At 43.1% G+C, this 1,153,433-nt stretch overlaps 2 protein-coding genes across 4 annotated transcripts; one reads left to right on the top strand and one right to left on the bottom strand.

Annotated features, from left to right (window-relative positions):
* Positions 1-24,427: 24,427 nt before the first annotated feature.
* On the top strand, positions 24,428-25,849 carry LOC120995600 (E3 SUMO-protein ligase ZBED1-like). The gene is made up of 2 exons (XM_040424892.1): positions 24,428-25,064; positions 25,271-25,849. Exons 1-2 carry the CDS (start codon positions 24,618-24,620, stop codon positions 25,751-25,753), a joined length of 930 nt encoding a protein of 309 aa, XP_040280826.1. The 5' UTR covers positions 24,428-24,617; the 3' UTR covers positions 25,754-25,849.
* Positions 25,850-271,756: 245,907 nt separating this feature from the next.
* MSI2 (musashi RNA binding protein 2) lies at positions 271,757-963,751 on the bottom strand. 3 transcript variants are annotated; one of them, XM_040424888.1, is made up of 15 exons: positions 963,381-963,751; positions 963,078-963,118; positions 962,764-962,845; positions 962,106-962,190; positions 959,289-959,330; positions 774,560-774,652; positions 616,947-616,995; positions 506,189-506,271; positions 446,939-447,053; positions 411,923-411,997; positions 362,980-363,045; positions 302,772-302,948; positions 291,434-291,642; positions 286,029-286,106; positions 271,757-272,216 (listed from the first exon to the last, which is right to left on the bottom strand). In XM_040424888.1, the coding sequence occupies exons 1-14, from the start codon at positions 963,440-963,442 to the stop codon at positions 286,065-286,067; spliced, it is 1,221 nt and encodes a 406-aa protein (XP_040280822.1). In that variant the 5' UTR covers positions 963,443-963,751; the 3' UTR covers positions 271,757-272,216; positions 286,029-286,064. The 3 variants fall into 3 exon arrangements, with proteins under 3 accessions (XP_040280822.1, XP_040280823.1, XP_040280824.1); XM_040424889.1 differs by lacking the exon at positions 302,772-302,948; XM_040424890.1 differs by lacking the exons at positions 286,029-286,106; positions 291,434-291,642; positions 302,772-302,948.
* Between the last annotated feature and the right edge of the window lie 189,682 nt (positions 963,752-1,153,433).

The following is a 1,153,433-nucleotide window of genomic DNA, read 5'->3' as shown; positions in this document are numbered from 1 at the left end:
TGAAATGGCGGTGTTATCCAAGGGACTTTCATTTGTCCCCACTCGCCAACATGATACGTTCACATGGGTTAAAGATCTACACCTGTTTATACGCAAGCTTCGTTGGCACAAACAATTTAAAACAATAGATAGGAAGAAAAGTCAACTTTTAGGAATACCTACAGACCTACTTCAAGATGTAGAACTACTGCATAGTTTGTCAACAGATGCACATACTTTTGAGGGACTTGGCCCATTCACCCCTTTACGTAATAAAAGTAATAAAATGCCACCAGCAGGAGACATATCATGTCTGGACGTCTTTTTACAATTAGTCACTGCAGATATTATGAAACTTCAGAAAACACACAGACCCAACAACTGCTCCTTAGAAGAACAGAGTGCTATCAAATCGCTGAGAGAGGACGTCACTATTGTTATAAAACCGTCTGATAAAGGCGGCAATACTGTAATCATGAATAGACATAGTTACCAGTCCATGTGTCAACAGATTCTGAAAGATAAGACTAGTTATCAGACATTGACTTCTAATCCCACTGCCCCGTATTTGGTAGAACTAAGGGATATCCTGTCTGCAGCCAAAACCAATAAGCTCATTTCTCTGGAAGAATTTGAGTTTATGTATCCTCGACACCCAGTGGCGGCCACGTTAGACAGCCTCCCTAAAGTCCATAAAGGACTAACTCCACTTAAGGGGAGGCCGATCGTGGCCGGCATTGGGAGTATAGGACAAAACATAGGAGTCTATATTGATCAGATATTGATGCCTTTTGTTACTGCCCTCCCGTCCTTCACCCGCGATACTATGGACCTACTGAAGCGGGTGGATGGAGTATGTATCGATGACCACTCTTGCCTTGCCAGTGTGGATGTTGAGGCCTTATACTCCTCAATACCACACGAGGCAGGTTTGAGGGCAGTAGGTTACTACTTGAGTATGCGAGGACAGCAGTTTGCGGCTCACAATGAGCTGGTCCTTGAGCTGCTCAGGTTTTTACTAACTCATAATTTCTTCATGTTTGACGGCCGCCTCTACCACCAGCTCAGGGGCACGGCGATGGGTTGTTCCTGTGCGCCGTCTTACGCCAATCTGCTCCTGGGCTGGTGGGAGGCTACAACCGTCTTTGGAGAGGGGGAGTCGATGACCGGGCCCATTACCCTGTGGGCCCGGTACATCGACGATATCCTCATAATCTGGGGTGCTAGCCACACAGCCTTTAAGCTTTTTGTGGAATTTCTTAACAACAATTCCATCGGTCTCCGTTTTACGTACGAGATTAGCAATGAAACACTACCCTTCTTAGATGTATGCATTTCCAAAAAATGTGGGAGGGAGCTGTCAACAAGAATCTACCGCAAAACTACAGCGACCAACTCAGTCCTCCATTGGCAGAGTAGCCATCCGATGCCTTTGAAGCGAGGTATTCCCTATGGGCAATACCTGCGCCTGCGGAGGAACTGCTCAGAGGAACAGGAATTCAAAATACAGGCGGCTGATCTCAGACAGAGATTTCTGGCTAGGGGCTATCCCGACTGTGTTTTGAAAAAGGCTTTTCAGAGAGCAGCCCACATTCACAGAGACACACTTCTAGTCCCTAAAAAGAAGCAGGAGATGGACAAAAAGATAAGGTTTATAACCACATTTGATGGCTCAGCTAACAAGTCAAGAGAGATCCTTGACCACCATTGGCCCATTCTCCTGATGGACCCTGACGTGAGTGATGTCCTGTATGATTACCCACAGGTGACATATAGGGGAGGCAAGAGCCTCAAGGATTTGCTGGTACACAGTCACCTTTTACCACCCGCGGCCCCAGACACTTGGCTTAGCCGTCGGCCTGTGGACAGTTTCAGGTGTAGCGGCTGTGTGGCCTGTAAAAGCATTGCCACTGGGAAGACCTTTTATAGTAGCAACCTCAGGCGTACATTTGACATTAGGGATTTCATTTCTTGCAGAACGGTGGGCGTAATATATAAAATCACGTGCATTTGTGATAAAGAGTATATTGGAAAAACCAAACGTGAGTTACGTAGGCGGATAGGAGAACATCTCCTTGACATAGACAAGAAACGAGATACGGCTGTGGCTCGTCACGTGTGTGATTTCCACCAAGGTGATCCGCGTGCCATTAAAGTTAATGGTATTGAAGCGGTTGCCCCCCCTAAACGTGGAGGTGATTGGGATAAGATCCTTTTACAGCGTGAAGCCCGTTGGATCTTTCTTTTGCGAACGGTCACACCAACGGGCTTAAATGAACAGTTGAATTATAGCTGCTTTCTGTGAAGGATTCAGCTATGCCCCCACCTACGTATAGGTAGAGATCCTGTCTATGGTTTTTCCATTATACTGCGACCTTTCTTTCACTATTGGAAACATGACCTTTTCTATTTTATTGTGTCAAGAATATATTCATTAGCCATAACATCATTGTGTCTATTTTTGTCACAATCCAGAGATCTTATCTGTCTTTATCTGACTAATAGCCCAAATACTGAATCTTGCTGATGGTCCGATTGTGGGCTAATGTGCTGAGATGGCGGGGCGAGTTCCGATCGCCCTGCCACCTTGCAGCGTCAGTGGACGGTTGTTATTGACCTTTGTCTACAGTGCCGCTGTCAATACAGCTGGCAGCCGCGGCGTCGCGAGAACAAGCGATGCCGCGCATGCGCAGGAAGGAGCCGGCATCCTGGGCACTCCCGTGCGCTCCATGCCTCGCCCCTGTCTCCGCTATGGGCGCATGCGCGGTGCTGACGTGCGAGCACACGAATGCGCTCATTGGCCTTGTCACATTGTGGGCGGCGGAGGCGGCAGCCAGGTACCTATTTAAATATGTTGGGAATGCCATACAGGTTGGCGTCCCATGTGCAGTTTTCTCTGTATCGTACTTCTGCATGTTACATAGTCTCTCTATCTATAGAGACCGCCCTAGGAGGTATCCATCATCTGGTTATACCCCCATTACTGGCTGACGTATCTAGTCAGGCCGGTCTCTAGGGATTAAGGGCCTATTTTATACTTATCCCTAGTATATTTTCCCTCATCTCCCCTGATGAATTGCCTTCAATTTCGGTTTTTAGGCAGTGAAACATGCGTGTAGGGAGTTCTTTTTAGATCCTTTAGGGACATATAGTTTATTTTTGTAAGGGACAGGTTCCGGACGGGGTCGTCCTTGTAAGGACGAGTGCCCTGTGGTGAGGCTGCTACCTATTCTAAGTAATAGGGATACTCACATCAGTCAGCCGTAGGGCCTTAACAGGGACCCTGCACACATGTGCATCACTGCCTGACATTATTTTTTCATCTTTTATCCAAATGGAGAAACCTCAATCAAAGGCTTGTCGGTGGTGAACGATCCGTATCCTGTTCCGCGGTACTGGTAGGACAAACGGTTACTGGTGCCGCCGTGCACTAATTTAGTGTATTTTTTGTATTCTTGTTATTTTTCATTTGGGATAGATACCCAGGTGAATTCTAGGGTTTACATTGAATTTCTATCCCAAGGTCTGTCTTGTGCACACTTTACTTAGGAAATATTTTTATCCGCATTATTAATAAATGTAAAATTTTAGATTACCCACCTTCTGAATAATGGCCACAATAGTGATGGAAAAGTTGTTTCAAGGGGACTAACACCTGGACTGTGGCATGCCAGAGGGGGATCCATGGCAAAACTCCCATGGAAAATTACGTAGTTGACGCAGAGTCGGGTTTTAATCCATAAAGAGCATAAATCACCTAACATTCCTAAATTGTTTGGAATAACGTGCTTTAAAACATCCAGTGTGTGTATACGATCAGGTATGATGTTGTATCGATCAGGTAGTGTAAGGGTTACGCCCGCGCCACAGTGACAGACCAAACTCCCCATTTAACGAACCGCAAACAACCGCAAAGAGTTGTCAGTAGTTGACACACTCATGACATAAATTTAATTCCTCTATGAGTCAATCTTAGTGTAGTGATGACTGTGCTCGTGCGCACGTTCGGGAGATTGCAGGCGATGGTGGTTTTTCAAAGCCTATGATCGTGCTGAGGTAGTTCAGTGACAGTTAAGTGACCCAGAAAACAATGATTCTGCAGTGTGGGCCCATTGTTGGCCTAGTAGGCTTTAATAATCACCTTAGATGATCACAAAGAAAATTAATGTTTTTTCTATGAAAAATTATCCAGTCGATCGCTTTTGGTCTGTTCACAATGAAGCAACGACCTTATCATCTGGGGTGTGCCAACATTGCCAACACACTCATAGAGGTGATCGCTTCATTGTGATACGCAAGCCCCTTCGCCACAACAAGGTAACGATCACGAAGGGGAATTGACACATGTATGTGCCTTTTTTTGTTTTGTTTTTTTGCAGCCACAGTGCAGCACCAGAGGCCAGAAAAATTAGGCACGTACACATGCCTGAAAAACTAGGTATTGTAGCAGCGGCTGGAAAAATTGATGTTTTCCAGGCAGAAAGTGTACTAAAACATTGCGGCTTGAACCCTAGTTGGTGGCTGAGAAGTCACGCAAGTCATCCGGCATGCAGAATTAAATACAGCAGCATGGGGACCATTTTTAGCCCAAGGCATCTTATCAGGCCTTTTTTAGTCAAATGCATCCCCCACTGTCAGTCCCTTCGGGATCCATGCCTTATTCATCTTAATAAAGGTGAGGTAATCTAGACTTTTTTGACCTAGGCGACTACTCTTCTCAGTGACAATACCTCCTGCTGCGCTGAAGGTCCTTTCTGACAGGACACTTGAAGCGGGGCAGGCCAGAAGTTCTATCGCAAATTGGGATAGCTCAGGCCACAGGTCAAGCCTGCACACCCAGTAGTCAAGGGGTTCATTGCTCCTCAGAGTGTCGATATCTACAGTTAAGGCGAGGTAGTCTGCTACCTGTCGGTCGAGTCGTTCTCTGAGCGTGGACCCTGAAGGGCTGTGGCGATGCGTAGGACTTAAAAAACTCTGCATGTCCTCCATCAACAACACGTCTGTAAAGCGTCCTGTCCTTGCTGGCGTGGTCGTGGTAGGAGGAGGATTACTTTCACCTCTTCCCCTGTTAGATTCCCGTTGTGCTGGGACATCACCCTTATACGCTGTGTAAAGCATAGTTTTTAACTTGTTTTGGAACTGCTGCATCCTTTTCGACTTCCGGTAATTCGGTAACATTTCAGACACTTTCTGCTTATACCGGGGGTCTAGTAGCGTGGCCACCCAGTACAGGTCATTCTCCTTCAGCCTTTTTATATGAGGGTCCCTCAACAGGCATGACAGCATGAAAGACCCCATTTGCACAAGGTTGGATGCCGAGCTACTCATGTCCCGTTCCTCGTCCTCACTGATCTCATTGAAGGTCTGTTCTTCCCCCCAGCTACCTACAACACCACGGGTCCCAGATAGGTGACAACGAGCACCCTGGGATGCTTGCTGTGGTTGGTCTTCCTCCTCCTCAAAGCCACATTCCTCCTCTGACTCCTCTTCCTCAGACTCCTCTTTAAGCGTTGCCGCAGGTCCAGCAAGCGATGATAAGGCTGTTTCTGGTGGTGATGGTGTGCACGACTCTTCCTCTTCCTCTTCACGCTCATCTACGGCCTGATCCAGCACTCTTCGCAGGGCACGCTCCAGGAAGAAAACAAATGGGATGAGGTCGCTGATGGTGCCTTCGGTGCGACTGACTAGGTTTGTCACCTCCTCAAAAGGACGCATGAGCCTACAGGCATTGCGCATGAGCGTCCAGTAACGTGGCAAAAAAATACCCAGCTCCGCAGAGGCTGTCCTAGCACTCCGGTCATACAAATACTTGTTGACGGCTTTTTCTTGTTGGAGCAGGCGGTCGAACATTAGGAGTGTTGAATTCCAACGTGTCGGGCTGTCGCAAATCAAGCGCCTCACTGGCATGTTTCACCGCTGAATATCGGAAAAGTGCGCCATGGCCGTGTAGGAACGCCTGAAATGGCCACACACCTTCCTGGCCAGCTTGAGGACGTCTTGTAAGCCTGGGTACTTATACACAAAGCGTTGTACAATCAGATTCAACACATGTGCCATGCACGGAACATGTGTCAACTTGCCCAAATTCAATGCCGCCAACAGATGGCTTCCGTTGTCACACACCACTTTGCCGATCTCCAGTTGGTGCGGGGTCAGCCACTGATCCACCTGTGCGTTCAGGGCGGACAGGAGTGCTGGTCCGGTGTGACTTTCTGCTTTCAGGCAATTCAACCCCAAGACGGCGTGACACTGTCGTATCCGGGATGTGGAATAGCCCCTGGGGAGCTGGGGGGGTGCAGTTGATGTGGAGCAAGACGCAGCAGCAGAAGAGGACTCAGCCGAGGAGGTTATGGAAGAGGATGGAGAAGGAGAAGTAGAGGAGGTGGCAGTAGGCCTGCCTGCAAGTCGTGGCGGTGTCAGTGGTGCAGACCAGGTATCAGTGGTCAGATGGACCCTTGCCCCAACACTGTGTGCCAGACATGCCATGACTTCCTTTTCCACAATAGAGTACAGGTTGGGCATTGCCTTTTGTGGAAAAAAAATTCGGCTGGGTACCTTCCACTGCGGTGTCCCAATAGCTACAAATTTTTTGAAGGCCTCAGACTCCACCAGCTTGTATGGTAAAAGCTGGCGGGCTAAGAGTTCCGACAAGCCAGCTGTCAGACGCCGGGCAAGGGGGTGACTCTGTGACATTGGCTTCTTACGCTCAAACATTTCCTTGACAGACACCGGACTGTGGGCAGATGAGCAGGAACTGCTGAAGGTGAGAGACGGAGTGGCGGGTGGTTGAGAGGGGGCAAGGAGGACAGCAGTGGTTGACGTGGCTGAAGATGCTGGACAAGGAGGAGGATGGTGGCTTTGAGTTTGTGTGCTGCTTGTACTCATCATGTGTTGATCCCATAGGCGTTTGTGATGTGAGATCATGTGCCTTCGCAAAGCAGTTGTACCTAGGTGGGTGTTGGACTTCCCACGACTCAGTTTCTTTTGGCACAGGTTGCAAATGGCATCGCTGTTATCAGAGGCAGACACACACAAAAAATGCCACACTGCTGAGCTTTGCAATGACGGCATTCTGGTGGTGGCAGCAGCATGCATTGATCGGCACATGTGTCAACTTGCACAAATTCAATGCCGCCAACAAATTGCTTCCGTTGTCACACACCACTTTGCCGATCTCCAGTTGGTGCGGAGTCAGCCACTGATTCACCTGTGCGTTCAGGGCGGACAGGAGTGCTAGTCCGGTGTGACTCTCTGCTTTCAGGCAAGTCAACCCTAAGACGACGTGACACTGTCGTATCCGGGATGTGGAATAGCCCCTGGGGAGCTGGGGGGGTGCAGTTGATGTGGAGCAAGACGCAGCAGAAGAGGACTCAGCCGAGGAGGTTATGGAAGAGGATGGCGTAGGAGGAGTAGAGGAGGTGGCAGTAGGCCTGCCTGCAAGTCGTGGCAGTGTTACCAACTCCTCTGCAGAGCCACGCATTACATGCTTGGCAGCCGTCAGCAGGTTTACCCAATGCACAGTGTAGGTGATATACCTGCCCTGACTGTGCTTTGCAGACCAGGTATCAGTGGTCAGATGGACCCTTGCCCTAACACTGTGTCAGACATGCCATCACTTCCTTTTTCACAATCGAGTACAGGTTGGGGATTGCCTTTTGTGCAAAGAAATTTCGGCCGGGTACCTTCCACTGCAGTGTCCCAATAGCTACAAATTTTTGGAAGGCCTCAGACTCCACCAGCTTGTATGGTAAAAGCTGGCGGGCTAAGAGTTCCGAAAAGCCAGCTGTCAGACGCCGGGCAAGGGGGTGACTTTGTGACATTGGCTTCTTACGCTCAAACATGTCCTTGACAGACACCTGACTGTGGGCAGATGAGCAGGAACTGCTCAAGGCAAGAGACGGAGTTGCGGATGGTTGAGAGGGGGCAAGGAGGACAGCAGTGGTTGACGTGGCTGAAGATGCTGGACCAGGAGGAGGATGGCGGCTTTGAGTTTGTGTGCTGCTTGTACTCATGTGTTGATCCCATAGGCGTTTGTGATTTGAGATCATGTGCCTTCGCAAAGCAGTTGTACCTAGGTGGGTGTTGGACTCAGTTTCTTTTGGCACAGGTTGCAAATGGCATCGCTGTTGTCAGAGGCAGACACACCACAGAAAAAATGCCACACTGATGATCTCTGCAATGACGGCATTCTAGTGGTAGCAACAGCATGCGTTGATTGGCGTGCTGTCTGGCTGACCCTGGGTGCCGATGCATGCTGTCTGACTGTGCCACTAGCTCCTTGCGATGACCTCCCCCTGCTTCCAACTCGTCTCCTCCTCCTCTTTGTCTCCCCATCTGAACTTTCCCCTGTTCTTCTTCTCTTCGAGCGGGCACCCACGTGACATCCACGGACTTATCGTCATCATCAACCGCTTCACTTGTATCTGACAACTCAGCAAAGGAAGCAGCAGCGGGTACAACATCATCATCATCACACCGTACGTCCATGTGTGTAATGCTGCCTGACTGAGACATATCCCTGTTATCTACATCCTCTGGCAATAATGGTTGCGCATCACTCATTTCTTCCAACTGATGTGTAAATAACTCCTCTGACAGATCAAGTGAAGCAGCTGTGGTGCTAGTGTTGGTGGTGGCGGCAGGCGGGCGAGTGGTAACTTGAGAGGTGCCCGAAGCTGAGCTGGAGGAGCATGGTGCGTCAAGGTTCTGAGCGGAAGCTGTAGAAGATTGGGTGTCCTGTGTTAGCCAGTCAACTATGTCCTCAGAACTTTTCGAGTTCAGGGTACATGGCCTCTGAACACTGGGCATTATTCTAGGGCCAAAGGGAATCACAGCACCACGACCACGACTGCCCCTGCGGGGTGGCCTGCCTCTGCCTGTCATTTTTTTTAGATTAGTTTAGTTGTACTATGCGTGCAAGCTACTGTGACACCAGATATGAGTGGCACTGTGCACTGGCAGAAGTTGGCAGAGTAGACGCCGTAGGCCTGACACACACGCTTGCAGACAACTAACTGCTATTCAATCTATTACAGTCAAAATTGCTGTTTTTTTTTAAATGTAATCTACTGTGACACCAGACATGAGTTGCGCTGATGACACTATGCACTTGCAGGGCCTGAAACACACACACACGTGCAGGCAACTGACTGCTATTATTTCACAGTCAAAATTGTATTTTTTTTTTTTGTTTAAAAATGTAATCTACTGTGACACAAGATTTGAGTTGCGCTGGTGACACTATGCACTTGCAGGGCACGAAACACACACACACACACGTGCAGGCAACGGACTGCTATTATTTCACAGTCAAAATTGTTTTGTTTTTTTAAATGTAATCTACTGTGACACCAGATATGAGTTGCGCTGGTGACACTATGCACTTGCAGGGCCTAAAAACACACACGCGTGCAGGCAACTGACTGCTATTATTTCACAGTCAAAATTGTTGTTTTTTTAAAAATGTAATTATACTGTGACACCAGATATGAGTTGGGCTGGTGACACTGTGCACTTGCAGGGCCTGTAAAAAAAAAAAACGCGTGCAGGCAACTGACTGCTATTATTTTACAGTCAAAATTACTGGGTTTTTTTTAAAATGTAATCTACTGTGACACCAGATATGAGTTGCACTGGTGACACTGTGCACTTGCAGGGCCTGAAACACACACACGCATGCAGGAAACTGACTGCTATTATCTAAAATTGCTAAGTAACCATGGCAGCCAGGACTGCAGTAGCGTCCTGGTTGCCATGGTTACCGATCGGAGTCCCAGCGATTAAACTGGGACTCCGATCGGAACTCTCCGCTGCCACCAATGATGGGGGGACGGTCATTTTAATGAGGGGGGAGGGGGGGCAACCGCACTGGCCACCAATGAGTTAAAAACAGGGGGGGGGGGGCGGTCGCACTGGCCACCCATGAGTTAAAAACAGGGGGGGAAGGGAGAGGGGGGTCTGCACCTGCCAGGCAGCAGGGGGCAGTCATGTACACACTTATTTTAGTATATTCTAACTTGAAGCGTCCCCATCACCGTGGGAACGCCTCTGTGTTAGAATATACTGTCAGATCTGAGTTTCACGATCTAAATCAAATCCGATGGTATATTCTAACATAGATGCGTTCCCATGGTGATGGGGACGCTTCAAGTTAAAATATACCATCGGATTGGAGAAAACTCCGATCTGATGGTATATTAATAGGGACTCCTGACTTTACATTGAAAGTCAATGGGGGACGGATCCGTTTGCAATTGCACCATATTGTGTCAACGTCAAACGGATCCGTCCCCATTGACTTGCATTGTAAGTCTGGACGGATCCGTTTGGCTCCGCACAGCCAGGCGGACACGAAAACGCTGCAAGCTGCGTTCGGGTGTCCGCCTGCTGAGCGGAACGGAGGCCAAACGGTGCCAAACTGATGCATTCTGAGCGGATCCGCATCCACTCAGAATGCATTGGGGCAGTACGGATCCGTTCAGGGCCGCTTGTGAGGGCCTTCAAACGGAACTCACAAGCGGAACCCCGAACGCAAGTGTGAAAGTAGCCTTATGCAGTTATACAGGTAAAACTCGAAAAATAGAATATTGTGCAAAGTTCATTTATTTCAGTAATGCAACTTAAAAGGTGAAACTAACATATGTGATAGACTCATTACATGCAAAGTTAGATATTCCAAGCCTTTATTTGTTATAATTTGGATGACTTACAGCTTATGAAACCCCAAAGTCACAATTTGAGGTACCCTTTGCTCAGGGGGTATGGATTAATTAGCTGACTAGAGTGTGACACTTTGAGCCTAGAATATTAAACCTTTTCACAAAATTCTAATTTTAAGCTGCATTAATGCAATTGCTTTTAATTTGCATTGCTGAAATAAATGGACTTTTGCATGATATTCAAATTTTTCGAGTTTCAGCTGTACGTGGTAAAAGCATTTATTGCCGTATTTCAGTACAAGAAGAAAAATATATTCTCAATTCACTTCTGCAGTTATATGTGGTAAAAGCGTTTAGTGGCCTATTTCAGTACAAGAAGAAAAATATTTTCTCAGTTCACTTCTGCAGTTATCTGTGGTGAAAGCGTCTAGTGGCGTATTTCGGGGAAAAAAAATGTATATGCAGTTAACTTCTGTAGCTATATGTGGTGAAAATGTCTAGTGACGTATTTCAGTACAAAAAGAAAAATATATACACGGTTCACTGTTGCAGTTATTTGCGGCAAAAGTGTTAAGTTCTGTATTTTAGTACTAAAAAATATATATATACGCAGTTCACTTATGAAGCTATATGTGGTGAAACCGTTTAGTGGTGTATTTCATTACAAAAAGAAAAATATATACGCAGTTCACTTCTGCAGTTATATGTGGTAAAAGAGTTTATTGGCGTATTTCAGTACAAGAAGAAAAATATATTCTCAGTTCACTTCTGCAGTTATATGTGGTGAAAGTGTTTAGTGGCGTATTTCATTACAAAAAAATATATATATACCCAGGTTGCTTCTGCAGTTTTATGTGGTGAAAGCATTTAGTGGTGTATTTCAGTAAAAGAAGAAAAATATATTCTTAGTTCATTTCTGCAGTTATATGTGGTGAAATCGTTTAGTGGCGAATTTCAGTACAAAATATATATATATATATATATATATATATATATATATATATATATATATATATATATATGCAGTTCACTTCTGCAGCTATATATGGTGAAAGCATTTAGTGGCGTATTTCATTACAAAATATATATATATATATATATATATACGCAGTTCACTGTTGCAGTTATATGTGGTGAAAGCATTTAGTGACATATTTCAGTACAAAAAGAAAAATATATACGCAGTTCACTGTTGCAGTTATTTGCGGTAAACACACCAAAAATTAGCACCAAACACATGTGTATATATAAACATGAAAGAGTCTTTATTTAATATACATTAATTTAACATGTATAAAAAATATATACTTTTTAAAAACAGCAGCAAGGAAGGGGGAAACCTTCAGTGAGGAAAAAACAACCCTAGAGGAGGCTGAGGGGTCAACACACAAGGGTATATAGATTGCAGAGAGAAGCCACACACAAGCAGGCCAATAAGACAATAGAAGCCATTAGACATAAAAATCCTAAGTAAGGCATAAACAGACCTATGTGTGGAAAGGATAAGCAAATAACTACCCAAGAATGCGTGTGGAACCCTCAGCCGCCTCCTCCCGATGGGTAGTTATTTGCTTATCCTTTCCACACATAGGTCTGTTTATGCCTTACTTGGGATTTTTATGTCTGATGGCTTCTATTGTCTTATTAGCCTGCTTGTGTGTGGCTTCTCTCTGCAATCTATAAACCCTTGTGTGTTGACCCCCAGCCTCCTCTAGGGTTGTTTTTTCCTCACTGAAGGTTTCCCCCTTCCTTGCTGCTGTTTTTACAAAGTATATTTTTTTATATATGTTAAATTAATGTATGTTAAATAAAGACTCTTTCATGTTTATATATACATGTGTTTGGTGCTAATTTTTGGTGTGTTTAGTACATTGAATTGTTTGGGCTGCTCTCAGCACTATATATTCATTATAACCCGGTGATCAATCTAGTGGGTATAGTTATTTGCGGTAAAAGCGTTTAGTGACATATTTCAGTACTAAAAGAAAAATATATACTGCTGCCAACTCCAGACTGTGTCATTGTGCCACTTGGTGGCCTCCTCATACTGCTTACACCTCCAGACCCTGTCATTGGGCCACTCTGTGGTCTCCTCATGCTGCTTCCACCTCACCACTATGTCATAGGTCCACTCTGTGTTCTTCTCATGCTGTTCCCACCCTCACCAGTTCATGACTGTTCCACTATTTTGGCTTTCGGCCTGGCTGACATCATCATTTATTTGACCTTTCTTCTGATCTGTCAGAAGGAAGGAAAAATGAGACGCACAACGGATCCTATCTGTGTAGAAGCTGTAAGGCTTGTATGGTCCCATCAGAATCGGCTTATGATTTGGTAGCCAAAAGCAGGAGTGGGTACAAAACACAGAAGACATGCAAATATTCCATTCACGTGTCATCTCTGTTTTAGATCCACTCGTGTTTATTTTGGCATTTGCAATACTGATGGATTATGGATAACATTGACCTGTAAGGCTGAGTTGATACTTCAGTTATTTGGTTAGTTTTGGCCCCGTGACTGCCCAAATAAGTGAAGTATGCAGTGATTCTAAGAGCGACCGCTGTCATCTGCATGTCATACTGACTCACAGTATTATTTCACTACCACAGCAGACTCCCTATGCGTCTTACTGCAAGGCACAGTGTTCTACACCCCTATAAAGGCTCTCTGCAGCCCAGAAATAGCAGTCTTTTTAACATAATTTGCCACAAATAAATTCGGATCTAAGAGAATCTTTTCAAAAAATTCTGCGAACCGGCCAAATAGAATTTTTGAGAAATTTGCTCATCTCTACTAAGTGGCCAAACGGCAAACCAAAACATACTTATTCATCGCAAAGTGCCAACCTGGCAATTTAACCTAAATACTACAGTCCAATTCGGTATATCTTCCATGTACATTTAGCTATAATAGCCTGTCTACATTCAGTATGCTGCCTGTACTGTTCATAATGCGCCCTGTGCTGATGAATGGCAGGTCAAAGGCATATTGGTACACCATAAACTTTTTCCAGGGTGCGGGTGCTCACAGAGAGGGCTCTGAGTGCCGCCTCTAGCACCCATGCCATAGGTTCGCCACCACTGGTCTAGTACATTGTAGAAAGGTTGACTTTGTCACCAAGTCATGAAAATATTAAATTACCACATATTTTAGAAGAAAATTTAGAAATTGTCATTATAAAGTGAACAGACAGAGCAGACAGAACATCAGGATTAGAGATGAGTGAAGTTTTGAAAAATTTTATTTAGCTGCTTCATCGAACTTCGTCAAGAAATTTGATTTGTTACCAATTACTTCATGACAAATTGCATTCAATTGTATGGAGCAGGCACAGTGACGGGGAAAGGTGATGACATCACCGAGCACGGCTTTTGGCGGGTTTTCTTCAATCAAGATGGGAGCGGACAGCCTCTCCGCGATCAAGTGGATACAGTGAGTATAATTATTATTTTTTTACTTTTAGCCACCATTTTAGTAAAAATGTATTATTTACTATGAAATGCGAGGAAATTCGGCTTTGTGGAGAATCTAATATTTCCTGAAAGTCAGATCGAAGTCTACTTCTTATATTTCGATTCGCTCAACACTAATCAGAATAAATAAATTCCGACAAGTAAATAGTCCAAATATGATCCATAAGTTGAATGCTGAAGGCAGAAAAGAGAAAAACGTTATCTGCAGGGTGTTACCTGTGATCTGAAAATGGGTATCTAAAACATAAACAGCAACAAATAGCAAATACACATGCTATAAAGACAACCAATACAGTATCATTATTACCAATGTTTAATAGTAAAAATGAGAAAAGGGATAAGAGGGAAAAAAGAAGATAGCACTAGGCCAGGGATCAGAAACCTTCTGCACTCCAGCTGTTGTGAAACTACAACTCCTAGCCTGCACACTTGCTCAGCTGTACTTATAGCTCCCACAGAAGTGAATGTGGCATTCTGGCCATTGTAGTTTCAGAACAACTGGAGTGCCAGAGGTTGCTGATCCCTGCACTAGGCACTGCTACTTGGTAAGTGAATTACTTAGGCGTGGCTTCAATGTTTATTTCAATCCAGTAAATATCCATTAGAAATTATGTTAACATGGGTTATAAATCTGTAAAGTTTTCAATAGTGCAAATATCTAATCTCTTTATAGAAGTCCATTAGGGAGGGTGGAGCAATGTGATTGAAAAAAATAAAATATATGAATAAAAAGCTTAGGGAGATTGTAAAATCCAGTCTCCCTAGATTTTAGGCTCCCATCTTAGCTTTCTTAACCCTTAGGATACCGGAGGTTTTTTCATTTTTGCGTTTTAATATTTCTTCTATATCTTCCTTGAGCCATAACTTATTTTTCATTCACATATCCATATGAAGGCTTATTTTTTGCGGGACAAGTTTTATGTTCTAATGCCACCATTGAATATGGCATACAATGTAGTGGGAAGAAGAAAAAAAAATCTAAATGAGGTGGAATTGGAAAAAAAAAACAAAATTCCTTCACCATTTTAGGGGTTTTGTTCCTACGGCGTTCCCTTTGCAGCAAAACGGACATGTGCCTTTCATTTTCTGGGTCAGTATGATTACAATGATACCACATATGTATAGGCTTTTTCGTCTAAATAGTGTAAAAATAAATTAAAAACATTCTGAAAAAAAAAAAAAAAAGGGCGGTGAGAGACTGAGGAGAGAATAAAAAGGAGAGTTTAAGAAGAGGGGAAGAATATAAAAAAAAAAAAAAGGAGAGTGAGAGGTAAAGAAGAAAAGAAGAGAAGAAAAGAAGAAAAAGAGAAATAAAAAAAATAAAAAATAAAAATAAAAAAAGGAAAAGAAGAAGAAGGGAAAGAAAAAAAAAGGGGAAAAATAAAATAAAAAAAAGATGGCCCCTAAACAGAATAGATGCTCAACGGACTTGACCTCGGTTAAGGCAGGACAGAAACAAATAGAGTCTTCTAGAATTGATTAATATTTGAGATCTCAAAATTCAAGTACAGTACCAGGTCGGGATTAAAAGGGAGGCAGGATACTAATACAAGAAAAAATACCTCTGAATTTAGATCGGAGGAGGCACTCGAGGGAGACCCCCATACTGGAGATGGGGAGATGCCTATGGATAACTCCTCTCCACTAGAGGAGATTTTATCCATTGTTAAAAACAATGGAAAAGCGATACAAAATATTGCTGTTCAATTGGGGTCAGTACAGACAGATGTCCTCATTATAAAAGATGAATTGACAAGTATTCGTGATAGAATTAAAGAATTAGAAAATACAGTGATTAATTTAGAGCAAGAAGTGAAAGCATTAAAAGTGGAAAACACTACAGTAAAAAAAGATTATAACTATCTGAAGAAAAAAAACGGTGGATCTAGAAGACAGGTCAAAAAGATGCAATGTACAAATTATTGGCTTAATAGAAACCTCTGACGACAAAAATCTAGCAGAAACGATACGATCTATTATTTTTGATAACTTTGGAAAGGAATATTTTTCACCATTGTTCCTAATTGAAAGGGCCTATCGAATTCCTGGGGGTAAATCGACTCCGGGGAGGTTGCCAAGGACGGTAATAATTAAGATGCTAGCCGCTTCTGATAGAGATATGATTTTGAGGCGAGCACGAGAATCCCCTCCGATTATGTATAATGGATGTAAACTTTCCCTTTTTCCCGATTTTTCAAAGGAAGTTCAAGATAAGAGGCGTACTTTTTTGGATGTTAAAAAACGCCTTCAGAGTAAGGACATTAAGTACTCCTTTCTGTATCCAGCCAAGTTAAGGATTGTGTTCAATGATATGGTGCTCTTTTTTGACACTCCAGATGCAGCCACTGACTGGTTAGATCGGAATAATGTTTAAAATTAGTTTTTGCCTTTTTTTCTCTGGTTGAGGGAGTGGGGGAGGGATGGTCCTAGTTGAGAGGTCTGTTACTGTTAGTGATGGATCAAGAGGGATATGGGGTTCGTGGAGGGGTTGTGGGTGGAGGAGAGGGAGGGTGGGGGGGTTTAGAGGGGAGGGTATGATGAGTCTTTTTTTGAGGTGAGGAATGGAGTGAAGCCTAAGGACTCTATTAGTTGGATGCTTTAGGATTAATTGATGATTACAAGAATACTAACTTGAAATGTGCGGGGCCTTGGGGAAAAGATAAAAAGGCAGGCGGTTTCAGATTTGATACGGAGACATCTACCGGCTATTGTTAGCTTGGTAGGAACCCATTTCACACAGGATCAGATTTTTCAACTTGGGGGGAGGTGGGCTACACAGGTCTACAATCAGGGGCGTAACTAGAAATGACTGGGCCCCACAGAAAATTTTTGTATGGGGCCCCCTCCCCCCGAAGAAAACTACTGATCGTTACACAAAAACAAGCCCTCACATAGACCGAAATATAGAAAAGTTATTTTTTTAAGAAATTAAACCAAATAAAAACTATACAAGTTTTGTATCGTATTGAGCCGCAGAATAAAGACATCATTTTTAGTGAACGCCGTGATGTCAAAACCTCAAAAACCTTGGCGGAATTGTGTGTTTTTTGTTTTATTTTTTTGAACCCACAAAGAATTTAACCCACCAAGACATGGTAAATTAAGTGGCGACATTTAAAAAATGCATCTTGTCCCACACAAAAAAAGCCCTTATATGACTATGTGAATGGAAAAATAAAAAGGTTATGGCTAATGTAAAAATGAAAATGGGCCCGGTCTTTAAGGGGTAAAAGGTATCAAACTACAATGTTTTATATTGCTTGCCCTTTTTAAGAGCAACAGGGTTTTTGCACATTTTACATACACAGCTCTGCTACACACACAGCTCTGAGTGGCACATTATATATCACTGTGTTGCACATTTTACATACACAGCTCTGCTACACACACAGCTCTGAGTGGCACATTCTATATCACTGTGTTACACATTTTACATACACAGCTCTGCGTGGCACATTATATATCACTGTGTTACACATTTTACATACACAGCTCTACTACACACACAGCTCTGAGTGGCACATTATAGATCACTGTGTTGCACATTTTACATACACAGCTCTGCTACACACACAGCTCTGAGTGGCACATTATATATCACTGTGTTGCACATTTTACATACACAGCTCTGCTGTGCACATTATACATCCGTGTCGCATACAGCTCTGCTACATATACCACACACACTACTGTGCTGGATTCACACTATACACCTATCCAGGGCTGGTAGTGAATCTACATTTGGGCAAATTTAACATTTCTGCCCCTCATGATTCGTCCATTTCTTGCCCCCCCCATGTGCCAATATCATAGTGCCATCCTCTCCCCCTGCCCCCTAATGTGCCAGTATCAAGTGCCTCTCTCCTCCCCATGTGCCAATATCATAGTGCCATCCTCTCCCCCTGCCCCCTAATGTGCCAGTATCAAGTGCCTCTCTCCTCCCCCCTCCATGTGCCAGTATCATGGCGCAAATAGCCCCCCCTCCCCATGGGCAGTAAAGTAACAGTCCGGTATTTAAAAAAAAATAATATAAACACTTTTCTACTTACCTCCATGTCAGCGATGCGATGCAGGCCTCTTCCTATTCCTAATAAGTAATATAACAGGGCACTCAAGAAACCGTGACCATGTGGTTCATATGGTTAAACACTTTATTTGCAGTTATAATCAAAATGCTGGTATTGGATGGTATTATCATAAAGATGATTGATATTAGGCAGCAAAAATAAAAATAATTCGATTATCACAATGGATACATCAATTTGTGCAATATACCAATAATGATAAATATAATAATATGACTTGCAACTATGGATCAATAGTCCCAAAAATATCTTGAATGGGTTGGTCAATCAATAGATCAAAACATAATTGTTACACCTGAGTGTCGATGTATAAAATCAGATGTATAGTTGCAAATGTATAAAAATCAAGTCTCTGTGTCCACCCTCAGTATCAGCAGCGTCCCACCGATACGAGGCAAGTAGCGGCGTCCCGCTACGTAATTACTTGCAAGTTTTAAGCTGGTTACCTTGTCTCTGACCACAGATTGTTAGACTTCCTCTCCCTTGATGTGCGCAGCACAATGTATCAGGAGGCTTTTCCTCGACGGCTCTGTCGTTGTATTTCACGTCACTGCCTGGATTTCCGGCTTACGGCCTCTAAGTAAAGGATTCCGTGATGGTATTATACCGGAGGTTTTTGCAGCAGTGTTAGATCAGAGGTTTCTCGTCGGGAACGATGTCCAGTGGTCGATTTAAGGTGCTTGGATCTTTCAGTATAAATAAGCAGGGGGTGTAGCACCAGACGCGTTTCGGGGTCTAACGTATTGCCCCTTCCTCAGTGGTATGCTTCACCCCTACCATTGCCCCTCTTATATACAGCCTCTTCTATGGTTTCATTGGTCACTCAATTAAACATCCGAACCTGTTTGTTAATTAGCCCAGGTGTTGAAATTACTAATCAAACTTCGTCTCAAAAAATAACTTGTCTTAAAAGGATATTTGTACCTCTTAGCAATGTAATATAGTTGTGTAATTTCACCCACTGGTATAACTAGGAGTTATGTTTCTCCTGAGGAAAAAACGCATGGTTACCCCATGCGTTTTTGATGCGGTTTCCATGCGTTTTTTCATTTTTCTTTCTTTTCATGTCTCTTTCCCTCCACACAAACCATTACTCACTTACAGGCATTCTCATATAGTTGTGCTTCATATTAATCAACACAAGTGAGGAACATTACCTAAAATATAAATGTATATATATGTATATATATAAAACTTTACAATATTAAGTAGCATATAAAATATTAAAATGGGAAATATACGAATATAAAATTTTGACAAATATAAATATTGACAAATATAAATAGTTATAAATAGTTATAAAAAATTATAAAATAGATGTATAAAGATGGAGACCCCTGTGTAGAGGACAAACCGCATGCAATATATCAACATGCGGTTTGTCGTCGACACATGGATCCCCATCTGACTCATAAAAATCCAAAGAGTTCAAATTCTGCGTTAAGACCCTTCGGTATCAGGGAATCAAATTCAAATATTCTCTTTGTTTCAAGTCTAGACATTCTCTCTATATGATTGCCTCCTCTCCATTCTTTTTCTACTTTGTCTATGGCAAAAAACTTCATACCTGAGGGATCTCTTCCTATTCCTGTGTTCCCAGCAGCCTCTAGTGTTGAAGATTTGGTGCTCGTGTTCCTATTTAGCCTGTCTTTCAGAAAAGTTTAAGATGGGATTTGAACCCATGACCTTCTGTATCAGAGGCAAAGCACCTAACCACACAGCTATGACAGCTGTACAGCTAGGTACTTAAAAAAAAATAATATATATAAGACTTCTACTGTAGATAAATTTGATACCTAGTGTACAACCATACACATGACAGTTGCCCCAACACACCCAGCTCTGCTACATCCATACACAGTGTGCTGGGGCAGCTGTCATGTGTATGTACACTAGGTATCATAGTTACCTACAGTAGAAGTCTTATTTTATTTTTTATTTTTAAGTAACTGGTAATACAGCTGTCATAGCTGTGTGGGTAAATGCCTTGCCTCTGATATGAAAGGTCGACAGGACACGCTGTCGGGTGCCGGGCCCCCTGTCAGCCCGGGCCCCAAAGCAGTCGCTTCCCCTGCTACCCCAGTAGTTACGCCACTGTCTACAATTCTACATATAATAGTTATTCTAGAGGAGTCACAGTTTTAATCCCCAAACAGATACATTTTTTGTGTTTTGCATCCTCTGTTGATAGACAGGGAAGATATGTCTTTCTCCATGGCAGGCTTGATGGGAAGTTATGAATTCTGGACTTTATTTATATTCCCCCTCCTTTCTCTATGCAAGTATTGACCTGTTTGATGGAGTTTGTCAATCAGTGGCCTGAATGTCTGGTGATAGTAAATGGGGATTTTAACTGTGTGATGAACCCAGAGGTAGATAGGATCTCCATGGGATGGAATGGCTATTCCCCGGCCCAGGGGTCCCCTTGACTCATTTTTGCCGAGAGGTGGGCCTCGTGGATGTTTGGGAATATCTATTCAAAGGAAAAAGAGCTTATTCCTGTGGTAGTAAATCTGGAAGCTCCATGTCTAGAATTGATCTGGCCTTGATAAATAAAGGATATTTAAATTGTATTAGACGGATGAAATGTGAGACCAGATCTGTTTCAGACCATGTTCCTTTAATAGAGCTATGTATGGTCAGGAATAATTTTAGACTGAAACCCCCATTTAGATTGAATCCCCACTGGCTATTATTAATTGACAACCATAACCAGATAGAAAATGAGATTATTTCCTTTTGGGATAAAAACATTGGTTCAGCTAAATCCCAATACGTTTGGGATGCATTTAAAGCAGTTGTTATGAGAGGGATTTTCATCAGTACAATTGCTAATTTGACTAAACGCTATGCAAAAAAGGAGAAAGAACTAGAGAAAGCAGCTGCGGTGGGAATGGCAAGGTATGTTAACTTAAAAATAGAGGAAGATAGAGAGAGTATGCAGAGGACAAGTCAGGCCTTTTCTGACTTTCTTCTGGATAAAGCTCAGAGGTTATTCTTTAAAGGACAAAAAAAAATTTCTGAGGCAGGATGCCCTGGGAAGATGCTGGCTAGGGTAATAGCTAGCCAGGATCTAAAGAAAGAGATTTGTAGTATTTGCGCCTCCGATTGGACCATTCTGGAAGACCAGGAGGAAATAATGGAAATATTCATAAACAATTTCTGTGAATTATATGAGTGTGTTCTCCCAGAGGAAAAGATTGACTCATATTTGGAATCTATTTCCCTTCCAGTTCTTACAGATAATCAAAAAGAACGTTTGGAGATGGACTTAAGTCTTCAAGAGGTTGAGGATGCAATTAAAGCTTGTTCAGATAATTCCTCCCCTGGATTGGATGGATTTCCATATGAGTTTTATCATAAATCTAGGGAGGTTATTCTTCAGCATCTGTGGAGAACACTCTCTGATTCAATAAAGGAGGGAACCCTTCCAGAAACAATGACAGAGGCCATAATTACAGTTATATTAAAGAAGGGTAAAGACTAGGGCTGTCGAATATAATCGATGCATCGATGCATCGCGATTCGACCCCCGGCGATTCTGCATCGATGCGGTTGCTTTAAATAATCGATGCATGTTGATGACGTCAGCGTCGCGTCCGCCGTGCAGCCGAGTTGGAAAAAAGTTTTTGGGCGCCTTCTTTCCCGCCTCCCGCCTCCCGCTGACGTGTCAGAGGGGGTGGCCACAACATTGAGTGAGCCAGGTCTGACTGAGTGAGGAGGAGCCGGAGGCGTGGTTTCCGCGCATCTCCGGCTCCCAGTCAGACACTCAGAAGCAGGCGGCAGTGCGGACGTGCGGTGGCTAGCGGCGAGGTAAGTTCTGTCACCTATGAGTATGTAATATCTACCTCCAAAGCGCCTGCCACCTACACAGCATATACACCCACCTACCGCCTGCCACCTACACAGCTCATATTGCCGCTTCTCATACCTTTGCCGCCCGCGCCATGTTTCTTCTTTATTTTTTTCGGTTGTGTCTCTTCTTATTCTTCCCCTCCGTCTACTACAGTGGACGGAACTTTAGGTTCCGGGTCTATGAAAGGCGGTCAAACAGCGGCCCCTAGTGGCCAGTCTGGGAATGTCTACATTTATCTCACACTATTGGAGATTGCTCCCAGCAGGAGGTGATCCACACTGACAACTCTCAGCTAAGGGCAGGGATCTGAAACTGCTGGGGTGTCAGATTTACTGACAGTTACTGATCCTGCACCATCAGAGCCCCTTCACACGTGTATCAGTCCCTACTGAGAGGATGGTTATTGTGGATACAATGTAGCATACACAGGATCTATCAACCTGAAACCTCCAGGACTAACATACTGATGGTCTCTCAGGTTCTTTCACACTTGCGTTTTTCTTTTCCGGCATAGAGTTCCGTCCTAGGGGCTCAATACCGGAAAAGAACTGACCAGTTTTATCCTAATGCATTCTGAATGGAGAGCAATCCGTTCAGGAGGCATCAGTTCAGTCCCTCTTACGTTTTTTGACCGGAGAGAATACCGCAGCATGCTACAGTTTTCTCTCCTGCCAAAAATCCTGAACACTTGCCGGATCCAGCTTTAAACTTATATTGAAATGTATTAGTGCCAGATCCGGCATTAAAATTGCTGCATTGACGGATCCGTTCTTCCGATCTGCGCAGACCTTTAAATCTGTGAAAAAAATAAACACCGGATCCGTTTTTCCAGATGACACCGGAGAGACAGATCCGGTATTTCAATGCATTTGTCAGACGGATCCGCCTGACAAATGCATCCGTTTGCGTCCAGATTGCCGGAATCCTCTGACGCAAGTGTGAAAGTAGCATTAAGCACAGCCTCGAGCACCAATGTAAACTCTCTACCGCCGCCTACCATGTGCCATTTATAATGCTGGAGCCTTTGGGCCCCTCGGGGACCGGAGTCAGATGTAACTGCTACAGAAAGCTATGTCCCGTGTCCCCATTGTCTTGGTTTCTTTACAAGGTTCATAGAGGTCACCACCGGGGGGCCCATAAATTTTTTTTGCTATGGGGCCCAGTCATTTCTAGCTACGCCCCTGCGCCTGCGCAGGTGCCACGTGCCAGCCAGACTCTGCCACCTTGTTGTGACAGGTAGGTGACCATCACACAGATACACCACTCACAGAGACTGCAGCTGGTCACTGCCTGTTATTAACTTATTACCGTACCTAAAAAAAAAAATTGTGTCACCTCAGTCACCACCTGTCCGTTTTTCCTCACTCCTCAGGCTCAGTCCAGTCCACCACAGGCAGGAGGAGAATCGCTCCACCCGACCACCACCAGCAGCCAGCAGTGTTACTTTTTCTGTTGATCTCGTGGCAGGCTTTAGGCTTAGTCACTCAAATTCAAGACTTGTGTCATCCCTACTCACAAATTCACATAGATGCCTGGCATGCATTGCATTTGCTAGTAAATAAAAATGGCAGAAGTAGAACAAAAGGAACGAGAGATAAAAAATGCACCTAGCTTTTTAAAAGCAAACATCTGGGAACATTTTGGCTTTTATGAAAAAAGTAGGAAGCACGAATTGGACAAGTCATACGCTGTGTGTAAAATCTGTCACACAAAAATTAAATATCTAGGGAATACTACTAATCTGAGAAACCACGTCAGCCGTTTTCACCCAGAAATGCTAAAACCTACCACCACCACCACCAAGGAAATGAACCCAGATCAGCCAAGAATTGATGCAATGTTACAGTCAACTTTGCCGCCCAACTCTGAAAAGGTAAAGAGAATAACAAAAGCTGTGGCAGCTTTCATAGCGAAGGACCTGCGCCCTTACTCTGTTGTGGAAAACAGTGGGTTTCGCTACCTTTTGAAGACGATAGAGCCGCGTTACAAGATCCCGTCACGAAGTCACTTTACAGAAAACGTCATACCTGCACTCTACCACGAAACCAAAGCTAAGATAATTGCATCAATGAGCCAAGCAAGTCGAGTCGCAATAACGTGTGATTCCTGGACTTCAGTCACGACAGAGTCTTATGTTACAATAACAGCACATTACGTTAGTAAGGACTGGCAGATTTTGTCGCATGTACTGCAAACGAGAGCCATTTATGAGTCTCACACGGGTGCTCATCTGGCAGAGCTACTTTCTCATGTTGTGGAAGAATGGCAGCTGTCCGATAAATCTGTAGTGCTTGTGACCGACAACGCGTCAAACATGATAGTTGCAGCTCAAGTTGGAAAATTCCCCCATGTGAAATGCTTTGCCCATACACTGAATCTTGCATCCCAGCGAGCGTTGAAAGTGGCCACTCTCTCTAGGCTTCTTGGCAGAGTACGTCGGATATCCACATTCTTTCACCGCAGCACTAGAGCAAGCCACTGTCTAAAAGAGAAACAGAAATGTCTTGGCCTGAAGAATCATAAGCTGATAACTGATGTGGCAACAAGATGGAACAGTGCATACGACATGGTCGAGAGGTTCTTGGAACAACAACCTGCAGTCTGTGCCACCTTGCTGTCTCCAGAAGTCAGAAGAGGAGAGTCCGATCTCTGCACTCTAAACGAAACAGATGTGTCAAATGCAGAGGACGCCGTGAGTGCATTAAAGCCAATGAAGGATGCAACCATGCTGATGTCAGAAGAGCGCAATCCAACAGTTTCTCTCATTGCCCCTATAAATGCACAACTTCTCCAGAGCATGACAGACACGATGGGAGACACACCCATGATCCATGAGATCAAGAATTCTATTAGAACAGATCTCCAGAAGAGGTACAGCAGTGAGGCCGAGAAGAAGATCCTTCATACAGCCTCTGCACTGGATCCTCGCTTTAAGGGACTGCCTTTCATCCTCACAGATGAAGAAAGATTGGAGATATTTAAAGGAGTCACTGAGGAAGCTGCATCCTTGGAGGTAATTAAATTAATTTGAAGAATTCCATCATGTTTCTTCTTGAAACGACAGTAGCACAAGCACTACCACGCTTCTGAATCTGATGCGGTGCGGGAACTGTACTGTCCGTTTCCTGTGCTTTTTCATCACCCCATCAGAATCAAAGGCATTGACATTTGTGTTTTTACTTATTGTTTTTTTTCCGTTTCTTTTTTGTTCAAACACAGATTACATCAGATGAGAGTGAGAGGACACAAGAGGATCATCAAGTGCCTAGAAGAAAACAAACTCTGGAAGAAGAGGACAGTTCACCCATCGAAGACAACCATTCTCCACCATCTCCTCCCAAAAAGGCCAGATCGCTGCTCGTGAGTTTGCTGGGACAGTCTTTCACTGACACTGAAGGTACAATAGAACCCAAAAAGACCCCCTATGCCAAGGCTGAAGAGGAAATGGAAAACTATTGTAAAGCCCCACCTCTGCCTCTCACTGAGGACCCTTTGAACTGGTGGCGTGAGCATGAGGTCATATTTCCCCTCCTTTCTCGGCTGTCAAAGCAATACTTGTGTATCCCAGGTACAAGCGTGTCTGCAGAGCGGGTTTTCTCCACTGCAGGAGATGTGGTAACTGCAAAAAGAAGCGCCCTCAAACCAGACCATGTAGATCAATTGGTGTTCCTACAGAAAAATCTACATGTTCCCAAATGCTGAGCAGTGTTTTTAATTTTATAGATTTTGTTTATAGCATTGTCTCTGCCACTGAAATTTTTTATTTCTCTGTCTCCCCTGCCAGACTCCCCTTTTCCCTTCCCCTCCCCTTTTCCCTTCCCCTTCTCTTTTCCCTTCCCCTTTTCCCTTCCCCTTCTCTTTTCCCTTCCCCTCCCCTTTTCCCTTTCCCTCCCCTGATTATTCTGATTAATCAGAATATATTATATTATTCTAGCTTTTAGCAGCACTGGAGTGGAGAGGAGATGGAGAATGGTTTTCTATTATGCGACTGTCCGTCCGATCCATTTTGTATTTTTACACTGACGTGTTTTTTGGTGTTTTCCCAATGTGTCTGTCATGCTCTGTGAATTTCTGACTCTGTTTAGGGGTTTAACCTTCAACCAAAAGAATTCTGTATTTAATTCCAGACAACTGACGCCCGCCAAGCCACCAGAGGAAGGCAAATCCTTGAAAGAATAAATTGAAACTTAAAACCTGGAGTAAATCTTTATTGGATCACACAAATACACATTCACACAAACCAAAAAAACACACACCGACCTTCTGACATCATGTCTGACTATGGTGGCTGTGCCACATTGCCCGTCCTGTGGCCTGCCCTTTACCATTATGATTCAGTGAGGAGGATGTGTGTTTATTTTTTTTCTGGTATTCTGTGGTGTGTGTTTGTGATCCCATAAAGATTTGTCCAAGGTTTTCAGATTCAGTTGAAAATGTATTCTGTCAAGGATTTTCCAGCTTCCTCTAATGGTGGCATGGCTTGGCTTCAGTTGATGTATCGTGGTAGAGTGCTTGCTGAGTGCTCAGTGCAGGTAACGTTTTCTGTAAAGTGACAACTCTGAGAGCTTATAGCACTGATCTAGACGTACTACCCATCTGGTGCTGGTGGTGGTGCTGGTGGTGGTGGTGGTGGTGCTGGTGGTGCTGGTGCTGGTGCTGGTGGTGGTGCTGGTGGTGCTGGTGGTGGTGCTGCTCCTGCTGCCAAAACAATCACGGTGAACCAGGAAGTTCTGCAACACAGACAACTTGAACACACTGTGTGACAGACAGTTCCTGACTGGCAAACATCACAGTGAGTGAACCTATAACACAGTCACTGAGTCACTGTGATGTTTTACAGTCAGGAACTGAAGTGCTCCTTTTTTTGTAGGTACTGTTTAATATTATATAATATATAATATATATTATATGGTAAAACTATTGTAAAACTTATAAACTAACTGCACCAGCCAGGCCAGCACAACAGTTTAATGTTACAGAGACACTGACAGTACTGTTTTAAATAAATACTGTTGTCTGCTGCACTGTTTTGTTCATTCAGACTTTGCTATATGATATGCAGGGAACTTGGTATGATTTGTTTAAATAGCAGATACAAATAAATATTTTTGTGCAATTTCTGACTGATTGAATTAATTTTTTGATGTAAAATTGAAAAACAAGGGGACTTGGGTAATAATCTTGATGCATCGTGATGCATCGCCGAATCGAATCGAATCGAATCGTGGACTTGATAATCGTAATCGCATCGAATCGTGAGACGAGTGAAGATGCGCAGCCCTAGTAAAGACCCTAATGATTTGGGGTCATATAGACCTATTTCTCTTCTCAATGCAGATGTCAAACTTCTGTCTACAATTTTAGCTACGAGGCTATCTAGTGTTATGACATCAATTATACATCCAGATCAAAATGGATTTATGCCTAATAAAGGGACCCACTATAATATACACCGTCTTTTTGCTAATTTACAGACATCTGGAGGGGCCTCACGATCCATTTTATCTATAGATGCCTCTAAGGCCTTTGATAGAGTTGAGTGGGGGTTCCTTTGGAGAGTGCTTCATAAGATGGGCTTTGGCCCGAGGTTCAGTAATATGATTAAACTTCTTTATAGATCTCCTACTGCAAGAGTGAATATAAATGGTCAACTTACAAGAAGTTTCTCTATGACCAGAGGCACTCGCCAGCGATGTCCACTTTCTCCTCTCTTTTTTGACATCTACAGTATATTGAACCTTTGGCCGCTAGAGTTAGACAAGACCCTAGGATTCTAGGGTTTGGGGTATTAGGAACGGAAGATCAAATCTCTTTATATGCAGATGATATTTTATTTTATATCCAACAGACACAGTTTACTCTACCGAATATTATCTAAATGATAAATCATTTTGGTGAAGTTTCAGGTCTAGATGTAAACTGGGAAAAAACTACCCTCATGCCATTGGATAATAAGACTATGCCCTTAGATAAATTTGTATTCCCTGATGATGCCCCGTTGAACATTTTGAATACTTTGTAAATTTCTGAGTCTTTTGAGTATTTAGGCATTACAATCTCTCCTAGGGTGGAAGATTTTATTCCACTTAATCTGATGCCATTGATAAATAAGTTAAGGTCAAAAATGATAACATGGCTGTGTTTACCTCTAAGGCGGATAGAATATATCTCTAGTCAAGATGGTGATTCTCCCCCAGCTACTCTATGTCTTTAGGAATTCCCCAGTTTGGATTGGGGATAGGTTTTTTAAAACTAATAGAAAGAATTATTTATGACTTACTTTGGAGGAGGAAACGTGTAAGACTTAAATTAGAGCATTGGTATAAGCCTTTGGAGAGGGGAGGAGTTAATCTCCCTTGCTTCAAGGGCTATTTTTTAGCTATACAGTTTAGCTTTTTTCGGGAGTGGAAAGACAGCCCACTCTGTAAGCACTTGGTGAATAGATCTCCATATGATCATTTTTTTACGTTATTGGAGTCTGATCAACTGAACGACTCAAACATGGAATTCAAATCCGCTAGGAATCTTTTTATGAAGGCATCGTATTCTATTAGACTTTGGTGTGGAGTGAAGGGTTCAATGGGATGTACTCCTTTGTGGCATAATAGGCACTTTCAAACTCTACTTAAACTAAGTAGAGATTCATATTGGCAAAAAGGTAATATTCTATACGTGGCACAGGTAGTAATTAATGGGGATATAGTTCCTTTCACTGTATTGTCACAAAGAGAAAACTCACAGAAACTACTATGGTTTCGGTATTTGCAGTTAAGATCGGCACTTTTAAGCATTAAAAAAAAAGATAGGCTTAAAATACACATTTCTACACAATTTAATGATTTGATAGGGAATTTGGGGCATAGGACTAAGATTTTCCCAACTTTATAAAAATTGAATTATAGCACGATTTGGAGATACCGTCTCTCCTGGACAGAGGGCCTGGCAAAATGAATGCTCAACTATATACTCGGATGATCAGGAGAAGGTAGTTCAGTATTTAAAATTGGTTTCACATCATTTTAATCACGTTGTGGTGCAGTTTAATATTTTACATAGACTTTATGTTACACCCCTTTGGCTTAAGAGATGTGGTATTAGGACTGATTCGAATTGCCCTAGGTGTGATGCCTCAGATGCGGATTATCTCCATATGTTTTGGTTTTGTGCAGAGCTAAAACAATATTGGGGGACTATTCACAAATACTTGGAGGGAAAACTGAACGTGCGGATCCCTTTTACTGCTGAATGTTGGGTATTGGGTGATCTTGCTAAGGTGGGTTGTCAACAATATAAGAAAGATCTTTTGTTTAAGATAATGTTCTTGGCAAGACTCCTAATAGCACATTCTTGGTTTGCGCGAGATGCTCCCAGTATGAGTACATGGCTAAATTTGGTGGATACTAATAAGAGATATGAATATATTTTGTATAAGCAAAGAAATATTGAGATAAAATGGCTTAGAACTTGGGGAGATTGGAGTCCCTAGAACTTCCTCCTTCCTCCATCCTTCTCCACCTCTCCTCTGTCTTTTACGGAGGGGTGGTGGTGAAGGGAAGACGCATCATAGGCGGGTAGGCGGAGGGATTGTGTTGTTTTTTTTGGTGGGAAAAAAGATGTTAAATATAAAAAAAAAGAAAAGAATACCATTTTGGAGTGTGTGACTTTGTGATCACATTTCCTGAAAAAAAATTCAGTAAGAGAGGTAGTGAAAAAATGGCAAATTGACCATTTTGACCTTTTTTTCCATTACGCCATTCGCCATATTGGAAAAATATTTTTATAATTTTAATAGTACATGAATTTTCGGTTGCTTTATATTTTTTGTTATTTATGTGTTTTTTTTTATTCTACCAGGGTGATTTAAACTTCATATTTTTTAAATTTTGTATATATTTTTAACAGTTTTTTTAAACTTTTTTTTATGGTTTTGAAACTCGTATTTGAGCCTATAAAATGAGAAAGTAAAGCCTTTAGGTGTAACAGCAATGACGTGGTTTCTCCTAGAGACTTATTTGTATATATTAAAACTCATTTTTCTCAGCAATGTGGTATGCGGGCATATATGAACATAGGACCAACACAGATTCCTTCAGCTGCCAAGATCACATTTAACAGGTCAGCCAGTTTCATAGGTACAAACCTGCTGAAAGAAGTCCTTTAAATTTAAACCAGAAGCCAAAACTAGGGATCCCAATCCCAAAAATCCTGGATTCCGAACCAGTCCTTTTGACATACTTGATCCACTATATAAAAGAGGAACACAAGTAGGGGGAAATTAACCATTGAGGAAGGGGTCATTTCTGTAAATCCCCGAAACGCTTCTGGTACTATCCCCCCAATAAGCGGAGAGACCCTGCAAGTCCGAGGAAGCCTGGACAAATTGCCTTTTAACCAGCGAGGTGCCGAAGTGAGCCACTGCTATTATACGAGAGGTAACTACACCACGTGGAGCAAACAAACCTCACTGGCGCCAAAGTTCAAATCTGGTTACTAGCTCTTGAGACCGGAGAAAGACCGGAGACAGCACGGACTTACCGAGTCGAGAGCCTACGATCCAGCACCTAAAGACCCTCGGGTAAGCACTTGCATATCTCCAACAAGCGATCGCTCCTTATTCCAAATACAGCGGGACGCCGCTGTGCGTATGAACAGCCTGACTGCTGTATAATCAAACAGTTAAGCTGCATATGCCTGACACTTTGGGACTTTGATCATTGATATATAGTGGTGATAGAGGACTGTCTACGGGAGAGGATAACCCATATTATTGCCCAAATCCTATATGGAATATAAAATACAACCAGTGAACTATCTATTATATTGAATATTTGAATCCAACGCACATATTCGTATAATTATTATTGGGATCTATATTTATTAAATATATTGTCTGATTTAATGTATTTTATATAGCTGTAGTGTATATTCTTTTATAACCATCTTATTTCACTACCCATTTTATTGTCGGTACCATTTTTATCTGCTGCTTCACATCCAATTTTATACTTGCTGATATTGTAATGTATTGTTATTATTTATATTGTCATTAAAGATCCCTATACTTTTAGAGTGTGCCCCACTTCCATTATTTATATTTTTCACTATTTTCAGACTGGGTGTTGTCTGATTAGTGGGTGCACCTCTACGCGGTTCTCCACCCCATTCTAGTGCGACATTACTCAATTGTTTCATTTTTTAAATTTTGTATATATTTTTAACAGTTTTTTTATGGTTTTGAAACTCGTATTTGAGCCTATAAAATGAGAAAGTAAAGCCTATAGGTGTAACAGCAATGACGTGGTTTCTCCTAGAGACTTATTTGTATATATTAAAACTCATTTTTCTCAGCAATGTGGTATGCGGGCATATATGAACATAGGACCAACACAGATTCCTTCAGCTGCCAAGATCACATTTAACAGGTCAGCCAGTTTCATAGGTACAAACCTGCTGAAAGAAGTCCTTTAAATTTATATTAAAATGTGAGCGACTATGAGTAGATGTTTTATTAGTATGTTTATTTGCTTGCATCATATGCATTATACATTTTAAAATGGACAAAGGAGCATATCAGTTTGCTCACACACTCAAAAACATCATTAAAAAATGCAATTTAACATTATAAGTCATGTTCAATGTTTCACCATTAATATGCAGTGACTTTAGACTTTCATTATCCTGTTTATGGTTATTAATACCAGCTATCACTTACCTTACCTAGGATTAATCTGATGAGATGTTTCCTCAGCAATTATATAAATGGTTAGCAGAATACAGGGGTACTGCATACCCACTCAGGTTTCAAGATTCCATTTTTTCTTTGGATTTTTTTTCCCCCCTTCTTCCCTCAATTTTGAAATTTTGGTCTACATTTAACTGTTCTCCCATGCAAAGTTTAATGGCTTGAACCACCTTTAGGGGCAATTTTTTATGACTGCATTTGACTCATTTTAGGCTAAAAAAAAATATATTTTTCAAATGGTCTTTACTAAAAAATTGTCAACACCAAAGGTCTGTGACTCCTTTTTGGGTATTTTGGCAGAACAATGGCAGCGGAAATGCAGCAATGGTACATTAGGACACATCTTATTAGGAGAATTATTTTTGGAAAAGTTCCTCTTCATTATACTGAACTGTTATCAGTTCTCAGTCACATACCTCCAGTCTCCAATGATGGCTCCCCAACCCCCCAAGACAATATCTCGCACATACTCTTCCGCTTCAAGTTATTATTGGGCGAATTTCTCCCATGAACTCCAGTTGGATTTGAATTTTTCATGTTTATTTAGTTGCATCGCTATAATTTTTTCCATTGTGTAATTATAAGAGTTTATGTTTTTAATCTCCTCCATTGTTTGGGGTATTGGATTTTTCCAATTTCTAGCAATAGAAGTACGAACAGCTAGTATAAAATGCCCAGCAACTGTACGAATATCATTAGACACTTGATTTAGGCCAATGAAACAAAGTACCAACTGGAGGGTTCTTGTGAGAGTCACACCTGCAATCCTTTATTCAAGGTTAAATACATCACTCCAAAAAGATTGCATTAGCAGACACTTCCCCCATACATGAAAGTTTGTTCCTACGTTACAGCACATATTCCAGCATTTATTAGGATAGGAATGGTACATTTTGGCAAGTCTAACTGGTGATATATACCATTTTAGAACAATGTTCATTGCACAATTTGAGACTGGTTGACCTCTGGAGTACCCTACACACCCTCTCCAAAGATTATTATTACCACTTCTCTAGATAAAGCAGAATCACTTATTTGTTTCTCATACTTTCTTAATGCTATGTCTCATTGTGCCCTAGTGCTGCTCATTTGGTCAAAGACCCAGTACTCGGCATACTAGAACCAGAGGGACAGTCTCAGCAGAGATGGACTTGAAGGCTAAACAATAATTTGCTTAACAAAGCTCTCTGTGTAACACATGAAAAAAAAGCTGTTGCTGATTTACCGAAGCACAACAGGTCTGATCCTACCAACCCTGTTATATAGTGGGAAGAACTCAAAAGTGTCTTACATGGAATATTTATACTGTACCACATGGCACTTGGTTGAAAAAAGAGAATTCCATACAACTGTTCTCACTCTTAAAAACTTTACCAGTTCTGGAGCCCAGTAACAAGTGAGCCCCTTCTGACCACCCTGCTGGGGAGATTTCCAGCACTGGAGAACAAATTTTACATAGTTGATCAATCTTATCTTTGCCAGCAAGACAAAATGGGTTGGGAGTTTTTGAATACTTTTTTCCCCCAGGTATACATGGAAAGACTCTACATTTATAGGCCTCGGTTCTTCTTCCACAACTTTGTCATATACTAGACAACAAAGATCTCAAACTATTGGGACTTTTTCTGGGGAATTTCAGTCTCTAGAAGTGCATGGTATGCCTATGGTCAATTACATAGTTTCCTCTATTCTTTGAGTGCTTATTGAATGCAACGTGCATCCCAATTGATTTGTTCCTCAACTGAGTTACTGCCACACGTAGATTCTCTTCTATACAGATTGCTGTGAAGTGAAATTCAGGAAACCAGTTTTAAGATCATGGCCTGCTACTACCAGGACTCCGACTCTTACATATCTCTCTGGATGTATCTGGTAACACTATAACTACTGGTGGCACTACAGGGGACATTATAAGTACTGGGGCAATACAGGGGCATTAGAACTACTGGGGCACTACAGGAGGACATTAGAAGATTATAACTACTAGGGGCACTATAGGGAGAAGCTATAACTACTGGGGGCACTTTATGGGGCCTTATTATTGCTGGGGGCACATTGGGGAACTTTATCACTACTGAGGGCATTATGGGCCACTATAAATAATGAGTTTTCTGTGGGGGCATTATTATTATTGGGCCCAATATAGAGGGCACCACTACTAATGGGGTCATTCTCAGTGAGAGAATAATAATTGGTGGGACTTTTGGAAACACTATTAGTACATGGGGGACTATGAAGGCTCAATTTATATAGCTTTTTTATGTTGATGAACTGTAAGAAGGCTACTTGTGATTCTTTTGCTAAATAAACTTTTATTTGACCATAAAAAGTCCTACAGAGATAAAGCCATGCAAAATGTGAGACTGTATCAGGTTATTTTGTGATCACTAAAAAATATTTTGTTGATCTATAATGGCTAACATTTTGTTCAGTTTATGATGAATAAATATTAGACTATTTTATTCTAACGTTTTCGCTGTCAAAACAATTTTTCTATTTTTAACTGACACACAATCATATTAACGAAGGAAAGAAAGCAGTTTTTCATTAGACCTATTTAGACAGTTCTTTGCAATGCACTATTACTTGCTATTTTCATATATATATATTGCGGTTCCCATTAAAATTCATGACGAAATAAATTTGTATAACATAATCAAAACTGCAGTTCAAGAGAGAGTAACAAGATGTAAACCACTCTTGATAATATCAATGCTTATTTTACTTATCCGCATGCTGTTTGGGGTAATGAACTATGGACAGATGTTTCAGAAGTGGTATTTATCTTTTATAAAAACAGATAAAGTATGTGGTAGTGTGATATTTCAAATTCTTTACAGCTCTATTACCTGGACAACCTTGTCAAAATTGAAAGGAAATGTGTCATCAAAACATTTTCTGCCAGTTAAAACCAGATAGTAGCACATATCCTTTTTAGTTTTTATTTTCATATTGCAGATTTTATATTCTTTTTCCTGAACATGATTAGGGGTTGTCATCTTGTCTGAGCTGTTCTTAACAGCATTTAGAGATATGCCTTACAGCAATCACCATGGGCCATATACACAGTATACTGGAAAGAACCTTATTGACTTCTATTGGAGAGTTTTGTTGGCATGCTTTGTGACCTGAGGAAGCGATCACACGCGAAACGCGCGTCGAGGAGCGCCACCACCCGATTTTCATCCCCTTGTTTTATCGGTATGTCGCCATGTATGCTTCATGAATTATATAGCTAGTATACTTGTATGTCTTTTTGCTATGTTCGCTATGCACTGGTCACTTTCTGGCATACCTTTCATTGCATTCGCACTTTATATCTATATGACCATCTTTACCCTGCCCGGGATATGTTATTTACACCTGTTGAGGTCATCTTTATATTGCTGCTAATTGTTACAGTTTTGGGGTTATTAGTAAGGTGGTGTGCTACTGTGTTTTGTCCCCGCTTGTTCACAAATATGTATTGTGAATCATTTTTAATATTGATATTAATAAACTTAATATTTTATTATTTATATATGGTGTTTTTTCGCACTCCTTTTTGTTGCGATTTATCTTGAGTTCGGGAGTGTACCGTTTAATTGAGACCGTTGGTGATTTATGCTTTGTGACCTGTGCAGACATCAGGAGGAAGTAGAAAAGCTCTGACCATCACATACTGTCAATGGTGGATCCTGAATTATCTATACATATAGGTGATATCTGTAATTAAACCTGTCTGTGATGATAAGCAAATAACTGCAGTAAAGTGATATGTACAGACCAAGAAGTGGCGCCTGTTAGGCTTTGTCATCAGTGCAAAAATTTTAGGATTTAATATTTTTTTTTTGTTTGTTTTTAGATAGATAACACCATGGAAAACTAAAAATAACCACCAAAAAGGTTTTTAAAATATTTTAATATTTAAAAAACATGATTAAATAATAGTTCATTAGTGTCTTTCCTTCTCTTATGGTATCAGTACTTCTCCCATTCGGCTCAGGTGATTTTAATTAGCAGGAAACTGCATAAGGGTTAATAAATTCCTACCAGTTCTCAGTTTGAGTTCCTGATAGCACATGGAAAGGTGAGCTTTTGACATCTGTTCACATGGTGCAGTACTGCATGGTTGCCATTATTGCTGTGCTGCCGTGCTGGTGGGTTGGTGGGGCCCAGTGCCAGGGTAGCGTTGTTCACCGCCTTCTGGTGCTGTGCTGTAGCGTCAGTGGTCGCCGTGTGGTGCCCCACCAAATTAGAGTAGGTCTCACTCGAGGAGGCACCTTGGCATGGTGAGAGGGCTTATGCATTTTGAACAAAAAGTATACCAATGCTTCTCATACAGTACGTATATCAGGGTGCTGTATACTACTTATTACACTGAGAAGCTATGTTAGGCTACTTTCACACTTGCATTCAGAGCGGGTCCGTCTGGTGTCTGCACAGACGGATCCGCTTCTGAACGGATCCAAACGTCTGCATTATAGAACGGATCCGTCTGCATTATAGTTTAGAAAAAATTCTAAGTGTGAAAGTTGTCTGAGCGGATCCGTCCAGACTTTACATTGAAAGTCAATGGGGGACGGATCCGTTTGAAAATTGAGCCATATTGTGTCATCTTCAAACGGATCCGTCCCCATTGACTTACATTGTAAGTCTGGACGGATCCGTTTGCCTCTGCACGGCCAGGCGGAAACCCGAACGCTCCGAGCAGCGTTCGGGTGTCCGCCTGCTGAGCGGAGCGGAGGCTGAACGCTGCCAGACTGATGCATTCTGAGCGAATCTGCATCCACTCAGAATGCATTGGGGCAGTACGGATTCGTCCGGCGCCGCTTGTGAGAGTCTTCAAACGGAGCTCACAAGCGGAGCCCCGAACGCAAGTGTGAAAGTAGCCTTAATTGTGCTGGGAATCTATTAACCAGTACAATAAATTTCTTTAAAAAATCCCACCACCTGTCTTTTGGGAAACACAATTACAATTTTGAATTGGCTTCGTTCTAATTTTAATCCAGCAGATATGCTGTGGCAGGACCTAAAAGAAGCAAAATCACACACAAACATACCAAAACATCTGAATGAATGCAGTCCAGTACCATATATCACATTTAATGCCCATAGTGATGTCAGTGCATAGAAATAATGCCCATGGGATAATGAAAGTCGTGATGTAACACAAATGTACAGTGATGACATAGCACAAAGATAATGCACACATTAAAGTCACAGTACATGCATATTACAAAGTGCTAGCACAATACCGGGATAGTATATCTAATGATGTCAGTCTTGACATATAATTCATATACTGATGTCCCAGTGCTAGAATTGCACACAAGTTTATGTCACAGTTTATAGATAATGCTCTCACTCTTCTCCATGCAGAGAAACAACATAGGGATAATTAGGGGCAGATTTGGCATTTCTGGGGCCCGTGTCACACCACTAAGCTCCACCCTGTAGCACCACTAACCTCTGCCCACAGCACTTCTAAGTTCTACCCCATCATGCTGCTAATATGGTCACCTCTTATGTGACCCCCCACATTGCATAATACTCCCTTATGTGCCCCCAAAACAGAACAATGCTCCCTTATGTGCCCTCAACACAGAACAATGCTCCCTTATGTGTCCCACAACAAAATATAGTGAATCCTTTAGGTGTTCCCAACACAATTTGGTCTCCCTCTACTGGGCGAATACTTACCTGGACTACATTCCCATGTTGAATGGAGTAAATCTCACACTGCAGCAGGCTCAGTGACGTCACTTCATCAAGTCTTCCACCATTATTTCATCAATCGCAATCGCTTCCCTGCTTCATCGTAGTATTTAACTGTATCCGCATCCTGAGAACATGGATAGAGCTGAAATATACAGTATGCCGCTGGCAAGGGGAAACCAGCTGCCAAGGGACAGCATTGGGCCTGACCTCTTGGGCAGTATGCAATTGTGTGGTTTGTGTAGTGGCCAAATCTGCCCTAGGAGATAATGTACAAACCGATGCCAAAGTACCATAGAAATGCACATGGTACAGTAAAATCACAGCACAGGAATTAAACACATAGGGACAATCCTGTACAGGTATAAAAGCATAGTGTTTTTATAGCCCAGGAATAATGCACAAAATTATTTCACAGTAAAGGGATAATGCATATAATGAAACCATTGAACAGCAATATTCCAGAGTGGTCGCAGTACCATACATATTATAAAATATACAGTTTATAAAACACAGCAATAAAGTACTTTATGCAAAGTGATAATGAGCAAAGTGATGAAAAGCACAAAGAAATGCACACAGTGACATCTATGGTTCATAACACAGGGCCGGCGCCACCAGTAAGGCGACTTAGGCAGTCGCCTAGGGTGCCATTTAGCAGGGGGCACCCGTTGCGGTGTAAAAAAAAAAAAAGTTGGTTATATAAGTTCGGCCGGCGGCGCCCCTCATGCTGCGCCTCCTGAGTCTCCGACTCAGGACTCTGTCCTGAGCGCTTGCCGCTCTAATTTGAATCTCCGGCCGCCTGCTCATTGCTGCGCAGCCTGCGCCTGCTGTGTGTCTGCTCTGTGCTTTTGTTAATGTAGCGTGGCCAAGCTCTCTTCGGTCCGCGGTACTGGAGCTTTTGTTTCCTGTACCCGGCTGGACTGACAGGAAGTGCTCACTTAGTGTGCACTTCCTGTCAGTCCGGCCGGGTACAGGAAACAAATGCTCCTGTACCGCGGACCGAAGAGAGCTCGGCCACGCTACATTAGAGGTGTGTGTGTGGGGGGAATAATGACATTGACAAGGGAGGGGGGGGAATAATGACATTGACAAGGGAGGGGGGTGCCGGGGTGGAATAATGACATTGACAAGGGAGGGGGGTGCCGGGGTGGAATAATGAGAGTGACAAGGGAGGGGGGGGGTGGAATAATGAGAGTGACAAGGGAGGGGGGGGTGGAATAATGAGAGTGACAAGGGAGGGGGGGGTGGAATAATGAGAGTGACAAGGGAGGGGGGGGTGGAATAATGAGAGTGACAAGGGAGGGGGGGGTGGAATAATGAGAGTGACAAGGGAGGGGGGGTAGAATAATGAGAGTGACAAGGGAGGGGGGTGCCGGGGTGGAATAATGAGAGTGACAAGGGAGGGGGGTGCCGGGGTGGAATAATGAGAGTGACAAGGGAGGGGGGGTAGAATAATGAGAGTGACAAGGGAGGGGGGTGCCGGGGTGGAATAATGAGAGTGACAAGGGAGGGGGGTGCCGGGGTGGAATAATGAGAGTGACAAGGGAGGGGGGGGTGGAATAATGAGAGTGACAAGGGAGGGGGGGGTGGAATAATGAGAGTGACAAGGGAGGGGGGGTAGAATAATGAGAGTGACAAGGGAGGGGGGTGCCGGGGTGGAATAATGAGAGTGACAAGGGAGGGGGGTGCCGGGGTGGAATAATGAGAGTGACAAGGGAGGGGGAGGGGGGGAATAATGAGATTGACAAGGGAGGGGGGGGAATAATGAGAGTGACAAGGGAGGGGGGTATAATGAGAGTGACAAGGGAGGGGGGGGAATAATGAGAGTGACAAGGGAGGGGGGGGGAATAATGAGAGTGACAAGGGAGGGGGGGGAATAATGAGAGTGACAAGGGAGGGGGGAAAATAATGAGAGTGACAAGGGAGGGGGGGGGAATAATGAGAGTGACAAGGGAGGGGGGGGGGGAATAATGAGAGTGACAAGGGAGGGGGGGGGAATAATGAGAGTGACAAGGGAGGGGGGGGGGAATAATGAGAGTGACAAGGGAGGGGGGGGGGAATAATGAGAGTGACAAGGGAGGGGGGGGGAATAATGAGAGTGACAAGGGAGGGGGGGAATAATGAGAGTGACAAGGGAGGGGGGGAATAATGAGAGTGACAAGGGAGGGGGGGGAATAATGAGAGTGACAAGGGAGGGGGGGAATAATGAGAGTGACAAGGGAGGGGGGAGAAGAGAGTGACAAGGGAGTCCCCAGAGCCAGACCAAGAGCCAGACTGCAGCCAGAGTCCAGATCATCTTATTGTCCTGCTGATAAGTAGACAATGCAATATGTTTATTATGTAATTGTTTAGTTATTAATACTACATTGGAGACTAATTTACCTCACATTTAGGGTCCATTCACACATCCATGTATGTTTTGCGAATCCACGGATCCGCAAAACACGGACAGCAGCAATGTGCGTTCCGCATTTTGCGGACCACACATTGCCGGCACTAACAGAATATGCCTATTCTTGTCCGCTATTGCAGACAAGAATAGGACATGTTCTATTTTTTTCCAGATCGGAATTGCGGATCCGCAATTCCGGATCGGGGCCGCACGTCATGCTGCCCCATGGAAATGTATGGGTCCGCAATTCCGTTCCGCAAAAAAAAGACAGCTACAAGAAGCTGGATTAACCCTAAGGGAAACCTAGCAGTTCTTTTTATTTAAAAGCTGAGAAAGGGGTGGAACATATGTGATGTCATGATATGGGCAGATCATCTGATAAGGGGGGGCGGCAATTTTTATCTTGCCTAGGGCGGCAAAAATCCTTGCACCGGCCCCGTCATAACACATACAATAATGTCACGGCAGAGGGTTAATGCACAGAATTTTGACACAGAAAAGGCATAATGTGCACAATCTGGGAATGAAATAGTATGTCACATGCTGTAGTGTCACTGCACAGGCATAATGTACACAGTACAGCAGCTATGCCAAAGTACTGAGATAATATACAGTACAAAGTGATGTAACAGTGCAGACATAATCAAAGCTGACGAAGTGGAATCCGATCAGAATTTCAGGAGAAATGTGTATATACTCGTGCTTCGTGGTAGCGAATCGCAATTTTCCTAAAATGGCGGCTACAAGTGTGAGGACTGAGGACATGGGGCAAGGAACTCTGGGAAGATGGTATCACCCAGATTGACACGCCTGCATGCAGCCGATCAGCAGCCAGCCAGCCCTGTGATGTCACAGCCAGAGGCGTAACTAACATAGCGGCAGAACATGCGACTGTTATGGGGCCCAGGGCAAGAGGGGGCCTCATGCACACGGCAATTGCGGTCCCCAATGCACGGGCAACATCCGTGCAGCGAGCCGGACCCATTCAACTTGTCATATTGGTTTGTGGTGCGGAACAACGGAAAGAAACACCACGGAAGCACTTCGTAGTGCTTCCAGTGTTCCGTTCCGTGACTCCATTCCGCATCTCCAGAATTGCGGCCGTGGATTGCAGACCCGCCGTTTGCGGGCCGCAATACGGCCACGACCGCCCAACGGCCGTGTGCATGAGGCCGTAGCTGGGATTATCTCCTATTCTATTGGAGGTGAAAACTTAATCAGGACTCTACCCTCTAAAAGGAACAACTTTTAGCAAATGAAGCAGTTGAAAAATGAAATTGAAAAGGGTTTAGGTGGAAACTTTTCTGTCCTGTGTGTGTGTGTGTGTGGGGGGGGGGGGGGGGGGTTGATCCTTGCTATAGGGCCCTTATTTCTCTATGTACGCTACTGGTCACAGCCCTATAAATGCGTCGGCCATCTTACAGTCAGACATTTTCCAGCGTTTAGAGTGCAGGGACAGACGTGTGAAGGCGCTAAAGACAGCAAGTGGAAACCACATCCTCTGTTTGCAGGGTGGCAGGTGCCACTGTCACACCAGAGGGGGAGGAAGAGGCCGAGACCGCAGCAGAATAGGGATCAAGAGGATCTTGAGATCTTTTGTGGTTTTTGAGATGTGTACTCCACTGCAGCTCGTGCTTTGCATTTAGATGCCTGGTCATGCAGGTGGTGCTCAAGTTTAGAACATTCATGCCTCACTTCAGGCTCTGATTGCACAGTGTGCAAAACACTCGCGTCTTGTCATCAGCACATTGTCTGAAGAATTGCCACGCCAGGGAACTCCTTGGAGCTGGTTTTGGTGTGCTCAGTCCCTGGGTGCAGGGGGCAGTAGCAGGCATACTGGCTAGGGGACTGCCACTCTGCTTTTGCACCCTGCACCCTATTTTGCTGTGCGACTACCATCTCTTCCTCCAAACTGCACACGTCACTCCCATGACCTTGATTTCATGTGGGGTCTAGGACCTGTGGGAATTCGCTCTGGTCGACAGGGTGTGCGGACGCAGTACAAAGGCAAATTACCAGCTCTTAAATCAAACTTCCGTGTTTATTCACACACAATGGAAAATCCACATAGCAAAAATCACCTTTTGGCAGTTCTGCCTCCAGCAGTCCATAGCAGGCTTTTAGGGGGCCCATTTACCTTACAGACGGGTCTCAGCCCTCCAGCATGGCACAAGCCTCAGATCCCAGCACACACTCCTCCTGAGCTCCACTGTCAGACTGAGGTAATCCACCTCACCTGGCAGCGCTGGCTGGTTTTTAGGCCTGGCAAAACCCGGCTTGGAACATGGGGAGTAGTCATCCACCCACCCTTACTCCCAGTAAGAGCCTTCCCGGATCAGCTATACAGCCATACTAAGTATTAAAGGTATCAAACAGCAACTGCTGCTGACACATAAAAACTGGCTCTTACTCTACCGAGGCCAGGAACCTCGGTGACACGTACCTATCATCCACGATGATTCCTTGTACCTTCTTCTATACCTCCCCCCTTTGTTCAACCCTGAGGGGGTGAACACATGCCATATACTCAGGACAGGACATCCGCATTTCCCTGCAACCAGCCTGCCCTGTGTTCTACTGAGAGCTTAAAGTTTTGTAAGGAAAGGAACCACCTGGTGACTCGGGCATTTCTCTCTTTGGCCTGGCTCATCCACTTGAGAGGGGAGTGGTCAGTCATCAGCCAGAATGTTCTCCTCAACAAATAATAGCGGAGAGACTCGAGTGCCCACTTGATAGCCAGGCACTCTCTCTCCACTATACTGTACCTGGTCTCAGCTGGGGTGAGCTTGCAGCTTAGGAAGACTCTGCGTTGACTTCCTGAGACAGTACAGCACCGAGGCCTACTTCGGAGGCGTCTGCCTGCACTATGAATTCCCGCTTGAAGTCGGGTGTCATCAAAAACAGGGCCAACTTCAAAGCGGAGAAAGCCTCTTCCACCTGGTCATTCCAGTGAACCATCACTGACCTGCGTCCCTTCAATAACCCTGTCAATGGTGCAGCTACAGTAGCAAAGTGGGGAATAAATCTCATGTAATAACCTATCATTCCTAGGAATGACTTTACTTGTTAAGTGATGACAGGTCGGGCCAATTTCTTATCGCCTTTATTTTGTTTACCTGGGGTTTGATCACTCTGCGCCCAATGACATACCCCAGGTATTTATTTAGTTTCCTCTAACCCTATTGCACATTTTGTTCGGTTATCGGTTAGTCCCGCCTTCCAAAGAGAGTCCACTACAGCCTACACTTTGGGTAGATGACTTTCCCAATCGGTACTGTGGATGACAATATCGTCCAGGTAAGCCAAAGCGTACCGACGATGTGCACGCAACACAATGTCCAGTTGAAAAAAGTTGAAAAAATAAAGTTTTCCCCCCCCCCAAAAATTAAAAGCTTCAAGTAAAAAAAAAATAAAAAAAGTCATTTCCCCTGAATAAAGTAAAAAAAAATAGGAAAAAAAAAAAAGTAGACATTTTAGGTATCGCCGCGTCCGGATTGACCGGCTCTATAAACATATCACATTACCTAACCCCTCAGATGAACACCGTAAAAAATAAAAACTGTGCTAATTAAACCATTTTTTTTTTCATCTTACATCACAAAAAGTACAACAGCAAGTGATCAAAAAGGCGTATGCCCACCAAAATAGTACCAATCTAACTGTCACCTCATCCTGCAAAAAATGAGCCCCTACCTAAGACAATCGCCCAAAAAATAAAAAAAAACTATGGCTCAGAATATGGAGACACTAAAACATAATTTTTTTTGTTTTAAAAAAGCTGTTATTGTGTAAAACTTAAAGGGGTTGTCCGAGTTATTTTTTTGTTCTTTCTATGTTCCTAACTAGGAAAATGTAACAGCTTTCCAATTAACTCCCTTTATCTCCAGTGGCTGGTTTCTCAGATTTCACTGAGGGTCACATGACCTGTGATGTCAGCTTCTCTCCCTGCTCTGATAAAGTTTGTTTACAAGCCTGTAAACAAGACATCACTGTGCTGGCCACGCCCCCTTCACTGGCTGTCTGCTCTCTCCTAGGATTCTTAACCCCTTCAGCTGCACAGACTGGGTAGCTGCAGCAGTGACAATTCTGGGCACAGGAGCTGACAGACTAGAGAGAGCATTGCACAAGAAGGTAGGGGGAAGATCCTGTGCTTATTAGCAGTGTCATTATACAGGTGGGACTTGTAGTTCTACACTTACAAGTTGCTGTTTATTCTCCCAGCACTCAGGGCAGCTCTTGTATCCACTCCCTTAGCAGTGTCATACAGCTGGGACTTGAAGTTCTACACTTACAAGTTGCTGTTGATTCTCCCAGCACTCAGGGCAGCTTTTGTATCCACTCCCTTAACAGTGTGATTATACAGCTGGGACTTATAGTCCTACACATGCAACATGCTGCTGATTCTCCCAGGACTCAGGGCAGCTCTTGTATCCACTCCCTTAGCAGTGTCATTATACAGCTGGGACTTTTAGTCATACACATACAACATGTTGCTGATTCTCCCAGCAGGCAGACATGTCACTCAGGGCAGCTCTTGTAGCCACTCCATTAGCAGAGCAGGTAGGAGGGGCAGAGATTGTTTTTATTGCATGTAAACAAAGGGCCATAAAAGAACCAGGGAAATTAGGAAATATATATATTTTTTTGGCATAAAACTTGCTTAGCTTAGTTATATATTGCTGCCCATCAGATTTTCAGTGCTATATATTTTTTTTTTCATGACTCGGACAACTCCTTTAAGTAAATTTAAAAAAGGTATCGCCGCGTCCGTAATAACCTGCTCTATAAAAATATCACATGACCTAACCCCTTAGGTGAATACCGTAAAAAAAAAAAAAATAAACGGTGTAAAAAAAGCCATTTTTGTCACCTTAAATCACAAAAAGTGTAATAGCAAGCGATCAAAAAGTCATACGCACCCCAAAATAGTGCCAATCAAACCGTCATCTCATCCCGCAAAAATCATACCCTACCCAAGATAATCGCCCAAAAACTTAAAAAATTATGGCTCTCAGACTATGGAAACACAAATATGATTTTTTTGTTTCAAAAAAGAAAGTGTAAAACTTACATAAATAAAAAAAAACAGTATACATATTAGATATCGCCGTGTCCGTGACAACTTGCTCTATAAAAATACCACATGATCTAACCTGTCAGATTAATGTTGTAAATAACAAAAAAATAAAAACGGTGCCAAAACAGCTATTTCTTGTTACCTTGCCTCACAAAAAGTGTAATATATAGCAACCAAAAATCATATGTACCCTAAACTAGTACCAACAAAACTGTCACCCTATACTGTATTTTCTAATATGGGGTCACTTTTTTGGAGTTTCTACTTTAGGGGTGCATCAGGGGGCTTCAAATGGGACATGGTGTCAAAAAACCAGTCCAGCAAAATCTGCATCCCAAAAACTGTATGGCATTACTTTCCTTCTGCGGCCTGCCATGTGCCCGTACAGCAGTTTACGACCATATATGGGGTGTTTCTATAAATTACAGAATCAGAGCCATAAATATTGAGTTTTGTTTGGCTGTTAACCCTTGCTTTGTAACTGGAAAAAAAATTATTAAAATGGAAACTCTGCCAAAAAAGTGAAATTTAGAAATTGTATCTCTATTTTCCATTAATTCTTGTGGAACACCTAAAGAGTTAATAAAGTTTGTCAAATCAGTTTTGAATACCTTGAGGGGTGTAGTTTCTAGAATGGGGTCATTTTTGGGTGGTTTCTATTATGTAAGCCCCACAAAGTGACTTCAGACCTGAACTGGTCCTTTAAAAAGTGGGTTTTTGAAATTTTCTGAAAAATTTCAAGATTTGCTTCTAAACTTCTAAGCCTTGTAACATCCCCAAAAAATAAAATGTCATTCCCAAAATGATCCAAACATGAAGTAGACATATGGGGAATGTAAAGTAATAACTATTTTTGTAGGTATCACTATGTATAATAGAAGTAGAGAAATTGAAACTTAAAAATTTGCTAATTTTTCCCAATTTTTGCTAAATTTTTTATTTTTTTTATAGAAATGAATTCTTTTAACTCCATTTTACCAGTGTCATGAAGTACAATATGGGTAAAGAAAAAAACAAATGGCGGCTCTCTCACTGTACCACTTCTGGATTGGTGCACAACCCCTCAGCACTCCCAATTGCTGATACGTAAGACTTTGGAAAAAACTTGGATAGGGGGTCACTCAAAATATCAGGCAGACACTTGGAGATGTATCCACACTCACTTTATAATACATAAATTACACAATAATAAATGCTACATAAAACATATCGTAAAATACAATATAAAAAACCGCTGGTATCCCAAATGTCTGTTGAGATTATAACCACAATTGGGGGACCTGTTTCAATCTAGCTGGAGGCTGACTGTGGGTCCCAAATAGCCACAATAGGGATAAGAGTTCCTCAGGTTGCCATTTAGAAGAAAGTCACTCTTGCATTTGTGGGTATAAAAATACTAGAAAAGTGGATCAATTGTACGTTACCATACCGGACCTTCGGTGAAGTCTCCCGCTTCCAAATGTGAGGCTGTGTGAAGCTCAGCAGGCTAGTACCGCACTATGGTAGTCGCTTCCTGCTGTGACCTTCCAGGACCTTACGTGGCGTCCCACGTGGTTCACTGTTTGGTCATGTGCTGGTGACGTCTTCTGCGCGGAGATTTCAAATCACCTGTGTCCGGTTTGTTGGTATATTTTGTAGATGCTGCTTGGATAATCCCTCACTGTTTCCCAAACGCGTTTCGGGGATGAGCCCCTTCTTCAGTGAAGAAGGGGCTCATCCCCGAAACGCGTTTGGGAAACAGTGAGGGATTATCCAAGCAGCATCTACGAAATATACCAACAAACCGGACACAGGTGATTTGAAATCTCCGCGCAGAAGACGTCACCAGCACATGACCAAACAGTGAACCACGTGGGACGCCACGTAAGGTCCTGGAAGGTCACAGCAGGAAGCGACTACCATAGTGCGGTACTAGCCTGCTGAGCTTCACACAGCCTCACATTTGGAAGCGGGAGACTTCACCGAAGGTCCGGTATGGCAACGTACAATTGATCCACTTTTCTAGTATTTTTATACCCACAAATGCAAGAGTGACTTTCTTCTAAACGGCAACCTGAGGAACTCTTATCCCTATTGTGGCTATTTGGGACCCACAGTCAGCCTCCAGCTAGATTGAAACAGGTCCCCCAATTGTGGTTATAATCTCAACAGACATTTGGGATACCAGCGGTTTTTTATATTGTATTTTACGATATGTTTTATGTAGCATTTATTATTGTGTAATTTATGTATTATAAAGTGAGTGTGGATACATCTCCAAGTGTCTGCCTGATATTTTGAGTGACCCCCTATCCAAGTTTTTTCATGAAGTACAATATGTGACGAGAAAACACTCTCAGAATGGCCTGGATAAGGCAAAGAGTTTTAAAATTATCACCACATAAAGTGACACTGATCAGATTTGCAAAAAATGGCCTGGTCCTTAAGGTGAAAATGAGCCTGGTCCCTAAGGGATTAAGGACCCGTGACATAGCTGTACGTCATGGGTCCGATCCCTAAACATGGCGCCCGCTCGCATGTGCAGTGGGCGGCTTAGCCGCAGAGTTTCTGCTATTTTAAATAGCAGAGACCCGCGGCACATGTATGCAATCAGCCATAAGGCTTGACCGCATATATCTTACCCTTCAGATGCCGTGGTCAAATGTTACCACGGCATCTGTGCAGACCGGAAGTCGCACGCTTCCAGTCCGGTAACAGGTTTCCCCGGCTGAGATCGGGGAATCTGTTACCTTGCGCTAATTGACCGAAGCCTCAAACAGGCTTCAGAGTTAATTAGATGTATATATCAATACAGGCCACTAGGTGGCAGCCTTGAATTGATATAGTGAAAATGAAGTCTTCAATGATGGCTATTTAGCCATCACTGAATACTATGGGCATTCGAATGATTGCAAGTTATTGTCACCCAAGGTGACTTAAAAAAAAAGTTTACAAATATAACAAAAAATTATAAAAACCTAAAAGTTTTAATCACCCCCCTTTCCTTGAAATAAAAATACTTAACCAATAAAAAAAATAAACATCATGGCCATCGCCGCATGCGAAAATGCCCATACTATTAAAATATAGCAGTATTAATGGCATATGGCAAATGGCTTAGCGGTAAAAAAAAAAAAAGTCAATTTGTCATTTTTTGTCACTTCAACTACCCAATAATAAAAAAAAAGTGATCAAAAAGTCGCACACACTTCAAATTGGTATCACTGAAAAGAACAGATCGTCCCACAAAAAATGAGCACTCACACAGCCTCGTACACAAGGCTACAAAAAAGTTATAAGGGTCAGAATATAGTTATGAAAAATAAAATTTCCTCAAAGGTTTACATTTTTTTTCAGTATTAAAACAAAAGAAAATTTATACAAGTGTGGTATCGTTGGAACCGTACTGACCTGGAGAATGAAGATAACAGGTCAATTTTATCGCATAGTGTAAAAAAAGAATAAAAACCTTTATCAGAATTGCGTTTTTTCCCAATTCTACCCCATTTGGAATTTTTTTCCAGCTCCCTACTACATGGTATGCAACTGTAAATGGTGCCATTAGAAAGTACAACTTGTCCCGGAAAAAATAAGCCCTCATAAAGCTATGTGAATGGAAAAATAAAAAAGTTAGGACTATGGGATTGCGGGGAGTGAAAAATGAAAACACAAAAATGGAAAATCCCAGGGTCCTTAAGGGGTTAATGTTTTATTAAACCTTTCAAACAGACCGTCCATTTGCGGATGGTAAACAGACGTCCATAACTGTTTGATATGCAGCAACTTACAGAGCTCCCTCATGACCTTAGACATAAAAGGGGTCCCCTGGTCAGTGAGAACCTCTTTAGGTAGCCCCACTCGGGAGAACATTCCCATTAGCTCCTTAGCTACCAGTTTAGATGATGTATGTCGCAGTGGTACTGCCTCCGGGTACCAAGTGGCGTAATCTAAGATGACCAGGATGTGTTGGTGTCGTCTAGTGGACTTCGGTACTGGGCCTACGAGGTCCATCGTGACTCATTCAAACGGTACCTCGATGATCAGGAAAGGTACCAAGGTACTGCGGAAAAGGTGCTGGGGGCTAGCTACTTGGCAGTTCGGGCAAGACTTACAGAATTCGTCCATCTCTCTAAACACACTGGGCCAGTAAAACCGTTGTAGTATCCAGTCCTGTGTTTTATGCATTCCCAGATGCCCCCCAAAAACATGTTGGTGGGCTAACTTTAACACGAGTTTGCGATAAGCCTGGGGCACCACTGACTGTTCAATATGTTCACCCCTCAGTTGGTTTACCCAATACAACATATCCTGATGAATCGCAAAGCGGGAAAACACCAACTCTGCCCCTGGTTGTTGTGGTTCACCATCCACTATTAATACATTTCCCAAAGCTCGGGACAGGGTTGGGTCTTGGTGTTGTGCAGTACCAAAATTATCCCTAGAGACATTAAGGTCGGCCAGCTTAGGCCCCGGCGGCAAGTCCTCTACATCTCCCACCATTACATTCAGTGGGGTTGTCCCCCCCCCCTCTTGCACCAAAGTGGCGGTCACCCCTACCCCTGGCCCTTTGGCCTCGGGTTCCCAGGGTTCTAGCTTCCCCCTGGAGCCAGGCCACTCTGCTGGGGTACCCCTGTCTCACAGGTATCAGTCACTCTCGTAGCAGGCCACAGTACCGGGAAGGCCGGGAAGTCTCTCCCTATTATAAGTTCGTAGTGTAGATTTGTGGCAACTGCCACTTCATGAGACCACCTGCCGGCCCCTGTGGTTAGAGAAACCAGGGCGGTGGGATATCTTTTGAGTCTCCATGGATGCACATGACCCCAGTATACTCTGTGGACCGTACCAGGGGAGCCCTTACTAGAGACACAAGGCTCCCTGAGTCCAGCAGAGCCTCTGCTGGAGTGTCTCCCACTTCCACAAGTCGTTTAGAATTTCTGAGGTACCTGATGCACACAGCTTCCTGGCATATAACGACTGATGGTAGCCATAGTTAGTATCCATGGCTCCTGACACCACCAGCAGACTATCGGAGCCAGGTTCGTAGGAGGTACATCCCAGGTGGGTTTGGTTGGTACAAGTAGCCGGGTCTGGGATAGAGATGGGGGTTTGACTGCCCCCTCCCAAAAGAACCCCCCATAAGATTCTTAGTAGCCTCGTAGCGCTCCATCAGGTCCACCATTTCCAGGGCACTGCTAGGAGACACCTGGCCGATCCAGTGCTGGAGAGGGGGTGGCAGAGCCCTCCAGAACATATCAGCCAATAGTCTATACAGCATAGCCGTGGAACTCAGCACATCAGGCTGTATCAACTTTTGCAAGAGGTGGAAAAAGTCATATTACTGGGGTCTCGCAGGCTCCGCCGGCTTAAACCCCCACTGATGTACCCACTGAGCCCGGACCAACACATTCACCCCCATTCTTGCCAAAATCTCACCCTTTACTTTTTGGTAGTCAGCCGCTTGATCGTCCGATAAGTCGAAATACACTCGCTGGGAATCGGATGCCAGGAACGGAGCTACGACCTCATCCCACTGGTCTCAGGGTAGCTTCTTCCTGATGGCCACTTTCTCGTACATTGCCAGGTAGGTTTCGATGTCGTCTGCAGGGGTCATCTTAGGAATCGCAGCACGGACTGCTTTCTGGGCATTGTGGACGTTCTGGGTTGCTCCTGCTGTCTGCAAAGCCATCACATGTTGTAGCAGCAACTGGTTAGTTTCCTGCTGCTGCTTATTTCTCTCGCGTTGGTGCATATTTGTCTCGCTGCTGCAGATTAGACTCTATGAGGGCTTTCACAACAGCCTCCATTTTGTTGTGGGGCACTGGTTGCAATACAGCTGGTTTAATGTACAACCTATAACCATGCCTGGAAAAATGCAGAACCCAAAAATATTGGCGTTCACGCCAGCCTCACTGCTCTTGCCCGCATCTTCCACCAATTGTGGGAATTCGCTCTTGTAGACAGGGTGTGCGGATGCAGTAGAGGCAAAATTACCAGTTCTTAAATCAAACTTCCATGTTTATTCACACATAAAACAAAAACGTCACTTTGCAGTCTTGGTGTTAGTTCACACACAATGGAAAGTCCACATAGCAAAAATCACTTTGTTGGCAGTTCTGCCTCCAGCAGTCCATAGCAGGCTTTTAGGGGGCACGTTTCCCTTACAGATGGGTCTCAGGCCTCCAGCACGGCATAAGGATCAGATCCCAGCACACACACCTCCTGAGCTCCACTGTCAGACTGAGGTAATCCACCTCACCTGGCAGTGCAGGCTGGTTTTTAAGCCTGGCAAAACACGGCCTGGAACATGGGGAGTAGTCACCCACCCAGCACTTTGACTACTCCCAGTAAGAGTCGTCCCGGATCAACTATACAGCCAAACTAAGTATTAAGGTGTCAAACAGCATCTGCTGCTGACAAATAAAAAACAGCTCTTATTCCACCGAGGCCAGGAACCTCTGTGACACTTACTTATCATCCACAATGATTCCTTGTACCTTTTTACAGACCTCATCATCCTCCACATCATCTTCTACCCACTCTTCACCCTTGCCGGTCTGCAGTTGGCACCTGTGTTTAGTCATCATCAGAGACGTGCTGCTGTGGTCCTCCCATGTCCACATCCTGAAACATAAGTGGTTGGGCATCAGTGCACTCAATCTCTTTCACTTCTGGGGCAGGGCTAGGTGGATGACCCACGGAAACCCCACCAACAGAGTCATCAAAAATCATAAGATACTGCTGCATGACTTGGGGCTCAGACTGGTTGGCTGATTTGCAAGGGAGTGAGGTAAAAGACAGATGCCCATGGGCTGCAGGTGCCAACTCTGCGCTTTCAGCAGGGGACCAAGTGGGAGACAATGTGAAGGAACTGGAGGCACAGTCAGCCATCCAATCTACTACCACTTCTACTTGTTGTGGCCTCACCATTCGTACACCAGTACTCAGGCCTTTCAAAATGACGCTGAACGTCCTGTCGCCTATGTGCAACTGAGGAAGGTGTTTCATTTAAGCGTGTAGCTGGCAAAGATCGACCACGTCCTCTCCCTGCAGCAGGAGCTCCACCAGCAACACAATTATTTGATGCTCTCCTCATTCTTTGAGGTCACCCACTGAACTAACAGACAGATTAAAGGGCTTCTGTCAACCCACTAAACTCTTTTTTTTTTTGTGTACTTATAGTCCCTATCCTGCAATATATCTATACATTATGTTATTCATCATTTTCGTTCAGTAGATATGTAAAAAAACATACTTTTATAATATGCTAATTACATGTCTACCAGCAAGTAGGGCGTCTACTTGCTGGTAGCAGCCGCAAAAAACCGCCCCCTCCTCCTGTTGATTGACAGGGCCAGCCGCGATCTCCTCCTCCAACTGGCCCTGTCAGGATTTCAAAAATCGCGTGCCTGTGTTGATTCGGCGCAGGTGCTCTGAGATAAGGAGGCTCGCCTCCTCAGCACTCCCTCAGTGCGCCTGCGTCGATGATGTCACCGAAAGAGAAGACGTCATCGGCGCAGGCGCACTGAGAGAGTGCTGAGGAGGCGAGCCTCCTTATCTCAGAGCGCCTGCGTCGAATCAACACAGGCGCGCGATTTTTGAAATGCCGACAGGGACAGTCTGAGGAGGAGATCGCGGCTGGCCCTGTCAATCAACAGGAGGAGGGGGCGGTTTTTTGCGGCTGCTACCAGCAAGTAGACGCCCTACTAATTAGCATATTATAAAAGTAAGTTTTTTGACATCTCTACTGAACGAAAATGATTAATAACATAATGTATAGATATATTGCAGGATACGGATAAGTACACAAAAAAAAAAAAAAAGAAGTTTAGTGGAGTGACAGAAGCCCTTTAACTATATTAATTTCCCTGTCACATATGCAGTGCACGTGTATCTCACATCAAAAATGGGTATGTCACCCACCAAACTAACAGTCAGATTAACTATATTAATTTCCCTGTCATATATGCAGTGCAGGTGTACCTCACACCAAAAATGGGAATGTGTCAAACACCGAACTAACAGACGGATTAACTATATTAATTTCCCTGTCACATATAAAGTGCACGTGTATCTCACACCAAAAATGGGCATATATCACCCATCGAACTAACAGACGGATTAACTATTATATTTGTGTGTCAGGGGTACAAAAAAATCACTATAGGTCACCCACAGAATTAACAGCCAGATTTATTATTATATTTCTGTGTCAGGGGTGCAAAGCTGGTGTATTGCACCCACATAAAAATTATAGGTCACCCACAAAACAAATAGCCAGATTCCTAACACTCTCCCTCACTTCAGCTGCCTGCTTCCTGTCCCTGCACTACTCAGAGCTGATGGGCGGTGCTACACGTGATCCAGCTTGTATAGAGGCTGGGTGCACAGGCCAATCACAGCCATGCCATTACTAGGCATGGCTGTAATGGCTTCTAAGTGCCCACAGCTTAAAAGCCTGTTGATTGGCTGCCCTGCAGCCTTTCAAAAGCTTTATTAAATCCCCAAACACCGAACTCAAACTTTTCCGGCAAAGTTCGGGTACCAATACTAGCAAAGTTCGGTACGGATGTGACTATATTTGTACTTTCTACAAAAAAACATTAGTCTTTGCCCAATCCAGTTTTGCAGCTTCACATACAAGGTATCCTAACATTTCAGTTATATAGGGAGTTCTAGTTCTCATGAAAACAGTCCTTCTATTCTCTAATTATAAATTACTTATTTTGCATTTGCAATAAACATTCTACTTAGCAAATGAAGATGCAGGTAATGGTTCAGCACCTTTATATGAACAGAGCCAAGGCCAATGGAACTTCTACAACTGCACCATATCTTTCAGGAAAGTAATCTACCTTCATTCTTGACTTTTAAATTTTAATCAGATCCAAGAAATATTTTTTAACCATAATCTGAAATAAAAAAAGCCTCTCATTTCGTCAGCTTGACAGTAACCTTCTGTAACTCCAATTCTCTTGTATCCTCTGCAGCTGAAAGACGGATAGGAACAAAGAGTACATTTGTAGAAGGTTCATTATACATCAATAATACATAGTTGGATTTTAAATTCCTTGTTACACTTTAGACATAAATGTTTATGACTTGAGGAAACGGAAGTAAATCACATTTAGATGACTTTTCTTTTTTATCAGATAACTAATTTGACAGGCAACCAAGGGAACGGAAAGTTTTGCTTATTTCACAACACCGCTTGGACTGTGATTTGATTTTGGTTGCTGGGAGGCAAAACACAAACGTTTATATTTTATTTCCTTCAGTTTATATGAAAAATTTGATATTTTCACAGGGACACTTGATAATATCACAGTAAAGACGCCTGCAGCCATTCACAAAGACAAATCAGCCATTTAACCAACAAGTCATACGTCACTAATGTTGGCTGGTGACTGGGGTTAAAGCAATAATGCTCCTGTGTCAACATAATACCAATGGACTATATAGCTTATTTTTCTCTGTACTCTAAGGCTGGATGAGTCCATAAGTTTTTTATATGATTTCAAATGTAAACTAATTTGAATGTTTAGTCAGTACATTCAAAATAATTAAAGGGGTTATCCAATGATTAAAGGGGTTGTCTGAGTTATTTTTTTGTTCTTTCTATATTTCTAGCTAGGCAAACGTAAGGACTTTACAATTCACTTACTTTATCTCCGGTTGCTGCTTTCCCTAATTTTCACTGAGGGTCACGTGACCTGTGATGTCAGCTTCTCTCCATGCTCTGATGATGTTTGTTGCACAAGCCTGAGAGATCAGACACAGGTCCTACTGTCTGCCGCCTCTTCACAGTTACAGACTAGGCTGCACTAAGGACTTGCAGCTGCCCAGTACTCCTGCTCCTGTTTGCATGCTTGTGTGTGACAGCTGCTAAAGTACAGGCATGTTGTCATGGTCTTACCTGCTTGCTGCTCTCCTTCGTTTGACATGTGCTGGCGGCCATCTTGGGTCCTGGGTTTCTTGTAGCCTTCCACCCTGCGGCTCCTCCTTCCCCTGGGAGGAGCTGGATGCCTAGCTCATATATATAGGAGGTCTGTGGCTTCAGTTCCTTGCTTGGTCCTCTTGTGTTCACATGCTTCTAAGACTGCTGCTGCTTCTGGTTCCTGATCCTGGCTTCGTCTGACTACCCTGCTGGTTCCTGACCTCTGGCTTCGCAAAGACTCTGCTCGGTTTCACCATCCGTTTGGACTTTTGCTTTACAGCTTTATTTTCAATAAAGCCTTCTTATTTTCATTTATCTCTTGTTGTACGTCTGGTTCATGGTTCCGTGACATTAGGACCAAGCCATGAATTCTGACGGTACAGGGCCATCCTCGCTACCCACGCTGGTTGCCAGACTTGATCAGCAGGATCACCTGTTGGGTCGGTTCGCTGTGGCGTTGCAAACCCTGCTTGAACGCACGGCTCATTTCGCTCCGTTGCCGATGGGTCGGTTGTCGCTCCTGGGCTCGCTCCTACTGCCGCTCCGGTTGTTGCGCCAGAGTCTACCCCGACACCTGTTGTTGCGCCTGCGGTGTTTCGGGGTATGACCGGTTCTGCCCCTCTTCCACAGCGCTTTGGGGGAGAGCCAACTCAGTGCCGAGGTTTCCTTAACCAGGTGGGCATTTATTTCGAGTTGCTGCCACATGCCTTTCCTACTGAGAGATCAAAGGTGGGCTTCTTGATCTCGCTGCTCTCGGACAAGGCCTTGGCCTGGGCCAGCCCTTTATGGGAGAACAACAATCCGGTGGTTGCCGAGTTTTCCGGTTTTGTTGCTTCTCTTCGGAAGGTATTCGATGTGCCGGCTCGTGCTGCCTCTGCTGCGAAGCTCCTTATGTCCATCAGACAGGGTTCACGATCCGTAGCTGAATACGCCATTGAGTTTCGTACCCTGGCAGCAGAGGTGGGCTGGAATAATGAGGCTCTGGTCGCTGCTTTCTCTCATGGTCTCTCGGATGCCTTGAAGGATGAGGTTGCAGCTAAGGACCTACCAGTTGAGCTCGAGTCTCTTATTTCTTTCCTGATTTTGATTGACACCAGACTCAGGGAGAGACCTTCCTTTAAGGAGAACCTGCGGAGGTCTTCTAACAGATTGGTGCCTACGTTTGCTGTCCCACCCGTGCCTCCCTCTCCTCCCACGCCTCCTGGGGATGACTTGTCTGGGGGTGAACCCATGCAGCTGGGGTTTGCTCGCCTGTCAGAGGGGGAGAGGGCACTCCGGAGACGCGAGGGCCGATGCATGTACTGTGGTCTCGGTGGGCATTTTCGGTTGGCATGTCCGAACCGTCCGGGAAACGCTCGTACCCTGAGATCCTGTCGGGGGCAGATCTTGGGTGGAGTCTCCTCGTCCCCGGTTTCCCGTGTTGACAAACCACTGATCACTGTTGTCCTCTCCTGGGTCGGGGGCTCGGTGACGACCCAGGCGTTGGTGGACTCTGGTGCTGGTGGTTTGTTCATTGATAGTGTGTTCGCTGCCGCCAATTCCATTCCTCTGCAGGCTCGAGGTTCCCCACTGGCTCTTGAGGCGATAGACGGCAGACCCCTTCTGCCGCCACACGTGACTCATGAGACCCTTCCAGTGGGGATAGCCATTGGTGCCGTTCACAGAGAGTCGGTCTGCCTCCAGGTTATTTCGTCTCCACACTACTCGGTGGTCTTGGGGTACCCCTGGCTCCAGAAGCATAATCCGACTTTCGATTGGAGATCGGTCGAGATCCTCTCGTGGTCACCGCAGTGTGGGGCTAGTTGCATCCATGGGTCTGTCAAGTTGCTGTGTACTTCCTCTGACTCTCTGTTGCCTCCTGAATACGAGGAGTACCGGGATGTATTCGATAAGGTGCGCGCGGTTGCCCTACCTCCGCACCGCCCATACGATTGTGCCATAGAGTTACAATCTGGTGCCGTTCCTCCTCGTGGCAAAGTCTATCCACTGTCGGTAGCGGAGAATGAGGCCATGGAGGAGTACGTGAGGGAGGCGCTTTCACGCGGACACATTCACAAATCTTCGTCCCCGGCAGGGGCTGGATTTTTCTTTGTGAAAAAGAAGGGCGGTGAGTTGAGGCCTTGCATCGATTACAGGGGTCTCAATCGCATCACGATCAAGAACGCTTACCCGATACCCTTGATTTCCGAGCTGTTCGATCGCCTTAAAGGGGCCACGGTCTTTACTAAACTCGACCTGAGGGCGGCATATAACCTGGTAAGGATCAAGGCGGGCGATGAGTGGAAGACCGCGTTTAACACCAGGACCGGTCATTACGAATCCTTGGTTATGCCCTTTGGGTTGTGCAATGCGCCCGCAGTCTTTCAGGAATTCATCAACGATGTTTTCCGTGACCTGTTGCAGCAGTGTGTGGTAGTCTATTTGGATGACATCTTGGTATATTCTGAATCCATGGAGGCCCACATTCTGGATGTCAGACGAGTGTTGCAACGGTTACGAGAGAACAAGCTGTTCGGTAAGCTTGAGAAATGCGAATTTCACCGATCCCAGGTAACCTTCTTAGGTTACATCATTTCCGCTGAGGGGTTCTCCATGGATCCTGAGAAGGTTTCGGCTGTCTTACAGTGGCCCCAGCCCAGTGGTCTTCGTTCCCTGCAGCGCTTTTTGGGCTTCGCCAATTATTATCGGAAGTTCATCAGGGACTTTTCCATGCTGGCCAAGCCTCTCACGGATCTGACCAGGAAGGGCAGTAATTCCCAGGTCTGGCCGCTCGAGGCCATCCGAGCTTTTGAGGCCCTAAAGTCCGCCTTTGTGTCGGCTCCGATTCTGTCGCATCCCAACCCTGGGTTGCCCTTTGTCCTCGAGGTGGACGCGTCTGAGACGGGAGTAGGCGCCCTTCTGTCTCAGCGTAGAACACCAGAGGGTCCTCTGCTTCCTTGTGGGTTTTACTCCCGGAAACTGTCTTCCGCGGAGTGCAACTATCAGATTGGTGACAGGGAGTTATTGGCCATCGTGCAGGCCCTTAAAGAATGGAGGCACTTGCTCGAGGGTTCGGTGGTTCCGGTTCTCATCCTGACGGACCACAAGAATCTGACCTACCTTTCTGAGGCCAAGAGATTGACACCACGTCAGGCCAGATGGGCTCTGTTCTTGTCACGTTTTAATTACGTGGTCTCCTACCTACCCGGTTCCAAGAACATCAGGGCGGATGCCTTATCACGGCAGTACTCCGAGCTGTCCAGGGAGGAGTCGATTCCGACTTCGGTCATACCTCCGAATCAGATCCTGGCCGCCATTCGCACCAGCCTGACCTCTCCCCTGGGTGAGCAGATTTTGGCGGCTCAATCTGGTGCTCCCTCTGGGAGACCCAACGGCAGATGTTTTGTGCCTGAGGAGTTGCGCACTCGGTTGTTGCGAACCTACCATAACTCCAAGACCGCGGGGCATCCTGGAAAGAATCAGCTGTCCTGGGCTGTTTCACGTCTGTTCTGGTGGCCTTCCCTACGTTCCGACATCGCCGCATATGTAGCGGCATGCTCCGTTTGTGCCCAGAGTAAGTCCCCTCGGCACCTTCCGTTGGGCCTTCTGCAACCCATAGCCACCGGGGAGCGCCCATGGTCACACCTGGGGATGGATTTCATTGTGGACCTCCCTGCATCCCGAGGCCATACGGTCATTCTCATGATTGTGGATCGGTTTTCCAAAATGTGCCACTGTGTTCCTCTCAAGAAGTTACCCTCTGCACAAGAGTTGGCCACGATTTTTGCCAGGGAGGTCTTCCGGTTGCACGGTTTGCCTAAGGAGATTGTGTCGGATCGGGGGAGTCAGTTTGTGTCCAGGTTCTGGCGCGCCTTTTGCTCCCAGTTGGGGATTCATCTCTCCTTCTCCTCGGCCTACCACCCTCAGTCCAATGGGGCCGCAGAACGATCCAATCAGGCCTTGGAGCAATTCCTTCGTTGCTATGTCTCCGATCACCAAGACAATTGGGTTGACCTCCTGCCTTGGGCTGAGTTTGCCAGGAACACGGCGGTGAACTCTTCCTCTGGGACGTCTCCCTTCATGGCCAATTATGGGTTCCAACCTGCCGTGTTACCGGAGGTATTCTCTCGCCAGGATATTCCGGCTGTGGAGGATCACCTTTCCGTCCTACGTGCTTCTTGGGTACAGATCCAGAAGTCCCTTGAGGTCTCTGCGCAGCGCCAGAGATTCCAGGCTGATCGCAGACGAGCGCCTGCTCCTTCCTACCAGGTCGGAGACCGTGTATGGTTGTCCACCCGCAACCTCAACCTTCGAGTGCCCACTCCCAAGCTGGCGCCTCGCTTTGTTGGTCCCTTCCGAGTGCTTCGCAGGGTAAACCCGGTAGCCTATGCCCTTGCGCTTCCTCCTGGCATGCGGATCTCCAACGTGTTTCATGTCTCCCTGTTGAAGCCACTGGTGTGTAATCGTTTCACTTCCTCGGTTCCTCGGCCTCGTCCGGTCCAAGTGGGCAATCGTGAGGAATATGAGGTGAGCAATATCCTGGACTCACGCCTGGTCCGCGGTCGGTTGCAGTTTTTGGTCCATTGGCGTGGTTATGGTCCAGAGGAGCGTTCCTGGGTTCCCTCCGCAGATGTCCATGCTCCTGCCTTGCTCCGAGCCTTCCACGCACGCTTCCCTCAGAAACCGTTTTGTGCTCCGCGGAGGAGGGGCCCTTGAGGGGGAGGTACTGTCATGGTCTTACCTGCTTGCTGCTCTCCTTCGTTTGACATGTGCTGGCGGCCATCTTGGGTCCTGGGTTTCTTGTAGCCTTCCACCCTGCGGCTCCTCCTTCCCCTGGGAGGAGCTGGATGCCTAGCTCATATATATAGGAGGTCTGTGGCTTCAGTTCCTTGCTTGGTCCTCTTGTGTTCACATGCTTCTAAGACTGCTGCTGCTTCTGGTTCCTGATCCTGGCTTCGTCTGACTACCCTGCTGGTTCCTGATCCTGGCTTCGTCTGACTACCCTGCTGGTTCCTGACCTCTGGCTTCGCAAAGACTCTGCTCGGTTTCACCATCCGTTTGGACTTTTGCTTTACAGCTTTATTTTCAATAAAGCCTTCTTATTTTCATTTATCTCTTGTTGTACGTCTGGTTCATGGTTCCGTGACACATGTACACTGATAGTAGTGCCCAGCAGCACTGCACATCAGGCTGCTTTCTCTGCAACTTGCTGAGTGCCACTAACTGGTAGAGTGAGGCTCCCTGTGTAAACGCACAGATCGCACAGCCCTAAGGCCGGCCATGTGGTCATGGTGGGGTGAGTTTGGTGTTGAAGAACTTGGCTGGTCTGCACAGAGCTCTGACCTCCACTCTGTCGAACATCATTGGGGTGAACTAAGATGGAGATGGCAGGCCAGGTCCTCTTATCTGACATCAGTGTCTGACCTTACAAATGCTTTTCTGGATGAACGGGCAATCCCCACAGACACACTCCAAAATCTTGTAAGAGTAGAAGCTGGCTTAGCTCCAAAGGGGGAAGGATGAATGCCATGTTAATCAGGGCCGTCTTTGCCGCAGGGCAAAAGGGGCAGCTGCCCCGGGCCCAGTTGCTCCTGGGGGCCCAAGGGAGCTCCATTTCCCGACTCCCATTCACTAGTCACTAGGTTAAAACATTCGGGGCCTGGGCCCCTGATGTTTTGTCCCAGGCCCCGAATGTCCTGCCTGCCTGCTAGATACAACTGTATTGCTGTACACAGAACGGCAATACAATTGAATCTAATATACACTGTCTGGGAAGAGGTGAAGGACCTGTAGTGACATCACAGGTCATGTGATCAGCAAAACAGGCTGTGATAGGATGACCTGGATGATGTCACCATCATGTGACCAGTGCAGGATTGGACCGGAGTGCAGAGGAGAAGGAGCCTAATGCTGATGTCTGTACATGAGGAGAGGTAAGTTAAGGGAGAGGCAGAGCAATGCTGGGAGTTGTAGTTATTTAACTGGGATGTATGTTAGGGCTGAAGGGAGTGATGTTATTTACATGGGACTGTATGTTGAAAGTGGATGATGGGGGGGAATGATGTTTATGTACATGGGACTTAATGTTTAGGCCACGTTCACACTTGGGTTTGGGGATCCGCTTGTAAGATCCGTTTCAAGGCTCTCACAAGCAGCCCCAAATGCATCAGTTTAACCCCAATGCATTCTGAATGGATGCGGATCCATTCAGAATGCATTCGTTCGGCTCCGTACGCCCCCCCGTTCCGTTTTGGAGGTGGACCCCAAAATGCTGCAAGCAGCGTTTTTGAGTCCGCATGGCCTTGGAGCCAAACGGATCCGTCCTGACTTACAATGTAAGTCAATGGGGACCGATCCCTTTGCATTGACACAAAATGGTGCAATTGTAAACGGATCCGTCCCCCATTGACTTTCAATGTAAGTCAGGACGGATCCGTATTGGGACTTAGAAATTCAAATCTAATACAAAAGAATCGGTCCTGAACAGATGATTAGTTTGTATTATCGGTGCAGATCCGTCCTGTACAAGTACAGGACAGATCCGCACGAACGCAAGTGTGAAAGTAGCCTTAGGGGTGAGGTTTACATGGGATTGTGCGTTGGAGGCGGCTGGGGAGGAGGTGATGTTATTTACATGGGACTGTATGGTGGAGGGAGGATTATAACTGCAGGGGGCACTGCAGATACAGGGGACATTATAGGCGGTCTTATTACTACTGGGGGCTCTATAGGAGGGTCTTATAGATCCGCCTTTTTTCTACTAAGCGCACTATGGGGGCCTTATTACTATTGAGGGGTCTGTAGGGAGCTTTATTACCACTGGGGGAACAATAGGGGGCCTTATTTCTACTGGGGACTCTGTGAGGGTATTATTCATATGGGAGGGCTCTTCTAATAATGGGGGCATTGTTGAGGAGCATTATCACGGTTGGGGCAGTGTTACTAATGAGGGCATTCTAGAAGGGAATTACTATTGGTGGGACTATGAGGAGCACTATTACTATGGGGGGCAGTAATGTTTCTTCAGGATTGTATTTGGGGGTATTGGGGGGGGGGGCAGGGGCATAACTAAAGGCTCGTGGGCTCCGGTGCAACAGTTCAGCTTGGGCCTTCCTTCAGTGCTTTGTGTGTCTTCTTATGCGGCACAAGTGTCTTTGGGCCCCTTCAGGCTCCTGGGCCCGGTAGCGACTGCTACCTCTGCACCCCCTATAGCTACACCCCGGGGGGGGGGGGGGGGGGGGGGGGTACAGAAAGCAGCAGGATAACACTGTGGGGACTCCAGTTGGGGGATAATGATAGAATGTGAGGAAGCTAAGATGTCTGTGTGTCACACTCTGCAGAGACGAGGCGGCTGAGAGAAGTTGTCCAGACCGAGTGGAGAAGATGATGAGAGAGAAGATCTACAGAGAAGATGATGACAGAGAGGAGACGTCACCTGGAGGCCCTGGACGTGACAGGTAAGTGCTGCTGTATAGCAAGTACCGCAAAGTGCAGGGGGGGGGGGATCCAGGGGGCCCAAGTAAATTCTTGCCCAGGGTCCAATCAATATTAAAGACGGCCCTGATGTTAATGTGTATGGATTTAAAATGGGGTGTCATAATAAAAGCATCTGTAATGTGTAGGTGTCCCAATACTTTTGTCCATATAGTGTGTATATATATATATATATATATATATATATATATATATATATATATATATATATATTATATATACACACACATTTCCATAGGACATCCTAAGAAAAAGTTACAGTAAAAAAAAGTTATGCCAACCACTCATACTGGCCCTGAATCTACTAAAAGGAAACTCTTTTAGTATACCTCAGGTAAATACAGTAAGAGCCTATGGGTACATTCTGGGTATGCACCAGAAGCATACATCCAACACAATACAATGATGATGCATGCCTCGTCATAAATTAGGCGCATCCTCCAGCAGTTCATGCGCTGAATAAGCTGACATAAATTTATGATAAATATGTTGGGGGCCAATGGTCCCAACCCACCATGCCCCCTTTTAGGAAGGTAGCTAAGGCAGCTTAAAAACACCAGTTGCGCGTAGATTTAGACACAATGGTATTTAAAAAGTTGCAAACCCATGATTTGCAACTTTTTGTTTATGCCAGAAAAGAGGAGTAGGGGGATGATAAATCTCCCCCTTAGTGTTTTCTTCTGTTTTTGTTAGTATGAGACTTTGTAGTGTGCACTTTGTATTTACTTGTATTGCTTGAAACATACTCATACTACTTGCATTTATTTAGAGCATTTCTGCTATTATAAGGCAAAAAAATAGCTGTGCATATTATGAGATCCCAAAGCTTGCCGGAAAGTACCAAAAGCAATTATTTTCATGAACTAAACGATTGTAGCATCAAATAATATTCTCAAACAATCCAAAGGTTTAGCTCATCTTTTTCCCTTGTCTCTTTGCCAGTCTACTACTGTCCCCTAATTACTGTCTTTTGTTAGTAATTTTCCACTGATTATCACTTTAGTCTCCATGTTCTCAAGTACCATTTGGGATAATATGGAAAAATAATAGTGTTTCGAGTTGTAAAACAAAGACCTTTTGGATTAACAGTGAGCCCTCAACAGTTTGCTTGGCTCCACAGACTGGATTTTATACGTGTGTACAATATTCATGCAAATTTACAGATTTACTGAGAATTGTATATAAACCACAGCACAAATTATACTATTTTATACTGCAACACTCCCAGGGAAAATATGTCCCTGTATTACAAACATTTGTAATACGCTTTTCTCAAGGGGGCTAGTTGCGTGGCTGTGTTATTGTCAATCACATACAATAGCCCTGAGTGTCTGCTGTTTAACACTGCAGGAACCAGGTGACTATGGCGCCTGCTGCGTTTGCGAGCGGGCTCTATCTTTAAATACCCCACCGCCGACGTATATTTATGTTGGGAAGGAGTTAATGGCAGTGACTGGATGGTGTCATGTTGCACAGGAGCACAAATGGACATGGATGTAAATGTTTTCATACATTTCCAGGAGGAATGTCAAAGGACATCACAATGCACGGTTGTAAGAATAGGTTCTCCAGAAGTGTTAATTTTAAACAGAACCTGTCATCACAAAATGCAATACAATCTGACAGCGCCATGTTATAGAGCAGGAGAAGCTGAGCAGATTGATATATATACATTTATATCTTTGCTTTTTTTCAGCCCTGTGAACAGCTATAGGTGCAGGAGAGAGGTTTTATCAGTGACTGACAGCTATCTCTCTATGGACACTTTTACACACTGCCATCAATCACTGATATCGCCTCCCTCCTGTACCAATAGCTGTTCACAGGAGGTAGTAAAAGCAAAGATATAAATGTAGAAATTACAGGTATTACAGCTCCCACTCATCATCACTACTTGCCCGACTACCAGAGGAATCAGCGGATGTCTCCTCCAGATCTTGGCTTGGCAGTAGCTGCTGACTGTCCTCTATTAGCTCATCCTCACAGAAAAGTGGAGCTGAGCCTACGGCATATAGTGCTTCTCACGCTGAGGGAACAGGGCCTGAGGCAGGCTGAGGACAGTTGGGGATACAGGGCCTGCTCCCGAGCCATGCCAACTAAGTGTCGTGTCAGAGGAACCCATCGACTCTTGGCTGGGGGTGTCTGATGTCACTTGCGGCGAAGTCGAAGACATCTAAAAATTCACATTGTAGGTGCATTCCCACTCAGAGACAGAATAAGAAAAAAAATCCAGTAAATGCCACTGTTCAGGGGGTGGGTAGTGATGGACGAACATATGCTAGGACGGTTCGCGAACGCGATCAAATGTTCGCGATCCGTAGGTTCGCAGCGGGTCTCATTCATTTTAATAGCAAGCGAACCTGAAAAACCTCCAGGTCATATTTGCAGCCACAAAATACTTACTAGATGTGCACACATAGTCCCACAACATGGACACTGACATACCGGAAGTATTAAGCGAATCTGCGATCTACAAGCATTATTTTTTTATATGCGAAATTTCGGCAAAGTATTAATTGCAAGAGCACATGCGCTAGGAAGGCGTGGCCTACAGCAACTGGTTTGCACCGACTAGAAATTAAGTGGATGCGATGGTTCGAACCAAGTTCAGCGACGAAGAGGAAGAACTCCTGGTGACTGTAAGTAATCTAACATTAAAGTAGTGTATTTGATTACATTTCACCTGCATGTCTGAACAATTGCTTTATATGCATAAAGAGTGTTCTAAAAAAATAGTCAGTGCGAACTTCTGCGATTCAAATTTTTCTTAAGTGCACTCAACTTCACATTTTATATGGTCTCACTAGATATTAGTGATTGTTGCAGTAAGCATTCCTGTAACATCACACCCACTATGTTAGTAGCATATTTGTATGGAAAGCAGAGAAATACTGTATATTTCACATGCACATTCATTGTCATGCCGCACACTATATACACCGCACACACACAGACACACACTATATACCACACAAACACACAGTTTATAGATTATAATTTGTGTCCTGTTGGTCAGGACTCAGGAGAAGCTTTCTTTGTCAGACCGCCAGTATTTGCTGGTTCATTTAGAGTTACCCAGGGTGCACCACGGGGAGGCGAACCAGCTGTACACCCCATACCGTACCGTCACTTCACTAGACAGGTACATCTCTGCTTAGCTGGACAATAACTGATAGCTCAGACCCCACCCACATACAGTCGTAATACAATTCCATCTTCTAACTGTAACAGTAAGGCCACATGCACACGCGCGTGTTTTTTTCACAACTACGGACCGTAAAAACCCAGGCTGCTGTCCTGCAGAGTGGACGAGCGCACTGCGTCATTGGTTGCTAACTCGCTATGATGCCCTGCGCTTCTTGCCACCACCGCTGTACATTAATACACTTGTATAGATCATACAAGTGTATCACAGTACAGCGGTGGTGGCCGGAAGCGCACGGCGTCATAGCAACCAATGACGCCATGCGCTTGTCCACTCAGGACGGCAGGCCATGTTTGTATGGTCCGTAGTTGTGAAAAAACAAGCCCGTGTGCAGGCGGCCTAAATCTAATATTTCCACTTCAAAGACTTAAATACTTTTTGCAGTTTACTTAGGTAAATTATCTTCGATACTATTATTGTCAAAAATTGGGATTATATGCTTGCATTTTTATCCTGCAACGGATGTCGGTCCCACGCCGAGAAGCAGCGGATTGTGCAGGAGCTGGCATTTGAGATCTGGCGCAAAACGGGTCTCAAACACCGACGTCTGGCCATCATTAAAAAATGGTCAGACATGAAGCGCAGACACCCCCGGATTATAAAAAGAATCCGGGACGAAAAATGCCCAGGTAGATGCGTAAATAACTTTTGTATGTTTTGCCAACACTCTGATGTATACAGTGCTAAGCAAAAGTATTCACCCCCTTGACTTCGTTCTTTTTTTTGTTGTCTCACATCCTGGTATTAACATGGATTGTGTTAGGATTTGCATCATTTAATTTGTAGAACATGCCCACATCTTAGAGCTTTTTTTAAATTGGTTAATTGTAAAACATACAACAAATAGGACAAAATAACAGAAAAGGTCAATGTGCATAACTATTCACCCCCTAAAGTCAATACTTTGTAGAGCCACCTTTTGCGGCAATCACAGCTCCAAGTCGCTTTGGATAAGTCTCTGAGCTTGCCACATCCTACCACTGGGGTTTTTGCCCATTCCTCCTTGCAAAACTGATCCAGCTCCTTCAAGTTAGATGTTTTGCACTTGTGAACAGCAATCTTAAGTCTGACCACAGATTTTTTATTGGATGGAGATCTGGGCTTTGACTAGGCCATTCCAACACATTTACATGTTTCCCCTTAAACCACTCAAGTGTTGCTTTAGCAGTGTGTTTGGGGGCATTGTCCTGCTGGAAGGTGAACCTCCGTCCTAGCCTCTAATCACGAACAGAGTGGTACAGGTTTTTCTCAAGAATATCCCTGTCCATCTTTCCCTCAACTCTGACCAGTTTCCCAGTCCCGGCTGCTGAAAAACATCCCCACAGCATGATGATGCTGCCACCACCATGGGGATGGTGTTCTTTGGGTGATGTGATGTGTTGGCTTTGTGCCAGACATAGCGTTTACTTTGAGTGTCGAAAAGTAAAATTTTAGTCTCATCAGACCAGAGCACCTTCCTCCCTACATTTTGGGAGTCTCCAACAGGCCTTTTCGCAAACTCACAATGTGCCTTTTTGTTTTTAGCTGAAAGTAATGGCTTTCTTCTGGCCACTCTGCCATAAAGCCCAACTATATGGAGCGTACGGCTTATTGTCCTCCTCTGTATAGATCCTCCAGTCTCTGCTGTGGAACTCTGCAGCTCCTCCAGGGTTACCTTAGGTCTCTGTGCTGCCTCACTGATTAATGCCCTCCTTGCCCTGTTTTGGTGGGCGGCCGTCTCTTGGCAGGTTTGCTGTTGTGCCATATTCTTTCCATTTGGTTATGATAGATTTCATGGTGCTCCTGGTGATCAAAGATTTGGGCATTTTTTATAACCTAACCATGAGTTGTACTTCTCAACAACATTGTACCTTACTTGTTTGGAGAGTTCCTTGGTCTTCATGGCAGTGTTTGGTTAGTGATGCCTCTTGCTTACTTGTTGCAGCCTTTGGGGCCTCTCAAAATAGGTGTGTATATATATATATATATATATATATATATATATATATATAATGACAGATCATGTGACACTTAGATTGCACACAGGTGGACATCATTTTACTAATTATGTGACTTCTGAAAGTAATAGGTAGCACCAGAGCTTTTTATGGGCTTCCGAACAAAGGGGTTGAATACATATGCACATGGCAATTTTCGGTTTTCTATTTCTAAACAATAATTTTATTTTGATATTTTTCTAATTTCACTTCACCGACTTAGCCTATTGTGTTCTGATCCATCACATAAAATTCAGATTAACAAAACCTTTAACAGAAGGCTGTAATGTACCAAAATAAGCAAAAAGTCAAGGGGGGTGAATACATGTGGAAGGTACTGTATATACAGTATTGCAAAGTATTTCATCCCTTTACAACTGATTAATTCGTACCTGGTGGGACACGCCCCAAATTAACCAAATTACATCCAACATCTCAACCTAGCTGTGGTTGTATTGTATATATATATATATATATTTAAACACACAGCGCGATAGAGAAGCCTGCATTTTGCCAGATAAACGTGAGGACGGCACGATGAAAGGTGGAGTGGAGGACAATTGGGAGGAGAGAGGAGAAGGAGAAGAGGCTGGATGGTGAGAGCCTGGAGTGTGGCTTTGTGGGTTCTGACGGCGTTGCTTCCACTGGGCTTGGTGATGGGAGGCCAGGTGCCTTCTTAAGGCGGTCGTCCCTAGGTGAGAGTTGGGCTTACCGCGACTTATGCGTTGACAGCAAAGGCTGCAGATGGCAACATTATTGTCAGCAGCGGACACGTTAAAAAAAGCCCACACACAGGGCCGGTACAAGGCAGGGGCCGAAGGAGCGGGTGCCCTGGGCGCTACAAGGAGGGGGGCGCAGCAGGGCCGGACTGGCCTGCCGGGATACCGGGAAATTTCCCGGTGGGCCGGCAAGCCTGAGTGCCGCAAGGCCGCGGCCCTGGTGACAAGTGGGGGCGGCCGCGGCCGGCTGCAGGGCAGAGCAGGAGATGAGCGCTTCCATTGCGGAAGCGCTCATCTCCATAGTCATCTGTATTGCCGTCCTCAGGACGGCAATACAGATGCCTGCGCTGCGGCAGAGGAGGGAGAGGTGTGTCCCCTCCTGTTCCTCTGATAGGCTGCCGGCCTAGTGCTGGCAGCCTATCAGAGGCCGGTGCAGGCGGCGCGATGACGTCATCGCGTCGCCTGACTGCCGTATAGCGAGGGACACAGACGGAAGAGGCGGCCTGCATCGCATCACATTGCTGGAGGTAAGTATAAGTTTTTTTTATTATTTTTTTTATTTATATAGGTACAATACTGGGCTGGGCTGGCACATAAGGGGGGACTACTGGGCTGGCACATGATAAGGGGGGACTACTGGGCTGGGCTGGCACATGATAAGGGGGGCTACTGGGCTGGCACATGATAAGGGGGGACTACTGGGCTGGGCTGGCACATAAGGGGGGCTACTGGGCTGGCACATGATAAGGGGGGGCTACTGGGCTGGCACATGATAAGGGGGGACTACTGGGCTGGCACATGATAAGGGGGGCTACTGGCACATGATAAGGGGGGCTACTGGCACATGATAAGGGGGGCTACTGGCACATGATAAGGGGGGCTACTGGCACATGATAAGGGGGGCTACTGGCACATGATAAGGGGGGCTACTGGCCCATAAGGGGGCTACTGGCACATAATGGGGGCTATTGGCACATAAGGGGGGCTACTGGCCCATAAGGGGGGCTACTGGCAATAAGGGGGGCTACTGGCACATGATATGGGGGGCTACTGGCACATGATAAGGGGGGCTACTGGCCCATAAGGGGGCTACTGGCACATAAGGGGGGCTATTGGCACATAAGGGGGGCTATTGGCACATAAGGGGGGCTACTGGCACATGATATGGGGGGCTACTGGCACATGATATGGGGGGCTACTGGCACATGATATGGGGGGCTACTGGCACATGATATGGGGGCACTCTGGCTACTGGCACATGATATGGGGGCACTCTGGCTACTGGCACATGATATGGGGGGGGCTCTGGCTACTGGCACATGATATGGGGGCATCTATGGGGGCACATCTTACTGCAGATTATTTAGGGGCATCTACTGAGGCTAAAAAGAAGATATTTTATATGGGGGGCTCTGTATAGGGGCATTTTATACTGGGACACATTATGGTGGGTACTATGGGGAAGGGGGGAGCACTATGGGGGTCATCTACGGGGGCACTGAGAAGGGGGGTATTTTATGTTGGCACATTATGGGAACATTAGCTCAACTGGGGGCATTACAAAGGGGTATGTTTTGCATATTATAAGGAGAATTATTACTACTGGGGGGGGCATTATGGTGGGTTTTATTACTCCCCCATGGTATGACCCCCTAGTAGCAGCACCAGCCTCTCCCTGCTCTGCTATTCCTCTGCCCCTTCTCCAAATCCTTATTATGAAATCTTTCTCATTAGGATAAAGCACAACATCAGCTCCGCCGAGCCCCCGGCCAAGTGTTGAAGTGGCGTCCGAGATCCCCAAGGGCCAAGTCAAGTAACTGTAAGTTTTTATGGGGGTTCTACAAAAGAGCTATCGTGGGGCAAAGTTCATATTCGTGTTTACACACGTGTTTTAAAATGAATACTTTCAAAGTCCCACAGTCCTTTGTTCTATTGCTTTAAGTATATTCTTGTTTTGAAACAACATTGATTCTTTCTTAAAAACGGGGGGGGGGGGGGGCGCAGTTTGCCATCTTCGCCCTGGGCACCAAATGGCCTTGTCCCAGCCCTGCCCACACATGTGCCAGCGTCCTGGGAGCGCCATATGTGACCATGCATGGTAGATAGCTCGCTCCTGATACATTAGCAGTCTGCTTTTTGCCTCCTGTGCAATGCAAGTTCTGCCTGCTTCTCCTCCCTCTCTGCTGGTTCATCTCTCCCTCTGAACTCCCCTCCTCTTCCTCTCTTGTAGGCACCCACGTGACAGCCATAGACACGTCATCATCGACGTCACCTTCCCCACCACTAACATTAGAGATCTCGGAGTAGGCGGGGACCAACCTCCTTGAGCTGATCTGGGTACTATCGTCAGACTGCTGAGTGGCGGCCATTGCTACCTCCTCTTCCTGATCTGATGCCAAGAATGGCTGCGCATCGGAAATGTCTTGTAATGGATTGGAAAATAATTCCTGTGACTCAAGCGGAGGGTATATGTTGGTGGTGTCTTTGGGGGTGCACACAGCAGAGAGTGAAGAGGGTGCAGATAGAGAGGATGAGGACGGTGCAGAAGCGGAAGGCTTAATGAGCCACTCAACCAAGTCTGGTGCGTCCTTTGACGTAATTGCACGCACCTTCTGCAACTTCCCACTTAGGCTCCCGCCTGGTGCTCCTGCCTGACCCCTTCCACCCCTGCGAAAGGGCCTGCCTCTTCCTCTGCCTATCATTTTTTAAATGACCCTGTGACAAAAGTCTCCAGAAAAGCGCAGTGTTTGTGGAAGAAGGTATATAACACCCTGCTTCAATCAGTCGTTTTGGGAGGGCGACTGGTATGTCACAACAGTTATTATAATATTTTTTCCAGTACAGTTTGTCACTGTGTGTAGCAGAGGGAACGCAGCAAAACCGCAAACAAATGCTGCAGTACCCAAATACACTATTATGAAAGTATATTTATATATAACACCCCGCTTCAATCTGTCATTTTGGGGAGAGACTGGTATATCACACCAGTTATAAAAAAAAATTCCAGTACCGTTTGTCACTTTGTGTAGCAGAGGGAACGCAGCAAAACAGCAAACAAATACTGCAGTACCCAAATACACTATAAAGAAAGTGTATTGGTATATAACACTCCACTTCAATCTGTTGTTTTGGGGGGCCACTGGTATATCACACCAGTTATAATCATTTTTTCTAATTGCGTTTGTCACTCTGTGTAGCTGCAGTACCGCTCACCAGTCACAATACAAATCAACTATAATATGCTTTCTATGTTAGAAAGTATATTATAAGTGTATTACACCCCTATGTACTGCACACCTATCAATACTACACCTATAAAAGGACTTTTGTGGTCCTATTAGCTAGCGTTTGGTGTCCCTAACAGTCTGTCCCTGCTCCACACAGCAACCTCTCCCTACACTGGCAAAAGACTGAATGTAAAATGGCAGCCAGATCAGGTCTATTTATAAGGTAGGGGGTATGTCCATGTGCTGAAACTTTTCATTTTGCTGTCCTGTACCACCTGATGGATGTGTCATGAGTCAAAGTTCTTCACAATGTAAAAGAATATGGCGGGCCCGAATATTGCCATATGTTCGCATGTTCGGCGAACACGCGAAGTTAGCCACGAACCGACCGCCGGGCGAACTGCAAGGCCATCTCTAGGGGCGGGCCCCTGTGGAGGTCACTGTCAAGGGGTTGGTATGCTGTGAAAGTCAATGTTAACCCCTTACGGACACATGACGTACCGGTACGGCATGTTTCCTGAGTCCTTAAGGACACATGACGTACCGGTGATCGGAACAAGGTGCCTGCTCAAATCATTGAGCAGGCACCTCGGCTAAATGCGCGGGGGGGTGTCCCGTGACCCCCCTGTGTCGGCGATCGCCGCAAACTGCAGGTCAATTCAGACATGCGGTTTGCGGCTTTTACCTGGTGCGGCTGTGGGGGGGGACCAGATGGCATGGAAGGCAGCGCGATGCCTTCCTGAGGCATCTGTGCTGCCTTCCGGTGAAGAGCCTGTGAGACCCAGCCCCCTGGATCTCACAGGCCCCGGAAGCTGTATGAGTAATGAACACAGTATTACTCATACAGCCAATGCATTCCAATAAAGAAATATTGGAATGCATTGTAAAGGAATATACCCACAAAAGTTCAAGTCTCAAAGTGGGACAAAAAAGAAAGTGAAAAAGTTTAAAAAATAACGTTTTCTCAAAAAAAATTTAAAGTTTCAAGTAAAAATAAACGAAAGTCATTTTCCCCAAATAAAGTTAAAAAAAATTGGTAAAAAATATAAAAAAAAAAGTATACATATTAGGTATCGCCGCGTCCGTATCGACCGGCTCTATAAACATATCACATAACCCAACCCCTCAGATGAACACCATAAAAAATAAAAACTGTGCTAAATAAACCATATTTGTCATCTTACATCACAAAAAGTACAACAGCAAGCGATCAAAAAGGCGTTTGCCCACCAAAATAGTACGAATCTAACAATCACCTCATCCCGCAAAAAAATAGCCCCTACCTGAGACAATCGCCCAAAAAATAAAAAAACTATGGCTCAGAATATGGAGACACTAAAACATCATTTTTTTTTTTTGAAAAAAGCTGTTATTGTGTAAAACTTGCATAAATAAAAAAAAAGTATACATATTTGGTATCGTCGCGTTTGTATCGACCGGCTCTTTAAAAACATGACCTAACCTCTCAGATGAACACCGTAAAAAATAAAAAACTGTGCTAAATAAACCATTTTTTGTCACCTTACATCACAAAAAGTGTAATAGCAAGCGATCAAAAAGTCATATGCACCCCAAAATAGTGCCAATAAAACAGTCATCTCATCCTGCAAAAATCATACCCTACCCAAGGTAATCGCCCAAAAACTGAATAAAATTATGTCTCTCAGACTATGGAAACACTAAAACATGATTTTTCTTTTTGCTTCAAAAATGAAATCATTGTGTAAAACTTACATAAATAAAAAAAAAGTATACATATTAGGTATCGCCGCATCCGTGACAACCTGGTCTATAAAAATAATCACATGATCTAACCTGTCAGATGAATGTTGTAAATAACAAAAAATAAAAACGGTGCCAAAACAGCTATTTTTTGTTATCTTGCCTCACAAAAAGTGTAATATAGAGCAACCAAAAATCATATGTACCCTAAACTAGTACCAACAATACTGCCACCTTATCCCGTAGTTTCTAAGATGGGGCCACTTTTTTGGAGTTTCTACTCTAGGGGTGCATCAGGGGGGGCTTCAAATGGGACATGGTGTCAAAAAAACCAGTCCAGCAAAACCTGCCTTCTAAAAACCGTATGGCATTCCTTTCCTTCTGCGCCGTGTGCCCATACAGCGGTTTACGACCACATATGGGGTGTTTCTGTAAACGACAGAATCAGGGCCATAAATATTGAGTTTGGTTTGGCTGTTAACCCTTGCTTTGAACTGGAAAAAATATATAAAAATGGAAAATCTGCCAAAAGTGAAATTTTGAAATTGTATCTCTATTTTCCATTAATTCTTGTGGAACACCTAAAGGGTTAACAAAGTTTGTAAAATCAGTTTTGAATACCTTGAGGGGTGTAGTTTATAGAATGGGGTCATTTTGGGGTGGTTTCTATTATGTAAGCCTCGCAAAGTGACTTCAGACCTGAACTGGTCCCTAAAAATTGGGTTTTTTAAAATTTCTGAAAAATTTCCAGATTTGCTTCTAAACTTCTAAGCCTTGTAACATCCCCAAAAAATGAAATATCATTCCCAAAATGATCCAAACATGAAGTAGACATATGGGGAATGTAAAGTAATACCTATTTTTGGAGGTATTACTATGTATTATAGAAGTAGAGAAATTGAAACTTGGAAATTTGCAATTGTTTAAAAATTTTTGGTAAATTTTTTATAAATATTTTTTTTTTACTTCATTTTACCATGGTCATGAAGTACAATATGTGACAAAAAAATCAATCTTAGAATGGCCTGGATAAGTCAAAGCGTTTTAAAGTTATCAGTACTTAAAGTGACACTGGTCAGATTTGCAAAAAATGGCCTGGTTCTTTAGGTGAAATAGGACTGAGTCCTTAACCCCTTAAGGACCGGGCTCATTTTCACCTTAAGGACCAGGCCATTTTTTGCAAATCTGACCAGTGTCACTTTAAGTGCTGATAACTTTAAAACGCTTTGACTTATCCAGGCCGTTCTGATATTGTTTTTTTCATCACATATTGTACTTCATGACACTGGTAAAATGAAGTCAAAAAAATTATTTTTTTTGCACAAAAAAATACCTAATTTACCAAAAATTGGGAAAAATTTGCAAATTTCAAAGTTAGTTTCCTCTACTTCTGTAATACATAGTAATACCCCAAAAAATTGTGATGACTTTACATTCCCCATATGTCTACTTCATGTTTGAATTGTTTTGGGAATGATATTTTATTTTTTGGGGATGTTACAAGGCTTAGAAGTTTAGAAGCAAATCTTGAAATTTTTCAGAAATTTACAAAAACTCAATTTTTAGGGACCAGTTCAGGTCTGAAGTCACTTTGCGAGGCTTACATAATAGAAACCACCCAAAAATGACCCCATCTAAGAAACTACACCCCTCAAGGTATTCAAAACTGATTTTGCATACATTGTTAACCCTTTAGGTGTTGCACAAGAGTTATTGGCAAATGGGGAGGAAATTTGAGAATTTGATTTTTTTGTCTAATTTTTTATTTTAACCTATTTTTCCACTAACAAAGCAAGGGTTAACAGCCAAACAAGATTGTATCTTTATTGCCCTGACTCTGCCGTTTACAGAAACACCCAATATGTGGCCGTAAACTACTGTACGGCCACACAGCGGGGCGTAGAGTGAAAGGTGCGCCGTATGGTTTTTGGAAGGCTGGTTTTTATGGACTGGTTTTTTGACACCATGTCCCATTTGAAGCCCCCTGATGCACCCCTAGAGTCGAAACTCCCTAAAAGTGACCCCATCTAAGAAACTACACCCCTCAAGGTATTCAAAACTGATTTTACATACGTCGTTAACCCTTTAGGTGTTGCACAAGAGTTATTGGCAAATGGGGATGAAATTTGAGAATTTCGTTTTTTTGCCCAATTTTCAATTTTAACCCATTTTTTCCACTAACAAAGCAAGGGTTAACAGCCAAACAAGACTGTATCTTTATTGCCCTGACTCTGCTGTTTACAGAAACACCCCATATGTGGCTGTAAACTACTGTATGTCCACACAGCGGGGCGTAGAGTGAAAGGTGCGCCGTTTGGTTTTTGGAAGGCAGGTTTTGCTGGACTGGTTTTTTGACACCTTGTCCCATTTGAAGCCCCCCTGATGCACCCCTAAATTAGAAATTCCATAAAAGTGACCCCATCTAAGAAACTACACCCCTCAAGCTATTCAAAACTGATTTTACAAACTTTGTTAACCCTTTAGGTGTTGCACAAGATTTAATGGAAAATAGAGACACAATTTCAAAATTTTACATTTTTGGCAGATTTTCCATTTTAATATTTTTTTTCCAGTTACAAAGCAAGGGTTAACAGCCAAACAAAACTCATTATTTATGGCCCTTATTCTGTAGTTTACAGAAACACCCCATATGTGGTCGTAAACCGCTGTACGGGCACACGGCAGGGCGCAGAAGGAAAGGAATGCCATACGGTTTTTGGAAGGCAGATTTTGCTGGACTGGTTTTTTGACACCATGTCCCATTTGAAGCCCCCCTGATGCACCCCTAGAGTAGAAACTCCAAAAAAGTGACTCCATTTTAGAAACTACGGGATAGGGTGGCAGTTTTGTTGGTACTAGTTTAGGGTACATATGATTTTTGGTTGCTCTATATTACACTTTTTGTGCAGCAAGGTAACAAGAAATAGCTTTTTTGGCACGTTTTTTTTTTTTTGTTATTTACAACATTCATCTGACAGGTTTTATCATGTGGTAATTTTATAGAGCAGGTTGTCACGGACGCGGCGATACCTAATATGTATACAATTTTTTTTATTTATGTAAGTTTTATACAATAACTTCATTTTTAAAACCAAAAAAATGTTTTAGTGTTTCCATAGTCTAAGAGCCATAGTTTTTTCAGTTTTTGGGCGATTATCTTGAGTAGGGTCTCATTTTTTGCGGGATGAGATGACGGTTTGATTGGCACTATTTTGGGGTGCATATGACTTTTTGATCGCTTGCTATTACACTTTTTGTGACGTAAGATGGCAAAAAATGGCTTTTTTTTACACCGTTTTTGTTTTTATTTTTTTACGGTTGTCACCTGAGGGGTTAGGTCATGTGATATTTTTATAGAGCCGGTCGATACCTAATATGTATACTTTTTTTTTATTTATGTAAGTTTTACACAATGATTTCATTTTTGAAACAAAAAAAATCATGTTTTAGTGTTTCCATAGTCTAAGAGCCATATTTTTTTCAGTTTTTGGGCGATTATCTTGGGTAGGGTCTCATTTTTTGCGGGATGAGATGACGGTTTGATTGGTACTATTTTGGCGTACATGCAACTTTTTTGATCACTTTTATTACCTTTTTTGGGAAGTAAGGTGGGCAAAATTTCAATTTTCTCATAGTTTTTATTTATTTTTATGGCGTTCACCGTGCGGGGAAAGTAACATGACCGTTTTATAGATCAGGTCGTTACGGACGCGTCGATACCTAATATGTGTAGTGTATTTTATTTTTTTAATTTTTATTCAGTGATAAGTTTTTTTTTTTATCTTAACTTTTTTCACTTTTTTTTACATTTTTGTGACCCAGACCCACTTGGTTCTTGAAGATCCAGTGGGTCTGATGTCTGTATAATACAGTACAATATATATTGTTCTGTACTGTATTTTACTTACACTGAACAGATCTATGCTTTTAGCACAGATCTGTTCAGCACCATGGACAGCAGGACGCCTGAGCAGGCGTCCTGTTGCCATGGGAACCTTCCCCGTCTGCTCAGAACTTCACAGACGGGGAAGGGTAAGCACGAGCTGAGGGGGGCTCTCTGGGGGCTGTCGGGGGGCTCTCTCCCTCTCCATCGGGGGGCTGCAAAGGCACAGCAGCCCCCCGATGGATAGGGAGGGAGCTCCCTGACCGATGACAGTTAACTTTTTCCATTCAGCGGTCCGTACGGACCGCGGTATGGAAAGGGTTAAACGGCTGACATCTGCACAGGTGTCAGCCGTTTATACCAGGGTGCCAGCAATGTGCTGGCACCCTGGTATAACCCACTAGAAGCCAACGATCGTTCATGGGGAGGCGGGCGGGGGATAGCGATCCCGCATGCTGCACCGCCCGCCTCCCGCAACGCCCCCACCACCTGCGATACCCCCCCCCGCACCACCCGCTGGCATAAAATCGTGCAGGGGTGCAGGGGGGGGTGAAAAATATAGATTTTAGCCACTCTAAAGTTTCTGATCCCCGCGGTCAGGGCCCGCGGGGATCAGAAACTGCAAAAAGCGCAGCAAACCGCAGGTCTGAATTGACCTGCGGTTTGCTGCGATCGCCGATACGGAGGGTCAAATGACCCCCCCCTGCATTGTTACGGGATGCCGGCTGAATGATTTCAGCCGAAATCCCGTTCCGATTAACCCCTGGGGTGCCGGAATATAGATTTTAAGTCAGGACGTACCGGTACGTCCTTGGTCCTTAAGGACTCGGGAAATAGGGCGTACCGGTACGTCCTATGTCCTTAAGGGGTTAAAGGGGAAAGCTGCTGTAAAGGTCAAAGTTAAGGGGGTGGGCTGCTGTGGAGGTTCAATTTTAAAGAACAGGCACTGTGGGGGGGGAGGGCTGTGGAGGTCACTGTTTTGGGGGCGGGGTGCTGTAGATGTCACTGTTATAGTGGATAGTGACGACACACACAAACATTAAATTAAATAGATTAAATATACCTGAGCGAAGCCAGGTCATTCAGATAGTATATACAGTTGCAAGAAAAAAAAAACTTTGGAATTATATGGATTTCTCCACAAATTGGTCATAAAATGTGATCTGATCTATCTAAGTCACAGCAATAGACAATCACAGTCTGCTTAAACTAACAACACACAAATAATTAAATGTTACCATGTTTTTATTGAACACACCATGTGAACATTCACAGTACAGGTGGAAAAAGTATGTGAACCCCTAGACTAATGACATCTCCAAGAGCTAATTGGAGTGAGGTGTCAGCCAACTGGAGTCCAATCAATGAGATGAGATTGGAGGTGTTGGTTACATCTGCCCTGCCCTATAAAAAAAACACACACCAGTTCTGGGTTTGCTTTTCACAAGAAGCATTGCCTGATGTGAATGATGCCTCGCACAAAAGAGCTCTCAGAAGACTTATGATTAAGAATTGTTGACTTGCATAAATCTGGAAAGGGTTATAAAAGTATCTCCAAAAGCCTTGCTGTTCATCAGTCCACGGTAAGACAAATGGTCTATGAATGGAGAAAGTTCAGCACTGCTGCTACTCTCCCTAGGAGTGGCCGTCCTGTAAAGATGACTGCAAGAGCACAGCGCAGACTGCTCAATGAGGTGAAGAAGAATCCTAGAGTGTCAGCTAAAGACTTACAAAAGTCTCTGGCATATGCTAACATCCCTGTTAGCGAATCTACGATACGTAAAACACTAAACAAGAATGGATTTCATGGGAGGATACCACAGAGGAAGCCACTGCTGTCCAAAAAAACCCATTGCTGCACGTTTACAGTTTGCACAAGAGCACGTGGATGTTCCACAGCAGTACTGGCAAAATATTCTGTGGACAGATGAAACCAAAGTTGAGTTGTTTGGAAGAAACACACAACACTATGTGTGGAGAAAAAGAGGCACAGCAGCACTCCAACATCAAAACCTCATCCCAACTGTGAAGTATGGTGGTGGGGGCATCATGATTTGGGGCTGCTTTGCTGCGTCAGGGCCTGGATGGATTTCTATCATTGAAGGAAAAATGAATTCCCAAGTTTATCAAGACATTTTGCAGGAGAACTTAAGGCCATCTGTCCACCAGCTGAAGCTCAACAGAAGATGGGTCTTGCAACAGGACAACGACCCAAAGCATAGAAGTAAATCAACAACAGAATGGCTTAAACAGAAGAAAATACGCCTTCTGGAGTGGCCCAGTCAAAGTCCTGACCTGAACCCGATTGAGATGCCGTGGTATGACCTCAAGAAAGCGATTCACACCAGATATCCCAAGATTATTGCTGAACTGAAACAGTGTACGTCTGATCTGCAACTACAGGAAACGTTTGGTTGAAGTATTTGCTGCTAAAGGAGGTTCAACCAGTTATTAAATCCAAGGGTTCACATTCTTTTTCCACCTGCACTGTGAATGTTTACATGGTGTGTTCAATAAAAACATTTTAACAATTAATTCTTTGTGTGTTATTAGTTTAAGCAGACTGTGATTATCTATTGTTGTGACTTAGATGAAGATCAGATCACATTTTATGACCAATTTGTGCAGAAATCCATATCATTCCAAAGGGTTCACATACTTTTTCTTGCAACTATATATATATATATATATACACACACATACACACACACATACATACATACATACACTGCTCAAAAAAATAAAGGGAACACTTAAACAACACAATGTAACTCCAAGTCAATCACACTTCTGTGAAATCAAACTGTCCACTTAGGAAGCAACACTGAGTGACAATCAATTTCACATGCTGTTGTGCAAATGGGATAGACAACAGGTGGAAATTATAGGCAATTAGCAAGACACCCCCAATAAAGGAGTGGTTCTGCAGGTGGTGACCACAGACCGCTTCTCAGTTCCTATGCTTCCTGGCTGATGTTTTGGTCACTTTTGAATGCTGGCGGTGCTTTCACTCTAGTGGTAGCATGAGACGGAGTCTACAACCCACACAAGTGGCTCAGGTAGTGCAGCTTATCCAGGATGGCACATCAATGTGAGCTGTGGCAAGAAGGTTTGCTGTGTCTGTCAGCGTAGTGTCCAGAGCATGGAGGTGCTACCAGGAGAAAGACCAGTACATCAGGAGACGTGGAGGAGGCCGTAGGAGAGCAACAACCCAGCAGCAGGACCGCTACCTCCGCCTTTGTGCAAGGAGGAACAGGAGGAGCACTGCCAGAGCCCTGCAAAATGACCTCTAGCAGGCCACAAATGTGCATGTGTCTGCTCAAACGGTCAGAAACAGACTCCATGAGGGTGATATGAGGGCCCGACGTCCACAGGTGGGGGTTGTGCTTACAGCCCAACACCGTGCAGGACGTTTGGCATTTGCCAGAGAACACCAAGATTGGCAAATTCGCCACTGGCGCCCTGTGCTCTTCACAGATGAAAGCAGGTTCACACTGAGCACGTGTGACAGATGTGACAGTGTCTTGAGACGCCGTGGAGAACGTTCTGCTGCCTGCAACATCCTCCAGCATGACGGGTTTGGCATTGGGTCAGTAATGGTGTGCGGTGGCATTTCTTTGGAGGGCCGCACAGCCCTCCATGTGCTCGCCAGAGGTAGCTTGACTGCCATTAGGTACCGAGATGAGATCCTCAGACCCCTTGTGAGACCATATGCTGGTGCGGTTGGCCCTGGGTTCCTCCTAATGCAAGACAATGCTAGACCTCATGTGGCTGGAGTGTGTCAGCAGTTCCTGCAAGAAGAAGGCATTGATGCTATGGACTGGCCCGCCCGTTTCCCAGACCTGAATCCAATTGAGCACATCTGGGACATCATCTCTCGCTCTATCCACCAACATCACGTTGCACCACAGACTGTCCAGGAGTTGGCAGATGCTTTAGTCCAGGTCTGGGAGGAGATCCTTCAGGAGACCGTCCGCCACCTCATTAGGAGCATGCACAGGCGTTGTAGGGAGGTCATACAGGCACGTGGAGGCCACACACACACTGAGCCTCATTTGACTTGTTTTAAGGACATTACATCAAAGTTGGATCAGCCTGTAGTGTGTTTTTCCACTTTAATTTTGAGTGTGACTCCAAATCCAGACCTCCATGGGTTGAAAAATTTGATTTCCATTTTTTTATTTTTGTGTGATTTTGTTGTCAGCACATTCAACTATGTAAAGAACAAAGTATTTCAGAAGAATATATAATAAACTCAGATCTAGGATGTGTTATTTTTGTGTTCCCTTTATTTTTTTGAGCAGTGTATATAATCTCAATCCATGGCACTCACCCTGGCTGAAATCCTTATATTCTTTCGTCTATTGCCTGGTGTCATTGAACATGTATGGCAAATATAAATGACTTTAAAGTGGTTCCCCAGGAATAATGAGTTTTTAGCAATTGCCTGCTGCTTGCCTCTCTCCTGAAGTAGAGCATGTGATATGCAAATACTTCTCTCTCCTCTTTCTAGCAATTGGTGGGGGTCTCAGCTCTGAGACCCCCACCAACCAAAACTTTGATATGTCACTAAGACATATCAAAAGTATTCTGAAAATGCAGTGACCCTTCAGTCAATAGTGACTAAAATGTGCATGGCTGTGAATGGAAAAGGATTGTTCAGTCATTTGTTCCGCAGCTGTTCAACCATCAACCTTCTTCTATCTAATATCTATGGCCACCTTAAGTAAGGCCAGTTTCACACAAGCATGTTCAGTTTAGGAAACATGCTCCAAAACTGAACACTACTCCTGTGACCAGAACTCACAGCATCATAATGACAGTGCTGTATGATGCTGTATGTTCTGGTCAGCTGAGCAGGGTTTGGTCTGGGAAATGCAGCTATCACACGGAGCGTGTTTCCCGAACTAAACACGCTCATGTGAAATTAGCCTAAATGTTTAGATAGAACAGCATTCAGATCCTGAAAATAATGAAAAAAAATCAGTGTATACTGTCACCTGAATAAGAATATGTGCTAGATGCTATAATTCCGCAGGAAACACTTAAAAAAAAAAAAAAGCACAGGGCAAATCACTTTTTGTAGCGTGAGATGGAGAACATTTCAGGCTGCCCCCATCCATGTCTCACTCAGGTAAGTGTAGGTTTTTGTGATAAATACTGTGGAGTAGAGATGGCCTTGCGGTTCACCCGGCGGTCGTTTCGCGGCGAACTTTGCGTGTTCGCCGAACATGAGAACATATGGAGAAATTTGCGCCCGCCATATTCTTTTACATTGTGAAGAACTTTGACCCATGACACATCCATCAGGTGGTACAGGACAGCCAATTGAGACATTTCAGCACATGGACATACCCCCTACCTTATAAATAAACCTGATCTGGCTGCCATTTTACATTCAGTGTTTTGCCAGTGTAGGTAGAGGTTGCTGTGTGGAGCAGGGACAGCAAACGCTAGCTAATAGGGCCACAAAAGTCATTTTAAGCACTAGTATAGGTGTGCTATCGATATGTGTGATACACAGAGGGGTGTGATATACTTATAATATACTTTTATAATGAGTCAAAAACACAGATTTATATAGTGATCACCTGGAAGTCAGGGGCCTAGGGGCTAGGGGCCTACTAGGGCCATTTTTATATAGGCTAAGGTTCCGGACAGGGTCACTCTTATCAGGGCGGGTGGTCTGTGGCTAGGCTATCAGGGCGAGAATAGCACCCCCCTGTAGGGCAATATCAGGGACAGTTCTTTGCCCACCCTGTCCTTCAATACCACATCATCATCTAGCCCAGGGATGGATGTTTTTTGCTTTCCCTCCTGGATTCATCGATGTGCATTGGAACCCCCCGGATTGTGGTAGGACATATGGTTTCTGATTTGGTGCCGCCGAGCACCTGATTTAGTGCCACCGAGCACTTGTTATTGCCTACCACCTCTATGCTTTTTGGTTAACTTTAATAATTTCATTTATTTTCATTTTGAGGGATATCTTTTCCATTCACACGTCCGCCAAATGGGTCCGCATTTTCAATGGGGCCGGAATGTGCTGTCCGCATCCGCGGATCCGCACTTCCGCAAAAAAATAGAACATGTCCTATTCTTGTCCGCAATTGCAGACAAGATTAGGCATTTTCTATTATAGTGCCGGTGATGTGCGGTCCACAAATTGCGAAATGTACATTGCCGGTGTCCGTGTTTTGCGGATCCGCAAAACACTTACGGACATGTGAATGGACCCTCATAGTAACATTATTAAAGGTTACGTTTTATATTTATGTATATTCTAATGGATTGCCTTCCTTGTACAATGTTATAATATGCTGTCTATGTTAGAAAATATATTATAGTGCATTTGTATCGTGCGGCAGTTGTGTGCGGTTCTGCAGGTATATAGAGGGACAAGCGTTATTGGAACAAATAATTTCTACTGCTGTGATATACCAGTCGCCCCCCAAAAAAACAGATTGAAGTGGTGTGTTATATACCAATATACTTTCTTTATAGTGCATTTGGGTACTGTATAGTGCATTTGCGCATGCGAAAATTATATTGCCGATATTTCGCATTGAAAACAAAAATGAAGGGAGATCGCAAATTCGAATAATACATCTGGTACGTCACTGTCCATATTGTGGGACTATTTGTGCACTTCTAGTAATTATTTCTTGGCTGCAAATATGAGCTGAAGGTTTTTCAGGTTCGCCTGCCATTAAGGCCTCTTTCACACTTGCGTTGTCCGGATCCGGCGTGTACTCCACTTGCCGGAATTACACGCCGGATCCGGAAAAACGCAAGTGTACTGAAAGCATTTGAAGACGGAACCGTCTTCCAAATGCGTTCAGTGTTACTATGGCACCCAGGACGCTATTAAAGTCCTGGTTGCCATAGTAGTAGTGGGGAGCGGGGGAGCAGCATACTTACCGTCCGTGCGGCTCCCCGGGCGCTCCAGAATGACGTCAGAGCGCCCCATGCGCATGGATGACGTGATCCATGTGATCACATGATCCATGCGCTTGGGGCGCCCTGACGTCACTCTGGAGCGCCCGGGGAGCCGCACGGACGGTAAGTATGCTGCTCCCCCGCTCCCCGCTACACTTTACCATGGCTGCCAGGACTTTAGCGTCCCGGCAGCCATGGTAACCACTCTGAAAAAGCTAAATGTCGGCTCCGGCAATGCGCCGAAACGACGTTTAGCTTAAGGCCGGATCCGGATCAATGCCTTTCAATGGGCATTAATTCCGGATCCGGCCTTGCGGCAAGTGTTCCGGATTTTTGGCCGGAGCAAAAAGCGCAGCATGCTGCGGTATTTTCTCCGGCCAAAAAACGTTCCGTTCCGGAACTGAAGACATCCTGATGCATCCTGAACGGATTTCTCTCCATTCAGAATGCATTAGGATAATCCTGATCAGGATTCTTCCGGCATAGAGCCCCGACGACGGAACTCTATGCCGGAAGACAAGAACGCAAGTGTGAAAGAGCCCTAAAATGAATGGGACCCACCGCAAACTTGCGGTTCACGAACATTTGATCGCGTTCGCGCACCGCCCCGGCAGATGTTCGTCCATCACTACTGTGGAGATGCATACACATCGCGCTTACTTTGTGTAGCTGATACAATTTATGTGTAGCTGATTCTAATTAATGGTGTCTAGCACATTCTTATTCAGCAGTGTCAATATACACTGATTTTTGCACTATACATTTCGTTTTTGAATCCTCTCTAATTATGGCTTGACTTACTCTGTACTGTCTGTACAGTATATTCATGTATCCGTATTGAGTGCACCGAATCATGCCTGTTATGCTCTGCATCCACCATTTTAAATGTCTTTTTGTCATATTTGTTTTATGGTATAGCTTGTATATTGAAAAAGATCAATTTTGATACAGTACTTTGTGGTTAGTGCAGTGTATTTTCTTGGTTGATTATCTCAGTTTCAGTCGTTCCATTCCTCTGCCTATTATGCCAGCTCATTGAACGTGGCTGATTTAATACAAAGTACATGATCTTTTGCCATATTGTATGTATCTCCTATCTATCTATCCATCTATCTCATGTCTATTTATCTATATCTATCTACCTATCTAATTCTGATTTTGTGATATGTTTTGCAAAATCCTGTGAACAGATTGGTGTGCTGAAAATACAGCATTAGTATTAATAGATTCCTGAAGGAGTATTTTGCAGCACTTGAGGCTTTACCTACAAATATTTGTTACATTATGACAACTATGACTTAAAATTGGTGTCTTGACAAAAATGGTGCCAAAAGAAGTACAATGAAAATTAAACCTTTTGCATCAGTTACGCCTCAAAATAGCCTTGAAACATTATTGCCGTGAAACAATGAATACAGAAATGTATTGCTTAAAATAGCACACATTTAGGCTTCCATTATAAAACTGACAAGAAGAAAGCCAATTATGAACACATTTTCATGTCTAAGGGAAATAAAAAAAAAGCATTTCTGAAAAGAAAACATTGTTTCAAGTGCATGCCGTGATTATGGGTAGTAATGTGAAAAATCACAATGCAACACCAGTCAAATTGATATCAGAAAAATTATTAGAAAATGGCCAGGAAAATATAAAAACTAGCGATTTCTAATGATTACAGTTGTAATAATTTTATATTATGAGAGTCTGTACACAATATTGATAGCTGTCACAGATTGGACTAGAAGCACATGTAAACTCTGCTACAGTACTGTATCCCGGTTCTCAAACATTAGTCCTGTGTCTGAACTTAGTAGCTCAAATGCTTATATTTAGAGTTGAGCAAATCAAATCCAATGAAGTGGAATTCGATCCAAATTTCAGGATAAATTAAAATTTGCCACAAAGCCGAATTTCCTTGTGCTTCATGGCAGCGAATCGATTTAACCTGAAATAGTGTAAATAAAAAAATCATACTTATCTCCTCCATTTGCTCGTGACAGGCTGGCCGCCACCATCTTAATTGAAGACCTCGGCCAAAATCTCATGAATGGTGATGTATGATGTCACCACGTCAGCCGGCGTGAAGACCTCATCTCGGGCCGCGTTAGATTTTGCACCACATTTTCAAGCAAGATAACAGTGGCCGGCCCATCCCAAGCAAATGGAGGCGTTAAGTATGATTTTATTTTTTTTATGTTAGTTTTACACAGTTTTTACTTTCACAACGCGGCATCTGAGGGGTACAATGATGGGGAGTGGCGTTATCGCAGCTCCCTGTGATTGCACCTACTACTTACAAAAAAATGTGCTTCCTAATGAAGCAATTTTTTTGTCAAATTTGGCGAAGCAGCGAATTTTCCAAAACTTTGCTCATCTCTACTTATTTGGTAAGGCTAGGCAAAAACAATGAATTTCCTTTTGATCATATACAGTAGCATGAACACATTTAGTAGCTCTGTACAGAATTTATCTTATTCTCTCTTGTTTCTCTTATTCACAACTTAAATTTCCCTATCACAAACAGACCAGGGCCAGTATCATAGCAACCCAATTAACCCATTTTTTTGTGTAAAATGAAGCTGGAGAGCCTGGTGGAAACCAATGTAAACATGAGGAGAACATGCCATCACATATTTTTTATCATAAATTAACAGCCAATATGTGACTATACTATGTAATTTCTTTTTATAAAACACGGGTGGATGGTTTCTAGATATAATTTTTTGAAGTCACTCCATGAATTCTGCTTCCTGTCCTGCCTCTTCAACTTCCTCTTTGTTTAGACTTTTAGTACTGCAAAAAGCCTTGCTTAACTGTCTTAAGGTGGCCATACAAGGGTTGATCAACTGATGACAAGAACTGATGACTTCAACCAAAATTAACGTTTGTCGGTTGAAATTTAACAACGAACGATTGTTTTAGTCAATTGATTACAGAGCATTATAATTTGAAAAAAAGTCAGCCATGGTTATTATTTATAATAAGATCTCTTGTTCAAATAAATATTGTTTGTGATTGAATGACCTTTCTTGAAAGAACCTTCCGAAAAAGATCTTTTGTCCATCGCCCAGTTTCATTGAACATGTATTTGAACAACTGTAACGGCTAATATGGACTAAAATGTGTATGGCTGTGTCTGCAAACAGATTGAATGTTTGATCAAACATCAAAACAGCTGAATTTTTGTTCAACTGATGTTTGACCATCAACCAACTTCTGTCTAATGTGTATGATCACTTTTAGTCTGATCATCACTGAAACCAGTAAGAGCCCACCTACAGTGACTCAATTAGAGCATCAGACACTGCACTTACAGTAGTGTTGAGCGAAGAAAGCATCCAAAGCAGAATTTGTTCTGAAGTTGAGGAAAACTAATTCTAAACTAATCCAAATTTCCTCACGCTTGGTGGTAACAAATCAGTTTTTCATAAAACGGCAGCTACACTTTATACAAAGTGAAAGTAAGAAGCCCGGCAATGCGAGATCACCAAAAATGCAGTGCAGCCAGCCAGTACGAAGATTGACATCACAGGCAATGGCTAAGCCCTATAAAACCCTCATCCTGCGCTGTCTCCACCATTGCCCTGTGAGCTGAGCATAGGGAGAGATGTGGCAAGCACTCATGTGCTAGGGACAGTGTTGCTGAAAGTGATTAATAGAATATTGGAGAGGAAGAGCAGGTCTCAATGATGACCATCCTCATCTTCTGCTGGCTTTACTTCTTCCAAATCATCCCCCCCCCCATGCCAATTTATTAACCTAACCCCTTCCCTTCAACCCTACAGTTAAATACATACTTGGGAAACATTACATACAGAGCTACAAAACATACATGGTAATACACCGACACATACCTCTTACATCCAGTGATGTGTCCTCTGATGTAAACGGTCTCTTTCTTTATCTACTCCATTCAGACCAGACTGCCATGATTATTTCTTTCAGCCATCTCTTGTCTCTGCAATTTGACAACTACTTTTCCATCCTCCTCCCCACCTTCTGAACACCTCATCCTGCCACCTCTAATACTATGCCCACTGTGCTTCCCAATACTATACTGCAGAATGGCATAATCCCCCTATAAATACTATTCCCACACAGATAGTTCCCCTTCAATAATTATTGGCACACAGTGCCCTAAAAAGTAACTGTGCCCAGCAAATATTGTCCCTGAAACTTAGTGCCGTAAACTAATTATGCTAAGCTGATACTGTGCCAGGGTGCCTCCCAACATAACAGTCCTCCCAAAAATCCCACCAATCATATAAATTCTTTGCCAGAGTGCCCCAGTAGTAAAAATTCTTCCTATAACGTGTGTCAGTACAAAAAACTATCCCCTTTTAGTGCCCCTAGTAAAACAAATGTCCCCATAGTGGCTCCCTTATAATGTGTGCCAGTACAAAAATGTTCAGTTTTACAACTGCAATTTCCCCATAGTGCTTTCTCCAATTACAAAATAATGACCCTCATACCATTGTGGCACAACAGCATGCTGCCAAATAATAAACTCAATTACTTACCTTCATTCTGCTGTCAGCGATGCAGTGCAAGACACAGACCTCTACTTGTCTGTGCCCTGAGCTCTATGCAGCGCTATAATTATGACACCAGCCTAGAACTAGGAATAAAGCCTATAAGAGGAAACAGTGGGCCAGGGAGACATCATTTCCGTGCCCCATTGCGGCATTCAGCTGTATTGCTGTCCTGAGTACAGTGATGCAGTTGAACATGTAGAGATGAGCGTTTCCACAATGGAAGTACTTATTGCCCATAGTCCTTCCGCTTTCAGCCCCCTCCTTGCGCCTACCTGGTGCTGCCTGAGGCAATTTCCTTACCTTGCCTCATTGGTGGTGAACCGCTGCGCCCACCACCTGTAGAGCAGGAGAGCACTGGGGTTGGACAATTGGGTGTGACAGAGATGATTAATATTCTTTGTTTATCATCCAATAACCTGCAGGAGATTACAGGCAAGAACAGCAATAATATGCATATTGTGCCCCTACTTAACCAGCCAATGCCCATACCAGCAACAGCCCCTATTTAAAGGTGCTGCATGGCCATTAACAATGAAGACTGAAGACTGATTATACAGTGCTGTCTTCATCATTAAATGAAAGACAGCTGCACCTAATTGGCCGAGTGGTTCTTCACCACAGCATGTCTGCAACCAGCCCGCAGCACAACCGCTCTGTGTGGCTGTACCCTAAGGCAGAGTGGCCTGGGTATACCCGATTTATAGCGACTCATGACAAATTAATTCAGAAAAAAATCAAATTTCTTCGGGAACTTCGGCGAAGTTGCCTAATCGAGCTTTTCAAAACTTTGTTAATCTCTAAATTGCACTAATTAATACAATGCTCTTCTGTGGGCATCTTTATCTCTAGGCCTATCAAGTTAACAACAGATCTGTGATACTTTTATTCCAATTTTACATCTACTTTTATCATGGTGTACAGTGACACCAATGCAGGCTCAAGCAAAATTACTCTCATGATAAACTTCCCCATTAGATTTAAAAAAAAATAAAAAAAAATTCTGATAGAAGTGTCCCTTTACCCATAAACCCAATGGAGCAAACAACAGTGTAATTCACTGAGCCACCGTGCTGCCCGCAGTGGCAGATTGCCTGAACAGTGCCATTTCTGATTTGCCCCACTAATCTGGTTAGAGTGGCAGCTAAATCCTTTGCTTACCATAAGAATATGAAAAACAAGCAGGGGCCCAATGAAAACTACTTGGTGTATGAGTACACCAACATATTGTCAGGCTGGTATGGAACTGATTCTGAAGCTGATGGGTTATCAGTGCTGGTTGGGGCCTTCTTTTCTGTTTGTCTTTTCTAGAGTGGGAGGCTCAGCTGGGGACTTAGCAGACGATACTGAGAAGTTAGCAGTTTTCAAATGTCTATAGGAACCAGCAAAATAACTAGCTAATTATCTTACAATAAAATTGCTTAATTTTTCATCAGCTGGATTAGAAAAAGCAATTTCTGTTATACTGTACTTTAACTTTCTGTTATTTACCACAGAAAAATGTATCCTTCGTTGCTGATGCTGCAGACTCATACATATTTATTTTGGTAATGCTCACAGATTATTAGTTCTGTAATTATGAATTTATTTCTATTTTTTTACTTATTTGCAGACTTTTTTTGTCTTATTTTGCAGCTCTCTACAAACTCATAAGTAAACAGCACCATTAAGGACATGAGACCCCAGAAGAAGCTGAATCAGGGTGTCTATTAAAGGGGAATTCCAGTCACAAACATTCATTACCTACCCACTGGACAGGAGATAAAGGTTACACTGAGGGAGTTTGACTGCAGGGGCAAGGTTAGATCAGTAACCCCACCAATCCAACATTTATAAATATTGATAAATATTTTAGGTTGGAATAGCCCTTTAATGTGTCATACTGCCTATGTTTTTACCCGTGTGAATATAATAAAGTATACAACCAATTGGCAGCTAGTGAGGTGTTGCAAGATTCTTTCTGCAGTGTAAGATTGTCCTACATGTCACATGGAAGACTCTTAAGCATGTTGTCTTCAATATACATTGCATATACACAGGGGTGCACCTAGCCTTTCTGCTGTCTGAGGCGAAAACTGAAATAGCACCCCCCACCCAATTTCTTAACCTAACCCCTTCCCTCCAACCCTACTGTAAAAGACATACTTGGAAAACATTACATACAGAGCTACAAAACATACAGTGTAATATAGCGCCACATCTCTTACATCCAGTGAAATCTCCTCTGATGTAGACGTTCTCTTTGTCTTTTCCATTCACACCAGACCACCATATTATTTCAGCCTTCTCTTGTCTCTGCAGACTTTGACAACTACTTTTTCCTCTTTAATGTTTGCCAGTAAAATAATCCCCCCTTGAAATGTGTGCCAGTACAAAAATGCTCCCTTATGACGTGTACCAGTACAAAAATAAATCCCCTTTTAGTGCGCCATGTAGAAGAAATGTCCCCCATAGTGGCCAACTTAGAATGTATGCCAGTACAAAAATGATCCCTTATAATGCGTGCCAGTGCAAAAAATTATCCCGTAACATGTAAGCGAAGTACAAAAAATACCTCTTATGGGTCAGTACAAAAATGCTTCCTTATAAAGTGTGTCAGTACAAAAAAACTACCCCCTTTTTAGTGCCCCCAGTACAATAAATGTCCCCATAGTGGCCCCCTTATAATGTGTGCCAGTACTAAAATACTCCTTTTTACAGCTGCAATGTCCCGATAGTGCTTTCTCCAATTACAAAATAATGACCCCCACCCCATTGTGGCCGAACACCAGGCTGCCAAATAAAAATAATAAACTCAAATACCACCATTCTGCTGTCAGCGATGCAGTGCAAGACACAGACCTCTTGTAGTCTATGTCCTGAGCTCTGCGCAGCCTAACTCAGGGACCGCGATAATGATGAAACTGGCCTCTGATAGGCTACAGGATCTAGGACTTAAGCCTATTAGAGGAAGCAGTGGGCGAGGGATACATCGGTCTCATGCCCTGTCGCAGTGTTCAACTGTTTTGCTGTCCTGAGTACAGCGATGCAGTTGAATATGTAGAGATGAGCCTTTCTTCCCTCTTGCCCCTATCTGGTGCTGTCTGAGGCGATCACCTCACCTGGTCTCATTGGTGGTGCACCCCTGCATATACAGTACTCTGCGGAGCAAAGGGGTCAATAAGTATTATAAAACCCACACGATCTTGGCAATTATTGGTTGAGTAAAAACTTCAAATATTTATATTGACTTTTTGTGAGACTTGGGAGCATTTTAAGTATTTTCTACTCATAAGTGTAAATATCTATGCATTTCTCTGCAATTTCATAAAATTTTCATTTTATATAGTATTTGGAGAACTTTTACAATATTGGTGGAAAGCAGGTACTATATTAGGAACCGCCTCAGGCACAGTATTGAGGATACTGGGTACTGTATTGGGTCAGCAAGACAGGGAAATTATTTGTTGCCAGATAAGAAAACAGAGAGATAGAGAGATTCTACTAGAGAGGTTAGTAATGTGCTGCAAAGACAAAAATCCAAAGTAGTTTTGGTTTTATCAGGAAACAGTCGTGGACAGATTAGGGCTGATAATATACAGCATGTCATACTCCAGGGAGACAATTAAATTCATTTGCAAGTAGCCACTAAGGGCCCAGCTTACCTGGAGGTTACAAAGAAAATACATATGAAACCACACTAAAAGACTCCAGTGACACGTCATATGGATAACTATATGGAACCCAGATAATATAATACTTCAAAACCATCCCTCAGAACCCATGTTTTATAATAACCCATTTATACATTTATGATTGGGGAACTCAGGCACTTCCCTGGGTTTTTCGGCCTTAGGTAACCCACTGAATTACATATTGGTGGAAATATTTGGTAAAAATACACTGTAAAACTTGCACATCATGTTATCTCTTCAGGAGATACCTACAAGGGGTTTGGCACAAATTAGAATTATGTCATACAGATTTTCCCTTTTTGCATGTAATTAGTTAGACTCCTGTCAAGTGACAGACAGGAGAGTTAGTAGAAACCTAAGACCTTTTCAGACCTGCACTGAACACTGTACAAAGCTGCCAGCAGGGAGATCCGGACTCGGGTTGTACATTTATGGTGCATTGATAGGGCGGGCACAGGAGCTATGCTTGCCCAATTAGGGACAGGGGCCTGGTTGTAACTAACAGTGAGGCCCCTGCTTTATCCACTGACATCACTGAAAACTCTGATGCCCGCAGATTAACCCCTTGGTGCTGTGGCCAATGCTGACGACTGCATCAAAGGGTTTTACAGATGGAGGAGGGGCTCTTTCAACCCATCAGCTCCCTGCAACTGCAGGGTGCCAATGGTTGCCATGGCATCCAGAAGACTTACAAAAGCCGTCTGCCCTGCCATATACAGAAGCCTATGAGGCCCAGCGCCCAAACTGAGTCTTATAGGGAACTGTCAAACTCAAAAGGTGAAGGCCCATTGTGGGATTAAAATAAAAAGTTAAGAAAATAAGAAGTGTTTCATAAAAATAAATTTTCCAAGTGTAAAAAGGCTCTTTCCCTCACGAAGACATTTACTATTGTAAAAAACTACAAAACTAAAATCTGACCCTATAAAAATATCACCCCGTCAGGTGAATACTGTAAAAAAAAACTAATAAAAACTATGTCAGAACAGCAATTTTTGGTCACCTTGCCTCCCAGAAATCATATTATCAACGGATCGAAAAGTAGTATGTTCCCAAAAAGGGTACCAATGAACATCACCTAATCCCTCAAAAAGAAAGCTCTTACACAAGACCATCACCAGAAAAATAAAAGGAATTTTTTTTTTTTCAAAAATGCTTTTATTGTGGAATACTGAAATAATTTGGTGTGACCACATCCGTAACTATATTCTCTCTATAAAATTATCACATGATCTACCCCATCAGATGAATGCTATAAAAAAAACATTTTTGGTAACCCCACCTTCCAAAAAGCATAATTTAAAGTGATCAACAAATCTTATGTACCTCAGAATGCTACCAATGAAAACCTCAACCCATTGAGCCCTCACTGTGAAAATCAAGCCCTCACACAAGACCATTGGCAGAAAAAAAAAAAAAAATGTGGTTCTCGGAAAATGACATAAAAACAATTTTCTCAAAAATGCTTTAATTGTGTAAAAGTAGCAAAACAAAAGAATAAATAAAATCAAAATTTATATCTCTGTAATCGTACTGACCTGCAGAATAAAATTAGCTTGTCTTTTTTCTCGCACAGTGTATAACAAAACCCAAAAAGTATTTACAGAATTGCTGCCTTTTCTTTATCCTGCTTCCTAAAAAGCTAAATTTAAAGTGATCAAACAGTCATATGCACCCCAAAATAGTACCAAGAATAATAGAAAAAAATAGGCCCTCACAAAGCTCTGTCAAGAGAAAAATAAAAAAAGACATATGGTTGTCAGACAATAGCTGTGCTGGTCCCCCAGAGGCTGATCGAAAACATGGCACCCGTAAACCAATCCCTCAAAATCTGCATTGCAAAAGCCAAAAGGTGGTCTTTCCCTTTTGAATCCTGCAGTGTACCTGAACAGCAGTTTATATCCACATTTATGGCATTTTCTTACCCATAGAACCCACTTAACAATTTAAAGGGAACCTGTCATGTGGATATTTGATTATAATCTAACTAATTATATACAATCATTAACTACTAAAAAGTGCCTTAGATGTATTCACTTACTGGTGTGACAGATGGTTACCTCATAATATACACACAAAGATGCTGCATGCTAATGAGCTGATTTGAGTCCGGCGTGATGTCATTGAGTCCAGCGTATATTTAATTCAGAGCTATAGCCACTCCCCTGCCCACCTGCTGCTGATTCCTATGGAAACAAACTGTCATTCAGCAGCAGGTGGGCGGAGAGAGTCAGGAGCTCATGAATATTCATGACTCATCATTATCAGCTGGAGCTTTTCAATACAAGATGTTGGCAGATTGACTGGGTCAATTAAAGAAAGTGACCCAGCATTGTGCTAAGAGAATCAGTCACTTATTTATGTTGCCCTTAGTTAGGACACCATAAAACTGGTGACAGGTTCCCTTTAAGGGCTGTGATGTGTCTCAGATGGCACAAACTGGACACAGCAGCTTGAGGACTGAAATGTAGAGATGGCCTTGTGGTTTGTCTGGCGGTTGTTTCACAGCGAAGTTTGCACGTTTGAGATTCGCTGAAAATGTGTCCACCGGTGTCATATTCTTTTGCATTAAGTCGAACTTTTACACATCCATCAGGTGGGACAGGACAGCCAATTTAGACGTTTCAGCACATGGACACACCCCCAACCTGTAAGAGAACCTGATCTGGCAGCCATTTTACATTCTGTATTTTGCCAGTGTAGGGAGAGGTTGCTTTGTGGAGCAGGGACAGTCTGTTAGGGACACCAAACGCTAGCTAATAGGGCCACAAACGTCCTTTTAAGGACTGGTATAGGAGTGCTATCAATAGGTGTGATATACTGAGGGGTGTGATATAAATATAACATACTTTCTAACATAGAAAGTATATTATAGTGCATTTGTATTGTACAGCAGTTGTGTGAGGTTCTGCTGCGATACCGCAGCTATATAGAGGGTGAAGTGCTATTGGAACAACTATTTGCAACGGGTGTGATATACCTGTTGCCCCAAAAAACACTGATTGAGGGGTGTGATATACCTGCTTCCACAAAATACTGATTGATGGCTGCGATATACCTGTTGCCCCAAATAAACTGGGTGGTGTGATATAACTGTTGTGGCAAAAAATTATAATTGATGGGTGTGATATACCTACTTCCACAAAATACTGATTAAGGGGTTTGATATACCTGCTTCCACCAAATAGTGATTAAGGGGATTGATATACCTGCTTTCATCAAATATTGATTGAGGGCTGCGATATACCTGCTTTCACAAAATACTAATTAAGGGGCTTGATATTAAACTTAGTTAACATGGTAAAAAATTATGAACAGATTCTGTATAGGCAGAGAGATGTAGATGAGAAGTGGATTAAGATATGGGATGGCTGGAAGATCTGATTGTTTGTAATATTTTATAATTTTTTATTATTTTTTTCTCTCTCCCCCCCTGTTTTCCGCATCACAGGGCCGGGTGGGGGGGAGGGGGGTTGGGTTGGGGTAAGAGGGAGAAGGAAAAAAAAAAAAAAAAAGGTATTAACTATGCTGAGTGTTTACTCAAAATTCTCTTTGTGTAATTCTTATATATTAATAAAGATATGAAAAAAAAAAAAAGGGCTTGATATACCAGTTTTCACCAAATATTGATTGAGGCCTGCAATATACCTGCTTCCACCAAATATTAATTGAGGCCTGCAAGATATCTGCTTCCACACAATACTGATTAAGGGGTTTGATATACCTGTTTCCACAAAATATTGATTGAGACCTGCGATATACCTGCTTCCACAAAATACTGATTAAGGGGATTGATATACCTGCTTCCACCAAATATTGATTGAGGCATGTGATATACCTGTCATGGTCCCTCAGGTGACTGATGTCAGGAAATCAAGGCAATTGGCTGAGCATGGAGGAATCTAACAGCCTTCTTAATTTCTCTTGATTAAGTGTTGATAGGGTTAATGACTAGAGTTGAGCGGACACCTGGATGTTCAGGTTCGGCCGAACTTCAGAAAAAAGTTCGAGTTCGGGACCCTAACTTCACCCGAACTTGACCCCAAACCCGAACCCCATTGAAGTCAATGGGGACCCAAACTTTTGAGCACTAAAATGGCTGTAAAAATGTCATGGGAAGGGCTAGAGGGCTGCAAATGGCATCATTTGTGGTTAAGAGCATGGCACGTGCTCTGCAATCAAATGTGGATAGGGAAATGACTTTAAATAACATAAAATACGTAAAAAAATAAAATAAATTTGATCTAGGACGAGGTCCATATGGAGTAGGAGGTGGAGAAGACGGTTGATGTGGCGGTGTAGGTGGAAGCGGCGGTGGAGGAGGAGGTAGCCTACACTGGTTTTTGGTTTTAAATTAAATTTTTTAAATTAGGGTACACCCCAAAACATTGGGAAATATAACCTGTGATAACCCCCTGCAGTCGTGCTAAACACACGTTCAGACAATACACTGGCTGCAAGGCAGGCCAGCACCTCCAAGGGGTAAAGGGCAAGCTCAGGCCATGTGCCCAATTTGGAGACCCAGAAGTTGAAGGTGGTGGACGAGGTAGCCAACACAGGTTTTTGGTTTTAATAAAAAAAAATTAAATTAGGGTACACTCTAAAAGAGTGTGAAATATCCAAAATACAAGAATGAGCAATTGCGCTGCAGTATAACAATGGCTGGTTAGTGCCGGTATACATGTCTATTCTGCACAAGGTACGGACAAGTCCTGAGGGATCCATGCCTGGTTCATTTTAATGAATGTGAGCTTGTCCACATTGGCTGTGGACAGGCGGCTGCGCTTGTCTCTGATGGCGCCCCTCTGCAGTGTTAAACACACGTTCAGATAATACACTGGCTGCAGGGCAGGCCAGCACCTCCAAGGCGTAAAGGGCAAGCTCAGGCCATGTGCCCAATTTGGAGACCCAGAAGTTGAAGGGGGCAGACCCGTCATGCCGTACGTGTAGGCGTGTGCACACATACTTCTCCACCATGTTGGTGAAATGCTGCCTCCTGCTAAGACGTTCCATATCACCTGGTGGTGCTGGCAAAGCTTTTCCACATTTCGGCCATGCTAACCCTGCCTTCTGAGGTGCTGGCGGTGCCCCAGCTGAGTTGACTACCTCTTCCTCTGCCTTCGCCTTGTGCTTCCACTGTGCCCCCGCTGTCAGGTGGGAATGCCACCAGCAGCGCGTCTACCAGCATGCGCTTGTACTCGCGCATCTTACGATCACGCTCCAGTGACAGAATTAAGGACAGTACGTTGTCCTTGTAACGGGTATCCAGTAGCGTGGCCACCCAGTAATCAGCACAAGTTAGAATGTGGGCAACTCGGCAGTCGTTGCGGAGACACTGCTGCATGTAATCGCTCATATGTGCCAGGCTGCCCAGAGGCAACGAAAAGCTGTCCTCTGTGGGAGGTGTATCGTCTGTGTCCTCTGTATCCCCCCAGCCACGCACCAGTGATGGCCATGAGCTGGTCTGGGTGCCACCCTGCTGTGAACATGGTTCCTCCTCCTCCATCTCCTTCTCCTCATCCTCCACCTCGTCATCCTCCAGAACTGTGCCCTGGCTGGACAATTGTGTACCTGGCGTTTGTGGGTGCAGGAACCCACCCTCGGAACCACTTGGGAATGACTGGCCGGAAACCCTACGAAATGATCCCTCTTCCTCCTCCTGTGCCACATCCTGGAGGCCCAGTCATTGGTGGTGCTGTTCCGCCGAGCGACTCACCCGTGCGTGCTGCAGCTGAAACTCCACTATCGCCTGATGCTGCTCGCACAGTCTGGCCAGCATGTGCAAGGTGGAGTTCCACCTTGTGGGCACGTTGCATATGAGGCGGTGAGCAGGAAGGCCGAAGTTACGCTGCAGCGCTGACAGGCGAGCAGCAGCAGGGTGAGAACGCCAAGAGCGAGCACAGATGGCCCGCACTTTATGCAGCAGCTCTGACATATCTGGGTAATTTTTAAGGAATCTCTGCACCACCAAATTCAGCAATGCGCCAGGCAATGGATGTGCGTCAAACCGGCTAGTCCCAGAGCAGATACGAGATTTCGCCCATTATCGCACATCACCAGGCCGGGCTTGAGGCTCACTGGCACCAACCACTCATTGTCTGTTGTTCAAGGCCCGTCTACAGCTCCTGCGCGGTGTGGGGTTTGTCCCCCAAACAGATAAAGTTTAAAACTGCCTGCTGTCGTTTACCCCTGGCTGTGCTGAAGTTGGTGGTGAAGGTGTTACGCTGACCAGATGAGGATCTGGTAGAGGATGAGGAAGCAACAGGAGGCAAACTGAAGCGCCCTGCAATCCTCGGTGGTGGAAGGACATGCGCCAAACTGCTATCCGCCTCAGGCCCAGCCGCCACTGCATTTGCCCAGTGTGCGGTTATGGAGATATAACGTCCCTGACCGTGCTTACTGGTCTACGTATCCGTAGTGAGGTGCACCTTGCCACAGATGGCGTTGCACAGTGCACACCTGATTTTGTCCCCTACTTGGTTGTGCAGGGAAGGGATGGCTCTCCTGGAAAAGTAATGGTGGCTGGGAACGATGTACTTTGGGACAGCCACCGCCATAAGGCCTTTAAAACTATCCGTCTCCACCAGACGGAATGACAGCATTTCAAAGGCCAGTAATTTAGAAATGCTGGCATTCAGGGCTAGGGATCGCGGGTGGGTAGGGGGTACTTCCTCTCCAGCGTTTGGGAGATGGAGAGCTGAACGCTTCCGTGGGACATTGTGGAGATGCTTGGTGACCCAGGTGTTGGTCTTGCTGGCAGATCCTCTGTTTGCAGGGTGGCAGGTGGCACTGTCACTCCAGAGGTGGATGAAGAGGACGAGACTGCAGCAGAAGAGGAAGCAGGAGGAGCCAGAGACCTTTCTTGGTTTCTGAGGTGTCTACTCCACTGCAGCTGGTGCTTTGCACTTAAATGCCTGGTCATACAGGCAGGGCCGGACTGGGGATAAAAACCAGCCCTGGAAAAAGTTGCTCACCAGCCCCACAGCATTGCGTCATTATTTACTTGTTTATAATAGGAGAAAGCATTCATTTTAAAACACGTGTGTAAACACGAATATGAACTTTGCCCCACGATAGCTCTTTTGTAGAACCCCCATAAAAACTTACAATTACTTGACTTGGCCCTTGGGGATCTCGGACGCCACTTCAACACTTTGGCCGGGGGCTCGGCGGAGCTGATGTTGTATTTTATCCTAATGAGAAAGATTTCATAATAAGGATTTGGAGAAGGGGCAGAGGGATAGCAGAGCAGGGAAAGGCTGGTGCTGCTACTAGGGGGTCATACCATAGGGGAGTAATAAAGCCCACCATAATGCCCCCCAGTAGTAATAATTCTCCTTATAATATGCAAAACATACCCCTTTGTAATGCCCCCAGTTGAGCTAATGTTCCCATAATGTGCCAATATAAAATACCCCTTCTCAGTGCCCCCGTAGATGACCCCCATAGTGCTCCCCCCTTCCCCATAGTACCCACCATAATGTGTCCCAGTATAAAATGCCCCTATACATAACCCCATATAAAATACCCCTTCTTTTTAGCCTCAGTAGATGCCCCTATAGTGCCCCCCAATAATCGGCAGTAAGATGTGCCCCCAATCATGTGCCAGTAATAAGAGCCCCCTTATGTGCCAGTAGCCCCCCCTTATGTGCCAGTAGCCCCCCTTATGTGCCAGTAGCCCCCCTTATGTGCCAGTAGCCCCCCTTATGTGCCAGTAGCCCCCCTTATGTGCCAGTAGCCCCCCTTATGTGCCAGTAGCCCCCCTTATGTGCCAGTAGCCCCCCTTATGTGCCAGTAGCCCCCCTTATGTGCCAGTAGCCCCCCTTATGTGCCAGTAGCCAGAGCCCCCCCATATCATGTGCCAGGAGCCCCCCATATCATGTGCCAATAGCCCCCCATATGTGCCAATAGCCCCCCATATCATGTGCCAGTAGCCCCCCATATCATGTGCCAATAGCCCCCCCATATCATGTGCCAATAGCCCCCCCATATCATGTGCCAATAGCCCCCCCATATCATGTGCCAATAGCCCCCCCATATCATGTGCCAATAGCCCCCCCATATCATGTGCCAATAGCCCCCCCATATCATTTGCCAGTAGCCCCCCCCAATGTGCCAATAGCCCCCCATATCATGTGCCAGTAGCCAGAGCCCCCCATATCATGTGCCAGTAGCCCCCCCATATCATGTGCCAGTAGCCCCCCCATATCATGTGCCAGTAGCCCCCCCATATCATGTGCCAGTAGCCCCCCCATATCATGTGCCAGTAGCCCCCCCATATCATGTGCCAGTAGCCCCCCCATATCATGTGCCAGTAGCCCCCCCATATCATGTGCCAGCCCAGCAGTCCCCCCCATATCATGTGCCTGCCCAGTATTGTACCTATATAAAAAAAAACAAAAAAAAAAAAAACACTTATACTTACCTCCAGCGATGTGATGCGATGCAGGCCGCCTCTTCCGGCCTGTGTCCCTCGCTATATGGCTCAGGCGACGCGATGACGTCATCGCACCGCCTGCATCGGCCTCTGATAGGCTGCCGGCCTAGTGCTGGCAGCCTATCAGAGGAACAGGAGGGGACACACCTCTCCCTCCACTTCCGCAGCACAGGCATCTGTATTGCCGTCCAGAGGACTACAATACAGATGACTATAGAGATGAGCGCTTCCACAATGGAGGCGCTCATCTCCTGCTCTGCCCTGCCGCCGGCCCCACTTGTCACCAGGGCCGCGGCCTTGCGGCACTCAGGCCTGCCGGCCTACCGAGAAATTTCCCGGTATCCCGGCAGGCCAGTCCGGCCCTGCATGCAGGTTGTGTTCAGGTTGAGAACGTTTATGCCTCGCTTCAGGCTCTTATTGCACAGCGTGCAAACCACTTGTGTCTTGTCATCAGCACATTGTCTGAAGAACTGCCACGCCAGGGAACTCCTTGGAGCTGGCTTTGGTGTGCTCGCTCCCTTGCTGCGGTGGGCAGTAGCAGGCGTACTGTTTAGAGGACTGCCGCGCCACTTTTGCACCCTGCTCCCTCTTCTGCTGTGCTGGTGGATCATCTTCCACCCAGTCTTCACCCCTGCCTTCCTTGTCAGTCTGCACACTTTTGAAAGCCCCAGCAGTTGGCACCTGTGTTTTGTCATCATCTGAGACGTGCTGCGATGGTCCACCCATGTACTCATCTTGAAAGATAAGTGTTTGGGCATCGGTGCACTCAATCCCTTCCACTTTTGGGGCAGGGCTAGGTGGATGGCCCTGGGTAAACCTGCTAAGGCTAGTTTCACACTTGCAGCAGGACGGATCCGACATGCTGTTCACCATGTCGGATCCGTCCTGCTGCTGTTTCGCCGTGCCCCCGGGCCGCCGCTCTGTCTCCATTGACTATAATGGGGACGGGAGCGGAGCTCCGGCGCAGCACGACGGTGCACAGCTTAAGGCCGCCGGACTAAAATTACTGCATGTCAGGTTTTTTAGTCCGGCGGCTTTCTCCGTGCACCGCCGTGCTGTGCCAGAGCTCCGCCCCCATTATAGTCAATGGAGACGGAGCGGCTGCCCGGCGAAACAGCCGCAGGACGGATCCGACATGTTGAACAGCATGTCGGATCCGTCCTGCCGCAAGTGTGAAAGTACCTTAACAGAGTCATCAAAAAGCAGAAGAGACTGCTGCATAACTTGGGGCTCAGACTGTTCGGCTGATTTGCAAGGGGGTGAGGTGAAAGACTGATGGACATTGGCTGCAGGTGCCAACTGTGGTCTTTCAGCAGGAGACTGGGTGGGAGACAATGTGAAGGAACTGGATCCACTGTCAGCAACCCAATCTACTATAACCTGTACTTGTTCAGGCCTCACCATTCGTAGAGCCGCATTAGGCCTGACCAAATACCGCTGCAGGTTCTGTCGCTTACTCGCACCTGAGGAAGGGTTTTTACTTGTGCGTGTAGCTGGCACAGATCGACCACGTCCTCTCCCTGCAACAGGAGCTCCACCAGCAGCACCACGACCTGGGCCACGTCCCTTATTTGACGCTCTCCTCATATTTCTTGAATTTCGGATCTTGCCCTAAATGGGTGTTTAATTAATAGTAGAATAGAACGACAGTATGTACAGGGTGTATATCACACACCCTGAACCAGACTAGGCCTCAATTAAATTTGTTTGTGCAAAATGGCTGTATTTCAAATACCTGAATCAAACCCTTGTATTTAAAGGGTGTATCTCACACGGCCTGAACCAGACTAGGCCTCAATTAAAGATTTGTGCACTAAATGGCAGAACTTAAAATATCTGAAGAGAACCCAAATATATAATGGGTGTATCTCACAATGACATATGCAGCAAAGGCTGCCAAATAAACTTTTGTTGCCCAAACGTTTTTTTTTTAAATAACTGAATATGGCAGCAGTATATAGCCCTGGATTTTTAAACGTGCTGATGCTGCAAGGTCTGAAAAATTGTGTATTTTGCCCCAAAAAGGGTGTTTTATTAATAGAAGAATATAAGCCCTGTATATACAGAGTGTATCTCACGCAGCCTGACCCACACTAGGCCTCAATTAAAGATTTGTGCACCAAATGGCGGTATTTCAAATACCTGAATAGAACCACACTATGTAAAGGCTGTATCTCACAATGACATATGCAGCAAAGGCTGCAAAATAAACTTTTTTTTTGCACAAACTGGTGTTAGTTTAATAACTGAATATGACAGCAGTATTGTCACGGTGGGGAGTGGGGGAAACTCCCCACCGTACAATGTCACAAGGTACTAGGCCGTAGGCAGGGAAAAGGGAGCTGGTCACCTCCTAAAGATTCCCTAAAATTGCCCTAGACTCCTGGCTGTATGAGCCGCCTTCAAAGGTAAGGGGGCTCATACCCACGAACCTAAAGGTCTATGAATCCCTGCATTGCGCTCAACATAGTGACAGGGCAGAGACCTCCTGTTCATCCATCACCACGGATGAAAGGCGTCTCCAGCGGCCCAGTAGCAGACAGGGAAAAAGACAATGCAGCAACTGCACGGCAGGTAAGAACACAATGTAACAACGGAACATCAAACACTTACCTGCCACAGCAAAGATGGAATAACCACACAACATCAACCTGGACCCCCATGCGGACACCGCAGCAAGGTGGCTCCAGGCAAGGCTGCTAATGTTTTTAGGTTCAGAAGACGAACAGGGGAAATGTCTAGCAGACATGCTGGACACAACATCAACAGACCAGACATGTAACAACGCACAAGACATAACAACCAAATCCCAAATCAAACCCACACCAAACATAGACACATAAGGATGGGTGGAGACATGGAGAAGACATAGGGATGACATTGCTAAAAGACCTTGATGTCCAACAAGGTGTCCCTCAATGACTGGGCAGATGGAATAGCCACAGAAAGGAGCATAGCTTCCAGCCCAAAGCAAGGCTAGAGCACCACTAACATCCATGCAACAAGCCGCCTAGGCTAAATAGCTCCAAGAGACCACACCCTGATCCACACCTAGTCAGGAATTTAACCCCACACTCACCAAACAGCAGGAAGAATCACCTAAGGGGAAGTGCATGTGCAAACCGAAAACTACTCGTTGCCCCTGGCAACCAGTCTGCACGGCAACCGCGTCATGGTCAAACAATACAACCGTGACAAGTATATAACCCTGGAATTTCAAACGTGCTGATGCTGCAAGGCCTGAAAAATTGTGTATTTTGCCCCAAAAAGGGTGTTTTATTAATAGAACAATGTAAGCCCTGTATATACAGGGTGTATCTCACACGGTCTGACCCACACTAGGCCTCAATTAAATTAGTTTGCCCAAAATGGCTGTATTTCAAATGCCTGAATAGAAGCCCTGTATTTAAAGGGTGTATCTCACACGCCCTGAACCAGACTAGGCCTCAATTAATGATTTGTGCACCAAATGGCGGTATTTCAAATATCTGAATATAACCCAAATATATAAAGGGTGTATCTCACAATGACATATGCAGCAAAGGCTGCCAAATAAACTTTTTTTGCCCAAACGGGTGTTTGTTTAATAACTGAATATGGCAGCAGTACATAACCCTGGAATTTCAAACGTCAAGATGCTGCAAGGCCTGAAAAATTATGTATTTTGCCCCAAAAAGGGTGTTTTATTAATAGAACAATATAAGCCCTGTATATACAGAGTGTATCTCACACAGCCTGACCCACACTAGGCCTCAATTAAAGATTTGTGCACCAAATGGCGGCATTTCAAATACCTAAATAGAACCACACTATGTAAAGGCTGTATCTCACAATGACATCTGCAGCAAAGGCTGCCAGCTAATTTATTTTTTGCCGAAACGGGTGTTTGTTGAATAACTGAATTTGACAGCAGTATATAACCCTGGAATTTCACACGTGCTGATGCTGCAAGGCCAGAAAAATTGTGGAATCTGGCAAAAAAGTGTGTTTTTAAAAACACAGAAAATGATGGCTGTATTTCTAGCTTAAATTGCACACTGACTAATCCAGATGTTGTATATTGCCAAAAAAGTGTTTTTTTTGGTAACAGAATATGAAAGCTGTATATATTAAACATGAATTTAACACTTGCAGATCTGGAAAATAGTGTTTTTTGGCAAAAAAGTGTGTTTTTAAAAACCCAGAAAATGATGGCTGTATTTCTAGTTTAAATTGCACACTTACTAAGCCTGCAAATGCACCAGATGTAAATTGCCCAAAAAATGTAGATTTTTTTACAAACAGATTTGTGCTGTTTTTAAAGCTTGGATTTCAATGTCCCAAAAGCTCAGATGCAGTGCTGGTGCACTGAGCTTGCATAAAATGGCCGCCGCCTCCCACCTAACTGACTTAAAAAAGTTATTTTTTTCGGTCACTGGGCTCAGGGCAGGATAAAAAAAATTGTGCCCTGCACCCACACAACACAATGTATGTAGATCGCTGAGTTAGATTAACGTTTTGAGCAAAGGTTCTTTCCTATTCTCTCCCTGAAATCACCAGCAGCATCCTCTCCCTACACTAAGCACAGCAGAGTGACGTGCAGTGCTACGTGACTCCAGCTTATATAGAGGCTGGGTCACATGCTACACTGGCCAATCAAAGCCATGCCATTAGTAGGCATGGCTGTGATGGCTTCGAAGGGCACAGAGTTAAACGCTTTGTGATTGGCTGCTCTGCAGCCTTTCAAAAAGCGCCAAGAAAGCGCCGAACACCAAACCCGAACTTTTACTGAAATGTTCGGGGTCCAAAAATCCTAAAGTTCGGTACGAACCCGAACTTTACAGTTCGGGTTCGCTCAACCCTATTAATGACCACTTCCCTTTTCTCAGCTGTTGCTCAGTGGTCATCACTTCTACCCTTTATAGTCTGACCCCACCCTTCTGACTATGCGGTAGATATCTTCATTTGGGTTTGGCTAAGCTAGTGTGAGTTTGTCTCTGGTTTTCCTGCTTGTACGTCTCTACAGAAGTCAAGTGTCGTGTTTGTTTGTGTTTGTTATATTCCCTGTTGTTTGTATCTGGGTCTGAGACAGAGACTTCCATATGTCCATCTAGGGAGGAATGGGTTGTCTCTGATCCTAACCTTTTCCAGGGCATTTTACGGATATAAAGGCCTAGGTATGCTGCATATAAATATTCCTACCTTCAAGGTCTATTCATATTGATAGATAGTTAGGGCCTGGATTAGGGTTGTCACGGAGGTGACCTGTTTCTTCCCTAGTTTCCAGGCCCAGTCACTGTTCCCCTTCCCTTTTGTGTTTCCCCCCACACTGATCGTGACAATACCTACTTCTACAAAATACTGATTAGGGATTTGATATACCTGTTTCTACCAAATATTGATTGAGACCTGCGATATACCTCCTTCCACAAATACTGCTCTTCTCTAGGGACTTAGGAACAGGGTCATTTTGAAAATGACAAGCAGAGGAAGAGGCAGGCCGTTATGCAGGGGTGGTAGGGGTCGGGCAGGACGACAGTACCCAGATCAGCCCAAGGAGGGAGGTCCCCGCTGTTGCTGCCTACTCCAATAACTCTAATGTCAGTGGTGATGAAGGTGACGATGATGACGTGTCTATGGATGTCATGTGGGTGCCCACAAGAGAGGAAGAGGAGGGGAGTTCAGAGGGAGACATGGAGCAGCAGAGAGGGAGGAGAAGAAGGAGAAGCAGGCAAAGCTCGCAGGGCACAGGAGTCAAAAAGCAGACTGCAAATGTATCTGGAGCGAGCCATCCACCATGCACGGTCACTTCTGGCGCTCCCAGGATGTCGGCACATGGCTCCGCAGTGTGGGCTTTTTTTAACATGTCAGCTGCTGACAATAGTGTTGCCATCTGCAGCCTGTGCCGTCAACGCGTAAGTCGCGGTGAGCCCAACACCCATCTAGGGACAACCGCCTTAAGAAGGCACCTGGCCTCCCGTCACCGAGCCCAGTGGGAGCAACACTGTCAGAACCCACAAAGCCACACTACCGGTGCTCCACATCTTGCCTCTTCTCCTTCTCCACTTTTCTCCGATTTGTCCTCCACTCCAACCTTTCACCGCGCCGTCGTCGCGGTCATCTGGCAGATGGCAGGCTTCCATGGCCCAAATGTTTGAGCGTAAAAAGTTTATGACGCCAGATAACCCTCTTTCCCAACGGCTGACCGCTGCCTTGTCGGAACTGCTAGCCCGCCAACTACTGCCATATAAACTGGTGGACTCGGAGGCCTTTCAAAAATTTGTGACCATTGGCACACCGCAATGGAAGATCTCCGGAAGGAAATATTTCTCCTAGAATGGCATCCCAGAGCTACATGGCCACGTTTAGCGGCAAGTGAATATATCTCTGGTACACAGTGTCGGTGTCAAGATACATCTGACCACAGGCACGTGGTCTAGCAAACATGGGCAGGGAAGGTACATAACTTTTACTGCCCACTGGGTAACCTTTCTGACGGCCATCAAGCATGTAACCCGTGGCACCCGTGTACATTTGGTTTTACCGCCATGGATAGCATGCAGGCCTGCCTCTTCTTCTCCTGCTCCTACTCCATCCTCCGTCTCCTCCTCGGCTGACTCCTCCTTTTCCGCTGCTACCGTCTCTTCCATTGCGCCGGCCAAGATACCCAGAACCTATTCGACATGCCAGGTGAGACGTTGCCATGCTGTGCTGCGTCTGTTGTGCCTGGAAGCCAAGAGCCACACCGGTCCTGCACTCCTTTCAGCTTTGCGTTCCCAGGCAGATCAGTGGCTAACACCGCTCTATTTGACAGTTGGTAAAGTGGTGTGCGACAATGGTGCCAATCTGCTGAGAGTGCTGAAACAGGGCAAAATGACACACGTGTCGTGAATGGCACATGTCCTGAACCTGGTCGTGCAGCGATTCGTTGTCAAATACCCCAGGGTCCAGGACGTCTTGCGGCAGGCCAGGAAAATCTCGGGCCATTTCAGAAAATCTTACACGGCCATGGCTCACCTTGCTGACGTTCAGCGGCAACCCCACCGGCCAGTCAGGCGTCTGATTTGTGATAGCCCAACGCATTGGAAATCCATCTTGTATATGCTTGATAGGCTGCTCCAGCAGCAATGTGCTATTAACAACTACCTGTACTAACTCTGCAGCAGGACAGGTTCTGGGAGCTTGGTTTCTTTTCACCGTGCCAGTGGCTGCTCATGTGCGACGCATGCAGACTTCTGAGGCCATTTGATGAGATCACCAAACTGGTCAGTCGTAGACAGGGCACCATCAGTGACATTGTACCTTACGCTTTCTTTCTGGAGCGTGCATTGCGTCGTGTCATTGATCAAACCATCGAGGAGCAGGAGCTGGAAGATGAGAAGTCACAATGCTGAATGAATTCCCAGGGGGGCTACTCCATTTCTCCATTTGAGACAAGTCAACAGGAGTCTGAAGAGGAGTCAGAGGAGGATGGTGGCTGGGGGGAGGAGGAGGAGCAAGAAGAGCAGGCTTTGAGGGGGACTTTAAACTTTTCGGGGATCCCTGATGTTGTCTGTGGCTGGGGGGAGTAGACCGAGGAAGACATTCTCCTGGGCGATGAGCAGGAGCCAGGGCGCTCCACCGCTATCAATTTAGTGCAAAAGGGGACCTTCATGCTAGAAGTTTTTATCCATATCTGCTTGGCCATTCAGTTGCGCCAACGAAGTGTCTCAACTGAGGGTGTGGACTTACACGTGGGTCCCATCCTCTTCAAATACGTCACTTTCCTCCCAGGGGTTGGAAAACCCCCAAGTGAGGACCAGACAACACTGGCAGCACCGACCTCCGATATATAACAAATCCCCATGCACACTAGGGTTGTGCCTATGTTTGCACAACCACACAAGGTGAGCCTAATTGTCGTAAGTAACTGCTCCCTAACCTCTCCCCCTTTTGTTGCCCTTCTATGCGACATTCTCCTGGGCGATGAGCAGGAGCCAGGGCGCTCCACCACTTTCAATTTAGTGCAAATGGGGGCCTTCATGCTCCAGTGTTTGAAGAGGGACCCACGTATAGTGATGGACGACATCTGATGGGACGGTTCGCGAACGCGATCATTCGAACTCGCTCAAATGTTCGCGGCGGGTCCCATTCATTTTAATGGCATGCGAACATGAGAAACCTCAGGTCATATTTGCAGCCACAAAATACTTAGTAAATGCGCACACATAGTTCCACAACATGGACACTGACATACCAGAAGTATTAAGCGATTTTATGATCGACAGTGCACCAAACTTCACATTTTATAAGGTCTCACTAGATATTATTGATTTTTGCACTAAGTATTCCTGTGACATTACACCCACTATGTTAGGTTACCCTGCAGAGTGGCCGAGCCAACGGCGTCATCGGTTGCTAATGCAAACTCGCTATGACGCCGTGCGCTTCTTCCCGCCACCACTGTACAGTAATACACTTGTATAGATTATACAAGTGTATCACAGTACAGCGGTGGTGGCCTGGAAGCGCACGTCGTCATAGCAACCAATGACGCCGTGCGCATGTCCACTCTGCAGGATGGCAGGACGGGTTTGTACAGTCTGTAGTTTTGAAAAAAAAAGGCCTTACTGTTACGGTTAGAAGATGGGATTGTATTACGACTGTATGTGGGTGGGGTCTGAGCTATCAGATACTGTCCAGCTAAACATAGATGTACCTGTCTAGTGAAGTGACGGTACGGTATGGGGTGTGGAGCTGGTTCGTCTCCCCGTGGTGCACCCTGGGTAACTCTAAATGAACCAGCAAATACTGGCGGTGCAGGCGGCCTAAATCTAATATTTCCACCTCAAAGCATTAAATACTTTTAGCAGTTTACTTTAGTAAATTATTTTCAATACTATTATTGTTAAAAATTGGGATTATATGCTTGCATTTTTCTCTTGCAGCGGATGTTGGGTCGGGGCTACGACTGCACCCGGTCCCACGCCGAGAAACAGAGGATAGTGCGGGAGTTGGCCTATGAAATGTGGCGCCAAATGGGTCGCAAACACCGCCGTCTGGCCATTTTAAAGAAATGGTCAGACATGAAGTGAAGACAGCCACGTTTCATAAAAAGAATCCGGGAGGAAAAAAATGCCCAGGTACATACATAAAAAACATTTGTATGTTTTGCCAACACTCTGTAATGTATACAGCGCTAAGCAAAAGTATTCACCCCCCTTGACTTCGTTCTTTTTTTTGTTGCCTCACCCCCTGGAATTAACATGGATTGTTTGAGGATTTCCATCATGTAATTTGTAGAACATGCCCACAACTTAGACCTTCTTTTAAATTGGTTAATTGTAAAGCATACAACTTATAGGACAAAATAACAGAAAAGGTCAATGTGCATAACTATTCACCCCGCTAAAGTCAATACTAGAGCCACCTTTTGCGGCAATCACAGCTCCAAGTCGCTTTGGATAAGTCTCTATGAGCAGTTGCCACATCTTACCAGAGGCGTTTTTGCCCATTCCCTTGCAATACTGAGTCTGCTCCTTCTAATTTGATGGTTTGCGCTTGTGAACAGCAATCTTAAGTCTGACCACAGATTTTCTATTGGATTGAGATCTGGGCTTTGACTAGGCCATTCCAACACATTTACATGTTTCCCCTTAAACCACTCAAATGTTGCTGTAGCAGTGTGTTTGGGGTCATTTTCCTGCTGGAAGGTGAACCTCTGTCCTAGCCTCAGATCACGCAGAGTGGTACAGGTTTTTCTCAAGAATATCCCTGTCCATCTTTCCCTCATGCTGCCACCACCATGTTTCATTGTGGGGATGGTGTTCTTTGGGTGATGTGATGTGTTGGCTTTGTGCCAGACAGGTGACGGACTGAACCATCACTGTATCTACAGTAGAAGCCTGAGGCCTAGCCTCCTTCCTACGGACTATGGACCCAGGACTATGGAGACCCCCACTCTGACCTATTTGGTTTAGAGGGAACTATAAACCATGAATTTTTGGTTGAGTTTATAGGCCACATCTTTCCTATTCCACATTAAAGTAGAATGGTGTGAATCCATAAACGCAATAAGGGTTAACTCTGCTCTGAGACTCCCAATAAATGTGTTGGTTTATTTCTCCCTTTGTTCTATTGTGTTAGTGATGGGATTAAGAAGTCGCCGACTCTGGTGTAGAGAGAAGTAGATCATCCTATGATACACAGAGGAGATAATCCCATCACATGGGTCTCCTCTCGCCCTATTGTTCCATCAAGACACTGTGAAGGGGATGTCTTTTTTTTCATACTGTTAATTTTTTATTGAGTTATGCGTCATAAAGCTGGCAGCCACTGCAATTATATATAGATCCCTCCATATTGGAATTTCTTTATATCAAATGTTCTTAAGATTTTGGAGTTGTTTTTCTAAAATCTGAACATTCTGTAATCACAGAAGTTCCTATTCCCTCCATTCGGAGAAGGCGATCGGCGGAGGCCGTGGAGATAGAGGTGGAAGAGGAGGAGGAGGAGGCCGGACCCTCCCAGCCTATTGAGCAACCCCCACCAGATGTGGGAGAAGTGAAGGAGGTGGAAAGTGCTGTACCCTCCAGCACCACCCCATCTCAGGAGGAAGAGGAGGTGATCACCAGCCCCCGCCAGGAGGGTAAATAAATATGATTATGTATCCATAACATGTACATAAAGATTAAAAGGACCAATGAGGCGACAACATACACTATAGTAATACAAAAAAGAACACTGGACAATAACTCTTTAATCTACATTAACACCATTAACTTAACAAATAAATAATATTAAACTCAATAGAACTATCACTAACTAACAAATAAAATTCAATTATACTGTACTGAAATATCACTAACTAATAAACTATATAAAGATCATAAATATCACTAACTAACGTATTGAGATTTAAATCGTTAATGTGTATAAAGACTTAAAAAAATAAAATAAAAATGTAAACAATAGAAAAACAGACATATTTTGAACCGCCATGTACATATCGACCGTCTCTATAAAAATATCCGATGATCTAACCCCTCCGGTTAACACTTTAAACATAAAAAAATGTAAACAATTTAAAGAAAATATTAACTTATTCAACCTAACATCACTAAGGCTACTTTCACACTTGCGTTCAGAGAGGATCCGTCTGGTGTCTGCACAGACGGATTCTCTCCTATAATGCAGACGTTTGGATCCGTTCAGAACGGATCCGTCTGCATTATAGTTCAGAAAAAATTCTAAGTCTGAAAGTTGTTCAGACGGATCCGTCCAGACATTACATTGAAAGTCAATGAGGGACGGATCCGTTTGAAAATTGAGCCATATTGTGTCAACTTCAAACGGATCCGTCCCCATTGACTTACATTGTAAGTCTGGACGGATCCGTTTGCCTCCGCACGGCCAGGCGGACACCCGAACGCTGCTTCCACCTGCTGAGCGGAGGCTGAACGCTGCCAGACTGATGCATTCTGAGCGGATCCGCATCCACTCATAATGCATTGGTAGCTGGACGGATGCGTTCGGGGCCGCTTGTGAGACCCTTCAAACGGAGCTCACAAGCGGAGCCCCGACACTAGTGTGAAAGTAGCCTAAAAGTGCAACACCGAGCTATCAAAAAAGGCATATGCCCCCCAAAATAGTAATAATCGGTCAGTTCATTCTGCAAAAAATTAGACCCTACCATTAGACAATAGTCAAATAAAAATAATAATATTTCTCTCAAAATATGGAGACAGTAAAACATGAATAGTTTTTGGTTCAACAATGCTTTTAGTGTCTAAAATAGAAATAACAAAAAAATAAGGAAAAATATTCAGTCTGGCCGCATCTGTAATAACCAGCTGTGTAAAACTATCATACCAAATAACCCTTCAGGTGGACACCTTTTTAAACTAAAATTTAAAACTCACGAAAAAGTCAATTTTTTGGACAACTTTAATCACAAAAAGGTGGAATCGCAATCGATCATAAATAAAGGTTTAAAGGTTTAATAAGAGTTGCAAATAATGTTCATATTTTTCTTTTCAAACAGGAATGAAGACATTGAAGGCCAAATTGGCCAAAATGCAAAAGGAGCAGCGCAATGATATGCGGCCATTCAAGAGCGCTTGAAGGCCATGGAGGAGAGGCAACGCCAGGCCATGAAGGGGGTGCAGGAGATGTTTATCCTTTTGGAAAAGTTGCTATCATTTTATTTATTTTTTCTACTAAGTTATATAAATCGTTTATACAGTTATAACGTGTATTTAGTTTTTTGTAATATTGCTCGGTTTTAGTGTAATAGATCAGCCTAAATCAGCCAGAACTGACAGCAGTCGGTAAATACATGTCAAATACATATAGGGTCCATTCACACGTCTGTAAAATGTGTCCGCATCCGTTACACAATTGAAAGGAACGTTGATTTTCAATTCTAGTCTGAAAAATTAGGCATTCACAGGATACTGAAGTAAGTGTGGGCTTTTACAGACCCCAAAAATTAGCCGACAGGCGTTCACCTGACAGCAAATACAGTTGTATTCTGTGGCTGGTGGAACATTAGGCATTCACAGGATACTGAAGTAAGTGTGGGCCTTTACAGGCCCCAAAAATTGGCCAACAGGCGTTCACCTGACAGCAAATACAGTTGTATTCTGTGGCTGGTGGAACATTAGGCATTCACAGGATACTGAAGTAAGTGTCGGCCTTTACAGGCCCAATAAATTAGCCGACAGGCGTTCACCTTACAGGAAATACAGTTGTATTCTGTGGCTGGTGGAACATTAGGCATTCACAGGATACTGAAGTAAGTGTCGGCCTTTACAGGCCCAATAAATTAGCCGACAGGCGTTCACCTTACAGGAAATACAGTTGTATTCTGTGGCTGGTGGAACATTAGGCATTCACAGGATACTGAAGTAAGTGTCGGCCTTTACAGGCCTCAAAAATTAGCCGACAGGCGTTCACCTGACAGCAAATACAGTTGCATTCTGTGGCTGGTGGAACATTAGGCATTCACAAGATACTGAAGTAAGTGTCGGCCTTTACATTCCCCAAAAATTAGCCGACAGGCGTTCACCTGACAGCAAATACAGTTGTATTCTGTGGCTGGTGGAACATTAGGCAATCACAGGATACTGAAGTAAGTGTCAGCCTTTACAGGCCCCAAAAATTAGGCATTCAACGGACATAAAAGGCCTTTTATGCCGCTGTATTTACCGAAGACATGGACCATAAATTGTTATGGGTGGTTGTAGATATGGGCTGTCATGAGGAATTTGAATCAAACATGGTCTACTGGTCACATGTGTTAAATTCCTCCGAGATCCATGCCTCATTCATTTTTAGAAATGTGAGGTAGTCAACACTGTCGTGAGCTAGGCGAGTGCGCTTATCAGTCACGATCCCCCCTGCTGCGCTGAACGTCCTTTCGAACAGGACACTTGACGAGGGGCAAGCCAACAGTTCCATTCTAAATTGTGCAAGCTCTGGCCAGAGGTCAAGCCTGCCCAGCCAGTAGTTTAGGGGTTAGGGGTTCATCACTTCTCAGAGCGTCCAAATCGGCCGTTAACTCGATGTAGTCGGACACCTGCCGGTCTAGACATTCCCTGAGGCTGGACAGCTATCAATGGGTCAGCTGAACAAGTGTTCTCATATCAGAAGTGACCAACACATCTTCAAACCGCCCTCTTCTTGCAGGCGCAGTTGGATTGGTAGCCGCAACTGTTTCTCTGTGTGTGGAAATTCCTCTGCCAGCGCCCAAAAAAAGCAGAATGCAGCATTTCTCTAAGCAAGGCCTGGAAGTGCTGCATTCTGACAGCCCTCTGTGATGGTGGTAACATTTCCGCCATTTTTTGTTTGTACCAGGGGTCTAAGTACGTTGCCACCCAGTACTAGTCCTTGCCCTTGATGCTTTTTATACGGGGGTCCCTCTTAAAACACTGGAGCATGAAGGCCCCCATTTGCACTAAACTGGAAGCGGTATAGTGGCCTGGCTCCTGCTCATCATCCAGGATAATGTCGTCCTCGTTCTCCTCCCACCATCCACGGACAACATCAGGGATCCCAGAAAGGTTTAAAGCATGCTCTTCTTGCTCCTCCTCCTCCCCGTCACCATCCTCCTCTGACTCCTCTCCAGACTCCTGTTGTTCACTTGTCTCAGATGGAGTAGTCCCCCCTGGGAAATCATCCAGCATTGCGACTTCCTCATCTTCCTGCTCCTGCTCCTCAACAGCTTGATCAATGACACGACGCAATGCACGCTCCAGAAAGAAGGCAAAGGGTACGATGTCACTGAGAGCTCCCTGGCTGCGACTGACCAGTTTGGTGATCTCATCAAATGGCCACAGAAGTCTGAGCAGCCACTGGCACAGTGGAAAAAAAACAAGCTCCCAGAACCTCTCCTGCCGCAGAGTTCGTACAGGTAGTCGTTAACTGCACGTTTCTGCTGGAGCAGCCTATCGAGCATATACAAGGTTGAATTCCATCGCATCTAGCAGTCACAAATAAGACGTCTTACAGGCAGGTTGTGTCGCCTCTGAATGTCAGCAAGGCGAGCCATGGCCGTGTAAGATCTTCTGAAATGGCCCGATATTTTCCTGGCCTGCCGCAAGACGTCCTAAACCCGGGGGTATTTGACACGAATCGCTGCACGACCAGGTTCAGGACGTGTGCCATTCACAGCACGTGTGTCATTTTGCCCTGTTTCAGTGTGCTCAGCAGATTGGCACCGTTGTCGCACACCACTTTACCAACTGTCAAATTGAACGGTGTTAGCCACTGATTTGCCTGTGAACGCAAAGCTGAAAGGAGTGCAGGACCGGTGTGGCTCTTGGCTTCCAGGCACAACAGACGCAGCACAGCATGGCAACGTCTCACCTGGCATGTCGAATAGGTTCTGGGGATCCTGGCCGGCGCAGCGGAAGAGACGGTAGCAGCGGAAAAGGAGGAGTCAGCCGAGGAGGAGAGGGAGGATGGAGTAGGAGGAGGAGAAGAAGAGGCAGGCCTGCATGCAATCCGTGGCGGTAAAACCAAATCTACACGGGTGCCATGGGTTACATGCTTGACGGCCGTCAGAAGGTCCACCCAGTGGGCAGTAAAAGTTATATACCTTCCCTGCCCGTGTTTGCTAGACCACGTGTCTGTGGTCAGATGTATCTTGGCACTGACACTGTGTGCCAGAGATACATTCACTTGGCGCTGAACGTGGCCATATAGCTCTGGGATGCCCTTCTGGGAGAAATATTATCTTCCTGGGACCTTCCATTGTGGTGTTCCAATGGCCACAAATTTTCGAAAGGCCTCCGAGTCCTCAAGTTTATATGTCAGTAGTTGGCGGGCTATCAGTTCCGACAAGCCAGCGGTCAACCGTTGGGCAAGAGGGTTATCCGGCGTCATCATTTTTTTTACGCTCGAACATTTGGGACACAGAAGCCTGCCTTTTTCCTGACAAACGTGAGGATGGCATGATGGAAGGTGGAGTGGAGGACAATTGTGAGAAGAGAGGAGAAGGAGAAGAGGCTGGACGGTGAGAGCCTGGAGTGTGGCTTTGTGGGTTCTGACGGCGTTGCTCCCTCCTGTGCAATGTAAGTTCGGCCTGCTTCTCCTCCCTATCTGCTGGTCCATCCCTCCCTTTGAAATCCCCTCTTCTTCCTCTCTTGTGGGCATCCACGTTACGTCCATAGACACGTCATCAACGACGTCACCTTCCCCACCACTAACGTTAGAGATCTCGGAGTAGGCAGCAACAGCGGGGACCAACCTCCTTGGACTGATCTGGGTACTGTCGTCAGACTGCTGAGTGGTGGCCGTTGCTACCTCCTCTTCCTGATCCGATGCCAAGAATGGCTGTGCATCGGAAATGTCTTGTGATGGATCGGAAAATAATTCCTGTGACTCAAGTGGAGGGTATATGGTGGTGGTGGTATTGTTGGTGGTGGTGTCTTTGGGGGTGAAGAGAGTGAAGAGGGTGCAGATAGAGAGGATGAGGAGGGTACAGAAGCGGAAGGCTGAGTGAGCCACTCAACCAAGTCTGGTGCCTTCTTTGACGTAATTGAACGCACCTTCTGCAACTTCCCACTTTGGCTCCGGCCTGGTGCTCCTGCCCTACCCCTACCACCCCTGCGGAAGGGCCTGCCTCTTCCTCTGCCTGTCATTTTTTAAATGACCCGGTGACGAAAGTCTCTAGAGAAGCACAGTGTATGTGGAAGAAGGTATATAATACTCTGCTTCAATATGTCTTTTTGGTGGCAACTGGTCTACAGGGAGTGCAGAACTATTAGGCAAGTTGTATTTTTGAGGATTAATTTTATTATTGAACAACAACCATGTTCTCAATGAACCCAAAAAACTCATTAATATCAAAGCTGAATATTTTTGGAAGTAGTTTTTAGTTTTAGCTATTTTAGGGGGATAGCTGTGTGTGCAGGTGACTATTACTGTGCATAATTATTAGGTAACTTAACAAAAAACAAATATATACCCATTTCAATTATTTATTTTTACCAGTGAAACCAATATAACATCTCAACATTCACAAATATACATTTCTGACATTCAAAAACAAAACAAAAACAAATCAGTGACCAATATAGCCACCTTTCTTTGCAAGGACACTCAAAAGCCTGCCATCCATGGATTCTGTCAGTGTTTTGATCTGTTCACCATCAACATTGCGTGCAGCAGCAATCACAGCCTCCCAGACACTGTTCAGAGAGGTGTACTGTTTTCTCTCCTTGTAAATCTCACATTTGATGATGGACCACAGGTTCTCAATGGGGTTCAGATCAGGTGAACAAGGAGGCCATGTCATTAGATTTTCTTCTTTTATACCCTTTCTTGCCAGCCACGCTGTGGAGTACTTGGACGCGTGTGATGGAGCATTGTCCTGCATGAAAATCATGTTTTTCTTGAAGGATGCAGACTTCTTCCTGTACCACTGCTTGAAGAAGGTGTCTTCCAGAAACTGGCAGTAGGACTGGGAGTTGAGCTTGACTCCATCCTCAACCCGAAAAGGCCCCACAAGCTCATCTTTGATGATACCAGCCCAAACCAGTACTCCACCTCCACCTTGCTGGCGTCTGAGTCGGACTGGAGCTCTCTGCCCTTTACCAATCCAGCCACGGCCCATCCATCTGGCCCATCAAGACTCACTCTCATTTCATCAGTCCATAAAACCTTAGAAAAATCAGTCTTGAGATATTTCTTGGCCCAGTTTTGACGTTTCAGCTTGTGTGTCTTGTTCAGTGGTGGTCGTCTTTCAGCCTTTCTTACCTTGGGCATGTCTCTGAGTATTGCACACCTTGTGCTTTTGGGCACTCCAGTGATGTTGCAGCTCTGAAATATGGCCAAACTGGTGGCAAGTGGCATCTTGGCAGCTGCACGCTTGACTTTTCTCAGTTCATGGGCAGTTATTTTGCACCTTGGTTTTTCCACACGCTTCTTGCGACCCTGTTGACTATTTTGAATAAAACGCTTGATTGTTCGATGATCACGTTTCAGAAGCTTTGCAATTTTAAGAGTGCTGCATCCCTCTGCAAGATATCTCACTATTTTAGACTTTTCTGAGCCTGTCAAGTCCTTCCTTTGACCCATTTTGCCAAAGGAAAGGAAGTTGCCTAATAATTATGCACACCTAATATAGGGTGTTGATGTCATTAGACCACACCCCTTCTCATTACAGAGATGCACATCACCTAATATGCTTAATTGGTAGTAGGCTTTCGAGCCTATACAGCTTGGAGTAAGACAACATGCATAAAGAGGATGATGTGGTCAAAATACTCATTTGCCTAATAATTCTGCACACAGTGTATAATAACACCAGTTTTAATAAAAAAAAATTGTTTACATTTTATCACTGTGTGTAGCAGAGGTAACGCAGTGAAAGCGGATACATTTCTTTAGTAGTGTATTCTTAGATAACACCCTGCTTCAATATGTCGTTTTGGTGGCAACTGGTCTATAATCACACCAGTGTTAAAAAAATAAATAAAAATTGTTTAAATTTTATCACTGTGTGTAGCAGAGGTAACGCAGTGAAAGCGGGTACATTTCTTCAGTAGTGTATTCTTAGATAACACCTCACTTCAATATGTGGTTTTGGAGGCCACTGGTCTAGAATCACACCAGTTATAAAAAAAAATTCCTTTAAATTTTCTCACTGTGTGTAGCAGAGGTGACGCAGTAAAAGCGGATAAATTTCTGCAGCACCCAAATACACTATTTGAGTAGTATATTCTTAGATAACACCCCGATTCAATATGTCGTTTTGGGGACCACTGGTCTAGACTCACACCAGTTATAAAAATGTTTTGCTTTAAATTTTCTCACTGTGTGTTCAGCAGAGGTAACACAGTGAAAGCGGATACATTTCTGCAGCACCCAAATACACTATTTGAGTAGTATATTCTTAGATAACACCCCGATTCAATATGTGGTTTTGAGGACCACTGGTCTAGAATCACACCAGTTATAAAAATGTTTTCCTTAAATTTTCTCACTGTGTGTAGCAGAGGTAACGCAGTGAAAGCGGATACATTTCTGCAGATCCCAAATACACTATTTGAGTAGTATATTCTTAGATAACACCCCGCTTCAATATGTGGTTTTGGGGGCCACTGGTCTATCACACCAGTTATAATACTTTTTTCTAATTGCGTTTGTCACTCTTTGTAGTTGTAGTATCGCTGCAGAACCGATCACCAGTCACAATGCTGCACTATACAAATCCACTATAATATGCTTTCTATATTAGAAAGTATATTATAAGTGTATTACACCCCTATATACTGCACACCAATCAATAGCACACCTATACCAGTCCTTAAAAGGACTTTTGTGGACCTATTAGCTAGCGATTTGTGTCACTATTAACACTCTAACAGTCTGTCCCTGCTCCACACAGCAACCTCTCCCTACACTGACAAAAGACAGAATGAAAAATGGCAGCCAGATAAGGTCTATTTATAAGGTAGGGGGTATGTCCATGTGCTGAAATGTCTCAATTGGCTGTCCTGTACCACCTGATGGATGTGTCATGGGTCAAAGTTCTCACAATGTAAAAAAATATGGCGTCGGCAAATATCGCTGTATGTTTGCATGTTCGGCGAACCGCGAATGTGTAAAGTTCGCCGCGAACTGACCGCCGGGCGAACTGCAAGGCCATCTCTACCCCCGTATAAAAAGCACAAAGGGCAAGGACCACTACTGGGTGGCAACGTACTTGGCAGACATGTTACCAGCATCACAGAAGGCTGGCAGAATGCAGCATTTCCAGGCCTTGCTGCGAGAGATGCTGCATTCTGCTGTTGCGGACGCTGGCAAAGAAATTTCCACCGACAGCAAAACAGGTGAGATTACCAATCCAACCGTGCCTGCAAGAAGTGGGCGGTTTTAAATATGTGTTGGTCACTTCGGATATGAGATCATTCTTGCAGCCAACCCATCGACAGCTGCCCTCCGTATTCAGCCTCAGGGAACGCCTAGACAGACAGGTGTCCGACTACATCGGGTTAATGGCCGATGTTGGCGCTCTGTGAAGCGAGGAACCCCTGGACTACTGGGTGTGCAGGCTTGACCTGTGGCCAGAGCTGGCACAATTTGCCATGGAACTGTTGGCTTGCCCCTCGTCGAGTGTCCTGTCCGAAAGGACGTTCACCGCAGCAGTTGGGGATCGTGATCGATAAGCGCACTCGTCTAGCTCACGACAGTGTGGACTACCTCACGTTTCTAAAAATGAATGAGGCATGGATCTCTGAGGAATTCAACACCTGTGACGACCACGTGTAATTGAATTTCCTCATGCCAGCCCACACATATCCGCCACCACCCAGCATAAAGAATGGTCCTTGTTTTATGTATATACAGCAGCATTAAAGGCCTTTTCTGTCAGGTGAATGCCTAATTTTTGGGGCCTGTACTGGTCTACAGTAAAAATTTTAGTTCTTTTATGTCAGGTGAATGCCTAATTTTTGCGGCCTGTACTGGCCTACAGTAACATTTTTATCCATTGACCGCCTAATGTACCTCCAGCCACATAATCACAAGTTCTTTTCTGTCAGGTAAATGCCTAATTTTTGGGGGCTGTACTGGCCTACAGTAAAATTTGTGACCGGTGACCTCCAGCCACATAATCACAAGTTCTTTTCTGTCAGATGAATGCCTAATTTTTGGGTCCTGTACTGGCGTACAGTAAAATTTGTGTCCGGTGACCGGTGACCTCCAGCAACATAATCACAAGTTCTTTTCTGTCAGGTGAATGCCTAATTTTTGGGACCTGTACTGGCCTACATTAAATAATTTTATCCGGTGACTGCCTAATGTACCTCCAGCCAAATAATCACAAGTTCTTTTCTGTCAGGTGAATGCCTAATTTTTGGGGCCTGTACTGGCCTACAGTAACATTTTTAGCCAGGCGCCTTCTAATGTACCTCCAGCCACATAATCACAAGTTCTTTTCTGTCAGGTGAATGCCTAATTTTTGGGGCCTGTACTCCCGTGGCCTAAAATAAAAAATTTCTAGGCTCCAGCAGGGCACATTTTTGAGAGTTTCCCTTTAAGACACATAAAAATGGCCTCTGATTAAAATACATATTTTTTGTGTGAATTTTTGTCAAGGATCCCTCTCTGGTATGTCACTGTCCATGTTGTGGGACTATTTGTGCACATCTAGTAAGTATTTGGTGGCTGCAAATATGACCCGAAGGTTTTTCAGGTTCGCCTGCCATTAATTTCAATGGGGCCTGCCGCGAACACGCGGTTTGTGAACATTTGATCGCGAACGCGCTTTCACGAACCGTCCCGGCAGATGTTCGCCCAACACTACTGAAATGCCATATATGTGGAAAACTTGCAATTTTTATTTTGCACAGTCACCTGCTCATTAATTTCTGCTAAATACCTGTGGTGTCAAAATGCTCATGCCACCACTTGGTAAATAACTCGAGTGGTGTAGTTTCCATAATGGGGTCACTTTTTGGGGGATTTCACTGTATAGTTACCTCGGGGGCTCTGCAAATGTGATGAAGTGCCAAAAAACCATTCCAGTAAAATCTGTGCTCCAAAAGCCAAATGGTGCTCCTTTCTTTCTGAGCCCAGCTGTACACCCATACAGCAGCTCACATCCACATTTATGGCATTTCCTTACCCAGTAGAACCAGTCTATGAATTCAAGAAGTGTGGTGTAAGTTTCAGATGGTACCAGCTGGGCACAACATATTGGGCATTGAAATGCCATATCTGTGGAAAAGTTGCAGTTTTTATTTTGAACGATCTGCTGCACATTCATTTCTGCAAAATACCTGTGGTGTCAAAATATTCACTCCACCTCTTAATACCTTGAGGTGCAGAGTTTCCAAAACCTCTCAGGGGTTCCATTTATTATTTTACCCCAAAGCCTCTACAATTTTCAGCACAAGTAGTGTAAATTAGCACATTGGGCATCAAAATGCACATGGTGCTGTTATACTACTGAGCCCTCTCATGCGTTGAGGCAAAATAATGCGGTCACATGAGTTCTTTTCTAAAACCAGGAAACACGGTATAATAATAAAAGGGCTTACCTTTCACACTGGCATATGATGGGCATAACATATTGGACACTAAAATGCCATATCTGTGGGGAAAAAATTCAATTTTCACTTTGCATCATCTGCTGTGCATTTTTGTAAAATACCTGTGAGGTAAAAATGCTCAGTCCCACCCCTTAATAAATACCTTGAGGCATGTAGTTTCTAAAATGAGGTACCGTCTCGGGGATTTCATTTTTGTTTTCACCCCAAAACCTCTACAGTTTTAAGCACAAGCTGCATAAATAACCACATTGGGCCTCAAATGCACATAGTGTTATTTTACTCCTAAACCCTGTGGTATGTCCAGGCAAAAAAATAGGGCCACGTGTAGGGTGTTTCTAAAACCAAAAAACACAGCATAATAATAAAAGGGCTTGCTTTTCACACTGGCACATCCTGGATATTGAATTCTCACTTTGCACTGCTGTAAATAAATTTCTCTAAAACACCTGTGGGGTCAAAATGCTCACTACACCAACTGATAAATACTTTGAGTTATTTTTATAATATTTTTATCCAAAAATGTGCATACTATTCCTATTTCATCACTTTGTAACCCTCTTAAGCACTGTACTATTGTGCATTAGCCCATTCCCGACATGCGGCATATATGTACGCCGCATTTACAGTCTTTAACCCCTTAAGGACATAGCCTTATTTCACCTTAAGGACCAGGCCTTTTTTTGTAAATCTGACCAGTGTCACTTTAAGTGGTGATAACTTTAAAACACTTTGACTTATCCAGGCCATTCTGAGATAATTTATTCGTCACATATTGTACTTCATGACACTGGTAAAATGAAGTAAAAAAAAAAATCATTTTTATTTATAAAAAAATACCAAATTTACCAAAAATTTGTAAAAAATTGCAAATTTCCAAGTTTCAATTTCTCTACTTCTATAATACATAGTAATACCAAATAGTTATTACTTTACATTCCCCATATGTCTACTTCATGTTTGGATAAATTTGGGAATGATATTTTATTTTTGGGGGATGTTACAAGGCTTAGAAGTTTAGAAGCAAATCTTGAAATTTTTCAGAAATTTTCAAAACCCACTTTTTAGGGACCAGTTCAGGTCTGAAGTCACTTTGTGAGGCTTACATAATAGAAAACACCCAAAAATGACCCCATTCCAGAAACTACACCCATCAAGGTATTCAAAACTGATTTTACAAATGTCGTTAACTCTTTAGGTGTTCCACAAGAGTTAATGGCAAATGGTGATAAAATTTCAGAATTTTTGGCAAATTTTCCATTTTAATCAATTTTTTCCAGTAACAAAGCAAGGGTTAACAGCCAAACAAAATGCTATATTTATTGCCCCGATTCTGTAGTACTGCAGAAACACCCCATATGTGGCCGTAAACTACTGTACAGGCACACAGTAGGGCGTAGAGGGAAAGGTGCCCCGTATGGTTTTTGGAAGGCAGATTTTGCTGGACTGTTTTTTTTTACACCATGTCCCATTAGAATCCCCCCGATGCACCCGTAGAGTAGAAACTCCATAAAAGTGACCCCATCTAAGAAACTACACCCCTCAAGGTATTTAAAACTGATTTTACAAACTTTGTTAACCCTTTAGGTGTTGCACAAGATTTAATGGAAAATAGAGATACAATTTCAAAATTTAACTTTTTTGGCAGATTTTCCATTTTAATATTTCTTTCCCAGTTACAAAGCAAGGGTTAACAGCCAAACAAAACTCATTATTTATGGCCCTGATTCTGTAGTTTAGTTTAAGGAAAGGAATGCCATACGGTTTTTGGTAGGCAGATTTTGCTGGACTGTTTTTTTTTACACCATGTCCCATTTGAAGCCCCCCTGATGCCCCCCCTGAGTAGAAACTCCAAAAAAGTGACCCCATTTTAGAAACTACGGGATAGGGTGGCAGTTTTGTTGGTACTAGTTTAGGGTACATATGATTTTTGGTTGCTCTATATTACACTTTTTGTGAGGCAAGGTAACAAGAAATAGCTTTTTTGGCACCGTTTTATTTTTGTTATTTACAACATTCATCTGACAGGTTAGATCATGTGGTATTTTTATAGAGCAGGTTGTCACGGACGCGGCGGTACCTAATATGTATAAAAAAAAATATTTATGTAAGTTTTACAAAATGATTTCATTTTTGAAACAAAAAAAATCATGTTTTAGTGTCTCCATAGTCTGAGAGCCATATTTTTTTTCAGTTTTTGGGCGATAATCTTAGGTAGGGTCTAATTTTTTGTGGAATGAGATGACGGTTTGATTGGCACTATTTTGGGGTGCATATGACTTTTTGATCGCTTGCTATTACACTTTTTGTGACGTAAGATGACAAAAAATAGCTTTTTTACACCGTTTTTTTTTTTTTTTTTACGGTGGTCATCTTAATAGAGCCGGTCGATACGGATGCGGCGATACCTAATATGTATACTTTTTTTTTATTTATGTAAGTTTTACACAATGATTTCATTTTTGAAACAAAAAAAATCATGTTTTAGTGTTTCCATAGTGTAAGAGCCATAGTTTTTTTGGGGATTATCTTGGGTAGGGAATGATTTTTGCGGGATGAGATGACGGTTTGATTCTTACTATTGTGGCATACATGCAACTTTTTTGATCACTTTTATTACCTTTTTTGGGAAGTAAGGTGGGCAAAATTTAAATTTCCTCATAGTTTTTATTTTTATGGCGTTCACCGTGCGGGGAAAATAACATGACCGTTTTATAGATCAGGTCGTTACGGACGCGGCGATACCTAATATGTGTAGTGTATTTTATTTTTATTTTTTTATTCAGTGATAAATGTGTTTTTTTTTATCTTTACTTTTTTCACATTTTTTAAAAAATTTTTGGACCCAGACCCACTTGGTTCTTGAAGATCCAGTGGGTCTGATGTCTGTATAATACAGTACACTATATAGTGTATTGTACTGTATTTTACTTACACTTTGTCTGAACAGATCTATGCCTTTAGCACAGATCTGTTCAGCACCATGGACAGCAGGATGCCTGAGAAGGCGTCCTGTTGCCATGGGAACCTTCCCGGTCTGCCACAACTGAGCAGAAGGGGAAGGAGGGGGACTCCCTCCCTCTGTGACCCCATCCTGTCTGGGGGCTGCAAAGGCACAGCAGCCCCCTGATGGGAGAGGGAGGAAGCTCCCTGACTGTTAACCTTTTCCATACAGCGGTCCATACGGGCCACGGTATGGAAAGGGTTAAACGGCAGACATCACAGCACAGATGTCAGCCGTTTATACCAGAGTGTCAGCAATGTGCACTGCCCGCACCGCCTGCAACCCCCTCCTGCACCACCCGCGTGCATGGGGGGTGAAAAAATCTTAATTTTGGGCATTTTAAAGTTTCTGATCCCTGCGGTCCCTAGAAACTTCAGAAAGCGCTGCAAACCGCAGGTCTGAATTGACCTGCGGTTTGCTGCGATCGCCAACATGGGGGGGTCACGGGACCCAACCGTGCATTTAGCCGAAGTGCCTGCTCAAAGATTTAAACAGGCACCTTGTTTTGATCACCGCCCACCGAGCGGCGGTGATCGGAAGAACACATGACGTATGTGTCCTTAAGGACTCGGGAAACATGCCGTACCGGTACGTCATGTGTCCTTAAGGGGTTAAAGATGACACCTGCTCCAGAGTGGAGCAAGTGCCATGGCCACCAGGTGCCAGCTGTTTTACACAGCAGACAACCGGACGCAATGTCTGTGATTGGTGATAACACCTATCAAGGATATTTAACCCCTCAGATGTTAAGGTCAACCTTCTGAGATGTCTTTCTTAAGGAGTGCTGTGCTCTCAGGGTGCAAACGGCTCCACTGCGTGGTGATCGAGGGAGCCATTCAGTTGCTATGACAGCCTTGGGTCCTCTGAATCCGAGACCTGCCACAGTTATGTGTCATGAACCAGCGGGTGTGAACTCACTGTGCTACGTGTACTACCTCCTCTAAGGACGTTGTCTAAGTGAACCCCTCGATCTTCACAGTACCCCTGATGTTGGGGATAGACTTTCCCAAAGGGGAACACCAGGTCACTACCTCTTAAGGAGTATTGGCACACCAGGCAGCTGGTCCAGGCGGACCAGGAGGTACCTGAGCGAGGTACCAGAGGTACAGGCGTTGTCAGCAGGCTGAGTCGTAACCAGGAGCAACAGTGCAGGACCGAATGATGAGGCAGAGGCAAAGTCAAACAGGCAAAAGGTCAGGGCAGGCAGCACAGGTACAGATCAGCCAATCCGGCTCGGCAACAGGAGAGTCAAGGCAAGCAGGCAGGGATCAAACAGAGTCCAGTTATACGAGCACAAGTCAGGAGTCCAGGAATACAAGCACACAGGAATACAAGCAGATATCAGACACCTTAACAGGACACAAGGACCTTGACACTGAGGCATCTGGGAAGGGGGCTGAGCCACTTATATATTTGCAGGGGGCTAGGATTGGTCATGGTCAGCGAGGTCACATGATGCAATCCATAAAGCACAAGAAGTGACGCTCTCCGGCCTTTAAGGAAATGCTGCAGGAAACAAGCAGCAAGCATGCTGTGGCCAGGGCCGAAAGGAAACACTGGCAGCAGATCACCACTGAACACGGCGCCCTGGACCGCGGCAGAAAGTAGAGGGACAGCGGCGCACAGCATCTGCTGTTACACTATGTTCTTATGGAGCGTCAGCGATTCTCCTATTGGCTGCAATGTTAAATCATTATATGGGAGATGCATTCTTAAGTCCCCGGGAGTGCAATTTTATTTTGCTGCACCCCTGGGTGGTAATATTTGGACATGATATAGTAATTGTATTTACTCATGGTATGGCAATATTATTTGGTCACAGTAATATTTGGTCACTGTGAGGTAGGACTATATACTGGAAATAATTGGTGGTAATATTCATAAGCTATATGGTGGTAATATTTGATCACTGCAGGACTGTATTTAAGGTATTCTATTATAGATGTTGTCTGTGATCCAGCAGTTCATTTCATCAAGGCTAATGTGTGATCAAAAAAGTTTTGTCATCGTTCACAAGTGTCTTCACAATCTAGCAATATCTTTATCTATCTCAATACCTTTAGAATGATCTTATTTCACCTGTGCCCGGCTATTACAAGGCTGCTAACTCTACCAACCTTTGCAATTCGATAAATAAGTTCCTTGGTGACCATTATCACATCGTTTTCCACAAATCTCCCAACTGGCCATGCTCAGTAAAAGATAACATCTGCATGAGCAATCCCTAAGAATTTTCTAACCCTTTGCTAATCTAGTTAAGTCATAAAATGATATTGCTCTACAGGAATAAATGAAGAAAAGTCAGTCATCTCTCCTGTATTTGAGCTATAAATCACTTTAGACACTCATCTCATGCCAACGTGTGATGAAGGAGGGGTGACTGATCTGTACGCAGACCACAGACTCATGACTTTTATGGATATTTCTCTCTACTTCAGAATGAAATTGGTTTCACAATTTGAAAACCACTTCTAGAATAAAAAGATAAATAATGTTCTATTCTCCTCATGCGGAAGGAGGGATATTTTACCGGTGATTGGCTTTAAAACCCAGATGGTATCCGTTCCTTTATCCCTCTCATTTCAATATTATCTGATTGCTTGCAATTTCATACTGATTACATAGTTAACCTCTGTATTATTTTTTGGAGAGAAAAACTTATACACTAAAACAAATCCTTCATTGTGAAGGGAATTTGAAAGAATGGGCCACACTCAGGCCTAGCAGGCAAGTTCCGAAATATGGCAGAAAAGATACAAAAAACTGATGTGTCCTGCATACATACTGTTATATATTCAGAATGCTTCAAGTTTTATGATATTTTATTAAAATTCAGGAAGGGCAATATTTCTTTTGAACTGTTCCATAAATATTGTTACAAATCGGATTATTAACATTCTGCCTAAACGCTATTTTAATTGTAATCGTTCCCCCCCCCCCCCAGTTTTTGGAATGGATTCTGGTCCAGGTTTTCCTGCTTAGGTTTGCGATCCTTTTTGTCCTATTTAGGGATTTTCAGCTTTTCCTTTCAGCTGTTCTCTGTCAGCCACTCCCAGCTACAATATATTCTCCTGTTCTGCTTCCCTTGTTGCCAGATATAGACCTTCCTCCCAGATCTTCTATTTTGACCTCAGGTGGACAACTGTTGCTGTGTAGCCGTTGGATCTCCGGTTCACTCCTGTTGTCTCCTGTTGTTGCTGTCTCCCTTTGGGGATTGTTGCTTGTGTTTGCGTTGTTTGTCCTTTCCCTGTTGTTTCCCTAGGTGTCAGTGGTGAGAACTAGTGCTCCCACCGCCCTATTCACTAGGGTAAGCCAGGGACGAGACACGTGATCGGCGTACGGGTTAGCATCCCATCTAGGGACATCAGGGCAGCCAGGTGCCAGTGCCAGGTGAGCTAGGTGTCTCCACTCTTCCCTCTCCCTAATGGAAAGGTAATCTTTCCTCCGCTCTGCACGGCACGTATGTTACCTGCCATCTCAGACGTGATAGTTGGTCACTGCATTTTGAATAAGGGACAACATTTGGGCTATTATATTAAAGGGATTTTTTATCACGATCAGTTAGGAAGTACACACAGTTTCTAGAACCATGCAACATTTCTTATGAAAGATCAAGGTTGAAATTAGAGACATCATAGACATCAGTCAATGTGCCCATTATCAAAGCATTAAATTGCCAGCTTCTGTGACACTTTGTCAGCAACAGTACTCCCTACAGTGCCTGTAACATTGGCAGTCATCATAACCCCATGTGATCCAGTTCCACATGACCATGCCTGACACAATGGGACAGATTTACTAAACAAAATGCGTCTTAATTCTGGATCAAATTGAGCCAGATTTGTTGGTCAGTATAAATAAAAAAAAATTAAATAATGGATGGAAAGGCTGAAAAAAAGAACACTCGCCTTGTGAAAGTCCTGCCAATCCAGCCACCACAGCTATTTCCCCACAAGATTGTGATGACATCCTGTCCATAATCAGGTGACCACAGAGTCTCCATGTTCATTTTCCATTCCTGCATCAATGGTTGCCTGTAGCAATCACATGCCTATGGGAGGAATGTCGTCACTTCCATTCCAGTGGGGATGGGAGCTTCGATGCTGGAACAGTGGGAGTTTCAAAATTATTTTTACACTTTTTCAGCCTTTTATTTACTTTGTTTTTTATATGTCCAACAATTTAAGTTTTTCAGATGCTTTTTTCACTTACATGGTGGGGTGGTTTAGCAGGGAAAGGTTCATGTCTTAAGAACTCCAAGGTGCATCAAAATTTAGCTGCAAAGTAGGCCAATGATTACATGGTGCACAGTAAGACTAAAGTGTCTAACTTCTAACAAGATGCCCCATCCGGTAAAGCCAAGACTTCTCCCTGGCTCCAAGACTTGTCCTGAGCTGCACCAGTTCTCTAGAACCCAGAAGCACTACAGATATTGGATGGTGACTGGCTCATGCAGCTTTACACTGCGTGCAGAATTATTAGGCAAATGAGTATTTTGACCACATCATCCTCTTTATGCATGTTGTCTTACTCCAAGCTGTATAGGCTCGAAAGCCTACTACCAATTAAGCATATTAGGTGATGTGCATCTCTGTAATGAGAAGGGGTGTGGTCTAATGACATCAACACCCTATATTAGGTGTGCAAAATTATTAGGCAACTTCCTTTCCTTTGGCAAAATGGGTCAAAAGAAGGACTTGACAGGCTCAGAAAAGTCAAAAATAGTGAGATATCTTGCAGAGGGTGTCACGGAACCATGAACCAGACGTACAACAAGAGATAAGTGAAAATAAGAAGGCTTTATTGAAAATAAAGCTGTAAAGCAAAAGTCCAAACGGATGGTGAAACCGAGCAGAGTCTTTGCGAAGCCAGAGGTCAGGAACCAGAAGGGTAGTCAGACGAAGCCAGGATCAGGAACCAGCAGGGTAGTCAGACGAAGCCAGGATCAGGAACCAGCAGGGTAGTCAGACGAAGCCAGGATCAGGAACCAGCAGGGTAGTCAGACGAAGCCAGGATCAGGAACCAGAAGCAGCAGCAGTCTTAGAAGCATGTGAACACAAGAGGACCAAGCAAGGAACTGAAGCCACAGACCTCCTATATATATGAGCTAGGCATCCAGCTCCTCCCAGGGGAAGGAGGAGCCGCAGGGTGGAAGGCTACAAGAAACCCAGAAACCAAGATGGCCGCCAGCACATGTCAAACGAAGGAGAGCAGCAAGCAGGTAAGACCATGACAGTACCTCCCCCTCAAGGGCCCCTCCTCCGCGGAGCACAAAACGGTTTCTGAGGGAAGCGTGCGTGGAAGGCTCGGAGCAAGGCAGGAGCATGGACATCTGCAGAGGGAACCCAGGAACGCTCCTCTGGACCATAACCACGCCAATGGACCAAAAACTGCAACCGACCGCGGACCAGGCGTGAGTCCAGGATATTGCTCACCTCATATTCCTCACGATTGCCCACTTGGACCGGACGAGGCCGAGGAACCGAGGAAGTGAAACGATTACACACCAGTGGCTTCAACAGGGAGACATGAAACACGTTGGAGATCCGCATGCCAGGAGGAAGCGCAAGGGCATAGGCTACCGGGTTTACCCTGCGAAGCACTCGGAAGGGACCAACAAAGCGAGGCGCCAGCTTGGGAGTGGGCACTCGAAGGTTGAGGTTGCGGGTGGACAACCATACACGGTCTCCAACCTGGTAGGAAGGAGCAGGCGCTCGTCTGCGATCAGCCTGGAGTCTCTGGCGCTGCGCAGAGACCTCAAGGGACTTCTGGATCTGTACCCAAGAAGCACGTAGGACGGAAAGGTGATCCTCCACAGCCGGAATATCCTGGGGAGAGAATACCTCCGGTAACACGGCAGGTTGGAACCCATAATTGGCCATGAAGGGAGACGTCCCAGAGGAAGAGTTCACCGCCGTGTTCCTGGCAAACTCAGCCCAAGGCAGGAGGTCAACCCAATTGTCTTGGTGATCGGAGACATAGCAACGAAGGAATTGCTCCAAGGCCTGATTGGATCGTTCTGCGGCCCCATTGGACTGAGGGTGGTAGGCCGAGGAGAAGGAGAGATGAATCCCCAACTGGGAGCAAAAGGCGCGCCAGAACCTGGACACAAACTGACTCCCCCGATCCGACACAATCTCCTTAGGCAAACCGTGCAACCGGAAGACCTCCCTGGCAAAAATCGTGGCCAACTCTTGTGCAGAGGGTAACTTCTTGAGGGGAACACAGTGGCACATTTTGGAAAACCGATCCACAATCATGAGAATGACCGTATGGCCTCGGGATGCAGGGAGGTCCACAATGAAATCCATCCCCAGGTGTGACCATGGGCGCTCCCCGGTGGCTATGGGTTGCAGAAGGCCCAACGGAAGGTGCCGAGGGGACTTACTCTGGGCACAAACGGAGCATGCCGCTACATATGCGGCGATGTCGGAACGTAGGGAAGGCCACCAGAACAGACGTGAAACAGCCCAGGACAGCTGATTCTTTCCAGGATGCCCCGCGGTCTTGGAGTTATGGTAGGTTCGCAACAACCGAGTGCGCAACTCCTCAGGCACAAAACATCTGCCGTTGGGTCTCCCAGAGGGAGCACCAGATTGAGCCGCCAAAATCTGCTCACCCAGGGGAGAGGTCAGGCTGGTGCGAATGGCGGCCAGGATCTGATTCGGAGGTATGACCGAAGTCGGAATCGACTCCTCCCTGGACAGCTCGGAGTACTGCCGTGATAAGGCATCCGCCCTGATGTTCTTGGAACCGGGTAGGTAGGAGACCACGTAATTAAAACGAGACAAGAACAGAGCCCATCTGGCCTGACGTGGTGTCAATCTCTTGGCCTCAGAAAGGTAGGTCAGATTCTTGTGGTCCGTCAGGATGAGAACCGGAACCACCGAACCCTCGAGCAAGTGCCTCCATTCTTTAAGGGCCTGCACGATGGCCAATAACTCCCTGTCACCAATCTGATAGTTGCACTCCGCGGAAGACAGTTTCCGGGAGTAAAACCCACAAGGAAGCAGAGGACCCTCTGGTGTTCTACGCTGAGACAGAAGGGCGCCTACTCCCGTCTCAGACGCGTCCACCTCGAGGACAAAGGGCAACCCAGGGTTGGGATGCGACAGAATCGGAGCCGACACAAAGGCGGACTTTAGGGCCTCAAAAGCTCGGATGGCCTCGAGCGGCCAGACCTGGGAATTACTGCCCTTCCTGGTCAGATCCGTGAGAGGCTTGGCCAGCATGGAAAAGTCCCTGATGAACTTCCGATAATAATTGGCGAAGCCCAAAAAGCGCTGCAGGGAACGAAGACCACTGGGCTGGGGCCACTGTAAGACAGCCGAAACCTTCTCAGGATCCATGGAGAACCCCTCAGCGGAAATGATGTAACCTAAGAAGGTTACCTGGGATCGGTGAAATTCGCATTTCTCAAGCTTACCGAACAGCTTGTTCTCTCGTAACCGTTGCAACACTCGTCTGACATCCAGAATGTGGGCCTCCATGGATTCAGAATATACCAAGATGTCATCCAAATAGACTACCACACACTGCTGCAACAGGTCACGGAAAACATCGTTGATGAATTCCTGAAAGACTGCGGGCGCATTGCACAACCCAAAGGGCATAACCAAGGATTCGTAATGACCGGTCCTGGTGTTAAACGCGGTCTTCCACTCATCGCCCGCCTTGATCTTTACCATGTTATATGCTGCCCTCAGGTCGAGTTTGGTAAAGACCGTGGCCCCTTTAAGGCGATCGAACAGCTCGGAAATCAAGGGTATCGGGTAAGCGTTCTTGATCGTGATGCGATTGAGACCCCTGTAATCGATGCAAGGCCTCAACTCACCGCCCTTCTTTTTCACAAAGAAAAATCCAGCCCCTGCCGGGGACGAAGATTTGCGAATGTGTCCGCGTGAAAGCGCCTCCCTCACGTACTCCTCCATGGCCTCATTCTCCGCTACCGACAGTGGATAGACTTTGCCACGAGGAGGAACGGCACCAGATTGTAACTCTATGGCACAATCGTATGGGCGGTGCGGAGGTAGGGCAACCGCGCGCACCTTATCGAATACATCCCGGTACTCCTCGTATTCAGGAGGCAACAGAGAGTCCGAGGAAGTATACAGCAACTTGACAGACCCATGGATGCAACTAGCCCCACACTGCGGTGACCACGAGAGGATCTCGACCGATCTCCAATCGAAAGTCGGATTATGCTTCTGGAGCCAGGGGTACCCCAAGACCACCGAGTAGTGTGGAGACGAAATAACCTGGAGGCAGACCGACTCTCTGTGAACGGCACCAATGGCTATCCCCACTGGAAGGGTCTCATGAGTCACGTGTGGCGGCAGAAGGGGTCTGCCGTCTATCGCCTCAAGAGCCAGTGGGGAACCTCGAGCCTGCAGAGGAATGGAATTGGCGGCAGCGAACACACTATCAATGAACAAACCACCAGCACCAGAGTCCACCAACGCCTGGGTCGTCACCGAGCCCCCGACCCAGGAGAGGACAACAGTGATCAGTGGTTTGTCAACACGGGAAACCGGGGACGAGGAGACTCCACCCAAGATCTGCCCCCGACAGGATCTCAGGGTACGAGCGTCTCCCGGACGGTTCGGACATGCCAACCGAAAATGCCCACCGAGACCACAGTACATGCATCGGCCCTCGCGTCTCCGGAGTGCCCTCTCCCCCTCGGACAGGCGAGCAAACCCCAGCTGCATGGGTTCACCCCCAGACAAGTCATCCCCAGGAGGCATGGGAGGAGAGGGAGGCACGGGTGGGACAGCAAACGTAGGCACCAATCTGTTAGAAGACCTCCGCAGGTTCTCCTTAAAGGAAGGTCTCTCCCTGAGTCTGGTGTCAATCAAAATCAGGAAAGAAATAAGAGACTCGAGCTCAACTGGTAGGTCCTTAGCTGCAACCTCATCCTTCAAGGCATCCGAGAGACCATGAGAGAAAGCAGCGACCAGAGCCTCATTATTCCAGCCCACCTCTGCTGCCAGGGTACGAAACTCAATGGCGTATTCAGCTACGGATCGTGAACCCTGTCTGATGGACATAAGGAGCTTCGCAGCAGAGGCATCACGAGCCGGCACATCGAATACCTTCCGAAGAGAAGCAACAAAACCGGAAAACTCGGCAACCACCGGATTGTTGTTCTCCCATAAAGGGCTGGCCCAGGCCAAGGCCTTGTCCGAGAGCAGCGAGATCAAGAAGCCCACCTTTGATCTCTCAGTAGGAAAGGCATGTGGCAGCAACTCGAAATAAATGCCCACCTGGTTAAGGAAACTTCGGCACTGAGTTGGCTCTCCCCCAAAGCGCTGTGGAAGAGGGGCAGAACCGGTCATACCCCGAAACACCGCAGGCGCAACAACAGGTGTCGGGGTAGACTCTGGCGCAACAACCGGAGCGGCAGTAGGAGCGAGCCCAGGAGCGACAACCGACCCATCGGCAACGGGAGCGAAATGAGCCGTGCGTTCAAGCAGGGTTTGCAACGCCACAGCGAACCGACCCAACAGGTGATCCTGCTGATCAAGTCTGGCAACCAGCGTGGGTAGCGAGGATGGCCCTGTACCGTCAGAATTCATGGCTTGGTCTTAATGTCACGGAACCATGAACCAGACGTACAACAAGAGATAAGTGAAAATAAGAAGGCTTTATTGAAAATAAAGCTGTAAAGCAAAAGTCCAAACGGATGGTGAAACCGAGCAGAGTCTTTGCGAAGCCAGAGGTCAGGAACCAGAAGGGTAGTCAGACGAAGCCAGGATCAGGAACCAGCAGGGTAGTCAGACGAAGCCAGGATCAGGAACCAGCAGGGTAGTCAGACGAAGCCAGGATCAGGAACCAGCAGGGTAGTCAGACGAAGCCAGGATCAGGAACCAGAAGCAGCAGCAGTCTTAGAAGCATGTGAACACAAGAGGACCAAGCAAGGAACTGAAGCCACAGACCTCCTATATATATGAGCTAGGCATCCAGCTCCTCCCAGGGGAAGGAGGAGCCGCAGGGTGGAAGGCTACAAGAAACCCAGAAACCAAGATGGCCGCCAGCACATGTCAAACGAAGGAGAGCAGCAAGCAGGTAAGACCATGACAGAGGGATGCAGCACTCTTAAAATTGCAAAGCTTCTGAAGCGTGATCATCGAACAATCAAGCGTTTCATTCAAAATAGTCAACACGGTCGCAAGAAGCGTGTGGAAAAACCAAGGCGCAAAATAACTGCCCATGAACTGAGAAAAGTCAAGCGTGCAGCTGCCAAGATGCCACTTGCCACCAGTTTAGCCATATTTCAGAGCTGCAACATCACTGGAGTGCCCAAAAGCACAAGGTGTGCAATACTCAGAGACATGGCCAAGGTAAGAAAGGCTGAAAGACGACCACCACTGAACAAGACACACAAGCTGAAACGTCAAGACTGATTTTTCTAAGGTTTTATGGACTGATGAAATGAGAGTGAGTCTTGATGGGCCAGATGGATGGGCCCGTTGCTGGATTGGTAAAGGGCAGAGAGCTCCAGTCCGACTCAGACGCCAGCAAGGTGGAGGTGGAGTACTGGTTTGGGCTGGTATCATCAAAGATGAGCTTGTGGGGCCTTTTCGGGTTGAGGATGGAGTCAAGCTCAACTCCCAGTCCTACTGCCAGTTTCTGGAACACACCTTCTTCAAGCAGTGGTACAGGAAGAAGTCTGCATCCTTCAAGAAAAACATGATTTTCATGCAGGACAATGCTCCATCACACGCGTCCAAGTACTCCACAGCGTGGCTGGCAAGAAAGGGTATAAAAGAAGAAAATCTAATAACATGGCCTCCTTGTTCACCTGATCTGAACCCCATTGAGAACCTGTGGTCCATCATCAAATGTGAGATTTACAAGGAGGGAAAACAGTACACCTCTCTGAACAGTGTCTGGGAGGCTGTGGTTGCTGCTGCACGCAATGTTGATGGTGAACAGATCAAAACACTGACAAAATCCATGGATGGCAGGCTTTTGAGTGTCCTTGCAAAGAAAGGTGGCTATATTGGTCACTGATTTGTTTTTGTTTTGTTTTTGAATGTCAGAAATGTATATTTGTGAATGTTGAGATGTTATATTGGTTTCACTGGTAAAAATAAATAATTGAAATGGGTATATATTTGTTTTTTGTTAAGTTGCCTAATAATTATGCACAGTAATAGTCACCTGCACAAACAGATATCCCCCTAAAATAGCTAAAACTAAAAACAAACTAAAAACTACTTCCAAAAATATTCAGCTTTGATATTAATGAGTTTTTTGGGTTCATTGAGAACATGGTTGTTGTTCAATAATAAAATTAATCCTCAAAAATACAACTTGCCTAATAATTCTGCACTCCCTGTATATCTACTCTACTATTTTCCCAAGATGGCTATACCATTGTACGAAACAACCACTTTTATCTTTTGTGTCACCCCTTTCCCCTCATAGATTGTAAGCTTGCTCGCCCACAGGCTGCCAGCTTCCTCACTGCGCATGCACAGAATACCGAATGGCGCGAGGGCACAGGGCAGGCAGAAGGATGCGAACAATGCCTGGCCCTGTCAATCAACAATTGGAAGGTGTGACTTGAGGTGGGAGACGGGAGCCTCTAGATGCAGGAGTAATGCCGCCCCTGCTCCTAGAGGCTCATTTACATATGATAAAAGTAAGAATTCTACAGTAACGGGGGCACAGATAATCATTAGAGTAGCAGAGTAAGGTGCAGCTGACATTAGCACATAGCTAATGTCAGCCAGTTTAATACTGAAAATTCTAGTGACAGAAACCCTTTAATAAATTACCACTCTATATTATATACTGTGTATAATGGTATTAAAAACAGGCTTCACTTTTGCCCTCTTGACCAAGGACATCTTATTATTCTGGTGCGAGTGTCCCAGGTGCCGAACTCAATCTTTGTAATAAGACATAATTATGGTATATTGGTAGGAATCTCTCATTAATCTGAATTATATACAGACCTGCCATCATCAATATTTATTCCAATAAAATAATTATACTTATAGCATACCTCTTCAGTTTATACAATACAAATATACTGTAGATTGAAATGTAAAGTCTTCATTAATTTACAGTGGACTGTGCATTATCCATTAAAAATAAAAATCAATAACTTTGCCCTAGAGCTTGTAATAGGCTAAGAAGAACAAAATAATTGTATGGTTTGGACAGAAAGCAAATATTTGATGATCACACAGTAGCAGGCTGTGTAGTATCCCTATCTGTCCCACAGGTTAGATGTAGCACAGCATTCTACATTTCTATAGTGACTACTAGAGATGAGCGAATTTTTCAAAAATTCGATTTGGTCGGTAAGCCGAATCTTTCCGAAAAATTCACTTCAATCCCAATTTATTCACGGCAATTCGCATAAAAAAACTGCTATTTCCTGGCTGCTGAGAGACTTTATAGTGGTGTAGAACACTGTGCCTTGCAGTAACACGCATAGGGAGTCTGCTTTGGTAGTGAAATAATACTATGAGTCAGAATGACATGCAGATGACAGGTGTCGCTCTTAGATTCACTGCACACCTCACTTATTTGGGCAGTCACGGGGCCAAAACTGCCCAAATAACTCAAGTACGAACTCAGCCTTACAGCGTCAAGAAGAACCGTACTCCTTTTACACCGTCGTCAGCTGATTCCACATAGATGTCTACAGAACATGTTCTATTAAACGCTTATACAAGTAGAGTGGAGAGGGTGTCAGCAGTAAGTTTGTGTTGACGTCACTGATTAATTTTCCCCATTTTCTGATCCGTCAGAACAATTACCCATAAAAAACAGATCTGTCTGTGGAGCATCTGCCTTTACTCGGTCAGTATTTGCTCAATAAATCCATCAGTCTTGCTAAAGTAAAAAAACAGAGTGGATCTAAAACAGAGATGACACGTGAATGGAATATTTGCATGTTTTCTGTGTTTTGTTCCCACTCCTGCTTTTGGCTACCAAATCATAAGACAATTCTGATGGGACCATACAGGCCTTAAAGCTGCTACACAGACAGGATCCGTTGTGCGTCTCATTTTTCCTTCCTTCTGACAAATCAGAAGAAGTGTCAAATAAATGATGAAGTTAGCCAGGCCGAAAGCCAAAATAGTGGACCAGTCATGAAGTGATGAGGGTGGGAACAGTATGAGAAGTCCACAGAGTGGACCTATGACATAGTGGTGAGGTGAAAGCAGAATGAGGAGACCACAGAGTGGCCCAATGACAGGGTCTGGAGGTGGAAACCGTATGAGTAGGCCATCGAGTGGCACAATGACCGAGTCTGAAGATGGCGGCAGCATGAGGAGACCACAGAGCGGCACAATGACAGAATCTGGAGGTAGCGGCAGCAGCAGCATCAGGAGGAGGCCACAGAGTGGCAAAATGACAGAGTCTGGAGGTGGCGGCAGCATGAGTAGGCCACAGAGTGGCACAATGACAGTCTGGAGGTGGCGGCAGCAGCATCAGGAGGAGGCCACAGAGTGGCACAATGACAGAGTATGGAGGTGGCAACAGCATGAGGAGACCCCAGAGCGGCACAAAGACAGAGTCTGGAGGTGGAGGCAGCATCAGGAGGCCACAGAGTGGCAAGGTGACATACTGTAGAGGTGGGTGGCAATACCAGTACCCGCTGAAGATGGTAGGTGAAAGAAGGAGCACTTGGCATCAGATGTGTGGCATCAGGCGGGTAACAGCATCAGAATAGTAGCTGAGGCAGGTAGCAAGAAGAAACCGGTCTCTTTTGTCAAATTGTTGATGTGGCACCATTGATGATCTAGTCTGATGCATCAGGCATTGATGTTTGGAAATCCTGGCTGATTCACGCTTGAATTATCTTGATGCAGTGTCCCACTATGTGCTATATGTGGGCACTTTAAACTCTTGCTAAATGTCATATCAAAGGTATTGTGGTATCATGCTATAATTCCCTTTGACAGGCTGGCAGTGTCATTTACCTTTATTTGCCCCTAGGTGGTGCTGGCACCACTTATTTATATATATATATATATATATATATATAGCTGGGGGGGGTCAAGCCAGTGTGTTTGTTGAGGATGAGAATGAAAAGAGGAAGAAGTTAATGGAGGAGGTGGAAATTTGTTTTTCCACTGAAAAAATTCACAAAAGATTTTACCGCATATAAGTTCAGCGCCTAATGCTGAATGAAATTTATTTTTCCACCAAAATATTTTTACCACTAATAACGGAGCACAGAGATGGAAATGACTGCTATCGCCTCTACTTCCGTGAACCCCTGCCCCACTACTTCCTGGGTTGGTAGGCTGCTGCGAAACAGGTGCTCTACCCCAGGCACATTTGGCTCCTGACCTCCCACTGCTGCCACCCTGCTGACTCCCAGCCATGCTTTCAACACATATAACCAGCCGACGTGAACGGAGAATATATTTGCTGCTGCCGCCACCTCCAGACTTTCATTGTACAACTCTGTGGCCTACTCATGCTGCCGCCACCTCCAGACTTTGTCATTTTGCCACTCTGTGGCCTCCTCCTGATGCTGCTGCTGCTGCTGCCGCTACCTCCAGATTCTGTTATTGTGCTGCTCTGTGGTCTCCTCATGCTGCCGCCACCTTCAGACTCATCATTGTGCCACTCGATGGCCTCCTCATACGGCTTCCACCTCCAGACCCTGTCATTGGGCCACTCTGTGGTCTCCTCATGCTGCTTTCACCTCACCAATATGTCATAGGTCCACTCTGTGGACTTCTCATGCTGTTCCCACCCTCATAACAATTGCTGTCCCTAGTTCCTTCACACGTCTGTCTCTGTACTCTGAACCCTGGAAAATGGCAGACTCTAAAATGGCTGCGTATTTATAGGGTTGTGACATCACAGGGCTGGCTGCTGATTGGCTGCATGCAGGCATGTCAATCTGGGTGATCCCGCCTTCCCAGAGTTCATTGCCTCATGTCCTCACACGTGTAGCTGCTATTTTAGGAAAATTGTGATTCCTTACCACGAAGCACGAGGAAATTCGCATTCGTTGCAAATCAAATTTTTCCAAAATTTCGGATCGAATTCCACTTCGTCAGGTTTGATTCGATCATCTCTAGTAACTACTTTAAAGAACTATTATCAATTATTACAGCAATACACAGGGTAGGACAGCAATCTACCTGTGAGTGTTAACGTGCAATTGAGCGTAAAGCCTCAATCGTCTGTTTTCATGAATTACATTTCCACACGGCTGGAATAATTTTTTTTGGGGATTGTTAAATTTAATTAAACAAGCATATATATGTGATTACTATAATACAAAGGGTAGAACAGAAATCCATAGCTGAGTATTAATGTGAAATTGAGCGTTAAGCCACACGGTTGGAACTTTTTTTTTTTTTGGGCAGGGGGTCATTTTTTGAGTTTAATTAAACCAGCTAGGGTTACAATTTACCTGTCAGTGTTAACACAATGTTAAGGGTCAGGCCTCAATCGTCTGTTTCTGTATATTCAGTTTCCACATGGTTGGAAAGACCCTAGACATAGCCGTGTTGGTAGTGGTAGTAGTGACCCCCATAGCCACAGTATTGGCATTAGGAGCAGCAACAGTGGCAGTCAGGGCACCATGATATCCCACAGCCTGATAGAAGTGAAAAGGAGGGTGAGGACTCCAATAACGATTGTGTGCTGGATAGGACCTGGAAGCCAGATTGGGGTGCTGAGGAGGAGGCAACATCAGAGTAGGGGAGGTAATGGGGACAGCAATAAAGAGCAAAGGCCATGTACCTCCCAAAGACTAGCCAGGGCAATGTCTGCTTCAGGATCTGGTGATGCCGCTGATGACGTGGGTGAGTTATACCCAAAACGTGCCAGAGCTAAGCCGAGCTCAGCTGCCTTTATGCCTGCTGCACTAGTATCTCCCGTAAGGCATTTTTTGACAACACTGCCAAAAATCAGAAGCATTGCCATGTGCAAGCTGTGCAAGAGATAAATAAGATGTGGGCAGGTAAACACAAATGTAGGCACCACAGCTCTATTGAACCACATGAAGCAGCATCACCCCAATCCATGGGCAAACACAGGTGGCAGCCAGCCAGCACAGCAGGGCTTCCCTCCTTCTACCGGTCCCCCTTGTGCCAGCAAGTCCACATCCATGGGCAGTAAGGTGTCTTTCACATCAACATCATCCCTTTCCATTGCTCCCTCTTAGACTTCTCCTCTGCTCCATCGTCAGCCATCGATAATGCTTTATATTCACTTGGCCAAATTGCTAGTGGTGCAGTTGCTTCCTTTATGGAGTTAATGATGTGCGCTCGGTCTCGCTGGAAGATTCCAAGGCAGCATTATTTCTCCCCAAAAGCCATCCCTGCCTTGTATGCTCACGTGGCGGACAACGTGGAACACACCCTGTGATTCTTGTGTGGCAAGGTGGACACCTGGAGTAGACAGTACATGCTCTCTGTGTGGCGCACATCATCAACCTAGTGGTGCAGCACTTTCTAAATTAGTACACTGGCTTGTGCAAGGTGCTGGCAAAGTCATGGAGACTGACCAAGCACTTCAGCTACTCTTACGTGACGAGGAACACTCTCCTAGACCTGCAGCGACAGAACAGCCCGCTGCTACACTGCTTAATCTGCGACATGCCAACTCGCACATGCTCGAGCGTCTGTATGAGTAGCAGAAAGCCGTGAATGATTTTGTCATGCACCAGATAGCCTCAGCAGCAGGGAGCATGTGTTGCTTCGAGGTCAGGCAGTGGCAGCTCATTGGATACACCTGTCTGGAGCTAAAGAACTTTAAAGAAGCCGCACAATCTTAGAACAGAAGCTGACACTCATTCAGCAGGGGACCACAGTGGAAAAAAAACAGCTGATGTATCTTGCTGTCCACCCTATAGTAGTTGGGGACACACAGTGAGAATCTGTCATGGAGGAGGATAATGAAGATGAGGAGCTTCCACCTCAAGCGGAGTCGGAGAAGCAAGAGGATGATGATGAGGATGGCACTGACCAAGACACCCAATTGTGTGGGGGCGGAGCCGGAAAGAACTGGCTCCTCAGGCACTTGGGCCAGAATGTCCACCAGTATGCTCTCCTGCTTACGCAGTGACAGGCGTATCGTTGACATCAAGCAGTCTGATTACTGGATAGCCGTGATTGTAGACCCTCGCTACCAAGGCAAAACGGGGGAATGCTTTCCTCTCGCAGAAAGGGAAGACAAATTACAATATTACCAGGAAACGCTGTGTACACAGCTTGCCTTAGCTTATGGCAAGCAGACGCCTGCCACAAGCGTGTCTGAAAGGGAGGCCCCTCTACGCCCAACACAGAGTCACCCCCCCTCCTGCCGCCAATAGCAGCAGCAGCAGCCATTTCAGTCTCTTCACCATGATGAAGCAGTTTTTCCACAAGCTACGCCAGTCTGAGGCCAGTCAGCAAGCCGACAGCTCCCGCCTCAACGCCTAGGTTCAGACCTACCTAAACTCTGGCCACTGGAGCATACCCTGTTCCCTGACCACATGGATTTGTGGGCAGGCAGACTGGAGTAGTGGCCTGAACTGGCACAGCAAGTTTTCTTTCTTCTTTCTTGCCCAACCTCCAGTTTCATTTCAGCACTGTGTGGGCACTACTGCTGCTGCTTCCGCCTCCATCACACCACTACTGTGACTTGTCTACCATCACTCTATGTACATCTGCTGCTGCCGCCTCCATCATGTCACTGCTGCAAACTGCCTACATTCACATTCCTTACAGCTGCTGCTGCCTCCAGACTACTACTGCGACCTGCCTACCATCACGTTCTGTACGGCTGCTGCTGCCGCCTCCATTATGCCACGGTTGTGACCAGCCTACATTCACATTCCTTACAGCTGCTGCCACCGCTGTCATCATGTCACTGCTGCAGCCTGCCAACCATCATCTTTGTACATAGCTAAAACACCCATTAAATAGCTCTGCCTTTTCCTAATCCTAATTGACCATTTACCTTATACCATTATTGGGACCATTCTTGTTATTTTTAGCATATACTGTATATATTTAAAAAAAAATGTTGGCATTTGTTTTACACTCTTTGGTCAAATGCTGTTCAATTAGTTTAGTTTTTTTTACTGATTTCAGCTCTTTTTTTTTACTGATTTTATTAAGTTCTTTGTAAATTTCAAAGGCTACAGCTGACTTCTCAAATTTATAGTGTATTTTTAAATGCCATTTTTGGTCGTTTGTTGCCCTTTTTACAGGAGTTTTAAGCTATGTGGGGTGCATTTATGTTTTGTTTTTTTTTGCCTATTTTTTTTCTCATTCTTACAACCTTGTCAGTCATATTTGTGGAGGTCTCGTTTCCAAGATCCTGTCCCATTAATAAATGAGAGTTAAAGCTTGGTTAAAGCTTTTCAAGATAATAATATGAAATAATTAACTAAAATTAGCTGTTCATAAGATTCACATACTTTTATAATGCATCATAATCTGCCAGATCAGTGCTTTTAAATAATTACATCCAGGTCTCACACATGTAAAAATAGGCTTGCAAAGATGTTCCTTTTACAATACCAACCACAGAAAATAAAATGTATTATATAATTCATGTTCTCCTTAAATGGAATCATTCCCATTCAGGATAAAGTGAAATGCACTTAACATGATATTGATTTCCATATATTCCAACTTGTTCCAGAATCTTAAAATATATATGCAGTCATAGAAGTGGTATTGATTGCTCCTAGGGCATGACACTTTAAACACTCATGAGAGGTTTATAGTCCCATTACAAATGACCTATGTATAGACAACATAGCACTGACAGGTAGATTACTTCATTCATTTTAAAATGCCGTATTAATGTCAGAGTAACATATTGAGATTTGCCACTATCAGGAATGGTGGATAGAGTCATAACGGTTAATCATATTTAAGTAAGCAGAACAAATTGGGCTGTGTTGTGTTCTTTATCTATACTTAACATAGTTTTTTCAGTTTATGTCATATTTCTTATAGAAGGTTTGCCTGGATGCAAATAAGTGGGGGAATTTAAAATTCATGGCTCCTAAAGGGTTGTATTGAACTATGAGGATGACACAGTGCCACTCTCCGCCGTGGGATGTGTTACATATTCCTCAGCCCTGGTCAATTGATGAAAGATATTTTATTTAGGAACTATACATCTATTGATCTGGTGAGCAGATTATTTTGAGTAGCATCATTCAGATATCTACTGCCTAAAATGAATATCCAACCTTAAACAACATTCTGTTCTATTAATCTAAATAGGACAATAATTTTGAGCTGATTTGCTTTACAGTATATTTGTATAGTGGTTGGATCATTGTTTCTCTGATTAAAAGTTCAAAATCCCCTGTATAGACATGTAAAACATAAAATTCTGGCTTTCTGCGGCCACCAGTAGAGGGAGCTTAAAAGCCTAAAACCTGCTGTCTTATTCTGTTCAATATGCAATAAACTCCTACTCAGTCTAGTGGCGGTGGCAGGCAAATATGCGTTTATGGATGTGATCTGTAGCTTTGTATTAGAAAAACAAATTCCCAACTAGTATAAAGATATATAATTAAATTACACAGTATAGAATTTTGTACCTAAAAATTATATCATATTAAATGGTAGACAGTAATGTTAAGTAAACTAAAGTATGAGGCTAAAGCACTCTGTCCTAATGCCACATAAAGTGTGTATATATATATATCAACATACACTTTCCACTTACAGGGGTTATCTGAGATCTATAATGTCCCGCCATATGCCCGGGCCCCTAACACAGATTGTACTGACCTCACTCCCAGGCACCCGTGTCCCTTCTGATGCCGCCACGGGAGGTTAGCAAGTGGCTCAAGAACTGGTGTAGGAAGGAGGGGTTTGGGTTCCTGGAGAACTGATCCAACTTCTCTGTCAGCTACAGGCTCTATCGTAGGGATGGGCTGCACCTCAATGGGGAAGGGGCAGATGTGTTGGGGGAGAAGATGGCTAGAAGGTTGGAGGAGTACTTAAACTAGGGACTGAGGGGGAGGGTAAGTATGTAATAGGATGGGAAGATAGGGCAGATAGAGACCGGGGGCAAGGTAGGGGGACTGGGGGAGGAATGGAAGGAGGGACTAGAACAGTTCAGAAGAAAGGTGTAGGGTAAAAAATATACATAAACCTCTCAATTGTATATATACTAATGACAGAAGCCTGACTAATAAAACTGGGGAGCTGGAATTAGTGATGTGTGAGGAGGAATATGAAATAGTGGGAATGAATGAGACATGGCTGGATGATAGCTATGACTGGGCGGTTAACATACAGGGTTACAGTCTGTTTAGAAAGGATCGCCAAAACCGGAGAGGGGGAGGGGTCTGCCTTTATATAAAGTCCTGTCTAAAGCCCACAGTCCGAGAAGATATAAGTGACGGACATGAACATGTGGAGTCACTGTGGGTAGAAATATATGGAGGCAAAAACAATAATAAAATACTAATAGGAATTTATTATAAACCACCTAATATACTAGAGTCCACAGAAAATCTACTACTAAATGAGATAGACGAGGCGGCAGATCATAATGAGGTCGTTATTATGGGGGACTTCAACTACCCAGATATAGACTGGGAAACTGAAACCTGTACATCTCATAAAGGAAACAGGTTCTTGGCGATAACGAAAGACAATTACCTTTCCCAACTGGTTCAGGACCCACTAGAGAGACGCCCATACTGAACTTAGTATTAACCAATAGACCTGACAGAACAACAGATGTGCAGGTCAGGAGACACCTGGGAAATAGTGACCATAACGTAATAACCTTCCAATTGTCATTCAAACGAGTGTTTCTTCTGGGAGGAACAAAAATAACAAACTTCAAAAAAGCTAAATTTAGCCAACTAAGAGAGGCCATAGGCCTAACTAACTGGGACAAATTCCTCAAAAATACAGCTTCAAAATTGGATATTTTTTAAAGCATCCTAAAATCTAATTGTGAGAGGTACATACCTTATAGGAATAAAAGATTAAGGAACAGGAAAAAAATCAATGTGGATAAAAAGAAATGTAAAGAAAGCAATAAATGACAAAAAGAAAGCATTTAAATCACTAAAACAGGAGAGTAGTGAGGAAGCACTGAAAAACTGTAAGAAAAAAATATATGTAAAAAACAAATAAAAGCAGCCAAACTAGAGACCGAGAGGTTAATTGCCAAAGAGAGCAAAACTAACCCTAAAATGTTCTTAAATTATATACTGTAAATGGTAAAAAGTATAAACCTGAAGGTGTCGGCTCTTTACAGAATAAGGCTACTTTCACACTACCGTTCAGAGCGGGTCCGTCTGATGTCTGTACAGACGGATCCGCTCCTATAATGCAGACGTTTGGATCCGTTCAGAACGGATCCGTCTGCATTATAGTTTAAAAAAAATTCGAAGTGTGAAAGTAGCCTGAACAGATCCGTCCAGACTTTACATTGAAAGTCAATGGGGGACGGATCCGTTTGAAGATTGAGCCATATTGTGTCATCTACAAACAGATCCGTCCCCATTGACTTACATTGTAAGTCTGGACGGATCCGCTTGCCTCCGCACGGCCAGGCGGACACCCGAACGCTGCAAGCAGCGTTCAGGTGTCCGCTTGCTGAGTGGAGCGGAGGCTGAACGCTGCCAGACTGATGCATTCTGAGCGGATCAGCGTCCACTCAGAATGCATTAGGGCAGTACGGATGCGTTCGGGGCCGCTTGTGAACCCCTTCAAACGGAGCTCACAAGCGGACACCCGAACGCTAGTGTGAAAGTAGCCTAATGAGGGGGAGTTGCAGAGAGCGATGAGGAGAAAGCAAAGCTATTAAATATTTTTTTCTCCACTGTATTCACTAAGGAAAATAAACTGTCAGATGATATGCAGAATGTAAAAATAAATTCCCCATTGAAAGTGTCCTGTCTGACCCAGGAAGAAATACAGCGGCATCTAAAAAAGATTAAAATAGACAAATTGCCAGGACCGGATGGCATACAGCCCTGTATCCTAAGAGAATTAAGTAATGTCATAGCCAGACCCTTATTTCTGATATTTGCGGACTCTATACTGACAGGAAGTGTTTCACAGGATTTGCGCATAGCAAATTTGATGCCAATATTCAAAAAGGGTCCAAAAACATTGCCCGGAAACTTTAGGCCGGTAAGTTTAACAACTGTTGTGGGTAAACTGTTTGAAGGTTTTCTAAGAGATGCTATCTTGGAGTACCTCAATGAAAATAAGCAAATAACGCCATATCAGCATGGCTTCATGAGGGATCCATCATGTCAAACTAATTTAATCAGTTTCTATGAGGAGGTAAGTTCTAGACTTGACAGTGGTGAATCAATGGATGTCGTATATCTGGACTTCTCCAAAGCATTTGACACTGTACCACATAAAAGGTTAGTATATAAAATGAGAATGCTTGGACTGGGAGAAAATATCTGTATGTGGGTAAGTAACTGGCTCAGTGATAGAAAACAGAGGGTGGTTATTAACGGTACACACTCAGATTGGGTCACTGTCACTAGTGGGGTACCACAGGGGTCAGTATTGGGCCCTATTCTCTTCAATATATTTTCTAATGATCATGTAGAAGGCTTGCACAGTAAAATATACATTTTTGCAAATGACACTAAAATGTGTAAAGTAATTGACACGGAAGAGGACAGTGTACTGCTACAGATGGATCTGGATAGATTAGAGGGTTGGGCAGAGAAGTGGAAGATGCGGTTTAACACTGACAAATGTAAGGTTATGCACATGGGAAGGAATAAAGCAAGTCACCAGTACATACTAAATGGTAAAACACTGGGTAACACTGACATGGAAAAGGACCTAGGAATTTTGGCGAACAGCAAAATAAGCTGTAGAAACCAGTGTCGGGCAGCTGCTGCCAAGGCCAATAAGATAATGGGCTGCATTAAAAGGGGCATAGATGCCCGTGATGAGAACATAGTGCTACCACTTTACAAATCATTAGTCAGACCACACATGGAGCACTGTGTACAGTTCTGGGCTCCGGTGAACAAGGCAGACATAGCATAGCTGGAGAGCGTTCAGAGGAGGGCAACTGAAGTAATAACTGGAATGGATGGACCATTAATTATGGCATAAAATGTAGTGGAAAGAGGTAAAAAAAAATCCAAATGGAGTGGAATTGGAAAAAAAACGCAATTCCTCCACCGTTTTGCGGGTTTTGTTCCCACAGCATTTTGTTTATGGCAAAACTGGCCCATGCCATTCATTTTCTGGGTCAGTACGATTGCAATGATACCCCATATGTATAGGTTCTTAAAGTCTAAATAATGGAAAAATAAATGTAAACTTATAAAAAAAATAATTACATATTTTTTTTGTGATGATTTTATGGCTCATACAAGCCTATAAATTATGTTTTTTAATTTGAAATTTTGGTCTATAAGGGATTTTTAAAATGCCATTTAAACTTGATTTTGCTTATTTCTTATCCTGGCCTGCCATTTGGTGGCCAAAATAAGAATTGCAGCATGAACACTTTCAGACTGATCAGCGAGGCTGAAAGTGTTCAGCGCAAATACTGATGCCCCATTTGGCCACATGGGGCTTCGGTAGGAAGCCAGAAGCACAAGCTTCTGGGTTTTTGCGCATTTAGATGCTGTGATCTCGCTTGATCACGGCATCTAAAGCCTTTAATTACTGCGATTGGCATTATTGTCGGTCGCGGTGATTAGCCACAGGTCTCTGCTGTATGAAACAGCAGAGGCCTGCCGGCCATGTCGCCCACTGCACGTGCGAGTGGGCGCTGTTTTTGCAGTTCGCTCCAGCGCCGTACATGTACGGCACTGTTAGCGAACAGGTTACATTTGGAAAAAAGTGCCAAAAATGTAACTTTTTTATTGTAGATTTTTTATGTGTGTCTGCACTAAATATTGTTGGCGCGCAACCCAGGGGACACTATTGCATTTTTAACCCCTTAGTGACATAATTAATTTTAGCCTTAAGAACCAATAATATTTTCCCCTTTAACAGAAGCTGCTTGATTGGCTTAGCGCTGCAGTCCTGGGTTCTGTCAGGATTCTGCTATTGTTTCTGAGGATTCCACTCCACAGCTTCCACTAAGCTCTGATCACAGCCTGTGTTCAGCTGGTTTCATGTTTCACTGTTCCCTGGGCTGTGTGGGTTAGGTGAGGTGACCTCGCTGACTAACCCTGGCTCTCCTGCAGGTACTAAAGTGGCTTAGCCCTACTCCCAGATGCTTCAATGTCAAGGTCCTTGCATTTGTTAGTTCCTGATACTCACGTGTGCTCCTGACCTATACTTCGTTCCTGGATTCTGCTTATCGTCTGATCCCTGCCTGCTTGCTTTGACTCTTCTGTTGCTGATCCGGATTGCCTGACCTGTTTCTGTGCCACTTTCCCTGACTTATTGCCTGTCTGACCATGTCTCTGCCACATGCTTCGGACCTGCTGCGTTGCTCCTGGTAACGTCTCTGCTCGCCTGACTACGCCTATTCTTCAGGTACCTACTCAGGTACCTCCTGGTTCGCCCGGTCCAGCTGCCACTGACTCAGGGATTGCTCTGGAGTAGCCCCTGGCAACTACCCTAGCGACTCAAGTCTATCCTCACTATCCGAGGCTCTAGTGAAAACCAGGTAGTTGCTTAGACACACCCCTCCAGATTATAGCCAGTCAGTGGCACAGTGGGTTCACATCTGCTGTTCAGCGACACCCCCTTTGTGTTCTGGCAGTCATAACTTTTTAACTTTTTCTTAAATTTTTTATTTTGAGGGATTAGTTGTAGGTTTTTAAGGAACCATTTTAGGGTCTATATTGTGTATGAAAAAACGTTTATAATTTTATTTTTAGGGGAAAAAATTAAAACATTTTTTTCATTATTAGTGGAATTATTTTACGCCATTCACCATGTGGTAAAAATAACATAATTTTATTATCTGTTTCACTACAATGATGATAATGTCACATTTCTATATATTTTTACTGTCTTTTTCTCTCCTCCTGCAGTCTGTCAGCTCTGTAACTGCTCTCTCTTTCTCCTTCTCTACACTGAAGGGGATAGGGGGGTTCTCTAACTGGTCATATCTCAGGTTTGGTACCAGGTAGAGGTAGCTTTATATTGTTTGAAAGCTGACATTCCAAGCTATCAAACAATACCAGAATGACAGCAATATGTTCAGTACAGGGGAAGATATCACTGTTAGAAATTGGGATGCAGTGAATGCAGCTTTAAGTGAAAGTAAAAGCAGGTTTTACCCACGATTATTCCCAACTCGATTTCTAACAGTGATTTATCCTCTGTTGATTGGACTTTAGTTGTCTTGTAAGAAAGCCTGGAATGTCAAAACAGCTACTTTTCCCACTGACCGAGCTGGACTCCGTCAAAATAGTTAGGTGGTTAAGACAGAAGGCATCACTGTAACTCAATTAGACCTTTTCTTTTTTAAACCTATTGTAAAAGGCATGAATACTTGCTTCATGCTGTCTGTGTAGCAACAATCTAAAATTACAATATGGTCAATTTTAAAGAGGTTGTCCTATGAAAAATATTTTGTTTTTCAAACCAGGTCTTGAATCTGAATACTTTTGTAATTATATGTTATAAAAAATGTAGCATAGCTGTCACGGGGCGCCAAAGGCGCACTCGGTCTCCCATCAGCTGCAGACCTGCTGCTTAGCTTCGGGAGCGAGGATCTGTGTTTGGCCTCATTCCCAGGGCGGCTTTGCTAGCTGGGAGGCTCCCTGCTCGTAGGTCTGCCTTGAGAGCCGAGCTGATCACTCGGTGCTCGACTTGTCTGTCTGTCGGTCATGTGACGCTGGCCATGTCACATGACCCTCGGACCCCAATATAAATACAGGCAGCCTGCTGGCCACAGGTTGCCTGTTAATTCTAGGTTCCTGGCTATTTGTTGGACTACTTATTACTCACCTGATCCTGTTCCCTGACGATCCTTTGCCTGCTCCTCCTGTACTGCGCATCCCTCCTGGTATTGTGACCTCGGCTCCACCTGACTACTCTTTGCGGACTCCTCTGGTACTTCTCTACTCTCCTGGTATTTGACCCCGGCTTCTCCTGACTATTCTTTTCTTAACCCTTTGTACTGCGTAGCTCTCTTGGTTCTGACCCGGTCCGTTCACATTCCGTTATTTGTCTTGTCTGTCTTCCCACCACATATCCTAAGTTAGGGACTGTCGTCTAGTTGTCCCCTGTCATTAGGACTTGCGAGGCAAGTGGGCAGGGCCAGGGGTGACGGTGGAGCACAGTGGTCACTATCCTCCCCCCTGTGTGTAGTGTATGTGACCGTCACAGATTAACAGGCCATAACCTAACCATTGTATCATGAATCCTCTGGTGACCCTGACTGACCATGTATCTAACCTGACGCAGATGGTGCAGGAGCTAGGGGAGAAACTCTGTTCTTTTGAGCTAGGACAAGGTACTTCCATCCCTCAGGCCTCCAGTCCACATTTAGAGCCCCAGATTAAGCTTCCTGAGCCCTTTTCTGGAGATCGGAAGAAGTTTCTTTCCTTTAAAGAAAATTGTAAACTTTTTTTCCGTTTGCGCCCCGTATCCTCTGGCCCCGAGAGTCAATGCGTGGGCATTGTCATTTTCCGGTTACAGGGTGATCCCCAGGACTGGGCATTTTCTTTACCTGCTGAGGCCTGTTGTTTAACATCAGTGGAGGTTTTTTTTAAGGCCCTGGGTACCCTGTATGATGAACCCGACAGGACACTGGTAGCCGAGACTGCTCTAAAGGTTCTGGTTCAGGGCGATCTACCTGCAGAGGAGTATTGCACCCAATTCAGAAGGTGGTGTGTTCCCTCAGGATGGAATGAACCAGTACTTAAGAGTCAGTTCAGGTCAGGTCTGTCTGATAACTTAAAGGATCTTCTAGTGAGTTATCAGCTTCCAGAGACTCTAGAGGAGATGATGACCCTTGTAGTCCGACTTCACCGACGGGTTAGAGAGAGACGACAGGAACGACAGTTCTCTTCTCCGATGATGGTCCAGCCTGAGGTCTATCCCATAAACAACGCTGAGGTCTCTACCGAGGAACCCATGCAGGTCGGCATGACTCAAGGGAATCTGCGCCGCAGACGTGGAGTGTGTTTTTTACTGCGAAGATCCTGACCATTGGATCAACCAGTGTCCTAAGAAGGCCCTCTCCGTTAAGTCTCCCAAGACAAGGCAACCCAAAGACCAGGTTCTCTTCTGGCTTTGTTTACCTGCAATAACAACAATCTCTTCCCCTCCCCCTGCTCTGCAAAGGGAGTGAATACAAGTGCTACCCTGAGTGACATGTCTGCCTGCTAGAGACTCAGCAGTATGTTGTATGTGTAGGACTACAAGTCCCAGAGCTGTATAATGACACTGCTGATACACACAGGATCTTCCCCCTACCTGTTCTCGCGCAATGCTCTACAGAACCCCTATGTCAGCTCCTGTACCCAGCATTTCTCTCCTCACTGCCTGCAGCTACTCAGTAGAGCCTTCAGTCCTGAGTCTGTGCAGCTGAAGGGGTTAAGAATCCAGTGAGAGAGCAGACAGCAGCAGACAGCAGTGCAGGGGGGCGTGGCCACCACAGTGACATCTCTTGTACAGACATATATCTGATCCAGGGGCGTAACTAGAAGTGACTGGGCCCCACAGCAAATATTTGTAAGGGCCCCCCCAGTGTGCTTCGCACCTCCCTACTCCTGTGTAAACCCCACTCCTTTGGCACAGTGTAGTGGTATACTGTATATTGTGGGGCACAGTGTATGCTATATGTGTATAACAAACATATTTTATATGAAAACTTACAGTTACTTGGCTTGGCCCTTGGGATCTCGGACGCCACTTCAACACTTTGGCCGCGGGCTCGGTGGAGCTGATGTTGTGCTTTATCCTAATGAGAAAGATTTCATAATAAGGATTTGGAGAAGGGGCAGAGGGATAGCAGAGCAGGGAGAGGCTGGTGCTGCTACTAGGGGGTCATACCATGGGGGGAGTAATAAAGCCCACCATAATGCCCCCCCCAGTAGAAATAATTCTCCTTATAATGTGACAGTGCAAAAATACCCCCTTGTAATGCCCCCAGTTGAGCTAATGTCCCCATAGTGCCCCCATAATGTCCCAGTACAAAATACCCCTATATAGTGCCCCCAGTAAATTCCCCCATAGTGCTCCTCTCCCCCTTCCTCCTAGTGCCCCCCATAATGTACCAGTATAAAATGCCCCATATATAGTGCCCCAGTGTCCGGCCTCTGATAGGCTGCTGGCCTAGTGTCCCCCATAATGCCCCCCAATAATGTGCCAGTAAGTGTCCCCATAGATGCCCCCCCATCATGTGCCAGTATCAAGTGCCTCTCTCCTCATGTCCCAGTATCATAGTGCCATCTCCCTCCCCAATGTGCCATTATCAAGTGCCTCTCTCCTTCCCACCCCCCATGTGCCAGTATCATAGTGCCAAACCCCCCCATGCGCCAGTATCAAGTGCCTCTCTCTTTCCCCCCCCCCCCATGTCCCAGTATCATAGTGCCATCTCCCCCCCCCTCAAAAAAAGTGCCAGTATCAAGTGCCTCTCCCCCATGTGCCAGTATCATAGTGCCAAACCCACCCATGTGCCAGTATCAAGTGCCTCTCTCCTCCCCCCCATGTGCCAGTATCAAGTGCCTCTCTCTCCCCCCCCATGTCCCAGTATCATAGTGTCATCCCCCCCACAAAAAAAAGTGCCAGTATCAAGTGCCTCTCCCCCCATGTGCCAGTATCATAGTGCCAAACCCACCCATGTGCCAGTATCAAGTGCCAAACCCCCCCCCCACGTGCCAGTATCAAGTGCCTCTCTCCTCCCCCCCATGTGCCAGTATCAAGTGCCTCTCTCTTCCCCCCATGTCCCAGTATCATAGTGTCATCTCCCCCCCAAAAAAAAGTGCCAGTATCAAGTGCCTCTCTCCCCCCATGTGGCAGTATCATAGTGCCAAACCCCCCCCCCCCCTCCCACGTGCCAGTATCAAGTGCCTCTCTCCAGGGGCGTAGCTAGAAATGCATGGGCCCCATAGCAAAAAAAAATTATGGGCCCCCCCGTGCCATCCACAGATCCCCCTCCCCTAAATAGTGCCATCCACAGATCCCCCTCCCCTTAAATAGTGCCATCAACAGATCCCCCTCCCCTAAATAGTGCCATCCACAGATCCCCCTCCCCTAAATAGTGCCATCCACAGATCCCCCTCCCCTAAATAGTGCCATCCACAGATCCCCCTCCCCTAAACAGTGCCATCCACAGATCCCTCTCCCCTAAACAGTGCCGTCCACAGATCCCCCTCCCCTAAACAGTGCCGTCCACAGATCCCCCTCCCCTAAACAGTGCCGTCCACAGATCCCCCTCCCCTAAATAGTGCCGTCCACAGATCCCCCTCCCCTAAATAGTGCCATCAACAGATCCCCCTCCCCTAAATAGTGCCATCCACAGATCCCCCTCCCCTAAATAGTGCCATCCACAGATCCCCCTCCCATAAATAGTGCCATCCACAGATCCCCCTCCCCTAAACAGTGCCATCCACAGATCCCCCTCCCCTAAATAGTGCCATCAACAGACCCCCCCTCCCCTAAATAGTGCCATACACAGATCCCCCTCCCCTAAACAGTGCCATCCACAGTATCAGGTGCCTCCCCCCCTCCCCATGTGCCAGTCAGTATCAGGTGCCAAACCCCCCCCCCCAGGTGCCAGTATCAGGTCAGGTACCAACCCCCCTCCCCCCATGTGCCAGTATCAAGTGCCACCCGCTCCCCCCATGGCAGTAACAGTCGGGTATTAAAAAAAAAAAAAAACACTTCTACTTACCTCCATGTCAGCGATGCGATGCAGCCTCTTCCTGTGTCCCTCCCTGTATGTCCATATATGGAGTCAGTGCTTGTATTTCAGAAAAGGTTTCTGCTGGGATTCGAACCCACGACCTTCTGTATCAGAGGCAAAGCATCTAACCACAAGACCATAAAAGCTGCCTTGCTGCTGACTGAAAAATTATGAGACTTCTACTGTCATAAGTGTACATCTATACACATGACAGCTGCTCATATATAGAGATATAGCAGAGCTGAGTGTGCTGGGATAGCTGTCATATAGAGATATAGCAGTGCTGGGTGTGTTGGGGCAGCTGTCATATGTATAGATGTACACTTAGCCAGCTATAACAGTAGAAGTGTCAAATTTTTTCAATCAGTTGTATTGCAGCCTTTATGGTTGTGAGGGTTCGAATCCCAGACACATCAGGAGACTTTAGAATACAGTAAGATTAGATCACATTAGCGAGGGGGCCTGAACATTAAGACTGCTGCTGTGAAGAGGGCCCTGAACATTAAGACATCAATATTTAACTAGCTTGAAAATAAACTGTCGGGCCCCGAAGCAGCTGCTTCCCCGGTAGTTACGCCACCTCCTGGCTGCCTGTGTGTAGTGTCTGTGTGTGTTAATAAAATTTAAAAAAAAAAAAAAAAAACCTGAATGCGGTCGGACGGGCCCCCAGTGGCGTAGGGCCCCATAGCCACTGCTATGGTTGCTATGGCGATCCCTACGCCACTGCCTCTCTCCCCCCCACCCATGTGCCAGTATCAAGTGCCAAACCCCCCCTCCCACGGGCCAGTATCAAGTGCCTCTCCCCCCCCATGTGCCAGTATCAGGTGCCTCCCGCTCTCCCATGGCAGTAACAGTCGGGTATTAAAAAAATAAAAAATAAAACACTTATACTTACCTCCATGTCAGCGATGCGATGCGATGCAGCCTCTTCCTGTGTCCTGCCCTGTATGTCCATATATGGAGTCAGTGCTTGTATTTCAGAAAAGTTTCTGCTGGGATTCGAACCCACAACCTTCTGTATCAGAGGTAAGGCACTTACCCACACAGCCATAGGAGCTGCCTTGCCAATGACTGAAAAAATATGAGACTTCTACTGTTATACACTGCGTGCAGAATTATTAGGCAAATGAGTATTTTGACCACATCATCCTCTTTATGCATGTTGTCTTACTCCAAGCTGTATAGGCTCTAAAGCCTACTACCAATTAAGCATATTAGGTGATGTGCATCTCTGTAATGAGAAGGGGTGTGGTCTAATGACATCAACACCCTATATCAGGTGTGCATAATTATTTGGCAACTTCCTTTCCTTTGGCAAAATGGGTCAAAAGAAGGACTTGACAGGCTCAGAAAAGTCAAAAATAGTGAGATATCTTGCAGAGGGATGCAGCACTCTTAAAATTGCAAAGCTTCTGAAGCGTGATCATCGAACAATCAAGCGTTTCATTCAAAATAGTCAACAGGGTCGCAAGAAGCGTGTGGAAAAACCAAGGCGCAAAATAACTGCCCATGAACTGAGAAAAGTCAAGCGTGCAGCTGCCAAGATGCCACTTGCCACCAGTTTGGCCATATTTCAGAGCTGCAACATCACTGGAGTGCCCAAAAGCACAAGGTGTGCAATACTCAGAGACATGGCCAAGGTAAGAAAGGCTGAAAGACGACCACCACTGAACAAGACACACAAGCTGAAACGTCAAGACTGGGCCAAGAAATATCTCAAGACTGATTTTTCTAAGGTTTTATGGACTGATGAAATGAGAGTGAGTCTTGATGGGCCCGTGGCTGGATTGGTAAAGGGCAGAGAGCTCCAGTCCGACTCAGACGCCAGCAAGGTGGAGGTGGAGTACTGGTTTGGGCTGGTATCATCAAAGATGAGCTTGTGGGGCCTTTTCGGGTTGAGGATGGAGTCAAGCTCAACTCCCAGTCCTACTGCCAGTTTCTGGAAGACACCTTCTTCAAGCAGTGGTACAGGAAGAAGTCTGCATCCTTCAAGAAAAACATGATTTTCATGCAGGACAATGCTCCATCACACGCGTCCAAGTACTCCACAGCGTGGCTGGCAAGAAAGGGTATAAAAGAAGAAAATCTAATGACATGGCCTCCTTGTTCACCTGATCTGAACCCCATTGAGAACCTGTGGTCCATCATCAAATGTGAGATTTACAAGGAGGGAAAACAGTACACCTCTCTGAACAGTGTCTGGGAGGCTGTGGTTGCTGCTGCACGCAATGTTGATGGTGAACAGATCAAAACACTGACAGAATCCATGGATGGCAGGCTTTTGAGTGTCCTTGCAAAGAAAGGTGGCTATATTGGTCACTGATTTGTTTTTGTTTTGTTTTTGAATGTCAGAAATGTATATTTGTGAATGTTGAGATGTTATATTGGTTTCACTGGTAAAAATAAATAATTTAAATGGGTATATATTTGTTTTTTGTTAAGTTGCCTAATAATTATGCACAGTAATAGTCACCTGCACACACAGATATCCCCCTAAAATAGCTAAAACTAAAAACAAACTAAAAACTACTTCCAAAAATATTCAGCTTTGATATTAATGAGTTTTTTGGGTACATTGAGAACATGGTTGTTGTTCAATAATAAAATGAATCCTCAAAAATACAACTTGCCTAATAATTCTGCACTCCCTGTAGCTGGCTAAGTGTACACCTATACACATGACAGATGCCCCAGCACACTCAGCTCTGCTATATCTCTATATATGATAGCTGCCCCAGCACACCCAGCTCTGCTACATCTAATACACATGACAGCTGCACCAGCTCACTCAGCTCTACTATATCTCTATATATGACAGCTGCCCCAGCACACCCAGCTCTGCTACATCTATATATCTCTAAGTATTGCTATACAGTAGATAGATGTATAGAGATATAGCAAAGCTGAGTGTGCTGGGGCAGCTGTCATGTGTATAGATGTAGCAGAGCTGGGTGTGTTTGGGCAGCTGTCATGTGTATATATTTTTTCAATCAGTGGCAATGCAGCCCTTATGGCTGTGTGGGTAAATGCTTTGCCTCTGATACATGAAGTTTGTAGGTTCGAATCCCAGACACATCCGGAGACTTCAGGAGACAGTAAGATTAAGATCACATTAGCGAGGGGGCCCGGTCCACTGCTGCTGTGAAGGGGCCCTGAACATTAAGACAAGAATTGATCATATTTAACTAACTTGAAAATAAACTGTCACACACGTTGCCGGGGCGCCGGGCCCCTTGGCAGCCCGGGCCCCGATGAAGCCGCTTCCCCTGCTTCCCCGGTAGTTACGCCACTGTGGATAGGTCCTCAATATTATTTCCTAAATAACCCCTTTAAGCAACCCTTTACTGCTTCCATAGGAATTAAGAGAGTAAGGAGCAGCCAGGTGCTGCTAAATAAATACCCTTGATTATCTGATCATCAGCAAGTGTGACGACCTCTATAAAAGCAGAGGTTTTGGCAGTTTGGTAGTCTGGTACATTCAGGTATTTTTTTTTTTTTTAACACAATGGCAAGGAGGAAAGACAAGATTTTAGAGAAGCAAATGTTGCTGCCCATTAATCTGGGAAGGGTTATAAGGCCATTTCCAAACAACCTGAAGTCCATCTTATTACAGTGAGAAAGATTATTCAAGTGGAAAACATTCAAGACAGTGGACGTCCCAGCTAATTCACCGTGCAATGATTAGACAAAAATGCAAAAATCCCAAGTGCTACATCTAAGGCCCCATTCATACATCCGCAATTTCGTTCCACATTTTGCAGAACAGAATTGCGGATCCATTCATTTCTATGATGCCGCACTTCCAGGTTCGCATTTCCGTTCCCGAAAAAAATAGAACATGTCCTATTCTTGTCCTCAATTGCGGACAAAAATAGGCATATTCTATTAGTGCCGGCGATGTGCAGTCCGGAAAATGCGGAACGCACATTGCCGTGTCCGTGTTTTGCGGATCCGTGGATCTGCAAAACACATTACGGACGTGTGAATGGACCCTAAGACTCTACAGGTCTCAGTTAGCATGTTAAATGTTCAAGTTCATGACAGTACAGTTAGAAAATACTGAACAAGTATGGTTTTGTTTGGAAGGGTTGTCAGCAGAAAGTCTCTTCTTTCGAAAAAGAACATGGCAGTGCAGTTTACATTTGCAAATTTGTATCTGAACAAATCACAAGAATTCTGAAAAAATTATGCACAGCTCCAAGTTTGGTGAAAACCAAACACAGCATATCAGCACCTCATACCAACTGTCACTACCAGAGCTTTGGGACGTTCTCACAGCTCTGTTTCTCCACCCCTGTGATGATGTCACTACTAGAGCTGGGAGGAGTTCTCACTGCTCTGTTTACTTTTGGTTTCCTTCCTCCCAGCTGTTCCTCATGCGTTTGATTTCCCTCTCTTTATATCACCCCTCCTCCTATTGTAGGGCGTGGATTATAGTTCTCATTTCAGTTGTAGCTCTTGCTTTAGTATCTTCACTTGTAGCTATCAGTTCACTGGACCTGTGTTCTGCTGCAGCAAGCACTCCGGATATTGCCAGCTGTCCTTGGATCCGTCTTCTCTGCGGCTGCAACACCTTCAGCTAAGTGTACAGACATTGTTGTGTACCTGATTATTTTCTGACTGGATCTGAGGTGGCCACGGTTCCCTCCATATACTGAGTAGGGCACCGGTGGCCGTGCCCCTTCCACTATTGTAGGGGTTACAGTGGTCATCAGTCTTAGGCACGTGGGCATGCCTCGTTCCGCCATTTGGATCCGGGCCTGTGCTTTAGCAGAATAGGGAGAGCTTTGAGGGTCTGACAGGGGTCACCCTTTATCCTCCCTAGTTTGGGTCCGGTCAGTAGCTCTTTTACTGTGTATACTATTGTTGCTCACATACAGCCGTGACGTTATAATCCACCAAAACCGTCCTTTTTTGACATGGATCCGCTTTCTGGCCTGGTTGACCGCATGCAGGGTCTTTCTTTGGAAGTAGCGGATCTCCGTCAATCTATGACTCAGCTTCAAGCATTGGGCTCTGCTCCGGCTCATGGAGTCTGTTGCGAGCCAAAGGTCTCACTTCCGGAAACGTTCTCCGGGGGCAGTGAGAATTTTGTTCGCTTCAGAGAGGCATGCAAACTCCATTTTTGCTTGTGTCCCCACTCCTCTGGTAAGGAGGAGCAGAGGGTGAGGATTGTCATCTCCCTGCTCAGGGGTAATGCTCAGACTTGGGCTTTTTCGCTGCCATCAGGGGATCCCTCCCTTCGATCTGTGGAAAGATTTTTTGTGGCCCTGGGGCAGATTTATGATGACCCGGATCGTGTTGCTCTGGCCGAATCTAACTTACGTGTTTTATGCCAGAACAAACTGTCTGCGGAGCTTTATTGTTCTGAATTTCGGAGATGGGCAGCTGATTCGGGTTGGAATGATGCTGCACTCCGGAGTCAGTTCTGTCATGGTCTCTCAGAGAGATTGAAAGATGCGTTTGCTTTCCATGAGAGACCAATGTCCTTAGAGTCTGCCATGTCATTGGCGGTACGCCTTGACAGGCGTCTAAGAGAAAGAAACGAGACCTCTCTGTCCAGCCATTGTCAGTCTAGGGGCAGTGGTGCGGACTCATTCAGTGTGCAGGGGCCTCATCCTGTCTCGCTCCCCTCTGAGGAGGAGCCCATGCAGCTAGGTCGACTTGCCCCTGATAAAAGAGGATTTAGTCCTCAGAGTATGGTGTGTTTTTGTTGTGGGGGCATAGGTCATTTGGCAAATGTTTGTCCCTCTAGGAGATTCTTGAACTGTACTAAGAGCGATAATAAGAGAAAAACCTCAAAAGGTAAATCATCAAATTCTGCTTCATCTGCTACTTTGGGCAAAGTTGATGTAGGAATTGATGCTTTTCCTCTGACCTGCAGTTCCCTTTTTCTCCTGTCTGCCAGGGTGGCGCTAGAGAGCAAAGTCATTTCTTGTGAGATTTTTGTTGATAGTGGAGCGGCCGTCAATCTTATTGACACTCAATTTGTAGCCATGCATGGTTTTCAGGTTTGCACATTAGAAAAGGATATACCTGTTTTTGCTATTGACTCTGCTCCACTCTCACAGAGATCTCTGAAGGGCATTGTTCACAATATCCGGCTAGCTGTAGGTGACACTCATGTGGAGGATATATCTTGTTTTGTCCTTAACGGATTGCCTTCTCCTCTAGTTTTGGGGTTACCCTGGCTCACTAGACATAACCCCACTATTGATTGGCAAGGAAGGCAAATAAATGATTGGAGTGACTTTTGTAGAGAGAATTGTCTCACAGCGACTTTTGCAGAGGTGTCTACTAAAACTGTGCCATCATTTCTCTCTGATTTCTCGGACGTGTTTTCCGAGAGCGGTGTTCAGGAGCTACCTCCTCACCGGGAGTTTGACTGTCCCATTAACCTCATTCCTGGCGCCAAGCTGCCAAAAGCACGCCTCTACAATCTCTCACAACCGGAAAGAATCGCAATGCGAACTTATATCTCCGAGAGTCTCGAGAAGGGGCATATTCGTCCCTCAAAGTCACCTGTGGCCGCGGGTTTTTTTTTTGTTAAAAAAAAAGATGGCTCTCTGAGACCTTGCCTAGATTTTAGGGAGCTGAACAGTATCACGATTCGCGATCCCTATCCCCTTCCTCTGATCCCGGACCTCTTCAACCAAATTGTTGGGGCCAAGGTGTTTTCCAAATTGGATTTGAGAGGCGCGTACAACCTGGTCAGGGTCAGAGAGGGGGATGAATGGAAAACGGCCTTTAATACCCCTAACGGGCATTTCGAGAATCTCGTTATGCCTTTCGGCCTGATGAATGCTCCGGCCGTCTTTCAGCATTTTGTTAATAGTATTTTCTACCATTTAATGGGGAAATTTGTATTGGTGTATCTTGATGATATTTTGATTTTTTCCCCTGATGTTCAGACCCATCAGGATCATCTTTTTCAGGTTCTGCAGATTCTGCGGGAAAATAAATTGTACGCCAAGCTGGAGAAATGTCTTTTTATGGTATCGGAGATTCAATTTCTGGGTTTTCTCCTCTCTGCTTCTGGTTTTCGCATGGATCCGGAGAAGGTCCGTGCTGTACTTGAGTGGGAGCTTCCTGAGAATCAGAAGGCATTGATGCGCTTTCTGGGTTTTGCGAACTATTACAGAAAGTTCATTTTGAATTATTCCTCTGTTGTCAAACCCCTTACTGACATGACAAAAAAGGGGGCAGATTTTTCCTCTTGGTCGGAGGAGGCGCTTGCAGCCTTTTCTAAGATTAAAGAGAGTTTTGCGTCTGCTCCCGTCTTGGTGCATCCCGATGTTTCCTTACCTTTTATTGTTGAGGTGGATGCTTCCGAGGTGGGTGTGGGTGCGGTTTTGTCCCAGGGCCCTTCTCCTGCCAAATGGCGACCCTGTGCCTTTTTCTCTAAAAAACTCTCCCCGGCAGAGAGAAACTATGATGTGGGAGATAGGGAGTTGTTGGCCATCAAGTTGGCTTTCGAGGAATGGCGCCATTGGTTGGAGGGGGCCAGGCACCCTATCACCGTTTTTACCGTTCATAAGAATCTGGCATACTTGGAGTCGGCCAGGCGTATGAATCCGAGACAGGCCAGATGGTCTCTGTTCTTCTCCAGATTCAATTTTGTTGTTACATTCCGACCTGGGATAAAAAATGTGAAGGCTGATGCTCTCTCTCGCTGTTTTCCGGGAGGAGGAAACTCTGAGGACCCGGGTCCCATTTTGGCGGAGGGGGTAGTTGTTTCTGCTCTATATTCCGATTTGGAGGCCGAGGTCCAGGCTGCCCAGACTGAGGCACCTGCCCGTTGTCCTTCTGGGAAGTTGTTCGTGCCTCCTGAGCTACGTCACAAACTCTTTAAGGAGCATCATGATACGGTTCTTGCTGGTCACCCCGGGAGTAGAGCCACGGTAGATCTCATTGCTCGGAGATTTTGGTGGCCGGCTCTTCGTAAGTCGGTGGAGGGTTTTGTGGCTGCTTGTGAGACGTGCGCTCGCGCTAAGGTCCCTCGTTCACGGCCTTCAGGTTCCCTTCTCCCGTTACCCATACCTTCCCGTCCTTGGACACACCTGTCCATGGACTTTATCACGGATCTTCCTCGTTCCTCGGGGAAGTCGGTGATCCTGGTGGTGGTGGACCGTTTTAGCAAGATGGCTCATTTCGTACCTTTCCCTGGTTTACCCAATGCTAAAACGTTGGCGCAAGCTTTTGTCGACCATATTGTTAAATTGCACGGCATTCCCTCTGATATTGTTTCCGATAGAGGCACGCAGTTTGTGTCCAGGTTCTGGAAGGCTTTCTGTTCTCGCCTGGGGGTTCGGCTGTCCTTCTCTTCTGCTTTTCACCCGCAGTCGAATGGTCAGACTGAGTGCCTCAATCAGAATCTGGAGACATATTTGCGCTGTTTTGTGGCAGAGAACCAGGAGGATTGGTGTTCATTTCTCCCTCTTGCTGAGTTTGCTCTGAACAACCGTCGTCAGGAATCTTCTGATAAGTCACCATTCTTTGGTGCATATGGGTTCCATCCGCAGTTTGGGACATTCTCGGGAGGGGCTCTTTCTGGTTTACCTGAGGAGGAGAGATTTTCCTCGTCTTTGTCTACCATTTGGCAAAAGATTCAGAGTAATCTTAAAAAGATGAGTGAGAGGTATAGGCGTGTGGCTGATAAGAGACGTGTGCCTGGTCCGGACCTGAATGTGGGTGATCTGGTGTGGTTGTCTACAAGAAATATTAAAACTGAAGGTTCCCTCCTGGAAATTGGGTCCCAAGTTTATTGGGCCTTATAAAATCTTGTCAGTCATCAATCCTGTTGCCTTCAGTCTTGATCTTCCACGGGTTTGGAAGATACATAATGTATTTCACAGATCTCTCTTAAAACCATATGTCCAGCCCACGGTACCCTCCTCTTTGCCTCCTCCTCCGATTTTGGTTGATGGCAATCTGGAGTTTGAGGTTTCCAGAATTGTGGACTCTCGCATTGTCCGCGGTTCTCTTCAGTACCTCGTTCATTGGAAGGGTTATGGTCCTGAGGAGAGGATGTGGGTTCCGGTGTCGGACATTAAAGCCACTCGCCTCATCAGGGCATTTCATAGGGCTCATCCTGAGAAGGTGGGTCCTGGGTGTCCGGAGTCCACCCGTAGAGGGGGGGGTACTGTCACTACCAGAGCTTTGGGACGTTCTCACAGCTCTGTTTCTCCACCCCTGTGATGATGTCACTACTAGAGCTGGGAGGAGTTCTCACTGCTCTGTTTACTTTTGGTTTCCTTCCTCCCAGCTGTTCCTCATGCGTTTGATTTCCCTCTCTTTATATCACCCCTCCTCCTATTGTAGGGCGTGGATTATAGTTCTCATTTCAGTTGTAGCTCTTGCTTTAGTATCTTCACTTGTAGCTATCAGTTCACTGGACCTGTGTTCTGCTGCAGCAAGCACTCCGGATATTGCCAGCTGTCCTTGGATCCGTCTTCTCTGCGGCTGCAACACCTTCAGCTAAGTGTACAGACATTGTTGTGTACCTGATTATTTTCTGACTGGATCTGAGGTGGCCACGGTTCCCTCCATATACTGAGTAGGGCACCGGTGGCCGTGCCCCTTCCACTATTGTAGGGGTTACAGTGGTCATCAGTCTTAGGCACGTGGGCATGCCTCGTTCCGCCATTTGGATCCGGGCATGTGCTTTAGCAGAATAGGGAGAGCTTTGAGGGTCTGACAGGGGTCACCCTTTATCCTCCCTAGTTTGGGTCCGGTCAGTAGCTCTTTTACTGTGTATACTATTGTTGCTCACATACAGCCGTGACACCAACTGGCAAGGTTCCAAATGGATTCACCGTTATCAGGGCTGGTGCTCTGTTAGATAGGTAGGGTTTTAAATGGTCCCATTCCCTTCATCTTGTAGGGTGTAAAAGGCACAGCAACATCACGATACCATTCATTTTACAGCAGCAGCATCAGGCATCCAATCTCATTCTGGACTGCTGTTCTATACGATGCATCCAACCGGTCAGACACCTGCATTTACACTTTGCCATCAGGACTGATAAGACCAACTCTGGTTGGACTCTTTTTCTTATATTACTCATAGAAGAGACATTGTATTTGGTATCTCTTCTTTATATATCAGCAGAATTCTAATTGTCGTGGGTTTTATCAGCCCCTTGTTTTTTACTGATACCAATATAAGTTACATTATAGTATTTTATCCCCCCCCCCCTTTGTTTTGCAATGATTACAACATACTATGACATCATAGTGTTTAATGTTCCTGCAGTGGGATATCACTGTGCACAACTTTCAGGTCCTATGTGTCACGGCTGTATGTGAGCAACAAGAGCATGCACAGAAAATAGAGCTACTGACCGGACCCAAACTAGGGAGGATAAAGGGTGACCCCTGTCAGACCCTCAAAAGCTCTCCCTATGCTGCTAAGCCCATGCCCGGATCCAAATGGTGGAAGGAGGCATGCCCGCGTACCTAAGACTGATGACCACTGTAACCCCTACAATAGTGGAAGGGGCACGTCCACCGGTGCCCTGCTCAGTATATGGAGGGAACCGTGGTCGCCTCGGATCCAGTCAGAAAACACACAGATACACAGCAATGTCTGCACACTTAGCTGAAGGGCTGCAGCCGCAGTGAAGACGGATCCAAAGACAGGCTGGCAATATCCGGAGTACTTGCTGCAGCAGAACACAGGTCCAGTGAAAGGATAGCATACAAGGGAAGATACTCAAGCAAGAGCTACAACCCAAATGAGAAATATAATCCACACCTACAATAGGAGGAGGGGGAATATAAAGGCAGGGAAATCAAACGGAGGAGGAACAGCTGGGAGGAAGGAAACAGAAAACTCCTCCCAGCTCTAGTAGTGACATCATCACAGGGGTGGAGAAACAGAGCTGTGAGAACGTCCCAAAGCTCTGGTAGTGACACTATGGCTTAACTTAATATTTCTGTTTTGTCACAAGAACATTTGCATTTTCAGGGTTGTCAGTGTAGACACAGGTTTACAGATGTTCCAGTTGCATCTGTAAACCAGAGTCTGGTTTAGCCCAGAAATGGATTGTTACCTGTTATATTATCAGCATTCTCAGGCAATAATAAAGTGACAATTTACTATCAAGCTAATTCAAAGGTGACAACCAATACAGATACAGATTTTTGTCATGCAAAAATGGCCACCGCAACTAAATAGAAAAAATAAGTACAGTTTTTTTCCCCCAATTCCCCCCCATTATGGAACCGCTTATTAGTACCGGAGGACCAGGAAGTGGTGAAGGCTCTGTACTCACCGCTTCCTGGTCCTCGGCTGTTGGCTGTACATAGTGTGAGGGAGCTCTATGACCTCACGCTGTGCGCGTCGGTTCACAGCACAGCCAATGGAGGAAGAAGAGCACTAGAGTAGAGGAGCGGCAGCGTCCGGAGGAGGAGAGGCTTATTTATTTTATAAAAAATTAGGCAATAGGAGGTGCTGGGGGTGATCTGAGGCAATATGGGGCTGCTGGGAGCTAATCTGAGAGGCAATGGGGGCTACTGGGGGCTCATATGAGGCAATGGGGGCTGATACGAGGCAATGGAGGTTTCTGGGGGATGATATGAGACTTCTGGGGGCTCTTGAGAGGCATATAGGGGCTCATGAATGGCAATGGGGGCTCATGAGAGGCATGGGGCTCTAATCTGAGGTCTGATTGAGGGTCATTCACATTGGGGTCTGACATGAGGTCTGATTGGGGGTCTGATCTGAGGTCTTGTTGGGGTCTTATTAACATTGGGGGTCTAATTGGAGCTGTTAGCTGAGGTCTGATTAACATTGGGGGTCTGATTGGGGCTGTTAGCTGAGGTCTAATTAACATTGGGGGTCTGATTAGTGGTCTGACCTGAGGTCTAATAAAAATATTTTTTTCTTATTGTCCTCCTTTTAAAACCTTCTTAAGCGTCTTATGGGCTGGTGCTTCTTATAGGGCGACAAAATATGGTAATTACAAAACTTTGCTGCTTTAACTTTAATTTACCAATAAACTATATCGCAAATTTTACATTGGGTGGTCATTTTCTTTTTTGTTTATATAAAGCACATATATAACACAACTTCACATGATTACGGTAATTTCTTATAGGGACAATATTGTCAAATGTATCCCCTACCATAAAACACTGAAGAATGTTTATGCCATTAGTGAAATTACAAATAATGGCCGTTTTGTCATCTACAAGTTAAAGTCAAGTTATTGATGTGAAGACTTTCCTAGGAAAATGCAGCACATCAGATGTCAATGAGTGGAGAAAACAATACAGTCACATTTCTATTTCTTAAAAAGGTTTGTCTATTTTTGTTGATTTAAAGCCAAGGATATGTATCCCTGACATAATACTCCACAGTAACAGAGACAAGTACTAATACCATGCCTATGTGCCACAGAGAATACAGTTTTCTAGCAAAGAACAGATATTAAAAGATATTGACAATCCGCTAGCAAAAATATAGATCCACATCTTTGTATTGGCACCATATCCGCTGAGTGAATGGAAGTTATTTTCAGTGGACTACTATTACTTCTAATAGCTTCTAAAAATGTAGATACAAAATGTAGACTAAATGGTCACTTTATTAGTGACACACATGTAATAGCATGTTGGGCCTCCTTTTGCTTTCAGAACCGCACCAATCCTTCGTGACATCACAATAGGTCTTGAAAGCATTCTGCAGGAATATTGGCCTATGCGGACAGGATAGCTTCTCACAGTTGTCATAAATAAGATAGAGATACTGACATGCTCTGTACAGACAGTTCTACCACATTCCAAACATGTCTCTTAGAAATAAGATCTGGAGACTGTGAAAGCCAGAGAAGCAAGAACAAAACTTGTGGTTGTTGGAATATTTATGCTGTCTACGATTAACAGTCTATATTATTTATGTGAATAAATTAGAATCTGTAAAGGAGGAGATTCTAACGTATCATAAATATCAAGCTAAAGAGAACTTGTGATCTACGCTAAGACGACAAAAAGAAAGCAATGGTAAATCAAAATATATATTTATTAAATAATACAGTGCAAACTAATATATAAGAAAATTGGTGACAAATGAAATTCAATCAATGATATGCAAATTTTTAAGAAAGCCCAGGTAATCTAGAGTATACAGTCAGGTCCATAAATATTGGGACATCGACACAATTCTAACATTTTTGGCTCTATACACCACCACAATGGATTTGAAATTAAACAAACACTATGTACTTTAACTGCAGACTGTCAGCTTTAATTTGAGAGTATTTACATCCAAATCAGGTGAACGGTGTAGGAATTACAACAGTTTGCATATGTGCCTCCCACTTGTTAACCCCTTAAGGACACATCCCTATTTCACCTTAAGGACCAGGCCATTTTTTGCAAATCTGACCAGTGTCACTTTAAGTGCTGATAACTTTAAAATGCTTTGCTTACCCAGACCGTTCTGATATTGTTTTTTCTTCACATATTGTACTTCATGACACTGCAAAAATTGGGTCAAAAAAGTTAATTTTTTTGCATAAAACAATACCAAATTTACCAAAAATTTGGAAAAATTTGCAAATTTCAAAGTTTCAGTTTCTCTACTTCTGTAATACATAGTAATACCCCCAAAAATTGTGATGACTTTACATTCCCCATATGTCTACTTCATGTTTGTATCATTTTGGGAATGATATTTTATTTTTTGGGGATGTTACATAGCTTAGAAGTTTAGAAGCAAATTTTTCAGAAATTTTCTAAATCCCACGTTTTATGGACCAATTCAGGTCTGAAGTCACTTTGTGAGGCTTACGTAATAGAAACCATCCACAAATGACCCCATTTTAGAAACTACACCCCTCAAGGTATTCAAACCTGATTTTTTACAAACTTTGTTAACCCTTTAATTCTTCCACAAGACTTCATGGCAAATGGACATAAAATGTAAGAATTTCGATTTTTTTTAAAATTTTCCAATATAATACATTTTTTCCAGGAACAAAGCAAGGGTTAACTGCCAAACAAAACTTAATATGGGTTTGCCCTGATTCTGTAGTTTGCAAAAACACCCCATATGTGGTCCTAAACTACTTTTTGGCCAAACAGGAGGACATAGAAGGAGGGGAACGCCATATGGGTTTTGGAAGGCAGATTTTGCAGGACTGGTTTTGTTTATACCATGTCCCATTTCAAGCCCCCCGTTGCACCCCTAGAATAGAAATTCCAAAAAAGTGACTCCATCTAAGAAAGTACACCCCTCAAGGTATTCAAAACTGTGTTTACAAACTTTGTTAACCCTTTAGGAGTTCCACAAAAGTTAATGGCAGATGGAAAAACAATTTTGGAATTTCAATTTTTTGGAAAATTTTCCATTTTAACCCATTTTTTCCAGTAATGAAGTAAGGGTTAACTGCCAAACAAAACTCGATATGGGTTGCCCTGATTCTGTAGTTTGCAAAAACACCCCATATGTGGTCGTAAACTACTGTTTGGCCAAACGGGAGGACATAGAAGGAGGGGAACGCCTAAAGGGTTAACAAAGTTTGTAAAGTAACTTTTGAATACCTTGAGGGGTGTAATTTCTTAGATGGGGTCACTTTTTTGGAGTTTCTATTCTAGGCTACATCAGGGGGGCTTGAAATGGAACATGGTGTCAAAAAAAACAGTCCATCAAAATCTGCCTTCCAGAAACCATATGGCGTTCCCTTCGTTCTATGCCCTGCCGTGTGGCTATATAGCCATTTACGACCACATATGGGGTGTTTCTGCAAACTACAGAATCAGGGCAATAAATATTTAGTTTTGTTTGACTGTTAACCCTTGCTTTATTACCGGAAAAAAAGGATTCAAATGGATCAAGTTTTTGCAACGTTTTTATTTTATATTTTAACGCTGTTCATCCGAGGGGATTGGTCAAATGTTATTTTTATAGGGCAGATTCTTACGGACGCGGCGATACCTAATATGTCTACATTTTAAAATTTATTTTGATTTTACACTATATTATCATTTTAGGAACAAAAAAAATTATTTTAGTATCTCCGTAGCCTGGGAGCTACATTTTATTGTTTATTTTTTTGTTGGGCTCATTTTTTGCGGGATGAGATGGCGGTTTTATTGGCACTAATTGGGGTGCATATGACATTTTGATCACTCGCTATTACACTTTTTGTGATGTTAGGTGACTTAAAATGGCTTTTTTTTTTACACTTTTTTTTTTTTTAACGCTGTTCATCCAGGGGGGTTGGGTTAAATGTTATTTTTATAGAGAAGATTTTTACGGACGCGGTGATGCCCAATATGTATGGCTCTCAGACTTTGGAGACACTAAGCAGGACCCCCCTCAAACTGCGGCCCTCCAGATGTTGTAAAACTACAATTCCCACCATGCCCTGCTGATGGCTGTAGGTTGTCTGGGCATGCTGGGAGTTATAGTTTTACAACATCTGGAGGGCCGCAGTTTGAGGATGCCTTCACTAAAACTAATATTTTTTTGGGGAAAAAAATTGTTTCCATGTCTCCAAAGTCTGGGAGCCATAGTTTTTTATGTTCCCTAGGGGACTGTTGGGGATTATAAAAATGTTGTACTCCATGGAAGTGTGATACTCCCTGAAGCAATCGATAACGCAGAGGCCCGGATGATCGGGGCAGGTGTCACATTGAGTGGGGGTGTCCTTCCGTATCCCCCTCTTGTGACACACACTGCATCTTTTTTGGGTTCGTCCCTTCTTTCCAGTATGGGGGACCACACCTGGAAAATGTTGGCCAGGGACGATCCGGGCGCCTCCAATTCCCAAGGTACTCCGGCCTGCTCTTTCCCGGTCTGAAAAAATCAGGTCCTTGAGGACTGCCTCATAGAATTGGAGGAATGTCCCTGTGCTGCCAGCGCTTCGGAATAGTACAAAAGAGTTGTACAAGGCAACCTGTACCAAGTAGACCGCAACTTTTTTGTACTATGCCCGGGTTTTGCGCATGGCATTATATGGCTTGAGGACTTCATCAGAGAGATCAACTCCTCCCATATACTGATTGTAGTCGACGATACAATCGGGCTTGAGGACCGTTGCCGCGGTACCTCGCACAGGGACAGGGGTGATGCCGTTACCGTGGATTGTGGGCAGTACAAGGACATCCCTCTTGTCCTTATACCTGACCAGCAACAGGTTTCCACAGGTAAGGGCACGGGTCTCACCCCTGGGGATAGGTACCTGGAGGGGGTGGGCAGGGAGGCCGCGCTGATTTTTCCGCATGGTCCCACAAGCGAACAAGGATCTGGTGGCAAGGGACCTGAACAAGAGAATGCTAGTATAAAAGTTATCCACGTACAAGTGGTAACCCTTATCTAGCAGTGGGTACATAAGGTCCCACACGAGTTTCCCGCTAACACCCAGAGTGAAGGGACATTCTGGGGGTTGAATAGAGGAATCTCGCCCCTCGTACACACAAAATTTGTAAGTGTACCCTGAGGCACTCTAACAAATTTTGTACAGCTTCACACCATACCTCGCCCGCTTAGTGGGAATGTATTGGCGGAAACTGAGTCTCCCCTTGAACGCAACGAGAGACTCATCAACCGCGACCTCCCTTCCAGGTACGTAGGCCTGCACAAATTTGGCCCCGAAGTGATCGATGACCGGCCGTATCTTATACAGACGGTCATAGGCAGGATCACCTCGGGGGGGGGAACATGCTGCATTATCTGAATAATGCAGACATTTCCGGATGGCCTCAAACCGGGAGCGTGTCATGGCCATACTGTAGAGTGGGGTCTGGTAGAGGACATCCCACTCCAGTATTGCCTGACATTGGGTTTTTGCACTAGACCCATGTGCAGCACGAGGCCCCAAAACGTCCTCATCTCGGCTGCACTGACCGGCGTCCAGCCACCGGGTCTAGCCAAAAAGGAGCCCAGGTGCTGAGCAATGAACTGTTGGGCGTACAGGTTCGTCTGCTCCACCATCAGATTCACAAATGGGACACTGAAAAAAAAAAAAAAATATTAATTTCAGTAAACCCCACTGTGGGAATCTGGATTCCTGGATTGCCAACAAAATCCGGAATCTCGGGCTCAAAATCCACTGGGGGACACCAGCTAAGTTCCCCGGCAGGGGGCTCTGGTGGGCTTATTTGGTGGGCCGGGAAACCAGTAGGAGCCCCAGGGCGGCTTGTACTAGGGTGGGCCACAGGGTCCCTAGCATGCAGGGCCCCTGGCTCCGCCTGGCGGCGTCTCTGCCGCCTTGGAAGCTCATTGTCATCAGATGATGATGAGGAGGACGAGGATGACAAGAGGAACGTGGGGTCATCCTCATCCTCACTGGGGCTCTCGGAGTCGGAGGCAATCTGGGCGTATGCCTCATCCACCGAGAACATTCGGCGGGCCATGGGTATGTGTGTGAGTGTATGTGCGTGTAAAACTAAACAGTAAAAAAAAGTAAAAAAATAAATGGACAAGTGTTAGGGAAAAAAAATGTTCAAACTTGCTGATTAGCAGTACAACGCTGATCAGCGGTGGGGCGGGCGATGCGCTAACAGTGGCCGGACGCTAAAAGTGACGGCCAGTCAGCGCACGCAAAAAAAAAAAAAAAAAAGTGGTGGGGGGGCTGGTGATGGTGGTGGGGGGGATTGCTGGTGGTGGGGGGGATGGCTGGTGGTAGGGGGGCTGGGGGGGGCAAGTGGCAGGGGGGTCTAGGGTCTCAAATCTAAAAAACAATAAGTTTAGATAAAGTTTGGTTTGTTTGTTTTTTTCCTAACTAACTTTTCCCTTCTATCCCTGCCTAACGGTGCCTCTCTCTCACTGATCCTAACCTACCTGGAGCGTGATGGGTGCAGGAGGGTGATAGGTGCCGATGGGGGGGATCGCAGGAGCCTGGTGAAGACGGTGCTGGACAGTGCAGGTGCTGAACAGGAAGAGGAGGGGAGAGGGGAGTGCTGGAAGTTTGAATCTCGCGCCTCTCTCCCTCCACCAATCAGCACCCTGGACAGCGGAATTCAGCACCATGGCCAGCACCGCCTCTCCCAAATGTTTGTACTGTGATTGGTGGTGTGTAATCACACCACCGATCAGTCTTTTTCCGGTTCATCGGGTCACCGAAAAGCGCAGCAAACCACAGGTCTGAATTGACCTGCGGTTTTATGCGATCGCCGATACGGGGGGGGTCACATGACCACCCCCCCCCCCCCGGCGTTTTGACAGGATGCCCGCTGAATGATTTCCGCGGGCATCCTGTTCCGATTCACCCCCGCCGCAATCGCGTTTTAAAGCCATGACGTACCGGTACGTCATGTGTCCTTAAGGACTCGGGAAACATGCTGTACCGGTACATCATGTGTAAGGGGTTAAGGGACCAAAAGTAATGGGACAATTGGCTTCTCAGCTGTTCCATGGCCAGGTGTGTGTTATTCCCTCATTATCACAATTACAATGAGCAGATAAAAGGTCCAGAGTTCATTTCAAGTGTGCTATTTGCATTTGGAATCTGTTGCTGTCAACTCTCAAGATGGGATCCAAAGAGATGTCACTATCAGTGAAGCACGCCATCATTAGGCTGAAAAAACAAAGCAAACCCATCAAAGAGATAGCCAAAACATTAGGCGTGGCCAAAACAACTGTTTGGAACAATCTTAAAAAGAAGGAACGCAGCGGTGAGCTCAACAACACCAAAAGACCCGGCAGACCATGGAAAACAACTGTGGTGGATGACCAAAAAATTCTTTCCCTGGTGAAGAAAACACCCTTCACAACAGTTGGCCAGATCAAGAACAGTCTCCAGGAGGTAGGTGTATGTGTGTCAAAGTCAACAATCAAGAGAAAACTTCACCAGAGTGAATACAGAGGGTTCACCACAAGATGTAAATCATTGTTGAGCCTCAAAAACAGGAAGGCACGAGAAGAGTATGGAGAAGGAAAGGAACTGCTCATGATCCTAAGCATACCACCTCATCAGTGAAGCATGGTGGTGGTAGTGTCATGGCGTGGGCATGTATGGCTGCCAATGGAACTGGTTCTCTTGTATTTTCTTGATGATGTGACTGCTGACAAAAGCAGCAGGATGAATTCTGAAGTATTTCGGGCAATATTATCTGCTTCTATTCAGCCAAATGCTTCAGAACTCCTTGGACGGCGCTTCACAGTGCAGATGGACAATGACCCAAAGCAAACTGCAAAAGCAACCAAAGAGTTTTTTAAAGGAAAGAAGTGGAATGTTATGCAATGGCCAAGTCAATCACCTGACCTGAATCCGATTGAGCATGCATTTCACTTGCTGAAGACAAAACTGAAGGAAACATGCAGGAACTGAAGACCGTTGCAGTAGAGGCCTGGCACAGCATCACCAGGGATGAAACCCAGCGTCTGGTGATGTCTATGCGTTCCAGACTTCAGGCTGTAATTGACTGCAAAGGATTTGCAACCAAGTATTAAAAAGTGAAAGTTTGATTTATGATTATTCTGTCCCATTACTTTTGGTCCCTTAACAAGTGTGAGGCACATATGCAAATGTTGTAATTCCTACACCGTTCACCTGATTTGGATGTAAATACCTTCAAATTAACCACTTGCCGTCATGGTAATGCAGATAGGCATCCGGACGGCAGCGCTCTCAGGTCTCAGTGACGCCTATTGGCGTCATCTCGTGAGACCTGAGATTTCCTGTGAACGCGCGCTCAGAGGACCGCGCGTTCACAGGATTGCGCAGAAGACAAGTTTAACTACAGCCTGCCAGCGCTGATCATTGGCTGGCAGGCTGTAGATTTTTAAAATATCCAATCAAATAGGTATATCAGACACTATTTTGTAAATAGCGTCTGATATACCTGCTACCTGCTTCTCTGGTGATCCCTTTTGCTTGGATCGACCACCAGAGGACACAGGCAGCTCTGTAAGTAGCACCAAGCACCACACACACATTACACTCCCCCCCCGTCACTTATTAACCCCTTATTAACCCCTGATCACCCCATATAGACTCCCTGATCACTCCCCTGTCATTGATCACCCCCCTGTAAGGGTCCCTTATCACCGCCAGTTAGTTAGCTACTTGTTAGGTAGTTAGCGCCCAGCCCACCGCACGGCGCTGATTAGCGTCATCGCTGTCGCTAATCAGCACTAGTACTATATAGTATCTGTAAGTGATCAAGACTGATCGCAATCAGATCTATATCAGTACATTAGGGTCACCTTAGGCTCTACAAAAAATGCAGTGTTCGCCCAATCAGGCCTGATCTTGTGCCCACACTTGCGTTCAGTCCGCCCCACCGCAGTGACAAAAATAATTTTTTTCTGATCACTGCAAAAATCGCTGCGGCGCTATAAAGATCACTTTTGAGCTTTTTGGATCTTTATTAGCGATCGCAGCTTTACTTCGCAAGCACTCCTTTTTACTAGGCGATACCACATGTGTGACACTTTTTTGCAGCCTAGGTGCGCAAAGTGGCCCAAATTCCAATGAGTACCTTTAGAATTTCACAGGGCATTTTTACGCATTTGAATTCCAAACTACGTCTCACGCTTTAGGGCCCCTAAAATGCCAGGGCAGTATAAATACCCCACAAGTGACCCCATTTTGGAAAGAAGACACCCCTAGGTATTCTGTGAGGGGCATGATGAGTTCATAGAAGCTTTTTTTTTTTGGGCACAAGTTAGCGGAAATTTTTTTCTTACAAAGTCTCATATTCCACTAACTTGTGACTAAAAATAAATCTTACATGAACTCACAATACCCCTCACGGAATACCTTGGGGTGTCTTCTTTCCAAAATGGGGTCACTTGTGGGGTATATATACTGCCCTGGCATTTTAGGGGCCCTAAAGCGTGAGAAGTCGATTGGAATCCAAATGCGTAAAAATTAAAATTAAAAAGAAAAAGCCTGCCTATGAGAACGGCCGAATTACGATCACGTGATGTGTCACATGTATCTGCGTCATACTGGCGGCGCATGACCAATCAGTACCCGCCATGTCATGCAGCTTCCGCCAGTATGCGGAAGCCACCATCACGTCCGCCGTCGCCACCATCACGTCCGGGCGGAGAATGGGCGGAAGCAGCCACACGGGCCGGACAGTCATGCACACAAGTGGGGCGCTTATGTGAATAACAATAATGGACATTATAGCACAGGATGGCCATAGCCCGTACCCTATATAGTATACCGCCATATGTTACAGGTGAAGCCTATCTTTAGACAGTTAAAACCAGTTAGCCTAGTACAGTGAACACTTGACTACTGAAAAATGTCAGAGAGCAATAAAACAAAAGAAAGGATGGCAAAAAAATGCATCACATCCTATTATACATAGTCCCTAAATTGTATGTATAATAGGATGTAATGCATTTTTTTGCCATCCTTTCTTTCTTTTGCCATCCTTTCTAACTGTCTAAAGATAGGCTTCACCTGTAACATATGGCGGTATACTATATAGGGTACGGGCTATGGCCATCCTGTGCTATAATGTCCATTGTTGTTATTCACATAAGCGCCCCACTTGTGCGCATGACTGTCCGGCCCGCGTGGCTGCTTCCGCCCATTCTCCGCCCGGACGTGATGGTGGCGACGGCTGTCCGCATCTAGTATGTGCGACCGCCCTCTCTTCCATCGGCCTCAGGGGAAGGGCGGAAGCTGCATGACATGGCGGGTACTGATTGGTCATGCGCCGCCAATATGACGCAGATACATGTGACACATCACGTGATCGGAATTTGGCCGTTCTCATAGGCAGGCTTTTTCTTTTTAAACCCGTCATTTTTCCCCGACCTGTCACTCCTCCTGAGGAAGCGATCACACGCGAAACGCGCGTCGAGGATCACCACCACCAGGTTTTTCTTCCCCTGCTCTATTGGTATGTCGCCATTTCTGTTATAGGAACTTTATAGCTAATATACCTGTTTGGCTTTCTTGCTATGTTCCCCATGCACTGGTCACTTTTATGGCATACTTGTCATTCCATTTGCACTTTATATGTATATGACCTTCTTCACCCAGTTTGGGATTTGCGATTTTCATCTGCTGAGGTCATTGTTATATTTCTGCTTATTATTATAGCTTCAGGGGATATCAACTAGGTGGTGTGCTACTGTGCTTTGTCCCCGCTTATTCACAAGTATGTACTGTGATTTATCTTTTTTAAACTGATATCAATAAACTTTATATATTTTATTATTAAAATATGGTGTTTTTTCGCACTCCTTATTGTTGCTATTGTAATGGATTTCGGGAGTGTACCGTTTAACTGAGACCGCCGGAGATTCAGAATTCATCCTGCTGCTTTTGTCAGCAGTCACATCATCAATAAATACAAGAGAACCAGTTCCATTGGCAGCCATACATGCCCACGCCATGACACTACCACCACCATGCTTCACTTATGAGGTGGTATGCTTAGGATCATGAGCAGTTCCTTTCCTTCTCCATACTCTTCTCTTCCCATCACTCTGGTACAAGTTGATCTTGGTCTCATCTGTCCATAGGATGTTGTTCAAGAACTGTGAAGGCTTTTTTAGATGTCATTTGGCAAACTCGAATCTGGCCTTCCTGTTTTTGAGGCTCACCAATGGTTTACATCTTGTGGTGAACCCTCTGTATTCACTCTGGTGAAGTCTTCCCTTGATTGTTGACTTTGACACACATACAGCTACCTCCTGGAGAGTGTTCTTGATCTGGCCAACTGTTGCGAAGGGTGTTTTCTTCACAAGGGAAAGAGTTCTTGGTCATCCACCACAGTTGTTTTCCGTGGTCTTCCGGATCTTTTGGTGTTGCTGAGCTCACCGGTGCATTCCTTCTTTTTAATTATGTTCCAAGCGGTTGTTTTGGTCATGCTTAATGTTTTTGCTATCTCTCTGATGGGTTTGTTTTGTTTTTTCAGCCTAATGATGGCTTGCTTCACTGATAGTGACAGCTCTTTGGATCTCATCATGAGAGTTGACAGCAACAGATTCCAAATGCAAATCGCACACTTGGAATGAACTCTGGACCTTTTATCTGCTCATTGTAATTGGGACAATAAGGGAATAACCCACACCTGGCCATGGAACAGCTGAGAAGCCAATTGTCCCAATACTTTTGGTCTTTTAACAAGTGGGAGGCACATATGCAAACTGTTGTAATTCCTACACCGTTCACCTGATTTGGATGTAAATACCCTCGAATTAAAGCTGACAGTCTGCAGTTAAAGCACATCTTGCTCATTTCATTTCAAATCCATTGTGGTGGTGTATAGAGCCAAAAATGTTAGAATAGTGTCGATGTCCTAATATTTATGGACCTGACTGTATATATATACATAATCAACCATACTGGCCTAGAACTGAACTCAGTTCCTTGGAGATGATACCGTGTTCTCACCAGTATATTTACAATCTCCCTGGATTGGAGCAAGGTTTAAAATGATACTGCAGTTACACCCCAGCCTTATTTAAAAACAGATACTATAAACAAAGTATGGTTAATTGAATATACAGTTGCAAGAAAAAGTATGTGAACCTTTTGGAATGATATGGATTTCTGCACAAATTGGTCATAAAATGTGATCTGATCTTCATCTAAGTCACAACAATAGACAATCACAGTCTGCCTAAACTAATAACACACAAAGAATTAAATGTTACCATGTTTTTATTGAACACACCATGTAAACATTCACAGTGCAGGTGGAAAAAGTACGTGAACCCCTAGACTAATGACATCTCCAAGAGCTAATTGGAGTGAGGTGTCAGCCAACTAGAGTCCAATCAATAAGATGAGATTGGAGGTGTTGGTTACAGCTGCCCTGCCCTATAAAAAAAACACACACCAGTTCTGGGTTTTCTTTTCACAAGAAGCATTGCCTGATGTGAATGATGTCTCACACAGAAGACCTACGATTAAGAATTGTTGACTTGCATAAAGCTGGAAAGGGTTATAAAAGTATCTCCAAAAGCCTTGCTGTTCATCAGTCCACAGTAAGACAAATTGTCTATAAATGTAGAAAGTTTAGCGCTGCTGCTACTCTCCCTAGGAGTGGCCATCCTGTAAAGATGACTGCAAGAGCACAGCGCAGACTGCTCAATGAGGTGAAGAAGAATCCTAGAGTGTCAGCTAAAGACTTACAAAAGTCTCTGGCATATGCTAACATCCCTGTTAGCGAATCTACGATACGTAAAACACTAAACAAGAATGGATTTCATGGGAGGATACCACAGAGGAAGCCACTGCTGTCCAAAAAAAAAATTGCTGCATGTTTACAGTTTGCACAAGAGCCCCTTCATGTTCCACAGCAGTACTGGCAAAATATTCTGGACAAATGAAACCAAAGTTGAGTTGTTTGGAATAAACACACAACACTATGTGTGGAGAAAAAGAGGCACAGCACACCAACATCAAAACCTCATCCCAACTGTGAAGTATGGTGGTGGGGGCATCATAGTTTGGGGCTGCTTTGCTGCGTCAGGGCCTGGACGGATTGCTATCATTGAAGGAAAAATGAATTCCCAAGTTTATCAAGACATTTTGCAGGAGAACGTAAGGCCATCTGTCCACCAGCTGAAGCTCAACAGAAGATGGGTGTTGCAACAGGACAACGACCCAAAGCATAGAAGTAAATCAACAACAAAATGGCTTAAACAGAAGAAAATATGCCTTCTGGATTGGCCCAGTCAGAGTCCTGACCTCAACCCGATTGAGATGCTGTGGCACGACCTCAAGAAAGTGATTCACACCAGACATCCCAAGAATATTGCTGAAAGGAAACTGTTCTGTAAAGAGGAATGGTCAAGAATTACTCCTGACCGTTGTGCACCTCTGATCTGCAACTACAGGAAACGTTTGGTTAAAGTTATTGCTGCCAAAGAAGGTTCAACCAGTTATTAAATCCAAGGGTTCACATACTTTTTCCTCCTGCACTGTGAATGTTTACATGGTGTGTTCAATAAAAACATGGTAACATTTAATGGATGGCCTCAGCTCATGCCGCCCTTTTTATCCCATTCAAAATGGGACTGGTCAGGTTTTATAATTAACTAGTGACATCAACTTATAACTCCACCCACCTATTTTGTAATTCATATCTAAATTTTACTCTACTACTAGATGGCATGGGAGATCTATAAGTACATTTTACCAGTACAGGGAATTCTTATATTTTCCTAAAAAGAGAGAAAAATAAAATTGACTTTTGACCAAATCTTTGGGACAACATTTCCTAACAATAGAAGCATATAAGAATGTGTATCAAGAATTAGCCCTCTATTCACACAGACACCTTAGTATACAACTCTACCAGACATCCATTCTATTTCTAAATCCAGTACTAAACCCATCTAATTAAGACAAATACTATAAAGTCCCTTTTCTATTCATTGGGATAGACAAATTTCTAGTGATACTTTGGTCTATTGTGTTAAAGTGAAGATACACTATTTGTTCATGATCTCTCTCTACAATTCTCCTGAAATAACACCTGAGACTAAAATGATTAACTCCCCAAAGTGACATACATATTTAGACTATACAAGAAATTCAGCTATTTCTATAATAGATACCATGAATATACTTATATAAAATGCACTTATATGATTATACTTTACTTTCTATATCTTAACATAATAACATGTAGGATATAACATCTAATGATGTGAATCACTCTCTCTCTATTCACTGAAGATAAACTAAAACTTAGCCTATTTCTACTACATTGTCTTATCTGATTAAATGCATTTTATTGTATCTGTCTAAACCTCTTTCACACAATAGTAGACTATACAAACAATTCTACATAGATACATAATCTGGGAGTTAGCTTTTTGAAATCCAAAGAGTTTGAACTCATCCTTCCCTTTCAAAAACCAGACAAAATGGCTCCCATACAGCACATATATATCAGTCCATATTGTAATCTGTATAGACCTTTATAAGATGGATTCCTTTTATGTCCAATAGTTCTGACAAATCCCCCTTCCCCTTATTCCAGTCTGTACTGTACATAACCGTGAAAAAGGTAAAAAAAAAAATTATGTCCATCAAAATATATATTTTTATTGGGCAGAGAATTCTACCCTCTCCGTTCATTCTGATAAGAAAGGTATTGTTTTTCCTTTGAATTCTGTCCATCAATTTTCATCTTAGTCTTTTCTTCGTTTCCCAGGTTAGATTCTTGAAAGGTACATCACACGGATTTTGTGTCCAATGGCTTTGGCATATAAGATAAAGCTAAACTTGGCACCAATCATGCCATTATTGCTGTGACTTTGTTCCCATGCACAATGTACCTTTCCCAGGCTTTAAACTCTTCTCCTCTGTCAATACGAATCCTGGAACATTGGTAGTATGATTCCTGCTGAAGGATCCGGTTCGCTGACAGGTTCCGTCTTGAACGGGATATCACAGATCAACACCATCCATACAACGACTGCATCTTTGGTTGTCATCATCATCTTGGTGGATCACGTCTTGGTTCAGACAGTCATTTTTCTATTAAAGAAAATGAGAGTATAAATACATATTCTTAATAATTTGATATATACAGTTTCCCTAGCTTTGCTATGTATTAATAGTTTGCAAGGAGACACAAAATCGGAACATCTGCAAACTGAGAGAAATCAGATTAATGCTATCCTTATTCATTCTCTGTTTCAGCATCACCTTCCAATATTCTCAATTGTGACCTACGATGACATACTCGCAATTGATTTACATGGGACCATTTCTCTATGAACCCATCTTTCGAATCAATTTTCACCTTGTATACTACAGGTGATATTTTATCAATAATGTCATACGGACCTTTCCAAGATGGAAGGAACTTCCTCTCTTTTACCTGATCCCGGGCAAAATTGGAGAAATACACACTATCTCCTACCTCATACTCTTTCTTGGTAGTTTTCAAATCGTAATAAGTTTTACTTAAGGCGGCTTTCTCAAGGTTCTGTGCGAAAGCAAACGCATGTTGAAGATACTTACAAAGGTCCTCCACATACTGATGTGTCGTAGCTGCATCAATCAGGTTATGATCTGATGTGCGATTCAACAGATATTGCGGAACTATCATTCTCCTTCCCGTCATCAACTCAAAGGTGATATCTTGGTTGCAGCACTTGGAGTGGCTCTAATAGCCATGAGCACTAACGGCAGCTTTATATCCCAGTCTTTACCTGACGCCTTAACATATTTCTTAAGGATGTTGACAATTGAATGGTTATATCGCTCAACAGATCAGCTAGATGCTGGATGATAGGCAATATGTAATCTTCTCTTCACACCCCAAGATCTTTCACATCTTCGCCATTACCACACTTGCAAAGTGTGATCCACGGTCTGAATCAATCCTTAACGGTAACCCATATCTGCAAAATACATGGTTAATCAACAAAAAGGCACAGGTCTTGGCTGTGTTATTGCGGTCCGGTAAGCACTCTACCCATTTGGTAAACACACAAGCTACGGTTAACATGTATTTGTTCCCTCGGGATGACCGGGTAACAGGACCTATAAAATCAATTTGGAGATCGGACCATGGTAATGAAAAACCCTTTTTCTGAAGAGGAGCACGATGTTTAGGACCTTGAGGTTGAAATTGCGCACATACCAAACAACCTTGACAGTAAATTTGTACATCTTTTAACATATGAGGCCAGTAAGAATAATCACGTAGTGACTCATATGTACTCTTTTCTCCATGATGACCAGCTGTAGGCGCATCATGGGCATGCTGTAACATGAGGCCTCTAAAGGTAGTAGGAACTACCCACATTGTTCAATTCCATTTTTAGAAGTCCTCATCAACAATCCCTCTTGAATACTAAATTGAGATTTGGTATTCATTAGATCTTCCTTTTGGCATAATCATCCTCCGATATGGGATCAGGATCCTCAATATGTCTCTAGAAGATTCCAAGTATAGGATCTTCCTTCTAGCTTTTAATCAGAGCCTCACTAGTAGATTCTTGGCACAATTGAGATACACTTTTTTCAGTTTGTACCCTAGCTTGTTGTCTAGTGATAGAGTCAATGGGAATCATCTCTTGTAAATGATCTACAGTCAGGTCCATAAATATTGGGACATCGACACAATTCTAACATTTTTGGCTCTATACACCACCACAATGGATTCGAAATGAAAAGAAAAAAAATGTGCTTTAACTGTAGACTGTCAGCTTTAATTTGAGGTTATTTACATCCAAATAAGGTGAACGGTGTAGGAATTAAAACAGTTTACATATGTGCCTCCCACTTGTTAAGGGACCAAAAGTAATGGGACAATTGGCTTCACAGCTGTTCCATGGCCAGGTGTGTATTTCCTTATTATCCCAATTACAATGAGCAGATAAAAGGTCCAGAGTTCATTTCAAGTGCGCTATTTGCATTTGGAATCTGTTGCTGTCAACTCTTAAGATGAGATCCAAAGAGCTGTCACTATCAATGAAGCACGCCATCATTAGGCTGAAAAACACAACAAACCCATCAGAGAGATAGCAAAAACATTAGGCGTGGCCAAAACAACTGTTTGGAACATTCTTAAAAAGAAGGAACGCATCGGTGAGCTCAGCAACACCAAAAGACCCGGAAGACCACGGAAAACAACTGTGGTGGATGACCGAAGAATTCTTTCCCTGGTGAAGAAAACACCCTTCACAACAGTTGGCCAGATCAAGAACACTCTCAAGGAGGTAGGTGTATGTGTGCCAAAGTCAACAATCAAGAGAAGACTTCAGAGTGAATGCAGAGGGTTCACCACAACATGTAAACCATTGGTGAGCCTCAAAAACAGAAAGGCCAGATTCAAGTTTGCCAAACGACATCTAAAAAAGCCTTCACAGTTCTTGAACAACATCCTATGGACAGATGAGACCAAGATCAACTTGTACCAGAGTGATGGGAAGAGAAGAGTATGGAGAAGGAAAGGAACTGCTCATGATCCTAAGCATACCACCTCATCAGTGAAGCATGGTGGTGGTAGTGTCATGGCGTGGGCATGTATGGCTGCCAATGGAACTGGTTTTCTTGTATTTATTGATGATGTGACTGCTGACAAAAGCAGTAGGATGAATTCTGAAGTGTTTCGGGCAATATTATCTGCTCATATTCAGCCAAATTCTTCAAAATTCATTGGACGGGCGCTGCACAGTGCAGATGGACAATGACCCAAAGCATACTGCAAAAGCAACCAAAGAGTTTTTTAAAGGAAAGAAGTGGAATGTTATGCAATGGCCAAGTCAATCACCTGACCTGAATCCGATTGAGCATGCATTTCACTTGCTGAAGACAAAACTGAAGGGAAAATGCCCCAAGAACATGCAGGAACTGAAGACCGTTGCAGTAGAGGCCTGGCACAGCATCACCAGGGATGAAACCCAGCATCTGGTGATGTCTATGCGTTCCAGACTTCAGGCTGTAATTGACTGCAAAGGATTTGCAACCAAGTATTAAAAAGTGAAAGTTTGATTTATGATTATTATTCTGTCCCATTACTTTTGGTCCCTTAACAAGTGGGAGGCACATATGCAAACTTGTAATTCCTACACTGTTCACCTGATTTGGATGTAAATACCCTCAAATTAAAGCTGACAGTCTGCAGTTAAAGCACATCTTGTTAGTTTCATTTCAAATCCATTGTGGTGGTGTATAGAGCCAAAAAATTTTGACTTGTGTCGATGTCCCAATATTTATGGACCTGACTATATCCACGTGGTCACTATTTATGGCTCCTTGTTTGCCAAGTTTATCAGCTAGATCATTACCCTCTTTGTCTATATTCTGGGTTTTGGAATCACCCTTGGTTTTCTTCCAATAAATGGTTAGACCATTACAGTCAGATCCATAAATATTGGGACAACTTCACAATTCTAACATGTTTGGCTCTATACACCTCCACAATGGATTTGAAATGAAACGAACAAGATGTGCTTTACCTGCAGACTGTCAGCTTTAATTTGTGGGTATTTACATCCAAATCAGGTGAACGGTGTAGGAATTACAACAGTTTGCATATGTGCCTCCCACTTGTTAAGGGACCACAAGTAATGGGACAGAATAATAATCATAAATCAAACTTTCACTTTTTAATACTTGGTTGCAAATCCTTTGCAGTCAATTACAGCTTGAAGTCTGGAACGCATAAACATCACCAGACGCTGGGTTTCATCCCTGGTGATGCTATCCAGGCCTCTACTGCAACTGTCTTCAGTTCCTGCTTGTTCTTGGGGCATTTTCCCTTCAGTTTTGTCTTCAGCAAGGGAAATGCATGCTCAATCGGATTCAGGTCAGGTGATTGACTTGACCATTGCATAACATTCCATTTCTTTCCCTTAAAAAACTCTTTGGTTACTTTTGCAGTATGCTTTGGGTCATTGTCCATCTGCACTGTGAAGCACCGTCCAATGAGTTCTGAAGCATTTGGCTGAATATGAGCAGATAATATTGCCTGAAACACTTCAGAATTCATTCTGCTGCTTTTGTCAGCAGTCACATCATCAATAAATACAAGAGAACTAGTTCCATTGGCGGCCGTACATGCCCATGCCATGACACTACCACCACCATGCTTCACTGATGAGGTGGTTTTCTTAGGATCATGAGCAGTTCCTTTCCTTCTCCATATTCTTCTCTTCCCATCACTCTGGTACAAGTTGATCTTGGTCTCATCTGTCCATAGGATGTTGTTCCAGAACTGTGAAGGCTTTTTTAGATGTCGTTTGGCAAACTCTAATCTTGCCTTCCTGTTTTTGAGGCTCACCAATGGTTTACATCTTATGGTGAACCCTCTGTATGCACTCTGATGAAGTATTCTCTTGATTGTTGACTTTGACACACATACACCTACCTCCTGAAGAGTGTTCTTGATCTGGCCAACTGTTGTGAAGGGTGATTTCTTCACCAGGGAAAGAATTCTTCGGTCATCCACCAAAGTTGTTTGCTGTGGTCTTCTGGGTCTTTTGGTGTTGCTGAGCTAACCGGTGCTTTCCTTTTTTTTAAGAATGTTCCAAACAGTTGTTTTGGCCACGCCTAATGTTTTTGCTATCTCTCTGATGGGTTTGTTGTGACAGCTCTTTGGATCTCATCTTGAGAGTTGACAACAGATTCCAAATGCAAATAGCACACTTGAAATGAACTCTGGACCTTTTATCTGCTCAGTGTAATTGGGATAATGAGGGAATAACACACACCTGGCCATGGAACAGCTGAGAAGCCAATTGTCCCATTACTTTTGGTCCCTTAACAAGTGGGAGGCACATATGCAAACTGTTTTGGATGTAAATACCCTCAAATTAAAGCTGGCAGTCTGAAGTTAAAGCACATCTTCAAACAGAAAATGCAAATGTGATCGCACTCTACATCCAGCACTCTGCCCTGCCTCCATGCTGGATGAGACATTGGTGTGCATTTTGGCCAAAGCGTAATAAGCCACTCACCGCGTCAAGGTCGTCTCATTTGAGTGGTCCCTAACACTAGTTCCTACCTGTTTATGGGCCATGACAGCCACACAAAGTCCAGGAAATGCAGGTCAGCATGCAAGCCAAGCACACTCTGCTTTTAACCCCGTCCGGTGCCATTACAGCTTTTATCGGATCCAGGGATGCAAGTACCAACATGCATGCTGAGCCCACCAGGCCAAAATGTACACCAATGTCTCATCCAGCATGGAGGCAGGGCAGAGTGCTGGATGTAGAGTGCGATCACATTTGCATTTTCCGTTTGTATATGTATTTCGCCATAGTGATATGCACCTACATACGGGTAGTGCTGACCCAATCCCCCACATTTTTTCTTTGTAGTATATATTGGAGGCGTGGTGATCTCCTTTGAGTCATGCACACCTGACCAGTCAATCTGTCCTGGAGGCTGGTTTTAAAGTCAGTATAAAACTGAGTCTGCTTATATAGAACCTACCAGTAGCCATTTGGCTCCAGGAGAAGTATATGGTGGGCTCAGCATGCATGTTGGTACTTGCATCGATGGATCCGATGAAAGCTGTAATGGCACCGGACGGGGTTAAAAGCAGAGTGTGCTTGGCTTGCATGCTGACCTGCATTCCCTGGACTTTGTGTGGCTGTCATGGCCCATAAACAGGTAGGAACTAGTGTTAGGGACCACTCAAATGAGACGACCTTGACGCGGTGAGTGGCTTATTACGCTTTGGCCAAAATGTACACCAATGTCTCATCCAGCATGGAGGCAGGGCAGAGTGCTGGATGTAGAGTGCGATCACATTTGCATTTTCCGTTTGTATATGTATTTCGCCATAGTGATATGCACCTACATACGGGTTGTGCTGACCCAATCCCCCACATTTTTTCTTTAAAGCACATCTTGTTCATTTCATTTCAAATCCATTGTGGTGGTGTATAGAGCCAAAAATGTAAGAATTGTGTCGATGTCCCAATATTTATGGACCTAACTGTATGTTTAACTAATTCATCTATGGCATAAAATAATTTAGCATGTTTCACCGGTTTATTATTGGACCGTAACATGTGATTCCTTTCTCCATGTGGGCATATATTCAACAAAACTGTTCCGTACATAATTTGAATCCGTAACTATGACTAATTCTTTGATATTGTGCTCTATAGCAATCTTAACAGTTTGGTATACAGCAGCTAATTCTGCTACCTGGCTACTTCTAGCAACAATACTGTATCCTACTGAAATATTAGGGCATTCATCTGTCCAAGTAATGTAAATTCCTGCCACTAATTTTCTCCTACAATGGTGTGATAAGCACAACCATCAATATAGACACAGGGAAGTAAAGGATAATAATCTTCATCATATGCTTTGTAAGGGGAAGATTTTTGTTCCTCTAGGAAATCATCTACTCATCCTTCAGAGAATGAGCGGCACAGTCATGAAGTTCGGCAAGTCCTTGGGCTACGGGACACTTTTTATTTTGCTTATACCAGACTTCCAACGACCATCCTTGTAAAGACAAGGTCCAAGCAGTGATTCGGCTATTAGAAAAGTTACCATCCATAATTTTCTCACTCTAAGTATTGTAGGGGTTGGTGTGCCGTTTCAAAAATGATTTTCTCACCATGAATAAAACTTCTAAAGTTTTGAAGTGCCCAGACTGTGGCTAATAAAGCTTTTTCATAGTCGTTAAACTTTACTTCTACCGGTGACAGAGACTTACTTGCATAAGCAATAACTTTCTGCAGTTTATCCTGTTTTTGACATAAGACAGCACTGATACTAAGATCCGTAAAACCAGTTTCCAGATAAAAGGGTTTACCCCCCTCTGGATAAGCTAGACATGGGGCTTGAGTGAGTTTTCTTTTAAGTTCACTAATGGCTTGTTCCTGATCCTCCCCCCATGTCCCCGGTACACCTTTCTTTAACAATGTTAATAACGGTTTACTAATCCCTGCATAGTTATCAATGAACTTACGTGAGTAATTCATCATACCCAGAAATGACCTTAGTTCACTAATATTGGTAGGTGTTATAGATTTCATCATAGCTTCCAACTTTTTCTTCTGGGGATTCAGGCCTTCAGAGGTAACCTCATGTCCAAGGAAATTGACCTTGGTCCGACATCACTGGGCTTTCTGTAAAGAGATTTTTACACCTGCCTCTCTCTGATTAACCACATGCCTAATCTCTTGGATATGCTGGTCAAATGAGGTACTTTTCATCAAAATGTCATCTACATAAGTTAAGTTTCCTCTTTCCGTGGCACCAGGCATAGCCTTATGTAAAAATACGGCAAATTCATGACCTGAGTTTATGTAACCAAATGGTAGTCTGGTCCAGGCAAATTGCTCTTTACCAAAGGTAAATGCCAATTTATGTTGGTCTTCAGGACTTGAATTCTAAGAGAACTTCTTTTACTTGTTGGCGCTCTAGGTCATTGGAGCATTCATGAGCCAAAGATATTTGTTGCTGTACCATTTCTAGGAACCATGGAAAAACTTCAGGCTGACCTATTTCGTAAACGTCCTCCAGCCTGTCAGTGAGGTCATGATTCGACTTACCAACCTTTTCAGCAAACTCATGATATTCCTTAACTTCCTGATCAATAATTGTATAATTAAAGGTAAAGGGAGGATTCCTCTACCCTACAAGTACCTTCTTCAAGATTAAAAGGATATACTGAACTATTAGTGAACAATCCTTTAGGAGAAGAATAAAACATTTGTTCTCTGTTAGATACAATTCAGGTATTAGGCCAATAATTACATTCTGAAACCCAAAGGTATAATAATCTGAATCTAATGCCATACCAATGATTGTGTCTTTAGACAAATGGACTTCATTTGGCATACCATTATTCACAATTATTTGGGTTTTAAAGGTTTGTAAATTCACCATAGGGGTAGGATTTACTGAAATACCTAATTGTTGCATTCCATTTGATAGGCATATCAATGCATGAGAATTCTTTAATTTTTGGCCTTTTGCTACCTGAATGGGTAACAGGAAATTATTAGTACCTGGAGGGATGATTACATCTCATGGTACTAATACATTGACTGCTATGGCAGTATCTGGGATGACTTGAGAGCTTCATGTTCATTCATAAAACTATCAGGATTTCCTTTTAATCTTGTCCACAATGTGGAATTCACCATATCCACATGTATGGCAAAACAATGTAATATACTGTTGCCTATGTAAATGGGATATTGGGGCTCATTCAGTACCAGGAATAAATGAGTAGCCAATTTACCTGCAATAGAAATGGTTAACATACATTTTGCAATCACATTATGATTATCACAGTCATCATCCAAGTCATGGACCCAATTATCCTGAGGGTTTGGATACCTAATTAACTTGGGATTGGCCAATTGATGTAAAAGATCCCTACTAATATAGCTATTTTCATGGCGTAAATCTAATTTAGCCCTTTTAGTTCTTCCTAGGTCATTAACCTGTACTGGTAAGAACACCTCATCATCTACCTTTTCAATCCCCATTAAGAATTGTTCATGACCATTGAACCCAGTAGGGTCAGTATTTTCTGGATGTAGGTGGATTGTAAGAACATCCCCTTCCAAACAGACATCTTTAACTTGTTCACACATATGGTGTTATCCTCCTGTCCACCTACAGTGGCGTTAGGGGTTGCGTCCAGGAAAGAGACATCAGGGACTTGGATATTTCTGAAATGTATTTCAATAGAATACGGCCTTTCCTCGATCACATGGCAGCTACGCCGACTGTGATAGGATTGTGACTGCTCATAATTTATGGGCATCCTCACTTGAGACCATATAACCTTGTTAACAATATCAATAATGGGGCATAATCTTTTGAGGAAATCAATGTCAAATTGATCAATGGGCATATCCACGATCAATGTGGGATGGCTGATTACTTTATTTCCCACTTTAAAATCCAGCCAAGCTCTACCTAATACCTTGAGGGCATTACCTGAGACACTTACCAGGTTAGCATAAACATTTTTTTACTTATACCTCTCAGAAGATATATCCTGTAGTTGTTGGAAATACTTTTGAGATAATAAGGTTGCTTGGCTACCAGTATCTATTAGAGCCATTATTTGTGGGAAATTATCGAACAATTCCACTTTCATATAATATTGTTCTATTTCTGTAAAAAACAAAGATATTTGGAATGATAAGTGAAGTTGCAGTCCTTTTCAGCAATCATCCTTACCCTTGACCCCCCTCTTTCTTGGTTGTACCAGCAGGATCGCATGTCATTCTTGGTAGGCTGTAAGATAGAACAAACATGTCGCCACTCCCCCTTGCCATGTTGCTTTGGAGGGTTTAAATTCTTTTCATGGAGACAGGCCTTTATGTTAGTTTCCCCATTATTACATACACTTAAATCTTCAGCATTTGCAACCTTGGACATACCCGCTTCCTCCCATTTATAATTGGGGAGGACTCTCTACAGGAGTAACTGCTCCTAAAAAAGGATTTTGGGGTTTAACAGAAAATGCCTTGGACAATTCTTCCATTCATTGCATCATCACTCCAATCATATAAATTAACTCTCTTTTTCCCATAACTAGGGATGAGCGAACCCGAACTGTATAGTTGGGGTGTCCGTGACACGGACCCGAACCCGAACATTTTCGTAAAAGTCCGGGTTCGGGTTCGGTGTTCGGCGCTTTCTTGGCGCTTTTTGAAAGGCTGCAAAGCAGCCAATCAACAAGCGTCATACTACTTGCCCCAAGAGGCCATCACAGCCATGCCTACCATTGGCATGGCTGTGATTGGCCAGTGCAGCATGTGACCCAGCCTCTATAAAAGCTTGGGTCACGTAGCGCTGCACGTCACTCTGCTGATACAAGCATAGGGAGAGGTTGCAGCTGCGACGTTAGGGCGAGATTAGGCAGATTAACTCCTCCAAAAGACTTCATTTAGTGATCGATCTACAGCTGTGGATCATTGAACTGCTTCTATTCAATTGCTCAGTGTTTTTAGGCTGCCCAGAGCGTTTTTCAGTCACTTTTTTCTGGGGTGATCGGCGGCCATTTTGTGGCTTGTGGTGCGCCAGCACAAGCTACCACCAAGTGCATTTAACCATCAATAGTGTGGTTATTTTTTGCTATATCCTACATCAGGGTCAAGCTTTCATCAAGTGAATTTAACCATCAATAGTGTGGTTATTTTTTGGCCATATACTACATCAGGTGCAGGCTGAGCCTGTGTCACCCAAGTGCATTTAACCATGAATAGTGTGGTTATTTTTTGCTATATCCTACATCAGGGTCAAGCTGTCATCAAGTGCATTTAATCATCAATAGTGTGGTTATTTTTTGGCCATATACTACATCAGGTGCAGGCTGAGCCTGTGTCACCCAAGTGCATTTAACCATGAATAGTGTGGTTATTTTTTGCTATATCCTACATCAGGGTCAAGCTGTCATCAAGTGCATTTAATCATCAATAGTGTGGTTATTTTTTGGCCATATACTACATCAGGTGCAGGCTGAGCCTGTGTCACCCAAGTGCATTTAACCATCAATAGTGTGGTTATTTTTTGCTATATCCTACATCAGGGTCAAGCTTTCATCAAGTGCATTTAACCATCAATAGTGTGGTTATTTTTTGGCCATATACTACATCAGGTGCAGGCTGAGCCTGTGTCACCCAAGTGCATTTAACCATCAATAGTGTGGTTATTTTTTGCTATATCCTACATCAGGGTCAAGTTTTCATCAAGTGCATTTAACCATCAATAGTGTGGTTATTTTTTGGCCATATACTACATCAGGTGCAGGCTGAGCCTGTGTCACCCAAGTGCATTTAACCATCAATAGTGTGGTTATTTTTTGCTATATCCTACATCAGGGTCAAGCTGTCATCAAGTGCATTTAACCATCAATAGTGTGGTTATTTTTTGGCCATATACTACATCAGGTGCAGGCTGAGCCTGTGTCACCCAAGTGCATTTAACCATCAATAGTGTGGTTATTTTTTGGCCATATACTACATCAGGGGCAAGTTGAGCCTGTCACCCAGCGCCTAAAAAATAGTCCTGACATTTATATTCTCCAAATCAGTACTGTTTTAGCTGGTCAAGTTATTTTTAGTGAGCGTAAAAGCCCAGTTTCTGTTCTAGGTTGAAAAACAATTCCCAAATTAGTGGTTTCTGCTGTATCAGACCTACTTTAAATCTATCCATAAAAGGGTATATTAGATTCAAGGTGCTGATAGGGTCATTCTGAAAAACTTAACACACACGCTACAGTGCAGATACAAGTCTAATTCTGTGATTAAACGTATAACTGTCACACAGCGCCTAAAAAATAGACCTCACATTTATATTCAGCTTAATCTGTCATTACTGGTGTGCCAGTATTAGTGTAATACGGTACCTAAATAGATAGCCAGACAGTGTTAGGTGTCTGTTAAAAAAGGCCTGAATTTTAATTCAATACATTGGCCCGAATAATATTTTTCCTTTTTGTGGTGAACGGTAACAATGAGGAAAATATCTAGTAAGGGACGCGGACGTGGACATGGTCGTGGTGGTGTTAGTGGACCCTCTGGTGCTGGGAGAGGACGTGGCCGTTCTGCCACAGCCACACGTCCTAGTGTACCAACTACCTCAGGTCCCAGTAGCCGCCAGAATTTACAGGGATATTTAGTGGGGCCCAATGCCGTTCTAAGGATGGTAAGGCTGAGCAGGTACAGGCATTAGTCAATTGGGTGGCCGACAGTGCATCCAGCACGTTCACATTATCTCCCACCCAGTCCTTTGCAGAAAGCGCACAGATGGCGCATGAAAACCAAGCCCATCAGTCTGTCACATCCCCCCCATGCATATCAGGGAAACTGTCTGAGCCTCAAGTTATGCAGCAGTCTCTTATGCTATTTGAAGACTCTGCTGCCAGGGTTTCCCAAGGGCATCCACCTAGCCATTCCCCAGGGGTGGAAGAGATAGAATGCACTAACGCACAACCACTTATGTTTCCTGATGATGAGGGCAAGGGAATACCACCTCAGCACGTCTCTGATGATGACGAAGCACAGGTGCCAACTGCTGCGTCTTTCTGCAGTGTGCAGACTGAACAGGAGGTCAGGGATCAAGACTGGGTGGAAGACGATGCAGGGGACGATGAGGTCCTAGACCCCACATGGAATGAAGGTCGTGCCACTGACTTTCACAGTTCGGAGGAAGAGGCAGTGGTGAGACCGAGCCAACAGCGTAGCAAAAGACAAAGAGGGAGCAGTGGGCAAAATCAGAACACCCGCCGCCAAGAGACTCCGCCTGCTACTGACCTCCGCCATCTGGGACCGAGCACCCCAAAGGCAGCTTCAAGGTGTTCCCTGGCATGGCACTTCTTCAAACAATGTGCTGACGACAAGACCAGAGTGGTTTGCACGCTGTGCCATCAGAGCCTGAAGCGAGGCATTAACGTTCTGAACCTTAGCACAACCTGCATGACCAGGCACCTGCATGCAAAGCATGAACTGCAGTGGAGTAAACACCTTAAAAACAAGGAAGTCACTCAGGCTCCCCCTGCTACCTCTTCTGCTGCTGCCGCCTCGGCCTCTTCTGCTGCTGCCGCCTCGGCCTCTTCCTCCTCCGCTGGAGGGACGTTGGCACTTGCCGCCCAGCAAACATGGGATGTACCACCAACACCACCACCTGCGTCACCAAGCATCTCAACCATGTCACACGGCAGCGTTCAGCTCTCCATCTCACAAACATTTGAGAGAAAGCGTAAATTCCCACCTAGCCACCCTCGATCCCTGGCCCTGAATGCCAGCATTTCTAAACTACTGGCCTATGAAATGCTGTCATTTAGGCTGGTGGAGACAGACAGCTTCAAACAGCTCACGTCGCTTGCTATCCCACAGTATGTTGTTCCCAGCCGGCACTACTTCTCCAAGAGAGCCGTGCCTTCCCTGCACAACCAAGTATCCGATAAAATCAAGTGTGCACTGCTCAACGCCATCTGTGGCAAGGTCCACCTAACCACAGATACGTGGACCAGTAAGCACGGCCAGGGACGCTATATCTCCCTAACTGCACACTGGGTAAATGTAGTGGCGGCTGGGCCCCAGGCGGAGAGCTGTTTGGCGCACGTCCTTCCGCCGCCAAGGATCGCAGGGCAACATTCTTTGCCTCCTGTCTCCTCCTCCTCCTACTCAGCTTCCTCATTTTTAGCACTTTCAGGCCAGTCTCTTCGAAGTGACTCAGAGGGAGGTTTTTTGCAACAGCAGAGGCCAGGTACAAATGTGGCCAGACAGGGCCCACTACTGGAGGACGAGGAGGACAAGGATGAGGAGGAGGTGGAGGAGGATGAGGATGAAGCAGGTTCACAGCGGGCTGGCACCCAACGCAGCTCGGGCCCATCACTGGTGCGTGGCTGGGGGGAAACGCAGGACGATGAAGATACGCCTCCCACAGAGGACAGCTTGTCCTTACCTCCGGGCAGCCTAGCACATGAGCGACTACATGCTGCAGTGCCTGCGCAACGACAGCAGAGTTGCCCACATTTTAACGTGTGCGGACTACTGGGTTGCCACCCTGCTGGATCCCCGGTACAAAGACAATGTGCCCACCTTACTTCCTACACTGGAGCGTGATAGGAAGATGCGCGAGTACAAGCGCACGTTGGTAGACGCGCTACTGAGAGCATTCCCAAATGTCACAGGGGAACCAGTGGAAGTCCAAGGCGAAGGCAGAGGTGGAGCAAGAGGTCGCCAACGCAGCTGTGTCACGGCCAGCTCCTCTGAGGGCAGGGTTAGCATGGCAGAGATGTGGAAAAATTTTGTCACCACGCCACAGCTAACTGCACCACCACCTGATACGGAACGTGTTAGCAGGAGGCAACATTTCAATAAGATGGTGGAACAGTACCTGTGCACACCCCTCCACGTACTGACTGATGGTTCGGCCCCATTCAACTTCTGGGTCTCCAAATTGTCCACGTGGCCAGAGCTAGCCTTTTATGCCTTGGAGGTGCTGGCCTGCCCGGCGGCCAGCGTTTTGTCTGAACGTTTATTCAGCATGGCAGGGGGCGTCATTACAGACAAACGCAGTCGCCTGTCTACAGCCAATGTGGACAAGCTGACGTTCATAAAAATGAACCAGGCATGGATCTCACAGGACCTGTCCATCCCTTGTGCAGATTAGACATTAACTACCTCCCCTTAACAATATATTATTGTACTCCAGGGCACTTCCTCATTCAATCCTATTTTTATTTTCATTTTACCATTATATTGCGGGGCAACCCAAAGTTGAATGAACCTCTCCTCTGTCTGGGGGCCGGGCTTAAATATGTGACAGTGGCCTGTTCCAGTGGTGGGTGACGTGAAGCCTGATTCTCTGCTATAACATGAAGACTGATTCTGTGCTGACATGAAGCCAGATTCTCTGTTACGGGACCTCTCTCCTCTGCCTGGGTGCCTGGGCCTAAATATGTGACAGTGGCCTGTTCCAGTGGTGGGTGACGTGAAGCCTGATTCTCTGCTATGACATGAAGACTGATTCTGTGCTGACATGAAGCCAGATTCTCTGTTACGGGACCTCTCTCCTCTGCCTGGGTGCCTGGGCCTAAATATGTGACAGTGGCCTGTTCCAGTGGTGGGTGACGTGAAGCCTGATTCTCTGCTATGACATGAAGACTGATTCTGTGCTGACATGAAGCCAGATTCTCTGTTACGGGACCTCTCTCCTCTGCCTGGGTGCCTGGGCCTAAATATGTGACAGTGGCCTGTTCCAGTGGTGGGTGACGTGAAGCCTGATTCTCTGCTATGACATGAAGACTGATTCTCTGCTGACATGAAGCCAGATTCTCTGTTACGGGACCTCTCTCCTCTGTCTGGGTGCCGGGGCCTAAATATGTGACAGTGGCCTGTTCCAGTGGTGGGTGACGTGAAGCCTGATTCTCTGCTATGACATAAAGACTGATTCTCTGCTGACATGAAGCCAGATTCTCTGTTACGGGACCTCTCTCCTCTGTCTGGGTGCCTGGGCCTAAATATGTGACAGTGGCCTGTTCCAGTGGTGGGTGACATGAAGCCTGATTCTCTGCTATGACATGAAGACTGATTCTCTGCTGACATGAAGCCAGATTCTCTGTTACGGGACCTCTCTCCTCTGTCTGGGTGCCTGGGCCTAAATATGTGACAGTGACCTGTTCCAGTGGTGGGTGACGTGAAGCCTGATTCTCTGCTATGACATGAAGACTGATTCTGTGCTGACATGAAGCCAGATTCTCTGTTACGGGACCTCTCTCCTCTGCCTGGGTGCCGGGGCCTAAATATGTGACAGTGGCCTGTTCCAGTGGTGGGTGACGTGAAGCCTGATTCTCTGCTATGACATGAAGACTGATTCTGTGCTGACATGAAGCCAGATTCTCTGTTACAGGACCTCTCTCCTTTGCCTGGGTGCCTGAGCCTAAATATGTGACAGTGGCCTGTTCCAGTGGTGGGTGACGTGAAGCCTGATTCTCTGCTATGACATGAAGACTGATTCTGTGCTGACATGAAGCCAGATTCTCTGTTACGGGACCTCTCTCCTCTGCCTGGGCCTAAATATGTGACAGTGGCCTGTTCCAGTGGTGGGTGACGTGAAGCCTGATTCTCTGCTATGACATGAAGACTGATTCTCTGCTGACATGAAGCCAGATTCTCTGCTATGGCATGAAGAGACTGATTCTCTGCTATGGGACCTCTGTCCAATTGATATTGGTTAATTTTTATTTTTTTTATTTTTATTTTAATTCATTTCCCTATCCACATTTGTTTGCAGGGGATTTACCTACATGTTGCTGCCTTTTGCAGCCCTCTAGCTCTTTCCTGGGCTGTTTTACAGCCTTTTTAGTGCCGAAAAGTTCGGGTCCCCATTGACTTCAATGGGGTTCGGGACGAAGTTCGGGTCGGGTTCGGATCCCGAACCCTAACATTTCCGGGAAGTTCGGCCGAACTTCTCGAACCCGAACATCCAGGTGTTCGCTCAACTCTACCCATAACCTTTTGGATGTGGATTTTGAAATTTAGATGATTGAGATTTACCAGAACCATCTGACTCAGAACCATCTGGAATCCATCCCGGCCCATGTTGGAATCTTCTGTAATAATTTCTCTGGTATCTTTGGAAAGGAGGGAACCTATTTCTAAACTGATCCTTTTCATATGGGCTTTCTCCAACACTAGCCCTCTTATTACCCTCTTGCCTAGACTGAATTTTATTTGGCTGGGAAGGCCTAGAGCTTTTTACCACCTCAGCATACCTCCTTTTGGGGCTCTCAAATTTTCCCTGATCTGTTTTTACCCGAGTTTTGAGCTATCTCCTCATTGGATTTTTTAAAATCTCTGGAGACTCATCGCTATTTTGTAGCGCCGCATACAAAGTTGTACTCTCTGTTAACATCCAATCCAGAGTTTTTCTGGGATGGTAATCCCTAGCCAAAATAAATTTTATTTTATAAGGCAAAGCGTTATAGAATAATTGGATGAAATCATGGCTTTCAAAATTACCGTATATACCGGCGTATAAGACGACTTTTGAGGCCTTTGGGGTGTGCGGGCTGTGCGGCCAACAGCTCACAATGTAATATGCGGCAGGCGAGGCGGCACTTGTGTTCTCCCTCGGGGCGGGCCCCCCGCCCCCTCCATCTCCCCCTCCCCTGTATTTAGCAGGGGGCGCCCGGCGCCCGTTGCGGTTTAAAAAAAAAAAGTTGCTTACCGTATATAAGTTTGGGCAGCCGGCGGCGCCCCTCATGCTGCGCCACCTGAGCGGCTGAGGCTGAGCGCTTGCCGCTCTAAAGAATCCTGCCTGCGCCAAGCTGTGTTCGATCCGCTGTACAGGAGCTTTTGTTTCCTGTACCCGGCTGGACTGACAGGAAGTGCTCACTTAGTGTGCACTTCCTGTCAGTCCGGCCGGGTACAGGAAACAAATGCTCCTGTACCGCGGATCGAACAGAGCTCGGCCACGCTACACTAGAGGTGAAGGTGGGAGTAGAATGAGAGTGACAAGGGGGGAGGGGGGAGGAAATAATGAGAGTGACAAGGGGGGAGGGGGGGAAATAATCAGAGTGACAAGGGGGGAGGGAAGGGAAATAATGAGAGGGACAAGGGAGGGGGGTGGAATAATAAGAGTGACAAGGGAGGGGGGGGAATAATAAGAGTGACAAGGTAGGGGGGGTGGAATAATGAGAGTGACAAGGGAGAGGGGGGGGATAATGAGAGTGACAAGGGAAGGGGGGGAGAAGAGAGTGACAATGGAGTCCCCAGAGCCAGACTGCAGCCAGAGTCCAGATCATCTTATTGTCCTGGTGGTAAGTAGACAATGCAATATGTTTATTATTTAATTGTTTAGTTATTAATACTACATTGGAAACTAATTTTCTCAGCTGGACACCGGCCGACACTGCGCATGCGCTGGGAGCCTCACCAGCGGTTAGGGTAGGGAAAAAGCACTGGCCCGTACGTAATTTTTCCCTTCCCTAACCGCTGGTGAGGCTCCCGGTGCATGCGCAGTGTCGGCCGGTGTTCAGCTGAGAACATCCATCCGATCACTGCGCCTGCACATTGGCCCATAGTTTTTCCCTACCCTAACCGCCGGCGAGGCTCCTGGCGCATGCGCACTCTGCTGTGAAATTTCCCTAACCTGTCGTTGTGCGCCTGCGCGGCGCTGCACACCTCCTCACGTCATGTCCGGTGCGACCGGAAGTGACGAGGGTAGGGAAATCTCACGAAGTAGGGAAGTATAACATTACACCGGCCTTTGGGGTGTGTGGGCTGGTAACTACTTGGTTGGATAGTCAGCCAGCCTATGCCATGATGCCAGCAACAAGCAGTGTTTTTTTTTTTTTGGGGGGGGGCGCCACAAGGTTAGCTCGCACAGGGCGCCTGAACACCTAAGGCCGGCCTTGGCCCGAATTATCAACAGAGAGAGCCCGGGCTATTGCCTTGTATCCCCAGCAGCTGAGAGCTGCGATGTAACCCACGGCATATGCCCCCCCTGCGCTGTACCTTGTATACCGCCCCCTGCTCTGTACCTTGTATGCCTCCCCCCTGCTCTGTACCTTGTATGCTCCTTGTACCGCCATCCTCCCGGCCGCTCGCATCTCGCTCCTACGCATGTGCGAGATTTCATGCGGCGAGCGTGGATACACAGGAACCTCACGGCCGCTCACATCTCGCTCCTGCGCATGTGCGAGATCTCCGTGCGGCGTAGCTAAGTGCGGCGCAGATGTGCATATGTGAATGTGAATATGAAGAATAACATAACAAAAAGGAGGGAACCGCCTATTTCTAAACTGATCCTTTTTATATGGGCTTTCTCCAACACTAGCCCTCTTATTACCCTCTTGCCTAGGCTGAATTTTATTTGGCTGGGAAGGCCTATAGCTTTTTACCACCTCAGCATACCTCCTTTTGGGGCTCTCAAATTTTCCCTGATCTGTTTTTACCTGAGTTTTGAGCTATCTCCTCATTGGAGGAGCTCCAACACCAAGCAAGGCTGTAGTAAAACTGCACCCAGCCAGCAAGCCACAGGTTTATATCAAGCTTGCGGTCACACCCAGGAAACACCTTAATCCTCACTAGCCAGAAGATTAACCCCTTGCTCACCAGACAGCAGGGAGGCACACCTTAAAAGGGGAAGTGCACGTGCAAACTAAAAACTACACGTTGCCCCTGGCAACCAGTCTGCACGGCAACCCCATCACGGTCAAACACCAATATGACCATGACAAGATGATACCGTGTTCTCACCAGTATATTTACAATCTCCCTGGATTGGAGCAAGGTTTAGAATAATACTGCAGTTACCCCCCAGCCTTATTCCAAAACAGATACTATAAACAAAGTATGGTTAATTGAATATGAATATATATATATATATATATATATATATATATATAGATCCATAAGAAAACTGTGGCAGCACTCCCTTAGAAGCTGTATAAGATGTAGGGTGCCCGCGGTGGTCCCTCGATTCAGGACGGAAGACAACAAAGAAAGTTCGCAGCACTCCTTGAAAGATAAAATGTGCTCTTTTATTCCCACATATCAAGTGACAACGTTTCGGTTCTCTCACAGAACCTTTCTCAAGTCAGGTGAAACATAAAGTGCAGTAGTGCCAGTATAAATACATGATAAGGTTGTTACCAATCAGTTCATCAACCAATGCAAAAGTAGTGCACTCCCCTTTGTGGATGTATTACAATTCATTAATTTGCCCCACATGTCAATATAGACAGACTAACAAACATCTTCTATACATACTGTGATGTTGTAATCATACTATGCTTTCACCTTTTTCATAATCATAGTGCATATATAAAGTGCCAATAAATGTGCATAGTGCTATTAAAACATATTAACATATATATATATATATATGCAAAGTTCATTTATTTCAGTAATGCAACTTAAAAGGTGAAACTAACATATGAAATAGACTCATTACATGCAAAGCGAGATATTTCAAGCCTTTTTTTGTTATAATGTGGATGATTATGGCTTACAGCTTATGAAACCCCAAAGTCAGAATTTTGAGGTACCCTTTGCTCAGGGGATAAGGATTAATTAGCTGACTAGAGTGTGACACTTTGAGCCTAGAATATTGAACCTTTTCACAAAATTCTAATTTTAAGCTGCATTAATGCAATTCCTTTTAATTTGCATTACTGAAATAAATGGACTTTTGCAAGATATTCAAATTTTTCGAGTTTCACCTGTATCCCTTCTCAAGGTGTGGTAATTGGCTGAAAAGAATTTTCAAGATGGCTGCCTCTACTAGCTGTATTTCTAGTCAGATGGCTTCCTCAGGTAGGTGGATCAGATAGGATAGATTGAATGGATGGCCTCAGTGAGATGCCACCCTTTTTATCCCATTCAAAATGGGACTGGTCAGGTTTTATCATTAACTAGTGACATCAACTTATAACTCCACCCACCAATTTCGTAATTCATATCCTAATTTTACTCTACCACTAGATGGCATGTTAGATCTATAAGTACATTTTACCAGTACAGCGAATTCTTATATTTTCCTAAAAAGAGAGAAAAACAAGATTGACTTTTGACCTAATCTTTAGGACAACATTTCCTAACAATAGAAGCATATAAGAATGTGTATCAAGAATTGGCCCTTTATTCACACAGACACCTTAGTATACAACTCCACCAGACAGCCATTCTATTTCTAAATCCAGTACTAAACCCATTTAATTAAGACAAATACTATAAAGTCCCTTTTCAATTTATTGGGATATACCAATTTCTGGTGATACTTTGGTCTATTGTCTTAAAGTGAAGATACACTATTTGTTCTCTCTCTACAATTCTCCTGAAATAACACCTGAGACTGAAATGATTAACTCCCCAAAGTGTCAGAGTAACATACATATTTAGACTATACAAGAAATTCAGCTATTTCTATAATAGATACCATGAATATACTAATAATATATAATATAATGCACTTATATGATTATACTTTACTTTCTATATCTTAACATAATAACATGTAGGATATAACTAGAGTTGAGCGAACACCTGGATGTTCGGGTTCGAGAAGTTCGGCCGAACTTCCCGGAAATGTTCGGGGTCGGGATCCGAACCCGATCCGAACTTCGTCCCGAACCCGAACCCCATTGAAGTCAATGGGGACCCGAACTTTTGGGCACTAAAAAGGCTGTAAAACAGCCCAGGAAAGAGCTAGAGGGCTGCAAAAGGCAGCAACATGTAGGTAAATCACCTGCAAACAAATATGGATAGGGAAATGAATTAAAATAAAAATAAAAAAAATAAAAATGAACCAATATCAATTGGACAGAGGTCCCATAGCAGATAATCTGGCTTCACGTCAGCAGAGAATCAGTCTCTTCATGCCATAGCAAAGAATCTGGCTTCATGTCAGCAGAGAATCAGTCTCTTCATGCCATAGCAGAGAATCTGGCTTCATGTCAGCGCAGAATCAGTCTTCATGTCATAGCAGAGAATCAGGCTTCACGTCACCCACCACTGGAACAGGCCACTGTCACACATTTAGGCCCCGGCACCCAGGCAGAGGAGAGAGGTCCCGTAACAGAGAATCTGGCCTGATGTCAGCACAGAATCTGTCTTCATGTCATAGCAGAGAATCAGGCTTCACGTCACCCACCACTGGAACAGGCCACTGTCACACATTTAGGCCCCGACACCCAGACAGAGGAGAGCGGTCCCGTAACAGAGAATCTGGCCTTATGTCAGCGCAGAATCTGTCTTCATGTCATAGCAGAGAATCAGGCTTCACGTCACCCACCACTGGAACAGGCCACTGTCACACATTTAGGCCCAGGCACCCAGGCAGAGGAGAGAGGTCCCGTAACAGAGAATCTGGCCTTATGTCAGCGCAGAATCTGTATTCATGTCATAGCAGAGAATCAGGCTTCACGTCACCCACCACTGGAACAGGCCACTGTCACACATTTAGGCCCAGGCACCCAGGCAGAGGAGAGAGGTCCCGTAACAGAGAATCTGGCCTTATGTCAGCGCAGAATCTGTCTTCATGTCATAGCAGAGAATCAGGCTTCACGTCACCCACCACTGGAACAGGCCACTGTCACACATTTAGGCCCAGGCAGAGGAGAGAGGTCCCGTAACAGAGAATCTGGCCTTATGTCAGCGCAGAATCTGTATTCATGTCATAGCAGAGAATCAGGCTTCACGTCACCCACCACTGGAACAGGCCACTGTCACACATTTAGGCCCCGGCACCCAGACAGAGGAGAGCGGTCCCGTAACAGAGAATCTGGCCTTATGTCAGCGCAGAATCTGTCTTCATGTCATAGCAGAGAATCAGGCTTCACGTCACCCACCACTGGAACAGGCCACTGTCACACATTTAGGCCCAGGCACCCAGGCAGAGGAGAGAGGTCCCGTAACAGAGAATCTGGCCTTATGTCAGCGCAGAATCTGTATTCATGTCATAGCAGAGAATCAGGCTTCACGTCACCCACCACTGGAACAGGCCACTGTCACACATTTAGGCCCAGGCACCCAGGCAGAGGAGAGAGGTCCCGTAACAGAGAATCTGGCCTTATGTCAGCGCAGAATCTGTCTTCATGTCATAGCAGAGAATCAGGCTTCACGTCACCCACCACTGGAACAGGCCACTGTCACACATTTAGGCCCAGGCAGAGGAGAGAGGTCCCGTAACAGAGAATCTGGCCTTATGTCAGCGCAGAATCTGTATTCATGTCATAGCAGAGAATCAGGCTTCACGTCACCCACCACTGGAACAGGCCACTGTCACACATTTAGGCCCCGGCACCCAGACAGAGGAGAGCGGTCCCGTAACAGAGAATCTGGCCTTATGTCAGCGCAGAATCTGTCTTCATGTCATAGCAGAGAATCAGGCTTCACGTCACCCACCACTGGAACAGGCCACTGTCACACATTTAGGCCCAGGCACCCAGGCAGAGGAGAGAGGTCCCGTAACAGAGAATCTGGCCTTATGTCAGCGCAGAATCTGTCTTCATGTCATAGCAGAGAATCAGGCTTCACGTCACCCACCACTGGAACAGGCCACTGTCACACATTTAGGCCCAGGCAGAGGAGAGAGGTCCCGTAACAGAGAATCTGGCCTTATGTCAGCGCAGAATCTGTATTCATGTCATAGCAGAGAATCAGGCTTCACGTCACCCACCACTGGAACAGGCCACTGTCACACATTTAGGCCCCGGCACCCAGACAGAGGAGAGCGGTCCCGTAACAGAGAATCTGGCCTTATGTCAGCGCAGAATCTGTCTTCATGTCATAGCAGAGAATCAGGCTTCACGTCACCCACCACTGGAACAGGCCACTGTCACACATTTAGGCCCAGGCACCCAGGCAGAGGAGAGAGGTCCCGTAACAGAGAATCTGGCCTTATGTCAGCGCAGAATCTGTATTCATGCCATAGCAGAGAATCAGGCTTCACGTCACCCACCACTGGAACAGGCCACTGTCACACATTTAGGCCCAGGCACCCAGGCAGAGGAGAGAGGTCCCGTAACAGAGAATCTGGCCTTATGTCAGCGCAGAATCTGTATTCATGCCATAGCAGAGAATCAGGCTTCACGTCACCCACCACTGGAACAGGCCACTGTCACACATTTAGGCCCCGGCACCCAGACAGAGGAGAGGTTCATTCAACTTTGGGTTGCCCCGCAATATAATGGTAAAATGAAATTAAAAATAGTATTGAATGAGGAAGTGCCCTGGAGTAGAATAATATATTATTAAGGGGAGGTAGTTAATATCTAATCTGCACAAGGGATGGACAGGTCCTGTTGGATCCATGCCTGGTTCATTTTTATGAATGTCAGCTTGTCCGCATTGGCTGTAGACAGGCGGCTGCGTTTGTCTGTAATGACGCCCCCTGCCGTGCTGAATACACGTTCAGACAAAACGCTGGCCGCCGGGCAGGCCAGCACCTCCAAGGCATAAAAGGCTAGCTCTGGCCACGTGGACAATTTGGAGACCCAGAAGTTGAATGGGGCCGAACCATCAGTCAGTACGTGGAGGGGTGTGCACAGGTACTGTTCCACCATGTTAGTGAAATGTTGCCTCCTGCTAACACGTTCCGTATCAGGTGGTGGTGCAGTTAGCTGTGGCGTGGTGACAAAACTTTTCCACATCTCTGCCATGCTAACCCTGCCCTCAGATGAGCTGGCCGTGACACAGCTGCGTTGGCGACCTCTTGCTCCTCCTCTGCCTTCGCCTTGGGCTTCCACTGGTTCCCCTGTGACATTTGGGAATGCTCTCAGTAGCGCGTCTACCAACGTGCGCTTGTACTCGCGCATCTTCCTATCACGCTCCAGTGTAGGAAGCAAGGTGGGCACATTGTCTTTGTACCGGGGATCCAGCAGGGTGGCAACCCAGTATTCTGCACACGTTAAAATGTGGGCAACTCTTCTGTCATTGCGCAGGCACTGCAGCATGTAGTCGCTCATGTGTGCCAGGCTGCCCAGAGGTAAGGACAAGCTGTCCTCTGTGGGAGGCGTATCGTCATCGTCCTGTGTTTCCCCCCAGCCACGCACCAGTGATGGGCCCGAGCTGCTTTGGGTGCCACCCCGCTGTGAACATGCTTCATCCTCATCCTCCTCCTCATCCTCGTCCTCCAGTAGTGGGCCCTGTCTGGCCACATTTGTACCTGGCCTCTGGTGTTGCAAAAAACCTCCCTCTGAGTCACTTTGAAGAGACTGGCCTGAAAGTGCTAAAAATGACCCCTCTTCCTCCTGGGACACCTCCTCTTCCATCATCGCCCTAAGTGTTTTCTCAAGGAGACATAGAAGTGGTATTGTAACGCTGATAACGGCGTCATCGCCACTGGCCATGTTGGTGGAGTACTCGAAACAGCGCAACAGGGCACACAGGTCTCGCATGGATGCCCAGTCATTGGTGGTGAAGTGTGTCTGATCCGCAGTGCGACTGACCCGTGCATGCTGCAGCTGGAACTCCACTATGGCCTGCTGCTGCTCGCACAGTCTGTCCACCATATGCAAGGTGGAGTTCCACCTGGTGGGTACGTCGCATATGAGGCGGTGAGCGGGAATGCCGAAGTTACGCTGTAGCGCAGACAGGCGAGCAGCGGCAGGGTGTGAACGCCGGAAGCGCGAACAGTCGGCCCGCACTTTATGCAGCAGCTCTGACATGTCGGGGTAGTTGCGAATGAACTTCTGCACCACCAAATTCAGCACATGCGCCAGGCAAGGGATGTGCGTCAAACCGGCTAGTCCCAGAGCTGCAACGAGATTTCGCCCATTATCGCACACCACCAGGCCGGGCTTGAGGCTCACCGGCAGCAACCACTCGTCGGTCTGTTGTTCTATACCCCGCCACAACTCCTGTGTGGTGTGGGGCCTGTCCCCCAAACATATGAGTTTCAGAATGGCCTGCTGACGTTTACCCCGTGCTGTGCTGAAGTTGGTGGTGAAGGTGTGTGGCTGACTGGATGAGCAGGTGGAAGAAGAGGAGGAGGAAGCTGAGTAGGAGGAGACAGGAAGCAAAGAATGTTGCCCTGCGATCCTTGGCGGCGGAAGGACGTGCGCCAAACAGCTCTCCGCCTGGGGCCCAGCCGCTACTATATTTACCCAGTGTGCAGTTAGGGAGATATAGCGTCCCTGGCCGTGCTTACTGGTCCACGTATCTGTGGTTAGGTGGACCTTGCCACAGATGGCGTTGCGCAGTGCACACTTGATTTTATCGGACACTTGTTTGTGCAGGGAAGGCACGGCTCTCTTGGAGAAGTAGTGGCGGCTGGGAACAACATACTGTGGGACAGCAAGCGACATGAGCTGTTTGAAGCTGTGTGTGTCCACCAGCCTAAATGACAGCATTTCATAGGCCAGTAGTTTAGAAATGCTGGCATTCAGGGCCAGGGATCGAGGGTGGCTAGGTGGGAATTTACGCTTTCTCTCAAATGTTTGTGAGATGGAGAGCTGAACGCTGCCGTGTGACATGGTTGAGATGCTTGGTGACGCAGGTGGTGGTGTTGGTGGTACATCCCATGTTTGCTGGGCGGCAGATGCCAACGTTCCTCCAGAGGCGGAGGAAGAGGCCGAGGCGGCGGCAGCAGCAGAAGAGGACGAGGCAGCAGCAGCAGAAGAGGTAGCAGGGGGAGCCTGAGTGACTTCTTTGTTTTTAAGGTGTTTACTCCACTGCAGTTCATGCTTTGCATGCAGGTGCCTGGTCATGCAGGTTGTGCTAAGGTTCAGAACGTTAATGCCTCGCTTCAGGCTCTGATGGCACACCGTGCAAACCACTCGGGTCTTGTCGTCAGCACATTGTTTGAAGAAGTGCCATGCCAGGGAACTCCTTGAAGCTGCCTTTGGGGTGCTCGGTCCCAGATGGCGGCGGTCAGTAGCAGGCAGAGTCTCTTGGCGGCGGGTGTTCTGATTTTGCCCACTGCTCCCTCTTTGTCTTTTGCTACGCTGTTGGCTCGGTCTCACCACTGCCTCTTCCTCCGAACTGTGACAGTCAGTGGCACGACCTTCATTCCATGTGGGGTCTAGGACCTCATCGTCCCCTGCATCGTCTTCCACCCAGTCTTGATCCCTGACCTCCTGTTCAGTCTGCACACTGCAGAAAGACGCAGCAGTTGGCACCTGTGTTTCGTCATCATCAGAGACGTGCTGAGGTGGTATTCCCATGTCCTCATCATCAGGAAAAATAAGTGGTTGTGCGTTAGTGCATTCTATCTCTTCCACCCCTGGGGAAGGGCTAGGTGGATGCCCTTGGGAAACCCTGGCAGCAGAGTCTTCAAACAGCATAAGAGACTGCTGCATAACTTGAGGCTCAGACAGTTTCCTTGATATGCATGGGGGTGATGCGACAGACCGATGGGCTTGGTTTTCATGCGCCATCTGTGCGCTTTCTGCAGAAGACTGGGTGGGAGATAATGTGAACGTGCTGGATCCACTGTCGGCCACCCAATTGACTAATGCCTGCACCTGCTCAGGCCTTACCATCCTTAGAACGGCATTGGGCCCCACCAAATATCGCTGTAAATTCTGCTGGCTACTGGGCCCTGAGGTAGTTGGTTCACTAGGACGTGTGGCTGTGGCAGAACGGCCACGTCCTCTCCCAGCACCAGAGGGTCCACTAACACCACCACGACCATGTCCACGTCCGCGTCCCTTATTAGATGTTTTCCTCATTGTTCCCGTTCACCACAATTTTGAGAATGGCAAATTTGGGAATGGTTTTTCAACCCAGGAAAAAAAAGTGTGCTTTTACGGTCACTACAAATAACTTGACCAGCTAAAACAGTAGAGATTTGGTTAAATAGAGATGTGAGGCCTGTTTTTTTTTGCGCTGTGTGACAGGTATAGGTTTAATCACAGAATCAAATTTCTATCAGCACGCTAGCGTGTGTCTTAGGTTTTTCTGAATGACACTATCACTAGCTTCAATGTAAGATATTCTGTTTGGGATAGATTTCAAGTAGGCCTCAAATACCAGAAACTAGTTATTTTGAGAATGACAAATTTGGGAATCACAGCCAAGGCCCCTTTACACTGATCAATTGAGCAGACAATTGTCGGGAAAGAAGCATTCCTTCCTGACAATCATCTGCTCATTAGTGAAGAAGACCTCTGCATTTGCAGCAATCTCCTCCATAGAAGGGGCAGGAGAGATCACTAATGCCATCGCTCGTCCCTATACAGAATCATTGTTTGCTGCTTGCAGACTGCTGTTTAGATGGCACGTTCTGCTGCTGGCAAATGATGATTTAGGTGACTGCACAAACTTCTGCATCTTATTACCTGCGAACGGGCATTTTGCTCATTCATCTGGTAATCGGCGGCCCCTTTACACCATCAGATCATCGCTAATAAGTGTATAAACTCTGGTTAACGATTATCTGACCGATACTTGGGCAGTGTAAAGAGGCTTTTAGATAGCAACAGTAGTGGAACTTGTCATCTACGGTTTGACAATTCTGGCGTAAAAGTAAGCCAATCAATTAAAATAAAGTCAAAGAAAAATGTCTATCCCTGCACCAGATTTATCATTTAGCCTGAGCCACTGTGATAAATCTGGTAAGAGTTTACACAGGCTGTCTAAGCTTACACCATCTTTAGAATTACACATCTGGGCCAATAACTTGTGCATTTGTTCATGTTAGTTAGCAACAGGACTGTATTCAGCTGCAATTTGCTTGACTCTGCACCACTTGTCAAATGATACCTGAAATCCTCTTTTGATGAGTTATTTACATCCACAGGATCCCTTTTCACTGGAGGCTCTTCTTCAATCTCACCACTCTCGGTATAGTGTCAAGACCATAGCACTTAAAAACTCTTGACATTGGCAGTTTTTAAAGCACTGACCCAACTAGTGTAGAGTAAACAACCATGCTTGTCTTGAAGTTGTTCAGATTGTTAAATTTTACACAAACTAATCCACAGAAAACTTGCTTACTTGATTTTATGGTTCACTCCGGGGTCACATATTTAATTTCATACAGGAAGCTTCAATCCTGGAAAAGTAGATGTCTCTAAGGCCTCATGCACACGACCGTTGTGTGTTTTGCGGTCCTCAAATTGCGGATCCGAAAAACACGGATGGCATCTGTGTGCGTTCCGCAATTTGTGGAACGCCGCGGACAGCCATTAATATAACTGCCTATTCTTGTCCGCAAAACGGACAACAATAGGACAGGTTATTTTTTTTGCGGACCATGAAACGGAGCAACGGATGCGGGCAGCATACGGAGTGCTGTCCGCATCTTTTGCGGCCCAATTGAAGTGAATGGGTCTGCATCCAAGCCGCAAATACTGCGGCTCAGATGTGGACCAAAACAACGGTCGTGTATATGAGGCCTAATAAAGTGGCATTCAGTATATATCATCTAATAGAAACGGTTAATGAATTTAACATTAAAAATAAATTATAATCAGTCATACTCAGACTAATACTAAAAATATACTGAAGAATAAATCCACCTTAAAAAAAAAAAAAACACAACAGTATTGAAATACATTTTTTAACAAACCGGATTCCAAAAAAGTTGGGACACTAAACAAATTGTGAATAAAAACTGAATGCAATGATGTGGAGATGGCAAATGTCAATATTTTATTTGTAATAGAACGTAGATGACAGATCAAACATTTAATCCGAGTAAATGTATCATTTTAAAGGAAAAATACGTTGATTCCAATTTTCACGGTGTCAACAAATCCCAAAAAAGTTGGGACAAGTAGCAATAAGAGGCTGGAAAAAGTAAATTTGAGCATAAGGAAGAGCTGGAAGACCAATTAACACTAATTAGGTCAATTGGCAACATGATTGGGTATAAAAAGAGCTTCTCAGAGTGGCAGTGTCTCTCAGAAGCCAAGATGGGTAGAGGATCACCAATTCCCACAATGTTGCGCAGAAAGATAGTGGAGCAATATCAGAAAGGTGTTACCCAGCGAAAAATTGCAAAGACTTTGCATCTATCATCATCAACTGTGCATAACATCATCCGAAGATTCAGAGAATCTGGAACAATCTCTGTGCGTAAGGGTCAAGGCCGTAAAACCATACTGGATGCCCGTGATCTCCGGGCCATTAAACGACACTGCACCACAAACAGGAATGCTACTGTAAAGGAAATCACAGAATGGGCTCAGGAATACTTCCAGAAACCATTGTCAGTGAACACAATCCACCGTGCCATCCGCCGTTGCCAGCTGAAACTTTACAGTGCAAAGAAGAAGCCATTTCTAAGCAAGATCCACAAGCTCAGGCGTTTTCACTGGGCCAGGGATCATTTAAAATGGAGTGTGGCAAAATGGAAGACTGTTCTGTGGTCAGACGAGTCACGATTCGAAGTTCTTTTTGGAAATCTGGGACGCTATGTCATCCGGACCAAAGAGGACAAGGACAACCCAAGTTGTTATCAACGCTCAGTTCAGAAGCCTGCATCTCTGATGGTATGGGGTTGCATGAGTGCGTGTGGCATGGGCAGCTTGCATGTCTGGAAAGGCACCATCAATGCAGAAAAATATATTCAGGTTCTAGAACAACATATGCTCCCATCCAGACGTCATCTCTTTCAGGGAAAACCTGCATTTTTCAACAAGATAATGCCAGACCACATTCTGCATTAATCACAACATCATGGCTGCGTAGGAGAAGGATCCGGGTACTGAAATGGCCAGTCTGCAGTCCAGATCTTTCACCTATAGAGAACATTTGGCGCATCATAAAGAGGAAGGTGCAACAAAGAAGGCCCAAGACGATTGAACAGTTAGAGGCCTGTATTAGACAAGAATGGGAGAGCATTCCTATTTCTAAACTTGAGAAACTGGTCTCCTCGGTCCCCAGACGTCTGTTGAGTGTTGTAAGAAGAAGGGGAGATGCCACACAGTGGTGAAAATGGCCTTGTCCCAACTTTTTGGGGATTTGTTGACACCATGAAATTCTGATTCAACATATTTTTCCCTTAAAATTGTACATTTTCTCAGTTTAAACTTTTGTTCCGTGATTTATGTTCTATTCTGAATAAAATATTAGAAGTTGGCACCTCCACATCATTGCATTCAGTTTTTATTCACGATTTGTATAGTGTCCCAACTTTTTTGGAATCCGGTTTGTAATTCCTTTACAGGGTTGGTTGTTCATCTTCGTTGAGCCTTTCTGACAAACACCCGTTATGTGGCCAGACCTGCCGAGGAAAGCATAAATAACTGCTCTTTCAGTCCTTTGCCTCTGCTGCCTCACTCGGGATACCGCATGTCAACATCCTGATTGACATGCGTCACGTGGCTGCTGTAGCTAATGATGTGTCCTCCATGTGTCATGTATTTTGGCCAGCTCTAAGTAAGGGCTGGGAACAGCAATACAAGAATACATTTGTGGACCTTTTCTCATCAGGAGTAGTGAGAATATGATGATTTATTCTGCCAAATTCTGCTCTATCAAGTGCATTGGAGATAGATCTTCACCGTGAAGAGTAGAGTTGAGCGGACACCTGGATGTTCGGGTTCGCCGGGTTTGGCCGAACTTCAGGTCAAAGTTCGGGATCGGCACCTGAACTTGACCCCGAACCCCATTAAAGTCTATGGGGACCCGAACTTCACTTTATTATTTTCGGTTATAACATGGTTATAACGGAAAATAATACTATTAGCTTTTTCAGATCTTAGTTTCCACGATCGTGAAATGGTGGCGTAGCAATGCGCCACACAGACCTGTGAGTTACAAGAAGGAGCGCCGGGCGGCAACAATGCATGTAAGTATAATGCTGCTGAATAACTGAACATGGCAGACAGGACTTCAGTAGCGTCCTGGCTGCCATGGTAACCGATCGGAGCCCCAGCATTACACTGCTGGGACTCCGATCGGAACTACCGCTGCCACCAATGATGGGGGGGAGGGCGCGCTGCCCACCAATGATTTTAATACTGGGGGGGGGAGGGCGCACTGCCCACCAATGCAAACATTGTAGAAACATTCTTGGCACCAAACCTCTGACAGGGGGCTGCCACCCGCGCAATTAACCCCTCGGGTGCCGCGGATGGCAACGCTCTGTCAGAAGTGCATCCCTATCACCATGGGAATGCCTCGGGTTTAGAATAAAATAACCCTAACACCGAACCCAACCCGGACTTCAGTGAAAAAGTCTGGGTTCGGGTCCGTGTACCAAAAAACTTAAAGTTTTTTACGTTCGGGTTTTTACAGTTCCGGTTCGCTCAACTCTAGTGAAGAGCTCGCTGCATTGACATGGTTCACAAACCCTTCCATATGCTTTGAGTGACAACTGTAGCATCCATCCAGGAGACCAGTACAGCAGTCACTCAGAGAAGGCTGTGAAGCAGCTCAATGCAGAGAGCACTTCACCATGAAGCTCCACATTGGGCACTTGCAAGAGCATAATCTGGCATAATAAAACTTTATATTCACACTACTCCTTATGAGAAAAGCTCCTAAAAGGAAGTTTATACTCTTCTCTCCAGCCCCTACCTAGTGCTGTCAGAAATTTAGCATGGTCAAAAGTGCTGACAGACTCCCTTTTAATGGTTACTTTCACAATAAAATTTTAACAACCCAGTCAATTATTGGAAATCTATATACTTAATTAGGATCTATGAAACTCCTGCACCTCAAATATACCATAAGTCTTATCCACCACTGAGGAAAAGGAGACCAGAGTCAAGTTTGAAGAAAAACTTCACCTGGTCAGATTTACTAATCCTGTAGACAGTGTGAACCTAGATAGGCTGTCTAGACATCTGTAAAATTTATTACAGTGCTGGATGATAAATTTGGTGCAGTGATTGGCACGTTTATCTGATTTCCACCTGTTGGTTGACTTATAGTAACTTACTTGGTTGACTTACAGGACATACCTTTTCATTCAACGATTTTTTTTCTTTATTTACTTTCTACATTGTAAATTCTTATTGAAGACTTTAAAAAGATGAAGGAACACATATGGAATTAAGTGGTAAACCAAAAAGTGTTAAAAAATAAAAAACTAGAATAGGTTTTATATTTTAATTTCAAGTCCCCTTTTGTTTTGATGACCGCTTTGCACACTCTTAGCATTCTTTCAATCTCATTCATGGGGTTGTCATCTGAAATAGTTTTCAAATAACATGCATGCCTTGTCAAGAGTTAGTTTTCTGGAATTTCTTGCCTTTATAATATGTTTGAGACCGTCAGTTGTGTTTTGCAGAGTTAGGATTTGTATACAGTTCCATACAGTGTTTAGCCCTATTCTACTACTATTATAATCTCCATTAGAGCAAGAAACACTGAACTAAGCAATAACAGTCCATCATTACTTTAAACATGAAGGTCAGTAAATCTGTAAAATTTCCAGAACTTTAAAAATATCCTCAAGTGCAGTTAAAAAACCATTAAAGGCTATGATGAAAATCTCTTGAGGCCGGCCCTAGGAAAGGAAGACCAAGTGTTACCACTTCTGCAGAAGATAAGTTCATTAGAGTTACCAGCCTCAGAAACCACAAATTAACACACCTTCCAATTAGAGCATACATAAATACTAAAATGTAAATGCTCTAACAAACAAGTACCAGACATGTCATCGTGAACTGTTCAAAGGACGCTTTGAGTATCAGGCCTTAATAGTGGAATTGCTGCAAAGAAGTCATTACTGAGGAACAAGAAGAGTAGAATTTTTTGGACCAAGAAGCACAAGGAATAGATATTAACCCATTAGTGACCGCTAATGCACATTTTAACAACAGTCAATAATGGGCCTTAGGCTAGGCTGCCACCTTTTTACGGTGGCATAGTCTAAGAGACTAAGGAGAGCAGGAGCCCAGTTCTCATATGAAAGCTGCTGATGATCCAGGCCATTTAATCCCTTGTATTCCACTATTGCCTGCGGCATCTAAGTGGTTTAGAGCTGTGTTCCTCAACTCCAGTCCACAGGGCCCACCTGCCAGTCATGTTTCCATGATTTCCTTAGTATTGAGTAGGTGATATAATGAGTGTCAATGAATGATGACTTACCACAGGTATTAATTCTGTAGGATACTCTCAATTCATGACCGGAAAATCGGTTCTGAGGACTGGAGTTGAGGGACAATAGTTTGGAGGGAGGGAGCTTACTCCCTCATGCATCAGCACCACCACGAAAAAGAATGTAGGGTGCTGATGTCTAACTATGACAGCCAATTGAGAGAATGCAAGAGTGTAAAAAGTGTCATCAAAGCAAAGGGGGCTACTTTGAAGAATCTAAAATATCAAATATATTCTGGTTTGTTCAACACTCTTGTTCACTACTACAAGCAAAACCATCGAATGAAAAGTTGTGTCCAAACTTTTGACCAGTACTGTCATGTGCAAATTATGCATCCCACACAACCCATGGAGAGCTAGATGCAGTGGACTTAATTAAAACTAGACCAATGTGCCCAGCTGCTCCAAAAGCTAAGGTCCAGGTGCAATCACAATAGGAAATGTAGATACTGTGTTATGTTTTGTGCAGAGTCTGAGGCAGGGGCATAGCAGTGTATGACTTCCAAATTTAGAAGTCATGCACAGCACCTCAGGCATAACAGGGTGTTTCACCTGGAGTGTTCACAGGCATTCCTCTCAAGGGTGAAGCAGTTTCATGGGATATTGCAGACATACACTACATGGGTCATAGATAAATAAACCATTGTTTTTTCCTTGAGTGTTTTTATAATTACCTACTAATACCAGATAGGGAATATTTTGTTGGATATTGGATTAGCAAAAAATTCCAGGAGTATTAGGAGTAGGATTAACAGTGTTTCACTACAATTAAGTAAAATTCTGATATAATAGAACACAAACTAATGCTGACCTAGGCACAGAGTACGATTGATACATTGTACATTCGACTCTATATTTTAAAAGCTATATCTTTTTAATTGAATGTGTCTCTCCACAATGTTAGCTAATGTCTATCATCAGGATTATCTTCCTGCTGCAACACGGCCTCTCCCTAATGTGTGATTTTAACACCATGACAAAACATTTCATTACAGCATTTCCATTACGACAGAGACTGATTACACTGCCAACTTACCAAGATCTTTTCAACACTCACAGGTATTTTTTCCCACCTAGGATCCTCTCCTTGCTTATCTGTTGTTATGTCGCTCATGGCATTTCAATTGCTCTCAATGAGGATTCTCTTTATATGCTACCTTTGAATTAATTCTTGACACAACCAGCAGTGCTGGATGAAATAAATCATAGTATTGTTTTTTACAGAAAAAAAAATCTTTCCATTTAATAATCTTTGAGTGGCACTGAAGGAGAACTGATGTTGCTATATTATACCCAGGGAGAAATTATCCTAAAAGAACCAGTTAACCAGTGGCAGAGTATGCTCACAAATTGAAAAATGCCGTTTTCTATTACACAATTACAGTAAAGTAGTATTTCACATTTCACATAATTAATGATTGATTAGAGGCCGTAAAAGAAAGAATAATTCTGCTTGGGCATTTGGTTAAATGTAATTTCACATGAAGCATGAGCCACATCATCATAATATAAAATGAGCTTTGAAGTGTGTTATAAATAGGGTTTTTCGGCACTATTGAGCGTTAAAACAGTTGTCAATTTCCATTTTAGCTTCAACAATGCTTTGTGGTGATTCACTTAGCCTGCAAAAATGGCAATCTACCCAGCTACACTAAAATACATCATGCTAGGTCTTAGAGTAACAGAACAACTTGTTTAAAGTTGTAAAAGACATTTCTAGAGATGTATAAATTCGTCAAACATGTCAGTCTTGTAACATTAGGCTTATTTTGCCAGAATGCTTTCCTCTAGAGATGGCATTGTGAGGAAGTGTGGATCCATGTTGAAAACTCTGTTCCATGTTTTTACTGTATGTTCTCATCAGTTTTGCGGAGCACATTACGGGTCGCTACCTACAGTAAATGCATTTATATGGTTAAAGTAAGAGATAGAAAAAAATATTTTTTGAATCTTGTCAAGCATCTTTGACCCTTTTTTGGCCTCACTTAAAGATTTTTACATTAATCAATAGTACCTGGAAATACACTGCTCAAAAAAATAAAGGGAACACAAAAATAACACATCTTAGATCTGAGTTAATTAAATATTCTTCTGAAATACTTTGTTCTTTACATAGTTGAATCTGCTGACAACAAAATCACACAAAAATAAAAAAATGGAAATCAAATTTTTAACCCATGGAGGTCTGGATTTGGAGTCACACTCAAAATTAAAGTGGAAAAACACACTACAGGCTGATCCAACTTTGATGTAATGTCCTTAAAACAAGTCAAAATGAGGCTCAGTAGTGTGTGTGGCCTCCACGTGCCTGTATGACCTCCCTACAACACCTGTGCATGCTCCTGATGAGGTGGCGGACGGTCTCCTGAGGGATCTCCTCCCAGACCTGGACTAAAGCATCTGGCAACTCCTGGACAGTCTGTGGTGCAACCTGACGTTGGTGGATAGAGCGAGACATGATGTCCCAGATGTGCTCAATTGGATTCAGGTCTGGGAAACGGGCGGGCCAGTCCATAGCATCAATGCCTTCGTCTTGCAGGAACTGCTGACACACTCCAGCCACATGAGGTTTAGCATTGTCTTGCATTAGGAGGAACCCAGGGCCAACCGCACCAGCATATGGTCTCACAAGGGGTCTGAGGATCTCATCTCGGTACCTAATGGCAGTCAGGCTACCTCTGGCGAGCACATGGAGGGCTGTGCGGCCCTCCAAAGAAATGCCACCCCACACCATTACTGACCCAATGCCAAACCGGTCATGCTGGAGGATGTTGCAGGCAGCAGAACGTTCTCCACGGCGTCTCCAGACTCTGTCACGTCTGTCACATGTGCTCAGTGTGAACCTGCTTTCATCTGTGAAGAGCACAGGGCGCCAGTGGCGAATTTGCCAATCTTGGTGTTCTCTGGCAAATGCCAAACGTCCTGCACGGTGTTGGGCTGTAAGCACAACCCCCACCTGTGGACGTCGGGCCCTCATATCGCCCCCATTGAATGGAGTCTGTTTCTGACCGTTTGAGCAGACACATGCACATTTGTGGCCTGCTGGAGGTCATTTTGCAGGGCTCTGGCAGTGCTCCTCCTGTTCCTCCTTGCACAAAGGCGGAGGTAGCGGTCCTGCTGCTGGGTTGTTGCCCTCCTACGGCCTCCTCCAGGTCTCCTGATGTACTGGCCTGTCTCCTGGTAGCGCCTCCATGCTCTGGACACTACGCTGACAGACACAGCAAACCTTCTTGCCACAGCTCGCATTGATGTGCCATCCTGGATAAGCTGCACTACCTGAGCCACTTGTGTGGGTTGTAGACTCCGTCTTATGCTACCACTAGAGTGAAAGCACCGCCAGCATTCAAAAGTGACCAAAACATCAGCCAGGAAGCATAGGAACTGAGAAGCGGTCTGTGGTCACCACCTGCAGAACCACTCCTTTATTGGGGGGTGTCTTGCTAATTGCCTATAATTTCCACCTGTTGTCTATCCCATTTGCACAACAGCATGTGAAATTGATTGTCACTCAGTGTTGCTTCCTAAGTGGACAGTTTGATTTCACAGAAGTGTGATTGACTTGGAGTTACATTGTGTTGTTTAAGTATTCCCTTTATTTTTTTGAGCACTGTATAATAAATATATATACTCACAGGGAAAATTGGTATCTTCTTCATGTTTCAGTAGGCTGTGGCTGCCCTATCCTTTTCTACAGGCTCTCAAATCTTCAGAAACCTCCTCATTCCCCTAACATTTTGTCTACTGGAAAGCGGTAAATAAAAGACAGGGAGGAGGGGGTGCAGCAGGAGGTTCTCAGTGTTTCAAGGAAACAGAATGAGGGGGAGAGTTGGCAGTAGGGGGGAAATATCTAAGGTTAAAAACATATAGCACAGCTGTGACATCACACCATGATTAGTCTATTGTCTCGTACTATGGTCACCGACTTTGACTGTCACCCCTGCTCTTAAGTTCTGATTTGACCAGGTTTTCAGCATCACTGCTGATACCTAGCTCTTGCTCTACCTGCAGGCTGAATGGAGACTGCATCACATCTCCAGTGTATGACTCGTACTGTCTCTCCACGTCTATTCTTTAATTTTCATCTAGACGTGATATCTTGTTGCTGACTTCTGTCTTTATGACACCCTGCTCTTTTCAATCTATCCTCTGCTGCAGCCTCAACTACAAAATACCATCAATACTTCTTCTGCTGAATATTGAAATGGAGACACACTGTGAATCTTGGGGAAAGCCTAAAAACTCAACTTTTTGCATGGATATTAGGTGCCCTAATTACCACCAAAGTTCCCAGAGGCGGATTGGATATAGAACCTACAGGGAAATTTCCAGGTGGGCCAATGCCCAGAGGGCCACTTAAGCCTCCTTGATGCCCTCCTGAACTCAACTATATTACCGTTCTCATGATGGTGATACAGTTGAATACTGTGGTTGAGGCGGCAGGATTTTGTGCTGCCCTGTGGTATTTGGTTATGCTGGGGTGGTTATTCTGTGCTGAACTGCAGTATTATAGGCCCCGACTACTTTTGTTTCCCTGCCTACTTGTTTTGGCCCGTCTTCTGTGTCAATTTGGATTCACCTACAACATGGGGACACTTTTCGGTTCTTTTCCTGGGCCACTTAAAGTTCCCAATCTGCCCCTGAAAGTACCAATCACTTGGTTGCAGCCAGTCCTAAAATCTCTTGCATACCTCCTAACTTTAAAAAAAAGCCCAAGGACGGATATTATCAGAGGTGCACATAGGGCACCATGGCAGAATTTATTTTACACTACACTACATTTACACCCAATGTCTATCTATGCATGCCCAATCTGACCTGTCCCTTTCATGCCAACTACAGTAGTTATGCCCCCTTAGTTCCCCCACACAATAGTTATGGCCCTGTAGTGGCCTTACACAGTAGTTATGCCCCCTTTGTACCCAGAGAAGTCATGCCCTCACACAGTAGTGCTGCTCTGCTGCCCCCTTACAACTGTGAGATCTATACTTGTAATAAAATAAAAAGTTTACCTTGCCCTGTTCCCCTGGCGAATGGAGCACATCCTGCTCTCCACAGCGGGTGCATTGAACTGACATAATCACACCTGCTTAGCTGAGCACAAGAGTGCACAGGTCAAGGAATGATCAGTATTAGAGATAAGCGAAGTTTTGAAAAACTCGATTCAGCCGATTCGCTGAGCTTCGACAATAAATTCAATTTGTTACAAATTAATTTGTCACGAATCACGATAAACCAGGTATACCGGTATGTCACGGTGGCTGAGGGAATGTATGGAGTAGGCTGCTGCAGTGAGCCCATTCCATACGTGGTGAGTGCTGGCTGTATCATACAGCAGACACCCGGCCGGAATGACGGGGAATGGTGATCCTGCCGAATCCTGTCATTTAACCCTACAGATGCCATGATTCACACTGATCATGGCATCTGTGAGGTAAAGCAGATGGACGCAGCTCCCTCTGCCTTTCGATCAGAGGCCTTGCAGTGAAATTGTGGGGCTCCAATCGGCTATCATGGCAGCCTGAACGCTTTTGAAGCTTCCCATGCCTGCCATAGTAACCTTCCTGCTGCACTGTACATGAGGCACAGCTCAATAAGGAGTGGGTCAAAATCCTATTCACCCTACTAAATCTTGATTGGGGTGAAAAGGACAAGAGATAAAAAGATCCCAGGTTCTAGCCCCCTAAGGGGGTTAAAAGTTGTCATTGTAAAAGTAAAAAAAAAAACTAAGTTTAAATAACCCCCATTTCCCCCCCTGCCCTCCACCCCCTAGTTGCAAACCCACTTCTCCAACCTCAACCGCTCTCCTGCCCTACAGGTTGAAGAACTCATCTGCTTTTCCACATCATCTAATACCAATGATATGTCATCAGGAATATCCAGCTCCTCATCTCTCTGCATCTTGCTGACTTTTCTCGGACATTGAGACCGCAAAGAATGACTTGGAAGAAGTGGGTGTGATGATGTCACTTCATTGTGCCTGCTGATGGGGAGACCACCAGCCAGGTGAATGGTGGATCAGGGAGCTGATAGCTGCCTGCCTCTACATTGTATTCAACCATGTATTGCTCAGGACGCAGAGAAAGTTTAAAACAGGACATGCCTCAGTCTTTTCTGCTTGTGAATGTCATTATCCAAAAAGTCATCTAATTTATCTTAGTTTCCAGCAATGAGAATGGCAAACTCGTAGTTTTTCACATGCAGACCTGACATAGTAATCTGCCCTATCAGTCAGATTCCCAGCAAGCTGGATAGTCAGTCATGAAACTGCATTGTAGAGCAGTATCAGTGCAGGTTCCAAGATTAGAAGAGCTAAAGGACTTACAATGACATCATCATCACAAGTTCTTCCAGTGATCTAGGTGGTCAATTTTCTTGTAGTGTCCTCTCAAGGGTGCATCACATTGTTATAACATAATCATTTAATGTTCTACCTAAACTTGCATAATAATTTAATGCCAGCAGGTTACCTGTTGATTTCTTTCACAATTTTCATTAATTTCCCAGAAATAATTCTCTTCTCTGTATTTTGTTTCTTTATTTGTGGTCAATTGTTTCATAATTTCTGAAATTAGCCACTGAAAATTTGCACTGAAGCATGACCAGAGGAATCTTGCACTCCATAGTACAAGCTTTCCTAGTAGAGGGCAGGAAATAGGCAGAAACAAGCTATCATAAGGGAGGAAAAAAACATCAGAAGGCATAAGAGGCTTATGTGTGTGGTATGTGATGTCTTGAATATACACAACAAAATAATTTCACAACTAAGGCTACTTTCACACCTGCGTTAGGTGCGGATCCGTCGGGTATCTGCACAGACGGATCCGCACCTATAATGAAAACGCTTGTATCCATTCAGAACGGATCCGTTTGCATTATTCTTTTTAAAAAAAGTCTAAGTCAAAACGGATCCGTCAATGGGGGACGGATCCATTTTCAATTGCACCATATTGTGTCAGTGAAAACGGATCCATCCCCTTTGACTTACATTGTAAGTCAGGACGGATCCGGATCCGTTAAGTCAGCAGCGTTTTGGTGTCCGCATCCAGAGCGTAATGGAGGCGAAACGGAGCCAAACTGATGCATTCTGAACGGATCCTTATCCATTCAGAATGCATTGGGGCTGAACTGATCCGTTTTGAACCGTTTGTGAGATCCCTGAAACGGATCTCACAAACGGAATTCAAAATGCCAGTGTGAAAGTAGCCTAAGGAAGAATGAACCAATTCTACGGGTTTAAAATTTGTCTTGAGTCAAGAGAATGAAAAATAATGCTACTCTGGGTTTCTCAGCAATATATGTCTTGTCTAGGGGGTAATCTAGTGCCTAGTATATGTAGTATATATATGGAGTATTGTAGGTCAGGCAATGCCCCTCTGTGTTTCTGGGAAAGATTTTATAATTAGCTTTCCCACTACTAGCTGATGCCATCAGATGTATGATACGCTAATTTTCATATATTTTCCCAGAAATCCAGAGGAATGTTTACTGGTCCCCTAAAGGCCTCTCAGATAGATCAAAAGCTGATTCTAGCTGCTTTATTGTGATCAAGGGCTTTTGTTCTGAAAGAGCTAGTTGCAGATGTGAGTCTGACCTAGCTATTTTCCTAGTTTTGCTACACAAGTATGCGGAGCTCATTATATGGAAGGCTATGCTGTAGTTGTGAAACACTCAGCTTTTGGAAAAAAAGATGAAATACACATGTGGATGTCTCTTTATTTGTCTGAAATGAATTACAAAATAGTTTGGCTTGTTAGAATTGAGAATGAGCAAATCTATTTTACCATTTTGGGATTCATTTAAGATGAACCAGAGTGAGCCCCACAAAATATTAAATTGAAAGTGAAAAAATAGAACTAGAATATAACTAGAATATCCTATCCTGTATTCCACATCTTTCAATGAGACATGCAATCTAACTCTCTTTTCAGAAGAACAAGAGAACCAGAATATCTCAAAAGAAAATTGCCTTGCTTGGCTGACTGGCCTTGGGGGGTGGGGTTCTCATTGGGGGTGCTCATTATCATTAAGGTGTCACGGCGGACAGGATATAGAAACACAGATAAATAAACAAACATGTTTCTAGGCAAGAAGCTGGGGATCAAGGTCACCTCCTGATAAACCCCTACCAGCTCTCCCTATACTGCTAAGCCCACGTTCAGACCCTTAAGGTGGGAATAATTTGTCCTCGTGCCTGGGCTGAGAATACCCCAAAAATCCCTAAGATGATGAAAGGGGAAATAGAGGCAGCCTGCTCCCTCCGAACCTGGAGGGGCAGGCGTCTCTCTAACAGCCTAGACAGCAAACCACAAGAGAACAAAAAAACAACTTATCTTTTGAGCAGGAGCAGCCAATCCTTCCTTCCAAACACAGAGCCAGACAGAAGCTGTAACCCGCAGGGAACACTGGGAGTGGGTGTGATTTAAACTGAAACCAACGACCCCACCCAGTGCACCTGAAGGGAGGCGGATCTAGCTTGACTCCAAAACAAAACAAAAGGCTAGACACATGCTGCTAATCTATTAACCTACAAAGAGGCAGCTCTGTCAACTAAGACAGCTATAGTGACCACTTGTACCACATCCAGAGTAAACTAAAAACCAAACAAGTGGAATGTTATATCAAAAATTGTCATTTATTATAAAATATAAAAATGGAGAACAACAGGATGTAATACAGTACACGGAGAAGCACAGGGTAAGTCAAAACAAAAGAACCACCATGAGACTGCGCAAGGTAATGCACAGATGGGTACGATCAAAAGGTAACGCTAAAGCGAAGGCTCTGGGAAACCAATTGAGTATCACATATAATAGTCTCCTCAATAGGGATGTGGTGCACGAAGCGCCACAGACTAAATGTAAGAAACCCAAAATAGTAGCTAGCAACATGGAATAATATAGGCGTCACATTCAGCCAGATAAGATAATACAATGGTGAGAACTCACTTGGCTAGGATCAAAAATAATGGACCTGGTATACGCCTAAGTGCAAGGGACCCAGCGTGGACACATGCAGGGGTACCCCACACACAGTGTAGAACCGTGCTAGTTACAGACCGTACCTGAAGACATGGTGGCAAGATGAATGACAGGCCCTGGGCGCGAGACCTCGACGCGCGTTTCACCTCAACGGCTTCGTCAGGAGGTACTTTGTGATGCATAGGCAGGGTATATATAGGATATGATAGGGGTGGGGTGATGGACAAAAATTACCTGGATGCGGCACATCTGCGGACCACACGAACGGGCGCGGGAAGCTCCATGGTACGCGGCGCCATCTCTCAGCGCATCCACGTCTGCACACTGCGCATGCGCAGCGACACTTGCAGACGTCACGGAGCGCGTCGAGATGGCGCCGCCCAGCGCATGCGCACCCCGCGACCCCCGTGGAACGCAGGTGAACCGCAATCCGCCGCTCAGAAAACAACTAAAGGATGGGATGTAATCGCACGATTGCCATAATGCCGCAGGCACACACCCGCTGTATCCACACCGGGCCCCTCGCTCACAGAAAATATCATATAAGGAAAAAACATAAGTGGACATCTAATCTGAATCAAAGGATAGTAAGAAGTGACATAGTCATAAGTGTAACAGGTAGTAGCATAACCTCCTGATACGTATACATAGTGGCATATCAGATAGAAAGGTGACATGTAGGGGGTCATAAATAAAACCATAATAATGACTAACTATGGCGTAACCCTGTAACGCACACACAGTGATGGGTGATAAGAAACATACAATGTGCTAAGGGTCCATAACAATAGGACCAGTAAATATAACGATCGTACAGATAATCTAGTGGTATGGTGAATGAAAGAGAAAATCTAATCCATAAAGACATCACATATATAAAAAAGTACTATCAGTAATTAGCATATAATCATTAATAAACATAATCCAGAACGTGTCAAGTCAGGTCATATGGGTCGATATTACCATCAAAGGTAGACATGATAAAACAATTCATACAAGTAAAGAAAATCATCCCATTATATTGATAAAACAAGGGTAATACTGTGTAAAAAGCTGTATAATATAGACCCGCTGTAATAATGGTAGAGGGTGGGGGCGAACAGGGTGGCACCCCGGGCAGCAAAGGCAGCCCGCGGGGTCACCCCAGACACACCCAACCCACCACCCAGCAAAGATGACAACGGAAAGGGGTGACCGGGGTGACACCACCGGCGGCAAAGGCCGCCGGCGGGGTCAGCCGAGACACCCCCAGCCGCCAAGACAAAGAGCAATGAAAGCAGCAATGTGAATCATTAATATACATAATCCTGAACGTGTCAAATCAGGTCATATGGGTCAATATTACCATCTAGGCCATAATTCGCCCATAACTAAATATACTCTCAGTCTCCTTCTCAAATATACATGATAATAGACATGATAAAACAATTCATACGAGTAAAGAAAATCATCCCATTATATTGATGAAAAAAGGATAATACTGTATAAAAAGCTGTATAATATAGACCTGCTGTAATAATGATAGAGGCCCGCTGCAATAATGGAAGAGGGTGGGGGCGAACGAGGTGGCACCCCGGGCAGCAAAGGCAGCCCGCGGGGTCACCCCAGACACACCCAACCCCCAGCAAAGATGATAAAAGGATACACGAGAGTCCTGAAACGGAAAGGGGTGACCGGGGTGACACCACCGGCGGCAAAGGCCGCCGGCGGGGTCAGCCGAGACACCCCCATCCGCCAAGACAAAGAGCAATGAGAGCAGCAATGTGAACCGCGGCAGCAGTGGAGTCGGGGCGTCCGGGACGGCACCACAGGCGCCAGAAGCCGACAGCGGGGTCGGCCCGGGCCCCCACAACCCCACAAAAGAGGGAGGGCCACGGTGGAATAGGCCCCACCCATATGGCACCAAGCACATCAGATACCTAACAAGTCCTCCCCAAAAGTATAGCAATATCATAGTAAGGATCTCACTGGCTAGAATATGCCAGGCAGGTTTATACCCATGTATTCTCGGAGCACAAAATGGTGCCCCGCCATATATATATATATATTAGAAGTAATATAATATTATATAAATATGTTGCTAGGAGGTCTTGACGAACATCCTCTCTTGTGGCGGCTATGTCATCACAATAGGTAGCTCCGTCCATCATCACCAATTCCACACAGAAATGAATAGCATGATCTCAAAAAAAAAGAAAATAACAATATTATAGAAAATACAATATAATAAAACAAAAGCAAAAATATATACCCTGCAATAAAATTCGCGCTATTTTCATAGAAAAGAAGAAAAACTGTTAGATTCATTAAGGCCGTACGGAGTGACGGTATCCAGGTTGACAATCCACCTAGTCTCTCTACGGAGTAGAGCCACTTTAATATTACCGCCTCTAGACCCTAGATGGAGTCTGTCAATACCCTTCACCGTCAGTCCCCCTGGATCGGACCCGTGAAACCTGCGAAAATGTCGTGGAACCGCCTGCAGTGACTCCCAATCCTTCTCAGGAATATCCGCCGCTGCACGAATCCTACACACATGTTCCAAAACCCGTGTCTTCAGGGCTCTCTTTGTCATACCAACATAAAAAAGATTACATGGGCATGTGATCAAATATATCACAGCCTCAGTATTACAATTTATGTTGTGTACGATCTTAAAATCTTTTCGGCCTGAGGAGTCACTGAAGGCGGTAGAACGAATCATATACCTGCAGGCGGCACACGATCCACAGGAGAAAGACCCCCACTTGGGACCTTTACTGCCAAAGATGCCCCCCCTGGGTGTGGGGACATAGTGACTTTTTGTGAGGATGTCACGCAGATTGCGTGACCGCCTCCACGTAATCTGGGGATATGTGGGGAGACATACCGCCAGATCACCATCTGTGTGAAGAACCGACCAATGTCTCCTCAGAATGTCCTGAATATACCTCCATTTTGAATTGAAGGGGGTAATAAATCTCACACATGTGTCACGGTTATCCCTTTTCTGAACTCTACTCACCAACAAAGAGTCTCTAGACGTTTTTTTGGCTCTTTCATAGCCCCGTTGTATGGTATTATACTGATAACCTCTTTCGAGGAATCGTTGTGTCAGCACGCCGGCTTGTTGTTCGAACTGCTTATCACTGGAGCAAATTCTGCGAGTTCTTAGGAACTGCCCTGTAGGTATTGCCCGAATCGTATTGGGGTGGTGAGCAGAGGAGGCGTGGAGAAGGGCATTGACGGCAGTGGACTTCCTGAAAAGATCAGTGGACAAATGACCGTCAGATCCCTTAGTGATCATTATATCCAGGAATTCGACATTCGTAAGACTATATTTCCAGGTAAGTCTGATATTACGTGTGTTCTGGTTGAGACAGGCCAAAAAGTTTTCCAAGGACGGAATAGTATCCTGCCATAGGAAAAACACATCGTCTATATACCTAGACCATAGGAGTGCGGCATCATATCCAGGCGTTTCCTGGACAATCTCTCTCTCCCACAGCCCCAGGAACAAGTTGGCATATGCGGGGGCACACGATGCCCCCATAGCTGTCCCCTGGAGCTGTAGGAAGAGGCGGTCCTTGAATAAAAAGTAGTTATGCGTGAGCATAAATTCTAACAATGTCAGAATAAACTCAATCATGCCATTGTCATAATCTGACATGGTCAAAAAGGATCTGGATGCCCGCACTGTTTTTCCTATGGCAGGATACTATTCCGTCCTTGGAAAACTTTTTGGCCTGTCTCAACCAGAACACACGTAATATCAGACTTACCTGGAAATATAGTCTTACGAATGTCGAATTCCTGGATATAATGATCACTAAGGGATCTGACGGTCATTTGTCCACTGATCTTTTCAGGAAGTCCACTGCCGTCAATGCCCTTCTCCACGCCTCCTCTGCTCACCACCCCAATACGATTCGGGCAATACCTACAGGGCAGTTCCTAAGAACTCGCAGAATTTGCTCCAGTGATAAGCAGTTCGAACAACAAGCCGGCGTGCTGACACAACGATTCCTCGAAAGAGGTTATCAGTATAATACCATACAACGGGGCTATGAAAGAGCCAAAAAAACGTCTAGAGACTCTTTGTTGGTGAGTAGAGTTCAGAAAAGGGATAACCGTGACACATGTGTGAGATTTATTACCCCCTTCAATTCAAAATGGAGGTATATTCAGGACATTCTGAGGAGACATTGGTCGGTTCTTCACACAGATGGTGATCTGGCGGTATGTCTCCCCACATATCCCCAGATTACGTGGAGGCGGTCACGCAATCTGCGTGACATCCTCACAAAAAGTCACTATGTCCCCACACCCAGGGGGGGCATCTTTGGCAGTAAAGGTCCCAAGTGGGGGTCTTTCTCCTGTGGATCGTGTGCCGCCTGCAGGTATATGATTCGTTCTACCGCCTTCAGTGACTCCTCAGGCCGAAAAGATTTTAAGATCGTACACAACATAAATTGTAATACTGAGGCTGTGATATATTTGATCACATGCCCATGTAATCTTTTTTATGTTGGTATGACAAAGAGAGCCCTGAAGACACGGGTTTTGGAACATGTGTGTAGGATTCGTGCAGCGGCGGATATTCCTGAGAAGGATTGGGAGTCACTGCAGGCGGTTCCACGACATTTTCGCAGGTTTCACGGGTCCGATCCAGGGGGACTGACGGTGAAGGGTATTGACAGACTCCATCTAGGGTCTAGAGGCGGTAATATTAAAGTGGCTCTACTCCGTAGAGAGACTAGGTGGATTGTCAACCTGGATACCGTCACTCCGTACGGCCTTAATGAATCTAACAGTTTTTCTTCTTTTCTATGAAAATAGCGCGAATTTTATTGCAGGGTATATATTTTTGCTTTTGTTTTATTATATTGTATTTTCTATAATATTGTTATTTTCTTTTTTTTTGAGATCATGCTATTCATTTCTGTGTGGAATTGGTGATGATGGACGGAGCTACCTATTGTGATGACATAGCCGCCACAAGAGAGGATGTTCGTCAAGACCTCCTAGCAACATATTTATATAATATTATATTACTTCTAATATATATATATATATGGCGGGGCACCATTTTGTGCTCCGAGAATACATGGGTATAAACCTGCCTGGCATATTCTAGCCAGTGAGATCCTTACTATGATATTGCTATACTTTTGGGGAGGACTTGTTAGGTATCTGATGTGCTTGGTGCCATATGGGTGGGGCCTATTCCACCGTGGCCCTCCCTCTTTTGTGGGGTTGTGGGGGCCCGGGCCGACCCCGCTGTCGGCTTCTGGCGCCTGTGGTGCCGTCCCGGACGCCCCGACTCCACTGCTGCCGCGGTTCACATTGCTGCTCTCATTGCTCTTTGTCTTGGCGGATGGGGGTGTCTCGGCTGACCCCGCCGGCGGCCTTTGCCGCCGGTGGTGTCACCCCGGTCACCCCTTTCCGTTTCAGGACTCTCGTGTATCCTTTTATCATCTTTGCTGGGGGTTGGGTGTGTCTGGGGTGACCCCGCGGGCTGCCTTTGCTGCCCGGGGTGCCACCTCGTTCGCCCCCACCCTCTTCCATTATTGCAGCGGGCCTCTATCATTATTACAGCAGGTCTATATTATACAGCTTTTTATACAGTATTATCCTTTTTTCATCAATATAATGGGATGATTTTCTTTACTCGTATGAATTGTTTTATCATGTCTATTATCATGTATATTTGAGAAGGAGACTGAGAGTATATTTAGTTATGGGCGAATTATGGCCTAGATGGTAATATTGACCCATATGACCTGATTTGACACGTTCAGGATTATGTATATTAATGATTCACATTGCTGCTTTCATTGCTCTTTGTCTTGGCGGCTGGGGGTGTCTCGGCTGACCCCGCCGGCGGCCTTTGCCGCCGGTGGTGTCACCCCGGTCACCCCTTTCCGTTGTCATCTTTGCTGGGTGGTGGGTTGGGTGTGTCTGGGGTGACCCCGCGGGCTGCCTTTGCTGCCCGGGGTGCCACCCTGTTCGCCCCCACCCTCTACCATTATTACAGCGGGTCTATATTATACAGCTTTTTACACAGTATTACCCTTGTTTTATCAATATAATGGGATGATTTTCTTTACTTGTATGAATTGTTTTATCATGTCTACCTTTGATGGTAATATCGACCCATATGACCTGACTTGACACGTTCTGGATTATGTTTATTAATGATTATATGCTAATTACTGATGGTACTTTTTTATATATGTGATGTCTTTATGGATTAGATTTTCTCTTTCATTCACCATACCACTAGATTATCTGTACGATCGTTATATTTACTGGTCCTATTGTTATGGACCCTTAGCACATTGTATGTTTCTTATCACCCATCACTGTGTGTGCGTTACAGGGTTACGCCATAGTTAGTCATTATTATGGTTTTATTTATGACCCCCTACATGTCACCTTTCTATCTGATATGCCACTATGTATACGTATCAGGAGGTTATGCTACTACCTGTTACACTTATGACTATGTCACTTCTTACTATCCTTTGATTCAGATTAGATGTCCACTTATGTTTTTTCCTTATATGATATTTTCTGTGAGCGAGGGGCCCGGTGTGGATACAGCGGGTGTGTGCCTGCGGCATTATGGCAATCGTGCGATTACATCCCATCCTCTAGTTGTTTTCTGAGCGGCGGATTGCGGTTCACCTGCGTTCCACGGGGGTCGCGGGGTGCGCATGCGCTGGGCGGCGCCATCTCGACGCGCTCCGTGACGTCTGCAAGTGTCGCTGCGCATGCGCAGTGTGCAGACGTGGATGCGCTGAGAGATGGCGCCGCGTACCATGGAGCTTCCCGCGCCCGTTCGTGTGGTCCGCAGATGTGCCGCATCCAGGTAATTTTTGTCCATCACCCCACCCCTATCATATCCTATATATACCCTGCCTATGCATCACAAAGTACCTCCTGACGAAGCCGTTGAGGTGAAACGCGCGTCGAGGTCTCGCGCCCAGGGCCTGTCATTCATCTTGCCACCATGTCTTCAGGTACGGTCTGTAACTAGCACGGTTCTACACTGTGTGTGGGGTACCCCTGCATGTGTCCACGCTGGGTCCCTTGCACTTAGGCGTATACCAGGTCCATTATTTTTGATCCTAGCCAAGTGAGTTCTCACCATTGTATTATCTTATCTGGCTGAATGTGACGCCTATATTATTCCATGTTGCTAGCTACTATTTTGGGTTTCTTACATTTAGTCTGTGGCGCTTCGTGCACCACATCCCTATTGAGGAGACTATTATATGTGATACTCAATTGGTTTCCCAGAGCCTTCGCTTTAGCGTTACCTTTTGATCGTACCCATCTGTGCATTACCTTGCGCAGTCTCATGGTGGTTCTTTTGTTTTGACTTACCCTGTGCTTCTCCGTGTACTGTATTACATCCTGTTGTTCTCCATTTTTATATTTTATAATAAATGACAATTTTTGATATAACATTCCACTTGTTTGGTTTTTAGTTTACATGCTGCTAATCTGGCAGACCTCCGGACACCCTGGCCCAACCTAATCCGGGTGGGATCTGTGAAAAGCCTTCACCAGACGGCTGGCACTAACATCCCGAGCCGGAACCCACATCCTTTCCTCAGGGCCGTATCCCCTCCAGTGTACCAGGTACTGAAGGGAACCCCGAAGTCAAGAACCCTGGAGATCTCGAACTCTAAATTTCCATCAACCAGAACAGGAGGAGGAGGCAAAGGCGATGGTTCCACCGGTTTCACATATTTTTTCAGTAAAGACCTGTGGAACACATCATGGATCCTCCAAGTCTGCGGAAGATCCAGACGAAACGCCACTGGATTGACCACCACAGATATTTTGTACGGTCCAATAAATCTTGGACCCAGTTTCCAAGATGGCACTCTCAGTTTAATATTTTTAGTAGACAACCACACCAGATCACCCACACACAGGTCCGGACCAGTCATACGTCTCTTGTCAACTATTCGCTTATACCTTTCACCCATCTTCTCCAAATTCACTTGGATACTCCGCCAGATAGAAGACAAGGCAGAAGAAAATCTCTCCTCCTCTGGCATCCCAGAGGAACTAGTCCCAGAAAAGGAACCAAACTGAGGATGAAAACCGGATGCGCCAAGAAATGGCGACTTACCCGTGGACTCCTGCCTACGGTTATTCAACGCAAACTCTGCTACGGACAAGAATGAGGACCAGTTCTCCTGATTCTTAGCCACAAAGCACCTCAAGTAGGTCTCCAGGTTTTGATTAGTACGCTCTGTCTGCCCATTGGACTGCGGATGAAAAGCCGAAGAGAACGAAAGTTGAATGCCAAGCCGAGAGCAGAACGCCCTCCAAAACCTGGAGACAAACTGTGTGCCCCTATCAGAAACCACATCCCAAGGAATGCCATGCAATTTAACGATATTATCCACAAAAATCTGCGCAAGAGTCTTGGCATTGGGCAGACTAGCTAACGATATAAAGAGAGCCATTTTACTAAAACGGTCAACAACCACCAAAATTACTGTCCTCCCGGAGGAACTCGGCAGATCCGTAATAAAGTCCATAGACAAGTGCGTCCAAGGACGAGACGGAATAGACAAAGGAAGAAGTGAACCAGCAGGTCGAGTATGAGCAACCTTTGACAGTGCACAGGTTTCACAGGCTGCCACGTAATCAACGCTCTTACGTAACCCGGGCCACCAGAACCTCCGGGACACAAGATCAAAGGTGGACTTACCACCAGGATGTCCAGCAAGGACAGTATCGTGATGTTCCTTAAACACCTTATACCACAATCCGTCAGGAACAAACAACCTCCCTGGGGGACAAGAACCAGGAGCCCCCTCCTGGGCTCCCAACACCTCCATCTACAATTCGGGATACAGAGCGGAGACCACCACCCCATCAGCCAAAATCGGAGCAGAATCCTCTGAACCACATCCCCCAGGAAAACTGCGAGACAACGCATCTGCCTTAATGTTTTTAACCCCCGGGCGAAAGGTAACTACAAAATTGAACATGGTAAAAAACAGTGACCATCTGGCCTGTCTAGGGTTCAGATGCTTAGCAGATTGCAAGTAAGCCAAATTTTTATGATCCGTATATACAGTAACGGGGTGAGACGCCCCCTCCAACCAGTGACGCCATTCCTCAAAGGCCAATTTGATGGCCAGCAATTCTCTATCTCCTACATCATAATTCCTCTCGGCGACCGAGAGTTTCTTGGAAAAAAAAGCACACAGAACCCATTTGCCAAGAGATGACCCCTGAGACAGCACTGCTCCAACCCCCACCTCTGATGCATCAACCTCCACCACGAATGGCTGAGACACATCGGGCTGCACCAGAATGGGAGAAGTCGCAAAACATTCTTTAATAGTCAAAAAGGCCTGCAATGCCTCATCCGACCAGACAGAGACGTTGGCGCCCTTCTTAGTCATATCGGTTAGAGGTTTTATAATGGTAGAATAATTCAAAAAAAATTTTCTATAATAATTAGTAAACCCCAGAAACCGCATCAAAGCTTTCTGATTCTCCGGTCGGTCCCATTCCAGAACCGCCCGGACCTTTTCGGGGTCCATACGAAAACCAGAGTCAGAAAGCAGATAACCCAGAAACGGAAGCTCCTGCACAGAAAACACACATTTCTCCAATTTGGCATATAATTTATTCTCCCGAAGGATCGTCAAAACCTGTCTCACGTGATCCTGATGGGTCTTCAGATCAGGAGAGTAAATTAAAATGTCATCCAAGTAAACTACTACGAACCTCCCCACAAAATGATGGAAAATGTCATTGACGAATCGCTGAAATACCGCTGGCGCGTTCATTAACCCAAAAGGCATAACCATACTCTCGAAATGACGCTCATGTGTGTTGAAGGCCGTTTTCCACTCATCCCCTTCCTTGATTCTGATCAGATTGTAGGCCCCTCTTAAATCCAACTTGGAGAACACCTTGGCTCCAACAATCTGATCAAAAAGATCGGAGATCAAAGGAAGGGGATACGGATCACGGACCTAATATGGTTCAATTCCCGGAAATCCAAACAAGGTCTCAGCGATCCATCCTTTTTCTTTACAAAAAATAAACCCACTGCCACTGGAGACTTAGATGGCCTAATATGACCTTTTGCCAAACTCTCGGCAATATACTTCCGCATGACCTCTCTTTCAGCTTGAGAAAGATTGTAAAGCCGAGACTTTGGCAACTTAGCCCCAGGGATGAGATTAACTGGACAATCATAGTCACGATGAGGGGGCAATTCCTGAGCCCCACCCTCCGAAAAGACATCCACAAAATCTGAGAGATACAGAGGTAGAGCCGTAGTAGACACACCAGAGATAGATGTGCCAAGACAATTATCTGAACAAAACTCACTCTAACCAATGATCTGTCTTGCTTGCCAATCAATAATTGGGTTATGTTTTGTCAACCATGGTAACCCTAAGACTATAGGAGCGGGTAAGTCCTTCATGACAAAACAAGACATAATCTCAACATGTGAATCACCCACCCTTAACAAAATACCATGAGCAATATGAGTGAGACTCCTTTGAGAAAGAAGGGAAGCCGGAATCTCGCTTTCTAATGTGCAAGTACTTAGACCCAGATTTTGAAGAAAAAGAAAATCAATAAGGTTTACCCCAGCACCACAGTCAATGAATACTTCAACAACAAAAAAAATCTTGAGTCTAGCGCCACCATAGCTGGAAGGAGAAAACGAGTACTACAGGGAGCTTGCATACCTGCTTGCTCCACCACTCCCAAGTGTCAGGAATGTTTGTTTTTTTAAGTAAACCTCTTGGTGATTCTTTCTCATCAACATGCGGTTTAACGAAAGGACAAGCAAAAATAAAATGACCACTTTTACCACAGTAATAACATAGTTTATGCAACCTCCTAAAGTCTCTACGACCAGAACGGAAAAATACCTGACCCAGCTGCATGGCTTCCTCCCCTACCCCAGAGTTACATGTAATATCACCCTGGGGAGCAGGTGAGACGAAACCACTCACAGAAGTGATCCATTGCGCGGAGGGAGCCTTACACCTCTCTCTAATACGTCTATCTAACCCTACTGCCAAAGACATTGCATTCTCCAATGTATCCAGGTACTCCTGAAAGGCAAGGGCATCTTTCAATCTCTCAGATAACCCCTGACAAAACTGACTACGTAACGCGGGGTCATTCCACTCTGACTCGGTAGCCCATCTCCTAAACTCAACGCAATAAGCCTCTGCAGTATGTTCACCTTGTAATAAATTGGGCAATTTAGATTCCGCCATCGAGACCCGATCTGGATCATCATATATTAATCCCAAGGCTTTAAAAAATTCATCCACCGACCGGAGGGCCAGAGAACCGGGCGGCAGAGAAAAGGTCCAGGATTGCGCGTCCCCTTTTAACAGAGAAATGATTATACCAACCCTCTGACTTTCATCACCAGATGAAGATGGATGCAGCCGAAAATACAACTTGCATGATTCTTTAAAGCGGATAAAGTCATCCACACCCCCTGCAAATCTATCAGGCAGCGCGACTTTAGGCTCCCCATAAATTTGACTTGCACCTGATGCCAGAGCATTCCGACACTGTGTGACCGAATTACGCAGATCCGCAACCTCTAGGGATAATCCCTGCATGCGATCAACTAGCGCATCAATTGACTCCATCTCAAAACCGCTGAGCAATGGCAGTCAAAGTATTGGCCGGTTATAATGTCACGGCAGACAGGATATAGAAACACAGATAAATAAACAAACAAGTTTCTAGGCGAGAAGCTGGGGATCAAGGTCACCTCCTGATAAATCCCTACTAGCTCTCCCTATACTGCTAAGCCCACGTTCAGACCCTTAAGGTGGGAATAACGTGTCCTCGTGCCTGGGCTGAGAATACCCTAAAAATCCCTAAGATGATGAAAGGGGAAATAGAGGCAGCCTGCTCCCTTTGAACCTGGAGGGGCAGGTGTCTCTCTAACAGCCTAGACAGCAAACCACAAGAGAACAAAAAACCAACTTATCTTTTGAGCAGGAACAGCCAATCCTTCCTTCCTTGCAAACACAGAGCCAGACAGAAGCTATAACGCGCAGGGAACACTGGGAGTGGGTGTGATTTAAACTGAAACCAACGACCCCACCCAGTGCACCTGAAGGGAGGAGGCTCTAGCTTGACTCCAAAACAAAACAAAAGGCTAGACACGTGCTGCTAATCTGGCAGACCTCCGCACATAGCCTGAGCAGGGCATGACATAAGGAGACCAAAAAATATGCATGATGAGTATTGTATGCCAGGCCACATTACTGTTGGTTTATAGGAAGAAAACATGCAAATTTGCAAAACCTAATTCAGCTGGCATAAGATTAGCGTTCTTTTCTTTTTTGTAAGAAAAGCTAATTTAAATATCTTTCCCTGAAAACCAAAGATATGCAAATTAGCTTGCCTGACAAAAATGAAAAGATGGAATATCCTCTCTATTGGCAGCAGAAATAAGATATGCGAATTTTCATCTATTCTGCCCCGAAAAGTGAGAGCTTCGTTGTCTGGTATACAATACTCTTCATGAATATTTTTTGATCACCCTGATGATAAAGAGCACTAAAGAGAGTACTCCTCAAGGCCAGTCATCTAAGCAAAGCTATTTTCTGCTTCTTTTGTCTTTCTGGAAGAACTAGCATGAATGTCTCATTGAAAGAAGTGTAATCCTGGGTGTGATATTCTAGTTGTTTTACATGGAAAATTGGATTCCATGCCTTATTTTCAGTTGAATACTGGTTGTTGTGGGTCTTTCATCTAGATTTATGTTTACAGGTGAATCTCAAATTAGAATATCATCAAAAACGTAATTTATTTTAGTAATTCAATTCAAAAGGTGAAACTCATTGTATAGATTCATTACACACAGAGTGATCTATTTCAAGTGTTTATTTATTTTAATGTTGATAATTATGGCTTACAGCTGATGAAAACCCAAGTGACTATCTCAAAAAATTAGAATATTATATATTATATTATATATATATATATTTTTAATACAGAAATGGCCTAAGGAAAAGTATATGCTCTCAATACTTGGCCAGGGCTCCTTTTGCATGAATTACTGCCTCAATGCGGCATGGCATGGAGATTATCAACCTGTGACACTGCTAAGGTGTTATAGAAGCCCAGTTTGCTTTCGTAGCTGCCTTCAGCTCATCTGCATTGTTGGGTCTGGTGTCTCTCATCTTCTCTATGGGGTTTAGGTCAGGTGAGTTTGCTGGCCATTCAAGCACACTGTAGTTATTACACCAGGTAGATGGCTGTGCTTACTTTGGACTTGATATAAGACACTGGGCCAACACCAGCAGATGATATGGCTCTCTGAACCATCACTGACTGTGGAAACTTCACACTGGCCCTCAAGCAACTTGGATTGTGTGCCTCTCAACTCTTCTTCAAGCAGGGCCGGCGACACCCATAAGCAGAGTATACCACCGCGTAGAGCGCACTCTGCCTGGGGGCGCCGCCTGCGCCCCCGTCCCCTACTTGTGATCCACCTGACATCATCTCCTTTACTCCTTCTGTTCCTGCACTGCGAGTGCGAACCTGACACACAGCTACGAGACCCTGATGTATTTAAATCTCATTTAGAAAAGTTTCTCCTGGGATTCGAACTCACGACCTTTCACATCAGAGGCAAGGCATTTACCCACACAGCTATGAAAGATGTATAGCCAGTTATTTAAAAAAAAAAAAAAAAAAAAAAAATATATATATATATATATATATATATATATATATATATATATATGACTTCTACTGTAGGTAACTTTGATACCTAGTGTACATCCATACACATGACAGCTGCCCCAACACACCCAGCTCTGCTACATCCATACACAGCTGTTATGTGTATATCCGGATGTACACTAGGTATCAAAGTTATCTACAGTAGAAGTCTTATATATTATTTTTTTTAAGCAACTGGCTATACAGCTCTCGTAGCTGTGTGGGTAAATGCCTTGCCTCTGATACAGAAGGTCATGGGTTCGAAGACCAGTGACCTCCAGAGGTGGGTCTCGCGGGATCACGCGCCGAAGACACATGATCTTGGCAAGAGCCAAGGCAATGTGGACCTGGAGCACAGCGAGGAGCAGAACCTGGTGAGCACCCCTGGCAAGCGCACTCTGACAACCTGCACTAGGGTGTCAGAGGCTGCAGGACAGTGACTGGCAGCAGGGTGGCACACACTTGTGTACAGGGGTCAGGGCACACCTGCTGCTTGACTAGGAGCCATAGATTCTGACTGGCACAGGGTGCCCTGACCCCTGTACACAAGTGTGTGCCACCCTGCTGCCAGTCACTGTCCTGCAGCCTCTGACACCCTAGTGCAGGTTGTGGCACATGGAGCCTAATAGGTGGCACAGACTGTCTAAAGGGCTATGAATGGTACAGGGTGCAGGAAAGTGCCAGACTGGCAGAGGGCACAAGGCAGTATACTGTTTTATGTTGCCCTGGTGGCACAGGATTTCAGACAGTGGCTGAATGGCGCCTGGCAGTGAATAGGTGGCACTGCTCGTGTTTGGTGTGCCAACCTGTTGAACAGCGCAGAGTGATTGGCATCACTGGGATGGTACTAGGTGGCAGACAATGGCTGGATATTATATATACATGACCATAGTCAGACTGGCACAGGGTACGCGACCATAGTCAGACTGGCACAGGGTACATGACCATAGTTAAATGTTGCATGTAATAGGTGGCTGAAAAAGGGGTAAAAGGGTGTGGTCAATGGGCGGCAAAATTAGCTTTTGCCTAGGGTGGCAAAAATCCTTGCACCAGCCCTGTCTTCAAGACTCCTGGAACCTTGATTTCCAAATGAAAAGCAAAATTTACTTTCATCTGAAAACAGGACTTTGGACCACTTAGCAACAGTCTAGTCTGTTTTCTCTTTAGCCCAGGTAAGACACTTCTGGCATTATCTCTGGCTAGACACAAGGAATGCGACGGTTGTAGCCCATGTCCTGGATTTGTCCGTATGTGGTGGCTCTTGACACACTGACTCCAGCTACAGTCCACTCATTGTGTATCTCCCCCAAATTGTTGAATGGTCTTTTCTTGACAATCGGTTATCCCTGTTGCATGTGCACCTTTTTCTACCACACTTTTTCCTTCCACTCAACTTTCCATTAATATGCTTGGATACAGCACTCTGTAAACAGCCAGCCAGCTTACCCTCTTTGTGGAGGGTGTCAATGACATCTAGACAACTGTCAAGTCAGCAGTATTCCCCATGATTGTGCAGCCTACTAAGCAGACTAAGGGACCATTTAGAGACTTTTAGAGTTTTTATTAGCTTTAAGTAGTGTTGAGCGAATCAAAGCATCCAAAGTGGAATTCGATCCGAAGTTTAGGAAAAATTTGATTCGCAACAAATCCGAATTTTCTTACGACTCATCATAGCAAATCTTTTATTTCCCTAAAATGGTGGCTATACATGTTACAAAGTGAAAGTAGGAATCCTGGGAATGCGAGATCACCCATAATACCGTGCATGCAGCCAATCAGCAGCTAGCCAGCCCTTCTGATGTCTCAGTCCTTTAAAAGCCTCATCCAGCACGGTCTCTGCCATTTGACATTGAGCTGAGCATAGAGAGAGATGTAACAAGCGCTAGGGACAGTGTTACTAAAAGCTTTCAATTGTGGAATATTGTATAGAGAGACAACAGGGACAGTATAGGGAGATCATAGGGAGGGAGAGTTTTTACACACTGTAGGGAGAGCATAGGCGGACTGCAGGGACTATAATATGAAGCTGAAGGGAGACAATGCAGTTTGCATCAATCCCTGTATAGGGCACAGAGCTATCTAATTAAACAGTGTACTCCTTGTTTAATAGATAAGCAATTCTATTACGCCTTTGATTCTCAAATTGGGGTGAAAAAGCTGTCTAGTTCTACTGAGCTGCCCAAGTGCGCCCCCCCCCCCCCCCTTGCCTGCGCCCAGGGCCGGTGCAAGGTTTTTTAGCAACACAAGCGAACCTACATTTTGGCGCCCCCGACCCCCCCCCGACCCCTTCAGCTCACCTGGGGGAAGGGGGGGGGGGGGGGTGCGCCAAAATGTAGGTTCGTCCCATAAGACGCACCTAGGTTTTAAAGGAGGATAATAGGAAACAATATTTTTCATTCCACCTCAGGTCAGACCAGCCATCAGACCCCAGCTCACAGGCACAGCCCCAATGCCTCAGATCAGACCCCCATGTCAGCCATCAGCCCTCCATGTCATATTTCTCCCCGTCCATGGCACAGACAGACTACAGACATTGTCTCCGGCCCATCATGTAACCCCATCCTCACCCATGTCACATTTCTCCCCCTCCATTTGATTGCTCTAACACCTAAAGAAATTATTTATTTTTTTTAAAACCTGATGTTTCTCCAGATCATCTTATGCTAAAAGTCATGGTAATAGAGTCTCAAAGGTCTATAGAATCAGGTACACTATTTTTACAAACCTTTGAGACTCTATTAACACTACTATCAACATCAGGTCATTTAGAGAAACAGCATGTTTTTTTTAATTATGTTTTTCCTTTAGGTGTTATAACATAACTTTCATTTGATTGCTGTAACACCTAAAGGAAAAATCTTTTTAAAAACCTGCTGTGTCTCTAGATGACTTTATGTTGATAGTAGTGTTAATAGAGCCTCAAAGATCTGTAAAAATAGGGTAACTGCTTCTATAGACCTTTCAGACTCTATTACCACTGCTATCGACATAAGGTCATCTTGAGAAACAGCAGGTTTTTTATTTGATTTCCTTTAGGTGTTCAAGCAATCAAATAAGTTATGTTTTAACACCTAAAGGAAAAAGATAATTTAAAAAACTTGCTCTTTCTCTAGGTGACCTTATGTTTATAGTAGTGGTAATAGAGTCTCAAGGGTCTATATAAGCAGTTACCCTATTTTTACAGACCTTTGAGACTCTATTAACACTACTATCAGCATAAGGTCATCTTCTAGAGAAACAGCAGGCTTTAAAAAAATCCCTTTAGGTGTTAGAGTAGATTGGAATCAAATGAACGTTATGTGTTAAGATTAGGGTCAGAAGCAGACAAGCAGGGTTTCTTTAGCCTCTTGGCTATTAGTTTTTACATTCATAAAGCTCCACATTGAGCTTCCAGCAGCAGACAGATGCCAGGGCACTTCTGTGGTCACCTCACCTGGGCACATGGTCTTTGCTCAGCAGAGTCCTGCCATACATGCTGGGTAGATGCTAGAATGGATTTGTTAGAAGGAGGTCTGTGACGTCACTGGTCACAAGCTCCTTCATGGTCACATGATCCACTGTGAGAACGCCTGCCTCCTGCTGTGTTCAGCTCCAGAGAGAAGGGGGTGTGAAAGGATGGACCAATGGCAGGGCAGCTAGCTAATACTGGCCAATCAGCAGCCTCCTGCTCAGGGGCGTAACTAGAAGTGACTGGGCCCCACAGCAAATTTTTGTATGGGCCCCCCCCTTCCCCCAGAAAACTACTGATCGTTAAACAAAAACAAGCCCTCACATAGACCGAAATATAGAAAAGTAATTTTTTAAAGTAATTAAACGAAATAAAAACCATACAAGTTTAGTATCGTATTGAGCCGCAGAATAAAGACGGCATTTTTAGTGAACGCCGTGATGTGAAAACCTCAAAAATCTTGGTGGAATTGTGTGTGTTTTTTTTTTTGTTTTGTTTTTTTAACCCACAAATATATTTTTTTCCTGCTTTCTGATACAAGACATGGTAAACTAATTGGCGGCATTTAAAAAATGCATCTTATCCCACACAAAATAAGCCCTCATATAACTGTGAATGGAAAAATAAAAAGGTTATGGCTAATGTACAAATGAAAATGGGGCCGGTCTTTAAGGGGTAAAAGGTATCAAACTACAATGTTTTATATTGCTTGCTCTTTTTGAGAGCATCAGGGTTTTTGCACATTTTACATACACAGCTCTGCTACATGCGCACACACACACAGCTCTGGGTGGCACATTATATATCACTGTGTTGCACATTTTACATACACAGCTCCGCTGTGCACATTATACATTCCTCTGTCTCATACAGCTCTGCTACATACACCACACACACTACTGTGCTGGATTCACACTATACACCTATCTTTGCTGCATTATACACATGAAGCACCCTCAGCTCTGCTACATGCACCCCACACACAGCTGCTCTGGGTAGGCAGACACACACAGCTCTGCTACATGCACCCCACACACAGCTGCTCTGGGTAGGCAGACACACACAGCTCTGCTACATACACCACACACACTACTGTTCTGGATTCACACTATACACCTATCTTTGCTGCATTATACACATGAAGCACCCTCAGCTCTGCTACATGCACCCCACACACAGCTGCTCTGGGTAGGCAGACACACACAGCTCTGCTACAAGCTCGCTGTACATCTTGTTTGCAGATTTGACTAAATCTGCAATGTGTGAATGAGGCCATACACATCATCCCTGCATTAACCCCTAAGTACCCGGAATTGTAAGTGCTAGGGTGCTAACCTCATATGTTCAACAGTTCAAGCCAAAGTCAGGAGCAGATGAGGATCATAAAGGCGCTACCAGTCCACAGCCTGGCTCCTCCCACCCACATGACCGGTCACATGGTCATGACATCATCAAAGGTCCTGTAGCTTAGAAGGATCTCGCATCTACACTGAGCTGCAGGGCGCAGAGCCCCTATGTCTGGTATACTGGGAGGGGGGGCGCGGAGCTGAGGGATCCCCATATGTTTAGCTCTGCAGGGATAGACAGGGCACGCTGCCGGGGGAGGGGAGGGGAGGGCAGGGCGCCCGGCAGCAAGTGATAAAAAAAAAAAAAAGGTTTGTTTTTCCGCCCACCCCAGGCTGCGCCCTGAGGCTGGAGCCTCCCCAGCCTCTGTGTCGGCCCGGCCCTGGGTGTCACTCTGTTCTCCACTTGGCAAGCCTGGGTGAGCAGAGTCACAGTGGGGAGGAACTGCTCCACGTCCTTTATGAAGAAATCAAATCCTGGTTGTCTTCTCGCCAACTGAAGATCAGAACCATGGTCCACGATAACCGGAAGAACAATCTGTCGGTACTTCTTCAAAGAGGGCTGACCCATGCGCTCTGCATGGCACACATCTTTAATCTGGTTGTAACTCAATTCCTGAAGTATTCCACACAACTGCAAGACGTCTTGAAAATGGCCAGAAAACTGTTCATGCATTTTAGCCACTCTTACCATGCAAAACACGCCCTCCTTGAGCTGCAAAGGCAGAATGGTCCAATATCGCCTCATATATGACATATTCACATGTCAGTGCTCTACCATCCACATATTGGACTGACTATATGAGCAGAGGAAGGCTGTGAACAATTTATTGATGCAGGCGGACAGGGTTAATCCTCTGTGTAACTTCAACGTTAGCCAGTGGTAGCTCATGCGCAACACCTGTTTGCTCAGGCCCTTTTAGGAGACCACTTTTTTTTGTCATTTACCAGGACTACGGGGATGAATGAGGTCATTCCACTCCTTCACGTCCTGGAGCACTTACTGATAAATCTGTCTGGCCAGGGGACAAGAGACATGGCGCCTACATATCACGGCCACTTGAGCCCTATGGGGCTGAACTGGCAGAGGAGGAGGGTGAAGACGAAGAGGGGGACGTTAATGCCCAGGAATTGTATACTTGAATAGGTGGTTTATCTGTCCAAGCAACAGGAGAGGAGCAGGAGGAGCATGAAGACCAAACAGATGATCCTGAAAGACTCTGGCAGTAGAGATGGAGGCAGGGAGTCCTTCCGATTCTGTTGTGCAAATGGCCAGATGCATGCCGAGTTGCTTGCGTAGTGACAGACCCATTATCACCATTGGGTAGAGGGACGACTACTGGCTCTCCACAATGTTGGACCCTCAGTACCAGGCCAAAACGGGGTTATTTTTTTCCACCTTCTGAGAGGGATGATAAACTCAACTACTATCGAGACATCCTATTGTGGTCATGCAGATGGAATACTGGTAGAAGGAAGGTATATTTCACCCAGATTTCTCACCTGGGTGAATCAAGTGTAATCCAGGGAGTGCTGTGGCCTGAACAAACTTACTTGTTTAGGCAGGATTCTTTCTGGAAATACATGGGGCCTGGATTATGCGGAATGGTTGTTAAGTTTGGCAGAGGGAGCAACCGTTCCCTTTCTTCCAGGCCAGTTTGTTGGTATGCTCTGAAACACATTAAGACAGTTAACCTCGTTAGGTTACTATATACAGAGTGCTGTGGCTCACTTAGGAGAAGGCCTGCAAGGACAGCACACGGTGCTGTGAATACTGAGGACCAGTGAGCAAACTACCTGCTGTGTGAACGTCAGCCTAACAACTATAGCCTAGGTGAGAAACTCTTGCAGTAACAGTATTGTGATTTGTTACTGCAATAGTGGAAATCCTGGGTTCCACTAAAAAGCATGTGTTGATGTAAACCTCCTTAAATCGTACCCGAAATAAAAGTGACGTGAACTTTATGTCATCTGTGCCTCCGTGAATGCCCAGAACCGTACGCTATCCCCCTTGCAGGCTTACACTATGTAGTTGGTTGGTTGCTGCTAGAGTTAAGCGGACACCGGATGTTCGGGTTCGACCGAACTTCACAAAAAGTTTGAGTTCTGGACCCAAACTTGACCCGAACCTGACCCCGAACCCCATTGAAGTCAATGGGGACCTGAACTTTTGAGCACTAAAATGGCTCTAAAAAAGTCATGGAAGGGGCTAGAGGTCTGCAAATGGCAGAAAAATGTAGTTTAGAGCATGGTAAGTGCTCTGCAAACAAATGTGGATAGGGAAATGACTTAAAATAACATAAAATAAATTAAAAATAATCTTGATCTAGGAGGACGAGGTCCATATGGAGTAGGAGGTTGAGGAGGCAGTGGATGTGGCGGTGTAGGTGGAAGCGGCGGTGGAGGAGGAGGAGGTAGCCTACACTGTTTTTTGGTTAATTTTTTTTTGTTTGTTTAAATTAGGGTACACCCCAAAACATTGGGAAATATAACCTGGTATAACCCCCTCCAGCTGTGCCAAACAAACGTTCAGACAATACACTGGCTGCAGGGCAGGGCAGCACCTCCAAGGCATAAAGGGCAAGCTCAGGCCATGTGCCCAATTTGGAGACCCATCAGTCAGTACGTATAGGCGGTGTCCCCGTGATGTTCATAATTAATTTGGATATCTTCTCTATTAACTTTTGATGTTCTTTTCTGCGCCTAACATGTTGATCGTGGTTATCAGCGAATCAGGGTTCCACGCCGGAGAGGGAGCATGAGAAAGGGAGACCACATCCAAGGGAGGTCAATGGCTGCAATGTGATGGAGTGGAAATATGGGACAAGTTATTAAAGCAGAAGTATTGAATGAAAGGGCCAATTTAAGACGAATTTTAGAAATGTAAGTCCCTGTCACCTATGCAGAGCAGTAGTCTCTATCCGTCAAAATTGGTAAATTGTCACCGGACAATGTAACAGAAGAATTTTTTTAATTTATGTCCCTGTCACCTATGCAGAGGTGCCCCCGTGATGTCCACCATCTATTTGGATATCTTCTCTATCAACTTTTGATGTTCTTTTCTGCGCCTACCATGTTGATCACAGCTATTGGCGAATCAGGGTTCCACGCCGGAGAGGGAGCGTGAGAAAGGGAGACCACATCCAAGGGAGGTTAATTGTTTCAAATTAAATAAGATATAGCAGAAATGTGGGACAAACTATTGAAGCGCAAATGTGGGACAACTTGTTAAAGTTTAAGCATTGAATGAAAGGAGGTGGCGCGCATCGATTAAAGAATTCTGGAAATTTAATTCCCTGTCACCTATGCAGAGCAAGGGTTTCTATCTGGCAAAATTGGTAAAATGTCACCTGACAATGTAACAGACGATTTTTTTCAAATTTATGTTCCTGTCACCTATGCAGAGGTGCCCCCGTGACATGCACCATCCATTTGGATATCTTCTCCATCAACTTTTGAAGTTCTTTTCTGCGCCTACCATGTTGATCACGGTTATCGGCGTATCAGGGTTCCACGCCGGAGAGGAAGCGTGAGAAAGAGAGACCACATCCAAGGCAGGTTAATGGATCCAATATGATCGAGCGGAAATGTGGGAGAAGCTATTGAAGCAGAAGGATCGAATGAAAGGGCCAATTAAAGGCAAATTTTAGAAATTTAAGTCCCTGTCACCTATGCAGAGCAGGGGTTTTTCATCGGTAGAAATAGGTTAATGTCACCCACCAATGGAACAGATGGTTTTTTTAAAAATTTCAGGCCCAGTTACCTATGAAGAGCAGGGTTTTATTCATGGCAAAAATTTTAAAATGTCACCTAAGAATGTAACAGAAAAATTTGTCAAATTTATTAACCTGTCTACTAGGTAAAGCAGGGGTCTATCACAGCCAAAAATTGGTGAATGTCACCCAACAATGTAACAGAAAAATTTGTGAAATTTATTAACCTGTCTACTAGGTAGAGCAGAGGTCTATCACAGCCAAAAATTGGTGAATTTCACCTGAATATGTAACAGACAAATTAGTGACATTTGTTTACCTGTCTACTAGGTATAGCACTGGTATATCACAGCCAAAAATTGGTGAATTTCACCAGAGAATGTAACAGACAAATTAGTGAAATGTTTTTACCTGTCTACTAGGTAGAGCAAGGGTATATTACAGCCAAAAATTGGTGAATTTCACCCGAAAATGTAACAGAAAAATTAGTGAAAGGACATAAAATAAAATACGTACAAATTAAAAACAATATCTTGATTTATGAGTTGGAGGTCCATATGGAGTAGGAGGTTGAGGAGGTGGTGGATGTAGCGGTGTAGATGGAAGCGGTGGTGGAGGAGGACGAGGTAGCCAACACTGTTATTTTATTTATATTTTTTAAATTAAGGTACACCCCAAAACTGTGAGAAATATAAAAAATACAACAACGAGCAATTGCGCTGTAGTATAACAATGGCTGGGTAAGGCCTGTATACATGTCTATTCAGCAGAAGGTACAGAAATGTCTTGTGGGATCCAAGCCTGGTTCATTTTAATGAACGTAAGCTTGTCCACGTTGGCTGTGGACAGGCAGCTGCATTTGTCTGTAATGACGCCCCCTGCCGTGCTAAATACACGTTCAGACAATACACTGGCTGCAGGGCAGGCCAGCACCTCCAAGACATAAAAGGGCAAGCTCAGGCCATGTGGACAATTTGGAGACCCAAAAGGTGAATGGGGCAGAACCATCAGTCAGTATGTGTAGGCGTGTGCACAGGTACTGTTCCACCATGTTGTTCAAATGCTGCCTCCTGCTAGTACAGTGTTTTTTGGCAACCAACTGTGTAAATGCAGAGTTCCACTGGTTACTTCACATGAAAGAAATACAGGGTAGGCCTCAGATGAGCTATATAGGCCAAAACCAGTGTTTGTTGCAAACAACTTATTGGCAACTAACTATTGAAATGCAGTATTTCACTTCTTAATTATGAAATAGGTAATACTGCGCTGTACGCAAATGTGCACTGTGGCACTAGAACAGTTTTATTGGCAACCAACTATAGAAATGAAGTATTTGACTGCTTAATTATAAAATAGGTATTAATACTGAGGTCTACGCAAAAGTGCACTGTGGCACTAGAACACTTTTATTGGAAACCAACTATAGAAATGCAATATTTCACTGCTTAATTATAAAATAGGTATTAATACTGAGGTCTACGAAAAAAGTGCTCTGGGGCACTAGAACACTTTTCTTGGCAACCAACTATAGAAATGCAGTATTTCACTGCTTATTTATAAAATAGGTATTAATACTGAGGTGTACGCAAAGTGCACTGTGGCACTAAAACACTTTTTTTGGCAAGCAACTATAGAAATGCAGTATTTCACTTCTTAATTCTAAAATAGGTAATACTGCGCTGTACGCAAATGAGCACTGTGGCACTAGAACAGTTTTTTGGGCAAACAACTCTAGAAATAAAGTGTTTTACTGCTTAATTATAAAATAGGTAATACTGCGCTGTACGCAAAGGTGCTATCTAAATTGTGCTTTTTTACAGCAGCAAGGTAAAGGCACGGTTTTATTGGGCTGTCAGATATGCAGTGCCTGTGGCAGACAGATAAAAAAAACTTACTTTAGGTCACAAAAATGTGTGACAGTCTGACAGACTAATGTATTTGAATAATTTTTAATGGCAGGTATGCACTGCCGGCTGAAGGGGTACTTGACCTGGCAAAAAAAGGAATTTCACCTCCACTGAGCTACCAGAACAGAAGTAGACTAATGTCCCTGGCACACAGACAGTTAACATGCAGTTTCAAGGTGACTGCATTTAACAAAATGGCCGCCGACCTCACTAACAGATGGATAAAAAATTATTTTGGAGTATCACTGGGCTCAGTGCTGGGTACAATATTGTAGCATATGTAGTAATAGAGTAATGAGCGAGCACTCATACACTTGGCAACCAGATTGACATGTGCAGAAAATATTTATTAAATCCCCATAAAATACAAGTAATAAAATTTATAAGAACAATGTAGCAATAATATACAACATTACAGTCACATATTGTGGTAGATATGATCAACACTATATTCATATGACTCAATAGTGTCGATAAATTCAATAATATATATCACACCAAGAAACTTCAAGTATATGCTGTTATTTGGGAAAGAGGGGGTATTATCTTCTAGCGCTCTATCCCAATTTGGGAAACTGAATGTCACTGAAAATGTTGTAGGTGTATTCACTGGGAGCGCAGTATGTTCATAAAGTGTCCACAGGAATCCTGATAATGTGAAAAGTCTCTTATAGCATATCCTTTTAAGCTCGATATGAGCTTTGGATTGGAGAAAACTTTAAATCGATGTTTGGCTTACCGTCTAGCGTCTGCTGTCTCCCTATTGCTTCAATGGAGCTTTAAATATTTGCCGGCTTATTCAGTCGCTCCATACAGCAAGCTGGTTTAAATTTCGCAGGAGTTCCAAAGATCGCAGGAGTTGCCACTCTGTTCCGCAATTTCCTTTGGTGCAGCTTTCGACGATAAGAATAGTTAATCCTTTACTGTAGAGATTTTCTTCTGTATGGCCATACAGTATTATCGGAGGCTTTTCAATACAGGTACATCACTTGTTTCACCATACGCGTTACGGGTAGATTCACTCTCCCTTCCTCAGTGGTCAACGCGTATGGTGAAACAAGTGATGTACCTGTATTGAAAAGCCTCCGATAATACTGTATGGCCATACAGAAGAAAATCTCTACAGTAAAGGATTAACTATTCTTATCGTCGAAAGCTGCACCAAAGGAAATTGCGGAACAGAGTGGCAACTCCCGCGATCTTTGGAACTCCCGCGAAATTTAAACCAGCTTGCTGTATGGAGCGACTGAATAAGCCGGCAAATATTTAAAGCTCCATTGAAGCAATAGGGAGACAGCAGACGCTAGACGGTAAGCCAAACATCGATTTAAAGTTTTCTCCAATCCAAAGCTCATATCGAGCTTAAAAGGATATGCTATAAGAGACTTTTCACATTATCAGGATTCCTGTGGACACTTTATGAACATACTGCGCTCCCAGTGAATACACCTACAACATTTTCAGTGACATTCAGTTTCCCAAATTGGGATAGAGCGCTAGAAGATAATACCCCCTCTTTCCCAAATAACAGCATATACTTGAAGTTTCTTGGTGTGATATATATTATTGAATTTATCGACACTATTGAGTCATATGAATATAGTGTTGATCATATCTACCACAATATGTGACTGTAATGTTGTATATTATTGCTACATTGTTCTTATAAATTTTATTACTTGTATTTTATGGGGATTTAATAAATATTTTCTGCACATGTCAATCTGGTTGCCAAGTGTATGAGTGCTCGCTCATTACTCTATTACTACATTTGCCTTTAAGAGAGGGTGGGGTGATTCCCTCTATATGAGCTTGCAGCACCATACCTTAACTACTTGCTAGTGAGCCACCACAACCTACCAATATTGTAGCATAGCACCCTCAATTATCGCTGTAGTTTGCAGATTGTACAACACCAGAATTCTGCCCTAATCTGTCCCTCACAGCAGCAGCAGCTTTCCCTACAATGACAAGAGCAGAGTGACGTGCGGTGCTATGTCACTCCAGCTTTTATAGAGGCTGGGTCACATGCTGCACTTGGCCAATCACAGCCATGCTATTAGTAGGCATGGCTGTGATGGCCTCTTAGGGCAAAGTAGTTAAACGCTTGCTGATTGGCTGCCCTGCAGCCTTTCAAAAAGAGCCAAGAGATCACCGAACCCAAACTTTTACGGAAATGGTTCGGGTTCGGGTCCCAAAAATCGTAAAGTTCGGTACGAACCCGAACTTTACAGTTCGGGTTCGCTCAACTCTAGTCGCTGCCTATGTGCGCCATCGCCCATCCTCACAAAGGTATGACCAGGGGAAACCCTCCGCGCTCACGCTCCACTGCCATGACTGCTGGAGGAGGGGTGTGGGGCAGGAGCAATACCAGCTCCATCAACAGCAACATGAGTCTTAAGTCTCTGATGAGCATGTTTCTTCACCCGCCTACTGAAGAAAGCAGCAGAACATGGAGCAGAACCTAAACCAGCAAATGGTGGCATACATTGATCCCCTGGACTACTAGGCAGCCAAAACAACAACCAAGAAGCCCCAAAAATTAACGTATCTGCCAAATTGGCACCTTGATGGGTTAGACTTATCATAAAAAAGCCTATGGTATGATAACTTAAATAAATACCTATAAAGCAATACCAGACCACTTGCAAATCAAATACAAAACTTTATTACAGAATTAAATACATAATTAAAGGAGATCAGTACAGGGAAAGGCGACATCAACTGGAGGAAGACACAGCAGATACAAAGTTCAGAAATTGCCCATATTGATATATAAAACCAAATCAAATAAAGTGCAAGTGCATTAGTGTATCAAATACATTTAAGGGAAAAAGAACAGTTACCCATGCTGTGTCTCCACCAGGATGGCGCCAGCCCTGATGCGCGTTTCGGCGAACCTTCGTCTGGGGGTGGCGTAATTACTGAGGGACACAGTTTAAATACCCAAAGAAACCAATCACAAAAGACCCTATATATTAAGGACCTGTGAGGAGATGTGACCGCGCTGTATCGGCGCTCGATATCATTAAAAGTCACATGATGACACGCCGCTTATCACATGATGACCCGGGACCGGAGTCAAGACGTACACATCGTAAGATCCGGGCCGGCGGCATCAAAGGCCTAGATGCGCCTGCTCAGGCCTGGCAGTTAGAGCCAAACAAATGGTATCAGTCATATCAGTCGTTATTGTATTTGCATGATTGATTATACTAGATGTGAATTCTGTCGGCCCTCTGTGATGCTGATAACATGTCTGCCATTTTGTGTTAGTACCGGGGGTTTAAGTACGTTGCCACCCAGTACAGGTCCTTGACCTTTATGCTTTTTATACGGGGGTCCCTCTTCAAACACTGGAGCATGAAGGCCTCCATTAGCACTAATTAGAAGCGGTGGAGCGCCCTGGCTTCTGCTCATCGCGCAGGAGAATGTCATCATCAGTCTCCTCCCCCCAGCCACGAACAACACCAGGGATCCCCGAAAAAGTCCCACTGAAAGCCTGCTCTTCATGCTCCTCCTCCCCCCAGCCACCATCCTCCTTTGACTCCTCTTCAGACTCCTGCTGACTTATCTCAGATGGAGTAGCCCCCCTGGGAATTCATTCAGCATTGCGACTTCCTAATCTTTCACCTCCTGCTTCTCGACGGCTTAATCAATGACGCCATGCAATGCATACTCCAGAAAGAAGGCGTAAGGTACGATGTCACTGATGGCGCCCTGGCTGCGACTGACCAGTTTGGTGATCTCATCAAATGGCCGCAGAAGTCTGCATACGTCTCGCATGAGCAGCCACTGGCGCGGTGAAAAGAAACCAAGCTCCCCAGAACCTGTTCTGCTGCAGAGTTCGTACAGGTAGTCGTTAACGGCACTTTCACGGAGGGAAGGGAAGAGTGCAGCCCTAGACTCCACCCTCACCTCTGTCCCTACCTACTTGCACGACTCGTCATATCTGACGGTGTACAACTTGGCGGTGGTCCCTAACTTAAATACATGCAGGGGCCTAAAAGCAAAGGAAAACCGTGAACAGAGTCAGGGAATCAAAAGTCAAAAACCAGGAGGAGGTCACGCACAGGGTAAAACACAATACCAAGGTCACAAACAAAGCTGAGGTCCGAAGCAAAGAGGTCACGTCAAATACAAATGGAGGTAGCGAGGTCACAAACAAAGCCGAGGTTAAAACAAGCAAGATCTGAATATATAAAGAAGGCTGGTGAGGGTAACTAGACAAATCACAGGCAACCTGTGGCCAGCAGGCTGCCTGTCTAAATAGCCCTGACTGGTGAGTCACATGACGTGGCCAGCATCAAGTGACTCACATTATACGGGCCAACACAGCCAAGCACCGATTCATCATTATCGGAACTCGGCACCCCTGCTGACCGTAGTCTAGGGGAACGCCAGCCGCTCTGAGGAAGCGTGCGCGACAGGGTGCTCCCCGCCCCTGGTCCCCATGGAGACGAGGACGCCGGCCGTGTCCTCGCTCCTGCAAACAGACGGGATGCCGGCGATGCAAGAAGGAAGCGCGTTGCTGGCTGCCCGTTACAGGCACGTTGCTGCTGGAGCAGCCTATCAAACATATACAAGGTGGAGTTCCAGCGCGTCGGGCTGTCACAAATCAGAAGTCTGACGGGCAGGTGGTGTTGCCGCTAAACGTCAGCAAGGTGAGCCATGGCCGTGTAAGATCTTCTAAAATGGGCAGAGATTTTCCTAGCCTGCCGCAGAACGTCCTGGACCCCGGGTTATTTGGCAATGAATCGCTGCACGACTAAGTTCAGGACGTGTGCCATTTTGCCCTGTTTTAGAGTGATGAGCAGATTGGCACAGTTGTCACACACCACTTAACCAACTGTCAAATTGAGCGGGGTTAGCCACTGATCAGCCTGTGACCGCAGAGCTGAAAGCAGTGCAGGAACAGTGTGGCTCTTGGCTTCAAGGCACAACAGCAGCAGCAAAGCATGGCAATGTCTCACCTGGGACGTCAAATAGGTTCTGGGGAGCTTGGGGGGGGGCACGGGAGAGGTGGTAGCAATAAAAAAGGAGGAGTCAGCCGAGGAGGAGACAGAAGATGGAGTAGGAGAAGAGGCAGGCCTGCATGCAATCCTTGGCGTTAACACCAAATCCACACGGGAGCCAAGGATTACATGATTGATGGCCATCAGAAGGTTCACCCAGTGGGCATTAAAAGTTATGTACCTACCCTGCCCGTGTTTGCTAGACCACGTGTCTGTGGTCAGATGCATCTTGGTATATTTAACCCCTTAATCAGGATTTTGTGGAAGCAGGTACAGTGGATATAAAAAGTCTACACACTGTTAAAATGTCAGGTTTCTGTGCTGTAAAAAAATGAGACAAAAGATAAATAATTTCAGAACTTTTTCCACCTTTAACCTCTTCAGGACACAGGGCGTACCGGTACACCCTGATGTCCTGGTACTTAAGGACACAGGGCGTACCTGTACGCCCTGTGTATTTCCGATCACCGCGGCGGGCGGTGATCGGAAGCCGGTGCCTGCTCAAATCATTGAGCAGGCACCTCGGCTAAATGCCCGGGAGGGTCCCGTGACCCCCCATGTCGGCGATCGCCGCAAACCGCAGGTCAATTCAGACCTGTGGTTTGCGGCTTTTTATTGTGCGGGCGGCGGCGCCGCCGCCGCCGTCGGGTCGCAATGGGGCTGTAGGGGGGGGACCCGATGGCATGGAAGGCAGGGCGATGCCTTCCTGAGGCATCGCCGCTGCCTTCCTGTGACGTGCCTGTGAGATCCAGCCCCCTTATTTGAAAAAATAAAGTGAAAAAAAAGTTGAAAAAATTAAGTTTTCCCCCCAAAAAATTAAAAGTTTCAAGTAAAAATAAACAAAAACGTCATTTTCCCCAAATAAAGAAAAAAAAATTGGTAAAAAATAGGGGGGGGGGGGGAAATAGACATATTAGGTATCGCTGCGTGCGTATGAACCGGCTCTATAAACATATCACATGACCTAACACCTCAGATGAACACCGTAAAAAAATAAAAATAAAAACTGTACTAAATAAACCATTTTTTGTCACCTTACATCCAAAAAAGTACAACAGCAAGCGATCAAAAAGGCGTATGCCCACCAAAATAGTACCAATCTAACCGTCACCTCATCCTGCAAAAAATTTGCCCCTACCTGAGACAATCGCCCAAAAAATAAAAAAACTATGGCTCAGAATATGGAGACACTAAATCATCATTTTTTTTGTTTTAAAAAAGCTGTTATTGTGTAAAACTTACATAAATAAATAAATAGTATACATATTAGGTATTGCTGTGTCCGTATTGACCGGCTCTATAAAAATATCACATGACCTAACCCCTCAGATGAACACCGTAAAAAATAAAAACTGTGCTAAATAAACAATTTTTTGTCACCTTACATCACAAAAAGTGTAATAGCAAGCGATCAAAGTCATATGCAGCCCAAAATAGTGCCAATCAAACCATCATCTCATCACGCAAAAATCATACCCCACCCAAGATAATCGCCTAAAAACTGAAAAAACTATGGATCTAAGACTAGGTATCGCCGTGTCCGTAATAAGTTACTCTATAAAAATATCACATGACCTAGCTCCTCAGGTGAACACCGTAAAAAAATATAAATAAAAACGATGAAAAAAAGGCAATTTTTTTGTCATCTTACATCACAAAAAGTGTAATAGCAAGCGGAAAAAAAAGTCATATGCACCTCACAATAGTGCCAATCAAACCCGCAAAATCATCCCGCAAAAAAATGAGACCCTACCTAAGATAATCGCCCAAAAACTGAAATAACTATGGCTCTCAGACTATGGAGACACTAAAACATGATTTTTTTTGTTTCAAAAATGAAATCATTGTGTAAAACATAAATAAAAAAATTGTATACATATTAGGTATCGCCGCGTCCGTGACAACCTGCTCTATAAAAATACCACAGGATCTAACCTGTCAGATGAATGTTGTAAATAACAAGAAAAAAAAGCTATTTCTTGTTACCTTGCCTCACAAAAAGCGTAATATAGAGCAACCAAAAATCATATGTACCCTAAGCTAGTACCAACAAAACTTCCATCCAATCCCGTAGTTTCTAAAATGGGGTCACTTTTTTGGAGTTTCTACTCTAGGGGTGCATCAGGGGGGCTTCAAATGGGATATGGTGTAAAAAAAACAGTCCAGCAAAATCTGCCTTCCAAAAACCATATGGCATTCCTTTCCTTCTGCGCCCTCCCATGTGTCCGTACAGCAGCTTACGACCACATTTGGGGTGTTTCTGTAAACTACAGAATCAGGGCCATAAATATTGAGTTTTTTTTGGCTGTTAACCCTTGCTTTGTTACTGGAAAAAATGGATTAAAATGGAAAATTTGCCAAAAAACTGAAATTCTGAAATTTCATCTGCATTTGCCAATAACTCTTGTGGAACACCTAAAGGGTTAACGACGTTTGTAAAATCAGTTTTGATACCTTGAGGGGTGTAGTTTCTTAGATGGAGTCACTTTTATAGAGTTTCTACTCTAGGGTTGCATCAGGGGGGCTTCAAATAGGACATAGTATAAAAAAAAACTGTCCAGCAAAATCTGCCTTCCAAAAAACGTTTTGCATTCCTTTCCTTCTGCGCCCTGCCGTGTGCCCGTACAGTAGTTTACGACCACATATGGCGTGTTTCTGTAAACTACAGAATCAGGGCCATAAATATAAAGTTTGGTTTGGCTGTTAACCCTTGCTTTGTAACTGGAAAAAAATAATTAAAATGGAAAATCTGCCAAAAAAGTGACATTTTGAAATTGTATCTCTATTTTCTATTAATTCTTGTGGAACACCTAATGGGTTAACAATGTTTGTAAAATCAGTTTTGAATACCTTGAGGGGTGTAGTTTCTAGAATGGGGTCATTTATGGGTGGTTTCTATTATGTAAGCCTCGCAAAGGGACTTCAGACCTGATCTGGTCCCTAAAAATTGGGTTTCTAAAAACTTCTGAAAAATTTCAAGATTTGCTTCTAAACTTCTAAGCCTTGTAACATCCCCAAAAATTAAAATATCATTCCCAAAATGATCCAAACATGAAGTGGACATATGGGGAATGTAAAGTAATAACTATTTTTGAAACTTGGAAATTTGCTATTTTTTAAAAATTTTTGGTAAATTTGGTATTTTTTTTATAAATAAAATATTATTTTTTTTACTTCATTTTACCACTGTAATGAAGTACAATATGTGACGAAAATACAATCTCAGAATGGCCTGGATAAGTCAAAGCGTTTTAAAGTTATCACCACTTAAAGTGACACTGGTCAGATTTGCAAAAAATGGCCTGGTCCTTAAGGTGAAATAAGGCTGTGTCCTGAAGGGGTTAATGTGACCTATAAACTGTACCACTCAATTAAAAAACAAACTGAAATCTTTTAGGTGGAGGGAAGAAGAAATAAATAAAATAATGTGGTTGCATAAGTGTGCACATATAACTGGGGATGTAGCTGTGTTCAGAATTAAGGAATCACATTCAAAATCATGTTAAATAGGAGTCAGCATACACCTGCCATCATTTAAAGTGCCTCTGATTAACGCCAAATAAAGTTCAGCTGCTCTAGTTGGTCTTTCCTGAAATTTTCTTAGTCGATTCCCACAGTAAAAGCCATGGTCCACATATAGCTTCCAAAGCATCAGAGGGATCACGTTGTTAAAAGGTATCAGTCAGGAGAAGGGTACAAAAGAATTTCCAAGGCATTAGATATACCATGGAACACCGTGAAGACAGTCATCATCAAGTGGAGAAAATATGGCTCAACAGTGACATTACCAAGAACTGGACGTCCCTCCAAAATTAATGAAAAGACGAGAAGAAAACTGGTCTGGGAGGCTACCAAGAGGCCTACAGCAACATTAAAGGAGCTGCAGGAATATCTAGCAAGTACTGGCTCTGTGGTACATTTGATAACAATCTCCCTTATTCTTCATATGTCTGGGCTATGGGGTAGAGTGGCAAGACAAAAGCCTTTTCTTACGAAGAAAAACATCTGAAGTCTCCCAAAAGCATGTGGGAAAAGGTGTTATGGTCTGATAAAACCAAGGTTGAACTTTTTGGCCATAATTCCAAAAGTTATGTTTGGCGCAAAAACAACACTACATATCACCAAAAGAACACCATACCCACGGTGATGCATGGTGATGGCAGCATCATTCTTTGGGGCTGTTTTTCTTCAGCTGGAACTGGGGCCTTAGTTAAGCTAGAGGGAATTATAAACAGTTCCAAATACCAGTCAATATTGGGACAAAACCTTCAGGCTTCTGCTAGAAAGCTGAACATGAAGAGGAACTTCATCTTTCAGCATGACAACAACCCAAAGAATACATCTAAATCAACAAAGGAATGGCTTCACCAGAAGAAGATTAAAGTTTTGGAATGGCCCAGCCAGAGCCCAGACCTGAATCCGATTAAAAATCTGTGGGGTGATCTGAAGAGGGCTGTGCACAGGATATGCCCTCCCAATCTGACAGATTTGGAGTGTTTTTGCAAAGAAGAGTGGGCAAATCTTGCCAAGTCAAAATGTGCCATGCTGATAGACTCATACCCAAAAAGACTGAGTGCTGTAATAAAATAAAAAGGTGCTTCAACAAAGTATTAGTTTAAGGGTGTGCACACTTATGCAACCATATTAGTTTATCTTTATATTTTTTCTTCCCTCTACCTTAAAGATTTCAGTTTGTTTTTCAATTGAGTGGTACAGTTTATAGGTCACATTAAAGGTGGAAAAAGTTCTGAAATGATTTCTCTTTTTTTACATCACAAAAACCTGACATTTTAACGGGTGTGTAGACTTTTTATATCCACTGTATATCGCAGGCCTCAATCAATATTTGGTAGAAATAGGTATATCGAACCCCTTAATCAGTATTTTGTGGAAATAGGCATATCAAACCCCTTAATCAGTATTTTGTGGAAGCAGGTATATCGCAGTCCTCAATCAGTATTTTGTGGAAGCAGGTATATCAAACCCCTTAATCAGTATTTTGTGGAAGCAGGTATATCGCAGGCCTCAATCAATATTTAGTGGAAATAGGCATATCAAACCCCTTAGGCTACATTCACACGTCCGTATTTTTCTACATCCCGATTTTCGGTCCGTTTTTTGCGGATCTGTTGTTCCTGAAAATGTTCCCGTATGTCATCCGTTTTTTGCGGATCCGCAAAAAACGGAAACATGTGAAAACTCAAATCCGACAGTATATTCTAACACAGAGGCGTTCCCATGGTGATGGGGACGCTTCTAGTTAGAATATACTGAGAACGGTGTAAATGACTGCCCCTTGTTATTCATTGTTATTAAATGTGACTAGTGCGGCCCCCCCCCTCTATATTCATTGGTGGCCAGTGCGGATGTGACCAGTGCGGCCTCACCTCTTCCCCCCCCCCCCCCCATCATTGGTGGCAGTGCGGATTCCCAGTATTAATAAATGTGCCCAGTGCGGTCTCACCTCTTCCCCCCACCCCCCCATCATTGGTGGCAGCGGAGAGTACCGATCGGAGTCCCAGTTTAAATCGCTGGGGCTCCGATCGGTTACCATGGCAGCCAAGACGCTATTGCAGTCTTGGCTGCCATGGTTACTTAGCAATAAATGCAAGCATTATACTTACCTGCGACTGCGAGCTGCGATGTCTGACCGGCCGGGAGCTCCTCCTACTTGTAAGTGAAAGGTCTGTGCGGCGCATTGCTTTTAGCACAGACCTGTCACTTACCAGTAGGAGGAGCTCCCGGCTGGACACACATCGCAGCTCGCAGTCGCAGGTAAGTATAATGCTTGTATTTATTGCTAAGTAACCATGGCAGCCAAGACTGCAATAGCGTCTTGGCTGCCATGGTAACCGATCGGAGCCCCAGCGATTTAAACTGGGACTCCGATCGGTACTCTCCGCTGCCACCAATGATGGGGGGGGGGGAAGAGGTGAGACCGCACTGGGCACATTTATCAATACTGAGAATCCGCACTGGCCACCGATGATGGGGGGCGGGAGAGGTGAGACCGCACTGGGCACATTTATTAATACTGGGAATCCGCACTGGCCACCGATGATGGGGGGGGGGGGAGAGGCGAGACCGCACTGGGCACATTTATTAATACTGGGAATCCGCACTGGCCACCGATGATGGGGGGGGGGGGGGGGGGGAGACCGCACTGGGCACATTTAATGGGGAGGGAGGGGGGTCTGCCCCCTGCTGCCTGGCAGCCCCTGATCTCTTATAGGGGGCTATGATATGCACAATTAACCCCTCAGGCGCAGCACCTGAGGGGTTAATTGTGCAGATCACAGCCCCCTGTAAGAGATAGGGTGTTGCCAGGCAGCAGGGGGCAGTCATGTACACCGTTCTCAGTATATTCTAACTAGAAGCGTCCCCATCACCATGGGAACGCCTCTGTGTTAGAATATACTGTCGGATCTGAGTTTTTCACGAAGTGAAAAATCATCTGTAGAATACTTACTGGGAATCCGCACTGCCGCACTGGCCACCAATGAATATAGAGGGAGGGGGGCCGCACTGGTCACATTTAATACTGGGGAGGAAGCCTAATTTCCAGGAACGGAATCCGCATAAAACGGATGACATACGTAATGACATACGAATGTCTTCCGTTTTTTGCGGATCCATTGACTTTGTATTGGTCCAGGATCCGATTTTTGCGGAAAAGAATAGGACATGTTTTATATTTTTTCGGACATGCGGAACGGAACAACGGAAACGGACAGCACACATTGTGCTGTCCGATTTTTTCCAGGACCCATTGAAAATGAATGGGTCCAAATCTGGTCCTGATCTGTTCCTGAAAAAACGGAACAGATCAGAAAAGAAAAAACGGACGTGTGAATGGACCCTTAATCAGTATTTTGTGGAAGCAGGTATATCGCACCACTCAATCGTTATTTGGTGGAAACAGGCATATTGAACCCCTTAATCAGCATTTTGTGGAAGCAGGTATATCGCAGGCCTCAATCAATATTCGGCAGAAACGATAATATAGAACTCCTTAATCAGTATTTTGTGGAAGCAGGTATATCACAGGCCTCAATCATTATTTGGTGGAAACAGGTATATTGAACCCCTTAATCGGTATTTTGTGGAAGCAGGAATATATCGTAGGCCTCATTCAATAATTGGTATAAACAGGTATATAGAACCCCTTAATCAGTATTTTGTGGAAGCAGGTATATCAAACCTCTTAATCAGTATTTTGTGGAAGCAGGTATATATCGCAGGCCTCAATCAATAATTGGTGGAAACAGGTATATAGAACCCTTTAATCAGTATTTTGTGGAAGCAGGAATATCGCACCCCTCAATTAATATTTGGTGGAAACAAGTAGATCAAACCCCTTAATCAGTATTTTGTGGAAGTAGGTATATCGCACCATTCAATCAATATTTGGTGGAAACAGGTATATCAAACCCCTTAATTGGTATTTTGTGGAAGCAGGTATATATTGCAGGCCTCAATCAATAATTGGTGGAAACAGGTATATAGAACCCCTTAATCAGTATTTTGTGGAAGCAGGTATATCGCAGGCTTCAATCAGTATTTGATGGAAGCAGGTATATAAAACCCCTAAATCAGTATTTTGTGGAAGCAGGAATATCGCACCCCTCAATTAATATTTGGTGGAAACAGGTATATTGAACCCCTTAATCAGCATTTTGTGGAAGCAGGTATATCATAGGCCTCAATCAATATTCAGTAGAAACAGGTATATAGAACCACTTAATCAGTATTTTGTGGATGCAGGTATATCAAACCCCTTAATCAGTATTTTGTGGAAGCAGGTATATCGCAGGCCTCAATCAATATTTGGTGAAACAGGTGTATCGAACCCCTCAATCAGTATTTTGTGGAAGCAGGTATATCGCACCCGTTGCAATTAGTTGTTCCAATAGCACTTGTCCCTCTATATAGCTGCGGTATCGCAGCAGAACCGCACACAACTGCTTCACAATACAAATGCACTATAATATACTTTCTACAGTCAGGTCCATAAATATTGGGACATCGACAATTCTAACATTTTTGGCTCTATACACCACCACAATGGATTTGAAATGAAACGAACAAGATGTGCTTTAACTGCAGACTGTCAGCTTTAATTTGAGGGTATTTGCATCCAAATCAGGTGAACGGTGTAGGATTTACAACAGTTTGCATATGTGCCTTCCACTTGTTAAGGGACCAAAAGTAATGGGACGGAATAATAATCATAAATCAAACTTTCACTTTTTATTACTTGGTTGCAAATCCTTTGCAGTCAATTACAGCCTGAAGTCTGGAACGCATAGACATCACCAGATGCTGGGTTTCATCCCTGGTGATGCTATGCCAGGCCTCTACTGCAACTGTCTTCATTTCCTGCATGTTCTTGGGGCATTTTCCCTTCAGTTTTGTCTTCAGCAATTGAAATGCATGCTCAATCGGATTCAGGCCAGGTGATTGACTTGGCCATTGCATAACATTGCACTTCTTTCCTTTAAAAAACTCTTTGGTTGCTTTTGCAGTATGCTTTGGGTCATTGTCCATCTGCACTGTGAAGCGCCCATCCAATGAGTTCTAAAGAATTTGGCTGAATATGAGCAGATAATATTCCCCGAAACACTTCAGAATTCATCCTGCTGCTTTTGTCAACAGTCACATCATCAATAAATACAAGAGAACCAGTTCCATTGGCAGCCATCCATGCCCACGCCATGACACTACCACCACCATGCTTCACTGATGAGGTGGTATGCTTGGGATCATGAGCAGTTCCTTTCCTTCTCGATACTCTTCTCTTCCATTCACTCTGGTACAAGTTGATCTTGGTCTCATCTGTCAATAGGATGTTGTTCCAGAACTGTGAAGGCTTTTTTAGATGTTGTTTGGCAAACTCTAATCTGGCCTTCCTGTTTTTGAGGCTCAGCAATGGTTTACATCTTGTGGTGAACCCTCTGTATTCACTCTGGTGAAGTTTTCTCTTGATTGTTGAATTTGACACACATACACCTACCTCCTGGAGAGTGTTCTTGATCTAGCCAACTGTTGTTAAGGGTGTTTTCTTCACCAGGGAAAGAATTCTTAGGTCATCCACCACAGTTGTTTTCCGTGGTCGTCCGGATCTTTTAGAGTTGCTGAGCTCACTGGTGCGTTCTTTCTTTTTAAGAATGTTCCAAATAGTTGTTCTGGCCACACCTAATGTTTTTGCTATCCCTCTGATGGGTTTGTTTTCTTTTTTCAGCCTAATGATGGCTTGCTTCACTGATAGTGACAGCTTTTTGGATCTCATCTTGAGAATTGACAACAGATTCCAAATGCAAATAGCACACTTGAAATTAACTCTGGACCTTTTATCTGCTCATTGTAATTGGGATAATGAAGGAATAACACACACCTGGCCATGGAAGAGCTGAGACGCCAATTGTCCCATTACTTTTGGTCCCTTAACAAGTGGGAGGCACATATGCAAACTGTTAAAATTCCTACACCGTTCACCTGATTTGGATGTAAATACCCTCAAATTAAAGCTGACAGTCTGCAGTTAAAGCACATCTTGTTTGTTTAATTTCAAATGCATTGTGGTGGTGTATAGAGCCAAACATGTTAGAATTGTGTTGATGTCCCAATATTTATGGACCTGACTATGTTAGAAAGTATATTATAAGTATATCACACCCCTCAGTATATCACACCTATTGATAGCACACATATACCAGTCCTTAACAGGACTTTTGTGGCCCTATTAGCTAGCGTTTGGTGTCCCTAACAAACTGTCCCTGCTCCACAAAGCAGCCTCTCCCTACACGCAAAACATAGAATGTAAAATGGCTGCTAGATCAGGTTCTTTTATAGGATGGGGGTGTGTCCATGTGCTGAAATGTCTCAATAGGCTGTCCTGTCCCACCTGATTGATGTGTCATTGGTCAAAGTTCGGCTCAATGCAAAAGAATATGGCAGGGGCGGACATCCAAAACTACCGCCGGGCGAACTGCAAGGACATCTCTAGTTAGCTAGGAGTGTTTGTGGCCTTCATGGCAATGTCCATATACCGACGCACAGTAATTGTTTTACTACCAGAATAGACTAGCTATGCATGTTGCTGCAATGCATAGTGATGTTCACCGAGATACACTCTCCCTGCAGGCCGGGATATAGCTGATTTAATGCGTTTCATGACAAATTAATTTGGAATTAAATGAATTTTTGGGAAGAATTCATTGAAGCGTCCAAATGGAATTTTTTAAAACTTTGCTCATCTTTAAATGTAAGCCATAATCATCATTAATAGAAATAAATGCTCGAAATAAATTACTCTGTGTGTAATGAATCTATATATGAGTTTCACTGTTTGAATTGAATTACTGAAATAAAATAACTTTTAGATCATATACTAATTTATTGAGATGCAACTGTATTTGGTGAGGCTTTCTTCCACAGATCAATTTTCTCCTATTTTTTTCCACTAAGTTTTCGGTGGTAGCCTCAAACTGTTCAATCAGTGCTCTTTCATAATAAGATTTTATGTAATGCTTTTGTCGAAAAAAGACATACAAGCTATACTCCTTTCCAAAAGAAAAACTGTCTTATACCAGAAATCCATCTCTTTCTGTGTAACCACCCTTTAACAGAGCTGAGCAAAGAAACTTTGCAAATCTTAAATCTGCTGGCATCAGAAAGGCTTAGGAAAACTAATTTTAATATCTTTCCTAGAATTCCAGAGGACCATTGCTTGGCCTGAACGTACTATGCATACTAGGCACTCTACATAATGAATAACAGTAGCCCCAGACAATGCATATATATTGCAGGGAAAACCAAAGTAGCATACTAGTCTCTCTCTCTCTGGTTTGTGTAGAATCGATTCATATCCAAACTGAATAAAAAAATAAATAATAATTCAGCAAACCTGAAAAGAACTGAATCTTAAAGGGCTTCTGTCACCCCACAAAACTCATTTTTTTTTTTTTTTGGATAGTTCCATTCCTTATAGCGCGATATAGGAGAATATAATCTTATCACTTACTTTCATGCGGCCGTTTCTTTAGAAAACTAAGTTTTATAATATGTAAATCGGGTCTCTACCAGCAAGTAGGGCGTCTACTTGCTGGTAGCCGCAGCAGAAAACCGCCCCCTCGCCGTGTTGATTGACAGGGCCAGCCGTGATCTCCTCCTCCGGCCGGCCCTGTCAGTATTTCAAAAATCGCGCGCCTCTGTTCATTCGGCGCAGGCGCTCTGAGATGAGGAGGCTCGTCTCCTCAGAACTCCCTCAGTGCGCCTGCGCCGATGACATCACCGAAAGAGAAGACGTCGCAGGCGCACTGAGGGAGTTCTGAGGAGACGAGCCTCCTCATCTCAGAGCGCCTGCGCCGAATATACAGAGGCGCGCGATTTTTGAAATACTGACAGGGCCGGCCGGAGGAGGAGATCACGGCTGGCCCTGTCAATCAACACGGCGAGGGGGCGGTTTTCTGCTGCGGCTACCAGCAAGTAGACGCCCTACTTGCTGGTAGAGACCGGATTTACATATTATAAAACTTCGTTTTCTAAAGAAACAGCCGCATGAAAGTAAGTGATAAGATTATATTCTCCTATATCGCGCTATAAAGAATGTAACTATCCAAAAAAAAAAAATAAGAGTTTTGTGGGGTGACAGAAGCCCTTTAATAGATTTGTTCATCTCTATTCACAACATGGGAAACGCATGCAGATTCTGCAACCTACTGTGCTCTATGTAGACCTAACTCAACAGTACATGATTTAAAGAGAATCTGTCAGCAGTTTTATGGTGCCCTAACTACAGGCAATATAAACGAGTGGCATATACCATTAGCAAAATCCTGTGTTACTTTTTAGAATTAATCTAGCCATTTTTCTAAAATCTTGTATTTAACAAGAATGTAATAATATTTTTTTCACTTTTCGCTTACAATAACAAACAAAATAATGCTTTATAAGATCTATTGTGCTTTATAAAGACAGTGATGCCACTAGTGAGTAAAACATTTTACTAAACCCTTTCTGCCCCGTTTATCTTCCATGTTGTGCAACTCCCCCAGATGTCAAAGTATGCCTGAAAAATGTACTGTAAAGGACATTTCCGAGAAGAAAATAAAATAGTGCGGTGTTCTCGTTGACACTATGCATGAATATTAACAAGTATAAGCAACTACTAAGACAAAAAATAATAATTTCTGGGTCATCATTTTTCAACATATTTATCTAGAAAAAGAGCAGTAATACAAATCAAATACTTGAAATGACACACAGCACATGTTCAAAACAGTTTATTTTATTTCTCTTTTTTTGTTGTTGTCAGACAAACACATTGATATCTGGACCACAGTAGAGGATGGAAACCTTTCACAAACGTATTTATTTGAAAATACAAATATAAAATTATACTTTCCACATCTATGATGTGAGAGACCCCCATCCACATAGTATTTTACAATGAGGCTTCAAGAAGCCATACACAAAGACCTGAAAGATGCGATGCTTGAGATAGATATATGTATATATATTTATATAGATACATACATAAGTATATATATAAAAAAAATAGTCACTACCAAAGTTCGCATCAGTTCATACTAAAGTATAAAAGTAAGGGCTAGGTCTGCCACAGTGCCATTAAGGTTAATTTGTGTAAAGATACGTTGAACCACCAGTGATGCTTTGTGTTCCTTCTGATCTAGAGCTCACAAGTTACATTAGCTTCTAGATCTAGCCCACCTCTGTTCCAAAAGAGGCACACATATCTTGCACTGGGTGCATTGTGCAGTTTATAATAAGCGTTAGTGACTCCTGTATTTCTTCTTAATCTCTATCTACCCTGTTAGATCGAAATAAACTAATAAAAATAAAAAATAAAATACAGAAAGATAAAAGAATTTGAAGCTCATCTAAATAACAGTACATTCTGATTGTTCAGTGATTTCAGATGGGCAACTTGGGTGACTTATAACCTCAACTTTTTTTTTATTATTTCATTGAACTTTTTGGTAAAGTCATTACAGTATACTGAAGTATTGCTTAACATACAGAAATTTTAGTGTTACATATAGGTGGATAGTTCGATTTTGAAGACTCGTGGATAGCTTTAGGATGTCAAAACATGACTGTTATGTACAGTGTATCTTGGTAAAAGCAGAATTCCATTAGTGCTATCACAGATGTTCTTAAGTTCCATAAAAAATCAGATTGAGTTTAGTAACAGACATAAGATCAGCTTCATAGGAACACCACACAAGACACTTTTTTTTTCAAGTTAAATACAAGTTAGTGTTTTTGTAAACAGTTATACATCACACAAACCATGGATGACATTATACCAATGTAATAAATAATATTGCTTCTGTCTTGTTTATGGTATGGCAAACACTTAAAACATATTTGTGGCTATGTCCCTAGCCCTCATTCACACTTAAGTTAAAAATTACTTTGTTGTAGCTGAAACAAAGGAAAATACAAGTTAGTACACCTTTCAGGTCGTCATTACCAACAATTACCAACAACTGAACTAGTCTAATACAATGTGCCTCATTCATCAGCGGTACACTGCTGTACAATGATAAATAGAATGATAGTGACAGAGCCATGCTACCTTAAAGTCCAAGCTACAAGTTCAACTTAAAAGTGAACATCATGAAATCTAAGGCGTTAAAAAAAAAAGGTCAAACTTCATTTTAACCAAGGGGATCGTGCTCATTTGTTGGTTAGTGTTTTCCTTACGTTTGGTCTGGACCAACAAGCATTTTGTAGAATCACCCGCTTGTCTCCTATTATTGAGGGGATTCGGTTTTATTTTTGGAAGGCATTATACATACTGACTATGCTAAGTCTCCACTGAATACAAGAGTATAAAATTAGCTCAAATAAAAGGGACAATTCAAGCTAAGGAACCTATGAAACAAACATAGTTTTACCAAAGTGTCACATAAAGGCGTACAAACAATTCATTCTCATCTCATTTATACAGTGCAATTAAAGTCCAGTATTGCTTGTCCATAACTAATCTTACTACATAAAGGCACTGGTCAGCATGAGTGTGCCAATCACATATAAATGACTATGAAATGATATGACATTATTCAGTAGTATTTCGTAGGTGCGTTCGGTAAAGAAACAGAATTTACTGTAACGAAAGTTATAAAACTCTGTAAGAAATCAAAACCCAGTTTCCTATACACTCATGCAGAACACAAGGCAGGACAAAGGAAAAAGTGTCTGGTTTATTATACATTATACAACAATACTGTACTGCTATAAGATGCAGCTGCTCATGTGACATCAACAGGCAGAAAATGATGTATACATGGCTCACATCATTGGAGGATACACTGTAAAGGTATCCCTTTATACAGCATGTCTATGCACTTGTTGTCTGAGCCCCAGCACCTGAATTTGCTTGTTAAGACATTATTTAATATGCTACCATAATGTATTAAGCACAAGAAAGATGGAAAAACCCTTTAGAATGGAGCCCTTAAAGGTTCCTCAGGTATGGGCTTTCTGAGGTCAATGGTAATGTTAAGTGTATCAAATTGTACAGATACAGAGTAGGCTTCAGAACTGGCCTTGCTACCCATAGCAACCAATAAAATTTCAACTTTCATTTTTGTAAAGCAATTTAAGTTATGAAACTGACCTCTGACTGGCTTTTATGGGCAACGATGCCAAGTTAGACAATTTTGATAAATGAGATCTGGGTTTTACCAGTTCTTAATTACTTCATTAGTAGACATTTTTAAAGGGCTAAAGAATGTAAAGCTTTTGTGACTTTCAAGATGTCTATAGCATATTATTAATGTCATACACTAAAATATAGTGTGAGGAGCAAAATACATGCTGCAGTATTTACAGTACTTGCTATTTAGAGAAATCAGTGGCAGAGAGGCTGCACAGAGGGAGGGAATCATTATCAAGCTGTTCTCCAAATTTTACCCATCTAAAAGTGGTTCTGTGCATTGTAACATTTCCATGTTTCTTGAAGTTAGAAGTTACTGTAGTAAAATTTGAACTGGTATTTAGTAGACCCATAAATAGGATATCTAAATAACATACAGACGTATAAAGTCATGATAGTTCTTTACTTTGCTGTGTTTATCCTTTCATTAGGTTTGCCCTTCATCCCAATATTGGTAAGTTCATAACCATGCTCATCAGAGTCACTACTACCCTCTTGATCAAAGTCTTACTCAGGTGAGAAACCCCATTAGGGTACAATGCTGGAGTAGGGAGGACATGCTCTGAAAGCTACAATTAACAAGTCCTCCTTTACTACAGAATGCCACAACAATTATAATGCCAATTATTATCTATTAAAGTACAGAATGCTCAAATCATACAAGAAAATTAGTTTCTATAGTCATAAGTACCTGTGCTAAGATTCTGTTCTAGTACTGATCTCAATGATGGTATGTCGGGGAGTGATTTATTTACTACATACTCTGGGTTAAACAGTTTGCTCTTTGGAAAGAAACTGTCCATAGGTCACTATGGAAATATTCCACATGCAGGACTGACATATCTAGAAATTATTTTTCTTTCATAGATACTGTCAAGAATTACAGAATCATCTATAAACAGCCTTGCATGTCAGCAATATAAATCAATGCAGTGGTATCACTTACCTTATCCAACAGAAGAACTGATTCTACCCAAATTGAAAGTGCTCCAACTGGCCTGATATTATTAAATTATAATTTATGAGTGACAGTCTGAGGTCTCCTTGGACTTTGTCTCTCGTCTCTTTGTTTTCTATATCCCCCCACCACCACCCAAAAAAAATAAAAAAGATTTATGGTGCTGGATTAAACTATTTATGTGTTGTCCACAAATGAATATGTAGTCACTTTTTTTTTTTTTTTTAAAAACCCTCACTAATTCTTTAAAACTGTATTCTCAAGCTGTGAGTTTTTGGATTTATATACACATTATGACAGTATATTGTATTCTGGCGGTTATGTCCTACTTCTATCATTAGAACAATGATGCTAACAGGCAAAATGCACATTTATAAAAGAGAAGAACATGAAATGGTGGAAGTTAATGGAATTCATCATATGTACAGTATGTGGAACTGTTCTTTGTACGTATGTTTATCAATTCTCATGAAATGTAAAGCATACATACCATTGCCTCTCTGGTAAGGCTGTTCACATTTGTGTCAAAGGCTTTCTCACCCATTCTGTCACATTTAACAACAAGTAGAGCGCAGCATGCAGCACTAGTCTTGCAGTCAAAACCATGGACATCTCTAAAGAATTCAGCTGGGGTCTGGGGGTCTATTGGGCACTGCTGGTATCCTTTGTACAAAAGATCTGGCACTAGGTCTTGTGTTCCATTATAAAGGAAAGCCATAAAACAGGTGTGAACAGAACCTTCTAGAAATATTTTCCCCAAACCACCACAATACCTGTAAGATACACAGGCCATTTATACAGTATATGGAGGTAGGATTGTAACATAAGTAATGCTAAATAAAACATTGCTAATACTCTACAGACAACAATTTATTTTGGGTTAATTTCTAAGAAAGTGGACTGTCAAGTCAACAGGCAATAAAACAAATTTTTTAACTACAGATATTTAGGAAAGTTAACTCTTAGGATTATTGATTACTCCACTACAAATACAAAACTCACCATGATTAATGATTATCGTATAGTAACTTTGTCATTTGTCAGTTGCCAAAAGTAATAGACTAATGTCAAAGTTATGTTGACATGATATGAGTTTAATAAATTCAGTAATTTGGGATGTGTTTAAAATTTTGGACTGGAAGTGCTTGGATGTCTCCACTACAAAAAAAAAAATCAAGAAGTCTGATTATAGGTCACAAGTCCAATAAGAAAACACAACCTTAGAAGATGCAAATACAGTGATGGAGACACGACCCTTTGTCCTTGAGTAAAATAAAGAGACAGCTAAAGCTTTATGGTAGAGACGTTTACAAAACCTTGAGAGTACTAGATGAAAATGGTACTAGAGCAAATCTTGGTCTAGGTAGCCACATTTAGAAACAAAACAGGTTTCACAATTCATCTGTGGGCAAAAGGGACTGTTCAAGAGGTGTAGAAACATGAAAAACATATTCACACAGATCATCAATTTCTTCTGAGCGTTCTTAAAAAAATATTTGCTTTTTTTTCTCTTAGTAAAATCATTTAATATACCATGCCTCCCTCTTTAAAAAATAAATTAAAAAAATCCAGTTTTGCATATATAGCATTAGCATTTAAGGTAGTATGGCATTCCCCTTTTAAAATCAAGGGAGGGTAGGGAGATCTGCAAAATGCCTATTAGAGATTGCCAGCATTTTTAGCATTGTGAGACCTTTGGTTAGTTGAAACCACATCAGATTGATAAAATAACAAAAAAATATTTTTAAAAAATGCTCCAAAAAATAATAATAATAAAAAAAAATTCATTCTTAAATTAGAGAAGGTTCTATCCTTACTGGTCCTAAATGTGAACATCTACACCTATTTTGCCTGTAATCTTAATTACAACACATCTACCAAGATTTCTTATAAGAACAAGAGAAATGAATTTAGCATGTTAGCATCAGGACAACACATTTACACACAAGCCACTATTTACACAGCTACAATGTCAGTGAGGATAAAAGAAAATTCAATGAGGTGGCTGGGAATGAACAAAATGTGTGTGTGTGTATATATATATTTATTTATTTATATGTATGGAAGTACAGTACATTTTCGACATTAATAAAATATTTGCTTTAAAAAAATCCCCTGACAAGATTAAGGTTTGGGGACCAATTTCTACTTTTAATTACACAGAGCGGTTTGGTTTGATTTACTTTGAAATGATATTTAATGTTAAAAAAAAACTTAGATTTAGTTAAAACAACGGAGTTTCCACTTACAACTGTGGAAAAGATAAAAATAAAAAAACTCAATTTAAACTCAGCATCCCCCCCATATTTGCTATACTGAACCTAGATTAAGTATGGTCTAATAACCTATTAGTAACATTTATAAAAATAGGAGTGCAGCAGCTTCTGTTTCAGAAATGTAGCATTCAGTGTCTTGTACTGGCTGTATGAAAAAGTACCAATTCTTTTTTTTACATGTAACAGTTAAAAAAATAATAAAACTTGGCATATACAAAAAAAAAAAATCATACAACAGTACGTTAATGCCATATGCACCAAGTTGTACTTCTATGTCACTGTTGTAGGCCTATTATTTGATAATACAAAACGAAAATAAAATATCCTTCATAAGCTTCCCCAGGAGAGGACTAAATATAAAACAGCCAAAATAATCTTGTGCAAATAGGAAATTGTCAGTTTTCCCTACCAGTCACAGTGCAATGATGTTCAATAGTTTTGTTATTATTATTCTTTCTATAATAAATTATTTTTCATCTCCTCTATCATGATAGTTAGAGCACTGAGGTAATAAAACAAATGATTTGCAATCCTAATTAATTAAAGGAGAACAAGGTGATTAGAAGGTAACACAGGGTGAATGATGCCTTTCCTATATGGCATGTGTCTGTCACTGGAGACATGAAAACAGGAGTAGCTTTTGAAAATGACAACAAATACATAGAGCAGCTGAAATGGCTGGACTATTATTTGATCTAATTTAAAATTACAAAAAATATGATGCACTTCAAACTTTAAATACTTTAAATATTACAATTGTAGCTTAATTTTTAGTGTGGGCAATTTTTATTATTTTTTTTTTATCCTCAGAACAGCAAAAATAGAACTAGACTTTTAAGCTGTGCACAAAGTTTAAATAGGTAATATGCTGGTATGACGTTAGTACAGTTATCAGGTCTAAACACCTACACAACAAATGTAACAGTGTTACTCTAACTAATAGGGCACATCCTGGCAACTCAGTCAGGGTATAACTTTTACAAGGTTGATTTCTACTGCCTGTACTGTTCAGAGATACTGAAGATTGCTCGCCCTCACAAAAAATATATAGTTTTTTTTCCTTCTCGTAGTTAATGGAAGGTTATGTACAGCACTTGTGTTTAAGAATGAATTTCATAAAACCTTAGAATATCACCTCTTTCAACAAGAAAAAAAAGCACTTATAGAAAACCGAGGACTCAAAATTTTTTGTCCTTAAGTTATTGCCGAAAAATAGATAATCAGTTTAACAAAGGGAGACGTCACAAAAAAAAATCTACAGAAATCACCTTAGTCGGCTGCTCTTTTACATTATATACATCATGAAATCGATTTTTTTTCTCCAGTACCAAATAAAACCCAACATTTACTTTCCAAATGTGCTAAAACCCTTTCTTTATATACTTTTTTTTTTTTTTTTCATTACCAGCACTTTTTTTCCTTTCATGATTGGTACCAAAGTTTTCAACTTACATTAAAAGTTCAATCTCTGCAAAAATAATAATGAAAAGAAACATGGAAAAAATATATAATCAAACATTAATATCTTTTCTACAATATTAAAAAGATGCAACAAAAGGGACAAGGCATAAGGAAAAACAAAACGACAAAGCACTGATAAATGCAATAACTGACAAATTTCTCTTGTAAAGGAAAAATAAAAGCTGTAGAATATTATAGCGCAGCAGGTTCATGAGATGACGAGATTGAAACACTTCCAGTCCCCAGAATGCCATCTCCAGTTGTGTTTCTGCATATTTATTTTGTACTAATGATAATGTAGTACTGAAGGTCTGATGACATCATCCCAACGTGGGACCATTCAGAAACTTCGCCCGGTCTTGCCTGGGCATCCAGACAAATTCTACAGCAGGAAACAAAGATGGTTTTACTACATATAAAATGTTTATACATTACATATATAATGAAGGATAAGAGATTATTAGACACCAAACTTGAAACTTGGATGGAGGTACTTTTATGATTACAAAAAAAGAATAAAAAATTAACAGTGAATTTGACACGATGGTCATTCAATGTTTAACAAACACATCATAAAAAAATGTTTAAAGTATCTACCAAAGAAGCGTGTTACCATATATCAACTACAATTGGTTGGTGTCTTCAAGACTGAGGCCCTAAGGCTGGGTTCACACTTGAGCGTTTTACAGCGCGTTCAAACGCGCTGTAAAACGCTCAACAGATGAAAACCAATGCTTCCCTATGGCCCTGGTTCTCACTTGAGCGTTTTACAGCTCTGAAAAACGCGCTGTAAAACGCCCTACGCTCAAACAAGTACTTGAGCTTCTTTGGGGCGTGGCCATAGGACATTGCAGTCAATCACACAAACGCGCATCAAACGCGCGTTTACTATTGCAAAAAACGCTCGTCAAAAACGTGCGTCAAAAACGCGCATATCAAAGACGCTCAGGTCTGAACCCAGCCTAAAACTGTTGGGCAAAGGCTGTGTACATATGTAAACAACAGTCGTAATGATATGATGTTGGAGTTGTACATGCAACACACAGCACTGGGTTTTTAGCATAGATTCATCTAAGGTGTGTAGTGGATTGTGCAGTCATATGATTATGTCACATGAACACATGATGTCACAAGCATAGGACATCGAAGCAACTTAACTTTTTATGTATGTCAAGAGCCTTCTTACAGTTTTTGCAATATGTGTATACATAACTTCTAATATTATTTCATGCTAGTCCCAGAAAATCTCTTCAAAACTTATTTTCAAATCCGGTTGCCACATAGAACAAGCTAGCATTATATATTAACAATCCTATTATTTTAATTGCCGAGCTACCAAATGGACTACCAGGGATGGATCGTCTACTCTCTGCTGATAACATAAATGATACATTTCACACTTTATCTTGGTTGAAGAAAAATGTATTTGTTTACCTAAAACATAGATCTGATAAATACTAATTAGGCAAATTAAATATGCTTTTATTAGCTATAAAAAGTCACAAACCGAAAATTCAGAGTACAAAGTTGGTGTGGGAGGAAAGTACAGTTATTGAAGCCAACAGTGAGTAGGAGGTGAGAAAGGATGAGATAAATCAATTTTGATAGAAAGTTATGCAAATAATTAACAAACGCTGAATCACAAAAATGCTTGAGAGCATACAAAGAAAGACGAGAGACAGTGGAGGTTCATATCATATGTCAATAAAAATAAAAAAATTCCGTTCACACAGCCGTATGAGGGTTTATTTTTTTTGTGGGACAATTTTACGGCGTTCACTATGTGGTAAAACTAATAGTGCGCTTCATTCTTCAGGTCAGTACAAATACAGCGATACAACATATGTATAGTTTTTCTTGTGTTTTAATTCTGGGTGGAAAACATTTTTGAATTTTTTTTTTTTCTTTTCATTGACATATTCTAACCTCCATAACTTTTTTATAGTTATGTATACAGAGATGTGTGGGGGATCATTTTTTGTGGGACAATCTGTAGTTTTTGGTAATACCATTTTGGGGTGTGTATGACTTTTTAATCACTTTTCATTCATTTTTTTGGGAGATAAAGTGACAAAAAAAGGCAAATTGGCCATTTTCTTCTTGTTATGCCATTCATCGAATGGGATACTTTTTTTTATATTTTAATGGTACAGCCATTTGATGCCCATGTTGTTATTTTTTTGGAAAGGGGAGTAATTTAAATTTATATTTTGTTACATTTTTCAAAACTCTTTTTCCTTTTTTAACTTTTTGTTAGGTCCCCAAGTGGACCACAATGTCAGATTGCAACTTGTACAGAATAATTTGCTCCATTATTCTGTACAGAAATTTCTATATCCCACTTCAGTTCTGCCACCTGCTGGTCTGAACTGGGATATAGTAATAATGAGCCTGGAATCCTAGTACAGTCCTCATTATTAGAACAGGGCGCTTTCCAAGATCTCCGCCAGGGTAAAGCGCGCCAGACCCGGAAGTACACACATTTGACCAAGGCATCTGAGGGTTTAGATGTCCGCGGTCAGCATTACCGCCAATTGTGGACATTAGCTGAGGGTGCCTGCTGTATGAAACAGCAGGCACCCAGCGGCTATGTCTCCGGGAGCAGGTGCCATCTTTAAAGACCCGGCATCGGCTGTACATGTATGTTGGATGTCGGGAAGGGGTTAAGGAGGACAGTTTCACATCTGTGGCTGTCTTCTCCAGCAGGCATTCGGAATAGGACAGCCAGCCTGCTGGAGTTGTACAGATTGCCAGATTTGTACCCGCATTGCCAAATACTGCTGCATGCCCACCAGACCCCTTTGACTACAATGGGGTCTGGCCGAGATCAAGCTGCTACCCGGCAAACATGCAGGGAATCAGTTGAGCAAAAAACACAGCAAGCAACAGTTTTTGTCAGGCCAATTCCCTGCATTCTATGTCGGAACAGCCTGCAGGAGCGGACAGACGCAGCTGTGAAACTAGATTAAGGGATGATTTGTTGTTTATGTTGCACATAAAATCATTGTTTCACAGCAGCACAATCCCCTGTTTTAGAATAACATTGGGACAAAAATGTTTTGAATGCTTCAGCAGGTACAGATGAGACAGAGTTAAACATGAACAGGTCATGGAGACAGTGATACAGCCACAGGGTAAGTTGAAAAATACATTTTGTCTGTATGTTTAAAGGGTATGTCCACCTTTAGGCACCACTGTAGTTTGCATACAGAATTAATCTAAATAAAAATTTTAATAACTTTGCAAATACATTCCATTACTTATCTTGTACCGATCCTGACTTATAATCTCTAGAGACACAAATGCGGCCTGGTTCACTTAGAAACCACTTGCGTTTTTTCCATATCCCATGCTGTTTTTATGTTGGGTTTTCAGTCAAATTTTTTGCAAAACAAATTAGGCCTCCTGCACATGAACGTGTGCTCCCCGTGGCCGTGCTGCGGCCCACAAATTGCAGGCTGCAATGCACGAACACAGACTGTGGGGCAGCCACAGCGGATCGCAGACCCATTCACTTTAATAGGTCCGCGATCCCTCTATTCCGCAAAAAGATAGAGCAAGTTCTATCTTTTTGCAGTGCGAAGGCACGGAACAAAACCCCAGAAAGCACTCCATAGTGCTTCCGTTCCGCATCTCCGGATTTGCGGACCTATTGAAGTGAATGGGTCCACATCCGTGATGCGGAATGCACACGGAACGGTGCCCGTGTATTGCGGATCCGCAAATGTGGTCCGGAATACGGCAACCTAAGGCCTCATGCACACGACCGTATTTTGTTTCCGTGTCCATTCCGTTTTTTTTGCGGATAGGATGCGGACCCATTCATTTCAATGGGTCCGCAAAAAACGCGGACAGCACTGGGGGATATTTACTAATCTTGTTGCGCCAGATTTATTGTGTAAAATGCGCCAAACGTAATGGAATTTTGATTTGCGCCAAATATATCAACTGTTTTCTCCTTATTTTTTTGCCAGAAAGAATGAAACACACCAGAAAAGGGTTTTGAATGTCAAAGTGAGCAGGGCTACAAAATTGGTGTATATTACGCATTATTTATCAAATTATGTTTGGCTAAAAGGCAGAAAATTTTGCGGCAGATTAAGCTTGCTTTTGTGGTGGTGTAAATTGTTAAGAAGACACAACAGATCAGATAGATGTGACTTTCATTCAAAAGGTCGTAATTTTTGTGATTAAAGGTCGCATATTAAAGGGGTTGTCTCATTTCAGTAAGTGCCATTTATCATGTAGAGAAAGTTAATACAAGACACTTACTAATGTACTGTTATTATCCATATTGCTTCCTTTGCTGGCTGGATTCATTTTTCCATCAAATTATACACTGCTCGTAAATAGAGATGAGCGAATTTCTTGAAAATTTGATTTGGCTAATTCGCCGAATTTCACAAAAAAATTTGCTTTGTGATGAATTACTTTGCCACGAAGCGCATTTTTTTTAAAGTAGCGGGTGCAATGACAGGGAGCTGTGATAGCGCCGCCCCCGTCATTGTACCCCTCAGATGCCGTGTTCATACATGATCGCAGCATTTGAGTGTACAAACAGTGTGAAATTAACAAAAAAAAAACATTACATCAAACTTACCGCGTCCATTTGCGCGCGACGGGCCAGCCGCCGCCATCTTGCTTAAAGATCTCGGCCGAAATCCCCAGCGGCGTGAGATTACATCATCACGCTGGCGGCGTGGTGGTGACGTATGACGTCGTCACACTGGCCAGCATGATGATATAATCTCGCACCGCACGGGATTTCGGCCGAGATCTTCAAGCAAGATGGAGGCTGGCGGCTCTTCGTGTGCAAATGGAGGCGGTAAGTTTGAATTTCAGGAGTAATCGATTCGCTGACACGAAACACAAGGAAATTCAGCTTCTAGGCGAATCGAATAATTCCTGAAATTCGGATCGAATTCCACTTCGTGGGATTAGATTTTCTCATCTCTACTCGTAACCATGGTTACAGACCACCCCGCAAACCATTAATGGTGGCCGTGCTTGCACACTATAGGAAAAAGCGTCAGCCTCTCTGGTGGTTGGGACCATGGAAGCGCACATAGGCTAGTGCTTTTTCCTATATTGTGCAAGCACGACCACCGATGCTGGATTGCAGGGTGGTCTGTAACCACAGAAACATACAGAGTATAATGTGATAGAAAAATGAATCCAGCCAGCAAAGGAAGTAATATGAATAATAACAATATATTAGGAAGTGGCTTGTATTAACTTTCTCTACATGATAAATGCCACTTACTGAAGTGAGACAACCCCTTTAAGGGAGTCGCACATTCAAAATCAGTTGAGCAGAGATGCAGTGTTGCAAATACAATTAAATGTTCCCTTTTAACACTTTGGCATAAAAAAAAATTGTATTTGTTTATGAAATTATAGATTATTAGACTACAATTACAAAAGACACATTTTTAAAATAGTATGCGCCTTTTAATAAATGAGATGAAATAAATCATCACTTTTGATTTGTTATGTAAGGATTTTTCTGGTGCAAAATACGCCATTATCGATAAATGTCCCCAACTAGCTTCAAAAACATTCGGTCCCTGGCCACCGTAAATGGACAGGTTTTCGGCATGTAAACCCAGCCTAAAGAATGTGTCTGACGTGAGCTTCCAATTGCAACCAGCAGAATTGGAATGCAGTTCTTGGATAGAATACAGGCTGTAACTCAGGCTCAGTATAAGTAATGCAATGTATTTACAAATTGTAGACAGGCATATCTTTCATATTTTAAAATGTTGCTATTGTGATGTTATATTATTGCCTTGTATCATAAAAACATGGTCTGTTCTTATTATGTTGATAGCTGAGCTAATAAGGCTATGCGTTGATAGTCAATGCACTTCCACTTTCTCACTTTTAGTAAACTGTGAGCCATCAGGAAAACCCATGTATGCTATATCTATATTTAAAGCATTAAATTCTTTAATAAATGACTTCTAAAATCGGATTTTTTTTTTAACCGCCATCTAAAACTGCACAATGAGCTGGGTGAACTTCATCTTCACAAAGAAAAAATAAAGGGCAAACAACTTTAAAAATCTCATGGCAATCTCCAACATTCTGCCAGTTATGCATTAGAAGGTCAAGGAAAAAAAAAAAAAAAACAGAAACAGTAACCTCAAAAGTCTAAAAAAGGCTACAGAAAATATGCTTTAGGGAATCAATTTTAAAGTTCACTTTGTATTTTAGGGGAGAAAAATGGTAAGTACTTATAAAATACAGGCAGATCACATCAGCTACACTGTAATTTAAGAACGTCTAGAGCTGAGCAATTTTTCAAAATGGGGGAAGCAGCCAAAATGCCTAAATATTATTGCAGCTTCAAAAGAGAAAATTAGTTTAATACTTCACAAAAAATTGCAGCTCCGTTTTATTCCTGAAAGAGGTGCTTGAAGTGCATTGTGAATGACAGGAACGTAGGCATTTATGCAAAATGACTAGAATTTACAAAGAAATATACTGTGATGAATTTAAACATCTGGTTATTTCTTTATTTTCTTTTAAGGTTATCGCTTTACAGTGCTCTCACCGGTAAGCATACAGATCAGCTTGCGAAGTATTGCTGTTACCACTTGTGTGGCACCTTGTTACATCGGATACAAAGACACTGAGTTGATAAGACATACTTGGCATAATAAGATAGTCTTTGTAGAACACAATTGAAATTAGTTAATAAATAATGATAAAGTCATCTCATAACTTACAAAGATGGGAATGTACGCAGTGACAGTGTGAGATATTCATCTATCCCTTAACATTTTGTTATCCTAATTTGTTAAGCCTAGGTGTTAAATTATAGTAAATGAAAAGTGGATTTTTTTATTTTATTATTGCAATGCATCTAAAAAAAAAAATATACCTGCATGCTGAAAACAGCCTTGATTATAAATACCATATTGTCATATGTCTACAAAGTGCCTCCAAGGTTCCAGACTACAAGGATACCCTGTGTAGCCTGTAGTCATACTCCCACCAATCTGGCCCCTGTGTCTTGTTCATTTACCATATAAATTTTATTAAGAAATAGAGTAGAGATTTAAGGGGGTATAAGAGAAGTATCAGCCCCCTACATGGGGCTCAACTATATAACAACGGAGAAACAAAGATGTGAATAGGAGTTTAAGACATGAAAGGTAGGAAATTACTGAAGGAGCTTTCCTGTTATATGAAGTTATCCTCTGTCCACAGAATAAGGGATAAATATCAGATCAGTAAACGAGAACTTGCACCCTGTATCCTGTGAAGCCCTCCAAAATGAACAGAGCAGCCAGTTGGGCATGCGCACAGCTGCTCTACTCATTTCTATGGAACAGCTGCGCGCATCCCATATACTTTCTATGGACCTGTTCTGCTAGTGAAATGTTTTCAGTAAAGGGGCAGTCCAGTGGGATACTCTTTTTTTGTATAAGGGGCAGAAGGGGTTACAAAACTCATTGCACCAATCTTCACTGCTGCCATCCCAACACCTAAAATGGAGATGCATGTGCAGCTAGTGACCCATAACTGGAACCAGGAGGCGTAAAGTTGTGGGTACCTGGTAAGCATCAGAATTGAAGCTGTGGGTTTTTAGTAAGGAGAGTAATGCTTACTGTTTTGTTTTTTTAATTCTAACCCATTCTGTCACTGAAAAAAATAAAATAAAAATCCCAGTCGATAGCCCCTTCAAGGACTGCAAACTATGTATGATGAAACTATGCTTGAAAGAAAGCTTTTTGATTTAGTACACATATTTGGGCTACTGCTCAGCTTAGTCTAGAATTCAGTTTTGTATGAACTGTTATATTTTACATTTAAATTGTGTAATTTTGTCAATTTAAAAGCTTTTTTGTTGCAAAGTATATCACTATACATCCTATCAGGTGGCTGCTTTCCAGAGGGATAAGGTAGGTATTCATATGCTAACATATGCAAACATTGGAATCCTGCTTTACAGAAGAAGAATATGCTTAAAGGGGTATGCCAGTAGAAAAAGAATATGCTGGATGGCCATGAAATAGTTTAAAAAAAATAAAAAAAGGACTAGCTTATACTTACCTCACCAATCACCTAGCACTACCAGAGTCCCTGACAGAGGATCAGCATGGTGAGTATAATCTAGTTAGCTTTTTTAACCATTTGAAGAACATCCCACGTATTTATTTAACTACTGGAATACCCCATTAAGTACTAAAGAATGTGCTCTACTCATACTTGGTCCTACTGCCCCATATGCAGATAACAGATTTTTTTTGCCTTGCTATACGATGTGACATTATGGAGATCAGAGGTTGAGGGAGAGTTGTTTATTACAAAAATTGTAACTCTTCCATAGCTCAAACCAAGGATAATCTACACATTGCCAATTTGGTGCCAAAATAAAGGATGGGCCAAGTTAAGTCACCAATTATAAGAAAGACAAGAACTTTAAAGGATACTTCTCCTACCTACTCTTTATGAGCACTATACTATGGAAATCTGCAGTTTTGTATATAAAATATTGTCTATATATCTTAGAAACTTTTTAAGGCAACTTTCACATATGTGATTTCAAATCCAGCATGCTGGTCTGGCAGACTAACAGCCTCCCAGAGGTCACAGTATCCAGCATAGCCAGATAGGATAGTGCACCAACAGGCCCCATTGAATACAATGTGATCAAGATAGTTTCCAGCATGAGTGCTGTGCTTGGCCAGACAGAAACCAGTACATAGAAGAGTCAAGGTTTGGTGGCTCACTCACTGATATATTCTGGAATAGGTGCACTGCCACACAGCACTCCCTGTTGCTGTTTGGAAGTGTAAATTGGATTGCAAAGGATTGGGCGTCACTCAATATCTGGCATTGATATAGGCAAAAGCAAGGAATGGTTTAGGCTACTTTCACACTAGCGTTGTTTTAATCCGGCGTTCAATTCCGACACCGGAACTGCCCGCCGGATCCGGAAAAACGTGTGAAAACGGATTACATTTGAATCCTGATCAGGATTTTGATCACAATGAAAAAATGCATTGGAAAAAACGGATCCGCCATTTATGGACTTTAACTTTTTTTTCACATTTTTCGGGCTTAACATGCAAAAGCCGGATCCGTTTTGACTGAACACACAGAGCCAGATCCGGCGTTAATGCAAGTCAATGGGAAAAAGGCCTGATCCGGCGTTCAGTCAAAGTGTTCAGGCTTTTTGGCCGGAGGTAAAAATACTGCATGCTACGTTTTTCTGAAAAGCCTGATCAGTCAAAAAGACTGAACTGAAGACATCCTGATGCATCCTGAAGGACTGACTCTCCATTCAGAATGCATGAGGATAAAACTGATCAGTTCTTTTCTGGATTTGAGCCCCTAGGACGGAACTCAGCGCCGGAAAAGAAAAACGCTAGTGTGAAAGTAGCCTAAAACAGTATTATTTAATAACTAACAACATGTTGTATAAAATACATAAAATAACATAAAACACACTAAAATGCACATATACCCTGTTAGGACCACTATAGTAATGATGTTCAATCTCTATTGTTCTTGTTAAAGTCCATAATAGGTCATATTGAAGTCCTTAATGGGTCATATGGTGATAACCAAGTGAAGTAAATGCGGTTAGTATTGGTGTGGAAAGCGCTATATTAATTGCAAGTGTACTTTACCACTCCTAATAGTCGGGTCGTTACTTGGCTGTGAGTCGCAGGAATCACTCCTGTTAGCCGTCCGGCTGTTGAGCTGTGAGCTGCAAGGACCTTTGGAGGCGTGCTCGCCTGTTGGCGATTCCCCGTATTGCTGAATGTACTCTGACCTTCCAGGACCTGACGGTGGCGTCCCACGTGGTTTCAGTCCGATAGGTCAGGTGACTTCCTGTTTCAAGCGGGGTTTTCAAATAGTTGTAAAGTTCACTTAAGTTGTAAGCGTCTTCCTTATCTTGTCCCACACTGTCTGCCAACCATATGCGTTTCGGGATGAAATCCCTTCCTCAGTAGTACCACTGAGGAAGGGATTTCATCCCGAAACGCGTATGGTTGGCAGACAGTGTGGGACAAGATAAGGAAGACGCTTACAACTTAAGTGAACTTTACAACTATTTGAAAACCCCGCTTGAAACAGGAAGTCACCTGACCTATCGGACTGAAACCACGTGGGACGCCACCGTCAGGTCCTGGAAGGTCAGAGTACATTCAGCAATACGGGGAATCGCCAACAGGCGAGCACGCCTCCAAAGGTCCTTGCAGCTCACAGCTCAACAGCCGGACGGCTAACAGGAGTGATTCCTGCGACTCACAGCCAAGTAACGACCCGACTATTAGGAGTGGTAAAGTACACTTGCAATTAATATAGCGCTTTCCACACCAATACTAACCGCATTTACTTCACTTGGTTATCACCATATGACCCATTAAGGACTTCAATATGACCTATTATGGACTTTAACAAGAACAATAGAGATTGAACATCATTACTATAGTGGTCCTAACAGGGTATATGTGCATTTTAGTGTGTTTTATGTTATTTTATGTATTTTATACAACATGTTGTTAGTTATTAAATAATACTGTTTAAACCATTCCTTGCTTTTGCCTATATCAATGCCAGATATTGAGTGACGCCCAATCCTTTGCAATCCAAGAAACCAGTACATGCACCAGTTTTTGTTCAGCCGAAACCCGACACTCATGCTGGAAACCAGCTGGATCCCATTATAGTCAATGGGCTCTGGTGGAGGACATCAGTATCCAGCTAGGCCAGATCCGATGAACTCCAGCAGGCTGTTCCACTGCTAGAACAACCTACCAAATATGTTTACCGCAGTTGTGAACTTAGCCTAATGTAAGCCAACATTTGGAAATGATAATCGATTTACTTGAAAAGATATATGTATTTTTCTGTGTGGCTGTGGCAGCCATTTTTACAAATGTAACAGGAAGTGCAGCTACATTGGTTGTCATCCTTGAATTCAAAGATGAAAAACAATATGGCTGCACTTTCTGGTAAACAAAATATTTTGTAATAAATAAAATAATGAGTAAATATCTCCATTACTATCTTTAGGTGGAAATCCACTTTTTATCCACTCATTAACAATTTAATTGTATTTGTTAAATTAATTGTTGAAAACAGGTTCCCTCAGCTGCCTCAGTTTGGCTTTTCTATCTTTAATCTTTTTTTGTTTGCAATTGACTATCCCCAAAAAATAATTTATGGAGTAAATCTGAACAAACAGCACACAATTCAGTTCCATCATGATTTAGAAAACTGTGTATAAGAACGCGTGGTACATGTGTATGTATATAAGGATTCATCCACAACTGCGTTCGGTAAATCCGGCAGTGGAGCAGACTACTCGAGTTACCATATCTGGCATCGGCAGGCACCACCAGATCCCCATTCACTGTAATTTTAGACTGATGTATGAAAACCCTGCATTAATAAATTTTTCACTAAGTGTCTCAGAGTAATTATAATGAATATACAGTACAATGCTATGAAAAGGGTAATTCCTGTTTTTTTTTTCTGAGTGAAACCATTTTGTATGTATTTGTCTATGCAAAAGAAATGGCAAAGAGCAAATAAGATACATAATTAACTAAGGAAAAGCAAAAAGGTTAAGAAACTGGCAATACTCCCAATTTGGTGTGCTAAGGTGATGTCTTAAATTGGATTTTGTATAGTTTAAACATTTTTAATTTCACATAATTGTTCCATAGTTATTAGAGGAAGAATGTCATCTTTTGACTGCAATATTGGCACATTGCTTAATTATGCACCGTGGCATTCTCGGCGCAGTGGAACTAAGCTGTCAGCCTTTGTTTGGAAAAGTACAGTGTTTATTAGGATACTGAAATGATTTGAGCATTCAAAGATTCAATATGGTCTTTTTCTTCATTCAAAGGCAAGGTACACACACATTAAGGTGATCTGACATCTACAAGTAACACATCAAGAAGCTCGGGGAAGTTAAACACTTGATCAAACATGTCATAGTTTAGAATTAGCCTATTAATTAAAGGAGGCTAATAGCATTTAGAAGTGGGTCAGTAATAAGAGATGGCTTGGTATGAGCTTGTAGAGTTACAATGTACCCTGAGAATATGCTGTAGCATTTCACCTTACATTAATTTCCTACTCAACAGACTTTTTAATTGGATGTTGTAATCACAGTCTACTTCATCTTGACTTAATGTACATCCAGTATTAGGCAATGGTTCTTGTCTCATTTCTGATTTAAAAATGTCTTAACAGATTCCCACCTCATAGACATGGATCAGGAAAGGTGATCAATTCTGCTAAATTACTTTAAAGAGTAACTAAACTTTTATGAAACTTTTTTTTTTAAACGTCTTAAAAATAATTTTTATTATATACTTTATTAATTGATTTGGACTTTTTACAAAAATAATTTGCACCTAAAGTCCTGATTTCAACCGTGCTTTAAATTCACTATTCTGGCATATCGGTGACTTGTCAGCAGTGTACAGAGTACGGATTCTGCCTTGTAGGAATGGGGCCGCAGAGAACGGTGTACAGGCAGGAACACACATTGCTGCTACTACCTGTGCCCAAGTCGGCGATGTGCCAGAATAGTGAATTTAAAGTGTGGTTGAAATCAGGACTTTAGGTGCAAATTTCTTTAGTAAAAAGTCAAAATCAATAAAAAAAAAAGTATATTAGAAAAATTATTTTAAGGGTATTTGAGACATTTAAAAAAAAAGTTGAATAAAAGTTTAGTTACTCTTTAAAGGGAACCTGTCACCTCCTAAATGCATGTAAACCCGCCAGCAGTACCTCAGGGTAGCCCACAGTGTGATACTAATCATACTTTTCATCCTGCAGTCTGATGCTTCATAAGGTCAGAAAACTATCTTTTATCCTCCGTCCGCGCTAATTTGCATGTCAGCTTGAAGTCAAGGGGGCAGCGGCCTCCTTGCTTCAAGTCAAGGTAACCACGCCCCCTCTTGCCTTTGAGTGACAGCCCGCAATTTGGCTTCACTTTCCCAAGTCTCCTGCATGCGCGGTGCCCTCTATTTTACTGCGTGATCCCATGCCCTGACATGGGATCGCGCAGTAAAACAGAGGGCACCGCACATGCGCGAGACTTCAGAAAGCAAAGCCGAATTGCGGGCTGTCACTCAAAGGCAAGAGGGGCCGTGGTTACCTTGACTTGAAGCAAGGAGGCCGCTGCCCCCTTGACTTCAAGCTGACATGCAAATTAGTGCGGACGGAGGATAAAAGATCGTTTTTCTGACCTTATGAAGCATCAGACTGCAGGATGAAAAGTATGATTAGTATCACACTGCGGGCTACCCTGAGGTACTGCTGTCGGGTTTACATGCATTTAGGAGGTGACAGGTTCCCTTTAAGGGTATGTTCAGCTATAAAGGTAAACACTGGGGATTTTCTGCTGCAAATTCAGCAAAGGAAATATCATTTTAATAAATTGCATCCACACAGTGAAAAAATTCTGCACCATAAATTGGCCAGAGGTGCGGATCTGAAATCTGCTGAACGTCAATTTATACTGCGGCTATTTAATTTCACCCTTTGCAATGCAGAGAGTGAAATCTGCAGCAAATCCACAGCCATATCAGCTTCAAAATCCTCATATAATTCAAGTGGATTTTTTTCATTTTATGACCCCTGTTGACGTACCCACTATATATACATATTCACTATAACATTCCACCATATCTGAACTACTTCTAGTTCTGTGGTTATGTTTTTTTTTATTTTATCATAATTGAAAACTGTCACTGTCTACAAAAATTCACAGAACTAGATATATTTTTCATTTCAGACTGTTTACTACAATACATAATGTAATAAAAACCCTCATACATTTCTAATAATAAGTAAGTATTGTACATGCAAAAATATCTAGCATGGAGGGATTAGTTTTGTGTGTGTAGTTAAGCCTGGCGAAACCCTGGTGCCTTAATAAATATCAAGCAAGCATCTGGGATAATTTGTTATACCTCCAATTCCATCCATGCAATATTTTTATTCATTGGTGATTTTTCATGACCAGCAAAAGCATCAAGGTCTGAGCTCTTCAAAGGAAACAATGATAGACTGAGTGATGGAAAGGGTGTTAGACACCAAAGCGTTATAAGTAAGGTGATATGTTGATGAGTTGAAAAAGAGATGATGAAGACAGCAGATTACATGTATTTATATTTCAGTAAAATATAAAAGGTAGAAATTAGAATACCTCAAAGTGAGATGGCAACCAATCACCTGAAACGTTTCAATGGTATCCATTTGTAAAAGCCGTTGCAATCAATGGCCCCTAAAATTGTACAATTATTGAGTTTGTCAGTGTCCTATTCAACAAGATTTCTGCATTTCAGCTTGAGAAGGCATGGGTGGCATGAATGTGCATTTTTCCACATGTATGTAGTTGCCTACAACATGTTACATTTGCAGCTAAATTATAATACATCACTGCGATCCAAAAACAGTGGCTGCTGCTGTGAGTTGCAATACAACAGCTTGTGAGACATTTACTGCTTAATCTTCATAAGACAATATTAGAAAATATACGCAAAACCCCACTGAGAAAGGCTGCCAACCTCGCCTCCTTTGTGCATTGTAATTGCCCTGCAGAGAAATATTAGCACAGCAAAACTGGGACTTCAAGGCTGTACTTTCATCTGAGCAGCCCAGAGGTCACCATAGTCAAGCTTTCAAATGCATGGAGGGCTTTTCCAGCAGGTGAGGTATGAAATGAGACAAGTCTGGAAGGTTGAGAGAGGGTAATTTACCTTAGTACTTAGGTTAGCTGAATGATAATGTATCCTATTTGATAATGCAAGCAAACCAGATGAGATTTTAAGGTTACTATGGTGACATGATATTCTGAAGAACATTTCAACTAGGTTCAAAGGGTTAGTGATTGAGCTGAAGCTGTACATGAAATTGTAGCAACTATTAAACAGGAAATACGGAATAATAAAAATCTATAAAGAGACAAGAAAAAGAGGCAATTGGACTTAAAGGCTATGGACACTTTTGCACTAATTTTCCCAAATTTTTTACTTATTTTCCTAAATGCAATAATAGGATACTTTTAGTTTTCATTAAAAAAACACATCTCTACCACTTTTCTGTAGAGACTAAAGAAAACCTTTACATAGCTGGTTATCTGCTACTTCTGACACAGATCTGACAACACATTCTCCTGGCAGTGTCGGCTCTTTCTGCTCTACCCCCTCTTTTCTCTCATTGTTAAGGCCACACCTGAAGATAATCGCGAAGATCATCACTTTAGATTATCATTCAGAGTGACGGCATTAGCGATTGCCTGTCCCCATAATGAGGAGGAAATTGCTGCATGTAATAGCAGTGGTCTCCTCTGCTAGCGAGCAAGCGATTGCCGGGAAGGAACGCTTCCCTCTCGACTGCTTCATCTGTAGGTGTAATAGGACCCTTAGAATACCAGCAAGGAAGGGGAGAAGGTTGTACACAATAGATAAGAGAGTGGGAAGATAGTAAACCATCCGAACTTTCAGGGAGGCCAGATTTACACAAGGCTGTTTTTGAGTGTACAGAGAGAGGAGAGGACCCAGCAGAGATGGTGGAAATCACATGCTCCTCAGTACCAGTGTCTGTCAGCACAAAGCAGAAGAGATCCCTCATAGGCTGAACAAGGGGAAATCAGTACAGAAGGAGCTGTGCTGATACACAAAAGCTAGTTAAAAAAGCAGAAGCCTCAACTCACAGACCCAGCATGTATTACTGGGAAACTAAGAGTGGGTTGCAAGTTGACTATCAGGGATTCTGAAACTAAATGAAGACCGCAGACTGAAACTTAAAGGGCTTGACTCACTTCAGCAAAAAGTATGCCCATAAAATGTAAAAATGCTATACAATTCTTTTTACATACCAAGTGTCTGCTGTAATAGTCTTAGGCCTCTTGCACACGACCGTATGGCTTTTTTAGTATTTTGAAACAGTACTATCCTTGTCCGTTATGAGGACAATAATCGGACATGTTATATCTTTGAACAGAATGGAAAAACGGAAAATACGGAAAAGGAAGGCATACGGAGTACCTTCCATTTTTTTTGAGGATCCATTGAAATGAATGGTTCCGTATACAGAACGCAAAAAACGGAACGTAAACGGGAAAAAAAACATTTGTGTGCAAGAGGCCTTACACTGTTAAATCTGTGACTATAGAAGGTATCTAAATGCTTGTCAGCATAACAAGCTGAAGTATTAGTGTTGCCACTATAGCATACATGTATATTTAACATTACCAGCCTAGCTGATGTCTTTACTAGATGTTCTCCTTATTAAGGCCTCAATGCATATTCTAAAACACAGGATCGAAAAAAAGGTATTACAATAATTGTAGTCATAGCAGATCACTTGTTGGCAAAATAATTGTGATCATTACTTACACGGCAGATCCAAATCACGTGAACAACACGTGCATTGGAGAGGCCAGTGATTGGCTGCAGTGATCCTGTGCTGTTGATGTGATGCTACTGCTGCAGCTGTGTAAACCAATTCCAGCTGGAAGAACCGAAGCAGCAGTGCAGGCTATGACTAAAGGCTGTATTACATACAGTGATCATGCAGGCGATTATCGGGAGGGAAGCGTTAGTTCCCGGTAATCGCCTGTTTGTTTGTGGAGAAGACTGCTGCTATTACATGCAGCAATCTCCTCCAGAGTATGGGGAGGAACATTCGCTAATACCATATACTGACAAGTTGTTTTTCCTGGCAGCAGATTGTGATTAGACACCATGATCTGCCACAAGCAAACAATGATTTTTAAACCTGATGAAAGATTGTTCATCGGATAATCGGCAGCAGCATTACACTGCCAGATCATCGCTAACGAGCATTCATACGAACGCTCGTCAGTTTTGATCTGCCAGTCTAATACACCCTTAACAATAAACACCACATGGCCTGTTGCAATTGATATTTATATAGGGGCTCTAGAGGCCAGAGTCCATACGAAAATGAAAAATACTGGAAATTCTTCTCAGAAACCCAGTATAACACTAAAATACATTTCTAAATGTTGCTATATCATGTAGTGCTCATAGCTTTCATAAATGCAACCCCTGCTGTGACTCATCAACAACTCGGACCACCTTTTATGTGAGACCTGCCTCAGGCCAAAACCGAATAGGATTGGACAGTTTTACAATGGGTTCAGAGTGTAACTATTACTAAGAAACCTAATGGTCCTATAAGTAAAGCTGGCCCTGTGTATTGCAGTTCATACAGCTGCCTACCCAGCACCACTGTATCTATCAGAAAAAAGAAGGGCTGGTAGACAACTCCAAAAATTGTTAGAAGTGCTCATTATACCAGATCAGCCAGATTGTTGGATCAGGAAGAGAAACTGGACTGTACATAGTAAGCATTGTATTACATTGAACTTACTGTCTATACACTACATTTAATGAAAAGAATGCATGCGCATTTGGGCAATAGAGACCTACATAATATATGTAATACTAGCTCTGCTTTTCCCTACTAAGGGAAAAGAAGTGAACTAACTGCGCAAGAGCTTGAATCCATATGCAGAAAACTTTGACTTGTGTAGGTTACATACTTTTTTGTTTGTCACCTACCACTTGCCATGCAGTTCAAAATGTGGTTTTGCTGTGCCTAATAAACCATTATTTTTGGTCATGGTGGAGTTATGGTTGGCAGCCTCAGAATAATTAAATGCACATCCATGCCATCATACAGCAAACAAGAACTTTGCAGTCTGAAAACAAAATGCATGCAAATTGATCAAGATAAATTTCCGTCCAGATTTAGAGAGCGAAGTAGCATAGCTGTACAGCAAAATTTATTTTGGCATAGTCTTTAAAATAGGTTAGTAATTCACAGTAAGTCGTACAGAATTAAATTATCACAATTTAAAATTAGTGAGAACATAGATCACAACAATGCATGCATAGGTTAGAGACCCGCTGACTACAAATTAGGGCTTTATTTCAGACACATGGGTAAGACACTTAAGATCACAGCAGATACAATTTTATCAGGAGGGGTCAGACTGTCTGCTTCTTTTTACACAAAGTGATCATCTTAGGTGACAATAGTTAAAAAAGATTCCAAGTATCTGAATGTGGGAGGGAGGTGTTGTAGATAAAGTATCAAATCTACATTTCATATAAAGTCTACAAATTCATAGCTTTTGGCATTTATCTATGAAAATTTGCTAACCTAGAAGGGGAGGGTAGGAGACAGTGATTTCAGAGAAACACGGGCAATGCTTGCTATCTAATGCTTTGCATCCAATATTACGGTGATAATACTTTTTTTTCGCCTGCAGCAAGTTGAAACATATATTGTCTGTATACTGAAGGCTGACATCTACAGAGACTTTAACTAGCAAGTAATTGGATTTGGAATAATGTTGGACATGCTACAGATGGTCTCCCATAGAAACCACAGAGCTATAAAGATGTGCCTTTAAAGCCACACTTTCAGGTCCATATCATGGTTGCATATGTCTTGTCAAACACCGGAGTGGGCCCCATAAAAGCAAAGCAGGAAAACTTTCCCAACTTTAAATCAGGATCAGCTAACATGTTTGTCAAGAATTAAGTGCATATAATTTTTTTTTAAATGTTTGTAAATTATATTATTATTCTTTTATGTAGTGCAGTTTATGTTCAGGCTTCCTGCATTTCAAGGGAGTGATATAATATTCTATGTAAGCTTTTATTAAGCTTTGTTAATGCATCAATTTGATTAAACTTAGAGGCCACCAATTGATCGGGTTTATCTCTATATTGCTTTTTGTTTATAAAGATATGTTTCTTATTACATTAAGATACAGAAAATGTTGCAAGCAAAAAGACAATTTGTCCTTCCTCGTCCCCTCCTCCAAAGTAGCTGTATAAGCCCACATACATGAGATGTCTTGTATAACTACTATTAGCAATTTATTGAGGTGGGCAGTGAAGGTTAAATACTATGGTTGAAGACCAACTATTGAGTAAAAGGCATTCACTGTGAACTTACTGGATGAATGCATATGAGCCCACAGTTCTCTGTCACTTATATAATAGGAGAGACATCTTGGGCAGTGAAGTGTGCAGTTTTGAAAGAGGCCTTTTAATGATGTCAGTAGCCAATATAAAACAACAGTCAGTAGATTAAGTGAGCCTTATAATAAAAAATTGTCTCTATAGTTAGAGAAGCAATAGAGTGTAATTTATAGCAACTGGTACATCCCCATATACTATTGGGACGTTTGTGATTTTAAAAGAATATCCTAATTTTGTACCCCATTATACTTTTCTCACTGTGCTGTTCAGTTGTGCTAGTGTATTATGTAAATCCATAGTTGTCCTCCGCATGATAGAGAACTATGTAATAATGGTTGGCCAGCGAGGATGATTAGTAAAGGCTTTTATGTGTGGCCTTGACATATTCAAATGTTTACGAAAGGGCTACTGCTTTTTATTACAATGAACTTCAAATTATAAGGTAGCATTCACAAAGCCCTTACCTGCTAGAATACAAATATTATAGGAAGGTAAATACTTGGTGTTACTCATACTAGTATAGTTTGATCTTAGGAATCAACAGTCAAAAGCATTTTTAAAGAAAATGAATAAACAAGACACTTACAGCAATTCCATGGCCGAAACCAGAGCCTGGTTGAGGACTCGCAGCACTAATGTAGTTACCAACACCAGAGTCTTGGCTAGCAGTTCCATAGAGGTCAGCAACGGGGCCTGGGCTGTTAGCCCCTGGGAATCCACCAGGTCGAGCTGGGTTGGTGCCTGCCGGGGAAGCGGGTGCTCCATAATTCGGTTGAGCACTGTAGCTATTCATGACTGGTGTGCAGAGAATAAAGCCAAGTATGAGAGCAGAAGCACAGCATGCTATGTTACTACAGACAAAACAGATCAATCCATAAACAGCCAAATACTATAGAAAACAGCCTTGGCTTGACCTCAAATACTCAATCAAGGCCATGCGGAACAAGAGAAAATATCAGAGCACACTACCACTGGACAAGCTTTAAAATGAAATTCAACTACATACATTGAAACAGCAGTCATCTACTATTACCAAAGACTGGTGGCTAAGGATTAATCAAAAGCAATTCAAACAGGTGAAAGGATGTTTTCAAACATTGCACTCTATGATCATGCAACCGTGTTTTATTTTCCCTTTCTCCTGACAGTATGTGGAGACAGCATTCACATCCCATGCAAACTACAAAGGAATTGAGTTCTAACATTAAGAAGTGAGTTCCGTTTGATGACACGATGATAGTTTGAAGGCGGAATTCCAACTATATTTTATCAAATACTCATTAATAAACAGTTAAAACTATTGATGACAAAATCTATGATACCCGGTGAAATATTTTCAGCTAAATACATACAAAAGAAACCAGCAGGAGAAAAATAATTCAGAACTTTTTTTATTCTTTAAGATACTGTACTTGATAAGACAATCTTGATACACAAACTTGTAAAAAATCTCAACTGCCTCTTCCAACCACATGAACAGATCTGCTGTATACACAACCAACTGACCTGACCAGAAGCCATACACAGATGATCCCCTAGTGGTGGCAAAAGTCAGCTGAGGTTCTTGCAAGTAGGTGTATTGAGGGAGTGGAGATGCATACAGTAAATAAAAGGAACTGCTAGAGTCCCTTGTATTAAAAGATACATGCCAAAAAAGGATGAATGGGAGAGCAGAGATGCTGGATGTGATGTGAAAATGGCCTACTCTTACAGTCTAGAACTGCAAATGCACTGGGAAATTTAAGTGACAGTGGAATCGAAGGTACTCAGTTTATAAGCCAGCCATAAAAGCGGCTAAACTACCTGAAAAAATCTTACTACCAGCTAACTCTTTAGAAAGAGCTAAACAATGATTGAGGTTTCCTAGAATAGCCTTTATGGAAATAAAGGCAATAGAGAGAGAGAAGGCGCCAACACGGTCGTTTTGAAGGACAAGGCTAACTGATATGATATATGCATGGACAGGTACAAAGGTACTTCAGAGTATAGAGGGATCTATGATGGGTGACATCCTTGCTAGCGTTGGAAAAATGATACCAAAATTGACTGGACAGCAGTGGCGACTCTAGGAACAATATATAGGGGGGGCACAAAGATACCACAGTCAAAAATGGGAGGGGGGGGGGCAAAAACAAAATAAGTATATATAAATAAGATTACAAAATACGAGAGAATTGCGGTATGCAGGAATACATTTATAATAAAACAATTTACTTACTAAAGAAGCTATTCGGTCGTCTGCTGTGCCGTCCTCTGCTTGCTTCCGCGGATTCTTTCCCCTTCTTTGTCTCTCGTCAGTGAGCAGGCGTACTGTTAAGGTGGATCTGTGGAATACACACTGTTATGGGGGCATCTGTGGATGACCCTTATTATGCCTCTCATTAGCCCTCATTATGCCTCTCATCACATCCATATCAGCCCCCATGCCTCTCATTAGCCCCCATATCAGCCCTTATGCCTCATTAGCCCCCATTATAAGCCATTATGCCTCATTAGCCCACATTATGCCTCTTATTAGCCCCCATATGCCTAATTAGCTCCCATATGCCTCATTAGCCCCCCATTATAAGCCATTATGCCTCATTAGCCCACATTATGCCTCTTATTTGCCCCCATATGACTCATTAGCCCCCATATGCCTAATTAGCTCCCATATGCCTCATTAGCCCCCATTATAAGCCATTATGCCTCATTAGCCCACATTATGCCTCTTATTTGCCCCCATATGCCTCATTAGCCCCCATATGCCTAATTAGCTCCCATATGCCTAATTAGCCCTCATTATGTCTCTAATTAGTCCCCATTATGCCTCTTATTAGCGCCCATATGCCTCTTATTAGCGCCCATATGCCTCTTATTAGCGCCCATATGCCTCTTATTAGCGCCCATATGTCTCTTATTAGCCCCCATATGCCTCTTATTAGCGCCCATATGTCTCATTAGCCCCCATATGCCTCATTAGCCCCCATATGCCTCATTAGCCCCCATATGCCTCATTAGACCCATATGCCTCATTAGACCCATATGCCTCATTAGCCCCCATATGCCTCATTAGCCCCCATATGCCTCTAATAGTCTAATTAGCCCCCATTGTGTCTCTAATTAGCCCCCATTGTGTCTCTAATTAGCCCCCATGATGCCTCTCATTAGCCCCCATGATGCCTCTCATTAGCCCCCATGATGCCTCTCATTAGCCCCCATGATGCCTCTCATTAGCCCCCATGATGCCTCTCATTAGCCCCCATGATGCCTCTCATTAGCCCCCATGATGCCTCTCATTAGCCCCCATATGCCTCTAATTAGCCCCATATGCCTCTAATTAGCCCCCATATGCCTCTAATTATCCCCCATATGCCTCCAATTAGCCCCATTATGCCTCTCATGATTAGCCCCTATTATGCCCCCAGCAGCCACATTTTTTATAAAATAAAAAAACACTTACCTCTCCTGCTCCTGGACGCCGCCTGCAATTTTCTCTCTCCTCAGTCGACTGTGCTCTGAACTGGCATGCACAGCGTGAGGTCACAGAGCGCCCTCACGCTGTGCGCAGCCCTGCACAGCCGACAGCCGAGGACCAGGAAGTGGTAAGTACAGAGAGTTTACCGCTTCCTGGTCCTTCGGTACTAATGAGCGCTTCCATAATGGAAGCGCTCATTAGTATTCACCGGCCTGCTTTGGGGGAAATAAGCGGGGGGCACCTGGGGGGGGGGCAAAGAATAACATAGGGGGGGCAATTGCCCCCCTCGACCCCTGTAGCGACGCCACTACTGGACAGTTAGGACGTCTACTGGTGGACAATCATTAAACACCAAACAATTATTGGATCATTCAAATCTATATAATAATAAAACAGCTATTTACTAAGTGTCTATTAGTTGTTGGGTGCAGTGGTTGCCCAAACCACCTCCTCAATCCTTTCAAGGGGGGAATTTATCAAAATTGGTGCTAAGAAAAACTGCCCATAGCAAACAATCAGATACCACCTTTCATTTTTAAGAGTTCCTTTGGAAAATGAAAGGACCAATCTGATGGCATGGGCAATTAAACCAGTTTCCCTTTGCACCTGTTTTGATAAATCTCCTCCTTAGGATGTAAAAACACTTAGTAGTCTTTAATTGTATATATGGTTGTCTACCTTCTCCTAACATTCTCAAAAGCTACAAGTTTGAAGGGTCGTATTGTGTCAGTCAGCACTAAACGGTAGAGGGAAACCTACATCACACATATCTGTTAAAAAAAAATAAAAAAAGTAGGCCATTTCTTTAACAATAAAAAGGGGCTAGTGCCTTCCCAGTAATGTAGTATATCATACACTAGGAAATGATAGCTTCCATTGTAAATATACAGTAGAGATACAACGGACCAGCTCTTTAGATAACATCTAACATTGCTTTAGGGCCCAGCAGCTTTCAATAGCTTACATAGAAAGCAGTCAATTTATTTAGCAGATGTGAAAGTATAATAATCTAATGTTAGGAAACATACTACGGCAATCCATTTGCCAAATAGAATTTTAATGCCAAACATAAAATGGAAAAGCTGCTGTAGTTTCATTTCAATGACAGAGAATGGGGTTGGCAGAGAGAGCTAGGCCTAAGGCAGAAATGTACTTAGAGACTGCCATAGAGATCTGCTGTCTATCCACAAGTGCAGCACTCTTTATTGGATAATGTATTGAAGTCAATTTTAGACATTTAGCAGTATGGGGCATGATAGACATAAATATGCTAAAAAAAAGACTTTCCTGCCACAACCCTTCTAAAATCAATCATCCAAATTTTTTAAATCAGTGCTGCCCAATATCTTATGGCTAAATAACATTTTTACATTAAAAAAAAAAATCTACTCCAAAAGCCCTAGTCTTGTCTCCAGTCATAGGCTTGGCTAGCTGCATCATGAACCCTTCATCAATTATGAGACACGACATGCATTTTTTAACATCCCCTCACTCTTATGCAATGCCCCTATAATAATAGGTTGTGCGCTGTCAAAACTGTAACATATATATATATTTTATTTTATTTGTTATTTTTTGGGGGTGATCGGAAAAAACATACAGAATAGGTGACTTCTAATCTCCCTCTACAGCCTCTCTGCCTGCCATTTTTGTGTGTTACCCTTATAATCACACCTGTTTCACTTAAACCTATATTTGGTTTTATTAGGAATATTACAGAAGGATAATTCTGGACTAAACTCCTGTAAGAATGCCCACAAACACCCTTGCAGCTCTCTGTCATTGCAGACTTATGACATATCAATAGAATAGGCCAACAATGTCCCCGAAAGAGAAGGAGAACGCACCGCGCATGCGCGGCATGCTCTCCATTCATTTCTATGGGAGTTCCTATTTTTTGAAGTGCCAACAAAATGAATGGAGAGCGCACCGTGCAAGCACAGCCACCGACTCCATTCACTTCTATGGGACTGTCGGAAATGGCAGAACCAGTGCTCGGTAGTTTTCGGCAGTCCCACAGAAATGAATAAAGGGCGCCACAATGTACGACTGCTCTCCGCTCAATTAAGGGGTTCTGTTTTGGAGATCAGGGTGGTTCCCACCTATGTGTCAAAACCTAGTGATAATTCACGGATGTCTAAGATGAGCAATATAAATAAATTCTCTCTCGTACTTAAATGTTTTACATTACATTTAACATACTTTACGATAAGACTTCCTACAGTTACTAAATCTTGTAATCTCACTGCAGCTGCCACCCATTCGTCAGGGGGTGTAGAGCTGTTGGGATTTACAAGTCGCCAAGCAGACAGTAAACAAACACCCACTAGTTATTTCAGCCGTCGTTTCACTGAATGGGAAGAGATGTGACTGTATGCAAACAAAAGCAATTAAAGTCAAATAATAATAATGAGAAATTCTTAATTAGTGTGTTTCTACTCTTACAAGACATGGATATAGCTTATCTGCTTCTTACAGTATACATGCTTCTCCATAGAACCTGAGTAAGTGGAGAAGGAAGTCACCAATAAGGAATATTAAAATGCATTGCTACCATTGTCTTTTATCATGTTGTCTTGTAAATCATTTTACAACTTGAGCTTTTCTTATTGCAGGTGGTATTCCACACCACTGTACATAGAGTGTACTCAATGATTCTTGTTCTGTCCACAATAAAATCTAGTTGAGCTACAGTATGTCTGTTGGGTGTTAAAGAGTATATCTTACAAAATGAAGCTGTCCCATCGTTCAGTTATTAGGCAGACGAGTGGCATAGAGCACTAATAGGCTTCCATTGTTACTGTATCCCTTCATAGAATTCAACACAGCAATCAAAAAATAGGTGCCAACACACACTAGCCCAGTCTATGTGGATGAATGGAGCCCCATAGATACCTTCATTATATGTAATGGACATAGTAAAAAAATGCCATGTGAACAGAGCCTTACTTAGCACTCTGACCAATAGAGGGAGGTAGCTAGTGGGAGAGAGCAGAAAGCTGTTAAGAATAAGTGGCTTGCCCCTATAAAATCAGTTTGGCCCTACAGTACATGGCATATGGACTGAGGCTTGTCTTTTTTAGGGCTGCTTTAAATATAGACATGAATTAGAATAAGATTTACTGTATCTAGATGAATAAAAAAACATAAATGAGACAACACAGCAATATTTGTAGATAACGTTTTTTTGGACTACAAAATGCACCTTTATTTGCACAATTATTCCAACATTAGATGCTAGATCCTAGTTGGATGAAGGACTTTTGATGGTGCCAGGATGAGAAGATGACTGGGAGGAGCCAGGCCCCTGGGCAAACAGCTGAGACCTGCTATGTGAGTCATCTTATGTGTAGCAGTGCTGTGTGTGTCCTCCACTTAGCAGGTTGTGTGCCTATATATAAGAATCCTGTGACAGTTGTTTGTGCACATGTAACAGGCAGAGTGCATACATATAACATAGTTGCATGGGTACACTCCACAGAGTTGTGTGTCTCTGTATATGATTCCTACAGCAGAGCTGTGTGTGTACATGCGGCAGAGCTGTATGTCTCTGTATATAAGATTCCTACAGCAGAACTGTGTGTGCACATATAGAAGAGTTGTATGTGTACATGTTGAAGAGTTGTGTCTCTGTATATAAGATCCATGCAGCAGAGATGTGTGTGTGCGCGCATGTAGCAGACTTGCATGTGTACATATAGAAGAATTGTCTCTGTATATAAGATTCCAGTAGCAGAGCTGTGTGTGTAAGGTTCAATGCACTTTACTTGTAGGAGTGTTGTATGTCCCTATATAAGATTCCTGCAGTAAACCACCAGGGAAGGTTTAAGAAATAGAAACAATTTTTTTTCTCATTTTCTGTTGTCTAATCCGGGGGTGCGTCTTATAGTCCAGAAAATATTGTACATTAAATCAAGAGTAAAGCACCAATCATAGCAAAAGGTTGCCGGGATGGGGTAGCTATACTTTAGACTGCTATGGCTATGGAAGCTTTCTACAGACTCTAATAGAGTGAAAAATAAAATGTAAATGACAACTATCTCAATAGAAATAACAGTTGACCATACATTCAGCAAAACAGTCAGGAAATGTAAAATCCAAGTAGCATTTTCTGCAATCTTCTCCAGCTATAAGCTATATTAAAATGCCCTGTATTATGTTCTAGCATTGATGAAGCAAATCAATAATAGCATTTGTGCTAGAAAATAAGTCATATGAAATAACATGCTCTGATCATTTTGAAAAAATGGAAGAAAAAGACTTGTAAGAGTAAAATGTCAAGCTATGAATAAAATTATGCTGGAGTGTGTGTTTATAGTCAAACCTCATAATTTAAAGTAAGTGATAACAGAGTCAAGTCATTTTAGTTCATTGAACGCTCATATAATGCTGTATTCATTCGCACTGATCACAGAGCTGAATGCGGAAATTATGTCTGTGACAAAATCACTCCTACACATTCATTATATTCTACATTTTCCATGGGAGTGGTGGATGTTCAACTCAACGCATGAAACAAACAAATAACAGGGTTGAAAGCGCTACCTGTAGGTGTTAGAAAATAGATATTTTCAGATAATAAATATATCACGTTACAGTGAGGAGAATGGAAAACATGATTTAATAAACCGTCCATTGCACTTTCTGCAACATAACATCTATCACAGCCAGAGTTATTAAGTTAACAAATCATTGAGCTCCCAGTCCACCAATGCAATGAGATTACTAATACTTTCCACACTGGTAACAGTGGGATTCCGCATAAATAAGGGAAGAGTAATGGACCGGGACACATTAACCGTAGGAGAAGTGTTCAACTGCAAGCTACACCACTTGACAGCACTGACATGATCAGTGGCAACTTCTCCACAGATTCTATAGATGCCCCTCAGATGGGAATGGAGCAGCAGTCATTGCAGTCAGACTTAAGGCCAGTAGGTAAAACAACGAGCTAACAGTGTTGTTCTGTATGTATCCCATACAAAAGTAGAACAGCTATATCGTGCCGTGATCCTACCACATGGGTGATAGGTCCAACCAACTGTATCATGTTGAATAATCAAGGAGAATGTTTGGTTAGCTAATGACCACAAATGGTCCCACTGAGAATATTTCCTTTTATAGATCTGCATAATCTTCTCAAAGACATAGCTGTCCAGTGCAGTCATTAAAATCCTCAAAGCATGTCAAATGTGCAGACACTGTTGCGGAATAGTTTTTTTTTTTTTTTTAAATCTCATCCACTTTGCTGCTACTGTAGATACTGCAGATCTTCTGCACACATATTTACTATGGAAAATCTGCAGTGTTTTTACCATTTGGGTCCTCTTTCACGGGTTATACTGGGCAGTAAACAACGTACCCAGGACTGCAGCGATAAGTGGGGGAACAGCGGTGCCCCGCAGCCGCTGTTACAGTACCCCCCATTACTCCCCCTCTTCTTGGCAGATGGCCCGAATGTCTTCCCGGGAGGTATGTCTTTTACCAGGACAGGAGCCACAGTGATCAAGTGGGCAGGATCTACCATGCACTGGGACTCCTCCTGTTGGTCGGAGAATTCAATTGACCTAGACAGAGCATCCGCCTTGATATTCCTCTCCATAGCCTTCTCTTCTTTGGAGTCATACATGACTAGTGGAGGTGGAGGCACTTGATTTTGAAGATTTCTTAGAACCCTTTGAAACAGCAAGAGTTGTGCTGCTTGTGCTAGCGTTTCCTCCAGATGTGGTTTTCTTGGAGGCCTTTTTATTTTGTGATGGGCGTGCCTTACCACACCGCCATACATCATAATCTTTCACTTTCTTCTTTTCAGACTTCTTCTTCGGTTTTGAAATTGGAGCACGTGGTAGAGCAGCGATCTTCTCATGTGCTAAGCAAAGGTGCTCCAGAAGTTCTGCCAGTCTGTACGCTCTCTCCTCCTCACAGTCATCTGAGCCTTTGCTCTCATCAGAACTGTCGTTTGATGCTGCTGAGAGTCCGGCAGGTCCATTGGTACAGTAGGCGAGGAAGCAGGTCAGTCCTTCGACAGGCAGCAGCAGTGACGGGATGATTCCCAACGCCGAATCCGACTGGAGTGCCATTCCACAACTGGTGTTTTCACATAGTCCAATGCAAAGTGAAATGAGGACAAACAATTGTGTAAAAGGGTCCTTAGTCAGAGTGCATTAACATGACCATATCAGTTTTGCGGTAGCAAACCGCGGCTCCGCAAAATATGAATGTGGTCCGTGTGCATCCCGCACTTTTCGCTGGCCGCACTATTAAAAAGCCTATTCTTGTCTGCGGTTCTATCATTTACGGCATCCGTGAGCTGTCCGCATTTTCTGTGGAACCACAGAAATTAATGGGTCCGCGTGCGAACCTCCTAAAACATGGATCAGACACAGTCTGAAAATATGGTCGTGTGAATGCACCCTTATAAATAGTACCCAAGTAATAAGCACTACATATTGTGCTTTAGATAATCTTGGCCTGTACTAAATATCAGCAGTTAAAAGACTTGTTGGACTGCTCAACATCATATATCATAAGATACAGAAGATGTGCAAAGTTTTAGGGATAGCTTATCTGCCTCACTGGCTTACAAATTACTGCAGTAAGTGAGTTAAGAGCATCCTTGAAAAGGTATCCAGCAGTGGACATAAAAGGTCGACATTATGAGATAAACTCTAGCTTGATAAAATACTGCAAAATTGCAGCCATGAGTTATTACAGCGTTTTACTGGTGTTTTCTATTCAAGCTGTTTTAAAGCTAAAATAAAAGCCTTCTTTGAGACACCAACCCAAAACTGCTTTGAAATGTGGTCTTCTAGAGGGGAGGTCTTCTCAAAGAGTATGGCCAGTAAGCAAAATACCTGGTGGGGCTAAAACTCTGGTCTGAATAAGGAGTTGGTTTTCTGGAGATGTTTCAATGTGTATGGTGTGAACACTATATCACTCATCACACCATTATCCATCAAATAAATATAATGCATATATATAGAAGGATGAGATGTCAGGAACCTTCCCTAAAATACAACTGTTATTTTATAAAATAGCCCACAGGACATGGCAGTAGGATATTTATATATGTTGCCATTTCCATACAGTCCATAATGTTTTTTCCATCTACTAATCTACCTATACCTGATATTTTTCTCTCAGTGTGTGGCACTACCATAACACTTGGGCAACTCAATCACTTTCTTGGCGTCACGTTCGACATTGACCTTTCCTTTGCTCCCCTATATTTAATCACTTGTCTGCTCATGCCGCCTGCACCTCAAAAACTCCAGAATTCGCCATTTTCTTACAGAGGAAATACCAAGAACTGTCATTGTTCCCCTGACCCATTCCTGACTAGAATATTGTAAGTCATTATTAATGGTCTCCCCTCACTAGACTCTCCATTCTAACCCTTAATGCAGCAGCCAGGCTCATCTATCTGTCTAACCGCTACTCTGATGTCTCCACTCAGGGCATCTGAAAATGATTTAAGACTAACATCCACCATAATCCGAACCTCCCACTCCCATCTCCAAGACTTCAACCGAGCTGCACCAGTTCTCTGGAATACCTCTACCCCAATCAATTTGGTTAATTCACAGCATCCTCAGTTTTAGGCGCTCCCTAAAAACACATCTTTTTAGGGCGGCCTATCCTATTGCCTAATCCAGGTCTCCTCCATTCAACCCGGCCCCCATCCCTTCAACCTAGTTCTTCAGAGCTTGATCCATTATCCAATTGTATCCACCACATTGTGTTAAAAAGACTGCACCATTGAACAGTACAAAACAATGTTACCTTTTGTGTCACCCCTATCCCCTGATAGACTGTAAGCTCTGGCGAACAGGGCCCTCAGTCTATTTTGTTGCTATGTAATGTATTATATTGTTTGTATAAGAACCCTCTGATTGTAAAGTGCTGCGGAATATGTTAGCGCTATATAAGATCATTATTATACCATACCTGCCAGCAGTTGCTATAGTTACAATTTTCAGCCATCAATAGATTACATTGTAATTGGATATGGTCATGGTATGATGATATCTAGATTGGTGCAAGTCCTGGGGTAGGATAACATATATAGATTTGCTATTTCAGAATAATGTAATTTTGACCCACAATGAGCAATTCTTATTATGTGAATATGCTACCAAACATGTATTCATTGCAGCATACTGAGCCCTAAAAACATGTAACTCCACTCTTTATCCAAAGCAAATCAACAAGTATGGTTTAGATATGAGATATGTTGATCTTAAGTCAAATTTACAGTAATCTGTTAATGTACATGCACGTGTATGGAGATGGGCTGCAATACTTATTCATTCTCCGTTCTCACACTGCAACACGAGGACACAAGGGTTGCAACAAAATAACAAAAAAATAATGACATGCAATAACTGATGTGCAATTAATATCTCAGTACAAACCCCAGTCTGATTTATTTCACCATCACCCCAAAATAAAGAGAGACTATACAAACCTGGGTTCTTAAACTGATCCGGGCTGGGAAGGTGATGGAGGGGGGAGTTACTTGCTGAAGCAGCATGCTCACTGCGAAGCATCTGAGCCGCTCGAGGCCCCATGGAACCGTAATCCGCAAACGATAGCGTGGCCCGTTGGTCACCGGGCGAGGTATAGAAACCATAATCTGGGATTCCTAAAGACATATTAACTTTGTCACTGTGAAGGTCTAGATTGCGACTGAATAAGTGCAGTAGAAGCAAAAAGAAGTCAAAACAGTAAACTACCAAACAAATAGGTCGCCAGCCCTTGCCATCTATTTCATAGCTTCTTACAATCAGGAAATACACACAAATATATAAAACAGTCCTCTTGGAAACACACAGTATGTGGTAAGGGTAAAAAAAAAAAAGATAAAACAGAAAAAATAAAATCTAAAATAGAATAATGGATTTGGCTCAAGTAGAAACAGATTAGCAACATCAGCAGCTTCCTCTAATAGTGCTGAAATGATGAAACAGCCTGCCATTGTTTTATACTACCCCTAACACAACCACTAGATGAAAGAGAATAAAGCACTATGGGGTTCATTTACTAAGACAGGTGTTTTAGATGGTGTTTAAGCCCCTGCGCTGGATCTGTGAAGTTATATAGAGGCGCCATCCTCTACATAACTTTGGCGGATCCACCGCCGATTATAAATGAAAGACAGCTTTCTTGCTGTCTTACATTTAGACCATTTTCTACGCCTAAACCAGGTATAGAAAATGATGAATGAAAGGGGCCTGTCGGCCCATCTCCTTCCCCGATTACCCCACACCCCCTTTTTTAGACCTGGCGTGAGTGGGGAAGAAGTCACAGATTCTGCCGCAACATGGCGTGCGACAGAATCTGCACAAGATATACGCCACAAAGTATATCTGTTCATATATCTGTTCGTAAATTAATCCCTATTAGCTTACACTCTTTGTTGTGTCACTCACCTGACCATAAAGCTCACCTTAACCTAATGGGGTTCTCCGGGAATTAAGAAAATGAAAATACTTAAATATTACTTCATTAAAAATATATTTCCAAATACCTTACATTAGTTATAATGGCTTGTTTTGTCTGGGGAGCAATCATTAGGAGAAACAAAATGGCTGCTTTGTACAAAGCAAATATCCACAACTTGCTGTTTCTGGGTGGGAAAGTAAATCAAGTGGTTACAATACTGATCTACACCTGATCCTATAATGAATATAGCACAGAGCTAGTGATCCTTACTACATGCTGAACACAAAAGGTGGGACCCACCCAAATACCAGAGGGCCTAGGCTATTATACAATCATAGGCCCACAGGTCCCCAAAACATAACCCTATTTAGAGCTGACTTTTGACAATAGGCTCTACTTCTTATGGGATGATTCTCAGTATGCACAATAACAACAATGTTTACCAGGCAGTTAAAACTGGACATGTACATGTTCCGTACTGATAGAGGGTGGGCCATCAGAATCATCTCCCCTTGGCTCACTTATAAACCCAACATTTTGGTCTTGAAATGTTACTCCAGTTTTCTACACCACCCTCCTACTGAGATGACTTGGGCCTTTTTTTTTTTTTTTAAAGTCCCAGTGATAAATCTCTAGTGAAACCCGTATACAATGGTTCACCACTTCCAGTTTCCAACCCACTTTTCAAAACTGGAGTGAGTGGTGTAAAAATGCAAAAAGTCACAAACCTTTTCTGCGCAAGTAGCCTCAAAAACAAATGGCAAACTTGTGTTTTTGAAGAGATAATTCTGCAGCTAAGAGAAATCCAGCATTGCATCTCAATAAAATGATTCTTTATTGGTCGCTTAAAAAGCTACATGAAGTGTGAATTCACATGCTACGTGTTTCAGGTGAACACATGTCATCCATCAGGGCATGGCCTGATAATGGACTGCATGTGTTCATCTGGAATACGTAGCATGTGAATTTGTACTTCATGGAGCTTTTTAAGAAGTGATTAATAAAGAATCGTTTTATTAAGATGCAGTGCTGGATTCATCAGTATTAGACCAGTTTTGGATCAGTTTTAGGAGCAGTTTCTCTGCATCAGTTTTTCCCAGGATTTGGACCTTGCAAAGTGGTTTGGTGGTGAGCTGTATGACCTTCCCTTATCTTTGTTCATTTGCTAAATTCTGCAGCACAGGGCTTGAGAAATTCCCACCAAAGCCTTGCGTCTATAGCGTCTGAAATAATAACCACTATTAACTGGATAAAAGATTCTTGTTTACCATGCACAATATGGAATAGAAAAACCAAAGTTGTCTTTTCAGAAGGATTATTGTTATTTTATATTCATTCATAAGCAATTATTTCTTAAAAAATTCCAGCAATAATTTATTCTTGCAAAGAGCTCTGCATACATTTTACAGACCAGGATATGAGTTTTATTCCTTCCAACAGTGCACATTCAAAACATTGTTTTCCTTTTCATTTAGCAAAGGGAAATTACTATTTACCATGTGCACTGCCAGGCAAATGCAAGCACTGCAAGGAAATTTGTCCTAAACACCTGTGTTCCTGCACCCCCCACTCATGAGCATAATTGGCCTGATGCAAAAAACAAGATCAGGCCTGTAGACTTCAGGTCCATGGAAAAAAAAAACAACAACTGCTCACCAGCCTCCAAGACGTTCCATTTCCTTACTTGAATACACAACATCAACAACTAGATTTATTGGCCAGTCATCAGTGCAAATATGTGATTCTATGGTATTCTGTTTCTGTAGTGCATGTTTCGACTCTCTCTAGTTTCTAATTAAAGGTCGAGACATGCCATCTCCGGTGGTAAGCCGAGTGAAATAACTTCATCACATAGGAAGAATGCACATGCTGGGAATCAAAAGGTGTGGGCAGATGGGGAGAAATTAAGAACTTCCACAAAAATAACTTTCAGTCTCTTTGTTCCTTTGATGACTTCGACTTGAAATCGTCTCTAATTTAATTCAGGGCATACAGAAAACTTTTTTAAAAGTGGAGATTTTATTTCTACTCCTTGAGTTCCAATTATTTTTTCTTGCCAGGTTTTAGCAACCCTGGTGTAGATATCTCACAACAAAATCTGTTAGTTGAACAGTTTGTTACGTCAGGCAAATAAGACATCTGCAAATCTGCCGGAAGGGTTCAGATAACCCTTCTGCATAGGTCTTATGTCACAGTAAGTTGGGGGTGTCCCTTTGTTGGGACCCACATTTTTCTTTTGAATGTTCTTTTTCTTAAGCGTTCAATGTATAACATTTGTAACATAAAACAAAACAGTTGGTGGCAAATTCAAATGCAGGGAGAAGGGAATATACATGACAGTCACGTCCCAGCATCAGTGCTTGCTAAGGAGATAAGAATTCTCTTAAAAGTCTGTCTTAACTTTGAGGGTGAGGGAGGGGAGAGAAAGGGAGGTAGAGGCATGATTTTGTGATATTAGGTAGGAGTGTATGGTATTTATAAGAGAAACATTGTTACACAGAGGTCTAGAGCAGGAGTCCATAATTAGTATGAATAGGACTAATGTAAAAAAAAAATATATGAAGGAAGGCTTCAAACGCCTGTTATGGGGCATTGTGGGGGCTAGTTAATATGGCAGAAATGTATGGAGAAAACTTACGGTAGTCTTGCCATGGCTTCCAGATCCGATCAAAAGATATTAGATTATGATTGGTGAGGACAGCTAGTTCCTCAATTTAAAAAAGGTGGTCTATCTTAGCCATCTACTGGTATAAAGTGGGCCTTGAAGTTGTACATCATAGTGGGGGTATAAGGGGTTTGCCCGCTGCTACCATGAAGTGGATCAGTTTGGAGTAGTGTTGTGAAGAGTCACAAGGAGATAAAAAAAAAATATAATGTTCTGCAGTAAGGACTATGTGTGACTTGCAGAATTTGGAGATAAAGGTTGAAACTGATTGCCAAAAAGGCTGGATAATCGGGCAGGATCACCATACATGCAGGAAGGTCCCTTTGTCTTGCATACATCTCCGACATTGATCTGAAGTGGTCGGGGACTGTGTGTGTTTTAATTGGGGTAATGTACCATTGACCCACATCTTAATACAGATGCTAAAAAAGGGACACTGTGCTACATCAGAAAGCCGTGGTGAAAAAAAAATGCACATAAAAACTTCTGCAGTTTTCTAGAACAGCTGTAACCCCACTTTATGAATGGGATTTTTTAAAAACTAAATAGCAACGCATGAATACACATAAAAAGCTATTCTGGAGGACCGCCAGCGTTCAGCGTTAACTTTGGGCTTTGGGTTGTTTCCTCTGTAGTGTCCATATAGGAAAAAAATAGCACCAATGGGCAAGTTATATAAATACTTCAGTTGCATTGTAAAATTGCCTGTAGAACATATACTGTACATACTATAATGGTCCTCTTACAATGGAACTTAACAAGCACTGATCAACATGCTCTATCATCACTTAGTGTATGCTATCAGACACAAATTTGTCCATGTGAAAGAAATCTAACTCGAAATTTTAGGGCCTTTTTTTGGGGCCCTATTCAAACAAGCTGATTGGACTCATATTTAACTTCCACATTCGGTAACAACATCTGGATTCCTCAGAAGTCTAATAAACTTCTAGCCTTATAATGCATGAGGGTCTGGGTGTCACATTTGGAATATGAACAGTTAAATATTAAAGAGATGGGCCTATCTGAAAGTTTCATACTGTAAGGCCCCTTTACAATGCGCAAGTTTTCCGCGCAGGTGCAATGCGTGACGTGAACGCATAGCACCCGCACCGAATCCTGACCCATCTATTTCAATGGGTTTGTGTACATGAGTACTTGGTATTGCGCTCAGCCACATTCACTTGGAAACCCATTTAAACTAGAGCAGAGTCAAAGGTGACGCATTGGCCCCTGCATTTGGCTTTTCTTTCTAGTAGTGGCTGTACATTAATGGTACCATAGAGATCGCAGCATTATAGAGGTTGAGAGTCCTAAGAGTTATCACAAAGATAGGCTCTTTAGCAGTAGGTCATGCTTTTAGCCTAAAATTTGTCTTATAAAGGGTTATTCCCATGTAGGAATTTTATCAGGAAGCAAAGTGATTCCTGCTATTCTGCCGATCAGACATGAAGAATATTACACTATAAGAACACTAGGGGGCACCATAACAAGCACACAAAGACATAGGAGTATTTTCTAATAATGTTATTTTCTGTGATCTTACATAGATATGTATTACCTCGTTGTGAGACGCCCCTTAAAGTGTTGGTGGCATGGCACCACAGATCTCATTAAACCATACACTGTCCAAAAACGAGAAAATAATGAAATGGAGCGCCAAAAAATGTTCACAAAATCTATAGACACACAGCAAATATGATGATTTTCTTGATGCAATTGGTCTAGCAGAGTGGTTGAGTGCAGCTGCCGGAATAGCCAGTGTTTTATGTTTTTTTTTCTTTTCATTATTTGTTCTGGGTCAAGTTGCCTGCAGCACCTTAAAGGCACTGAAATCCACTGTAGCATAGAATCATTTGATGCTATATGATGTATGTCTGTGGAAAGGTGCCTTGTAGCAGTGAAACCTTGATAAAAGAGCATTGCTATTACAAAGTGCACTCTTCTATTGTAGAAAATTAGATATGACTAATACCGATCCACACTAAATATAATGTGTTATGCTGTCTAGAACCTAAAGGGTTTATGATGATTAGTGAACCAGAGTGACAAGCAATCTCTCTGTGACTTATGAAATGTAATCATGTCTAGCAAGCTGGAGACATTGGTGCTTGATCCTGGTCCTTATGCCAGGGATACACGCAACAAGAGAGACATTAGAAAGATTGCTGTGTTGATAGCTGAAACAAATCAGGATCTGAAAGCATCTAAAGCCATTTAATACACAAATAAATATTAAATAATGCATAGTATGGCAACCATATAGATGACTCAGTCTAGAGCAAAAGCCAGGATTTAACCAATGATTTCCGTGCTCCGTCTACCATCAGTACAGGATGCATGAAAGAACGGACAGCGGCTTTCTCAGTAGTAAGGAATCCTTAACCCCTTCAGGACCCTACCATTTTTCACCTCAAGGACCAGGCCATTTTTTGCATATCTGACATGTGTCACTTTATGTGGTGATAACATTCAAACGCTTTTACTTATCCAAGCCATTCTGAGATTGTTTTCTCGTTACATACTGTACTTAAGGACAGTGGTAAATTTGAGTCTAAATATTTCATTTTTATTTATAAAAAAAAATACCAAATGTACCAAAAATTTGGAACAATTTGCAATTTTTAAAAATTTCCATTTCTCTGCGTTTAAAACAGATAGTGATACCTCCTAAAATAGTTATTACTTTACATTTCCTATATGTCTACTTCATGTTTGGATCATTTTGTAAATGACATTTTCTTTTTTTGGGAAGTTAGAAAGCTTAGAAGTTTAAAAGCAAATCTTAAAATTTTTAAGAAAATATCCAAAACCCAATTTTTAAGAACCAGTTCAGGTCTGAAGTCACTTTGTGGGGCTTACATAATAGAAACCACCCAAAAATCACCCCATTCTAGAAACTACAGCCCTCAAGGTATTCAAAACTGATTTTACAAACTTTGTTAACCCTTTAGTGTTTTTTTTCCAGTAAAAAAGCAAGGGTTAACAGAAAAACAAAACTAAAAATTTATTACCCCGATTCTGTAGTTTACATAAACACCCCATATGTGGTTGTAAACTGCTGTACAGGCACACGGCAGGGCACAGAAGGAAAGGAACGCCATATGGTTTTTGGAAGGCAGATTTCGCTTGTCACATTTGAAGACCCCCTGATGCACCCCTAGAGTAGAAACTCCCCAAAAATGACCCCATTTTGGAAACTACGGGATAAGGTGGCAGTTTTGTTGGTACTATTTTATGGTACATATGATTTTTTGTTGCTCTATAGTACACTGTTTGTGAGGTAAGGTAACAAGAAATAGCTGTTTTGGAACCGTTTTTATTTTTTTACAATGTTCATCTGATAGGTTAGATCATGTGCTATTTTTATAGAGAAGGTTGTTACGGATGCGACAATGCCAAATATGACTACTTTTTTGGTTGTTTGTTTCAGTTTTACATAGTAGGGGCTCATTTTTTTCGGTATCTGATGGTTTGATTGGTACTATTGTAGGGTGCATATGACTTTTTGATCTCTTGGCATTACACTTTTTGTGATATGAGGTGACCTAAAAAATTGCTTTTTTTAGACTGTTATTTATTTTTATTTTTTTACGGTGTTCACCCGAGGAGTTAGGTCATGTGATATTTTTATACAGCAGGTTCTTACGGATGTGGCAATACCTAATATGTTTACTTTATTTATGTACGTTTTACACAATAAATGCATTTTTGAAACAAAACAAAAAAAAATCATGTTTTAGTCTCTCCATAGTGCCCTAGCTTTTTTTTTGGGGGGGGGGGCGATGGCCTTAGGCAGGGTATCATTTTTTGCGGGATGAGATAACGGCTTGATTGGTACTATTTTGGGGTGCGTATGACTTTTTGATCACTTGGCATTACACTTTTTGTGATATAAGGTGACAAAAAATGGCTTTTTGACACCGTTTTTATATATATATATATATTTTTTTTTTACGGTGTTCACCTGAGGGGTTAGGTCATGTGATATTTTAATAGACCTGGTTGTTACGAACACGGCGTTACCTAATATGTCAACTTTCTTTATTTCACTTTTAAGGCAACAAAAGCATTTTTGAAACAAAAAAATATCATGTTTTAGTGTCTCCATATTCTGAGAGCCATATTTTTTTATATTTTTTGGGCGATTGTCTTAGGTGGGGGCTCATTGTTTGCGGGATGAGGTGATGGTTTTATTGGTACTATTTTGGGGGACATACGCTTTTTGATCGCTTAGTGTTGCACTTTTTGTGATGTAAGGTGACAAAAAATGGTTGTTTTAGCACAGTTTTTATTTTATTTTTTCTATGCCGTTAAGATGAGAGGGTGGATCATGTAATATTTTTATAGAGCCGGTCGTTACAGATGTGGCAATATCCAATATGTCTTTTTTTTTTTTTTTAATTCACAATTTTATGTGTTTTATTTTGGGAAATTATATATATTTTTTTTACTTGAAACTTTATTTTTTACTTTTTGCTTTTTATTTTTGTCCCACTATGGGACTTCAATTTCTGGGGTCTGATCCCCTCTGCAATGCATTACAATACAACCTGTATTGCAATGCATTGGCTGTCATCTTTTATGCTGACTGCCTGCCAGTGAGACCCAGCCTATGGGCTGGATCTCACAGGCTTCCGTAGGATGCAGGCCCGATGCATCGGGCTTGCCTTTTCTGCCATCGAGTCTCAACCACTCCATCGCGGGGACCCGATGGAGATGCAGAGGGCACCCGTACCCTTCGCAAACTCTCTGCATGCCGCGGTCAGCTTTGACTGCGGCATACAAGGTGTTAATACGCCGGCATCGGTGTCTTCACCGATGAGGTGTATGCAGCAGGGACCCGGCTGACAGTGATTACTGGGTCCGTGCCGCTGATCGGACGGGCACAGCTCCTGCACCCGCCCGATCAGCCCGCCGTACATGTACGTCGCTGGTCCTCAAGTCACGTCCAACTGTGTTTTTGTGGCCTTTCTTTGTACAAATATGTTTTATTAGTACATGTTTTTTACATCCCCTCCGATGTTTCTTCCTCTGTAGAGCGCTACAAAGAATCTTTTTTTTTTTTTTAAATGGCTTTAAAAAAGCAACACACATTGGCAAATGCATTTTTTCAAGCAGGAGCAAAAAATAAAATAAAAATAAAATGACTGACACAAAAACCATGAAAGTGAGCAAATAAAACACCACAGCATACTGCTACTTTCAAAACGTGCCAGGGACAAAAAATGCAAAAAGGTCCCTATTAAAAAAACATTTTTGCTGAGTTTTGTAAATTCCCATACACAGATAACATAATAACACAGCGAAAATGCTGCCAAAATGCAAAATTTTTTTCAAAAATACTAAAAAAATTTTTTTTAATGTGAAACCAGCCTAATTATATGACAAAACTCAGATGATTCAAACTGTAGAGGGTTTGTACCATCAGAATTACTGTTATGTAGCTGACTGACATTAGCGATGTGCTAATGTCCGCACTACATAACTGTGTTTTTTACATGTGTCCCTGCAGCCGTTTTGCTAAAATACACACTTTCACAATATGCTAATGAGCTTTTAGGTCAGTGGCGTCGCTACAGGGGGGCAATTGCCTCCCCTGGGTGCCCACCCCGCTGATTCGCTGCTGCGCCTGCACTACTGATTCACAACAACAGACAACATACACATGACAGATAGGGGTGGGGGCGGCATTCGAACCCAGCAGAGGCAGAGCGTGCAGGGTGGGCGCAGGCTGGGAGTGCGGCAGCCGCAGAGTTGACGTCACCACGTAAAGCTGCGTGCCTGCCCGCCCGTGCGAACGCTTGCGTCTGAGGCTCTGCTACTGCTAGTGAGCCTGTCTGTGCCCAGGCCCCAGCTTTGGACAGGAGAGGAGGACTGTGTGTGGCAGAACTGCACTGGCACTGCTGCGCCTGCACCAGAGGGCGAGGCACTCTCCCAAGAACTCTGCCTGGCCCTGCCCTGGCCGGCCCCTAGGCAAGCTAAGAAAAGTAAGAATAAAAAGTTTTTAAAAAAGTATGTACCCCCACTACCTCGCCTCATGGCCTGCCTGCTTGCGCCCAGCCCCTCCTCAACCCTTATACCCCTATAACTTAGGGGTATCAGGGTACATTATACAGGGGTAATATAACTGAGGACCCCTGTATAATGTACCCTGATAGCACTGAGTCCTCCTCAGTTATATTACCCTTGTATAATGTACCCTGATACCCCATAGTTATAATATTACCCATAATGTCCCCTGATACCCCTTGGTTATATTACCCCCTGTATAATGTACTCTGATTACCCTCAGTTATATAACTGAGGGGTATCAGGGGACATTATGGGTAATATTATAACTATGGGGTATCAGGGTACATTATACAAGGGTAATATAACTGAGGAGGACTCAGTGCTATCAGGGTACATTATACAGGGGTCCTCAGTTATATTACCCCTGTATAATGTACCCTGATACCCCTAAGTTATATTACCCCCTGTATAATGTACTCTGATTACCCTCAGTTATATAACTGAGGGGTATCAGGGTACATTATACAGGGGGTAATATAACTTATATTACCACCGTATAATGCCTGATAGGCCTCCTGAGTTATATTACCCTTGTATAATTATGTACTCGGATACCCCTTAGTTATATGACCCCGGCGGGGTCATATAACTAAGGGGTATCAGGGTACATTATTATACAGGGGTAATATAACTCAGGAGGCCTATCAGGCATTATACGGTGGTAATATAGCTTACATTACCCCTGTATAATGTCCCATGATAGCCCTCCTCAGTCATATTACCCTTGTATAATGTACCCTGATACCCCTCAGTTATATTACCCCTTTGTAATGTACCCTGATATTCCTTAGTTATATAATATAACTAAGGGGTATCAGGGTGCATTATACAGGGGTAACATGTGACATAAGTAAGTGTGCAGTGTGTGCGATAGTAACAGGCGAGAGCACTGCAAATAGGGAGCAGCAGAGGACTAGGGGGTAGGCGGTCTCCTGTTTCTCGAAGGGTATGGGTATCAGGAGTCCTGGTGGCACACTGCAGGATGGCATAGCCTGCTACAGGTGCCAGTCAGCCACAGCACCAGTGTGTGACAACAAATCATTTACTGCCCCCTGCGGTCAAACGTCAAAGACTATTACCAGGGACTCACAAGGGCGCAGAACCATCTTTAGAGAAGACCCTACCAGTACTTCAGACAGTCTACTAGATTCTAAGTAATGTGATTAACAAGCCAGGGGGACTGGGACATTTCAGTCCGTGACCGTCCCTCGGTTTGGCTGGACAGGCATCTGGTTGTTATGGGGCAACATACATTCACCATGCTGTTTGCCTCAGCATCTGCAATTTGTGTAGAAGCCTATACTATATTGTTTCCATAGTTTTCCATGAAGCAAATATAGATGTAAGTGAGCAGATGGATCTAGACGTGTAACATCCTTTCTTATGTGTTACAGCTTGTATTTGTTATCTTATTGATATATACTTATTTAGTAGTATTTTTCAGTAGTATGATTAGCTGGTGAAAATTATTAGTGCCCCCCCATTTTTGACTGTGTATCTTCTGTGCCCCCCCTATACATTGATCCTAGAGTCTCCACTGTTCTAGGTTCTATGTGGGCGTAGATTCAGCACCTAGAGGCTAGGTCTACTCACCCGATATCCCACCCAGGTCCTCCGTTCTGCCCGCCCCGCTCCTCTTGATTGATGTCCAAGTACCATGCATCGTTGAGGAAATCCCGTCCCTGCGCCGTTCACTTTTGTATTTGGCGCAGGCGCAGTGAGTGAAGGCCGCGCTCCTGCGCCGACTACGTCACAGTGAGGAAGCCGGCACCAGGAGCGCGGCCTTCACTCAACGATGCATGGAACTTGGACATCAATTAAGAGGAGCGGGGCGAGCAGAACGGAGGACCTGGGCGGGATAAAGGGTGAGTAGACCGAGCCTCTAGGTGCTGAATCTACGCCCACATAGCACCTAGAGCATCAGGAGCGACATGGAGAAGAATATACATACAGTACATTGCGCACCATTGATGGCGTACACACAACAAACAGAGCATCCTGCACTATGACGGCGTGTTGTGACACCACATTGGACATGGTGAAGGTGTCACAACAGGTCTACCTTATAGTTAATTGTATTAATTCATTTTTTCATTGCATTATACGCTGCTCGTTTCCATGGTTATGACCACTCCCAGGGCTCCAGATATGGGGAGATAGCAGAGGAGGGGAGGAGCTGTCACCACTGCGCCACCAATGAATGTAAAACATAAGTATAGGCAGCGGTATCACAGACCCGGCACTCGGGCTCAATAACAGGGCATGCGATACGCGGCAATTAACCCCTCAGGTGCCACAGATCGCATGCCCTGTTATTGAGGCCGGGTCTGTGATACCGCTGCAGACAATTGTATAAAGGAGTTAAAGGACCTTTCGTGGGTCCAAAGAATATGAACTTAGTAGCAGGCTGCATAGAGCGGCGCCCAGGGATCTAAGTGCACTTACTACTATTCCTGGGCGCCGCTCCGTTCGTCCGCTGTGGCCCCTGGTATTTTCAACATTCAGAGCAAGGAGGAGGAGACGCCAGTGTCTCTCCGTCTCCATGACAGCAGCGCTGTCCAATCACATCGCAGAACTCAGAGCCAGGGAGTTTTTTTTCTCCCTGGCTCTGAGCTCTGCGCTGTGATTGGACAGCGCTGCTGTCATGGAGACGGAGAGACACTGGCGTCTCCTCCTACTTGCTCTGAATGTTGAGAAATTACCGGAGGCCACAGCGGGTGAATGGAGCGGCGCCCAGGAATAGTAGTAAGTTCACTTAGATCCCTGGGTGCCGCTCTATGCAGCCCGCTACTAAGTTAATATTCTTTGGACCCACGAAGGGCCCTCTTTAATTACATTCATTGGTGGTGCAGTGCGCCCCCCCAAAGCCTCTTCCCCCCGCCCCATTATCACTGGCCACAAGTCCCCCCCCCCCATTATCACTGGCCACAAGTCCCACCCCCCATTATCACTGGCCACAAGTCGTCCGTCCCCCATTATCACTGGCCACAAGTCCGTCCGTCCCCATTATCACTGGCCACAAGTCCGTCCGTCCCCATTATCACTGGCCACAAGTCCCCCCCCCCCCCTCCCCATTGTTATATGGTGGCCACATCCCCTTCATTGGTGGCAGTGGCAGATTACACTGCTGGGTCTCAGACCGTTACCATGGCAGCCAGGACACTACTGAAGCCCTGGCTGCCATGTTTAGCTCCCTGCTGCTGTGTGCACAGAGCACAGGGCAGCAGGGAGATGTGTGAGATCCTATTCACCCTGATACAGCTCTATCAGGGTGAATAGCACAAGGGATGAAAAGATCCAGGTTCTAGTCCCTAAGGGAAGAAATGGTTATTAAATAAAAAAATAAAAAAATAAAAACACCAAAATACTAAAAGTTTAAATGGCCCCCTTCCCAGTTTTACATATAAAATTTACAAACAATAAAGAATAAACATATTACATATCGCCACGTCCCAAAAAGTGTGAGCTATTAAAATATTAAAAAATATTTCCGCTCGGTGAAGGCCGTAACAGAAAAAAAAATTCTAAACCACGCAATTCGCCATTTTTAGTCACCTTGTCCCCCAGAAGATGTCCCTGGATGTGAGAGGTAAGTGGTGCTGTTTTCTCCTATATGTAGTGCTGGCTCACTACTGTCACCTGCGTCTCATCTTCTCCAAGTCCTTTTTTTTAAATGATATGCATTTTAAATTTGGCGACTAAAAAATTTAATTTGGCTCCTAAATTTTTTAGTTTAGGAGCCAATGGCTCCTGGTCATTTATTTTTTGTCTGGAGCACTGACCCTGCAATCCATTAGTGGGGGTGGTGGTTGCACACTATAGGAAAAAACACCACCCTCTCTGGTAGCTGGGACAGTGGGAGCACACATAGGCTGGTGCTTTTTCCTATAGTGTGCAAGCACGACCACTACCTCTGGACTGCATGGTGGTCATGACCATGGATATAAACAGCGTATAATTTGATCGAAAAATAATTACAGCCAGCAAAGGAATCAATATGGACAATCACAATACATTAGTAAGTGCCTAAAATTAACTCTCTCTACATAATAAATTCTATTTGCTGAAGTGAAACAACCCCTTTAAGGTCTCTTTCACACAAGTAAGTTTTCCATCTGGATGTCAACACTGAGCATCCGGACTGAATTGTGACCCATTCATGTCAATATATCTGTGTACATGAGTGTTGTTTATCACTGATCATCTTTACGTTCAGGAAAAAAAATCACAGCATGTTCTATATTGTGAGTTTTTCACACGGCCCTGGGCCCATAAAAGTGAATGGGGCTTGCGTGAAAAGCGGAAGGCATTCGCATGGTTGGCGTAAAAAATGCGTCAAAAACTGATTGCATCTACGTGAAAAAACTAAAACACTGAATGCAATGGCAGACAAAGCTGACTGAACTTGCGCGCAAAACCGTCAATATTTTCCTGAACAGATCCTGACACAATCCGTATCACTCGTGTGAAAGAGGCCTTAAGGGAACGTGCCATCAGAAAATGACCTATTTAGAGATGAGCGAATCTAAGCTGACGAAGTCCAATTCGTTCCGAATTTTAGGAAAAATTTGATTCAGAATGAATGATAATTTCCATGCGCTTCGTGGTAATGATTCGCAATTTTTCCTAACATGGCAGCTAGCCGGCTACAATGGCGGCTACACGTGTGAGGACATGGGGCAAGGAACTCTGAGAAGGCGGGATGACCCATAATGCCATGCATGCAGCCAATCAGCAGCCAGCCAGCCCGGTGATGTCACAGCCCTATAAATACGGCGGCCATCATAGAGTCTGCCATTCACTATCGTACTTTGTTGAGGGACAGACATGTATGCAGGCGTTAAAGAGAGTGAAAGAAAAACTAATTGTTAAAAAAAAAAAAAAAGGAAAGAAGCGATTTACTAGTGCAGGGGAAGGATAGTGAGAGCAATCATTTCACAAGCAGGGAGAGATGTGTGCAGATGATAGGGAGAGTCATAGGAAAATCCTCATTGTGAAAAAAGGCGATTTACAAGTGCAGGGAAACATTACTTGGGGGTCCAGATAGTCTCATAATACAGCTCTGTCATTCCAGCAATTAGTTATTGGGGTGAAAGTGCTATGTTGAAAAGCCTTTAGTGGCTTTTATCTGTGGAAAAAGATGAATATATACGCAAATCACTTTTGCTGTTAACTGCGCTGATATCATTTAGTGGCCTATTTCAATGCAATACGAGAAAAATAGACGCAGTTCACGTTTGTTGTTATTTCCACTAAAAGCGTTTATTGCCATATTTCTAGAGAAAAAGCTAAAAATAGACTAAGTTCCTATTTGCTGTTATTTCCGCTAAAAGCGTTTCTTGTCGTATTTCACTACAATACGAGAAAAATAGACGCAGTTCACATTTGGTGTTATTTGCAGTAAAAGCGTTTATTGCCATATTTCTAGAGAAAAATAGACTAAGTTCATAATTGCTGTTATTTGCTCTAAAAACGTTTAGTCATATTTCACTACAATACAAGAAAAATAGGCGCAGTTCACATTTGATGTTATTTGAGCTAGAAGCATTTATTGCCATATTTCTAGGAAAAAAGATAAAAATAGACTAAGTTCATATTTGCTGTTCATTTTTCCAAAGATGTGATTTTCATATGACTTTGCTTACGCCCCGAGTCTCAGTGATGTAAAAGATATATGCCAAATTTAAAGAAGATTGGATAATATTTAGGGGTTGCACACATTGATCACTTTTATTACTACTCTCACTCCTTTACCTAGGAGGTTGGTCTTAAAACTACTTCAGTTTCAGGATCCCAGGGGCTCTGCATCAAGCAAGGTGGATGGCAAAGGCACTATATACACTTAAAATTGTCCTCTTCACTAAACAGTTGAGTATTCCTCAAAGAGAATTGAAAGGAATGAAACGGGTTGCACATTTTGTCAGCCTCATATATGTTCGCTTTTTGCACGAGGCAATTGTAAGTTGATGGGCTCCAAAGAATGATTTAGATATGCTACAGCTTATGAGCACTTACCCAGATGCAGACGTAAAAAAAAAGTGCTCTCGCAGTTCCTAAGAGACACCTTTGTCATCTGTCAGAAACAAACGTAGGATTGGCTTTTTTGGATGAACGTATTACTCAGGCTGTTAAAGGGAACCTGTCCTCGTACTTGAGAGACACTAGTGATCTCTTGGGCCGTCTTGAAGGGGTTTCCTTGGAGGGAGATACATCACTGGCCTCCATCGATGTAGAAGCGTTGTATTCCTCCATACCTCATGAATTGGGACTGAGAGCAGTGGAGACATTACTCAGTACTAGAGGACGATAATTCCACTCTCACAATGTTCTCGTATTACGTCTACTGGAGTTCATACTGACGAGAAATGATTTCTTATTCGACGGAGTCCTTTACCACCAGCTCAGGGGCACCGCGATGGGGAGTTCTTGTGCCCCATCGTATGCAAATTTGTTCCTGGGCTGGTGGGAACGGACCCTGGTGTTTAGTGACATACCCATCAATAACATTACAAGAGTGATCACATGGGCCAGGTTCATAGACAATATTTTTGTTGTCTGGAAGGGAGAGGAAAAAGAGTTTGTGGAGTTTGTATAGGAACTGAACATTAACTCTATAAACATGAAATTTACATCTAATTTCAGAACCAATGCCCTTCCCTTTCTAGACATTGAGATATCAAGGGACCCAAAAGGCATTATCCAAACGAGAACATTCAGGAAGCCTACCTCTACGAATTCTCTTCTGCATTGGAGTAGTCACCACCCTCAGCTCCTGAAAAGAGGGATCCCGGTGGGGCAGTACCTGAGGATCAAGAGGAACTGTTCCACCAGGGATGATTTTAAATCACAAGCTGATGACTTACGATGCAGATTTCGTGAGAGGGGCTATCCTGATTCAGTTCTCAGGTCAGCCTATAAAAGAGCATGTGATAGCAATCGTGATGAGTTACTGTATCCGAAACCCAAGAGGGAAGATAGTGGCCCAATAAGTCTTATAGGAACCTTTGATGGGGCGGCAGAAGAGGTCAAGGCAGTGTTAAGGAAACACTGGGAACTCCTTCAACTTGATCCAGATATCAAGGAAGTGATCTCTGACAAAGTACAAGTAACATACTAAAGGACCGCTTGGTCCACAGCCACTTCAGTGAAATACAAGACAAAAAGGAAATGTGGCTTCGGCGCCCCATGGAATGCTATCATTGCAGTGACTGTGTGGCTTGTCCATATATCACCCAGGGGCGTTCCTTCAGTAGCAATGTCACAAACAAAGATTATCAAATCAGACACTTTGTAAACTGCCGTACTAAGGGGGTGGTCTACAAGACAAATTGTGACTGTGGCTTGGAGTATGTAGGAAAAACCACCGGTGAGCTGCGGCGACGGGTGGGGGAACATCTCGGCGACATAAGAAATAAAAGAGAGACACCGTCGGCGAAACACATCAACAGTGTACATAATGGTAATCATTCCAATTTGAAATTTATGGGGATTGAGGTGGTCCCACGACCAGGACGAGGAGGAGATTGGGACAGGAGGGTCCTCCAGAGAGAAACCTGGTGGATTTTCCAACTCAACACGGTATTCCCCAGGGGGCTCAATGAGCAGCTATCCTTTAGCTGCTATATTGATCCTTGAAACATCACCCTCCCTCCCATCATACTCCATTGGACAATCAGTGCCTCGCGTCCTTCCCTTATGGATGTGATCCACTGTTATGTTCATATCAGAGGATTACCTATTATTTAGGTTCCCGAATTTAACTTTGTAGATTAGGGTGCTACATAAGTAATTGTTGCTACGTTATAGAATACAAATACTGGCCTTGTAAACTCTGCAATACCTCATTGGGATCTGCGGACCTTGTAAATCCCTGGAATAGGAATATTACTAGGAGCATTGCACTTGGTTGACTATTTTTGCCCAGTAGTCTAACCTAGTGTATTGCGATCATCCCGCCCACCTGTTACGTCATCTTGTTACAGCGGTTGCCAAGCATTCAGTGGGTACTTGTATCCTGAATGCTTCCTGGAGCCGTCGGATCACGTGACCGCGAGAGGAGCACATGATTTAACATGTGGCCCGGTCACGTGAGGGAAAAGGGGTGTATGTGGGCGGAGGATGGGCAGAGAAGCGCAGCGTTTTAAACGAGCCGCCAATGCACTCACACTGCAGCTGCCACACGCAGGACGCCGGTGAGGACATCCGCATCACGTCTGTACACAAAGTAAAACTAATGGTGACTCAGTGCCTCTGAATGGTCGCTGCTAAGCGCTTGGGGCACACCTCTTTGAACAGTTGGAAATATTTATTGGCATAACCTGACCATAATGTCTGTTTCAATGTTAGGGAGTGCACCAGATGAGCTTTTTGTGCATTGAACAAAGGTGTATTCGGGCTGATTAGACTACATCGGCTCGGACAACAACTGCACTGTGTTTTCTTGACACACTATATCTGTGATTTGATATCTTGTGGTCATAAGGAAAGTGGATCTGGGCTGATCATACCATATAAACCTGGACTGTAATCTATCTATGTCGATTTGAGACATTGGATTTTTGACCGGGCATCTTGTGGTCATAAATGTATAATTTAGTCCCCTGAGGAATTGGTAAAAACTAATGAAATGCGTCGTGACATGTTTATTTACTACTATAAGGGATAAAACCAGGTCCCTTGATTATTGAGTGATATTAGTGTTGTATCATCAAGGCCTGATTTTGTCAGGCAGGAACACTATATTGCCAAATTATACTATTTCTTTGCTAGTTGTTTGCATTTGGACTATCAGTGGTGTCAGGAGTGATCGGACCTGTTCACATCTGCTGGACGAAGCTGGGCAGTCTAAACCTAGGAAGGGAGACTCTAGGAGTCTAGGGCTTGTAAGTTTTTAGAGTGGGGACAGAGACAGACAGGGACACCTAAGGTTTGAGACCCAGCACTGTGTCCTTCCGTCTGTTTTTCCTCTCACTCTATCTGTATTGCCCTCCCTTCATTGGGTCCCTTCCTCATTTACAACTATACTGCAATTCAACATACATATGAAGTTCTTGAGTTGTTTTCAATGCAATTTTTTAAAAAACTTTATGGGTCTATTATTTTATATGAAAACATTAAATGTTAAATTTTACTAAAGCTACCCACTATGTGTGAAACATTGTTAAAGGGAACCTGTCACCTGAATTTTGTCTATAGAGCTGAGGACATGGGCTGCTAGATGGCCGCTAGCCCATCCGCAATACCCAGTCCACATAGCTCTGTGTACTTTTATTGTGTAAAAAAAAGATTTGATACATATGCTAATTAACCTGAGAGGAGTCCTGTCCCTGACTCATCTCAGGGACAGGACTCATCTCAGGTAATTTGCATATGTATCAAATCAGTTTTTTTACACAATAAAAGCACACAGAGCTGTGGGGACTGGGTATTGCAGATGTGCTAGCGGACATCTAGCAGCCCATGTCCTCAGCTCTATAGACAAAATTCCAGTGACAGGTTCCCTTTAAGGAAAATATGACTACAAATTTAGAAACCAAACCTTCAAAGAAAAAGGGAAATGAAACGATTAGAGGGTAAAAACCTTTTTGAAGGAAAAGACCTGAGCCGTTTCATTGCTAATAAAACAAAGAGGTTCTTTGAATTGTTTGGGCTCCACGACGTGACAGAATACTGTAGTGATTCTCTAAAAAGCCATGTGAACGCTCATAAGGTGGTCAATGATATCGCAGAAAGAGGAATTGCTCTGATAAAAAAGTTTCATGAATCGATCAGGGACGAACAACAAAAACAATTCTTGTTGAGGGTAGTCGAGCATCACAGAAAAGTCGTCACCAAGCTAACAAAAGAAGGGATTGCATCGTTCAAAGTTGATGAATAGAACACGTTTTGCCTACAATACTACCTATTAATTCTAGTGTCTTGTTTTAATATTATTTTAAGTTTTCCCAATAAAAGTAATTAACTGTAAAATTTTCTTTTTTGCCTACTTTTACAAAACTGATCAAAGTGTGCAACCTCTAAATATTATTCAATCTTCTTGAAATTTGGCATATATATCTTTTACATCGGGGCGTAAGCAAAGCCTGCAAAAATTTTACATTTTATTTTTTTCCATTACAAAATGAAACACACTAATATACGCAGTTCACTTTTGCTTTTATCTACGCTGAAATCGTTTTGTTGCCAATTTCAAATCCTTTAGTTGCCTATCTCAGTAAAAAAATTAATATATATTTGGCGCTTTTAGGGGTGTTCTAATTTGCTTTTAACTTATTCAGTTGAGCTAAAAGTATGTCAGACAGAGAAGTGCGAGGCCCTGCACAGAGGAGTGTTAGAGGCGTAAATAATTCTGCCGCAGTCACAGGTCGCAGCAGAGTAAGGGGGCATGGCAGCAGGGGTTTCTTCCCGAGGCCTCAAGTCCACATGTAAGCTAGTCGTGTCTTGACCAGCAACCCAGCGGTTCTAGATTAGTTGACTGGATCATCGACTTCGTCGCAAGTGACAGCAGCACCAGCAGCCTGAGTCTAGAGTCGCTGATGAGCAGCTTTCTTAACCCGAATAGTGAAGAAACTACTTACCAGCAGCAGGTGGACCTAGAGCAGGATCTGAACCAGCAGGTGGTGGCATACTTTGACAGCACCCTGCCAGCCGTCATAGAATATCCGCTGGACTACAGGGCGGCCAAAGTGGATTTGTGGCCACAACTGGCCGAGTTTGCTGTGGAAAAGCTGCCCTGCCCGGCCAGTAGTGTGGCATCAGAGTGGGTGTTTAGTGCGGTGGGGGCCATAGTTACCCCAAGAAGAACTCGTCTGTCCACCCAAAATGTGTAGAGACTTACTTTTGTCAAGATGAATCAGGTGTGGAAAAGCCAAGATTTCCACCCACCAATGCCTGATGCATCAGATTAGATCATCCATCTCCACACTATGTCACCATGCCACTCTGTGGCCTCCTGATGCTACCATGTCCACACTATGTCACCTTGCCACTATGTGCTATCATGCTGCTGCTGCCATCTCCACACTATGTCACCGTGCCACTTTGTGGCCTCCTGATGCTGCCATGTCCACACTATGTCACCTTGCCACTCTTTGGTATCATGCTGCTGCTGTTGCTGCCATCTCCACACTATGTCACCATGCCACTCTGTGGCCTCCTGATGCTGCCATGTCCACACTATGTCACCTTGACACTCTGTGGTATCATGTTTCTGTTGCTGCCATCTCCACACTACATCACCTTGCCACTCTGTGGCCTCCTGATGCAGCCATGTCCACACTATGTCACCATGCCACTCTGTGGTATCAAGCTGCTGCCATTTCCACACTATGTCACCTTGCCACTCTGTGAGCTCCTGATGCTGCCATCTCCACACTATGTCACCGTGCCACTCTGTGGCCTAATCATACTGCTGCTGTCACCTCCACACTTTGTCATTGTGCCACTCTGTGGCCTCCTGATGCTGCCACCACCTCCAGACCCTGTCATTGTGCCACTTGGTCATCTACTCATGCTGCTTCCACCTCACCACTATGTGATAGGGCCACTCTGTGGACTTCTCATGCTGTTACCACCCTCCCCACTCTATGACGGGGTCGCTATTGTCCTTGTTTGGCCTTCTTGAAACCACAATTTATTTGACCCTTCTTCTGATCGGTCAGAAGGAAGGAAAAATTAGACACACAATGGATCCTGTCTGTGTAGCAGCTGTGAGGCCTGTAAGGTCGCATTAGAATTGGCTTATGATTTGGTAGCCAAAAGCAGGAGTGGGTACAAAACACAGAAGACATGCAAATATTACCTTCACTCCTGTTTTTTTTGGGCATCACCAATACTTATGGATTACTGAGCAAATGCCTAACTAGGAGATTCCTTCCAACAAAATAGTCACTCTCACTGTCTAGACAGAAGTAGTCCAGACTAAACTCAGCCCCTTCCTCCTACACTTCCTGGCTCATGTGCCCTAGCATCAGAAGGCGGGGAAGGAGGGGTAGTAGTAGACCTGACTGCAGCCTGACAGAACAATTCACTGTTTTTCCCATAATATTTTTCATGCTCTGCAATTGTGATATCTAATGAAACAGGATCAAATAACAAAGACACATAAGATTATGTTACGTTGTGCTGGTCATTCGTGTTTTGTGTTTAGATTCTGGCTTTAGTGGTCCTTTAAAGTGAAAGTTTTACAGGACAAGCTGTTGAAAAGGCAAGACTTAAAAAGATTATAATGGCAGGCCAGTTAGCCTTCACAAGGCCTCAGGTTGCCATGATAACTGATCACCACCCAATGAGTGTCAGCGTTGTAACATAGTTGTCATCTGACAATTTTGGAGCCAACTCAGCTCCTAAGCCAGTGTCCTATTGAAACGCCCAAAATCTGCCTTTGATTAACAAAAATTATGTATATTTATATCAAGAATTGCCTTGCCAAATGCTCTAAGATGTACTCTTAGGTCAAAAGGCTGATCAACAGTGGAAGCCCGGCTATGATTGATAACCAGAATCCTGCTCTGACATTCAGAGGAACCAAAGATTAATTAGTTTCTATAAAACATACTTTTATTGTGTAAAAATACAAAAACATAGATAAATATGCAAATTTGGTATTGCTGTACTTATACTGACTAGTTGAATAAAGTTAACATGTTATTTATAATGCATGTTTTTTTCATCTCCACATCCGATAAATTAATAAAAGTTATGTAATATATTATTTGTACCCGAAAATGGTGCCGTCAGGACCGTGGAGGGCAAGATAAAATGGACCTCAGCTGAAAAGTGCCATGCAGTTCTGTAGCAGATCTCTAACGCAAAGTGCCTACGCATTGGAGGTAGGTTGGTTAATTCAGTAAAATATTTATTACATGCAAATTTATATTCCTATGTATATAACAAAGGGGAACAGTCATCTTACTAATGCAAAATTTTAGAGACGCATGAAATTTGCGCTGCAGAGCCACAGGAAAGCAAGTGAGCAAAATTCATCATGCAATGCAAAAACTCCATCAGAAAATGTGAAAGGAATCATCCTTCCTTCCTGAAAGGAAGAGCACACAGGCCACAAGCAAAATGAAAGGAAATCAGTCTTCATGCTGTATTTATTCCCAGCCTGCACTCATGGCTGTAATAAAATAAGCTTTGTCTCCATTCGGCCACACTTTATTCTCTCAACGTTCAATATTTATTGCCTAATCACATTTACCATATCACAAGTTACTGGTGTCACTTCAGCCCAAGGTTGGAGGGTAACCGTACCCTGGACACATTCACAGAATGAGAAGCTGCAATCAGACAGCGGGGCTCTTGTCGCAGCCTTTACAAAAGGATTTCCACTTGAGTGGCTCATCTTTAATCATTATAAAAGCACAGAGGTTTAATCCATTTTTGATGTAAGCGCTAATAGCTTTGTGTCCTTGAAGTTCAAAGTGGTCTTCGTGCATGTCGCTAATTAGCCAAGGAAAGCAGCCATCCAGCTCCCTCTCGTGTTTCTAATTAGATCCTCAGCAACAAACAAATGTCTACCTAACTGAAGCTTTCTTCCATTAGCTACTACGTCTGCAGAAGTGCAGCCATTGCTCTATGCCTCCCTCTCTTGCTTTAATATTACATGTGGCATTTTGTGTCCCTCAGTGGTATGGGTAATGTAAACTCAAGACATCAATATCAACACACGGAGTGCAAATCGCTCTCCTGACTCGGAGGTGAAATTTGAGCAACTGGTTTATATTCTTTAGGGAAAGATATGAGGAAATAAAAATCAGCTTTCTGTCACATTGCGTGTTGTTGAACTTGCCGATGGACCAGAAAGAAATGGAGATGGGTATTCAGCATATGAAACTGCTCACAAAAAAGAAAAACCGTTACAGGGATTTTCAGCTACTTTTCTTGCTCTACAACTCTGCAACCTCAGTTTATATGCTAATGATAGATCAGTCCCATAGCCACTGAAGGGAGTGGCAGGGTGCACACTTCACTGTTCAAATTCCTCGTCACTACAAATGTACAGTGAGGTGGAATGTGGGGATATGGCCGCAGTGATATTTACTACTTAGGCTACTTTCACACTAGCGTTCGGGGCTCCGCTTGTGAGTTCCGTTTGAAGGCTCTCACAAGCGGCCCCGAACGGATCCGTCCAGCCCTAATGCATTCTGAGTGGATGCGGATCCGCTCAGAATGCATCAGTCTGGCACCGTTTGTCCTCCGCTCAGCAGGCGGACACCTGAACGCAGCTTGCAGCGTTCGGGTGTCCGCCTGGCCGTGCGGAGGCAAACGGATCCGTCCAGACTTACAATGTAAGTCAATGGGGACGGATCCGTTTGAAGTTGACACAGTATGGCTCAATTTTCAAACAGATCCGTCCCCCATTGACTTTCAATGTAAAGTCAAAACGGATCCGTTTGCATTATCATGAACAAAAAAAAAAAAAAAAAAAAAAAAAAAAAAATTTTTTATTTTTTTTGTTCATGGTAATGCAAACGGATCCGTTCTGAACGGATCTAAGCGTTTGCATTATAGGTGCGGATCCGTCTGTGCAGATACCAGACGGATCCGCACCTAACGCAAGTGTGAAAGTAGCCTTATTTGCTGCATAGGTGGACACTACAGGAAACACACATTAGTGTAGGATAACACATAAATGCTTAGTAGACACTAATGTAAGTGCGTGTATTTTTTTAAAATTGTGTCCAAGTTTGGCTCATTATTGGCCCAATGTGGTACATCTAGTTTAGAAAAATAATTTTGGCACAGACACATTAGTAAATCTAGAAGACTGTATGTTTAAAAAGGGGCACAAATTGACATATTCAGGGTTTGTACACTTTTTTTTTCCAACACAGGTAATTACACTGTCCAATGTATTCCTGTAGATAAGTACATAAATGGCTAAAATTACAAATCTGGGGGTCAGCTGTAGCCTTTGAAATTTACAAAGGGCTTAATAAAATCTGTAAAAAAAAAAAAAAATGATTGAATCTGCAAAAATACAAAATGAACAGCAGGTGGCAAGAGAGCAAAACAAATCCCCCAAAATTATTTTCTGCTAAATAAATCAAGGTCAGAGGATGTTGGTCCCCTAAGTAACAGTAAAAGGGGGTAGTCACTGAAAATAAGGAAAAGGTAGAGTTACTAAAGTTTTTTTTAGCTCTTTATATACAAAAGAAGAGAACAGAGCTGATATTGGTGGTGCCAAGGCTGTTAGTTACACTCAATTGGCTAACTGTACATATGGTCCAAGCTAAGTTAAAGGATAACTGTCATATTTTCATTAAAAAAATATATAATAATTTAGCATATGTTACTGCTGCAGCAGCATTATGCATAAAGCAATCTTTAGTTTCTTCATTTACCACTGTTTTCTTTGAGTTTTCCCTGTAGTTACAGCTGTTTTGAATCCTACATTATGAGGATCTTCTCAAGATGGCTCCTCTGCCAGTTCTCTGAGGCCAAAACTGCATTACCTCAGGTCACATACAAACTTGCTGTAGCCAGCAGCTTCCTGCCAGCAATAGCCAATCAGATTGGATTACTGAGAGACACACCTCTTCACTCTGAAGCCTAATGCAGGTATGCAGTGTGAAGGACCGCCCCTCTGTCTTCCTGTTTTCTTAGCCGGAGACAGACAAGCCCTAGCAACTGTCTTTTAAGGGAGCAGTGGAAAAGGACAGGGGACACTAATGAAAGCTGTTATTATCAGGTAATTACAGATCTTTTGGCAATCATTGACAGACTAACTCAGTTATACATGCCTAGCTCTAATAAACTAGAAAATAAAAAATAATATGACAGTTATCCTTTAAATATGGTTAATGTGAACAAGGGTCCAGGTCCAAATGAATTACGCCCAATAGTTTTTAAAGAACTAATGGGGTCATTTATCAAACTGGTGTAAAGTAGAACTGGCTTAGTTGCCCATAGCAACCAATCAGATTCAACCTTTCATTTTTTTAAAGCTCCTTTGGAAAATGAAAGGTGGAATCGGATTTGTTGTTATGGGCAACTTAGCCAGTTCTACTTTACACCAGTTTGATAAATGACCCCATAAGTTCAGTTATTACAGTACCCCTGTTCATAGATTTTAGACATTTTCTAGGGACTGGTTCTGTACCAAGTGACTGGCAGAGAAGTTGTCAGAAAAACCAGACTTGTTTTTATGAGGAGGTGAGTAGAAGCCTAGACAGAGGGGCGACTGGATGTAGTGTTTCTGGATTTTTCACAGGCTTTTGATACTGTCCCTCATTGACGTTTAATAGGAAAAATAAGGTTTATCTATAGGCTTAGAAAGTATAGTTTTTAATTGGATTGAAAACTGTCTGCAATACCGTGTCCAGAGATTTGTGGTCAATGATTCCTATTCAGAATGGTCCCGGGTTATAAAAGTGGTGTACCCCAAGGTTCAGTGCTGGGTCCCCTATTATATAAATTATTTATTAATTATATCGCGGATTAAAAGAACTGTTAAAAGAACGGTTTCTATTTTTTGCAGATGACACCAACTTGGCAAATGAGGTTCAATGTTGATATATGTAAAGTTATGCATACATAGTATTAATCTACGTGCATCATATGTCCTAGGGGATGTACCACTGGGAGGGTCACTTGTAGAGAAGGACTTGGGTGCCCTTGTAAATCATGAATTAAATTACAGCACACAATGTCAATCTGCTGCTTCTAAGGCTACCAGGATATTGTCATGTATTAAACAAGGCATGGACTCGCGGGGCAGGGATATGGTACTACCACTTTACAAAGCTTTGGTGCGGCTTCATCTGGAATATGCAGTTCAGTTCTGAGCACCAGTCCATAGAAAGTATGCCCTGAAGCTGAAAAAAGTACAAAGTAAAGCAACTAAACTGATAATGGGTATGGAGGGTCTTAGTTATGAAGACCAGTTTAAATTTTTTAATTTATTTAGTCTTGAGAAGAGACGTCTAAGGGGACACATGATTAACCTATACAAATATATAAATGGGCCATATAAAAAAATTACCATATTCACTATGCAACTATGATCAAAAAGGATTGGGTCTTAGCAGAAGGGACAGGGCTTCACGGGAAAGGGACAGGGCCTAAGATGCACCATTTGGTGCCACAATTCTGGCGTAACAATTCGTCTCAATGTAAGCCAACCAATAGTTGGTTGTCCCGAGGGTGTCGAGGACCACGCCTGACTCCGTTATACCCGGGGTCAGGAAGTCGCAGCGGTTGGCTGCACGCTCTATTTAAGATAGGGCTGTTTTCCTTATGGTAGCTTTCTGGGTTTGCTTAGCAAACCCTTTTGGCTCACTCAGGGATCCGTAGCTCCTTCTCCTCAGCTGTTCCTTGTCCAGCACTCCCAGACCTCCTTATATTTCTCTCTCACACTTCTCTGGTTGCCAGAGATAGAGCTTCCTGCCTGGACATCTATTCTGACCTTCTGGAGCTGTGTTGCTGCGTTCTCTGGTAGTTGGTCCAGAACGCTACCCTCCAGATCCCTGTTGGACCTTTTTGGTTTATTGTGGTCGCCCACCTGGGTGTATGTGTTTGTATGTTTTGTCTGTCCTCTCCCTGGTGTTTCCCTCTTAGTGATAGTGGTGTGGACTAGCGATCCCACCGGCCTGTTCACTATCCAGGGCTCATATTAGGGAAATCCAGGGTTTAGGCACGCGATCGCCGCACGGGTGAGGAACCCGTCTAGGGACGTCAGGGCAGTCAGGTGCCAGCCGCAAGGTGAGTTAGGGGTCACCACCTTTCCCTCTCCCTTGGGCAGGGCTTTCCCTGTTTTCCTCCCTGTGCGTGTCGTCGGTCATTACATTATCTCTGGCCATTATTTTGTGTAGGTAAAAAAAAAAAAAAATTTTTTTTTTTACCTACTTAGAATCCAGTATGGATCAAATTGCTGCTCTGTCCAAACAATTTCATGGCCTGTCTTTGGAGGTGGTAGGATTGAAGGCGTCGGTCCTCCAGCAACAGCAGCAATTACAACTGACTGCAAGCCCAGCGGTTGCTACTGGTAACCAGGTTGTTGCGGAACCCAAGGTCCCTCTCCCTGACAGATTTTCTGGGGGAAGGGACAAGTTTTTGACATTCCGTGAGGCCTGTAAGTTATATTTTAAACTGCGCCCTTACTCCTCTGGTAATGAAGATCAGCGGGTGGGGGTTGTTATTTCCCTGCTGCAGGGGGATCCGCAGTCCTGGGCGTTCTCTTTACCTACTGATTCCCAGGCTCTTCGGTCAGTGGATGAGTTTTTTGGGGCCTTGGGTCTCATATATGATGACCCTGACCGAGTCGCACTGGCTGAATCAAGATTACGGAGACTCTTACAAGGAGAGCGGCCGGTAGAGGAGTATTGCTCTGAATTCCGTAGGTGGGCTACGGATACCCAATGGAACGACCTGGCTCTCAGGAGTCAGTTCTGCTCTGGGTTATCCGAAAGGGTTAAGGATGCGCTTGCATTATATGAGACCCCCTTTTCCCTTGATGCGGTTATGTCCCTTTCTATCCGAATAGATAGACGCCTTAGGGTCAGGTTGAAAAAACCGGAGCAATTGGTAACCCCTCCCAAGTAGCCGTTAGTCTGTACGGACTTAGACGAGCCTATGCAGCTAGGAGGAACTACTCGTCAGGTCCGTCCTCCTGAGGCTCGCCGTAGGCGTGGGGTTTGTTTTTTTTGTGGGGAGAGGGGTCATTTCATTAATGTCTGTCCTTCTTTCCTCAGAAACAAAAGACCGTCGGAAAAACTACTAACCCCAGGCTGTGTGGAGGATGTCAGCCGGGGGGTATACGTTTCCTCCATACGTACATCGCAATTTGTGTTGCCAGCGGTTATTATTTTTGGTGATAAGACGGAGACTATTTCTTTCTTTCTAGACAGTGGAGCAGGGGTAAATTTGATAGATGCCCATTTTGCCCGCACTTTGGGTTTGTCTCTCTGTACTTTACAGAGACCCATTCCCATATTCGCTATTGATTCTGCTCCCCTGTCTCAGAGAAACCTCACGCACATGGTTCATAATTTACACCTTCGGGTAGGGGACCACCATAACGAGATGCTTTCAGGTTATGTTATGGAGGGGCTTCCCACTCCGGTAGTGCTGGGTCTTCCCTGGTTGGTAGCGCACAATCCAGTGGTGGATTGGCAGGCCAGGGAGATATTGGAGTGGAGTGAGCAGTGCAGAGAAAATTGCTTAAATAGCAATTGCTTAGTCGCCTCCATAACTACCCTACCTACATTTATTTCGGACTTTGAGGATGTTTTTTCTGAAAAGGGTTGTCAGAAGTTACCACCTCATCGTCCTTATGATTGCCCGGTTAACCTTATTCCCGGCGCAAAATTACCCAAGACCAGGTTATATAATCTTTCGGGTCCAGAGAGACAAGCCATGAAAGATTATATCTCCGAGAGCTTGGCTAAAGGACACATCAGACCCTGTTCTTCACCCGTGGCTGCAGGGTTTTTCTTCGTTAAAAAGAAAGATGGGGGCCTGCGTCCTTGCTTAGATTTTCGCGAATTAAATCAGATAACCATCCGAGACCCATACCCTCTTCCTCTCATTCCTGACCTGTTTAATCAGATTGCGGGTGCTAGGTGGTTCTCCAAACTTGATCTTAGGGGTGCCTACAATCTGATTCGTATTAAGGAGGGGGATGAGTGGAAGACAGCGTTTAACACCCCTGAGGGGCATTATGAAAATCTAGTTATGCCTTTCGGTCTGACCAATGCTCCTGCCGTCTTTCAACATTTCGTTAATGACATTTTTAGTCATCTAATCGGCAGGTTTGTGGTAATATACCTAGATGATATTTTAATTTATTCGTCTGATCTGAAAACACATGAGGTGCATGTCAGACAAGTACTGCAGGTCCTACGGACAAATGAATTATATGCTAAAATTGAAAAATATGGGAGGTAAATACAAATGCATGGCTGATAAGAGACGGTCGCCAGGTCCGGACCTAGGAGTGAATGACTATGTGTGGTTGTCTACTAGGAATATTAAATTGAAGGTTCCCTCTTGGAAACTGGGTCCTAGGTTTATTGGCCCTTACAAAATTGTAGCCATCATCAACCCCGTGGCTTTTCGCCTGGAGTTACCTCAGACTTTTAAAATTCATAATGTTTTTCATAAGTCGTTACTCAAAAAATATGTTCCACCTCTAGAACCATCACCGCTGCCACCCCCTCCTGTTGTCGTGGATGGTAACCTAGAATTTCAGATATCCAAAATTGTTAATTCTCGTCGGGTCCGCCGCTCTCTTCAATATCTGGTGCATTGGAGAGGTTACGGTCCCGAGGAAAGAATGTGGGTTCCTGCGTCTGAGGTAAACGCTGACAGGTTAGTTCGGGTTTTTCATGCCTCTCATCCTGGGAGACCTGGTCCTGAGTGTCCGGAGGCCCCTCGTAGAGAGGGGGGTACTGTCACGAGGGTGTCGAGGACCACGCCTGACTCCGTTATACCCGGGGTCAGGAAGTCGCAGCGGTTGGCTGCACGCTCTATTTAAGATAGGGCTGTTTTCCTTATGGTAGCTTTCTGGGTTTGCTTAGCAAACCCTTTTGGCTCACTCAGGGATCCGTAGCTCCTTCTCCTCAGCTGTTCCTTGTCCAGCACTCCCAGACCTCCTTATATTTCTCTCTCACACTTCTCTGGTTGCCAGAGATAGAGCTTCCTGCCTGGACATCTATTCTGACCTTCTGGAGCTGTGTTGCTGCGTTCTCTGGTAGTTGGTCCAGAACGCTACCCTCCAGATCCCTGTTGGACCTTTTTGGTTTATTGTGGTCGCCCACCTGGGTGTATGTGTTTGTATGTTTTGTCTGTCCTCTCCCTGGTGTTTCCCTCTTAGTGATAGTGGTGTGGACTAGCGATCCCACCGGCCTGTTCACTATCCAGGGCTCATATTAGGGAAAGCCAGGGTTTAGGCACGCGATCGCCGCACGGGTGAGGAACCCGTCTAGGGACGTCAGGGCAGTCAGGTGCCAGCCGCAAGGTGAGTTAGGGGTCACCACCTTTCCCTCTCCCTTGGGCAGGGCTTTCCCTGTTTTCCTCCCTGTGCGTGTCGTCGGTCATTACATTGGTATAGAGTCAGGGAAAAGTGTTTATCCTTGCAACAGAAATATTTTCCAGCTTGAGCCACGGTAATAAATCTGGTACAGGTCTAGAAAGTCAACCTAAGCTTACACCATCTTCTGGGTTAGTAAAGGTGGGCCACATTGCTTATCTTGGGGCGTAGCTTAATGAAAAAACAGTGTGGTTTTATGAGAAAGGGTGCATAGCCTAAGCTGCACCATAACTATGTCAAAATCTGCCCGTTTGGATTGTTTGAATTTCTACCCATGGCCTCAGCGCTTCAAGGCCGCAGTGACTACCACCGAGCAACCATTATTATGGGAAGGAAATAATGTTCTGTGTAAAAAAAAAAAAAAAAAGCAGGGAAAGTTGGGAATGAAAGCAAAAAAATGTGCAAGCATTTTGCTTGGGATAGAAACATAACTGAACCACACCAAACGTAGCCCAATAGGTTACAAAATCGCATATGTTATTAGAGATTTCTGCATGTCCATTCACTTGGCCTGCTATACATATGACGCTCCTGTATTACTCAACATAGATCATAAGAAAAAGGAGGAGCAATTATATAAATAAGCCCCTGAAGCACAAGGTCGTAATGCTGCTTTAACCATTTTAATATCAGTGCTTTTTATATCTGCTCAGTTGGACTTTAGAAACTGAATTATAATGCACAACACTACAAATCGAAAAGAAAAAAAATAGATTATTGAAATAGCTCCAGCAGTAAAGTTGATATGTGTGTGGTTAGAGAGGTTCTGAAAAAAACCCTATGACAAAGTCACTAAAGGATATTCCATAAATTGCGGAGAAATTTGGCACCCCCAATCACTAATTCAAAGCAACCACTTTTCCCCACTGAAATCAATGAATCAATGGAGAGGTGGCTGTGCATGCAGCAAGCTATGAGATTTAAAGAGAAATACAGACATGCATTGCTTGAGACCACATCTCCATCTGTTTCAATCACTTGGAATTGGTGAATCGGAGTCACAGGAATTCTCAAATTAGAGGCAGCACTCATTTGAATATGTTTGCAAATTAAATATTAGTATTATAGCCACCACTGGTAAGATGCGCTCCTTCAGGCTTCGAACTTGTCTATGAGGTGTGATGTGAGCGGTGGTAAAAATAAAAGTCCTACCACCACTCATACCACACATCTTAGCCAATGACTGAAGAAGGGCCTTTTACCACTAGAAAAATTATATTTGGTGCAGTAACTTCAGACTGGCCACAATACATTTCTCATGCAGGTGCTCTCTCTAATTCTGGAACTGCTAGATAAAAGACTGAAGGCAGATTTTTAAGGTAGGCACCAAAACACAAAGGCTGTAGGGTTACCCATCCCCTTTAGTAGCATTTAATGGTTCTCTTGATAAGTTAGGGTGCTGCCAAATGTTCAGGTTTTTTTATGCAGTTTTTGAAGCCAAGATCGGGAGTAGATTAAAAAATACTTGGAGAAGTAGTATCTGTCCCTAGTACTTTTTCTCCTTTTGTGAGCCACTCCTGGTCTTGGCTTCAAACACTGCAGCAGCCTTAAGTAATGGAGGTAAAACCCACAACTATCGAGAATTTATGACATAACCTGAGGATACTGTTCCTTAATTTCCCTTTAAGAACAAGGCACCTACGAATACTTCTCTCCATACTCTATCCTTCTGGTATGACAAGCCTGTCAACATGTTATACATTAATGTACAGGCTTCATACGGATGTCATACATAGATAAGACAGCGTCAGTGGTTTCGGGAATAATGTTATGTTTGCTTCCAGAGACATGGCAAGCAATCCATCATTTAAAAAACAGTCCCTTCCTGGGCTAGATCTTTTTTCCCCTGAAGAACATGACAGTGAGCGCCCATTATATCCAATTACTTACTTTTTGTTCTATAAAACAAGGCATGTCTCCTAGTAAGAAAAAAAATGTCTTTCCTAGATACTTATGCCCGGATGCAGCTTTATGTCTCTTTTAAGCTTATAAATGATCGACAAGTGCTTAAAAGCAATTTAGCAAAGTGATTGAATGATAACCACGTTACAATGGTCAGAAGATGACCTAGAATAGCTATATTTCCTAATAAAGCAGAAACCTCCTGGATGATCATTTTACCAAGGCAAATCCTCTAGATGATAAAAGCACGATGATATAATGTACAATCAGAAAATATATTGTATTGGACACAGAACGTGTCGCTAGAGCTTTGAGCAAAATGAAATGAAATTAAAGACATATTAATCCCTGACAGCTCGAAAGGCCATCAATGTGCATTACAAAAAGCATTAATATCATTTTCTAGGATCTAAAATAATCACACACAGGATTAAATGAATCATCTCTAAGATGCAAACTGTTAATTTATCTTTTTGTATCAGTGGTCGAGCGTTAACATCACGTCCCCTGTATTGTAGCAGGGTTCTTATCCTATTCTCTGGATTACAGCAAAAGACAAAGGATAATCTTTAATAGCAAGACATTCCTCAAAACCACAGACTTCTCCCATCTCTCTATTTTCTGAAAGCATACTAAAAGAACCGTTATGGGGCTTCATAGAATACTGCCTAATTTTTTTTCCAAAGACATGCATTTAGTGCATTTCTCTATAAAAAAAAAATGCCCCCATTCAAAACTGCAGTACATGCAAGGCTGTTCCAGGGCTATTATATCCACCAACATACTTGAACTATGTAATATCAGTTTATTTCCTGCTCTCTATCCTGGCATGTAATCATACTGGGAAGCTCAGATAGTCAATAACAGTCCTGAAACACTGGCAATAGAACAAATAAGTTGCAATTATCTAGTAGAGCATCTTTAAAGTGAATGTGGAATTAGAAAATTACATATTATTTAACCCTTTCCTGATGCAGCAATTTTCCATTTTTGTTTTTCGCTCCCTGCCTTCCTGGAGCTATAACTTTTTTATTTTTCCATTTACATAACCGTATGAGGGCTTGTACTTTCAAATGCCACCATTAAATATTGCATACAATGTAGTAGGAAGAAGGAATAAAATTCCAAATGGGGTGAAATTTAAAAAACAAACAAAAAAAACAACCTCATTTCCACCACAGTTTTACGAGTTTTGTTTTTACGAGATTCACTATGCAGTACAACTGACTTGTGTCAATATGATACATCATATGTATAATTTTTCTTGCGTTTTAATACTGAAAAAAACTTTTGAAAAAATTTTTTTTTTCTTTTCATCACCATATTTTTGGGGAGTGTATGACTTTTTAATCACTTTTTAGGGGAGGTAACGTGATGAAAAAATGGCAATTTTTATTTTCCATTACACCATTTTTTTCACGTGGCGATGCCTATTATGTTATTTTTTATAGTTTTTTTTATTTTGATTTTGTGTAAAGTGGGGTGATTTGAATTTTTTGATTGTTTTTATGTTTCTCAAAACTTTTTAACTTTTTTTAGGTCCCCAATAGAACTTTCAATCATCACATTGCAATTTGTATAGGATAATGGAATTTCCAGAAGCACACACTTTCACATTTTATCTCTCTCAGACACTGTGGTCACATTTGACCACAGCATCTGAGGGGTTAAATGAGGGGTTAACTGTTGTAATGTTGACTTCGGACATTAGCTGCGGGTGTCTACTATATGAAAGTGCAGGCACCCGGGGTCTATGGAGCTCGCGTTGCTTCAGAGCGGGTGCCATCTTTAAAGACCCGTACATGTACGGCAGATGTCAGGAAGTGGGGAAATCAAGCTACGTTAAAACATATATTTTGTTTTATTTATTTTTTATTTCCCATGTCCCTATTATATAAAAAAAATATATATATTAAAATCATCCAGTTTTCACACTGGCCACTATGCCTAAAATATGCCAAGACTTCCTGTTCTTTGTGAGCAGCAACAGGGGACATAGACACCATGGACAAGAGGGGACACCACTGACCTAGATGGAAGCGTTTTCTAGGTATGCTCTGTGACCTGTACTGAGGTCAGGTGGGAGCAGATAAGCTGTGATAGCACCTATGCTGTGATACCATCCATTGTTAATGGTGTAAAGCTGTATCTATACAAAGGTGGTAATGTGATAGCTACTAAAATGTTACCTATGGGCAGGAGGTCATTATTAGGCCTAGTGACCATTAAGAAAAATTATAGACTATATATATATATATATATATATATATATATATATATATATATATATATAGTGATAAAGTGAATGGTAGAGGTATGGTGGGGGGGGTGTATTTCACCTGATGGTTCAGTTTAGCTGAGTGAGAAATCCAGAAATAGTGCTGCTTCAGCAAGGCATAACTTGCTGGAGATTGTTTGTTTAAAGTTGTATGGCCTGGATTTCTTTGGACTGGGAGACAGGGTGGTAGTGGGAGTCTCTCAGTCCACACCCCTAGTCCACTACAGATATTACCTTTAGCTGAGGAGATCACAGATGAGGTCAGCTGGGCTATAATCAAGGAGGGATAAGACAACCCTCTATGTATGACTGGGGAGAGGAAGTGACACTACAGAGAGGGTTAGAGCCGGAGACACTGTGTGTAAACTGCGTTTTTTTGAGGTGAGTCAGGGAGAAGACCTCTGTATTAGCTAGAGCCCAGACGGGCAAGTGTTTATTCGGGTTTTTGTTTGTGCTGGTGCTGAAGTGCCAGAATAAAGCAATTGCAACCCCCTGTGAGAGAGCGATCCCTTACAATATATATATACAGTTTTTTTTCGCCCCATAAGACGCACTTTTCCCCCCAAAAGTGGGGGGGAAATGGCAGTGCGTCCTATGGGGCGAATGCTGCCATTTTTACATCACAGGCTGCGATGTATCAGCGGGGAGGGAGGACGGGCTGGAGGCAACTCGCGGCGGGGCCCGGTGCAGTCACTGTATTCTTACATCAGGCCCCGCACACACAAGTATTTAGATGCAAACTGTAGGCAATTGATATGTTAAGTGTAGGCAATCCATATTTAAACTTCAAGGTAGCGCAATCCACGTACCTTATTACTCACTATTGAACGCCCGTACTCGCAGGCAGGCTGGCCAGTCACTCACTTCCTCACGGTGCATGATCCGCCCACTTTATTAATGAAGCAGGCGGAGCATGAGCCGTGAAGAAGTGTGTGACCGGCCAGCCTGCCTGCAAGTACGGGCATTCAATAGTGAGTACTAAGGTACGCGGATTGCGCTACCTTGTAATTTAAATATGGATTGCCTACAGTTAACATATCAATTGCCTACAGTTTACATCTGAATACTGGTGTGTGCGGGGCCCGGTGTATTAGAGCACAGTGACTGCACCGGGTCCCGCAGCGATTTTAACACCAGTTGCCGGCCTCCACTTGTATTAGGGTCACTATTTACTGCACACCGGGACACTGTTATGGGGAATATCTATGGATGACAAAATATAGCATAAGATGCTATATATGTGTCATCCACAGATGCCCCCATAACAGTGTCATCCACAGATGTCCCCATAACAATGCCATCCACAGATCCCCCATAACAGTGCAATCCACAGATCCACCACAAGTGCCATCCACAGATCCCCTATAACAGTGCCATCCACAGATCCCCCTCATAACAATGCCATCCACAGATCCCCCCCATAACAGTGCCATTCACAGACCCCCCCATAACAGTGTGTCCTCCACAGATCCATAACAGTGCGTCATCCACAGATTCCCCATAATAGTGTCATCCACAGACCACCATTAGTTCAAAACCCACCAAAAGCATACCTTTTGGTTCAAAATATATTTTTTCTTATTTTCCTCCTCAAAAACCTAGGTGCGTCTTATAGGGTGAAAAATATGGTATATATAGTCACATATAAAAAAATAGGTTTAACAAAAATATGATAAAAAAATAGGCCATTTTCTGATTATACGGTCCCGTTAAAACAAATATTTCAGGCATGTGTTGAGCACTGTGGTGTACCAATTAACTATTGCTGCCATCTATACTAACTGCAAGCCACACTGGACACTCCGTGACCTTGCCTGTGGTTTCCAAGCTGCTGGCAGCCTCAGACATAATTGTAACATAATGGAAATAGTGAAAGTGATGACTAACACGACTACACAATCCTGTGTCTCTGCAGCCACTGCCTGCCATTTACAGAAGCATATTAGAAGCCGGCAGCAGAATACATCAAATGGATTGCTACTCTGAATCTGACTGAAGCTTGACTTTGAAACAGCACATCATCACGCTATGTGTCATTGTTCACACCAACATGTTGTGTTTGGTTTGTGTGTCCTAATAATTGTTAAGATATGTAACATTATTTTATTTAGATCAGTTCAGTGATACCTTAACAATGTATGTCTAGAACTACCAGTTATACTTGAATGTGGTGCTCGAAGGCCATAGTAGAGGTCCCATTCTATAGACTATGCTCTTTCTAAAGAAAATACTTCTAAAAGACCTTGCTGACACAGTTTGTATGTATTATTAGTGAATTTAAATAGAAAATAATTTATAAAGCAAAGCTTAAATGGGTTTTCCTGCCACATATATTGATGACCTATTCTAAGGATAGGTCATTAATTTCAGATCGGTGGGAATCTGACAAGCACCTCCACCAATTCCTGTTTATTACACTGCCAGTCATAATGAATGGAGCTTGAATTTTTAATTACACTAGGCAACCACTCCAAAGGAGAAGATGCGTAATGTAATGGACAGGAAGTAGCGCTCGCATGGAGCGCCTCCTCCTCTTCAAACAGCTGATTGGTGGGAGTGCCAGGTGTCGGACCCCCACCAATCTGATATTCATGACCTATCCTGACAACAGGTCATCAATATATATGGCCTGTACAACCCCCTTAAAGCTATGTATACACCGACATCATGGCTTCTGTTATTACAGACATAACGGTTCTGTTTTGTAATGGATCCTAATAGATCCCACTTATGATGGGTCTCATTAGGTTTTCATTCTTTTGGCAACAAAACATTATAGAACTGATGCCAGCATGAAACCTTTTACCCTTTAAAATTTAAAGGGGGTCTCCACCCTTTAGATACTGTTGACCTATTTTCTGGATCGGCCATAAATATCAGATTGGTGGTGGTCCGAAATTTGACTGCTGCCGCCATCAAGAGCAGAACAGTGGTAGTAGCCGGAAGAAGTAGTCCATTGTGTGGTGGCTGTGCTAACATACTGCAGCTCAGCTACTACTCATGTGAATGGGAGCTGAGCTACAGTTCACAGCACAGCCACTACACAGTGGACAAAACCTTCTGCTTCCAGCTCCGTTAACTATTTTGTAGGGATCAGCCCCCACGATTTAATACTGATGACTTATCTGGAGGTTAGGTCATCAGTATCTAAAAAGATGGAAAATCCCTTTAATCAAACTTTACTGTGTGAATTATGCCATAAATGTATCCAGACATACGTACTCTACAGTATATTACTAGCAAGCCACTACCTGGCACAGTGAACTGGACTTACGCAAGAAAAAAGCCTAATTTTGAACATTTATTAAGTCTTTTTGTTGTCATCATCTTGATTTCCTTCATCGATGAAGACCACACAAGTGGTTCATGCTCTGGTGCATGGTGTGTGAATCCCCTCAGCTTGTTGCATCACAGGCTTAGGACAGGGTAAATATAAAATCAGGAGACAGGCGGAAGAGACCGCTTGCCATGAAGTAATAAATCTACAGCTCTCCTGCCAGAGGGTAGACACATTTGCATTCCTTGTTTACTATGTAGCCTGGACAGATCTTTTATTAATATTAATGAATAGCCAGGAACAAAGGGCTCCTTTATTTTTAGCCAACTCTAATTGTGTAGTAATTACTCATCTACAAAACAAATGAGCCAATCTCGGGAGCCATGGAAACCAAAGCTAAGGGCTCTCACTGTAATACATTAACTAGCTATCATTTCTGCTAATTTTAGGCTGGAGTCTTTTCATGCAGGGATTGAAAGAAGAAGAAAAACAATGCAGGCCTCTCGTATACTGAATGAGAGATTATGAGTGTGTTTTGTCATCGCCGTGCACCCAACGGACCTATAATATGCCCTTAAAGACTAATGGAATGTTATTGTGTCCAGGTCAATTAAAGGTGCTATTTGGTAAATGCATGCTAATTAAGAGACAATGAGGCTCATTTAAAAATAACTAATAAGTTATAGCTGGCTAAATAGCACAGCAAAATGAGGCAAAGCAAAAAGTTAACTAGTAAACATTATGAAATTGTACCAGTCACACGCCTTGATGAAATAAAAAGAAAAAACTGTAAGAGCAATGTTTGCTAGCCATAGAGCGCTAGATAGTTGATGGATGAATGCTCATTTGGCTGACCACTAGACCTCCAAACTCTAGAGGGAGAAAGCCACTGCCCACATGTAAGGTGGTGGCCTCTTTCTAACAGAAACTTAAGGATACAACAGCTGAAATCAAGTCAGGAGGCCTCTATAGATAATAGATGGTTAGCTGGTGCTGTTAAAATTGGTGTGTTTGGCCAACATTTATCTAATGTGCACGATCAACTTAAAGGGGTTTTCCAAGACTTTAATACTGATCGGTGGGGGTCCGACACTCAGGACCCCCACCAATGCCTTCTCTCAGCTCACCAAGCACAGCGCTGTATATTAAACATAGGCTGTGCTTGGTATCGCAGCTCAACCCCATTCACGTCAACGGGGTTGAGCTTTGCCCAGGCCATGTGACCTACAAACATGACCTAGGTAAAGCCAGAGAAGGCCTCACCGCTAATGTGAGCATCGATGCCTTCTGATCGGCGGAGATCCCGGGTGCCAGACCCCCACTGATCAGATACTGATGACCTATCACATAAATGATTTAAAGTGACTTACCCGCTTGTGACCTTCTTACATGCACAGGTAATCATGCGCGCACCTCTAATTTAAAACTCCCAGGAAAAAAAATCGGCTCTTGGTATTTAGCACCTATATTTATTAAAACCCTTTAAAGCTTGCCCTTAATACTCATATCAGGTTCCAACACCAATTACATTCTGGGTGATTTAATAAGGGCACCCGCTTTCTCTTTTAAGTACATTATTGATGGAGCCGGATATATTTTTGCACTTTCCAGCAAATACCCTGCAAAACACCTAAAGTGGAGGTCACTTCTATCAGAGCAGAGGGTAATCATACATTCTGCAATGCTACTGAAATTTTTATTGGGTTGTGAGGCTTGTTATATCCCTCAAGGATTTAGAAAATACCTCCTATACAATGCAGGAGCATCATGCACATGGAAATAAGCACTTCTATGCTATTCCAAGCTTTCCCAAGCCTTTCTGACAAAGCAGCTTCAAATAAAACTGATTTGCGTTCAGGAAGTAAGATGTCAAAGAATAAATGAAGCATGAATAGTGCTTGAAATTCTGTCCAGCCACATGCAGTGGGTTGATTCCATGAAAGCAACCAGTGAAATAATGCTATATAGGAGCCAAACTATGTGTGTAGATTTGACTTTGAAATTCTTGCCAGCATAAGGGGTTGGCCACTTTCTGGCTACTTGTGACCAATGTGTAAGAAGACTATATGGCACTTACCAATATACCCTTTGTTGATATTCTGTGCCTTTGCTATATTTCATAAGCCATGCCCCACATAGCGGTCCTGTCCGTAAGAAAGCGCTAATAGAGGCTCATGTGACCAGACACTTCACTCAGCCTCCTCCTTCTAAGGGCTCATTCACATGGCCAGTTGGCCTAACACTGCACCTGAACTAAACTCCCAAGGGGCAGATGCAGTTTATATGAATGGAGGAGACATCCCATGGAAGTGATTTGTCTGCAGGTTGTAGCTAAAGGCTCATGGGCGGCCCTGGTGCAAGAGTTCAGCTTGGGTCCCCTTCCCTGCTTTGTGCCATGGGCAGGGGAGTACCTAGTCTTTCTGCTGCCTGAAGAAACAGCACCTCCTCCCCATGCCAAATTCTTGACCTAACCCCTTCCCTTCAGCCAGAGGTGTAACTTGACCAGCATTCACTTTCTATAATACCGGTGTCTTCTTATGCAGCACAAGGGTCTTTGGGCCCCCTCAGGCTCCTGGGCCGTTTGCGACTGCTACCTCTGCAACCACTATAGCTACGCCCCTGTTTTTCTGGTCACATGACCCTTCATCAGCAGCCACTTTATGGACAAGACCTCTATGTGGAGACCACAAAAGACTTAGCTAACAGGGAGGCATACCTTATGAAATATAGAAAATGGCTCAGAATATTAACAAAAGCTGTAATAGTAACATAGTAACATAGTACATAAGGCCGAAAAAAGACATTTGTCCATCCAGTTCGGCCTGTTATCCTGCAAGTTGATCCAGAGGAAGGCCAAAAACCCTGTGAGGTAGAAGCCAATTTCTCCACTTTAGGGGAATAAAAAATTCCTTCCCGACTCCAATCATGCAATCAGAATAACTCCCTGGATCAACGACCCCTCTCTAGTAGCTATAGCCTGTAATATTATTAAGCTCCAGAAATACGTCCAGGCCCCTCTTGAATTCCTTTATTGTACTCACCATCACCACCTCCTCAGGCAGGAGAGTTTCCATAGTCTCACTGCTCTTACCGTAAAGAATCCTCTTCTATGTTTGTGTACAAACCTTCTTTCCTCCAGACGCAGAGGATGTCCCCTCGTCACAGTCACAGTTCCTGGGGATAATAGCTGATGGGATAGATCTCTGTACTGACCCCTGATATATTTATACATATTAATTAGTTCTCCCCTCAGTCGTCTTTTTTCTAAAGTGAATAACCCTAATTTTGATAATCTTTCAGGGTACTGTAGTTGCCCCCATTCCAGTTATTACTTTAGTTGCCCCTCCTCTGAACCCTCTCCAGCTCTGCTATGTCTGCCTTGTTTACAGGAGCCCAGAACTGTACACAGTACTCCATGTGTGGTCTGACTAGCGATTTGTAAAGTGGGTAGGACTATGTTCCTATCACGGGAATCTATGCCCCTTCTGATGCAACCCATTATCTTGTTGGCCTTGGCAGCAGCTGCCTGTCACTGGTTTTTGCTGCTTAGTTTGCTGTTATTATAAAATTCCTAGATCCTTTTCCATGTCAGTGTTACCGAGTGTTTTACCATTTAGTATGTACGGGTGACTTGCATTTTTCCTTCCCATGTGCATAACTTTACATTTATCAGTGTTAAACCTCATCTGCCACGTATCTGCCCAAGCCTCCAATCTATCCAGATCCTCTGTAGCAGTATACTGTCCTCTTCAGTGTTAATTACTTTACACAGTTTAGTGTCATCTGCGAAAATTGATACTTTACTATGCAAGCCTTTCTACAAGATCATTAAAAATATATTGAAGAGAATAGGGCCCAAGACTGACCCCTGAGGTACTCCACTAGTGACAGTGACCCAATCTGAGTGTGTACGTTAATAACCACCCTCTGTTTTCTATCACTCAGCCAGTTACTTACCCACATACAGATGTTTTCTCCCAGTCCGAGCATTCTCATTTTATATACTAACCTTTTATGTGGTACAGTGTCAAATGCTTTGGAGAAGTCCAGATATACGACATCCATTGATTCGCCGCTGTCAAGTCTAGAACTTACCTCCTCATAGAAACTGATTAAATTAGTCTGACATGACCGATCCCTCACGAAGCCATGCTGATATGGCGTTATTTGCTTATTTCCGTTGAGATGCTCTAATATAGCATCTCTCAGAAAACCTTCAAACAGTTTACCCACAACAGATGTTAAACTTACCGGCCTATAGTTTCCAGGCTCTGTTTTGGCCCCTTTTTTGAATATTGGCACCACATATGCCACGCGCCAATCCTGTGGGACATTCCCTGTCAGTATAGAGTCTGCAAATATCAGAAATAAGGGTCTGGCTATGACATTACTTAATTCCTTAGGATACGGGGGTGTATGTCATCCGGTCCTGGCGATTTGTCTATTTTAATCTTTTTAAGTCGCTGATGTACTTCTTCCTGGGTCAGACAGGACACTTTTAATGGGGAATTTATTTTTACATTCTGCATGCCATCTGACAGTTTATTTTCCTCAGTGAATACATTGGAGAAAAAAATATTTAACAGCTTTGCTTTCTCCTCGTCGCTCTCTGCGACTCCCCCCCTCATTACTCTTTAAAGGGCCAACACCTTCAGATTTATACTTTTTAACATTTATATAATTGAAGAACATTTTAGGGTTAGTTTTACTCTCTTTGGCAATTAATCTCTCGGTCTCTAGTTTGGCCGCTTTTATTTGTTTTTTACATGTTCTATTTTTTTCCTTATAGTTTTTCAGTGCTTCCGTGCTACCCTCCTGTTTTAGTGTTTTTATATGCTTTCTTTTTGTCATTTATTGCTTTCTTTTACAGTTCTATTTATCCCCATTGTTTCTTTTTGTTCCTTAACCTTTTATTACCATACGGTATGTACCTCTCACAATGAGTTTTTAGGATGTTTTTAAAGATATCCCATTTTGTGTCTGTATTTGTGAGGACTTTGTCCCAGTTAGTTTGGCCTATGGCCTCTCTTAGTTGGCTAAATTTAGCTTTTTTGAAGTTTGGTATTTTTGTTCCTCCCAGTAGAAACGCTCTTTTGAATGATAATTGGAAGGTTATTACTTTATGGTCACTATTTCCCAGGTGTCCCCCAACCTGCACGTCTGTTGTTCTGTCAGGTCTATTGGTTAATACTAAGTCCAGTATGGCCGTCCCTCTAGTCGGGTCCTGAACCAGTTGGGAGAGGTAATTGTCTTTGGTTATTGCCACGAACCTGTTTCCCTTATGAGATATACAAGTTTCAGTTTCCCAGTCTATATCTGGGTAGTTGAAGTCCCCCATAATAACCACCTCATTATGATTTGCCGCCTCGTCTATCTCGTTTAGTAGTAGATTTTCTGTGGACTCTGGTATATTCGGTGGTTTATAGTAAACTCCTATTAGTAATTTATTGTTGTTTTTAGCTCCATGTATCTCTACCCACAGTGACTCCACATGTTCAATGTCCCTCACTTATATTTTCTCGGACTGTGGGCTTTAGACAGGACTTTATATAAAGGCAGACCCCTCCCCCTCTCCGGTTTTGACGATCCTTTCTAAACAGACTGTAACCTTGTACATTAACTGCCCAGTCATAGCTTTCATCCAGCCATGTCTCAGTTATTCCCACTATGTCATAGTCCTCCTCACACATCACTAATTCCAGTTCACCAGTTTTATTAGTCAGGCTTCTGGCATTAGTATACATACATTTGAGAGGTTTATGTATATTTTTTACCCTACACCTTTCCTTCTGTACTGTTCTAGTCCCTCCTTCCATTCCTCCCCCATTCTTATTACCTTGCCCCCGGTCTCTATCTGCACTATCTTCCCCTCCTATAACGTAATTACCCTCCCCCCCAGTCCCTAGTTTAAACATCCTCCAACCTTCTAGCCATCTTTCTCCCCAGCACAGCTGCCCCTTCCCCATTGAGGTGCAGCCCGTCCCTACGATAGAGCCTGTAGCCGATAGAAAAATCGGCCCAGTTCTCCAGGAACCCAAACCCCTCCTTCCTACACCAGTTTTTGAGCCACTTGTTAATCTCCCTAATCTCCCATTGCCTTTCTTGTGTGGCTCGTGGTACAGGCAGTATTTCGGAAATACTACCTTGAGGTCCTTGCCTCAGCTTTTGACCTAAATCCCTGAAATCATTTTTAAGGACTCTCCACCTACCTCTAACTTTGTCATTTGGTTCCGATATGGACCATGACCGCTGGATCATCTCAGCCCCTCCCAGTAATCTGTCAACCCGATCCGCGATGTGTCGAACTCTAGCGCCAGGAAGACAGCACCACTGTTCGGTGATCACGGTCTTTGTGACAGATTTCCCTATCTGTTCCCCTAATAATGGAGTCTCCCCACTACCAGCACCTGTCTGGCCTGCCCTGCTCTCCTGGTTCCCTGCTTACCGGAAGCTGACATTCCCCTGACTGGCAGAGGAAGTGTCTGGCTGCAGCAGTGCCGTCCCGGACTGACATCCCCCTCATCTGCCAAACGTGCAAAACTTGTTGGGGTGTGTCAGATCAGGGCTTAGCCTCCCTGGCACTCTTCCCTCTACCCCCGCTTTCTAACTTTTACCCAGCTAGCTACCTCACTTTCCTCAGCCTCCTCTCTGTCACCCTCCCCCTCATCTACCCCAAAGAGTGCTTGCTCGGTGAGAAGCAAACTCTTTTGCAAAATTATCAATGCCTCTCAGTGGTTGCAACTTGCCCATTTAGAGACTCGATCTGCGATTCCAAACGGGTAATTTGCTCACATCTAGAACACAGATATACACCCTTGAACTCCTGTTCCAGGACTGCATACATCATGCAAGATGTGCACTGGACTGCGTTGTAAATTGTGCAACACATACTAAATGGGGATTACAACAGTAAAAAAGTAAAACAGTATAAATTATTTAGATCCTGTCTGCTGTAGTCGAAGGACCACGTGAAATTAAGCCAACAACACACAAGGAAATTATATCCAACCTTAGTTCCCAAACTCCTTTTCTTAAACTCCTGGTTTTTTAACTCCACTTAATAAGAAGCCACTTACTAGAGCAGCCTCAGAAAGAGCAGGCTCTGAAGAGTGTAAGTGGTTCAATTTATAGCACCTGGTTGCCCCAGGCACTCGCCTTAATTAAGCAGAGAGAAAAAAAAAAAAAAAAAATCAAGTTTAAATGCAAGTACGAGAATACAAACACTTAACTTTCAATGATCTCTGCTGCAATCCACACTCAGCCACCTGCAATCACTCCCACAAAACCACACACAGCTCTAGAAGTAAGTGCGATATATTCAGCTTACATATAAATAAATCAACTGTAGCCAGAAAGTGTACAACTTCAATGCACAGGGAGCAAGTCTGGCTCCAGGTTTACATGGGCCCATGGGTGGAAGTCACAGTAGGCCCTTTCTTTTATGCCTCAACCAGTAATGATGGCAGTCATATGTGAACATACACTAAACATACACAAAAAGAGCAGACCCAGTTGTATACCGCTCAGTCTGTAATTTAATCCTTTTAGGGATGAAAATTTGGGTACTTGTGATGCCCAGAAGGATTTTTTGTTTTCACCTTCCCCCATGGGGCTGCCCACCGTACATATATAATCAGTACAGGACAGTGGGTAATGGGGATATCGGCAACTTACTCATATATACTCTTCTGAAGTTTTGCTGCGTTTCCCTTTATGGTACCTTTCCTATCCAAGGCCTTTCTCCAAAGGCCCTACTACTCCCATTCTGCAAATGGCCAGCTAGGGGGAGGGTGGTATGTAATGTGACTATATCAGAGCCTCTCAGTGAAATGGACTGTGCCAGTTTCCTTTCCCTGTGCAGGTCCTGAATAAGGAAGTTAACATGCCCCTCCATCAGCTGCAGTTTGCTGGATGGGGGCGATGGGGCTGTTGGAAGAGCATCTGCCCAATCGTGCCAGGTGCTGATGATGGGACACTACAAGGTCCATACAGTCAAAACACACAAAACATAACAATAGTTATGAATATCTGATCAGCTCAGGAAGACAGATTGGTTGATACTAGGTGCCTCACTATTTAAATGGTTGTGATTGGCAGTGTACCCCCCCTTAGCACCCATACTCTGACTGCACTAAGTAGGTAAAACATGGATCAAATAATACTTAAATACCAAATCACAGTAAAGCAGCAGTACTGAACAGTAAAATTTATGAGCTCATAAACTTCAAGTAGTTCCATATTATAGATACGGTAAAACACGACTTCTTATTCTGGCCAAGAGCTCTTGATCCTGAGGTACAATTTTATACTTACAGAACAGAAGAACACTAATTAAACGTTTACACATGTAAAGTGTGCAGTTAACCTACATAATTTCACATACAGCATGAATAAATATTCCATCACCTTAGTGTCTTCTAGTTGAGTTTTAAAGGGGTTTTCCAGACTCCTGATATTAATGACTTATCCTAAAGATGGGTTGTAAATATCTGATTGTTGACGGTTTGACAACCCGCACCCCCACAGATCAGCTGTTTCTTAGAGCCTCCAGCACTGGAACTGAGGATAGGTCATCAATATTAGGAGCCTGGCTCATTGGCCCTGGTCCAAGGGTTCAGCTTGGGCCCCCCTTCCCTCAGTGGTTTGTGGCCAGGGGCTGGAAGCACATAGCCTTGCATCCTCAACCCACCGCTGGGTCCACATTTTTGACCTAACCCCTTCCCTCCAGCCAGAAGACTAACTTGAACATGCTGGGCCCTAGTGCATAATTCTATAAACAGAGCCTCCCAGCATGAACTTTTGGTGTCTTATGTTGCACAAGGGTCTTTGGGGCCCCTCAGGCTCCAGGGCCCGGTAGCGACTGCTACCTCTGCACCCCCTTATATTTATGCCCCTGTCCCCCAAGGATAATCCTGTGGTTCCAAAATCTTACCATGAATCAAAATTTCCTGGGAACTACCATAAGAATCTTTCACCAGCTGCTCCCATCCAGGGAACAAAATACCTGTACTGAGGTAGAAGGGGATTGTGAACTCTTTATTTGTACTATCAGGCCACGTTTGATGTGTTGAGGGAAGAAAACCATGATTTTTAAGAAAGTGGATAGGATTTTTATCTGCTTGTGCTGATCATTATGGTCACTGTATGTTTAGATGAAGCAGAACCAATGGACCCTGTGATGGGTAGAATATACAGTTTATATATGAAACCAGGTAAACATGAGGACGAAACCACATGTAACTTAAGACGTTCTTGATCGTTGTGTTTCTAAAGAATGATCTCAAATCATATGTGATCTTAAAGAAGAGAAAAGCGATGGGTATTGTCTGTACACTTGTGGGCTGCAGATCAATCCACAACACCTGCAAATTCTTAGTTATATCCATTGATGCCAATTTCCTGCAACACTGTAGAGCACCACAGCATTTGGTGCACAGCAGTTCACTCTGACACAACCTAACCTGCCTAGAGTGAGTTTACACTACATATAAGTTGGCTTAGTTTTACTTCAAGAGGGCGACAAAAATTAAAGTCAAACTCAAGCTCCTTTCCTGTGAAGCCACTCTCCCGTAGATTATTCTACAGATTTAAAAATGTACACTGCGTGCAGAATTATTAGGCAAATGAGTATTTTGACCACATCATCCTCTTTATGCATGTTGTCTTACTCCAAGCTGTATAGGCTCGAAAGCATACTACCAAATAAGCATATTAGGTGATGTGCATCTCTGTAATGAGAAGGGGTGTGGTCTAATGACATCAACACCCTATATTAGGTGTGCATAATTATTAGGCAACTTCCTTTCCTTTGGCAAAATGGGTCAAAAGAAGGACTTGACAGGCTCAGAAAAGTCAAAAATTGTGAGATATCTTGCAGAGGGATGCAGCACTCTTAAAATTGCAAAGCTTCTGAAGCGTGATCATCGAACAATCAAGCGTTTCATTCAAAATAGTCAACAGGGTCGCAAGAAGCGTGTGGAAAAACCAAGGCGCAAAATAACTGCCCATGAACTGAGAAAAGTCAAGCGTGCAGCTGCCAAGATGCCACTTGCCACCAGTTTGGCCATATTTCAGAGCTGCAACATTACTGGAGTGCCCAAAAGCACAAGGTGTGCAATACTCAGAGACATGGCCAAGGTAAGAAAGGCTGAAAGACGACCACCACTGAACAAGACACACAAGCTGAAACGTCAAGACTGGGCCAAGAAATATCTCAAGACTGATTTTTCTAAGGTTTTATGGACTGATGAAATGAGAGTGAGTCTTGATGGGCCAGATGGATGGGCCCGTGGCTGGATTGGTAAAGGGCAGAGAGCTCCAGTCCGACTCAGACGCCAGCAAGGTGGAGGTGAGTACTGGTTTGGGCTGGTATCATCAAAGATGAGCTTGTGGGGCCTTTTCGGGTTGAGGATGGAGTCAAGCTCAACTCCCAGTCCTACTGCCAGTTTCTGGAAGACACCTTCTTCAAGCAGTGGTACAGGAAGAAGTCTGCATCCTTCAAGAAAAACATGATTTTCATGCAGGACAATGCTCCATCACACGCGTCCAAGTACTCCACAGCGTGGCTGGCAAGAAAGGGTATAAAAGAAGAAAATCTAATGAAATGGCCTCCTTGTTCACCTGATCTGAACCCATTGAGAACCTGTGGTCCATCATCAAATGTGAGATTTACAAGGAGGGAAAACAGTACACCTCTCTGAACAGTGTCTGGGAGGCTGTGGTTGCTGCTGCAAGCAATGTTGATGGTGAACAGATCAAAACACTGACAGAATCCATGGATGGCAGGCTTTTGAGTGTCCTTGCGAAGAAAGGTGGCTATATTGGTCACTGATTTGTTTTTGTTTTGTTTTTGAATGTCAGAAATGTATATTTGTGAATGTTGAGATGTTATATTGGTTTCACTGGTAAAAATAAATAATTGAAATGGGTATATATTTGTTTTTTGTTAAGTTGCCTAATAATTATGCACAGTAATAGTCACCTGCACACACAGATATCCCCCTAAAATAGCTAAAACTAAAACAAACTAAAAACTACTTCCAAAAATATTCAGCTTTGATATTAATGAGTTTTTTGGGTTCATTGAGAACATGGTTGTTGTTCAATAATAAAATTAATCCTCAAAAATACAACTTGCCTAATAATTCTGCACTCCCTGTATGGTATTTTAGCACTTTGGAATTGCATAACTAATGCATCTTTTATAGATTTACTGTACAAAATGCATCGGTTATACAGTTCCATTGAACAACCTTCCCTTCTATCTTAGGGCTCATGGACACGAATGTGTGCACACCGTGCCTGTGCTGTGGACCGCAAATAGCTGTCTGCAATGCACGGGCACCGACTGTGTGCCCGCCGCTTTCCGATGTGGACCGGTCTGCAATCAGCAATATCCAGTGTGCACCGCAATAAAATAGAATATGTTCTATTATTTTGCGGTTGCAGAAGCACAGACCGAAATCCCAGGGAAGTGTCCGTAGTGCTTCTGTAGGCTTCAGCTCCGTATCCTGCAGATTGCAGTCCGGAGCACACGGCCGATGCATGTATATTGCTGACCCGCTGCTTGCATGGGCTGCACACGTTCGTGTGCATGAACCCTAATGCTGAGAAGCCATTCTCCTTTAGATCTAAATTACCATACAAGAGAACTGATCTCTCAGACGTGATATAAAAGGGACTGACATTGCTGACCTACTAGTCTGTTTTTTCTCAGAAATAGGATTGAATCCCAAAGAGAGGAAAGAACTTCTCTTTCTTGGATCACCTCCTAGTTTTGGCTATGAATTAACATAATGCAAAAATAATTCCAAAACTCTGTGAACAAGGTCTAAATGGGAAGAAATAAAGTGACATGACACTCGGAAGTTCGATTAACGTTGCCAAGTACAAGATAGGTCAAATTTAAAGATTTATTATGGCAACCATAAATCAGTTGTGGAGTTAAGTGCATTTAACCAGAAACGCAATGTTGTCTTGATATTTTACAGCTTTCTATCACTTTATTCTAGAGTTAGACTCTGTATTCTGAAGACAGAGGAACCGTTGTGCACCTAATTATCAGGGTGCCAGCTGTCAGGGGGGTGCCGGATGCAATGAGCGCTTCCATCAATACAGATGGAGGTGCTGATTGCTAGAGTGCTGCTGCACTCCTTCTCTTCCAGGCCAAAACACTGAATGGTGAAGCAGGGAGCCGTCTGCCCTCGGCTTCACCATTCAGCCCTGCAGGCACAGATTGTGTTGCAAGACTGTGTAGGAGGAGCATGGGAATCTGCCTGTGCACTCCTCTCACACAGTGCTGCAGCGTGATCTGCCTATACCTACTGTGAGGGGGGACAGTGTGGACATAACTACTGTGAGGGGGCACAGTGTGGACATAACTACTGTGAGGGGGCACAGTGAGGGCATACCTACTGTGAGGTTGGAAACATTTTTAAAGTATGTGGGGAGGGAGTGCCAGAGAAAGGAGCCGCCCGGGCACAACACTGTTTATATCACCTTTTCATGCAGTCTTTTGAGCCAAAGCCAGAAGTGGATTGAAAGGGAAATGAAAAGGAAGTGCTTATATTTCTCCTTCCTGCTGGATCCACTTCTGGCTTTTGTGCAAAATAATCCATCAAAAACTGCAGTGGCTTTTTCCAACAAAAAATAAAAAGCTGTGTGTGAAACCTCTCTTGTTTTTAATGTTGTGTCTTCAGCCAAAGCCAGAAGTGGATCCTTCAGGAAGGAGAAGTCCTTCCTTAATATTTCTCATTCCTCTTGGATCCACTTCAGACTTTGGCTTATGCCTGGCACACAGAGCTTAATAACTTTGGGTAATTTTGTGAGGCTCATGCGCCAGAAAAAGAAATCTTAGCTAGCACCTTTCTGGTCTCATTTATACAGGTTTTCTAGCACAAGTATTTAAGGCAAATAAAAATTTGTCTTGCCTTGCCCACTTTATATGCATATAAAAATTACAGTTGTTGGCAGTGCACCAACCTGTATAAACCCTAGGCAGTACTGTTCATATAGCCATTTGAGCTTATGTAAAAAGGCCCTATAATGGGTGCCAAGCAACTTGCTAAATCAATCATCACTCATAATCGGCAGAAATCTGTCCACGTTAAAGGACCCTTAGTTTTGTCCCGAAAGAGTTTTGAAATCACAAACACAAATGAAAGCCAGACCAGTTTACATGCCATAAATAAAATGAGCAAATAACAACCAGGTTATTATAGCGCTGGTGACATATCCAGTTAGAACGAAAAAATTTGAATTGTTTGGCTGGTTTCAGGACTACTTCAGGGCTAAATGTGGCACTGCTAAATGAGATATGCTAACCATGTCATTTATAAAACCACATTCAGAGACTCTTCCTAGAGGGCATAATTGTAATCCAGTCCAATGCTTTGGTTGTGCCACGCAAAGACGGTTGTTGATTACCCCTGGTAGCACTACTTGGCTGCTTGTATTTTTAATCTAAATATGCGCATAGAAAATGTTTCTCCATGCCACTACACATCTTCATTGCCTCTTGCCGTAATGGGGCTCGCTATGTGGTAGGATTCGGTGTTCATTAGTTAAGACAAATGGTGGTTATTGTACGGCTGTTTTGTACTGTTGAGTGCTTTAGCTATATGTTCTACCACTGACAGATCGGTGTGCTTACAGCTGTTTGTTCTTCTACATAACACAGATTTCTTATGTGCTCGAAGATCATCTTCATTAGTACCAAGCCCGAAAAGGTTAACACCTTACTGAATGTATGTAATTATGGAAAATGATTGCACTTAACAGGATATTTTTGCAAAACTTTATTGTGTGTGTGTGTGTGTGTTTCATTTCGTTCCAATGTCAAGTTGTAGAATTGTCAGTTCTGTGAACAGACTGCATGTTTCTGGTTAGCAAAATGTTCATTCACTGTACTGAGTGCGGTAATTGTCGATATTGGCAACTTGATGAATCTGCTGCAATTATGTCTCATTTGTCCCGTTAGGCTGGTGAGAGACCTACTTACACATCAAACCCACACACTGTGGCTCAATATTTCTTTGTAACAACATCGTAGTACATTTCTCATGTGCCCAATGCCGACTAAGCAATGCATTTTCTACTTGAACGGCTACTGAGGTACATTTATTACTGGACAGTGCATGCACTGAGTGCAGTACAAAAGACACATCCAGTCTAGCAAGCAAGGGAGTGGTAATGAGGGGACAGTGCTGCTGCCAATGCCTTTACTACTCATGCCATTAAGGCAAATCGACTACACACACAAAAGTGGATGAACAAAACCAAAGAAATAAAATGTGTTTTCAGAGACTGTCTCTTGAGTTGGTTGGTTTGCACAAGCAAAACATGCAGTCAGCTGGTACTAACAGGAAGCTGGACATGGAGAGAGGGTTAATTAATAGGTGGGCACGAACCTTCCTGCTGAGAGGGCTCAGAAGAGTTTTTTGAGAGGAGGTGTGCAGGTCCTAGTGTAAGAGAGGCTGGAAGCAATGCCTCAGAGACACTCTCTCTCACAGCAGCCTCAACCAAGCAAGAGAGAAACAACAGAAATGTAATTGCTCACGCTCACCATCAAGCTTATTGTTACTGGCTAATCAGGCCTACAAGTAGAAAGTGCAGCACATGGGCTCCTGGCACAGGGGTACATTTTGCACGCATGTACTGTTATAGTGGCCGATATATTCCAACAAAAGATTTGAATTCCCGTAATACTAGTGTGAAGGAGAAACATCACATTTCGTCCATGATAACCATCACCATTTACATACCATTGGTTGACTAAATTTGGTCAAGACTATTATGGTCAATGCCCGTGAATTCCCCACTGCTCTTTCTACTTGCTAAGCCCCAAGGGCTGGCGTTAACGTTATGCATGCATCTGCTGAGAAACAAAAGTGTTTAGGAAAAGAATAAAATTTAAAAATGTAATAAAGATAGACCCTTTAACATCTAAAACGCAAAGGCAGTACAATATAGAGTCTAATATGGTGGACATTCTTGGAACATAACAAAGTGAACAGTAAAGGAAGAATACAAATGGTAGACACAAAGCACAACTGTTGCTAAAATGAAAATTCATAGTCATGGTTAGTCACCAGAAACAAAGATGCCCAAACAACATGTCTCTATAACTAAGAATCCTTTGCAGCCTGCAAGCAGTGCCAGTTTGCATGGAACGGATTTTATGATATTTTTTATGATTTTTTTTAATTTTTATTAAAGGATGTTTCCAGTTCACTTTAACTGTCAACCTCCTCCCACCTGGCAGAAATATGAAGGGTCCATGACAGGTATTCCATCAGTTTAGAAGAGCTCACCCACTTGCTAATAACCCATAGCCCATGCAGATTCCTCAAAACCAAAAACAATCATTGTTTGATCATCTTCTAATCCAGTGGTATTCATCCTGTGTCTCCCCCGCTGTGGCAAAACTACAACTCCAGACATGGCCTGTCAAGGCAAGCTGGGAGTTGTAGATTTGCAATAGCTTGGAGACCCATGGTTTGGAAACCAGAGCTCTAGCACATGTAGCTAAAGCTGAAGATTCCTGATTGGCACAGGCAGGACGGAACTCCTTCACAATTCTGACAGTGGATGGATAAGGGGCTTTGATTAAAGTGCACTTTATTGCTAAAATAATCCTTTCAGATCCCACACAGTTAAACACTAGACAGTAATATATCACATTCAGAAATAAAATAGTGGGGAAAAAAAGCTAATTAAAAGACAACTATAATTTCTTCTTAAAATGTGCTACAGGTAGCTCTCTCCTGTCAAAAAATAATGACACTCACACTCCTAGGTCTTTTTTATCATGATGTCCCTATCACCTCAGGTACTCAGTTCAGGACAGAGCTGTCAGCATTTCTAACATTGGCCTCGGCAGGCAGCAGCAGACTGACTCATGGCATCACGTGGCAACAAATGCTGTAAAATTCCACAAATACAATGGCAGTTTTCTGCCGGCTCTCATTTCCTAAAGCGCTAACTTCTGATGTAGGATTTGGTCTCTCTAGACTTCGAGTATATGAAATTAACTCTAATAAATAGACACTTTTTCAGGCTTAGAAGGGTTGTCTAGGATAAGAAAAGCAAAAATGTTTAAAGAGATTATCCAAAATGAATAAAAACAACATGAAATGCTCTAAAATTAAAAAAGCACTTTGTCACCTCTCCTATCCCTGGCTGACTCCGCTCAGACATTATGGTGGTCTCTCTGGTCATTTGTTTTCAAGCAGCCAGCACATGACTGCTACAACCAATCTGTGGCCTCAGCAATCTTGTGCCATACTAAAGCCACTGCCATTCAGTGATGGAAGTCATGATGTTGGTGGTATGGCATGTAACCAATGAGGCCATAGACTGGTTGTAGCGTCATATGCCGGCCACTTGTATCCAGGGTGCACACTGGGGATTTGTGTGGGATAAAAAGACGTCAAAGCTTCTGTCCATATTTTTGGAAGAAAGGAGCCATGTTTTTCTATTCCTAGACAACACCTCTAAGTCCTTGTGTTAGATATTAATGTATTATTTATTGCACAGCATTAGCCTATTTTATAATGATGCTGTGGTGGGGAAATGCTTTTATTAGGTAATAAGATGGCAATTTAAGTACAATTAGCTGAAAGATTCTCTAGTCTTTCATTGTATGAACTACCTTTCAACATTCAGAAGAAAAATCAGAAGCAGTAGCTTAATATGCATCCGCTTATGGCAAGAAAAGGTGCAGATGTCCTAGTAGGGACCACTAACTTAATGGAAATACTATAACTGGCAATTAATAGAAAGCAGGATACACTGTCGTTTATGCAGACAGAATATGTTGCTTTCTTTAAGATATTATGGACTCAAGTGAAATTACAAGTGTTTAGAAGAGAACGAACAGATCGCATGCAAACACAATAATTGCATTTGCCAAAGAACAAGTGGATGGGGCAGGGAGGAAGGATGTAAGATACAGAATGAGGAGACATGTTTGTCTTTATTATCGAGAAAACGGCTTAAGAACTGGCAAAGTTTCAAAACAAAATATGTATTGATGCCTTTAATATCAGAGAGGTTTTACAAGGTGAGCAGGCAGTGCTGACCACTCACAATGGACAGGAATGACTAATGTTATTAAAAGAGAACTCCAGAGGTTATTCTATACCGTATAGCTTCTGAACCCTCAAAATAAATGTTTAAAAAGGACCTGCCACCTCTCTGGACATGTCTATTTTAGTATATATTTGTATCCCCCATGAAATAACAATTCTAAGCCATCTTTTCTTAGAGTTCTGCTTTGTGCAGTTCCTCTGTTATGATCCAAGGAAATGTATTACTAATAAAAACAACTGGGGGTTTCCCTAGGAAGTCTGACACTGTCACCACTGGAGGAGTGTTGGAGTTTGCAGAAAGGCAGCCCATCAATTAGAAGTATGCCAACAACCATTTATCAATGTAGTCACACATTTCATAGAGGAATAACAGAGCACAATGTAGAGTTTTAAGAAAAGCTGGCTAAGCATTGTTAATCTCTTTAATCATGCCAAGGCAGTCAGCGGGTCCAAACATGGCATACAGCTGTGTACCAGCCAGCAGATACCAGAAAATTGGGTGATTAGTACTATATGGTGATTTCTGGATGACTAAGCCAAGGGCTGTGTTACATCAACAGATTACCTGACAGATTTTTCTGACCAATCACTAGTCAGATGGCCTATTACACACACAAATCTTTTGTTACACACACCAACTATTGGTCTGATTGGACAGATATTGGTCAGATAATCTGTTGGTGTAATACAGCCCTTAGTCTGTCCATGCCACTGCTTAGGATGAAATCACAGCCTGTTTCTATAGTAAATGCTAATCATCTTCTGACCACTAATGACTAGCAATGGTCTTGATGTAGATAATGATATGGACATCCCTTGTTCAATGGTTGTGATTTTGAATGTAAATGATGAAAACTTGTATAACTTATCATAATCAATCCTGATTTCCCATAATAAAATCTTCCTTTAATTCAACAGAGCAGAGGGAGATTAGAAGCTGACTGACACCTCTAGTTCCACTTATCTCAAGGAAAACATTGGCATACGACTTCAAAATCCAGACTCATCGCCTAAAATGTTTTATGTCTTTAGACAGCTTATGGGTGACAATATAACAAGAAGACATTATGAGAAAGGTGTGAAGAAGCACTGGCAGAAAATGAGAATCTGAAACGGGCCAGATAATATTTTTATACTGGATAAACATCCAAACTACTGGAGTTCCCATTTAAAAACATCTGTCATTTCAATGTTATACGTTTTTGCAGAACAGTTTATGTAACAGTGATTTTTCTTCAAACTTAATGCAAACCTGTCACCATGAAAAATGTGCGCCAATCTGCATATTATAGAACAGGAGGAGCTGAGCAGATTGTGGAGAAAGAGTCGGTAGGACTCATTCTGGGTTTAGGAGTCCAGTGGGTGGTCCTACTCAGTGACTGACAGCTATTTCTCTATGCACAGTTATACAGGGAAGACTGTCGGTCACTAGGAGTACCGCCTACATGACCTCTGAATAAATAAAATAAAAGTTAAACTAGATCTTTTCCCATGAAACTAGATTGTAATCGGATTGGCTCCTCATTCTATCATATTGGCTGCATTTTTATGGTGACAGATTCACTTTAAAGAGTACCTACATTTTTATGGAACTTTTTTAAAACATTTTTTAAAAAGTTGCATAAAAGTTTAGTTACTTTTTAAATCTCAAGGGTAAATGCAGACAATGATCAAATTTGTGTCAGAGACTCCATTAAAAAGTCTGCTGTTTTTGATGAAAAAAAAGTCAGCTGGGTTCGACAAGGGCCTTTGGTGTCTGATGTGCAATGGAGCCGCCACAATGCAGATGTGAACAGAGCCTTAGGGTCCATTCACATGTCCGTAATTCTGGCTTCGCATCCGATCTGCAGTTTTGCGGAACGTGTGCGGATACTTTCATTTCACTGCCCCGCAAAAATGATAGAGCATCTCCTATTCTTTTTTTATAAATTGTTGCTTATTTTATTGTGATCAGAGGGACTAATTAAAATGTTGTGTGCTGCATGTACTCTAGATGTCTGAGTGCCTATCTAAGAAGTTATCGATTATTTAGTTACTAGTGACTGGGAGTGCAATAGTCACGATACGAGCACCGGTATCATCCACTTGGAGGTAGAGTCACCCTAAGAATTTACAATTCATCTCCTATTCTTGTCTTCAATTGCGGACAAGAATAGACATTTCTATCACAGGGTTGGCCATGTGCCGTGCGAAAAAATGCAGAATGCATAAGGCCGGTATCCATGTTTTGCGGATCCACAATTTGTCGACCGCAAAACACTTACGGACATCTGAATGGACCCTAAATATTAATGTTTAGTGCCTCAGAAATATTCACTACAGATTCACCTGCTATTTAAATAAATTTTTTTTTAGAATATGAAATGTAACAATTTCCTCTTTATGCTGACAGCTGACTGGCCTGTCATGTCACCTCATGTTCATTGCTGACAAACAATGAAGGCTTCTCTGAGCATGTCTACAAGCTCCACTCTTACACCCCTTAGGCTGGGTTTACACACTGCAGTTTCTGTTGTGATAAAAAATAAAAAGAACCCTACACAAAATCGTAAACACTATTTGCATTTTTGCCGCAACTGCCCCATTTTTTGCAAGTGAACACACATTTATTTGACATGTTTCACCTGTAAAAACTGTAAAATGATGTGGTTTTTGTTGCATTTTATTTACAGCAACAAAAAAAATAAACAAAAGCCAGTAACGTGAAAACCCAGTCTCAGACTCATTGAGAGCCAATTAAATTATCTTGAATTTTATTTTGATTTAATTACATACTTCCAAGAGAACATATAAGTAGAGATGAGCAAATTGCTTCTAAAATTCATGAATTCGACCTTAATTTTTCTGAAAATCGGAGCTTGAAAAAACCCAAAATTTGAACAATTCAGTTTGGGAGAATAAGAGAGAAAGTCAGAGAGAGACTTTGAGGCAATCTGGACATTTGTAATTCGGGTAGAATTTATTCGGACAGCCGATTCATGCAAATGGAACCAGAATAAAATTTAAAAAAATTCACTCACCTCTAAGCTACAGATGTAGCCAGCATTATTTTGGCTGGCTTGACCAGTTAACGCAATAGAAACACATTACAATAGTGTCACATTAAAGTAACCATCCAGGCACAGCTGGTGTCAAAATAATGCTGGCTACATATGTAACAAAGCAGTAACTGGTGCTCTTTAGTGACATTTTATGTGATGCTTTTTGCATAAAACCAAAAGGAAGATGGTTAACATAGGATAAATGAAATCCATCATCTACTTCCAACTTTCATCAAAAACCTGTTCAAGAAATGTTTGTATAAAATGCATATTATGGCCAGACTCTCCTTAAAGGACCACCAAAGCGATAATACATGCTGCCTTATCCACAAAAGTTACTAACAACATTCACAGATCTGTGTGTATCCTATCTGTATATATAGCTGTTGTCTTCCACCTGCCAAGGAAGTATGTAATATTTCCCTTCCACATGGCTATTTTTGGCACCCCCATAGAAATGAATGGAGGGTGGCTGTGCATGTGCAGTGCGCCCTCACACACTTTCGGGGCTCCGTTCTTGGTGTAGGTACGAGTCCCAGAGGTGGGACCCGCACCTGTCAGACAATAGAGGCATATCCTAGCGACATGCCCCCATTGTCTGAGATGGGAAAACCCCTTTAAAGTCTAGATTTTAAGCTTTCAAATAGTGCCAGATTATTTTTGGTGCAGTATTCAGGATGCAACACTTGTGTGAAGTCAAGGAGCTTGTTTCTGTGTGTGTCTGTAAGGGAGAGGTGGGATGGAAGACGTTGCAATCAACATCAGGAAAAAAAGATCTTAACCTGTTACTGTCATTTCTTCCCCCAGTACAGCTTCCAGTGACTCCAGGGGAAGGGATACAGAAAACTCTATGTTATCATCCCCTTTCCAAACAGGAATAATATTTGCCGTCCCACAGTCACAATGGCGTAGCTGAAAGTGTTCAGCGCATATGCAGATACAGGAGATTTTTCTGGCTATATCGGCACATGTGCTGAACGCTTTCAGCTAATGTCAGCACAGGTGCAGAAAAGGAGGTAGCCGGGGGTAAATTAAGGGACCACCATCACCTTGAGAGCTATTGAAGGGGTCAAACCTGCTGTCCACCTTTTACACAGTCAATCCAGGGGAAACAGGGTATGTTGATATGCAGCGGGAAGCAATAAAGGTATTTAGAGTTGCCTGAAGGAAAACACAGCAGAAACTTGATTGGAAAGTGTCCAATCCCTTTAAGTATTACATCATGCCCATTCAAACCATTGGGCTATCTGTGCAATGCAGGACACGACAGAGTGAGAAATTCTCTTTGTAATCGCGTACCACTCTGACCAAGAAATGAGGACCCCAAGCAGTTCCCTAATAAAGTATATAAAAAAAAGTTTATTTTAACTGGACAACCCTTTTAAATCCCAATGAAGGACATTATAGTCCTTGGGCAAGATAGAAATTGGAAATTTCTAGCCATATCTGTGAATGTCATTGATATCTTCTTTACATAAGGCAACATCAGTCTCGCGTTTGGTGGCTCTTTTTTTTATTTCAATGACAAGTTAAAGGATTTGTTCTTGAACTTTTACACTACAGCTACAAATGGGTTAAAGAAATAACTTTTTATAGCAATTTCAATTATTATTAAATAAGTACAATTTTCATAAATTAACCAACTAAGTATTATAAAGAGCTAGTATGTCGCTAGTTCTACTTTTGACAGCAACTGTAACTTACTTGAGAGGGGACGACCTGCAGATCAAACCTGATACTTCACCTTTAACTTGCAAAGGAAATGAATGACTACAATCAGCAACAGGCACTTAAAATAGATCAACCATGCAACTTGCTTCTAACTAGCGCTATTGTGGTGTGCCCCACTGAGTTTACAAGGTCACCTACCTGATCCTCTGGTTGCTGCCACTGCTGCTGCGGCTACTGGTCCATAGGCTGCTGCTGTAGGGAAACCTATAAAAAATACATAGATAGCATATCACTTGACTGAATTAACAATAAAAGGTTAGATTGGCATAGCCACAGTGGCCATTCAATGTGAAACTGAAAAGGTGTTTGCAAACTTGTTTTTGCAGTATAGACCAAATAACAAAACGACATAAAATACAAAAAGCGATGAAGCTAAGAAGCACATGGAACTGCTTCCTTTTTCCTATTTAGGCTTCCATCACACTTTTTTTTTGCCTTTTTTTTCTCTTATAGAGAACACAATGTGGATTTTCGCATGTTTGTAGCATGCCTTACTATGAGGGCAGCGTAGTATAATGACATACCTGCTGATCTTAGCAAGCTTTCACTTCTGTGCTAGCATTCTGTACTTTTACAGTACTGACAGGGAAAACCCACCAGCGCTGTGAGAGAGATGAGTCCCATGAGATTTGAGCGCCCATCCTACCCACCTTCTGCCCATGACTGGTAGGTTTCTCTGCTATGCTTAACATGAAAGAAACCTTTCAGTCATGGGCAGGAGGGCAGGGAAGGATGGGGCCAAGAGTCATCAGAATCATCTTCCTTGCAGGGCTGGCGCACACTGCAGGGTTTAGCCTGTCAGTACTGTAATGAAGTATTGAATGCAAGCCCAGAAGTGACAGCCCACTGAAATCAGTGGGTCTATCACAGTACTATGCTGCGCTTAGCGAGGGCAGCATAGAATAGGTGACAGATTCCATTAAATGGGACTTTATTTTATGTGTAATACTTTAACCCCTTCCCAACATCCACCGTACACATACATTGGATGTCGTGTCTTTAAAGTTGGCATACACTCAGAAGCTGAGTGCCATAGCCAACGGGTGATGTGTTACATAGCAGACACCCGCCAGCAGTGTCCATGATAAGAGGCAACAGCAATCACATGGCATCTGAGGAGGTCACTCACTTACTGGGAGATGGCTGTGCTCAGTAATCAAATGGTTCCACTGCAACAAGATTGCAGAAGGCGATCAGTTGCTATGGCAGGCAAGAGGCTTGTGAAGGCTCCTAAACACGCCATAGTAAAATTCCTATTGAGTCCTTTCCCCATTTCACATATAAAAATAAGTAAACAAAAAAAGTATAGCTACATATGAAAATGCCTGAGCTAAAAAATATAAAAGTATTTATCTACACGGTGAAGGTTGCTTCACCTCCCTCCCAAAAAAGTCTAAATCAAAAAAGTAATATACACCCCACAAAAAAAACGAGCTCTTACAAACTCTCTAGATGGTAATATAAAAAAGGTTATGGATGTCAGAATAGGACGAAGGAAATTTTTTTTCAAAGTTAATGTTTTAAAAGAATAAAAACATAACAAAAACTATATATATATATATATTTTTTTTTTTAGTACCACTGTAATTGTATTCACAGCAGGGAGTAAAAAATAAAAACTGCTTATGACTATAATGTACTGGAATGGATTAACTATATACATTTGGTATCACTGAAATCTTCTTGACGTATTGAAGGCAGGGAGTAAAAATTTTTAACTGCTTAGGACTGGAATGGATTAACGAGGTTATCAAGCCTAGCAGCCGACAACCCCAATTTGCCCAACAAAAAGAAACTAAAGAGAAGCCTATTTGAAAATCATCAGAAAAATATAACATAAGAAAAAATATTAAATCTGAAACATGTTTTTTTTAAGTAGTGCCTTTGTAAATTCACTATAGATTATAAAATCTGGCTTAACTAACACAACTAATAAAACTGTTGAAAACAATGTGAAACCACTCTTAAAGGGGTTATCCAAGTTTTCAAACAGCCCCCCCATGTGCCGGGCCCTTCACAGGTAATATACTTACCCCGCTCCCCTCCTGATTTCCGCACCGCCACTGCTGCTTCTCCCTGTACATGGATGAAAACATCCGGTGTCGGGGGATAGCAGCCAGTGGCAGGCGGGGGGGAGCCTCCCTAGCATCGCGGGTGACGCAATTTTGTTTTGCCTCAACAGTGGAAATTTCAGCTGTGCAGTCCTAAAACTACATATATTTTAATGTGCTGGTTAGACATTAAAATATATACTTATATTAACTTTTATTTACATTTTATATTTACATTGTAGTAAAAAATAATACAATATAAATATAAGAATATATATATATATATATATATATATATATATATATAAAGAAAGTCCAGCGGGAGCACCAACCGGGATGTGGGTGCAAGGTCCAACGTAGGGTAACGGCAATACCCAATAATATAAAAGCAAAAAAGTAGGACTGCACTCCGGAATAGTGGTAAAGTGAAGGTTTTTATTCACCCATAGTATGGCAAACTTGCGACGTTTCGGCTCACAAGAGCCTTCTCAAGCCTTGTGAGCCGAAACGTCGCAAGTTTGCCATACTATGGGTGAATAAAAACCTTCACTTTACCACTATTCCGGAGTGCAGTCCTACTTTTTTGCTTTTATATATATATATATATATATATATATATATATATATATATATGGAACCAACTGCTCAACAGTGTATGGTTTTCAAATGAAATGCATTATTTTGCAAGACTAAAACAAAAGAAAATAATGAAATAAATCAGGCAAAACAGTAGCTATGACTGGAGACATTCCACATCCTGAATAAACAGAGGCAGCTGCAGAGAATGTTGTTTCTTGAACACTAATCTAGGTGAATGGAACTGCAAGGACGTAAGCAGCCTGGCTTCATTTCCCCTTCTATTCTTTGTTACAAGAAAAGAATATACAATAAGAAGAAAACACAAACTGTAATAATCCTGGCCCTGCATGCTTTACCTTTTTACTAATCAGAATTTTTTACATTTTTAAAATCATTCAACACAACAAAAGTATTCTGACCAACAATAATATAAAAGGATTTGTGAGCCTCCCTATCAACATTGACTGTGATTCTTTGTACACCAGAGAAATAGGTCACCAAAAACGAAATAATGTATGATATATATAATATATACTTTAGAAAGCAAATCTACAATGTCAGCATGCAAACTATACACAGCGTAAAAAGGCATATACAGTAGATGACTATGTACGAAACAAAACTAGAAAGCAACTAAGGAAAGAGCTACCTTACACAGGACATCTAGTCTAGCAGGCTAAACTAGTGGAAATGATCAATTAAAGGAGACATACTTGCATTTAAATAGGGAAAAAGTGCTGTTAATAAAGAAAAAAACAGATCTAAATCAATACACATATTCACCCAGCAAGAAAATGCAGTCTAATCCAAAGCAGTTCTAAACTTTGTTGAAATTTCAGTATTTCAGGTTCCAGTTTCAAGTATTTCAGGTTCCAACACTAAAAATAATAATGATGAAGACCCTTAAAGAGATTTTAATATTGATGATCTATCCTAAGGATAGGTCTTCAATATCAGATCGGTGGGGGTTCGACACCTGGCACCTCGGCCGATCATTGTTTACCTACTCGCCATCGCAGCACTGAGCAGGTATACTTCTATGGGACGGCTTCTTCCTATTCAAGTGTATAGGAATGAGCCGTCCCATATAAGTGAATGGGATGGCTTCTTGTAATTATACCTGGTCACCGCTGCGATGTCGAGTAGGTAAACAATGAAGGGAAGGAAGCACTGCCTGCTATTCAAACAGCTGATCAGCAGGGGTGCTGGGTTTCGAACCCTTGCCGATCTGATACTGATGACCTATACTGGGGATAGGTCATCAATATTAAAATTCTGGAAAACCCTTTTAAGTATTAATTTAAAGGACCAATTCTGAAAAAACTGATACACTGTGAAATATCAGGACCTAATGGATGATGCATAACTAATATATTTTCTGTCTCTGAATCTCTCAGACATGCATGCCACCCAGGCCTTGCACTAGGCAAAGGACAGTGTTTTAGCTCTTTTTCTGGCTACACTGCATCTTTGACTGCAACACGTCACGTGGCCAAAGATTGCAGTGCAGCAGTGACTATATCACAAGTAAACACCTCTATTAACCATTTTGTTGAGTTTAATGATTATTTTTTTTACTCTGTATTAAAAATAAAACTGTTGATAACTAGAAACCGAATGATTAGGGCTGAGGCTAGGTCTTCATTATGGGTTAAAAATATCAAAATTTTGTAATTTTAATGCACAAGACTGTGTTTTTCAAGCATAATACTGGATGAACATTATAAAAATGCAGAACACATGACTACCAAAAGTAGCTTCTCTTAAATACATGACTTCTCCAGCTACATCCTTGATCATTACTATACAAATAATCTAATCCACATATTTGAACCAAATATCTGCAAAACAGTACACCCCTGTGCACTCAAGGCACTAAATAGGGAAACAAACCATAAAACAAATTTTTAACAAATCTGTTTTCAGTTTGTAGGCATCATCAGGACATGTTTATACAGATTAAGAAAAAAATAATTACAAAATACTGGAGTTTATATATGCCAGCTATTTATCTGTTGCTAATTTGAAGGAACTTGTCATAGAATAGGCTCCGAAAGTCTATAATATGCTACCAAACTGAACGCGTGGTAAAACTGGCTCACCAGTCTCTGAAGTGCTCAGGCGGCCACAGGATGGAATACTTTTCTAAAAGTGCACATTAATTCCTATCTTACTTACATCTACAGTGGTGACAACAATATTTAAAAAATAACAGACAGGATAGTTTCTAAACCAATATGGCTATGTTCGCAACTATTCTGTAGGCTCTGTGCATACAGGTTTTGAAGGAAAGAATGGCGCTGCACACAGTTCTACTTTTCCCGTCAAAGTGCCTGGCACTGCAGCTGGATCCGACAGACCCCGTTGCAAATTGGTGGCAGCTGGTGCGATGGAAACCATAATGCAGAGCCAAACTTTGTAAAATCGAGAGCAGGTGAGATTTGGACAGTCGATCACTTCACTCCCACTAGTCCTACCTTTTACTTCAGCCTCATTATCAAATGCCGTTTTTGAGACTTTAAACCTTTTGTCTAGAAATACACCAGTTTTTTTACACCACCATCCTCCTGGTGTGTTTTTTTTTTGAGACTTTTTACAAAAGTTGCATAAATATGGAATGAAACTAACAGCTAGCCACATCGACTTTTCCACACGGTTTTTAAAACTGGAATGAAGTGGTGTAAAAGTGCAAATTGTTGCAATTTTTGTGGAAATTAGCCCAAATGGTCACAAAAGCCCTATTTTGTGACTTTTAAAGCCAGAATTCTACAGCGGAGGGTGTGATAAAAAAATTTCTGTCCAGGTGCGGTCCAAGTTTAGAACAGACACTTGGACTGATAACGGACCCATTAAATTCAATGGGTACATTCACATACAATTTTCAACATGGATTATTAGTCTGTCCAGAGATCTGATTTACCTTCCCACAAGGCTCCCTCATTTAAATTAATGGGTCTGCAGGCAAAACGGGATGCACGCAGTTAAAAATTGTTTCACGCAGAAACACAGACAAGCTTCGTATCGTTTGTCTGAAAGGCTCCTTAGGGTTTCAATTAATGTGCTTTCATCCAGTTGACTGGGACCCCATGGAAAGTTGAGCTTTTTGGGTTAAATCAAATATTCCAGTCCCTAAAAAGTCTCCAGTGTCTAGCAATAGTCAGTAAAGGTGTTTGTTTTTAAGAGATTTTTTGTCAGGGCACTCCCACCAGATATGGAAGTATGCACCCCCCTATGCCACATGCAATGTCCACCATCATTTAGAGACTTTTGGAAACATGGAGAAAAGAACATAAGGAACTTTATACCCCCAAGACAGAACCTTATAGTTCTTTCTTGTATATATGAAAGGTAATATACCGTACAATTACCATTGCCCCTTAGTGGTGGCTGCATGAAAATTCAATGTTTTCATGTCAGGAACAGAAGAGGAAGTTCAGTGCCGCTCCCCTTTCCCCTAGAAGACGTGGTAATCGAGTGGTCTGCCTACAAGAAAGGAACGGCACTAATCCTCATCATTCACTAAGTTTGGCATATTTTAATTGATAAGTTATCCAAATATAAGAAAGAATCAGGTTGGCTATCCTGCTATTAAGTCAACGACACAACAATGGCTCCATGTTCATGATTAAAATATTGCTTTTGCCTTTCATTGTGCAAGCAAATAAACATGGACCGAATTTATACTATAAAACCTTTATCAAGCTGCTTTATGGACACAGAGATATATATGTAACATGTGCTCCTGCAGGTGTATGTCACATATATGTATTCCAGTTCAGTTTGGTCATCTTGAGCCTAAATATTTAAAAGCAGGCGCCAGAATGAAGCAGGCCGACATGACTGCAGCTCTGCTCCCTTCTAGTAGCTGGGGAATAACTGGAATTAATGAGCTATGTTAATGCAGCAAATAACCATCTGTTGTATTTAAAGAGTTTATACTCAAAGATTTAATGAGGGACAAACATAAGAGGATTCATTTTGGATCGCATCTCACCACTATATTATGGTTATGAACTGGCTAAGCTTCCCCTAGTCTCTGACAATGGGTAAAACAGCATGATGCATTTATGAAAAAAAAGAACATTTGTGGATTTGTATGTACCGCAGATGCAAAAAAGCTTAGATCACAGGGAGGAAGAATTGAAATCCATTCATTATTTTACAGGGAAATTATCATGCAAAGCATCTTTCCCTGTGTGATGGCACTAAGCAGCCCGGCATCGCTGCAAATATTGTGATTTTCTTTTGATAAGAGAACCTGTCATTAAAACAGATATGTTACTGTCCCAGCGAGAGCAGCAAATGGAGGGTGGCTGTGCAGCATTACTAACAGGGCTTCAATTACACCATCCATCAGGATTTACCTGTTTAATACAGCTTACCAGTAATACATTGGATAAAATAGCATATTCGTGAGAAAACATTTCTCTACATCTAGTCATGTATATGCCTTATAGACAGGAAAGGCACGTAATTTGTCTCATTATTAAATTTTACTGGCATGTTCACATTTGCTTTGGAGGCGCCGTCAAAAATAGCACAGAAAGGAGGACTTTTTTCTCCCCTAAAAATTTATCCTAAATGGATCCCATTATGGTCAGTGGGATCTGTTCAGCTCTGTTCTGGTCAGTTATCTGCCAAATCCAGCTCTTCCGTTATTAAGTGTTCTTGCATGGCAAGACCACTCACTGTTATCTCACATAATTCTTATTATAGCTAGATTTACCACCCTAACTCTTCCCATTTTTTTACTACATAGACAGTAATATACCGAAATGTGTGGATTGTTCCCGATTGGTGGGCTATTACTTTGTGGAACGTTTCGCTGAATGGTTCACAAAATAATGGCGTTTTTGTGGCGAAATTGGTCTCATAGGAATAAATGGCGGAATGTTCAAAACTAGAGTGGGAGCTGACAAAAGCTAGAGTGTGAGCTGAAAAATCAGGACATGATTTCTAAACTGCCACCACTCCCTCCTACACAAATCTTATATAAAAACGTTCAGCTATCCCTGCTGCCACTAAAGATTTCCACGGCTAAGCCATTGTCCTGATAGTTTTCACAACATGAACATTTGTTTGCAACTCATGCCACCCATTGACATTCATTGAAACTCCACTCTAGCCACCTCAAATTTGAAGGGCAATTTCTAAACTGCAACTGTGACTTCATTTTTTATATTTCAGAGACATGCTATTCAAGTACGTCTGGGTCTTGTAATTCTCACAATATAAAGCTCTTCGCTGTAGGATTTATAATTTTTTTTTTAACTACCAGCGTTTGAAGATGGCAACCGCCAGTGAAGTGAGCAAGTTGGAGCAGTTTGTTTTTAACTGCTCTTCTCTGCCCTAGGAACGCAGGTGTGTGAGCAGCCAACCGAGTGACAAAAGCTAGAGTGTGAGCTGAAAAATCAGGACATGATTTCTAAACTGCCACCACTCCCTCATTTTCAAGCCCACCTAACACAAATCGGCTGCTAATGTTTTTATAAATGTATGTTTTAATGTAACTGTGAAGCACTTTGGGGAACAACATTGCAATTAAATGTGCTATATAAATAAATAAAAGTTGAAATGCATTTCTCACTCTATCAAGCTTGCCATGTGCACTTTTTAAATTTGATCAATCAATTGGTTAATGTAATGTTTACTATCTTTACTCACTCCAAACACTCCACACAGTTACTCTGCCCACTCCATAAAGTTACTCTGCCCAGTCCAACCTTTCCACAGTTACTCCAGCTACTCCAACCACACAATAGTTACTCAAGCCACTCCACCCAGTTACTCCGCCCACTCCTGTTGTAGACTACTGGTGGAGGCAAGAACACTTCACACAATTTCCCCAGAAATTGTAGCTTTTCTAGTTTCCGTTGTTCTGCTCTGTTATAAGAGCAGAAGAACGAAAACAGAAGTTTCGGATTTGGCAAATAACTGACACGAACGGAGCTGAACAGATCCACTTGACTATAATGAGGTTCATTCAGTTTCCATTCGAGATAATTTTTGCTGAACTCTGATGTAGGTCCTGAACTGAGCCACCAATGGAGATGTAAACATGCCCTTAGCTGCAATGGCCAACTTCCACATTTCGGTAGGCAATTTACATAACAATCAAATGTCCTACAAAAATGCTCAGATAGGTTGAATCATGTTGGGCTCTCCTCAACTATTTTGCCAATTGATGAAATTGTCAACATCCACACTCTCAATTTCGATTCAAAAGGCTATTATTTTTTTTGTGGAACCCTTTTCCAACTGTAATCTGTAACTAGTTTCCCAATGAATGGTCACTCGTGATTTCCACTTTTTATCTGATGCATATGGGCACATTAGAAATATTTTGCAGGCCAACAAAGCTGTACACTGACAAAAAATCAATCACTGTGTCTCCAGGCCATGGTATAAAGTCCTATACAATAATAAATAAATAAAAGTTGTGTAAGAGTGGTTTGTGCTATTCATGTTTATTATGCGTTATAGAAAGAAATTATCTGCAAAGGTGAAAAATTGGTAGACATTCAAAATGCCAAAATGTACAGCTGAAAATCACAAGATGAACCGCCAGTCATGGAGCGCACTTATGGCACATAAACTATATTTCTGGACATTCCTAGCAACAATTTGATCTCCAAGCTATTTTAACACCCCTATTCTCTTCAGGCATACTTCCAATTGCCTCCAGAAACAACTATACACCGGCTACGCGGCATCACTAAAGTGGATTTCGGTTAGCAGATTTTAAAATAACAGCTTTAAAATGGGTCCATATGCCGCCCAAGAAAGCCCTAAGGCTTTAATATCAGGTTCGTCTTTTCTTATTACTAAAAAGCTGCACACATTAGTAAATAGAGTTGAATTTTTTTAGACATACAATATACTGTACACACTCAATGTGGATTAAGGGTATGTTGGCAAGTGAGTGTATGTGTATATACATTATATATGGTCTTTGCATCAGCACTTTCAGATGAAATAATGAAAAACATTTGTTTAAGAAAATAACACATCATCTTATGCCCAGAGGCTCCAATTTACTGTGTTCTGCCTGCAATTTATTTATTTTTTTGCAATTTAATACACAAGCCTTTCATTTCAGTCTTCCCACACACAGATTCTAGACTGTTTATTAACTAAAACGTACACCGAAGGCTTAATAAACTACTGTACATTTCACTTATTTTTGGAGCCATACTTAATAAAACAAGCAATAAGATGAAACTGAAGCATCCAACTACAATCCACATTATAAGATACAATTTACAGTCCTGATGCACCACAGATATAGTCCTATTAACAGTCACATGAACGTGAAACTTTTATGTGATGGTCACAGTACAAAATAATGGATACTGACAGCTACATATGGGAGATATCCACAGAAAATTAACCCCTATGTTCTCTGCAGGATTTCTACAAGAATGTATCAGACATGCAGAAAATCCTACAGACTGAAACACAATGGGGGCAAGATTATTTCCTGTTAACTTGTATTTTCCATTTCTAGGATTAGTGTTCTTTTAAAACCACTAACATGCCTTTTTATAGTGGTCACTAAGGGGTCTTAGGCTAATCTGCAGCATTCTTATGGTGAGTTAGGAGAACAGGAGCTCAGCTCTCACATGACAGCCAGGTTCCTGCTCTAATGGCCTGAATTCAGCAGAAGAGCCAATTCCGGTCACTTAACCCCCTAGATGCCGTGGTCTCTCTCAGGCATTGGCACTAGGGATGAGCGAACTTGTATTTTCAAGTTTGGCGTACCACAGACCATAACTTATGGAATTCTTAGATAACCCGAACCTTGTACGCCGAACTTGAAAACACAAGTTCGCTCATCTCTAATTGGCACCACTCCAAACGTGATTGTGGGGTGCCAATGGCTTCACATTGCAGCTGGCGGCCTAATGAATGTCTAAGGCCTGTCTTCAGTGTATGCCTATCAGGCTGTGCCAAAGTAGCATCCTAATAGTGTCTGTCAGTATCATACTGACAGTATAATACACTGTACTACATCAAAAGTACAATGTATTATAGAAGCAATCAAAAGACCACATATCTAAGTCCTGTTGTGGGACTAATAAGTGGTAAAAATAAAAATAAAATATAATTTTGGTAAAAAATATCTGCACATTTTACAAGAAAAAAGTTGCAAAAATAAAATCCCCTCCACATAATTAGTATCGTCACGACTGGTACCATAAAATTATCATGTAACTTATCCCACGTGGTGAACGCTGTAAAAAAAAATTACAGAATTGACTTTTCTATGCTTATTCGCCACAAAAAAGTATCCCAAGATGATACAAATAAAAAATATAGCGCTCACACAGCTCTTTAGAAGGAAAACTAAAAAGGTTATGGGACAAAATAGCGTCATTAAAAACTACAACTTGACTTGCAAAAAACATGCCCTCGACAGAAAAATTTCAAAGTTAGAGCTTTTATATTTTAGAATGTGACGTATGGCTTCAGCAGTGACGTATAGCTTGTGGACACATCACTGCTGAAGCCAGACAATATCTGCTGTAGAGCAGGTGACCATGCCTGGGCAGAAGGAAACAAGACAGCAACTGGAATATGGACACATGGGAGCCACCATGCAGGACTCTAGCAGCGGGTAGTTGGTAAGCACACATATGAATCTTTCAACAGCGGATGCAGACTGTGGACATCACTTAAAAGTTGGTTATTCTCAGAATACCCCTTCAATGCTCCTGTCCCAATGCATGCAATGTCCAAGACTCTCTGCCCTGAACATTCCCCAGCCCCCCCTCTAACCTGAGTGACAGCTGCAGTGGTTTCTTGATTGCTTCTAAGACGGTTGGTGGCTGAGGAGAGGTCTGTGCAGAAAGCGCTGGACACTGCATATGAAGAGAATTCCCCAAGGGTACTTGCGATCCCAGCTACAAGAGCATTATAACTTTGATTTCCCGATCATGCAATAAGCATGCACATAGATATGTTAAACGCCTAACAGGTACCATTTAAGCATCCTAATTTTAGGTTAGTGCTGCTGAAAGTGTTCACGTGGTTCAACGTGACACTTTTGTCTCATTGTCTAAAGAAGGAACTTATGGAAGCAACACCCATTCCTACAACAGTGTTGTGTCTACTTCTAAGCTAGCCCCTCAGGTGAACACACATCTGTCCACACTCATACCATCCGATGAAGCGTATGTCTCTAGCTGTTTCCTTGGTAATAATCAATTCAATCAGTGTTAATTAAAGAGTACTACTCAACATGAATGCATCACTGACAAAATGGAAATTGACCGGGGATTTCCGAATGATCAGGCATGTCACATATCCTCAAAGTCTGGACTTCTGCTGCAGGGATAACTTATGTTAAATTCATCGCACACGTCCGACAAACAAATCTCAAAAACACTTTACCAGAGAAATAAAATTTAATAACTTCTAGATATTACAAAATAATTAAAGCAATTTCATAAGGTACAAAAAATATCTATCATTATGATTGATTGCAAGAAAAATTATAGACCTAGAAGATGCTTCAATTACTTTCGAATAAGGAAGAGAAGATCCAGGTGTTTGTTGAAAAATCAATTTACAAAGCTGAGATTCAATTTTCATAATGATTTGAGGAATAAATATGACTTGAAGATATAAAACATGGAATAATCCTTCGCAAAGCCCTTATCCTGACAGGTCCAGCTCCCAAGGCTTGAGAAGCAAAGAAGCTTATCAAAAAGATAGTGTCAATCATACATCTTCTGATCAGATGCAATGGTCGGGCCAAATCTGTCATACATTCTATAAGAAAATGTAGCTGGGGAGGATTGAAAAGTTCACATCAACCAGAACTATTAACGTATAAATAGACTTTGGCTAATAGCAGAGCAAATGTTTTTAGATAACTTCAATGGCATAGATTTTATCAGCTTGAGATGGGGACTTTACAAGAGTGCTGCTTGATGTGTCTTTAATTCACAACATATTCCTATGTCAAGAACACCTCCAAATTTGACAGTTAGTTGAATTAAAGAACACATTTAGTTCATTTTCCACTTGTGTTACCAAGCTGAAGAGACGTACAATACTTTTCTCATATTAAATTCTATGAACATTTATAGACCTCCACAAAAGTAATTTAATGTACAGATAAACTCATAGAATAAAAAAATAAAAAAGATATACAATATTAGGGATGAGTGATTCGACTTCGAATGAATTATCCGAAGTCGATTGTCATAAAACTTCATTTGAATACTGTACGGAGCGAGTACCTATGAGGCGAAGTTATTACTTCGCAAAGTCTCGTGAAGACTTCAGAAATTAATTTCTACTGTAAAAAACTTTTACTGAACTCGGGTTCAGTTCCAAGGCACCACCAAGGTACCACCTAATTTCTGAAGTTATTACCCAAAGTCTTGCGAGACTTCGCAAAGTAAAAACTTCGGCTCATAGGAGCCAATACATTCTAATACTGTACGGAGCACTCGCTCCGTACAGTATTCAAACAAATTTTTTTTGCAAATCGACTTTGAATGTTTCACCCGAAGTCGATTCGCTCATCCCTATACAATATGTCAGACACAAAAAACAAAACCCAGGCAAAACAAACTTCTCAGTCAATTGTCATTGAAGAATAGGTCAGAAAGGGACTACACTCCTGAACAACTGTCACGGATGTAGTAGGGGAGAACACCAAAAGACAACAAGAAGGAAGAGGAAAGACACTAGGCCTCACCGCTAGGGAAGGAAAAAGGTCACCACCTATAAAACCCTGCTGCTGGCTCTAAATCCTATCCGTATGGGCACCTCTCAATGGTAGAGATGCCCATACACAGAAACCTGGAAAACCCTGGTAACCCTCGGATGCCGTAAAGGATGATGTATGAACAGGACTTCAACAAGAACCACACTCCAGCTCTTCCGAAACCAAATTAACTATCCAGAGCAAGGAGTGATGGGTAAGGTCAGACTAAATAGGGAGAAGTAAAGGTCACATGATCCATACCTGAACAGGAGGTGTGAACATACCAGCAACACAGACAAAGTGAAACCAAAAGAGGCTGTCAGATCAGTCATGTACAGTCAGTCTTTCAGACCTTCTAACACCTGTCACAGGTGTGACAACAACTGATCAAAAGGGGTGCGGTTCCCTAGCCAATCTGATATTGATGACATATCAAAGGGATAAGGTCATCAATTGTTAAATGCTGGAGAACCTCTTAAAGGGGTTATCCAGGATTTTAGGATAAGTCATTAATATCAGATTGGTGGATGTGTCTAGGCCAAATGCCAAGGGTGTCTCAGCAGTGTCTCTTCACTTCTCTATCATTCATTGGTATAGAGAGGGTTAATCTGCGAGTAAGAGGTGGCAAGTTTAAGCAAAAACGATTTAATCGAGAGGCTTTCTGGCTATTTATGCTCAGAAAATATACACCACAAATGGTCTTAATCGAAAACAAGATTTAATATTGCAATAATGAGGATTGATGAAAGTATTCCATGAAAATCACCTAATAAAATAAAACGTCATGTATGCATCTGTGTAATCCTATCTCATGTGAAGCTCTCTCTATCCTGATAGTTTTTTCTTTTTAAGAAATCTGTGCACCCAACACCATTATATATGATTGAGACTCAATGTAGAGTCGAAACACATCAGATTGGTTTCTTTCATACAATTAAGCTGGATTTGTTTATGGAAGTACGCTGGAATCTTTCTTCTTCTACAATATTCTGTGAGCTCAGCATCCAGTGTCTTCCAGAGTGTGGGTGGGCTGCATAGACTATCTGCTTCCGACTTCTAGCACCTCCACAGATAAGCTGTTTGAAGAAGCTAGTATGATATCACCATACATCGGTCACAAGCTCAGGCACAGGTCAGTCCCATTTAAGTGAATAGTTAAATTGCAGTATGAAGCACAGTCGCTATGTAATGGACAGGTAAGCTGCGGGGAGGGCTGCAGTGCTCACTGGAGCTTCGGTGAGTGCAGCAGCCTCTTCAAACAGCTGGTTAGTGGGGGTGCTGGGAGTTGGACCACCTCCAATCTGATATTAAAGACATATCCTGAGGACAGGCCATCAGAATCCAGGATAACCCCTTTAGGTCTCATGCACACGGCAATATCAATTTTGTCATCCGCAAATCACGGATCTGCAAAACACAAATACTGGCCATGTGCATGCCACAATTTTCTCCCTTCAATAGAACTGCATATACTTGTCCGCAAAATGGACAAGAATAGGACATGTTCAATAATTTGCGGAATGGCTGCATGGATGCGGACAACACATGGAAGACTTCTGTGTGCTGTCCGCATTTTTTGCAGACCCATAGAAAGGAATGGGTCCACATGCAATCCACAAAAAAATGTGTACCGGACAAGGACCAAAACTATGGTTGTGTGCATGAGGCCTTAATGTGTATCCACCTTGAGACTTCTAATGTCCCTAAATTTACAAAAATAAACTCTATAGCAACTTATTTTTTTATACGGAAATTTTTATGTTACTACTATTCTCAAATTACGGTATATGAGTTTAAACAATAAAAAATATGTTTCAGTGGTTAATAATCACCAATGTTGCTGGTCAGTGGTAATTCGGACTAAACTATTCGCTCTTAGTTAAAGCTGATATGGGCACTTTATGACATTGGGTTGATCTACAAAGATTTTTTTAACACTAGAAATGTCTTTTTTGACACCCTACTCACTATGTAGCTGTAGCTATGAATTCATTTGTAACACTTTAAAGCACAGTCTCCCTAGGAAAAATTAATTCACAGCTCATCACAGTGGCTCTCAGCAGCTACTAACAGTGAACTGCTGGCAAAGATACCTGCAGAGAAGCCATCTAGAAGAATACTCACATAGTACCTAGGATTTAAACCAGCAGTCAAAATGAACTTTTCTAAGCGTGTGTGTATACAGTTAGGAAAAACAGAAAACTAATATGATATAGACAACACACATAATACAGAGCATCATGGGAGGGCTGATTGAAATTCTGAATATGTAAAGACATTAACTGTACGTATAGACTGTTTTGCCCAAGCGCAGATCGGCTCAGCAAAAGAAAATGTGAGGAAGATTCTGTTTTCAAAAATCTGACTGCCTTTGATCAAAACAGATAAGGTACACAAAGCTCCCAGCTGTCATTTCAATTACATTCCCTCCTGTATTATGCCTTTCATTAATCACAGTCATAACACTCTCTCTTGTACTTCAGGACACAATCTGTTAAAATGAGCCCATCTTGTACTGAATAATTTGCTCACTTCACAGGGAATGATATAGCAAATATATATTGTGAAAAATGTGTGGGATGGACTACTTCTGTTCGTGTACCCCACCATTCTTCACTCAATTGAAAACAGAATGCTTGAAACCTTTGCTTATTTGTTGAAAAGGACAAACAGGAAAATCTTGCATCGACATAAGTATTCACACCCTTTACTCAGGACTTAGTTGGCATCTTCCAGTCCTCTTGGGTATGATGCCATGAGATTTGCACACCTAGATTTTCTGCCATTCTTCTCTGCAGATGTTCTTAAGCTCTGTCAGGTTGGATGGGGAATGTCAGTGGATAGCCATTTTAAGGTCTCTACAGAGATGATCAATTGGGTTAAAGTCTGGGCCACTCAAGTACATTTACAGAGTTGTCCCTAAGCCACTCCTGTGTTGTTTTGGCTGTGTGCTTGGGGTCATTGTTGGAAGGTGAACCTTCAGCCCAGTCTAAAGTTCAGAGCACTCAGGTTAGCATTAAGAATATCTCTTTACTTTTTAACTCAATTCAACATTCTCTCAACTCTAACTAATCTCCTTATGCCAACTGCTGAAAACACCCCCAAAGCATGATGCTGTCACCACCAAGCTTCTCTGTAGGGATTGTATTGGGCAGGTGATGAGCAGTGGCTTGTTTCCCCCAGATATGACGCTAAGGCCAAAAAGTTCAATCTTTGTTTTATCAGACCAAAGAATATTGTTTCTCTCAGTCTGGGAGTACTTTAGGTCATTTTTTGCTAACTCCAGGTCGGCTTTCTTTTACTGAAGAGAGGATTCTTTCTGGTTTGTCTGCCATAAACTCCAGATTGGCGGAGTGCTGCAGTGATGGTTGACCTTCTGGAAGGTTTCTTGATCTGCACACAAGATCTTTCACGCTGTTTTCACCTTGAGCACAACAGACATTTTTGTACCATTCTCCACATCTGTGACTCCACCCAATTCTGTCTCAGAGCTCTACAGGCAGTTCTTTCCTACCCATGGCTTGTTTTTTTGCTCAGATATGCATTTGCAGCTATGAAACCTGTATACAGGGGTGTGCCTTATCAAATCATATCAAATCAACTGAACAGGTGAACTTCAAGGTGTAAAGACATCTCAAAGATAATCAAAAGAAATGAGAGAGGTCTCCAGGACTCCAAGGGTCTGAATACTTATGTCCATGCAAGAATTTGGTTCAACATTTCAATAAATTTGCAAAAATTCTTAAGACTCTGTTTTCTTTTTCTCATTATGGGGTATTGAATGCAGATTGATAGGAGAAACCTTGCATTTTTATTTTAGCACAATGCTGCAACATAAAATGTGACAAAAAGTGAAAGGGCCTGAAGACCATGCAATTGTACTTGGTATGCAAGCAGGTAACAACATTGGAAGGGTTCAGTTATCTGCATTCAGCCCACTTATTTATTTCTATATTATGATTGTGCATTTAATCCAGTTGAACATACACAATTTATGATTATTAATGAACCAGTCAAATTTTAGAGGCCCACCTTTTTCTACCAAAATGACTGTGAAGCAATTTAATCTTTACAGATGCTTCACATTTGAGAAGATGTTTCTATATTGCTGTTTAAAGTTGCTTCTTAGTGCTATACTACCCACTACTTTTTTGCAGTCTCTTGGTAAGGAGCAGTGAGCTTTAGATTTAGAAAAAGTGGCACAATTTTACAGATCTTCTTTTGTAAGGCATTTGGCCTCCTATGGCAGAAAATGCTACAGAATTGAAGATGTTACCAGGCAAATCTGCCATATTTCGCATGGCCAGCCAACAAAAGACAGAAGACAATGATACACTAGCATCCATCTGAAGAGATCTAAAAAAAACTGGATTAAAAACAAACTAATGTTCAAATCATATAATAGAAAACTATTTTCATTAAAATTTTCTACTGTTTTGCACATTATGATCCTAAAAATGATGCAATGGTAAGAAATAAAACATATTGTAAAACTTTCAATTCTGAAGTGGGAATGAAACATTTTTGAATTATTTCAACATTCCTTCAAAAAAGATACTAAACTAAACTCCTCAATCACTAGATTGTACCTACCCCTTATATGTTACACTAACAAAAATAATTCGCCACACAGGCTTAGGGCTCATGCACATAATCGCATTTTCATTCCGCTTCCGTTCTTTTTGCTGACCGTATGCGGAACCAATCACTTCAATGGGTCCGCAAAAACAACGGAAGGTACTCTGTGTGCATTCAGTTTCTGTATTTACGTTCCGCTAAAAAGTAGTGCATTTCCTATTGTCCGCAAATCACGGTCCAAGGCCCCATTCAAGTCAATGCGTCAGCAAAAAAATACGGAACGCACACAGAACACATCTGTATGTCATCCATATTTTGCGGATCCATACTGTAGAAATGCTATGCCCAGCCCATATTGCTCATATGTTTGGTGATTAATAAGTTACTGTTTCTGTATACGATCCGAAAAAAACTGATGAAATACGGAAACCATACAGATATGTTTTGTGCAATAACGGAATGGAAGAGGACTTAAATCAGAGAAAAAAAACCCTCAGATACGGAACAATGGATGAGTGAAAAACGGACTGCAAAACAACAACGGTCGTGTGCACGAGCCATTATCCTGCTAGACAACAGAATCAATACTAGATTTGGTCATGTGTGCCTGCTAAATAAGCACACCCTATAATGATCCAATTGCTCTTGATACGGTTTCTATAGAGCTAGTTGCTGGTTCATTTGCTACGCATGCTTACACATGGTGGGCACATATTGTGTTATCTTCAACAGACTTTGCTTCTACAGTCCTGGACAAACACCTTCAAAATGTGTATTCCTTTAAAATCAAAACATCATCTGAAAATAAAGGGCACACGTGTGTCAAGCTGTTAAATATTCTATTAAGCCACTTCCTAGTGGTTTCTGTAAATGGCAGGAGAAAACCAAGATAGCCACCACAGCAGCTAAGCATTTCCAGATCAAATACACATCAGAAACATCAAGAGGAGAACACAGTGATGCAGTAGCATAACCTATAATTAAAGGTGAATTTATATTTTAATTTTAGGTGTAATAATAGTGTGAAAAACTACTATGTCATGAAATAATTTAAGATGTCTGATCAGGAAACCTTGTCCATATAAACACCACTGCCTCTATTGGTCCTAGTGGCAACGTGCCCGATTCTGTGATCACCAGGATGCCAGTAGCTAACTAGATAGTACTGTGAATAGTTACAGGAACATAGATCATTCCCCTGTAATTGGGTCTGCCCTGCCTGCAAAATTTATTGTAAAAAAATAAAATAAAAGTCCAAGAAAAAAAGACCTTGAAAGATCATGAAAACAAATATGTAGTCTATTTTTAGGGTAACACAATAAGATTACTAAATTAAATATAATGCAAAAGCAGCATACTTCTTTACCATTTTTTAAAAATGATACACCTACAATTTAGATAATGTTCACAAACAAAGCATTGCAAAAATAAAATTGACAGCCCCCCCCTCAGAAAAAAAACAACAACAAATAAACATCGCTGTTAGGGTCCATTCACACGTCTGCAAAATGGGTCCGGATCCGTTCCTGCAACTTTGAGGAACGGATCAGGACCCATTAAATTTCAATGGGGCCGCACTTCTATTCCACAAAAAAATAGAACATGTCCTATTCTTGTCCGCAGACACGGACAAGAAAAGGCATTTCTATTAAAATGCCGGCCATGTGCCGTCTGCAAAACGCGGGAACGCATACGACCCGTGTCCGTGTTTTGCTGATCCGCAATTTGCGGACAGCAAAACACTTGAGGATGTGTGAATGGACCCTTATACTGTGTACCAAAAAAAGCTAAACAGTGCCTGTTCCTTTAAAGTACTCTGGGCCTAAACTGATTAACCTGAGCTTATAATCAAATGCAGAAAAGCACTGATACATGTCTAAAGGTTTACCAGATGATGCCATCATAGTGGAAAAGTAATTTTTTATATTTTATTAACAATTTGAACTGTTCTGTAAAGAACCTTTGTTTTAATGCTGTCAGGTGGGATTACCGATGTAAAAGACTACAGTTCCCATGTTTCCGCCCTCTTCTCACACATAGTACCTATATGTGACACTGCCTGCACAAAATAGAGGTAATTTACAAGCTGTAAGGCAATGCTGTTATTACTCTCTGTCTGCTCTGCTATTCTGTGGCTGACCGACACTGCATTACGTGCTGCCCAGCATGTGAAACACAATACCTAAAGCTATAGGAATGTCTGATGTACAGTACTACAGGGAGGAGGTGAAGGTAGATTACCACTTGTTCAGAGTATAGGGTATCACACAAGCAGAAGACTCACACCAGAAACATAGTCACATGTCTGTATTTGAAACTGTCTTACAGAAGCATCTCAGCTACAGACAGTACATTAGCAAGGGATATATCCTACTGCACGTAAACCATTTGCACACAAAATTCCTTTAAAATGTATTAACTGTGTTTTTCTTTAAAAAAATTACACTGAAAGTAACGGAAACAAAAGTATACCTAAATAAATGTCCCCAATCTTGTTTTACAAATTGGCAAAGTCAGAAATGAATAAGAAAACAAGTTTCAAATGAATCGGAACTCAATCAGTAACCTTGATATAACTAACATAACTTGAGCGTTGGTTCTCTTTGTAAAGTTACCATGCAGGCAACTTTCATAGCTGGTAAGAACAACAAAACCCTGCTGTGACAGTTGGATAGGCTGTTAGGTGCATAATCTTTAGAGTAACTGTGGCACTGGGAGAGCTATGTCACCCTTCAGTGCCCAATCTATTCACGGCATTATCACAATCTAATCCCCAGCAGCTCCAAATTGGAAAAAAGCAGCAGCATAGACAATAAGCGAGTTAGGTTACATTATATGCCCCAGCACAAAGCAGTTTTGCACACAAAATTCTATCGTATGAAAGAGAGACGTTCTGTCGACTTATTGGAATTAAATCCTCGGTATTCAGGACACATTGAAAGAGACAAATCAATTCTGTTAGCAACCTCCTTGCCCGAACCTCTACCTCTTATTGTGTCCATTCCAACACGCTGCCTCCTTTGCCTTTAAATGTTGTGTTCTATGAAGCTTATTAAATTCTATTTTGCCAGGTTACTAAATTAGTAGAGTCAAGACAGTGCGCTCTATGCATGAAGAGACTTCATTTAACACCTAACTGGTTTGAAGCAGGCAACACTCTCTGCAGTGGAGAAGAAAGAAATACAAGTGTGGCGCGCAGGCTTGGGTTTAACTAAAGGAAACCTTTCTTTGCAAGAGCGGATGCTGATGCTGCTCATACAGGCAAGCTGCCCATTTGCAGTCAGTTGTTATTACAATCAATATTTCTTCTGCTACAACGATTAGTGGATGACAACTGCTAATTACAAAATTGGCACTTTCTCCTTCTGGTTGAAGCAGCCAGTCTTTTAGATCTACATTTTACGGTTGAAAAATATATTACATTATACTGGGAACTTATCTTCAAACTGTCTGGCCATTTACCTAGTTGGATGTTGGCTGAACCTGAACAAGATGTAGTGGCCATTCTACATATGAAGTCAGCAGAAACAATTTTTAAAAGGGCTTTCCAGTATAGGGGTCCGATACTCGTCATTCCAATCAATCAGTTGTTTGAAGCCACGGCCTCCTCACAGCTTAAGTCCGCTTAAGTCCACAGCCCAATTTTGCAAGCTATTTGAAGGAAGCGTTTCTTCCCGGCAATTGCCTGCTCATCAGTGAAGACCGTTGCATTTACATGCAGTGATCTCCTCCACAGTATGAGGAGGAGTGATTGCTAAGGCCATCGCTCGTCCCCATACAGACTTGTTGTTTGCCGGTAGCAGAGGCTGCTTACACATGTCGGCAAACGACAATTTAGGTGACTGCATAAATGATCTCTGTACCCGATGAAACCAGCGTTTCGGGTAATTGGTGGCACCTTTACAGCGGCTCAAAAGCGATTATCTGGCGAATTCTCAGCCCATGTAAAGGGCCCTTTACCAAGCACAGCACCATCTATTACAAAGCGGCTTTACTTGGTACCTGGCCTTCAAAAAGCTGATTGGCAGGGGAGCCAGGAGTTGGATTCCCACAGATCTGATATTGATGACCCATCCCGAGGACAGGTCATCAATATTGAACACCCAGAAAACCCCTTTAAAATGGAATATTATGACAAAGCTACACATGGTCCCTAGACTGCTCAGTGTTGGGTTAACACTTTTATTATTGTAGAACATCTATGCCTTTTGGTCACTATATAGCATGGGAACTTTGCAGTTCACAGTCACACACATGGGTATACATACACGCATTTACAGTTCAAAATTTTAACAAAATTGGCAAAGAGCAACAAGTTGATAAAATAAAATAAATACCCGTTCAATCTGCTGCTTCAGTGGCCCCCCTTGGTCTATGGTTACCTCCCTGCAGTGATCACTGCACATAACCGCCACAGCTGATTATTGGCTTCAGTGTGATGCTAGCATATATACGGCACATGACCACTGAGGCCAATGATTGGCTGCAGTGGTTACGTGGATGTATATAATGTAAGCACTACAGGATAAGTAAACGAAGACTGTCAGGGACTGCTGGAACAGAGGGGGAGTGAACAAGTTTTATTTTTCATTTCATCAAATTTTTTCATCTTTGATATTTTTTTTCGAATCTCAGATAACCCCTTTAAGACATGACCTGAAGGAATACTGCCCATCTTTTGAGACAGAGGAAAAAAAATAAAAATAGAATGATAAAATATCTTCACAAAGTAAGGCTACTTTCACATAAGCATTTCTTCTTTCCGCTACTGAGATCCGTCATAGGATCTCAATACCGAAGAAAAACGCTTCAGTTTTATCAATGGGGACAAAACTGAACGGAGTGCACCGGAATGCCTTCTGTTCCATTTGTTGCGTTCCCATGCCAGACAGAAAAACGCAGCAAGCAGCGTTTTTTTGTCCGGCATGGGATGCGTAGCAAGATGGATCCAGCATGAAACACAATGTAAGTCAATAGTGCCCGATCCGAGAAAATGGATCCAGTGCCTACTGACTTACAATGGTTTTAGATATAATACAACTGGATCCATTCATAACGGATGTAGCCGGTTGCATTATCCTAACGGAAGCATTTTTGCTGATCCATGATGGATTCAGCAAAAACACAGATGTTTAAGTAGCCTAAGGGAGCCTTTTGCTATACCTGAAGTTGAAAATATATTTGTCAGAGCCTTGCTTACCCCAGCCATAGATAGCAGCGGACAGTCAGGCTGCCCTCTTTTACATTAGCTATATGTCAGCATATCACTCTGAGCTCGACTGAATACAGAGTCCAATAGGTCGGCACTGCTGGTTAGGTAGTTTGCGGTGCTCGCGTCCTAGGATTGGCATCCCATAGAGCAAGAACAGAAAGGACCGGCACTCACTGAAGTCGTCTGCAAAACTCTTGTTTATTGTCACATAATCCAATATCCTGTGACGCGTTTCGACACTCGCAGGTGTCTTTGTCAAACAGCAAGTCTGAGCTCGACTGAATCCACAAACAATACCCAATGTGTCTGGACTGCTCAGCACACCAAGTCGTCAAGACGGGCTAATTTGAATGGATGAACATTACTTTTTTATATATATATATATATATATATATATATATATATATATATAGCAGGAATCTCCGCAGGTGAACAAGCCTACTATCTGGCTCGCCAGTAAATACAGGCTGCAATGCATCAAAAAGGACAAACGGATGAAAGTTAAGGGGTCATAAGGTATTTTCAAAGTATAATCTTTTACTACTGAAAAGACGCTGCTTTCTACTACACAAAACATGATCATCATTCAGAATCAGGACACGCAAGAAGCTTTAATATAGGGCTCCATCCAGTGGATGTTTGCTTTGTCCGCTCAGATAAATTATATTACAACATTTTAAATTGGATCACCTCCAGCCTGGCAACACAAACTGTATGTACCTGGATTCTATGTAATTGCCAGATATTTTATTTAATGAGACTGAAGGGGGTTAGACAATATCATCTCCTCAGAACTTTGCAATCTATCAGTAGCGGAGCAGACCTGTAGGTGTGTTTGGGCTAACGAGCAATAAATTGAGTGCAATTAACCTTTGAATTGATGTTCTAAGGATAACAGCAGGCAATTTTGCCATTTAAAGGTGAAAGAAAAAGAAATCCACTCTGGTCGGTGTCCCAGTTAAGTGTTCAGCATTGTGACATTCTGAGTGGTTAACTCTTTCCAATGTCCAAGCGCCTGCTGCGGGGACCTCGTTCTTCGGAATCGTTAGGGTTTAGGACTTGTGCATATAAGCATGGAGTTGCAAGTGCACTGCGGTACAGGCTTCATCAGGCACCATGCATACAGAGATATTCAGAGCTTCTAAGGAAGAATACCTCTGTGCACACACAGTCCAGTGTTACATGCCACAATTTACTTTTAGTCTGTCTGTGCCTCTATGGCAGCACTAATACGAGAACAACACAGCGTTATAATATGGGCATAAACCCATAGTGTATGTCCACGCGTAACAAACAGCGGAATTTTAAGGTAGCAGCAAAGTGGATGAGATTTTAAACATCTCATCCACACACTGCGGAGAGTGTCTGCAGTGAAATCCACATATAGGTTGACATGTGATACAGATTTTAAATCCACATATTGCCAGTTTATATTTTAGATATCTGCTGTGGAACCCACTCGCTGCAATGCAATGCAAGAGGTTAAATCTGTGGCAAACCCTCAGCGTTTTCGCACTGAAACAAGAATTCATACAGATTTTGGCCAAAACCTCTCAGGAAAATCCAAAACGGACCAACCATGGGTGGCTTTAGAGGACATCTTAGGATTTACCTGCATGAGTTCCATGGGGCTTACAATAGCTTTCAACTTATTCAGTGGAAAGGTTGATATCCAAAGCTAAATTCTGCAACTTAAATTGATATGCTGCAGATTTAAAAAGGACCTGTCGCCTCTCCTGACATGTCCATTTAAGTAGCAATTCTGGAGCATCTATTCTCATGACTTTATGCTGTGCCATTCCAGCTAGAAGTTTTCAAACCAATTGCCAGAAATCTGCAGTAAAGGTACTGCTAGGTGTTACCAGTAGTGGGTGTGTCTGTCCAATCAGCGCTACTCTTGTCAAGGTAAATGCAGGGACACACCCCCAACTGGTAACACCCATCTGTACCTTTACTGCAAGCCGCTGGCAATTCATTCATAAAACAAGAGGAATGGTACAACATAGAGCCATAAGAATCGTTATTACATGGGGAATGCAAGTAGTTACCAGAACAGACATGTCAGGAGAGCCGACAGGTCCTCTTTAAAAACTGCAGCTCTGGTCATGTCGCACAGATCCTTTTCTGCTGCGTGCAGACGACATTTGTTAAAATCTCATTCACTTTACTGCTACTGTAAAGTGCTGCAGATTTTCTGACTGCAAAATCCAGACAGACAATGCCATCCTTTGTGAACATACCCCAGCAGATGCAATCGACATACGAGGGCCAGGTGACACGTAAATGACGATATGTAAATGGGAATGTATAAAAACTCGTTTCAGACAATTGCAAGTCAGTGCCTACTCAGCAGCAGATATGGTTGATTTACATGTCAGCACAATCTGCAGCATCTCTTCGCTGTGTTTTGTTTAGCAAACAAAATTTACCAGGAAGCTGTGACCTTGCAAAGTGTAGTATTACATAGCTAGCTGTGCGCGACAGGATACCACCGGAGCTTACCGAAAAATACCATTATTAATTAAAACAAAGTATTACAGGCTGATGACATCCAAACACAAGCATCAGCACTGCTCCACCTGTCAAACATTGGCCTGCGCGCAGAATGTAGATAACGCGCTTGATGAGCACGGTAAATGCACAGATTAGGTAGATGTTGTATTTTGTAGCGTTAAATATAATAAACTGTGTGAAAACCACAATTCTTCCTAGAAATGGATGGTTGAAATGCATAGACATGTCTTGAAATCTAACCACGTGGACGTCCTGTGGCACTTTGGGAGGACATGTACCAATGTAGTAAGCTGTAAGTGTCTAAGGTGCTACAAAACTAAGGCCTCATGCACACGACCATGTCCATACTGTGGTCCGCAAAATACGGATAACGGCTGTGTGCACTTCAGATTTTTCTCACTCCCCTCAACAGAAATGATTATTGTCTGCAATACAGACAACACTAAGACGTGATCTATGATTTGTGGAATGGACACATGGATGCGGACAACACACGGACGACATCTGCTCAGTGTTTTTTGTAAACCCATAGAAATGAATGCAAAATATGGTCGTGTGCATAAGCGGTTAAAGTTTAAAATTTTGACATACATGTGAATATAGACATTATCACCATCATCCAGAACTCTGTAAGTTCCCTGCCTACAGGATCCGTGGAAAGATTTGAAAACCTCCTCAGTCTTCAGTAAAACATTAGAAAATGGAGAAGGGGATGCAGCTGCAGGCTCCTGCCTTAGTGGGAGTGCGAGACTGCATGAGACGAAGAGGGGAAGGACGGCAGAAGGAGGAGGGCAGTGAATTAATCATGCTATGCAGCACTACACATAATACCCGTCTGCAGCTGCCTCACCTGTACTTTTTAGGACCCCTGACACATTTCTCAGTGCTGCTTGTTAGTATTAGCTAGATACTAGACCAGCATGCTCTGTTCGCTTTGATTGGAAGTCCAAGTATAAGTGAGCAAGCGTGCATGCTAGGAGTTGTAGGATCACGGATCACGGAACCCCATTTTGCGGAACGGAACACAACAACGGTCGTGTGCATGAGGCCTTATCATCATAAATATTAGTGATCGGTCAGAACTTGCTACAGAATTGATACTTGCACCCTTTTAAAGGGAACCTGTCACCTCTACTATGCTACTCTTACTGAGCGTTTCTAAATGTTCATTGTTACCCTAAACATATAAATTACACTTTACATTTCATTTGCAGACAAATTCAATAAGTATTATGCATTTTTGAACTTCCCGCCTTTTATGCAAATTAACATAAAAGAGTCATATCTTACTTGTGTGACGAGAGAAGAGTCATATTTTCAAGCTCTGACACATCTAAGGTTAATTTGCATATGTATGAAATCGGTTTTTTTACACAATAAAAGCACACCGAGCTATGGGGACTGGGTATTGCGGATGAGCTAGCGGCCATCTAGCAACCCATGTCCTCAGCTCTATACCCAAAATCCAGGTGACAGGTTCCCTTTAAGTCTGTGACAACACTGGATCGGAAAACTATTGATGTCTTCCAAATTTTCAGATGAAAAAACGTATTAGACTCTGTACACATGTAATTTATGAGCAGGTTCAGCGTGTGCACTGGAAAAGCCTCTAGCGGTGCACCCAGTGTACGCCACAAAAGTGTCCTGTGTCAGTATACCTTGTTTCTTTCCCGGTATAGGAGAGCATAGCTTGTGGCACATTCCTGTGCAGAGGAGTAAAGGTAAGAATGTCTAGGCAGAGTATATGTTGCGGCCACTGGAGAATAGTTTGGATATATACTTCCAATTGAAGTTTAAATATAAAACAAAATGGCGCGGTGAACAGAGCCTAAAGAGCGTTTTACACAGGCGAATGACTGGGCAAGCGATTGTAATTGCCTTCCTTTCTTTCACCAATCAACGATACAGCAAGATGGTTCTGCACTCTTTTAAACTGGAAGATAATTGGGTAATAGTTGCATGAATGATCACTCACTAGTTAACGATTGTTCGTGCGGTTATTTATTTCCAGCATTCTCGGCAGCGGATCTCCAATTTAAACAGGGCAATGTGCTGTCCAGGGTCAACCTTGCCCACCTGAGTACCAGAGGATCCTGTAGTGGGCCCAGACTCCGATACCATAATGGGCCCCAAAGATCCAGTTGAAAGAAAAATAAAAACATCAGGAAGCCTTCTGAGTCAATCACTTGTCACTAGGGTCTAGTGCTTTGATTCAAAACGGATTAAACATGGTTGATGATATTGGGGTTTAGCATCACAAATAATTTCCTCTGGTAGCCCAGGGAACTCCCAGTCTGACACTGGTGCTGCCAAGAAAAAATAATGTTTTTGTGTACGGAAAAGATGCGATCAGCCAAGATGCAAGCATTTGCTCATTTATCGTCTGACAGCTGGCCATCTTATCGAAGGGTAATGATCAGGTACAAAAGTTCTCGACTGCAATCATTTGCTTGATCATCTATCCCTGTAAAAGGCCCTAAAGAATACCGCAGATGGAAAGGAAACCAAGCACGTGGCTCCTTGATCAACAAACTCCTAATCTCCATTTAGAGTCAACATGTCCAGACTGACGGGTCCTATTTTAGATATATTTGGGGGCTTATGTATTTAAAGTTTCAGTCATGGTGACAATGAAGTCTTTAAATGTCACTAATGGGTCACTGATATACAGTACGTATAAACCACACTGAATGATATCGGATGCATATGTTACCACCTGTATTACCACTACACAATGTGCATGGCTTGTGATAAAGCAGACAAGGGCCATGGACTACTGCGGTGGTGTTTGTACAGACTAGGAGCCATCTGTACTGAAACAGGCTCCACACTGGAAAGCCACTTGCTTTTACTGGGAATTATATGTTCATATTCCACAGTACAGAGGAGATTTTTCTCCCTGCACACAAAAAGCTGCTTTTAATGGTTATTGTTTTCATTACAGACCATCAGGGAGTGATCTACAAAATGATTTTATGGAAATATTGCAATGGTTTTACATAGCACCAGCTGTGTTGATAGTGAGACAACTCTTGTAACATTTTTAAAAGCCTCTTAGCTGCATATTGCCAAGGATCAGGCTGTGCACAGCGCTCCACTCCACACATCAGATGTCCTAGACTCCAGAGTCAGTCTACAAAACCAGTCTTGTCACTTCTCAGCCGCTTATACTACATTGTAAATTCACATTATTTCATATGACTTTGCTGTAATTGTACCTAGTAATCCAAAAGAGATACTGATTTACTGGGGGTTAGCTTAAATCCATACATGAGTGTATGTATATATATATATATATATATATATACACACTCACACACCGTATTTATCACCGTATACCTGATGATAAGTCGCACCCCAGGTTTTAGAGGAGGAAAATAAGACTTCAGACCTCATATCAAACTCTCAGATCCCCAACCTAACAAATATATATATATATATATATATATATTATATATACAAACACACAGTACAGTGGACAAGTGTGTGTTTCTTTTTTTCTAATCTTTGAAAATCTCTTTAACCCCCTAACAGTCGCATTACAGTTGGAAAAACAAAAGGCGGTTTTCCAGGCTCCTGATATTGATGACCTATCTTCAGGATAGGTCATTAATATGTAATCAGTAAAGGTCCAACACCCTGTACCCCCGCTGCCTCCAACGCTGGAACTAGCACATTGAAGTGAATAGGACCTGATCTGCAGTAACCCATAAAGGGTTAATGTGTAAACCTATACAGGGGCAAAAGGCCAGTCTGTGTGCCTACTCTCTGGGCATGCTGCCTGCTCGTCACAGGCGGAGGTAAAAGCTGCAAGTACAGTATATGCAGCTCTCACTTCAACCTTTCCTAAGTCAGACTAGACTGGAGAAGAACAGAGCCTGAGCTCTTGTGAAAATAGGATGTAAGGACACTTTGGTGGCTACTTTTCAGCTACACTCTCAGAAACGGATGGTAAGGCTACGTTCACATCACCGTTCAGCCTTTCCGTTCTCCTTCTCCGTCTAGGAGCAGGAGAACGGAAAGGACGGAAAAGGCACATAACTGACACCAAACTGAGTCAAACAGAGCCCTTAGGACCCCATAGATTATAATGGGGTCCGTTATGTTTCCGCTCAGAAGATGATTTTTAAGCGGAGACAAAAGTCCTGCATGCACAACTTTTGTCTCCGCTTAAAAATCATCTTCTGAGCGGAAACATAACGGACCCCATTATAGTCTATGGGGTCCTTAGGCTCCGTTTGACTCAGTTTGGTGTCAGTTATGTGCCTTTTCCGTCCTTTCCGTTCTCCTGCTCCTAGACAGAGCAGGAGAACGGAAAGCCAGAGCGGTGATGTGAACAAAGCCTAACTATAATGTTTATAGCATATTAAATCAATACCAAAGTAACAACTTTGCCAAAACTATCCAAAATATCTACAAGTAAAACAAATAAAAATACTAAACTAATAAAAGGGGGGTAGTCCAAGATCAAGAAGAGCGTTTCTCCCAGAGAGCTTATTACCAGAATTATTCCCACTTGATCATTTCTACACTAACACGGCAATTAATAATTATTTAGAGAACTACATCCTAATAATAGTCTTTATTTATAATTCCGCAGCTCTTTATAGTTCAATAATAATTGCGCACAGGCCCTTTTGATTTTTTTCAGTTTACAGTGTTCACCATATGGGAAAAATAGGTTTATATTTTAGTTCGTGCATTTATCGACATAGTGTTGCTAATGAGGTTTATTTTTTTTTACTTTTTATTTTAAACGTTGAGGAAGGGGTTGAATGTAAAATTTTATTAAAACTTTTTTTTTACTTTTTCAAGTCACACTCGGAGACTTTAACGTGCGATCATCAGATTGCTTCTCCTATAGACTGCAATCAGTCATCACTACAGCCTATTGGAGATTCAGGCAGGACTCCATAGGAACATGCCTGTGGCAGGCCTCGGCACCTTCTGAAGGACAGAGGCTGCCCCACCGCAACTGAGGGGCTCTTCCAGTCTCAGCACAAGGGAGCCATTCAGCCACCGGGAGTGCAGTACTCCTGGTGAAAGCCCTTTCAGATGCTGTGGTCTCAATTGGCAACCATGGCATCTGAGAGGTTAAATGTCTGTAATCTGCATTATTGCCGACCACAAACATTGCCTCCACATGTCTGCTGTGTAAAACAGCAGAAACCTTGTGTCTATGGCGCCTGCTCAGCTTCTGAGTGGGCGCCATGTTTAAAGACCAGAATTCCACAGTACATGTATAGCGGAGGTCGAAAAGGGGTTAATGTAACCTTGAGGGGCCCACGCAATGTTTCACTTTTTTTAATCCACAGATTGTATCAGACCCCCTATTTTTGTTATTGGACAACCAGAGACATCAAATGTTCCCAATATAATTGGGAAATGGTTGACCTGTTAAATTCACTTTGGTGGTTACCAAAATTGAAATTACAGAAATATTAAGCCTTGTGTTTAAAGTAAATGTTTCTAAGGACTCCATTTTCTGTATCTTGGGGAGTGTTCAAAGGCTGATGACTGATAAAAAAAAAATCACAAATTAGCATTATTTAGAACTTACGGTGATTTCAGGACAGATCATTAAAGGGGTTTCAGCAAATGGTATTTATCATGTAGACAGAGATAATACAAGGCACTTACTAATGTATTGTGATTGTTCATATTGCTTTCTTTGCTGGCTGCATTCATTTTGCCATCGCATGATACATTTCTTGTTTCCATAGTTATGACCATCCTGCAATCCAGCAGCGACGGTTGTGCTTGCACACTATAGGAAAAAGTGCAAGCCTATGCACATTCCCACGATCCCAGCCACCAAAGAAGCTGGTGTCTTTTCCTATAGTGTGCAAGCACGGCCACTGCTGCTGGATTGCAGGGTGGTCATAACCATGGAAATGAGCAGTGTATAATGTGATGGAAAGGGTCTGTGTCTGATTATACATATTATGTTCTACATACTTGATATGGACATTTGATATATCTTAGGAATATCTGTCACAATTTGAATGTGTATGTATAATCAAATGGGTGTTACCTCTTGATGGGTGCACCCCCCCCCCCTCTTTATATACTGTCACAAGACTCACTGAAGTTGAAATGTTGCTATGTATGTTGGTAAATAAACCATTTTTCTTAAAATGGATGGGCGCTGCAGATGCTTTGGATTTATATTTGCTGGGATTCTAAGCCAGGATCCGAATGCTACTTGCACCAGGTACGATATAAAGGAAGTATTCTATACACTTCTACTCTCAATTGATTTTACCCACATGGGTTTGGGGGGCTGCTCATCTGTGAACTGTTTTGGAAAAATGAATCCAGCACAAGAGGCAATATGGAGAATCACAATACATTAGTAAGTGCCTTGTATTAACTTTACCTACATGATAAATGCCATTTGCTGAAGTGAGATAGCCCTTTAATTGCTAAAAAATGAAAATCTACACAAAGTATTAGTGGAAGCAATGAAACAGATTTGGAAACCACGGGATATGACATTTACTTTTCTTTCCTATGATATGGTTGGGGTGTTTTATAGTTATGGATATTTGTATTAAATTTATTTTGTCCTGATGGAAAACTAGTAAGCTCAAAACTAGATATTTACTTTAAAGTGGCTCAAAACAACAGGATCACAGGATCAGCTATAACATTAAAACAAGCTCCCGAAAATTCGGTAGGTGCATCAGAAAATGGCTTGGATATGGCATGGATTTAACAAAACTTTTAAAGGTGCTCTGGCATTAAGACATTTGCAGCAGATTATTTGACTAGTGTAAATTGTGAGGTGAGGCCTTATTTGTCCAACATATCCCACATATGCTCCATCAGATTGAGAGCTAGAGTATTTGAAGAGCAAGGCGACACAGTGAACTCTTTATCATGTTTCCCAAACCTTTCCAGAACTATTTTAGCATTGTGACAGGATCCATTATCCTGCTGAAAGATGCTTCTGCTATTGGGGAATACAACTGCCATAAAAGGGCATACTTGGCCTATAACATTTAGGTAGGTGGTACATATCAAGTAACAACCATATGAATGCCATAACCCAAGATATCCCAACAGACCAAAGCCCAGAGCATCACACCACCTCTGCGACTATGCCTTCTTACTATAGTGCATCCTCCTAAAGCAAGCAACACACACGTGGCTGGATGTCCAAATGATGCAAAAGAAAACGTGATTCATCAGCACCTTATTACACTGCTCGATGATCTAGTTACGATGGTTATCTGCCCACTGTAGGTTCTTTCCATGGTAGACTGAGGTCAGCATGGGCACTAAGACCAGTCAGCAGCTATGCAGTCCCATTAATCACAAGCTGTCATTCACTGTGTGTTCTGACAACTTTCTATCATAGTCTGCATTCGTTTTTCAGTAAATTTTTGCTATGGTAGCTCTTCTGTGGCATTGGACCAGGGAGGCTAGCCTTCTCTCTCAAAATGCATCAAGGAGCCTCGGATGCTCCATGACCCTGTTTGTAAATTCACTGTTTGTCCTTCCTTTACTACCACAAATAGGGCATTTTGGGAGATGTTTTGACCCAGCTGTGTAAGTGTAAAGGCCGTCCCAATTTGGCCCTTACAGTTGCCCATTTTTCCTGCTTTCAACACATTAACTTCAGAACAGATTATTCATTTTCTGCCTAATATATCCCAACCCTTTGGCAGGTGCCAGTGAATTTAATGTTATGGCTGAATACGGCATAGAGTTCAAGGTGCTGACTTGGCAAAATTCCGTAGAACTCCATCTAATGGAACATCTATAGGATGTGCTGGACAAATAAGTCCCATCCATAGAGGCCCCACGTCGCTATCTACAGAACTTAAAAAATCTGCTGCTAACATCTTGGTGCTAGATACCACGAGACATGTTCAGAGGTGTTGAGGAGTTCATGCCTCTGTGGATCAGAGTTGTTTTGGTGGCACTTGGGGGACCTACACAATAGGCAGGCGGTATTATTGTAATGGCCAATGTAATGATATTTCATTGCTATAACCACTAGTTTGGTTGAATCCAAACGCAGGAGTTTTGGGAACACGTTTAATTGCTGGCATAGTCTCAAACCTGTGTTATGAAGGTAACAGCAAAATATATTGTGAACTCGTGCTTTCTTTGCCACTTCACTTTCAACAGAATTAATGCAGCATCTTAAGTTGTTGGCACAATCACAAAAATGCTGCAAGGTTACAGGAGAAATGTCTCTTGACGAGTAAAATAAGTATAACATACCAATTCAACAGCTATCTCTATAGACTAAAATGTAAAACCCATATTTAACAAATGAACTCTGCTAGTGCATAACTATACAGAGACATTTCTCCTGTAACCTTGCAGCATACTTGAAGGTCTAACTTCTGTGACACCACTGTCACACAAAAGGAGCTATGTTTAAAACATTTTTAATTAATGAAAAACAAGAATATTTTTTTTTTTTTTTTTTTTTTACAAACCCTCTCATGTCCATTAAAGATATGAAAAGATTTCTTGAACCATCCCCGTAGCTCAAATTAAGTCTCTTTCAACTTGGACAATGATGAGGAAAGTGACTGTCACCAGTCTTCAACAAGAATCTAGCAGAGCTATAGAAACCTGATTTAACGAATAAAAGCCTCAATTTTATATAAGAACTTCAAAAGTGATTTCAAGTGATATGTACAAACACAGTTTAACAATGCCCATGAAATGAAGTGTAGTATCACAAGGAGAGGCATATACACTTGGGTGCTTGAAAAATAATAGCAGGAGTATTCTTATCCTATGAAACAGAGTCAGAAAAAATGTCAACTTCCTTCTCATCTATAAAAACTGTGATTTTTGTATTCTAAATTCAAATACCTATAATATCCATGACATAGACTTCAACTGTAAGGTTGAGTCAAAGCACTAATTGACTGTGCTGACTAAATGTGAAGACACAATCCCTATTTGAGTTTAAAGAGGTTCTTTACCTTTTTCTTCTGGATAATCTATCCTTTGGATAGGTCATCAGCATCTGATTGGTGGGGGTTCGATACCCAGGACCCCAGCCGACCGCTTTGAGAAGGCAGTAGCGCTCTCAGTAGCGCTGATGCCTTCTCGGTGCTTCCTGCAGGCCACTGACGTCGCAACTATGTCACATGGCCTGGGTGCAGCTCAATCCCATTCACTTCAAACAGAAAATGGCCTTCCCCAAACTGTTCCCACAAGGTTGAAAGCATACCATTTCCCAAAAATATCTTGGTATGAATGGATTACAAGTTATACTGACTCTTTTTCCAGCTCCTTCTGCAGATTGCACTACATTTTGCGGTGACAGGTTACATAAAATTTTCCTTCATTGAAACAAAGGGTTATAAGCTAACCTCTGAAAAACAACCCCATAGGATTATCTCTCCTTCACCAAACGTTACAGTTGGCACAATGCAGTCAGTCAAGAAAGGATCTCTTGGTATTTGCCAAACCCGAACTCATTCATCAGACTGCCAGACAGAGATGTGTGATTAGTCACTCCATAGAACACTTTTTCATTGCTCCAGAGTACAATGGTGGCATGCTGTACACCTCTCCACCCGACACTTGGCCTTGTGCCTGGTGATGTAAGGCTTTCATGCTGCTTGGCCAAGGAAACCAATGCCATGAAGCTCCTGGTGCACAGTGTTTGTGCTGCTGTCAATACCAGAGGAGGTTTAGGATTCTGCAGTTACTGAGTCAGCAGAGAGTTGGGGACCCTGCTCTGTAACCTCATGTCTGCCACTTTGTAGTTGAATTGCTATGGTTCCAATCTGCAATACCACCACTCACAAAGGACTGAGGAATATCAAGGAAGGGAGGAATTTCACAAACTGACTTGTTGCAACGGTGGCATCTATTAGGCTTCTCTCAGACGGGCGTCCCGGATTTGCTCCGGATGCATCCTGGGTGCATTGCGGGAAACACGCGCGAGTGCGCAAGCAATTTCAGTCAGTTTTGACTGCGATTGTGTTGTGCTGTTCAGTTTTTTCCGCTCGAGTGCAATGCATTTTGCACGCACGTGATAAAAAACTGAATGTGGTACCCAGACCCGAACTTCTTCACTGAAGTTCGGGTTTGGGTTCCGTGTTGTGTAGATTTTATTATTTTCCCTTATAACACGGTTATAAGGGAAAATTTTATAGCATACTTAATACAGAATGCTTAGTAAAATGTGCCTTGAGGGGTTAAAAAAAAAAAGTTAACTCACCTCATCCACTTGATCGCGCAGCCGGCATCGTCTTCTTTCTTCTTCTTTCAGGACCTGCAAAAGGACCTTTGATGAAGTAATCGTGCTCACCACGTGGTAACGTCAGCGCAGGTCCTGCTGAATGAAGATTGCGCAATTACGTCAAAGGTCCTTTTGCAGGTACTGAAAGAAGAAGAAAGAAGACGATGCCGTCTGCGCGATTAAGTGGATGAGGTGAGCCCATTTTTTTATTTTTTTTTAACCCCTCAAGGCACATTTTACTAAGAATGCTGTATTAAGAATACTATTATTTTCCCTTATAACAATGTTATAAGGGAAAATAATATAGAGAATAGACTTTAATGGGGTCCAGGGTTGCTCATCCCTATCATCTCCTAGCAACCATGCGTGAAAATCGCATCGCATCCGCACTTGCTTGCGGATTCTTGCGATTTTCACGCAGCCACATTCATTTCTATGGGGACTGCGTTGCGTGAATAACGCAGAATATAGAACATGCTGCGATTTTCACGCAACACACAAGTGATGCGTGAGAATCACCAATGGGGCTGTGCAGATAATCAAAGTGAATGGGTGCGGATTCAGTGCGGGTGCAATGCGTGAGGTGAATTCTCGCCCGTGTGAAAGGGGCCTTAAAGTCCTACACTTGAATTCAGTGAGCTCTTTAGAGTGAGCCATTTTTTCTAAAATCTTTGTAAAGGCAGACTGCATGGCTAGGGGCTGGATGTTATACAAGTGTAGCAATGTGACTCAAACACCTGCTCTCAATGATATAGAGGTTTTCCCAATACTTTTTTTTCCCCAAATAATTTATATAGTTTTATATAAAACTATAAAGTATGACATACATATATTTTTTTCATTTTAATTTCTGCTCATTCTGATCATGAGTCTAGTCTTATTCAGTGGTTGGCAGCTATCACTGTATGAACAGATATTCCACTGGACTCCTAAACCCAGAGTGAACAGGGATTTCAATTAACAATTTCAAGTTTTAACCAATCTTTTCCCAGAAAATTTAATATTTAGTCTTCTTCAGCTCCTCCTGCTCTTTAGCATGCTGCTAACAGATTGGACTGCATTTTCAATAAGACATATTCACATTAAACTGGCTAAATAAACCCTATACAAAGATTTTAAGAGTTATTCCCCTTTATAAAAAAAAAAATCGTTAAAAACTTTTATCAAGGGAAGGGATATTGATGTTCATGTGTGTTCTTGTTGTCATCCGACCCTCTGCATAGGATACAAATGTGTATGAGCAACATCACCGGTAACAAATCTCTTAAATTTTTGCACCCTCACCTTCCCCCGGCTCTTGAATGCAATGACAGCAATACCAAATAATGTCAGAGTGTCACTGACATACATAGCTGTGGGTAAACGAATGGTTAATAGTGTTAATAAACAGGCTGTTTAAAGGGTTCCAAAAATTGTCCCTTATTTGGGACAGATGGTGTTGAACACACACGATGTACGGGAAAAAACTGTGTCTTGTTCTCAACAAGAATTCCAAAAATGATGCCTTAAAAGTAGAAGATGCTTGACTGACACACACACACACACACACACACACACACACACACACACAGTAGTGCCAGAAGAAGCATTCACTTGTTCTGAACAAGCCTGGAAAAATCCTCCCTTTTATTTGGGAGCAGAAGCATTACACTGTGGATGTGGAAAGGTTAGGTGTGTAGGGGTAATGGTATAATGGCAGCAATAGTTGTGGCAGCAGCACAGCGTGAAACAGACAGCATAGCGATGCTTCACTTTACACATATGATAGGAGGGAGGGGGGAGCAGGTAGGGTTGGGCGATATCAAAAATATTCAGACGATAACGATATTAAGAAATGTATTGCGATAACGATATATATCGTGATGAATACCCGTTTAAAAGAAAAAACACAAGGAGACATTATACTGTATAGGGTCAGCCACAAGGAGACATTATACTGTATAGGGTCAGCCACAAGGAGACGTTATACTGTATGGGGGCCACAAGGAGACATTATACTGTATGGGGGCAGCCACAAGGAGACATTATACTGTATGGGGTCAGCCACAAGGAGACATCATACTGTATGGGGTCAGCCACAAGGAGACATACTGTATGGGGTCAGCCACAAGGAAACGTTCTACTGTATGGGGGCAGCCACAAGGAGACATTATACTGTATGGGGGCAGCCACAAGGAGACATACTGTATGGGGGCCACAAGGAGATGTTATACTGTATGGGGGCCACAAGGAGATATTATACTGTATGGGGGCAGACACAAGGAGACATTATACTCTATGGGGGCAGACACAAGGAGACGTTACACTGTATGGGGGGCCACAAGGAGACGTTACACTGTATGGAGGGCCACAAGGAGACGTTACACTGTATGGGGGCCACAAGGAGACGTTACACTGTATGGGGGCCACAAGGAGACGTTATACTGTAGGGGGTGGGGGCCACAAGGAGATGTTATAATAAAGTCTTGTGGCCACAGGCCACCATACATACAGTAATGTCTTCTTGTTGCTCATGTTTGGGGGACTCATGTGACTCATTATTTCCTAATGCCTGCTATTATAGATCAATGTGCTGACACTATTCTATGCTTTTTAGGGTCTCTCACTCACTCCTGTTCCTCTGCCTTGACACTCCTCGCAGGCCAGGAGTCGGGCGAAGTGGCGAACTCTTCTGCGGAGGGAGTCTGGAGAGACTTTTCCTGCGGTTGTAATTTCGTCATCAGAGCACACAAGCAAGGCAGCCGCAGGAAAAGTCTCTCCAGAGACACCCTACTCACACAGAGTTCGCCACATACAATAGAACCGGCACGGGTGGGTGACGGACGGTGATGTCAAATGGTGAGTGGAGTCTGGAGACTAAGGGAGGCGGAGCAAGAAGGAGCCAGGAGCGAGTGGTGGGAGGGGAAGTAAACATACTCAGCGATATGCAAGGTGCAGGGGCGGGAGGACGCAGATTTAGAAGTGGACAAAGCACATGACCGCTTCGATGACGTCACAAAATACTGCGGTAATTAGAAAAAAGCGATATCGCCATATCGCCGTTTTTTAATACCGCGGTATATCGCGAACACTGGTATACCGCTCAACCCTAGGAGCAGGGCTATGCCCTGTTTCAGTTGGGAACGAGAGGTTGTCTATTGAGGAGGAAGTGGAGGAGGCAGATAAGTGCCTGGTGTGGGTTTCTACCAGACACAATGCTTAGAATTGAGACCAAAAAGTCTTGTTTTCAGAGTCCGAGAGTCCTTAAGGTGCTTTTTGCAAACTCCGGGTGGACTTTCATATATATTTTATTGAAGGGAGGCTTCTTTCTGGCAACTCTGATATAAAGACCAGATTGGTAGAAAACCTAAATGGTTGGTTTACCTTCCGAAAGTTACTCTCATTGGCATACAAGATCCTTGGAGCTCAGCCAGAGCGACCATTGGGTTCCGGGTCACCTCTCTTACCAAGGCCACCGATTACTTAGTTTAGTGAATCGGCCAGTCAAGGTGTAGAAACATCTCAAAGATGACCAAGAGAAATAGGAGGCCTCCATAGCAAAATTTTAAGTGTCATAGCAAAGAGTTTAAATAATTATGTCCATGCTAAATTTTAGTTTTTCCTTTTTAATAAATTAGCAAATATTTTAAAATTCTGTTTTCAATGTATCATTAACTGTAGATTTATGGGGGGGGGGGGAACTTGTTTATATTTTTTTTATTTTCAGCACAAAGTAAAAGGGTCTAAAGGCTTTCCAAATTGCTCTGTATAGGGGAAGATTTACGAGGACTGCATTTTTTTAGACAGTCATAGTCTAAAGCCCACTGGAGAAAAATGGAATACATTTTGACTGATGCCTCTTTATAAATTTGGCACATCATCTGGCAGGCTGTGCACCAGAGAATCAACTAGTTATAACATGCCACAATACAATGTATATGTGCGTGTGATTTTACTAAATAAAACCACTTTTATTGAATTTTTTTTATTTATTTTTCAATTAACCCTTTAATTATTATTTTATAGTCCCACTAGGGAACATCATAATTGTATACCAATGCACTATAGCCTGTCACCGCAAGACTGACAGGCTATTCATTAGACTGTGCCTACAGACACAGCCTAATAGGCATACAGTCATGGCAGGTCTTTGCTAGGCCCCTACCTGCCATAACAACACATCAGCACAAAATAATTCCATTCACAGGGGGCCGATAGGGACATGGAGCTCATTATCTCTAACTGCCTAGATGCCATGGTCGCTACTGACTATGGAATCTAAGGGGTTAAACATCTTGCATCAAACATATCTCTGATATATTACAGCGGAAGCCTGGCTGTCAGTCAATCCTCACAGTGATTGTGAGTGCACAGATCCTTTGTCTGCCTGATCACCATAATATAACTGTACATGATGGAGGCTTAATACAAGGCTTGACATGCCGGAACTGGCTTGGACTGACTGCTCAGCAAATCACAGGCTGATGAAGATCACCACTGTGGCCAGAGATTTGCTGAGCGAACAATCCAAGCCATTTCATGCGTGTCGAGTTAGAAACCGGAAAAGGGAGAGGGACCGGGACCACTGCAGCAGCTGAACAGCAGCAGCTGGGGATCGGTGAGGTGAGTAATGATTATTTGTTATTATTACTTATTTCGACATCATTTTAAAATAACATTCCCCTAGAAAATCCTTTTAAGGCTATTTTGAAAGGCCAATTTCTGTAGCATATATTCAGCTTTGAAATAGAGCATATTATGGAGCAATAAAGTCACCCCCACAGGTTTCATCTAATACATAAATAAAACACAAAAATCAAGTAACATTATGTGTACAAGTATTACATTACTCTAAAAATGATCCTATTTACAGTAAATAGGGCTGAGCTTCAATACCAGAAAATTTTAAGATACAAAAAAATCCTGGGTGACACGTTTAAAAAATAAACAAACCATACATATGTTTCTCAGTTCTATTCCCTAAGAAACACTATATTAAAATTCTAACATTAGTAGTCCATTTACAGTATTCAGTCATTAAACCATAGCGTTTATGTGTGATGGACATGGAGTAGAAAAAGTGGAAAAAAATTACAGAACTCGCATGTCTACTGTGACTGGACCGAAGTACAATGTGGATACTAGACCCTTCCGTGTAAAATAAAATGGTAACATATTCTGAAATGATACAGACTTTGTAAGCAACTGCTTAACTTAATGACAACAAAACCAACTTAAATATATACTTCCAAAAGTAGTGAAAGAGTTGATGAATCTGTAGTAATAAAATCAATGGTGTTCTTATGGACAGCACCTAAACCAGCCTTCTTTATCAAAAAACTAGAAGGCTGGGTTCCCACGTTGCAGCTGTGGCGCGGAACTATTTCACACAGAAGAGAACTGCGCAGCAAAATTACAGTGATTTTTCGCGAATTGCTGCAGTTTTGAAGTAAGCACAGATAAAGCACATAAAAACATTGCGCTTCACGTGTACTTGATGTGAAATTGCAACACTTCGAGGTAAACTGCTGGGATTCTGAGGACAGTTCTCGAGTCTGCAGCGCACTACGACACCGCAGCCACAACATGGAGACTCAGCCTTAAGACTATGGTCTGTAATTAATGATGCACAAGGGCAAACCTAATTCCTAAGTAAAGAATCAATCACCTGGGGCCAACAATTACAGTGGATACGGAGGTGTCGGCAGCAATTACTATGGGGTTTTTTATGGGCAGGCATTCAGGGAGAAGCATCTCAGGTGTCTAATCCATCTCACTGCAAAATACATTTTGTGTTCCTTTTCAAAGAACCGTTTCCAACCAATATAGGATTGTAAGGAAGGTGTTTGTAATCTGATAATAGTGTCAGGAACCATGCTATCACACGAGCAGTTAAAACGCTCATCTTCTGAGGCTCCATCTTTCAAATGACTGAGATTGTGACTGAAGGTGTTTGCGAGCTGGTCATCAAGAGGAAGCCCCAGCCAGCAGCCCTTCTATTCCTGGCAAAACTGTATTAGGACCTTCATTTTTCACATGTCTTAGCAAATATTAATGATGGCAGCTCCTAAAGGACATGTCAAAACAAAACCAAGGTGCCTGCTAATTATGGAGATGCCAGCTTCAATGCTTCATATTCAACCTCTTCCTGCGTTTTGGATAATCACATTGATTTCCTCCTGTATCGTATAATTGCCTAACTATAGGACACCTTCCTAGCAAGCCCCTGCAGCTTTTTCTCCAGGCATCAGAATTTGAGATCTCTCTCAAACAAGTCCATTAAGACGACCTTGAACCCTCTCAAAATACAGACTCAGGCTACTTTCACACTGGCGTTTTGGCTTAACGTTTCTGAGATCCGTTCAGGGATCTCACAAGCGGTCCAAAACGGATCAGTTTTGCCCTAATGCATTCTGAATGAATAAGGATCCGCTCAGAATGCATCAGTTTGCCTCCGTCCCGTCTCCATTCCGCTTTGGAGGCGGACACCAAAAGACTGCTTGAAGCATTTTGGTGTCCATCTGACAAAACAGAGCCAAACGGATCCGTCCTGACACACAATGTAAGTCAATGGGGACGGATCCGTTTTCTATGACACAATCTGGCACAATAGAAAACGGATCCGTTCCCCATTGACTTTCAATGGTGTTCAAGACGGATCCGTCTTGGCTATGTTAAAGATAATACAAACGGATCTGTTCTGAACGGATGCAGACGGTTGTATTATATAAACGGATCCATCTGTGCAGATCCATGACGGATCCGCACCAAACGTGTGAAAGTAGCCTAACCTTCAGCAACTAGTAAGAGGTTAGTTTTCCTGCATTGTGCTAAGTACACACTGCACAATAATGATACATGACAAGCACTTACATGATGAAGCACACAAAACATGACCGAGACGTAATATTTCTAAGAAAGCTATAAGAAAAACAGTAAGAGTTGCTGATGATATTTTGATAACATAACTTCTCTCCCATAAGTATAGTAGTAAGCCCTGGATCATTAGTAACACATCTGTAAAGGAGTTGTCCCATAACAACAGCTCATCCCCTATCTATAGGTCTAAAGTGTCTGGTGGGAATCCGATCGCTGGGGCCTCCGCCAATCACTTCAACGAGTGGCGGGCGCAGCCTCATTCAAATGTAATGGCAGATATCAGACATCCCAACCTGCAAAAACTCATTTCAAGGAGGTTTTCTTTTTTTTTCTTTCACAAACTTTTTATTACATTTTCCAAACATATGCAGTATCTGCACACTTTGCTCTATGGTGTGGAGGACTGGGCTCATTACCCTGCCCCAAATTATCATATTTATGTATATGATTAAAGGGATTCTGTCACCACCTATAAGCCCTGTGAGCTAAACATATGCTCATGTCCAGGCAGCATTCTGATTTCTAAGGTGGCCTTATAAAAGCTATTTGTGGCTTTATTCTGTGGAATAAACAGGTTTTACTAACCTGTCAATCATTGAATTAAGGTGCCCAAGCAGGGGAGGTCTGTGGATGCATGGTGCCCGGCCGCACGCATCGCCGTTCGTGCCCAGTGCAGCCTTCTACTTCTCAGTGCCGCCTCTCCCTCTCCCTCTCCTCCCGCTTTGAGATCCCGCGCATGCGCACAGGCTCAGCCTGATGCGCCGTTGCGGACTGCTGGCATCGGCTTCTTCTTGCACTGTGCGCACACGCCGAGAAGGGGACACTGCTACAGGTTGCCGGAAAGGTTTACTGCCAGTAAACTAGAGATGGGAAGTTCGGATCTTTCACATGAATCGGTTCATTTGAATCCGTTCATTCAAATGAACCGATTCATGAATCGAATCTTTGGTTCATTCGCTGAGCTGACAAGAAGCAAGTGAACCGAAGCTTAGGTTGCGCAATGCGCATGCGCGGATGCTTCGATTCACTTGCTGACTCGCTGAGTCGGCTCTTGGTCTGAGTCAGGAAGTTTATTCTTTAAAACCCTGTGTGTAATTATCTACCCCACTGTAGGAAAAAAACAAGCATCCAGGGGGGTGAATTTAACACTGGGGTAAATAATATAATTAAAATGGAGGGTTAAATGTGTAAATGTATTTAAAAAAAAATACATCTCTCTCAATAGTTATATAGCTACTGAATGAGACGGAAGAAGGGATGCCTTTAACATATATATCTCCTTGAGAAGCCAATTTGACCCTAAAGGGTTAATTCAACTTGTAATCTAAACTCTGTCCTGTCACTTCTCTTATCTCTCTGCTCTGCTATCAGTAAACCTTTCCGGGATATATTGTCTCACATGCGGGTGTCAGGGAGCAGCTATCTAATAGCGGGAGACTCCCTGAACGTCCGGGAGACTTGAGATCCCTGAGATATGCAAGTGTATCTGACGCTCCATTCAACTATACGGAAATGTCGGAGATAGTCAAGCGCTATGGCAGCCCCATTCATTGAAATGAGGGAACATGGTTCCGTCCTGTGGATAGGGGATAAGCTGTCATGAGACAACCTTGGGGGTTAATAAAAGTTAACCATGGGAGGAGGTGGAGCCCAGTGCAGTCACTGTACTCCATTACACCGGTCTTCAGTTCATCCCCTAGCAGTGGCGGTGCTTTGTTAAACTAATCACCTGTAGTAGTACTCACTATCAAAGCAGCGGGCAGGGCGGCAGCGTCACGTCATTCAAATCAAAGCATTGAACGTGAAGAAAAAAGTAATTGGGGTTTTCATTCCTACACCCCAAAAAGTACTAAAAGTGAAATGAATGCAGTTACACTGTACTTAATAGATACATGACTAGCAGCTAAAGGGAAATGTAGTGTCTATAGACAAGTGTGGTTTACATCGGCCTTCAGAATTCTAGGTAACGTTATAAAGTGTGGCGCGCACAGCGTGGAGATAAATAGAACAGATTATTGTCCTGACAGACATCTTTGTGAAACACAATATACTATTAACAATAAAATGCAGCCGCGTCTCTAGCATCAGTGCAAGAATTCAATTTAAATCCACTCCCCTGTTGAAAAATAGACTACAATGCAATTAATTAGAGCAATTAACATCTAGTCACCAATTAAGGATCAAATGGGATTAACCCCTTTCTCCCTAGCTGTCTTTAGCAAATTCCTTAATGCTTCCTCCAAAGTCTTAAAAAAATACAATCATGGATCAAACTGAAAATCATGCCACATGAGACAAATGCGTTCCGATAACACAACTATTCTGTTATGGGTCTTGGGGAAGGATTAAAAGGAATGAGGCTTAAGTAAGAATATGCTTTACCCTCCATCTGCTCTCTCACACTACACCAGACTGAACACGTTGTGCCCACCAAGAAAGTGATCATCAGAATAAGAAACCCTTCCAGCTTCCATCGCTCCCCTGTTGAATAGTGACAAGAAATAATACAACACTACGAATGAACAGGACGCTCCCCCTCCACACATCACCAAATGTTGACTTCTTCACGTGACCCATCCATTAGACGGTTCGCCAATAGCAGGCCTCAGGAAAGGAATATGAAGATGAGAAGCTTCATGCTCTATATTACACATAATACACAGCATGAGGGGATCCTATTCCCACCCCCAAGGCCTACACAGAAGACTGCTGAAAAAAAGCACTGGGTCATGGCGCATGTAATGGAGGAACAGCATCAAATCTCAAGAACTGGGCACTGTAACAGATAGATCAATAAGAAGGGAGTGATAATGGAGGCGCTACAGACAGGAGATAGGAAACCACAGGCTTGGATTTTCCTTTAACTTTATATTACCGATACTGTACTGTATAATTATATTGGCCGATTCTCTTCACTAAAAAAAAATCAAGTTTTTCATCTTCCAAGACACTGAACAATGCAATACAAGGCAGGGGTGAATACACATGCAACTCCCTGATTTAATCCGTACGTACGGGAAGCATCATATGATGAGATATTGGATGGCATCCTTACTTTTATCCACCGTTTCGGGAAAAATTCTATTGAAAATGAAGATATGTCTTTATATCTCCATTGCTTACATGTATTAATTTCAAATTGAGATTTAAGAGATTTTTATATTGTGAAACTAGAAACATGTCTACAGTTAGCTGGTTATGGAAATACGTATAAAAGGTCAGGTGAGAAGACAAAAACTCTCTAAACTACTATGTGAAACAGCATCTTAAGTGCCATCGTGCGATCCTGAATTCTGGTGAGGTGCCATTAGATTCAATGCTTTGTGTGCGTAAATGGATATGACTGGGGAAGCAGCTGTAAAACAAATGTAACAGCATCAGTCTTACCAAAGACAAAGCGAGAGGAGCATGCAAGTGTGAAGGTGATGGCTGCTGCACTAGAGAGCACTATAGCCAACTGGCACCTCATTCACCAAGACCATCCGCTGCGGTTTCCATTCTACAGACTGCTGTAAAGTTGTGTAATAGAAAGATGTTCAGATCTATCTGGTTTTATAGCTGCTTATGACACAACAAACAAAATGACTGATAAATTATGTGCTTGCGGCAGTTCTGCACGTTACTAATTTGCAATTATTAGTCAGATTAGCTAAGATAAGCTAATATAAGTGTGGAAGTTAAAACTATGGTTTTTAACAGATCTGCTCATATAGTTGCTTACCTCATGCCATGTTCATGCTTTCTGAGAATAGCTCCAGCAAAGGGTTAGCAGCGCTTGTGAAATGGATATTTATACTACCCTCGGCGCTTGCGCACTTGGACGTCATTTTTCCCTACCCCCACACTGCGCAGGCGCGGAGTTCGGATGGATTTTCAATGGGCTGTAATATTTCCCAACTTCGGCTCTCCTGCGCATGCGCAGTGTCCTGGTGTGCTGCTGAACTCCACAGTGAGATTTTCCCAAAACTGTCGTTTTGCGCATGCCCAGATCGTCAAAAGTAAGGAACGCCTCCACACGTCATTTCCGGTGCAACAGGAAATTAGGAGGTAGGGAAATCTCACGAAGTAGGGTAATGTAACGTTACATGGGTGCTGCTAACACTTTTTCCCATGTAAACAAATCCCTCTGGTATGTTTCCATCCTGTATGTAGCACTTCCTGTTGCTGTATCTAACCAAACCCATGATGCACTTCTGCTTCCTCTGCCACACCTCCATCTCCGCCTCTAACAATACCCAGTTAGTTTATATCTCCACCCACCCTGCTAGTTAAACACTCTCCCTATCACTGTCCCTAACACTCAGCTAGTTTATAGCTCCTCCCACCCTGCTAGTTAAACAGATACTCTCCCTATCACTGTCCCTAACACTCAGCTAGTTTATGGCTCCTCCCACCCACCTAGTTACATAGGCACTCCGCTATCACTACCCCTGTATGGACAGAACATTACAGGAAATAAGAGCGAGCTGCATGGACATGGTAATGTGACCACGGCCCAGAATGGAAGATAGGTAAAATAAAAGTAAAAGGAATACATTACAAAATTACAGCTACTTTCATAAATAATTATTTTAATGGATGTTTATGCAAATCGGAAAACCCCTTTAACCACTATTGACACATTCAACAGTTAACATCACGACATGCCCAAATTTACTGTGTGCTACACATGAATAGGTATTAAAGGAAACCTGTCACCTGGATTTTGTGAATAGAGCTGAGGACATGGGTTGCTAGATCACCGCTAGCACATCCGCAATATCCAGTCCCCATAGCTCTGTGTGCTTTTATTGTCTAAAAAAAAAAGATTTGACAGATATGCAAATTAACCTGAGATGAGTCCTGTCCCTGAGATGAGTCCAGCGTGAAGGAGCCCAGCACCGCCCGCATCCTCCGAATCTCCTCCTTGCTCCCCGACGTCACAAAGCTAAAGCACCGTAACCTCGCGATGCGCGAGCTAGCGCATGCGCAGTTCGTTCACCGGGGCTGATGCCAGCACAGGGAAAGAACACTATGCCGACACTGCACATGCGGCGCTCTAGCTTTGGGATATTGGGGAGCAAGCAGGAGATTCTGAGGATGCGGGGCGGTGCTGGGCTCCTTCACGCTGGACTCATCTCAGGTTCATTTGCATATCTATCAAATAGTTTTTTTGACACAATAAAAGCACACAGAGCTATGGGGACTGGATATTGCGGATGTGCTAGCGGCCATCTAGCAACCCATGTCCTCAGCTCTATACCCAAAATCCAGGTGACAGGTTTCCTTTAAGGGAATAGCAATGTATCTACACATGTATCCCCCTCAACAGTATTATACAATGGCATTGTATACAGTGACAGTATGTACAGTGACATACAGTATATACATGTAGGAAATGGAGGGAGCGGCTGTCGGGCCTGGTCTTAGAGAGCGATCTTGACAAGTCACAGGACTGACTAGTCTAGGAGCAATAGGGGAGTCATAGTTACAGAGGCACGGCTCTCTCTGCAACTGCCACTCTCTCTGCACTTTGATTGATAAAGTCAGGCAGTGTAAACATGATCATTAGTGATGAGCGAAGTGAGCTTCGGATCATAGACCTAAAGTCACTTTGATCAAAACTGCGTTTGAATGCTGTATGGAGATTCGTCTCCGTACAGCATTCAAGTGTATGGGCTCCGGTGAGGTGAATCTCATTATCACGGAAATCTTGCAAGACTTCGGTGAATAACTTCGGACTTCGATTTTTAAACTTGAAAACCATTTTAAAACTTGAATCCGAAGTTGGCTTCGGAACAGAGGTACCAGACGGTACTGAAGCCGACTTCGGAATCAAAATGGTTTTCAAGTTCAAAAGTCATGAAACTTCGATGATAACGAATTTCCCTCGCTGGAGCCTATATATTTGAATGCTGTACAGTGACGGATCTCCGTAGAGCATTCAACCCTAGTGATCATGCCTGTCAATTAAAGTGCAGAGGGAGCAGCAGCAATGGTAATGCCCCTGTTGCTCCTAGAGGCTCATTTGCATATATTAAAACATCATTTTTCTCAGCAATGTGGGCACGTATGGACCTGGGACCAACACAGATGCCCTCAGCTGCCAAGGGAACATGTAACAGGTCATCCAGTTTCATAGGTACAAATCTCCTGACAGATGTCCTTTAAATTCTGTGTTTTTTGTCTTTAAGAAGACAGATATGATGCCCGAATAGACAGAGACAGGATAGGCTGATTGTGTTTTTTCAAAACACTGTAGTTTTTCTTCTGAATATATATTTTTTCCATAAAATACATATAAATAAAGACAGAATTAGCAATGGAAGCATACTAGAATGTAAACAAGATATAGAAGTGACTACCTGGAAATTGATAGCTGTAGCTCGGTGCAAATCCAGGGTATCCTCTGCCGTATGTTGCAACAAAATTTGGATAGCCTACAATGAAAAAAAACCAAAAACATTAAGAGCGAATTAGGCAATGTTCCATACCAAACCATAAACCTCAAAATAACCAAACTAAAAGAAAAAAAAAAGGCTACATAAACATAGAAGGGGGGTTCTATACTGTAAGAGCAGTGAGACTGCTGAAGTCTACAAACTGTTACCCTGGCATGTATAACAGATCACTAGCTCTTTAAGCTGACAAGCAAAAAAATGCAACAGTAGACTGAAAACCGTAGCTCTAGGAACACGTGAGCATGATGGAATCCAGTAAACATTAAATGAAATATGGCTGTAGAAAATGTTATACCTTCCATATCACTATTTTCCTTTGGTACATTGAATCCCACGTTGGTTTATGAAGTGAACATACACAAGGATTATCTCATATCCCATTCTCATTGCTCCTCAGAGCAACAGGTGCACTATACGAAACTTAAAGAGCATCTTTAAGCAGGATCAACCCAACTGATCCAGGCGTGTTGCTTGGTCGGGTTGGACCTGGAGAATACAATGACATTTGTCTTGTGAAAATCGGCTGTGGCATTCCTAAAAAGAAAATACTTTTATTCTTTACGCAAGTGAGAGCTTTAGCGCACTGGGGGCGGTGCACAGAGGGACTAGGCTCCACCCCTCAGTGCACTAACGCCCTCACTTGCATGAAGAATAAAAGTCTTTTTTCTGCGGAACGCCACACTCGATTTTCACAAGAAAGGCATAATTTTACTCAGCAGGATCAACCTTACCAGGCAGTATGACTGGTTTAGTAGGGTAGGTCCTGCAGTTAGAGGCTCTTTAGGCTAAAACCTGGAATCGTGGACTAAAAGTAAAATGCTACCATTCAAAAGGTGCTCCCAACGGTGGAACACAATAGATCAAAGAGTGATAATTTGATGTAAACCATGAAAGGTTTGCTTTATTGTACTTTTTTCTTTTTACAGGCTTTGATTATTTATGTACTGTTTACTTTGCTTCCCTCAGAACGACTCTAACAGAACAGGTGCTTGCCGTTTATGTGTTGTTTTTTACACTGTGCCATATACACTTTTTCATTTACGTATAATTTCTGAAATAATGAGTTTTCCTTTGTAGTAGGCAAACCCCAGAGGGCTGGGGAATATGGAGGGAGACTCTCCTGCTTGGACTCATTTTAACTGAACGTCTATGATCCTTGTCAACACTGAAGCGGGAACATACGACTCTGGAGGTCTTATGTGGTTCACAAATGTCAGCGGAAAGAAAACAGACACACAGGAGTTGTGTCAATATTGTCTAACATCCATCTAAGGGACTAGATGTCCACCATTTCAGCAAATGAAGCGGAGAGCCTATCCCCTGAGAACACAGATCTCCATCTGCCTGTTTGTCGGAGATAAAATATCGCCGGTACACAGGTATCACTACCCACGCTGATTCTGTATCTCAGGCTTAGGACCACATCTCATATGGTGACACAACAAAAGAACGCCTTGCTGGGTTGTTAGCCGCCGCGCACAGACTAGAAGGGGTTAATTCCCTTGTATTAAATCCAAAGAAGTGGCTGACTTTTCGCGCACAGTAATTAAATGCACTTTGGCACCCAGAGCCAGATGAATGTCCACACCTTTAAGTTGGAAGAGTAAATGCCAAGCGCTCAAGCTAAACACAACACAGGTTTGCGGTGACATTTGGAAAGCTTAGAATGAATGTACTTTGCATTACAGCTATTGACAGCTCGAGATAAAGGTACTAGTAATGCTTTATCCCTGGAGCCCAAAGTACCATAGTTAACATATCAGTGCTAGATTGTGAAATGCGATACACTTTATGAAATAACAAAACAAAATGATAACATTCAAGTCCCGGAAAGAGACGTACGCAGCTGGAGGTGAGATGATCTGCGTTTTATTTTAGGGGGAAAAAAAAGTACTTTAACATGTTTTATTCAAGCAAATTGGCCGAAATACATTACACATTTCCAGCCAAAACATAAAATGGCCATAGATTAGTAAATCAGATGTATAGTAGTCATAGGGGTCATTTATCAAACTGGTGTAAACAAGTAGAACTGGCTTAGTTGCTCATAGCAACCAATCAGATTCCTCCTTTCATTTTCCAAAGGAGCTGTCCAAAATGAAAGGTGGAATCTGATTGGTTTCTATGGGCAACTAAGCCAGTTCTACTTTACACTGGTTTGGTAAATGATCCCCCTATTTTTTTATTTTTTACTTACAGATATATTGGAGTTATTGGAAAAGTGGCCACCAATCGCAATCTCTTACTACAAAAAGGATTGTGAGGAGGCAAGCTCTTTAAATTAGGCTTCTGCTGACATAGTTTTTGAATAAAGCAGGGGCGTGGCTATTGAGTGTAAAGAGGTAGTCACTCCTGGGCATGGGTGCTGGAGGTTTGCCTTTTAAGTGGCTAATGGTAAAGGGGGGCCTCGTTACAGATTAAATTAGGACTCCGATATAAAGAGAAATTGTCAAGGGAGAAAAACTGCACGATCCAAAAAAAAAAAAAAAGGATTACATATCTAGGCAATTTAACTTAAAGGGGTTATCTAAGATTTTTTCTATGGTCTATCCTCTGACCCAGGCCCCGAGCTCAGCTGTTTGAGAAGGTACTGATGCCTGCAGTAGCGCCTGAGCCTTCTCACAGCTTTCCCTAGGCCATGCAATGTGACATTCATTTTTAGTGAATAAGGCTGAGCTGCAATACCAAGTACAGCCACTATGCAATGTACGGCGCTGTGCTTGGTAAGCTGAGAGAAGGCCGCAGTACTACTGCAAGCGTCAGTGCCTTCTCAAATAGCTAATCGCGGGGGTCTCAGAAAAACCCTTTAAAAATATAAAGGGAATTTGTTCTCCCTTAAGAGATTTTCTTTAAGTTGAAAGCAACAAGCTACTGTACTTCAGGTTTAAGCATTTTCAGTCTTGGAATAAAAGATATTTCACTACATTATTTTAAGGGATAATTTCCCATTTGACATATTGGTGTCAAGACTGTGTCTTAACGCTACCAGACTTAACATATGTTACTGTTTTCACTAGTCAGTATGCCAGCAAGTAAATTGCTAAAATGAAAATAACACATGCTCATAAAACATGCTGCAGTAATACTCATACACATACACATCTATGTCTACACCCTAACTCATGATCTACAGTATAAAAGAGTCAAAATGAACGGCAATTACGTTTGTAGGAACCATTAAGTAACATATAACAAATACAACAAAGATTGTTTTTTTTTTTCTCAACTTGAGGGAATTAACATGCTAACCGGCAAAAATACTAAAAATACTGTTAAACACTTCACATTACAACATGATCAGACAACATATCAACTTGCACAAAAGTAAAACAAATGCGATACATAGATCTCCAACATTGTGTAGAACTTAAATTCATTTAAAGTAGCAAAAATTGTGACTTGCAACTGCTCTACCATTTTGTGTATACAGCTCCAATGCAAAATGGTCTCCGTAATTACAGGATGCAAACGAAATATGTCACTTATTTTCTTCAGGATTTGCAGATTTTTTAGCTTTGTCCCATAATAGCAGAGCTGTTAGCGATCATTGCAGCTTAGGAGTTGGAGGTAGTCTGAAAGGTACCTCCAAACTCAGCACAGTCTGCTGTTCTCTCCACTACTTAGATGCGCATTTAGATGAGCTGGCCGAGCAGAAATTATCGGAAAGGGACCGTTCCTTCCCAATAACTGCCTGCTCCTCCTTGGAGGCGAAGAGTCGCATTTCCCCACAGCAATCATCTCCACCGTATAGGGCACGAGCAATGACTACTGCCACTGCTCGTCTTCATACAGATTCATTGTTCGTGGGCAGCAGATCGCTATTCACACAGCACGATCTGCTTCCCAGAAATGATTAAATGTGCTGCATCAACCATTAATTCACCAGGTGAACAAGGGTTTTGCTCATTCATAGGCTGATTAGCGGGACATTTATCAGGAACGAGTGTCCGTAGTAACGTTCATTCCCTATAATCTGACCGACAACCGTGCAATGTAAATCCACCATTACACGGCAGCCCTGCTTAAGGGCTCGTTCACACGACCGTGGTTTGGTTCCGCATCCAAGCTGCATTTTTTGTGGCTCGGGTGCCTACCCATTCCCTTCAAAGGGGCCGCAAAAGATGCATGAGTCTTACCCTATTCTTGTACGTTTTGCGGACAAGAATAGGCATTTCTATAAAGGGTCGTCCATTCCGCAAATTGCGGAAGGCACACGAGCGTGTTTTGCGGATCTGCAACTTGCAGACCGCAAAACCTAATCCAATTAGCTGTTCTCTGCACTTACAATATCAATCTATTATTTGAAACTATAAATATAACCACCAGTGAATAAATGAAGATTAACACATAACTGCCTGGAATATACGAAGGCAGAAAAAAAACTGAATGCAGTAAAAAAATAAATATTAAATTTATGAACAAAATCGACCAATAGCATTTACAATTTGCACTTTAATTAGGGCTAAAACAGTAACATCTTCAACATTCAAAATGTATAGGATATTCCCATCTCAGACGATGGGGGCATATCGCTAGGATATACCCCCATTGTCTGATAGATGCGGGTCCCAGAAGTGGGACCCACACCTATCTCGTAAATGCTGCCGGCATAGCCGGGTCTGGCTACCACCAAGTGTTCCTATTGGCCCGCTTAAAGTAGCCAAGCAGCACTCTTGGCTATTTTTTGGAATCCCCATAGAAATGAATGGGAGCACACTGCGCTTGTGCAGCCACAGCTTCCATGAACTTCTATGGGGCTGACGGAAATAGGCGAGCCAGTGCTCGGCTATTTTCGGCAGCCCCATAGAAATGAATGGAGGGCGGGTGCACGTGAGCGGTGCGCCCTCCTTCACTTTGCCTGCTGCATTTATGAGATAGGTGCAGGTCCCAGAGGTGGGAATTGCACCTATCAGACAATGGGGGCATATCCTAGCCATATTCCCCTATTGCCTGAGATGGGGGCATATTTATACCAGTCTTTATACTTCCCAGAAAATAGATCAGTAAATACACTTAATAAAAATGGAAATTGGAAAGCATTCTTCCACTAACAGTATTTTATGCAGCAGTGCGTTGTGTAGTATAATATCAGCATTTCCTAAAACGACTTCTTCCTCTCAAAGACAGAGCATTTTCTTCAGCTGACCAATGATCACTGCTCTATCTGGGCACCATCTCACAAGCCTAACCAAGATAAAATGTGTTGCTTCTGTGTCTGACGGGTCTAATCATAAGCCCCATCACTGAACATCTTTCAGGTCATGGCAGATGAAATCATAAATTTATAATACAACATTACTTCAATTTTCCTCATCATTTGCTTCTGTGATGCCCGGCTCTGCTCTAACGAGTCACAGCCCCGGTCTGCGCAGGGAAATTGGCTGGCTGAATATCAATAGCACATTAACACCATGCCCATGTGGATGCTTCATCAAGCCAAATTATGGTCAGGATGACCTATCCACTGCTCCCATTAGGAGCAGTGCTCATCCCGCGCTGGCCGCTGAACAATTTGTTTGCTTCAATACTTCCATGGAATGATCAATCTCACAATAATTATGTCTTGTCACTAAACTAAAAATAAGTAGAAATCACAGCTCTGCTTGGATACCCTTCCTCAAATAGGGTCCGGTGTGAGTGGTGTTAACCTATTGTTGTCCCCTCTTTACTCACAGGAGCTTGATTGGGGTTACGACACAGAGCTAACAGTAATATTACCAGCTACTATGGGCAGGCTCATTAAATCTGACTTTGGTGACGGTGAGTTATCTGTTTTTCGCCTTATAAAAAGACTTGTAAGTGTGAAATTCTGTGCATTCTAAATATAAGATGTCTGGCTGCGTGCTAATTTTGTGCATGACACATTGTGCCTCTTCAGACGAACTTTTAAAGAAGCTCATCTGCATTTTGCAGGTGGGTTTAAAGCAGACATCTTAAAATTACCGTGTTCTCATACTGTATAATAGACTATTTAAGGGAACAGCTCTGATTTGGAAATAGGTGAATGATATGTTACCAGTGAATGTCAATCAATCTTACAAAAAGCATCCGCTTACATTTAATTGTATTTCAATCACTTTAAAAGATACCCTGGAAAACACTGAGATTTCACTGATCAGAGAGGAAGCAGACGAAATCAAGAAAAGATGCTAGAAATGTACTTCAGTACCTGAGACAGTTACCGTCTGTGTTTTTGCTTGTGATTATATGCATTCATAGACCCGTTCTACCTGGACTAATGAGCGAGGACTGGTTAACCCAACAGTCGTGTCACAGCAGGGGAAACTCAGCATGACACAAGGACTGTCTTTTAAAGTATGGACATGCCAAGTCAGGCAGAGTGAAAGACTAATGGATTTTAAACAGGAGTTACCCCTTATTAACTCAAAGATTCCTAAATAGGGTGTATGAAAAAGGGTTTTGTTCTGAACAACCTGTTTAACTGAAATCACCTCACTTTCAGAAGACCATCTGCAGTAAAGTAGAGCAAGAACCACGCCTAGGAGGGTGCTAGTAGGGATGTGATAGCCCCACTGGTCATAGATTTCTTATTTCTGCTTTTTACGTTTACATCATCTAAAAAAATACCATACAGGGCAGTATCTTATAAGGTCAACTATGTTCACCGAGGCAAAAAAACTATGCCCGAGTCATAATCAAAAAACAGCCTGTCAAAGATAGAAACAGAAGCACAAACTTTACAGCTGTATAATCTTTTAGAGCAGTGGTATTTTTTGAACACCTGCTTAGCTGGTCTCCTCCCTTTCCTTCGAATGTCACAGTCATTAAGAAGGAAAGAAACTACTGGAAAAGGAAAAGTACAGTATGAATCACATTTAGAGAGGCAATTAAAGGAGTTGAATAAGTGAACTTTTTTTTATCCAGAGAGGAATTTGACAAATTTCTAGTAGAAAATATTTCTATTTAACTGTAAATAGAAAGAGGAGTAAAAGTAATAATTGAATGTGAATTTGAGGTTGTTCCCCTTTATTTATTTATTTATTTGAATTGTTTTTGTGAGTGCTGGTGGTTTATGTAATTATCTGCACCCATCTTCTGCTTGCTCGGCCCTGGATTTTACATAAGGAAATTTCTAATTATGAGACCTAACATGACCCTGGGAACAGGAAATAGTACATTAAAAAGTTAAGGGGTTTTGTCACTTCAGTATATGGCATTTATCATGTAGACAACATCAATACAAGACACTTACTAATGTATTGTGATTGTCAATATTGCAGCCTTTGCTGGTTTGATTAATTTTTCATCACATTATAAACTGCTAATTTCCTTGGTTACAACCACCCTGCAATCCAGCAGCAGTGGCCGTGCTTGCAAACTATAGTAAAAGGCGCTGGTCTCTCTGGTGGCCAGGACCGTGGGAATGCGCAAAGGGCAGTGCTTTTTCCTATAGTATACAAGCACGGCCACTGTCGGATCCATCCTGCCGCTAGTGTGAAAGTAGTCTAAAGGAGGCAATATGGACAATCATAAAACAATAAATAGTAAGTGCCTTGTATTGACTTTATCTACATGATAAATGTAATAAACTGAAGTAAGACAACTCTTTAAAAAGGGTAAAAATTCCAGATAGGAATCAGCAACAAGATGGACTGCTACAATAACAGAAATCACGCACATTGATTCAAAAAGCCTGAGGACATGAAGATGTTCTACTAAAGCTGTATTCATCTGCACTGTATATCATTGCCAGGGGTCAAAAAACGTCATGGCAATTCACTGTATGATTGAATTAACTGTACAATAGTGAACATTTAATACAGAAATATAAGTACATTTGGGGGACAACTTATTAATTATATTGGACATTTGTCAAACATAAGAATGGTGACCTATGATCCACACCAGTGCACAATACAGCCATTCTGTTGACATAAGCCACATCTACATTTACTCCAAATGATTTATGCATACAGCAGAGGCGACGGCCGGAAGAAGACGATGGAGCACTGGGGGTGAGGAGCGGCGACGTCCGGAAGAGGGGAGGTAAGTGGATTTTTTTTATTTTATGTGCTCTGTGGCATGGGGGCTGATATGAAGCAATGGGGGCTCATACAAGGCAATGGGGGCTGATATGAGAGGCAAAGGGGGATGATATGAGAGGCAATGGGGGATGATATGAGAAGTTTTTAGAAATAAATTGGTGTATCCGCATGAGTCCAAGTGAGTGAGTGCCTGTCAAAACGTATTTTATTTTAATTTCTTTCTTAGACAGGGTGTGTCTATTTGAACAGTGCACCTTATCCCTTACGATCAATAGGAGAGCCACCTTTAAATACCATTTCTCTAATGAAAAATATTTTATCTTACTGTCCTCCTCTAAAACCTAGGTGCGTCTTATGGGCCAGTGGGTTTGATAGGGCGAACAATACGGTATTTAAATCAGAGCAAGAGGGGAGGGAGAACATGAATATGAGTGTTCCCAGTATTGAAGGGCATAGCACCCAAAGTTTTGCACAGGGCATCTCGCACCAATTTAAATTGTTCTCAGATAGGTGAGCATAAAACATGTGTGCAAGTTTACCTAGAAGAACTAATGCTGTCTTGAAGGCAAAGGGTGGTGTAAGGGGTAGCTCTCTTTCAGGGGGTCACACTCACAGACATCTTCACAGACACCAGGATTTAAGGGCCAAAACTGTGTTTTATTGCGGCATGTCCGCGTAAACCTAAACAGTTTTACTAAATAAACTCCTGCCCATTTGGGCTCTACCTAAACATATAGGTTTCCCTGACTCACCTCTAAGTACCGCTTAGTGTCAGGGTCTCAGGCTCCAAGCCTTAGCAGGTTCCACTCATCAAGCATCAGTCCACACAGTGAAGAAATCAGGCTTAGCATAGCCTTCTGGCCCCTCAGTCCTCCTGACTGAGACCACACACAGAGCCTCTGCTCTAGGTTCACAGACAATTCTCCCTCCCCAGACTGACCTACTCTGAGGCGCTTTATGCCAGCCTGATTACAGCAGGCCTCACCTGCGATCACCTCAGGTAGAAAGGAAAACCTGTACTGGAAGGGTGTGAACTGGCAACTCCCTCTACCAAGCCTAGCTACCAGTCCAAGTAAAATCCAGCCCAGAAAATGTATACAAAAATGTCTCGGCAAACTATGCTTTGCTGAGACTACTACCACTCTATGGATTTTATCAGTCTCACCCATCTGAGGTACCTGAAGTGGGACAACACACCTTCCAGCACTGTTCACATTACCACAGTGGTCACACCAAATATTGATCTGAAAAATAATTGATTTAAAAATAAACACATCTGCCTAAAACTTTTGGTGTGTGTGTGTATATATATATATATATATATATATATATATATATATATATATATAGTGGATATATAAAAAGTCTACACACCCCTGTTAAAATGACAGGTTTCTGTGCTGGAGAAAAATTAGACAAAGATAAATCATTTCAGAACTTTTTCCACCTTTAATGTGACCTATAAACTGTACCACTCAATTGAAAAACAAACTGAAATCTTTTAGGTGGAGGGAAGAAGAAAAAAAAAGAACTAAAATAATGTGGTTGCATAAGTGTGCACACCCTCTTATAACTGGGGATGTAGCTGTGTTCAGAATTAAGCAATCACATTCAAAATCATGTTAAATGGGAGTCAGCATACACCTGCCATCATTTAAAGTGCTTCTGATTAACCCCAAATAAAGTTCAGCTGCTCTAGGTGGTCTTTCCTGAAATTTTCTTAGTCGCATAAGCAAAAGCCATGGTCAACAGAGAGCTTCCAAAGCATCAGAGGGATCTCATTGTTAAAAGGTATCAGTCAGGAGAAGGGTACAAAATAATTTCCAAGGCATTAGATATACCATGGCACAACAGTGACATTGACAAGAACTGGACATCCCTCCAAAATTGATGAAAAGACGAGACGAAAACTAGTCTGGGAGGCTACCAAGAGGCCTACAGCAACATTAAAGGAGCTGCAGTAATATCTGGCAAGTACTGGCTGTGTGGTACATATGACAACAATCTCCCGTATTCTTCATATGTCTGGGCTATGGGATAGAGTGGCAAGACGAAAGCCTTTTCTTACGAAGAAAAACATCCAAGCCAGGCTACATTTTGCAAAAACATATCTGAAGTCTCCCAAAAGCATGTGGTAAAAGGTGTTATGCTCTGATGAAACCAAGGTTGAACTTTTTGGCCTTAATTCCAAAAGATATGTTTGGCGCAAAAACAACACTGCACATCACCAAAAGAACACCATACCCACAGTGAAGCATGGTGGTGGCAGCATCATGCTTTGGGGCTGTTTTTCTTCAGCTGGAACTGGGGCATTAGTTAAGCTAGAGGGAATTATGAACAGTTCCAAAATACCAGTCAATATTGGCACAAAACCTTCAGGCTTCTGCTAGAAAGTTGAACATGAAGAGGAACGTCATCTTTCAGTATGACAACGACCCAAAGCATACATCCAAATCAACAAAGGAATGGCTTCACCAGAAGAAGATTACAGTTTTGGACTGGGCCAGCCAGAACCCAGAGCTGAATCCGATTGAAAATCTGTGGGGTGATCTGAAGAGGGATGTGCACAGGAGATGCCCTCACAATCTGACAGATTTGGAGTGTTTTTGCAAAGAAGAGTGGGCAAATCTTGTCAAGTCAAAATGTGCCATGCTGATAGACTCATACCCAAAAAGACTGAGTGCTGTAACCTAAAAGATTTCAGTTTGTTTTTCGAGTTCTATAGTTTATAGGTCACATTAAAGGTGTAAAAAGTTCTGAGATGAGGCGCTCTGAGATGAGGAGCTCTGAGATGAGGAGGCTCGCCTCCTCAGAACTCCCTCAGTGCGCCTGCGAGCCTCCTCATCTCAGAGCGCCTGCGCCGAATGAACACAGGCGCGCGATTTTTGAAATGCCGACAGGGCTGGCCGGAGGAGGAGATCCCGGCTGGCCCTGTCAATCAACACGACGAGGGGGCGGTTTTCTGCAGCTGCTACCAGCAAGTAGCCGCCCTACTTGCTGGTAGAGACCTAATTTACACATTATAAAACTTCGTTTTTAGAAGAAACTGCTGAATCAAAGTAAGACCATTATATTTTCATATATCGCAATATAAGTAATTTAACTAGCCCAAAAAAAAATATGACTTTAGTGGGGTGACAGAAGCCCTTTAAAGATTCAGTTACTCATGCATGTCCTAATTGTTAGGTCTGTTTTTTTTTCCATTACTCTACTAAACTTACAAGTAAACTATTTGATAGGTACAAATATTACCAAAAACAGTAATTTATCAGGTTAATGATGCTGGATTTCTATTTTTTAATGCTACTGTATATAAATATTATTGACATGGGAATGATGCCAGTTAACCACCTCCCGACAGCCTAACGCAGGGATGCGTCCTGCGGGCGGCCGGGTTATTCCTCGTTGACGCATCGGCGCGTCATCTCGCAAGAGACGCGAGATTTTCTGTGAACGCGCGCACACAGGAGCGCGCGTTCACAGGATCGGAAGGTAAACAAGCTGATCTACAGCCTGCCAGCGGTGATCATTCGCTGGCAGGCTATAGATGCGATTTTTTTAACCCCTGAAAGGTATATCAGATGCTGTTTTGTTAACAGCGTCTGATATACCTGCTACCTGGTCCTCTGGTGGTCCCTTTTGCTTGGATCGACCACCAGAGGACACAGGCAGCTCTGTAAGTAGCACCAAGCACCACACTACACTACACCCCCCCTGTCACTTATTAACCCCTGATCACCCCATATAGACTCCCTGATCATCCCCCTATCATTGATCACCCCCCTGCAAGGCTCCATTCAGACGTCCGTATGTGTTTTGCGGATCCGCAGATCCACGGATCCGCAAAACACGGACACCGCGGATCCGCAAAACACGGACACCAGCAATGTGCTTTCCGCATTTTGCGGATCCTTACATTGCCAGAACTATATAGAAAATGCCTTTTCTTGTCCGCAATTGCGGACAAGAATAGGACATGTTCTATAGGCTCTACAAAAAACGCAGTGTTCGCCCGATCAGGCCTGATCTTGTGCGCACAGTTGCGTTCAGTCCACCCCACCGCAGTGATAGAATTTTTTGTTTTCTGATCACTGCAAAAACACCGTAAAATAGCTGAGGCGCTATAAAGATCACTTTTGAGGGGCATGGCGAGTTCATAGAATTTTTTTTTTTTTTGGCACAAGTTGTTGGCACTAACTTGTGCCAAAAAAAAAATATTCTAGGAACTCGCCATGCCCCTCACGGAATACCTTGGGGTGTCTTCTTTCCAAAATGGGGTCACTTGTGGGGTATTTATACTGCCCTGGTATTTTAGGGGCCCTAAAGCTTGAGAAGTAGTTTTGAATCCAAATGCGTAAAAATGCCCTGTGAAATCCTAAAAATACTCATTGGAATTTGGGCCCCTTTGCGCACCTAGGCTGCAAAAAAATGTCACACATGTGGTATCGCCGTACTCAGGAGAAGTAGGGCAATGTGTTTTGGGGTGTATTTTACATATACCCATACTGTGTGTGAGAAATATCTCTGTAAATGACAACTTTTTACATTTATTTTATACAAAGTTGTCAATTTACAGAGATATTTCTCTCACCCAGCATGGGTATATGTAAAACTACACCCCAAAACACATTGCCCTACTTCTCCTGAGTACGGCGATACCACATGTGTGACACTTTTTTGCAGCCTAGGTGCACAAAGGGGCCGAAAGTCCAACGAGTACCTTTAGGCTTTACAGGGTTGCTCACAATTTAGCCCCGTCTAAAATGCCAGAACAGTAAACACACCCCACAAATGACCCCATTTCAGAAAGTAGACACCCCAAGGTATTCGCAGAGGGACATATTGAGTCCATGAAAGATTTAACTTTTTGTCACAAGTTAGCGGAAAGGGAGAAAATCAATTTCCGCTAACTTGTGCCAAAAAAAATAAAAAACTTCGATGAACTCGCTATGCCCCTCACGGAATACCTTGGGGTGTCTTCTTTCCAAAATGGGGTCACATGTGGGGTATTTATACTGCCATGGCATTTTAGGGGCCCTAAAGCGTGAGAAGAAGTCTGGAATCCAAATGCCTAAAAATGCCCTCCTAAAAGGTACTCATTGGAATTTGGGCCCCTTTGCGCACCTAGGCTGCAAAAAAGTGTCACACATGTGGTATCGCCGTACTCAGGAGAAGTAGGGCAATGTGTTTTGGGGTGTATTTTTACATATACCCATGCTGGGTGAGAGAAATATCGCTGTAAAATGACAACTTTGTATAAAACAATGGGAAAAGTTGTCTTTTACAGAGATATTTCTCTCACCCAGCATGGGTATATGTAAAAATACACCCCAGAACACATTGCCCTACTTCTCCTGAGTATGGCGATACCACATGTGTGACACTTTTTTTGCAGCCTAGGTGCACAAAGGGGCCCAAATTCCAATGAGTATCTTTACGATTTCACAGGGCATTTTTTACGCATTTGGATTCCAAACTACTTCTCACGCTTTAGGTCCCCTAAAATGCCAGGGCAGTATAAATACCCCACAAGTGACCCCATTTTAGAAAGAAGACACCCCAAGGTATTTCGTGAGGGGCATGGTGAATTTTATTTTTTGTACTCAGGAGAAGTAGGGCAATGTGTTTTGGGGTGTATTTTTACATATACCCATCAGCGAATACCTATACCTTAGGGTGTCTACTTTCCGAAATGGGGTCATTTGTGAGGTGTTTCTACTGTCTGGGCATTCTAGAACCTCAGGAAACATGACAGGTGCTTAGAAAGTCAAAGTGCGTAAATTCACATTTTTGCACCATGTAAACGCTATAACTTTTACCCAAACCAATAAATATACACTTATTGCATTTTTTTTTAATCAAAGACATGTAGAACAATAAATTTAGAGAGAAATTTATATAGAAATGTAGTTTTATTTGAAAAATTTTACAACAGAAAGTGAAAAATGTTATTTTTTTTGCTAAAATTTCGGTCAATTTTGATTAATATCAAAAAAAGTTAACATGTCAGCAGCAATGAAATACCACCAAATGAAAGCTCTATTAGTGATAAGAAAAGGAGGTAAAATTAATTTGGGTGGTAAGTTGTATGACCGAGCAATAAACCGTCAAAGTAGTGCAGAATTGTAAAAAGTGGTCTGGTCATTAAGGGGGTTTAAGCTAGGGAAGCTGAGGTGGTTAAAAGAGTTTTCCGGTAAAAATTATTTTTATTTTTATCAAGTGTCCACAGTATGGCCATGACACAGAAGATTCATACTTACTTGCTCCATGCCGCTCTGGTCCTCCTCACTGTCCCTGCTCTCTCCATCTTGTGGTCCTAGCACTGTTTACATACGGTTGGCTATGCGCATGGTCACAATGACTGGCTTCAGCGATGACATGCTGCCTGTGGGCACATCACCGCTGAAGCCAGTCATTAGCTGGAGCAGTGCATTTGACCATGTCCATAGCCAGGTAGAGGTAAACAACATGAGAAATGGAAGATGGAGAGAGCTAGGGCAGAGAGGAGGACCAGAGTGGCATGGACCAGGTAAGTTTAGGGCCTGCTGTGGGCACTTGATAAAAAAAAATACCAGATTTGGGGGGGGGGGGGGGGTGGCAGTGCATCTCATGGGGCGAATGCTGCCATGTAACAATGATACATCGCTGGCTGCGATGCTGCACAGCCTGGTGATGTATCAGGGGGACGGAGGAGGGGCTGGAGGCCGGCAACTGCTGGAGTAGCTTTATTTAACATGGAATTATATATACTCATGTAACCATCTAGGATATATTAAGTAAACCAAACCAATTCGTTGCCATCAGTTGGTGACTAGTCCCTAGGAATTGCAGGAGTCTCAGCGTCTGGGGGATCTTCTCCTTAAGGACAGCCATTCCGTGACTTCTCCAGGAAATGTAAAGAAGACCACTCTGTCTCCGTCCACCACTATGAGCCTTGCTGGATAGCCCATGGAGTACGAGATGTTTACTTCTCTCAGGCGCCTCGTTAAATCCATAAATGTGGCAAGTTATTTCTGAAGTTCAATGGAAAAGTCTGGAAAGATGAATACTCTGGCACCATCATACTTGATTTCTTGCCGTCGTCTAGCCAGAGCAAGTATCCTGTCCCTGTTTTTGCAATTGAGGAACCTGGCAAGCATGGGACGAGGTGGGGTCCCGTGCGGTGGGGTTTTGCCGGTACTCTGTGTGCCGTCCTTTTATCTATGAACTCGTCAGGTGTGTGACCTTCAGCTCTTTCTGGCAATTCGATTATTCCGTTATTTCTGCGGAGCCTATTTTCTAGGTCGTCTGCTTTTTGTTTCTAAGTCTCCGCTTTGGTATTAAGATCAGATATGGACCGTGGAACCATAGCAGCAACCATCTTCTATGCGTGATATACGCTCTTCCGCGTGCTGAACTCGCTCCCGCAGGTTATGCAGGTCTTGGCGTAATAACCCCAGGTCAATTTTGACTTCATCTATTTTCCCTGTGAGATGTCTTACATGCTGTTATAGCCCCCAGGACTTGAGCGGTTACTTGTTTGAGCGTGGGTCCTTCTTGGTCCTCCTCAGTGTGCGCTGTGGACATTGTTAAATCCTTGCCCTAGTGTGAACATTTCCCTGCAGTAATGGTGATTGTGTTCCTTCATCAGGTTTTCTGGCAAATTCACGCAATTTCTCAGCAGTGCTCTGTGATTTTTGCGGCCCCATTGTTATATTGGAATATCTGGACTGGCAACATCAGATGTAGGGTCTGGGAAGCACTGTATTTCTTTGTACAGTAGTTCTGAAAGATCTTTTTCCCTCTGGGTTCGTTTTAGATTTCAGTAAGCAGGGCAATAAGCTGTTTCAGTTATCTGGCAGTCCTCAATTCTATTGAATATTTTGCACAGAAATACGGAAGAGGGTTGTTGTACCCTCCCGCCGCTGACTTAAATGCCTGTAGTGCAGTATTTTCCTGCCTTCACAGCGTGCTGTATGCGCGCAGCCAAGATGGCTGACTGGCGGGAAAATGGAGGTGCCTGGAATGGTGGCCGTCCCTTATTCCTTCGCCGGCTTTGCTTCGCTCGCTGCCTCCCTATGCTCACCTTCGCCTCTCACCAGCTCCGGAGCTCTCCTGTACTGCTCCGTTCCACTGCGCAGGTGGATCGCGCTTCTCCTTCTCCTTCCTCTGGACTCCCGATGCGGTGCAGCCTCGACGTGAGCTCAGTCGGGTGGACCTCACCAGCTCCAGGTATTAACCTCTGCTAGTGGGGCTTGCTGAGGAGACTATTGCCTGTTAAATGGTGGTGATATTTTCAGGATTTGTCCCGATATGTAGCTTTGGCCACAGAGCTCCCTTTAGCTGCGTCCAGCCATTTTGGTTGATGGCCACACACCCCTGGACTTCACGTTTTCAGGTCTACATTCCTGTATATAATTATAAGTGGGCTCAGAATGCAGTTTGTGCTTACTTTTATTTCTGTATGTATACATTTCCTTGTGAATAAAGATGAATATTTTTGCTAATTCACTGCAGAGGCCTTATTTTATGCCGATAGGTAAAGTTGTTTGAGGTGTGGCCCTATAGTGATATGGGGTTCTGTTAGGCACAATTTTTTGTAGGTGCAAATATTCGTACAAAGTTGCACCCCGATTTTAAAATTTCATGACATTTTAAAAATCTTCCGTCATTCCTGATAGTTTTTACACTCTTTAAAAGGAGCTGTATATTTTGTGTCATCATGAGATCAGAGGTCTCATTCTATACTGGCAGGATAAGCAGACAAACTCATGCATTTTGGGACTTCCTGACTGTCCCCCATAGGGAGATAGCCCATCTTTGGGATAAATGATTGATCAGCATTCAACTTTTTAAATACACCGCCCAATAAAAAAATACAGTGGATAATCATCTTAATCCATGCTCTTCATTTAAATAAACAAGCATATTTGGCTAATACCAATGTATTTAGTTATGGGGGGGGGCACATGTATAGCCACACTTTCTGGTTAGTGTTGTAAAAGGACTGTATGGCACTTACTAATATATCCTTTGTTGCTATTCTGTGCCCTTTGCTATATTTCCTTGTTCGGCAAATCTTCTGTGCTTTCCTTATAGAGGTCCTGTCTAAGATGGCCGCTGATGGATGGTCACATGATCAGTCACATCACCCAGCCTCCTCCATTCACACACACTATACCTGAACTAAACTATAAACAGTGCAGCTGACAGGTGCAGTGTATTTGAATGGAAGAGATCGAGTGATTGCCCTGGTCACATGACCCTCAGCAGCCATTTTATGGACAGGAAATCTGTGTGGGCAGCACAAAAACTTAGGCAAATAAGCACAAAAACTTTATGAAATGCAGAAAATTAAGCAGAATATCAACAAAGGCTATAGTGGTAAGTCCCCTATATCCATCTTACAACACTAGCTAAAGAGTGCCCCTCCTCCCTCTAAGGATGCCTTCAGATGCTGGTTAAATGGCTCTGCTTGTGAGCTGTATTTAAGAGCTGGGATCTCATCCAGTTATGAGTAGTGCAGATTATACATGATGGGAGCCTATCATCTGATTTTTTTGGGCGTTACACAAAGCCGTATTATAGCTATCTCACTACAGCCTAACCCATCAATGGTAACATTATTCTATTCCTGTAGAAAATGGAATTCACCATTAAATTATCTTGCATTTAAACATATTTAACAGACATATGCCATTATACAATTCCTTCACCACAAATAAACCACATAGAAGCCAGTTAAAGAAAAAAAAAAGTATGTGAAGCTGTCAATGCTACATTTGGAGATGAGAATAAATGTGTGACTCAATTTCTCTCTAGGAGAAAGGATCTTTCTAAGTCGGAATGAACATACTGCATGCTTCATCATTCCATTTTAGTGAATAGGAGTAAAACAGTCTATTTAAGACATCTATTTAAATGCAAATTTGGATATCCCAGGAGGAAATATTAATCATTTACAAGGAAGAGAATCTTTAAGACCATTTTTGAGGCAGAAATTAGTTGGTTGGCACACAGAATAGATCCAGTCATAAGCACTTCTATGCTGATATGAAACTAGGGTAAAGCTGATAATAGAAGAGATCCCCATTAATGAAGGCCTAAGGCCATAAAAAAAAAATACTAGGCAAGTCCAAGGGGTCCAATCTGTCTATATAGTTTTCAAAATGAAATACAGATTTTATTAGAAAAGCTAAGAGAGAGAAAATGTGATTTCACCTGTAAATCTAAATGTTAAAGCATCAAAAAATGACATTTTCCAGAATTTCTTTTTGTAAGATGAAGTTGAAGAGAATACTTTTTTGGCATATTTTAATACAGCATGGTGTCTTATCTGCCTTGGGACACATTCTGCTTATTTAAGGGGCCTTTTCCCAAAACCTAATACAAAGTCGATGGGGGACGAATGATCATTATTGCTGTCGTTTGTCCCCTAGTGACTTAGCATATTATCTATAGCACATCCCTTGTTTACATAGGGCAAATTGCTGTCGACACATGCAGATTTCCGACACCATACAACCTTACAAATGAGCGCTTCGCTTAGTTCTCGGATACACATTTACACGGGTCAGTTATCTTGAATGAACGTTCCTTCCTGAAAATTGGCCTGATCCTTGTTGCCTGATGATGCTATTATGCTGTAATTAAAAGTCTCTTCATAGTCAAGAAAGTGAGTGCCGGTCCTTTTTCACTATGTACTCGTGTGGCGGTTTCCCTCGATCCATCTTCTACAAAGCATCCTATAATGTCGGTACCTAATTTCCTAATGTTTCCTAAATGTTACAAGTTTCCAGTGATGGACACATAACAAACAAAATACAAATTTGCTGGTTAATGCTGTCTTAAGATTTATATGGCCCAATATATTATTATCGCAAACGAACGTTCCATCGAATGCTCGTTCCCGATAATCTGCCCGACTAAAGGTGCTGAAGATCACCCGATGAACGAGTGAAACCATTGGGTGAAATGATTGGAGGTGCGGACACCTTAATCATCGTTCCTAGGCAGCAGATTGTGCTGTGCAAACAGCACTCTGCTGCCCAGGAACAATGATTCTGTATGGGGACAAGCGACGGTCCCTCGTTCTTATACTGTGGAGGGGATTGCGGCATGTATTTGCATCGCTTCACCTCTACTTAATAAGCTGCCGATTGTCAGGAAAGAACGCATCCTTTCTGCCAATCTGCTGCTCATAGGATAGTCTAAATATGACGTAAGCGCCTGTACCGATAGCTAAAGCACTCAATTAGTTAATAACGCTTAAGAAGTTTTTTCAGCCCTTTTAGATAGTGATAGTGTATCATCAAGATAGGCGGGAAGTTCAGAGCTTAGAACATTACCTCGAACACAATATCATACCAAGGGGTCTAAGAATAACACTGGTTCCTGCTGCTAGATGCAGAAATGCTGCCCTAATGACCAAAGGGAAACAAGAGGCAACAAATAGTTCCCTCTGTTTCATGAAAATTCTAGTAGAACAAGAATGGTTAACACTAGAAGGTCTTAATAAGAAATTAAAGGAACACGTTACTATCACCCAATTCTTTGCCCAGGAGGCGGAATTTGGGACAAAAGAAAAACAACTGCAGGCGTCATTAAAGAAATTTCAATACCATCTGAAAGAGAGGAAACACAAACAATTCACACGTGATCTGATCTCGTTCTGAGTGGACAACGAACGGACCCCATTATAGTCTATGGGGTCTTTAGGCTCCGTTACGCTCAGTTAGGTCTCAGTTATCTGCAGAATCCGTCCTTTCCGTTCTCCTGCTCCTCAACGGAGCCGGAGAACGGAAAGGAGAAACGGTGATGTGAACGAGGCCTTAGTGAAAGGGGCGGACGGTGGAAAGGGACAGATTCGTCCTCAACAGAAACAGAACATTCTGAGTCGGATAAGGAACAACATATGGGCAGTAAGAAAAATTTGGCAAGAGGGAGAGGCCGGGGTAGAAGGAACTACAAAGGCAATCAATATAGTAGGGGTAATCAAGTTTTTTTTTACCTCAATCCATCGTATCCCCTACGGAACTGCTCTCAACAACAGCCAACAACAAATCTACCTATCCAGAGACAAAGATCTTGGAAAAAAGACTTTCATTTCTCCCCACACCTAAATTTAATCTGTTTAAAACTATAGTGGATATCAATTTATTTGTGCGGAAACTTAGGTGATTTAAACATTTTCGTAATATTGAGAAAAAACAGAGCCAGGAAATGGGCGATGGTTGCAAACGTTCAATTATTACAAAGTTTAGCTGCCCCAAATGAGCCAGCATTGGGTGAGGGTCCCTTCACTGCATTAAAGAAAAAAAGCACCACCTGTAGGTGACACAAATTGCATTGATGTATTTTCACATTTAGTGAGCACTGAATTGGAAACTACACACATATTCTGCTCCCCTAAATTGCACAAAGGAGGAACTACAGGCCTTAGAGGACTTAGACCATATTACTAGTATAATCATCAAGCCTTCGGATAAAGGAGGCAACACGGTCGTTCTTGATAGGACCAGTTATAAATCCATGTGCGAGGCCTTGTTAGCCCCACGAGAAAGTTATGAGATATCAGAGGGCGATCCTACTGTGAGTTACAAACATGAACTCAAGACCCTCCTTGATTTAGCAAAAAACAATAAATTAATCGTTCAAGATGAATATGGCTCTCTCCTCCCATAGCACTGCAAATAGCCATGTTTTACTGCCTGAAAAAAGTACACAAGGGGTATGATCCTTTAAAGGGGTGAACGATTGTCTCAGAGTGGATAGTTTAAGCCAGAATGTGGGCATCTATAACGATAAGATTCTGTCACTATTTGTACTATCTCTTCCCTCATATGTAAGAGACACTGGGGACCACTTGAAACAACTTGAAGGCATTCAACTGGAAGACAGGTGTATATTGGGCAGTATTGATGCTGAGGCCCTGTATTCCTCGATTCCACACGAATGGGGCCTGCGGGCAGTGGCACATTTTTTGTCCACACGCGGATGACAGTTTACGGCACAAAATCACTTTTTCCTCCAGCTGCTTGAGTTCTCTTTTAAGAGAAATTATTTCCTCTTAAATGGCAGATTCTACCACCAGCTCAGGGGCACTGCGATGGGGAGCCCATGTGCCCCAGCGTATGCTAATTTATTCCTGGGCTGGTGGGAGAATACTGTGGTCTTCAAGGATGAAACCATGGAGTTCCAGAATGTTCAGATGTGGGCACGTAATATTGATGACGTGTTCGTCATCTGGAAGGGCAGTCCAGAGTCCTTTTTCATATGGGCAAATAGCCTAAATATCAATGACATCGGTTTGCGGTTCACTTCTCAATGCAACCTGACACAACTGGCATTTCTGGATATTTGTGTCATCAAAAATGATAATGGTACACTTGACACCTCGATTTTCCATAAACCTACTTCTAACAATTCTCTTTTGAGATAGGAGAGTAGCCATCCATTTCCCCTAAAAAAAGGAATCCGAGGCCAATATTTACGGCTGAGGAGGAACTGCTCCCAACATTCTAACTTCCAGAGGAAGGCAGCTGATTTGAAAACTAGATTCTTGGACCATGGTTATCCCATGGACACACTCAAATCAGCTTATCAGGCAGCTATGGTACGTGACCGTACATCCCTCCTTACCCCTACACAAACTGGCAAACCTCAGGGCATTCTCCCCAAAAAAGTATACGGGATATTTGCCTCTTAAGTACTTTTAATGAGGTGTCTTATGGTGTGAGGGAAATTATTTCCAAGCACTGGCATGTACTCAGAATGGACCCCAATAGTCATTAAGGAACGTCCTACCATTACGTATAGGAGAGGGAGGAGTGTACGAGATTGGACGGTAAAAAGCCATTTCCCACCAGCACCACCATTGAAAACATGGTTGGATAAACGTATCCATGGGAATTACAGATGTATAGCCTGTAAATATATGAAATGTGGCAAAACCTTTAAGAGTAACAACACTAACAGAACGTATGAAATCAGGGACCTGATAAATTGCAAATCTAAAGGTGTGGTTTATAAAATCACATGTTCCTGTGGTAAAGAGTATGTAGGTAAAACATGAGGGAGTTGAAAAGGAGAATTGGTGAGCATGTTGGTGACATCAATAATTCAAGGGACACCTCAGTCTCACGTCACGTTAGACTGGAACACAAGGGTAAGACACAGTGTCTTTCCTTTATGGGCATAGAGAGGATTAAACCAACAGAAAGAAGAGGAGATCGGGAAAGGAGAATTCTCCAATGTGAAGCGAGGTGGAATATCTACCTTAAAACTGTACACCCTCTAGGTTTGAATGAGCAACAGAATTTTAACTGCTTTATTTATATCTCATACATTTATTTGTCAACCTTATTAGTTTCATGCTAAATATCCCTCTGATTCAGTCAGGTGATTTGTTTAACCTTGATGTCTTTTGTGATTAATCCCCCTCTCCGTGTTGTAGTTATTGGTTATTTTTATTAATAACAAACTGTGTGGAAACTGTCAGTTTAAATCTATTATTGAGTGATTCAGCTCAGTCAAACAGCTGTCAGTTATCATTGACAGCGAGTGAGTACTGTGTTCGGACGTCACTCGGTTGCTTGGAGACGAGAGACGTCGGCGCAGTGTTTCACTATGTTCCGGCAGCCTGGGAGATCATGTGACGCGAACTTCCATTGGAGGTGGAGCGCGCGCGATCAGCGTGCGTTCCACTTGCGTGTCAACACACGCTAAAGGAAGGCACGTCACTGGGAGGCGGACACAGCCGGATCATTTTAAAAAGGAGATGGCGCATTAGGTCGCGCTCTCCGAGTTTACCATAACCTGCGGTGAGACAAAGGTGGATAGGGGACACTTCCCCACGTCAAGTACGGACGATCACCATGGACCGTGCCTACACTCTGTTGCTACAAGCAATTGTCTTATACTTTGAACTAGTAAGTAGAGGATACATCATCTCCTTGTCTATTCTGTGGAGACTATATGTGTAGGTTTGAGTGACCATTCTTTGTGTTTGTTGTTTGTGCCCTTTGTTTTTTCAGTATTCCCCGTCACTTTATTTAAGTCCCCTGATGAGTTCTGATGACGAAATGAAACGTTGAATGTAGGGAATTCTAGTGAGGGTATTTGTAGGAATTAGGCAGCATAATAGGGAAAGGTTCCGTATGGGGTGCTCTGTGTCTGTCAGGCAGGTGCTAATTAGTTCCCTGACCCTAGGGCAGGCAGGGTCTACACATAGGGCTAATTATGAGATTTCTGACCACCACAGACATCATGAGCACTGGTCACTTCACGCCACACAATTGAGGTTGACCTGAATACTTCTGAATGTGGTAAGATCATTCATTTTTTACCAAAATATTGCAACCTCAGGACGTTGCATTTTTGATTGTTTACTCACTGCCTTGTTAGTTGTCTATCTTTTAATCAATAAAAGTAAGTTACGTTTTAGTAGTATACCTGGCTCACATTGTGTTTTGAGATATATTGGGGTGAGACATTATACCTATGCACAATTATCCCTATTACATTAAGGTACTTTGGTCTTTTTCTGCATGAATTCTTCACAGGTTGTAAGAGTTCTGCGCTTGTAGTCAAGGAATGAGAAGCTTCAAAAATAACTTCTAGAAGGTAAAATACTGACCTGATCATGGAATGATCACACAGGTGAACAGCACACTACAGTATACTATCAGAGCACTGCCTTGTAATGACCTCATGCATCTGTGTGAGCATCACATGATCATTATAAATTATATGCTGCAATTATCTTTATATAACAAATTAGCAATCAACATTTTCCACAGCCAGATATCCAACATGATAAAACAATCACCCTTTACTAAACTATACTTTCAGCATATACTTACCTTTAGCTGTTTAGGCCCCATGCTGCATCTGTTTACACTCCTCGTGATGACATGTCACATGAGAATGTAATCCTAAGGCTACACACACACAACTGCATGTATTTTGCGGAGGTACTGGACAGTACATGGGTGGCACTGAATAGTACATGGGGGGCACTGAATGCCACATTAGGGCACTGGATGGCACTTGGGGGGCATTGGATGGCACTGGGAACAGTGTGGATGGCATTTGGGGGCACTGTGATTGTCACCGTTATTAGGAGCGCTGTAGATGTCACTGTTATGGGGGAGCTGTGGAGGTCACTGTTATGGGGGAGCTGTGGAGGTCACTGTTATGGGGGAGCTGTGGAGGTCACTGTTATTGGGGGCGCTGGGAAGGTCACATATGGAGGAACTGTGGAGGTCACTGTTATGGGGGCACTGTGGAGGTCACTTATGGGGGAACTGTGGAGGTCACTTATGGGGGAACTGTGGAGGTCACTGTTATGGGGGAACTGTGGAGGTCACTGGTATGGGGGAACTGTGGAGGTCACTGGTATGGGGGAACTGTGGAGGTCACTGTTATGGGGGAACTGTGGAGGTCACTGTTATGGGGGAACTGTGGAGGTCACTGTTATGGGGGAACTGTGGAGGTCACTGTTATGGGGGAACTGTGGAGGTCACTGTTATGGGGGAACTGTGGAGGTCACTGTTATGGGGGAACTGTGGAGGTCACTGCTATGGGGGCTTATTAATAGGGCTTATGCAAACAACTGTGATCAGTCCAGGAATCACGATCCATGTGTTGGCCAAATTTTACAGGCAGACCGTGGCTCCCCTGACCTGCACTGACTGTATGATAGTAATGTATGATACAACCAGTCTTTATCTGATTGCGGGGTGATTGTTGTGCACTCATCTCATCATGTGTAAATACCCCCCAATCAGATAGAGACTGGCTGCATCATAAATTACTGACATACAGTCAGTTTAGGCCAGGAGAGTGCGACCGGAGTGACACATGTGGCCTGCACACGGTCCACGTTCTCCAGGCTGATCATGGTCGTATCACAGGTGGGAAGGCATGCAGGACCAAAAAAGGATTAGGCCTCTACACAACCGTATCCGTTTTTGCGGTCTGCAAGTTGAGCATATGCTAAATAGGGATACTGTCCATGTGCGATCCACATTTTTTTGCTAAACCATTGACTTCTATGGGTCCCAAGTCTGCATTTTGAGGACCAGAATAGGACATGTTCTATGTTTTTCAGAACTGACATACAGATATGGAAAACACATGGACGTCATTAGTGTGCTTTCCACATTCGTATGGCAGTCCTACAAAAGACAGAACATGTCCTATTCTGGTCCTCAAAATGCAGACTTGGAACCCATAGAAGTCAATGGCTCAGCAAAAAATAAAAATAAAATGCTGAGTGGGCAGTATCATGTAAGATGTTGAGGGAAGAGCCTGTTGACTGATAGTGATGTGATTTAGGCTACTTTCACACTCGCGTTTGGTGCGGATCCATCATGGACCTGCACAGACGGATCCGTTCAGATAATACAACCGTCTGCATCCGTTCCGAACGGATCCGTTTGTATTATCTTTAACATAGCCAAGACGTTTTCTATTGTGCCAGATTGTGTCAAAGAAAACTGATCCATCCCCATTGACTTACATTGTGTGCCAGAACGGATCCGTTTTCTATTGTGCAAGATTGGCTCAGTTTCGTCTCCAAAGTGGAATGGAGACGGAACGGAGGCAAACTGATGCATTCTGAGCGAATCCTTTTCCATTCAGAATGCATTTGTCACCGCCAGTTCTGTGAGAAGGTCTGTTAGACGTTCTTCTCTACCTCTTGCATGAGGTTCTTTGTTTTGGTTTCACTTTGTCATCTCCTTTCCTTCTCCCAGCTGTCACCTATTTACACTAATTGTCTCCCTTTATATTCCCTCCCATACTGCCTCACTTTGCGGTTTATACTTCTTCCTGGGTGAGTTGTTCACTGCTAGAGGTTGCTACTGCTGATTCCTTAGATAAGTCCTTTTCCTTTATTTGTGTTTCCTTGCTGGCTTGATTCTAGGTGACCCTGACTCCGTCCGTATTAAGTGCAGGGAGCAGGTGGTCGTTTCCCCTCACTATTATAGGGTTTTCAGATGTCACACAGTATAAGGTACGTGGGCATGCAATCGTCTACCATAAAGACCTTTGCATGGGCATAGCAGTCAGGGAGAGCGCTAGGGGTTTTATAGGGCTCATCCATATGCTCCTTAGTTTGTGATCAAGCCAGTCGGATGTTTATTTATAAGTTCCAGCTTTCTGCAACACCATCCGTGACAGCATTAGGGCAAAACTGATCCGTTTTGGACCGCTTGTGAGAGCCCTGAATGGATTTCACAAACGGAAAGCCAAAACGCCAGTGTGAAAGTAGCCTAAAGGACATACAGTAAGTGAAAAATAGACTAGTAAGATTCATGTCTGTGTGCAGTAACATGGCCACATGTAGTGGGAGTAGATCCTGCAGACTGAACCGTGGTGGCCATGGCCAGCCTGTGACTCATAACTCTTCAGTGCAGCCAGGCTTTATCAATAAAGTTATGTATTCAACAAAACAGGAAACTGGGAATGTAAGCAGATTTACTAAAATAGTCTGATGCCCAGACGGGGGAAAGAGCACAGACATGAAAAACAAGTATTGGGGACATATACAGTAGATATAAAAAGTCTACACACCCCTATTAAAATGTCCGGTTTCTGTGATGTAAAAAAAAAAGAGGCAAAGATAATTCATTTCAGAACTTTTTCCACCTTTAATGTGACCTATAAATTGTACAACTCAATTGAAAAACAAACCGAAATATGTTAGGTAGAGGGAAGAAAAAATATAAAAATAAAATAATATGGTTGCATAAGTGTGCACACCCTTAAACTAATACTTTGTTGAAGCACCTTTTGATTATATTACAGCACTCAGTCTTTTTGGGTATGAGTCTATCAGCATGGCACATTTTGACTTGGCAAGATTTGCCCACTCTTCTTTGCAAAAACACTCCAAATCTATCAGATTGCGAGGGCATCTCCTGTGCACAGCCTTCTTCAGATCACCCCACAGATTCAGATTCAGGTCTGGGCTCTGGCTGGGCCATTCCAAAACTTTAATCTTCTTCTGGTGAAGCCATTCCTTTGTTGATTTGGATGTATGCTTTGGGTAGTTGTCATGCTGAAAGATGAAGTTCCTCTTCATGTTCAGCTTTCTAGCAGAAGCCTGAAGGTTTTGTGCGAATATTGACTGGTATTTGGAACTGTTCATAATTCCCTCTAGCTTAACTAAGGCTACTTTCAAACTTGCGGCAGGACGGATCCGAAAGGCTGTTCACCCCGTCGGATCTGTCTTTCTGCTATTTTGTCGTGCCCGCGCTCCGTCCCCATTAACTATAATGGGGACGAGGCGGAGCTCTAGCGCAGTACGGCAGTTGGCGGTGAGAGGCCGCCGGACTAAAAAATCGGACATGCAGGACATTTAGTCCGGCGGCCTTTCGCCGTGCACTGTCGTGCTGCACCGGAGCTCCCCCCCGTCCCCATTATACTGAATGGGGACGGACCGGCGGTCCGGTGGCATGGCGAAATAGCGGAAGGACGGATCCGACAGGGTGAACAGCCTGTCGGATCCCTCCTGCCGCAAGTGTGAAAGTACCCTAAGGCTTCAGTTCCAGCTGAAGAAAAACAGGCCCAAAGCATGATGCTGCCACCACCATGCTTCACTGTGGGTATGGTGTTCTTTTGGTGATGTGCAGTGTTGTTTTTGCGCCAAACATATCTTTTGGAATTAAGGCCAAAAAGTTCAACCTTGGTTTCATCAGAGCATAACACCTTTTACCACATGCTTTTGGGAGACTTCAGATGTGTTTTTGCAAAATGTAGCCTGGCTTGGATGTTTTTCTTCGTAAGAAAAGGCTTTCGTCTTGCCACTCTACCCCATAGCCCAGACATATGAAGAATATAGGAGATTGTTGTCATATTTACCACACAGCATGTAAATGTCACGGATGGTGTACAGGAAACAAGACAATACCATATAAACAATGTCTCTCTGGATCCACAACTAAGGAACAAAGGGAGACCCCTGCAATAGACCTGCCGCTCTCCCTCACTGCTCAGCCTATGCGAACACCCCAAAGGTGGATGGCCGCATATCCACGTTCCTCGGCTATCTATTACCTGAAGACCCTACAATAGTGAAGGGACACGACCACCGGCTCCCTACACTGACACGGAGGGAGTCAGTGTCACCTGGATCCAGAAAAGACAAAATCATAAATACATAAACAGCACTTATCTTGCAGACGACTGACGACTGAGGAGTGGGAACTGGGAACTGGGAACAGCATGCACACACACTCCAGGAAGTTGTATCAGCCGCACACTACTGCATTATGGGGAGGAACTTAAAGGGTAGCAATTAGTCCAACTGCATGACAGCTGAGATAGACTAACGAGATGAGAAACTAAACCAAAACAAAGAAATTCAAGGAGGAGGATCTGAGAAGCTCCTGTGAGCGCTTCTCAGCAGTCTGGCTGTGACAGTACCCCTCCCTCTAGGAGTGGACTCCGGACACTCAGAGCCCACCTTCTCAGGATGGGACCTATGGAAAGCCCTGATGAGACGAGAGGCCTTAATGTCCGTCACTGGGACCCACATCCTCTCCTCAGGACCATAACCCTCCCAATGAACGAGGTACTGGAGGGAACCGCGGACAAGACGAGAATCCACAATCCTAGAGACCTGAAATTCAAGATTTCCATCAACCATAATCGGAGGAGGAGGCAAAGGCGAGGGTACAATAGGTTGAACATAAGGTTTCAATAAGGACTTATGAAAAACATTATGGATCTTCCAAGTCTGAGGAAGATCAAGACGGTAGGCAACAGGATTGATGACAGACAGGATCTTGTAAGGCCCAATAAACCTAGGACCCAACTTCCAGGAGGGAACCTTCAATTTGATATTCTTGGTAGACAACCACACCAGATCACCAACATTCAGATCCGGACCAGGCACACGTCTCTTATCCGCCACACGCTTATATCTCTCACTCATGCTCTTTAGATTATCCTGAATCTTTTGCCAAATAGATGACAAAGACGAGGAGAATCTGTCCTCATCAGGCAAACCAGAAGAGCCCTCTCCCGAGAAAGTCCCAAACTGCGGATGGAACCTATATGCACCAAAAAATGGTGACTTATCAGAGGACTCCTGACGACGGTTATTTAAAGCAAACTCAGCAAGGGACAAAAAAGAACACCAATCCTCCTGATTCTCCGCCACAAAACAGCGCAGATATGTCTCCAGATTCTGATTGACGCGCTCTGTCTGGCCATTCGACTGCGGATGGAAAGCAGAAGAGAATGACAACCGAACCCCCAAGCGAGAACAGAAAGCCTTCCAGAATCTGGAAACAAACTGCGTGCCCCTATCAGAGACTATGTCTGAAGGAATCCCATGCAATTTGACAATGTGGTCAATAAATGCCTGCGCCAGCGTCTTGGCATTGGGCAAACCAGGAAAAGGGATAAAATGCACCATTTTGCTAAAACGGTCCACCACCACCAGAATCACAGAATTCCCCGAGGAACGAGGCAAGTCCGTTATGAAGTCCATGGACAGATGTGTCCAAGGACGGGAAGGAATGGGCAAAGGAAGGAGGGGACCAGATGGCCGTGAATGAGGGACCTTGGCACGAGCGCAAGTCTCGCAAGCTGCCACAAAACCCTCAACCGACTTACGAAGCGCAGGCCACCAGAATCTCCGAGCGATGAGATCCAGTGTGGCTCTTGCCCCCGGGTGCCCAGCAAGGACCGTGTCGTGGTGTTCTTTAAAAATCTTGTGTCTCAAAGCGAGAGGCACAAACAACCTCCCAGGAGGACAAAGATCAGGAGCTTCTGACTGGGCTGCCTGCACCTCTGCCTCCAATTCAGGAAAAAGAGCAGAGAGCACCACACCTTCAGCCAAAACGGGACCCGGGTCTTCAAAATTCCCACCTCCCGGAAAACAACGTGACAGGGCATCTGCCTTCACATTCTTAACCCCAGGGCGGAACGTAACAACAAAATTAAACCTTGAAAAGAACAAAGACCATCTGGCCTGTCTCGGGTTCAGACGCTTGGCTGACTCCAAGTAGGCCAGATTTTTATGGTCAGTAAACACGGTAATAGGGTGTCTGGCTCCCTCTAGCCAATGGCGCCATTCCTCAAAAGCCAACTTGATGGCCAACAATTCCCTATCTCCCACATCATAATTTCTCTCTGCGGAGGAGAGTTTCTTTGAGAAAAAGGCACACGGTTGCCATTTGGCAGGAGAGGAACCCTGAGACAAGACCGCACCCACCCCTACCTCAGAAGCATCAACCTCAACTATGAAGGGTAACGAAATATCAGGTTGCAATAGGATGGGAGCGGAAGCAAAACTCTCCTTGATATTAGAAAAGGCCTTACGCGCCTCTACCGACCAGGAAGAAAAATCTACCCCCTTTCTGGTCATATCAGTGAGTGGTTTAACAATAGAGGAATAATTCAAAATAAATTTCCTGTAATAATTGGCAAAGCCCAAAAAACGCATCAGCGCCTTCTGATTCTCAGGAAGCTCCCACTCAAGCACAGCGCGGACCTTCTCGGGGTCCATGCGAAAACCAGAAGCGGAGACAAGAAACCCCAGAAATTGGATTTCTGGAACCGCAAACACACATTTTTCCAGTTTCGCGTATAATTTATTCTCCCGCAGGATGAGCAAGACCTGACGTAAGTGTCCCTTATGAGTCTTGAAATCAGGAGAAAAAATCCAAATGTCATCCAAATACACTAATACAAATTTTCCCATTAAATGATAAAAAATGCTGTTGACGAAATGCTGAAAAACGGCTGGGGCATTCATCAAACCAAAAGGCACAACCAAATTCTCAAAATGGCCCTCAGGGGTATTGAAAGCCGTCTTCCATTCGTCTCCTTCTCTGACCCTAACCAGGTTGTATGCCCCTCTTAGGTCTAATTTGGAAAAGACTTTAGCCCCAACAACCTGGTTAAACAGGTCCGGGATCAGAGGAAGCGGATAAGGATCACGAATAGTGATACTGTTCAGCTCCCTGAAATCCAGACAAGGTCTTAAAGAACCATCTTTTTTCTTAACAAAGAAAAAACCAGCGGCAACAGGTGACTTCGAGGGTCGTATGTGTCCTTTTCTCAGACTCTCAGAGATATAAGCCCGCATAGCGACCCTCTCAGGTTGGGAGAGATTGTATAAACGAGATTTAGGCAGCTTGGCGCCTGGGATGAGATTAATAGGGCAATCATACTCCCTGTGCGGAGGTAAACCCTGAACTCCACTCTCAGAGAAGACATCCGAAAATTCAGAGAGAAAAGGTGGTACAGTCTTAGTAGAAACCTCAGAAACAGATGTTATGAGGCAATTCTCTCTGCAAAAGTTACTCCAACCATTTATTTGCCTCGCTTGCCAATCAATGGTGGGGTTATGTTTAGTGAGCCAGGGTAGCCCCAACACTAGAGGAGTAGGCAAACCGCTAAGGACGAAACATGACACATCCTCAACATGAGCATCACTCACAATTAAACGGATATTGTGAACTATGCCCTTTAATGATTTCTGAGAAAGTGGAGCTGAATCAATAGCAAAAACAGGAATATCCTTTCCCAAAGTGCATACCTGGAAACCATGAGTTATTGCAAATTGATTATCAATGAGGTTGACAGCTGCTCCACTATCCACAAAAATCTCACAAAAAATGCTCTTGCTCTCTAGCACCACCCTAGCAGGCAGGACAAAACGGGAACTACAAGCAAACGGAAAACCTTCAATTTCCGCCTCAACCCTGCCAATAGTAACAGACGGAACATTTTTAAAAGATTTTTTCCTTTTTGTCTCTTTATTACTCCCAGAAAACTGCCTGAATCTCCTAGAGGGACAAACATTTGCCAGATGATTTATACCTCCACAACAAAAACAAACCCTCCCCTGCGGGCTGAATCTTCTATTGTCAGAGGCAATCAACCCCAGCTGCATGGACTCCTGCTCAGAAGGGGCTGACAGCGACTGAGACCCCTGTCCACAGAATGAGACCGCTGCACTGTACCGGGACTGAGTATGACAGGAAGGAGAGATCTCTCCTCTCTCTCTAAGACGCCTGTCAATACGAACAGCCTGAGACATAGCAGAATCCAAGGAGGTAGGTCTTTCATGAAAGGCAAATGCATCTTTCAATCCCTCTGAAAGACCATAGCAAAATTGACTTCGGAGTGCAGCATCATTCCAACCCGTATCTGCTGCCCATCTCCGAAATTCTGAACAGTATATCTCTGCGGATTGTTTACCCTGGCATAACAGACGTAGTCTAGACTCAGCCAGAGCAATACGATCCGGATCATTATATATCTGACCCAGGGCTAAAAAGAATTCATCCACTGAACAAAGGGGCCGTGCCCCTTCCGGCAGCGAAAAGGCCCAGGACTGAGCGTTACCCCTGAGCAGCGATATAATTATCCCCACCCTCCGTTCTTCATCACCAGAAGAATGGGGAAGAAGGCGAAAATGGAGTTTGCAAGCCTCTCTAAAACGCACAAAATTCTCACTACCCCCGGAGAACGTATCCGGGAGCGAGATCTTAGGCTCAGCACAAACTCCATGAACGCAAGCTGAACCGGTCACTTGAAACTGAGAAAAAGTCTTACGGAGATCAGCTACCTCTAAAGAAAGACCCTGAAAGCGTTCAGCCAAAAGTGAAACCGGATCCATGCTTGAGACGGTTTTGGCGGCTGATAATGTCACGGATGGTGTACAGGAAACAAGACAATACCATATAAACAATGTCTCTCTGGATCCACAACTAAGGAAAAAAGGGAGACCCCTGCAATAGACCTGCCGCTCTCCCTCACTGCTCAGCCTATGCGAACACCCCAAAGGTGGATGGCCGCATATCCACGTTCCTCGGCTATCTATTACCTGAAGACCCTACAATAGTGAAGGGACACGACCACCGGCTCCCTACACTGACACGGAGGGAGTCAGTGTCACCTGGATCCAGAAAAGACAAAATCATAAATACATAAACAGCACTTATCTTGCAGACGACTGACGAGTGGGAACTGGGAACAGCATGCACACACACTCCAGGAAGTTGTATCAGCCGCACACTACTGCATTATGGGGAGGAACTTAAAGGGTAGCAATTAGTCCAACTGCATGACAGCTGAGATAGACTAACGAGATGAGAAACTAAACCAAAACAAAGAAATTCAAGGAGGAGGATCTGAGAAGCTCCTGTGAGCGCTTCTCAGCTGTCTGGCTGTGACAGTACTTGCCAGATATTACTGCAGCTCCTTTAATGTTGCTGTAGGCCTCTTGGTAGCCTCCCAGACTAGTTTTCGTCTCGTCTTTTCATCAATTTTGGAGGGACGTCCAGTTCTTGGCAATGTCACTGTTGTGCCATATTTTCTCCACTTGATGATGACTGTCTTCACTGTGTTCCATGGTATATCTAATGCCTTGAAAATTCTTTTGTACCCTTCTCCTGACTGATACCTTTTAACAATGAGATCCCTCTGATGTTTTGGAAGCTCTCTGTGGACCATGGCTTTTGCTGTGGGATGCGACTAAGAATATTTCACGAAAGACCAACTAGAGCAGCTGAACTTTATTTGGGGTTAATCAGAGGCACTTTAAATGATGGCAGGTGTATGCTGACTCCTATTTAACATGATTGTGAATGTGATTGCTTAATTCTGAACACAGCTACATCCCCAGTTATAAGAGGATGTGCACATTTATGCAACCACATTTTTTATTTTATTTTTGTTTTCTTCCCTCCACCTAAAAGATTTCAGTTTGTTTTTCAATTGAGTTGTACAGGTTTATAGGTCACATTTAGGGTCCATTCACACGTCCGTTGTTTCTTTCCTGATCTGTTCCGTTTTTTGCGGAACAGATCTGGACCCATTCATTTTCAATGGGTCCTGAAAAAAAATCGGACAGCTCAATGTCTGATTTTTTTTCAGGATCCATTGAAAATGAATGGGTCCAGATCTGTTCCGCAAAAAACGGAACAGATCAGGAAAGAAACAACGGACGTGTGAATGGACCCTAAAGGTGGAAAAAGTTCTGAAATGATTTATCTTTGTCTCATTTTTTTTACATCACAGAAACCTGACATTTTAACAGGGGTATGTAGATTTTTTATATCCACTGTATATGCATGATGAGGGGTGTTAGGACACTGTATATGCATGATGAGGGGTGTTAGGAGCACATACAAATAATTTTGATTTTGGAAACGGACAACCTCTAAATAAAAACTCAAGCAGAAACTGTAAATAAGATATAATAAAAAAGTGATACTTACCCCTTTTTTTCCCTGTTACTTTCTGTGTTGTGCAATGATCCTCTCCCAACCTCTGTTTTTCTGCTTGTAGAGGTGATGTCTCAAACACATCACGTCACTGCTGCAGACAATCAAAGACCTCAGCAGTCCCTTGTACTGCTGAGGCCAGCAATTGGCTGCCCCTGACCTGTGTGGACGGGACATCACACAGGCACCGGGAGGCACTATCTTAATGCCTTTCTTCTAACTAGCCTTTCATATGAACATTTACATTTTGTTTATTCAATCCTTTCATCTTGTAGTGGATAGAACTGGCGGTTACACATTGAGGGCAAATGCTATACAATATGCATAACCATTAATATACAGTATACAGGGAATTACCAAAAATAAAGTGTAGCAGATGTCAAACCACATTTATTTCAACTGCAAAATGTACACTTAATCTGTTGTATAGACACTGACATCTTGATTGTGACAAAAGTTCTTATAAGTTACAGAACTTGATTAAAGTCATATTTTAAAGCTTCATTCCCTCCAGCAGACAATCTTATTTTGAGTGAAAGATTTTTCCTTCTATCTGAAGGAATTCATTTTCTGTATTAAAAAAGTGCAAGTATTGCAAATATGTAATAACACCTCCAAACATACTGTGAAATTTATGAAAAGGGAAATTAGAAAGCTATAAATAAAGTAGGAGCACTTACCCAGCATTCCCATCCCCAGCATGAATGCATCCATAGTGTAGGGGAGACCTCTCGCCCTTCCTCTCGTTCCAGGAGGAAACATAACCTCTTTAGGCTGTGCTTTCTTACATTCAACCTACAGAAAAAATAAAGAAAATCGCATGATGAGATGTAAATTAATTCCATTCAACTGTCAAGTAACAATGCTGATGGCAAAACTTAAAAAAGACTGTAGTTTCTCTTTAATGTGAAATTAAAAAGATTGAAATTGACAGATACAAATGGTGGACAAATAATCAACTTAATCTTAAAGGGATATTCCAGCTAAAAAAATAAATAAAAGTTTATGGCAAATCTGTAGGATATGCTATTAATGTCGCATGGTTTGGTCTCAGAGGTGAGAACTGGAGATCCATGTCCCCCATGAGATACATCTTTAGGAGTCATTTGGGCAGACTGACTGCTTACTTGGCATGACTAAACATAGAGTTAGCTGTCAATCGGTGAGACCACCAACATGACTCCTAAACATAAAAAAGCAGAGATTTAAATTAATAAATTACAAGTTATAAGGAATCTTTTCCTATAAACTTTATCAATCTGCTCAGCTCCTCCTGCTCCACAACATGCTGTCAGCAGATTGCAATGCATTTTCATGGCGACAGGCTCCCTTTAACACGTTAAGGACCCAGGAGGAGAATGCTCGTCCTAAAGGGCCAGTACTTAGTGCCCGGGATGAGCATTCTCGTCCTGCAGTCATTCCTCCCTACCGCGTGCGGTGCCGCGATCAGCGGCAGAGATCCGGCTGTCACTGACAGCCGGATCCCTGCTGCATCCACTAGCATCGGTTATAACGCAGATGTTGGTGGATTAATCCCCCATATGGCGCGGTCAGCACTGACCGCGGCATATGGGAGGTTTGTGCTCCCTCACCTCATCCATTGGGTCCTCGATGCTGTGGCGGGGACTCGATGGTTTCCATGACAGCCCCAAGCCATTCCAAGGCTTGGGACCCGGCATGTAGGGAGGCCTAAGAGTGTAAGAGACTACAGTGTAAGAGACTAACAGTTCAATACAGCAAAATACAGATGTATTGTGCTGCATTGAAACAGGGATCAGACCCTGTAATGTTGAAGTCCCAGAGTGGGACAAATAATAAAGTGAAAAAAAAGTTTAAAAAAAATAAAGTTTTACAAAAAAATGTAAAAGTTTCAAGTAAAAAAAAAAAGCGTCCTTTTCCCAAAATAAAGTAAAAAAAAAAAGTAAAAAAATATGGAAAGCAACAAAAGTAGACATTAGGTATCGCCGCGTCCATATCGACTAGCTCTATAAAACTATCACATGACCTAACCCCTCAGGTGAATAAAAAATAAAAACTGTACTAAAAAAGCAATTTTTTGTCACCTTACATCACTAAAAGTGCAACACCAAGCGATCAAAAAAGCCTCCCAAAATAGTACCAATCTAACAGTCACCTCATCCCGCAAAAGCCCCTACCTAAGACAATCGCCTAAAAAATAAAAAAATAAAAACTATAGCTTTCAGACTATGGAGACACTAAAACATGATTTTGTTTTTGTTTCAAAAATTATTTTATTGTGTTAAATGTAAATAAAAAAAATGTTTTTAAAGTACACATTTTAGGTATCGCCAGGTCCGTAACAACCTGCTCTATAAAAATATCACATGACTTAACCCCTCAGGTGAACACAGTGTCAAAAGCCATTTGTTGTCACCTTACATCATAAAAAGTGTAATAGCAAGTGATCAAAAAGTCATATACACCCCAAAATAGTGCCAATAAAACTGTAATCTCATCCTGCAAAAAATGAGCCCCTACCTAGGAAAGTCACCCAGAAAATAAAAAAAAATATGGCTCTCGGACTATGGAGACACTAAAACGTGTTTCAAAAATGATATTATTGTGTAAAACTTAAATAAATAAAAAAGCATACATATTAGGTATCGCCGCGTCCATAACAACCTGCTCTATAAAAATATCACATGACTTAACCCCTCAGTTGAACACCGTAATAAACAAAAATAAAAACTGTGTCAAAAGCCATTTTTTGTCACCTTACATCACAAAAAGTGTAATATCAAGTCATATACACCCCAAAATAGCCCCTACCTAAGACAATCGCCCAAAAAAAAAATATATATGGCCCTTCGACTATGGAGACACTAAAACATGATTTTTTTTGGTTTAAAAAATGCTGTTATTGTGTAAAACTTAAATAAAAAAAGTATACATATTAGGTATTGCTGCGTCCATAAGAATCTGCTGTATAAAAATATCACATGACCTAACCCCTCAGGTGGACACTGTAATTTTAAGGCCTCATGCACACGACCGTTGTGTGCTTCCGCGTCCGTTCCGTCATTTTTCACAGTTTAGCGGAGGTCCCATTAATTTCTATGGAGCTGTGAAAAACTGATAGTCCTCAGTTTTTTCTCCGCGTCCGTGATTCCAGTCCGTCAAAAAAATATAACCTCTCATATTCTTGTCAGTGGAGAACGGACCCATTCAAGTCAATGGGTCCATCAAAAAAAATGGATGCACAACTGGTATGTCATCCGTGTCAGCTTTTTTCTACAAGACCTTGGTGCAATAAAATTTCACTTTTCATTAACCTTCCTTAGAGTTTCTACACTAGGGGTGCATCAGGGGGTCTTTAAATGTGACACAGCAGCTTAAAATTATTCCAGTGAAATCTGCCTTCCAAAAACCATATGGCGTTCTTTTCTTTCTGCGCCCTGCCGTGTGCCCATACAGCAGTTTACGACCACATATGGGGTGTTTCTGTAAACTACAGAATCAGGGTCATATAGAGTTTTGTTTGGCTGTTAACACTTGCTTTGTTAGCAGAATTTTTTTTATTAAAATGGAAAATCTGCCCAAATAGTGAAATTCTGAAATTTTATCTCCATTTTCCATTAATTCTTGTGGAACACCTAAAGGGTTAACAAAGTTTGTAAGATCAGCTTTGAATACCTTGAGGGGTGTTGTTTCTAAAATGGGGTCATTTTTGGATGGTTTCTATTATGTAAGCCTCACAAAGTGACTTCAGATATGAACTGCTCCTTAAAAATTGGGTTTTGGAAATTTTCTGAAAAATTTCAAGATTTGCTTCTAAACTTCTAAGTCTTCTAATGTCCCCAAAAAATAAAATGGCATTCACAAAATGATCCAAACATGTAGTAGACATAACGGGAATGTAAAGTAACTATTTTTGGCGTTATTACCATCTATTATAAAAGTAGAGAAATTGAAATTTGCAACTTTTTCCAAATTTTTGGTAAATTTTTTTTTAGAAATAAAAATGAAATTTTCAATTTTACCACTATCATGAAGTACAATATGTGACGAGAAAACAATCTCAGAATGGCCTGGATAAGTAAAAGCGTTTTAAAGTTATTACCACATAAAGTGACACATGTCAGATTTGCAAAAATGGCAAGGTCCTTAAGTGCTGTCTATTTTTATTTTTATATTGATGACCTATACTCGGGTTATCAATATCAAATCGGCCGGGGGCAGACTCCTCATACCCCCATCGTTCAGAGAAAGCAGCTCCGGTTCGAGTGCTCTTCATAGTTTACATGCTCGCCGCCGAATCTGCAACAGTGAGCAGGTGTAATTATAGCTAAGCCGTCCCATTCACTTCAATGGGACGGCTCCTTCCTATTCAAGTGAATACTATAGAGCCATCTAATCTAAATGAATGGGGACACTGGAATGTAATTACACCTGCTTACTGCTACGGTTGCTTCGACTAGCAGGTAAGTCAGCTGATCAGCGTGGGTCCTGGGAGTCAGACCCCTGCCGATCTGATATGGATAACCTATCCTGAGGGTAGGTCACAAATAAAGCAGACAACCCCTTTAAGGAAGGAGGTCACATCATCTTTTTGCAATATGTATATCTTAACGGATGCCTCAGACTGATACAGTGGCTTCTGTTCACCATAGAGTCGCATAAGATCATATGAGTGCGGGACAATAGTCCCACAGGCCGCCCGACGTCCACAGCATCATTGTAATCTATAATGCTGTGTGCTCCTGTGCGCACGAACAATGCCGCTCCGGGACATATGGCCCGCTCACGGACCGTACATCTCGGAGGGCATACGGTCGTGTGCAAAGGCCCTAAGTATGAAGCACTGTGACATCAGCCATGACCTTATATACATGATATAAAATACTGAAGTGCACCTCAAGTAAATATCAACATCTTTAGATGTACATCATTTTATGTTCTCAAAAGGTATGTAATAAGCCATAAAAATTGTCATAATTATTGGACAACTTTGATCTCTTCTGGGCACTTTGCTCAGTAATTTTCAAAGTACTGTAAATGACAAAAAGAAAAAAGGGAAAGGAGAAACAGTGAGGGTTTAACTTACGGCATCAATTCGTACGATTTTAAAGGGGTATTCTGGTTGTTTGAAGTTACCCTTATCCACAGGATAGAAGATAAATATTAGATTGGTGAGGGTCCTAGCACTGGGACCCTCACCAATCATGAGAACAGGGGCCCCATACCTCCTGCGGCCTCACTAAAATGAATGGCGCTGCAGGTCGCATTCCCGACCAGTGGTAGGACTCCCACCGATCTAATAGTTTATCCCCTATCCTGTGGATGGGGGATAACTTCAAACAACTGGAATACCCCTTTAATATTTAGTACCTAGTGGATACCTTAATAAATAAAACTTCGTTTTAGTTTGCAATCTTCATTACTTTATTAGTTTTCAGACTCCCTAACATCCATTTTGCAACCTTCTCCTAGTTTTAGACTTTTCTCATGTGGGGGTGTCCCTTCTAGCAATGCATGCTGGATCTGTGTGTCCAGGATGCTGCTGTTTCCCCCCTGCAAACTGCCATTTGTGTGCCACACATACAGCCTTTATGAGGTGCCCTCCTTAGGTTCTCTCTCCCCTTCCCATTCACACATCCTCCATGTAAAACATACTGCCGCTATCTCTAAGGCCTCATGCACACGACCGTTGTTGTGTTCCGTTCCGCAAAATGGGTTTCCGTTGTTCCGTGATCCGTTTTTGTTTCCGTGTGTCTTCCTTTATTTTTGGAGGACCACCAGACATAAAGGAAAGTAAAAAAAAGTCTAAGACAGGTTTGCCATGCAAATAATAGGAAAAAAACAGACGCGGATGACAATCTTGTGTGCCTCCGCGTTTTTTAATGGTCCCATTGACTTGAATGGGTCCGCGAACAGTTTTCCGTGAAAATAATAGGACAGGTTATATTTTTTTGACGGACTGGAACCACGGATCACGGACGAGGATGGCAAATGGTGCATTAGCCGAGTTTTCAACGGACCCATTGAAAGTCAATGGGTCCGCAGAATATCACGAAAAACGGCACAACGGACACGGAATAAAACAACGGTCGTGTGCATGAGGCCTAATACTGAGAAAAGGTGGGGGAGAGCAGAGAGAACTATCAGCAACAGGAGCAGTGCTTTGACAGATTTGTCAGATTCACCGGACGGGTGTAGGACACATGTTCTGCAGAAGCAAAATAGCAGTCAATTTTTGAAAGACGACTACTTAGAAAGTTGCTAAATTTTGCATTTAGGAAGCTAATAAACAATAAAAAGGCAAGGTGATCATAGTCTTTAAAAAGCTACTTCCATCTATGAAAAGACACATTACCTGGTTAGCATGAATTGAGCAATTGGTGAAACTGAATCCCAAATATGTAAACATTTAGCTTCAAAATGTTTTTTCCCCCCATTTGCATGTAAAAAAGGCAAAATCTAGTACTTTTGCCAACATATCAAAGAAAAGTTGAGATACTATGCATATATTTCTTTAAATAACAGCGACATATGATATTAGGTATAAGAGTGCTATCTACAAGTTGTTAAGACTCTGAAGTCCTGCCGAAAAAATGAGAAAAAATGATCTTTCCACCACACGAAAAATTTAAATCCCTTGAATTACACTTTCAAATAGCTGTAGCATACTGAGAGCCATTACTTGCCAGACAGTGCTTTTAATCATAGATTTATGTTACACTAGACAATGTGTCATCTCTCACACACCGGACGCACAGTGGGAAACAGAACACAGTACTGTGTTCTATCAGTCGGGTGTCTAAGAAAGCAATGTGCAAGGGATGGGTTCCAACATAACTCTGCTTTCCCCCTACAGCATTTGGCTGTTTAATAGGGGATATCCTTTTGTACTTGCTATTGTACAGCAGGGACAAAAAAGAAAAAACAATCCATGACACTGCGACAATTTTCTTATCGTAGTTCACCATAATTTAGGTTTAAATGTCACCTTATAACGAGGCAATTACTGACTAGTGATCATTAGCGAGTCATCCAAATTCATAGTGCCTTCTGAAATAATACACCTAGCACAAGTGGAAGCTTCACAGAATAACACCGCTCAAATGAATTCTTTTATCTCTAGGCAGGCAAAGAAATATATTGTATTTGTGAATAGGTTGGAATCAGATCAGATTTTACAGTTGGCATGAATTGCACAACCATTAAATAATGTGATGTTAAAAAAACTAAAGAGAAGGGGGCAAGTGTGAAGACTTTTTAAGCACCATGATAATACAAAAAAAGGAGGCTATTGTGCTATAGCAGTATTAAAACAAGTGTTCTAACAATGTGTGCCTATTTTGACACCATCATTGCCTTTTACATAATTAAACATGTAAAAAAAAACACAGCAAATGGACTGACAGTATTAATTATGAAATGGAGTGTTGCCTAGTGAAGAAACTCTTGGAAGTGGCAAGCAATCTCAGAATTCAGTTTCAATCATGTGGCCATGTCCGTAAATACTCATGCTTCCTATGCTTCTGTAATAAGGACAGGGGGCATAGACTGTAGAAGTCAAGCAATGGAAACACAAGGCAGACTAGTGAGTGACAACAGCTTCACTGGTCAGAAAAAAGTTTAGACATGCCTCTTCATTCCTTGTTTTTTTTTATGTTCCACATTGTGGATTCATGTTGAAGATGTGAAAATGTTTTATAATTTAGTTTCTTCACAGTAGCTCTCTTTTGCTTTGATGTAAACTTTGCACAATATTGGCATTCTTTCAATCAGCTTTATGTGGTATGGTATGGTTTTTAGTTAACAGGTATGTCTCATGAGGAGTTAGTTTGTGGAATTTCTTGCTTTCATAATGTGCTTGAGACCATCACTTGTGTTGTGCAGGGATTGGTGCACAGTTCCATACAGTGTTTATCCCTATTTTACTACTGTTCTAATCCACAATATGGCAAGAAACAACAGTAAAGAGAAACAACAGACCACTATTACTTTAAGACATGAAGGTCTTTGAAGATACCATCAAGTGCAGTCATGAAAACCATCAAACGCCATGATGAAACTGGCTTTCATGAAGACCACTCCAGAAAAGGAAGACCAAGAGTTAACTCTGCTATGGAGGATAAGTTCATTAGAGTTATCGGCCTCAGAAACTGCAAGTTAACAGCACCTCAAATTAGAGCCTACATAAATACTTTACAGAGATCAAGTACCAGACAGATCTCAACATAAACCGTTCAGAGGAGACTGCAATAACAAGAAGAGAACTGTTTGGGCCAAGAAACACAAGGAATGGACATTAGACCAGTGGTAATCTGTACTTGTCTGATGAGTCAAAATTTGAGACTTTGAGCTAAAGCCACCATGTCTTTGTGAGTAGCAAAAAAGGTGAGTGAATGGTTTCTATATGTGTGGTTCCCACCATGGAGCACGGAGGAGGAGGTGTGATGGTGCTTTCGGCTGCCACAGCATTCTGCAAGGACATGTCATCCCATATGGTTTGAGCTTAGTAATTCTATCATTTGTTTAGCAATAGTACAATAACCCCAAATACACCTCCAGGCTATGTAAGGGCTATTTGACCAAGAAGTAGAGTGACGGAGTGCTGTGTCAGTTGACAGACTCCACAGTCACCATTCCAGGTGACCACCTCATAAAGCTTAATGAGAGAATGCCAAGAATATGCAAAGCTATCACCAAAGCAAAAGGGGCTACTTGGAAGAAAAAATAAATAAAACATATTCTTGAACAATTTTTTGTTTAACCAGTGTTGAGCTTGGTTTCAAGTTTGGAGTACAAGGTTCGGATTATCTAAGAATTCCTTTATGGATTCCGCTACCACGGACAAAAAGTTATGGTCATTACTTAAAGTGTAAAACTTTTTTTTTTTTTTTTAATGTGTAGGGGCAGTGATACTGACCATTGTTGTAATATGCTTTAATTACTGAAATCATCCATTTCTATTAGAAAAAATAGCTCTAAAGTGGTCCATTGTGTGCCTTAGCAACACACTCTGTCTTATGTTTACTTTGTTTACTATTGCTAAGGCATAAAATGGGCCACTTTGGAGCTACTGTATTTTTCTAATTGAAATATACGATTTCACTTATTAAAATGTATTACAAAAATGGTCAGTATCATTGCCCCTACAGATTAAAATAAAGAATGACAGTTACAAAATGTATTAAAGGAAATAGCAATGTTTCGGCTCCAACATGAAGCTTGAGAAAGGCTTCATGTTGGAGCCGAAACGTTGCGTCACTTATGGGGGGAAAAACACATCCTTTTTTTTATCGCAATCTCGGAGTGCTGCTCTACTTTTCAGTTATACAATTTGGGTAAGCCTCTCATCTGGAGCTAGCACCCATTCTCAATATTGGTTGGTGCTGCCATATTTTCACTTTATATATATATATATATATATAAAAATACACACACACACAATATGGTTACAAAATTGCATTTTTGCCATGTTTCCCTTAGGTTTCAAGTGGGAAGATGCTGAAAAACAGAAATGCAAAGATGTACTGATAACTTCCTGGGCCAGATTTAGTACCAAACAAAGCTGGTCATATGCCAAAGCCAGCCGGGCATGATTGTTACTGAAATTTGGTGCACATTATGTGTTCATGGCAAGCCAATGGTAGCAAGCCAGTCAGCCTACCCCCGGGTGCCTCAGTAACTGCTCTTAACAGCAAAAAACGTAATGAAGATATATTACAACTGTCTATATGTTAATCAAAGGTGGAGATACACTGAAGTCCTTATTAAATCGTGTGATTATCATGAAATCTAGTCTGCAGACAGTTATGGACTTTGTAGCAAGAGAGCCTAAATATTCTAGTTCAAAAGATGCTCTAGGCCTGTGATGGCTAACCTCTGGTACTCCAGCTGTGGTAAAACTACAACTCCCAAGATGCACATTTGCTTGGCTGTTCTCAGAACTCTACAGAAATTAATGGAGCATGCTGGGAGTCGTAATTTCACCACAGCTGGAGTTCTGGAGGTTAGCCATCACAGCTCTAGGCTGTCGTATACAACAGAGGCACAAATAATACAAAGCTACCAGTTATCATGTGCGCAGAGAAATAACAATACGTAGTAAAGAGTGGCTAAACATGTCACATCATTTCTTAATTCCCCTATCGGTGACAGTCTATTCACTGTTTTATAGATACCTGCTGCCTGTTACCAAGCAACTACATCCAAATAAATTTCAGGTTTATACAATTTTCATTTAGGTAGCAGAGGTTAACGCAGTGTAATGGGATGATTTAAAACAAACACACCTACTCATTGCTTTCCACTGCTCAGGCATGAAACCCAAAAAAACAATAGAATAGGGAACGTGAGGAACTATTTTACTTTATATTGTGACACATCCCAATGTGTGAACTATTTCCTTTAATACATTTCTCAAAACACCTCCATATTTCACAATCTTTGTCCTGTCGTTAGTGTCTGCTAGACATCCTTTGACAGGAAAGTGGAGAACAAATAAAGCCTCTAATCCCCCTCCTCCTAGGTAAGAGACACACATGAAAGGAGGATTGGAGTAGTGTGTTCAGTCTAAACTGAACAAGAGAACCAGAGAAGCCTGGAAAGTGTATTCCTAGAGTAGGGAGATAATACATCTCACAGAGGGGGTCCTGTGGGACAGTCACTTTAATGTGGATCCTCTTAAATATCTATCTGAATATTCCAGGTAGCGCAAAAGCCACTCAGAACACCACTGTAGATATATCAAGCAGTAGAAATAGTCCTTTAAACAGCTAAAAATTGTCACTGTAGTTCAGAAGCTCACTCAGCTCAAACACTGCAAAAAGCTTATTTGCTCGATATACATCACAAGATCTAGTCAATGATCTGATACATCTCTCTTATAAAACAACTGCACTTCAAGGAGTTCAACCAAACAAGTTGGGGATCGAAAGTATAGTTGCCCAAACCTTAAGTGACGCATAGATGGTAATCTCCAAGGAGTGAGATTACAGGTCCAAACAGCAAAAAATAAAAAATCTAATAAATTTGAACTATGGTATAAAGGTTATAGATATGGCTCAAAATATTTAAAAACAGATAAAACTAAATTAATATATGCTTCTGGATAGCAAAAAAAAAAAAAGCCTTTTCAGAGAGCAATCGGCAAAATTGGAAAAAAAAAAACAATGCAAAGAGATGGTGACAGCATAGCTCCTTCTCTTATACAAGATGAAGATTGGACTATCAAAACAATCATAGCATCAAATGCAGGAAGGAAACTGATAGTTCTGAAAAGTTCTGACAACTCATTTCCGAAAACATGAAAAAGCAATATTTTGTAAAATGTTAGCTGTCTAGATTTGCTAGTTTTGTCCAAAAGGCGACCATGACATTAAACAAATTTCTTAGGAGGTTTAAAAAAGGAAGTTGACTTTTTTTCTTTAAAAAAGTTACACTCTTGCACTCTTGATTTATTCCACAAATCTATTTAGCACTCTAAAATAAATTAATTATATACATTATGTGTTGTAAGAACTTTGGGGAGGGGGGGGTAGTTATTATCCCTGTTGATGTCAAAAAGTTTCGCACATGCAACCTTTTTTGGGGGGATGGGCCAGTGCAGGGGCAACTGTTCCCTATATGGTTACAGTCCCCCCCAAAAAAAGAAGGGTGAATCAATTATGTCTAAACAAAATGAAAGGGAATGTCAGAATTAGCAACATGTCATCCATCAAGACTTCTGATGGACTTCATAATGTGCATAAATTACACCACCACAGAAGGCCTACATTGGGGCTAAGTAACAGGAGATACAATATGCCCATCACATGTATAGGCAGAAGGAACCATGTCCTGCTATTTAGATGATTAAGACTACTAGGCCTACTATCACGGAGGAACCTGTACATTTTTAGGTAAGTCTTACGACATGAGAATACATGAATTTTTTTTTAAGTAGAACATGTTTTAATAGATTGTTTCAACACAAATGAGTCCGCAGAAGCACATAGATCTGTATTTTCAAAGCCTGTACCCATCCTCATTTTAAATATCACAGTCATTTGTCGCACTTCTCCCCTGCTTTCTATACTAACACTCAGGATAATAATACAATGTCTTTTGGCTGGATCAACAATTAACAAGAAAATGCAGTTTGGATTAGCGCTGTCAGGAACAGTCACCCGGTAATTAGCTTCTGCAACCGCATAACAGGAGACTGCTGATATCAGAAAGACAAGCGACGTTTAGGATTTTCGCGGCATACGAGACCAGACACAAAACATTTATAAACAGACGACACATGTCAACGTGGAAAAGAAACTTTGAATCTGAAGCAGAATGCAAACTAATTGTAAGGCATACAGGGATTCAAATGCAATCACCAGTGATAGAAGGGAGACAGGGCAGAAATGAAAGATGGACTGAGAAGGAGGAGGTGCTGCCTAAACAATGATGTTCCAGGAGAAATTCTAAGGTTGATAGAGCACTGTCTCAAGATACAATTAGGAATGTCCCCGTCTAGTTTGCCTACTAGTGAAGGATATAACATTACAAGCCCAAGCAAGACAAATACTAATTTTCTGTTTTCATTAAGCTTTACTAGAATACGTAACCAAATAATAATTTAAGACATAAAGCACAAGTTCATCTGTAGACAAATTGTAGTCTATAGTTATAATATATAAAAATAAACCATTTTGTAAAATATAACATTTCTCTGTTTCGCCTTCTTAGTCCAGTTGCACTGCTCTTTAAGTGTGCTCTTAGAGTATAAAATTCTGTGGTTAGCTAGTGGATTTTGAGTACAAACACTCTCCTCTGTAGTCAGGTTTAGTAGAAACTTCCTATCACATAGAATGGTCTCTTTAGCAATTCATCCTAGGTGTCTGGCAGTGATTTTCTCCCATTCACAGCAGAGGTACACTTTGGCCAAGTCAAGCATGTATGTGTATGGGGGGTTCAGGAGAGATCGTTATTATAAGTGTATAGGATAGAGAATAAAATGCTTTAAAGGGGCTGTCCAGCCATTTATATTGATGACCTATCCTCAGGATAGGTCATCAATAGCAGATCAGTGGGGGTCCAACACCCAATACACCTTCCCCCAATAAATCAGCAGTTTGAAGAGGAGGAGGCGATCCATGCGAACACAGCTTACTCTTAGAAACATAGAATGTGTCGGCAAATAAGAACCATTTGGCCCATCTAGTCTGCCCAATATACTAAATACTATGGATATCCCCTGGCCCTATCTTATATGAAGGATGGCCTTATGCCTATCCCATGCATGCTTAAACTCCTCCACTGTATTTGCAGCTACCACTTCTGCAGGAAGGCTATTCCATGCATCCACTACTCTCTCAGTAAAGTAATACTTCCTGATATTACTTTTAAACCTTTGCCCCTCTAATTTAAAACTATGTCCTCTTGTAGCAGTTTTTCTTCTTTTAAATATTCTCTCCTCTTTTACCTTGTTGATTCCCTTTATGTATTTAAAAGTTTCTATCATATCCCCTCTGTCTCGCCTTTCTTCCAAGCTATACATGTTAAGGTCCTTTAATCTTTCCTGGTAAGTTTTATCCTGCAATCCATGTACCAGTTTAGTAGCTCTTCTCTGAACTCTCTCCAAAGTATCAAAATCCTTCTGGAGATATGGTCTCCAGTACTAAGCACAATACTCCAAATGAGGTCTCACTAGTGCTCTGTAGAGCGGCATGAGCACCTCCCTCTTTCTACTGGTAATTCCTCTCCCTATACACCCAAGCATTCTGCTAGCATTTCCTGCTGCTCTATGACATTGTCTGCCTACCTTTAAGTCTTCTGAAATAATGACCCCTAAATCCCTCAGATACTGAGGTTAGGACTGTATCACTGATTTTATATTCTGCTCTTGGGTTTTTACGTCCCAGGTGCATTATCTTGCACTTATCAACATTAAATTTTAGTTGCCAGATTTTTGACCATACCTCTAGTTTTCCTAAGTCCTTTTCCATTTGGTGTATCCCTCCAGGAACAGTAACCCTGTTACAAATCTTTGTGTCATCAGCAAAAAGACACACCTTACCATCGAGGCCTTCTGCAATTTCGCTAATAAAGATATTAAACAATATGGGTCCCAGAACAGATCCCTGAGGTACCCCACTGGTAACAAGACCTTGGTCTGAATATACTCCAATGACTACAACCCTCTGTTGCCTGTCCCTCAGCCACTGCCTAATCCATTCAACAATATGGGAGTCCAAGCCCAAAGACTGCACTTTATTGATAAGCCTTCTATGTGGGACAGTATCAAAAGCCTTACTAAAGTCTAGATAAGCGATGTCTACTGCACCTCCTCCATCTATTATTTTAGTCACCCAATCAAAAAAATCAATAAGATTAGTTTGACATGATCTCCCTGAAGTAAACCCATGCTGTTTTTCATCTTTCAATCCATGGGATTTTAGGTGTTCCACAATCCTCTCCTTAAGTATGGTTTCCATTAATTTCCCCACTATTGATGTCAGGCTTACTGGCCTATAGTTGCCCAATTCCTCCCTACTACCTTTCTTCTGAATGGGCACAACATTTGCTAATTTCCAATCTTCTGGGACGACTCCTGTTGCCAGTGATTGGTTAAATAAATCTGTTAATGGTTTTGCTAGTTCACCGCTGAGCTCTTTTAATAGCTTTGGGTGTATCCCATCAGGCCCCTGTGACTTATTTGTATTAATTTTAGACAGCTGACTTAGAACCTCTTCCTCTGTAAAGACACATGCATCAAAAGATTCATTAGTCTTCTTTCCTAACTGATGTCCTTCTCCTTCATTTTCCTTTGTAAAAACTGAACAGAAGTATTCATTGAGAAGGTCAGCTAGTTCTTTATCTTCTTCCATATACCTTCCTTCTTTTGTTTTTAATTTGGTAATTCCTTGTTTTAGTTTCCTTTTTTCATTTATGTATCTGAAGAATGCCTTCTCACCTTTTTTCCCCTGACTGAGCTAATTTCTCTTCTGCCTGTGCTTTAGAAGCTCTTATAACTTCATTACACTGCACTTTGTCTCAGAAGTGCAGTGTAATGACAAGTACTCGCTCCATTTACTTGAATGGGTCAAGTACTTGAAATTACACTACGTCACAGCTCCACAGGAGAAGACACGTAGTATTATGAACAGGAAGCAATGCTCGCATGGAGCGTTGCCTCCTCGTCAAACAGCTGATTAGCAGGGGTGCCGTTAATATAAATGGCAGGACAAACCCTTTAACATGCATAATTAACAGTAAAATATATAGAAGTGAGGTGACCACAAAAGCAAAGTTTTAAAAGCCCCCGTCCCCCATTACCTTAAATGTATTTTTTCCACCAAGGACGAGAGTATTTAGGTTTGTTTTCCTCCTTCATACTCTATGACCGGTGAAGCAATTCCCTTACCGTTTATTTCACTGCATGGTCTGCCCCTTAATAATTATTTGTATGGTTTTAAATGAGTAGTAATAACCTTGGTCCATGTGACCCTCGATACAGTAGGTTAATTTCATATTCACTTATCCTATATTATTATTTATAATAACTTACAATAGATATTGCAAGGTGGAAGCAGGGTCAGAAGAGAGCACAACAACATGAGCAAAGCCGGTGCCATATTACATCAAACCTGTATGCAAAATAGCTTATAACTTCTAAAGAATTTAATGAGACTAATTGTCTGAGGTACTAGATTACAGATCAAAAACATTAAAAATGTTAATAATGAAGAAAACAGAAACCATATCTGAACATTGTCTAAACAGTAATGGAAGAACAGTAACATAAAATAAAATTATTAAATTAATAGTCTAAAAAGTAAAAATAACAAAATCACAGTAGAAAATAGTACAATAGTCAAAGCTCTTAAGACAAAGAAAGTTTGCTGCCCTAAGTAGCAAGACAGCTCGATGGAGCTCTGGATCTTTTGCTTTCGAGACACCATATCAGATACACTACAGTGAGCCACAACCACAGATTTATCAGCCAGGAAGTGAAGCACGCATTAACATCTAAAAATACACATTAAACACATACGTATTACAAGTACAAAGTATGATGTCATACTCTAAATTACAGGGAAATAAATTAAAGTCCCACTGGCATACAATAGACTTAAATGATTAAGGGGTCATAATTCTGGCACATCATGATTTTGGTGAACCAGAAAAAGAAATCTATGCAAGCAAGGAAGCTAGAGTACATGCTCTAATGTGCTCCAGTTTGCTCAATGAGTTTGACCACTGGGAGCTCCATATGGCCTGTCTATGTCCCACTAACTGGTTGTAATAGGGCAAAAAAAAATTTAAACTTTTGCTGCAAAATGGCACTTTCACCAAAAATGATACATCTTCCTTATTTTTTATTGAATACCTTACTTTCAAGCTCAAAAGTAATATTCAGTTTTTTCTTGACATATCCTCTATTGACTTTTGCCATTTTATTCTAAAAATCATAGATAGGCAATTATAAAATCTGCTACTTCAGATTTATGGTGTAAAAATGTTACAAATGATGTTGCGTATGTGTCAAAATGTGACTTTTGGTGACCTGAGTCTTCATATGCCACTTTTAGTAGTGGAAAAAGAAGTTGGTCAGGTTTTGCACATTTATGAAGTGCGATTTTTTTTAAATGTCCCAAAAAGTTGCAGCCACTCCACGTCTGGTAACCCCTGGGTGTACTTTTACTGTAATAAGCACAACATTACACTTGTGCTGAATTTAATAAAAACATGTGCCACATTCACAAATTTGGTGCAAATTAGGAACTCCAATCTTAAAACTAATTTCAAATATACACACAATGACAAATTCCCCCCATAATCTTTAATGTAGATCCATCATATTGAACATGTTGCGGGAAATATGAGAAAATCAATAAAAGTTTTAATTTATTGAATGAAATGCCTTCTTATTCTTGGTTTATGAGTCTGGACAGCTTTCACAGTATGCAATCTAACAAAAAGAAGGCAATTATTTCAGGGAAACCATCCTCTGGTGTTACAAGACCAGTGTGAGCAAGGATATAAAAAACATAAGTGGCAAATAAATTTTCCCATAAAATGATTGATCTATCTGTTGAACTAGTCATGCCCTAAAATACAATGCCTATAGATATGAATGTATATTCAATGTAGCACATTTATTTTTAGTTCTTATGACTTTTTTACATAAAGGAAATAAAACATTAAATATAAACATTGACGCAGAGACAGAAATGATTATGCCTACATGATGCCCATAACCGAGCCAAAGAGCAATTTTTAGATTATATTCAACTATATTAAATTTATAGATTACAATTATGTTACAAGCTGTGATAAAAATTCTAAAAGTATTTGCAATTAGCACGATTAGTTGCCTAGACATTACATTATTAAATGCAAGTAAGAGTCAAATACTGTAAAATAAGTTCAATATAGGCCCTGAATCTGCACCAAATAAGCATGGTAAAATCCAATACCCTCTTCAAATAATAAAGAGATTTAAATATGATCAGTTATGATGTTTGTAATCCAAAGAACTGTTCTAAGTTATTCCTAAGGCTTTAAAGCTTGAAATGGACCTTTCTGCAAACTGTGTAAAAGTACTTAAAAGTAACATTTTATAAACCCTAATTCAGAATTTTTTATTCCTCAAACATTCCCATCAGATATGATAGATGTAGCTTCAGAAATGTCCGCAAAAGGCTGATAGTGCTTGTGAGTATATTTCTTGAAGGCATCATCTTTCATCTCACAAAAATACCATCCATTCTTGTTTCTGAGCACAGTATGCTTCTTTCTGGCTCTGAAGTCAGTCATATATGGCGAGATGCCTTCCTATTGTTATAACCTTAACTTTACATCATATTCGATATAGAGGTCTTCAGAAATGATCAATTAGTGAATTTCTTGCAATAGACTAAAATAAAAAATCAGCTGAATCACTATAGAAGCTTTATTTTTCTAAAAGAAGCACATAAAAAAAAAAAGTTGGTAACACCCTACAATGATAACTTGCAACCAATGTAATAAAAGCTTTGTGGTAAATATGTTGAACACAAACATAAGTAACTAGTGTAAACCTAATATAGTTGGTGAAGGCACATTGCTTGCAAGTTTTTACAATCATTCACCTTAGGCTTCGTTCACATCATCGTTCAGCCTTTCCGTTCTCCTGCTCCATTTAGGAGCAAGAGAATGGAAAGGACGGATTTGGCACATAACTGAGCCGAACGGAACCTAAAGACCCCATAGACTATAATGGGGTCTGTTAGGTTTCCGCTCAGAAGATTTTTGAAGCAGAGACAGAAGTCCTGCATGCACCATTCAGAAAGGCTGAACGGTGACGTGAATGAAGCCTTATAGAGTATATTATGTTGAGCTACAGTCGGTGAACCCCACAGAAGGGATCAAACAAGTTAAATGTGTTTCCCAAACTTCAGCTCAAAAATATTGGGATTCAAGCTCGTCCTACAGGATCTCATTAGGGATTTTAAGAAAATGACCGTGTCAAAAAAAGTAAATAACCCATTGTTTTAATCAAGGTCTCTGTCAGCAGTTTATGCTGCCCTCAGGGCAGCATAAAACTGCTAACAGATTACCTTAGAGTTTTTATGAAGAGACCATTGGTTTTATGCAAAAGTTAAATAAATGAAAAATAAAATAAAAAAAATTATATATATACACACACACTGAACAAAAATATAAACGCAACACATTCGGTTTTGCTCCCATTTTGCATGAGCTGAACTCAAAGATCTGAAACATTTTCTACATACACAAAAGACCCATTACTCTCAAATATTGTTCACAATTCTGTCTAAATCTGTGTTAGTGAGCACTTTGCAGAGATAATCCATCGCAACGCATAGATGTGGCATATCAAGGTGCTGATTAGACAGCATGAATATTGCACAGGTGTGCCTTAGAATGCCCACAATAAAAGGACACTCTGAAATGTGCACAGTTTTGCTTTACTGGGGGAAGAAGGGGGGGGGGATCAGAAAACCAGTCAGTATCTGGTGTGGCCACCATTTGCCTCACGCAGTGCAACACATCTCTGTCGCATAGAGTTGATCAGGTTATTGATTGTGGCCTGTAGAATGTTGGTCCTCTTCAATAGCTGTGCGAAATTGAAGAATATTGGCAGACTGGAACACGCTATCATATACGCCGATCCAGAGCACCCCAAACATGCTCAATGGGTGACATGTCCTGTGAGTATGCTAGCCATGCAAGAACTGGGATGTTTTCAGCTTCCAGGAATTGTGTATAGATCCTTGCAATATGGGGCCGTGCATTATCATGCTGCAACATGAGGTGATGGTCGTGGATGAATGGCACAACAATGGGCCTCAGGATCTCGTCACGGTATCTCTGTGCATTCATAATGCCATCAATAAAATGCACCTGTGTTTGTTGTCCATAACATACTCCTGCCCATACCATAACGCCACCATGGGCCACTCGATTCACAACGTTGACATCAACAAACTGCTCACCCACACAACGCCACACACTGTCTGCCATCTGCCCTGAACAGTGAAGACCGGGACTCATCCGTGATAAGAACGCCTCTCCAATGTGCTAGACGCCATCGAATGTGAGTATTTGCCCACTCAAGTCGGTTACGACAACGAACTGCAGTCAGGTGCAGACCACGATGAGGAGCATGCAGATGAGCTTCCCTGAGACTGTTTCTGACAGTTTGTGCAGAAATTCTTTGGTTAGGCAAACTGATTGTTGCTGCAGCTGTCCGGGTGGCTGGTCTTAGACGATCATGGAGGTGAACATGCTGGATGTGGAGGTCCTGGGCTGGTGCGGTTACACGTGGTCTGCGGTTGTGAGGCCGGTTGGATGTACTGAAAAATTCTCTGAAACGCCTTTGAAGACAACTTATGGTAGAGAAATGAACATTCATTGCACGGGCAACAGCTCTGGCAGACATTCCTGCAGTCAGCATGTCAATTGCAGGCTCCCTCAAACGTTGCGACATCTGTGGCATTGTGCAGTGTGATCAAACTGCACATTTCAGAGTGGCCTTCTATTGTGGGCAGTCTAAGGCACACCTGTGCAATATTCATGCTGTCTAATCAGCACCTTGATATGCCACACCTGTGAGGTGGGATGGATTATCTCGGCAAAGGAGAAGTGCTCACTAACACAGATTTAGACAGATTTGTGAACAATACTTGAGAGTAATGGGTCTTTTGTGTATGTAGAAAATGTTTCAGATCTTTGAGTTCAGCTCATGCAAAATGGGAGCAAAACCGAATGTGTTGCGTTTATATTTTTGTTCAGTTTATCTACACTCACCTAAATAATTATTAGGAACACCTGTTCTATTTCTCATTAATGCAATTATCTAGTCAACCAATCACATGGCAGTTGCTTCAATGCATTTAGGGGTGTGGTCCTGGTCAAGACAATCTCCTGAACTCCAAACTGAATGTCAGAATGGGAAAGAAAGGTGATTTAAAGGGACACTGACAGGCCAAATCAGCATATTTAGTTTATATATATATATATATATATATATATATATATAAAACTAAGACGCAGGCTGGGTGTGTACGCAGGCGCGATGTAACCACGGCGGGCCACAGGCGCAGAAGATTAGACATGAACGATGCCAGGAGGATTCAATTGCCCATGCGCAGGATCGTGACTGGGGAGAGTTGTAGCCGCCGCTCAGCGAAGTGAATATTGATGAGCTGGGCGGGGCTTCAGAACGGCAGTTGGGAGCGGCTGGCTGGGCGCATTTTGAGATGAAACGCCGCCCCTTGGGCAGATTGGTGATGAGACAGGCAGGTTATAAAACTTTATTTTTCCGTATTTATAAGGTGGACAGGGGGGATACTTAGATGCTTTTAATAGACTGTATAAGACCTGTAATGTCATATATATATAACTAAATATGCTGATTTGGCCTGTCAGTGTCCCTTTAAGCAATTTTGAGCGTGGCATGGTTGTTGGTGCCAGACGGGCCGGTCTGAGTATTTCACAATCTGCTCAGTTACTGTTATTTTCATGCACAACCATTTCTAGGGTTTACAAAGAATGGTGTGAAAAGGGAAAAACATCCAATATGCGGCAGTCCTGTGGGCAAAAATGCCTTGTGGATGCTAGAGGTCAGAGGAGAATGGGCCGACTGATTCAAGCTGATAGAAGAACAACGTTGACTGAAATAACCACTCGTTACAACCGAGGTATGCAGCAAAGAATTTGTGTAGTCACAACACGCACAACCTTGAGGCGGATGGGCTACAACAGCAGAAGACCCCACCGGGTACCACTCATCTCCACTACAAATAGGAAAAAGAGGCTACAATTTGCACGAGCTCACCAAAATTGGACTGTTGAAGACTGGAAAAATGTTGCCTGCTGATGAGTCTCGATTTCTGTTGGGACATTCAAATGGTAGAGTCCGAATTTGGCGTAAACAGAATGAGAACATGTATCCATCCTTTGATGGCTACTTCCAGCAGGATAATGCACCATGTCACAAAGCTCGAATCATTTCAAATTGGTTTCTTGAACATGACAATGAGTTCACTGTACTAAAATGGCCCCCACAGTCACCAGATCTCAACCCAATAGAGCATCTTTGGGATGTGGTGGAACGGGATCTTCGTGCCTTGGATGTGCATCCCTCAAATCTCCATCAACTGCAAGATGCTATCCTATCAATATGGGCCAACATTTCTAAAGAATGCTATCAGCACCTTGTTGAATCAATGCCACGTAGAATTAAGGCAGTTCTGAAGGCAAAAGGGGGTCCAACACCGTATTAGTATGGTGTAGTATGGTGTTCCTAATAATTCTTTAGGCGAGTGTATGTATATATATATATATATATATATATATATAGTGGTCCCTCAAGTTACAATATTAATTGGTTCCGGGATAACCATTGTAACTTGAGTAATCGGTTCCAAAGCCCCAAAATATCTTCAAAAACGCTACTCTGTTAACAGGACAAAATATTAAAATAAACATGTAATTTAAATGGGGTAATGATCAGAAATGGAGGTTTAGTTGGTTAGTCCTCCAGTCAAGAATTAGTCCTAAATCAAATGCTATAAGTAAGAACAAACACATTTTGGAGGTTGAGTAGCAGACTGGATAATGTGCTAAAGACATGTACCAAGACATGAGTATAAGGAACTCTATAGGGAAATTCTGACTCACAGAAACACAAGTCTTTAATTCACACTTCCTACATAAGATGGGTACAACACTGCGTGCCATCCATGCAGTGACAAGACAACCACTGTTTGCGAAGTTGTTTGTTTGGCACATGCAGTATGCATCCCACAAGAGGTTCAGTTCTAGGGCTGTTTTTTAGGCAGATAGCACAATGTCAGCTGCTGTTCATTTATGAGAATCAGATATCTGCCATTTATATCTGGAAATACAACAGGATGTTTGAAATTTGGAATTTCACGAAATACAAGTAGACAATGAAATAGGACACTTTCAGCATTCCAAACAATAAGGTTGGGGCTACACGGTGACTTTCTGCAGCAAGTCTGAGAAAAGTTGCAGGGGAAATGCACTATATCAAGTCTCAGAAAAGTCATGTGACAAAAAACATTTGTGCCACTTGCTGTTGCGCTACTATTTTAAAGGTGTGATTCACCTGTAAAAACATGAAAAAGTTGCAGGTAGGTCGCAGTCCCATGCAAATTGCATAGTGGTCTATAATAGCAAAGTAGTGTGCATCTTATGACAAAAATTCAAGTGTTGGATTTTCTTCTATTGTTACATCGCCATGTCACATCACGACCCCAGTGACGATCATTAGATGCACAACACAAGTTGTTGTGTGGACCCAGTCCACATTAAAGATCTTATTACCAAAAGCAAAAAGTAGCTCTATATGACCAAGTAGGATGTCAGCACTATTATCTCGGACTATACTCTAATCACCAGGCCTACAAACCAGCGACATTTTTGGGATGTGGCAGAAACCCAGATAAGATATTCTTTAAGACATTTTTCTCTCACCAAATGCATTATGAAGTGTCACAAGCTATAATAAGCTTTGTCTCTTTAGCATCTTAACCCGTTAGTTAAGACAGGAATCTCTGAACCTGTCCAGTCCAAGCCTTTCCTGTGGCAGCTAATGGGTTTATTCTTGCAATCTGGTTGACACGGTTATCCTGTATCATAAATGGCAACATCAGCAGAAAGGGCGTGCTAAATTTAGAGGACAAAGAGATACCAGCTGAATGTCACAGCATCTAAAGAATACACAGCCAAATAGCTGGGTCACATGCACATCATTACATGTGATGTTCAGAGAGTGCATTGTATAAAAAAATACTAAGAAAATCAAGAGGACACAACTTACGCGTGCAAATGTAAAGTACAAAATGAAATCTATTCCATATAATATACAGCTTATTTTACTCTGTTATATTTTTGTATTTTCTGTTTACACTTTTTAAATAGGCTGTTGATAACGACTTTATATTTGGCAGAAAATCCATCTCCAAGTATCTGCAGCAATGGAAGACTGCATTGTCAAGGATGAAAACAGAAAAGCGTTCAGCTTGTATGCTGCTGCAGTGTGCCTAAAGCATACAATGCTCTTTGACATGGCTGTTTTTGTGTTTTACTTCTCATACAGACATCAAAAGCCGCTTTCGTTTACAGTTTTTCAAAGACTCTCTGGACAGAAGGGCGATTTTGCTTTTGTCTTGGTTTTGATGAATCAGTTTATTGCTAAAGGGAAGCTAGCTTTAAAACCTTTATGTGCAGGAAGGGAAAGCTTCAACATTACATATTAGAATGCATACCTTTACCACCAACCTGACATTTCCAAAAGCACATATAACCTCCTTTAATGAGTCAATACATGTCAGAATTAAATCATTTAAAGGAATACACTAGTAAAAACTAATATATTGTGCTATGCCTAGTGGAGGAACTGATGCAGGGCTCCAGATGGCGACCAAAATGGTCGCCAATGCGACTTAGAATTTACAAATGGCGACAAGACTTTTTAGTCTTGTCGCCATTTGCGACTAGACCCGCCGCCGCAGCTCTGCAGTTGAATACAGCGGCGGGCACAGGAGATGATAGTTCTCTGCCCCGCTGCCGATGTTCTTCTCAGCAGCGCAGAGGAGAAGGAGTATCTCCCTCCCCCCTGTGCTGCCGCCGCCTCCGCCAATAAGAAGAGAGACGGGAGGAGGGGAGGGGCTGTGGCCACTGCGCCACCAATGAAGATAACTGACGTGTTAATACAAATACAGGAGGCGGGTGCCGGAATCAAATAGCCGACACCCGACCTCTGTGACAGGGAGCTGCGATCAGCTGCAGTTGAGTTAACCCTTCAGGTGCGGTACCTGAGGGGTTAACTGCCGCTGATCGCAGCCCCCTGTCATAGAGGTCGGGTGCCGGCTATTTGATTCCGGCATCCGCCTCCTGTATTTGTATTAACACGTCAGTTATCTTCATTGGTGGCGCAGTGCGCCCCCCCCCCCATCTTCCCAACACCCCAGTATAATAAACATTGATTAAAAAAATAATAATAAATTAACTCACCTCCTCCAATTGATCGCGTAGCTGCCGATCTCCTGTTCTTTCTTCAGGACCTGTGGTGACGTCACTGAGCTAATCACATGGTCCATTACCATGGTGATGGATCATATGATGTACCATGTGATGAGCACAGTGAGGTCACCACAGGTCCTTTGACAGGTCCTGAAGAAAGAACAGGAGACCGGCAGCTACGCGATCAATTGGAGGAGGCGAGTTAATTTATTATTATTTTTTTAACCCTCATTGGCACTGCCCACTGCGCCACCAATGTTTATTATACTGGGGGGGCGCACTCAATGTTTATTATACTGGGTGGGCCCACTGCGCCACCAATGTTCATTATACTAGGGGGGGGGGTGCACTCAATGTTTATTATACTGGGGGGGGCGCACTGCGCCACCAATGTTTATTATACTGGGGGGCCGCACTGCACTACCAATGTTTATTATACTGGGGGGGGCGCACTGCGCTACCAATGGTTATTATACTGGGGGGGCGCACTGCGCCACCAATGTTTATTATACTAGGGTGTGGGGGGGGGCGCACTGCGCCACCAATGTTTATTATCCTGGGGTGTATATAATGTTTATTATATTGACCTTCTACTAAGCATTCTGTATTAAAGAATGCTATTATTTTCCCTTATAACCATGTTATAATGGAAAATAACACAGTGAATAGACTGTCATCTTAGCAACCATGTGTGAAAATCGCACCGCATCAGCACTTGCTTGTGGATGCTTGCGATTTTCACGCAGCCCCATTAACTTCTATGGGGCCTGCGTTGCATGAAAACGCAGAATATAGAGCATGTTGCGATTTTCACGCAACGCACAAGTGATGCGTGAAAATCACCGCTCATGTGCACAGCCCCATAGAAGTGAATGGGTCCGGATTCAGGGCGGGTGCAATGCCTTCACCTCCCACATTGCACCCGCGCAGAAATCTCACACATGTGAAAGGGGCTAAGGGTGAATAGGACAAGGGTTCCAGCCCCTAAGGGGGCTAATAGTAAGTTAAAAAAAAACACAAACACTAAGGCTACTTTCACACTTGCAACAGTGTGATCCGGCAAGCAGTTCCGTCGTCGGAACTGCCTGCCAGATCCGCCGATCTGGATGTGACTGAAAGCATTTGTGAGACACATCCGGTGCGGATCCATCTCACAAATGCATTGCAAGGACAGACCCGTCTCTCCGCTTGTCATGCGGACAGACGGATCCGTCTTGTATCTTTTTACACATTTTTACCGGTCTGCGCATGCGCAGACCGGAAGGACGGATCCTGCATTCCGGTATTTTGAATGCCGAATCTGGCACTAATACATTCCTATGGGGAAAAATGCCGGATCCGGCATTCAGGCAAGTCTTCAGTTTTTTTCGCCGGACATAAAACCGTAGCATGCTGCGGTTTTATCTTTTGCCTGATCAGTCAAAATGACTGAACTGAAGACATCCTGATGCAAACTGAATGGATTACTCTCAATACACAATGCATGGGGATCTACCTGATCAGTTATTTTCCGGTATAGAGCCCTTGTGACGGAACTCTATGCCGAAAAAGAAAAACGCTAGTGTGAAAGTACCCTAAAATATTAAGTTTAAATCCCCCCTTTCCCAAATTTACATATAAAATATATAAACAATAAATAAATGAACATATTACATAGCACTGCATCCGAAAAGTCCAAACTATTAAATTATTAAAAAATATCTCCTATGCGGTGAGCATTCGCCATTTTTTAGTCACCTTGTCACCCCAAAAAATAGGATAGGACTGTTCTATTATGGGCCGAACGTTTCATAAAATGCGAAATGCACGTGGCTTTTTTGGGTGTTTTTTTTTTTGCGCGGTATTGAGTATCGCAATACTTTTTTATGGTGACGAAAGCAAATCTAAATTTTGGCATCGAAACAACCCTACGCCGATCTGATCGGCGTAGCGTTGTCATGATACCAAAATTTTGATTCGGTTTCGATTTGGCGACTAAAAATTTAATTTGGCTCCTAAATTTTTCAGTTCAGGAGCCAATGGCTACAATGTATTTTTTTTAGTCTGGAGCACTGTGATGGGATGGCACTTGACTTGAAAGAACACCAATATCATACCAAGGCAACTCAAGCTCTGTATTAGGCATAATATAGTAGGTCAGTTTTTCCTTCAGTGTTTCTTTAGGTTGTTTTCACACATATGTAGGTTGTTGCCATCATTTTTGGGTAATTTTGTGTTTTTTTACATTAGTATTTTTTGGACAGAAAATAATAACAGCTCCAGATGTTAGCTGATGGGGACACAAGCAATTTTTTTTGTCCCTCTTGCTTCTTTTAAAAAACACAGCATGCTGTAGTTCATTTTTCAGGTGTTTTGATATTTTTCTATAGGGGAAAATCGTTAGAAGTAAGACACACTGGCCCAGAATTACTAATGTGTGCGCGTCTAAAACGTGATTCAATTTTGGCACAATTTGGTTTATCCACTTTAACTTGATGGGGCTTAGAGGAAAGTGGTAGGTCTTCATGGAAAAAGGGGCAGGAACTCATGTGCCATTTTGCTCCACAAATCTGGCAGAATATTCTGTCTCAAAGCAAGTCAACCAGTAGTTGGTACTGAGTGAGACAAAAGGGTCTGGACTGATGGTCTAAGTGTACGCTATTTATAAGATCAGCAAATCTGAGGAAGTGTGTGCAAAAATAGTCATGAAACATGCCATAAAACCCACAGGTGACTCAAAAAAACAAAACAAAAAAAACACCAATCATTGACTGGAGTGATGTATGGAGGCAGTGCGGAGGACTGAAGCGGCATGGAGCAGGTAAATATGAATCTTTTATTTAAGGGACCATGCTACAGGAACTTGTTAAAAAAAAAACTTTACCAGAAAGAGCAGGAAAAGTGGTGACATTTCCTACCCTCCTGCCTCCTATTCATAAATCAGAGCTTTCCTTCACTGCAGAGAACAGCGTTTACTGAATATTACCACCTCCCGCCAATCCAGTTACAGGCGCCCTGCAATAACCAGTAAGCACTTCAACCTTGTGCTGACCTCACTGAGGGCAGTATAAAATAGAGACAGACATGTTGATTTCAGCGATGTGTCACTCATGAGCTAAAAGTAAGTGGTTGCCGAGAACCAGCATCATAATCATTGCAGCCCAGGCCTTGAGAAGAGTCAAATCTACCTGAGAAGAGTCATGGTTATAATAATCTCCTGCTCTCCCCGCCCATCTGCTGATGATTGTCAGTTCTCTCCTAGAGAGAAAGGGAGAAAACTAGGTAGAAGCCTGTCAGTCATCAGCAGGTGGGCAGGAGAGCAGGAATTCATGAGTAACCAGGACTCTTCTCAGGTGGTCGTGACTCTTTTCCAGGCCCAGTCTGCAATGATTGTGATGTTGGTTCTCGGCAACCACTTACTTTTAACTAATAAATGACAGATCGTTGAAATCAACTCACCTGTCTCTATTTTATTCTGCCGTTAGTATGGACAGCAAAAAGTTGATGACAGTTTCCCTTTAAATATGCAAACTGACACCAAAATAAATTATAATTAGTTTGCCGTTTTGTGTCAGCCATTTAGTTATATAATATGTACAGTTTCACGTGAATGGGACGATAATGGCAACGGTTTTAGTTGGTGGTTTTTTTTATGTATTTTATTTTTTTTGAGCTTTTTTTCTAACTTAATTTTTATTATATTTCTGCTACATAATACAGTCCTGATCAAAAGTTTAAGAGCACTTGAAAAATGGCAAAAAATCATATTTTACATTGTTGGATCTTAACAAGGTTCCAAGTAGAGCTTCAACATGCAACAACAAGAAATGAGAGTGAGACAAAACATTTTTTGAGCATTCAATTAATTGAAAATAACAATTAAACTGAAACAGGCTGTTTTTCAGCTGATCAAAAGTTTAGGACCACGTGCCTTTAAAAGGCCAAATCTGTGCAAAGATGTGGATTCATTGTCATTTTCTGTCAGGTAGTCACACATTGTGATGGCAAAGGCAAAAAAAACTCTCCCTTTTTGAACGTGTTCGGGTTGTTGAACTGCATAAGCAGGGTCTCTCACAGCGCGCCATCGCTGCTGAGGTGGGATGCAGTAAGACAGTCATTTGGAATTTCTTAAATGATCCTGAGGGTTATGGAACAAAAAAGTCAAGTGGAAGACCCAACAAAAATTTCATCAGCACTGAGCTAAAGGATCCAATTGGCTGTCCGTCAAGACAGTGGACGATCCTCGACAAAAAATTAAGGCCCTTACTGGTGCTGACTGCAGCCCCATAACCATCAGACGGCATCGAAGACTGAAGGGCTTCAAAAACAAAAAACTTCTTCAAAGACCTCGTCTCCTTGAACGCCACAGAACTGCTCGTTTGGACTTTGCAAGAGAGCACCAAACATGGGACATTCAAAGGTGGAAGAAAGTTTTATTCTCTGATGAGAAAAAATTTAACCTTGATGGTCCTGATGGTTTCCAACGTTGCTGGCATGACAAGCAGATCCCACCTGAGATGTTTTCTACGCGCCACAGTGGAGGGGGCGCCATAATGGTCTGGGGTGCTTTTTCCTTCAGTGGAACAATGGAGCTTCAGGAAGTGCAGGGGCGTCAAACGGCCGCTGGCTATGTCCAGATGTTGCAGAGAGCATTCCTCATGACTGAGGGCCCTCGTCGGTGTGGTAACGACTGGGTTTTTCAACAGGACAACGCTACAGTACACAATGCCCGGAGGACAAGGGACTTCTTCCAGGAGAATAACATCACTCTTTTGGCCCATTCTGCGTGTTCCTCTGATCTAAATCCAATTGAGAACCTTTGGGGATGGATGGCAAGGGAAGTTTACAAAAATGGACAACAGTTCCAGACAGTAGATGGCCTTCGTGTGGCCATCTTCACCACTTGGAGAAATGTTCCCACTCACCTCATGGAAACGCTTGCATCAAGCATGCCGAAACAAATTTTTGAAGTGATAAACAATAACGGCGGAGCTACTCATTACTGAGTTCATGTTTGGAAGTTGGATTTCTGTTTTGGGGGGTATAGTTTTTTATGGAGGTGTGGTCCTAAACTTTTGATCAGCTGAAAAACAGCCTATTTCAGTTTATTCATTTTTATTAAATTGAATGCTCAAAAAATGTTTTGTCTCACTCCCATTTCTTCTTGTTGCATGTTGAAGCTCTACTTGGAATCTTGTTAAGATCCAGCCATGCTAAATATGATTTTTTGCCATTTTTTAAGTGGTCTTAAACTTTTGATCAGGACTGTATGTCCCCCAAGAGGTCATAAAAAGACCTTTAGGGACACTAAACACTTTTTTTTTTGCACTTTTTCCTTTTCATTTTAATAATATTTTATTATTTTTTATAATTGGTTTATTATTATTATTTTTTCAATATGTTTTTGCCACATAATATGTCCCCCAAGAGGTCATAAAAAGATTGTTGGGGGAACAGTGTTTTGCACTTATTTTTGATTTTATTTGCATTTTATAATTTTTTTAATTTTTTTTTTATAATTTTAATATTTTTTAAATATAATTTCACCACATAATATGTCCATGAATAGGACTTTTTTTTTCTTTTTTTTGTATTTTATTATATTTGTTATTTTATTGTGCTTTCAATTTTTTATATATATATTTTTTCCACATAATTTGTCCCCAAGAGGTCCCTGAAAAACCTTTGGGAGCAAATGAGACTTTTTTTTTGTATTATTTCCACTATAAGGGCGGCATCCAAAGGAGCCAACAAGTCCGACAATCATATGATCGCCGGGTCCAAATTGCATAGCGTTCATGGAGAGCTATGTCACCTACCTGAGGAGAAGAAAGAAGCACTGATAAACCGCTTCTACCTTCTCCTCGGCTCTTCCACTGTCACTGACAGCCGGAGACCCATTCTGCTCCTGCTAGAGTGCAGGAGCTGTAATGCTGCGTCATGCAGCACTGTGGGCAGAAACACAGATGATTGCACGATCAGCTGTGTTTCTGCCCAGCAGTTCAGGGGCAGCAAACCTTGGTTCTGGGGGCTGCATGCAGCCCGTGGGCCGCGGGTCGTGCACCCCTAATAAGGCACAGACTCTAGGCCTGAAGCCTATCAGAAGACAGCGTAAGTGGTAAGCTGACAGCACCATCATCATGACCACCTGAACCGGGCTGCATGCAGCTCAGGACGGAGGAGAGGAGAAGCCTGTGTCCTGCTTAGCATTGCAGACAGCAGCATGGAGGTAGTTCCATTTTGTTATTTTCCTTTGGCATGTTGGGGCAGCATGCATTTGGACCACTATAGTGAAGGTCATTAATATAACTGGTGGAGCACTGGAGGAGGGGACATTAGTATAACAGGCGGCAGTAAAAGGGGCATTTTTCTTTCTATTGGGACTCATTATGAGGGCTTTATTACCGGGCTGCATGGCAGGCATTATTACTTTTGGAGCATAGTATGGGGTCTTTATTACTACTAGGGTCACTCTAGAGCATAACTACTGTCAGGGGGCACAATGTGAGCAATACTACTGTCAGGGGGCACTGTGGACATTACTACTGTCAAGACACACAATGTGGGAATAGCTACTGTGTGGCAGCACTAAGGGAAAAGCAATCTCCTAGATTATCCTGTTATACCTTTAGGATGGCTTACAGGGCCAGCACAGCACCTAGGAATTTAACAGGGACAGTTGCCAACCCTTGTTAATATTTATCAAAAGACTATCTTACAATTGGAGCAGTTTTGTGACAGAAGGTAAATTACAAAAGTAACTCTTTTTTTTCTGTTGAATAGTAAAATAACATTTAACAGTGGCGGAACCACTTTAAGGCTGTGTCCGCACACTGCAGTTTTCAGTCAGTACTGGAAATGGATACAATTATTTGAAAAACAAAGTGAATTACTAAAAGAAATAAATGTAAGATAGTCTTTTTTCACTGGTCAGACCCCACATGGAGTACTGTGTACAGTTCTGGGCTCCTGTAAACAAGGCAGACATAGCAGAGCTGGAGAGGGTCCAGAGGAGGGCAACTAAAGTAATAACTGGAATGGGGCAACTACAGTACCCTGAAAGATTATCAAAATTAGGGTTATTCACGTTAGAAAAAAGACGACTGAGGGGAGATCTAATTACTATGTATAAATATATCAGGGGGCAGTACAGAGATCTATCCCATCATCTATTTATCCCCAGGACTGTGACTGTGACGAGGGGACATCCTCTGCGTTTGGAGGAAAGAAGGTTTCTACACAAACATAGAAAAGGGTTCTTTACGGTAAGAGCAGTGAGACTATGGAACTCTCTGCCTGAGGAGGTGGTGATGGTGAGTACAATAAAGGAATTCAAGAGGGGCCTGGATGTATTTCTGGAGTGTAATAATATTACAGGCTATAGCTACTAGAGGGGTCGTTGATCCAGGGAGTTATTCTGATTGCCTGATTGGAGTCGGGAAGGAATTTTTTATTCCCCTAAAGTGAGGAAAATTGGCTTCTACCTCACAGGGTTTTTTTGCCTTCCTCTGGATCAACTTGTAGGATGACAGGCCGAACTGGATGGACAAATGTCTTTTTTCGGCCTTATGTACTATGTTTCATATTTGGGTACCTATTACACACGCCAGGAAAGAATACAGTTTTCACGCAGTCTATACATTTTTTTAAAGCAGTCTATAAAATGGAAGCTGAAATGTGTTTGCTGTGTGCAACAAATACACTGCATGAGTCAGTTTTGTTACATGAGGCCATTATATTCTATTGATTATGACAAAGCAATAAAAACAGAAATACAAGAAAACAACCAAACAAAAAAGAAACTGTTTTGTGGTAAATAAATATATCTACCTGCATAGTTTTTCTTGGCCTGAGCTACTCCTTTGATTAAATGGCATATTGAGTGTACTATGAGAATTGCAAGCTGTGCCTTATTGTCAACTAACTTCATGAGCAATCTATCATGAAAAGGAGGATACTAACTGCGAAAGAAACCAATTCTTGAAAGATTGGGCTGTGAACAATAAGTGAGGCAGGCGTCAGGGCTTTCCTCAAAATACCTTCTGCCCAACAAGATGACACAGTGCATAGGTTTATCATGTACAATTCTATTTTAGTCATGGTAATACTCATTTACTAGAATACTAAACATAGTACTTTCATGTATTCTCATCTAAAAAAAAATAAAGGGCTTCCCTTCATTGTACAATTCCTAAACGTCATACACCTTGCAAGTTTTCAATTAATCTCCACAATTAAAACAGATTCTACAGATTTAAAACGACCAGCCTCCGTCCAGCCTTAAAGGCTATGTACAACTTTGGAGTCAATTTTTTTATGATTGCCCCATAATTGCCCCTAAAGGTGTACATAGCCTTTAACTGTCTGGTTAAGAAAACCCAGTTAAAATATCCTGTTATTGAATTCTTAATTAATAGCGGTCTGTAATTTCCAATACTAATTTTTAGCCAAAGTGGTGAGCAGTAGTGGGGTTCATTTTTACAACTAGGGAAGCATGGTGGGGACATTAGTACTACAGGCAGCACTATAAGGGGCATTTCTTTCTATTTGGATAAATTATGGGGATTTATTACCACGGGAGTAGGAAGTATTGGGATTACTGGGCGAACTATAGGCAGGCTTTATTACTTTTGGGGCATACTGTGGGGGCTTTATTACTACTGGGGTCACTATGGTCGGCATCATTACTACTGGGAAATTTTCGGGGGCATTACTACTACTGAATGCACTATAATGGGGCATATTTACTACTGAAGGTCACTGTGGTGGGCTGTATTACTCCTGGGCGCACTATGGTTAACTTTATTAATATGGGGGTACCTTGGGGGCTATATTACTACAGAGGCACAATAGGGGGCATTAGTACATCTAGATGCACTATAGGCAGGTATTATGGTAGGCTGTACTACTACTACTATAGGAGCATTATAGTGGGTTTAATTACTATTGGGGTACTATGGGGAACATTAATAGTACTGTGGGGGCATTATTACTTCTGGGGAACAAAGGGGGATATTAATACTATTGGGGGTACAGAAGGGGCACTATTACTACGAAGGGCACTCTGGAAGAGATTTATTACTACTGGTGAGACTTTTGGGAGTACTATTGCTGCAGGAACCCTGGAACAGTAGCTTAGCACAGTTATGTTTGAGGGACACTATTCTTACGGCACTTAATGTCAGGGGCACTATTTTCTGTGAGGAACTATTTTTGAGGGAGGCACTGTCTGTGGTTGTACTAGTATTTTCAGGGGGACTGTTTCTAAAGTATAGTATTGGGGAGTACAATGGGCACAGTATTGTAGGTGGCAGGATGGGGTGTAGAGCAGGTAAAGAGGATGATGGAAAAGTAGGAACCCAAGATGTTTGTGTGACAAACACTGCGGAGATAAATCATGGCTGAAAGGCATCATCATGGCAGTCTGGTCCAAATAGAGAAGAGGAAGGAGACCATCTATATCAGAAGAGACATCACTGGATGTAAGAGATATGTAGCACTGTATATTCAGTGGCGAAGAATGCATCTTAATATGGTGTTTGTCATTTTGACAGGAAGATTAGCTCTGCATATTGGCCTCCTCTTTTCGTTAAATCTGAAGGAATTGCTGACAGATGCTTAGAACATAGCTTATGACAGCAGCAACAAAATAGCCTTTTTTTGCTAACATTTATCAGAGTTCGTTTCCTTGTGGCTACTCCTTGTTCTCGAGGACTGTGCATGTACCTGCATTACAGGAGCAAAACATTTTCAATGGAAACTACATAATGCATCTTAACTTAGAGGTAATGCCAGATTACCCCCAAAAAACTACAGATGATTTCTCAGGGTCCTGGCAGCAGGTCACAGTGTAAATAATACCATGTAACCGAACGATTGTCTAAAGCGGACATTTTCTTTAGCTTTGATGAGTACCTATAAGGACATCCATAACCATACCTAACCCTAATCTGAAAGCTGATGGGACATTCCTGAAAGACCATTGACAGAAATTAAAAGTCCAGGTCCTGATTGGTTTATATCTTGGTTTTATAAAGTGGAATTATAATGGCTCCTATTATGCTGTGGACGTTTAACTCACTTCTAATTCTCATTATCAGCAAGAAGTTCTCATGAAGTAGTTATAGGAGTATCCTATGTGTATGTGTGTGTGTGTGGGGGGGGGGGGGGGGTTAATACAAAAGTAGAAATATGTAACTTTTTAGGTATTTAGTAACATAGTAGCATAGGTTGTAACGCAGAAAAAAGACATACATCCAGTTCATCCATTTAGTATTTTGATAAAATTGAATTATTAGAAAGGATGTGCTACCTGTTAGCAACGATAAAGCAATATGGAAATGATAAACCAATATATAAGTCTGTGGCTTGTAACAAGTCTACGACAACCATTAGAAAATAGTTGTCACAAAATGTTGGGTAACATTACCGCCATAGACTACACTGGCTGAGAACTAAATCAGTTGTGTTTTAAAATCATGTTGGAGCTGACCTGTTTAGCAGAGAAAAACAAAATTGAGTCACGTTTTGGTCCCTGATCTCCAGATGTGGAGTAAAATAATGAACAACATTAAAGGATTCTATTGTATTTACTACAGAGGGAAGCACAAAGGTATTTGATTCCCTTCCATAAATGTATGATTTGTCTAATAATAGTTCAGCTAGGACCTGATCAAAGTGGGAAACATTTCAGCTGATGTAAAGAGGAAATGAATTTGCGGCTGTTAGATCTGACTGATTGTTGTTTAATTAATTAAACAGGATCTTCGTTAATATAATTTCCAACTGGGGTCTACTAAATTTGCAGGATCAGTATGCAGCCAAAAGCTTCTTCTTAAAGCAGGACACAAAGTGAGCAGTGTAAAATTATAATTACCAATTATAGAACCCAGAGTACACTTTTAAATTTGACTTAAATTGTGAGAAGAAAACGAACAATAGCAGTGTTTTTTAGACTAAGGGCTCAGCCACATACAATATTACAGGTCAGTACAATCTCCCAGTTTTATGGAACATAATGGTCATGGGGCCATACTTTAAAGGGGTTCTCTGGGAATTAAGAAAATGAAAATACTAAAATATTACTTCATTATAAATATATTCCCAAATACCTTACATTAGTTATAATGGCTTGTTTTGACTAGGGAGCAATGATTAGGAGAAACAAGATGGCCGCCGTCCTGTCGGTATATACAAAATCTGTCTTAATCACACAGCAGGACAAGTTACTTCACAGCACTAAAACAAAGAGCTGCCTCATCCTCCTCTCTGCTCTGCTTGTCAGGGATTATGATCCCGAATACAGATGATAAGATCTTTAGCTGAATCTCTGTAGGAATGGAGTTCATGAACAGATGTGGCTAATAAGCAGCAGCACTTGTTTGAAGTCTCTATTACCAGAGCCACACATTTCTACTGTCTGTCCTGTCCCCTGATGAACTCCATTCCCAGAGAGATTTAGCTAAATATCATATTAAACTGTAATTCAGGATCATAATCCCTGACAAGCAGAGCAGAGAGGAGAATGAGGCAGCTCTTTACCTCAGTGTTGTGAAGTAACTTGTCCTCCTGTGTGATTAGGACAGGTTTTGTGTATACTGACAGGATGGCAGCTAGCTTGTTTCTCCTAATCATTGCTTGCTAGACAAAACAAGCCATTATAACTAATGAAAGGTATTTGGGAGTATATTTATAATAAAGTAATATTTGCATATTTTCATTTTCTGAATTCCCAGAGAACCCCTTTAAAGAGGTTTTCCAAGACTTTGAATGCCACATGTTTAAACAATAGTTTTCCATCTTTTATTAAAAAGGGGAATGGAGATTTGTGGGTGCACATGCACCTCAAAGCAGACTTTCCAAGTAGGATTCTAGATAGTCCATGATGGGGATAAAGCATTTGATCTAGTTGTAGGCAAAGCTAAGAAGTACAAAATGGTGAGGGTCAGGATTCCAATGTAACATTGGTTAGGGCACAGATCAGGTTAAGAGCTGAGTTAAAGCAGTTATCCTTTGCTTTCATAAAATCTGGTGAGGACACCTAATTTTTTGGGTTGATTTGCTTTGAAGTCTAGTAAAGATATCAAACGAGGTAAGAGTGCCATAAAGGGGTTGTCCCACAAAAAATATTCTATTGTTTTCAAACCAGCACCTGAATCTGAATACTTTTGTTCGGTTAGTGATTTCCATCAGTGATTTTGAGCCAAAACCTGGTGCGGCTCTAAACACAGAATTAGGCTACATGCACACGACTGTATGTGTTTTGCGGTCCGCAAAAAAATACGGATGACGTTCCGTATGGCATCCGTTTTTTTTGCAGATCCGTTTTTTTTTGCGGATCCATTGTAATAATGCCTATCCTTGTCCGCAAACTAGAAAAAAATAGGACATGCACTATTTTTTTTGCGGGGCAACTGAACGGACATACTGATGCGGACAGCACACGGTGTGCTGTCTGCATTTTTTGCGGACCCATTGAAATGAATGGGTTCACATCCTATCCGCAAAAAAATGGAACGGACACGGAACACTGAACACAACAACGGTTGTGTGCATGAGGCCTAAGGTTCAGATCTTTCCCTTATACCTTACGTCTGTGGAGGCTCCAATCCTGGTTTTGGCTCACAATCACTGATGGAAAACATTGACCAAACACTGACGTGTGAATGAAGGTTTATTCAATGAAAAGTATTTATATTTTCGCCAACTCCTGTTTGTTCTTTTTCTTATTTCTTTGACCTGCTCACTGAGATGGCCGCACATGCTCAGTTTCATCCTTCAACTGCCTCCTGAGCTGTGATAGGGAGAGAGTTGCAGCAGAAAGGACACGCCCCCAGAAAATACACTCCCATTGAGCTGTCAGCTTGATATAAATCTAGAAGAGCAATATGGGGAGATCCCTGGATCCATATGAGGTACAGGGCTGGATCTAGCTTTGTTAGAAAGAGGTTGTCATGTACTAGATTATTTATAGTTTTCATTTTTTTTACATTAATCAACATGACTCTTTAACCTGAAAGAGTAGTTTGAGACCAAATATTCCCCTTCCCCTATAAGTTTAAAGTCAGTTTTGCTTGAGTCTGCATTGGTGTACTTTATGCCACATTTATTAAGTCTCTCATGTTGTTTGATTCATCTGTCTTATCCTCTAACCTAACAATTTTGTCTACAAAAGCAACTCATCTTCCTTCTCCACCCTTCTTCTGGAGTAAGATTGTGACTTTTCTTTTTATTAAATCTCAGTGATAAATCTGGAATGAAATTCATTAACATAGCTAAGTATGCCCACTTTTCCACCCATATTTCAAAACTGGAGGGAGTGGTGTAAAAAGGCAAAAAGTCTCAACATTTTTACGCAAGGAAATCCAAAAGGCTTCAAGAGTTCAATTTTGCAACTTTTGGAAGCCAGAATTCAGAAGTAAAGGCATGATAAATCAGCACCATAGACTCCAGTGAAGGAGAATAGGCCTAAGGGTAAAGGTAGTGGGGTGGCAGCAAAAGGAAAACATTGCAATGCCATTAGCCAAAATGTGTACACATAAATATACCAAGTATAATGTAGACCAGTAAGCTTCCGTGAAGTGTTTCTTAAGCAGAGACAAATGCAACCAAACAATAACCAACAGTGACAAGATAAAAGCTTAAGCAAGACAAACGTCAAGACATAGAGCGGTGTAAGCAAACGCACACACCACACTGCAATGTCACATAGTAAATGTCAATGGACTGAATCTGCACAAACAACCCCCTACCAACTGTGAGCATTAAGCTAAGATGAGATGATCACACAGCAGTAGCTCCTTTCCTTATACAGACGAATAAAAATGTGAATATACAGGCTAAAATAAATCATTCCCAGTACCTGAACTAAAAGCTTTAGGCTACATGCACACAAACGTAGTTTGTTTCCGTGTCCGTTTGTCTCCAGGTACGAGGAATCTAAGGATTCCGGCAGGCAGTTCCGTCGCCGGAACTGCCTGCCGAATCCGGCAATCCGAATGCAAATCGATGCATTGTTGTCAGACGGATCCGGATGCGGATCAGTCTGACAAATGCATTGAAATACCGGATACGTGCGGCACCTGAGGGGTTAATTGTGCGGATCACAGCCCCCTGTAAGAGATCGGTGCTGCCAGGCAGCAGGGGGCAGTCATGTACAAAGTTCTTAGTATATTCTAACTTGAAGCGTCCCCATCACTATGGGAACGCCTCTGTGTTAGAATATAATGTCGGATATGAGTTTTCACGATATAACTGAAATCCAATGGTATATTTTAACATAGAGGCGTTCCCATGGTGATGGGAATGCTTCAAGTTAAAATATACCATCGGATTGGGGAAAACTCAGATCCGATGGTATAATAGGGACTCCTGACTTTACATTGAAAGTCAATGGGGGACGGATCCGTTTGCAATTGCACCATACTGTGTCAACGTCAAACGGATCCGTCCCCATTGACTTGCATTGTAAGTCAGGACGGAATCGTTTGGCTCCGCACGGCAAGGCGGACACCAAAACGACTTTTTCCTTCATGTCCGTGGATCCTCCAAAAATCAAGGAAGACCTACAGAAGAAAAAACGGACACGGATAACGGACCTACGGACCCTGTTTTTGCGGACCGCAAAGAAAAAACGGTCGTGTGCATAAGGCCTAAAACTGATCAGTTTTTTTCTGGTATTGAGCCCCTAAGATGGAACTCAATACCGGAAAAAAAATACACTAGTGTGAAAGTACCCTTAGGCATTGTTACAATAGATCTTACAAAAAAAAAAAAAGTATGGCATACGGATGTAATCTGTTTTTTTTTTGCGGACTGCAAAACACATACAGTCGTGTGCATGTAGCCTCATATTTAGTTTACTACATTCAGTCATTCATGCACCTGGGTTTGTTTATTGCAGAGGCAAACCTTAACCACCTCCGGACCGCTGTACGCACAGACGCGTCCTGGAGGTGGTTGATTCATTCCGAGTGGACGCATATACGCGTCATCTCGCGAGACGCGAGATTTCCTGTGAACGCGCGCACACAGGCGCGCGCGCTCACAGGAACGGAAGGTAAGAGAGTTGATCTCCAGCCTGCCAGCGGCGATCGTTCGCTGGCAGGCTGGAGATGTGTTTTTTTTAACCCCTAACAGGTATACAAAACAGCGTCTAATATACCTGCTACCTGGTCCTCTGGTGGTCCCCTTTGTTTGGATCGACCACCAGAGGACACAGGTAGCTCAGTAAAGTAGCACCAAGCACCACTACACTACACTACACCCCCCCCCCCGTCACTTATTAACCCCTTATTAGCCCCTGATCACCCCATATAGACTCCCTGATCACCCCATATAGAGTCCCTGATCACCCCCCTGTCATTGATTACCCCCCTGTCATTGATCAACCCCCTGTAAAGCTCCATTCAGATGTCCGCATGATTTTTACGGATCCACTGATAGATGGATCGGATCCGCAAAACGCATCCGGACGTCTGAATGAAGCCTTACAGGGGCATGATCAATGACTGTGGTTATCACCCCATATAGACTCCCTGATCACCCCCCTGTCATTGATCACCCCCCTGTCATTGATTACCCCCCTGTAAAGCTCCATTCAGACGTCCGCATGATTTTTACGGATCCACTGATAGATGGATCGGATCCGCAAAACGCATCCGGACGTCTGAATGAAGCCTTACAGGGGCATGATCAATGACTGTGGTGATCACCCCATATAGACTCCCTGATCACCCCCTGTAAAGCTCCATTCAGATGTCCGCATGATTTTTACGGATGCACTGATAGATGGATCGGATCCGCAAAACGCATCCGGACGTCTGAATGAAGCCTTACAGGGGCATGATCAATGACTGTGGTTATCACCCCATATAGACTCCCTGATCACCCCCCTGTCATTGATTACCCCCCTGTCATTGATTACCCCCCTGTAAAGCTCCATTCAGACGTCCGCATGATTTTTACGGATCCACTGATAGATGGATCGGATCCGCAAAACGCATCCGGACGTCTGAATGAAGCCTTACAGGGGCATGATCAATGACTGTGGTGATCACCCCATATAGACTCCCTGATCACCCCCCTGTCATTGATTACCCCCCTGTCATTGATCACCCCCCTGTAAAGCTCCATTCAGACGTCCGCATGATTTTTACGGATCCACTGATAGATGGATCGGATCCGCAAAACGCATACGGACGTCTGAATGAAGCCTTACACGGGCGTGATCAATGACTGTGGTTATCACCCCATATAGACTCCCTGATCACCCCCCTGTCATTGATCACCCCCCTGTCATTGATCACCCCCCTGTCATTGATCACCCCCCCTGTCATTGATCACCCCCCCTGTCATTGATCACCCCCCCTGTCATTGATCACCCCCCTGTCATTGATCACCCCCCTGTCATTGATCACCCCCCTGTCATTGATCAACCCCCTGTCATTGATCACCCCCCTGTCATTGATCACCCCCCTGTAAGGCTCCATTCAGACATTTTTTTGGCCCAAGTTAGCGGAATTATTATTTTTTTTTCTTACAAAGTCTCATATTCCACTAACTTGTGACAAAAAATTAAATCTCACATGAACTCACCATACCCCTCACGGAATCCAAATGCGTAAAAAATTTTTGACATTTATATTCCAGACTTCTTCTCACGCTTTAGGGCCCCTAGAATGCCAGGGCAGTATAAATACCCCACATGTGACCCCATTTCGGAAAGAAGACACCCCCAGGTATTCCGTGAGGGGCATATTGAGTCCATGAAAGATTGAAATTTTTGTCCCAAGTTAGCGGAACGGGAGACTTTGTGAGAAAAAAATAAAAAATATCAATTTCCGCTAACTTGTGCCAAAAAAAAAAAATTTCTATGAACTCGCCATGCCCCTCATTGAATACCTTGGGGTGTCTTCTTTCCAAAATGGGGTCACATGTGGGGTATTTATACTGCCCTGGCATTCTAGGGGCCCCAAAGCGTGAGAAGAAGTCTGGTATCCAAATGTCTAAAAATGCCCTCCTAAAAGGAATTTGGGCCCCTTTGCGCATCTAGGCTGCAAAAAAGTGTCACACATCTGGTATCGCCGTACTCAGGAGAAGTTGGGGAATGTGTTTTGGGGTGTCATTTTACATATACCCATGCTGGGTGAGATAAATATCTTGGTCAAATGCCAACTTTGTATAAAAAAATGGGAAAAGTTGTCTTTTGCCAAGATATTTCTCTCACCCAGCATGGGTATATGTAAAAAGACACCCCAAAACACATTCCCCAACTTCTCCCGAGTACGGAGATACCAGATGTGTGACACTTTTTTGCAGCCTAGGTGGGCAAAGGGGCCCATATTCCAAAGAGCACCTTTCGGATTTCACTGGTCATTTACCTACTTACCACACATTAGGGCCCCTGGAAAATGCCAGGGCAGTATAACTACCCCACAAGTGACCCCATTTTGGAAAGAAGACACCCCAAGGTATTCCGTGAGGGGCATGGCGAGTTCCTAGAATTTTTTATTTTTTGTCACAAGTTAGTGGAAAATGATGATTTTTTTTTTTTTTTTTTTTTTCATACAGTCTCATATTCCACTAACTTGTGACAAAAAATAAAAACTTCCATGAACTCACTATGCCCATCAGCGAATACCTTGGGGTCTATTCTTTCCAAAATGGGGTCACTTGTGGGGTAGGTATAATGCCCTGGTATTTTAGGGGCCCAAATGTGTGGTAAGGAGTTTGAAATCAAATTCTGTAAAAAATGACGAGTGAAATCCGAAAGGTGCTCTTTGGAATATGGGCCCCTTTGCCCACCTAGGCTGCAAAAAAGTGTCACACATCTGGTATCTCCGTACTCAGGAGAAGGTGGGGAATGTGTTTTGGGGTGTCATTTTACATATACCCATGCTGGGTGAGATAAATATCTTGGTCAAATGCCAACTTTGTATAAAAAAATGGGAAAAGTTGTCTTTTGCCAAGATATTTCTCTCACCCAGCATGGGTATATGTAAAAAGACACCCCAAAACACATTCCCCAACTTCTCCTGAGTACGGAGATACCACATGTGTGGCACTTTTTTGCAGCCTAGGTGGGCAAAGGGGCCCATATTCCAAAGAGCACCTTTTGGATTTCACTGGTCATTTACCTACTTACCACACATTAGGGCCCCTGGAAAATGCCAGGGCAGTATAACTACCCCACAAGTGACCCCATTTTGGAAAGAAGACACCCCAAGGTGAGGGGCATGGCGAGTTCCTAGAATTTTTTATTTTTTGTCACAAGTTAGTGGAAAATGATGATTTTTTTTTTTTTCATACAAAGTCTCATATTCCACTAACTTGTGACAAAAAATAAAAACTTCCATGAACTCACTATGCCCATCAGCGAATACCTTGGGGTCTCTTCTTTCCAAAATGGGGTCACTTGTGGGGTAGTTATACTGCCCTGGCATTCTAGGGGCCCAAATGTGTGGTAAGGAGTTTGAAATCAAATTCTGTAAAAAATGACGAGTGAAATCCGAAAGGTGCTCTTTGGAATATGGGCCCCTTTGCCCACCTAGGCTGCAAAAAAGTGTCACACATCTGGTATCTCCGTATTCAGGAGAAGTTGGGGAATGTGTTTTGGGGTGTCTTTTTACATATACCCATGCTGGGTGAGAGAAATATCTTGGCAAAAGACAACTTTTCCCATTTTTTTATACAAAGTTGGCATTTGACCAAGATATTTATCTCACCCAGCATGGGTATATGTAAAATGACACCCCAAAACACATTCCCCAACTTCTACTGAATACGGAGATACCAGATGTGTGACACTTATTTGCAGCCTAGGTGGGCAAAGGGGCCCACATTCCAAAGAGCACCTTTCGGATTTCACTCGTCATTTTTTACAGAATTTGATTTCAAACTCCTTACCACACATTTGGGCCCCTAGAATGCCAGGGCAGTATAACTACCCCAAAAGTGACCCCATTTTGGAAAGAAGAGACCCCAAGGTATTTCGTGATGGGCATAGTGAGTTCATGGAAGTTTTTATTTTTTGTCACAAGTTAGTGGAATATGAGACTTTGTAAGAAAAAAAAAAAGAAATCATCATTTTCCGCTAACTTGTGACAAAAAATAAAAAGTTCTATGAACTCACTATGCCCATCAGCGAATACCTTAGGGTGTGTACTTTCCGAAATGGGGTCATTTGTGGGGTGTTTGTACTGTCTGGGCATTGTAGAACCTCAGGAAACATGACAGGTGCTCAGAAAGTCAGAGCTGCTTCAAAAAGCGGAAATTCACATTTTTGTACCATAGTTTGTAATCGCTATAACTTTTACCCAAACCATTTTTTTTTTACCCAAACATTTTTTTTTTATCAAAGACATGTAGAACAATAAATTTAGAGCAAAATTTATATATGGATGTCGTTTTTTTTGCAAAATTTTACAACTGAAAGTGAAAAATGTCATTTTTTTGCAAAAAAATCGTTAAATTTCGATTAATAACAAAAAAAGTAAAAATGTCAGCAGCAATGAAATACTACCAAATGAAAGCTCTATTAGTGAGAAGAAAAGGAGGTAAAATTCATTTGGGTGGTAAGTTGCATGAACGAGCAATAAACGGTGAAAGTAGTGTAGGTCAGAAGTGTAAAAAGTGGCCTGGTCTTTCAGGGTGTTTAAGCACTGGGGGCTGAGGTGGTTAAAGGATAACTGTCACATTTAGACCCTAATTTCAATTTTCATATATGTAGTTACTAATAACATGATATTCCAGAATCAGTTACTATTAGACTGACTTAGCCCATATATAATAAGATTCAGCCCTTAGCAACCAGTCTGAATAAAACTGCAATTTCACTATTCAGTTAAGATGGCCGCCACTGCCCTCACCCTGAAGCTAATCCCGCCTGCCCTCACTAGCCTGTAACAATAGCCCCCCAAAAGTGTCAGTAACCAGAGCTCTCCCCCCTAAAGGGTTAATCTCCTGCAGCACAAAGGGGTCCTCTTACCACATGTTGCTTTCATTTATACACTGAGCAGACGACAGATCTCCCTTCCCTGGTCTGCGCTGCTTCAACTCTGCATTCTCCAGCTCTGCTGAGTGAGGGAGCGTCTGCCAAGCGCAGGGACAGGGAGAAGTGCACACAGCCCAGGCACTGTTATCAGCTGCTGGGGAGGACCTGACTTTAATCATTTACTTACAGTCCCAGGCTGTCAGTAATCTGACCTTGCATGCTGCCTGCTCAGTCTATGGGACCATGCCTAGCAACCCTATTTTAAGCACAGGAAAAAATAGGCAGTACAGGGAACAAAAATGTGGAATTAAGGGGTAATTGAATACACAGTGAAAAGTTGAAATAGGGCCACCAAGGAGATATTAATCACCACAATCCAATACTCCAAAAAAAAATAAAAAATACGACAGTTATCCTTTAATAGACAATTTGAGTGACAGCTGTAGTTTTAAGGCTGCATTACACCTGCAGATTTTCCAGCAGATGATCGCTAACGAGCATTCGTATGAATGCTCGTTAGTGATCATCTTGCAGTGTAATACTGGCGCTAATTGCCAGATGAACGAGCAAACACTTGTCCATCGAGCAAACACTTGTCCATCGGGCAATTATGTTTAAAAATCATTGCTTGCTGGCGGCAGATCGTGCTGTCTAATTACGATCTATCGGCGGCAAACCACTAGACACCATGCTGAGGAGGAGATTGCTGCATGTAATAGAAGCAGTCTCCTCCGCTAGCTAGCAGGTGATTGTTGGGAGGGAACTCTTCCCTCCCGACAATCTCTTAGTCAATTGGCCAGGCTTTAGTTTCAGAAATAAATATGGATGGTAAAGATGTAAGATGAAGATCTATACCAGTGATCGCTAAACTCTGGCACTCCAGCTGTTATGAAACTACGACTCCCAGCATGCTCCATTCATTTGTATGGAGTTCTGAGAGCAGCCAAGCAAGTATGCATCTTAGGAGTTGTCGTTTTTCCACATCTGAAGTGCCGGAGCCTATCCATCACAGGTACATTGCTAAGGACTCTTTTACATACAATACCTGAAAGACTACTGATTGTTAAAGGGAACCTGTCACTGGGATTTTGGGTATAGAGCTGAGGACATGGGTTGCTAGATCACCGCTAGCACATCCGCAATATCCAGTCCCCATAGCTCTGTGTGCTTTTATTGTGTAAAAAAACTGATTTGATACATATGCAAATCAACCTGAGATGAGTCAGAGCTTTAAAATATGACTCTTCTCTGGTCACACAAGTAAGATATGACTCTTTTATGTTAATTTGCATATGTATCAAATCGTTTTTTTTTACACAATAAAAGCACACAGAGCTATGGGGACTGGGTATTGCGGATGTGCTAGTGGCCATCTAGTAACCCATGTCCTCAGCTGTATACAAAAAATCCCGGTGACAGGTTCCCTTTAAATGTGAGTTGCTGATACAATGTCCACCAAGAGCATTATTAAGGAATGCTGTCAGTTCACTATGAAGTGTTAATGGCAGTCTCTTACTGGACTTTCTTTCACCTTCAGTAGTTTAATATGGGCACTTATTGCTGCTGTGGTTTAACAGTCCCTCTTTAATGTACCAGCACCTACATCAGTTTTAAAAGCTTTATCTCTCATTGCAACTTTAATCTCTCGCTTGGTTGACCGCCAGTAACATAAAGACCATACTAACTCCACCAGGAGAACAGGTTATTATATTCCACAGGTGTCTTTGAGGCATCACTTTGAATTTAACCAGCTAAAAGATAAAAGCTTTAAAATGTCAGACGGGGAAAAACAATTCAAAAAAAGAGCTAAACATAAAAGAGGAATAAAATGACCAGCATTGTGAAGATTGCTAGACCAAAATAAAGCAAAGCCCAGATGAAATATTATATTTTGCTTTACATATAAGCAGCTGGCATGAGTTCATTTTCAAAGGAGGCTTCTATGAGTGATGCATGGCAAATAAGAGATAAAACGGCAATCTAAAAAATAAAATATACATAAAAAAAGTCCATAGAACCAAAAAGGATATAAAGTGGCTGCAACCTAGTAACGGACAGTTGCTTTTCCAACCATCTAAATAACTGCATAACATACTGTGATTAGAAGACCAGCTTTATGTTTTGTATACTCCAGTTAGAATGCAGACCTCATAACATACACTATGGTTGTTAACGGTATAAAGGCATTAAAGATGTTACTGTAATATACAGAATACGGTTTGCATTATAGACAAGTTACTATTAATGCAATTGCATATCATTATTTATTTGAAAACGCTGTACATCCAAGAGTGGATATAATACATAACATAAAACACAAGTAGAATATGCATGAACTTAGTGACAGATTGATACAGCAGTGGAAAGGACCCTACCGCGAGAGATTATAATCTACAAGGGAAAGGGGAAGGACACAGTAGGTGTGGGTAAAAACTGCTTATGGCAGGTGGTAGGATTTCCTGAAGAGTTGGGATTTCAGGTTACTTTTGAAGGTTTGGATGTTGTTGGGAGAGTCTGATGTGCTGGGTAGGAAATTCCAGGATATGGGTTGATGCACACAGGAAATCTTATACACCAGTGTTCCTCAACTCCAGTCCTCAGGGCCCACCTGCCGATCATAATTTGAGGGTATCCCACAGAATAAATACCTGTGATAAGTCCTAATGCACTGACACTAAATCACCTGCTCCATACTAAGGAAATCCTGAAAACATGACCAGTAGGTTGGCCATGAGGACTGAAGTTGAGGAGCACTGTTATATATGACTGAGCGAGGAGAACAAAGAAGGAGGTCTTGAGAGGATCAGAGATTACGTGTGGGGATTTGTGGGGAAAGTATGTCCGAAACATCAGGAAGGGATACATTGAGGATGGCCTTATATGTTGTTGTTAGTATCTTAAACTGAATTTGCTGGGCAATGGGGAGCCAGTGAATGGATAGTCAGAAGAGAAACAAGGGGAGAGGTGGACTAACCTGACAGAGTGCTAATAGATTGGACAGATGAAAGAGTGCTAGATGGCAGACCACAGAGGAAGATGTTACAGTAGTCCTGGTGTGATATAACATGAGGGGTGTAGGAGAGAAGCCACTTGGGGACGGAGTAGAAAGTTATTATTTTTTTTAATTTTTCTTTGGTCTTGTGAGTGTGTGTGTCAGGGAAGGGAGAGCCACTGAGTCAAAAGCTGAAATAATTGTTGTAGAAAACCGAGACTAAGAGAGAGTTACAGAGAGTGGGAGTAGAGAGATGTTGGAGTTTTGTATGAGTGAGTGCTAGTACATAGTCTGGATGGGCAGTTGAAGATTGTGGTCAGAGAGGGGGAGAGGCTAGTGTGAGAGATTACACAGGGAGCAGAAGTGGGTGAAAACAAGGTTTAGTGTGCATATGCACTATTCCTCAAAACCCTATATACTGTCATTCTTAGGCCTGCTTCCGTTTGCCGCATTACAAATTTTCCATGTTGTAGTAGTACCACAAGGACAATTTTTTAACATTCAATAAAGTCTGTATGTCCGCGTAGGAGACAGACCCATCGACTGCTGTAGTTGTTTGCTTCAATGCTTTTGAGGACTCTATTCAGTGAGACAGTGACCAAAGTGGTGCTTTCACTGTGTTTGAAATGACAAGTAATTAACATGCTTTTAATGCTCGTCATTTAATGAGTACATTAAAACCCTTGTATGAGGGATTTATCCTGTAGTAGTGGTGTTTCACTATTGGAGGCATATGTCTCTTGCTTTTTCTACAGGATTGCAGGGGATGTGAGCGAAGGGTGTTTAGCTGTTACCATTGGCAACAGCATGACCTGACTGACAGTAGGGGAAATAAGTTTGTTATGAGCTATCAATTATTGGATAAATAAATGAATTCCTTAAAGAGAATCTGTCACCAAAAAATGCAGTGCAATCTGAAGGCACCATGTTATAGAACGGGAGAAGCTGAGCAGATTGATATATAGTGTGACACAGTGAGAGGTTTGGTCTGGGAAAACATGTGCTGCTGGGCTGATTTACAGCCAGGTGAGGTCAAATACCGGACCGGATTTTAAATGTTGGTCCAGGTTTTGGCAGCACCTGGCTGTCCTTAAATAGGCAGCTGGGCTCAGAAGCCAGGTCTCTGCGTTGGGATCTGGGAGCCTTGTGTCTGCATAAAGGTTTGCTACCTGTTTGGCGTAAAGACAGGTTGGTGCTGCTATCAGCAAGGACTCTAAGGTACTCCTACAAAACTATATATCAATCTGCTCAGCTTCTCATGCTCTATAACATGGTGCTGTCAGATTGCATTGCATTTTTTGGTGAAAGAACCTCTTCCCTTAGTGACCACTAGTACACCTTTTTACTAACGTAAACAAAGAGGGTTTTAGCTAAACAGCTGGCTTTAATCAATCATTACATGTACTTAAAACAGTGCATTAAAAACTATAACTTGTCCTGCAAAAAATAAGACCTTATACAAGTACATTGATGAAAAAACTAAAAAAGTTATAGCTCTTGGAATGCAATTTAAAAAAAATAAAATATGCGGTCACTAAGGGGTTAAAGGGAACCTGTCACCGGGATTTTGGGTATAGAGCTGAGGATATGGGTTGCTAGCACATCCACAATACCCAGTCCCCATAGCTCTGTGTGCTTTCATTGTGTAAAAAAAAACGATTTGATACATATGCAAATTAACCTGAGATGAGTCCTGTATGTGAGATGAGTCAGGGACATGACTCATCTCAGGTTAATTTGCATATGTATCAAATAGTTTTTTTTACACAATAAAAGCACACAGAGCTATGGGGACTGGGTATTGTGGATGTGCTAGCGGCCATCTAGCAACCCATGTCCTCAGCTCTACACACAAAATCCTGGTGACAGGTTCCCTTTAATAACATTTCTGACTGCTCATTTTGAGAGCAGTGCGAGTTGGATTTTTTTTTTTTAGAACCATTAGATGTAATAGCTGTTACTGCTGTTAATGTAGCAGAATATATGTAGCATAGCTGGTAATAATGTTACAGAAACTGTGATGAGGACTACTGTGTAGGCAATCAATAATACCATTCAACAAACACTGTGGTAAGTGTCTGTGCACTATGGCTGGTATAATATCTGCTCTACTGTGTATTGTTGTATGGCAGTAAATCAGGTATCATTATACAGCATTAATATGGACACTATTATGGCAATATTACACTTAGTACTGTTTAATGGGCAGATGCATGACACTATGATATACAGTGAGGAACAGAAGTATTTGAACACCCTGCGATTTTGCAAGTTCTCCCACTTAGAAATCATGGAGGGGTCTGAAATTCACATTGTAGGTGCATTCACACTCTGAGAGACAGAATAAAATAAAAAATTCAGGAAATCACATTGTCTGATTTGTAAAGAATGTATTTGTCTTGCATTGCTGAACATAAGTATTTGAACACCTGAGAAACAGCAAGAATTCTGGCTCTCAAAGACCTGTTACTGTGCCTTTAAAATGTCCACCTCCACTCATTAATCTGATTTTTTCTTTTTTTTTTAATTCTCTCTCTCAGAGTGTGAATGCACCTACAATGTGAATTTCAGACCCCTCCATGATTTCTAAGTGGAAGAACTTGCAAAATCGCAGGGTGTTGAAATACTTCTGTTCCTCACTGTAGGTATATACAGGTACTGTTACATGGACACTAAAGGGTACTAGTGGGCATCATATGGCAGTGTTCTGCATTATATGAGCATTAGATATTGTATGGCATGATTAAAGAGAATATGTCACCAGTTTTTTGCTGCCCTAACTAGGGGGAGCATAAACTAGAGACAGATCCCTTGAGCAAAATGTTGGGTCACTTACTTTAATTGACCTAGCAGTTTGCTAAGATCTTGTAGTGAACAGTTTCAGTATTTTAGCTGTTTAACACACAGCATATGCTGGGGAGTCCAAAATTCATGAGGATCGGGCTCTAACCGCCCTTACCGCTGTTTGCAAGAGGAAAAAATATGTAAATGTGCAGGATGGGATAGGAAGAGCTGGGTCATCTAGAATATGAGGACTCATTAGGGGGGAATTTATCATTTCCCCCCATGCTAGTCTTCTTCTGCCATAAAAAAGTTGGCAAATGGCTAGAAATACTGATGATGGAGCCTATAGGTTCAGGGTGGCCACTCCTACAGCATTTCCAAAGTTAACTCCCCCCTCCCATCCCAACTCACACATTATAATAGCCAATAATTAAAGATACAAATGACCACAGGTCAAAAGTGAGAATAAAGAACAAAAAAAAAAGTTAAGATCAGCATTGTCGGCTAATTGCAAAATTATTCACATTACCGTTCCAATCAGTATTAGGTTTCCAAATAAGTTTGTTAACTGAACATAAATATTGCTGTAGAATCCTTTACTACTAAATAAGACACAAACAATTTACATAATTGGTTCAAGAGCTCTAAATTATCTACCAAGTAAAAGTGACCCTTCAGAAAAGCACTTTCTAATAGCTTGATTAGTGAAACAGTTGATGATCCAGTACAGTATTTTAGGGACAAAAAGGATTTAAATAGCGTTAATATAAGGTATTTTTATATCCTGGTTGTATGCAACGGTAATAACAAAATGAACAATATTATTTCCGTGCCCTAGGAAAGAATTAGCAAGTCAAATATTGAGTCAGGCCTCCAGCATATGCTAAGAAGATTGCTTTGATCTTATCCGATCTAAAAGCTCCATTATTGAATTTATACTCTGTGAACACATACAAGGCCAATATACAATGCATACATAACTACACTGTTTGAAGAAGCAGGGAACGGTGCTTCACAAAGAGTAAAGAGGATATAAGCTAAAATATATCAAAATGGGTGTATATAAAATTCTGTTAATTTACTTCAAATATTACTGTAGCTCTCTCATATTACACAGATTAGACCGAGCTAAAAAAACAAAAACAAAGAAAGGAATGTAAAAGTATACAGCTCCTTGAGCAGATGAGGCCACTGTTGGCCGGGGATTCAAACACAGATCTACTTTTTGCCATAATTTTTGTATAAAGTATTTCTAAAGCCATTTCTGAGAGCAAGCGCCAGGACAGGGGGGTCATGGGCAGACATAAGCAAGTGTTGGCAGTCCAGTTTTCTCTGGTCTCTCAGTAACAGAGAAGCACAGGGAATAGAGATAAAGAAGCAGAGCTGCCAGTGGTCAGGGTGGGCAGTACAGGGATCTCTCCCATCATCTATTTATCCCCCAGGACTGTGACTGTGACAAGGGGACATCCTCTGCGTCTGGAGGAAAGAAGGTTTGTACACAAACATAGAAGAGGATTCTTTACGGTAAGAGCAGTGAGACTATGGAACTCTCTGCCTGAGGAGGTGGTGATGGTGAGTTCACTAAAATAATTCAAGAGGGGCCTGGATGTATTTCTGGAGTGTAATAATATTACAGGCTATAGCTACTAGAGAGGGATCGTTGATCCAGGGAGTAATTCTGATTGCCTGAAGCGGGGAAAATTGGCTTCTATCTCACAGTTTTTTTGCCTTCCTCTGGATCAACTTAAAGGATAACAGGCCGAACTAGATGGACAGATGTATTTTTTCGGCCTTATAAACTATGTTACTATGTTACATAGGCAGGGATCATTAGTGCACATAAAGGAAGCAAAATGGTGGGGTAGTAAGATAAGAGGCAGGTTGATAAACATGCCCCTGTATGTTCCAGAGTCATCTTCAGTGTTCAGTAGCAATGTTCAGTTAGTGTACTGCTAAGAAGACTCTTTATACCTTGTTTTCTGGTTAAAATAAACATCTTTTCCGAATAAAGTATATAAAAAAAAAATGCTTAAAACCACTGTCCCTATGTAATATTAAAAATACACTGAAATAAAGGTTATACTTTAAGTTACTTTTACAATAAATCTGCAAAAATTAGCCAAAGAAAATTGATCAATATTCATATGATCCATTCCAGATGCGGAACATCTGAAAGGCTGGAGGAGCTTAGTTTCTGAGATGTTCCAATTCAAGATCCTTCTTATTTCCTAAAAGGTTATGGACACCTTTGGGGGCATTTCATTTTCTACTGCATTGTACCTATTTTGGGCTATTTTACAATAGAACTTTATTAAAAGCCTTCAACGGTTTGTCTTCTGCAGCCTTCAGGTTTTCATTGATGCTGCAGAGTGTTTTTTTCCCTAGTAATGGGGAGGGGATAACACCAAATGACACACAGAACGAATAGACCAGAGTATAGACCAAAGCTAAGGGGGAGGGATGGTGACCTCCTAGGAATCCCTAGACCTCTCCCTGACTCCTGCCAGTATGAGTAGACCCTGAAGGTGGAAATAATCATACAGCGGAACCTAGGCCCTAGGAATGGTTGCAGGGAATGAGACTACTGGTTCCTTCCCAGATAAAGGAACCAGCATCTCCCTGAGGCCTAGACAACACACAAGCGAACAACAAAATGCAAGACAAAATGCACTTAGCTTAAAGTAGAATGGAGGAGCAGGAGATGCAAAGGAACAACACACCAGCTCAACCAACTCCAGCAGGAAATATCAACCGCATGGTAAGCAGTGTGAGTCAGAACTAAATAGGGCCTCAGTAATGACTACAAGCTGCACCTGACAAATGGCAGAGAAAAGTCTAAGGCGCATTTGGAGTAAAATGGCCTGAACAGGCATCTATGACTCTTGTACAGGCGTTATTGCCACCTCTGGTTCAGACGTTTAGCCGACTCCAGCTAAGCCAGATTTTTGTGATCAGTAATTACCGTAATGGGATGAATCGCTCCTTCCAATAACGCGATTCCTCAAAAGCCAACTTAATGGCCAGCAACTCTCTATTACCTAGATCATAATTTCTTTCAGCAGTAGAGAGTTTTTTAGAGAAAAAAGCACATGGGCGCCATTTGCTAGGAGAAGGACCCTGCGACAAGACTGCTCCAACCCCTACCTCGGATGAGTCAACTTCCACAATGAATGGCTGTGACACATCAGGTTGCACCAGTATAGGAGCAGAAGCAAAACATTCCTTCACAGCTGAAAAGGCTTGTAATGCCTCATCAGACCAGACTGAGAAATCAACACCTTTCTTAGTCATATCTGTTAATAGTTTAACAACAGTCGAGTAATTCAAGATAAATTTACGGTAGTAGTTTTGGTGAACCCTAAAAATCGCATGAGCACTTTCAGATTTTCGGGTCGATCCCAGTCCAACACAGCACAGACTTTTTCTGGATCCATACGAAAACCCGAAGATGAGGGTAGGTAACCCAGGAATTGCACTTCCGGAACCGCAAATACACGATTCTCCATCTTAGCATACAATTTGTTCTCCCTTAGGATCTGTAAGACCTGTCTCACATGATCCTGATGCTTCTCCATGTCGGGGGAATAAATTAAAATATCATACAGATGCACCACCACAAACCTGCCTACCAGATGATGAAAGATGTCATTCATGAAATGTTTAAAAACAGCAGGAGCATTAACCCAATAGGCATGACCAAATTCTCAAAATGACCTTCAGGGGTATTAAAGGCAGTCTTCCATTTGTCCCCCTCCTTGATCTTTACCAGATTATATGCCCCCCTCAAATCCAACTTAGAGAACACTTTGGCACCGACAATCTGATTGAACAAATCTGGGATCAAAGGAAGGGGGATAGGGATCACAGGCAGTAATGCAATTGAGCTCACGGAAGTCCAAACATGGCTTAAGGGTTCGGTCCTTTTTTACAAAGAAGAACCCTGCAGCTACTGGTGATTTGGATTGTCTAATATGACCTTTAACCAAGCTCTCGGTGATATATTCTTGCATGGCTACTCTTTCGGGTTCAGAAAGATTATAACACCGAGACTTGGGCAATCTAGCTCCGGGAATAAGTTTGACGGTTCAATCATACTCCCGATGTGGAGGTAACTCCTGGTCTCTACTTTTAGAGAAAACATCAGAAAAATCAGAAATAAAAGAAGGTACAATTTTAGTGGTTACAACAGAAAGCGACATGTTAAGACAGTTGTTTATGCAAGAATCACTCGAATCAAGAATCTGTCTTGCTTGCCAATCGATGGTAGGGTTATGTTTGGATAACAACGCTAAACCTAGCTCCAGAGGAGCAGGCAGACCCTCCAGCGCAATACTTTTGTGAGAGTGGAGTGGAATCAATCGCAAACACGTCTAAGTCTAATGCACTTGTTGTGAAACAATGCATACGGACGAATTGGCCATCCATTAGGTTAACCCCTGCCCCACTTTCAATAAATACACCAATTCCCACAGTTTTGGAGTCTAGCGCCACCTTGGCAGGCAGGAGAAATCGGGTACTAACGGAAAATGACAAAAGTACATTCTCAGATTCCCCACCCACACTACCAAGAGTGAGAAGAGGACTCTATCTTTTTCACCTTGACGTTTAATATAAGGACAAAATGTCCCCCTTTACCACAAAAAAAGCAGAGTCTTTTTTTAACCCTAACGTTTTTATCACCAGGTCCAGGAGTGACTTCCCCCAAACTGCATTGGCTCATCATCAGACATGAGCTCAAGTGCCTCCCTACCCAAAGTGTCGGAAGAGGATGCAGTAATGACTACAAGCTGCACTTGACAAGAGGTGTGATCATTACCAAACAATACTGAAAGGAGAAAACAGAGAGAATGTCAGATATTTTCACGTGCCGCCAGTCTCTCCGATCTTTTCACCTCTGTCATGGGAGGGACTGACGTAGTTTTGTACCCTTCTCAATAAAATCCATTAGGCTTGTTTCACATTTGTGCTGAACAGTTCCATCGTGTTAAACAGATCTGTTTCAAACAGCAGAAACCCGCAGCTAATGACCGCGACTGGCAATAATGCTGATCGCGGTCATTAAAGGGTAAAAAACCCAGGAACTCGCGCTTCCGGGCTTCATAACTGAATCCTCTGCAGCCAATGAGGATGCCAATAATTGATTTCAATACGCTGGGGCTCTCTGAAGAGACCCAGGGTATTGAAGATGCAATTCTTATTTTGGCCAGCAGGTGGCAGGCCAACATAAGAAATGAGCAATTCTAGTACCAATATGGATATACATAGAGTTGTTGCGATACCAAATTTTTGATTCGGTTTCGATACCATGAAAAAGTATTGCGATACTCGATACCATTCGATACCACGCGAAAAAAATAAACAAAAAAAGCCACGTGCATTCCTCATTTTTAAAAATGGCGAATCGCGCAGTTTTTATTTTATTTTTTCTGTTCCGGCATTCACCACCTAGATTTTTTTTTTATATTTTAATAGTTTGGACTTTTCTGACGTGGCGATGTAATATGTTTATTTATATATTTTATATGTGAAATTGGGAAAAGGGGGGTGATTTATACTTCATATTTTAGTGTTTGTTTTTTTTCACTTTTTATTTAATAACTATTTCCCCCCTTAGGGGCGAGAACCTGGGATCTTTCATCCCTTTTCCTATTCACCCTGATAGATCTCTATCAGGGTGAATAGGACTCCACACTGTCCCTGCTGCTCTGTGCTTTGTGCACACAGCATCAGGGATGTTACCATGGCAACCAGGGCTTCTGTAGCGTCCTGGCTGCCATGGTAACCGATCGGAGCCCCAGGCTTACACAGCTGGGGCTCCGATCAGAAGCTGCCACTGCACCACCAATGAGGGGGAGTGGAGAGGTCCCTGTGGCCACTGCCACCAATGATTTTAATACTAGAGGGTTGAGAGGGGCCGGCGCACTGTGCCACCAATGATTTTAATGGGATGGGGGGATTGAGGGGGGGGGGGCACACTGCACCACCAATGATTTTGGACCACCGCTGATCGCAGCTCCCTGTCAGGGGCAGGGTGCCGGCAATGCGATTCTGCTGCCGGCACCCGCCTCCTGTATGTGTTAAAGACTGACTACTGTATATGAGTCCAGACTTTCACTATTAGGCCACACAGAGCGGCGCCCAGCGATGTCTCAGCACTCACCATTTAGTCCTGGGCGCCGCTCCGTTCGCCCGCAGTGCCTAGGGTTGCCACCTTTTCTTCAAGCCAAACCCGAACAGAAGGGAGGGAGGGCCCTTTCCAGGCCCCACCCATGTCCCACCTCCAGCCACGCCCATGCCCCGCCTCCAACCACGCCCATGTCCCACCTCCACCCCTGATTGCTGTCGCACCGCAATCGTTACGCCCCTGATCCCACGCCTGCGCCGTACTGTTTAGTATTCGACGCAGACGCAGGATTTACGGGACGAAGAGGAGAACTCGGACGTCAATCAACTAAACATGGGCGTGCCACTGCCAAAGGTGAATGGACGGAGCCTCTAGGTGCTGCAGCAACGCCCTCATAGCACCTAGAGGCTCATTAGCATATCATGTCTTTATTTTAAAGGGCTTCTGTCACCCCACTAAAGTGATTTTTTTTTTTGGGGCTAGTTAAATTAGTTATATTGCGATATATGAAAATATAATGGTGTTACTTACTTTGATCCAGCAGTTTATTAAAAAAATGAAGTTTTATAATATGTAAATTCGGTCTCTACCAGCAAGTAGGGCGGCTACTTGCTGGTAGCTGCTGCAGAAATCTGCCCCCTCGTCGTGTTGATTGACAGGGCCAGCCGGCATTTCAAAAATCGCGCGCCTGTGTGGATTCGGCGCAGGCGCTCTGAGATGAGGAGGCTCGTCTCCTCAGAACTCCCTCAGTGCGCCTGCGCCGATGACGTCTTCTATTTTGGTGATGTCATCGGCGCAAGCGCACTGAGGGAGTTCTGAGGAGACGAGCCTCCTCATCTCAGAGCGCCTGCGCCGAATCAACACAGGCGCGCGATTTTTGAAATGCCGACAGGGCCAGCCGGAGGAGGAGATCCCGGCTGGCCCTGTCAATCAACACGACGAGGGGGCGGTTTTCTGCAGCAGCTACCAGCAAGTAGACGCCCTACTTGCTGGTAGAGACCGAATTTACATATGATAAAACTTCATTTTTTGAATAAACTGCTGGATCAAAGTAAGTAACACCATTATATTTTCATATATCGCAATATAACTAATTTAACTGGCCCCAAAAAAAAAACAACACTTTAGTGGGGTGACAGAAGCCCTTTAAGAGAACGGCAGCAGGCAGGGAGTTATAAAACACACTGTTATGCACTGCTGACATCAGCCCATCGCTGATGTCAATCAGCTACATAACATAAATGTTTTTTCTGATTGACAGATTCAGAAACCTGAGGCTGTTTAAACACTGTTACAAACATGCTTCAAATGTTTTATATTTATACCTTTTTAGAAGTAAAGTAAGTGATTACCTAGTGTCACAGTCAGACTCAGTCTTGGTCATGTTGAAAAACTAGCAGGGCACAGCGGGCACAGTCTGGGCTGGGCACTAGTTGGGCAGGCTGCTGGAGCCTGGAGCTGCTGGAAGAATGATTTCAAATCTCCCTCCCTGCCTCTCTCTCTGATGTCACTTCCTGTGGACTTGACTTAGTTCCTTATCAGAGAGAAGGAGGGAGGGACTGAGAGGCAGAGGAGGAGCGAGGAGACTGGAGACTACTAAACAGTGAGTGAGCTGCTGCGGCTGCGCTGCCTGCCTGGCAGCCGCATCACTGTAGTGATTGTAGACTGGAGGAGGAGGGGGACTGGGGGAGGGAGCGCTCCGCTCAGCTGATCATCAGTGACAGTGCAGTGCACTCAGACAGCAGCAGCTTAAATATGCGATCGGACGGACTCCACACTGACTGTCTGCAGTTTCAATGAATAGAATAGAATAATCCTGTGTCCGGGTCTAAGAAAGGCTTGTACCCGGGCACAGGATTGCAAACCCGGACTGTCCGGGTCAATCCCGGACGGGTGGCAACCCTAGCAGTGCCCCATTACTGTCTCCTCTCCTGCTCCACATGCTGCTGATTACTATCGGAGCGATGGGAGGAGACATCAGCTTCACTAGTGGGCGTTCCTTCTCCCTGGCTGTAGCGCTGTCCAATCGCAGCGCAGGGAAAAGGAACGCCCACTAGTGAAGCTGATGTCTCCTCCCATCGCTCCGATAGTAATCCTATCATTGGTGGCGCAGTGCGCCCGCCCCTCCTCCACCCCCTCTCTTCTCATTGCCGCCCCTCCTCCGCCCCTCTCTTCTCATTGGTGGCAGCGGCAGCAGCACAGGGGGAGGGAGGACAGCTTCCTTCTCCCCGTGCTGCTGAGAGAGAACATGAGCGCGCCGATAGCAGCGCGCTCATGTTCAGAGATACTAGACTGCGCAGCAGCGCAGCCCAGTATCGAAAAAACGGAAATCCCGGTATCGTATCGATACCGGGACAAAAGTATCGATTGGGTATCGAAATTTCGATACCCGCAACAACCCTAGATATACAATAAACATAATGGTATAGAAAAAAAAATAATCCAGAGTTTTGTAACCTCAGATACGAGCTACAAAACCATAAAAAAAAGTTTAAAAAAACCACTGTTAAAAATATATTAATAAATTTTTTAAAGAAATATAAACGTTTAAAATCACTTCCATTTCTGTAGAATAAAAAATAAATACATACATTAAATATATAAACATCATGGACATCACTGCGCACGAAAACGCCTGTATTATTAAAATATTTTTCCAATACGGCGAATAGCATAATGGAAAAAAGGGTCAAAACGGCCGATTCACCTTTTTTCATCGCTTCTCTTACCCAAAATTTTTTTTATAAAATGTGATCAAGATGTCATACATACTCCAAAATGGTATCAATACAAACTAAAGATTGTTCTGCAAAAAATAAGCCCCCACACAGCTCGGTAGATGTAATTATAAAAATAAAGTTATGAGGGTCAGAATATGGTGATGTAAAAAAAGTTTTAATATATTTTTACACTGTTTAGACATAAAAGAAAACTATTCATATGTGGTATCGTTGTAATCGTACTGACCCAGATAATGAAGTGCACAGGTCAGTTTTTCTGCAAAGGGAACGCCGTAGGAACAAAACCCATAAAATGGTGGAGGAATTGCGTTTTTTTTCCCAATTCAATCCTATTTGGAATTTTTTTCCCACTTCCCACTACATTTTATGCCATATTAAATGGTGGCATTAGAAATTACATCTTGTCCCACAAAAAATAAGACCTTATATGGATAAGTTAACGGAAAAATAAAAAGTTTTGGCTCAAGGAATATAGGGAAGAAAAATGAAAACGCAAAAACAAAAAACATCTGGTATCCTAAGGGTTAAGGACAAGTTAGGAACTCTGTATAAGAAGATATCACGGTAAGTGCTGTTAATACACACCATTTTTCTGTACTGTATTGTAGATGGACAGAAATATGTAGGACAAGGAAGACTCAAGGAACCATCTGGTAAGAACATACAGTTTGATGCTCACACCATAGGCACGCCAGCAATCACATTTTGACATTTACATGGGGAGCCATTACACATAAACATACTGTCTGAATATATACAATCACAAGCGAGCAATAAGATTCTTAAGGGTCATCTGGAATGAGAACATACCATTTTGTTGTTTATTTCATGGAAATGAATCTCACAGACTTTCTCCACAATCTCTTCATTTTCAAAGGTTACAAAACCAAAACCTGAAAAAGAAAATTATGATGTTTACCGTGTGAAAGCTAAAAAAAATAAATCCTGCATCTTTTGATGTATATTCATTCAGAGGAAATTACCACACAAAGTAATGTAACATAAAGAGACTCCTAGTCAGTTAAGAATAAAAGCAAGAGAAAACAAGGCATGCTCCAAATGTATGAGATCAAATAATTCCTGTGACATTACCTAACTGAAGACAGTAATAGGACTGCACTCGTAAATGTTTTTATTTGTTGTTTTACTCATAACACCAAACTATAGTAATAAGCATACACCATAGAAAATGTATGACTATAATGAAATACAGAGAGAAACATTTATAAAAGAGCAAGCAGAATACCGTTTTATGTACTGTTCTAATATAGACGTTTTGAACCTTCACTTTCTTCACCTTCATTTCTGATGAAAGTGTGGAAGCAAAGGATTTTAAATTGTAGTCCAGCACAAGTGTTTATTGCTATAGGAAGAGGGGGATAGGTCATCAATACCAGATCGTCGAGGGTCCAACTCCTGGTGCCCTTGCTGGTCAGCTGAGGAGAGACCTGAAGAGGTCGCAGCGCTCACCGGATCCTAAGTCAGTGACGTTACGTTCATTGGACACATGGCTTATGTGTAGCTGAGTCCCGTTGGATTGAATGGGGCTGAGCTGCAATACCAAACACTTTCCTACGTACATGAGGATGAGAGGATCAGACTTTGTTCGTTTGTCAGTTAATTTTTGGGCATTTTTTATTTTATTTTTACAGACAGCAATCAGGAACATTCCATCTCCCAATCATTGGCCCATATAAAAAAGGGCATTACCTTCACATGGGCCAATGATGGGCAAATGAAGGTTTGCTCCCAATCATTGCTGCGTGTAAACATAAGAGAGTGAGCGAGTGAATGAGAGAAAAAGTCTGTGCGAGAGAAGGTGAGTGAGAGACGCAAGAATCCCATCCTGCTATCTCCCCGGATCCGTCCAGCGACAAGCATACAATAATAGGCGATTGACTAAGCAGCTCAACCAGAGCCGGGAGCCTTGTCCTGGACAGAAGTGGTGAACACCTATTAAAGTTGTGCTCAGTCCGGACAGCTGCTTCCCTTGAAATGCCCTATATAAAAAGCAAACTAAAGTACAGTAGTAGACGTATTACAGATTATGTTTCCTTTTATCATTATCAAATACCACAAAATAACTACTATGTGCTATGTAAGCCCTCATTCCCATGACACTATTTCTCATCTGTGAACTATCTGCACTTTTGCGGATAACACACTGACCAATTAATTTCTATGGGACCATGCACACATATTTTTTGCGGATCTGTAGGACACTGAAGGTATCTGCTGACTGAAATACGGGTACGGTTGTGTGGATGAAGCCTTACTTTGCAAAACACCACTGCAATATAATCTAGAACTAACCGACATACAACAAATGTAAAGTGCTAATGATAATATTTTTCCTAGTTCAATTATAAAAATACACGTCTTCAGAATTATGTTCATTCATCTGTTACTGACACATTTTTTCTTCTTTTTTTTTTAAGCTCTACCTGTTTTGACAGTCAAATCTTTTCACAAAGATATAACAGAAATACTTACACCACTTAGGTGCCACAGTCAGTTACTGTGCAGTGTGGGAAGGGGTCAAAAGTAAGCTGGTCTTCTCTAACCCCTAAGTGATAACACTAGTTTCTGAGCACTTGTTTTCACTGTAGAACTACATGGCAGCCGTTCAAATTACCAACCGTGTACCTAATACAATGGCACACCAGTTCACCAGTCAGGGAATATGGACACGGTTATCTTTATGAGAGAACCCTTTTAAAATAATAATACTAATAACATTATAAGCATTATACTGTATCTAATATCCTTGTAACCAATTATCTATATAATAAAATAAGAGTTAAATCTGTAGCGTATTAAGAATAATTGCCTCTGTGCTATCAAATTCAAAGCAGCGCATATCAAACACGTAAAGGGTTATAAATTAGCAAGTTGAAACCACCAGGAAAACATCCTCCTCAAACCACCCCCCAGCCATGAAGGAAAAATTTGATGACTTCTCTTTTTTTTTTCTTTACTAATGAGGAAAACGTAATGGGATCAAGAAGCACGCCTAACACTACTCAGTGGTCTGCAAGTGCCTAAGAGCATTGAAGGCGTTAACGTGTCTGTTATTTATAAGGGTCAGGAGACAAGAGGACTTAGATCTTTGCTCTCAAAGAGAAGCAGCCAGTGTGTAATAAGAAAGTCTTGGATCAGTGCAGGTCTGCACTTGTCTTTGAACACTGTCGCGGTCAACCTTAAGGGTCATTCAGCATCCGGAGAGGGTTATTTGTCCCTTTCTTCCTGAATGACTTCCTCTAATACCTCATCAGGACATCCTAAGGGCCCCCGAAGACGATATTAAAGTTTGAGGCTTGTGACCTGAGCACTTGTCACCCTCTCCATAGCTGAATCTAGAAAGGAAGACAGATTTGGCCCAGTTAAAAGCTGTTTGATGCCTCCTGCCTACCCATCAGCCTTGCAGTGATTTACTCATCCAGGCACTGGATATGGCAGACAAAGCCACATGGAAAGGTTTTTGGCAGGCGGCTCCAGCTCTGCGTATCGATTCGCTCTTAAAAATCAACACACTGTCATTTTCCTAACAACTGCTCAATACTTAAACAAATAAAACATGAGGGGGAACAAAAAAGAGTTAGCTTTAGGAAGGCAGCCTGAAGCGCAGTGTAACAGCCAATGGCTGCTGGAAAAATCAAGCGCCCAAATTCATATAGACATGTTGCAGTGTTTTCTACAGCTGCCACTGCTGTATGAAAGTAATGGATCATAGGATGCTGGGCTTATTGAATCTCATATACAACACATACACTGGATAACAACTAAAACGTGATAACCGAAGAAACTTGCCATACTTATTACCATTCAATAAGATATACAGTGTTATATCATGTATATAAGAGAGGGGGACGACGACACACTGCTAGAACTTTAATTTTTCACAATGGAAACTCCATATGTTACCGTGACATACCAGTAAAACCATCTACACACTGTAGTCCATATCAAAATCATTGTGTGGTCCACTTACAGACACATAGAGCAAAATCATTTTTTGCCTGGGATTACATGAAGAGACAAAAGGATTTGAAGAAGCCTATATCTAGGGTCAGACTGGCCCTCCAGAGTACCAGAGGATCTTCTGGTGGGCACAAGCTCTGACAATCATGTACCCTTAAAAAAACAAGGCCCTTACAGTGCTATATACAAAGAGGGTGGGGCCACAGAATAATTTCCTCTGGTGGGCCTAAGGGCCGGCGCTGCCTGGTTAAATGTATGAAACAACCTCCCTGACAGGTTTCTTCAAAAACAGTGTAAAAGTGTACCTAGAAGAACTGATCCTGTTTTGAAGGCAAAGGGTGGTCACACCAAATATAGATATGATGTAGATTTATTTTGTTCATTTTCTTTGCATTATGTTAATAGATAAAAATAAAAATATTAACATTTATTTTTTTGAAAGCATTCTCAAGGCCTTTTTACCCCAAGCGACAATTGTACAAACATTCGTTATATCATTCAGAATCAAGCAGTAATTTCACCCAGGCAGCCCTCCTGATGTTAGCATCGGAGCATTTCATGCTCCGATGCTCTCCTTTGCCCTGCGCTGGATCGTGTAGGGCAAGGGCTCTTTTATTTACAACACCACACTGCCAGGCGGAGGCTTCTGCCCAGCAGTGTGTTCGGTGAGGTCACCGGCTCTGATGGGCGGGCTTTAGCGCTGCCCTAGCCATTTTACAGGCTAGGGCAGCGCTAAAGCCCGCCAATCAGTGCTGGTGACGTCACGGGGCTCACTGCTGGGCGGAAGTCTCTGCCTGGCAGCCCTATGGAACTCCAGAAAATGCTAAATCGCGCAGGGCAGGGGGGAGCATCGGAGCATGAACTGCTCCAATGCTCAAGTGAGGGCGGCTGCCTGGTTGAAAATGGGGATATGTCCGGGTTCAGCTCTGAACCCGGACAACCCCTATAAGTCAACGATTAACGAGTACACCATTTTTATTCCGGTCACATCTAATGACAATTGTGATGTCTAATAATACTAAACGTCTATGGTCATCGCTAAAAATATCTTGCGGTGTAATCTTTGCAAGATATTTACCAAACCTGCCTGCAACTTTTACACTGTACTGTACATAGGTTTAGGACAATATCTGTATTTAAAGAAATTTTAGTCTTGAGCTGAATACTTGTTCTATATACAACTCTAGTGACAAGGTGAATACCCAATATTAGCCAATAAGTTAACTAGACATAAGGTCCAAACAGTTCAGTATTTGGATGAATAAAGCCTGAAGCCATAGAGCCCTTTCCTAAATAATAGTATTGCAATTCAATGTATTGGTTTACTAATACTGTTACTACAAGTTAAATGGACAAGGTATACATCCTTCATAAGGCTCACAGGCCTCATTGTTAAGTACTTCTAACATGAATAGTCAAAAAGAATGAAAATCAATTACTGACTGCTTCTTGCATTCTCTATAGTTTATTGACAATATAGGGGTGTGGAGTATTGGTGGTCCACTGTTTTCGATACCTCCTAGCGCAATAACACGACCTCAAGTGGTTGGAGACAATTCTTTTTATTTGCATATATGTGACAATGCGTTTCGGAGTAGAATAACACTCCTTTTTCAAGTCTTAGGCTGTAATTCTACATGCATACAGCGCATCCTTCTGAAGGAAGGAATAGATAGGATGTCCAATTCTTGACCGTTTCGCATTTCACCGGCAGACGGACCCCACTGAAATCAATGGAATCGTTTTTAACGGCGTTCGGGCCAATAAAATGGGTACACCAAAAGACATTCAGGGGTAAAAATACAAAATAAAAAATCTCATCCACTTGCACATGTGGCTCGCTCCTCACTGCAGGCTTTAGGACTTGACTATCCAAGTGTGGTGACATCTCGTGATGTGACGTCATCACGCTGGAAAGCACAGGTCCTACTGCCTCCAGAGTGTTCCATCGTGTGCAAGTAGAGGAGACGAGTTTTTTTTTTTATGGATCTGTCAATATTACCAAGGCTGTAGGGGTAGGGGGGCATTATATATAATGGGGGCACAAATATATAAATATATATATATATAATATGAGGGGCTACTAAGTGGGCAATTATTCAGACTGGGGGGAAATAAGAAGACAATATTTATCCTGAGGGGGCACTATTGGGCTGTTATACTGGGGGGGGAAATCGGGCCATTTGATGTCCAGGGGGCACAGGGGCACAGTGGGGGGGGGGGGGGCACAATACATACTGAAGACACTGCAGGGTTTGGGATATAAAAAACATGTACGCTTTTAACGACCGTTAAAAACTGATGCAAAATGGATGCAAAACGGACATTAAAAACGGACATGCAGCAAGAAAATGAATGCACACATTGAAAAAAATGGCCACGACGTCCGTTTTTAATGCCCATTTTTTCATTGCTGTGTGAATGCAGCCTTAACATGCCTCTGGGCACAGTTAAGTGCATCTAGCTTTTGTCATTATAGATAAGAAATGTCGCTCAAAAGCTAGGCAGTAACTGCCTCTGCTGGGTATCAGGACAAGAGACGGCCTGCTATTCAATTCCATATTTTAAATGCAGCACAATGTTACATTCAGTTTTCTTCATGTGATCCTTTGCAAGATACTGAATGGTAAATGAAAGTTTCAAGATGGAAGCAACACGCAGCCAATACAGGAAGCAAACAGATAACAACAGATCCTTTACAAGGCAATAGCAGAAAATAGTGCCAATCCTGCGATATGTGTGCACGGCCCCCACTTGTCACTTAGGACAGACTATGTGTGAGACAACCTGACTCAAAAGCTGGTGGTATTTATAAGAGCTGGACAGAAACATTTACAAGGCACATTTATCACTCACTCTAAGGGCTCATGCACATGAACATAATTTCTTTCAGCTTCCGTTCTGGGTTTTTTGCAGACCGTATGAGGAACCATTCACTTCAAAGTATCCGCAAAAACCATGGAAGGTAGTCTGTGTGCATTCCATTTCCGTATTTCCGTTCCGCAAAAAAGTGCATGTCCTATTATTGTCCGCAAATCACGGTCCGATGCCCCATTCAAGTCAGGGGGGCCGCAAAAAATATGGAACGCACACAGAACACATCCGTATGACATCCGTATTTTGCAGATCCATACTTTGAGAAAAATTGTCATGTGTGGTACCCAGACCCGAACCCGGACTTCTTCACAGAAGTTCGGGTTTGGGTTCAGTATTCTGTAAATTTTATTATTTTCCCTTGTAACATGGTTATAAGGGAAAATAATAGCATTCTTTAATACAGAATGCCTAGTAGAAGGTCAATTGAGGGTTAAAAAATAAAAAAATTAACTCACCTCCTCCAATTGATCGCATAGCTGCCGGTCTCCTGTTCTTTCTTCAGGACCTGTGGTGACGTTACTGAGCTCATCACATGGTCCATTACCATGGTGATGGATCATGTGATGTATCATGTGATGAGCACAGTGATGTCACCACAGGTCCTTTGACAGGTCATGAAGAAAGAACAGGAGACCGGCAGCTACGCGATCAGCTGGAGGAGGTGAGTTAATTTTATTTAAAAAAAATAACCCTTAATTGACCTCCTACTAAACATTCTGTATTAAATAATGCTATTATTTCCCTTATAACCATGTTATAAGGGAAAATAATACAGTGAATAGACTTTCATCCTAGCAACCATGCGTGAAAATCGCACCGCATCCGCACTTGCTTGCGGATGCTTGCGATTTTCACGCAGCCCCATTGTGAAAAACACACAATATAGAGCATACTGCGATTTTCACGCAACGCACAAGTGATGCGTGAAAATCACCTCTCATGTGCACACCCCTATAGAAATGAATGGGTCCGGATTCAGTGCGGGTGCAATGCGTTCACCTCCCGCGCGGAAAACTCGCCCGTGTGAAAGGGGCCTTAGTGTTTAAACCAGACAGCATTCCAAGTGACAAATGACCAATTAAAAGGGTTATCCAACACCTATAATGCCTCCCAATGTTAAATATATTTTAAAGAGTTTTTGGTGATGTTATTTTCAATTTTCCATGTCACTAACTAAATCCCCAAATTCAGCAGTTTTCACACTGGCCACTAGATCTACTAATATGCGCCAGGTTCAGGGGCGTATACAGATCTCATGGGGCCCCAAAGCAAAACGTAATATGCCGGCCCCCAAGCCTCACCCAGTTTCCGAGTTAGTGTGCGTCAATCCCTACCATGCAATGCAGAATGCAAATCTGAAAAGAAATTCTAATGAATTTACCTTTTCTTTAATTAAGCAGAAGAAATTTCAATTTTAAAAAAATTGTAACAAAAAGTCACACATGGCCCTCTATGTCAGTAAAGTGGAACAGGTGGTTCATAAATATGATGCTCATTTTGACCACCATATTTCTCAGTGTATCCATGGCATAAATACATTGATAAATCTTCTGCTTTCCATCTATTACAAAGCTGGCTGCTTGTAGCCACCACTAGGGGGAGCTCATTGCATAGGAATTCATATAGTTACTGTAATCATCTGTTAACATTGAGCTCCCCCTAGTGGTGGCTGCTCGAAAATGCTGTGTTTTTACATCAGGAAGAGAAAAAAGGAGTTCAGCGCTGGAACACCCCCCATCTCCCCCAGGCCCCATAGCAGTTGCGCGGTTTGCTTCCATTGGAGGTTCACCACTGGCTACTTCTTGGTCTGTACAGATCACTTTTCATCAGTCATCTCATTATCACAGGCAGGATTAAAATAACAGATATCACCTATACATAGATAACACAGGATCCACCATTCACAATATATAATATCGCTTGTGTCCATGAGCCCTGAGGAATTTTCTTTTTTTTTTTTTTAGCAAAAATTAACAGTCCAGGAACTTTTTAGAACGGTAGCAAGATGGTGAGCGGAAAACGTGAAATAGTAAAAATCTGCATTTTAGAACGCTAGCCTTATAGGAAAGCAGGCTATTGTGTGTGCATATTCTCTGCTCTCCAGTAAGAGATCACAAATTGTCAGCATGCTGTTAAATATAGACGCCGTTAAAGCCAATAAATTGTTAATAACAAGATCGCATTAGACACAAGTGTCCAAAAGCATATGACTGAGGAGGGTTCTTTGCCGGCAGCAGTACAACCTTACCTCCCTAATCCAGAGGTGTGTTATTTATGCACCTGTCCTCTGCACACAGGAATGCTGCAGCAGCTGGCGCCCATAAACTGTAATAAAATGCCTTTCACAAAATGAAGAAATGTGACCAGACAAGCCAAGCAATAATGATATTAAAGCCTGTGTCAATTAATTTTTCTTCCTTGTGATAAATGAGCCCCATTCTGTCCATTAATAATGAAGGAAGAAACAAGGATAGTTGACAGTGGCTTAATTTATTTCTTAACTTGCCTGGTCATATCTCTTCTTGCATTGCTAAGCCTTTCTGGAGCTGTTGGGAATTGCGGCCGAGGATAAATAGATTGCTGTGAATCTTTGTGGCCCTAGTTTGTTCACACATTTCCAGAGAGAGGAAGTTGCATAAAACGCCCGACAGCATCTGAGCCTAGCGACCATTAGGCTCAATTCACACCTGAGCGTTCTGAAACGAGCGCTCTGTATGCGCGATTGTACGGGCGTTTACAAGCGCTGCATACAGAGACAAGTGTGCACACAGTGTCGCGCGTTCCCGAAAGTCTATGTACGGGAACGCGCGACAAGCGCCCAAAAAAAACGCTACCGAACTTGTGTGAGCGTCGGGCGTTTTACAGCGCGATCGTACGCGCTGTAAAACGCCCAGGTGAGAACAATTCCCATAGGGAAGCATTGGTTTCTCCTTGTTGAGCGTTTTACAGCGCGTAGGAACGCGCTGTAAAACGCTCAGGTGTGAATTGAGCCTTAGCACAAGAAAAATATTACCTTTACATACAATGTCCGATCTGCCACAAGCAAGAGAATTTTTACCCCCACCCCCAGGAATCGACAATCAATATGCCAACGTTACAGATCCCTATTGGGAGGTTTCACCGAGCTTTTCAAGAATCTAGAAGTTGTTTTTGTGTTGCTTTATAAAAATGCATTGCAAACATAAAAATTTATTTTTACAGCAATTATATAAATATATTTTTTTTTTCAGGTGAAACATGTAAATGAAATGAACATTCCAAATTCTGCATCTAGAATCTGTCTAAAAAGTAGAGCAAATTGGTGGAACTAGGGTTTCTACAACTTTTCCAACTTGCTCAAACGGCATGGACAAATAATTCTGTCACAAAGGCAACCGATTGTTGGTATAGAGTTAGAGAAAAGTGTGAAGCCATGCACCACATTCATAATTCAGCCTAAGCCCCTGTGATAAATCTGGTGCAGGTCTACACCATCTACAGGCTTTTTTTTTTTAAAGCCGGGTGGGGGTGTGCACGTTTTCTACATCCGTGCACTAAAAACATGCAGCATGCCACTAGGTCAAGGTCCATCGCAGGCCCTCTCCATAAGAGAAGGGCCCCCATAAACCAATCCGTCCCTCCAGGCCAGAAGGCTCCTGCAAGGGACCAGGACTAGGGCCATCCCATAGCCGAAGCCGGAGAAGTGCCAGTCTTGCTCTGGCTTCCACCCCAGCTGTTGGCCAAGAGCCAAAAAGAGGGTTCACATGGGGATGAGTAACCAATATGGTAACCCCCCCTCCGCAGACCACAGGAGGGGGTAACCCATAAGGGCGCTGCAACTTGAAGATCCTAGTAACAAAACAACGTATAAAGTGAACATACAATGAAACACAAATAAAAAAATAAATGATGAATGTGTGATGATTGCACTCTTCTTTACTCAAAGAAGAGAGGCGAGTTTGCTTAAAATGTGTGAAAGTGAAGTGAGTCCCAATGTGCCATCATTCAATGGGCTCCCACCCCTAGTGAGTCCAGGAACCCCAGGGTCACAGTTTCCATATTGAATTAAGGCTTAGGCAGGGTTCTGAATCTCCTTAAAGAGCCCAGTCCTGTATGGAAATACTCCAAGGTATGGAGACTTTTTGGCAATGCTCCATGGGAAACAAATAAGTCTCCATACAGAATTGGTCTCAGCACCCTGCCTAAACCGCTTCCAAGGCATTGCACTGAGCAAGCCAGCACTGATGAGGGGCAAACACCCTGAAACCGTTGTCTATGGATGGAGATCTGGCTTAGCTATATTCCCTTGTCAAAACCCAAGGCGTATTGTAAAGTTGGATCTTGAAGCCACTTCCAATAGGTGGCGCTGACGAGATGGTTCGCTTTCTTGGGAGGTAACTTTTTGCCTAATGATTTAACATACTTTACATGTGGAACCAAAGACCACAGACTCATAGAAATGCACTTATTTTATGCTTCTTTTTTTTTTTAAATCAACACAACAGCCACGTGTAAAACAGGGCCTAAAGCTGCAATGAAAGCCATAATTGCTGCCACTCAGCTTTCCCAGAAACACCTGAAAGGAGCAATAACCAATTTCTTGTAAAACACCTTTTTTGCATTTAATAATTAATGTATTAATACTTTATTATCGTAGACTGGTGCTGTTTCGCCAGTTTTACCCCGGTTAGCCTCTAGGGAGGAGGTCTTTTTGTGAAGTGGGGGCTGTACTTTCATCTAGAACAGAACAGTTTAACAGCAAGAAAGATCAAACATTTTGTAAACGGTAAAAAATTTTTTTATCTGAACAACACGAAACCCTGCCATTTTCAAAGTGCTTATAATACAGACGGTTTTTTTGCAGGTGCTGTAAAGCACATATTTTAAGATTGCGTTTCGGCCCTTGGGAGGTCCACACAGAGAGAATAAACAATCCGTTCAGAGTATGAAGGATCTTCGTTTGTAGTATAACCATTTCTACTGAGGCAGGACGGCATCGAGCTTTTAGGGCTAGCGTACCTCCTCTACAGATGATGGGCTTATATTGCTAGTTTTACTTTAGTCTTCAAACATGTGGGAAGATTTAGGAAAGCTGTCCGTTCCGCTGGGGACAGTGAGTGATGGAAATGTCTGTGCTACGGTACTGAGTATGTCGGTGCTATATAACTAAGTAAAATAAATGAAAAACTGTTGTTTTTGAAAACTACACTTCCCAGCATGCCCAGACAGCCCACAGCAGAGCATGGTGGGAGAGATTAAAGGGATTCTCTGTATATTTTCAGCTGAACAGGAAGACGCAGGAACACAAAAGCTTAAAATTTTCAGAAGATCATTTGCCTAACTATAAGTATGGCAGTTACCGATAATCTTCTCTTTCTCATTGAAGATTGGAGGGACCCACCAGAATTAGAAAAAGGGGTCTGTATTTTTTCCTGAAGCAGCACATCTGTCCATGAGTGGTGTCTGATGCCCAGTGTCTGGTATTGCAGCTCATCACCATTTAAGTGACAATTTAATACAAAGGAGAATGGCAACACGATGGAGGGGTAAGTGCTGAGGCAGACTATCTTCCCTCCACATCCAAGGAAGATTTTTAAGAAGGCCCAGAGAAGCCTTTAACATGCTGCAGATTTAACATCCGCACCACATGTCAAGTTAGGTGCGGATTCCGGTGTGGACACTCCCCATAGTGGATAAGATTTGTGAAATGCACTTAAGCATGCGTGGCCCATACCGCTTCATAAACCTACTTCTATTTAATGTGACTCTTTGTGTCTGTAATTCAATTCAGGTCCTACACTGAAAGACGTTCATACAAGTTCATATTGTTCAGAAGCCTTTGTATCAATCACAGTCAGTGGCATAAGTAGAACTGACTGGGGCCCCACAGCATATGTTGAATGGGGGCCCCCCTCCCTCCTCACTCCTGCAGCTAGTCAAGATCGCTCTCTCAGACCATGCCCAGCAACATCTCCGTCCGTTTCCTACACGTATATACTGTGTAAGGTCACTGTATATAATGTCATTGTATAATACTGTTGAGGGCGCCCTGACAATAAAATCTTTCATTCCTCCTCCAGGTGGGACCCTTCTGAGTTCAGGCCCCTGATCACAGTAGTAAGTCCACTACTATTTCACCATGTATTTAGGCTACAAATGCAAAATACCTGGCTCACAACATAAAATTAAGCAAATTCACAGAAATCTAAAAAGCCTTACCAGGTGCAGGAGTAACTAAGGAAGAGCATGCAGGTCTCATGGCCTCCGAGCAACCATACACATGCAAAATACAAAATGTCCAGGACTAGCCATAAAAATACTGATTATTCTGTGACTTTTTCTCTATACTGTATGGTCATTAATTTTATACTATTCATCAACAGGTAAAACGAGAAAAGATGATTCAAAAAGTTGAGTATATACAAAGCACAGAGCTGAAGGAGCCTACGATTTCTAGACTCAAGACAGGTCTGCATTTTTTTCAGATTTGTCTGAGTTTTCTATTTTATACTATTCTGTTCCAATAAAGCACAGACAAAGTAAAAGTGACTGCTCGATGATGAGTATCTGAATGACCAAATCATTCCAACCAGTTTCAGCTTGTAGCAAAAACAGAGTCCCGCTGTATGCATTTATTTTCAGACAGCAAGACAGCAGACAAGAACATATTAGAAGACAGCACCTTTCTCAGTCTCCTTCTCAAGCCTCGGTTCCTGGAAAATGACAATATTTGATTTTACATATTTTCTATGCATGAAAGATAAGTGGGAAGGTGGCCCGAATGCAACAGATCTAGTCTAAACCAAACAAAAATCATTTTCATAAACTGTTCCAAATTCCCTGTTGGAGATCGCTCTAATTGAAATTCTCTATGTTACCACGATGGACGTACAAACTGGAAATAGGGCTTCTGTCCTAAACAATCACTGGCTGCCATTCCTAGAAATATCTGAGAACCAGGGAAAGAATGAGAAGAAAAAAAACAAAAAAAAAAAAACAACACTATATAAAATGCTAAATAAAATCGCATTTAAACCTACTGTTTAGGGCATACGTGCTCAGGACGTATACATCCTGTCACTCTATGGCATCTGCAATCTCCCCTTTCCCAAACAAAAAACAACTTTTTTTTTTTTTGGTGCCCTCTGTATAGGAAAGAGCAGTCAAATGAGCTTTCCTATACGGTTGAAAAAGTGAAATGCTGAAGCATGTCGGTTATATGGAGGGGCAAAAGGACCCTCTTTTGGCCTTGGTCTGGTGAATGGGGGGTCTATGGAATTGTTAACATACACATCTGGAGTTTTTCTAGACTTATACTGTATGTTATTCTAAGTGCCCAAATTGCAATACTTCAGATGATTTACGTTACAGTTTGTATGGCGGTTTACCTAATAATCTTCTTTTGTAAGTGCCCACACTGGCATCAATCATGTAATGCCTATGAGTAACTACAGTAAGATAAGATATAAAGCAGTAATACATTCTGATAGATAAAGGTCAGTCCACAAAAAAAGGTTAGGCTAAGTCACATCTCCGGTAAGCTGAGCCAGCAGGCAGTTATGGCAGAGAACTGTTTGCTAGAGATCACCAAATCCGGCATTGCGGTTCCACTCCAGACCCCAAAGAACTTCAATGGGAACCGGCCGCTTCCAGCATGAGCGCCGGGTTCGGCCAGACAAAAACTGCTGCCCACTGGGGACAGGGATGGTGACATCTCTGCAGAAGATGCTGCCACTCTATAGGCACTGGGAAAGATCAAACCATTTAGGGCCATTTATAAAGTTATTGGTAAGGACGCAGTAGACAGTATTGTTTTTAATAGCAATTTAGAATGACTAAAGGTATAAAAACCAGAATCCTAGTAAGGGCTCATGCACACGACCGTTGTTGTTTTGCGGTCAGTTTTTTACTGATCCGTTGTTCCGTATCAGAGGTTTTTATTTCTCTCTGATTTAAGTCTTCTTTCCGTTCCGTTATTCCACAAAACATATCCTATGGTTTCAGTATGCGATCCGTTTTTTGGGGATCGGAAACGAAAAACAGAAACTTATTAATCACCAACACATGAGCAATATGGCTGGACATAGCATTTCTTACAGTATGGGATCAGCAAAATACGATGACATACGGATGAGTTCCGTGTGTGTTCCGTATTTTTGCGACCCATGACTTGAATAGGGCGCTTGGACCGTGATTTGCGGACAATAATAGGACATGCACAACTTTTTGCGGAACAGAAATATGGAAACGGAATGCGCACTGAGCAACTTCTGTGTTTTTGCGGACCCATTGAAGTGAATGGTTTCCTCATACAATCCGCAAACAGAAAAACGGAACGAAAGCGAAAGAAAAATACGCTCGTGTGCATGAGCCCTAACAAGGAAGAGATTGCATCCTCCATATCATGGGTGATCAGGAATAAAGAGAGCTGGCAGGGCTATCTGGGAATACTAACTGATGCACCGGCCACGGATAAACAATGCGGTCGAGCCTCCTCGCTGCTCCATAAACCTAACTTTGATTCTTCCGTCACATCAAGCCTCATTTATTGTGTTTGACAATACGGGGTAATCACATACCATATGCTGTTAATCCTTTGAAAATAATTTGTGCTGACATTTTTATTTATGTAATGACATGGGCGCAGGCTGGCTAGCATTTCATTTGCTAAATTAGAAGTCTTGTAATTTCCCAGCCTTCTGATTCTGGGCTCTAGTTTATGAGCTAATCACATTCCCGAGGGTCTAATAAATAACAAAGTCAGGCCGAATCCCACTGCAATCTTTATTCTGTATTTTATACACAAATTCCAAAGTGATCCATAGACCATAACGATTTTAATAATGATCCGCCGTGAACGTTGCATGTGCAATACTAAAACAAATTATTGAGCAATTCATCTTTTACACTTCACATTTCAAAAAACCAGTATGATAAAAAGGACCTGACGTGGGTTATAGTGAATACTTACATTTTCCATGGACTGACACTTCGGGATTTCCTTGTATCAGAACTCTGTGCTATTACGTACTTTGTTATTCTCTTAAAAAGTAAAAATAAACTGAGAATTGGGTGTTAACATCCCCCTTGTCAATGACGCAGTGTCCCTACAACTCTGATGCTGGTCAATCAGTGCCAACAGGACCAGGGAGTACCTCACTGACAAAGGGAACTGCAATGCCCAGTGGTCTTTTAATTTTCCAGGTAAAGTAACAGAGGAACAGCACACATCAGACTTCTAAAACAAGACGCTACAATGTTTCAAGGGCAATACAGGTTACTGCTGGGAAAGATGTGTATGGCTGGCAAGTATCTAATGTGTGAGAGGCGTGTGTGTGCCAGGTATTTGATCTGAATGAAATGGCTAGCAAGGAAAACTAGCCTAGCAGTACTGCCAGGGACTACTGTAAGCGCCTGCTGCTCTGAAACTAGAAGTGGTCCCCTGTCCTTCTGAGATGCTTAGCAGAACCTGGTGGTAGATTCACTCCGTGGTTCAAATGTAAAAGGGAATCTGTCACCAGTGAGTTCCGCATCAAACTGTTTGTATATACACATAGCTGAAAGTTCACCTGATTAAAACACAGTTTTTTCTTTTGTCGATCTGAGGCTCCGTTCCAGAGTTATGATACTTTTCTTAATATGCAAAATAGGCCTTTGGTGCAATGAGGGTGCCACCATTGCTCTTGATGCACCCAAGCTTCACTCCTTTCAGTGACCAGCCTCTCCCTCGGCTGCTTTGCCACGCCTGGCCCTGCCAATCAAAGCAGCGAGGGAGAGGCTGGCCACAGAAATATGTTTTTTTACTCTATAGAAATATCCTATCCTTGTCTGCAAAATGGACAATAGGACATGTTCTCATGTTCTATCCTTTTTGCAGGGCGGCAGAACGGACATATAGATGCATCTTTTGCACCCCCTTGAAATTTATGAGTCCACATCTGAACCGCACAAAATGTTGATCGGACGCAGACCGACCATATGGTCATGTGCATGAGGTCTAAGTGACCGGTAGAAAACAATGTACTGTAGTTAGCTTCCTCTTTGTTACATGTCTAGAAGCTTGAATGCGTCTCTGAGCGGTAATAAGAGATACATCTCAAGGAGTCGTACTGCTTCTGGAGCAGGACTAAACAGTTGGTCTTCCAATCTAAAACCATCCCTTAAAGGTTTCTATCACTTCATATGACATAATTAGCTGTCAGACACTAGCGATCTGCTAGTGTCTGCTCTGGGCCAACCATCCTACTATAATCACTTGTGGGCCCAGCGGTTTTGCTAAAAAACTAACTTTTATAAATATGCTAATGAGGCCTCTAGGTGCTATGTGGGCGTCATTAGCACCTAGAGGCTCCGTCTACCTTCATACACAGCCGCCGCCCAGCGCGTCCCTCCAGCCCGCCCATGTCCTCCTCCGTGTGACGCAGCGACGAGTTCTCGCGCATGCGCCGTGCGCGGCTGTATTCGGCGCATTTGAGATCTCAGCTCGGAGCGGTCAGACATTCAAACGCATGCGCGGCTGTATTCGGGCGCATGCGCATTGAATGTCTGACCGCTCCGAGCTGAGATCTCAAATGCGCCGAATACAGCCGTGCACGGCGCATGCGCGAGAACTCGTCCGCTGCGTCACACGGAGGAGGACATGGGCGGGCTGGAGGGACGCGCTGGGCGGCGGCTGTGTATGAAGGTAGACGGAGCCTCTAGGTGCTAATGACGCCCACATAGCACCTAGAGGCTCATTAGCATATTTATAAAAGTTAGTTTTTTAACAAAACCGCTGCCCCACAAGTGATTATAGTAGGATGGTTGGCCAGAGCAGACACTAGCAGATCGCTAGTGTCTGACAGCTAATTATGTCATACGAAGTGATAGAAACCCTTTAAACTTGTTACAAGCACTGAGATAAGAGAAGAGACACAAGTTCAAGGTACTGGAATTCACTGACGTAAATGGCCAGAGGATTCCTACGATTATTTGCCAGGGGTCACTAGCAGCGAGTGACAGTTGACAAGGATTCCTTTGCCCACTGATCGGAGTCAAAAAAACAAAGAGCAATCATTTACTCCCCTCCACAGAGTAAAGCAGCTTACTTACTAAAGCAGTAAGCCCCACAAAGGAGACTGCTACCAATGTACAGTCCTGTTCATTAGAATGTGCCTAAGGAAGTGAGACATGCTGATAGCGTAGGATTTGTTTTGCTAAGCAAAGCATGCAGCTAAGCCTCTAAACACAGATTTGACCTCTTTTACACCAGTAGAGCCTGCTGTACATTGTAGCTATGGAATTAGCGGAAGCAATCCCACTAAATTAATTCCATTACCAATCCAACAAAAGCTCCCATGTCGGCTCCTAGAATGATATTAAGCGAGATACTTTGTTTCAGTTTTTTTCCTCCAGGAATATTTATATTATATGTATCCCTACTGAAAAATATTTGAATATCTGAATAGATCAGCATCTATGAAGCACCCATACCAGGGGTCAGCAACCTTCGACACTCCAGTTCCCAGTATGGTCTATTAAGTTCTATGAGAGTTCAGAGAAGAGCAGAGGAAGTATGCACGCTGGGAGTTGTAGTTTCATAACAGCTGGCGTGCCGGAGGTTGCTTAACCCTCACCTATACCATCACCTGCCTTGAAAAAGTATTCATACTCCTTGAAGTTTTCAACATTTTTTTACATTACACCCAGAAACTTAAATGCATCTTATTGGGATGTTTATGTGATAGACCAACACAAAGTAACAAGTATGTGTGAAGTGAAAAGAAAATGATACATGGTTTTCAAAATTATTAATAAAAATCTGTATTGTATTCAGCCCCTTCTGAGTCTATTGTGAGTGAGGACCACCTTTTGCTGCAATTATAACTGCAAGTCTTTTGAGGTATGTTTCTACCACTTTGCACATCTAGAGACTGAAATTTTTTGCCCATTCTCCTTTGCAAAATAGCTCAGCACAGTCCAGACTGGATGAAAAGCGTAATGTGATAGCAATTTTTAGGTTTTGCCACATAATCTCAATGGGATTTAGGTCTGTATGGGGTTTTGATCTAAACCATTCCACTGTCGCTCTCGCTGTATGTTTAGGGTAGTTGTCCTGCTGGAAGGTGAACCTCTGTCCCAGTCTCAAGTCTTTTGCAGCCTCTACCAGGTTTTCCTCCAGGATTGCCCTGTATTTAGATCCATCCACTCTTAGCCCAGTGGTCCGTGCTTGCGGTGCTGCCCCTACCCGTGGGTATGGGCGCCAGGCTCCCTCTTTCTCTCCTGTGGTCATACGTCGTGCTGGCAAGCTCGGGCAGAATAAACTTAACTGTTGTATCTGCGCTCCATGCCAGAACTTACTTCCTGCTCGAGTCCTATACTGTTGTTAGGGCATGCACGGGCGGTCTCTCCTCCCTTGTGAGTCAGCACGTGCACGCCCTCTATCTCCCCAGCCTATGCTGGGTTGCAGGAAGTATTTGAAGGCGCTTCCTGCCCCAGGAAGGCACCTGAGCAATCTTGGTCACTAGCTTGTGTAGTTCCTAGTCTGACTGTGTTTTGTTAGTTTCTGATTTTCTGTGTACCAGACCCTACATCTTGATTTAACGGATTTTGCTTGTTTGCCGCCTGCCTCTGACTTCGTTTATAGACTTTGCTTGATCGCTGCCTGCCCTGACTTTGAACTTCCTGACCACGTCCTTCCAATTGGTGCTTGCACCGGTATCTCCGACCTGCTGCCACTGACTAGGGGACTGCTCTGCAGTGGGACCTGGTAAATATAATAATGGCCCAAGCCTATCCTCACCATCAGAGGCTCTAGTGAAGACCAGGCAATTACTTAGTCAAGCCCCTCCAGAGTATAGCAAGACAGTGGTGCAGTGCGTCCACACCCGCTTGCATAACATTCATCTTCCCATCAACTCTGACCAGCTTCTCTGGTGAAGAAAAGTATCCCCACAGCATGATGCTGCCACCACCATCATGTTTCTCGATCTCATCTGACCAGAGCACCTTCTTCCACATGTTTCCTGTGTCTCCTACATGACTTGTGGCAAACTGCAAACAAGACTTCTTATGGCTTGCTTTCAAAAATGTCTCTCTTTCTCTTGTGGACAGATTCTCCCACACAGCTCCTCCAGAAGTGACCATGGGCATCTTGGCTGGTTCTCTAATTAGTGCTTCTTAAGCTGTCAGTTAAGGTGGATGGCCATGTCTTGGTAGGTTTGTAGTTGTGCTAAACTCCTTCCATTTTCTGGATGATGGATTGAACAGTGCTGCGTGAGATGCTCAAGCTTGTATTTATTTTATTTTTTATAACCTAACCCTGCTTTGTACTACTTTATACCTGACCTGTCTGGTGTGTTCCTTGGTTTTCATGATGCTGTTTGATCACTATTGTTCACTAACAAACCTCTGAGGCATTCATAGAACAGCTGTAGTTATACCGAGAATAAATTACACACAGTTGGACACTATTACTATTATGTGACATCTGAACCAATTGATCACACTACATTTTATTTAGGGGTATTAGAGTATGGGGGACTGAATACAAATGACACACTTTTCAGATTTTTTATTATAAAAATTTTTGAAAATCATGTATCATTTCTTTCACTTCACACATACATGCTACTTTGTGTTGTCAATGACAAAAAACCCCAATGAAATACATTAAGATTTTTGGGAATATCGTGAGAAAAAAGTGGAAAAGTTCATAAATACTTTTTCAAGACCCTGTATAAACTCCCCGTTAAACTGCAGATTCAACATTTTTTCCCCCATAAAATAAGATAAAATCAACAGCAACCAAGTAAGGCTACTTTGACACTAGCGTTATATTTTCCGGTATTGAGATCCGTCATAGGGTCTCAATACTGAAAAAAAACGCTTACGTTTTGTCCCTATTCACTGTCAATAGGGACAAAACTGAACTGAACAGAACTGAATACTTCAAAATGCATTCTGTTCCGTTCTCATACCGGAGAGCAAACCACAGCATGCTGCGGAGCAAGACGGATCCGGCATGAACCTTCAATGCAAGTTAATGGGGACGTATCCGATTTCTCTGACACAATAGAAAGACTGATCTGTCCCCCAATGACTTTCAATGGAGATTCATGACGGATCCGTATTGGCAATGTTAAAGATAATACAACTGGATCCATTCATAACGAATGCAGGCGGTTGTAACAGAAGCATTATTGCTGAACCCTGCTGGATCCAGCAAAAACTCTAGTGGGAAAGTAGCCTAAACATACCAAAAACATAACTAACCTTACATTACTTGTAAATTGGACAACTCCAGTTAACCCGACCATACTCATAAGATGGTGACGAGGTAGATAATGCCAGTTATTCAGGAATTACGTTCTCTGGCATAACATATGGGCAAATAAGTAAAAAGTATACATAACACATATCCTTGACATATTAACATATGCAAAATTTTAAGAGTTAACACCGGAAAAAAAATCTGTTCTCAAAAGTTATGCTAGTAATCCAAAGGAACAATTAACTACAGTCAGCTCTTTGTTTGAATATATCTCTGCACAAGAGAATCAACCAGAATCTCAGGACACAATAGGTGGCACTTTACACAGTCATTCATAAGAGAACAAAAAGTGTTTTTGCTTCCCTGTTATCTTGACAGATGTGTGTTTAGAAAGAGATAGAGAGACCGTCAATTAGCCCTTTGGCTGCTAAAGATGCCAGTAACACAGTGCTCCATAATGCATCGCAGACACATCCGGGAGCATAAGATTAAAATAATACTGGCTGCAAGTCTGAAAATTATATCACTTCTATGTATGGTGATAGATATGTTCCAGGGGCAAATGCTCAAATAAAAATGCTGCTAGTTTCAAGGGAGCACAGCCCTATGGGTGACATATAGCATGGCTAAGCCGAGACCACGAAGGAGGAGGACGCTGTACATAACTACCACACAAGTCTTCAGAGTTCTCTCCTTGAAGCAATGACAAAGTAATCCAATACATCTATTAACATTGCTCTTTCTGTGCTACTATTATCCTTTATACTGTACAAATAAAAACCTACCTATTACCTGCCAACATTACAGATGAGGGGACACTTAGGCCTATTGCACACGGACGTTTTTTTTTTTTTCCCGTTTACTGGACGTTTTTGCGTTCCGTATACGGTCCGTATACGGAACCATTCATTTCAATGGGTCCGCAAAAAAAAACGGAATGTACTCCGTATGCATTCCGTTTCCGAATTTCCGTTTTTCCGTTCCCGTTTTAACATAGAACATGTCCTATTATTGCCCGCAAATCACAGTCCGTGCTCCATTCAAGTCAATGGGTCAGCAAAAAAAAAACGGAACACATACGGAAATGCATCCGTATGTCTTCCGTTTCCCGTTCCGTTTATTGCTGAACCATCTATTGAAAATGTTATGCCCAGCCCAATTTTTATCTATGTACTTACTGTATACTGTATATGCCATACGGAAAAACGGAACGGAAAAAACGGAACAGAAACGGAAACACAACGGAAACAAAAAACGGAACAACGGATCCGTGAAAAACGGATCGCAAAACACTGAAAAAGCCATACGGTCGTGTGCAATAGGCCTTACCCATGTCATTTCCAGTGTGTTTACCCCCAACAACCCCCCCCCCCCTTACCAGGCCAATTGTTTTAGTTTTGGCAATGGGCCAATTTAACTGCAAATAACTAATTTCTGAGCTAACCTAAATGCATTTGATATGATTTTCCCAGGACACATTAGACCTTTCTTTTGTGTCATTAGATGACAGATATACAATAACTATGTTTGTAAAGTGAAAATGGATGCTACTTGTGTAATTTATCTACTGGCTGGGCTTACTGTAAGACTTCATAGGACTGGAGTGTATTTTCGATTTTGGTGACCCATTCTTCTATTGCTGGCTCTAAGGTACAATACTGCCAGAAAAGATGTTGTAGAGCACTACAGCATTAGAAACCCCTTCAATCTGACTATTAGTTTTTTTTATGTCAACCCCTTCTAAGCTACTTTTACACTAGCGTGGATCCGTCATGGATCTGCAAAAACGCTTCCTTTATAATAATACAACCGCATGCATCAGTCATGAACAGATCCAGTTGTATATGTCTTCTATAGCCATGACGGATCCGTCTAGATCACCATTGAAGAGTCAACGGTGGAAGGATCCATTTATATTGTGCCAGATTGTGTCATAGAAAACGGAGCCGTCCCTTTGACCTACATTGTGTGCCAGGACGGATCCGCTTGGCTCCACTTCGTCAGGGGCGACAGCAAAACGCTGCAGGCAGTGTTTTGGCGTCCGCCTCCAGAGTGAATGGTGACTGAACGAAGCAAACTGAACATTCTGAGGCGGATCCTTTTCCATTCAGAATGCATTAGGGCAACACTGAACGTTTTGAACCGCTTTTGGGAGCCCTAAACGGATCTCACAAACGGAAAGCCAAAACCTAGTGTGAAAGTAGCCTAAGGGAGTTCTCCTCGGGAAAATTTTAACATTTTAAGCTTTTTTTTTTTTTAAAAATATGCATGCTTTGTTATAGTTTAGCAGAAAAAATTTACTAAAAATAGCTAAAATTAATGCCTTTTTTTATTTACATTATTGGGGAAAAAGGAAAAAAAAAGTGTTGCATCTTACACACAGTCTGCTATACTACTGCTAAAACTGCTTCCTCTGTCGGCTTCTCCTTGTTGTTGACAGGCCACTTTGGCAGCCTGGTCACAGCATCTGCAGCGCCACTTTATACGGGCAGGTTACAGTAACCAGCTTACAGCCCCAATGTATAAAGTTGTGCAGTGGTAAGCAAGCGGGTTTCTCTTAGAAAATCACAAGGGAAGACTGGGAACTTTAAGTGGCGCCAGAAAAAAAAAAAAAAAAGTGTCCCATATTGTAGGCAGTCCAAATTGACAGAAGGTGGAGGCAACACAAGTAGACAGGGTCAACTTAAGTAGGCGGGGCCAGAAATACCTTCGTGCAGCACAAAACGCTGCCCCAGCAGAACCAAATACCATGTGCAGCACAAAATACTGCCCCAGCAGAACCAAACACAACAGTGCAGCACAAAACAATGCAGCTCCCGCTGCAGTATTCAACTGTGTCACTGTGCTGACGATGGCCATAGAGTGGAAATCAGGAGGATTGCTGTGACTGAGGCTCCTAGTATAAATGATGAAAGCATCAGATCGTTATACACCTGGCCTCAGGGGGCCACCAGAGCACCAGCCCACCAAGAAATCTCCCTGTAGGGTCTATGGCCAGTCTGCCCCTGGATCTACAACAATAAAGTGCTTAATTTCCCACAAAAATACCAAGATGTTTACGTAGTGAAATGTTCAATAACTGATCAACTGGGTCATCAACCAGAAGGGCAAGAAACTGGGTATAACATTTCTTTTTTTTCTTTTTTATAAAAAAGAAGTCATTGCTGGCAATATATCCATCACACCTAGAACAACTTAACTCAATGAATGACATATCTTTCCTTTATTCTGTCCTAAATTACATGTTCTGATCCATATAAACCAGGAAGAAGAACCCAAAAGTCTAACTGGAAAGCAACATTTTTTTTTTTTTTAAATGGCCTTCTGGAAAAAGTTCTTATTAGCAGGCTTGACAAAAACAAGAGATTGTCAAAGGGAAGCGGGTTTCAGTACACATGAAAGGCTGAAACTTGTCCTAACAGTCTGCATGTGTACAGATGCACTTTCAACTACAGGGGGTAATTTCCTCTCAGATATAATTGCTAAGCTATTGAAGCACTGCTGTCTTCTACCTCTTTGATGTTACTTCCCTTGGTAAGAGCCAAGTTCAAGTTTCCTGCATAAAATACAGCACAGACTGGAAGGGGGCTAAACACCGTCCATTACAGATCTGCAGATAAAAAAGAATTCGGGAGGAATCTCATTTGCAAAGGTGCTACCTGGCACAAAGTATATAAAGCTGGTAATCGCTGCCACAAGTGTGCCAATAGACAGACAAAGGGTGCAGCTGCTAATGACACACTAGGCCTACCAGCAGATTCTTTAACAAGATGAAGGGGAATATTGCAGGCCAAGTGCACCAAGAAAGAGACAATTATGTTGATCAGTACTGGAAGAAAAATGAATATAGCAGGTTGAATGGATTGCCAAGAGCCTTCCTTATAGTCATGATCACCCAAGATCTGAGCATACTCATTAAGATAATTAGTCTGAATTGTTTGAAATGTCACTGTTTTATTATCCTTATTGGTCCTTTTGCTGGCTGGATTCATCTTCTATCACATTATAACAATGCTCGTTTTCCATGGTTTACGACCACCCTGCAATCCATCAGCGGTGGCCGTGCTTGATTCACTTTCTCTACATAATGAATGCTATTTGCTGAAGTGACACAACCCCTTGAAGGGAATACTGCAAGTCCCTTTAGTCTGTTTAAAAAAGGTGAAAACCATTTATAAAGAACATTGAAGTTAAAAGCAGTTTCTTCATCAGTTTGCGACCACCCGAGACCATATACTTGTCCGAATAGTCCACATTTAAAGGGTTTCTCCGTGCTTTTCTAAAAATCCCTGCAGAGGAAAGATTCTGTCAAATCTGTCACGCCCCTGATGCCACCATCTCCACTGCACTAGGACTAGCTGTTGGCTCTTCTACTCAGATCCTCACTGGATGTGTCCGATCATTTTTTCAGGATAGGTCATCAAAACCAGATCGGGGGGTCAGACGCCCAGCATCCCCTGAGGATAGCACATTTAATGGTTGTCCTGAGGAATGTTCTGCCACGCTGCATGCACTGGGGCATGCATTCCACAGCATCCGGTGGTGGCAGCTCCTTTTGCAACTGCCAAACAGTGACATCCCAGATGTGATCCAAGGCAAACAAGTCTAGAGACGCCGCAGGTCATGACAGCATGTTTGGGCCATGCAGTTGCTCACAGTAGCATAAGCAACATGCGGCCTGGCATTGTCCTGCCTGAGAAACTGCTCATGAGACACTCTGGCCATTGGAATGGCCAAAGACCAATAGTTTCACGACCAAGTCAATGTAACGCCGAGCTATTGAGAAACCTGAAATGAAAGACTAGCTAGGAACTAGGAAGCAGTCTTACATTTAGAACTAGCGGAGGATCCGCTGAAGTTTAGTGAAGTGGCCCGACACCTCTTAATAACTTTGTCGATCCACCGCCAGCTATAGGGCTTTATTAAGACCAGTGTCTAAAATGCTGGTCTTATAAATGTGCCCTATACATGCTACTTTGGTTGGTCTATCACACAAAATCCCAATAAAATACATTTACGTTTGAGGGTGTAACGGAAAAAAATGGAAAAGTTCAGGGGTATGAATACTTTTTCAAGGCACTGTACATGGCTGTGGAATAGTGTGCTGTTTACCTGCAGAAGACCAGGATGTACCATAAGAATAAGGCAAGCAAGCAGAGGCAGTATAATGTTCTTGGCAAAGTCCTGCTGGAAAACCTTGGACCCTTGCATTCATGTGAATGTTATGCTGACACATAAAGTCTAACTAAACAATGTTGCAGACCATGGTGTTAACTTGGCCCCCAAATTCCCCAGATCTCAATCTAATCGAACATGCTGAGGATGTGCTAAATAAGCTATTCTGATCCATGGAATCCCCCCACACAATTTACATAGACTTAACACGTTAAGGACCACAGGTTTATACCCCCTAAAGACCAGGCCCTTTTTTACAAATCGGCACTACACAACTTTCACCGTTTATTGCTCGGTCATTGCAACTTACCACCCAAATGATATTTTACCTCCTTTTCTTCTCACTAATAGAGCTTTTCATTTGGTGGTATTTCATTGCTGCTGACATTTTTACTTTTTTTGTTATTAATCGAAATTTAAAACGATTTTTTTTGCAAAAAAATGACATTTTTCACTTTCAGTTGTAAAATTTTGCAAAAAAAAAAAAAATCGAGATCCATATAGAAATTTTGCTCTAAATTTATAGTTCTACATGTCTTTGATAAAAAAAAAATGTTTGGGTAAAAAAAAAATGGTTGGGTAAAAGTTAGTAGCGTTTACAACTATGGTACAAAAATGTGAATTTCCGCTTTTGAAGCAGCTCTGACTTTCTGACACCTGTCATGTTTCCTGAGTACTACAATGCCCAGACAGTACAAACACCCCACAAATGACCCCATTTCGGAAAGTACACACCCTAAGGGTATTCGCTGATGGCATTAGTGAGGTTCATAGAACTTTTTATTTTTTGTCACAAGTTAGCGGAAAATTATGATTTTATTTTATTTTATTTTTTTTCCTACAAAGTCTCATACTCACTAACTGTGACAAAAAATAAAACTTCTATGAACTCACTATGCCCATCACGAAATACCTTGGGTCTCTTCTTTCCAAAATGGGGTCACATGTGGGGTAGTTATACTGCCCTGGCCATTCTAGGGGCCCAAATGTGTGGTAAGGAGTTTGAAATCAAATTCTGTAAAAAATGACCAGTGAAATCCGAAAGGTGCTTTTGGAATATGGGCCCCTTTGCCCACCTAGGGCTGCAAAAAAGTGTCACACATCTGGTATCATACGTACTCAGGAGAAGTTGAGGAATGTGTTTTGGGGTGTCATTTTACATATACCCATGCTGGGTGAGATAAATATCTTGGTCAAATGCCAACTTTGTATAAAAAAAATGGGAAAAGTTGTCTTTTGCCAAGATATTTCTCTCACCCAGCATGGGTATATGTAAAATGACACCCCAAAAACACATTCCCCACCTTCTCCTGAGTACGGCAATACCAGATGTGTGACACTTTTTTGCAGCCTAGGTGGGCAAAGGGGCCCATATTCCAAAGAGCACCTTTCGGATTTCACAGGTCATTTTTACAGAATTTGATTTCAAACTCCTTACCACACATTCGGGCCCCTAGAATGCCAGGGCAGTATAACTACCCACAAGTGACCCCCAGTTTGGAAAGAAGACACCCCAAGGTATTCCGTGAGGGGCATGGCAAGTTCCTAGAATTTTTTATTTTTTGTCACAAGTTAGTGGAAAATGATGATTTTATTTATTTTTATTTTTTTCATACAAAGTCTCATATTCCACTAACTTGTGACAAAAAATAAAAACTCCATGAACTCACTATGCCCATCAGCGAATACCTGGGGTCTCTTCTTTCCAAAATGGGTCACTTGTGGGGTAGTTATACTGCCCTGGCATTCTAGGGGCCCGAATGTGTGGTAAGAGTTTGAAATCAAATTCTGTAAAAAATGACCTGTGAAATCCGAAAGGTGCTCTTTGGAATATGGGCCCCTTTGCCCACCTAGGCTGCAAAAAGTGTCACACATCTGGTATCTCTGTATTCAGGAGAAGTTGAGGAATGTGTTTTTGGGGTGTCTTTTTACATATACCCATGCTTGGTGAGATAAATATCTTGGTCAAATGCCAACTTTGTATAAAAAAAATGGGAAAAGTTGTCTTTTGCCAAGATATTTCTCTCACCCAGCAGGGGTATATGTAAAATGACACCCCAAAACACATTCCCCACCTTCTCCTGAGTACGGGGATACCAGATGTGTGACACTTTTTTGCAGCCTAGGTGGGCAAAGGGGGCCCATATTCCAAAGAGCACCTTCGGATTTCACAGGTCATTTTTTACAGAATTTGATTTCAAACGCCTTACCACACATTTGGGCCCCTAGAATGCCAGGGCAGTATAACTACCCCACAAGTGACCCCATTTTGGAAAGAAGAGACCCCAAGGTATTCGCTGATGGGCATAGTGAGTTCATGGAAGTTTTTATTTTTGTCACAAGTTAGTGGAATAGAGACTTTGTATGAAAAAAAAAAAAAAAAAATAAAAAAAAGCATTTTCCACTAACTTGTGACAAAAAATAAAAAATTCTAGGAACTCGCCATGCCCCTCACGGAATACCTTGGGGTGTCTTCTTTCCAAAATGGGGTCACTTGTGGGGTAGTTATACTGCCCTGACATTTCCAGGGGCCCTAATGTGTGGTAAGTAGGTAAATGACCTGTGAAATCCTAAAGGTGCCTCTTTGGAATATGGGGCCCCTTTGCCCACACTAGGCTGCAAAAAAGTGTCACACATGTGGTATCGCCGCATTCAGGAGAAGTTGGGGAATGTGTTTTGGGGTGTCATTTTACATATACCCTTGCTGGGTGAGAGATAATATCTTGGCAAAAGACAACTTTACCCATTTTTTATACAAGGTTGGCATTTGACCAAGATATTTCTCTCACCCAGCATGGGTATAGTGTAAAATGACACCCCAAAACACTTTCCCCAACTTCTCCTGAGTACGGCGATACCAGATGTGTGACACTTTATTGCAGCCTAGATGCGCAAAGGTGCCCAAATTCCTTTTAGAGGGGCATTTTTAGACATTGGATACCAGACTTCTTCTCACGCTTTGGGGCCCCTAGAATGCCAGGGCAGTATAAATACCTCCACATGTGACCCCATTTTGGAAAGAAGACACCCCAAGTATTCAATGAGGGGCATGGCGAGTTCATAGAAAATTTTTTTTTTTGGCACAAGTTAGCGGAAATTGATATTTTTAATTTTTTTCTCACAAAGTCTCCCGTTTCCGCTAACTTGGGACAAAAATTTCAATCTTTCATGGACTCAATATGCCCCTCACGGAATACCTGGGGGTGTCTTCTTTCCGAAATGGGGTCACATGTGGGGTATTTATACTGCCCTGGCTTCTAGGGGCCCTAAAGCGTGAGAAGAAGTCTGGAATATAAATGTCTAAAAAATTTTACGCATTTGGTTTCCGTGAGGGGTTGGTGAGTTCATGTGAGATTTTATTTTTGACACAAGTTAGTGAATATGAGACTTTGTAAGAAAAAAAAAATATAATTCCGCTAACTTGGGGCCAAAAAAATGTCTGAATGGAGCCTTACAGAGGGGGGGGATCAATGACAGGGGGGTGATCAATGACAGGGGGGGTGATCAATGACAGGGGGGTGATCAATGACAGGGGGGGTGATCAATGACAGGGGGGGTGATCAATGACAGGGGGGGTGATCAATGACAGGGGGGGGTGATCAATGACAGGGGGGGTGATCAATGACAGGGGGGGTGATCAATGACAGGGGGGTGATCAGGGAGTCTATATGGGGTGATAACCACAGTCATTGATCACGCACCGTGTAAGGGCTTCATTCAGACGTCCGTATGCGTTTTTGCGGATCCGAACCATCTATCAGTGCATCCGTAAAAATCATGCGACATCTGAATGGAGCTTTACAGGGGGGTAATCAATGACAGGGGGTGAGTCAGGGAGTCTATATGGGGTGATCACCACAGTCCATTGATCATTGCCCCTGTAAGGCTTCTTCAGACGTCCGGATGCGTTTTGGCGGATCCGATCCATCTATCAGTGGATCCGTAAAAATCATGCGGAACGTCTGAATGGAGCTTTACAGGGGGGTAATCAATGACAGGGGGGTAATCAATGACAGGGGGGTGATCAGGGAGTCTATATGGGGTGATAACCACAGTCATTGATCACGCCCCTGGTATGGCTTCATTCAGACGTCCGGATGCGTTTTGGCGGATCCGATCCATCTATCAGTGCATCCGTAAAAATCATGGTGCGGACATCTGAATGGGAGCTTTACAGGGGGGTAATCAATGACAGGGGGGTGATCACCACAGTCAATGATCATGCCCCTGTAAGGCTTCATTCAGACGTCCGATGCGTTTGCGATCCGATCCATCTATCAGTTCATTCCGTAAAAATCATGCGGACATCTGAATGGAGCTTTACAGGGGGGTAATCAATGACAGGGGGGTGATCACCACAGTCATTGATCATGCCCCTGTAAGGCTTTCATTCAGACGTCCGGATGCGTTTTGCGATCCGATCCATCTATCAGTGCATCCGTAAAATTCATGCGGACATCTGAATGGAGCTTTACAGGGGGTAATAAATGACAGGGGGGTGATCACCACAGTCATTGATCATGCCCCTGTAAGGCTTCATTCAGACGTCCGTATGCGTTTTTGCGGATCCGATCCATCTATCAGTGCATCCGTAAAAATCATGCGGACATCTGAATGGAGCCTTACAGAGGGTGATCAATGACAGGGGTGTAATCAATGACAGGGGGGTGATCAGGGGAGTCTATATGGGGTGATCACCACAATCATTGATCATGCCCCTGTAAGGCTTCATTCAGACGTCCGATGCGTTTTGCGGATCCGATCCATCTATCAGTGTCATCCGTAAAAAATCATGCGGACAATCTGAATGGGAGCTTTACAGGGGGGTAATCATGACAGGGGGGTGATCACCACAGTCATTGATCATGGCCCCTGTAATGCTTCATTCAGACGTCCGTAAGCGTTTGCGGATCCGATCCATCTATCAGTGCATCCGTAAAAATCATGCGGACATCTGAATGGAGCTTTACAGGGGGGTGATCAATGACAGGGGTGTAATCAATGACAGGGGGGTGATCAGGGAGTCTATATGGGGGGTGATCACCACAATCATTGATCATGCCCTGTAAGGCTTCATTCAGACGTTCCGGGATGCGTTTTGCGGATCCGATCCCATCTATCAGTGCATCCGTAAAAATCATGCGACATCTGAATGGAGCTTTAACAGGGGGTGATCAGGGAGTCTATATGGGGGTGATCACCCACAGTCATTGATCATGCCCCTGTAAGGCTTCATTCAGATCGTCCGGATGCATTTTGCGGATCCGATCCATCTATCAGTGGATCCGTAAAAATCATGCGGACGTCTGAATGGAGCTTTACAGGGGGGTATCAATGACAGGGGGGGAATCAATGACAGGGGGGTGATCAGGGAGTCTATATGGGGTGATCACCACAGTCATTGATCAAGCCCCGTGTAAGGCTTCATTCAGACGTCCGGAATGCGTTTTGCGGATCCGATCCATCTATCAGTGGATCCGTAAAAATCAGTGCGGAACGTCTGAATGGAGCTTTACAGGGGGGTGATCAATGACAGGGGGTAGTCAATGACAGGGGGGTGATCAGGGAGTCTATATGGGGTGATCAGGGGCTAATAAGGGGTTAATAAGTGACGGGGGGGGGGGGTGTAGTGTAGTGTAGTGGTGCTTGGTGCTACTTTGCAGAGCTACCTGTGTCCTCTGGTGGTCGATCCAAACAAAGGGGACCACCAGAGGACCAGGTAGCAGGTATATTAGACGCTGTTATCAAAAAGCGTCTAATATACCTGTTAGGGGTTAAAAAAAACACATCTCCAGCCTGCCAGCGAACGATCGCCGCTGGCAGGCTGGAGATCAACTCTCTTACCTTCCGTTCCTGTGTGCGCGCGTTCACAGGAAATCTCGGCTCACGCGAGATGACGCCTATTGGCGTTAGCGTAGCCTGGGGGAGCCGCCGCAATGACGCCTTTCGGCGTTACAGTTGCGGGAAGAGAGGTTTTCCGAGATTCTGATATTGGTGACCTCTGCTCAGTATAGGTCATCAATATGAAAATCTTAGAGAACCCCTTTAAAGATTCTGCTGCTATTGTCTTGGCACTAGATACCAGAAGCCACCTTATGAAGTCTTAAGGAGTCCATGCCTCGATGGGACTAAGCGTTTTTGGCAACCTAAAGGGAACTAACACAATAATAGACAGGTGGTTCTGATGTTATGGATGATCTATGTAGTTACTAGCATGCCTATATAGAATTATGCATGTGCGAGGGAGTATGAGCATTACACCTCTGTGCCCACATAGATTTGTGGTTGAAGGTTGAAGCAACAAGCAAAATAAATGCTTTCTATCCGTGCTTTTAGCATAGGACAGGTTAATGCGTCTGAACTTTATAGTAACCCAGCATGGACAATATTATGAATGACACTTGCAAGCTGGCAGCTCAGGAACTCATTACTGTCAAGGTACAACATGGCGGTCTGCCAACCCCTCAGCTTTCACACTTGCTGTGCCAGAACATCCACACACAATTTAATTGCATTATAATTTCAAAAGTGCTTTTCAAACGGGGAAAAAGGCATTCACTGATTAACCAGCGAAGAGCAAAATTGTTTATGAAATTGAATACAAAAAGCTACAGAATGTAATTGGGTCGTTCTAGCACCTAATTTTCAAGCCATTTTTCCCACTTATTTAATCATGGGACACAAAAGGAGCTGCTGAACTGACTTCATAGTAATTAGATTATTCTCTCTGATATGCCAAGTCTCCATTCCAATCAAATAGCATAAGTGTTTTAAAACAGTAGTGACTGTACAGGAGAAGCAGCATGGAGAATGGACTAGTGAAGTGGACATGCACTGCCACCATTTCTAATTGGCCATGACACAGATGTGTCTTATGTGTCACTTCAACCACAAGCTTGAAGTAGGAAGACAAACATTGCATGACTTCAAAGCTATCCTGGTAGATTTTCAAAGGCAAACAGCTGATTCTCTATGCACAATAGACACCAACCTTCAATCCATGCTTTGCATAAATCACCTACAGTATGAATACAAAAGAAACCAATAGTTTTTTAATAGGTGACTGCCTGTGATCACTTGTTTCCACTTCCAGCCGTTACATACATTTTCTTTTACATGACTTGTACAATCAGCATATGATGGCAAGTATATGGAATGTCATTCTTTCTTGTTTTTTTTCTTGTTAAAATGTAGTCTTAATTGAAGAAAATCATAATGATCACATCGCAAAGATGGAGCTACCGCCAGATCTGAAGAGTTGTCCTTAGGCCTTTTCCACACAAGTGATACTGAATTCGTACACATTGTGCCATTGAAAAACCTGATGTTTTTCCTTAGTTTGCTGCAGCCGATAGGACTGTCAGTCGCCGACAGGAAAGTCAGTCGCCGACAGGAAAGTCAGTCGCCGACAGGAAAGTCAGTCGCCGACAGGAAAGTCAGTCGCCGACAGGAAAGTCAGTCGCCGACAGGAAAGTCAGTCGCCGACAGGAAAGTCAGTCGCCGACAGGAAAGTCAGTCGCCGACAGGAAAGTCAGTCGCCGACAGGAAAGTCAGTCGCCGACAGGAAAGTCAGTCGCCGACAGGAAAGTCAGTCGCCGACAGGAAAGTCAGTCGCCGACAGGAAAGTCAGTCGCCGACAGGAAAGTCAGTCGCCGACAGGAAAGTCAGTCGCCGACAGGAAAGTCAGTCGCCGACAGGAAAGTCAGTCGCCGACAGGAAAGTCAGTCGCCGACAGGAAAGTCAGTCGCCGACAGGAAAGTCAGTCGCCGACAGGAAAGCCTTCTTGACTTCAAAGCTCAGAATGAGCAGGAATTTAAATCAAAGAATAAGAAGCTATACTGAATATTTTCCACAAAAAACTATATATCAATCTGCTCAGCTCCTCTTGCTCTATAAAATTAGCTTAGACATCATGTTTAACTTGTCAGGTTCCCTTTATATACCGTGTCATTGCTCAGTCAGGATGCTGAACATTATAAAACCAGACCACATTCAGATGGAGAAAGCATCGATGTGACATAAGTCTTAGTCTACTGGACCTTTTACTTGTGCAGGTAGCTTTAAAGTTCAAAGGGCAAATAAATTGGCACTGCAACCCTGACTTTTTACATATATGCTGATACTGAGTTGCAACTGGTTTCCTAGTTAAACCCAGTTTTCTGAGCTCCTATAAACCTCTTGCACGCAAGCGTGTTCAGTCCGACTGCACTTCCCGGTTCAAACACTGCTCCTCTGATCTGAGCTCACAGTAACATGACTTAACAGCAGGTCCACTGTACAGTATTCATATAATACCGTAAGTGCAGTACAGTAGATCTGTGGTCAGGGAGGAACGGACATTATAAGACATTATGATGCTGTGAATTCATGTCAGAAGAGCAGTGTTGGGTCCAAGAAATATGCAAAACACACTCGCCTGAAATAGGTCATAGTAGTCATGGAATTACTTTGTTCCTACATCAGATTACGGAGGCAGCTAATTTTAAAGGGGAGGGGGCTTTATCACACCCTGCACTCCAGAATTCTAGCTTTAAAAAGTTGCCAAATAGGTCTCACTCCAGTTCTGGAAAGTGGGAGTGGTTAGCTATGTTAATTAGCCTCACTCCAGATTTATCACTGCATCTTTTTTTAAAAAGTCACAAACAACATTTAACAAACAATGCACAACATTTGATAAATGTGGCACACAGTACATCAACACAGACAAAAAGAAAACGGACTTTAAATATTACCCTCATGAATGAAGGTCAGGAACGAATGTTGGGAAATTCCCAAGTCAATGTCTATGAAGACCGTATGCTCTGACAGGGCACACAGGCAGGGAGGGTTTGTCTTCATTAGATCGGTACGATTAATATGCTGTCATTTAACTATTCCTATCCAACCTTACCCCACCTCTGATGCCTTCTCAAAGCCCAGAAGAAGAGATAAAGTACGCAGCCTTTGATGAAAAATAATTAAAAGCATCACTATTTAAAGGTCATCCTTTTAGCCTTTGGCTTCCTCAGTAGCTATTGCAGTTAAATCAAACTCTTTAGCTGATTAGAGAATACAAACCAATCATATCTAAAACAATAAAAGTCCTATAGATCAGCATTTGTCAAGGTTTTTAAGTCAAGCACCCAAAGTCAAAGATATTTAACCAATCTAGTTTAAGTAGCCATGATTTTGAACAAACATGCTTAGTTGTCATCAGATGATACTACTGTGGCCATCAATGCTGTGAAGCGTCAAGTTGTAATTCAAACCACTACCATGATTCATCTCTAGGATGGCGAGCTACATTCCCTGATAACAGAGGTGGCCAACCGCAGCCCCCCCCCCAACACACACACACATACCAGAGCAAGCTTGCAACAGTGCCATATAACACAGGTGGCCTCTCTCATAATAGAGCAAGCTTGCATTAGTGTGTTGTTAGGACAGGCATCTTTCCACAGCACCTCCTCAATAAAGATAGTTTGAAAGTGTCTTGATACTGTAAAAAAAAAAAAAAAAGTACTGATACTGTATACTCAATACTGTAAGAAAAGTGATAAAGGGTACATTCACACAACCATATCCATTGTGCCTTCACACACAGTAAAATACCCCAGTGAATGCCCCAGTGCCCCCTACATAGTATAATACAAAAGATTCACTTAGACCAGTTCCCACGGTAAATGGTGGTCATCCTGCTCTCCCCAGCAGCAGTTGAGATGAAGTGACATCATCGCACCTGCAGCACTGAGCACAGGACCATCCAGGTCAGGAGAGGATCATCATTCCCTGGGATGTGTGCTCCATAACTCAGTCCACCACGTACAATAAAGTCACCACACCATGCCCGCTCCTGGGAGGAGCATCAGCCAGGAGAATGGTGGAGAAGGGGAGCTAACGGCTCACTTCTTCACCACCACTGCACTCAACTGTCTACGTGTCCTCTGGATCTGGGATGGTTGGAAGGTATGCCCAACCACAGCTCAGAGAATCAATGGCTGAGAACCTATATGCTAGATTACATATACAATTTCTCAAACACAAAGCCAAATTGGTGGACACTTTTTAGAGTAATATTTTTGCAAGGCATTTTCTAAGGATAAAGAAGCATATTTTTATGAAAACAGTTTTAGTAATTTGTTAAAGCCAAAGCAGTATTCTATGAAAATGGTTTAATCCGGAGAGACAATAAAACAAGAAAAACAATTTATAGCAATTGGAAGACAGATACTGGTTACTAAAACTCTTCTCCAATAATTATGTAAAATACTTTACAGAAGAAAAATACATGCATTTCAGAAAATGTAGTATTTAAAGTGATAGATCTTTAAAGTGAATTTTCAGCTTTTAACATCATGCTATTTTTTGGTAAAACATTCTTCATTTAATATATCTTTATAATGGAGGACTGAGCTCCAATGTTCTTATACAAATGACATGCATAGATATTCTGCAATTTATGCAAAATTATCTTTTGCCTGCAGCCACCATTAGTTGGAGCTTACTGTCTACCTGTGGCCACCACTAGGTGAAGCTTACATCACAAATGTGACAAATGTATTAAAAAGCCTGTGCCTCTTAATATATTGGATACAGTAGATTTTTACTATAGTGGCATGTGAAATGCCCATCTTTAGTAAATTACCCTGGGATGTACACAAACATCTATTCTGCCTTGTTCAGAGTAAGGAAAAATGAACACGTATTAAAAGATCACTCGGGATGAGTCAAGTGGCATTTACATGTTTGTGCCTGCTTGCATCACCTTGCTCTATCCTGGCAAGAGCAGCCACCACAGTAGTATTCTGCATGTCCACTCCATGCTGGGGCTGCAGCTTCTCCGTCGTTGCCTACAGTGCCTCTATCTGCCCATAGGGTGTGTATGCTCCCCTTCTGGCTTTTAAAAGGCCAGTGTGAACAAGTCCTAATCTGGCCCCGGCTATGGCTAGACTTCCAAGGTTATTTAAACCCCTTCCCCTGTGGGTGGTTGCCTGAGCAATAAATTTCTCTAGCTTGCTAGACCCTGCAAAGGTAGTTTGATCTCCGGTGTCTGACATCTGCCCGTTTATCCATATTGTACCTGTTCCACCTGTCCTGACCTTGGCCTGTTTGTCATACTGACCTTGTGCTGCCTGCCTCAGCTCTTGGCCCATTATTCAAATTAAAAGTACTCTGCCTACCCCGACCTTGGTGTTTCCATTAAAAAAGAATAAGCCTGTCCCTTGGTGCAACACACCAGTGTCTTTTGACTCGACTAATCAGAGACTAATCCAGAAGGTAGCTGCCTGGAGGTTGACCTGCAGCGCAAAGCAGTTCCCTATATAGGGATTAAAGTGTAAAGACCACTGGAGCCATGTCCTTCGGAGTAGCCATAAGTCAAATCTGTTCAGTTAGACTGAGTTCACACGAGCGTGTCCGGATAAGGTCCGGATGCGTTGCGGCAAACGGTGATGGATCATGTGATTGGACCATGTGATATGACGTCACTGCAGGTCCTTTAGCAGGCAGCTCAAGATTAAAGAAGTAAGAAGAGACCGGCAGCTACGCGATCAAGAGGAGGAGGTGAGTTAATTATTTTTATTTTTTAACCCTCAATTGACCACCTACTAAGCATTCTGTATTAAAGAATTCTATTATTTTGCCTTATAACCATGTTATAAGGGAAAATAATACAGTGAATAGACTTCTTAGCAACCATGCGTGAAAATCGCACCGCATCCGCACTTGCTTGCGGATGCTTGCGATTTTCACGCAGCCCTATTCACTTCTATGGGGCCTGCGTTGCGTGATAAACGCACAATATAGAGCATGCTGCGATTTTCACACAACGCATAAGTGATGCGTGAAAATCACAGCTCATGTGCACAGCCCCATAGAAATGAATGGGTCCAGATTCAGTGCGGGTACAATGCGTTCACCTCCCGCATTGCACACGCGCGGAAATCTCGCCCGTGTGAACTCGGCCTAAAACAGTAGGCCTACTCCCACAGCATATAGTGAAAGCGTTAGGCTACTTTTACACTCGCGTTTGGTGCGGATCCGTCATGGATCTGCACAGACTAATCCGGTCAGATAATACAACAGTCTGCATTCGTTCAGAACGGATCCGTTTGTATTATCTTTAACAAAGCCAAGACGGATCCATCCTGAACACCATTGAAAGTAAATGGAGGACAGTTTTCTATTGCGCCAGATTGTGTCATAGAAAACCGTCCCTATTGACTTCCATTGTGTGTCAGAACGGATCCGTTTGGCTCAGTTTCGTCAGACGGACACCAAAATGCTGATACCCGCCTCCAAAACACCAAAACGCTGGTGTCTGCCTCCAAAGCGGAATGGAGACGGAACGGAAGGCAAACTGATGCATTCTGAGCGGATCCTTTTCCATTCAGAATGCATTAGGGCAAAACGAATCCGTTTTGGACCGCTTGTGAGATCCCTGAACGGATCTCACAAAAGGAAAGCCAAAACGCCAGTGTGAAAGTAGCCTTAAACTTGTGTAAGGTTATGTATGGGATGCCCAATACTTTCTACTTTTTTTTTTTTTATTTGAAGGAAAGGTTCTTTGTTCAAGACCACAGGCAAGGTTAGAGATAAGATCAGTTTCTTTAGAGCAAATGTGCTTATCAATGCAGCCAGGATGAAAGTGGCAAGGGATAAATGGAAAGAGAGAAAGAAAGGGGGGCTCCAGAATGAAGGTAGGAGAGAAAAGGCACAGTGCAAGAGTAACACACTGCTGCCCATTCACCAGTGGCAAGTAACGGTACATTGGAATGTGTGGCGGCATATTCAGGCACATATAAAAATTCTACAAGGAAGACATTTGTGTGAAGAGAATGAACGAAGCAAAGCAGACAGAGAAGAAAGACCAAACAGCAAGGGAGAAAATAAGACAATTACTGTGTATGCTTAAAGCAAAATGATAGATTGCATTAAAGTAATCACTTTCCTGGCTGCATATATACAGAGGATGTAACTATGAAGAATGTCAACTGCATAAACACACTTCTAAAAACTCATTTCTGTCATCCGCAATGACAGCCAGATAATAGCTTGTAGATGAGCTGATTGGATTTGTCCCAAAGGCACTGTTAATATATATTAAAGTGCAAACGGGTTGTGTAAAGGTACATTTCCTCAACAGCTGTCAGTGATCATGAGGAGCGACATTTCATTATTCTATCTGGCTGAAAGCTGAAAAATATCTTCTTTTTGTTTGATTTGGGGGAAGGGAAATGACAATCAGTGGCAGAGCAAAAAGAAAAGAATTGTCATATTGTGCAATGAGCCAAACTGTCTAGGTAACAATAGCGTTGCATTACTTAACATGGCAACAACAGGATGATGAAAAGCTACATTCACATAATATAGGCCTTTAGAATACCATCATTGTGCAACTGGTATTTTGGATGAATTAGGAACGTTAGCAGAATAAGCTTGTAGGGCCTCACTGAGCAGCCATGCTGCGGTTGGGATGTGGCTGCTTTATGGCTGAGTACCACAGCATCATATTAAAGGGGTTGTCTGGGTTCAGAGCTGAACCCGGACATATACCCTTCTTCCCCCACTCAGCCCTTCTGACACGCTCCGATCCTCTCCCTTGTCCTGCACTGTATATTTTTTGTTTACATTTTTACACTGCAAGGTGTCCACCTAGCGCTGTTCCCAGTGATGTCACAGGCACTGATGGGCGGGCTTTAGTGCCAACTTAGGGCAGCACTAAAGCCCGCCCATTAGTGCCAGTGATGTCATGGGGCTCACTGCTAGGCGGAAGCCTCCACCTAGTTTACCCATGGAGAGCCCAGTACATCACCGTATCTCCAGAAAAAAGCCCTTGCCCTGTGTGATTCAGTGCAGGGCAAGGGGGAGCAATCACAATCATGCCAGAGGGGCTGAGTAGGGGAAGCTCTGACCTCGGACAACCCTTTTTAATTGGTCAATATATCAATATGCCAAATGCGCAAAAACTATGAGCAGCTTTAACCCCTTAAGGACTCAGCCCTATTTCACCTTAAGGCCTCATGCACACGACCGTATTTTTTTGCGGTCCGCAAAAACGGGTTCCGATTTTCCGTGATCTGTGACCGTTTTTTCGTCCGTGGGTCCTCCCTGATTTTTGGAGGATCCACGGACATGGATCCGCCTGGCCGTGCGGAGCCAAACGGATCCGTCCTGAATTACAATGCAAGTCAATGGGGACGGATCCGTTTGACGTTGACACAATATGGTGCAATTTCAAACGGATCCGTCCCCCATTGACTTTCAATGTAAAGTCAGGAGTTAATATACCATAGGATCAGAGTTTTCTCCAATCCGATGGTATATTTTAACTTGAAGCGGCCCCATCACCATGGGAACGCCTCTATGTTAGAATATACTGTCGGATACGAGTTAGATCGTGAAACTCTAATCTGACAGTATATTCTAACACAGAGGCGTTCCCATGGTGATGGGGACGCTTCAGGTTAGAATATACTAAAAGAACTGTGTACATGACTGCCCCCTGCTGCCTGGCAGCAGGGGGCAGACCCCCCCCCCTTGTTTTTAACTCATTGGTGACCAGTGCGGCCGGCCCCCCCTCCCCCCTGTAGTTAACTCTTTGTTGTCCAGTGCGGCCGGCCCCCCTCCCTCCCCTGTAGTTAACTCATTGGTGGCCAGTGGGCCCCCCCTCCCTCCCCTGTAGTTAACTCTTTGTTGTCCAGTGTGGACAGCCCCCCCTCCCTCCCCTGTAGTTAACTCGTTGGTGGCCAGTGGGCCCCCCCTCCCTCCCCTGTAGTTAACTCTTTGTTGTCCAGTGTGGACAGCCCCCCCTCCCCTGTAGTTAACTCGTTGGTGGCCAGTGGGCCCTCCCCCCTCCCTCCCCCTCCTAATTAAAATCTCCCCCCCCATCATTGGTGGCAGCGGAGAGTACCGATCGGAGTCCCAGTTTAATCGCTGGGGCTCTGATCGGTAACCATGGCAACCAGGACGCTACTGCAGTCCCGGTTGCCATGGTTACTTAGCAAATTGTAGAAGCATTATACTTACCTGCGAGCTGCGATGTCTGTGTCCGGCCGGGAGCTCCTCCTACTGGTAAGTGACAGGTCTGTGCGGCGCATTGCTTAATGACCTGTCACTTACCAGTAGGAGGAGCTCCCGGCCGGACACAGACATCGCAGCAGCCAGCAGGTAAGTATAATGCTTCTACAAATTGCTAAGTAACCATGGCAACCGGGACTGCAGTAGCGTCCTGGTTGCCATGGTTACCGATCGGAGCCCCAGCGATTAAACTGGTACTCCGATCGGTACTCTCCGCTGCCACCAATGATAGGGGGGGTGATTTTAATTAGGAGGGGGAGGGAGGGGAGGGGGCCCACTGGCCACCAACGAGTTAACTACAGGGGAGGGAGGGGGGGCCGGCCGCACTGGACAACAAAGAGTTAACTACAGGGGAGGGAGGGGGGGCCAGCCGCACTGGACAACAAAGAGTTAACTACAGGGGAGGGAGGGGGCCCACTGGCCACCAATGAGTTAACTACAGGGGAGGGAGGGGGGGGGCCGGCCGCACTGGTTACCAATGTGTTAACTACAGGGGGTAGCTTCCCCCTGCTGCCTGGCAGCACCTGCCAGGCAGCAGGGGGCAGTCATGTACACAGTTCTTTTAGTATATTCTAACCTGAAGCGTCCCCATCACCATGGGAACGCCTCTGTGTTAGAATATACTGTCGGATCTGAGTTTTCATGAAGTGAAAACTCAGCTCTGAAAAAGCTTTTATGCAGACGGATCTTCGGATCCGTCTGTATGAAAGTAACCTACGGCCACTGATCACGGACACGAATGCCAATCTTGTGTGCATCCATGTTCTTTCACGGACCCATTGACTTGAATGGGTCCGTGAACCGTTGTCCGTCAAAAAAATAGGACAGGTCATATTTTTTTGACAGACAGGATACACGGATCACGGTCTCGGCTGCAAAACGGTGCGATTTTTCCACGGACCCATTGAAAGTCAACGGGTCCGCGAAAAAAAACGGAAAACGGCACAACGGCCACGGATGCACACAACGGTCATGTGCATGAGGCCTAAGGACCAGGCCATTTTTTGCAAATCTGACCAGTGTCACTTTAAGTGCTGATAACTTTAAAACGCTTTGACTTATCCAGGCCATTCTGAGCTTGTTTTTTCGTCACATATTGTACTTCATGACACTGGTAAAATGAAGTAAAAAAACAAAACTTTTTTATTTATAAAAAAAATACCACATTTACCAAAAATTTGTAAAAAATTGCAAATTTCCAAGTTTCCATTTCTCTACTTCTATAATACATAGTAATACCTCCAAAAATTGTTATTACTTTACATTCCCCATATGTCTACTTCATGTTTGAATCATTTTGGGAATGATATTTTATTTTTTGGGGATGTTACAAGGCTTAGAAGTTTAGAAGCAAATCTTGAAATTTTTCAGAAATTTTCAAAAACCCAATTTTTAGGGACCAGTTCAGGTCTGAAGTCACTTTGCGAGGCTTACATAAAAAAAACAACCCAAAAATGACCTCATTCTAGAAACTACCCCTCAAGGTATTCAAAACTGATTTTACAAACTTTGCTAACCCTTTAGGTGTTCCACAAGAATTAATGGAAAATAGAGATACAATTTCAAAATTTCACTTTTTTGGCAGATTTTCCATTTTAATAATTTTTTTCCGGTTACAAAGAAAGGGTTAACAGCTAAACCTAACAATATTTATGGCCCTGATTCTGTAGTTTACAGAAAGACCCCATATGTGGTCGTAAACCGCTGTACGGGCACACGGCAGGGCGCAGAAGGAAAGGAATGTCATACGGTTTTTGGAAGGCAGGTTTTGCTGGACTGTTTTTTTTGACACCATATCCCATTTGAAGCCCCCCTGATGCACCCCTAGAGTAGAAACTCCATAAAAGTGACCCCATCTAAGAAACTACACCCCTCAAGGTATTCAAAACAGATTTTACAAACGTCGTTAACCCTTTAGGTGTTCCACAAGAGTTATTGGCAAATGGAGAAGAAATTTCAGAATTTCAATTTTTTGGGCAAATTTTCCATTTTAATCAATTTTTCCCAGTAACAAAGCAAGGGTTAACAGCCAAATAAAACTCAATATTTATGGCCCTGATTCTGTAGTTTACAGAAACACCCCATATGTGGTCGTAAACAGCTGTACGGGCACACGGCAGGGCACAGAAGGAAAGGAATGCCATACGGTTTTTGGAAGGCAGATTTTGCTGGACTCCAAAAAAGTGGCCCCATTTTAGAAACTACGGGATAAGGTGGCAGTATTGTTGGTACTAGTTTAGTACTATATTACACTTTTTGTGAGGCAAGATAACAAGAAATAGCTGTTTTGGCATTGTTTTTATTTTTTGTTATTTACAACATTCATCTGACAGGTTAGATCATGTGATATTTTTATAGACCAGGTTGTCACGGATGCGGCGATACCTAATATGTATACTTTTTTTTTATTTATGTAAGTTTTACACAATGATTTCCTTTTTGAAGCAAAAAAAAAATAATCATGTTTTAGTGTTTCCATAGTCTGAGAGCCATAATTTTTTCAGTTTTTGGGCGATTACCTTAGGTAGGGTATGATTTTTGCGGGATGAGATGACGGTTTTATTGGCACTATTTTGGGGTGCGTGTGACTTTTTGATCGCTTGCTATTACACTTTTTGTGATGTAAGGTGACAAAAAATTGTTTATTTAGCACAGATATTTTTATAGAGCCGGTCGATACGGACGCGGAGATACCTAATATGTATACTTTTTTATTTATTTATGTAAGTTTTACACAATAATATAATTTTTGAAACAAAAATAAATAAATCATGTTTTAGTGTCTCCATATTCTGAGAGCCATAGTTTTTTTTTCAGTTTTTGGGCGATTATCTTAGGTAGGGTCTCATTTTTTGCAGGATGAGATGACGGTTTGATTGGCACTATTTTGGGGTGCATATGACTTTTTGATCGCTTGCTATTACACTTTTTGTGATGTAAGGTGACAAAAAATGGTTTATTTAGCACAGTTTTTATTTTTTACGGTGTTCATCTGAGAGGTTAGGTCATTTGATATTTTTATAGAGCCGGTAGATACGAACGCAGAGATACCAAATATGTATACTTTTTTTTTTATTTATGTAAGTTTTACACAATAACAGCTTTTTTCAAACAAAATAAATGATGTTTTAGTGTCTCCATATTCTGAGCCATAGTTTTTTTTATTTTTTGGGCGATTGTCTCAGGTAGGGGCTCATTTTTTGTGGGATGAGGTGACGGTTAGATTGGTACTATTTTGGTGGGCAAACGCCTTTTTGATCGCTTGCTGTTGTACTTTTTGTGATGTAAGGTGACAAAAAAATGGTTTATTTAGCACAGTTTTTATTTTTTACGGTGTTCATCTGAGGGGTTAGATCATGATATATGTTTATAGAGCCGGTCGATACGGACACGGCGATACCTAATATGTATACTCCCCCCCCCCCTTATTTTTTAGCTTCTTTTTTTTTTACTTTATTTGGGGAAAATGACGTTTTTGTTTATTTTTACTTGAAACTTTTAATTTTCACTTTATTTTTTGTCCCACTTTGGGACTTGAACTTTTGGGGGTATATTCCTTTACAATGCATTCCAATACTTTTGTATTGGAATGCATTGGCTGTATGAGTAATACTGTGTGTATTACTCATACAGCTTCCGCGGCCTGTGAGATCCAGAGGGCTGGATGTCACAGGCTCTTCACCGGAAGACAGCGCAGATGCCTCAGGAAGGCAACGCGCTGCCTTCCATGCCATGTGGTCCCCCCCACAGCCCCATGGGGACCCGATCGCACCACCGTCGCACCAGGTAAAAGCCACAAACCGCAGGCCTGAATTGACCTGCGGTTTGCAGCGATCAACGGGACCCCCCGCGCATTTAGCCGAGGTGCCTGCTCAATGGCGGCGGTGATCGGAACACCACATGACGTACAGGACGTCATGTGGCCTTAAGGACTCGGGAAACATGCTGTACCGGTAGGTCATGTGTCCATAAGGGGTTAAAGAGATTGTCTCACTTGAGCAAATAGCATCTATTATGTAAATAAAGTTATTACAAGGCACTTAATAATCTACTGTGATATTGCCTCCTCTGTTGGCTTCATCATGTTTCATCATATTCTACACTGCTCATATCCAGGGGTTACAACCACCTTACAATCCAGTAGCAGTGGCTGTGCTTGCACACTATAGGATAATGCACCAGCCTCTCTGGTTCTGGTGGGGACAGCACGTAGGCATGCATGTGCAGCAACTCCCATCCTCACAGTTGTGCTGCAGCGGTGGACATAGTCCCTGGAAATAAGCAGTGTATAATGCAACTGAAAAATTAATCAAGCCAGCAAAGGAGGCAATATGGACAATCACAATACATTAGTAAGCGCCTTGTATTAACTTTCTCTACATAAATATATCTATACCGATATAGATTTACAGCATTTTTCCATCAGCTGCCACTAGGGGGAGCTCAGTGCAAAGAAATTACTTAGAGTTTCCATTAAAGTCAATGGTTACTATATAAATTCATATGCACTGAGCTCCCCTTAGTGGTGGCTGCAGGTTGACAGTTTTCTAACATTTTGTGAGAGGGGGAGGGTGTATTCATGCCAATTATCTAGTTTAATTACAATAAAAAAACATAAATTCATCACACTTTGCATTCCATGGTGCCTTTGAATGCTTGATGCACACATATTGGGAAACTGGGGAAGGGGGGCACTAACTTTAGCTATGGGGTCTATGATATTTTTGTTCTCCTCTACTTATAATAGGAAGTAAAGTCCATACATTTCAATTCAAAAATACCTTGACCAGTGATTTATCCAATGAATAGGTGGCTACTAAACTTAAAGAGGACCTTTCATCAGAAAATAGTGTGTTAAATTCTTATACGACCTTATGGGGCTGCGCCCACTGATGTCCGGACACTTTTTTTTTTCAAATGGACACCCCCCCGTTCGGCCGCTACGCTCTCCGTAAGTTTCGTCGCCTCATATGCAAATGCTCTGCGCTGGGGACTTCAAGATGGCGCTCGGTCCGGATGTCTAGAAGCTCAAGTTCTCGTGAATCTCGCGAGAACTTGAGCTCCTTATCCCTGGCTAAGAGCGGGGCGCTGCGATTGGATGCGCTCGCTGCCAGGGAAAGCATAACCGTGCCCACCAGAACTTAGAGAACAACGCCTACTATAACTTTGTCGCCTCATTTGCATATGAGGCGACGAAACTAACGGAGAGCGTAGTGGCCGGACATCAGTGGGCGCAGCCCCATATAGTCGTATAAGAATTTAACACACTAATTTTCTGATGAAAGTCCTCTTAAGCTGGCCATACATATATATGTGTATCGAACCGACCATCTAATGGTGTATGGTGGCCTTCTAATCTTCTAGGAGATGAGGACAGATTTAATCACCTGACCTTTTGGCTTATGGGGGAGATAAACCGCTGCCCAGTAGCAGCTTTCTTTCATCTCCCCATTCACTACACATGTACAATTGGTCAAGCAAAGCATGCATATACAGGTGAAACTCGAAAAATTTGAATATTGTGCAGAAGTTCATTTATTTTAAGTAACAACTTAAAAGGTGAAACTAACATATGAGATAGACTCATTACATGCAAAGCGAGATATTTCAAGCGTTTATTTTTTATAATTTGGATGATTATGCCTTACAGCTTATGAAAACCCCAAATTCACAATCTCAGAAAATAAGAATATTGTGAAAAGGTTCAATATTCTAGGCTCAATGTGTCACACTCTAGTCAGCTAATTAATCCATAACACCTGCAAAGGGTTCCTGAGTCTTTACATTGTCTCTCAGTCTGGTTCAGTAGGAATCACAATCATGGGAAAGACTGCTGACCTGACAGCTGTGCAGAAAACCATCATTGACACCCTCCAGAAGGGAAAGCCTCAAAAGGTAATTGCAAAAGAAGTTGGATGTTCCCAAAGTGCTGTATCAAAGCACATTAATAGACGGTTACGTGGAAGGGACAAGTGTGGAAGAAAAAGGTGCACAAGCAGCAGGGATGACCGCAGCCTGGAGAGGATTGTCAGGAAAAGGCCATTCAAAAGTGTTGGGGACTTTCACAAGGAGTGGACTGAGGCTGGAGTTAGTGCATCAAGAGCCACCACACACAGACGGATCCTGGACATGGGCTTCAATTGTCGTATTCCTCTGGTCAGGCCTCTCCTGAACAACAAACAACGTCAGAAGCGTCTTGGGCTAAAGAAATAAAGAACTGGTCTGTTGCTCAGTGGTTCAAAGTCCTCTTTTCTGATGAGAGCAACTTTTGCATCTCATTTGGAAACCAAGGACCCAGAGTCTGGAGGAAGAATGGAGAGGCACACAATGCAAGATGCTTGAAGTCCAGTGTGAAGTTTCCACAGTCTGTGTTGATTTGGGGAGCCATGTCATCTGCTGGTGTTGGTCCACTGTGCTTTATTAAGTCCAGAGTCAACACAGCCATCTACCAGGAGACTTTGGGGCTCTTCATGCTTCCTTCCGCAGACAAGCTTTATGGAGATGGTGACTTCATTTTCCAGCAGGACTTGGCACCTGCCCACACTGCCAAAAGTACCAAAACCTGGTTCAATGACTATGGTATTACTGTGCTTGATTGGCCAGCAAACTCTCCTGACCTGAAACCCATAGAGAATCTATGGGGCATTGCCAAGAGAAAGATGAGAGACATGAGACAGAACAATGCAGAAGAGCTGAAGTATGCTATTGAAGCAGCCTGGTCTTCCATAACACCTCAGCAGTGTCATAGGATGATAGCATTCATGCCATGCCGCATTGAGGGAGTAATTGATGCAAAAGGGGCCCAAACCAAGTACTGAGTACATATGCATGATTATGCTTTTCAGAGGTCCTACATTTTTCTATTTATCCTTTTTTTTATTGATTTCATGTAATATTCTAATATTCTGAGATTGTGAATTTGTGAGTTTCACCTGTATATGGGAGGATCAGAAGAGATAGCTGTTGGCCAAATGAGCATTCAGCCAAAAACAATCATTTGACACTGTACCACATAAAAGGTTAGTATATAAAATGAGAATGCTCGGACTCGGAGAAAACGTCTGTAAGTGGGTAAGTAACTGGCTGAGTGATAGAAAACAGAGGGTGGTTATTAACGGTACATACTCAGATTGGGTCACTGTCACTAGTGGAGTACCTCAGGGGTCAGTATTGGGCCCTATTCTCTTCAATATATTTATTAATGATCTCGTAGAAGGCTTGCATAGTAAAATATCAATTTTCGCAGATGACACTAAACTGTGTAAAGTAATTAACACTGAAGAGGACAGTATACTACTACAGAGGGATCTGGATAGATTGGAGGCTTGGGCAGATAAGTGGCAGATGAGGTTTAACACTGACAAATGTAAAGTTATGCATATGGGAAGGAATAATGCAAGTCACCCGTACATACTAAATGGTAAAACACTTGGTAACACTGACATGGAAAAGGATCTAGGAATTTTAATAGACAGCAAACTAAGCTGCAAAAACCAATAAGATAATGGATTGCATCAAAAGGGGCATAGATGCCCGTGATAAGAACATAGTCCTACCACTTTACAAATGGCTAGTCAGACCACACATGGAGTACTGCGTACAGTTCTGGGCTCCTGTGAACAAGGCAGACATAGCAGAGCTGGAGAGGGTCCTGAGGAGGGCAACTAAAGTAATAACTGGAATGGGGCAACTACAGTACCCTGAAATATCAAAATTAGGGTTATTCACTTTAGAAAAAAAGACAACTGAGGGAAGATGCAATTACTATGTATAAATATATCAGGGGTCAGTACAGAGATCTATCCCATCATCTATTTATCCCCAGGACTGTGACTGTGACGAGGGGACATCCCCTGCGTCTGGAGGAAAGAAGGTTTGTACACAGAGAAAAGGATTCTTTACGGTAAGAGCAGTGAGACTATGGAACTCTCTGCCTGAGGAGGTGGTGATGGTGAGTACAATAAAGGAATTCAAGAGGGGCCTGGATGTATTTCTGGAGCTTAATAATATTACAGGCTATAGCTACTAGAGAGGGGTCATTGATCCAGGGAGTTATTCTGATTGCCTGTTGGAGTCGGGAAGGAATTTTTGGGGTAAAGTGGGGAATTGGCTTCTACCTCACAGGTTTTTTTTTTGCCTTCCTTTTGATCAACTTGCATGACAGGCCGAACTGGATGGACAAATGTATTTTTTCGGCCTTATGTACTATGTTACTATGTTATGACCAGCTTTACTCCAAGGCACTGTGACAATTAATCCTGAGATGCTTAAAATATCCAAGAACATCAACCAAGAACTGTAGGCCTATATAATCACAGCTAATGTAATAGTGTACAATGTCACGTGATAATGTAATAATGTATAAGTAAAAGAGCTGGCAGAATGGGATTTCCAGCACTGTCACAACAAGGCTGAACCAACTGCTGTGCAAGAAGTAACATCACTGCAAGTTTTATATTTGCTAACATAACATTCAATGGATGGAAATGAAAATCTTAACATTTTGGACAACACAGACTCCATTAGAGATGACATGAAGTACAAATTTTTATGATACCATCCCGACGGTCAATTACTTTGTGCCACTTCACCAAATTCAAAAACAATAGTATTATAGAAGGGTTTTTAAAACAGTTCCAATGTATCAGATGAAAGTAATGGCTAAAATATTACCAGTCATGTTAAAAATAATTAACTATCAGTATTGTCATGTTTGAACATTGGAACCATTTCTGTTATCTGACAGACTTGTTGCAAAAATTTCTGAAAATGTCCCATTCTTTTGAATGTAGATTGTAGAAATCTATGTTTTTGCCACCCATTCAGATGAAACCAAGTTCAACAAATGTTTGTTGTTTTGTGAATAATGTCTTTATGTTTTCCCAGTCTTAATGAAAATGTCTGACAATGCCTCAAATATAGTAATGGCCGTTTAAGAAAGAAGAGATCGGATAAGCAAAAATGTATAACTTCCTACATAACCCGGATTGAAAAAAAAAGTTAACCAAGCCAAATGAGACCTGGTGATACATGATATATTCAATAACATACCAGCCACATATTAGAGTTTGTTACTATGTTGATTAGATTGCATGATGAGCCACTAGAGATCAAGGGACCCATAAACTGTCCTTGGGGCCTCTATTGTCCATGTCCACCACTGATACAGCACAGACCAAAAGTTTGGACACACCTTTTCATTCAAAGAGTTTTCTTTATTTTCATGACTATGAAAATTGTAGATTCACACTGAAGGCATCAAAACTATGAATTAACACATGTGGAATTATATACATAACAAACAAGTGTGAAACAACTGAAAATATGTCATATTCTAGGTTCTTCAAAGTAGCCACCTTTTGCTTTGATTACTGCTTTGCACACTCTTGGCATTCTCTTGATGAGCTTCAAAAGGTAGTCCCCTGAAATGGTTTTCACTTCACAGGTGTGCCCTGTCAGGTTTAATAAGTGGGATTTCTTGCCTTATAAATGGGGTTTGAACCATCAGTTGCGTTGAGGAGAAGTCAGGTGGATACACAGCTGATAGTCCTACTGAATAGACTGTTAGAATTGGTATTATGGCAAGAAAAAAGCAGCTAAGTAAAGAAAAACGAGTGGCCATCATTACTTTAAGAAATGAAGGTCAGTCAGTCAGCCGAAAAATTGGGAAAACTTTAATAGTAAGGGCTATTTGACCATGAAGGAGAGTGATGGGGTGCTGCGCCAGATGATCTGGCCTCCACAGTCACCGGACCTGAACCCAATCAAGATGGTCTGGGGTGAGCTGGACCGCAGAGTGAAGGCAAAAGGGCCAACAAGTGCTAAGCATCTCTAGGAACTCCTTCAAGACTGTTTGAAGACCATTTCAGGGGACTACCTCTTGAAACTCACCAAGAGAATGCCAAGAGTGTGCAAAACAGTAATCAAAGCAAAAGGTGGCTACTTTGAAGAACCTAGAATATGACATATCTTCAGTTGTTTCACACTTGTTTGTTATGTATATAATTCCACATGTGTTAATTCATAGTTTTGATGCCTTCATAGTCATGAAAATAAAAAAAAACTCTTTGAATGAGAAGGTGTGTCCAAACTTTTGGTCTGTACTATATGTTACATACAATTCACATCTACACAGGACTATAATGCATTTTGTGTGCACATTGGTTTTTGGGAAGCAGTCTATAGGATCTTTTAAATTTCTTAAGGTCTCCACAAATGATGCACCAGTTACCCAATGCACCCAAAAAATTAAAACAATGGAAACATTTAAACTAATGCTTGGGGTTTTTCTGATGGGTTTGTTTGTAGAAGGCCTTCTATTAGACTAAGGAATTCACAAAACAGAAATGGCCTGTGAAATCCATATTTAGCACCCCAACAGAGTATGTCATGAGCTAGATAGCATAAATATGCATTTGACAAATATGCGCCACTTTCCATCCAGTATAAATGAATGAGATGGAAGCTTATAATAACAGCGAGAGAAAACAGTCTGCGTGAAGATGGAAAGCGAATACACAAAAGTTAAATAAAACAATAGCATAATCTGTCTATTCCAATTTATATGACACCTTACAAATATGTATCACAAAAACACCGGCACCCTTTTTTCAATCACTTCAGCCAATATATATGTCAGTTTAGTTACATTTGAATAATGAAATGAGACAATGTGGAACATTCTGCTTCATATTCAGACTTTACACCTACAGATCTGTTCCTGTCTTTAATCTTCTGGAAATTCTCACCATATCTCATAATTGACAGGGCCTCTGTAGCACACACACACACACACACACACACCTTTTTGTACACATACTGTAGCAAATGACTGCACACAACCATTTGGATCATGTAAAATAACAATCTCCTGTTATAATAAAACTCTAACAGCAAATTTCAGAAATGACAGCTAGCATGGAAACACAATTATGTGTTTCTAATGATAGTGAGATAGCTTTGAGAAACAACAATAGTAGGTTGTGATACAGGTAAACGTATAGGTTTCTTTACCTCCAAGCAGGAGGAATACTATAACGATGATCTATTAGCTCTAATATACCTCTGGAAGTCTCATTTCAGTGCTCAGCTCCTACTGGGTCATAGTTTTTCCTCAAAACAAGACTGGAAATAATCAATGGTCAAGGCTACGAGGGGAGTATCACATTTCTACACCAGTTTTTATAGTGTAAAAAAACTCACAAATTTTGGTTCAACACCCGTAAGAAGAACCACTGTTAATACATTACCAGGATGTACAAGTTGAAATCATTAACAAAAAATTGACAATATTACAATACGCTAGACATTATTCCGATTTCATGGTTATACAGCCCAAGCAGGCACACACAACTCAGCATACGACTCTTGAGTACAAGTGTTCGCAACAGTAAGACCTATTTCACACATCAGTGTTTTTCCAACATAGTTTGGTCGGTTATTTCCATTATGGATTGTGAGGAATAAAAAACAGGTGTAGGTCAAAAACACAGAACATGTGCAAATCTTTCCATTAAACCTTATCTCTTTGGAGGCTCTCTTCGTGGTTTTAGCTTACAATCACTGACCAAAACACTGAAATGTTAAAGAGGTCATTAAAATCAAGTGCACAAGAGGAGGTGCAAATGATTAGTTCATCAATGGAGTGGAATACTAAGGAACATGTCTTATTTAAACTACCAGTGGCATAATGACTATGACTGCAAGTAGTGCAATCGGGCCTGGAGAGAATGCTATTTTGAATCAGATTTTCACTGACCCACAGGGGAAGTCCCCTGTGTCAGAGTGGGCCCCCAATCTCCTATTATGTAATTTAAAAAAATTATCAAACTCCTTTTTCTCAATGGGAAACTATATCTCCCAGGATGACCTGACAGCTGCAGAAATTCAGGACCTGCATAGAGGTAGGGGAATAGTGCAGAGGATAGTGAAAAGCAATAAGCTAAATAGGTCTGTGCATTACACTTTCCAGACATACGTCGTGGCTGAAAGAGGTCTTAATGGTGATCTGGGCTAGATGGAGAAGAATAGGGAAAGTGAACAACTCCAATCAATGAAATCACGTGTAAGTCATTGGATAAAATAGTACTGTAATCACTAGAAAAACCTGCCGGGCACCTGTGTATATGGTCACTGTAAGATTGTATTTTTGTCTTGTCCGAGTGCTTTTTTAGTATCAGTTTTTGGGGGGAGGTGGAAATATCCGTACAGACCCTAGCTGGGGCCCATAAAACTCGCCCCTGTAAACCAGGTTTTAGTTTTCTGAAAAAAGGAACTAACAGTGGCTCAACCCACTCAAGATCCAATGGTTTGGTGCTCACCCCATGACTCACCGTAGTTGCAGTAAATGTGAAATAATGGAGGAATAGAAAATTTGGGGGGCACTCCAATATCTAGGCGTATAGATGAATGTCTCTAATTGCGTGGCTAATAAAATCAATTTATTCGAATATAGATATAATATAATTTCCACATTAGATTATAATAAAAATATATAAGTTTATCAACTTAAAAATTTTTAAGTTAAAAATTAAAATAATTAGTTTTCTATTTGTTGTTTAAATAGTGGTATTATCATGCCTGATCCAAAGCATCTAGAAAGAGATTTCAAACAATTACCTAACAATTGGAAATCAAGCAGTCCATTAGAAGATCGTCTCGAAGTGGAGAGGTTTTAAAAAACTGGCCATTTTTCCCCTCTTATTGGCACTAATGGAGGTGGTGTGGCGGGCATTTTTATGGCCACCATGGAGGCATGCATACAAATAGCACTATGGGGATATAAAATATATATATATATATATATATATATATATATATGCAGGGGGCACTATGGAGACTATTATAGATACTAGGGACACTATGGGGGCTATTATAGACACTCTGTGTACTAAGGTGGCCATTATATGTCCAGGGGGCACTACAGAAAGGCATTACATATACCGAGGGCACTGCAGGGTTTGGGATTTAAGAAAAAAATGCCCTAACAGTTATTTGGTTTAATGGCCATTAAAAATTGATGCAAAACGGTCTTTAAAAAGGGATAAATGGCCAGAAAATGGATGCAACACTCATACAAAATGGGAATGAAAAACTGACAGTTTATTAGTTTTTAAAGACCGTTACAGTATTTTGTTATATTACCCCAAAAAACAGAATTTTATTACAGTACTACAGGTGGCTCTCACGATTACTGATGTCAAATGTGCATGAATCTATTACTAGAAAAAGACTGCACAGATGCACCAGATGACATGCCTGTCGAAAACCAAAAACATTATTTAACCAGAAGAACTGGAAATCATGGTGGTGGAAATGTTATAGTTTGTGGCTGCTTTGCTGCATGAGAGCCTAGCCAGTTCACCATCTAAGAATCTGCTATGAATTCTTCATGGTACCGGAATATGCTTCAGAATACTATGATACCATCATTCAGAAGACTGACCCTCAAATTCAAAGTTCTTGAAGAAGTCAATGCTGGGATCCAAATCCCAATCAGAACCCACAGGGGATTTGAGACATGTTGTGCTAGGGGACTTCCAAAAATAGCTGAAGAACTATTAATATGCCATAAATGTCCATATGGACAACCCCTTAAAAAAAAAGGGAATTTTATATTTTTTCATTAATTACATCAGTTTTATCTTTACACACTTTTTGAACAAAAATCAGACACTGATGTGTCCATATGTGAAGATAAAAAAAAAATAAAAAAATCTTTTTCAATAAACTGGATCTCCTGCATAGACTGAAGAGATCTTAGAGTGTTAAAGGGGTTGTCCCACGAATAATAATGTACAATTTTCAAACCAGCACCTGGGTCTGAATACTTTTGTAATTACATGTAATTAAAGATTTTGCATAGCCACTGAGTTATTCAATCAAATATATCTGTATAGCACCACATGCTGTATGTTTTTTTTTCTTCTTCTTTCTTTGTCCGGCTCACTGAGACGGCCGCACATGCTCAGTTTCATCCTTCAACTGCCTCCTGAGTTGTGATAGGGAGAGCATAGACACGCCCCCTTAGCTGCAGGAGAAAGGACACTCCCCTTCAGCTGTCAGCTTGATATAAATCTAGCAGAGCAATGAATGAGAAGATCTCTGGATCCATGTGAGGTACAGGACTGATTCTAGCTTTGTTGGAAAGAGATGGTCATGTACTATATGATGTCTGATTTTCATTTTTTACATTATTCATGGGATAACACCTTTAAAGTAATGCATTTAATCACTACAAAACTAAAATGATTGAGGAAAGCTTCCTGCATTGCACTTAGCATTTACCATTGATAAACATAACCCTATTTATAGAGTAAGATCATTAGCATTATTAATATTTCGAAGTTCTCACTCTTCATGTCATTTTTCAACAACTCCTTCAACACTGACGGATGCTGGATGACAAACTGTGGTGCTGAGTGGAGGTAATTATATGCCAGTTCAATAGACTGAGACCACAACTGCGCAGACTTTCTCCTTGTAATATCAGCATGTTGTTTCCCTTGAGGCTCTTATTCAAATATTATGTCAATCCCTTGCACTAATTCATAAAGGGCAACTTTTGAAGAGTTATGCACTGTTTTAGGATCTGGACTGAACTTATTTAACATTAGAATTATGTTTGCAAAAATGAGGGCAGATTTACTCCAGATTTATCACAGTGGCTGACTCTGGATGATAAATCTGTCACAAGTTCTTGAACTAGGTTGTCTGTTACAGTTAGGGCTCATGCACATGAACTCATATTAATTTCAATGGGTCTGCAAAAAAAAAAACGGAAGTTACTCCGTGTGCATTCCATTTCTGTATGTCTGTTCCACAAAAAAATAGAACATGTCCGATTATTGCCCGCATTACCGACAAGGATAGGACTGTTGTGTTAGGCTACATTCACACAAATGTATTTTGTTTCCGTGTCCATTCCGTTTTTTTTTTTTTTTTTGCGGATTGGATAAGGATCCATTCATTTCAATGGGACTGCCAAAAAATGTGGAAAGCACACTGTGTGCTGTCCACATCCGTATGTCCGTTTCATAGCCCTGCAAAAAATATAGAGTATGTCCTATTCTTGTCTGTTTTGTGGACAAGGATAGGCATTGTTACAATGGATCCACAAAAAAAATTGATGCAACACGGACATTGTCCGTATTTTTTGCGGATTGCAAAATACATACAGTCGTGTGAATGTAGCCTAAGGGGCATTATACGGAATGCACACGGACGTCATCCGTATTTTTTGTGGACCGCAAAATACTTGAAACCAAACTCGGCTTCACTTCCAACTAGTACCTCAGAGCCAAAGAAGAGTTTGGTTTAAAGTTTTAAAGTGGTTTTCCACTTTAAAAATCAACTACCGAATTATTTAACAAAGTCACACGCACCTTAGTCAATAACTAACTTTGGCTTATCGAGCCCATAAATTCTAATACTGTACGAAGACGAATCTCCGTACAGCAGGGCTTGACAAATTTCCTTGGAATCTAGGAGCCAGCTAAAAAAGTTAGGAGCCAGGCGGAGCCGCGTCATAAAGCCCCTAGTAGGTGCCCCCATAGTGCCCCCCCCCCACTTCTCCATAGAGCCCCCCCAATAATGCTGTATACCATGTTACATATACTGCCGCTCCATCCCCGGACCCTATTGATTATAATGGGGACGGGGGCGGAGCTCCGGCGCAGTTCGCGGTGAGAGGCCGCCGGACTAAAAAGTTGGACATGCAGGACTTTTAGTCCGGCGGCCTTTCACCATGCACTGCCGTGCTGCGCCAGAGCTCTGCCCCCTTTATAGTCAATGGGGATGGAGCGGTGGTCCGGCGAAACAGCGGAAGGACGGATCCGACAGGGTGAACAGCCTACCGGATCCGTCCTGCCGCAAGTGTGAAAGTACCCTTATTTCTATAGCTACTGAATGAGACAGAAGAAGGGATGCCTTTAACATATAGATCTCCTTGAGAAGCCAATTTGATCCTAAAGGGTTAATTCAAACTGTAATCTAAACTGTGTCCTGTCACTTCTCTCTCTGAAAAATAAAAATATAATTGTGTCTCAACACGTAGTGAAGGGTCACCCATAAGTTTAACTGTCACTTCTCTCATCTCTCTGCTCCTGTCCCTAATCTTATCACTACTGCAAAAGCATCAGCCACAGCCTCAGTGTAAACTGTTCTAGAGTCTGACTGACGGTTCTTTTAACTCAAAGAATCGAATGAGTCACTAACTGTAGGATCTTTAGATTCTTTTAACCTGTGACTCATTCGATTCTTTCTTACTTAGACTCCTCCTGTACTTGTGTCAGTGACTCGGGCTCAGAGCTGCTAGTGCTTGCCTCGCCTCAGCTCTGATTGCTTGGTGGGCGGGGAGGGGAGGGGCTGGCAGAAGCAGCTTCCACTCTAGGATCAGATTACACTCCTCCCGAGTCCCTCCCCTCCCTGCTGCCGTCGTCTCTGCTATTGTGTGCTGTGACCGAGCTGTTTCAGACTGTGCTGCCTCCGGACAGAACGGCAGCTCCGCACCCATCGCCCGGGCACCTTTGAAAACGGGCTGACAAATACCCAAGCGCCAGGACTAAATTCCTGGTCGCCATGGCGACCTGGCGCCTGGGATTTGTCGAGCCCTGCCGTACAGTATTATTCAGAAGTAATCATCGGTAAATTCTTGTCAGTTTGATAAGAATTTGGCCTTGTCAGGAGGCGTTCAGAGATAAAGGCTACAGATTGAGCCATCAGAGTAGCTCCCTGATGGACTTTATGTGAACCAAAAAGTCTGCTGGTGTGCAAATACACTGAAAGTGAAAGCTGTGGTAGAAAAAAAACTGTGTGAAAAAAAGACAAACTAAAAAACGGTGTCATAGCTTTTGAAGCTAGAGAATAATGTTTCTAGGTGTGAATATCTCCACAACTCATCATGTGAAGCTACATACTACAAATGTACAGTATTCTCCTCACGGATTTTCCGTGAGGATGTAAAATTTGTAGTCCCATGAACACACACAGTGAAAAGGCTACCTCTTCGAGAAGACCACTACTTCAGCTAAACATTCTGTGATAGGCTTTTTAGTTCCACCATATATTATGCATACAGGCCAATCTCTTTGACTAGACCACCCCCTAAAACACCATTATTCAAAGCAATTTTGGGTGGTTGTCAAAAGGGATTCACTGTATACAGTATGAGGGTCTTTGCATGAGGCCTCAGTGTCTTAAAATAGAGTGTGAATGTACCTTCTAGTAATAAACCTTCTGGTAATAAAAACTGAACCATCAGTAGAAAACTCAATCCATCTTTTTTTTTTTAAGAAAATATATTAACAACAATTACCTCATAGATACACAGATATCACACTTTTTTTTTTAACACCTTTTTCGTCCTTACTTCAAATCTCTTCCCAGGCAGCCCTCCAGCAAATGGCCTACTGGGAAATTCATTCCTATTAACCTCAACACCTGCGCTCACCAGCTCGGCATATCAGTGCTGGATAGCAAAAAAAAAAGTGTAATAAAAGTGTCCACCATAGTTTTCTATGCAATAGTATGTCTGTTTTTATGGATTTGAGTAAAATGAAGTAAACAGGAAAAAAAATTTAAAAAAAGGGCAAAAAAAAGTTCCTTTTTAAAAAAAAAAAAAAATTTGCTCTATCTAACCACCTGTGAGATGACATAAGACTCATAAGCAGATAATTTCCATCCTCAAGGCCAAGATTAACCATGCCTGTCTCTCAACTAATCAGCAAGCAATTAGCTACAATCCAGGATTCGGCTTCACATCGTACAGCAAACCTTCAGATACTAAATTCTATCCTCGTGTAATGAGGCTTTATTAGAATTTCATGGAGATTATGCTGCCCCCCCCCCCCCCCCATTTACCTCTAGGAAATGGCGTAAGTACGTAGGGAGAAAATAAAGCGGACTTGGTCTACAATTCCTCATTTGGTACTCAGAATTAAGGCTGGTTATTGGAAATAAAGACTGCCACTTAGGTTGAGAGAAGCAAAAAGATGCCAAAATGCAGCAAGTCAGACCCAATATTCTTAAGATTATGGGACGCTGTTTAATTTGTGTTGAATATTAAAACAAAATATCAATTAGCTGTAATGCCTGCGGCTTCCCCGCTCATAACTTATTAGAGAGAAGCGTTCTGAATGACTATAATTCTTTGCTCATTAGTACAAGCCGGCCTCACGTACATTACACCAGTAAGTGGGGTTCTCAGTAGTTCTCAGCCTGGTTACCACATGGCAATGAAAAGATGGATTATTTCCTCATACATTGTATTCTACAAAGGAGAGATAGATGTTGCAGGCTGAAAGGCTTTCAAAGTAGGTAAGTGCACATCATGTTCCTTTCACTGTCCCATAATGTGTACTCTGTAATATGATCTAAACAATAAGGACAGTTTATGGAAAAAAAAAATAACCCATAGCCAACAAAGCACTTGAAATGAACTCCATGAAACCTATAGGACAAAAGATATGTATCAAATGAGCTGTCTTACTTCAGCTAATGGCATTTATCATGTAGAGAAAGTTACCACAAGGCACTTACTAATGTATTTTGTGATTCTACATATTGCCTCCTTTGGTGGCTGGATTCATGTTTGCATCACATTATGCACTGCTCATATCCAGGGGTTACGGCCACCACTGCAGTGCAGACACGAGGTGGCCAGGATCGGAGCTGCAGCGCATGTGCGCCTCCTGAGTATGTGTGCTCCCACATTACCAACCACCAGAGAGGCCGGCACTTTTCCCTATAGTGTGCAAGCACGGCCATTGCTGCTGGATTATAGGGTGGTCATAACCCCTGGAAACTAGCACAGCAATTGAAAAATTAATCAAGCCAGAAATGGTAGCAATATGGAAAATCACAATACATTAGTATGTATTAATAGTCTAGTATTAATTTTGTCTACATAATAAATTCCATTTGTTAAAGTGAGACAACCCTTTTAAAGTACTTCAGTATTTTCTTATGAAGACAACCCCTCTCCATATGTCCTGCTTTCCCTCGGCTGTTCGATCCAGTCTGCTGCCAGGACAGAGCGTGCCCTTGTGAGAAAGTGTGAGGACTGACTGTATATTTTTTTTGTCTATGTTCTATCCATATAAGCAACGGACTGCACATGGACCAACAGAAGTGGTGCTATTCACAGCTGGACTATTCAGCATGTGTCATGGAACAGAGACCTGAAGTCTACTGGTGACAAGGATCTCTGGAAGTAGACAGGTCAGTGTTCTACATGGCCAAACGGTCATCACTCACTAGTAAAAAAGCAACACAGACAACTTTTTAATACAGAAGTGTAAATGAGCACTAAGGGTACTTTCACACTAGCGTTAAAGTTTTCAGGCATTAAGTTCAGTCATAGGGGCTCAATACCGGAAAAAAAACAGTTTTATCCTAATGCATTCTGAATGGAAAGCAATCCGTTCAGTATGCATCAGGATGCTTTGGTATTTTCTCCGGCCAAAATTCCGGAACACTTGCCGGAATGTATTAATGATAAAAGCGGTACCAAGTGTTCAGGAAATTGCCGCATTAATGGATCCGGTATTCCGGTTTGCGCATGCGCAGACCTTTAAAGATGTGAAAAAAATAAATACTGGATCAGTTTTTCCGGATGACACCGGAGAGACGGATTCGGTATTTCAATACATTTGTCAGATGCAAATTATCTCCGTTTGCATACGGATTTCCGGATCCGGTAGGCAGTTCCGGCAATGGAATTGCCTGCCGGATTCTTCTCACGCTAGTGTGAAAGTACCCTAAGCCTCGCAAGATCACTCTGCTGCCACTGCCTGAGCTAACTGGATAGCGTCACAACAGCTCAGGTCCACGTAGAAAATGCCCAGTTGTCTATTTATTCCTTAGCTTAGCAATGCCAATTATATGGATACAGGGGACTAGGAAACAACCTGCTCGGGGAACCACAAACTATAATGGTATGCCTAGGACCTAGGCCCACAAAATATATGGAATATGAATGTATCTAAAGCATCATCCTAAAACTGTATAAATAACAACCACTTACAACTACTATTATAGAAGAAGTGCATGCGGAATTAGCCCCCCCCCCCCCGTCCCTTCCCCACTGATCTACTATTAAGGCCATATCCTTAGGATAAGTCATCAATATTCTACTCCCAGAAAACTCCTTTAAGCCTAGAAGCCTCTTGTTTTTGATGCCTGGTGAGCACATAAGTGGTAGGCAATTGAGAGTGCCGGATTTGTGTGAGGAGGAGGCGGGGCGTGCAGTATTTAAACCTGGCCCTCCTGCCCCCACTTGTCGGTTCGAACACTTTCGAATCGGCTTGTGGGTTGGTGCCAGAGAAGTGCGTGCGAGCGTCACTGGAGGATCGGGTGATCGGTTGCGTCGGGCTCGTCGCTACGGGACTAGGTAGGCAGGGTGGTCGCACACCCGTCTTGCGATGTATTAACATGTGGGGCTGCCGAGCGTGCTGCCGGTCCCCAGCCGCGCTGGCGACTACTGTATAAACATGTGGCGCTCCCAATCGCTTCCGGTACCCCCAGTGACAGTTCCCGTTTTCTGTATGTGTAAACTCATGCTTACTTACACACTCCCGCTCTAGGCACCCCCATGCAGGCACCCCGTCCCGCTCCAGGGCCGGCGCCAGGCACCCCCGCTCCCACACACAGTGTTCCCCAGGCGGGCACCCCTCACCTGTGGCAGCAGCATCGGATCACGCCGGCCGTCGGCTCCACAGCACAGCTCACTGACTTGCTGCGCTCCAGCAGCTCCTAGCTTGTCAGTGGGCGACACCTACAGGCCCACACTGGTATTGCAGGCCAGGTACAGGCATCACTGGCTCAGGCAGTGGCTAGGTTCTAGGGCAGGGGATTAAGTAAAAATATATATATTTGGAATGTGTGTTGAAGAGCAAATACATAGTGGGCTTCAAGGAGGGGGGGGTTGGCCACTGCACTTGCGCACGCAGCCGGGCCGCCCGTAAGGCCGTACGGTGAGGCAGGAGGTTGGTTAAAGCGCAGTCGCCATAGTCCGGTGGTTAGCTAGGGAGCGGCGGCATGAGTGAAGGGTCACCCAGCCGGCGTGCGCTCACTCACATGTCTGTCCTTGTTTATCCAGGTCCACAGGTGGTTGGCTATACTTACGACACTGTGGGGTTTGTGGCTGTCATGGCCGCCAGGTGAGTTAGGGGTGGTGCATGCATGGGCGGAACTCCTCTTTTCTCCTGCATAGGCTTGGGGGTCGGGGAATGGTGGACTACTGTCCAGCCACTGGCGCATCTATTACAGGGGGGGCGCCTACAGTCGTGGCCTTTGGGGGGGGGGGGGGGGGGGAAAAAAAAAAAAAGGAATTTTGGTACAGAGAGGAATGTTGCTTTGCCAGGTCTGTCACGACTACAGACTCCTTATAAAGCCCTGCCACGACTGCAGGCATCAGTCTGTCACGACTACAGACCCGCTCTAAAGCCCTGCCACGACTGCAGGCAACAGTCTGTCACGACTACAGACCCGTTATAAAGCCCTGCCACGACTGCAGGCATCAGTCTGTCACGACTACAGACACGTTATAAAGTCCTGCCACGACTGCAGGCATCAGTCTGTCACGACTACAGACCCGTTATAAAGCCCTGCCACGACTGCAGGCATCAGTCTGTCACGACTACAGACACGTTATAAAGTCCTGCCACGACTGCAGGCATCAGTCTGTCACGACTACAGACCCGCTCAAAAGCCCTGCCACGACTGCAGGCACAAATCCGTTACGACTACAGACTCATCATTAAGGCCGGCCACTACGGCACGCAGTAACCTCACGACGACATACTCGTGAGCAATACTACCACGGCGGCAGGAGGGATTCCGGTACCGCTACTTACGATGCCGGGTCCCCTCGGGGCTGCAGGTGCGAGGCGCTCACATCCAGGGACTCGGCCGCACTCCCGTTGACCACAGGCACGGGGTGGGGGTAGCTGCGGGAGGTGGCGTCACGGCCACACACGCAGCCCAGACACAGCCTGGGAATGCAACTTCACGGTCACAGGCTAGGCCTGGCCAGGCCTCAGTCTCCCAGCGGGTCCCAGTCACTCCACGTAAAAAAAAAAAAAAAAAAAAACACAGCCTGGCAGTTAACAGCGAAGTCGCATATCCCGGCTACGGTCACAAATACTACGATACTCGGACCTGCTCATTGACTACGGACTTCAGAATCCCTGCCCGACCAGGCGGCAGACCTGGCAGCGCTTCTGGTAACGACCGTGGGCGCCGTCGGCCCTTGGCCACAGACACTAGGTCCCCCCCCCCCCGGGGGCAGAGCCGGTCTGGACCGGCCAGTAGATAGCGATTAGCATTGATGTGGTTACTTGAGTTTGAATTTCTTTTAGTAGGGAGATGTCTCAGGAGTTTCTTCCGGAGGGGTCCTTATCTTCTCGGGACAGCGGGGAGCAGCAGTCCGTGAGATCGGCGGAGTTGCCGATAAGGTTGTGGACCGTCCCTAGGCTGACGGCAGAATTATCAAGAAGGGGGATACCGTTCCCGGCCGCCGCGAGGAAGGCGGAACTTCACCACCTTCTGACTTCACAACCCGCGGCTCCTAGCCGAGATGAGGGGTCCCTCAGTGCCATTCTGACCTCCCTAACGGAGCTGCATGCTGCGGTCAACACCATGGGTACAGCGGTGTCAGATATGCAGGCTAGGCTGGAGACTGTCGAGGGCCAGCCTGCAGCGTTCAACACAGTGTTGCAGACAGGGTCGGTCGCCAGCTCATCAGCATCCGCAGCGCCTGGTGGGTCCAGCTTTTCCGCGACCATAGCTCCTTCCCATTTTGTTCCTCCCAATATCCGGCAGGATATTTTGGAAGGGAAAGACATTAATTTGGCGTACCTGCTCGTGCCGGCACACGAAGCCCCGGACAACAAGACCATATCCTGCGGAGAGGTCTCTGTTGAGCTCAAGTCTAGGGACGCAAGGCTCAACAGGAAACTCAATGTTGCCGAATTTGTGTTGGCATTCAGCCTTTACAGAGACGTGGTGTGCTCTGCTAGCCCCCTTAGGAGGGAGGAGCTTGACCTGTATTTATTCAAGGTCGTCGATCTAGGGTATAAATATGGAGGCACCGCCTTCTATGAGTACCACCGCTCCTTCTCGGCAAAGGCTGCAGCCACACTCGCTCAGTGCAAATATGTCGTAGACTGGTCTCGGATGGATACCGAGTTATTTTGCCGCCACTTTCCGGGCCTCAAGGCCCCGGCTTGCGCTGGTTGCGGTTCCTACGTCCACACGGCCGGATGGTGCTCAGAGAGCGGTAGCACAGCTGCGCCTTCCGTGTCAGGCGTTCTCCCCATCCAGCCGGCGGGCAGGGCTTCTGCGTCTAATGACAAGTTGGGGCGCCCGGTGAAATACCTCGGTAAGTCACCTTTATGCAATAATTTTAATTATGCCATATGCCACTACAATCAATGCAGGTTGTTGCACTTATGTACCCAGTGTTTCAGGGCTCACCCCCGCATCGCTTGCACGCAAAAAGGGGGGAATCACGCATGACTAAGCGTGGTTAACGTGGATCTCCTCGCCTGTTTCTTAGCCGGTCATCCAGATTCAGCTTGGGTACTATACGTGCTCAACGGTCTGCGGTACGGCTTCCACACAGGCTTGCTGGCCCTTCCACAAGCCCCGCATGAGTGCGGGAACTTGGCGTCGGCTATCAGAGATCCCGAGACGGTCACCCAATTAATCCAAATCGAGCTGGATAAGGCTAATGTGATTGGCCCAGTGCGGCAGCCTCCGTTTGATTGCTGGAGGGTTAACCCGGTCGGGGTGGTGACAGGCAAATTTTCCAATAAAAAAAGATTGGTGTACGGTTTGTCGGCCCCACATTTCTTATCAATCCCCAGTCTGAATTCGTTGATCCCCTCGGAAGAATTCTCCATGAGGTACGCCTCTATTGATGAGGCGATTGAGGTAATACTCAAGTTCGGGAGAGGGGCCTGGTTATCCAAGGCGGATATCACAGACGCCTTCAAACTGCTCCCCATCCAACCGGAACTCTGGCAGTGGCATGGGATAAAGTGGCAAGGGCTGTACTACTTTGCCAGCAAACTGACCTTCGGGTCCAAGTCAAGACCATGGCTCTTTGATCAGTTGGCTCGCGCGTTGCATTGGGTATTATCAGACGTTTGCAGGGTCAGCCACGTCACGCATTACCTGGACGACTTCCTTTTGGTCGAGCCCCCGACACGGCAGCCTCAGGACCTACAGCGCTTGCAGACAGTATTTTCAGACCTCAATGTGCCAATAGCTTCTCACAAAGTAGAAGGCCCCGACACCACCACCACGTTTTTAGGGATACGTTTAGACACAGTGCGCATGCAGGCGAGTCTCCCACCTGATAAATTAGATAGGATTAGGCAGGTCGTGCATAGGTGGGCTCAAGTGAGAGTAGCTTCCAGAGCGGACCTGCAATCCCTGTTAGGCATGCTCAATTTTGCCATGCGCATCATTCCCCAAGGCAGGTCCTTCATCTCTAGGCTTTTGGCGCTGCTCCCACAGGCCCGCGCACAGAACGAGATGGTACGGTTAGGTCCAGAGGCCATGGCCGACCTGATGATGTGGGACAGGTTTTTGACACACTGGAATGGCGTGTCGCTCTTCATTCTGGTGGTCTCGAACCAGTCTCCAGTGGTCCACGGCAACCACTGGTTCGCTGGTCCTTGGCCGCCGGAGGTCGCATCCATTCCAGGTTTCACTTCATGTTCCGCCTTGTTTGAGGTATATCCCTTAGTGGGGGCAGCAGTGGCATGGGGCGAGCAGTTCCAAACTGGTCATGTCATTCGTGAGGAGGTTCGTCTGGTTGTCTCTGACGCATAATTTTCGTTTCGTATGCAGGCACATCAGTGGAGAACGCAATGTCGCTGCAGACGCCTTATCCCGCCTTAATTTTCCACTTTTCTTTCAGGTTTGTCCAGGGGAAGATCACTCGCCGACACCAATTCCGCACCAGGCCCAGCTGCGCTTGGATTAGTCTCGCATCTCACCGTAGCTAAGACACTGATGGCTAAATCCTTGTCCCGCAATACCCTGAGGGCATATAAGACAGTGTGGCGCCTGTTCCAGAAATATGGAAACACCTACCCGGCCGCAGGCCTGGGGCCTATCACTCACCTATTGGGTTTTGTTGGGTTTTGCCACTCTCAATTACACTTATCCTACAGCACCGTTAAATTATATCTGGCAGGTATTCAGCACCACCGGTACAGCCTATATCCGGAACTACCATCACTTTTCTCTGCCCACCCTATCAAAGCGGCGTTGAAGGGTTTGCGCAAGACGTCTGTCGCAAAACGACAGGTGCGTCAGCCCTTTACCGGCCGCTTGTTCAGGTTGGTGATAGACAAACAACAGGGCGAACCATTCGGCCCACAGGTTAGCGCGCTGATAGTAACAGCATTGTATCTGGCCTTCTATGGGTTCCTCTGGCCAGGTGAGCTCATGGGCGCCAACACGCTGGCCGGGTGCTTGCAGAAAGGTCAGCTCGTTCAGCACGGGCCCATCTACGTGCTCACCTTGGCCTCATCCAAGACGGCACGGCCCGGGGAGTCGGTGGAGGTCAGATACTTCCCCACGGCCAATAGGTGGTGTCCGGTACGTGCCTTTGATGCTTGGCTCCTCAGCATTGAGTCCGAGCCGACATCCGCTCCCCTACTCGCACTAGGCAATACCCGGCTAACCATCGCGGTCTTCCTTAAATACGTTCGGGTGCTGCTGGCAGGGTTAGGGGTCGATCCCCTCTCTATCACAGGACATTCCTTACGCATTGGCGCGGCAGCCGCGGCGTCCCTGCATAAGGTGCCGGCACATATTATTAAACGGTTGGGTCGCTGGAGTTCCGCATGTTACATGCGGTATATCCCGGATCCGCATAACGAAATGTCACGGGCTTTTCAAGTGTTGGTGTTGTAATTTCTGTCATTAAAGCTTTTCAACACTCCTACGCATGGTTCTTTTTGGCCCCTTTAGGCTACCCTTCTATAAGCAGTTCCGGCACAACCCTGCTGCTTCTAGTAGGCGGGGGAGGGTAGGCTTAGGTAGGGTATCATCTCAGCATGAGCCGATCCGAGCACAAACAGTTATAACTTGCAATGCATTGTGTGAGTGTGCGCACGAGTGAGTGCGTGCACGTGTATGCACAAGTAGTGGTAGATCAAAAAAATAAAAATAAAATCCTTACAAGAGAAAGATTTGTAAACAGTTCAGTTTCTTCCATAGCAGCTAAGTAACCACTGAAAAATGCATAAGGCTCTGTGGTAAGCAACTGTCTTTCATGAAGGTCAAAATTCATCAATTATAATCAATGTCACTCAAGGCATTCATGTACAGCTTTCAGAATAAACGAGAGAAATTAGTCTGCAATTCTCTTCCATCCCACAATGTAACAGACGCTGTGTGACACTGGAGGGATTACTCAGATTTGAAAGCTTCTGCTGGTCTGCCAACGAGAGAATGGCTGAACAGACCTATCCCAGGCCATCTAATCAAAAGAGATCCCAGATCAAACCAAGCATTACATCCCAGCAGTTGTACATGAAGGACATGCTCAGTGTGCAGCAAAAACAGATGAAGGCAGAGAAATACTGGGGCGTAAGCAAACAAGGGATATTACTGGATGTTCAGAATCCGAGGAGGGAACCACTAATTGGTATCATAACATTACAACAGACTATTTGACACCGTTTTATAGGACTTTTAGCCACTGAACAAAATATCTAGCCTTATACCAGACGCATATATAATGGGTGGTCAAATGTGCTGCACAGAAATTTTCCAGAAAGGCAACAATGAGAAGGTTTTGATTGGAATCAGCATATTGCAAGTTATAGGAATAGGCTAAAATATAAGCCTAGAGTGTTACACAGCAAGTGTGCAACTGCATCGCTTTAAAATAATTGGTTTGGGGCTACTTCCATGGAAGTTATTAAAGTGGCCCTTGGTTATCACTCTTTAACCCCTAAACAAGGATTTGGACTTCGCTGCAGGGGAACCACCAGGCGCAACCTCTCGGACTAGTCGCTGACCCACGGAGGTCAAGATATCTGAAGGATCCAGCATAATCGGAGTCAGGAACAGGCCGAGATCAGGGCAGACACAGTATTTGCAATACGATAAACAATCCAATGTCAGAGCGGGCAGCTCAAGGTAAGCAGAGAGTTTAGGCAGATGTGAAGACAAGCAGCAAATGGGTCAAATTCCGAATACAGGTCAAACAAACTTTTAATAGCACACCTTTGCAGGGCTCAAGAGAACTAGAACCTATTGCTCACACACCCTCTCAGAGGGAAAGGTGCTTTAAGGACCCCTGGCTGACGAAGATTTAGGGGCCCATGCTGGTCATTTAAGAGGCAGAGGACAAGCATGTGCACTTGCCCTTTGTGCAGTGTGAGGCACTGCTGGCAAGAAGTAGGCTGCAGCCTGCAAGTTAGGGCAGCCATGCAGCTCTGGCAGCCAGGCAAAGCCGTGGGTCCGGGCCACTGAAGCATGGGAGCGGAGGGGTGGGTGACCAGAGCAGAATCTGTGGCCACCAGGAAGAGTGGAGTGCTGGCAGGCATGAGCTGCCAATATAACAGAGCACATAAAGTGTATGTCTTAATATATGCATATGAGCCTCTAGGAGCAAGGGGGGAGTTGGTGTTACTACTAGAGCAGTGTTCCTCAACTCCAGTCCTCAGGGCCCACCTACCAGTCATGTTTTCAAGAGTTACTTAATATTGAGAAGGTGATATAATTAGTTTCAATGCATCAAGACTTACCACAGGTATTCATTTTGTGACTGGTAGGTGGGCACTGAGGATTGGGGTTGTGCAACACTGCCCAAGAGGATCAGCTCTCTCTGCAACTGCAGTGCCCTCTGCACTTTGACTGACTTTTCATTTTACAGGATTTGCCAACCGACTTTGTGCTTGACAGGCAGTTTCCTGTGACAGTCCTTGGAGCCTTCAAAAGACTCAAAGTTACCATGACAACCGAAACAAACGTTCAGTCCCTGGGAACGCTGTACTCTCTGGAAAGGGCGACTCAGATGCCATGGTCACAACTGACCCCTGCATCTGAGGGGTTAAAAGTCTGTGATCATTGTCATCACCGATCATGCACATGGCCGCCGGGTGTCTGCTGTGTGTCTGTGAAATACCAGGATACAGCACAAGACTGCTGCAGCCAAGCAGTGTCCTCAGCTGATTGGCTGCTGAGGTGAGGTCACGAGCCTTAACAAGGCACATCAGTGTTGCTGTTTGCCAACAAACAGCGCAAGGAGGACCAAACTAGCACCACAGAAAACAGGGCTGGTGAAGCGGTTGAGTATCACTTTTTTTCTTCAAATTTTAAGCCATTCTAGGTGTTTGTACGATTTTGAATGGTGTTGGACAACCCCTTTAAGCCAATAGGTCTGTGTTGTAATTACGGAACTGAGTGGGTATCTGTAAACATTGCTGTGATGAAAAATACTTCCAACAAGCAGCAGCCCCTTCTCCTGCTAAGGATCAGTGTGAGCTCTGGCAGATGGATCCTCACAGAGTAGTAAGTGATGGCATACCCTAGCTTTCACTTACTATCATGGCCATACCTCTTTAATGCCACACAAAACCTTTATCCTATACTTGAATTTCCCCTTGTGGATTCTCAAAGTGTATTTATTTATTTTTTATAAAATGCTGGCCACTAGGTGGTGCACTTAAGGAACTTGGTAGTGCCACACTGTCGCTGACAGTTTCACCATTATAAGGAAGCAGTATTGCTAAAATCAGTTAATTGCAAGAATCAAGCAATTTCTACATCTAATAAAGAGCTTTAGAGACTGAAAATTGAACAAGTACAAAAAGCACATAAGGAAGGATTTATTATTTGATTTATACCAGTATTCTCCCATAAAACAAAAAATGTGACTTTCTGTGATTTTACGCTGCTCTCACCCCTTTGAAGGGGGTTGGATAAGTGAATGTGGCTCGCTATGTCAATATGCGCAAGATTTATCAACGGAAACTTTTTAAAAAGTTGCAAAAAAAGGGCCATCCTTACTTCAGTAGTTGGGTGAAGTATAAAAAAAGGGTGCAAATCCTCTAGACAAAAGTGTTAGGTTTAAAGACGTGCCAAATTTATGGAACAACGCGCAATGTTTGATAAAGGTGGCAATTTCAACGCAGACACAAAGCAAAAAAGATGTCTAAAACTCCCCTCATGATAAAATTCCCCCATGCTTTATTCGGTTATAGTAAAGTATCTGCAACACTTTAGTGTTTAATACAAAAGTGGCAAATTATAACCAAAGCTAAAAAGTGCCGGCCAGTTGAGGCCAAGCAGCTGCTTCTGAAGCGGCTCTCAGAGCAAAAGTGCATGAAGGACAAGCAAGTGGCATGCACTTTTGCACCACCAAGTCGTAGTCCTGTGTCATGAATCATGATGGCAAATATGACACAGTTCAAAAGATTTTAAATGTCAGATGCGTTCAGGTCTGACTGAAGTGAGTGCCTCTCTGCTGAAATCTAAAGTCGCAAACTATGTAGTCAACTGTGACGGGAATCATAAGAAAACTAGACAGGAGAGTAGCTAAAAATGACAGATGGAGCAAATGAATGGGCAGGAAGGGTTAAAAGAAAGAACTAGAAGTATGCAATTAAAAGTAGAAGACTGCATGGGTTCAAGGAGTATAAAAAAAAAAAAACCTAAAAACTAAAAAAATCTAAACAAAACATGGACCTTATAGACCGGACAGGGTTTCTATTTTATCGCATGCTCATACACACGGACACCCGTCCACATCAGATTTATTCTTCCCAGATACACATCTGATAATCACGACTGAATTGTCAAGATGAACAAGTGATCCGGAAGCATTTCGCTGGTATATAAATTGGCACAAATGTGTACAAGTCATATTTTCCCCCCACTGTATCGGCTTCGGGCCATATTATGAGTCGTAATGGGGCACCCACCGAGGTACGTATTGCTCCACTGGATGCCATATGTATAGAGAAGCACTGCATCTACGTAAAGCACTCAGAGCAGCATGGGATTCTTGGATGTCGCAGCAAATGTGCATCAGGCCCAAATCAAGTATATGGCAATTAAGGAAAGCCATGAATTTGCTACTTTGCTTTAGGAACAGTATGCTATCAATAAAATAAAAACAGTTCATTTAAAAGATAACTTCTGCAAAACGTCTACCAATGATTCATATTCTAAAGAAACGTGGTCTTGGTTGCTTCTACTCAATGGTCATCCACGCAGTTGCAAGTTGACAATGATGACCCTCAATCACAATGATGTTGCTGTGTTGCTATGTATTGTCCACTACTATTGTCCTAGCTACTGGATTCTGATTAGTCTTAAACTGGGGTTACACGTCCCAAGGAACAGCCGATTATCGGGATGGAAGCGTCCTTCCTGACAACTGGAAACTCGTTTAGGGGGGGTGAAGCTCTGCATTTACATGTAGCGATCACCTCCATTGTATGAGAGTGAGTGATGGCCAAGGCCATTGGGGTTCCCAGCCAAGGTCCTCAGACCTTAGCAAAACGATCAGGTGTCCTTCTAACCATGTACATTAACTTATACATTACATATACATTAAATTGTATCCAGTGACGGATAGAAGGATGGATTTCATGGCATAAAACATCAAGTATAAAGTATTCAACAATATTTAGTAGAAAGGAGGTCATTGACCAAACATAGCAAGTTATTCTCAGGGGAGAACACATCCAGTAAACCCATTTGGGTGCTCAGAAACATATAGCATGCACCTCAGCAATAAGCCAGCATTCCCATTTGATAAATTTAGAGTACCTGTTCCTCCAGCACACTTGGTACATGTCACTAGTAAGTTTACACATCTGAACCAAGTGGACCGGACTCAAGTATACTTTGTGCAACCACTTTCTTAGAATTAATTCATCTATGCACATAATAAACACACATCTTGCAGTACACGTTATACACACACACATACATGCAAACAGTACTGTGTACTATGTACACTACACACACACAGCAGTGCAGTACGCAGATTACACACACACACAGCAGTGCAGTACGCAGATTACACACACACACAGCAGTGCAGTACGCAGATTACACACACACAGCAGTGCAGTACGCAGATTGCACACACAGCAGTGCAGTACGCAGATTGCACACACAGCAGTGCAGTACGCAGATTACACACACACACATCAGTACACAGATTACACACACAGCAGTGCAGTACGCAGATTACACACACAGCAGTGCAGTACGCAGATTACACACACACAGCAGTACGCAGATTACACACACACAGCAGTGCGCAGATTACACACACACACAGCAGTGCAGTACGCAGATTACACACACAGCAGTGCAGTACGCAGATTACACACACACAGCAGTGCAGTACGCAGATTGCACACACAGCAGTGCAGTACGCAGATTGCACACACAGCAGTGCAGTACGCAGATTACACACACACACATCAGTACACAGATTACACACACAGCAGTGCAGTACGCAGATTACACACACAGCAGTGCAGTACGCAGATTACACACACACAGCAGTACGCAGATTACACACACACAGCAGTGCGCAGATTACACACACACACAGCAGTGCAGTACGCAGATTACACACACAGCAGTGCAGTACGCAGATTACACACACAGCAGTGCAGTACGCAGATTACACACACACACAGCAGTGCAGTACGCAGATTACACACACACAGCAGTGCAGTACGCAGATTACACACACACAGCAGTGCAGTACGCAGATTACACACACACAGCAGTGCAGTACGCAGATTACACACACACAGCAGTGCAGTACGCAGATAACACACACACAGCAGTGCAGTACGCAGATAACACACACACAGCAGTGCAGTACGCAGATCACACACACACACAGCAGTGCAGTACGCAGATTACACACACAGCAGTGCAGTACGCAGATTACACACACACAGCAGTGCAGTACACAGATTACACACACACACAGCAGTGCAGTATGCAGATTACACACACACACAGCAGTGCAGTACGCAGATTACACACACACACAGAGCAGTACGCAGATTACACACACACACACACACAGCAGTGCAGTACGCAGATTACACACACACACAGCAGTGCAGTACGCAGATTACACACACACACAGAGCAGTGCAGTACGCAGATTACACACACACACAGAGCAGTGCAGTACGCAGATTACACACACACACACACAGCAGTGCAGTACGCAGATTACACACACACAGCAGTGCAGTACGCAGATTACACACACACCAGTACGCAGATTACACACACAGCAGTGCAGTACGCAGATTACACACACACACAGAGCAGTGCAGTACGCAGATTACACACACACACAGAGCAGTGCAGTACGCAGATTACACACACACACACAGCAGTGCAGTACGCAGATTACACACACACAGCAGTGCAGTACGCAGATTACACACACACACATCAGTACGCAGATTACACACACAGCAGTGCAGTACGCAGATTACACACACACAGACACACAACAGTGCAGTACGCAGATTACACACACACAGCAGTGCAGTACGCAGATTACACACACAGCAGTGCAGTACGCAGATTACACACACACACAGAGCAGTGCAGTACGCAGATTACACACACACACAGACACACAGCAGTGCAGTACGCAGATTACACACACACACAGCAGTGCAGTACGCAGATTACACACACAGCAGTGCAGTACGCAGATTACACACACACACACAGCAGTGCACAGATTACACACACACACAGCAGTGCAGTACACAGTTTACACACACACACACATCAGTGCAGTACGCAGATTACACACACACACACAGCAGTGCAGTACGCAGATTACATACACACACAGCAGTGCAGCATGCAGATTACACACACAGCAGTGCAGTACCCATATTACACACACACAGACAGCAGTGCAGTACGCAGATTACACACATACACAGCAGTGCAGTACGCAGATTACACACACAGAGCAGTGCAGTACGCAGATTACACACACAGAGCAGTGCAGTACACAGATTACACACACAGCAGTGCAGTACACAGATTACACACACGGCAGTGCAGTATGCAGATAACACACACACAGCAGTGCAGTATGCAGATAACACACACACAGCAGTGCAGTATGCAGATAACACACACACAGCAGGGCAGTACGCAGATTACACACACACACACACAGCAGTGCAGTACGCAGATCACACACACACACAGCAGTGCAGTACACAGATTACACACACACAGCAGTGCAGTACGCAGATCACACACACACAGCAGTGCAGTACGCAGATTACACACACACAGCAGTGCAGTACGCAGATTACACACACACACAGCAATGCAGTACGCAGATTACACACACAGCAGTTCAGTACGCAGAATATACAAACAACAGTGCAGTATGCAGATTACACAAACAGTGCTGCAGTACACACATTACACACATCAGTGCTGCAGTACACACACAAATGGTACATCTTTAATAAGAAAGATAGACTTCATTCTAGTCTCCATCTTAATAAAAATGGTTGTTAGTAGAACTGGTGCCTTGCAGCACTGGGGTCCTAGGTTCGAATCCGACCAAGGACAACATCTGCATGGAGTTTGTATCTTCTCCCCGTGTTTGTGTGGGTTTCCTCCGGGTACTCTGGTTTCCTCCCACACTCCAAAAACATACTGATAGGGAACTTAGATTGTGAGCTCCATTGGGGCATGGTCTGTAAAGACTGGCACTGCTTGACCGCCTTGACCGGGGACTGTAAGACACAAGCATTTTTAGCAACATTTTTTCTTGCTAATAAGTGTGTCTTAGGGTACTTTCACACTTGCGTCAGAGGATTCCGGCAGGCAGATCCGTCGCCGTAACTGCCTGCCGGATCCGTCAAAATGTATGCAAACTGATGTCATCCAGAAAAAATGAATCCTGCATTCATTTTTTTCGATGTGAGCATGCGCAGACCGCAAAAACGGATCCGGCATTAATACATATCAATGGGAAAAAAATTTGCAGACCGCACATTATTGGCACTCTCAAAGAAAATTCCTTTTTTTGTCCGCAATTGTGGACAAGAATAGGACATGTTCTATATTTTTGGCGGAACGGAAGTGCAGATCCGCAAATGCGGATGTGGACAGCACATTCTGGCCGCATTGAAAATGAATAGGTCCGCACCTGTTCCCCAAAATTGCGGAACGTAAGCGGACCCATTTTGCGGACGTGTAAATGGACCCTAAAACACCTAAAGTTTTCTTAACATTACATCGGTGTTATAACGACTCAGTTCCGCACTCGTTTGCTCGCTGCTCTACAGGTTCCTGTATATTTCTGCACATGTACAATAGGCTGCAACCTTCTACATTACAATGATACCTGCGTAATGTGAAGAGTATTATGATCACATTATAAGTTACAGGGACATTCTGTCCATTCATTCCACTTTTTCCTTCCGTTCACCCCAGTGTTTACAGCATCCTACAATAAATCTGTATTCCTTGTCAACCACTGGCCCACACTGTCCACACTCTCGGAGTCTCCTAGACAAGTTAATAAGATGCAAGGCTCCCTTGAGGCCTGAAGCCAGTGAACATTATCACTTGGAAATAAAGCAGAAATAGTGACACTTTGGAAATGACTTCAAGTTTATTAATTGCCCTTTCTTCTCTGGCAGGTCTTTGGGGGAAAAAAAAAGTGTCAAAATGAAAGAAAGAAAGAACCAGGGTCCTAATCTTTACTTCCTGCACAAGATTACAAAATCATTGTGTTCTCCTCTTTTAAGATCCATTCTAGACCATGGAAGCCTAAAATCATCTATATGTAGATTAATATAATAATGGAAGGATGTGATCCTGAGAAAATGGCTATGGGTGCTTCTTAAAGGGGTTCTCCAGGATTTGACAGTTGATGACCTATCGCTAGAATGGGTCATCAGTAGCAGATCAGAAGTCCAACACCACACAACCCCATTGATCAGCTGTTCGGGAGTGGCTCCAGCTCTAGAAATAGGCACCAGAATGATACAGACCCATCCACGGTACAGTGGATGAAAATGGTTACTTCAGCGCTGCTCCCCTTCACGTCAATGAGAGCAGTATTGCAGTAATCGACTCTGTCCACTGTACAACGGAGCTGTGTAGTGGGGGCAGAGTTATCAAAACTGGTGTCATGGAAAACTGGCTGAGTTGCCCATAGCAACCAATCAGATTCCACCTTTCATTTATCACGGCTCCTTTGGAAAATGAAAGGTGGAATCTAATTGGTTGCTATGGGCAACTAAGACAGTTTTGCTTTACACCAGTTTAATAAATCTTTCCCAGGGGGTCATTTATTAAGACTGGCATTTTAGACACCGGTCTTAAAAAGGACCTGCTCTGGTGGTGGATCGGTTGAAGTTATGTAGAGGTGCCATTTGCTATGCCTAAGGTTACTTTCACACTGGCGTTCGGTGCGGATCAGTCTTCTATCTGCACAGACGGATCCGCACCGATAATGCAAACGCTTGTATCCGTTCAGAATGGATCAGTTTGCATTACTCATTCAAAAAAAGTCCAAGTCAAAACAGATCCGTCTTGACTTACATTGAAAGTCAATGGGGGACAGATCCGTTTTCAATTGCACCATATTGTGTCAGTGAAAAATGGATCCGTCCCCATTGACTTGCATTGTTTGGCTCCGCATCGTCAGGCGGACACCAAAACTCTGCAAGCTGCATTTTAGTGACCGCCTAAAAAAAATGCAACGGAGACCAAACGCAGCCAAATTGATGCATTCTGAACGGATCCTTATCCATTCAGAATGCATTGGTGCTAAACTGATCCGTTTTGGGCCGCTTGTGAGAGCCCTGAAACGGATCTAGTGTGAAAGTAGTCTAACACTACATTGATACGACCGTATGTGTTTTGCGGTCCGCAGAACACTGATCCGCAAAAAATATGGATGATGTCTTTTTGACATCCGTATTGCAAAATGGGGCTACGGAACGTAAATATGGATGCGGATAGCACACAGTGTGTTGTCCGCATTTTTTGCAGACCCATTAAAATGTATGGGTCTGCATCCTATCTGCAAAAAAAACTGAACGGACACGAAAACAAAATACATTCGTGTGCATGAGCCCTAAAACAGGCCTGTCCCATTTCCCCGCCCACAGCACGCCCACTTTTTTGGACCTACTTAGTAAAGCTACTTGCGCATTTCATTTTATTCATTGTGCCACCGATTCCCAGGCCCTTCTGTTGTCCTCCAACATGGCCACTGCTCTTCTCTGTCTACCCGAAGAACACTGTGATTGGGAGGTTCCAGACAAACCCCGTTCTCCAAAGACCAGTGCCATGCTCATGAGCCGCACCAGCCTTTCTGAGAATAGGGGGAGTGATTGTCAGGAGGAATTTGCCAGATTGACAGCACAATGAATAAAAAGTAGTGCACCATGTACCTTTACTAAGCATTCCCTAGAGCAGGGATCAGCAACCTTCGGCACTCCAGCTGTGGTGAAACTACGACTCCCAGCATGCACACTTGCTTAGCTATTTTCAGGACTATCATAAAAGTGAATGGAGCATGCTGGGAGTCGTAGTTTCAACATATCTGGAGTGTCGAAGGTTGCTGACTGCTGCCCTAGAGCTTACATTTTTACTAGATGGTCACTTTAATTTCCAATTTCATAAGATATATTTAGCATCATCCTCCAGGAATTTTCTTGCACTAGTTCTAGGCATAAAAGCTATGAATAGCTCCAACTTCACATCAGTCACAATATTTCAATAACATTCTTCTATAATAAACATTTACTTAAATGGGTCACCCCATGAATAAAGTAAATAACGAAAATCCAACATCTTATGGTTCATGATCATCTCTTTCTAAGGCCTCTTGAACACGGCCGTTGCTCCGCCATGGCCGTATTGCGGCCCGCATACGGCGGGTCCGCAATACACTTGAATGGGTCCGCAAATCCGGAGATGCGGTGTGGAACGGAAAGGAAGCATGGAACGGAAGAACTACAGAGTGCTTCCGTGGGGTTCCGTTCCGCAAAAAAAATCTAATTTGTTCTATCTACGGGTTGGCGATCCGCATGCGGCTGCCCCATGGTCGGTGCCCGTGCATTGCAGACCGCAATTTGCGGTCCGCAGCACGGGCCCGGCCAGCACACGGTCGTGTGCAAGAGGCCTTACAATGCTAGAGCCAGTCCTGTACCTCACATGGATCCAGAGCTCCCCCCATTCATTGCTCCAAATGTTCTGCTAGATCTATTTCAAGCTTGCAGTTCAGGGTGTGTGTCCTTTCTAAAGGGGTGTGTCCATTCTGCAGCAGCTCTCTCCATGTAACTGTCACTGCTTCTAACAGTATATAAGGCTGGTGGCAGTTGAAGGATGGAACTGCGCACGTGCGACCACCTCAGCCAGGTGTACAGAGAAATACAGAAAAGAGCAAACAACAGGTGGTGCGCTTTCTCTCTCTCTTAATAACTCGGTGGGCATTCTAACTTTTTAATTTAGCTTCATGCAATTACAAAAGTATTCAGGTACAGGTGTTGGCTTAAAAAAAGCTGAATATTTTTCGTGTGACTGCAAGATAATTAAAAATCTCAGACATACCTCCAAGTGGTGTAAAATAAAAAATGATGGCATACTTAACCTATTCTCAGGCGCTAGTCCAGCTCTCCTGACGCTGCTCACGTGCATGTATACGGTACATCACTGTTGCGTTCTATAAACAAGCAGAGGCAGGAGGACCGGACTGGAGGTGCTGAGAAAGCGGTAAGCATCCCATCATTTTTTTATTTTTTGCACCGTTCAGGTGCATGCCTGAGATTTTTAATTATCTTGGACATCCCCTTTAAAAAGTCTCTTATTTTATGTTCATTTCCACTTTTTTTCCAGTATATGTTTCCAGGTAGAACAAAATTCCATAATGGTCACAATTGACTAAGTATAAGCTCGGAGCATGAGACATTTCATAATTACATAAGGTTCTATAACGGCTTTTGCATAAAAGAGGGACGCTGAATACATATAAAATAATGACTGTGGGTATCTCCCTTGGAGCGTTGCAATCCTCATTATAACTCAAAGGGGGGGGGGGAACTAGAGTTTAAATAAGAGTACCATCATTTACAGATTTAAAGGGTTTTCTTCTTTAACCTGGGCACAGCCTTCAAACCATTACCAAGGATAACGCCAATGAGTCATTTGTTCTTTATTTTAGGGTCTTTGTAATTAACGAGAATCGTATTTCAGAAAAATATCTTCAGCAGCACTTATCAAAACACATCCTCTATCCTATCAATTAGTATTACAATAACCTCGTTCCCATGTTGCCTTTCCTATTAGCATTTTGATTGAACGTCTGTTGAGAAGTGACTGGTAACAGAAGATTGTGCTCACAAAGTAATGTTCTTTTATTCGTTCCCACTGAAGCTTGTCTGGTTGTCTCCAGTCCCTACACAAAGCAGACACGAGCTACTAAATGTGATCATATTTTCATGAGCACCAATAGACTGGCTAAAAGCAAATGAACTAGTTATACTGTAGGTGCACAAGGTGCCTCAGAATGGATTCGTCTGAAGACTTCAAATGAGGACACATTCATTATGCATATACACAATAACGTAATTTAGGTCTTTATACAAGATAAATTATATACTTTCAGGCTCTTTTCTAGTGGCTGTAAATTAATGTATTTCTTCCAGGCAACGCCACAATATGAGAATAAGACAAGGGCAATGCAGGATCACCAAAGTCTAAAACCTTTATATGGGTATGGGTATTCCAGTGACTGTGAGTCATCTCCCATCCACTGTTGGATGGTGGGGGACCAACTGCTGGCATCACTAGAATGATGTCTCATGTCCCCCTGTATGAATGGAGCGATGGTCAAGGATGCGCGCTACTACTCTACTCATCTCTATGGGTCTGCTCAACAAAGAGGAGTCCAGCGCTTGACCATTTCCAGCAGTCTCATAGCGCTTAAATGGAGTGGCAGTGTACATGCCGAACTGCATATACATTAAAATGTGGTACAATACATGGGACTCCCACTCTATTGAGTGGAGGTGGTCTAGACAGTAAGACATCCACCGATCTAATGGTTATCACCTATCCAGTGGATAACTTGTTTTAACTGCAATACCCCTTACCAACTTTTGCCTAAGGTTAGCACCCTCTACGAAGTTGTATGGAATGAAGACCGAACATTTGTGCTGTGGCTCCATACAACTGTATGGAAGATCCGAAAAACAATCTGAATGAGATACCCACCAACTAAAGAGTTTGTGATCCGGTCAATTGATGATCATCCATTATTGTGAGCAGTTTAAAAGGGATGGCTCTGAAGACATATGCACTGTTTTTAATGTGTTTTAAATTTCTGTCACGGCTGTGTCTCGGTCTCTGTGTTGCTCGCCGTGACATGTTTGCCTGGGGCAACATGCAGTTTATGCAGCATGTGTTTACACATCTCCTTTAAGTTTTTTTTTTCCCTTCCCTGTCTGGTGCTTGTGGGGTTAACTACCTGGCTTGGTGTGGTCACTAGGTGCTTATATTGCCTGTGGCTGGTAGCCTGGAGTTTAGATGTCTTCCAGCCTCTGTTGGTGCTGGAGCTATGCCCCTGTCCTGGGTATTCCATCTGCCCAGTTATTGAGGGCCACCTAGTGAGACATACTGTCATGGTGGCGAGTGGGGGGAAACTCCACACCGAAGGTAAACGGGAATATAAACTAGGCCTAGACACTGGGGACAGGGAGCAGGATACCTCCTAATGCCACCCTCATCCTAGCCCTGACTCCTATCCATATGAGCGGACCTAGATGGTAGTACGGCTCGTGCACTGGAACCTCGGATCCTGAGTCACCCTGATGATCCTTGGAAATAATGTCAGGAACTAGAGACAACCTAATCCTCCAAGATATGGATGAACAGGAGTCTCCCACCGGCCTAGATGCAAGAAAAGGGGAAGACAGCGAAAAGCAAGTGGATCGGCAGGTAAGAACCCAGAACAACTAGCACTAGAACAACTTCTCCCTGTTCTGATGGTGGAAATCACCAGATTTTTTTTTTTTTCCCAACATTTTTTTTTTTGGGGGGGGGGGGGGAGGAGGGGGAACCTCGGGAAGAGATCAGTGTTTTTCCTACAGGTGAGAAACTGACCTATGGTTGACTGTACACATTATGATTCTGACTTCTGTAATCTGCCTAATATGTATGAGTGTGACCATCTGCAGAAAACAAGCAAGTTTTCTACAGAATAAGATCACAACTTCTTTATAACTTTAACTCAATGTGACTTTGGTAGGTCATTCATTGGTACGCTGATAAAAGACTGCAGTTTACATGCAGAAATAACCACAATGAAGCTTGTCTGATGACAATTTTAACGACTCAGATTAATTTCAATTAACATAGCAGCGATTATTGTCAGTTGAAAATGATTGCTACAGGTCATTTACAAATTGCTATAAAAGCTATTTTCCTAGAATCCAGAAACTTCAACATTTATAGCTGCATTTGATATGTGCAATCCAATAGCAAAGGAACACAGAGGCTTTGTGTATTGACCTAAACATTAAAGAATACTGTGAAAAATCATATTTAAAAGACCACCATCCAATAGGGGATTTTTTGGAGGGGTCCTAGCACATAGAAATCCTCAAAGTAAAGATGTAAAACATTTCTGTTGGCACTAGGGAACACCTTGCTTTATTAAAGAGGACCTTTCATGGGTCCAGACATTGTAAACTAAGTATCAGGATACATAGGACATAGTGCAGGGATCTAACTGCACTTACTACTTTTTCTGGACGCCGCTCTGTTAGCCCACTGTGGCCCCCCCGCTGCATTCTCCCGCCGTGTATGCTAATTTTAGCATCGGTACAGGGAGGAGGAAACTGCCCTGTTTCTCAATGGGCATCTCCTCTCTGGCTGTGGCGCTGTCCAATCGCAGCGGAGAACGTCACAGCCAGGGAGAAGGCACCCGAACCCTGGAAAAAGTCTATGCTGTACCAATATGCCTTAGACTTTACCTGCCATCCATCAGCACAGGGCGCACTATGACCAGCACAGGCAGGCTATTATAGCTAAATGATAAAGTACATGGAAGACATGCTATATTGGACTGAAGTACTCAGGATAAATTGCCGTGTTGGCACTTTGCGATAAATAAGTGGATTTTGGGTTGCAGTTTGGGCACTCAGTTTCTAAAAGGTTCACCATCACTGCTATAGACCAACAGAGATACTAAGTAGTAACTGCTAAACCACTGTAGACCATCAGGAGTATGGAAGAATATCATTGACCTCTAAACCACTCTATTTAAAAAGTGTGGAATTTTGCCATCTCTGTCTTGGGAGCAAACACACTTGGAAAATCCCCTTTAGAATTTCTGCATTTCAAACCCACTGAAATAAATGGGATCCAGGCCACCATATCTGGTGCTTTATTTTTTACACTATATTTTTTATACCATGTACATTTATGTCTGAAGCAAAAAAAAAAATGCACAAAAGAGCAGATGTCCTGAAGGGGTTTTCCAGGTATTTAATACTGATTGACTGAGCTACGCCTAGGCCATGTGATGGATTAACATGACTGGCCAGGTGTGCTGGGAGTCTGATCCCAACCAATCTGATATTGATGACCTAGTCTGACTATAGACCATCAATATCAAAATCTTGGAAAACCTATATGAAATCCTTTAATTTGGGCCAATGATTGGCCGAAAAATCATTTGATTGAACGTTTGTTCCCAATCATTGCCCCAAGTAGCCTGTCCGGTAGTCAGCTGACAAAAAGCAAAAGCCTGTTTTGCCACTGATCAGATCTTTTCTGCGGGCAGCGAATTCATATCTTCTCATGTAAACACAGGATGGGCTGCCGGCAATCATTTGTGGCCATACGGTGCAATGATCGCTGCTCTTAAACTAGCAATGGTCAACATCCTATATCTTCGATCAGCATTGGCTCACAGGCAGATTATCTGCCTGTGTGAAATGGCTTTTACGTTATACAATAAAGAGGACGTCTTTACTTTGTACCCATTGGACTGTATGTATTCACTTATTATTTCAAAACAGCCAACAAGCCGTGAAGACACAAACATTACATTCACTCTTTGGTTTGGCTTCCACTCCTGTTCTATTCAATTAGGAGAAAGTGAAGGATATTGATTGAAGCTAACAGTTCACACCAGCAGGAATTGCATAAAACAAACATAAACCAGAATCATTCCATCAGACAACACAATTGTAAGACAGAAACTCGGCTTTTTTTCTCCTGTGAAATACTCATGCTGAACATAGCCAGTGTCTGGCAGCAACATCATTAACCCATATATTAAGCGTGATTGCAGTGACCTCATTCTATCTTCTGAATGGATTACCCTGTGGAAATTGTGTCAAACCCGTGTATGTGCTTTACATATATACAGCATAATTCACCAGTCACTCGCATGCCAACAGAGTTCCTACAGATCGTAGCAAAATGAACACACTAATCTGATACTGACACACATTACAACCACAGAATGACAATTTGGCCAAGGCTGCCAAACAGTGAGGCAGAATCACTCATCTCGTCTCATTTTTGGACAGTGTCAACTTAAGGCTGTATGATGGTTGAACAAACAAACATCTAGCGAATGTTGATTTCGCCTAGACATACACATTTTAGTCCATATTGGCCATTAAAGTTGATCAAACTGCCCATTCATGTCCAATGAAATTGAGCAATGGACGAAAAAAAAATGTTTCTGGGAATGAAAGATCTTTAGTCCGACTACTGGACAAAAATATCAAACACGGCTGACTTCTTTTCAAATGATAAGGGTCTGTCATCGGTTGGGTAAAAATGATCAATTGTTGTTAAAGGGGTTTTCTGAGGTTTTTATACTGATGACCTGTCCTCTGGATAGGTCATCAGTATTTGATCAGTGGGGGTCTGACACCCAGGACCCTCGCCGATCAGCTGTTTGAGAAGGCACCAGCGCTCCTGTTAGGGGCCGCGGTCTTCCCTCTGCTTTTCTTAGGCTGAGTGACATTGTTCATGTGTCATTTGGCCTAGGCGCAGCTCAGCCCCAGTCAATGAATAGGACTGAGCTGCAATACCAAGCACAGCTGCGATACAATGTGAGAAGGAGTGCCGGTGCCTCCTCACACAGCTGATCAGTGGGGGTCCTGGGTGTTGGACCCCCACCGATTAAAAATTGATGACCTATCCAAAAGATAGGTCATCAGTTTAAAAATTTCAACCAACAAACGTTTGTTTTGATCTCTGAACTTTGGACTTAACGTGTACAGACGTAAAGTCTGCAAAGAGGAATGTGCAGGAAGGTCACTTCTAAAGGACAGCATATAAGGATAACAAATCACCACAAAAAAAAAATAAAAAAAATTATAATAGTATATACCACAGCTATAAATCTGGTTAGGCCAACCGAGGCCTGAGAAGCCTGTAAAATACAAATGACACCATCAAAGTACATTTTACATCATCATTTACAAGGGGCCAAGAGAACAGTAACAGGAAGAAAAAAAAAGAAGATAATTCATTACATAGACCCTAGCGACTTGAAATCATGTTATTGTGATTCAGAGTGCTTTTGCACTTTCCATCTCACACCGTTCAAGAGTGTGAACGGTTTAACTAGCATCATTAGGGGAGAATTCGGATGTATTCTCAAGGTGTAATGAATTATAAGGACAAGACTTCATTAAACCCACCGTAGTCAAATAAAAATGACCTGCCTTTCGACAGTTCTATTTACTCATATTCCCATTGCTGATGCCTTACGCTGATAAATTAAATGTCCCAGTCACAGAGGACAGACATGGAAAATGGAAAACTGCTTCAATTACAGACTTTGCTTAACCCTTTATTATGGCAAGGTTAAAAGGGTTGTTTCCTTACAAGAGAACAAAAGATATGCGACAGGGCCAACAGTACATGAGCACATGAACAATGCACCCATATGAGCTTGTTAGGATCTCATTCAAGAACACTGGACATTAATATAGTGCTGAGAGCTATAGTAATATAGAACTGAGTCATCTGGTACTATAACAGCTTTCTGGGAAGGACTACCTCTCCAGCAGACGCCTATAAAATGTGCATGGCAATCTGAGGAAGCCACTTGGTCAAGGGCACATATACACAGCCTCAACACTGGAGTGAGGTCCCCGATTTTCCGTTTTTATACAACATGTGTAAATCCGCTCTTTATTTCATCACAAACTTTATTTTCTTGCTGCATGCAGCACAATAGATTTGTGAATCAACACAATAGACCCTAGTTTCAAATAAGTCTGTCTAGTGCTCGACTTGTGGTATTAGAGGCCATTATTATGCTATAGTCTGGTACCACCAAAGGATCCTCTGAAGGGCAAGTCCAAGCCTAAATTTCATTCCTAAAGCACAGTGATTGAGCTGATGTTGCTTCAAGGGGCAGTTTGGGGCTCAATAATGGGTGAGACTACTGCCACATTTCTTCCTTTTTTCCCTTCTGACCACCGATGACAATATCTGAGACATCAAGTGAACTTTGATTCTAAAGGTGTTAACCAAGACAATGGGATTCAGCTTTCTATGAATTGATGTGACCTGTTACATTAAGGGCAGAAATTTGAAACTAAATGACTCTTTGTAAAGGTGGCATCTCATGCCTTTATTTTGACTAACTACCAAACAGACAATATGTCCAAACATCCTAAACTGAAGACGTTACACACGGTCACAAACCAGCGGATGTGAACCCACTGTGCCACATGTCCTACCTCCTCTAAGGGCGTTGTCTAAGTGAACCCCTCGATCTTCACAGTACCCCTGATGGTGGGGATAGACTTTCCCGAGGGGACACCAGGTTGCTACCTCTTAAGGAGGATAGGCACACAAGGCAGCGGGTCCAGGCAGACCAGGAGGACCCTGAGCAAGGTACCAGAAGTACAGGACTTGTCAGCAGGCCGAGTCATTACCAAGAGCAACAGTACAGAACCGAAGGATGAGGCAGAGGTGAAGTCAGACAGGCAAAAGGTCAGGGCAGGTGGCACAGGTACAGGGCAGGCAATCCAGGTCAGCAAAAGGAAAGTCAAGGCAAGCAGGCATGGATCAAACGGGTAGCAGAATCCAGGAACACAAGTATGAGTCAGGAACACAAGCGGATATCAGGAACCTTAGCAGGACACAAGGACCTTGACACTGAGGCATCTGGGAAAGGGCTGAGCCACTTATATATGTGCAGAAGGGCTAGGATTGTTCAGCAAAGTCACATGACCTAACCCATAAATCCCAGGAAGTGACACACGCCGGCCCTTAACCCGTTCGCTACCAGCGCCGTACATGTACGGCAGGCGCTGAAACGATGTGTAAACATGGAGACCGCTCGCACGTGCAGTGGGCGCCATGGCCGGCAGGTCTCTGCAGATCGCGGTATCTAAAGGCTATTGATGTGCAAAAAAGCTCATGCTTCCGGGCTTCCTACCGATGCCCCGTGCGGCCAATGTGGGCATCGGTACTTGTGCTGAACACTGTAAGCCTCGCTGACGAGGCTTTAAGTGTTCATGCTGCAATTTTTATTTTGGCGACCAGATGGCAGGCCAGGATAAGAAATGAGCAACTTCTAGTTTAAATGTCATTTTAAAAATCCTTTATAGAACAAAATCAAAAATCTAAAATCATCACAAAAAATGTTAAAAAATATATATATAAAAAAAATGAAAGTTTAAATCACCCCCCTTTCCGTATAATTAAAAATAGATACCTAAATAACAAAAAATATAAAACAAAATAGAAATCATCATGACCGAAAACGCCCATACTATTAAAATATAATAAAAAAAAATCCAATACGGTGCATGGCGTAATGGAAAGTGTCAAAATGGCTAATTTGCAATTTTTTCATTGCTTCTCTTACCCAGAAATTTTATAAAATGTGATCAAAAAGCCACACACACTCCAAAATTGTATCAATAAAAACTACACATTGTTACGCAAAAATGAGCCACTACACAGCTCAGTAGACATAAATATAAAAAAAGTTATGGGGGTCAGAATATGGTGATGTAAAAAAAAGTTTACATTTATTTTTACACTAGACATAAAAACTTACGCATATGGGGTATCGTTGTTATTGTACTGACCCAGAGAATCAAGGACATGGGTCAATTTTGCCGTAAACTAAATGCTGTGGGAACAAAACCCGTAAAACGGTGAAGGAATTGCGTTTTTTTTTTCCAATTCCACCCCATTTGGAATTATTTTTACCGCTTCCCACTACATTTTATGCCATAACAAATGGTGGCATTAGAAAGTACAACCTATCCGCAAAAAAAATAAGCCCTCATACAGCTATGTGACCAGAAATATAAAATAGTTATAGCTCAGGGAAAATAGGGAAGAAAAATGAAAACGCAAAAATGAAAAAACCTTAAGAAAATGACCTATGGCTTAAGGCTACTTTCACACTAGCGTTCGGGGCTCCGCTTGTGAGCTCCGTTTGAAGGGGCTCACAAGCGGCCCCGAACGCATCCGTCCAGCCCTAATGCATTCTGAGTGGACGCGGATCCGCTCAGAATGCATCAGTCTGGCAGCGTTCAGCCTCCGCTCAGCAAGCGGACACCTGAACGCTGCTTGCAGCGTTCGGGTGTCCGCCTGGCCGTGCGGAGGCAAGCGGATCCGTCCAGACTTACAATGTAAGTCAATGGGGACGGATCCGTTTGAATTTGACACTATATGGCTCAATTTTCAAACGGATCCGTCCCCCATTGACTTTCAATGTAAAGTCTGGACGGATCCGTCTGAAGCTACTTTCACACTTAGAATTTTTTCTACAATATAATGCAGACGGATCCGATCTGAACGGATCCAAAGTCTGCATTATATGAGCGGATCCGTCTGGGCAGACCCCAGACGGATCCGCTCTGAACGCTAGTGTGAAAGTAGCCTTAATCATATTTTTATGTTTAACATATTTTTAAAGAATTTTTAATTTGCCATGTCAATTTCTATATTTAAACAAAAAAATAATACATTTTTAAATCTAAAAAGAAAAAAGAAACATACAATAAGCAATGTGTTTTTCAATATCCAGATGTATAACTGTTATTTTTCCTCTTGGATGGGTCACAGGGTACGTCACATTGTATGTCTGAATTATTTTATTTTCCTGCTATCCAAATATATACAGCACATGCAACAGACAAACATTGTGTGTATTTATTGGCCAGTGTAACAGTCACTAGATATAAGAGTTATAATTGAAGTCTTAGTTAACTATGGGATATTGCCATAGAATATAAAGGAGAGGGCTTTTTTGGTCACACTGCTTCCAGCAGAGGTCAGAATAAGATCCCTCTTTGTCTGGGAGGCCAGCAGGACGATGACACATAGCTGCATGATTTTTTTTAAGCTATTTATACTATTGCCAGCAGATAAAAATGTGAGTGTGGAAACAGAAAATTTCTTTTATTTTGATTGTGCCTTACTACCTCAAATTTTATTTTTTCATTTTTATTTTTACTTCATTTGTCTTCCTACATTCCTTTGTCAGCGCTTTCACATATACCCTCTTTAAGATACAAAAAACAACAACAACAACCCGGCAGCTCTGTCATTTAACGTAATAAAACATTAATATTAAACCTGCTGTTTGCTATTTTCAGGAAGAATGCCGCACATTGAAGAAACACCCATCATGCTAATAATGCTGTTATCCCCATATTATTACCAGCAGAGGTAGCCTGATCTGGATATCTGAAATGTCTTTCTCCTGCAATCAGGAAGGAAGATTATCCCACTGGGAAGGAGCTTGGGATTAAGTAACAGTACACATTTTGCTTTGCCTTTCATGGAACAGCCACTGTTCCAAGCAGCTCAGGTTTGTTTCTCGAAGCACAAGATATCAAGTAAATGATGATAAACAGCAAATGATGGATCATATCGGGGTCTATTCGTGTGAATGTCTATCCTCAAAACACTGTATGACTTTGCTTTTACATATGACAATTTCTTAATAGATTTTTATCATGACCAAATCAACTGCACTGACTCAGAGCTTTATTATTAAAGGGGTTCTGCATTTTCATTTAACTGATGATCTATCCTCTGGATAGATCATCAGCATCTGACCGGCGGGGGTTCGACACCCGGGACCCCCGCCGATCAGCTGTTTGAGAAGGCAGCGGCGCTCCAGCAGCGCCGCGGCCTTCTCACTGTTTACCGCCAGCCCACTGACGTCACGACTAGTATCAACTAGCGTGGGCGGGGCTAAGCTCTGTTCACTTGAATGGAGCTTAGCCCCGCCCACGCTAGTTGATACTAGTCGTGACGTCAGTGGGCTGGCGGTAAACAGTGAGAAGGCCGCGGCGCTGCTGGAGCGCCGCTGCCTTCTCAAAAAGCTGATCGGCGGGGGTCCCGGGTGTCGGACCCCCGCCGGTCAGATGCTGATGATCTATCCAGAGGATAGATCATCAGTTAAATGAAAGTGCAGAACCCCTTTAAGTTATGGTTGGGGGAAGCTTAAATGGGTATTCCTTTGGAAAGATTTTAATTACAAACGGGGTTGGAGCAGGGTAAGATTACAATCTTTCCTCAGCATATCGCTCCCTACCACTTCTTCGGACTCCAGTCCTCTCCACTTCCTGGTCTTGATATGCTGGAAATGGCGTTACCTGCCCGCTCAGCTATTGGCTGAACAGGAAGTCCAAGCCATTTCAGCAATGTTGAGTCAAAGACCAGAGCAGGGCCAAAATGGTGGATTGGTAAGGCGACTTAAGATTTTTTGTTATTTTTCCCTGTTCCAACTTTTAATTTTATTTATTATTTCCCTAGGATACCCCTTAAAGCATATAATTCAAAGGGGTTGTCTGTCCTTTTAAAATTTTTGAAAAAAGCTTCAACATGAAGGAAATGGCTGCTCAACCAATCACACTAGTCACATTAGTCACTCACTTTCGCCAATCATGGCTGAGCAGTCATTTACTGCATAAATGCAATAAATAAGGTGTTGGAATTGGAGCGGTGGAGGATCGGTAAAGTATTTTCCAGAAATGTTAAATGGCTGGGCAACCCCTTTAAAAATTAAAATAATAATAATAATAATAATAATAATAAAAACAAAAAAACTTTGAACTCCTTCTAGTGTTGGCTGCCGGCAGCTACAATTATATTTGGAGCTCTGTAACTGAAAACTGAAGCTTCAATTCACTTTAAGGCCTCTTTCACATGAGCGAGTTATCCGTCCAGATGCGATGCATGCAGCAAATGGATAGCATCTGGACTGAATCCTGACCCATTCATTTCATAGGGTCTGTGAACATTTTTCACGCATCACCTTTGTATTCAGGACATCCCAGCATGTTCTATATCTGGGATCAACAACCTTCGACACTCCAGCTGCTGTAAAACTACAACTCCCAGCATACATACTTACTCTGCTATTCTTGCAACTCCCATAGAAGTGAAGGGAGGATTCTAGGAGCTGTAGTTTAAGAGCATCTGGAGTGCCGAAGGTTGCTGATCCCTGTTCTATATTGTGTGCTTTTCATGTGGATCTAGCTCCATACAAATGAAAGGGGTTTGAAAGAAAAAACTATATCCAGATGTAATATGTTTTTCATTGATAGTTGCTAGGAAATGTAGATTAAATTCTATGTGTGAAATCTGGTGTCTTTGATGCTACCTGTTAGTATGTTTTCTTATCATATGTATACCAGAAAAAGCCTAGGCACTACTGTCCTATGTGATAATTAGGGATGAGTGAATCGACTTCGGATGAAACATCCGAAGTCTATTCGCATAAAACTTTATTCTAATACTGCCCGGGGCAGGAGCTCCATACAGTATTAGAATGTATTGGCTCTAATGAGCCGAAATTATTGCTTGGAACCGAACCATAGTTCGGGAAATGTTTTTTTTACAGTACAAATTAATTTATGAAGTTCTTGTGTGAAGACTCGCGAGACTTCGCGAAGCAATAACTTCGGCTCTTTGGAGCCAATACATTCTAATACTATACGCGCATTAGAACAAAGTTATACATTCTAATACTATACGCGCATTAGAACAAAGTTTTATGTGAATCGACTTCGAATGTTTCATTCAAAGTCAATTCGCTCATCTCTAGTGATAATGAATTCAGAATACATGGAAGGGGCACAGCAAGTGGTCTCACTAAGTATTGCTGCTCAGTATGCACCATCATTTAGGGTACTTTACAGACCTTGCTGTCCCCAAAAGAGCTCACAATCTAATTTCCTTATCAGCATGTCTTTGGAGTATGGGAGGAAACCCACGCAAACACGGGGAGAACATACGAACTCCATGCAGATGTTGTCCTTGGTTGGATTTGAACCCAGGGCCCCAGTCCCACAAGGCACCAGTGCTAATCAATGAGCCACCAAAATGTTGACCTTGTAACCATCTGCTGTTAATATACCATTTTATTATTTATCAAACTAATTATTTTATAGAATGACACATTTTACATTCACAGCTGCTCCCTCTTTCCATCCCACAGCTGCTTGCTTTACTGTACATTTCGTAGATCTGCCTGGAACAGCCATCCCTTTTGTGTGGCCTCTCTCGAGTGGGCATGGAAATGGAAGATGCTTAGTTCAGTGTGTAATGAAGGGGATATTTAAGGGCATTTTACACAACACTAAGGAAAAAAAAATCAGTTTTTTGTGGTGTGTTCCTGGTTTTACTTCCCTTTTTCATCAAAATACTCTGCTGTGAGCTGTAAGGATACATGGAAATACAAACATTACGTTTTTTGTGGCGTGTTTCCGTTTTGGGTGTCTTTAGGGCCTATGGTATTTTTTCTGAAAATGCAGCATGCTTTAAGTTAAAAAAAAAAAAAAAAGTCAAAAGTGTGTGCACAAATATGTCACCCAAAATGGTTGCAAAAAACCAACACCACAAAACGTGTGTATGTGATGGAAATTAGATAAAAGTTTCTTTTTTTTTAAATCAAAATATAGCACATATTAAAGGAGTTTTCCAAGAATATATCTGACCAGTTGGGGTCCGACACCTGGGACCCCCGTTGATCAGCTGTTTGAAAAGGAAACGGCAGCCTTCTCTCAGCTCAACAAGTACAGCGACTGATGAATGTGATGCTACATGGCCTAGGCAAAGCTGAGAGAATGCTGTGGAGCTACTGCAAGTGCCGATGCCTTCTCAAACAGCTGATGAGTGGAGATCCCGGGTGTCAGACCGCAAACGATCAGATACTGATCACCTATCCAGTCACCAGTTAAAAGATTTTGTAAAACCCAAACTTATCCAACTGTTGGCTAGTCCAGACACAGCAAGTTGATCATTATTTGTAGGGCAAGTGGTGACAATTGCTGTCATTTAAAATTATATCCACGACTTCTTGTTTGTGTGGGTTTCAACCAAAAACATACTGGTAGTTACTGGTTTTCTAAAAAATTGACCTAGCTCAGATGTCTAAGATAGTGTAATTAGACTATAAGCATTTTTTGGGGATAGGAACTTATGTGAGTAATGACAACCTCTGTGGAAAAGGTTGACACTATATAAGCCACAGAGATAAATACTGGCGAGTAGCGATGTGACTCTGAAGGTCACTCTCAGAAATTTGTGAGGAAGGCGTTTTAGCTTTATATTGTATGCTTTAAATGCATTAACATAATACCAAGAAAAACAGCTAAGTCTGAAATACACCCAATAGTATTAAAATTGCTTATGTCATGTAAGGACTGCATTTCATTGACCCAAAACCTTTGGGATCACAACTACAAGGCCAGCGTTGTTTAATACAGTACATCCAGGACGAGGTATGCATTAACAGATTTCAGAGCCTCCTCCATAGACGAGCTGATTATGAATAACTACTGACCTTGTAGCCGAACTCCGAGATCTGGGAAAACCATTACAAAATTCTAAGCACTTCATCTGGCTATTTTATCAGCTTAATTTACACAAACCCCAAGAATCTCTTGAAAAAATTATTTTAGTTAACAAATGACACTTTTTTTTTAAATACTCCATTTATAATTCCCTAAGGCCTCTTTCACACTTGCGTTGTCCGGATCCGGCGTGTACTCCACTTGCCGGAATTACACGCCGTAAGGGCTCTTTCACACTTGCGTTCTTGTCTTCCGGCATAGAGTTCCGTCGTCGGGGCTCTATGCCGGAAGAATCCTGATCAGGATTATCCTAATGCATTCTGAATGGAGAGAAATCCGTTCAGGATGCATCAGGATGTCTTCAGTTCCGGAACGGAACGTTTTTTGGCCGGAGAAAATACCGCAGCATGCTGCGCTTTTTGCTCCGGCCAAAAATCCGGAACACTTGCCGCAAGGCCGGATCCGGAATTAATGCCCATTGAAAGGCATTGATCCGGATCCGGCCTTAAGCTAAACGTCGTTTCGGCGCATTGCCGGACCCGACATTTAGCTTTTTCAGAGTGGTTACCATGGCTGCCGGGACGCTAAAGTCCTGGCAGCCATGGTAAAGTGTAGTGGGGAGCGGGGGAGCAGTATACTTACCGTCCGTGCGGCTCCCCGGGCGCTCCAGAGTGACGTCAGGGCGCCCCAAGCGCATGGATCATGTGATCACATGGATCACGTCATCCATGCGCATGGGGCGCTCTGACGTCACTCTGGAGCGCCCCGGGAGCCGCACGGACTGTAAGTATACTGCTCCCCCGCTCCCCGCTCCTACTATGGCAACCAGGACTTTAATAGCGTCCTGGGTGCCATAGTAACACTGAACGCATTTGGAAGACGGTTCCGTCTTCAAATGCTTTCAGTACACTTGCGTTTTTCCGGATCCGGCGTGTAATTCCGGCAAGTGGAGTACACGCCGGATCCGGACAACGCAAGTGTGAAAGAGGCCTTACCACTCTCATGAAAACACTTCCCAGGTCTTCTGTGGTCTCCATTTAATCAACTCAAACAATGCTATAGCCAGTGACTACAGTGGTCCCAAGCTATCTCGACAGGTCTTCATAGGGGTAAGGGGAACAGACACCACAGTGGGGCCCAAGAAGTACTGGCACTGGAGCACGTCATTGACTTGAGTGGTGCATGTGACCATGTCCATAACCAGCCAGATGTGAATAGTGCCAGGAAGAGAAGATGGAGAGAAAATAAAAATAAATATATATATATATATATATATATATATATATATATACATACATATATACATATATACATACACACACCGGAAAACCCTATTTAAATTATTTATACAAAAATTGTACATGGCTGGACAACCCTTTTAAAATATTATAGTCTTAAAATCAATCGCTGGAGTAGCCTAGAAAGAAGACCCCACATCAGAAGGATACAAATACATTTTTTGGAATTGAAGTTTTGGAATTGATAAAGAGAGTCTAAGGAAATTCAGTGGCATGCAGTAATAAAGCAGCTGTCCAGTCAAGTAGCTAATGAAATCATCAGTTGTATGTGCAGCAGTGGTATTGCTAGATAATTCAGTCGCAGCTGGAAAGAAAACTATGTGAAACATAATACATTTACCAAAAAAAGGCAGCTGAAAGAGGACATCTATGATGACTAGCAGTATTGTGGTTGTAAACAGCAGCCAGAAGTGAAACATGAAATCCCAGCATTGCATTGTGGGGGCTCAGCTTACTGCATATTATTGCAATGTGTCAAAGAAAATAATGAAACCAACTTTTGTCAATCAGCTACTTATAGTACTTAAAGGGGTGTTCCAGTTATGTGACGTTATCCCCTATCCACAGGATACAGAATAATTATTAGTTCACTGATCTCTAGAACAGGGCCCCTCTACCCTGTAGACCCCTGTGAAATGAATGGCGTATCTAGTAGGGCAGGCACACAGCTACTCTATTCATTTCTAAGGCGGTTTCGAAGATAGCTGAATTAACTACCATAGAAATAAATGGAGCGGTCACGGGCATGCCAAATCAGCACCTCAGTTCATTTCAAGGGGCTAAATGGGGGTTCCAGCGGTAGGGCCCTATGGCCTCATGCACACGACCGTTTTTGTTTTTTAAGGTCCGCAAAAACGGGGTCCGTAGGTACGTGTCCGTTTTTTCTTCCGTTGGTCTTCCTTGATTTTTAGAGGATCCACAGACATGAAGAAAAAGTAGTTTTGGTGTCCGCCTGGCCGTGCGGAGCCAAACGGATCCGTCCTGACTTACAATGCAAGTCAATGGGGACGGATCCGTTTGACGTTGACACAATATGGTGCAATTGCAAATGGATCCGTCCCCCATTGACTTTCAATGTAAAGTCAGGAGTTAATATACCATAGGATCGGAGTTTTCTCCAATCCGATGGTATATTTTAACTTGAAGCGTCCCCATCACCATGGGAACGCCTCTATGTTAGAATATACCATCGGATTTGAGTTAGATCATCAAAACTCAGATCCGACAGTATATTCTAACACAGAGGCGTTCCCAGTGATGGGGACGCTTCAAGTTAGAATATACTAAGAACTGTGTACATGACTGCCCCCTGCTGCCTGGCAGCACCCGATCTCTTACAGGGGGCTGTGATCAGCACAATTAACCCCTCATGTGCCCCCTAATTAAAATCACCTTCCCCCATCATTGGTGGTCAGTGGGGCCTCCCCTCTCCCCCCCCTAATTAAAATCACCCCCCCCATTATTGGTGGCCAGTGCGGCTTCCCCTCTCCCCCCCTCCCTAATTAAAATCACCCCCCCATCATTGGTGGCCAGTGCGGCCTCCCCTCTCCCCCCCCTAATTAAAATCACCTTCCCCCATCATTGGTGGCAGCGGAGAGTTCCGATCGGAGTCCCAGTTTAATCGCTGGGGCTCCGATCGGTAACCATGGCAACCAGGACGCTACTGCAGTCCTTGTTGCCATGATTACTTAGCAATTTTAGAAGCATTATACTTACCTTCGCTGTCTGTGACCGGCCGGGCGCTCCTCCTACTGGTAAGTGAAAGGTCTGTGCGGCGCATTGCCTATAGCACAGACCTGTCACTTACCAGTAGGAGGAGCACCCGGCCGGTCACAGACATCGCAGGTAAGTATAATGCTTCTAAAAATTGCTAAGTAACCATGGCAACCAGGACTGCAGTAGCGTCCTGGCTGCCATGGTTACCGATCGGAGCCCCAGCGATTAAACTGGGACTCCGATCGGAACTCACCGCTGCCACCAATGATGGGGGAAGGTGATTTTAATTAGGGGAGGGGGGGGGGGGAGGGGAGGCCGCACTGGCCACCAATGATGGGGGGTGATTTTAATTAGGGAGGGGGGGGAAGAGAGGAGGCCGCACTGGCCACCAATGAATATAATACTGGGGAGGGAGGGGGGCCGCACTGGCCACCAATGAGTTAAATACAGGGGAGGGAGGGGGGCCGCACTGGCCACCAATGAGTTAAATACAGGAGAGGGAGGGAGGGAGGCGGGCCGTACTGGCCACCAATGAGTTAAATACAGGGGAGGAGGGTCTGCCCCCTCCTGCCTGGCAGCACCTGATCTCTTACAGGGGGCTATGATACGCACAATTAACCTCTCAGGTGCGGCACCTGAGGGGTTAATTGTGCTGATCACAGCCCCCTGTAAGAGATCGGGTGCTGCCAGGCAGCAGGGCACAGTCATGTACAAAGTTCTTAGTATATTCTAACTTGAAGCGTCCCAATCACCATGGGAACGCCTCTGTGTTAGAATATAATTCACAAAGTGAAAACTCAGCTCTGAAAAAGCTTTTATGCAGACGGATCTGTGATCCGTCTGTGTGAAAGTAGCCTACGGCCACGGATCACGGACACGGATGCCAATCTTGTGTGCATCCGTGTTTTTTCACGGACCCATTGACTTGAATGTGAACCGTTGTCCGTCAAAAAAATAGGACAGGTCATATTTTTTTGACAGACAGGAAACACAGATCACGCCCGCGGATGAACAACGGTGCATTTTGCGAGTTTTCAACTGACCCATTGAAAGTCAATGGGTCTGCAGAAAATCATGGAAAACGGAACAACGGCCATGGATGCACACAACGGTTGTGTGCATGAGGCCTTATCCTGTGGATAGAGCATAATTTAACATCACCAGAATACCCCTTTACTGTTCAGATGACCGCCAGAATAACAAAACCTTGTTACAGTTAGAAACACACACATAGGCTAAAAGGAATTCTGGTTAATCATCCCTATATTTAAATAGGGGTAAGAAGACTATACAGTTCATTACAAAACCGTATAAAGTTTAGCACCTGAAAAACAAGATCTAATAGACACATCATGCCTCGTGTGGCTGAAGTCTTAAGTACTGAAATTCAAGAATTCTCAAAGGACTACGTTTGACAAACAGCCTATTCAGTCTCTATTAGCAAAGGACTAGAGACCATTAGTTTCTGGTTCCCAAATGGTTTCCTAGCATACGGAAACATCCAATTTATATCTGCGTAGAATTTGGAAATGGGGAATACAACTTAAAAGAGAGTCAACTGGCATATCTGTAGATTCTTCTAAAAGTGTGAAGCTCAGATGATGATGATTTTATTATTATCAAATTCATACTTTTCAAGATAGTAGGAATCTAGACGCAAGCTACACTGCCTAACACAAGCGGACACATATGCTGACCCATGAACAAGACTGACTTTATATAAAATAGATGTGTGTTGTGGTTCGCTATCTGCAATCCCTAAATATTTCTATGCCAAGTCAAAGGTACAACCCACTCGGGGGTTGAATTCGGGGGCAGCCTCAAGGTACTACGGAAAAGCAACCATCTTCAAATGATTTCTACCAGAACAGCTTGCCGGATCATTTTAGCGCTAGTCTGAATCTAAACTTAAAGGGGTTCTGCAGTTTGTTTAAACTGATGATCTATCTTCTGGATAGATCATCAGCATCTGATCGGCGGGGGATCAGCTGTTTGAGAAGGAAGCGGTGCTCCAGCAGCGCCGCAGGGTTCTCACTCTTTACCGCTAGCCAAGTGAAGTCACAACTAGTATCAACTGACCTGAGCAGGGCTAAGCTCCATTCAAGTGAACAGAGCTTAGCCGCGGATAGATCATCAGTTTAAACAAACTGCAGAGCCCCGTCAAAATCAATTTTTGCAGAAAACATCTTGTTCAAAGCTAAATATTTTAACCAGAAATAAAATCATACTCAAAGTGTAATGGCACTTTGCCTAAAGCCATGCATTTAGTACAGTCTGACATTATTGGTTTCCATTTGAAATTCAAATGTGATGCTTATAAAACATCCAACACGTCAGTGGTCAGGTGAGAGGCGCAGTTCTACTGACTCAGCAAAGGTAAGGGTAAGTATGTCAAAGACATCAGTCTGAACAGAGAGCGATTGTGAGGATTAGAAAAGCACATCTGTCATGAAGTGATGTGTAAACTGCTCACTAATCCAGATATTAACCATTTCCCAGACAACGGATTCTACCTTGTGTATATTCTTAGTATGAAAGTCAGAAAAAGAACTATCCAGGGAAATGATGGTATTGGTAGCACCAGCTGGAATATGGATCGGGAGAAATGTGTTATGGGGACACTATCCATAGAAAATTGTTATGACGATGTCATCCACATTAATTTACTAGTTAGCATCTGCTAAAGCAGAAAAATTATAAGGAGACAACTTGTTTATATCAATACAAAGACACAATGAAATGTGCAGCCACATTTAGAAGGCTTTATTTAGAAATGTTCCCGCATTATCCCTCAAGAGAACCAATGTCATCCTGGTGAACTCCAGGTGCCAGGTGCCGTCCCATGCCCCCCATCCATTTCAAAGCTGCTCATATATAAATACACTGGCTGAATCAGGACTTCTCCCTCCATGGTTCATAATTAATCAACCTAATTAAAAGAAAACCTTCTATGCTTTGTTACCTGAAGGAGTGGGGAAATTGTCAGAGTTCACCCACTCAGCTATTCCCACCTATTGTTTAAAGCTGCTGTGAGCAGCAATCTGCAGGGTAACCCTTTAATGCAGAGCAGAACGACGGCACGCATGGCTGTTTTTCATAGTACAGGAAAGGCTCTGAAAGGCGCCGCGGCAATAAAACAGTTGGGGAAACCCAGGGTGCCTTGTATTTAGCCTAAAATATTAGCTGTACAAAAATGTATGCATGCTAAGGAGAGCCGCACTTGTAATAAATTATGAATGCATAAGTTAAAGAGATCACAAGATGTAGAGTTGCTACAATTAACTATCTATCTAAAGCTAGGATCCGTTCCATCGGGTTTTGTTTTCTCTTGGACGGTCAGAAGAGAAGAGTCTACTTAGAGAAGTAAATGGGTTCCACGAGGATCTGCTACACAACAGATTCATCACAATTAGCAATGAGCGAACTTGTGTTTCAAATTCGGTGTCCAGGGTTCAGGTTCTGGTTATCTAAGAATTTGGTTATGGATTCCGCTACCAACGACCATACTAGTCTGTGGTAGCGGAATCCATAACGTAATTCTTAGATAACCAGAACCCGAACCTTGAACGCCGAACTTAAAACACAAGTTCGTTCAACACTAATCAAAATGGTCAAGCCAGGATGCTTGTGCGTACAGAGCCTAATGCATTTATGTACAAATACCCATCGTCTAAAATGGGCCAGGTGATGGCACACATAATATGTATCTAGATATACAGTTATAAAATACATAATAGAAGATTATAATCTGCACTAACGAACACAGCTGAAAAAGCAAACAATGCAACAGCACTCTGCAAACAGAAATAATAAAGTAAATGCAATCCTGCCATGCTCTCTATAGAAAATGTACTAATGCCAACGTTGACCTGCGCACTGGGATGTACTGATTAACCCCAATTTTTTTTCTTTGCAGTCTGCATGTGGCTGACTCCATTGGTTGTGCACTCCTGATTAACCTGTCCGCCCCATAGGCTGACTTTAATTAGTGCAAATATAAAGCCGTAGCCTGCTCTCGCTGCATTTATTAGAGGCAATTTGGAACCAGGAGAGTGGAATACAGAATGGGCTCAGAATGCATGTGGAACCTGCATTCCCTGAATTTAATGGAGGCGGTATGGCACCAGTGGATAAAGGCTACAGATCGGGTTTCAAAGAGAAGTGGCAAGAACAACCCAGAATCGGTAAAAAACATTAAAATGTAAAAGAAAAACTGTTGAAAATTAATGAACACCAATTGGAAAACATTACCAAATAAGTGCAAAGGTGACGATAGCCTATAACAGAACTACCAGGTTGGCTGACTCGCGATAGTGATCATAATTACCTGGTCCTCATCGCTCCACAGCTGGCTCTCTCTGCTGCACTGAAATCAACATCCTGTGGATGAAGGGCACATGACCGCTGCAGCCATTTGCGCAGTGGTGACCCTTCTTTCTTTGCCCCCCCCCCCCCCCCCCTCCTCTCATCAACAGGATGTTGATTTCAGGGCAGCAGGGAGATAAAGAGACAGCGTGGAGCAATGGAGACTGAACCTAGCAGCAGGGACCAGGTAAGTATGGTCATCACTGATAGTTGGCCACTCTGGGAGTTCTCTTAGGCCTTTTTCACACAGGCGTTGCTGGAAAATGTGCGGGTGCGTTACGGGAACACCCGCGATTTTTCCGCGCGAGTGCAAAACATTTTAATGCGTTTTGCACTCGCGTGAGAAAAATCGCGCATGTTTGGTACCCAAACCCGAACTTCTTCACAGAAGTTCGGGCTTGGGATCGGTGTTCTGTAGTTTGTATTACTTTCCCTTATAACATGGTTATAAGGGAAAATAATAGCATTCTGAATACAGACTGCTTAGTAAAACAGCGCTGGAGCGGTTAAAAAAAAATATAATTTTTAACTCACCTTAGTCCATTTGATCGCGATGCCGGCATCTCCTTCTGTCTCCATTGCTGAACAGGACCTGTGGTGAGCGTCCATTACAGGTCAAGGACCTTTGATGACGTCACTCCGGTCATCACATGATCCATCACCATGGTAAAAGATCATGTGATGGATCATGTGATGACCGGAGTGACGTCATCAAAGGTCCTGTTCCTGTATTTAATGCTCACCACAGGTCCTTTTCAACAAAGGAGACAGAAGCAGATGCCGGGCTACGCGATCAAGTGGACTAAGGGGAGTAAAAAAATTTGATTTTTTTTTTTTTAACCCCTCCAGCGCTGATTTACAAGTGATGCGTGAAAATCACAGCTCATGTGAACAGCCCCATAGAAATGAATGGGTCAGTATTCAGTGCGGGTGCAATGCGTTCACCTCCCGCATCGCATCCGCACGGAATACTCGCTTGTGTGAAAGGGGCCTTACAGTCTAGGATAACCCATTGAAGTTTTACATAACTTCCCTTGCATCATGCAAGCAACCTGTACATTTTTTTACAAACCGGATTCCAAAAAAGTTGGGACACTATACAAATCGTAAATAAAAACTGAATGCAATGATGTGGAGGTGCCAACTTCTAATATTTTATTCAGAATAGAACATAAATCACGGAACAAAAGTTTAAACTGAGAAAATGTACCATTTTAAGGGAAAAATATGTTGAATCAGAATTTCATGGTGTCAACAAATCCCCAAAAAGTTGGGACAAGGCCATTTTCACCACTGTGTGGCATCTCCCCTTCTTCTTACAACACTCAGACGTCTGGGGACCGAGGAGACCAGTTTCTCAAGTTTAGAAATAGGAATGCTCTCCCAATCTTGTCTAATACAGGCCTCTAACTGTTCAATCGTCTTGGGCCTTCTTTGTTGCACCTTCCTCTTTATGATGCGCCAAATGTTCTCTATAGGTGAAAGATCTGGACTGCAGACTGGCCATTTCAGTACCCGGATCCTTCTCCTGCGCAGCCATGATGTTGTGATTGATGCAGAATGTGGTCTGACATTATCTTGTTGAAAAATGCAGGGTCTTCCCTGAAAGAGATGACGTCTGGATGGGAGCATATGTTGTTCTAGAACCTGAATATATTTTTCTGCATTGATGGTGCCTTTCCAGACATGCAAGCTGCCCATGCCACACGCACTCATGCAACCCCATACCATCAGAGATGCAGGCTTCTGAACTGAGCGTTGATAACAACTTGGGTTGTCCTTGTCCTCTTTGGTCCGGGTGACATGGCGTCCCAGATTTCCAAAAAGAACTTCGAATCGTGACTCGTCTGACCACAGAACAGTCTTCCATTTTGCCACACTCCATTTTAAATGATCCCTGACCCAGTGAAAACGCCTGAGCTTGTGGATCTTGCTTAGAAATGGCTTCTTCTTTGCACTGTAGAGTTTCAGCTGGCAACGGCGGATGGCACGGTGGATTGTGTTCACTGACAATGGTTTCTGGAAGTATTCCTGAGCCCATTCTGTGATTTCCTTTACAGTAGCATTCCTGTTTGTGGTGCAGTGTCGTTTAAGGGCCCGGAGATCACGGGCATCCAGTATGGTTTTACGGCCTTGACCCTTACGCACAGAGATTGTTCCAGATTCTCTGAATCTTCGGATGATGTTATGCACAGTTGATGATGATAGATGCAAAGTCTTTGCAATTTTTCGCTGGGTAACACCTTTCTGATATTGCTCCACTAGCTTTCTGCGCAACATTGTGGGAATTGGTGATCCTCTACCCATCTTGGCTTCTGAGAGACACTGCCACTCTGAGAAGCTCTTTTTATACCCAATCATGTTGCCAATTGACCTAATTAGTGTTAATTGGTCTTCCAGCTCTTCGTTATGCTCAAATTTACTTTTTCCAGCCTCTTATTGCTACTTGTCCCAACTTTTTTGGGATTCGTTGACACCGTGAAAATTGGAATCAACGTATTTTTCCTTTAAAATGATACATTTACTCGGATTAAACGTTTGATCTGTCATCTATATTCTATTACAAATGAAATATTGACATTTGCCATCTCCACAACATTGCATTCAGTTTTTATTCACAATTTGTTTAGTGTCCCAAGTTTTTTGGAATCCGGTTTGTATAATACAGGTTGCTATCAACCATATTCTGCTGATGGGCAATGGCAGTTAATCTGATTTTCTTGCAGTCCTCTCAACTTAACATGAGGATGATTCTTATTGTAAAGCAATTGATTGTGAATGATTTGTGCTATTGTCTAATATATTAGTATAGGGCCGTGGTGTCCAAAAAGTATCTCACAATCTACTGGTAAACTCAAAGCAGACACCAGTAGATCCCGATGTTTCTCGCTGGCTTCCACATACAAGTGGGAAAAATGGTCTCTAGTAAAAGGATCGTTGTGAAATAGTATACAGATTCATGAGGTTGGACAGGAATATTGGGTCTCTCACATAGAATACAGTACAGATGAGGAGCAGAGTGGTCATATACGAAAGGTATAACTGTGGAGCATGTGCAATAAGTATTTGTAGTAGCTGTCGCAGTTATGGGGGCACCAGGACAGCCAAAAGAAAACTGCAAAATTTGTCACCAAGATGATCATCTAACACAGTCTCCAAAAAGGTAAATCATTTACAGCTTTAGAAAAGTGATCAAACACAATAATAAATAGCTCTATACACTTTTTACATGTATGTCAGCCCGATCCTGTGGCCATAACTATACAACTGCTGAACTTATTTAATAAATCTGTCAGTGCATGTTCCTCGTTGATTCCCCACTGGGATAAAACTCGTGTTCTTAAAGCGTTGCTGGCACCCAACATTCACTGGCTTGACTATGTGTTCAAAAGTAATAGAATCAGTCAGTTGCACAGATTTATATCCTAACCTTGCATTCCAAACTTCCATTTGATTGCAGTAATGTCTGCCAAAAGGACTTCAAAACACATTTCCCAGCCATACAGTGTACTGCTCAACAGTAACAGTAAATCATTTCCCCGCTCGCTTAGTATTTATCTACTGTAATTGGGGAAAAGCATGGCATTAACACTAATTTTATTTTAAGAAGATATTGGCTCACAAGTTTCATCTCATACATTTATCATCACATTCACACAGCCTCTCAGCTAGCTCTACAGTCTGACATTCCAACTGCTCCAGTAAAATTCTGTATGCTCAAACATAAGGCTTGTCGATGTAAAGAAATATCCATACTGAACATGACAATGTCAACTCATTGTGTGCAAATTCATGAGACAATGGCATGGATGTATTATCTCCAAGAGGTCCATTTATTCTCTATAGATCTTTGGTTACCCTACTGCCCAGTGCAATCTATGGACCCATAAATACATTATGATGTCAGTGTGTCAGACTGAGACCTTCTTCACACATCCGTGACAAGATGGTAAGTGCTTCTTTCATGAATGATCTATGTTTGGTCTGTGCTTCCTTTTTGGCCTTATGTGTCATCCATATTCCATGTACACTGCTGGGCTGAAAATTAGTTTCCAGAGAAAATCCTAGCAGCGATCCAAAAAAACCACGGACCAAACACAGATGGAGTCTGTGTTGTATCAGTGGTTTCAGAGGACCTATAGACCATAATGTGAGGAATCCGTATTCATGGACAAAAATAGGGCATAATTCCATGGTGTCACCACAGACCTATGGTCCATGGAAAACCACTGATGAGTGAATATACACGTTAAAGTCAATGGATACTTGTGTGGTCCATGGAGAACACAACAGCACATGTCCAAGATTTACTAACGTGTGAAAGAGACCCAAGAGCTTTTGTGCAGTTTTACCCTAGTGCAACCTACTGCTCATTTGCATGTTGTTTGAGCTACTTGAGCACACAGCTTTTGACGGTGGACCGACTGGCAACACTTCTGAAACACCAATATACCAACAAGCAGAAGGATTTTACTACTACAAATATTGTTTTGAAAGGTTCCATTTCCATTCATATTTTTTATATATTGCATAAGCTCACAATTGGTGCACAACCAGATCTGGTGACCTTCTGGTTAAGTTTTGCTCACTTTATATCGAGTAACTCCAATGTAAACCGTCATCACTCTGTTCATGATCCCATTATTTTCTATCACATTTCCACTGCTGTTGCTGAGGGACTCATAATACTTTAAAGGGATACATCAGGATCTGTTATAAAATGAATCATAACAGCCATGACTTCTGTTCTTATAGTTGGTGTGAACGGTGCCTTAGGGAAATCACATATGATGCTAATGGAATGGTTTTGTAACTGATTATTTATCAGAGAAGTATTCAGCAAGCAGTAGTGTACAATGTGTTAGTAAAGCAAGACAGGTCTTGATCACAGCGTCTGAGGGCCAGAGGCATGCGACCTTCAATAACCATTTTACCAGCAATGCTTCACGCACTTTAAACTGATTGACCATTAGAAGAGAAGACATCAAAGTACGGCTGGTAAAATTACCTAAATGGCGATGCTGACAGAGAAGCCTTTAAAACAACTGTGGGAAGCTCAATTACACAATCTGGCTTGCGGTCTACAACGTATCTAACCAGGGAATTAATATTTTAGAAACAATTCAACAGAGTTTCTGCAGAACATACCATAAAAAATAGAAAAAATATATAATTTCCCTGTTTCAGTAGCTGAAACATAATTTGTTTATTGAAAACTCAAAAAAGCTAGGTAAAATCAGAAATTTTAATTAAAGGTGTTGTCTTATCTCATACATTGGTGGCATATTGCTAGGATATGCCACCAATGTCATTCTTATCTCCAGAACAGGCCTACCAAAGTGAAAGAGAGCACACAGCACAAGCGCAGCAACTCTCCATTCAATTCTATGGTTATGAAAATAGCCGAGCACTGGATGGCTAATTCCGACAGTCCTATAGAGGTGAATGGAGAGGTGGCAGTGCATGAACAATCAGCTCTCCATTCACTTCTTTAGGATGTCTGAAAATAGACGAGAGTGCTCGCTCAGCTATTGTCGGAACTCCCATATAAGTGAATGGGGAGCAAAGGTGCATGCATGGTGCACGCTCATTCACTTTGGGGAATCCGTTCGGAAGATAGGGGACCGAACCAAGGTGGGACCCACACCTTTATGACATTGGTGGAATATTCTGGCAATATGCCGCTAATGTATGACACAACTCCTTTAACATAGTGCACAATAAATACTCATTGATAATACAATGAAAGGTAGACAAATAGGTGAACAAGAGGAAAGCAGGATCTACCTCCAGTGACCTCAAAATATCTCAAAGTAATATAAAGGTGTATGAACTGCACTAATATATATATATATATATATATATATATATATATATATATATATAATAAAGAAATCGGACTGCACTCCAGTTGAATCTTCAGTGGAAAAAGGTTTATTCACCCATAGGTGGCACAAGCGACGTTTTCGGCTCGCATATGAGCCTTTCTCAAGCGCTTGAGAAAGGCTCATATGCGAGCCGAAACGTCGCTTGTGCCACCTATGGGTGAATAAACCTTTTTCCACTGAAGATTCAACTGGAGTGCAGTCCGATTTCTTTATTTCGTATTAGTAGGTAAGCACCAGTTACCATACTCGGACAGTGCACCCTCTTTACTTGTTCTTTGGCTTGGTGGTGCTGCTGGTAATTTTTTTCCATATATATATATATATATATATATATATATATATATATATCTATATCAATCAGATGTGCTCCTAATATAAGGTTTGAAGAACTTCTTGAAAAAAATCTAATCGTAAGCTTGTGATGGCCCTCATATCGGAACACAGGTTGCTGTTTATGCTAGTCTATATTCTGTCAATAAAGCTACAAGCACAGATCGTCTTAAAACAGCCTGTTTTAACTGATGCCGTGGATTAGGGAACTGTTAACTATAATCCCACTCATATGCATGCATATATCAAATTTCAACACATAGTTTAACAAAACACTAAGTATAGAAAATACACAAAAAATAAAAAAAAAACTGCACTTTCTTTCTTCATATTCACCTTTCCCTTGCTCCCATTTTCTATCATATTAAAGTAAAAACTGAGAAATATATGAAGAAATCTGTTTCCCAGGAGCTCAGCCAGGTTCCCCCTCCTCCTCACAGTCCTATGACAAGCTGTAAGACAAGCAGTTGCAGCAGGAGCCTCCCTGATGTGCCCTGTCTGCAATAGGCCAAATAACAGTCTAAAAAAACTCCACCCCTCAGCTAAGCTCCACCTCTCAGCTAACAACTCCACCCCTCAGCTAAGCTCCACCTCTCAGTAGGTCTCCTGCCAAGGATGGAGTTGATCAGGAGATTAATACCTCTTTGTTCTCTGCAGGTTTTTTGGATGCCTGTGTGTGTCTGGATCATGCAGAAAGTTCTGGAGACTGATAAGTACTGGGGGCAACTATATTTTTTGCTTATGTTTAGCCTTCACTCCTGGGTTTAAAGTTCCTTTAAATAATTTTCTCAACTGGCTTATCCCAGTGTTTGGTGGCTATACCTCACTGTGGGCCATTACTCATGAAAGGACATTCATTTTAGGCAAATGGTCACATATTACAAGAAGACTACTGACATAAGCACTTATCAAAATGCTTGGTGATCCTAGATCCTAGAAGCACAATACACAGCCATGGATCTATGTGTATAAAGTTGGAAATAATACTCAATCTGTAAAACATCTGAATGTTATGACTTGCGCTCATTTCACACCGTGAAGATGAAGAAATTTAAACAGAGGTTACGGAAATAGATAAGCCATTTCCATGCACTGCTTGTATGAAACATTTCCCTGTTATTGCTTGCATCTCCTATGGTAGTTCAGAGTTTCCTTTTCTGAAGATTTTTAATAGCGGACGTTATAAACACTGCCTGTTTGCACCAGATTGAAAAGGACTGGATTAACTATGCAAACAAGACCAAGAGGATACAATAAAAAATAAGACACCTCCACCTCTCCGCTCAGTCCAGTCCCATGAAGCGTTTGGTTGTCGTGTTGTACAGCTTTAGAATATGTCTAACACAAACTTGCAGGGAAAAAGCTAAAAACAAAATGTTGTTTTTGTAAGGGTACTTTCACACTTGCGGCAGAGAATTCCGGCAGGCAGTTCCGGCTAACCGGACGCAAACTAATGGCATTGAAATACCAGATCCGTCTCTCCGGTGTCATCCGGAAAAACGGATCAGGTATTAATTTTCTTTGCATTTTTAAAAGGTCTGTGCATGCGCAGATGGGAAATCCAGATCCGTTTTGCCGGAACACTTAATGCCAGACCCGGCACTAATACACTTCAATGTAAATTAATGCAGGATCCGGCATTCCAGCAAGTGATCAGTATTTTTGGCCGGAGATAAAACTGCAGCATGCTACGGTATTTTCTCCATCCAAAAAACGTAAGAGGGGCTGAACTGATGCATCCTGAACGGAATGCTCTCCATTCAGAATGTATTAGGATAAAACTGATCAGTTCTTTTCTGGTATTGAGCTCCTGTGACGGAACTCAATACCAGAAAATAAAAATGCTAGTGTGAAAGTACCCTAACATTTCACAATATAGAAAGAATATGTTGCAGATGTGTCCACATACTGACAAATCTTAATTCACCCTGTTGACTTTAATGGGGGTCCATCAGGTTTTCTATTAGTGTTTTAGTATTTATAACGGCAAAATTATAACTGCAGATGACAATATTTCTGTTGTCAAAAACATTGGAAAATCTTGAAAACCAGCAACACCAATGTGAACATACACTTATAATTGCTATACGCTGTCATATATGGTCAACACATTTGAAACCGATGCCACACTCATACATAAAGAAGTACTGTTCATTCTACTCTTGCAACATAAACATTAAAAGTTGATTTATGAAGATTTAAAAAAATACTTCATGACTATACCCTTAAGGGAAAATCTGATTGCCTACATAAATCTCAAGAAATAGTGTCCAGTAACTGACTGTAGTATTGACAGATTCCTGTAAACATAGAGGATGGCAAATGTAAAAAAGTACATCCAAATAATTCTATATCATTCATACAATTCAAAGGAAATCTAAAAAAAAGTAACCTTTAAAGGGGTTTTCAGAGTTTTTTGAACTAGTTACCTATTTTCCGGATAGGTCATCAGTATCAGATCGGTGGGGTAACTCCCCACCGATCAGGCACTCACAGGCACTCAAGTAACTCCCGCCGATCAGGGACTCACAGTAGTGCAGCAGCCTTCCCTCTGCTCACCAAGCACAGCGCTGTCTATTTAATAGTGGGTATGCCTGGTATTACAGCTCAGCCATATTCACTTCAATGGGACTGAGCTGTGCCTAGGCCATGTGACTGATGAACGTGACGCCACATGGCCTAGGCTAACCTGCCAGAAGGCCGTGATGCTACTGCGAGTGCTGGTGCTTTTTCAAACAGCTGATTGGTGGGAGTCCCGGGTGTCAGAAGCCCACCGATCAGATACTGATGACCTATACAGAGGATAGTTCATCAGTTCAAAATGACCAGAAAACCATTTTAATCGTCAAAATAATCCTGAAATCATAATCAATGTAATATACAACTATCAATTCTACCTACACGTAATGAAGACCCAAGAGCTAAAGAACCTAGGTTAACACCATTCATCAACATACCCAAACGGAGCACCATTCAGAAATATATTGTGAATTATCTGCTGATGTAATGATTTAGTGAGTAAATTGATAATGTTAAACAGTTTCAGTTTGTCCTGGTTGTTAATCTAATCCCATCAAGATTATTGCTGCTAGCCACTGCACATCATATTACCTCCAGGAAATCTCCTGACTAGATTCATAAGGTCCAATCTCTAGGCTAATATTGACTTCACGGACACTTATATTATTGCTACATATCTAATTTTTCTCCGAGATTGATAGCCACTGATGAAGGGGACACTTTAACCCCGAAACGCGTCTGGTCTGACCCCCCAAATTCAAGCATATGCGAGTGCACCGCATCGACTGAAGAAAGGAACAATCTTGAGCCGACTCGTCACGCACAGCCGATCTGAAACATCCATCTGAAAGGTTGGGATACTCCATTAGGACTCAAACAAGCGGGACCTCGTGCAGTGATTCGACTGCGAACAGGTGACTTACAGCATCTACCGCGAGCCCTACCCGACTGCACAAAAACCAGGATTGAGTTTCGTTAGACGGCAGAGGTTTCTCCTTACGGTGAGAACCCTCCATCACCGGTAAGACTGTTCCTTTATGTCCTTTTGTCCAACTGTCGGATTAACTTTAGACCATAAGCGGGACGCCGCTGGCCTAATGACTGAATGAACCAAACTACCGCACCATTGTGAATAGACTACATACCACCACTTGTTGGTACCTTTGGTACATTTGGACATTTTTGCTAACCTTCAGGAGAAATGAATTTCTATTTATAACGTTACCGGGACATTATTCCTTTTAGATTGCATTTATCTTATTACTTTTATCACCTCTATATGTCATTACTACAGCAATTCGCCAACTTAATGTTATTTTGGCGCTTGTAACCTATATGTTCCATATTCGTTCTGCTTGCGCAGGGATTGGAGTGAGGCTGCTCAATTGCCGGCAGTGACTGTTGCGGCTCCACTCCGGCCACTGGGACGCAGAATTGATATTTTGTATGTTACCTAATATTGTGTCAGTGATTTTACATTCTAAATTATCGCAAGTACCTTTAATAAACTTTTAATAACTTATACAACTAACTATTAAATACCAATTACCAATATCCTAGGTGTGCCCAGTTATCTCTTTTTTACATTTTTCCTACTCTAGCAGCGGGGTGACGCTGCTAAAACTGAGAGCACCCTACTTGGTGCATCAACCTCCCTGTGCATCTAACTTAACTCTTACTACCATTCAGAAATATATTGTGAATTATCTGCTGATGTAATGATTTAGTGAGTAAATTGATAATGTTAAACAGTTTCAGTTTGTCCTGGTTGTTAATCTAATCCCATCAAGATTATTGCTGCTAGCCACTGCACATCATATTACCTCCAGGAAATCTCCTGACTAGATTCATAAGGTCCAATCTCTAGGCTAATATTGACTTCACGGACACTTATATTATTGCTACATATCTAATTTTTCTCCGAGATTTTTTCTAGATTCATAAGACCCTACACAAAATACTTTCAGTCACTGTTCAACGGTGCCCTGTCTTACACAATGAGGCAAATGACAAAGAACACACAAAAAGGACTTTCTTCACTCAACAACTCTGTAAACCAATATAACACAACACACAAAACCAATATAGACATCACGTATCAAATGGTTAAAGTATCCCATATACATACTGTACTGTACAGATCTGGTGACCATTCACAATTCACTACAAGTCATTATTCAAGTTCTCTAGTGAATAAAATCACCATAAAATCATAGTAAAATAACAACTCACCTCTATGTCTGTTAGTAGTTTTGTCGAACATCAACATGGCATCCTCAACCTGGAGGGGAAAGAAGAAAAGAATACTTAAAACAAATGAGTTACATTAAATTTTAAAATGGATTAATAAACCTGCAATATTAAATCATAGCATGGTAAGCCACTCGAATGAAACTGTTACTTGCCTAATTTAATGAATAAGCTCACAATATACCCATTAGGCATTTAACAAAAAGGGTCATTCAGGGTCTAAGTTTGATTGACAAGAGTGACAGAAGAAGAGCCTAGAGAAATGGCATTATTATGAAGGGCGCCATACAGACAGTACCCTCCCCTCTATTAGACAAGTAATACAAGATCATCGTATTGGAGTAGACAGTACAAATGATACAGTGGTTAAAGATAACTGAGAATAATGAAAACTATAATTATGGGATTTCACTATACTCTGCTGCATTCAGAAAAGAGAATAAAGATGTAGCAGATCTGAGCATGTGATGGGGCACAATGTATTGTGATATCCTCAGGTATTAATTACGATTTCCCTCAGGATTGCAGGAGAAACATTTAAAGGTTTTTCTTGGGGGGGGGGGGGGATATAAATATTTATGATCTATCCAATCAGTTGATTGTTAATGTAATAAAAAGGTATAATGACTGTATGCGACTGACAAAGGAATGTCTGTTTATCTTCACCATACATCCTCATCCCATACAGTGAGGTGAATTAAAGGACAAGGTTCAATGTACTATGTATGGTACGTGCCCCTTATTAATCTACCACCCTTGGTCAGAAGCTCAGTTGGAGAAGGACATGCATTTCATGGGAGGTGAAAAATGGGGTAAATCAGATGCAGTCACAGCAGGACAGGCAGATCATTCTATGCTCCAATATTCTTCTGGTGGGTGGCTCTGCGTTACGTTGTTCTTCTAAGGGATATGATGGCATGTATAAATAATTAATTTCACCCATGGTGATTCCCCTATAATGCCCCTTCGAGGTGACCTTGTCTTGACCCAATTCATCTTCAAGCACCATTGCAAGGCATCAGTCCTTTTACACTGCATAGTCAGGGTCCATTCACACATCTGTAATTTGGGTCCACATTCGTTCCGCAATTTGTGGACCCATTCACTTTCAATGGGGCTGGAACAGATGCAAATCCGCATTTCCAGGACCCGCATCCGCTTTTTCGGGATCCACAATTCCGTTCCTGAAAAAAATAGAACATGTCCTATTCTTGTCCACAATTGCGGACCAGAAAAGGCATTTTCTATTATAGTGTCTGATGTGCGGTCCGCAAATTGCAGGTGTCCGTGTTTTGCGCCGTGGATCCGCAAAACACTTACGGACGTGTGACTGGAGAGCTGTATTAGGGCTCAATATGATTGGTCATCGGGGTCGCTGGTGGTTATCAGAAATGTCTCTAACGAGAGCCCCATTGGTGTGTTTACCTATTGGCCCAGCATGGTATTCGCAAGATTGTTTCTTTGGGAGGATGCACTACAACCTTTGATATTCTGACAATAACTTTTTAAAGTAAAATTAACAAAGGTTACGTTTTAGAGTAGCTTTATTCTATGAATTTCTCTATTTCTGCGCTACCCTGATGGATTCCAGCCATTTGGATTACCTTGGCGCTGCTGCATATTGTTTGGATAATGAACAACATTTTTAAGTAAAAAAGTTAAATGTTCATCTTTTAGACTGTAAGCACTCATGGTGAAAGTCCTTTCTCTTTCTGTACCAGTTTGTAGCTCATTTGGTTCATGCTTATTGTACTTGTTTTTGTATTATGTGTATGACCTTTCATATGTACAGAGGCTTGGAATAAATGGTGCTTCAATAATACAAAAATAATAATAATACTATTTGTAAGGGCAGTCACTGAATGTGAACCCATCACTCCTTACCGTCTGGGATGCAGAAGGGACTTATCATTATAAGTATAATTCTGTGATTTTCTCAATTTATTTTATAACTGAAATCTTGCACATATGCAGGTGAGAGTTCAACTGGATGAGCACGATTTCAGGGCCTGGCATAGGAAAGGTGATAAAGTCTGGCCCTGTCAATCAGTGGGAAAGAGGGCGTGGATGCTTTGAGGGGCCAACCCCTCTATTATTGCTATAAGAGAGGGGTTGTTGCACACAGCATGATCAACCCTACAAAACTAGTTCACTAGGGTTGGTTATTCTCAGATGCTCTTTAAGTAAAAGAATAGGATAGTGTATTATTAAAAATACTGTGGAGATCAGAATTGTATGCTCTTTTGGGCAGATTCATAGCTCCAGTACCATTAAAAAGTTTTACAGACCTTTCCATTGCACCCTCAAAATGTTTATTTTCATCCCTTAAGATTAAAGCTTTCATCAAAGCAGCATATTAAAAAAAATGTGAGCATCCACAGGAAAGTTGGCATGAGTTCTCCACCAGCTGGGCACTTTGCAATTTTCCAATTGGTGTATCTGGGAAGAGCACTGTATCGCTTGGGCTTCAGATCAACTCTGGTTGAAGCTGCTGAACTATTGAAGCGGGTCTTATAGCTGAGCTAATACCAGGATTTTTTCAGGCTTGTTGGTCTCTATAATTACACTAACCCTCCTGGAATGCTCCCTTGTGTTTGGCCACAGTCCTTGGATCAGAACCATGAAACAAGGAGAATTTATAATTAAACCAATTTATTATGCTCATACAAAAGAACTTAGTGTGTGCCCTTTGCTGATCTCTCATTTTTAATAAAACATGTCCTCAGATATTTTTAGCTGTAAAGTAACCTCTGCACCTAAAACAATGTTTACACGAAACTCAGGACGATGGATGGATTATTACTGAAACTAGATACATAAAGAGATAGTGTACGTGAAATTGGTTTCTATTCTATCAACTTTCATATTTACTAAATTACACATTCTGCCTAGAAATATGATCAAAAGTTATCACCATCTCAAGGAACTTCATTTTCAGTCGTCAGGACTGTAGACTCATAGAATCACAAAACGTGCATCAAAAGGGCATCTAGGCCAAGCTTTCAAAAGGGCACCTAGGCCAAGCTTTCAAAAGGGCACCTAGGCCAAGCTTTCTCATGCCACATAATGGTTAGCACCGATATGGTTATTTAATATAAAGGTGGCTTAATGCTGCATATTGTGCAGAAGATCTGCAGCATTTACAGGACTAGCGAAGTGAATGAAATTTTTGAAATCTCATCCACAAGAAAAACTACAGATTAAACTTGCTTGCGCTGCAGGTCAATTTCTGCTATGAGTTTTACCCACATCCTTCAACCTTTGCAAAATGAGCTGCTTGTGTTATTAATCCATACTAGCAAACAGGCACGATTTTTTTCTGGGAGAGTCCTGAGAACTGGCCCTCACAAGGGGTGGAGCTTATGCAAAACCCTTCCCCAAGGTGCCTATTTTGGGGATGTTTCACATTTGCGGCAAAAGATCTGGCAGGCTGTTCTGGCAGAAAACAGCCTGCCACAGTTCACTGGATCCAGCATTGGGTGCAGCGTTTTTTGTCTGCATATTTTCGGGATAGCAGTCAGATCTTCACTGGACTGCATTATAGTTAGGCCTCATGCACACGACCGTTGTGTGCATCCGCGGCCGTTCCGTTTTCGTTTTTTTTTCGCAGACCCATTGACTTTCAATAGATCTGTGGAAAAATCAGAAATGCACCGTTTGGCTTCCGCGTCAGTGATCCGTTTTTCCAGTCCGTGAAAAAAATATGGCCTGTCCTATTTTTTTTCACAGACAACAGTTCACGGACCCATTCAAGTCAATGGGTCCGTGAAAAACCACGGATGCACACAAGATAGTCATCCGCGTCCGTGATTCGTTTCCGTTTTTCCTATCATTTTCAATGCAAACTTGACCTAGTTTTTTTTTTTTCACTTTTCATGTCCGTGGATCCTCCAAAAATCAAGGAAGACCCACGGAAGAAAAAACGGTCACGCAACAACAGAAATCAGTTTTGCGGACCGCAAAAAAAAAAACCGGTCGTGTGCATGAGGCCGTAATGGGGCTGGTGGATATTTCAATATCATCTGGAATTGCCGCATCCAGAGAGCTCCAGCAGGCTGTTATCTTCCTGAACAGCCTGCCTGATCTCTTGCCACAAAGGTTAAACTAGCCTTAGATAAGATGTGATGCCTGAAAAGCTATAAACTGCAATGTAATTGTTTCTTCTCTAGGACCAAGAAAACAGCTGCTAGCCAACAGACCTGCAGACCTGCTCTTGATTTTGTCTCATTAAATGGAGCTAAATGGACACCCACTGTGACCTCCAGAGGTGCCTGTCTGGACACTCTGTCAAAAAAGGACATATCCCTTCTTAGGACAAATGTGGGTTTAAACTGCTGGCCGCAAAAGATGCCGTATGTATTTGCCATTAGAGAGGATTTAGAGGTGGCAGGGTTTTTCTTACCTGGGAATCTTCAGCAAATCCATGCGAGTCTGACGCAAAATCCTGGAGATAATTTGCTGCAGATTTCACTTTTTGCAAATCCAGATGTGAAAGCTGAAGCAAGAATCTGCAACAATGGAGTTTCAGTGTGGAATGTGGGCACCTGGATGTGGCCTAAGACAATTGATCAAACAGTGCCAATGAAGTTCAAAGAACTAGGGAGGCACAAAACATTTAATTTAGGGCAAACTAAGATGCTCATAGGTCTGAAGAACCATGCGGTAAGAACCATTGTTTCTGCTCTGTTCGGTGAACATAATCACTCTCATAATAAAAAGGTCTCTTATTTTGGATATTTATACATAAATGGTTTTTAATACAATATCTGAAACGCTAAGCCATGGATTAAAGGTTGATAGATCCCTAACGAAAAGAAGAAGAAAATAAATGTACTCTGCGTACACGTAATGGAAGTATTCAACATTAGATGAACGTTCGAAATGTAAATCTATATGACACAAAATGACTTTGGGACCTACACTATGAATTAATAAAACATTCTGATTACAATGACGTTTCAACCTTCAGCCAGTTCACAAAATAACCCCTCTCCTCGAAGTCTGCAATGAGATATGTGGATTAAGAAGCCATTGCTTACTTAACAGTCACTGTCCCTATTCCATGCTTTTCTTTTCCATTATCTACTCACTGTTGTGCACAAATTTTCTGCTTGAGTTCTAGATTCTCTCCACCCATCTCCTTCAGGGCAGCCATTGTATATAGAAGAATTGGCTTTATTCTTGTAAACTGAGGTCATACAATACCTTCAACCACCTGACCGTAAACAAAGGTAAGATTATATTGAATGCTTAATAAAAAAACTAAAAAATGTATTCCGAAGCTTAGTAAAACAACATACGGAATAGATGAAATTGTAAAAAGACAGAAAATGAAAAAGGTTGGAAGGGAAACACTTTTTAATTGAGTATGGATACAGTCTTTTCTTCTTGATTCAGAAAAGCTATCAACGCGCTGGCAGAGCAGCAACGACTGAAACTAGAATACCAACACCACACAAAGAACCTGAATAGAGTGAAAGGGAAGAAAATACAATCCCTGCATGCACAGCTCAGCTCTCACGCTTCTTGCTGAATCAAAGAGAAAGCTTGTGTGAGACTTCACCAAGGAGAAACCAGTCAAGGACTATGATTGTGTATCCATGCCTAAGCAAAATGTTATCTCATATTATCTTTTCCTCCCCTTTTTGTCCTAAAACAAAATCAAGTAACTATGTGATGTATAGTTATGAGTCCCAAAGTACAGTAGATCTTCCTAAAAGTTATTTTACATTATACACAGTCATTTGCTAGTGGAAAAATACTATAAGAAAGAAATAACAAATAACAAAATCCTACCACAGAGATCTCCACAGGCCACAAGGGGGCCCCGTACCCCCTGCAGCCCGCTTAAATGAATGGAGCAGTCACTCTATTCCTTTTTGTGGGAATTTCAGGGGTCTGCAGGGAGTACGAGGTTCCCCTTCTTCTGATTGGTGGGGGTCATAGCGGTAGGACTCCCACTGATCTAATAGTTATTCCCTATTCTGTGGATAGGGTATAGCTTGAAGTAACCAAAATACCCCTTTAACTTAAAAGGGGTTGTGTCACGAAAAATATTCGACATTTTTCAAACCAGCACCTGGATCTGAATACTTTTATAACTCTATGTAATTAAACATTATGTATAGCCACTGAGCTACTCAATAAAATGTATCTGTAAACTGCCACCTGCTGTTTGTTCTTATTTTTCTGTCCGTCTCACTGAGGTGGTCACACATGCTCAGTTTAAATCTTTAACTGCCACCAGCCCAGGGGCGTACATAGAAATCACTGGGCCCCATAGCAAGAATCTGAATTGGGGCCCCTAACCCCGCCCACTACCCACCCCTGGCCCGTCGCGAGTACAGCTGCAGTAAACGATTACCGTATTTTAGCAATCGAGTATTCTACCGATTAATCGAGTACTCTGATAAGAAAAACCTTCTTAAAATAACATATTGCTTTGTAAAAAACTATATTTTTATTTCTTACAGTGGCACAGCAAATAATCGTGACTCCCCCCCCCCCCCCCCCCCATCCTCCTGAATGTGACATAGGACAATGAACTGTAGTCAGGGCATTCTGGGAGTTGTAGTTTCAAAGCAGCTGGAGTCCTGGAGGTTTCAGATCCCCCCCCCCCCCCCTCCCCCCCATACATACCCTGGGCCCTGGGAAAGCTGGGTGCCTGCCTCTAGGAGTTGGATATTATATTTAGGACCCTAGGAAAGCTGGGTGCCTGCCTCTAGGAGCTGGACCTCATACTCAGGACTCTGGAAAAGCTGGGTACCTGCCTGAAGGAGCTGGATATTATACCCAGGACCCTAGGAAAGCTGGGTGTCTGCCTCTATGAGTTGGATATTATATTTAGGACCCTAGGAAAGCTGGGTGCCTGCCTCTAGGAGCTGGACATCATACTCAGGACTCTGGGAAAGCTGGGTGCCTGCCTGTAGGAGCTGGATATTATACTCAGGACCCTAGGAAAGCTGGGTGCCTGCCTCTATGAGCTGGATATTATATTCAGGACCCTAGCAAAGCTGGGTGCCTGCCTCTAGGAGCTGAATTTCATACTCAGGACCCTAGGAAAGCTGGGTGCCTACCTGTAGGAGCTGGATCTTATACTCAATGGGACTAAGCCGAGAGCGGGACTGTGACATACCATTGAAATAGTAAAATGCATAACGTCACGTGCAGCTTCTGGGAGATGCGTCTAGCTCCCTATGGAGGCACAAGACATCACTGACCACCGCCGAGGTCTACAGTCAGGGTGCCCTGTCAGACACATTCCTCCCCCTCTCCGCACTCACCGGTCGCCGATGGTGTCCTGTCCCCGACCACTCGCTCTCACGTCCGCTCCTCACTTTGAATCTAAACATCCGGCAGCCTCCAGCACGTGCACTTAGTGTTACTTAGGAAATGGGGCGGCCAGCCGGCCAATAGACGCGTGTGATATTTTTTCCCTTCTTTCAATAAACTTTATTGTACAGAACTATTAGGGGGGGGGGCCCCGAGGGAGAACAAAAGTGGGCGGGCCACGGGCCGCCTCATTGCCGGCCCATATTAACTATGAATAAACAGTCTGTGCGGAATAGGAGAAGGGGGCGGGGCCTTCCATGCGCTCCGGGCCCCCCTGTGCCGCGGGCCCCATAGCAACGGCGTGGTCTGCCTATATTGGCAGTACGCCACTGCACCAGCCATATCTTCTGTTGAGCTACCACACAAAGGACACAGACTGCTGAGCTGTAGAAATAAATCTAGCAGAACAATTGAAGCAATGAATGGGGAGATCTCTGGTTCAATGTGGACTGGGCAGGGATTTGAGCTTTTTTTTACAATTTTTCTTCCATAAACCATATACAGCCTTTGTGGTCTGTATGACATCAAGTAGTCTGTAACTAGGGGGTTGTAGGAGCCTGACCCATATAGGGGAGCTAAAATCAATGCCAACCTTTGCTAAAAAGGTGTTATCTTGGCAAGAAAACCGGGTAAGACCTAAAAACACACCCATGGGTCATTTATATATTATTCCTAGAGATGCTTGTGGTTATAGGAAATGTTGCCATCAAGAATTGTACCACTAAGACTGTATGGTTTACCATATACAAAGTATTATTACATTTAAAGAGCACCTTGCAGTAACTCATCAATATAATATGTTCAGACATAAAGTAGAAGCGCTGTATGGTGAATGCACATTGGGTTTCTTTGACACAGTGTTGTAAGTGGTAGTTATTCACTTCAGCGTATACTTAGATGTGGGTATAGGGGGGAAAAAGATACAATGACTCCAACAACAAATGGTTCAGAACCAAAATTTCCTGAATAAATAAATGTGAGCAGGGCCTCCAGTATTACTAAAGAAGTAGCTTGTCGCTCTTGGAATATTTTATAAACCGGTTCACAAATATTGTGTAATCTGTATCAAAAGAGACCCTCGAAAAGGACAATTAGACGTACAGTAGCCCTGAGACATGCCATTATTCGTTTTAAAGCTGGTTCACATCGCCTTCTTTACATTGCAAGAGATGAATGCTGCCTCCAGGAAGCAGCCTGCAGCAGACCAGTTCCTGTGTCCTATATATCGTTGAAAATACTATGGATGAGTCTCCAATGCTCAAGTCAGCTTAAGGCATGCATTAATCAGAAGTAATTAGGATCCTCTAAGGACAAAGACTTAGTATAAATATTTTAAACATTACAAATTGACCATAACCAGTCCCAGGCAACACAAGTGCGTTCCTCAATTCATTCAGCTGGGCCAAAAAAAATAAAAAAAGGTCTTAAAACAATCTCACCTAACCTGTTCACAGGAACACAAAGCTTACACAGAGAAGTTTCTGTACCAGTAGGGTTAACTGCACCACTGCAAAGCTGTGAACACAAGCAGGAGGAAGCAGCAAGAAGCACATCCTTAATCACAGCCTGAGAACAAAAAATATAAACCTGGAGAAAGACAAAACTTTTAATAATCCTAACAGTTCCTGTGCACAACTAAAATTAGAAAGACCAGTTCACACCAGATGGCAAAGAGACAAATGCAGCTGATTTCGACTTCCCACAGCAACATATTATTCAAACTTGCTAGTGGAGTTTATTAGTTATTAAATCTTTTACCCACACAGGTTTCTCAGACATGACAAAATATTTTCTCACAAGATATTACTGCAGTAATTGCTTGTAACTTGAGCATGCCGATTACTATATGAAACAGATTTATTTAGTGGCTCTTTACATTTCTCAATGATTCTTAGCAAAAAACTGTTTTAGTATAAAATAAATGTGTAATTCTAAAATATACTTTGGCCATACATTTGTAGGATCGGCAAACACTTTAGATACAGAATTAGAGCTGAAGAATTCAAATTTTCCCAGGTAAAGGAAAATCCTAGCTACAACTCTGCTGTCACATAAACACCAACAATGTCATACCGTCACATATTACATATCCGACACGCAGTAAACAAACCATATATGCCACAGTAAAGAAGTGATTATAAGGGAATATTACTTTTTACGGTCTAACTTGCCCAAAAATCACAGTTAATGGTTATTGACAAATTGGAAAAACCATAATGAATGATAAAGATTATCCAAAGTAATCCATGTATGTAGCTCAATACACTAATATGAATGCATTAGCAGCATTTAGCGCGAGTAGTAAAATGATGACAATTACAATCGCAATGACCTCCTCAAGGACCACCAGTCTCAAAAAAAAAAAACATGGACACGCAAAAAAAAGTGTCTTATTTTTACGGACTGGCTAGGAATTTTTCGAAGGTTGGTAATCCTGTGTATACTTTTACTTTTCTACATCTGTTACATACAGCTAGTCTAGAAAGGCAAATGTTTCAATTTCTAACTGTACTTTAGTAAAGGTCGCGGGTAGAAAAATGAACAATTGTGGATGCTTTTCACTTGAGCACAAATTTCTGATGAAATGAAGTACCTGTTATGGTAGTCAAGTCATTTGCTGATTGGTTAAGCCTGACTGAAAATAGTCTTTGTTAGTTCTACTGTCCTGGAGGAGAGTCTTTGCTGTCACTATGTTGTATGTTTCAGTCATGCCAAAAGTTGGACTTCACCATTGAAGGATATGGAATTATGGATGGCAACAAAAGTCAGCATTCATTTTCGGAACGATTATCACTTGGTTCTCAACTAGTTTTAAAGGAGTTCTCCGGACTTAACCTTTTTTTCCTTAAAAAACCTAACCTGTGGAGGAAAGATCAATGATCACATACTCACCTTCCACAGTGCAGCCGTTCCTGATATCTGCTCCCGGTCACGTGGTCCCACTGTGGACGTCACTGTCATGGGGACACTGTGGACGTCACTGTCATGGGGACACTGTGGACGTCACTGTCATGGGGACACTGTGGACGTCACTGTCATGGGGACACTGTGGACGTCACTGTCATGGGGACACTGTGGACGTCACTGTCATGGGGACACTGTGGACGTCACTGTCATGGGGACACTGTGGACGTCACTGTCATGGGGACACTGTGGACGTCACTGTCATGGGGACACTGTGGACGTCACTGTCATGGGGACACTGTGGACGTCACTGTCATGGGGACACTGTGGACGTCACTGTCATGGGGACACTGTGGACGTCACTGTCATGGGGACACTGTGGACGTCACTGTCATGGGGACACTGTGGACGTCACTGTCATGGGGACACTGTGGACGTCACTGTCATGGGGACACTGTGGACGTCACTGTCATGGGGACACTGTGGACGTCACTGTTATGGGGGCACTGTGGATGTCACTGTTATCGGGGCACTGTGGATGTCACTGTTATGGGGGCACTGTAGATGTCACTGTTATGGGGGCACTGTGGATGTCACTGTTATGGGGGCACTGTAGATGTCACTGTTATGGGGGCACTGTGGATGTCATTGTTATGGGGGCACTGTGGATGTCACTGTTATGGGCGCTGAGTATAAGTGATAGGGCTCGTGCAGAGAACTGTATCTGTTTTGCGGTCTGCAAGTCGCGGATCCACTAAATAAGGTTACTGTCCGTGTGTGATTAACATTTTTTTGCAGTCCCATTGAGTTCTATGGGTTTTAGATCTGCATTATGAGGACCACAATAGGACATGTTCCATCTTTCGCAGAAATGACATAAGGATGTGGAAAGCACATGGACGTCATCAGTGTGTTTTTTACACCTGTATGTCAGTTCCAGTAAAGACAGAACATGTCCTATTCTGGTCCTCAAAATGATGACCAAAAATCCATGGAACTCAGTGGGACTGAAAAAATGTGGATCGCAAAATGGATACGGTTGTGTGCACACTCTGGAGATAGTGAGGGAAGAGCCTGTGGACTGTCAGTGACAGGATTAGATACACAGCTCAGCAGGCTGTATCACACAGGATAGGATTAGATACAGATGTGATTGGATACACTTGCTGATTCAAGCTGTTTTTCCCACTCTGGAGATGGTGAGGGAAGAGCCTGCAGACGATCAGTGATGGGATTAGATACACAGCTCAGCAGGCTGTATCACACAGGATAGGATTAGATACAGATGTGATTGGATACACTTGCTGATTCCAGCTGTTTTTCCCACTCTGGAGATGGTGAGGGAAGAGCCTGCAGACGATCAGTGATGGGATTAGATACACAGCTCAGCAGGCTGTATCACACAGGATAGGATTAGATACATATGAGGGAAGAGCCTGTGGACGGTCAGTGAAGGGATTTAGACACTGAGTGAGAAGTAGATTCCGGTCTGGGTGTAGAAAGATGGACACAGGAGTTCTAGATGGAGCAGCTGCTGCAGGCAGAGCAGTGTGGGGGGCGTGTCCACCTGTGACTCATCACTGTGCAGTGCAGCCAGGCTTGTGTATCAATAAAGTTATGTATTCAACAAAACAAGAAGCGGAGAAAGTAAACAGATCTGCCAGGATAATGTGATGTCTTCCAGGGGGGAAGGAAAGATCGGACATGAAAAACAGGTATTGGGGGCATATGTATGCAGGGTGAGGGGTGTTAGGAGCACATAAAAATAATTTTGATTTTGGGACAGGACAACCTCTTTAATGTTGCCCTACCTATAATGATCTAAATGCATGGGAATATTGTACAAAGACAACTAAATAACAGAACTAACACAACTGGGAAAGCAAACAGGAGATATATCTACTATAGTCAGGAACACAATCGTAAATAATAAGAAAACGGATGAGGGCGGTAGGGTGACATGGACCATGTCAAATGTGTGCCCTGTCAGATAACAGGCGTCGTTCCACTAGAGAACAAAAAAAAAAAAAGAATGGCGCACCATAGGGTAATACCGTAGAGAGTATATAAATAAAAAGGTAACTCCACTGGGGAGGCTCACCTGATAGAGTTGTGCTAGTTTAGGCACAACTCTAATGTAGACGTATAGCAAAGTGCCATGAACTCCTCACAACGGATGGTGTGCAGCCCGGGATGAATTACTTCTGTTCAGGGATGCCTGGAATCCCGCAGAAAGCCAGTAGTTCAATTGAAAGAAAGGGTATCCCACGGCGCAAAAACCACCCAGTAGTTGGAGTGATAAGGTTATTAGTTTAATTCGGCAAGTAGTACAACGCGTTTCGGGGTTTAACCCCTTCTTCAAGTAGTACAACGAAACGCGTTGTACTACTTGCCGAATTAAACTAATAACCTTATCACTCCAACTACTGGGTGGTTTTTGCGCCGTGGGATACCCTTTCTTTCAATTGAAATGTGTGCCCTGACTGGCACATTCTACATCGTTCCCACCCTCGTCAAGTCATTTTCTCTAAAAATTAGACTACTATGGCGTAATTCCAACAGTTATTTATACAGGTTGCACATCTCGCACACAATATTTGGCTCCATGAAAAGAAAATCTACTTTAGCTGCTGGTAAACTGTCAGGTGCTATTATTTGAAATACGGCAGTGAAATCTCAAATCCACCAGCATGCTCTTTCAGATTTGTCACTGCTATCCATGTAAATTAACAAAGACAAATGCTTCTAGCATCGCAGACTGTCTGAGAAATCAGTCTTCCCGTTTCCTGCCTGGGGTCGAGATTACAAGCATAAAAAGAGAACTGCTTTAATCTTATTTTCGATGTAAGGTTTGTTCGGATAATACCTTTAAAGTGCTGTTCATTCACTAGGAAAACGCCCAGGAGCTCATAGGGATGCTCCACTCCAAATGCCTTGATGTCAGCAGCAAGAATCTCCCCAGGCACACGTACAAAGCTCCCACCTACTTCATCTACTAATTATTGAAGCAGAAAGCAGCTTGTTAGACACAACAAAGTTGTAGAAAATGCTGTCATGTCATGCACTGTGTCCACAAGCATAACCACTCATGGAAAGAGCAGGCGACACTCACAGAAAATGAGAGCCAGATTCAGGAATACAGTGCTGTCTGGGGACAGATAGCCATTTTCAGAGTTGGTGACAAAGCAACAATTATACACCGAAAGACAAGTAACAAAACTTATTCCCAAAAATTGTTAACTTGACTGGAGACTGGATTATAGATAATATCCACAAAACACTCTGTAAGGCTTAATGCACACAACCGTTCCGTTTTTTTGTGGTCCGCAAACTACGGATCCACAAAACACGGAAGCCGCTCGTGTGCCTTTCCCAATTTGCAGAACGGAGCAGGCGGTCCATTGTAGAAATGTCTATTCTTGTCCGCAAAATGGACAAGAATAGGACATGTTATTCTTTTTTTTGTGGGGCCACGAAACGGAGCAACGGATGCAGACAGCACACGCAGTGCTGTCCACATCTTTTGCGGCCCCATTGAAGTGAATGGGTCCACACCCGAGCCACAAAAACTGTGGCTCAGATGCGGACCAGAACAACGGTCGTGTGCATGAGGCCTTAGGGGATGATGGGGGTCACGTGTCCCTCACAAAGCATGGAGCCCTCTTATTTCTAAATAAACAGGACCACTAGCTAAATCTATATATCAATGTGCTTATTTATCATGTCTATTTTTGTAAACTTCTTTCTTTCCCATGGATTTAATAAAACTCATGTTACTCTTCTTGCCAGATGTAGAATGGCGTGTCGAGGCGTCACAAGCTCTTTTAAGTCATAAGCCAACAGCAAGGAAAGCAGTCCGCACACCGGCTGCCAACACAGCAAATACGTCCGGACTTCAAGCAAGCAGCGAAATCAGCAAAATGTATTCCTATTATATGCACTGAAAAAGAGTAAGGTGAGCGGCAGCTTCCAGCAACTGTGCTGTGTCTCGAGGGAAGGCTGCCTGAGCACTAATGGCCTGAAGACGTGGATGTGCATGAGTAGACCTTGTCAGGGTCTAAGGCAGCAGAATCTGCTCTGAGAACCTATAAGCAAGTGTGTAAGTGTGTGTGTGTGGGGGGGATACAATAGAAATGTTTGCCTGATACATATGTACATGACTAAATATAGGCTTTAGTCATTCATTAAATGGCATGGCAACTCGGCATCCTCACGATTTTCAGAATTTTAAAAAGTCAAAACCAGTACAACAATGAGAAACTTAAAAGTTTTTTTTTTGAGATTCTGATATTGATGGTCTATCCTCTGGATATCTAAACAGTATAAGATCAGCAGGGGTCTCGGGTGTCAAAGCAGCTGTTTGAGGAGGGCACGGCCCTTTGGTGAACGCCGCCATGTCCTCGCAGCTTATCAAGCACAGCGTCGTCCATTGGATGGCGGACATGCTTGGTATTGCAGCTCAGCACCACCTTTACTAATGAACGTGATGTCAATGTCCTACAAAGAGGCTGAGGCAATCACCGGAGCACTGCTGTCTCTTGAAACTGCTGATTGGCGGGGGTCATAGGTGTCGGACCTCTGCCAATCTGATATTGGTGACATTAATTTTGATGAGACTGTTCAGCAAAGACAAACAAATTCTGGTTAACTGCTACAATGAAGCATTCAGACCACCAACAGATCTACCCGCTCATCTCGGAAAGACACAGGTCTATCAAGTTCAAATAATAATCCTACAATGTTGATTCAGAGGAAGGAAAAAACTCCCATATTAAGAGGATAATATCCTTCCTGACTCCAAATCTGGCAAGCAAAAAAAAATAATCCTGGAACATCCCGTCTCTAGCACCCTCAACCTGCAATATTTTTACATTCAAGAAAGTCACTGAGACCCTTATAGAACTTGTTGAATGAATCAGCTATCACAACCTCCTCTGGCAGAGAGTTGCATAAGTTCACTGCTCTGACACACTGGAGTGAATTTTAAAGGGTTTTCTGAGATATTTTTATTGATGACCTATTCTCAGGATAGGTCATTAATATCATATCAGCAGGGGTCTGACACCCAGCACCCACGCCGATCAGCTGCTTAAAGAGAAGGCAGAGCCAGCTCAGCCTTCCCTTCACTGTTTACCTGCTCTCTGTCAACATCATAGCAGTGAGCAGGTGTAATTACAAGAAGCCGCCCCAATAAGTGGATCACTAAGAACTGAAAGCTGTCTGGCAGCAGATAAAGAATCAAACATATTAAAGGGGTTGTCCACAATTTTAAAAACATGGCTGCTTTCTTCCAAAACAGACTACATCTTTCCATGGGTTGTCCCCGGTACTGTAGACCAGCTCTACTTAAGTGAATGAGGCTGACCTGCAATATCTCTCACAACCTGTGGATAGGTGCCGTGCCATTTACTGAAGACATATTTATCTAATCCTGGGAAACCCGACATGAGTTGCCCATGCAGCCCATAAGAATGTAAAAACATTGATATTTGAATCACTAAGAAGCCCTTTCTTAAACATGGAAAAGAAGGGTTAACATGTTCTTGAACTGAAACTCCCCAAAGGAAATTCTACTACCACCTCCAAAGAAAAGAGTAACATGATCCAATACAATGGCAAAGGACCTAACATGTTTTCGTGGAGCCCTTTCAAACATGAAATAGTACAAGAAAGAACCAGCCCAAAGTATTCCTGCGGTATTTCCTAACAGGAGATCGCTCAGAAGGACAACGGATATGACTTTACTGGTTAGAAAAGATTTTATTTCCACTTTTCTAAACAGAACAAGGTGAAAATTTAATAAGGTGATTTTACCAACTAAATTAAGTGGATTTCTATTCATATTGTGTAATATTGTTATGATACTCAAACTACTATAACCTAGAGCAGTGATGGCGAACCTATGGCAAGGGTGCCAGAGGCGGCACTCAGAGCCCTCTCTGTGGGCACCCACATCCTAGAAAAAGTCTAAGGTGTACCAATATGCCCTAGACTATTCCTGCCATTCATCAGCGCAGAGCGCACTATGAACGGCACGGGCAGCGCATTATAGCTAAATGCTAAAGTACATGGAAGATGTACTATACTGGTATTCAGGTTAAATTGCTGTGTTGGCACTTTGCAATAAATAAGTGGGTTTTGGGTTGCAGTTTGGGCACTCGGTCTTTAAAAGGTTCACCATCACTGACCTAGAGGATCATTATTAGACACGCACTCTATAAAAATCACTGGTGACAGAGCTTACTTATTGGACTGTGCAAGGTTGCAAGTATAGGAATGAAAACCTGCAACCTTGATATTTGCTTTAAAGGGGGCTGTCTCACTTCAGCAAATAGCATTTATTATGTAGAGGAAGTTAATACCATGCACTTACTAATGTATTGTGATTGTCCATATTGCCTCCTTTGCTGGCTGGATTCATTTTTCCATCACATTATACACAGCTCGTTTCCATGGTTATGACCACCCTGCAATCCATCAGTGGTGGTTGTGCTTGCACACTATAGGAAAAAGTACTAGTCTAAGTGTGCTCCCACAGTCCCAGCTAAAAGAGATGCTGGCGTTTTTTTCCTACAGTGTGCAAGCACAATTTTTTTTTAAATAAAAAAATCCATATGATCTATCAGCAAACCAGACATTTTAACCACTTCCCGACCGCCCATTCAGAGATGGCAGCAGCATTAGGTATTTCCGCATCCGTATGAACCAGCTCTATAAAAATGTCACATGATCTAACCCCTCACGTGAACACCATAATAAAAATAAATTAAAAACTGTGCCAAAAAAGCTATTTTTTGTCACCTGACATCACGAAGTGCAACACCAAGCGATCAAAAAGGTGTATGCACCCCAAAATAGTACCAATCAAACAGTCATCTCATTCCGCAAAAAATGAGACCCTAACTAAGATAATCGGTCAAAAAATAAAAAAGATATGGCTCTCAGACTATGGAGACACTAAAACATTTTTTTTTTGGTTGCAAAAATGCTACTATTGTGTAAAACTTAAATAAATAAGAAAAAGTATACATATTAGATATTGCGGCGTCAGTAACGATCTGCTCTATAATAATGTCACATGACAACCCCTCAGGTGAACGCTGTAAAAATAAATAAAAACTGTGCTAAAACAACAAATTTTTTGGTCACCTTGCCCCATAAAGTGTAATAATGAATGATCCAAAAATCATATGTACCCAAAAAAGGTACCAATAAAAACATCAACTCTTCCTGCAAAAAATAAGCCCCTACACAAGACGATTGGCAGAAAAAAATAAAATGGCGTTCAGAAAATGGAGACACAAACTATTTGTTTTCAAAAATGCTTTATTATGTAAAACTGAAACAAACAAAGTAGACCTATTTGATATAATTGCATCCATAACAACCTGCTCTATAAAAATAGCACATGATCTACCCTGTCAGATGAATGTTGTAAAAAAATAAAAACAGTGCTAAACACAGCCATTTTCTGGTTACCTTGCCTCACAAAAAACATAATATAGAGCAATTAAAAATCATATGTACCCCAATAAAACTGGCACCTTATCCCCTAGTTTCCAAAATTTTAGGGAGTTTCTACTGTAAGGGTGCATCAGGTGGGCTTCAAAATCGGACATGGCATCTAAAAACCAGTTCAGCAAAATCTGACTTCCAAAAACCATATGGCGCTCCTTTTCTTCTGCACCCTGTCGCATGCCCTTACATGGGTTTATGACCACATGTGGGGTGTTTCTGTAAACCACAGAATCAGGGTAATAAATATTGAGGTTTGTTTGGCTGTTAACCCTAAATGTGTTAAAGAAAAAAATATATTAAAATGGAAAATCACCCAAAAAGTGAAATTTAAAGATCTCATCTCCATTTTCCTTTAATTCTTGTGGAACACCTAAAGGGTTAACAAAGTTTGTAAAATCAGTTTTGAGTAACTTGAGCGGTGTAGTTTCTACACTGGGGACATTTATGGGTGTAAGCCCCACAAAGTGACTTCGGACCTGAACTGGTCCTTAAAAAGTGGGTTTTGGAAATTTTCCTAAACATTTTAAGAATTGCTTCTAAAATTCTAAGCCATAAAAGCTTAAAAAAATCAAATGACATAAAATGATGCCAACATAAAGTTGACATATGAGGAATGTTAAGTAATAAATATTTTATGAGGTATCACTTTCACTTTCTGTTTTAAAAGCAAAGATTCAAATTTAGAATTTTTGTTAACTTTTAGATTTTTTTTATAAAGGTAAAACATATTGACTCAAATTTACCACGATCATGAAGTACAATGTGTCACGAGAAAACAATCTCTGAATGGCTTGGATAAGTAAAAGTGTTCCAAAGTTATTACCACATAAAGTGACAAATGGTCAGAAAGGGGGTAAATGGCCCGGTCTAGAAGTGGTTAAAAGCACAATTCCTAAAACATACTCCCCTTTATCCCTATGGTTTTGCATCTAAACTGATTTTCACAAATTTCCCATAAGCCATGTGCAGAGTCTGTGGATCAAAATACGGCTGCATCAACAATACAAAAAGAATGCCTGCCAGAAAATGAATCGTCGTCCCTTTAAATACCACAGCCTTTAGTCACCCAAGTTAGAATTATTGTAGGTTGCAGATTTGTTAAACATATTATTCATATTGAGCTCAAGGACAGCACACCTGAATGTGTTTGCATGCTTAGCAGTTCAGGTAGATGTAGGGCATGTCCAGCAACTGCAAAATACCCAAGGATAGCTCCCATCTGGTTATACTGACTCTAATAATTTTCCGGGTGATACGCATATGGCAGTCAATAAATTACTACCGGACGGAGCAGTACATCTATTCCATGTGCCGTCTAGAGTGGTCAGATCACATAGGCTAAAAGTGCAAATGCAAATCACATTGCACCCTCTTAAGCAGTATTCCAGCATAACAGCTGTTACTTTATCGAGTCACCATAAACGAGAAATCAAAGGGATTGTCTCATGAAAAACAATTAAAGGGGTTCTGCAGTTTGTTTTAACTGATGATCTATCCTCTGGATAGATCAGCAGCATCTGATCAGCTGTTTGAGAAGGCAGCGGCACTGGCAGTAGCGCCGCATCATTCTCGCTGTTTACCGCAGACCCAATGACGTCACGACTAGTGTCAACTGGCTTGGGCGCGGCTAAGCTCTGTTCACTTGAACAGAGCTTAGCTGCGCCCAGGCCAGTTAATACTAGTCTTGAAGTCACTGGGCCTGTGGTAAACAGTGAGAAGGCGGCGGCGCTCCTGGAGCGCCACTGCCTTCTCAAACAGCTGATCAGCGGGGGTCCTAGGTGTGGGACCCCCGCCGATCAGATGCTGATTATCTATCCAGAGGATAGATCATCAGTTTAAACAAACTGTAGAACACCTTTAACTACTATCCACATCCACAGGACAGAGGATAAGTGTCTGATCGGTGGGAGAACACATAAATGGAGTAGTGATCGTGCTTCTGCTACATTCATTCTCGATAGCCAAGAGATAGCCACAGAGCACAAGACATGCACAATCGCTGCTCCATTCAAATGAGGGAAACCAGGACCTTCATTCTGATAAGGAGAGGTGGCTCAAGAATATAGTCCCCACCAATCAGGCCACGTAACTCCTATTGTTTGAATAAGGGATGTGTTTTTCGCAGGACCAATGCTTGAAAGGGGTTGTCCAAGCTTTTAATATTGATGATCTATATCAGAGTGGCAGGGTCCGACAACCAGCACCGATCAGCTGTATGAGAAGACGGTGCACACGTGACATTTCCTGTGTCTATTCCTGCTCACCGCTGCTGTCTATGGCAAAGCAACAGCGAAGGGAAGATTTTGGTGGCGGTGAATTACTCTTATTGCTGTATGTTTTTTTTACATGTTTTCATTGTATATTATGCAACTAAAGTAGTGAACTGTAAAATTCAAGTCTTCAAGTCATAAAAAGTATTTCAGGTTTTGATCAGAAACCAAAAAGAAAGATATTACACCTGCAGTTTGATCATATTATGTATATTTAAACCATTCAATATCAAGACATCGGCTGCTGCTTCAGCTGTGAAATGATACAACTAGCGCAAGGCCATTTCTATTGTCCACAGCCTTACCTTCCAGATAGAGATGCATTCCGCTGATATTTTTATATTGTACTATCAAAAAGCCATTGACAGTGTTAAACAGAGAATTGCATTCAAGGAAATTGATGGAGTCTAGAGCTTTCACTATAGCAGAGGTCTAAAATGATCAAATCCCCTGCATCATATTGAACATACGGCACACACAATTTCAGAGAGATGGAAGACAATGACCTAATCTAAGAAAATGTTATATATGACAGTAAGTAAAGCAAAAGTACTCATAATTTAGAAGTAATTATTACATGGCACAGTAATGTCCAAGATCACATTTGTTAAGAAATTTCAACAGTCACCAGCTTAAAATAGCCTTCATCGACCAAGCCTTATGCCCATGGTAAAACTTTACCAATGGAGTCTACAATGGCACACAGAATTCCTACACATAGTTATTACAGAGCTGTAGGCATCATATTCTCCCACATATGTAATGCTATGGAAGCTTCCTTGTGAAGGTTGTGCATAAGACCGAAGAACTGGACTTCACCAAAAGTAGTTGCCTTTCCCAAGTCTTTAACTGTTGGTACTGTAGTTGCTGTTTGACACCTTGATACTTAGTATGGCTGTAATAGCTGCTCCGGGACAGCTCTTACTGGGAGTAGTCAAAGTTCTGGGTGGGTGACTATTCCCCATGTTCCAGGCCAGGTTTTGCCAGGCATAAAAACCAGCCAGCACTACCAGATGAAGAGGATTACCTTCGTCCGACAGTGGAGCTCAGGAGGTCTGTGTGCTGTGATCTGAGGGCTGTGTTGGGATCTGCGGCTTGAGTCGGGCTAGAGGGCTCAGAGTCAGACCCCTGAAGGGCGAACAGGCCGCCTAATGCATGCCTGTGGACTTGAAAAGGCAGAACTTCCAACAGGGTGTGAAGTAACATCCAGAAGAAAAGGTGACTGTTTTATATATGAACTTTTCATGTGTGTGAACAATCACCAAGCTACTTGTGTTTTTGTTTTGCTTTCATGTGTGAATAAACACTGATGTTTTGAACCAAGAACTTGTACTTTGCCTCTGTGCTGCACCCGCTAATCACAACTACCAGAGTGAATCCCCACATTACTCATATACTCCCAGGACTTACAGTAGGGATGAACTGCATAAAAAGCAGATGGTCGCAAAAACAAAATACACAAAACATGCCTCAACACTGGCAGAAAACAAGGTACTAAAATAAACTCATTGATATAGGACAGGAATTGAATGATGAGAGTCAAAGGAAGAGGGGGTGATCCTGAAATGCACTGTCTGGCAGATGTATAGCATACAGGAAGATAGTGGTTGAACAGAAATGGAGCAAAACTGAATGGACCCTATCTGAATTCAAGTCAGCAAATCAGCATGAACAATACAACAACACAGCAACAAACAAAACTTGTAGACCTACAGATCCCAGAATACACAGAAAACACGCCAAACTAGATCATCAGAATAACAGAATGCACATGGCAAAAACCATACCCGACAGCCATAATAGAGTGAGGCCTGGATACAAGTAGACTCAACAATCAGCACTCTCCACCCTTATCAACCAGGCAAGATTATACAATAACCAAACCTAGATTCAGATGCAAGACAGTTACATAGCACCTGCCAAAACAAAGTTAGTAGCTAGGTGACCTTGAAGCAACAGGCAGACCCCTGTTGCTCATAACAGGCATAAAGAGGTACATTATGAGCTTATAGTTGACTAGGAATGCCTTAACAAAGTCATGTAAAAAGTGGATCCATAACATGGCTGTGCGCATGAGTCTTTAGGGAGCAACTACACTGCGACATTCATGACGCACCAATTTCACGCAACATTTTTTGTGATCCTAGTCAATGGTGCCAAACTGCGACACGAAAGTCGTACAGAAATCCAACTTGGATGGATTATTTGTGGCTGTCGTGTCAGTCGCAGCATGTCGCATTGCGACACCATAGATTATCAATACAATAAATGTCGCCGTGTAGCCCTAGTCTTAAACAGCCTAATTGTGGTTTCTAAGCCAAATATTTAAGGCATAATACCTACAAAAGTACTATAAAAGAATAAAATGGATTATTTAAAAAAAAAAGTGTTGTGAAAACCACACTATTGATACGTGATACCCAGTGCACCTGGAAAACGGATATTCTGCTTACTAAACTTCAGTGAAGCAATGGGCACTAAAAATGTTTAGCATTTCCACACAGTTTTGCCTCCCAGACAGTACATACTAGCTTAGGCCCTGCAGAAATATTATGTGACCACTCCAGACTCACTGAAAAGAGACCATCTTACTCATTGCTGCCAAAAGTATTATGTACTTAAGACAGAAAACCCTTTGTTAGATGTCCAGAAACCTTTGCTGCCTGGTTTGGTTCCCTGAAGCATGACTGCACTTCAGTACAATGACTTTTCAGAGACAGCTGGAAAACACCGCTCAGGTGAAAGCAGAGTCTCCGTATCGCTGAGGCTTCCTGTGAGAATGGAGGGGAGCTGCCGAGTTCAACTGTCCCCCCGTAAATACCTGCTGAATACGTGTGAAGATAAGACCTGGATTGCATTACCTTAGTCCCACAGCATGAAGAGTTTTTCTATTGCCCATGGCAAAAGGAAACAATTGACACAGTCAGACCAAGGCAACAGCCTCAGCTGCAACATGTGAGACAGTCATTTATTAGTAAAGGAGAGAAAATAAAAATAAACCCAGCTTCGCTTTCCTCCCTCTCCGCTGTAATGAAAGACTTTTGATTTTATTTCCTGCCAGATTCAATCGTTTCTTTTGTCACGTTTTCCTGCTGGTAATTGAGTTGTGTTGGGGCCGCCAGTAAAATAGAAGTAACTGGTCATTGGGGTTTCAACTGGGCGCAGGACAATGAAGACTGTTCACAATACTGCTCCCACTTCCCAATCCACACACAAACATCAGTCTGTACTGTATAGCCCCATGTTATTTCATGACTAGCACTAGAAATTTCCAATATCATGGAGATATCTCCAATAAATGAAGGTGCCGATATGAAGGGACCCAGCTCTGTGCCGAAAGGTGACATGCAATGACTCTGAGGCTATAAAAGGACATATTTATAAAAGAAATCAAGTGCAGATCACTGAATGCTATATACAGGTGAAACTGGAAAAATTTGAATTTCGTGCAAAGTTCATTTATTTCAGTAATGCAACTTAAAAGGTGAAACTAACATATGAGATAGACTCATTACATGCAAAGCGAGATATTTCAAGCCTTTATTTGTTATAATTTGGATGATTATGGCTTACAGCTTATTAAACCCCAAAGTCACAATCTAAGGTCCCCTTTGCTCAGGGGGTATGGATTAATTAGCTGACTAGAGTGTGACACTTTGAGCCTAGAATATTGAACCTTTTCACAAAATTCTAATTTTAAGTTGCATTACTGAAATAAATGAACATTTGCACGATATTCAAATTTTTCAAGTGTCACCTGTATAATTAACATATAACATATTTAAAAAATATAGTAAAAATAGGTAAAATATAGTAAAGATTATCTACAGAGAAAAAAGGGCAGCGATAATTGAAAAATGCTTCATCTTTATGGGAAAAGCTGGTCATGCACATGACACAAAAGTAGATAAATCATCCGCCAACAATCCAATGTGTATGAGGTCTTCCAAACTTTTCCCTATCAGTTGTCAGGGGAAAGCAATCCAACATGTTGGATCTGATGATGCCGGAACATTTGCTCAAGAAGATGGAGAAGAATCATGTAGCTGCTTACTACCGCCCCCCCTTCTGAAATAAGAACGCAAGCTGAGATGAAACAGCAGTTGTCCAAGCAAGCATTCAGCTAATGGTGGCCATACACATTAGTCTAAAGGTGATCAAAACAGAAAATTTCAACGAAAACAAACATTTGTCGGTTGAAATTTAACCACGAACGATCAAACGACGACAGACTATTATCGTTTGAAAAGAAGTCGGCTAGTTTCTATTACTTATGATAGTCAGACGAAAGATCTTTCTTTGAAAGAACGTTCCCAGAAAGATCTTTCATCCATCACCTGCTTGCACTGAGAACATGTATGGCCGTGTCTGAATATGGACTGAAATGTGTATGGCCGTGTCTGAATATGGACTGAAATGTGTATGGCCGTGTCTGAATATGGACTGAAATGTGTATGGCCGTGTCTGAATATGGACTGAAATGTGTATGGCCGTGTCTGAATATGGACTGAAATGTGTATGGCCGTGTCTGAATATGGACTGAAATGTGTATGGCCGTGTCTGAATATGGACTGAAATGTGTATGGCCGTGTCTGAATATGGACTGAAATGTGTATGGCCGTGTCTGAATATGGACTGAAATGTGTATGGCCGTGTCTGAATATGGACTGAAATGTGTATGGCCGTGTCTGAATATGGACTGAAATGTGTATGGCTGTGTCTGAATATGGACTCAAATGTGTATGGCCGTGTCTGAATATGGACTCAAATGTGTATGGCCGTGTCTGAATATGGACTCAAATGTGTATGGCCGTGTCTGAATATGGACTCAAATGTGTATGGCCGTATGCAAAATAATCATTCACCAGCTGACTGACTGGTCAACCATCAACCTACTTCTATCTAATGTGTAAGGCCACCTTAACTTCTATATGGCCAGCCTGAGGTACAATTTCATGTGAAGACAGAAAATTATGACATATCATTGTGTCTTGTTCTAGGAAGGCTTTCTTACATTTATCAAAAAGGAAATATTCTTGTGAAATGTACGCGTCAAACAAAATCTATTCGTTCGGTGTGAAATGATTTGACTAAAGTGTCATAAACAATTATCTAACATATTAAACTAATGTTGGTCAGACAAGCCAACCAGTTCATGTGCATGGGAGCCTTCTGACTCCGCCCCCACCCCCAATTGAAGATGTTGGGGGGGGGGGGGAGAGGATTGGGCTGTTTGATTTCAACATGTCCTATTCATTTGTTCCCTGGGAGATAAGCTGCTGTCAGAGGTATGAAAATGAAACCAGTCACAATTCTCATGTGCGCACATTAGCCCAAAACGCATCATCACATATACTATGGCTTCTTTAGAATCCAATGGCCATCATTGGTGTAACAACCTGGATATAACTCGCTGCACTGTACAAGGACAGAGCTTACAAAGTGATCATCCTGTGGTGAGGCACGTTTGACAATGGCTGTGGTATAAACTTGCCTAATATTGCGGAAAGTTAGAATTGTAGCCTATAAGGAAAACACAACAAACGCTACAATAAGATACGGTTAGAACGCAGAAGGAAAAATATATATAAAAGGTAGCGCAAAAAAAGTGAAACTATGGACATCGTGGACCACTGTCAATATCCCATGTCAGAGGAGATACAAGAGGCTCGGGCTATTATCCACTGGGGAAATGACTAGCACAGTATGGCAGAGTGTCTTTTGCGTTTCCATCTGCAGCACAGAAAGGTTTCTGCCCATACAAGCCTTATAAAAGGGCATATTTCAGAGAGAAGCTTATATTACCCATAATTAGCTTATGAACAGTTTGCCCACAAGCCAGCGACACAACAGGTGACAATCTACCACCACGAAAATCTCACACAAGCCATCGCTTTATAGATGCATCTGGCTGCAGCGGCCATGGAAATATTTTACTAAGCATCAGGGCTACATGTCACTCATTATTACCATATCAAAGGAGCCAGGGCTGTTTGTCTTTTACAGCTTTTGTCAGTGAATTGTGTTTGAACTTGAAGCAATGCACCTGTGGATTCTATAATCCGGGCCATACGCTGAGGATGTACACTGCAAGCGAACCAGAGATTAACCAAATCATTGTCCGCAGAACGAAGCGCACAGCCCTACCCTGTAAAGCAGGCACTAAATATTTCCCTAGGGTGCACCGGTTACTGAACCGTGCATGAGAGCTTCAAAAGACAAGAGGCCCGTAAAACCAAGAAGAGACTAATTCCTACCTAGCAAAGCTACCATATCTTTATATGCCTTGTGTGAATTCAGGGTATTCAGCTGACAATCTGTATTCAGGTCTCTGAAGGAGTGCTAAGAGTAACCACTTATTAAAAGGGGTTCTACCTTTACATAAAATAGCTCCTATAATCTGGTGCTCTCCAACTTTGTAAGAAAATCAAGATCTGAACGTGGGGAATAAACTGGAATACAAATTAGCTTTTGTTCACAAAAAAAAAAAAAGATCTTGGGGGAAAATGTTAGTATTGCCGAAAGGTTCTGGTGTTATCTAAGAGTAGCATATCATAGCTGCAGGTCCGGGCTGAGTTACAGGCTGCTGTGCATTAGTGCATATACATCAGTCGGTCAACCACCTTCCTGAAGGGCAGAGAGATACAGCTGGACTCGTGCTAGGAGACTGATGTTTTCTTTCAGCACTGCTAGTGGTAAACCTGAAAAACAACACTTTTTATGTGCCGTTTGGCCATTAGCAGTACACAACTGTAGGATATTATTAAGCTAGCAGATCCGCTTTAAGATTTTTGGAGAAGGTAAATAAAATAGATAGGTAGATAAATAAAATAAAAAAGTATATATTTTGTTTTCATGTGCAACACTGAAAAGTTTGCTTAGAGAAGCTTTAGGAATGATGCCCAGTTTCTTTACATGGCCACCATGGACAGAAAAGGCATGTTACTCAGATGACTTGTCCATGTTGGTCAAGTACACGTATGACTTAAAGGGAACCTGTCAGCATGAAAATGGAGTTCAATCTACAGGCAGCATGCTATAGAGCAGGAGGAGCTGAGCAGATTGATATATAGTTTTATAGGAAGAGATTCTGTAAAATATGTCACCAGAATTAACCCTATTAAACTAGCTGACATTAGCGAAGTGCTAATGTCAGCTAAACCTAACTAGCCTATTCCTACTTTTATCTATGCCCCGTTACTTCAGAAATATAACTTTTATAATATGCTAATTAGCCTCTAGGAGCAGGGGGGGCGTTGCTCCTGCTCCTAGAGGCTCCGTTCTCCCACCTCTGGCCACACCCTGCTACACTAGATTGACAGGTCCAGGCAGTGTTGGTCTCCTACTGCCGGCCCTGTCTGCCGCATAACTCTCACGCCTGCGCCAACCCGTTCAGTATTCGGCTGCCGGCTTCCTCATGGCGCCTCCGTCAAATACTGAACGGCGCGAGATCTCCCCAGCGCACAGGGCCGCCTGGCTCTGTCAATCTAGTGTAGCAGGGCGTGGCCAGAGGTGGGAGAACGGAGCCTCTAGGAGCAGGAACAATGCCCACCCCCAGCACCTAGAGGCTAATTAGCATATTATAAAAATTATATTTCTGGAGTAAAGGGGGCAATGATAAAAGTAGGAATAGGCTAGTTAAGGTTCAGCTGACATTAGCACATCGCTAATGTCAGCTACTTTAATAGGGTTAATTACGGTAACAGAAACCCTTTAAACATCTGTTCTTTCTAAGCTTAGGGAGTCACGTGGACAGTCCACTAAGTCTGCATGCCTAAAAGCAGAGGTTTAAATCAATAAATTAAGAGTTTTACTGAATCTTTTCCCATAAAACTATATACCAATCGGCTCAACCTTTCCTGCTTTATAGCATGCTGCCTGCTTTTGTTGAGTGAAAGGTTCCCTCGAAGTGAAGTTCTAAAATGTTTAAAGTAGTTGTTCACCTGAAACATTAGTGGCATATTGCTAGGCTATGCCACCAATGTGAGAAAGTTAGGACCCACGCCCATCTCTAGAACAAATCTCTCAACGAGAGTGCACCGTGTGGCCACCGTCCATTCATCTCTATGGAAGCGCCAAAAATAGACGAGCGACACACACTGCTGTTTTTTGAAGTCCCATAGAAATGTACGGATAGCGCACCACACAAGTGCAGCCCCCACTCCTATAAAAATGAATAGAGGGTAGCCACGCATGCACGGTGTGCTCTTGTTATCTTTGGGAGCTTCCAAGGGCGGATTTGCCATAGACCCTACAAGGAAATTTCCCAGTGGGCTGATGCCCCAGGGGGCCAACCAAGTCCTCCTCTGTGCCGCTGACTGGGTACATAATGAGCTCTCAAAAGTAATTAACACTGTGAGAATTAGGTACTCATGTACTTAGCCAGCGACCGCATATGTCCTTCTGAATTCAACTGCTATAGACCTCACCTCCTAAGCCCCCTGCTCCATAGACAACTGGAGGAGGAGAACAGAAGACGGTAGCTATTGATGGCCACCACAGAGGGCCAGCTTTTGGAGCAGTATATTGTGCTACACTGTTATTTGGTTTTGCTGGGATGGTATTGTGCACTATGGTATTGTTGACCCCCCCCCCCCCACTAGTGGTGTTGCCCAGCCTTCTGTTAATTTGGACCTGCCTACAAAGTGGGGCCACTTTTAATTCTCAGTCTGCCCCTAGGAGCTTCACTGTAGAAATATCAGACATTCGGTGGCACATCTCAACAATGTGCCACCAATGTTCCATATGAGACTATCCCTTTAATTATAAATGACTATTTACACCCAAGAGAACACAACTGGAGAGTACACAGAAAAAAAAACATGACCACAGCTGTGAAATGGCTCATCCTGTGAAATCTGGACTTAGTTCAGTAATACCTCTGCATCTTCATTTAATTCAGTGCAATGAGGTCCGGTTTAGAAAAAAACGGCTGATCTCTAATAACCTGCCATTGGTAATAAGGTCAATTTTTCTCTGAGACAGATTTGATAAGGCTGAACATGCAATGCATTTTTCTTTATCATCTTGTCACTCATAGACACTCTTTACTGAGAGGTTAAATAGATCAGCAGAAATATCAGGAAAAACTCTGGATTTTAACACAAGATATCGATCCCCAAAGGTTTTCCAAATTCTAAGTATGTTTACATATAAATAACATATCTAAAATTCAACATCAATTATATATATTTGACAAAATGATATTTTGAAAAGAAATGCACCTTATTTTTAGAGAAGTAAATCAGAAACTGTTAACCTACTATGAAAGCGATTCCTGACCTCCAGGTAATGAAAATAAAACCCATGGTATCATTTTCCTGACGAGAATGGATAACTGCATCCTACCCTGACTATGAGGAAGCCAGGCGTGACGGGCACTGAAGACTACTGCGACAGCCACTTATCTTTCATATCCAGTCTAGCACCGGACTGCATTATGGCTGTACTGTCATCATCTGTGTCAATGTCCATTTAATACAGTGCATCCTGGATATAGGGAGGATTGAAGCTCTCTATCAGTAGCTGCCCTCTAACAGACTATTAACACTTTGCTGTACAGAATGGTTATTTCATTTTTTTCCACTGTGACCCAAACAAGACACAAGATTTCTGAACAAGCCATGTGGTAAAACAGGGCTTGAATAAGGTCACTTTAGACCCCTGGGTATAACACTGTGTGTGGGCCTCTTACACCTTTTCATGCAATGCTACCCAGGCTGCATCACTTTTCTGCAGTCAAGCAATGCATAAAAAACATAACATCATAACATGTTCCCAACTAATACTACCATAAAACACCCAGATCATAGTCATATAATGCTACTCTCCACTAAAATGTTCTCAATGAGACTTGAGATGGTAAGTGACTAAAAATGAACCTGAATAGGTGATCAAGATAGAAACTTGGAAGTAGAAGTAGTACATTCCGTCCTCTACAACATTAAAACAAAATGGAATAGTAATAGGTCACGCAAATTGCCATTTCATGGCTATGGTTTGTATGGAGCCAAAATAGAGCAGCCAAAAAAGGTTCCTTGGGTCTTACTGAACCTCTGGATACTTCCAATTTCAAGCAGAAGCTCATGGAAGTTTTTCTGTTGTAATGTGCCATGCTCCATTGCAAGTCATATTACAGAGCTATTCTCTAGAGGCACTGCTTCTGTGGGAGAATAACTACAGCATATGGTGCCTGAATAAGCATCGTATGGCAGCACTAAGTCTCTGCAGCTCTTCTGCATGGAGCCACAAGGGACTAATATGCATTCAGAACGAGCTGGTGTCTACTAAACAGTTGAAGTACTGGTGGCTACTTTCGTTCTCCTTTTAAGTAAGCCATTATAAAAAGATTATTTTGTAATAAAAAATAAAAGTGGTATGTTTCACAGTTGGCGTCATGACAAGGATTGTACAAGTGAAAACAGTGCATTCGGTTTACACACAAAATTTCTTATAGTACATCATTTTGTGGAATTTCTAAGGCCCCTTTCGCACGGGCGAGTATTCCGCACAGGTGCTAATGCGTGAGGTGAACGTATTGCACCCGCACTAAATCCTGAACCATTAATTTCAATGCGGCTGTGTACATGAGTGATGTTTTTCACGCACCACTTGTGCGTTAAGTGATTATCGCAGCAGGTTCTATAGTCTGCGTTTTTCACGCAACGCAGGCCCCATAGAAATGAATGGGGCTGTGTGAAAATCGCATAGCATCCGCAAGCAAGTGTGATTTTCACGCATGGTTGCTAGGAGATGATGTTCGTAAATAGGGATGAGCAACCCCGGACCCCATTAAAGTCAATTCACTGTATTATTTTCCCCTCTAAAATAGTTATAAAGGAAAATAATAGCATTCTTAATACAGAATGCTTACTAAAATGTCCATTGAGGGGTTAAAAAATAAAAGAAATAAACTCACCTCATCCACTTGATCGTGCAGCTGGTATAGTCTTCTTTCTTCTTCCTGCAGGACCTGCAAAAGGACCTGCACTGACGTCATGGTGAGACCGGTGAGGTCAGCGCAGGTCCTGCTGAATGAAGATAGAAGGACCTTCTCACCATTGAAGGTCCTTTTGCAGGTCCTGCAGAAAGAAGAAAGAAGACGATACCGGCTGCGCGATCAAGTGGATGAGGTGAGTTTATTTCTTTTATTTTTTAACCCCTCAATGGACATTTTAGTTAGCATTCTGTATTAAGAATGCTATAGTTTTCCCTTCTAACCATGTTAGAATGGAAAATAATAAAATCAACAGAACACCTAACCCAAACCCGAACTTCAGTGAAGAAGTCCGGATTCGGGTCTGGGTACCACATTCAGTTTTTTATCACGCGCGTGCAAACATATTGCACTTCTGTGGAAAAAACGGAACGCAATCGCAGACAAAACGGACAAAAATTGCGTGCCCACTCGCGGGTTTGCCGCAATGCACCTGAAACGCATCCGAACAAAATCCGCGACGCCCGTGTGAAAGAGGCCTAGTGGTTGACAATGCTCACATCACACGCACACAAACACTAGCTTAAAGCTCACACATCATGACATGCCATCAGCAAGGGGATGAGGTTCCTAGACCAGTGCGCCATGGGCCACAGCAGAGTTTGCCATCCACAACTGTGTTGAATTTCTGTGAATAAGTCATGTGCAGAACTTTGTATTACTTGATGTATGAATATACTAATTTGAGACACTGGGCAAGGTAAGAGGCGTCATTGGACTTCCATGCCATTATTACGACTTTTGCAGCCACAAAATAAGATAATTCTTAAGATGAACTTAGGGTCAAAGACAATAGTATAAAGGGCACCCAGAAGACATACACAGGGGAAACAGGACTCTAGGAAAGCCAAAATGGTAATTGAGGACGGTTAACCAAGGGTCCATCACAGGACCACTCGGCATGCAATAGAGTACTTGCTCAGTATGGCAGCCAACGTAAAGATCTGAATTGGATACACTCAAGGTTTATGCACAAACAGGGGTTTTAGCAGGTGAGTATTACTTCTTTTTATTTTATAACATGCCTGGACATCAGCTCATGTTTTGGGGGCCTCTCAAAAAAAAAAGGATTTATATGGATATTTACAGTGTATATTACTTCTATCTGGCCTCTGCTGCAAATGTTTCTGAATCTTTCTGAGAATCTTACTAGAGCCAAATGTTACAAGCCATCTGATCTAATGCTTATTAAGACCATACCACCAGAGCTTCATTTATATTGCACGTACCGTATTCCTGTCATTGATGAAACTCTGCAGCACTTTACTGCTGTGGAGGCATAAAACATATAAAAGACATTTTGACCCCTGATGTGCTTAAGAGATCCATATGGCCTCCTAGGTAGAACAGGATGTAGGTGCCTTGTTTCAAAGTACAAACTGTGCATGTGGCAATTGCTTTGTTTCCACAAAGCAACATGTTCATTAGGTTTTGAATCACCAGAACAAGGTTTGCAAATCATGACAGCCCTAATAAATACTACTGAATAATATACATTAATTTAAAATTTGGGAATTTCTTGTATAGAGTGCCGATATAGATTTGTTGTTACAAGTCCATAATGCTAACAGCACTAGAAGAAAAGCAAATACAAAATTAAAATACTGTATCTTTACAAGTATGGTAAAGCAGAGGAAATACTAAGGCTGGTGCATTCACATTTCTTCTGTTTAACATCTACCGTATTTTTCCCCACATTATACTCTCATGTAGACCATCGGAAACCAATTCTGCATGTAAGGCCCTCTTCAAGATATTTTAGTAATGGTTTATTTCCTTAACTAAGCCTTGACTGGTATGGGCAATGCATTTTCACACATATCCCAATGAATCCTTACAGAACCAACCGACTCACAATGAGTTCCATTAGGGTTCAAATGTTCATGAGGGCAAGAATATCACTGCAGACTAAATTGTCTTGCTGGAAAAAAAATTGTGGAAGGAAAAGAAATCAATGACTTTGTGAAGAGAGCATATGCAAAGATGTATCTCTCAATAACCTTCTCACTAGTGCTACCATGGGATGTGGCTCCCTATAAATCAGTGTCCAACTTTTTAACAAGTCTTGGAGCATGGCAAGGGAAAATACCTAAGTCAAATATCCATTCACAGTCAGCTGTTTCAAGGTTTTTGCCCCTCATCAGTACGGAGTAGGATTCTGTCTGGCTGATATTTGGCTTGGCTATTTTCCCTTGTCATGTTACAAGGCTTGTTAATAAGTTGGGCAATGACTCAATGGGAGCCACCTCCGATGGCACTAGCAAGATGATTCTCTTTCTTGGGTGAGATAGCTCCTTGCATATTATTTCCCATGGAACATTGCCACGATATAGCACAACTAGTAAAAATAGTTGTAGAAAGCAAGTACGGTAAATATCAAGAAGAATCTTCCTGCTTATCATGTGTGCACTGGTCCAAAAATCATAATCTACTATCTAAGACCGGATTAGACCGATATGGAAAATGACTTAGGAATTTAGGCTGAAACAGTAAAAGTATACCCAACTGTAGAAACCAGAGTCAGGCCTAGATGCACATGACAGGAACATCGATCTACCACTTTACAAACCACTGGTCAGACCGCACATGGAGTATTGTGGGCAGTTTTGGGCTCAGTAAACAAGAAAGACACAGTAGAGAATGAGAACATTCAAAGGCGGGAGGACCTAAGTAATAAATGGAATCGGTGGACGGCAGTAGCCCAAAATTATCAAAATGAGGGTTATTCAGTTTAGAAAAAAGAAGGCTGAGAGGAGATCTCATAACTATGTATCATTAAGTACCGTATATGTATGAAATGTACATATCAAAGGTGAATTTAGAGCTCTCTCCCATGATCTCTATATACTCAGGACTGTGACCAGGGAACATCATCTGCGTGTATAGGAAAGAAGGTTTCTGCAGCAACATGGAAGAGGATTCTTTATGGTAAGAAAAGTGAGACTATGGAACTCTCTGCCTGAGGAGGTGGTGATGGTGAGTTCACTAAAAGAGTTCAAGAGGGGCCTGGATGTATTTCTGGGGTGTAATAACATTACAGGTTATAGTTATTAGATTTCTGGAGAATTGTGATTGATCCAGAGAGTAAAGACTCACGCACACCACTGTTTGTATTTTGAAGCTCAGAAATTGCAAAGGATCTGCAAAATAAGGATACCGTCCATGCTGCATCTGCATTTTTGGCAGCCCCACTGACTTTAATGTGTCCATGGTCTGCCTTTTGCCGCCAAGTATAGGACATGTTCTATCTATTTGGGGAACAGACGAATGCATGCTGAAAACATCTGTATGCGGCATCCGTATGCTTATTCATCAAAAATACAGAATATGTCTGTATAATGCAGGCTACTTACCCATTGAAGGCAATGGGTCCAAAAAAAAATCTGGACGGCACGCGGACCACATATGTATTTTTCATGAAGTCTTAGGCTACTTTCACACTGGCGTTTTGGCTTTCCGTTTCTGAGATCCGTTCAGGGCTCTCACAAGCGGTCCAAAACTGATCAGTGTTGCCCTAATGCATTCTGAATGGAAAAGGATCCGCTCAGAATGCATCAGTTTGCCTCCGTTCAGTCACCATTCCGCTCTGGAAGCAGACACCAAAACGTTGCCTGCAGCATTCGCTGTCCGTCTGACGAACAAGAGCCAAACTAATCCGTCCTGGCACACAATGTAAGGGCTCATGCACAAACGCATTTTCTTTTCCCTTACGTTCCGTTTTTTTTGCGGACTGTATGCGGAACCATTCACTTCAATGGGTTCGCAAAAACAACAGAAGGTACACAGTGTGCATTTTGTTTCTGTATTTCCGTTCCGCAAAAAAGTAGTGCATGTCCTATTATTGTCCGCAAATCACGGTCCGAGGCCCCATTCAAGTCAATGGGTCCACAAAAAATATGGAACGAACATGGAACACATCTGTATGTCATCTATATTTCATAATTTGAGAATCCATACTGTAGAAATGCTATGCCCGTCCCATAATGCCTATTTGTTTGTGAATAACAAGTTTCTGTTTCCATTTCCGATCCGCAAAAAACGTATCGCATACGGAAACCATACGGATATGTTTTGTGGAATAACGGAATGGCAGAGGACTTAAATCAAAGAAAAAAAAACCCTCCGATATGGAACAACAGATCTGTAAAAAACGGACTGCAAAACAACAACGGTAGTGTGCATGAGCCCTAAGTCAATGGGGACGGATCAGTTTTCTCTGAAACAATCTGGCACAATAAAAAACAGATCCGTCCCCCATTGACTTTCAATGGTGTTCATGACAGATCCCGTCATGGCTATAGAAGACATAAAACAACTGGATCCGTTCATGACGGATGCATGCGGTTGTATTATTGTAACAGAAGCGTTTTTGCAGATCCATGACGGATTCCGATTGTCAAAGTGGAGTCGGGAAGGAATTTTTTCCACCTAAGATGAGGAAAATTGGCTTCTACCTCATGGGTGTTTTTGCCTACCTCTGGATCAACTCTGCAGAATCTTAGGCTAAACTGGATGGATACGTGTCTTTTTTCAGCTTTACAAACTACTACTTCTATACTGGAAAATACACAATATTGGATAACTGAACTGAATGTAATGGAACAAAAGCAACCTACATACCCCGAAGTGCTCTTGCAGAAGCAGGGTGTTCCCTTACCAAGACTATTTGGGGCTATCTTTCCCTGTGTATATCAATGTTTCCCCTGTACATTGGAGGCTTGTGCATCAACTGGTGGTGATTGACAGGCCACCCTTCCTATTTCTACTCTGCTCCAGTGACTGGCTTTATTATGCTGGAATAACACAGCCTCCCATAATTAAGCTTAGATCTCAGCGGATTGTTCACAGTGATAATTCCACCTTTTGTCATTCAGCTTCAAATAAACCTCTTTTGTTCTGCATTATAACACAGATTCTGGTATCATTCAAGTATATTAACTTTAGCCTATTACTGTCACACAGAAATGTTCCCTGAGCCATGGCAAAAAGACTCCCCAGACAAAACTTTATGTCATGTTAATCCAAGCTTTAATAAATATGGGGATATGTAACTGTATTTTAATTGTGTTTTGTGATCCTCCACACAAAGTATACTGAAGATGAGAAAGAAGAAAGGAAAGACGAGAGAAAAGGGTTTTTTCTGCTATGGCGAATATTCAGCACTGTGAGCTTTAGACACTCAGGACTTACAACTTTTTTTTTACTAAATATCACTTGTATAAGTGTGGGTTGACATGCAGGATTTTTTTTGGGAAAAAATTCTTAACATTTTTTTAATGTTTTTTTCACTTTGGAGCAAACAAAAAAATGGCACTGACAGATGTTACATGTTGCATTTTTTTGTATTGGTTTTCTTTTTTTAAATCTGAGAAGATTCAAGTGACTAAAAAAATGCCACCCCAATAAAACGCTTTTCATGGTATTTTTTACGAGCCAAATCTGCTTAGCAGGTACACCAGGAAAAGTTACTCATATACACGTGTGCCTATGGTTTTATTAACCAAATGGGGGCAAATGGGGTGTCCTTCTGTGTACAGTATATCAGTGTACTGCAAAAAAACCAAACCAACAACAAAACTAAGAGACTAAGCTATTCCATAGAATGGTATGCAGGTAAAAACAAAAAAAGTTAATGATGCTCTCCAGAAGGGAAACAATATTTTGATACCTTTTAATGGCTGGCTAAAATAAATGATGTTATAAGGCAAGCTTTCAAGACTCCCTTCCTCAGGCCAGGAGATGAAAAAATCTCTAAAGAAACATTGATGTACACAAGAAAGAACAGAGAGATGGAGAAATAGTGTTTTGTAATTTATTACTCCACCTCTCTGTTCTTTCCAGTGTAAATCCATGTTTCTTTAGAGATTTTTTTATTTCTGGCCTGAAGAAGGGACCTCGGAGTGTCGAAAGCTTGCCTTATAACATCTTATTTTTTTTGTCATGTAAAGGTATCAAATTACAATATTTTATATTGCTTCTCTTTCGGAGAGCATCAAGACTTCTCACTACTGGATAACTCAGTACCAAACTTTTTTATAACATACAACAATTTTTTACAATGGCGATACAGCCCGACATGTCTCCAGCCTCTGTCAGAAGTGTACTGTACAATGTAACTTTTTCCTCTGTATATGGCGGAGATCAGGCTTATCAGTGGAAAGTATGGATGACTGGGATCCATGCAAAGCTACAGGACTCAACTGTTAACCCAGTACATATTAAAAGTAAGAAACTACGTGGATATATCCCATCCAGTATGTCAATATAAAGTGAGAAGCTTCTACCATGGGAAATCTGTAATATGAAGCTTCCAGCACATCCATAAAGGTCTTGCCTTACAACACTGCAATATCTACAGTTTTTCTTATGTTCACACGGCAAAGACTTGGTTTACAGGACGCTGTTGTAATTCCCACTCTCCCTATGGGGTCACTTCTATCCTCTTTGTGGTAGTTGTCTAGGTCTGTACAACTCACACATGTTGATGGACCCTTAAAACACTGCCCTGACTCTTAGGGAGGTAATATTCCCCTGTACGCCTGTTCACACAGTTTTGAGAAATATTATCCGCTATACAGCCGGCATGATGCAGTTTATTGGGAGCAGAACACCTTTACCGGAAAATCAAATAAGACACAAAAATAGACTCTGGGAAAATCGCACGCCACGCGCCTAGGGTTTGCATTTGACGGTTGTCTTTCCCACAAGTACAATTAGTGCTGTAGTACAAAGCCGTGCGCTATACAATAGTACAGCGTTATTGGAGCAATAGATTTTCTAAAGGTATCTCTCGGAGACAGAATTTCATAACCAAGTCTCCTCAATAGCGAGTACAGACACCACAAATATCCCAAAATTTCATTTCTGTGAAATGCTATATATGCCTTTTTTTCATCTGTGCAATTGCTCATAGATGAATTTTACTAACATTTACGAGCTTTACAGAAAATGGATCAGTATGCATATATTTGAACCCCCAGTGAAAAATACACTGACAATAAGGAAAAGTCATTACCACCACATATTACAAAAAATAGCTTTCTCTTGCGGAGAGTAGCTTTCTCTTGCGGAGAGTAGCTTTCTCTTGCGGAAACAGCAAATTCAGAAAACAATGCTTATTATGTAAGAAATCGTCTGGGACCATGCGGACTAAAAATGCTAAATTATCACACATTATCTCCAACTACAGTTCCCTGTGAACAATTACAAATGCTACTACTCCAAATTTGCACATGCAGTCAGTATGCATATTTTTCAATTTAAAGGGAATCGGTCAGGTCATTTTCCACCATGCCTTACTGCAATATCTGAGGTTTTCAAACATTTAATTCTTTGTGGGTTATTAGTTTAAGCAGACTATGATTGTCTATTGTTGTGACTTAGATGAAGATCAGATCACATTTTATGACCAATTTGTGCAGAAATCCATATCATTCCATAGGGTTCACATACTTTTTCTTGCAACTGTACTTGTTATGTCCCCCCACCCAGTATTCTTTCAATTCCCTCTTAAGATTGTCCCCTTTCTTGTCGTGAGTTCGGTACCTGGGTCAGTTAGACAATATCAGGATAGAATTTATGCCTTTTGCTATGACTAAGGAAGTCATTCACTGACAACAATGAAAGCTTGAAACCGGTGAGAAGTTGAAACCTTTTCAACTTTCTGTAAATATTTCTCTATAAAATAAATAAGCTTAAATTACAGAAAACTGAAGAAAAAAAAAGAAAAAATTGAATGACGCGCCAGTCCAATGACAGAAGTAAGGGTACTTTCACACTTGTGTTGCTGGATTCTAGCAGGCAGTTCCGTTGCCGGAACTGCCTGCCGGATACGGAAATCTGTATGCAAACGGAAACCATTTGTAGATGGATCCGGATGCGGATCCATATCACAAATGAATTGCAATACAGGATCCGTCTCTCCGGTGTCATCCGGAAAAACGGATCCAGTATATATTTTTTTACATTTTTAAAGGTCTGCGCACGCGCAGACCGGAAGACCGGATCATTCAATGCGGCAATTATATAGTATAGTATAGTAATTATATAGTATAGTATGCGGGACTAATACATTCCAATGGAAAAAATGCCAGATCCGGCATTTCGTCAAGTGTTCAGGATTTTTGGCCGGAGAGAAAAATGCAGCATGCTGCGTTTTTTTATTCATCCAAATACCGTAAAAGGACTGAACTGATGCATCCTGAACGGATTGCTTTCCATTCAGAATGCATTAGGATAAAACTGATCATTTTTTTTCTGCTATTGAGCCCCTAGGATGGAACTCAATACCGGAAAACTTTGACGCAAGTGTGAAAGTACCCTAATCATACAAAAGCCATGAAACACACAGTCCTTGGCGGAAATGTGAAACATTACCTTATGAAGTTGCGATTCACTTCTTTGGATATTTTTAGGAAAACATCCACACACGTTACACTCATTATCTCTCTCTCTCTTATGAAGGGGTTAAAACAATATACAAACAGACTGCTGTAAAGTTTTAGCAATTATTCTCCATAAAAAACCTACTACATAATTTGCCAGCGGCTGTGATTTATGCAGGGTAATCAGCATAAACGTTATTTCCTTCTCCTCCCCTGCTGATGATGTGAGGTACATGGCGGCCATATTTTACACAGGGATTCCTGTCAGAATTTATTGGCCCAGTCATGGTGTGCGGTTGTGAGAACGCCAATTCTTATTACACAGAGGGAGTCATTTAGCGACATTTCAACCGATTGGAAATGCAAAGGAAAAAACACAGTCAAAGCCACAACTAAATGTAATTGAATTATTTATAAACGAATAAACCAAGATTTACAGCCAGAATAAGCCAGGAGAACAGCAACCAAGACGTCAGACAGAAGAAATACTGTTCTGACTGCACTGACTGATGCTGGAAGAATACCGCCACATAACTTCATCCGATCTGTGGATCTACTGAAAAGTGGAGGAAAGAAATGGAAAAGTGCCAATAAGGGTAAGAACGCTGCTACCAAAAGCAAAGATGTCTGTAAGATCAGCAGTATGGAAAAAGATCAACTAATGATAGGAGTTCCCTAGTCCATAAGAAGAATATAGATACAAAAGTATTTGAGAAAAGCTTTTACTGTATGTCTGCACTTATTTAATGTAAAAAACATCCTACTGTCTCAATAAACACATAGAACAAAGTCACAAAGTTAGATCAATGTTTTTGGAACCCAAGGCTACTTTCACTTTTGCAGCAAACTAATCAGATCGGATGTTCTGGCAGAGAACAGCCTGCGGGCGCTCTCCAGATCCGTCAAAGCCGGATAGTGCCACATACCGCCAGACTCTATTGAGTATAATGGCAACCAGAGGCATATGGCGGCTCCCGAGCATTTTTTATAAATAGTGGGTGTAATGACAGGGAGCAGTGATAGCGCCGCCCCTGTCATTGTACCCCTTTAGATGCCGCATTCATACATGATGGCGGCATCCGAGTTTAAAAACCGTGTAAAATTAACAATAAAAAAACAACTACATCAAACTTACCGCTACCATTTGCTCGCGACGGGCCAGCCGCCGCCATCTAGCTTGTTGATCTCGGTCGAAATCCCATGTGGCGCGAGATTACGTCATCACGCGGGCCGGTGTAATGATGTAATCTCGCGCCGCACGGGATTTCGGCCGAGATCTTCAAGCAAGATAGAGGCTGGCGGCCAGTTGCAAGCATATGGAGGCGGTAAGTTTGAATTTTTTAGTTTTTTTATACTATTTCAGGATAAATCGATTCGCTGACACGAAGCACGAAGAAATTCGGCTTCTATGCGAATCGAATTTATCCTAAAATTCAGATCGAATTCCACTTCGTAGGATTCGATTCGCTCATCTCTAATTATAGTCAATGGGATCTGGTGGGCACGAGGCACTAACCGGCTCCGGAGAGACCCGACAGGCTATTCTCTGCCATAACAGCATTCTACATAGCTTTAGCGCATGTGTGAACCAAGCCTAAAGGGGGGTGTCTCAGTAGAGCCTCTCAAAACAGTCCTTGAACCTTTGTCAAACAACTCATTTTGTTGGGGGATACCAATCAACTTCATTTAAAGGGGTTGCCCCAGATTTTACTTTCTTTTCTAAATAACAGAGATACTAATAAAAATAAAAAAAAATACCCTTTTAATCGTGCACCACTACAGTGGTCTCCACCATTCCTTATTGACTTGTTAGGCAATGATGGCATGCCATACCCGCATATATGATCAATGCAGCAAATCACTGTCCTCAGCGTGTCTGTACATATACCATGAAAACACTATGTCCAGTGACTTGCTGCAGCAGTAATGTGAATGTGACTGCATATGACTTTTTTTAATTTTATTTTAATTCCTTTTAGGACCACTGCTATACATATACAGCGAAAGTCATTTATTTACAAATTGTGTCTGTTCGTGAGTGCTGTGGGCACCATAGCCGCCAGATTTCTGCTGTTTAAAACAGCAGACACCCGGTCTAATGTCTGCGATCGGTGATTACACCCATCACAGACTTATAACCCCTCGGATGCCATTTTAAATTGTGCGTGGTGATCGGAAGCAGTTCCTTTGCTGTGGAAGGCTGGGTCCAACTGAAGAAGCCCAGGCTGCCACAGCAGTAGTTCCTTTGGAATCCTGCAGCTGGCAATTCAGGAATACAATGAATCTCTCAGACTGCATTGTTAAAGCACTGCATTCTGTGGACAAAGTGATCTAAAAGTAGATTGTTAGTCACCTACGGTGGAAAAACAAGCCCCAGGAAATAAAAAAAAAACGGAAAAAGGCTCGGTCCTGGGAAGGTTAAAGCATTCCCTGTTATTAGATTTATTTATTTTTTTAAATCCTGGACAACGGCTTTAAATATAGTTTATTGCAAATCAATGACCTTAGTAGGACGTAACATGCAGTCTGTGCAACGGTGAGATTACATTGTATTATAATGAAAGGGGTCTTCTGCAGACAACCTTATTATGGCCTCTAGGGGTATGTTGCGCTAATAGAGAGGGTTTCCTTTCTCCAGAATCCCTCATCTGGCTAATGATGAGAGTTGTAACCAGCTCTCAGTGGATTCCAGATTTATACTGGATAGCCTCTGCTTTCTCTGTTGCCTGTGATGGGGAATAAAAGCTGATAGCTCACATCCACTAGTGTTTGTGCCAGGTACTGAAGTTATTGGGGGACATTGATCAAACTGGAGTAAAGTAGAACTGGTTTAGTTTCCCTTAGCAACCAATCAGATTCCACCTTTCATTCTCCATAGGAGCTGTGAAATATGGAAGGTGGAATCTGATTGGTTGCTATGGACAACGAAGCCAGTTCTACTTCACACCAGTTTGATAAATCTCCCCCATTGTCTGTTATTTTGTTTTCCTTTTATACTGTTAGGCACAAAAAACATAAGAGATTTATGTCATACACACCCATGCAAGTCAATATTTGCTGACAACTGTTGTAGTTCTTAAACCAAAGCCAACACCAGGCATCAAATCCAGTGTGGGTCTCCCTGAATCACCAACGTAAGGACCGCAATAAATATTCGTATTGCAAAAAGGGTTTCAAAAATGATCATCTTAGACAGAAGAAGGGAAGACTGGCATCAGACAGCATGTCACAAGACACATGATTAGACATACTCCATAATCAGCACAGGTAGTAGTAAAGCTTAATGAAGGCATTATGGTTAGGTTTATGAATTGCAATCATGCACATGCCTTAACTGCCGTGCAAGTCACTGAAAGCATTAAATGTCAGTGTGATGGTCCTTATCCACTGCCAGCTCTTACCATTACCTCTACTATGACGGCTTCATATTCAGGTGCTTTTTGTCTCCCTATTAAATGAAGAGGCTATAAACATCTCATCAGGGAGATCTATAGCTATTAGCTAGGGCAGTATACGTGAATGAGGATCTCCAGCACCAACAGCAGAGTATAAGAACCTGGTGATCGTTTCACAAATTCTACAATTTTATGTAAAGTTAGGCTACTTTCACATGGTCAATATTTGTAAGCCAAAATCAGGAGCAGGTTCAAAAACACACAAGAGGAGGAACATATATTACTATTACACTTTAGGTTTCACTCCTGGTTTTGGCTTACAAATACTGGTGCAAAATACTGATCAAAATTGTGAAAATGCCCTTAAAGGGAGTTTGTCACCTCCAAAATTAGATCATTTTATTTTTATGCACTGTGGGCAGAGCTGCTCCATTTTAGTGGCTTGGCGTTTCCTGTGTCATTGCCACTGGCTCAGAAATCTCATGTCTGTCAATCATACAAGAGGGAAGACAGTGGGTGGTATTACTGGAAGACAGGATGACACCATCCACAGTGCACTAAATAGTTTGTGCAGAAAACTAAAAAGAAGCATTTCTGAAGATTAGAGGACCGGATTTTCACAAGACAGATATTATGTTTTGGGGCACCTACCCTACATGCAGCATGCGTCACAATCCCATTAATTGACATAAGGGCACATCTCACATGCCAAAATTACCAGGTATTCCCTGTTAGATTCCAGCTTTCACATAGCTCAACATCCATATTTTTAGGCATTGAAATGTAAACGAGGTACAGGAAGGGGTGCGCCATTCATGAGGCAAGGTGAACACCTCACCTCAAGGAGCCCCCTTCCTAATTGAATTGGTTTGGTAAGACCATGGTAGGGTATGGACAGAATCAGCTGGAGGGTTCAGTAATAAATGATTTGGCTGTAGATGTTACTAAATGTTAACTAAACTCATGCAACTTCCTGCTAGCGGAGGTGGAGATCAGCATGGAGGTAACGGATTTGTTATGGCTGGCAAACCAGGGTACCATCCCTAGGGTAGCTTCTCATACAGCAATTAAATGCCACTGCAGTTTTTGATGGCCTTTTTTGGTACAAAGTCAGAAGTGGATAGATCATCCATAGCTGCCACAAAAAAAAAAACGGCTTTTTCCAAAAAATCGTTGGTGGATATATTGATGTTGCAGATATGAATAACCAAGAAACAGGTTAAGATAAAAAAAAAACTAAAAAAAACTCTGCCCTTTAACTTGCAGACAAGGAAGAACTGACTTGCTCTAGCCCTGACCCTTACATTTAAAGCAAATGTAATAAATGGAACAAGTACAGTACAAATATTGCCCTCTTACAAACAGACACATGAAAATTACCTTTCCATTCTTAAAAAGGAACAAAATGTAGCCATTAAAGGGGTATTATGGTTAGATTAAGTTATCTCCTATCGGGGATAACTATTAGATCAGTGGGGGTCCTACCGCTGGGACCCCCACCGTTCACGAGAACGGGAGCCCTGGACCTCCTGTGAATAAATGAAAGGTGTCTGGACCACTCCACCCGTTTCTCTATGGAGATTACTACGCTAGGACTGAGTGGAGAGGAAGGGAGCAGGGAAACTATTGAGCATGTCTGTCCACATCAGAACGCAGCCGAAGGTGGACCAGTAGGATAAACGGAGAGGACGCTACTAAAGAGAAAAATGCAATGTACATTAAAAAAATTAACAATGTTTTTTATTTATTTATATTACAATAACGCTTCATTTACAATGTGCCATTCACTGTATGGTAATACTATTTGTGGGATAACCCCTTTAATTACATTTGCCTCGCTGTTTTATAAAATCCCAATTCATAACTGTAGTCCGTGTAGACTATATACAAGTAACTTTCATTTATTGTTATTTTCTCTTTTGTTCCCAGTTTGGCTGCACATCTCATTAAGGTAAATCTGCAGAGAAAATGTAAACCGTCCACTGTTATAAAAGAAGAAAAGGTTACATATTATAACTGTGGCATAGACCAAAATCAGCAGCCCCCAGAGGGTAAAAGCCGTCCATCACTCACATATTCTACAAAGCACCCAAACCCCTCCTCTTACTAAAACTCATTTTGTAAAGCAAATCAAAACCTCGAAATAAAATGTGCTTTGACACAAGATGTGTGTGTGTGTGTGGGTTTAAGCAGAAAATTTACAGTCTTTACCGAGTTTCCTGTTAAGCCCCAAGCGGACCATAAGGATCAAAAACACATCTGCCTTAAGTGTCAATAATTCAAACCCAGATCCTCACATTCTCCAGGCTCTAATTAGAGGGATTCTCTGAAAGCATCCTGGGCCCCGTCCAGCTCGCCATTTCTGAACATTTCCGGAGCACATTTTCTTTTCTTCTTTCATTTCTTTTACTGGCACCAACTGGCCCAGGACGGTTGCTGAACTTTTACTTCAGCTGTAAAGATGATTTAAACCCACTGTGCCTGAGGAAAGCACTACTGAAACGTTCATTTAGATGTCGGCTGCACCTCCCCTTCTACTTATAACAAGTGTGAAGGCTTCAGGAACAGCACCCAACCTCCTTGTAGTTTAATAGGGAGAAATATGGTACAAATAAAACTTGCCAACTAAACACCACATACAACCAACTTATAAACATTGTGGAAGTGCTGCTTTATTTAAAGACATTGGGATCTAGATCATAGTTCTAAGGGCATATTATGTGGTCTGCTTTTATATAAACACTGTAGAGACACACACACACACATATATATATATATATATATATATATATATCTACACACATAGTGCACTTACAGTATAGTGCAAATTATTTAGGCATGTAGGGGATACAATGCTGAAAAGTAAGAATGCTTTCTAAAAAGTTTTAATACAATTTTTTTTAGCAAATGAACAAAATGCAAAGTGAATGAAAAGAAAAGGAATTTAAATCAAGTCAATATTTGGTGTGACCCCCCCCCCCCTTCCTTTGCCTTCATAACTGTATCAGTTCTACTAGGTACAACCGCACATAGTTTTTAAAGGAAGAGAGCTTATTCCAAACATCTAACCACAAATCTTTTGTGGATGTAGGCTTGCTCAAATCCTGTCTTCATATAATACCAGACAGACTCGATAATGTTGAGATCATTGCTCTGTGGGGGCCATACCATCACTTAAAGAGGACCTTTCACCACTCCAGACATGTCCGTTTTAATAGAACATGCATTCCCCATGTAACAATAATTCTGGAGCATCTATTCTTATGTCTGTATGTTGTGCCATTCCTTTATTATCTCTACTAGAAGATAGGAATGAATTGCTAGCAGTCTGCAGTAAGGGTACAGAGGGGAGATAACAAATTGGGGAGGGGGGTTGTACCTGCACAGACTGACTCTATCCAATCAGTGCTGACATTTTCAGACTGTGCAGGTACACACCCCAACTGGTTACCACCCCTCTGTACCCTTACTGAAGGCTAATAGCAAGTCATTCATAACCTTCAGTAGAAATAAAAAGGAATGCCACAAGATAGAGACATAAGACCAGATGCTCCAGAATTGTTATTACATGGGGAATGCACAAAGCTATTAAAACGGACATGTCAGGAGAGGCGAAAGGTCCTCTTTAAATGACTCAGTGTTCTTCTTTACGCTGAAGATAGTTCTTAATGATATTGGCTGCATGTTTGGTGTCATTATCCTGCTTCAGAATAAATCTGGAGCCTATCAGATACCTCCCTGATGGTATTGCATGATGGATACATATCTGCTTGTATTTGTCAGCATTGCGGACACCGGAAGTCATGACCAAATCCCCAACTCCATTTTCTGAAACCAGTGCAGAGATGAAAGACACATCATACTTACTTCCTTTCAAAATTGTCAGATGTCTGGCAGTGCCATCAACTAAGAATTGGCAGAAAAAATTGAGACCCTGGTAACCCATCTACAGTTCAAAAGAGTCTGGGCACAAGTGGTCGTCATGGAAGAATTGCGGCTAAAAAGCCATACCTTCGATGTGGAAAGAAGGCCAACCATCTCAACTTTGCAAATGCAGCATGCATTTCAGCAAAAGGAGTTGGGGATTTGGTCTGGATTAGTGGTGTCCGCAATGCTGAAAAATACAGGCAGATATGTATCTATGGGGCCCAGTGAGCTACAGTAATGATGCACATTGAGCTGAAAATTCCTTCTAGTTTACTCCAAAGCAGTGTACAATGCTTACTAAATGCACTCCACTATGTGGTGGAGGAGGACCTCATGTTTATTGGGCAGGGGCTCCTACTTCTAGGAACCATAATCTGGCCCTGGACATGCCGCATGGGGACATGTCACCGCCAAGGCCAGTCAATGCCTGCAGCACAACACATAACCCTGCCCCAGGAAAGTACCAGGACAGGGACTGGAACACCAGTGAAGTGAGACAGGGAGTTGGTACAGAGCGACGTGGAGCAAGTAAGTAGTGATTTTTCCACAGGTACTGCAGGCTGGGGGGGAAATCTAAAAGAAAAAAGAGCTGCAAAACCCCTTTAAGGGTCCATTCACACGTCCGTTGTTTCTTTCCTGATCTGTTCCGTTTTTTGCGGAACAGATCTGGACCAGATCTGTACCCATTCATTTTCAATGGGTCCTGAAAAAAAATCAGACAGCTCAATGTCTGATTTTTTTTCAGGATCCATTGAAAATGAATGGGTACAGATCTGGTCCAGATCTGTTCCGCAAAAAACGGAACAGATCAGGAAAGAAACAACGGACGTGTGAATGGACCCTAAGGCTACACAAACCTTTTCTAGTAAGGGTATATTCCTATATTCACACCTGCTGATTTTTTTAATTCAGTGAATTAACAAAAAAAACAAAAACTAAAAAAGGGAGTCTGCTCTTTATATTTTCTCTTTCTTTACAATATGCACATGATTAAAAATTCCATCAGAAAATCTGATCAAACCTGCACCTATGAACATAGTCTGGATTTTATGTTCCGGAATCCGCTGCTAATGTTCATGAATGGAGCTATTCACATGGGCGTATAATTTCCGTCAGTATTTGAAATCCGCAGCATGTCCGAGTTTTGGGTGGATTCGTTTCCAAATACGCACATTACAGTCTGTGCAGTGCATAAATAAGGAAGGAAGAAATACGCCTGTAAATCCTGAAGCAATCCTGATGACAATACTGATGGGTTATCATCAGAATCCTGAGCCAGAATACTGACGGATTTCAATACGCTTGTCTGAAAGCGGCCTAATACTTTTTTCCACAAAGGAATAATCAAAATAAAAAAATTTATGTTACCGCACTACTACCATTTAAAATCACTTAAAAAATACCATCAAATGTCTGGATGGATTACAAAAGAGACTTCCATGCAACAAAATGCATCTCTTTGGACATTGATTTATGAGCAATGTCTCAACTTAAACATTTTTTTATTAAGCGGAAGAAATATTAATTAAAAAAATGTAATAAAAAAGTTGCCCTCCACCTCACCCACTTTATGAGACTTCTACAAATTTATTTATACCACACAAATGTCAAAAAAATATTGATAAACCTGCTTCCCTTCTAATACAAAGCAGGCTAATTCCAGCCACCCCTAGGGGGAGCTCAGTGCATATGAATTTATACAGTTATCATTAAGGCCTCATTCACACAACTTTTTTTCAGGTCATGTCTGATCCGCATTTTTTATGGATCTCTTTTATATAAAAAAATAAAATAAAACAATATAATTTGTGCTGAAGGAAAATGCACTGTAGTTAGTGCAGCACAGCACAGAAAACACTAGCAATTTCAGACATTTGTCATGTGTGGGCAACATAAGGCTCTGTTTAATGACTGAACGTCAATCAGTTGCAATATTTCCCATGGCATTCATCAACTCATTTAGTCATTATTAGGTTTTAATTGATTAATGTGCTAGAGAAATAAGTAATTTGGGCCAGCTGGCAAAGCAATAATTTTTTTTTCTTGGCCTAAAAATGTCAATGGTGGTCTGTTCAACATTGTGGCATCACAAACCTGTTCATTATAACTGGTCACAGAATGGGGGGCACATGAATAAAAGTGCGAACTATAGGTGCTGCCACTGATCAAGCAGTAGGATTTCATGTAAGGGTGCTGTCACACACTGAGGCCATGTTCGCACAAATAAAATCCGCTGCAGAAGATACCATGAATGGGGACATAAACTGGTGATTGGTTGGCCTGCAGGGTTCAGAAGGGAAAGACCACCTCTTGGCTTTTGCAGCGCAAATTTTGATGGATTAGTTCATGAGCTCCATGTTATTGTTGCATAGCCTCTGTGTACCAGTACAGCTATTTTCTGACAACTGTACGTTTTTTTATTTTTCTCTCTAGGGAGCTGTGTGAGGGCTTATTTTTTTAAGGATGAGTTGCCAATATTATTGGTACTATTTTAGGGTGTACAGTTGCAATAAAAAGTATGTGAACCCTTTGGAATGATATGGATTTCTGCACAAATTGGTCATAAAATGTGATCTGATCTTCATCTAAGTCAGATCACAGAATTACCATGTTACCATGTTTTTATTGAACATACCATGTAAACATTCACAGTCCAGGTGGAAAAAGTATGTGAACCCTTGGATTTAATAACTGGTAGAACTTCCTTTGGCAGCAATAACTTCAACCAAACGTTTCCTGTAGATCAGATGTGCACAACGGTCAGGAGTAATTCTTGACCATTCCTCTTTACAGAACTGTTTCAGTTCAGCAATATTCTTGGGATGTCTGGTGTGAATGACTTTCTTGAGGTCATGCCACAGCATCTCAATCGAGTTGAGGTCAGGACTCTGACTGGGCCACTCCAGAAGGGGTATTTTCTTCTGTTTAAGCCATTCTGTTGTTGATTTACTTTTATGCTTTGGGTCGTTGTCCTGTTGCAACACCCATCTTCTGTTGAGCTTCAGCTGGTGGACAGATGGCCTTAAGTTCTCCTGCAAAATGTCTTGATAAAATTGGGAATTCATTTTTCCTTTGATGATAGCAATTCGTCCAGGCCCTGACGTAGCAAAGCAGCCCCAAACCATGATGCCCCCACCACCATACTGCACAGTTGGGATGAGGTTTCGATGTTGGTGTGCTGTGCCTCTTTTTCTCCACACATAGTGTTGTGTGTTTCTTCCAAACAACTCAACTTTGGTTTCATCTGTCCACAGAATATTTTGTCAGTACTGCTGTGGAACATGAAGGTGCTCTTGTGCAAACTGTAAACGTGCAGCAATGGTTTTTTTTTGGACAGCAGTGGCTTCCTCTGTGGTATCCTCCCATGAAATCCATTCTTGTTTAGTGTTTTACGTATCGTAGATTCGCTAACAGGGATGTTAGCATATGCCAGAGACTTTTGTAAGTCTTTAGCTGACACTCTAGAATTCTTCTTCACCTCATTGAGCAGTCTGCGCTGTGCTCTTGCAGTCATCTTTACAGGACGGCCACTCCTAGGGAGAGTAGCAGCAGTGCTGAACTTTCTCCATTTATAGACAATTTGTCTTACTGTGGACAGCAAGGCTTTTGGAGATACTTTTTATAACCCTTTCCAGCTTTTTGCAAGTCAACAATTCTTAATCGTAGGTCTTCTGAGAGCTCTTTTGTGCGAGGCATCATTCACATCAGGCAATGCTTGTGAAAAGCAAACCCAGAACTGGTATGTGTTTTTTTTTTTAATAGGGCAGGGCAGCTGTAACCAACACCTCCAATCTCATCTCATTGATTGGACTCCAGTTGGCTGACACCTCACTCCAATTAGCTCTTGGAGATGTCATTAGTCTAGGGGTTCACATACTTTTTCCACCTGCACTGTGAATGTTTACATGGTGTGTTCAATAAAAACATGGTAACATTTAATTCTTTGTGTGTTATTAGTTTAAGCAGACTGTGATTTTCTATTGTTGTGACTTAGATGAAGATCAGATCACATTTTATGACCAATTTGTGCAGAAATCCATATCATTCCAAAGGGTTCACATACTTTTTCTTGCAACTGTATATGGCTTTTTGATAGATTTTTAGCAAGCAGGATAATGAATCCATTCTGCCATCGCTTTTTGGGTTTTGTTATTGCGGCGTACATCAGGCAGGAAAAATCCCATGTTACCGTTATTCTGCATTTCAGGACGATTAGGGCTCATGCACACAAATGTGTGCCGCCCCTTCCGTGCATTGGGGACCACAAATTGCATTCCCCAATGCATGGCCACCATCCATGTGGCTGATGCAGACGGATGCAGACCCATTCAACTTGAATGGGTCTGTTATCCGTCCGCACCGCAAAAAAATAGAACATGTTCTATTTTTTCCGGTGCAGAGGCACGGACAGAAAACCAAGGAAGCACTGCGTAGTGCTTCCGTGGGGTTCCATGTCTCCGTTCCACACTCCACCTTTTGGATTGTGGACCTATTAAAGTGCAGTTTGCAGGCTCGTTCAGCGCTGTGTATACAGCAAGAGTGAAGGCAAGGACGATGAAAAACTGCCACTGCCTTCTCTATGGTGAGCACTGCTCTCACTAACAGCGGGCTCCCCAATTCACCAGCTGCACGATTAGCATGCAGCTGCTATTTCTACACTGATGTTTTAAACCAGTCTATGAACTGTCATGAACTGGTTAAAGGGAGCCTGTCACTATGAAAATGCAATGCAATCTGCAAGCAGCATAAAATAGAGCAGAAGGAGCCGAGGAGATTGATATGTAGTTTTATCTTTATCTTGTATTTCATTCATTTATATTCCTGCTCATTCTGAGCTTTGAAGTCAAGGATTTGGTTCTATCGGTGATTGACAGGCTTCCCTCTATGATTGTGTACACAGAGATAGCTGTCAATCACTGGTAGGACCGCCTCCAGAATGAGCAGGAATATAAATGTATAAGATACACTTTTTACTGAATCATTTCCTATAAAACCATATATCAATCTGCTCAGCTCCTCCTGCTCTATAACATGCTGACTGCAGCTCAGACACTAAGTTTTACATGACAGGTTCCCTTTAAGCAGTAATACAGTATCCGTGATAACCCCAGTCTTGTCCAGAGAACACATCACATGCATTTTTCCCTTTGGTCCCTTTCTATCCCATTTTAACTAAGAAATAGCAAAGTCAAGAAAAAAAAAAAATCAGCTGCCATAGAGTGAAAAACTTGCAGCTGAATGTCAGGATCAATATGTCGACCTAACGAGCCACGGTAGCTTTCGTTTCTTCATGATGTGATCATTATCTCTTAACCTGAAGTGCTGCAGCATCTGCCACATGGGCGGGCAGGAAGATTACTTGAGATTACTCAGAAAACTCAGCACTTTTCAATTCATTTGACAATCTGCTGTTGGCAAAGTGAAAACTTAAGCAAGCTTTCTCCTGTTAGACATATTTAGTGCACTCAGCCAAAACAGATCCCGGCACAGTATAAGGACCTGTAATTACACTGAAACTAAGACCAAGAAAACACAAAACTCCTATACACTTTCTAGTCTCAATTTCCCGAAGACATATTGTTTAGCTGGCTCCGGACCAGTTCATTTGCACGCTTCAGCTTAATGGCTATAACTATTGTATTTGTTGGACGAGCAACAAGATTTTATTTATTCTTCCAGAAAAGACCATTGGGGATATTATATATTTTTTCCTTTTTACACTATAGAGGCTGCACAGTAGCCCCAGTTACAGAGGAAATGTCCTCTGTTGTGGTCACAGTTGCCACTGTTAGGTCTCTTAGAACCGGTACCCCATGATCATGTGGTCCAGTGACCATGCCGCTGCCTCTATTCTATATGCCGCACTCATTGAGCGCAGTGTATGTGAAGATAGAAGTGGGTTCCAGGCAGTCTTCCACTGTGAGGGACGCAAGCAATTGGCAACCAGTTAAATCCAAAGATGTAAATATGCTATGGTATTGGCTTTATATACGATGGGTTGTCCCAAGCCAGTTAATTGTGATATGATTGGGGTTGGACTGGCAGATGGTCCTTTAACTGCTACTGCACTTTTTCCCACGGAAATCGAAGAAATCCATGTAAAATCAAAGTAAAACTACAGGCCTGACAAAAATATAATGAAGAATTAATGTTTTTAGGTGCAATGCAAAAACCTATCAGTTTGAACTGGGATATACCTACCCGTGTTTCTCCAAAAATAAGACAGGGACTTATTTTTTTTTTCTCCAAAAAAAAGGGTTAGGGCTTATTGGGGTAGGGCTTATTTTGGCTCCATGAACATATTTTATATAGACACATGTCAATTACAGAACAGTCCCTGGACAGTTTATATTAAATATGACAATAACCCCCCTCATCCATAGGAATGCACCCATATACTGCAGTACATGGGTGCAGTACTATGGATAAGGGGGGTTATAGTCATATTTGCCACACATTTTTCATTTTGGTACCGTATATTGCCCCTGAGCTGTCCTTACCCAAGGGACCTAGGCAGCAATCTATGGTACCAGGGAGAGCAGATACAGCACGGTAGAGATGTAGGGAGCTCCTCCAGGCAGCAGAGAGAAGAAGGTGTAAGTAAGAACGTGCAGGCTAGCGGCAGTACAGGGCATACAGAGAAGCCGCCAGCATAATTTAACATTTAGTGAAGCTGCAAGCCTACCAGTCAAGTGCTGCTTAGTGCCGCGATGTATGCGCGGCCTGACGGCTTCACTGAAGGCTAATTCACTGAAGCCTGAGCTGCCCACCCGCCCGCCCACAGTTTCATGGCAGCTCAGGAGCCATTAGTGAGCGCTCCTGAGCTGCTGCAGCCACACATTTCCCCCACCTTCCCTTCATATAAAATAAAATACGGCTGTATCTAGGGCTTATTTTTTTGAGTAGGGCTTAAATTTTAAGCCTACTCCAATAACCCTGCAAAATAGTGCTAGGGCTTATTATCGGGATAGGGCTTATTTTCAGGAAAACACTGTAGTTTTCTTGCAGAACCTGCCAATTTCAAGAGTTCCACCACCTATCTAAATGGTCTAAGGCCGTGTTCACACTTCAGTTATTTCCGTCAGTTAGGGCTCATGCACACAACCGTTGGATGTTTTGTGGTCTGCAAAATGCGGATCCGCAAATACGGATACCTGTCACGTGCATTCCGTGTTTTGCGGAAACAATCTTCTCCTTGTCTGTAATGCGGACAATAATAGGATCTGTTCTATATATTTTTTTTTTGCAGAACAGCTATGAGGATATACAAACATGGAATGCACAAGGAGTCATTTCAGGGGTTTGGGTGTCGGTCAAAAACACAGAACAGGTGCAGATCTTTCAATTATACCTTATCTTTGAGTAGGCTTCACTACTAGTTTTGGCTCACAATAACTGATGGAAATAACTGACCAAATAACTGAAGTGTGAACTTGGCCTTATGGAGACTTTCTAGATGATGCCCTGAAATCTCTTATTAGAAGTAACATGGATCTGACAGGTTGCATTTATATTGTGCAATTCTATGCACTAAGGCTATTTACACACTTGTGCAAGTCCACCGTGCTGGCAGAAGTCTGCTCCGGCCCCATTCAGCTGCGTTTTTTGTCCGGCCGCCTCTCAGCATGCTCGCCATGCTGTAGCCGCCACCATTATAGTGAATGGGGCCGGAGCGGACTTCCAGCGGCATGGTGGACTAGCAGCAATACGGATCCGGCAGGCTGTTCCCCCATCGGACGAAATCAAGGAAGACCCACGGACGAAAAAACGGTCACGGATCACGGACCTACGGACCCTGTTTTTGCGGACCGTGAAAAAAAAAACGTTTGTGTGCATGAGGCCTTATACTTATTATCAAATATTTTGCATGAGGAAACTTGCCAAAATACACTAATTTAGTGATGAAAAAATAGTCACTAACAAAAATAAAAAATAAATAAAAAATCACCTATATCGTTTCTCTAAAATCATTAAAAAAAAAGTTCAAAAACAAATAAAAAAACGACTACATTTATATAAGTTTAGATTCCCTAAAATCATAAAATGTAAAACCTAAAAACTACTACATTTAAAGTTTTTTGGGGGGATTTACATATTCATGACCTATACTTAGGATAGGTAATAAATATGAGACTGGAAGGGGTCCAATTCCTGGGACAACCACCAATCAGCTGTACAAAGAGGCTGCGGTGCTCTATGAGCACTAGGCCATGTGATTTCACAATCATCAGTCACATGACCTAGGTGGAGCTCAGCCACATTTAAATGAATGGGGTGAGCTGCAATACCAAGCATAGCCGCTATCCAATGTATGGTTGTTGGGGGCTAATGAGAGGCATGAGGCTGCTGGGGGCTAATGAGAGGCATAATGCAGGCATAATGGCTGATGGGGGCTAATGAGAGGCATAATGGGGGCTAATGAGAGGCATAATGGGGGCTAATGAGAGGCATAATGGGGGTTAATAATGAGGGCTAATGAGGCATAAGGGCTGATAATGGGGGCTGAGAGGCATAATGGGGGCTAATAATGGGGGCTAATGAGAGGCATGGGGGCTGATATGGGGGTGGTGAGAGGCATGGGGCTCTTATCTAAGGTCTAATTTGGGGTCATTTACTTTGGGGTCTGAGTTGAGGTCTGATTGGGGGTTTGATTTGAGGTCTGAATAAGATTAGGGGTCTGATTGGTGGTCTGACCTGAGGTGTAATGAAAAATATATTTTTTCTTATTGTCCCCCTATAAAACCTAGGTGTGTCTTAGAGGGCGAAAAATATGATAATCATTATAATTAGACCAACAGAACCCAAAAAAACTGGAACAAATGTTTAACAATTTTTGACAAATTCCCATTCTATAAAAAAAAAATTAAAATATAAGTGTATGTAAAAGTGCAAACTCTGCAACTAATCCTGAAAAACATGCATTGTCATACAGCTGAAAGGCTGTCATAGCTGCTGCTTCTGACTGCAATTTAAATGAAATTTCTGTGCTGATCTTAGTCTACGATCTACTGATCAGAGGCTGTAAGTAATTTGCATCAGAGGATAAAACTAATCTCATAGGCATCCCAAGTACTAGGACACAAACTGCATCATTCTACCATTGTACAATCAAAGCCAGTAGATTGGCTCAGTCCTGGAACAAACTGTACTAACACATTACTGACGATGGCTTGCCAGAAGGGCCTAGACACTTCCACAGTAATTGCATTTTTATTTCCATGTGATAGGTTGTAAAAATATTCCTGCTAATATGACTCATGTTCATTAAAAATGCAACATTACACAGCTCCCTGAATACATGTTAAAAAGGACTCCACGGCTTAGTTATTTAACAGTGATACAACGGAACACCAAAATGTGTAGCTGTACATGGATCAAACGGTGAGACCACCAGTAATAGGCTGTTAAAGGGGTTTTTCCATTTTGACGTTCCACTCCTATATTAAAACTGGGATCCACTCCTATATTAAAACCGGGCCACACAATGAATGAAGAACATGCCGCACATACGCAATGTCCTCTTCATTAGCTGCTATGGAACTTTCTGAAAACAGAAAAGCTGACAATTCTGGTGCAAGTGGCCCCGTGTTTTGGGGGCAAATCAATGAAGACAAGTCTATTACTGATTTGCTAAGCACTTTTGCAAGGATCTAAATAAGAGGGTATTGGGGGGGGGGGGGCGCAGTTAGGTCACGTGTGAATGGTAGACCTGTCATCCAGAGTTGCCAACCGTCCAGAAATATCCAGAGTGTCCATGGAAAGAAATAGATGGTCCATGATTTTTTTTTGAGGCTGGTGGTACATGAATAGGTGATTTTGGAGGTGACTATCATTATTCTACAGCTCAGAGTAAATGCTGGTAATGTGTTATTATCAGTATACTGAGCTATAGACATGTATAACTTATAATCTTTACCATTCATTATCGTTTTCCAATTTGTCCGTGATTTTGGGATAACTTGTCCAGAAAAAAAAACTATTCTGGTTGGCAATTCTGATGTCATCTTTGCAGGACAGCAACAGAGACCAGCAAGACCAATAGTTCAGTAGGGGATTTTCCAGGTGAGTAATTGTTATTCTATTAAGGCTAGTTTCACACTAGCAGCAAGGAACTCCAGCAGGCTGTTCCAGCGGGTGAACAGCCTGTCAGATTCGTGCTACCGCTCCAAACATGCCGAGAGGTAGTAGTTTTATTCCAGCCGCCCTTTGTCATGTTTGCCGTGCTGCCACCAGAACTCCAGCCCGCCCCATTATAGTCAATGGGGCCAGAGCGGTAGCCCGGGAGCATGCGTGCACTAGCGGCAGCACGGATCCAACAGGCTGTTCACCCGCCTGAACAGCCTGCTGGAGTTATTTGCCGCTAGTGTGAAAGTACCTTAAGTTTATTACATCTCTTGTTTTGTATGTGAGAATTTTTTTGACAACCCTTTAATATGTAAATCTACGAAGAGCTAAGCAACGTCCATTTCCAGGATGGATGTTTTATAGACTTGCTCCTTGCATTGGCTTATCAAAACCGATCAGCGTCAGCCACATTGAGGCAATGTGGAGAAAATAGAAACCCTAATAAAGCAGACAATGAAATACACAGAATTAGCTAAGAGATTTTAGGTCTCAAAATGTAAGAGTTCTGGTCTATTTCCAAAAGACGTTAGCTAGTGTGAAATGTCTCTTTCAGTTCTGTGCCGTGGATCTCCCTGGACAACGCCAGATAAAGAGGTAATTTATCATTCGGCTGAAGGTTGTGCGTAATGCATTATCTGCTTTCCACAAGGATCCACACATTTTATGTGAGGCCTCTGTCCAATGTGTGACCTACAGTCCTCCATTTTTTTGGATCCATAGAAACACTACATTAACCCATATGCTGGCCTAAGGGTTTGTATTCACTTACCACTCAGCGTGAGCTTCAAGCTGATTTGACAGCAATTGATTAATGGTGACTGAGTAATAAAGCAGTTCGGCTTTAGCATTCATACAAGCTTAATTTGGAGACATTTCAGTACAAAATAAAGCATTTTACAGCATTTGTTTAAATTTACTAGATACATTCATAGCAAATGCAGCAGCGCTTGATCAAAGCAATTCGCTTATGAAAGAAAAGCGAAGACCAATTCCAGAAATAAAACCTATTAGCATATCATCCAATACAGGAAAAATCATAAGACACAATATATCAGGTACACGTATCAGGATATGCATAATATGTGAGCCACTGGCATAAACTGTGCCAGCGCGCTATAGCTCTGAACCATTATTATTTCAGCACACAACACCTAAAGGGACATTAGTTTCAGGGATACAGACTAATGAAGCATGTGCCGATTAGAAGGGCACAGTTCTGCTGTTCAGCCATCCCTCTGCCGCCCCTTTACTACCTATGTGTGCCTCAAGCATGAAAACAAGGTATAGAATTGGACAAGTCCAACCAGTTAGAACGCTAGCAACAACATAGCAGATGAGGATCAATGAACATAAAGAGGCAGCAGCACCGAATTTGTCATTCAGCTCTTTAGGGGGTTATACTTTTAGTGCATTGCAACAACTTTGTGAGTAAAGATTACCCAATAGGTATACTTGCAGATTTTACTCAAGCAGAACAATAAGGACAAAGGTTCAAAATATACGTACAATTCATAGGCTGTAATAAAGGTTCATATTTTTTAATCAGTTGCCCTTATTTCAAGGGTGAACAGATGGAATACCTAAATAACAGCTCATATTCACACATTGCTTATTTATTGCAGTTTCTAGTGAGATTTCACAGCAATAGCATGTGAACAAGCCATGCCTCATTCAGACAGCCGTAATGCACCCGTGAGTCACGACCCATGGCTACCCCCCTGGTTGTATCAGCAGGACACTAGCCACCTTATGTCTGCCTGAATGAGGCCTTTGGGTTTTAATTTTCAAAAGAAAAAAAAAGGTGGTCCTTCACATTCCTTTCTGCCAAAAAGGAATGAGAGTTTTCCTAATAATTTTTGTGGAAGATATCCATCTGCCAAGTAACAGCACAGCACTGAGCCTTCTGAAGGTCATGGGTTACGACAGGCAAAGTTCCTCTCCTTCCAAAGTGAGCCACTGAGCCAAACAGGCGCCTGTTAGGATAAGTTCACACTGTCAATGTGGTTTACATCACTGTATACTTGGTCTATGTCTGACAATCTTAAACCAATAACAGTCAGCCAACAGCTATCACTCCGTATATATCCCCCATAGTGGCTTATCAATCGGAGAACAAAAGGATCGGGAGGCCGCATACACATTAAATGGCTGTCCAAAATCAGTAGGTTTAGCCAACTATCTACTATGGTATGACCTGCTTCGAAAGTAAGTAGATTTTAGTGCAGGGATAAGCAACCTCTGGCACTCCAGGTGTTGTGAAACTACATCTCACATCATACACACTTGCTTGGCTGTTCTCTGAGCTTCCACAGAAGTGAAAGGAGCATGCTGAGAGTTGTAGTTTTAGAAAAGCTGGAGTGGCGAAGGTTGCTGATCCCTGTTCTAGAGGATGTGCAACTAGAGATGTAGTCGACGTGCTTACATACAATTCATTCAGGAATGTTAGTACAAATTGTGTCCAAAAAAGAGTAATTGATGTCAGAGTAAACTAAAGTACATATAGTAATATTGTTTTTGTTCAGATCATAGATTTTTTATTTTTTTATTATAGCACAATTATTATATAAAGGTGTTAAGCCATTCCGTTTTCATGTGGACAGTTGTATTCTGTAAGGTTTGCATACCAATAACTGATCACAATTTCTGTGATTAATTAGTCTCCTCAATGTTCAGTGGTTATGGTCAGCGTTACACTTTTTATACATATCATGCAGCTTGGTTCACTACTTTCACCAGAAAGTGTCACACAGGCCGCAAATCCCAGCAGCTCAAGTGTGTTGCTAAATATAGTTGACCTTAACCAGGTTGTGCTTCTACAGAAGGGACTCTAAAAAGTGTCATCTAATGGAACCGCTGATAAAGACAAAACTTGGTGCCAGATTACGCAGACCAGACAAGGGGGGAAAAAAAGGCAAGGAATCCTTTAGTGAATTTTATAGGACCATTGAGAAGGACATTTGAAAGCGGTGTATATCGTAGCAATATCACTACATTCAATCTAGACTATTGTCACTTTAAAATCCCACGAGACATAGTTACTGGCAGGGAAAATAAAAGATAAGTATGGTTTCAATGACAACTGAAGAGTGATACTTTGTTTAAGAGAAAAAAAAAAACAACGAGGAAATATCTTGTCACTCAAACTGTACAAATTGCTAAAATAAAACTGGAATAATGTTTTCTGGTGAGAATATCTACTGATAGAGCAGCGAGTGTTGTAGCACATAATACTATATGAATGGGGACAGCGAATGCGATTTAGTGACATCTCTGGAAACATTAACACCAATTGGTGCCACAATAAGATCTTCTGTGTCTGCTATATAACTAGAGATTACCTAACAGCCCTCAGCAATTCTAAGGCAGTTCTCAATCAGTTCATACAAATAAGCGATAACAAATCCATAACAGACGCAAAAGGACCAATGTCCCAATTTTTACATATTTCCAAAATACTGTCCTTTCCAAAAGATAAAAAGAACTGACAACAAGCTGACAATTCAAACGCTTCCAGCTCTTATGCCAACCTGCGGCTGCCACTTCATGAACAACAGGCTGCAATACATGACGCTCACAGGGCAAAAGGTTAAACTTCCCACCATTTCCCCACAAAAAATGTGCTGCAAATGCCTGGCCCTTTAAACAGGTTTTGGAGTATAAGCCAAAACAAGATTTCTTTCTATAAGGCCTCTTGCACACGGCTGTTGCCCGGCCGTGCCCGTACTGCGGCCCGCAAACAGCTGAATAGGTCTGCAATCTGGAGGGAGCGGTGTGGAATGGAGGCACGGAATCGCACAGAAGCCCTATATTGTTGAATGGTTCTGGATCCGTCTGGGGAATCCACACGGATGCTGCCTGTGCATTGGGGTCCGCAAATTGCAGTCCCCAATGCACGGAACGGCCGTGTGCAGGAGGCCTAAGAAAAAGTTGCTCATCCGCAGACTGGTGTTTCAGGGTTTTTGCCCCTTACTAGTGCAGAGAAGGTTAATGGTTTGCTAGGTGAGAGGCCTTTAAATGAAAATAATGGGGTCATTTATTAAGACCAGAGTTTTAGACGCCGGTCTGAATAACCCTGCACTGGCGCTTGATGTGCCTAAGTTATGTAGAGGTGCTGCCTCTATGCTCTCCCTTGCTGGTGTAGATTTAAGTCATTTTCTATGCCAGAAACAGTCTTGGAAAAAGATAAATGAAAAGGCCCAGGCGGCTGGCCCCTTTCCCCGCCACCTCGGAAAAGTGGTGTGAGTGAGTCACAGATTCGACAGCAAATCCCCTTTGCGACCGAATCTGCAACAACAGTACACCAAAAGGTGGCATATTTCTCATCATAAATGACCCCCTAAGTTTCTCCTTGTGGCCGTACAGTGGCCCTGTTCTCCTAGTTAGCTCAGGGTCACTTGACCAGTGATGTCAGCTTCTCTCCGTGCACTGACGACGTTCAGTGCACAAGCCTGAGGAAGCAGGAGGAGCAGGTCCGCCTCTGTGCACAGAACATCACTGAGCTGTGCTGGTTGGAGTGACAGGCCACGCCCTCTGCAGTGCCAATCTGCTGGCTGAGCTGGCTGCCCTGTGTCTCCCCTCCCACGGGATCCTTCAAGAAAGTTTAACTCCCTTCTACCATCAGCAGCACGCTTAGGGTTGGAGGCTCTGCCCCAAGTACTAAGCAGCAGCAGGGTTTCCTCTTCTTCAGGCACTGAAAAGACAAATGCTGTGCACAGGATCTTCTCTCCCTCCTCGCCCTGCAAACACAGAGCTGACAAAAACTGAAGGCGTTCTCTCCTCTGTACTCTTCTGCTGTCTGCAGAGCATTGCCCATTAACAGGTAGGGGGAAGATCCTGGGTGTATCAGCAATGTCATTGTCCTGTACAGCTGGGACTTGTAGTCCCACACATACAACATGAGTATCCCAGCAGTCAGACTGGCAGACAGGGCAGCAATTTTATTCAATCCCTTTGCAGAGAAGGGGGAGGGGAAAGGCAGTCTTTGTTGACACCTACAAATATTCAAGAGGAAAACCTCAGAGAGTGTAGTTACACTCCCCCAAAGCTCTGCAACTGCATGTCAACAAAGCAACTAGGGGAATGAGGAAATAAATTTTTTTGCCTAACACCTGCTTAGCTCATGTATATATTGCGGACCATCAGATTTAGTGTTTTAATTTTATTTTATTTTTTACATAACTTGGACAACCCCTTTAAGCATAAATACAAAAAGTCTAAGTGCCTACAAAGTTTTGGCATAAAAGACATTCAACAAAGTAGTCTAAAGTGTAATAATGCAAGCAAAGCTTGGCAAACAACAGACCAAACAAGTCATTTAAACAGCCGGCTTGTGCCAGCTCCAGATATTATCCTGGATAGAAGACAGATTATAGATAAACTCCCTGAAAATTCCTCAAATACTTGCATTATGAAATAATTCCCAGCCAGACGGCAGACAGTGCTCAGACAAGGTAATAAAGTCATGGCCTTTATGTCCATCTACAGCACAATGGCACTCAAGATACACATGTTGACCCAAAGCCAAGATCCACTGCTGTCTGCATGCTACAGTCCAATACCAGCTCTACTGGTCAGCTGACACTGTGAAATACTCCATTCACACTGGAGGCGAGAATAAATCACCATGGTTCAGTTTGTGAATGAAGCGACTAAAAAAATGTGGCTCTAAATTTCCAAGTTATTCTTGGCAAAAGTGACTGCCAAAAACAGCTGAATTGTTAAAAGAATACAGTATTTGCTATGTTAGAGAACTTTTAACACGTGGAAGAAAACTACAAGACAATTAATCAAGAAGTGTTCCTCAAGTGCCTGGTCAATACCGAAATGAATCTGACTTGTAGCACTGAGCCAGTTAAATAACCTCTGCGACAGAATCTGCGTATGGTAAGGCTTTGTTTTGCATGGCGGTTGCACTTTTAGTGCCATAAACAGGACTGCATCAAGCTGGGGGTAGGAAGTAGGAAAACATTTTAAAGAGAGTTGTAGAACAATGCTTAGAGAAAAAATGCAGACTAAAGCCTCATGCACACGGCCGTTGTGCAATTTGCGGTCCCCAATGCACGGGCAACACCCATGCGGCGGCTGGGACAGATTGAGACCCAATCAATTTGATCCGTCCGCACTGTAAAAAATAGATGTTCTGTTCCGTGCCTCCGTTCCGAACCACAGCTCCAGATTGCTGACCTATTCAATACGGCCACGGCCGGGCAACGGCTTTGTGCAGCAGGCCAAAATCAGTGTTCATGGCTGACTTTCTAATGCTTGTAGGTAGTTATATCAATGCAGACCTGTAGGAAGATTTGGGCCACATCCCTGAATAGAACCAATTTGTCACTGCAGATTGGCTTTCTATGGAGCATCACGTGAACAAAGTCATAGTCTTCTCTTGGCTTTCCTATAATCAGGGCAAAGACTAAGGGGGAGATTTATCAAATTTGGTATAAACAGAGACTGGCTTAGTTGCCCATAGCAACCTATCAGAATGATCATTTCATTTTCCAAAGAAGCTGTGAAAATGAAAGGAGAAATCCGATTAGTTGCGATGGGCAACTAAGCCAGTTTTCCTTTACACCAAATTCCCCTGCCCTAACACTTTCCAGGCCGTAGAAGAGCAGCTTCTTGACACCTCCTGCACCCAGCACTTAGGGCACATGTCTTGACAGCATGCACATCTATGGCGTACAGCCAATGGAGGCAGACCATGTTGCTTTTTTTGAGGCCAGTGGCCCTGTAGTCGAATGACCTCACCCTTTATTACACACCACAAATTGCTCATCTCTGTTGTCTCGCTGTTTGTCCATCACTGGCCAGAATTGTCCCAAGATTCAGCTTGCCTATAAACAGAATGGAATCTTCTGACATTCCTAGCCCATCTGGCTTCTTCATGTTGACACTGCTTTGTGCCACGTGCTCCAGCCAGGAATCTGTTGAGTGACGGTCTGCACCCCGCAGGTCCAGTGCAGAAGAGGTAGGTGTACAGGACACACTTTTCGATAAGAACGACAATACCATATGCTACTATATACACAGGGCCGGCGCCACCCATAAGCAGAGTAGGCCACCGCGTAGAGCGCACTCTGCCTGGGGGCGCCGGCGCTCTGGAGTGCGAATCCCGATTCCCGACTAACCGCCACCCGCGCCAAGCCCCCTACTTGTAATCCATCCATCTAAGTTCTAACATCTTCTCCTGATTCCTAGCCGCCGCCCCAGCGCCACGCCCCCTACCTTGCTGTCATCCATCTGACTCCTCCTGTTCGGCTGTTCCTGTACTTGCTTAGTGGGGGCACTGGGGGGCAAATTACGTAATGGTCAGTGTGCAGTGAGTTGTGCACTGTCTGTGGGGGCAGTTAGTATTACTTAGTGGGGGCACTGGGGGGAAAATTACGTAATGGGCAGTGTGCAGTTGTGCACTGTCTGTGGGGGCAGTATTACTTAGTGGGGGCATTGTGCACTGTCTGTGAGGGCAGTATTACTTAGTGGGGGCACTGGGGGAAAATGTTGTATGGAATAGGTGTCCGAAAAAGGGGGCGGGTAAAGGGGCGTGGTCAATGGGCAGAGTCAAGGGGCGGCAAAATTTGCTTTCGCCTAGGGTGGCAAAAATCCTTGCACCAGCCCTGTATATACAGTCACTCACTGTGTTGCTGACTTTTTTCTTATTTCTAGTGTGTTTGTAGTGTTGTGTGGTGTCAGTTATAAGGGCTGGGGGCATTCTTTTTGTTTGGGAGCCCCATGAGTTCTATATATGCCTCTTATTTACATGCATGCTTGCAGTAGCTCAATTAAAGTTTCATTTTAGCACAGTTTACATTACATTGTTTTATCGCCGTATGTGCACGTTTTAATAGCAGGTGCTTGTTATAGGCGGAATTTCCTTTTAAGCAAAGGAACCAATTGTGAGGTCTTGGTTCCTGACATTTCACAAAGACAAATTGGAGCTACCGGTGTCTTTATCTAGCTGTATAACCCAGCAGGCTCCGTCCGGCAGTCCATGATGGCCACTGTAGCTGATTCTTGAAGTGAACATAGTGTACTATCAACACAGATATCGATGTACCCTGACACAATGCCACACTTGATATACATTATCGAGAAAAAGCTAAGGCCTACCTGGCCTGGCACTCGGATACTCACTCAACATGTAGTGTAAGATACTCGCTCAATGCTTCTTCTATAGAACTGTTCAGAAATAAAAACTAAAAAAAAAGGAGCAGCAGTGTTTTTTTCTCTAACTAGAAAGCGCGCTGCTTGTAGACGAGAAAGCCTATTTTCTGAGCTCAAACATGATGCACGCAACAAGCACATTAAAGGAGAGCCAGGGCTGATCAGAGTTGTCAGGCACTTGAGAGTGGAATGTCTCCTAAGCAGCCTGATTTCCACTGCCTGGCTAGACGCTGAATCCATTAACAATCAGTGTGTAGGAAAAAGGCAAAGGAGGAAAGGAAAAAAAAAAAATCAAGGGGCACACAGAAATGACTGCGCGAGGATATCCACAATGTGATTTGTCAAGAGCATGCTTGGATATATTTATACACTGCACATATTGGACCGGGTGACATTTGTCTATGGCGTCTTTAACAAGTCGTGGGAAGTAAAACAAATGAAAATGTAAAGACTGCACCAAAGGAAGAAGACATGATGCAAAATCGCCCAGTCACGAGCAGTCGCATGACAGGATCCTGTGTTCTTTCCCGTCGTTTGTAGACTAAACACTTCCGTTTTTAATAGGAATATTACAGAGGACCAGAGGCATCTTGTTACCTCATTCCAAGTAATGTAGAGCTGAAGTTTTCATTTGTGTTATTTAGGTTCTGTAAGGGTGTTCACGCTGAGGCGGAGCCCAACTATGATATTACAAGGACTGTATCATCAAAAAAATATATAAAAATGACATATCCTTAAAATCAAGTTTTTGTTAAAGGGGTTTTCTGGTTTGCATAAACATCCTTTAGATTCTAAAGGATGTTTATGCAAACCAGAAAACCCCTTTAACAAAAACTTGATTTTAAGGATATGTCATTTTTATATATTTTTTTGATGATACAGTCCTTGTAATATCATAGTTGGGCTCCGCCTCAGCGTGAACACCCTTACAGAACCTTAATAACACAAATGCCCAACCTGTGGCCCTCCATCTGTTGCAAAACTACAACTCCCAACATAACCGGACAGCCTTCATCTATCAGCCTACAGCAGGGTATGGTGGGCGTTGTAGCTTTACAACACCTGGAGGGACGCAGGTTGAGCTTCCCTGCTTTAGAATAATCATTTAAGAAGGAAGCTGTAATTGTGTTTATTGCTTCTATCTTCGTTCTGGGCCGTGGTCACATGACCAAGTCCATGCAGCTCTTTCTTATTTCCTGTGATGTTCTGTTCATACAGGGATAGTGATAGGGGAGTGTCTGTGAAACTGTGTAGCTGGGTGGGAGGAGCTATAAACTAGCCGATTGTTGTAAGGGGCGGTGCTGGGGCAGAAAACGGTGAAGTGCATCATGGATTTGGTTGGATAAAGAAACAGGAAGTGTTACATACAAGACAAACAAACCAGTGTGATTTATCAACATGGTGAAGAACAGATGGGAAAGTCCAAATAAAATAAAACAATTTGCAAGATCATATCTGTTAACAACCATAATGATCCCGAAAACACTGGATTTTTTTTTACATTTTTCATGGCACCATCTACATGAAAAATAATTCAGAAATCCGGCAGCTTTCACACTGACCACTTAGCCTTTTAGGAGGTGGACACTTCCTATTCTGTAGAGATCATTTCTCAGCAATCATCTCATTATCAACACAGTCAAGATTACAGTGACCACTAATACCTACACTGAACAAAAATATAAACGCAACACTTTTGGTTTTTCTCCCATTTTGCATGAGCTGAAATCAAAGATCTGAAACATTTTCTACATACACAAAAGACCTATTACTATTTGGGGGCAAAAGGGAGCACAGCTGCCACAGTTTTGGGGCACCAGGAGGATGATGAAATAGTGAGCAATCTAAGATGTCAGCGTGGCAAACTCTGTAGATATGAGATGTGGTTGAAAGAAGTCATCATGGCGGTCTGCTTTCAGTGGAAAAGATGAAAAAAGAGAACAGCTACATCAGAGATTTCATCTACAAAGTATGCCAGTTTCTGGTTTAGTTCCCAGGATGATGCCTCAAACTGAAACACTGCCACTAGTTGTTTGATCTTATATTGGGGTATGTTCACAAGTCAATTATTTGCTACTTATTTTCCACACCTTGTCCACATAGGTTGGCCACAGATGTTCTGTGGCATGCAGTTTACTAGATCAGTGTTTCCCAACCAGTGTGCCTCCAGCTGTTGCAAAACTACAACTCCCAGCATGCCCGGACAGCCTTTGGCTTGTAGTTCTGCAACAGCTGGAGGCACACTGGTTGGGAAACACTGTACTAGATTAATCCACACAATTTCCACAATAAATACAGTTGTGTTCAAAATAATAGCAGTGTTTAAAAATTTTTATAAAGCTCAAAATCCTTCTAATAGCTTTTATTTCCATATACACAAATGCATTGGGAACACTACACATTCTATTCCAAATCAAAACATGAAGAAAAATATATAAAATTTGTGTTGTTCCTCTAAAAAAAATTTAAGAAAAGAGAATATTAGACAGTTCAAAAAAATAGCAGTGTTTGTATTCTTCTTTACAAACTCAAACATTCACTATATAAACTGAAAAATGTTTGAAGATTTTGTTTTCCTTTGAATCACTTAACTAATATTTAGTTGTATAACCAGTGTTTCTGAGAACTGCTGTACATCTGTGTTGTATGGAGTCAACCAACTTCTGGCCCCTGTGAACAGGTATTCCAGCCCAGGATGATTGGACTACATTCCATAGTTCTTCTCTATTTCTTGGTTTTGCCACAGAAACTGCATTTTTGATGTCACCCCACAAGTTTTAGATTGGATTAAGATTCGGGGTTTGGGCTGGACACTCCATAACGTTAATCTTGTTGGTCTGGAACCAAGATTCTGCACGTTTACTGGTGTGTTTGGAGTCGTTGTCTTGTTGGAACACCCATTTCAAGGGCATTTCCTCTTCAGCATAAAGCAGCATGACCTCTTCAAGTATTCTGATGTATTCAAACTGATCCATGATCCCTGGTGTGCGATAAATAGGCCCAACATCCCCATACCATGATGCTTGCACCACTATGCTTCACTGTCTTCACAGTGTACTGTGGCTTGAATTCAGTGTTTGGGGGTCGTCTGACAAACTGTCTCTGGCCATTAGACCCAAAGAGAACAATCTTACTTTTATCAGTCAACAAAATGTTGGCAATGTCTCTTTAGCCCACTCAATGTGCTCTTTGGCAAATTGTAACCTCTTCAGCACGTTTTTTTTTCAACAGTAGGACTTTGCGGGGGCTTCTTGCAGATAGAAGACGCCTATGTGAAGCCAATCTAACGGTAACAGTACTCACAGGTAACTTTAGACCTTCTTTGATCTTTCTGGAGCTGATTGTTGGCTGAGTCCTTGCCGTTTTGGCTATTATTCTATCCATTTGAATGGTGTTTTTTTGCTTTCTTCCACGTCTTTCAGGTTTTGGGTGCAATTTTAAAGCATTTGCAATCATTTTAGCTGAGCAGCCTATCATTTTCTGCACTTCTTTATATGTTTTCCCCTGTCCAATCAACTTTTTAATCAAGGTACACTGTTCTTCTGAACAATGTCTGGAACGACCCATTTCCTCAGAATTTCAGAGAGAAATGCACTGTAACCAGCACGTACAACATTTTCTGCCTTCCTTCCTTAAATAAGGGCAATAATTGCCACCTGTTTTTCAAAGAATGAATGACCTCACTCATTGAACTCCACACTGCTATTATTTTGAACATGCCCCTTTCAATTAGTGATTCAATTACAGAGAATCAGCAGCATGCATGTCATGACTGTTGGGTCTGTTGGATTTCTATCACTCTACTACATCTGGTAGTAAATTTGCCATGTAGAAATATCATTTGTACCAAAAACAGTGATTGATCAGGTTAGTGATGTCTGACTGCTATTATTTTGAACACAACAGTATGTATAATGTGCCACTAATTTCCACAGCAGAAAACATGCCAGAAATCTGCATGGAAATTTTCCTATGCATGTCAACGTGATTGTAGAAACCCCATTCACATGCATAAGATTCAGATTGCATGTGAATTTGGGTATAGAATACATGGCACAATCTGCATGAAAATTCCAAAGTGTGTACATATTCTTAAAAAGTTGCATATCTTTCCATCATCTAAAAGCTGGTACATCCCTTTAAAGGGGTTGTCCAGGTTTATATATTGCTGGTTTATTCTCAGGATAGGCTATCAATATCAGATCTTCAAGGGTTGAGACACCCCAAACCCTTGCTGATCAGCTGTTTATCTTGTAGCCACACAGCTCCGTTCATCATGTAGTGCAGGAATCAGCAACCTTCGGCACTCCAGATGTTCTTAAACTACAACTCCCAGAATGCTCCATGACCCTGAGGATAGATCATCAATACTAAAAGCCCGGATCACCCCATTAAGTTTTCTGGGGATTTAGTTGTGGATTGTTTCTGCAGCATGTAGGTGAGATTTTGTAAAATCTAATCCACTTTGCTGCTACTGTAATGTGCTGTGGATTTTCCTGCATGGAAATGAAAGAGATAAAATCTGCACCATATATGCCAAATGTGAACAGACCCTTACTATTTACCTTGCCACATAAACTAGTGCTAAAATGCAAATGCATGGCCAGAATATCCCATCCACAAGAACACACTCATGATCAGGCATAGATGACTAAATACATGATGCAAGTGCTACAATGATAGCAGCTGATGACAGTCAATAGCACTAAGCAAGCAAGGTGTGAAAATACGCCACTTTTAAGTGACACCTCCGTACATCACTATTCTAGAGGACAAAAATATAGACAACACAGACGTAAGGGAAAATACAAGGGAAGGAAACTTGTACCGCTGCCATGTACCTGCACTTATTGAATATGCGACAGGAAAGCTAGGAAGATAACGCTGAAGCACTCTAGAAAAAAATCCACGTAGCAATCACATCCCCTCCACAAACAAAGACTGTGTCTAATTGAACTGCTGCCACTATATGGTGGACTCAGATAACACCTTCCCTTTAGAAAGCCACCCAGAGACCCAGAATGCATTGGCACACTTGTATTGTGAAGCCAGTTATGGGATAACAGGCTTCATTTAAATCATTCTTTCAAAATGCTTTATGGCTTTTATCTCGTGTCTAGTTTTATTATTGCAGTCACATGCAGCAGGCAGAAGCAAAGAGTTGTACATCTGTAACACTGTAAGAACGAACCACCGCAGCCACACTGTGAATGGAGCCCGGTGAGGTGACAGAAAGCTGGTCCCTTTAAAGATGGCAGGGGGAAAAAAAAGCTTCACAAACAAATAGATCATCTGCATACACGTCAAAGGATAAATGCTTACATGCCTTCTGCCAATTCAAGTTTCAAGGTCATATTTAAGTCAGAGGCAAACTGTAAAGCCAAAAGGTTCTGTGTACCACAGCGAAGAAAACATGATAGACTCCCATTATAAAGACAGCGAAGTGGAAGAAAGCGGGAACAATCAAGAACATAAATCACACATCAAGATCTCAGACTACCAACTCTAGCAGAGAACCCAGACTGTCTCATGGTTCAATAGGTTTTTAAGAAATGTCTATTTGGCCGAATTGTACAATTATAATGAGAACATATCCTCTGTAAGGAAAAATGAGAATATTGGGAACATACATTTGCCTTATAGGTCAGACATAGAGAGATTAGCAAATTGCTCAAAGTTTGATCCGACTGACTCGAAAGTGCTCCGGCCTTAAAGTATGTGTATGACACTCTGAGGTCTCCTAGGAATCATTTTTTTCACTCGTCTCCCAGTTTTTCAAAAATATTTTATTATTTTCCCTCTCACTGGCCAAATTTTGCCCACATCAAACAATCAAAAATTCACTTTAATCGGGCCGCAAAAGATGCTGACAACACGCAGAGTCTGTTCTGCGGGCCCACAAAGAAAATAGAACATGTCCTATTCTTGTCCGTATCACAGACAAGGATAGGAATGCTCTATTGAGGGCCAGATGTACCGTCGGAGGTTGGTGGATCCACAACTTGAGGATCACAAAACGTACAAGGTCGTGTGTATGAGGCCTTACAGTGAGGATACATTATGCCACAAGGAGTTATGGAGGGGCATGCCCACCAGGGAGGCTAAAGAATTTCTTAACAGGGTATCTCAGGATTCTATTATTGAAACCTATCCTCAGGATAGGCCATCAATATGAGATATCGGGTTCTGACACCTCGCACAACCGCCAACCAGCTTTTTCAGAGTAACTCGGACACTGAAACTACACAACCCAGTCCATTTTGTAGTGGACTCCGCTGAGAACCACATCACTCCTACCATTGAAGTGAATGGGTGCAGCACTGCGGTCACAGGCTCCACTCACTACACAATGGAAGCTGCTGTGTAGTCCAGCGCTGCTACTCTTAAACAGCTAATCTGGGAGTGTCGGAACCTGCCGATCATATATTGATAGCCCATCCTAAGGATAAGCTATCAATATTAAGATGTTAGAAGACCACGTTAATTCTACAATTGGCTGCATCTACCGAATGGTTTCAATAATATAGCTATTTTATAGGTAACACATAGATGAGTGAGAGCTGAAATCTAAGCTGTCATAAGGGACTATATTGGCTACACTGGATCAAACGCTATCTAGAAAGCAGAGCTGCATTTTATTATTACCACCACCTTATGTTTCACCTTGGACTTACTGTAAACATATTTTCTTAAGGGCCGAGAATCCACCAGATAATCGCTAAATAGCATTCACAGAAACACTCGTTAGTGATTATCTGGCGGTGTAAAGGTGCCGCCAATTACCCGAAGAACGAGCAAAGCGCTTGTTCATCGGGTTTTTGCATTTTTTCACGCGGTCACCTAAATCACCGCTTGCCAGCAGCAGATTGTGCTGTCTAAACTCGCTCTTCTGCCGGCAAACAATGAGTCTGTATGGGGACAAGTGATGGCATTAGCGATCGCGCCTCCCCATACTGTGGAGGAGGTCGCTGCATGTAAATGCAGTGCTCACCTCCACTAACAAGCAGGTGATTGTCAGGAGGGAACGCTTCCTTCCCGACAATCACCTGCTGTATCGTCCGGTGTAAAGAGACCTTTAATTTTTCAGAGAATTTCCAGTAACCTGAAATGTTTGATGATCAGGCATTTTTTGGGCCGCAAGAAAGTCTTATTAAAGGGGTTGTCCAGTCAAAGGCACCCCTAAGGCCAGTGATTGGCTGCTACGGTTATGTGTTGTTGATAAGACGTCACCACTGCAGCCAGGTGAATAGAGCCCTGCTTGGAGAACCGGAGTGGTGGCACATGATCTGTCAGGTAGATACTTACCAGTTCATTATTGCAGGTGGATCCCTAGTATTGGATGGTTTAAAAGCATTTTACATTAATATCTGAGAATTATCTATACTGCAGTTACATTAAAAAGCTGACAAATGACCAAGTAGGCTATTCTCAACTATAATGCAACTACCGGTACATTCTCCAAACTTCAGAGATTACATGGTCATAATTTTAAATATTCTTGAACTTTTTTTTTTTTACCTTCTAAAATGTAGAAAAATCTCAGCAGGAATAGAGATGAATGGTAAATGGATTTGATGCATGTGGCACAAGGCCGGCTGCAGTCCGAGCTCTTGCAATAAGCAGAGCACCTGTATCCCAATGAAATGATGCAGACTTTCAGCCTTCCAAACCAAACCAAATTCCTATTCAATGACAAAAATCTGAGATCTTGGAAATTGTGAAAACAGATACACAAATGATATTAAATAATTGTTTTACTACACGAGCATACCCTCTGCAAACGGAATACCGCTTTAAGCTGCAGCCTCTGAATCTAGTCTTTCCTGGCAGATGTCAGTCTCTGGGGATTTATCTACTGACTCCATATATAGTATAGGCTAGTGATACAGCAATAATCACACAAATGGTATTGTTACTGGAGTCTGATTGCTATGGAATTTTACAGCATCACCTAGATGTTTTCAGTTACTGAATGGCTGTTTTCTGAATCATTGCAGTTTATGGGGCTACTCAATGGCCAGGGAAAAGCAGCCGTCAAAAAATCGGAAATGTCCTATTTTTGGATGTTTTGATGGCCAGGCGGACCCCAGTGAAATCTAACAGCCGTTTAGACAGACATAAATCTGTCTGTCTAAGAGCTATTAAAAAGGGTACACTATGTAAAAAAATAATAATACTTAATTCATCACAGGCACTCGCACACACACTCATCCCACCCTGGGGGCAGCAGGACCAGACGTTCAAAGTTTCGTGACGTTTCATGATCACACGGAGTGTCAGGAACTGCTGCCTCCACTAGGTGGGAGGCTGTTGGGGCACAAAGGGGGCTATACTATATATGGGGGCGCAACAAAGGGGGCTTTTATAGATACTGAGGACACAAAGGGGGGCATTATTTATACTGGAGGCACTATGGTGGACATTATATACTGAGGGCACTGCAGGGGTTGGGGTTTTAAAAAAAAAGGCAATAAGAATCCATCCATTTTTGTCTATTTTTAACAAATGTTAAAAAACGGGTGCAAAACAAACTTTAAAAACAGATGCACAAACAGAAAATGTATGCAAACACTGATGCAAAATGACAGTTTGTCTGTTTTTAATCAACGTTTTCTTTTGTGTGGAATGTGGTCTAACCTTTTACTGCTATTGTAGGTTCACAATCTTTAGATGGTGCTTTTTTTTCTGCACTGTGTGAAAAAGGTTTTCTAAAACGTTCAATTATACCACAATAAGGCCTCGTTCACATTTCTGTTTTTCACAGACAATTGCTATCAGCAATTTCCAAGGACAGAAATATTGATTTTAATGTGTATGTTGACACATCAGTGGTTTTCCACTGACTATGGGCTCATGCACATGACCGTATGCCCTCCGAGACATTATGAGTGCGGGACAGTAGCCCTGTGGGAGGCCCGATGCGCACAGCATCATAGTAACCTATGATGCTGTGCGCTCTCGTGCGCACAATGTATGCCGCTCCGGGACATATGGCCCGCTCACAGACCGTATGTCTCGGAGGGCATACGTCGTGTGCATGAGCCCTATGGGTTAGTGGAAAAATCACAGAGACATGCACTACTTAGGTCTGTGAAACAAACCGAACATGCCTATTGAAGTCTACGGGTCAGTAAAAAATCACTGACACAACGCGGATGGCATCCGTGTTCTGTCAGTGCTTCAGTGTTTAATTAAATGAATTTAATCCATTCTATTTTAGGAAAAAAACACATTCGAAAACTGATTTAAAATGCTACATGAGTAGATTTAGGACCACCAAGGATAAGTTAGGTCACCACAGAACCACAAAGAATCTTTTTCACTTAGAACTCATTGTAAGTGAATATAGTACAGTTAAAGAGGACCTTTCACTAGAATAAAACATCTAAACTAACTATACAGACATGTAGAGCCGCGCCCAGGGATCCCCCTGCACTTACTGTTATCTCCCGTTATAGCCTCCGGTATCTTCATAGTTAGGCTCCACCCAGGGGAACCTGCCGGTGTCTCATTCTCCCATGCTGTAGCGCTGGCCAATCGCAGCGCTCAGCTCATAGCCTGAGAGAAAAAAAAGCTGGCATGTCTGTATAGTTAGTTTAGATGTTTTATTCAAGTGAAAGGTCCTCTTTAATTCCAGTAACGCACAAGTGATGGCCTCTCTGACTGCAGTTGTTCACTTTTCACATATTTGACATTTAGCCCAGACTGCCATGAAGACTTATTTCGACCATGATTTGTGTCTGCATAGTTTGCTGCCTAGACATATTTGGCTCCTCACTTTTCCAGTGCCTTCCCATCTTTTTACCAAACTACAAAAAATTCCCTGTCCCGTTACTGACTCATTGGCCCCATTACATACCTGCTCTCATGCCCCTTCTCTCACGCACACTGCTCCCTATGCCCCTTCTCTCACGCACAGTGCTCCCTATGCCCCTTCTCTCACGCACACTGCTCCCTATGCCCCTTCTCTCACGCACACTGCTCCCTATGCCCCCTTCACTCACAGACTGCTCTACACGGTCCCCTTTTTCTACAGATTGCTTCCTATGCCCCCTTCACACACACTGCACCACATGGCTTCCTTCCTCAAAGACTTCTCCTCATGTTGCTTTTGGTTAACCAGACGGTTTCCCATGAGAAGAGGGTTGCACCTCATGCGTAAACTGTGACCGGTAACGGAATGCCCCAAGATTAGAGCTGCTTTCTGGAGAATGTTCTGCTGGACAGGCTGTTGTAGGCACTTATGTGAACATGGAAATCAAAGCAGCTCCCTTCTGCAACGAGAGTTCCACGTGGATCCTGCACGTACAAGGGATAAGGCCAGGTGCAAAAAATGCAGATCCAGGGGCCTTATTTTCCACAATTTATTGAAGGAACATCATGTGCCAACTGAAGTTGCACGAAAGGTGTTGCACCAGTCCTATGCTTTTAGTTTAGTTTTCAATACAGTTTCTTTTGGAAACAGCGCATCCGATTTGCATTTTGTTGTTCTTGGCCTCATCCTTTCTGCACACAAACTGCTACACATGCCTTCCCTCTGTCATAGACTGATCCCTCTCCGCACAGATTGCTCCCTATTTGTCACATTACCTTACAGTGACTTGTATCATTAGCAGGAAGCTACAATGATCATGGTGCAGAGCAGTACTATTGGGGTCCTTGGTAATAGGGGTGCCCAGCATGCCCTCCTAACTATGCCCCTGTGCACAGGGCGTGCAGGGGGTGTGACGATCAAAATGCTCAGTAACGTGTGGATATTTTGGCATTACCTGTGGTGTTAAGTAGCTCTAGTGTACAGAGGACATTAAACATTTGCACTTAAAGGACAGCAGAGAAAGCGTGGCCCTGGTAAGTTACATTTTTTAGTGTGTCAATTTCACAAAGTATAAAATTCCCTTCCCATACAATCCTATATTATATGCTATTGTATGTATAAAAAAAGTATGCCTAACGTGTGCAGCTTCTGCTAGATGCAGATCTCCAAACAACATTGCCTCTGTTCAGGACTGTAAGACGTGTACTAAATCGTACCCTTTTCAATATTTCTTCTCTGTTCGGTTTGATACCTACTACTACACTACTTTGGCTTTCATTCTTGCTGAATACATTTGCATACATTTTCTGCAGAGAAGGAAAAACATAGATAATCACAGAGAGGGAAAAGACACTGTTATCGGTTACCAAAATCTGCAGTGCCAAAATGTGGTTTCAAGGGCATAGGGTTAATAGTTTAATTTGCCACAGTCTTTGGGGAGGCAACTTGAATATACACACAGAGATTCTCGAGATTGAAGTGCTGCAGGGTTCAGAGAGGGAGAAAAAAAGCTCTACACTTGTCCAACATCTTAGAACAAGGCAAGGAAAAAAGTCGATTCTGCTTTCATGGTTTTGAATCTGAAAAAAACTCTCTTCGGTATTGTCTGAAGGACAATTAAATCATTCCTGAGCTCAGCACCCAGGGACTGCCAGCTCATGCCGAGTTTAATTTTCTAGTTATTTGAAAGGAAAATAACTCCCACTAGGCCAGTGGACGGAAGTGCCCCATGTCAGGAAATGATTCTCTTTTCATTTCCTCTTCTGTCAATGAATTCTGCTCATGGTTATGGTCTGGAGCTGGCCCAGATCCACACAGAAGCCAACCAGAAGCCTTTTGTACTCAGACGTAAATCGGATGATAAATTTACTACGTAACGCAAAGGAACAGTTGGCACCAAGAATGCTTAACTCTTTCCGACTAGTGGTTACAGCTGAAAAAGGCAGATGGAAAAAATTTCTAACAGTGTGCATGGCAATGAATGTATCAGACTAGATCACAGCAGTCTACAACAACTAAATAAAATATTACAATTGAAATCCATCCATATGAAAAAGCACAGGTAAGAGAAGCGTACAAGAAGCGTTTGCTACTATAGCTCTTCATTAAAGTGCTCCTCCGACTGCCTGAAAAATATTTTTTCATACAGTTTGCTAAGCAAGACCTAAATATGCACCATGGTACACAGGTAATACCGCCAGTGCCTCTAGACTGAGATGGAAAAACCTGCCAGCCTCTCCCTCGGCTATAGTCAGCATTTATATATACTCCCCCTGCATATGAAACTTTGAAAAGAGGGGAAGAGTTTTGTTGTCTTCTGACTATTCGTATAACGCCCCCTCCTGGCCAGACCAACAAAAAGGAAGCATACTTAGCTGCTCCCTGCTGCTGGGTCCCAGCTCATTTGCTCCCTGTCCTCAGCTTCCTCGCTCAGGTCGCCCCGCCGTCAACATCCAGCTTTAAGCCGTTACAGTCAATCACTGGCCGCAGCGTCGACCTGCTCCCCTCGCATTAGGCCAATGGTTACAGTTGCAGCAGCTACGGTTGCAGATGTCGACACCAGGGGACACATGTGAGGTAGTCGAGGACAGGGAGCGAAGGAGCAGGTAAGTATGCTTCCCTTTTGCAGGTCTGGCCATGAGGGAGGTTTGCCAAAAAAACACCTAAAAGGTGACCAAAGGAAACCTATCAAAAGGTAGGGAGCCAATAAACCAGCAGCATGTTTTTTTATACAGCTGGGATTTGGCATTAACCATTCAGCATCAAAACTATATCAAAATTATACTTTACTAGAGATGAGCCTGAGATTCTTTTCCAGAGGCAACCAGCTTCACTGCACATGTGCCGAGGTGTACTATCCCTGATTACATCTGTGCATTGTGCACGAGTCCCAGACTCCTCTCCGGTAAGGCTACTTTCACACTCGCGCTTTGGTTTCAGTTTGTGAGATCCGTTCAGGGCTCTCACAAGCGGTCCAAAACGGATCAGTTTGCATTCTAATGCATTCTGAATGGAAAAGGATCCGCTCAGAATGCATCAGTTCAGTCTCCATTCCGCTTTGGAGGCGGACAACAAAACGCTGCTTGCAGCATTTTGGTGTCCGCCTAACGATGCGGAGGCAAATGGATCCGTCCTGACACACAATGTAATTCAATGGGGACGGATCCGTTTTCACCGACACAATATGGCACATTAGAAAACGGATCCGCCCCCCATTGACTTTCAATGGTGTTTAAGACGGATCCATCTTGGCTATGTTAAAGATAATACAAACGGATCCGTTCTGAATGGATGCAGACTGTTGTATTATGGGAGCGGATCCGTCTGTGCAGATCCATGATGAATCCACACCAAACGCGAGTGTGAAAGTAGCCCAAGTTCCAATTTACTGAACCGACAACACAGAGATGATACGCAAAACGAGGTTTAGATATAGGCTAGTTTGGAATGTATGACAACATGCTGGTGGTTTGGTGGCTCCAACCCTTGTGACAGCTTGATAAATAATGGAGATGACAATTATATAGTGTTTGGCCTTTGGCACAGATATCCAAGTCATTTCTATCATTTCTAGGTATGACTAATTTGTTGAATGAGGAGTATGAAAAAAAAGTAATTTTGCAGTCAATACCCATTTCACACAAATAAAAAAATGATAGACGTGAAGGGATGGCCAGCTGGGCCCAAGATATGAAAGTGTCAGTGGAACAAAATAGTGCGATAATGATGTTGCTCATTAGAGTAATGTCAATGATGTAAAGGGATCAGGCCTCCATTTTCATAACATGCCAGTATACACTCAACTGATGTTGGTTATATACTAAAAAAAACTATAAATTTGTTCTCATCAATGTGGATCATTGCTAAGTGTAGCTACATTGGGGGGGTGGGCGCACTGACACCCATTTCCCGGTGCACTACTAGGTCTAAAGGACCCTCTGCAATAAGAGAAGACGCCAATAATAAAAATGGAACATATATACGGTATATAGGGAATCTATTACAGATATTTTACACTGGGGCCTAGGAGACTAAAGACAAAGTATTTTTTAGACAGAAAACTAAAAGGGATGTTGGAAAAGTAGTTTGTCTAATAAAATTACTGGAACCTTATTTGTATATAATCTAGGGCTTCACCTCTTTAGTCTCCTAGACCACAGTGCAAGAAATATGTAACAGATTCCCAACGTTTTCTGTGCCAGAAAATGAAAAGGGATGATGGAAAAGTAGTCTGCTTGGAGACCAACAATAAATGCACAATTATTCTGTCCTCTCTAAATGCAAGAGCTCAACATGGTCCCAGAGGAACGAAACCACTGTCCAAACGGAGAGCACTCGAGCATGAAGTGTCTGCATCCTCTCATTTCTCACTGTTCTGGTAGAAGAAGAAACCCGCCAACTTTAGACTCCTGCTGTCTCCCGCATTCGCAGTTTCCGAATCTAAACTGCATTTAGGATGATAGAAACATGAAAGCTATTTAAAAAAGAAAAGGGGGAATGCAGCCAGGCAAGCCGAGACTCAGAGCTAATTTTTCTTGATCTTTAACTTGGTACATAGGCAGAAATGCTTGGCTACCTAGCGGCCGACCTATATGTCCCACTGGACTAGCATGCTCCACATGGGGTGGTTTGACAGCTATATGGTCAGGAGCTAAAAGTTGTTGCTATGGCAACTACCTCCATTGCACGGATACAAATGAAGACTGACAATATGGGCTTTTCTTGCACATTGCACAGCATATCCCAGATCTCTCAGTTCACTTTATGTCTTTCTGCAATTTAGTCTCCCCAGATAAAAAAGGCTTTGAATGAGGTACCTTTATTATACATGTCAGTGATGATCGTAAAAAGGGAACGCAGGCATGTAATGGGAGACAGCCTTAACTCACCGTGGCATTACACAGCCCATAGCTGAATCATGGCATGGCATAGGTAAAGGGCGTAAAACAATGGAGGGAGCTGACTGACCTTGTACACACCAGTCTTAGGCTACTTTCACACTAGCGGCTTTTGTATATCCGTCATGGATCTGCAAAAACGTTTCCGTTACAATAATACACCGCATGTATCCGTCATGAACGGATCCGGTTGTGCCATGTCTTCTATAGCCACGACAGATCAGTCTTGAACACCATTGAAAGTCAATGTGGGGCCGGATTTGTTTTCTGTTGTGCCAGATTGTGTCATAGAAAATTGACCCATCCCCATTGACTTACATTGTGTGTCAGAACGGATCCGTTTGGCTCAGTTTCGTCAGGCGGACAGCAAAACGCTGCAGGAAGCGTTTTGGTGTCTGCCTCCAAAGCGGAATGGAGACTGAACGGAGGCAAACTGATGCATTCTGAGCGGATCCTTTTTTTTTATTCAGAATGCTTTAGGGCAAAAACTGATCCGTTTTGGACCGCTTGTGAGAGCCCTGAACGGATCTCACAAACTGAAACCAAAACACCAGTGTGAAAGAAGTGCATCAAATAATATCTGCAAAGGCCTCTTAATAAATCTAGTGCATCTCCTGGAAGTCTGTGCACCATAAAGCAAATCTATGATAACTATGAGCTGCACAGATTTGAGCAATAGCTGCTTGCGACAATTACATTAAATCTGTTGGGCCTCAGGAGGCCTCGCCCCTCTTGCAACATCCTGCAGAGTCTAATTTTTGCAAAATGCTGCTTGAGCAGAAGTTTGCGACTATAGTTCACCAGAAAAGTGGCATATATACTAAGTATGCAGCAATGTATCTCAGAGAGCGGTCGGGTTTCATCGGTTCTGTTTGTCATTTCTCGCATTGGAGTACGGGTCCATAGAAAGTATATGGGATACCCACACTGGAGATGCCAAGCAAAGCTGATGAAACCTAACAGAACGGTGCGCTCTGAGAAGTGCTGCTGCATGACTGTGCCTTCACCAATGGTTTAAGGTCCCTTTAAACTGGCCTCCGGTAAAGAGAAAGGACAATCAAGCTGGCCCCATAAACATCTGATTAATGGCGGACCTCAACAAAATCAGTACGCTCTGCAGACATTTTTTATCTAGTTTTACAAAATACAAGAACCTGCTGGAAGCTGGCAGGATTAAAACAGAGATTCAACAACAAAACGACAAAGGCTTCTCACCCAGTTAAAGGGGTTGTCCGGGTTTAGAGCTTCACCCAGGCAGCCCCCCTGACTTGAGCATTGGAGCCATTCATGCTCCGATGCTCTCCTTTGCCCTGCGCTAAATTGCGCAGGGCAAAGGCATTTTCAGGAGTTCCGGTAACGAACCAGGCTCTCCATGGGGCTGCCAGGAAGCCTGGTGATGTCATCGGCACTGATGGGCGGGCTTTAGCGCTGGCCTAGCCAGTAAAACGGCTAGGGCAGCGCTAAAGCATGCCTATCAGAGCCAGTGCCCTGCGCGATCTAGCGTAGGGCAAGGGAGTGCATCGGAGCATGAACTGCTCCGATGCTAACATCAGGATGACTGCCTGGGTGAAAATATGGGTATGTTCAGCTCTGAACCCGGACAACCCCTTTAAGCCAGCACTCGCTGCTCTGCACTGATGAAGGGCGATCACCCCAAAACAGCTGTCTGCAGATGAGGTTCTGGCTCGGCTATAATCTTAAGACATATCTCAAGTCCTGTTTGACAGGTCAAACATTGACTTAAAGGATACCTACCTTCCAACTGGTGGCACCAAAGGCACAGCTTTATTTTCTTCTTTGTAAAGAGTTAATCTGCATACTAAAAAGATAACACTAGGAGTAGCATCAATTTGTCATGACTTTACTGACTATGGGTTCTCCAAATCAGAATACAAGATTATTGCCTAGGTTCTAAACCAGCAGACTCAATTTTCTTTATCAGGTTTGGAAAAATTATTAGCCCCATTAACATGTTCCTTATGAGCCAAGACAAAGGTCTCTGCTAAAAAAAAAAAGTAATAAGTACTGACCTAACTGCAACCCACACTCAAGAGGAGATGCTACAGGCATCTATTTAACCCATTCATTACTGGCTGATCGCCAAAGATTGTGGAACGGTACCATTTTCCCCTTGGCTCTGATTTTCAGCAATCTTGTTATTCACAGCTAAGCGTAATGGAAAAAATTGACTGTGTTTGCCTGGTGCAATAGGCCATGACACTGTTTACACAGAAATAATAGCCAAACTGTGATGGATTCTAAAGCTCCATTACAGTAAAAGATTTCAGAGAGAAAAGCAGCTGAAAGAAAGTGGAGGGAAAGAGGTAATAATTGTTTTCTTGTTTAGCTTAAAAAGTCTGTGATGTTAAAGATCAATGGGGTGCCTGCCTGAGGCCATAGGTTTTAGCAGGTCCTGATCTCTGACATCATCTACTCCAAAAGGTGAACGTCACTGTACTAAGCTTTAGATCATAGACATTTACCACAGGCACTAGATTATTCCAACACCCTTACAGGTACTGAGCGAGAAATACCAGTACAGTAGAAACGTTATAGACCAAAGCAACTTTACAGCTGACTCAAAGAACATTAAAAATTCACATTAACAGTATGAAAATCAATAGTGACTCAAGAGTCAATATACACTGAACCAACATGCCTTCTATGAGAAGGAGTAATCCAATAACAGACCAAGGAAGCCACAGGGCAATCCAATTCCCTGTGGCTCCTTAGCAGCCTCTCAGCAGACATGTCTGTTTTCTGACAGCCTGCATCTGCTAGGCCACAGGCAGCATGGAGTAGGTCTTCATAAAGCAGCAAGTTAATGGATAAACAGGACAACAGCAGGAAATTAAATTCCACTTCACTCTCTATTGACAGACTACCATCACAAATATTAGGGAATTCACATACATTTCCCCTTCGGCACTTGAATGGCATATTGCATGGATATGCCATCAATGTCAGATGGGTGCAGTTCCCACCGCTGGGGCCTGCTCCCATCTCCAAAATGACTCACAAGTGAACGTAGACCAGCTACCATCCATTCAGTGCTATGTGAGCTCCAAAACCAGCTATGTCCCATAGCAATGAATGGAAAACAAACCACGCGTGTGTAGTGTGCTTTTGTTCACTTTGGGGAGTCCATTCTGAAGACAGGAGTAGGTCACCACGGTAGGACCTACACCTATTTGACATATACAAGCAATATGCCATTATAGTCCCAGAGGGGAATACCCCTTTTAGCGTAGGTTCTACAGTCTACCTACACTTCAGTGACTCGAGTAAAAAACTTCGGAGGATCATGCTATAAGTTCAAGCTGAGCAATAGTTTATACTATATACCAAGGCCTACCAAGGCTAGGATGGGAACGTCAGTCCAGGCCCTCAATATAGGGATTTGAGAATGATTCATTCAAACAAAACATGAAAAAATGCAATATACTGTAGTTTGACTACCTATAGTAAAGTTCACGCGAGAGGCATGTTTATCCATATATTGTATAACACAAGACAACAATCAATAGACATATCCACATTTGACAGATCCGTACAGTGCTGTAGGGAAGAAAAGGCTTGTGTTTGGGGGGAGAGGGCACAGAAGACGCAGATAGACAGATGTAAAGGAGTTCTGCACGTCCACATAAAATGCCAGGTAGGCAACTGAAGAAATCTTCAAAAACAAACCAAGTGAGGAAGGCATTTAAATTATTTACAGCTACTCTCATTATTTCCTGTGACAAAACCCAGCAAGGAGTAGATTGGTGGAACTGGCTGCTGGCATTTGCAATATCCGTTGCAGATTTCAAAAGATGAGCACCCTGTTTGAAATCCTGGCCTCTGCTTACGGCAGGCCATATCGCTTTAGGTCATATATGCATACAAAAGAAGGGATGCTGTGCAGCCATTATGCTCCACATATTAATCTGTTGTTAGACAGCAGGTTGTATAGAGAAGAGGTTAGCTTCAGATGGGAAAATCCTGTGGAGAGGACATTAATTTTTCAGAAGTTTTAAGGTGTTGGCCTTTCAAATGCTGCCAGGGAACGTTCTTGTAATAATCACGATCAACAAATTTCGCAGACACCACGGCACAGTTCATAGACACTAGAGTCACTGTCCATTGTCTGTGGTGCAAAAAGATTATATAACAAAAAGGCATGGTGGAAAATACACGGGTAGATATTCCTAAAGTTGCACACTAACTGCGCATTTACACTCTCCGAGGAGAGGCCGGTTGTCGGGAAGCGTTCCGGCCCGACAGTCGCATGCTCATTAAGTGGAGGTGAAGCAATGCATTTACATGCAGCAATCATCTCCACAGTATAAGACCGAGGGATCGCTGCTGCCATCGCTTCTCCCCATACAAAACCATTGCTACTGGGCAACAGATGGACAATAGTATGGTCCATTGGTCTTCTGTCAGGTAGTCCATTGGTCATGGAAGGCTCTATAACAGAGCCTCTGACACAGATGTGAACATGGCTTAAAGTGCTTACCCCATGTAAAAAATGAAAGTCAGACATCAAATAACAGTCTCTTTCTAACAAAGCTAGAATGAGTCCTATACGGCACATGGATCAATAAATCTCCCCCTTCATTGCTCCATTTACTCTGCTAGATTTATATCAAGCTGGCAGCTCAAAAGGGAGTGTCCCATCTACTACAGCTCAGGGGACATGTCCTTTCTGCTGCAGCTCTCTCCCTATCACAATTCAATAGGCAGGTGAAGGATGAAACTGAGCATGTGCGGCCATCTCAGTGAGCTGGACAAAGAAATAAGAAAAAAAAAAAAAAAACAGCGGGTGGCACTATACAGATACATTTTAATGAATAACTCAGTGGCTATGCGAAATTTTTAATTACATGCAATTACAAAAGTGTTCAGATCCAGGTGCTGGTTTGAAAAATGGAAAATGCTCGTTCCTCCCCGCCTGCTATTGCCCCCCCCCCCAGATGTTTTGACGAGGGTGTCGGGGAGAGTGGGATAAGTATGACCAGTATGAGGGGCCTGGGCATTGATTGGGGGGGGGGGGGGCATTGTAAGGGTTGGATTACACCTTTAATGACAGATTTATTCCCCAGCTGACTTGAGAATTTGGCATGGGAAAAATAAAAAGTACCTGAGTTAAGTTAAGTTAAAGTACACATAAGGTGACATTCTATGGCACACCTTACATAGTATTAAAGGAAAACTATTAAAGTGACTTACTCTCAGATGTGTTTCTGAACCCTCATGATAAAGAGCATATCATTTATACGTATAGACATAGAAGTAAAAACATCAGTCAACAATTACCACCCAAGCAAAAGTCACAGAACTTCATATTTTATAACATATACAGTCAGGTCCATAAATATTGGGACATCGACACAATTCTAACATTTTTGGCTCTATACACCACCACAATGGATTTGAAATGAAACGAACAAGATGTGCTTTAACTGCAGACTGTCAGCTTTAAATTTGAGGGTATTTACATCCAAATCAGGTGAACGGTGTAGGAATTTCAACATTTTGCATATGTGCCTCCCACTTGTTAAGGGGCCAAAAGTAATGGGACAGAATAATAATCATAAATCAAACTTTCACTTTTTAATACTTGGTTGCAAATCCTTTGCAGTCAATTACAGCCTGAAGTCTGGAACGCATAGACATCACCAGATGCTGGGTTTCATCCCTGGTGATGCTCTGCCAGGCCTCTACTGCAACTGTCTTCAGTTCCTGCTTGTTCTTGGGGCAATTTCCCTTCAGTTTTGGCTTGAGCAAGTGAAAAGCTCAATCGGATTCAGGTCAGGTGATTGACTTGGCCATTGCATAACATTCCACTTCTTTCCCTTAAAAAACTCTTTGGTTGCTTTTACAGTATGCTTTGGGTCATTGTCCATCTGCACTGTGAAGCGCCGTCCAATGAGTTCTGAAGCATTTGGCTGAATATGAGCAGATAATATTCCCCGAAACACTTCAGAATTCATCCTGCTGCTTTTGTCAGCAGTCACATCATCAATAAATACAAGAGAACCAGTTCCATTGGCAGCCATACATGCCCACGCCATGACACTACCACCACCAAGCTTCATTGATGAGGTGGTATGCTTAGGCTCATGAGCAGTTTCTTTCCTTCTCCATACTCTCCTCTTCCCATCACTCTGGTACAAGTTTATCTTGGTCTCATCTGTCCATAGGATGTTGCTCCAGAACTGTGAAGGCTTTTTTAGATGTCATTTGGCAAACTCTAATCTGGCCTTCCTGTTTTTGAGGCTCACCAATGGTTTACATCTTGTGGTGAACCCTCTGTATTCACTCTGGTGAAGTCTTCTCTTGATTGTTGACTTTGACACACATACACCTACCTCCTGGAGAGTGTTCTTGATCTGGCCAACTGTTGTGGAGTGTGTTTTCTTCACCAGGGAAAGAATTCTTCCGTCATCCACCACAGTTGTTTTCCGGGGTCTTCCGGGTCTTTTGGTGCTGCTGAGCTCACCGATGCATTCCTTCTTTTTAAGAATGTTCCAAACAGTTGTTTTGGCCACCCCTAATGTTTTTACTTTTCTCTGATGGGTTTGTTTTGTTTTTTTCAGCCTAATGATGGCTTGCTTCACCGATAGTGACAACTCTTTGGATCTCATCTTGAGAGTTGACACCAACAGATTCCAAATGCAAATAGCACACTTGAAATGAACTCTGGACCTTTTATCTGCTCATTGTAATTGAGATAATGAGGGAATAACACACATCTGGCCACGGAACAGCTGAGAAGCCAATTGTCCCATTACTTTTGGTCCCTTAACAAGTGGGAGGCACATATGCAAACTGTTCTAATTCCTACACCGTTCACCTGATTTGGATGTAAATACCCTCAAATGAAAGCTGACAGTCTGCAGATAAAGCACATCTTGTTCGTTTCATTTCATTTCATATCCATTGTGGTAGTGTATAAAGCCAAAAATGTTAGAATTGTGTCGATGTCCCAATATTTATGGACCTGACTGTACACCTTTCACAGATCAGTGATGCCCGCAGAATATAAAAGACCGCTGTAGCATCAACTGCCAGTGCAACAGTGTTTGCAAAAAAGACAAAATATGCATGTAAATAAAGTAAAAAGGTCTCAGTTCAGATAACACTACATAAAATGCAATATAACATGTTGGCCGTACAAACAAATGATCAAGTAATACATGGAAATAATTTTCTTCATGAGAAGACCCCGTTTAAGGCTAAAAGTGTGAAGTCAACATAATGAATCTCATTACTCCTAGGGAAGCCAGCAAGGGCAGACTTTGTGGTCCACTAATTCTGAAGGGGCGCTTCTAAGGAGGGAGTTTTTATTAAACTAAATGACATTATGTCATAGGACTCCTGAGCTCTGATTCTTATGAAACCTATAGTTGAGCATGCATGCATTTGCAAAGGGCATTTTGATGTTGTGGTGCAGTCCATACGATTGCTGAGTGTTCTAATTTTCTAGTATCTGTAAAAGTAATGTCATTATCGCTACAGCCTTCTTGCTGCTTACTCTGGTCATGTGGCTTAGGTGCAGCTCAGCCCCATTCAAGTGAACAGGAGTAGAGCGCACTTGAGACTGAGACTTTTACTATGATAAGGCCCAAAACAATTTTGGCCTGTCGCAGACTATAGCTAAATGTGTCTTACCATGAAAAAAGTTGCATTTTCCTCCAAAATAAAAACAAAACCAGTCTGATAAATCAGATCCTATATATTCTAGCTCAAATGTATTTTGTTTTTCATAATAAAATTATTCTCTATCCTGGGGTGTACAATACCCTAAATCTGACCATGATGCATTTTTTATTTTTTGGACCAGCAATCTACCAATAAGGGTCTCTCTCTCTCCAGTCCCTTGGATGTTGATTTATTGTAATTTTCCTGAAATCCATTTTTAGATGTTTTAAAAAGTACAGTTCACCTTATGCTGCAGGACGAGTAGTAAGAAAGAAGGCTTTGATCTCTATCATCATTCCTTTTTGGGTCAGATGGATAGAGCAGCACTCAAAAACAAATGAAAAAAGATGAAGTGAACAAAAAGCATACATTTCTGCAAGAGAAGGCAGCAATTTTTTCAGCACATAAAAGTTATTCAGTTCCACTTGGTACTTGATATTTAATGTAATGAAAAACTTAAGACGCGATATTCGCACATTGTGATATGAAGGAAAGGCAATCTTTACACCTTTCTTTAAAATTTGGTCTAATCCAAGATTTGGAAAAATTGGTGGCAAAGTTCTGCAACTTATGGTGTGTAACCATGGCGTTAGAGCATTGGTTTGACTTATAAATACAATTTTGGCCCAGAATTTCCAATATAGTCACTGGCAAACATACTGTGCACACATCCATGCAAAAGAGATCTAGACCATTATTTTAGCAGTCTGAAGAACATACAAGACCAACATACATGGAAGGAGAACTTCCTAGTAGAATGATGACAACAAAAGGGCAGTCATAGATTAATGGATACAGCCTGAACTAACCAGAATCTGATCTTAATTTAACCACCTAAGAGTTTTGCCAGACCTCAGCTCCGGCTTTGGGAAAAGTACTTAACTGATCTGCTCAAGCCCAGCTTGGGCAGAAGGGGAAGGGCTGTTTTAGCTGCTCATATCTCTGTATTGGTGGCAGCTAGAGGCCGGTCTTGTTTGAAAGCTGGCCTTACAGGCTTTCATACAAGAAGAGAATGACAGCAATAGCACAACATCAGCAGGCGATATCGCTGCTAGAAATAGAGTCAGGAATAAACCTGGTACTTTCACTTTAGGCTGCATTCACTGTATCCTAATTTCTAACAGCCATATCTTCCCATGTAGTGAAGATAATGCTGTAATTCTGGTATTGTTTGAAAGCTACACTACAAAGCCCATATCTAGCTGTTACCTATTCCGAGATACAGTGGGGGAAATAATTATTTGACCCCTCACTGATTTTGTAAGTTTGTCCAATGACAAAGAAATGAAAAGTCTCAGAACAGTATCATTTCAATGGTAGGTTTATTGTAACAGTGGCAGATAGCACATCAAAAGGAAAATTGAAAAAATAACTTTAAATAAAAGATAGCAACTGATTTGCATTTCATTGAGTGAAATAAGTATTTGAACCCCTACCAACCATTAAGAGTTCTGGCTCCCACAGAGTGGTTAGACACTTCTACTCAATTAGTCACCCTCATTAAGGACACCTGTCTTAACTAGTCACCTGTATAAAAGACACCTGTCCACAGAATCAATCAATCAAGCAGACTCCAAACTCTCCAACATGGGAAAGACCAAAGAGCTGTCCAAGGATGTCAGAGACAAAATTGTAGACCTGCACAAGGCTGGAATGGGCTACAAAACCATTAGCAAGAAGCTGGGAGAGAAGGTGACAACTGTTGGTGCGATTGTTCGAAAATGGAAGGAGCACAAAATGACCATCAATCGACCTCGCTCTGGGGCTCCACACAAGATCTCACCTCGTGGGGTGTCAATGGTTCTGAGAAAGGTGAAAAAGCATCCTAGAACTACACGGGAGGAGTTAGTTAATGACCTCAAATTAGCAGGGACCACAGTCACCAAGAAAACCATTGGAAACACATTACACCGCAATAAATTAAAATCCTGCAGGGCTCTCAAGGTCCCCCTGCTCAGGAAGGCACATGTGCAGGCCCGTCTGAAGTTTGCCAATGAACACCTGAATGATTCAGAGAGTGACTGGGAGAAGGTGCTGTGGTCTGATGAGACCAAAATAGAGCTCTTTGGCATTAACTCAACTCGCTGTGTTTGGAGGAAGAAAAATGCTGCCTATGACCCCCAAAACACCGTCCCCACCGTCAAGCATGGGGGTGGAAACATTTTGCTTTGGGGGTGTTTTTCTGCTAAGGGCACAGGACAACTTATTCGCATAAACGGGAAAATGGACGGAGCCATGTATCGTGAAATCCTGAGCGACAACCTCCTTCCCTCTGCCAGGAAACTGAAAATGGGTCGTGGATGGGTGTTCCAGCACGACAATGACCCAAAACATACAGCAAAGGCAACAAAGGAGTGGCTCAAGAAGAAGCACATTAAGGTCATGGAGTGGCCTAGTCAGTCTCCGGACCTTAATCCAATCGAAAACCTATGGAGGGAGCTCAAGCTCAGAGTTGCACAGAGACAGCCTCGAAACCATAGGGATTTAGAGATGATCTGCAAAGAGGAGTGGACCAACATTCCTCCTAAAATGTGCGCAAACTTGGTCATCAATTACAAGAAACGTTTGACCTCTGTGCTTGCAAAAAAGGGTTTTTCCACCAAGTATTAAGTCTTTTTTTGTTATACTTTTTTTGAATACTTATTTCACTCAAAGAAATGCAAATCAGTTGCTATCTTTTATTTAAAGTTATTTTTTCGATTTTCCTTTTGATGTGCTATCTGCCACTGTTACAATAAACCTACCATTGAAATGATACTGTTCTGAGACTTTTCATTTCTTTGTCATTGGACAAACTTACAAAATCAGTGAGGGGTCAAATAATTATTTCCCCCACTGTATGAGCAGCTAAGGGTACTTTCACACTAGTGTTATTCTTTTCCGGTTGAGTTCCGTCCTAGGGGCTCAATACCGGAAAAGAACTGACAAGTTTTATCCTAATGCATTCTGAATGGAAAGCAATCAGTTCAGGATACATCAGGATGTCTCCAGTTCAGTCTTTTTGCCTTTTCAGGACGGAGATAATACCGCAGCATGCTGCGGTTTTATCTCCGTCAGAAATTCTGGAACACTTGCCGGAATCTGCATTTTTTCCCATTGAAATGCATTAATGCCAGATTCGGCTCCAAGTGTTCCAGCAAAACGGATCAGTTTTTGCGTTCTGCTCATGCTCAGACAGCAAAAAGAAATAATAAATAAAAATACCGGATACGTTTTTCCGTTTGACACCGGAGAGACGGATCCAGCATTTCAATGCATCCTGACAAATGCCATCAGTTTGAAGACGTTTTGACGGATCCGGCAGGAGGTTCCGGCGACGGAACTGCCTGCCGTAATCCTCTGCCGATAAAGCAGATAGCCCCCTCCCCTTCAGTCTGGGGGAGGAGGGGGGATGCAGATGGAGAGCTGACAGCCTGAAGGAAAGAAAAAAATTATAAAAAATATATAGAAGTTTGCCATTATCATCATTGTACTAACCCACATAATAAAGTTACGATAGCTATAGCACACAGTGGACACTGAATATAAATTCTACAAAATAATGTCAAAATTGCTGTTTTTTTTATTCTCCCCTGCAAAAATTTAATAATAAAAAAGTTATTTAATAAGCTATATAAACCCCAAAATGGTTTCTAAACACCTACAACTAAACCTACAAAATAAAACAAAAAATGTGGAAGAAAAAATTGAAAAGTTATGACTGCTGGAACACAAAGGGGGAAAATGTTACTGGTCCTTAAGGCTAAAATTAATTATGTCACAAAGGCGTTAAAAATGCAATAGTGTCCCCTGAGTTGTGCGCCAACAAGATTTAATGCAGACGCGCATTAAAAAAAAGTTACATTTTTGGGAGGGTTTTTCAAATTCTAATGTGACTGTTAGGAGTTTAAAGAGGAACTGAAATGTATTAAAATATTTTATTGAAATGTTCTAAATAGCTCAAAAATAATTTTTGTAATATACTTTATTAGTCAGTAATACTGTGTTTCCTGCTTAAATAGGCATTCAAAGTCCTGGGTGTCTACGGAGTCTTAAAATAATTATTCTAGTATAGCGCTGCCATGTCAGCGCTGTACAGATTTCAATGGAGGCCACTGCTCATGCTGCACAGGCTGGAGCATAGATCATGTGTGTGCGCCCCTCGGCTAAATTGTGACACAGCATATCTGTATCCTGTTCCGATGTGCCTGTTCCCGCTCCGTGCAGCTCAAGGCTCTCTATAGCACATTGCTACTCCTGTACTGTGTGCAACAGACAGCCTAGAGCTGAGCGGGCTCAGATAGGGGCCTGCCCTGCTCAGCTAAATCCTGGCGTAACACACCTGTACAGGGTACCAATGTGCTGTGTCAGTGTTTAGCCAAGCTTGAGGGGCGCACAGGCAGGAGCAGTGATGTTCGCTGCGGCCCCCTGGGAAAACCATACTAGAATGATTTTAAGACACAATCGTTCCCAGGACTTTTGGTGCCTATTTGAGTAGGAAAACATTATAATTGACAAATAAAGAATGCTATAAAATCATTTTTAGGCTATTTAGAACACTTTAAAAGAACGTTTTTAAAAAAAGTTTAGTTACTCTTTAACGATAATACATGCTCAGTATCTACCTTCTTCTTACGGCACCTGACTATACAATCTGTCACAGATAGATCAACCTATTCACTAATGAACACAGAGGAATTTTCTTCCATTCTATAAAGGCCTAAACATCCTCTTAGACAGATGAATTTTTAATAAGTCAGCACTTTGTATTTTATGTACCTATTAAATTTTAAGTCGGTGAGCCATTGACCCCTGTAATTTTTCAATCGCTCTACCCACGGTGTCAGGGTTGGCTAATTATGACTGAACAGCTGTTTAAGTTGACCTTGCCATCAAGTGGGGAAGCAGATGAAATGCTGTCAGTCTACAAAGATTTAGGAGTTTTGTGATTTCAAATTGATTCACAAGTTAATTACATGGCATAATTCACAGGGTTATTTGGGAACAAACACACTTGGCAGTTCCGCAGCTTGAGAGCCTAAAGCGTGAGATTGCTTTGTTTATTCATATATGGCTCTGACATTCTCTATGCAGAGTATTACAGGTCACGGGAAGCCGCCACGTTGAGGCTCAATTGCGCTAAATACTTCTTAAAGGAGAAAATCAGCTTAAAATAGTGGCGCTGGGACGGCTGTGTTGTCCGAACATAAAAGAGCAGTGGTGCTTAGTTAAAAGACCTGAACCCTTGTGAAATCAATACTGCAGCAGAGCAAGACTTAACAGAAATGTCTAACTAGTCTTAAAGGTGTTCGACCACCATACACTGGGATGCCACTGTACAGTATAATCAGTGGCTACGAAACAAAGTTTGGTGATTTCCCTTTAAATTGAATGACATACCACAGCATGGCGAAAAAAGGCAGCGATTTTTGTTTGTTCTACCTGCTGGCGCCACTAATGCACCAAAGGACGGAAAACAAATCAGGAGGAACAGAGATCCCCTACAACATGTAACCTCTAAAGTGATTAGTTATGGTCCTTCCAGGAAATAACATAACATGTTTGTCAAGGAGGACTGGGACCGTTAAAATAACAGGTCATATAAGTAAAGTTTTATGGAGTGTAGTGTCCAGGACATAACATCACACCTCACAGCATAAGGCTATATTTGATGACCCTTGACCCAGCCAAACGGCAAAGAACCTAACGGCAAACAAGGGCGCCAGTCATTACCTGGGAAGAAATTCTAATCATTTCAACTTATACAATCTGTTCTTTCACTAGAAACAAATGCAATTCACATCAACCTGGTTGGCACATAATGGAGCTTGACTATCAGCCCTATGGATTTAAGAACACTATTTTAATTGGTTAAGTCTACCAAGACATGGCTGAGTAATGTTCAATATACTCATATGCTTATCAGCAGCAACAAAATAGCAGAAAAATTGAAAGTGTGCTTATCCATACTGGAAGAGATTTATCATATCAGATCGGCGGGGTCTGACACCAGTCACCCCCGCTGATCAGCTGTATGAGGAGATGGCGCGCGCTGTGTGCGCACAGTGCACGCTGTCTCCACATACAGCTGATCAGCGGGGGTGCCAGATCTCGGACCCTCACTGATCTGATATTGATGACCTATCATGAGGATGTCATCAATATGAAAAACCCTGGAGAACCCCTTTAATAAAGAGTTTAAGGAGAATTAAAGGGGTATTCTAGTAACAAACATTTATAGCATGTCCATGGAATACAACCACAAAAGATGAGCGCCATGACATACACAACCAGTGAATATATGGATCATTTACAGGGGTTTTCTGCAATAGACATTTATCATCTATTCACGGAAATGGTCTGATCGCTGGACCCTCCTGTTCCCCCTTACTACACAGCCATTGGGGGAGATTTATTTAATACTAGCAGAAAGACCCGGCTTCGCACGGGTATATTTTATCCATTTCATTAAATGTTTCTGTGTGTCGTTAAAAGATATCGACAGTTTCCCCCATAACAGTGACCTCTACAGCACCCTGCCCCACTGTCTGCTGAGCTGTGTATCTAATCCTGTGTGATACTGCCTGCTGAGCTGTGTATCTAATATTATGTTGTGTGATACTGTCTGCTGAGCTGTGTATCTAATCCTATCCTGTGTGATACTGTCTGCTGAGCTGTGTATCTAATCCTATCCTGTGTGATACTGTCTGCTGAGCTGTGTATCTAATCCTATCCTGTGTGATACTGTCTGCTGAGCTGTGTATCTAATTCTATCCTGTGTGATACTGTCTGCTGAGCTGTGTATCTAATCCTATCCTGTGTGATACTGTCTGCCGAGCTGTGTATCTAATCCTATCCTGTGTGATACTGTCTGCCGAGCTGTGTATCTAATCCTATCCTGTGTGATACTGTCTGCCGAGCTGTGTATCTAATCCTATCCTGTGTAATACTGTCTGCTGAGCTGTGTATCTAATATCCTATCCTGTGTGATACTGCCTGCTGAGCTGTGTATCTAATCCTGGCACATCAGATGACTGAATATTTAAGGACCTGCGAACTGCTAAAACTTGTGATCAGTTGGTATGGAAACCTGGAGTAGAACCAGCGAGATTCTATTGGCTGATAAGGGACATGTGACCGTGTGCATGGCAGTTGGGGGCTTCTATTGGCTAATGCAGGTAATTTTTTAGGAATATCTCAGGAACGGTACGTCCTAGAGAGCTGAGACCCCGTCTACAATCTTCCCGGGCACCTGATGTACCTGTGTGCCAAATTTGGTGAAGATCGGTGCAGTTGTTTGGTTGCGCATAGAGAACAGACAGACAGACAGACAGAAACTCATATATATATATTTATTTATATATATATATATATATATATATATATATATATGATTTATTATCAACTGCCTTAGTTTTTCTTAGCAACCAATCAGATTGATCAGTTCATTTTCCAAAGGAGCCCTGAAAAATGAAAGGTGGAATCTGATTGTTTGCTATAGGCATCAGTTTTGATAAATGTCCCCCATAGTGAGGAAGAACTTGTGTGAAGCTGTGGTTGATCATGCACCTTGCTCCATTCAATGTCTGATGCAAACAGTCAGCCAAGGCACTATACTTGGCTGTCTCAAGACTTTAAATGGAACACCACCCACCTGTGGGCCTAGACATAAGAAAGTGGCGAGTCGGTTTTGTGTAGGGAGCCATCTGTATAAGGCTGCCTTGTTGTTAGCGGGGGAGGGGGGGGGGGGACCTCACACAATTTGATCAAAATGTGCACGAAGAACCTCACATTTATAAGAATAGTAAATACAGCAGTAAAACAATGAAAATCAATCCATATGTTCAATGTTGGCATACAACTTAGTGCCCACAGGGTTCTGCTGCATAATTATATATATATATATATATATATATATTTTTTTTTTTTTTTTTTTCATAGAATATGTCATAAAATATCTGATTGGTGGGAATCTGATGATAGCACCCCTACAGATCAGCAGAATCAGGGTCCTGTGTCCCCACCTTGATATAATCAATGATATCCTCAAAGCAAACGCACTGTAAGTGGAGAGCATGGGCAGGTCTTCTGAGTACAGCAGAGTGCGCATGACTTCAAAAATATATAAAACAGCTAGACATGTGTATTTCCACATTATTAACAAGCTATATACCCATTTTTGCAAATTTCTAGGAACCACACATGCCTGAAAATTCAGAGGAAAAGTCCACTGAAATTTTTGCCCCAGAAAAGACATTGGATTTCATTGCAAAGGGTATGTCTGTGGAGGAGAACCGCTGCATAAATTGACATGCTGTACATTTTAAATTCGCACCACAGGTCAATTTATGCTGCAGTTTTCGTATGCAGCATGTGCATAAGATTTCTTAAAATCTCGTCTACTTTGCTGGTACAGTTTCAAGCTGTGGATTTGACCTATGAAAGTTTGCAACAGCAAATCTGCAGCTATTCAGTCACGTGTGGACCTAGCTTTAAAGGGGTTGTTCAACAAAAATATTCCACATTTTTTCAAACCTGGATCTGAACACTTTAGCAATTGCATGTAATTAAAAATGTAGACTAGCCAGTGAGTTATTCTATAAAATACATCTGTATCACCTGCTGTTTGTTCTTTTCCTTATTTCTCTGTGTGCCTTGCTGAGGTGGTCGCACATGCTCAGTTCCATCTTTTGTCTGCCACAAGCCTTAACTTCTGTTAGACGCTTTGACAGTTTCAGGTAGACAAGGACACCCCCCCTGAGAAATGACATGCGCTCCTCAGCTGCCAGCAAGAAATAAATCTAGTGTTTTTTACATTAAACATGAAATAAACCAAAAAATTGCAGCAGTCACAGACACGTCATTGCTTCTGTGGCCCCAAGCAAAGCATGGTAAACCTATTTGTATGATCCATATGAACCGGTATTCTTCTTTACATATTGAATCACAGGATTACCCATAGTAACAATTAAAACAGTGTTCTCTTCCCTAAATGAGGAGCATTGCTTTTGGCGATATGCACGACACAACGAGCACTTACAAATAGGCACACGTATGCTTACTTGCTGTACAAGACTCTGTATTTGCAAATATGCAGAACTCTTTGTTTTCTGCTAATTGTTAATTTGCATAATACACTTGAATATCAGGGCTTTGCTGGGACTTAATGAGATTCTAAAAAGTGCTGTAAAACAAATTATACAGAGCGAAAAATAATAGTAAGGTAAGATGAAGAAATTAGAAGGATGCTATTTACTAGTGACCCTTCAAACTAGAGAAAGAATTATAAAGCGCTCTCATAGGCAATGTGCGCTACTATATAATACTGCCATTCGGTAAATTAAAAGTCAAGGTAACTGGAATAGTCTGCTGCAAATCTAAGAATATGCCAAGACCACAACGACTGTCCAAAGGAAGCTGAAAAGTCAAATGCAGCTCAAATTGGAGAAAGAGTCCACAAAAAAAAGCCTAAACCCTTTTTTAACGATGCTTACGTTTTTCTTTCTGCTTCATTCAGTAGATATCTGATCCATGCCATTTGTGTCATTGCATAGCAACTTTCTCTCTATACATCAATGAGGATGAAACTGTCACGCATACAACTTCCTATATGAAGAATTTCAAGGACTGCTCCACACAAGCTCTCCACAGGATCCCCTCCTTCCACAGTCAATGCTTATGATTATCAGCAGCCTCCTGTATACTTATGGTCTCATCATCAACTATTTAGAGAAATATTGAGGGAAAGATAACCTCGCTGAGGCTGAACTGTGGCGTAAACTATATATAATAGAAGTCATCAGCTTGGGCACTATGGAATGAAAAGCAATGGATATAAAAAGTTGTGTTTCTGCAGGAGGTCTTCTTTAAAACCACATTGGTAGGCATCCAGTTGACGTGATCTCTACTGATGAAAATAATTTCATCTAGTAAGCAAATTTTACAGCATATTCTGTGACCAGATATTTTTATTCTATTCTTTGGAGAAGAGGTGTGTTTAAAGTTCAGGGAAAAAAAAATTAAAGGCTTAGGCACAATGAATGTGTTTTTTTGTCCATATCCGATCCCCATTTTTTGTGCCCCGCAAAAAAATAGAACATGTCCTATTCTTTTCCATTGTATGGACAAGGATAGGACATTCTACAGAGGGCAGGATGTTCCTTTCCATAAAATGCGGAACGCACAAGGCCAATATCCGTGTTTTGCAGATCACTAGTGCCGTGTGCATGAGCCCTAACTGGGGAACAATTACATTGATGGCCTCCCTTTCATCTTTTCAGTTGCAGATTCTCTAATTCTCGAACTCCTCTTCTGCCATGTCGCAACGTTTCTTGGAGTACCTGATTCATACTGTGATTCGGTAGTTAAAGACTTCCTGTCTGTCCAGCCCTGCCCTTGGATTGGCCAGCAGTGTTTACATGAGCAGTGGTAGCCAATCGAAGGGCAGCAGGAAGGGTCTTGGGCTACTAAATGCACAGTATGCATTATATATTCTGAGAAACGGTGCCACCATATTTGATGACAAAAGAAGAGCCTGCAGCTCAAAAGTAGGGCACCATGTGTGTTCTATTCTTTCCCCGGTTAATGTGATTTTTTTTTTAAACTGGAGGGTCGCTTTGATGTATGCAGAGATCTTGAGCTGGCAAAAAAACTAAGTACGGTTAAAAAATTACTCATTGTAGAAACTTTTGCACAAAGGGCATTTCACAGAGACCCTGACAAAATACCCTTGACCGTGATCATTTTCAAGCAAAATCAATGCATTCCTATGGAGAGCCATTTCTGATCAATAAAAAGTCTCAGTTGGGCCCTAGTGTCAGTGTGCTCCCTTCCCAAACCTTATTACCCCCAAATGACACTCAAAATTCCTACAAACACCAGTAACACGCAGAACCCAAAAATTTTACAAAAAGAAAAGTGCAACATGGGAAATCGAATGGCACTGCCCCGCTCCACTACAACAATATGGCAAGTCTGAATGGCCTGTTGGCTGATCCTTTAATCAGTGTTATGATTTTTGGAAAACAGAATTTCTATTTTTATGAGACAATAGGTTTATTACTTATCCCTCACTAGTACTGAATGTTTTATAACAGTGTGTTGTGCAAATAGTGTGGATTGAGACTTGTATACAGCGGGAGATCCTGCCATAAAAAATAAAGAGAAATCCTGAAATTAATGCTAACATTCCAAAGGCCGGTAAATGCGTAGTATAATGTTCTTGAGAAAAAGAAAAAACCCTCATACTGGTACAGACGGACTTTATTCAGCATTATCTGGAAGTATCAACAGATGCACAGGAAACAGGTTTGAAAGGCTAGGCTGTAATTTCTTTTGAGCTGTTCGAGAATGCCTTCTCCATGTCAGGACCTGCTGTCGGTGACAGGTGGTTTGTACTTCCCATGTCTGCAAGCACTGGGATCTCCAGAGCTTACAAACAGGCTGCTGTCCCCTAGTCAAGCGTAGCACAAAAGTCACTGCAGCAGTACCTTCATCTCCAGAGGAGAGTGACAGCAAGGAACAAAACACATCTGACAAAAAGTTATCAAACACTAGTTGAAGGGCGGTTCTTGCCAATAACGGGAAGGTGATTGTTCTCTTGCACAGATATCTATTACATTCAGGTAGATGCCTATTCCATATGTAATCTCTACAGTTCATCTGGGTCAACTCTACATCTGCAAGGGGTGTGCAACAAAATCGTGCGAAATGAGCCATTCCTCCAAATCAAGCCAGTGTGAGTTCATGAAATGCAGCAGAGCTCAATTAGTCATTATCACAGTAAAATGGGGCAGGATTTACTAATCCAAAAGGCACCAAAATTCTGGCTCAAATTGGCCAAGGTCACATGCACCACTGCAGTCAATACTGTAGCCAGTGCAGAAACGATTCATCGATGTTATCGAAGCAAAAAAAGTCTCAATGCAATTTCCCTGCATCAAGGATTTGTTTTAATCACATGACCACGGAGCGTGAGTGAAGTGAAGCCACTCACTCACCGCTCCGTGGCCTCCCGACTCGGCACCGCGCTGCACTGGCCAGGGCCTTGCGTGCACACGTCGTCAGCGCGCTGGCTGACGCTATCTGTGACGTCAAGTCCCTCCCAGTGCATGCTGGGAAGAAAACGCAGTCCGTCTCCTGCGTTCTCCATGTCAGTGCACTGCCAGGAAAGGAAAGTATAAAGTTGGGGGGGTTTGAAGGGGGCACCTGTGATTTGAAGGGGCTGATCGCTCTGGGGGATATGGATGGTAATGGCATGGAGGGGCTGATGGTGCTGGGGGAGTGGGGGACAGGACATGGATGGCATAGAAGGGCTGATGGTGCTGGGTGGGGGACATGGCATGAAGGGGCTGATCTGATGACACTGGGGGAGTGGGGACATGGCAATTGATGGCATGGAGGCACTGGGGGGGGGGACATGGCAATGGATGGCATGGAGGCACTGGGGGGAGGGGCACACAATGGATGGCGTGGAGGGGCAGATGGCACTGGGGGAGTGGGAGACATGGCAATTGGGCTGGCAATGAATGACATGGCAGAAGTACAGCCTGCTAGAGTATACCGTATTGGGTATAGCTGGATACAAACAGCTATATGCTCTCATTGACTATAATGTGGCCCAAAGCCATCTGGTCATGTTCCGGCATACATGCTGGGTATCGTATAAAGCATTATTTTTTTGTCTGGCCAAAACCTAGCTTGAATGCTGTAGCAAGGCCGGACCCCGTTACAGTCAATCGCTGCAGCAGCCAGCAGTATCCATCTATACCCGATATGGTACATTATGGCTGGCTGTTCTTCTGACAGAATGTAAAGATCCCAAAATTTCTATATTGAGGGATCTACATGGGATTATGATTATCCCAATGGTGTCTTTGGCTTGTTTTGGCAGGAAATTTCCTGCCAAAACTTGTGGTAAAGATGGCTAGGAATAGCCTAAGTTACTAGACAGGATAGGGTAGCATGGGGATTGGTTAGGTAGGTGTCCTATGGTGTACTGTTGCTGGGAAAAGGAAGTTTAGGGGACCCCAGTCGGGACATTGGATGAAGGGTTACTGGGTGGTGGCATGGTGGGTATATAATTGTGGTGGCTGCCAGCGTTATGCTGTCAGCCAAGCCACATTCTGAAGATTCTGCTGCCGGCCTGCTGCCTGTCTGACTTGGTCCGGTCGTGTCACTTGGTCCGGTCTTGACTCGGGAACTTCGGAGGTGCTTTGGCTGGTGGCTTGCCTGGCCGACATCTCATAGTCATCTGTGGCGGTGTCGGAGCCCGGCGGTGCGGTGGTGGACGAAGTATCGTCGGTGGAGACAGCGGTGGATGCGGGCCCCCCTTTCTTGTTACCTGTGCTGCGCTCCTCACATCGTGAGAGGAGGCAGCGCGCATGTTATTCTCCCTCTCCATCCAGGTCTTCAGCGGAGCTGCGCAGAGGTGAGGTGTGCGCCTGTGCTAGGAATTGGTCTCCTTTTGGGGATAATGAGGTTTCGGCATTAGCTTTTTGTTTGTTACTTTTTAAGGAGCAGTTTGCCCATGCGACGGTTGTGAGGGTATTGTCTGGAGTTTCCTTTTTTCTTAGGGTTTTGGGCGCCCCGGCGATATTAGATTATTTTATGGTTAGGCAGCTATTGAAGGGTTATAAGAAAGGTAAATTTTCTCTTTATAGCAGGTGATCTGTCAGGTAAGGGTTCCTGGATCCATGTGGGCAGAATCAGGTCAAGTGACATCTGCCCAGTAAGTATGTTGCTATGTTATTTGAATGCTGATTTTTCCCCGCTAACGCAGTATCAGTTTCATTCAGTTAGGGCTAAATGCTTGCAGGAATTGGGTTTAGAGAATTTTAATTTCACGTCACACTCCTTTAGAATTGGGGCTGCAACCACGGCCGCTGGGTCTAGTTTAAGTCAGTCTTTGATTAAGCGAATTGGGAGGTGGTCCTCTAGCAGTTTTCAGTTATATATTCGTCCATCCCTCCATGTTGTCTAATGCTGTGTTTTTTCAATAGTTTTTGCAGGAATCACCGTATGGATCATCGGCCATTCCTTTGTGCACTGGGCCCATAGAAGAGCATTGGAAAGATTGTACGGTGATAACCTGTCATGCTCCACAGATAAGTCCGAATCTATTTGACAGGGGTAAGGGGACTTCGTTGGGAAGGTGTGATGGATGTGGTTCTTGAAATGTGTTCCTTGTATCCAGAGCCCGATATTTTTTATGCAGGCGGCAATGTAAGGTAGGCACTATTGATTTAGCGTATTGTATGAACTGCACCATGGTGAGAGCTAGGAGGTTGTTCCCCGACTTCCGTCTTGTTTTCTCTGAAATGGTTCCCCGCTTATTGTGGCTGTCTTATGCGAATTTTATGTACTTTCATAGAATAAGAATTTGCATAAAAAGAATCATGGCTCGTTTTATGCCTCTAGTTTGGGGATTCTCTTTTCGGAATATGGACTTAGAAGGAGGTTTACCCAGCCTGTATTTTTCTGATAATATTTATTTGTCGGACATTGGTTTAGATATTTTTAATCTGGATTTGCAGGTGATGATTGAGATAGGTTTAGGTGGGGTGGGGCCCATGCCGCCTGTTTAGTTGGCATGGTCCGGTAAAGTCAAGCGGTGTGGTAAAGTCGAGCAGACTAAATGTTTTATGGTATTTAGGCCGAGCTTATGGCTGGTCTATTCAGTGGTTAATAAATGTTATGGTATTTATTCAGTTATTCTTTAATAAATTTCAGCTATTCTTTAATAAATTTGGCCGTGGCTTAATTTATCCATTTATATGTGTGTCCATGTGTCTTTATTAAAAAATTTTGTTTATGAGGTTAAGTTATTGGGGGTGTGTTGATATAATCTATAATCCCATGTATATTGCAGCTGTGAAAGAAGCCTTATATGTGTGCAATTATTTGCTATACGACTGTAAGAAATAAAAATATTATTATAAAGCAATACGTTATTTTAAGTAGGTTTTTCTTATTAGAGTACTCGATTAATCGTAAAAATAATCGGTAGAATACTTGATTGCTAAAATAAGTGTTTGCTGCAGCCCTAATTGTACCTATATTGAATTTGACATTTAATTTCTCTTATATGGACACATTTATCATCCATATCACACAGGTTCCAAATATGGTGCCCATAGCTCGTCATGGTACTGTACCTCAATGTTCATGTAGATGTACAAAAGTTTTCCTCCAATAGGTAATGTACTATGGAGGTATTCTCCCCTAGAAGTAATACAGTTAGACCTCGTTCACATCTCTGGCATGCCTGATCCGGCGGGCTATTGCTGCATGCAGAGGTATTTGTTGAACCTAAACGTGGTGTTTATGACGGAAACCAGTCTGATTACCACCATATCCTATTATAGTCAATGGGGATATGGTGGTACATGGTCGTGCCCAGCAATGCCGGATAGGGTGAGCTCTGGTAGCCTGATCTTCTGTTGGATTAGGCTATTGGATTCCCAACGTTACTGTGAATGTAGTCTTAGTGAAGATTCAATGCCTCAGGGAGGCAGCACAAAGAATACAATACTGCTCAATTGTTTGCCATTGGCATGAGACTGTACAATAGGTGACCCTGGTAAAATAACATTAGTAACACTTAGTTAAAGTAAGGCGTTTCACACCTGCTCTTAAGAATATCACCTGTAGCTGCCAACAAGTGGGTAACACATGCAGAATACGTCAGTGTTATATAAGCAACGGGCAATAAATGTCATCTTATAACTAGAATGAACTGAAATATCTGACTATGTGCATCTCCAATTAACACTCGCCCAATCAAGAAAGAACTAAAATCACTTCTTCAACAAATCTCTATCAACACAGGACTCCAAATAATTTCATAATCACTCATAATCAATTCAAAGCGGAATAAAAAAAAATAAAAAAAAAATAAAAAAAGGATCTTGATCTGCAATCCCCTAAGTTCCCTCATAAAAACAAGCCCTGTCTAATTGTGTACTGTAATAGGTTTCTTATCTCTCCCAGTCAAATTAGAATGATTGTAATAAGCTTTGAAAAACATTTCAACTCAGAAGCTGTCTGCCCGTCACACATCTTAATGCTGCTCATTGTGTGCAGAACGGAAGACCAGAGAGATACTGGTCAGGGTGCACAATGCCTGCAAAGTAGGTAAGGCTAAGCCTGTTCTGAGTACAATACCGCACTCTCTGAGGAACCTATATCTGAGAAGATTTATTTAGCCACTCTGACAATAGTTGCCTGTCCACTAAATAAGAATGTAGTTTATACCAATAACTGTTTTACTCAGCGACAGATGCCTTTTCAGCTAAAAGTCATCCCCCCTGAGTAACATGACAGATGAGCTTCAGTCAAAGGATAGCCACAGCACATGTAATCCAAACTGCACCATTCCTGATGAGGATACAGAGATATAAAAGCAGAGATCCATGGTAATGTAAAAAGGTCCTCATGCCCTTTAAGGGACTCTCCATAAGGAGATATTGCATTCCCCAAATCATGGTAATGTAAAAAGCCTTTTTTTTTTTTGACAACCTCATTATTAATGATTTAAGAGTTCCAAAATTATAATGAACACAAGCAATCCACTAATAAAAGAAGTAATACTCACCTTATAGTACTCCCTCTTTCCATTTCAATGTTTCCGATGTCCCCTGATGGCCCTACGGTACTTCCTGGTCCCTCTCCACACAAGATATGTGATCTCTCAACCAATTACTGGCCACAGTAGTGCCCTGCCATGGTGAGAAGGACCAGGAAGAAGAATCCAGCTGCGGCCCCAGGAAACCTCAGTAAAGGGGGTAGTAGGGGATCAGTGAGGTTAGTATTACTTTACCTGACCCATTTTTTTTTTTAAACAGAAAACGGTTTTACCAACCACTTTAAACCAATTATGATCTAGTTGGGATACATTTTTGGCCAGTATGTCCTCTCATACTAATATGAGATTATGGGGTGAAAGAGTAAGTACTAACCCATTTAAATAACAAACAGGGATCAAGCAATAGACCTTCAAATTTCTCCAAAGCCCCTTTCATTCTGTACAGTGGAAAGTTAATTCACTAACCTATCCATTTTGGAAAAGTAGACGTATTTTCCCCCCTTCCCTATGGAAGGATTTGCCCTCATCCGCTTTCCGTGCAAGTGACTGTGAATCTCTCTGTTCTATGCGCCTGCAGAACGTTGGTGTGTTATCTCACTCTAAGTGGGGATTAATATCATATACAGTAGGTTCTGATAAATGAATATGGTAAACAATATAATAGCTTGATAATTTCACATCAAGTGGCTTCTAATCAATATCATTTCAATCAAATGGCTCCCAATAATCATACCTTGGTGCATTACCTGCGAGAGGATGCTGGTCATCTTACAGCAGAGTAATTTCCTTTTCTTGGATGTCTTACAGCTTTGGGATTATTCGTCTTGTTCCCTATCACTTTAGCAGCTCGTCTAGTTTATATGTAGCTAGCAAGTTACATGCCAAGTTCTTTTATGTGCATGCTTTCACTTTAAGCGCTACATGCTGCCTAACCATGTCTATGTACTGTGGAGTTGCTGACCACTGCCCATACCGTATGGAGAAAAGTATTGGAACACAACTCTCATTCGCTGAATTTAAGTGTTTGATTCAGTCATTTATCTTCACGTGTATAACATCCAGTATCTAGTCATGCAGTCTGCCTTTACAAACATTTATAAAAGAATGGCTTACTCTAAAGAGCTCACTGAATTTGAGAGTGGTACTGTAATAGATGCCACCATTGCAAGAAGTCAGTTCATGAAAATTCTTCCCTGCTAGATATTCCATGTATTTACACATAGAGAAATGGAATCACCCATCATAGTAGCAGGTGTAAAGTCTGACTGGAAAACTGTTTTCTATTGCAGTTTGTCAGTTGTCAAGCCACTTATTGTAATCCCATTCTAGGCTTGGCTTCCCTGGTGCGACACATCATGGATATCCCCATTTTGAATACTGTGTTAAAGAACAACAAGCCGAACATTTGCCTTATAATGTCCCGCCATCACAGTCTGGTGAACTTAGGCCTTATGCACAAGGCTATGCCTGATTTTTGGTCCACAAAAAAAGAATGAGTGAAAAACAGACAATTTGTGTGTGCATTCCATTTTTTGCTTACTTCCGTCAATAAAAAGGGCTATTCTCATCTGAAAAAACTCACAAAAAGAGGAATCATGGTGAGATTCATGAATATGCAATAAAAGAAGGATGTGTGAATATACAGTTAGATCCATTATATATTTGGACAGAGACAACATTTTTCTATTTTTTGTTCTGTACATTACCACAATGGATTTTGAACAAAACTATTCAGATGCAGTTGAAGTTCAGACTTTCAGCTTTAATTCAATGGGTTGAACAAAATGATTGCATGAAAATGTGAGGAACTAAAGCATTTTTTAAATTAAATTCCTTCATTTCAGGGGCTGAAAAGTAATTGGACAAATTAAAGAATTGTAAATAAAATGTTAAAACTTCTAAAACTTGGTTGAAAACCCTTTGTTGGCAATAACTGCCTGAAGTCTTGAACTCATGGACATCACCAGATGCTGTGTTTCCTCCTTTTTAATGCTCTGCCAGGCCTTTACTGCAGCGGATTTCAGTTGCTGTTTCTTTGTGGGCATTTCTGTCTGAAGTTTAGTCTTTAACAAGTGAAATGCATGCTCTATTGGGTTCAGATCAGGTGACTGACTTGGCCATTCAAGAATATTCCACTTCTTTCCTTTAATAAACTCCTGTGTTGCTTTGGCTTTATGTTTTGGGTCAGTGTCCATCTGTATTATGAAACGCCGACCAATCAGTTTGGCTGCATTTGAGCACACAGTATGTCTCTGAAAACCCCAGAATTCATCCGGCAGCTTCTGTCCTGTGTCACATCATTATATATATACAAACTGAAAAGAATGGCGTGGTATTAAACAAGCAGAAAGTGCTCAAACCCACATGCAGTTGTGCATATATATACAGGGGAGCAGATCCTGCACTTGTGGCCCGTTGCTAATGACGATCCCCAGCAAAAATGTATACAGTGGAGGATGCCTGCAGCGAACCACAAGTAGCACAATAGACATCCTACACAAGATAGCAATTATGTGGATGTGATAATCAATATAGCAATATAACAAAAAAATAACAGACAGGTACACTCTGCGGTCTTACTAAACCCTCAAACTGATTTTAAAATTGAGAGATTAGCCAACATGTCATACGGTGTAGGACATGTCTGAGCCCGAGCACCGTGCCAAGGTTTCTCAAGTAGCTCGGGACCTAAGACTCACCTACCTGTGCCTATGTGGGCAATACCAGGAGCCAGTGGGCAAATTACAGGAGCATGAGGCCGACTCACAAACAACTCACCAGTTACCTCCAGCATGTAACCATGCTAGCAAAGGGAGGAGGGAGGAGTCTGCGAGTCCCACTCAAGACTGGCTAATATGGCCCAGGCCTCACAGGTGCACCTAAATGTAGCCATCTACAGGCTACATTTATGTGCACCTGTGAGGCCTGAGCCATATTAGCCAGTCTTGAGTGGGACTCGCAGACTCCTCCCTCCTCCCTTTGCTAGCATGGTTACATGCTGAAGGTAACTGGTGAGTTGTTTGTGAGTCGGCCTCATGCTCCTGTAATTTGCCCACTGGCTCCTGGTATTGCCCATATGGCACAGGTAGGTGAGTGTTATGTCCCCGAGCTACTTTAGAAACCTTGACGCGGTGCTCGGGCTCAGACATGTCCTACACCATAAGACATGTTGGCTAATCTCTCAATTTTAAAATCAATTTGAGGGTTTAGTAAGACCGCAGAGTGTACCTGTCTGTTATTATTTTGCTATACTGTGTCACATCATCAATAAACACTAGGGACCCAGTGCCACTGGCAGCCATGCATGCCCAAGCCATCACACTGCCTCCTCCGTGTTTTAGAGATGATGTGGTATGCTTTGGATCATGAGCTGTACCATGCCTTCACCATACTTTTTTCTTTCCATCATTCTGGTAGAGGTTGATCTTGGTTTCATCTGTCCAAAGAATTTTCTTCCAGAAGTGTGCTGTTTTTTTAAAATATTTTTTCAGCAAAGTCCAATCTAGCCCTCTTATTCTTGAGGCTTATGAGTGGCTTGCACCATGCAGTGAACCCTCTGTATTTACTTTCATGCAGTCTTCTCTTTATGGTAGATTTGGATATTGATACGCCTATATCCTGGAGAGTGTTGTTCACTTGGTTGGCTGTTGTGAAGGGGTTTCTCTTCACCATAGTAATTATTCTGTGACTATCCACCACTGTTGTCTTCCATGGGCGTCCAGGTCTTTTTTCATTGTTGAGGTCACCAGTGCTTTCTTTCACAGGATGTACCAAACTGTAGATTTTGCCACTCCTAATAGTGTAGCAATTTCTCGCATGGGTTTTTGCAGATGAAGCATGGCTTGTTTCACCTGCACAGAGAGCTCCTTTGACCACATGTTTACTTCTCAGCAAAATCTTCAAAATGCAAGCACCACACCTCAAATCAACTCCAGGCCTTTTATGTGCTTAATTGAGAATGAAATAATGAAGGAGTTGCCCACACCTGCCCATGAAACAGCCTTTGAGTCAATTGTCCGATTACTTTTGGTCCCTTTAAAAACAGGATGCCAGCTATAAAGGAGCTAAAACTCTTAAAGGGTTTCTGTCACCCCGCAAAACTCTTCTTTTTTTTTTTTTGGATAGTTAGATTCCTCATAGTGCGATATAGGAGAATATAATAGTCTTACTTACTTTCATGCGGCCGATTCTTTATAAAACGAACTTTTATAATATGTAAAGGAGGGCTCTACCTGCAAGTAGGGCGTCTACTTGCTGGTAGCTGCTGCAGAAATCCGCCCCCTCGCCGTGTTGATTGACAGGGCCAGCCGTGATCTCCTCCTCCGGCCGGCCCTGTCAGTAATTCAAAAATCGCGCGCCTCTGGTCATTCGGCGCAGGCGCTCTGAGATGAGGAGGCTCGTCTCCTCAGCACTCCCTCAGTGCGCCTGCGCCGATGACGTCTTCTCTTTCGGTGATGTCATCGGCGCAGGCGCACTGAGGGAGTGCTGAGGATACGAGCCTCCTCATCTCAGAGCGCCTGCGCCGAATGACCAGAGGCGCGCGATTTTTGAATTACTGACAGGGCCGGCCGGAGGAGGAGATCACGGCTGGCCCTGTCAATCAACACGGCGAGGGGGCGGATTTCTGCAGCAGCTACCAGCAAGTAGACGCCCTACTTGCAGGTAGAGCCCTCATTTACATATTATAAAAGTTCGTTTTATAAAGAATCGGCCGCATGAAAGTAAGTAAGACTATTATATTCTCCTATATCGCGCTATGAGGAATCTAACTATCCAAAAAAAAAAAAATGAGTTTTGCGGGGTGACAGAAACCCTTTAAACCCTTCATCTAATTTTAAAGTGGATAACCTCAAATGACAGCTAAAAGTCTGTCCATTATATAACTATAACTTGAATATGTTTTAGTAAACAGGTAATAAAAACAAAATTAGTGTCAGTGTCCAAATATATATGGCCCTAACTGTATTTATTGACTTTTATATATTTGAAATGTGCTTTCCGTGTTAAAAACGGAGAGCACACTAAAGAATATGGTCGTATGAATGAGGCTTAGGCCTGTTGCACACGACCATATGGCTTTTTCAGTATTTTGCAGTCAGCAAAAAACTGATCCGCAAAAAATACAGTTGACGTCCGTGTGCATTCCATTTTTTGCGGAACGGAACAGCTGGCCCCTGATAAAACAGTACTATCTTGTCCGTTATCTTTGAATGGAACGGAAAAACGGAAGGCAAACCTTCCGTTTTTTGGGCGGATCCATTGAAATGAATGGTTCCCTATATGGAACGCAAAAGACGGAACGTAAACAGAAAAAAAAAAACTTTGTGTGCAAGAGGCCTTGGGGTCCATTCACACGTCCGTAGTGTATTGCAGATCCGCAATACACCTGGCCGGCAACCCCATAGAACTGCCGCATCTCTTCCGGCCCCATTGAGAACAAATGGGTCAGGATCCGTTCTGCAATGTTGCGGAACGGATCCGGACCCATTCTACGGACGTGTGAATGGACCCTTAAGGGTATGTTTACACAATCAAGATTTGAAGCTGAAGAAACCGTCCGTGCACACGACCATGGTTTGGGTCTGCATCCAAGCCGCAATTTCTGCAGGTCGGATGCGGACCCATTCACTTCAATGGGGCCGCAACGATGTGGACAGCACTCTGTGTGCTGTCTGCATCCGCACATCCGTTCCACAGCCCCATCTGTATCATGGACAAGGATAGGACTGCTCTAATAGGAATCTGTCAGAATAAAAGTTCATGCTCACACTACTCCTGAGGATAAAAGCCCCACAAAAAAAAGGTCCTGCTTTCCCCAGCCCCAACCTGGTGCTGTCAGCAGTTTAGCATGGTTAAACTAATCAGTGAAGATTACAGAGCTTAGCTATATTTCTACTATACTACCTTGCATTGAGGGCAAGACAAGCACACAGTCCCTTATGGATATGAGCATTGTGTGGATATTTAGCACAACTTAGGAGAGAAAATGAATATTGTTACCTACAGCCAGGCCAGCAGATTCCAGAAAAAAAAATTCTCAAGTGCAGTCTAGATAATGAAAGATGGCACCTGACTCTCCATATAGAATCTCTGCAGTCTTCCAATAACCATGAAATATTGTTAACATAGCACTCCAATCGGTGCCCTACCCAAAGGTAAGCCACATGAACTCTGTGCCACTGCATGGTGCCTCCACGAGATACTGTGTTAGGGCATACCACAAGTTAAAGGGAACCTGTCACCTCCTAAAACCATCCCAAGCCGGCAGCAGTACCTTAGAGTAGCCAGCAGCATGTTTGTAACGATCCTTTTCTTCCTGCAGGTAGTTAAGCAGAAGCTGTAAAAACGTTCTTCAATCCCCTGCCCACTTTTCTAGTCAGGCTTGAAGTCACGGAGGCAGCGGCCTGCTTGCATCAAGTCACGGTAACCACGCCCCCTTCCCTGGCCCTTCGCTGTGACTGACAGCCAGCAGTTCGGCAAAGCCAGCCGAACTGTCTTGCATAAGCGCTGTCAATCACAGCGAAGGGGCAGGGAAAGGGGCGTGGTTACCGTGACTTGGAGCAAGCAGGCCGCTGCCCCAGCGACTTCAAGCCTGACTAGAGAAGCGCGTCGGCAGGGGATTAAAAATCGTTTTTACAGCTTCTGCTTAACTACCTGCAGGAAGAAAAGGATTGTTACAAACATGCTGCTGGCTACTCAGGTACTGCTGCCGGCTTGGGATGTTTTTAGGAGGTGACAGGTTCCCTTTAATAGCAATCTGTATGATTAAACATCCATGTGCCCCAGTAAGAGTAATATGGGCCTCCAACATGCTGTGCATGAGCCATTTCAGATTTTTTTTGTGTACTTATAATCCCTATCATGCGATATATCTATACTTTATGTTATTAATAATTTTCGTTCAGTAGATTTTGCAAAAAACTTACTTTTATGATATGCTAATTACCTTTCTACCAGCAAGTAGGGCGTCTACTTGCTGGTAGCAGCCGCAGAAAAACGCCCCCTCCTCTTGTTGATTGACAGGGCCAGCCGCAATCTCCTCCTCCGGCTGGCCCTGTCAGCATTTCAAAAATCGCGCGCCTGTGTTGATTCGGCGCAGGCGCTCTGAGATAAGGAGGCTCGCCTCCTCAGCACTCCCTCAGTGCGCCTGAGCCGATGACGTCACCGAAAGAGCGCCTGCGCCGAATCAACACAGGCACGCGATTTTTGAAATGCTGACAGGGCTGGCTGGAGGAGGAGATCGCGGCTGGCCCTGTCAATCAACAGAAGGAGGGGGCGGTTTTCTGCGGCTGCTACCAGCAAGTAGACGCCCTACTACTGGTAGAAAGGTAAAATCTACTGAACGAAAATTATTAATAACATAAGGTATAGCAATATCGCATGATAGGGATTATAAGTACACAAAAAAAAATTTAAAATGTTTAGTGGGGTGACAGAAGCCCTTTAAGATCATGTTAAAAAGGTAAAAGCACTCACAGCAGCTTGGAGATCGGTTCACTACATTCTATGAAAGGCCTTCAAATCTTTTTTTGAAGTTTTCTGGGAACTATGCAGTCCTTGACACACATTCAACGGTGACTTACTAGCCTGCCCACACGGTTATTAACACACTGAGGGAATAATGTCACAGGCAGTGCAAGTAATACTCCTAGACTCTGCAGAATAATGAATACAAATTGTGGCTTTATGGAACAGTATTTTGACACTTTCACATAAGAAAATTAGTCCATATACTTTGTCAAGTAATCTGTCAAAATAAAGCCATACAAGATGTGCTCTAAGAAAAGGAGCAAAGAACTGCACAGGGTAAGGCACACACTATTAAGAGGGATGAAGAATACTATACAGAATCTACCCATATCTTTTATTTCACCACTCAATCAGAACCAAATAAGCCCTGCTCGTAATGACTGCCAAATCTATCTAGCCTTCATGGCCAACATTATATCTGGAAAAATTCTAATCTACTGTGAATTTTATACTAAAGGTATCCATCCTATACAGGGAAATAAAACAAGCCAATATGCAACAAATGCATTACTAACATTACACAAAAACTGCCATGATTCTGAAGCTATCTGCCAGCACAGTATTCTAGAAATGTGTAAAAAACTGTAGAGAAAAAAATTTAAATAAAGAATATTTAAATGAAAAAAAAAAAAAAACTGAAATAAACAGAATTTTAGGTCTTTGGAAAACTTCTCTTTAAAAAATAGGAATAAATGGCAGCAGATGGTAGAAAAATGGATTTTGTTTGGGAAAGGTTCCTGTCTGAGATCCAGTACTGGTTTTGGATGAAAATAACAAAAAGCAAAATGGAGACTTCTTAATATGTAAATGTAGTCCGAACCTCTTAAAGGTTTTGTGAGGAATATGGAGTTATGGTTTCATCCCTGCCATTTGCTCCAGGAGTGGGCAGAGGAAATCAAACTCCACAGGGAGGCCCTGCTTCAAAGCACAACCAGATAGCAGAGGGACCAAAACTCTGCAGGAGTCCTGGCTGCTAGCAGGCCACACTTGTTTAAATTTCACACCTCCACTCAGACAGCAAGGATCCTGCAGGAAAACTTCCCTGACGGGTCTCAGCTAGTAACCAGTTCAATCAAATCTATCAGACATCTTAGACCTGACGATTCATAAGGAATTATGAATCACCCGTCCATCCCAGGCATAAGTCAGTTATATATCTGCGACCCCGGGACCAAGACGGACTTGCCCTTGGTCATAGGTTGGCAGTAGGGTGTCAGGAAGGGGAGATACACAGATCTCCCCACAGAAACCTAGTAATGGTACCATGTTTGGGCTCTACTTGTAGCCAGAACCCAGGCGGACCCATTGGTCCCAGAAACATCTCCCTGTGGCCTTCTGGTCTGGAGCTATGGGCCCTATTGGGTTTTGTGGGTCATTTAGCTGCCAGGACCAGGAGGGAGGGGGAACCCCTCTCATAGGCAGGGAGGGGCGTCGCCGACTACAGGTGAAAAGACCCATGCAGGCAGAGTCCATCGTCTTCTTTCTCTGGAGGGGGGTCATGTTGGGTAACGTGTTTGGAGGGACCTGGAAACTGTTGACATCACTGCCTCCCATGTGACTACAGCCAAGTCTTACAGAAACCCATTATTCATCACCACCCAAAGGACTCATCCATCTGGTAAACTGACTTTTGTTCCACATCATCTGTATTTGTAACCTCAGACCACTGCATATATTCTCTGTGTGTATAGTGTTATATCTAGTGCGCCCTTAAGGCAATTAAATATATAATTTCATCTTGTGCTGTTCTGGTATCACGATCCACGAATTCCCACGTCCGTGTTTCGGCCTAGTTATACGCTACCGCGGGTTGGTTTCTCACCCTATATAATCCCGTTAGTGGACCGGGCTTATATCAAACGAGAAACTGGTGGCAGTATACCCGGGCTGAGAAAGCGCTGTTTCACTGGGGCAGTGAAAAGTCTCTCTCAGCTTGTGGCCTCTCTGTGCCCGCATGGACAGGAGGCGTCTGTGTAAACTGTACCAAGCAAACCTTACGTACTCCCAGGGAGGGCGAATGTCACATCCTGGTAACCAGTGACTATACTGTATCTCGTGAGCTCGATGTGGTTGACGTCAGGCAGAGCCGTGAAGTGCGGAATTTAAATACTGATTATCTATTTTCAGGTCATTAATATTTTACTGGTGGGGGTTCAATTCCCAGGATACTTGCCAATATGCTGTTTGAAGGGTCTGCAGCACTCGGATGAGCACTGTGGCCTCTTCATAGTGTACCAACCCTTTTCAAACAGCTGATCAGTGGGGGTGCCGGAAGTCTGACCCCCACTGGTTTTGTCCTTAGGCTTCATTCTTGAAAGGAGCCTTCCCCATAGTACCTTCTGCCTCAAGATTTTCTAGAAACCTTGCCTCTGGTATTTTTGAGCTGTCATTGCCCTATTGGCCCCAGTTCTTACTTCTGTAGTCCACTTCATAACAAAATTTTTAGGCATACATCTACTCTGATACAGTTTGTTTCTACGTCTTCAGCTTAGAAAAATACTAATTATTTCCTATCGTCTTCTGCCCTGCTTACTCATTCATTGTGTACATTCGTATAGGAGGAGTAGCCACTGCCAGACACTTCTAGTAGCAGCAGAAAAGCCTGGGGCACATGGGTAGCCCCCTAACTGTCTAGGATTCTTGGTAGGTCTTCCCAAATTAATCTAAAGAGCCTAAGCAGTGTCAGGACTATAGTATAGAGCAGAGATCAGCAACCTCCGGCACTCCAGGTGTTCTGCAACTAGAACTCCCAGAATCCTCCTTTCACTTCTATGATAGTTGTAAGAACTGGCAAGTATGCATGCTGGGGGTTGTAGTTTGACAGCAGCTGGAGTGCCGAAGGTTGCTGATCCCTGGTATAGAGTATGTATAATTAAAGACCATACTATCTATGACTGAATACATAATAATCAGTGAATAATTCTCCCAAGACAGCTCTTTATATGCATGTATAATTGGTGCATACATTTGCGCAGTTTAAGTTAACCATAAGTAATTAAAATTATATTATGAATAATAATATAATAATAATGATATTTCATCCCTTTCAAAGCACAGAACCCACCCCTCCTCACTGGAAATACTGCTCCAAACATATACAGTTGCAAGAAAAAGTATGTGAACCCTTTGGAATGATATGGATTTCTGCACAAATTGGCCATAAAATGTGATCTGATCTTCATCTAAATCACAACAATAGACAATCACAGTCTGCTTAAACTAATAACACACAAAGAATTAAATGTTACCATGTTTTTATTGAACACACCATTTAAACATTCACAATGCAGGTGGAAAAAGTATGTGAACCCTTGGATTTAATAACTGGTTGAACCTCCTTTGGCAGCAATAACTTCAACCAAACGTTTCCTGTAGTTGCAGATCAGACGTGCACAACAGTCAGGAGTAATTCTTGACCATTCCTCTTTACAGAACTGTTTCAATTCAGCAATATTCTTGGGATGTCTGGTGTGAATTGCTTTCTTGAGGTCATGCCACAGCATCTCAATCGCGTTGAGGTCAGGACTCTGACTGGGCCACTCCAGAAGGCGTATTTTCTTCTGTTTAAGCCATTCTGTTGTTGATTTACTTATATGCTTTGGGTCGTTGTCCTGTTGCAACACCCATCTTCTGTTGAGCTTCAGCTGGTGGACAGATGGCCTTAAGTTCTCCTGCAAAATGTCTTGATAAACTTGGAAATTCTTTTTTCCTTTGATGATAGCAATCCGTCCAGGCCCTGTCGCAGCAAAGCAGCCCCAAACCATGATACCCCCACCACCATACTTCACAGTTAGGATGAGGTTTTGATGTTGGTGTGCTGTGCCTCTTTTTCTCCACACATAGTGTTGTGTGTTTCTTCCAAACCACTCAACTTTAGTTTCATCTGTCCACAGAATATTTTGCCAGTACTGCTGTGGAACATCCAGGTGCTCTTGTGCAAACTGTAAACGTGCAGCAATGTTTTTTTTGGACAGCAGTGGCTTCCTCTGTGGTATCTTCCCATGAAATCCATTCTTGTTTAGTGTTTTACATATCGTAGATTCGCTAACAAGGATGTTAGCATATGCCAGAGACTTTTTTGTAAGTCTTTAGCTGACACTCTAGGATTCTTCTTCACCTCATTGAGCAGTCTGCGCTGTGCTCTTGCAGTCATCTTTACAGGAAGGCCACTCCTAGGGAGAGTAGCAGCAGTGCTGAACTTTCTCCATTTATAGACAATTTGTCTTACCATGGACTGATGAACAGCAAGGCTTTTGGAGATACTTTTATAAACCTTTCCAGCTTTATGCAAATCAGCAATTCTTAATCATAGGTCTTCTGAGAGCTCTTTTGTGCGAGGCATCATTCACATCAGGCAATGTTTCTTGTGAAAAGCAAACCCAGAACTGGTGTGTGTTTTTTATAGGGCAGCTGTAACCAACACCTCCAATCTTATCTCATTGATTGGACTCCAGTTGGCTGACAACTCAATCCAATTAGCACTTGGAGATGTCATTAGTCTAGGGGTTCACATATTTTTTCCACCTGCACTGTGAATGTTTGCATGGTGTGTTCAATAAAAACATGGTAACATTTAATTCTTTGTGTGTTATTAGTTTAAGCAGACTGTGATTGTCTATTGTTGGGACTTAGATGAATATCAGATCACATTTTAAGACCAATTTGTGCAGAAATCCATATAATTCCAAAGGGTTCACATACTTTTTCTTGCAACTGTATGTGTGCATATCTACAGCATGTAAAGTAAGAACATTTCAGGTACATATTCTTGTCTTTTCTTTTTTAATTTTAGGTTTCGCTACAGAGCCTTTTTTTTATTACCAATTTATGATGAAGGTATAAAGGAAAAGTTGAGAATGCCGGTCTCTGTGGTGCATTAAAACATACATATTCAATGCCCTTCAAATCTAGCCTTCCCCCTTAAAATATTGTAAGTGTGTAGTAATTGGATCAAATGAGAGGGGTAATCAGACAGGCATGACAATATTCCGTATTACTCAGAGGTTGCAGGTTGCTAGGCAACAACACAGAATCTAGACAAAGATAAAGATAAATAACTGTCTGGGGTCATATTTATTAAAGCAAAAACAAGGCCCATTCCAACCTAGTGATTACTCCATATATATTAATGCTGCATATAATCCAAATTAATCCAATTAAACAGCATGGGTCATTTATGTTCTCTCTAATAGAAGCCATGTGTTCAATACAGTGCGGATCCTTGAGAGACACATTCATGGTAGTAAAGGTGCCCATACACATTAGACTAAAGTTGCTGAAAATTTCAACCATAATCAACTCTTGGCGGGTGGGAATCAACAATTAATGATGGTTTTAGGTGCCCGAACACACAGTGTTACTGTCTAGAAAGAAGAAGTCAACCGCATTTGGACTTTTTTGTCTGAAAGCTGGACAAAAGAGATTTCGTTCTTTAAGAAAAATCTTTCGTACATGAATGACCTTTCCTTGAAGGAACATTCCCAGAAAGATTATTCATCCTTCGCTCGGAATAATTGAACATGTAGGGCCAACTTAAACGAGTGCAGAGGTAAATGTAAACTAACATAAGACTCATTCACCATCATTTGTGCGGTGGATGTTCAGCCAATAACCTACTTCTATCCATCTAGTGCAGGGGTCACCAACCTCCGGCACTCCAGGTGTGGTGAAACTACAACTCCCAGCATGCTCCATTCACTTCTATGGGAGTTTCGAGAACAGCCAGGCAAGTGTGCATGCTGGGAGTCGTAGTTTCACCACAGCTGGAGTGCTGGAGTTTGCTGATCCCTGATCTAGTGTGTATGGCCATCCTAAGAGCTGTATTACATTACGTGATCAGGCAGACGATTGTCGAGAAGTAGATGTTCCTTCCTCGCTATTACATGCAGTGATCTCCTCCTCAGTATGGGAAGGAGCGATTGCTAATACCATGGCTCGTCCCCATACTGAATAATTGTTTGCTTGCAGCAGATTGTGATTAGACATCACGATCTGCCGGCGGCAAGCGATGATTTTTAAGCCTGCCGAAAGACTGCGAGCATTGGGTTGTCAGCGGCAGTATTACACAGGCAGATCACCACTAACAAGCGTTCCTACGAACGCATATTAGCGATCATTGGCCCATCAATCACCTGGTGTAATACAGTTTTAAGTGTGATTTTTTGGTGCTGTTTTTCCCGCACCAAAAAGAGCCTCTAAAAAGCCTCCCATTCATTTTTAATGGGAAGCAGCATGCTTTATATTGGAGTGGAATCCATGCTGATTCTCCCTTTGAAACGAATGGGAAGCTGAAAAAATAGGAAATCGGGAAAAAAAATATGTAGCAAAAATTGCACAAAAAATCAGTGCGGATTCTACGCTGATTTTTTTTGTGTGTGTTTTCATAATATGTTGTATGAACATACTCTAAGATACATATTAGACTACTGTTAAACAAAACTGGCATTGTCGGTGGGACTGGCAAAGGATTTAATGTATATTAGCTGTCGGGGAAGAGAAGGATCAGGTATGTTGAATTTCAGTGCCTGATCTTTTGTGAACGGCAGTGACTTTCTCCTCTCTCCCCACTCAAATAACATATTGAGCAGAGCATGAGGGAGTCAGGTGAATGACAGGTCCTCTTTAGGATGCCCATACACATTCAATAGCCTCTCCTGACATGTGTGCTTTAGTAAATACTTGCATTCTCCATGTAATAACAATTCTGGAGCATCTATTCTTATGACTATGTTGTGCAATTCCTCCATTATTCCTACCTGATGTTTATGAATGAACTGCCAGAAATCTGCAATAAAGGTCCAACTGGGTGTTACCACTTGGGTGTGTGTCCCTGCACAGCCTGACACTAACCAATCGGTGCTGACAGTGCCAGACTGTGCAGGTACACTCCCCCCCCCCCCCCCCCAACTGGTAACACCCAGTTGGACCTTTATTGCAGACTGCTGGCAATTGATTCATAAACATCAAGGAGGAATAAAGGAATGGCACAACAGAGAGCCATAAGAATTGATGTTCCACAATTGGTATTACATGGGGAATGCAAGTACTAAAACTGGCATGTCAGGAGAGGTGACAGGTCCTCTTTACCTTGTAATGTTTTGCACTTGTCTTCAATCAGATTGAAGTAAGATTCATGTTTTTCGGGGTCTACTAAATTTACTGTGGAAGGGTTCCTCTAATACAACAGGTGGAAACCACCTTATCAATAACACAAACATGAGTTAAAAACTTTCACATAAACTTATGAAGTAAAAAAGGATGTAAAAACCATCAAACCTTTTTACCAGTACAGCAGTAAAAGAGTTAAAATCCCAGTGTTGTTCACTAAATTGCACTGACCTTCTTCTCCTCCCTTCATCCTCTCACCCCTCCCAGTCATGAGCCACAGAAATTAAATGGATTCAGTCTATCAGCACTCTGCATCTAAGTGATTAAATTCAGCTGCTGGAAAAATCTGTCGCCCGCTGCATCTGAGAAATGATCCTGCCAGACATGGACAAAAAGAAAGAGCAGAAATATGTCCCTTCACACTCTATGATATCTGTAGTAGCATCTCCATTGTGGGAAGGAAGGGGTGGGAAAAGCTGTGTGTGGTGGTCTCTCAGAATGTTCCAGAGGAACACCACCATCCAAGGCCTTAGAACTACCATACATCTAATCTAACTGGACACATTTTATGTAACTTTTTAAAGTTTATACTAGATGACCCTAAACTTTTGTATTACTGGAGAAATATGAAATGGGTTACCTGAATTATTACACAGAAGCACATCAAATCATGTTTGGCCATTAGGATTAGAGGCGATACTATGGGGGAAAATGTGAAGGTCTCAGAGAAATTAAAAAGTTATGATTAGAGCAGTCTCCCAGATAACCAAAAATGATCTGAGAGGTGCTTTGATATGCAACTGACCAAAGTTCTTAGACTAATATACCCGTGTATCTGCTTAAATCACAAGTATACACATTTACTAGATGCCATAATAAAAGATAAAAAAAGAGAAAAAACTTCCCTTAAAAAGTTTCTCCAGTTTAGAACACCCAATTCCATACACCTATTGCAGAATTCAAAAGAGAGGGGGTCTCCTGTTCAGGATCCCCATCTCTTGGTAAGAGTGCAGAGCAATTACCCAGCGTCATTTTCTCTCTGGTGGACCTTTAAGTCCTGCATTACAAAGAAACCCATTGATTTGAATAGATACTGTCTAATGCACAATTTCCCCCGCGGTGGTGCAGCAGAAAAAATTACTTACTACCAGGTTTCACCACAGATTATCACTGGGGCAAGTAGCGTGACACTTTATGATCATCTTACTGGACCTCTCTAACAAGTTGGAATTGTCCAAGGTGGACAATCCTTTTAAAGGACAGATCTTGAGTTCTCTATTGAACCCAGGAATTCATTAATTGTTTCCTACACATCAACAATAAGGGTAATGCAAATGTAATTAATTCTCCATAAATGAATAATAATAGTACCACATGGAAACAAAACTAGTCTCTGTTTATGTGTATGCTATAGCTTTCTATTATAGCGTATAGTAAGCCATAATGCAGCAATGGATCTGTGGAAGAACAGCTCCCACTAACTTAAAATGAGCTCCATGGAAGTTTCCTTCAATCCGAGGGCAAAAATAACCCTGCAAACATTAGTTTAGGCCACATTCTGGCCACCGTAATTAGGGTACATTTTAGTGTCCGCATTACCACCATCGTATGTGGACCTCATGTGGATTTACTGAACTAGACTTTGAATTCTATGTTATAGGTCTCCCCCTGGCCAGCTTGATTGCCAGATCTCTCCCTTATTGACAATGTCCGGGACTGGATGGGATTAGGGGTCTCCCAAGCACAGAAGCCAAAATCCACCTTGGCTGAGCTATGGGTGAGAGTTGAAAGAACTTGGAATGGGATACCACTGGAGGAAATCCTGAATCTGTATGATTGTTACTATGCCAGAGTGGCAGCATGTATCAAAGCAAGGGGAGATGCCAGCCGGTATTAGTGTGACTATGCCTCAACATATACCGTGCTGCAGAACCCAAAATAAAGGGTGGTGTGATAATTAACCAAACACCACTAGTATTTATACTTTGTTGATCTCAGCTCCATCCCAGGTGTTCCAGGTGTTTTCATTTTCAGGTAGTGTACTAGAACTATGGGAGGTCGAGGTACTGCAAGCATAATACACAAACACTGATATGTATGGCCTTAATCCGTATGAAAACAGTCCGAAGTGCTGGGAGTAGTCTTGAATATGACACTGACATTCACAGAATTGTTTTTAGGCTGGGTTCACACCTGAGCATACTCTGTATGCGCTTTTTATAGGCGTTTCTATCAGGCGTTTACATACGCTCGAGGAAACAAGCAAACGCCCATTTAGGCGCGTTCCCGCTAAGTCTATGTGCGGGAACGCGAGACAATACGCCCCAAAGAAGCTCCTGTACTTCTTGGGGCGTAGGGTGTTTTGCAGCGCGTTTGTACGCGCTGTAAAACGCTCAGGTGAGAACCATGCCTATAGGGAATCATTGGTTTTTGCCTGTTGAGCGTTTTACAGCGCGTAGGAATGCGCTGTAAAACGCTCAGGTGTGAACCCAGCCTTACTATGAATTTTTTCAGAATTCTCTGTCTTGGTATCCTTTCTTCTTAATAGTCCTATATGTTTTACTGGATTACATGTCAAGATACAAAAGGTCATGCAGGCTGATCTTTTAGAGAACAAAACATAAGCACTTTGGTCATTTTGTCTCATGTTATATAATACACTGGCTGCATGGGGCAGTCATGTATGTAAATCCTATCTGTGTTTCCCTGTTGTAAGAGTGCCGAGCGCAGATATTATGTAATGCTCCTGATTCTTGTATTAGAATTTAGCTATGGAGAGAATGGCTGGATATTCCCTAGAGGGATTCGTAAAAGGAATCACCGGCTAGTTTTGTTTTTTCCCAGAATTCTCAATTTCTTGCACAGTTGCCAGATGCTCTTACGTTAATTTATAATGTAATATATAATGCTTTCTAGCACAAACAACCGCAAATACACAAACTGTTCCTAACAAATAAACCTAGGCTTGAAAGCAAGTAACAAGCCTGTATACAAAGGGATGGCTGCGTGCCACCGCTGGACACTTCTGCCTTCTTTGTATTTATATGCAAGAGAATGATTAGTCTGAGCCTAGAGATGTGCACACTTCATGTGAGACATAGGAGATAGTATATAATTGAACAAGGCATAGCCTCCCACCTTCAGAAAACTCAAGGTGACACCATAAGACCTGCCCAAAGAAAAACGAGAGTGTGCACCTTGCTGAAAATTAAGTCACACTTCGCCTCCCAAGATCATTGGAGATTGAGAGGGAGACCTTGTGCCCATTCTTTCACTGCTGCCCTTTGCTGTGCTCTGAACAGGCCCCAATGTATTTCTCCTGTGCTCTACACTGACAGGATTAAAGATAGTGTAAAGTGGGTGAAAGGAGAACTAAACATTTCTCGATTTTACGACAACCTTTGTCTTATAGCTTGCAGACCATGAAATAACTTGCACTGCTGATCCAGCATCAGAAAGTGCCGGCAACAAGAAAGGGGCTAAGGCAGTTTCCGGGAAGAAATGTGGAAGGATTGATATTAGAAGTAAAGGGTTTAAAGGAGTAGAATTAATACTAATACATCACTGCTATAGAATAATATGCTATTTTCCTCCATGTACAATTTAATATGATTGGGTCATTTCATCTATATGTAAAAAAAAAAGCAATGATATGTATACATACCATCTTTCACTATGTAAGAGAAACATCAGAATTTTATACAACAGTGCACATATAAATATAATAGTTAAAAGGGGTCGTTTGGGATTAAACGTCTCCTTATTATTGTTCCCCCACTGCCAACCGTATAAAGAAAAAAACAGCTCCCATGCATCAGTTATGCACATTTGGTATCCGTTTTAGCAGAGTCCTACATGCAGTACTTTTTTTTCTGTCTACAAAAACGGATCTCAGATGGAAATGGCTCAAATGGATGCCAAATGCGCAAAACTGATGCACAGCATCTGGGGTGATGTGAACTCTCCCATAATGGTGATGTGAACTCTCCCTAATTCTGGAGGCCGGGACACTCCTCACTTTGGCAGAATCCCTGGCCAAATGATTGTGACGTCAATCTCATATGTCTGTGATGTGGGATGGGGACCTGAATTCATGACCAATTGTCCAGTCAGTGCCTGTGCATTCACTTCCTAGAGTTCGGAGGAGTGGCGCATGTACTGGTTGGCTGAATGGTGGTGATGTGCTTCATAGGCTTGATCCACAAGCAGGGTAGGTAGAGTCCAATGCTTGTAAAATGGAGCCTCTGTGGGAGGAGCCATTTGAAGGAGGGAGCAATGGAGGATGGAAGGTGTGGTAGGCAAGGTTTGCTGCCAAGGGAGAGGTGTAGTGGGCGAGAGCACTATGGGAAGTGTTGTTGCTGCAGCTCTGAAATGCCCAGAACCCGCAGGGTACAGCAGGAGAAGGGGGTATTATGAAGAGATTCAAAATATGGAGAGAGGTACATCGATATGTTCAGTATGCTGCCAGCAATAGATTTTCTTAGTGCCCAGACAACCTTTTTAATAGACACTTGACATGGAAATACATTATGGAACACCTTAATAATTAAAATTTCTATACTATATATCTTTATTATTTCACATTACCCTCCAACAGAATGGCAGAAACCTCCTGTAGCCAAGACGTGAGTCAAGATAGGACAAGAGTCAAAGCACTTAAGACGTTTCTCTTCTTATTTGGCAATAAATTGGCAATTAATATTAATGGAGATAAGATGAACACCGAACAAAATCATGAAAGAGGTTCAGCTCATTGGCAAAGCACAGCCCAGGCCATAAAGAGATGAATGTGAAATCAATAAACTTGCTGATATCTGGCTCAGATATGTCATGCCGTTAACTCCTATACCATTCCAGCAGGATACATTCCACTTCAAACAGTTACGCATGTTATTTAAAGAGGTAAAATCAGTAATCAAAGCCAAACACTTAGCATTGGGTGACGCCTTCAATGGAATACGCAGCCAACATTAGAAAGCAATAAAGTAGAGAAACTGCGTGGAACTCATTACTTGTGGCTTTCACTCACATATTAACCTGTACTGTTATTGGAAACATCATATATACTTCCAAGACCAACAATCTGCAGAGATTATAAGAACATAACAGCAGGCAATATTTTCACCTTTGGCAACACTTGGGCATCTGAAACTCCCACATTTTCCATTTTTTATTAAATTAGTTCTGCATTGCATTTGTACAGTATATACAAATATATAGATGATACATTATACAAAGACAATGCATAACTGATGAAGTCACTTCAATTCATCTAGGATTCCGAGGCCTGGACTCCACCATCCTATCCCTTCTAGAAAAGAAGAACAAAGTGTCCCTTGGACCTATTTCCATCCCTACAGTGATCCCTGTAGCAGAGGAGAGACCTGTACAGGGTGGGAAAATCTATGACAAAGGGATGGGACCACCTGAGCTGAAGTTCCCTCTGCAAAAACTCCCATAGCAATTGCAGGTTTTGCCTATATATTAGGGAGATACCTGATTGCATATTTGTTTCCTATGGAGCATTGCCAATAAGTCTCTATACCATAGAGCAGTGTTTCCCAACCAGTGTGCCTCCAGCTGTTGCAAAACTACAACTCCCAGCATGCCCGCACAGCCAAAGGCTGTCCAGGCATGCTGGGAGTTGTAGTTTTGCAACAGCTGGAGGCACACTGGTTGGGAAACACTGCCATAGAGTACTATGTCCATGCCATGGAGTACGTCCAGTAAGGGTACATTTACACCAACAGATTATCTGACCAATTTCTGTTCAATCAGACCAATAGTTGGCGTGTATAACAAAAGATCTGTGTGTGTAAATGGCCAGAAAATCTGTCAGATAATCTGTTGGTGTAAATGCACCTTAAGTCTCCATACAAGACTGATCTCTTTAAGGAGATTCAGCACCCTGTCTAAGCCTATATGTTAAGTGAAAGGACACTTCCATGAACACAAGGAGCCATTCACATACTGAACAAATAGCATTATTACCCACCGAAGTTCCTTACTGTGCCCAATTTAATGAACATAACCTGCAATACGTTTATAATTTCAATTTATTAACCATGTAGACATTAAAATGAGGGGGCAATAACAAAGTGACTAGTACATTAATAACTATGTCAATGAAATCCTGAAACCTGTGCTTATAATGTAATAAACAGCATAATTGGCGCTGAGCACATTACCAAGCAAGTAGCTAATGATTTAAAATGGACAGCATTACTTTACTTACATAATTATTTTCCTCCTCTTGTATCAAGACCATTAACATTAATAATGTAGTAATAATAACAATGAAAATGTCCCAATTAATTTAAACAGGGCAAATTGACTTTTAAGCAGTTTAATGCACAGTGTATTTGCCATGTGTTGGCTTGTCAATATACCTAACTACTTTTAATAAGATGAAATGTGCTCCCCACTGTTAGAATAATACCTGCACCTCTGCAATTATAAAAACAATCAAGCAGGAACAGAAACGCAAACATCCAGTATGGAGGCCATATAATAGCTTCAGCGTGGCCAATATCCAGGAATGTACACTGAAATTCACAGATAAATACATCTAGCACTCCACTTAATATTACATCCACTACCTTCATTTATAAGGAGAGTCATTGCTTGCTTGAAACAAAAGTTTTAATCTAAACAGAATTACAAAGAGCTCTGGAAATCTTAAAGGGGTTGGTCCAGTCTCATACATTGGTGGCATATTGCAAGGATATGCCACCAATGTCTGAAAGGTGCGGGTCCCACCCCTGGGACCTGCACATACCGCTAGAATGGAGCCTGCAAATTAAGGAGTGCCGCCCTCCATTCATTTCTATGGGACTGATAAAAAATAGCCAAGCACTGGCTCGGCTATTTCCATGAGCCCCAATAAAAGTAAATTGAGCGGTCTGCTTCACATTCATTTCTGTGGGACTGCCAAAAATATCCACGGAAGTCCCTTGGCTATTTTTGGCACTCCCATAGAAATGAATGGAGGGCAGCCGTAGTGATTTACCACCAATGTATGAGATGGGTCAACACCTTTAAAAGGGCACAATATTTTTGAACTTTTCTGATCAGTGGGGGTCTGGCACTGCCAATAATCTGCAACTCTGGTGAGAGATGCAGTCTCCTCACAGCATACACAGCACAGCTCCGTACAGTGTATAGTGGCTGGTTTTGGTACTGCATCTCATGCCCATTCACTTGAATGGGACTGAGATTCCCATAGTCCATGTGACCAAGGAACGTGACATCACTGGTTTAGGAGGAGCCTGCAGCAAATCACCAGAGCATCGTTGCCTCTCGAAACAACTGATCAGCGAGGTGCCAGATGTCAGACCCCTACTGATCTGATATTCATTACCTATCCTGAGAACTGGCCATCAATTTTGCACTTCCAGAAAACCCTTTTCAGTCAAAGTCACTCACAGTAATACTTGGATATTTACATGCACTTAAAACACTTCTATTTAAATGAAGACATTAAACATATTTAAAAACATGCTAAAAAACTAATGTAAGAAAGTAACTAGTGTGCAACTCAAACTTTACATTAAAGGGTTTGTCTGACCACTAAAACTTGTTGTAAAAAAAACACTCAGAATATAATGAAATAAGGAATATGTGCACTGTGGGCAGTAATTGGCTTCAACACCAAATGTCCATGTCGAGAGGGACCAAAAAGTAAAGTTAAAAGGAAAGGGACCCACTAAGCCTCAGAATGGGAACAGCTGGGGACCGGTAAGGCGAGTATTACTTATTTTATTTTTAATGTTTTTTGTCAAGTTGGCTGGATAACTCATTTAATACTTTATATTATTATAATGGACACGTATAGATATTATAATGGACATTTTAGCACTTGAGCTAAGAAAAATAACTTGGGGTGCCCATACACAATGCATGTGTGGAACAGTAGAAAGCAGTGTGGTTGGAAACTACTTCCGGTTTTACTGCAAATTAGGCACGGTTTTGCCATGTCGTTTTTAGCAGCATGACCGATAGGGTGAAACACAGATGAAGTTTACTGCCGCAATACACAGTAAAACCGCAATTCTCCATGTGGATTTGTGTCCTTCAACATATGCCAAGCAGGTCAATCAGCACAGCAGTTCTAGAGCATGAACCATAAATCAATACCTTTAAATCTATCATACACCTTTTTTCTAGACATTGAACAAGTACAAACCAATTTTGGAACATGCATATATGTCACAGTTCAGGTACCTCTAATTCGAAAAGGCAGTTGCGTTAAAGTGTAACTGTAATTTATTTGTTTTGTGATTTGTAGGGGCAATGATACTGACCATTTTTGTATTATACTTTAGTTACTAAAATTGGACATTTCTATTACAAATATAGCTCTGAAGTGGCCCATTTGATGCCTTAGCAATGCTCCCTGTCTTCTGTTTACATAATGTGGAGACACGCTCCACGCTAACTGCTGCTACCCTCACTGCCTCTATCTCTCAGAGGGAGCAGCAGCAGTTATTGTGGAGCGTGTCTCCACAGTTATGTGAACAGAAGACAGGGAGCATTGCTAAGGCATAAAAAGAGCCACTTTAGAGCTATTTTTCTAATAGAAATGTATGATTTCAGTCATTAAAGTAGAATACAAAAATGGTCAGCATCACTGTCCCTACACATTACAAAAAAAAAAAATTAAAAAAATGACCGTTACACTTTAATACTTCTCAATTGTACATTTTGTTAATTAAGCTACTGCTTAACAATTCATAAAATCACTACATTCTGTGAGATGATACAATTACAATTATCAACTTTCTAAAAAATTTTTTAAAAAGTATGACGTCTTGGCTGCCCACCACACATCACACCACCACAGTTAGAAAGGAAAGGACATACCAGCTGAACCTCACAGTCAGCAAGGGCAGAATTTTGGTAAATTGAACAACATATATGCACTTATCCTTGAATTTTTTGCATTGTTCTATCCAGGTATGCGCTCAGTTATTTCTAATATTTCATAAAAAGCATGCCATTATACATGCATAATGTATGCCGTGTCCCCTACCCCTGTTCATTTCCAACAATCTGAACATCATGCGAGCTTTGTTTTCCATCCAGCCTCTTGAATCGAGTCACCATTCACATCGCATAGACCGCACTCTGTGTACAAAATAGTGTCTATTCCCGGTACATGTAATCTTGAAGAGCTGGACCATGCAGCTTTAAATTCTCTTTGTAGAGAACAATTTGAATCAAGCTGGGAAAACAGTATGTCAGATTGCTTTGTAAAATGAGAGAATGAATTCTGAAATATCATCCTTTTAACTATAAAAGAGTGTAAAAATCTGCTCATTTACGGCATTTGGAAGCTTTGGATATGAAAGTCAGCAACAGGGGGAAGAATTCATCTTATAACCCAGTAATGGTGACTGGACTCCTGCCTCTTCTTCCTAACCTACTGAAAGCAGAAATCGGCATGAAGACAAGGCGAGGAGCCATCATCTCCCCAGGAAATAGGCCACTGTTACCGGAGGAAGTGGTTTAGTAGGGTTCTAACAGAGTGACAGAGTCTGATCAGTCTAATGTATGCTTGGGAATGCCTTACTGTAAAAGATCTGACAGCATTTTTTTCCAGAGGATGTCTTGGTACAGTGATTATGATAAGTTTATATGCAGGCAAACATATAGGAAGCACTACCAACAGAGAAAGTGACAGCACCAAGTCTAACTAGACTAAATAAACGTATTATTATAAAAGGTAAAGCACCTTCTAAATGGGGAGAGGGAAGAAAGCCCTGCCAGACACCTCTGAGAGTGGATTATCTCTCCCAAAAACATAGAATCGGCCATGCTGAAATTCAACAGTCCAATCCTTATTTACCCCAAAATCTGCTTGGATGGGAAAGTTGGGACACCTCCAAACATAATAGATTCTCAGCTGGTTTCATTGTTGGGTTTAGCCAACATTAATCTAATGTTTATCGCTAAGGCCTCTGTCACACTTGCGTTGTCCGGATCCGGCGTGCACTCCCCTTGCCGGAATTACACTCTGGATCCGGAAAAACGCAAGTGTACTGAAAGCATTTGAAGACGGAACCGTCTTCAAAATGCTTTCAGTGTTACTATGGCACCCAGGACGCTATTTAAGTCCTGGTTGCCATAGTAGGAGCGGGGGAGCGGTATACTTACAGTCCGTGCGGCTCCCGGGGCGCTCCAGAATGACGTCAGAGCGCCCCATGCGCATGGATGACGTGTCCAATGCGATCACATGATCCATGCGCTTGGGGCGCCCTGACGTCACTCTGGAGCGCCCCTGGAGCCGCACGGACAGTAAGTATGCTGCTCCCCCGCTCCCCACTACACTTTACCATGGCTGCCAGGACTTTAGCGTCCCGGCAGCCATGGTAACCATTCAGAAAAAGCTAAATGTCGGCTCCGGCAATGCGCCGAAACGACGTTTAGCTTAAGGCCGGATCTGGATCAATGCCTTTCAATGGGCATTAATTCCGGATCCGGCCTTGCGGCAAGTGTTCCGGATTTTTGGCCGGAGCAAAAAGCGCAGCATGCTGCTGTATTTTCTCCGGCCAAAAAACGTTCCGTTCCGGAACTGAAGACATCCTGATGCATCCTGAACGGATTTCACTCCATTCAGAATGCATTGGGATAATCCTGATCAGGATTCTTCCGGCATAGAGCCCCGACGACGGAACTCTATGCCGGAAGACAAGAACGCAGGTGTGAAAGAGCCCTAACTTAAATCCACTGGAATGGAGTTGCAACATTAGATACTTGAGCTGCCCATTTCCTGCCTGTGACATGGAGAGAACTAGGGAGTTGTAGACAAATCTAACAAAGAAAGGTCATCATTAACCTTGTAGAAACTATTTTGTTAATCGGGAAACCAATTCTACCAGCGATCCACCTTTTCTACACAGGTTACAGGCAGTCAGGAAAAACACCTCCACAATTTCTTTACATTTCATCTTCCCAGATTATTTGCAGTATGACAAACTATTGTAAATCTAGAAAGTATTAAGCAACATTATTCATTCATTACAAAAAACTATCAATTTGAAGCAAAACTTCCTCCCATTTTAGATTTTTTTTTGCAAATTTTTTCTATACAACGCAATGTCCAGGTTTCTAAGTAGGGACTGCCAACGCCTCTAAGATCAAAAAACCCAAACTTTCAAGTAGACTTTGCTGCCACTTGGAGGTGCAGTCATTTATGAAGTTGTAGAAGTCCACGGGCAAATCCTCCAAGTGGAAACAGCCATTCATCTTATATGAATAGGGGTTTTCCAACTATCCCCTGATGGCAGAAGCCTGGCAGTAGCTTGTTCACTTCTACCCATTAGGAATAAATGTGCCTGCTTGGAGGGGGAAGGGCGCAGGCCAGTTGGATCGAATAGCTAAAATGTATGGCTAATGTATGGCCAACTTTAGGATCTTAATAGGGACAGCTATATGCAAATCTTATTAATTGTTTTAGAAGATGTCAACATTTTATTTTGACCTACATTCTAGACTATATCGCACAGTTTTTTAAAGGCATCAATCAGATAACAAGTTCAGTGAGAGGGGGGCTTATAAAAAATATTCACCTTACCGATCCCCCCGTCGCTGCCATTCCAGTTGGTGTCCCTTGACACACAGGAAATGCCCACTCAATCAATCACAGTCTGAGGCAGGTTTCAGATGTGGCCAATGATTGGCTGAGCAAGCATTTTGTGCAGCAAATCCCTGCTTATTTAGATCCAAGATCTGGGCTTCCAAATATCCAACATGATTGTGTCTAGTGCAAATGTATTCACTCTCGAAAGGATCTTCAAGGCACGCATACATTGCACTAGACACTCAGTAGCATTGTCCATGGAGCACATGTTTAAATGGGGATGAACAGTAAAGAAGGAAAACAGTAAATAGGAGTTAAGATTTAGACAATGTCTGCAGCAGTCGGAGGACTAGCTAGAATCAAGCCAACAATACACAAGGAAAATCTATCAAACCTCAGTTTCTTGCTCCTTGTCCTAAACTCTGGTTCTTTAAACTCCACTTATTCAGCAGCCCACTTAGTACAGCAAGCTTAAGGGCTCTTTCACACTTGCGTTCTTGTCTTCCGGCATAGAGTTCCGTCGTCGGGGCTCTATGCCGGAAGAATCCTGATCAGAATTATCCCCATGCATTCTGAATGGAGAGAAATCCGTTCAGGATGCATCAGGATGTCTTCAGTTCCGGAACGGAACGTTTTTTGGCCGGAGAAAATACCGCAGCATGCTGCGCTTTTTGCTCCGGCCAAAAATCCGGAACACTTGCCGCAAGGCCGGATCCGGAATTACACTGCGTGCAGAATTATTAGGCAAATGAGTATTTTGACCACATCATCCTCTTTATGCATGTTGTCTTACTCCAAGCTGTATAGGCTCGAAAGCCTACTACCAATTAAGCATATTAGGTGATGTGCATCTCTGTAATGAGAAGGGGTGTGGTCTAATGACATCAACACCCTATATTAGGTGTGCATAATTATTAGGCAACTTCCTTTCCTTTGGCAAAATGGGTCAAAAGAAGGACTTGACAGGCTCAGAAAAGTCAAAAATAGTGAGATATCTTGCAGAGGGATGCAGCACTCTTAAAATTGCAAAGCTTCTGAAGCGTGATCATCGAACAATCAAGCGTTTCATTCAAAATAGTCAACAGGGTCGCAAGAAGCGTGTGGAAAAACCAAGGCGCAAAATAACTGCCCATGAACTGAGAAAAGTCAAGCGTGCAGCTGCCAAGATGCCACTTGCCACCAGTTTGGCCATATTTCAGAGCTGCAACATCACTGGAGTGCCCAAAAGCACAAGGTGTGCAATACTCAGAGACATGGCCAAGGTAAGAAAGGCTGAAAGACGACCACCACTGAACAAGACACACAAGCTGAAACGTCAAGACTGGGCCAAGAAATATCTCAAGACTGATTTTTCTAAGGTTTTATGGACTGATGAAATGAGAGTGAGTCTTGATGGGCCAGATGGATGGGCCCGTGGCTGGATTGGTAAAGGGCAGAGAGCTCCAGTCCGACTCAGACGCCAGCAAGGTGGAGGTGGAGTACTGGTTTGGGCTGGTATCATCAAAGATGAGCTTGTGGGGCCTTTTCGGGTTGAGGATGGAGTCAAGCTCAACTCCCAGTCCTACTGCCAGTTTCTGGAAGACACCTTCTTCAAACAGTGGTACAGGAAGAAGTCTGCATCCTTCAAGAAAAACATGATTTTCATGCAGGACAATGCTCCATCACACGCGTCCAAGTACTCCACAGCGTGGCTGGCAAGAAAGGGTATAAAAGAAGAAAATCTAATGACATGGCCTCCTTGTTCACCTGATCTGAACCCCATTGAGAACCTGTGGTCCATCATCAAATGTGAGATTTGCAAGGAGGGAAAACAGTACACCTCTCTGAACAGTGTCTGGGAGGCGGTGGTTGCTGCTGCACGCAATGTTGATGGTGAACAGATCAAAACACTGACAGAATCCATGGATGGCAGGCTTTTGAGTGTCCTTGCAAAGAAAGGTGGCTATATTGGTCACTGATTTGTTTTTGTTTTGTTTTTGAATGTCAGAAATGTATATTTGTGAATGTTGAGATGTTATATTGGTTTCACTGGTAAAAATAAATAATTGAAATGGGTATATATTTGTTTTTTGTTAAGTTGCCTAATAATTATGTACAGTCATAGTCACCTGCACACACAGATATCCCCCTAAAATAGCTAAAACTAAAAACAAACTAAAAACTACTTCCAAAAATATTCAGCTTTGATATTAATGAGTTTTTTGGGTTCATTGAGAACATGGTTGTTGTTCAATAATAAAATTAATCCTCAAAAATACAACTTGCCTAATAATTCTGCACTCCCTGTAATGCCCATTGAAAGGCATTGATCCGGATCCGGCCTTAAGCTAAACGTCGTTTCGGCACATTGCCGGAGCCGACATTTAGCTTTTTCTGAATGGTTACCATGGCTGCCGGGACGCTAAAGTCCTGTTTGCCATGGTAAAGTGTAGCGGGGAGCGGAGGAGCAGCATACTTACCGTCCGTGCGGCTCCCGGTGCGCTCCAGAGTGACGTCAGGGCGCCCCAAGCGCATGGATCACGTCATCCATGCGCATGGGGCGCTCTGACGTCATTCTGGAGCGCCCCGGGAGCCGCACGGACTGTAAGTATACCGCTCCCCTGCTCCCCGCTCCTACTATGGCAACCAGGACTTTAATAGCGTCCTGGGTGCCATAGTAACACTGAACGCACTTGGAAGACGGTTCCGTCTTCAAATGCTTTCAGTACACTTGCGTTTTTCCGGATCCGGAGTGTAATTCCGGCAAGTGGAGTACACGCCGTATCCGGACAACGCAAGTGTGAAAGAGGCCTTAGATAGAGCAAACCGCGTTGGTGCGGCCTCATCTGGAATATGCAGTTCAGTTCTGGGCACCAGTCCATAGAAAGGATGCTCTGCAGCTGGAAAAAGTACTGAGGAGAGCGACTCTGGGGGGCATGGAGGGTCTTAGTTATGAAGAAAGATTAAAAGAATTGAATTTATTTAGTCTTGAGAAGAGACGTCTAAGGGGGGACATGAATAACCTATACAAATATATAAATGGGGCATACAAAAAATACGGTGATAAACTGTTCCATGTAAACTGCGCTCAAATGACAAGGGGGCACTGCCTCCGATTGGAGAGGAAAAAGTTCAGTCTCCGGAAGTGTCAAAGCTTCTTTACTGCAAGAACTGTGAATCTGTGGAATAGATTTCCCCAGGACATGGTCACAATAGGAACAGTGGACAGTTTTAAAAAGGGTTTAGAAGAATTCTTAAAAGTAAACAACATTAATTCTTATAAAAATGTGTAGAAATCTAAGTCTCAATTCCTTCTGGGATTCACATCCCCATCTATCCCTTGGTTGAACTTGATGGACTTATGTCTTTTTTCAACCGTATTAACCATGTAACAGACCCTACTAATTTCCACAGAACTTTAAAGGGGTTGTTCAGCCCAGGGGACCCGTTTGCTCCCTCTCGGGCTCCTCAGGTCTCAGGTTTCCCCTATGTTAACATCCAGCTTAACGCAGGTCACATGGCCATCGACTGGTCGCATCAGTGACATGTCACCCATGTGTCACGTGACCAACTGACATCATTGATGCGGATAGTCAATGGCTGCAGAGACCACGTGACCTGCATCAAACCAGATATTGATGTGGGGAGACAAAACCTGTGGTGCCCAAAGAGAAGTGATGAAGCTGGAACCCAGCAGTGGGGATCAGGTAAGTATGCTTACCACCTCTGGTCTGGCCACTATTGGGGAGCTGCAGAAAAGGTCCTCAGAGTTGAATAACCCATTTAAGATATTATTACGGTACTATTATTATTATTAATATATTTTTCATTAGTCAGGTTCTTTTTTTTTTTTTTATTCTTTCTTTTTTCCCCCCTTTTTGATGTCAGTGCTTGTCAGATACAAACTAATGCCGGTTATCATTAGGTTTTCCAATCAGTTTAGATCAATCGTAGTGCACCAAAAAACTGCCAAAAAGAAAATCGAAGCATCATCACTAAATAATGTAAAAAATGCAATGCAAAAATTGCCAATGCTGTACTATTACTGATTGCAAAAATCAGTAAAGCAGGAGTTATCGATCTATAAAAAGTCAGGATAACATGAAGTTATGATATATCTGCTTTCTGTCGTCTGTTGGCTTCTCTGCTCTCATCTCATGGACTATAGAGAGTTACTTTCCCCAGTGAACCATTAACAAATATAGAAAGGAAAACATTGGTTCTTCTGTTAGTTCAAGTCTGCATTATCGTCAGCTATCTCCTGGGAGGATTGGGCAGCAGAAATAACCAGCTGGAACATCCCAATGATTGCCCCTGCAGGAGATGTATATAATAAAATTTGAAAGCTGCAGTATGAACTTCTCACATACTTGTCCTTTTTGGTTTATTCATCAGAAATAATTATCTGTGCTAGCTTTCACGGGAGCACATATTTTATGTTGTGCATTAAAATTTAATGGATTTTTAATATTGTAACTACAGCAAGAAGCCAATTGAAAATTAAGCAATACATTTCTGCTGCGGTTTGTTGTTAGCCAATGCATCACCCGGTTTAAATGGATTAACAGATTTAAAAATAAGCATTCACACCAATATGACCATAAAACTTCAATCTTACAAGAGCTGCAGGGAGAACTTTCATTACAATACAGTAATGTCAACAGATCTAGGACTTTCATCTTGTGGGAGTGGGCAGTTTATCAGACCACAGGGTATGGGAATAGCAGACGGTAAGGAGGACATTCCTGATTGGGTGACACTTGTGTGGATGTGACATAACCAACGATAAGCCTGGAAACATAGACAACGTCTCAGAAAGAAGATACATTCTGTTCGTGTCTGTTCAATATTACTACTGTAAAAAGGAATGAGATACAAGTTACTATTTTAGTATTTATGGACAATCACAAAGAGGAAGAGGTAGCATAATTCAAGACAATTTCAAAGGGGTTATCTCATGAAAAACATTGAACACCTATTCAATGGGGAGTTTGAATGGAGCAGTGATCAAGTATATATCCTAACTCACCTTGTACAGTGTTTGGCTACCTCCATCATTCACATAGACTTTCAATGGAGTGACCGTGTGCATGCATGACCACCCCTCCATTCAAAATCCTCCAGAATAGGTGCTCGGGACACTTCTTATACTGATTGGTAATGGTCCCAACCATTACACATTTATTATCTATCCTGTGGATGGGTGATAAATTATTTAGGTGAGAAACCCCTGTTGTCCAAAGTTAGAAAAACATGGCATCCCACCCATCCACAGGTTGTTTGTGGTACTAAAGCAAAGCCCCATTCACATAACCCATGGACAGGTGTGGATCAATTTCTAGAAGAAAGCAGCTATGTTTTTCTAATCCCAGACAACCCCTTTATATAAAAAGTTCTCAATGGTGGTTTTTCTAAAGTATTGGATGTACTACAAGCAGAGCTGATGACTGAGGCGCCAGCTGGTCAATACACCTAGAAGTGTGCTACTTGCCCTTTTAGTTATATTCTGTTAAGTTCCATGAAAGGGACGAAACCCAAATCCAAGGTCTTTAGTGGGCCAGGCCATGCTAAAAACTCAAAGTGATTCCTAGTGAAGATTAGCTGGCTCTACAGTGATTGTCTACAATATAGAACTTAAAGGGAATGTGTAATTAAAAAATGACCTTGTTTAAAGGGAACCCGTCACCATGTTCTGACATAAAACCAAATGTACCTTAATGCTTGTTTACCCCGATAGTTCCCAACGATCGATCCATAATCTTCTCAGAACTAACCTGTCCTATTTTATCGCCCTATAACGTTTCCCCCCCTTTTATGCTAATTAGCAGAAAAAAGAGTCATATCTTACATGCTTGACCAGAGAAGAGTCCTATTTTCTCTGAGTCAAGCGCCTCAGCTCAGCCTAAAAAACGCACCTATAGATAAAATCTTGCGCATGCGCAGTATTCATTTCGGGCAGAACTACGTTGCGTAAGTATCGCAACGCTACCACGTGATGTACATGGTGCACTCCGTATTTACTTCCGCACGTAGTGGGTGAGGGGGAGGGGACATACACTAAGCTAGCTGATTGGTCTTTCATAAAAAGGGCAAGTGTGCATGTGCGTGATTTCGGACGAGATTACAAGCAGTGAGGGCAGAAATTGGCTGCCAATCAAAGTCTAGGGGGAGGGAAATAGGCTATGATGGTGTGAGGGGAAGGAATTATTTATGCCAATGAGCATAACGGAGGGAAAGCATTATACGGCGATAAAATAGGACAGGTTAGTCCTGATTAGATTATGGATCGATTGCTGGGAACTATCAGGGTAAACAAGCATTAAGGTACATTTGGTTTTATATGTCAGAACATGGTGACAGGTTCCCTTTAAATCACATTTTTATGTTGAACATATTTTCAAAGAATTTTTGATGATGTTATTTTTAATTTCCCATGTCAATTTTTATAATTAAACAAGCAACATAAAATCCTGCAGTTTACCAACTGGCAAATAATATTATTATTATTATTATTATTATTATTATTTATTATTATTATTAATAATAGGCACCACTTCTTGGTCTGTACAGATCACTCTACTGCAGTTATCTGCTTATCTATACACAGAGATGATATCATTACCGGCAGGATTAGAATGACAGAAAAGACAGGATCCATCATTTACAATAGGTGATTGTCAAATCTTATCTATTCTTTCCTTGTACAGTGACCTCTGCACAGGGCACAAAGCATGCCCAGAAAACTCTCCTATGGGGCTACCGTTAAGCAGTTTTTTCAATGCTGTTAAGAACAGCTCAGGCAAGATGGCCGCCCCCATAATCATGATCAGAAAATAGTGTTACTATTTGGTTTTAACTGGTGGGGGGGAAAAAATTGGTGACACATTCCCTTTAATACAGTCACACAAAGACCTGATCATTTACATTGTTTGCTCAGTGAACATAGGGGACAGATGACATTACCAAGACTGCTATTGTTGGTTTAATACGGGTGAACTTTCTTCTATGGATTCTGTTGCCATTTCCCATTTGTTCTTTAAGTCCAATTTGGGATTAATAAAACAGTGACAAGTTTTGTACTGCTTGATTGGGTGTGCTGCTTAGACCATACTGTAAGCACATGATGCTTACTGGCGCTATTACCTGTCAATGCAAGGACATATAATGGGAGGTCCACAGAAGCATCCTACATAGAAGTATGTAGCTCTCCCGAGCAACCTCATTTCCAAGAATGAAATCATTCATTTAAATCAAAACCCATAAATCTGAGTAAATGAGATAATGTTCCAGTAAAATTACATATGTAATTAATATTGTAACAAAGGCACTACAGGCTTCTTACATTTGCCGTAGACTGTATGACAAGATGCAGGCCACGCTGACAATCACTTTATTCAGCGCTGAGTCATCACTTCCACAAATAAATGTGTAAAGAACAGCAGCTTTTATGTGTCAACTATCAACATTTTCCAGGTTCTAAGGTGGCCCAACATAACTCAGCCAGGCAACAATGAAGAAAGGGACATGTGATTTGTCACTTGTCTCAACCTAGGCAATCGCAAGTTAGCAGAACAGAGAGGGACCAGATCTTACGCTGGATGACGACACCGTGCTCTACAGCATTTCAAGACAAGGATGAAAGCAGCAAAACAAGCAACCCTTCACGATTAAATGATAAAGTTGTCAAGTGAGCCAAAAGGCCTAATAGCATTTCCACTGAGCCACATCACAGTAAATCTTTCAATCCTATCAGTTTGTCTTCTGCTCGTGCATTATTGGTTATGACAGTAAAAGTATGAACCCTCTTCATCACCCAAGCAGAGTCAGTTACTCATAGCAGACGCCTGTTGTTTCCAATGTTATAAATAGACCTGGGAAGCAACTTATGGAAAAGCAATCGCCTCGTATAATGCAAACATTAAAAATCCGAGCTCCATGAAACCGCACTTTATTGACCTCGAATATACTTGTGCGAAGCCATACCGGAATGTCAGAGCAATTCTATCAGTGCGCTCCGTGGCAGAAGACAGGAACGAGAGTACGATGCTGCAAGCTGAAATACACATTCGCTAGGTCTGAATGTCATTATTGCTGTAAACGAGCATTCCCTGGTCATAAAGAAATAAAACAGCCTCAAAATAGTAGCACTAACATTATAGCTGTTGCTATAAATTATATCTTGGATGCGGGATAGAGAAGGGGGGGGTGAGAAAATGGAAGCAGTTCAAACTTCTTTTACAGTAATAGTCTCCAGTTGAGCATAATCACCAAAGCTACAGTGATAAGATTGCCAAAAGTAGACAAACATCTGCGAGAGGAATTCATCTCCAAAGGAAAGCCAACAGCTTGTTATCATTAAAGAGGCGATGCGCGCTCGCCGTTTGAACTGCGGGCCGTCTTGTTACTGCGTTTTCTGAGGCAACTGCACCAGATGTTGGCAGCCATTCTCAGATGGTAGGCAAGCACCTGCTGTCGGAGAAATTAAATACTCCTGTGCCCTTTTTACTTTCTTCCCCCATTTATTATTATTCAGCGGGGGGACAATAAAAAAATAAAAAAATGACCCTTGAATATAACCTGCGCATTTCTATTTGTGAGGACGTGCTGAGCAAGTCAAGGTAAGCTGCTCTTGGAAGGTAGATCGTAGCTATGCCGATGATTAGACTTCACATACTAAGGGCTCATACACAAGGACATGTTCAAATGTGGCCACAGGGAACTTCAACAGACATCACGCGTTCTGTTGTCTTTCATATACTTCTACAAGATGGTGCTTGATCCAACTTTGGTTGTTTATAGAGTCCACCTAAAAATAAGTGCCACATACATCGCACAGTACACTCTTCTAGAAGTTTTGCACCCTTGTGCTCATATACATGGCGAATAATTACAGTGGACCTCTAAAGGACTATGCCCTATTGCCTTTGGTTAGTAACTGTGTATACAGCGTGAATAAGGATTTTGTACATTAGTGGACACAGTAATGGGAAAAACACACACAATACCCTCAGGTCAAAGTTGCAATACCTAATACACAACACACAAATCTAGAACACCACGACTACAGGCAGACTAATAAACCAAAAATGCAAGTTTGTCTATGGTTATCCTAAAATGGTTGTTGGTATCACTGTATTAGGAAGTGGTTTTATCTGTCTTTATGACATGGAAGGAACATATTGAGCCTTGCAGCACTGGGGTCCAAGGTTTGAATCCGACCAAGGACAACATCTGCATGGAGTTTGTATCTTCTCCCCGTGTTTGTGTGGGTTTCCTCTGGGTACTCAAGTTTCCTCCCACACTCCAAAGACATACTGATAGGGAACTTAGATTGTGAGCCCCATTGGGGACAGCAAGTGATGATAATGTCTGTAAAGTGCTGCAGAATATGTGCGCAGCGCAATATAAGTCCATAAAATAAATAAATGTAAAAGTAAAGATGACCATATACCTTCAATAGCTCCCAATTGCCCAATACGCATAAATGCTAGATTTGTCCAAGTTTGTATGTGGTTTAAATTGGTAAAGGGGAGAAAGTCACTGTCAGACGCCTCTGATGACAGCTTATTTCCCAGGATAACTAAAGGAAGGAGTAAAAAAAAAAAACACCATCTGTCGGGAGCTCCCAATACACATTAGATTTTCAGCTTGTCCCGACAGCAATGAAACAAACTATACAGCACATATCTTGTCCAAGGTCCGTTTCTGTATCTTAATACCGTTTAAGTGAAATTTAACAAAAGTGATGTGGGAGCTGGAAGAAAGTAGCCTTGTTTTTCCATTTTCATCTGACCCTGGAAAGGGCATTGTAAGTTTGGTAAATTTAGATGGACACAGCGTCACCTGCATTAAACCATACCAAACAGCCCCAGAGAGTATGACAATAGGGTCAGATATAAGGGATAACCGCCATCACACCAAGTCTTCATTTTCAATAGTTCTATCCCTGCTTTATAGCATGGTAATTAATATATTAGCTACAGACTTTATCACCTTTACTTTTTCATCCAGTTTGACTATTGCAGTTTTTTTGTACTTTGTTATCTGCAAAGAACCTTCCAAATGACTTTTGTGTGTTTCAGGAATGTACACAAGGCACAAAATAAGCAGCTAGAAATAATTCTACCAGTGATGTGATCATTGAGGAAATGTAAATGTAATTAAAAGTTCCAACAAAGATATTCATAGAATTCAAGACGTGTGTTTTCATATTAATGTGTGTATGACTGAATATTACTTTCATACTGAAATAATTTGAATTAGAGCTGAAACCTCTCAGAAACAGGATATAAACTGAGGGCCCGAAATCGATTTTCCAACATTGGAATAATTACATGATGGGCTGACGATTATGAAGCATATGTCAATCTTTGTACAGTGGCAAGGCGGCTAGTGTCACCCGCGATTCTAGGGAGGCTTGTTCCCGCCACCATTGGTTCTCTCCCCCCCACCCCCGATGCCGGATGTTTTCATCCGCGTAACAGGGAGATGCAGCGGCGGCCGTGTGGGGACCAGGAGCGACGTGGGTGTCGGGGAGTGAGGCAAGTACAACCTGTGTGAGAGACCCAAGCATATGGGGGACATTTCAGGGGTAGGATAACCCCTTTAAATACAATTTGCGGACAGCAGTAAATGGCATAAAATAACAAAAAAACTTGCCACTTTTTTTCCCCCATCACTTCTAGTATCGAGCTCCTGACCTGCATGTCAGGTACACACCTTATATTAATTTCTCTAAATGATAAAGGTTGTCTGATGCACATATGTGTAATAAAATATGACTGGCTAATAAGATTTCTATATAAAACAGAGAGGCTTCCATATGCCTAATGTGCCTGTGGTGTTACGGGTTAACAAATCTGCTAGTGAATAGTGAAATGTTATCCTTTTTTTCCCCCTTCTTCCCAGCTCATGCAGCAACCACTGGTTGAAAAGCTGAAATCTACATATCAATGCCTGTGCAGATGAAACAATTCAGCTGCAGTCCTGTGCCAAGACTAGATGAACTGGGCTTTCAGTCACACACCACCATGACTCCTTGCACCTACTGGCACTGGCCCTTCAGACTCCATTCCATGCTCCCGTTCCAAATGCCGATGAAATGAACCCTCACGAAGCAAAAGGCCTCCATTCTCATGCTAAACTACTCTAATGAGCCAGCTACATCATCAGAAAGTGAATCTAGGGGCGCCAAGGGCGAGAAGATCTTTTGTACTTTTTAAAACGCAACCTACGCTGGTTTAACCAGACCACATTTCTAGGATTGATTATGATAATCTCACAGGAGACATTTATCTGAAGGCAACTTGTTGATACTTATGTATATAATTGTGTCTACAGATGAAATTTCTCTTCATGCATTTTCCTTCCAATCAAATGACTGTCCATAGAATAATTATTGCCAAGATCCAACATGCCTGGTGAGAACGCAGATATAATTACCATGTATAAGCCCATGTCAACAAATTATACAACAAGCTATCAGTCTGTTACTTCATCTTAACTGTGAATTGTTCATCAGTCAGATCTTCCCTTCCTAGTCTTTGTAACCCTTGCGTATATTACTTAAAAGAGCTCTCTGGCATTTTTTAGGGTGTATAACGCTTACTGACCAGCAAACTTCTAGCACAGGGATCAACAACCTCTGGCATTCCAGCTGTTCTGAAACTACAACTCCAAGAATCCTCCTTTCACTTCTATGGGAGTTACAAGAACAGCCAAGTAAGTGTGCATGCTGAGAGTTGTAGCTTCACAGCAGCTGAGTGCTGAAGGTTGCTGACCCCTGTTCTAGAGGTATGACCTATTTCATTAAAGTTCGGTTGCATCCATAAATTTATACCTTTTTATTATTGGCAGCTGAGTCATATGCTACCAGTCTGACTACCAGTCCACAGCTTGTTCTACTGTGTAGAACTCTCTCCCCGGCTGAACGTGTATATGTATACTATGGGGAGAGCAGAGAAAGATGCCAGACACCTCAAGCTTATTTCCCAGGGGTACAAAAGTACTGGATGAAAATATTAATTTCAACCAATTCTTCTCTCCCCCGACTTCATCTGTCAGAGGAGAATCTGAAGTTCCCCACACACATTAGACTGTTGGCTAAATTTGCCGTTCCCGGTGAGTTCGGCCAACAATACACTAGTGTGTATGGGGCTATTAGACAGTGCAGTTTGAGAAGGCTCCTCCTCCTCAGTTTTTACAAAGCCAGATGTGTAATGGGAAAAGTAGGCTGCATTAGAGGAACTATATCCGAGGGGAAGAAGGAATCAAGATAGCAGATAACCCATCCATTGCCCACTAGCCCTAAGAGCCAAAACAATTAACATGGCTGATAAATTATTTGAACAGAATGTCTGCTGGCGGTCTGTCTCTTTGCTGGTGGTCTGACTCTTAAAGGGGTTATCCCATCTTAGACAATGGGGGCATATCGCTAGGGTATGCTCCCATTGTTTGATAGGTGTGGGTCCCACATCTGGGACCCGCACCTACAAGGAGAACGGAGCCAGGGAGAGTTGTGGCCGGAGGACTAGGGCTTCCCAGGGTCCCTCCACCACCAGACACAGCTCCCTGCCTCTCCCAGTGAAGTGAATGGGAGCGCACCGCACATGCGTGGCTATCGCTCCCATTAATTTCTATGGGGCCAATGGAAATAGCAGAGCCAGTGTCGGCTCTTTTCGGCAGCTCCATAGAAATAAATGGAGGGCGGCTGCGCATGCGAAGTGCGCCCTCCTCAACTTTCTCGGCTTCGTTCTCCTTGTAGGTGCGGGTCCCAGAGGTGGGACCCGCACCTATCAGACAATGGGAGCATATCCTAGCGATATGCCCCCATTGTCTAAGATGGGATAACCCCTTTAAAGGGAATATGTCAGGAGTTTTCTGCTGCCCTCACTTTTAAATCCGAACAGCACCAACGCATGCCAATGAGTCCTCATATTCCCCGCCCACCTGCCTCTGATTGACAGGTTTTTCCACATGAATTAGCAGCAGGTGGGCGAGAAGAGCCAGGAGCTCATGAATATGGGGACTATTCAGAATGTGCTGGAGCTGTTCAATACAAGATTTTTGGCAAAACAGCTGAGTCAATTAAAGAAAGCGATCTAGCATTTTGCACTGGTGACAGATTCCCTTTAAGAAGAAAAAAACAAAAAAACACCCAACCATTAAAGGGGTTGTCCGCGATTGGGGACAATGGTGTAATAGTACTAGAATGACATACATATTACATACATGCATGTCCTACATTTGCCACATATTTATGAAGCCCCATTTTCATATAGGAAATTCTTAGCCCGAACTGACTGTTTTCTTATACTCTGTGACGTACCGGGTCTCTTGCAGGCGAGCGAAGCCTCTTCTTCCGGCTGCTCAGTGAGCCCGGTGATATCACCGGAACTGATGGGTGGGCTTTAGCGCTGCCCTAGCCAGTAAAACGGCTAGGGCAGTGCTAAAGCCCGCCCATCAGAGCCAGTGACGTCACCGAACACACTGCCGGGCGGAAGCTTCTGCCCGGCAGTGTGTTATTATAAACAAAAGAGCCCTTGCCCTGCGCGATCTAGCGCAGGACAAAGGAGAGCATCGGAGCATGCACTGCTCCGATGCTCAAGTCAGGGGGGCTGCCCCTTAAGGCCTCTATCACACAAGCGATATGAAACGAGTCAGTTTGTTCAGTGAAATTCTTTTGCATGCAAGTTGAATCAGTTTTGTTGATGATTGCGTTCACCGTTTACATTTTTTCATCTGGATTGCATCCTTTAGTCATCCATTTTTCATGCGCATGCAAAAACCCTCCAAAGAATAACACACAGCATCTCCTAGTTACCAACAGTGAAAAACGGACCACACACGGATACTATCTGAGTGCTCTCCGTTTTTTCACTGTCCCATCGACATGAATAGACTAGTTCAGCATGAAAAATGGATGAAGAAAACATGCTGTCATTTTTCTTAAATGGACAGAGTGTCAGTGAAAAACAGTGCTCATGTGCACATACCCATTGAAATGAACGGGTCAGGGTTCAGTCCGGATGATGTCAGTTGTCAAAACAGACTGGGTGGAAATATCACTGTGTCTCAACAGACTTTAGGAAGGTTATGACAACCAATCAGGATTCATTATCTCTCCGAAAACATATCTGACATAGATGTTGCAGCCCTACTGGCTTACATAGGGGTAAGTTATCAAAACTGGAGTAAAGGAAAACTGGCTTAGTTATCTATAGCAACCAAGCCAGTTTTCCTTTACACCAGTTTTGGTATATCTCTCCTTATATACAGTTCACATACACAAGTTTCTTAACCCTCTACTGTATATTTGGCATGCTTTCCAGTAAGGGAGCACATGATTAGATATGTGTTCCTACACTTGAAGGAGTTAAACTGTCATGTCTGACAACAAGGTTTGGCATGGACCCAGTAGTCACATGGGAACCAGGACAGCACAGTTATAAAGGCCTGATTGTAACAGCCCACTGGATTGGAAATGACTTGTAGGCCTAATGAAACAAAACTTTGGCAGAAAAACAGAATGAAAGGAATGAAACAATAAAAGGCAGGAACAAAGGGAGCAGAGTTGTTTCAGCTTAGCAAAATAAGCTCACTTTGTTGTTGGGAAAAGCCAAAGCCGATTAGGATAAACCAATGACTAAGCATAAGTCTTCCAAACTAATTACACAGTTCACCATGTGAAGTGTGATTGCAAGCCTGAAAGGTGAGGACTACTTCATCTTTTTCACTGTTACACTACAAAAAAATGTCCTAAACTGCGCTTACATTGAACTTTGGGTGGAGAGTGTGCAAAATGACTCAAGACTAAATAGTCCCCCCTCCCCTACCAAGAACAACCGGAGATGAGAACTGCTTAGTAATGCTTATCGGCGGCCTACACGGTCTTATTATACTGGGATTCATGCTTGACAACACGTCCCCCAATTTACCATGCATATCTTAACCATACATTAAAGTTTACAGGTCTGAGGAACCATCATCTAGAGTTGAAAGAAGCGTAATCGATATATTACGGGACAACCTCGTCCTTTCTTTTGCACTTGTTGCTAAGGAAAACTACTTCCACAATATGGGACTTTTTGGAACAATTGAGGAAGCAGCAAGAAAGCACACACATTTGAATGCTACGACACAGTCTCAAGATTCTAAATAATGTCCTAGGACTAAATAGGTTAGAGTACTTGAAGCAAACAAAGTGCCATGTTACATTGGGAAAAACACACAACAGCGAGCATGTCTGCCATCCGCTCCCAGCACAAGGATGACAGAATATCAGCAGTGCAATCCACTCTGTCCTTCTACCAGATAACCTGGAGCTCTAGGACTGAAGCCTACTCCTTCTAAGAGTCTCGAGAAATGAACAGAGCAAAACAAAGCCGATTAATCCAAACTACGCAGCAGTTTCTGGCCATGTGTGGAACCAAACCTATTTCTGAAGGTTAAAGAATAAACAACATGAAATATGCAACGGCAGATATGTATAGTATTCATTGCCTTAAAATGTCTGACACTCCAGAGGACTAGGTAAAAAATCCAGAAGCTGTAGATCACTTCCTACATCATTTCCTTTTGATGGTTCAGGAATGAATATGAATGCTAACATTTTCAAAAATGAAGAATTTTATACATAGTGTACTCCAATATTTTATTGTATAGGGGAGAGAGTCTCACCAGTGATTTGCTCGCTGTTTAACTACATAACATTTAGTTCTGTCCAAACATCAAATAGCACGAAAGAAACTTTAATGGGTAATTTCTCTGAACAGGGGCCATGGATCAAGATGGCACAAAGTGTACTGAAATCAGCCGAGAAACACACATCTATAGAGGGAGGTTTCATTGGAGGTATATGTGGTGACAGATTCACTTCAAATTTCTAGGATAACCCCTTTAAAGTGAAATATTTTGTAATAGTATGCAAAAAGAAAAAAAATAAAAATCACATTTTTAGCCTCAGCGCTGAAGAACGAAATTCAGTTTACGCAATATGGATCCACAATACTATGATATGTATAGGATCTGCATGTACACTTTGTAAAATTGCGCACATTAATCATTGCCATACTTATCCTACATACAAAACATATTTATGACAAGAAGAGATGATACAGGCACAACAATACAAAGAGAACATATATAGGAGAATAAATGTGCTGCGTTGGTAAGCTGCTGTTTAGCATATTGCAAAGAGTCCTAAAATAGAGCTGTGATCGTGAAGTGCTAAGGGTGGTGAAATCCAATGAGCAGAGGAGACAAGACGAAGCGGGTGAAGTGTTGATCTCGAATGCCTAAGCTCTTTGTACTGATTGCAGTCTCACTTCCTTGCTCTGACTGGGCGACCTTTTATTATCCTGGAGGTTTAACCTAGTGGCACTGTAACTCAACGCAGCAGGATACGGGAACCTTCACATGTTCCATGACATCTACATGGCCATGTATCTACACAATAGATGTTGTCAAGACTTATACACTGATTATTTAGTTCATAAATCTGAGGTATAGAAGTCTTATGTGGAAAATAATCTTATGTTGCTTCATATGTACAGAAAACGTAGCATGCCCTTTGCTACTCTGTCACATGTATTGACCATAGGCTGGCCAGATGTTCAGCTTTAGGCCGGACAGTATGGCTTCCAGGCTCCCGGTTCTCCGAATGGCGCAAGGCCTGGATGGCCGCCTGGGAGTTCACCTTTTCTGTAACACAGTCCACTGAGACAGCAGTTTTACACTGTCTGAGCGCAGGCTGTAGCCACAGACTGACTGAAGAAAGAAGAGTAGTGACTACTGACAGGGACCTGCTCTGTATCTGCTCCACTGAAAGAGCAGAAGGACATGTGATGAGGTCACCATCGTGTGATCAGTGCAGGAGGGGACAGAGATCAGCAGTGGAGAGGAGAAGAGGAGGAGGGGAAGGACCTGGGATGATATGTGATATGAGAAACGGAGCTTTGTGTGGAGAAGGAGAAACAGTTAAAGTTATGGGTTCAGTGTTTCATCCCCTTCTTCTAAAGAACCATGGATATGCTAGGTATTGTAGTTGTCTCCTCTGATGTGTCTTACTATAACAGTCTGTAGATGCTGGGAGTTATAGTAGGCTATCAGAGAAGAGAACTACAACAGCTTGGGTATGGTGGGTGTAGTATTTCTCCGATATCCTAAAATAACAGAACCAGGAAGCCAGACTGTCCAGCCTAAAGCAAGGCATCCTTCTCAGTCGCAATTAGGGTGGCCAGATGTCTGGGGGTCCTGTAACCAGTACTATATGGGGGTCATGTAGCCAGTAGTGTATTGAGGTCCTGTAGTCAGTAATGTATGGTGGTCCTGTAACGAGAATTGTATGTAAAACAACAATTTATCTTCTAGATTTCTAGTTTAACGTGGCTAACTCTGCTATATAGATTATGGTTTACATTCTGTGTATTGTGGTGTCATAACCCACTGTCCCAGGTTAGATTTCCCTTTTATCAAAGTGGAGACCCTAATTGGGCACGTTGGCTAATACGGTTGGTTTGACAAAAGGTAAACAATAATAAGGTCTAATGAACTTTTGACATGCAATTTCTTTTACATTACATAAATGAAATTTTTCAGAAGAAATGACTGCTTTAAAGTCACATCCACATTGCCTGCAGCACCACGGCACACTTAGTGAAACCATATGTGCTTCTCTGTATGACCTGCGTATCAGCTCTTTCCTGTTCCCACTAGACAAGTTCATTGCATCTCATGTTTTCTATTAAAAATTTTCCTTTAGCTGCCCTTGCCATCCATTTGTGACAATTGGAGAACATTTCTTCTACAGCTGCATTTAAGTCCTGTCTGACAAATAATCATCTACAACAATGCCGCATGCCATTCCAGTTGCCCCCACTGATGAACTACAATGTAGTGGGGTATTATTGCATCTTACTCATCTGGCTGCAGCATTTGCATTTCCAGCTGGTTACTGCACCTGTTACCGGCTTTAAAAACAAGGAAAAAAGATACAAAATACAGCAGCTATTGTAAATCTGTAACGCGTACCCGATGCAGCTATGAGCTGCAGGTCCATGCTGATTGCCGATGAAGGAAGGAATTATTTATTGCCTAAAAAATGCACTTCCATTAACAAACCGCAAAGAGTTAACACTTCTTTTATTAACAAGGTACATGGACCTGTGGTTCCAGCTCCAGCTACACATGACAGCAAACTATACTGATCAAATTTTCCCATCTTCTGTAGTCCAACTGTGGGCTCAGCTCAGCAAATAGATTACATCCTGGACATATCAGTTAGGACGCATAGGTTATTTGTGAATCAACCACTAAGAAAGGGAGCCTGGTAAAGTAGTAACTGACTGGATCCAAAGTTAGTTCTAAATAGGAGTGTCTTCTGCTGGACATTTAGGGCACTGTTGTATTAGGAGGCCAATACTGGTTTGGAGTTTTGGACCACTAGAGGATCCTCTGGTATTCTGGTGGGTCAACATGCATGGAACTTCTAGTGGGGAATTTGATGCATTTAAGATCAGTTAAGTTGGAAAGTTTAAAACATTTGAAATAACATAATAATGGGTGCCAGATTAACCGTCATGTTTTCATAAAAAAAAATTTTTTTAGCATATGTTACTGTTGCAGCAGCATTATGCATAAAGCAATCTTTAGTTTCTTCACATACCACAGTTTTCCTTGTTTTACCCTTAGTTACGGCTGTTTAAACATTTACAATATGAGGATCTTCTCAAGATGGCTCCTCTGCCAGTGTTCTGAGGCCAAAACTGCTTTCCCTCACTCCCCATACACACTTGCTGTAGCCTGCAGCTCCCTGCCAGCCAATCAGATTGGATTACTAAGAGACACGCCTCCTCACTCTGAAGCCTAATGCAGCTATGCAGTGTGAAGGACCGCCCCTCCGTCTTCCTGTCTTCTTAGCCGGAGACAGACAAGCCTTAGCAACTGTCTTTAAAGGGAGCAGTGGAAAGGGACAGAGGACATTAATGAAAGCTGTTTTTATAAGATAATTTCAGATCTTTTGACAATCATTGATAGACTAACTCAGGTATACATGCCTAGCTCTAATAAACTAGCAAATAAAATAAAAAATGAAAGTTATACTTTAAGCAGCTATTTCTTACCAGATAATGATATGGGTTAGCTGTGACATAAGAAAAATATGACATGCAATATATACTACTACTGCCATCAGTTTTAGAGGGACATTACTATTTAAGCCAAACGTAACTTCATTTTCTGTGCAGTTGAAGACTCTATTATTTGACAAAGCTGCTAGTTTAGGCTGACCCCACTGTCCTTCAGTGTGACCACTGACAATGTTCTTTAACAGTCCAATGGTCATTACTACTTGCACCTGGCATGGTTTACTGGGAGGAACACATCTACAGAAAACCATATTACGTACCGGTAATTTCCTTTTCATGAATCCTCCATGACGGCATACCATGAGATGACCCGCCTCCAACCAGGTAGGGACAGGAAGTATAAAATAGACCCTCCTCCAGCATATCCTCAGTGTCTTCTGGACCGACAGCCTAGAGAATCTATTCTTCCAAGTCATATATAATGTATATATATTCTTTTTTTGCACACACACATACCTAATACCTACTTTTTATAACAGTTTTTTTTTTTTTTTGGGGGGGGGGGGGGGGGGGAGAATCCCTGCCGTCATGGAGGATTCATGAAAAGGAAATTACCGCTAAGTAATATGGTTTTTCCCTTTCATCCTCCATGACGGCATACCATGAGATATATCAGATCAATATTATCCTAGGGAGGGACGGTGGCTTCTAAAACTCCCCTACCGAAGGAAAGCTCCTGCTTTGACCGCATGTCTACCCTATAATGTTTTATAAAGGTGTGAGGGTTGGACCATGTTGCTGCCCTACAGATCTGTTCTATTGAAACATTAGCCTTTTCTGCCTATGAAGTGGAAATCGATCTTGTGGAGTGAGCTTTGAAATTTTTTTGGTGGAGAAGCCCCCATATAATTGTAAGTTTCTAGTATTGCCGACTTAATCCATCTGGCTAAGGAGTCTTTTGTGGCTCTATGGCCTTTAAATTTTCCCTGGAACTGTAAAAACAAATAGTCTGATTTTCTGAAAACCTTTGTGGTCTCCAAGTAAACTGAGATGGCTCTGCACACATCCAGTTTGTGAAATTTTTCTTCACCTTCAGTTTTTGGATTGGGACAAAAGAAAGGAATCACAATTTCCTCCTGTCTATGAAAATTTGTAACCACTTTAGGTAGGAAGGAAGCATCCAACCTAAACACCATTCTGTCTGGAAATATCATGAGAAACGGCTCCACTATCTTCAGTGCCTGGATCTCACATATCCTGCGAGCTGATGTGAAGGCCACTTAAAACAAGACCTTTAGTTTGATATATTTTAAGGACACATCTGACAATGGTTCAAAGGGTGCTATCGTTAACCCTGAAAGGACCAGATTAAGATCCCAAGGAGAGACATAAGGTCTAGTAAAGGGTTTCAATCTATCCGCTCCTTTCAAAAACCTGATAATCCAAGGGTGGTCCGCGATTTTAATATCAAAGACTGAGCTCAGTGCTGATACATGCACCCTTAAAGTGTTAGGATGTAACCCTTTATCAAAACCAGATTTTAAGAATCCTAATACCGTCTGAATGGAAAAAATCTGGCATGAATTTTTAGATTGAGAACACCAAGCACAAAATTTTGACCAGACTCTGGAATAAATCTTTGAGGTCACCACTTTCCTGCTAGCTGCCATTGTATTTATTATATCATCTGAAAGACCCTTGGCTTTTAAAGTTAACCTTTCAGATTCCAGGCAGCCAGGTGTAGCTTTTCTACCCGGGGGTGACAGATTGGACCTTGGACTAGTAGGTTCTTTGTCCAGGGAAGAATCCATGGACTCACTAATGACAGAATTTTCAATAGCGGGAACCATGATTTTTTTTTGGCCATAGTGGGGCTATCAGTATTACATGAGCCCTTTCTTATCTGATCTTCCTCAATACTCTGGGAATTAACGCTAGGGGAGGAAATGCATACGCTAGGCGGAAATCCCACTTTTGTGCTAGCGCATCTACCCCCTGTGTTTCCGTCAAACGGATTTAAAGAGAAGAACTTCTCGAGTTTTGTATTTTGTGCTGTGGCAAAAAGGTCTACTTGCGGAATCCCCCACATTGAGGTTATTTGTGAAAAGACCTGCTTCTCCAAACTCCACTCTGTGGATTTTAGAGGAACCCGACTTAAGAAGTCCGCTTTTACATTTAAAGATCCCTTGAGATGTACTGCTGATAGGGAATTTACGTAATTTTCTGCCCACGAGAAAAATAATTCTGCCAATTGGCCCAGACTCTCGCTCCTTGTTCCTCCCTGATTTAGGTAGGCTACTACCATTGTATTGTCGGATCTTATTTGTATATCCTTCCCTATTATCTCCTGAGACAGAGCTTTTAATGCTTCCCAAACTGCCCAGAGTTCCCTCTGGTTTGAGGATTGACTCATCTGATCCATGGACCACAGTCCTTGGCAGTAAGCTCCCCAACCCCACTTGCGTCGGTGGTGTTTGTCTGAATCTGATCGGGAAACCACTCTACTCCTTCTCTTAGGTGGTCCGGGTTTAACCACCACTGGAGGGAGTTTTTTACCCAAGGAGGAATAGGAATTATTTGATCTAAGGCCTCTTGCCTTCTGTTCCAACATCCGAGTAACCACTGCTGCAGAGTGCGAGTGTGGAATTGGGCCCATTTCACTACAGGGATGCACGATGTTAGGGAGCCTAACAGTCTCATGCTTTCCCTGACTGAACAACTTTCCATTTCTGTGAATATTGATACTCTTTTTATTGTTTCTGATACCTTCTCGGCCAGGAGAAACGTCTTTTGAAGTATGAAGTCTAGACATACGCCTAAAAAAAACTAATCTTTGTGAAGGGGAGAGTTTTGACTTTCCCAGTTTACGATCCACCCTAATTGGGACAGAATCTGACATGTTTTTGATATATTTAACTCTAGATCTTTCTCTGAGTTCCCTACCACAAGAAGGTCGTCTAAGTAGGGTATTATTAAGATATTTCTTCTTCTTAAATGTGCCATGACCTCTATCATCACCTTCGTTAACACTCTCGTGCGGAGGTGATCCCGAAGGGAAGAACCTGAAATTGAAAGTGACAACCTTTTCCCCAGAAATACTGCAAACCGCAGATACCTCTGGGCTTCTTTGCATATTGGTACATGGTAATATGCGTCTTAGTTCTATGGATGCTAAGAAATCACATTTTTTCAATAAGTTTATGGTTGACCTTAGGGTTTCCATCTTGAACCTTTCGTATTTTATGAGTTTTTTTAGATTTAGGATCAGCCGGAACTTCCCACTGGGTTTTCTCACCAAAAACACTGTTGAGTAGTATCCCTTCTCTTGTTGAGAATAGGGTACTGGAATAATGGCTCTTTGAGACAGAAGATTCCGGACACCCTCCTCGAGATATTCCTGAAGGAGGGATGTCCTTTGGATGGGTGTTACCCTGAAAAAAAATTCTGGGGGAAAAAAACTGAATGAAATATCTAGACCTTCTGCTAAAATTATAGCCTTCCCCCACTTGAATCTTGGCGTCATTGTTTAGAAGCTTCCATATTTTTGGGGGTGAACATGAAACCTCTGTTCCTTCCCATATTTTGATTTTTCCCTTTTGACCACTGTCCTCCTCTATCTGTTCTTTTAGACTGAAATGGACCCCTTTTCTTTGCCTTAGAAAACGGAAATTTTCTTTTGTTTGTTTCTTTTGGAAAGGATTTTTTGAATCCGCTGCTTTCTCTAATATAGTTTCCAAATCCTGTCCGAACATCAAACTGCCATGAAAGGGCAAATTACATAATTTTATTTTAGATGCAACATCCCCCGTCCAGGATTTTAACCATAGGGCCCTCCTTGCTACTACTGATAGACTAGAAGTTCTGGCGGCTATCCTAACTGACTCCGCTGTTGCATCAGATAAGAAGTCTACCGCTTTTAATAAAAGGGGAAAGGAATCCTCTAGGGTATCGTAAGGTCTCCCTTCCTTAAGTAGGACTTCTAACTGCTGTAACCACTTTTTTAGAAACTGTGAAACTGAAGTTGCAGCTAAATTAGGTTTACATATGGCCGTAGCAGCCTCCCAGACTTTTTTTTTGCGTAGAATCTACTTTCTTATCCATAGGTTCTTTTAATGATCCCATATCTTCAAAGGGAAGAGAATTGGATCCCTTAACTAATTTTGAAAGGGAAACATCGACTTTAGGGCAAGAGGTTAACAGAGTTTCATCCTCATCATTAAAGGGAAATCTACGTCTCATGGTTCTGGAAATAAAAATTTTCCTATCAGGAGATTTCCATTCTCTTTTAATCATTTCATATTTTTATGTACAAGACCTGTTTTTTCCTGTGCTCGAGCCCCCCGTACATTTTGTCTTGAACCGACCTATGAATTTTTTCATCGGACAGATCCATAGTCGTCCTAATTGCTTTTATCAACTCGTTTGTATCTTCTGAAGAGAATAGAAAACTTCTGAATTCTGTGTCTGAGCCTGAAGAATCAATGGAATCATCACTGTCTTAGTCTGAATCCTGATCTGGGTTTAAGGAAACAGATTCGTAACTTTTACCCCACTTAGTTTTATGTATTGTCGGGTTAGGGTTAGATGTGGACTGTTCCGCAAAAACTGACCGCATCTCCTCTCTAATCACATCCCTTAGTTCATCTCTAATGGATGGAACTTTTTTAGGACCCTTCCGACAGTTTTGTCAAACAACTCACACACTTTAGTATTAAGAGAGGATTGTTTTTTTAACCCCTTCTTTTTCACTCTACAGGCATAAATGAAAGAGAGGGAGAGAGAGAGAGAGAGAGAGACACACACAATAAGAGAGGAAGACATTAGTAAGGTAGTATAATTCCATAGTCTTTCCCCCCCCCCCCCTGGATGTGACTTACTGCAGCTGCACCCCCAGAAATCTCCATCTGTCCTGTCGCTATATCCGACATTTTGTTGCTCTGCATTCCTCTTTTTAAATCTCTCCTTACCTGCAGACCTCAGATCAGTGGACGACCTCTGTCTTGATCTGCCGCGCCAAATTAAGCTCCGCCCCTTATGGCCGTCACGCAAACCGGAAGTCCCTGGGGAACGCATCGGCACTTCCTGTGACGTCATCACTAAGCACCAGAGGAAGCGCTAGGATGAGGAGCGTCTTTCTGAGACCGGAGGAACTAAGTGTCCGGTCAGCACATGGCCCCTCCAAGCCAGCGCAAGCAAGGAGGTAAGGAGCAGGATACTTACTTCCACTTTCCAGCACCAATACAACTCCAATATAGGAGGTTGGTGCTGCCTGCCCCCTCATGTGCAATAAGGCATTCGTTGACTTTTCCCCACCTCTGCCTGCCTACACAGAAGTGGACCCACAGCAAATGCCATGAGTGTTAAGCCATCTCCCACCTGGAGGGACAGGAAGACACTGAGGATATGCTGGAGGAGGGTCTATTTTATACTTCCTGTCCCTACCTGGTTGGTGGCGGGTCATCTCATGGTATGCCGTCATGAAGGATGAAAGGGAAAAGGTATGATAAGAGAGTTATGGCACTATCTAATAATTACATCTGAGGTCACATTATCAACAGTCAATGAACTTTCACACATACACAGAATTTCATTGTATTTGAGGGACTGCGTTACTTGAACCCCTTTTTGATCTGCTCAAAAACACTACTATATGTTTTTACATTAAAAAAAAGAAAGGAAAATTGTATAATGAGTCAATATCATGGCATATATGCAGAATGTCTATAGGAGAGGACAGACACCGAATTAACTTAGTCAGGCTGTCATCCTTTACGTAAGGATGCTAATTCACCATGTTCTTAACCTACTGTATCAATGACAGCAAGACTTTCAATATAACTCATTATTCTATAGAATACAAGAAATCATAGATCCAAACTTTATTAAAGAGGTTTTCTAGGATTAGAAATATATGGCTGCTGTTTTTGGAAGAAAAAAACATTAATTAAAGCAATTGTCTGATTTAGGGCATCTATTTCTATGGACCCTATCAAGGGACTCTGAATTGAAGAGGATGGATACTTTCTAAAATAATCCCTAAAATGCCTTGAGCTTATGGGCACTAGCATAGAAAACCCCAAGCCTCCTCATTTCTTACCACATCACCCTGATTCAGTGCCCCACCCTGAAGGTGACTGTAGTGTCCCACTAGGTAAATGTGGGCACTACACAAGGGTTAATATGATCATTATAATTGATATGCTGTTTTATGTGTATTTTCCCTGTGTTATCTGGGTATCAGGCCTGTTAGGGTGTAGTTCCTCCTCCTAGACATTAGAGGGAGCTAGGGAACCCCTAATATAAATAGTCAGGCCCAGACAGGAAAAAGTAGTGTAATCCAGGAGGCTAGTAAGTGCAGACTAGCCAGCCTGTGGTTATTGAGCCAGAGTTAGCTCAGAAGATAGTTACCAGGGGAAGAGTTGCCTCCTGAGAAACCAAGTTCCCATAAGCAGAGCAGAGCCAGTATTCCAGCTGGACAAGTGAGCTGAAGGGCAGAAGGATTCCCACAAAGCAAGGATATATACCTGAGGAAGTTTGCTACCAAGGATAAAGCCAGCATTAGGGCATACGGGCCTTGGGATATAAACAGCCAGGAGTTCTGAGGAATAGTGCAGCCTGGTCTGTAAGTGTTGTTTTTACCCTCTGAGTATCTTGCAAAGAATATTGTACCTGCCATTGATGTGAAAGTCTGCTTATTACTGCTGCATTACCTGGAACTTACAAAAGACTGTATAAAGCTAACCGTTTTCCAGTAAAGGAAGTTTCGGTTCACCATAACAGCGTGTTCCTCACTTATTACCTCTATCCATCGGTGTGCCACCATTACAGGCACTGGCGTCACGAACCTTAAAGGGACTTTGCCCTAGGCACATTAAACATCTGCAACATCCAGGGCACCTCACCCATCATCAGGCCTGGTCCCTATATACAGAGAGTGCCCCAGAGGTCTCCTGTGCCAGCCTCTTCATCACTGCTGTACGCTTGCCCAGGGTCTCCCTACAAACTGTGAGTAACCCTCGCATGCCTATTAACCGTGACCTCACATCGCAATACCCTGCAGGGCTGCGTACTGCAACTGCCCCTATAAACAGTGGACACCTGTGGCCATAGCGTCCTTCACAATCAAGATGGCGATGGTCACATGATCTACATATGTGACCGCTGCCCCGGAGGCATCCTCTACTTTGCCTGCTCTGAAAGCATTCAGTGTATGCAAAGACACATACTGTGGACTATCCTCTATCTGCGCATGTGCTCAATGCCTTCAGTGTAAGCAAAGAACAGATTGCATCTGGGGCAGCCATCACTAAATCATGTGACTGCCACCATGTTAATTACCATGGATGTAGTGGTCGCCAGCGTTCACTGCTTAAAGACGTAATCCATGAGCAGCAGGAGACACAGAACTGGGTGGTGAGAACCGAGGAGGCTTGTGGTTTCCTATGCTAGTCCCCACATTTTAGAGATCCTTTTAGAAAGTGGCCAACCCCTGTAATGGGTGGTTCTCTCGTCAGGATCTTCATCTCTTGACCAGTGCAGAACAGTTACAAAAGAGTGTCGCTCTCTTCAGAAATTCAGCACTTAATGCCAAGTCTTTCTACAGATTATAACTGTTTGTCACTAGGTCCTAGTAAGAGGCCAGTTTGTAACCCGCTTACTGCCAAAGGCCCCTTCTAAGAAGTAGTGACTTCAAAAAGCAGACAAAGTACTTAAAATTTACAGATGTCTCAAGACATTAAAAAAATAAAAACCTTACTAAACAGACTAAATCCTTTTATTAATAGAGTGCTCAGCTCTATACATCTGGATGTGTTCAACATGACATAACCACATGGTTGAAACAGCTTATAAGAAGACCGCAGACAAGATCTTGTCAGTTGGTTTCTAAAGGCATTACAGAACTGTTTTCGGTACAACTGTCTCTTAAAATATCTCAGAGTTCTACACATTCTTTGTGAGGTTTCATATTCAAAATGCAATGCTGCCTACTATTCATAAACCAAGAGTGCTATACGTTGTTCAGGATGCCGAGCTCAGCCAAAATAAAACAATGCTGCAAACAGCCCATTCCAATTTCAGGGCAGAAATTGTCGGCTAACCATTCTGCTAATACTGACAGCTCCAGTTTGAACTTGGAACAGAGAGTAATTTAAAAGAATGTGCAATACCTCAGAACAAAACTACAGGGACATGTTCAGAATAATTACCGATCACAACTATTAATGGGAGAGACAAACAAGAAATATCATATACGGGTCTTCACCACTTTATAACTGTCCATTCTCTTTGACGAAAGCTCTTAAATCAAACATACGGGGAGATCACCAAGCAGTCCCTTACCTTGCCATACTGCTCGAAGTATTGCTTTACATCTTCTACTACTGTGTTTGCTGATAATCCTCCTACGAATATTTTCTTTGTTCTTGTGACCATCTATACGAAAGAAAAAAAGAAATGCATGGTTTAATCAGATTATTTAACACAACAAAGAGGGACAAAAATATCACTCAGATAGCACTGCTAATCCTATTAATTAATATTATGTACTCATGAAAGGAATTTACAGCTCTATTCAATTAAATCTGCAGTGGTTACTATTTGGAGACATGTAGGCTCTAATGAAGAAATGGAAAAAAACAGCAGCCACTGTATGTTAACGAGGGGAAACTCCAACAGAGAGCCTTCACATCTTACAATTGTCGCTTAGGCAAAGCCCTAATATGTTCAGAAAAGTAGTTCCAAAGCAGACAAAAAAACACATGATATGATGCATAAAGCACCCAGGGAATCACCATTTAAGACTGCCACACACAGTTTGTTTTCTACAGCAAAAACACCAGTTCATTTTCTACAGCAAAAAAATTGCATCCTTGTAAACTTTAGTTTCCATTTGCATCAATGCCACTGAAACATATCTACATTTATCACACTACTAAATAAAACACAAAACCAAATATCTATATCCAGTCTATAGGGGACCCCAATACAGGTGCTTGCAGAAACATAAACCTTCCCATCAAAAACTATGGGGTGCATTTATTAAGACTGGCGTTTTAGATGCCGGTCTTAATAAAGCCCCATAGCTGGCGGAGAATCTGCCATAGTTATGAAGAGGTGCAGGCCTCTCTGAAGCTCGGAAGCTGTCTTACATTTAGACCATTAGACCATTTGCTACACCTAAAACAGGCGTAGAAAATGATGAATGAGACGGGCCTAGCAGTCCCTCCCCTTCCTCGCCCATGCCATGCCAACAATTTTAGACCTTGCGTGAGGGGGGAAAAGTCGCAAATAGCACAGCAACTAACTGCTGCGCCGCCATCTGCACCTGAAATACGACTAATGTAGGTGTATTTCAGTATAATAAATGACCCCCTCTTCAAATAGCTGATTAGCGGGGGTGCCGGGTGTCAGACCCCCGCCAATCTCAAATTGATAGACTATCCTGTGGATACGTCATCTATATGAATAAAGTGGACAACCCCTTTAAATGGGTCTCCAGGGAGTAGAATATTGATAACCTATGCTTAGTGATCAACAGCTATCTCTGTAGGCACTCATATAGGGAAGCCTGTCACTAAGTGAAAAGGACTGCCCAATGGTGATTTAAATAAAAACAATTCAAGTTTTACTGAATCTTTTCCCACAAATCTAGGTTTCAATCTGCTCAGCTCCTCCTGCTCTGTAACATGCTGTCCACAATAGGACTGCAAGTACAGTACAGACCAAAAGTTTGGACACACCTTCTCATTCAAAGAGTTTTCTTTATTTTCATGACTATGAAGGCATCAAAACTATGAATTAACACATGTGGAATTATATACATAACAAACAAGTGTGAAACAACTGAAAATATGTCATATTCTAGGTTCTTCAAAGTAGCCACCTTTTGCTTTGATTACTGCTTTGCACACTCTTGGCATTCTCTTGATGAGCTTCAAGAGGTAGTCCCCTGAAATGGTCTTCCAACAGTCTTGAAGGAGTTCCCAGAGATGCTTAGCACTTGTTGGCCCTTTTGCCTTCACTCTGCGGTCCAGCTCACCCCAAACCATCTTGATTGGGTTCAGGTCCGGTGACTGTGGAGGCCAGGCCATCTGGCGCAGCACCCCATCACTCTCCTTCATGGTCAAATAGCCCTTACTTTCAAAGTTTTCCCAATTTTTCGGCTGACTGATTGACCTTCATTTCTTAAAGTAATGATGGCCACTCGTTTTTCTTTACTTAGCTGCTTTTTTCTTGCCATAATACAAATTCTAACAGTCTATTCAGTAGGACTATCAGCTGTGTATCCACCTGACTTCTCCTCAACGCAACTGATGGTCCCAACCCCATTTATAAGGCAAGAAATCCCACTTATTAAACCTGACAGGGCACACCTGTGAAGTGAAAACCATTTCAGGTGACTACCTCTTGAAGCTCATCAAGAGAATGCCAAGAGTGTGCAAAGCAGTAATCAAAGCAAATGGTGGCTACTTTGAAGAACCTAGAATATGACATATTTTCAGTTGTTTCACACTTGTTTGTTATGTATATAATTCCACATGTGTTAATTCATAGTTTTGATGCCTTCAGTGTGAATCTACAATTTTCATAGTCATGAAAATAAAGAAAACTCTTTGAATGAGAAGGTGTGTCCAAACTTTTGGTCTGTACTGTATATCATGATAGGTTTCATTAAAATGGTTTTCCCGAAGTTCCATATTGATGGTTTAGAATCGGGAAAGGTCATCAATATCTGGGGGTCGGACAGCAGACATACACGCCAGCCAGCAGTTTGAATAAGCCACAGCGCTCAAGTGAATGGGCCTGGGCTGCAATATTAAGAACAGTCATTATACAATGTAGGGCACTGTGCTTGGTGTGCTGTCAGGTAACATCAGCCCTTTCCAGATTGCAGCGGCCTCTTCAAATAGTTGATTACCAAGGGTGCAGGGTGTTGGACTCCCACCTATTAGATATTGATGGCGCACCCCAAGTATATAACATCAATATTGAACTGCAGGAAAACCTCTTTAAGGGAACTTGTCATGTTGTACATACAGTCCTATGTGTGGACAGCACATTATAAAGCAGGAGGAGCAGAGCGGAGCAGATTGAAACAGAGATTTAAGGAAAAAGATTCAGTATAACTTGAATTTTATTTTAATCTGTACCGTTTCTATACTTAGCAGTCCCATGGGCAGTCCTATTTACTTGACTGCGCATACAGAGATAGCCGCCAGTCACTAAGAAGGACAACCCATTGGACTCCTAAGTATAAAAAGAGCAGAGATTTAAAGAGGACCTTTCATGGTTTTATATTAATTGAGATAAATACCTTTACTTGTGGGGTACCCTCCGCTGATGCTGCCACCCTTCCTGTTTTTTTTAAATATCGCTCCTGTGCCCCCCTGTATTTTTCGGGTTCAGTATTCTAATACTGAGCATCGGTACAGGGAGGAGGAGACTCCAGGGTGTCTCAATAGGTGTCTTCTTCTCCCTGGCTGTGCCGTGATCCAATCACAAAGGAGAGCATCACAGCCAGGGAGAAGTTGAGCTTTTTTTTTCTCCCTGGCTGTGACACTCTCCGCTGTGATTGGATCGCAGCAGAGCCAGGGAGAAGGAGACGCCTATTGAGAAACCCTGGCGTCTCCCCCTCCCTGTTCCAATGCTCAGTATTAAAATAATGAGTGGGGAAAACTACAGGGGGGCACAGCGGGGCGTAGGAGCGATAATAAAAAAAAGACAAAAAAAAAAAACAGGCAGGGTGGCAGCACCAGTAAAGGAATTTATCTCAATTAATATAAAACCATGAAAGGGCCTCATTAAATAAATAGAATTCAAGATTTACTGAATATTTTCCACAAACCTATTTATCAATCTGCTCAGCTCCTCCTGCTCTAGAGCATGCTGCCTGCAAATTGCATACCATTTTCACCATGACTGGTTCCCTTTAATTGATATTTTCTGTATTCATAGATTGTGTGTTCAGATCAGAAACACATGCACCATTATGAAATGTGCACAAACATTAGAAAACTAGGGAATTCTAAGCTGGTGGAAAATAGTGTTAGCAGGGCATAAATCCTTGATAAATAAAGGTCTTATTTTTTTTAGAGCTCCGGTTGGCTCTTGGTTTGCTTTTTGGAGTGTGACATTCGACACAAGACGCTAAAATATCAGCTGTCTTTTTCATCCTAAAGATTGAGCATCTGGAGGAGGAGGGACAAAGAACCTTCTTCCCATCTCTGGGTGTCAATAGTAGGTCAGAATTGCAGGACATTCAATGCATATGCAAAAACATTCATTTTCACATGCAAATCAAGACTATTCTTATTTTAAACTGAACTACTATATGTAAATGCTCTTGATGCATATGCATTGGCCAATTCTCTGCAGGCATGGCTAGGTTCAAATATCTTATAGATAGGTTTTCTGGTTTTGATTGTTAGTAGAGAAATTGGGTCTTTAACATTTGCAGTCTCTGCCACTCACAAAATAAAGTTTGCAGTCTGGAGTATTAACCGTTTCTACCCCGGGCCAGTTTTCGCCCTTCTGCCCAGGCCATTTTTTGCAAATCTGACATGTGTAACTTTATGTGGTAATAACTTTGGAAGCCATTCTGAGATTGTTTTCTCGTGACACATTGTACTTCATGATAGTCATAAATTTGAGTCAATATATTTCACCTTTATTTATGAAAATCCCAAATTTACCCCAAATTTAGAAAAATTAGCAAATTTAAAAAATTTCAATTTCTTCTCTTTCAAAAAAAGAAAGTGATACCTGATAAAATATGTATTTGAAAAGCTGGAGGTAACCTGGGACCCATATCCTCCTCTCTCCTCCCATTGTATGTGTGATTTCACATGGGAGGTAACTGGGAGTTGTTCGCTGTGGGTCAGACCTTATGCTCCTGTAATTGCCCATATGGAGCAGCTAGGTTTAGCGTTGGGTCCCGTGCCATTATGAGAGACCTTGACGAGGTGCTCCGGCATGTTCTTGATATAAGAATATATTGGCGAAAGTCTAATTTTTAATATCAGAGTAAGGGTTTAACCATAAATTGTCAATTGCATTCAGCATTGTAGCGCACCAATTTTTTTTTAATGTTTTGCTTTATATAATCAATCACATCCGCACATTTGGTTATCATGTGTAGGATGTTCTTGTGGTACATGTGGTCCATTGCTGGCATCCTACATTGTATGCATTTTTGCTGGGGATTGCTGTCAGCAACGGATCACATGTGCAGGATTTGATCCCCCAGGTAGAAATGCATTTGGGGTCCTGAGCATGTCTGTCTCTTACGACCACTTTACTTTGTCAGATTATTTAACATTCCCCATGAGTATACTTTATGTTGGCATCATTTTGTAAATGTCATTTTATTTTTTTTAGGACGTTAGAAGGCTTAGAATTTTAGAAGCAATTCTTAACATTTTTAAGAAAAATTTACAAAACCCACTATTTAAGGACCAGTTCAGGTCTGAAGTCACTTTGAGGGGCTTACATAGTGGAAACCACCCATAAATGACCCAATTGTAGAAACTACACCCCTCAAGTTACTCAAAACTGATTTTATAAACTTTGTTAACCCTTTAGGTGTTCCACAAGAATTAGAGGAAAACGGAGATGAAATTTCAAAATTTCACTTTTTTTGGCAGATTTTCCATTTTAATCCATTTTTTTCTTTAACACATCGACGGTTAACAGCCAAACAAAAATCAATATTTATTACCCTGATTCTGTGGTTTACAGAAACACCACACATGTGGTTGTAAACCGATGTAAGGGCACACGGCAGGGGGCAGAAGAAAAGAAGAGCCATATGTTTTTTGGAAGTCAGATTTTGTTGGGCTGGTTTTTAGATGTCATGTCCTATTTGAAGCCCCCCTGATGCACCCTTACAGTAGAAACTCCCAAAAAGTGACCCCATTTTGGAAACTACAGGATAAGGTGCCAGTTTTATTGGTACTATTTTGGGGTACATATGATTTTTAACTGCTTTATATTACATTTTTTGTGAGGCAAGGTAACCAAAAAATGCCTGTTTTGGCACAGTTTTTATTTTTTATAATATTCATCTGACAGGGTAGATCATGTGCTATTTTTTAGAGTAGGTTGTTACAGACGCAATTATATCAAATAGGTCTACTTTCTTTGTTTCAGTTTTACATGAGGCATTTTAGAAAAAAATAATTATGTTTTTGTGTCTCCATTTTCTGATAGCCTTATTTTTTTTTTTTTTATGCCGATCGTCTTGTGCAGGGGCTTGTTTTTTGCAGAAAGAGATGCCGTTTTTATTGGTACCATTTTTGGGTACATATGATTTTTTGATCATTCATTATTACACTTCATGGGGCAAGGTGACCAAAAAATGTGTTGTTTTGGCAGTTTTTATTTATTTATTTTTACAGCGTTCACCTTAGGGGTTAGGTCCTGTGACATTTTTATAGAGCAGATTGTTACGGACGTGGCAATACCTAATACGTATACTTTTTCTTATTTATTTAAGTTTTACACAATAATAGCATTTTTGAAATAAAAAAAATGATGTTTTAGTGTCTCCATAGTCTGAGAGCCACTGCCTTTTTAATTTTTGACCGATTGTCTTAGGTAGGGTCTCAATTTTTGCGGGGCATATGCCTTTTTGATCGCTTGGTGTTGCACGTTATGTGATGTTAGGTGACAATTTTTTTATTTTTTTTACGGTGTTCAGCTGAGGGGTTAGGTCATGTGATATTTTTATAGAGCTGTTTGTTACGGACGCAGCGATACCCAATATGTATACTTTTTATTATTTATTTGACTTTAACATAATAGAATATTTGAAACAAAAAAATTATGTTTTATTTTTTTATCGATTTTGTTATGTAAGGGTTCAATTTTTGTGGAATGAGGTGACAGTTTTATTGGTACCATTTTGTTGGACATATGCCTTTTTGATCGCTTGGTGTTGCACTTTTTGTGATGTAAGGTGACAAAATAGCTTTTTTGAATTTTTTTTTTTATGGTGTTTATCGGACGAGGTAGATCATGTGATATATTTATAGAGCCGGTCGTTACGGACGTGGCGATAGCTAACGTGTGTTTTTTCTTTTTTTTTTTTATTAAAGTTTTAATAATAATTTTTATTTTTTTTACCCTTTGTTTCTGTCCCACTCTGGGACTTCAACTTTTGAGGGTCTGATCCCCTCTGCAATGCAACATCTGTATTGTAATGCATTGCCTGTTAGTGTATTACACAGAGTAATACACTAACAGGTTGCCTAGAAGACCCAGCCTGGGGCTGGATCTCCTCGGCCCCCGTAGAAGTCAGGTCCCGATGCTGTGCAGGGCATTGGATAGCCTGTGCATGGCATCGGGCTGCCTTGTCACCCATCGGGTCCCCGCCACAGCAGCACGGGGACCAGATGGGCTCTCTCACCCGCTGCAAACTGAATATTTTCCCATAAAACACTATATCAATCTGCTCAGCGCTGACCGCGGCATAGAAGGGGTTAATCCGCCGGCATCTGCTTTTACAGCGATGCTGGCGGATACAGCAGGGGCCTGGCTATCAGGGACTGCTGGGCCCCTGCAATGATCGGGCATGCACCACTCCGGTGCCCGCCCGATCACCATGACGTAATAGTACGCAAAAATGCGGCAAGTCACTTGCCGCCATGACATACTATTACGTCATATGTCGGGAAGGGGTTAAATTACTTGTCTCGTTACAATTTTTTTTTAATGGTCACACCATGACAAACTTCTAAATCATCTGCTTCCTGCTCCACTTTGAATAAAGGGAACCCTTCACCATGAAAATGCACCTGCAGGCAGCATGTTATAGAGCAGGAGGATCTGAGCAGATTGATAGTGTTTTATGGGAAAAGATTCAGTTTAACGTACAAATTTCTGCTCGTTTTCCTTAGGAGTCATGTGGGTGGTCTTATCAGCAATAGACAGCTAGCTCTGCATGGCTAAGCATACACAGACAGCCATCAATCAGTAGGTAATACCACCCACAAGACTCCTAAGCATAAAAAGGGCAGAGATTTAAATGAGCAAATTACCAGCTATACCAAATTTTTTCACACAAAACTATCTATCTGCTCATCCAGCTCTATAACATGCTGCACGTAGATTACACTGCATTTTCATGGTGAAGTTCTCACAGGTCCACAAGTCAGTGGACCAAAGCAGGTCATAGAGCACAATTAAAGCATCACTGAACTTTAAAAAAAAAAATTGATATGTCATATGTTTTGATCGGTGGGGGTCTGAGTCCTGAGACCCCCACGGAACACTAGAATGAGAGAGAAGTGCTCACATAGGGAACTCTCTCTCCTCAGACGCAATATAAACGTCTATAGGCGAGTCAATTCTGTCTCCTGCAGAAAGGACAGAGTGTGCATTATGTAAGCACTTTTCTATCCTCATAGAGTTTAGTGGAGGTCTCAGCACTTGGACAATTTCAATATTCAGTCCCGCTTTAAGAACAGAATGGCTCTTGGCATCCTTAGAAGATTGCTCGTGGTCCATTTGTCATTCCAGGAGAAGCTGGGTGTTCTTTTTATTTTTTATGGGTGTCAAAAACGAATGGCATACTGATGCCACACAGACAGAAATAAAAAAAAATCAACAGTTTTAGCGGATAGATGAAGCAACAACTGCCAAAATGATCAGGCTAAGGCCTCCTGCACACGAACGTATTTTTTTGCGGACCTGTCACTTACCAGTAGGAGGAGCTCCCGACCGGACGCAGACCATCGCAGCTCGCAGGTAAGTATAATGGTTCTACAAATTGCTAAGTAACCATGGCAACCGGGACTGCAGTAGCGTCCTGGTTGCCATGGTTACCGATCGGAGCCCCAGCGATTAAACTGGGACTCCGATCGGTACACTCCGCTGCCACCAATGATAGGGGGGAGATTTTAATTAGGAGGGGGAGGGAGGGGAGAAGGCCCACTGGCCACCAACGAGTTAACTACAGGGGAGGGAGGGGGGGGGCCCACTGGCCACCAACGAGTTAACTACAGGGGAGGGAGGGGTGCCAGCTGCACTGGCCACCAATGAGTTAACTACAGGGGAGGGGGGGCCCACTGGCCACCAATGAGTTAACTACAGGGGAGGGGGGGCCCACTGGCCACCAATGAGTTAACTACAGGGGAGGGGGGGGGGCCGGCCGCACTGGCCACCAATGAGTTAACTACAGGGGAGGGAGGGGGGGGGCCGGCCACACTGGCCACCAATGTGTTAACTACAGGGGGGGGGGCTGCCCCCTGCTGCCTGGCAGCACCTTCCAGGCAGCAGGGGGCAGTCATGTACATAGTTCTGTTAGTATATTCTAACCTGAAGCGTCCCCATCACCATGGGGACGCCTCTGTGTTAGAATATACTGTCGGTTCTGAGTTTTCACGAAGTGAAAACTCAGCTATGAAAAAGCTTTTATGCAGACGGATCTTCGGATCCGTCTGTATAAAAACTAACCTACGGCCACGGATCACGGACACGGATGCCAATCTTGTGTGCATCCGTGTTCTTTGACGGACCCATTGACTTGAATGGGTCCGTGAACCGTAGGCCGTGAAAAAAATAGGACAGGTCCTATTTTTTTCACGGCCAGGAAACACGGATCACGGATGCGGCTGCAAAACGGTGCATTTTCCGTTTTTTCCACGGACCCATTGAAAGTCAATGGGTCTGCGAAAAAAAAAAACGGAAAACGGCACAACGGCCACGGGTGCACACAATGGTCGTGTGCAGGAGGCCTAACGCGGAACATACAAGCTTGCTGTACTACTTAAACTGGTATAAATGAGTATTATTATTAAATGTCATACATGAATGAAGAGACGTCGATTATACACATATGGACGATTAACTGGACTCAACTTTGAACAATAATTATTGGATTCACTACTTTTCACTCTATAACATTAGAAAAGACGAGGATAGACATGGTTAAGCCTAAAGGTTCATTTTAAGCGGGCAGATTATTGGGCGAATTATTGGAGACAAACGTTCCTGAGAACGCTCGTTCCCGACAATCTACCCGTCTGAAGGTGCAGAAGATCACCCAATGAACAAGTGAAACGTTTGTTTATTGGGTGATGCTGTCAGGTGAGCAGACACCTACATTTTCGTTTCTGGGCAGAAGATCATGCTTATTTTGTAATGTATTTATTTTGCCTTTATTGCTCCTGTCTTCTATTCCTGGCCTTGGTCCCATGACTATGTCCATGTAACTCTTTTTTATTTCATGTCATAGATGTCTATATAGGGGAGTGTCTATGTAACTAGTTGGGTTGGTTGGAGCTTTAAACTAGCCGGGCTTTGTTAGGGATGTGGCAGAGAAAGAAGTGCATCATGGGGTTGGTTGGATACAGCAACAGGAAGTGCTACATACAGGATGTGAACAAACCAGAGGGATTTGTTTACATGGTAAAAACTGGTCAAGAGAGTCCAAATTGAAAAAAAAAAAAAAAGCATGAGGAAGATTGACATGAGGTAAGCAACTACATGAGCATCTGTTAAAAATTCCCAGAAAACCCCTGTTAAAGTCACTATGGAACTGACAGATGCAAATACATTTCTTCAAACATTATCATCACTTGCACTCAAACTTTAGGGGTGGCCAAATGCATTAAGAAAGCAATTATGAGAAAAAAAACGGCGAGTCAATTAGAAAACAAAAACCATGTAACACATGAGAAAAGGGGTGCCAATACAATTTACATCAAAACCAACAGATGGTGCAACAGGCAGATTAGAGGATATTAGTACCAAAGGCGTGCTAAATAGGAGTAAGATTTCGTAGGTGGAAAATGATGGGGTTAAGTCACCAAGCTGCTGTGAAATGTAGTCCTTTATCTAACCTCATCCCCTGGAAATGTATGCACTTCAGGCTGTAATGCTGTAAATTTGCCATGCACCGCTCTCAGGAGCAATGTATGCCCTTCAGTCTAATCCTATCTTGCTTTTCATTTCAACTGAGTTTGACGGTTAGCATCAATGGAAAATACTCTATTTGCATCTCAAATTGCTTAAATTAATTTGACTTGAGAAGGAGCTAATTGCATATAAACGGAAATGTTTCTCGGTATATCTATATATTGGGTAGAGCATTAGGCTTGTTTACCTAATCACAGACTTGGCATTCCATCACTTTTACGCCAAGGTCTTGCAAATACGGTCATAATTGGAAAAATCATCTTAAATTTTGCGTGGAGCGGCACACCATATTGTGTTTCATGTCCAGGCTCCAGTATTGCATTCATTAGGCAGCAATAGTTCATTTAATGAGAAAAGTGGCTTCTAACTAGATCAAACTGCGGCAGAATGCTACATTTCAGAGCCATAAACAACAATGTCTCTGATAAGTTTATCATTTCCAGGGACTAAAATAGGATTAACACGGGTTCTCAGATACGATCTTCATGCAATAACATTACATATACCCTGTCAATATGCTGAGGAAATAAACTAGGAAGGATTATATAGCCAGCAGGGATTATCCATGTTTAGGTCTCACTCAGACAAGGGCGATTGTGCTTTAGAAATTACTAGGACATTATAAATGTGGATATATTGGTCCGTTTATATACATAAAGTTACATAAAATGCTTGTCCATATAATTATTTTAATGGCCATGGTCAACTCCTGCCATCTTTAGTCCCATTGCACTGCATGTAGACCACCAGTGTTGTAACTAGAAATGACTCGGCCTCAGAAAATTTTTGGAACTTTCTGCCCCCAGCAAATTCTTCACAACCCCCTCTACTGTGAGACCGCCACTCCTGTGGCAACTCAAGATCACACTCTCAGACGAGGCTGGGCAGCCGCTCTGTCCTTTTCCTACAGTGTCACTGTATATAATGTCATTGTATATTATTGTTGAGGGGGCCCTGACAATCTTTTAGTCCATATCCTGGGTGGGCCCCTTTTGAGTCTGGGCTCCAAAAGCAGCCGCTTCCCCTATAGCTAGACCCCTGTAGACCACTGTTCCTCGACTGATAGCTCTCAGTTATTCTGCATTTGGCTTCCCAACTGGCAGTAACTCTATAAACTATGTTGCCCTAGTGGCACAGGCTCCATAGTTTGAGAGTATTTTAGTGACCCTTTAGTGACCACGCACATTTTTTTTTAAAATTGCATTCCAAGAGCTATAACTTTTTAGTTTTTTCCACAATGTACCTGTATGAGGTCTTATTTTTTGCAGGACAAGTTATAGTTTTTAATGCACCATTTTGGGTACATGTAATGATTAAAGCCAGCTGTTTAGCTAAAAAAACGTTTAAGTCAGTAAAAAGGCGTATTTGTGGTCACTACGGGGTTAAAGCAGATAAAAGACAGTTAATACTAGGGAACTCAATCATATTTAATAATATGCATATTAGACATTTTCCTTTTATTCCCCAGTGTAAGTACCCAGGGCTTCAACCACAAAAGGTTAGGGACATAGTAATCTAGGCAATACTATTTTAGAAAAAAGTAGCCAGTAAATGTATCCCTAACAGCTATGTTTGGACCCCCTGAGGAGGGGGTTCAGACATTGTTGCACCTGGGCCCAGATCCTTTAGGTGGCATAAAGGTCATTCTGTTTCAAGGGACAACAGTAGTACAATAAACGGTAGTTACTGCTTCAGTGGGCATTGTTGTAAATTTTTCACCAGAGCCCATGGGCATCATGATACATTCCTGATCTTTGCCTTATTTTGCAAGGAAAGAAAAAAATAATTAATATGTGATATGAGACCTTGTTCATGTATGGGCCCAAAATGCAATCATCCTCTGGCTATTGACCCACAAGAGAGGGAGATTCGGTGCTCAAACACACCGATCCCTGCTTCGGAGGAAGCTTAGTGTGACAAATGTGTGTATGTTTTTGTGTATGTGTGTTATTTGCACTGTGAAAATAAACGGCATGTGAGGTTAAGACACGGCACTCCATCAATGTGATGGGGAAAATGAAGAACTTCTTTACTGAAGTGCCACTGGAATAATGGCAATGCATCTGTATTAGAAGTTCTGTCAAGTCCACCTTCTGCTGCCTGGAAACAAAGGGAATAATGGGCAGATATGCGACTCTCAACAGGACAGCCTGAATTCCAGAGTGGTTGTTAGGAGAACAGAAATGTAGATGCTGCTTTTTTCACACTCTTTTCAAATCCAGTTAACACTTTAAAATAAACAAAATAAAAATAGATCAATACTTCTGGTTTAAGTGAAGTAGTAGAAATGGAAAGTGTCAGGCAGATTTAAAGGTTTAAATAATAATAATAAAAAATAAAAAAAAAGGTAAAAGTCGCAGCAACAAACTTACACAGTACTGATAGGTGACTTTCAAGTTCCCATAAGCAACTTTTCCTTCTAGCCACGGATAGAAGGAATTGCCTTTGAAAATTGCTTACTAGCTGGACTGTAAAGGAGAATTCTAAATCTTTCCTGTATACCTTTCCCTTTACGAATTGCAGCGAAGGTGCACTGTGCAAACACGGTCTAAAATAGCTGCACAATTCTCCTCTATTGACTCGTCCTTAACACTTACAACTGCACCTAATCTAATCGTCTGCATGCAAAACAAGCAATGAGTTTAGCATAGTTAATCTTCAATATTAGGTAGGCCAATATTTACTTTATATGATGAAAAAAAAAAAAAAAAAGATATTTCATTATATGGCTGCATCAAGTCAGCGCCGAGCTGCGGTGTTTATGTCTAATTCAGCCAATTTCTACATCCTTTCCCTAAATTTTACATCACCCGAGATAATAAGGTGTTCACAGTATGTCTCCAAAATGGTTCCCATTAAATTTCTGAAGATATCACAATGAGAAGAAAGGCTTCTCACATAAGACTGGCTCTATAATCGGTACCATTTTAAAACAGTGGTCAAGAGGGGGGTGCACTCCTATTTTCACCAAGCATCAGTAAGACTCTGTTAACACTAATGAACTTTAGACCTCCATTTGTAGAAGAAAGCACAACCGATAACGCACATTCTTCCACGTTCTCAACAAAGTGGAAACACTTAACAGTATATGTCCTCCTTTTATTTATTTTTTAGAAAAATGTGACACCTTCAGGGCATTAAAAGCTTATGATAATTTAGTTTCTTCAATCTGTGCCTTTACTAATGCACAGTGATGCCACAGTTTAGAGTTAATGCAAAGACTCGTTATGAACAGCAGCCATGCCAAATGTTTTAGAAAGATTGTCGTCTTAATGGGATGCTGACCAATAGATCAATTAGAACACCGGTTACAACATCCACATTTAGGCCCCTTTCACTCGAGCGAGTAATCCACACGGGTGCAATGCGTGATGCAAATGCATTGCACCCGCACTGAATCCGGACCCATTCATTTTAATGGGGCTGTGCACATGAGCGGTGATTTTCACGCATCACTTGTGCATTGAGTTAAAATCGCAGCATGTTCTATATTCAGCGTTTTTCATGCAACTTTGGCCCCATAGAAGTGAATGGGGCTGCGTTTTTCACAGATGGTTGCTAAGAGATGTTGTTTGTATACCTTCAGTTTCTTATCACGCGCGAGCAATACGCAATAAATTGCATTGCACCCGCGCGGAAAAAACTGAACAACTGAACTCAATCGCATACAAAACGGAATGAACTTGCTTGCGAAATCGCGCATTTTTCACTCCAGGCCAGACCTAATCCACTCACGCTCGTCTGCAAGGGGCCTTAAGAAACAGTGCCAGGTTCTTAATAAAGAGCAGAAAATGGTATAAAATAAAATGACTATTACACACCTGTTGAATCCCCTGCTGTGATTACATCATGTACATCATTCATGTGATGGCTGCAGAAAGCCAATCACTGACCTCAGCAGTCTTGTGCCATAGCAGCATGAACGATGTACATGATGTCAGTGTGGACCGCTGTAGAGGTTTAATTTCATACCTTTTATTCTCTCCTGGCAGAATTTCCTGAAATCCCAGCAGACAATCCCTTTAAATGGGTTGTCCCATGATTAAAGTAAAAAAATAAATAAAAATCAGACATATAGTAGAACCAGCCCTGTACCTCACATGGATCCAGAGATCTGCACATTCATTGCTCTGCTAGATTTATATCAAGCTGACAGCTCAAGGGGAGTGTCCTTTCTCCTGCAGCTAAGGGGGCGTGTCTATGCTCTCCCTATCACAGCTCAGGGGGCGTGTCCAATCTGCTGCAGCTCTCCCCCTATCACAGCTGAGGAGGCAGTGGAAGGATGAAACTGAGCATGTGCAGCCATTTCAGTGAGCCGTGTGTCACGGATGGTGTTGCAGAAAACAAGAAGTAACAAATAAAAGATCTGACTGACTTGATCCCAAACTAAGGAACAAGAGGGTGAGCCCTATAATAGCCCTAGAGCTCTCCCTGACTGCTCAGCCCATGCAAAGATCTCTATGATAGAAAATTGCATGTCCATGTACCTAGACTGAGTGACACCTGAAAACCCTATAATAGTGAGGGGACATGACCACCGGCTCGCTGCACTTAATACGGAGGGAGTCAGGGTCACCTAGAATCAAGCCAACAGGAAAACACAAATAAAGGAATAGACTTATTTGAGGAACCAGCAGTTGCAACTTCTAGCAGTGAGCACAATCCAGGAAGTAGTATAAACCGCAAAGTGAGGCAGTATGGGAGGGGATATAAAGGGAGGCAATCACTGCTAATAGATGACAGCTGGGAGAGGGAGAAGAGATGTCAAAGCAAAACCAAAACAAAAGAACATCATGCAGGAGGTACTGAAGAACGTCTGTCAGAAGTTCTCAGAGATCTGGCGGTGACAGCCGGACACAGAAATAGGCAAAAGAAAGAGGGTGGCGCTATACAGATACATTTTATTGAATAACTCACTGGCTATACTACATTTTTAATTCCATGCAATTAAAAAAAGTATTCAGAGCATGGTGCTGGTTTGAAGATTGTGGAATATTTTTCCCTGGGACAACCCCTTTAAACTAACATCTTGTGTGTACAGACAGGTGACGTCTTGGCTTCTTTTTCAAGCTCAGAATTTTAGGGTCAAAAGAAAACGTCTGTATACATGAGATATTGACTTAAATAAAGGCCATTATTCTTTAACCCCTTAAGGACCCTGCCATTTTTCACCTTAAGTACCTGGCCATTTTTTGCAAATCTGACATGTGTCACTTTATATGGCAATAACTTTGGAACGCTTTTAATTATCCAGGCCATTCTGAGACTGTTTTCTCGTCACACATTGTACTTAATGACCGTGGTAAATTTCAGTTAAAATATTTCATTTTTATTTATAAAAAAGACCAAATTTACCAAAAATGTGTAAAAAAAATTGCAATTTCCAAGTTTAAATTTCTCTACTTCTATAATACATAGTAATACCTCCAAAATTAATTACTTTACATTTCCCATATGTCTACTTCATGTTTGGATCATATTTCAGAACTAGGGATATTAAGGTTTCCAATGCCATCAGGAGTCAGCAGCCAGGCCTAGCTCACAACACTACTGAAATCGCGTACACTATTTTAGAGTCATAGAATGGCATTACTAATGTATTTAATGGATCAGTTTTGCATTCCAAACCCCGCAGGGATTAATGTTAGAAATGCTGGAACCACTAGCATTCAGTATGTCAACAACATAAGCTCTAAGATATTAAATATACCGGGGCTGTGTTGAAGTTCATGTGCATAATTCACAAATGAAAATCTACATAAAAGTACACTACAATAACAGTGCATAAAAAAAATTATAAAGTACACGGCACACACGATGTGTTCTCACATATTGCTGCTGCTTTCACCAATGCAATGGGTGTACTGCACAACAAAATCCATGGCAAACCCACATGTAATACATGAAAAGGGTATTTTCAGAACATGAGAATGCCAGCAGAAAAAGACCCCCATGGTTCATCTAGTCTGCCCTTATATTATGATTATTTTTTTTAAATCTTAGGAAAGATCTGTTTTTTCCAGGTATACACTGTATGACTTCACTAACTGTTAACAACCACATCTACAGGAGGCTTGTTCCAAGCATCTACCACTCTTTCAGTAAGATTTTCCTGACAATACTTCCAATCATTCCCCAGCTAATTTCAGATTGTGCACCCTTGTCTTGCTTTTAGATTCTTATTAAATCACTTCCCTGCTGAACCTTATTTAACCCTTTAACATATTTAACCCCCCCCCCCCCATCTTTCCTCAAGGCTACACCAGTTCTAAATGTGGTTATACAATTTACTTGAAAACCAGCTGAACTCGCTGACTCTCCATCTAATATGTACAGGGGTCTCCCCAGTGTATTTCCCATTGGTAGATGTCAGAGAAAAAAGGATTAGTCATGTTGGATTTGAACATGCCCGATCCTTTATTTTCAAAGGAAATAAGCTGCACAAGAGAAGCCTACAATGGCATACTCCCCTCTCCACATTGAGAACACATGCAAGGCCAAGCCATTCACCAGAGAAGCCTACAACAGCTTGATCTCCCCTCCACAGTGAACATGTGCATGGCCAAGCCACACACTAGAGATGCCTACAACCGCTTAATCCCCTCTCCACACTGTGAACATGTGCATGGCCAAGCCACACACTAGAGATGCCTACAACCGCTTAATCCCCTTTCCACGTTGAGAACACATGCAAGGCCAAGCCATTCACCAGAGAAGCCTACAACAGCTTGATCCCCTCTCCACGTTGAGAACACATGCATGGCCAAGCCATGCACTGGAGAAGCCTACAATGGCTTAATTGCTTCTTCAGATTGAATACACCTACAAGGCAAAGCCAAGTTGGAGGAGTCAGGGGGGAAACTGTTGTCAGCCAACAAGTACCTAAGGTGTACGGCCACCTTTAGGCTCTCCTAACTTTCCATCATTTTTGGGTCGGTTCTATTTTAACAATACCTCTAATAAAACTCACCCTGTTAGTGGCATGATATACTTACTTTTTATTTCCTTGGTAAATTATTGCAATTTTTCAACATATAGAAATACATTTACATTGTTTGTGCAGATTTTCAATGCTTATTTTTTTCCGTATGTGTACTAAGTTTATGGCCTTATGTCTGAGTTGCTAATATCACGGAATTCTGCACATAAATAAGGCTAAATATACAAATGAATGTGCAAAATAAATAAGTAAAAAGAGAGACCAAAGCAAACGCAACAATTTGTGCAAAATTTTGCGACTGTAGGCATTCCCTGCTACCTTCATAAGTGGAGACAAGTTGGTCGGTTTCGAAATAAAGGTGATTTTTTAGGTGCATTTATGATGTGCGATACTAGTAAATGCTGCTCAAAATATAGCAGCCAGTCGCAAAGTATGTCAGGTAACCCCCTGGCGTACAATCACTTAAAAAAGCAAAATCACATTACATGTGTGCTGAAATTATAAAACCTGTGTGCCATATCATAAATGTGGTGCAGCACAAGAACCCAAAGGCAGGCATAAAAGTGACAGAAAAAACATTGCAAATGATAAATGCCCCCCTAAAAGTTTCTAAAGAACTGTGCACAACTTGTCAAGGAATAAATGTTGATCTCTGGGAGCCAATATCCTCTGGAAAATCAGATAAGACTGGAGCTTGCCCCTTGTGCCCCACTCCACTCTAGACGTTCAATAAAATTGACATTACAAGATGATTTGTAGGACAGGTTTAAGGCCGTGTGGAAGGAATCCCATAGTAATAAATAGCAATAAAAACAGACTGCTACTGTACAGATAGAGGTTTTTTCTGTCTGTAATGTGTAGAAGAACCAGCCCACACATGACTGGCAATCCAGCTTCATGCCTTAACTCACTCCACATTAATCCTCAGATGCCATAATTATATATTTATGCATGAAGACATACATTACCTTAATTAAAACACTTCGTTTTTCCAGTCTGTACTATTGACAGTACTCATTCGAAGCAATAAATTCTTTGATAATGGATTATTCTCTGTTGTGAAAGGATGCTTTGTCAGGTAATTGCTATTACCTCTGTTCTCATATTTTGCAGTCTGCCCTTTCTGAAGTGAGGCTAGATATAAAAAGTGGTCATTCATCTGAATACAGTAGTGCCATCTCTAAAGATGCTACCCATGTTTGGTTTACTTAGGAAAACAAGGCTGCCCTAAACTTTTTTGTAGCAACAAAAGGCAACGTCAATTGACCCAGAAGAAAAACTAAACATTTTCCATTAATATGATATATGGAAACATATTGGCCCTGATTTATCATGCCTTAACTTCAGAATTCTGGCTTCAAAAAGTTACAAAGCGGGGCTTTTGTGACTTTTGGACTTGCACAAAAAAAATTGTGACTTTTTGCAGTTTTACACCACCCTCTCCAGTTTTGAAAAATGGGTTGGAAAGTGAGTGCAGTTAACTATGTGAATGAGTTTCACTCCAGATTTGTCGCCATCTCACTCCAGTAGGAGGGTGAAGTAGGAAAACTGGAGTACCTTTTTAGAGAAAATGTTCGGTTAAGGGCTCGTGCACACATACGTGTGCCGGCTTTGCTGTGCTGCGGACCGCAATGCATGGTCACCAACTGTGTGACCACAGTCTGCGGACGAGGACTCATTTAATTGAATGGGGTCCGCACCGCAAAAAAGTAGTGCATGCACTACTTTTTTGCAGTGCGAAGTAACGGACAGAAAACCCACAAAAGCACCCATACTGCTTCTGTGCGATTCTGTGTCTCCGTTCCGCACCTCACCTTCCGGATTGCGGACCCATACAAGTGAATAGGTCCGCATCTGTAAACTGCCCAATAAGGGAACTGGTCAACAACAGTCGTGTGCATGAGGATGAGACAAATTTATCAAACAACAAGCCACCTCTGAAATGTGGCATAAAGTAAGCCAATTTAGACTGAAGCAAAACAGACTTCAAATTTTCCCCTCATCTTACTCTTGTAAGACTCACCCCTTTAACTTAGCCGGACAACCTGTTTAAGGTCAGCCGAACCTGTCTTTTTCTGTGGCACTAGCCAACTATTTAATTTGGGGTGTCCTGACTTCCCCAATACAGCAGACATCGGGAAAAAGAAAAATTAGGATGTTGGATTACTGTGTGTTCTCCATCTTCCAGTGGTTTTCTCCCAGACTCAGACCACTTTCACATTCGGCTGAACCCATCGAGCATGTGTATGGAAGGGTTCAGCCAATAACTATCTAAAGTGCATGATAAGCTTTAAAGATGTAAGTGTAAAAAAAATGCAAGCCATAAGAATCAAGCACATTGAATAAGAATCAAGTGCAATGGCTGTCAGCTCAACTCATGGTCTTTATTGTCAAAAATCACAAACCACCCACCTACATGACCTGAACGAATGATCTTCAACATGCAGGACCATCAGTAAGCATACTGGAGCATGAAAACCAGGACTATCCACAGCAACACATGCAGATGCCGAATAGGAATAGGTAGGTGGGGGTTTGTGACAGTTTCTTACAGTTCGCCCTCCTGGGTAGTCAGAAACTAAATGAAGTCATTGCTCTATTCAATAGAACATAATTGCATGGTTCATATATATTGAACTTGCATTAAATGAAATGCCAGAATTTGGGGGGGAAAAAAATAGTATTTAGGCATGGCATCGCCCTCAGCAAGTCATGATACTTAACTATTACTAAATCAAGGGTGCAAACCGCAGGGCTGTAGCAGACATATGTCATTCTACATGTCAATTTCATTTTGCAGGGCAGAAGGAGTATAAAACCATAACAATACATTTCAAATGGTATCCCACAGTTTCTACTGTGTCAAACACACATTTTGCTGTTTTTCACCAGCAGGAGGTAGATCTTTTAAAACGGGACATGTTATTCTGTAATGCTCTAAGATCCAGTCTGAATCCGTCTTTGAAGAGGTGACAATGAAAATTTATCTTGAAACAGTCATTGAAATTCTGTAAAGGCAGGATAGCCGTGTTACTAATGGATGAAGTGCACTTTCTTTAAAGAACGACATCTTTCTAACCTTCAAAATAGTTCCAAGAGACACCGTGAACTCCAGTCTTTACATATGAAAGTCCAAGAACTTAAATCAGATCCCACTATCCAATCTCCTGTCTATACCACTCCCAAATATAGACAGGTCGAGAGGCACTATATACAGTGGATATAAAAAGTCTACACACCCCTGTTAAAATGTCATGTTTCTGGGATTAAAAAAGAGGAGACAAAAATAAATTATTTCAGAACATTTTCCACCTTTAATGTGACCTATAAACTGTACCACTCAATTGAAAAACAAACTGAAATCTTTTAGGTGGAGGGAAGAAAACAAAAAAAAACCAAAAATAATGTGGTTGCATAAGTGTGCACACCCTCTTATAACTGGGGATGTAGCATTCAAAATCATGTTAAATAAAAGTCAGCATACACCTGTCATCATTTAAAGTGCCACTGATTAACCCCAAATAAAGTTCAGCTGTTCTAGTTGGTCTTTCCTGAAATTTTCTTAGTCGCATCCCACAGCAAAAGCCATGGTCCACAGAGAGCTTCCAAAGCATCAGAGGGATCTCATTGTTAAAAGGTATCAGTCAGGAGAAGGGTACAAAAGAATTTCCAAGGCATTAGATATACCATAGAGCACAGTGAAGACAGTCATCATCAAGTGGAGAAAATATGGCACAACAGTGACATTACCAAGAACTGGACCTCCCTCCAAAATTGATGAAAAGACGAAAAGAAAACTGGTCTGGGAGGCTACCAAGAGGCCTACAGCAACATTAAAGGAGCTGCAGTAATATCTGGCAAGTACTGGTTGTGTGGTACATGTGACAACAATCTCCCGTATTCTTCATATGTCTGGGATATGGGGTAGAGTGGCAAGACAAAAGCCTTTTCTTATGAAGAAAAACATCCAAGCCAGGCTACGTTTTGCACATCTGAAGTCTCCCAAAAGCATGTGGGAAAAGGTGTTATGGTCTGAGGAAACCAAGATTGAACTTTTTGGCCATAATTCCAAAAGATATGTCTGGCGCAAAAACAACACTGCACATCACCAAAAGAACACCAATACCCACAGTGAAGCATGGTGGTGGCAGCATCATGCTTTGGGGCTGTTTTTCTTCAGCTGGAACTGGGCCTTAGTTAAGCCAGTATTTCCCAACCAGTGTGCCTCCAGCTGTTGCAAAACTACAACTCCCAGCATGCCCGGACGGCCTTTGGCTGAGTTAAGCTAGAGGGAATTATGAACAGTTCCAAATACCAGTCAATATTGGCACAAAACTTTCAGGTTTCTGCTAGAAAGCTGAACATAAAGAGGAACTTCATCTTTCAGCATGACAATGACCCAAAGCATACATCCAAATCAAAGGAATGGCTTCACCAAAAGAAGATAAAAGTTTTGGAATGGCATAGCCAGAGCCCAGACCTGAATCCGATTGAAAATCTGTGGGGTGATCTAAAAGAGGGCTGTACACAGGAGATGCCCTCGCAATATGACAGATTTGGAATGTTTTTGCAAAGAAGAGTGGGCAAATCTTGCCAAGTCAAAACTTGCCATGCTGATAGATTCATACCCAAAAAGACTGAGTGCAGTAATAAAATCAAAAGGTGCTTCAACAAAGTATTAGTTTAAGGGTGTGCACACTTATGCAACCATATTATTATATTTTTCGATTTTTTCTTCCCTCTACCTAAAAAATTTCAGTTTGTCTTTCAATTGAGTTGTACAGTTTATAGGTCACATTAAAAAGGTGGAAAAAGTTCTGATTTCTTTGTCTCATTTTTTTACAGCACAGAAACTTGACATTTTAACAGGGGTGTGTAGACTTTTTATAATAAATTTTTATATATATATATATATATATATATATATATATATATATATATATATATATATTCCTAAAGCTTGAGAAAGGCTCTGTGAGCTGAAACGTTGCCTCACTGTACCACATTGGGTGAATAAACCATTGTTTTTTCTACTGGATGTGCTGTCCGTCTTTTTAGGATTATTTTATTGGGTAAGGAGCTATACCCCTGGACATAGCACCCAACATATTATCTATCTATTGGTGCCGCCATTTTAAAGTCAGTGGCACCTACATAAAATTTACACATGCAAATTTTGCTTCCCACCTCAATCAAACCACCATATCTGTGTCACAAACAAGCTTGTACAGTTTGACTTATGTAAAAGCTCAGACCAACTATTCAGTGGACAAAAGCCATGCAAACTCAGACTTAAATACTGGAAGTGCTTCATTGTCAGTGAAGTTGCCCAGGCAATATGCAAAAGATGTCGGTGCACCTGAGGCAACCAAAGGACCAATATCCTGTTCTGTGGACTGACGTACAGCTATTACACTACTGATCCCCTTGTGACTACGTGTTTAACATGTCCATGACCAGACTGACTCAAAAAATTCCAAGTTCTTAATATTTTATGAATATTTGTCCGTTCCACATCCACTTCTGCTTATCTGGTCCACTAAACTTACTGGAAAATAAAAGAGGATTACATGGGGTGGATGGATAGATAGAGTTAAACAGATTAGATAGATTCAAACGCGATAACACAGTACATTAGATAGCTAAATAGATATGAGATAGACAGATATAAAATAGGTAGATATAAGATTAGAGTGATAGTAATGAAATAAGTAAACTATCGAAAGATAGACAGACAGACTGCTACGGGGAGTGAGTGTGTAACCACTATGCAAAATGACTGGTTTGACTTTGGGTTATTCCTGAAGGCATTGCCCTGGTGGTCCTCGGTTTTCATCCTTAACCTCTATACAGGGATCTAGTCTTCCCTGCAGCGAAGGCACCAGGCCAACATCTCTTGGAATAGTCCTGGTATAGCTATAAGCTGACCCACAAGGGTCAGAGACACTGATACAAAGCATCAAAAGATCAGGCAATACTAGCGGTGAGAACCAGGCCGAGGTCAGGCAGAAAAACTACAAACAAATCCAAGAAACAATCCTAGGGTCAAGGCAGGTGGCACAGGGTCAGAATTCAGTCAACAGGCAGATGAACAGATCAGGGTAAAAGGCACAGGTCAGGTCAGACTCGGGAGTCAGGCAGAACATGGTCCAAAGAGGGCCAAAAGGACTATATCTCCATGACAGGCTCAAGAATACTAGAAAGACCATACATAACCTGTTGCTAAGGCCAGTTAACAAAACACAGAATATATAGCAGGCTGTACCCAGCAAAAGAAGGTCAACCTTAATCAGTCGGCAACTGAGGTGAGATATAATGAACAATGGCCCTAATACACACACATGAAGCCAGCACCAGTGCGCTTAGGACAGTGGCAGCCCTGAATGACAGATGGGAACTAGGTAGACAGATGAAAGACAGAAAGACAGATTTTAACTACAAAAATATATTTTTCCTTGAAGGATTTATGAATAAAATATATTCCCTTTAAGAATGTATTTTTTAAACACTCTCCACATCCTTGCTCGCTATTGTTTTATACCAAAGTTAACTGATATGTGCTACATGTAAGCCTCCTAGAGGCCTCCCAGTTTCCTTTTGAAAACTTTGAACATTATTTCCACTACCTTAGTAGCCATGGAAAGGAACAGATAAAAGTGGTGCCTAGAGAAACGGTAACAACATTATGCAATGAAGTCTTATGACATGAGGCCATGGTTCATTAAAAAGTATCACACTACGTACTACTTCATACTCCTTCCTTTGTGACTGCGCACTGTTATCTAGTCAACCAGAGAAGTTCACTTCATTCTTTTTCACAAAGCTTCCCAGATAAAAGGAATTCTATTCTTCTCAGACACAACCTTTGTGCCGAGTGCTCTCAGCTGTTATTTTTTCACTTCTGGCATTTGGCCTTGTAAGAATTTTGCATGCAGGGGTGCATTAAAGGAGATATCTTGTAAACACTTTCTGCATTGGACAGTAATCACATTTGTATTGGTTTAGATTTCATTTTAGAGACAAAACCATTTGCTACACAATGGCCCTCAAGCCTTCATCTTAATAAGGGTGCACATAACTTTAACATAATCTTTCTTGCTCCTACTTATGTTTTTATCTGGAAGCTAAGGATACTTCTGGTGAATGGTTCCAGCAGAGAACAGCGTCCTGATGCTCACTGGATCCAACAGATCACCGCCAGGATCCCTGCTGACTATAATGGGATCCAGCTGGTTTCCAGCATAAATGCCAGGTGTCGGACGTCCAAATACCGCTGCATGCAGCCTTTTTGTCTAGCCGACATTTATGCTGGATCAGGCTACCAGATCATCTCTAACGGAGATGTGAACACAGCCTTACAGATGCATGGTAATTCAAGTTTACAAGCAGATCTGAGGTACAGTAGTTTAATACCTCTTTGGGTGCTAACATGTATGGCCACCTATAATCACACTTATTTGTAGGGCCTAGTTTCCTTCTAGGCGTTTACCCTAAAAGGGGTTGTCTGGCTTTGGAGCCAACAACCCCAATGGTCTGGACCTGTGCCATTGAACATTAAAAAAACAAAAGAAAAAAAAAAAAAAAAACAGAGTACCATGCCCGCAGTCCCGCAGCTGTTCTGTTCCTGACCACTTTCAGTCCTTTGAGCAACCAGGAAACGACTGGCTTCCATAACCACTGAGGCAAATCATACACCCTCAGTGGTGAGCGGAGCAGTGTGGGATCGCTGGGTGCGGGTGAATCAGCTTTTTTATGGTCAGGGGTACATATCCAGAATTCCGGGGTTGACGGCTCCAAGGCCAGACAACACCTTTAACACAGGGTCATCTAAAACTATCACACTCGTTTCTAGGGCCTAGTTTCCCCTCTAGGAGTTTACCCTAAAAGGAATTGTCTGAAATTGGAGCCAACAATCCCAATGGTCTAGACCAGTGTTTCCCAACCAGCGTGCCTCCAGCTGTTGCAAAACTATAACTCCCAGCATGCCCGGACAGCCTTTGACTGTGCAGGCATCCTGGGAGTTGTAGTTTTGCAACACCTGGAGGCACACTGGTTGGGAAACACTGGTCTAGACCTCAGACACTGAACATAAAAAAACCTGTCCGCAGTCCCGCTGCTGCTCTGTTCTTAGCCATTTTCAGGCCTTGAGTGACCAGGAATTGGCTGGGTCTCGTAACCACTGAGGCACATCACAGGCCTCAGTAAGAAATTTAACAGTGGTGGGACTGTAGGGGTTAGGTACATCTGCTTTTTTATGTTCAGGCACGTATCCGGGCCACAGGGGTTGTTGGCTCCAAGGCCAGACAACCTCTTTAACACAAGATCATCTAAAACTAATAATTTAGGCATCATCAGAGGGGATAATGCGTTTGTGTCATCATCTATTCATTTTAAAGAACAACTTATGTAGTAGTTTACCAATCTTTCGCTCACTTTTAAATCATAGACCACACGCTGAGAGATAAAGATTTATTTATGCTCTCTGGAGGCTAATGTGGGAAAGATTTCTGCCAAGTGCTGGCTCTGGAACCAGATGCTTAAAATGCTGGTCACTACTTTCATAAAAAAACGTAAACTGCTGCAGAAACTACTTTTAATAGGTTTAACAAAAAAGCATAATATAAAGGCGAGGATTGAGGGAGGATGGGGGGCTAACTGAGGCTTGCATTAGGCAATCTCCTCTGGATGAATCCTTTCAAAGCCCAAATACACAACTACTAAAATTGTACGGACATATATCTCCTCATAAAACTAACTTATACTACTGAAACTGGCCATGTTCATGAGAAAATACTTTTAAATAAGAATAAAAAGAAGTGATGGTGCTTTATATTCAAAAAAAATCTGAATTCAAAAAATTGCCTTTCCACTGTGTGGGAGTTCCCATTTTATTCTATGCTCTCCTATGGAACACAGCATTTAAATAATAATGAAAGCAGTAAATCAAGACAAATAAAAAGTACCTAAAGAACATTTTTAAAATGTCATGAATAAGAAAATTTCACACCTACATGAATGTGATGGAAACAGTAACATAACATGGGAAAAGTAAAAGGTGTGACAAAATGTAACTCCCAGCTTCTAGTAAGACTGCAGATACACTGACAGATGACATATGTAAGTTTTAAACACATTTATAACATAGTGGTTTGCATTTTCTAGTTAAAAATTTGTAGCATACATAATTTACTCAAAATGGGGCCCTTTAAAAAGTTAAAGGGGTTGTGCAGGCCATACATATTGATGACCGATTGCCGGGATAGGTCATCTATATCTGATCGGCCAGGGTCGGACTCCCGTCACACCCGCTGATCAGCTGTTTGAGCGCCACTTCCTGTTCATTACACTGCACTTCATCTCGGAAGGGAACTCCATTTGTATTGTAGAGGTTTTTAATGACAAGTACTCGCTACAGTCACTTGAATGGAGCAAGTACTTGTAATTAAGTTTCTATCATCAAACATATTTTTTTTTTAAATGATTTTTGCTTCCATCTGTTCCCCTTGGTGCTACTACTATTCTGTGCTGCTGGGGGTAGGCAATATAGATCCCTTCTTACTTTCCCTACAAAAAGAGACTGCTGAGCTATACTGCCATGCTATGGTGCAAAGCCTCTGGTCTTTCCCTGGCAAACAACAGCAGAATACTATTTCTATTATCTGTTAGGCTGGGTTCAGACCTGAGCGTCTTTGATATGCGCGTTTAACGCGCGTTTTTGACGAGCGTTTTTTGCAATAGTAAACGCGCGTTTGACGCGCGTTGGTGTGATTGACTGCAATGTCCTATGGCCACAAACGCGCGTCAAAACGCCCCAAAGAAGCTCAAGTACTTGTTTGAGCGTAGGGCGTTTAACCACCTCAGCCCCCAGTGCTTAAACACCCTGAAAGACCAGGCCACTTTTTACACTTCTGACCTACACTACTTTCACCATTTATTGCTCGGTCATGCAACTTACCACCCAAATGAATTTTACCTCCTTTTCTTCTCACTAATAGAGCTTTCATTTGGTGGTATTTCATTGCTGCTGACATTTTTACTTTTTTTGTTATTAATCGAAATTTAACGATTTTTTTGCAAAAAAATGACATTTTTCACTTTCAGTTGTAAAATTTTGCAAAAAAAACGACATCCATATAGAAATTTTGCTCTAAATTTATAGTTCTACATGTCTTTGATAAAAAAAAAATGTTTGGGTAAAAAAAAAATGGTTTGGGTAAAAGTTATAGCGTTTACAAACTATGGTACAAAAATGTGAATTTCCGCTTTTTGAAGCAGCTCTGACTTTCTGAGCACCTGTCATGTTTCCTGAGGTTCTATAATGCCCAGACAGTACAAACACCCCACAAATGACCCCATTTCTGAAAGTACACACACTAAGGTATTCACTGATGGGCATAGTGAGTTCATAGAACTTTTTATTTTTTGTCACAAGTTAGCGGAAAATTATGATTTTTTTTTTTTTTTTTTTTTTTCTTACAAAGTCTCATATTCCACTAACTTGTGACAAAAAATAAAAAGTTCTATGAACTCACTATGCCCATCAGCGAATACCTTGGGGTCTCTTCTTTCCAAAATGGGGTCACTTGTGGGGAAGTTATACTGCCCTGGCATTCTAGGGGCCCAAATGTGTGGTAAGGAGTTTGAAATCAAATTCTGTAAAAAATGACCAGTGAAATCCGAAAGGTGCTCTTTGGAATATGGGCCCCTTTGCCCACCTAGGCTGCAAAAAAGTGTCACACATCTGGTATCTCCGTACTCAGGAGAAGGTGGGGAATGTGTTTTGGGGTGTCATTTTATATATACCCATGCTGGGTGAGAGAAATATCTTGGCAAAAGACAACTTTTCCCATTTTTTTATACAAAGTTGTCATTTGACCAAGATATTTATCTCACCCAGCATGGGTATATGTAAAAAGACACCCCAAAACACATTCCTCAACTTCTCCTGAGTACGGGGATACCAGATGTGTGACACTTTTTTGCAGCCTAGGTGGGCAAAGGGGCCCATATTCCAAAGAGCACCTTTCGGATTTCACTCCTCATTTTTTCCTGAATTTGATTTCAAACTCCTTACCACACATTTGGGCCCCTAGAATACCAGGGCAGTATAACTACCCCACAAGTGACCCCATTTTGGAAAGAAGACACCCCAAGGTATTCCGTGAGGGGCATGGCGAGTTCCTAGAATTTTTTATTTTTTGTCACAAGTTAGTGGAAAATGATGATTTTTTTTTTTATTTTTTTTTTTCATACAAAGTCTCATATTCCACAAACTTGTGACAAAAAATAAAAACTTCCATGAACTCACTATGCCCATCAGCGAATACCTTGGGGTCTCTTCTTTCCAAAATGGGGTCACTTGTGGGGTAGTTATACTGCCCTGGCATTCTAGGGGCCCAAATGTGTGGTAAGTAGGTAAATGACCTGTGAAATCCGAAAGGTGCTCTTTGGAATGTGGGCCCCTTTGCCCACCTAGGCTGCAAAAAAGTGTCACACATCTGGTATCTCTGTATTCAGGAGAAGTTGAGGAATGTGTTTTGGGGTGTCTTTTTACATATACCCATGCTGGGTGAGATAAATATCTTGGTCAAATGCCAACTTTGTATAAAAAAATGGGAAAAGTTGTCTTTTGCCAAGATATTTCTCTCACCCAGCATGGGTATATGTAAAATGACACCCCAAAACACATTCCCCAACTTCTCCCGATTACGGAGATACCAGATGTGTGACACTTTTTTGCAGCCTAGGTGGGCAAAGGGGCCCATATTCAAAAGAGCACCTTTCGGATTTCACAGGTCATTTTTTACAGAATTTGATTTCAAACTCCTTACCACACATTTGGGCCCCTAGAATGCCAGGGCAGTATAACTACCCCACAAGTGACCCCATTTTGGAAAGAAGAGACCCCAAGGTATTCGCTGATGGGCATAGTGAGTTCATGGAACTTTTTATTTTTTGTCACAAGTTAGTGGAATATGAGACTTTGTATGAAAAAAAAAAAAAAAAAAAATCATCATTTTCCACTAACTTGTGACAAAAAATAAAAAATTCTAGGAACTCGCCATGCCCCTCACGGAATACCTTGGGGTGTCTTCTTTCCAAAATGGGGTCACTTGTGGGGTAGTTATACTGCCCTGGCATTTTCCAGGGGCCCTAATGTGTGGTAAGTAGGTAAATGACCTGTGAAATCCTAAAGGTGCTCTTTGGAATATGGGCCCCTTTGCCCACCTAGGCTGCAAAAAAGTGTCACACATGTGGTATCGCCGTATTCAGGAGACGTTGGGGAATGTGTTTTGGGGTGTCATTTTACATATACCCATGCTGGGTGAGAGAAATATCTTGGCAAAAGACAACTTTTCCCATTTTTTTATACAAAGTTGGCATTTGACCAAGATATTTCTCTCACCCAGCATGGGTATATGTAAAATGACACCCCAAAACACATTCCCCAACTTCTCCTGAGTACGGCGATACCAGATGTGTGACACTTTTTTGCAGCCTAGATGCGCAAAGGTGCCCAAATTCCTTTTAGGAGGGCATTTTTAGACATTTGGATACCAGACTTCTTCTCACGCTTTGGGGCCCCTAGAATGCCAGAGCAGTATAAATACCCCACATGTGACCCCATTTTGGAAAGAAGACACCCCAAGGTATTCAATGAGGGGCATGGCGAGTTCATAGAAATTTTTTTTTTTTGGCACAAGTTAGCGGAAATTGATATTTTTAATTTTTTTCTCACAAAGTCTCCCGTTCCGCTAACTTGGGACAAAAATTTCAATCTTTCATGGACTCAATATGCCCCTCACGGAATACCTGGGGGTGTCTTCTTTCCGAAATGGGGTCACATGTGGGGTATTTATACTGCCCTGGCATTCTAGGGGCCCTAAAGCGTGAGAAGAAGTCTGGAATATAAATGTCTAAAAAATTTTACGCATTTGGATTCCGTGAGGGGTATGGTGAGTTCATGTGAGATTTTATTTTTTGACACAAGTTAGTGGAATATGAGACTTTGTAAGAAAAAAAAAAAAAATTCTGCTAACTTGGGCCAAAAAAATATCTGAATGGAGCCTTACAGAGGGGTGATCAATGACAGGGGGGTGATCAATGACAGGGGGGTGATCAATGACAGGGGGGGTGATCAATGACAGGGGGGTTGATCAATGACAGGGGGGTGATCAGGGAGTCTATATGGGGTGATCACCACAGTCATTGATCACGCCCCTGTAAGGCTTCATTCAGACGTCCGGATGCGTTTTGCGGATCCGATCCATCTATCAGTGCATCCGTAAAAATCATGCGGACATCTGAATGGAGCTTTACAGGGGGGTAATCAATGACAGGGGGGTGATCAGGGAGTCTATATGGGGTGATCACCACAGTCATTGATCACTCCCCTGTAAGGCTTCATTCAGACGTCCGGATGCGTTTTGCGGATCCGATCCATCTATCAGTGGATCCGTAAAAATCATGCGGACATCTGAATGGAGCTTTACAGGGGGGTGATCAATGACAGGGGGGTGATCAGGGAGTCTATATGGGGTGATCACCACAGTCATTGATCATGCCCCTGTAAGGCTTCATTCAGACGTCCGGATGCGTTTTGCGGATCGGATCCATCTATCAGTGCATCCGTAAAAATCATGCGGACATCTGAATGGAGCTTTACAGGGGGGTGATCAATGACAGGGGGGTGATCAGGGAGTCTATATGGGGTGATCACCACAGTCATTGATCACGCCCCTGTAAGGCTTCATTCAGACGTCCGGATGCGTTTTGCGGATCGGATCCATCTATCAGTGCATCCGTAAAAATCATGCGGACATCTGAATGGAGCTTTACAGGGGGGTGATCAGGGAGGCTATATGGGGTGATCACCACAGTCATTGATCACGCCCCTGTAAGGCTTCATTCAGACGTCCGGATGCGTTTTGCGGATCGGATCCATCTATCAGTGCATCCGTAAAAATCATGCGGACATCTGAATGGAGCTTTACAGGGGGTTGATCAATGACAGGGGTGTAATCAATGACAGGGGGGGTGATCAGGGAGTCTATATGGGGTGATAACCACAGTCATTGATCATGCCCCTGTAAGGCTTCATTCAGACGTCCGGATGCGTTTTGCGGATCCGATCCATCTATCAGTGGATCCGTAAAAATCATGCGGACATCTGAATGGAGCTTTACAGGGGGGTAATCAATGACAGGGGGGTGATCAATGACAGGGGGGTGATCAGGGAGTCTATATGGGGTGATCAGGGGCTAATAAGGGGTTAATAAGTGACGGGGGGGGGTGTAGTGTAGTGTAGTGGTGCTTGGTGGGACTTTACTGAGCTACCTGTGTCCTCTGGTGGTCGATCCAAACAAAGGGGACCACCAGAGGACCAGGTAGCAGGTATATTAGACGCTGTTATCAAAACAGCGTCTAATATACCTGTTAGGGGTTAAAAAAAACACATCTCCAGCCTGCCAGCGAACGATCGCCGCTGGCAGGCTGGAGATCAACTCTCTTACCTTCCGTTCCTGTGAGCGCGCGCGCCTGTGTGCGCGCGTTCACAGGAAATCTCGCCCATCGCGAGATGACGCATATATGCGTGACTCTGCGCAGGGCTGCCACCTCCGGAACGCGATCCTGCGTTAGGCGGTCCGGAGGTGGTTAACAGCGCGTTTTTCAGCGCTGTAAAACGCTCAAGTGAGAACCAGGGCCATAGGGAAGCATTGGTTTTCATGTGTTGAGCGTTTTACAGCGCGTTTGAACGCGCTGTAAAACGCTCAAGTGTGAACCCAGCCTTAAGGGAGAGTGACTGGGCATGTGTGACCAGAAGCAGTCAGCTCGTTAGGTGGACATGCATTTATGATACAATTTAAACACTAGGTGGGGCTGTATTATGTAAGTAAAAAGGTCATAACAAATCATTGGATCATTATTTAAGAACATTTTCTATAATTTATTCAATAAATATGATTTTTTAGCAACCCATGTAAATATGCCGTATCTATTGCTACTGGTGTAGCAGTAGGTTGTGTGTTATGTCTTGAACTGCAATTTTCTTTGGAGTTTCAATCAACCCAGCTTATATTAAATATTCAGCTACCAAAACATCAATAATAGATATCATAACATAGAACATTTTGTTGACCTTTATATTAGAACAAATGATTTTGAAATTTACTTCCAGTTTTAGAAGAAATAAACAAAACCTATGTTGTATGTGGTCCCTCTTGGCCTAAACAGGCACTGAATATAATGCAAATAAAACAACTCAAACTCCCTAGTAAAGAAAGTAGTCATGAAAATGATGGCTCCTGCACACAGCCACCCAGCCTGGCTCTTTCACACTTGCGTTGTTTGGTTCCGGCATAGAGTTCCGTCGTCGGGGCTCTATGCCGGAAGAATCCTGATCAGGATTATCCCCATGCATTCTGAATAGAGAGAAATCCGTTCAGGATGCATCAGGATGCCCTCAGTTCCGGAACGTTTTTTGGCCGGAGAAAATACCGTAGCATGCTGCGCTTTTTGCTCCGGCCAAAAATCCTGAACACTTGCCGCAAGGCCGGATCCGGAATTAATGCCCATTGAAAGGCATTAATCCGGATCCGGCCTTAAGCTAAACGTCGTTTCGGCGCATTACCGGATCCGACGTTTAGCTTTTTCTGAATGGTTACCATGGCTTCCAGGACGCTAAAGTCCTGTTTGCCATGGTAAAGTGTAGTGGGAAGCGGGGGAGCAGTATACTTACCGTCCGTGCGGCTCCCGGGGCGCTTCAGAATGACGTCAGGGCGCCCCACGCGCATGGATGACGTGATCGCATGGATCACGTCATCCATGCGCATGGGGCGCTCTGACGTCATTCTGGAGCGCCCCGGGAGCCGCACGGACGGTAAGTATACTGCTCCCCCGCTTCCCACTACTACTATGGCAGCCAGGACTTTAATAGCGTCCTGGCTGCCATAGTAACACTGAACGCATTTTGAAGACGGATCCGTCTTCAAATGCTTTCAGTTCACTTGCGTTGTTACGGATCCGGCGGGCACCTCCGGCAAATGGAGTGCACCACGGATCCGGACAACGCAAGTGTGAAAGAAGCCCTATATGGTAACGCAAGGGAGGCTCTATGTCTGCTCCACGTGCTGCTGTACTATGTTACGGCTCCAAAATTCAACCAAAAGCATCAAACTCATCTCTAACTTGGTAAAGTAATCCCTGTTGAATACCCAACTGCCCATTTTACAATTTTGTCATACTATTGGTTTAGTGCAGTTTCGCTGTTCATCACATGCCATTAACTGTGCAAGTGATGTATCCTGGCTTGTTATACACCCCCAATGTACGAGTTATCAGAAGTGACATCACTAAGGCTACTTTCACACTTACGTTCAGAGAGGATTCGTCTGGTGTCTGCACAGACGGATCCTCTCCTATAATGTAGACGTTTGGATCCGTTCAGAACGGATCCGTCTGCATTATAGTTTAGAAAAAATTCTAAGTCTGAAAGTTGTTCAGATGGATCCGTCCAGACTTTACATTGAAAGTCAATGGGGGACGAATGCGTTTGAAAATTGAGCCATATTGTGTCAACTTCAAACGGATCCTTCCCCATTGACTTACAGTCTGGACGGATCCGTTTGCCTCCGCACGGCCAGGCGGACACCCGAACGCTGCTGAGCGGAGCGGAGGCTGAACGCTGCCAGACATGCATTCTGAGCGGATCCGCATCCACTCAGAATGCATTGGTAGCTGGACGGATGCGTTCGGGGCCGCTTGTGAGACCCTTCAAACGGAGCTCACAAGCGGAGCCCCGACGCTAGTGTGAAAGTAGCCTTACATAGGCTGGCACTGCACATGCGTTAAACCAACTGTACACTATGTACAAAGCAGGTTCTGAATGAGCTAGGAGAGGGGTAGCATGGAACAGCGCACTGTGGGAAATGTAGGCTAAGGCTGTTGACTGAACTACCAATATGCCCAAACAAAGTGCTGAAGCACAAGTGGCCCCCAACAAAGTGCTCAATTAGCTTTACTCAAGGAACTCTGCTGGATTTAACTCCTTTAAAGTGGTTTCTGGAGATATACATTTTAAAGGGTCACTGAGTTTTCAAAAATATTTTCATATGTCATACAGACATATCTAAAGTTTTGAGCGCTGGGGGTCTGAGTGCTGGGACCCCCACAATACCTAGAATGAGGAAAGAGAAGCGTTTACATAGCACAGACAGGCCTATAGACTTTCTATTTAGTTTGTCTTGTTTCCTTTCCTGCAGCAAGGAAAGACAGCATGATATGCGAGTGCCTCTCTCTCCTCTTTCTAGGGATTGTAGGGGTCTCAGCACTCCGCTGAGCCAATCCCTGACCTTAGCGGTAACCCTTCTCAGCCAGTAATCGGTTGAGGGGGCCTTTCATGATATGGAAAGGAAGTAGAGAGCAGAGGGAACCAAAGGAGCATTGGAATGGCAGCAGCCCTTTCTAATCCATTCTATTAAACAGAATGTACTTTAAAAAATCTTTCCGGCTGCAGCCACCACTAGGGGGAGCTCCCTGACGACTTCTATTGCACTTTCCAAATACAATACTAACTGAACATGTATCTGTACATGGTAAACAGCATCTACTGAGCAGCAAAACAGGTTGTGTCTGAGCAGTAGGAAACAACCCCAAAGTGCACCACGGATTACTGTGCATCAAATCAGACTTTACGTTTTATGCCCTTAAAAGACAGCCTCATAAAATTACTTGCAAGTATATTCCACATTTCTCATTAAACATGCCCTCATAAATCTATAGCATAACATAATTTGGCTACCAGTCCTGGTATATCGCTATAAACATCCTTTTTCCACCACTTAGAGCCGATGTAGCACTGGGATCCTATCTCTTCTAGGGTCAGACCAGCTGGCACTTTGAATTTGCAAACCTAATTTGCATACCACATTTCCAAGCTGCAGAAACAAGGCACCAGGTTTTAGCACATCAAGATCTAACTCAATCTGACAGCCATAACAGTGACGGCTGCCAAACATGATTGATTGGCTGGATATATTTAGACATGGAAAACAGTAATACCACTGAACTCACATATGTCGAATGAAAAGGAGAGAACATGATAAAGACTCCTGGACAATGAGAGGCAACCATGAAGTATGTTAGTGACATGTTTAGGACTGAAACCATTACTCAATTTAATCGAGTAATTCGACACAAAAAAAAAAATCATAGATGCTAATTTTTTGCATCGAACATTCGTTTGTGTCATGTGACCACGGAGCGGGAGTGAAGCGATTGCTATTACTTACTGCTCTGTGGTCACCCGCCGGCCCGTACCGCGCTGCACTGGATCCTGACACATCGTCAGGTCATAGTGCACGTAAGCGCTCACTATGACCCGACACTGTGTGACGTCAGGATCCAGTGCAGCGCACGGAGAAGAGGAAGGAGCTGTGGAGCGGCGCCCCTACAGGAAAGATAAGTATTTTATTTCACTGGCGCTGGGGACATGGCACTGAATGGGAACAGCTGGCAATGGATGGCATGGAGGGGCAGATGGGAGTGGGGGACATGGAGGGGCTGATCTGATGGCAGTGGGGGACATGAAGAGGCTGATCTGATGGCACTGGGGGAGTGGGGGACATGGCAATGGATGGCATGGAGGGGCTGATGGCACTGGGGGAGTGGAGTTGAAGGCAGAGGGGGAACAGAGCTGAAGGCACTGGGGGAACTGATGCGTTTTTATAAAGGAAAACAGTCTATCAATTCATTTTTTCTTATTAGATCGCTCGATTAATCGTAAAAAAATAATCGATAGAATACTCAATTATTAAAATAATCGTTTACTGCAGCCCTAGACACGTTCATGAAATATGTGCCAGAAATGAAAAGTACCACATGAAGGCTCCTCTTTAAGGAGGTTAAGGTGCAATTAGGCTCCAGCCATTGCTATATGCTGACACACACAACCACAGCTCAAATGAAATTAAATAATGGATACTAGATTGAGGTCTGGTGTTAACCTGGATTTAAACGGGTTGTAAAAGATTAGAAAAACATGACTGCTTTCTTCTAGAGAAACAGCACCACACATATCCATGGGAAGTGTCTGACTCAACTGAAGAGCCCTTCAAGCCTTTAAAGGGGTATTCCCGACAATGACATGTCTAAAGAAAATGCCATAAATACATGACAGATGGGGTCTCACCTCTGGAACGCACACCTATATCCAAAACAGATTCTCCTCCCTCCATCTTGTCTGGAGAGGCTGATTTTGGTTGCTGAATCCAAACAAAGAATGAATGGCGGTGTGGACATGCATGTGTACAGTGCACTCTATTAACTTCTATGGAAATGATAACCAGACCCCGGTGCTTGGCTTCCATAACTATTTTTATTAGATGCTAGAGGGATGCGGTGTGACCCGCATCTATAAAACATTTATGGCATAGCTTGTGAATGGGTCATAAATATCCAATATGAGGATACTATTTTAGACCTCTATCAAGATGCACACTCTTAACCTTTACATGTTTAACCATTATATTATTTATTATAACCCTTGTAAAATTATATTATTATACTATTATTATTTGTGAGAAAACATATGAGACAGCAATGACATTCTGGAATCTTCCAGCAGTTGCATTTCTATGTTAAAATACTTGATAGAGAAAAGCTTACAGAAAATGTGCATCTAACGGGTAATAATTAGAGATGAGTGAAATTCATATTTTGAAATTAGTTTGCACTTAGTTTGGTGGTAAAAGCAGAATTGCGTTATGGATTCAGTTACCACGGAACATAATAGAAGTCATAACAGAAGTCTACGGCCTGCATAACGGATCCGTCCCGTTTCCGTTACGCAGGGGAGTCCTCTCCTGCATAACGGAAACGGAACAGATCCGTTATGCAGACCATAGACTTCCATTATGACGGAATGAATAACAGAATGCCTCTAAAGGCATTCCGTTATACATTCCATCATAGAATTGCGTTATGGTCCGTGGTAACGGAATCCATAGCGCAATTCAGCTTTTACCACCAAATAGAGCACAAACAAATTTCATAACATGAAATTCGCTCATCCCTAGTAATAATCGATCATGAAATACTGTGTGGCCGAATTTCTTACAATTAAAAAAATATATATATAAAATAAAAAGCTTTTTAAAATTAAACTCTTAGTGACCACCAATAAGCCTTTTTACAGCGGTCAAGGGGCCTTAGGTTGGGCCGCTGACTTTTTACGGAAAGTGCAGCTGCACCCTTTCTCTTACAGCCTAGACCAGTAGGAGCGCTGATCCAGGCTGTTTAACACCTTACATGCGGCGAGCAATGGCACCTGTGGCATGTAAGTGGTTACAGAGGTAGCAGAATCCCTCGGTCTCAACAGCACCCTGCAAATGAGATCATGGGGTGCAGATGTCAGTGTGTGCAGGCCAGTGCCTAGTAAAGGCCTTCCCATAGAGTGTTCCAGCAGGCTGAGCATCTCTGGCAACAAAATACATTGCACTACAGGAATAGTACAAAATATTTTAGAAGCAATAAAAATATCACCTATTATATTCACCTTTTGGGGAAAAAAGTGATTAAAAAAATCTAAGTTAAAAAAATATACCGTACCTTTTTCCATTGAAAAAAGTTTTCAATGGAAAAAAAGGCAAAAATAAAATCTCTACATATTTAGTATCACCACATCTGTAACGATCTGCACTACAGAATTAGCACGTAATTTTATTCCATACGGAAAATGCTGAAATGCAGCTTTTGCAACAAAAGTCGTCCCTCAAAAATCAAGCCCGCTCACAGCTCCGTAGAAAGAAAAAGAAAAAAAGTTATGGTCTTCGGATGCAGACAAGCAAAAAATGTGTCTTCTTTGAAAATAAATTAAGTAGCAAAATATAAAATAAAAAAAACTACATGTATTTAATATCACTGTAATCGCACTGAGCTAGAAAATAAAGTTATCATGTTGTTTATGCGGAAAAATTAATGCTGCAAAATTTATAAAGGTAAAAACTCCCCCCATCTGCCTCCCAGAAAGGGTTAATAAAAGTTAATCAGTAAGTTATGTGTACTCCAAAATGGCACCATTGAAAACTACAACTAGTCCCGCAAAAACAAGCTCTCATACAGCTACACAGACGGAAAAATAAAAAAATTTATAGCTTTGGGAAGGTGGCAATGAAAAGAATCTCCTTGTTCTCCTGCATATTTTCAGCAAAAACAAAAATGTTAAAGCATTTCATAGATAGATATATATATACATATATACACACACACACATTATTTATATATATATATATATATATATATATATATATATATAGTTAGTGAATTTGAGGGGCAGAGCAAAAGGTGTTTTTTTTTTACTCCTGTAATGTGGTTGACCTTTCCTAGCTCAGAAGGGTTTGGACATCAAATGGAGATGGATGGTGTCATCAGTTTGATGTTGGCCTATCAGTATAAATAAGAGCACTGGCAGTAGCGCCGCGGCCTTCTCGCTGTTTACCGCAGGACCAGTGACGTCACGACTAGTATCATTGGCCTGGGTGGGGCTAAGCTCTGTTCACTTGAATGGAGCTTCGCAGCGCCCAGGCCAGTGATACTAGTCAGCGCCGCTACCTTCTCAAGTAGCTGATCGGAAGGGGTCCCGGGTCTCGGACCCCCTCCGATTAGATGCTGATCTATCCAGAGGATAGATCATCAGTTTAAAAAAAACGCAGAACCCTGTTAAAGAGCAAAAGACAAGTTGTTAAATTTAAACAGACTAAACTTAACTGGGTCTGTGATTCAAAGAAATATCTAATGATCTTATAAGAAAATGGGTACGGTAATTCATCAAACATTCAACATCAAAGACTAATATCCACAAACTGAAATATGGCGGCCATATTTCCAAAGACCATGTTCTCATAAGAGATAGGCTTAGTGATGTGTACATTCTGTAGCAATCGATGATATAGGATGTGCTCTGTGCTGCAGTTTGTGAGTTAAATGCATTTTTTAAAATAAATAACTATGGAAACGTAGATGAAACCCAGCAGGTGGCCAAGAAACTCAATCTTCAGAAAAGCAGTAGCGCTTTTTAGGGCAATCAGAGATAGTTTGAGAAATTTAATTAAATAGCATAAAGGCTGGCAGAGATTTGAGAAGCAGCCATGAATCGTCAGGTTCAACAATTACTCCTAGGAGCACAATTTGCACACTGTGTCTAATTGATAAAGGACACATTATACTACATTTTGGCTGAACATTGGGAAATGCAAAAAATACCTTGAAATGAGTGTTGACATGTTTTCATATACAGTAGATGAGAAGTGCAAGACAAAAACAGAAGTATGGATTGTGATTACACCTTTCATTTACGTATCTAGATTGATGGTAAGTAGAATAGTCGGCCTGTATAATCTAAACGCCAACACGTTCAGCCATATACTTATGCCATACAAATAAATGCTGTTCTAATGACTGATCATAAAAATTCCAAAGCCTCAAGGGGTATAATACAAATGGTCTCCTGCACAACTTATACTTCGTACTGTAAGGGTACTTTCACACTTGCGACAGAGGATTCCGGCAGGCAGTTATGTCGCCAGAACTGCCCGCCGGATCCAGCAATACGGACGCAAACGGATGGCATTTGTCAGACGGATCAGGATCCTGATCAGTATGACAATTGCATTGAAATGCCGGATCCGTCTCTCCGGTGTCATCCGGAAAAACGGATCCAGCATTTATTTAGAATTTTTTTTTTTCGGTCTGAGCATGCGCAGACCGCAATGTCGGATCTGATTTGCCAGAACACTCGGGCACCAATGTATTTAAATAGGAAAAAATGCCGGAGCCGGCATTCCGGCAAGTGTTCCGGAATTTTGGCCGGAGATAAAACAGCAGCATGCTGTGGTATTAACTTCGTCCTGAAAAGTCAAAAAGACTGAACTGAAGACATCCTGAACGGATTGCTCTCCATTCAGAATGCATGGGGATATACCTGATCAGTTCTTTTCCGGTATTGAGCCCCTAGGACGGAACTCAATGCCGGAAAATAATAACGCTAGTGTGAAAGTACCCTAAGACATACAATATATAAGTCCAGTAGACATTTTTAGGTGACCTCAAAGTTCCCCTGTTTTTCCGGCACAGCTCCATACTCATCTAGATGGTTTGTCTGGTATTCAGTTTCATACTTTTGAATGAGGAGCTCCCTCCTTGCTCAGTGCATGTACCAGCAGTAGAGGGTTCTCTAATAAGGCAATGATGTCTGTCTTAGGTCTCATTCATATGACCATATCTGTTTTTGCGGACTGCAAATTGTGGATCCACAAAACACAGATACCGGCCGCATGCATTCCGCATTGAAGACCGCAGAAGGGATCCAGTACAGAGCAGTGGGGAGGAAGTCAGTGTGATTTTTTACTTAGTTTTTTTTTTTTGTTTAACAGGTCCCAAAGATGGACAACCACTTAGTTCATTTAAGAGAAATGATTGCAAGGACTATGTACAATAGTGAGGCCTAAGCATCATCAGATTCTGTCTGGGGAGAACTCAGTAGAAACAGATTGAGGTAAAGCATATACAAAAAAATAATTTTTACTTACTACAAAAGTGAACTTGTAAAACAGTGTCATTAGAGCCACAACTGACCAAATGAAGGGCAGAAAGGGGCCACACGTATGAACAAATATTAGTTCACATCAATCTGGATATTAGATATTTTAATCAATCAGTCTGCTACATGTTGGAGGGGATTCCCCTTAAGGATAAAACATCAGCAAAGATGAACATTGATGTGTTAAGCCAATAACAAAGAATCGTTAAAACATCCTTAGATTCAGAACTGCTCAATCTCAATTTGTGCAGCTCCCTCTCCTGGAATCACTATGGAAGAAACATCTTGATAGCCCCCTATCGTAAGATCAAGGATCTAAGGTGTACACGTTCCACATACAACACAAGGTGTCAGGTGTCAAGACAAAAGCAGTCCAATTACAGGGTGAATAAAGAAACAAAGTCCTGGCAGACCCTTCAACATAAGTTAGAAAAGTGATCCCTCTAATTTAGGTTGTAAAGCGTCAACAACCTGCTGTTCACTATGACACTGATGGGAAGTGAATAAGAAGCTCCTCGGTCTTGAAGTGTCTTTACAGGTGCACGTTGTTATCCAATTCTACATCCTCTACAGACGACAGCCAACATATAACTTTAAACCTTTCCTTCTAAACTATTTTGCAATCAAAGAATGGTTATTCTGAAATCCAAAAAGCACGATCCTTTTTCCCCCCTGAGTCAAGAGGACCGCAATTTATTTTTAAGCTTAAAGTGGAGTCCAATGGGGCTGTTCGTGACTTAAGGATTCAGGGGGAGATTGTCCAATTTTGTGTATAGCCAGCTTTACATATCATTATTATCTACACTCCAACCAATTCCTAAAGAACCTAGTCGTAATTGATATTATAAAAAAAAGTCACATACTGGTACATCCTATTGAAAAATTGCTGGTACACAATTATCACGAACCAGTGGGTGTGAACCCACCGTGCCACATGTTCTACCTCCTCTAAGGGCGTTTTCTACGTGAGCCCCACAGATGGTGGGGATAGACTTTCCCAAGGGGAACACCAGGTCTCTACCTCTTGAGGAAAATAGGCACACAAGGCAGCTGGTCCAGGCAGACCAGGAGGTACCTGAGAAACGTACCAGAGGTGCAGGCTGAGTCGTTACCAGGAGAAACAGTGCAGGACCAAAGGATGAGGCAGAGACGAAGTCAGGGCAGGCAGCACAGGTCAGGCAATCCGAGCCAGCAAGAGGAGAGTCAAGGCAAGCAGGCAGGGATCAAACAGGTAGAGTCCAGGAACACAAGTACGAGTCAGGAACACAAGCGGATATCAGAAACCTTAGCAGGACACAAGGACCTTGACAGTGAGGCATCTGGGAAGGGGGTTGAGCCACTTATATATGTGCAGGAGGGCTAGGATTGGTTGGCGAGGTCACGTGATCCAACCCATAAAAAAACACAGAAAGTGACGCGCGCCGGCCCTTAAGGAAATGCTGCAGGAAACAAGCAGCTAGCATGCTGTGGCCAGGCCTGAAAGGAAACACTGGCAGCAGATCACTGCTAAACATGGCGCCCGGGGCCGCAACGGTAAGCAGGGGAACAGCGGCGCACAGCAGACGCTGTTACACAAGTCAAGTCTTTGCAGAATCATATTGTGAATACATTTTTATAGCACTAAATCTGCCATGCACTTCATTAAGCTTTTGTGTCCTATAGTTTAGAAGTGGCAAAGTCTCCAGCTCCCTGGTAGTAGTCTTCCCCTGCTGTTTGACATAAACTGTCCAATAAATAAAACTTTTTATTTGCAATACAAGTAACCCAAGTTTTACATTTGAGCTTCAGGAAAATTAGGATAAATTTCCTTTAATAGGCTCAATACCGGAAAAGAACTGATCAGTTTTATCCCCATGCATTCTGAATGGAAATAAATCTGTTCAGGATGCAATCAGTTCAGTCACTGAACGGCGTTTTGGACAGAGGAAATACCGCAGCATGCTGCGGTATTATCTCCGTCCAAAATTCCGGATCAGTTGCATTGATTTACATTGAAATGTATTAGTGCCGGAGTCCGGCATTAAAAAATACTGCAATGCAGGATAAGTTTTTCCGTAAAATGTGAAAAAAAATATATAACGGATCCGTTTCTCCGGATGACATCCAGAGAGACGGATCTGTTCTTGAAATGTTTTTGTAAGACGGATCCGCATCCGGATCAGTCTACAAATGCTGTCCGTTTGCATGCAGATTGCCTGATCAGGCAGGCAGTTCCGGTGACGGAACTGCTTGCCGGATCACTCTGCCGCAAGTGTGAAAGTAGCCTTACTAGTATATCCATGATTTTATAGTCCTTATATCTTTTGCCACATTGAAAGGCATATGAGTAATCCTATCATCTAATGTGTAAATGTCCAGTAGTAATAACATTTGTTAATGCATATTATTTATTAGGAGCTATGCAAGAACAAGCTTTTTCCAATCGACTTGAATTTCAGCTTAAGAGTTTGATTTGTGGCGTCCATCTGTCCCTCCTGCACAATGCATCATGCAAACACCTGGCTACATATGGTACACGTTAGAAAAAAACTGCAAAATGTGCTTGGGCAAACACGTGACAAGAGCTAAGTGGCTGGGCCCCAATACTTCACTTGATCGTGTTTTTTTCTGTTCATGAGGATTTAATCTAGCTACAAGAAAACAAACGTATTTAGGAGATTTCAGGAGGTGCAAGTTTCTCAATTTTTAAACTCTCTGAAATTGGACAAAAGCAAGACCCTGTTAAATCAGCTTGCAATGTACCTAGAGAAAAACAAAGACATTTATCTTGCTCCAAGTCCCAAACATGTCATGTTCAGGGGTTAGGAGAAGCACTGAACATATCCCAAGCATTCACAGAGATACGGATACAGAATATGCATTGCGGTCCACAATGCACTGGCACCGACCATGGGGCAGCTGCATGTGGATTGTGACAAGTTCAATTTTTTTGCGCAACGGAACGGAGTGCTTCCGTGGGGTTCCGTTCCGTGCTTCCGTTCCGCATCTCCGGATTTGCGGACCCATTCAAGTGAATGGGTCCGCATCCGTAATGCGGAATGCACACGGCTGGTGACCCATGTATTGCGGAACCACCGTACGAGGTCCGCAGGACAGGCACGGAGCCCTTACATTTGTGGGCAAGAGGCCTTAAACAAATGAAACAAGACACAAACATAATCAGAATCAAACTGGACATAAAAGGTAGGGAATAGTGCAGACGTAGTCTCACCCGACCACTGTCCCTACCTGCTTGGTCGATCTGTCCTAAATGACAGCCTCCCTATCCTGGCTAAGTGCAGGGACTTAGTCCAAACACCCACAGTTGTAACTCCAGGGACCTTTTCACACGGCCGGAACCCAAGCATACCAAACAGATATGAATCAAGGTCACAAGCAAACTAGATCAAAAGACACAGAATCTGGATCAGAATCAGGATCAAAGCATAAAACGTCTCACGATAGACACAGAAAGCATGCCATTCATGCAGATATTGATGAACAATAAGGCTGATCACACGAGTCAGGGTCGAGTCAAACTCTGGTCAGGATAGCAAGCACCGTGATCACAGCTTTCCTGGAGACAAAAGACAGACTGATCGCCCAGGCATACAGCTCACAGGTCTAAATAGAGGAGTAATTAAGACACCAAACCAAGGAAACATTAACCCCTACAAGAACACAGAGCATACAAGTCACAGGGAACTGTCCACACACACCCACAGAAGTCCACAGTCAGCACGCATAACACAAGCAACCAGCATACATGGGACATGTCAACTGCAGCCAGTATGCAATAGCGCAGGCAGCCAACCTACTTGGCAATGCGGCGTCACAGTTAACAGCACTGTGAACAAACACTCGACTATTTGAAATACTGAATGAGGAGAAAAATATTTCTAGCTTTTCAAAGGTCACTTACATGGAATACCACTATATGTACAGGATTTCATCTACAAAACGTATTAACATATGTTATACATTCAGTCACAAAAAAAAAATTCAACAATAGAGATGGAGACAAAGTGGATTGCGGCAAAACTTGGCATGCAGTTATGCCATAAATGATTACAAGTGAGGTCTGATTAGCCACTGGGTCTTGCCACAAGAGGGGATAAAAGTGCTTCCCCATAAAAAGGCTCTCCGAGGATACATTTGGGTAATGTACCTCTTGGCGAGAGATCGTTGACTGTTAGACATGCCTCTACAATGCGCTTGAAGACATTTTGCCCTGTTGACAGACTAAGAGGATGGGCATCATTGGACTGAGAGAAGCAGGATGGCTATGCTAGATGAATTGCCTGCCATCTAGGCTGTTCTGACCTAGCTGTTAAAAGGTGTTGGGAACTGTAGTTATGTGAGCGCATGGAAACAAGACAAACAGGCTCCAGATGGCCCAGACAGACGACCAGTAGAGGGGATTGTTTGATCTGCAACAGGTAAAAGCAGCTCCCACAGCTTCATTAACCACCATCTAGACATAGGTGTCACCTTCACACTACTGCCTCTGCTTTGACCATTTCCAGGCACTTAGCAAAAGGAAATTTGGTGTCACAGAGCCCATTACATGTCCTGCCATTGATAGACAGCCACTGTCACCTTCATTTGCAGTGGTACTGTGAACAAGAAACTGTATTGTCTTTAGTAACTAATCCTATTCGGAACCCCACAACGGTTGGGTACGAGTATGAAGGCCTCTTGCTGAGTGCTTCAATCCTACCTTCGCTGGTGTGATGATCGGGGAGCCATCGGTCAGCCCGTAGAAGTGACACGAGGGACACTAACAGCTCAGTGATATGTGCAGGATGGAGGGACCCCGGACATTAAGGAGGGGTACACATGGCAATACTTTCATTGCCTGCTGACCTTTAGGTGACTGTCACTGGCTAGAAAGGTTTTCTGCCCAGTGATGGTAAGGCTATTTTTACCCTGTGATTTTGGGGGGAAATGTTTTCCCGCTTCTAGTCAGAATCACTGGGCAGAAGTTTGATTCTGCCTAGTGATTTCCCTTAATTGGTCAGATTGATTGACCTATTGTGACCCAGGGTTCTGGGTAGGGTTACCCGGACCCTGGTAAAAATGGTCTGATTGGTGGAAGGGGGCGGTAAATGGGCTATAAGTGTCTGTGCTCCACGGGCTGGGTTGCCTTTTTATCTGCATCTGCCCGAGGAGCCTGATCTTTTGTGCCCCCTCCCCGCCCACACCTATTTTGTTGAATGTTGGACATGGGTCTAAGGAGAGTGGTTTGGATAGTCATCCCGTGATGGGATGGACTCTGATGTATGGTTATGGTTTTACTGAGTCAGAGTTTATGACTAGGCTCATAGTTTGTATATTAAAGTTTAAGTGAAAATTTTGGTTCTAATAAAACAGGCCATGGCAATTTTTACCTCCACTCTCTAGTCTGCGCATTTTATTTATTTATTTAATATTATTTATTAATAATTTGGGTGAATGGTGTAAGTATGGGCATATATGCCATGTATTGCCATGTCCTGCTACCATGAGTTGCCTCTCTTGGCAGGGGTTCCAACTGGAATTTTTCAGTAGGTTAATGCTCCCCCACATTCAGCAAGGGTTTCTCCACCAGATTACGCTTCCTGCCCAGTCACCAGATTTATCAGCATTTATGGGACCAGCTGGACATCAGCTTCAGCAACCTTGGAGTGTGCAGGATCTACAGGCCCAGATGTAGCATCTGAGGGCAAATGTGCTGCTGGATACTATATGAAACCTGTATGCCTCCATGCCCAACTGTATTTCATCTTGTATCCAGGCCAGAGGGTACTACAGCCTCCTTTCAGTTGTACAGTTTTCCCCAATAAACTTATCCCTTTCGCTCTAATATTGTAATCACTTACATATATCATTACATTCACACACAGATAGGTTAATTTGATTCCAACAACTCCTTCTAGGTGCATTGTTTTTTAATTTTTATTTTTTATGACTGTATAATTTTAACAAACAATAGTTTAAAGGTACAGCCACATTGCCAGGTTTCCACATACAGTTTTGGAAGCCAAAATTAGGAGTGTATCATAAAAGGAGAGAAAATATAAAATACAGATACTACTTCTCTTTTTTAAAGAGGACCTTTCACCGATTATTACACTATGAACTAACTATACAGACATGTAGAGCGGCGCCCGGGGATCTCACTGCACTTACTATTATCCCTGGGCGCCGCTCCGTTCTCCTGCTATGTCCTCCGGTATCTCCGCTCACTAAGTTATGGTAGGCGGAGTCTGCCCTTGTTCTTCTGTAGCGCTGGCCAATCGCATTGCAGAGCTCACAGCCTGGGAGAAAATAACCTCCCAGGCTGTGAGCTCTGCGCTGCGATTGGCCAGCGCTAGAGCAGAACAAGGGCAGACTCCGCCTACCATAACTTAGTGACTGGAATCTCTGCCTACTATAACTTACTGAGCGGAGATACCGGAGGACATAGCAGGAGAACGGAGCGGCACCCAGGGGTAATAGTAAGTGCAGTGAGATCCCCGGGTGCCGCTCTACATGTCTGTATAGTTAGTTCATAGAGTAATAATCGGTGAAAGGTCCTCTTTAAATTCACTCCTGATTTTGACATGCAAAACTGCAGAGACCTGAGCAAAGCCCAAGGAGCACAAACTAACCTAAAACTGTGGACTATATATCTGCTAGTCCCTAGTTATCAGTTGTTCCTGAATCCCATATTATACCACCCCTGTCTCATATCACATTGATTGGAAGAAGATATACCAATGAGATGTTAAGCTTAAAACTAAAGAAAAATAGAAGTGTAATTGTTAATTAAATAAAACTTATTTGCACCAGACAGTGGTAAGGTTTAAAATCCTCAGCTGCAGGATGGTGATTTCACTGGGGAGACCACAGGCTCAATTAATGCCCACTTGCCCAGGGTAAGCTTTGAAATCTAATCATTAGAACATTAGGCAAAGAATTAGAGAGTGCTTCAAAAAAAAAAAAAAAAAATAGTCCATGGAGGTTTAGCACAGCTTGATAAGATAAAGAGTCAATTCATTTTAAGTATTTAACACGGTAACAAAATGTTAAAATATTCAGAAAAGTGTTTAACCTTTCAGCTTCTCCCCCCTGTTGGTAGCTGCCCTTTTTGTGGACTTTCCTACTGTTCTCCTTCCTGAGCTCTCCTGTAGCGGTTCCCCTACTGGATGCTGCCCACATTATAATTTCCCCCCTCTGGCTCATCTTCTTTGCTAGCAGTTAAAAGCTGTTGCATTAAAGCTATTTTCTCTCCCTAGTTTCCTGTTATTTCCCCCCTGCCAGCACCACCCACCGAGAGTAGATAAGTGTTAACTGTGGTGTACTGGGCCAGTCACAAAAATCAATGTGCTTATAGGCTCTCCAGACCTCTACTCATCCTCCCATACCATCTGTGCTTGTATGGCCCCTCCGCCAGGCACATTAACAGTTTCCGTGCCCAGACCAACATCCAACTCTTTTACCTGACAAAATTCTAATTTCTCCTTTCCTGAGCCACAAAAAAGCATTGGGAGTTTGAATATCAAAATGTATATTCTATAATCATACGTAAACAAAACTTTGAAAAAAGTTATTATACTAAACAGCAAATCTGACTATATTACTGTAATGACAAGTGGCATCCTCAGAATGCAGGTGACACTTCATCTAATGGAATCTGAAATTTGCTATACTGAAGTCTACCCCTCCCACTTGTTACTACAGAACAGTTTATGATAGTGTATTCACTTACATACATATAAAACCGGGTACTTGCATAAAACGAAAAAAGGTATTTAACAAACTTTACTTTACTAGGCATTATACTCATGCACTTGAGGATAAAACATGATAATAAACTATTTCAGCACACAGTGTCAGTCTAGCACCTTTGAAGATGTAAGCCACATCCCGTCACATGCATCCCTTAGAGAAGAGGTTTTCCACTAGGAATTCTGCCTAATGTAATATAGAACAGAGGAAGCGGCAGATTTACTTGTTAAATCTCATCCCCAGATGCCTGAAAATCTCACAAGGATCCATTTATACAGCCTGTTACCTTGCACTTATTCAGGAAAATCTCCAAATTTCACGGTACACTTGTAAGAATGCAAAATCTTTGTTTTCCTCTGATACTTTAAAGGCAATAGACACTTTTGGGGGCATTTTTTTATTTATTATTATTGCATTCTTTGATAAGAATTTAGCTACATCGAATGTTTATGAGCTGTCAAACTCATAATAATGTGGCTTAAATTAGTGTTTATGTGCTGTCAGGAGTTCAGCGATAAGGCCGACAGATCAAGCCTTCAAAGCAGTTACAGGTGAAACTCGAAAAATTTTAATATCGTGCAAAAGTTCATTTATTTCAGTAATGCAACTTAAAATTAGAATATTGTGAATAGGTTCAATATTCTAGGCTCAAAGTGTCACACTCTAGTCAGCTAATTAATCCATACCCCCTGAGCAAAGGGGACCTGAGATTGTGACTTTGGGGTTTCATAAGCTATAAGCCATAATCATCCAGATTATAACAAAAAAAGGCTTGAAATATCTCGCTTTGCATGTAATAAGTCTCTCTCATATGTTAGTTTCACCTTTTAAGTTGCATTACTGAAATAAATGAACTTTGCACGATATTCTAAGTTTCACCTGTATCTGCTGGATTCAGTGTGAAGCAGAGGTCTGTAGAGGTAGTGACATTAAAAGTTAAAGAGGAAAAACTGAAGAAAATATTTAAGAAAGTCCAAGTGAAAAAAAAACTTTTTAGCCCAAAAGGAGTAAAATGCAATGATAAAAATCTGTCCAAAAGGTGCCCATAACCTGTAACATTTAAGAATAGAATTTTATTAATCTGATAGCATAACCAAAACATATAGAGCCGGTAAAAAGAGACGAGAATTTGCTCAAGCAAACTAACCCAACAATGTAAGAATTGCGAAGAGAACCACCAATTATAAAAATTAAAAAAAAGAGCAATTTATCTGAACTTGGAGCGATCCTATAACTGGTTGATGGATTTAATGACTGTACAATTAATTACACTGTACCCCACGCAAAAGTCTTTAAATTACTGTTCATGGTCTCTTCATAATTAGATTTGTCCTATAGGGCTATGGCATTAGCATTCCCATATGGCTCAATCTTCATTCCAACAGTATGGGGTGGAAGCCTGCAGCTTTGTTGAGAAAGAAACAACCATTTTAAGCACTGCCATCCTCTATAATCAACAGGCAAGGTAAACAGGTTATCACATTGGCCTCCCTCTTGTAATGTGTGCACAGGATGCCCATGTCCCAACGAGGCGTTTTGCCAACATCCCTCAGATCCACATCAAATATAATTTTCAAACCAATTAGCTCGGAAAGCATCAAAACCAAAGCACTGCCTTCCACATTCTAATTACCAGGCCATCCTATTCAATTCCTAATGAGAGGAAAGACAAAGCTCGTATATGCATTAGGGTCTACTTCAAGAATTCCTTTTCTTTCTGCAAACAGATCCTCTTTTGTTCTGGTTAAACACCAATTACTCAGCGCTCTCTAACATGCAAATGAGCTGAAACTAGGGCACCGTGCATCCCAAGCCCTTTCCACAATAAGTTTGAATAATAATAAAAATATATAAAACAAAATTTTCACAAATATACACAAAACCAACGTCAAGAAACCCGCTGGGGCTCTTCAACTGTACAATGTTAGGGTCTCTTACAAAGCATTTTTTTGGGTGTTTTTATCTGCTGCATTCTCATCCGCTGTACTCCTATGAGATATGCTGGAGAATGGGTTTTTGGCTCAGACATACAGGAATCTACTAGAACCCTTTCTACATTCATTTTCACCTCTAATTGGCACGCCAGTGTACCTCTCCATTGAGTAACCCTCCATTCTACTATACTGTTGGACAGTGAAAGCAATGGACTGACTGTTTAAAAGTTCATTCTCAAGAGGCGGCATTATTCAGAAGTGTAAAAAAAAAAAACAAAGAAGAAAAATAAAAATTGTGCATAAGTGTTTTCAAAAGTCAAGATGATCACAGAGGGCTAGACTACCGCAGTGTTTCATAATGGCTCCTTTGTGGTGATGAAAATGCCCATAAAAATGGGGTTTCAGACTGCAGTTCTTCCCTAGAGACATCATTCCACTTGCTAAGCGGTCAGCACAGGCCCGGGCGATACTGCTAGGATCTCCAATCTGCTCAACTTCTCCTGCTCTATGACATACTACAGATTACATTGTAATCTATCAACTTCTAGCAGACAGTTCATAGGGTGGGGTTAGGTAGTTGCATAGCAGCAACACAGGATTGGGAAGGAAAGAAGTAGGTGGAGATGGCTATATATATATATATATATATATATATATATATATATATATATATATATATATATATATATACACATACACACACACACACACACACACACACACACACATACATACATATATACAGGGCTTTTTTTCTCAGAGAAAAGGTGGTGGAACTCACCCCCCCCCTCCTCTGGCCACACCCCTACCCACCCCTAGGACGCCCCTAAAACCGCCCCTTTAGAGAACAGGGATGCAAGTAAAATTTGGGGGGGGGGGGGGGGGGGGGGCGGCTATAAAAGTCCAGCCCAGCAAAGAAACCCCCCAGATGGGGATGGCACTGTTAATGGGGGATCTGGGGATGGCACTGTTATGGGGTGGAGGATCTGGGGATGGCACTGTTATGGGGGATCTGTGGATGGCATCCACAGATCCCCCATCCTATAACAGTGCCATCCACAGACCCCCCCCATCCTATAACAGTGCCATCCACAGACCCCCCCATCCTATAACAGTGCCATCCACAGACCCCCCCCCACCCCATAACAGTGCCATCCACAGACCCCCCCCCACCCCATAACAGTGCCATCCACAGACCCCCCCACCCCATAACAGTGCCATCCACAGACCCCCCCCACCCCTTAACAGTGCCATCCACAGACCCCCCCCATAACAGTGCCATCCACAGACCCACCCCCACCCCTTAACAGTGCCATCCACAGATCCCCCCACCCCTTAACAGTGCCATCCACAGATCCCCCATCCTATAACAGTGCCATCCACAGATCCCCCATCCTATAACAGTGCCATCCACAGACCCCCCCCCACCCCTTAACAGTGCCATCCACAGACCCCCCCCACCCCTTAACAGTGCCATCCACAGACCCCCCCCCCACCCCTTAACAGTGCCATCCACAGACCCCCCCCCCCCCACCCCTTAACAGTGCCATCCACAGACCCCCCCCCACCCCTTAACAGTGCCATCCATAGACCCCCCCACCCCTTAACAGTGCCATCCACAGACCCCCCCCCCACCCCTTAACAGTGCCATCCACAGACCCCCCCCCACCCCTTAACAGTGCCATCCATAGACCCCCCCCACCCCTTAACAGTGCCATCCACAGACCCCCCCCACCCCTTAACAGTGTCATCCACAGACCCCCCCTTTGCCGCTCCAGTACAGTTATAAAATGTGTAATTCAATTAATAATGATTCATGCTGCCCCCTCTGTAGTATAACATTCAATATATCCTACTCACAGGGCTACTGTTATATCGTAATGCAGGCCGGCCGGGCAGACGAGCGGCAGAGTGACTGACTGACTTCACGTCCCTGCGCCGCCTGCTTCATTCATAAAGTAGGCCGGGCAGGCACGTGATGTCAGTCACGCTGCCGCTCGTCTGCCCGGCTGGCCTGCATTACGATATAACAGTAGCCCTGTGAGAAGGATATATTGAATGTTATGTGCAGGCTGACTGCATTCAGCACATGCATATATACAGCAGATTGTGCTGCCATGCATCAGCGCCTGTGCAGAAGTGGATGCAGGAAGGGAAGGCTGGGGAAGTAGTCGCGTAGTTAATTTACATGACCACAGCTATCTTACATCATATGCATTTGAAGATTGTCGCTGTCCAGTGAGAAGGTGAACAGCTGGGGTAAGGACTTTTACACATTTTTATATAACCATAACCCAACACAGCCATGGTATAAAATATTACCAAGTGGCCAACCCCTTTAACATCTGGTTTGATATGTTTGCTATAATAAAGCCCAAGAGAAAAAGGCCACCACTAAAACTGAACATTTAATCATTTAATAAGAAACTGTCCCAATCTCAATATGCAAGGAAGGAAATATTCTTGCCTCTAATAAGTCCCCAAATAACCCTGCCTGCAGTGGTCTGCATTCTTTTACACTGAGGACGGACTGTGCATGTGCTAGATTCAGTCCCCAGTGTAAATAAATGGAGCTCACTGATGAACGGGATCAACCATCAGCGGCCATGTTCCCAGCGCAGCACCGGAAAGCAGGTCAGGATACCTGCGTGACTTCTTATTAAACTATCAGACATCAGTGCCGATCATTTAACAATGCTTATTACTAGCTGTACGCATGTCTGTTCCCAGCACATGTGCAGCTAATAATATAAACTAGCAAACCCCTTTAAGGCCACGTTCACATCTCCGTTAACAAATGCTAGCTGTCGGATAGACAAAAAACTGTTGCATGCAACGTTTTTTTGTCCGGCGGAGACCCGGCATTTATGCCAGAAAGCGTCCAGATCATCGCCGGACCTCATTTCAGTCAATGGGTATCTGGCAGTGAAGTAGAGGATGTGAACGAGGCCTAACTCTCTGTCAGGCCAGGAGGCAGTTTGTGACTCAATTAGTGCCTCAAACATTATACTAATGAAGGCAATGCTTTTCTGTAGGTATCTTTATCTAGGTTTATCAAGAGAACAACAGAGCTGTCATGCTGTTATCCCAATTCTACATCTACTATTATAATGAGGATTATTTTACAGATAACATCTTTCACTCACAGCAGCAGTAAACTGACAGTAGATTATCTATATAGGATGTGTTGACAGCTAAAAAAGGATAATATTTTTTATTTAATTTTGAATGGCATAGTACTGCCAAAATGCTTACAAATTGTTTTCTATGAGCACAGAGTTTAAAAAAATAAATATAAAAATTTCTAATGGAGATGTCCCTTTAAGATATGAATGCTGTATTCATCTTAGGTTTAGTTAAATGGGTTATCCAAGACTATAAAATGCTCCCCCATACAGCCGGGCCCCTCAAAATGAATATACTTACCTCGCTCCCCACTCCCTGCGCCGCTGCTGTTTCTCCCCGTGCGCAGATGAAAACATCTGGTGTCGGTGGGAGAGCAGCCAATTGCAGGTGGAGACGGGGACGAGCCTCCCTAGCATCGCGGGTGACGCTAGGGAGGCTCCTCCCTGTCACCACCTGCCATTGGCTGCTCCCCCCGACAACGGATGTTTTCATCCGCGCACGGGGAGAAACAGCAGCATCAGTGCTGGGACTAGAAGCGGTGCAGGGAGCGGGGAGCCAGGCATGTATATTCATTGTGAGGGGCCCAGCATATGGTGGGGGGGGGGGGGGCGGGGGGGATAGTCTTGGATAACCCCTTTAAATATATGTATGCACATCTAATATAACATATACATGAGTTTGAGTGTTACTGAAGGGAGTAACATACAGGTAAGTAACATTCTCCAAAGAAAAGCATCCATCAAAAAGATTAAAAATACAAGATACAGAGAGCAACATTATGTCGGTTATGAAAGGTACATTAGACTAGATTCTACCATGTAAAGTAGTAAAACCAGACTACAGAAACAGTGCAGCTTTGTGTTTTAACATAATCCCTCTTGATGGACAAAAAAAAGGGGAAAAACTGCATTATTAAAGGTTTCCAATAAGCTTACAACTATTGATGGGGAATAAAAAAAAAAGCAACTGCTTTTCCTGAATATAAAACAAGCTCCAGAACAAAAGGTCTGATCTCCATTAATCTGTGTGTTATTTGGGGTAATCTTTCATCACAGTACAAATCTGAAGCCGAGTGCTAATAGAGAGCTTGAGGAACAAAACATTTTTACAGCTTTTATTTAAACAGGTTGGGACCAAAAAAAAAAAAAAAAAAGAGCCATTTTAACATAATTAAAATGCAGCTCTGTAAAAATAAACGAGCCATTTACTGAGCATCCAAACAAGCCGTTCCATACGCTGAGCACGCTCAAACGGTTTACGGCAGAAAAACATATTGGGCCTGTTAAAAAGAAGCCATTGTTCAGATGAAATGGAAAGCCTTTGTGGACTCCATGCATTAACTATATGGCATAGTGTAAAATAAACATTTGATACGTTAAACAGCCACCATAGAATTTCCATATTTTCTGTTAAATGGATTTGTTCACTGCTTTCTTATTTAAAGGGGAGACAAGCTCACAAACATATGTTAGGCATAATTACACCAAGAATCATTGGAATTTCATCATTTGTATAATATGCTAGCCTGTGCAGCACCAAAAAACATCAGATCAAGTAGCAGTAAGGGTACTTTCACAGTAGCGTTATTCTTTTCTGGTATTGAAATTCGTTAAAGGGGCTCAATACCGGAAAAAAAACGCATCAGTTTTGTCCCAATGCATTCTGAATGCAAAGCAATCCGTTCAGTATGCATCAGGATGTCTTCCTTTCCATCCCTTGTACGGTATTTGACCAGACAAAATACCGGAACACTACCGCACTTGCCGGATTTGGCATTAATTTCCATTGGAGTGTATTAATGCCGGATCCGGTACCAAGTGTTCCGGAAATCGCTGCATCGCCGGATCCGGTTTTCCGGTCTGCGCAAGCGCAGTCTTTCTAGCTTTGAAAAAATTAAATACCGGATCTGTTATTCCGGATGATACCGGAAAGACGGATCCGGTATTTCAATGAATAAGTCTACCGTATCCGAATCCGGAAAAAAAAGATACCCATTTGCATACGGATTTCCGGATCCGGCAGGCAGTTCCGGCAACGGAAGTGCCTGCCGGACTCTTCAAACGCTAGTGTGAAAGTACCCTAAAAGGGGTTTTCTGAGATATTGATGGCATATCTTCAAGATATGCTGTCACTATCAGATTATGGGGGTTCAATTTTGGGCTCTCATCCAGCCATGTGAACTGGCCGCAGCTCTCCTAAATAGCCGATCGGTGAGTCACCCATCAATATTCAGAACCTGGAAAATCCCTGTAAACGTTAAGCTCCTTTTATGATAGAGTTTTTGTAATACCCCTTATTGTCCCTGCTGCTATCAGCATTAGTACGCAGAGTGGCAAGTACAGCGCTCGGCTATCTCCGGCGCTCCCACAGAAATGAATGGAGTGGCGCCACGCATTTCCAACCAGCCACTCTGTCCATTTCCAGGAGGCTCCACAGGGTATGGGGCCACCTTTCTCACGATCGGTGGGGATCCAAACGGTAGGACCCCAACCAATCAGATGGTATCTCCTATAGTATGGATAGGGGATAAATTGTTATAACTGAAATACCCCTTAAAAGAGGATCTATCATCATTCCTGACATGTCTGTTTTCGTAACGGCTTGTGTTCCTTCAATAGTGTATGATGTGTCTCATTGAGAAGAGGAATGGTAACACCAGTCAATTTATTCATACATTTCCAGAAGCAATGACAGAAAGAGGCACAATGAAGGGTTCTAAAAACAAGTCATGCACAGGAGGTTATCAGACTATGCTCCCATCTCAAAACTCCCTGCCGGCCAGCACAGACATGCCAGTATCCTCCATTTTTGGCCAGCACTTCACCACTGCAGTCAATCCATGGCCTCAGCGGTCACCTGCCATACTACTAGCATCATGGTTCCCATCCCTGAGCCTGTATAATGCACTTTAGTTCAGGAATTACCACTCCAACTGTCAATACAAGATCACTGTGGACAGGGCATTGCCTCCTACAAGTTGAGCTTACTCATCTTCTGTGGAGCCAAGCATAATTAGGTGATTGGGTAAAATGGGCTATGGGCATAGTCGTTAAGCAATGGTCAGGCACTCGTGGTAGTATACAGCTAAGGCACTTCCTCCTGAACTGTCAGACTCTGTTCGGCTGCAACGGATGTGTGCTATATTATATTCAACGATTTTCTGGGAAATTAAAGGTTGCTCAGGAAAGACAAGCCTTTGTTTGCTGCTGCAACAGTGGGGGGTCTATGGGAAGGATTCTGACAGGAAACTGTGGCTTCCAACTGCAAATCCTGCTCTTGCTCACCCTCCCTATTTGTGGTATAACTTAATTGCGAAGAAACCAACCACACCATAAAACGAGAAAAGGCCCATGTGATAGTGAATGGGAGATAGGCTCCAGCTGTATGAAGCTGGTATAAATTAGATAACAAGCAGGCAGCGCTCGCACACAAACATCCTATTCTTCTGCTCTTTATTCAATGCTTGCCATTTACATTTCTATAAACTATCATTTGCAGCAAACAGCCACACCTGATAGTAGTTCAGAAACAATGGCAAAGTATTACTAATAAGAACTCATTAGTAGCCGGCAGAATGCAGCGGATGCCAGACATGTGCACTATCCAGCCGTGCGCCGGATTTAACACTATACTGAGAAGCCTATGCTGCCTAAAGAACAGAAATGGGTAGGGAAAAGTCCAAAGATAGATGCCTGGTGAATGACCGGTCAACACATCGATATTTATAGGAAAACTTCTTTATTCAAGTATTCCCCATACACTGCCCGAAAAATCAGATATAATAAATAGTAATGGCAAAGAATATTAAACTACAAATAGACATCCTATAGAATAGAAATTGTATATATACACTCACCTAAAGAATTATTAGGAACACCTGTTCTATTTCTCATTAATGCAATTATCTAGTCAACCAATCACATGGCAGTTGCTTCAATGCATTTAGGGGTGTGGTCCTGGTCAAGACAATCTCCTGAACTCCAAACTGAACGTCAGAATGGGAAAGAAAGGTGATTTAAGCAATTTTGAGCGTGGCATGGTTGTTGGTGCCAGACGGGCCGGTCTGAGTATTTCACAATCTGCTCAGTTACTGGGATTTTCACGCACAACCATTTCTAGGGTTTACAAAGAATGGTGTGAAAAGGGAAAAACATCCAGTAAGTGGCAGTCCTGTGGGCAAAAATGCCTTGTGGATGCTAGAGGTCAGAGGAGAATGGGCCGACTGATCCAAGCTGATAGAAGAGCAACGTTGACTGAAATAACCACTCGTTACAACCGAGGTATGCAGCAAAGCATTTGTGAAGCCAAAACACGCACAACCTTGAGGCGGATGGGCTACAACAGCAGAAGACCCCACCGGGTACCACTCATCTCCACTACAAATAGGAAAAAGAGGCTACAATTTGCACGAGCTCACCAAAATTGGACTGTTGAAGACTGGAAAAATGGTTTCTTGAACATGACAATGAGTTCACTGTACTAAAATGGCCCCCACAGTCACCAGATCTCAACCCAATAGAACATCTTTGGGATGTGGTGGAACGGGAGCTTCGTCCCTGGATGTGCATCCCTCAAATCTCCATCAACTGCAAGATGCTATTCTATCAATATGGGCCAACATTTCTAAAGAATGCTATCAGCACCTTGTTGAATCAATGCCACGTAGAATTAAGGCAGTTCTGAAGGCAAAAGGGGGTCCAACACCGTATTAGTATGGTGTTCCTAATAATTCTTTAGGTGAGTGTATATATATATATATATATATATATATATATATATATATATAGTTGTTTTTAACAGATGAAGTCCACAGTTTATTTTTAACTCTCAACCCTTGCAGTATATATATATATATATATATATATATATATATAATATACACACACATATGTATATCTATCTATCTATCTAATGCCCCTCTGTAGTGCCCCCTGGACATATAATGGCTCCATTAGTGCCCTCAGTATATACAGTATACGTCCACATAGCACACCCTGCATACATGCCCCCATAGTGGTCATAATAAGGTCTCCCATTAATGTTCACCACCCTCGTAATATTAAATAAAATAAAAAAACTTGCGGGGACACTCTCTCCTCACTGGAAGCACCAGGACCTCATGCTCCCAGCGTTGTGATGTCAGGTCCCGCTGCCTCTAGTAAGGAGTGAGTGTTCCTGTACAGTGCAAGTGAATGAGATATATATAGATATATATCTCTCTCTCCGGAAAAACGAGCGACACTCCAATGGATAAAAGTAAGTGAACCTTTATTCACCCAGGTGGTGCAACGTTTCCGCCGAAACGTTGCACCACCTGGGTGAATAAAGGTTCACTTACTTTTATCCATTGGAGTGCCGCTCGTTTTTCCGGATTTGTACATCGGGGTAAGAAGCCTATCCCCCTTGGTACGTGCGCCCTATTTTTGTATTCATTTAAACCAGTGCCGCCATTTTTCTTGAAATATATATATATCACACACACACACACACACACACACACACACATACTTTCCATCCATATTACAAGCGGTTTTCCAGTTTTAGGCCAGATTCACACACCCCAGTAATGCGGAGGGATAACATAGCTGCACATAGATGTGTGAATCCAGCATAACATGGAGGAAATATTTCTCTACATGGTTAGTCACATGAGCATATACAATAAGTGTGTACTTAATAATGCAACATGTGGTGCTTTCACACATATACAGATGTAAAAGGCCCATCGAAGTCTATAAAGAATGTCCAAAATAGCTATGCATCTACACTGCATCTGTATTTCAAAAGGACCCATGTATTTTTTATTGCCTCCATCAACATTACAGATATAGAATACATATGCAATCCTGGTAACATAAGGCTGTTATAGTATGCATAATACATCCACATAGTGAATTCATATTAAGTACATTTACGGTTCTAAGGCTCAGTTCACATGGCCATATTATGGTTCCATGCATAAGCAACACATTTAAAGGGTCACGGAGCTTTCAGAAAATGTTTGATATGTCATAGCGACATGTCAAAGGTTTTGATTTGTGGGATTCAGAGCGCTGAGACCCCCACTGATCGCTAGAACAAGTAGAAAGAAGCGCTCACATAGCGCTCTCTCTCCTCACTGCAGGAGGGGAAGCAATATGGATTCAATAGAAAGTCCATGGGTCCAATTCTCCTGCAGCAAGGAGAGAGGGTGCACTATGCAAGCTCTTCCCTCTCCTCGTCCGTGATCAAAGCTTCTCAGTGGGGGGAAGCTCAGTGACCCTTTAATGCCAAAGACTGTATCCAGTCCCATCCTGTAAAATTCCGCTGCCCACCAATTGTTAAAAGTTTTCTACTTATTCACAGAAATAGTTAAAAAGCAGTCGGCTGCCCAAAGGGGAGGGAGTGGTGTGAATATGAGGACTCCATCCCGGGCTTGTTCTGCATCTAATAAAGTGTGCTTTTATGTAAACCACCGTGAGAAGAAAAGCAAAAAAAGCAACAACCCACTATAATCAGGTTGTCTATCACTACTTTATGCTGCCCGCAGATAAGACCGCCTAGAACCGGCGACAAATTCCATTTAATATATTTATGTTTAGGTTTAAGGGTGTACTGTGCACAAAGGAACCAGACAGATGCTTTCTGAATATACTATATAGCGATTAAAAGAGTTTTCCAAGGTATTTTTACTGATGACCTAGCGACCTCCATTAGCGCTGCAACCTTCTCGCAGCTTTCCCTAGGCCATGTGACGTCACGTTCATTGGTGACGTGGCCTAGGCACGGCTCAGCCCCAATGTGAAGGGGGCCGATTGCGATATGAAGTACAACCTCTATACAATGTATGGCGCTGCGCTTGGTAAGTACGGAGAATTCCGCCAGCGCTCAAGGAGCACCAGAGCCTTCCCAAGCAGCTGATCAGAAGGGGTCCTGGGCATTGGACCCCCACCAATCAGCTACTGGCGACCTATCCTGAGGATAGGAGAATGGGTCCTATGGGTCCCCTCTAATGCAAATCTCCAAAAACAGGAACAAAAAAGAGACACATGAATTAGGTCTAAGTTGGATCTGCCCCTCCAAAAGAGGGAACCATGGCAGGTATGCCCATGACTTGAATTTTATACGGAAGCACTTTTAGGTGAAAAGCAACAAAGCTGGCAATGGGTTTTTTCTATATGTGAGTCAATCGTGCAGTAGTAGCTATGTTCTGTTCAGTTCTTACCTAAAGAATTGTAATAGCCATAGATATGGAATTCAACAAATGGTTATAAAAAAGTCCTCCAGAGCTGCATTTTATCCTTCTCATTTCTCCAAAAACACACATTATTCTACTGAGCCAAAGAAACGGAGAAGATTTAAGAGTTACTCATAGTAAATAGTAAAAAGAAAAAAAAAAAGCGAGAGAACCTCCACCAAGGCAGCACTGCCAAAACCGGTCTCGCAGTGTTCCCTGGCACCCACTAAAAGAACCTCAGCCTTGTCGCTTCCATTGTCACTGGTTGTGTGACACAGAGCTCCTCTGGCCTTGCTCTGCCAGAGGCATTTTGACATGAAACCTCAGAACTGCGAGTCTGGAGTAGACCTAGTCTGAGAGCAGGACACAGACACATTTGCTGTTGACAATTAGTCTTCATGGCTATTTCTTCCGAAGTCTATTACGTTTCTTTTATTAGGCGTCTGTTTAACTGCTTCAGCAGCGACCATTACCTAACATTCCTCCAAATTCTATTTTCATATAATTTTCAGGTAGCATGAAATGATGATTAAAAGACAATTGGACACAGCAGGCTATCAAAGCACTGCATTGCAGAGCAGCCTGGTATTCTTTATTAATTTAAGGGATTGTGGAAGTTGTTTTTAACTATTCGTGATATAACATCCCTTGAGTTATCCTATTTTTATCGATATAACCTACATTTGACTGACAGAAACATCATGCACGGTCTATTGAACACACTATGAAGAGCAGTCACTCAAAACCTCATTTCACAATGTCACTGTGGAAATTGTAAAAACATCTATTTAGAAAGGCAAAAAAAAATATAACATTTGTAGTTTGCACAAATCGCTGGTTTAGGGTCCAATTTGGATGTGGAACATCTGAAGTGAATGCATGGCAAACACCATGGTACATCTGGACACTGCCAGGGCCCACAGGATCCTCATTCACTATAACAAGATCCACTGAGTTTCGGCAAGAATATCGGCAGAAAGCCCCAGCGGTATCCGGCTATGCTGGATGTGGTAATTCCAATAATCTGCTAGAACAGACTAACGTAATATACCGTAATACCATAAAGCAGATGTGAACCTAACCTAAGGAGGTTTTCCAGATTTACTATGGTTTTTAACAGATATGTAGTCGCTTACTTCAGCTCTAATTTTCCCCACATTATTTTTTTTTATTTAGACTCCTGACCTGTTTTTACCACGTAACCAAATCCATCAGGTTTGTTTCCATCCTGCATGTAGCACTTCCTCTTGCTGTATCCAACCAATCCCATGAGGCACTTCTCCAGCTAGTTTATAGCTCCTCCCACCCAGCTAGTTACATAGGGACTCCCCTATCACTGTCCCTAAATGGACACAACCACAGGAAGTAAAAAAAAAAAAAAGCTGCATGGATATAGTCATGTGACCACAGCCCAGAAAGGAAGATAGGAGCAATAAAGGCAAAATAAATACATTACAAAATTACAGCTACCTTCATAAATGATTATTTTATAGAATGTTTATGGAAACCAGAAACCCTCTCTAAAGGTGGCTGTCCCACAATGACAACTAATCACCTATCCACAGGACAGGTGATACTGTAAGTGTGTGATCAGTTGCAGTATGCAGATTATGAGAATGGGGATCCCTTTTTCCGTTTTTTAATCATGCGACTCTCTATGGAACTACTGAAGATAAACTGGTGCTGGACTTGGCTATCTTCAGCAGGCCTACTTAATTAAGAAGATAGAAAGACAGGCATATTTTCATTTTTGGGTACTTATGAAGGTTCATATAACTCACTGACATATTAAGTGAAGTTCCAGCTGCCCGGGGTTAGTTTCAGATGGTGCGCATTTTAATTAAGAATAGGATACATGCAATTCCAAACTGTACACATCATGTTCGTTTTGTGTAATTGGATTTCAAAATCTGCCATACCACTTCAAATGTTGAGACACAGAAATGCCTGGAGTATATCATATAGTGTGAAGGCATTCCACAGCCATTTCCTTTGTAGAACAATCCACACAAAAGAAGATTAGGTCATCTGTTAACATTTCCAATAAGAAAGGGCAGGGGAACGGCAAAATGAAAGGATAGTTGATGAAAGAACCTGCAAAGGGGACCATAATATCTAATCAAGGGTAGAAGACAGCAACGGGGGAGGGATGGCAAAATCGGTGCATTGAGACATGGAGGAGTTACCTACGGTGTCCAACAAGGCTGCCGTTTTCATTTTTTTTTTAAAAAAAGGTTGTTGGTTGTTCATCTACGTTACCTTGCACTAGTTTTAATAAATTGTTCCAATATTCTTAAAGAGTTTTCTGGGACCACAAAACTGAAGGCCTATCCACCGGTAGAGGCCACCAATATCAAATTGGTGGAGGTTCAACTCCTGGCAATCATCTGACTGAGGTGGCACAGTCATTGCTTATCAGGCACTGCTCCGTCCTTTTATTAGTGGGTGTGCCCAGTACTACAGCTCGCTGCATCTGAATCAAGAAGAATGGGACCGAGCTGCAATACCAGAAACAGTTACTAGAAATTCAGGATACCAGATGTCAATCCCCTGTAAACCTCATATAGATGGCCTGTCCTAGGAATTGGCCAACAATTTAGCATTCTTGGCTGACCCCTTTAAGTGAAACGTATGGGGACAAGAGAGGGCTGTAGCGACTGCTCATCCCCATACTGAAGAGATAATTGCTGCATGCGAGTGCAGTTCTCATCTCCCTGACGATCAGGCAATTATCAGGAATGTTTTGCTCATTCCTGCTAATTGCCTTTTACTTGGGTGATAGCGAGGAGCCATTTATTCTCTATTCGGACTGCTGAAGATAGCAGACTACCACGCTTAGCTATGCTTGACCTGCCGCTCCATTCATAGGGAGACACTGGGCCCAAGTTACCCCCTATCCTGCTTCCACAAAGCTAGATTGTTCGGGGTCAAACTTAAAATAGTTGGTGGTAGTATCTCAACACTTTTCAGCTGTAATTCCTTCAAGTTGGAAAAGGATCTGGAAACTTCGGTGCAGTCTCAGTCGGGAGGCATTATTCAGCAACAAGCAAGAACTATATTTAGAAATGTTTCCATGTGCTAACAGCATCGAAGGGCCATCCGGCTGGGAGGCATTTATAAGGCAGGAAGGTCCGATCTGATCTCATTTTTATTGCACAAAGCACTCTACTCCTCCACTGGCTCCAGTTTCATATCTCATCTCATATGTTGTTTCTTTCCTTCTATATACATCAACTCCCTTTAGAAACCTTATAAATTAAACAAAAGTCTTCCTAGAAACCATAGAATGTAAATACAGAGGACACAATTGTTAACATCAAGTTGTGATCAATGCACTTTAGTCCAAATGTAGATATGAATTCTCTAAGTTCCCAATTCAGTGCAACAACATGAAAGATTTCATGTCCTATGTAAGATGGTAACTGGAATCATCGTGGATGGAAGGTATGTGTCACCGAGGTTCCTGGCCTCGGTCAAGTAAGAGACTGTATTTTATGTGTCAGCCGCAGCTATTGCTAACTGACACCTTGAGATTTAGCATGGCTGTCATAGCTGATCCGGGGCGGCTCTTACTGGGAGTAGTCAAAGTGTTGGGTGGGTGACTACTCACCATGTTCCAGGCTGGGTTTTGCCAGGCATAAAAACCAGCCAGCACTGCCAGGTGGTGTGGATTTACCTCCCTCTGACAGTGGAGCTCAGGAGTCTGTGTGCTGTGAACTGAGGGCTGTGCTGGGATTTGAGGTTTGAGCCGGGCTGGAGGACTCAGGCCCCTCTAAAGGTGAACAGGTCGCCTATAGACTTCATGAGGCTGAACTGCTAACAGGGTGGGAACTAACACCCAGGAGAAAAGGGGACTTTTATTGTTTATGTACTTTCCTTGTGTGTAAACAAACACCAAGCCACCTGCGTTTTGTGATACACCTTATCTGCATTTTGTTATACATCAATGTGTGAATAAACACCGCTGTTTGATTCAAGAACTGTGTCCTTTGCCTCTATACTGCATCCGCTAGTTCTAACTACCAGAGCAAATCCCCACACCTACTACTACTACTACTACTCTAAACTACTCAAATGCATATAAATACCAGTTTGTATCATAAAACACTATAATTAATTGTTGTAAATAAAATGGCCTGATCTGGATAATCCACTTTTCTGATGTCAAAGCTTCACCACATCAGAAGATACATTGTTAAGACAACGCAAGCTGTGACACTGACAAAGAATTACATAAGCTAAGGGACATATGGGAGCAATGGTGACTGTTGGCAGTCAATGCTTAAAGAGGACCTTTCACTGATCCTGACAATGTGAACTAAGCATAGGGGTGTCTTATGATTCTGATACTGATGGCCTATCCTCAGGATAGGTCATCAATATCAGATCAGTGGGGGATGACTCCAGTCTGAAGACGCTGGAGTGCCGCAGCCTCTACCTAGGCCAGTGATGTCACGTTCATCGGTCACTTAGCCTAAGCGTAGCTCAATCCCATTAAAGTGAATAGGGCTGAGCTGCAATACCACAGCCACTATGCAATGTACGGCACAGCGAGGAGGTCACAATGCTCACTAGAACACTGTGACCTCCTCAAATTGTTGACACCTGGTGTGGGTCCCAGTTGTCCATAAACGGTCCAACACCTGGTATCCCCACTGTTCAGATATTGACGAACTATACTCAGGATAGTAGTAATAGAGTAATGAGCGAGCACTCATACACTTGGCAACCAAATTGACATGTGCAGAAAATATTTATTATATCCCCATAAAATACAAGTAATAAAATTTATAAGAACAATGTAGCAATAATATACAACATTACAGTCACATATTGTGGTAGATATGATCAACACTATATTCATATGACTCAATAGTGTCGATAAATTCAATAATATATATCACACCAAGAAACTTCAAGTATATGCTGTTATTTGGGAAGAGGGGGTATTATCTTCTAGCGCTCTATCCCAATTTGGGAAACTGAATGTCACTAAAAATGTTGTAGGTGTATTCACTGGGAGCGCAATATGTTCATAAAGTGTCCACAGGAATCCTGATAATGTGAAAAGTCTCTTATAGCTGATCCTTTTAAGCTCGATATGAGCTTTGGATTGGAGAAAACTTTAAATCGATGTTTGGCTTACCGTCTAGCGTCTGCTGTCTCCCTATTGCTTCAATGGAGCTTTAAATATTTGCCGGCTTATTCAGTCGCTCCATACAGCAAGCTGGTTTAAATTTCGCAGGAGTTCCAAAGATCGCAGGAGTTGCCACTCTGTTCCGCAATTTCCTTTGGTGCAGCTTTCGACGATAAGAATAGTTAATCCTTTACTGTAGAGATTTTCTTCTGTATGGCCATACAGTATTATCGGAGGCTTTTCAATGCAGGTACATCACTTGTTTCACCATACGCGTTACGGGTAGATTCACTCTCCCTTCCTCAGTGGTCCACTGAGGAAGGGAGAGTGAATCTACCCGTAACGCGTATGGTGAAACAAGTGATGTACCTGCATTGAAAAGCCTCCGATAATACTGTATGGCCATACAGAAGAAAATCTCTACAGTAAAGGATTAACTATTCTTATCGTCGAAAGCTGCACCAAAGGAAATTGCGGAACAGAGTGGCAACTCCTGCGATCTTTGGAACTCCTGCGAAATTTAAACCAGCTTGCTGTATGGAGCGACTGAATAAGCCGGCAAATATTTAAAGCTCCATTGAAGCAATAGGGAGACAGCAGACGCTAGACGGTAAGCCAAACATCGATTTAAAGTTTTCTCCAATCCAAAGCTCATATCGAGCTTAAAAGGATCAGCTATAAGAGACTTTTCACATTATCAGGATTCCTGTGGACACTTTATGAACATATTGCGCTCCCAGTGAATACACCTACAACATTTTTAGTGACATTCAGTTTCCCAAATTGGGATAGAGCGCTAGAAGATAATACCCCCTCTTCCCAAATAACAGCATATACTTGAAGTTTCTTGGTGTGATATATATTATTGAATTTATCGACACTATTGAGTCATATGAATATAGTGTTGATCATATCTACCACAATATGTGACTGTAATGTTGTATATTATTGCTACATTGTTCTTATAAATTTTATTACTTGTATTTTATGGGGATATAATAAATATTTTCTGCACATGTCAATTTGGTTGCCAAGTGTATGAGTGCTCGCTCATTACTCTATTACTACTATCCTGAGTATAGTTCGTCAATATCTGAACAGTGGGGATACCAGGTGTTGGACCGTTTATGGACAACTGGGACCCACACCAGGTGTCAACAATTTGAGGAGGTCACAGTGTTCTAGTGAGCATTGTGACCTCCTCGCTGTGCCGTACATTGCATAGTGGCTGTGGTATTGCAGCTCAGCCCTATTCACTTTAATGGGATTGAGCTACGCTTAGGCTAAGTGACCGATGAACGTGACATCACTGGCCTAGGTAGAGGCTGCGGCACTCCAGCGTCTTCAGACTGGAGTCATCCCCCACTGATCTGATATTGATGACCTATCCTGAGGATAGGCCATCAGTATCAGAATCATAAGACACCCCTTTACACAGGCACCCTTATTTCTTTTCTTTACAGAAAAAAAAATAATTGAGAACCCCTTCTGTTCATACGGGTTGAGCTGTAGAATGCAGGACATCTTGCCTATGCAGGAATTATGCTCTTACTGTAACAGGTAAGACTCCAGCAAAGAGGATCCATATCTCTCCTTCGAGCTGATAGCACCATTGTTAGGCAAGTGCCTTTCAATGTGGATAAGGAAAGAAATGACAAAATGGAACTAAGGAAGAGTAGCCTCGGTATTAGAGTGCTCGAAAAATAAAGCCTTGGTATTGTATGCATTACAGAGAGATGAAATTGTACACAATAGCCTGATAGCTATTCACACCTCACTAGAGCCATGCTGAACGTGGCCACTCTAACACACTTCAGCTGCTACAGTGATACTGCTTTTCTAAAAAGCAACCAATACCAAATACTGTAGACATTCACAAACAGTGCCATATTTGACAATTGGAACACTGAAAACGTATTTCACTTACATTTCTAAGTGCAAAAAAAAACTAAAAACATATGGTAAAGAGCAACAGGTTATCACTTTATCAAATGTAGTGGACAGTAGACCAGCACAGCTATGCTCATAAAGATACGTGCTACTAAAAATGCTTGAAAAAAAGAGCACACAGAAAAAGCCAGAGCAAAGAAGTCACAAAAAGGGGGCAAAAAACGGGCAGCTCATATTAATAATCTCTACTTCTAGTAGTACGACCGTCTCAAAAAAATGTAGGGCTTCATTTATCAAACAGAAATACATCTAAATTAGGAGTATCTCTCGCGCAGATTGCGGCACAAAGGTCCTTTGCGCCCCAATCTGCGACTTCACTCCGCTCTAACGCCGGGTATAAAAAATTAGGTGGTGGTGTGTGCGGGGAAAGGGACAGGCCGGCTCATTTACCATTTCCGACGCCTGTTTTAGGCGTAGAAAATGGTCTAAATGTAAGACAGCTAGGAAGCAGTCTTACATTTAGAAGTGGCGGAGGATCCGCCATAGTTATGTAGAGGACGGCGCTTCTTCATAACTATGGCGGATCCACCGCCAGGTATAGCTGTTATTAAGACCGGCGTCTAAAACGCTGCTCTTGATAAATGTGCCCCTTAGTTTTTCCAACTTATTTGGGCATTATTTTTGCAGAACTATTCAATTGAAAGGATGTCCCAAAGCCCATACATATTCATAGAAACGTAAGATTTTATTTTTGCATATACTTCCATTACAAAGCATAATCTACTATGTTTAACAGTACAGTTAAAAGATTATCCCATGAATAATGTAAAAATAAAAATCATATAGTACATAACAATCTCTTTCTAACAGAGCTAGAACCAGCCCTGTACCTTACATGAATCCAGAGCTCTCCATTCATTGCTCCAATTGTTCTGTTAGGGGGGTGTAGTTTCCGCTGCAGCTGGTGGCAGTTGAAGGCTGGAACTGAGCATGTGCGGCCTTCTCAGCGAGCAGGATTAAGTATTTAGAAAAATAACATACAGCAGGTGGTGCTATACAGATAGATTTCATTGAATAACTCAGTAGCTATAATACATTTTTAATTACATGCTATTACAAAAGTATTTAGATCCAGGAGCTGGTTTGAAAACTAGAATGTTTTTAATGGGACAACCTCTTTAAAGGGGTTATCCCACTTAGCAGTTTCATACTTACCTGCTGCCACCGCGCGTTCACTTCCTGGATTCTGGCTGGGGGCGGGCTTCATCTTGATTGAAGTCTTCTCCCGGCCGGGCCGCGCGCTGGACTGAACGCGCACGCGCAATGTGACTTATTTCTGGCCAGTATAGTACAGAGCCGGCGTGCGCGTTCGCAGCTCTGTACTATTCTGGCCGGGAAGAAGTCACCGTCGCGCATGCGCGGCAGCGTGCGCGTTCAGGACAGCGAGTGGCCCGGCCGGGAGAAAAGAAGAAGTCTTCTGGGCAAGCGCGACCATCGGGATTTTGCGGAAGAGCGGTGGTCGTAACCAGGGGAGACCGAGTCACAACAATAAGGTAAGTGGGGATGAATTTTCTCCTAATCGGTGGGAATTTGTTAATAAAGTATATTTACAAAAATGATCACTGTCAAATCATTAACAGATTTAACAGTGATCATTATGATGGGATAACCCCTTTAAGACAAAAGGTATACAGGCCAAACATATCTCTAGAAGACACTGTGTGGGACTATGTTGGGCTAATGCGGGTATAACGTTTTTCCCCACAGACCCATTCATTTCAATCAATGAGTTTCTGCTGCAGCACAGACATCCGCAGAAGAAGCTCTTGCTCAGTGTCCTGAGTAGATGAAAGAACAGTACATAAACTAGCACGGGCAATGTTGGTCCCCAACAGTGGGTCTATGGGTGACCATGAAAGGGTTAAAGGGAATCTGTCACCAGCGACCTCCCTAACACACTGTTTACATAGACATATAGCTGTAGTTCACCTGATTAAAGCGCAGCTTTTCTTTTATTGATCTGAGGCTCTGTTCCAGTTATGATCTTTTTTCTTAATATGCAAATTAAGCCTTTGGTGTATTGAGGGTATTACCCCTTTATCAGGTTATTGTGGGTAGCCCCTTCATCAGTGCTAAGATGGACAGGGCCAGGCAGTAGCAAAACAGCAAGCCCTCATTACACCAAAGGCCTAATCTGCATATTAAATAAAAATCATCATAACTCGGGAACGGAGCCTTGGATCAACAAAAAAAAAAGAAGTGCGTTTTAGTCAGGTGAACTACAGCTATGGGTCTATACAAACAGCTGGATAGGGAGGTTGCTGGTGACAGTTTCCCTTTAACCCCTTCACATGTACGGTGGATGTCGTTTTTTTTTTAAGATGGCGCCCGCTCCGGAATGGAGCGAGCGCCATAGCTAGCAGTTGCCTGCCATTTCATACAACAGAAATCTGCAGCTAATGTCTGAGATCGGTGGCAATGCCGATCACAGACATTTAACCAGGAACCAGTAATCCGGAAGCATGCGCTTCACAGGCAGGAATGCTTCCCCCAGGTGGAAATTGGGGAAAGCGCTTATTGAAAGTAATGAGCCTGCACTAGGCTTTCAGGCTTATTACTTGTATATTACAATTGAGGCCAGCATCTGGCAGCACTGAATTGTAATACAGCTATTTCTGTATAGAATAATGGAGAAAATTCCAATCTGATGATTGCATGTTGTGGTCCAAAAAAAAAAAAAAAAAGTAAAAAAAATCAATTATATATATATTTTTAAATCCCCCCCTTTCCCCAAATCAAAATCAAAATACTTAAAGGGATTCTGTCACCAAGTTTTGGGCTATAGAGCTGGGGACATGCGCGGCTAGATCGCCGCTAGCATGTCCGCAATATACCTGTCCTATAGTGCTGTGTGCTTTTAATTTCTTTAAAAAAGGATTTTATAGATATGTAAATTAGTCTTGAATGTTTCCAAGGGGCTGTACGAACCTTCCTGGAGCCCAGCCGTGCCCAGCCACGCCCACCTGTGAAGGAGCCCAGCACCGCCTATGTCCTCTGAATCTCCTCCTTTCATCAACTATAGATTGCCGTAATCTCGCGATGCGCGAGCTCGCGCATGCGCAGTTCTTTCCCCGAGGCTGATGCCAGCACAGGGAAAGAACACTATACCGGCACTGCGCATCGCGAGATTACGGCAATCTATAGTTGATGAAAGGAGGAGATTCGGAGGACATAGGCGGTGCTGGGCTCCTTCACAGGCGGGCATGGCTGGGTTCCAGGAAGGTTCGTACAGCCCCTTGGACACATTCAAGACTAATTTACATATCTATAAAATCCTTTTTTAAAGAAATTAAAAGCACACAGCCCTATAGGACAGATATATTGCGGACATGCTAGCGGCGATCTAGCCGTGCATGTCCGCAGCTCTATAGCCCAAAACCTGGTGACAGAATCCCTTTAATAAAAAAATAAATCAACATCATGGGCATCGTTGTGTGTGAAAACTCCCATACTATTAAAAAATACAAAAAAATAAAAAACTTATCCCAAATGGTGAATGGTGATGATGGAAAAAAAATAAAAATGGCCGATTCGCCATTTTCTCCATCAATTTACCTCCCAATTTTTTTTATAAAAAGTGATAAAAAAAAAGGCATACACACCTCAAAATAGTATTAGCAAAAACTACAGATCAGCCTGCAAAAAATGAGCCCTAACATATCTCAATAGACATAACTATATAAAAAAGTATTAAAATGCAAGAAAAACTATACATATGTGGTATCGCTGTAATCGTACTTAACTGAAGAATGAAGCACACAAGTCAATTTTACCACATAGTGAACTCCATAAATACAAAACCCATAAAACTGTGTCGGAATTGTGTTGGTTGTTTTTTTTATTTTTTTATTTTTTTTTATTCCACCCCATTTGGATTTTTTTCCAGTTTCCCACTACATTCTATGCAATATTAAATGGTGGCATTAGAAAGTACAACTTGTCCCGCAAGTGTCCCCCCAAGTGAATGGTAAAATAAAAAAGTTATGGCTTCAGGAAGGCAAGGAGCGAAAAAAACTGAAAATCGCCTGGACAGGGTTCAAGAAGCGTATAGCTAAAAAAAAAAAAAAACGCACAAAACCTTGGTACATGGTAATTGATCTGCACATGGCCCTTTGTGGGGCACATCTCTGGAGCAGGAGATCCACCTTGTCTGCCTTGACATGTGGAATGATAAGCCGGCCGGTCATAAATGTGGGAGCGGATAGAAGGCAGGCAAGCACACAGGGCGAGCAATAAATGTGTTCACTAATTAGAACACTCTGTCTTGTCCACAGACAGAGATATGGATTTAAATGATTGGCCTGGAAATCACTCAATTGCTGGTAATGGATTCCACACTTAATCCCAAAGCAAAATAGGCCAAGAGTTCGAAGTAATAGTTTCTTGCACTGTTTCCTCTGCTCTCATGCCTCACTCACAATATGAAGATACAGCGCATATGCTAAAGCTATTAAACCATATCCAAAACCAAGAAAAGTATTCAAATAACATGCTAATATGTGCAACTTTACATATGTATGAAAGTGTTATCAGTAAAGGGAACCTGCCACGTTAAACATTCAATGTGATCTGTATGCAGCAGGCTATAAAGGTGGTATTACACTGTCTGATCTCCGGGCAGTTGGAGCGCCGATGGGCGATAATCATCCATCGGCACTCGTTTGCAACGGCCTGATTACACAGGCAATGTATACTGAACATGGGAGGAATGATTGCTCCTGCAGTCGTTCCTCCCTCACTCTCTTCTATAAATGATCAGCAGCACATCCCTGATGACAGATATCCTGATGAAAGATGCCCATCAGCTATTGAACGAGCATTTGCTCGTTCATCACCTGACTGGCTGCTCGATTATACAGGCCAATTGGTAATGAGCCCAAAATCGGCAAGTCTAATAGGGCCTAAACAGATTATTACATATAATATATATATATATATATATATTAGTTTTGTGGGGGGGGGGGGGGGGATCTTTATAACTTGTCATTTATTAATTTGAAAATTTCTGTTGTTTGAAGGGGAGGGGCCGGTGATTGACATCTATCTCTGTATGCATACTCAAATGTGGAGGTATGTCAGTCAATATGGCCATCCACTGGACTCTATACATCAATCGGCCAGGTCTTCCTACTCTAACACCTTGCCTGCAAATTGCATTGCATTTTCAATGTTCAGGTTCCCTTAAACTACCATTACACACTTATTCTTTACTGAATATGCTTTCCTGAATGGTTTGTTTAGCGACACCTAAATACTGTGACTCCTTTGGTCATATGTCGGGTGTTGCAGCCAAGATCACTGTTTAACCCCAGCCTAAAGTGACTATAGATCTAATATATAAAGCTGAGTGTACGTGTGTATGTCCGCTAAAGGAATCCGAACAGTCGCATTTACAATCACGAAACTTGGCACACAGGTACATCAGGTGTCCGGGAATGTTTTAGACCGGGTTCCAGCTCTCTATCACGTACTGTTCCTGAGATATTCCCAAAAAAATGCATTAGCCAATAGAAGCCCGGTCACATGACCCTTATCAGCCAATAGAAGCTCGCAGGCCCTTAATCTCCACATACACACAGTTTTACACTGTTAAAAGGGCAGGGCACTGTGGATGACACTGTTAAGGGAGTGGAGTGCTGTGGAGGTCACAGTTAAGTGAGCAGGTAGGGTGGCCATTCAGGTCCCACTAAGCCATGTCCCCTTCCACTCTGCAGCAGACTGGGATTGCAAAAATTAAGTTAAAAATCGACTTCTGTCAGCTGCAGGGGTGAGAGAGAGGATGATTTTCGCCCTGCAGCTCACGCTCAGACAGTACAGTGCTGCTGTCAGAGTGAGCTGTTCAAAAGGACATCCCTGTGTCCGTCCAGGCCCTGCGCCGGACGGAGGACAGGGAGTCTGAAAGCCGGACCTCTGTCCACCCTAGGGGAATGCTGCTGTGGAGGTCACAGTTAAGGGGACTGTCCGCTATGGAGGTCAGTGTTAAGGGGCAGATTGCTGTAGAGGCCACTGTTAAGGAGACAGGGTGTTGTGGAAATTACTGTTTAGGAGATGGTGTACTGTGGAGGTCACTAATAAAGGGGCGGCCACTGTGGATGTCACTGCTATGGGGGCAGGCTGCTGTGGATGTCACGGTTAAGATGGAGGGATGCTGTGGAGGTCACTGTTAAGGGGGTGGGATGCTATGGAGGTCACTGCTATGGGGGCAGGCTGCTGTGGAGGTCACTGTTAAGGGGGTGAGATGCTGTGGAGGTCACTGTCAAAGGGGCGAGCGCTGTGAAATTCTCTTAACGGTGGAGGTCACAGTTAAGGGGGCGGTCCGCTATGGAGGTCACTGTTAAGTGCGAGGTGCTGTAGGTCACTGTTAAGGAGGGCGAGGTGTTGTGGAGGTCACTGTTAAGGGGAAGGGTTATTGTGGAAATCACTGTTAATGAGACAGGGTACTGTGGAGGTCACTAATAAAGGGGCGGCCGCTGTGGAGGTCACTAATAAAGGGGCAGCCGCTATGGATGTCACTAATAAAGAGGAGGGCGCTGTGGATGTTACTGTTAAGGGGGCAGGCCGCTGTGAAGGTCACTGCTAAAGGGAGTACTGTAGATGTCACTGTTATAGTGGATACTGTTAATATCTTTTAACGACACACAAAAACATTAAATGAAGTAGATGAAATATACCCGTACGAAGCCAGGTCCTTCTGCTAGTAAATTAATATTTGCAGAGAACATCTTTTCCAGCTCACAGTTATCAGTCTTGGCTTCTCTAATTATATGCAATTCTGGAGACTTTTTTTTATGACCCTGCTAACCTTTTCTATCATAGCCTTTAGGTGGCTACTGTTACGGTAGTGGGTGTGGAACCACTGTTTTAAATAAAAAAGATATTCACCCTTTAACCTCGGTACAGGGATCTGGACTTTGCTGCCGAGAAGCCTCCAGGCTGCTACCTCCTGGAATAGTCTCTGTGTTATTAACCACTGACCCACGGAGATCACAAACAATAGTGCAGGGAATCGAGAGGCCGAGCAAAATGGTAGTAAGGGCAAGGTCAGGGCTGGCAGAGTGCATGCATGGAAAATGGTCCGAGGTCAGGGCAGGAAGCGAAGGGTCAATATATAGGTCGGGTAGCACACAGTAAACAGGCAGACAACAGGACACAGCACACCTAGCAAGCTAAGGAAAGTAATTGCTCAGGCATCCTCCCATAGGGTTGCCAGCCATTGATGAAGACTAGGGTGCACACACGCTGGACCTTTAAGAGCTGGGGGAGTATATGTGCCCTACAGGCAGGAGTGGAAAGGCCTTGCCGGCAAACAGGCTGGAGCCTGTGCGGTGTGCCAGAGCAAACTTGGCCGAAGGAGGCAGCATGAGGCTGGTCCGGATCGCAAGAGGTAAGAGGAGCAGCGGCTCACAGCTGCCACTGTAACAGCAACATTGACACCCACATGGACTATGTAAGGGACACATCTCCATTGATTTCACAGAAGAGGCTTTGGCTGGTTTCTGGAGTCAGTGCTTGGTCTTGTGGTCTCTTCTGAACAGGACAAGTGAAGGTTGCAGGGAGCCAACAGAGACAAATACAGGCTATAAAAATGCCAAGTGATTATTTCCCACAGAAACCATTCATCTTGGCTGTAGTTGTTGGATATTACAACTAGCTTGACAAGTAGGCGACTAAAGCATTGGACCATATGATATCTATATTAACATATACAGCATTTTCCTATCTGAATTGGAAATACTAACATCAAAGAGGAGTCAATCTGCAGAGTGGTGTAATTTCAACGAGTTATAAAAGTTCTTCTGATCTGTTGTAGATTTATAAAAGCCACTAACTGCCTTACAGAAAGGGAACATTTAAAAGACACCTCACGACCAAAATTACTTTCTGAAACCACGACACTTCTTGCTATATCCAGCTCAAGACAAGGGCCCAGTAGGAAGCTAATAGTCTCTGCATATTTTATGTTAAAATGTCTTGAGAATCTCATTAAAGCCAGACTGCTAATAGACAGTCTTACCCTTTTGAAGAATTATTTTTGCGTCATGCAGCAGAAGTTATATTTAGTATGTAAGGTGCAGACAGGCAGCTGGGTAGTGCAGGAGCCAAGGTTTCTCTACCTCACCCGCTCGTGAACTCGAGTAGGATACGCAATCAATAGTTACAGTTTCCTGTCTCATCCCAAAGTTTCACCCTTTATAGGATGGATAGGTGGGAAAGTGCAGTCTGGCCAGGAATCATTAATCATTTCCGGGGCAGAACAGCATTCATCCCCATTGTCTCAACAGTCTGGCAGCAGATGAATCCTTTTGCTTCTGGAATCTCCTCCTCTGGCAGAGCTATGATATTACTCTTAAAGGAATATGGATTCTTCAAGAAACATACAAAAGCTGGCTCATCTATTCTATATGTTGAATCCTTGAAGTATCCTCTTCTCTCTGCCTTACCTTATTTCTGTGGTCTCTCATTCTGGGAGAACCAGATGACAATCCCTATGAAAGCTGTAAGAATTGCACCGCAGTGGGAGGGTACTATGAGGTTGGGTTAAAAAGTAATAAAGTAATAATGATTTGGATATTAATCTGTATGGAAAATATTGTTGGATCTCTAATAAAAAATATAATAAAAAAGAAAAAAAAACTGTAAAAATAGCTAAATAATTTGCTTACAGGGTCCTAAAAACTTCCTTGGCAAATCAGCCTTGTTGCGTAAAGATGGTTTAGAATTTTTATGCCATGTTGCACGTCTTCTCTCCATCTATGCTTTGGATAGGTCAAGAAGTAGCAGATCTACTGCTAGTATATGTACGGATTCTCAAACTGTAGGGAAATTTGATAGCGATAATGAGGGTTCAAAAAAAAATGGTAATAGGAATTAGGTTTATTGGTGACATTAAAGAAATATTTGTATATGTAGTTATTTGTATCAAACTTGAAGTAGATAACCTTCCAGTACTCAGAGTCACTGTAATCAGTCAATAAGCTTGTAGACAGGTACCCAACAGCTTAGGCTACTTTCACACTAGCGTTCGGGTGTCCGCTCGTGAGCTCCGTTTGAAGGGGCTCACGAGCGGCCCCGAACGCATCCGTCTGGCCCTAATGCATTCTCAGTGGAGGCGGATCCACTGAGAATGCATCCGCCTGCCAGCGCTCAGCCTCCGCTCAGTGAGCGGACACCTGAACGCTGCTTGCAGCGTTCGGGTGTCCGCCTGGCCGTGCGGAGGCGAGCGGATCCGTCCAGACTTATAATGGAAGTCAATGGGGACGGATCCGCTTGAAGATGACACTATATGGCTCAATCTTCAAGCGGATCCGTCCCCCATTGACTTTCAATGTAAAGTCTGAACCGATCCGCTCAGGCTACTTTCATACCTAGAAAATTTTCTAAGTTATAATGCAGACGGATCAGTTCTGAACGGATGCAAACGTCTGCATTATCGGAGCGGATCCGTCTGATGAAACATCAGACGGATCCGCTCCGAACGCTAGTGTGAAAGTAGCCTTAGCTGAACTCCTACAATGTGGTGAGACGGCAAGACTTCCATCCATCACATTGTTGCACAGTGCCTGGTGTAAATAGGGTACTGTTCAGTAGACGCTAAAGCGGCCATACACATTCAACAGCTGTCGGCTGAACGATTACTTAACCAACAGTTCTCTCTCCAGACTTTCTCCTGAATCCCACATGCACATACCGGTACATGCTTGGTTCAGCCAAAGGCGTATGTGTATTCAATGAGGAGAGAGCTGCTGCTAGCCATTCTGGTGGCGGTTTGTCTCCAGGGAAAATCCTTCTCTCCTCTGACATCTGTCGGGGAAGCGTCGGGAGCTTCCCATACACCATCCTTGGTGGGTTCAGCCAATAATATAATATGTGTATGGGGGGCCCTTAAAGGGACACTGACAGGCCAAATCAGCATATATAGTTAGATATATCACATTACAGGTCTTATAGAGTCTTTTAAAAGCATATAACTATCCCCCCTGTCCACCTTATAAAGAGCGAAATATAAAGTTTTATAACCTGCTTCTGCGGTCAGCAATCTGCCCAAGGGGCGGCGTTTCATGTGAAAATGCGCCCAGCCAGCCTTCCCAACTGCCGTTCTTAAGCCCCGCCCAGCTCATCATTATTCACTTCGCTGGGCGGGGCTAGAACTCTCCCCAGTCCCGATCCTGCGCCTGCGCAATTCAATCCTCCGGGCATCGTTCATGCCCAATCTTCTGCGCCTGCGCCCCGCCGTGCCGTCGGACGCACTATAATTAACCCCTTATATGATGTGAGTGAGCGGCGCTCTGAAGCGCTGCTCTGAACAGTGCATGGCTGAGGCTGCAGGGTGCATGGCTGAGGCTGCAGGGTGGTCATATAATGTACAATTCAATGGTAACTAGACAATATAAATTGACATACATTTTTCTAAAGCTGAAAACATACACCAAAACACGGTAAGACCACAACCTATTCAAGTTTTTACATACAATTACTCATGTGGCTGCTGTCTGTATTGAAAACTCCCTTGCGGAGATATATGTAGTTAAACCAAATCAGTTTACCTGCCTCAAAAAGAAACTCCCCAAGTTAGGGCTCAGGGTCCGCAATGCACGGGCACTAGCTGTATGAACTCCATTTGCAGATGCGGACCCACTGACTTGAATGTGTCCATGATCCCCAACATACGGCCAAAGATAGAACATGTACTATCTTTGTGCGTTACGGAAACACGGACAGGAAGCCCATAGAAGCGCTTCCGATCTGTGCCTTCGCTCCACAAAAGATAGGTGATGTCCTATCTTTGGTTGCATGTTGCGGATTGCGGACCCATTCAAGTCAGTGGGTCCAGACCTGATCCAGTACGCTCGTGGGTACGAGCCCTTAAGCTGTATCCCAAATAAAATAGCCATCAGTTTCCTCACAGCTACCATTGTAGAGGGTACATGTAATTCAGTATAAAAATAAAAAACGCTCCTAAACATGAACTCAAAATAATCAGAGCCAGAAATAAAAATAAAAAATAAATGTTCTTAATATTTGGTGCCAAAATTTGCTGTGAACGCAGCCCTAGGAGACCTTCAGACCAAATTAATAACAAGAGCCATGTCTTTGTTCTTGAATTGTTGTTTTAAGGAAAATCTAGCTTAATTGGTTTGTTTAAGAAGTCGTGTTCAGCGCCCGCTTAACAGCAAAGGGTAATTGGATGTGGCAGTTGCATCCAATTGCAAGGTAACAACAAAAACATATAGTAAAACTTATTACTGTAAAAAACAACAAAAAAAAAACAGCACACAACTACTTAAATGATAAAGTCCTTTATGTCATCTAGCATTTAAATGTATCCGTGGGATTGCAAAGGTCAGCTCCAGAGCTTTGGACAGTCAGAGCTCTGGTTGTCATGTACTTTTGGACTAGCCATCATTATTCAGCAGACTAACTTCTGGAATAGCCCTTGTTCAGCAGAAAAGCAGTCTCCTCACCCTTAAAGAGGACCATTCACTAGTTTAAAAACTAAAAACTAACTATATCAGTGGGCAGAGCGGCGCCCAGGGGACCCCCTGCACTTACTAGTATGTCTGGGCGCCGCTCCGTTCGCCCGGTATAGGCTCCGGTGTCTGCAGCTCCCTCTGTTGTACTGGGCGGAGTTTTTGTATTAGGGTTGTCCCTTGCTGCAGCGCTGGCCAATCTTAGCGCACAGCTCATAGCCAATACAAAACATGACAAGCGGAACACTTACCTTCAGAGGATGAAGGATGAACAGGACTTCAACACGAACCACACTCCAGCTCTTCCAAGACCAAATTAAGCTATCCCAAGCAAGGAGTGATGGGAAAAGTCAGACTAAATAGGGTGTGGTAGAGGTCACATGATCCACACCTGAACAGGAGGTTTGGACATACCAGCAGCACACAGACAAAGTGAAACCAAAAGAGGCTGTCAGATCACTAATGCGTAGATAATCTTTCAGACTGTCTGGGACCTGTGACAGGCACAGCACTAGGATAAGGCTTCAGTGATCAGTGAGGATCTCAGCATCTGGACCCGAATCAATCGAATCTTCTCACATGACATAAGATATCTTTGTCAACCTTAAAGAGTAACCGTATTACTTTTCAAGAGTGGCATGGAATTTTTTCTTATCTTAGCAAGCAACCCAAAATGCTCAGCATCATCATCCTCAATCTGTCCATAGATAACTACTGTGAGGAAGGAATACAGTTGGCCAACTGTCATCTTTCACTCGTTCTGCAATAATTGTCATCAATTATTTCTGCGATATACAATGGCTGAAGAAGAAATCACGGATGGCTAGTGTTGCATCACATTACCTCCAGCAATTAATGATTCTGATGCAAGTAAATCAGTTGGTGAAATTGGCGCTTTGTCTTATGACCTTGAGGCAGGTTAGCTTTGTGCAAAAGATCTCTGGAGTACCAGAAAAAAACATCTCTGTAGCTGTATTGGATTTTGCAACATGTCAGTTTCACAGGCAACATACTGTACCTAGGATTGGAAAAGGAGCTTCTACAGCATAAGCAAAAAGGACTACCCTCGATCTGTCTTAGAACTTTGAATTAGCCTAGCATTAACTAAATTTCCATTGACTAATGAACGTTCTTAAAAAGGCATTTGCATGTCAGCTATTTATGGCTGAGTTTAAAATACCTGTCTTATGTGTCGGGCAGGATGCCCAATGTTGAAACATCTAAGGCTAAATGCACATGATCAGGATTGCGTGTGGATTTTCCAAGCGGATTTGCGTGCGCAAAATCCGCAACGTAGGTCATGTACATTGTATTATATGAGAATTTTAAATTCTCAATGCACACTAGGGATCGACCGATTATCGGTTTTACCGATATTATCGGCCGATACTCAGGATTTTGACAGTTATCGGTATCGGCATCTATTTTGCCGATATACCGATAACGTATGGGGAACACAGAACGCGCTGCTCTCAGCGCTCTCTGTGTTCCCTCAGCAGCACAGAGGAGAAGGAAGCAGTGTCTCCTCCCCCTGTGCTGCTGCTGCCACCAATTAGAGGAGAGAGGACAAAAGAAGGGGAGGGGCTGTGGCCACCACTCCACCAATGAAGATAAGTCTTTCATTAATTCATATACAGGAGGCGGGAGCTGGCTGCAGAATCACATAGCCGGCTCCCGACCTCTATGAGCGGTAGCTGCGATCTGCGGTAGTTAACCCCTTAGGTGCCGCGGATCGCAGCTACCGCTCATAGAGGTCGGGAGCCGGCTATATGATTCTGCAGCCAGCTCCCGCCTCCTGTATATGAATTAATGAGAGATTTCTCTTCATTGGTGGTGCAGTGCGCCCCCCCAAGCCCCCCAGTATTAATCATTGGTGGCGCAGTGCGCCCCCCACCCCCATCCCAGTATTAAAAACGTTGGTGGCGCAGTGCGACCCCCCACCAGTATTAATCATTGGTGGCAGTGGCCACAGAATCCCCTCTCCCCTGCTCCTCCGATCGGAGCCCCAGCAGTGTAATCCTGGGGCTCCGATCGGTTACCATGGCAGCCAGGACGCTACTGAAGCCCTGGCTGCCATGTTCAGCTCCATGCTGCTGTGTGCACAAAGCACAGAGCAGCAGGGACAGTGTGAGATCCTATTCACCCTGATAGAGATTCATCAGGGTGAATAGGACAAGGGTTCTAGTCCCTAAGGGGGCTAAAAGTTAGTAAAAACAAAAACAAAAAACACAAAAATATTAAGTATAATAAAAAATACACATTAACAATAAACATATTAATTTTCAGCAGATTTGTGTAAGAAAAAATGAAAATTCCCAGAATATCAGTATAAATTATCAGCTATCGGCCTGAAAGTTCACAAATTATCGGTATCGGCCCTAAAAAATCTATATCGGTCGATCCCTAATGCACACAATGCATTTTCTTCATTCACTTAGTAAAATCCGCATGTGGAAAATCCGCACGCAAATCTGCATGCAAATCTGCACCAATTGATGCGGATTGACCGCACAGATTTGCCTGCGAACACCTGCGGATTTCAGTGTGGATTCTCCGCACATGAATCCTGAATGTGTGCATGTACCCTAAACCTCCTATGCTACCCTGTATTCATAACTTACATAGAAATGCATGAGAAGTACAGACACCGCATAGCACAGCAAGCTTCACTATGGTGTTTTCGTTGCGCTCATTCACTTCTAAGGAGATTACGGAAACAGCGGTGCACAATCCACTTGACTGTTTCTATAGCTCTGCCCAACGTGGCTGCCACTTAAGGAGTGCATTCTAATCTCAACTATAAGAGGGAATACCCCCTTAAAAGGGGTTTCGCAGCGATTTATATTGTTGACCTATCAATATCTGATCGACAGGGCGCCGACACCAGCTGTTTGAAGAGCAGGTGGCACTCACATGTTTCTTCTCGGGAGTGCAATGTAATGACAAGTGCTCGCTCCATTCACTTGAATGGAGCAAGTACTTGTAATTACACTACGCCGCCGCTCCACAGGAGATGACGTGCAGTGTAATGACCAGGAAGCACTGCTCTCATGGAGCACAGATTCCTCTTCAAACAGCTGATTGGCGGGGGTGCCAGTTGTCAGACCCCCGCCGATCAGATTTTGATGATCTATCCTGAGGATATGTCATCAATATAAAATCGCTGCACAACTCAAGTTTGGGACCCTAATGTTAAGTTGGGTCCTAAAGTGGTTTGGCCAGCTTCTAAAGTTTACAGCATCCTGTAACCATCCCTGATAAAGACAAAAACGGCAAACATCGGTACAGGGATTTATTGACAGAGGGCAATGACATCACAGGACTATCAAATCACTGTAATATGGTCAGTACAGAGTTTTAGCTTTTCACTTTAAATGTACAATTGCCCTGCTGCTATCATGGTCTGCCACAATACAGCAGGTTTCCTGATAAGTCACTTGGAACCTATCTGGACCTCAAGACAATACCACACTGTAATTTAACAAATCAATGTGACATAGAGCAATGTGTATAGTTCTGCATAGCATACAGAGCAGAAACAGCTGTAATCAAACCACTGAATGAGCACATCCCAAAAGACTCCCCACATCTCAGTGATTTTACAAGCTTTCACTAGTAACTCAGCATCCCAAGACCAACCACATCAAATCAGCTTGTCACAACTCATCAGAATGGAGTAACAATCTCTATAACATGTTGCCACAGTTATGGTTCAATCAAATCTTCCTTCTCCGAGGATGCATGCAAACCATTGTCACATTCCATAGGGACCTCCCCTTGGCTGCATTCTCATATCTTCCCTCTAAATATTATTTCAGGAAAAGCAGAATCTTAAAGAGAATTCTGAGCTATCTAATTAGAGAAGCACGCTCCCCGGCCCTACTCAGACAAGACAATTTTCTTTCAATATAGCATTACGACAGCATGTGTTGTAACATGCACATTAAACAAAGCAACATCACATGTGCATTGTGCTTTCTTTGTTTTTCTCATCAAAACTAAAAAGAAAGTCCCGTGCTCTAAAATTACAGACAGGCTACGACTTGTAGAAATTCAAATAAATACTTCAAGCACCCAGAAATGAAATGATTTCAGTGCCATTTATTATAATCAGATGAAGTACAATTGAAGACATGTAAGCCTTTCGGTTAAAGCGACCCTATGGCTCCAGAAATAAAAATAAATATATAACGTTAACTGATGGCTCCTCTTCTGCCATCCAAGATGACTGGGTATTTCGTAGTCACAGTCCCTTTCTGCTGCTTTCCGATTGGTCAGTTCATGTGAGCAGTGCTGGCCAATCCAAGAGCAGGAAAGGCCTTGGACTACTGATGCACAGTCTGATGAGTAGTGTGGCCATCTTGGATACCAGAGGAGAAGCCTGGGAATCAGTGGGCTCCATCTCTGGGACCTGCTCCTATCTCCAGAACCGGGCCCCCAAAGTGAAGGAGAGCACAATTTCCTGCAAGTGGCTACTTCTCTTAAAATCCCAGACAACCTCTTTCAAGAGAAGTTTTGGAACCCTATCTTTGTACTAAAGAAGCCATCTTCGAAATACTGGCACCATGTTTTTGCCCCACAGAATGCATACAACTGTGTAGGTGTATACGACTGAATTTCAGTTGCAGAAGTTTCAGCCACAAACGTGCCACGTGTGAATATTACATAAATGAAGCAATACTATTTGGGATTGCATGAGATTGACTATTTAGAGGCCTGCTCTTTAGAGCATGATTTAACTTGAATAATACTCATCACTAATGACCCCATGCCACAACAGACTTATGTGTATAAAATGTAGCTCATAAAGGGGTTATCCCATGATTAATATAAAAAATGAACATCAAACATCATATACGTAGTTTGATGTTCATTTTCACAAAGCTAGAACCAGCTCCGTACCTCACATGGTTTCAGAGTTTACCCCATTCACTGCTCTGCTAGATTTATTTCAAGCTGGCAGCTCAGGGGATTGACCTTTCTCAGCGAGTATGTCCTTTCTTAGGGTAGTGTCCTTGCTCAGGGGTGTGTCCTTTCTGCTGCAGCTGAAGGTTGGAACAAAGCATGCGAGTCCACCTCAACGAGATAGACAGAGAAATGAAGAAAAGGACAAACCTCAGATGGAGCTGTATAGACATTCACTTGAATGGGTTCGCAATCTGGAAGGTGTGATGTTGAACGGAGGCACGGAACCCTAAGGAAGCACTACAGAGTGCTTCCGTGGGGTTTTCTGTCTGCGCCTTCGCACCGCAAAAAATAGAACTTGTTCTATTTTTTTGCCGGGCTGATGGATCACGGACCCATTCAAGTTGAATGGGTCTGGATCCGTCTGCGGCAGCCACACGGACAGTGCCTGCGCATTGGGTACCACAATTTTCCGGAAAGGGTGGCACACGTTCGTATGCATGAGCCCTAATACTGTATATCTTCTTCCTTTACTGCATTCAGTAACAGAATTTAGAGTAAATTATCTTTTGTGTTTCTTTTGGTGTGACACTTATATTACTCGATGTTTTCAGAATTTTTTTTTCTTACAAACAAATATATGGGAAAACTTCTGAAAAAAACATTGCACATGGAACATGCTGCACTGAATAGCAAAAATATCCAAAGATATATTTTTCAGTAGTAATTATCTGCATGATCTAATGGCTATTTTTCTAAATAAAATATAATTTTTCCATGTCAAGACCGAGCAGCAGCAATAGTTTGTCCTGGTATTAAAGCTAGCTAAGAAGAAAGTATCTAAAGGAAGAAGCACCCCATCAGCGGTCGGTTTCAGAGACAAGCGACTGGTTGTGACAATCCTCAGGCACAACAAAAATAAAGAGGACAAAGCCATTAACAACTTGTTCAGATCTCCATTCACTTGGAACATTCAGGAACACAACATTTTGTCAACAAATTCATTTTAAAGCAGGGAAATTTGCAAGTGCTGCTTTTCAATGAGGATAGATGGCAATTGGCAGTCCCCCAAGGGGAATACTTCCGTACCCAGCTAATGCACTGCTTATGTAAAATTGTCTTGAATGGAGTATAATAATTATCTACAACAAGAACAGGGAATAATCCTATTGATTTGAAGACAAGAGAGAAGCCTGTCAATGCCATTCCAGACAAAAGTGATAAACCGTGTATCTGCCTGGTTGCTCAGGCTACACTATCCCGGTCACTGTCAGGCATATATTAGCAATGTGGAGATTAGGGCTGCAACGAGTACTCGATTAAATAGAGTAATTCGACAAAAAAAAATCCTTGATGCAGATTTTTTTGCATCGATTCGTTTGTGTCACGTGACCATGGAGCGGAAGTGAAGCTCTTACTATTACTCCCGCTCCGTAGTCTCCCTCTGGCCCGCAATGCACTTGGAATACTCACCTTTCCAGCAGGGGACCTCCGGACACTCCACACATCCATGGTCCTGCGTTGCACTGATCTCCTGACGTACGCACGCTGTGACCTGATGCGCTGTGTGAGTATCATCGGCGCCCCTGCTGCAAACGTAAGTTGGTGACACAGAGGGAGTGGGGGAGCGACTATGGCTGTGCACTCCGGGTCTCAGGCGGAGGGGCAGGAGAGCACAAGGGAGCAGAGACTATGGCACTGGGGTGGGGGAGAGCTGATGGCACTGGGGGGAACTGATGCACTTGGGCTGATCGCACAGGGGGGAACGAAGGGTGTTGGGGACTGATGGCAGGAGGTCGAATGAGTTTTTATAAAGGAAAACAGTCTATTAATTCATTTTTTCTTATTAGAGTACTCGATTAATCATAAAAATAATCAGTAGAATACTCCATTACTAAAATAATTGTTTCCTGCAGCCCTAGTGGAGATTTTAAGTTTTATATGGACGGGAATAGCCGAGCGAGCATTCGGCTATTTTCAGCGGGCCCCATAGAAATGAACGCCCTCCACAACCTTCAAGGATCCGTTCTCGATATACGTGCAGGTCCCAGAGATGGGACCCGCACCTATCAGACAATGAGGGCATATCCTATCAATATGCCCCCATTGTCTGAGATGAGAATACCCCTTTAAAGGTTATGTACACCTTTGGGGGGGGGGGGATTCTGACTGCATTTTACAAATTTTGGGCTAAAAATCATTTTTTTCAATTTGTCTTTATTAAAAAATATTGAGACCTACTGTCACAAAGGGTTAACTGTTTCTCTAGCTGTGGGAATCCCACTTTTACTTTGTGTCAGTCATCTAATAACCCTTATCTCTAAATTACTAAAAGGTCATAAACATTTATTTAAGCCACATTCTTATCAGTAAGATGAGGATTGAGTTTTAATGAGGGTTTATAATGTCAGAGAGCAGAGATAAGGAGCCCTTCAGTTCCCTGACTGACAGAAAGCAGAAAAAATCCAAAGGCTGCTAGTAGAGCATCTCAGCCCTATACAGAAAAAAAGGGCTACATATTTTTAATAAAGACCAAATGAAAAAAAGATTTTTACCTGTACAATGCAATAATAAAAAAATCTGCCCCCAAAGGTGTACATAGCCTTTAAGATATAATATCTCTTGGATCAACCCGTCTAGAGACATTATATAATTGTTGACTGAAATATCCTTTAACAAACAAGAGATGGACAACTTCCTCAATGTGCATGTACAGTAGTTTTAGCACAGTCAAAATGTTGTACAAACCTATATTATTATTATTTTTTTTAACTAAACATTGGATAAGATTAAAATTTTCTGGGAGTAGAACACCGAACTATCCTCAGTGTAAGGTTATCCATACCAATTCCCAGCAGCCTCACTGAAGCTGCAGCGCTCAGATGGGCGATGTGGCCTGCTCACAACATACTAAGCACAGCGCCATACTTTGTATAGTGGCTGTGTTTGGAACTGCAGCGCAGGCCCATTCACTTGAATGAGACTGAGCAGCACATAAGCCACATGCCCGATGAACGTGACGTCAGGTAGAGGATACAGCGCTCAACAGAGCTCCGTGGGTTCTTTTAAACAGCTGATCAGCGGGGATGGCAAGAATCTGATCCCCACCAATTTGATATTTAAGACCTATGGGGAGGATACGTTATCAATATTTCACTCCCGGAGACTGTTTTAATGTCTGTTTTCTAAAAGCTTATTAACACTTGTGTCCACGCCTATCTACATCTCAGTTTTATTATCCCACATGAAACTTTTTTTCAGCAATGACCTTGAAATCTGCTAACTGACCATACAATGAATGCATGCAGTTTACATAACCTTATTCACAGCCAAGATTATGTGTAAACTGAGCTCAATTAACGTACATGGTGTGCATTAAATAAGCCACCAAAACAACAACACGAATCCAATTAGTAACATGTTAAATTAAGAATCTACCAAGAGACTTCCAGTGAAGACATCTACACACAAGAGCGGAGTGGAAGAAGCAGTCTGCATAGAGATAAACTGCTCACATGAGTTTTCTGAGAAACACTTGACTCTCCATTCCTTAAAATAACAAAAAGGGTTTCAAAACTAATGGGCAAATGGGCAAGATGTTTTGTAGAACAAGCTGTTCTTCTGAAACTTCTGTGGCTATCTTCCAAATGCACTGTGACAAAACAAACCACGACCTAGACATCCTGTGATCATGCAGAACTGACTTGTTTCTTCAACTGCATGCATATTACAAATCTATCAGACATCAATCTATTAGGATTCTACTGCCAGACATTATTACCTTGGAATAATTAGAAGAACACAAAAAGCCACCTAAAGCAGAAATATAATGGCTTAACCACAGAGTTTGGGGGCCTAACCAGTCAATACAGCCATCACGTCAATGATCCTCACTTGGCAATATAAGACTTTCCATTTGACTGGAAATAAAAGGGCCAAACAGGTCCATCATCTGCAGAAGCAGAAAGGGTTAATTCATCCATATCTTACACAGCTCAGGGCAATTAACATAAGCAGCATTTAATAGAATAATTAAGCTCGTCTCACCGCTTGTCTAGCAAGGAACTGGTCAAGAATTCTCGACTTATAAGGGACAATACAATAAGGATTACAGGTAGAATTCCAATGAGAAGAAGCACCGGGCTCGGAGCACTTCAGTATGATTTCAATGTATTCACTGAAAGCTCCTGAATTGCATCTCATCCTGATAATCCCACAGGGTGTAAACTGCCATGCTGGGAAGCAGCAAGGAGAATTGTTAGTTCTAGCTAGAAGGTAGTTATACCCACTCCAGGAGCCTGTTAAAAAATAATACATTTTTTGCAGGTACAGATCCAATGTGGACAGGACAGCAATGTAGACACTGGGACCAGGCCTTGAAGCTTAACAGGTTAATTAACAACTTGTCAATTGTACAAGAAGATGTATAATAGGATGTTTAGCTCCAAATCCGGTTCACAATACAGCAACCATCTATCAAGATAAAGTACGCTCTGTATTCTGGCACAGCTACCACGCCACACAGGCCTGGGATTTGGACAAGATAAAATATTAAGAGGTTTACCAGTTCAGTTGGTCTTAAAGGGGTTATCTCACAGAAAGCATTACTAAGCAATGAATAGGGCATTTCTAATGAAGTATCATTGTAATATCCATGCAATAAAATTATTGTTCAGTTCTTTACGTGGATTACATTTTCCTCTCTGCTGGCGCCCCCTGCTGTTTCTCCGGTAGATAAAATTCTGGTCCACCTTTTCATGCGTTCAGGGGTACACTGATATGCTCAGTAGCTTTGCCGCTCCCATCCCTCAGTGCCAATGTAGTGATCTCATAAATTAACAGGTGAAGTGGTCCTGACACCTTTCATTTATTCATCTCTAATTTTTAAATTAATAGAAATATATAGTTAAATCAGTCTAGACCAGGGATGCTCAACCTGCGGCCCTCCAGCTGTTGTAAAACTACAACTCCCACGATGCCCTTCTGTAGGATGTAGCTGTAGGTTGTCAGGGAATTATGGGAGTTGTAGTTTTGCAACAGCTGGAGGGCCGCAGGTTGAGCATGCCTGGTCTAGACAGTGAAAAACGAAACATGTGGGTGGGGGGGCATTAATTACTTTTCCTTTTTTTGTGGGTGGGCAGCCGATCATCAAGGGCTATATAAGAGGGACTATTTTCTATGCAAGTGAGTAAGGGGTTAACAGGAGCTGATTGCAATGTACTGCAGAGATGTAAGTACCTGATGAGCTGCTGCCCACCCATAGAATGGAAAGGCAGAGGTCCTCCAGATAATGTGCGTAAAAAGAGGAAAATTACACTGGACAGCAGTATTTTTGCATTGATATACCATATCTTTTGGACTATAAGACGCATCCCAGGTTTAAACTGAAAAAATAAATAAATACAATGTCTCTGCTACATGCACACACGTCTGCTAAATGCACACACTAAACACAGAACTGCTAGATACACACAACAAACGGCAATGCTACATGCATACTCATAGCTCTATTTCATGCACACGCAGCTCTGCTAGATGCACACAACAAACACTACTACATGCATATAGCTCTTCTACATGCACTACCACACACACAGCCATAGGGAACATCTTTAGTAGTAGACAAATGATACATCTTTACTCATTTTTCTGCATATTCTGTTTGTCCCCGCCCACTGGTGACATCATTACAGGTTGCAGTACAGAGCTTTCATCTCCGTAACTGGAGATTTGAGAGACCTTCGAGTTTTTATTTTTTTCCTTTCACACTCCTCTACTGTGCTGCATGTGTTCTCTCCTGCCTGCACTGATCTCACACAGACTGGTGTCGGGCAGCAGAGTGCTGTATTAACGCTCTGCCAGATCATTAAGGAAGCAGTCAGGTGGTCTGACACTGCTGGACCACCCTGACTGCGGACTATATAGATTTTGTTCTTGCTAAAAAAAAAAAAAAAAGTGCGTCTTATAGTCCATAAAATACGGTAGTTAAAATAACAAAGTTGCTTCAGATATTAGTATTTTTCATAAACTTTGTGGGATGACCCCCTTTCCATGCACAGCAAATATTCATTTGTTTAGTTAATTTCAATGCATGCGTCATACAGACATAACCAGCAGCTGTTCAATTCCACTTGCTTGTAAAAGCCTAATATAAGTAAGTTGGGGAACTGCCATACAAGTAGTTCCCCAATATTCCAGCACATAATAAAAATTTAAAATCACCATTAAAAAACACACAACTGCCTCTTGTCACTATTAGTTTTCGCATAACGGTCATCACTCTTCCTTTAATATGTTTAACATTTGGAAAAAATATTGACTGCCGTGTTACCTCAAAGTCATTGCTTTTTTTTTCTTCCAAGCTCGGATTACTGTGGGGGCTGAAGGACAGTGACAGGACTTCATTAAATGCTGAGACTAAGCAGGAGAATTATCCAAGCACAGCAGAGACAGACAAGACACATAGTTTTATAAAGATTACCTGCCAGCAAACTAGTATATTATAAAGAGCACCAGCGCAAAGGTTTCTGTGGTCTACATTAGCCAGGCCATTTATAATGGGTAAAGCTATGAATCCTCACCCCTGCTCCAAGTAAAGGGAATGCATGGTCTACATTGGGTTTATCAATTCAAACCAGATACTGATACGGATTCATTTTTCCTAATCCGTTTTTATTTCCTGATTGTATACCTTTTTTCTATACAGGATTATGGGGAAGTCATCTTGACTGAACTCCTGCTCTGTCCGGTTAACAGAATTCAGAGATATGTTTTAGAGCAGCTACATGAGCAGGTGTCTGGAAGTGGCTTCTTTGGGAGAGAGTGTTGTGGGCATGCTCTGTGACATCTGCAGAGGTCACTGTGCAGGGAGGGGGAGGAGGTGGGCTGAGACCATCGCCTATTGTTCAAGTTGTGACCATGTGTCATATGTCTCCAGCTTTATAACAGTGGTCTCACTCCTTAGTGTAATCCTGCCTGTGATGATAATAAGTTGACTGCTGAGAAGTGATCTTTACAGAACATGAAGTGTCAATGCATTGTAAGGCTCTGGGGTCATCATGCAAACTGCAGGATTTCAGGATTTTTACTTACTTATTTTTACTTATAGGAGCTAAATACCTGTTCTTGCAGGGTACTCTCCCCCCGCCCCCCCGCAGATGCCGACACCCAGTATTTTGCTTTTATTTAAACTTCACCCCTACGCCTCTCTGCGCCCGCCTGAAGTTCTTGCACTCAATATGCCAATACTGAGCATTGGAACAGGGAGGAGACACCAGGGTTTCTCAATGGGCGCCTCCTTCTCACTGGCTGTGCAGCGATCCAATCACATCGGAGAGCGTCACAGCCAGGGAGGTTTTTTCTCTCTGGCTGTGACGCTCTCCGCTGTGATTGGGATCGCGGCACAACCAAGATTTTCTGATCTTAGTAAAAAGATAGAAAAGTACCTACAGCTCACAATGTGATGCCACCATAGCTCGAAAGTAGAACATTTTCATTATTTTGTCCAGCTCTGTATAACACCTTTGTTTTGATGCCACCAGGGCTTCATGTGGCCAGCATTACCACATAAAGGTGTACAGTTCCTATCATTTTTCTCCCCTCTCAAAGACAATGCTTCTACTTACAGCAGCCTACATGCCTCCTTATTAGTGGGGTAGTGATTACACAAAATGCAGCTCTGCCTCTGCTAGTTGCAAACATAGTTACATATATATTTTAAAGACCGGGAAACCCTTAACTTTTCATTTGTCTCCTGAACCCTGTATAACATTGTGGGGTTCAGGAAACTTGATTATGTTGATAAACCAAAGAAATGCTTGTGCAACTTATAACCCACTTATGTGAAAGCTACCTCAGCATCAACAGCAGTTTATCATTAAATTCATGTATGTTATAAATATTTGTAGGCGATTTCGAATATTTTTTCTTACTAATATAGCTCTATTAACATACAGATGTGTGCGGCATGTAGTATGTACATACTATATATCATCTCTCATTCACTATGTTCTACACAAGTTAATATACAAAGGAACTTCATATTATACATAAATAGACCCCATAATAACACTAACAGCCATGACCTCTTAAGTAGCTAAAGGGAAACAAACAATAAAAAAAGTCTACAATAATATGCTTCACTCCTAAATCATAATCCAGATGGAGAGGGGAAATCCTCTATTCAATTCAAATCTGCAGCAGAAAAAAAAAATCTGGATCCAATTTGGTCTTGGACCAATTTCCTGAGCCATTGACTTCTAAGTGTCCCAGTGAGATTAACCACTAGGCCTGGAAATAATATCCAGTATAGTATAGTGTAAAACCATTTGTGCCTATTGTAAAACAGCATCAACAACAGAGGCAAGCAAATAAAAAAAAAAACATAATTAGGATTTCCCACAAATCGGAATCCTGGTTGAATCAGGCAGGCTATAAACAGTAGGGGTCAAGTACCAAACGTGTCATTAGAACTTGTCAAGTTTTGCTTGCACAAAATAGAGGTATTCCATTTTTTAACTGCAAAAAATTGTACTATTTAAAAACATATGTCCCAATATTCGGACAACCTAATAATGCCACATTTTCTCTAGGGACCAAAAAAAAGAAAAAATTGTATTGAATACATTGATAAAAACTGTACACATTGCAACACGTTTCATGCTGTTAAAAGATGACCATCATGTGAACATAAAGCAAGCAAACATTATGCAAGGAATAGAAACTTAAGTGCAGATTTGTCAATAAATTGCACAAAAAGTTTCTCTGCCAGCCACATCACTTTCCTGAAAAGAGGGCGTGGGGAGGGCAGGGCGGTACCAGTGGCCCAGCCACATTTATCATCTTTTATGACAGGGGCTGGTGTATTTCTCAATACAGGCACTGCCGGATGCATGCCTACTTTATGATTAGGTGTACGCCGATAACCAGATGCTCTTCCAGATGTTCATCAGAGACCGGTGTACACCGCCAGTCTATGATATATCAGGGCCATGCTGTATAAGACAACTATACATTTTTGTGCCCACATCACTATGTGTAATGATCATGTGGATCTCCTGCAACCAGATTCTATGCTTGATATTTTTTTTATTTATTTTTTTAGCATTAAGACATTTGCTTCAAAGCCCACCACCATTATAGCGGAAACAAGCTAAACTTTCATTCTACAAGGAACCCATATTGGGCCCAGACTTACTAATTCTATAGGTGGCTTAAGCTTAGACAGGCCATCTAAAGCTGCACCAGATTTATCACAGTGGCTTAGGCTGGATGATAAATGTGGTACAGAGACATAGACACTTTAGTCGAGCTCTGTACCAACTAATTTTTGGCTTACTTTGAGACAGAATTTTACACAATTGTGGCACAAAACCTCAATTTCCTGGTCCGCCACTTTCACATGAAGTTCCAACCCTTTCTGTCGAGCCTCCTTATATTTAAAAGCAAGCTACAAAAAAAGGGTGTAAACCCTAGTTATGGCAAATTTGTGCCAATCTGTGCCATGTTTTAGACAGATTCTAGGTGCACAGTAAATCTGGCCTATTGTGTGAGTAGAGAACCCCATTCTGGAGCCTGCAAAGGACTGCTTTCTTTGACATTCACTAGTAAGTCCATGCTACCATACTAAATAAATATCAGTGGATAATATTGACAAGTGCATAGGCCCTGATTTATCATACTGTCAGTCCAGAATTCTGGCTTTAAAAAGTCACAAAGTGGGGCTGTTGTGACCTTTTGGGCCCACTTGCACAAACATTTTGTGACTTTTTGCATTTTTACACCACTCACTCCAGAAATGTGGGTGGGGAAGCGGGCTGCAATAAAAAAATAAAAATAAAAAAAAAGCAATCTCACTCCAGTAGGAGGGTGAAGAAGGAAAACCGGAGTAGCTTTCCTAGACAAAAGTGTTCAGTTTAAGAATAAGACAAATTTATTAAAGAACATGAGGCTCTTGATAAATGTGGCATAAAGTACTCCAACGCACACTCAAGCAAAACTGACTTCAAATATTCCCGTCATGATAAATTCCCCCCACTGTTTTTTCATGGTATCAGCACTCCATCGATTGGGGAAAATTAGGGATTGCATAAGGCTGGGGCTACACAATGAAATGACCTGCTGTCACACACATATTTTAGACCTGCGATTCTGATGTAAAAACACATCCAAATTGCAGAAAAGACACAGTCGCACGTGATTTGCATTGTGGTCTGTGATGGTAAAGTCATGTGTGACTTTGTTACATAGTATAAGTAATCATAAATGAGTTGCAGAAGGACAGCTGGAGTGACAAAGCAGGGTAAAAATTGAGGATTTTTAGGAGTCACAAAAAAAAAAAAACTGAACGCCATTTACACTATGGCACCAAATAAGGCATTATATGTAAGGAAATACTTCATTTAACTTTGATTGTCTGTGCTCACCACTAGGCAATCACAGTAGTAACTAAGCTAGGAACAGAATAATTAATTCCTCAAGCTCAGATCATTATGTATAACAATAAATTGCTTCAATTATTTCTAAGGTTTGCTCACTTACCACTGTGATCACAGATGGATGAACGGAAAGGATTACATCTGGGCAAATATTGTCTCTCCATATTGGGGCCTCGGTGCAAGTGCAAAAAAGCTGAATAGTATGACTTTATTACCCTATGGTTTCAATTTCAATGATTTTATTCAGTTTCTTATTGTATCTTGCTTATAATTATTTATATGCAAGTCAAAGATCAATAAATACTGCACAGAAGGAGAAAAAAAAACCTTCAAGGCTTAAAACTGGAACCCTCCTCATAAAGGAAAAATGTTACACAAGTTATTTCATGAGCAGAACTTTCATATTTACACTGTACTCTGGAAATAACCCTTCAAATAGTGGCAAAACGGGGGTCGCAAGATTCTTGAGCTTATTTGTGCAAAACATTTTGCATTCTTACACCATTCACTCAAGTTCTGAAAAAGGTTGGGAATGTGGTTAGCTTGTTGAGCCGATTCGAGACGATTTATCAACTGCAACTTTTTACAAGTTCACTAAAAATTGCTGCAATCATACTCCAGTAAAGAGGAGGCATAGAAAGTAGAGTAATATCACGAGACAGAAGTGTTAGACTTAGGACTCATGCACATGGCCGTTGTTGGCCGGTACCCAGAAAGTGCAGTGCGGAACAGAGGCACAGAACCCTAAAGAAGCACTACGGAGTGCTTCAATGGGTTTTCTGTCTGTCCGGGCTGTCAAAGTGAATTCAAGTGAATGAGTCTGCGTCTGCATACGGTGGCCACATGGCCGATACCCATTCATTGTGGACCACAATTTTCGGTCCGCAGCACGGGCACAGGCCAACAACAGCCATGTGCATGAGGCCTTAAAGGGGTATTCTGGTTAGAGAAAGTTATCCCCACAAGATGGGGGATAACTATTAGATCAGTGGGTGTCCTACGGCTGGGATCCCCACCAATCACGAGAAAGGGGTCCCAAACCCTCTACAGCCACCCGAAATGAACGGAACAGCCAGTCCAGCATGCATGTGGCTGCTCCATTCATTTCTATTAAATTTCCAGAGATAGGGGAGTGCTGTACTCGGCCATCTCCGACGCTCCCACAGAAATTAATGGAGCAGCACTGAACATTTCCGACCAGCCGCTCCGTCCATTTCAGGGGGGGATCCATGGGGTACAGGGCCTTCTTTCTCATGATCGGTGGGGATCCCCCATTGATCCCCTATCCTGCAACATTTGATACATTTGGCACAAAGTACGGCAAAAGCAGACTTCTGAAAAACGGACCCACCAACAGGTTCTGCTGTCACTATGAAACGTCAAATGAGATGTAAATGTGGAACTTTCCGTTAACAAAATGCTTAACATATGAAAAGCTAAGTTTCCATTCTTTTAACACAAGAAGCAGAAATGAACACAACTCATAGTAATAGCATGTTCCAAAATAATACCCCTTTATACTACAAAACAAGGACAGGTTTACCTCCTTTTGTTCTCTCCAATCGGTTGTATATAAGTAGATGCAAAATCACCTCTATGTATCGGGTAATTAATTATACATTCTTTGTTTAATGCCTATAATCCACTGTATAGACCAATAAAGCAAGAAATGGAGATTTGTGGGTAAAGGGAGCACATCTGTTGCATTGTTACATTATTAAAGTAATCACCTCTGAGACTAGAGACCTGAGCTCAGGTACAGCGAGCTACGTCTCCCCACAGACTCATTTAGTTCAGCATGTCGTGGATAACGCCAACGAGTTACACGTATTATATTAACAGACTGGTGACAAGCGTCAGGTACTCTTTAATAATTGCATCAGCTCTCAAAACGTGAACAGGCAATCTCCGAATCACTGAAAATCAAGCAGCTCTGCAACATCCTACCACTTAGTATCTAAAAGGAAACAGAAACCAGCGCGGTACGTATATAGGGTGTAAATCTGGAGTAGTGTAAAGCCCAAGATAAACAATGTAATGGAACGGAGAGGAACATCTGCAGCCAAGAAAACAGGTTTTCTTCTCCGGTAACCCTTTCAGCGGCAGCAGCTACTGACACAGACATTCAGGAACCAAACTTGGACCATTCAAATGGGTTAAAATAAAGGAGTCTGCTAAATAAATCCATAATATATCAATTCCTAAAGCGTAGCATTCCAGGGTTCCCAGAAGAGAAGGCCTGCCAGAGCCAATACCATTGTGGTAGAAGTTATCAGCAGCCTCCAGTTTTGACACCTGGCCACTAGAGGCTGCCACGAACTGCTCTCGCACACACCTCCCTCCTGAAGACCCAGCAGGTGTGAAGTAAGCCCGGCAGCTCAGCTCAGCCTGCGACATTGACATTTTACAACGTAGGCTATTTTACAGCAGGAATATGTTGTTTGTGGTTCGCAAGCCAAACGCTTCTCGGGTGGGACTGTGTATGACATCAGTCTCCGAGAACAGAAAATGTTCCAGAAAAACCTCCACAAATCAGTTCATTCTTTCTGACGTGCCACTGCAACCGTGAAGATGTAAACCGGTATTTGACAATTTTAAGTCAGATCACTTGGACGTGCGAATTTCCGGCGCTCTGCAACAAGTGGGTTACGTATATTGAGGCCCAAGAAGGTTTTTTTTTTTCCCCCCCCTCTGCACAAACACACTATAAATTTGCATGCAAGCAGCGTCTAGTCAAATCACAAACGCATCTCCTTTCTGTAAATTTAGACAGACGTGAACATCAGGAATTTGCAAGGTAGGACAACGCCAAGCAGATGTGAAAGTCTTTTCTCTAATGGTTTAGAAATGAAAAAGGGAGGAGAACATTATCACCCATGAGTGAATGAGATTACTGCAAATGACAAAATTAACCCAGTAATTGACTGGGAGCCTGTTAACCAAAAACACAAGCAGGGCTCATGTACATGGCTGCAGTGTGGCACCGTTTGGTACAGAGCTGCAATCAGGCTGCTATGGTAGCGCATTAGGCCTCTACTAATTTCCATACACATGGGGTCATTTATCAAACTGGTGTAAAGTAGAACTGGCTTAGTTGCCCCTAGCAACCAATCAGATTCCACCTTTCATTTTCCAAAGGAGCTGTGAAAAATGAAAGGTGGAATCTGATTAGTTGCTATGGGCAACTAAGCCAGTTCTACTTTACACCAGTTTGATAAATGACCCCAATAGTTTTTTGTCTGTTGGATTCCATGCAAATCGGATGCTATATATACAGAAGCGTTCTTCCTTCTATAGGAGGATACCTATGTACGTACGGCATCTGACGGGGCCCAAGTGTCTTTTTACTACTAAGTTGTACAGGCTCTGTGCACACAGCTTTGCCATGTGCATGAGCCCAAAGGGTGGTTACACACACATCGTTTTTACTGGAAAACATCAGTTTTTGTGACAGTTTCTCGATCCAAAGCCAGACGTGGACTCAAAAGGAATGGAAATTAGGACTGGCCCTTCTCCTTTCTGCGTGTAAAACCCCTCTAAGGGGTTCTTCACAAGAGTGAGCTTTCCATCTGGATGTAATGCATGTAGTAATACAGCCGGACTGAATCCTGACCCATTCATTTCAGCAGGTCTGTGCACATGAGCCTCGTTTTTCATGCATCATCTTTGCGTTCAGGAAAAATCGCTGCATCTTCTATATTGTGCGTTTTTCACGCATCTCTGGCTCCATTGAAGTGAATGGGACCTGTGTGAAAAATGGAAGCCACCCAGATGCAAGGCATTTTCACGGATGGTTGCTGAGAGATGTAGATTGCTATTCTTCAGTTTTTCTTCACGAGCGTGAAAAAATGCATGCAATCCCGAAAGAAAAAAAAACACAGACACTGAACGCAATCGCAGACGAAACTGATTGATCTTGCGTGGAAAACCATCAGTTTTCCCATGAACAGATCCCGACAATCCGTATTGCTCGTGTGAAAGAGGCCTAAGAGAGATCAAGGAAAAGCATCTGCGTATATAATAAATCTGTATTCAGGAACTGAGATACCGAAGCACTTGTTCCAATTTCCACAACTTCTGCCACATCCGGTTTCATACAGCTACATACATGGAATAGAGCTTGAAATGCTGGAAAAGCAAGGGATGGCAGCACAAATATAAAATCTAAAATAAACTGGATTTAAGAACTGCTAATCCTCATTTAGCCATAAAACTAGACTATCAAAGAAAAAGAAAAATTCTATGTAACACCCTACATACAATGCAAGGCACACAATCAGGCTTAAAAGGTCCACACAAATAGTGTTATGAATATTATGTTACCCAAGAACAATTGCTTCTGGGAAGAATACCTCCATGACACGGCATCTGATTATATTGTAGGCATACAATACCACAGAAAGGCCCCATAGACATCTACAACTCGAAGCTTGCACAGAGCCATCCTATGCCAGCGCGCATACACCCTTAGATATAGTCATTTCATATAAAGCAATATGCAATATCCATTTTTTTCGGCCCTATAAGGAGATCTATAGTTAGGCTGTAAGTGGATGACTCGATAACACCAACACGGTGTTGGATTTGTGCCTACTCCCATTACACTCATATACCCTTGGCCATATAAATTCTAAGATCCATAAAAACACTAGCCTCATAAAATTGTATTTGCTCAGTTACTGTTTGCTCTAGCGCCTACAAGTATTGTTTGACCATCAAATATTTCTTTTCCCCTCTGCTTCACCGTTGCTATATTCTCACTTATGTTTTCTGTGAAACCTTGAGCAAATGTTGCTCATGTCCCTGGGTTTGTTTTGAAGCCATCACTGACCCTTACATGTTTGCACAGAGCTGTAATAAATCTGTCTCGGCATAAGCCTATCTGCCTCCTTTACCCAACAGTCATTCCTAAAACTAGGAAACAATCTTTCTGAACAGACAAAGTACCACAAACTGGAAGCGGACCGCCTAGTAACACATTAACCAACCTTCAGCTCTTCTCCGGGAAACATCAAAAACAATAACTCGGGTTCAGGCAAAAAACACAGTAATGTTGATGTTCAAGGACTTTTCTCTAAAAGGAGTCTTTTTGTTTCCTAATAGTAGGAAATGCTGGATTGAAGGAGGTCCTTGGGAGGACAACAGATCCCAAAAACGTACAAGTTTTACTTTCTAAAATTTAATTGACTGCTGAAGGCAACAACACTTGTGAAGAATTACTAAGTCTGTTGATGGTGTAAGCTTAGACCTGCACCAAATTTATCACAGTGGTTCAATCTGGATGATAAATGTGGTGCAAAGAGATATTTGACCAAAGCCATACCAGCTATTTCTAGGCCTCCTTTGAGACAGAATTTGAAACAACAAATGTGGAGTGACCTTGGCGCTAAATGTTGAAGCTTAGACCACACCCCTGTCAGGTGTAGCCACACCCCTTTTACAGTTAAACCTGGACCTTTTTCAGGTCTAGGTGCAGAAACACACTAAACCTAGATGGGACAAATTGCACCTATTTCTGGCACAATTTACACCAAAATCTAGGTGCACTCATTGGTAAATGGGGGCCATTGCGTTTATACATGATCCACCATGTATCAGGTTGGATGACGGATTAGGCTAGTTTCACACTAGCAGCAAGGAAGTCCGGCAGGCTGCTCCGGCGGGTGAACAGCCTGTCGGATCCGTGCTGTCGCTAGTGCACGCGTGCCCCCGGACTACCGCTCCGGCCCCATTCACTATAATGGGGGTGGGCCGGAGTTCCGGCGGCAACACGGCAAACATGCCGAGAGGCGGCCGGAATAAAACTACAACATTTCTAGTGTGAAAGAACCCTAAGGGGATATTTTTTCCTAATGTATCCTGTTTACAATGTTCACAACAAATCTCTACAATATATAGAAAATGCTGCTAATGATCCTGAAGGACCCCCCGCCCCCAAGAGCGCTCCGAAACAATTCAGCACTCTCATGCAACAGCTATTAGTTTGTATAGCAATACTGAAAGCTTTAGGCAGATTGTCAGTTGCATTAAAGTACTTTGAGAAATTCCAAATAATTACCCAGGAAAGTATCAATATAGATATACCCAAAAGAGCCTAAATAACCAGAAAACGATGGCACTTTGTGTTAAATATTCCGCTCTCCCATTCTCCATGTACTGATTACACATTCAGTACAAAGACAAACATGGACTGTGCACAGGGAAAAGCAATCAGCCTTCGACACCACACGCTTTTACAAATAATCAAGGGAAGCAACAAGATTATTGAAGAACCATTTGTTCCAATACATTAAACTGGGAGCATTTTATCCCAATGATGAATATCATGGAGATTTTTCTTGAAGGGCATCTGTCAGCAGATTTGTACCTATGAAACTGGCTGACCTGTTCCATGTGCGCTCGGCAGCTGAAGGCATCTGTGTTGGACGCATGTTCATATGTGCCTGCATTGCTGGGTAAAATGATGTTTTAATATATGCAAATGAGCCTCTTGGAGCAACAGGGGTGTTACAATTACACCTAGAGACTCAGCTCTCTCTGCAACTGGAGCATCCTTTCCACCTTGAATGATAGGGCCAGGTAGGCATGATGACGTTTACACTGCTGGCCCTGTCAATAAAAGGGCAGACGGAGCAGCAGTTGCAGAGAGAGCGGAGCCTCTAGGTGTAATGGCAACTCCCCTGTTGCTCCTAGAGGCTCATTTGCATATATTAAAACATAATTTTTCTCAGTAATTCGAGCACATATGAACATGGGACCAGCACAGATGCCTTCAGCTGCCAAGTGAACATGGAACAGGTCAGCCAGTTTCATATTGCCTAATCCGCTGACAGGTGCCCTTTAAGCCAGAATGTTAATCTTGACTGCCCATCCAAATATAACTGAATGCCTATATACCGGTAGAAGCCGTAGCTAAAGAAAACAAAAGTTTTCACTAAAGTTAAATACTTACTATAAAGTGCAGAAGAGCTGCCCAAAGGAACATTAAGCTTCTGGCATTGATACGGTACCAGCACCTGTACCTGAGATTAATGCCGTTCTTCAGATATGGTCAGGTAAGTTACAGCTCACAACTAAAAGCTTTGAAAATAAATGCTCAGAAAAGCACAGGAGTTTTTGGGAATATTTTTCAGGATCCAAGCATTTTAGGATCTCAGAACACTCCCATTTGCAGCCAAGATATACAGTACAGACCAAAAGTTTGGACACACCTTCTCATTCAAAGAGTTTTCTTTATTTTCATGACTATGAAAATTGTAGATTCACACTGAAGGCATCAAAACTATGAATTAACACATGTGGAATTATATACATAACAAACAAGTGTGAAACAACTGAAAATATGTCATATTCTAGGTTCTTCAAAGTAGCCACCTTTTGCTTTGATTACTGCTTTGCACACTCTTGGCTTTCTCTTGATGAGCTTCAAGAGGTAGTCCCCTGAAATGGTTTTCACTTCACAGGTGTGCCCTGTCAGGTTTAATAAGTGGGATTTCTTGCCTTATAAATGGGGTTGGGACCATCAGTGGCGTTGAGGAGAAGTCAGGTGGATACACAGCTGATAGTCCTACTGAATAGACTGTTAGAATTTGTATTATGGCAAGAAAAAAGCAGCTAAGTAAAGAAAAACGAGTGGCCATCATTACTTTAAGAAATTAAAGTCAGTCAGTCAGGGCTATTTGACCATGAAGGAGAGTGATGGGGTGCTGCGCCAGATGACCTGGCCTCCACAGTCACCGGACCTGAACCCAATCGAAATGGTTTGGGGTGAGCTGGACCGCAGAGTGAAGGCAAAAGGGCCAACAAGTGCTAAGCATCTCTGGGAACTCCTTCAAGACTGTTGGAAGACCATTTCAGGGGACTACCTCTTGAAGCTCATCAAGAGAATGCCAAGAGTGTGCAAAGCAGTAATCAAAGCAAAAGGTGGCTACTTTGAAGAACCTAGAATATTACATATTTTCAGTTGTTTCACACTTGTTTGCTATGTATATAATTCCACATGTGTTAATTCATAGTTTTGATGCCTTCATAGTCATGAAAATAAAAGAAAACTCTTTGAATGAGAAGGTGTGTCCAAACTTTTGGTCTGTACTGTATACCAACACAAAAGGTCCCAAATAAGTAAAGGGTGAGCATTCCTATTTTTTTTTTACAAATTCTTCACACTAACCTACTTAAAAACTCCAGAAATAATGAATTATTTGTAAGTGTCCCAAGCCTGCATCTGTAAACCTAAGATTCATACTTACCTGGTCCTCACAGGTCCGGTCTTCTGCACTGCCTCCCGCACGTCCATGTCTCGGTCCCAAGAGTTTTTAGATCTGCTACAAATGCACGTGATGTAGCCACAAGCAGCACGTCACCGCTTAAGTCATTGGTTGCAGCGAAGCATTTGATCAGGCTCATGCTGCGGCAGATATAAAAACACTGCGTAGAGAACGGAACATGGACATGCGGGACGCAGCGCACAGGACTGTAATAGCGGACAGCAGGTAAGTAGGAATCTTCTGTTTATGGACGCAGGCTGGGGACACTCAGAGAACCCCTTTAATATGAATTGCCTATCCTCAGGATAGGCCATCAATATCAAATCACTGGAAGTCGGATACCCCTGCCAATCCGCAGTTTCTTAGTAGTTCCAGTGTCGTTACTAACCAGCTCTGTACAGTGTGCAGTAGACGGAGTTTACAACTGCAGGACTGCTCCCCTTCACATAATGAAAGCAGTGCTGCTGTAACCAATGAACTGAGATTGGTACCTCCAGCGCCAACTTCTGGTGCCAGAACTACTCTGAAGCAGCTGATTAGTGTGGATTAGTGTTAGACCCCACCAAACTGGTACTGATGGCTTATCCTAAGAAAGGCCATTAATGGTAAAGTCCTGAAATACTGCCTTAGGGTACTTTCACACTTGCGGCAGAGGATTTCGGCAGGCAGTTCCGTCGCCGGAAGCTGCCTGCCAGATCCGTCAAAACGCATGCAAACTGATGGCATTTGTCAGACTGATCAGGATCCTGATCCGTATGACAAATGCATTGAAATGCCGGCTCAGTCTCTCCGATGTCATCCAGAAAAACGGATCCGGCATTTATTTTTTTCACATTTGCTCAGACCGCAATGCCGGATCCGTTTTGCCGGAACACTCGGGGTCGGATCCGGCATTAAGGCATTTCAATGGGAAAAAATGCCGGATCCGGCATTGCGGGCAAGTGTTCCGAAATTTTGGACGGAGAAAAAAACGCAGCATGCTGCGGTATTATCTCCAGTTCAGTCTTTTTGACTTTTCAGGACGAAGACATCCTGAACCGATTGCTCTCCATTCAGAATGCATTAGGATAAAACTGATCAGTTCTTTTCCGGTATTGAGCCCCTAGGACGGAACTCTATGCCGGAAAAGAATAACATTAGTGTGAAAGTACCCTTAAGGGGAACCCGTCATGTTGAACATGGTTTCTGAGCTGCAGGCAGCATGTTATAGAATGGTAGGAGCTGAGCAGATGGATGTATAGTTTTATGGGAGAAGATTTTGTAAAACTTGGAATTCATTCATTTCAATTCCTGCTGTTTCTGGGCCTTGAAGTCAAGGATTCGGTGACTGACAGGCTTCCCTCTATGATTGTGTACACAGAGATAGCTGTCAATCACTGGTAAGACCGCCTCCTAGACTTCAAAGCCCAGAATGAGCAGGAACTTAAACAAATGAAATACACGTGAATGTTTTCATGTAAAACTATACATCAATCTTCTCAGCTCCTCCTGCCCTATAACATGCTGCCTGTACCTCAGTTACCATGTTCCCGGTTCCCTTTCAATACAGTATCTGATCCCACCATAAACCAGCTGATTCATTAAAAAATCAAAATTAAAAAATAAAGTGTCCACTGCAACACAGCAGGTAAAATACTGAAAATCTGAATCAAGTGAATAATCGTTTTTGATGGTTTACTTTTAAAGCTACTATCTTAATGAAATTCTTTACAGTTGAACCGGCCTTTCAGTCCAAGGGTCACTGTACCACAATAAAGGTCCCAATAAAACGGTTGATAATATAGGTTTCCAACCAAAACCACATGTATTACTTTATCTAAACAAGTTCTAGATGAGATATTGGATGGAACGTTGTTATTACAGCATCAGATCCTATCATAGCCAAAACATTGCATCACATCCATTAGTTAGGATGCTGCGGGGCTAGATCCCTGTTTTAATGCCCCAGGGTCAAACACACAAAACAAGAAGACTGATTCACAGCGGGGGGAAGAAATGCTATTGTTACAGGAGTGATGTTGCCAGGTTGGGTATAGTAAACGGGCATCTGGGGTTCCATACTGCACCAGTCAAAATTATGTACAATGGGCCTTCATGGCGACTAACGGAACCATTTCTTATTTTACAGCTTGCTAATAAGCTGGAATCTGGAATAGAACACTGGTTCACGTATGGCTAGATCTCATTTATATTCATGGGCCACCAATGCCTGTCCTACGCAGTCTGCTAATGCATCACTTTAAGGCTCCATTCAGACGTCCGTAGTACATTGCGGATCCGCAATACACCTGGCCGGCACCCCCATAGAAATGCCTATATGTGTCTGCAGTTGCTGACAAGAATAGGAAGTGTTCTATTTTTTTTCCGGAGCCGCGGACCGGAAGATCAGTGGCGTGCTCCGGGAATGCGGATGCGGACAGCACACTGTGTGCTGTCCGCATCCATTCCGTCCCCATAGAGAATGAATGGGTCCGCACCCGTTCCGCACAATTGCGGACCACAATTGCGGACGTGTGAATGTAGCCTAAGAGGCAAATGTATCACTTAAAGGGGTTATCCCATGATTAATGTAAAAAATTAAAAATCAGATATCATACAGTACATAAAAAAAACTATTTCTAACAAAGCTAGAACCTTGCACCTTACATGGATCCAGTTATCTCCTCACTCATTGTTTCAACTGTTCTGCCAGTTTATTTTCAACTGTCAGCTTAGGGGACAGATATTTTCTCAGGGGCTTTCTGCTGCGGCTGAAGGATGGAACTGAGCATGTGCGGCCTTCTCAGTGAGCAGAACAGATAAATTAGAGAAAGAGCAGACAGCAGGTGGCGCTATACAGATAGATTTCATTGAATAACTGTAATACATTTTAATTACATGCAATAACAAAAGTATTCAGATCCGGGTTGATAAACTGACAACACATACATGCTCCACCAAACGTGTATGCGCCCGGGGGAATAGGGAGAGATAGCTGTCGGCCAAACGATCAACTATTGTATGTGGATGGCCGGCTTTACTGTGAGGGCTAGGTAAACAGGCATTGCAGGCAACGTTAGGACTTTATCTGCACATTTTGTGTGTATATTAAACAGATGTCAGTACAACTAGTTATAAAGGACACAAAAGATTGAAAACATGATAAATGTTAATCAAATCAAAAGTCACAAGTAGTGCAAAGAGATACATAAATGACCTGTAGGACTTGGCAGATTCAAAATGTAATGGTTGAAAAAGAAAACAAGAGGTATAAATATTCTACAGGGTTACCAAGGCTTAGTTTTGGGTAATCTGATTTGATTCTATGGGCAAATCACAATTTATTTATTTTTGCCCCACGTATGAAAAGCCAAACCTGTTTTTAACATAAAAGGGGTTGTCCAGGCTTTACTACATGACATTGCTATCACTGCAGAGTCGCTCTTGAGTTAACGGGGCTGTGAAGCTCTGATGCCAACTTCTGGTGGCAGAGCTACACTGGAACAGCTGATTGGCAAGGGTGAAGAAAGGTCATCATTTAGTAAAGCCCAGACAACCCCTTTAACATGATGTCAAAAGTGCACTTCTTTAAGAAATGAAGCTATGGCGCTTTGTCCACTATGCTCATCTGTCTCCATAGGCCAATTTGACTTTGCATTGTTCCAGGTTCAGCACTCGTGTAGAGACCACAAAGAATTATGGAGAAATCAGGGTTTTAGCTTGCAATTATTTTATAGATACACCTAAAAACTACCTTTGTAAATAATACCCCATCGTTAAAGCAAAATCAAATATCAATGCAAGACATGCATGGCATAAAAAAGCCACAGCAGCAGCTTGGAACATCTAGGCTTTCTCTATACAGAACTAAGAACGATGCTGCTTTCTTTTATCTAACAGACTTTCACAGATTGCTTCTTCAATTATATTTCTATTAAGCTGGCCTTGCACATCCCTTCAACCTGCAAAAAAGTGATTTCCACAGAATGACCAGAGGAAGCGCATCTTCTGATGCGGTTTAAAGATAAACAAGGAGACGCAAGGCTGATAAGGCCTCACACATTTCAAAGCCCCCTCAGGTGCGAGTCTCTTATATAACAGGAAATAATCAGGAGAGGTGTGCACCCTCCCAACATCTCCTTTCAAAGTAGTTGGTGGTGCAAACATTCTAGTGTGCATGTTTGAAGGTGGAAAAAAACAAGCAAAACTTATTTCAGGGCAAGCAGATCAATGGTGCTCAGGAGATGTTATTATTTCCATCTTGTGGGCAAGTATACTGTGACTTACAGTAGCACAGATTAAAAACAAATTAGCTGAAATATTTCCAGATATGCTTCATTTCCTCCTTTTATGAACAACAGCCCATCTATCTGAAGTCTACAATATCCCTTAAAGGGGTTCTGCACTTTCATTTAACTGATGATCAAACCTCTGGATAGATCATCAGCTTCTGATCGGGGGGGTCCGACACCCGGGACCCCCATCGATCAGCTGTTTGAGAAGGCAGCGGCGCTCCAGCAGCGCCACGGCCTTCTCACTGTTTACCGCCAGTCCACTGACGTCACGAATAGTATCAACTAGCGTGGGCGGGGCTAAGCTCTGTTCACTTGAATGGAGCTTAGCCCCGCCCACGCTAGTTGATACTAGTCGTGACGTCAGTGGGCCGGCGGTAAACAGTGAGAAGGCCGCGGCACTGCTGGAGCGCCGCTGCCTTCTCAAACAGCTGATCGGCGGGGTCTCGAGTGTCGGACCCCCGCCGATCAGAAGCTGATGATCTATCCAGAGGATAGATCATCAGTTTAATGAAAGTGCAGAACCCCTTTAAAGGAGCCACAACAGGAAATGTAAAGAAAATCAAGATGTTTTGAGGTGTATTAATCAGCAACTATTGACCTCCGCTGACACTGCAATTAGATGAGGAATAACATTCATCAAAATTATCTACAAATGTGCGTGGTCCTTATTTACATGTGGAGCTTTATCTGGTCACTAGCACAGTGGTGTCTAGGTGGAAAAAGCTAAGACATCTGCTCTAGGACAGCTGAAGGAATGTTTTGCAGAGAACAGAATATATCTACTGTATGATAACTAGAAATACACATTTATATACAGAATTCTCTTGATTTAACTCATTTGTTGAAGTTACCAACAGTGGCTCCATGGTTAGCACTGGTGCCTTGCAGTGCTGAGATTCTAGGTTCAAATCTAACTGAGGACATCTGCATGGAGTTTGTATTTTCTCCCCGTGTTTACGTGGGTTTCCTCTGGGTACTCCGGTTTCCTCCCACACTCGAAACACATACTGATAGGGACCTTAGATTGTGAGCCCCAATGAGGACAGTAAGTGATGGCCCAGATTTACTAATCCTAAAGATGGCTGTCTAGACCTGCACCAGATATATCACAGGAGCACAGGCTGGATGATCAATCTGGTGCAGGGATAGACACTATGTCAACTATTGGTTTGCTTACTTTGAAAAAGATTTTTACACCAGAATTGTGGAGCAATTTTGGCACAAAATGAACAGTTTAGGCCCTGCCTCCTTCCCCATGAAGCTTCACTACATTGCGCTAAGACTCACCCCTTGTTAAGCATGTTAGAAAAGTGTACAAACCCCACTCCCTAACCCTATGCCACGTTAGTAAATCTGAACTAATGTCTGTAAAGTGCTGCGGAATATGTTGGCGCTATATGAGCAAAAAAAAATAAAAAATCAGCCATGTGGTACTAAATCATGATAAATCATCCTCTACATATTCACGGATATATTTCGAAGAGAACCATGGCACTAAGGTCATACATTGGAAGTCAAAGTTACATATATACTTTTTTTGCCATCCAAACGTATAGTAGAAAGAACTAAAAACAATGGAATTTGCTGAGATATTTAATGCCTTATTTTACCTTATTTTTCGCCCCATAAGGCGCACATTTTTCCCCCCATTATGGAAGCGCTTCATTAGTACCGGAGGACCGGGAAGCAGTGAAGGCTCTGTACTCACCGCTTCCTGGTCCTCGGCTTGGCTATCAGTCGTGCGGGGCTGCGCACATCGCTAGGGCGCTATGTGACCTCACACTGTGCGCCGCGATACACAGCCAACAGCAGGATGAAGAGGATCGCGATGGAGAGGAGTGGTGGCGTCCAGGAGCGGCAAGTTTTTTTTTTGTTTTTTTTTGAACTGGGGGCCGATATATAGGGGTTTATATATGGGGCTGATGGTTTACATATGGGGGCTACTGGCTGACATATAGGGGCTGATAGCTGAATATATGGGGCTGATGGCTAGGGAGCAATTTTTTTAGGGATTATTAGGGATTCTGCCCCCACAGGGTCAGGTATCCGGACGGGGACGCTCCTTGCGGGGCAAGTTCCTCGTGTAGATAGGTAGGGCGTACTAGCCCCTGCCCCTTTGATTAGGGCTGTCTAGGGTTAATTACCCTGTCACCCACGTGAAAGGGGCACACATACCTATCTCCTTCCAGTGTGGCTACCAAGCACTACAGGTCCGTCTCCATCGTCAACCATCTCTGAGAGAACCCCCCGTCTACAATTGGGTGAGAACGTTCCTGTTTTTTGTATACCATCTCTGCCACACTGTGTATATATGTACAGTCTATGCCTTTAGGGCTGTCTTTCATATTGTTTGTTGTAGAGACTCATCCTCTAGTGTTCACCTATTTTAAAAATTATATTTATTAAATGCTAAGTTTTATCCCTCTGTCCCTTGGGAACAGTACATACGCTAATTAATTTTGGGAATAAATAGGCCTGGTCGCCAAATCCGGCCTCTCTGTTTCTTCACGAGTTCTGGAAATGGCCAAGTGCTGCATAAGGCTCTCTCTGGAACTCTCATGGAGATGAATTGAGTGGCAGTGCACATGCTCATGTGAATACACCCTTATGGCTCATGCACACGAGCCTCAGGACTGCAACTAGCGGTCCGCAATGCACGGGTGCCGACTGAGTGCTTGTCATTTACTGATTACTTTCACTTGAATGGGTCAGCGACCCACTAGATACGTCAAGCACAGCAAAAAAAATAGAACATGTTCTATTTTTGTACGGTGCAGAGGCACAGACTAAAATGCCACGGAAGTGCTCTGTGCCTCCATTCTGCACCGCGCCGAATCGTGCAGATTTGGGACCCATTCACAGTCATGTGCAGGAGCACTTAGATATCAGTGAGTAAAATAGAATAAATAGATAAGGCATTCAAGCCAAACACCATTTTTCCCAAAGCAATTAAAGCAGAAAAGTTAAATCTCCAGTGTCCTCACACAACTTCATCTAGGCATAATGTAATCTACTGCGCAAGATATATAGTGAGTCTTCACTATATATGTGTTTCGATTCCTAGCAAGTGTCTTCAATAAATAAATGATATTTATTATCTACTGCCATGCAAAGTCCTGCAGCACAAAAAGGAAAAGACAAAGATTTGAAGAACTAATCAAAAGCCTCATCATCCCAAACCCTGTACCTGCCTGCAAACAGAAGAAGGTAATATTTACCCAATTACAAAGAATAAATCCAATTAACTGTGACGCCATCAGGATCTCACTGCATGTTCAGGTATGCAACTTGGGTCCCTTAAGGGTTTTTTACATGGGCAGATGATCAAAGGACTGCAAATGCTTGTTCCCGATCATTGCCCTGTGGAAAGGTGCCCAGCGATCATTTTTCAATAGAAAACCAGAAAAGACCACACAACGACATACACACAAAAATATAAGGAATCAAAAACTACCATTTATTAAATCATATTGAACAGAGAAGAAAAACATTTAAACATGTAGTTTCACCACAGCTGGAGCGCTGGTGGTTGCTGATCCCTGCTATACCAGATTAAAACAAATGGTGAAGAATCACCAGTAATGCTTCTCGCTTTCTTAACCATGTGTTTTTCAGTCACATCCTCGATACTAGGCAAAGAGGCCTGAATAATCCTATCAGCTACCTTTGCCACTCTTTGCAGCGCTTTTTCCCCTATATTATTACATCCTCCATACCATAAGGAAATGCACTTACATAGCACACTTTCTACAGTACCACAATAAAAACTTCTAAGAACAGATGGACTAAAAGAAGCTTTCTGTAGTTGAGAGTTTAGTTTCATCTGATCCGAGGTCTGATTGGAGGTCGGATCTGATCTGTGGCTGATGTAGGCTAGGGGGTCTGACGGGAGGCTGATGGTGGTGGTGGGGGGGCTGATCTGAGACTGAGAAAGGGACAGGAGGCAGGGACAGTTGTGAAGGCAGAGGCAGGGAGAGTGGAAGCTGGGTGAACCCCTCTTTTGATCCCTCTGAGTTGAGCTTTTCTGCCAAATAAAGAAATAAAGAACTAAATATATAATATACTATACTTAAAAATTAGACTGTCCATCATGCAGGCACACACCGGTCATCGTTTCTGGCCAGCAGATCGTGCTGTCTAAAAAGCTATCTGCTGCCCAGAAACCGTGCAGCTGTATGGGGACAAGTGATTGCAATAGCGATCCCTCGTCTTTGTACTGTGAAGGAGATTGCTGCATGTAAATGCAGTGGTCTCCTTCAATGAACGAGCAGCCGACTGTCCGGAAGGACAATCAGCTGTTGGATCGAAGAGTCTAAACCCACCTTTAGTCTGTTCAAGCAATCATCTGCAAGGTGCTTAAATAAGTGCCAATCCCATGCTATAGCGTAAATCAGCACTTGTTATAAGGAAAAAAATAGACTTATCACCTACAGATTGTAGGCACACTGTGGAGTACCGTTTTCATTCCAGTGCTTGAATTACACCACGTTATTCCTGGGTAAAATAATTCCAATAAAATAAAGATAAACGAGAGGGAGATCTAACTGTAGTCAAAGAAGAAAGACCAAAACAAATCTATTTCGGAGTGGAATTGTGCTGGACGCTATATTTAAATACAGGTGTGATTTTTTTTCTCCAGAGTACGTAATTACATACCATGAAAATGCACGCAGGAAGCAAAAACAGTTTGACATTCAGCAACACAGCCACCTTCTGTTCTGAAAATATGAAGTCTGGTGTCTTAAACACAACGAGAAGTAATGCTCAGATTGTTTTGTATAAATGACGATTGATTAAATAAATAAATAAATAAATCAATCAAATCAAGGATTTCCAACTGTACCCGGCTTATGCTCAGAGGGTAGTGGCACCATATGATGCTACTAAGAAGCAACTTCAATACATCTGTAATACTCTAACTGAAAGAGCTTTTTTTTATCTTGTGGATTCCCAGAATGTAAAAGAAGGGGAGTTAAGAGATCAATAACATGGTCATGAACAGAAGGCCTTATATGGGAAAAAGGGGGAAAAAAGATCACATTCTTCTTTGATGTCAAAGTATTAATATTTCTATAGACTACATGTCGAAAAAATTAGAACCTACCTAAAAGTACTACCTTTTGGAGTCTACCACCCCCCATAGGCAACTTTCACACTTAGAAATTTTTCTAAGTTATAATGCAGACGGATCCGTTCTGAACGGATGCAAACGTCTACATTATAGGAGCGGATCCGTCTGATGAAACATCAGACGGACCCGCTCCGAACGCTAGTGTGAAAGTAGCCTTATACAGACCAAATTTCCTGTGACACATTTTTAGTTCTACCTTAATATTATGTATACTGGCCAACTCCTTTAAGATGACAATTGCCCAGAAGCCCCTTTTCAACAGTATTTTGGATGATCATCTCAGAGGTTTCACTGTGTTGGTCACATAGTCTGTAACTGCAAGTGTTACCAAAGTGAAGTATTTTTATTAAAGTATCAGGTTTGGACCCTTAACGGTTTTCATAACTTTTCACACATTCAGTGAAAAACAACAACTTGAATGCTTTTAATCCTTGGATTCACATGTACAGTAGCTTTGTAGACCTCTCCTTCCTAAGGCCTCCTGCACATGACCGTATGGCTTTTTCAGTGTTTTGCTGTCCGTTTTTCACGGATCCGTTGTTCCGTTTTTTGTTTCCGTTGTGTTTCCGTTTCTGTTCCGTTTTTCCGTATGGCATATACAGTATACAGTAATTACATAGATAAAATTGGGCTGGGCATAACATTTTCAATAGATGGTTCCGCAAAAAACAGAACGGAAACGGAAGACATACGGATGCATTTCCGTATGTGTTCAGTTTTTTTGCGGACCCATTGACTTGAATGGAGCCACGGAACGTGAATTGCGGGCAATAATAGGACATGTTCTATCTTTAAACGGAATGGAAATACGGAAACGGAATGCATACGGAGTGCATGCCGTTTTTTTTGCGGAACCATTGAAATGAATGGTTCCGTATACGGAACGCAAAAAAAAAAAAAACGGCCAGTAAACGGGGGGGAAAAAACGGTCGTGTGCAGGAGGCCTTATTCACAAACTATAAGTCATCATTGTCTGATTTGACAGGTACAGTGGAGCAGCCCAATTACTGGGCTGTATGTTTCTACATTACAAATGTTACTCTACTTCTTCCCTGATAATAGTCTCTAAAACACTGCTTAAATTTGTGCAGAGGCAGCTGTAATCACAGGACTTTAATTACTAATTAACTCCTATCCCAGACACACAAACAGCTTGTAATCTGACATCAGATATTATTATTATTAAAGTCATTTTAGCTGTCTTTAGCTCTTTCTACCTCTCTCAATCTGTTAGTGCAGCCAACATCATAGTGAAAATACTGTAGTAATTCAAGTCCCCTCTTAGGGCTCATGCACACAAACGTATTTGGTTTCCGTGTCTGTTCGTTTTTTTGGGGGGGACCGTATGCGGAACCATTAATTTCAATGGGTCCGCAAAAAAAAAAAAAAACTGAAGGTGCTCCATGTGCATTCCGTTTCCATATTTCCGTTCCGCAAAAAAAACAGAACATGTCCTGTTGTCCGCATTATGGACAAGGATAGAACTGTTCGAATAGAGGCCAGCTGTTCCGTTCCACAAAAAACGAAATGCAAACGGACATCATCTGTATTTTTTGCGGATCCGTTTTTTGCAGACCGCAAAATACATACAGTCGTGTGCACGAGACCTTAGTCTGACCAGTTTTGAAATGAACAAAGTTTCATCCTACAAGGGATTGAAGCTAATCAACAGCTCGTAGTTTTTTACATTTTAAAGTTATTTAAGTAGATCACAGTAGGTACACTGTGATCAGGGGAATTTTTGCAGTCAGTTTTGATAAGGTCTGCGTTGCCATTATTTGCATCACATTTATCAAACATTGCAAGTTGTTTGATTTGTTTGTCACATCTTTAAATATGTAGAGATTGTTGCAACAACTTCTAAAATCAACCTCATTAACATAGCTAACCATGCCCCCTGGAATTAGTGGTGTCAAATCCCAAAAAGTAATAGATTTTGAAGCAAAGAAGTCCAAAAAGTTGCAAAGGGAGCTTTCTGAAGCCAGAACTCCAAAATGAAGGGCAGTAACCCCCCCTAAGTAGAGAGGAACTAGTGGCAATGAAACTTACCAACTTGCCAGTCATTGCTATAATTATAGATAATTTGAATGGTCATAGTTTGTGAAGGGGCCTAAAGCTGCCAATATGCATTATAAATGTGTGTCAGCAGCAGACACTGTGATTGATGACTGCCTACAGGTACCTATTTTATGTAAAAAAGTGACCGATGATGTTGGAGTTTTCACCAATGCATGTTATGTGCCTGGCATAGTCTGCCGCTCATGTCCAACTGCTTGTCACTCTCCACAGGTCCACAGACATGCCCAGATTTTACTCCATTGGACATCACTTGCAAACCAAGTTATTATATTGATCAAATCAAAAACTTCATCCCTAATGTCCTATATCGACACAATAAAAACAGAAGAAATGAAAATAGAACTATTGCAGCTCATACGGATTCCCCTTTGCAGGAAGATTTATAGGAATACTTCTCTGTGACTGGGGAAACTGCAGAAACTTCAGCTCGTATATTACCACATTAAACCTCATGGTTTAGCTTTATTGCCAGCACTTAAAAAAAGATATATAAAATTATACACTACTGCCATAACATACAGCATGCTGCCGACGCCAAATATCTCTGCTTTTACACCAGGGAGATGAATGGGATTTATTGCAGCTCTTTTTGCGGGAGGATCCTCCTTTTCTTGGCCAATACTGCAGTCGACATCACCTACATGTCCACATAGCAGACCTCTCAGTTTATTTGGCAGGCAGAGAAACTAGAATAAACCTTTCACCATATTTACACAACTGTTTAACAAGATATACAATGACAATTATGATAGAAGATTTGATAAGGAAAGAAAAAAAAACATTGTATCCATTTTGCCCTTTTTAGGGTCCAATCACACGTCCGTAGAATGCGTCCACACCCGTTCCGCAATTATCCGGAACTGGTGCGGACCCATTCATCCTCTATGGGGCAGGAATGGATGCGGACAGCACACAGTGTGCTCAATGTATACAATATATCGATCTGCACGGCGGGAAATAGAGTGGCGGTGCACGTGTCCCAGGGCAGGCGGCCCATGTAGATAAAAGGAAAAAAGGACCAGCACTCGCTGTTAGTATATAATCTTGTGATTTATTGTCATATTTCAGTGTATGCCGAAACGAGTCACTGGAATGCGACAATAAATCACAGTGTGCTGTGCGCATCCGGATTTCTGGAGCGCGGCCCCGTAATTCCAGTCCACGGCTCCGGAAAAAGAAAATAGAATGTGTCCTATTCTTGTCCGCAATTGCGGAGAAGAATAGGCAGTTCTATGGGGGTGTCGGCCGGGTTTATTGCGGATCCGCAATACACTACGGACGTGTGAATGGACCCTAAAGGGGTTATCCGCTTTATTTATTATTGAAGACCTATCCTCAGGATAGGTCATCAAATATTAGATCAGCTGTCGTCTGACATCCGGCACTCCTGACGATCAGCTGTTTAAAGAGAGGGCCGCGTTTGTGCGAACGCTGATTTCTCCTCATTGTTTACCTGCTCGCTGTCGACATAGCAGTGGTGAGCAGGTGTATTTACACCTAAGCCGCCCCAGTCACGTTTGTAGGGCGGCTCCTTCTTATTAAAGTGTATAGGGATGACCAGTCCCATAGAAGTGAATGGGATGGCATATGTCTAATTACACCTGCTGGGTGGGGGTGCAAGGAGTCGGACCCTTGCCAATCTGACCTATGCTGAGGATGGGTCATCAATATAAAAAAAAAACGACAACCCCTTTAACCCCCCTCAGGACACAGCCATTTTCACCTTCAGGACACAGCCTAATTTTGCAAATCTGACATCTGTCACTATATGTGGTAATAACTTTAAAACACTTTTACTTATCCAGGTCATTCTGAGAATGTTTTCTCGTCACATATTGTACTTCATGACAGTGGCAAAATGGAGTCAAAATATTCAATTTTTATATATATATATATATATATATATATATAAAAAAAAAAATATAGCAAAGTTAACAAAAATTTGGAAATTTAAATTTCTCTACTTTTATAATAGATAGTAATACCTACAAAAATAGGTATTACTTTACATTCCCCATATGTCTACTTCATGTTTGGATCATTTTGAAAATTAGATTTTTTATTTTTTGGGGGGAGATTAGAAGGCTTAGAAGCAAATCTTAGAAGAAAATTTCCAAAACCCAGTCACTTTCTGGGGCTTACATATTAGAATACACCCATAAATCACCACATTTTAGAACCTACACCCCTCAAGGTATTCAAAACAGATTTTACAAACTTTGTTAACCCTTTAGGTGTTCCACAAGAATTAAAGGAAAATGTAGATGAAATTTCAGAATTTCACTTTTTTGGCAGGTTTTCCATTTTAATCTATTTTTACCAGTAACAAAGCAAGGTTTAACAGCCAAACAAAACTCAATATTTATTGCCCTGATTCTGTAGTTTACAGAAACACCCCATATGTGGTCGTAAACTGCTGTACGGGCACACAACAGGGCGCAGAAGGAAAGGAAAGCCATATGGTTTTTGGAAGGCAGATTTTACTGAGATAATTTTAAGTTGCCATGTCACATTTGAAGACCACCTGATGCACCCCTAGAGTACAAACTCCCAAAAAATGACCCCATTTTGGAAACTACGGGATAAGGTGGCAGTTTTTGTTGGCAGGGTAACAAAAATAGCTGTTTTGGCACAGTTTTTATTTTTTGTTATTTACAATGTTCATCTGACAGGTTAGATCATGTGGTATTTTTAAAAGAGCAGGTTGTTACGGACGTGACAATACCAAATATGACTAACTGTTTCAGTTTTACATAATAAAGCATTTAAAGAAAAAATATATATTTTTTTTTTTAGAGTCTCCATATTCTGAAAGCCATAATTTTTTATTTTTTGGGCGACTGTCTTATGTAGGGACTCATTTTTCTAGTTATGAGATGATGGTTTGATTGGTATGACTTTAGGGTGCATATGACTTTTTGATTGCTTGGTATTACACTTTGTGGGATGTAAGGTGACAAAAAAAATAGCTTTTTTGACTTTTTTTTTTTTTTTACAGTGTTCACCTGAGGGGTTAGGTCTTGTGATATTTCTATACAGCAGGTTTTTACGGACGTGGCGATACCTAAAATGTATACTTTTTATTTATTTTTAAGTTTTACACAATAATATTTTTGAAACAAAAAAAAATAATGTTTTAGTGTATCCATAGTTTCATTTTTGCGGGATGCGATGACAGTTTGGCACTATTGTGGGGTGCATATGACTTTTTGATCGCTTGCCATTACACTTTTTGTGATGTAAGGTGACAAAAATTGCTTCTTTGGACACCATTTTTATTTCATCTTTTTCACAGTGTTCATCTGAGGGGTTAGGTCATGTGGTGTTTTTATAGAGCAGGTTGTTACGGACGCGGTGATACCTAATATGTCTACTTTTAAACGCATTTAAAAAGCATTTTTGAAACCAAAATAAATCATGTTTTAGTGTCTCCATAGTCTGAGAGCCATAGTTTTTTTATTTTTTGGGCGATTGTCTTAGCTAGGGACAATTTTTTTTGCGGGATAAGGTGATAATTAGATTGGTACTATTCTGGGGGGCATACGCCTTTTTGATCGCTTGGTGTTGCACTTTTAGTGATGTAAGGTGACAAAAATGTTTTTTTTAGAACAATTTTTATTTTATTGTTTTGACGGTGTTCACCTGAGGGGTTAGGTCATGTGATATTTTTATAGAGCGGGTCGATATGGACGCGCAATACCCAATATGTCAACTTTTCTTATTTTCCCAAATAATTAAAATTTTTGGTTATTGAAACTTTTTTTTTTTTTTTATAATAAAAAAAGAAACTTTTTTTTTTACTTTTTATATTTGTCCCACTGTGGGACTTCACGTTTTCAGGGTTTGATCCCTGTTTCAATACAGTACAATACATTATATATTGCACTGAATTGAACTGTCAGCGTCTTACACAGTAGGACCCTGACAGTTGCCTAGGAGACCCAGCCCTCTCCTGGGTTTCCGTAGCTGCCATGGATTTAAAGGCATTAGGGCTGCCATGGCAACCATCGGAAAGAGCCCCCTCCCTCTTTAAACCCCGCATGTGCCGCAGTCATCATTTGAAAGGGTTAATACGGCAGCATCACCGCAAACCGTGATGGCAGCAGGGGCCCGGCTATCAGTAACAGTCAGGCCTGTGCTGCGGATCGGTCGGGTGCAGCTCCTGCACCCGCCCGATCACTTCATGTACATACATGTGGGAATGCGGTAAGACACCAAATTCCCCCACGTACATGTACGTGATTTTGCGGGAAGGGGTTAAGATACTTCAAGTCAGTATCAGAGGGCTACAGCTAAAGGCCCTTCTAACAAAGGCCAATTTTGCATGCGATTGTCAGGAAGGAAGCATTCATTCCCGACAAGTGCCTACTTGTCAGCATTACATGCAGTTATCTCCTCCACAGTATGAGGAGAAGCAATCACTAATGCCATTGCTTGTTTCAATAAAGACTTGTTGTATGATGGCAGCAGAGCATGTTTGCACAGCACAATCTTCTGCTGGCAAGCAACGATTTTTGTGACCACAAAAATCATGCGATTACCCAATGAATAAGCTTTTGGCTTGCCTGCTGCCGTCCTTCACTCACTGCGCCTAATATTGAAATGAACGCCGCAGGAGCGGGATTTGCGGGGCACGGAGGAAACCGAGGATGTCCATCACCTTTACAAGGGTGTGCCAAACGGTGAGAGGATGGAGCCTCTACGTGCTGCAGCAACGCCCCACTAGCCCCTAGAGGCCCATTTGCATATTATAAAAGTCATTATTTATAGAGATGGGAAGTTCACATTTTTTACATGAATCGGTTCATTCAAAAGAACCAATTCATGAATGGAATCTTTGATTCACTTGCTGAATCGGCTGACAAGCAAGTGAACCGAAGGTCAGGAGCGTCTGATCCGCACTGCAGTCTCTCTCCCCCGGCAAACACAGCTCTGCACCCCCTACAGCCAACATGAGTCACCTCTGCTGTACCCTCTGCTGCATGCCACATCCAATGGGTGCACTGGGGGCCACAGCTCAGAGGGTCCCCACCAACATTCACAGTTCTTCAGCCCCCACCGGACTGATACCTGGTGGGCGGGGAGGGGCCTGCTTCCACTTTAGGATCATGTTACACTGGAGTCTCTCTGCTAGCAGTAGGCAGAGCTAGTGATACCTCACAGACTGACTGAGCCGGATCCGCTCCGTCAGGTGAACCGACTCCTCCAGTTCAGTGAAAGGAATCGATTCCTTCATGAACCGGACATCTCTAATTATTTACCGCGAACGGCGGCAGGCAGGGAGATGCACAGTAAGTCATACAGTTATGTTCTGCTGACATTAGCACATCGCTAATGTCAGCCAGCTACATAACGATTTTTCTGATGACAGAAAGCCTTTAGTACAGTCTCAGAGGGTTAATAACATTTTCCAAATATCATGTACGCTGTGTTTTTTTCTTCCACACGGAAACTGACTCGCAGTGCGGATTTTGAAGCCTTGATTTTAAGGGCATGTTTCACCCTGTAATGAAAAAGGTGAGATCTAGGGTAAATCAGTATCAAAATCCACAAGTAATACGTCCAGATTTTGATGAAGATTTTGGACAGAAATGCAGCAAAATCCATATAAACGATATTGCTGCGTGCATGTAGCCTTGGATTTTGTCGTAGATTTGTCCTAGACCTTTTGTATTTCAAGTCTGCACCACAGGTCAATTTCCATGTGGAAAATGTTCGCAACGTGTAGATGAGATTTTGAAAATCTCCTCCACGTAGCTGGTACTGTATTACGCTGCTGAAAATCAGCATGTAATACGCACCGTGGACTTCAGGAAGCCCGGACATGTACCCCCCCCCCAATCCGCCAAAATGATTACCCAGTATAAGCTGCAGAGTCATCACCAATTCTATGAGCTTCGTTTTAAGGTGGCGGCAACACACCAAATACAACCAAGCAAACTCCCCCATTGCTCAGCTTATTGACTAACTATACAGAACCCGCTGCCTTTCTGGAGCCCTTACAGATTGTTCTATTTGTGCTGCTTGGATCAACAGCGCACATTACATCTTCCCAACGCCCTCCCAATGTACACATTGATTTCCAGTACAAATCAACAGCATTTTAAGCAATCACTTCTGACAACAGGCCGTTATAGGCTCTCTATGAAATCGTGTCAGATTGAGAACTCTCTCTGGCATGAACGGCCCTGTAAAGAGAGCTCTGGAATTTCCAATGGTTTCCAAAAAGGAACTTTCGGAAATGAGACCAATGAAGCATTCAAGAGAAAATAACACTTTAGCTGACAGACCGGCAAGCAGAGCGGTACTACATATCTGTGCCACAAAAACATCCGGTAAAACATTCCTGGTTTACTTTTTAAAAAGGGGAAATTCCAAGCAACATCTCCAAGTTATAATGAAGGTCTAACAGATAAAGATAAGCATTTGCAAGGCGCAAAATAGCACCATTACCAACATGATGGCAGAAAAACAGCATATCGGCCATTGAAGCCCCTTGGACAACAGGGTTGACATGTCACCTTTAGACTCAAAACATGTAGTCTAATATGTGAGGAAACCATGGTGTGTGAGCCCCCTCTGCACTTTTGATTTGCCAGTCTTATGTATACCATGAAAGTGAAATACCCATCACCTCCTAACCACTTTATATTATATGCTTTCCAGAAGAAAATCGCCCAGCCTCATCTTGGATGCTGAAATTGCTGTCTGCAGCCAGTAGGTCTGGTCCAAAGCTATAATTCTATAAGTCATCACAAACTGTATAAAGCATGCTGTAGGCGCTAGGTGCCCTACGCAGCAGCATGCATGTCACAGGCACTGTACTAACACCAGCCAATGGCAGAGGAGGATAAAAATGATTGGTTGCCAATAGTATTACATCACCTAGAGTAAAGCGCAAGGAGTCTGAAGGAGATTCAATGACATCAGCAAAATACAAAGGGCTGAAATACACATCCGTAACCTAGTGCAACAGATAAAGCTGCGGCATCAGATGCTATAGTAACAGGTGAGAGTGCACATGGGAAACTATGGCTTTGATTCTACAGATGTGAATTGGCCAAAATTGTACATTGTATAGTGGCTGTACTTGGTGTCACAGCCCAGCCCCTTTCACTTCAATGGAGCTAAGCTGCTCCTAGGCCACGTGACCGATGACGTGACGTCACATGGCCTAGGCAAAGCTGGAGAAGGCTGCAGCACTACTGCGAGCGCCGCTGCCTTATCAGACCCCACCAATCAGATACTGAGAAGTTGGCAGTAAAAAAAAAAGAAAGAAAAAAAAAGAAAGAGAACCCAATTATAGAGAGATTTTCTGGGAGTTCAATATTGATGGTCTATCCTCAGGACATGTCATCAATATCTGAACAGTGGGGGTCCGACTCCCTGGCGATCAGCTGTTTGAGAAGTCCATGGCACTCTGATCTTCTCACAGCTAACCAAGCACAACGCCATTTATTGTATAGCAGCTGTGCTTGGTAAAGCAACCCAGGCCCATTCACTTGAACTGCAAATAGGCCATGTGACCTAAGAAGAGGCCTCGGTGTTCACCAGAGCGCTGCAGCCTCTTCAAACTGCTGATTGGCGGTGGTGCCGAGAGTTAAAACTCCATATCAGATATCCTGAGGACACACCATCAACAGTAAACTGCCGGAAAGCCCCTTTAACTTCAAAGTCTCTAAGTACTCATTGGTACCATCACACCAGAATAGGCGTCATCAGAAAGGTCGAGAGGAAAAAAATAAATAAAGATTTAAAGGAGTTCCTGTCCCCCCCACCACTAGATTTGTGGATAAGTTCCCCTTCGGCTAAATCTATTATCTTATGCATAGGGTACAGAGTATGATGTCAGTCAAAGAAAGTAAGGGTCCATTCACACGTCCGCAAAATGGGTCCGCAACCGTTCTGCAATTTTGCGGAACAGGTTCGGATCCACTCATTTTCAATGGGGCCGGAATGTGCTGTCCGTACCCGTATTTGCGGACCCGCAAAAAAATAGAACATGTCCTATTCTTGTCCGCATTTGCGGACGAGAAAAGGCATTTTCTATGAGAGTGCCGGAGATGTGCGGTCTGCAAAATGCGGAACGGATCCGCAAAACACATACGGACGTGTGAATGGACCCTTAAGGTGAGGTGTCATTGTCTTTTAAAAACAGAAAAAAAAAATACAAAGTGAATCCGTTACCGCTGATGTCAGGTACAAACAGTAATTTAGCTCAAGCAGCAAGCCTATTCCTTAGAGTCCCATTTATTAGCTAAAATACCTACAGTATACTCGCACTAATACAGTGCATAAATTTATACACAACGTAGTACTGTGAATACATTTAAATACATTTATTGTATAGTTATGGAGATTAAATTGGCCTCCAAGGAGACATTGAAGACAAATTATGTTTTGGAAAATTTCCCACACATTTCATGGGCTTCATCATTTTAACTCTGACTCTAATCCATTAAGTATTATTCAGTACATAACATGAAGAGCTGCATGTAAGAACATATACAGCCAAGGATCATTTCCAAGTCCCTGGTAATTATTTTGGCTGAGGCACTCATCATATAATGCTATACGATGCTCTAGTATGCTATGAACGTGCTTCGTTTATACAGTATGCTGGAATTTGGCACTAGTCAGAAGACAACAAACAACTGATTAGGTCGCTTTTACAGTCAGCGATTTCCATCTGTGATTGTGAGCCAAAACCAGGAGCTGAGCCTATACAGAGATAATGTATAGACTATAAAATAATCCAGAGATAAGGTATAATGTTGTTCTGTGTTTTTCACCAGCACCTGGTTTTGGCTCACAATCACTGATCAAACAATGATTGTATGAAAGTTGCCTCAGGCCTCGTTCATACTTTCGTTTCTCACTGACATGTGCTGTCCAAATCTTCCCGCGCCCACCACACATACTCATCGATTTTAATACGTCCATTCACACATCAGTAGTTTTTTACTGACCATGGGACATGATTCATGCCCTACTGTGGTCTGCGATGCGGACCAAACATGCCAACTGATGGCATCTGTGTTTGGTCCATTTTTCACTGACCACTGGTAGGAGATGCTTTCGAAATTAATTTTCAGCTGACAGTGTCTGTGGAATACGGATGACACATGGAGGGCATAAAACGGATACATGGACCAAACATGGATGCTTCATGGACATCTTCATGGATGAAACATGGATGGTTTCTGGTCATTTGAAAACTTACTGCATGACTAGACTAGACAGCAGATTCTGGGCATTCTAAAACATAGTGCTACTTTTCCAGTCAAAATGACCTAGGCAAATTTGGCTTTTCTATAAGCTGTAATTTTTATTCTAAAGGGAAACATTGATGCAGGTGTGAACAAAGTATCACCTACCCCGTTTAGGTAGGAATAGTAGTATATATAAAATTTTAAATATTACGATCTTCATGCTATTGAGCAACAACCAATATGGCCTCCAGTACAATGGTTGGTTACTCAGCTCTCTTTGTGAAAGATCGTATTCACACAGTTGAGGTAACGTTTGTTTTTTTTTGCTGTGCTTTTTGTGAAAAAAAAGCAAAAAGCTCTATCCTCTGCAAAAAGCAGGGTTATGAGCAAACTGTGGCAAAAAAGTGACTTGACCATACCCTGTGAGTAAACCTAGGGCGCCTTCACAAGCAGCAGATTTTGTTGCTAAAGGTTTTCTGCAACTGAAAATCAGTTCCATTCACCCGAATAGGGCTTGTAGAAATCCATATGTTTCCCACCAAAAGCACCTCATTAAAATAAAAGGATTTTCAATCGCAGAATATTTTCAGGTGGGATTACTGCCTGCAAGACTTTACTCCCAAAGGCCAAGTCCTGAGCAGAAGATAGATCTAACCTATGATGTCTATAAAACGTGTTTGGAGAGCTCCAGGTAGCCGCTCTACAAATTTGGTCAATTGTGGCCCTTCCTTTTTCTGCCCAGGAAGCTGCTTTAGCCCTTGTAGAGTGGGCCAAGAACCCTGAGGGCACCTGAAGATTTGCAGAAGAGTATGCTAGACTTATAGTTCTCATTATCTATCTAGCAATCAGCTAGTGACTTTTAGACCTTTGTTGGGGCCCTGGAATTGAACAAATAAATAATTAAGGGGCTTTTCTCCACTCTTTTGTAGTGTCTAGGTATTTACACACGCATCTCCTAACGTCTAGTGTATGGAATTTTCCCTCCCCATCATTTTTGGGATTCTGGCAGAATGAGGGCAAATTGATTTCTTGTGACCGGTGGAAATCAGAAACAACCTTCGGGAGAAAGGCCGGGTCCAGTCTCAACACAATTCTGTCTTCCAAAATTAAGGTATAAGGAGGAGAGGCAGATAAGGCCAAAATCTCCCCCACTCGTCTGGCTGATGTAATAGCTACAAGAAAGGCCGTCTTGTATGACAGCATCTTCAGAGAGATTGAGTCCAATGGTTCAAAAGGACTTTGAGTGAGCATGGAAAGGACAATATTTAAATCCCGGGGAGATGATCTGGATTTAATCTAATTGACGCCTTTATGAATCTTTTGATCCAAGGATGAGATGCCAAAGTACAGTCGAACAATACACTAAGGGCAGAGACCTGAACTTTAAGTTTACTAGGCCTTCATTTCTTATTTAGACCTTCCTGCAAGAAATCTAAAATCAGAGGGATCTTTGGAGGGGCTGACAGATTCAGACCTGTGCCTGCAAACCTAATAAAGGTTTTCCAAATTCTTAAATAAATATCAGTGGTCACTTTTTTCCTACTGGCTAGTATAGTCTCTACTACCTGATCTGATAATCCCCTGGCTCTAAGGAATTTCCTTTCAATATCCATGCTGTTAAGTGTAGATTTCCTATCTCGGGATAATGAAGGGGCCCCTTAAAACAACAAATCCTCCCTCTCTGGAAGTATCCAGGGATCTGCAAGTCATGGGGCGTAATGGAAAATAACCTTTACTTACCTTCCTGCCGTGGCAATGACATGCTGACTGCTACATCCAGTCACTGTCCTGAGTGGCAAGAGACCAGTGAGCCCACTGGCTGCAGCGGTCACATCGATGTACAGCACGTCATTGTTACAGGAAAAGAAACCGCAGCCAGAGCAGTGGGCTGGAATGGCGGGAGATTTCAAAGGTGAGTAATAGTTAATTTTATTTTATAACATTTTCTGCTCTTATCTACAGCCAGCTGGGTGACCTGCTTTAGCACAAACACAGTGAAACACTATGTATATGTCAAAGCGATACACTGAGTGTTGAAATATGAGGCTATAAATACGTTATGTGATCTCAGAAATAAAATTATTAGATGCTGCCATTATCCACCTGCGCAACGGAAGCCACTGCCTTCTGCGGTGAAGTTTCTCTTGGGAACACATCACTGCTGAAGCCCATCATTGCAAGCAGCAGCGCAGGTCACCAGGTTCATGCCGAACCGAAGATGTAGAACTGGGGGCCAGAGTGCAGGATTGGAGTGGAGCATATAAGTATGAATCGGTCAATAGGCAATGCAGTCTAGGGGCCGATAAGAAATTTTTATTCCTGGAAAACCGCTTTAAGACTCACAGATTGAGTCACAGATGCAGTTCTGTCATGAATCTTTTTATTGGTGCTATCAAGCAGAAGAGCAATGGTATAGGTGCTGAAGAAAGCTACAGGCCTGCTAAGTGACGGAGGCATTGAAACTTGACATGTTAAAAGAGTTCTGCCACGTATGAAAGTTATCATCTATCTACAGGATAGGGGATAACTAACTCATCGGTGGCAATTCAACCGCTGGGACCCCTACCGTTCACAAGAACGAGGTCGGTCCCATGTTCTCTGACCTGAAGAAGCAGCAGGTCGAGCATGTGCTCTCTATTCATTTTCTATGGTACTAACGGAAATAGCAGAGTACCGTACTCAACTATCTCCGGCAATTCCAAGGAGAATGAATAGAGCAGCAGGAGACATGCTCAAACCGCCACTCCATCAGGACGAGGACATGGGATCCTCGTTCTCGGGATTGGTGGTAGTCTGACTGACCACTGTGGATAGGGGATGATATTTCAACTTGGCACAACCCCCATAGCTTCTAAACAATCAAGAAAAAAGAAAAAACACATGCAGTTTTGGATGCAGATTAAGGGGCAGTTATCAATGCAGTTTTTGGATTCAAACAGAATGGAAAATATTAAAGAAATACTTTTTTTTCCTGAGGGTCCACCTCTGGCTATGGCTTAAAAAAACTGATTCAAAAACTACATGTGTTATTCCAGTTTGATAGTCTTCTTGAGGATGAAAAATAAAAAAAACATGGCCGCTTCCTTCCAAAAACCGTGTCACACTGGTCTGTGGGTTGGATCTGATATTCCAGCTTAGCTCCACTGAAATAAATGGAGCCGAGCTGCAATACCACACTCAACCTGTCGACAGATGTGGCACTGTTTTGGAAGAGAGCAGCCAAGGTATAATAATCCTGGAGAACACATTTTTTATCTGGCATCTGTAAGATGTTTGTGGAGAATACATTTCAGCGGCTGCTATAAGGCGTTCAAGACCTGCTGGTGGAGGATGCTGTTCTAAAAGGCATGCTATATGTCAATTACAGCACTTCCCAGCCTGACTGATCAGAAGATGCCTAGTGGTGGTGGCCACAGCACTTGCGTCAAGATGAGACACAACTGCAACCACATGGTGGCTAAGAAGGACGGAAGGTGAATAAACAGAACACAGGGCAGTATTTTGAATGGCATCCCAAGCAAGTGTTTAGGGTGCTGTTCAGTAGATGCAATGAACCCCACTTAAGGCGACTTTCACACTGGCGTTTTGAATTCAGTTTGAGAGATCCGTTTTAGGGCATTCAGAATGGATAAGGATCCGTTCAGAATGCATCAGTTTGGCTCCGTTCCGCCTCCACTCTGCTCTGGAGGCGGACACCGTTTTCACCGATACAATGTGGTGCAATTGAAAACGGATCCGTCCCCCATTGACTTTCAATGTAAGTTTGGACTTTGTTCTTCCTAATGCAAACGGATCTGTTCTGAATGGATACAATAGTTTGCATTATAGGTGCGGATCCGTCTGTGCAGATACAAGACGGATCCGCACCTAACGCAGGTGTGAAAGTAGCCTCAATTGCATACAAATGAGCATCTGGCAGAGATTCTTTATTAAAAGGGTCTGTTGGACGACAGGTTCCCTTTAAATTTCCCCGATTTCTGCATTATTGGAGTATGCCTGTAGATACGGAAAGAAACATTGTTATTAGCAATATATTTAGGAATAGCTACTGAAGAATTTGCTCAAACAAGGGTACCACTATACAGCACATGACCTTTTAGACCTTAGGTAGATATTTATTAGGCTCACAAGGAGTTACATAATTTATGCCAGGAACGGGAAACAAAAAACACACACAAAAAAAAAAAAAAAAAAAAAGGGAAACAAAGCTTCATAAAATGTCATATAAAGCTGATTTACGGCTTAACCCTCAGCTAGCCAACAAAAGTACATACTGATATAAAACCGCATTGCTTTCCCAGCTCCATGAGTGCAGAACTAATGAACTGCAAACTAGCAGTCCATTAATGCAATAAAGCTCGGGAGAAAGGATTACAGAGCAGCAGGATCAATCTTTATTTTTTGGAAGTATGGTTTCATTTGATACAGAAATAGTTAAGCCGTTTGCCTTCCTGTATCGGATAACCACAGCCAATAAGAGAGAAAGCTGGCACATCCTCCCCCCACAATGCTCAAGGGCCTCTGCTGGATTCACTACAGCTGCTACCTGCAACCTCTCACAGTCTATAGCAAAACACAAGAGGAAGGTGCAATTTGGAGACTCTCCATCGCTATGGCGATAATGTAAAGGAAAAACAAAAGACAACTCGAGGGAACGGGATTGGTAATGGACTAACTTTGCAAGCGTGCGTTTTTCAGAATTATCTGACAGTATTTTAAGGACATAAGATCCTTGAACAGGTTTGTCTCAAGTAAATAACAAAAAGGTATAAAATATCTGACGAGAGACTCATACTTACATAAAGCATATAGGATCGGACAAAGTCCAAGTATGATTTCTAGGGTACAATCAAGTTCTAAAACTGATTATGTGATAAAGAGGCAAAAATGCTCTAAGTGCCAGAAAGAAGTGAAAAGAAGTACGTTAGGGGTCATTTATCAAACTGGTGAAAAGTAGAACTGGCTTAGTTGCTCATAGCAACCAGATTCCAGCTTTCATTTTTGACAGCTCCTTTGGACAATGAAAGGTGGAATCTCATAGGTTGCTATGGGCAACCAAGCCAGTTCTACTTTACACCAGTTTGATAAATGACCCCAGTAGTTTTTGCTTAATTCTTGGAGGGATTCTTTGCATAAAGGAATCCTTTAGGGTCTATTCACACGTCCGTTGTTTCTTTCCTGATGTGTTCCGTTTTTTGCGGAACAGATCTGGTCCAGATCTGGACCCATTCATTTTCAATGGGTCCTGAAAAAAAACGGACAGCTCAATGTCTGATTTTTTTTCAGGACCCATTGAAAATGAATGGGTCCAGATCTGGTCCAGATCTGTTCCGCAAAAAACGGAACAGATCAGGAAAGAAACAACGGACGTGTGAATGGACCCTTAGAGTGAAGAAAGCGTGAACGTTACGTTCTTTTTGCAAAGTAGCACTAATCCAATCCATGCAGAACACAAACATCAATTTCTGAAGACAGAGTCTAAAAGAGGGAGGGGTGGGTTGAGGTACAACCATTCCTGCTGGATATACTTGCGTACTACCACTGAGATTATAAGGAGAGGTTTTATAGCCATTTGCGTACTCTTACCTCTGACCCACTATTGTCATCTCCAACATAATGGTTAGTATCTTTTGATTGATAATCTGAACCATAGACGTTACGTTTCTCCAGCCCCTACTTATACCCCCTTCCGCACATATATAACATAAATACAAGATCATTGGCAGAATTGATCATTATGACCTTCATATATAAATTCCATGTATGGATATGTCTTTTTCACCTTTATATCATACTGTATCCATATTGGACTGTATTCAGATGTGTTTTCAGGCTAATTCAATATCCCTGTTTAATGTGAACGTTTTTGAAAACCTTAATGAAAAAAGGAAGTGGTAAAGATCTGCCAAAATGTTACCCCTCAATCTATGCAGGAAGCTTACTAAATTAGTAAATGATCCTATTCTCCCCATGTGGTTGATAATCAAAGATATATATATGACTTTTATCCATTATACCATTAGTCCATTTATGAACTAAATGCTTTTATCTTGTATTCAAACTCTCATGATCCTTTGACTATGAATATCCAGACTCAATCTCCAGTATGTATTTATACTGGTGCAATAAACTTTCCATGTTGCGATTTCTCAATCAATATGGAATTCCATTTTCCACAGAGCTTGTAATTCCCAATCATTCACCAAACTGAGATGTCCTTCTGCAGTCCTCAATAACACATGGGTAACATGGCTAACCAATAAACATGCTGCAATTACAATGTCACTAGGTTCACAGCAGAGTTTCTCTCCTGAGGAACACCATGTCTGATGACCCAAGGAGACACCGGTTGATGATGAAACAGTCATTTAATATTGGTAGCATCTTTTCATGACAAGATGTCAGCACTTTGCTTAATAAAAGCTGAATTATGATTTTTTTCAGGAACCATGCTATACTACCACCAAGAAATGTCCTAATAGATCCGCAGCTAGGGAAATGCAACATCAACCTGGATACAACACAAAAAGTGAAGAAGCTGTTTGCTGCATTGAGTACCTCTGGGTCACGGTAAGCAGACTCAAAATACCAATGCTGGTTCGATGTGAATTATTAAACACATCACTGCAAGAAGTCAACCGCCTCCATACTTAAAAAAAACCTTCTCCTTGAGGGGAGAAAGAAAAAAATAAGAACAGAAGAAATAAAAAGCTTATCCCCAACAAAGGAGTATGAGGTAAATTGCCTCACTGAAGGTTAATAATATCCTGTCGCTGAGGTAAAAGACTCAATTACAAAACCTTCAGAATGGTTCCTGAGGAACAGATACGCCTGCAGTGACAGTCAGGGTTTAAACAAGCAAAATACAGAAGGAACCTAACAACTGTACCCAGAGGAGCAAACCAAATATATGACTCGTGTGGGACAGATATTTTATCAAGAAGCAAATACAAGTGTTATGTTTATGGCTCATAAAGATTATTAAATGTGCCATAAATGTACTTTTAAGGACAACATTACAGTTTATGATGGAACCTTGCAATCCCCTAAACTGCTATAATATATATATATATATATATATATATATATATATACACACACACACATTATAAATATATATTTTATATTTCTATTATATATATTTCTCTCTTTCTCTAATATATATATATATACCGTATGTATCACACACACACAGTCGTGGCCAAAAGTTTTGAGAATTACATAAATATTGGAAATTGGAAAAGTTGCTGCTTAAGTTTTTATAATAGCAATTTGCATATACTCCAGAATGTTATGAAGAGTGATCAGATGAATTGCATAGTCCTTCTTTGCCATGAAAATTAACTTAATCCCCAAAAAACCTTTCCACTGCATTTCATTGCTGTCATTAAAGGACCTGCAGAGATTATTTCAGTAATCGTCTTGTTAACTCAAGTTTGGAGATCCTTATGTCAGGCTGATTGGGTTAAAATGGCAGACTTGACATGTTAAAAGGAGGGTGATGCTTGAAATCATTGTTCTTCCATTGTTAACCATGGTGACCTGCAAAGAAACGCGTGCAGCCATCATTGCGTTGCATAAAAATGGCTTCACAGGCAAGGATATTGTGGCTACTAAGATTGCACCTCAATCAACAATTTATAGGATCATCAAGAACTTCAAGGAAAGAGGTTCAATTCTTGTTAAGAAGGCTTCAGGGCGTCCAAGAAAGTCCAGCAAAGGACTGGGGCAAAGTCATATTCTCTGATGAAGCCTCTTTCTGATTGTTTGGGGCATCTGGAAAAAGGCTCGTCTGGAGAAGAAAAGGTGAGCGCTACCATCAGTCCTGTGTCATGCCAACAGTAAAGCATCCTGAGACCATTCATGTGTGGGGTTGCTTCTCATCCAAGGGAGTGGGCTCACTCACAATTTTGCCCAAAAACACAGCCATGAATAAAGAATGGTACCAAAACACCCTCCAACAGCAACTTCTTCCAACAATCCAACAACAGTTTGGTGAAGAACAATGCATTTTCCAGCACGATGGAGCACCGTGCCATAAGGCAAAAGTGATAACCAAGTGGCTCGGGGACCAAAACGTTGACATTTTGGGTTCATGGCCTGGAAACTCCCCAGATCTTAATCCCATTGAGAACTTGGTCAATCCTCAAGAGGCGGGTGGACAAACAAAAACCCACTAATTCTGACAAATTCCAAGAAGTGATTATGAAAGAATGGGTTGCTATCAGTCAGGAATTGGCCCAGAAGTTGATTGCCCAGTCGAATTGCAGAGGTCCTGAAAAAGAAGGGCCAACACTGCAAATACTGACTCTTTGCATAAATGTCATGTAATTGTCGATAAAAGCCTTTGAAACGTATGAAGTGCGTGTAATTATATTTCACTACATCACAGAAACAACTGAAACAAAGATCTAAAAGCAGTTTAGCAGCAAACTTTGTGAAAACTAATATTTGTGTCATTCTCTAAACTTTTGGCCATGACTGTATATTATATATATATATATATATATATATATATATATATATATATATATATATATATACATATATACACACACACACATATATATTATATCCAATATATAAAAGCTTAGTGTATGTGTGTGTATGTTCGCTAAAGGAATCCGCACCGTCGCATTTACAATCACAAAATTTGGCACACAGGTACAACAGGTGTCCGGGAAGGTTTTAGACCAGGTCTCAGCTCTCTAGGATGTACAGTTCCTGAGATATTCCCAAAAAATGAATTAGCCAAAAGAAGCTCGCAGGTCCTCCAGCCTCCACATACACAGTTTTACTCCAGGTTTCCATAACAACCCAGCCATTTATCTTCACTGTTGTAGGAGAGCTTTAAGGAAATCTGTCACCAGGATAATCGCTATTGCAGAAAAACCATGGCCTAATAGCACTTAGTACCTTATTTCAAGATGTGCCTTTGTTCCAGCAATAGATGTTTTTATCCTCTGAAAATCCAGTTTATTTGGTATGTAAATGAGCCAGTAAGGTGCTCAGAGGGGCGCCACTCTTGCAGGAAGGAGCCCAGACACGCCCCCTGCCACAATGTGCCCACCCTCAAAATACTTGAAACTCCACCCCTAGATCCAGCTAAGCCACGCCCCTGATCTATTTACGCCATGCCCCCTCCCACTCCTGAGCCAACGGGGATTGAAGAAATGAAGGTAAAAATCAACTTCTATCAGCTGCAAGGGTGGGAGGGAGGGTGACTTTCTCCCTGTAGCTCACACTCAGACAATACAGTACTGCTGTCTTAGAGTGAGCTGTTCAAAAGGACACGACCCCCCTCCCACTCAGCCGACTGAGATTGAAAAAATGAAGTTAAAAATCAACTTATGTCAGCTGCAGGGGTGGGAGGGAGGGTGACTTTCTCCCTGCAGCTCACACTCAGACAATACAGTACTGCTGTCTTAGGGTCCATTCACACGTCCGCAAAATGGGTCCGCATCCGTGCAGACAGATTCATTTTCAATGGGGCAGGAATTTGTGGATCCGCACTTCCGCATCAGTGCTCCCGTTTCCGACAAAAAATAGAACATGTCCTATTCTTGTCCGCAATTACGGACAAGATTAGGCATTTTCTATTATAGTGCCGTCGATGTGCGGTCCGCAAATTGCGGAATGCACATTGCCAGTGTCCATGTTTTGCGGATCCGCAGAACACTTACGGACGTGTGAATGGACCCTAAGAGTGAGCTGTTCAAAAGGACACGCCCCCGATCCAGTAAAGCCACTGTTAAGGGGGTGAACCCCTGTGGAGGTCACTATCAAGGGGGTGGTATGCTATTAAAGGGGAAGGCTGCTGTATCCAAGAAGAAAAATCTGCAAATGTATATTGGCACAAGAAGATTGGGCTGTTATCCTTGCCCAAGTTGTGTAAATTGTTCCTACCTGTTAAAGGGTGATGTTTTTATTCACCCCACCTTGGGGACACGCCATGACATCCGTCTTTTCCTGACTTGTGATACCACATATGTGATCTATCTCCTTCAGTGCCCATGCAATCTGCTCTATGTGGGAGAGACTACAAGGGACCTGAAGACAAGATTAAATCAACAAAAGGTACACAATTCGCCAGAAAAGAAAGGACTTAAAAGTCCCTAAAAATGTTGTTGAGTTTGGACACAATGAGAAATATCTTAAATTCAGAATTCTTTGTCATGTTCCACCCTTAAAGAGAAGAGGCGATAGGGAGCTACTACTTAAACAAAGGGAACTCCAGACCTAAGGGCCTTAAAGGGTTTCTATCACTTCGTATGACATATTTAGGTGTCAGACACTAGCGATCCGCTAGTGTCTGCTCTAACAAACCATCCTAATATGATAGGCTTTGGGGCAGCCGTTTTGCTAAAAAAGCAACTTATATCTATATGCTAATGAGCCTCTAGGTGCTATGGGGGCGTCATTAGCACCTAGAGGCTCCGTCTACCTTCCTAAACTGCCGCCGCCCAGCGCGTCCCTCCAGCCCGCCCATCTCCTGCTGAATGCGATCCTCTCCGTGCGCGTCTCTGTTCTGCGCATGCGCAGTGAATGTCTGACCGCTTCCCTGCTCAGACATCTCCACTGCGCCTGCGCCGATGACATCATAGTGCTCCGAGGAACAGGCGCAGTGGAGATGTCTGAGCAGGGAAGCGGTCAGACATTCACTGCGCATGCGCAGAACAGAGACGCGCACGGAGAGGATCGCATTCAGCAGGAGATGGGCAGGCTGGAGGGACGCGCTGGGCGGCGGCAGTTTAGGAAGGTAGACGGAGCCTCTAGGTGCTAATGACTCCCCCATAGCACCTAGAGGCTCATTAGCATATAGATATAAGTTGCTATTTTAGCAAAACGGCTGCCCCAAAGCCTATCATATTAGGATGGTTTGTTAGAGCAGACACTAGCGGATCGCTAGTGTCTGACACCTAAATATGTCATACCAAGTGATAGAAACCCTTTAACACTGAATTCAAATGGGGTCTCTTTGGTTAATGTTATAGGATAGGTTACGGTCCGCTGTGATAGAACCTCTTCATTATGACGAGCTGTAGTATATTATGAATGATGTTAATTCACTTTATTTTTTCACTGTATAACTAATTAAAAATTTTATACAGAAAAGGTGAATGAACACTTTTTGATCTCCATACCAGTCTACTAAAATCAGTCATGAATATGGCCCACGTGGGTATGGAAATTAAAGTGGAAGTGACAATGAGCACATTATAAATAAACAGCGAAAAGATATCCAGATGGCTGAGCAGTGCAGCAATCATCAATATAGAGCAGTTCCTTGCTGAGGGTACGTCATCTGGACTCAAGGTTTAAAAATCAACATTTAAGGTCCATTCACACGTCCACAAAATGGGTCCGCATCCGTTCTGCAATTTTGCGGAACAGGTGCGGACCCATTCATTTTCAATAGGGCCAGAATGTGCTGTCCGCATCCGCACTTCCATTCTGCAAAAAAATTGAACATGTCCTATTCTTGTCTGCAATTGCGGACAAGAAAAGGCATTTTCTATGAGAGTGCCGGCGATATGCGGTCCGCAAAATGCAGAACGCACATTGCCGGTGTCCGTGTTTTGCAGATCCGCAAAACACATACAGACGTGTGAATGGACCCCAAAGCATTTCCATTCTGGAATGTATGCAATTGTGACTTTTTTGCAACATCTCTGTGATATTTAGGAGACACACCATTTTTCAAAGTGGTCTCTGTTTAAGGCAGAAAAGTGAGATTAGACTTTACCTGAAAAACTTCAAATGTTGCAGAAAAACTGCATTCCACGCCAGGTAGCCTATTTTCTAAGACCAAGTCCAACAACACATTGCACTAAATACGTGCACCATTTCGTAAATCAGACTTAAAAGAGACATGAAAACTCTGTCAAATGATGTATGCGCCCCCACAGTTTACACTGCTGGCTACAGTCACAGAACATGAAGGCAATGTACACTAGTACAGAGGTTTATATTACAATAGACATCTTTTTCATTTACCAGATGCATGAAACTCGGACAATTTTAAGTGTAAGCGTTATTAATCTAGAGGTTCATATACTGAAACAAATTGAAAGACTCTATTTCACCTATTACCAGTGAACACAAAACAGGCATCTGTACAACGTGCCAAAATCTGCTAGAATGAGAATTTTTTCATGGAAAAATTAATGGATACACTGCACACAATATTAGACCCGACTCCAAAATGTTTATTATCTTTAGTGTTCAGCTAAAAAAAAGAGGTCAGGTTTGAAGAAATAATACCTGGCACAGAAATACTTAGCCATTGTAGTAATGACATACAGAGGAGCATTTACAAACTTCTTTGGCTTGGTTGAGATAACCTTTACAGGAGCCTCTTCAACGGATGACCATTTGTCCTTGTCCCTAGTCATTATCCCCGCATTAACCATTCAGATTCCCTAGGAATCTGAAAAATGAGGTGACATCTATGATTGCAGATATTTGTGTCCTTCTCTTTAACCCGATGAGAGGCTAGGGTCCACAACATATACAATATTTTAGGATAGATATAGGTAAGTCGATAGACAACTCCCGCACCCAAGGAGGTTTTAAAAAAAAAAAAAAAAAGTAAAAAGATCAGCCATTCTGTAGACAGGCAAGGGGTTAAAAAAAAAGAAGAACAGCACTTTAGCTAGAACAATAGGTTAGAGATGAGTAGTGTATGGTCCCAGATGACTTGAAAACCACTTTGCAGCAAAAGTGACACTTGGCAAGGTAGAGAGGAGGTGAAATAAAATGAAAGCGCGGGCCGACAGAACACCTTCCCTGCAGCTTTTCTCGTACACATTATGTCAGAATTTCAGACGTGTTTCATTAGTTTTTAAGTAATGTGAGAACTAAATAGATCAAAAATCAGCAACAAGAATGCAAGTCACAGTATCTCATATTTGCCATATTTAAACTAAGAATGTAGCATATAGGATAAATAACTAGTGATCTGCAGCTTAGCCAATGTAAGGGGAGAAAAAAAATATATTAGCTGTAACCATCCCAATTAATACTGTTCTGTTGTATTCAACTCCAAATCCATGGGTTCCAGATGCAGCTAATCAAAAGGGGCACCAGAACCCTTGTTTGCCAATACCTGAAACAGGGAAGGGGTACTCAAGAATAAGCAGCAATTACGCAGTAAGGGCATATTCACACAACAGATTTCGAAAATGCATACATTTTCTGTGCGGTTTCCATTCCAAGATAGAGCATGCTGCTTCTTTTTTCCATGCTGTTTTTTTCAGCATGGGGAAAAAAAACAAAAAAAAAAACGCACGTTCTGCCTCCCATTGAAATTAATTGAAATTAGAGACGGAAAATGTGTGGAAAACAGCGCAAAATAAATAAATGAAAGTTGTGTGAACAGGCCCTTGCAGAGCCGGATATGCTGCAGTGGGTTTTCACTGTGGATTGCAAAGCGTGATCACTGAAAAAGTTGTGATACAGAAGCATGGCAAAATCGGTGTTGGGAATTCCACATTAGAAAAACTGTTCCGTGTCATACATCCACAGAAGCCATATACTGTACGGCTATTCCACTTCAGAATTGCTCTGATGCAGGGAAAATGCTCTGATGCAGCAGTGATGTGGCCACAAGCAGCATGTCACGGCTGAAGCCAGTCTTTGGTGGCGACGGAGCATGTGACCAGGTCCATGCAACGCTGGATGTAAACTATCCAGGGACAGGAACATGGACACAGGGGAGGCAACAAATCTTCTGTTTCAGGAAGCAGGCTGCGGGCATTAGATAAAATTATTTACCAGAATTATTACGGGAAAACCTCATTTAAGGGTAAAACCGTGTAAAATGTTCCGTTTCTCATAGTGCAGTAAAATTGTAAAAACCTAGACCAGAAGTGCTGTTTCCTTATATGTCAACTCCAGTAAAAACCTGAGAACCTGGTTTCTTATGCTTAATGCCGAATTTTAGAATAAGACATTTGGATGACAGAATGTTCAGACAAATCTAGAAGACTGACTGTAATTCTACTAAAGTTTTTTTTTTTCTAATTCCTCTATTGTTAAATATTAGACTTATTATGAAAATGCAAATCCAACTTGAAGGCCACCAGACAGATCTTGTACATGGCACTTCTAAGGTATTCCGGTGTGAATAAAATCATTGAGGTCTGGAGGTTATCAGCTTATCGTGTCTGCTTGGGAGACTTTGGTCTTTTAATGTAATTTATTATTTTATAGAAATAAAATGTGAATAACAATAGACTTGTAGTTTGATCATTTATTTTGTACTCTGAGAGCCGCATTCAAATACAACAGGTGGTATTGTAATTCTGCTTTGCTGTGTCGATCTAGACACAAAGTGGAGTAATTACTAAAGTTTTGCTGCTCTGTTCAGATTTTAAAGGGTCACTTTACTTTGAAAAACTTTTTATATCAAAAGGTTTTGATTGGTGGGGGTCTGAATGCTGAGAACCTCACAGATCACTAGAACGAGTAGAAAGAATGCCGACAGAGCACTCTCTCTTTCTCTCATCTCTGTAGGAGACTGAATCAAGACGAACCCACCAACATTCCTTTGAGCCCTCTCACTTCTAGCAATTGCTGAGGATCTCAGCACTCAGACCCTCATGGATCAAAACCTTTTATATGTCGCTATGACATATGAAAAGTGTTTTCAAAGTTCAGTGACAAGGTTTTTTATGGTTGACTGCTTCTTCCAAAATTTTGCCAGTTGCCTTTAGAAACAGATGGTACATCATCAACCTGGAACACACAGGTCTGCATAGGATCTACATACAACACACATACTGGTAAAGAGGTTTTACTTTTATTTTAGATGCGTTGGACAAAAACATAAAAATGTTCTAAAAAAAAATAATGCACATGCCCTTTAAGTTTGAAGATTGTGTATAGTGTATTAAAGGGGATCTGCGGTTTGTTTAAACTGATGATCTATCCTCTGGATAGATCATCAGCATGGGTCCGACAACCGGGACCCCCGCCGATCAGCTGTTTGAGAAGGCAGCTGCGGCTCCAGCAGCGCCGCGGCCTTCTCACTGTTTACCACTGGCCGAGTGACATCACGACTAGTATCAACTGGCCTGGGCGTGGCTAAGCTCTGTTCATTTGAATGGAGCTTAGCCCCGCCCAGGTCAGTTGATACTAGTCGTGACGTCACTCGGCCAGCGGTAAACAGTGAGAAGGCTGCGGTGCTAGTGGAGCGCCGCTGCCTTCTCAAACAGCTGATCGGCAGGGGGTCCCGGTTGTCGGACCCATGCTGATGATCTATCCAGAGGATAGATCATCAGTTTAAACAAACTGCAGAACCCCTTTAATTATAAAAGTTACAATTCAAACAAGCAGTGTCAAATACAGCAGAAAGCATGCAATAAAACCTAATAATCCTCACAAAACATAACTGAGTGGATTCAATTTCTGAGGAAAAGCTATAGCTAGTGGGGATATTTCTATCGCATTTCTGAAGTACTGTACTTACAAATATTTGAATAGAGAAATCTGGGAGAGATTTTCAAACAATCCACAAAGCAGCACCTCTACACTGGTAGCAAAATAGTGTCACAGCACTGCAAGGGGTCTGCATTTAACAGAGGGACCTCTAACCTCGCCTGTGAGCAGTCACTGTTTTGTAGAAAATTGAGGCTTTTCCACTTTCTTCTCAGTCTGCCAACTTACAGGACTTCTGACAACACCAAGCCTTCAGGTTAAAATGACTCTTCTTTTCTAGGCCAAAAGCCAGTACTCTGAATGATGACTGTGTAACAGGAGTCCGTGGTTAAGCTATAATAATGTCATAGGCAATCATTAAAGAGGGCCTGCACGTAAACCCGTATATATGCACACAGCGCATGACTTCGGCTCGTCATTTTTCATCCTAGCTTAGGCCCATACATGACTGCATGCGAAAGAAGAATCTTAAGTGTCAAAAACACAGGTTCAGAGGCTAACCCTCTGAAGAACGGTGCAAACACTGCTAGTGCACATTGGTAGACTCCTAATTAAACCCATAAAGAAAATATCCCAAAAGCAAATGCTGAACAACACAGAGAAAGTAAATCAAATATGGTGACAGTAAAGATAACATGTACAGGATGCTGTTTGCATGTTTTGGTCTGTGAGCTAGGAAGTAGTTTCCTGCATATTTCTGCTTTAACCACATTTGACACAGTGGAATGAAGACGGCTTGTAAAATGTATTACTGGGAGCTTGATATAGAGCTTTACACAGGACACTAGACAATAATTCTTCATCACTTACTTTGGTCTGTTTCTTACAAGATAATAAAAAGTTACAATAACTAAACTGTACTGCCACATAACATTAACACATACCATTATAGCCATTTCCTTGGTACATTTGTAACATATCATTTAATCTTTGTGTCCGTTAACGCATTGAGGTGGTGTTTTTAAATAGAATGTTATTAGAAAACTAAGGGCTCTTTCACACCTGCGTTCTTTTCTTCCGGCATAGAGTTCCGTCGTCGGGGCTCTATGCCGGAAGAATCCTGATCAGGATTATCCTAATGCATTCTGAATGGAGATAAATCCGTTCAGGATGCATCAGGATGTCTTCAGTTCCGGAACGGAACGTTTTTTGGCCGGAGAAAATACCGCAGCATGCTGCGCTTTTTGCTCCGGCCAAAAATCCTGAAGACTTGCCGCAAGGCCGGATCCGGAATTAATGCCCATTGAAAGGCATTGATCCGGATCCGGCCTTAAGCTAAACGTCGTTTCGGCGCATTGCCGGATCCGACGTTTAGCTTTTTCTGAATGGTTACCATGGCTGCCGGGACGCTAAAGTCCTGGCAGCCATGGTAAATTGTAGCGGGGGAGCAGTATACTTACCGTCCGTGCGGCTCCCGGGGCGCTCCAGAGTGACGTCAGGGCGCCCCAAGCACATGGATCACGTGATCGCATGGCACGTCATCCATGCGCATGGGGCGCTCTGATGTCACTCTGGAGCGCCCCGGGAGCAGCACGGACGGTAAGTATACTGCTCCCCCGCTCCCCGCTCCTACTATGGCAACCAGGACTTTAATAGCATCCTGGCTGCCATAGTAACACTGAACGCATTTTGAAGACGGATCCGTCTTCAAATGCATTCAGTACACTTTTTTCCGTGGAGTACACGCCGGATCCGGACAACGCAAGTGTGAAAGAGGCCTAAGGCTACTTTCACACTTATGTTTAAATTTTCTGGTATTGAGATCTGGCAGAGGATCTTAATACTGGAGAAAAATGCTTCAGTTTAGTCCCGATTCGTTGTCAATGGAGACAAAACAGAACTGAACTGAACGGAATTCACCAAAATGCATTCCGTTCCGTTTGGTTGCGTTCCCATACCGGAGAGAAAACCATAGCAAGTTTCGGTTTCCTTTCCGTCATGGGATGCGGAGCAAGATGGATCCATTGGGAACTAGAAGAGGTGAAAACAGTGTTCAGTGCTGGACACTGAGCGCTCATGACAGGTGAGGTTTTTTGGTTGTGTTTTTTTTTTTTTTTATCATTGTAAGGCTACTTTTACACTAGCATTAATATATTTTCCAGTATTGAGATCTGTCATAGGGTCTCAATACTGGAAAAAAGAAATAAAAAATGCTTTAGTTTTGTCCCAATTCATTGTCAATGGGGACAAAACGTAACTGAACAGAATGGAATGCTCCAAAATGCATTCCGTTCTGCTCTCATACCAGAGAGAAAACCGGGATGCGGAGCAAGACTGATCGATCCGTCATGACCCACAATGCAAGTCAATGGGGACGGATCAGTTTTCTCTGACAATAGAAAATGGATCCGTCCCCCATTGACTTTCAATGGAGTTCATGACGGATCTGTCTAGGGTATGTTAAATATCATACAACCGGATCCGTTCATAACAGATGCAGATGGTTGTTTTATCAGTAACAGAAGAGTTTTTGCTGAACCCTGCCAGATCCAGCAAAGTAGCCTGACTCAGTGATTGCATTTTTTTATGTGAATTCTAAAAATACATATTTTTATCATTTTAATTAGCATTAATAAAAATAAAAATAAAACACACACCCTCACCCCTACGCCTCGTGATATGCTTTCTGTTCTGTAGAGATCACATGTCAGCAGTCATCAGAATAATAATGACAGGTAACATATCTATCATAACACAGGATCCACCATTGACATTCGTGATGAGGGCAGATCACCTCCTCCCTGCAGTGACTTCTACACAGGTCACAGAGCAGGTCTACAACACTCTCCCATAGAGACAATAGGGGACATTTATCAATGTCTTTACTCCGCTATTGTGGCTCAAAAAAGTTGCAAATTATGGTGCAAGCCATATTTGTGGCATAACTTGCGATTTTTAGAGGAGAAAAGGGGGGACTGGGCGCTGCCTGCCAGATTTGCTATAGTTTACGCAACAAACTGGCGTACAATATAGGAAAACAAGTACTGCACCAAATCATAAAAAGTGGACTCTATTGATTTCTATCAAATCACTTACACGTTTCAGGCTACAATAGCCCTTTTTCAAAGCTGGCATAGAGTTACAGCTCAAATCTGCACCAGCTCCTGGCTGGCTTATGTTTCAGTTTCTTGCGCACAGAGTGCCAGAGATACACCTAATTTATTGGCGTATGGGAACACCAGTCTTGGTAAATCTCCCCCAATAAGTCCTCTCTGGATAACAGTTTCCCATTTTCTATGTGGCTGTTGTAAAACATTCCTATGATTGCTATTAACAGAACAGAGATACAGATATAGATATAGATATATATATATATATATATATATATATATATATATATATATATATATATATTAAAATCAGAAAATAAAAACCATATCGGTCAGTTGAGTGGTAAGGTCAGAAGGTAGGAATGAAGGTGCCTCACTGCGTTGTTTGAAATTAGTAATACATCTAGGTGATACATTATCTTTAAGGAAATAAACCCTCTAGTTTACACAAATTAGTCAAAACAGACAAACAGGTCAGTCTTCACCCTTTATAACACTAACACCATGTATCCCACAATATGTCTATTTTGCATAACTATTATCATGGAAAAATAATTCTGTAACTGTGCTACTAGGAAAAGAGAACAAACACAAATTATATGGTGTACAAGAACGCATAGTCAAGAAGGTAACATAGAATTACTACTTTAGTAAGCACCAACATACCGTATTCTACTGACAAAGCAACAGGAGGGAATTTATTAAGACCGTTTTAAGGTGCTGATCTTAACTCCTTCAGGATAAAGCCATTTTTTACCTTAAGGACCAGGCCAAATTTTGGAAATCTGACACGTGTCACTTTATGTGGCGATAACTTTGGAAGACTTTTTACTCAGTTAAAGTCTTCAGTTATGAAGTCACTTTGTGGGGCTTACAGAATAGAAACCACCCATAAATGACTCCATGTTAGAAACTAAACCCCTCTAGTTATTTAAATTAGATTTTACAAACTTTGTTAACTTTTTTTACGATGTTAACCTGAGGGGGTAGATCTTTTACTTTTATTTATGTTTTACTTTTTTTCACATGCTGTATTTTTCTACATTGAAATTGTTAGTTTTACACCAACGGTGTGTCTGTGAGACCCAATCTGGGGGTTGGGTCTCACAAGCTTCAGTACATAGCACTCCCCAAAACTTTTGCATGGCCGCGGTTGCCATGGCAGTCATCAGCGCGGGGGCCGATGGAGGAAGCCTCCTTCCTCTGCGATCCTTATATATGCCACGGTCAGAATTGATTGCGGCATATAAGGGGCTAATCCGGCAGCATCTGCTTTTACATCCATGCCGGTGAATCTGCATCCATTATGAACGGATCCGGTTGTATTATCTTTAACATTGCCAAGACGGATCAGTCATAAACTCCATTGAAAGTCAGTGGGGGACGGATCAGTTTTCTATTGTGTCTGATAAAACGGATCCGTCCCCATTGACTTGCATTGTGGATCGTGACGGATCCATCTTGCTCCTCATCCCAGGACTGAAAGAAAACCGCAGCATGCTGCGGTTTCCTCTCCGGTATGAGAGCGGAACGGAATGCATTTTAGAGCATTCCATTCTGTTCAGTTACGTTTTGTCCCCATTGACAAATGGAGAATGGAGACAAAACTGAGGCGTTTTTTTTTCCAGTATTGAGACCCTATGACTCATCTCAATACCGGAAAATATTAACGCTAGTGTGAAAGTAGCCTTACCATGAAAAAAAAAAAAGAAACACAACCAAAAAACCTGTCATGAGCGCTCCGTGTCCAGCACTGAACACTGTTTTCACCTCTTCCAGTTCCCAATGGACCAGAAGTGTGACATGTCTTCTACATGCACATAACCATTGCCAACCAATCAACGAACTCAGCAGTGACCTGTGCAGGAACAAGGTCAGTGCTGAGGTCACCGATTGGTTAGCATTGGTGACATGCATGTGTACAGCTTAGGCTACTTTCGCGCTCGCGTTTGGTGTGGATCCGTCATGGATCTGCACAGACGGATCTGTTCAGATAATACAACTGCATGCATCCGTTCAGAACGGAACCGTTTGTCTTATCTTTAACATAGCCACGATGAATCCGTCTTGAACACCATTGAAAGTCAATAAAGGATGGATCCATTTTCTATTGTGCCAGATTGTGTCATAAAAAACGGATCCAGCCCCATTGTCTTACATTGTGTGCCAGGACGTTTGCAGGCAGCGTTTTGTTGTCCGCCTCCAAAGCGGAATGGAGACTGAACGGAGGCAAACTGATGCATTCTGAGCGGGTTCTTATCCATTCAGAGTGCATTAGGGCAAAACTGATCCGTTTTGGACCGCTTGTGAGAGCCCTGAACGGATCTCAGAAACGGAAAGCCAAAACGCCAGTGTGAAAGCAGCTATATTATACTTCTGGTCCAGCCGGTGAGTTCTTTATTTTATTTTTTGTATCCTGCCCCCTGACCATGGGTTCCCAGTCCTGGGGAACCCCTTTAAGAATCTACACAGGCATTTATTTAAAAAATAAACAGCCCACTGAGCCTGTTCGTACAAGGATCTAATTAAACACCCAACAAAGCTATTAAATTATTTCTGTTGTCAGAAATGCTTAGTTAAAAGTAAACAAGAGACATTGATTTCACAGCACACCATGACATCCTCCGCATGGAAAGCAGGGTCAAGGACAAACGCTGATGTGTTTCAAAAGAAAAATTAAGGGAAGCGTCTACGGTCAAATCACAAAGCCGTCAAACAAGTTCATCTCTTTTATGCAACCAATGAAATCTGCATGTCCCACACTGGTAATTGCTTGATAAGGCCACAAATCCAGTTTGTAAACATCACAGCACAGGAATACCATCTCCGCGCAAAATGTCCTTTTCTAAAACACCTTCAAGTAGGAAATGGCATCAAGAGAATATGTAATGAGGAATCACTGAAAGGTGAATGCATAATTCAGGGCTGGACAAAATCTCGGCTCCAGCTAGCCAAATGTACATGTTTATGGTGGAGTTTGGACACTCGCACACTCTTGGCAGTGCTCGGATTTCTATTACTGGAAATCTGACACAGTTCTGACCATCCAATTGGGAATTCGTATTGATAGATCTTATTTGTTGCATACATAGAAATCAATATAAAGTACAGTAGATCTGACTAAGTTTGAAGAAAAAAAATATATATACTGCACACCAATACCAAAACCCTATCATAACTGTGAAGTATGGTGGAGGGGGGCATATGCGTGTAGAGCTGTTTTGCTTCCTCATGGAAGCTCTGCAGTCATTGAGGGAACAATGAATTATTGTATCAGAACATTTTACAGGAGAATGTAAGGGTAGCAGTCCATGACCACAAGTTAAAAGAGAGGCTGGGGTGATGCAACAAGACATTGACTCAAATCATACAAGGAAATCAACTAATGGTTGAAAACTAATTTTATTTTATTTTTTTTGGAACGGCCAAGAAAGAGTTCTGACCTTAAGCCTATTGAGATGCTGAGCCAGGAAATGAAGAGGACTAGTAATATTTATTAAAAGAAACACATTTGCAGGGAGGAATAGTCCAACATTCCTCCTGAATGCTGTGCACAATGGCTCAATGATTAGTGCTGGGGTCCTAGGTTCGAATCCAACCATGGACATCTGGATGGAGTTTGTATGTTCTAGCTTTGCTTACGTGGGTTTCCTCCAGGCACTCCTGTTTCCTCCCACACTTCAAAATACATACTGATAGAGAAAATAGATTGTGAGCTTCACTGGGGACAGCAAGTGATGATCATGCGTGTAATGCACTATGGAATATGGTGGGGCCACATAAGCACGTAAATAAATAATGTGCTCAATAAAAGACATGAGCACCGCGACTTTTCGCGTGTTCTTAGTTTAGATGCGATTTAGATATCAATCAGACCACATTTTATTAGCTCTCAATGCAGAAATAACGTCATTCCAGGGGGTTTACTTACTTTTTCTTGTAGCTGCATGCTTTACTGCCTTCTTTGTGTAGTTGATGGCCAACAAACAATCTGAAAACTATTATCAGTTGGGAGGAATTAAATTTTTTTAAAATATGAAAGCGAATATTATTTCTAATGCCAATTTACTACTAAAATATACGTACAAGAAGAAACAGGTTTTATATCGTTGAAAGATTCTAGGCTAATTTTTGTCGAAGGTGTGCTGCTGGTGTGGTTTGGGAGGAGAAAGTCCTGACACACTATTCTGCTGGGCAACAATTACAGAAATGTCACACTGCCCCTATGTGTGCCGGGAAATTATGCAAGTCAAAAGGTCTTCGGCATTGGAAACTAGTCACCAAAAAAATGGTTATTGCACATTAAATCTAAGATTCAAACAGATTTATATGGAACAACCAGTGCTTGAAGTGGGCCGGAACGCGGCGGTACTCAGTACCGCCACTTCCAAAAATTGCCCTGGAGAGTACCAGCACCTCTCCGTGCGCCCAGTACGTGGGTTTCCGGTACCGGAGCGCAGCGGAGAGCTGGCAGTATCTCCTCCCTAATGTCGTTGGCTGGGCAGCTAGTGGAGGGGGGCGGGTCGTTGCAGAGTACGGCTCAGGCTGGCGCAGGCAGGGAGTTGACCTCACGTTAGGTGACGTCAACTCCTTCCCGCGCGCCTGTGACTGAGGAGCGATCAGTGCGGCGACCAGTGACTGGTCCTCCTTGGAGTCAGGAGTCGGACGGTGCAGCAAAGAACATCGACTTTGCTTTGGAATCCAACTTCTGAAGAGTACTGGTGAGTGACAGGCACCCCCCCTCCCCCCACACACATTAGTTCCTCTCTGTACCAGTACCCCCCCCCCCCCCCTGCCAGGGGGGTACTGGTACAGAGAGGAATTAATGTGTGTGATGAGGGGGGGGGGGGGGGTCTGATGTGCAGGGGGGTACTGGTACAGAGAGGAACGAATGTGGGGGGGGGGGGGGGTACTGGTACATAGAGGAACTAATATATATGTGTCTGATGGGTGGGTCTGATGTGTAGGGGGCCCCTGCACATCAGACCCCCCCATCACACACATATATATTAGTTCCTCTATGTACCAGGACCCCCCCCCCCCCCCCCCGCACATTCGTTCCTCTCTGTACCAGTACCCCCCTGCACATCAGACCCCCCCCCCTCATCACACACATTAGTTCCTCTCTTTACCAGTACCCCCCCCCACCACCACCACACATTAGTGCCTCTCTGTACCAGTACCCCTCTGCACATCAGACCCCCCATCACACACATATATATTAGTTCCTCTATGTACCAGTACCCCCCCCCCCCCCACCACCACCGCACATTCGTTCCTCTCTGAACCAGTACCCCCCTGCACATCAGACCCCCCCCTCATCACACACACACATTAATTCCTCTCTGTACCAGTACCCCCCTGGCAGGGGGGTACTGGTACAGAGAGGAATTAATGTGTGTGTGTGTGATGAGTGGGGGGGGGGTCTGATGTGCAGGGGGGTACTGGTACAGAGAGGAACGAATGTGCGGTGGTGGGGGGGGTACTGTACTGGTACATAGAGGAACTAATATATATGTGTGTGATGGGGGGGTCTGATGTGCAGGGGGGGGGGAGCACCGGCGCCTAATAGAGTACCGGCACCTCTTTTGGCCCACTTAAAGCACTGGGAACAACTACTAATGCAGATTATCAAAATGGACTAAAAAGACCAGAACTCCATCATCTTTACCAAGGTTAGCACTATGTGTACCATAAGACACCTACATATGCTTGTGAACACATTGAACTTGTGCAGGGCACAACAGGGTTAGGCTCTGTGCACACTGTGTTTGAGGCATACATCTGGGAAACTAACAATGGCTTATGTTGTCCACAGGCCACAATGATTAAAAAAATATATACAGCATGGTATACTTTTTATTTCAGTGACTGTATAGGAAAGTGGAGTTTTAAAAAGAAATTATACCAACATATACCGACCAGATGGAGGCTAACGAACATCTTTAGGGCTCCGTCGGCTGAATGGAGCCCTAAGAATCTGTTTGACATAAACGCCGGGAGCTTCACCCAGGGCATACGCCGAACATGGGGCTCAGAGGCACACAGCAAGCAGATTACATTTTCGTAATGGTTACATAAACAGTATTACTGGTATGTAAAGAATATTCTTATGTAGCACGAGATATACAATGCAGAAAATCGATTTTGAAGTCCACACATTTTTCTGATTACAAGATTACAGGAAATGTTCCATCTTATGGGAAAACGCTGTGTTTGGATTTACTTCCTCTGCTGACAAGATGAGAGGTGAATGGTGGTTTCAGCACATAGGTGGTAATTTTTTGATTATAGTAAAAAAGAGTCTCAATTTTATACATCAATGCAATATTAGGAGGGGGAGGGGGGGGGGGATTGTAATTAAACAGCCGAAGGCAGATTTCACTTTTAACTAAATCTTGATCTACAGATGGGGCCACCCAGGTAGCTGTGGAATTGTATCTTTGGGTGCAAGTAACATGATGCAACTGACGTTCAGCTGCTGCAGTAATACACAGCATGGAACATCTGACCTTGGTTTCCAGGCCTGGGAATTACAGTGATGAGTTCCGCTGAGAGCAGGGCGGCAGGCTGAAGGATTGATCAGCGTGAAGGGTGCATGACAACTGCATTCAGTGACTATATCTGGTGCCTCTAATAAACTCACTAGGGACAAGAGGCATTTCTATCTGTTTGGTTTTGATCGCCTATGTGGCAGAACAAAACTAGAGTGATGTTACAAAAAACTGTTCTACACTGCTAAACACAAGCACTTTCATAGAAGTTACTCTCATCAAACAATCACTGACATTACTGGGTGAGGTTATAGCGTGGAAGATCCTGCAGCGATACATACATCAAAACACGTACAAATTCATTATGTTCCTGACCATAGATTATAATGGGCCAAGATATGCCAAAAGTGACATTTTGGCACAGATATCTTTATTGCCTGTCACCTAGCACATCCGTAATATCCATTCCCCATAGCTCTGTGCTTTTACTGTGTAAAAAAACGATTTTGTATATATATGTAAATGAGGCTAGTAACGTTTCCGGAGCCCAGACACCCCCTCTGAAGGAGCCCAGCCACGCCCCGCATACTTGGAATCTCCTCCTTGCTCCCCGACGTCACAAAGCTAGAGCGCTGTTATCTCGCGATGCGCAAGCTAGCACATGCGCAGTGTCTGCATGGTGTTCCTTCCCTGTGCTGGCATCAGCCTCAGGGAAAGAACTGCGCATGCGCTAGCTCGCATCGCGAGTTTACAGCACTCTAGCTTTGTGAGGTCGGGGAGCAAGGAGGAGATTCGGAGGATGCGGGGCAGTGCTGGGCTCCTTCACAGTGGGCATGGCTGGGCTCAGAGAACGCTGGACTCATCCCTCAAGCATGGAGGAGACAGGACTCATCTAAGGTTAATTTACACATCTATAAAATCGTGGGTTTTTTTTACACAATAAAAGCACACAGAGCTATGGGGACTGGATATTGCGGACGTGCTAGCGCCCATCTAGCAACCCATGTCCTCAGCTCTATACCCAAAATCCAGGTGACAGGTTCCCTTTAAAAGCATAGATTCAGTACAAGAGGAACCCTAGAAAAATATTCTTTCCACACAGTTTTTTATTGGGAAGGGGCAACGTATGCCAGAAAGGTGGGAATTCCAGAGGTTGCCTTCATTGGATTTTTATTATAAGATTTCACCGCAAATGCAAGAGATAAGTTGCCATGAAGGTCCTGTCTTAGAGGCATTGTCCAAGATAATTAAAAAATCTCAGATAAGCCATAAATAATGACAAGTTATACTCGCCATCTTCTCCAGTATGGCGCTGGTCTGGTACCTGCTGCCGTTTCCAAACAGACCGCTGAGGACACCGATTGGCATCGCCAATATCATATCCCAAAACATCATCGCTGCTTCTTGTAAGCAAACAGCGGCAAGAGTATTGAACCAGCGCTGCAGAGAAAGGCTCTAGAGAAAGGGGTCAGTATGTGTTTTTTTGTTGTTGTTTTTTAAGCCATTTTATAAATATGCATTTTTGCTTGTATATTAGTACATTAGCAGCGACAGTGCTGTATTTTTGAAAAAACCATCACGAGAACACAAAAATGACAAGAGCCATTCCTTTTCCCTTTCTTTATTCAAGTCAAAGAGGAAAATGCATAGATATATTACATTAAAAGTGTTATCCAAGACTAATAAAGACCTCCCAGAGTAGCCGACCTGTGGTAGTGATTATAATTACCTGGTCCCTGCCGCTGGGTTCAGTATCTGTTGCTTCCGAGAAGGCGCATCTTCTCCCTGCCACATTGAAAGCAATATCTGTTGATGGGGGTACACATGACCACTGCAGCCATTCACAGGCAGCAGTGGTGACCTGCTCCCTTTATGTCACATGACACAAGGGTAGAAGGTCTCCGTTGCGACCTGTGATTGGCTGCAGCAGTTGATGGATGTTGGATGTTGATTTCAGCACTGCAGGGAGAGGAAGAGCAGGCCTGGGAGTGACAGAGACCGAACCTGGAGGCAGGGACCAGGTAAGTATGATAACCACTGTGGGTTGGCCACTCTGGGAGGTCTTTATTAGTTTTGGATAACCCTTTTAAGATGAATAAGTAGGGGATTCAAAGCATGTTACATCTAAGTTGGCTGCTGCATCATTTCCACTGTAAAATATTTTTTTTTAACATGGCCTTAGACCAGTAGTCTTTCCAGCTGTTGGGGAACTACAACTCCCAGCCTTCTCAGATAAACAGGCACTGCTGCACGTTAGCGATATATGGCAATATAACATCAATGACCAGCAGCAGAGGTTTGAGAACACAGCCTTACATAATTCATGAATCTGACATCTTGACTGTAGTATCCAGATAGATGACCTCACCGTTCTCTCTCCATTACTGTAGTCCGGTGAGATCATCTGTTAGTCATCCGGTGAGTTACAGTGTCTCACCGCCTACAAATAACGGTACTGTATAAGAAATCCTCCTGGATCTGAATTTGAAATAGGCACCGGCTCTCCACTTTAGCTCAGTCCACCTGCATGCAAACCTCATTAATGTCACTCGGCATCAGCGTTTGCTACATTAGTTTCTACTGCCCTTTACTCCCTGGTATCAGCTTGAAGCCGTCCCCATTGTTAACACCGTGCAGCATTCTGTGGGAAAGTGCCAGCCATTTCTTGTTTAAAACTATTATCATAAAGAGGAACCTTGTGAGGGCCTCTCTCTTTGTGATGTTTCTTCTTGTAACGCCGCTGCTTTTTATCACTGCAGACAGAAAGCAAGCTTATGGGTCAGTTCAGATGCTGCAGATTCTGCACTGCAAATCTACAGCATCTTACAGCACAATACACCTGGATAGCGTTTTGCTAAGCGTATCCACATGTATGAGAAAAATGCTGGGCTAAAAACGATTGGACAATTTGTAGCGTACACATTATTTTGCAGACACTGAAAACCGCTTCTCTCTCTCTCTCTATAAGAACTAAAGGATTGGACTATTCAAACACAACTGCCCGATTCCACCGACATCTGCTGGGAGAGTCGGGAGGCCCTCACACACATTAGCAAAATTAGCGGGTTGGGTTGATATTTATCTAGTGTGTATGGCCACCCTACAGGGTTTGTCTGACTTCTGAGTATAGATCAATGCTGCACACAACTTGTGGATAGGTGTGGTGCTGTTTTTGGAAGAAAGTAACCATGTTTTTCTAATACAGGACAACTCCTTTAAACAGGTCACCTTTAATTGTAATCCTGCCCTCTGATTATAATGAGTTGACTGCTGATCCTACAACCAGTGTACACACCATTAGCTGAAAAGAGACAAAAAAGGTCAGCCTAATGTGAGGGCTCATTGGACAGTGGAAGCACTGGAGTATCTTTAATACAGATAGTGACATAGAAAATTAGAACATAAAATAACCGATAAGAAAATAAGTTAAAGGGGTTGTCCAGGATTTTAATACTGAGGACCTATCCTCAGGATATTTTATATATATCATGTTTTACCTACCATTAAACTATATCAAAATGCTGTTCTCCAGTGTAATTTGCACCCTTTTTAGCTTCTTTACTCACCCCTCTGTAGTCCTGGGTCTGTTCACTTTCTGTGGGCAGCAGCAGCTTGTCCCATGTGACAGTCAAGCACCTGCATCTCCTAGGAGTTCAGTGCTGTCAATTCTTGCTAATCCGATCCCTCAATAATGCCATAATTGTTCCCATCTCCCTCCTCTGCATGGAAAACAGTCCCTTACACACAGCTGCAGCAATTCCACTTATAAATACCACCATGGTATGCAATAACCCCAACTACAGAAGGTACTGAGCATCATCACCGAATGCAAAAGAAGGTGGTCCCGGAAAAAATGTCAGGGGTCATAACCAGAGAGGAAAATGTTGTATACTACATAAAAAAATTTTTTTAAAAAGTTTTAATTACATATACAGTGGTCCCTCAAGATATAATGGCCTCAGGATACAATATTTTCAACATACAATGGTCTTTTGTGACCCATCGTAAGTTGAAACTAGACCCAACATACAATGCCTCAGACTCAGATCCAACCAATCAAGGTCACTTCTCTGGTGAAATAGCTGGATTAGTTACTAGTTAGCAGCTATTCCTGACTATAACAGGTCTGGTTTTATCTGTCTTAGTTATCTGCTTATTTTTCTTAAATCTTCATTTTCTCTTATCTTGGATGACATTTTGGGGCTTTGGAACCAATTACTCAACTTACAATGGTTTCAACCTACAATGGTCGTCCTGGAACCAATTCATATTTTAACTTGAAGGACCACTGTATAATTATTATATATATATATATATATATATATATATATATATATATATATATATACACATATATACACACATATACATATACACACACATACACACACTCCTGATCAAAAGTTTAAGACCACTTGAAAAATGGCAAAAAATCATATTTAGCATGGCTGGATCTTAACAAGGTTCCAAGTAGAGCTTCAACATGCAACAAGAAGAAATGGGAGTGAGACAAAACATTTTTTGAGCATTCAATTTAATGAAAACAATGAATAAACTGAAACAGGCTGTTTTTCAGCTGATCAAAAGTTTAGGACCACACCTCCAAAAAAAAACTAAACCCCCCCAAAACAGAAATCCAACTTCCAAACATGAACTCAGTAATGAGTAGCTCCGCCGTTATTGTTTATCACTTCCAAAATTCATTTCGGCATGCTTGATGCAAGCGTTTCCATAAGGTGAGTGGGAACATTTCTCCAAGTGGTGAAGACGGCCGCACGAAGGCCATCTACTGTCTGGAACGGTTGTCCATTTTTCTAAACTTCCCTTGCCATCCACCCCCAAAGGTTCTCAATTGGATTTAGATCAGGGGAACACGCAGGATGGGCCAAAAGAGTGATGTTATTCTCCTGGAAGAAGTAACTCGTCCTGCGGGCATTGTGTACTGTAGCGTTGTCCTGTTGAAAAACCCAGTCGTTACCACACAGACAAGGGCCCTCAGTCATGAGGAATGCTCTCTGCAACATCTGGACATAGCCAGCGGCCATTTGACGCCCCTGCACTTCCTGAAGCTCCATTGTTCCACTGAAGGAAAAAAGCACCCCAGACCACTGTGGCGTGTAGAAAACATCTCAGAATGGATCTGCTTGTCATGCCAGTAACATTGGAAACCATCAGGACCATCAAGGTTAATTTTTTTCTCATCAGAGAATAAAACTTTCTTCCACCTTTGAATGTCCCATGTTTGGTGCTCTCTTGCAAAGTCCAAACAAGCAGTTCTGTGGCGTTCAAGGAGACGAGGTCTTTGAAGACGTTTTTTGTTTTTGAAGCCCTTCAGTATCAGATGCTGTCTGATGGTTATGGGGCTGCAGTCAGCACCAGTAAGGGCCTTAATTTGGGTCGAGGATCGTCCAGTGTCTTGACGGACAGCCAATTGGATCCTCCGGCTCAGTGCTGATGAATTTCTTTGGGGTCTTCCACTTGACTTTTTTGTTCCATAACCCTCAGGATCATTTAAGAAATTCCAAATGACTGTCTTACTGCGTCCCACCTCAGCAGCGCTGGCGCGCTGGGAGAGACCCTGCTTATGCAGTTCAACAACCCGACCACGTTCAAAAAGGGTGTTTTTTTGCCTTTGCCATCACAACGTGTGACTACCTGACAGAAAATGACAATGAATCCACATCTTTGCACATGTAGTGTCCCACTAGGTAGGGGTGGGCACTACACAAGGGTCAATTGGGTCACGTGTTACTCCTACTCCTAAGGGACAGTAATATTATATTTGACCGTGTATGTTAATGTATTTTCTATGTGCTTTTTCATGTATATTTCCCCTGTGTCATGCATAGCAGGCCTATGAGGGTGTAGTTAGGCATCCTAGACACTAGAGGGAGATAGAGAGCCCCTAGAATAAATGTTCAGGCCCAGACAGGGAGGGGTCAGAAGTCTGAAGTCAGGAGTCTGTGGACACAGAAGTGAGAGGGCATCTTAGCCAGAGATATGCTAAGGGCCTCCTCCTGACATGCAGCTAGATAGTCCTGGCTGCTGGTTGCTACCAGGAGGCTAATGAAGAACTCTAGCCTGCCTGTTGATAAAGTGAGCCACAGTTAGCTCAGAAGATTACCCCAAGAGAAGAGATGTACCTCCTGGGAGAAACCTGCAGTACACTCAAGAAAAGCAGTGCTAGTACAACCAGCTCAGATAAGTAACCTGATGGGCAGAGGTACTATAAAATAGAAGCAAGGGTCAATACGGGAGGAAGATTTATTACCAAGGATTAAAGCCAGCATTTGGGCATCCGGGCCTTGGGATACAGCCAGCCAGCTAGAATAGCTGTGGGGATAGAGCAGCCTTGTCTGCGAAGCATTAACTGTTTACCCTCCAAGTATCTTGCATGATTATTACCTGCCATTATTGAAAGTAAACCTGCTGTTGGCATTTGTGATATAAGGGACTGCATAATCAACTGTCTGTACAAATTTGGACTGTTTTCCAAGTAAAGCAACGTTTGGTTCACCTTACCATCTGTGTACCTTAATTACTGCTCCTATACATCAGTGTGCCACCGTTACAGGCACTGGCGTCACGAATCTTAAAGGGACCTTGCCCCAGGCACATAAAACACCTGCAACATCCAGGGCACCTCATCCACCATCAGGTCTGGTCCCTAAATATAGAGTGTGCCCCAGAGAAACTTGTGTCTACCTCTCCTTCACTGCCGCATGCCTGCCCAGGGTTCTCCAAAAAGTGAGTAACCCTCGATTGCCCATAACCGTGACCTCACTATCGCAATACCCTGCAGGTCTGGCGTGCTGCACACAGATTTGGACTTTTAAAGGTATGTGGTCCTAAAATTTGGATCAGCTGAAAAACAGCCTGTTTCAGTTTAATCGTTATTTTCAATTAATTGAATGCTCGAAAAAATGTTTTGTCTCACTCTCATTTCCTTCTTGTTGCATGTTGAAGCTCTACTTGGAACCTTGTTAAATCCAACAATGTAAAATATGATTTTTTGCCATTTTTCAAGTGGTCTTAAACTTTTGATCAGGACTGTATAAGTTGTCATTATATTGTATATTCACATTAAAGTCTAACTTCTGAGACCTTTCAGTGCACATAACCAGCCGAAAATCATTTTCCCATGAATTATTACATTATAAAAATGCAAGGAAAATAAGCAGGATCAGCCTTGCTATGAGGTGTGCAAGAAAGACGAGCTGAACCAAAGTCACAGGAAACATGTTATTTACCTTCGTTCATAACATCTAAAGCTGTGTTCATATGCAAATCTTCTCTACCCACATTCTATATTCTGCTTTATAATGTGCAAGTTGAAAAACAAGCTGAACATGTCATATCTGGGCTGCATGGTAGAGCTCATGAGTTTTAAGTGGTCTTGGGGGAGAAATTTACTAAGCAAAAGGTGCATGCCAAATTTACAGTGCATCTGAGATCCAATACATTTTTTAAACCATTTGTACCGTGCTCAGTGCTTATATCTGATGTGTGTGAAGTGTGCTGCAGAAAATATGCCACTGAGGGCCCTGTCACACCAGTGCCAAAATTTCACTGGAGGCCACGTCATTTCTACCTCGCATTCTTTTCAATGAAGGCAGCGCTGCAGATAGCGGAGTGGTGGTTTAAATCCGTGACTGCGCCGACATAGGTCATGTAGTTGCAGCCGTTCAGAGGTCTTTAGCGCTGCCTCCCATTGAAAAAAAATGGGAGACAGAAAGGACGCAGCACCTAGTGGAATTTCTAGTGCCCGTGCCAAAATGTCTGGGTGAAAAAAGCAGTATGATCAGGGCCCTTAGCCTATACAGTGGCATATTGGGGAAGATTTATCAAAAAAATAAGCTGGAAGCCTGGCACCTATTGCGACAAACAGTGACTTACATGCAGTGCGTCAACTTTATTTTATTTAGGCTACATGCATACACGACCGTATGTGTTTTGCGGTCTGCAAATTGCGGATCTGCAAAAAAAACGGATGACATCCGTATGCCATCCGTTTTTTTGCGGATCCATTGTAATAATGCCTAAAAACGGACAAGAAAAGGACATGTTCTATTTTATTTGCAGGGCATACTGATGCGGACAGCACACGGTGCACAGAGGTGCGATTGTGTCCTCTGATGTAATTGTGATTGCTGATTGGCTTAGAAATGGACTTCCTAAATATGGACATTGACCTAAACTCCATATTGTTTAAAGTATTTATGCCAGAAAACTGGCTAATAGATAAAGGTTTTTTTACTTCTTGCATTTTACTCATTTTTTGGGCTTACAATAATTTTTCTATTAATCTTTATCAATAAAAAAAAAATCAACAATTTTTCCTCTAAAGCTTTCACTATATCTGCAGACTACTGCTTTGAGCTTCAAACAGAATCCACCTCTTATCAGTTTATGAGCAGTCAGAAGTTCAGAGATAAGGCCTACTAAATCAAGCAGTCAGAGCAGCTCTCTGATGGATTCAGTGTGAGGCAGACAGCAATAGTCTATAGTTGCAATGAAAGTGAAAGAAACGTTTAACAAAAACCAACTGAACAAACGATTCAGCCCAAAATCAGTAGAATGCGATGATAAAAACTGACCCCAAAAAGGTGTCCATGGATTTAAATGTTTGAAAAATCTCCCCTAATATAAGTATATAATCATTTCGTGTAACAGGTCCCGGCTTGTCTGATATTCTGGATTATTGGACAGTCAGTCGCACAGGTGGACAACCTTCAGAAGAAAAGGAAGACAATTATAGCCATTTCCTATTTGGATATCTTGGCTTAGTCTTCCATTTCTGGTCATATGGCTATTCTGTGGTGGAAAGAATTATATGCATATGGTATACACATATACAAACTTCCATATATATGTATGTGTATTTGGAATCGGCACAGGACCACACATTGACGTAGACCATCTAATCTAACCATACAAGGGTTTCATTTCAGTCTGGGCCCTGTCAAACAGACTGACCAGCATGAATGGATCAGACATGTGCTGTGCTCTCCCCTCCAGGGCAGATGAGAAGCAAGCAGTTTATACAGAAAATGCACTTAGTACTCAGTCTAAAAAGGTGGAAGAAAGTGAAAGACGGAGAGAAAAAAAAGGTGATTAATGCAAAATAAGGGACAGAGAAAAATGCATCCTCAGCAGCCCGGATCTCTGCAAATACAGGATTAACTAAAAATAAAAACGCTTCCACCAAAATGAGTGGCAAGCATCTTTTAGAAATAGACTGGAAGAGCTGCGCGTATTAGAAATCAATTTATGGAATCTATTTCACATGCATCACATTTTTACAATCGGATGTCAGATAACATACAAAAGAGGAGCGCTGGAAAATGGTTGCGGTTATTAACCTTCTCTTGACTTGTATAGTGTCAGAGAAGCAGACTAGTATAATCAATGAAGATTCTTTTTTTGGGCTCGAAAATGCACTGGCACAAAGGGTTAACCGAGTGACTCGCTCAGCTGCCTAGAATTCATTCCTTGCAATGGTTCGCTTGTATTGCAAGTGTTTTGAAACCGCAGACTAGTGCATGCATTCATGACAGCATGGGTTAATCTTGGTCTTCATCCAAGCCGGATACCCAAGGACGTCACAGCTCCCACTCCCAGCAGCTCAAATGAAGGCTGAATCAAGCACGCCAAACGTGCAGTGACCGGAAAAGCAATCAATCTGTTCAAGCGACACCACAGTGACTACAACACTGGAGTTGGGGGGTGACAAGCACGATGAGACCCCCCCAATGTCCCGGAACAGCTGAGCATTACAGTACACAGCTCTCACATTAGCATGTAACACACAGACAGCATAGGAGAGAAGCAGACCCAGGAAAAGCTATCCACACAGCTGCTGATTGCTATAATGACTTAACCAGTTCTTTGCTGGAACAGTGCTAATACAGCACGGCTGGCAAAAAACAGAAAGCAAAGGCTAGCTATAGTACACAGGCTGCTCTTCTCGCTTCTAAAAGAACCTTATGGCGGGAATTATCAGCCAGATTTGGATGCATTTGGCTCAAAGTCCTCAGCTTTCCTACTATGACTTCATAGAAATAGTTTCCAGTAAGGGAAAACACAGGATTTTAACTACACAGTGAGCTTCTTCACTGCAAAGAGCGTAAACAGCAAGTACCTAATGAATATGAAACTTTCTTTCCTCCACCCACATGTGTATCCTGTAGTCTGGGAGCTATTCCTAGGGAGCCAAACCTCGGCCTCCATACAGTAAATAAACAGGAGCAGAAATGTGCCACTGTCACCGCCCGCCTGGGCACTAAAGGCTCACCGCTAGTTAAAAGCATTGGGGCGTTCATATTAACGCAACTGTATACTTCGCAACTCAACACTCTAGCTCTTTTCACCATGCTCCCCTGACTCCAAAGTGTCAGAAGGTAGTAAACAAGGCTGAACTGCTGCAATGATCTCTCGTGGATGCAATGTCTGAATCAGACAACTCAAATTATCCTACGAAGGGCAGAGGCAGTATCACTGTGACAGCTACGTAGGAAATCACAGGAAGAGGCAAGACAAGACGCCATATTCCAATATCATGACTGCCATTTTGTGGTCAGCACATTAGATACATACACACTAGCATCGATAAATGAATGTCTACTAATTAGACATCATAAAACTTAGACCAGGCAGTCTCAGGCTGGTCTTCTAAGTTCTGGTTGTTTGATGCAGGTTTTGAAGCCAAAGCAGGGAGCGGTTCGTAAATAGGAGGACACATATAGGAAAGACTGAGTCTTCGCCGTTCTTTGGATGCACTCTTGGCTTTGTTAGTTTTTGAAGCAGTTTTTGAGCCAAAGGCAGAAGTGGGTTGGAAGAGAATGAGAAATATAAAGGAAGAACTTCTCCTTCCTGCTGGATTCACCTCTGGCTTTGGCTCAAAAAACGACATCAAAAACTGCCACAAAAAGAGGTTTGTGAGTCCATCCTAAAGGTCCATGTACACAGGCCAATACTCAGGAATGAACATTGTTCCTTCCCAATCACTCCTCAGTGTAAACATGCCACAGAATCGCCCAAAAAACAAGCGAATGCTGGTAAAGTTGGGTGGTCACAACTTTAATGTTGGCAGCACATTGGTCCATGTAGACAGGGATGTGCTGCCAAGAAACGAAAACTGTACCATTCTAAAGATAAATCGGCCTACGGAAATGCAAGTGATGATTGATATGCTTTCATAATCGATTGACACTCACTGCTGGGCAGAATATCTTCCCATGTAAAAGGACAATAAAGATGCACCCTTACCACAGTAGCACACACACCGGTGCACTTTTTAACACTTCCGTAAAATTTTACACCATTTATTGGTTGCCTTACTTTGCGTCAAAGTTTGGCAGAGGCTAAAAAATTTTAAGTTATGCTCTTGCTGGAAAGCCAAACCACTTCCTAAGCCAAATCACTTGAGGCAAAGAAAGTGTCCAAAACACATAATAAATGTGATTGCAAGGCACGTACACTAGTTTTAGTACACATTGAGCCAGTATTAGCTTAGGTAAATCTCCCCCATAGTGTCCAAATGGTATTATAACGGTTACAAGAACATACCGTACTTTTTTTTATTTTTTATTCTTCTATAAAGTATATACGTATTTGACATACTATAGTATTCTATAGCTATCTATGTCTATATGTAACATCGTAAAAACTAAAGAAAAGCTGGTCTGTGTCCCGCAGCCTGGGTTCAAGGGATGACAAGGGATCTGCCGGAATGAGAATACAAAAGCAAATAACCTTCACTACTTTCCATGGGCACGTGCCAAATCTGATATTACAACAAACTTAACCCGTATACTGCTGACTTGACAGCGTTTCCTGCGAGTCAAGGACATAATGTCCCAAAGGACTGTTAGACTTCACTGGAGAAGGTTCCCATTTTAATAATATGGTAATGGGTACATATGTGGTGTGCTGATTTCTAGTTACCACTGTTAGCGGCCTCTAAATTCTGGCTCGCCATTAGCGCACCAGGTTATGTGTTGTAATGAGTTGTATGTATAATGCTGCACTCAGAAGGTCGTACTAAAATAGAAGAGGTATACTTTTCACTTAGTAAACCCTGCATTTACAGCTCAGAAACCAATCTGCATTGTCATGGGACTCCACTTTCTGCTAGTTCAGCTTTGGTGGCGCCAAAGAAAGAAGAAAAAAAATATGACAGTAATTTTAGAACTGGCGGCTTTTGAAAACTGCATGCGTATGTACGGGTATATAGAAGTGGCTCGCAGACCACACAGTGCGGGCAAACTGGATGCCCTCTCCACAGCACTGCTCATATATCAAGATGCTTCCTCTTTCTGCCATATGTCGATATCCTATATAACAGTCCACTGTACTTGAGAGAGCGTTATAAATGAAGAGGCATCTGCTGTTATTGAAAAATGCTTTGCTGAAAGACCACTGCAAACAGACCAGGAAAAACCCATCCTCTGCACTTTATTACAATTACGGCTCATTCACACAGAAAACGGATTTAATAGGAATATGTATCAATTTCTTTTCCAATTTCTTCTGATTTTGTACCTATATTGTATTTGCTTTTGTTCCGTATTGTGTTCTGAGTTGTCTGTTTCTTTTACCATTCTGATTGACCATTTTTTTTATAACCTTTCAGAAATACATCTGTATTCCTCAAATGCTACAAAAATAGCAAAAAAAAAATTGTCATTTAAAAAAAGTGAAATAGGCACCTGTGAAAATAGAACATACAATTATTATGCCCCTGTACACCAGAAGCTTTCTAAACTGCAGTGCACTTAAATTTAGCCACAAGTAGCATATTTACATTGCCCTCGCTATATATTTTTTTTATGGCAAGGGAGGGCGTCAGTGTAGTGTGGGTAGGGCCATCGGCCATCATTTATGCTAGTTTTCTGGGGTAAATGACAATTAAAATCTACTCTAGCTACCAGATGGAAAAGATTTCAATCTAGGCGCACAGCCGGTTGGAGGATGCACGCTTCGTCATAAATTAAGTGCATCCCCCAGCAGAGGAAAGGATTTCGAGGACCGGCATAAAAGGCTGCTCTTTGATAAATGACCTCCTATATGGAATAGTAGCCATATGGATCCGTTGGAACATGAAAAAATACCTTGAGATTAAAAAATAATAAAAAAAATTGTAAATTTGCATAAAACTATTTAAAATATACTGGCACCATTTTTTCAATGCAAAAACTGAATATGGATCCAAGAATCAGGTGGTCAATGAGCACAGTGATTAATAACCAATTACGGTATGTGCCGACTTCCTTAAGCATTTGCCATGTGCTAGCGATTTAAGATCAGCTAGCCGGGTGTATCAGATACAGCAAAGAGGGATTAAATAAGTAGGCCAGCTCCAATCTGAAAGCATTTACACACTGGTATCTGGCATATAATCACAGCATTTCCCTCTGACAACCAGGTACCAATGGCTTTACATGGCTAAAGTGTTCATTGCTCGTAATCCGGCAGTACATGACTTCAGCCAGTGGTACAGATAGATTCAATTAAAACCAGAAAGGCTTCACCAAGCAAACACCAAAGTCTATTTAAATGAGTGAGATGTGTGCACATAAACAAAGACGGCAGGCTGACACGCCGGAGGAGAGTGACGCGTTACCTTAAGCACTGACGAGTCACCGAAAGAGCAGCAAGGGACTCATAAACCCTTCTAAATATAGTCAGTCATCTGTCATTAACCCATGTGTTAGCATCCAAAACGATAAGGCACCGCTCAGCTCGTCTGTGTACCGCGAGACGTATGCTAGCAGTATTGGCCTCAGATATTATCAATGAGTGTATGGCGCCCAGAGTACCTATGCTCTAACCCAAATTACCAAAACAATATACCGGTATACTCTTCAAACAAAAAGTTTTTTATCAGGAGTTCCTGAGAAAGGAACTGGAATCTTGGGACACAATGCAATCTTTATGCCTTGTCATGTCGCTATTGCTGGTGAAAATAGAACAATGTTTCTTACAATTTCTGGAAATGAACAGCAATTTACAGCCTTCTTATAAGTGATTACGTACGGAGCCGTAAAATTCAGCAACAAAAGCTCTGTAGTTGCAGATGAGCAAGATTTCTGTGCCGGGCAAATAAACTGAACAGCGGGTATACCCAATTACAGAGAGGTTTATTTTATTTTTTTTATTCATTGGGAGTTTTGTTTGTGGTTTTGCTCTCACAGGTAAGCTGATCACAATAGCAAAGACTGGTTGTGGCATAGCATCCGGTACAATTTTGGGCCAAGCAGGAGAGGTGGAGTCTAAAAGCAAGAGAACTGTATGGGTATGTTCACACAGCACATTTCTCAAAAATCCAAGGCTGACTCTTCGATATCTGCCACAAATTTGAATTTGTACAGGTCACGGAGTAGATTGAGTCCTTTTCAATGGAAATAATCCACATGTGGATTACTTAGTGGTTTCTGTGTGGAAACCGTGGTAGGACTGGACACGTCAATTGATTCTTTCCTGCAAAACAGATTTTAAATCTGTGTCATATGATAATAGTCCCTAACAGGGATGATTCTCATGAGGGCGCTCGGTCTGCGTGTCGGCCGCATCTCCCGGACTGACTGCGGATCCACTGACTACATCATAGAAATTCATGATACAGTCAGTTCCTATCTGATTGCAAGTCTATTGTACTGTGCTCATATGATGATCCAGTCGGTTTGGGTCAGGGAAGCCGTAGTCGGTTTGGGAGATAAGGCTGAGACACAGCCTGTGTTTCCCGGACTCGGCGTGGTCATGTGAATCAGCCCTAACCTTTATGGTAACCAGTGAAATATATGTTGTTAGGTTTGAGTTATATTATTTTTTTATTATTATTAAAATTAGGCTCAGGACACATAGTGGCTTAGTCCATAGTATGTCTATTTCTAATGAACTTTGTAAATCCATTGCATTACCCAATTTGTACTGACCCAGCATCTGCATTATTTCCCAGAGACACATTCATAATTTTGCTGGTTGTCACTCAAAATAGATAACAAATTGTCTTCATATATACTCTTAAAGGGCATCTGTCAGCAGATTTGTACCTATAAATCTGTCTGACCTGTTCCATGTGCACTTGGCAGCTAAAGGCATCTGTGCTGGTCCCATGTTCATAGGTGTCCCCACTGCTGAGAAATATTATGTTTTACATATATAAAAGTGAGACCCTAGGTGCAACGGAGGCATTGCCCTTACACCTAGAGGCTCTGCGCTCTCTGCAACTGCTGCACCCTCTCCACTTTGATTGACAGAGCCTGGCAGTGTAAATGTCAATGTCTAGTCCTGTTGAGAGGGCGCAACAGTTGCAGAGAGAACAGAGCCTCTGGGTGTAATGGCAACGCCCCCGTTGCTCCTAGAGGCTCATCTGCATATATTAACTCATTTTTCTCAGCAATGCGAGCACCTATGAACATGGGACCAACACCGATGCCTTCAGCTACCAAGCGCACATGTAACAGGTCAGCCAGTTTCATAGGTACAAATCTGATGACAGAAGCCCTTTAAAGGAGTATTCCCATCTAAAACATCTCTGGGACCCGCACCCATCTCCCGTCTGCCCCTGTACCACTTGGTAAGGCAGCTACTGGTCACCTGGAGGAAAATGAATTGAAAGGGCCATCTGTATGCATGTCTCTCTTAATTTTCTCTTATGTGAAACAGCGGAGCATACTTGCACTGCCTTTTCTGTAACCAGATGCTGTGGTTAATATCTGCCTCACCAGCTCGGACAGTGGTTGATGGGTACCTATTCGACACAGGAGTGGTCAGTAAAAGTGAAACCCATATTTATCAGACATTTATGGTATATAATGTGGAAATGCCATAAATGTCCAAGATGGGAATATCCCTAGCTCAGCTGACCACAGATAATGTACACTTCCCAAATAATGATCCCAACAGACAGCCACCCCGGCAATTAGATAATTGCCATAGATCCTCATCATTGGTCATAGATTCAGTCTGCCATACATTTACCCTGCATGCCCATTCTGGGAGCCTTGCCCAGTATTATCCCTATGATGTCATCTTAGGACACATGGAAGAGGGTTCATGAGACCGTATCAATCCATATTTTTGTCCCTCTCTGTATAGGAAAGCACTGCCTGTTTTCCAACACAACACCCTGACAAAGGCAAAAAAAAAAATAATAAAAACACTGGGGGTCATTTATTAAACAGAAATATGCCTAAATTAGGTGCATTTCTGGCGCAGATTGCGTCGCAAAGGTTCTTTGCAGCACAATCTGCGAATTCTCCCCGCTCACACTAGGTCTAAAAAAGCGGCCGTGAGAGGGGCGGGGAAAGTGCCTCTACAAAACTCCGGCGGATCCACCGCCAGTGCAGGGCCAGTCAAGACGCTGGTCTTAATAAATGTGCCCCACTGTTTTTAGACTAACACAATGTGCCGTGAGCCTAAAATGATAAATAAAGGGGTATAAATGCCTGATTACAGGAAAAAGGAAACAATCTCTGACCTTTTATCTGTTGCCTATTCTCGATAGATTGTAAGCTTGTATGGGTAGGGTTGCTATCTAATTTATATACAAAAAGTTTACAGCCCGAAACCCATGTGACTTAAGTGACACTAGGTTGAAGCCTGGACACCTGCACGCAATCGCTGAAAGCACAGTGATCCTTTTTTTCTTCATTTGCCTTTTTGTCTTATATGGTAACAAAATCTTACACAAATAGTGTGCTGTATAAAGTAATACATAAATAATTCCTTTCTGATGAAAAAAATAATAATATGTAGAGCAGATTAAGGGCCTGTTCACACACTGTTTTTTCCCCCCAGAATTTTGGTGCGGACACCTGTGCCGAAATTTCCCCTGGCGGCCATGTCCATTCTGCCTCACATTCTTTTCAATGGAAGACAGCGCTGAAGATCTCTTTATACCGTGGCTCCATGATCTTCAGTGCTGCCTCCAATTGAATAGAATGGGAGGTAGAAAGGACCCGGCTGCTGAAGTGGAATTTTGCGGGGAATTTCCTGAATCTCCTTTTCATGGGGAACATCTCAACCAGCTTCATAAACCAGCGTAAATCAATGAGTAGGGCATTCAGAACCTAAAGCCTTTCGTCACAAACATAAAGAGAGCCTGCGTTGGTTTGAAGGGAGGTCTCTGGTGACAGACCTCCTTTAAAATTCTGCACAAAGATAGCATGATATAAATTTTAGGTCTATAAAATACATCAATGAATCCTGGCATAAGCTAGCATCTAAAAACCCCAAAGGCTATAACTATTTTTTTTATTACTCCATGGGATCATTAGACATGAAAGTAACCAGTAAAACGTAAAGTTAAATTAGTGTGCACTACCTGACAGAGGCTCGGGCTTTGACAAATGAAGCATTATACGGACAGATGGGAAGTTATGCACTTTTCCAGTCTTTGTATATGGAAGCCCCATCCTCAGGATCAGCCATCAATACTTGAAGGGCGAGTTTCGGACATGTGCACCCACGAAGATCAAATGTTCTGCTGCAGCGAGGATGCTGGAACTACAGTTCTGCTCACTGTGTGTGAATGGAGCTGGTTACTGCATTGCTGCTCCCACTTACCTCCCGGGGTGCAGAACAGGTGATTGGCAAGGGGTGCGGAGTACCAGACCCCGCCGATCGGATATTCGTGGCTTATATAAAAGGAATGGAAAATCCCTTTAACTTTAGCTTATAGTGCCAGCCAGCTGCTGCCAAGGCACACATAAAATGACGGTGTGTGTCAAATGAGGCTTACATGCACAGGACAAGAGCAAATCATTAGTCAGACCACACAGGAAACAAACAGGCACTTATGTATAAGAAGGACAAAGCTGAACTACAGCAGGTACAGATGGGTGTGACCAAATGAGTATAATATAGTACCAAGACAAGTTATCAAACTTGGGGTTGTTCAGTTTAGACAAAGACTGCTTAGGGGAGATCAAATTATGTTGTAAAAATATATTAATGGATAGTACAGGTGGCTTTCTAATGATCCTTTTCTACCTAGGCTTCTAACCATGACATCTACATCTAGAAGAAAGACGGCTTCACCATAATCAGACTTGGATTCTTTACTGTAAGAGCAGTGAGACTATTGATTTCCGATGATGGAATACAATGCAAACTGCCACATGATGTTGTGATGGTTGATTCATTCAACAAGTTCAAGAGGGGCCTCAACGTCTTTCTTAAAAGTAATATGTCAAGTGAAATGTACTAGATTTCTGGAGTCAAAAAGGAATGTTTCCCCCTAATATGGGCATCTGCCTTATATGTGTTTTTGCCTCTCTCTAGATCAATACTGTAGAATTATGGGTTGAACTTGAGTGACTGGTATCTTTTTTCACCCTGATGAACTAGAGAACTGTGTCGGGCGGAATACCTAACAGTTTGTCCAAGTCTCTTCCGTACTCATCATACCGGTTCACCGCTCGTGAAATCACGCTGGTTACTCATTCATCCCAAGGGTAAAACTAAGAGTTATTATTCAATGATTGAATTACATGAAAGGCAGGAAATTACAGTTGGCTCAAAACACTGAGGGTACGACCAAGCAGATCACATGTAACTGGTAATGTAACCAACTTGGGATGGACACAAGGCGTATAATGTCCATCAGTAGTGGAAGTGTCGATAAGGTACAGAGCATTTCTAGAAGCCTGAACAGGTCTAGTTAATAAATTGTAACTGTACTTTGCTTAACCAGTGAACGTTTACTGCTCAGCTGGGATAAGCGAACTGCTGAATGCAAAATCCTTAATTCAGCAGGATTTAGCAGCTAATTAAAAACAGGTCAAAACAGGTTTTTATTTATGAGATGCATTAAGGAATATTGTGACAGTGCTATTTTAGACATTCCTTACAGCCATTAATTTTCCTTTATACTACATCAGGCTGTTCTTCAGTCAGCGGCTATGTTTTTACGTCACAAACATAGGAAAGCACCACGCAATGAAATGTGATACGAATATAGTTTGCATCACACACACACCTCGCCACCTAACATTGAACTTCCAGAAGTCCTCAAAATGGAATGGGCCTAATATTATGAACTATATATACCTACAAGAAGCATAGCCTCATTGAAGGATGTATTGAATGTTTTATTTGGGACAATATGGTGTAGAAGGGAAGAAACGGATTGATTTATTATTTAAAAATGGGTTTAAATCCCTGCTCATTCGGGATCAAGTGGGCACCACTCAATGACTTACAGACTTCCTTGTGTGGGGCTTACAGGGCTTGTCCCAATATTTAAACTCATCACCTATCCACAGAATTGGTTGAGGTACAATCCCAGGGACCACTATCGTACATGTCCCCGTATGAACGGAGTTGTGGCAGAGCATGCACACTGTTGCTCCATTCATCTCTATGGAACTTCTGAAGAAAAGACAAGTACAGTATTTGGCTATCTCCTTCGTTCCCACAGCTGAAAACAGTGCTAGTGCACAGGCACTTTTGCTGTTCAGTTTATACTGGGGGACAAAGGTCCCCCATTTCCATGACCCCTGGGGTCACAGTGATCAGAAACTTATCACCTATGCTGTAGATAGATGACAAGTTTAAATCTTGAGACGCTTTCTTTAAAGGAACCATTCATACAACCGTATTTTTTGTCTGCATCCAAATCGGCATTTTTTGTGGATCGGATTCATTTCAATGGGGCCATATAAACTACCGATGTGCTGATTCACAGAGAGGAGATGTGTGCCTCTGACCATAACAAGATTCCGGCGTTTCTTAAGGGTTGGGAGCCATGGTCCAGGTTTAGAGCCTCTTCCTCATTCTCGGTTTGGGTGGCTTCTGGGGTTCTCCCTGATTCCCCTCCATAAGAGTGCCTAGATACTCACTTGCTATGTCCTATGATTTTCTCCCCTCCCCTCCTCGTGTGTGTCGTCTTGTCTCCCCCCTTTTCTGTCACTGTTTGTCTAGAATTATTGGCCTATATAGCATATGTTTGAGGCCTTATTAAGCCCTCTTGGGTTTTGATTCCTCTGACTATGACAGTTGGTTGTTTGCAGTAAAGTTACATGCTTATACCATGTCCTTGATGTAGCTATGTACTATCTGACACTATACTGCTGTTTGCGATTGCATGACGCACTGTAATAGTATGTGTGGTTTCTATACTGCAATTTGTGATGTTTCCTTTATGATTATAAAAGATAATAAAATCTTATTGAACCATAAACTACCGTCAGCACACTGTGTGCTGTCCGCACCTGTATATATATCTGTTCTGTAGCCCCGCAAAAAAAGATAGAACGTCCTATCCTTGCCCGTTTTGCAGACAAGATAGGCATTAAGAGTCCACGAAAAAAATATAAAAAACGGATACAACACAGGCATCATCCATATGTTTTGCAGACTGCATAATACATATGGTCGTGTGAATGCACCCAGCCATAGCAGTTTTTGCAGTCCACAATTCGCAGATCCATAAAAACACGGATACCGGCAGTGTGCGTTCCGCATTTTGCAGAATGTCCGACCCATAACAGAACTGTTCCATTCTTGTCCGTAATGCAGACAAGAATAAAACACATTGTATTTTTTGTGGGTGCTGCGGAGCTGACATACAGATGCGGACTGCACACTGTGTGTTGTCCACATCTTTTGCGGCCCCATTAAAGTGAATGGGTCTGCATCTGACCCGCAAAAAATGCGGACTAAAATAGTCATGTGCATGAGCCCTAATTCAGAGGTATCCGCCAATCAACAGGTAGGATTCAAGACCGGGTGAGTGGACTGTTAAGTGAATAAACGCAAGTTAAGGCTCATGCACAAGACTGTTACAGCTTAGTTTTCTATGGACCTGTAATAGGGCACCCACTGTAATGTAGCACTGTATGCAGATTTCACACAAACTAAGTTATTTTTCTTTTCTGTGGATTCCAGATAAATCATGGAATACTCCATCAGATTACTTCTCAGTTACAACCCTTCTGTAAATATGCACCAGACGGAGAATTGTATGGCAGCACACAGAGGGCCATACAGGCTCTCTTCCGTGTGCATGAGGCCTTATTCTGAATCTTTTCCCACTAAACTATATATCCGGCTGCTCAGCTCCTCCTGGTATACAAAAAGGAGCAGGTCCTGGATCCATGTGAGGTAAAGGGCTGGTTCTAGATTTGTTACAAAGAGGTTGGCATGTACTATATGAGGTCTGATTTTCATTTCATAACCCCTTTAAGAAATAGTTCCCTTTCCTTCTTCCACTCCTTTTTGGGAGGTCATAAGAGGTGCATTACGTAGCAAGCTGAGACCATGAGCTCAGGATACAGCATGACGCACGGTGAACTGAATCTAGTATTTTCTGTCCTGAGACACACCATATTTTTGTATGCCTAGTCATACAAATGCTGGTATCTGTAGTGAAATAAGTGGGGTATTAAGTATTGTGAGAGTGTTCGAGAAGCTCGGTTTTACAATTACTGTTATTACAGCACCAAAGACTTGTCACCACTAAACTCAGAAACTCTACCGTCAGCTCCAGTTTCAAACAGAACTTGTCTCGCAGCAGAGTAAAAACGCTTTCATGACAAACAATACATACAGCTGCAATTCAAATAAAGGAGCAACTTCTGCAATCCTCCACAGGTGCAATAAAAAAAGTCATGGCTAATCTTTACAAAGCATATAATGCCAGGAACACACAGATCTCAACCACATCTGAGAAGGTAATCTAAAAAAATACCTACTGTGCGAGTCTGTGTATATATATATATATAATAAATACATACAGTGAGGAACATAAGTATTCGAACACCCTGCGATTTTGCAAGTTCTCCCACTTAGAAATCATGGAGGGGTCTGAAATTCCCATTGTAGGTGCATTCCCACTCTGAGAGACAGAATAAAAAATAAAAAAGGAAATCACATATGTATGAATTTAAAGGAATTTATTTGTCTTGCATTGCTGAACATAAGTATTTGAACACCTGAGAAAATCAGTGTTAATATTTGGTACAGAAGCCTCGTAGTTCTTGACCACATTTGCACACACTGCAACAGGGATTTTGGCCCACTCCTCCACACAGATCTCCTAGATCTGTCAGGTTTCGGGGCTGTCGCTGGGCAACACGGAGTTTCAGCTCCCTCCAAAGATGTTCTATTGGATTTAGGTCTGGAGAATGGCTAGGCCACTCCAGAACATTGATCTGCTTCTTACGAAGCCACTCCTTGGTTATCCTGGCTGTGTGCTTCGGGTCGTTGTCATGTTGGAAGACCCAGCCACGATTCATCTTTAATGCTCTGACTGAGGGAAGGAGGTTGTTGCTCAAAATCTCACAATAAATGGCCCCATTTATCCTCTCCTTAATACAGTGCAGTCATCCTGTCCCCTTCGCAGAAAAGCACCCCCAAAGCATGATGTTACCACCCCCATTGCTTCACAGTAGGTATGGTGTTCTTGGGATGCAACTCATCCTTTTTCCTCAAAACACGAGTGAAGTTTAGACCAAAAAGTTCTACTTTGGTCTCATCTGACCACATGACTTTCTCCCATGCCTCCTCTGGATCATCCATATGGTCATTGGCAAACTTCAGACGGGCCTGGACATGTGATGACTTGAGCAGGGGAACCCTCCATGCAATGCATAATTTGAAACCATGACTGCGTAATGTTCTACCAACAGTGACCTTTGAAACTGTGGTCCCAGCTCTCTTCATGTAATTGACCAGCTCCTCCCTTGTAGTTCTGGGCTGATTCCTCACCTTTCTTATCATCAGTGATACCCCACGAGGTGAGATCTTGCATGGAGCCCCAGTCCAAGGGAGACTGACAATCGTCTTTAGCCTCTTCCATTTTCTAACAATTGCTCCAACAGTTGATCTATTTTCACCAGCCTTAGGGAGGTCCACAATTTTGTCTCTGGTGTCTTTTAACAGCTCTTTGGTGTTGCCCATGGTAGCAGTTGGCATCTGACTGACTGTGGGGTGGACAGGTGTATTTAAAGAGCTCAGACAGGTGCTACTAAGTTAGATTAATGAGTGGAGTAGAGGTGGACTTTTTAAAAAAGCACAGTAACAGGTCTTTGAGAGCCAGAATTCTTGCTGTTACTCAGGTGTTCAAATACTTATGTTCAGCAGTGCAAGACAAATTCTTTAATTTCTGAATTTCTTTATTTTTTATTCTGTCTCTCAGCACCTACAAAGTGAATTTTAGACCCCTCCATGATTTCTTAGTGGGAGAACTTGCAAATCACAGGGTGATCAAATACTTTGGGGGGTTGTCTGGATTCAGAGCTGAACCCGGACATATCCCCATTTTCACCCAGGCAGCCCCCCTGACTTTAGCATCGGAGCAGTTTATGCTCTCCTTTGCCCTCTCCTAAATCGCGCAGGGCAAAGGCATTTTGTGGAGTTCCGGTGATGTACTGGGCTCTCCATGGGGCTGCCAGGCGGAAGCCTCCGTCCGGCAGTGTGTTATTGTAAATAAAAGAGCCCTTGCCCTGCGCGATCCAGCGCAGGGCAAAGAAGAGCATTGGAGCATGAAATGCTCCGATTCTAACATCAGGTGGGGGGGGGGGGGGGGGGGGGGGGGTTGCCTGGGTGAAATTATGGGTGTGTTCAGCTCTGAACCCGGACAACCCCTTTAATGTGAAGTATAGAGTGATAGGATGGTAGCACAACATTTTTTTACACCCTCCCCATTAAAATAACTGTCAAACATCAAGGTCAACCAAATATAAAATGCATCCTGAGGAGTAAAATAATCAGGAATTATGAACTTCGCATTATAGAATATGGTAGTGTTATGTTCTCCAAGGCCATCATACAAGTCACAATAGAGCTTTACGTTTTCACTCTTGTCGTTACGCAGTTTTTGTTGGGTCTGCTGTAAAGCAAACCTATAAAAACTGTTGTCGCAGCAGCTCGGGCTGCTCCAATAATCATATAAAGAGAAGAAACAAATCACAAGAACGGTTTAGAAAAAAATTATTTAATAAGTGGCTACTAAACCATATTTAAAGGGGTTTTGCAGTGACATAATACTGATGGCCTATTTTCAGGATAGGTCATCAATATCAGATCGGCATGGGTCCGACTACCAGCATCCCTGACGGTCAGCTATCTGAAGGGGTCACAGCGCTTATGCAAGCGCTGCTTTCTCTTCAGAGTTTAACTGCATGTGAACTCATTTGTAAAAGCGGCACCGTGTGATTCCAGCTTCTCGTCCCCTTCAAGTGAACGAGAGGAGCAGTTGTAATTTAACTGCACTGCCACAAACAAGGTGCACAGGTAAACTTTAAAGAGGACGTAGCACTCGCACGAGCGCCGCAACCCCAGCAATCAGCAGGAGTGCCAGACCGATCTGATATTGATGATCATCCTAAGGATAGGTCATCAATATTATGCTACTGCACTACCCTTTTAAAGGGAATGCACGCCTTTATTTTGAAGCAACAATTGTATTTCTCATTTGAAATATACAGCCAACTCGAGTCATACCATACAAGCTACAAAGTAAGACAAAAACTTAAAGGGAACCCGTCATCAACTTTATGCTGCAGAATAAAGTAGAGACAGGTGAGTTGATTTCAGCGATCTGTCATTTATAAGTTAAAAGTAAGTGGTTTCCGAGAACCAACATCATAATCATTGCATAATCATTAGCTGATGAGTGACACATCGCTGAAATCAGCATTTCTGTCACTATTTTATGCTGCCTTCAGTGAGGTCAGCATAAAGTTGATGACAGGTTCCCTTTAAGGCATAGGGGAACCTAATAAACTTTCTAAAACACAAGCCCCTTGCCCCACACAAAAATGACCCTTCTCTTTCACACTAATAAATATTAGCTGGAACTTAGGCAGAGGTAAGAGGGCCTCAGGAAAGCCATTTAACCAATTACTCCCATCCACATTGTAGCATGGAGGAACGTCCCCGTTCTTTAATGGCACCGGCAGCACATTTGAACCTATACCACCGCTTTTCCATTCCTTTTATACTATGCAATTAATTTTTTTCTCACTCATGGCAACATCATTATAAACCTCCCAGAAGAAGCTACGCTCTGGTGTCAATATATATGTTATACAAGAGCAGAGGCACTACTCTAGTGCCATATTCCTCACTGACGTACACATGAGAAGTATACGGAATTCTAGATTGCCATTCTCTATGGCATGTCAATACTGATACTCACCTTAGCAATAAAGCTACAAGACAGTTTTCTCAGTTGCATCTTTTATTCTTAGAAATTAAGAAATGCTGTCAATGGCATAACAATAAGCAATGACAAATTGTCATCAAACAAATGTTGTTAAAAATCTTTAAAAGCTTATGGGAAATTAAGTCAACCAAGATTATTACGTCCCTCCTGGCAAACAGATGATTTGGAGATTTTAAAGGGGCTATGCTACGAACAATATTACCATGCAATGAATAGGACATTTCAAATAAAGTATTTTAATATACATGCAATAAAAATATAGGTGTTTTTTTTACATTACACTTTCATCTCTGTTGACGCCCCCTGCTGTTTCTCCTGTGGCCAAAATTCCAGTCCACCTTCTACAGCATTCAGAGGTGGACTAACCTACTCAGTGGCTTCTCTTCCCCTTCTGTCAGTGCTGGAGTAGTGATCTCAGAGAAACAAAGGAAGTGGTCCAGACACCCTTCATTCATCATTCCTACATCAAAATTTATAGAACTACATAGCTATACCCTCTAGACAGAAGAGAATGAAAGGAGGGGGCATTACATACTGTATGTATCTCTGGGGCTACGTGGGAGGGACTATTTTCCATGCAGGGGAGGATGGGGTTAACAAGAACGGATTGCAGTGCATCCTGGGACAAGTAGGTGCTTCATTCTCTCATGTGACAAGCTGCCTACAGAAGGGAAAGACAAAAAGTTCTCCAGATAATGTGAGTAAAAAGAGGGAGGGGAGGGGGGAAGGTAAAAATTACACTGGAGAGCAGCATTCTTTTTGCATCAATAGAGTTAAAATAGTGTGCATTACTCCAACTATTTTTATTTTTTATTACATTTGTGGGATAACCCCTTTAAATTGACCAGAGGTCTCTTCAACCGACTATATAGAGAAATAATCGGCTGATCAATCTAATATGGTGGTTCTTCCAGGCTATAAGCGACAGGAACCTAGCAATGACATACGCCGGTCTCTGTATAGAAATAAACATGCATGCTTGGCCAAAACACTGCAATAGCTGTCGTGTGCCATAATGACTTCAAGAGTAAACAACCTTCAGCCTTACTATCTGTATTTGGCAGATCAGACAAGATCTTGTCCAATCTTTACGTCTATCCTCCTGCTGACCACTACAAGAAGTGTGTGATTATCATAGATTAAGACACTTTATTCACATTTATCACAGATGTTACTACTACAGGGTCTTGCAAGTACAAACTATAAATAACAAGTGCTCACGCTCTATTAAAATTCAGTCGCCAAGTGTTGACCTTGGACACCAGAGATGGTGGAATGAACATTGGATGTTTATGCACGTTCATTAATATTTCTCTTAGCTCAGATGGAAGGAACTCGGACAAAGGAAATCTGCACTGTCAAGGCTTAAACACGTTTATCTCACAACTAAAACTGGTCACACGCGCTTGATAAAAGCAGTTCAAACTTGCTGGGTTTTTGTGGGATCGGCCAACCATTTAATGTGTATGGTGGCCTTGTGACCACTCACAGACACCAGGTCTCAATGGAGGAAATTTGTATTTCTGTGTGTCTTATCCTTTGTTCAAGCAGAAGCAGAGCCTGGCTGCAACTTATTTACCTCTCCCCACTGAAAAAAGTGGAGCTGAACATGCAAACATGGAGTTGGGTGAAATACCATGTCTGGCGGACAGCTATTGCCTTTGCATAGCCAACTTCTTTAAACCTTGATGAAGCAAATAGTAAGGGTTGTTCCTAAATTCAAGTGAGAGACTTGATTGAAGGATGTAGGGTCATTCATTACAGACAGAGCTACAGTAAAATGCTTATATTACATCTTACACGCATATAATTACATTTTTGTCACACTGCTGCTCCCTAGGTGCTCCTCCTTGGTGCGGTAAGAGTGGCTTTGGGTTCAGTAGCTGCTCACATGGGTGGCAACTACAGTTCCCATCATGCACTGCCGACATGTATCTGCTGCCCTCCTCCTGTGCAGTTCATATTAAGCGTTCTTACTGCTAACATATCAGTTCCCAGTTATAGCTTCCTATAACGCCAAGTGCAAGAACTACGCACGCTTGACCAGTAAGCTGCAGCTGAACTACAGGTCACAACCCGATAAGGATGGTTAAAGGCAATGTACACCTTTGAGGGCAATTTTTTATGATTGCATTTTAATCATTTAGAGTTAAAAAAAAAAAAACATCCTTCAGTTGGTCTTTATTAAAAATATTGAGCCGTCCAGTCACAAAGGGTTAACAGTTTTTCTAGCTGTGTTAATAGTATTTGTTACGGTCATCTAATAAACCTTCTCTCTAAATTATTAAAAGGTCGTAAACCCTTATTTAAGCCACATTCTTATCAGTAAGATAAGAAATGAGCTGTAATGAAAGTTTATAAGGTCAGAGATAAGGAGCCGTCAGTTTAGCTGACTGACAGAACAGAGTGAAAATTCAGATCCTGCTACTAGATAAACTCTGCCATGTACAAAGTAAAAGGGATCCAAATTTTTAACCTCCCTGACGGTATTCCCGAGCGTGCCAGGAGCGGTAACCCCGAGTCACACTCGGGGTAACATTGCAGAGTCCCTTCACCTTCTGCCGGCGATGTCCTCCGCTTGTGTTCTGCCAGATCTCCATACCTTGCGAAAAGTCTATACCGGAAGTGATGCGGCCGCACAGGAATCAGCTGGAGGAGGGTGTGCGCGGCGCTGCGCAAGCGCACATCCACTGGCTTAGGAAAGAATCGCTGCAGCGCCGAGATAGAAGTACTTTGTGCACCGCGCGTGCGTACTTCGGGGTATAGAGATTTTGCAGCGCACAATGTTGCATCAGATCTCTCTACCCCTGAGTGCACAAATCATCAGTTGCAGTTCATCCTGATTCGATCTGATGATTGGTGCGCGTGCGCACTCAGGGGTAGGGAAATCTGATGCAACATTTTGCGCTGCAAAATCTCTATACCCCTAAGTGTGCACGCGCGGTACACAAAGTACTTCTCTCGGCGCTGCAGCGATTCTTTCCTAAGCGAGTGGATGTGTGCTTGTGCAGCGCCGTGCACACCCTCCTCCAGCTGATTCCTGTGCGGCCGCGTCACTTCCGGTATAGACATCTGGCAGAACACCCGCCGGCATTTGATTTCCTGGTTCCGTTCCCTGCGAGCAGCAGCTGCGCTTGGGAGCAGAACTGGGTGGGAAATTTACATAAATATAAACATAAAAAGTGACAAACACACATAAAAGAGGTTATACATTGTAATCTGAGAGGATTACACTGTATAACCTCAGATCTAACATTTGATGACTGTACAGTGCCCCTTGCCTGCCATTTTACTGTCATTTGTGCCCATCAAATATTTATGCAAAAAAAAATTGTACCACTTTTGGTACAAAATTCCTGACAATCATACCGCCAGGGAGGTTAATAAAGACCAATTGCAAAAAAATGTTTTTGGCTCAAAATGAGTACAATGCAATAATAATAATTTTAAAAAAAGCGCCCAAAAGTGTACATAGTCTTTAAAGGGGTTGTCTCACTTCAGTAAGTGGCATTTATCATGTAGAAAAAGTTAATACAAGGCACTTACTAATGTATTGCGTCCTTTGCTGGCTGGATTCATTTTTCCATCACATTATACACTGCTTGTTTCCATGGTTACAGACCACCCTGCAATCCATCAGTGGTGGTCGTGCTTGAACAATATAGAAAAAAGCACTAGCCTATGTGTGCGCCTATGATCCCGTCGACGAGAGGTTGACGCTTTTTCCTATAGTGTGTAAGCATGACCACACTGATGGATTGCAGGGTGGTCTTTAAAGGGAACCAGTCACCTGGATTTTGTGTATAGAGCTGAGGACATGGGTTGCTAGATGGCCACTAGCACATGCGCAATACCCAGTCCCCATAGCTCTGTGTGCTTTTATTGTGTAAAAAAAACGATTTGATACATATCCAAATTACCCTGAGATGAGTCAGAGCTTGAAAATATGACTCTTCTCTGGTCACAAAAGAAAGATATGACCCCTTTATGCTAATTTGCATATGTATCAAATAGTTTTTTTTACACAATAAAAGCACAGAGAGCTATGGGGACTGGGTATTGCGGATGTGCTAGCGGCGATCTAGCATCCCATGTCCTCAGCTCTATACCCAAAATCCCGGTGACAGGTTCCCTTTAACCATGGAAACGAGCAGTGTATAATGTGATGGAAAAATTATTCCAGTCAAAGGAAGCAATATGGACAATCACATTACATTAGTAAGAGCCTTGGATTGACTTTCTCTACATGATAAATGCCACTTACTGAAGTGAGACAACTCCTTTAAAGTCAATGGTTGGCTTCAATGATGACGTGTCCCCAAGCAGCACATCACCACCAGTGACGTGCCACTTAGGGACACTACTGAAGCCAGCCATTGTCTTCAGCAGCCTATGTGACCAGGTTCATACCCGGCCAGAAGTAGAGAAGCCGGGAAATGGAAAATGGTGGAAAAGGTAAGTATGAATCTTTCATTAGATGAGCTAGGGCAGGGATGGGCAAACTGCGGCTCTCCAGCTGTTGTAAAACTACAACTCCCAGTATGCCTACAGTTATCAGCCTACAGCAGGGCATGATGGGATTTGTAGTTTTACAACAGCTGGAGAGCCGCAGTTTGCCCATCCCTGAGCTAGGGCAATAAGTAAATACACAATTCCTGGAAGACTTTAAGGTGCTAAGTGACCACTGAAACATTATAGGTAACCCAAGGTTATGTTACAGATCCTTATGAAGCCCAAGACATATTCCCTAAAAAGTATCAGATTTTAGCAATATATTATTTGCACTGCTATGCTATGCAAAACTCAAGGATTTTACTTCTCATCTGTAACTTGCACAAGGAAGCTAGCAATCTAATTCTACTAGCAAAAGACTGCACAGAAGCAGAAATTTTACACAACGCTAATTAATCACTTTATGATCGCACACTATAGAAATAAAATGGCACTGCAAAAATGTATGCCCATACTCTCCAGAGAGCCTAGGCATCATTAAGCCCATCTGTAACAAAGCCCAAGGTCTAAAGAGGGCAGTAGGTGCCAACCCAGTTTACAAAACATACACCACAAAGAGAGTATTATGTGCTGTATCCTATACAACGTAAATTTTCCATTATGTGAAATGCATATACTAAAAAAAAAATATATATAATATATATATATATATATATATATATATATATATATTTTACACATTTCAAACGTGGAACCTGATATCCATAATGAAAATGAATACATAAAAAAATGCTAGTTGCATATAAAGCTTCCAGTAAGCAATAATGCACAGCATAGACAGCCATTTAATTTTTTTGAATTCACTAGTTTTTTTCGAAAAATGTGGGATGCACACGGACCACATCCGTATTTTGCGGATCAGTGATTGGCGGATCGCAAAATGGATATGGTCGCGTGCAGGAGGCCTCAGTCTGAAGGTACCAGCAGCAGGACACTGTTACCAGCTTTTCATCGATAAACCTTCTAAAGGGCAATCCCTCAAATTACAGGATAATAACAAAAAAAGTTGTACAAGTTTCCAATATGCAATATTACTACTGTTCAAGATCCCGACTTGCTGTAAATGAGTGAAAACATTCTTCACTACATGCAGAGGCTGAAAATCTGTACAGTCCTACAGAAAAGCCACTTTTCACAGCAGAGAGTATGCTTTATTCTGTTTCCAGTCTAGGCAATCACCTGTGAAGTAGACAGCCTTTACTGTAGGACAAGGGTCAGCAACCTTCCGCACTCCAGCTGTTGTGAAACTACAATTCCCAGCATGCTCCATTCATTTCTATGAGAGTTCTGAGCACAGCAGGTAGGCATGCTGGGAGTTGTAGTTTCACAACAGCTGGAGTGCCGGAGGTTGCCTACCCCTGCTCTAGCATGATTAATTCTATCTACACTGATACATGGTAGCAATTGGGACACCAGCGAGATTGGTGCTGCTGATGGAAGATTGCCTAGGGCTGTATACAAATCGGTGCAAACTCTCACCTGCAAGAAACATTAGGCCTGTACAGTTTTCATTCTCTGGATGTAAAACAAATGTTTTAACTCATTGACAGTATGCAGAGATATTATAAACGATTAAAGGGAATTTCACAGACCGTCCCCCCAAAAAAATAAATATATATATATATATATATATATATATATATATATATATATATATATATATATATATATATAGGAAAAGGCAAGGTATGTCAAAAAATAAGAAAAGAAGCCTTCGTCAGGCTGCGTTCACACGTCAGTGATTTCCATCAGTTATTGCGAATCAAAGCCAGTAGTGACGCCTACTCTGAGATGGGGTATAAGGGAAAAATACACACCTCTTTTGGGTTTTTGACCCGAACCTAGTTTGGGCTCACAATAACTGATGGAAATAACTGAAGAGTGAACTCAGCCTTACCTGTCTGATGCAGCACCACACTCTGGTTTCTTTGCAATGACGACATACCCGATTACCTCAAGTGACTACTGAGGCCAATGATTGGCTGCAGCAATCACATGGGGTAGTCGAGGACATCATCGAAACAGAATGCATACAGGTGCATCTGCGCTGGAACAGCAGGGTATTACACAGGTGAGTAAGGCATCTTTTATTTTATACTTTCTGCCTTTAGCTACATTTTTGGGACTCTCAGGAAAAAAATTAAAATAAACTATAGAACCAATATATTCTGCTTCAACAGCATATAAACATTCTGCAAAGTAGCAATGTTCTTTTCACAAGTGATCCGCTGGCTCAGGCACCAAGGAAGTTATATACTCATATGTTTCACTGGTCTCGTACAGGAATGACATACCCATCCTTCATAGATCTGGAAAACTCAGGAGCTGTATAACTTACATGTTGAGGTTTAGCTTAAATTGTATTATTTTAGAACAGGATAATAGAACAAAGATTATTCCAAGTCCTAAAATGCAGATTTAGAAGCTCTAATAGAGCTGAAAATAGGATTAGAATCCCAAAATAAAGCAGCAAAACAGGAAGCCTACACAATGTTATATATAATAACATTCCTTATACACTGAATGCCAGGGGCGTATGTAATAGACCTCGATTTTAAAACACTTGCCACAACTAGAACAGAAGAGGTTCAAAGCTCTAGGTGCAATATTCCAGGTACAGCACTTGTCTGAAGACAGAGATGAGGCTGCAAGTAAGTGCAGGAAAAAGGAGACCGCATAATTAAAGGGGTTCTCCAGGATCCCGATATGCATGACCCATCCACAGCATAGTTTATTAATACCTGATCGGTGAGAGTCTGATACCCCCCACACTCCCACCCATCAGCTGTTTCCTGCATCCTCTGGTGCCGGAGCTAGCACTTTGATTGGCGAGGGTCCAACATTCGGCACCACTTCAATTAGCTGTTTCCTGCCGGAGCTAGCACTTTGAATGGAGCATAAAGCCCAGCTCCGTTCAATGTGTAGTGGCTGTACTTTGTTACAGCAGCTCAGCTTTCATTGAAGTAATTGGGAGCCGAGCTGCAGTACCCCGCACGGCCACTACACTCTAAATGGAGCTGTGCTTTCTGCTCCATTCAAAGTGCTAGCTCCGGCAGGAAACGGCTAATTGAAGTGGTGCCGAATGTTGGACCCTCGCTAATCGGATATTAATGACGATACGTAATCAATACCAAGAGCATAGAAAGCCCCTTTAAGTCATCTATCCACCTCTACAAACTTTCAGTGATGTTTTGGTCTACACAGTACTATAGATTTGTGCATGTAGACATCAGAATAAGCAACATGTAGTATTTTTATGGTGTTAAGCATCTCAGGCTCTGCTTGTGTTTCACTCGAGCGAGTTTTCTGCGCGGGTGCAATGCGTGATGTGAACGCATAATAAACCCACTGAATCCTGACCCATTCATTTCAATGAGTCTGTGTACATGAGCGGCTTTTTTCACGCATCAGTTCTGCGTGAAAAAAAACGGAAAACGGAATGCAATTACAGACAAAACTGACTGCACGTGCTTGCAAAATGGTGCGAGTTTCACTGAACGCATCCGTAGCCAATCCATCACGCTCGTGTGAAAGAGGCCTTGGACTTTTACAGCATTAAAATGTATTGGCTCCTTGGAATCGAAGTTTGTTTCGACCAAAGTCGTGCAAGACTTCGGTTAGTTCCTACTGTATGCATATCTGCATATTGAAAAAAAAGTTAAAATAGCAATCCGAACTGGGCTTTGGCTGGTACCTCAGCCCAGTTCGGATTTCTATTTTAACTTGTTTTTCAATATGCAGATATGCATACAGTAGGAATTTGACGTTGGTCGAAACGAACTTTGGCTCCATGGAGCCAATACATTTTAATGTTGTATGGATACTGCATTAAAATGTAAGTATTTGAACGAGTCATCTTTGGATCTATGATCCGAAGGTTGATTCGCTCAGGCCTGTTTATAATTCAGGATTTATTTGTGTACATCCAAACTGTGAAAATGGTGTGTAGTGTTAGATTTAACCTCATGAGCATCATGTATTCTGGATGACTGGAAGGTCACAGAAAAGTGAAAAATAGTGTACTTGCAAGGAAAAAGCCTTGAAGAAGACAGCTACTAAAAATAAAAATATGAATGGTGTCAGGTTTTTTTTTTTTCTCACTTTGGATTTTTGGGGACATTTTTTTTTTAAATGGCATTTTTAGACAAAAAACACTATCTCCAGATGTTTTATGAAAGGCTAAGGAAAATATTAAAAGCAGGACAAACAGGTGTTTTTTGTAGTGGTGTTTTGGTGTTGACATGGCGTGTGTATTTCGGGATAGTGGCGTTTTTTAAAATCAAAATGGCACCATGCTCTCGGTATGGCGTTTTCCCCCTCAATTTCTGGTACTTTTGTGCCACAGACATCCAATGTTTTTTTTTGCCCTGCTTGAAAAAAACTCAAGTGTTGTTTTTAATGGTGTTATTTGTACCAATGCCTTTGATCTAAAGAAGTAATGACAAGGGGTACATACACTCCTACATAGAAAACGAAAGACATGGAAACAAGGGCATTGAAAATGCTAGGTGCTAAAACACATCATTTACTGAAGATGCCATATGACTGCACAAGTCGGGCATTTTTGGATATTTTTTTGGCAAAAGAAAAACGCCAGGACATAAACAGTGTGCCAGCTCCCTTCTACAAGAACGGTTGCTAATACTTTCTTACTAGAGGTGTTGCCTAAGTTTTTGTCTCTGCTCAGTCTACTGGTTCAGATCTAGTGAAATTCACAATGATCATGCAGTTCTGTACTTGAAACCAGTGCCATCATAACAGGATTCCTGGAACATTGAATGCCGGATTATAAGAAGTCTGTCTATTCTGCACACAAACATTAGGTTTAAGCCATTCGATGGACAAGTTTAGAAAAAGCTGGCGCTACAGCAAATCCCATTATGGATGGTTAATGCTACAATATGCAGAAAAACTGTGTGTGGTGGTTTCCAATAAGGGTCCATTCACACATCAGTGTGTGTTTTGCGGATCCACAAAACACGGACAACGGCAATGTGCGTTCCGCATTTTGCGGACCACACATCACCGGCACTATAATAGAATATGCCTAATCTTGTCTGCAATTGTGGACAAGAATAGGACATGTTCTATTTTTTTCAGGAACGGAAATGCGGACCCGGAAGCACGGGTCCGCATTTCCGGATCCGGGCAGCACATTGTGCGGCCCCATAGAAATGAATGAGTCCGCAATTCCGTTCCGCAAAATGCGGAACAGAATTGCGGACGTGTGAATGGTCCCTTAGACAGAAGGGAGGGGGGGGGGGGGGGTTCACCGGCCAAGGGTGTAAGGTTTTAAGTGAGCCACCAACTCTGTGTCCCAATCAAAACTAGAAATGTCAGATCTAAAACATTCCAAGGGCTGGCCATATGATAACAGTGACCACACCAGCCAAGAAAGGCGATAAAAGTGCCACCAACTAAAACTGCTAGCATTTTATAAAAGCCCATAGAAGCCATATGCAATAGTAAAGAAGACTATTCCAATTTATGACCGGCTGCACAAAATAAGCGATCACTTTATGCCACAATTTTCTACCCTTATTTGCAGAGCCAAGCAAAGATGACAAAAAAAAAAAAACAATTAAAAAAAACAGTCAAAATGCTTACAGGTTGACAAGATCTCCTGAGAAACAAAAATACAGCAATAATGATCATTTATAACTTAAAATAAATAATAAAAACAATCTTCACTGAGCATTTTTTCAACAATGTTTAATGTTAAGAAAATTACAACCAAAAGCATCTACTACATTTCTAGTTCGACATTTCACGCCAACTTATGAACAAAAATCACAAAACAAAGCACAGGTTTTATTGGCCCAATTGTAAAGCAAAATCCCAGAAGGCGGCCTAGTAAACTTAATAAAGCAATGACAATGTGGCCTAGTGAGGACAGAGTTAAACCTAGACACCACAGTTCTCCTGTAGTTTCCCAGCCATATGCTGATACCCTTAAGACGCCATGCGCTCCAGCTTTATAAGCTTTCATCTCCAATTCCCTGTTTGAAACATGAACCGCCTGGTAACAATGACTCTCTGTGTGCCGAAAATCCTATTATTGATCCACCTACTTACCTTGGGCTGGGCTCTTCTTGGAAATGCGACTTTAGGGTCAATCTGAAAAGGACAGGACATAGGGAAAGGAAGAGGGGGGGGGGGGGGGGGGGGGGGGGGGGAGGGAATAAAAAAGAAATATAAGTGAGTAGCTTGAATTCATCTTTCCAACATGAAGATTAATGGCTTATATGTAAGGGGTGGTATTATAGGCATTTATCATTAAACTGTTAAAAGGGCATAGGAGCATACGCCGTTATGCTCTGCAGCCCCCGACAAAGTCAAAAAGGGTTACTAGCCTGAAAACAAGGCGCATTTAATGTGCTCAGCTTGTACCTTACAGAAATGACATTGATTTCCTTTATTACAATGTACTGAAAAATGACAACTCCCGAGCACACAAGAGACCCACTGATATCCGTATAACAAAGTGCTTCTTTCTCGCTCAGTGTGCTGAACAGATGTTTCAGCCCCACAGCTAAAACTTTAAAGTTATTTGCATGTACTTCATAATGCGCCGCTCTGCAGAGCGATGTGCGTACGATTCTGGATAGAAACCGTCCACCAACAGATAAATCTGTGCAACCCCCTTCCCAGCCACAACTCAGAGCTGCCTGCAATGGAACAAGCTGCCGCCTCCACCTAATCACTGATAACGCGCACAAATACAGATGCCAATACCTGCTTCAAAACATAAATCCCTTCTGTTCAAAAGCGACATGCAGTCTATTACGGGTTCGGAATAAATAGCTGGATTTTCCCTAGAGGACTTGAAATAAGTAGATGTTGTGGCTGGCAAGAAACTAAGTGTAAGCCTTCAAAATGGTTCTGAGATAAAACACAGGAACCTAGAGCAGCTCCACCGAAAGATCTACCGCAATAGACCCCCCCCCCCCCCCGCCACCTCATTAACTTGTCGTTAATAATGCCACCGACATTTTTAAAAATCAGAAATCGCCAGTAATGTAGACGCTGTGCTCTGCTTTAGTCACCTAAGCGCAGGAGAGCACTCACTATGATTTTACAAACCTTAAAAGTGGTCAATGAGGTGGTGACCCCTCTTTCGATACAAGAAGGGGCCGTGCTGCAAGTCATAGGACGGTAGAATTACAGCACCTAATGATGAGCCATTAATTCCTAGTTTTCCAACACTTCACACAAAAAAACTGCGAGATTGCTGTGACATCTCACAAAAGCATCAAAATGGGAGACTGCAACAGGTGAGATTTTTTTTTTCTTCCATACAAGACAGAAAATAAAGGGTTAATTCTAACCAAGCAGGGCAGCAATGTTTGCCACAGACCGGATAAGACCCAGAAAGGTCATTTTTTTTATTTATTTTTTTTCTGTAGAAAATATTCCCTTTAAGACCTGTATGGAAGTCACTCACCCTATGCACACCTACCACTATTACGAACAATAAAAAAGGTCTAAAACACGCACACAAAAAATAAAATAAAATAAAAAAGTTAGTCATAGACAAAAATTCTACTTCTTGTATCTAGAAAATCAGCTAGGGAAAAAAAAATGACTAGCACAAAGTAGTTATTCTTAGGTCTGTGGGCCATTACCTAAAATCAAAGCTTTTAACCTAAGTGTAAACAAGAGCGGTAACTCCATGCCAAAACCAACCGAACTGTCTCTTGCACTGAATGTTGAAACACGAGTCAAAGACTAGACAACGCTACATTAACAATAATCAAGAACGTGGTGACAGACACAAACATACCATTACGTCCCATGGACCATCTGCTTTCTCCTGTACCGCAGCCCACGTGTTCCCACCACCCCAAACAGTCAAACCTTTGGCCTAGTCATTAAATGATTAGCATCAGCACCGCTGCATTCATGAGCCGTAGACATATAAAATGACACGATAACAACAATGACCAAGCGACAAAAAGAAGCGGGCGTGAAGTTCTGGGACCTGGAGTGGACAAGTTGTAGACCTAAGGGCACGTTTTTTCGCCAGATACAGTATATACACAATGAGAACATACTGTGGTACAGGTCAGTAATTACACAGTCACCACAAGAACAATACAGAAGTGTAATAATCATTTCAGCATATATCCTGGTCTCTGTAGGCTTCTCTTTTTGCCTATTTTCCATTTCTACCAGTAACTGAGCTTCTCTGAATGAGGACACGGTTAAAATTCTGACATTTAACAGTTGTTAAAAAATCCTTTATCTAATCAGTGTAATTAGCTCACCTTTCCCTCCTCATTAAGCACGGCACTAGCAATACAGGGGATCTTTTGTCAGCGTCCTTTCTGCAAGCTTGGTTAAGGCATAATTAAACTGGGTAATAGGGTGCAAAGAAGGCTATGTTTTATCCTTGTGCTTTACAAACACAGGAGAACCTAAGTGAGATACAATGGTAGACCTTGTACCAGTCTCTCAAAAGCTGGACTCCAGCAAACTGGCATCTGCCACCTCTCACGACAACGCAAACAAGTCAAATGGGATGGCGAATGGACCAGATTTCACCAAGCTCTGCTGGCCTACCTAAACCCTACAGCTCAATACGATGGGGTGACCTATAGGCACCCGCTGGTAACTGAGGGGTTAAGTGTTTTATAGTCTCATACACTGACATGTAAAAAGCCTAAAAAAAAGATTCCCCATTGCTAAAAGATAGGCATTAAAACAGAAGCAAGCTGATGAAAGGAACGAGCAAGGTGTAAGGCTTAAACTTTAGCCACAGCAGTTATGAGGTCCACAGTCAAGTGTCTGGTGGACACCAGTATATAGCAAGCCATCCAACAGAAAAGGAAAAAAGGATAAAAAAATAATATTAAAATAAGAGAAATTGAAAAAATAAAAAGCACAACATACCGTCTTGGAATCTAATTCATGGTGGGGTTGAGCTAATACTTTATCTACACTTGCGGGATCTGCAAACGTAACAAAGCCGAAGCCTCTGAAATCAGACAAAGAACAAGAGAAATGACAATGAGCGCTAAACATGGAGCACAGATACAACGTGGAAATTAAAAAGAGGCAAACATTATAAAAAATTAAAAAACACACAAATACACTCAATTACAGATTTTAAAAAAAAGTCAACTAGAAGAATTGGTAAAAGGTAGGAGGCTGTAGGACATGTCTACTAAGGTCTTCTGCAGGAAACAATCACTTCATGGGACTAATAAATACGTCAATACGGAATAATTATTGTAACATATTTCACGCAGAATCTCAGGACAGTGCCATCTTAGATTGTATGTCTATATATGTACTAAGGGTTAGTTTCAGGGTTCACTACCTGGGCACCATGCTCGATGGGTACCACCCAGGAGATTTGTGACAAGAAGTGGATTTACACACTTGGTGAAGATTTCTGGCACAGGGAATCTGGAGAGAAGCTGCGAGACAAGGGGGCGTGTGCCTGACAACTGGAAGTGTTCCATCCAGATGCTATCAGGCCACTGAACAGCACCTATGCCCTCCAGAACAAGTTCTACACGCTTCACACATGACACACGGACCTTACCTGGATCGCTTCGTGGTGGGGTCCCTCATCACCATGCATTCTCGGATTTCTCCAAATTTGCTAAAATAGTCTCTGAGGCTGTCTGTGCACAAACAGAAGACATGACAGCTATCAGCCAGGAGAGGGGAAGAGTCCAGCACCAGCCACCCCCCCCACCACGGACTAAGCCCCAAATAGCGATAGGGGTCGAATAGAGGACTCGGAAGGGGGAAATAAATAAATAAGGAGGAGAGGAGAAGTGGGAGGCAGGAGAAGAAGAGGAGAAGCTGCCAGCTGGAACAAAGAGCCAGATCTTCAGAGAGGGGCAGCCTTACCTGGGGAGGTCTGCCAGCTCAGGCCGCCGATAAACATTTTACTACAAGGGGAAGAAAACACAACACAAGTCAGCACAGATGTCACATCGGCCATTTTGACGTGTAACTTACAAAAGCTTAAAAGGGAGAGATAGAGAGAGAGAGAGGGGCAGAGAGAGAGAGAGGGATGCAGAAGACAGATGGAGGGGATCAGCTCCGCACACAGGAGAGGGGAGGCCCCTGCCTCTCATGACATCAAGGTGTCACTGAAGGGGATGCAGAGCAGTCTCCTCTCCCCACACCCCCCCATCCCCTGGAACTTACCCGGGGTCGTGCTGAGAATCGTTCGGACTCCCGGAGGTGGCCTGGCTCCCATCAGCCTCCATAGCCCCTTGACACAGTTTTTAAAATTAAGAATAATAACTAAATAAAAAACAAAAATAAAAGCTGAGGAGCAGAGAGAGAGAGAGCGGAGCGGTAAGGTCAGGGTAGAGCGGCCGCAGCCTGGCTCTCTCACACAGACGACAGCGGCGGCGGCGGCGGCACTCCTGCACTGGGACTACTGTGTGTCACACAGGGAGACAGGCAGCAGCTAAGCTACGAGGAGCCCACAACACAAGATTATTGAGCCGGGAAGAAGCTCGTCACACGTGGGATCAGCTCAGCATTGCTCTGCCTCCGCCTCCTCCTCCTCCCGCCCCCCGGCAGCAGTGGCCCCTCCCCCTGTCTCCCAGAGCGCCGGCCGTGGGAGTGCTCGAGGAACGTGGCTGGTGACGTCACGCTGCCGTCCCACCTGCCCGGCTCCAGCTTCTGGCCAGTGACAACAAGAAGCGGAGCGGCGGCCGTGACGCGCTCCAGTGTTTGGACACAGCGCCTACGTCGTGCACCTCACCGGCTGCTAAATATAGCGCCCCGGCGGGGGCTCGTCACCTGCCGCCACTGTTCACACGAGAAACGCTATGGCCAGCGGTTTTTCTGTATTGCTGCACACAGTTGTACCGCTGCCCTGCTCTCGGGACGGTGCATGCCGAGCAGCAGATGTGAGGAACGTTTCTCGGGCTGGACTCACACTTGCGGTTTTTTTATGCTTGTTTTTTTTTCTAGCCTAACAGTTGGCAAAAAGACGCATCAGAGCTGCATGTGTGGCTTCAGTCTGCATAGACCAAGTGGGGGTCATCTACTAATGTTCTACACCTGTTACCTGGTGTAGAAAAATCACATTGTCGTTTTTTTTTAGCCTTTTCCAACATAATTTTTTCAAAAAGTGTATGGGAGAGGAGAAGGAATCCTCTCTCAGATTGTTGAGGCCCTTCCCACTGCGCAACATTGCAGGTCAGACGGTAGGTGGCACGGAACCCCAGCTGTAGGTCCTACTATCCGTGGCATCATGTTGGCTCATATACGCACCTTAGGTGGGAGTGTGACCCCATAAACACCTATTGGGCTGAGGTACATGAAGTATTTGTGAGCAGTGTTGAGCGAACCTGTTTATTAAGTTCTGCGTCCAAAGTTCGGGTTATCGAAGTATCCCGTTACGGATTCCAAATTCTGTTATGGTCCGTGGTAGCAGAATCCATATCGGGATTCTTCGATAACCCGAACTTTGGACGCAGAACTTAAAAAACAAGTTCGCTCAACACTATTCGTGAGGGCTCAAGCACACGATCATGTGCGCCCCGTACTGTGGACCGCAAATAGCGGTCTGCAATGCACAGGCACCGACCATTTGCGGATGCGGACCAGTTCGAAGGAATGGGTCAGCGATCTGCAATATTTCAGCAAGGTTTTTACTAAGACCAGCATATGAAACAGCACTCCTTAGTAAATGACCCCCAGGGGGATATGACCGCTGCGCCTCCACTTCTACAGCACCCTGAGGACACTCTGGGGATTTTTGTTGTGGCATTTTAAGACATTTTCTTTAGGGCACCCATTTAACCAGGATCCAGAGGAAGACTCCTCCTCGGCTTTGGGGCTCATGCACACAAACGTATTTTCTTTCAGTGTCTATTCATTTTATTTTTTGCAGAACGTATGCAGAACCATTCATTTCAATGGGTCCGCAAAAAAACGGACTTTACTCCGTGTGCATTCCGTGTCCGTATTTCCGTTCCGCATACGGACAAGGATAGTACTGTTCTATTAGGGGCCAGCTGTTCCGTTCTGCAAAATACGGAATGCACACAGACGTCATCCGTATTTTTTGCGGATCACAAAATACATACGGTCGTGTGCATGAGCCCTTATGGACATCCCTGCTACTTAGGGCTCATGCACGCAACTGTAGCCATTTTTGCAGTCCGCAAATTGCAGATCCACAAAACACAAAAAATGGCCATGTGCGTTCCCCATTTTGCGGAACAGAATGTCCTGCCGTCTATAGAACAGTAAAACGGACAAGAATAGGACATGTATTTTTGTGAGGATGCCACAGAACGGACGTACATATGCGGACAGCACGCGGTGTGCTGTCTGCATCTTTTGCGGCCCCATTGAAGTGAATGGAAACAATGCGGATTGGATGTGGACAAAAAATACATTCATGTGCATGAGCCCTTATGCAGTCACTGGGGAGATTTGACACTCAGAAGTATGAGACAGTTGGGTGACAACCTCTCTGTGGAATTGTGGCCATGTTAGGCTCTGTTCACACAGCCATCAGCAGTTCCATCGCATTTGATGGGAAGAATAGTGCCACCTGCAGCAGACGGCCACCATGACAGAACCTTGAGGCTATGTTCACATGGCAAAATCAGCGCCAGAAAAGTCAGTAGCAGATTACTAGCTAAATACAGGTTGTTTCTAGTGGCAGATTTATAATTTGGTGGATGTTTAAGGGTCCATTCACGCTTTTCGGCAGAGGATTCCGGTAGGCAGTTCCGTCGCCGGAACTGCCTGCTGGATCCGGCACCGGAACTGCCTGCTGGATCCGGCAATCCAGGTGCAAACTGATGGCATTTGTCAGACGGATCAGTCTGACAAATTCATTGAAATACCGGATCCGTCTCTCTGGTGTCATCTGGAAAAACGGATCCGGTAATAATATTTTTGCATTTCTAAAGTTCTGCACATGCGCAGACTGGAAAGCCGGATCCGTTTTGCCGGAACACAATGCCGGACCCGGCACTAATACACTTTATTGTAAATTAATGCCGGATCCGGCATTCCGGCAAGTGATCAGGATTTTTGGCCGGAGATAAAACTGCAGCGTGCTGCGGTATTTTCTCCATCCACAAAACGTAAGAGTGACTGAACTGATGCATCCTGAACGGATTTCTCGCCATTCAGAATGCATTAGGATAAAACTGATCAGTTTGTTTCCGGTATTGAGCCCCTAGGACGGATCTTAATACCGGAAAAGAATAACGCTAGTGTGAAAGTACCCTTAGAGGAGTTTTTACAAGAGTATTAGAATTGTTTGGTTAAAGTTTTCCTTCTTCCCTATTGACTTCTATAGAATCCTCAATCAAATCTGCTTCCAAGAAGTAACACGTCACTTCTCAAGCAGAAGTTCGGGTTTGGGATAGGTGTTGTGTAGATTGTATTATTTTCCCTTATATCATGGTTATAAGGGAAAATAATAGCATTCTGAATACAGAATGCATAGTAAAATAGTGCTGGAGGGGTTAAAAAATAAATAAATAATAATTTAACTCGCCTTAAAGAGGACCTTTCACCGATTATTACACTATGAACTAACTATACAGACATGTAGAGCGGCACCCGGGGATCTCACTGCACTTACTATTATCCTTGGGCGCCGCTCCGTTCTCCTGCTATGCCCTTACTAAGTTATAGTAGGCAGAGATTTCGGTCACTAAGTTATGGTAGGCGGAGTCTGCCCTTGTTCTGCTCTAGCGCTGGCCAATCGCATTGCAGAGCTCACAGCCTGGGAGAAAATAACCTCCCAGGCTGTGAGCTCTGCGCTGCGATTGGCCAGCGCTAGAGCAGAACAAGGGCAGACTCCGCCTACCATAACTTAGTGACTGGAATCTCCGCCTACTATAACTTAGTGAGCGGAGATACCGGAGGGCATAGCAGGAGAACGGAGCGGCGCCCGGGGATAATAGTAAGTGCAGTGAGATCCCCGGGCGCCACTCTACATGTCTGTATAGTTAGTTCATGGTGTAATAATCGGTGAAAGGTCGCAAGGGCAGATTAAGTGCATGATAGGCCCGGGGCTGTCTACCCAACTTTTTTGTATGAAGAGGCTGCGGTGCTTCATGGGCGCCACAGTCTCTTCTTAGGCCATATGACATCTTCAGACTAAAAAAAAAATACCCCAAATTGGGTCCTAAACTGAAAAATTTGGTCGCCAAATTTAAAATACATATAATTGTAATAAAAAAGACATGGAGGAGAATACAGCACCACATACCTCTTACATCCAGTGACATCTCCTGTCATGTAGACCTTCTCTTTCCTCTTCTCCTCCATTTGACCCAGACCACCATGGCAAATTCTTTCAGCCGCATCTCGTCTCTACAGTTTGTAACACAGACATGTTAGATTTCTCAATTTTTCCATCAACCTCCTCATCCTGGTGTCCCTACAGTGTCATCCTGCCACCCCCCATACTGTGCCCGTTGTGCTCCCCAATGCCCAAGGAACTATACTGCTGAAAAAATAGTGACCCTAATAGACATAATTGGGGTAATTTATCAAACTGGTGTAAAGTAGAACTGGATTTCCAAAAGAGCTGTCAAATATGAAAGGTGGAATCTGATTGGCTGCTATGGGCAACTAAGCCAGTTCTGCATTACACCAGTTTGATAAATTACCCCAAATGTTCCTATAGTGTCCACAGCAGCTATAATGTCCCCTAGAGTGCCCCCAGTAATATTAACACCCTATATTGTGCTCCAGGTAATAATCCCTGTATAAAATCCCCAGAAATAATAGAATTGCCCCTACAGTGCCTCCCCAATAGCAACACGCCCATATAGTAATTTCCACCACACTGCCCCCACATAGTAATCCCCCATAGTAATTTGCCCCCACACAGTAATTTCCCCCAAACTGCCCCCATATATTAGTTTGCCCCCACACAGTAATTTGCCCCACACTGCCCCCACATAGTAATTTCCACCACACTGCCCCCACATAGTAATTTGCCCCCACACTGCCCCCACATAGCAATTTCCCCACACTGTTCCCACATAGCAATTTCCCCACACTGCCCCCACACAATCGTTTTCCCCACACTGCCCCCACACAATCGTTTTCCCCACACTGCCCCCACATAGTAATTTGCCCCCACACTGCCCCATATAGTAATTTGTCCCCACATAGCAATTTCCCCACACTGTCCCCACATAGAAATTACCCCCACACAATAGTTTCCCGCACACTGCCCCATATAGAAATTTGCCCCCACATAGTAGTCCCTCCCATAATAATTTGCCCCCCACACAGCAATTTGCCCCCACACTGCCCCATCTAGTAATTTGCCCCCACATAGTAGTCCCTCTCATAATAATTTGCCCCCACATAGTAGTCCCTCCCATAATAATTTGCCCCCACACTGCTCCCACATAGCAATTTGCCCCAACTAGTAATTTGCCCCCGCATAGTAGTCCCTCTCATAATAATTTGCCCTCACATAGTAATTTGCCCCCACATAGTAGTCCCTCCCATAATTTGCCCCCACATAGCAATTTGCCCCCACACTGCCTCAACTAGTAATTTGCCCCCACATAGTAGTCCCTCATAATAATTTGCCCCCCACATAGTAATTTGCCCCCACATAGTAGTCCCTCCCATAATTTTCCCCCACATAGCAATTTGCCCCCACACTGCCCCAACTAGTAATTTGCCCCCACATAGTAGTCCCTCCCATAATTTGCCCCCACATAGTAATTTGCCCCCACATAGTAGTCCCTCCCATAATTTTCCCCCACATAGCAATTTGCCCCCACACTGCCCCAACTAGTAATTTGCCCCCACATAGTAGTCCCTCCCATAATTTGCCCCCACACTGCCCCCACATAGCAATTTGCCCCCACACTGCCCCAACTAGTAATTTGCCCCCACATAGTAGTCCCTCTCATAATAATTTGCCCCCACATAGTAATTTGCCCCCACACTGCCCCATATAGTAATTTGTCCCCACATAGCAATTTCCCCACACTGTCCCCACATAGCAATTACCCCCACACAATAGTTTCCCCCACACTGTCCCATATACAAATTTGCCCCCACATAGTAGTCCCTCCCATAATAATTTGACCCCCACACTGCCCCCACATAGCAATTTGCCCCCACACTGCCCCATCTAGTAATTTGCCCCACATAGTAGTCCCTCCCATAATAATTTGCCCCCACATAGTAGTCCCTCCCATAATAATTTGCCCCCACATAGCAATTTGCCCCCACGCTGCCCCAACTAGTAATTTGCCCCCACATAGTAGTCCCTCTTATAATAATTTGCCCCCACATAGTAATTTGTCCCCACATAGTAGTCCCTCCCATAATAATTTGCCCCCACACAGCAATTTGCCCCCACACTGCCCCAACTAGTAATTTGCCCCCACATAGTATTCCCTCCCATAATAATTTGCCCCATACAGCCCTCACATTCTTCCCCCATGTAATCGATTTATCTTCCCTAATATGTCCTCCTGTGTGTCGTCCCCCCCCCCAAAGTAGGCACATGAAATAAAAAAATGAACAAAAAATGAAAAAGATAAATACTCACCTATGTACAGGGCCAGGCGCTTGCTCGCAGAGGAAGGCGGGATGAGTCAGGCGCGTCACAGTGCTGCGTCCCGGCACAGGCGCGCGATGACGTCATCACGCACGCCTGCGCCGGGATTTCACTACCGCATAGGCCTCAGGCCTACAGCGGTGATCGGCGACGGGACAGGGAGCTATGCGCCTCCGTGCCCCGCCGCAGTATGTGGGCGTTCGGGTCAGCGTTGGGCCCCCCATCGGTGCTGGGCCCGGGGCTGCCGACCCGAACGTCCCTATTGTAATCCGCCACTGAAAGGTCGTCTTTAATCCACTGGTTCGAGCAGCCCGGCTTCTTTCTTTTCTTCAGGACCTGGGTAAAAGACCTTTGATGACATCACTGAGCTCATCACATGATCCATCACCTTGGTGATGGATCATGTGACGGACTATGTGATGAGCACAGTGACGTCACCACAGATCCTTTTCCTCCTGCACAGCAAAAAAGAAGAAAAAAGAGAAGCTGGGCTGCGCGAACAAGTGGATTAGGCCTCATGCACACGACCGTGTTTTGTGTCCGTTCCGTTTTTTTTGTGGATAGGATGCCGACCCATTCATTTCAATGGGTCCGCAAAAAATGTGGACAGCACACCGTGTGCTGTCCGCATCAGTATGTCCGTTCCTTTGCCCCGCAAAAAGAAATAGTGCATGTCCTATTTTTTTCTAGTTTGCGGACAAGGATAGGCATTATTACAATGGATCCGCCAAAAAAACGGATCCGCTGAAAAAACGGATGCCATACGGAACGTCATCGGTTTTTTTTTGCGGAACGCAAAACACATACGGTCGTGTGCATGTAGCCTTAAGGTGAGTTAAAAAAAGATTTATTTAACCCCTCCATCCCTAATTTACTTAGCATTCTGTATTCAGAATGCTATTATTTTCCCTTATAACATGAATAATAATGATCAGGTCTCCATCTTGATCGTCGCCTAGCAACCGTGCGTGAAAATCGCACCGGATCCACACTTGGTTGCGGATGCTTGCGATTTTCACGCAACCCCATTCACTTCTATGGGGCCTGCGTTGCGTGAAAAACGCACAATATAGAGCATGCTGCGATTTTCACGCAATGCACAAGTGATGCGTGAAAATCACCGCTCATGTGCACAGCCCCATAGAAATGAATGGGTCCGGATTCAGTGCGGGTGCAATGCGTTCACCTCACGCATTGCACCCGCGCGGAAATCTCACCCGTGTGAAAGAGGCCTTAAGGCATTTTAGCCTATGGGCATGAAATGTGTCAATACCTGCATTCTGTTCCGCAGCGGAATAAAACGCAAATAAAGTTTTGTTGCGGATTTCCTGTAGCTGAATGTCTCTATTCATTTTAATAGAGATATAATCCGCAATAAAAATAACACACCTTTGAAAAATCTGCACCTATCGATTTTGTTGCAGAAAATTCCGGAGTGTGTGAAGGCACCCTTATAAGTCATCAAGGTCCGTTGTGCACGGCCGATCTGTCCTATAGTGTCTGGCTTCAGTTGCTGGAAATTACGTGTGAACAGAGTCTAAGTTGTTCCCCTGCTTTTTTCAGAATGTTAAATATGAAACAAACTCATAAATAGCGTAAAAAAAAATAAAACTGACAGAAGAGGATGACTGAAGGACAAGTGCTGAGAAGAAATCTGCTGTAGGAGCTCATTGATGTGATATACGGGGGGCATGCAAAGTAGCAAATTCTATGCACCAGAATTGTAATTTACAGAGGGTACAAAGAGACCCCTTTACGTCATGTGGGTTTGGTTCATGGTATTTCTTCAGCATAAGATTATGGGGCAACTTTAACAACATGGGGGCTCAGACTTGCAACTTTTCTAGTCATAAAAAAAAAAAGCCCCCTTTTTTTTTTTTTACACTGTTTGACAGTTGGGCGGGGGGTGTCAGGGATCGGGACACTGGCCTGACAAATATACTAACACACACTCCCGGGAACAGTCGGAAATGTTGCTGAAAAGCTAGTTTTTACACCAGGCGCATGGACTACCGTAGGTGCGCGTAATTTATGACGTCATAAATTAGCTGAATTTGCAGTGTAGGGGGGTATCTAAGACCAGCGTAAAAAGATAGTCTTAGTAAATAACCCCCCCCCCCTAAAGTGAAATATACTTAGCCTGGCTCCCAGTGGGTCAGAAATCCTTGTTATGGCATGACCTTATTCAACGTCAATCCACAATTTTCTAGAATTTTTCCCAATCCAAGCGAAAGCAGCAAATGCTTTAAATCAGGTATACTCAACCTGCGGCCCTCCAGCTGTTGTAAAACTACAACACCCTTCTGTAGGCTGATAGCTGTAGGCTGTCCGGGAATTATGGGAGTTGTTTTCCAACAGCTGGAGGGCCGCAGGTTGAGCATGCTTGCTTTAAATCATGAGGGAATGGAAGCCTGGAGATGAGTATTCAGCACATATGTCAGAGGTCATCACCTAATAAGGCCTCATGCACACGACCGTTGTGTGTTTTGCGGTCCGCAGATCCGCATAACACGGATGGCGTCCGCGTGCGTTCTGCAATTTGCGGAACGGCACGAACAGTCATTGATATAACTGCCTATTCTTGTCCGCAAAAGGTAGGACAGGTTATATATTTTTTGCGGAGCAACGGATGCGGACAGCTCACGGAATGCTGTCCTCATCTTTTGCGGCCCCATTGAAATGGGTCCGCATCCGAGCCGCAGTTTTTAGGTTCTACAGCGGACCAAAACCGTCCAATGTTATAATTATGGTTGAGCGAATCAAAGTATCCAAAGTGGACTTTGATCCAAATTCCAGGAAAAATTTGATTCGCCGCAAAGCCGAATTTTCTCGTGCTTGGTGGTAACAAATCAATTTTCCCTGAAATAGTATTTAAAAAAAAACATACTCATCCATTTGAGCACGAAGAGGCCGCCACAGCCATCTCGATTGAAGATCCTGCGCAGCTGATCAGCGGGGATGCCAGGTGTCTGACCCCCGCCGATCTGATATTGATGACCTATCCTGAGGATAGTTCATTAGTGTTAGTGCTTGTTCACACGACAGTGCCATTTTTTGCGGATCCGCAAAAAACGGATGCCGCCCGTGTGCCTTCCGCAATTTGTGGAACGGAACAGGAGGACCATTATAGAAATGCCTATTCTTGTCCGCAAAACGGACAAGAATAGGACAGGACTCGTAATTTTTTACGGGGCCACGGGACAGAGCAACGGATGCGGACAGCACACAGAGTGCTGTCTGCATCTTTTGCGGACCCATTGAAATGAATAATTCCGTATACGGACTGTATGCGGAACGCAGAAAACGGCTCATATACGGAACGCATAATACAAGCCCTTAAAAACCTGGAAAAGCCCTTTAACAGGTGAGTATTGGTTATTTTTAGCATATTTTACATTCCCAGTCAAGTCCTTTAACCTTTAGAGGACCTTGCATTTTAATTTTTCACTCCCTGCCTTCCCAGAGTCATAACTTTTTTAGTTTTCTGTTCACATAGCCTTACGGGGGCTTATTTTTTTGCAGGACAAGTTGTACTTTCTAATGGCACCATTTATGGTTGCATGCAATGTAGTGGTTAGCTGGAAAAAATAGTTCCAAATAGAGTGGAATTGGAAAAAACGCAATTCTGCCACAGTTTTATGTTTTGTTTTGTTTTCAACCTTCATTCTCCAGGTCACTACAATTACACACTTAAAACCCTGGGAAAAAAAATCATATTTTTTTCATCACCAAATCCTGACCCCTGTAACTTTTTTGTAGTTATGTGTATGGAGCTGTTTAAGGGCCCATTTTTTGCAGGGTGATTTCAGTGATACAATTTTGAAATGTGTGTGACTTTTTGATCCCTTTTTTTTATATATATTTATTTTGCCATATGGGATTAATATTGTTATATTTTAATAGTATGGGTACTGAACTTTTTTTTTTTTTTTTAACTTTTTCTTTAACCCCTTAAGGACTCGGCCCTATTTCACCTTAAGGACTTGGCCATTTTTTGCAAATCTGACCACTGTCACTTTAAGTGCTGATAACTTTAAAACGCTTTGACTTACCCAGGCCGTTCTGAGATTGTTTTTTCGTCACATATTGTACTTCATGACACTGCTAAAATTGGGTCAAAAAAGTTAATTTTTTTGCATAAAAAAATACAATTTTTACCAAAAATTTTGAAAAATTTGCAAATTTCAAACTTTCAGTTTCTCTACTTCTGTAATACATAGTAATACCCCCAAAAATTGTGATGATTTTACATTCCCCATATGTCTACTTCATGTTTGTAGCATTTTGGGAATGATATTTTATTTTTTGGGGATGTTACAAGGCTTAGAAGTTTAGAAGCAAATTTTGAAATTTTCTGAAATCTTCAAAATCCCACTTTTTATGGACCAGTTCAGGTTTGAAGTCATATTGTGAGGCTTAGATAATAGAAACCTCCCAAAAATGACCCCATTCTAGAAACTACACCCCTCAAGGTATTCAAAACTGTTTTTTCAAACTTTATTAACCCTTTAGGTCTTCCACAAGAGTTAATGGCAGATGGAGAAACAATTTTGAAATTTATATTTTTTGGAAAATTTTCCAATATAATCAATTTTTTCCAGTAGTAAAACAAGGGTTAACTGCCTAACAAAACTCAAAATGGGTTGCCCCGATTCTGTAGTTTGCAGAAACACCCCATATGTGGTCGTAAACTACTGTTTGGCCGAACGGGAGCACATAGAAGGAGGGGAACACCATATGGGTTTTGGAAGGCAGATTTTGCAGGACTGGTTTTGTTTATACCATGTCCCATTTGAAGCCCCCTGTTGCACCCCTAGAATAGAAATTTCAAAAAAGTGACTCCATCTAAGAAAGTACACCCCTCAAGGTATTCAAAACTGGGTTTACAAACTTTGTTTACCCTTTAGGTGTTCCACAAGAGTTGATGGCAGATGGAGAAACAATTTTGAAATTTCTATTTTTTTGGAAAATTTTCCAATATAATCAATTTTTTCCAGGAGTAAAACAAGGGTTAACTGCCAAACAAAACTCAAAATGGGTTGCCCTGATTCTGTAGTTTGCAGAAACACCCCATATGTGGTCGTAAACTACTGTTTGGCCGAACGGGAGCACATAGAAGGAGGGGAACACCATATGGGTTTTGGAAGGCAGATTTTGCAGGACTGGTTTTGTTTATACCATGTCCCATTTGAAGCCCCCTGTTGCACCCCTAGAATAGAAATTTCAAAAAAGTGACTCCATCTAAGAAAGTACACCCCTCAAGGTATTCAAAACTGGGTTTACAAACTTTGTTAACCCTTTAGGTGTTCCACAAGAGTTGATGGCAGATGGAGAAACAATTTAGAAATTTCTATTTTTTGGAAAATTTTCCAATATAATCAATTTTTTCCAGGAGTAAAACAAGGGTTAACTGCCAAACAAAACTCAAAATGGGTTGCCCCGATTCTGTAGTTTGCAGAAACACCCCATATGTGGTCGTAAACTACTGTTTGGCCGAACGGGAGCACATAGAAGGAGGGGAACACCATATGGGTTTTGGAAGGCAGATTTTGCAGGACTGGTTTTGTTTATACCATGTCCCATTTGAAGCCCCCTGTTGCACCCCTAGAATAGAAATTTCAAAAAAGTGACTCCATCTAAGAAAGTACACCCCTCAAGGTATTCAAAACTGGGTTTACAAACTTTGTTAACCCTTTAGGTGTTCCACAAGAGTTGATGGCAGATGGAGAAACAATTTAGAAATTTCTATTTTTTGGAAAATTTTCCAATATAATCAATTTTTTCCAGGAGTAAAACAAGGGTTAACTGCCAAACAAAACTCAAAATGGGTTGCCCCGATTCTGTAGTTTGCAGAAACACCCCATATGTGGTCGTAAACTACTGTTTGGCCGAACGGGAGCACATAGAAGGAGGGGAACACCATATGGGTTTTGGAAGGCAGATTTTGCAGGACTGGTTTTGTTTATACCATGTCCCATTTGAAGCCCCCTGTTGCACCCCTAGAATAGAAATTTCAAAAAAGTGACTCCATCTAAGAAAGTACACCCCTCAAGGTATTCAAAACTGGGTTTACAAACTTTGTTAACCCTTTAGGTGTTCCACAAGAGTTGATGGCAGATGGAGAAACAATTTTGAAATTTCTATTTTTTGGAAAATTTTCCAAAATAATCAATTTTTTCTAGGAGTAAAACAAGGGTTAACTGCCAAACAAAACTCAAAATGGGTTGCCCCGATTCTGTAGTTTGCAGAAACACCCCATATGTGGTCGTAAACTACTATTTGGCTAAACGGCAGGACATAGAAGAAGGGGAACGTCATATGGTTTTTGGAAGGCAGATTTTGCTGGACTGGTTTATTTACACCATGTACCCTTTCAAGCCCCCTGATGCACCCCTAGAGTAGAAACTCCACAAAAGTGACCCCATCTAGGAAACTACGGGATAAGGTGGTTGTTGTTTTGGGACTATTTTAGGGGTAAATATGATTTTTGGTTGCTCTATATTACTCTTTTTTGAGGCAATGTAACAAAAAAAAAATTCTAAAATTGTTTCTACATTCGCTATTTAGTTTTGTGGAACACCTAAAGGGTTAACATAGTTTGTAAAGTAACTTTTGAATACCTTGAGGGGTGTAGTTTCTTAGATGGGGTCACTTTTTTGGAGTTTCTAGTCTAGGCTACATCAGGGGGGGCTTCTAATGGGACATGGTGTCAAAAAAAAAACTGTCCATCAAAATCTGCCTTCTAGAAACCATATGGAGTTCCCTTCGTTCTATGCCCTGCCGTGCGGCTATATAGCCATTTACGACCACATATGGGGTGTTTCTGCAAACTACAGAATCAGGGCCATAAATATTGAGTTTTGTTTGGCGGTTAACCCTTGCTTTATTACCGGCAAAAAGGATTCAAATGGAAATTTTGCCCAAAAATGAGTGTTTTGGCACCGTTTTTATTTTATATTTTTAACACCGTTCATCCGAGGCGTTTGGGCAAAAGTTATTTTTATAGCGACGACTTTTACGCACGCGACGATGCCCAATATGTATGGTTCTCAGACTTTGGAGACACTAAGCAGGCATCCTAAAAACTGCGGCCCTCCAGATGTTGTAAAACTACAATTCCCACCATGCCCTGCTGATGGCTGTAGGTTGTCTGGGCATGCTGGGAGTTATAGTTTTACAACATCTGGAGGGCCGCAGTTTGAGGATGCCTTCACTAAAACTAATATTTTTTTGGGAAAAAAAAAATGTTTCCGTGTCTCCAAAGTCTGAGAGCCATAGTTTTTTATGTTCTCTAGTGGACTGTTGGGGATTATAAAAATTTAGTACTCCATGGAAGTGTGATACTCCCTGAAGCAATCGATAACGCAGAGGCCCGGATGATCGGGGCAAGTGTCGCACTGAGTGGTGGTGTCCTTCCGTATCCCCCTCCTGCGACACACTCTGCACTTTTTTTGGGTTCGTCCCTTCTTTCCAGTATGGGGGACCACACCTGGAAAGTGTTGGCCAGGGACGATCCGGGCGCCTCCAATTCCCGAGGTACTCCGGCCTGCTCTTTCCCGGTCCGAAAAGATCAGGTCCTTGAGGACTGCCTCATAGAATTGGAGGAATGTCCCTGTGCTGCCAGCGCTTCGGGATAGTACAAAAGAGTTGTACATGGCAACCTGCACCAAGTAGACCGCAACTTTTTTGTACCATGCCCGGGTTTTGCGCATGGCGTTATATGGCTTGAGGACTTGATCCGAGAGATCAACTCCTCCCATATACCGATTGTAGGCGACGATACAATCGGGCTTGAGGACCGTTGCCGCGGTACCTCGCACAGGGACTGGGGTGATGCCGTTACCGTGGATTGTGGACAGCATAAGGACATCCCTCTTGTCCTTATACCTGACCAGCAACAGGTTTCCACTGGTAAGTGCACGGGTCTCACCCCTGGGGATAGGTACCTGGAGGGGGTAGGCAGGGAGGCCGCGTTGATTTTTCCGCACGGTCCCACAAGCGAACGTGGATCTGGCGGCAAGGGACCTGAACAAGGGAATGCTGGTATAAAAGTTGTCCACGTACAAGTGGTAACCCTTATCCAGCAGTGGGTACATAAGGTCCCACACGAGTTTCCCGGTAACACCCAGAGTGGGGGGACATTCTGGGGGTTGAATCCGGGAATCTCGCCCCTCGTACACACGAAATTTGTAAGTGTACCCTGAGGTACTCTCACAAATTTTGTATAGCTTCACGCCATACCTCGCCCGCTTTGTGGGAATATATTGGCGGAAACTGAGTCTCCCCTTGAACGCAACGAGAGACTCATCAACCGCGACCTCCCTTCCAGGTACGTAGGCCTGCTGAAATGTGGCCCCAAAGTGATCGATGACCGGCCGTATCTTGTACAGCCGGTCATAGGCAGGATCACTTCGGGGGGGACATGCTGCATTATCGGAATAATGCAGACATTTCCGGATCGCCTCAAACCGGGGACGTGTCATGACCATACTGTACAGTGGGGTCTGGTATAGGACGTCCCCACTCCAGTATTGCCTGACACTGGGTTTTTGGACTAGACCCATATTCAGCACGAGGCCCCAAAATGTCCTCATCTCGGCTGCACTGACCGGCGTCCAGCCACCGGGTCTAGCCAAAAATGAGCCTGGGTTTTGAGCGACGAACTGTTGGGCGTACAGATTCGTCTGCTCCACCATCAGATTCACCAGTGGGTTACTGAAAAAAAAACTAAAATAGTCTATTTCAGTAAACCCCACTGTGGGAATCTGGATTCCAGGATTGCCAGCAAAATCCGGAATCTCAGGCTCAAAGTCCACTGGGGGACACCAGCTAAGTTCATCGGCAGGGGGCTCCGGTGGACTTATTTGGTGGGCCGGGAAACCAGTACGAACCCCAGGGCGGCTCGTACTAGGGTGGGCCACAGGATCCCTAGCATGTGGGGCCCCTGGCTCCGCCTGGCGGCGTCTCCGCCGCCTTGGTGGCTCATCGTCATCAGATGATGATGAGGAGGATGCGGATGATAAAAGGAACGTGGGGTCATCCTCATCCTCACTGGGGCTCTCAGAGTCGGAGGCAATCTGGGCGTATGCCTCCTCGGCCGAGAACATCCGGCGGGCCATGGGTGTGTGTGCGTGTATGTGTGCGTGTGTGGAAACCTTTATTATATGTGCGTGTGTGTGGGGGCAACGGGTGTTCGCGTACTAAAAAAGGCAAAAAAAGAAAGGGCAAGTGTTAGGAAAAAAAAAGTTCAAACTTGCTGATCAGCGGTACAACGCTGATCAGCGGTCGGTGGGGTGGTGGGGCGGGCGATGCGCTAACACTGGACGGACGCTAAAAAGTGCCGGCCAGTCAGCGCACGCAGAAAAAAAGTGGTGGTAAGGGGGCTGGTGGTCAGGGGAGGGGGGGGGCTGGGGGTGGGGTGGGGGTCTGGTGGGGGGGGGCAAGTGGCAGGGGGGGATCTGGGGTCTGATGGATGGATCAAAGAAAGTTTGGAAATAAAAGTTTTTTTTTTTTTTCTAACTAACTTTTCCCTTCTTTCCCTGCCTAACGGTGCCTCTCCCTCACTGACCCTAACCTACCTGGGTGGCGATGGGTGCAGGAGGGTGATGGATGCCGATTGTGGGGACACAGGAGCTCGTTCTGGACGGTGCTGCACGGTCAGGGTGCTGGACAGGAAGAGGAGGGGAGAGAGGAGCGCAGGAAGTTTGAATCTCGCGCCTCTCTCCCCTGCTCCAATCAGCACCCTGGACAGCGGCGTTCAGCACCAGGGCCAGCACTGCCTCTCCAAATCCTCGGACTGCGATAGGTGGTGTAAAATTACGCCACCGATCGCAGTCTTTTTCCGGTTCATCGGGTCACAGGACACCCGAATGGACCGGAAACGCAGAAAACCGCAGGTCTGAATTGACCTGCGGTTTTCTGCGATCGTCGATGCGGGGGGGTCAAATGACCCCCCCCTGCATTGTTACGGGATGCCGGCTGAATGATTTCAGCCGAAATCCCGTTCCGATTAACCCCTGGGGCGCCGGAATGCCGATTTCAAGTTAGGACGTACCGGTACGCCCTGAGTCCTTAAGGACTCGGGAAATAGGGCGTACCGATACGCCCTGCGTCCTTAAGGGGATAAATCATTAGATTACCCATTGTGTTCTGTGATTGCTATATACACATTGTTAAACACTTCTTTTACAATATAACACAGTGGTGCCACCTGCTGGCCTGTATTGATACATTTTAGTAATAGCTTCTGAAGCCTGCTTGAGGCTTCTGGCTATTATACTAGTGTAACAGGTTTCCCGATCACTTACATCTGCCGCAAGTCTCTGGACCTCGGCGGAGGTCACAAAGGGGTTTAGGATAGTCTAGATCAGTGATGGCTAACCTCCGGCACTCCAGCTGTGGTAAAACCACAACTCCCAAGATGCATTCTTGCTTGGCTGTTTTTCAGAACTCCATAGAAATGAATGGAGCATGCTGGGAGTCGTAGTTTCACCACAGCTGGAGTGCTAGAGGTTAGCCATCACTGGCCTAGATTCTTACTACATACTAGTATATCATTGAGTTTAATGTATACTGTAAATGTATTTTTAAGCTTCAATAGTGCTTTCTGCAGGCAGCCAACATTTTATAATTTAAAGGGCATCTGTCAGCAGATTTGTAGCTATGAAACTGGCTGAACTGTTCACTTAGAAGATGAAGATATCTGTGTTGGTCCCATGTTCATGTGTCCACATTGTTGAAAAAAATGTTTTAATATATGCAAATGAGCCTCTAGGAGCAACAGGAGCGTTGCCTCTACGCGTAGAGGCTCAGCTGTCTGCAACTGAAGAGCCTTCTCCTCTTTAATTGGTAGGTCCAGGCAGTGAAAACATCATCATGCCTGGCCTTGTCAATCAAAGTGCAGAGAAAACAGATCCTCTAGGGGTAATGGTAACACCCCCGTTGCTCCTAGAGGCTCATTTGCATATATTAAAACTTCATTTTTCTCTGCAATGTGGGCACATATGAACATGGGACCAACACAAATGCCTTCAGCTGCCAAGTGCACATGTAATAGGTCAGCCAGTTTCATAGGTACAAATCTGCTGATAGATGCCCCCTCTATAGGGGAATTTAATAATGGCCTCACGGCAGTTTTTTGGCATAAAGCGGGAGATTTATTAAGAACAATGTTTTCTACTCCGATCTTGATATCACCTGCGCTGCCAGAGGATACGTGTCATGGACCAGAGTGGGGGTAACTCTAATCCGTGTGATGTTAAACGTATGGAAGCTGCTCGGCCAGGGCAACAGAATACGGAGCAGGTCACCTCCTAACGCGTCCCTAATTCTGACCCTGACTCTTAACTGTATGAGCCGACCCTGATGGTAGGAGGGCTCATACTCCGGAACCTAGGGTCCCTACTAGCCCTCAGGATAGCCCTGTGCTAGGAGTAGGGGAAGACGACCTGTTCCTCCTAGGCACGGACGAACAGGAGTCTCACTGGCCAAGCTGCACAGGAAAGGGGAAACATAAACAGCATATGGCAATGGCAGGTAGTCAAACTAGTACCACACCTACCTGCCACAGACACACAGCCTGGAACCCATGCATAAGTGCTGCAGTCCACAACAACATAAACGGACACATCACACAGGAACCCAGGACCATAAGCTGCAATAAACATAAAGACATCAGAACATCTATGCCTAGACATTACTTATGACCACAAGGGTGGCCCTCACTGGATATATGGTAAATGAACCAGGAGGATGACTCCAGCATAAACCATGGCTGAAATACCCCTCAGACTTCTGGCTTCCAGCAGGAGCTAAATAGTCCAAGCAGCCACACCCACACACACACACAAGAAAAGGAGTTAACCCTTCCATCACCAAACAAGGAAAGTGTCGCTTAAAGGGAAATGCACACACAACTAAATCCCGTGCATACCAAACATAGACCGTGAACACATTCAAGCACATGTTGCCAGAGGCAACCACTTGCTATGACAGCGAGCAGCCTAGCCACCAGCTCCGGCTGCTACACTGCCAAACCTCATAATGTTGCCAGCGGCAACCACACGTGAGGCAACATACACAGAGCACTCACCTGTGATTGACAACAAAAAGGAAACCGCTGACCACTGCATGCGACCAAAGAGTCACGACCATGACCATGGTCGTGACAATATGCTTAAATTATTATGAGTTGCAGGCCTCTTCATAAATTAGGCGCCTCATCCACATGTGCCTAAACTGCAATCTACAGCAGCTTTTAGCTGTCGTAGATTTCAGTATTCTTTTACGCCAGAAAACCCGCATAAAAGAATATAAATGTGCTGGGACCGCCACTTACCCATCTTCGCCATGGCCCATCTTCAGGTAGGCGTATAAATGGCATTTGCAACTATATTTTGTGGCAACACGGTTTAAAAAGTCACAAAACACGTTTGCCAGAAAACGGGCAGACGGAGACAATAAAGTATCCCCAAAACGTTGTAAATTCTGGCTCAAATTATGAAAAAATAAATAAACTGGCGTCCATGTTGTGCATGTCTTTTCTAAAAGGACTTGTAAAAATTGTTCCGGAATGGTTTGAGGAACATGACAATGAGTTTGAGGTGTTGACCTGGCCTCCAAACTGTCCAGATGTCAGTATGAAGAGACCCCCCCCCCCCCCTACTGGAGTGGTTTGGCCCGTATTTGGCGACAAAAAAAAAAAGTCTTCTGATAAATCTAGAGTGGAACTTAAGATTCTTAACCATGGCCTCCCGAATAAATTTTTTTAAACCAGAGCAAGTGACGTGAAACGAAAAAAGTCACAAAAAGTTTGCGCAAGAAACCCCAAAAAGTCACGAAAGCCATATTTTGCTAGTTTTGGAAGCCATTGAAGAGAATGGGTCCACATCCGTGATGCGGAATGCACACGGAACGGTGCCCGTGTATTGCAGATCCGCAAATGCTGTCCGCAATACGGCAACGGGCAGCACACGTTCGTGTGCATGAGCCCTTATGGTGATCTTTAGTGGCATTATGGATAAAAGGCATTATTTCTTATGCAAATAGGGGCCTCAGTGCCCCTAGCGTCTCCTTAGCCAGTGCATGTTCCAATTAGGTTTGAGCAAATTGAGCTTCGGATCATAGATCCGAAGTCGATTCATTCAAACACTTTTGATGCTGTTTCCGTGGAGCCAAAGTTCGATTCGCTCGAAGTCGCATGAGACTTCGGTGAATTACTACTGTATGCATATCTGCGTATTTAAAAACAGCTTAAAATAGCAATCCGAAGTGGGCTTTGGTACTGGCTGGTACCTCAGTCCCAAAGCCCACTTTGGATTCCTATTTTAATGCTGTACGGAAACAGAATTAAAAACAAGGTTTTTGAACTAAACTACTTCGAATCTATGGTCAAGTCTAGTTCCAATTATTGAATGTACGGTGGGGTATGGGATCACAGGGCAAGGCAAGATGCTGATGACGTCTGGCTCTGTCTGTGAAGGGGAGGGAGATTGGCCACAGCCTGAAAATGGTCGAGCTAAGGTGCACTGAGGGGCTAGGGACCACTCCTTTGTGCACTGCTTGGTCTGTGGAAGAACACTAGCACTGAAGTCTTCATTTGCATTCCAAAATGGCTTTTTCTCCACAATGCCGCTACAGTTTACAATGACAAATGTGTGCTTTTAGTCAGGATCAATCCTATTGAGCATTATGCCTGGTTTTATAGGGTTGATCCTGCTGGCACATGCTCAGTAACACATGTTATGAATAGTTTTTCACACTGCGGGCGGTCTATGAATATAAATGTGTGCAAGGCTTCTCATGTCATTAATTATGTTTGTTTTTTCTATTATTACTGTATGTGTATGTTTTTTACTGGGCTGCAATAAACATAAATTGTCCTTGACACAAATTTGTGGTTTCTTCATTATTGTAGCCATGTGATCAGAATTGCTATTCCCTGTTTCTGGCTGAACACTAACATAGTGATGCCGTTGCTAATATGCCTGAGCCCTTTTGTGCTCTTGGCAGTTTTGTTACATCATTTGCATTTAAATTTACTAAACTGCATGTGGTGTTGTCAAACAGTATTCTTCTAATTAACATACAGCAGAAAGGTGTAACCATGTAAGGCTCTGTTCACACTGACAATTTTCTTCCTTTTATTTTTATAAGCATATAGAGAAATCTTTCTAGAATTTAGTCTCTCTCCCTTCTGGTTTCTGTTGCTTTTGGAAGGAAGTATAGTATAGCGATTGTCTTTACAGTGAAACATACCAAACAGGGTGGCACTGACGCAGCCACGATATGCCCAAAAGCTGCAGTGACGCGTGTCTGTTGTGGGTTTTTAAACTGAATGTTAAAAGAGTTATCTAAGAACCCCAATGTCACGAAATTAGCTTGCCAGATCGCACGTTTTTTGCTCAAACCATCTGAGCTAGCTCGGCTATGGTTGGTAAAGTCGGATCGTGCACAAGATGTAGATTTTTTCCCCCTACTTAAAGGTCATCTCCATTCTTGGCACATGCTAGCCTCCAAGTTTAATTTCGCTTCTAGCCCCTCCCCTGTTATGCCTTTGCACCTGCTGCCGTACTGTCTTGACACAAGGTACTCTGATGATCTGGGTATCTGGGATTCTTTTGGAAATACTCCTTTGGGTGATATACTGGCAGGGAGGAAGATCCCTACCTTATCTGACCTTCAGACTTCAACACCGTTCAAGAGATGGACCCCCTTACATTACGCTCACTTCTCTTTCATATGTCAGCAATATTTGAGTTCTGCCAATAAGCACTTCGTCCCCTCGTGGTATGATGTACTTGTGGTCTCTCCCAGACCGGCGAAGAAATTAGTCTCTCTGCTTTATAATAAGTTACTGTTGGAGGGTTTACAATCTAGACACCCCCCCCCCCCTCATTGGGCATTGGGAAAAGGAGATTGGGGTTTCCTTTTCAGATGAGGAGGTCTCACTGATCCTGAGGAATTCTCATGGATTCTCTAGGTGCATCAGAATCCAGGAGAATTCCTTCAAATTGATTACAAAATGGTACCGTTCCCCGGACGTGATGCATAAAATTGATCTGAGTATTCCCCCGATTTGTTGGAGATGTCATAAGGCTGTTGGTACGCTATTTCATATTTGGTGGTCGTGCGAAGGCATTGCACCATTTTGGTCTGAGCTTGGTGGTCTTCTCCAACAGATCATCCCTCCAGGTCCCAAACTCTCTCCTTCTCTGGTCCTCCTTAATGTTCCCTCAACAGATTCTTCCCTTCACAAGCGCTTTTTATTGGCCCACTTACTGTCTGCGGCTAAATTACTGGTTCCTCTGAATTGGCTTTCTGAAAGAGCCCCTTCCATTTCAGATTGGATGCTCAGAGCAAATGAGATCTGCAGGTTTGAAGAATTGTCAAGCTGGGAGACTCTCTCACATGATAAATTTCTGGTAACATGGGGCCCCTGGTTGGACTGGTGTCGGTCGAGATCTAGTTGTGTGACTTATGTATAAATGTCTCCTGTATGAGGTTTACCCTATGTACTTAGTATTTTCATACTTATGGGCCTATAATGTTTGTCGTTATTTGTGCCTTTTGGGCTGTCATCAATGAATGTACACTTTCCATTGAATGTATTCAGTGCCTTAGGTTCTTGCACCTTATCTAGCCGATAACACCCTTCTTCTTCTGATACATGGCCTATCAAATAGTCTGTTTCTCTGTATGATGTTTAACATGCTCACATCTCATGTATACGTTGTAATATGTATGCCTCCTCGATTTACGGGGCTTGTTGCCCTTCTGTTATTGTTATATTTCACTTTGATGGTGAAAATAAAATAAAGATATGATAAAAAAAAAAAAATAGTTATCCAAGAGTATAAAGTGTCCCCCCGATGTGCCAGGCCCCCCACATGAAATATACTTACCCCGCTCCCTGCGGCACTCCTGGTACCCACACCGCCGCTGCTTCTCCTAATTCACGGATGAAAACATCCGGTGTCGGGGGGAGCAGCCAATGGCAGACGGGGACGAACCACCCTAGCATTGCGGGTGACACTAGAGAGGCTCGTCACTGCCTGCTATTGGCTGCTCCCCCCCAACACCGGATGTTTTCATCCGTGAATTAGGAGAAGCAGCAGCGGTGTGGGTACCAGGAGCGCCGCAGGGAGCGGGGTAAGTATGCATGAGCCCTTATGGTGATCTTTAGTGGCATTATGGATAAAAATTTCTTATGCAAATAGGCGCACGGGGAGAAGGAGCGCTGCAGGGAGCGGGGTAAGTATACCATGTGGGGGGCCCGGCACAACGGGGGGACACTTTATACTCTTGGATAATCGCTTTAAATGGGCACTAACAACCTCTTAAAGGTCACTTTAGGTGAACCTGGAAAAATCTGTAAATTAAAAATTTTCATGTTATCCAACAATTTCACTGTGCACTCACTGTTACTAGATGAATCCCATCCTTAAGGGGTGCTCCAGGAATTAAAAAAAATTAAATACTTAACCCCTTAAGGACACGGCCATATTTCACCTTAAGGACCAGGCCAATTTTTGCCAATCTGATCAGTGTCACTTTATGTGTGAATAACTTTAAAACGCTTTTACTTATCTAGGCCATTCGGAGATTGTTTTTTCGTCACATATTGTACTTCATGACACTGGTAAAATGGAGTCATAAAAATTCATTTTTATTTATAGAAAAATACAAAATTTACCAAAAATTTTGAAAAATTAGCAAATTTCCAAATTTCAATTTCTCTACTTTTATAATAGATAGTAATACCTCCAAAAATAGTTATTATTTTACATTCCCCATATGTCTACTTCACGTTTGGATCATTTTGGGAATGTCATTTTATTTTTTGGGGACGTTACAAGGCTTAGAAGTTTAGAAGCAAATCTTGCAATTTTTCAGAAAATTTCTAAAACCCACTTTTTCAGGACCAGTTCAGGTCTGAAGTCACTTTGTGAGGCTTACATAATAGAAACCACCCAAAAATGACCCCATTTTGCAAACTACACCCCTCAAGGTATTCAAAACTGATTTTACAAACTTTATTTACCATTTAGGTGTTCCACAAGAATTAATGGAATATAGAGATAACATTTCACTTTTTTGGCAGATTTTCCATTTGAATCTATTTTTTCCAGTTACAAAGCAAGGGTTAACAGCCAAACAAAACTTAATATTTATGGCCCTGATTCTTTAGTTTACAGAAACACCCCATACGTCGTAAACTGCTGTACGGGCACACGGCAGGGCGCAGAAGGAAAGGAATGCCATACGGTTTTTGGAAGGCAGATTTTGCTGGACTGGTTTTTTGATACCATTTCCCATTTGAAGGCCCCCTGATGCACCCCTAGAGTAGAAACTCCAAAAAAGTGACCCCATTTTAGAAACTACACCCCTTAAGGTATTCAAAGCTGATTTTACAAACTTTGTAAACCCTTTAGGTATTCCACAAAATTTTTATGGAAAATAGAGATGAAATTTCACTTTTTTGGCAGCTTTTCCATTTTAATAATTTTTTTCCAGTTACAAAGCAAGGGTTAACAGCCAAACAAAACTTAATATTTATGGCCCTGATTCTTTAGTTTACAGAAACACCCCATATGTGGTCGTAAACTGCTGTATGGGGACACGGCAGGGCGCAGAAGGAAAGGTATGCCATACAGTTTTTGGAAGGCAAATTTTGCTGGACTGGTTTTTTGACACCCATGTCCCATTTGAAGCCCCCCTGATGGTAGAAACTCCAAAAAAGTGACCCCATTTTTAAAACTACGGGATAGGGTGGCAGTTTTGTTGGTACTATTTTAGGGTACATATGATTTTTGGTTGCTCTAAATTACACTTTTTGTGAGGCAAGGTAACAAGAAATAGCTGTTTTGGCACAGTTTTTATTTTTTGTTATTTACAACATTCATCTGACAGGTTAGATCATGTGGTATTTTTATAGAGCAGGTTGTCACGGATGCGACAATACCAAATATGACTACTTTTTTTGTTATTTGTTTGAGTTTTACATAACAAAGCATTTAAAAAAAATATATGATTCTTTAGTGTCCCCACATTTTGAAAGCCATAGTTTTATTTATTTTTTGGACGACTGTCTTGTATAGGGGCTGATTTTTTTCAGGATGAGATGACGGTTTGATTGGCACTATTTTGGGGTGCGTCTGACTTTTTAATCGCTTGCTATTACACTTTTTGTGATGTAAGGTGACAAAAAATAGCTTTTTTTACACCGTTTTTATTTTTTAAAAAATTACGGTATTCACCTGAGAGGTTAGGTCATGTGATATTTTTATAGAGCAGGTTATTATGGAGTGCCGATACCTAATATGTAAACTTTTTTTTATTTATGTAAGTTTTACACAAATGATTTCATTTTTGAAACAAAAAAAATCATGTTTTAGTGTCTGAGATAAGTCAGGGACAGGACTCATCTCAGGTTAATTTGCATACAGTACAGACCAAAAGTTTTGACACACCTTCTCATTAAGGCATCAAAACTATGAATTAACACATGTGGAATTATATACATAACAAACAAGTGTGAAACAACTGAAAATATGTCATATTCTAGGTTCTTCAAAGTAGCCACCTTTTGCTTTGATTACTTCTTTGCACACTCTTGGCATTCTCTTGATGAGCTTCAAGAGGTAGTCCCCTGAAATGGTCTTCCAACGGTCTTGAAGGAGTTCCAAGAGATGCTTAGCACTTGTTGGCCCTTTTGCCTTCACTCTGCGGTCCAGCTCACCCCAAACCATCTCGATTGGGTTCAGGTCCGGTGACTGTGAAGGCCATCTGGCGCAGCACCCCATCACTCTCCTTCATGGTCAAATAGCCCTTACTTTCAAAGTTTTCCCAATTTTTCGGCTGACTGACTGACCTTCATTTCTTAAAGTAATGATGGCCACTCGTTTTTCTTTACTTAGCTGCTTTTTTCTTGCCATAATACACATTCTAACAGTCTATTCAGTAGGACTATCAGCTGTGTATCCACCTGACTTCTCCTCAACGCAACTGATGGTCCCAACCCCATTTATATGGCAAGAAATCCCACTTATTAAACCTGACAGGGCACACCTGTGAAGTGAAAACCATTTCAGGGGACTACCTCTTGAAGCTCATCAAGAGAATGCCAAGAGTGTGCAAAGCAGTAATCAAAGCAAAAGGTGGCTACTTTGAAGAACCTAGAATATGACATATTTTCAGTTGTTTCACACTTGTTTGCTATGTATATAATTCCACATGTGTTAATTCATAGTTTTGATGCCTTCAGTGTGAATCTACAATTTTCATAGTCATGAAAATAAAGAAAACTCTTTGAATGAGAAGGTGTGTCCAAACTTTTGGTCTGTACTGTATGTATCAAATCGTTTTTTTTTACACAATAAAAGCACACAGAGCTATGGGGACTGGGTATTGCCGATGTGCTAGCGGCCAATTAGCAACCCATGTCCTCAGCTCTATACCCAAAATCCAGGTGAAGGGTTCCCTTTAAGAAAAAATAACCCACTTGCTCGTTCATCTTGTCTTACTATCGCTGGAGGCGGGCTCCTTTTTTGTAGACCACACTGTTTGTTGCTGCTGACCACAGGATAGGGGACAACTATTAGATCGGTGGGGATCCTACTGCTGGGAACCCCACCGATAATGAAAACGGGGGACCTGCAGCCCCGCGAAATGAATGGAGTGGCTGGTCAGGCATGCGTGTAGCCACTCCATTCATTTATATGGGAGTTCCAGAGATAGCTGAGTAGATCGCTCGTATTGGTCCCAGCACCAGGACCCCCGCTGATCTAATAGATATCTCCTTTGCTGTGGGTAGGAGATAACTTGATATAACTGGAATACCCCTTTAAATGTAAATTCAAAAAAATACTTTAATTAAAACAGGTACACAAAAAAAAGAGTATATGACTGTTAATAAAAATCCCATTAATCATTATAATCTGCAAAAGAAATGTATAATGATATTTAGGGTGTTCAGAGATTTGTGTAAAATTAAAATACACAAAAAATGCATCCTGAATATTAAGACCTCCCACTAACATTGGCAAAACATTTTTAAAAAGTAATTGCTATCTGCTGAAAGTTAGCTGAATCCCTAGGAGTCGTTCACATCACGTTTTAGCACGCTGGCTGTCTGCCGGAGGGGATATGTTTGAATACCTAAAAATGGTATTCAAAAGTATCCCTCAACAGATCCAGTCCCTTCAGTAAGGCAAAAGATTAAGCTTTGGACTTTTTGACCTGCTTTCTATGTACGTCTTTTATCGGGAACACAATAGTATAAAACATTTTTTATTTAATTGGCAACAAATACGGTTCACATAATCCATGTCGGATTGAAAGAATGCATTTTCCTCAGCACCACTCTGAAGAAGGCACTCACTGTTTTTCATGATGTTTGCACGAGAAGTATGTAGTGAAGCAAAGTGGAAAAATAACAAACTTGTGGTAGTAATTTGTTGGGATGTAGGGTAGTGATAAACATGAACAAATCTGTAAATTAAGCAAATTCATACTCCTTACGTCTAGTTATTAATCCATGAAACTGTTTTTTACTGTACTTTTTATATTAAAGTGGCATGCAAAAGTTTGGGCACTCCTGGTCAAAATTATTGTTACTATGAACAGTTAAGGCTACTTTCACACTTGCGTTTTGTGCGGATCCATTCAGATAATACAACTGTCTGCATCCGTTCAGAACGGATCCGTTTGTATTATCTTTAACATAGCCAAGACGGATCCGTCTTGAACACCATTGAAAGTCAATGGAGGACGGATCCGTTTTCTATTGTGTCAGTGAAAACGAATCCGTCCCCATTGACTTAAATTGTGTGCCAGGACGGATCCGTTTGGCTCAGTTTAATCAGACGGACACCAAAACTCTGCAAGCAGCGTTTTGGTGTCCGTCTCCAAAGCGGATTTGAGACTGAAATGATGCAAATTGATGCAAACTGATGCATTCTGAGCAGATCCTTTTCCATTCAGAATGCATTAGAATGCAAACTGATTCGTTTTGGACCGCTAGTGAGAGCCCTGAACGGATGTCACAAACGGAAAGCCAAAGCGCGAGTGTGAAAGTAGACTAAGCAAGTTGAAGATGAAATGATCTCCAAAAGGCATGAAGTTAAAGATAACACATTCTCTTTGTATTTTAAAACAAAAACATTTTTTTATTCATCTTTTACATTTTCAAAGCAAAACTTTGAGCACCTTGCATGGTTGCAGGACAGGTTTTCTTCCGATGACTCTTCCATGAAGGCCATATTTGTGCAGGTGTCGCTGAACAGTAGAACAATGTACCATAACTCTAGAGTCTGCTAAATCTTCCTGAAGGTCTTTTGCAATCAGTGGTTCTGATTTGCCTTTCTAGCAATCCTACTAGCAGCTGTCTCTGAAATTTTGCTTTGTCTTTCAGACCTTCTCTTGACCTCTGCTGTTCCTGTTAACTGCTATTTCTTAATTACATTTCAAACGGAGAAAATAACAACCTAAAAAGGCTTTGCTGTTTTATAATTGCCTTTTCCTGCTTTGTGGGCCTCAACTATTTTAATTTTCAGAGTGATAGGCAGCGGCTTAGAAGAACCCATGGTTGCTGTTTATTGGGACAAAAGTTAGAGGAGTCTGAGTATTTATAAAGCTTTGAAATTTGCATCACCTGGCCTTTCCTAACAATGATTGTGAACAAGCCTTAGCCTTAACAGCCTATTTAGTCTGAGACCTCAGTCAAAGTTATCTGAGTCTCCAAATCTCCTTGGGTTCTGTCACGAACCAGCGGGTGTGAACCCACTATGCCACGTGTCCCACCTCTTCTAAGGGCGTTGTCTAAGTGTAACCTCGATTCTTCACAGTACCCCTGATGGTGGGGATAGACTTCCCCGAGGGGTACACCAGGTCGCTACCTCTTGAGCAGGGTAGGCACACGAGTCAGCTGGTCCAGGCGGAACAAGAGGTACCTGAGTAGGTACCATAAGTACAAGCATAGTCGGGCAGGCGAGGTCGTAACCAGGAGCAACAGTGCAGGACCGAAGGATGAGGCAGAGGCGTAGTCAGACAGGCAAAAGGTCAGGGCAGGCGGCACAGGAACAGGTCAGACAATCCGAGTAGCAAAATCCAGGAACAAAGTATAAGTCAGAAGCACACGTGAGTATCAGGAGCTTAGCAAACACAAGGACCTTGACACTGAGGCATCTGGGAAGGGGGCTGAGCCACCTTAGTACCTGCAGGAGAGCCTGGGTTAGACAGCAAGGTCACATGAACCAACCCATGCAGCCCAGGGAGTGATGCGCACTGCCCCTAGGGCAGTGTAACAAGAAACCAGCAGCAAGTATGTTGTGGCCAGGGCTAAGTGGAATCTGTAGAGCAGAATCCTCAGCACCACAGCACGTACAGCCCAGGGCTGCAGCGGTGGACAGAAGGATCACCGTTGAGCACGGGGCCCAGGACCATGGAGGTAAGTGGGGGAACAGTGGCGTACAGCAGACGCTGTTACAGGTTCCTCTACTTTTGCAAGGTACTCCTTTCCTTTTTTCACTCTAAAATTGTGCAAAACCAAAATAATAGCATAATATTGCTTAAAAAGTTGAAAAGTGTGTTTTATCTTTAATGACGTTGGCCTGCCACTGTATATGGCAATGTTTTATATAGATAATAATTGTCGAAACATGGGTTTTATTTGGTATTGCAGCTCAGCCTTATTCACTACAAATTTATTGCTGTTTAGGCCTCATGCACACCACCGTTTTTGGGGTCCGCATCCGAGCCGCAGTTTTTGCGGCTCGGGTGCGGATCCATTCACTTCAATGATGCCGCAAAAGATGCGGACAGCACTCCGTGTGCTGTCTGCATCCGTTGCTCCGTTCTGAGGCCCCGCAATTTTTTTTTAGCATGTCCTATTCTTGTCCCTTTTGTGGACAAGAATAGGCATGTCTACAATGGGCCGCCCGTTCCGTTCCGCAAATTGCGGAAGGCACACGGCGGCTTCCGTTCTTTGCGAATCCGCGGTTTGCGGTCCGCAAAAAACAGCACGGTCATGTGCATGAGGCCTTATTCAATGTTTAGTCTGTTGTGAGTACAGAGAAGTATCATCTGGGTTCCATATTATCAACTTTGCACATACTGGTGCAGACCAGCAAGACAGTGACCAAAGCATTGCTAGGTTACATCAGTTCCACTATTTGGCTAACATTTAGGCTTCAATGTCTCTTTTGCTTTAAAATCTAAATATGATTGCTTCACTTCTCTTTGTTCATTTAACTGAAACAGGCACCATGCCCAAACAGATAAACGGTAAAATAATAACTATGAATCTCTGACTATAGATCTACTGCAATTGTATATTTGAATCTAGAGGGCAAATAAGGCTACTACATTTGCTTCAATAATATACCTTATCCCAAATCTGTCATGCTCCATTTTAAAGCGGTTATTGCACAAAAATTATTTATCGCCTATCCACCAGATAGCTGATAAATATTGAATTGCAGGGGTCTGATTGCTGGGACCACCTGCAAAATGTGAAATTAAGGGGTTACTGATTCCCTTCTCTGAATGGAGCAGTAGTGCGTATCAGTTCATTGTTCCATTCAGTTCTATGGGACAGATGTAAATCTGTCCCACAGAAGTTAAAAGAGTGTTGGGCCGACACATACAACTCTATTCAAACATGGAACTCAGTCCCATAAACTCCTTTAAAAATTCTACTTTATTCTGTAGATAATGCAGAATAGTCTGGGACTGCATATTTCTCCTGAATGGGTGTTTCTCCGACCTCTGCCCTGCCTTCTGGACTGGCTACTAGCCACTATGTTCAGGCAAGGAATGGAGAGGTACATGTGCATGGATCTCTCTGTTCACTTCCTTTGGTCTGGGGCCACCATTCTGTAGGTCTATGCATTTATGCAGGGGCAGACTGGCCATAGACCCTAATAGGAAATTTCCCAGTAAGCTGGTGCTCAGGAGGTCACCTGAGCCCTCATCACAGCCGCTGGCCAGGTACCTAAACCTAATATTCTGATGCTCTCATCATTAATTAATGCTAGGAGTAGGGATGAGTGAATCGACTTCGGATGAAACATCCAAAGTTGATTCGCATAAAACTTCATTTGAATACTGTACGGAGCGAGCACTCCGTACAGTATTAGAATGTATTGGCTCAGATGAGCCGAAGTTAGTACTTCGCGAAGTCTCGCCGGACTTCGGGTAATAACTTCAAAAATGTATTTCTACTGTTAAAAACCTTTTTCCGAACTCGGGTTCTGTTCCAAGTCAATAAATTATAATGCTGTACAGAGAGCTCGCTCCATACAGTGTTCAAATGAAGTTTTATGCGAATCGACTTCAGATGTTTTATACGAAGTCAATTCGTTCATCCCTAGCTAGGAACATCAGGCACTTATGCAGCTACCCATAAGCCACAGCAGTCCACTTGATTTCAACTGTATGGCCATCCTTAGGACAGTGACACAGTTTAATACTGTAGCGGGAGCGGTAGTGTTTTGTGCTGCTCTGTGGTATCTTGTTCTGATGGGGTGGTATTTTGTGCTGCACTAAGGTATTTTTCACCCCACCTACTTCTGTTGTCCTGCCTTCTGTCAATTTGGACACACCTACAACATGGGGCCACTTTTTTTTTTTTTTTTTCCCAGGGCAACTTTAAGTTCCCAGTCTGCCCTTGTGTTTATGGAATTATGATACTATGATGTCTTAAGTGGTTTTATTTTGCACCTGTATTATTAGCACATGTACTGAATGACACCACCTTAGTGCCTTGCAGCAAAACCATACATGTGTTGTTCTGCAATGTGTTTTTTTGGTTGCAGAGATTCTACAGGTGAAACAACTGCTTTCAATTTGTTCCAGTTATAAAGGCATTGTGGCCCACAAGACACGTTGCTTTCTGGTAATTGACTACATGGCACCAAGACAGCATGTGTGAAAATACACTAGGACTGGCTGTGTGAGGTCAGATCTGCACCGTCTTATATTTAAAGGGCTCAGGTTTTCATGAGCACTAATTCTGAAACTTCCAGAAGTTATTCTACTACTGCCATGTTTTTTGCAGAAAAGAAGTAATGCTTTTTGTCCCATAGTGGGAACATTTGAAAAACAATAGGATCCGTCAACAATTCTTCATGTCGTTGAGTTACAGTCGTGGCCAAAAATTTTGAGAATGACACAAATATTAGTTTTCACAAAGTTTGCTGCTAAACTGCTTTTAGATCTTTGTTTCAGTTGTTTCTGTGATGTAGTGAAAAATAATTACATGCACTTCATACGTTTCAAAGGCTTTTATCGACAATTATATGACATTTATGCAAAGAGTCAGTATTTGCAGTGTTGGCCCTTCTTTTTCAGGACCTCTGCAATTCGACTGGGCATGCTCTCAATCAACTTCTGGGCCAATTCCTGACTGATAGCAACCCATTCTTTCATAATCACTTCTTGGAGTTTGTCAGAATTAGTGGATTTTTGTTTGTCCACCTGCCTCTTGAGGATTGACCACAAGTTCTCAATGGGATTAAGATCTGGGGAGTTTCCAGGCCATGGACCCAAAATGTCAATGTTTTGGTCCCCGAGCCACTTAGTAATCACTTTTGCCTTATGGCACGGTGCTCCAGAATGCATTGTTCTTCAACAAACTGTTGTTGGATTGTTGGAAGAAGTTGCTTTGGAGGGTGTTTTTGTACCATTCTTTATTCATGGCTGTTTTTTTGGGCAAAATTGTGAGTGAGCCCACTCCCTTGGATGAGAAGCAACCCCATACATGAATGGTCTCAGTATGCTTTACTGTTGGCATGACACAGGACTGATGGTAGCGCTCACCTTTTCTTCTCCGGACAAGCCTTTTTCCAGATGCCCCAAACAATCGGAAAGAGGCTTCATCGGAGAATATGACTTTGCCCCAGTCCTCAGCAGTCCATTCACCATACTTTCTGCAGAAGATCAATCTGTCCCTGATGTTTTTTTTGGAGAGAAGTGGCTTCTTTGCTGCCCTTCTTGACACCAGGCCATCTTCCAAAAGTCTTCGCCTCACTGTGCGTGCAGATGCGCTCACACCTGCCTGCTGCCATTCCTGAGCAAGCTCTGCACTGGTGGCACTCCGATCCCGCAGCTGAATCCTCTTTAGGAGACGATCCTGGCGCTTGCTGGACTTTCTTGGACGCCCTGAAGCCTTCTTAACAAGAATTGAACCTCTTTCCTTGAAGTTCTTGATGATCCTATAAATTGTTGATTGAGGTGCAATCTTAGTAGCCACAATATCCTTGCCTGTGAAGCAATTTATATGCAACGCAATGATGGCTGCACGCGTTTCTTTGCAGGTCACCATGGTTAACAATGGAAGAACAATGATTTCAAGCATCACCCTCCTTTTAACATGTCAAGTCTGCTATTTTAACCCAATCAGCCTGACATAATGATCTGTAGCCTTGTGCTCGTCAACATTCTCACCTGAGTTAACAAGACGATTACTGAAATGATCTCAGCAGGTCCTTTAATGACAGCAATGAAATGCAGTGGAAAGTTTTTTTTGGGATTAAGTTAATTTTCATGGCAAAGAAGGACTATGCAATTCATCTGATCACTCTTCATAACATTCTGGAGTATATGCAAATTGCTATTATAAAAACTTAAGCAGCAACTTTTCCAATTTCCAATATTTATGTAACTCTCAAAACTTTTGGCCACGACTGTACACAAGGATAAAAGCCAAAGTTATATATACAGCAGAAAACTGAATGATTTCATTTTGATAATGCACATATTTGATCTTGTTAATCTTTTCCAGCAAAATCAATAAACTTTAACCTGACTTGTAACTTTTAGTTATATATTTATCATATATCATAGTAAGGCCTCATGCACACGACCGTTGTGTGCACCCGTGGCCGTTGTTCCGTTTTCCGTGATTTTCTGTGGACCCATTGACTTTCAATGGGTCCGTTGAAAACTCGGAAAATGCACCGTTTGTCATCCGCGGCCGTGATCTGTGTATCCTGTCCTATTTTTTTGACGGACAACGGTTCACGGACCCATTCAAGTGAAAACTCAAATCCGACAGTATATTCTAACACAGAGGCATTCCCATAGTGATGGGGACGCTTCTAGTTAGAATATACTACGAACTGTGTACATGACTGGCCCCTGCTGCCTGGCAGCACCCGATCTCTTACAGGGGGCTGTGATCCGCACAATTAACCCCTCAGGTGCTGCACCTGAAGGGGTTAATTGTGTGTATCATAGCCCCCTGTAAGAGATCAGGGGCTGCCAGGCAGCAGGGGGGCAGACCCCCCTCCCTCCCCAGTTTTAATTTCATTGGTGGCCAGTGCGGCCCCCCCGGCCCCCCCTCCCTCTATTGTATTAATATCATTGGTGGCCAGTGCGGCCCCCCGGCCCCCCCTCCCTCCCTTTATTGCATTATCATTGGTAGCCAGTGTGCGGCCCCCCCGGCCCCCCCTCCCTCTATTGTATTAATATCATTGGTGGCCAGTGCGCCCCCCCCGGCCCCCCTCCCTCCCTTTATTGTATTATTATTGGTAGCCAGTGTGCGCCCACCCCCGGCCCCCCCCTCCCTCCCTCTATTGTATTATCATTGGTGGCCAGTGTGTGCCCCCCTGGCCCCCCTCTATTGTGTGTGCCCCCCCCGGCCCCCCTCCAGTGTGCGGCCTCCCCTCTCCCCCCCCCCCCCGATCATTGGTGGCAGCGGAGAGTTACGATCGGAGTCCCAGTTTAATCGCTGCATTAGCATTGGTAGCCAGTGTGCGGACCCCCCAACCCCCCCTCCCTCCCTCTATTGTATTATCATTGGTAGCCAGTGTGCACCCCCCCCGATCATTGGTGGCAGCGGAGAGTTCCGATCGGAGTCCCAGTTTAATCGCTGGGGCTCCGATCGGTAACCATGGCAACCAGGACGCTACTGCAGTCCTGGTTGCCATGGTTACTTAGCAATATTAGAAGCATCATACTTACCTGCTGCGCTGTCTGTGACCGGCCGGGAGCTCCTCCTACTGGTAAGTGACAGATCATTAAGCAATGCGCCGCACAGACCTGTCACTTACCAGTAGGAGGAGCTCCCGGCCGGTCACAGACAGCGCAGCAGGTAAGTATGATGCTTCTAATATTGCTAAGTAACCATGGCAACCAGGACTGCAGTAGCGTCCTGGTTGCCATGGTTACCGATCGGAGCCCCAGCGATTAAACTGGGACTCCGATCGGAACTCTCCGCTGCCACCAATGATGGGGGGGGGGGGGGGGGGGTGCACACTGGCTACCAATGATAATACAATAGAGGGAGGGAGGGGGGGTTGGGGTCTCTGCACACTGGCTACCAATGCTAATACAATAAAGGGAGGGAGGGGGGGCCGGGGGGGGGCCGCACTGGCCACCAATGATAATACAATAGAGGGAGGGAGGGGGGGCCGGGGGGGCGCACACTGGCCACCAATGATATTCAAACTGGGGAGGGAGGGGGGTCTGCCCCCTGCTGCCTGGCAGCTCCTGATCTCTTACAGGGGGCTATGATACGCACAATTAACCCCTTCAGGTGCGGCACCTGAGGGGTTAATTGTGCTGATCACAGCCCCCTGTAAGAGATCGGGTGCTGCCAGGCAGCAGGGGGCAGTCATGTACACAGTTCGTAGTATATTCTAACTTGAAGCGTCCCCATCACTATGGGAATGCCTCTGTGTTAGAATATACTGTTGGATATGAGTTTCACGATGTAACTCAAATCCGATGGTATATTCTAACAGAGGTGTTCCCATGGTGATGGGGACGCTTCAAGTTAAAATATACCATCGGATTGGAGAAAACTCTGATCCTATGGTATATTAACTCCTGACTTTACATTGAAAGTCAATGGGGGACGGATCCGTTTGCAATTGCACCATATTGTGTCAACGTCAAACGGATCCGTCCCCATTTGACTTGCATTGTAAGTCAGGACGGATCCGTTTGGCTCCGCACGGCCAGGCGGACACCAAAACGATCCTCCAAAAATCAAGGAAGACCCACGGACAAAAAAACGGTCACGGATCACGGACCAACGGAACCCCGTTTTGCGGACCGTGAAAAAATACTGTCATGTGCATTAGGCCTAAAGCTCAATTTCAGTGACTTTAAAGTACAAGTTGGAGAATTTTTCTGATTGCCCAAAATCATCGTTGTCGGCAGCAGATCGTGCTGTCTAATTACAATCTGCCACCGGCAAACCACTAGATAGTATGGGGACGAGCGATGGCCTAATGATCACTCCTACCTATGCTGCAGAGGAGATCGCTGCGTGTAATAGCAGCAGTCTCCTCCACTAGTTAGCAGGTGATTTCCGGGAGGGAACGCTTCCTTTCCGACAATCACTTGCTCAATCTGCCTGTGTAATACAGGATTTACATTAAATAGTGATTCCCTTATCTACTGGTGTTTCTTAGAAAAGTTACCTTCAACCACACAGGCATACCACTAATAACATGAAGGATTGGCTGCCTGTCTGTACAGCATATAAGATGAAACAGCATACCAAGTCAATTTCATAAAACCAATAAAACTGTTACTCTGAAAATTGATCTTGTGATATAATGTCAAAATGTTGAACTTTAAGCCAGATGAACTGATTGATGAACATGAATAGACCAAATGATGATTTCCTCGCAATAATTCTGAGCCACGCATGTGTGAATGTTTCTAGGGATCCATTTAAATTGTTAGTCACTAATTAGCAGTACATGATGCATGCTCAGTGGGTAGTAAAAAATTCCTTCTTGACTTAGCCTGTTGCAACTTTTAGGGCTCTTTCACACGAGCGGATGCTGTGCGGGTAATCTGCTGCGTGAAAGAATGCTCCGTGCCTCTCTGGGACCTTTTTACTACAAAATCACGGCGACAACGTTATCTCACTGTGATTTTGTAGTAAAAAGATCACAGAGAGGCACAGAGCATTATCAGTCATGTTACTGCTCTGTGTCTCTGCTGTCCGGAACGGGGCTTGACAACCTTTTACGCAGCGGATTACCCGCACGGCAAACTTTTGCGGCAAAGTATAGGACATGTTCTATCCCTTTGCGGAACGGACTTACGGATGTGGAAAGCACACGGATCATCTGTGTACTTTTGCTTCCGTATGTCGTTCCACAAAAGACATATGCCTGCAAAATACAGATCACAGATCCATTGAAGGGTTTTCAAAAAAAAGCAAAGGGTTTGTAAAAAAATGGAGACTGCCCACAGCCTGCATCCATATTTTGTGGATCCACGATTTACAGACTGCAAAATATATACGGTAATATGCATGAGGCCTTTTGTAGAATGGTTTTCCCCATAGACTTCTACAGGGTTGTTAATATAAACAGAAATCCACAGCAAAATTGAGCATGGACTCCCATATTGTTGAGTGGATTAGGCAGTGGCTGAGTGACAGACAACAGAGGGTTGTAGTCAATGGAGAACATTCAAAACAAGGTCATGTTACCAGTGGGGTTCCACAGGGATCTGTACTGGGACCGATTTTGTTTAATATCCTCATAAGTGATATTGCAAAAGGCCTCGATGGTAAGGTTTGTCTTTTTGCTGATGACACAAAGATATGTAACAGGGTTGATGTTCCTGGAGGGAAACGCCAAATGGAAAAGGATTTAGGAAAACTAGAAGAATGGTCAGAACTCTGGAAACTGAAATTTAATGTGGATAAGTGCAAGATAATGCACCTGGGGCGTAAAAACCCAAGGGCAGAATATAGAATATTTGACACAGTCCTGACCTCAGTATCTGAGGAAAAGGATTTAGGAGTAATTATTTCAGAAGACTTAAAGGTGGGAAGACAATGTAATAGAGCAGCACGAAATGCCAGCAGAATGCTTGGATGTATAGGGAGAGGTATAAGCAGTAGAAAGAGTGAAGTGCTTATGCCGCTGTACAGAACACTGGTGAGACCTCACTTGGAGTATTGTGCGCAGTACTGGAGGCCATATCTCCAGAAGGATATAGATACTCTAGAGAGAGTTCAGAGAAGAGCTACTAAACTAGTACATGGATTGCAGGATAAAACTTACCAGGAAAGGTTAAAGGACCTTAATATGTATAGCTTGGAAGAAAGACGAGACAGAGGGGATATGATAGAAACTTTTAAATACATAAAGGGAATCAACTCGGTAAAGGAGGAGAGCATATTTAAAAGAAGAAAAACTACCACAAGAGGACACAGTTTTAAATTAGAGGGGCAAAGGTTTAAAAGTAATATAAGGAAGTATTACTTTACTGAGAGAGTAGTGGATGCATGGAATAGCCTTCCTGCAGAAGTGGTAGCTGCAAATACAGTGAAGGGGTTTAAGCATGCATGGGATAGGCATAAGGCCATCCTTCATATAAGATAGGGCCGGGGGCTATCCATAGTATTCAGTATATTGGGCAGACTAGATGGGCCAAATGGTTCTTATCTGCCGACACATTCTATGTTTCTATGTTTCTAAAATCTGCAAACAAAAAATAAAAAACGTACACAAAAAAGCTCCAAAACCGCTATAAATAGTGAGGATTTATGTGCGTTTTTTTTTGTGTGGTTTTGGAGCAGATTTCATGCAAATTTTCTGCATACAAATCTGCACCATGTGCAGTTACCCTTAGAAGTCAAGTCTACAGCATGCACTGTTAAAGTCTATACAGAGCCATGTTGGTATTGGAAGCCAAATATCACAGCAATTGTCATTGCAAAGCTGCAGCATCACTTAAATTTGGAACACTAAGAAGACAACTGGGGTTTAGTCATCATCTCATAGCAGTGTCCTAGTAATGGGCCACATCAGCCCAGTATCACATAATATTGTCCTAATAAGCTTTATAGCATGAGCCTCAGGCAACTTAGCTGAGAGCATGAAGGTTGTAATCCATCAGCACAGTACTTCTCACTGGTGACCCAGATCATTAGCGTGTTTCTATGGGAAGAACAGCATTATAGCAGATAATATTAAAACTGCACTTTACATGCAGATTCCTTTCCTTTCTTCATTTTACAATGTTTAGAAGATGATGATATGTAATGCAATAGTAAATGACTAGAGACAATGTATATGGCAGGCCCCATCTTGAACTTTTAACACTATTTGGCAGTTGATTATGTAAATACATAAAATTATGCTCTGAATTTCATCATTATCTCAAACTGGTCCAGACATAGTCAATAAAATAGTCCTGCAATATAGATAAGTAAATAAATGCTCTTTCCAATAGCACATCAGCTATATAACAGTCTCTCTGGTATCTGTACATTGACAATTCCCTGAAGATAGCTGAGGAATTGTTACTATACAGTTTACAGAGAAATGGCATGGCATACCAGGTTATATGTGATCTACGGAAGTACTCTTCAGTCCACACAGCACTTCTTCCATACCTCTAGCAGCGGCTGACCGCTAAACATCACAGTTCCTTGCGATCTTGTCCTACAACTAGGACAAGATCTGGGATGAATCAAAATGTCATAAAGTTTCACTGAAATATGATAGATGAAGAAGCAATATACATTTTCTAGTAGATGCTTACAAGTATCCTCCATGGTAAGAGTGGTGAGGAGCGGCACATCATGCTGGAGCAGGGACATGTAAGTGCTAAAGATGCACTGTGTGTGGCTGGTACTGCTATGATGGGCACTGTGTATCTGGTTCTGATAGTGGTACTGTTTGGTTGGAACTGCTGTGTGATTTGTAAGAAACGTATTATTATGACATGTGTCCCATTGTATGCCGTGTGGGCTGGCTGCCGGTTACTGGTGGTGTGTATCTAGGGCCATGTGTCGGTGTGGCAGTGCACACCTGCCTCTGTCTCGTGCGTACTGCCCGCGTATACTTGTGGTGTCCCACTGTATGTTGTGTGTGCTGGCTGTCGTATACTGGTGGATATGTATTTAGGACCATGGGTCGGTGTGGCAGTGCATATCCGTCTGTGTTGTGCATTGTAACAGCGGCTTCTGAACGCCGCTGTTCCCCCGCTTATCACAGTGGTCCCAGGCTCCCCGCTCAGCGGTGACCTGTGGCTGGTGCTTCCCATTTCACCGCTGCGGTCCTGGGCTCTGTTCCTGTAGGTGTTATTGCTTATGAGGATTCCGCTCCACAGCTTCCACTTAGCCCTGGACAAGCATGAGTTCGGCTGGTTTTGTGTTACACTGCTCTAAGGGCGGAGTGCATCACTCCCTGGGCTGTATGGGTTAGGTCAGGTGACCTTGCTGACCAACTCTGGCTCTCTTGCACGTATTTAACCGCCTCACGTCCGCCCATAGACTATAAACGTCCTATGGGTGGACGTCTATTTCTGACAGCACGTTTTAGAACGTCCTGTCAGAAATAGCAGCTGCACGCTAATCGTGCAGCTGCTGATCGGGTTGCCCGCTGTCAGTGACAGCAGGGCAACCCTAAGACAAGGCAGGGACAGTGCCCAGGTGTCCCTGCCTTCACGATCGCTGCAGACACAGCGCTCACCGAGCGCTGTGTCTGCAGAGAAGGAAGCGCTGTGCGCTTCCTGTTTCGGCCCGGCGGTCATGTGACCGCCGTGACCGGAGTGTGCAGGAGCTGTGTGAGGTCTCTCAGAGACCTCGATCAGCCCTGCTGTGAGGCTGTACAGCGCAGGATTGCTGCTGTACAACCTCTATAGGGGTGCATTTCTTCTGTAACTGGGGCTACTATGTCAGCCCCAGTTACAGGAGAAATCAACAGTGAAAAAAAAAAAGAAAAAGTGAAGCAAATGTCCCCCAGAGGTCTTGTATGACCTTATGGGGGACGAAAAGTGTAAAATAAATAAAAATAAATAAAGGGTTGAAAAAATAAAATAAAATAAAGTTTGACATGTAAAAAAAAAAAAGTTCCCAAGTATGGAATAAAAAAAAAAAATTAAAAATAGAAAAAATAAAATAGACATATTAGGTATCGCCGCGTCCGTAAAAACCAGCTCTATAAAAGTATCACATGACCTAACCCCTCGGGTGAACACCGTAAAAAAAACAAAAAAAAAACTGTCAAAACAAGCAATTTTTGTCACCTTGCATCACAAAAGGTGCAACACCAAGTGATCAAAAACGCATATGTCCCACAAAATAGTACCAATAAAACCGTCACCTCATCCCGCAAAAAATGAGCCCCTACATAAGAAAATCTCTTAAAAAATAAAAAAAACTATAGCTCTTAGAACATGGAGACACTAAAACATCATTTTTTTGGTTTCAAAAATGCTATTATTGTGTTAAAGTGAAACAAATAAAAAAAAGTATACATATTAGGTATTGCCGCGTCCGTAAAAACCAGCTCTATAAAAATATCACATGACCTAACCCCTCGGGTGAACACCGTAAAAAAAATAAAAAAAAATGTGTCAAAACAAGCAATTTTTGTCACCTTGCATCACAAAAGGTGCAACACCAAGTGATCAAAAATGCGTATGTCCCACAAAATAGTACCAATAAAACCGTCACCTCATCCCGCAAAAAATGAGCCCCTACATAAGAAAATCTCTCAAAAAATAAAAAAAATATAGCTCTCAGAACATGGACACATTAAAACATAATTTTTTTGTTTCAAAAATGCTATTATTGTGTAAAACTTTAATAAATGAGAAAAAGTATACATATTAGGTATCGCCACGTCCGTAACAATCTGCTCTATAAAAATGTCACTTGACTGAACCCCTCAGGTGAACGCTGTAAAAATAAATAAATAGAAACTGTGCTAAAACAACCAATTTTTTGGTCACCTTGCCCCATAAAGTGTTATAATGAATGATCAAAAAATCATATGTACCCAAAAATAGTACTAATAAAACTGGCATCTTATCCCCTAGTTTCCAAAATGGGGTCACTTCTTGGGAGTTTCTACTGTAAGGGTGCATCAGGGGGCTTCAAATGGGACATGGCATCTAAAAACCATGTGGAGTTCCTTTTCTTCTGCGCCCTGCCGTGTGCCCATACAGCAGTTTATGACCACATGTGGGGTGTTTCTGTAAACCGCAGAATCTGGGTAATAAATATTGAGTTTTGTTTGGCTGTTAACCATCGATGTGTTAAAGAAAAAAATTGATTAAAATGGAAAATCTGCCAAAAAAGTGAAATTTAAAAATTTGATCTCCATTTTCCTTTAATTCTTGTGGAACGCCTAAAGGGTTAACAAAGTTTGTAAAATCGGTTTTGAATACCTTGAGGGGTGTAGTTTCTACAATGGGGTCATTTATGGGGGTATCCACTATGTAGGCCCCACAAAGTGACTTCAGACCTGAACTGGTCCTTATAAAGTGGATTTTGGCAATTTTCTTAAAAATTTGAAGAATTCCTTCTAAACTTCTAAGCATTCTAACGTCCTAAAAAAATAAAATGACATTTCCAAAATGATGCCAACATAAAGTAGACATATGGGGAATGTTAAATAATAAATATTTTATGAGGTATCACTTTCTGTTTTAAAAGCAGAGAAATTGAAATTTAGAAAATTGCGAATTTTTCAAATTTTTGGGTAAATTTGGGATTTTTTCATAAATAAAGGTGAAATATTTTGACTCAAATTTATGACTATCATGAAGTACAATGTGTCACGAGAAAACAATCTCTGAATGACTTGGATAAATAAAGGCGTTCCAAAGTTATTACCACATAAAGTGAGATATGTCAGTTTTGCAAAATTTGGCCTGGTCAGGAAGGGGGCAAAGGGCCCAGATGGGAAGTGGTTAAGTGGCTCAGCCCCCTTCCCAGATGCCTCAGTGTCAAGGTCAAGATCCTTGAGTTTGCTGGTTCCTGATACTCTTGTGTGCTCCTGATCTATACTTTGTTCCTGGACTCTGCCACCCTCTGGTGACTCTCCTGTTGCTGACCCAGATTGCCTGACCTGTTCCTGTGCCGCCTGCCCTGACCTATTGCCTGTCTGACCACGTCTTTGCCTTATCCTTTGGTCCTGCACTGTTGCTCCTGGTAACGTCTCTGCCCAACTGACTATGCTTGTACTTCTGGTAGCTACTCAGGTACCTCCTGGTCTTCCTGGACCAGATGCCACTGACTCGGGGATTGCTCTGGAGTAGCCCCTGGCAACTGCCCTAACGGCTCAAGTCTATCCTCACCATCTGAGGCTCTAGTGAAAACCAGGTAGTTGCTTAGACACGCCCCTCCAGAGTATAGCCAGTCAGTGGCACAGTGGGTTCACACGTGCTGATCCATGACATGCATACTGCCCGCTGATACTTTGTGGTGTTAACACGACTATTGGTATGACTCTCCTCTCTGTTCTATTCTGTTCAACAAGGCAGGGGTTAATTGCCCTTGCTTGCTGTGTGCTCTGTTCATGTAGAGGTAATCCCTCTTTCTGTTTGTTTGCACCTCTTGGTGCTTTGGGCTAATGAGCTCAGCTATTTGTTCTGTTGGTGTATCCCAAACCTTGGCTGAGCAACAGACCTGCCATGGTCTGTCTGTGTACACTGACTGTTTGGTTTCAGTTTAGTTCTGTTCTAGAGATGTCGCAAACATTAAATTTTCCATTCGCGAACAGCGAACGTGAATTTCCGCAAATGTTCGCGAACGAGTGAGCCACCATAGACTTCAATAGGCAGGCGAATTTTAAAACCCACAGGGACTCTTTCTGGCCACAATAGTGATGGAAAAGTTGTTTCAAGGGGACTAACACCTGGACTGTGGCATGCCGGAGGGGGATCCATGGCAAAACTCCCATGGAAAATTACATAGTTGACGCAGAGTCGGGTTTTAATCCATGAAGGGTATAAATCACCTAACATTCCTAAATTGTTTGGAATAACGTGCTTTAAAACATCAGGTATGATGTTGTATCGATCAGGTAGTGTAAGGGTTACGCCCGCTTCACAGTGACAGACCAAACTATGACAGACCAAACTCCCCGTTTAACGCACCGCAAACAACCGCAAACAGTCCATTTGCACAACCGCAAACTCCCCATTTGCACAAGGTTGGATACCAAGCTAGCCATGTTCCGTTCCTTGTCCTCACTGACGTCATTGAAGGTCTCTTCCTCCACCCAGCCACGTACAACACCAAGGGTCCCCGAAAGGTGACAACAAGCCCCCTGGGACGCCTGCTGTGGTTGGTCTTCCACCTCCTCAAAGCCACCTTCCTCCTCTGACTCCTCTTCTTCAGACTCCTCTCTCTGCGTTGCTGCAGGTCCAGCAATCGACGACGACAAGGCTGCTTCTGGTGGTGATGGTGACCACAACTCTTCCTCTTCATGCTCATCTACGGCCTGATCCAGCACTCTTCGCAGGGCACGCTCCAGAAAAAACGCATATGGCATGAGGTCGATGATGTTGCTTTGGGTTTGACTGACCAGGTTTTGACTGACCTCCGCAAAAGGACGCATGAGCCTACAGCCAATGTGCATGAGCTTTCAGTAACGCGGCAAAAAAAATACCCAGCTCCGCAGAGGCTGTCCTCTTTTTTTTTTTAAATAAAAGAAATCTGTTCTTACCAGTTTAATCTCTGTTTTGTCCCCTATCAGGGGCCGGTGTGGTGTATGGAATAGATTTTACCGGGAGATGGAAAAAGATGGTTGGTTGGTCCTCTTACTTCCAATTTGCGGCACTGCGCGTGCGCCGTGCAATTTACTGTGCTACCCGATATGAGTGGTATGTTAAGTAGTACTATTCCTATCAGTTTAATCCCTGTTACATCCCCTATCAGGGGATGTGTATGGTATAGATTTTAGGAACCGGGAGATGGAAAAAGATGCTTGGTCGGTCCTCTTACTTCCAATTTGGGGCAATCTTGGTGTAGTGATGACTGTGCTCGTGCGCACGTTTGGAAGATTGCAGGCGATGGTGGTTTTTCAAAGCCTATGGTCGTGCTGAGGTAGTTCAGTGACAGTTAAGTGACCCAGAAAACAATGATTCTGCAATGTGGGCCCATTGTTGGCCTAGTAGGCTTTAATGATCACCTTAGATGATCACAAAGAAAATTTATGTTTTTTCTATGCAAAATTATCCAGCCGATCGCTTTTGGTCTGTTCACAATGAAGCAACGACCTTATCATCTGGGGTGTGCCAACATTGCCATTGCCAACACACTCATAAAGGTGATCGCTTCATTGTGATACGCAAGCCCCTTCACCACAACAAGGTAACAATCACGAAGGGGAATTGACACATGTATGTGCCTTTTTTTGTTTTTGCAGCCACAGTGCAGCACCAGAGGCCAGAAAAATTAGGCATGTACATATGCCTGAAAAATTTGTTATTGTTGCAGCCGCTGCTGTAGCAGCGGCCGGAAAAATCGATGTTTTCCAGGCAGAAAGTGCACTAAATCATTGCGGTTTGAACCCTAGTTGGTGGCGGAGAAGTCACGCAAGTCATCCGGCATGCAGAGATTAAATACAGCAGCGTGTGGACCATTTTTAGCCCAAGGCATCTCATCAGGCCTTTTTTACTCAAATGCATCCCCCACGGTCAGTCCCTTCGGGATCCATGCCTAATTCATCTTAATAAAGGTGAGGTAATCTAGACTTTTTTGACCTAGGCGACTTCTCTTCTCAGTGACAATACCTCCTGCTCGCTGAAGGTCCTTTCTGACGGGACACTTGAAGCGGGGCAGGCCAGAAGTTCTATCGCAAATTGGGATAGCTCAGGCCACAGGTCAAGCCTTCACACCCAGTAGTGAAGGGGTTCATCGCTCCTCAGAGTGTCGATATCTGCAGTTAAGACGAGGTAGTCTGCTACCTGTCGGTCGAGTCCTTCTCTGAGGGTGGACCCCGAAAGGCTGTTGCGATGCGTAGGACTTAAAAAGCTCTGCATGTCCTCCATCAACAACACGTCTGTAAAGCGTCCTGTCCTTGCCGGCGTGGTTGTGGAAGGAGGAGGATTACTTTCACCTCTTCCCCTGTTAGATTCCCGTTGTGCTGTGACATCACCCTTATACGCTGTGTAAAGCATACTTTTTAACTTGTTTTGGAACTGCTGCATCCTTTCCGACTTCCGGTAATTCGGTAACATTTCAGCCCAACCCCAAGACGGCGTGACACTGTCGTATCCAGGATGTGGAATAGCCCCTGGGGGGGTGCAGTTGATGTGGAGCAAGACGCAGCAGCAGAAGAGGACTCAGCCGAGGAGGTTAGCGAAGAGGATGGAGTAGGAGGAGTAGAGGAGGTGGCGATGTCACCAACTCCTCTGCAGAGACACACATTCCATGCTTGGCAGCCGTCAGCAGGTTTACCCAATGCGCAGTGTACGTGATATACCTGCCCTGACCATGCTTTGCAGACCAGGTATCAGTGGTCAGATGGACCCTTGCCCCAACACTGTGTGCCAGACATGCCATGACTTCCTTTTCCACAATAGAGTACAGGTTGGGGATTTGTGAAAAAAAAATTTGGCCGGGTACCTTCCACTGCGGTGTCCCAATAGCTACAAATTTTTTGAAGGCCTCAGACTCCACCAGCTTGTATGGTAAAAGCTGGCGGGCTAAGAGTTCCGACAAGCCAGCTCTCAGACGCCGGGCAAGGGGGTGACTCTGTGACATTGGCTTCTTACGCTCAAACATTTCCTTGACAGACACCTGACTGTGGGCAGATGAGCAGGAACTGCTGAAGGTGAGAGGCGGAGTGGCGGTTGGTTGAGAGGGGGCAAGGAGGACAGCAGTGGTTGACGTGGTAGAAGATGCTGGACCAGGAGGAGGATGGTGGCTTTGAGTTTGTGTGCTGCTTGTACTCATCATGTGTTGATCCCATAGGCGTTTGTGATGTAAGATCATGTGCCTTCCCAAAGCAGTTGTACCTAGGTGGGTGTTGGACTTCCCACGACTCAGTTTCTTTTGGCTTAGGTTGCAAATTTCATCGCTGTTATCAGAGGCAGACACACAAAAAAAATGCCACACTGCTGAGCTTTGCAATGACGGCATTCTGGTGGTGACAACAGCATGCGTTGATTGGCGTGCTGTCTGGCTGACCCCGGGTGCCGAAAAATGCTGTCTGACTGTGCCTCTAGCTCCTTGCGACGACCTCCCCCTGCTTCCAACTCGTCTCCTCCTCCTCTCTGTCTCCCCATCTGAACTTTCCCCCTGTTCTTCTTCTCTTCGAGCGGGCACCCACGTGACATCCACGGACACATCGTCATCATCAACTGCTTCACTTGTATCTGACAACTCAGCAAAGGAAGCAGCAGCGGGTACAACATCATCATCATCACACCGTTCGTCCATGTGTGTAATGCTGCCTGACTGAGACATATCCCTGTTATCTACATCCTCTGGCAATAATGGTTGCACATCACTTATTTCTTCTAACTGATGTGTAAATAACTCCTCTGACAGATCAAGTGAAGCAGCTGTGGTGCTAGTGTTGGTGGTGGCGGCAGGCGGGCGAGTGGTAACTTGAGAGGTGCCCGAAGCTGAGCTGGAGGAGGATGGTGCGTCAAGGTTCCGAGCAGAAGCTGTAGAAGATTGGGTGTCCTGTGTTAGCCAGTCAACTATGTCCTCAGAACTTTTCGAGTTCAGGGTACGTGGCCTCTGAACACTGGGCATTATTCTAGGGCCAAAGGAAATCACAGCACCACGACCACGACTACCCCTGCGGGGTGGCCTGCCTCTGCCTGTCATTTTTTTTTTCGATTAGTGGTACTATGCGTGCCAGCTACTGTGACACCAGATATGAGTGGTGGGCACTGGCAGTAGTGGGCACAGTACACGCTGTGGGCCTGACACACAGGCTGTCAGGCAACTGCTATTATATTACAGTGAAAAAATTGTTTTACTGTTTTAAATGCAAGCTACTGTGACACCAGATATGAGTAGTGGGCACAGTACACGCTGTGGGCCTGACACACACGCTGGCAGGCAACTGCAATTATATTACAGTGAAAAAATTGTTTTACTGTTTTAAATGCAAGCTACTGTGACACCAGATATGAGTAGTGGGCACAGTACACGCTGTGGGCCTGACACACACGCTGGCAGGCAACTGCAATTATATTACAGTGAAAAAATTGTTTTACTGTTTTAAATGCAAGCTACTGTGACACCAGATATGAGTAATGGGCACAGTACACGCTGTGGGCCTGACACACACGCTGGCAGGCAACTGCAATTATATTACAGTGAAAAAATTGTTTTACTGTTTTAAATGGAAGCTACTGTGACACCAGATATGAGTAGTGGGCACAGTACACGCTGTGGGCCTGACACACACGCTGGCAGGCAACTGCAATTATATTACAGTGAAAAAATAGTTTTACTGTTTTAAATGCAAGCTACTGTGACACCAGATATGAGTAATGCGCACAGTACACGCTGTGGGCCTGACACACACGCTGGCAGGCAACTGCAATTATATTACAGTGAAAAAATTATTTTACTGTTTTAAATGCAAGCTACTGTGACACCAGATATGAGTGGTGGCACTGGGCACTGGCAGTAGTGGGCACAGTACACGCTGTGGGCCTGACACACAGGCAACTGCAATTATATTACAGAGAAAAAAAAAAAAGCAGACTGATGTACTAGCCCTAAAAAGGGCTTTTTGGGGTGCTGTCAGGACACTGTCCTAACAGCAGATCAGATAAGTCTTTGAGGACTGGAGTGGACACAGAACACTGGCCTAGCTAACGATTTCCCTATTAATTCAGCAGCAGCACTCTCCCTGCTCTCACTAACACTGCAGCTTCAGAATGAATCTAAGATGGATGCTGTCCTTGCTTTTTGATTGGAGGTGGGAGGGTCTGGGAGGGAGGGTATGCTGCTGATTGGCTGGAATGTGTCTGCTGACTGTGAGGTACAGGGTCAAAGTTTGCTCAATGATGATGTATAGAGGGCGGACCGAACATCGCATATGTGCGGCAAACGCGAACAAGCGATGTTCGCCGGGAACTGTTTGCCGGCGAATAGTTCGGGACATCTCTATTCTGTTCCTGTTTTGGCATCCAGTCTGGTGTTTTTGCTTGTGGGTCTACAATTGTATAGCATTTCAAGTTGATATAATGGATAGAGTTGAGCGAACACCTGGATGTTCGGGTTCACCGGGTTCAGCCGAACTTCGCAAAAAAGTTCAAGTTCGGGACCCGAACTTGACCCCGAACCCGAACCCCATTGAGGTCAATGGGGACCCAAACTTTGGAGCACTAAAATGGCTCTAAAAAAGTTATGAAAAGGGCTAGAGAGCTGCAAAAGGCAACACAATGTGGTTAAGAGCTTGGCAAGTGCTCTGCAAACAAATATGGATAGGAAAATGACTTCAAATAACAAAATACGTAAAAATAAAAAATTATAATCTTCATCTAGGAGGGGGTCCATATGGAGTAGGAGATTGAGGAGGCGGTGGATGCGGCGGTGTAGGTGGAAGCGGCGGTGGAGGAGGTAGCCAACACTGGTTTTTGTTTTTGTTTTTTATTTTATTATTTATTTATTTTTTGTTTAAGTTTGGGTAGACCCTAAAACATTGGGAAAAATATAACAAAGAGAAAGTGCGCTGGAGTACAACAATGTCTGGGTGAGGCCGGTATACATGTCTATTCTGCACAAGGTACGGACAAGTCCTGTGGGATCCCTGCTTGGTTCATTTTAATGAACGTGAGCTTGTCCACATTGGCTGTGGACAGGCGGCTGCGCTTGTCTGTGATAACCCCCTCCTGCCGTGCTAAACACACATTCAGACAATACACTGGCTACAGGGAAGGCCAGCACCTCCAAGGCGTAAAGGGCAAGCTCAGGCCATGTGCCCAATTTGGAGACCCAGAAGTTGAAGGGGGCAGACCCATCAGTCAGTACGTGTAGGCGTGTGCACACATACTGCTCCACCATGTCACACATCCCCGTGACGTCCACAATCCAATTGGATATCTTCCCTATCAACTTTCTATGTTCTTTTATGCGCCTACCATGGTGATCACGGGTAACGGGGAATCAGGGTTCCATGCCGGAGAAGGAGCCTGAGAAAGGGATACCACATCCAAGGGAGATCTATGGCTGAAATCTGATTGGGTCGAAATGTGGGACAAGTTATTAAATTAAATACAGCACATGCGCCAGGCAGGGGATGTGCGTCAAACTGGCTAGGCCCAGAGCTGCTACGAGATTTCACCCATTATCGCACACCACCAGGCCAGGCTTGAGGCTCACTGGCACCAACCACTCATCGGTCTGTTGTTCCATGCCCGTCCACAGCTCCTACGCAGTGTGGGGTTTGTCCCCCAAACAGATAAGTTTCAAAACTGCCTGCTGTCGTTTCCCTCTTGCTGTGCTGAAGTTGGTGGTGAAGGTGTTATGCTGACTGGATGAGGAGCCGGTAGAGGATGAGGAATCGGAGTAGGAGGAGGAAGCAACAGGAGGCAAAGAGAAATGCCCTGCAATCCTTGGTGGTGGAAGGACATGCGCCAAACTGCTATCTGCCTCAGACCCAGCCACCACTGCATTTACCCAGTGTTCTGTTAGAGAGTTTTAACGTCCCTGACTGTGCTTACAGTTCCACATATCCGTAGTTAGGTGGACCTTGCCACAGATGGCGTTGTGCAGTGCACACCTGATTTTGTCCCCCACTTGGTTGTGCAGGGAAGGGATGGCTCGCCTGGAAAAGTAGTGGCGGCTGGGCATAATGTAATGTGGGACAGCCACCGCCATCAGATTCTTAAAACTGTCCGTGTCCACTAGACAGAATGACAGCATTTCAAAGGCCAGGAATTTGGATGCTCATTCAGGGCCAGGAATCGTGGGTGGGTAGGGGGGTACTTCCTCTTTCGCTCCAGTGTTTGGGAGATAAAAAGCAGAACGCTTCCATAGGACATTGTGGAGATGCTTGATGACCGAGGTGGTGGTGTTGCTGGCACATCCTCTGTTTGCGGGGTGGCAGGTGCCACTGTCACTCCAGAGGGGGATGAAGAGGCCGAGACTGCAGCAGAAGAGGAAGCAGCAGGAGCCATAGACCTTTCTTGGTTTTTGAGGTGTATACTCCACTGCAGCTCGTGCTTTGCCCGGTCATGCAGGTTGTGCTCAGGTTTAGAACGTTTATGCCTCACTTCAGGCTCTGATTGCACAGCTTGCAAACCACTCGTGTCTTGTCAGCACATTGTCTGAAGAACTGCCACGCCAGGGAACTCCTTGGAGCTGGCTTTGGTGTGCTCGGTCCCTTGGTGCGGTGGGCAGTAGCAGGCGTACTGTCTAGGGGACGGCCGCTCCGCTTTTGCACCCTGCTCCCTCTTTTGTTGTGCTGGTGGCTCTGTGCGACCACCGCCTCTTCCTCCGAACTACACAGGTCACTCGCATGACCTTGATTCCATATGGGGTCGAGGACCTCATCGCCCTCCACATCATCTTCCACCCAGTCTTCACCCCTGCCCTCCTTGTCGGTCTGCACACTGCAGAAAGCCACAGCAGTTGGCACCTGTGTTTCATCATCATCCGAGACATGCTGCGGTGGTCCTCCCATGTACTCATCCTGAAACATAAGTGGTTGGGCATCGGTGCACTCAATATCTTCCACTTCTGTGGCAGGTCTATGTGGATGGCCCTGGAAAACCCTGCTAGCAGAGTCATCAAAAAGCAGAAGGGACTGCTGCATGACTTGGGGCTCAGACTGCTTGGCTGATTTGCAAGGGGGTGAAGTGAAAGACTGATGGCCATGGGCTGCAGGTGCCAACTCTGATCTTTCAGCAGGTGACTGGGTGGGAGACAATGTGAAGGAACTGGAGGCTGTGTCAGCAACTCAATCTACTATCGCCTGTACTTGTTCTGGCCTCACCATTCGTAGAGCCGCATTCAGCCCTACCAAATAACGCTGAAGGTTCTGTCGCCTACTCGCACCTGAGGAAGGTGTTTTTACTTCTGCGTGTAGCTGGCACAGATCGATCACGTCCTCTCCCTGCAACAGGAGCTCCACCAACACCAGCAGCACCATGACCAGGGCCACGTCCCTTATTTGACATTCTCCTCATTTTTTGCGGTCACCCATCGAAGTAACAGACGTTTTTACTAAATTTTGTTCCCTGTCAGCAATGCAGAGCAGGGGTTTTTCAACGGCAAAAATGGGTTAATGTCACCCACCAATGGAACAGACCATTTTTAGAAATTTAGGTCCCTGTCACCTATGCAGAGCAGGGATTTTTCAACAGCAAAAATGGGTTAATGTCACCCACCAATGGAACAGACGATTTTTAGAAATTTCTGTCCCTGTCACCTATGCAGAGCAGGAGTTTTCAACGGCAAAAATGGGTTAATGTCACCCAGACAATTTTTTTTAAATGATTTCCCTGTCTGCTATGTAGAGCAGGGGTATAAAACAGCCAACAAAGGGTTAATGTCACCCAACAATGTAACAGATGATTTTTTTTTATTATTTCCCTGTCTGCTATGTAGAGCAGGGGTATAAAACAGCCAACTTTGCAAATATATCAACCCCTGAACTCACAGATGGATATTATTGTCCCTGGCACATATGCAGGTGCAGGTGTACTTCACACAAAAATTGTGTACATGGCCTATGTTGGTGCAGGAACCCACCCTCCGAGCCAATTGTGAATGACTGGCCTGATAACCATTGAAATGTCACCCCACAATCCTACAGATGGATTTACTGTATTTATTTGCCTGGCTGTCAGATATGCAGCACAGGCCGCAAAGGTACTTTATGGCCAAAAAAAAGTGTTTTTTTTTCACCCACAATGTCCCAGTTGTATTTACTGATTATATTTCACTATCACATTTGCAGCACAGGCCACAAAGGTACTTTATGGGAAAAAAAATATGATTTTTTTCACCCACAGTGAAACAGATGGATTTACTGATTTTATTTCACTATCAGATTAGCAGTGCAGGCCGCAAAGCTACTTTATGGCCAAAAAAAATGTGTTTTTTTGACCCACAATGTCCCAGTTGTATTCACTGATTATATTTCACTATCAGAAATGCAGCGCAGGCCGCAAATGTACTATCTAGCACAAAAAGTGAGTTTATTTTCAACCAACAATGTAACAGCAGTATTTAACGGTTTTATTGGACTGTCAGAAATGCTTCGCAGGCCGCTAATGTACAATCTAGCACAAAAAGTGTGCTTTTTTCAACCAACAATTTAACAGCAGTATTTAACGGTTTTATTGGACTGTCAGAAATGCAGCACAGGCCGCAAATGTACTATCTAGCACAAAAAGTGAGTTCTTTGCAAACGACAATGTAACAGCAGTATTTAACGGTTTTATTGGACTGTCAGAAATGCTTCGCAGGCCGCTAATGTACAATCTAGCACAAAAAGTGTGCTTTTTTCAACCAACAATGTAACAGCAGTATTTAACGGTTTTAGTGGACTGTCAGAAATGCAGTGCAGGCCGCAAATGTACTTTATGGAAAAAAATATAGAATTTTTTCACCCACAGTAAAACATTTTATTTCACTATCAGATTTACAGAACAGACCGCAAAGGTACTTTATGGCCAAAAAAAAAGTGTTTTTTTGACCCACAATATCCCAGTTGTATTCACTGATTATATTTCACTATCAGATTTGCAGTGCAGGCCACAAAGGTACTTTATGGAAAAAAAAGATGATTTTTTTCACCCACAGTGAAACAGATGGATTTACAGATTTTATTTCACTATCAGATTTGCAGTGCAGGCCGCAAAGGTATGATTTTTTTCACCAACAGTGAAACAGATGGATTTAAATGACTTTCTTTCACTATCACAAATGCAGTGCAGGCCAAAAAGGTACTTTATGGCCAAAAAAAAAGTGTTTTTTTCACCCACAATGCCCCAGTTGTATTTACTGATTATATTTCACTATCACATTTGCAGCTCAGGCCGCAAAGGTACTTTATGGAAAAACAAATATGATTTTTTTACCCACAGTGAAACAGATGGATTTACTGATTCTATTTCACTATCACAAATGCATTGCAGGGCGCAAATGTACTTTTTAGCAAAAAAAAATTAATTTGTCCCCCCAGAATCTAACAGATCGATTTTCTGAATTGATTACACTCACATATGCAGCACAGGGGTACTATACAGAAAAAAATTTAATGTCACCCCCTGGGTCCCTGAACTCACAGACGGATTACCTATATTATTTTCCCTTCCCCTGGCACATATGCAGTGCAGGTGCACTTAAAAAATGGGTATATGTTGCCCACTGAACTAAAAGAACAGGATTAAATTATTGTCCCTGGCACATATGCTGTGCTGGTGCACTGCTGTTGCACAAAATGGCCGCCGACGCCCACCAAACTAACAGACGGACAAAACGTATTTTTCTGTGTCACTGGGGTCAGGGCAGGGTACAAAAATGTTGCATTGCACCCACCCAAAAAATCGCTGTAGATCGCAGAGTTAACAACAAGTTCTGATATCAGATTCTTTCCTATTCTCTCCCTCACAGCAGCAGCATCCTCTCCCTACACTAGTAAGAGCAGAGTGACGTGCGGCGCTACGTGACTCCAGCTTATATATAGTCACATGCTGCAGTGGCCAATCATAGCCATGCCATTAGTAGGCATGGCTGTGATGGCTTCTAAGGGCACACGAGTTAAACGCTTGTTGATTGGCTGCCCTGCAGCCTTTAAAAAAGCGCAATTAAATCGCTCAAGACCGAACTTTTACTGAAATGTTCGGGTTTGGGTCCGGAGTACAAAAAATCGTAAAGTTCGGTACGAACCCGAACTTTACAGTTCGGGTTCGCTCAACCCTAATAATGGACTTCATGAGCAGACACATTTTGTTTTTGGAGGGTTCCTAATGTATCCAAAGCCCATTGAAGTTACATTGTCTGCATTTTACTGAAAGCTTGTTATAAGAAAAACAGATCACTAATAATATGTCAAAGTAAATTGTTCAGGTCAATTTTACTTCAACGCAATTCGTCCTGAAACAAAAGAAATGCAATGCGCATATAATAACTATTATTTCCCGATACACCATTGTAGTAAATGATTTAGCTGAAGGTTTTATCTGTTTGTTTGCATTCTCACTATTCATTCTTTTAATTAATATGCTTAAGGGATAACAGTTTAAAACAATATGGAATCGTTTTGTAAAAAGCAATTTGAAAAGCAATCAAAATTGTTAGAGATTTTTCATTAATAGACATTAATCAGTCTACTAATTAAGCGCCAGCTAGAAAAAAAATGAGATTTGGTTGATGGACAGACCAGATTTTTTTTCTATCATATTAAATAAGGGAAGCAATTTTAATATTCAGTAATATTTTTGAAGGGAAAGTACATGATGTACAATGTATGTGTGTATATATCTATGAGTGCATACTCAGGATAGGTCATCAATAAAAGATTGGTGGGGTTCCATTGAAGAGAAGGCTACGCTCAGTGTCAGACCCCCGCTGATCTGATATCGATGACCTATCCTGAGGATAGGTCATCAATATTAAAATCCTGGAAAACCCCTTTAAGTCTTCATTCACATGAGCCATGTGTGGTCCATGAAATGCGGTCCATATGACCTCATGTGAGCCAAACTCACTGCTTCATAGTGATATATGATGCAGTAAGTTCCAGCCCAACCACAGATCTACTGTCCTACACACACAGCAACATTTGAGTATGGGGCAATGGATCCATGGTTGGGCTGGAACTCACAGCATCATAGATCACTATGATGCAGTGAGTTTGGCTCACATGAGCCGCGGTTGGTCCTGGAAATGTGGCCATCACACGGACCACATTTTACAAACCACACACAGCCATTTGAATGCAGTCCAGGACTGGATTTCCACTTCCAGGTTTTTTAGTGCAGTTTTTGAAGCCAATGCCAAGAGAGGAATCTCGGAAATTAATGCACTAAAACAATAGTTGCAAACATAATATGTAGACTAAGCCCTCACTCTAATAATAAAATCTCAGACTCAGCCAATATACTTTGATCAAAACACGTCTGTGCCCACCTACCCGTGCCACGGTGGTCTCAGTCAGGCAGGTCCTACTCTAAACCTACCTATGCCATTGGGCATCTATATTCAGGAATGCAGACCATGCACATATAGTGTGCTGCTCCTAGTTACCTCTGTGTGCACCGAGCAACCAATGAGAGGAGGAGCACACACAGCTATATGTACAACCTAATCAAGGTCGCCTGCTAGATAGGTGGGGCAAAAAGGCACATGACTGCTACTCACAGGATAGTAGCACATTCACACCTGAAGATGCCACTCCTTCAAGAAAAATTTAAAAAAATCACGCAAAAAAGATAATGCCAAGAGTGGATCATACTCTACAGAGGACACATATAAAGGAAAGACTGAGTATTCTCTACTTTTCAAATCCACCCCTGGCTTTAGCTTTTAAAACTGAATATAAAAACCTGGAAGTGGAAACCCAGGATTAAACCACTGACAGGTGAAGTGAATACAATTGATTATATCATGACAATAGCACTTATCAAGGGACAGGATATGTTAGGTATTAAAACCCCTTCACGCTCAGTGCCGAACATGTACGGTGCCGGGCGGGTGTTTTAAAGATGGCGCCCGCTCCTGCCCGCTGTGGGCGTCATAGCCGCAGGTGGCCGCCTCCTTTTTTAGCAGACACCCGCGTCTCATGTCCGCAACCGGCAGTAATGCCGATGGCGGACATTTAACCCCTCAGATACTGTGGTCAATCCTGACCACGGCATCTGAGCATGCTGAAACCGAAAGTGCGCACTTTCGGTGGTGCTCCGGCTCCCCTGTGTGGCGATAGGAGGAGCCAGGGCATGTATGCAGCAGCCCCTGTCTTTATGAATGACAGGAGGTTGCTGCATAGTATTTCCTATGGAGCCCTTTCCATAGAAAACTAGTAAAATCATCATAGATTCCAATGCAAGTGCATTGGAATCTATAATAGCATTCAGATGATTGATTGTTATAGTTCCCTATGGGAACTATAAAAAAGTGTAAAAGAAAAAAGTTTAAAAAGAAAATTTTAATAAAAAAACATAAAAATTCAAATCACCCCCCTTTTCCCAAAATAAAAATAAAAGAACTGTGCGAAAACGCCCATAGTATAAAAATATATTCCCCATACGGCAAACAGCAAAACAGAAAAAAGCGTCCAAATAGCTGATTCGCCATTTTTGGTCGCTTCATTTTCTACAAAAATTCTATTTTTTTTTATAAAAAGTGATCAAAAAGTCATACACACCCCAGAATGGTATCAATGAAAAGTTCAGATCGCCCTGCAAAAAATAAGCCCCCATACAGCTCCGTACACATAATTACAAAAAAGTTATAGGGGTCAAAATATGGTGACAAAAAAATAAAACTGATTTTTTTCCCCCCACTTTGTAATTATTTTAGCACTATCAAAACGCAAGAAAAACTATACATATAAGGTATCATCGGATTCATACTGACCTGTAGGACAAAATTAACTGGTCAGTTTTATCGCATATCGAACGTCGTAAATAAAAAAAATCTGTAAAACTGTGGTGGAATTGCTTTCTTTTGCAATTTCACCCTATTTGGAATATTTTTCCCACTTCCCACTACATCATATGCAATATTAAATGGTTGCTGTTGGAAAGTACAATTTGTCCCGCAAAAAACAAGCCCTCATATGGCTATGTGAACAGACAAATAAAAAAGTTATGGCTCTAGGAAGGCAGGGAGTGCAAAACGAAAACGCAAAAAAAAAAACAACGCCTCCGGCTTGAAAGGGTTAGGCTGGGTTCACACGGGCGTTGCGGGAAAAGGTGCGGGTGCGTTGCGGGAACACCCGCGATTTTTCCGCGCGAGTGCAAAACATTGCAATGCGTTTTGCACTCGCGTGAGAAAAATCACGCATGTTTGGTACCCAAACCCGAACTTCTTCACAGAAGTTCGGGCTTGGGATCGGTGTTCTGTAGATTGTATTATTTCCCCTTATAACATAGTTATAAGGGAAAATAATAGCATTCTGAATACAGACTGCATAATAAACTAGCACTGGAGGGGTTAAAAAATAAATACAATATTTAACTCACCTTAGTCCACTTGATCGTGTAGCCCGGCATTTCCTCCTGTCTCCTTTGCTGAACAGGACCTGTGGTGAGCATTAATTACAGGTAAAGGACCTTTGGTGACGTCACTCCGGTCATCACATGATCCATCACCATGGTAAAAGATCATGTGATGGATCATATGATGACCGGAGTGACATCACCATAGGTCCTTTACCTGTAATTAATGCTCACCACAGGTCCTGTTCAGCAAAGGAGACAGAAGGAGATGCCGGGCCGCGATCAAGTGGACTAAGGTGAGTTAAATTATTATTTATTTATTTTTAACCCCTCCAGCGCTAGTTTACTATGCATTCTGTATTCAGAATGCTATTATTTTCCCTTATAACTATGTTATAAGGGAAAATATTAATGATCGGGTCTCCATCCCGATCGTCTCCTAGCAACCGTGCGTGAAAATCGCACTGCATCCGCACTTGCTTGCGGATGCTTGCGATTTTCACGCAACCCCATTCACTTCTATGGGGCCTGCGTTGCGTGAAAAACGCAGAATATAGAGCATGCTGCAATTTTCACGCAACGCACAAGTGATGCGTGAAAATCACCGCTCATCTGAACAGCCCCATTGAAATGAATGGGTCGGGATTCAGTGCGGGTGCAATACGTTCACCTACCGCATTGCACCCGCGCAGAAATCTCGCCCGTGTGAGCGCAGCCTTAAATGAGCACTCAGCCCTTGAAGTTGATGTGTTGCAAGCAGGAAAAATGGGTAAGCATAAGCTTCTGAGCAACTTTTAAAAGAACCATATTGTGAGGGCTGGAGAACTGGGTCAGAGCATCTCAACACTGGTAGATCCCATTGAGTGTTCCCACCATCTAGTGGCTAGTACCTACCAAAAGTGGTCCAAAGAAGTACAGTTGGTGAACTGATGACAGGTTTAATAGCAGTCAAAGTTTATTGATGTATGTGAGAAGCAAAAGCTTGTTCATCTAGTCTGATACCGTAGAGGAGCTACTGTAGCACAAATTGCTAAAAAAATCAAATGATGGCATTGATAGCACAGTGTGAAAACATGGTGGGAATTTATCACGAGGGGAAAATCAGTCAGTTTTGCTTGGGTCTGTATTGGAGTGCTTTATGACTAGTGTTGCGTGCGAATATTCGAATCGCGAATTTTAATTGCGGATATCGCCACTTTGAGAATTCATGAATATTTAGAATATAGTGCTATATATTCCTATTCGCGAATAATGTTGAATATTCTAATCGCGAATTACATTGCCAATTTTCGCAATCAAGTAAACAATGACTGGAGATCACAAATTCTCGAATTTGCTAATTTATGGCGAATATTCGGCCAAAAATTCACAAAACATCGCGAATTCGAATATTGCCTATGCCGCTCATCACTATTTATTACACATTTATTACTTGATAAATTTGGCTAATCCTTAGACCTGACACTTTTGTCTACAAAAGCTACTCCTGTTTTCCTTCTCCACCATCCTCCTGGACTGAGATTTTACACAAGGAGTGCAAAAAGTCGCAAAAACTCTATTTTTGTGACTTTTTGATGCCAGAATTCTGGAGTGAAGACATGATAAATCAGAGCCACAATGAATATGGGACTGCGTAGCTGAAGACCGGTCAGAGTTCCCATGCTGACCCCTGATTATTGTGATGTTTTGTATCAATGTAAATTATAACATTTTTATTAATTGACACTAAACTCCATTGGATCATGTAGGACCAGGCTTTCTGCACTCTAGGTTATCAGCCTGCTAGGTAACTTACACATGCATGAAATATGATATCACTATGAGTCTATGAATGCTAACTTAAAATATGAAAATATATACACAATGCATCTGAAAAGTCTTCAGACCCTTTCACTTTTTTCACATATTTTATGTTGCGGCCTTGATGTAATATAAAAAAGTAACATTTTCCTCATTAATCTGCACTCAATACCCCCTAATGAGAAAGTAAAAACAGAATTTTAGAATGTTTGTAAATTGATTAGAAGGGGAAAACTAAAATTTCACATGGACATATGACCTTTTGCTATAACACTTGAAATTTAGCTAATTTCTCTTGATCATCTTTGAGATGTTTCTACATCTTGACTGGAGCCCACCTGTGGTAAATTCAGTTGATTGATTCGGCCAGACCATGAGTAGGAAAGAAATACATGCAGAGCTCAGAGACAGATTTGGAGAAGGGTGCAAAACAATTTCTGCTGCACTGAACATAGCCAAAAACACAGTTAAATGAAAGAGTTTTAGAACAACCAGAACTTTTCCTAGAGCCGGCCGCCCCACTAAACTAAGTAATCGGGGGGGGGGGAAGGGCCTTGGTTAGAGAGGTGATCAAGAACTCAATGGTCACTCTAGCTGAGCCCAAAAGATTCTGTATGCAGATAGGAGAAACTTTTAGAAGGTCAACCATCACTGTAGTACTCAACCAATCTGGGCTTTATGGCAGAGTGGTTAGAAAAAGCCTCTCCTCAGTAAAAGATACATGAAAGTTTGCAAAAAAGCACCTAAAAGTGCACACTATTATCTATCTGAGGTGGCCACTGGATCTCTAACACAGCATTGTCTGTATAGCCTATTTTATTTAAAGTCCGTTGGCACTGGAGGCACTGGAGAAACGCATCAGGACGTCTTTTGGGGATCCAACCAGTGAAAGCCTGGCACAACAAATAGGGTTTTTGTTGAGGGACATCGAGGGCTTAGCCACCGAGAAGTGGGTGCTCCGCTTGTAGTTAGGGGTAGTGAAGGGACACTCAGGGACAGGATACCTGGCTTCACAATGGACCCCACTTCTCTCTATTTAGCTTTGATTGTAAAGCATGAAACCTCATGGAGAATATCAACTCGATGCTTACTATATCTTATCCGGCTGTGAAAAGCTCAATTGGGTACAATTGTGAGTAAAGAAGGGCTGGACATTTTATGTGTCCCAGCTATACTTTAATTGTAACCTATTTGAATAACCCGTATTATTTATGCCAAAATCGACATAGAATTTATAGTGATATTTGTGTGGTTGTTATAGTGTATTTTAAAAGTATTAAATAACGGTTATATTTTAATAGGGGTATATATTCTTTATTCAGTGAAAGCACCTAAAGGGCTATTAAACTGTGAGTAACAACATTCTCTGGTCTGATGAAACCAAGATTAAACTTTTTGGCCTGAATTCTAAGTGTCATGCCTGGAGGAAACCAGATACTGCTAGTCACCTGCTAATACCATCTCATCTACAGTGAAGTTTGGTGGTGGCAGCATCATACTTTAGGTTGTTTTTCAGAGGCTGGGACAGTAAGACTGGTCAGGGTTGAAGTAAAGCTGAATGGAACAATGTACAGACATGTTCTTAATGTACACCTGACCCAGAGTGCTCTGGAATTCAGACTAGGCCAAAGGTTCACCTTCCAAAAAAAAAAAGACCCTAAGCACACAGCCAAGACAACACAGGAGTGGCTTAGGGACAACTCTGTGAATGTCTTTGAGTAGCCCAGCCAGAGCCCCTACTTGAACCTAATTGAACATCTCTGAAGAGACCTAAAAACTGTCCACTGGCTTTTCCACAGAGCTTGATAGGATCTGCAGAGAAGAAACGCAGAAAATCCCCAAATCCCAGTGTGCAAACCTTGTGGCATTATACCCTAGAACAGCGGTTCTCAACCTAGGGGTCGCGACCCCTTTGGGGGTCGATTGGCCCTTTCCAGGGGGTCGCCTGAGGCTTCCTATTGTGCGTCGCCCGCACAACGGCAGCGGCCCCTTATCCTTGCGCACAGGAAGTGATGTCCTATCACTGCCTGTGCTTGAAGGAGCCTGACGTCTGGACGGGTAAGTCGGGCCGCCTGTCTGCTGAGGTCCGAGTTTTTTCGTTAATGACACCGCCGCTGAGCACCACTGCCACCAATGATTTAATTGAGCCTGGCTGAGCCTGGCTAATTTTATTTTAATTATTTGGCTGAGCAAGGCTTAATTTATTTGGGGGGACATGAAGCACCGCTGATTTATTTATTTGGGGGACCCTGAGCACTTCTGATTTATTTATTTGGGGGACCCTGAGCACCATTGATTTATTTATTTGGGGGGGGGACCTGAAGCACCGCTGATTTATTTATTTGGGGGACCCTGAGCACTTCTGATTTATTTATTTGGGGGACCCTGGGCACCATTGATTTATTTATTCGGGGGAAACCTGATGCACCACTGATTTATTTATTTGGGGGTACCCTGAGCACCGCTGATTTATTTATTTGGGGGAGACCTGAAGCCCCGCTGATTTATTTATTTGGGGGACCCTGAGCACTTCTGATTTATTTATTTGGGGGACCCTGAGCACCATTGATTTATTTATTTGGGGGAAACCTGATGCACCACTGATTTATTTATTTGGGGGTACCCTGAGCACCGCGGATTTATTTATTTGGGGGAGACCTGAAGCCCCGCTGATTTATTTATTTGGGGGACCATGAGCACTTCTGATTTATTTATTTGGGGGGGACTTGAAGCACCACTGATTTATTTATTTGAGGGGTACCCTGAGCACTACTGATTTTTTTTTTTTTGGGGGGGGGGGGGGGGGGGGTACTGTGAGCACCACTGAGTTATTTATTTGAAGGGTACTGTGCACACCACTGATTTATTTTTTAGGGGGTATTTGTTGTTTATTATTTATTTTAAAGTTATTTATTTGGTTTACAAATATTTTGTATTTATGCTAAAGTTCTGTGGTTATGAATGAATACTTGTGTATTTGAATTAACATTTGGTGTATTGGTGTCTGTGCGTGTTTTTGGTGGGTCATCATAACAGTAGCAAAATTAGTTATGACGTAGCAAGGAAAAAAATGTAATGGTTGGGGGTCACCACAACATGAGGAACTGTATTAAGGGGTCACGGCTTTAGAAAGATTGAGAACCACTGCCCTAGAAGATTGGATGCTGTAATCTGTGCCAAAGGTGCTTCAACTAAGTATTCAGTAAAGGGTCTGAATACTTATGTCAATGCAAGATTTTAGTTTTTCCTTTTCAATAAATTAGTGAAGATTTCCAGTATTCTGTGCAAAAGTAAAAACAATGCTGCAAAGAGAAATCTAAATCAAATGAATATTTCCTGACCTCCCTTTGCCTTCAAAACAGCATCAATTCTTGTAGGTACACTTACAAACAGTTCTTTGAAGGAACTCAGCAGGGAGGTTATTCATCTTGGAGAACTATCCATCATGCACTACCATTAGGGAGGCATCTGATTGAAACCAAATTTATTTTGCAGCAGGACAATGAACCGAAACATGCAGCCAATGTCATTAAGAACTATCTTTAGTGTAAAGAAGTACAAGGAGTCCTGAAGGTGATGATATAGCCCCCACTGAACCCTGATCTCAACATTATCATGTCCATCTGGGATTACATAAAGAGACAGAGATTTGAGCAAGCCTACATCCATAGAAGATCTGTACTTAGTTCTCCAAGATATTTGGAACAACCTCCCTACAAGAATTGATGCTATTTTGAAGGTGGTCACACCAAATATTGATTAAAATTTTTTTTTGTTTGTTCACTTTCAATTTTGTTTACTGATAAAATTAAACTATTAACCCTTCTATTTTTGAAAACATTTTTAATTTGCATACATTTTTCACACCTGCCTAAAACTTTTGCACAACACTGTACAATGCATCCACATTTTCCTCTTCTTCTTACTTTTTTTGCACAGTATTTTCTATACCACTTGCATAATTCACTGTACATCTAAGGCCAAAGTCTTCAAAGTGCCCTTTCACCCTTTGATGTCCAATTCGGCAGACCTACTGCTGGTAAAAAAAAAATTACCTGTTGATCACCAAAACAGTCTTAGTCATCTCACATATGGCTGAGTGTAGATGTTATATGATCCATATGGCAAAGAGAGTCACTCGAGCCTCTAATTGTAACATTATGAGATAGGAGGTCAAGAACATGAGCCTCTGAGCAGTGATTTACATTTTACATCCACATGTTTTCAGATTGTTGCCAATGCCATTTGTCACATCTCTGAGAGAAAGAAAACGTAGATTCATGCTGCACAAGCTTCCTGCCACTGAATTCTAAACAGCAAAGATGTGTCATATTAGTAAAATAATTGTCAAGCACATTGCAGTTCTAAAAGCGAGTGTTTTCCAACCTTTTTACCACGAGGAAACGTCTGAAAAACATTTTTCCATCCTGAGGAAGTACTAGTAATAGAGATGAGTGAAGTTTTGAAAAATGTGATTCGGTCAATTCACCAAAGTCCACCAAGAAATTCGATTAGTTCCAAATTAATTAGTCTCAAATCGCTATAAATCAGGTATACCCAGGCCACTCTGCCCAGGCATGGGATTCTGCCAGTTCCCTCAGGTTCTCCAGATCTGGTTATTAAATTACAGCGGCAGCTGGAGATAAGCGCTTCCATTCCATAGTTAAGCTCCTTAGGCTTTTTAAAAGTTGGGTGGTATGTGTGTAGTGTATATATGGTGCATTTATGTATGTGTACCATGTATATGGTGTATTTATGTGTGTTACATATATATGGTGTATGTATATGTAAGCGTGTCATGACGCCGCGTGTCCGCCGTTGAGTAGGGAACCTGTTAAAAATTTGAATCCCACCCCTGACTCTACCTAATCATTATATGATTCATCAGAATTTATGGAAAAGTGCTATGCTGCTACCGCCATCAAGATCATGCTGTTGCTTAACTCCTTGCTGACCACAATACACATCCGGGCGGTCAGCATATATCTCTCCATGGATGTTTCAAAACAGCAGGGCTCCCCTTAGAGAAGGCAGGGATGGTTTTTCACTATCCCTACCTTGTCTATCACTCTGTACACAGCTCTGAATGAGTGCTGTTTATAGAGATCAGGAAGCAGCAACGTTTCTTCCTGCTCCAATCCCAGCAGTCATGTGATCTTAGCAGACCCAGATAAGCTCTCCTGTGAGGTGATATAGCCCTGTACAACCTCTCTGGCGGCTGTATTCCCCCTGTACCTGGAGCTAATATATCAGCCCCAGTTACAGGAGAAATCAGAAATAAATAAATAAAAATTGATATTTACCCTTCAGTACTGGGCCACTTTTCACTTTGAGTCCCAGGCCATTCTTTGCAAATCTGACATGTGTCACTTTATGTGGTAATATCTTTGGAAAACTTTTACTTATCCAAGCCATTCTAAGATTGTTTCCCTCGTAGGATATTGTACTTCATGTTACTGATACATTTAAGTCAATTTGTTTTACCGTTATTTATTAAAAAAAAATCTAAAATGTACAGAAATTTGGGAAATTGAATTTCTCTGCTTTTAAGGCATGGTTACTACTTTACCCCATATGTCTACTTTTTGTTTGCATCATTTTACAAATATCATTTTATTTTTTTAGGACATGAGAAGGCTTAGAATTGTAGAAACAATTCTTAAAATTAAGAAAATTTCCAAAACCCACTTTTTTAAGGACCTATTCATTTATGAAGTTACTTTGTGTACTACGTAGCAGAAACCACCCATAAATAACCCCATTTTAGATATTACACCCCTCGAGTTATTCAAAACCGATTTTACAAACTTTGCTAACCCTTTAGGTGTTCCACAAGAATCAAAGAAAAATGGAGGTGAAACTTCAACATTTCACTTTTTTTTTTTTGCAGATTTTCCATTTTTATTCATTTTCCTGTAACACAGCAAGGGTTAACAGCCAAACAAAACTCAATATTTATTACCTTGATTGCGCAGTTTACAGAAACACTGTAAACCAATATGTGGTCGTAAACTGCTGTATAGGCGCAAGGCAGGGTGCAGAAGGAAAGAAGCACAATATGGATTTTAGAGGACAGATTTCACTGGCATAATTTTAAGTTGCCATGTATGCATAAGTATGCATGCATTTGAAGACCCCCTGATGCACCCCTACAGTAGAAAACATTTTTGAAACTACAGCATAAAGATGACAGTTCTGTTGGTACTTTTTTGGAGTACATATGATTTTTGATCGCTTAAGCTTTTTGTGAGACAAGGTAACAAAAATGGCAGTTTTTGCACAGTTTTTATTTTTTGTTTTTTACAGGGTTCACCTGACAGGATAGGTCATGTGGTATTTTTATAGAGCAGGTTGTTACAGATGCGATGATTCCAAATATGTGTATTTTTATTTTTTGTTTCAGTTTTATATAACAAAGCATTTTTGAAAAGAAATCTTTTTTTGTGTCTCCATTTTCCATATTTTATATTTTTCTGCCGATTGACTTGTGTAACAGCTCTTTTTTTGCAGGAAGTGTAGGCATTTTTATTGGTACTAATTTTGGGTACATATAATTTTTTGATCGTTCAATATAACACTTTTTTGTGGCAAAGTGACCAAAAAAAAGGCTGTTTTAGCACAATTATTATATTTTTGTTTTACAACATTCCCCTGGGGGAAGGTAGATCATTTGATAATGCTATATAGCAGGTTGTTATGAAGGCAGCAATACCTAATATGTCTACTTTTTTATTTATTTATTTCAGTTATTTCATGTTTTTGTGTCTCCATTTTCTGAAAGCCATATTTTTTTTATTTTTTTTGCCGATCATCTTGTGTAGGGGCAGAGTAGATGTTTTTATTGGTACCATTCAACCAACCGATCAGCCCGCCATACCTGTACAGCGCTGGACCTCAAGTCACGTCTCGCAGCGCCATACAGGTACGGTGCTGGTATCCTCTGGGTTAAATGACTCTTCTATGTTCATACAGTCCTGATCAAAAGTTTAAAGAGTTTCTACCACCTCATTTTGACCTAAAAAACTAACTTTTATTAATATGCTAATTAGCCTCTAGGTGCTATGGGGGCGTCTTTTCAGCACCTAGAGGCTCGGTCTATTCACATTGTATGCCGCCCCGCTCGTCCATCTCCTCTTGAATGCCATCCTCCATCTGAGCCAGCGGACGAATTCTCGCACCTGCGCTGTGCGCGTCTGTATTCGGTCATCGGCGCAGGCGCAGTGGAGATGTCTGTGCAGGCAGCGGTCAGACATTCACTGCGCCTGCGCCGAATACAGACGCACACAGCGCAGGCGCGAGAATTCGTCCACTGGCTCAGTTGGAGGATGGAGGATGGCATTCAATAGGAGATGGGCGGGCTTAACGGACGAGCGGGGCGGCATACAATGTGAGTAGACCGAGCCTCTAGGTGCTGAAAAGACGCCCCCATAGCACCTAGAGGCTCATTAGCATATTAATAAAAGTTCATTTTTTAGTGAAACGGATCCACACACAGGTCTGAGAATAGCATGGTTAGGTAGATCAGACACTAGCAGATCGCTAGTGTCTGAGAGCTAATTAGGTCAAAATAAGGTGGTAGAAACCCTTTAAGACCACTTGAAAAATGGCAAAAAATATTATTTAGCATGGCTGGATCTTAACAAAGTTCCAAGTAGAGCTTTAATATGCAACATGAAGAAATGGGAGTGAGACAAAACATTTTTTGAGCATTCAATTTAATGAAAACAACGAATAAACTGAAACAGGCTGTTTTTCAGCTGATCAAAAGTTTAGGACCACACCTCCAAAAAAAAACTAAACCCCCCAAAACAGAAATCCAACTTCCAAACATGAACTCAGTAATGAGTAGCTCCGCTGTTATTGTTTCTCACTTCAAAAATTCGTTTCGGCATGCTTGATGCAAGCGTTTCTATGAGGAGAGTGGGAACATTTCTCCAAGTGGTGAAGACAGCCGCACGAAGGCCATCTACTGTCTGGAACTGTTGTCCATTTTTGTAAACTTCCCTTGTCATCCACCCCCAAAGGTTCTCAATTGGATTTAGATCAGGGGAACACGCAGGATGGGCCAAAAGAGTGATGTTATTCTCCTGGAAGAAGTCCCTTGTCCTGCGGGCATTGTGTACTGTAGCGTTGTCCTGTTGAAAAACCCAGTCGTTACCACACAGACGAGGGCCCTCAGTCATGAGGAATGCTCTCTGCTACATCTGGACATAGCCAGTGGCCGTTTGACGCCCCTGCACTTCCTGAAGCTCCATTGTTCCACTGAAGGAAAAAGCACCCCAGACCATTATGGCGCCCCCTCCACTGTGGCGCGTAGAAAACATCTCAGAAGGGATCTGCTTGTCATGCCAGTAACATTGAAAACCATCAGGACCATCAAGGTAAAAAAAAATCTCATCAGAGAATAAAACTTTCTTCCACCTTTGAATGTCCCATGTTTGGTGCTCTCTTGCAAAGTCCAAACAAGCAGTTCTGTGGCGTTCAAGGAGACGAGGTCTTTGAAGACGTTTTTTGTTTTTGAAGCCCTTCAGTCTCAGATTCTGTCTGATGGTTATGGGGCTGCAGTCAGCACCAGTAAGGGCCTTAATTTGGGTCGAGGATCGTCCGGTGTCTTGAGGGACAGCCAATTGGATCCTCCGGCTCAGTGCTGATGAATTTTTTTGGGGTCTTCCACTTTTTTGTTCCATAACCCTCAGGATCATTTAAGAAATTCCAAATGACTGTCTTACTGCATCCCACCAAAGCAGCGATGGCGCGCTGGGAGAGACCCTGCTTATGCAGTTCAACAACCCGACCACGTTTAAAAAGGGAGAGTTTTTTTGCCTTTGCCATCACAACGTGTGACTACCTGACAGAAAATGACAATGAATCCACATCTTTCCACAGATTTGGTCTTTTAAAGGCATGTGGTCCTAAAATTTGGATCAGCTGAAAAACAGCCTGTTTCAGTTTAATCGTTATTTTCAATTAATTGAATGCTCAAAAAATGTTTTGTCTCACTCTCATTTTTTCTTGTTGTATGTTGAAGATCTACTTGGAACCTTGTTAAGATCCAACAATGTAAAATATGATTTTTTGCCATTTTTCAAGTGGTCTTTAACTTTTGTTCAGGACTGTATGTCGGGGGCAAAAAGTGTAAAAACAAATAAATAAAGCCAAAATAATAAAACCGCCACACACACCACAATTCAGCTTCCCCAGCTCCATAACCCATACATCCCTTAGTCAAAACGACTATAATGGAAAGGGGATATAATTTTTTTTTATTTAAGTTGCACGTTAATAATAAAACATGTAAAAAACAGACTATTTTACCCTTTTTTCCTTTATGCAAAAAAAAATGCAAAAATAAAGCCCTAATTAAAATAGTTAATAGGTAAATAGTTATGGCTTTCAAAGACGCATGTACAAAAAAAAAAATTTCAAATATGTCTCGCCAGGGAGGGGGAATGGCCCGGTTTTGAACTGGTTCAGAATTTACCAGAAGGGAATAAAGTTTTGTCTAGCCCGAGGAAGCTCAGGGGTGCACCTAGTCTTTCTGCTGCCTGCGGCAAAAACTGAAATGGCGTTCCCCCCCCAATGCCAATTTCTTAACCTAACCCCTTTGCCAAAATGAAATCGCTCATTGCCCATGGTCCTTCCGCTGCCCTCTTCTTGCCCCTACCTGGTGATCGCCTCACCTGGCCTCATTGGTGGTGCACCCCTGAGGCAGCTTGTGTATGTGAGTGAATGACGAGTGGATGTAAGCATGCCCACTACTTACACTACATTGCTCTTTAAGGACACAGAGCTATGTGTTATATAGTTTGCATACATGCACCTAATTAAATGTTCAGCATAATTAAGCATGCCTGTATAAAATAAGTGCATAGGTGTGCCTTATTTTTATAATTTTGTAATGTAATTAAATGATCGTATTCAAACTGCGTAAGGCTTGTATTACACCAACAGATTATCTGACAGATTTTCTGACCAATCATTGGTCCTTTTATTTAATGAAAAAGGGCAAAACATGTCAAAAACAGGGTTATAAAAAAAACAGTCCATTTTGCTTGCATGGCCTGGCTTCTTCATGCATTCACCATTAAACTCAGTCGGTTTCTCATTCTCTGGGCAAGTTCATTCAAGACAGGAAGCAGTAGCACTCCGCTATGCAACGTTTCAAGGGACCTCCCTCTTTCTTAAGTGCCATATTTCATACAATTCTGGAACACATTTTCTTAGAACTGCATATATGTAATGTGCCATTTCGTGCCGAAATAAATTGAACAATAAATAACCATGAATGATAATTTGAATAAATTGCCAATTGGATGCTACAATTTAGGAGGAGGGGTTGTGTCCCTACACACTCTGTCATTGTCCAGTTAGTGCTGGCAGCGACACACTGTGTAGGGTCACTGTCACGGATGGTGTTGCAGAAAGCTGGAAGTTATAAATAAACATCCGACTGGCTTGATCACAAACTAAAGAGCATATGGGTGAGCCCTATAAAACCCCTAGAGCTCTCCCTGACTGCTATGCCCATGCAAAGGTCTTTATGGTAGACGATTGCATGCCCACATACCTTATACTGTGTGACACCTGAAAGCCCTATAATAGTGAGGGGACATGACCACCGGCTCCCTACACTTAATACGGACGGAGTCAGGGTCACCTAGAATCAAGCCAGCAAGGAAACACAAATAAAGGAAAAGGACTTATCTGAGGAATCAGCAGTAGCAGCCTCCAGCAGTGAACAACTCATCCAGGAAGAAGTATAAACCGCAAAGTGAGGCAGTATGGGAGGGAATATAAAGGGAGACAATTAGTGTAAATAGGTGACAGCTGGGAGAAGGAAAGGAGATGGCAAAGTGAAACCAAAACAAAGAACCTCATGCAAGCAGTAGAGAAGAACATCTAACAGACCTTCTCACAGAACTAGCGGTGACAGTACTCCTCCCTCTACGAGTGGACTCCGGACACTCTGAGCCCACCTTCTTAGGATGAGACCTATGGAAAGCCCTGATGAGACGAGTGGCCTTAATGTCCGCCACTGGGACCCACATCCTCTCCTCAGGACCATAACCCTCCCAATGAACGAGGTACTGGAGAGAACCGCGGATAATGCGAGAATCCACAATCCTAGAGACCTGAAATTCAAGATTACCATCAACAACAATCGGAAGAGGAGGCAAAGAGGAGGGTACAGTGGGTTGGACATGCGGTTTTAATAGGGACCTGTGAAAAACATTATGGATCTTCCAAGTCTGAGGAAGATCAAGACGGAAGGCAACGGGATTGATGACGGACAAGATCTTGTAAGGTCCAAAAAACTTAGGACCCAACTTCCAGGAGGGAACCTTCAGTTTAATATTCTTTGTAGACAACCACACCAGATCACCCACATTCAGGTCCGGACCAGGCACACGTCTCTTATCCGCCACACACTTATATCTCTCACTCATCCTCTTCAGATTACCCTGAATCTTTTGCCAAATAAATGACAAAGACGAGGAAAATCTCTCCTCATCAGGTAAACCAGAAGACCCCTCTCCAGAGAATGTCTCAAACTGCGGATGAAACCCATATGCACCAAAAAATGGTGACTTATCCGAGGACTCCTGGCGACGGTTATTTAAAGCAAACTCAGCAAGGGACAAAAAAGAACACCAATCCTCCTGATTCTCTGCCACAAAACAGCGCAGATATGTCTCCAGATTCTGATTGACGCGTTTGGTCTGGCCATTCGACTGCGGGTAAAAAGCAGAAGAGAACGACAACCGAATCCCCATGCGAGAACAGAAAGCCTTCCAGAATCTGGAAACAAACTGCGTGCCCCTATCAGAAACTATGACTGAAGGAATGCCATGCAATTTGACAATGTGATCAACAAATGCTTGCGCCAGCGTTTTAGCATTGGGTAACCCAGGAAAGGGAATGAAATGCGCCATTTTGCTAAAACGGTCCACTACTACCAGAATCACAGTCTTCCCCGAGGAACGAGGCAGGTTCGTAATGAAGTCCATGGACAGATGCGTCCAAGGACGGGAAGGAATGGGTAACAGGAGGAGAGAACCCGATGGCCATGAATGAGGGACCTTGGCACGAGCGCAGGTCTCGCAGGCTGCCACAAAACCCTCAACCGTATTACAAAGAGCCGGCCACCAGAATCTCAGAGCAATGAGATCCACTGTGGCTCTACTCCCCGGGTGCCCAGCAAGGACAGTATCGTGGTGCGCCTTAAAAACCTTGTGTCGTAAAGCGAGAGGCACAAACAACCTCCCAGGAGGACAAAGATCAGGAGCCTCTGCCTGGGCTGCCTGAACCTCTGCCTCCAAATCAGGATAAAGAGCAGAGACGACCACCCTTTCAGCCAAAATGGGACCCGGGTCTTCAACGTTCCCCCCTCCCGGAAAACAACGTGACAGGGCATCAGCCTTCACATTTTTAACCCCAGGGCGGAACGTGACAACAAAATTAAACCTAGAAAAGAATAAAGACCATCTGGCCTGTCTCGGGTTCAGACGCTTGGCTGATTCCAAGTAGGCCAGATTCTTATGGTCGGTAAACGCGGTAATAGGGTGTCTGGCTCCCTCTAGCCAATGGCACCATTCCTCAAAAGCTAATTTGATGGCCAACAACTCCCTATCTCCCACATCGTAATTTCTCTCTGCGGAGGAGAGTTTCCTTGAGAAAAAGGCACACGGTCGCCATTTGGCAGGAGAGGGACCCTGAGACAAGACCGCACCCACACCCACCTCAGAAGCGTCCACCTCAACTATAAAAGGTAGAGAGACATCAGGTTGTACCAAGATGGGAGCGGAAGCAAAACTCTCTTTGATACTAGAAAAGGCCTTAAGAGCATCTACCGACCAGGAGGAAAAATCTACCCCCTTTTTAGTCATATCAGTGAGTGGCTTAACAACAATAGGAATAATTTAAAATGAACTTCCTGTAATAATTGGCAAAACCCCAAAACCGCATCAGCGCCTTCTGATTCTCAGGAAGCTCCCAATCAAGCACAGCGCGGACCTCTCAGGGTCCATGCGAAAACCAGAAGCGGAGAGAAGAAAACCCATAAATTGAATTTCTGGAACCGCAAACACACATTTTTCCAGTTTAGTGTACAATTTATTCTCCCGCAGAATGAGCAAGACCTGACGTAGGTGGTCCCTATGAGTTTTGAAATCAGGAGAAAAAATCAAAATGTCATCTAGATACACCAGTACAAATTTCCCCATTAAATGATAAAAAATGCTGTTCACAAAATGTTGGAAGACGGCTGGAGCATTCATCAAACCAAAAGGCATAACCAAATTATCGAAATGGCCCTCAGGGGTATTGAAGGCCGTCTTCCATTCGTCCCCTTCCCTGACCCTGACTAGGTTGTATGCCCCTCTTAAATCCAACTTAGAAAAAACTTTAGCCCTAACAATCTGGTTAAACAGGTCCGGGATCAGAGGAAGCGGATAAGGGTCACGAATTGTGATACAGTTCAGCTCCCTGAAATCCAGATATGGTCTTAAAGAACCATCTTTTTTCTTAACAAAAAAAAAAACAGCGGCAACAGGTGACTTCGAGGGTTGGATGTGTCCCTTTCTCAGGCTCTCAGAGATATAAGTACGCATAGCGACCCTTTCAGGTTGGGAGAGATTGTATAAACGTGATTTTGGCAGCTTGGCGACTGGGATGAGATTAATAGGGCAATCGTACTCCCGGTGAGGGGGCAGCTCCTGGACATCACTCTCTGAAAACACATCCGAAAATTCAGAGAGAAAAGATGGTACAGTCTTGGTAGAAACCTCAGAAAGAGACGCCGTGAGGCAATTCTCTCTGCAAAAGTCACTCCAACCATTTATTTGCCTTTCTTGCCAATCAATGGTGGGGTTATGTTTAGTGAGCCAGGGTAGCCCCAACACTAGAGGAGTAGGTAATCCGCTTAGGATGAAACATGACATATCCTCAACATGAGCATCACCCACAGTCAAACGGATATTATGAACTATGCCCTTTAACGATTTTTGAGAAAGTGGAGCGGAATCGATAGCAAAAACAGGTATATCCTTTCCCAAAGTGCATACCTGGAAACCATGTGTTATAGCAAATTGTTTATCAATGAGATTGACAGCTGCTCCACTATCTACAAAAATCTCACAATGTTCTTGCTATCTAGCGCCACCCTGGCAAGTAGGACAAAACGGGAACTACAAGCAAACGGCAAACCTTCAATTTCCGCATCAACCTTGCCAATAGTAACAGATGGAAAGTTTTAAGAGGGTTTTTTCTTTTTGTTTCTTTATTACCCTCAGAAAAACCCCTGAATCTCCTAGAGGGGCAAAAATTTGCCAAATGATTTATACCTCCACAACAGAAACAAACCCTCCTCTGAGAGCTGAATCCTCTACTATCAGAGGCAAGCAAACCCAGCTGCATGGCCTCCTCCTCAGAGGGGATTGAGAGAGACTGAGGCCCCTGCGCACTGAATGAGACCGCCCCACTGTCCTTGGACTGAATATGACAGGAAGGAGTGATTTCTCCTCTCTCTCTAAGATGCCTGTCAATACGAACAGCTCGAGACATGGCAGACTCCAACGAGGCAGGTCTCTCATGAAAGGCTAATGCATCTTTCAATCCCTCCAAAAGACCATGGCAAAATTGACTTCGGAGTGCAGCATCATTCCAACCAGTATCAGCTGCCCATCTCCGAAATTCTGAACAATATATCTCTGCGGACTGTTTACCCTGGCATAAAAGACGCAGTTTAGATTCAGCCAGAGCAATACGATCCGGGTCATCATATATCTGCCCCAGGGCTACAAAAAATTCATCCACCGATTGGAAGGGCCGTGCCCCCACCGGCAGCGAAAAGGCCCAAGACTGAGCGTTATCCCTGAGAATCGAGATGATGATCCCCACCCTCTGCTCCTCATCACCAGAGGAATGGGGAAGTAGGCGAAAATGGAGTTTGCAAGCCTCTCTAAAACTAACTAAATTCTCACTACCCCCGGAGAACGAATCCGGAAGCGAGATCTTAGGCTCGGAACAAACTCCATGAACGCAAGCAGAACCGGCCATCTGAAACTGAGACACAGTTTTACGGAGATCTGCTACCTCCAGTGAAAGACCCTGCATGCCGTCAATCAAGGCTGAAACCGGATCCATGCTTAAGACGGTTTTGGCGGTTTATAATGTCACGGATGGTGTTGCAGAAAACTGGAAGTTATAAATAAACATCCGACTGACTTGATCCCAAACTAAGGAACATATGGGTGAGCCCTATAAAACCCCTAGAGCTCTCCCTGACTGCTCTGCCCATGCAAAGGTCTTTATGATAGATAATTGCATGCCCTCTTACCCAGACTGTGTGACACCTGAAAACCCTATAATAGTGAGGGGACACGACCACCGGCTCCCTGCACTTAATACGGAGGGAGTCAGGGTCACCTAGAATCAAGCCAGCACGGAAACACAAATAAAGGAAAAGACTTCTCTTTGGAACCAGCAGTTGCAGCATCTAGCAGTGAACACAATCCAGGAAGTAGTATAAACCGCAAAGTGAGGCAGTATGGGAGGGAATATAAAGGGAGGCAATCAGTGTACATAGATGACAGCTGGGAGAAGGAAAAGAGATGACAAAGTGAAACCAAAACAAAGAACATCATGCAAGAGGTACAGAAGAACGTCTGCCAGAGCTTCTCAGAGAGCTGGCGGTGACAGTGTTTTTTGAGAATCTGATATATGTCCTTATTATAGCCATCAAAGGTACCAATACATCTGATAATATCATTTTTAGGAATAGTTTTTAATAACTCCTTCCTCCTAGTATTTTTTGCCCTATTGAAGGCTCTTCTAAGAGAACGTATTGGATATCCCCTTTCTAGGAATCTATGAAATAGATCATTACTTTCTTTAACAAATGACATATCATTAGTGCAATTACGTCGAGCTCTCAGATACTGGCCAGTCTGAATGCCCCTTTTGAGGGGGAGAGGATGCCAGCTTGTTCAATGCAAATAACTATTTGTAGAGGTCGGTTTTCCATATATCTTAGTGTCCAAATGACCCCTATTCGTTATTGTAATTTTTAAATCCAAAAAATAGATCTCCTTCTCTTGTATCTCATATATATATATATATATATATATATATATATATATATATATATATTTCATTCCTATTTTGTTGTTATTCAATGCCTGGGTTAATTCTTGGAAAAGTAAGTGTTCTCCATCCCAAAGGATGAGAATGTCATCTATATATCTGTCCCCAAAAATTATGTGGCAGACATATGACGACATCTCATCCGTGAATACCAAGTGATCATCCCACCACTCTAAAAAAAGATTTGCATAGGATGGGGCACAATATGTCCCTATCGCGGTCCCTGTGATTTGTTTGTAATAGTGCTCCTGAAATTTAAAATAATTGTGCTCCAAACAAACTCTAACATAGTAGTGTAAAAATACACCTCTGCGCTCCCGTATGTGCAAATCCTATGTTATATCCTGCTGACAATAGCAGGATGCCGCTGCTGGATATAGGTTCCAGTCCCCCTGATAGGGCTGGTAATAGAATAGAATTATATATGTGTGTATTAATGATATATCCGCGCAGGCTCTTATTAGTTAATTCAGGCTGTGTATATTACTTCCTCACAAGTTCCTTTCAGTTCGCATGTACAATCGCATAACTTTCCTACCTTACAATTTTGTAGTTCCTTGTGCCTCTATGCGGGCATGCGCCGGGAGCTTGTTACGGGATGCTGTGATCTTCAGCTCAACTGCTACTTCACGTGCCGCCCTGGCCGGTGGCAGACGCGCGCTCAGGAGCCACTGTGTGCATGGGAAGCGTGTGATGTCACATTCGTTCCTACTGATGCCTCCGTGGGACAATTCTCATTCTACGCGTTTCGGGGCCTACGGGCTCCTTCGTCAGGGAACTCTAACATAGATAGAACCAATTCATTGTACTTTTGAAAATTAGTGCTTTTGGTGCTTAAGTACGATTTTACTACCTGTAAACCAAGATGGTGCTGAATATTACTGTATAATGATTCGACATCCAGGCTTGCCAATAGGATGTTTGGTATCACTGTAATATCATTTATTTTAAGAAGGAGATCCTTAGTATCTTTTATATATGAAGGTAACGAAGTACAAAAGAGTCTCAGTATTTGATCCACATAAACACTGATCCCCCGACACTATAGGCATTCCTGGAATTGCTGTCTTGTTCTTGTGCACCTTGGGAAGGGCGTAGAAGGTTGGAATTGTCAGACTTTTATTAAACAAATATAAGAATTCGTCCTTTGTAATTTGTAATTAGGTTGTTGTTTTTTGCCTGTACAAGGAGATGTTTCAATTCTTCCAAATAATCATTAGTGGGATTTTCTTTATAGTCTTCTATATGTTTTTTTTAAATCCCTAAGTAGTCTCAAAACCATATCCACATATTCTTCTCTATCTTGAACAACTATATTTTCCTCTTTATCACTCAGCTTTATTATAATATCTTCTTTCGTTTTTAGTTCTTCCAAATCAAGAAGTTCATCTGGATTTAAATTGGATATGGCATGAACTTTTCAAATTTTTATTCCTTTTATATCTCGTGTTACCAACTGTACAAAAGTGTCTATGTCCTTGAATTGTGCAAAGGGAGGAGTTTTTGGGGATTTAGTCTTTAGAGATGTAAAAGGTGGGTCTAGAGTGATCTCATATCCTTCATTCTCCTTAATCAAACTCTCCAATATTTCCACACTTTTCATTTTCAAATGTCCTACTTATATCCGAATCTAATTGTTGATGTATTTTATGCAGGGCCAACTTTCGTGCAAAAAGATTAACATTCTTAATCCATAGGAATTTATCACATTGTGGTACTGAGGAAAATTTTTATCCCTTACTCAGGAGTGACTTCTGTGCAGTTGTTAATTTATGTAGGTTGATAATTTTTTTTTTGCATTTATATCCCCTACGAATGCTGATGTTTCTATTTGCTGTAGACCCATTTCTGATCCCTCCGTTGTATCCCTGCTTGTCCTAAAAAAATGGAGCTAGCGTTGGGCCCTTCTCTCCTAAGGTAGTATTTCCCTGCATAATTGGTATAGCAGTATGGGTAACATTTTGACAAGCATTTGTCATTTGCTGTGATGATTGGACAAAGGAGAAAGGTTGCATAGATACAGAAGATGTAGTTATAGAGGGATTTATGTTTGTGTTGCTCATCGTAGTACTTTGATCTAAGATCACCTGTTTTCCTGTATTTTCAGGATATGTTTGTGATACTTACCTCCTGTTTTGGGTAAATCTTTTTGGTACTTGATATCTCCTTTTTTTTGTTTTCCTTTTAATACCCAATCTCTCGTTTGATATGCTTGGTAAACTTTGCACTGAGCTCTCGGCCCCCGAAGTCTCAATGTCAGAGTTTCCCCCCTGATTTGTTCTCCTTATATTATTCCTATTTTTCCAAATATAAACCCGATCGTTTTCAAAGTCTAGACGATCTCTAATGTATTTGCAGTGTTTACGTTCTTTCATCTCGTTCTGTAACCTGTAACTTATCTATGTTATTTTTTATTTTTTGTTCCAAATTAATAAAATCAGGATGTTGGTTAAATTCCTGTATTTCTTTTATTTCCCTTTCCAATTACTGGTCCAATTTCAAAAAATAACTTTTTTCGTATTATGACAGATAGCTCAGTAATCTCAATGAGCAGTCCGTCAGAAGACTTTCCCAACCCTTTACAAACTCAATATGTGGGTTTGGTCTTAGGGATATACGTAACACCCTATAAATTATTCCTTGTTGTATGTATGTATCCAAGCTGGCTATCTCCCACCAAGACCGTATATGTTGACTATATGTTTTATTTAGTTTTTTTAAAAGCAATATTAATATCCGTCTGAATCCGTCGATTAGAAAATACTTGGCTAGCTTCTACTGTTAGACTGTCAAAACTTAATTTTTGCTTTAAAAATCCTGCCATAATCCAATAATAGGTTTTACTTCATATACTTCACCCTTTTATTGATAGAGGTAATATAGAATCGTATCTACTATGAGAGTGACAAAACCACTACACTCAATTCATTCATCACTATATCTGTGGTGACATGTGGTGACAAAAGTGCCACTCACTTTTCCAAGAATTTTCCCAGGCATTGAATAACAACAAAGTAGGATTGAAATATACATATTAGATACAAGAGGAGGAGATATTTTTTGGGGATTTAAAATTACAATATAATGGATAAGGGTCATTTGGACACTGAGATATACGGAAAACCGACCTCTATTAATAGTTATTTGCATTGGACAAGCTGGTATCCTCTCCCCCTCAAAAGGGGCATTCAGACTGGCCAGTATCTGAGAGCTCGACGTAATTGCACTAATGATATTTCTGTCACTACCAGAGCTTTGGGACGTTCTCACAGCTCTGTTTCTCCACCCCTGTGATGATGTCACTACTAGAGCTGGGAGGAGTTCTCACTACTCTGTTTACTTTTGGTTTCTTTCACCACAGCTGTTCTTCATGTGTTTGATTTCCCTCTCTTTATATCACCCCTCCTCCTATGATAGGATGTGGATTATAGTTCTCACTTCAGTTGTAGCTCTTGCTTTAGTTTCTTCACTTGTAGCTATCAGTTCACTGGACCTGTGTTCTGCTGCAGCTAGCACTCCGGATATTGCCAGCCTGTCCTTGGATCCGTCTTCTCTGTGGCTGCAACACCTTCAGCTAAGTCTGCAGACATTGTTGTGTTCCTGTTTGTTTTCTGACTGGATCTGAGGTGGCCACGGTTCCCTCCATATACTGAGTAGGGCACTGGTGGCCGTGCCCCTTCCACTATTGTAGGGGTTACAGTGGTCATTAGTCTTAGGCACGTGGGCATGCCTCGTTCCGCCATTGGGATCCGGGCATGTGCTTTAGCAGAATAGGGAGAGCGTTGAGGGTCGGACAGGGGTCACCCTTTATCCTCCCTAGTTCTGGGTCCAGTCAGTTGCTCTGTACTGTGTATTTCTATTGTTGCTCACATACAGCCGTGACATTATAATCCACCAAAACCGTCCTTTTTTGACATGGATCCGCTTTCTGACCTGGTTGACCGCATGCAGGGTCTTTCTTTGGAAGTAGCGGATCTCCGTCAATCTATGACCCAGCTTCAAGCATTGGGCCCTGCTCCGGCTCATGGAGTCTGTTGCGAGCCAAAGGTCTCACTTCCGGAGATGTTCTCCGGGGGCAGTGAGAATTTTGTTCGTTTCAGAGAGGCATGCAAACTCCATTTTTGCTTGTGTTCTCACTCTTCTGGTAATCAGGAGCAGAGGGTGAGGATTGTCATTTCCCTGCTCAGGGGTAATGCTCAGACTTGGGCTTTTTCGCTGCCATCAGGGGATCCCTCCCTTCGATCCGTGGAGGGATTTTTTGTGGCCCTGGGGCAGATTTATGATGACCCGGATCGTGTTGCTCTGGCCGAATCTAACCTACGTGTTTTATGCCAGAACAAACGGTCTGCGGAGCTTTATTGTTCTGAATTTCGGAGATGGGCAGCTGATTCGGGTTGGAATGATGCTGCACTCCGGAGTCAGTTCTGTCATGGTCTCTCGGAGAGATTAAAAGATGCGTTTGCTTTCCATGAGAGACCAACGTCCTTAGAGTCTGCCATGTCATTGGCGGTACGCCTTGACAGGCGTCTAAGAGAAAGAAACGAGACCTCTCTGTCCAACCATTGTCAGTCTAGGGGCAGTGGTGCGGACTCATTCAGTGTGCAGGGGCCTCATCCTGTCTCGCTCCCCTCTGAGGAGGAGCCCATGCAGCTAGCTCGACTTGCCCCTGATAAAAGAGGATTTAGTCCTCAGAGTATGGTCTGTTTTTGTTGTGGGGGCATAGGTCATTTGGCAAATGTTTGTCCGTCTAGGAGATTCTTGAACCGTACTAAGAGCGATAATAAGAGAAAAATCTCAAAAGGTAAATCATCAGGTTCTGCTTCATCTGCTACTTTGGGCAAAGTTGATGTAGGATTTGATGCTTTTCCTCTGACCTGCAGTTCCCGTTTTCTCCTGTCTGCCAGGGTGGCGCTAGAGAGCAAAGTCATGTTCAGGAGCTACCTCCTCACCGGGAGTTTGACTGTCCCATTAACCTCATTCCCGGCGCCAAGCTGCCAAAAGCACGCCTCTACAATCTCTCACAACCGGAAAGAATCGCTATGCGAACTTACATCTCCGAGAGTCTCGAAAAGGGGCATATTCGTCCCTCAAAGTCACCTGTGGCCGCGGGTTTTTTTTTTTTGTTAAAAAGAAAGATGGCTCTCTGAGACCTTGCCTAGATTTTAGGGAGCTGAACCGTATCACGATTCGCGATCCCTATCCCCTTCCTCTGATCCCGGACCTCTTCAATCAAATTGTTGGGGCCAAGGTGTTTTCCAAATTGGATTTGAGAGGCGCGTACAACCTGGTCAGGGTCAGAGAGGGGGATGAATGGAAAACGGCCTTTAATACCCCTGACAGGCATTTCGAGAATCTCGTTATGCCTTTCGGCCTGATGAATGCTCCGGCCGTCTTTCAGCATTTTGTTAATAGTATTTTCTATCATTTAATGGGGAAATTTGTATTGGTGTATCTTGATGATATTTAGATTTTTTCCCCTGATGTTCAGACCCATCAGGATCATCTTTTTCAGGTTCTGCAGATTCTGCAGGAAAATAAATTGTACGCCAAGCTGGAGAAATGTCTTTTTATGGTATCGGAGATTCAATTTCTGGGTTTTCTCCTCTCTGCTTCTGGTTTTCGCATGGATCCCGAGAAGGTCCGTGCTGTACTTGAGTGGGAGCTTCCTGAGAATCAGAAGGCATTGATGCGCTTTCTGGGTTTTGCGAACTATTACAGAAAGTTCATTTTGAATTATTCCTCTGTTGTCAAACCCCTCACTGACATGACAAAAAAGGGGGTGGATTTTTCCTCTTGGTCGGAGGAGGCGCTTACAGCCTTTTCTAAGATTAAAGAGAATTTTGCGTCTGCTCCCGTCTTGGTGCATCCCGATGTTTCCTTACCTTTTATTGTTGAGGTGGATGCTTCCGAGGTGGGTGTGGGTGCGGTTTTGTCCCAGGGCCCTTCCCCTGCCAAGTGGCGACCCTGTGCCTTTTTCTCTAAAAAACTCTCCCCGGCAGAGAGAAACAATGATGTGGGAGATAGGGAGTTGTTGGCCATCAAGTTGGCTTTCGAGGAATGGCGCCATTGGTTGGAGGGGGCCAGGCACCCTATCACCGTTTTTACCGACCATAAGAATCTGGCATACTTGGAGTCGGCCAGGCGTATGAATCCGAGACAGGCCAGATGGTCTCTGTTCTTCTCCAGATTCAATTTTGTTGTTACATTCCGACCTGGGAAAAAAAATGTGAAGGCTGATGCTCTCTCTCGCTGTTTTCCGGGAGGAGGAAACTCCGAGGACCCGGGTCCCATTTTGGCGGAGGGGGTAGTTGTTTCTGCTCTATATTCCGATTTGGAGGCCGAGGTCCAGGCTGCCCAGACTGAGACACCTGCCCGTTGTCCTTCTGGGAAGTTGTTCGTGCCTCCTGAGCTACGTCACAAACTCTTTAAAGGAGCATCATGATACGGTTCTTGCTGGTCACCCCGGGAGTAGAGCCACGGTAGATCTCATTGCTCGGAGATTTTGGTGGCCGGCTCTTCGTAAGTCGGTGGAGGGTTTTGTGGCTGCTTGTGAGACGTGCGCTCGCGCTAAGGTCCCTCGTTCACGGCCTTCAGGTTCCCTTCTCCCGTTACCCATTCGTTCCCGTCCTTGGACACACCTGTCCATGGACTTTATCACGGATCTTCCTCGTTCCTCGGGGAAGTCGGTGATCCTGGTGGTGGTGGACCGTTTTAGCAAGATGGCTCATTTCGTACCTTTCCCTGGTTTACCCAATGCTAAAACGTTGGCGCAAGCTTTTGTCGACCATATTGTTAAATTGCACGGCATTCCCTCTGATATTGTTACCGATAGAGGCACGCAGTTTGTGTCCAGGTTCTGGAAGGCTTTCTGTTCTCGCCTGGGGGTTCGGCTGTCCTTCTCTTCTGCTTTTCATCCGCAGTCGAATGGTCAGACTGAGCGCCTCAATCAGAATCTGGAGACATATTTGCGCTGTTTCGTGGCAGAGAACCAGGAGGATTGGTGTTCATTTCTCCCTCTTGCTGAGTTTGCTCTGAACAACCGTCGTCAGGAATCTTCTGATAAGTCACCATTCTTTGGTGCATATGGGTTCCATCCGCAGTTTGGGACATTCTCGGGAGGGGCTCTTTCTGGTTTACCTGAGGAGGAGAGATTTTCCTCGTCTTTGTCTACCATTTGGCAAAAGATTCAGAGTAATCTTAAAAGTGAGAAGTATGAGTGAGAAGTATAAGCGTGTGGCTGATAAGAGACGTGTGCCTGGTCCAGACCTGAATGTGGGTGATCTGGTGTGGTTGTCTACTAGAAACATTAAGTTGAAGGTTCCCTCCTGGAAATTGGGTCCCAAGTTTATTGGGCCTTATAAAATCTTGTCAGTCATCAATCCTGTTGCCTTCCGTCTTGATCTTCCACGGGTTTGGAAGATACATAATGTATTTCACAGATCTCTCTTAAAACCATATGTCCAGCCCACGGTACCCTCCTCTTTGCCTCCTCCTCCGATTTTGGTTGATGGCAATCTGGAGTTTGAGGTTTCCAGAATCCTGGCGGATTTTCATCAATACCCTCGGTATCATGGAAAAGGGAGGGAAGATGTAAGCCAGCCTGAACCTCCAGGGTATTGACAGAGCATCTATCGCCAGGGGGTTGTCTTCCCTGTAGAGGGAACAGAACCTCATCACCTTGGCGTTGAACCTGGTTGCCATGAGATCCACTTCTGGCATACCCCATCTGTGAACTAGCTGCCTGAAGATCTCCGGATGCAGAGACCACTCCATGGTCGGTAATCCTCGACTTAAGCGGTCCGCTATCATATTGAGGGAGCCTCGAATATCAACGGCAGATAGATGGGAAAGGTTCAGCTCTGCCCACCGAAGAATTACCCCGATCTCTGACAGAAGGGGCAATGATCTTGTGCCTCCCTGTTTGTTTATATAGAGAACTGCAGTCATATTGTCTGACTGGACTTTCACTGCTTTGCCCCGGATCTGAGGCGCAAAGTGAAGGAGGGCTAGCCGGATAGCTCGCATCTCGCGAAGATTGGAGGAAAGATGCCGCTCCAGAGGAGACCAAGATCCCTGAATTGGGGATCCGTCCAGGTGAGCGCCCCAGCCTACAAGGGACGCGTCTGTAGTCAATATGACCCAAGCTGGTTGGGTCATAGACTTCCCTGCTGGTAGCTGAAACCACCATCTGAGGGAATTTCGGGTTTGACCGGACAGGGAGCACAGGGAATCTAGCCCCGCAGGGCTGCCGTTCCATAGGTGTAAGACCTCCGACTGAAGAGGACGGAGGTGCCATAGCGCCCAAGGGACCGCATCCACAGCCGCTAACATGAGCCCCAGCATCTTCATGAGAGTCCGGATAGAGACTCGACGAGGGACATAAAGGACCTTTGCCAGGTCCTGAATCCGCGCTCTCCTTTCTGGAGTCAACCGGAGGGACATCTCCACAGAGTCGACCACGAATCCTAAGTAATGGATTGAAGTCGATGGGCTCACATTCGACTTCTGCCAGTTGATAATCCAGCCTAGGCGGAAAAGAAAAGAGATTGCGACCTGAAGATGGTGGGTAAGGATCGGAACTGAAGAGGCTATGAAAAGCCAATCGTCCAGATAAGGAATAATAGTCAGTCCTTGGAGTCTCAAAGCTGCCACCACCGAAACCACCACCTTGGTGAAGATAAGGGGGGCAGAAGAGATTCCGAAGGGAAGCACAGCGAACTGAAAGTGCCTGCAAACCCCTGAAATCTGGACCGCGATCCTGAGGAGTTTCCGGGAAGCGGAATGGATCGGAATGTGAAGGTACGCATCCTTGAGGTCCAGAGTAGCCATGACGTCCCCAGGATTGAGGATATGGCTGACTGACCTTATGGTTTTGTCACGGAACCATGAACCAGACGTACAACAAGAGATAAATGAAAATAAGAAGGCTTCATTGAAAATAAAGCTGTAAAGCAAAAGTCCAAACAGATGGTGAAACCGAGCAGAGTCTTTGCGAAGCCAGAGGTCAGGAACCAGAAGGGTAGTCAGACGAAGCCAGGATCAGGAACCAGCAGGGTAGTCAGACGAAGCCAGGATCAGGAACCAGCAGGGTAGTCAGACGAAGCCAGGATCAGGAACCAGCAGGGTAGTCAGACGAAGCCAGGATCAGGAACCAGAAGCAGCAGCAGTCTTAGAAGCATGTGAACACAAGAGGACCAAGCAAGGAACTGAAGCCACAGACCTCCTATATATATGAGCTAGGCATCTAGCTCCTCCCAGGGGAAGGAGGAGCCGCAGGGTGGAAGGCTACAAGAAACCAAGATGGCCGCCAGCACATGTCAAACGAAGGAGAGCAGCAAGCAGGTAAGACCATGACAGTACCTCCCCCTCAAGGGCCCCTCCTCCGCGGAGCACAAAACGGTTTCTGAGGGAAGCGTGCGTGGAAGGCTCGGAGCAAGGCAGGAGCATGGACATCTGCGGAGGGAACCCAGGAACGCTCCTCTGGACCATAACCACGCCAATGGACCAAAAACTGCAACCGACCGCGGACCAGGCGTGAGTCCAGGATATTGCTCACCTCATATTCCTCACGATTGCCCACTTGGACCGGACGAGGCCGAGGAACCGAGGAAGTGAAACGATTACACACCAGTGGCTTCAACAGGGAGACATGAAACACGTTGGAGATCCGCATGCCAGGAGGAAGCGCAAGGGCATAGGCTACCGGGTTTACCCTGCGAAGCACTCGGAAGGGACCAACAAAGCGAGGCGCCAGCTTGGGAGTGGGCACTCGAAGGTTGAGGTTGCGGGTGGACAACCATACACGGTCTCCGACCTGGTAGGAAGGAGCAGGCGCTCGTCTGCGATCAGCCTGGAGTCTCTGGCGCTGCGCAGAGACCTCAAGGGACTTCTGGATCTGTACCCAAGAAGCACGTAGGACGGAAAGGTGATCCTCCACAGCCGGAATATCCTGGGGAGAGAATACCTCCGGTAACACGGCAGGTTGGAACCCATAATTGGCCATGAAGGGAGACGTCCCAGAGGAAGAGTTCACCGCCGTGTTCCTGGCAAACTCAGCCCAAGGCAGGAGGTCAACCCAATTGTCTTGGTGATCGGAGACATAGCAACGAAGGAATTGCTCCAAGGCCTGATTGGATCGTTCTGCGGCCCCATTGGACTGAGGGTGGTAGGCCGAGGAGAAGGAGAGATGAATCCCCAACTGGGAGCAAAAGGCGCGCCAGAACCTGGACACAAACTGACTCCCCCGATCCGACACAATCTCCTTAGGCAAACCGTGCAACCGGAAGACCTCCCTGGCAAAAATCGTGGCCAACTCTTGTGCAGAGGGTAACTTCTTGAGAGGAACACAGTGGCACATTTTGGAAAACCGATCCACAATCATGAGAATGACCGTATGGCCTCGGGATGCAGGGAGGTCCACAATGAAATCCATCCCCAGGTGTGACCATGGGCGCTCCCCGGTGGCTATGGGTTGCAGAAGGCCCAACGGAAGGTGCCGAGGGGACTTACTCTGAGCACAAACGGAGCATGCCGCTACATATGCGGCGATGTCGGAACGTAGGGAAGGCCACCAGAACAGACGTGAAACAGCCCAGGACAGCTGATTCTTTCCAGGATGCCCCGCGGTCTTGGAGTTATGGTAGGTTCGCAACAACCGAGTGCGCAACTCCTCAGGCACAAAACATCTGCCGTTGGGTCTCCCAGAGGGAGCACCAGATTGAGCCGCCAAAATCTGCTCACCCAGGGGAGAGGTCAGGCTGGTGCGAATGGCGGCCAGGATCTGATTCGGAGGTATGACCGAAGTCGGAATCGACTCCTCCCTGGACAGCTCGGAGTACTGCCGTGATAAGGCATCCGCCCTGATGTTCTTGGAACCGGGTAGGTAGGAGACCACGTAATTAAAACGTGACAAGAACAGAGCCCATCTGGCCTGACGTGGTGTCAATCTCTTGGCCTCAGAAAGGTAGGTCAGATTCTTGTGGTCCGTCAGGATGAGAACCGGAACCACCGAACCCTCGAGCAAGTGCCTCCATTCTTTAAGGGCCTGCACGATGGCCAATAACTCCCTGTCACCAATCTGATAGTTGCACTCCGCGGAAGACAGTTTCCGGGAGTAAAACCCACAAGGAAGCAGAGGACCCTCTGGTGTTCTACGCTGAGACAGAAGGGCGCCTACTCCCGTCTCAGACGCGTCCACCTCGAGGACAAAGGGCAACCCAGGGTTGGGATGCGACAGAATCGGAGCCGACACAAAGGCGGACTTTAGGGCCTCAAAAGCTCGGATGGCCTCGAGCGGCCAGACCTGGGAATTACTGCCCTTCCTGGTCAGATCCGTGAGAGGCTTGGCCAGCATGGAAAAGTCCCTGATGAACTTCCGATAATAATTGGCGAAGCCCAAAAAGCGCTGCAGGGAACGAAGACCACTGGGCTGGGGCCACTGTAAGACAGCCGAAACCTTCTCAGGATCCATGGAGAACCCCTCAGCGGAAATGATGTAACCTAAGAAGGTTACCTGGGATCGGTGAAATTCGCATTTCTCAAGCTTACCGAACAGCTTGTTCTCTCGTAACCGTTGCAACACTCGTCTGACATCCAGAATGTGGGCCTCCATGGATTCAGAATATACCAAGATGTCATCCAAATAGACCACCACACACTGCTGCAACAGGTCACGGAAAACATCGTTGATGAATTCCTGAAAGACTGCGGGCGCATTGCACAACCCAAAGGGCATAACCAAGGATTCGTAATGACCGGTCCTGGTGTTAAACGCGGTCTTCCACTCATCGCCCGCCCTGATCCTTACCAGGTTATATGCCGCCCTCAGGTCGAGTTTGGTAAAGACCGTGGCCCCTTTAAGGCGATCGAACAGCTCGGAAATCAAGGGTATCGGGTAAGCGTTCTTGATCGTGATGCGATTGAGACCCCTGTAATCGATGCAAGGCCTCAACTCACCGCCCTTCTTTTTCACAAAGAAAAATCCAGCCCCTGCCGGGGACGAAGATTTGCGAATGTGTCCGCGTGAAAGCGCCTCCCTCACGTACTCCTCCATGGCCTCATTCTCCGCTACCGACAGTGGATAGACTTTGCCACGAGGAGGAACGGCACCAGATTGTAACTCTATGGCACAATCGTATGGGCGGTGCGGAGGTAGGGCAACCGCGCGCACCTTATCGAATACATCCCGGTACTCCTCGTATTCAGGAGGCAACAGAGAGTCCGAGGAAGTACACAGCAACTTGACAGACCCATGGATGCAACTAGCCCCACACTGCGGTGACCACGAGAGGATCTCGACCGATCTCCAATCGAAAGTCGGATTATGCTTCTGGAGCCAGGGGTACCCCAAGACCACCGAGTAGTGTGGAGACGAAATAACCTGGAGGCAGACCGACTCTCTGTGAACGGCACCAATGGCTATCCCCACTGGAAGGGTCTCATGAGTCACGTGTGGCGGCAGAAGGGGTCTGCCGTCTATCGCCTCAAGAGCCAGTGGGGAACCTCGAGCCTGCAGAGGAATGGAATTGGCGGCAGCGAACACACTATCAATGAACAAACCACCAGCACCAGAGTCCACCAACGCCTGGGTCGTCACCGAGCCCCCGACCCAGGAGAGGACAACAGTGATCAGTGGTTTGTCAACACGGGAAACCGGGGACGAGGAGACTCCACCCAAGATCTGCCCCCGACAGGATCTCAGGGTACGAGCGTTTCCCGGACGGTTCGGACATGCCAACCGAAAATGCCCACCGAGACCACAGTACATGCATCGGCCCTCGCGTCTCCGGAGTGCCCTCTCCCCCTCGGACAGGCGAGCAAACCCCAGCTGCATAGGTTCATCCCCAGGAGGCGTGGGAGGAGAGGGAGGCACGGGTGGGACAGCAAACGTAGGCACCAATCTGTTAGAAGACCTCCGCAGGTTCTCCTTAAAGGAAGGTCTCTCCCTGAGTCTGGTGTCAATCAAAATCAGGAAAGAAATAAGAGACTCGAGCTCAACTGGTAGGTCCTTAGCTGCAACCTCATCCTTCAAGGCATCCGAGAGACCATGAGAGAAAGCAGCGACCAGAGCCTCATTATTCCAGCCCACCTCTGCTGCCAGGGTACGAAACTCAATGGCGTATTCAGCTACGGATCGTGAACCCTGTCTGATGGACATAAGGAGCTTCGCAGCAGAGGCAGCACGAGCCGGCACATCGAATACCTTCCGAAGAGAAACAACAAAACCGGAAAACTCGGCAACCACCGGATTGTTGTTCTCCCATAAAGGGCTGGCCCAGGCCAAGGCCTTGTCCGAGAGCAGCGAGATCAAGAAGCCCACCTTTGATCTCTCAGTAGGAAAGGCATGTGGCAGCAACTCGAAATAAATGCCCACCTGGTTAAGGAAACCTCGGCACTGAGTTGGCTCTCCCCCAAAGCGCTGTGGAAGAGGGGCAGAACCGGTCATACCCCGAAACACCGCAGGCGCAACAACAGGTGTCGGGGTAGACTCTGGCGCAACAACCGGAGCGGCAGTAGGAGCGAGCCCAGGAGCGACAACCGACCCATCGGCAACGGGAGCGAAATGAGCCGTGCGTTCAAGCAGGGTTTGCAACGCCACAGCGAACCGACCCAACAGGTGATCCTGCTGATCAAGTCTGGCAACCAGCGTGGGTAGCGAGGATGGCCCTGTACCGTCAGAATTCATGGCTTGGTCCTAATGTCACGGAACCATGAACCAGACGTACAACAAGAGATAAATGAAAATAAGAAGGCTTCATTGAAAATAAAGCTGTAAAGCAAAAGTCCAAACAGATGGTGAAACCGAGCAGAGTCTTTGCGAAGCCAGAGGTCAGGAACCAGAAGGGTAGTCAGACGAAGCCAGGATCAGGAACCAGCAGGGTAGTCAGACGAAGCCAGGATCAGGAACCAGCAGGGTAGTCAGACGAAGCCAGGATCAGGAACCAGCAGGGTAGTCAGACGAAGCCAGGATCAGGAACCAGAAGCAGCAGCAGTCTTAGAAGCATGTGAACACAAGAGGACCAAGCAAGGAACTGAAGCCACAGACCTCCTATATATATGAGCTAGGCATCTAGCTCCTCCCAGGGGAAGGAGGAGCCGCAGGGTGGAAGGCTACAAGAAACCAAGATGGCCGCCAGCACATGTCAAACGAAGGAGAGCAGCAAGCAGGTAAGACCATGACAGGTTTCCATGCGAAACCTTGTTTTCCTTATAAATCGATTGAGGAATATCAAATCGATGATCATCCGGAGATCTCCTGTCTTCTTGGGAACCAGGAACACTGGTGAATAAATCCCTAGGCCCCTCTCCCCTGCCGGTACCTCCTCTAGGGCTCCCTTGGAAATATAGTCCTGAATGTAAGATTCTAGGACCACCTGTTTGGCAGACCCGAAGTTTCGTGTGGCGATGAATCTCTCTGGGGGGAGAGAGATAAGATCTACCCGGTACCCGGCGGAAACTATGTCCTGGACCCAGGGGTCTGCAATCAACCGGCTCCAAGAGTCTTTGAAATGGGTAAGACGGCCCCCCACGGGAATCTGGGGGAGGGGTACGGGAAAATCTAGAGGAGACACTGCAGGGGCAGCAGGGCTTATCCAAGAGCCTCGAGGAGGCCCATAGTCAGGAGGGTTTTGCCTCCCTGGTGGATTTGCGGGGGCGTCTCGGATATTTACGAGACGGCCCCCCCCAATATCTGCGCCTAGACTGCTGCCCAGGACGACCTCCGCCCTTCTTTTCCTGTCTGGGGCGTCCCTGAAAGGGCTGCTGGGGGAGGCTCTTCCCTTTTTTATCGGAGAGCCCCTCCATTATTTTGTCCAATTCGGACCTGAATAACCTATCTGGTTCGAAGGGGAGCCCACAAAGGTTAAACTTGGATGCGTTATCCGCGATCCACGGTTTCAGCCAGAGTGGTCTGCGGGCAGCTGAAACTAGGGCCATAGTTTTGGCGGCCAGCTTCAGCTGCATCTGGGAGGAATCAACTAAAAAGTCCATAGCCAGGTTGGCTGACTTGAAGGCTGCCAGGATGTCGTCTCTTGATACGCTCTGGTCCACATCCGTCTGGATTTGATTAAGCCTAGAGCGTAGATAGGTGGCTACCTCAGTGGCCGCAATGGAAGTAGATGCGGAGGCAGCGGCCGCCGCGTAACCCCTCCTAAGGGTGCACTCTGCCCTCCGGTCTAGAGGGTCCTGCAGGCTAGACCCATCGTCTGCAGGGAATAGAGTGCGCCGGGACAACTTGGCTATAGCCATGTCCACCTTGGGAACGGAACCCCACGATTCCACCAAGGGTTTAGCCATCGGGTACATGAGTCTGAATTTTCTGGTAAGCACTGGACCCTTCTCAGGCTTTTTCCACTCTGTGCGCATCACAGAGAGGAGGGTCTCATCCTCTCTAAAGACACGCTGTGTCCGACCGGCGGGATCGGAGGACTCCCCCATGTCAACATCCTGGTCCCCCGACCTGATGGACTTGAGTAACTTCTGCGTCTTTTCTGGAGGGAAAAAGCAAGAAGTAGATTCTTCTTCCTCAGAAGAAGAAGACCCCACTGAACAGGGGGTAGGTCTTTCGACCGGTGCGACCACCTCCATGGGAGTCTGAGAGGGACCTGGTAGCCTCTCATTAAGCAGCTGAACTACTCCCTTGATGGAATCATCCACGTATGTCTTGGTCCATTGGAACATCTCCTGCATCGTGGGTTCCGTGGATGCCGTGCGACAACTCTCACATCTGGAGTAAGGACAGCTGTCATCTAGGGGTGTGTTACATTCGTAACATGCCAAATGCTTCCTCTTGGCCCCAGCCTTCCGCTGATCCTGCTCCTTAGGGGAAGCCATAGTCTGTAATGGAAGAAACAAAACAGGTCATAACACCTACAATATCAGGAGGTGGAGAAAACCAGACCTTAAGGGGGCCCACCAGCACTAGAAGAAATAGAGCTGAAAGAAGAGGAAGTACAAAACCCAAGCAAAGCAATACTGCAGGAATATCACAAAGCACAGGAGAGCTCTGGAGCTAACTTGTGAAAGCAACGCAACCAGAGCACTGACTGATGGGCTCTGGGCGCTTAAAAGGAGAAAGCCCCGCCCAATGGGCGGGTTCCTGAAACGAGATCAGCCCCACTCCCTTTTTTTTTTTTTTCTTGTAGAAAAACCACAGCCTATACTGGCTCTACCTATACAAAAATTGTCTACCCAGACTAATCCTAAGTCCAGGATGTCCTTCTAGGGAGCCAGTTTAAAAGAAAGGTGAGTTTTATACATCACCGCAAAGCTTCGGAAAACCGGAAGTGACGTAGCGCACCTAGGGCGCGTCACTTCCGGAAAATGGCGGCGCCCATAGCGCCGCACACATGCGGTAACGGAGGGACGGAGCACCGTCTACAGATGATGAGAGAAGAGGGGAGGGGACGCCCCCCTCCCCGACGGTACCCCAGACCGAAATCGCCATGATCAGGCCTAAAATAAAGGCACTGAGATCCATAGAAAGCGAGTTAAGCTTAAGGAGGGGAAAAGAACCCCTAAGCAATCTTCAGCTCCCAGAGAGGGAGCGACACGCCAGTCCACCTGTCCAGAGGACAGAAAAAAACACGGTGGGCTGGGGGGTGATCTCCTCCCTTTCAGGGAGCTGAAGATCGTTTATTGGTTCTTGGGCTCATTAAAATTCCGCCGGTCCTACCAGTCCACAGGGGCAGTTAACCCCATCTGTGCTGCTGTTGAGGACGTAAGGGAATAAGGAGATATATCAGATTCTCAAAAAACACTGGCAAGTTATACAATCAGATAGAGAACTGGGGCCAGTTCTCACTCACAACCCTAGTATCACCTATCGTAGAGGCTTAAACTTGAGGGACCATTTGGTCCACAGTTTCTTTCAAGACACCAAAATCAGGGGCAAGACTAGTAGAGAAAAAAAAATCAAGGATCTGCACCTTGTGAAGACTGTTCATTTTGCAAATATATTCCACAAATTAAAAAATTCACAAACCCAAGTGACAACAAGGAGTATGAGATTAGACAGTTCATCACATGTAGGACTCAAGGGGTAATTTACATAGCGTCATGTCCTTGCCCAAAATTATATGTCGAAAAGACGACTCAAGAACTAAGACATCATATCTCGAGTAATTTAAGTACCATAGAGACGGAGAAGGATACATCAATCTCAAGACATATGAGATACGTTCATTGAAAAAATATAAGCCTTTTACGCTTTTGGGGAATAGTGAAGATGGAATTGGGACCAATTGGGGAATTGGGGAATATAGTTAATAACTGCCGCATCGAGCACCTGGCAGGAGGCAGTCTGATTTTGAATGGGGCACATCACTTGTGGTATGTTTTCCCTTTAACAGCGGGGAACAAGTGATGTATTCAGCTCCTCTTGATGTATTCAGCTTCCACCATAAGGTCTGTCTTTCTTGTCTTATCTTCTAAATAAGTATGGTATCTATTTTTGAATGTTATCAGCTACTATACCTTGGACAAAGTATGTTACCAACATCACCTACAGTAGATATAAAAAGTGTACACACCCCTGTTAAAATGTCAGGTTTCTGTGATGTAAAAAAATGAGACAAAGATAAATCAGTACAGTACTTGCCAGATATTCCTGCAGCTCCTTTAGTGTTTCTGTAGGCCTCTTGGTAACCTCCCAGACCAGTTTTCTTCTCGTCTTTTCATCAATTTTGGAGTGACGTCCAGTTCACTGTTGTGCCATATTTTCACAGTGTCTTCACTGTGTTCCATGGTATATCTAATGCCTTGGAAATTCTTTTGTACCCTTCTCCTGACTGATACCTTTTAAAAATGAGATCCCTCTGATGCTTTGGAAGCTCTCTGTGGACCATGTCTTTTGCTGTGGGATGCGACCAGGGGCGTAACTAGAGGTGACTGGGCCCCACAGCAAATTTTTGTATGGGCTTCCCCCCCCTGTGTAAACCCCGCTCCTTTGGCTAGTTACGATCTAGACCAGACCAGCCTGCCACACCATCCTTTTCCTATTATATATATTATATACATACACACACACTCTATCTGTCATGTAGTGTCATTCTATCATACTGTTGTGGGGGCCGTGTCAAAGTCTTAGGCCCCTTTGACACGGGCGAGTTTTCCGCACGGGTGCAATGCGTGATGTGAACGCATTGCACCCGCACTGAATCCGGACCCATTCACTTCAATGGGGCTGTGCACATGATCAGTGATTTTCACACATCACTTGTGAGTTGCGTAAAAACCGCAGCATGCTCTATATTCTGCGTTTTTCACGTAGCGCAGGCCCTACAGAAGTGAATGGGGCTGCTTGAAAATCGCATTGCATCCGCAAGCATTGCGGATGCAATGCGATTTTCACGGATGGTTGCTAGGGGATGATAGGGACCCGAACTTTATTATTTTCCCTTATAACATGGTTATAAGGGAAAATAATAGCATTCTTAATACAGAATGCTAAGTAACATGGGGCTTGAGGGGTTAAAAAATAATAAAATATAATTATTTACCTCATCCACTTGATCGCGCAGCCCGGCTCGTCTTCTTTCAGGACCTGGCAGGAAAAGTATTGCTGCAGGGCTGACACCGACTGTAGTCTGTCTCCATGGTCTGAGCCCCTGGTAACCAGTGGAGTAGCTAGAAATGACTGGGCCCCACACAAAATTTTTAAACGGGCAGGCGTCATACAGTGGCATTTGATTCTTTAACATACATGTGTTTTTACTGGACTATGACGTACACGCAGGGCTGCCATCAGAAATTTTTGGGGACCCTTACACAGCTCAAGGCCTGAGCCCCCCAACCCCTCCCCCCCCCCCCAGGCGAAAGCTAATTTTGCCGCCCCCCTTGACTCAGCCCATTGACCACACCCTTTAACCCACCCCTTTTTGTCGGCCACCTATTTAATGATTGTTTCATGCAACATTTTACTTGACCAGCTAATTTTAGACATTCTTGGTGGTCATCTGTGCCATTTTGGCCTCAAAACATTACATGACCCCCTACACTACATTACATTATTGACAACTGTAAGTTTTTACCTTGACTGGTGGTGGCCTAGGTGTGTTTATCAGCAGGTCTGCTCCAGTCACTGTTATGGGGGGATCTGTGGATGGCACTGTTATGGGGGGATCTGTGGATGGCACTGTTATGGGGGGATCTGTGGATGACACACTGTTATGGGGTGGGATCTGTGGATGACACACTGTTATGGGGGGGATCTGTGGATGACACACTGTTATGGGGGGGATCTGTGGATGACACACTGTTATGGGGGGGATCTGTGGATGACACACTGTTATGGGGGGATCTGTGGATGACACACTGTTATGGGGGATCTGTGGATGACACACTGTTATGGGGGATCTGTGGATGACACACTGTTATGGGGGATCTGTGGATGACACACTGTTATAGGGGATCTGTGGATGACACACTGTTATGGGGGATCTGTGGATGACACACTGTTATGGGGGATCTGTGGATGACACACTGTTATGGGGGATCTGTGGATGACACACTGTTATGGGGGATCTGTGGATGACACACTGTTATGGGGGATCTGTGGATGACACACTGTTATGGGGATCTGTGGATGGCACTGTTATGGAGGGGGATCTGTGGATAATACATACCGTATATAGCATCTTTTGCTATATGTGTCATCCACAGATCCACCCCATGACACTATTATGGGGGGGATCTGTGGGTGACACTATTATGGGGGGGATCTGTGGATGACACTATTATGGGGGAGATCTGTGGATGACACGTATGGGGGGATCTGTGGATGACACTTATGGAGGGGATCTGTGGATGGCACTGTTATGGAGGGGATATGTGAATGGCACTGTTATGGAGGGGATCTGTGGATGGCACTGTTATGGGGGGATCTGTGGATGGAACTGTTATGGAGGGGGATCTGTGGATGACACATACCGTATATAGCATCTTATGCTATGTGTCATCCACAGATCCCCCTCCATAACAGTGTCATCCACAGATCCCCCCATAAGTGTCATCCACAGATCCCCCTCCCCATAACAGTGCACAGATCCCCCTCCATAACAGTGTCATCCACAGACCCCCCCCCATAACAGTGTCATCCACGGATCCCTCTCCCTATAACAGGGCCGTCATCCATAGATCCCCCTCCCCGCCGCTCACAGTAGTATACATTTATAAACTGTAATCGGTATCCTGCAGACAGTAACTTTAAATCAGCTCTCATCTCTTTACTACCTTACATTCAGCTCCCTCCAGTAACAGGCAGTGCGGGCGGCGCTCACTCACTGACGTCACGCACCTGCGCCACCTAGTGGGAGGAGCAGGCGCGTGACGTCAGTGAATGAGCACCGCCCGCACAGCCTGTTACCGGAGTCAGTGTAAGATAGTAAAGAAATGAGCACTGATTTTAAAGTTAACACACTGACACAAAAAAATAAAATATGGCTCGGGACCGGCCGGGCCCCCCCAGGGCCCAGGCTCCTTATTGGGGTATCGGCTTTACCCCTCTGATGGCTGCCCTGCGTACACGATACAAAAACTCAGCACCCCACGTTCTTGTATCCTGCACAATCCGGTAAAAAAAATGGATACATTTTATTTTTTTACACTAAAACTCTATGGTGAACGGATGTCACTGTCACGGCATCAGTATGAGGCATCCGAATAAGTTTTTTTGTATACTTTAAACGGATGGGAAAAACGTGATGTGAACCCAGCCTTAAATGTGGGACAAAAATGTGATGTGAACTAGCGGTGCATTGTACAGTTGTACCATACTCGCCTGCTCCCCGCCGCTCCGTGATCTTCCAGTCCCCATTCTGGCCTCATACTGGTGTCCCCAAGCTGCACATGGGCGCCCAGAGGAGTGTGGCATCAGATGGATAGGGGGCCTAGAGGGCAGGGCATCAGATAAGTAGGAGGCCCATAGGACAGGACTGGGGGGGGGGGGGCTTCTGAAAGGACAGCAGATGAATGCAGCTGGGGGGGGGGGGGGAACTACATGAGATGCAGGACAGCTAGGGTTGGCAGGGATAAGCCTGGAATGTATCAGGCTCCTGATAGTGACAGGCACAGCATCTTCTTTCTGCAGCACTTCCTGTCTCCCCTCTCCCTCCTGTTACTGCCGACTACAGAGCAGTCTCTGTAGCAGAAGCTGGGCTGTACTAATAGTTAGGAGAGGGAGGGGAGACAGGATCTCCCTGTAGCACACTGTACTGAGCCCTGGCTGCACTATTAAGCAGCCAGGCTCCTCTATTAATGGTCCGTGCTGATGGGCGGGGCTTAGCTCCCTGCTCTGCTCCGAGGACATTCTAAAGCAGCAGTGAAGTGAGTGTAGAGGGGGTGTGGCCAGTCTGACTGTTTACTACTGCTCCGGGCCCCTTGTCAGCCCGGGCCCCGAAGCAGCTGCTTCCCCTGCTTCCCTGGTAGGTACGCCACTGGATGCGACTAAGAAAATTTCAGGAAAGACCAACTAGAGCAGCTGAACTTTATTTGGGGTTAATCAGATGCACTTAAAATGATGTCAGGTGTATGCTGACTCCTATTTAACATGATTTTGAATGTGATTGCTTAATTCTGAACACAGCTACATCCCCAGTTATAAGAGGGTGTGCACACTTGTGCAACCACATTATTTTTTATTTTATTTTTTCTTCCCTCTACCTAAAAGATTTCAGTTTGTTTTTCAATTGAGTGGTACGGTTTATAGGTCACATGATTTATCTTTGTCTCATTTTTTTTACAGCACAGAAACCTGACATTTTAACAGAGGTGTATAGACTTTTTATATCCATTGTATGTACTCAGCTACTATCGACTCCCTGAGGAACCCAGGAAGGGGGGAAATGCGTCAGGGTTTTATTGCCAACTAATTATTATCAAGAGGTACTTTTTCACTATCTATTCTATCAATCCTCTACCCCCTGGGGAGTTTTCACCTTGTAGAGCCTCCTAGGGTTAGACAGGGTAGGTACAAGGACAGAGAAATTCCACCATCATTGATTGCCCCTGGGCTGAGGCCTAGTTAGGGCTTGTACAGGGAAAGTTTTTTGTTTTCTCTCCCTGGCACTTATACCATTGCCCCAGGCCTCCTATTTCTGCTATTACTATTGCCCTAGGCTTTTGCCCCTATATAAGCTATCTATACATTAGTAACAGGAGTCGTCCCGGAAGATTGGAAATTGGCAAATGTCGTGCCCATTCACAAGAAAGGTAGTAGGGAGGAATCGAGCAACTATAGACCAGTGAGTCTGACATCAATAGTAGGCAAATTAATGGAAACCCTATTAAAGGATAGGATTGTGGAACATCTAAAATCCCATGGATTGCAAGATGAAAAACAACATGGGTTTACTTCAGGGAGATCATGTCAAACAAATCTTATAGATTTTTTTGACTGGGTGAATAAAATAATAGACGGTGGAGGTGCAGTAGACATCGCATATCTAGATTTTAGTAAGGCTTTTGACCCTGTCCCACATAGAAGACTTATCAATAAACTGCAGTCATTGAGCATGGACTCCCATATTGTTGAGTGGATTAGGCAGTGGCTGAGTGACAGACAACAGAGGGTTGTAGTCAATGGAGAACATTCAAAACAAGGTAATGTTACCAGTGGGGTTCCACAGGGATCTGTACTGGGACCGATTTTGTTTAATATCTTCATAAGTGATATTGCAAAAGGCCTCGCTGGTAAGGTTTGTCTTTTTGCTGATGACACAAAGATATGTAACAGGGTTGATGTTCCTGGAGGGAAACGCCAAATGGAAAAGGATTTAGGAAAACTAGAAGAATGGTCAGAACTCTGGAAACTGAAATTTAATGTGGATAAGTGCAAGATAATGCACCTGGGGCGTAAAAACCCAAGGGCAGAATATAGAATATTTGACACAGTCCTGACCTCAGTATCTGAGGAAAGGGATTTAGGAGTAATTATTTCAGAAGACTTAAAGGTGGGAAGACAATGTAATAGAGCAGCACGAAATGCCAGCAGAATGCTTGGATGTATAGGGAGAGGTATAAGCAGTAGAAAGAGTGAAGTGCTTATGCCGCTGTACAGAACACTGGTGAGACCTCACTTGGAGTATTGTGCGCAGTACTGGAGGCCATATCTCCAGAAGGATATAGATACTCTAGAGAGAGTTCAGAGAAGAGCTACTAAACTAGTACATGGATTGCAGGATAAAACTTACCAGGAAAGGTTAAAGGACCTTAATATGTATAGCTTGGAAGAAAGAAGAGACAGAGGGGATATGATAGAAACTTTTAAATACATAAAGGGAATCAACTCGGTAAAGGAAGAGAGCATATTTAAAAGAAGAAAAACTACCACAAGAGGACACAGTTTTAAATTAGAGGGGCAAAGGTTTAAAAGTAATATAAGGAAGTATTACTTTACTGAGAGAGTAGTGGATGCATGGAATAGCCTTCCTGCAGAAGTGGTAGCTGCAAATACAGTGAAGGGGTTTAAGCATGCATGGGATAGGCATAAGGCCATCCTTCATATAAGATAGGGCCAGGGGCTATTCATAGTATTCAGTATATTGGGCAGACTAGATGGGCCAAATGGTTCTTATCTGCCGACACATTCTATGTTTCTATGTTTCTATATAAGAAAAAGAACTGGATCGCACATCCTCAATACTATGCTTTTATCTAATAACTGCTTCTCAACATAATTAAAATAGCTTCTCAGCGCAATTGAACGTACACCTACCCCTATGCTGCATGCTGTACATGAGGCATTAGTATGCAATTTGATCAAAAAGCATAGGCCTACTCACTGCGACAAGATTGCCTCTTTGAATGGGACTCTATTCTAAATTTGGCGCAGCGCTGCACGGCGACCACCGACGCCGCAGCACCGCACCAGCAGGCAGCGGGACCCAGCAGCCAAACAGCGCCCTCGCTGTCTGGCAAGGCCACCCTGGCACTGGGCCTCACCAACCCACCAGAACTGCACCAAAGCAACAATGTCCACCGTCCAGTACTGCACCATGTGAACAGGTGTGGAACTCACCTTATCACATACTCTCAGGAACTCCAACTGAGAGGTGGTAGGAATTTATACCCTTATGCAGGCTCCTGCTAATTAAAAGCACCTGGGCCGAATGGGGAGGAGTGCTGATACCAGGAGGGAAAAGAGCATAGATTCTGCAAAACATGTAAAATAGAAGAAAAAGAACCGTATCGCACATCCTCAATACTATGTTTTTATCTAATAACTGCTTCTCAGCATAATTAACATCGCTTCTCAGCGCAATTGAACATACACCTACCCCTATGCTGCATGCTGTACATGAGGCATTAGTATACATAAGGGTATACATTCCTACCTGGAGTAGTGCAGTACTGCTTTGGTGCTGTGCTCGTGGGTTCGTGGGGCCCAGTGCAAGGGTGGCTTTGCCAGACAGCGAGGACTCTGTTTGGCTGCTGGGTCCCGCTGCCTCCTGGTGCAGTGCTGCGGCATCGGTGGTCGCCGCGCAGTGCTGTGCCAAATTTAGAGTAGGGTCCCAATCAAGGAGGCAACCTTGTCACAGTGTGTGGGCCTATGCTTTTTTTATCAGATTATATACTGATGCCTCATATACAGCATACAGCATAAGGGTAGGTGTACGTTCAATTGCGCTGAGAAGCGATTTTAATTAGGCTGAGAAGCAGTTATTAGATTAAAACATAGTATTGAGGATGTGCGATCCAGTTCTTTTTCTTATATTTTACATAAGCTATCTATACACTTCATAATTTTGACTACATAGTGGATGTCACATGCTCAGTGGTAGTTGGGCTATATCTCTGCCCATGAATATATAATCTCATCCACCTTGGTATATAGGGCGATTTTAATTATATCTTTATTAAAAGTTAAGCTTTAAAGGGTCCAAAAATAAGTTATTTTTATGCTTATGTACTTTTTCTAGAAGGACACCAAAACCATCCCTATTGCTATCTACTAGTGATATTAGTGATTTGAATATTTTGTTAATAAGCCTAAATCTATTAATTGGGAGGTAATGATAAAATTATAAAATAAATAAATTATTACTTTATACATCAAAATATGAGGGACAATAAGAATGTGTAAATAATAAATACAATAAGATAATAGGAGAAAAATCAATAGCTGTATGTAAAGTAATGTATAAATAAGGTATTAGAAAAATAAAATAAAATAAATAGCAACCATTAAGATAGCTATAGGAAATTAACATATAAGACATTATTCCAAGATTGGAAAGATATATACCGGTATATGATTATTCTAGGATAATTGATAACTGATATGGTCATGTAATGAGGGGTTAATATCCCTTCTATATATTGTGGATTAAAAATATCCTATATGGCTATTGTGAGGATATAGTTACATTAGTGTCCAATACCTTAGAAGTCAAGATTAGAAGCATTAAATATACATTATTCGAAGACATTAATAATAGACCATATAAAACGATATAGAGTGAACTTTTTAATAATTACTCTTTTTTTTGTCCTTTGAAAAAGATTTTGAGGTATATTAATGTCATTTAAACTCTCAATTTAATGGAGATGATAATGAAGATACATGATAACTTATAATGCATGCGAAGATAGGATAAAGCAGTAAGAACAATCCTAAATCCGAGCGCACGCGCACAGGAGATAAGGGAACAATAATGTTTGAAGTACTAGTGCAGGCGCACAAACAATAAAGGAGTGTGATTTATTGAAGTCCCGGAGCCTGCACATAGCAGGTAAGATAGCGAAAATGTATCCAAAACCTAACTCATGCACAATTAGACACTAATATGAAAGCATATGCAAATAGAAAAGAAAAGAATCGCATATCCAGCTGCTATGCTTTGATCTAATCCCTCTCAGTTGGAGTTCCTGAGGGCTTCAGGTAAGGTAAGCTTTGACAACTGTTCACATGGTGCGGTGCTGCACAGGGGCCACTGTGCTGTTTTTCTGGTGGGTTGGTGGGGCCCAGTGCTAGGTATGGCATAGTCGGGCAGCAGGGGTGTTGTTTGACTGCTGGGTCCCGCCGCCTGTCGGATTGGCGCCACAGCGGCGGTGGTCGCTGTGCAGTGCTGCGGCAATTTTAGAGTAGGACCCACTCATAGAGGCAACCTTGGCATGGTGAGTGGGCTTATGCCTTTGATCAAAATGTACACTAATGCCTCATTTATCATGTAGCATAGGAGGCGGTACACATGCGCTATTCAGTGCTGTTTTCTGCTAAAGTAGCAGAGATTAGATTATAGCATAGCAGCTGAATGTGCATTTCTTTTCTTCTTTATATATGTACAGAGATTCTCCCCCTGGATCAGCACTCCTTCCATTCGGTCAGGTGATTTTACAAACCGTATTCCAAAAAAAGTTGGGACACTAAACAAATTGTGAATAAAAACTGAATGCAATGATGTGGAGATGGCAAATATGAATATTTTATTTGTAATAGAACGTAGATGACAAATCAAACGTTTAATCCAAGTAAATGTATCATTTTAAAGGAAAAATACGTTGATTCCAATTTTCACGGTGTCAACAAATCCCAAAAAAGTTGGGACAAGTAGCAATAAGAGGCTGGAAAAAGTAAATTTGAGCATAACGAAGAGCTGGAAGACAAATTAACACTAATTAGGTCAATTGGCAACATGATTGGGTATAAAAAGAGCTTCTCAGAGTGGCAGTGTCTCTCAGAAGCCAAGATGGGTAGAGGATCACCAATTCCGACAATGTTGCGCAGAAAGATAGTGGAGCAATATCAGAAAGGTGTTACCCAGCGAAAAATTGCAAAGACTTTGCATCTATCATCATCAACTGTGCATAACATCATCCGAAGATTCAGAGAATCTGGAACAATCTCTGTGCGTAAGGGTCAAGGCCGTAAAACCATACTGGATGCCCGTGATCTCCGGGCCCTTAAACGACACTGCACCACAAACAGGAATGCTACTCTAAAGGAAATCACAGAATGGGCTCAGGAATACTTCCAGAAACCATTGTCAGTGAACACAATCCACCGTGCCATCTGCCGTTGCCAGCTGAAACTCTACAGTGCAAAGAAGAAGCCATTTCTAAGCAAGATCCACAAGCTCAGGCGTTTTCACTGGGCCAGGGATCATTTAAAATGGAGTGTGGCAAAATTGAAGACGGTTCTGTGGTCAGACGAGTCACGATTCGAAGTTCTTTTTGGAAATCTGGGACGCCATGTCATCCGGACCAAAGAGGACAAGGACAACCCAAGTTGTTATCAATGCTCAGTTCAGAAGCCTGCATCTCTGATGGTATGGGGTTGCATGAGTGCGTGTGGCATGGGCAGCTTGCATGTCTGGAAAGGCACCATCAATGCAGAAAAATATATTCAGCTTCTAGAACAACATATGCTCCCATCCAGACGTCATCTCTTTCAGGGAAGACCCTGTATTTTTCAACAAGATAATGCCAGACCACATTCTGCATCAATCACAACATCATGGCTGCGTAGGAGAAGGATCCGGGTACTGAAATGACCAGTCTGCAGTCCAGATCTTTCACCTATAGAGAACATTTGGCGCATCATAAAGAGGAAGGTGCAACAAAGAAGGCCCAAGACGATTGAACAGTTAGAGGCCTGTATTAGACAAGAATGGGAGAGCATTCCTATTTATAAACTTGAGAAACTGGTCTCCTCGGTCCCCAGACGTCTGAGTGTTGTAATAAGAAGGGGAGATGCCACACAGTGGTGAAAATGGCCTTGTCCCAACTTTTTTGGGATTTGTTGACACCATGAAATTCTGATTCAACATATTTTTCCCTTAAAATGGTACATTTTCTCAGTTTAAACTTTTGTTCCGTGATTTATGTTCTATTCTGAATAAAATATTCGAAGTTGGCACCTCCACATCATTTCATTCAGTTTTTATTCACTATTTTGTATAGTGTCCCAACTTTTTTGGAATCCGGTTTGTAATTAGCAAGGTATTTTGCATGAGGGTTTAAATGAACCTACCATGCTCTCAGTTGGAGTTCCTGAGAGTTTCAGGTAAGGTGAGCTTTGACAACTGTTCAAATGGTGCGATACTGCACGGGGGCCACTGTGCTGTTTTTCTGGCGGGTTGGTGGGGCCCAGTACTAGATATGGCAAAGTCGGGCAGCAGGGGTGGTGTTTGACTGCTGAGTCCCGCTGCCTGCCGGATTGGCGCCACAGCATCGTTGTTCGCCGTGCAGCGCCGCGCCAATTTTAGAGTAGGACCCACTCATAGAGGCAACCTTGGCGTGGTGAGTGGGCTTATGCCTTTTAATCAAAATGTACACTTGTGCTTCATTTAGCATGTAGCACATGCGCTATTTAGTGCTGTTTTCTGCAAAAGTAGCAGGGATTAGATCAGTGCTTCTCAAATAGTGGGGCGTGCCCCCCAGGGGGGGCGCCAGGCTCCGTAAAGGGGGGATCGTTCAGGGCCGGCCTTTGGGGTGTGCTAATTTCTTCTATATAATGCCGGCAGGCCGGGCAGCCGGCGCGTCAATCAGTGATGTCACGTGCCTGCGCCGCCTGCTTTATGAATGAAGCAGGCGGCACAGACAAGTGACTTCACTGAGGGACGCCCCGGCCGCCCGGCCCGCCTGCCGGCATTATACAGAAGAAATTCGCATATACGGTACTATTAGGAGTGAGGGGGGCATGTTTAATAACTTTAAACGGCGGCGGCGGGCACACGGAATCTGTGGATGGCACAGTTAAGGGGTGGGGGTCTGTGGATGGCACTGTTATGGGCTGGGGGGGGCACTGTGGATGGCACTGTTATGGGGTGGGGGGTCTGTGGATGGCATATATATAACAGTGCCAGCCACAGATCCCCCCCATAAGTGTCCATCATCCACAGATCCCCCCATAAGTGTCCGTCATCTACAGATCCCCCATAAGTGTCCGTCATCCACAGATCCCCCATAAGTGTCCGTCATCCACAGATCCCCCCATAAGTGTCCGTCATCTACAGATCCCCCCATAAGTGTCCGTCATCCACAGATCCCCCCATAAGTGTCCGTCATCCACAGATCCCCCCATAAGTGTCCGTCATCCACAGATCCCCCCATAAGTGTCCGTCATCCACAGATCCCCCCATAAGTGTCCGTCATCCACAGATCCCCCCATAAGTGTGTGTCCGATCCACATTTCTTTCTTTTTTTATTCTCTTATACGTTAATAAGGATACAGTGTTATGCAGAGGTGTACTTATAACAATTTTATAGACAAATGATACTATTTACAGTCGCGCGGGGGGCGCGAAATGTTTTCTTCTTCCTAGGGGGGGGGGGGGGCATGACAGAAAATAATTGAGAAGCACTGGATTAGATCAAAGCATACCAGCAGGATGTGCGATTCATTTCTTTTCTTTTCTTTTATTCTTTATATATGCACTACTATGAAAGCACCTATTGGAGGTAGAGATCATGAAGTATGAGAATACAATTGGTTTTTTCTCTTGTATTTTAAGCACGGCGCACACATATTGGTGAATATGGAAGGAAACATCCGCCCCCCGAAGCTTAAATAGTAGGAAGTGGAAGTGCTCGTGTTGGCAGTAGCTCTGTGACTGCTGAGGACACCGCTTTCAGCGGTGAAACATGTCGGGGGAGCTGTGTTCATGATTTTAAATAGAAAGTGACCATGTGTTGATAGGGAAATATAATAGGGGTGACCTGCAGGCCCCCTGTACCCACATAGAGACACTTGTGAGCAAAGGAGATATTAATGATTAGGGAGAATGAGCCAAAAACCTAAGTTTAGGGTTATAAATATAGGAATAAAAGAACTACCTATCGCTAATCTGAAGAGTGTGTTTGGCAATCATTCAGTAAACTTTAGACACTTAGTTGCAACAAATGTTGCCAGTGTCTGCAAAAGTAGTAAATTGATATAAACAAAATCCAACACAGCCAAAGCACACAAATCACGGGCATATGAAGTATATATCCCCAGGATATCTCTAAGCACTAAAATAAGTTATAGCTAAAGATAACAACCAATGGCCATTTTCAAATTTACATTTTTTCTTTGTTTTGGGCTAAAATAGAAGTTCTTAAAAGCAAGTAATAAATGTTATGTTTTAAAAATAAAGAAAATGACCTAAAACTGTGTATATTGCGATTTAACCTAATTTCTTGGGGCAGGGCATTCTAGAGAACTGGTGCAGCTCGGGAGAAGTCTTGAAGCTGGAACTGAGAGGTTCGGATTATGGTGGATGTCAGTCGGAAGTCATTTGCAGAGTGTAGAGCATGGGGTAGAGTGGTAGACAGAGATGAGGGAGGAGATGTAGGGGGTGCAGCACTGTGAAGAGCTTTGTGGGTGAAGACAAGCAGTTTAAATTAGATTATATACTGGGCAACCAGTGCAATGACTGGCACAGAGTGGAGGCATCGGAGTAGCGGTTACATAGATAGGTGACCCTGGCTGCTGCATTAAGGATAGATTGGAGAGAGGAGAGTCTGGTGAGGGGGAGGCCATTTAATAGTGAGTTGCAGTAATCGAGGCGGGAATTGATCAGGTCCACAATGACAGAATTTGTTGTTTCCATATTAAGAAAGGGGCAGGTTATAGTGATGTTTTTGAGATGCAGGCGACATGAGCGGGCAAGAGATTGAATATAGGGAGTGAAGGAAAGATCAGTGTCAAGCATAACACAGAGACAGCGAGCATGCTGCCTAGGCGGGAAGTGCACTGAGATGGAGATATCTGGTTTGGGTAAGTTAGTAGATGAAGAGAACACAAGAAGTTCAGTTTTTAAAAGTTTTAGTTTCAGATAGAGAGAGGACATGATTTTAGAGACAGCAGACAGTCACTGGTGTTCTGTAATACAACATGGGTGATGTCGGGGGATGACGTGTATAGTTGTGTATCATCAGCATAGACTGGAAACCAAATCTGCTAATGGTCTGTCCAATGCGGTTTGTGTAGAGAGAGAAGAGGAGAGGAATGGTATGTTTTTTTTTCCAGATTATTCAATTTTTAAGATATCATGAATTAAAAAGAAAAGGAGAGGAGGTTGCAAGAAGGGATTCTAGATGAAAAGATGATCAACCCAGGACTGCAGGGAAATAAAGAAATCTATACACTTCGGGATGCAAAGCAAAATCAGTTACATAAATGTAAATGGGGAAGTGAGCAGATGAGTAATACTAATTACATAAATGTAAATGGACACATGAGCAGAGGAGGAATACAAAGCCTAACCGTGACCCACAGCTTTCGCCCATAGCAGATGTGTCCTCCCTATACCCCAAATTAACACTCTGGTCATCAGGGTCAGTGCAAGGATTTTTGCCAACACAAGCGAAGCTACATTTTGGCGCCCCCTCCCCCCTCGCAGCTCACTTGGCCCTGGTCCCGTCTGCAGCAGCTGGCTTCTCCTCTGTGTGGTCCTGGTATCTTCTCTCTGCTTCAGACAATCGCTGGTTTGAGGACGGTATTTTTCGCCCTCTAAGACGCACCGGCCCATAAGACACACATAGGTTTTAGGGGAGGATAATAAGAAAAAAACATTTTCCATTGCACCTCAGGTCAGACTAGTAATCAGACCCCCAATGTTAATCAGACCTCAGATCAGCCCCCCATGTCAGGCATCATGCCCCCATGTCAGCCATCATGCCACCCATGTCAGCCATCAGCCCCCCATGTCAGCCGTCATGCCCCCATGTCTGTCATCATGCCCCCCATGTCAGCCATAAGCCCCCCATGTCAGCCATAAGCCCCCCATATCAGCCATCATGCCCCCATGTCAGCCATCATGCCCCCCATGTCAGCCATCATGCCCCCCATGTCAGCCTTCATGCCCCCATGTCAGCTATCATGCCTGCCATCAATCATGCCCCCCCATGTCAGCCATCAGCGCAAAAAAATAAAATAAAACATAACTTACCTCTCCTGCTCCTGGACGCCGCCGCTCCTCACCACCAGCGCTCTCTCTCTTCTTCCTGGTTCTCGGCTGTCAGCTGTGAAGACTGCGCACAGTGAGGTCACATGGTGTGCAGCCCTTTACAGCAGACAGCTGAGCGGAGGACCAAGAAGCGGTGAGTACAGATCCTTCACCGCTTCCCGGTCCTTCGGTACTAGTATTTGCCCCATAAGACCCAGGGGCGAAAAATACAGGGTATTTAAAAAAAAAAAAAATAAAGTTACATTTTTTCCGCCCCCCTCGTCTCTGCGCCCTAAGGCAGCCGCTTGGTCTGCCTTATTATAGCACCGGCCCTGCTGGTCATGGGCAATGGTTATTATGAAGTGCCCGAAATCATCTTTTTGTGTGTTAGGTTGAATGTGGCCCCTCCCTATGCTAACGCATTTATGACATCATTCGAGGAGACTTTCGTATATACACACCCTTTGTTCCAAGAATTCTCCATTATTTGGCTGCGTTTTATAGATGATATTTTTAGCATATGGAGGGGCCCTTTAGCTTCAATTCATGAGTTCGTACAGGACCTTAACCAGATTTATCCGGAACTGGGTTTTACCATGCACACAAGTCAGGAGGCTATCAGCTTCCTGGACACATTGGTCAAGTTGGATTCAGAGGGCCTCATCACATTAGATCTATTTCATAAACCAACAGATTGCAATAGCCTTCTTCATTACAGTAGCTGTCACCCTAGAGCCACCAAGAATTCCTTGCCTAAATCACAATATATGCGAGTCGATCGCATTGTTTCCAATAACGATACAAAAGTTGAAAGATTGGACGAGATGACACACAAGTTTCATATGAGGGGTTATCCACAACATATACTTGATGCAGCTAGGCAGAGCCTAGGAGAGACTAGTCAACCACGAATAACCAATTAAAAACTTATAGCGTGTGTCACAACATATCATCCCCTAATACCTAAAATACACCAGGCCTTACGGGAACATTGGTCCCTGTTGAATAAAGCATACCCACATATTGAGGAATTTCATCAACCACCCATTACTTGTTATAAGAGACCACAAAATATTAAGGACAAACTAGTGGGAGCGGACATAGGTAGCTTTACCAAAATACCTAGACAGACATTCTTGAGGAGCCAACGACGCAGAACTTTTCCTTGTCTACACTGTGCACAGTGTTCGAGCGTAATAAAGGCAAATACATCACTCATCCACGTACTGGACAACATTTTCCCATCAAAGGATTTTTTACGTGCGTTTCGTAGTCTACCTGCTTAAATGCCCATGCGGGTTAGCATATGTCGGGGAAATAACGCAACATGCTCGCGACAGAATCAGTAAACATAAGTCCACCATCCGGTTTGAGCACACTATGCTACCCGTCCCGCATCATTTTAAGGATCAAAAAGTCCGCGTTTCACAACTACGGTTTCAAATACTTGAACAAGTGGATCGTCCTAGACTCGGCGGTGATCGAACCCTATTGCTTAAACAGCGAGAGGCACATTGGATCCACAAGCTCGGAACTTTATCACCCAATGGTTTAAATCAGGAATGCGATTTCTTTATTAATATATAGAACTTTTTACATGATATGTGTTTAACTTTTTTCTCATTTTCATTTTTTCCAGACACGCTGATATAATTTCCGATATCCAGTTAGGGTGAGATATATTTGGTTCCCCCTTCCTTCCTCCTCCTCCCCTCTTTTACCTACTCTGTTGGTCCGCATATTCATCTCTACAGTACATGAAGATCATAAATATGAATATGGTATAATCTTGTAGATTTTGCCTTTTTTCCTCCCTAAAACATTCTCCCCCTTCCGTTCTTTATCCTCTCTTCATGTACTCATTTCCGCAATATATGAGGTTCGTCAATATGAATATAACCTAATTTTATAAATATAGGGACAGTTATATAGATTAATAATTTTGAAATATGACCCATACATGCATATGTGGATATTATCATGTATAATGTATTAATTATTTGTTTTTCTTTCATGCTGCACGATGATCATATGTATGGACATGCATCTTGCCAGGTAATATTTGGCTCATATATGAATAAATTGTTATTTACACTCACCCAAAGAATTATTAGGAATACCATACTAATACGGTGTTGGACCCCCTTTTGCCTTCAGAACTGGCTTAATTCTACGTGGCATTGATTCAACAAGGTGCTGATAGCATTCTTTAGAAATGTTGGCCCATATTGATAGGATAGCATCTTGCAGTTGATGGAGATTTGAGGGATGCACATCCAGGGCACGAAGCTGCCGTTCCACCACATCCCAAAGGTGCTCTATTGGGTTGAGATCTGGTGACTGTGGGGGCCATTTTAGTACAGTGAACTCATTGTCATGTTCAAGAAACCAATTTGAAATGATTCGAGCTTTGTGACATGGTGCATTATCCTGCTGGAAGTAGCCATCAGAGGATGGGTACATGGTGGTCCTGAAGGGATGGACATGGTCAGAAACAATGCTGAGGTAGCCCGTGGCATTTAAACTATGCCCAATTGGCACTAAGGGGCCTAAAGTGTGCCCAGAAAACATCCCCCACACCATTACACCACCACTACCAGCCTGCACAGTGGTAACAAGGCATGATGGATACATGTTCTCATTCTGTTTACGCCAAATTCGGACTCTACCATTTGAATGTCTCAACAGAAATCGAGACTCATCAAACCAGGCAACATTTTTCCAGTCTTCAACAGTCCAATTTTGGTTAGCTCGTGCAAATTGTAGCCTTTTTTTTCTATTTGTAGTGGAGATGAGTGGTACCCGGTGGGGTCTTCTGCTGTTGTAGCCCATCCGCCTCAAGGTTGTGCGTGTTGAGGCTTCAAAAATGCTTTGCTGCATACCTCGGTTGTAACGAGTGGTTATTTCAGTCAACGTTGCTCTTCTATCAGCTTGAATCAGTCGGCCCATTCTCCTCTGACCTCTAGCATCCACAAGGCATTTTTTCCCACAGGACTGCTGCATACTGGATGTTTTTCCCTTTTCACACCATTCTTTGTAAACCCTAGAAATGGTTGTAAATCACTGAAGAAAATGCACCAAAAGGATATGTCACTGACTAAACTAGCTGGTCATACAAGCAGATATTAAAAGCTGAGACTTCCGCCAATATGTTCCTGTCAGGAAGATATCGGAGCCCATCATTGCACCACGTCACGGTCACTCAGCATGGCAAAGGGTCCTACCACTACGCTAACTGTGGTATGAACACGGTCTGAAGGTGATGTGATCCAGCTCACAGCCCAGCCTGCACACAAACGCCTAGCAGGACAGCCAGTGCAATGTGAACAAAGCAAGACTGTGAGCCCCACCCATATCAGACCATGTGATGAAGGATTCCAGGTGCAAAGGAATGTTCAATTGCCAGATGAAGGCACATTCAAGACATAAAACAAAATCACTGTAGAATTGCAGTGGCCAGTATGGCGGAACTGCTCAGACCCCAAACACTGTAGCGTGTTTCTCATGCGATGGGACTGCTCGCCCAATGAGAAACACGCTACAGTGTTTGGGGTCTGAGCAGTTCCGCCATACTGGCCACTGCAATTCTACAGTGATTTTGTTTTATGTCTTGAATGTGCCTTCATCTGGCAATTGAACATTCCTTTGCATCTGGAATCCTTCATCACATGGTCTGATATGGGTGGGGCTCACAGTCTTGCTTTGTTCACATTGCACTGGCTGTCCTGCTAGGCGTTTGTGTGCAGGCTGGGCTGTGAGCTGGATCACATCACCTTCAGACCGTGTTCACACCACAGTTAGCGTAGTGGTAGGACCCTTTGCCATGCTGAGTGACCGTGACGTGGTGCAATGATGGGCTCCGATATCTTCCTGACAGGAACATATTGGCGGAAGTCTCAGCTTTTAATATCTGCTTGTATGACCAGCTAGTTTAGTCAGTGACATATCCTTTTGGTGCATTTTCTTCAGTGATTTATATAATTGTATTTTCATCCGCACAATGCTCTGCCTGTGCAGGATGCTTTTGTGGTGCATGTGGACCGCGCTGGCGTCCTCCTTTGTACGCATTAATTGCTCGGGATGGTCGTTTGCTGCGGTCCACATGCGGTGGGACTGCTCCCCCAATGAGAAACACGCTACAGTGTTTGGGGTTTGAGCAGCTCCTCCATATCTGCCACGATATTTCTGTGGTTCACATGCGATGGGACTGCTCGCCCAATGAGAAACACGCTACAGTGTTTGGGGTCTGAGCAGTTCCGCCATACTGGCCACTGCAATTCTACAGTGATTTTGTTTTATGTCTTGAATGTGCCTTCATCTGGCAATTGAACATTCCTTTGCATCTGGAATCCTTCATCACATGGTCTGATATGGGTGGGGCTCACAGTCTTGCTTTGTTCACATTGCACTGGCTGTCCTGCTAGGCGTTTGTGTGCAGGCTGGGCTGTGAGCTGGATCACATCACCTTCAGACCGTGTTCACACCACAGTTAGCGTAGTGGTAGGACCCTTTGCCATGCTGAGTGACCGTGACGTGGTGCAATGATGGGCTCCGATATCTTCCTGACAGGAACATATTGGCGGAAGTCTCAGCTTTTAATATCTGCTTGTATGACCAGCTAGTTTAGTCAGTGACATATCCTTTTGGTGCATTTTCTTCAGTGATTTATATAATTGTATTTTCATCCGCACAATGCTCTGCCTGTGCAGGATGCTTTTGTGGTGCATGTGGACCGCGCTGGCGTCCTCCTTTGTACGCATTAATTGCTCGGGATGGTCGTTTGCTGCGGTCCACATGCGGTGGGACTGCTCCCCCAATGAGAAACACGCTACAGTGTTTGGGGTTTGAGCAGCTCCTCCATATCTGCCACGATATTTCTGTGGTTCACATGCGATGGGACTGCTCGCCCAATGAGAAACACGCTACAGTGTTTGGGGTCTGAGCAGTTCCGCCATACTGGCCACTGCAATTCTACAGTGATTTTTTTTTTTTTTTTTTTTCTAGAAATGGTTGTGCGTGAAAATCCCAGTAACTGAGCAGATTGTGAAATACTCAGACCGGCCCCTCTGGCACCAACAACCATGCCACGCTCAAAATTGCTTAAATCACCTTTCTTTCCCATTCTGACATTCAGTTTGGAGTTCAGGAGATTGTCTTGACCAGGACCACCCCCCTAAATGCATTGAAGCAACTGCCATGTGATTGGTTGACTAGATAATTGCATTAATGAGAAATAGAACAAGTGTTCCTAATAATTCTTTAGGTGAGTGTATAGATATTAGGATAGACAACAATTAGTGTCCGTTTTTTATAACCAAATTCACTCCACATACGATCATTTGCTTCTTTTCCGCCCCCTCATACGTCACAAGTACACACGACAGGAAGCTGGATACATCTGACACGCAGGTGGAACGCATAACAACACTTCCGGTCACGTAATTTCCGGATCACGTGCCCAGCATTGCCCGCACGCCGGCATACTTTAAATAGACACAATGTAATGACCGGCGTCACGCAAAGGGAGGGAAATGGGAAGGCCCTGTCCAAGAGAGAGGGAAAGGTGATGACCCCTGACTCACCTTGCGGCTGGCACCTGACTGCCCTGACGTCCCTAGACGGGTTCCTCACCCGTATGCCGATCACGTGCCTAAACCCTGGCTTTCCCTAAGATGAGCCCTGTGTAGTGAACGGGGCGGTGGGATCACTAGTCCGCACCACTGACACTAAGAGGAAAATACCAAGGAGAGGACAGACAATACAGACAAACATATAATCCTAGGTGGGCGACAACAGCAGACCACCAAGACCCAACAGGGATCCGGAGGGTAACGTTCTGGAACAACAACTAGGGAACACAGCTACACAGCTCCAGTGGGTCAGGCAGGAAGCTCTATATCTGGCAACCAGAGAAGTGGGAGATGGGAATATAAGGAGGTTGGGATTGCTGGACAAGAAACAGCTGTGGAGGAGAAGCTACGGATCCCTGAGTGAGCCAAAAAGGATTGCAAGGCAAACCCAGAAAGCTACCATTACGAAACAGCACTGTCTTTGTACATCGAACGCGCAGCCACCCGCTGCGACTTCCTGACCCCGGGTATAACGGAGTCAGACGTGGCTCTTGACACCCTCATGACACACATACACAGGCACTAGCCTGTGATCCAGCGCACCCTACTACAATTCCTCCCAGGTAAGACTCCTCCCTGCCATAACTCCAGCTTTCAATGTCAGCAGCATAATTTATCTCTGACCATAACCTTTTTTGCACCTTTGTGACCCCGCTATATTGCTCCTATAACTTCCCCCTGCAGTGCTCCTGACCGTCATATTATTTCTGTAACCCTTCATGGTGTCCTTTTTGATCACCGTGCCTCCACAAGCTGACCCCTGTATCCTTATTTTACTCAATTACCTGTCCTTTCTTCCGCCCACCCCCCTTTTTTACATTCATTCGCCCCTTGCAGTTCTTCTACAGTTTTTCCCACTGACATTTAGCACAATATATTGGGAGCTACATGCATGTAAATTTGACAAGTGTATCTTCTGCCTCCTCTAATCATACACACTTTTGTAACCATTTTTTCCAATAATTATTTTTTATGTATATATATTTTGCAATTGAGTCACTCATTATCTCTGTTACTTTAATTATAGATTTTGACCGCTGAAGAAGGCCACTCTGGCCGAAACGTTCGGTCATTATACTCACCGATTGTGTCTACCATTATGACATGGGGATTGTAACTGGATCATGTTAATGATGTAAAGTGATACTATATAATTAAAACTTGAATAATTGCAAGTCGAAGAAGCTGTGTGCGCAATTTTCTACTATTGAGTTACGACTACAAAGTCCTTGCGGGCACCAGCTAATACGGAGTGCGGTACTTCACTTAGTGAATACTCCTGAAGCATTTGGTGGCAGAAGGGCTTCGGTAAACGATCTTCGGTATTTGTACTGACTATGTGATTGACAAAATTTTAGATCAATAAATGGAAGAGTCCCACTATCTATTTAACTACAAACAAGTAGTTTGTGATTCAAGTTGTCATTGAACCCATGAGTAAAGACTGTGGGATATCTTTGCTATGTATCCTTTTAGATCAGGGGTCTCAAACACGCAGACCACGGGCTACATGCAGCCCTTGAGGCAATTATCTGCGGCCCACAACCATGAGGTAAAATAAGCATTTTGCCTCAACGCAATGGTTCCCTTCCACTTTGTTTAGCCTCATAGACCTCAGGTCACTAGACCTGAAGCCTATGAGGCATTGGATTGGTGCAGGAGGTCGTGATGCCATCAACGCGACCTCTGCAGTGGGCCTGAGGTGGCATGATCACTTGGTTACAAATGCCGGTGTCAGGACACCGCATTTGTGACCACGGCATCGCTCTGTTTGAGACCCGATGCAGGGGTTTGCAGTCATGTAATTGCAACTTCCTGTGCTGTGGTGCGCCAACTCAGGCCACAGAACTGAAGAGGTCTGTGCCCTGCATCCCACATGGCGGCAGAGGAAAGTAGTCAGGTGAGTTTTTGTTTTTTTCCCCCTAATATATGTGGGCACTACTGGAAACATTAATACAGGCTGGAGCACTAAATGGCGGGGAGGAAATATAATATATGGGGCACTACTGGGGGCATTAATACAGGCTTGAACACTACAGAGGACATTATAATAGATGGGGTTTTACTGGGGGGGGGGGTAAAACTGCAGGAGGGCATTAGAACTACAGGGGCACTGCAGGGGGCACTATAGGAGGCATTAGGATGATGGAAAAATTTACCTAAGATTTTTATGTACTAAACTCTGCAGAGGCGAGATGCGGCTGAAACAAGTTGCCAAAGCGGTCTGGTCCAAATGGAGAAAATGAGGAAAGAGAATATCTATATTATAGGATATACACTGCGTGCAGAATTATTAGGCAAATGAGTATTTTGACCACATCATCCTCTTTATGCATGTTGTCTTACTCCAAGCTGTATAGGCTCGAAAGCCTACTACCAATTAAGCATATTAGGAGATGTGCATCTCTGTAATGAGAAGGGGTGTGGTCTAATGACATCAACACCCTATATTAGGTGCGCATAATTATTAGGCAACTTCCTTTCCTTTGGCAAAATGGGTCAAAAGAAGGACTTGACAGGCTCAGAAAAGTCAAAAATAGTGAGATATCTTGCAGAGGGATGCTGCACTCTTAAAATTGCAAAGCTTCTGAAACGTGATCATCGAACAATCAAGCGTTTGATTCAAAATAGTCAACAGGGTCGCAAGAAGCGTATGGAAAAACCAAGGCGCAAAATAACTGCCCATGAACTGAGAAAAGTCAAGCGTGCAGCTGCCAAGATGCCACTTGCCACCAGTTTGGCCATATTTCAGAGCTGCAACATCACTGGAGTGCCCAAAAGCACAAGGTGTGCAATACTCAGAGACATGGCCAAGGTAAGAAAGGCTGAAAGACGACCACCACTGAACAAGACACACAAGCTGAAACGTCAAGACTGGGCCAAGAAATATCTCAAGACTGATTTTTCTAAGGTTTTATGGACTGATGAAATGAGAGTGAGTCTTGATGGGCCAGATGGATGGGCCCGTGGCTGGATTGGTAAAGGGCAGAGAGCTCCAGTCCGACTCAGACGCCAGCAAGGTGGAGGTGGAGTACTGGTTTGGGCTGGTATCATCAAAGATGAGCTTGTGGGGCCTTTTCGGGTTGAGGATGGAGTCAAGCTCAACTCCCAGTCCTACTGCCAGTTTCTGGAAGACACCTTCTTCAAGCAGTGGTACAGGAAGAAGTCTGCATCCTTCAAGAAAAACATGATTTTCATGCAGGACAATGCTCCATCACACGCGTCCAAGTACTCCACAGCGTGGCTGGCAAGAAAGAGTATAAAAGAAGAAAATCTAATGACATGGCCTCCTTGTTCACCTGATCTGAACCCCATTGAGAACCTGTGGTCCATCATCAAATGTGAGATTTACAAGGAGGGAAAACAGTACACCTCTCTGAACAGTGTCTGGGAGGCTGTGGTTGCTGCTGCACGCAATGTTAATGGTGAACAGATCAAAACACTGACAGAATCCATGGATGGCAGGCTTTTGAGTGTCCTTGCAAAGAAAGGTGGCTATATTGGTCACTGATTTGTTTTTGTTTTGTTTTTGAATGTCAGAAATGTATATTTGTGAATGTTGAGATGTTATATTGGTTTCACTGGTAAAAATAAATAATTGAAATGGGTATATATTTGTTTTTTGTTAAGTTACCTAATAATTATGCACAGTAATAGTCACCTGCACACACAGATATCCCCCTAAAATAGCTAAAACTAAAAACAAACTAAAAACTACTTCCAAAAATATTCAGCTTTTGATATTAATGAGTTTTTTGGGTTCATTGAGAACATGGTTGTTGTTCAATAATAAAATTAATCCTCAAAAATACAACTTGCCTAATAATTCTGCACTCCCTGTAGGTTTAAGAGGAAATGGACGTAAAAAGGTATGTAGTGCCATATTCTATTAATAATTTTGTATTGTATAGTATTTGAAATGTATACAGCCGTCAATTGAAACTTTTTTTATGTGCAGCCCATACATTCAGCCAAGTTTAAGACCCCTGTTTTAGATGTTAATATGTCCTCCTATTAATGCAGGAATTTCTGAGGAACTATTATGTTTGATCATATCATACAAAACATTTGAATTTTTCTCAGCACCACTAGCTTGGAATGTGTAATGTATAATATCGGCACAAAGGAGTTTTGTAGTATTCAGCTGGATTTTATCTGGTTGGCAAATAATCCTTCATGAAATAAACTGCTATTCAGTCTTTCTTTCACTGCATTTGGAATCATTTCTTTACATAGTTAACAAAAAAGATACTTAGAAAAAATGCAGGTTGAGATGTTCCCACATAACACGGTATAAGAGAAAATGTGTCACTATTCAAGACAAATTTGAAGGCTGCTGTAGTTCGCTGTCAAGGTAGCAAGCTATTCAGATAACTAACTAGTTCTTACAGACTGCAAGTAGAACTGTTGACTTAAAGAGGACCTTTCACCGATTATTACACTATGAACTAACTATACAGACATGGAGAGCGGCGCCCAGGGATCTCACTGCACTTACTATTATCCCTGGGCGCCGCTCCGTTCTCCTGCTATGTCCTCCGGTATCTCCGCTCACTAAGTTATAGTAGGTGGAGATTCCAGTCACTAAGTTATGGTAGGCGGAGTCTGCCCTTGTTCTGCTCTAGCGCTGGCCAATCGCAGCTCAGAGCTCACAGCCTGGGAGGTTATTTTCTCCCAGGCTGTGAGCTCTGCAAAGTGATTGGCCAGCGCTACAGAAGAACAAGGGCAGACTCCGCCTACCATAACTTAGGGAACGGAGATACCGGAAGACATAGTGGGAGAACGGAGCGGCGCCCAGGAAAAATAGTAAGTGCAGTGAGATCCCCGGGCGCCGCTCTCCATGTCTGTATAGTTAGTTCATAGTGTAATAATCGGTGAAAGGTCCTCTTTAAAGTGAAAGTTTCTACAGTTAATGTTGAGCAAGTGATTTAGCAATGCCCTAACTCTAGGAACGTGAGTGCATACTTTCGAACTGCGACACGCTGAACCAGAAGTTTTCAGTTCATAGTTGAATTCTTCTCAAGAACTAGTGCAGGAAAGAGGGGTTTGTGTTCCTGGAGAACTGGCCTAACTTTTCTTATTGGCACAAAAATACCAAACTTCAAAAAAGCAAAATTTGACCAGCTAAGACAGGTCATTAGCCTCACTAACTGCAACGTCCACAAAAAAAATAAATGCAGCCACAAAATGGGATATTTTTAAAAGCATCCTAAATTCTAATTGTGAGAGGCACATACCTTTATAGGAATAAAAGGTTAAGGGTACTTTCACACTTGCGGCAGAGGATTCCGGCAGGCAGATCCGACAATCCAGATGCAAACTGATGCACTTGTCAGATGGATCCGGATGCGGATCCATCTGACAAATGCATTGCATTTTTTTCATAGATTTAAAGGTCTGCGCATGCGCGGACCGGAAGAACGGATCCGTCAATGCGGAAATTTTAATGCCGGCACTAATACATTTCAATGGAAATTAATGCCGGATCTGGCATTCCGGCAAGTGTTCAGGATTTTTGGCCGGAGAGAAAACTACAGCGTGCTGCAGTATTTAAAAAACGTAAGAGGGACTGAACTGATGCATCCTGAACGGAATGCTCTCCATTCAGGATGCATTAGGATAAAACTCAGTTTTTTTCGGTATTGAGCCCCTGTGACGGAACTCAATACCGGAAAAGAAAAACGCTAGTGTGAAAGTACTGTAAGGAACAAGAAAAAAACTATGTGGATAAATAGAAATGTAAAAGAAGCAGTAAATAATGACAAAAAGAAAGCCTTTAAATCACTAGAACAGGTAGGTACCAAGCATGCTTTGAAAAAACATAAAGAAAAAAATTGAATATGTAAAAGACAAACCAAAGCAGCCAACCTAGAGACAGAGATATTTATTGCCAGAAAGAGTAAAACTAACCCTAAAACATTCTTCAATTATATAAATGGTAAAACGTTTAAACCTGATAGTGTTGGCCCTTTACAGAGTGATAAGGGAGAAGTTGTAGACAGTGCTAAGGAGAAACCGAATCTATTAAATCTTTTTTTCTCCACTGTATTCACTGAGGAAAATAAATGTTCAGATGAAATGCAGAGTGTCAAAGTAAACTCCCCATTAAAAGTGGCCTGTCTCACCCAAGTGCAGCGGCATCTTAAAAAGATTAAAAATAGACAAATCGGCGGGACCAAATGGCATACACCCTTGTATCCTAAGACATTAAAAGAGGACCTGTCACCACTCCTGAAATGCCAGTTTTAATAGCATCATGCCTGTTTGTTGTGCTATTCCTTTATTATTTCTACTAGAAGTTATGAATGAAAGGCTATTAGCTTTCAGTAAGGGTACAGAGGGGTGGTAACCAGTTGGGAGGGGTGTTTACCTGCACAGACTGACTCTATCCAATCAGTGCTGACATTTTCAGACTGTGCAGGGACACCCCTCCCAACTGGTTACCTCCTCTCTGTACCCTTACTGAAGGCTAATAGCAATTCATTCATAACTTCTAGTAGGAATAATAAAGGAATGGCACAATATAGAGTCATAAGAATAGATGCTAAAGAATTGTTATTACATGGGGAAAGCATGTAGCTATTAAAGCAGGCATGTGAGGAGTGGTGAAAGGTCCTCTTCAAGTAGTGTAATAAACAGACCCTTATTTCTGAAATTTATGGACTCTGTATTGACAGGGAGCATTCCACAGGATTGGCGTTTAGCAAATGTGGTGCCAGTATTCAAAAAGGAGTCAAAAGTAAGACAATGCTTTTAACTCCTTCATGACCACCACCATTAGAATTTCATTCTTTAAAAATGGTTTAAAACAGCATACACGAGGGGCTAATGTCTGTCATTGACTGTAACACCGATCACTGACAGTTAACCCCTCAGTTGTCATGGTCATTTGTGGCCACGGATTTTGAGGCAGCTTTCCTCAAAAGTGCTGAGCTCTCAGTGCCTGAATGACTTCCCCACGCAGCGATCAGGGAAGCCTTTCCTTTGACGTGATAGGCAGGGTCCTGTTGAAGAATCCCAGTCTGCCACAGAAGTAGTTTCTTTGGAGGCCTGCAGGTAGCAATGGTGCCCACCACATGTAAGAGGTGATAGAGGAAGCTGACTCCCTCTGTCTCCCATTGGCACCCCAGAAATCAGATCGTAGGGTGCTGATGTGTGTGTATAGGCTGGTAAGGACCCGGTGTAGTCTCCAAGCCTGCCTTGATTGTTTTCCAGCAGGCTACACCTCTATGGTGCAGTCTGCTGGTTAATGTCAGTATAGCACTGACATTAAAATGCAATGCACAATAGGGATAGTGCATTGTATTTTTAAAAGCAATCAAAATATTGCCTGTTATAATCCCCTTGCAGGAATATTGAGTGATTAATAAAGTTTTAAAAAAAAAAACATTTATGAAATAAAAAAAAATCAAATAAAAAATATGCTTTTTATCAATGAAAAAAATAGCAAAAATAAAATCTCCCCCACGTGTATGGTATCGCTGCATTCATAACTACCTGCACTTCACAAATATCATGTAAATTGTACCCTATGGTGAATGCCTTAAAAAAACACACACAAAAAAAAAATACAGACTTGCTAATTTATTCTTAGTCACCACCGAAAAAACGTATTAACAAATGATCAAAAGTTTTTATTTACCCCAAAATGATACCAACGAAAATTACAAGTCGTCCCGCAAAAATCAAGCCCCTCACACAACTCCATATAATGTGGCAATGTGAAAAGATTTTCTTATTTTTAAAACAAAGGGGTTTTATTGCACAACAGTAGTAAAAAAAAATATATATGTATTTGGTATCGCTGTAATCATACTGACCCAGAGAATAAAGATATTGTAAAATTTATGCCGAAAAATGAATGCTGCAAAAGTTATAATATAAAAACTCAGTGGCAGTATTGCTGTTTTTTCACATCTCCTTCCCAGAAAGAGTTAATAAAAGTTAATCAGAAAGTTATGTGTACCCCAAAATGGCACCAACTTGTCCCGCAAAAAACAAGCCCTTGTACAGCTACATGGAAAAATAAAAAAGTTATACCTCTTGGAAGGCGACGATAAAAAAAAGGAAGAAAACCACTTGGTCAGAAAGGCCCAAAACAGGCTGGTCACTAAGGGGTTAACTAGCCTTGCGGACCCTTCACTCAGAGGATGCCCAGCAGTCAGGAAGTGATGGCTTGTCCAAGCTATTCACCAGCCCTTCTTCTGGAGGAAAGTTTACATTAATGCATTGCTCTCTGGTATCCTCAGTGGGTTTTACTGAATTTACAGTATAGAACAAAATGAGCCTTGCCTTGTATTAAAAACCTCTTTTATATATTCTGAATATGACTTTTGAATCACCGTGTATAATGAGGTGTATGTGTCAGTGTATTATGTCACACAGAATATTGCTGCTGCTTACAATTCCGAATACCATATTGCAAAGCTGAAATATGTATAGCCTGCCAGTCAATGTATAAAGCTGCACTAATTCCGCCATTCACATCCCACTGGCTATATTCCATAAACAGTAATTTAGACGGAATGATATCACTTTCAGAATCCTGCCATTTTCTTCAGCAGCATTGATTCTGCGTTTGTTTTATTGGCTTGCCTTATACCATAGCACATTGTAAGTGTGGAAATATACTAGTCATTATTTTGACATATGTAGGAGATCCCGTTGCCTGGGCTCTGTCTACACTGAACACTGATTGCACTTCCTGATGTCCTTCTTCTGTCAGCTTTTATTCCTAAGCAAAGGTTTCCCTAAAAGAAATACATTTCCGTTCAAGCAGTCACAAGAAACAAGAAGCAATGCTATTTGACACTTGCCAGCATATGTTCAAATGCAAAGGCAAACACAAGTTTCTTTTGATGGCTTACCTTTGATATTACTGCTCCAGGTACAGTTAGAGAATATTTTACCATCCTGCAATCAAACATCTTGGGCTATGTGCTTTTCATTTTCACATGCAGCCTATTACATTTTAGAGTAGGGGAATTCTTTGGTAGCAGAGCTAGTAAATGTAGGAGTGAATGGTTTTAAAGAAATATTTTACAGATGATGCGTTGTGTTAAAAAATCATAGATTGCATATTTTTATTGTACAGAATAAAACACTGGCACAGTTTGCTGGGAATCTATGTTGTCTTACCCAAGCATGATATGGAAGAAATTATTTAGCAGTTTTCCAATGGGAGCACACCTTTGATGAAAACAATGCACTATTCCTATTGTGCATTGCATTTTAATGTCAGTGCTATACTGACATTGACCAGCTGACTGCACCATAGAGGTGCAGCCTGCTGGGGAACAATGTATGCTGGAGGGGCACTGTGAATTGTCCCTGCAGTGGAGGCTGAGGACATGGTGGAGGATGAGGAGGCAGAGGTGGACATTGTCGCAGAACCAACAGTGTGAGAATGTGGAGGCGGAAGAGGCATCACCTGGCCAAGTTGCTGATTTGGCTGGGCAGGAACCACATTTACCCAGTCGGCCATAAAGGACATATATTGTCCTTGACTGTAGTTACAGCTCCACACTTCGGCGCTGCTGTGTACTTTGGCAGGCACAGACAGGCTCAAGGACTGATCCACCTTCTGTTCTAGATATGTGTGCAGGGCTGGTACTGCCTTTTTCGCAAAGAAATGACGGCTTGGGGCTCTCGACCTCGGCTCAGCACAAGCCATCAGTTCTCTGAAAGGTGCAGCGTCCACCACTTGGAAAGGGAGGGACTGCAGCACCAGCAACTTGGACAGGAGCACGTTCAGCTTCTGCGCCGTTGGATGAGTGCACTCATACGTTTGCATCTTGGCAATCGCTTTAGTGATCGATTGCTGACGGAATGACTGACGAGGAGTAGGAGGACGAGGAGCAGGAGCATCAGGACCAGCAGATGATGGAAAGGACAGACAACTCCCTTCAGCTGAGATGGTGGAGCCTTGACTGCATGAAATTGGGTGCTTGCCACTGGGTGATGCAGTGGTTGCTGCGGCAGGCTGGACCACCACATCGGAGCCAAGGTTCTCCCAGGCCACTTTATGGTGACTCTGCATGTATTAACACAGGGCGGTGGTGCCAACATTGCCATCCTGGCCATGCTTCACCTTCTGCCCACAAATTTGGCAAATGGCCATGTTCACCTCTTCTGGCGGCCTAACAAAAAATTGCTACACTGCCGAGTATGGCATTTCCCCCCCCCAACACTCTGCGCTGACTGCTTGCTACCACTGCCTCCATGAACCGCTGCACCACTACTTTCCGGGCCGGAAGGCTCCTACGAAGAGGGTGGTCTACCCCAGCCACGTTTGGCATCCGACCTCCCAATGCTGCCACCCTGCTGACTCACAGCCACGCTGCCACCCTGCTGGCTCAGCCACTGCCTCATGCGCAAGCTGCCACCCTCTTCTACTGATGATGATGATGATGAAGCCTCTTCTTCACCTGGCTCCCAAGTGCGATCGGCTACATCATCATCATCATCTGCTAACATCTGTCTGCATGTCACTAATGTCCCCCTCAACGGTCTCAGGGCCAGGAGCCTGACAGCTCGCAACACCTGCTGCCACGACTATCATCATCACTACTTGCCCGCCTACCGGAGGAAGCGGTGGATGTCTCCTACAGATTTTGGCTGGGCTGACTGTCCTCTAGTCGCTCATCCTCACTGAAAAGTGAAGCCGAGCTTACGGCATATAATACTTCTTGCGCTGAGAGAACTGAAAATAACAGGGGGAAGATTCAGGACAGATGGGGGCACAGGGCCTGTTCCCAGGCCATGCTAACTAAGCGTCGTGTCAGGGGAGCCCACCAACTCTTGGCTGGGGGTGTCTGATGTCACTTGCGACGAAGTCGAAGACCGAGTCAACCATTCAAGAACCACTGGGTTGCTGGTAAAGACACTACCGCTAGATGACACCGGGAGTTCAGACCTCTCGCTGCGACTCCTGCTGCCACCCCCCTTCTTCTGCTGCCTGCGACAGAAATATTTTGGCCACTTCCTGTTTTTTCATTTTAAACGGCCTGTCACCTGTCTGTATGACATACTGTATAATAATAGAATTAAAATGAAAATAATACCCCCCAAAAAAGGCTGTAGTAGAATGTTACTTCAACGTTTTTTTTTTTTAAATAAATGAACTCCCCTCCCCCAAAAAAATAACAATCACAATTCACTGCAGAAGGTCAATTAAGACGTATTCTTTTTCCTATTACTACACCCCAAAAAAATAAATATAGCAATCACAATGCACCGCAGAATGGCTAATGGGTAGGCCGGCAAACGGAGCACGGCACCAGCAATCCTCCGGTCCTCGGGCTTGTATCTTCACACCCTTTGTTATGATCAGATGATTTATGTAACCTTTTCGTACTTATGAAAAAAATAAGTATAAAATGTGAATAAAATAATAATTTACACAGAATGGCTAATGGGATGTACGTATATTTCCTTTTTTCACGTAAATGGCTGTAGTACAATGTAACTTCACCACCGAACGGCACTTATGACATATATTGTTCTTTTTTTTTTCCTATTAATACACTCTCCCCAAAAAAAGTAAAACAATGAAAAATCAACGCAGAACAGCAAATAGGACTTACATATATTTCCTATTAATACACCCCGTCAATGGCTGTAGTACAATATAACTTCACCGCTGAACAGCAATTATGACATATTTTTTTAGTTTTTTTCCCCTATAAATACACCCCCCCAAAAAAAGGTAAAACAATGTAAAGTCAAGGCAGAATGGCTAATAGGACATACATATCTTTTCTATTAATACACCCGGTAAATGGCTGTATCACACAGAACTTGCACCCCAATCACAAGCAAGGTTTGCTAGAATTAGTGATGTATCATATAGTGCAAACAACCTAAAAGCAGCAGTATAACACCAGTTTGGATCCCCAATTAGTGCAGCATGGTGTAATAGAATCGCTCCTATTACCCAGGTTGTACACTCTCCTATTGCACCCTGTTCTCCTTTTTATAGTGTAGATGATGCCTCCCTATTCCTTCCCTACACCTTGACTAATCTTTCCCTGAACTTGTAAATAGTTTTTTTAGCACAATGAAGTTTTTTCTAGCACTGTCCCTAGCGCCTGCTGACGTCTCTCCCTGCACTAAGCACACTGGAAAATGGCAGAATACAAAATGGCTGAGGCTATTTATAAGGCTGTGACATCACAGGGGCCGGCTGCTGATTGGCTGCATGCATGGCATTGTGGGTGATTACTCGTTCCTAGAGTTCTTTGCTCCATGTCCTAACACGTGCAGCAGCCAATTTAGGAAAAAATGCAATTTGTTACCACAAACCGTGAGGAAATTTGGATTTGGTGCGAATCGAATTTTTCCTGAAATTCGGATCGAATTCCACTTAGTCAACTTCAATTCGCTCATCTCTAATAAGAAAAAGGGGGTCAGTCAGCACATCCCAATGCGCAGGGGCACGTTGCTATGGCTGAAAACAACACTGTAAAACAAAACATCCAATGCAACAGCTCTCTGCAAACCAATAAAGTACAAAAATGCATAATAATTGCTAGTGCTATACTTATAAATTAGAGATGCTTGGCAAATCATTTTGTACAAAATTATTTGAGCCCGTCTGCCGCAGGTCAAGGCGATCTCTGTAAGACGGGTTCCTAACACTAAATTCTGACTGTTATGTGCCATGACGGCTACCATAAAATTCAGGGAGTGTAGGTTCCACATGCATGCTGGGCCTGCTTTAATTTCTGTCATCTTTGGTGCCAAAAAGGCCTCCATTATATCCAAGGAATGCAGGTACCAACATGCATGCCGGGCCCACTCCACACCACTCTTGGTGCCAAATGGCCACCAAAGAATGCAATGAGAGTCCACAACTATATCTCTCCTGATGCCAAATGGCTTCCAGTGAATGAGGGGGAGCAAGCCAAGCTATATACTCACACTAATCTCTAATCTCTAATAACAATGATTGTTATAAACACCTGAATATTAATAATTGAAGTGATTGATATATACACTGAACAAAAATATAAACGCAACATTTCCGGTTTTGCTTCCATTTTGCATGAGCTGAACTCAAAGATCTGAAACATTTTCTACATACACAAAAGACCCATTACTCTCAAATAATGTTCACAAATCTGTCTAAATCTGTGTAAGTGAGCACTTCTCCTTTGCCGAGATAATCCATCCCACCTCACAGGTGTGGCATATCAAGTTGCTCATTAGACAGCATGAATATTGCACAGGTGTGCCTTAGACTGCCCACAATAAAAGTCCACTCTGAAATGTGCACAGTTTTGCCTTACTGGGGGAGGGGGGGGGGGAAACCAGTCATATCTGGTGTGGCCACCATTTGCCTCACGCAGTGCAACCCATCTCCATCGCATAGAGTTGATCAGGTTATTGATTGTGGCCTGTGGAATGTTGGTCCACTCCTCTTCAATAGCTGTGCGAAGTTGCAGAATATTGGCAGGAACTGGAACACGCTGTCATATACGCCGATCCAGAGCATCCCAAACATGCTCAATGGGTGACATGTTAGGTGAGTAAAATGGGAGCAAAACTGAAAGTGTTGCGTTTATATTTTTGTTCAGTGTGTGTGTATATATATATATATTGAACAAGAGCAGAGGATTAGGTTCGGCTTCACAAGGTGTAAATGCTGCAGATGCTGCACAGTGAAATTTTGTGAGGAAAATCTGTAGCATTTACAGCACAAGCAGATTGGATAAGAGTTCAGAAACCTCATCCACACATTGTGGATTAAAAAACAAACAAACATTATTTGTCTTGCTTTAGAGGTTTTCAATCGGCAGTATACCAATTTATGCTGTGGGTTTTAACAGTGGCTTTGAAAGGTTATAAGCAGTGGAGGACCCATTGTGATTCCTGAAGCTAGTGGAGTTGTTCCATGTGGCTTTTTCCTTATGGCTCATGCACACAACAGTATATATTTAGCGGTCCGCAAAAAACGGATCCTCAAAAAATATGGATGATGTCCGTGTGCATTCCGTATTTTAACGGAACAGCTGGCCCCTAATAGAACAGTACTATACTTGTCCATAATGTGGACAATAATAGGACATGTTCTATTTTTTGGCGGAACGGACATATGGAAATGGAATATACACGGAGTAACTTTAGTTTTTTTTGCAGACCCATTAAAATGAATAGTTTCACATGTGTGCATGAGCCCTAACTATGATAAAAAGAGATTGCCATGTAAAAACGGAACGGGCACGGAAAGAAAATACGTTTGTGTGCATGAGCCCTTATACTAAAGACAAATGCTTGAGCCAGTTTGCAAGTCCCTTTTTCACCTTATACTCAGTGGGTGGGGGAGAATAGCTAAGCTAAATGCGGCCGAATTTCGGCTTAATTGGCACCAAAACTGCCGTACATGCCCTGCACCACATTTATTATGGGTTTTAGGGGAATCTATTTTAAGGGCCAGATTTATCGCAAAGATATGCCACAAAACTGCATACTTGCAACTTTTTCAACGTCACTTGCACAAACATTTTTGCACAAGTGCCATTTCTCCGCTGGCTTTGTCACTTTCCAGAAAAGGGGCCATGGAAGGGTGGGGCTGGCCAGTTTTCTTGCATAGAAGAACACTGAAATCTACACCAGCCAGACTCTCAGAGTGCAGATGCTGTACCTATATTATGACAAGGTGTACCCTTCAGCAGTGTCCCTGGTTATCATAGCCAAGCAATAAACCTGCCCCTGAGACTTTAAATGAGATCGAAGGGCGGCAGGGGCGTACCTATAGTGGAAGAAGGGGAAGCGGCTGCTATGGGGCCTCTGAACTCAGAAAGGGCCTGTCTGGGAGGAGGACCAAAAGATTTTGTCCAATTTGTACAATGACATTATATACAGTGACATGACATACAGTATATACCTGTAGGAAATGGACAGAGCAGCTGCCTGGTCTTGACTAGCTGCAGGAGTGGGGGTTGCATGGGAGGAGGGGGTTGGGAAAAAAAGTGCTGGGACAAGGCGCCCTATCAAAAATTTGCTGTGGGCCCAGTCATTTCTATTCATGCCACTGATGGGCACCAAGGTTGACAACTGTCCTTGAATTTACAATCTGCAAAATACAGGTGTCCTTGAAGTATGCACTGTACAAGGACTATTTAGGAACTTGTGCAGTGAATGAAGGGAAACATGCTGTCATGTACAGTAGGCTGGGGAGAAAAGGGGTGTTGTCAGGGCCGTCTTTAATATTGATTGGACCCTGGGCAAAAATTTACTTGGGCCCCCTGGATCCCGCCTTCCCACACCCTAGCATGCAATCACGCCCTCCACCACAACACACACACAAAAAAAAAAATCCACACACCTCGTAGAGTAGTGAACTACTACTGCAGTATTATTTATTTAGGGACTGTAAGGCCTCATGCACACGACTGTGCCGTTTTTTGCGGTCCGCAAACCTGCAAAAAACGGAAGCCGCCCGTGTGCCTTCTGCAATTTGCGTAACGGAACGGGCGTCCCATTGTAGACATGCCTATTCTTGTCCGCAAAACAGACAAGAATAGGACATGTTCTATTTTTTTGGCGGGGCCACGTAACGGAGCAACGGATGCGGACCCAAACAACGGCCGTGTGCATGAGGCCTAAGCACATGCAGTCTCAGGAGTGGTCCTCACCACACCCCTGCCTTGCAGCCTCACAGGAGTACAGGACCAGTATCTGTACACGTATGTATGGCATAATTGGGATGCACATCACACATGACATGACACAGGTCTTTACCAGGCTGCAGGCCAGCAGACACGTTATTATTGCCACATGTGTCACATGCCACTACTGACTGTACAGCCGTTCAGAGTTCAGACACTTCACAGTTCCACTTCCTTCAGAAAAGCGAGCCTGCCGTGCACTCCAGCGACTTACAGATAGAGGCAGTGGCGTTGCTATGGCTGGTGTCACCCTTTGCTCAGGGGGGCCCTCATGAATATAGTTTAACCGTTTATGTGCAAAAGAGAAAAAAAGAAGTCACTATGTCAGCTCCAATCAGATATCTGCACATAGACCAAGAGTCTTGGTCTATGTGCAGATTGATATCTGATTGGAGCTGACTTCTTTTTTTCTCTTTTGCACATAAATGGTTAAACTATATTCCTTAGTGAAAATGACCAGTCCACACCATGAGGGCCCCCCTGAGCAAAGATTAGTAAATGTGGCCGGTGGTCGCCCCAGGCCACAGTTCAGCAGACAGAGAGAACCCAACCCCTTATGTCTCCCGTCTCTATAATAATCCCCCACTAATGGGGTTATTTAAATTACTGATCGATTATTAGACGACAGACGAGAGAAATAAGGGATTCTCTCTGTCTGTCTGCTGAACTGTGGCCTGGGGGCCACCACTGGCCACATTTACTAATCTTTGCTCAGGGGGGCCCTCATGGTGTGGTGTGGAATGGTCATTTTTACTAAGGAATATAGTTTAACCGTTTATGTGAAAAAGAGAAAAAAAAAGAGGTCACTAAGTCAGCTCCAATCAGATATCTGCTCTGCACATAGACCCAGAGTCTTGGTCCATGTGCAGATATCTGATTGGAGCTGACTTCTTTTTTTCTCTTTTGCACATAAAGGGTTAAACTATATTCCTTAGTGAAAATGACACCATGAGGGCCCCCCTGAGCAAAGATTGGCCCCCAGGCCAGTTCAGCAGCAGACAGAACCCAACTCCTTATGTCTCCTGGGGCCGTCCGTCTCTATAATCCCCCACTAATTTATGAATGGATCTGGGGTGGTTAATTATTAATTTGGTGATCAGCCTGAGCGGTCTAAATTTCTAATGTAGAATTAATTCAATATATATGCGTGATTTTTGCTTTAAAGCCTTTACCTACCGAGTCCTCCCCTCCTGGCGCGGCAGTGGCAGGTCTGGTCTGGCCTGTAGGTAAGGTGAGTGAGTCACTGGTGCCTGGTCTGGTCACGTGAGGCCGTGACTCACCACCCAATCCCTTTAGCTCCGGACCGGAGGCGGAGACTTATTCCCTGCTGCTGGCTGCTCCGCCGTGGCTCCACTCTACTCGGCTGCGGTGAGTCACATCACACACCCCTTTTACCACGTGACGGCGGGGCGCCGACGTGCTTGCTAACTAAGCAGCGCAGCACAGTTGTAACTTGTTCTGAAGAGTGTCTGCTGCGCTGCTGCATAGTGAATCGGAGTCGGGCGTCGGGCCCCCAGGAGCAACTGGGCCCGGGGCAGCTGCCCCTTTTGCCCTGCGGCAAAGACGGCCCTGGGTGTTGTAATGGTCAATTATACCACATGCTAGTCTACACTCCTCCTCTAAGTAGTCAGGGCGCCCCTGCACAGCTTATTTGCTGCCCCCAGAGCCAACAATCTTGAGAGTGCAAAATGTATAGGTTAATTACAAACTCTAAGGCTTTTACAGATTCAGCCAGGAAGTTATGATGGTGCGGTTCCTTTAAGGCAGGCCGGGTGGTGGTCCCATGCTCTTTCTCCGGTGCTTGTGTTTATCTGCCCTCAACGACCTGTAATTGGAGAAGAATCGCATGCAAGGGCAGGCGTGAATAGGATATATTAAGCTCAGGGGTGCAGATCTCACTTCCTCTTTGTATCTGCAGCCTGGCTGTTTCCCTCCCATCCTCCCTCTTTTCAAAATGTGTTGATTATGTTCTGTTGCTTTTTTTTATATTAATTACATTTGTATTTTCCTAGATGTCACAGCTGGTGGTTTCTGGGAGGATTGTGTCCCGCTTCTTATCGTCAGATCACCTTGATGGACAGTGAATATGTACTTGTGAAGATTAGACATGATGTTGTGTGAAGATTAGACATGATGTTTAAGAGTGGACTTCCATGTTTTTGTTATTAATAAAGCTTCACACCATATTCAGACATGTTTGGTCATCATTATTTGGGAGTATAGTTGGTTAACAGGAGGAAGATAAATGTGGGGGGTATCTTGCACCAGTCATGGCGGAGGGAACTATACCCCTTAATTATAAGGGAGCATTATGGCTGTAACTGATGTACGGGACTGCGGCTCTCACTGACACAGAGGACACTGTGTCTGTTACTTATATAAGGAGCATTGAGACTTAAAAGCACCCCTGGCACCCCAATATCATCAGCCCACAAACAATACCAGCCCTTCCCCTCATATTGTAGAAAGTCCACAATAGAATTTTTCTTATCTAAAAGTACAGAATACTTTAAAAAGACAATGAAACAGTACTGTAAAATTAAATTCCATGGAGCATAGTGGAGTACATGTATGTCACAGGTGGCCATAGATTGTCTTGATTGGGCTCAGGAACTGACAGGTGCCAACTATGTTGCACAGCTGAAAACTTTTTGCACTGGTTGAAATTTGCACAGGCTTGGCATCTTAGTACTCCTTTGAAATAAAACGTAAAATATGAAATTTAATAATAAAAATTAAAAAATGCCCTTTTGCTCAGTTATATAATAATATAAACATAATGGGTATTGCAGCGGCGAAAAATGTACTTCATATTACAGGATAAGATAAATTATCCTACATGGCAAACACTGTAAAAAAAAAGGCACTAGCGCGAACTGGTGTTTATTAGTCCCCTAGCACCCCTTCCTTAATAAAAAATTGTATGAATAATGATGAAAGAGTTTTATTTACCCCCAAATGCTTTCACTAACCAAAGAACGAGCCCTCACACAGCTTCTTAGAACAAAAGGTTATGGTTGTCAGATAAATGCATGCATACGTATAGACACAGACTTACAAAGGAGTCCACTGTGCTTCCTCTACACCGTCAGTCTACGGGCCACAAGGTCATTTTCTTCACTTCCTGCTAACTCCCTGATGTCAGTGCCAAAATACTTTATACATAAGGTGGCAATCCTAGGACAATGGTGAAGTTGCAGGTGGCAGCCTATAGTCTAACTATTCAGGCCATCCGTTCAGCAGGACACTTTTGACACGCTTGGATCAGTAATATGCATGTTTTTTTTTATTGAAAGTATATTGATTGAAAAAAACTAGTCTAGAGAAAGGGTTAATGAGCTGAAATCTGTAATTTGTGGTAGACAAATGGGTTAATAAACACATCCTGGGGGCGGGTGGGGGCTATGAAAAGTACAGGGTTAATAGACCACCTTTTTTTCTGTTTAACCCCACATCTGCGTTGTAAGTTGTAGGGGCTGGTTTGGCTGCTTAGAAGAAGACTGGAGGGAGACAGAATGAAAGTACCCCGGACATTATGGAGGGGTACACATGGCCATATTGGCATTGCCTGGTATCTGCTTTTGTCCCTGAGCTAGGATAATTTTCTGCCCAGTGACAAGATGTGTATTTTTAGATGCTGGATTTTGGAGGGCAAAGATTTTACCGCTCTTTGTGGGATCACTGGGCAGAAGTTTGATTTTGCCCGGTGATTTGCCCATAATTGGTCCAGGTAGGTAACCTCTGGTATCCCAGGGTCTCGGGTAGGGTTACCTGAGCCCTGGTAACAAGGGCTGATTGGTGGATGGGTGAGGAAACGGGCTATAAGTATCTGAGCTCCGCGGGCTGGTTTTGCCTTTGATCTGCACCTGCCTGTGGAGCCAGATCGTTCGTGCCCGCATCGCCTGTGAGGATTCTCTGCCGCTACCTGTGATGGACGTCCTGATGGATGAACTCTCCTCCCGAGCCTCTGAAGTGGGTGCCCCGGCTTGGATCCAGGAGTGCCTGCTTCAGCTTCGTGGTCCGCCCTTCCATCCGGCTGAGGAACCGTCTGCCGTGTCAGCTGTGTCATTGCATGAGCTCGGGGACTCCGTTGGCGGTGTTCCAGTGGGAGCGTTGTCTAAAGGAGGTCGGGAGTAGCAGCATGAAGTGCACAATGAAGGAGTGACGCCGGGATCCCGCGAGAAGAGCCGCAGGTAGAGGAACCAGAAGAGGAGGTTGTCACGGAACCATGAACCAGACGTACAACAAGAGATAAGTGAAAATAAGAAGGCTTTATTGAAAATAAAGCTGTAAAGCAAAAGTCCAAACGGATGGTGAAACCGAGCAGAGTCTTTGCGAAGCCAGAGGTCAGGAACCAGAAGGGTAGTCAGACGAAGCCAGGATCAGGAACCAGCAGGGTAGTCAGACGAAGCCAGGATCAGGAACCAGCAGGGTAGTCAGACGAAGCCAGGATCAGGAACCAGAAGCAGCAGCAGTCTTAGAAGCATGTGAACACAAGAGGACCAAGCAAGGAACTGAAGCCACAGACCTCCTATATATATGAGCTAGGCATCCAGCTCCTCCCAGTGGGAAGGAGGAGCCGCAGGGTGGAAGGCTACAAGAAACCCAGAAACCAAGATGGCCGCCAGCACATGTCAAACGAAGGAGAACAGCAAGAAGGTAAGACCATGACAGTACCTCCCCCTCAAGGGAGCCTCCTCCGCGGAGCACAAAACGGTTTCTGAGGGAACCGTGCGTGGAAGGCTCGGAGCAAGGCAGGAGCATGGACATCTGCGGAGGGAACCCAGGAACGCTCCTCTGGACAATAACCACGCCAATGGACCAAAAACTGCAACCGACCGCGGACCAGGCGTGAGTCCAGGATATTGCTCACCTCATATTCCTCACGATTGCCCACTTGGACCGGACGAGGCCGAGGAACCGAGGAAGTGAAACGATTACACACCAGTGGCTTCAACAGGGAGACATGAAACACGTTGGAGATCCGCATGCCAGGAGGAAGCGCAAGGGCATAGGCTACCGGGTTTACCCTGCGAAGCACTCGGAAGGGACCAACAAAGCAAGGCGCCAGCTTGGGAGTGGGCACTCGAAGGTTGAGGTTGCGGGTGGACAACCATACACGGTCTCCGACCTGGTAGGAAGGAGCAGGCGCTCGTCTGCGATCAGCCTGGAGTCTCTGGCGCTGCGCAGAGACCTCAAGGGACTTCTGGATCTGTACCCAAGAAGCACATAGGACGGAAAGGTGATCCTCCACAGCCGGAATATCCTGGGGAGAGAATACCTCCGGTAACACGGCAGGTTGGAACCCATAATTGGCCATGAAGGGAGACGTCCCAGAGGAAGAGTTCACCGCCGTGTTCCTGGCAAACTCAGCCCAAGGCAGGAGTTCAACCCAATTGTCTTGGTGATCGGAGACATAGCAACGAAGGAATTGCTCCAAGGCCTGATTGGATCATTCTGCGGCCCCATTGGACTGAGGGTGGTAGGCCGAGGAGAAGGAGAGATGAATCCCCAACTGGGAGCAAAAGGCGCGCCAGAACCTGGACACAAACTGACTCCCCCGATCCGACACAATCTCCTTGGGCAAACCGTGCAACCGGAAGACCTCCCTGGCAAAAATCGTGGCCAACTCTTGTGCAGAGGGTAACTTCTTGAGAGGAACACAGTGGCACATTTTGGAAAACCGATCCACAATCATGAGAATGACCGTATGGCCTCGGGATGCAGGGAGGTCCACAATGAAATCCATCCCCAGGTGTGACCATGGGCGCTCCCCGGTGGCTATGGGTTGCAGAAGGCCCAACGGAAGGTGCCGAGGGGACTTACTCTGGGCACAAACGGAGCATGCCGCTACATATGCGGCGATGTCGGAACGTAGGGAAGGCCACCAGAACAGACGTGAAACAGCCCAGGACAGCTGATTCTTTCCAGGATGCCCCGTGGTCTTGGAGTTATGGTAGGTTCGCAACAACCGAGTGCGCAACTCCTCAGGCACAAAACATCTGCCGTTGGGTCTCCCAGAGGGAGCACCAGATTGAGCCGCCAAAATCTGCTCACCCAGGGGAGAGGTCAGGCTGGTGCGAATGGCGGCCAGGATCTGATTCGGAGGTATGACCGAAGTCGGAATCGACTCCTCCCTGGACAGCTCGGAGTACTGCCGTGATAAGGCATCCGCCCTTATGTTCTTGGAACCGGGTAGGTAGGAGACCACGTAATTAAAACGTGACAAGAACAGAGCCCATCTGGCCTGACGTGGTGTCAATCTCTTGGCCTCAGAAAGGTAGGTCAGATTCTTGTGGTCCGTCAGGATGAGAACCGGAACCACCGAACCCTCGAGCAAGTGCCTCCATTCTTTAAGGGCCTGCACGATGGCCAATAACTCCCTGTCACCAATCTGATAGTTGCACTCCGCGGAAGACAGTTTCCGGGAGAAAAACCCACAAGGAAGCAGAGGACCCTCTGGTGTTCTACGCTGAGACAGAAGGGCGCCTACTCCCGTCTCAGACGCGTCCACCTCGAGGACAAAGGGCAACCCAGGGTTAGGATGCGACAGAATCGGAGCCGACACAAAGGCGGACTTTAGGGCCTCAAAAGCTCGGATGGCCTCGAGCGGCCAGACCTGGGAATTACTGCCCTTCCTGGTCAGATCCGTGAGAGGCTTGGCCAGCATGGAAAAGTCCCTGATGAACTTCCGATAATAATTGGCGAAGCCCAAAAAGCGCTGCAGGGAACGAAGACCACTGGGCTGGGGCCACTGTAAGACAGCCGAAACCTTCTCAGGATCCATGGAGAACCCCTCAGCGGAAATGATGTAACCTAAGAAGGTTACCTGGGATCGGTGAAATTCGCATTTCTCAAGCTTACCGAACAGCTTGTTCTCTCGTAACCGTTGCAACACTCGTCTGACATCCAGAATGTGGGCCTCCATGGATTCAGAATATACCAAGATGTCATCCAAATAGACCACCACACACTGCTGCAACAGGTCACGGAAAACATCGTTGATGAATTCCTGAAAGACTGCGGGCGCATTGCACAACCCAAAGGGCATAACCAAGGATTCGTAATGACCGTCCTGGTGTTAAACGCGGTCTTCCACTCATCGCCCGCCTTGATCCTTACCAGGTTATATGCCGCCCTCAGGTCGAGTTTGGTAAATACCGTGGCCCCTTTAAGGCGATCGAACAGCTCGGAAATCAAGGGTATCGGGTAAGCGTTCTTGATCGTGATGCGATTGAGACCCCTGTAATCGATGCAAGGCCTCAACTCACCGCCCTTCTTTTTCACAAAGAAAAATCCAGCCCCTGCCGGGGACGAAGATTTGCGAATGTGTCCGCGTGAAAGCGCCTCCCTCACGTACTCCTCCATGGCCTCATTCTCCGCTACCGACAGTGGATAGACTTTGCCGCGAGGAGGAACGGCACCAGATTGTAACTCTATGGCACAATCGTATGGGCGGTGCGGAGGTAGGGCAACCGCGCGCACCTTATCGAATACATCCCGGTACTCCTCGTATTCAGGAGGCAACAGAGAGTCCGAGGAAGTACACAGCAACTTGACAGACCCATGGATGCAACTAGCCCCACACTGCGGTGACCACGAGAGGATCTCGACCGATCTCCAATCGAAAGTCGGATTATGCTTCTGGAGCCAGGGGTACCCCAAGACCACCGAGTAGTGTGGAGACGAAATAACCTGGAGGCAGACCGACTCTCTGTGAACGGCACCAATGGCTATCCCCACTGGAAGGGTCTCATGAGTCACGTGTGGCGGCAGAAGGGGTCTGCCGTCTATCGCCTCAAGAGCCAGTGGGGAACCTCGAGCCTGCAGAGGAATGGAATTGGCGGCAGCGAACACACTATCAATGAACAAACCACCAGCACCAGAGTCCACCAACGCCTGGGTCGTCACCGAGCCCCCGACCCAGGAGAGGACAACAGTGATCAGTGGTTTGTCAACACGGGAAACCGGGGACGAGGAGACTCCACCCAAGATCTGCCCCCGACAGGATCTCAGGTACGAGCGTTTTTCTCGGACGGTTCGGACATGCCAACCGAAAATGCCCACCGAGACCACAATACATGCATCGGCCCTCGCGTCTCCGGAGTGCCCTCTCCCACTCGGACAGGCGAGCAAACCCCAGCTGCATGGGTTCACCCCCAGACAAGTCATCCCCAGGAGGCGTGGGAGGAGAGGGAGGCACGGGTGGGACAGCAAACGTAGGCACCAATCTGTTAGAAGACCTCCGCAGGTTCTCCTTAAAGGAAGGTCTCTCCCTGAGTCTGGTGTCAATCAAAATCAGGAAAGAAATAAGAGACTCGAGCTCAACTGGTAGGTCCTTAGCTGCAACCTCATCCTTCAAGGCATCCGAGAGACCATGAGAGAAAGCAGCGACCAGAGCCTCATTATTCCAGCCCACCTCTGCTGCCAGGGTACGAAACTCAATGGCGTATTCAGCTACGGATCGTGAACCCTGTCTGATGGACATAAGGAGCTTCGCAGCAGAGGCAGCACGAGCCGGCACATCGAATACCTTCCGAAGAGAAGCAACAAAACCGGAAAACTCGGCAACCACCGGATTGTTGTTCTCCCATAAAGGGCTGGCCCAGGCCAAGGCCTTGTCCGAGAGCAGCGAGATCAAGAAGCCCACCTTTGATCTCTCAGTGGGAAAGGCATGTGGCAGCAACTCGAAATAAATGCCCACCTGGTTAAGGAAACCTCGGCACTGAGTTGGCTCTCCCCCAAAGCGCTGTGGAAGAGGGGCAGAACCAGTCATACCCCGAAACACCGCAGGCGCAACAACAGGTGTCGGGGTAGACTCTGGCGCAACAACCGGAGCGGCAGTAGGAGCGAGCCCAGGAGCGACAACCGACCCATCGGCAACGGGAGCGAAATGAGCCGTGCGTTCAAGCAGGGTTTGCAACGCCACAGCGAACCGACCCAACAAGTGATCCTGCTGATCAAGTCTGGCAACCAGCGTGGGTAGCGAGGATGGCCCTGTACCGTCAGAATTCATGGCTTGGTCCTAATGTCACGGAACCATGAACCAGACGTACAACAAGAGATAAGTGAAAATAAGAAGGCTTTATTGAAAATAAAGCTGTAAAGCAAAAGTCCAAACGGATGGTGAAACCGAGCAGAGTCTTTGCGAAGCCAGAGGTCAGGAACCAGAAGGGTAGTCAGACGAAGCCAGGATCAGGAACCAGCAGGGTAGTCAGACGAAGCCAGGATCAGGAACCAGCAGGGTAGTCAGACGAAGCCAGGATCAGGAACCAGAAGCAGCTGCAGTCTTAGAAGCATGTGAACACAAGAGGACCAAGCAAGGAACTGAAGCCACAGACCTCCTATATATATGAGCTAGGCATCCAGCTCCTCCCAGTGGGAAGGAGGAGCCGCAGGGTGGAAGGCTACAAGAAACCCAGAAACCAAGATGGCCGCCAGCACATGTCAAACGAAGGAGAACAGCAAGAAGGTAAGACCATGACAGAGGTTCTCCCCATCACCTTCCGAGCATGCGCGGCCGCATCTGCAGGAGAGTAGAGGTGCCGGATCAAGAGGACGTCTGAGACAGCGGGTCAAGGTTCACCATTGTACGGGGTCATCAGCGCAGGGAGCATTCCGGTTTCTAACCCCTCCCCCGCGGATCCCAGGCATTGGGTCGCAGGGTTTGGGGGGACCGGCTGGACAGGAGGATAACAGACTTCAGGAGCGTCAGGTGGACTCGGCTGGATCGCAGGATGGAGCCACTCCAGCAGCTGCTGCAGCTCCTCAACCTGGACCAGGTCCTATGTCAGGTGAGTGGTCTGCTGCACAGCTTGCCCCTGTCATGTCTTCCCTGTCTAGAGTTCTGTCCTCTCTTGAGCTGTTAATCCCTCGGTCCTCAGCTGCCCCCCCTCCTCAGGTTTCTGCTTCTGAACCTGTTCTAAATAATGTTGCTTCTGCTTGGCTCGAAGCTGAGGGGGCTGGGGAAGGTGAGGCTGACAGTATTATCAAACCATTATCTGTTCCACAATGCTTACCAGTTTTTGATAAATCTAAGGGTTCTGAGAATTGTTTTAAGGAAGTCTTACCTTGTTCTGTGTCCCCGTTAGGTTTTCACTTGTCTACAGCTGTTAAAGAAAAAATCTGGAATGGTGAATATGTTGATATTTTATCTCTCCTGCCGGCCTCTAAGGAGTTTGTGTCCAAGTTAAAGCGCAAGGATGAGAGATTGGAGGAGGATAGGCGCCGTTCTATTCCTCCCTCTTTTAATAACTGGTTATTGGCATTCTGTATTTTTGCGGGTGTTTTGGGCGAAAGATGCCCTGAGAAATGCTCTGGTCTGTTTCAACATGTTGATATAGTGTTGGAAGCTTACAAGAGTTTTGGAGGTTTAGGTTGGTTTCAACATGATGAAAATTTCAGGCAGAAATTGGCGGTTTATCCGCATTTACAATGGGGCACCAAGGATGTTGGCTTGTGGTAGAATCTTTTGGTGCCCCAGAAGCTGCCAGTTGCCAGTCAGAGTCTGTCTCCTGCTTGGGGTGCCTTGAAAAGGGGTTTCTGCTTTGCTTATAATGAGTCGCAGTGCAAATGGCCTGCCAGTTGTAAGTACAAGCATGAATGTGGGTTTTGCGGAGCGATCCATCCAATGTCCAGATGCTTTAAAAGAGCCAATTTGCCATTGCAGCCAATGGCAAAAGAGTTTCTTCCTAAAAGCCTTGACGTCGGTAAACCTGGCGAGAATGCTTCCTTGGTTAAACAGGTTCCCAAATCGGCAGATAGCTGACTTGGTAACCATGGGTTTCTCAGAAGGTTTTGTGTTGCCTCCTTTCTCTGGTCAGGGGTGTGTTATGGTTAAAAATTTGCCTTCGGTTCAGCAGTTTCCACTGGTTGTCGCAAAGAAATTGCATAAGGAGGTCGCCGCTGGAAGAATTCCTGGCCCTTTTGCGGTGCCGCCTTTTGAGGATTTTCGTTAATCTCCTCTTGGGGTGGTGCCAAAAAAGGAGGCATGTGCTTTTAGGATTATCCATCATTTATCGTATTCTTTTGGTCATTCTCTGAATGATGAAATTGATACGTCACTAACCAGGGTATGTTATGCTACTTTCAGTGGTTTCAGTGGTTAGGATGTTTGGGAGGGGGGCCTTAATGGCGAAGGCTGATATAAAAGGTGGGGTACACATGGCCATACTGGCATTGCCTGGTATCTGTTTTTGTCCCTGGGCTAGGATAATTTTCTGCCCATTGACAAGATGTGTATTTTTAGATGCTGGATTTCGGAGGGAAAAGGTTTTCCCGCTCTTTGTGGGATCACTGGGCAGAAGTTTGATTCCCCCCCCCCCCGTGATTTGCCCATAATTGGTCCAGGCAGGTAACCTGTAGTATCCCAGGGTCTCGGGTAGGGTTATCTGAGCCCTGGAAACAAAGGCTGATTGGTGGATGGATGAGGAAACGGGCTATAAGTATCCGAGCTCCGCGGACTGGTCTTGCCTTTAATCTGCACCTGCCCGTGAAGCCGGATCCTTCGTGCCCCTCCTGCCCACCCCTTTTATTGTTATGTTTGGCCACGGCCTGGTGAAGGGTGATGTAAGGATAGTCATCCCGTGATGGGATGGACTCTAATAGATATATTTATGGTTAATGGAGTCTGAGTTTATGCCTAGACTCATAAATGGTTCAGTAAGGTTTGTTAATGTTTGGTTTTAATAAACAGGCCTTGGCCATTTTTTACCTCCACACTTTAGTCAGTGTTTCATTAATGTTTTAATATTATGGTTTAAATGGGTTGAAAGGTAGGCAAAATATGCCATATATTGCCATGTGAATCTGCTGCTTCATCTGCTCAGGTCCAGATCACCATAGGAAGGAGCAGCAGGAGCTGGGAGTGGGTCCAAGTGAGACACACAGTCAGGGATAGCTTCCCCCACACAGGACGTCTTGACCTATGAGGACTCTCAATAAAACAGAAGATACTGTTGCTGATATATAAGGAGCACTGTGACTATCACTGATACAGAGGATACTGTTGCTGATATATAAGAAGCACTGTGGCTCTTAATGATACATAGGATACTGTGGCAGATATATAAGAAGCACTGTGGCTCTCACTGATACAGAGGACACTTTGGCAGATATACACTCACCTAAAGAATTATTAGGAACACCATACTAATACGGTGTTGGACCCCCTTTTGCCTTCAGAACCGCCTTAATTCTACGTGGCATTGATTCAACAAGGTGCCAATAGCATTCTTTAGAAATGTTGGCCCATATTGATAGGATAGCATCTTGCAGTTGATGGAGATTTGAGGAATGCACATCCAGGGCATGAAGCTCCCGTTCCACCACATCCCAAAGATGCTCTATTGGGTTGAGATCTGGTGACTGTGGCGGCCATTTTAGTACAGTGAACTCATTGTCATGTTCAAGAAACCAATTTGAAATTATTCGAGCTTTGTGACATGGTGCATTATCCTGATGGAAGTAGCCATCAGAGGATGGATACATGTTCTCATTCTGTTTACGGCAAATTCGGACTCTACCATTTGAATGTCTCAACAGAAATCGAGACTCATCAGACCAGGCAACATTTTTCCAGTCTTCAACAGTCCAATTTTGGTGAGCTTGTGCAAATTGTAGCCTCTTTTTCCTATTTGTAGTGGAGATGAGTGGTACCCGGTGGGGTCTTCTGCTGTTGTAGCCCATCCGCCTCAAGGTTGTGCATGTTGTGGCTTCACAAATGCTTTGCTGCATACCTCGGTTGTAACGAGTGGTTATTTCAGTCAACGTTGCTCTTCTATCAGCTTGAATCAGTCGGCCCATTCTCCTCTGACCTCTAGCATCCACAAGGCATTTTTGCCCACAGGACTGCCGCATACTGGATGCTTTTCCCTTTTCACACCATTCTTTGTAAACCCTAGAAATGGTTGTGCGTGAAAATCCCAGTAACTGAGCAGATTGTGAAATACTCAGACCGGCCCGTCTGGCACCAACAACCATGCCACACTCAAAATTGCTTAAATCACCTTTCTTTCCCATTCTAACATTCAGTTTGGAGTTCAGGAGATTGTCTTGACCAGGACCACACCCCTAAATGCATTGAAGCAACTGCCATGTGATTGGTTGACTAGATAATTGCATTAATGAGAAATAGAACAGGTGTTCCTAATAATTCTTTAGGTGAGTGTATAAGGAGCACTGTGCCTCTCACTGTGGCTGATATATAAAGAGCACTGTGTCTTTCACTGATACAGAGGACACTGTGGCTAATATATAAGGAGTAGAATTGAGCGGACACCTGGATGTTCGGGTTCAGCAGGTTCGGCCGAACTTGAAAAAAAAGTTCGGGTTCGGGACCCGAACTTGAACCCGAACCCCATTGAAGTCAATGGGGACCCAAACTTTTGGGCACTAAAATGGCTCTAAAATAGTCATGGAAAGGGCTAGAGGGCTGCAAAAGGCATCAAAATGTGCTTAAGAGCATGACAACTGTTCTGCAAACAAATGTGGATAGGGAAATGACTTAAAATAACATAAAATACTGAAAAATTTAAAATAACAATCTGGATCTAGGAGTAGGAGGTTGAGGAGGCGATGGATGGGTGGATGTGGCGGTGTAGGTTGACGTGGCGGTGTAGGTGCAAGCGGCGGTGAAGGAGGAATAGGTAGCCAACACTGATTTGTGTTATTTTTTATTTTTAAATTGGGGTATCCCCCAAAATATTGGGACATATAACAAAATAAAACAAAGAATAAGTGCACTTGAGTACAAGAATGGATGGTTGAGGCTGGTATAAATGTCTATTCTGCACAAGATACGGAAAAGTCCTGTGGGATCCATGCCTGGTTCATTTTAATAAACGTAAGCTTGTCCACATTGGCTGCGGCCTGTGATAATGCTCTCTGCCGTACTAAACACACGTTCACACTATACACTGGCTGCAGGGCAGGTCAGCACCTCCAAGGCTGACAAAGCTTTTCCACATTTTGGCCATGCTAACCCTGCCTTCTCAGGTGCTGGTGGTGGCCCAGATGCGTTGGCGACCTCCTCCTCTGCCTTCGCCTTGTGCTTCCACTGTGCCCCCGCTGTCAGGTGGGAATGCTATCATCAGCGTGCGCTTGTAGTTGCACATCTTCCGATCAGTAACAGATGTTTTCACTAAATTTAGTTCCCTGTCAGCAATGCAGAGCAGGGGGTTCATTCACGGCAAAAGGGGGTTCATATCACCCAGCAATAAAACAGAGGATTTAGAGAGATTTAGGCCCCTGTCAGCAATGCAGAACAGGGGTTCATTCACGGCAAAAGAGGGATCATGTCACCCAGCAATACAACAGAGGATTTTGAGAGATTTAGGCACCAGTCACCCGGGCACAGCAGGGGTTCATTCATGGCAAAAGGGGGTTCATGTCACCCAGCAATAGAACAGAGGATTTAGAGAGATTTAGACCCCTGTCAGCAATGCAGAGCAGGGGTTCATTCACGGCAAAAGGGGGTTCATGTCACCCAGCAATACAACAGAGGATTTTGAAAGATTTAGGACCCTGTCAGCAATGCAGAGCAGGGGTTCATTCACGGCAAAAGGGGGTTCATGTCACCCAGCAATACAACAGAGGATTTTGAGAGATTTAGGCCCCTGTCAGCAATGCAGAGCAGGTGCTGGTGGTGGCCCAGATGCGTTGGCGACCTCCTCCTCTGCCTTCGCCTTGTGCTTCCACTGTGCCCCCGCTGTCAGGTGGGAATGCTATCATCAGCGTGCGCTTGTAGTTGCACATCTTCCGATCAGTAACAGATGTTTTCACTAAATTTAGTTCCCTGTCAGCAATGCAGAGCAGGGGGTTCATTCACGGCAAAAGGGGGTTCATATCACCCAGCAATAAAACAGAGGATTTAGAGAGATTTAGGCCCCTGTCAGCAATGCAGAACAGGGGTTCATTAACGGCAAAAGGGGGATCATGTCACCCAGCAATACAACAGAGGATTTTGAGAGATTTAGGCACCAGTCACCCGGGCACAGCAGGGGTTCATTCATGGCAAAAGGGGGTTCATGTCACCCAGCAATAGAACAGAGGATTTAGAGAGATTTAGGCCCCTGTCAGCAATGCAGAGCAGGGGTTCATTCACGGCAAAAGGGGGTTCATGTCACCCAGCAATACAACAGAGGATTTTGAAAGATTTAGGCCCCTGTCAGCAATGCAGAGCAGGGGTTCATTCACGGCAAAAGGGGGTTCATGTCACCCAGCAATACAACAGAGGATTTTGAGAGATTTAGGCCCCTGTCAGCAATGCAGAGCAGGGGTTCATTCACGGCAAAAGGGGGTTCATGTCACCCAGCAATACAACAGAGGATTTTGAGAGATTTAGGCCCCTGTCACCCAGGCACAGCAGGGGTTTGTGTACGCCAAAAATGGTAAAATGTCACCCGACAATTGAAAATAAGAATTTTAGGGCACTAAAATTGGCTTTTTTTAAATTAAAATGGCTCTAAAATAGTCCTTGAAAAGGCTAGAGGGATGTAAAAGGCAGTAAAATGTGCTTAAGAGCATGGCAACTGCTCTGCAAACAAATGTGGATAGGGAAATAACTTAAAATGAAATAAAATAACTAAAAATTACAAATTATTAACCTGCAACTCAGAGAAGGAGGTGGATATGCAGCAATGGAGGAGGAACAGGTAGCCAACAATGTTTTTTTTTAAATATTTTTTATTGGGGTAGGTAGCCCCCAAAATATTGGGACAAATAAAAATAAAATAAAAAAAGAATCATTGCACTTGACTTGAGTACAAGAATGTATGTTTGATGGTGGTATAAATGTCTATTCTGCACAAGGTACAGACAAGTCTTGTGGGATCCAAGCCTGGTTCATTTTAATGAACGTGAGCTTGTCCACATTGGCTGTGGACAAGCTGCTGCGTCTGTCTGTAATGACGCCTCCTGCCGTGCTAAATACACGTTCAGAGAGTACACTGGTTGCAGGGTAGGACAGCACCTCCAAGGCATACAGGGCAAGCTGAACGCTTCCGTGTGACATGATGGAGATGCTTGGTGACGGAAGTGATGTTGTTGGTGGCACATCCTCTGTTTGCTGGGCGGCAGGTGCCAACGTTCCTCCAGAGGCGGAGGAAGAGGCCGAGGCAGCAGCAGAAGAGGGAACAGGAGGGTCCTGAGCCCTTTCTTGGTTTTGAAGGTGCTTACTCCACTGCATCCCGTGTCTCGCATGTAGATGCCTGGTCATGCAGGTTGTGCTAAGGTTCAGAACGTTAATGCCTCGCTTCAGGCTCTGATGGCACAGCGTGCAAACCACTCGCGTCTTGTCGTCAGCACATTGTGTGAAGAAGTGCCATGCAAGGGAACTCCTTGAAGCTGCCTTTGGTGTGCTCGGTCCCTGTTGACGGTGGCCAGTAGCAGGCGAACTGTTTTGGCGACGGCTGCTCTGCTTTTGCACCCTGCTCCCGCTTTTGCTACGCTGTTGGCTCGGTCTCACCACTGCCTCTTCCTCTGAACTCTGAAAGTCAGTGGCACGACCTTTATTCCATGTGGGGTCTAGCACCTCATCGTCCCCTGCATTGTCTTCCACCCAGTCTTCCTCCCTGACCTCCTTTTCGGTCTGCATACTGCAGAAAGACGCAGTAGTTGGCACCTGTGTTTCGTCATCATCAGAGACGTGCTGAGGTGGTATTCCCATGTCCTCATCAGGAAACATAAGTGGTTGTGCGTCAGTGCATTCTATGTCTTCCACCCCTGGGGAAGGGCTAAGTGGATGCTTTTGGGAAACCCTGCCAGCAGAGTCTTCAAACAGCATAAGAGACTGCTGCATGACTTCCCAATTGACTAGCGCCTGTACTTGCTCAGGCCTTACCATCCTTAGAACGGCATTAGGCCCGACCAAATATCGCTGTAGATTCTGGCGGCTACTGGGACCTGAGGTATTAGGTTCAGTAGGACGTGTAGCTGTGGCAGAACGGCCACGTCCTCTCCCTGCACCAGAGGTTCCACCAACACCACCACCGCGACCATGACCGCGTCCCTTATTAGATGTTTGCCTCATAGTTAGCGTTCACAAAGCAAAATAAAAATTGGTTAAGTATGTTAAAAATAATTAACCGCCAATATAAATCCTGATGTAGGGTATTGCACAATTATAATTTTTTTAATTCTATATGACAGCGGTATTTGTGGCCTAAATGTGACTGTAATAAATGCACGTTTAATCAAAAATGACCAGTATTTGAACAAACGTTTTTTTTAAACCGCAGTAACCAAATGGCCGTATTTGTGGCCTAAATGTGACTGTCACCTATGCACGTGTAATCAAAAATGACCAGTATATGAACAAACGTTTTTTTAACCGCAGTAACCAAATGGCCGAATTTGTGGCTTAAATGTGACTGTAATCAATGCACGTTTAATCAATAATGACCAGTATATGAACAAACGGTTTTGTTAAACCGCAGTAACCAAATGGCCGTATTTGTGGCCTAAATGTGACTGTAATCAATGTACGTTTAATCAAATATGACCAGTATATGAACAAACATTTTTTTTAAACCGCAGTAACCAAATGGCCGTATTTGTGGCCTAAATGTGACTGTAATCAATGCACGTTTAATCAAAAATGACCAGTATATGAACAAACGTTTTTTTTAAACCGCAGTAACCAAATGGCCGTATTTGTGGCCTAAATGTGACTGTCACCTATGCACGTGTAATCAAAGATGACCAGTATATGAACAAAAAGTTTTTTTAAGCACAGTCAGCAAAAAGGCTGTATTTCTGGACTAGCAGATATGCAGATAGATAGTGCTGGTGCACTATCGTTGCATAAAATTGTTGCCGATTAGGTATTGATAGTGACAAACTGAAGTAAAAAAAAGTTTGTTTTCAGCAGAAGTTGGCTCAGTGCAGGCTTAAAATAATTATGCACTGCACCCACAAAACACATTGGATTTAGATCGCTGAGTAAAAAGGCAGTTCTTCTTAATATTTCTCCCTGATCTCTCACTGACAGCAGCTGCAGCCTTTCCCTACACTAATCAGAGCAGAGTGACGGGCGGCGCTACGTGACTCCAGCTTAAATAGAGGCTGGGTCACATGCTGCAGTTGGCCAATCACAGCCATGCCAATAGTAGGCATGGCTGTGATGGCTTCTAAGGGCACACAGTTAAACGCTTGTTAATTGGCTGCTGTGCAGCCTTTCAAAAAGCGCCAAGAAAGCGCCGAACCCGAACCCGAACCCAAACTTTTATGTAAATGTTTGGGTCCGGGTCCCGAAAAAGCTAAAGTTCGGTACGAACCCGAACTTTATAGTCCAGGTTTGCTCAACTCTAATAAGGAGCACTGTGGCTCTCACTGATACAGAGGACACTGTGGCTGATATATAAGGGGCACTGTGGCTCTCACGGATACAGAGGATACTGTGGTGATATACACGGAGCACTTTGACTCTCACTGATACAGAGGACACTGTGGCTAATATATAAGGAGCACTGTGGCTCTTAATAATACATAGGATACTGTGGCTAATATATAAGAAGCACTGTGCCTCTCACTGATACAGGGGACAATTTGGAAGATATATAAGGAGCACTGTGCTTCTCACTGTGTTTGATATAAAAAACACTGTGGCTGATAAGGAGCACTGTGGATCTCACTGATACAGAGGACACTGTGGCCAATATATAAGGAGCACTGTGGCTCTGATACCGAGGACACCGTGGCTGATATATAAAGAGCACTGTTGCTCTCACTGATACAGAGGACACTGTGGCTGATATATAAGGAGCACTGTGCCTTTCACTGATACAGAGGACATTGTGGCTGATATATAAGGAGCACTGTACCTCTCACAGATACAGAGGATACTGTGGTGATATACACTGCTCCAAAAAATAAAGGGAACACAAAAATAACACATCCTAGATCTGAATTAATTAAATATTCTTCTGAAATACTTTGTTCTTTACATAGTTGAATGTGCTGACAACAAAATCACACAAAAATAAAAAAATGGAGATCAAATTTTTCAACCCATGGAGGTCTGGATTTGGAGTCACACTCCAAATTAAAGTGGAAAAACACACTACAGGCTGATCCAACTTTGATGTAATGTCCTTAAAACAAGTCAAAATGAGGCTCAGTAGTGTGTGTGGCCTCCACGTGCCTGTATGACCTCCCTACAATGCCTGTGCATGCTCCTGATGAGGTGGCGGACGGTCTCCTGAGGGATCTCCTCCCAGACCTGGACTAAAGCATCTGCCAACTCCTGGACAGTCTGTGGTGCAACGTGACGTTGGTGGATAGATCGAGACATGATGTCCCAGATGTGCTCAATTGGATTCAGGTCTGGGGAACAGGCGGGCCAGTCCATAGCATCAATGCCTTCGTCTTGCAGGAACTGCTGACACACTCCAGCCACATGAGGTCTAGCATTGTCTTGCATTAGGAGGAACCCAGGGCCAACCGCACCAGCATATGGTCTCACAAGGGGTCTGAGGATCTCATCTTGGTACCTAATGGCAGTCAGGCTACCTCTGGCAAGCACATGGAGGGCTGTGCGGCCCTCCAAAGAAATGCCACCCCACACCATTACTGATCCAATGCCAAACCGGTCATGCTGGAGGATGTTGCAGGCAGCAGAACGTTCTCCACGGCGTCTCCAGACTCTGTCACGTCTGTCACATGTGCTCAGTGTGAACCTGCTTTCATCTGTGAAAAGCACAGGGCGCCAGTGGCGAATTTGCCAATCTTGGTGTTCTCTGGCAAATGCCAAACGTCCTGCACGGTGTTGGGCTGTAAGCACAACCCCCACCTGTGGACGTCGACCCCTCATATCACCCTCATGGAGTCTGTTTCTGACTGTTTGAGCAGACACATGCACATTTGTGGCCTGCTGGAGGTCATTTTGCAGGGCTCTGGCAGTGCTCCTCCTGTTCCTCCTTGCACAAAGGCGGAGGCAGCGGTCCTGCTGCTGGGTTGTTGCCCTCCTACGGCCTCCTCCACGTCTCCGGATGTACTGGCCTGTCTCCTGGTAGCGCCTCAATGCTCTGGAAACTACGCTGACAGACACAGCAAACCTTCTTGCCACAGCTCGCATTGATGTGCCATCCTGGATAAGCTGCACTACCTGAGCCACTTGTGTGGGTTGTAGACTCCGTCTCATGCTACCACTAGAGTGAAAGCACTGCCAGCATTCAAAAGTGACCAAAACATCAGCCAGGAAGCATAGGAACTGAGAAGTGGTCTGTGGTCACCACCTGCAGAACCACTCCTTTATTGGGGGTGTCTTGCTAATTGCCTATAATTTCCACCTGTTATCCCATTTGCACAACAGCATGTGAAATTGATTGTCACTCAGTGTTGCTTCCTAAGTGGACAGTTTGATTTCACAGAAGTGTGAATGACTTGGAGTTACATTGTGTTGTTTAAGTGTTCCCTTTATTTTTTTGAGCAGTGTATAATGAGCACTGTGGTTCTCACTGATACAGAAGACACTGTGGCTGATATATAAAGGAGCACAGTGGCTCTTACTGATACATAGGATACTGTGGCTAATATATAAGAAGCACTGTGGCTCTCACTGATACAGAGGACACTTTGGCAGATATATAAGGAGCACTGTGCTTCTCACTGTGTTTTATATAAAAGGACCACTGTGCCTTTCGCTGATACAGAGGACACTGTGGCTGATATATAAGGAGCACTTTGGCTCTCACTAATTCAGAGGACACCGTGGTTGATATATAAAGAGCATTGTTGCTCTCACTGATACAGAGGCCACTATGGATGATATATAAGGAGCACTGTGGCTCTCACTGATACAGAAGACACTGTGGCTGATATATAAGGAACACTGTGGCTCTGATACCGAGGACACCGTGGCTGATATATAAAGAACACTGTTGCTCTCACTGATACATAGGACACTGTGGCTGATATATAAGGAGCACTGTGCCTCTCACTGATACAGAGGACATTGTGGCTGATATATAAGGAGCACTGTGGCTCTCACGGATACAGCGGATACTGTGGTGATATATAAGGGGCACTGTGGTTCTCACTGATACAGATGAGACTGTGGCTGATATATAAGGAGCACAGTGGCTATTACTGATACATAGGATACTATGGCTGATATATAAGGAACACTGTGGCTCTCACTGATACATAGGATACTATGGATGATATATAAGGAGCACAGTGGCTCTTACTGATACATAGGATACTATGGCTGATACATAAGGAACACTGTGGCTCTCACTGATACATAGGATACTGTGTCTAATATATAAGGAGCACTGTGGCTCTTTCTGATGCAGAGTACACTGTGGCTGATATATAAGGAGCACTGGGGCTCTCACTAATACAGAGGACACCGTGACTGATATATAAAGAGCACTGTGGCTTATACATAAGGGGCACTGTGGCTCTCACGGATACAGATGACAATGTGGCTGATATATGAGGAGCACTGTGGCTCTCACTGATACATAGGACACTGTGGCTGATATATAAGGAGTACTGTGGCTTTCACTGATACAGAAGACACCGTGGCTGATATATAAGTGGCACTGTGGCTCTCACGGGTACAGAGGATACTGTGGTGATATATACGGAGCACTTTGACTCTCAGTGATACTGTGGCTAATATATAATGAGCACTGTGGCTCTCACTGATACCGAGGATGCTGTGGCTGATATACAGTCGGTCCATAAATATTGGGACATCGACACAATTCTAAATTTTTGGGCTCTATACACCACCACAATGGATTTGAAATGAAACAAACAAGATGTGCTCTAACTGCAGACTGTCAGCTTTAATTTGAGGGTATTTACATCCAAATCAGGTGAAGGGTGTAGGAATTATAAGAGTTTGCATATGTGCCTCCCACTTGTTAAGGGACCAAAATTAATGGGACATAATAATAATCATAAATCAAACTTTCACTTTTTAATACTTGGTTGCAAATCCTTTGCAGTCAATTAAAGCCTGAAGTCGGGAACGCATAGACATCACCAGACGCTGGGTTTTATCCCTGGTGAAGCTCTGCCAGGCCCCTACTGCAACTGTCTTCAGTTCCTGCTTGTCCTTGGGGCATTTTCCCTTCAGTTTTGTCTTCAGCAAGTGAAATGCATGCTCAATCGTATTCAGGTCAGGTGATTGACTTGGCCATTGCATAACATTCCACTTCTTTCCCTTAAAAACTCTTTGGTTGTTTTTGCAGTATGCTTTGGGTCATTGTCCATCTGCACTGTGAAGCACCATCCAATGAGTTCTGAAGCATTTGGCTGAATATGAGTAGATAATATTCCCCGAAACACTTTAGAATTCATCCTGCTGCTTTTGTCAGCAGTCACATCATCAATAAATACAAGAGAACCAGCTCCATTGGCCGCCATACATGCCCATGCCATGACACTACCACCACCATGCTTTACTGATGAGGTGGTATGCTTAGCATCATTAGCAGTTCCTTCCTTCTCCATACTCTTCTCTTCCCATCACTCTGGTACAAGTTGATCTTGGTCTCATCTGTCCATAGGATGTTGTTCCAGAACTGTGAAGGCTTTTTTAGATGGCGTTTGGCAAACTCTAATCTTGGCCTCCTGTTTTTGAGGCTAACCAATGGTGTACATCTTTTTGTGAACCCTCTTATTCACTCTGGTGAAGTCTTCTCTTGATTGTTGACTTCGACACACATACACATACCTCCTGGAGAGTGTTCTTGATCTGGCCAACTGTTGTGAAGGGTGTTTTCTTCACCAGGGAAAGAATTCTTCGGTCATCCACCACAGCTGTTTTCTGTGGTCTTCCGGGTCTTTTGGTGTTGCTGAGCTCACCTGTGCGTTCCTTCTTTTTAAGAATGTCCCAAACAGTTGTTTTGGCCACGCCTAATGTTTTTGCTATCTCTCTGATGGGTTTGTTTTGTTTTTTTCAGCCTAATGATGGCTTGCGTCACTGATAGTGACAGCTCTTTGGATCTCATCTTGAGAGTTGACAGCAACAGATTCCAAATGCAAATAGTACACTTGAAATTAATTCTGGACCTTTTATCTGCTCATTGTATTTGGGATAATGAGGGAATAACACACACCTGGCAATGGATCAGCTGAGAAGCCAATTGCCCCATTACTTTTGGTCCCTTAACAAGTGGGAGGCACATATGCAAACTGTTGTAATTCTGACACCGTTCATCTGATTTGGATGTAAATACCCTCAAATTAAAGCTGACAGTCTGGAGTTAAAGCACATTTAGTTTGTTTCATTTCAAATCCATTGTGGTGGTGTATAGAGCCAAAAATGTTAGAATTGTGTCGATATCCCAATATTTATGGACCTGCCTGTATAAGGAGCACCGTGGCTCTTACTGATACATAGGATACTGTTGCTGATATATAAGGAACACCGTGGCTCTCAATGTTACATAGAAAACTGTGACTGATATATAAGGAGCACTGTGCCTCTCTCTGATACAGAGGACATTGTGGCTGATATATAAGGAGCACTGGGGCTCTCACTGATACAGAGGACACTGTGGCTAATGTATAAGAAGAAGTGATGGAGAAGAAGGGATGTTTCGCGACAGCGAATCCGCGTTCAAATGTTCGCGGACTGCGCATTCGCGGCGGGTCCTATTTACTTTAATGGCAGGCGAACCTGAAAATCCTTCAGGTCATATTTGCAGCCACTAAATACTTACTAGAAGTGCACAAATAGTCCCACAACATGGACAGTGACATACCAGAGTGGGAACAATGGCAAAAATTCCCACAAAAAATATGTATTTTAATCAGGGGCCATTTTTTTGTGTCTTAAAGGTAAACTCTCAAAAATGTGCCCTGCTGGAGCCTAGAATTTTTTATTTTTTTTTAGGCCAAGGGAGTACAGGCCCCCAAAATTAGGCATTCACCTGACAGAAAAGAACAAGTGATTATGTGGCTGGAGGTACATTAGGCGGCCACTGAATAACAATTTTACTGTAGACCAGTGGAGTACAGGTCCTAAAAATTAGGCATTTACCTGACAGAAAAGAACAAGTGATTATGTGGCTTGAGGTACATTAGGCGGTCATTGAATAACAATTTTACTGTAGGCCAGTGGAGTACAGGCCCTAAAATTTAGGCATTCACCTGACAGAAAAGGCCTTTTATGCCACTGTATATACATAAGACAAGGACCATTCTTTGTTCTGGGTGGTGGCAGATATGTTTGGGCTGGCATGAGGAAATTCAATTACACGTGGTCGACACCAGTGTTGAATTGCTCCGAGATCCATGCCTCATTCATTTTTTGAAATGTGAGGTAGTCCACACTGTCGTGAGCTAGGCGAATGCGCTTATCGGTCATGATCCCCACTGCTGCACTGAACGTCCTTTTGGACAGGACTCTCAACAGGATGTTTGCCATGCACGGCACGTGTGTCATTTTGCCCTGTTTCAGCGCACTTAGCAGATTGGCACCGTTGTCGCACACCACTTTACCAACTGTCAAATTGAGCGGGTTTTGCCACTGATCGGCCTGTGAAAGCAGAGCTGAAAGCAGTGCAGGACCAGTGTGGCTTCCAGGCACAACAGCCGCAGCACAGTATGCCAACGTCTCACCTGGCACGTCGAATTGGTTCTGGGGAGCTTTGGGGGTGTAGCGGGAGAGGCAGTAGCAGTAGAAAAGGAGGAGTCAGCCGAAAAGGAGGATGGAGTCGGAGGAGGAGAAGAAGAGGCAGGCCTGCATGCAATCCGTGGCGGTAACACCAAATCCACACGGGTGCCACGGGTTACATGCTTGACGGCCGCCAGAAGGTTCAACCAGTGGGCAGTAAAAGTTATGTACCTTCCCTGTCCATGTTTGCTAGACCACGAGTCTGTGGTCAGATGTATCTTGGCACTGATACTGTGTGCCAGAGGTATATTCACTTGCCGCTGAACGTGGCCATATAGCTCTGGGATGCACTTCTGGGAGAAATATTTCCTTCCGGGGACTTTCCATTGCAGTGTGCCAATGGCCACAAATTTTTTAAAGGCCTCCACCGGTTTATATGGCGGTAGTTAGCAGGCTAGCAGTTCCGACAAGCCAGCGGTCAGCCGTTGGGTAAGAGAGTTATCCGGCGTCATCAACTTTTTACAGCTTGAACATTTAGGCCATGGAAGCATGCCTTTTGCCAGATGAACGCGACAACGGCACGGTGGAAGGTGGAGGACAAATGGGAGGAGAGAGGAGAAGGAGAAAAGGCAGGACGTGGAGCGCCGGGAGTGTGGCTTTGTGGGTTCTGATGGTGTTGCTCCCACTGGGCTTGGTGATGGGAGGCCAGGTGCCTTTTTAAGGTGGTTGCCCTAGGTGAGTGTTGGGCTTACCGCAACTTATGTGTTGACAGCACAGACTATTGTCAGCAGCTGACACGTTAAAAAAAGACCACACTGCGGAGCCATGTGCCGGCGTCCTGGGAGCGCCGGATGTGACCATGCTTAGTGGATGTCTCACTTCAGTTACATTTGCAGTCTGCTTTTTGCCTCCGGTGCACTGCGAGTTCTGCCTGCTTCTCCTCCCAATCTGCTGCTCAGTCTCTCCCTCTGAACTAACCTCCTCTTCCTCTCTTGTGGGCACCCATGTGACGTCCATCGACAAGTCATCATCGTCACCTTCACTACCACTGACATTAGAGATCTCGAAGTAAGCAGCAACAGCTGGGACCACCCTCCTTGGGCTGATCTGGGTACTGTCGTCAGACCGCTGGGTGGCGGCCGTTGCTACCTCCTCTTCCTTATCCGATGCCAAGAATGGCTGCGCATCGGTACGGTCTGGGAATGGATGGGAAAATAATTCCTCTGACTCAAGTGAAGGGGCTATGGTGGTGGTGGTGTCTTTGGGGGTGTACACAGCAGAGAGCGAGGAGGGTGCAGATACAGTAGATGAGGAGGGTGCAGAAGCCGAAGGCTGAGTGAGCCACTCAACTAACTCTGGTTACGTAATCGCACGCACCTTCTCTAACTTCCCACTTAGGCTCCGGCCTGGTGCACCTGCCCGACCCCTACAACCCCTGTGGAATGGCCTGCCTCTTCCTCTGCCTGTCATTTTCAAAATGACCCTGTGCCAAAGTCCCTATAGAAGACCAGTATTTGTGGAAGCAGGTATATCACAGGCCTCAATCAATATTTGGTGGCAGCTGGTATATCAAACCACTTAATCAATATTTGGTGGCAGCCGGTGTATCGCAGGCCTCAATAAATATTTGGTGGAAGCCGGCATATCAATCTATCAGTATTTTGTGGAAACAGGTATATAGAACCCCTTAATGAGTATTTGCTGGATGCTGATATATCAAACCCCTTAATCAATATTTGGTGGAAGCTGTTATATCAAAGGCCTCAATCAATTTTTGGTGGAAGCCGGTATATCAATCCCCTCTATCAGTATTTGTGGAAGCAGGTGTATCGCAGGCCTCAATTAGTATTTGAAGGAAGCAGGTATATCAATCCCCTTAATCAGTATTTTGTGGAAGCAGGTGTATCGCAGGCCTCAATCAATATTTGGTGGAAGCAGGTATATCAATCCCCTTAATCAGTATTTTGTGGAAGCAGATATATCAATCTCCTTAATCATTATTTTGTGGAAGCAGGTATATAGAACCCCTTAATCAATATTTGGTGGAAGTAGGTATATCGCACCCCTCAATCTGTATTTTGTGGAAGCAGGTATATCAAACCCCTTTATCAGTATTTTGCGGAAGCAGATTGTCACGGCTGTATGTGAGCAACAAGAGCATACACAGTGAAATAACTACTGACCGGACCCAAACTAGGGAGGATAAAGGGTGACCCCTGTCAGACCCTAAAAATTCTCCCTATGCTGCTAAGCACATGTCCAGATCCAGATGGTGGATCGAGACATGCCCGCGTACCTAAGGCTGATGACCACTGTAACCCCTACAATAGTGGAAGAGGCACGGCCACCGGTGCCCTGCTCAGAATATGGACGGAACCGGGGTCGCCTCGGATCCAGTCAGCAAACAAACAGAAACACACAATGTCTGCACACTTAACTGAAGGAGCTGCAGCAGCAGTGAAAACAGATCCAAAGTCAGCAGACACTATCCGAAGTACTTGCTTCTGCAGAACTCAGGTCCATTGAAAGATAGCACACAAGTGAAGATACAGCTCAAATGAAAAGTATAATCCGCACCCTACAAAGGAGGAGGGGTGATTTAAAGGCAGAGAAATCAAACACAGGAGGGACAGCTGGGAGGAAGGAAACAGAAAGTAAAGATCTCATCACAGGGGCGGAGAAACAGAGCAGAGAGAACTCCTCCAAGCTCTAGTAGTGACATCATCACAGGGGTGGAGAAACAGAGCTGTGAGAACGTCTCAAAGCTCTGGTAGTGACAGTACCCCCCCCCCCCCTCTACGGGTGGACTCCGGACACCCAGGACCCACCTTCTCAGGATGAGCCTTATGAAATGCCCTGATGAGGCGAGTGGCTATAACCGCCTCCAGACCGCCTAACGCAGGATCGCGTTCCGGAGGAGGCAGCGCTGCGCAGAGTCACGCATATACGCGTCATCGCGCGAGACGCGAGATTTCGCTCAAAGCCGGCCCGCGCATGCGCATCGCGGGCCGGCAAAAGTTAGAGGACAAGTTCGTCACCAGCCTGCCAGCCACGATCATTGGCTGGCAGGTTGGCGATTTTCAAAAAAACTAATCACAAGCCATATAACAGATCATATTAGTAAATATGATCTGTTATATGGCTTGTCTGCTCCTCTGCTGGTCCTTTTCGTCGGTTGGATCCAGCAGAGGAGCAGGCTTCACAGTGAGTAGCACCAACAGTACACTTTAGCCCCAGATCACCCCCTGCACCCCAATTAACCCTTTGATCACCCCTTTGATCGCCCCTGTCAATCACTAGTGAAAGGAAAAAAGTGATCAGTGTAAACTGTCATTTTTTTTTTTTCACTGGTATTGACTGTTAGGTTTTAGGGATAGTTTAGGCCCCTTTGTTAGGTAGTTTAGCGTCAGTTAGCGCCCAGCCCACCGCACCGCAGTCCCTTATTCGCTGATTAGCGTATCGCTAATCAGCATTTGTACTTTTATAGTATCTGTAAGTGATCAAAACTGATCATTGTCAGATCTATAATAGTATTAGTGTCACTTTAGTTCGCCCTCCACCCAAAACGCAGTGTTTGCCCGATCAGGCCTCATCGGTCGCCCACACGTGCGTTCACCCACGCCCGCCCCACCTCAGTGACAAAAAATATATATTTTTTGATCACTGCACATTCACTTTACACGTGCTGCGGCGATAAAAAAATCAGTTTTGATATTTTTTATCAACCGCAGCGGCCTCCGGTACTTCGCTAGCCTCCCCTTTGTAAGACAGGCTTGCTTTTTTTCTTGGGTAGTCTCAGGGAATACCCCTAAATTTAGTAGTCCAAATGTCAAACAGGGGGTATTCTTCTGAAGAGGCCTACAGGATTCTGACCCAGTCGGATGAGGAATGGGAACCCTCATCTGACGAATCTAGCGGGTCAGAATATGAACCTGTAGAAAGCAGTGGCACTCTGACCCAAAGTTCGGACGAGGAGGTGGAGGTCCCTGATAGCACCAGGCGTACCCGGCCCCGTGTCGCTAGACCACAGGTCACGCAGGATCCGCTTCAAGAGCAGCAGAGTGGGGCTGGTGCTGCCGGATCACGTGGTGAGGCATACACCAGCAGCGCAGCCCTCCCTGGACCTAGTACCAGCACTGCCGTACAACATGGTGAAGTGGCGAGCACCAGAAGGGCAGTTGAAGCTGGTACGGTGGCACGTGCAGTAGTTACCCTGTCGCAGCCACTGCACAGACAGGCCCGTAGAGCCCCTAGAATCCCTGAGGTGCTGGCAAACCCTGATTGGCAGTCACCAACTTCAGCCGCACCATTAGTTCCCCCTTTCACCGCCCAGTCTGGAGTTCGGGTTGAGATGGTTTAGATCGGTTCGGCCCTGGGATTTTTTGAGCTGTTCTTGACTGCGGAGCTCTTGGACTTAGTCGTGGCAGAGACAAACCGGTATGCCACACAATTTATATCCGCCAACCCGGGAAGCTATTATGCCCAGCCTTTCCGGTGGAAACCAGTCCAAGTTTCCGAAATTAAAATTTTTCTGGGCCTTCTCCTCAACATGGGTCTAACTAAAAAGCATGAATTGCGGTCATATTGGTCCACGAACCCGATTCATCACATGCCCATGTTCTCTGCTGCTATGTCCAGGGCACGATTTGAGGCCATCCTGCGTTTCCTGCATTTTAGCGACAACACCACCTCCCGTCCCAGAGGCCACCCAGCTTTTGACCGGCTCCACAAAATTCGGCCCCTCATAGACCACTTCAACCAGAAATTTGCAGATTTGTATACCCCCGAGCAAAACATCTGCATAGACGAGTCCCTAATACATTTTACCGGGCGCCTTGGCTTCAAACAATACATCCCAAGCAAGTGTGCCCGGTATGGGGTCAAATTGTATAAGCTTTGTGAAAGGGCCACAGGCTATACCCACAAATTTCGGATCTATGAGGGAAAAGATCAGACCCTGGAGCCGGTCGGTTGCCCTGACTACCTGGGGAGCAGTGGGAAGACAGTCTGGGACTTGGTGTCACCCTTATTTGGCAAGGGGTACCATCTTTATGTGGACAATTTCTACACAAGTGTGGCCCTCTTTAGGCATTTGTTTCTAGAACAAATTTGCGCCTGTGGCACCGCGCGAACTAGTCGCCGGGGCTTCCCCCAACGGCTCGTTACCACCCGTCTTGCAAGGGGGGAGAGGGCTGCCTTGTGTAACCAAGAACTGCTCGCGGTGAAATGGAGAGACAAGCGTGACGTTTACATGCTCTCCTCCATTCAAGCAGACACGACAATCCAAATTGAGCGAGCAACCCGTGTCATTGAAAAGCCCCTCTGTGTCCACGACTATAATTTGCTCATGGGAGGGGTCGACTTCAATGACCAGATGTTGTCTCCGTATTTAGTTTCCCGACGCACCAGACGCTGGTATAAGAAGGTGTCTGTATATTTAATTCAATTGGCTCTGTACAATAGTTTTGTTCTCTACAGTAAGGCTGGGAGAACACGATCCTTCCTAAAATTCCAGGAAGAGATCATCGAGAACCTCCTGTATCCAGAAGGTTCCGTGGCCCCATCCACCAGTGTAGTTAGCCGTCTACACGAGCGACATTTCCCCAGTGTCGTTCCTGGTACCTCAACCCAACCGTCACCCCGAAAAAGATGTCGTGTCTGTAGCAGGAGTGGAATAAGGCGTGACACCCGCTATTTCTGTCCTGACTGTCCTGACCACCCTGCCCTATGCTTTGGAGAGTGTTTCCGGAAGTACCACACACAGGTACACTTAGCATATGGATTGCATCTCACAGGACAGGCACACAGGGCTATTAGGGCCCTTTTACTCACAGCTACTGCAAACCTCTCCTTTCACCTGGGATAAAGTGCATAATGTACTTCGCCACATTTTTGGGCGCTTTGCACATTGTCCCATGGGGAAGGAGAGGTTTGTCCTATAAAAGGTAAAAAAAAAAAAAAAAAAAGTAAGCAAAAAATTAACTTCAGTTAAAAAAGTTAAAAAAAAGTTTATGTTCTGTTCAAAAGTTATTATAAAGTTAATAAAATTTATTGTGAGGGGCCCTGGGACAAAACCGCACCCACACCCACCTCGGAAGCATCCACCTCAACAATAAAAGGTAAGGAAACATCGGGATGCACCAAGATGGGAGCAGACGCAAAACTCTCTTTAATCTTAGAAAAAGCTGCCAGCGCCTCCTCCGACCAAGAGGAAAAATCCGCCCCCTTTTTTGTCATGTCAGTGAGGGGTTTGACAACAGAGGAATAATTCAAAATGAACTTTCTGTAATAGTTCGCAAAACCCAGAAAGCGCATCAAAGCCTTCTGATTCTCAGGAAGCTCCCACTTAAGCACAGCACGGACCTTCTCCGGATCCATGCGAAAACCAGAAGCAGAGAGGAGAAAACCCAGAAATTGAATCTCCGATACCATAAAAACACATTTCTCCAGCTTGGCGTACAATTTATTTTCCAGCAGAATCCGCAGAACCTGAAAAAGATGATCCTGATGGGTCTGAACATCAGGGAAAAAAATATAAATATCATCAAGATACACCAATACAAATTTCCCCATTAAATTGTAGAAAATACTGTTAACAAAATGCTGAAAGACGGCCGGAGCATTCATCAGGCCGAAAGGCATAACGAGATTCTCGAAATGCCCGTTAGGGGTATTAAAGGCCGTTTTCCATTCATCCCCCTCTCTGACCCTGACTAGGTTGTACGCGCCTCTCAAATCCAATTTGGAAAAAACCTTGGCCCCAACAATTTGGTTGAAGAGGTCCGGGATCAGAGGAAGGGGATAGGGATCGCGAATCGTGATACGGTTCAGCTCCCTAAAATCTAGGCAAGGTCTCAGAGAGCCATCTTTTTTTTTAACAAAAAAAAACCAGCGGCAACAGGTGATTTTGACGGACGAATATGCCCCTTATCGAGACTCTCAGAGATATAGGTTCGCATTGCGATTCTTTCCGGTTGTGAGAGATTGTAGAGGCGTGCTTTTGGCAGCTTGGTGCCGGGAATGAGGTTAATGGGACAGTCAAACTCCCGGTGAGGAGGTAGCTCCTGAACACCGCTCTCGGAAAACACGTCCGAGAAATCAGAGAGAAATGATGGCACAGTTTTAGTAGACACCTCTGCCAAAGTCGCTGTGAGACAATTCTCTCTACAAAACTCACTCCACTCATTTATTTGCCTTCCTTGCCAATCAATAGTGGGGTTATGTCTAATGAGCCAGGGTAACCCCAAAACTAGAGGAGAAGGCAATCCGTTAAGGACAAAACAAGAAATATCCTCCACATGAGTGTCACCTACAGCTAACCGTATATTGTGAACAATGCCCTTCAGGGATCTCTGTGAGAGTGGAGCAGAGTCAATGGCAAAAAAAGGTATATCCTTTTCTAATGTGCAAACCTGAAAACCATGTATGGCTACAAATTGAGTGTCAATAAGATTGACGGCCGCTCCACTATCGACAAAAATTTCACAAGAAATGACTTTGCTCTCTAGCGCCACCTTGGCAGAAAGGAGAAAACAGGAACTGCAGGTCAGAGGAAAAGCATCAATTCCTACATCAACTTTGCCCAAAGTAGCAGATGAAGCAGAGTTTGATGATTTACCTTTTGAGGTTTTTCTCTTATTATCACTCTTAGTACAGTTCATGAATTTCCTAGACGGACAAACATTTGCCAAATGACCTATGCCCCCACAACAAAAACACACCATTCTCTGAGGATTAAATCCTCCTTTATCAGGGGCAAGTCGACCTAGCTGCATGGGCTCCTCCTCAGAGGGGACCGAGACAGCATGAGGCCCCTGCACACTGAATGAGTCCGCACCACTGCCCCTAGACTGACAATGGCTGGACAGAGAGGTCTCGTTTCTTTCTCGTAAGCCTCTTTCACACTTGCGTTGTTGGGATCCGGCGTGCACTTCCGTTGCCGGAGGTGCCCGCCGGATCCGGAAAAACGCAAGTGTACTGAAAGCATTTGAAGACGGAGCCGTCTTCAAAATGCTTTCAGTGTTACTATGGCACCCAGGACGCTATTAAAGTCCTGGTTGCCATAGTAGGAGCGGGGAGCGGGCGAGCGGTATACTTACAGTCCGTGCGGCTCCCGGGGCGCTCCAGAATGACTTTAGCGTCCCGGCAACTCAGGTCCATTGAAAGATATCACACAAGATAAGATACTCAAGCGAGAGATACAGCTCAAATGAAAAGTATAATCCGCACCCTACAAAGGAGGAGGGGTGATTTAAAGGCAGAGAAATCAAACACAGGAGGGACAGCTGGGAGGAAGGAAACAGAAAGTAAAGACCTCATCACAGGGGCGGGGAAACAGAGCAGAGAGAACTCCTCCAAGCTCTAGTAGTGACATCATCACAGGGGTGGAGAAACAGAGCTGTGAGAACGTCTCAAAGCTCTGGTAGTGACACAGATATATTGCACCCCTCAATCAGTTTTTTGGGGGGCAACAGGTATATCACACCCATTGTAAATAGTTGTTCCAATAAATCTTGTCCCTCTATATACCTGTGGAATCACAGCAGAACCGCACACAACTGCTGCACAATACAAATGCACTATATACTTTCTATGTTAGAAAGTATATTATAGGTATATCACACACCTCAATCAGTTTTTTTTGGGGCAACAGGTATATCACAGCAGAACCACACACAACTGCTGCACAATACAAATGCACTATAATCAGGGGCGTAGCTAAAGGCTCACGGGCCCTGGTGCAAGAGTTCAGCTTGGGCCCCCATTCCTTTAGTGCTTGTTGGCAAGGGGCAGGTGAGCACATAGCCTTCCTGCTGCCAGAGGCAAACATTGAAAGGGCACCCCCTCATGCCAAATTCTTGACCTAACCCTTTCCCTCCAGCCAGAGGTGTAAATTGAAAAGCATGCACTTTCTATAATGTCAGTGTCTTATGTGGCACAAGGGTTTTTGGGCCCCCTCAGGCTCCTGGGCCCGGTAGCGACTGCTACCTCTGCACCCCCTATAGCTACGCCCCTGACTATAATATACTTTCTATATTAGAAAGTATATTGTAAGTATATCACACCCCTAAGTATATCGCGCCTATCGATAGCACACCTATACTAGTCCTTAAAAGGACTTTTGTGGTCCTATTAGCTAGCGTTTGGTGTCCCTAGCAGTCTGTCCCTGCTCCACAAAGCAGCCTCTCCCTACACTGGCAAAACACAGAATTTAAAATGGCTGCCAGATCGTGTTCTATTATAAGGTGGGGGTGTGTCCATGTGCTGAAATGTCACAATTGGCTGTCCTGTCCCACCTGATGGATGTGTCATGGGTTAAAGTTTTGCCCAATGCAAAAGAATATGGCGCATGCGGACATCGCCCTATGTTCACATGTTCGGCGAATCGCCAACGAGCAAAGTTCACCGTGAAACTACCGCCAGGTGAACCGCAAGGCCATCTCTAATAAGGAGCAATGTGGCTCCCACTGATACAGAGGACACTGTGGCAGATATATAAGGAGCACTGTGGCTCTCACCGATACAGAGGACACTATGGCTGATATATAAGAAGCACTGTGACTCTCACTGATACAGAGGACACTGTGGCAGATATATAAGGAGCACTGTGGCTCTCACCGATACAGAGGACACCGTGGCTGATATATAAAGAACACTGTGGCTCTCACTGATACAGAGGATACTGTGGCTGATATATAAGGAGCACTGTGCCTTTCACTGATACAGAGGACACTGTGGCAGATATATAAGGAGCACTGTGGCTCTCACCGATACAGAGGACACCGTGGCTGATATATAAAGAACACTGTTGCTCTCACTGATACAGAGGATACTGTGGCTGATATATAAGGAGCACTGTGGCTCTCACTGATAGATAGGATACTATGGCTGATATATAAGAAGCACTGTGGCTCTCACTGATACAGAGGACACTCTGGCTGATACATAAGGAGCACTGTGCCTCTCACTAATACAGAGGACACTCTCCTGATATATAAGGAGCACTGTGCCTCTCACCGATACAGAGGACATTGTGGCTGATATATAAGGAGCACTGTGGCTCTCACTGATACAGAGGACACTCTGGCAGATATATAAGGAGCATGGTGGCTCTTACTGATACATAGGATACTGTGGCTGATATATAAGGAGCACTGTGCCTCTCGCTGATACAGAGGACATTGTGGCTGATATATAAGGAGCACTGGGGCTCATACTTATACAGAGGACACTGTGCCATATATCTAAGGAGCACTGTGGCTCTCATCGATACAGAGGACATTGTGGCTGATACATAAGAGGCACTGTGGCTCCCACAGATACAGAGGATACTGTGGCTGATATATAAGGAGCACTGTGGCTCTCACTGATACAGAGGACACTGTGTCTCATATTATATAAGGAGCACTGTGGTTCTCACAGATACATATGATACTGTGGCTGATATATAAGGATCACTGTGGCTCTCTCTGATACAGATGACACTGTGGCTGATATATAAGGAGCACTGTGGCTCTCACTGATACAGAAGACACAGTGGCTGATATATAAGGAGCACTGTTGCTCTCACTGATACAGAGGATACTATGGCTGATATATAAAGAGCACTGTGGCTGATATATAAGGAGCACTGTGGCTCTCACTGATACAGAAGACACAGTGGCTGATATATAAGGAGCACTGTTGCTCTCACTGATACAGATGACACTGTGGCTGATATATGAGGAGCACTGTGGCTCTCACTGATACAGAGGACACTGTGGCAGATATATAAGGAGCACTGTGGCTCTCACTGATACATAGGATACTATGGCTGATATATAAGGAGCACTGTGGCTCTCACCGATACAGAGGACACTGTGGCAGATATATAAGGAGCACTGTGCCTCTCACTAATACAGAGGACACTCTCCTGATATATAAGGAGCACTGTGACTCTCACTGATACAGAGGATACTGTGGCTGATATACAAGGAGCGCTGTGGCTCTCACTGATACAGAAAACACTGTGGTTGATATATAGGGAGTTATTTCACTGCCTGTATATGGACGGTAAAAAGAAAACAGCAAACATTTTATTAAATACAATTAAAGTAAAAATTGAGCTAAACCCTATGATAAGCACCACAGGGAAATAAATGGGATCTGTATCCTCACAGAACAAGATATAAATTGTTATATTCAGGTTTGATGGTATTGTGTGGGATTACAGTGGTCTATGTTGATGCACACTATGGATATTGGTGCACTATTGTGGAGAGCCAAAAAGGACAAGTCTGGCTTGTCCACATATTATCAGACCGGTCTCTTACTGGATTAAACAACTGGGTATGGCAGTGTCTATATCTCTTGTAAAACAGCTAAGACACATGCATTGAAACAAAGTATCTACTGTATATGTCAAGCGCTATATTCGTTCTGAACTAATGTATCAATGTATCCTTGCAGCTTAGACTAATGTAGCTCACCTTGGATACTTTGTATCCCCATCACCATTTGTACCTTCCTGGTCTATGTGGAACTTAACAGTACACTTTGAGAAAAGAGAGATATACTGCTGGCTAACATAAGTTAGAGGAATCCTATTCTACGTGTTTCATGTGTCCCTTATGTGGACATCTCATCAGGAGATAGTTTTAATCTACTAAGAAATACTTTAAATCCTAAGAGAAGGACATGCAGTAACCAGCTGCACATACAGGGAGTGCAGAATTATTAGGCAAGTTGTATTTTTGAGGATTAATTTTATTATTGAACAACAACCATGTTCTCAATGAACCCAAAAAACTCATTAATATCAAAGCTGAATATTTTTGGAAGTAGTTTTTAGTTTGTTTTTAGTTTTAGCTATTTTAGGGGGATATCTGTGTGTGCAGGTGACTATGCAGGTGACTATTACTGTGCATAATTATTAGGCAACTTAACAAAAAACAAATATATACCCATTTCAATTATTTCAATTATTTATTTTTACCAGTGAAACCAATATAACATCTCAACATTCACAAATATACATTTCTGACATTCAAAAACAAAACAAAAACAAATCAGTGACCAATATAGCCACCTTTCTTTGCAAGGACACTCAAAAGCCTGCCATCCATGGATTCTGTCAGTGTTTTGATCTGTTCACCATCAACATTGCGTGCAGCAGCAACCACAGCCTCCCAGACACCTCCTTGTAAATCTCACATTTGATGATGGACCACAGGTTCTCAATGGGGTTCAGATCAGGTGAACAAGGAGGCCATGTCATTAGATTTTCTTCTTTTATACCCTTTCTTGCCAGCCACGCTGTGGAGTACTTGGACGCGTGTGATGGAGCATTGTCCTGCATGAAAATCATGTTTTTGCACACCTTGTGCTTTTGGGCACTCCAGTGATGTTGCAGCTCTGAAATATGGCCAAACTGGTGGCAAGTGGCATCTTGGCAGCTGCACGCTTGACTTTTCTCAGTTCATGGGCAGTTATTTTGCGCCTTGGTTTTTCCACACGCTTCTTGCGACCCTGTTGACTATTTTGAATGAAACGCTTGATTGTTCGATGATCACGCTTCAGAAGCTTTGCAATTTTAAGAGTGCTGCATCCCTCTGCAAGATATCTCACTATTTTTGACTTTTCTGAGCCTGTCAAGTCCTTCTTTTGACCCATTTTGCCAAAGGAAAGGAAGTTGCCTAATAATTATGCACACCTAATATAGGGTGTTGATGTCATTAGACCACACCCCTTCTCATTACAGAGATACAAATCACCTAATATGCTTAATTGGTAGTAGGCTTTCGAGCCTATACAGCTTGGAGTAAGACAACATGCATAAAGAGGATGATGTGGTCAAAATACTAATTTGCCTAATAATTCTGCATGCAGTGTATGTAGCATGCAGTATGTCCAGCGCTAGTATGGCCGGGCACACCTGCCAGAAAGCGCACCATATATAGGAAAAACCTAGAGGTGGAGGATGGATGTTGTCCATCAGGACTATTACCGGAGAGGAGGCGTGTCCAAACTCGACACCACATAGCCATCCAAGTCCCATAATGTCCTGCCTAGTGCGGCTTTACCCATCCAACATCACTACATTTACATATATCTGTGTGGACCATTAGGTGGCATATTGCTATGTCAATTACAGGGGGGTATCTCGGGAGTAAGTGAGAAACAGCTGGGATGAAAACGAACTTTGAAAAGCTTTTAATGCCTGCATGCTGGGTACAGTCATGGCATAAATGGTGTAATCACAGCAAACAGGAGAAGTCTAGTCATGTTACACTGAAAACCGTGGTGTGACATATCCAAAAACCGCACTGCCTACATATGCGGTAGTGCAGAAAAGTGACCTATCAAGCAGGGGCGTTGCTAGGTCAAAACATTCGGGGCCTGGACCCCTGATGTTTTGTCCCAGTGCCCGAATGTACTACCTGCCTGTTAGATACAACTGTATTGCCATCCTCAGGACAGCAATACAATTGAATCTAATGCACTGAAGAGTTGAAGGACCTGTGACACAACAGGTCATGTGATAAGTACTAAATGCAGTAGCTGAAAAGGACCTGGGATGATGTCACCATCGTGTGACTAGTGCAGGAAAGGACGCTCAGCAACAGTGAAGAGAAGCCCTGGGAAGAGTGCAGCATACGGGTAGGTTACCCGACACTGCTAGATTGTGAGGTGTATTTCCCTTTAAGCCAGTTAGGCCTGTTGCAGGCAATCATTATTCCAGCCAGCAGAGGGAGCCCCCAGTTCAGTATAAATAGGCTAGGGCCTAGCCTAGGAAGTGGTTAGAAGTTTCTGGAGTGAGTGCTGAGAGGATCAGGGCTCACTCAAGAGTGCAGAGATTGCACTACTGGTGTGGAGGGTCATACCCGCCCAGCTTTCCAGGTTAGTTATACCTGAAGTACTCAAAAGATAGAGCCTGCCATCAGGAGGGAAGAAGACCTCTACCAAGTATTTGCTCAAGGGTTATCACCAGGAATTAGGTGTCTGGACCTTGAGGGTATTGCTGCAAGTAGCATAAGAGGGAATCCCTGAACCTAGAAGGCCTATCTCGAAGTTAACCTTGTTGTAAGTAAAAGCCTGAACCACTACTGTTAACTGTATGGTAAAGTGTGGAATAACTCTGGAACTGTATTCTCTGGCTGTTCATCTTACTACAAATCCATGCAGTAAAGTTGACCTGTTGTATGAATACCTGGACTACTCTATTATTCCACCTATCACTACACGGTGTGTCACCGTTCAATTGGCACTGGCGTCACGACGTTTATGAACTGCCTGTTCCAATATTTACCCAGATTGAAGACGACAGTGAATCCCAGGTTAGTGGGTTGCCCTGCACTACGACTCCCCGCATACCCAAAGCGGCTACTGACCCCCTGGGATACTGCATCGCTCTTTTTGGCGTCACAAACAGGATCCGCATGCTTCTGGAGTGCAGAGAAGTGTGAACTGTGTGCTTTAACTATTCCACCACCATATTGCAAGGACTGTACCCTTTATACCCAAGTCGGTGGATTACAAGTGTGCCTGGGAGGATTCGGAGGCGCTGTGCTGTGTTGCGCTACCCCCAGGAAAAGAAAATCGTGTTGTGGATTACAATTTATTCACTTGTCAACATCCCTGCTTGCTGTCAGGGAATGGTGACCAAGATGGCCACCGGCCGCCTGGAGTAAAGTTTCCCGCGCTGCTGAGGACCTTCGTGGGCGGATCCCTTCAAAGACACAGAGAATCCCGCCCCTCTTCATCATTGCACCGCCGCGGCCCTGCTTCTTCTACTTTACCGCGTACTCAGGACGTCCGGCGTCTCTCGAGATTTGGACTGCGCAAACCCGGCGATACCGGTAAGGACTTGTAACCGGAGGGAAGGGGATTGTTCCGGCCCCTTTAGTCGCCAGCGGCCACATCTTAATAGACTAACATGTCAGAACCGGGAGTGCCCGAGCAGCCGGCCCCGGGAGAGCTTGCGGCTCCTAATCATCCTATAGCCCCCAGCATGATGCCCTTTACCATGCCTTACTATTTTGGGGCCCCATGGTTTCCCCGCTATAAAGGAGAGACCCATACCCTAAGAGACTTTAAAGAAAAGTTGCTGGCATTATTCAAACTGTACCCCATAAATGCCGACCAGCAAATGGAAATCCTGCTAGCACAACTGGAGGGAGCTGCCCGCAGAGAGGTATTATCCTGGCCTGCTGCTGAACGGAGTACTCTAGAGCAGATATTCACCCGCCTCAGGGCCACTTTTGAAACAAGGACTGCCTCAGAGATAAAGATGCACTTCTTTGGCAAGAAACAGAAGTCCGGTGAGTCCCTCCGTGACTATGCCCTATCACTTCAGGAGGCTTTAGGGGCTGTAATCCAGATAGATCCCAAGGAGGCTGATAATCAGGACCAGACCCTGAGGGAACAATTTATCACCGGGGTGTCTAGTGAGCAAATAAGGACCCAATTAAAGATGCTGTCCGCCCAGCAGCCTAACAGTACCTTTCTGGACTTTAAAGAACTGGCTATAAAAATTATGGGGTCAGCAGTATCTACGGAGTTGAACACCCCACCTGAGTCATCAGCCTGCAGGCCAAAACCGCTTATCACTAACCAAGCTGAGGCCGGTCAAGCTGTTCAAGCTTCAGCTACCGATACTATTGCCATGCTGACAGAACAGGTAAATCACCTCACCAAAAGTCTAGAGAGAGTGTGCAGAAAAATAGAGGAATGGGAAAAACCCATAATGTCAGAAGAAGAGTTCCTGTCACCTCCTAGGCCATTCCCACCTCCATACCAAGAGACTCACCCCAGGGATCCTGGGAGGCGTAATAGAGATCGCAAGCGGCCCGTGTGTACATACTGCAAAAAGGTGGGACACACAGAATCCACGTGCTGGCAGTTAAACGGGCAACCCCTGAGGCTGAGGACCACCCCTCGGGAGGTAGAACACTAGGTCCAAAGGATCCAAATTGGATGCCACGGTATGTAGGATCCCATCCTAAAATCAATATAGAGATCAACGGGGTCCCCTTTGAAGCCCTATTAGATACTGGGTCTCAAGTCACTACTATTCAGCTGCCCGCCTTTGAAAAATTCTGGGACACCGACCAATTGATCCAGCCGCCTGAATCCTGGGTAGAGATTATCGCCAGCAATGGCAAACCAGTAAAGATTCATGGATACTGGGAACCCACCCTGCAGGTGGGAGAAGTAACCTTACCGCAACAGGGGGTGATAGTAGTACAGGCCGGCGACAGAGGAGGACATCCTGTCATCCTAGGCACCAATGTCTTCAAAAACTGTTATTCAGAAATACTTGCCGTATTACACCAGACTTTGCCCACTGCTTCCTCTGCATCCAAGAGGGTGATTCAAAAGACTATTACTGTGTTAAGTGCCCAGCAGAGGTTTGCTAATGGGAAAGGAGAAATTTGTACTGCCAGGATTCGTGATATTAAGCCTGTGACTTTGCCTCCTAATTCTCAAACTCTTTTATGGTGTCGTGCGGTCCTGGGAGTCCAAGGCCGAGATTATCCAGCCCTGGTGGAACCAATCCAGTTGGAGAACTATCCTTATGTGAGAGCTGCCAAGTGCCTGGTGAACGTCTCCCAAGGTAAAGTACCTGTCCGTCTGATTAACCTGAGTGATCATCCTGTTGCGCTTACTAAGCATTACCCTGTTGCTCAGCTGTCCCAGGTGTCCTTCCAAGACATCATTCGTCTTCCAGTGACAGAGAAGCCGCCAGCTGCAGTCAGCGGATGTTCGCCGGTGACCCAGCCACAAGTGCCCTGGTGGGAAGAGCTCCATGTCGGGGACGAGACTACCCCCCAACAACAACAAGAAGGGATTATACAGCTTGTCAAAGAGCACCACCAGGCCTTCAGTAAGCATGCTACTGACTATGGAGAGGTTAGTGCCATACAACACACCATACCTACTGGCTCACATCCTCCTATCAAGGAAAGGTACAGACCTTTACCGCCTACTTCATATCAGACTGTAAAGGAAATGATCCAAGAGATGAAAGACTCTAATGTAATCCGGGACAGTCGTAGCCCGTGGGCGGCACCCCTGGTCCTTGTAAAGAAGAAGGATGGTGGTATCCGTTTCTGCGTGGATTATAGGAAAATTATTCAAATAACCCACAAAGATGCATACCCACTGCCCCGCATTGAGGAGTCACTAACTGCTCTGGGCTCCTCTGCCTATTTCTCCACATTGGACTTGACCAGTGGCTACTGGCAAGTACCCATGGCCCCTGCAGATAGGGAAAAGACTGTTTTCACCACTCCCATGGGCCTGTTCGAATTCAATTGTATGCCGTTCAGGTTATGTAATGCCCCAGGAACTTTCCAGAGACTAATGGAGCGGTGTTTGGGTCACAAAAACTTCGAAACAGTGCTGCTGTATCTAGATGACGTCATTGTGTACTCAAAAACATATGAAGACCATCTGAAACATTTAGCAGAAGTATTTGAAATCCTTATCAAATATGGCTTGAAGGTAAAACCATCCAAGTGTCACTTGCTCAAACCTGCAGTAAAATACCTGGGGCATGTGGTAAGCGGAGAGGGCGTGCAACCTGACCCTGATAAGTTAGCGGCTGTCCGTAATTGGCCGGTTCCTACTACCGTCAAGGAAGTGAGGGGTTTCCTTGGTTTTGCAGGCTACTATAGACGTTTTATCCCCCATTTTGCTCAAATAGCTGATCCTATCCAGGAACTCCTGAGGGGGCAACCCAAGAAAAGTCCTAGAACTCCTGTGCCCATTGAGTGGAATGAGGAAAGAGAGATAGCGTTCCAATTGTTAAAAAAGAAACTGACCGAGCCTCCTGTGTTAGGTTATCCAGACTACAGCAAGCCCTTCCATCTGTATACCGATGCTAGCAAGCGAGGCCTGGGAGCTGTGTTAGCCCAGATCCAATAGGGAAAAGAAAGGGTGATAGCTTATGCAAGCCGCTCCCTGAAAGGGGCTGAGAAAAATGACCAGAATTATAGTTCCTTCAAACTAGAGTTCCTGGCATTAGTGTGGGCAGTGACGGAGAAATTCAAAGATTATCTAGCCGCCACCCCGTTCATTGCATTCACTGACAATAACCCTCTAGCGCATCTAAATACAGCTAAATTGGGGGCCTTGGAGCAGAGATGGGCCTCTCGCCTTGCCAACTATGATTTCTCTGTAAAATACCATGCTGGGCGTACTAATGACAATGCTGATGCTTTATCCAGGCTTCCCACAGAGACAGCTCCTGATGATGGGCGAGATGCTTGGGAAGATGTAGAAATGCCGGCTTTCTATAACAAATTTGCTCAACAGGATCAGGCTCGAGCTACCAATGACAGAGCTGCAGTTCCTTCACCCTCCAGTAGGCCTGAGCCTAAAGAAGAAAGGTGGGTGAAACTACAGTCTGAAAGTAGAGTACTGGGTGAGTTGTTGGACTTCATTACTAGTGGCAGAGCCCCTGAGAGGATTCGGCGTAAGAGTGCAGATCCCGAACTCATCAAACTGTGGAGACAGCGCCATCAACTCTTCATACAAAAGGGCCTATTGCTACGGAGAAGCCTAGATCCAGTGTCCAACGAAAGAGTACACCAGATTCTCATACCCCGACGAGATGCAGGTATGGTGTTGGAGATGTACCACAATCAATCCGGTCACTTTGGGGTCCAAAAGACTGAGGCTAATATCCGCCAGCGGTTTTACTGGGTGGGCATGAGAGAAGACATTGAGAAGTGGTGTCGGGAGTGTGTAGCCTGTGCCTTAAAACGAAGTGAGCACCATGATCAGAGGGCACCACTGAGACCCATTGTAAGTACCCGTCCTCTTGAACTTGTCGCCATCGACCATGTGAAGCTGGAGCCTAGTCGCTCAGGGTATGCTTATGCCATGACTATTATTGACCATTTCACTAAGTTTGTTGTAGCGGTGCCTGTGAGAGACCAGACAGCCAAGACTACAGCCGAACTGTTCTGGAAACACTTCCTCCTGCCCTACGGATGTCCAGAAAAGATCCTCACCGATCAAGGACCTGCCTTTGAGTCCCATCTGTTCCATGAACTGTGCCGCTTACACAACTGTAAGAAGATCCGGACAACGGCCTACCATCCTCAAGGTAATGGATTATGTGAAAAAATGAATCAGACCTTGATAGAGATGCTGAGGGCCGTGCCTCCTGAAACCAGAGGAGATTGGCCTAATCTGTTGCCACAGCTCATGTTCACGTACAATCATACCATACATTGTTCCACTGGGTATACCCCTTTTTACTTGATGTTTGGGCGCCAAGGGACATTGCCTGCTGATCACTCCTTGGACATACATGTACCTGATTGCATCAACCCATTACCTAATACCAACTGGGTTGCTGAGCACCAAAGGCGATTGAATACAGCCAAAGCTATTGTTCAGGAACGTATGGATTATGCTAGAGACCGACAGCAGAGAGACTATGATCAAGCAGCCCATGCAGAACCCTTGACAATAGGGGCTGTGGTATGGTTAAAAAATAACCGCCGTACAAGTAAACTGGACAGTAAATGGGAGCAAAGTCCCTATGTTGTCACTGCAATCCCAAATGTTGGAACTCACACTTATGAGATCACCCGGGAAGGTAGGGGATCCCAAATTGTACACAGAAACCGGTTAAAACTCTGCCTGACACCAGAACCCAGTGCCGAGAGTTCTAGATCTGAATCCCCTGTGTCAGAGTCAGCAATACAGCCCGAGGATCCTATGCAGGCTGTCAATAATCTAAGGTATGACTCTGATCCCATGCATTGGCTTCTGACACCATGGTTGAACTTGTTGGTGCCCGCTCCGGCACCTAATGTATCTTCACCTCCAGAAGAGCCGGTTCAAGATGCCCCGGATCCAGTCCCCCTTCTAAGGGATATTGTTGTTCCTGTTGTTCCTGACCAAGGTCTCACTGATGGAGACCCTCCTGTTGCTCCTCTCACTTCTACCTCGTTGCTAACGGAAGAGGAGACCCCTGTGTTGAGAAGGTCTACCCGGATGACCAGGGGACGTCCGCCAGTCCGGTTAGGAGACTTTGACTATGCTGGTGGTGTCTCTTCCCGAGCAGTTGCTACTGGTAATACCTTGCTTGACATTTGTGCGCAAGAATGGACTCCTCCACGTGAGCCCTTGCCTGTGATACACCCACAGGAAACCCCTGGGTAGTTCCGTTATTATACTGCAACCAAAGAAAAATGGACTAATCTGGTTCACCTTAAGTCCGCTGTGCCAGGTCGGCGGCCGTGACTAAGAAGTAAGAAGACGCCCCTTTCCCTTGCGTCATTTGGTCATGAAGTTACTAATGTTATGTTTTTCTGTGTGAAATAATTATCTATTATATTTATAATGTAATGCTTAAGTTATGTACCATGTTATGCCGGTTCAGGAAGGTGTGTGAGTACGAGGCCTTACTCACGTTAAAGTCTGGGGGTGTGCAGCATACGGGTAGGTTACCCGACACTGCTAGATTGTGAGGTGTATTTCCCTTTAAGCCAGTTAGGCCTGTTGCAGGCAATCATTATTCCAGCCAGCAGAGGGAGCCCCCAGTTCAGTATAAATAGGCTAGGGCCTAGCCTAGGAGTTAGTTAGAAGTTTCTGGAGTGAGTGCTGAGAGGATCAGGGCTCACTCAAGAGTGCAGAGATTGCTTTCCAGGTTAGTTATACCTGAAGAACTCAAAAGATAGAGCCTGCCATCAGGAGGGAAGAAGACCTCTACCAAGTATTTGCTCAAGGGTTATCACCAGGAATTAGGTGTCTGGACCTTGAGGGTATTGCTGCAAGTAGCATAAGAGGGAATCCCTGAACCTAGAAGGCCTGTCTCGAAGTTAACCTTGTTGTAAGTAAAAGCCTGAACCACTACTGTTAACTGTATGGTAAAGTGTGGAATAACTCTGGAACTGTATTCTCTGGCTGTTCATCCTACTACAAATCCATGCAGTAAAGTTGACCTGTTGTATGAATACCTGGACTACTCTATTATTCCACCTATCACTACACGGTGTGTCACCGTTCAATTGGCACTGGCGTCACGACGTTTATGAACTGCCTGTTCCAGTATTTACCCAGATTGAAGACGACAGTGAATCCCAGGTTAGTGGGTTGCCCTGCACTACGACTCCCCGCATACCCAAAGCGGCTACTGACCCCCTGGGATACTGCAAGAGGCTGAGCTGAGGTCTGCTACACGAGGATAGGTAAGTGAAGATTACTCAGTGTGAGAGGCAGAGCAATGTTGGGAGTTGTAGTTATTTAACTGGGACTGTATGTTAGGGCTGAAGGGAGGGAAGTTATTTACATGGGACAGAGAGGTGGAGTGATGTTAATTACATGGGACTGAAATTTGGAAGTGGCTGGGGTAGGGTGATATTATTTACATGGGACTGTATGCTGAGGGGTAATGTTATTTATATGGGACTGTATGTTAACGGCAGCTGTGGGAGGGAGTGATATTATTTACATGGGATTGAATGTTAAGGGGTAATGTTATTTACATGGGACTGCATGTTGGAGGTGGCTGGGGAGGGGGTGATTTTATTTACATGGGACTGTATGTTGAAGGTGTCTGGGTGAGGGAGTGATGTTATCTATATGGGACTGAATATTGAGAAGGTGATGTTATTTACATGGGACTGTATGTTGAAGGCGACTGGGGAGGGGTGATGTTATTTACATGGGACTGTATTTTGGAGGGGGCTGTAGATAGAGAGGGATGTTATTTACATGGGACTGTATATTGGAAGGGGCTGGAGAGATGGTGTGATGGTATTTATATGAGACTCTATGGCGGAGGGAGGGAAATAATATTATTTACATGGGACTGTATGGCAGAGGTGCTGAGGAATTATCATTTTTGAGGACTCTAAATGGAGGAATATAACTACAGGGGGCACTGCAGGCGGCATTATAAATACTTGGGTCACTTCAGGGCGAGCATTATAACAGTAGGGGGCGATATAACTACAGGGGGCACTGCAGGCGGCATTATAAATACTTGGGGCGCTTCAGGGAGGGCATTATAACAGTAGGGGGCAGTATAAATACTGGGGGAACTGTGGGGGCATTTTAAATCCAGGGGACATTAGGTGTTCTTATTACTACTGGGGGCTCTATAGGAGGGATCTGCATTATTTCTACTAAGAGCACTATGGGGGCCTTATTACTACTGAGGGGTCTGTAGAGTATTTTTACCACTGGGGGAATAATAGGGGGCCTTATTTTTACTGGGGGCTCTGTGAGGGTATTATTAATACTGGAGGACTTTTCTACTAATGGAGGCACTCTTGTGGAGCATTATCACTGTTGGGTCCAGTAGGGGGCAGAATTACTAATGAGAGCATTCTAGAAGGGAATTACTATTGGTGGGACTGTGAGGAGTACTGTTACTATGGGGGGCACTCATTATTATTCAGGATAGTATTTGGGGGTACAGAAAAGTAAGGAAGCTAAGATGTCTGTGCGTCACACTCTGCAGAGACGAGGTGGCTGAGAGAAGTTGTCCGGACGGAATGGAGAAGATGATGACAGAGAAGATCTACACCAGAGGAGACGTCACCTGGGAGACCCTGGATGTGAGAGGTACGTGCTGCTGTATAGCACATACAGTAAAATTTCTTCAGTGCTAGTGTTTAAGGGGAGGGGGGGGGGGGGGGGAAATGCGGTTGTTCAACTTAGAGAATTGGGCCATATGCATTGGTGCTTGGGCCCCAGATCTTTTGAGACCCTAGCAACGTCCCTGTTGATATGCCATATTTAGAACATGATCTGGGTATCCTCTGACATGGAATCTGTTTCTTAGATCATCAGCTGTCTGTTTAAATTCCAGGTGTTCTGAGCAATTTCTTCTTGCTCTTAAGTATTGTCCTTTCAATATGCCCCTTACAAGAGTGCGAGGGTGCCAGCTTTCCCATTTTTGTAAATTATTAGTAGCAGTGGGTTTGCGATACATCCTGGTACTCAAACTCCCACCTCTATTTTTAGAAATGGACAGGTCTAGAAATGTCATTGTCGACTGATCAATGGTTGATGTGAAAAAGAGACCTAGATCATTTGTGTTGAGTCTGTTCACAAAGTGATTAAATTGTGCTACATCTCCTTTTCACAGAATGAGAATATCATCTATGTATCTCAGCCATAGCTGGATACATGATGACCATTCTTCACATGTGTCACTAAAGACCAGCCCAGGTAGAGGTTAGAAAAGTCGGGGTGCACGGACTCCCCATTGCTACTCCCCTGAGCTGGCGGAAGATTTTATCATCAAAGGTAAAAATATTCTGTTCCAAAATAAAGTTCAGAGGGAGTGGACCAACTCATTATGTGGAATGTAGTGAAGACCTCTCTCCTTCAAACATATTCTACAGTTCGCACTCATGTGGTATGAAGCTGTATATAGGGAACACTGTGGCTCTCACTGATATATAGGATACCATGGCTGATACATAAGGAGCACTGTGGCTCTCACTGATACAGAGGACAGTGTGGGTGATACTGTATATAGGCGGCACTGTGGCAGATTATAGGGAGTATTTTCTGTTATTTGGTGCAGCAGGGCAGTATTTAGTACTGCACTGTGTTATTCCGTTCTGTTTGGGCAGTATTTTGTGCTGCAATATGGCACCTACTTATATTGGCCCCACCTACTTGTGTTAGCTCTGCTTTCTATCACTTTAGGCTTTTTTTTACAGGGCCACTTTAAGTTATCTTGAGCTAAACAATTATTTGTTTCACTCGTTATAAAGCTTTCTAAAAAGTATAAAATCTAACTGCAGCTTGTCAACCATGTTATTTCAAAAAATGAAAGGCGCTGAGAAAGTGCAAAATTTTATAAAACCTGCAGCATATCATTTTGCCATTTCCATACCCTATTTCATTTCCTTTGAAAGGAAGGTAATTTATGGCAAGCTGCTGTACTGTTTTGAAATATTTTCAAATATGTAAATTCAGAAATCAGGAAGTCCATTATATATTCTGCCACAATTAGGGTAGTGTTAAATGCACAATTTATAATCCTATTTGCAAGAATAAATTGTCAAAGTTGTGGATCCACATTATTTTAGGTAATTTGTTTGTTTTTTAATTTAAATTCTATATGTGGATTGTCTTCTTTTATTTGCTCATTCCACTTATGATCTGTAATTTGCTTTCTAGAAGATTATAGGCTTGCCTCTGCCTGCCATCTTGATTGTAGAAATAACTGTCTGTACAGTAGCTCTGGTTACTCCATATCCCGTAATGCTTTAGGGAGGTGTAGACAGATTGTATCTATCAGTTACAGCTACATTAGATTATTCCATATTGTGAGCAGAATATAGTTCTAAGTCACAAGAAAAGGAGGCTTGAGAGGCTGCAGTGTACATTAGGCCTCCATCAGGGCAGTACTGGCATTACTACAGCCAAGAGCCCAGAGCGGCTGGGGGCCTCGGGTTCAACCACATTGAGCCTCTGACATTGGCAGCCTCATTAATATTAATTATTGCAGTGAATATTAATGAATCATGCTCCATATGCATTTACAGAGGGGCCCTCACCCAGCACACAGATTTTTACTCAAAGGAGTATTCTGTTTGGTGAAAGTTATCGCCTGTCCACAGGATAGGGGATAGCTATCAGATCGGTGGGGGTCCTATGTGCAACGGGCTGCTCCGGTCATTTCAGGGGAGCTGCATGGGGTATGGGGCCCCCATTCTCGTAATTGCTGAGGGTCCCAGCAGTAGGATCTCCACCAATCTGATAGTTATCCCCTATCCTGTGGATAAGGAATAACTTTGATCAACCGAAATGCCCCTTTAAAAAACTATTTTAAAGATTTGAACCCTTGACCTTCTCCATGGCAGGCAAGAGACTTATAATTAAGCTATAGACCTGCCACACTAGAGTGATATAATTTAGGCTTAAGGAGCTGTTTTCTGCACAGGCATAATATTAAATAAACAGTATATTCCTAAAATGAAGAGAAAAAAAATTCAGCTATTTTATTTACACAGTTTTCCGATCACCATAAATAATATGTTTACTATAATGAAGAAGTTATTATGATTACAGGGATACCAAATACGTTTTTTAGTTTTTTTAATAGTAAATATTTATTGTAATGGGTTTTGCTCCTTTATTTTTTAGTAACATTAACTTTAGTGAAGTATTTTATAAAAACAAAAGTTTAATTTCTCTGCTGTCTCTTTTAATAAGGAAATTATTTTCTTATATGTACTGGGAATTGATAGCAGGCAGAAAACTTACCCACTAGAAGGGCTCTGCAGTAAGCATGGGATTTTCACATAGTAACACTTTTCGTAGCTACTAGGCTCTGAAAATTCTGTTCAAATATCAGAGTGTTTAGATACAGTAGTGGGTAAGGTTGTTGCTTATTATTCAGAAGGTCTGGGGTTTTATTCCTAGTACATACCGATAAAATTGTTTATATTAAAGGTTATGGAAAAATCATGGAACTTTTATTTTCCTGCTTTTCTTTTATGCTAAATATTTTTTTTTTTAAATGTTATAAAAAAATAACGGAGAAAAAAACATTAAAATAAATGTAACATTTTCACCATTCCTATTATTATTAAATATCAGAACACATTATTTGGTGTCCTTGTAATCATAATAACCTGTAAAATATATTGAACACATTATTTATGGTGATAGGTAAAAAGCATAAATAAAAATGGTGCAAAGGTTTAACCCATAATAAAAGTTGCTCTAAATTAAAATCTTGCTGATGTGTATGGCCAAATGGCCTGACACCCCAAAGAAAGTTATGGCTATTATGGCCATGAATGTGAGAAGGTCCTGGGGGTCTACACAGTTTGTCTGCGTGGGGCCCTGAAGTTCCTGATGGCAGCCCTGCATGTCACAACAGTGTACAAATTCAAGTGCACTGGAGGAAATGACACAGATTATTGATTAGAAATAAATCCAAACAGTTGAGGAAAAGCAGCACTCCAAAACCTTAGTAGGATAGACAATAACTCCCAGTAGCCGGGTACCTGATAGTAATCCAGGATATACTGGTGCACGCAGCATTGGATCCTGGCTCTGGATCCCGGTGTAGACATGAATGGAGTATCCACAGCACTTGTCCAATTAAAGCAGAGGATGTTTTATTAACTAATAGATAGCTTACATAGCGACGTTTTGACTATATAAAGTCTTTCAAAAGACTTTATATAGTCGAAACGTCTATTGCTGTCTATTACGGTAGTTAATAAAACATCCTCTGCTTGAATTGGACCAGTGCCGTGGATTCTCTTTTTACCTCATGATTAAATCATCTACAAGAAACAGAAAGCAGTGAAGATTCCATGACAACAGTAAAATTCACATGATTTAGAAGATTTGCAGTTGTCACCTAGTAAATTATTGAACTTTATCTATGCAACTGCACATTCTGTTTAATAGGTTATCATTCAGAAGCCTAAAAAAGAAAGCAATACCATCAGACATAATTATTGCAAGAAAAAAATACCTTGTGGTTCTACTGTGTAATATGTATTTATGTTTATAGAGGTCAATTGTATGGAATCTCACTTAAAGGGATTATGCTATGATTGATGTAAAAAAAAAAGAAAAAGAAAATCGGACATCATATATTAACACGACAATCTTTTTATAACAAAGATAGAACCAGCCCTGTATCTCACATGGATCCAGAGATCTCCCAATTTACTGCTCCAATTGTTCTGCTATATTTATTTTAGGCAGGCAACTCAGGGGGAGTGTCCTTTCCGAGGCTGCGTGTCCTTTCTGCAGTAGCTCTTTTCCTGTAACTGCCATAGCTTCTAACAAAAGGCTTGTAGCAGTTGAAGATTTAAACTGAGCTTGTGTGACCACCTCAGTTAGGTGTATGGAGAGATGAGGAATAACTTTAATGAGAATCGGTCACCATGAAATTCCTTTGAAGGCAGTAAGCTACATAGCAGGTGGAGATGAGCAAATTGATATATAGTTAATGGGGAAAGATTCAACAAAACTTGTAATTTATTAATTAAAATATCTGCTCTTTCTGCCCTCAGTAGCCATATAGGTGGTCTTATCAGTGATGGATAGCAATCCCTGGTAAGTGTATTTACAGAGATAGCTGTCAGTCACTAATAAGATGGCCCCGTGTACAACTGAGCTCAGAAAGAGCAGAGATTTCAATGTATAAATTAAAAGGTTTGCAGTCTTTTCACAAAAACTATTTATCAGTCTGCTCAGCTTCTTCTGCTCTATAACATGCTGCCTGTAGATTACACTGCATTTCATGGTGACAGGTTCTCTTTAAAGTGGAATTTTTAACACAAATACAAAAATGTTCAAAAATAATGGCTGACAGTTTTGATTCTGTGATGCTTAGGTTTCTTCCAGCACCTGTTTATGATCTTACCTGTCTAGGGATAGCTGTGTAAGTCGTGTTAGAAATGCTTATATGCATAGAACCATTTTTGTACATTTTGTCAGGTTGTGACAATTGCATATCTTCAGTAAATGATATTTTCCATGTAGATATTGGATTTACCAGCTTTGGCAATTCACAATTATTTGTGAGGTGAGGCACCAATGTTGGATAAGTAGATTTAGCTTTTAATATAAGTGCTTTAAATCTAAGGCTACTTTCACACTAGCGTTTTGGCTTTCCGTTTGCGAGATCCGTCATGGGCTCTCACAAACGGTCCAAAACGGATCAGTTTTTCCATAATGCATTCTGAATGGAAAAGGATTCGCTCAGAATGCATCAGTTTGCCTCCATTCAGTCACCATTCCGTTCTGGAGGCGGGCACCAAAACGCTGTCTGCAGCATTTTGTTGTCCGCTTGACGAAACTGAGCCAAACTTGCTTGTGTTCTTTACACTTGAGGCAATTGCACACTACAGCATGTAACTTTTTAGTTTTGGTGTTAATTCACACAATGGAAAGTTCATATAACACAAGTAACCTTGTTGGCAGTTCTGCCTCCAGGAGTCCACAGCAGGCTTTAGGTGGCCTGTTTCCCCAGCGTGCGGCTCTCAGCCCTCCAGCATGCCACAAAGCCTCAGATCCCCCAAAAAAAGACATCTCTGCTGAGCCCAGCTGCCTATTTAAGGACAGCCAGGTGCTGCCAAAACCGGGACTGGCACTTAAATTCAGGTCCGGTATTTGACCTCACCTGGCTGGAAACTAGCCCAGCCGCACATGTTGGGAGGAAAATACCTGCCTTGCCAGACACAACCCCTCACTGTGTTACATACCCCCCCCCCCCCTTTTGTTCAACCCTGAGGGGGTGGACACACGCCAGACAATGCACCCGGGACAGGGCATCCGTGTTTCCCTGCAACCGGCCTGCTCTGTGTTCTACTGAGAACTTAAAGTTCTGCAGAGACAAAAACCATCTGTTGACCCGGGCATTCCTGTCTTTGGCCTGGCTCATCCACTTGAGAGGGGATTGGTCGTTCACCAGGCTGAACTTTCTCCCAACAAATAGCGGAGAGACTCAAGTGCCCACTTGATAGCCAGGCACTCTCTCTCCACTATACTGTACCTGGTTTTGGCTGGGGTGGGCTTGCGGCTTAGGAAGACAATGGGATGCTCCTCCCCGTTGACTTCCTAGAACTGTACAGCACCAAGGCCTACTTCGGAGGTATCCGTTTGTACCACAAACTCCCTCTTGAAGTCGGGCATCTCCAAAACCGGTGACCCACACAGGGCCGACTTCAAAGCGGCAAAAGCCTCTTCCACCCGATCATCCCAGCAAAGTGGGGAACAAACCTCATGTAATAGCTCACCATTAGAGATGGCCTTGCGGTTCGCCCAGCGGTCGTTTCGCAGCGAACTTTGTGCGTTCACGATTCGCCGAACATGCAAACATATGGCAATGTCCGCCGGCGCCATATTTTTTTGCATTGCACCCAACTTTGATCCATGACACATCCATCAGGTGCGACAGGACAGCCAATTGAGACATTTCAGCACATGGACACACCCCCACCCTATAACAGAACCCGATCTGGCAGCCATTTTACATTCTGTGTTTTGCCAGTGTAGGGAGAGGTTGCTTTGTGGAGCAGGGACAGACTGTTAGGGATACCAAATGCTAGCTAATAGGGCCACAAAAGTCCTTTTAAGGACTGGTATAGGTGTGCTATCAATATGTGTGATATACTTATAATATATATTCTAACATAGAAAGTATATTATAGTGCATTTGTATTGTGCAGCAGTTGTGTCTGGTTCTGCTGCAATACCGCAGGTATAATGAGGGACAAGCGCTATTGGAACAACTATTTGCAACAAGTGTTATATACCCGTTGCTCCCCAAAAAACTGATTTAAGGGTTGCAATATACCTGCTTCCACAAAATACTGATTGAGGGGTGCGATATACCTGGTTCCACCAAATATTGATTGAGGCCTGCGATATACCTGCTTCCACAAAATACTGATTGAGGGGTGCGATATACCTGCTTCCACAAAATAATGATTAAGGAGATTGATAGTCCTGCTTCCACCAAATATTGATTGAGGCCTGTGATACATCTGCTTACACAAAACTGCGGATTAAGGGGATTGATATACCTGCTTCCACCAAATATTGATTGAGGCCTGCGATATACCTGCTTCCTCAAAATACTCATTAAGGGGTTTGATATACCTGGTTCAACAAAATACAGATTGAGGGGTGCGATACACCTGCTTCCACAAAATACTGATTAAGGGGATTGATATACCTGCTTCCACAAAATACTGATTAATGGGATTGATATGCCTGCTTACACCAAATATTGATTTAGGCCTGCGATACACCTGCTTCCACAAAACACTGATTAAGGGGTTTGATATACCTTCTTCCACCAAATATTGATTGAGGCCTGCGATACACCTGCTTCCACAAAATACTGATTAAGGGGTTTGATATACCTGCTTCCACAAAATACTGATTGAGGGGTGCGATATACCTGCTTCCACCAAATATTGATTGAGGCCTGCGATACACCTGCTTCCACAAAATACAGATTAAAGGGACTGATTTCCCTGCTTCCACCAAATATTGATTGAGGCCTGCGATACACCTGCTTCCAAAAAATACTGATTAAGGGAATTGATATACCTGCTTCCATCAAATATTGATTGAGGCCTGCGAAACAGCTGCTTCCACAAAATCCCATTTGTCCTCCACTCCACCTTCCACTGTGCCGTTGTCGCGTTCATCTAGGAGAAGGCAGGCTTCTGTAGCCCAAATGTTCGAGCGCAAAAAGTTGATGACGCTGGATAACCCTCTTGCCCAGCGGCTGACCGATGGCTTGTCGGAACTGCTAGCCCACCAACTACTGCCATATAAACTGGTGGACTCGGAGGCCTTTAGAAAATTTGTGGCCATTGGCACACCGCAATAAAAAGTCCCCGAAAGGAAATATTTCTCCCAGAAGGGCATCCCAGAGCTATATGGCCATGTTCAGCGGCAAGTGAATATATCTCTGGCACACAGTGTCGTGCCAAGATACGTTTGACCACAGACACGTGGTCTAGCAAACACGGGCATGGAAGGTACATAACTTTTACTGCCCACTGGGTGAACATTCTGACCGTCATCAAGCATGTAACTCGTGGCACCCCTGTGGATTTGGTGTTAACGCCATGGATTGCATGCAGGCCTGCCTCTTCTTCCCCTCTTACTCCATCGTCCATCTCCTCCTCGGCTGACTCCTCCTTTTCCTCTGCTACTGTCTCTTCCACTGCACCCCCAAAGCTCCTCAGAACCTATTCGAAGTTCCAGGTGAGACATTGCCATGCTGTGCTGTGGCTGTTGTGCCTGAAAGCCAAGAGCCACACCGGTCCTGCACTGCTTTCAGCTTTGCGGTCACAGGCCGATCAGTGGCTAACCCCGCTCAATTTGACAGTTGGTAAAATCGTGTGCGACAACGGTGCCAATCTGCTGAGCGCGCCGAAACAGGGCAAAATAACACACGTGCCGTGCATGGCACACGTCCTAAACTTAGTTGTGCAGCGATTCGTTACCAAATATCCCGGGGTCCAGGACGTCTTGCGGCAGGCCAGGAAAATCTCTGGCCATTTTAGAAGATCTTACATGGCCATGGCTCGCCTTGCTGAAGTTCAGCGGTAACACCACCTGCCCGTCAGACTTCTGATTTGTGACAGCCCGATGCGCTAGAACTCCAACTTGTATATGCTTGATAGTCTGCTCCAGCAGAAACGTGCCGTTAACGACTACCTGTACGAACTCTGCAGCAGGACAGGTTCTGGGAGCTTGGTTTCTTTTTACCGTGCCAATGGCTGCTCATGTGCGACGCATGCAGAATTCTTCGACCATTTGATGAGATCATCAAACTGGTCAGTCGCAGCCAGGGCACCATCAGTGACATCGTACCTTACATCGTACCTTCCTTCTGGAGCGTGTATTGCGTCATCTCATTGATTAAGCCGTTGAGGAGCAGGAGCTGGAAGATGAGGAAGTCGCAATGCTGAATGAATTCCCAGGGGGAACTACTCCATCTGAGACAAGTCAGCAGGAGTCTGAAGAGGAGTCAGAGGAGGATGGTGACTGGGGGGGAAGAGGAGGAGGAGCAAGAACAGCAGGCTTTGAGGGGGACTTTAAACTTTTCGGGGATCCCTGGTGTTCTGGGGGGAGGATACCGAGGACGACATTCTTCTGGGCGATGAGCAGGAGCCAGGGCGCTGCACCGCTTCCAATTTAGTGCAAATGGGGGCTCCAGTGTTTGAAGAGGGACCCCTGTATAAAAAGCATAAAGGGCAAGGACCAGTACTGGGTGGCAACGTACTTAGACCCCCGGTACAAACACAAAATGGCAGACATTTTACCAGCAACACAGAGGACTGTCAGAATGCAGCATTTCCAGGCCTTGCTGGCGCTGGCAGAGGAATTTCCACCCACAGCGAAACAGGTGCGGGTACCAATCCTACTGCTCCTGCAAGAAGACAGTGGTTTGAAGATGTGTTGGTCACTTCGGATATGAGATCATTCTTGCAGCCAACCCATCGACAGCTGCCCTCCGGATCCAGCCTCAGGGAACGCCTAGACTGACAGGTGTCCAACTACATCGGGTTAACTGTCGATGTGGACGCTCTGAGAAGTGATGAACCCCTGGACTACTGGGTGTGTAGGCTTGACCTGTGGCCAGAGCTGGCACAATTTGCCATGGAATTCTTGGCTTGCCCCTCGTCGAGTGTCCTGTCCAAAAGGACGTTCATCGCAGCAGGGGATATCGTGAACGATAAGCGCACTCGCCTAGCTCACAACAGTGTAGACTACCTCACATTTCTAAAAATGAATGAGGCATGGATCTCGGAAAAATTCAACACCTGTGACGACCACGTGTAATTGAATTCCCCCCTGCCAGCCCACACATATCCGCCATCACCCAGAACAAAGAATGGTCCTTGTCTTATGTATATACAGCGGCATAAAAGGCCTTTTCTGTCAGGTGAATGCCTAATTTTGGGGCCTGTACTCCACTGGCCTACAGTAAAATTGTTATTCAGTGACTGCCTAATGTAAAAATCACAAAAAAATAAAAGTGGCCTGAATGGGAGTAAATGCTCAAAACCCCAAACACTGTAGTGTGTTTATAACCGGGGGAGCAATTCCTCCGCATGTGATCCGTTGCTAGCGGCAATCCCCATGAAAAAATGCATACAATGGAGGATGTCGGCAGCGGACCACATGCACCACAAGGGCATCCTACACAAGATGGAGTATTGTGTCGATAAAAATATACAAATACATAAATCACTGCAAAAGGTGCACCACAGTGACATTCAACTGACAATACTGGCTAATCCCTCAGGCTGATGTTAAAAACTGAGACTTTAGCCAATGACTTCCAGTCAGGAACCCAACGGAGCCCTTTTGTACCACCATCAAGGTATCTCAGTGTGGCATGGGTCCTACCTCTAGACTACCTATGGTGTGTGAATACGGTCTGAATAGTGCTAAGATCTAACTCACAGCCAAGCTCCCACATACCTCCATAGTGAGATCACCCATGCAGTGGGAGAGGGGATAGGGCTGCAAGCCCAACCTATAACAGGCCATGTGACACAGGCAACCAGATGCATTAGAATGTTACCAGCATTGGGCAATGGCATATTCCATAAAGTACCTCCAGCCACATAATCACTTGTTCTTTTCTGTCAGGTAAATGCCAAATTTTTGGGGCCTGTACTGGCCTACAGTAAAATTGTTATCCAGTGACCGTCTAATATACCTCCAGCCACATAATCACTTGTTCTTTTCTGTCAGATGAATGCCTAATTTTTGGGGCCTGTACTCCACGGCCTACATTAAAAATTTTATTCAGTGACCGCCTAATGTACCTCCAGCAACATAATCACTTGTTCTTTTCTGTCAGGTGAATGCCTAATTTTAGGGGCCTGTACTCCACTGGCCTACAGTAAAATTGTTATCCAGTGACCACCTAATGTACCTCCAGCAACATAATCACTTGTTCTTTTCTGTCAGGTGAATGCCTAATTTTTGGGGCCTGTACTCCCGTGGCCTAAAATAAAAAGTTTCTAGGCTCCAGCAGGGCAAATTTAGTTTCCCTTTAAGACGAATAAAAATGGCCCGTGATTAAAATACATATTTTTTGTGGGAATTTTTGCCATTGATCCCACTCTGGTATGTCACTGTCCATGTTGTGGGACTATTTGTGCACTTCTAGTAAGTATTTGGTGGCTGCAAATAGGACCTGAAGGTTTTTCAGGTTTGCCTGTCTTTAAAGTCAATGGGGTCCGCCGCAAACGCATCCATCACTACCCACCATTCGAACGCGTCCATCACTACCCACCATTCCCAGGAATTACTTTATTTGCCTAGTGGTTCACTTGGGGTTTGACGACTCCGCACCCAATGACATACCCCAGGTACTTAGTCTCTTCTATCCCTATCGCACATTTTTTGGGGTTAGCAGTTAGGCCAGCTTTCCGAAGGGTGTCTACTACAGCCTGCACTTTGGGTAGGTGTCTTTCCCAGTCGGTACTGTGGATGACAATATCGGCCGAAGCGTACCGACGATGTGGACGAAGCACAATGTTTATTAGTCATTGAAAAGTGGCGGGGGTGCCATGGAGACCAAAGGGTAAGAACTTACATTGATACAGCCCTTTAGGCGTGATGAAGGCAGTTTTCTCTTTGGCAACCTCCGTTAAGGGCACCTGCCAGTACTCTTTCGTGAGGTACAAAACAGAAAAATAGCGAGCTTGTCCTAACCTCTCGACGAGCTCATCCACCCAGGGCATAGGATGCGCATTGAATTTGTAAACCTCGTTAAGTTTTCGAAAGTCGTTACAAAACCGCAAAGTCCCGTCCGGCTTGGATATCAATACTATAGGACTGGCCCACTCACTTTTTGACTCCTCAATGATGTCTAGCTGCAACATTAGCTGCACTTTCTCTGATATGGCTTGTCGCCGAGCCTCAGGTACCCAATATAGTTTTAATCTGACTTTTGCCTGAGGCTCAGTGACAATGTCATGCTGGATTATGATAGTGCGTCCAGGGAGGTCCGAGAACACATCCGTGTTCCAACTAATGAACTCCCTGGCCTCCTGAGTCTGTTAAGAGGAGAGGCTATCAGCAATTTTTACTGTGGCAGCCACCTCTCTTGCATTAGACAGAGGGGCCGGTACCTCTTTTCCTGGAAAACCCGGCCGCGAGCTGTCTTCTGTACAGGTTTCCCTATCTTTCCATGGTTTGAGTAAATTCACATGGTAAACCTGCTCCTTCTTTCGCCGACCTGGCTGGTGTACCTTGTAGTTTACATCTCCAATTTTCTCGAGTACCTCGTAGGGCCCCTGCCACCTAGCCAGGAAATGACTGTCCACGGTCGGCACCAGAACCAAAACCCGATCACCCGGGTTACAGATCCGAATCCGAGCCTGCCGATTATAGACCCGACTCTGGGTTCGCTGAGCTGCCTCCATATGCTCCCTAACAAGAGGCAACACTGTCTCTATCCAATCTTGCATCTGGGTAACGTACTCAATGACACTTTTATGTGGAGTGGGCTGTTGTTCCCACGCCTCTTTGGCCACGTCAAAGAGACCGCGAGGGTGCCATTTAGCAGTTCGAAGGGTGAGAACCCAGTAGAGACCTGGGGTACCTCTCGCACTATGAACAAGAGATAGGGCAGAAGGAGGTCCAAGTCCTTCCCATCTTTAGACACTACCTTTTTAAACATATTTTTAAATGTTTGGTTAAACCGTTCTACCGGACCGTCCATTTGCGGATGGTAAATGGACATCCATAGTGGTTTTATGTGCAGCAACTTACAGAGTTCCCTCATCACCTTGGACATAAAAGGGGTCCCTTGGTCGGTCAGAGCCTCCTTAGGTAGTCTTACTTGGGAAAACATCTCCATTAACTCCATAGCTATGAGTTTGGCCGAGGTATGTCACAGTGGCACCGCCTCCGAGTACCGAGTGGCATAGTCTAGAATGACTAAGATGTGTTAATGCCCTATGACGGACTTCGGTACTGGGCCTATGAGGTCCATAGCTAATCGGTCAAACGGTACTTTGATAATTGGGAGAGGTAATAGGGGACTACGGAAATGTGGCTGGGGGCTTGTTATCTAGCAGGTCGGGCAAGACTTACAAAACTCTTCCACTTCTTTGAATATGCTGGGCCAGTAAAACCGCTGTAGAATACGATCCTGAGTTTTCTGCAGCCCCAGGTGACCCCCGAGAACATGTTGGTGGTCTAGCTCTAACACAAGCTTGCGATAAGCCGTGGGGACCACCAACTGTTCAATAGGCTCACCCAGTAGTTGGTTTACCTGATACAACATATCCTGATGAACCACAAAACGGGGAAACACTGACTCTGCCCCAGGTTGTTGTGGTTCACCATCTACTATTAATACATTTTCCCAGGCACGGGATAGGGTTGGGTCTTGATGTTGGGCGGTACCAAAATTATCCCCGGAGATATTGAGGTCTGCCAATTCAGGCCCCGACAGCAAGTCCTCCACGTCTCCCACCATCACACTTAGCGGGGTTGTCCCCCCCTCTTCCACCGAAGTGGCTGGCGGTCACCCCTACCGCTGGCCCTTTGGTCACAGGTTCCCAGGGTTCTGGTCTCCCCCCTGAGCCAGGCCACTCTGCTAGGGTTACCCCTGTCTCATGGGTATCAGTCACTCTCATAGCAGGCCACAGTGCCGGGAAGCCCGCAAAGTCTCTCCCTATTATAAGTTCATAGTCTAAATTTGGGGCAACTGCGACTGAGTCCAACTGCCAGGCCCTGTGGTTAGAGACACCAGTGCGGTGGGATAGTCTTTTAAGTCTCCATGGATGCACATGACCCTGACTTTCCGGCCAGTATACTCCGCTGACCTACCAGGGGAGCCCCTACTAGGGACATTAGACTCCCTGAGTCCAGCAGAGCCTCCGCTGGAGTGTCTCCTACCTCCACCTGGCACAGGTGGTGTAGAGTTTTTGGGGTACCTGCTGCACACAGCTTCCTGGCATATTGCGAGTGATGATAGTCATAGTTAGTATCCATGGGTTCCGCCTGATGGGGACAGTCAGCTCTTATATGGCCCAGCTCCTGACACCGCCAGCAGACTATCGGAGCCAGGTCCGTAGAGGGTACACCCCGGGTGGGTTTGGTTGGTACAAGTCGCCGGGTCTGGAATAGAGATTTGCGGGGTTTGACTGCCATCCTCCCAAAAGAACCCCCTGTAATAGTCTTAGTAGCCTCACAGCACTCCACCAGGTCCACCATTTCTAGGGCGTTGCCAGGAGACACATGGCTGATCCAGTGCTGAAGAAGGGGTGGCAGAGCCCTCCAGAACATATCAGCCAATAATCTATCCAGCAAAGCCATGGGACTCAGCACATCAGGCTGTAGCCACTTTTGAAAGAGGTGGAGTAAGTCATAATACTGGGTCCTCGCAGGTTCAGCCGGCTTAAACCCCCACTGATGTACCCGCTGGGCCCGGACCAACACATTCACCTCCAGTCTTGCCAAAATCTCACCCTTTAATATTTCGTAGTCGGCCGCTTGATCGTCTGGCAAGTCGAAATACACCCGCTGGGAATCGGATGCCAGGAACGGAGTGACGACCTCAGCCCAGTGGTCACAGGGTAGCTTTTACCTAATGGCCACTTTCTCGTACATCACCAGGTAGGATTCG

The sequence above is a fragment of the Bufo bufo genome, chromosome 3 (assembly GCF_905171765.1).
Source record: "Bufo bufo chromosome 3, aBufBuf1.1, whole genome shotgun sequence".
Taxonomy (NCBI): domain Eukaryota; kingdom Metazoa; phylum Chordata; class Amphibia; order Anura; family Bufonidae; genus Bufo; species Bufo bufo.
Note: the sequence above shows the minus strand (reverse complement) of the source record. Positions and strands in the feature narration are given on the sequence as shown.

Bases quoted from the DNA above. Each gene is read 5' to 3' on its own strand.
- MSI2 (XM_040424888.1), bottom strand. From the start codon at position 963,442: ATGGAGGCTGATGGGAGCCAGGCCACCTCCGGGAGTCCGAACGATTCT. The intron at 302,949-362,979 runs GTAGGTGACCTT...ATATGTCTTTAG, and splicing joins GGCAGCAACCAGAGGATCAG to GAATCCCAGATTATGGTTTC. The intron at 286,107-291,433 runs GTAAGTGTCTTG...GTACAATTTTAG, and splicing joins GTTTCGGCCATGGAATTGCT to GGGCCATTGATTGCAACGGC.
- LOC120995600 (XM_040424892.1), top strand. From the start codon at position 24,618: ATGGTCGAGAGGTTCTTGGAACAACAACCTGCAGTCTGTGCCACCTTG. The intron at 25,065-25,270 runs GTAATTAAATTA...GTTCAAACACAG, and splicing joins AGGAAGCTGCATCCTTGGAG to ATTACATCAGATGAGAGTGA.